Here is a 1,153,433-nt window from a genome sequence, read left to right as displayed (position 1 = left end):
TTTTCTAACTCTGCAAAGGTCATTTCACTGAACTCACAGCATCATTTTAATTAGTTAAATTAATTAGCTAGAAAGAGAGCTACTAATTTGGGAATCAGTCAGCTGCCAACAAATGAGGAACTAATAAACTGATTTAAAACATTTTAGTTAAGTTTGAGAATCAGAATTGTTATTCCTGAACAATAAAACTTTTAGATCAGTTTGGGCCTGAATTTACTATTTTTTAAAAAAGAGTGTTATTAAAAGAGATTCCTTTTCCAGTCATTAAGTTGCAGCAAGATACAAGTTGCAGTCATTTAAGCTTCTTGAATATAAAGTTTTCTGTCCAGATTGTCCACAGCAGCTAAAATTGAGACATCCGAGTATGTATTCAGCTACTTACAATCTATATTAATTTCTTGGATGAAAGGACCAACTGTATTGTAGCCAAATTTGCTGATGATACTAAGATAAGTAGGAAAGCAAGTTGTGAAGGGGATACAAATAGTCTGGAAAGGAATATAGATATTATGAATGTGCAGTGCTTTGGCAAATGGAGTAAACAGTGGAAAAATGTGAGGTTGTCTACTTTGGTGGGAAGAATAGAAAAGCAAAATATTATTGAAATTGAGAGAGATTGCAGAATGCTGTGGTACAGAGAGATCTGGGTGTCCTTGTACATGAATCACAAAAAGTTAACCTTCATGTACAGCAAATGATTAGGAAAGCAAATGGAATGTTGGTCTTTAGTGAATGGAGTATAAAAGTAGGGAAGTCTTGCTACAATACATTGCTGAGGTTGCACCTAGAGTACAGTGTGCAGTTTTGGTCTCCTTTCTTGAGAGATATACTTGCCTTAAAAGCAGTTCAGAAATGGTTCACTAGGCTGATTCCTGGGATGAGGGGTTTGTCTTATGATGAAAGGTTGAGCAGGTTGGGCCTGTACTCACTAGACTTTAGAAGAATGAGAGATGATTTTATTGAAACATAAGATTCTTTGGAGACTTGACAGAGTAAATGCTTAGAGGATGTTTTCCTCATGGGGAATCTAGAATTAGGGGGTACAGTTTAAAAATAACATGGAGATGGGGAGGAATTTCTTCTTTCAAAGGGTTCTTAGTATTTGGGGTTCTCTTCCCAGTGAGCAGCGGAGGCTGGGTCATTGGACATATTTAAGGCTGAGTTAGACAGATCTTTGATCAACAAGGGAGTCACGGATTATTGGGGGAAAGTAGAGTTGAGGCCACAATCAGGTCAGCCATGAAGAAGTCATAAAAGCAAAAAATTGCAGATGCTGGAAATCCAAAACAAAAATAAAAATACCTGGAAAAACTCAGCAGGTCTGGCAGCATCTGCAGAAAGGAGCACAGTTAACGTTTCAAGTCCGTATGATACTTCAACAGAACATGAAGAAGTCATAGTGGACTCAAAACATTGCCTCCGTTTCCCTCTCCACAGATGCTGCCAGCCTGCTGAGTTTTTCTAGCACTTTCTGCTTTTTTATTTCAGCCATGATCTTATTTAATGGTGGAGCAGGCTCAATAGGCTGAGGGCCCACTCCTGCTGTTATGATATAGCAGGTGGTGTTTACCAGGCTGACCAAATCCACAAGGGAAACTTGGCCACGCTATCACAACCATTTTGCAAGTTGTATTTATTATGAGATGGCTGGTGCACTGAATTCAGAAGTAATGAGTCCACTACCACCTTTAGAGATTTTAAAGATTAAATCAAAACAATTATTAACAAAAGAAGGAAAAACTTAAACATGCCCAAGATTACAGTTACGCAGTTATACAGTTATAACAGTTCCCAAAATTTCTACTTAACCAGACTCCCAAGGAGGTGTCCTTTAAGGCAACAGTCCAAATAGATTCCAAATTTATAAAGTCATCCAGCAATATTACCACAAGCACCCACTGGACAATGGAATTCCAAAAACTTTTAACACAGCTTTGGTTACTGGGATAGCAAACTTCTTCAGGATGGCTAAAGGCTGTTCCCCAAATCTGTTTCACCCAGTTACCTTTCAAGATCCCACACCTCACACAGCATTCTAACCCTCTTTAAATATATTTCTCCCTTTTTGATCTGAAAATCCCATTGTTTCAACTTGCCTTTAGAAGTTACTTTTCCCAGAATATAACAATCTTTCATGTTATCATTATGGCCAGCACTTTCTGGAAAAATCAACATAATAATAAACTTGCCTTATTTATCTTGCCAGTTGTAAATATTTTCCATGTCCCTTTGAAAATCAAGCACTTCTCCACTTATCTAAAAATGCAAATTTCATTCACACTGAATCTGCTGACCTCACCCTAGCTTTACTCATCTCCTCTTTAAATGCCTGTTTTACACTTAGCTCCTTTGATAATTTAAACCTTGCAGTCTAATAATCTCTAGTTTAATTAAATTAACCACACACACAGAACTATACACACACACCAACAATAAGCTGCTTTTAAGTGTCCCACAGTAATATTAGGAAAATATTGACATTGCTCCTATTTCTTATGATTTTATGTCACCTATGAAAGTGCACATTAAACCTACACCTGGCTGTATTTTAAAAAAATATATAGATGTCATTTCAACCAAACAAATTATAAGTGCATTGTATAGAATCTATTAAATCAGCAAATAGTAAACTAGCAAAAGAGAGACCAATTTAGGAATCAGTAAGCAAATAGCCACCAATAAATAGGTAACCAATAAATTCATTTAAAATACATTTTGAAAGTAATTTCAGCTGCAATCTGTAAACTGAGGACATGGCAGTGAAATATGATCTCTAATATCATTACAGGAGAGATTACTTAATTAATTTAAATTAATTTAGAGAAATTAATTAAACTAATTTAGAGAATGACATACATTGCATAAAATCTCCTCATATTGTAAAGCACTTTGAGACATCCTGTCAATCAACAGATTTTTTTTTGAAATGTATATGTGGCAGCCAGTGTGCACATTGCAAATTCCTGACAAAGGCAAATCACAGGTTTAATGCGGTAAATCAAATCACAGGTTTAATGTTGTCTGAAGAATGAATGTTGACCAGGAGGTCTCTCTACTCTGAGCAGCACGCAGGATCTTAAATGGCACCAAAGTAGGCAGATAGTAGAATATTTCCTCCAAAAAATTATACCTTCAACAAGGCAACAGTACATTGTGAGCAGCCTACAGGAGGCTGCCAGGCCTTCCTTTAAACAGACTGCTAGGTTGCCATTGGACCCGGAGGTCTGTGCACGCCCGCCGCAGCCCGCACACTCCTCCTATTCACGGGCCTTAATTGGCCCACCTGCATAAAATGGCAGCGCAGACCCAATCGCGGGCGCCAATCGGGTCCACGCCCGCTCGCTCCAGCTCCGGCTGCCCAAAAGGCAGAAAATTCTGCCCATTGTTTCATAACACCGTCAAATATCTAGAGCTACCAATTGTGTGCTTGCAACATTAAAAACATATTTTTCATCTGCTTCTCTACAAGAGACCCAATGCTTGGCTTCACATGCTTCCCAAAGCTCAACCTGACTGCCAACTCCAAGAAAGTACAAGTCAGTGTGCGAGCAATCTGGCCATTTCAATTCCCAGAATTCAGCTCCTCTCCTGAAAGTAACAAGGCCACATTTCAAACTTAAAGGGTACAATATTTTAATCAGACAGTTACGCCGGCTATTCACAACGCACAATAGCTTGCTGTTTCTATGCCTCATCTACTTGAGTTGTAGAAAAACAAAACTCACTGCACTGAAACCATGGAAGCAACTGTTGGTTACGAATGCTTGAAGGTAACTGAATTTCTTTTGCATAAAAAATAAGAACATAGTAAAGCATCAATTTATAAACTTTACTTCACAATGGACAGTAAAAGTTATCAGCTGCGGCACAGTGGTAGCACTTTCACCTCTGAGGCAGAAGGTTCGGGGGTGGGGGTTTCACAACCCACTCCAATGATTGGAGTGCAAGATCCAGGCCAGCACTTCAGTGCAGTACTGAGGGAGTGCTGCACTGTCAGAGGTGATGTCTTTCAGATGAGATGATAAAGTGAGACACTGTCAGCCCACAGAGGTGGATGTAAGAAACCTCAGGGTACTATTTCAAAGAGCAATGGCATTGTGTCCTGAGCAACATTTATCTCTTAATCAACAGAGCAAAAACAGGTCATTGTTGAAGTTTGCTGTGCACAAACTGGCTGACACATTTCCTACAACAGTGACTATACTTCAAGGGAACTTCATTGGCTGTAAGTGCATTAAGAAGTCCTGCGATCAAGAAAGGCACAACAGAAATGCAAATCTTTCTTTTATTTCCTTTAAAATAAATGTAGGTAACTATACTTAAGATAAAAAATATGCAAATGTTTGTGATCTCAGCTAAAAGCAGCATTTATGAGCATGTGTATGTGAAATTTCCCAACGTATCAATAATGGTGCATAAATGTTCTTTATAATTAGAGAATTGAACCTATTGCTCCCTCCAGCCTCATTGCCAGGAACTTTGTATCCATGGACACAAACCCGTACATAGGCTCCACCTTAGGGATGACTGCATGTCTGGTCCCAGCTCCTGGATCCACTGCATCCTGGCCACAGTCCCAGAAATGTTTCTACTCCTGGTCTTGCTCCAAAAAATGACTCCAAAATTAAGCCTTATGGCCTGCACTGCTGACCTGAACATCCTCCCTAACTCTACCCCATAATGTTCAATCTCCATCTTTTATTTATTTATTCACGGTCTGTCAGCATCACTGCCTATCCCTATAAAACTGAGTGGCATGCTATGCCAATTCAGAGGGCAGTTAAGAGTCACCATATTGCTGTGGTTCTGGAGTCATATACAGACAAGATCAAGTAAGGACAGCAGATTTCCTTTTTCAAAGGATGATTGCGAACTAGATGACTTTTTCACGAATCCCGTAGTTGTATGGTCCAGATTTATTTATTGAATTTAAATTCCCTAATTGACATAGTGGTACTTGAACTTGCATCTCGGATCATTAATCCAGGCCTCAGAATTATTAGTCCAGTAACAGAACCATAATGCTACCATTTCCCCTGAATTATTCATGAGCTATGATATGAGAGATCTATTATATTATATAGCATGCATTGATCACACCCTAAATGTCTCCAATCACTATTATGACAAGCTTTGACCCAGGAGCAGTAAAAAGAATCTGTAATTTCTTTAAAATGTCTACGGAATCTGCAATTGTTTTTAAGAATGTTTGAAAAGGACTTTTAAAAGCTTGCATCTGTTGTAAAGGGATCAATTGTAATTTTCTTGGATTGTAAGCAATATTGGTCCATGTGACCTGGTGACCCTTGGCCTGGAGGCAGTGCCAACAGGAAGAACGTTAAGACATGGAGCTACAAGCAGAGGAGCTGGGGGGTGAGGGCGATCAGTGCACAGATGCAGATACAAAAAAAGAGGGAAAGGCAGAAAGAGGAACATAATTATTCTTTTGAGGGGAAGCGGCAAATCACTCTCAGCAAGAAGTCAGTTTTTCTGTTTGGCAGAAAAGGAGACAGTAGCTCTTGATGGTACTATGTGAGCTGGCTAAAAAAGGTATAAAACTTGGAAAGCTCTATGAATAGTCCGAAGGCGCTAAAGAACAGGGTGTTTTCCCTGATGTAGCCAATCCATGAACTGGGTGCTATTGGTCGGTCAGTTGAAAAGGGACCCTGGAAGAGAGGGTTATAGAAGTGTACCTTGCTAAGGATAATTATACCCGTGAAACTTGACCGTGAAAGGTGCTGTTGGATAGGTATCATGATCTACCCTGCATGAATAAAGATTGGCATATTGTGGAATTGTGTATAAATTCAGTGCCACATTTGTGCAGAGTGATGCAGATGTTCGTGGCTGTATAAGACTTTTCTTTGTTGTGTTGACTATTTAAAGTAAAATTTACCTCTATTTGAAGTATAATTTACCTATTAATTCATGTGTAATTTGTGCTGGTTCTGATTTGTTTTAAAGTAAAAGCTACAAAAAGTGGAATCTTGTTGGTAATCTCTTCATTTGGGGGTTATTCAATAAATTTGATTATTTTGGTGTACGGCTTCCCCACAGGGATCACGATGTCATATCATATATTATTGCATAAGAGGTACCTACCTATAGGATTGAATATTAAACATGGTTTATTTCATGGGTCTTTCCCTCTCTCTAATTTTTAAGAGCCATCACTGCTACATTAAGAAACTCAACCAAGTAGCAGAATGTAATTCTCAAAGTACACCAATATTCATGGCCTGCTATCTGCAACAGTATACTCAAACATTTGCTGGCTTGCTTTCTTCTGAATCTGTTGCTACAACATTTTGGATTTTGAGCATGCAATGGTGGGAAGTGGAATATATGTATCACATTACAATTTTCTTTTCCAATGATTGACTTGATGGTTGGTTATTCTCAATGCACATTCTAATTGATTTTTATAAGTCTGTCTGCAACTCTTCCCCATCAGGTGAATAAAGGATTGAGCACAGATACCACAATAAGGTAGAAAGCCATTGTCAGATGATCAAGGCAATACAGATTTTTTGTATGAAAATATTAAAATGCAAAACATGTTTTTGATTTTTGAGCTCACTTGGATTTAGGGAAAAACTAACTATATCCAAGAGATTGCAACCACAGTATTTTACATGCAGATTTTATTTATGTAACTGGTATGGGAAGGAAACCAATTTATTTATTTAACTACATTCAATGGCCAAGGAAAACACTGTACATAATTTAATATCAAGTAATACAAAATAAATACATGTTTGTCATATATCAACTGCACGTCAACAAAAAAAATCCTTACTGTAACCAACGTCCAAGAAACAATACAACTTAACTGAACTCTGATCACATCTCATGTTTCTTTCCAAATTCAGTCAGGGGACATGTGCACACCTGACCTACACTGATTTAACCAGGAGAGCTTCAAATAAATGTGTTTTATCTAACAAAATGTGATACAGGAACCCAATGCAGCAGACATTTCCCTTTCTTACGTCTGCATCCAACTTGTTTTTATTCATAGATCCTCAGCTTATCTTTCTTCAGACAAAACTAAAAATACACATTTCCTGTTTGGAACTTGGCCATGTATACTGTTCATTAGAATATCACTAAGTACTGCTGCAATGATAGAAAACAAAGGTTTCATATACATTTTGCCTTAGAGTTCCCAATTACAATTGTGCTGTCACAGGAGTACCTATACAGGAGTATCAAGTACCTTCCTCTGTATTGCTGAAAAAGAGAGACATTTTGTTGAAGCTTTTCGTCTTGCACTCATCATGACAAATCACAAGAAAACTGATGTAAGGGAAAACAAAAAATTTATACTATACGAGAAGAGAGTCCTGATTGGTTGGTAAGTGGACTCTGATTGGAAGAGAGGTTGCCATGGAGAATGCACCAGTTGATGGTGACTTACAGTTAACTGCCAAACATTGTTTGAATTTTAAACCAGGCAGCTTGACTTTGATTGGTCAAGGCATTGCCCTGAGGAATGAACCATCCAGAGAATGGCTGTCGCTTATTTTGTTTAGCTGAAACAGGTACAATATATGTATATGTTCTTACTATCGGCAAAGAACAGGTCCCTGTGTATTAAGATTGGGAGATTGGAGATTTTGGGCCAACTAGGCCCATATTGACTGGAGTTTAGAAGAATGAGAGAAGATCTCATTGAAACATATAGGAAAGAATTTTCCGGTCGATGAGCGGGGGCGTGGCCCGCTCGCTGACACATAAAATGATGCACGGTGACACCGGGTGGGTGTCACTTAGATTTTCAGTTTGGCGAGCGCGCAGCCGAGTTGGCTGTGTACCCGCCGAACTGTCAGTGGTCTATTAAGGCCTGCTAAAGACTAATTAAAATAGTTAAATAAGCTGCCCGTCCAACCTTAAGGTTGGTGGGCAGGCGAAGAGCCCAGGCGGCCTTCGCATTTTTCATGAAACGTCATCCACGGATAGGATGAGGTTTCATGAAGTGTTTTAAAATTCAATAAAAATTATTTAAAAAATTCATTGACATGTCCCAGCTCATGTGACACTGTCATGAGGAGACATGTTTTAAGTTTTTTTTATCCCTGTATTTAAATTTTAAAACCTCTGTGCCTCAGGGAGATTTCTGCATGCAGCAGTGCAGGCCCCAACTCTGGGAATCTCCCCCCATCACCGCCCGCACCTAAAATGGCGGCGCGGACCTGATCGGGTTCTCGCTTGCTCTCGCCTGCCCCCACACAACCCCCCCAATGGGGAAAATTCAGCCCATAAAATTCTGACAGGGCTGGACAGACTGGGTACAGGGTTTGGCTGGGGATCTCGAACAAGGGGTCACAGTCTCAGGATATAGGGTAGACCATTTAGGACTGAGATGAGGAAACTTCATCACTCAGAGGGCGGTGAACCTGTGGATTTCTCTACCTCAGAGGGGTGTGGAGGTCAAGTCACTGAATATATTTCAGAAGGAAATAGATTTCTAGACATCAAGGGGTATGGGGAGAGCGTGAGTATGATAGAGGATCAGCCATGATTATATTGAATGGCGGAGCAGACTCGAAGGGCCAAATGACCTATTGCTGCTTCTATTTTTCTATGTTTCCATTAATATATGTAGCTTTCAGTACATGCAAACACACCACACTGCAAGCCTGACTGACAATCTTAAATTGGTTGTCAGCATCAGCAAATGTTGTCCAATCACAGAATCATATCCAATGTTGAACACTGTGTTTTGAGTTACACAAGTACGGGCTGGTTGGGTACAGTCTGCACCCTGCCAATTGCAAACAACGAAAGGGACATGCTGTTTGAACGATCCTGCCTAGCATCACACTGGCACTGAAATTCATATACTGCATTATACATATGTGTGACAGGTTGAATGTTTTTTTGGCTTGATGGCAGCATGCTATTGTGGTGAATACCAATCATGTCGCTACTCCATATTAGCAGCGCGAAACAGCTAGCTTCACCCATTGCTCAAACTTTTGAGATACCTTGCCCTTCCAGGGTAATCTGAGGTAGACTGGGTTTGCTCAATTTACAGCACAAAATGATCTGATCAAGGTTGACATTGTTCTGCAGGATGCCTTTGATGTGCCCTATTTCAGCATCAAGCTTGCATGGTGAGCAAATGGCTCAGGCCCTATTTACGAAGCTGCCGATAAGGCCAATCTTATAGCGCATAGAACTGTAAGAATCCCAATGCCTATATTGACCAGTGAGGGAAGGCTTCTGTAGGCCGTGGTAGAGAATCCACTGGCAGACCTCTTAACTAGTACACCAAGGAAGGGGAGTTCATTTGACTGCTCCATTTCAAAGGTGAATTTGAGCGCAGGATGAAGCCCATTAAATCATGCATAGAAATTATTACATGCAGCTGCAGATTTCAATATGGCAAACGCATTATCCACATATCGGAAATATACAAGGAGTGGGGTGTCAATCCATTAAAGACACGTTTCTCATGGAATCCAACAAAGATGTTTGCAAGAGCTGGGCCGCAGTGAATCCCATGGCAGCTCCATCGGTTTGGGAGCACATGGTGTCATTAAAACTGAACTCAGCTGCACGAGTTGTCGAGTTCATAATTTCATTGAGTACCGATTCAGACAATTGGTCGGTCAGTCAAAATCGCCATGACATAGTGCTGCAGCACAAATATCTATGGCTTCCCAAAGCAGAAAATTAGTGAATAGGCTGGCAATGTCAAATGGGCAATGTAACAATTTGCCCAACCATTTGACCAATTCATGTTGTGCAAAAATAGTCACAGATAATAGTGCGTAAAGGGACATCAATTTTGTGTCTTGGGCAGCCCAAACGTATGCAGATGCAGTGAGCCGTGAGGAAGAACACGTGGCAGCTTATCGTTCTTACCCAAGTCCAATAAGCGTTTTTTAAAACTTACTTTTGAGCTGTCTGGTTATATTGAGCAGCAGGTCCAAGGAATACAAATTCAGACCTGTCATTAAGAATAGCATGCATTCAAAACACAAGTATCCAACATTAGATGTGATTCCGTGACTGTACAGCATTTGCTAAATAATCCTGCATGCTAAGATTTACACCGACAACCAATTTAAGATTGTCAGTCAGACTCATGGTGTTGCGCATTTGTGTGTACTAGAAGCTACATATTTTAATACACAGGCTCTGTTCTTTGCAGACAGAAAGAACATGTACACACATTGCACCTATTTCAGCTAAACAAAATAAGTGACAGCCATTCGCTGGTTCATTCCTCAGGGCAATGCTTTAAACAGAATCAAGCTGCCTGCTTTAAATTTCAAACAATGCTCAGCAGTTAACTGTCAGTCACCATTAACTGATGCATTCTCCAAAGCAACACCTCTACCAATCAGAGTCCACTTGCCAACCAATATACTCTCTTCACATGGTGTAAATTGTTTTCCCTTACATTGGTATTTTTGCAAATAGTCCTGATGACTCCAAGACAAAAAACTTTGACAAAATGTCTCTTCTTTCAGCAATACTCAAGTTCTGTACTAAATGACTATTTACCTTCCTCTGTATTAGACAATGTGTAGTAGTGTAGAATTCAAGTCAAGAACACCTTTTTGAGGTTTGTATGATTGGTTGGAGATTGGAAAAAGAACGTATGTCTGCTCTAGTTATAAAGAGAGCATAGACTCCTAAGTACCCTGTACCTGAAGAAAATTTACAGTCCAAGTGATCAGAATATTCCACTGCCCTTTTCCATGGTTACTTAGTACAAACTATTTAAAAATGTATCAATAAAGATAGTCTACAGCTGAAGTGGGGGGCTGGGGTCCTCACTCAGTGGTTTTAAAAAATACATGTTTAAAGTTTAATTTTATTTTGCTGCAATGAAACAATTATAAAGCATTATATTTGACTTCTACCTTTCCCTTTAAGAGGAGACTCTATAAACAATCTGCTTAAGGCTCTGAAGCCACAGTAAAGACTTGGAAGATTTGCAGACAATGTAATACTTGATTGAAGGAAAATCAATATTACATATAGCACTTTGTTTCTCAAATGTCTTAGCATGACATGAGGACTGATCTCCTCTGATGTGCAGTGATAGTTACACAGGGAAAGGAAGATCCATACTTGAAGTATATTTCTGTCTTTTGAGGCCCGAAGCATACAAATTATGGGTGCAGTAATTAACAAACTAGTCAGTATTGAAGCTGAATTAATGAAGGTAACTTTTGAGGTACAAGGGCAAAAATAGTAACCATGCGCAGCATCAGTAAGCTTGCCCAATTCACTTAAATAAAACCCGTAGCCTCAAAAGAGTTGCTACATTTTGTAAAGCATGGCAAATATTCTTTGAAGGTTTGGAATAACCTTATGATGGGCCCTGAAGGCCCTAAATCGATAAAAATAGGCCCACAAACATATGCCATACTCCAAGCCAACATTAATTTTAAGCAGCATTAAGGCCAATAAAAATTCTTCCAAGTCTTTGCTGAAGCTTTTTTTTGAGAAAGTACATAATCGTATACAGTATAGTTGTTAATCATGTGTAGTAACTTTAAATTTGTGTGAATGGCAACAAGTTGCAGCTGTCTTTAAAAGAGCCAAGGAATGATCTTGAACAATGCTCACCTGTACTGCCATTCCAAACATGGACAAGAGTCGCATCCTTATATATTCCCCTTTGGATTTGACCATTGTCAATATTGCTTTGCTTAGGAAATGAAAATGTTAACAGCTCAGTAGTTTAGGCATATATAGTTTTAATAGGTCACAATTTTACATACCATGCTTACATTTTAATCCATCAAAAAAAAAATTTAGCTACACCAACAAAAGAGACAGACTTCACTTTTTAAATAACACATGCACTAATGGGTTGGAAGACCTACTTCATACTCCATGTAAAGCAATGTCTTCGAGCACAATCTGGAATCAACAGCTGTATAGGTGTAAAGTGAATCTGTCCTGTTGTGGGTTCCATGATACATAATGTTCTTTAAGTTATCAAAATTACTTCCTTGACCATTAATATAAACAAAATGAATACTGTACTCTTATTTGACATATTTCTACAATAATCTGCAATACTGGGTACGGAAGCTACTTTGTTGCTCGTATTACGAGCCTTGTCTGAAGTGGGTTTTCTGTAAGTAAAAATGCACCCATTTGACAATGTGCTTGGCACCTGAAATTGAAACTCAACAATATTATAAGGGAGTGCTGCTCACTGTTATGATGCAAGTGTGAGGTGCAGTCATTTGCACAATCAAAACGGTTCTGAACAGACCAAAATTTAAATATTTGATCTTAATAAGGCAACTTCTATAAAATGCCCACTTGAAATTTCATATACATTATAAAATACCCACCTAAAATCTTAGCCCACACCACCCCTAGCTTTTAGTATATGTGCTTCCAAAGTGAGCACAAAGTGTCTTTTCTTAACAGTCAGCTTTCTGATGAGAACTGAAGCAGAAGGATCTTAGTTTTGCTCTTTCCACTATATAGTGTTATGTCTTTGAAACAAAGTAAATTAAGATCCAAATTGCATGACCCTTTTCTGCCACTGTGCATTGATTATTCTTTGCAACAGATTCGGGACAATTCCTTTATGCTACAAATGGTATACACTGTGCTTTTCTAAGTGACTGAAATCGCAATTTAACGTTACCTTTTAGTTCCCAACACTTGAAGGTTGAGGGAGGAAGAAGTACATATAGCAGTCTCTGCATCGACATACAAATGCACTAGACTAAAACCGTGTACCTAATGGGATTCGTTCCTCCTAAAATATATTCCAAATTTGCTTTATTAGTTCTGCTGTAATGTGCATATCTTGGCACTATTCATGAAAGGAAGGTAGCATTAAAGTGCCGAACTGTGGGGAAACGGCAGCTTTGCACTAGTTATTAGACAGCCATTTTCAGCAGACTGATTTTCTTTAGAGTACCAAAAAACTGTCCTTTCGAACTCATTAGAAACACGTGGTACTGCACGCCAACAATAAATACAGTACTAGAATAGAAAACATCAACTTTGCCAGAGATCAGAGGATTTTTTTTTTAAAAAAACCATGTGCAGTTATTCTGAAGTGTCATTTGATCCTATACCATTTTAAAATCTCACACATAGACAAAGTTAGTCTGAGCTCCTCTTTGATCATTCCTACAAAGTGCAACGATGACAACGGCGAGGCTGATTGTATTACAGCAACGCAGAGACATGGGTACGAGCATAGTATGGCGTGGGAGCAGAAAAGTACTGGTCAGCAGCAGCGAACATGCGGTCGAGGTGGCGGGAGTTCCGGAGGAATTTCAGGCTCCGGTTGCAGCGACAGGATGCTGTTTGATAATTCACGTCTGGGTACATCGGGCATCTGAAAATTAGGGTGGAAATAAAATATTACATTTCTGAGTTTCAAAATTAATTTCAAGAAAATCCAGGCTAACGATTCAAGCACACTTCAGAAAAGAAAACAAACTTTATAGAATAATAAACATTGCTATAATGTTTAATCATTCATTGTAAATTTCCAACACAGTTCAGTATTATATAACGTTCCAGCACAGCACATTTATAGAGAAGTTGGACAAATACAGAAGAAAAAAATAGAAGGCTTTACTGGTAGGACTAAAGGAGGGGATTGGGAGGAGGTTCATGTGAAACATAAACACTGGCAGCAAGGCTTCTAAAGTTGCGGAATATATTGATAAACAACTTGGATAAGATTACACACAGTCTGTTGTGTTGCAACAATCTTGGCCACTGACCATCCCCCAGTGCTGGAGGATGTCCACCTAGACCAGCAAGTGAGAACAGCCACTTGCTCCACTGGTAGCATTTATGCTAAATCTTCAAGAGAGGCAGCCCTGAAATTGGGTGTGGTGTTAAAAGTAGCACTCAATATTTCTTGAAGGCTATGATTTGTGTGTTCATCTGCTCAGTTTGCTATGAAATAAATTGCTAGCACTACAAATCACTGGGGAATGCATGACAGCCACGAGCACTCATCCACGAGATCATATTTCTTTGAAAGTGGAAGGAAAAGTAAGAAGGATAAAGAATGAGATGAAACCAAGAGCAGACCAACAAAGTCCTTTTTCTTCAACTGTGATTTCCCTCCACAATGGTGAGCAGGGCCCTTGATCACACCCAACCCATTTTTCACACCACTGCTCTCACTCCTCCCAGACCCATGACAGAGTTCCCCTTGGCCTCACCTTCCACATGCAACAGATCATCCTCCTTCAAAATGGCACCAAGTCCTGCTTGATGTCACCAATGCCACCTTCCCCTCTCCTTTCAGCATTCCAAACGGACTGCTCCCTCTGTGAAATCCTGGTTCTCTCCTCAATCACCTCCAACATCCTCTCCCGTTTCCATTGAAAGTTCCCACACAAGTATAGGAGATGTAATACTTGGCCTTTTACTTCTTTGCATCCCAACGTCCAAAGGCCAGAAACACACTTTCCAATTTACTTGTACTCCTTTCAATTTAGTATATTATATTCACAGCTGACTATGCGATCTCCTCTACACTGGAGACACCAAACGCCGATTGGGTGATTGCTTTGCTGAACATCCTAATGGAAGTTTGAGGAACAGAACTTCTTCTTTTGATTAGGCACTTTACTGCTTACTAGACTCAACAAAGAGTTCAATAATTTCAGATCATAGCCACAGCCCCCATTTTTTCAGACAGCAATTGTTGGTAATGGTCCTGCTATTCCCATTTACACCTTCTCTAGACCAGACCTGGGCAAATGAGGCCACAAGAGCTTCCAATCTAGTCAGCAGCTGCAGCAGGGAAGGATACATAAGGTGCACAGGCCTTGTCCAGGCGCCGCATTCTATGTGTAAAAATGTTAAAAAGACAAGTCTAAAGGCACTGTATCTCTGAAGGCATGGAGCATTTGCAATAAGGTAGATCAATTAACAGTGCAAATAGATGTAAATGGGTACGACATGATTGTGGTTACAGAGACATGGCTGCAGGGTGACCAAGACTGGGTACTCAATATTTAGCAAGGGCAAGCAAAAATGAAAAGGAGGTGATGTGGCATTGTTTGTTAAGGATGAAACCAGTGCAATAGTGAGAGGATATCGGCTCAGAAAATCTAGATGTAGAATCAGTCTGGGTAAAGCTAAGAAGCAACAAGGCATGGAAAACATTAGTGAGAGCTGTCCATAGGCCTCCAAACAGTAGTGGTAAGGTAGAGGACTGTATTAAACAGGAAATTAGAGATGCATGTAACAAGGGTGCCACAATAATCATGGATGAATTTAATCTACATAAAGACTGGGCAAACTGCGGAGGATGAATTCCTGGAGTGTGTACGAGGTGGTTTTTTAGACCAGTATGTGGAGGAACCAACGAGGGAACAGACTATCCTAGATTTAGTATTGTGCAATGAGAAGGGGTTAATTAATAATCTTGTTGTGCAGGGTCCTTTAGGGAAGAGTGACCATAACATGATAGAATTCTTCATTAGGATAGAAGGTAAAGTAATCCATTCTGAAATTAGGATCCTAAATTTAAACAAAGGAAACTACGAATGCATGAAGATTGAATTGGCTAATAGATTGGAAAACTTAATTAAAAGGCATGACTGTGGATAGGCAATGGCTAATAGTTAAGGAACGAATGTATGTATTGCAACAGTTATACATTCCTTTCTGGCACAAAAACACAACAGGAAAAGGAATTAAGGATAGTATTAGATTCAGGGAGCAGTCATACACATTTGCTAGAAAAAGTAGCAAGCCTGAGGATTAGGAGCAGTTTATAACTCAGCAAAGGAGGACCAAGAGTTTGATTAAGAGAGAAATAATAGATTATGAGAGTAAACTTGCAAGGAACATAAAAGTGGACTGCAAAAGTTTCTAAAAATGTTAAAAAAAAATTAGTGATGACAAATCCAACAGTCCTTACAGTCCAAAATGGAACAATTTATAAGAGAGAACAGAGAAATGGCAGAATAATTAAACAACTACTTTAGATCCAACTTCACAGAGGAAGACACAAAAAACTTCCCAGAAATGCAAGGGAGCCAAGGGTTTAGTGAGAAGGGGAGATTGAAGGAAATTAGTATTACTGAAAAGAAACTGCTGGAAAAATTAATGGGACTGAAAGCCGTTAAATCCCCAAGACATGAACATCTACATCCCAGGGTACTAAAGGAGGCGGCCATGGATGCAGTTGTCATCTTCCAAACTTCTGTAGATTCTGGAACAGACCTGGCAGATTGGAGGCTGACAAATTTAACCCCACTATTTAAAAAAGGAGGAAGGGAGAAAACAGGGAATTGCAGACCAATTAACCTAACATCAGTATGATAACAGGACACTTAGAAAATATCAACGGGAATAGACAAACTCAACATGGATTTACGAAAGGGAAATCATATTTGACAAACCTACTGGAGTTTTTTGAGGATATGACTAGCAGAGGAGATAAGGGAGAACCACTGGATGTGGTGTATTTGGATTTTCAGAAAGATTTTGATAAAGTCCCACATAAGAGGTTAATATGTAAAATTAAAGCACATGGGATTGGAGGTATTATTTTGGTATGGATTGAGAATCAGCTAGCAGACAGGAAACAATGAGTAGGAAAAAATGGGTCTTTTTTCAGAGTGGCTGGCAGTGACTAGTGGGGTTGATTTGGATGAGGGAACCAAATGTAATATTTCCAAGTTTGCTGATGACACAAAACTTGGTGGGAATGTGAGAGTGGTGAGGAGGATGTTAAGAAGCTTCAAGGCAATTTAGACAAGTTGAGTGATTTTTAAAAAAAAAATAATTCATTCATGGGGTGTGGGCTTCCTGGCTGGGCCAGCATTTATTGTCCATCCCTGGTGCGGTGGTGGTGAGCTGCCTTATTGAACCGCTGCAGTACATGGGGTATCGGTACATCAAATGCTGTTAAGAAGGTAGTTCCAGGATTTTGACTCAGCAACAGTAAAGGAACGGCGATATATTTCCAAGGCAGGATGGTGAGTTGGATGGAAACTTCCAGGTGGTGGTGTTGCCATCTATTTGCAACTATCCACCTCAATGATAGTGGTCGTGGGCTTGAAAGGTGCTGTCGAAGGAGCCTTGGTGAATTCCTGCAGTGCATCTTGTAGATGGTACACACTGCTGTTACTGTGCATCGGTGGTGGAGGGAGTGAATGTTTCTGGATATGGTGCCAATCAGGCGGGATGCTTTGTCCTGGGCAGTGTCAAGCTTCTTCAGTGTTGTGGGAGCTGCACTCATCCAGGCAAGTGAAGAGTATTCCATCACACCCCCGACTTTTGCCTTGTAGATGATGGACAGGCTTTGAGGAGCCAGGAAGTGGAGTTACTCATCGCACGGATCCTAGCCTCTGACCTGCTCTTGTAGCCACAATATTTATATGGCTAGTCCAGTTCAGTTTCTGATCAATGGTAATCCCCCAGGATGTTGATGGTGGGGGATTTATTGATGTAATGCCACAGCATATCAAGGGATGATAGTTGGATTCTCTCTTGTTGGAGATGGTCATTGCCTGATACTTGTGTGGTGCAAATGTTACTTGCCACTTGTCAGCCCAAGCCTGGATATCGTCCAGATCTTGCTGCATTCGGACATGGACTGCTTCAGTATCTGAGGGAACACAAATGGTGCTGAACATTGTTCAATCATTAGCGAACATCCCCACTTCTGACCTTATGGTGGAAGAAAGCTCATTGATGAAGCAGTTGAAAATGGTTGGGCCGAGGACACTACCCTGAGGAACTCCTGCAGTGATGTCCTGGAGCTGAGATAACTGACCTCCAACATCCACAACTATCTTCCTTTGTGTGAGGTATGACTCTAACCAGTGGAGTTTTCCCCCTGATTCTAGTTTTGCTAGGTCTCCTTGATTCCACACTCGGTCAAATGCTGCCTCAATGTCAAGGGCAGTCACTCTCACCTCATCTCAGGAGTTCAGCTCTTTTGTCCATGTTTGAACCAAGGCTGTAATGAGGTCAGGAGCTGAATGGCCCTGGCTGAACCCAAACTGGGCGTCAGTAAGGTTATCACTAGGAAAGTGCCGCTTGATGGCATGGTTGATGACCCCTTCCATTACTGATAATCGAGAGTAGACTGATGGGGCGGTAATTGGCCGGATTGGATTTGTCCCGCTTTTTGTCTACAGGACATACCTGGGCAATTTTCCACATAGTCTGGTAGATGCCAGTGTTGTAGTCGTACTGGAACAGCGGCAAGTTCTGGAGCACAAGTTTTCAGTGCTATTTCTGGAATATTGTCATAACCCTTGCAGTATCCAGTGCCTTCAGCCATTTCTTGATATCACGTGGAGTGAATCGAATTGGCTGAAGGCTGGCATCTGTGATGCGGGGGACATCTGCAGGAGGCCGAGATGGATCATCCACTCGGCACTTCTGGCTGAAGATTGTTGCAAATGTTTTAGCCTTACCTTTTGCACTGATATGCTGGGCTCCTCCATCATTGAGGATGGGGATATTTGTGGAGCCTCCTCCTCCAGAGAGTTGTTTAATTGTCCACCACCATTTAAGACTGAATGTGGCAGGACTGCAGAGCTTAGATCTGATCCATCGGTTGTGGGATCGCTTAGTTCTGTCTATCACTTGCTGCTTATGCTGTTTGGCAAACAAGTAGTCCTGTGGTATAGCTTCACCAGGTTGACACCTCATTTTTAGATATGCCTGTGCTGCTCCTGGCATGCCCTCCTGCACTCTTCATTGAACCAGGGTAGATGCCCTAGCTTGATGGCAATGGTAGAATGGGAATTATGCCAGGCCATGAGATTACAGATTGCATTCAAATGAGTGGGCAAATACATGGCAGATGCAATATAACATGGATAAGTGTGAAGGTATCCGCTTTGGTGGAAAAAACAGAATGGCAGAGTATTCTTTAAATGGTGATAGATTGGGAAATGTAAATATACAAAGGGACCTGGGTGTCCTTGCACACCAATCACTGAAAACAAGCGTGCAGGTGCAGTAAGCAGTTAAGGTGGCAAATGGTATGTTGGCCTTCATTGCGAGAGGGCTTGAGTATAGAAGCAACAATGTTTTACTGCAGCTGTACTGGGCCTTTGTTGGACCACACGTGGAGTATTGTGCGCAGTTTTGGTACCCTTACCTGAAAAAGAGTATGCTTGCCATAGTGGGAGTGCAGTGAAGGTTCACCAGACTGATTCCTGGGGTGGCAGGATTGTCATATATGAGGAGAGACTGGGTTGACTAAGCTTGTATTCACTGGAGTTTAGAACAGTAAGAGGCGATCTCATTGAAACTTTTAAAATTCTGACAGGGCTGGACAGTTGAATGCAAGGATGATATTTCCTCTGGCTGTGGAGTCTAGAACAAGGGATCACAATCTCAGGATACTGGGTAGGCCATTTGGGACTGAGATGAGGAGGAATTTCTTCATTCAGAAGGTGGTGAACCTGCAGAATTGTCTACCACAGAGAAGGCCAATGTGGAGGCCATGTCACTGAATATATTGAAGGAGGGAATAGATTTCTAGACTGTAAAGGCGTCAAGGGGTATGGAGAAAGAACGGGAGCATGGCATTAATACAGAGGATCAGCCATGATCATTTTGAATGGTGGAGCAAGCTCGAAGGGCCGAATGACCTCGACCTGCTCATATTTTCTGTTTTTATGGCACTGTGTGTGCATGCGCAATTGCTCCTGGTGACTGGTCGATTGGCATTGGGAGCTGTGAAAGTAAAACATAGATGCCCAAGAGCTTCAAGGAAAGTGCTTCAAGGCCAATAGAAGCAGATCAAAGGCTGGAGCTAGAATCTATTTGGGGAGAGCGGCTGCCATGTTAGGGATGAGTGCGCATGGGGGAAACAGTGAAAGCTGCACATAATTAAGTATACATTTCAAAAGCATTTATTAGATTAGCTTTTTGATTTTGCAAGTATATACACAGAAATTTCAAAACTTCAACTTATTTTACCCATAGGTTTCAATACTCTTATGAAAAGTCAAGTTAACTTTTATATTGTTTTGTTTCCCCATTTTTCCCAATCCCTCATTGAAGGGGTTGATTCTTGTTGAGGTCTGGTGCCATGGGTGCCAGGGATCTTTAGGTTTGCACTGGCAAAGGAAGAATGTCTTCACCCACTAGAATGGCTATATACCTATTAAAAAAAATTTGCATCTGTGTACACACTCTATCAACTTTTTACACTATACATTCCAATAGCCGTATTTATGGTATTAAAGACGTGGAGGGAGATGAGAGAAGTTGGAATTGTTCTCCTTAGACCAAAGAAGGTTGAGGGTAGATTTGATAGAGGTGTTTGAAATCATAAACTGTATTGATTAAGTAAATAAGGAGGAACTGTTTCTCTTGGCAGCAGGGTCAGTAACCAGAGAACACAGATGTAAGGTAATTGGCAAATGAACCAGAGGGTAAAAAATTTGTATTTGCAACAAAAACATGACTTTCGATTCTGCTGGTGAACAAGGGATTGAAATATTGAAGTATAAATGCTGCTACCTGCTCCAAGTCCCAAGACATATGACTGAAAATCTCCACAAGCAATCTCTGTTTCAATATTTTGAGATAGACATTTCACAGGTTAGTTGTTTCTGCACTTCTGAAAATAAAAATTGGAAAAGTATTTTTGGTTCCTGCTAGGTCTGCAGCTAAGGTTTAGATTTTTAGAAGAAAGATGACGAATGCAATAGAAAATGAAGAGCTTGTGAGCTTAGGTTTGGATTTTGCGTTTTGAGAAAACTGAAAATTAGGAACATACTCGAACAACAAGGGGTCCACCAAGTTCGTGGCTACAGATGCACTTGGTAGCACCTCTTAAAAATGTGCTGTGAAGTTATTAAATCCCAGCTCTAGGAATGAGGGGTAAGAGATGGGTGCAGGTCACTGTACCCTCCCACATGATATGCTGACTGCCTTGAGATGCTTTTTGGTCTCCACATTTTCTCTCTCCTTTCTTTGTCGTTTTCCCCTTGGTGGTTCTTGTAACACCATACTGTAGATCACAGTAAAATAATATTTGTATTGGCAAGAGAAAAAAAAAGATTGCAAATACTGGAAATCTGAAATAAAAACAGAAAATGCTGGAAGTACTCAGCAGGTCAGACAGCACTTGTGGAGAGAAAAAGCAAGGTACCGAACTTGTAAGGCCTTTGACAAGGTTCCTCATCAGTAAGGCCTTTGACAAGGTCCCTCATGGAAGACTGGTACAGAAGGTAAAATCGCACGGGATCAGAGGTGAGCTGGCAAGATGGATAAAGAATTGGCTTGGTCATAGAAGACAGAGGGTAGCAGTGGAAGGTGCTTTTCTGAATGGAGAGCTGTGACTAGTGGAGTTCCGCAGGGATCAGTGCTGGGACCTTTGCTGTTTGTAGTATACATAAATGATTTGGAGGAAAATATAACCGGGCTAATTAGTAAGTTTGCAGACGACACTAAGGTTGGAGGAGTTGCAGATAGTGAAGAGGATTGTCAAAGGATGCAATGGGATATAGATCAGTTGGAGACTTGGGCGGAGAAATGGCAGATGGAGTTTAATCCGTACAAATGCGTGGTAATGCATTTTGGAAGGTCTAATACAGGCAGGAATTATACAGTAAATGGCAGAACCCTTAGGTGCAATGACAGGCAGAGGGATCTGGTGTACAGGTCCACAGGTCAATGAAAGTGGCAACGCAGGTGAATAAGGTAGTCAGGAAGGCATATGGCATGCTTGCCTTCATTGGCAGGGGTATTGAGTACAAAAGCTGGGAAGTCATGCTGCAGCTGTATAGAACCTTGGTTAGGCCACACTTGGAATATTGCGTGCAATTCTGGTCGCCACATTACCAGAACATGGAGGCATTGGAGAGGGTGCAGAGGAGGTCTACCAGGATGCTGCCTGGTCTGGAGGTTATTAGCTATGAGGAGAGGTTGGAGAAACTCGGATTGTTCTCACTAGAGAGACGGAGATTGAGGGGCGACTTGGTAGAAGTTTACAAAATTATGAGTGGCATGGACAGAGTAGATAGAAGCGTCAATTACTAGGGGACATAGATTTAAAGGTGAGAGGAGAAAACTATAGAGGAGATGTGCGGGGCAAGTTTTTTTACGCAGGGGGTAGTGAATGTCTGGAATTTGTTAGGGTGGTGGAAGCAGGTATGATACTGGTGTTTAAGAGGCAGCTTGACAAATACATGAATAGGATGGGAATAGAGGAATACAGAGCCTGGAAGTGCAAAATGTTTTAGTCGACGGGCAATATGATCAGCGCAGGCTTGGAGGGCCGAAGGGCCTGTGCTGTACTTTTCTTTGTTCTTTGATACCATTGTAAGAGGGGTGACCAACTGCATTGTTCACATTCAGCCAAAAGGGCGCAAAAAAACGGGACGCATTTGGTTTTGCTATTGTATTTAATGCATCGTTATGATGGCATATTATCATGATAATAAAGCTTATGTGCTTAATTATACCAAAGTTTATCTTCATTATGTTAGTTTCTTGAGCATTTATGGCCAGTCCCCATACCCAGCTGTGGTCCTCTGGCCAAAATGGCAATCCACTTCTGCTCTGGAATCATCTTTTGTTTCTTTACTTATCCCATTATCACCCTCTTTTGCCTTGTATTGTCATCCCTTTTGTCTTTCATTGACCCTGCCTGCACCCCATCACCGACTTTCCCTTTTGTTCTTTTCTCCTCTTCCCCCATTTCCTGCCTCTACTTATTTAAAACCTGTTACTTTTCTTTTTCCAATTCTGGTGAAAGACGGTCAACCTGAAATGTTAACTCAGTTTCTCTCTCCACTGATGTTGCCTTGACCTGCTGAGAATTAACAGCATTCTCTGTTTTCATTCCACAGTATTTTGCTTTTGCATGAATGTTTTGAAGTTGCTGCCATGTATAGGAACACCATCCATGTGATAAGACAGTGCTTTAAAACCATATTAGAATCAATTCAAATTCATACACCACTTTTGGACTGATCTTTACAATGTAGCATTCTGAGCTTCCAGAGTAACTTGAACTCAATTGCCTCAATCATACATAAAGATCACAGAAGTGTTACAGTAGACCCTGATGTTCTAAATCTTTATTCTTCAATTAAATGAACTTGCCTTATTTAAGATGTCATCCACAAGCTTCAAAAAAATCTCACTGACATTATAGTTGTCCTTTGCACTGGCTTCACAGAAACGCATCCCAGTAACCTGCAGGGCAAACTAAGGAAACAAAGCATTAAAGATATTTAACACAGAACCTGTAGCCAGAATTTCATTTTTATTTTAAATTAAAAATGTCATTAAAAGGGCCAACAAGTCCATTTTAATTATAAAAGGCACTACATAGGCAACTTGTTAAGAAATACATACAAATCTATTCTCACAAAAATCAAGACGAAAGAATGAGTCACAGAAGAGTCTCTGCCCAAGTTTATTATACTTTACTGAGAACAGGTTAAGGCAACAAAGGCATTGAAAATAATTGAATCCTCTCTCGCATCTTGTTCTGCAAACGTGCAGCCAGAGAAGGCAGTGGTGAGCCGCATGCATGAGCCGCTGCTGTCTATGTGGAGTATGTACACTCAATGCTGTCTGATTGGAAGTTCCAGAATTTTACCCAGTAATAGTGAAGGAATGGCAATATAGTTCCAATCAGGATGATGTTTGACTCAAGGGATACTTGGAAGAGGTACTGTTCTCATAGAGCTGTTGCCCTTGTTCTATTTGGTCAAGGGCACGAGTTGGAAGGTGCTTTTGCAGAAGCTTTGGTGAGTTGCTATGGTGGATCTTGTAGATAATGTGCACTATCTGCTGGGGTAGAAGGAGTGAATGTTTAGATGGTAGATGGAGTGCAGATCAAGAAGGCTTTGTCTTGGCGATAGTGAGCTTCTTGAGCATTGATGGAGCTGCAATCACCCAGGCAAGTGGAGAATATTCAATCAACACCTTGTAGTGGAATGACTATGGAAGGTCAAGAGATGAGTTACTTGCTGCAGAATACAGTCTCTGACCTACTCTTGTATCCACTGTATTTACGTGGCTGGTCCAGTTAAGTCAATGGTGACATCCAGAATGTTGATGGAGGAGGATTCAGCTATAATAATACCATTGAATGTTAAAGGTAGGTGGCTAGATTCTCTCTTGTTGGAGGGATCAGACATAAGCTCTATATCCCTGCCACATCCAGTCATGAATGGTGGTGGACAATTAAACAAATAACCGGAGGAGGAATCGGATCCACAAATATCCCCATCCTCAAAGAAGAGGGAGCCCAGTAAATCAGTGCAAACAACAAGGCTGAAGCATTTGCAACAATCTTCAGCCAGAAGTGCTGAGTGGATGATCTATCTCAGCCTCCTCCTGAGGACCCCAGCATCAGAGATGCCAGTCTTCAGCCAATTCAATTTGCTAATCATGATACCAAGAAATGACTGAAGGCACTGGATATTGCAAAGACTAACGAACCCTGACAACATTTCAGCATTACTACTGAAGACTTCGTGTTCCAGAACTAGCTGTGCCCTTAGCCAAGCTGTTCAACTACAGCTACAACACTGGCATCTAGCCAGCAACCATCTTCCTTTGTGCTAGGGATGACTAACCAGTGGAGAGTTTTCTCCCTGCGATTCCCCTCGACTCTAATCATGTTAGGTTCCTTGACGCCACACTCAGTCAAATGCTGCCTTGATGTCAAGGGCAGTCACTCTTACTTCACCTCCAGTTCAGCTCTTTGTCCATGCTTGGACTAAGGCTGTAATGAGGTCAGAAGCTGAGAGGCCCTGGCAGAACCCAGAGGGTCAGTGAGCAGGTTATTGCTAAGTAAGTGCTGCTTGATAGCACTGTCGATAACCTCATCCATCACTGTGCTGATGATCGAGAGGAGAATGGGGCAGTAATTGGCCGGGTTGGATTTGTCCTGCTTTTTGTGGGCAGGACATACCTGGGCAATTCTGGGTGTGGAATGGCATGGCTGGTTCTGGAGCACAAGTCTTCAGTACTGTTGTCAGATTTTTGCCATGGGCCCATAACCTTTGCAATATCCATTGCCTTCAGTTGTTTGATATCACAGAGTGAATGGAACTGGCTGAAGACTAGCATCAGCAATGTTGGCAACCTCTGGAGGAGGCCGAGATGGATCATCCACTTGGCACATCTGGCTAAAATTGCTTCAGTCTTGGCTTTTCCTGTTGTACTGGGGTCCCCCATCATTGAGGGAAGATTTGTGCAGGGAGTTGTGTAATTGTCCACTATCCTTCACGACTGGATGTGGCAGCTGCAGGGCTTAGATCTGATGCGCTGATTGTGGGATCGTTTAGATCTGATCCATTGGTTGTGGGATTGCTTAACTCTGTTTTCTGCATGCTGCTTTCACGATTTGGCATGCAAGTAGCCCTGTGCTGTAGCTTCACCAGGTTGACACCTCATTTTTTGGTGTGCCTGGTGTTGCTCCTGGGATGCCTACCTTAACTCTTCATTGAACCAGGGTTGATACCCCAGCTTGGTGGCAACAGTAGAATGGGGGATATGTTGGACCACGAGGTTACAGCTTGTAGTTGAGTACAATTCTGCTACTGCTGATAGCCCACAGCGCCTCAGCTACCCAGTGTTGAGTTATTAGGCCTGTTCAAAATCTATCCCATTTAGCAGTTAGTGCCACACAACACAATGGACAGCATCCTCAATGTGAAGACAGGACTTTGTCTGCTACCAATATAGTCATGGACAGATGCATCTGTGACAGGTAGATTGGTGAGGATGAGGTCAACTGGCTTTTTCCTTCTTGTTGGTTCCCTCACCACCTGCCACAGACCCAGTGTAGCAGCTATGTCCTTTAGTACTCAGCCAGCTCAGTCAGTAGTTGCACTACCAAGTCACTCTTGCTGACGGACATTGAAGTCCCCCAGCCAGAGTACATTCTGTGCCCTAGCAAGCCTCTGTGCTCCCTCCAAGTGGTGTTCGACATGCAAGAGTACTGATTCATCAGCTGAAGGGTGAGGGCGGTGGCAGTAGGTCATAACCTGCAAGAGGTTTGCTTGCCCGTTTTGAACTGATGCCATCAGAATTCATGGTGTCCAGCGTTGATGATGAGAACTCCCAGGGCAACTCCCTGCCGACTGTATAGCACTGTCTGCCACCTCTGGTAGGTCTGTCCTGTTGTTGGGACAGGATGTACCCAAGAATGGTGATGGTGGTGTCTGGGACATTGCAAGGTATGATTCTGTGGGTATGACTATGTCAGGCTGTTACCTTCCCAATTTTGTCACAAGCCCCCAGGTGTTAGTAAAGAGGACCTTGCAGGGTTGACAGGGCTGGGTTTGCCTTTGTCATTTCCAGTGCCTTAGTTGATACCGGGTGATCCGTCCAGTTTTCATTCCCTTTTGTAGACTATGTTGCAGTTGGATACAAGTGAGTGACTTGCTGGGCCATTTCAACAGGCATTTAAGAGTCAACAACATTGTTGTGGATTTGGAGTCACACATAGGCCAGACCAGGTAAAGACAGCAGATTTTCTTCCCTGAAGGGCATAGGTGAGCCAGATGTGTTTTTATGACAATTGACAATGATTTCATGGTCATTGTTACAAAGATAAGCTTTTTAATTCCAGATTATAAATTGAATTTAAATTCCACTAGCTGCCATGGTGTGCTTCGAACCCGTGTCCCCAGAGCAGTAGCCTAGGCCTCTGGATTACTTGTCCGGTGACATTACCAGTTCATTGCTGCCTCCCCACAACTTGTCATCCGAGGAATTGCGAATGAAACTGAACATTGTGCAATCAGTGAAGCTCCCCACTTCTGACCGTACGATGGAAGAAAAGACATCAATGAAACAGCTGAAGGTGGTTGGACCTAGGGTGTTAATCATATCTTAATTGACAGTCAAATGTATTTAGTTGGTGGGCAATAATTGGGAACTCACCTATAAGCACAAACAGAAAGTTTGTTTGTTAGTTGGAGGCATACAACGTGCAATTCTCTCTCTGGAAATAAATGTACAGGCATAAGTGTATAAAAATTAGGCTCCATGATTCTATCCTTCACTGGCCAGCTATCCAAGTTCTAACATAGTTCACTGTCCTGAGGAACTCCTGCTGCAATGTCCTGGGGCTGAGATGGTTGACCTCCAACACCCACAAACATCATCTTTTGTGCTGGGCATAGCTCCAAATATGGAGAGTTTCTCCTTGATTTTCATTTACTTCAATTTCGCTTCGTCAAATGCTGCCTTGATGTCAAGGGCACACACTCTCACCTCTGGAAGTCGGCTCTTTTATCCATACTTGGATCAATACTGTAAAGTGGCCCAGAGCCGTTTGATCCAGACAGATCTCAAACTGAGCATCAGTGAGCAGGTTATTGGTGAATAAGTGCCATTGGGTATAAACATCAACATTTCCCATCACTTTGCCAATGATCAACAGTAGACTGATAGGGTGGCAATTGGCTGGATTGGAGTTGCCCTGCTTTTTGTACACAGGACATTATTGGGTAGATGCCAGTGTTACGGCTGTATTGGAACAGCTTGGCTAGAAGGGTACCTAGTTCTGGAGGACAAGTCTTCAGCAGTACTGTTGGGAGTACAGTAGTACAGTGCTCATAGCCTTTGCAGTATCCAATGCCTTCAGCTGTTTCTTGACATCACGTGGAGTAACTCGAATTGGCTGAAGACTGGCATCTATGATTCCGGGGACCTCAGTAGGAAACCACTTGGCACTTTGGCTAAAGATGGTCAGAACAGTAGAATACAAGTCAGAAGCAGTAATGATCAAATTCATAATGCATACCAGGAGTGACAGCACAGCACCGAGACATACAAAATAAGTAAACGAATGAAAAAGGTTCATATTAAGAATATTAAGATTAAAATCTGATCATAGGAGAAGAGTACACAGAATCAAGATAAAGATAGATTTAGGACTGAGGTTTGGAAATTCTACTTCAGTGTGTGTGACCAATATACAAGACAGACATGCAGGGATTGTAACAAAATTGAAAATCCAAACATGTTTTTACAACTGAATGTCTCTGCAAGGAAAAAGGCCAAGTAGCCTTCCTCATCTTAATTATCTTGTGATCTCTGTACGTACTCTTGCCAGAGTATCTCATTTTCTAAGACATTGGTAAACACTAGCATTAACTCCTTGGGGTTACAGTTTGAGCAAGATTTTAAACAAAGAACTTACCGACCAGAGTTACTCTGGGAAGTCCTACATCATAACTGAGTCATATTTTAGGATTGTTTCTTACCTTTTCTCCCTGCTGTCGAGAGATCGCTCGGTCAACTTCACAATCTAACTTATTTCCCACTAATAGTAGCTCTGCATCTTCTGAAGCATACTGTGTATCACAAAACAAGTAAATGAATAAAGTGTGGTAGAATATATACAAGGACTGTATAAACCTGGAATTTAAAAAAGTTCAACAATCACCATGAAACCATTGCTGATTGTCGTAAAATCCCATCTGGTTCGCTAATGTCCTTTAGAGAAGGAAATCTGCCATTCTTATCTGGTCTGGCCGACATGCGACTCCAAACCCACAGCAATGTGGTTGACTCTTAAATGCCCTATGAGCAAGGGCAATTAGGGATGGGCAATAAATTCTGTTCTAGCCAGCAACACCCACATCTCATGAGCGAGTAAAACAAAATTAATCAGAATGGGTAGAAAGACTCAGGACATTTTGTTGCAGCTTCAGTAACCTGCAAAATTAGCAACATTAGGACCTTACTGACACTGGGTGTGTGTAAAATGAGTACAAGTCAAACAAACGAGAGAATGAAAGTCACCAACTTCTAGTTGGCACATCTACTTGGGCACTCAAAAACCATCAGTGGCCATTCCCCAGTCAGCTAAACATAACCTTGTTTTGTTCCTCCCAATTTAATTTCCTTAAAGTTATCCTAAAGAAAGCCATCCAGGACAAAGCAGCCAACTTGATTGGCACGCCATCCACCACCTCCAACATCCACTCCCTCCACTGCCAACACATAGTGGCAGCAGTGTGTTCCATCTACAAGATGCACTGCAGCAACACACCAAGGCTCCTTCAACAGCACCTTCCAAACCCACAACATCTACCACTTTGTAGGACAAGGGCAGCAAATGTATGGGGACACCACCATCTGTAAATTCCCTCCAATCTACACATCATCCAGACATGGAACTATAGTTGCCATTCCTTCAGTGTGGCTAGGTCAAATCCTGGAACTCCCTAAACAGCACTATGGGTGTACCTACACCACATGGACTACAGCAATTCAAGATGGCAGTGTTGGTGAGGGTAATGCATTTGATGTGGTCTACATGGGCTTTAGCAAAGCTTTTGATAAGGTCCCTCATGGCAGACTGGTCAAGAAATTAAGAACCCATGGGATCCAAGGCAAAGTGGCATGTTGGATCCAAAATTGGCTGAAAGGCAGAAAGCAGAGGGTGATGGTAGAGAGATGTTTCCGTGACTGGAAGTCTGTTTCCAGTGGGGTTCCGCAGGGCTCGTTGCTGGGGCCCTTGTTGTTTGTGGTGTACATAAACGATTTGGACTTAAATGTAGAGGTATGGCCAAGAAATTTGCAGATGACATGAAAATTAGTAGGGTGGTAAATAGTGAGGAGTATAGTCTTATAAACTGCAGGAGGATATCAATGGATTGGTCAGGTGGGCAAAGCAGTGGCAAATGGAATTCAACCCAGAAAAGTGTGAGGTAATGCACTTGGGGAGGGCTAACAAGGCAAGGGATTACACAACAAATGGTAGGACCTTGGAAAGTACTGAAGATCAGAGGGACCTCGGTATGTATATCCACAGATCCCTGAAGGTAGCAGGGCAGGTAAATAAGGTGGTTAAGAAAGCATATGGGATACTTGCCTTTATTAGCTGAGGTAGGATTACAAGAGCAGGGAGATTATGCTGAAACTACATAAAATGCTGGTTAAGCCACAACTGGAATACTGTGCGCAGTTCTGGTCACCACGTTCTAGGAAGGATGTGATTGCACTGGAGAGGGTGCAGAAGAGATTTACCAGGATGCTATCTGGGCTGAAGGGTCTGAGCTATGAGGAAAGATTGGTAGGCTGGAGTTGGTTTCCTTGGAGCAGCGAAGGTTGAGAGAGGACCTAATAGAAGTGTATAAGATTATGAGGGGCATAGATAGGATGGATAGGAAGGCACTTTTTCTATTGGTAGAGGGGTCAATAACCAGGGGCATAGATTTAAGGTAACAAGTAGAAGGCTAAGAGGGCATTGAGGAGAATTTTTTTCACCCAGAGGTTGGTGGGAGTCTGGAACTCACTGCCTGAAAAGGTGGCTGAGTTAGAGACTCTCATAACATTTAAGAAGTATTTAGATATTCACTTGTGTTGCCATAGCCTCCAGGGCTGTAGGCCAAGTGCTGGAAAATGGGATTGGTATAGTCAAATCTTTGTTGACCGGCACAGACACAATGGGCCAAATGGCCTCCTTCTGAGCTGTATATGTCTATGAGTCGGAGCTCACCAACACCTCCTCGAAAGCAATTAGGGATGGGCAAGCAAAAAACACTGGCCTATTCAGCAACACCCACATCCCATGAAAAAACAAAATAAGGACTTATACTTACAGTGTACCTATTCTGAGGAAATCCCAAAACACCTTGCATCCTATTCATTATTTGTTCATTTTTTATTCATTCGTGTGATCTGGGCTTCCCTGGCAAGCTGAGCATTTACTGCCCATCACTTGAGACAACTGAATGGCTTGCCAGTCTATTTCAGAGGGCAGTTAAGGGTCAACCACATTGCTGAGAGTCTAAAATCATACCCAAGGTAAGGACAGCAGATTTCCTTCCCTAAAGGTGAACCAGATAGGCTTCTGGGGCAATCTGGTAGTTTCCCTTTCTATTCCAGATTTATTTTTAACTAACTAAATTTACATTTCCCAGCTGCCATGGTGAGATTTGAACTCATGTCACTGGACCATTTGTCCAGGCCTCTGGATTACTAGTCCAGTAACATTGTCTCTATGCTGCCACATTCAAGTTATTTCATTTCAACAAATGACATTGTAGGCAAAACCATAGGCAAAAACAAAATTTCTCTACAGCAAAACATAAATGACCAGTTATACTGTTTGGATGACTTTGATCAAGAGATCTTCCAATGTCCTAAAATGATTTATTTATGTATTTCCGCCCACTTATTTTCATTATTATTTTAAAAATTTATTTCCATTTTTATTCATTGTTTTATCCCCAACTTCTAGTCTTTTCGATCTATTTTCCCTAAAACCGTCTCCTCTCCCCACCTCACCCCACGAGGGCCATCTGTCACTTTCCAGAGTCCTGCCATTATCACATTCTGCTTTCCACTCTTAACGTCACCATTAGCAACTCCTTTAGCCAGTACCACCACTATTAACAACACGTTGACCTTTTGTTTATGGCATCTTTCACAATCTCTCCTTTGCCTCCACCTATCACTGGCCTTCTATCCACCTTCACCTGTTCCACCTCCCTTAAACTGTATACATCTCACCACATTTCTATTTCCCTTTAACTCTGAAGAAGAGTCATACGGACACGAAACGTTCACTCTGTCTTTCTCTCCACAGATGCTATCAGATCTGCTGAACTTTTCCAGCATTTTTGCTTTTATTTCAGATTTCCAGCATCCGCAGTATTTTGCCTTTGTCCATTCCTTCGCTACTGTCTCCATTCCTCTCCCTGGCAGCAGTCCGAGATTAAACCAATCTGTTCACAATCTTGGTCTCACAGTTGGTCTCGAGACAAGCTTCCAACCTCATCTTCATGCCTTCAACGAGAACACATATTTCACCTCTAACATCGCCTGACTGCACCCATCTCAGCTCATCTGCTGCTGAAACCCTCATTCATGTCTATGTTACCTTTATATTTAACTATTCCAGTGCACTCCTTGCTGGTCCCCACATTGTACCTTCAGTAAACTGGAGGTCATCTGTTAAGACACTGCCTGTGTATTAACTTCCAGAAAGTTCTGTTCCCCATGACCCCTGTGCTCTCTGACTGGGACTGAATGACGGTCAATCAAAATTTGGGTTTTAAAATTCTCTTCCTTATTTTCAAATCCTTCCACAGTCTCGCCTCTCTCTATCTCTAATCTCCTCCAGCCCCACAACCCTTTGGGCTATCTGTGGTCCCCCAATTTTGGCTTCTTGTACATCCCCAATTTTAATTGTTCTACCTTTGGTGGCTTCGCCTTCAGCTGCCCAGGCCCCAAGCTTAAAATACCCTCCCAATAGCTCTTCATCTCATCTTTCCTCTTTTAAGATACTATTTAAAGCCCCTATCTCCGACCAATTTGGTCATCTGATTTAATATCTCATGTGGCTCAATGGTGTATTGTTTGATAATGTTCCTGTGAAGTGCTTGGGATGTTTCATTAAAGGTACTATATAAATATTTGTTGTAGCAGTAATTCTACCATATAAAACTGCCAATTACTCCTGAACTAAGAGCAATTTCAAAACAAAAACAGAATTACCTGGAAAAACTCAGCAGGTCTGGCAGCATCGGCGGAGAAGAACAAAGTTGACGTTTCGAGTCCTCATGACCCTTCAACAGAACTAAGTAAAAATAGGAAAGGGGTGAAGTATAAGCTGGTTTAAGGTGGGGGGAAGGGGTAGTGGTTGTAGGGACAAGCAAGCAGTGAAAGGAGCAGATAATCAAAAGATGTCACAGACAAAAGAACAAAGAGGTATTGAAGGTGGTGATATTATCTAAAAGAATGTGCTAATTAAGAATGGATGGCAGGACACACAAGGTACAGCTCTAGTGGGGGTGGGGTGAAATAAGACTAACAGGGCATAAAAGGTATAGATTTAAAAATAATGGAAATAGGTGGGAAAAGAAAAATCTATATAAATTATTGGAAAAAACAAAAGGGAGGGGGAAGAAACGGAAAGGGGGTGGGGATGGAGGAGGGAGTTCAAGATCTAAAGTTGTTGAATTCAATATTCCAGTCCGGAAGGCTGTAAAGTGCCTAGTCGGAAAATGAGGTGCTGTTCCTCCAGTTTGCGTTGAGCTTCACTGGAACAATGCAGCAAGCCAAGGACAGACATGTGGGCAAGAGAGCAGGGTGGAGTGTTAAAATGGCAAGCAACAGGGAGTTTTGGGTCATTCTTGCGGACAGACCGCAGGTGTTCTGCAAAGCGGTTGCCCAGTTTGCGTTTGGTCTCTCCAATGTAGAGGAGACCGCATTGGGAGCAATGAATGCAGTAGACTAAGTTGGGGGAAATGCAAGTAAAATGCTGCTTCACTAGAAAGGAGTGTTTGGGCCCTTGGACAGTGAGGAGAGAGGAAGTGAAGGGGCAGGTGTTGCATCTCTTGCGTATGCATGGGGAGGTGCAGTAGGTGGGGGTTGAGGAGTAGGGGTGATGGAGGAGTGGACCAGGGTGTCCCGGAGGGAATGATCCCTACGGAATGCTGCCGGTGGGGGGGGTGTGCAAAATCCACAAACAGGACTGTCCCGGCAGACCGATCGTGTCAGCCTGTTCCTGCCCCACGGAACTCATTTCTCGTTATCTTGACTCCCTTCTCTCTCCCCTTGTCCAGTCCCTTCCCACCTACATCCGTGATTCCTCTGAAACCTTACGTCACATCAACAATTTCCAGTTCCCTGGCCCCATCCGCCTCCTCTTCACCATGGACGTCCAATCAATCTACACCTCCATCCCCCACCAGGATGGTCTGAGGGCCCTTAGCTTCTTCCTCGAACAGAGGCCCGTACAATCCCCATCCACCACTACTCTCCTCCGTCTGGCTGAACTTGTTCTCACACTGAACAATTTCTCCTTCAACTCCTCTCACTTCCTCCAAATAAAAGGTGTGGCTATGGGTACCCGCATGGGCCCCAGCTATGCCTGTCTCTTTATGGGATATGTGGAACATACCTTGTTCCAGTCCTACTCCGGCCCCCTCCCACAACTCTTTCTCCGGTACATCGATGATTACTTCGGTGCTTCTTCATGCTCTCGTCGGGACTTGGAAAAATTTATTAATTTTGCTTCCAATCTCCACCCCTCCATCATTTTCACATGGTCCATCTCTGACACGCCCCTTCCCTTCCTTGACCTCTCTGTCTCAATTTCTGGTGATAGACTGTCCACCGATATCCATTACAAGCCTACCAACTCCCACAGCTACCTCGACTACAGCTTCTCACACCACGCTTCCTGTAAGGACTCCATCCCATTCTCTCAGTTCCTTCGCCTCCGTCTCATCTGTTCTGATAATGCTACCTTCAAAAACAGTTCCTCTGATATGTCCTCCTCTTCCTTAACCGAGGTTTTCCACCCATGGTCGGTGACACGGCCCTCAACCGGGTCCAGCCCATCTCCCACGCATCCGCCCTCACGCCTTCTCCTCCCTCCCAGAAACATGATAAGGTCTCCCTTGTCCTCACTTATCACCCCACCAGTCTCCGCATTCAAAGGATCATCCTCCGCCATTTCCACCAACTCCAGCATGATGCCACCACCAAACACATCTTCCCTTCAAACCCCTGGCGGCATTCCGTAGGGATCATTCCCTCCGGGACAATCTGGTCCACTCCTCCATCACCCCTACTCCTCAACCGCCACCTACTGCACCTCCCCATGCATACGCAAGAGATGCAACACCTGCCCCTTCACTTCCTCTCTCCTCACCGTCCAAGGGCTCAAACACTCCTTTCTAGTGAAGCAGCATTTTACTTGCATTTCCCCCAACTTAGTCTACTGCATTCATTGCTCCCAATGCGGTCTCCTCTACATTGGAGAGACCAAACGCAAACTGGGAAACCGCTTTGCAGAACACCTGCGGTCTGTCCGCAAGAATGACCCAAAACTCCCTGTTGCTTGCCATTTTAACACTCCACCCTGCTCTCTTGCCCACATGTCTGTCCTTGGCTTGCTGCATTGTTCCAGTGAAGCTCAACGCAAACTGGAGGAACAGCACCTCATCTTCCGACTAGGCACTTTACAGCCTTCCGGACTGGAATATTGAATTCAACAACTTTAGATCTTGAACTCCCTCCTCCATCTCCACCCCCTTTCCGTTTCTTCCCCCTCCCTTTTGTTTTTTCCAATAATTTATATAGATTTTTCTTTTCCCACCTATTTCCATTATTTTTAAATCTATACCTTTTATGCCCTGTTAGTCTTATTTCACCCCACCCCCACTAGAGCTGTACCTTGTGTGTCTTGCCATCCATTCTTAATTAGCACATTCTTTTAGATAATATCACCACCTTCAACACCTCTTTGTTCTTTTGTCTGTGACATCTTTTGATTATCTGCTCCTATCACTGCTTGCTTGTCCATACAACCAACCACCCCACCCCCCACCCCCACTTCTCTCCCCCCACCCAGCCCTCCACCTTAAACCAGCTTATACTTCACCCCTCTCCTATTTTTACTCAGTTCTGTTGAAGGGTCATGAGGACTCGAAATGTCAACTTTGTTCTTCTCCACCGATGCTGCTAGGCCTGTTGAGTTTTTCCAGGTAATTCTGTTTTTGTTTTGGATTTCCAGCATCCGCAGTTTTTTGTTTTTAACAGCAATTTCACTCGGCTCAAGCGCACATTGATGGTTATTATGGCAAATAAAGATATAATTTTTCCAATACAAAGTTGCACCATGAAGGTTGAGTGAACAATTACCCTGCAGATGAAAACAGAGAAGGGATGCCTGGCATTGTGCAGAGAAAACAATTTCAGTTCTGCAAGCGATACAATACCATTCTAACAACATTCTGATGTTACTTAAAAAACAATTATTTAGAGTTGTTGCATTTGAACTTGAATCATTCGTTGCTCTTTCTCTCATTATGCTGATAAGTGTGACCAGCAAGTTTTTTTTGAAGACTGTTGGGAGGGGAAGGCGGGGGAAAATGAGAACGAGGACTCCAAGCTTGACAATTTCTACACACACAAGACTTAAGTCAAAAGTTACACACAAGCCATCCTCCTTGGCCACTTATCAGCAGTGCCCTTAATTTAGAAATCCTTTATGGTTATGATGGTGAGGGCTATTACTGTGCCAGTCATTGTGTTATAAAAAGAGATATTACATCAGGCTGCAATTGTTACTTAAACCACTAGGCAAATGCAAACTGAGGTTCCATCATAAAACATGGGTAAAGATGCAATTAACCAATAGATTTTGCTGGTCCACTTGTAAAGTGGAAATTTTCATCAGTCCAGACTTAAAAGGCACTCCTGCCCAGCTATTTTTTTCTTTAAATACCAACTAAAATCAAAGGAAAATATATTGCCTGACTCAAACATTATAGGTCTTGAAATTTTATAACTTATTTGGAAAATTCCCATCTACTGACTTACTACTACAAACTATAGAAATTTTAAGATCCTTAAAACACTTTTCATTCGTTTAAATAATTTGGACTAACACTACAAAGAATGTGCAAAACTACATCTTCATTACCTTGTCAATCATTTTCATCCACTTTGGTACATCTTCAAAAGTTTCTTTTTTAGTAATGTCATACACTAAGATAATTCCCTTGGCGCTCCTGTAGTATGCTGAAGTAATGCTGTTGAACCTCTCCTGTCCTGCAGTGTCCCTGAAGAAAAAAGTGATTTAAAAAAAAAATCAAGAATATTTACTGTTGGGTATATCAAAGAAGTACATCCATTCTTGTACATTATCCAGTTGGTTCATTTCTCCCTGCCACCACCCTAATCAAAACATTGAGTTCTGCAGTCTACTGCAGAGTCCAGAACTCTGCAATAGAGATTCTTGTAATCCTCTTACTATTAAGATCCATAAGATGTCTGGTTTATTAAAGTATTTTGGTCAGAACAGTATTCATCCAGATATTCAGCAGCTGATAAATATCAGTTTGTTAAAGGCTAAGTGAATATATAAAATATTGCCACAGATTATTAGGAGCACAAGGTTTCTTTGGATGAATCATTACAGCATTGATGGCCAATACCATTTAACTTTAAAAATTATTAGAAAAAGGGCTTCAATGTTGTTCATGAATTTAATTTTGTTTAGCTTGACAGGTAAAGAATCCAAAGAGTTTTATTAAGTTCAATAACTTTATTTTGACCTGGATGGTGCAGAAGGATAAACACAAGTGGTCAGTATTATCAAATACACAACACAGCTTGAATAAAGTAGTACATTTTACCTCCATAAGCTCCCGTAGATACAGTGCTATTATTTGCCAGCCTCTTGCAGCCAGATCTTAAGAGTCACACAGATGAGGGATGAGAACACACAGACAGTTAGAAATTAGACTACTGTTAACTGAAGACTATGGATGAATAAGGAATCTCAAGAGTGACGCAGCAATCTGAAGCCAAGGTCCTGCTGGGAAGTCGGGGGGGGGGAGGAGGAGGAGGAGGAGGAGGAGGAGATGTGGGAGGGTGGCAGGGTTGGGGGGGGGGTGAGGGGTGTTAGTAATCTTTTTATAACCGTTCAAAAGAGTGCATGACAACAAAGACAACTGACAACAAACCATGTGTCACACAGACTTTATCTGTCAGAATATCTGCATTACTCATTCTCACTGATGGGGCAGTATGGTAGCCAGATGTCATTTAGGAAGACTGGAATCCTACGCACCATATATTAGTGCATACAGCAGCAGTGGCCCTGCAAGGTTATTAGATGCTTTGTGTTAAATAAGACCAAAGAACACTCAACATTGGCACAGGTGGTTTATACTCTTCAGAGACAGACAAGGCAGTTCTTGTTTTCTATTGTTTGCAAATTCTTAACTTTTGAATATTGTTTACCCCTGACAAACAGAAGTATTTCTTTGCCCACAAGAATTGGATTATTCGATAATTTGAGTTATGTGACTTTTAATTAGGACTGCTACAGCTCAAAAAAAGGAATAAAGACATTACCTGAATTAGCAGGAAGAACTGATTCTAACAGAACACAGGTTATTTTAAACTTTAAGGTGCTCTCTCATGTTTTCACGCTATTGGTTTCTGCTTTTACTGTCCAGGTAGAAATACCATATCTTTCACAAACAGAAAGCACAGTTTCTGCTTCTAAAGGCAAGTCAAGATAACCTTTTCTCTTTCTTCCACAACATTGGGACACAAAATAGGAAATGTTACATGAGTGACCTAGGGACCAGAACAAGGGGCAGTCTAGTGGTCTGGCTTCACACTGGCTGATTTGAGATGCAGCTAAGGGGGCTTGAAAACAAGGCACCCGGTCTAAAGATGAGAGTGTTGAGGCAGAGGGACAATATGAAATGACTGCTGAGGGCGCATGCTAAAAGAATGTTAAGAATGTAAACAGAACATAACACTCTGTCCAGGACGCTGTTGATATTCCTTGCCTCAGATCTTTTAAGGTGACGTAAACATAACCAATGTGAAGCACACTGCATAAGGAAGAGGTGGAAATAAAACCTCAGTTTGAAAATCTAGGTTAATCCTCAAACTATTTACTATAGCTACGGAAGCAATTTACAACAGATAAAATAAGTAAAAATCCATCTTCAGTCAGTGTTTTTTTTAAAAAAAATAAAGTTGGTGTACAATATGCTGATATCCCAGTTGGTCTCAAAATTTTTAGGGCTGTATCAGATAGTATATTGCCACAAAACATTACTGCACAAGCTCTCAAGAGTAGAAAACCAGCCAATGCCAAGAATGAGCTAGTAAGAGAAATTTCATCAGTGAGGAGTAATGGAAGAGGAATGTGAACAAGTCAATGGCTGGAGACATGTAGGTCACTTACCAGATTTGTAATCTAATTTTCTTTCCTCTTAGTTCTACTGTTTTGATTTTAAAATCAACACCTACAGACAAAATATAGTAAAAGGAAAAGGAGGAATAAGAAGCAAAAGCAAATACAAGGTTGAATTCAAAAGCAAAAAGGCAAACAAATTATCATTTCCAACAGGATACATAGCACTTTGTGAAAGCAAATAACTGTACAATAGGGAAGGATGGAAAAGGTTAGGCTGCCCAACACATTAGGAGAGATACTATAACTTTCTGCACATACGCTGTACAGGCGGATGAAATGCATGCACTCTAATTTAGAGCATGATGTTACATAATAAATATTTTAGTAACTTTTATCAGCACTATCAGTTATGACACCTTAAATGTATAAGTGAAATACTAGTGCCGTAAATTAAAATACATAGAGCCTCAACAGATCAGGATATTTTACAAAAGTCACTTGTTAGGGCTGAAACCAGGGAACTCCATCACCTTTTGACTGGAATAAACTTCTCACATGGCACTGCATGACCCGCTGCTGACTATCGGATGATTTACCAAAGATCTCGGCATTCATTTTAAATTTTAACGTATAGAACATGTTGCACAGAATCTAAATTTTATGTCCACGGTAAAAAACCCATATCGTAAAAATGCATCTGGTTCACTAAAGTCACTGAGGGAAGGAAATCTACCATCCTCACCTGGCCTGGCCTACATGTGACTTCATACCCACAACAACGTGGTTGACTCTTAACTGCTCTCTGAAATGGCCTAGTAAACCATTCAGCTCAAGGGAAATTTGGGATGGGCAGCAAATGCTGGACTTGCCAATGATGCTCACATCACAAAGATACCAAATGCAATAACACCTGCATGTCCGCTTTAGAGAAAATAGCTGGTATGTAGTAGATGCTTAGCTGTTAATATGTTTTAGAACTTCGGATGCAATTGAAAAATGGTGCATGCTCTGTGGAAATTAATTACAGCATCCCTCAGAGGTAAATGAACACTGGAGAGCTTCACAACCGCCAGAAACCCAGAACAGAATGACATGTAGCTGTTAGGCTACTCAGAATTAAGTTTAGCTAGAAACAAAATGGACTATGTATCAAAGTGTTATGGTTTAAATGTAGTAGTCATTTTGGGAAAAAAAGTGCTAACTTTATATTACACAAGATATTTAACTATACTTAGAACGTTTACTTGGGTCAATGGGACAAAATAGGGAAGGAAAATACCTAAATAATGGCCCAGCACTATTTAAAGTAAGGGTGCATCAGCAATGCAAGCAAGTTGTTGAAAGTAATACTTTACAAATTAAAGCACTTCTTTGTACTAGCTATGCTTAACATATCATCATAGGGAAGAAAGTGGCATAGTGGTAATGTCACTGGATGAGTAATCCACAGGCCCAGACTAATGCTCTGGAGACATGGGTTCAAATCCCACCATGACAACTAGTAGAATTTGAATTCAATTAATAAATCTGGAATATAAAGCTGGTCTCAGTAATGGTGATCATGAGCAGGAATTTTATGTCGATCGGCTGGGAAATGGTCTGCCGACTGTGATTTCACGGCAGCACGTGTTGAGAAGCTCAGTGCTGTCGGGGTGGAGACAGGAGGAGGGTGGGCGCTGACATCAGTGCGGGCACGGGCAAGTACTGACAGAAAACTCCCTGAAGGCAGAGAGCTGCCTCAGGGAGCTCAAGACCTAAAAAGCATTAAATAAAGTTTTTAAAATCAGGAAAAACCTCATCCCGCTCTTGGAAGAGGTTTCATGAAAAATGTAACAGCCACCTGGCCGATTTGCCCGTCTGCCAACTATGAGGTTGGACGGACCACGAAAAATCAGTGTCAACTGCTCCGTTAATGGGCTGAACTGCCCTGTTAATAGTCAGCAGGCACGCTATGTCGCCATCCGAAATATCGCAAGAGCGCAGGATGATGCTGGGATGCTCGCCCAATGCCATCTCGCGTGCCCGCTCAATCAGCGTAAAATTCTGCCCCATGAAACCATCATTTTGTTATAAAAACCCATCCGGTTCACTAATGTCTGTTAGGGAAGGAAATCTGCTTTCCTTACCTGGTCTGGCCTACATGTGATTCCAGACCCACAGCAATGTGGTTCACTCTTAACTGTCCACTGAAATGGCCTACCAAGCCACTCAATTCAAGAGCATTTAGGGCAACAAATGCTGGCCTTGCCATCCCATGAAAGAGTAAAAAAGAACATCAAATTCAACCAAATGGCTAGAGCACCTGGAATCCTAGAGAAATTGAGGTTCATGAGAAAACCCAGAAGTGATCAGAATCAAACCAAGACACAGGATGATGGCTGTGGTTATTAGAAGCCAATCATCAGAATATTTCTGCAGGAATTCCTGAAGATAGTATCACCAGCACTAAACCAACATCAATATCCTGAGCTTCAATAATACCAGTAATATCAAGAGCAGGGCAGAGGCTGGGTACTCTCACAAGTGGCTCACTGCCTGACCTTGCTATACTTTGCCAACAAGGCTCAAATCAATAATCTGATAAACAGGTACAGCTGTAATATCATCCAAAATAAAACAGACTGTTCGATCAACTCCTCTGGCATTGAACCTAATACCTCACCCGCACTGGTGCTGGTGCACAAAAAAGTACATACACAACCAATCTCCAGGATGCACTGTGGCAACTCGCCAAGATTACTTCAACAGCATATCGAACCTCCAACACCTCGAATGCTAAGGGTCAACGTCATGGGAATACCATGACCCACAAGCTCTTTTCTAATTTATATACTGTCTTAATGAAAATATAACGTAATTCCTTTGTTGTTAGAGTCAAAATTCTGAAATTCCCCAGCAAACACCGCTGTGGGAGCATCATAAGGATTGTGGGCAGCTCAGAAGGTCCACCACCACCTTCTCAGAGAAAATAGGGTTGAGCAATAAATACAGCTTGGTTAGCATTACCCACATTCCAAAAATATTTTTAAAGTACCTCATCTAAGAAAGCAAATCACTGAGAACCAAAGGTTATTAAAAATACTTAAGTGTCTTATATGGCATAGCCGATTGGCACTGAGGTCAAAATTTCTAGCAGTGAAATAAATCTACCCAAGTGATAACACCAACTTGCACACTACCCTGTGGCAGTAATCACCATCAGTTTGGAGAATGGACAGTGAAAAGCGTCTTCTCTTTCTCCCCCAACTACCTCTCCTCCCAAAAAGGTGGTTTGAAAGTTAAAGCTCCTTTAAATCTCACCAATACTCAGCCAATTTCAGGATGTCAGATTTGCTCCTTTCATTAGTATAAATGTACTCGCTACTGCACACACAGACATCTATTTCCCCAACACTATATTTGGTTGTCAAAGTCACATTTTCTTTCATTAATTTTATTTCATCAATAGCATTGCTGTACTCACTGTTTTATATAGTCTGCATTACTTCAGCCTGAGCTGATCGGTTTTTGGTCCAAGTAGGCTGGCACTCAAGCAGAGACCCAGCAGTGCTACTCCCATTTCAGTGTTATTCATCTGTAGGTATGTAGGCTCAACTGCAGGTTATGAAATCTCCAAAAATGTGGGTCTCCAATGTTAAGTGCCTGAAGACCCCCTTGGAGAATGCCACCAATGGGAAGAAACATCTGACACTGACTGCACACTCAGCAAAAAATGCTTCTTTCCATCCCATTAACACATCCTCACTTATTTTTCCCCTCCCCCATCCTCATCCTGTTGTTAAAGCCTGCTAGCTTCAAGGGATGCAGGGAGTAGCAAAAATCAATGATTGAGTTTGGAGGGCACAGGCGCAATGAAAGGAATGGAATTAAACTTGTTAAAATTTGTCAATGTTCCTTGCACAGCACGACCTAGAGAATCATTTTATATGCGCAGTATTTTACATATAGCATTGCTTACCAAGTTAGTATAACCCAATTCCTGTTCTCTTGGTCTTTAGATAGGAGAACAATGCACCATCAGATCAAGGCTGTGAACTATGGAGCAAATTTTATTAAAGACAACAGAGAGTGGGTTTTGGGAACATTGAAAATATTCTTTGTAAAGTATTAAAACAAGTAGACAAATAAAACAAGATGGTGACTGACAAGTGAATCTGACCCACTAATGCTACAAAACAAAGGGACCTTGAGCTGATAAAGCACTTCAAATCATTGGAATTGCAGCCCATTCTTAAAACAAAAAGTAGGTTTGCAAGCAAAGAGAAAAATGGGGCATTATAAATGTTTACAACTCAATATAAACTAAAAATTATAAAGTTATTTTCATTCTGTTCCAATTATCACTGAGAAAGTGGTTACTTTTTAAAAAGTCAAGTGTATCCAAAAGAAAAATTCCAAATATTCCAGAAAAATGGAAATTGTTGCAGACTCAACCTTAATCAGCTGGCGGAGGGGGTCAGGGGGAGCGTCATGCCTAGCAGGAAACAGTTTACCAGGGTCAAAAAGGCAACACTTACATCAGAAGAGGGATTTCAGTAAATGCGGCCAGGCAGTGAAACACTATGGATAGAGTTAAGGAACACCAAAGTGAGGAAGTAAAGCTTAGTTGCACAGATCCTTGCTGAAACCCCATCTTTTGGGCACTGAACCTCAGGAAAGGTATGTTGGCCTTGGCAAATTCACCAGATTATCCGAGGGCTTAAAGGCTGACCTTATGGGGACAGGTGTCATAAACCTGGCTTGTATTCTCTTGAGTTTAGAAGATTTAATGGAGGTGCTTAAAATGATAAAGGGATTAGACAAGCTAAATTACTTCCGTTGTTGAGGAAATTCAGAAGAAGGAAGCACAGTCTTAAATAAATGAAATTTTCAAGACGAAGATCGACTGTTTACACATTAAGTTACAATTAGTCTGTATACTTAATTCCATTGCGTGTAAAGGGTTTATTGAAGCACTGAAGTTTGTGCTGAAATATGAAGCAATGAATTTGTACTTACAGTGGAATCTTGTTACAGTTAAGAATTTGGGGCAACAAAAACCAAACATAACCAAATTCATATTCATTCATTTGGGACAGATGGCGGGGTAGTGGCAATGTTACTGGACTTGTAATCCAGAGACCCAACCGAATGCTCTGGGGACATGGGGTCAAATCCCACCATGACAGTTGGCAGCATTTAAGTTCAATTAATAAATCTGGAATATAAAGCTAGTCTCAATAATGGCAACCGTGAAACTATCATCGATTGTTGTAAAAATCCATCTGGCTCACTAATGCCCTTTACGACTGGAAATCTGCCATCCTTACCTGGCCTGACCTACATGTGATTCCAGATCCACAGCAATGTGGTTGACTCTTAATTGCCCTCAGTTCAAGGGCAATCGGGATGGACAACAAATGCTGGCCTTCATAGTGATGCTGAAATCCCATGAAAAGGATAAAGAGTAAATCAGAATATTTGGAGTTTTTCTTTTGGATACACTTGGCTTTTTAAAAAGTACACCTCAACCCCCTCCCACGGCACCTTCCCATGCAACCGCAGAAGGCGCAACACCTGCCCCTTTACTTCCCCCTCTCCTCATCGTCCAAGGGCCCAAACGCTCCTTTCAAGTGAAGCAGCATTTCACTTGCACTTCCCTCAATTTAGTCTACTGCATTCGCTGCTCCCAATGCTGTTTCCTCTACATTGGAGAGACCAAACGCAGACTGAGTGACCGCTTTGCAGAACACCTTCGGTCTGTCCGCAAGCATGACCCAGACCTCCCTGTCGCTTGCCATTTCAACACTCCACCCTGCTCTCATGCCCACATGTCCGTCCTTGGCCTGCTGCATTGTTCCAGTGAAGCTCAACGCAAACTAGAGGAACAGCACCTCATCTTCCGACTAGGCACTTTACAGCCTTCCGCACTGAAAACTGAGTTCAACAATTTTAGATCATGAACTCTCTCCTCCATCCCCACCCACTTTCCGATCCCCCCCTTTTCCAATAATTTATATAGATTTTTCTTTTCTCACCTATTTCCATTATTTTTAAATGTATTTCCATCCATTATTTTATCTCTACCTTTTAGCCTATTTCGATCCCTTCCCCCTACCCCACCCCCACTAGGGCTATCTGTACCTTGCTTGTCCTGCTTTCTACCCTTAATGTCACTTATTAGCACATTCCTTAGATAATATCACCACCTTCAACACCTCTTTGTCCTTTTGTCTATGACATCTTTTGGTTATCTCCACCTATCACTGGCCCTCTATCCAGCTCTACCTGTCCCACTCCCCTTAAACCAGCTTATATTTCAGCTCTTTTCTATTTTTCCTTAGTTCTGTTGAAGAGTCATATGGACTCGAAATGTTAACTGTATTCCTCTCCGCAGATGCTGTCAGACTTGCTGAGTTTTTCCAGGTATTTTTATTTTTGTACTAATATCTCCTTTGGCTGTGCCTCAGTTTTTGTCTGATTACAGTCCTGTGAAGCACCTTGGGACATCGTAGATGTTCCCATACTTTCAGTGTCAACCTCTTCCATCAGTATTTCTGTGTTCACATAATAGAAATGCCAAGGTGAAGAAGTCACCTGATTATACACAATCTGACAATCAGGTTGCCGCCAATCTGAACACTTGAGTTTCCACAATTACTCAGAGTTCAACAACTTCACGTTATAACAACTGTTCCCATTTCATCAGACAGCAGGTGTTAGTCATGGTTCTGCTGTACCATTTACACTTTGTCTAGACTCATCTTTTGTTTCTTTATTTGTCCCATCACTATTCCCTTTTGTTCACACCACCAACCCTTTTGTCACTTAATCACTCTTGTTTTCCACCCTAAGATATCTACCCAATTCTTCTCTGCACCCTCCCTGCCAGCTACCACAATATCTGCTAGATGTGATGAAAGGTCATCGACCTGAAACATTAACTCTGTCTCTCTCTCCAAAGATGCCGTCTGACCTGCTGAGTATTTCACATATTTTTATTTCACAATCCTTATGGAGGGAAATATGTATCCACCTCCACAATATCCATCCTATTCCACAGCCAGGCAAATCAAATATCTAATGTCCAAATGTATTAGCCAAGTTTTTAAAAATACATCTTTCACAATAAGATGATTATATTTAACCATTGAATTCTCCCATGTTTCTAATGTTTACAATGCTTCAAAGGCTTCAGCCTCTCCCAAAATTCTGGACTTGAAGCTCATATTATTGTGAAGTGTCATGACAGTGTGGGCAGAATTTAAATTGTGTAGTCTGAGCAGATCCAGTGTACCTCATTTTTCAGGATACATCAGTGCCATTCAATCTGTTATTCTGAATAGCAGATGTGCTTCTTCACTTTTTAGATTTTAATTACACATTGAGATATTGTAGGTGGCAGCTGCAAAACATTCTAATATAACCATCTTATATTAAACATGAGGCTGCTTTCATTAGGCCCTTGTTGACTCAGAATTAACCTACTCTGTTGGAGAGTCCATTTTTGAGCAATCTCATTGGCTACTGATGAGATGGTCAAATAATTTTCCTACATTTGATTCACTGGGCTTCAGACTAACGTCAGTAAGTAGGGGCGGGTGGGAGGTTAGGGATTCGACAGGTTTCAATTTCTACATAACTGCTGAACTCCAGCTCTGTGCAATACCCTGACAAAGACTTTTCTTCAATAAAGTCTCTGTGCTGCTAATCAGATATAGCAGCAGTGGTCAGTGGAGTGCCACTGTTGCTATTTCAAAAGGTAGAGTTTGAAGTTGGTATCTGGCCTTACTCCATGTCTTAAGCAGTAGCTTAGCTGGTTTCCTGAGTTTCAGCCAGCCCTGGAATTCAGATGATCTGAGAAGCTGAAGTTCAGATGGCTCTGGATGGTGACTGACAAGGCAATCTAAATCTGACCCACTATTAATACAAAACAAAGGGACCCTGAGCTGATAAACCACTTCAATCATACAGATGGACCTATCAATCGTTGGAATTGCAGCCTTAACTTAAGCTACTTGTGTGGAATAAACAGCTGCCACATCGTAACTCGTGACATTCAGAGAGGGGCTCAATAAATTGCACTGTGTAAGTCAGTCCATGTTGCTTCCATATACCCAATCCAGCTTCAGATCCCACTCCATGAGTTCTTTACAGGGAATACAACTGTTGTCAATAAGAAGCATCTTTAGTCCACAAGGAGAGTCTGACACCCTAACTACATTTAGATAAATTAATTTTTAACAGATCTGATAACCGTCTAACAACTTCAAGCTTATAAAACTAAAATTTCACTTAACCATTAATTCCTCATTCTCTCTCTCACTCCTTCCCTTCAACTATATATGTCCCCTATTCTTGAGGTTCCAGAAGTGTAAAATAAATCTACGTTAACATGTCTAAACTGTTGAGAGACAAGTATTGTTTCCAAATCTAATTCACTATCCTCATTCTAGTCTCATTGGTTTGATTACTCCAACTGAACTTTTCACCAATGTTAATTTGGGTCAATGATCAGAAGGGTCATCCATCTAAAACACTAATTCATTTCTCTTCACAGATGCTATCAAACCAGTTGAGTATTTCCAGCATTTTCTGTTTTTTGGCTCAGATTTCCAGTACTTGCAGTATTTTGCTTTAGAATTTTTCACCAAGTAGTCAAAGATAATCAATTCCCAGTCAGCTCTGTGGTTATCCTTTAATTCTTTATTGTAGAGAATTGGGGAATATAGAAGCAACAGAACTTCCATATCTCAGAATAGGTCATTGACTCAAAGACATTTATCAAAATAAATCCAAGAGTTCGTGAATTAAATGCAACAAAATCAGGGCAATAATCCCCATTCCAGATTACTGGAATGCAAACATGTTTATAACTTCACAATAATGTGGATAGATACTTATTACACGTGGGTGTTAGGAAATAGAGTCACCAACAGTTATCAGTCATCTCACATTTTTAACGAAATAAAACACCCCAAGGCACTTTACAGGAGCTTTACCAAATAAAATTTGACACCAAGTTACATAAGGAGGTATCTGAATCAAAGAGGTAGGATTTAAGGAGTGTCTTAAAGGAGGGAAAGTAGAAAGCTTTAGCAAGGAAATCCAGAGTTTAGGGCATCAGCAATGGCAGAGTGATTAAAATCAACTTGGAGAGAAGTAAGGCAAAGATGCCACTACCATATCCCTACAAAACCTTTAGCATTGGCACTTCAGAGAAGAAAAGAATTCAAACCAAAAGGAAAAAGTGTTGGTCCCTCTCCCGTGTCACATCACTGCTGCTGGAGCTAAAAATGCTCTTTTGCAGACCCAGGCAGGGTGAAATGCGGGGTTGTTGTACTGACTCAATGTAACAAGGGTAAACAGAACACCCACCTTCCAGGGTAGGGGGCAGGAGGGGGGAGTGGGGGGGGGGTTCATGAACACCAGGTGCCCCAGGCAGCCCTGGGCACTGGGTGCCAGGAGGGGTGTTGGGGGTGGGGGCCTGGACACTGGGTGCCCCAGGGTGTGGGAGACACTGGGTGCCCCAGGGTGTGGGAGACCCTGGGCGCCGGGTGCCCCAGGGAGCCGCCTCCTTCTCTCTCCTCTCCCCCCCCCCCCCCCAAACCAAAACCACAACCACACCTACCCACGGTGGATTTGCAGGCCTCGCTGAAGGTGTCGTCCGTGAAGCGCTCCATCAGGCTGGTCTTTCCCACTCCGCGGCTGCCGATGATGATGACCTGCAGCTTGTAGTCGGCCGGCCGGGGCGGCTGCCTCCTGCGGCGAGAGCTAGCGGGGCTCGGCTTCGGCGAGGCCCCGCCGGCCGACAAACTGTTGGCCGAAAGCGACCGGGAGTTGGAGCTCAGGCCGCCGCCGCCTCCGCCTCCGCCACCGCCTCCGGGCCCTCGCCTCTTGGGTCCGGCTGTCCGATCCATCGGCCTCGCTGTCCCCTGTCGCCGCCTCTTCCCTTCCGCCAACAACAATCCAGCGCCCGGAGGACCCGACCTGACTCCTCCAATATCCCACATGGCACCGCGAGGGCCGTCTGACGCTCCGGCCCACGGCTCATTAATAGTAATGAGATGCAACACTGCCACAACCCGTCAGGGGGCGCTGAAACAGGCACTTGGTGGGGAGCAGCATCCAGGGCGCTGATTGCATGCGATTTTCATCCCATGTGGGTTCGTTATTTTTAAGTAAGTGCCTCTGATGTAGTTAAACATCCCAAGCTGGAGAGTTATAAAGTGAAATTTGGCGCGACATACCTCAATATCAGGCACGGTGGCCAAAAACATGGTCAAAGAGGTAGGTTTTAAGGAGCATCTTAAGGGAGGAAAGAGGTGAAGTGTGGAGAGGGAATTCCAGAGCTTAGGGCCTTGATAACTGAAGGTACTGGCGCCAATAGTGGAGCAATTAAAACCGGGGATGCTCGGGAGGTCAGAATTGGAGCAGTACAGATATAGAAACGTACAATTTGGAGCAGGCCATTTGGCCCCTCGAGCTTGCTCTGCCATTTCGTAAGATCATGGCTGATCTGATTGTGGCCTCAACTCTACTTTCGTGCCTACCTTCTATATTCCTTGACTTCCTTATCAGTGAAAAATCTATCGAACTCAACCTTAAAAGAATTCCACAGACAAATGACCCTCCGAGGGAAAAATGTTCTCCACATCCGCATCTTAAACGAGAAACCCCTTACTTTTAAACTGTCCCCTAGTTCTTGTCTCTCCCACAAAGAGAAACATGCTCTCAGCACCCACCCTTAGACCCCTTAGTATAGGTTTCAATAAGATCACCTCTCATTTTTCTGAGCTCTAATGGATACTGGCCTAACCTGCCCAACAATTTCTCAGAAGATTGTGAGGCTGCAGGAGATTATTGAACTGGGAGGGGCGAGGCCATGGAGGGATTTGAAAACAGGGCTGAGAATTTTAAAATCAAGGCGTTGCCACACTGGGAGCCAATGTTGGTCAGTGAGCGCAGGGGTGAATGGATGAATGGGACTTGGTGCAGCAGAGTTCAGATTGACCTGGAGTTTATTGAAGGTGTGGAGAGAGCAGGCTGGCACATTGTGCACTTTTCAGGATGGTTCAGGGACCAATGGGACTGGCCCCCATCTCTTCAGCATCTGTGACCAGTGACGCTGTGCTCCTGAAGGGGTCAGGTGCTGAAGGCGGACAAAGGATCAGATGTTTTTAAAGTTTCATGGCTGTGTCTCTATGATATGACCCTGATCGCAGAATGCAAGTGAGCTGCCCTTGGCCAGACAGGGATCAGACATTCTCAAAAGCTGTGTGAAGATCAATGGAGTGCTCACTGCATATCATCATCATCCTCCTGGAATCGAGCGACTATTAGGGCCTCCACTGCGTCTCCATGACAGGAGGGTATGTGCCCTGCCATAAGCCAGGCTGGAGTCAAATGTTCATAGATGCAATGAGATTGTGGTGTCTCCTCACTGCATGTCATCATCCTCCACAAATTAGCCGCTACGGGGGCCTCCCTAGCGAGCCTACCCTGTCTGGCCAGTGCAAGGGCCTCACCGCCATTAGCATCGCCTTCATGGACTTCCTCACCCTCATCACCATTGACATCCTCCTCATCAGAAGGGACCTCCAGCTCCTGCATCTCCTCCCCAGACAGCTCCTCTCCCCGTTGCAATGCCAGGTTGTAAAGTGCACAGCAGGCAATGATGATACATGACACCCTCTGTGGACTATATTGCAGGGCTCCACCAGACCAGTCCAGGCACCGGAACCTCATTTTCAGCATCCCTATGGTTTACTCCACAAAATTGGGAGAGCAATTTATACCTTTGCTCTGCTGCAGTCTGAGGCTGCTGCACCAGCCATGTCCTCTGTGGGTAGCCCTTGACCCCGAGGAGCCATCCCTGCAGCCTCTGTGGACCCTGGAAGATGTCAGGGATCTGTGACTAACTGAGAATGTAGGAGCCGTGCACAATCCCTGGAAACCGTGCACAGACCTGCGGGATACATTTGTGGTAGTCCCACACCAGCTGCACATTCAGCGAATAGAATGCTTTGCCGTTGACACAGTTGATCGATTGTTGCATCAGAGATTCTGACCGCCACATGAGTGCAGTCGATGGCATCCTGCACCTGTGGGAAACCCGAGATCTGGAGAAATCCAATCGCTCTTGCATCCTGGCTCTCCTGGTCCTGGGTGAAAAGCAAAAATTTGTTTCCCCTCATGAAAATGGCATCCGTGACCTCATGGATGCATTTGTGGGTGGAGGCTTGTGAAATCCCACAGAGGTCACCTGTGGAGCCCTAAAAGGAGCCACTGGCGTAGAAATTGAGCGTTGTGGTCACTTTAGCAGCCACTGGCAGTGATGCCCTCCATGTCCCTGAGGCGCCAAATCCCACAGTAGCTGGCAGATGTGACCAACCAGTACTCTAGACATGTGCAGCCTTCAGTGACACTAGTTCTTGGTCATCTGCAGGAATGAAAGATGGTATCAATAGACCCTGGGTGTTGCTAGGCACCGACCAGTGACAGCTCACTGTGGCTCATCTGTGGTGCGTCTGGAAGCCCCAGCCGCCCCTTCTTCTAGAGGGTGCTGCTCCTCCCTATGCGCAGCCAGGCGCCTCAGTCACTCTCTTCCCTATCATCTTTGCTCTCTGTCCGCATGAGGCATACAGCTAGTTCACCAGGCTCCATGATCCTGACGCACTCCTCCTGTATGCTGAAAGAGAGAGACACGTGGGCTAGCATGGGTGCACTAAGAACCTCGTTTGGTTAAGTCTGAAGGCTCCTTCACGCATCCCGAAGAATGCTGGCCACCACTTGGATGGCCAGAGAAAAGTGCGCTGCATGGCCGCTGACCGAAACCCCTCCTTCCTCTGCCCCACTCCACCCTGACCTATTGGCAGCAGCTTTGCCCATTGGACTGCATGTTGTGCTCTCAGCTCAGGCACAGTCATTCTCCTAACCCTCACTGCAAGGCTGCACTGTTAGCTTGAACCATTGGGGAGACCGGTCCAAGCTGGGATGATGACATTGCAAGGGGCTGTGAGCACCTCCACCAGTGACTGCTTCCTGGCCAGCTTTAGCGAGGAGATTGTACAACTTGCCCAGAAGTCCAGATGTTCTGCAGTCCACAAAAACACTCATTGCTTTGCAGTCTGTGCCCGAGGGCTGAAAATTTCTGGAGCACTTGGTAGCACTTTGATGCCTCTGTGTTGCTTGAGTGGGCAGAGAAGTTAGAGACCCGACTCGAATTATATCAACGTGGCTGCACCTGAACTCTGTCTCAGATGCAGAGGAATGGTCACTTTATACAAGGTTTCCTAGTGCGTAATGCTTCCCTTGCCCATCCAACCCCCTACCCCACATGTGCTTGTGCGCTACCTTCAACCGCAGGGCAGCCTTTGCCACCCCACGCACCCCCCCCCAACCACGGGGCAGCCCAGCCCCCCCGCAAAGTAGCTTGAACTGCAGGGCAGCCTTTGCCCCTCCTCCCTCCCTCCCCAAAGTTACCTCAACCGCCCGGTAGCCTATACACCCCCTCCTCCAAACACGCCTCAACCTTGAAGCCCAACAGGCGTCCCTTGCCAGTGCTCCACAACGTTACTGTGTGCTCAGCTCCGAGTTCCCCTCAAAGTGCAGCCGCCAAGTTCACGCCTTTTCTATGCTGTTGTGAAACACGTCGGCGTGGGTGTGTGATCCAGCAGGGCAGGGGGATGAGTCCGGCGGGCTAGCCTCTTATTGATACGCTGATGTATTGCAATGAGGTTCCCGACTTGCGCTGGCGGGAAACGTGGCCCGCCACTGATGGGCTGAGTGGACGATTGCAAACTGGTTTCATGATGTCGTGAAACCGATTTTTGGCCACCTAGCCATATTGCCTGCTCACGCCACTGAACATGCCCGATGCCACCGGCACGGATGATTCTGCCCTATGTACCTTTTATGATTTTCTTCTGGTCCTTTGTTTCTTCTTGAGGCTCAGTGTGCCGAGTGAGCTGGGAACCAACTGCAAAATGTGCCTGCCCATGCAGTGTTAAAATTTTATCAGGGTTAAACGATGTAATGAGACACCTACTCAGAGGCCCTTGTCTGCTTGGAGGTGGTTAGAATCTCTCTCTTGTTGGCGATGGACATTGCCTGACACTTGTGTGGTGTGAAAGTTACTTGTCGCTTATCGGCCCAAGCTTGGATGTTGTCCAGGTCTTGCTGTGTGCTGCATGGGCATGGACTGCTTCATCTGAGGAATTACAAATGTAGCTGAACATTGTGCAATCATGAATGTCCTTGTGTTGGAGGGAAGGTCATTGACGAAGCAGCTGAAGGTAATTGGGCCTAAAATTCTGCTCTGAAGAACTCCGCAGTGAGCCTGGCGTTGAGGAGATTTTGAACAGGTAGCCGAAAAATTAAATGTCTGGTCTAAAAACAGACAGGTGAAATAACTTATTGCAGCATGCCAACAATGAAAGCAATGAAGCAAATTCTAAATAACTCAGAAATCCCACTTTCACAAGCCTGCTTCTTACACAGTTGTTGTCTTTTAAGGCTTGTCACTTGTTTTCTACGAATTGTTTCACTTTGTTGATGAAACAAGAAAGCTCCAGCAGACTTTAATTTACTGTTATCAAAAACATTTCACACAACTACCAAACACTGTATTGAATTATTGATGTATTTAAACCAAGCATGCAATATGAAATAAATGTCATTTAGTTCTACAATTCTATTGCACTATAAAATGTACACATTCCAATTCCGTTGTTGTTCTGGTCTGTGGTGCCTGGAGAACTGCAACCTGGAGAAGAAAAATTAATTGTCCTAATTTTTAACACTGGGAGGGAAAATACGATCTTTAATATTTGTTTTGAACAGTCAAGGGAATTTAAAACTGATGATACGTTTGGTTTTCGTGAAGCACCATCTCTTTCACACAGGTGGCTCAAGATAAATGTTCTGCAATTTTCTGCAGTCTTCTGCAGTCATGTAAGCGTGTTTTTGATAGCAGCTCAGCAGTTTAAAAGATAAATAGTACAAGTGTGCTTATTAGCATGAATAAGGATTGGGTCAGAGCATTAACCTCATTGATTTATTTCAGTTAATTTAAGCAATGCTTAAATATTAAAATGTTTATTTGCAGCGTATTCCCCGTGGAGCCATAAATGTTCCAGTATAACTTCGGTTTATGCACGGAATTAGCATTCAAGCTATGTCCAGAGAAATAAACAAATCTTGCTCTAGCAAGCCTCCAGCTTAAAATGGCTGCGTTTGCCGACAGTGGAGCTACAAAGGATGCATTCACTGCACATGGAGTCGGAGTGCCTGTGACATCACCTGTGCCGCCACACATTGTGGCCTGCATCAAAGAACAAAGGCCCGCTTTCGTCCAAGGATTGGCAATCACCCTCAGAATGTCACTCAGCTTTGAGTTTTCTCCACCATGCCGCAGGGCTGCATTCCTGGCCAGGACTTACGATGCCGGCTTCTCCGGAAATGCAGAGTGTGCAGTCCGTCAAAAATCTTCATCGTAGCACTGGACCGTTGAGGGAAGACAAGTCACATCCCCTTTTACGGCACTAGCTGCCATATTTTGGTACAGCAAAAGTCAGTCTTCAGGCTGCATGTAAATTCCTTCAGTTCTTCAGAAAATGTGTGAATTATGTTAAGTGTATTACATTAGAAAGTAACATAAAATTCACATGGCAAAGTTTTCCTCACCTAGTGGATACAATTCAGACTTTTAAGTACTTGCATCAAATAGAAAATATAGAGGACGTAATTCCAACTTTGAACGAAGTTTCTGCTTCAGTCTTTTCCAACAACTTGATTATTAGGGCTACAGATTTACTTTGGCTTTCTGTGGGAGAAATCCCTATCGCCCCCTCCTTTTGTATGAACTGGATGACTTCAACGATGTGAAACCTTCCAATTTTTAATTGGAGTCACCTCATTTCAACTGTTTCCCACGCAGCTGACGGAAACTGACAGATGAGTGGCCCCCACGCTTGGGCCAGGAGGCCTCATAGCTTCATCCAACATAGAAACGAGAGAACGTAATCTGCCAAATAGATCCCAGAGCACAGGCTTCCTTACAAAACCCCATCAAAACAAACTTTAAAAATGGCTTTAAAGGAACAAATGGTGTGTTTCCGCTGATGACTTGAACTAGTTTGATGAGGTCATTCGTAGGGTTGGCTACTTTGGAGCTGGTTCTTTGGGATGTCACACCGTAATTTTCTGTGAGCTGGAGACAGGCTGAAGAAGAGAAATAGTCAGGAGCCAGGTTGCTGGTAGCGACGTCTGATAGCAATCCACAGCAACCGAGGTAAGCGAGCCGTGTAGGTGTTTGTGAATGAGAGACTGCTTCTTTACTTATAATTTATTTTTATTGTACGATAGCATTTGGTGAAAGCCCTTAATAAGTGACAGTTGTGAATCGCTGCAAGTTGCAAGTGGGAGTTTTTCAGGTTTAAATGATGTTTTGCTGCCTCACGAGGTAGGATTTTCGGGTGGGTGTGGTGAGAGGGCCCGGGAGCGGCCGGGAAACCTGGCCTGTAATCGGGCCCCGCCCTCGAATTCACGCTGGCTGGCCAGTTAACGGGCAGCCAGCGTGAATCGCGCGCGGAAAGGCTCAGTGCTGCCGAGGTGGGGGGGGCGGGAGGAGGGTGAGCGCTGAAGCCTGCGCAGGCGCAGGGGGAGCGCGCAATTCACGCTCCCTGAAGGCAGAGAACTAAAAATACGATGACCTCCTGGCCGATTCGCCAAGCCGTAAGTGTTGGATGGGCGGTGAACAATCACTGCTAATTGAAACTTGAATGGCCTTAATAGGCCTCTTTATTGTCGGCAGGCACGTTGCCCACTCTCGCGCCTGCCCGCCGACTGAAATGCCACGAGTGCGAGTGAGCGATGATGTCGGGACGCTCACCTGACGTTGTCGCGCGCTATTTTACCACTGATCGGGTCGGTTGCGCACCCACCTGCCCAGGGGATATAAAATTCTGCCTACAAGTGCACTCACAACACAGCCAAATTGAGATTTCAATAGAAAATATGTACATACATGTAATATGCATATAAGTTGGCCCGTGCTACAGAACAGGGAAAAAGCCCAAACACCCCCATCACCACCCTCCATCCTGACCGAAAGACAGCTTGGTTCAACTGGTGATGTTCAGAAAAGGAAGCAGCCACAATTTAGAATAATTGGTTTTTAATTCTCCAACATGTTACTGGGGATGTTGTATTTCACATGCAATGCACTTTCTTTCTTGTCACATACTGAATAACAATATTAACCAGTCAGTTTTCCTTTAATTTTGAGGAAAGGTCCTGATGAAATGGGCATTGCAGTTTCCTGAACTGACTTATTTAATTAAACAGTGTGAAAATCTCCAGTACAGTAATGATTAATGGCTGCCGGTGTACTTAGCAACATAAAGACTGCAGTTACGACAAGGTCAGGACATGACATGAAAAAGTTCTGAAGTGCCATTTCTCACTGTTTGACCCTTGTGCTGTGTTTTTTTTTATTTATGGGATGTGAGCGTTGCTGGCTAGGCCAGCATTTATTGCCCATCCCTAAATGCCCTTGAGGTGGTGGTGGTGAGCTGCCTTCTGGAACCGCTGCAGTCCTTGTATTGTAGGTACACCCACAGAGCTGTTTGCGAGGGAATTCCATGATTTTGACCCAGCGACAGTGAAGGAACAGCGATATATTTTCAGGTCAGGATGGTGAGTGGCTTGGAGGGGAGCTTGCAGGTGGTGGTGTTCCCATGTGTCTGCTGCCTTTGTCCTTCTAGATGGTAGTGGTCCTGGGCTTGAAAGGTGCTGTCTGACAAGCTGTGGTAAGTCCCTACATTGTACCTTGTAGATGGCACACACTGCTGCCACTGTGCGTTAGTTGGAGTGAATGTTTGTGGATGTGGTGACAGTCAAGCGGGCTGCTTTTTCCTGGATGGTGTCAAGCATCTTGAATGTTGATGGAGCTGCACTCGTCCAGCCAAGTGCAGAGTATTCAATCGCACTCCTGACTTGTGCTTTGTAGATTGTGGACAGGCTTTGGGGAGTCAGGTGGTGAGTTACTCATCACAGGATTCCTAGCCTCTGACCGGGTCGTGTAACCATAGTATTTATGTGGCTAGTCCAGTTCAGTTTCTGGTCAGTGGGATCCCCGTAAAATGATAAGACGTAAGAGCAGAAGTAGGCCAAGTCTGCTCTGCCATTCAATGAGATCATGGCTGATCTGATAATCCTCAACTCCACTTTCCTGCCTTTTCCCCGTAACCTTTGATTCCCTTACTGATTAAAAATCTGTCTATCTCAGCCTTGAATATACTTAACGACCCAGCCTCTACAGCCCTCTGTGGTAAAGAATTCCACAGATTCACTACCCTCTGAGAGAAGAAATTTCTCATCTCTGTCTTAAATGAGTGACCCCTTACTCTGAGATTATGCCCTCTGGTCCTAGACTCTCCCACAAGAGGAAACAACCTCTCAGCATCTACCTTGTCAAGCCCCCTAAGGATCTTATGTGTTTCAGTAAGGTCACCTCTCATTCTTCTAATCTCCAGTGAGTACAGGCCCAACCTATTCATCCTTTTCTCATAATCCTTCCACACCCAGGATCACTACAGGTGTGTTCGCCCTAGGTGAGCTAGGTCCCACATGCTGCAGCAGCAACACATCACCATCTTGCCATCACTATCGTATTTTATTTAATTTATTCATTAATTACTCTCGTATCCCTGCTCTTTACACTTTATTGAAATTAATTTTTTAAACACCAGTATCTATCTTAGGATGTTGATGGTGGGGGATTCAGTGTTGGTAATGTCATTGAATGTCAAGGAACGATGGTTAGATTCTCTCTTGTTGGAGATGGTCATTGCCTGACACTGCCAGCCCAAGTCTGGATTTTATAAGTCTTCTTGTATTTAGACCTGGACTGCTTCAGCTGCAAATGGTGCTGAACATAGTGCAATCATTAACTAACATCCCCACTTCTGCCCATATAATGGAAGGAATCTCTGGCAATCTCTTGTTACGTTTCAGGTGCTCTCCATCTCCCTCACGTGTTACTGAAAAAAACACTAAGCGTAAAATCTGTACTCAGTACTTATCCCAAAACAAAAACAAAATACTGCAGATGTTGGAAAAACTCAGCAGATTTGGCAGCATCTGTGGAGAGAGAAACAGAATTAACATTTTGAATCCAATATGACTCTTCTTTGGAACCAGAGGGAGGTAGAAATACAACAGCTTTTATGCTGTTGAGTACAGGGGGGAGGGGCAGGTGGACCAGAATAGAAGGGATAGGTTGGAAGGCAGAAGAAATTAAATGACAAAGATGTCGTGGAATACAAGAGAAATGGAGTGGTAATTATAGTATTAAAGACTTTAGCCCAGTATAGGTGTTAATAGCTTATCCCAAAATATCACTGTCATATTTATTCTGCAAGTTATTTGTATGAGAAAAACACAAATCTTTTAGTCCAATTTTTCTATCTTTTCCAGAAATTATTCAGATAAAGTTTTATCATTTTTCTGCTATCTGCAATTCCCAATTCGAAATTTGCCTTCACATTTGGTCTCATTAATGACACAAATCACAACTAAATGCTCACTATTGTCAATTTTAGAATAACTCATTACCTTCATATCCCAAAGCTTCTTTGAAAAGCGACGGAGAGAAGGTAACTGGGAATGGGGGTAGATAAGGGAGCATGGTGGGTAAGCTAGAGGGGTGGCTAAGGTAAGTTGGTAAGGGGTTATGGTGGGTAAGGGGATAGGGTGGGTGAGGTAAATGAGTAAAGGGATAGATGGCAGGTGGGTAGGGTGGCATGGTGGCTGCTGGATAATATGGTGGATGGGTAGGATGGCAGGTGGGTGAAGCGGTAGGGTGGCAGGTGTGTGAGTGGGTAGGTGGGTCAGGGGTTAGTTGGTCGGGCTGGGAGGGGTTGTCAGGGCAGGGGCTAGTCAGGGGGAGTTGAGTGGAGGAGTTAGTCAGGTAGGGTCTGGGGAGGGAGTCAGGAGGGTCAGAGGAGAGTGTGGAGGGAGGAATCAGTATGAGTGATTGGGGCATCAGTTGTATAGTTACCCAGGAGTTGGACTAGAATTATTTTGTCTAACATTTTTTGAATAACTATTCAGGTAAGTAGGTTGGAACTGTCTGAGGTCTCCGATGCTAACATAGATTTTTTTCCAGAGGGTCCCAGGGAGCAGGGGAAGTTCCCATCAGAGTTCAAACTCCACAGAAAACTCCCATGGAGTCCTTGTATTGGGACTTCCGAAGCTTCCCATAGTGCATCTTCCAGGTACATTCGGCCTCCGAGATCTCGGACGCCATTTTGGCTCCCTCCTGATTACTGCCCCACTCCCAACCCTTTGCCGCCTCACTCGCTGCCACTCTTGCCGCTTTGCTTGCTGCCTCGCTCCCCTTCTAGTCACTGCTTCACTCCTCTCCCATTCACTGCCCCAACTGGCTCGCCACCCCTCTTGCTGCCCTGCTCCCAACCCTGGGCTGTCTCACTTGTTGCTCCTCTCCTGAACCCTCGCTACCTCACTTGTGGCACGTGAGATTGCGAGAGGGTTGGTGAGAGGGTTTGAGAGCAGGGGAGCAGCGAGGTAACAGGGTGGCAACTGGGAGGCAGTGAGGCATCGAGAGCAGGGCGACCAGTGAGGCAGCAAGCAGGGCTGGAAGTGGCGTGGCAAGTGAGGCAGCAAATGAGGTGGCGAGCGAACTAGCGAGCAAAGTGCGAAGAAGGGCGGCAAATGAATGGGAGGCAGTGAGGGGTCAGGAGCAGGATGGTGAGTGGGAGGCAGCCACTGGGTGGTAGGCATTTAAACAGACAACAGACACACAACAATGACGCCAGTGGTGGGAGAAACTGTACAGCCACTGCCAGATGTAGTGGGTGGTGACTTTCTGTTCCAGTTTGGTGTCAGGAGATCCAATGCTTTCAAAATATTCACATATGAATCATCTCTGAATGGATTATTAATCTTTGGACAGCTGACAGATACTAGAAAATTCCAGACTCCTTATGCCAGTCCTTTTAAAAAAACATCAGCTCAGGAACACTGATGCTAATATACTTAATGTTGAGATGCTTTTACATTGTCTGACACCTGTTCTAGTGCAACTGGTTCATGTGGTACAGGTCTTGCATAGTCAGCTGCAAACTGAATGAAAAAAAACTTTTGTAATTCACTCAGAAAATCCTTTCTCAGCAAGGCCTTAATGAGTCTCATCTGAGCATGGTTTGACCTTCAGGAACCAGCTACACTGACACAGGTCATGCACAGATAAATGAAGCCATTCAGAAGCAATATTAGACATAGGCTACAAAAATAAATGATAAAAAGGGAATTTGAAATAAATGAAGTCATTTGAACACTCTGCTACCGCTGCCCTTGACCTAGATATTTGATTGTACTACGAAATTAGTCTGCCTTAGCACCAGTGATAAACTTACCCAACAACTCCTAGAACATGGAACATACGAACTAGGAGCAGGAGTAAGCAATTCAGTCCCTCGAGCCTGCCCCGCCATTCAATACAATCATGGCTGATCTCATTTCGGCCTCAACTCCAATTTCTCGCCCTCTCCCCATAACCTTTCAACCCGTTACTAATTAAAAATCTGTCTATCTCCTTAAATGTATTCAGCATCCCAGCATCCACTGCACTCTGAGGTAGTGAATTTTCACAGATTCACAACTCTTTGAGAAAAGTAATTCCTTCTCAGCTCTGATTTAAATCTACCATCCCTTAGCCTGTCGTTCTAGAATGCCCCACAAGGAGAAAAATCCGTTCCACATCTACTTTGTCTATCCCCTTTAGCATCTTATATACCTCAATTAGATCTCCTCTCATCCTTCTAAACTCTAGCAAATATAGGCCTAAACTGCTCAATCTCTCCTCATAAGACAAGCCCCGCATCTCTGGAATCAATCTGGTGAACCTCCTCTGATGGTGCTAACAATCAGGAAGGACCCTGCAGCAATGCTATTTAAAGGGCTATTCCTATCTATAAGGGTTTGTTGCTGGTTTGTTTTCTCAGGCTAATTATGACTTCTCAGGTTAATTACCTTCTGGACATGTTTCTTTTCTGTGTTGCACAAGTCAGTGCTGCCATCTAGTAACAACTTTGTGCCGGTGCTGGATTGCTTTTGTCTGAAATGAGCTTACCTAGTCATGGGCGGAGTGGTAGATCTGCCTTTTGGGTTGGTATAGAAAGGGGAACAGTAAAAAGGACAGGGCGGTGGGATGGGTGGCGGCTGTGGGGAAGAGGAGAGCTAGAGGCCATATCCAGAGTGGGTCTTCAGGTAGCATCGCTCCCACCTTAACTTCGCTGAGAAATTGTGTGTCAGGTGTCATCGCTTCACCAAGAAGCCCATCACCGAGTCATGCTACCTGCTGCAGCTCGAACCTCAAACTAGGTCATGGATAGCACTGCCTGTGGCTGATAAGATCACTGTGGCTTTTAACTTCTATTCATTTCATTTTGATGGGTTATTCAGGCTGGAGCCTTCAGATGGCATCGGTGACACCTCTATTTGTTGTGCATCACTGTATCAGAGAAGTGACTAAGGTTCTCTACGTCAGAAGGAACACCATGTCTTTTCCATTGGACAGAGCGAAGGAGGGTGAGAAAGAGGATTAGGCTTTGCCTCTTCTCCCGCAGTGTCCAACGTGCCATGGACTGCAATCACATTGCCCTGCATGATCTCCATTAGCAAGCAGACTGGGCCCCTTCTCATTGGAAAGGGGCACCAATTCTTTAATGTGCATCTTGTTTGAAATCACAGGTGGAACATTATGGAGTTGTGTCCGAATTCATTCTCTGTGCCGCCTTTATTCCAGTCAAGCAACCAGGTCACAGCCTGGCTACTTGGCAGCAAGGCTTATCTCCCCCAGACAGAGCCTGTGACTCGTCAGGATTCCAGTTACAGATGCAATGCAAGCCTACTATGAGATCTATGCTGCCACCAGGAATATTATTGAACAGACTGTCAGCACACTCAAGTCACAGTTCTGTTGCCTGGATCATTCGTGAGAAGCCTCGCAATCCACCCCAGACCTTTGTCATGAAGAGATTATTGTCTATAACGTTATTTGAAATGATTTTTAAATTGGAATTGTAGTAGGGTCTGTGTCTGTGTGTCTCTGAATTGGATTAAAGCCAGCTAGTGTGGGTGCTTTGATGAATAGTAGTTTGAGATGTTAATTAGATAAACGTAAGGAGTAAAAGGTAAAGTGCAATTTGCATTTGTTGAATAAACCATTTAAAAGAATGGGTAAAATCTTGCACCTAGCTGGCAGACACTAAGCAGTGTGTTTATATTACTAATAAAATTGGTGGAATGAAAGCATTATCATCAGGAGAGGTAAAATTTAAAAAACTTAGTAATACAATTGAAAATTTACATTCAAAGGGAAGGCTAGGTATAAACTGAAAGGAGTTTGAGAGTGTGAGTCAGAGGCATTTAAAGTCTAACCAGCCTGTAAGCCTAGGACTCTGCAAAGGAACCAAATTGAAAGGAACCTCATTTTGAATTTATAAGGACAAATGTGCTTTACCTGGTGTCTGTTTAGAGTCTATGGGTTATTGTTGACTTGGTGAAGATTTACCTGGGAGTAATTAATTTGGGGATTTTTTTAAAAGTTACTCTGGTAGTAATTTGTAGACATGTGTATATGTTTAAATTAGTTGTTAAATTAATAAATGTTTAATTTAGTTTTATATAAAAATCCTCTTGCGGCTTGGTGGGTTTTATTTCTGAATTCAGAACTGCATCTCAAACATACCAATTGAAAATATAGGTTGTGACAGTTGTTCAAATTTCCTTCTAAGATTTAAACAACTCAGCCTTTACCAACTGCTGTGTCATAACACCATGTTTCTAGCTTCATGACAGAACATTGCATAATTTTGCTATATTGAAGGACCAGCCCTTACCTGAGGAGGAGGAAGAGGAAGAAAAGGAGGAGGGGAGGAGAAGGCAGAAAAGGTGGAGGAAGAACAGTAGGAGGAGGAAGAGGAGGAGAAGAAGGAAGAACAACATTGACCACTAGGATAAAAACAAAAAACTGCGGATGCTGGAAATCCAAAACAAAAACAGAATTACCTGGAAAAACTCAGCAGGTCTGGCAGCATCGGTGGAGAAGAAAAGAGTTGATGTTTTGAGTCCTCATGACCCTTCTACAGAACCACTAGGATCCTGAGATGCCAGAGCTCTTGGACAGCAAATAATCCAAGAACTCTTCAGCTGAACCATCTCTCCAATTCCCAATAGCTCAACAGTCACACAATTTTTATCATCACCATGTGAACCTTAAGTATCTGATTGCCTTCCTTCAGTCCAGCCTCACAGGTCTGGGCCTCAACTGCTTGCAAATATGAACACTAATACCAAATCCATACAATAGAAACTTTAGGGTCATTTTTGATTCCCCAACTCCTCTGAAAGTAAGTCACTCAGTCCAAGGGCAATTAGGGATGGGCAACAAAAGCTGGCCTAGCCAGTGACACCCACATCCCATGAAAGGATAATAAAACCTCTCCTCCACTTGGCAGGAATGGTCCAAATGGGGCAGGGGGTGGGGGAGAGAGTTTGCAGCATGCTTCCACTTCCTGCCATATTGACCTGTCTGAATTGAGATGGAACCTACAGAAGCCATGTTCCTGTCTTTGAAGAAGCTCTGAAGAAGAGTCATACGGACTCAAAAACGTTAACTCCTGTTTATCTCTCCCCAGATGCTGCCAGACCTGCTGAGTTTTTTCAGCATTTTCTGCTTTTATTTCATTTCCAGAATCTGCAGTATTTTGCTGTTATTCCTCTGTTTTTTTATCTTTTTGATTGACATATTTGTGCTATCTCTAAGACCGCCTACTTCCTCCTCTGTAACATCGCCGGACTTCACCACTGTCTCAGCTCATCTGTTGCTGAAACCCCCCTTCATGCTTTCATTACCTTTAGACTCGACTATTCCAATGCACTCCTGGCTGGTCTCTCACATTCTACCCTCCACAAACTTGAGAGGTCATTCAAAACTTTACAGCCCATCTCTCAGCTTATGGAAGTCCAATTCCCCCATCACCCCTGTGTTCACTGACCTATATCAGCTCCCAGTCAAGCAAATTCTTGATTTTAAAATTCTCATCTTTGTTTTCAAATTCCTCCATGGCCTTGCCCCTTAACTTTGTAATCTCTTCCAGCTACACAATCTCCAGCTACACAATCTCCAAGATATCTGCATTCCTCTAATTCTGAACTCTTCTGCATTCTCAATTTTAATTGCTCCATCATTGGTGACTGTGCCTTCAGTTGCCTTGGCCCCAAGCTCTGGTATCCCCTCCCTAAACCTCTGCCTCCATTTTTCACTTTCCTCCTTTAAGACAATCCTTAAAACCTACCTCTTGGTCTTTTGACCCAAAATCTCCTTATGTGGCTTGGTGTCATATTTTGTTTTAAAATGCTCCTGTGAAATGCCTTGTGATATTTCATTATGTTGAAGGCACTATATAAATATAACTTCTTCTTGTTCTCCATCAGACTTTGAATGAAGCAAAACAAGACATTACCTCATTGCACATCCTGCCAGCTTCCTGTTTGAAATAAATCAACCTCACAACATTGTGACAACTTCATTCTCATGCTTATTGTATCAATTTATATAAGAACAAAATTTGGGATTTTCAATTATACACCAAACCCTATCGACCAATTAAGTTTCCACTAGAGCATAGATAGGGAAGGTTCCACCATTCTCAAAAGACTAAGCTTTCACTACCACAAAGTGTTTTAAACACATTTATCACAAATTATAAATGAAACTCTCATTCACTACAGATGTAGCATACTACAACATTCCTAGAACACTTTGGGTCTTTAACGCACAAGCGTCATCATGAAGAAAAGGATCAGTGTGGGTATTTTTCTTTGTTACTCTGGGTGGAATTGGAGGGATTTGAATTTGGCCACATGACAAAATACGACTTCTAGATTTGGGAGGGAGCGGAGGAGGTGTAGGATGAACATCACACCCTTTAAGCAACTCATAGTTATCAGCTGATAAAAGTTCAACAGTTTCGGATGATAACAGGTTCATGGCTTGCTCGCCAGTCGAAGGTGACTCTTCGCTCATTATCAACACCATAACTTTCATAATCTCAACAGGTATTTCGAAGGGTTCAGCTGAAGCATGGGTACATTTAGCAACAACATATTTCATGTTAACTTCGCCATCAACCTTCAGTTCATTTATGCCAAATAGAAGATCACTTGGAAGGGACCGGTCTTTAGCAATCACTTTTACATGACATGGAGGTTTGTGGTGGGAAAGGAGTTCCTTGATGGTGAACTTCCCTCCGTCTTTTAAAACTTCCAAAAATGTCCCTATTGCATGCATTGGGAGCCAGACTATATCATGTGTGGCAATGTTCTCACATTCCAGAACGGATATGGTTTGCGGTTGTATCCCATCAAATGTAAAAATATTTACACGCTCAACTGTACGGAATCGATCCCCTGTTGTAAAAGAAGATAATCCTTCCATCTCTGCAGCATAGCATTGTGTAGCAATAACTTCGATCACTCCAGCTGTGTCCCTTGCAAGGTCTAAATCATAAACTGATTGAAATGTTCTAGGGGTCCTCTGAAATATACCATGGTAGCTCCAAGGAACAAGAAAACGTCTCTTGGCAGAGTGCTGAGAGATTTCGGTGACAAGGTATTTTTTCACTTCTACTCTTGTCAAGATTGTGAGGCACTTTCCAACTTCAAAATATGTTGGGTTAAATCTGTGACTCATGGCAATGAGGCTGTTTTTGTCGATGCCGTCTGCAATTCGAACAGTCAAAGGAAACTTATCATTTGGCATGGCGTAAACATCTTCCAAATAAATCGGTGCAACAGAAGGGTTCCTTGTCGCTGCGTCAGTGATATCAACTATCTCGAAATCCAGTTGAGTTGGGATTGTAGTTTCTACTCCACCTAGTCAGGAAAAAGATTCAAATTACAAAAGAAAACAGTTTCAATTTACATGATTCACAGCGAGGGTGTGAAAGTTGTTAAGAGCTTTAGTAGAGCTAATGTTAACAAGTTGGCATTCGAGTTACTTTGCAAAATAAGGAAGTTTGCCAGAAATGCAAAGTCATCATAATATTTTAATTTCAATTACTATTTATATTAATGATGGAATAAATGGTGGAAAATGCTGGAAAAACTCAGCAGGTCTGGCAGCATTTGTGGACAAAGAAATAGAGTTAATGTTTCGAATACAATGTGACTGGTCTAGGAAGGATTGTCATACTGTTCAGAAGACTCATATTGGACTCAAAACATTGACTCTGTTTCCCTCTCCACAGATGCTGCCAACTCCAGAGTTTTTCCAGTGCTTTTTGTTTTTATTTCAGATTTCCAGCATCTGCAGTATTTTGCTTTTATAATAGTAATGACACATTCTTTTTAAAGAATATTTGTGCTCTTGAAGCTGAGGGATGTTATTATTAGGCAGTGGAACAATTTTCCACTTTGGTCACCAGTATCTGCATCAAATACATTCATATCAGGTGTAGTACAGGTCACATGCAAAACACAGGTCTCCCTATACTTTATCCACTGTGGTGAGTCTTAATTCCAATCTCAGATGGTTGCTCGACTGCATTTTTATTTCCTGCACCAGTAGTCCCCATGTCTTTTCTGGGTGAAGTTATTAATTTTGCTCCAATTAGTACCAAGTTAGGAATAGTTTGATAGTTTGTGTTGTATCTTATACATTTCAGAAATGTACACATTCATTACAGCTAGCCAGGAAAGCAGACTGTTATACAGTCATAGGGCAGGATTTCAAATCCCAAGATGGGAGCCTTCCGTTGTGATGATTTACAGGTCCTGACCTTGTGCCAATGGAATGGGTCCAATATAAAGGCCTTGTGGCAGCCATTGCTGAGCTTGCTGTTTGGCCACAAAATGGAGGCACAGGCAGATTAGATGGCAGTGGGGAAGGGAGGATCCCTGTGACAGAGCAATGCTCCCCTCCTCCATTTTTCAGCCTATTTGCTGGAGGTCCTGCTGGAGGTGGTAAGTGCATGTAGAAACCCTGACAGTGGTAACAGGAGCCCCCCCAAGACTGACAAAGATGGCATGGCTGGATAGGGGACTGGTGAGGAGGAACTGGATGCAGTGCCGAAAACACTTCATTTACCTTACTAGAATTGGCCAGCTGAGTGATGAGAGAAATCCAAATGGCATACCTTCTGGTCAGCTGCACCAAAGTGTCAAGAAGAGGGGCATCCCAAGGGCACATAGTGGGCTTCCCACCATGGGAGAGGGGTGTGCTGTGGTGCCTCACCTGATACATCAACACAGGTCAGAACCCTAATGCTGCTGTTTAGGAGGCTGGAGTGCAGACTACAATGTTGTATATGAATGAAAGGCTGCAAGTGGACAGGGAGGGATGCATTGTGCTAATGGCATTGTTCACCTTGCAGACATAAAGGGAGATAAATACTCAAGAGGCTGAGATGGCACGTCTGGATGGTAGGCTGGCCCAACTCATGATAATGACCTAATTCGAGGAGCGGGGGCTGTATGTGGCCAGAGTGTCCAACTTTGGAGACGCATGGGACGGAGAAAGGGGTCACCACCTCTGGAAACATGCTACGCACATATCCTAATGCATTGAGAATCCTGTCAATGGGCCAATTCATTCACCTGGAATACCCATTGTGCTCAGCGATTTCAGTATAAAGTATTGTGGTTATGTCTATGGTTGGAAATTTCCTTTGAGCTACTTCCACTTTGCACGTAAACAGGATTTCTGCTGCACTTCCAACAAAATTACGGCAACAGAGTGAGAGCAAGCCCGAGGAAATTCCCAGCTGATGTTTTCTTTGAGAAAAACTGGGAAAAATTCAGGAGCAATAAAGGATAGGGTCACTACAAATGACAAAACATTCTGACTAGTAAACATATAAAAATTTCATTAAAATATTGTGAGCAGCGAAAGACAGAAGCGAAAGGAGAAGTATAATTTCCAATTTAATGCCAAATAACGGATAATTTTGTGGTCTGGGGTTTTTTTCACAAGGACCTGCTTTGAGATCGGTCAATCTTATTTCAGGTAGAACTTAAAACTGAGACCATAGGGAGGACTTATGCTCCATCAGTTTTGTTTTGTTTTACGAACATACAAAATAGGAGCAGAAGTAGGCCATTCGGCCCCTCGAGCCTGCTCTGCCATTTAATAATATCATGGCTGATCTGTTTTTCGAGTTCCACATTTTGAACTAGTCCAAAGCATTCCCCAGTAAAATAAATTATATCATAGAGTCTTTTTACACTCAGCAATGGTATGGTAGGGAAGTATAGAATCACAGGCCTGAATTTTACATCTCCTGGGTGGATGCGTGCCTGACCCAAACAGACATGAAATAGCGTGAGATGACATCGGGCAAGTGTTCCAATATCAACCCGCACGCGAGCAATCTTCAGGTCGGCGGGCGTGCACGAGTGTCGGAGCCGTGCCCGTCAACAATTAAAGGGCCACTTAAGGCCATTAAGAACCCTATTGATCCCTATTTTACATTGTCCATGCGATTTCATGCTCGTCGCACGGGCAAAATGGGCAGCCCACATTTAACAAAACCTCATCCAAGGGTGGGATAAAAAGGGTCAGCAGCATTGCCAGTGTGAGCAGTGAGGAGTTTAGGAGATAGTTTGCATCTGGTTGCTTACTTTAACTTGATAACTTCATCACTGTTCTGAGCTTCAGTCTGAGCATTTCCAGGCTTCATTTCAGCACTCACTGGTGTCTCCAAGGCCCCCGGAGGATTTTGACCACGTGGATCCTTCCAGGCGCCAGGCAGCCTTCTGTTACCCAGGGAATGGGGATTGTGGTCTCCGCTGGTGGTATCTCCTCTGAGAAGGAAGAGAGGGGCAGAAGGGAGAGGAGGCCAGATGTCCCTATGTAGCTTCCAGGGGAGCAACCTGTGGAGGAGGAGAGGCACAGGCACAAGAGGCGCAGACCCAGCAGGTAGTCCAAGGTAGAAGGGCCGCAGAAGATACCACTATCCTGCTGCCAGTGTTTACAAACAGCGATGGAGCTACCTCAATATGTCCAAGGTGCAATGCCGAAGGAGGTTCCATCTCTCCAGGGAGACTGTGACCTCCATTTGTCAGATGATTGGGCTGGAGATCACCTCCAACTATGTGGGTGGACACCCCATGCCAGTTGCTCTGAAGGTCACAGTGGCCCTCAATTTCTTCGGCTCTTTCCAGGGGTCAGTGGGGGATCTTTGTGAAGTGTCCTATTCAGTTGTCCACAGTTGCGACAGGCTGGTGATAGAAGCTCTATTCAGGTGGATAATGACACTTATTCATTTCCATATGGACGAGGCAGCCAAGCTGAGCGAGCCAGAGGGTTTGCTGTGATTGCTGGGTTCCCCTGCATTCAGGGTGCAATCGACTGCACACATGTGGCCATCAAGGCACCAGCGGGTCAGTCGGGAGCCTTCGTCAACAGGAATGTCCAGATAATTTGTGACCACAAGATTCTGCAAGTCGGTGCAAGGAACCCTGGCAGCTCCCATGACGCTTACATCCTCAGATACCCACAACTGCCAAGGCTGTTCACTGCTCCAGCTCTGCTGGACCGATGGCTACTGGGTGACAGGGGCTATCCATTGAAACTGTGACTTTTAACACCTCTCTGCCACTCAAGAACAGAGGCAGAGAAGCGGTATAATAGGAGTCATGCCTCCACAAGGGCGGGGATAGAGAGGACCATAGGTCTTCTGAAGATTCAGTTCCGATGCATGGACCATTCAGGGTGTCACTAATAATGGTTGCATGCTGCGCTTTCCACAATCTGGCTCTGGCAAGGGGGTACCCACTGGAGTAAAAGGATCTTGAGACAGCTCCACAGGCCACAGATGATGAGTCCAGTAGTGAGTCAGAAGAAGAGCCTGGTGAGGAGCATGATGAAGACGTGGAGGCAGACCTCTGGATCCTCCAGGGAGGCAGGGACACCGGGGATGCCTTGATCTGATGCACCTTCAGCAAGGCTGCCAAAGACCTGCTTCCACCTCATGCCAGGGGTGCTGCCTCCATCCCGGATGTCCAAAATGGCCCTTTCCTTTGAACCCAAAGTCCACACAGTGCCTGTGTAATAACTATTAGAGCCACTCATGTCCAGCATGAGATACCGGTGTGCCCTACACTTACAAAACAAGTGAAGCATACTCAAGCCATTAAGACAAAAGCAAAATTTATATCATGTTGGCACTGATATCAGATGAACATAACAAATGGTGTTAATGGTCACAGCAGTAAACATATTACCAAAACATGGCAGAACAGAAGATCACCCGTGAACAGTCCTATGTGTGCTCAGGAGATGCCTTAAACTTACGTTTGCGAGTGCTGCGTCTTGTCCACCCAACACCACCCCCCCCTCACCGTTGCCGGCAGTGACATTGGAGGCAGCCTGCTGGCTCTGATGTTTTGTTGGCCTTGACGGCCGTCCTCTGGTCAGTGGAGCCTGTACTGGCCCACCGGGGAGTGAGCGGCCAGTGCCACAGTTGACCTCTCCCCAGTCATTGCAGCCTCATCAGATGCTACAGTCAATGGAAAAGAGGTGGAGGAGCTGCTGCTGTCATCCAGAGCATCCTGAGAGGTGCCCGCAGGGACAAGCAGCTCGTAAGCCAATGTGAGGTTGCCCTGGGCCTCCCTGCTCACCATTGATGGATGGGCACCTAGCTGGTATACTGGGTGCCATATCCATCCCCCACACTGACACTGACCTTCTGAGGTCATTGCCGAGTGAGAGCTTGCAGGTCTCAGTACAACCCCAGGAACCCCTAATTCTGTCTCCAGTCTCTTAATGGAGGAGGCAGTGTGCCCGGCGATGAGGGTTAATGTTCCACATGGACTCCTCCACAACAGAGACCATGGCGTACGTTATCCTCATGGATCTCTGCCAGATCCTCCCGCACATCCCGCCAGACATCCAGCACCTGCCACCTAATGGATGCATCCAGAGGCTCATCATCTGCCTTCGAATCACTATAGTCCTGGTCCCGAGCAGTCCTCTGACTGCTGACACCCGAGGCACTCTCTGCCTCCTCCTGCTCCTCAAGCGAGTGTGAAGTGCCCTCACCTCTATGCACCAACATTTTAGTCGACCATCTAATTCTCACCAAGGTGCTGGCATCTGCGCTGGTGCCTGGTTCAGAAAGAGGGGGTGTGATGCAGTTACAGTTAAAGCCCAGTGGTCCTCTGATGTCAAGGGTGACTCTTCGGGGTCCTGTGTTCGTGGGCGAGCTGGCGATTCTAGGGAAGACCAATGACATGTCATTGTTTAATTCATCACACTGTCACTGTGCATGCCAGGTGCTCTGGTGAGACAATGGAGTTCTACATCACGGTGCCATTGTCTTTCAATGATGAATGGGGCCTCCAGGTTTGAGGCTCCCATTAATGATGAGACTACACAGGAATGTTTGCACAATCCAACACTCTCACCTCTGTGCACTGCACTCTTACCTTCGTCAGAGACCCCTGCCTCTTCACAGCTGGCTGACCGAGGTGGGTGGTGGCACTCCAGCTCCAAGGCGTCCATCTCATATCTCATCAGAATGAGGAGGTTTGGGGGGGGGCCTATGCTTGTCTTAGTTCTTTCATTGGGGAAATGGCTTCTCTTCTGAAATGACAGATGAGCATTGACTTGCCCACTGTCTACCTGCATCGCCATTGCAACCTGGCAAATCCTGATCTGAAATAACTTGCAGGGCACGTCCGAGTCATGACCCTCGACCCGCAAGACACTCAGATCAGACAGCCAGGGCTCACCCCCTTGGCCGGCGCTGGTGTCAGTGATAGTCGGCACTCAGGCTCCAACACCCCTGAGCTCCACGGGGTGGGGGGGGGGGGGGGTGCGCAACCAGCCCTTAATGCTCCCCCCCACTGATCTATGCCAACTCATCCTTGCCGAGCACAGCAGATCGTTGAACCTTTTGCGGCACTGCACCCATGTATGCTGCACAACATCGTGGCCACTGGCCTCGGCTGCCACCTCCTCTCAGGCTTTTTTGGCCAGGTGCGGTGGCCTCCTCCTGCCATCCCTGGGTACTAGGGTGTCAAGTCTGACGCCAACCTCCTCCACAAGGACTGCAAGGCACTTGTCCAAGAAACAAGGGGCTGAATGCCCACCGGTTTGCCCTCCTGTCTAACGAATCCAGATGCTGGTAAAGCCATTGTTCGAATAAAATGGTTTCCTGGACAGACTCCAAAGATTCTTCCCTGGCAGCCTTCAGGGAGCTGCCTCCGCCAGTTTTGAAGCACCCACTGGGTCACCATTGGACCCGGTGCCTGACAAGTCCCACCCGGCCCTTCCCGACCATTGAGAAGGCGCGTTTCACGCTGGGCGGACCCTAACTGTGAAATTGCATTTGTAACGCAACCGCAGCTGTGAGCAGATTTCACATCCACTTCTGCTCCCGCCAACTTGGCACGCATGCCAAGAGTGAAATTCAGGCCATAGAGTCATAAAGTGGTTCAGCATGAAAGGAATCCATTCAGCCTATCGTGTCCATGCTGGCTGTCTCCAAGAGCAGCTCACCTAGTCCTACTCCCCTTTCTTTTCCTCATAGCCTTGTAAATTTTCTCTCTTCAGATCATTACCTAACTCCCTTTTGAAGGTCTCGATTGAATCTGCCTCCTCCACAATCTCAGGCAGAGCATTCCAGATCCTCATCACATGCTGCACAGAAATGTTCTCCGCATGCCGCTATCTTTTCTTTTGCCAATCAGAATCAGTGGCTCTGGATCCTACCACCACTTGGAACAGTTTCTCCTTATCTACACTGTCCAGACCCCTCAATACCTCTAACAAATTTCCTCTTAATCTTCTCTTCTCCAAGGGGTACAGCCATCGCTTCTTTAATCTAGCCATGTACCTGAAGTTCCTAATCCCTGGAACCATTCTAGCGAATCTTTTCTGCACCCTCTCTAATGCTTTCACATTCAGAATTGGTTACAATACTCCAGTTGAGGCCAAACCAATCTTTTATAAAGCAGTCCATGTCCAAATGCAGCAAGACCTGGACCATATCCAGGCTTGGGCTGAGAATTGGCAAGTAACATTCGCTCCACACAAGCGCCAGGCAATGACTATCTCCAACAAGAGAGATCTAACCACCATGCCATGACACTCAACGGCATTACCATTGCTAAATTCCCGCACTACCAACATTCTGGGAGTTACCATTGACCAGAAACTGGACTAGCCACATAAGTACTTTGGCTACATAAGCAGGCCAGAGGCCAGGAATTCTGCAGCGAGTAACTCACCTCCTGACTCTCCAAAGCCTGTTCACCATCTACGAGGCACAAGTCAGGAGTGTGATGGAATATTCTCCACTTGTCTGGATGAGTGCAGCTCCAACAACACTCAAGAAGCTTGACACCATCCAAGACAAAGCAGCCCGCTTGATCGGCACCCTTCCCACAAATATTCACTCCCTACACCACTGATGAACAGTGGCAGCAGTGTGTACCATCTACAAGGTGCACTGCAGAAACTCACCAAGGCTCCTTCGGCAGCACCTTTCAAACCCACGACCACTACTATCTAAAAGGATAATGGCAGCAGATAAATGGGAACACCACCATTTGGAAATTCCTTCTCTAAGCCACTCACCATCCTAACTTGGAAACATATCGCTGTTCCCTCACTGTTGCTGGGTCAAAATCCTGGAGCTTCCTCCCTGACAGCACTGTAAGTGTACCTACACCACATGGACTACAGCGGTTCACAGAATCACAGAATTGTTATGGTGTAGAAAGAGGCCATTCGGCCCATCATGTCTGCACTAGCTCTCATAATTTTAACTTAGTGCCAATCTCCAGCCTTTTCCCCATAACCCTGCACATTGTTTCTATTTAGATAATCATCCAATACCTTCTTTAATGCCTCAGTTGTACCTGTCTCTCCCACACTTCCAGGGATTGCATTCCAAACCCTAACTACTTGCTATATGAAAAAGTTTTTTCTCACCTTACATTTGCTTCTTTTGCAAAACACTTTAAAACTGTGCCCATGGTTCTTGACCCGTTTACAAGCAGGAACAGTTTCTCCTTATCTACTCTGTCCAGACCCCTCATGATTTTGAAAACTTCTATCAAGTCTCCTCTTAGCCTTCTCCTCTCCAAGGCAAACAGTCCCAACTTCTCCAATCTTTCCTCATAACTGAAGTGTCTCATCCCTGGAACCATTCTCGTAAACCTCTTCTGCACTCTCTCCAATGCATTCACATCCTTCCTATAGTGTGGCACCTAGAGCTGTACACAATACTCCAGCTGAGCTCTAACAGTGAGTTATATAAGTTCATCATAACCTCCCTGCTCTTCTACTCTATGGCCCTATTAATGAAGCCTGGAATACTGTATGCTTTAGAAACAGCTCTCTCTACCTGTCCTGCCACCCTTAAAGACTTATATAAATATACACCCAGGTCTCTCTGCTCCTGCACACCCTTCAGAATAGTATCCTTTATTTTATATTGTTTCTCCATGTTCCTTGTACCAAAGTGTATTACCTCACACTTCTCCGCATTGAACTTCATCTGCCACCTATCTGCCCACTCTACCAATGTGTCAATGTCCTTTTGAAGTTCTACACTATCCTCCTCACAGTTTGCTGTTCTCCCTAGTTTTATGTCATTTTCAAACTTTGAAATTGTCCCCTGCACACCAAGATCCAGATCATTTATATATATCAGGAAAAGCAAGGTGCCCAATACCGACTCTTGGGGAACTCCATTACAAACCTTCTTCCAGCCCAGAAAATACCCATTAACCATTACTCTTTGTTTCCTATCCCTCAGCCAATTTTGTATTCTTATTGCTACTGCCCCTTTTATTCCATAACCTATAACTTTCCTCACAAGTCTGTTGTGTGGCACTTTATCAAACGCCTTTTAGAAGTCCATATACACCACAACAACAGCCTTGCCCTCATCAACCATCTCTGTTACCTCTTCAAAAAACTCCAGCAAGTTAGTTAGACACAATTTTCTTTTAACAAATCCATGTTGACTCTTCTGAATCAATCTACATTTTTCCAAGCAACTATTAATTCTATCCTGAATAATTGTTTCTAAAAGTTTCCCCAACACCGAAGTTAAACTGACTGGTCTATAATTGCAGGGCAGATCTTTACAACCTATTTTGAACAAGGGTGTAACGTTTGCAATTCTCCAGTCCTCGGGCACCTCCCCTGAATCCAGGGAACATTGAAGATTATTGCCAGTTCTTCTGCAATTTCCACTCTCACTTCCTTCAATATTCTTGGATGCATCTCATCCGGTCCTGGTGCCTTATCAATTTTAAGTACTGACAGCTTAGCTAATACCACCTCCTTATTAATTTTAAACCCTTCTAGTGACTGAGTTTCCTCCTTTGTTACCATGGCCTGGTCAACATATGCCTTATAGGTAAAGACAGATGCAATGTATTCATTTAACACCTCAAACAAGCCTCTTGCCTCTATGTGTAAATCTCCTTTTTGGTCCCTAATGGGCCCTACTCCTCCTTTTATCGCCCTTTTACTATTGATGGGCTTATAGAATACTTTGGGATTTCTTTTTATGTTAGCTGCCAGTCTTTTCTCATAATCCCTCTTTGCTTCCCATATTTGCTTTTTCACATCCCTTCTGAACCTTCTGTTTTCAGCTTGGTTCTCAACTGTATTTGCTACTTGACACCTGTCGTATGCACACTTTTTCTTCTTTAACTTAATTTCTATCTCCTTTGTCATCCAGGGAGCTCTGGATTTGTCTGCCCTACCCTTCCCTTTTGAGGGAACACACCTTGACTGTGCCCAAACCATCTCCTCTTTGTAGGTAGCCCACTGTTAAGCTACTGTGTCTCCTATCAACCTTCAGTTCCAGTGTATGCGGCCCAGCTCCGTTCTTGCCCCATTGAAGTCTGCTTTCCGCCAGTTGATTATTCTTACTCTGGATTGACCCACGTCATTTTCCACTATCATCCTAAACCTTATGTGGTAATGATCACTGTCTCCTAAATGTTACTCCACTGTCACTTGATCTAATTGGCCCACCTCATTTCCAAGAGCCAGGCCTAGCAGTGCCTCCTTTCTTGTTGAACCAGACACATACTGCTGTAGGAAATTCTCCTGAGTACTATCTAGGAACGCTTATTCCTCACTGCCCCTTACACCACCACTATCCCAGCCTGTATATGGGTAATTAAAGTCCTCCATTATAACTACTCTATGATGTTTACACCTCTCTGTAATTTCCTTGCAGATTTGTTCTTCTACATCCTTCCCACTAACTGGTGGTCTGTATATTACACTGAGCAATGTAATTGCACCCTTCTTATTCCCTAACCCTAGTCAAATTGATTTTGTCCTCGAATCCTCTGGCACGTCCTCTTTCTCCAGTACTGCAGTACTTCCCTTAACCAAAAACGCCACCCTCCTTTTTTCCCTTTCCTATCTTTACTGAACACCTTGCAACTGGGAATATTTAACACCAAGATCTGCTCTTCGTTAAGCCAGGTTTCCATTATCACCACAACATCATAATCCCACAAGGCAATCTGTGCCTGTAACTCCTCAGTTTTAATAACTATACTCCATGTGTTCACATACATGCAGTGTGACCATCATTTAGACTTCATTACTTGCTCCCTTACTCCGACTCCATCTATTAGCTTACTATTCTCTATTTTAGTGCTATCTGCCTCTCCCAGCATTCCATGCACCCTGGTATTACTTTCTGATATTCTCTCCTGCTGAACTAGTTTAAACCCTCTCCAACAGCACTAGCAAAGTGCCCCGCAAGGAACTCAGTCCAGGCTCTGTTCAGATGCAACCCATTCGGCTTGTACATGTGCCATCTCCCCCACAGCCAGTCACAGTGTTCCAGGAATCTGAAGCCCTCCCTCCTGCATTATCTTTCCAGCCATGCATTCATCCGTCTTATCTTCCTGTTGCTGTACTCACTTGCACATGGCATTGGGAATAATCCAGAGAGTACTACTGTAGAGGTTCTGCTTGCTACTTTTCTATCTAGCTCCCTAAATTCGCATTGCAGGACCACATCCCCCTTCCTACCTAAGTCATTGGCACCAATGGGGACCATGACCTCTGGCTGATCAGCCTCCCCCGGAAGAATGCCCTGCAGCTGCTCGGTGACCTCCTTGACCCTGGCACCAGGGGGCAACATAGCATCCTGGATCACGTCTACGGCCACAGAGATACCTCTCAGTTTCCCTAAACAATGAATCCCCTACCATTATTGCTCTTCTTTTCTTCTTCCTCCCCTCCTGTACAGCCGAGCCACTTGTGGTGCCACAAACTTGGCTCTGACTGCACTCCTCTGAGGAACCAGTGCCCTCACCAGCTTCCAAAATGGAAAACCGCTTTGTGAGCGGGATCCCAGGGGACTCCTGCACTACCTGCCTACTTTTCTTGGACTGCCTGGTGGTCACCCAGTCCCTCTCTGTCTCCAGGCCCTTAAGCTGCGATATGACCTCTCTGAACATACTATCCACATAGCTGTCAGCCTCACGGATGTGCCATAGTGACTCCAGCCGCTGCTCGAGCTCCGAAATCTGGAGCTCAAGTTTCTGCAGCCGACAGCACTTCCCTGCACATGTGAACATCTAGGACCATGCACATATTACAGGACAAGCATTCCACTTGACTGAGCTGCAGTGCCATGTCTTTACTCTACTTTCCTTACGTTAATAGAGTCTGAGAGTCATAGAGGTCTACAGCACAGAAAAAGGCCCTTCGGCCCATCGAGCCTGCGCCAGTCAAACAAGTACCCAACCACGCCCCCTGCCCCCCCTCCCTGGTGCACCTTCCTCTCCCACTCACAGCTGGACCTTCCACCCTTGACAATCACCCATAGCAGCCCATAGCCAAGGCCATGATGTCCCAAAGCAGACACCAGACATCAACATGAGTTTCTTCATGGCAGAGCCATGTCCATGAATATCCACCCAGCATGCGATGCACATGTTCCTCTAGGGTCCAGTAGCTGTAGGGCTCTATCATCTTTTCCTCCCCGGATGTCTGCGATGTGAGCAAGGCCCTAATGGTAAGTCCCAACTTCCGCATATCACACCTGTCAAGACGTGTTCTGAGCCGGCATGCTTTTCCCGCCCATATGGGAGGTAAATTTGACTTGGTGGGGATGATAATGGCAAGCAGGCAAGATGATGAGATGCAAATGCATTGAAATTAGATTCCCAATGTTGGATGGGAGGAAAAGCGGCCTGCCATTGACTGGTGGAATGGACGATCGCAAACTGGTTTCACAATGGCATGAAACCACTTTTTGGCCATCTTGCCATATTGTCTGCTCACGCCCCTAATGACGCCCAACGCCAATGAGGCTGGAAAATTCCAGCCTGAGTTTCAGAGGGAACTGGGTGTCCTGATAAGTGAATCAAGAAAAGTTAGTGTGCAGGTACAGCAAATAATTAGGAAGGCAAATGCAATGCTGTTGTTTATTGCAAGGGGAATGGAATATAAAAGTAGGGAAGTTTTGCTACAATTGCACAGGATGTTGGTGAGACCACATCCAAAGTACTGCACATGGCTTTAGTCTCCTTATTTAAGAAATAATATAAGTTGTGTTAGAAGCAGTGCAGATAAGGTTTATTTGACTGATACCTGAAATGGGAGGGGTTATCTTACGAGGAAAGGTTGGACAGGCTTGGCCTGTTTCCACTGTAGTTTAGAAGATTGAAAGGTGATCTTATTGAAACCTAGAAGATTCTGAGGGAACTTCTCAGGGTGGATGCTGAGAGGATGTTTGTTCTCGTGGGAGAGACTAGAACTAGGGGACACAGTTTAAAAATAAGGGATCTCTCATTTAAGATGGAGATGAGAAGAATTTTTTTTCTCTGAGGGTCGTGAATCTTTGGAGATCGACAGAGGCAGGGTCAATGAATATTTTTAAGGCAGAGGTAGATAGATTCTCGACTAACAAGGGAGTCAGAGGTTATGGGGGCAGGTGGAATGTGGAATTGAGGCTTGTGGTAAAGTGAGGTACCCTGTCCCTTTAAGAGAATGCAAGATCACGTGATAGCACTGATGAATCACTGAACAGCACGGGCAACTGAGAACTGCAAGCCTAGTTCTGGAGGTTTCTGAATGAGCATGTATGATCTGCTGCTCTGTCCAATGTCTCAATAAACCATCACTGTTTATTCTTACATCAGTTTCTTCCCATTATTGACTGCAAGCAGCAATTGAGGAGAACGTTGGAAGGCATGTAGTTAAGAGTTTGGTTGGCCAATGAACTCATTTACCCAAGACATGAAAAGACACAATTAGATCAGCCATAATGTTATTGAATGGCGGTGCAGGCTGGAGGAGCCAAATAGCTAACTCTTGCTCCTAATTCGTATGCTCACATGTTCATATCATTAAAGTTATTTGGTTCTGAATTCCACCATAAATTTCTGGATTTTTTTTCATTTTGTTGAATTGGTTAAAATGATTCTCTCTTGATTTTACAGTTACAAAATCTCAAATTTCCACTAGTCTTTTGTGCTAAAAATTGTATCCTGAAGGGACCAAGATTTCAATCTTGAAATGAAGATTGCAATCAACTTTTGTGATGCCAAAGCACCTTGGGCCTGATTTTCAGTGCCAAATCGTTTCAAGAATTGCCTTGAGAACCTTGGAGTGAGATCTGATCTATACAACAATTAGAGTTCAGTTAACAGCCAACAAGGTTGAACAGAATCAGTTATCTTTTTTGTTAAGAATGATAATCTTTAACTTGGTATTTACTCTCTTCTGGGTTTGTCCTGTGTGTGATTCTGAAAGTGAAGAAGTTTGTTTCAAAAATCGCCATCCACTTTGTCACTGTCTAAGTCTATTTATTAGCAGTTTTACTCTCTACATTTGGAAGCTGTTTGAAAATTACTTCTTTTCATTTATTCGAGGGTAAACAGCAAAAAAAAAACACTAACATGGGAAATAAAAACAGAAAGTGTTGGAAGTACTCAGCAGTTCTTGCAGCATCTGTGGAGAGAGAAACAGAGTTAACGTTTCAAGTCAAATGATTCTGAAGGAGAGTATTTGAGGTATAAACTACATCAGAAAATCTAGGCTGCACATGGAAAAAGACACACAACCACTTACCTGCTAGTAATGCTTTGACACTGTAACTGGGTTGAAGGACCAATTGGCCATTGAAATTTTTCGGAAACCTGAAGCAGCTTTGTTTGAATGCAGGGTTTACCATCACAGGCTTTACAATTCGGCTTCGGCCTACTGGAATCTTCCATGCTAGTATTTTATCAAGTGTGTAGTAATTGTCATCACGACATTCTTGGAATATTCCTCTACAATTCATTGGGAGATATATGACTGGACTCTTCTTTCTTTTAACAAGCTGGCATTTCAGCATCTTTCCACTGACTCCTTCCTTAATTCCAAGTAATGCTAACTTTTCACCTTTGTTAAGAAAGCTGCCTTCAGCCAAGGGAATTTTAACTTTGTTCTGGAATCTTGGCTGTTCATCCCTCTTCTCTCCTATCTTGACGCAGTTTACCAAATGGCCCACAGTCTCATAAGTGTCTGGATCCGGAATGAGCAGAAATTCCCCTAAATTGGAAAACAAAGCAATTAAAACCAACTAGTGTCATTTAGATTCATTTTAAAAAAGTAGGAAAGGTACTTAAAGAAATCTCTCTCCAATTCCCCCCCTCCCCCCGTTCCCCTCAGCACCCCTCACCCCTTACCTCTCCTTTTCTGAAGATAGTGACAGCTGGTAGTTTCAATAATCCCATTCTATTTTACTAAGGGTCCATTTTACTTGTGTGGAGATGATCAACAGATAATCTGTTGTTTCATTCACTGATATGAGCTACTCTAGTAAAGCTAGCATGGGGAAGGTGGGGGTGAGCCTTCAGCTTGAACGTTTGCAGTCTGTGCGGCGAAGGTGCTCCCACAGTGTTGTTAGGTAGGGTGTTCTAGGATCTTGATCCAGTGATGATGAAGGAATGACAATATATGTCCAAGAAGAGATGGTGTGTGCCTTGCAGAGAACCTAGTAGATGATGGTGTTCCCATGTACCTGCCGGTTTTGTCCTTCTAGATGGTGGAGGTTGTGGGTTTGGGAAGTGCTGTCAGAGAAGTCTTGCAAGTTGCTGTATTATACACATTGCGGCCATACGTGCCTATGGTAAATTGTGCAGATGTTTAATGTGGTAGATGGGTTGTCAATCAACTGCTTTACAGTGGAAGCTTCTAGAGCAGACCTGGTCAAACTACAGCCCTCAGGCAACATCTGAACCTGCCCAGGGTTATACCAGGAAAATAAGCTTAGTAATTGACACACAGACACACACACACACACACACACACACACACACTGTGGGAGTTCAAGCATTGAGTGCATGGTGAAAAGCATAGCACTCATCCTCAACCACTTCTCTGCCACATTTCCAAAACTAGTCTTCCTGACAGACTTTAAGGTAAGAGGAGGAGCAAAAGAAAGCAGGTAACGTCCAGCCTGCCACTACATTTACCATGCAGAATAGGAGTGCACATGTGGAGGAGCACAGGGAGCAGCACAAGGTAATTGTGCACTCAAGATTACTTACTAAAATACGGCAGTTTGGATTCCCCTGTGGTTCTGCAAGTATATACACTGGAATTTCTAAACTTCAATTTATTTTTCGCTTAGGTTTCAAAACTCTTTTTGAAAAGTCAAGTCAACTCTCATACAGTTTAGTTTCCCCATTTTTCTCATTTGCTCACCTCTAAGTGCTGATTCTTGGTACCATGGATGCTGGCAACCCTTCAGTACCTTTCCATGCAGCCACATATCATATGCAGGTTGACATAGTGAATGTTAGCAGGCTGTTTGGCATTGTAGCCAGCATCTGTCCTATCCAGAACTGATGCACACTTTCGAGCAGGTGCAACCTTCCCTGCCTCTCTTTGGTGATGATCAGAAAGCTGTACAGCACGAACTACTGGTCCTTTACCCATCAGAATGGTCAAAAATCTAAAACCTGTTAAAAAACAAGACTTGCAGCTGTGTGTAAGTCCGGTTAACTTTTTACTTTATAAATTCCTGTAGCCAAATTTATAATGGTACCAGGAACGGAGGAGCTTCAGTTACATGGGGAGATGAGAGAAGCTGGGGTTGTCTCCTTAGACCTGAGAGAGTTAAGTGTAGATATAATAAAGATGTTTAAAATCATGAAGGTTGTTGATTCAGTAAATAGTGAGAAACTGTTTCTGATGACAGAAGGGTCAGTGACCAGAGGACACAGATTTATGGTAATTGTCAATAATTGTCAATATAAGAACAAAGGTGGTCGAGGGGATTGCTACAACTACTGAAGGATCTCACACCTCAGCGTCACTTAGAAGGCCTTTGTCAGAATCATTCTAACCAGGGTTCATCGACTATCCAACAGAATATACGCAGAGGCACAATGTGGCTTCAGATCAGGGAGATACATAGTAGACATGATCTTCTCCATACATCAGATTCAAGAGAAGTGCAGAGAGCAGCGAACACCACTCTACCTTGCTTTTGTGGATCTCACAAAAACATCTGCCACTGAGCAAGACACCGCCAGGCACTGGAGAAAATCGGCTGTCGTCCCAAGCTTCGCCGTCTCATACTATCCTTCCATGATAATATGTCAAGGGCAGGATGGTGGGTTTAACGGCGGGCGGGGGTGGGACAATGCAGCAGGAGCTGAAAATAAAATCGATACCCTGCCGGCGTGAAATGCTGGCAGGAATCTGTACATCCGCCCGTCATGGCATTTCGTCGTTCCTGCCAGAGGTCAGCATGAAACCGTTTTGCTTCCTGTTAATGGGATGCAGATGAAGGTCCAACCGGAATTGTCTCCCTCCACCCCATCCAATCATTCATGCTGCCAGCTGAACATCATGCTAGTCCAGAACACGTCCGGACCAACGTGGTGTGGATATGTCCAGACTCACTTGGAAGGAGGCCTGGGACAGATTGTGGAGATTGGAAGATGGAGGCCTCTGGCAACCGTGGACGCTGGAACACCACGTGGATCTTCCCGCTCCAGCGGCTTACTTCCAGGAGGTTGGTCTTTTAGTTGCAAGGTAGACAGCTGCATGAGATATTGTTGGGCGGCAAGTCCGTGCTTGAGGCAGGGGTTGGGGGTGTGCAGGATTAGATGGGGAGGAGAGGATTGGAAAGGTGGGGTAGAGGTGGGATGGTAGAGGAAAGAGAGATGCTGCAGGGCTGTGGAATGGGTGAATTGGCATGGAGCGGCAGGGTGCGCATGGCTGTGGTGGAGTATGGGGGAGGGGGTGGTGTTGGCGGGGTGTGCAGGTGTGAACGGGCATTGGGGGGACCATGAGGGGAAAGGGGTTCAGATGGAGGGGTCCATGGAGTTGACTGATATGTCCTGGGGGGCATACTGAGGGAATTGTTGAAAGGAAAATATGGTGAAGGTTAAAAGGGGGCAGTGGGAGCCATTAGGGTGGAAGGGTGTGGGTTTGGCAATGACGGGTGAAGGGGCGCTGAGGGTTGTTGGAGGGGATATGCAAGTAAAAGCGGGTTCTGAGGGTAGGCAGGATCGAGGGGCATGTCTATTGTAACGGGGTGGGCTCCTCAGGAAGGTAGGGGACGTGGATATTCATGTGCACAAGACAGGGTGATGGGGTGGCGGGTAGTTGAAGGGTAAATTGGGAAGGTCAAATGTTACCCCTGGGTGTCAAAGGTTATGGGGGAGGGTGTAGGTCACAGTTGCGGGGGAGGAGGGGGAAGGGTAAATGTATTGGTCTGCACGTTGAAGGTAACATGAACCATGGCCATTCACAACTATCCAGAGCCTCATACTGGAGATCATGAGATGCTGCATGGGATTTGGCTTATTGGGGGTGGGCGGAGATGCAGGTCATCTCAACTGGACAATTGAAGGGGAACCCCAGCAAGTAGTACTTACAATGCTAGGGCGTTGGGACTGATGAGCATCTGAAGGACAAAGGGTCAGCGTGTGTGGGGGACCTCTTGCACATGGCTCGAAGGGGCCTGGCAACGACCTTTGCCCCACACCCCCCCCCGCCCCAGCATGATTGCGGGGGACATAGACCCAGCTTGGGGTGCCCCTCTGGAGATGATGGGGTGGGGAAGGGTGGTTGGAGGTGCACAGGCCTAAGGACTATGAATCACAAATAAACCACTTCAGACCTCATTAAAATGCAAGTGTACTCGATAAAAGTGTCATAACATTAACAATCATAGTTCACTCATGCAATCACATGTAAAATCAGAAATTCTTAATCTTGTGTTCCCTACTACTTCTTCTAGGTTCTCCCCCAACATCCACAGCAGGGGTGGAGGCAGCCTGCTGACCAGATTGCCCTGCTGTCTTGGGTGACCTTGGCTGCTGTCCTCTGGAGACCTGAGGCCTGGAGGGCCCCGGCTTTCTTTGGCTGTCCTGCTGTGGGGCAGCTGTTCCCTCTGCGGCCATACTGGATGAAGCTGAAGGCGTCATAGGCCAGGGGATTCAGACGGGCTGCTCACCCTCAGAGTCCTGGGGGTAACCAACAGCTCTTCCTCCCTTTGGGTACCCAAGGGCCCCATCTGACTCCTTGAGGGGAAGGGGCACGTATAGGAGGGTCAAGCTGCCCGGCTCTATCTTGTGTAGCCACTGCAAAAGCTCACCCATGGCTACAGTAATGGAATGCAGGTCTGCGCGCATCTCGGGCAGAAACTAGGTATTCTGACGGACCAGGTTCTCCATGGTGTCTGCCACCCTCCCCACGGAGACCTCGATGCACGCACATGTTAGTACCACTTCATCAACCAGCAGGTGGACAGACTCCTCTGCCTCACGTGCCACTCTGTTAAGGGCCTCCGGCACCTCTGCTTGATGATCACCCAGCTCTTGCAGCTTCCCCAGTATCTTGTGCAGGGCCAATCTCAGATGCTCATTGCCTGACTTGGACGTCGCAGATGCCTCTTCCCCAGCAATCCTCCAAGTGCCAGTGAGCTTGACTGACCCCGCCTCCTCCTGCTGCAGACATATGTCTGCGCGGTGACCACCAGAATGTGAGACCCTGCCCGATTTAGATCTAGTGCCACTGAGGCGTGTGTGTCTGTGCTGGTAGAGGGTGAAGATGACTGCTATGACACCACTACAGGTGCACTTTCTTCCTCCTATCCAATGTCCTCCATCCTCTTTGGGCTGGGGAAACTTCTGGAGAAGGTTTCCTCTTCACCCCTTGCCCTCTTCCTGCTGGCACCTGTAAGTAAGAGAAGAAAGCGCAAGTGACTACATGAGCTGCTGGAGGAATGCATGATGCTTAGGTTTCTATGTGACTACATTATGCATAGATCCTTAATGGATGGAGGACTCCTGCCGACATCTCCATCCTCACCGGCTCGGTCCAGTTCCTCCCTTGCCCACTCCTCGAATTCAGTGAGGTTCTTGAGGTCAGGCCAGCCCTCATCCGTCTTTCTCTCTATCTCCTGTTGCACCTCAACTTTTAATGCGCAAAGAAAGAAGAGGGGTTGAGAGCTATTGGGTTTTGTGTATCTTTTCATGCTTCCAGTATTACAAATAACCCACTGGATTGTGTGCCGCGTGATTGATGCACTGCAGGTTGTCCACAAGGGTTCTGGGGACGCACTTTCCAAAGTAGTGAGCCCATGCAGATAGAAGGATATGGCTTGCAAAGGCATGTCAATAGCAGTGCTTGCTGTTGCCCCCAATGCCCAAGCCCCTTCACCCGCCACCTCTCGTCCCCACCCCCCCAACCTGTCCCTGACAGCATCTGAACTCTGTGTGGAAGGGTCAGGGACCTACATTAGCCTCTCTACCTGCAGACTAGATGGACTGCAGTGGGGCTATGAGGCATCACCTTATCACGTTGAGTAGCTGTTTTATGCATGCGCTGCACAGATGGTGCCCTTGGCACTCAGGCCCTTGTCCCCTCTACCATTCAGTGAGGTGAATGTGAGCAGTTGGGAGTTTACATGTTCTGCCAGCGCGGAAGAGGTCCTTCATCCGTTTGAGTCATTGCAGGGCAGTCCTCTGGTGGAGGCCTTGGGCACTGACCACCCTGGAGATTTCCACCCACGCAGGGTTGGTGCGACAGCTCAACCCTCCTCCTTCTGTCCTCCTGGCCTCCACTGCATTGAGCAGCACATTGAGGGATGTATCACTGAATCTGGGGACTGGAGCTCCCTCTGATCGATGGGCCATCTCCTCCTTCAGTGGTGGGTAAGTTGATGTCCAGGCACTATTTAAATATGGTGCCTGGATATGACAGCAGGGCATGCGTCATCCAGCCCACCCCAACGCACAAAGTGCCAGGAAACCACAGGCTGCATAACTAATTCAGCCAGCATGGTGCAATTAGGCACCAATTCCCTCCACGGCAGGAAGCACTCCCAGTTTCTGCCACTGTCATGGGACTTAGGCCGGGAATAGAAAATTCCGCCCCACGGCATCATTTAGTTTCATTGATCCACCTTTGACAGTTTTGAGATCAAGAATGGAGTGAACAGGGCTATCTTAGCCCCTACTCTGCTTTGTATCTTTACCTCTGTCCTCCTGACCTTTGCTTTCACTGCCGACATGGTGGGAGTGTGCCTCCACACACATTCAGATGGGAAACCCTCAACCAATCAAGACTGAAAGCCAAGACAAAGGTGTCGCATGTCCTGATCAGAGACCTTCTGTATGCTGATGATGCTGCACCAGTCACCCAGACAGAAGACCAAATCCAAAGGCTCATGGAGTGTCTCTCCCATGCCTGTGTGATGTTTTCCCTCACCCTCAGTGTCAAGAAAACTGTAGTTATGGGACAAGCGTGTTGTGTCTTCACCTGTGATCAGACTCAACAACACACCACTGGAAACAGCAAATGCTGGTATCTTGGATCCATGGTGGCAGGCAACCTGGCTCTTGACAAAGAGCTCACAAACATTGGAAAGACGGCTACCAAATCAAGCAGATTAACAAAGCATCAAACTTACCCACAGGTTCAAGCCGCTTATCTATAAGGCCTGAATTCGCTGAACATTGCTGTGGTAGAAAAGCCTGGACTACTTATTCCTTCTAAGAAAAGCAGCTCATAACTTCCATCTCCATTGTCTATGGTGGATCCTCAGCTTCACATCAAAAGATAAAGTCACCAGTGAAGCAGTTCTTCCTCGGGCAAACATGCCAGGCATGCAAGCATTAATCAAATAAAGGTGGCTTTTTCTGGCATGGGCACCTGCACAGATTGGAAGATGGCCACATCTCCAAGGACATGCTTTATGGGGAAGTAGTCATGTCAATCAAAACTCCAATTCAAGGATGCTATGAAAAGAGACATGAAAACCTTCAACATCAATCACGACAAATGGGAAATTCTAGTTGACGATCAATACAAATGGTGATATCAGCTGTGGACAGGAATTCGCCACCATGACCGCATGTGGTTTCAGAAGCTTCAAAGCAGATGCCAGCCCTGAAACAAGGCACCATCGGAGCTATCCCGCATCACCAGCAGGGGGCAATGTCAGGTGTGGCACTTTAGGCTGATTTTACTTTTCCGGAATCAGCTTGTTCAGTCAACAAAAGAAGTCCAGCAGATGATCTCATCTGTCCTCCCCGAAGTTCTGAGGCTGCATTCCCATCATCTCTTGAAGATGGAAGGGGGCCAAATTGGTGAAAGAGCCAGAGGGTAGTGGATTTGTAGAATCACCAAAATTCTGCTGGTGGATAAGGGATTGAAACGTAGAGGCATAAATGCTGCAATGCCTGCAGCAAATCCAAAGATACACATGACTGAAGGTCTCCAAAAGGAATCTCCATGACCTTTCAACAAATCCTTTCTCCTTGATGGATGAATGGATCATGGCAAGCTCTGCACTTTAAACACAGATGCATTTTCAGGGATAGATGGAAAGCAGAAATCATGTGACAGCTGTGGCTCAGTTGATGGCACTCATGCCACTGAGTCAGACATTTCTGGCTTCAGGTCCTCCTCTAGGACTTGAGCACAAAGATCAAGGCTGATGCTCCAGTCTACTACCAAAGGAATGCTACACTGCCAGAGATGCCTTTTTTCAAGTGAGATGTAGATTCAAATATATGGTTAAGTCAGACCATCAAATGATGTTTTGGTTGTCACCATCCCTGGGTATATCCTGTCCCAATGGCAGGACAGTCCCACCAGAAGTGTGCAAGGGCACAAAATGTACTCTGGGTGGAGGACTTCAATGTCCATCACTAAGAGAAGCTTGGTAGCACCAGTACTGACCAAGCTGGCCGAGCCCTGAAGGATATATCTGCCAGACTGGGCCTGCAACAGGTGTTGAGGGAACCAACAAGACGGAAAAACCTACTAGGCCTCTTCCTCACCAATCTACCTGTCACAGACACATCTGTCCATGACAGTATTTGTAGGAGTGACAACCATACAGTCCTTGGGAAGACAAAGTCCATCTCTTCACACCATCCATCATGCTGTGTGGCACTACCATCATGTTAAATCCTTTATTCTTTCATGGGATGTGGACATCACTGGCAAGGCCAATATTTGGTGCCCATTCCTAATTGCCCTTGAACAGAGTTGCTTGCTAGGCCATTTCAGAAAGCAGTTAAGAATCAACCACATTGCTGTGGGTCTGGGGTCACATGTAGGCCAGACTGGGTAAGGACAGAGGATTTCCTGCCTTCCTTTGTGATCTAGATGGGTTTTTAATGACAATCAATGGTCTTTTCATGGTCATAATTACTGAGACTAGTTTTTAATTCTAGATTTATTAATTGAATTTAAATTCCACCAGCTGCCATGGTGGGATTATGAACCCATGTCCCCAGAGCATTTGTCTAGGCCTCTGGGTTACTAGTTCAGCGATATTACCACTACGGCATCATCACAACCTTAAAATGGGATAAGTTCAGAACAGATCCAGGCATTGGATCTAAAACTAGGCATTAATGAGGTGCTGTGGGAAATCTGTAGCAGCAGAACTGTATTCTGCCACAATCTGTAACCTCATGGCCTAGCCTATCTCTCATTCTACTTTTGCATCAAGGCAGGATCTATCCTTGGTTCATTTGAAGAGTTCAAACGAGCATGTCAGGAGCAGCACCAGGCGTACCTAAAAATGAGGTGTCAACCTGGTGAAGCTACAACACTGGATTGCTTGCATGCAAAACAGCGGATGCAGCATGTGATAGACAGAGCTAAGCGACCCCACAACCAACAGATCAGATCAAAGCTCTGCAGTGTTGCCACATCCAATCACAAATGGTGACTGATAATTGAGAAAGAGGAGGATCCACAATTATCCTCAGATCTCCATCACAACAAGGGGTCAACTATGTCAACCACAAGGGCTTCCATTCGCTGATTGTGAAGCTGGTGTGCAACCACCAAATGCAATCTGCACAGTTTCCAGGGGTTGCCCTACATTCTCAGTCGGTCACAGATCCCTGACGTCTCCCAGGGTCCACAGAAGCTGCAGGGATGGCTCCATGGGGTCAAGGGCTACCCACAGAGGCCGTAGCTGATGACACCCGTGCGGCAGCCTCAAACTGCAGCAGAGCGACGCTATAATGAGGCTCATGTAGCAGCTCACAACTTGGTGGAGCAAACCATCAGGATGCTGAAAATGAGGTTCCAGTACCTAGACCGGTCTGTTGGAGCCCTGCAATATAATCTACAGAGGGTGTCACGCATCATCATCACCTGCTGCGCCCTTTTTAACCTGGCGCTGCTATGGAGAGAGGAGCTGGTTGATGCAGAGATGCAGGAGCTGGAGGACTACTCGGATCAGGAGAACGTCAATGGTGATGAGGGTGAGGAGGTCCTCAAAGGCCACAATGACAGCGATGAGGCCCTCACACTGGCTAGACAAAGCAAGCACGCTCAGGAGGCCCTCATAGCTGCTAGGTTTGTGGAGGATGATGATGACATGCAGTGAGGAGACACCATAGATCCTCACATTGCGTCTCTGAATGTGTTGCTCCAGTCTGGCTTATGGCAAAGCACATACCATCTATGAGAATGCTCCTATCATGGAGACGTAGTGGAGGCCCTAATAGTCGCTCGATTGCAGGAGGATGATGACAACATGCAGTGAGGACACTCCATAGATCTTCATATAGCCCCTGAGAATGTCTGACTCCTGTCTGGCCGAGGGCAACTCGCTTGCGTTCTGTGACCGGGGTCATACCATAGAGACGTAGCCGTGAAACTAAAAACACCTGACCTTTTGTCCGCCTTCAGCCCCTGATCCCTTCAGGAGCACAGGGTCACTGGTCATAGATGCTGACAAGTTGGGGGCCAGCCCCACTTTAAAGTTGCTGGGAGAACACAGAGAGAAAGATGAAACTTGGCCTGCCCACTACATTCTGGCAGCAAAGACCAGCACAGCCGAGGTGCAGGCATCAGTAATGTGTCCAGGGAATGTGAGGCTGGACCATAACTTTGGTCTGAAGGCTGCACACAGAACAGGGAAGGAGCCCTGGACTGAGACGCCTGCCTTTATCTTGTGCAGGAAGGTTTCACACCTGAGTGACACAAACACTGCTCATCAGAACAAGGAGCCATCGGCAGGGAGACATTCTTAAGAGTTTATTGACAATAGTGAACATTATGTACAAGTGATTAACACCTGCGCTCAGGCTGTGAAACTACATCTTCTTAATTCCTCCCCCTTTCCATCGGGGACCTGGGGTGGAGCAGTCCCATACAACCATAGGACTCCCAAGATACCTGTGTCTTTTGCGGCCTTGTGGAGTCCGTGGACTATCTATATGTTAATTGTTGTAGGCTGCACCCCCTTTTTAGTTTTTTGAAGAAGTTTTACTGTTGTTTTGTTTGCACTCCAAGTCCCAAGCTCCTGATCTACAGGTACCCGGGGGGTCTGGGAAGGAGGAGGACCTCCTCATGAACCTGCTCCTGGGCCTGGCCGAGTTGTCCATTAACAGGTCCAGGCAGCGGGCGATCGAGGGGGTCATCTGACCCGACTGTCTTCCCCTCTTCCATGGCTACGTTTGCGGCCGGGTGTCCCTGGAGAGGGAGCACGCGGTGTCTGCCGGCACCGTCTGGTGGGCACCGCGGGGACTGGGGTGCTTTATCGACCCTCTTACCAACATCAAATCAAAATATGGTTAAGTTTTCTTTGCATTTTGTCTTTTGTTTTTGCAGTTTCCCTTTAAGGGGCTGCTTTTAACTTTGTCCCTGATTTTGTTAATTTATTTTAATTGCTTTGACTCAAAAGAGTTACATCTTCTTAACCTTCCTAATCCTGTCTTGTTGCTCCCTGGACATCCACAGCAGAGGTGGAGGCAGTTGCTGACTGCTACAGCCTGTTTGTGATGTCCTCTGGAAGGCCGAGACCTGGAGGGTCCCAGTCCGCTTCCAGATCCTGTTGGGTGGCAGTGGAATCCTCCACGGCCTATGAAGCTGGAGCTGCTGGGGTCGCAGGAAGAGGGGATTCTGATGGGCCGGACATTCCCGGAGTCACATGGATGAATAGCCCTGGGGGGAGGATGCACCTGCTGATCCTCCTCCCTATGGGTGCCCAAGTGCCCCAGGCTGACTCCTTGAGAAGGGGTAGCTGGAGTGGGATTGAGCTGTCCTGCACTCCCCTCACGTACACACTTTTGGAGGCCAACAATGGCGTTGGTGATGGAGTTCAGTCCACGCAGCAGTGCAGGAGCGACATCCTGGACCATGATCTCCATGGCAGCCGCCATCCTGCCAGTGTTGACCTCGGTGTGTGGTCATGCCAATGCACCCTCACCTCACCTGAAGGCTGACGGACTCATCCATTGTGCCTTGCAATCTGAGGAGTGCAGCGGACATCCCTTCCTGACATTCCCGAGCTTGCCTTTGCAGCTCCAGCAACTGTAACATGACCGAGTCCAGAAGCTAATCATCTGACTCGGACTCAGCAAATTTCTGGCCTCCAGCAGTCCTCCGACCTCCGAGTGCTGGAAGCCTGGGAAGTCCGTGCGGCCACCTGCTGTGGATCAGAAAGTGCTATGTGCTCACCAGATTGTGATCCTGAGGGTACTCTAAAGCTTGGTCCCACTGAGGTGTGTGTCTCTGTGCTGGTGGAAGGTGTGGGTGAGCGCTGTGATGGGACTTTAAGGAAGGTTTCAGCAAATTCCTCTTCCGAATTTCCCTCTGGGCTTGTTTGCAGGCCCTGGGGTGTGGATTCTCTTGGCAGTTTCTCAGCTGTGCCTGCGGAAGCAAGGGGAGATAATTAGTGCATGGCAGTGGCCTGTGAAAGAGGGCACATCACTCGCAGCATGGCTTTTTGACGAATGTTACACTGCTGGATCCTCACTTGGTAGAGCACTGCCAACCTCACCATCAGCAGAGGAACCATCCAGATCCTCACTGACCAACTGGATGGCTCTGTTTTCAAAGTCCGTGAGGATCTTGATTTCAGGCGTTCCTCCACCAGTCTGTGACTTCGCCCTTTTGTTGTGTGCCAGCTTGTCCTGCATGAATAGAGATGGAGAGAGTGCCTGCCAGGTCAGATGATAAGTATAAAAAGCAATAAACTGCGGATGCTGGAAATCCAAAACAAAAATAAAAGTCCCTGGAAAACTCAGCAGGTCTGACAGCATCTGCAGAGAGGAACACAGTTAACGTTTCGAGTCCGTATGACTGTTGAAGAGTCATACGGACTAGAAACGTTAACTGTGTTCCTCTCTGCAGATGCTGTCAGACCTGCTGAGTTTTCCAGGTATTTTTATTTTTGTTTTAGATGATAAGTCTGCCTGGCATGTGTGGGTGGTGAGTGGTGCCATGGATGGGATGAGGATAATGAAGGTGTGTGTAAAGAGTAAATGGTGATGTCCCCTGAACTGGCAGTGAGTGAGGGTCCTGTGGATGTGTGATGGGTTTGTGAGTGTGAGTTGAGAGTGATGAGAAGAGTGACTTACCCTGGCGGAACGGGGATCATCATTCATCCTCTTGTGGCACTGGGTGGCTGTCCTCTTTTGCAGGGCATTGGCACTGACCACCGCTTGCCACCACTTCCCAAGCCGGACTGGTGATGTTGCTGCCCATCCTGCAGCCAGAGCAGAGACAGAGGACATTACAACGAGCCTCCACTGCATCTAAAAGGCGCTTGAGGGATGCGCCACTGAATCGGGGGACTGCTGTCTTCTTGCCTTTCGGGGCGGTGTCTTCCATGCAGCAGTCGTGGGCTGGAAGCGCTGAGAGGTGTGTGCACAGCTGCGCTTTAAATATGGTGCCCGGCGTGATGAAGCGGTGAAGTGATGAATGAGACCCCGCCCGCCATGGCCTTATACATAATTAATGCAGTGGGTTTGGGACAATAACGGTGTGAAAACCCGCCATTGCGGCGGCGGGTAAAACTGCTGCACTTAGTGCAAATTTGGGATGATTCCGCCCATCGTCTTATTTACCTTTTTAATATACAATCACTTATTTTTTTATCTACGCAACTGTCTCTTTATTTCTTTGATACTAATAAATGTAGACTTGTTGTGGCGTAACCTTGTGTGCCGAGTCTCATGGTGGGAAATGTGGAACATGGAGGCGAGAGGAGAACCCAGACTGAAGATATCCAGAGAACTGTACTGAAGTGCACTGTGGGCCAGAAGACGCATGGTGGGATGGTTCATTTAGTCAAGACAAGGCCTTGCTAGAATTAGCAAATTCAGCAAAATGAATTAAACTGCAGGAGTGCTCGTACCAGGGAAGAGAGACAGACTGTGCCTCATTAAGTGATAATAAGCATGCCTCCTTCTCCCAGGCTTTGGAGATTGATAGCGATGTTAGAAATAACAAAGCAGAGTCAACCTGGCTGTGGTACCTCAGATGTGAACCTTGAAATTTCTTCAAAGAGGGCCTAAACAGGAGACATCTGGAGAAGAAAAAAACAAAAAAACTGCGGATGCTGGAAATCCAAAACAAAAACAGAATTACCTGGAAAAACTCAGCAGGTCTGGCAGCATCGGCGGAGAAGAAAAGAGTTGACGTTTCGAGTCCTCAGTTCTGTCGAAGGGTCATGAGGACTCGAAACGTCAACTCTTTTCTTCTCCGCCGATGCTGCCAGACCTGCTGAGTTTTTCCAGGTAATTCTGTTTTTGTTTTGGACATCTGGAGAAGGTATGGTAAAGGACAGTGATGTAATTGAAAAGCAATTCAATGGGCTAATAACAGGTATTGCCTTACATGGCATAAGGCCAGTGCCATAAACTGTATAAGAAAGGGCACACAAAGACAGCTTTGCTGCAATGGTTAGTGACCTGATCAGTTTCCCAGAACTCGTGCATGCAGGGAAACTAAATAACTGACATCATTGTGAGTGTGTACTATTGTTTAGTGGTTTAATAAAGGTGTATCACATTTAGTGGAACAATGTCCAAGTTGTTATTTGCCATTGATATCCAGAGTACAGACTAGAACTTTTAGGCTAGTTAGAGGGCCCTACAGAGGGGGGCATAGGGAGTATGAGGGGGCATGGGGGAGTATTAAAGAGCATTGAGGGAGTATGGGAATATGAGGGAGCTTGGAGGGGTTTAGGAGTATGAAGGAGCATGGAGAGTGGTGAGGGGTGAGGTTTAGGGGGCATAAGAGTGGGAGCTGGGCTGCTGTCCCTAAGCAGCTCGCCTCTGCACCCACACTCATCACACACTCCTCCTGCGCTGCATCACGGCTCACAAAACCCAACCCCTCCCTGCCCACATCCCTCAGGGACAAAAATATAGCAGGAAAGGGGTTCGGAGGTGAGCTCGGGTTTTGGAAGTCAGGAATGAGCCCGACTCGTGTTTCCCGAGCCCAAGACAAAAATCCAGGCCATGATCTTCAAACTGAAACCCTAAAACTACCATCCTCTCTCTACAGATGCTACCTGACTGACTGGGTGTTTCCAGTATTTTAAGCTTTTTTTATTCTAGACTAAACCTTACGTGTTGACCTTGACAGGTTCACAGTAAACAAGAAAAAAAAAGTGACATGTGTCTTTGAGTTGATGATTACTGTGGCAACATTGTTGGAAAACAGAATGTCAGATTCCACCTGACATGTCACTGCCATCTCTCCATCGCTTCCACTGTCCCTAAGTGGTCAGACTGCCCATCTGACACCCAATACTAACTGAATATTCAGAAGACCGAAGCCATTGTCTTTGGTCCCCGCCATAAATTCTGCTCCCCAGTCGTCAGCTCCATCCCTCACCTTGGCAAGCACCTGAGGTTTAACCAGATCATTCACGACCCTGATCACACATTTTAAACCTGAGATAAGCTTCCGACCAGATATCCATGCCATCAACAAGATCGCCTACTTCCACATCAGTTCAAACATCCAAATCTGTCCCTGCCTCAACTCGCCTGCTGCTGAAACCCCTAACTGCACCTCTGTGACCTCTAGGCTTTACTATTGCAACATAGTCCTGGACGCCCTCCCACATTCTGCCCTCCATAAACTCAAGCTCATCCAAAACTCTGTTGCTTGTATCCTAACTCGCAGCAAGCCTCAGTCATCCATTCACCATGTGCTTACTCACCTATATTAGTTTCTGGTTGATCTACGCCTCAATGTTAAAATTCTCATCCTTGCTTTCAAATCCCTCATGACATGACCCTCTCCATCTCTGTTACCTCCTCCAGCCCTACGCCTCTTGCACTCTTCCAATTCTGGCTCTTTGCGCATCCCTGATTTTAATCTTTCCATCTTTGGTGGCCGTGCCTTCAGCTGCCAAGGCCCCTAAGCTCTGGAGTTCCTTCCTTAGATCTCTCTGCCTCTTCACCAATCTTTCTGCTTTAAGATGGTCCTTAAAACCTAACTGTTTGGCCAAGCTTTCAGTCTTCTGCCCTATTATCTGTTTGTGTGGTTCAGTGTCACATTTTGCTTGGTAACGCTGAAGCACCTTGGGACATTTTGCTACTTTAAAGGCGCTATATAAGTGCAAGTTGTTCATATTATTGGGACTGGTCGTACCACAGGAAAGTTGCCCTTTTCAGAAAGCCCTATGGCTAAAGGGTTAATTGTTGCTTTGAGAGGTTTTTTTTGGATTGAAGTACAGAATCTATAGAAGTGTTTGTACTATTTGAAGTATTGTTATTCCTTTTTAGTTGGGCTTAACTTTTCATGAAGTACTGGTGCAGTGGACAGAATAATTTTCTTTGGAACGTCTGTTTCCTACAGCAATGGATAGGGTGTATCTGGTATTAATAGATCACGTTAAAGCATTACAACAACTGTTAACACTGGAATATTGATATTGCTGCAGAATTCCAGTAGGTGGCAGCAGAAGATCACAGGCCAGAGATTGTACAAAGCAATGCATTGGGAGTCTAGCATGGCTTTGATGCTGCTGTATAACCAATAGGCGCTTTATCAACAGTCTAATTAAGAAGTACAAAGGAAATGCTGTACTTTATATTCCCTTGTATATTAGAAGCCACAGAACAACAGTGACTGTATTTTAAAGCAAAGAAAGAAAACACTTGTATTTATGAAGTATAGTTACTATTTTAATATAGGAAATGTGGCAGCCAATTTGTACAAAGCAAGGTCCCACAAACAGAAGTGTGATAATGGAACAGTAACCTGTTTTAGAAATATTGGTTGATGGATAAGTATTAGCCAGGGCATAGGGGAAGAATGTGGCTAGGCATGGGGGTAGGATGAGGACTGAAGAGGGCATCAGGAAATTATCTCCAATCAGAGTGAGATGCACTGACTGAATGGCCCACTGTCACTTTTCTTCGCATCATGAAGTTAATAGAACCTTTCACAACCTCAGGAATTCCTAAATTTTTTCATTCGATGAAGTGCTTCTGACTCACTGTTATAATTACAGGAAGCACAGCAAGATCCCATCGTCAGCATTGTGATAACGACCAGATAATCTGTTTTAGTGTGGTTGGATGAGGGATATATATTGGCCAGGACACCTGAGATTCTTCACCTTTGTACTTCAATGCAGTACCGTGGGATATTTTACATCAACCAGGGAGGGCAACAGGGCCAGGGTTTAACTTTTCATCCAAAAGGTGGCATCTTCAACACTGCAGTACTCCCTCAATACTGCATCAGAATGTTAGCCTAGATTCCTGCTCAAACCTCTGGATTGGGACTTGAACCCACAGTCTTCTGACTTAAGAGGTGAAAGCGCAACCAACTGAGCCACAGCTAATATTATAATCACCATTGGATAAATACTATGCATTAAAACTCCCTGCACTGAGCTCCACACAATGGAAACACACATTGGCAATTTTAACATGCAAAGTATTCTGGCCTCCACAGCCGATTTCCTAATTTGTGATCCTGCAAAGCTCTGTATTGAGAAGCCAATTCGTAAAATCTTGCTCGGCACGTGAAGTGTTTTGAAAGGTTTCTGAGAGGTAGTAAAGACACTCCGTAAATGCAAGCTCTTTATCTTTCTGACAAAATTGACAATAAATTTTTAACAGGAGTATTTCAGGTGATAGTAAAAGAATTTACATAAACCCTGCAAGATAGCTACCATCAGCAGCACTGCACTTTTAATTAGCTTTCATTGACATGCATAATTGAGATATTTCGAATAATTCAAAGTAAAAACCAAATCAACGTACAAATAATTATGCAAAACTGAAAGAACACTTGTGAATAAATGTTTAACCAAAATTGCTTTTCTCTAAAAAAAAAATTTCTCAAAATTTTATTTCTTCTGCTTGAGAAGGTCTTTTTTTACTTAATAAGCTGTAACTTATGTGTGACCACCAGAATGGTTGAGCAATGCACAGGCCCTCAACACACACAATAAGGAGCTCTCACTTTGCTTATCTTTTACTGGATTTATTTTAAGATCTATCCAAAAGAGACTGTTCACTGAGTTAGCTAATTCACCGACTGGGATGAAAATAGAACTATTTATGCCGAGTGATACAAGCAACAATAAAAATGCCTTTTAAAATATTATGAACAAAAGCAAGCACATTAAATGCCTGATTTATAACTTCAATCGGAAAAGAAACCTTGAACTCTACCCCGTTATTTAGTGTTGGAAATCACTGTCAAATTAATGAAACTGTACCAATTTCCTTTGTCCCTGTTGTAACTCATTGCCTTTAAACCATTACAGAACTTAAAACACTGACAGGGCTATAAAGTTCTTCATATTAATAGATTGTACATGTTAATAGAGTACAGGAATAATGAGATGTGGAGTGTAGATACATGGATCTTTAAGACGTGAGTGATGGTCAGGGATTTAAAAAAAACATGAAATAAAAACAGTGATCGTGGGGCAGTCTTTTTAAAACAAAATAAGGGCTATTGAAGTTGGATAACACCTGTTCGGACACGGTTGGAATATTTCATGTAACTTTGATGATTTCATTATAGAAATTATATTTGAGGCTATTTTTTTTTAATGATAAATGGCATCACAGGCAAAGCCAGCATTTATTGCCCTTGAGAACCACTGCAGTCCATATGGTGTGAGTATACCCATAGTGTTTTTTTTCTGTAACAGTTTAGTGCAACTGAGTACCTGTTATGACCGAGGCAGTTGGTACAGCTGAGTTATTTAAAAGTCCCAGAGGGAAACATTAAACAACTGTCATAACCCATAATTTTAAGTGTTATGTTTGAGATGCGACTCTAAACTCAGGAATCACACCACCAGTTCTCGAGGCTTCACTTTAAACTAAATGAAACATTTTATTAATTACACAGGTTAAAATATATATACACATGGCTACAAATTACTGCTATCATAACTTTTAACAAATTCCCAAACGAATCTCCATTAAGGCAACAACAACCCATAGACTTAACCAAACACCAGGCAAAGCATTTTCACCTTACAAATTCAAAATGAGGTTCTTTTCACTGTGGAGCCAGATGGAGGCTTCAAGCTGCCTTTTGATCTTACATTGCCCCTGCCTGCACACCCAAAAACTACTGAAATTATACCTACCACCACTGACTGAATTCAAATTCTCATTGTCTCACCAGTCTCTTTGAACTTCACATTTTGACAATGAAACCTCTTTCAAGTACCAATTTTATTAGTAATATAAACATACGGCTTGGAAGCTGTTAGAAAGGCATCAAGTTTTCACCCCACCTCTTGAATGCTCTATTCAAAAAATGCAAATGCACATTATCTCCCTTACATGTCAAAACTAGTACATATCAAAGCACCCTGACCAGCTGGCTTCAATCCAGTTAAGACATGCCCATAGACATGTTTTAGAAGAAAAATATTTTCCAAAATATTATATACATTAATAGCTTCATGACAGATGTTTGCCAGGCTATTTCAGAGTAAACCACATGCTGTGGATCTGGAGTCACATGTAGGCCAAGCTCAGTAAGGATGGCAGATTTCCTGCCCAGGAAGTTATTAATGAACCAGATGGGTTTTTATGACAATCCAGTAGCTTCAAGATCATTATTAATGAGGCTAGAATTTTATTCCAGATTTACCAATTGAATGTAAAGTCCTGCAGCAGCCATGGTGGGATTTGAACTCATAACTCCAGAGTATCAGTCCAGGCCTCAGGATTACAAGCCGAGTAACATTACTGTCTTCATATACATTGTGCAGTTTCTCAGACAATTGAAGGTTCAGTGCCTACGGTTTTCTAATAAGCTTGTTACGAATGTGAGACTTTATATGTTTTAAACTGTCTCTTTTAGTTAAAGGTAAAACAATATCCTGGAATGGGAGAATGATAATCATACTGAACTCTGCCCAGAGACAGGCTCATGTGATTTGGCTATCATGGTATCAGAGGTCCAGGCTGAAACCTAGAGAAGCTCAAGTGCTAGTTTTCACACTTTGACACAAAAGAGGGGCAGCTGGTCATGCTGGACACAGATTCTCAGACTCAAACAGACAGAGAGACTTGGAGAGGAAGATCGAAAGCAGTGGCTGCTGTGTTAAGCAGAGGAAAAAACTGTTTTTAATGTGAACCACCAAACAGAAGTCTGGTGAGAACAGATTTAAAGAAATCACAGAAACTTTACAATGCAAAAAGAGGCCATTTGGCACATTGAGTCTGCACTGAAAACAGCATTCTACCTAGTCTCACACCCCTGCCTTATCCCTGTAACCCTGCACATTCTTTTCAGATAGCAATCCAATTCCCTTTTGAATACCTTGATTAAACCTGCCTCCAACACTCTTTCAGGGAGTTTATTCCAGAATCCAATCACCCTTTGAGTGAGAAAAAGTTTCCTCACCTCCCTTTTACTCCTTTCGCCAAACTATTCTGAATCTGTGCCCTCTAGTTCTTGATGCTCCCTTCAGTGGGAACAGTTTGTCACTATTTACCCTGTCCATACCCCTCAGGATCTTGATTACCTCTATCAAGTCTCCTTTCAGCTTTCTTTTCTCCAAGGAAAACAATCCCAACCTCTCCAATCTATCCTCATAGCTACAGTTCTTTATCCCTGGAGTCATTCTTGTGAATCTCTTCTGTACTCTCTCCAATGCCTTCACATCCTTCCTCAAGTATGGCGCCCAGAACTAGATGCAGTACTCCAGATGAGAACTAACCAATTATACAAGTTCTGTTGAAGGGTCATTCGGACTCAAAACGTTAACTGTGCTCCTCTCCGCAGATGCTGCCAGACCTGCTGAGTTTTTCCAGGTATTTTTGTTTTTGTTTTTGATACAAATTCTTATACAAATTCAACATGGCCTCCTTATTCTTGTACTCAATGCCCCTATTAATAAAGCCTAAGATACTCTATGCTTTATCAACTGTTCTCGCAACATATCCTGCCACCTTTAATGACTTATTTACATATACACGGAGGTCCCTCTGTTCCTGCACTTCCTTTAGAGTTTCTCCCTTTATTTTATACTGTCTCACCATATTCTTTCTGCTGAATTGAATCACCTCTCACTTCTCTGCATTGAACTTCACTTTCAGATTTATCTGTAAACTCCCAGCTCACTCTCTCCATTGCTTTACAGGTACCTATGACATTCAATCAGCTTCTTCCCCTGTAGCAAAGTAAGACCAGCTACTGGAGGCAGAGGAAAGGTAGAAAAAGGGGAGTGCATCCTTCCCCTTTTCACTGAACTCCCTCACTCACCAAACTCCAACTTAAGCACTCTAATGCAAAAGCAGCACTCCAATGCAGACGAACAACACTGAAGAAAGCCTGTTCTTAAGCTCCCTGATTCAAGCTTCTGAAAACCATTCTGAGCCACTTATCTAATTAACTAGCTGCAGCCCCAAGAAGAGCCTGTTAATCCCTGTTTGAAGCTGGAAAAGAACTCAACTTCTCTTAGCCCAAAGAGCAACTTTTACTTAATTGCCAAATTAAAGACTAGACTTTAGATAGAAATTAGGTAGAAATTAACCCTCAAATTAAATTAACCCTTAAAACTCCCTCACTCACCAAACTCCAGCTTAAGCACCCAAAGTAGCACTCCAGTGCAAACCTTCTGAAGAGATGAGGTTTCTGGAAATTTGAAGACCAAGGAGTGGCTAGAGGGTGCCTTGCCACTGGAAGTCAGTTCAATGATACTCAAGAGATTGAGTGAAGGGACCTTCAAATGGGATACTGGAAGGTACTGCCCTGGTGTAGTGCGGCAGGGAGAGGAGAGCCTGTTGAATAGCTGGGAGCCTGTTGAATAGCTGGGGGAGATCGGGTGGCAGGTCTGGGAAATGTAGCCCTAAAGTCATGAAAAAGGTATAGTGCAGATTGACTAAAATTAAACCAGGAATGATCGGTTATGGGAACGAAGACGCGCTCAAAAAATTCGAGCTTTTTTCACTCAGAGATGGTTAGCCAGGAACATGATAGAAAATTAGATTCTGAAAGGTTTGGAGAGAGTAAATAGGAAAGATTGCTATAATTGGTTGCCAAATCAGCCTTATCACGAGAAGAACAAAGAGGGTTTGAAGAAGTTTCTTCATTTTTACTATTATTAGGGCATGAAATGCTTTAACATAAACAGCTAATGAAGCAGAAGATATAACACCATATATAAAAATATTTGGATAAATATTTGAAAATGATGAAAATAGACAATGGGCTATAAAATGAAGTTACATTATTTAGCTACTGTTGAAGAGCTAACACAACTCTGTTCTAGTTGGGTCAAATGACCCCTTTCTTTAATGTACCTTCTATGGGTCTATGTTGCAGTGAAAGCCCTTCTGGGGCCTGAGGCATAAGCAAAATATATCACCGAGTACGCTGATGGCCCAGTCTTTAGAATCTTTTCAAAGGAAGCAGACAGGCTCCTGATGACAGAGAAAATGAAAATCTCACATTCAATGTTCCCCCCAAGATGACTTGAAAGCTACTGTGCATATGTGGCCATGAAAAAAATTTTAAAAGGGCCCACACCCTGAAACAAATCACCCATGTACTCCAAAGAAAATATTAGTGGGTACATCACTTGTATTTATGTGGCGCTCTTCATGACTTCAGGACGTCTCAAAGCGCTTTACAGTCAATGAGTATTTTCGAATGTAGTGACTGTTGCAGTGTAGAAAACATGGCAGCCAATTGAAAAATGACAGCGATTTGCACACAGCAAGTCCCACAAGCTGTAATGAGGTAATGACCAGATAATCAGTTTTAGTGATGCTGGTTAAGGGATAAATACCGGCCAGGAGCTCAGGGGGAATGTGGCTAAGCACTGGGGCAAGAGGAGGGCTGAAGAGAGCATCAGAAACTAAGCTCCAGTCAGACTGAGCTGCACTGACTGATTATCACTTTTCCCTTCTCCACATGGGATTGAACAAGTCCTTACTGTTTACATGGAAAGAGCAAGAGAACTGGCATGAGTTTAGTGAGACAAATTGTCTTTTTCTGTAATTATTCTTCTTCTTACAGATTGAATGGGGAATATTTGTATCAATGCATTCCAATAAGGTCCATAATCTTTTTGAAGAACTATAATTATAATGACTAATTTAAATCCATCTAATGCTCACAGCCAGCAACCATATCTGAGCCCTAGGGTTAACAATTACTCTTATCTTTTCACAAACTGGCAAGACTATATTATCTTAGTTTTGAAAATAGCATTTTTCCTTTAAGAATGTTTAGGCCATACTCAGTAATGTGTAAGCTCAGCAATAGGTCAGGTCATTTAACACTACCTTGATGGATTAAACTATTGCCATATTAACATTGACTACAATTGTGCATTTCACTTGAACCTGCAGTAGCTTTAGCCTTGCTGCTCTGAAATATATCCCTTTACTAACGGCAGTCTGCCAGTCAGAACCAACCTTCTTGAAAAAACAGCAAACACACACATCACATTTTAACTCAAAACATTTACCTTAGGACTGTCAAATCCATATGTGGAATATCGTAGGTTCCAGTGTAAAACCAGCAGCACTTTTGCTCGACTTTACAACTGGACAATGGATATAATTTAGGGTTTTATTTCTAGCATCTATTCTCAGTGTAAATTTTGAGTTGTATTTGGCTGCTAAAATTAAACAATGTGCTTGTGATTCTTCTGCACCAAGGTGGTATGAATATTTAATGGCTGGGCCTGCTTCCTGTTGCCTGCTAAAGTGGAGAACGAGCTGTGGAGGAAAACAACCAGGAGAGGATGAGCAAACTACTTCACTTCTAGTGCAGGCTCAGAAAATCTACCCTGAAATTTTGCCTTCACTGACTTAGCACAACTGAGCAATTTTAATCCAGCTGTCGTTTTAAGTTGAGTTGGGGAAATGGCTCTAGAGGCAAGAGGAAATGTGTAGTCATTGAAGATATAGGTTTTCCTACTGCCTATTAGGGGGTCATGTGACTGTTCTTGACAAATGAGCCTTAAGCGTGGCTTATTCTGGGGGTGGAGGGAGGCGGTGATGGAGCTTTCTAGTTGTGGAAAACAAAAACAGAATTACCTGGAAAAACTCAGCAGGTCTGGCAGCATCGGCGGAGAAGAAAAGAGTTGACATTTCGAGTCCTCATGACCCTTCGACAGAACTTGAGTTCGAGTCCAAGAAAGAGTTGAAATATAAGCTGGTTTAAGGTGTGTGTGTGGGGGGGCGGAGAGATAGGGAGAGAGAGAGGTGGGGGGGGTGTGGTTGTAGGGACAAACAAGCAGTGATAGAAGCAGATCATCAAAAGATGTCAACGACAATAGTACAATAGAACACATAGGTGTTAAAGTTAAAGTTGGTGATATTATCTAAATGAATGTGCTAATTAAGAATGGATGGTAGGGCACTCAAGGTATAGCTCTAATGGGGGTGTTTTTTTTTGTTTTTTTTTTATATAATGGAAATAGGTGGGAAAAGGAAAATCTTTATAATTTATTGGAAAAAAAAGGAAGGGGGAAACAGAAAGGGGGTGGGGATGGGGGAGGGAGCTCACGACCTAAAGTTGTTGAATTCAATATTCAGTCCGGAAGGCTGTAAAGTGCCTAGTCGGAAGATGAGGTGTTGTTCCTCCAGTTTGGGTTGGGCTTCACTGGAACAATGCAGCAAGCCAAGGACAGACATGTGGGCAAGAGAGCAGGGTGGAGTGTTAAAATGGCAAGCGACAGGGAGGTTTGGGTCATTCTTGCGGACAGACCGCAGGTGTTCTGCAAAGCGGTCGCCCAGTTTACGTTTGGTCTCTCCAATGTAGAGGAGACCACATTGGGAGCAACGAATGCAGTAGACTAAGTTGGGGGAAATGCAAGTGAAATGCTGCTTCACTTGAAAGGAGTGTTTGGGTCCTTGGACGGTGAGGAGAGAGGAAGTGAAGGGGCAGGTGTTGCATCTTTTGCATGGGCATGGGGTGGTGCCATAGAAGGGGGTTGAGGAGTAAGGGGTGATGGAGGAGTGGACCAGGGTGTCCTGGAGGGAGCGATCCCTACGGAATGCCGATAAGGGGGGTGAAAGGAAGATGTGTTTGGTGGCGGCATCATGCTGGAGTTGGCGGAAATGGCGGAGGATGATCCTTTGAATGCGGAGGCTGGTGGGGTGATAAGTGAGGACAAGGGGGACCCTATCATGTTTCTGGGAGGGAGGAGAAGGCGTGAGGGCGGATGCGCGGGAGATGGGCCGGACACGGTTGAGGGCCCTGTCAACGACCGTGGATGGAAAACCTCGGTTAAGGAAGAAGGAGGACATGTCAGAGGAACTGTTTTTGAAGGTAGCATCATCGGAATAGATGCGACGGAGGCGAAGGAATTGAGAGAATGGGATGGAGTCCTTACAGGAAGCGGGGTGTGAGGAGCTGTAGTCGAGATAGCTGTGGGAGTCGGTGGGTTTGTAATGGATATCGGTGGACAGTCTATCACCAGAGATTGAGACAGAGGTCAAGGAAGGGAAGGGAAGTGTCAGAGATGGACTACGTGAAAATGATGGAGGGGTGGAGATTGGAAGCAAAATTAATAAATTTTTCCAAGTCCCGACGAGAGCATGAAGCGGCACCGAAGTAATCATCGATGTACCGGAGAAAGAGTTTTTATCTCTGTGTTTCTAGTTGTGGACCTAGTTCAAGCATGTAGCTTCTAAATGAGCTCTGAAATAAAGTTATCTGTTTCAAGTAGGAACCTGTCCAGTATGTCAAGTCATTGTATTTGGCAACAAGACAAATAGCTCCGATGCTGCACCTTGCCTTGTGAATGTGAGTACATCAGTTCTTAAGAAAGGAAAGTATACTCACCAGTCATGCCACTCTTCAACAGAATCAATCCTTATGATGCGTCTATGGAAGACTGGAGCCAATATACAGAGCGTCTTGGTTTTTATTTCATGGCGAACAAAATTACCGCACAGGATGAGCAGAAAGCAATCCTTTTTGAGTGTCTGTGGTAGCAAGACACATAATCTCATCCGCAGTTTGACGGCCCCCCACACGCCCAATTCTAAATCTTTTAACGAATTGGTAGACCTTGTGAAGATGCATTTTCAGCTGAAACCATTGGTAATTATGCAGAGGTTTAAGTTCAACTCCAGATTAAGGGCCCTGGGAGAGTCCATCGCAACCTATATAGAGAAGTTGAAGTAGTTGACTGACAACTTTGGAGACACACTCAATGACATGTTGCAGGACCGATAGTTTGTGGAGCTCATGACGGCCCCAATCAGCGCCGTTTACTTGCAGAAATCAACATCGATTTGAAGCGTGCCATGGGAATAGTGCTAGAAATGGAAAGTGCTGTGAGAGACTTGCAGGCTTTACAGAATGTGTTCTTCACATGGGGCAGGAGCCTACCACCCGGTGTGGTGCGAAAACTAGAGCGGGGGACAGTCTCTGCTGCTTGAAAAACAAAAAGGCCTAGTGGAAGCATTTCAGTAGCGACTCCGAAGTGAATCTGTTACAGATGTGGGGGTGACCACGTATTGGACACCTGAAGATCCAAGGAGGCAGAATGCCATTACTGCCACAAGAAAGGGCACGTAATAAAGCAATGCAGGGCGAAATTGAGACAGCCCACCAGACAGCAGACCAAAATGATTGAAGTGAATAATATAACAGAAGCTGAAGCTGCTGATACCGATATCTATTCCCTGCACAATGTCACAGCAGCAAAAACTGAACCAATAGCCATCATCATTCAAGTGAATGGGAATCCACTAATAATGGAGGTAGACATGGGAGCCTCAACAACAGTGGTGGGAGAGCACACGTTTAAATACCTAAATGAAGGTACCCAGCCACTGAATCTGGAGCAGGTCAAGGCACAATCGATGACATACACTGGAGAGTCCATACAGGTAAAAGGCATTGCCGCAGTACCTACGTCCTATAGGCAACAGACAGCCCAGCTTCCAGTGATCATTGTAACAAGGGAAGGATCTCATCTTCTGGGCCACGGCTTGTCAAAAAAAATTAAGCTCAACTGGTCTGAAGTATTTCAAGTGAGAACAGGAGAAGTTCCTGAACTGCTAAGGAAATACAACAGTACATTTTGTGATGAGTTGGGAAAGTTAAAAGGCTTGCAAGCAAAAATATATGTACATTCGGAGGCAACACCTCAGTTCTTTAGGGTCAGATGTGGTGCCTTATGCACTAAAGGAGAAGATGGGTGCAGAATTGTTCCAGTTAGAAAAGCTAGGCATCACCCAGCCAGTCCAATTTTCAGAATAGGCAGTGCCCTTAGTCCCTGTGGTGAAACCTGATCAAAGTATTTGCACTTGCGGGGACTATAAATTGACCGTGAACAAGGCAGCTAAACCAAATAAATATCCTATCCCAAGGATAGATGACTTGTTTGCAAAGCCAACTGGAGGCAAATTCTAAACCAAACTGGATGTAAGCTATGCATAGCAACAGCTAGAGCTGGATAGCCATCTAGAGGGTATGTAACCATCAACAGGCACAAGGGTCTGTTATCAATATACCCACCTACTCTTTCGAGTATCATCTGCATGTGCAATCTTCCAAAGGACAATAGAGTGTCTTTTGCGAGGACTTCTCCGAGTAGTAGTAGTATATCTAGATGATGATCTGATCGCAGGGTCAACGGAAGCCAACCTGGTAAAGGTTTTAAGAAGACTTTTGGAAGCCGATACACGATTAAAGAAAGAGAAATGTACATTCCAAGCGCCAGAAGTTACTTACCTGGGTCACTGGGTAGATTCTATGGGGTTGCATCCAGTAGAGGAGAAAGATAGGGCAATCAAAGAGGTGCCCTCACCAACAAGTGTAGCTGAACTCAAGTCTTTTTTTGGGCATGATTAATTATTATAGCCGTGTATGAAGTCAGATGATTGACATCGAGTGCAATTATTGAAAAGCTGCACCAATCTTTTGGTAAACATGGCCTACCGGAAGTCTTTGTTTTGGATAACAGTACAGTCTTCACTAGTACAGAATTTTAGAGATTCATGGGTTTAAATGAAATCAAACAGTTTAACTGAAAGAGCTGTGCAAACTTTCAAATCTAGAATGAAGATGTTATCCAAAGGTACGCTAGAAACTCGACTTTCCCGTTTTCTTCTCAATTATCGTACGATGCCTCATTCAACTACAAGTTCAACACCATCTGAATTATTGATAAAATGTCACCTACATACAAGGTTAAGTCTGGTGTTTCCAAACTTAGAGGGAAGGTAGAGAAGAATCAGAAAACATGTGGAGCATCTAAGGAGTAGAGAGACATTCTAACAACCAGCTATTTCCCTTGTGATTACTGTCGAACCATTAATCCCTGAGGTGACAGATCAATGACAATTTTCATACCTGATGTCTCTGCAGAATTGCCTAACCCACTGCCTCTTTCTATTGTTGTACCTGATGCTGCAGATCCTGATCATGTTGATCCAGTGAAAGAATCTCAAGTGGTAGAGCTACGCTGCTTGAACCAAATAAGAAAACCACCTCAGAGCCTTAATCTTTAATCACCTGACCTGTATATATGTATATGTTGCGGATTAAAATATTCTTTGTAAATAGGAAAAAAAAACTAAAGGGGAGAAGATGTGTAATGATTGAAAGTGTAGCTTTTCCCACTGCTTATTAGGGTTCACATGACTGTTCTTGATGAATGAGCCCTAAGCAGGTAATCAGTGGGGGTGGGGGGAGATGAGGAGCTTTCCAGTTGTGGACCGGTTCAAGCATGTAGCTTCTAAAAGAGCTCTGCAATGAAGTTCTGTTTCAAGTAGGGACCTGTCCGGTATGTCAAGTCATTACAAAATATAACTAATGAAGAAGTGTCAATTTGCTGTCTTAACTATTGAAGATGAACCTAGATAGATCTGTAACCCCAGGAAGGTGAGATGTGTAAGGAGGAGATGATGGTGGGCACTGAGAGATTGTTAGATTTACTGCGCGCTCAGCTTTAAGAGCTCATGAGCAACCTAAGGCACAGTTTTCCCTTTAGACCTGTCAGAAGGAAGTTTTAATATGCAGGGAATTGTAAAGAAATATAAATAGAACAAAACAAGGAAGTTATAGACAGTGGGAGAAAGGGTGTGGTGCAGAGAGAAATAGCAAATAAATAAATGATCCTGAAATAAACTGAAACCCTACACAATAATGCCAGCTCATTGAAAAGATAAACAAAACCCAGAGACTTTGATCGAAGTACTGTTAGAAAAACAAAACTATAATTCGCTAAACTTTTCTTAGTTCAACAAAACAACAGCACCCCTTGTATTTTGCATCTCTTTCCCTCTGCATCATATTGGTATCATTACTAATGAGATGGGTTTACGTGAATTTATTTATTTTAATGGGACCCAGATGTTTTTGAGGCAACCAGGGACTGTTTAACCCTTGAATAACATGCTACTAAATTGTTGTGTTAGTCACTTTGAGGAGAATGCATTCCCAATTGACGTTCCTTCTCCTTTAAAACTGAAACTGGGATCAGCTAGGGGTATAAAGCTCTCTTAGTGATGAGGATTCAAACCAAAAGAATCACGTTCTTGTCTGACTTCCTGGTATTGCTTCACTTTCATCATTTCTCATTTGAAATCTACTTTTGCATTTCATTTTGAAATATGCTCCAATGATGGACTGCTGCTTCACCCAGCAATGATTGGGCACGCTCACAGTTAAAGCTACAAGGCCACTGTTATAGTTCATAAACAGCATCATCAGTAGCTGATAGAAGTCACTCACTGCTTCACAGTAGAATCAGACTGTTCGCAACCTTAGTGTCATATTTGACCCCGAGATGAGCTTCTGACCACATATCCACATAATCACGTAAAGCGCCTGTTTCCAAGTCTGCAACATTGCCTGACTCCATCCCTGCCTCCGGTCATCTTCTGGTGAAACCCTCAAACATGCCTTTGTCACCTCTAGACATGGCTATTTTAACACACTCCTGACCGGCCACTCGCATTCTACCCTTTCTAAATTTCATGCCATCCCAAACTCCTACCTAGCCCCATTCACCCACCACCATGTCTTCACTGAACCTACACTAGCTCCCAGTCAAGCAATGCCATCTTTTTAAAATTCTCTTTCTTGCTTTCAAATCCCTTCATGGCTTGCCTCCACATCATCTGCTTGACCCACCACATCTCTGTAATCTTATACCCGAGATCATGAATCTACGCATCTCCAAATCTGGCCTTTTGCATTCCCCAATAGTAATTGATTGATCTACCATTGACTTGCCAAAACCCTAAGCTGTGGAATTCCCTTTCTAAAATGACTGCACCTCCCTTTCCTCCTTTGAGTTGCTACTTAAAGACTATACCTTTCCTCCTTTAAGTTTCTCCTTAAAACCTAACTTTGAGTGCAACTTTCAATAGAGTGCTAGAGCTGTGCGGTTCAGGGAGGTAAGCAGAGGAAGGGAAAGAGATATTTGGTTGCTTTCACCTAAACTTTTTCAACCTCCAGGAATTGATTCTTGCTGCGCTACAGGAGAAGGAGCTGGTTAAATGGTGAGTATCTGGTAAGTGTTCAAGGTTTATTCTATTCCAAGGCTCAAAATAGTATATTTTGAACAAAAGGTGAGCGGGAGAGGTTAAAAGGTGTGGATCGAGAGGCCTACCTGCAGTGAGACCAGCGGCGGAGTGACATCATGAACCACAACATGACGTGAGTGCAGGGAAAACGGCTGATTGGTGAATAAGATCAGTGAGTATTTCTAGTCCTTAAAGTAAAACTAAGGGCTTTAGCTTGTGTTTAGGTCTCTAGTCTTTTTTTTTCTCTTTTTCTTAAAAATAGCTTGTTAAGTATAAGATCAATACTGGTATAAAAAATTAATTACAATAAAGTGTAAAGAGCAGGGGATTCTTCAAGTGTAAAGAGCAGGGATACTAGTGTAATTAATTAATAAAGTAAATAAAATACGATAGTGATGGCAGGATGGGTGATGTGTTGCTGCTGCAGCATGTGGGAGCTGCTGGACGCCAAGGAGATCCAGAACACATCTGTATTAAGTGTCTGCAGCTTGAAGGACTTCGGATCCGAGTTAAGGAGCTGGAGTCCGGGCTGCAGACATTGCGCCACATCAGGGAGGGGGTAAGTTACCTGGACACTTTGCTCCAGGCAATCATACCCCTCAGATTAGGCATTTCAAATTTGGTCTGTGATCAGGGACAGGAGGGTGTGACTGCAGGTGAGACAGGTTTGGGGACCCAGGGGGCAGTGTTCCAGGAGCCTCAGCCCCTGAAATTGTCCAACATTTACGAGGTTCTTACAAGCTGTGTGAACGAGAGTGGGGACTGCAGGGAGGATGAGCGAACTGACCATGGCACCATGGTACAGGGAGCCATTCAAGTTGGGGGAGGAAATTGGAACGTAGTAGTGGTAGGGGGCAGTATAACTAGGAAGATAGATACTGTTCTCTGCAGCCATTAGCGTGAGTCCCACAGGCTGTGTTGCCCGCCTGGTGCCACGGTTTAGGACATCTCCTCAGGGCTGGAGAGGAACTTGGAGTGGGAGAGAGGGGATCTAGTTGTCGTCATCCACGTTGGTACCAACGACATTGATGGGACTAGAAAGGAGGTCCTGCTGAAAGAAATTTGAACAATTAGGAGCTAAATTAAAAAGCAGAACCCCCAAGGTTGGGGTTGCTGTCTGAGCCACGGGCAAACTGGCATAGGGTAAATAAAGTCAAGGAGTTAAATGTGTGGCTCAGAGATTGTGTGTGAGGAATGGGTTTTAGTTCATGGGGCACTGGCACCAGTACTGGGGTAGAAGGGAGCTGTTCCTGTGGGGTGGGCTTCACTTGAACCGTGCTGGGAACAGTGTCCTGGCGAATCAGATAACTAGGGCTGTAGAAAGGGCTTTAAATTAAATAATGGGGGAGGGTTCTGAAGACGGGATACATTGGCTTACAAACAAAAGGATATGACAGCATTGCAGGGCAGCTTTTTAGGTAATGATATCCAGAATGTGACCAGGAAGGGACAGCGTGTGCAAACACAAAAAAAAGCAGCAAATAAGGTCAAAGGAGGAAAAAAATGGGAAAAAGGCAAAATTATTGGCTCTTTACTTAAATGCAGGTATCATTTGAAACAAAATAAATGAATTAACGACACAAATAGAGGTTAATGGGTGAAGAGGAGGTCTTACACTCTCCGATGCCCCAACGGCCACACGAGTTCAATTTTCTCAGTCATACTCACATTCACACATTAAAAAGGGACCCACAGTTCCCCCGAGACACTCCATCTCCTGAGACACTCCATCTACCAAGGCTCAATTGCCTCAACTGTCCACCTGAGTCTCCCTGGCTGAACGTTCGGGTTCGCCCTATTAGACCTCCATTCTAGTCTGACACAAATGACCGGAGAGTATCTTTCAAATGAAAATACTTACCAGATCATTGTTCCGCCTTCACAGAGGTCCGGGCAAATCCTGCTGACTACGCCACTGAAAAGGAGGTCTTACACTCTCCGATCCCGCAATGACCACATGAGGCTCAAGTTTCCTTTTAACCAGTTTCATTCAAGCATATGCCAGGGAGACGCAACCATTCCTAGGAATGGACACCCAGCTCCCAGATTGATTACATTTCATTACTTTTGTGCTTTTTCTTATCATAATACATTTGAGTATATTTGAATACATCCAACTGGTAACTGACACACCGGTTCCATACTATCTCTATCCTATTGAGTACATAAACACATGATTTTGCTACCCAATTATTCTAAAGCATATATACATAGTTATACTATCCAATCAGAATTAAGGCAGGTATACACGGACCTTGATTCTTGCAACTCAAGACTGTTTGTGTTTCATCAAAGCCTCCTCTTTGTCCATTGTTCATCTTCCTATATCTAAGCTAAAACTATCTGCCCCTTCCCTATCTGAGAGAGGAGTACAATTAACCTAATTTATGTCATACTTTTGTCTCCAGCCTGACTCTCAAGGCTGCGCAATGTTTATCTGGTAATCTTCAACTCTTAATATGTTTAGTAGCCATGTCTGCCTGGAGATTTTAGGTATTTTCAGCAAATTCTCACTGTATTCTCTTTTAGTATTTTAATTTCCCCCTAACATGGGTATGATCTTATAGCCTTTATGGAGAAATAGTTACAAGGAGGTCAAAGCTAGGAACTAAATATATAGGGATATGTGACTTTTCGAAAGGACAGGCAGGAAGGAAAGGTTGATGGGGTAGCTTTGTTAGTACAAGATGGAATAAGTATGATAGCAATGATCTTGGATCAGAAGATGTAAAATCCATATGGATGGAGGTAAGAAATAATAAGAGGAAGACGACACAGGTGGGAGTAGTGTATAGGCATCTTAACAATAGATATATGGTAGGACAGAGAATAAATCAGGAGATAATAAATCAGGAGATAATGAGGGCATGTAAAAAAGGCAGCACATTAATCATGGGTGACTTTAATCTTCATGTAGCTTGGGAAAATCAAATTGGCAGAGGTAGACACAAGCTAGAATTCATAGACTGTATTCGGGACAGTTTCCTGGAACAGTATATTGTGGATCCAATCAGGGAGCAAGCTATTTTGGATCTGGTAATGTGTAATGAGGCAAGTTTAATAAATGATCTCAGTGCAAAGGATCCCCCAGTAAACAGTGCCCATAAAATGGTAGAATTTAGGATTCGGTTTGAGAGTGAGAAACTTGGGTCGGAAACAACTGTGCTAAACTTAAATAAGGGTAATTACAAAGGAATGAGGGCAGAGTTGGCTGGAGTGGATTCGGAAAGGAGTTTAGTAGAAAAGACAGTTGGTGAACAATGGCAGATGTTTAAGAAAATAGTTCATGACTCACAACAAAGATATATCCCGGTGAGGAAGAAGGACTCTAGGAAAGAGATAAACCAACCATGGTTAACCAAGGAAGTTAAGGATAGTGTCAAAGTGAAACAAAAAACATACAATGTGGCAAAGATTAGTGGTAAGCCAGAGGATTTGGAAAGTTTTAAGAACCAACAAAAGATGACCAAAAAATAATAAAGAGGGAGAAAATAAACTTTGAGGGTAAACTAGCAAGTAATATAAAAACAGACAGCAAGAGCTTCTTTAAATATACAAAAAGGAAGAGAGAGGCCAAAGTGAACATATGCCCCTTAGAGAATGAGGCTGGGGAAATAATAATAGGGAACCAGGAAATGGCAGAGGAGTTGAATAGATACTTTGCATCAGTCTTCACGGTAGAAGACACTAATAGCATTCCAAAATACTAAATAATCAAGGGGACAAAGTGTGGGTGGAAATAAATACAACAACCAACACTAGAGAAAAATTGCTAGGGAAACTAATGAGGCTAAAGGCCGAAAGGTCCCCTGGACTTGATGCATTACATCCTAGGATATTAAATGAAGTAGCTACAGAGATAGTGGATACGCTGGTAGTAATCTCCCAAGAATCCTTAGATTCTGGAAAAGTCCCAGAGGATTTGAAAGCTTCCAATGTAACATTCTTATTCAAAAAGGGAGGGAGACAAAAAACAGGTAACTATAGGCCAGTTAGCTTAACATCGGTCATTGGGAAAATATTAGAATCTAAAAGATGTAAAGCAGAGCATTTAGAAATACATAATCTAATCAGGTAGAGTCAGCACAGCTTCATGAAGGGGAAATCATGCCTGACAAATTTATTAGAATTCTTTGAGGAGGTAATAAGCTGGATAGATATAGCAGATATGAATGTAATATATTTGGATTTCCAAAAGGCGTTCAATAAGTTGCTGTACATAAGGCTACTTAATAAGATAAGAGCCCATGGTGTTGGGGTTAGTATATTAGCATGGATAGAGGATTGGCTAAACTAATAGAAGACAGAGAGTTCGAATAAGGGCATTTTCAGGATGGCAACCCGTAACCAGTGGAGTGCCACAGGAATCAGTGCTTGGGCCAAAATTATTTACAATATATATTAATGACTTGGACGAGGAAAGTGAATATACTATCGCCAAATTTGTGGATGACACCAAAATAAGTGGGAAGGCAAGTGGTGAGGATGACACAAGAAGTCTATGAAGGGATATAGACAGGTTAAGTGAGTGGGCAAAAACTTGGCAAATGGAATATAATGTGGGAAAATGTGAGGTTATGCGCTTTGGCAGGAAGAATAGAGGAGCTGAATATTATTTAAATGGAGAAAGACCACAAGAGAGATGCAGCACAGAGGGATTCGGGGTCCTCATGCATGAATCGCAAAAAGCTAGCATACAAGTTGAACGGCAAATTGAACGTTGGCCTTTATTTTAAAGGGAATGGAGTATAAAAATAGGAAATTCTTGCTAAAACTATACAAGGTACTAGTTAGACCACACAAAGAATACTGTGAACAGTTTTGGTCCCCTTATCTAAGGAAAGATATACTGGCATTGGAGGTAGTCCAGAGAAGGTTCACTAAATTGACCCTGGTATGGAGGGATTTTTGTATGAGGAGAGGTTGAGTAGGTTGGGCCTGAACTTATTGGAGTTTAGAAGAATGAGAGGTGACCTTATTGAAACATATAAGATTCTTAGGGCTTGACAATGTAGATGCTGACAGGTTGTTTCCCCTTGTGGGAGAGTCTAGGATTAGAGGGCATAATCTCAAAGTGAGGGTGGCCCATTTAAGACAGAGATGAGAAGGAATTTCTTTTCTCAGAGGGTAGTTAATCTGTGAATTCTTTACTGCACAGTGCTGTAGAGGCTTGGGTCATTAAGTGTTTTCAAGGCTGAGATAGACAGATTTTTAATCAGTAAGGGAATCAAAGGTTAGGGGGAAAAGGCAGGAAAGTGGAATTGAAGATTATCAGATCAGCCATGATCTCATTGAATGGTGGAGCAGACTCGATGAGCCAAATGACCTACTTCTGCCCCTATGTTCTATGGTCTATATCTTTAACTATGCTTTTGATCATCTTGCCCTAATATCTCATGTGGCTTGGTGTCAAATTTTGTTTAATAACACTCCTGTGCAACACCTTGGGACACTTTCCTTTGTTAACAGCAATATGTAAATACAAAGGCCCAGATCTTCTGTTCGCTGGATCATGATACTGAGGACCCCCCAGCATGTGCTGGGGGACCCCCTAGAAGTCCCCACTCAACAACTGCATGGGAATTGCCTGGGAAGTTTAAGCTTCCAAACCCATAACCTCTACAACCTAGAAGGACAAGGGCAGCAGATGCATGGGCACAACACCTGCAAGATCCCCTGCCAGCCACATACCATCCTGACCTCGAACCATATCAAAATTTGACAGCTGTTCCTTCACTGTCATTGGGTCAAAACCCTGGAGCTCCCTTCCAAATAGCACAGCGGGTGTACCTAAACCACATGGACTTCAGCAGTTCAAGGAGGTGGCTCAGCACCACCTTCTCAAGGGCAATTAGGGATGGGCAATAAAATACTGGCCTAGTCAGTGACATCCATGTCCCACAAAAGAAAAAAATTACCAGCATTATATGTGTTCAGATGCATTAGAGTATTTTCTCCAGTGAATAAAGGACTCTTATACATTCAACAGTATTGAGAAACAGATATGATTGTATTACCTGGACCTTGTGCTTTGATTTTTATATTGATTTAAAGTCTGGATATTTGCTGAGCCTTTGAAATAACTGAACATATGCTTGAATTCTTTGATTGAAGGCGCATCTGTTGGGCCTTTGGGAAACTGACAGATGGCTTGGCATCTGTCAGTCAACTTCAAAGTCTATTGCATTCAACTTTGGTGGGTGCAATGGAATATTATGAATGCTTGGCTAAGTTCCAAAACCCACTAATGGATTTAACTCAACAGGGGATTGTTTACACAGCAGTGAAGGGTATTGTGAGATTTGTTTGATTGACAGTTTATGACAATTTAAATAGGATTATGTCTCTTTGAAGTTGTTTTGGAATGCCTTTTATGTATTTTGACAGACTTATGAGCACAAGAGGAGTAAGTTTTTTTTCACATGGTGTTTGAATGGATATGTGTTAGGTTCACAGCTCTATGAGCTCTGAAGAGCAACAATTTTTTTTCCAAGTGAAGTCTTAAAGCTTGATTGTTTATTTGATGGCTTCATGAGCACTTCAAAGATTACCAAGTGTTATGATTTCTGTCCATAGCAGATACTAGGTGAGTGGGTTTGGAGGATGCATGAGAGTATGGAGGGGTTGTGGCAGGCATGGAGTGAGGGAGTGAGCAAGGGAAACACTGGTGTCGTGGTGATATGGGGGTTGCATGGGGGGTGGTGGAGGCCAGAAGTCTACCAGTCATGAATAGAACTTGGCTGATATCCCATTGAACCAATCTGCTGGCTTTGGCATCCACCTCCCTCAGTTCCTACCTCGGTTTGAGAGATGGCAGCCCCAACTCCAGCCTGAGCCTGACTCCCTGGGGAGAAAAATAACATGTACATGAATGTTTATGTAGGAGGAGGGAACATGACATTAGGGAATGGGCTGGCTCATGATTTTCAACTCTATGATGAGAATCAGGCCCGTTGTTTCTAGAGGACTCACCAACCAGCAGAAATAATCTTCCATTATCTACCCTCAAAATCTTTTATAATTTTGAACACTTATGGTAGATTCCCTCTTAATCCTTCTATTTAGTGAGTCAACCCCTAATTCTTTTCAAATCAATCATAATTATCTCTTCTCATCCTTGGTATCATCCTAATCGTCTCAGGAAATGGTTTGCCAAGATGCCTCATTAGGGTTGGCAAAGCTGGTTGGGCATATTCTGTGAGGTTTCATCACATGACCTCCCATCTCCAACTGCTTCACCCAGTCAGAAAGTGAACAAAACATGTTTTTTTTTAAATGATCTTTAAGATTTTTTTTTCTCAACAGTGTCCAGGAGATTAATCTTTAATTTCAGGAGACTCCAGGACAATCCTGGATGTTTGGTAAGCCTAATGTCATAGCCACCATTTTCCCTGACCTCAGGTCAACAAGGCAACTGTCACGCTGCTGGTCAGCAATTATGGGGAGGGGGTGGGTGGGGAGGGTTCTATACACATTGAAATTCAGAAAATCAGATATGTGGCTTTCAAACAGGCTTTTAAATGCAACAACAACTTATGGCCTCTTTAACTGAATAAAACATTCCAAAGCACTTCACAGGAGCGATATGTAGGAAAAATTTGGCACTGAGCCACACAAGGAGATACTGGTGGAATTTAACATGGGCGGTGGGGTTCCCGACCTCCGGAACAAAAACTGGTGGCACCCCTGTGAACTGATCTTGGGGGGGGGGGGGGTGGTGGTGGGTAGATCCCTGACAGAATAAAGTGCATAATTGGCAAAGGGAACCCTGCCGTCAGGGGACTTTAAATCAGCACTCCGTTTAGCGTGGGGCAGATATCCTGCCCCCAGGAGCTGCCAGCCAGTCAGAGTTTGACAACTCCTCAGTGCCGACAGCACCACTGTAGTTGTTGGCAGAAGATTTGCGTGGAGCCCCAGGAATAAGGTAAGTGGGGCAGGGCTGGAGCCAACATGGAGGCCCTGTCACGGGGGGTGTGTGAGGGTGGTAGGGGTTTAATACCTAGGGAAGGCAGGGTTCTTCAGCATGGGCAGCTCATGCCTCTAGAGGGTATATCTGTTAGGCAAGGGTTTCCTAAGTAGCAGGAAACATCCCCTGTCTAACAGGCCACAGACATACCTGCTCACCAATCATGGCCCTTGCCTGCCATTGGTATATGAAACCCTTAAATGGCCCTTAGTTGGCCATTTGAAGGCCTCAATTAGCCTCCCTTAATCATGGTGAGTTGGGAAGGCGACAGGTCATCCACCCCACACCATTTTGTCTGATAAACGGTTCTCTTCAGTGGCAGAATAAAATTCCACCCAACAAGTCAGATGACCAAAAGCTTGGTCAAAGAAGTAGGTTTTAAGGAGTATCTTAAAAGGAAGAAAGCAAGGTAGACGGATGTAAGGAGGGCGCTCCAGAGCTCCACAGCCGCCAATGGTGGAGCGATTAAAATTGAGAATGCTCAAGAGGCCAAAATTAGATGAGCAGAGATATCTCGGAGGGTTGTGGGGTTTACAGCAACGGGGTGAGGGTGAGATCATGGAAGGATTTGAAAACAAGTACGAGAATTTTAAAATCTAGATGTTGCTTGTCCTGGAGCCAGTAGGTTAGCGAGCACAGGCATGTTATGTGAATTGGACTTTGTGTGGGTTAAGACATAGGCAGCAGAGTTTGGGATGACTTCAAGTTTATGGAGGGTAGAATATGAGAGACCAGCAAGGAGTGCTCTGGTATCATCAAGCCAGGAGGTAAAAAAAGCTTGAATGAGAGTTTCAGCAGCAGAGGATCTGAGACAGGGGTGAAGTCGAGTGATGTTATGGAGGTGGAAGTAAGTAGTCTTACTGAAGGCACAAATATGTGGAAGCTTATCTCAGGGTCAAATATGACATCAGGTTCAAGAATCACCAGCACAGAAATCGGCCATTTGCCCGACCTTTATGCAGATGCATTTTTGTCACTGTTGCCATTATTGCTCTGGAGTCTGTTTTGGAACTCAGTAGGGTAGATTCCACCATAATGCAAGCCCAACATACTGCAATTCGGAGCAATTCAGAAATGCAACATGGGTCAGATTTTTCAGCAACCTTCAACCAGACAGAGCATGCTGGAATTTCCAATCATAATGCGTTTCTAAAATGCCAATCTAAATGCTTGTTGCAATAATCTTTTTGGCCTCTATTTATGCAGCAAGTAAGGATTATGATAAAGGTTGATAAGAATCACCATTTTCCATTTCCTGATCTCACAGATCATTGTTATCATTGTTCAGATTTATTATTTTTAATAGAACTTGGTGACCAACTTTTAACAAAGTTAAACTAATGGTACGGAATTTACTTATTGTACTAAAAACGGGATTATTCCTGACGATAATGGAAGTACAGCTATGGCGGCTTCCTGGGCAGGTTCAGATTAATACTTTACAGAGCTACAAGAAATAGCGGGTAACCTGTCTGAATGAGAGATAGAGGTGGTGCTGTTCCAGCTTCTATACTGGTACATTGACATTCTTTGTTCACAACACAATGAAAAAGACACACTTGACATTAATATAAAATTATCACGAAGCTTTCTGGATGAAGTGCAATTACCAGACCCCAGGTTTCAACATTTACCTGCAGCAGACTGGAATGTGAAGCTTCTAATGTCATTATGTCAAGTCTCTGCAGACTATGCTGCATCTAGTGGCAGTGACTTTCTGAGCTGCACTGCTTTCTGATTCCCAGTCCATCCTAACAATCAAATTCTGTCTCTACCAAATCCAGGAAAACTGCACAATAATTTCATGGCAGGTTGTAAATCAGGAACTAAAATCAAGGAAACATGTGACTCTATTGGAAATGGAATTGTTTTAAAGGCATCGGGACAGATTAAAAAGTTGGTGTAAATCAAAGATGACTCATGACGTGCTCCACTGTGTCTCCGCCATTTTTCAAAAACCATGTAAAGGATGACACATGAACTAGTCTGTTGGAAGTGTTATACTTAAAGTGAACAGTTGTGTCTCAACAGGAACTGTTAACAATTCTAACAGTTAGATAATGAGGGTACAATACTGTTGTAATATGGTTCTTTAGAGGTCTCAATGATGAGATCTTGAGATTTTTATATTTAAACATGAAATGAACTTTTTATTGATAGCGTTTAACTATTTACAGATTTCAGGTTACTGTCATGCAAGGTGCTGTTACCCCCATGCAGCGTGTTCTCTCTAAGCTTTTATCTCAGTCTATTACCATGTGACTATGCATCATACCATGGACGATGCTGTTCTCCAGCCCCACATTAACCCTTGCTCTGTCGAGCACCTTTACATTACAATGGCATGCAGGTGCATCATACAACAAATACATTCCCCTTTATTGCTGAGGTAAATGATTGTAGTCTGGTCGAGTATTGGGGTGTAGGAATCAACTGTATTGCCACTCTTCATTGCCTTCCAGTGATTCAGCTGTCACATACTTGTGTATGAACATATTTCTCTACTCACTGCATTAGCAAAGAAGTAAACATGACTGATACATTAAAGTGTTCTACAGGAACATCAATAAATTTGTTTGAAATCTTCCTCCCTACTCTCTATGAACACGATGTTGGATTCAGTTGTGATGTGCTCTTTGTTCAAACAAACTGTTGACAATCGCTGCGTCCTCTTACCTGTGGTTCATAGGGACAAGTACTGGAGATTATGCCAATTGTGGAACAATGCTCCAGCAGGAAGCAGAGCAGGGGAGAAAATCAGATTAGAGTACAAAAGTCCCTTTAATTTATGAAGGCTGATTTGCTTCCTTGAGTTTTGCTGGGTTGCGTAATAAACAGCTACCTCGTTATAATGTATTATGTTATTAATTTGTCAACTGGCTTTACTACAGTATTTCTGTGTTTATCAGGAACAAAGGTTCAGTCTAATTTGCACATCACTGCTACCAGCAAGTCAAGGCTTCACCCACTTTTAAATTTGACCATGAAATGACCCTGTGCAGTAACAGGTTATGCTGATACAATCAGATATGAAAACATATTATTACAAGAAAGTAATGCACAATGATATGTTTCAATCATCTCGGCATTCAGATATTGTTTTTAGGATATGGGCAATATTAAATGTGATTGCCCCAAAGAGGGATCCTGCTAAAATAGAAATTTCATCAGGCTTGTCACACTTCATCTTAATGCACTTTTCCTGAACTGCTTCAATCTTCTGTCATGATGTTGGCAACTGTACAGTTGGCAATTGCCCCAGGGGAATTCAATATTCTACAACAAAAGTGAACTGTGCACAGATATGGGAATAATAAAGAGAGCTAGTTCATTACAATAAAGCAAGAGAGAATAACTAATGGTGCAGTGAAGGCTGCTGAAATGCTAAGCGTCTGTGTGTATATGTGTTTTTTAAAATTCATTCAAGGGATGTGAGCTTCATTGGCTGGGCCAGCATTTATTGCCTATGCCAAGTTGCCCCTGAGAAGGTGGTGGTAAGCTGCCTTCTTGAGCTGCTGAAGTCCATGTGGTGTAGGTACACTCAGTGCTGTTAGCAGGGCAGTTCCAGGATGTGGACTCAGCGACAGTAAAGGAACGATGATATATTTCCAAGTCAGGGTGGTGAGTGACTTGGAGGGGAACTTCCAGGTGATGCTGTTCCCATCTATCTGCTGCCCTTGTCCTTCTAGATAGTAGTGATCATGGGTTTGGAAGGTGCTGTTGAAGGGGCCTTGGTGAAGTCCTACTGTGCATCTTGTAGGTGGTACACACTGCTGTGCGTCAGTGATGGAGGGAGTGAATGTTTGTGGATGTGGTGCCAATCAAGCAGGCTGCTTTGGCTTGGACAGTGTCAAGCTTCTAGAGTGTTGTGGGAGCTGCATTCATCCAGGCAAGTGGGGAGTATTCCATCACACTCCTGACTTGTGCCTTGTCAGTGGTGGACAAGGTGAGTTCCTCATCACACGATTCCTGGTCTCTGAACTGCTCTTGTATCCACAGTATTTATATTGCTAGTCCAGTTTAGTTTCTGGTCAGTAGTGACCCACAGGAGGTTGATAGTGGGGGATTTAATGATGGTAATGTCATTGAACATCAATGGGCAATGGTTAGATTCTCTCTTGTTTAAGATGGTCTTGCCTGGCACTTGTGTGGCGCAAATGTTACTTGCCACTTGGCAGCCCAAGCCCGGATATTGTCCAGGTCTTGCTGCATTTGGACATGGACTGCTTCAGTATCGAAGAGCCACGAATGGTGCTGAACACTGTGCAATCATCAGTGAACATCCCCATTTCTGACCTAATGATGGAGGGAAGGTCATTGAAGCTGCTGAAGATGGTTGGGCCAAGGACGCTACCTTGAGGAATTCCTGCAGTGATGACCTGGAGCTGAGATGATTGACCTCCAACAAATACAACCATCCTTCTTTGTGCTAGGTATCACTCCAATAGCAGAGAGTTTTCCCCCTGATTCCCATTGACTCCACTTTTGCTAGGGCTCCTTGATGCCACACACAGTCAAATATGACCTTGATGTCAAGGGCACTCATTCTCACCTCACCTCAGGAGTTCAGCTCTTTTGTCCATGTTTAAACCAAGGCTGTAATGAGGTCAGGAGCTGACTGGCCCTGGCGGAACCCAAACTGAGTGCCAGTGAGCAGTTTACTGCCAAGAAAGAGCTGCTTGATAGCACTGTTGATGACCCCTTCCATTACTTTATGGATGATGGAGATTGATAGGATGGTAATGGGCTGGGTTCGATTTGTCCTGCTTTTTGTGTGCTGTACATAGCTGGGCAGTTTTCCACATAGCCAGGTGGATACCAGTTGTAGTTGTACTAGAACAGCTTGGCTAGGGGCGCAGCAAGTTCTGGAGCACAAATCTTCAGTACTATTACTGTCTGGTAATTTTAGAAATAAAGATGCCGTGAGCATAAACCAAGGAGCATCATATTATGCTCAAAAACATGAGAACTTCAGCACGAAAGCAGAAGTGTTTATTCTATAGGGCCCCTTACAATATCTATGAGAGTGGAAGGAGTGCCTGTGGTGGAATTTGCAATATGGCCATCATGTTTTGCTGCTGATTTGACAAGTAATATAGCCAGGTGCAAGCACCTCATCAGGAAGAGGTCATTTTGCCCATTGTGTCTGTGCTGGCTCTTTGAAAGAGGCTTTCAATCAGACCCAATCCCCTGCTCTAATTTTTTTTTTCCATTTCAAGTATTTATCTATTTCCATTTTGAAAGTTATTGTTGAATCTCCTATCAGTACTGGTTCAGGCAATTCATTCCAGATCATAGCAACTTGTTGCATTTTTTTTATTTTCCTCATGTTGTCTCAGTTTCTTTTGTCAATTACCTTAAATCTATGCCCACTACTGTTTACCAACCCTCCTGCCATGGGAAACAAATTATTCTTACTTACTCAATCAAAATCTTCATGCTTTTAAACATCTCTATTAAATTTTCCCTTAACCTCCTCTGCTCTTAGAGGAACAACTCCAGTTTCTCTCGACCCTCACATAACTGAAGTATTTCATTCCTTTTGCCATTCTATTAAATCTCCTCTGATCCTTTAAATTGAGTGTTTGGTAGTGATATAATCGTAAACATATCCAAAAGAAAAGAATGCGCAACTCACGAGAACCCATGCAACTAACTATCTGCCTGATTCTTCTTGCAGTGTACGTAATGGGATGTGTGGGGGAATACAGAGCTTCAAATATTTCTTTGTAGGAGCAATACGGGACTAAGTGGATCATTCCCCATTTCTCTCCAAATACCTTAGAATTCCTGTTGCATAAATTTGCTTTCATTAAATTCACTAACGCCAGGTCTGATCTTAAATAAAACAGCTCTGTCGATACAAAAACAAAAATAGGTGGAAAAACTCAGCAGGTCTGACAGCATCTGCGGAGAGGAATACAATTAACTTTGAGTCCGTATGACTCCTCATCAGTTCTGTCGCTAGGTCATCAATCTAAAATATTAACTCAGCTTCTCTTTCCATAGATGCCGCCAGACAGGCTGAGTGTTTTCAACATATTCTGTTTTCATTTGAGATTTAAAGAAAAGCTACTGTTTGACCTGACTGCAGCTGGAATACTGCACGAGTTCATAATTTGACAAGGTCTTGAAGGTATACTAGCCTATTTGCTTACTTTTTGCTAGCTCTTTCAGCTCCTGTACTCACCAGTGACATTTTTGCTACTTCTAATTTGGTTCCGTAAGGCTGACAACCTGTAGCTGTAAATGGGAGGTGAATGCAGAGAAGGCTGAACTATGTCTTGAACCATTATGCTGCATGTAATTGGGAAATCAATATTGAGTCAAAAGGTCCTAATCTTAGAATATCAGTGGTTTGTTGCTATAAAGTAATAACTGATTGATGGTTTTGACTGACTTGGTAAACCGTGAGAGTGAACCTTGAGTGGTTTATAGCTGTCATTTGAATCCGAAAGGTTTAGGTGGATTTAATTTATGTCTGTGTTTTGCTGACATTGATAGTTGTGGTGAAGGCCAGCTGGCAGTCAGCTCCATTCAGATTAGCTACATCGTGAAAACAAGCTTGAGCAATATGAAAGAAAAACATGCCTCCATGAAATTCCTCTGTTTGCGGTTTTAATAGAGACAATAGCTCATTTAAAATAAATTGGTTAACATTTCTGTTAAAATGGTAGACCAATGATTTCACATGAATGTATTAAGTATACTCGAATACCAGAAGAGCCTAATTTCAAGCCAATGTTCACCAAATGATTCCGGTGTAATTATAGCAAGTTCATTGAATGCTAATCCACAGTTGAGAAAACATGTTCAGTATCTCTATTACTGTAGATTAAAGTTCTCTATTATAGTTTACTAGTGACTTGATATGATGTAAAATCAAATGCAGGAGGGTTAAATTCCTCTCTAGAGCACAATGAATGTCTGGTAATTTTAGAAATATAGTTGCAATGAGCATAAAGCAAGGAGCATCATATTGTGCTCAAAAGTAGAAGAACTACAGCATGGAAACAGAAGCATTTATTTTATAGGGCCCCTTACCCTCTGGTGTGCAATGCCTGAGAGAGTGGAAGAGGTACCTGTAGTGGAATTTGCAATATGGTCATCAAATTATGCTGCTGATTTGACAAATTGATGAAGCATATAGATGACCTTCTACAATTTGTCACTTCTTGCAAAACCTCTTGCAAGTGATATAATGTCTCCGTTTTTTTCTGACATTACATAATATGGTTTATCATTAGCTGAAGCAATATCGGGAGTAAAGTGGGGATCCAATGTTTCTTCAATCTCAGATACACGATAGGAGGCAAGATTCAGGAGACCATCCCTCATTGTTAAGTCTGATGTCAACTTATCCATCTCAAAAGGACATTGAAACCTTTACACTAATTACATTTCTGCAGCAAGAAACACCAGTTGCGTGCCTGTTTTTGGCCCAAATGAGCACACTGTTGCGAGATTGGCTAACATGTTTTTTGACAGTTCAATCTATCAAGCTAGTTATATTGGAGTCCAAAAAGATTAATTTGGAAGAGAGCAGTGACCATCTGTTTAATGATCAACTGTTCTTAAGGTTGAAAACAAGAGTAATGCTGAAGTAGCTGGGATGATGGTCAGTCACCATTAATTGGTTCATTCCCTATGGCAATGCCTCTACCAATAAGAGTCCACTTGCTAACCAAATAACACTCTCTTCTCATGCAGTATAAAGTTGTTGCTTCCCCCGACATTGGTATTCTTGTGATTGTCCTGATGAGTGCAAGTTGAAAAGCTTCAACAAAATGTATTTTTTCCAGCAATATTCAAGTTCTGTACTACCAAACGACTATATAGATATATCCAGGAGAGAACACCAGTGCTTTCTTCTTTTTGCTGCTTGGCAGTTTCACATGGGAATTGATGCATCTCAAAATGAAGTTTTCTTTCTGCGATGACTTTCTAAAAATAGCTTCATTTGTCAACTTTGAAAAACAGAGGTAGCATATCTATCTGCTGTGGAACCATCTGCCAAAGCTTTCCACTTTCTCAAAGCATTTATGAACCAATTTGAGACTGGGATAAACTAGTCACAAACAAATATAATTGGGAAAAGCTCCAGCAGAAGCAGAAAAAGGCAATGATGGAAGGAATGGATATATTTTCCAGGCTATCTTATGGAGCTATAATGTTGAAGGGAACTACAGAAAAAAAAACAGGCTCCAGAGACAAACTTCAGTTCAAGTGTGTAATTCAACACCCCAAATCAATACTGACATGCAGCTAATCCCTTGTAGAGTGCAGTTACACACTGGTCTGAGCCCAGTGTGCAATGGGCATGGTGTATCCTCTTGAGCTCACAACTATTTGACGGCTTAACCATAAAAGGGACTTAAAAGGAACTGGCAAATGTTGAATCATGTGTGTGTGACAGAAAGGTGTTAAAACTTCATAGGGAGCTTTGAAAGGGAAAAGCTGTAACAAACTGATGAGACCTTTCAATTGAGGATTCAATTAGTAGGTGAACAGTGTGTGATTCATCAGCTGTTATTATTTACTTCAACCAACAATAGGAGAATGTCAATGAAAAAGCCTGTTTAAGCACAATTAAGAATTAAGAAACTATAATCATTTCAAACAAATGTCAAGCAAATTGCTTACCTTTATAGAAAAGTGGCACATCCAAAATTGTCTCTGCCAATTTGTCTCTTTCCAACACCACTGCTTTGAGTTCAGTTGGAATTAAGCCCGTGATCCTAATAACCTCTCCCGGAGAAAAGGAGAAATTGTACAAGGATCCTGTACAAAAGCAAATCAATGAAAAAAAGCAATTGTCAAATAAATTCTAGATTTATGAAACAAATAACACATTAATTTGTCCATTCAAACTGCAAGAATATTTCATTAATTTTCTGGCCTCTTTTCCTGAAGGCTGTCTGGGATGCAGTTCGTGGGCGGTGGATAGCTCTCTGGTTCCTAACTCAAATGGAAATTCTCCATGTTGGCAAGTATTCTACCATTGAGGCATCATGGTTGAACCTGATCCCATTCTCATCTGATGGGCCACATTAATTTTTTTCCCCACACAAGTCATTGCATCATACAACATTACAACACGAGGAGGCTATTCAGCCCATCAATAATAACTCCGTTCTTGAATTTATTATTGGCTCTGTATCCTCCATCCTTTCAGGCAGCACAATCTAGATCACACTTGCTGTGTGAGAAAAAAATCATCTTATCTCTAGCTCTTTTGCTAATTATCTTAAATCTATGCCCTTTGGTTACTGGCCCTTCTGCCAGTGGAAACTATTTCTCCTTATGTACTCTATCAAAACTCAATGATCAAAAGTACAAACCAAACTGACATCGTTTAATTTCCCAGCCCATCAGTGCTGAGGCTCGACTCAATTGTCATGGTAGCTAACAATAGCTAACTTAATAGAGCGGCTTGTATCTTGGTCCTGTGGTTTGTAGGGTTCTGATGTAAAAGCATTTCATTTTGTGTAATGTAATCAGGTTGTATGTGCCATGAGTTGCCCACGTTAATAATAGCATCTGTTCCAACTTTGTGATCTGTCAGAGATTGCCATTTTAAGAAATAAAAAGAAAATCTAATGGTGAAGAATTGTGGTCAAACTTGTCAATGAAAGATGAAAATATTCTTGTGTCAGTTTCATATACAGAGGCAGATGAGTGCAAAAATAACTCCAGGTGGATAGTGTAATTGTAGGGTGACATTTTTTTAATGTGCTTTCCAACATACAACGAGAACTTACTGTGATTAATGCTATTGAGCTTCAGAAGGTGGAATTGTGGCCCTTACTATCCTTGGGGAAAGGGGAGTAGAGTTTGGATACATAAAGCAAAATTCAGAAAGCTCTGGGACAGAGAGAAGGCAAAGTGGTGTTCTGGTTGCTATCTTGTATCCTTGTACCAAGTATTATTAAATACATTTTATTTTGTATTTATACCTGTGTTTGGAACTTTATCTGGGAGAAGTTGGAGATGGGTGGGTGTACAAATTTTCCTCTTCAGAGTCAATATAAGAGCTTGAGGGTCAAACCATTTCATCACCAATTCAGACATAGATTGCTCATGGTTTTTTGACCATTATGCATGGGGTGTCACAGTATGAATGTTTATGATGTTTTTTAAAAAATCTCTCCACTATTTTTGAAAGCTATTAATATTCAGTGTTTTAATTTTTTTTTTAAAACGTACTCTTTCACAGGACATGAGTATCACTGGCAAGACCAGCATTTTTATTGCCCATCCCTAATTGCTCTTGAGAAGGTGGTGGTAAGTCGCTTTCTTCAACCGCTGCAGTCCATGTGGTGTAGGTATAAAATCACAAGTCAGGATGGTGTGTTCCTTGGACCTGAATGGTGTAGTGGTGGTACACCCCCTGTTTTTTGAGAATGAAACTAAGTGACATCATCATCATCATCTTCTGTGAATCCTCTCACGACTGAAGAATCCAATGCAAGATGGGCATGGACATCCACAGCACTGGCAGTTCATGTTGTCATTATTGGTGCTTGGGGATGCCTGCAGCTGCACCACCTTTGACCTTCCGCTGGGCATGTTGAAAATTGCCAAATTTGCCAGTTGGCTATGGTAGATTTTCATGATAGACATAGAAATTGCAAGTCAAGCCATTTCCTGATGTGTTCCCTAGTTCTGAATGGGCTGGAGTTGGGGCTGCCACGTCCTAAAATTGGCCTGAGATGGGAACAGAGACAGGCATATGACAAGGCTGGCAGGTTAGGTTGCCTGCCTTCGTTCACTGGGCACTTATGTGGGTGACTGCTAGGCCCCACCACCCTCAGTGTTTACCCTCCCTCTAATCTCCCATACTGCATTCCCCCTCCATACCCCCAAAAGCCACCTCTATGCCCTTCATGCATCCTCCATCCACCATGCACTTTCATACCTTGCATGCCCCATGCATCCACTTAGAAGCTCATAAAACTGTCAAACACAGAGCCATTCAAACTCCCCTGAAATAACTTGTTCCTTTTAAGTGCTCACAAATATGCAAAATAAACAAACTGCCATTCAAAAACCTATCTAATTCTCAATACTGTTGAATTCAGAAGAGCACTTTATCCCCTGAAGAAAGTACTCTAATGCATCTGAACATTTTCACATTACTGGTCAATTTAATGGCCATTTATCTCTAGAGTTCAGAGCACTATGAGCAATCACATTAATTGCATTAAAAGCATAATTAGCTTATCATACAACATCTAATTATGACATGTGACATTTGCAAGACCTTTTAAACTTACCTGTCAAGGGGTTCCCAAATCCATAACAGGCTTCCCCCAAGGTTCATGCACTGACTGACCTGACATGTTTCACACAGGCTTCAGGAACTCACTCATCTTGCTGAAGACCTCAAACTCAGGGAAACTCAAAATTGAGGTAGGCATTTAAATGTGGTGTTAGGTTGTGACCCATCATATTTTGACGTGACAACTGGCAGGAATCAGGTGGGAAATTTGAATTTACATTCCCCCTCTCCTCCATTTTCAGCTGCCTGCTGCAGGTTTGCTCAGCACAGCGGCAGTAAAATCTGGCCTATAGTCAGCAAAAGCTTGAATCATTTGTACTGAGCACCTTGATGTGAGTATTCAGATCATTCACTAATATCTGAGTTGCAGTGACTTCAAGATGGTGTGACTAAATTTAGCGTGAAGTTGTTCTATTTGGAAGATTAGGAATTTTGAGATTGATAGGATCAGGAAAAATGCAGAATAGTCACTTCATATCTGCGTATTTCTACTTTGAGTGATAACGCTTCCCAATCTATACAGCTAACGCTTCCCAATATATACAGCTATTTTATGAGATGCATTTCAAACTTCACTGGCTCTTAAATGCTTTAGGACATGGAGGATGTGAGAATGTTCTAGGTAAATGGAAGTTCTTTATTCAGATTTTCTGTTCGCATTTGTAATACCACTACTGGTACAATACCACACTCTGCCCTTTAGATTATTTCCATAGCCATTACACTTCACAATACTATTCACATCATCAACTCAGCATATATTTATCTCACTCTTTGGCTTCCTGGTATGGTTGCAGTGGAATCTGTTTTCACCAGTAGCGGCAGTCTTGCTTGTAGTGAATTGGCAGATTGGAAAATCAAATTGGGAGCAGTGAAAAATGGGCTGCTTGTTTGTCAGGGACCTATTTCATGATATTAACCAATTTTGCTCCCTGTGACTTATGGGGCTTTATGTCCTAAGCTACCATTTCCACTCTAAACCCCAGACCATTTATATATACACAGTAAATATGAAAACAGTTGCTTTACGTAACTCATGCTTTTCTAATTCCTTAATACTTTATCACATAATATAGACCCTAGAGTTGTGAGCTTTCACTCAGTCAATAGGTCAAATAAATATTCTCTAACTCTGGCTCATTTTGTTTATGGTCATGTATTTAATTTTAGTAGGTGAGTCTGTTTTGGAGGGTTTGGGGTGGATGTGGAGTTTGCTTGGGGTGTGCCTTGAAGGTATATGGTAGGAGCCACTGAAAATGCATTTAAAAAGCAAATGCTCAAAAATGACCTTGTAATTGATCACGCTGATGTTTAAATTTTCAGCTGGTCCCTGTAAACCATAGCAACAATAAACACCAGGGACAAATAGATGCCCCTTATGTACCAGTGCTGCTCTGGTACAAATGAGGGATTCTGAGTGTCTCAATTTATGGGAATTAACTCACACTGTCTTAATTCTACTTGTATGATAGTGTAATCCATGAAAAACAGCAGCATTCCTTTGTGACCTGGACGAAGTTCACATTTTTTACATATGTATTTTTTCAATGTGGTCTTAATTAATACGAGATGAGGTGGTGTGCAGTTTGAATCATTAATTTGCTTTGTTCCACAGTACAGAGACACAATTATTTCAATAAGTAAAAATTAACTTGATATAATTATATAAAAACAACGAAAATATCACTATCCAACTTTAGTCTATTGACCTCTAACTTAGGGCAGAATCATGTTGGGCCCATTGGCAGCAGGCATCATGACGGTAGGGAGATGTTGCAGAGAGATTCAGTGTGAGAGGCAGAAATTAGTTTCACACCGGTGTGAAATCACAGCAAGTGTCCGCCGTGGTGGAACGCAAAACCCGCTGGAGGCTGGCATGAACACGAATTGCATCTCACTAATGGGACGCAGAATAAGGCCCGGTTGGAATCACACCCACCACCCCCCACCCCGACCCCCCCCACACCCAATTTACCGTTACGCCAGTGGGAAAACAAGTCTGCCCAGTCTGGACAAGTATGACATGCAGAAATCGGGACTTAGCTTTAGGATCTTGCTCAGATCGCAGACATCCCAGGAGATGATGATGCCGGAGCTCTACAGCTACCAGACCCATGAGGGAACATGTGCATCATATGCTGGGTGGATCCTCTTGGACACGGCTCCACCACAAAGAAGCTCTCAGAAGGTGGGAGGTCTCCCTTGTTGCTTCAGGTGAACATCATGGGCTTCACCATGAGATAGCATCAACAGTAATAATGGAAGATGGTGCGATGGGTCTGCTTCGGAACATCAGAGTCTTGGCCATGGGCTGCTATGGATAATCGATGAGGTGTAGGGGGGAGGGCTTTGGTGGAGAGGTTGGTCTCGGTCTGAGTGGGAGAGAATGGTGTACTGGGGGTGGAATGAGTTTGGGAGGTGGACAGGAACAAAGGTGTCAGGTGGGGATGAGAGTGGGAAGGGGGGCGGGGTGGGGGGGGTGGCGTGGAGAGACACTGATGTCAGGGGCAGTGAGGTTGGGGGGGGGCAGGGAAATGAAGGTTTTGGGGGGGGTGGAGGTTGTAACGGGGGAGAATGCTACATGTGGGGAGGTGGGTGTAATGGGGAAGGAGGGGCTACAGCAGAGGTGGCTGTAATGGGGAGAATGGTGTAAAGGGGGAAGGTGTGCAAGTTGGGGAAGGAGGGAGTTCAGAGGGGCAGAAGGTGTCTGGGTGGAGAAGAGAGTTTGGAGTGGGGCGGGGGGGAGGGGTGCGGAGAGAATATGTCCGAGCGGAGGGGGAGTTCGGAGAGGGGAAGAGTGTCTCAGGGAGGAGGGCGTTCGGAAAGCAGAAGGTGTTGGGGAGGAGGGAGTGTGTAACGGGGGAGGGGGAAGGATGCTGCAAGTGGGGAGGCAGGCGTAAGAGGCGGAGTTTGGAGAGGGGAAGGAGGGGAGTAAGGAGGCAGATGTCCAGGTGAATGTGCAAGAGGGGTTTGTGGAGTCAATGGCAAGTGTGAGAAAGGCGGCAATGGGAGCCGATAGTGTCGGGAGGGTGAGGGTGTGTCAGTAATAGTAAAAAAAGGGGCAGTGAAGACGGTTGGTGGAGACACGGAGGCAACATGGATCCTCGGGGTGGTAAGGAGGAGTTCGGGAAGTCAATGTGAATGGGGGTGGAGTTCTCCATGAGGTAGGAATGTGCGCATTCGCCTGAACATCCTGGAAATCAGAAAGGTTTGGATCAGGAGGTGACATTGGAGAGGTGGAAGGTGATGCAAAGGGGAGAAAACAGTGATGGGGAAGAAAGGACATGGGGAGAGGAAAGGACAGGAGAATTAATCCAAAATAAATAAATAAATAAATAAATAAAAACCTTTACCACAACCATGTTTGTCAAATTGAAAGTGAGCAGAGCCTCTCGTTGGACAGGTGCAGGTGCTGCATGGGAGTGTGATGAGTGGGTGGGCGGAGATGCAGGTCGGCTCAGATGGGCAACTGAAAGAGACCCCAGCAGGCAGCATTGAAAATGCTCAGGACAGTGAGATGAGTGTGATGGATGAAGGCTCCGTGTGTGTGGGAGAGTGCTTGCACGAGGCTCTGGCAGGCCCTGTCATACACACACTTCTCCCTCCAGAATCACTCAGGCTCCGGCTGTGTGCAGCTGAAATCCAGCGCAGAAATTCACCAAGGCACTTTAGACAGCAGCTTCCAAACCCACAACCACTGCCACCTAGAAGGATAAGGGCAGCTGATATATGGGAACACCACCACCTGGAAGTTCCCTTCCAAGACACTCACCATCCTGACTTGGAAATATATCACCGTTCCTTCACTGTCGCTGGGTCAAAATCATGGAACTCCCTTCCTAACAGCACTGTGGGTGTACCTACACCACGTGGACTACAGCGGTTCAAGAAGGCAGCCCACCACCACCACTACCTTCTCCAGGACAACTAGGGATGGGCAATAAATGCTGTCCCAGCCAGCGAAGGCCACACCCTTTAAATGAATTTTTTAAAAAGTGGGTTGGAATGCAGGAGAGGACACACAAAGCCTGTCAATGAAGCTGAAAGACAAAATTACATATTATTCAGTGAAAGTGAATATATTTTCAGATTGTAAAGTGACAAAATGTGTTCACCTGTTCAACCACTTGTAATCAGAATTTCTTAACTTTTATAAGCCTACCACTTCTTCTAGGTGCTGCCCTGACATCCACAGCAGGGGTGTGCAGAAAGCCTGTGCAATGGTTGGCCCTGTTGCCCCCAGCGTGTCCCCTCTCGAGAGCTGACGCCTTGAGGGGCTCTTGGAGCAGCTGGCCCACAGGAGGACAGCCAAAGCCTCTGTGGTGACAGAGAACAAGTATGAGGCGGTCACAGCAAGAGGACTTGGAGGAAGCAGATAGCCTCAGATTCCTGAGTGGATGACCCAGGGGTGTCCAGCTGCCGCTCTTGCTCCCTTCAGTGCCCAAGAACGCCTGCTTGACTCCTTGAGGGGAAGGAGCCCCTCGAGGGACTTTGAGGTGTCCCACATCCCCCTTGCATTAGCCATGGGTGCATTCCTGCAGTGGCACCACGATGGAGTGCTGGTCTGTACACATCTCCGCAATCTGCTGGACCAGGATTCCATGGCATCCACCATCCTTCCCGTGGAGACCTCCATACACACATGCATAGGCAACTCTTCATCAGAGAGCAGGCACTCCTCCGACTCATGTGCCACTCTGTTGAGTGATGTCCCCTGCCTTCTGCTGACTCTCCATGATGAGTTGGAAGGCTGAATCCAGAGGCTCATCTGCTTCCGACCTCACAAATGACTCTTCCCCAGCAGTCCTCGGAGTGCCAGGGAGCTCAGCTGAAACTGTCTCCTGCTGTAGACACGTGGCTGTGCGGTGACCACAGATTTTGACCCAAGCCTGCTCTAGATCTAGGTCCCACCAAGGTGCGTGTCTCTGCACTGATGGAGGGTGTGGGTAAGCGCTGTGATGGGTCGTCCAGGCTGCTTATTTCCAGCTCTCCAATGGAGGTGTCCTCTTGGCTGGAGGTGAGGATGTGGATGGAGCCGAGAGACTGGCTAAATGAGGACGTTAGTCGCTTGGCAGAGCTCCCTGTGAACCAAAGTAGAGATAATTAGTGTGTCAGCAGAGCCAAAAGCAGGAGAGAGAGCACTCACAGTTGCATTGAGAGAGGGATGATGTGGTGCAGGCTCCTCACGTGGGTGTTCGTCGCCGACCTCACCGTCACCACAGGCACGGTCCATGTCCTCACCAGTCAGTGCGTTGGCACATGCCTCAAACTGAGTGAGGGGCCTAATGTGGACCACTCCCCACCCCCCAGACTGGGTTGTCTCCCTGCTGTTGTGAGCCAAGTTCTCCTGCATGAAAACAGATGGAGGGGGTGTGGGCAGGATGCATGGCACTGCGTGGAATATTTGTCTGGTGAATGGAGCCATGGACTGGGTGAGGGCACTGGCTACAGATGATATGAGCCTGATGTGGTGTGAGAGAGAGTTACAATGTGTAGGGTTAAGGGGAAAAGGCAGGAGATTGGCACTAAGTTAAAATGCTTGAGAGCCGGTCAGACACGATGGGCCAAATGGCCTCCTACACCGTAACAATTCTGTGATTCTGGGGTGTTGTCCCTTGAGATGTGAGATTGTTATGAATGTCAGATAGGTTTAGGAGTGTGTTGAGAGTGATGAGTTGGTTAACTTACCCTGGCAGAACAGATGAGAGCATTCATTCTCTTCCTGCACTGGATGGCTGATTTCCTCGATGCTCTGATGGCACTGACTGCCACTGCCATTGCCTCCCAGGCTGGATTGGGGTCTCTGGTGGACCTCAAGTGGCTAGAGAAGGAGTAGAAGACATCATGGCAGAAGGTGTCACTAAATTTGAGGGTTGCCGTTTCCCTGGATTTTGGAGGCATCTGTGGCCTGGAGCAGTCCTGGCCTATTGACATGAAGCAGGCTGCGCTCTGGTGCACTTTAAATGTGGCGCCCGGAGTGAGGCAGCGCTGAGGTCACAGTATGGTGGGCAAGCATGAACCCGCCTGCCAGTAATCTGGCGTGTTTCCCGTGAATGCATTTTTAATGAGGCTGGACACAGCGGGAAGGGGTCGATATGGTGCAAAAACCCACCATTGTGACCGGCGGGTAGGACGTCCTTTTTCACACCTGCTACGGCACTTAGTGCAAATCTGGGACAATTCCGCCCTTAAAGTCAATAGCTCCAATCAATTCTGCCCAATAATCCAGGGAAGACTCTCCTCTCTCTGTAGTATCCTGTCTTTTCTATTTTTTTGGCAGCACTACTTCTGCTTTCGTTGTATCGGCATCACAGGCTAACGTCCATATTCCTCCAACATTTATATGGGTAATGCTAGCTAAACGAGGCATGGCCTGCTGAGATGGGCACCCTGATAATGAAAACTTAAATGGAAATAATCTAAAGGTAAGTTTTGAAGATTTCAAGTGATGGGGCTCTGACTATTTTCTTTAGCAGCTTGTTCCATTGTGGGATTGTCCTTGGGAAGAAAGATTGTTGATATATTGTCCTGGAAACAAACGGTCTTTGTAGTTTGTGCGGATGTGGCTACCTCATGCTTTATCATTGCCGAAGGGCACCAGGTTTCTGTCAATTCCCACCAGTCCACTCCTTATTTTATAGAATATGATCAGATTATTTTTCTCCCTCCTTTGCTTTGGTGATTCTCTTATGCTACCTGGCTGCTTTCATAGCTCTATCAGCTTTTGTCAAAAGCCTAGCTCCATGTAAAATGCATTAGTGCAGATCCTATCATTACAAGCTCGTTGACCAATAGTAAATAAATAGGAAAAGAATAATAAATACACAGTTTCTCTTGTGAAATATTTGCAATGCCACCATACTACTTTATTAATATGGCTGATAGTGTGTGAATAATTAAACAAGCACAGTTGTTGAAATTATATTTTGTCACAATCGTGTTCCAAAATAAAGTACCTATTAAATAATTAGCTGCAGGCTGTGTTAGAATCTGCCATCTGGAGGATTCTTCATAGGGTGGTACAGCAAAGGAGACAAACTCCACTACAGCTACTTGCTGCAATGTTTCTGCATGATTTTTGGATGCTCAAGGCAATTCTGAATGGCAACATAGATTACATATATTGTGCAGCACTGGAGCAGACGACATTTGGTCCAATTAGTCCATGAAGGTGTTTAAGCATAGTGATACAGTAGCATTGTAGTCAATAGGTTGAAGGTGAAGACAATCAGTTGTTCTAACTGTGCACAGCTCAGTTGGGTAACATTTTGTATGAGGTCAATGTCGTGGTCCATTTTTAGTATTAACAGATTAAACACCAGCTTGGGTTTTGTCAATGGTGACAGTACAAAGAGCCAGCATACATCATTACTACTACTATTACCACCACTACCAGTACTACTACTACCCACTAATTTTTTTTCCCCCTTTTTTAATCGTTCATGGGATGTGGGCATCGCTGGCTAGGCCAGCATTTATTACCCATCCCTAATTGCCTTTGTTCAGAGGCCATTTATTTCAATCACATTGCTGTGGGTCTGGAGTCTCATGTAGGCCAGACCAGGTAAGGACGGCAGATTTCCTTCCCTTAAAAAAGGACATTAGTGAACCAGATGAGTTTTTACAATTAGCGATGGTTTCACAGTTATCATCAGACTTTGAATTCCAGACTGTTATGTTGAATTGAAATTTTACCATCTGCTGTGGTGGGATTCAAACCCAGGTCCCCAGAGCATGACCCTGGGTAGCTAGAATACTAGTCCAGTGACAATACCACTATGCCACTGCCTCACAGGAGCATTATCAAACACAATTTGACACCAAGTTACATAATGAGCTATCAGGACAGGTGACCAAAGGCATGGTCAAAGAGACAGGTTTTAAAGGAGTATTTTAAAGGATGAAAGAAAGAAAGAGGTAGAGAAGCGAAGAGGTTTAGCGGGGAAATTTCAGAACTTGGTGCATTGATAGCTGAACACACAGTCACCAGTGACAGAGTGAGGTGAGGGGAGGTGATGGCATAGTACTATTGTCATTGGACTAGTAATCCAGAGACTCAGGGTAATGCTCTGGGGACCTGGGTTTGAATCCTGCCATGGCATTTGAATTCACTAAAAATCTGGAATCACAAGTCTAATGGTGACCATGGAACCATTGTTATAAAAATCCATCTGGTTCACTAATGCCCCTTTACGGGAGGAAATCTGTTGTCTTTACCTGGTCTGGCCTACATGTGACTCTCGAACGCGGCCGACTCTGGAATGGCCTAGCAAGCCACCCAATTGTAACAAAGCCACAAAAAAAAGAATAAAACTGGATGTACCATCTGGTAATCAACCTAGGCACAGGAAATGACAAGAGCAATCTCAGCCCCCTTGACCCTGCAAAGTCCCCCTTGCTAACATCTTGAAGCTAGTGCCGAAATTGGGAGAGCTGTCTCACAGATGAGTTAAGCAACAGCCTGACAGTCATACTCACAGAATCATACCTTTCAGATAATGTCACCACCAGCACAATCCCTGGGTATGTCCTGTCCCACCAGCAGAGGTGTACAATCAGCAGGGAGTTGCCCTGGGAGTCCTCAACATTGAATCCGGACCCCATGAAGTCTCATGGCAGCAGGTCAAACATGGGCATGGGAACCTCCTGCTGATTATCACATACCACCCTCCCTCAGCTGATGAATCTGTGCTCCATGTTGAACGCCATTTGGAGGAAGCACTGAGGTGGCAAGGGTGCAGAATGTACTCTGGGTGGGAGACTTCAATATCCATCACCAAGAGTGGCTCAGTAGCACCACTACAGACTGAGCCCTAAATGACATAGCTGCTAGGCTGGGTCTGTGGCAGGCGGAGAGGGAAAAACATACATAACCTCATCCTTACCAACCTGCCTGCTACAGATACATCTGTCCATGACAGTATTGACGTACTGCAGTCATTGTGGAGACAAAGTCCTGCCTTCACATTGAGGATACCCTCCACTATGTTGAATGGCAGTACCACTGTGCTAAATGGGATAGATTTTGAACAGATCTAGAAACTCAAGACTGGGCGTCCATGAGGTGCTATGGGCGATCAGCAGCAGCAGAATTGAATTTGAACACAATCTGTAATCTCATGACCCAGCATATACCCGACTCTACCATTACCATCAAGCAAGGGGATCAACCCTGGCTCAATGAAGAGTGCAGAAGGGCATGCCGGGAGCAGCACCAGGCATACCTAAAAATAAGGTATCAACCTGGTAAAGCTATAAGCAGCAATTGATAGATAGGGCTAAGCAACCTAAAATCTAAGCTCTAAAGAAGTCCTTCCACATCTAGTCGTAAATGATGGTGGACAATTAAACAACTCACTGGAGGAGGAGGATCCACAAATATCCCATCCTCAATGATGGAAGAGCCCAGCACATCAGTGCAAAAGATAAGACTGAAGCATTTGCTACAATCTTCAGCCAGAAGTGCCAAGTGGATGATCCATCTTGAACTCCTCCGGAGGTCCCCGGCAGTATTCAGTCAATTTGATTCACTCCACGTGATATCAAGAAACGGCTGAAGGTACTGGACACTGCAAAGGGTATGGGCCCTGACAACATTCCAACATTAGTACTGAAGACTTGTGCTCCAGAACTTGCTGTGCCCCTAGTCAAGCTGTTCCAGTACAGCTACAACACTGGCATCTACCCAGCTATGTGGAAAATTGCTACATATGTCCTGTATACAAAAAAGGACAAATCCAACCCAGCCAATTACTGCCCCATCAGTCTACTCTCCATCATAGGAGATAGTAATGGAAAGGATCATCAACAGTGCTATCAAGTGGCACTTGCTTAGCAATAACCTGATCACTGATGCCCAGTTTGGGTTCCACCAGGGCCACTCAGCTCCTGCCCTCATTACAGCCATGGTTCAAATATGGACAAAAGAGGTGAGATGAGAGTGACTGCCCTTGTCATCAAGGCTGCATTTGACCGAGTGTGGCATCAAGGAGCCCTAGCAAAACTAGAGTCAATGGGAATCAGGGGGAAAACTCTCCACTGGCTAGAGTTATACCTAGCACAAAGGAAGATAGCTGTGCTTGTTGGAGGTCAGTCATCTCAGCTCACCTACACTGTCACTGGGTCAAAATCCTGGAATTCTCTCCATAACAGCACTGTGGGTGTATCTACACCACATGGACTGCAGCGGTTCAAGAAGGCAGCTCACCACCCCTTCTCAAGGGCAACTGGGGATGGGTAATAAATGCTGGCCCAGCCAGTGAAGCCCACATCCTGTGAATTAATTAAATAAAAAGATACACAAGAGATGCAGAGATTTCTGAGGGTTGTAGGGCTGGAGGAGGTTAGAAATAAAGAGGGGTGAAGCCAGGGAAGGATTTGAAAAGAAGGGTGAGAATTTTAAAATTGAGCTGTTGCTGGGCTGGAAGTCGAACAGGCCAGCAAACACTGGAGTTGGGTGAATCGGACTTGGTGAAATTTAAGGTATGGACAGTAGGGTTTCGATGAGCTTATGTAGCAAAGATGTGGATGAGGGTTTCAGCAGCAGATGAGGGGAGGCGATGATGGAGTCAGATGGTGCTACAGGGGTGGATGTAGGTGGTTTTGATGACCGGGATTCCTCCACCCGCAGGTTGTACTAAGTACCCAGAGAGAACACTGTGCTTTAGCTAATAACAGACCAAGGATCCCCTGCTGCTCAGATATTAACATTGAAAGAATGGGGTGTTCAGTATATCTTTGGTGATTTCTACCACCTAGAAGGACAAGGGCAGCAGAGCAGATGCATGGGAACACCACCAGCTGCAAGTTCCCCTTCAAGCCAAACACTATCCTGACTTGGAATTGTACCACTGTTCCTTCACTGTCACTACGTTAGAATCCTGGAACTCCCTTTTGGAACAGCACTGTAAATGTACCCTGCACCAGATGGACTGCAGTGGCTCACCAGCTTAAGGGCAATAGGGATAGGCAACAAATGCAGACCTTGCCAGCAATGCCAACATCCCATGAAAGAATCAGAAAGTCTCATGCCACCAGGTCAAATGTGGGCAAGGAAACCTGCACAATACCACCTACCAGCCTCCTTCACCTGATGAATCAGTGCTCCTCCATGTTGAAAACTACTTGGAAGAAGCACTGAGGGTGGCAAGGGCACAGAATGCACTGTGGGTGGTGGACTTCAATGGTCCATCACAAGAGTGGCTCAGTAGCATCACTACTGACTGAGCTGGCCGGCTCCTAAAGGACTTATCTGGAAGACTGGGCCTGAAGAAGGTGCATGGTTAGGAAACTAACAAGAGGGAGAAAAACCTACTTGACCTCATCATTGTCAATGAAGTGGCATATCAGGATGTATCATAGGATTAGCCAGGCTTGTCCAAGTTGTGGTCATGTTTTATAAAGTGCTTGTAGTTAAAAAAAAAGACTAGAATTAATATGACCTTTTAGCCAGACTGGCCTTTTGGGTTAGTCCATGATAAAGCTGAAGGAATGTGGCCTTTGGGGTCAGGATAAATAAGTTGCCGAATGGTCTAGGAATTAAACTAATAAACCGATAGCTTGACCTCGGGGTCAAGCTGAGATATGCAGATGACTAGGCACAGCAGCAAAATGTCAGGATAAATAAGCAAAGTTTATGTTTTGGAGCGAACTATTGTGTGCTTAAGGTCAGGTCACTATGTAATTGATTTACAAATTCCTCCAGAACTGCTGAGGTGATAAACAGGTCATTCTGTGTATATATTGTAAACTCATTTGTAATTAAAGATGTAACAACTTAGTGCCATTGACAACTATAGTGCCGCTAATGTAGTAAAATATCGAGGCACTTCACAGGAGCGTCATCCAACACAATTTGACACCAAGCCATCAGGGCAAGTGACCAAATGCATGGTCAAAGACATAGGCTTTAAGGAATATCTTAAAGGAAGAGAGAGAAGTAGAGAAGTGAAGAGGTTTAGGGAGAAAATTTCAGAACTTGGGGTCTTGGTAGTTGAAGATATGGTTATCAATGGCAGAGATTTCCAAGGGTTGTAGGGCTGGAAGAGGTTAGACATAAGGAGGGCTGAAGCCAGGGAAGGATTTGAAAAGAAGGGTGAGAATTTTAAAATTGAGCTATTGCAGTGCTGGAAGTCAAACAGGCCAGCAAACACTGGAGTCGAGTGAATCTGACTTGGTGCAATTTAAAGGTATGGGCAGTAGAGTTTCGATGAGCTTATGTAGCAAAGACGTGGATGAGGGTTTCAGCAGCAGATGAGGTGAGGCAGTGGTGGAGTCAGGTGGCACTACAGGGGTGGAAGTAGATGGTTTTGCTGAACTCCTCCACAGCAGGTTGTACAGAGTAGCCAGAGAATATTGTGCGTTAGCCAATAACAGATCAAGAATCCTCCTGCTGCTAAGATATTAACATAGAATGAATGCAGCAGTTGGTATATCTTTGTGATCTCTACCACCTAGAAGGACAAGGGCAGCAGATGCATAGGAACACCACCAGCTGCAAGTTCCTCTCCAAACCACACACACCATCCTGACTTAGAAATATATCACCGTTCCTTCACTGTCGCTGGGTCAAAATCCTGGAATTCTCTTTTAGAACAGCACTGCGAATGCTGGAACATTGCACATGTTACGTCCTATTCATAAAAAGCAGTACAAATGAAATCTGAACAATTTCTGCCCCATCAATCTAGTCTCAAACATCAGCAATCTGATGGAAGGTATTGTTAACAGTGTTATCAAGTGGCACCTACTCAGTAATAACCTTTTCACCGATGTTCAGTTTGCGTTCCACAATGGCCTCTCAGCTCCAAACCTCATAACAGTGTTATGAACAGTTTGGGAGAAAACTGAAACCCTTGTTTCGCTTACTGTTCATAATCAGTGTGTTTTTGGAAAGGAAGGTGTATATGTTTCTTATCTCCCCTGAACGTGTGCAGACAATTTAAATAACAGCAGAAACCTTTCGTGGGTTTAATTTAAGAGGATTATTTACCCATGTATTCGCCTTGAGAGTTTGCTACGTCACTCATGCAGCCGTGCACATGAGAAAGATACAGTCCAAGAGAATAATGCACTTTTAAAAGTTGTAAATGAAGGAATAGTTAATCATTAATATGTTTGGCTTGCCATTTGAAAAACAGTTGTTGCAGGCTGGTGAAGATGGCATTTACATTCCAAAAGGATAGTTTAGGTGGTTTCATGACCTGTAGTTATATATCAGATATTAATTATAGGATTCCCTTGAAAAGATGGCTGCTCAGAAGATCAAAGTTAGTCACTTATTGTTTCTTCTTACCAAGAGATCAAGTTTCTTTACAGGTGGGCTTGGAATAGGAATCAGGCTGGGAGACCTTTTAGGTGTAACAGTCTTCAGAGTTTTAAAAAGTCATGAATTTAACTGCCTTAGGCTTCTGATGATGTTCTCTGCAGACTATCTAGGTTTCTCTCTAGTTCTTGGAATAATAGATTTGTTATCTGAAGACAGTTTCAGTCACATGATAAACTGCTATTCTCCACATAATGGGTTGATGCCAAGGTGATTGATACACAATGAGGGAATGATTGATGACCCATCAATATACCAGCTACAATTAGCTCACGTGAAAACCTTATTTGATATTCCATCCTTGCAGCTCCAACACACCCAACAGCCGTTGTTTGTTAGATCTCTCCCATTGAGCTGGTAAGGATGGTCACTTTCCACCTGAGAAATCCATTTGCATTTCAGAACTTTCTAGAGGCATTTTCAGATGAGTTAATCCTTTGTGCAGAAATTTCAAAAGTCACCTGACCCTTGTCAGCCATCTTACTCAACTCGTTAGAACTCCATTTTATTTAAAAATGGACACTAACTAAATGCTGCAGTCCATTTCCTATCTTAACATTAAACATGCCCTTACTCGACACAACCACTTTCTTGGTCCAAACATGGACAAAAGAGCTGCGCTCAAGGAGGTGAGGTAAGAGTGACTGTCTTTGACATCAAGGCAACATTTGACTGAGTGCGGCATCAAGAAGCCCTAGCAATACTGGAGTCAATGGGAATCAGGGGAAAACTCTCCACTGGTTGGAGTCATACCTATTACAGAGGAAGATGGTTGTGGTTGTTGGAGGGAAATCACCTCAGTCCCAGGACATCACTGCAGGAGTTCATCAGGATAGCATCCTAGGCCCTACCATCTTCAGCTGCATAGTGTTCAGGATCATTCACAATTCCTCAGATATTGAAGCAGTCCACACCCAAAGGCAGCAAGACCTGGATAACTTCCATCTTGGGCTGATAAGTGGCAAATAATATTCACACCATACAAGTGGCAATGACCATCTCCAACAAAAGAGAACCTAACCATCTCCCCTTGACATTCAGTGGCATGATCGTCACTGAATTCCCCCACTATCAACATCCTGCTGGTTACCATTGACCAGAAACAAGAGGTCAGAGGCTGGAAATTCTATTGTAAATAACTCACTTTCTGACTCCGCAAAGCCTGTCCACCATCTATAATGCACAAATCAGGAATATGATGGAATATTCTCCACTAGCCCAAATGAGTGTGCCTCCAAGAACACTCAAGAAGCTTGACACCATCCAGAGCAAAGAACCTGCTTGATTGGGACCCCATCCACCACCTTAAACATGGTGGCAGCAGTGTACACCAGATAAAGGATGCACTGCGGCAACTCACAAAGCCTCCTTCAAAAATGCCTTCCAAAGTGATGACCTCTACCATCTAGAAGGACAAGTGCAGCAGATGCAGGGCAACACCACCATCTGAAAGTTCCCTTCCAAGTCACTCACCATCCCAGATTGGAACTATATCGCCACTTCTTCGCTGTCACTCAGTCAATATTCTGAAGCTCCCTCTCCAACAGCACTGTGGGTGTACCTATACCACATGGACTGTAGTGGTTCAAGAAGGTGAACCTTCTTGAAGGTTCCAACAAACAAACACTGACCTTGCCAACGATGCTTATATTCCATGAAAGAATAAATTAAATCCAAGTTGTGCACAGCTTGGTCACATTAACAGAGGTAAGATAGTGAGCAGGTAATCTGTTCTAGTCATATTGGTCAACAGATAAATATTGGCCAGGAGACCAGAGAGAAATCCATGTTCGTCTTTGAATATTGCCATTAGAACTTTTACATCCACCTTAAAGAGCAGCCAGTTTAATGTCTCAGGGGTAATGTGCTGCAATGTCATCTTAGATTATCTGCTCAAGTCACTGAAAACATACGACCGTATGAACTAAGGGCAGGAGTAGGCCACTCGGCCCTTCAAGCCTGCTCCGTCATTCAATAAGATCATGGTTGATCTGATTGTACCCTCCTACCTACCCCCCAATAACCTTTCACCCACTTGTTAATCAAGGATCTATCTAGCACTGTCTTAAAAATATTCAAAGATTCTACTTCCACTGCCTTTTGAGAAGAGAGTTCCAAAGACTCACGACCCTCTGAGAGAAAATATTTCTCCTCATCTCTGTCTTAAATGAATGTATTTTTAAACCTTGGCCCCCCGAGGAACATCCTCTCCACATCCACTCTGTCAAGACCCCTCAGGATCTTAAAGGTTTCAATCAAATTGCCTCTTACTCTTCTGAACTCGTGGATAAAGCGTAACCTGTCCAACCTTTCCTTATAAGACAACGCACCCATTCCTGGTATTAGCTTAGTAAAGCTTCCCTAACCTGCTTCCAATGCTTTTACAACTTTCTTTAAACAAGGTGAACAACACTGTACACAATACTCCAGATGTGGTCTCACTAGGGCCCTGTACAACTGAAGCATAACCTCCCTACTTGTGTATTCAATTCCCCTCACAACAAATGATAATATTCTATTAGCTTTCCTAATTACTCGCTGTACCTGCATGCTAGCCTTTTTTTGAGATTCATGCACTAGGACACCCAGATCCCTCAGAATCTCAGAGCTCTGCAATCTCTCACTATTTAAATAATATGCTTTTTTAAAATTCTTCCTGCCAAAATGGACAATTTCACATTTGCCCACATTATACTCCATTTGCCAGGTCTTTGCCTACTCACTTAACCTATGTCTCTTTGTAACTTCCTTATATCCTCCTCACAACTTACTTCCCTACTTATCTTTGTGCTGTAAATTTAGCAACAATACCATCTTTCCCTTTATCCAAGTCGTTTATATAAATTGTAAAAAGCTGAGGCCCCAGCACTCACCCCTGTAACACACCACTCATTACATCCCACCAATCAGGAAAAGACCCATTTATGCTACCCTCTGTTTCTTGTTAGCTGACCAATCTTCTATCCATTCCAATATATTACCCTATGCCATAAGCTTTCATTTTCTGCAATAACCTGCAGAGAACACAGAGTCATAGAGGTCTACAGCAGAGAAAAAAAAGCCCTTCGGCCCATCAAGTCTGCGCCAGTCAATAAGTAACTAACTATTCAAATCCCATTTTCTAGCACAAGGCCCATAGTCTTGTATACCATAGCATCACAAGTGCACATCCAATTACTTATTAAATGTTATGAAGGTTTCTGCCTCTACCACCCTTTCAGGCATTGAGTTCCCAGCCTCTGGATGAAAAAAATTCTTCCTCACATCCCTCTAAATTTCCTGCCCCTTACCTTAAATCTATGCCCCCTAGTTATTGATCCCTCCACCAAGGGGAAAAGTTCCTTCCTGTCTATGTCCCTCAGTTTTATACACCTCAATCATGGCCCCTCTCAATCTCCTCTGCTCCAGGGAAAATAACCCCAGTCTATCTAATCTCTCCTTATAACTAAAACTCTCCAGCCCAGGCAACATCCTCTAAATCTCCTCAGCACTCTCTCTAGTGCAATCACATCCTTCCTATAATGTGGACTTTAGAATTGCACACAATGGTCTTGCTGTGGCCTAAACACAGAGATAAGTAATACTGATTCACATATGTTCCAGAGTCTAGAATCAGAGTTCAATAAGGTATTCCTTCATGGAGGTTGACAGGTTGAAAGCTGATGCTGAATAATTCACTTTTCCAGTGATTTTGACTTCACACGATGAAATAGGCATGCAGAGTTGAATTAGCCTTGTAGTCTCTTCACAGATAATGATGTGCGAGTTTCACCGATACTGCCAGGTAGCTCCTTTCATTTGAGGGTCACAGACAGACATAGATCCTTGGGTCTTTGTCCTGTTCTACATTTTTAGAGCTAGCAATGAGCATATCTCTATGTATTTTATGAAATAAAATATACAGGGTGAGGCCTTAGCCCCTCACACTAGCTTGAAGTATTTGGCAATCATACATTCTAATGAGTCTCTTTTTGACACTTCATGACTGCTTTGGCATGACTAACACTTATTGCAACCTACTTTCCTTCTTACCAACTGGTTTGCTACAGTAATCCCGCGTACTTGTTAGGAACATTGCTGTTTTGATCTGCTGTGATAGTCCAAACCTCCTTGTGGTATTTTAACATCTTTAGATGTAAGTACTGCTTGACAAGAATCAGTAATCCTTTGGAAAACAACCGTGTACCTTGATAATACTTACTATTTTCCATCGCAAACGTCCAATTACCCTAATAGTCCCAAATGGCTAAAATCAAATGGGGCGAGATTTTCCGGCCCCGCCGAAAGTCCACAGGCTTATGGCTGGGCTGCCGAATCTCCCGCAGCGGAGCCCATCACAAGTGGACATTACATTTCTCAATAGCAAAAACAGACATGGTACGGGATATTCGAAAAGGTTTTGTAACTTGTTTTACCTTGTAAGTAAGTTCCACTGATCACCTTCACGGTCCGGCTCAGGTTGTTCGGATTCAGAGAGTGGATGAAGGAGCGCCAGACTTGTACTTTCTGTTCACTGTATGGATCCATATTCTTTCTTTCTCACGTTTACTGAACTAACACCCTATTAGAACCAGAAAAAATCTGAATACACTCAAAGTGGCAAGGTGCCTTATGTTCATGATCCTCCAAGCAAAATCAAGATACTCTTAAAAACTGGTAATTGGCATAACGATTGCAGTTAATGATTGCCTACTGCTTTGCAATCATCCTTCATGCTTGGATGTGTCTTAAGCATGGAATTTTGGGTTGATTCCAACTATTTATTCAGACCATACAGCGCATTGTTATCTTGATCATGTAAACTTAGATACAATGAGAACATTTACAAAGAGCTACTTGTGTGCTTAATGATTTACAGTTTCTTATACACAGGTCATAAGTAAAACAATACTGGCTAAACTTGCTCAGAACAAGAACCCCAACCAATCTTGAATGCAGAAATTCTCGTTTGACGTGGAGCCTCACTTGCCTAACATACAAACTTTTGCAAAGCTTCAAAGAATCGACTTTTGTCTAGATATCTATCAGTTACCATGTGAAGTTAAAAACCGGAGAGGCTCCTTTCAGACACGTATTGACGCTAACACGAATTCACCACTAATCACTGAATTTCAGAGGGCTGGATAATATTGATGTGAGCAGATTATTAAAATTGAGTTGTGATTAGGGACCTGGAGAATGTGAGAGCATAATTTTTTTGGGGGGAAAAATATACTTTATTCATAAAATATCTGAAAGAACATTACAAAACATTTCTAAATGGCCATCACAAAAAGCGCAATCATATTCAACATTTACACATGATTCATGAGGTGCTTCAATACAATCAATGAATATTAGTCATTTCAATATGGTCATTACAGACAGTCAAACAGTGTAATGAAATTGGAGTTATCAACATACATCATGTTCCACTGTGAGGTGCTTCAATACAATTATAATGCATTTAGTATTCATTACATACAATCTTTGTGAGTAGTACAGCCCGAGGGGTCTATACAATACCCAGCCCCTCGGTGCACTATAGCAGAAAGGTTTTATAGAGTGACCTCTCTCCATTGTGCCTTTGCAGTGGCTGCCCCAAGCTTTAGTGCGTCCCTCAGCATGTAGCCTGGACCTTGGGATGTGCCAGTCTGCAACACTCAATCGGGGACAACTCTTTGCGCTGGAAGACCAACAAATTTCGGGCAGACCAAAGAGCGTCATTCACCGAGTTGATGGTCCTCCAGCTGCAGTCGATGTTATTCTCAGTGAGTGTCCCTGGGAATAGCCCGTAGAGCACAGAGTCCTGCGTCACAGCACTGCTTGGGATGATCCTCGACAAAAACCACTGCACCTGTCTCCAGACCTTCTTTGCAAAGGCACATTCCACAAGGAGATGTGAGCATAAAATTATTTTTCAAGACATGCAGTAGTGTTCAGAATGCGTGCTTGCATCAATGCATGTCTGAAAGTAACATCCTTGAGTGACTCCTTTTTGGGTCCCTGTACTCCACCCCCCCCACCCCTCACCCTGTGGTACTCCTCCCTACCTGCCCTATACACCCTTGACCTAGGTCCCTCATTCCCCCCCCACCCCCCCCAATGGCCCTGGCAAGACCTTGAAGTCTGGCTCCATTGCAGCACACTTCCTTCTGGCACTGCTCCAGTCCCAGCAGTGGGAACCACTTCCAGGGCACTGCTAGGGCCAGATAATTGTCAGCAGACCTCAGAGGCAGGACTTCCTCCCCAGTGCAGGCAGCGGGTCTGCATCAAACCAGTTAATAGTCTGAAAGCTGTTAAACGGCTATGGGGCAATCCCGCCCCCAGTGTAAAATTCAGTCCAATATGTGTAGCTACCATTCTGATGTATGCGAAGGCATCATGTGTTGATGAGTATATTTCCAACAAGCCTTCTCAGTATCAAATTTTATTAAATGCAATTTTCTGAATCCGTTCATTGATCATGGAAGTAAATGCTACATTTATAAATAAAATAAATAATTGTTGTTTTACAATGGGTATCTCACAAAGATGCTGTCCATAGAAATGCATTGTTGGCAGAGCTCCTTCCCAGATAAAGCAGCACCAAATGTGACTGATCATTTCAGAAACAATTGCAGTTGCACCTCAGCAAGCCTACTTCTCCAAAATGACGATGTCTTTGTGGATCAAAAGGATGCAGTATTTTTGGAGGAAGACATCTCTGCTATTGATATGAGGTGGGTGTTGATAAAGAAACACTGAATGTGCTCCATCCAATAACCTCATTGAACAGGAAAGCAAATTCAACATTAATGTAAAGGAAATAATTATTGGATTAACTGCCACTATTTAAGGCTCCTTCAACAGCACCCCCCAAACCCATGACCTTAGCACCTAGAAGGACAAGGGCAGCAGATGTGCAAGAACACCACCACCTGCAGTTGCTCTCCAAGCCACACACCATCGTGACTTGGAACTATATCACCATACCTTCACCTGTCACTGAGCCAAAACCTTGAAATTCCCTTCCCACTAGCACTAGTTGTCACTCAAAAGGCTATTATAACATTACGACTAGTGCTAATTAAGGCAGAAGCTATAACGTCTTTCAAACAAGAATTGAACAGTGTTTGAAAAGGAAGAATTACAACACAATTGAGAAAAGGAACAGAATCTTGTTATGGCACCAGGGGGTCTCGTCTGCTGTCTGGAAAGTCGGCAAGAGGCCCAAGCTGCCTCTTTTTGGGAAGGCCCGCCAAACCACTTGCCAATCAGGCAGTGGTGAGGCCAGCAGGGGGGGGGTGGTGGGGGGGGGGCCTTCCTCTGGAACCAAGAGCCCAGGGGAGGCTTAACAAGAGCTACTGGCAATCAGAGGCCGCAGCTAATCGCAGAGGACCCAGGCTACAGGTAAGTAAAGTGATGGGCAGTGTAGGTTTCGCTGGATGGGGGCATCACAGAGAGAGGTGGCAGGGGGCATCAAAAGCAAAGCCAGAGGGTGGTTATCAGCAGGCTCCCTCCTGCGCGATGTCCAGTCCTTCAATCAAGCACTGAATGTATATGATAAAGGGAGCGGCCCTTTACCCCCCACCACACACCATCCCTTAGGTGACAAGCACAGGTTCACAGCCGTGCACACCACATGGCTGCAGGCCCTCTTGGAGCTCGGTTAATACCAGCAGCACGAGGTAAAGCCCATAAGTGGTTATTAATTGGCTACTTAAGGGCCTCAATTGGTGGCAAGGCAGGAAAGTCAACCATTGGCCTTCCAATTTAATTCTGGTGGAAGTGGAAAGGTGGCAGGGTTCAGGTGTGCAGCTGCAACCTCCCCCCCACCCCAACCCCTGGCAAGTAAATACCCTTCCCACCTCCAAGCTCATCACCAGCGAGAGAAGAAGATTCCACCCAAGGTAGGGAAATGGAATAAAAATATGTAGATATGTAGCACCAGTTGAAGAGCGAGCAACAATGCAACCATGACAGGCTGAATGGCCTCTTCCTATCCTATAATTCCTGTGATTTTTGCATGTTCCTAGAAAGAGTGTTTTACTGTTTGCATGCCAGCCTCTTACCTTCACAATTACCAACAAGTATGAGCACCTGGACACTGCTCTGCAGTCCCTATATCCATCCTTTAGTTCTTCCATGAGCAAAAAGCTCTAAGAGCAGGTGTTCTGTTATTCTAATAGCTTTTTGGATTCTGTATGTATGCTTGACTGAGAGCCCAGACAACTAGAACACCTGTTCCCCAGAGGAAACATTGTTTGATTAACAGCTCAAGTTCTCTGATCTCTGCTGTCAATTTCATGATGTTTGTTTACACAAGTGTAAGTGATTTCAAGGGTTTGTAGTCACTTTTATTAGCTTGTACTGCAGACATTTTGTTCAAATGTAGGAGAAAGATATCAATGAATTACTTCTTTCAAAGCTTTTCTTTACACTTACCACTGTACATTATAGGGTTCATTGGCTCTAGAAAGTGTACAGTGAGTCAATAGGGATGGAGGTGCCAGAGCTTGGCATGGAGGCATGAGGGGCCATAGGGGATGGGTGGGAAGGTGGAGCTTGGCATAGGGAATATGAGGGGCTATGGGGGTGGATGGGGGGTGTGTAACTTGGCATAGGGGGCATGAGAGGGACATTGTGAACTTAGCTTTCAAAAGGCTTCCATGCAGACTAGGGTTCACGACCCCTTTGACTGTCTGAGCTATGACTCTTTAACAACCTGACCCAACTCCATGAAAATTGCAGAGGAGAAGGAGATACTTATCTCCGCAATGGAGTCAGCCAGGTTGGGAGTGCCCGATGCAAACTTTTGACAGGAACCAGCCTGCACCCCTTGAAGAAGCTCCCGAAGAAGCCCCGGAATGGTGTATGAAATCCCGGAATCAGAACCCGCCCACCATTTTTAAAGGGCTCCTGAGTCATCCTGACTTGGTGAAAATCCAGGCCAGTGTTTCCATTTGACACATTAACTGTTTTTTCTCGCTCCATTAATGCTGAGAAACTGGACTGACGCTATCCAAAGTCACCTCTTGCACAATTTTTACACCCAGCAATCAAAAACCCACCCCAAGAGTCCAGGCTGGGCTTGAATCATACTTGAGAAGTGAAATGGCTGTGTCTAATATACTTTGCTATCCATTTTCCCAAATTCTGAATCTAATGAATCTAATTCCGTGTAGAAACTGGTAAACAAAGTGGAAGGGTGAGGTCCACACAAGGTGTTCAATCTTTCTTCTTCCGTGGAATTATTTAATGTTTAATGTGTTTTGAAATGGTGAACGGCAGCTGTAGATATGAGGGAGAAATTAGATTTGAAACAGACTTGTCATAAAGGAAATGTGCCATACTAGCCAGTAAACTCTAGTCTTCATGGAACTCGTATGTGATTCTGCAAGGAAACCACTGTTTAACGGAGTTTCTGATGACAAAATGATCATCACAGTAGGGATGACATTCTGTACATCACTGCTTTGAAGTGCCTTGGGGCATTTTATTATGTTAAAGATGTTCCATAAATGCAATTTGTTGCTGGTATGCTAACTTGGCAATGACTAAAGAGCATTACTTCCAAATGCTGAGGCTTAGCAGCAGGTAAAGAGCAGTGCTTTCTGCTTCAGGACAACCTGTAAAGCACTTCACGCATTGTGCCAGCATTGCCACTGATCACCAAGGAAACCATGGTTCTCAATTTATTTATGTCTCCAAATCTGTCCAGAGTTCTTCACCCTGGAAAAGGAAGAGAAATTCTGGAAATGCCAAAGCTAAGGACAGAAACTGGCCACAGGGATCTATCTCCTGAGGCAACAGTGTAGTCAGAGACTGATACGTATGACTAATTGCTTGTTTCCTTTCAGGAACCCCCTTGTAAACATGTATAAAGTACCTCTACTGTGTGATGTGTGAATGATGTCAATATACTCTGTGAAGGAAATATATGAATAAATAGGTAGAATTCATATATATATTTAGGGCATTATACTTTAGAATTGAGAAAATGGACAGATTTGTGGATGGTCATTTTTACCCAGAAGCCCTTAAACATAGACATGGGCAACATTAGCCCTACAGCTCTGCTTCAAACTAGAAACAGATGTTACCTCATGCGTACCATCCACGAGGTATCACTGGGCCGCCTCTCCTTTCTTGGAAATAGAGAAAGGCTTAATTGCCTTACTCACTAGCAAAGGAAATTTAGACAAGATTAATGATGACATAGTCTAGTACTATTCCCATTATCTATTAAGAAGTCATCCCTAAAACCTAGCTTAAAAGTGAATCAGAATTGGACATGATCAGACACTGAACACAAAAATAAATATTATAGGAATGCAGTTCTGTCTATCCAAGCTGGAGGACAAAAAAAAACTTTTAAAAATCTCTAGTTTTCCATTAAAAGTTTGAAATTGCTTTATGAAGAAATAGATGCAGTTGGAAGAAATTAGGAGGGATATTGGAACATATTATAAGTACACATTGACCGCATATCGGCTCACAGTGTTGATATAATAAAACCATTTTAACAATTAAATAACAGTGAATTTTAAGGACTAATCAAGAAGGAGGAGTTTAATCAAGGGGGCAGCATCCATAGCTGCTAAAGATGATGTAACCTGGTTTTATAAGGGTATAAATGTTCAAGCTTCCCTTGAAAAAATCAGAGATATTACAGAAAGGTGTCGAGAACCCTCCAATATTTCTCCAATTGTCAGGGGGTTGGATATCTTAAAGCGGACAGCTTTTGTGTCCAACTGCTCATCAACTGAATCACTCAAGGATTTAAGGAAACACATTACTTTGAATATTCGATGGCTATCTATAACTAATTTTACCTGTAGCATTGTATTTTAAAGTCTTTTTCACTGGATTCTCTATTGGAACTAAGACTACGTTTTTTATCTTCTTATCTTCATTAACTTTGTGCTGTACTTATCCATTTTAAAGTGTATTGCATTTTAAATAGGTCTTTGATAAATTTATAAATAAGTTAGTAGAGTACACCTCTTGTAATCTTCTGTATGCAGTTTAAGAACCCACCTCTTGTATTTTCTGAAAGTGGGAAGAGATAATTTTTTGAAGCGAGACCCCCCCCCCCCCCAAAACTCGTATAATATCTGGGTAATTATAACTTTGCTGACAGGCTATCTGGAAGAAGGTAGATCTCTTGACAGCCATCTTCCTTGGGGAAGACATTGTTCACTTTCTCAGATGCAAAATAAGTGTCTGTGGGTTGGCTGCTTTGAACTCAAGTGAGGATGATTGTTAAGGGAGTACTCCCAATTTAGGGTAGACCCCAATGGGTCTAGAGTTATAATCCACTCCAACTCTTTTTAATGCTGGTATGTTCTCCGTAATCTGCAACTTCATTCTACATGATTCCTTTACAGAAAGTGTTAAGCGTATTGGGCTGCAGTGTTGACCAGCAGCAGTCTACTGGGATTCTGGGGGCTCAGATTTCTTTTGAGTGTAGTGGACTGACTCAGATTATTTACTTTTAGGCTGCATTTGCTGCCAACACCACACATGCACAGTTCATGTTTGCTGTTTTACAGACTCATGCATACACAGCCGTGAGCACATTGTATCAAACTGGCAGCAGACAGGATTTCATTTTTTTTAAATTTGTTCACTCATGGGATGTGGGGCATCACTGGCTAGGCCAGCATTTATTGCCCATCCCTAAGTGCCCTTGCTGTGGGTCTGGAGTCACAGGTCAGGATAAGAGATTTGCTTCTCCAAAGGGCATTAGTGAACCAGAGGGGTTTTTACAACAATCAGCAATGATTTCATTTACTTCCAGATTTTTATTGAATTCAAATTCCTCCAGGGTGGCGATTTGAACCCAGGTCCCCAGAGTATTACCCTAGGTCTCTGGATTACTGGTCCAGTGACAATAGCACTCTACCATCACCTCCCAATGCTACAAGATTGAAATTCATTCAATGTCAAAAGAAAAAAACTTTTGCATCATTTTAATGCAGAAGTAAAGTGGATAACTTAAAGCAGCAAACTAACAAACAGAAAATCTTGGAGAAACTCAGGCAGCACCTTGTGTTGAATGCCTCCAGAGTTTTGTTTCAGAGTTGCAGCCTCAGCAATATTTTTCTTGTCCCTTTTGTAACTTGTTAATGATGGCTCTTTGACAATTATTCAATATAATTGGGAGCCCTCCAGTTGTGGTGATAGTGCAGCTATTGAGACCTGCATAGATTTCCTGCCTACAAAACCTATGTTTTGGGCGCAGCAGAGTGATGTCTGTGCAGACCAGTGACATGTGCAGACGGCCATACCGCATTGGCAGGAGGCACAGTGTTACTTTTAACCATCCCTTCCAAAGCCTAGTGTGTCATGGAGGGCCTATAAAGCTGAATTTCCACACTGCAATGCTCAGCTCGATATTGATTTCACTGAGTGGGCTGCTTGGCTGTTTCAGATGCTTTATTTCCTTCTAATTGTTCTTTGCAAATGATTAAGAGGATTAGTACATTCCATTATTGGCTGGCCTTTGTTTGGGAGATACAGCTTATATTTTAGTCCATAGGCTTAAACACCAAAGTTATGTATGCAACCATAGATGTAAATTATCCGTAAACTTTTTGGTAATCAACCGTTACCCCTAAATAGCCTCAACAGCAAATTCTAGGCTTTAAAATACTAATTGTTTAAGTACAGTAAAGCATTTGGGTTATGTGTTTTACAAAATGACACCAGTAAGCTGATGCCAAACACATCCACATTGCTTTCCAGCTACTTTTAGTGCTTTGACAGATTGTTAGAAGTTACTGTCTGTGACATTTGCATACAAATGCTTAATGTATTTGTATCATATTCCATTGATGCTATTTTAAGCTGTTCAAAATACCACACAGCCAATCCTAGGCTGTTGGATTTCACGTTTACCAGATTTCTCCATAGAGAAGCACCTTTCTCTGTGCAGCATCTTGAGTAGCCTTGTAATCATTGTGATTAATAGTTTCAGTGTGCTTTCAAAGTCTTTGGGTGGAATGTTTCCAGGCCGTTGGAGGTGATTGCACGAGTGGGAAAATTCAGGAAAATGACGTTGGGTTGGGACCTCGATGTGATCCTGCCCTCTCCTGTCTTTGCATGTGTCCAGTGGGTAAGTCATTTAAAAGTAGTTAAGGTTGTTGAGAAGCCACTTAAGAGATCATTTAGGGGTCAAATGGCCTACACCTTTTCCTATTTCTTATGTTAGTACTTGTAATGACTCGACAGAGCAGGCAGATTTCAACAAGAAGCAGCTAAACTTTATTACAGAGAGATTTTTAGTTGCTACGTGCTCCATCAGGACTCTCATTAGGAAACCCCACCCCCCAGATTGCCTGCGCTTAGGGCTCACTGGTCGGTGCCTTAACAGAACATCATGTGACACCTGACAGACAACAGGAGGGGCTGTAGCCTCAGTTACCACATTTCCTCCCTCTTTAGTTTTTTTACAAATTCCATTAATAGGGAAATATTTGAACAGAAGGGCAGAATCATCCCAGAGTTGCACTAAGTGCGGTAGCGGGCGGGTGAAATGACGTTTTATCTACCGGCTGCAATGATGGGTTTTTACGCCGTATCGTCTCAAACCCGCCACATTATTTATGCATTCCTTGGAAACACGCTGTTTCCATGGCAAGTGAGCTTTCATTTGCCCACCACACCATTACCTCGCCGCTTCAATACCCCAGGCATCACATTTAAGTTACAGCCGCGCTCAGTGCTTCCACCCCCAGAACTGCAGCAAAGAAGTCACCCATATATGGTCCTATGTAATCGATATGTAATTGAACCCTGGACAGCCAAAATCTCCTGTGCAGCATTGGCACTGACCGCCCCTGCCATGCCTACCAAGCCAGAGTGGTAATGTAGCTGCCCCTCCTGCGGCCAGCGCAGGGTAGAGAACAATGCTGCACAGGAGAGTTTGGTAGAGAATGAATGATCTCATCTGTGCATCCAGGGTTGGCGATTTGACTTCACATACATCCATCCATTTGGAATGTGCGTCTACAATTAATAAGAACATGGTACCCATATATGGTCCTATGTAATCGATATGTAATTGAACCCAGGGTCAACCAGGCCACTCCCATGGATGCAGGGGAGCCAGAACAGGCAACTCCTGTTGCTGACAGTGGAGACAGTGCATAATCAAGTTTTCAGTATCTCTATCATTGCCTGGCCACCATAAATAGCTTTGCGCAAGCATTTCTATTTTTGATATGCCCGAATGGGTACTATGGAGTTCTGTCAAGAGCGGCTCCCTGCTTTGTGGTGGGACCACCACTTTTGACCCCGACACAAAATCCCACCTTGGCAGCTCAATTCCATCTGTCCAACATGGAATGGTCTCAATTCTTCAGATACAGGCAAGTTTGGCCATCCTTTTAAGACAAAGTCTCTGACTTTCGTTAATGTTGGATCACTGTCCAATTTCTAATTTGTTTCGCACACATAGGCGAAGAATCCAAGAAATTCAATAATAGCACTAATTCCTGTGGAATTGAAGTATGCACCATACTGTCTGGCAATGGGAGACAACTGAGTGCATCTGCATTTGCAACACGCAGGCCTGGAACAGTACATAAAAGTATACTCGCATGCAGATAATGTCAGAGCCCATCGCTGTATCCTTGCTATTGGCGGAATGGCCTTATCCTCGCTGAATAAACTCAATAATGATTTATGGTCTGACACAATGGTGAAATAGTGACCATGCAGCCAAATATATAAGAGAAACTAAGTCAGCCTGGAAGACAGAGCAAATATAGACCTGTTGAGGCATAAGGGGATAATGCAAAGTTGGATTGCATCTATTTTAACGCAAGAAGCCTTACAAGTGAAGCAAATGAATTGAGGGCATTGATTAACACATGGGAATATGATATTGTTGCTATCACAGAGACATGGTTGAGGGAAAGACAGGACTGGCAGCTCAATATTCCAGAGTATAAAATCTGCAGATGTGACATAAGGCCCAGGGGGGTGGTTTGGGGGGGGGGGGGGGGGGGGGGGGGGGGGGGGGGGTGCGGGGATGTGTTGTAAAAGAGGAGGTAGCATTGCACTATTGATCAAGGAGTCAATTACTGCAGTAAGGAGAGATGGTATCTTAGAAGGTCCCTCAAACGAGGCCATATGGGTACAACTTAAAAACAAGAAGTGCGCAATCACTTTGCTGGGAGTGTACTATAGGCCTCCAAACAGTCAGGGGGTGATAGAGGAGCAGATATGTAGGCAAATCTCAGAGAAGTGTAAAAATAATAGGGTAATAACAGCAGGAGATTTCAACTTCCCTAATATTAACTGGGATAGTCTTAGTGTGAAAGGCTTAGAGGGGGTGGAATTTTAAAGTACATCCAGGGGAGCTTTTTGAGCCCGGACGTAGAAAGTCCTACAAGAGGAGGGGCGGTACTGGACCTAATCTTAGGAAATGAAGCCAGGCAAGTGGTAGAAGTATCAGTGGGGGAACTCTAAGGTTTAATGTAAATATGAGAAAGGACAAAGATTTCTTTTATTCATGGGGTGTGGGTGTCACTGACTAGGCCAATGTTTATTGCCCATCCCTAACTGACCTTGTTCAGAGGACATTTAAGAGTTTCACATTGCTGTGGCCTGGAGTCTTATGTAGACCAAACCAGCAGATTTCCTTCCTTAAAGGACATTAGCAAACCAAATGGGTTTTTGCAACAATTGGCAGTGGTTTCATGGTCATCACTGAATTCCAGATTTTGTTATTGAATTCAAATTCCACCATCTGCCATGGCAGGATTCAAACCCAGGTCCCCAGAGCATGATCCTGGATTACTAGTCCAGCGACAATACCACTACACCATTCCCTCCCTGGACTAAAAGAAGGACTGGAAATAAAGGCCCTGAATTGGGGGAAGGCCAATTTCAATATGATAAGACAGGATCTGGCCAAAGTGAGCTGGGAGCAGCTACTTGTAGGAAAGTCTACATCAGACCAGTAGGAGTCATTCAAAAAGGAAATAGTGAGAGTTCTGGGCCAACCTGTTCCCGTAAAGGTATAGGGTAGGACCAACAAGTTCAGAAAGCCCTGGATGTCAAGGGATATAGATGATTGGATAAGGTAAAAAAGGAGGCTTATAGCAGATACAGAGGGCTGAAAACAGCAGAAGCCCTAGAGGAGTACAGAAAGGGGTGCTTAGGAGAGCGAAGAAGGGGCATGAAAAAACACTGCTGGGCAAGATAATGGAAAATCCCAAGGCATTTTATAAATATATTGAGGGCAAGAGGATAACCAGGGAAAGAGTGGGGCCCATTAGGGACCAAAGTGGCAATCTGTGCGTGGAGCTGGAGGACGTAGGTGAGGTTTTAAATGATTACTTTTCATCTGTGTTCACAATGGAGAAGGATGATGTAGGTGTAGAAATCAGGGAGGGGGACGGTGATATACTTGAACAAATTAGCATTGAAAGGGAGGAGGTATTAGTGGTTTTAGCAGGCTTAAAAGTGGATAAATTCCCCAGCCCAGGTGAGGTGAATCCCAGGCTGCTATGTGAGGCAAGGATTGCAGGGGTTCTGACACTAATTTTCAAATCCTCTCTGGCCACAGGAGAGGTGCCAGAAGGAGAGCGAATATGATACCATTATTCAAGAAGGGTAGTAGGGATAAACCAAGCATTTACAAGCCAGTGAGTTTAACATCAGTAGTAGGGAAACTATTGGAAAAAATTCTGAGGGACAGGATTAATCTCCACTTGGAGAGACAGGGATTAATCAGGGATGGTCAGCATGGCTTTGTCAAGGGAAGATCATGTCTAACAAATTTGATTGAATTTTTCAAAGAGGTGACTAGTCGTGTAGATGAGGGTAATGCAGTTGATGTAGTCTACATGGACTTCAGTAAGGCTTTTGACAAGGTCCCGCATGTGAGAATGGGCAAGGAGGTAGGAGCCCATGGGACCCAGGGCTATTTGGCAAATTGGATCTAAAATTGGCTTAATGGCAGGAGGCAGAGGATGATAGTCGAAGGTTGTTTTTGTGATTGGAAGCCTGTGACGAGTGTTGTAGCACAGAGATCAGTGCTGGGACCCTTGCTTCTTGTAGTGCATATTAATGATTTAGACATGAATATAGTATGATCAGTAGGTTCACTGATGACACGAAAATTGGTGATGTTGTAAATAGTGAAGAGGAAAGCCTGAGATTACAGGATGATATAAATGGACTGGTAAGATGAGCAGAGCAGTGGCAAATGGAATTTAATCCTGAGAAGTGTGAGGTGATGCATTTTGGGAGGACTAACATGGCAAGGGAATACACAACGAATGGTAGGACCCTAGGAAGTACAGAGGATCAGGGGGGCCTTGATGTACATGTCCATAGATCCCTGAAGGCAGCAGCACAGGTAGATAAGGTGGTTAAGAAGGCATATGGGATACTGGCCCTTATTAGCCAAGGCATAGAATATAAGAGCAGGGAGGTTATGTTGGAGCTGTATAAAATGCTGGTTCGGCCTCAGCTGGAGCGTTTCAGCTATGAAGAGAGACTGGATAGGCTAGGGTTGTTTTCCTTAGAGCAGAGAAGGCTGAGTTGGGGGTGGGGTGGTGCCTGATAGAGGTATGCAAAATTATAGGGTAGATCGGAAGAAACTTTTCCTCTTAGCTGAGGTGTCAATAACCAGGGGGCATAGATTTAAGGTAAGGGGCAGGAGGTTTAGAGGGGATTTGAAGAAAAATCTTTTCATCCAGAGGGTGGTTGGAATCTGGAACACACTGCCTGAGGGGGTGTTAGAGGCAGAAACCCTCACAACATATAAGAAGTATTAAGGTGAGCACTTGAAATGCCATAGCATACAGGACTATGGGCCAAGTACTGGAAAATGTGATTAGAATAGATAGGTGCTTGATGGCCGACACAGACACGATGGGCCAAAGGGCCTGTTTCTGTGCTGCATATCTCTATGACAGGTACTGGTGAAATTTCTTAACCCCGAATACCACCGATAAACCTTCCTTTTCTAGCTGGGAATAGCCCTTCTCGGCTGTGGAGTGTGTTCTCAAGACATAGCCAATGGACCTTTCTGATCCATTGTCCATGTCATGGGATAACACAGCTCCCACTCTGTATGGAGAGGCATCACATGTTAATACCAGCTCTTCTGACAGGTTGTACCAATAGACATGACAGATGCAACAATTCCTTTGCTTTCACACAGGTGTCTTCCTGTTGGGTCCCCCAAAGCCAGAGGTGGTTCTTTTTTAGTAATGACTGTAACAGTGCCAACGCAGTTGATAGATTTGGTAAGAAGCGGCTATAGTAATTGATCATGCCCAGAAAGTACTTGAGTTTTGTAAGATTGGATGGTGATGATGCATCTCTTGTTGCCTGAACTTTGTCTTCTACCAGATGCAGTCCCATGGCATCCACCCTGTGGCCTAGATAAGTCACTTCTGGTGCCTGAAATATGTACTTTTCCTTCTTGAACCATACGTTGGCTTCCAGCAATCTCCTTAGCACTTCCTCTAGTTCAGCCAACTGTTCAGATGCAGTTAACTCTGTGATGAGAACATCATCTAGATATACAATTACTCGTGGGAGGCCTTGCAAAAGGCTCTCCATTGTTCTCTGGAAGAAAGCACAGCCCGACAAGACCCCGAAGGGTAGACGGGTGTACTGATAGAGAACCTTGTGTATGTTAATGGCTACATACACCCTTGATTTGCTATCGAGCTCTAGTTGCTAGAAAGTGTGGTTGATATCCAATTTCGTATAGGACTTGCTTCCAGCTGGTTTGGCATTTTTTAATATTCATCCATGGGGTATGGGCTTCGCTGGCTGAGCCAGCATTTATTGCCCATCCCTAGCCGCCCTTGAGAAGGTGGTGGTGAGCTGCTTTCTTGAACCACTGCAGCCCATGTGGTGTAGGTACACCCACATGGGCTGTTGAGATGGCATTTCCAGGATTTTGAATCAGTGACAGTGAAGGAACGGCGATATATTTCCAAGTCAGGATGGTGAATGACTTGGAGGGGAACTTCCAGGTGGTGGTGTTCCCATCAATCTGCTGCCCTCGTCCTTCTAGATGGTAGTGGTCATGGGTTTGGAAGGTGCTGTTGAAGGAGCCTTGATGAGTTTCTGCAGTGCACCTTGTAGATGGTATACACTGCTGCTATTGTGCATCAGTGGTAGAGGGAATGAACGTTTGTTGATGTGGTACCAATCAAGTAGGTTGCTTTGTCCTGGATGTCTTGAGTGTTGTGGGAGCTGCACTCATCCAGGCAATTGTGGAGTATTCCATCACAATGCTGACTTGTGCCTTGTAGATGGTGGATAGGCTTTCGGGTGTCAGGAGGTGAGTTACTTGTCGCAGGATTCCTACACTCTGACCTGCTCTTGTAGCCATAGTATTTATATGGCTAGTCCAGTTCCATTTCTGGTCAATGGTAATCCACAGGATGTTGACAGTGGGGGATTCTGTTAAGGTAATGCCATTGAACATTAAGTGGTGAGGGTTGGATTCTCTCTTGTTGGAGATGGTTATTGCCTGGCATTTGTGTTGCACGAATGTTACTTGCCACTTGTCAGCATAAGCCTGAATATTGCCCAAGTCTTGCTGCATTTGGCCATGGACTGCTACCGAAGCATGAAGATACTGAATCTGAGGAATAGTGAATGGTGCTGAACATTGTGCAATCATCAATAAACATCCCCCACTTCTGACCTTATGATGGAAGGAAGGTCATTGATGAAGCAGCTGAAGATGGTTGGGTGGAGGACACTACCCTGAGGAACTCCTGCAGTGATGTCCTGGAGCTGAGATGATTGACCTCCAACAACTATAACCATCTTCCTTTGTACGAGGCATGGCTCTAACCAGTGGAGCATTTTCCCCTGATTCCTGTCAATGAGCTCCTTGATGCCACACTCGATCAAATGCAGCCTTGATGTCAAGGGCAGTCACTCTCACCTCACCTCGGGAGTTCAGCTGTAATGAGGTCAGGAGCTGAGTGGCCCTGACGGAACCCAAACTGGGTGTCAATGAGCAGGTTATTGCTATGCAAGTGCTGCTTGATAGCACTGTTGATGACCCCTTCCATTACTTTACTGATGATCAAGAGTAGACTGATGGGGCGATAATTGACCGGGTTGGATTTGTCCTGCTTTTTATGTACAGGACATACCTGGGCAATTTTGCACATAGCTGGGTAGCTGCCGGTGTTGTAGCTGTACTGGAACAGCTTGACTAGGGGCGCAGCAAATTAAGGAACGCAGGTCTTCAGTACTATTGCCGAAATATTGTCAGGGCCCATCGCCTTCGCAGTTTCCAGTGCCTTCAGCCATTTCGTCATATCACATGGAATGAATTGAATTAGGTGAAGGCTGGCATCTGTGATGCTGGAACCTCCAGAGGAGGCTGAGACAAATCATCCACTCGGCACTTCTGGCTTAATATTGTACCAAATGCTTCAGCATTGAGGATGGGGATATTTGTGGAGTCTCCTTCTCCAGTGAGTTACTTAATTATCCACCACGACTGGATGTGGCAGGACTGCTGAGCGTAGACCTGATCCGTTGGTTGTGGGATCGCTTAGCTCTGTCTATCATTTGCTACTTATGCTGTTTGACACGCAAGTAGTTCTGTGTTGTAGTTTCCCCTCATTTTTAGGTATGCCTGGTGCTGCTCCTGGCAAGCCCTCCTGCACTCTTCATTGAACCCCTGACTTGCTAGTAATGGTAGAGTGGGGAATATGCCGAGCCATGAGGTTACAGATTGTGTTCGAGTACAGTTCTGCTGCTGCTGATGGCCCACAGCGCCTTGTGGATGCCCAGTCTTGAGTTGCTGGATCTGTTTGAAATCTATCCCGTTTAGCACGGTGGTAATGCCACACAACACGTTGGAAGGTATCCTCAATGTGAAGGCAAGAAATCATCTCCACAACGACTGTGTTGCAGTCACTCCGACTGATACTGTCATGGACAGATGCATCTGTGGTAGGCAGGTTGGTGAGGATGAGGCCAAGTATGTTTTTCCCTCTTGTTGGTTCCCTCACAACCTAGCAGCTATGTCATTTTGGACTTGGCCAGCTCGGTCAGTATTGGTGCTACTGAACCACTCTTAATGATGAACACTGAAGTCCCCCCAGCCAAAGCACAGTCAGTGTCCTTGCCACCCTTTGCTTCCTCCAAGTGGTGTTCAACATGGAGGAGCACTGATTCGTCAGCTGAGGGAGGCCGGTACGCAGTTATCAGCAGGAGGTTTCCTTGCCCATGTTTCACCTGATGCCATGAGACTCCATTGGGTCCAGAGTTGGTGTTGAGGACTCTCAGGGCAACTCCCTCCCAACTGTATACCACTGTGCCGCTGCCCCTGCTGGGTCTGTCCTGCCCGTGGGGCAGGACATACCCAGGGATGGTGATGGTGATGATGGGACATTATCTGTAAGATATGATTCCGTGAGGATGACTATGCCAGGCTGTTGCTTGACTAGTCTGTGAGACAGCTCTCCCAATTTTGGCACTCACCTCCAGATGTTAGTAAGGAGGACTTTGCAGGGTTGATGGGGCTGAGTTTGCTATTGTCGGTGCCTAGGTCAATGTCAGGTGGTCCGCCTGGCTTCATTCCTTTTTTGAGGTTTTGTAGGGATTTGATACAACTGAGTGGTCTGCTAGGCCATTGCAGAGGGCAGTTAGGAGTCAGCCACATTGCTGTGAGTCTGGAGCCACATGCAGGCCAGACCAGGTAAGTATAGCAGATTTCCTTCCCTAAAGGACATTAGTGAACCAAATGGGTTTTTACAACAACCAACAATGATTTCATGGTCATCATTAGACTTCCAAATTTTTATCGATTTCAAATTCCACCATCTGCTGTGGTGGGATTGAAACCCGGGTCCCCAGATTCCCCAGTTTACCGGAGCATTACCCTGGATCTCTGGATTACTAGTCTAGTGACAATAGCACTACGCCATCACCTCCCCATAAAGCGTTGTCCACCATGGCACAAACCTTATCATCTCACAAGACAGAAGGCTGCCATCATCATTTAAATACAAGATCCTTCTTCCGTGCAAACTCTCTCAACTCCTTTGACCTTTCACAATTTTGTTTCCTGCTCCGTAACTAAAAAAGCAGAAATCAAGCAAAACTTCAGGATATTTCAGAACATTCTAAAGTTTAGGAATAGCACAGAGTTGAGGGAGGTCATTCAGCCCATCTAGCTTATCTTCACGCAGAAAACTATGGTTTCCCCTCACTGCATCATACCTGTCTCTTAAACAATTTCTGCATTTTTCCTTGCAGTACTTTAGCTAGAAGACCACAGCCATGACATTCCAAATTCTAATAGACTCCAGCAGGAGATTGGCAGCACTTTTGAAGAATTTCAGACCTTGGCTATTAATTGGTCCGTGTGAGGAAGCCCTTCCTGACATTAGTTTGAATTTGCCTTTTAACAGTTCACCTAGATCTCCTTGTTGAGGTGCAACTTCAAATAATCACACATGAATCACCTGCTTCTCTTACAGACATCTGCATTCTCAAACCCCATTCACGCATGGAGCTGGCAATTCAGTTGTTTGTCAACAGTGAATGGGTACTGAAGCCAGTTGGCATGTCTAAAATGATCCCTTCAAAATCACAAGAATGTCAGCGAAAGCTCAGTAAGCTTTTAAAAGGAAACCAGTAAAGGACAGAAGGAACAGCAGTGGGATGACATGTCTAATTTATCATTTGTGTTTCATTTGAAGAGTTTAATTTGTGACCAGTATTGCCACAGATGCATTTCCTGTCAGAGGTTTTCCGGTCGGAATTTGAATTGGAATTACCATCCACTTTTATCTCAGTCAGTTATGAGCCTTTGTGTCTTCTAATCCTGCTGTGTTATACCCATTGAATACAGCCTTCTAATGGTGCAGCAATCAAAAGACAAACTGCATCATAACAATCACTTGTCTATTATAAATATATCATGTTTATATTAATTAGAACAAAATGCAGTAACCAGAGTGGAACACGCTGGCCACAAACTCACTGGCCAGAATCTTCTGCTTGGCATGCTGGACCCGCCCCCGCTCGCCGACGCGTAAAATGACGCACGGTGATGTCGAGTGTGCGTCCCGATGTCGCCATGCGTCATTCTGATCTTCCATTCGGCGCACATGCACCGGAGCCAGCTGTGCGTCCGCTGAACTGTCAAAGGCCTGTTAAGGCCATTCATTATACAACTAACCCTATTGAGAAAGCTGCCCGTCCAACTTTAAGGTTGGCGGCAGGTGAAGAGCCCAGGCGGCCTTCGCATTTCTCATGAAACCTCATCCGTGGGCGGGATGAGGTTTCATGAGGGTTTATTAATTAATTAAATTTTTTAATTAGAATTCATAAATATGTCCCAGCTCATGTGACATTGTCACATGAGGGGACATGTCTGAATATGTTTTTTTTATTTTCAAGCATTTTTTGCACTGAACTTAATCTTAAACGGAACTGCCTCAGGGAGATTTCTGCGCTCTTTTGCATATGCGCGAAACAGCGCAGGCCCCGGCTCTCCCTCCTTCCCTCGCCCACACTGGTAGCGCTGAGTGCTTCCGGGTGCACATCAGGTTGGGCAGGCCAATTAAGGCCCGTCAAATGGCAGTGCGCAGCCAATCGCGGGTGGTGATTGGCTCCAGCACCCGCTCCCGACTGGCCCACCCACTAAATTAGTAGCTCAGTTCAGCTTTACTTACTGCTGTTTAAAATTAATTCCATAATCTAATCATGCAAAATTGTTATCTCGTTAAAGAATCCCTTACAATCTTTGCTGTTAAATCCATGCTGATTATTGCACATATTTGCTGAGGTCTTTAGGTGACTGGATAAGTATAGATAGCATCCCATCAAAAAATCTTGAGAATTTTTATCATCAATTAATATCAAGTTCTATAATTGGTCCTGTTTTGACTTGTGGGATAACATTTGTTATCCTTTAATCTTCACCTGTAGCAACTGATACCATTAAACCTGGCAATACAACATTGCTTCAAGAGATGCACAACTGCTCCTGATGAGGTTTCAGGTGTCAAGGTGACCATCACCAGGTTGAAGAAGCATGCAGCCAAGGGAGTCGTTCGGCCTGGCTGACTTGCTACATCGGTGCCTGTATCCCCCTGGAGAGGGAGTACATGGTATGGGTGTACTTGAGACCATCCGTGACTGGTGAATACCTGGGGTGGCGGGGAGGGCAAAGGGGTGACCAGAGTGCAACACCACCCCTTAGAATGTTATTTTCATTTGATTGGTTAAGCTTCCTTGAAAGCTTTGGCTTTTTGTTACAGTGGATTAGTGGTGCACCTTTCATATGGGGCACTTAGTTCCTCCTGACTAAAAGGTTGCCTCAATAAATATAAGTGGACCCAGGCTGAAATTGTGTTTGCTGGTTTAGGGGGTATCTGGTTGTAATGCGTAACTCTGTAAATAAATATAAAAGAGAAAAGGTAGAGGTGTACAAGGTTAAACGCGGTGAGTCGGAGTCGTGCTTTCAGGGCCAGATTCAATTCATAGGAGCAGATGTACAGCTATCTCAATTAATTGAAGTGTTTGTTTCCCCTCAGCTGTTGGAACTCATTGATGATAAAATGGGTGTGTATTGCAATAATTAAATAAATTAATTCTGGCTTCCTTTAGTATTTTTCATCTGGAGAAGCATGGGATTTACATACACACAGGGGGAGAATTATTTCCAGTTCAAGTGCCTACAGGGAGGATTACAATTATGCCTTACTGATGGAATAAGCAATCCAGAAATTAACTGTAGAAAGGATCTAATGCATAAATTGTTGCAGATTTTCACAGGAAATTCAGGAATGTCTGGGAGCGAATCCACGGTCCACAAAGGAAGGAAAATTATCAATTATGCATGATGTGAACTCAATAATTTGTGGCCTACATTCAGATCTGAATCAAACAGTGGAGGGAATATTGGTGATCAGAGTACACTGCACTGAAGAAATCAAATGGCAGAAGCATCATCTATCTAGCTCAAGGAGTCTACTGTCTTGTTGGAAATGCTTCCTTAATTGTATTTCTGAAATTAAAATTAAAAATGTGTTTTCTTTAATGATTTTGACTGCACAAACAGGCACTTCAGGGAAAATTTTGAAAACGCATGGGCATCTCTCATGGGAGAAGTGGTTTATAAAGAGCAGATTTGAACAAATTAAATGGGTTGCCCTTCCAGAAAGTTTTTTACTGAATGAAAATGCTGGTTTAGGTAGGGAAGAGGAAGTGAGGCATAAATAAGATGAAAGAAGGCCAATACAGGATGAACAGATGTGACTGAATCTGCAGATGATGATGTGGCAGGAAACTGCTAACATTATCCAATTTGACTTGTTCTTGCCAGGAAGCAACTTGATAACTATGAATTGTCTTGGGACATGAGAGTATAAATTGGGGAGGAATGAAAGCCAGCAAGGTAAAAAGAAAGCCTCACAGGAAGAACTCATGAGTGATCCCTGAATTTGGCACGGGTCACCTTCTCACAAGTAGAAATGGCATAAAGCTGATTGGCATCATGTTTGGAATGGTTGACTGGAAACTCAGAAAACTGCAATTGGAATGTGACAGATATGCTTTTTGGTGCAAATGCTGAAACTCTGAAGAAAAATAAAAGAATGTAGAAATTTATTACACAGGAGAAGGCCATTTTCTGGCTCCTTGGCAAGAATGCTCACCATACATTTTAAGAACATAAGAAATAGGAACAAGCATAGATCGTAAGGCGCCTTGACCCTGCTCTGCTATTCAATGCAATCATGGCTGATCTTCTGCCTCAACCCCACTTTCCTGCCTATTCCTCATGTCCCTTAATTCCCTGCGAGATCAGGGAATGTGCTTAAGCCTTAAATATGTAGCCAATAAACCTAGCCTAAAAACAGTGGAGCATCCACAATCCTCTGGGATGGCGGAATTCCAAAGATCAGCAACCCTTTGAGTGAAGAGCTTTCTCCTCATCTCAGTCCTAAATGACCGACACCTTGTCCTCTAGAACCCCTGTGTCCTAGATTCCCCGGCCAAGGGAAGCAACCTCTCAGTGTTTACCCTGTCTTGTATGTTTCAATGAGATCACTTTGCTTTCTTTAAACTCCAGTTAGCTCTAATTTACTCAGCCTCTTATCATAGGACAACCCTTTCATCCCAGGAACAAACCTAGTGAGCATTTGCTGTACTATCTCCAAGCAGATTATTATGCACAGTGTGCAGGCGGGCGCCAGACACACCTGAGCGTAAAATGATGCATGATGACGTCGGGCGAATGTCCCAACGTCAACACGCAGTCTCGTGATATTTCGTTCAGCGGGTGCACACCGGAGTCAGCTGCGTGCCCGCCAACAATTAAAAGGCCTATTAAGGCCATTAAGAAGCTAATTAAATTCAAATTTATGCTGCCCATCCAGCCTAACGGTTGGTGGGCAGGCGAAAAAGCTGGCCTCAGTAATGATGACCATAATGATAGTTTTGATTGTTGTAAAAACCCATCTGGTTCACTAATGCACTTTAGGGAAGGAAATCTCTCATCCGTTTCTGGCCTGGCCTACTGCAGACCCAGAGCAATGTAGTTGACTCTTAACTGTCCTAGCAAGCCACTCAGTTCAAGGGCAGTTAAGAATGGGAAACACATGCTGGCCTTGTCAGTGATGACTACATCCCATGAAAGTGTAATAAGATGCTACTGGAGCTGTTGGATCTTACAAGATTAATTCCTGTATATCCAATATGCTAATTCTATGCTTTTTCTCACCTGCCGGGTGTAAATCAAGTGGATGTGTGCTGTACAAGAGAATGAAGGATGTTGCTTCCTGAGAGTTCCACCCTTTTAGGCTATTTTTATATCAATTCACACCTCCATACATCCCCTGCAGGTAGAGCAGCAAGCAGCCTAATTACACAGTTCCACCATGCCCTAAACCTGACTACAGAGACATTTTAATTTAATTTTTCTGCAAAGGTTGAGCAATGTATTCTACGGCATATAGCTCCTTTACCTGATAATCAACCGTGCAGAATGACTGGATGAGCAAATAGGTCACATTGAAATGTTTAATCCTCGTGGTTAATGTACAAGGTTTATTAAATGAAGCTCCCTGGCATTAATTCTCATCTTTGGCAACAAATCCACGCCTTCAAATTAGGTTGATTGGCCTCTACCCTCCGAACAAAAGTGCATAAGCAAAACATCGAAAATGCTGGAAATCTGAAGTAAAAACAGAAACTGCTGGAAATACTTATCAAGTATGGCAGCATCCATGGACGGAGAAACAGTTAACATTTCGGGTTGATGGCCTTTCATTAGCACGGGTGCATGGTGTATCTCACAATGCTACAGCAGCGGGAGTTCAAGGAATGCTGAATATCTTGGTGATATCTCCAGTCATAGGTGGATTGGAATCATGAAGGGTGGAATTTTAATTGGAATCCATATAGAATGATTTGGATCTGGAGACAGTTGCTGAGGAAAGAGATGGGGCTGCGAGTGTGAGCCTTGGGAGATAATGATCGAGCGCAAAAAGAGAAATGGAAAGCAATGAAGATGAACTAGATGAAAAAGACAAATGGAAGTCCCAACAGAGAGAAAGCAGAAACTTCTTTAAGGTGGGTAATCCTGGAAGAGGAATGGCAGTGAATTAAACGCAGTTCTGATGATTAATTCTGGGCTGAATTTTACATGCTCCCGGCGGGTGTGTTTCCCTTGGGAGGGCACGTTAAATACGGCAGGTGCCCACTCCACCATCTTCCCTCCCACCCCTGAGCTCATCCCCATGGTGGGGGCAGCGGGCGGGCATCGAAATCAGCGGTCTGGCTGCCATATTTAAATGAATAATTAAGGGTCAGTTAGGCTTGTTATCAAGCCAATTGACCCTGATAATATGCCACCCACATCATAACACATTTGGCATGGGCAACCAGGCAGGAGCAGGCAGCCTGATTTTTTCCACCTAAATGTTTAAAGGGCGGGAATGAAGGGGGATCGCTCTTTAGGTGCTGCCCTTTGCCAATCATGGAGCAGCCCCCCTAAGGGAGAAACACCCCCTTCCTTCCTACTCACTCTCTCCCTTAAACCCACCCCCATCCCCTCTCTCTAACCTACCAAAACCCTTCCGGCCTAAGACCCCGGAAATAGTTGCTCTGGAGACCCCTGGGGCTTGGCCTTTCTTCTTCTTCTTCTTCTGTGGTCCCTGCAGCAGCCACTGGCACCTTCTTGGGTTGCTGGGACTGATGGAGCTGCCAGCCAATTGGATTGGCCGGAAGCTCCAGAGGGCCGGGCGTCCTCCCTAGTGAGGGGCAGAAGTCCCACTCGGCCCTCATCAATCCGCTTTATGGCTGCGGGGTGGGTTGGCGTGGAGCAAGTTGGCTCCACGCCGACTTTGTTTCCGTGGTGCCATCCACATCACCCACCCCCCCAACCCCTCTCCCCCGCCCCCGTATTATTTCACCCTGATTCTCTCTCCACAGTTGATGCCTAACCTGCTGAATATTTCTGGCATTTTTTGTTTTTAATTCCGATTTCCAGCATCCATAGTATTCTGCTTTTCTAATAATAATTATCTCATCTCATTGTTCCGATAATCATCATAAATTATTTGATCTTTAGTCAAATCCTTTGACTGCTAAACGATCCTCACATCCTATAATACCCAGTAATACCTGTAATACTGCACTTGAGCAGTGATATTTTAGTTTTTCAGAGAAAGGTTGAACATTGTTCGTGTCCTGATCAGCAGAAACAGGAATAAGATGCAAAGATTGATGGTGGTGTTTAAAATGTGAAACATTTACTTTTTGATTGGTTCGGCTGTTTCTAAAAATCAAAATATTTATTTAAAGAGTCAAGTAAATGCTTAAACTTTCCTTTTTATATTTCTAACCTGCTGCTACAACTAACTCAATCAATATATTTTAACAAAACACAATTAATAGTCTCTGACTATTTGAAAAAATCTTGATTAGACTGAGAAATTATGAATTGATTTTAATATCTGTTGTTCCTCTACCCTCCATTGATTTGCTCCCATTATTCCCCTCATCCTGCTTTTATTTCTACTCTTCCTGAACTGTTTCCATTTCTACTCTCTCTGATCTGCTTCTGTTTATGCTGCCCCCTTATCTGCACCAGTTTCTGCTCAAAAATCAAACATCAGGAAACTGAAGAGCATTTTCCTCCCTGGGCTATTGTTAATCTGAGCTGTGCACCTTGAAGCCTCTTGTGTTCTTACTTCCTGCTGCAGGATGCAGCACATTACTGCAGTTCTGTGCTTTCCATCCACTTCACTGCATTGTTTCTGAGAATGGTACCAGGTGCGAGATTACTGTTCCTTTGCCTCTGCAGTTCCAAATCCAGGAAATGGCAATCATAAATAAGACCATGAGACCATTGGATGTAGGAGCAGAAGTAGGCCATTTGGCCCATTGAGCCTGCTCTGCCATTCAATGAGATCATGGCTGATCTGATTATCCTCAACTCCACTTTCCTGCCTTTTCCCCATAACCCTTGATTTCCTCACTGATTAAAAATCTGTCTATCTCAGCCTTGAATATATTTAACAACCCAGCCTCTACAGGCCTCTGCGGTAAAGAATTTCACAGGTTGCCTACCCTCTGAGAGAAGAAATTCCTCCTCATCTCTGTTTTAAATGGGCGCCCCCTTTCTCTGAGATTATGCCCTCTGGTCCTAGACTTTCCCACAAGGGGAGATAACCTCTCAGCATCTCCCCTGTCAAGTCCCCTAAGAATCTTATATGTTTCAATAAGGTCGCCTCTCATTCTTCTAAACTCCAATGATTCAGGCCCAGCTGACTCAACCTCTCCTCATAAGGAAATCCCTCCATCCCCGGGATCAACCTAATGAACCTTCTCTGGACTGCCCCCAATGCCAGTATATCTTGCCTTAGATAAGAAATTGTTCACAGTACTCTAGGTGTGGTCTAACTAGTGCCAAGACTTCCCTATTTTTATACTCCATTCCCTTTGAAATAAAGACCAATATTCCATTTGCTTTACCAATGCTAGCTTTTTGGGATTCATGCACAAGAACCCCCAAATCCCTCTGTCTTGCAGCTTTCTTCAGTCTTTCTCCATTTAAATAATATTCAGCTGCTCTATTCTTCTTCCCAAAGTGCATAATCTCACACTTTCACACATTATATTCCATCTGCCACATTTTTGCCCACTCACTTAGTCTGTCTATATCCCTCTGTAGACTCTTTGTGTCATCCTTACCGCTTGCGTTCCACCTATTTTTCTGTCTTTTTCAAACTTGGCGCTAGTACATTCATTTCCCTCATCCAAGTCATTAATATATATTGTAAATAATTGAGACCACAACACTGATCCCTGTGGCACTCTGCTAGTTGCAGGTTGCCATCCTGAAAATGCCTCCCATATCCCAACTCTCTGTTGTCTATTAGTTAGCCAGTCCTCTTTCCATGCTTATATACTGCCCCCAACACCATGGACTCTTTTCTTATTAAGTAGCCTTATGTATGGTACCTTATCAAACACCTTTTGGAAATCCAAATATATTACATCTACTGGTTCCCCTTTATCTATCCAGCTTGTTACCTCCTCAAAGAATTCTAATAAATTTGTTAGGCATGACTTCCCCTTCATGAAGCCATGCTGACTCTGCTTGATTAGATTATGTATTTCTAAATGCTCTGCAATTACATCCTTTAATAATAGACTCCAACATTTTCCCAATGACAGATGTTAAGCTAACTGGCCTATAGTTACCTGTTATTTGTCTCCCTCCCTTTTTGAATAAGGATGTAACATTGGCAGTTTTCCATCCTCTGGGATTTTTCCAGAATCTAAGGACTCTTGGAAGATTATCACCTGTGCATCCACTATCTCTGCAGCTATTTCCTTTAATATCCTAGGATGCAACCCATCAGATCCAGGGGACTTATCGACCTTTAGCTCCATTAGTTTCCCTAGTACTTTTTCTCTCGTTATTGTATTTATTTCCTCCGCCCCCTTTTGCCCTGTGATTATATATTATTTTTGGTATGCTAATAGTGTCTTCTACCATAAAGACTGATGCAAAGTATTTATTCAACTCCTCTGCCATTTCCTAGTTCCCCAATATTATTTCCCCGGCTTCATTCTCTAAGGGGCCTATGTTGACTATGGCCTTTCTCTTCCTTTTTATATATTTAAAGAAGCTCTTATTGTCAATTTTTATATTACTTACTAGTTTACCCTCAATGTTTATTTTCTCCCTTTTTATTTTTTTTGGTCATCTTCTTTAGGTTTTTAAAACTTTCTCAATCCCCTGGTTTACCACTAATCTTTGCCACATTGTATGCTTTTGCTTTCACTTTGACACTATCCTTAACTTCCTTGGTTAACCAAAGTTATCCCGCTCCTACAATCCTTCTCCCTCACTGGGATATATCTTCGTTGTGAGTCATGAACTATTTCTTTAAACGTCTGCCATTGTTCATTAACTGTCTTTTCTGCTAAATGGAATGGTTTAACTTCTACAAAGCTGCTAATAAATTTTTTAACTCTTTGATTTTGCAAAAAGATATTATATTTGCAACTAAGTTCCAGGTTCAATTTCCACTCCAAGGCTTAAGTACAAAATTCAAAACTGACACTCCAGTGCAGCACTGAGGGAGTGCTGCACAGCCAAAGATGTTGTCTTTTAGGTGAGATGTTAGACTGACGTTCCATCTGCTTGCTCGGATGGATGTAAAAGATCTCATGGCAGTATTTCAAAAAAGAGCAGGAGAGTTATCCCGATGACCTGGCCAATATTAATCCCGCATTCAACATCACAAAAAATAGATTATCTGGCCATTATCACATTGCTATTTGTGGGAACTTGCTGTGCACAAATTGGCTGCCACGTTCCCTACATTACACAGAGACTTGGCAGATAGAGTTTAATGTATGAACGTGTGAGGTCATGCATTTTGGTAGGAAGAAAGGCAGATTATTATTTAAATGGAGAGAGAGAGGGGGACCTGGGTGTTCTTGTACATGTAGCACAAAAAGTTAGCAAGCAGGTGCAGCAAGTAATTAAGAAGGCAAAAGGAATTTTGGCCTGTATTGCTAGGGGCTTGGAGTTTAAAAATAGGGAAGTCTTGTTACAACTGTACAGAGCATTGGTGAGGCCACACCTGGAGCACTGTGTACAGTTTTGGTCCCCATATTTAAGAAAGAATACACTGGCATTGGAGACAGTTCAAAAGAGATTCACTGGACTGATTCCTGGGATGAAGGAGTTGACTTATCAAGAACGGCTAAACAGGTTAGGGTTTTATTCATTAGAGTTTATTAGAATGAGGGGTGATCTTATTGAAACGTACAAGATTCTGAGGGGGCTTAACAGGGTAGATGTTGAGAAGATGTTTCCAGTAGCGGGGGAATCTCGAACTAGGGGACATAGTTACAGAATAAGGGGACACTCATTTAAAACTGAGATGCGAAGGAATTTCTTCTCTCAGAGGGTAGTGAATGTCTGGAATTCTATACTCCAGAGAGTTGTGGAGGCTAGATCACTGAAAGTATTTAAGGAGGAGGTAGATAGATTTTTGAAATATTGGGAGTTGAGGGCTATGAAGAGCTGGCACGACACAGGAGTTAAGGCCTGGGCCAGATCAGCCATGATCTTCATGAATGGTGGGGCAGGCTTGAGGGGTCGAATGGCCTACTCCTGCTCCTATTTCTTATGTTCTTAAGTTATGTTCTAGATAAACTTCAAAAGTGCTTTGAGATGTCTGGTGGTCATGAAAAGCGCTATATAAATATGTCTTTCATGCAAAGTGCATGTCTCTGTGTGCCTGTTGCAGTGGTTATGACCCCATTGCTGTTTGCCTTGCTATATAAATGTTTGTTTTCTTTCTTTCCCTCTTTCGTGCCTGGGTGATAAACTAGCTTTAGCGGATCCATGGGGAGGTGGAGTGTAAAACAAGGGCTGAAAGTTAAAATCTACATCATTGCTTTAAAAGCTTGCATTACCCCTCGGAGCCCAGCTAAGCCTCACACTCTCTACAATTCAGGGTAAAAGCTATGTGCTTTTTAAAAATTCTTCCATGGGACGTGAGCATCACTGGCTGGGCCAGCATCTTTTGCCCATCCCTTGTTGCCCTTGAGAAGGTGGTGGTGAGCTGCCTTCTTGAACAGCTACAGTCCATGTTGTGTAGGTACACCCACAGTGATGTTAAGAAGGGAGTTCCAGGATTTTGACCCAGCGACAGTGAAGGAACGGTGATATATTTCCAAGTCAGGATGGCGAGTGACTTGGAGGGGAACTTCCAGGTGGTGGTGTTCCAATTTATCTGCTGCCCTTGTCCTTCTAGATGGTAGTGGTTGTGGGTTTGGACATGCTGGCTAAGGTTCCTTGGTGAATTCCTTGAGTGCATCTTGTAAGTGGCACACACTGCTGCTACTGTGCGTCGGTGGTGGAGGGAGTGAACGTTTGTGGATGTGGTGCCAATCAAGCGAGCTGCTTTGTCCTGGACGGTGTCAGACTTCTTGAGTGTTGTGGGAGCTGCACAATGGTAAACCCTAGGATGTTGATAGTAGGGGATTCAGTGATGGTAATGACATTGAATTTCAAGCCTCGATGGCTGGATTCTCTCTTGTTGGAGATGGACATTGCCTGATACTTGTGTGGCACGAATGTTACTTGCAACTAGTCAGTCCAAGCCTGGATATTGTCCAGGTCTTGCTGCATGTGGGGAGGTGATGGTGTAGTGGTATTATCGCTGGACTAGTACTCCAGAGACCCAGGGTAATTGGGGACCCTATTTCAAATCCTGTCATGTTGGATGGCAGAATTTGAATTCAATAAAAATCTGGAAATGGAAGTCTAATGATGACCATGAAACTATTGTCAATTGTTGTAAAGTCCCATCTGGTTCACTAATCTGCTGTCGTTACCTGGTCTGATCGGGCGTACATGTGGCTCCAGAACTACAGCAATGTGGTTGACTCTTAAATGCCCTCTGAACAAGGGCAGTTAGGGATAGGCAATAAATGCTGGCCTGGCCAGTGATTCCCACATTCCATATATGAATTGAAAAAAAAACATAGACTGCTTCAGTATCTGTGGAGTTGTGAATGGTGCTGAGCATTGTTCAATCATCAGGGAACATCCCCACTTCTGACCTTATGATGTAAGGAGGTCATTGATGAAGCAGCTGAAGATGGTTGTGCCTAGGACATAATCCTGAGGAACTCCTGCAGTGATGTCCTGGAGCTGGGATAACTGACTTCTAACAACCACAACTGTTTTCCTTTGTGCTAGGTATGACCCCAACCAGCGGAGAGTTTTCCCCTGATTCCCATTGACCCTAGTTTTGCTGAGACTCTTTGACGCCACACTTGGTCAAATGCTGCCTTGATGTCAAGGGTAGTCACTCTCACCTCACCTCGGGACTTCAGCTCTTTTGTCCACGTTTGAACCAAGACTGTAATGAGGTCAGGAGCTGAGTGGCCCTGGCTGAACCCAAGCTGGGAGCCAGTGAGCAGGTTATCGATAAGCAATTGCCGCTTGATGGCACTGTTGATGACCCCTTCCATTAATTTACTGATGATCGAGAGTAGACTGATGGAACGGTAAATTGGCGGGATTGGATTTGTCCTGCTTTTTCTATATTGGACATACCTGGGCAATTTTCCACATGGCTGGGTAAAAGCCAGTGTTGTAGTTGTACTGGAACAGTGACAAGTTCTGGAGCACAAGTCTTCAGTACTATTACTGGAATATTGTCAGGGCCCATAGCCTTTGCGCCATCCAATGCCTTCAGCCATTTTGTGATATCACGTGGAGTGAATCAAATTGGCTGAAGGCTGGCATTTGTGATGCTGGGGACCTCTGGAGGAGGCTGAGATGGATCATCCACTTCGCACTTCTGGCTGAAGGTTATTGCAAATGCTTCAGCCTTATCCTTTGCACTGATGTACCGGGCTCCTCCATCATTGAGGATAGGGATATTTGTGGAGCCACCTCCTCCAGTGAGTTGTTTAATTGTCCACCACCATTCACAACTGGATGTGGCAGGACTGTAGAGCTTAGATCTGATCTGTTGGTTGCGGGATCGCTTCGCTCTGTCTATTACTTGCTGCTTATGCTGTTGGCACACAAGTAGTCCTGTGGTATAGATTCACCAGATTGACATCTCATTTTTAGGTATGCTTTGTGTTGCCCCTGGCATGCTCTCCTGCATTCTTCATTGAACCAATGTTGATGCCCTGGCTTGATGGTAATGATAGAGTGGGAGATATGTCAGGCCATGAGGCTACAGAATGTGTTTGAATGAGTGGGCAAATACATGGAAGCTGCAATATAACATGGATAAGTGTGAAGATATCCACTTCATTGGGAAAAACAGAATGGCAGAACATTAATTAAATGGTGATAGATTGGGAAATGTTGATATATTAAGGGACCTGGGTGTCCTTGTACACCAATCACTGAAAGCAAGCATGCAGGTACAGCAAGCAGTTAAGGTGGCAAATGGTATGTTGGCCTTCATTGCGAGAGGGCTTGAGTATAGTAGCAACAATGTTTTACTGCAGCTGTACTGTGCCTTGGTAAGTCCACATTTTGAGTATTGTGTGCAGATTTGGTATCCTTACCTAAGACAGGATGTACTTGCCATGGAGGGACTGCAGCGTAGGCTCACCAGGCTTGATTCCTGGGATGGCAGGATTGTCAGTTGAGGAGCAATTGGGTTGACTAGGCCTGTATTCATTGGAGTTTAGAAGAATGAGAGGCGATCTCATTGAAATGTATAACATTCTGAGAGGGCTGGACGGACTGGATGCAGGGATGATATTTCCTATGGCTAGGGAGTCTAGAAGAAGGGGTCACAGTCTCAGGATATGGGGTAGGCTATTTAGGACTGAGATGAGGAAAAGATTCTTCATTCAGAAGGTGTTGAACCTGCTGAATTCTCTACCACAGAAGGCTGTGGAAGCCAAGTTACTGAATATATTTAAGAAGGGAATAGATTTCTAGACTGTAAAGGTGTCAAGGGGTATGGAGAGAGTGCGAGAGCATGGTGTTAAGATAGAGGATCAGCCATGGTCACGTTGAATGGTGGAGCAAGCTTGAAGGGCCGATTGACCTACTCCTGCTCATATTTTCTATGTTTCTCTGGCACTGTTTGTGCATGCGCAATTGCTCCTAGTGACTGGCCGATTGGCATCGGGAGCGGTGAAAATAAAATGTGGATGGCCAAAAGCTTCAAGGAAAGTATTTCCAGGGAAGTGCTTCAAGGCCAATAAAAGCAGATTGAAAGCTGGATCTAGACTCTATTTGGGGAGTGTTAGAGATGAGTGCACATAGGGGAACAGTGAAAGCTGCACATAGTTAAGTATACATTTCAAGAGTATTTATTAGATTTCTGCAGTTTTGATTTGCTTTTTGATTTCGCAAATATATACTCAGAAATTTCAAAACTTCAACTTATTTTACCCATAGGTTTCAATACTCTTTATGAAAAGTCAAATTAACTCTTATATTGTTTTGTTTCCCCATTTTTCCCAATCCCTCACAGAAGGGGTTGATTCTTGTTGATGTCTGGTGCCATGGGTGCCTGGAATCTTTAGCTTTGCACTGGCAAAGGAAGAATGTCTTCACCCATTAGAATGGCTATATACCTACTAAAAAAAAGTTGCATCTGTGTAAACGCCCTATCAACTTTTTACATTATATATTCCAATAGCCGTATTTATGGATATGGAGGGAGATGAGAGAAGTTGGGATTGTTTTCCTTAGAGCAAAGAAGGTTAAGGGTAGATTTGATAGAGGTGTTTGAAATCATGAACTGTACTGACTAAGTAAATAAGGAGGAACTGTTTTTCTTGGCAGCAGGGTCAGTAACCAGAGAACACAGATTTAAGGTCATGAACCAGAGGGTAGAAAATCTGTATTCACAACAAAAACATGATCTTCGATTCTGCTGGTGAACAAGGGATTGAAATATTGAAGCATATATGCGGCTTCCTCCAGCGAGCCCCAAGACATATATGACTGAAAATCTCCATAAGCAATCTCTGTTTCAACTTCACCTCATTTTTAGGTATGCCTGGTGCTGCTCCTGGCATGCCCTCCTGCACCCTTCATTGAACCTGGGTTGATCCCCTGGCTTGATGGTAATGGTAGAGTTGGGGATATGCTGGGCTATGAGGTTACAGATTGTTTGAGTACAATTCTGCTGCTGCTGATGGCCCACAACACCTCATGGATGCCCAGTCTTGAGTTGTTAGATGTGTTCGAAACCTATCCCATTTAGCATGGTGGTAGTGCCACACAACATGATGGAGGGTATCCTCAATGTGAAGGCAGGACTTTGTCTCCACAATGACTGTGCAGTGGTGACTCCTACCGATACTGTCATGGACAGATGCATCTGTGGTAAGCAAGTTGGTGAGAATGAGGTCAAGTATTTTTTTCCCTCTTGTTGGTTCCCTCACCACCTGCTGCACACCCAGTCTAGTAGCTATGTCATTTAGGACTCGGCCAGCTTGGTCTGTAGTGGTGCCACTAGTAGTGAAGCTACTCTTGGTGATAAACATTGTTTGACCCGATGCCATGAGACTTCATGTTGAGGACTCCCAAGGCAACTCCCTCCCGACTGTGTACCACTGTGCTGCCACCTCTGCTGAGTCTATCCTGCCTGTAGAACAGGACATACCCAGGGATGGTGATGGTGGTGTCAAGCACTAGAAATCCATTGAGAAACCTCAGGTGGGGACAAAATGGCCCCGAAGTAGAATGTCATTCATGCTGAAAAGACCAGGAAAGAGGATGAGATAAATAGAGATGTGGTGGTTTAGTGACAGAAAGGTTGTGTTGGAAGACAGAGAGAAGAAGATTTCATAGCAACAACCTCTTTATTGTGACGGAGGTAATCTTATTGGTATTTAGCTGCCCTGTCACTGTCAGGATTGTAAAATCCTCAATGTTGTGGATTTTATGAAATCGAATCTATCCTGATTTAATACTGCGAGTCCATCTGTAAAAATAATGCCTACACATGCAAATCAGTTAGAGCTTATTTGTCTTGTATGTTACCGGGTCGCTATGTCAACCGGAACAAATTTAAGCTCTGTAAATTAGTAAAATGTTACTTTATCACATTTCTGTTTAAAATTGATTAAAGACATTCAACGCATTATGGCCATGCCTCTGGCTGTCTAGGCCCTAAGCTCTGGAATTCCTTCTCTAAACATTTCTTCCTTTTCACCCCTCCCCTCCATAAAGATGTTTCTAATTAAAGGCACCTCTTTGACCAAGCTTTCTTCTGTCCTGCTAGCTCTTTGTGTGGCTCAGTGCCAAATTTTGTCCAGTCATTCTCCTGTGAAGCACCTTGGGCCATTTTACTATGCTAAAGGTGCAATATGAATGAAAGTTAATGGGAGAAAAGCAGGCATGGATATCGCGACGTGTGATTAATGCGCATCCATTTGTTCTAGTGGAGGCAAACTTTGTGAGCTTGTAGCATGCAGCCCAACATGCTACTGAGTGGTTGCCCAAGTTTGTGCAAGCCTGGCACCACTTTAGACTACCCTGCACTGCTTAAAGCCAGTGTGCACCTTTTAAATGGGAGGTGCAAACTGGTGGCAACAGGTGCGGGAAGTTTTGAAGAAAACATTCTGAGCAGGAAGAAGAGGGGCTGTTACGTAACATAGCAGAGAATGTGCTCCAACGTCCTTTGATGGCTCACTGGAGGTGATGGAATAAAAGGTGACCGAAGGAAAGATGTGGTCTTTCCATGATGGGGGGAGGGGGGCACGGGGGGATGGGTGGTGGTGGGTGGGGGTGCATGGTGGGGCCATGAGGAGACCCTACAGACAGTGAGAAGGTAGAAAGAGCAGATAACCATTGTTATCCAGCCTTGAGGATCTGGATGCAGTGCAGGAAAAAGTTTAATGACCTTACAAGATTGGTCAAGTGGTCAAGGTCAGTGAATGCTTCTTCACATGCCATATCCTTACAAATAGACTCATAGACGTTTACAGCACAGAAGGAGGCCATTTGGCCTATCATGTCCGTGCCAGTCAACAAAGATCTGACTGCGCTAACCCCATTTTCCAGAGCTTGGCCATAACTCAGGAGGCTATGACAATGCAAGTGAATATCTAAATACTTCTTAAATATTATGAGAGTTTCAACTTAATCACCCTTTCAGGCAGTGAGTTCCAGACTCCCACCACCCTCTGGGTGAAAAAACCTCTCAACTCCCCTCTTAGCCTTGGCCTTCTACTTCTTACCTTAAATCTATGCCCCCTGGTTATGGACCCCTCTACTAATGGAAAAAGCACCTTCCTATCCACCTACCTGTGCCCCTCATAATCGTATACACCTCTATCAGGACCCCTCTCAACCTTTGCTGCTCCAAGGAAAATAACCCCAGCCTATCCAATCTTTCCCCATAGCTCAGATCCTCCAGCCCAGGCAGCAACCTGGTAAATCTCCTCTTCACCCTCTCAAATGCAATCACATCCTTCCTATAATGTGGCGACTAGAACTGCACACAGTACTCCAGTTGTGGCCTAAACAGCATTTTATACAATTCCAGCATAGCCTCTCTACCCTTGTATTCTATAATGAACCAATAGTTTCTTTATGAACTCAGCTGAGACCGCTTAACTATATTTGTTTAAAAAGAAGAAATCTAAAATCCCAGTTATTTATTGAAAGGATGAAGCCAAAAGATTCCATGATTTAAAACAAAAGGATCAAACAACTGTCGAACAAAGAAAACACTAAATACTATCTTGGTAACCACCTAGCCTCTAAAACACAGAGTCAATAGAAGTTAAACGTAAATCAACAGGCAAATTGTGGTCGATTGTAAACTCCAGATTACACCTTAAATGGCAGATACAATTAAGACATGTCTTACGAATTGGCTCAGCAGACCACTCAGCATTTATATCATCAGTGTCTGTCACAAAGTCTGTCAGAACTCTGTCTTCCTCAAGAAGAACTTTCAGCTCCCCTCCTTCTAGGATTTAGTCTGATCCCGAACCCAATTTCCACAGGCACAGTCTTCACCAAAAACGGCAAACGTCTGCAGTGCCTCCTCAACTCCGCTTACGAAGATCTGATCCACCAATGTTATCTTTAAATAATAGAAACAACTGCAGTAGCTGTATATGTGCCTGTTCTAGGTTTCTTGATTTAGACTCCATCTTTTTCAGCCTACCTGTGCTGCACGACTGGGATCACCATCAGAGCTCTGGTGGCACCGTGTTCTTTCATATGGTTTCAGCCAGTTTCAGTCTCCCAGAAGTTTTGGTTTCCAATCTCAGTTTCGGTCTTAGTTTCCTTAGAAACTGGGAGGGCCAGTTTTCTTTCTGAGTTTCCCTTTTCAATGAGGGTCTATCTCAAAAAAAATACAAGCTTTGAAACTATGGAAACCATCACGCTTCCCCCTTGGTCAAGGAAAGCTTTGCCGTGGTAAAGTTTTCTTTACAAAAACAGAAAATACTGGAAAAACTCAGCAGGTCTAACAGCTGTGGAGAGAAAAACAGAGTTAATGTTTCGAGTCCATATGACTCTTTTTCAAGCTTTCTCTACGCCAGTTTTGAAATATAACAAGTCCTCATCACCCTAAATATATTTAACAAATAGCTTGCTACATACTGTACGGGTAACCATTTCATATTGTAAAATTACACACATCAGCCCTGCCTGCCGGTCAGTGTGGGGACCATTAGTCCTGACACTGACCAGGCAAAAAAAATGGCCGCTTACCTGTCCAGGTTGTTTCAGGTCACACTTCCGCTCATGGCCCTCCAACAGGAGCCTCCAGTGCAGCTCTGGGAAGCAGTGCAGAGCAGCATAGCGGAGCTGAGGCCATGCCCACCCAAAGAGCTGGAAACACCCACTCAGGTCAGGCAGCAACTTGCCCTGGAGTTCAAACAGGTGAGTGATTTAAACTTCTGCAACATTTTTATGCATTACAATAATTTTTTTAATTTAGAAGAATATTAAAACATTTTACATTATTTAATGATTCGAAGTGTAGTTGACTGAGAAATACTGATGTAGAAGATAGTTCCAATCGTCACATCCCTGAAGTTGGGGAGGGAGTTCTTGATCCTCTCACATCCATAGAATGATTTCATGGAGTCTTGATGTGGAACTTGCTCCCGGATTTCACACAGGATGGCCAACTAAGGTCTGCCCAGTGTGAAACTTGCCTTCTCAATGGTTGGGAAGGGCCTGGTGGGGGAGGGGAACCTGATGGGCGCCGGGCTCAATGACCTCGGGTGGTCAGTGCCAGTGTGGGTGATGGATGAGGCACCCAGTGTCCCAGCTAGGTGCCTGTCCATCAATGGCGATCAGGGAGGTCCAGCCCGACCTCACGCTGGTACATGAGCTGCTTGTCATCTTTGCAGGCTTCTCTCAGGACGCTCTGGATGCCGGCAGCAGCTCCTCCGCCCCTCTGCCAGTGACCGTGGCATCCGATGAGGCTGCAGTGACTGGGGAGGGGCCAGCCGTAGCACTGGCCGCTCCCTCCCAGGTGGGGCCAGCACAGGCTCCACTGGCCAAAAGACGACCGCCAAGGTCATCAAGGCCAACAAGACAGCGGAGTCAGCAGCTGCCTCCAATGCCAGTGCCAGTGAGGCGGGGGCGTGTGGGTGGAGGGGGCACAACAAGACGCAGCTTTCACAAACAAGTTTAAGGCACCGTGAACACAAGAGGGACTGTTCACGGGTGATCTTCTGTTCTGCCATGTTTGGCTAATATGCTGTGACCATTAACACCATTTGTTATGTTCATTTGATGTGAGTGCCAACATGATATAAATTTTGCTTTTGTCTTAATGGCCTAAGCATGCTTCAGTTGTTTTGTAGGTGCACGGCACACCAGTATCTCATGCTGGACGTGAGGGGCTCTAAATTTTATTATACAGGCACTGAGTGGACTTAGGGTTCAAAGGAAAGGGCCATTTTGGACATCCGGAATGGAGGCAGCGCCCCTGGCATGAGGTGGAAGCAGATCTTTGGCAGCCTAGCCGAAGGAGCATTGGATCAAGGCGTCCCTGGTGTCCCTCCTCCCTGAAGGATACAGAGGTCTGCCTCTATGTCCTCATCGTGCTCCTCACCGGGCTCCTCTTCAGACTCACCATTCAATTTCTCATCTGTGACCTGTGGAACTGCCTCAAAATCCTCTTCCTCCAGTGGGTCCCCGCTTGCCAGAGCCAGATTGTGAAAAGCGCAGCATGCAACCACTGTCAGTGATACCTGCTCTGGAGGGTATTTTAGTGATCCCCTGAATGGTCCAGACCTCACAAGTGCATCTTCAGAAAACCTATGGTCCTCTCTATAACCACACTCGTGGAGACATGACTCCTAATATAACGCTGCTGTGCCTCTGTTCTTGGGTGAAGGAGAGACGTCATAAGCCACATTTTCAACAGGTAGCCCTTGTCACCCAACAGCCATCAGTCCAGTCAAGCTGGAGCAGTGGACAGCCTTAGCACCTGTGAGTGCCTGAGGATATAAGCGTCATAGGAGCTGCCAGGGTACCTTGCACAGGATTGTAGAATCTGCATCTTTGATCACAAACTATCTGGACTTTCATGGAGTGGAATCGCTTTCTGTTGACAAAAGCACCCGACTGACCCGCCAGTGCCTTGATGGCCACATGTGTGCAGTCGATGGCACCCTGGATGCAGGGGAACCCAGCAATCACTGCAAACCCTCTGGCTCACTCAGCCAGGCTGGTCTCGTCCATACGGAAATGAATAAATGTCATTACCCATCTGAACAGAACAAAGTCACTAGCTGATTGGGACACTTCACTGAACCCTGGAAAGTGCTGGAGGCATAGAATTTGAGGGCCACTGTGACCTTCAGAACCACTGGCATGGGGTGTCCACCCACACAGTCAGAGCTGATCTCAGGCCCAATCATCTGACAAATGGGGGTCACGGCCTCCTTGGAGAGGCAGAGCCTCCTTCGGCATTGCACCTAGGACATATTGAGGTAGCTGGGCCTGCACCTCTTGTGCCTGAGCCTCTCCTCCCATAGGTCCCTCCCTGGAAGCTGCGCAGGAACACCTGGCCTCTCCCTTCTGCCGCTCTCTTCCTCCTCAGAGGAGGTGCCACCAGGGGAGACCACAATCCCCATTACCATGGTAATGGAAGACCACGCCTGGAAGGGTCCACACAGTCAGAATCCTCCGGGGGCCTTGGAGACACCAATGAGTCCTGAAAATGAAGCCTGGAAATGCTAAGACTGAAGCTCAGAACAGAGATCAGGTTATCAAGTTCAAATAAGAAACCAGCAGCAAACTATCTCCTAAATTCTTCACTACTCATACTGGCAATGCGGCTGACCCTTTTTATCCCGCCCTTGGATGAGGTTTCGATAAATGTGGGCTGCCCATCTGCCCGTTTTGCCCGTGTGATGAGCGCGAAATCACATGGGCAATATAAAATTGGGATCAATAGGGTTTTTAATGGCCAAGTGGCCCTTTAATTGTTGGCGGGCGCAGCTCCAACACCCGCGCATGCCCGCCGACCTGAAGATTGCTCGCGTGTGGGATGATGTCAGGATGGCCCTCGCCTGATGTTATCTTGCTATTTCACGTCCGTTCGGGTTGTAAAATTCTGGCCTATGGGTATGAGTGTGGATGGCTCTTTCTGTGTGACTGATTTAATTGAATTAGAGTCAGATAGACTGCAAGGTTGAAATTATCAAAAGAGTTAGGTGTAAAGCAGGCTTTTGAAATGGAGATGAACAAGCGAGGATGAGGGTTCCACAGATAAGTTGTGAATGAAATTTGAATTTTTAGATAAGTGAAGGGTTTTTGATTTTTAAAGGGATGGTAGGATGTTTACATGAAGGGCAACATGAAGGATTTTTATATTATGGGAAATGTAAATTTCCGAAGGCATGTAGGACAATAGGACTTTACACATTAAAGAGAGAGAAACATATATAAAGAAGGGTGGAAGGTTATTTGGGGGGGGTGTGGCTGTGTAACATCTTGAAAGGTACACCGTGTAAATCAGCCTTGGGGGAAAGCCTCCAGACACTTTTGCAGAAGTCTGCTATGTCCATTTGTGTTGAAAGGCCTTTGGAATTCCACTATCGAGTGGGTGCATGTGGTAACCTTGCTGGGTTGCCTATTTAAACTTAAAATCTATTTGGACTGTTGCCTTAAAGGGAGCCTGCTCAATTAAGAATTTTGGGAACAGCTAAGACTAAATAACCATCTAATGTAATTGTGTGTGTTTATTGTTTTGTTTTTTTTTGTTAATAAATGTTTTAATCTAATTGTTAAAATCATTAATGGTGTTAGTAGATTTATTACTTCAGAATTCAGTGCACAAGTCTTCTCGTAAGAAATACAAATCGCAAAGCCATTGTGACAGCGTGGCCAAATTTCCCTTGTGGATCACCTGCTACGTCACAACACTCTGAGGACCTTTGGACCAGACTTTTTCTGCCAGCTCCCCCAGACCTTGCCACCATGGGTGGCCCTATCAAAGGCAAGCAACCCCCGATGGCATCGCTTAAGGGATCGTTGGAGCACACAGCCTCTCCACCACGTCAAGCTGGTGATCCATAGAGAGGAGGAGGGAGAGGCGTGTCAAACAATGGAGCAGGAGGATGAGATCCCTGAGTTTAAGGTAGTCATAATGGTGCTGAGACGTCTGTATTAATGTTAAACCTTTTGGCTATTGAGGAAGGGGAGGCCTGTGATGTAATGGCTGATGTAGAAGGAAGTCATTCAGAAATCTCGGGAGTGGCTTTGGAAGCAGAAGCAGTGAGCAACGCCAGGTCCGTGCTGATGGTATAGAAAATGCAAATGAACTTGAATGGTTGTGTCACGACCAGCATGTGAATAATGAGAGGCATCTGGGCAGTGCTAAATTGCTGCTGCAGGCTTTCATGGATTTTGAAGCATGTAATAATTTCAAAGATGGGTCTTTGCCAGCATCTGCAAAGAACCAATGAAACACTGACTGAAATGAGACAGGTCCTGGCTCAAATCGTAGTGGCTGCACCTTCTGGCCAGCAACACCTGCTGCTATGATGCCCCTGATACGAGAGAGGCCATTTCACAAGGAAGGGGGAGATGCAGAAGGAATTAGGGTTCCTCCCTCCATTACCCCCTCTTCTACCTAATTATGCACCCTCATCCCCACTATTTTAATCATAAGGGTGCTGTTTTTATTGGTTTGTGTTATGTTCCTTATTTAGTTATATTTACCACTATATTTGACTGCACACTGTGTACTGTTCCATTTGACTTGATATGTATTGTTTTGTTGTCCGTGTTATTTTTGATATGTTTATGCCTTTTATTAAATATTCATTGTTCAGTTCAGCTTTATTGTTTTTTTTTTGAATATGTTAACAATGGTTCTATTTATTAAAATATTCAAGCGTTTGTTGTTTCGGATGCCCATGTCACACATTACCAGAAATCTTTGTAAAGTGTTCTGAAAAAAAAAAAATTCACATGAAACTAATGAAAAGTGTTACAAATTTTAAATACTTGAAAACACAATTTTTTTGTGTCACCTTTTACTTGAACAGCTAAAGTTTACCTCCTTCGGCAGTAACTGCTTCAAATATCTTTCAAGTGTTTGAAATAAAGTCATTTGTTTAACTTTCAAGTCACAGTTCTGCTGTCTTATTTCATGAGGGAGGGAGAGAGAGGGAATCTGCTTGCTTGGAGGACAAGTTTGCTCAAAGGCGGGAACACGTTGACCGACAGAACGGCCTCTAAGTTTTCTCCTGGTCCCACCTTCAATCCCGCCCCGGTTAGTCCGGCAAGGTTCCTCCTGGTGAGTCACCATCATGAGTAGTCTGCAGACAAGGGAGCTGCCAGCTCTCTAGAAGGTGAGGGCCTACACGTGTTCTGGCTCAGAGGGCTCAGTGAGGTAATGTTTAGACAAAGGCTGATGAGCATCATGATGAACCGCTTGGTGCATTGGCAGGAATGCTGGAAAGCCTGCTGTCCCTGCCAAGGGGTGTAGAAGATGGTTGATGTCTCAAATTCCATTGCAGCACAAGCAGAAGCCACGCTGACTGTAGAAGTGGAAGCTCAGACAGAAGTCATACAATCTCAGTTTTTTTCAGGGCAAAGTCAGCTTGTTGCCATGCAGGCTCAGACTACTGCCATAATGGATTCCAATGCTCAAAGGGTGGATACCAATGCTCAAAGGTGCTGGCAGGTTCTCACAGCAGCCTGGTGAACTGTCCTCCATCAGATTACTGGAATTGCTGAGGCTCTGCACCAGAGGAGTGGAAGAGGCTGCATGGGCTCTCTGAGGATGACAACATTCGTGGCTCTCACTACTGCCATTCTACCGATGGCTTTCCTGTTGCTTGTCCATCAGCCAGCCTCACAGGCTGCTGCCCCATGTGTCGAGGAGGTGTAATCTGAAGCTGGGCCTTTTTGGTCCAAAGCTGCTTGTGTTTGCCCTGCAAGGTCAACTGCACTCTCCCCTAGTCAAAGTCAGCAGTCTTCCACCAGCCATGTTGCAGCCTTTGGGCTAACACTGTGTAGGAGCACTAGGTCAGGCAAAGGCATCAAAGGATAGGCACTAAGGGAATGCACAAGAGTTATTAGTTGAGTTTAGCATGGAATGGTTTGTTTGATAGATTTGATTTGAAATGATTGTTTGTGAGCTGGATTTTATTTCAGAATTGTGTTCAAGCAGCCACAGTGGTGGTCTGTAACAAAGGGAAGGTATGGTGTGGGACTTTTGTAGAATGAGCATTTGGGATTATATTTACTGGAACTGTAATTGGATGAGGTGATCACAAATAGCCCAGACAGTAGGGGGAAGTGTTATGGATTTGATTTTCCAGACACATTTCTCATTAGAAACATTGAACTTTATTTACAGGCTGCAGCAGCAGTTACATGCTTCCATCAAGCTCCACAACTAGAAGAAGAACCCCTACTCTAAGGCTCCCCATGCTTAGAGCTGATTCATTCTCATTGTCACATGATACTATACAACACAATAAGTCATGAAGCTACAGTCACGACATTCCTTAAAACTACAATTACTACATTCCACCCCCTTTAAATTTTTTTGTAAAATTTGTACTTAGAAGAACATCTACCTTCATAACATTACAAATATATACATGGCTCATGGAATTATAAATTCAATCTCTGAGGTGGTTTCCTGATCTGGGTGGAAAGTCGTAGCTCTACGACTTTCGAGTCTCTTACAGGATCCACCTTATCTGGAACCACAGCAACATCAGGTATCTCTTTAGGCACATGCAGTTCAGTGTTATCTACTCTGTCAGATACATCTGGTATGGTCTACCCTTGGTTGAACAATTTCAACAGGGACCATGGGTTCTATAATGGTTACAAGTGGAATATCATTTTGTTGGGGTTTCTCCCTTCTTCTCAAATGATCCATGTGTTCGCAGGTGATCTGACCCTTGTCCAGTCACAGGAACTATTACACCAGGTATCCAACTCAATCCACTGCCAAAGTTTCGTACATACCCTGCTTCACCAACAGTAAATTCTCACTCTCAACTATGCAAGTCATGAGTTGCTTTTTGATTCCCTTGACTTTTCTCCACCTTCCCTTCCAAATTGGGAAGTATCAGGCTTAATCACATTTAAAGGTGTTGCTTCTTATGCAACTGTGAAGGTGTTGAACCTGTAGTAATGTGGGGGGCTGTTCTCTAGTGAAACATGAAATGTGGAAGTTTAGTCTCCAATGATCCTCCTGATAATTTTTTCATCCCCCGCTTTAAACATCTGTACTGCTCTCTCGGCTAATCTGTTAAGCAGTGGATCTTATGGTGCCATCTTTACATGTTTGATACCATTTAGGATCACAAATCTTTGAAATTCAGCACTAGTAAAAGCAGTACCATTGTCTGAGATGATTACTTCTGGCTATCCATGTATAGAAAAGCTTTGGCATAACTTTTCTATAGTTGCTCCTGAAGTTGGCGACCTAACTTCCTAAACGTATAGCCATTTGGAATGTGCATCAATTATTAGTAGGAACATGATGCATAGAAAAGGATCCGATGTAGTCTATGTGCAGTTTCACCCAGGGCCTACCAGACCATTCCCCCTGGTGTAGGGAGGCACCAACAGGTAACTTCTGTTGATAAATTGAGTAGGAATCGACCTTAATAATTAACCATATTTAAGAATGACTTGAGTTCAGAGATATTTTTAGGTGAAGGCGCCTCCTTAATAGCTTTAACTTTTTTTTCTACTGGGTGTAGCCCTTGGGCATCCACCTGGTGGCCCAGATAAACAACTTCACTTGCCTGAAAGGTACACCTTTCTGTTTTTAAGTGCACCCCTGCTTCCAAAAATCATTTCAAGACTTCCTCCAAATTAGCCAAGTGTTCAGCTTCCACAAACCCCGTTGTTAGGGCATCATCCAGGTAGGCCACTACTTGAGGTAGTCCTTGTAGCAAACTCTCTATCGTCATCTGGAAAATTGCGCAGGCCAAAGAAGCACTGAAGGGCAGATGCATGCATTGATATAACACTTTGTGGGTGTTTATGGACACAAACTCTCTGGAGGTAACATCCAGTTCCAGCTGCTGATACGTGTGACTTATATCTAGCGTAACATAAGTTGTTCCTCCTGCTAATTTAGCACAGAGAGCCTCAGACTTGGGGATAGGGCACTTGTCCAACTTGAAAGCTTTGTTTACTGTTAGCTTACAGTCCCCACAGATCTGGATGGTCTGATCCGGTTTTAAGGCAGGGACTATAGGTGCTGCCCACTGAGAACTGAACTGGGTGTATGACTCCCAGCCTCTCTAAACAGTTCAATTTGGTATTAGTCTTCTCCCTCAGAGCATATGGCACCGGCCTTGCTTTAAAGAAATGAGGAGTTGCTTCCGAATTAACGTGGGCCTTAGTCTGTAGGCCTTTGATTGTCTCCAGTTCGAAAAACCTTGTCATATTTCTTTAGCAGATCTGCCAGTCCCTCCGACTTGTAGCTGAAAGATTTCAGACCAAGTTAGCTTAATTGCTTTCAACCAATCACGGCCTAGAAGGCTTGGTCCTTTGCCTTCTACTACCATCACTGGGAATTGTGCTGTTTGGTGCTTATAATAAACAGGTACAGTAGTAATACCCTTCATGTGGATAGCTTCACCAGTATAAGTTTTCAATTTGGCTGAAGTCTGCTCCAGATTCAATTGTTGAGTACCCTTGTTTAAATATTTGAAAGTGTGCTCTCTCACTACAGCAGTTGAAGCACCAGTGTCCACTTCCATCCTTACAGGTTTTCCATTTACCTGCAGAGTAACAGTGATTGGTTCTGTTTTCCCCACTTTTACATTAAATAGGGAGGAAATAATAGAATTGGTGGTTTCTGGTTCTTCCACATTATGTACTTTGATTGATTTAGTTTCTGCCTGGAAGCCTGTCTCAATCTTGTTTTACAATGCTTCAGTATGTGCCCTCTTTTATGGCAAAATAGCACTCCACCTCTTTAAAACAGCAAGTTTCAGGAGTATGATTACTTCCACATCGATAACAATTCATTTTCAGATTTGCTGCTGAGCTGTTTCCTGTGTTTATTTTAAATTTTCAGGTAGTGGGGACTGTCTCCTGCTTTGCTGCAGAGTCCCGGCTTTTCATGCCACACTTAGCTGTCTGTTCCCAAACCAACTGGAAGACGACACCATTGTGCACACCTTGTATAGCCGGCGCATCCCATTTGGCGCTTCCATAGCAAGCACTATTTCCAATGCATTTTTTTAAAATTGAGGTTCACTTCAGCTAATAATCGTCAATAAATGGCATCACCTTGTACACTGCAGATCAAACGATCCATAAGACCATAAGACATAGGAGCAGAAATTAGGCCATTCGGCCCATCGAGTCTGCTCTGCCATTCAATCATGGCTGATAAGTTTCTCAACCCCATTCTCCCGCCTTCTCCCCGTAACCTTTGATCCCCTTACCAATCAAGAACCTATCTATCTCAGTCTTAAATACACTCAATGACCTGGCCTCCACAGCCTTCTGTGGCAATGAATTCCATAGATTCACCACTCTCTGGCTAAAGAAGTTTCTCCTCATCTCTGTTCTAAAAGGTCTTCCCTTTACTCTGAGGCTTTGCCCTCGGGTCCTAGTCTCTCCTACTAATGGAAACATCTTCCCTACGTCCACTCTATCCAGGCCTTTTAGTATTCTGTAAGTTTCAATCAGATTCCCCCTCATCCTTCTAAACTCCATCAAGCATAGACCCAGAGTCCTCAAATGTTCCTCACGTGTTAAGGCTTTCATTCCTGGGATTGTTCTCGTGAACCCTCTCGGACCCTCTCCAGGGCCAGAACATCCTTCCTGAGATACAAGGCCCAAAATTACTCACAATATTTTAATTGTGGTCTGACCAGAGCCTTATAAAACCTCAGCAGCACATCCCTGCTTTATATTCTAGTCCTCTTGAAATAAATGCCAACATTGCATTTGCCTTTCTAACTACCGACTCAACCTGCAAATTAACCTTAGGAGAATCCTGGACTAGGACTCCCAAGTCCCTTTGCACTCCAGATTTCTGAATTCTCTCCCCATTTAGAAAATAGTCTATGCCTCTATTCTTCCTACCAAAGTGCATGACCTCACACTTCCCCAAGTTGTATTCCATCTGCCACTTCTTTGCCCATTCTCCTAACCTGTCCAAATCCTTCTGCAGCCTTCCCGCCTCCTCAATACTACTTGTCCCAACATCTATCTTTGTATCATCTGCAAACTTAGCCAGAATGCCCTCAGTTCCTTCATCTAGATCATTAATGTATAAAGTGAAAAGTTGTGGTCCCAACAGTGACCCTTGCAGAACTCCACTAGCCACCAGCTGTCATCCTGAGAAGGACCCCCTTATCCCCACTCTCTGCCTCCTGCCAGACAGCCAATCTTCTATCCATGTTAGTACCTTGCCTCTAACACCATGGGCTCTTATCTTAGAGAGCAGCCTCCTGTGCGGCACCTTGTCAAAGGCCTTCTGGAAGTCCAAGTAGATAACATCCATTGGCTCTCCTTTGTCTAACCTACTCGTTACCTCCTCAAAGAATTCTAACAGATTTGTCAGGCATGACCTCCCCTTGATGAAACCATGCTGACTTTGCCCTATTTTATCATGCACTTCCAACTGAAATCTCATCCTTAATCTTACCAACGATCGAGGTCAGGCTAATCGGCCTGTAATTTCCCGTCTTTTGCCTCACTCCCTTCTTAAACGGCGGTTTTACATTAGCGATTTTCCAGTCCTCTGACTCGAGTGATTCCTGAAAGATCACCACTAACACCTCCACTATCTCTTCAGCTATCTCCTTCAGAACTCTGGGGTGTAATCCATCTGGTCCAGGTGATTTATCCACCTTCAGACCTTTCAGTTTTCCTTGCACTTTCTCCTCAGTAATGGCCACCACACTCACCTCTGCCCCCCTGACTCTCTTGAACTTTGGGGATGTTACTTGTGTCTTCTACCGTGAAGACTGACGCAAAGTACCTATTCAGTTCCTCTGCCATTTCTTTGTTCCCCACTACTACTTCTCCAGCGTCATTTTCCAGTGGCCCAATGTTTACTTTTGCCTCTCTCTTACCCTTTATATATCTAAAAAAACTCTTGCAATCTTCTTTTATATTACTGGCTAGTTTACTCTCATATTTAATCTTCTCCCTCCTTATTTCTTTTTTAGGTGTCCTCTGTTGGTCTTTGTAGGCTTCCCAATCCCCTGATTTCCCACTGCTCTTCACCGCATTGTATGCTTTCTCTTTAGCTTTTATGCTGTCCCTGACTTCCCTTGTCAGCCATGGTTGCCTCGTCCTCCCTTTAGTATGCTTCTTCTTCCTTGGGATGAATTTTTGCTGTGTCTCCCAAATTATTCTCAGAAACTCCTGGCATTGCTGTTCCACTGTCTTTCCTGCTAGGCTCATCTCCCAGTCAATTCTGGCCAGCTCCTCCCTCATGCCTCTGTAGTTGCCTTTATTTAACTGTAATACCGTTACATCTGATTCCAGCTTTTTCCTCTCAAATTGCAGGGTAAATTCTATCATATTATGGTCACTTCCTCCTAAGGGTTCCTTCACCTTAAGCCCCCTTATCAAATCTGCCTCATTACACATCACTAAATCTAGAATTGCCTGTTCCCTAGTGCGCTCCACCACAAGCTGCTCCAAAAAGCCATCTTGTAGACGTTCCACAAATTCCTTTTCTTGGGATCCACTACCAACCTGATTTTCCCAGTCTACCTGCATATTGAAATCCCCCATGATCACTGTAACCTTGCCTTTCTTTCACACCTTTTCTATCTCCTGGAATATCTTGTGCCCCACATCCTGACTACTGTTCGGAGGCCTGTACATAACTCCCATTATGATTTTTTTACCTTTGTGGTTCCTCAGCTCTACCCACACAGATTCTGCATCATCTGACCCAACATCATTTCTTGCTATCGATCTAATTTCATTTCTTACTAACAAAGCAACCCCACCCCCTCTGCCAATCTGCCTATCTTTTCGAAAGGATGTATATCCTTGGATATTTAGCTCCCAGTCCTGATCCCCTTGCAGCCATGTCTGCATGATGCCCACCACATCATACCTGCTAATTTCAATCTGCGCCACAAGCTCATTTACCTTATTTCGTATACTGTGTGCATTCAGATACAAAACATTCAGTCCTGTATTTCCTGTCCCCTTTCTCATCGTCGTCCCTTTATCTGATGTGGTTGAAGTTAGATTCGTAGCCCTTTCCAAACACTCTGTCCTACTTTGTGTTCTGGAGACTTTAATAGCCTTTCCTGGGCTCTCTTTTCAATTTTTTCAATTCATGAGCATATCACTTAGGGTTTCCCCAAAATCACAGTGTTCAGTCAGTTGCTTCAATTTCACCATGTAAGTAGCAATGTTCTCCCCCGGGGCACTAGCCTTCAAAGTAAACCTGAACATCTGCTTGATGACTGAGGTTTTGGGTTAAAATGATCCCTTAACAAGGCCTAACCAACTCACCGAAGGTCTTTGAATTGGGTGCGTTCGGGGCCGTCAAACCTTGAATTAAATTATAGCTTTTACTCCTGCAAATGCTTAGAAGGATTGCTCTCCTCTTTTCCTGCCTTGTTATTTTGTTCATCTGGAAATAGGACCGGAGGCATTCTACATATTGACACCAATCCTTTGTGGATGGTTTGAAGGGGTCAATCCTGCCAAAATGTGGCACATCTGGTGAGTATATCTTCCTTTTCTTCTATTTAGATAAGATACTCACAATTGCTGGGCAAGGGACAACACTGGACCTGATTTACCCTCTTCACCAGTTTGTTATGGATTTGATTTTCCAGACAGGTTTCTCATTAGAAATATTGAACTTTATTTACAGGCTGTAGCAGCAGTTACATGCTTCTATCAAGCTCCACAACTAGAAGAATAACTCCCACTCTAAGGTTCCCTGCACTTAGAACTGATTTGTTCACACTGTTACTTGATACTATACAACACAATAAGTCTTAAAGCTACAATTACCACAGAAAGTTGTTCACCTCCTTCCTTCCTCCTGCTTCTCCTCCTCCTCTTAACTGTTGGCTCTATCTCTCATGATAATGGTTGTGTTCTCCTGATGGCAGGGTTTTGCCCAGTGAATCATGAAACATGCTCAGGTGAGCACTGCACAGCTCCTCCAGAGTAGTTTGGGCAGGGGAAGCATTGCTCGAGCACCTGATAGTTTGCTTGATGACATTCTGTGTGGCAGCAGTGTTCTCATTATATGTAGGCTGCCCAAATGTGGTTGGGTTGTACACTGGAGTCATGAGCCAGGTAGATCAGTGGATTGTCCTTGTCTCCTAGCAGCCACCCTCTGGTTTGACATAGTGGCTCAAAAGCTGAGGCAACAATGAAATGGCAACAGATACAGAATAAAGGCATCATGACTGCTGCCAGGATACCGATCATTCACCTGCATGGTGTGCTGAACATGATCACGAGCCAATGCCCATTCAGTGTTGAGGTAGATTTCTGCAAAGCCAGGCATGTGCAGCCAATAGCACCTGCACCATGGGGGAAGCACACTCCTGCAAAAAGTCACGTGCAACTCTTGCTTCTCTTTATCAGAGAGAACCTTTTTTTGTGGGCTCATGGACTTAGGCCAGCATTCATTGCCCATCCTGAAGGTGGTGGTGAGCTGCCTTCATGAACTGCTACAGAACACAATGTAATCTCCTGACATAAAAAGTGTCAGTCACCTCATACAGTGGTGGATGGCAAACTGGGAGATGAGGTGTCACCTGCTCCAGTCTGGAAATATCTGACCCAAAGCAGTTCAGGGCCATAGAAACCTTCACAGCTACTGGCACTGTCATCCCTACTCCACTCTGAGGCTACAGGTGGCAGGTTTCTCTGAATACCTCCTTCCCAAAATGCAGACGACAAACACATCATTCCTGACAAGCTGAGATGAGAGAAACACTTCCTGAAGACTCTAGGTGGATAAGGCCTCCGGCTCAGAGCCCTTTTCCCTTTCCCTTCCTCCTCCCTCTGTGAGCAGATTGTCCTCTTCTGTGCCATCCCTGATCATTGCCCCTATTATACTGCAGCCAAGGTGGTTATAACAACAGCACCCATGGCTGGAGAAAGCGGTTTGACCAGAACCCTTGAAGTTAGAACTTGGACTTTTCCCATGTGCAGCATCGCTGCCTGCTGACTTCACCAGCTTTAAACAGCAGCTGTGTATTATATTTTGTATCTCAGAACTATGTAGAGGTGACACCAGTTTCTATGTAACAGGTTTTACTTACAGTGCTTTAAAAGGTTTCCAGCTCTTTATTAAACTTGTTTACTTCTCTGAGTCCACCCCAGGCTTAAGCAATAAGCAATAAAGCAGTGAGCATAGATCTAACTCACATAATCAAACACAGAACAATTGAACACTACAAGTAGAGAACTCACAGCCTTTCTACAAACTTAGAGCCAGTAGAAGTCAAGCAGCAATGAACCTGAAAGTGGTTGGTGATGTCTTTAAATGAAACTGGTGAAGGTAGATGGGTGGGGGGCAGAGGGGTTACCTTCCTGTTGCTGAAGGCATGTTCAACTCTGTGTGTTTAAGAGAGGTCATTAATTAGAGTGGTGGTGTCAAAAATGACAGTACTGATATCAAATCAGCGTTATACAGTGGCTGATGTCACAATCTGCATATTTGTATAGATGCTATGGAGCCCAATTTTGAGGCCGTTGATTTTTATAAAAACCTCTTTTTCTCTTCATCTCCCAAAGTTTGACCAGCTATGGGGCAGTCATGTTTGTACAAATACCCCAGAAAGTGAGCCTTTGGCAAAATATTTGTCCTAGTGACATCAAAGTTGAGGGCAACACAGACTGCACAGACGCTTTCCACTCAAGTTTGTGGATCTATTCCTGAGTGTTTCCCAGCCTTGACCTGTGACACTCATTTCCACCATTGTCAAATTTGGGGTTTTTTGGCCTGTATTGGGCACTGCTCCTCCAGGCAGTGCAGTTATTCACAAATCCATCTGAAGGAAGCTGGGGAGACATGTTTTAGAACAGTTTTGGATTGTGATACATCAACCCAAAATTCGACTACTTTAAGGAGGGTTGTAAACAAACAAAAAATTGCAACATTCTATAAAGACTCCAAATTTGATAAAATGATTGCAACTGAAATTTCACCACAGATTTATTGAGCAGTACAATATCTCAATCATCTGCGTACAGTATAGGTCTCCTTAGTTAAGGAAAGATGTAAATTCATTAGAGACAGTTCAGGGAAAGTTTACTAGATTAATACCTGGAATAGAAAGGTTGGACAGGCTAGGCTTGTACCTGCTGGAGCTTAGAAGGGTAAGAGGTGGCTTGATTGAAACATATAAGATTCTGAGGGGCCTTGACAAGGTGGATGTGGAGAGGATGCTTCCTCTTGTGGCAGAATCTAGAACTCGGGGTCACTGTTTTAAAATACGGGGTCCCATTTAGGACAGAAAGGAGGGAAAAAATTCTCTCAGAGGGCTTTGGAATTCTCTTCCTCAAAGTAGTTCTTACATGCCTTTAAGGTAGAGGTAGATGGATTCTTGATAAGCAAGGGGGCGAAAGGTTATCAGAGATAGGCAGGAATGTGAGGTTAAAATCAGATCAGCCATGATCTTAATGAATGGTGGAGCAGGCTCAAGGGGCTGAGTGGCTTTCTCAGGCTCCCAATTCATATGGATGTGTCTTCTTCTTAAAATATCCAACCATTGTTTAGGATGTTAGGCTACTTGAAAGCATTGTAATCTATTCATTTTGGATGAGATGTGAACATTTTGTGTCATGATTCATTTTTTTTGAGGAAATGGACCCTGGATTTGAATTATATATTTTCAGTAACAATGTCGTAGCAGGAAGGCAACAGAAGAGGCAAGATGTAGCACCAGCGATTGACATCCAGAAAGCTAGTCTGATAATTCTTTATTGAACAATCAATTACGGAAATACAAGATAAACAAAAAGTTGACAATATCATTCTGTGGACAATACTAAGATTTCTGGAAAAATGATTGTCACTCACTGTGCTTCACATAAAGAGTTTTCTTCATGAATAAATAATCAGATGATTCATAAATATTTACAATATAAACAAATGAAAAAAAAACAAAAAAAAAGCTTTGGCTCATTCATTTAGGGTCGGACTAACTTCTGGCTTTTGTCGTTGTTATAGCTGCAGTCAGCAATAAGGTTTAAATTGACAAGCAAATGAAACAATTAGGGTAACAATCACAATAGAACAAAAGTAACAAAGCTTTACATGTACAAGTAGTCCGTTAAGTCTATATTAGCCACATACACTAAAATGTTATTTTCTTTTGAATATAAGGATTATAAAGGTAACCAAGAACTGTATTCCCCACAAAATGGAAATGTATACTGTGCCTTGAACAGAGATCCATTCAGTGACCCAGTACCACAAGCAATCTAGTTCATCACTGGAAGTTGACTAACACCAGAGCTAACTGATAATACTGATACAAATAAAGGCTTCTCAATAGCTGATACTGAGAGACTGATTTCCGTTTGAATCTATTTATATAAAGTCAATGGCATCCATTAAGTTGTTTTAAGGGACTAGAGCTTTACAATGTATTTGTCGTTTTAAAAACACTACTTTTAATTTTTTATTTTGCTTCAAAGTAATTTCCTCAGATACTTCGAAATGGTTTCCAAAGCTCTGGCACACCATTATTTCAGTCTTTCCCTTTCTTCCAATGAGAAAGAACCTGAAAGCAGGGAAACACCAAACGCTGATAATTTTACAAGAATGTAAGAAAGGACGAAATGAGAAAAAAGCTTGTTTGGAAAGTCAAAATCGATCCTTTCCACAGACATGTACAATCTACTTCATCATGGACTTAACTCACCTACTACCTGGTAGCACAATCTTTCTCAGGTAGTAACACAGACAGAGGCGAGAGGTTTAATATACAACATTGATGGTGGAAGCTCAAGTTCACATGCTAAAGAATCCTACTGCCAGTAACAGCAACAGTTTGAATGAATTTAGCTTAAATATTGGCACAGAAGGGTGAATAGACACTACTTTTCAACACCGCACAAGGATGTCACTGGGTATGGATGGATACACAGAATAGAGCAATCATGTTATAGATCCTTGAATACTTAAAATACAATAGAAGGTCCAGGGAATTTAACGAATGGGCCATAATGAGTAAGAGTCATCAGTCACAACCTTAAGGTTCTAATTGTGCATGGGTACAATTCTAGTTTAAATTATTTATTTTTAGGCATTTCTCTTTCATTTAATTACTTTCCAACTTGGGGCTCCATGCCAGGGCTCAGGTATATTTGCCACAGGCCAGGAGTAGCAATGCCTTTCACTGGATTTCTCATTTAATGCATGGTTAGGAGAAGGATTGAAGGACACTAGGGGTCTCATAATATGAGCCCTATCGAGTGCCATTGATGCTGTTTGGGCATTCTGGATGTGAAAGAGCTGATCTTGCTGATTAAAGCAAGATTAACTAATTTGCAACAACAACTTGCTTTAATACTGTTCCTTTAATGTAGTAAAACATTTCAAGGCATTTCACAGGAGCATACAATGAAAACATTGATGCAAGCTATTCAGGAGTGGTAGAATCTTTTTTATTCATTCATGGGATGTGGGCGTCACTGGCTGGGTCAGCTTTTATTGCCCATCCCTAATTGCCCTTGAGAAGGTGGTGGTGAGCTGCCTTCTTGAACCGCTGCAGTGGTGACCAACCATTAGGTCAAACTGGTAGGTCTTACAAATAGAGGAGAGTCAGCAAGCACAGGAGTGATGGGACTCAGTTTGTGTTAGGATACAGGCAGCAGAGCTTTGGATGAGCTCAGGTATATGGTTGGTGGAAGATGGAAGGCCAATCACGAGAGCATTGGAACAATTAAGCTTTTTTTTATTATTCATTCATGGGATGTGGGTGTCACTGGCAAGGCCAACATTTGTTGGCCATCCCTAATTGCCCTTGAACTGAGTGGGTTGCTTGGCCATATCAGAGGGCAGTTAAAAGTCAACCAGCTGCCACGGTGGGATTTGAACCAATGTCCCCAGAGCATTAGCCCAGACTGCTGGAATATTAGTTCAGTGACATGACCACCATATGGCCATCTCTCCCATGCAGTGACAAAAGCTTAGATGAGGGTTTCATTGGCCAGGAAGAGGAATTGGTGGCTGGGGAAAAGAGTTAACTATTTATACAAATTCCTGGCATCCCATTAGCATTGCTTACAATTTGGCAGCAACAGTACAACCAGAATTTCAAGTACCAGCAACCTGTGGAGGACCGCTGGCTATCTGTTTAGTGCCAGCTAATCTTCCTCCATGGGAAGGTCGGGGTACAGGGCACACGGTTGGGGTAACATAGGGTAAGTGTGCCAGCTGTTCTTTTAAAATGCTGCTTACATTTCAGCTACTCAAGCATTCGAAATGGATTATAGGCCCATGCATGGCAGCTGTCAATTTATAAGCTGATAGTCAGCATTTCAAAACACGTGTCTGATTGTTAGCAGTTTAGGATAATAAACGGCTTTTATCAATGGGATTGGTGTTTGTCACTATTAACCAGAGGCCATTTGGGATTTAGATTCTGCTCGGCTTCTGTGAGTTTTAATCACTGATGTTTAAGTGCACCTCAATAAATGGAATGGCGGGTTATAGGTAATAACAAGCCCATATCCCACTATACTCTCAGGCTGTTTGGGTTTTGGAAATGCAATGCTGTACTGACTATCTGGCTTGGCATAGTCATGTGACTCTACTATGATGTGGTCTGCCTCTGGGGACAGACATCTTAGGATTAGTTCAATAAAGGCCTCTCTCGGACACACACTAAAGGAGACTGTTGTCCTTATACTTGAAACATGGTGAAGAGAAAAATAGATTTTTGAACCCTGAAAAAGGAGCATTGAGAACCCAGGAACACAGAAAGGTTCAAAGTTGCAAAAAAAAAGAAAGCTGCTGAAAAGAAAAGCTTACACAGGTTGTAAGTGAAATTACTAACTGCAGGGAAAAGGACAAAGGAAACAAACAAAGGTCGCAAGTAAAAAGAATACTGAGTGAGTAAACAATGGCTGCAGTAAATTTTCCAATCCCATCTCCAGTAGCATTGAAAAATGATGCATGGAAAAACTGGCAATTTTCCACTCACAATGGCAAAACTATGAGATTGCTACAGAATTAATGAACAAGCCTGAACCGATAATAGTAGCCACACAATTAACACTATTGGGGAAGGACTACTACAAAGTAGTAACGCCCTAAATCTAACACACAAGCAAAGAAAAAAAGACGACAGAAATTTTGAAAGCCTTGAATGCACATTTTGAACACCAAATTAATGTTACATATGAACGCTATGTATTCAACACTAGGATTCAGAGTGAAAATAAGACCAGTGAAAGATATGTGATGTGACACTGCTAGCAGAATCATGTGAATTTGGACAACTAAAGAATGATATAATTAAAGACAGATTGGTCCTAGGTGTGAGATCCCCACCCCCACCAAACCCCCCCCCCCCCCCCCCCCCCCCCCCCCCCCCCGCCCCCACCCACCCCCCTGTGGGGGCAAGTCTGCTGAAAGATGAGAAACTGACACTTAAGAAAGCAATAAACGTCTGCCAAAATGCAGACATTGTGAAACATAGAGCATATGCATAGCAGAGGAGACAAGGAGATACATTATGCTGAGAGACAATCCAAGACAAAAGAGCTGAGCAATTGCATACAAAAGGCAGGATGAAAATATTACAGAGGACAGCATGCACAGTAAAAGAAGGATTGTCCAGCATGGGGAAGGCAGTGTTTTAACTGCAAGAAGCAAAATAATTTTTCACACAAGTGCTTGGCCAGAAAAAAAGCAAAACAAGCTTATACAGGTGACCAATGGAGAGAGTTCAGCAGATGACTCTGATGAAGAATTATACATGATACAACAGGTTGGTTCAGTTAAGTCTATAGGAGACAAATGGTCTGTGACTATTTCAATGATCATCACAGAGGGGGAATATCAAGCGAACAAGAAGTGTCAGATAGGTCCAGGTGCGACATGCAACATAATGACATTCACAGGTCAAGTGGCTCAACATGGCAATCCGAAAATGAAGTCCTCCAAAGTAAGACTGAGGTTATATGATGGCACAAGAATCACACCAAGATGACAAATTAGGCTGACAGCCCATTGCAATCGCAAGAAGGAAGATCTTGAGTTCCAGATCATAGATGGGATGCAATGGCCGCTCATCTCAGCTGAGCAAGTCTAAAGCTTTGGATGGTAACCCTGAACGTGCCAACAGAGAAAGGGCAACAAAAGACCCAAGAGAAAGGGCAGAAAAAGACACCAGTGGGAGGGAAACAAAAGACTCCAGAGAGAGGGAGACAATATTCAATTAATCACAAGATGGTTGCTGACCACGTCAGTACAATGAAATGCACAAGCCGAAGGTAAATGTTCTACAGGGAAATGTTCACATCAGAGCTGAACTGGAAGAGTTGAAGGGCAAGATTCCAGCTGAGTCTATATCTTTGAAAACTCACAATAAACTGAAGCCTTCCATGAACCAAGCTATGCAAGATCTGACCAAACAAACTTCAAGGACAACACAAAGGTACCAGGAGGAAAGAATGACCCACAATTCCACAGTTGGCAACTCAAAGTGGGAGTTGGAAAAAATGCAACCAGTTATACAGGCACAACTGCAGCCATATGCGCTCAACTAGCGATGCTGCTCCTTTACAGCAATCGGATAGTCAGGGAGAAGGGATCGCACTGGCTGTACTGAGTACAGAACTATCATGAATCCAGGAGGCCCATGAGTCCCCAACAGCCATAATGGAACAACAGTCGCCAAGGCAACAAGTGCCATGGGAACAACGCTCTCCAGACAAGGACGCCACCCAGATGGACAGCCAATGTCAAGGTGCGCACATTCTATTAAGAGACCTGCACGGTTTAAAGACTATGTGTGCGATGCATGTGCAGAGACTGAATAGTAGACCAAACAGTTGTCAATGCATGAGAACAGGGGGTATATATGACAGGTAACTTGGGCAACTCGCAGTCACGCAGGATCATGCATGCAAATGTGTCTTTTGCTCACTGGGCAAAAAGGGGATGTTTATATCTTTGTTTACATGGAATGTTTAGGTTTTGGAAATGCAATGCTGTATTAACTAACTGGCTTATCATAATCATGTGACTCTGCTATGAGGCACTCTGGCTCTGGGAGCAGACATCTTAAGATCAGTTCAATAAATACCTCTTACAGACACACATTAAAGAAGACTGCTATCTTTATACTTGAAACATGGGCTAACTTACTGGGCCCAATATTCAGGCTCTGCGGGGTTAGTAATGGAGACAGGAGTGACTGCCGGCCTGCATGTCGGTTCCCCAGCTCCATCCAGCCCCCGGACCATTTTTGCGGAGTTGGAGGGAGGGGGCTGCGGGCAGGGGGGAAAGCAGTGGAGCGGGGACGGTGGGGGGACACAATTAAAGGAAGCTGACTGGGGTTTCCCAGTTGCTCTCCACATTCCCACAGGTGGCGGGGGCCAATTTTACTGTCTGGAAGTGGCCTCCAGGCAGCAGACTAGGGCATCAGTAGTCCAAGCACGCCTAGATGGCCTCTGTGTCTGCCTGGGTGCAGCAGCAGCCGCAAGGCTTTCCCGTGAAGCGGATACCCCTGCACCAAGTGGTGGCCAAGCTACAAAAGCCATTTTTTAATTTAAACTTTAAAAAGGTTAAAGGAGGTTAAAAGGTTCTGAAGTACCCTCTCCCTCACTCACCTTCAATTGCATCCTGCTGCTGCTTTCAAGCTGGAAGACCTCTGATTGCCCCTCTAGCTTTGAGAGCCAGCTTGTCGCCCTTAATTGAATGGCAAGCCTGCCCTCTAATTATTAATCGGCTGCCCCAGGGAAAATCAGATTGAGTGACTGTTTGCTACACAGGCCAGCTTCTGATCCCTATTTGAGCCCAGTAGTGGGGTTCTGAAGCCTGCAGGGAATATCCAGCTCCTTGCCCTCACATTTCAAAGGTCTAAGTTCAGAGCTGTTTTAGATCTGCAGGGCTTTTTTGTTAGCTTTCTAGGTGGTTTTATATATATAGGTGACAACTTAATTTGAAAAATTTTGAGGCCTTGCGTATCTTTTTAAAAAATTCTTTCATGGGATGTGGGTGGCGCTGGTAAGGCCAGCATTTGTTGACTATTCTTAATTGCCTTGTCCTTGAACTGATTGGCTTTTAGGCCATTTCAGAGGGCAATTAAGAGTCAGCCACGTTTCTATGGGTCTGGACTCACATGTAGGCCAGACCAGGTAAAGATGGCAGATTTCCTTCCCGAAAGGACATGAATGAACCTGATGGGTTTTTAAGACAATCGATGATAGTTGCATGGTCACCATTACTGAGGATAGCTTTCAATTCCAGATTTTAAAAAAATCCAGTAATTGAATTTAAATTTCACCAGCTGCCATGGTGGGATTTGAACCCATGTCCCCAGGACATTAGCCTGGGCCTAAATGGATTACAGATTCACCAGGCTAATACCAGGGCTTTAAGGGTTAAATTATGAGAACAAATTGATAAACATGGTTTATGTTCTTTTGAGTTTAAAAACTTGATGGGTGGTCTAATTGAGATTTTTAAAAGAATTCAAGAATTTATTTTAGGATGAACAGCATAGAATGGGCCATTTGGCCCATTGTACCTGTGCCTGGCTGATGCAGAAAGACTATTTCTTGTGGTTGGGGAATCCTGGAAAAATAGAGTATAACCTTAAATTTAGAGCTGCACCATTTAAGAGTGAAATCGGGATGCAAATGGTAGTAAAAATCTGAAACTCATTCTTTCAAAAGACTGTCAAATGCTGGGTCAATTGGAATTTTTGAGACTGAGATTGATAAGGATTTGATAAATCAAAGTATCAAGGAATGTGGAACAAAGATGGCTAAATGGAGTTGAGGTGCAGTTCAGCCATGGCCTAACTGCATGGTGTCACAAGCTTGAGGGGAAGAATGTCCTTATCCTATTCCTAAATCCCTGCAACACCAAATTTGCACTAATCTGGAAGTGCTTTTCATGCCGTGAAGCATCCTAAAATGATTCAAAGAGACATAATCAAAAAATATGAAGGTCGGAAGGAGGGAAGATGAAGGCTTATTTAAAATTATGGAGGAAAATTGGAACAAAAAAGAAACAGCCAGAAATGGTGATTGCGAAGAAATTGTGATTTTATGTCTCAACTCCTCTTATCATGGGATCAGTCATGTACTGCATAAAATGGCACCAAGTGCACTGACTGTGGAATATTTCAGCTATGTTTTACATGGAAAGACTCCTGATCAGAGAGTGAGAATGGGGGCAGAATACAGACTCAGTGCTGGTGGAATCTGGAATAGTCTATTAGAAAATGCACTTAGCGCCAAGGAAGCAGGTCAGGTAGGGTCAATGGCCTATTTCTAATTTTCACTCTTGGTACTAGTCAACCTTTGTGGACTGCCAGTAAGATATCTTGTGTTAAAAGAAATTGTGCTCTTTAATTACACCAGCTAACTAACAATGCTCTGAATAATGTGTATACATTTAGTATGGATATCAATTTCAATTTAAATATCAAACAGCTGCAGTATAGAGAGCTGCTGGATTAAAGTAAATGTTTGGCAGTGCAAGCAGAGTTTTACAGTCTCTCTCTGGGCTCCCAGAAGGGACCCAGTTTGTGGAATTAAAAACAAAAGAGAAGCATTGGCTTGTACAACTGATGGCCGCTGATTTGAAGCTCTCTTGTCATAGTTTACCAGCGGAGCCTGTGAGTTGTTCTCTGGGTGTGGACGGGGGACTCATCAGTTGCAGACGATCTTGCATCAACCAGAATTCAAACACTCAATTGCCACCTCATAGCAGAACTTGTACTGATCCTGAAAGAGAAACGCAAATTAACATTTTGACATGATCCTTTTCTCATTTTATATTGGATCCACCTTTAAATCTTTCAAAATCGTGGACTATTGTTCAGTCAAAAGGATAAGTACAATAGGCTAATTTTACCACACAGTTTACATCAAAGTAACATGATTTCACTTATGAGAGTGAGCTAAGGTTCCTGATACTGATCGGAGAATTGGGCATGGAGTTGCAGGTCGGGAGCCCAGCCTTGCAAAATTGGTGTTAGCGTTGGAAGAGGGATAATGAGCTGGTTGTTTCCCTCCAAACATTAAATGGTGAGCAACATTCAGGCTCTGGTGAGAGAGGCTCTGCTCATGAGTGCTCATACAACTGCTCTGCTCCCGGGAAAGAATCTTTAGCATTCAGCTGTCTGATAGTGGGAATCACAGACGAGCTCATGTCCTGGCTGCACAGGTGAACTTCTCTAGCAGATTGACATTAGTACTGTGACCCCCTAGCTGAATTTTCCCTTCCTTTCCCTAGTTTGGTATATCTTGCTTTTGCAAATTAAAAAGCCAGTGCTGTGAAAATTAAAAGTCTGTTCACATTAAAATTTGAAGTACATTAAAATCCGGGAATTACAGTGAGCTCTCTAGCAGAAAGCATGTGTGCACAGACATAAGAGAGTTGCAATTCCTCTTGTGCTACTTTTAGTGCACTGGCTGATGTGTCTAATGTCTATTTGTGCAAAGGAATGTTAATCTTCAGATCAGGCTAACCTGTGACGTTATGCACAGTTGAATAGACTGGCAGGACAATGCCTAGACTCACATTTAAAACAAATAGTCACTTGGGCAATGCATGGAGAACAGAGCCCACAGAATCACCTCTGGCATGAATTACTGACTTTAGCCAGGCAAGGGAAAAATGGGGTGGGAACCGTTTTTTAAAAATAGTAAGCTACACTTTTTAATGATGATTATCATAATGGAAGAGGACAGAATTTTGACCGTCATACAAAATCCCCTAATCCTAGCTGTGCCAAAGTTGGATGGGAAGGAAACATAGTTGGTAATAAGGAAAATTGCCAGTAATTTCTGCACAGGGCGTGGTGGGGGTTCTCTCGATACCATGCTGTAAATGTTAGTTGGATGAAAGCTGCATGTTTACTATCCATGAAGAATAATTAAAAACTCCAGGAGTTTAGCTGCGTAAAGAGTTTGCACTTACCAGCAGGTCAACCATATTGGGCTTGTTGTTTCTCAGTGTCTTCACAGCATGGAACACATCGACCGCCCGCTGGTGTCGCAGCATCTCACAGACGATGCTGATTGCACAGAAAGCTCCACTGCGCCCACCGCCATTCCTGTAATTGTGTCAAAGCTTGAATGTGATTTTGTGCTCAGGTCATTAGATCCAGATACCAGTACATACACAGCTCCAAGGTTAATTCATCCTTAACAAATTTACAATGTGAAGTGATTGCCAAATGGTATTCATTGTTGCATTAATGCACAAAGCGGCAGAAGCCATATTTTCAAAGCTCCTGAGAAATGTGAGTCAACATCGAGTGCCCCATTTCTAAGTGTGTTCAGTCCCTTATCTGAGTTGTTCCAAATTACAAACATACATATGACCATATGAGCATACGAATTAGGAGCAGAAGTAGGCCATTTGGCCCCTGGAGCCTGCTCCACCATTCAATAAGATCTTGGCTGATCTGATTGTGGCCTCAATTCTACTTTCTAATCTTCCCCCATACACTCCTTTGTCAATCAAGAATCTAACTCTGCCTTAAAAATACTCAATGACCCTGCCTCAATTACTCTCTGGGAAGAGCATTCCGCAACTTACAACCCTCTGAGAAAACTTCTCATCTCTGTCTTAATTGGGAGACACCTTAGTTTTAAAATGTGTTCCCTATTTCTAGTTTCTCCCTTAAGGGGAAACAAACTCTCAGCATCCAGTCTGTCAAGTCTCCTCAGGATCTTATATGTTTCAATAAGATCACCTCTTATTCTCCTAAACTCTAATGGTACAGGCCCAACCTGTCCAACCTTTCCTCATAAATAAGGAGATAAAAATTGTACATTTTACTCCAGATGTTGTCCCACCAATGCCCTTTACAGCTGCAGTAAAACATCCCTACTTTAATATTCCATTCCCTTTGCAATAAACAACAATATTCCACTTGCCTTCCTAATCGCTTGCTGCACTGAATACTAACTTCTGTGATTCATGTACAAGGACACCCAGATCCCTCTGTACCTCAGGATTCTGCAGTTTCTCTCAATTTAGATATTATGCAGCTTTTTTATTCTCCCTGCCAAAGTGGACAAGTTCACATTTTCCCACATTATACTCCACCTGATAAATTTTTGCCCAATCACTTAACCTATCTATATCCCCTTGAAGAGTCATTAATGTAGATTGTAAAAAGTTGAGGCCCCAGCACTGATCTTTGTGGCACTCCATTAGTTACATTTTCCCAACCTGAAATGACCCATTTATGCCTACTCTCTGTTTCTTGTTAGCTAACCAATCTCTATCCATAATAACATGTTACCCCTTACATGATGAGCTCTTATTTTGTGTTGTAACCTTTGATGTGACACCTTGTCAAATGCCTTCTACAAATCTAAGTATAGCACATTCACAGGTTCCCCTTTATCCACATTGCTTGCTATTTCCTCAAAGAACTCCAATAAATTAGTCAAACGTGATTTCCCTTTCACAAAACCATGTTGACTCTGCCTGATTGTATTGAGATTCTAAGTGTCCTGTTATAACCTCCTTAGTAATAGATTCCAACATTTTCCCTATGACAGATTTTAGATTAACTGGCCTGTAATTTACTGCTTTGTATCTCCTTTCTTTCTTGAATAGAGGAGTTGCACTTGGTCTTTTCCAATCTGATGGGACATGTCCAGAGTCTAGGGAATTTTGGAAAATCAAAACTAATGCATCTACTATCTCGGCATGCACTTCTTTTAAGACCCTCGGATGAAGCCCATCAGCATCTGGGGGTTTGTCAGCTTTGTTCAAATAATTTTCTAATTACTCAATCCCTGGTGATTATAACTGTTTTAAATTCATCCCTCCCTTCCACTCAATTCACAATTATTTCTGGGATGTTATTTGTATCCTCTACAGTGAAGGCAGATGCAAAATATCGGTTCAATTCATCCGCCATTTCCTTCATTCCCATTATTAACTCCCCATTCTCACTCTCCAGAGGACCAACTCCCACTTTACTTATTCTTTTCCTTTTTAAATTTACTTTCTATTTATATATTTCTAGCTAGCTTTCTCTAGTACTCTAATATCTCTTTCATTCTTTTATTAATTTTTTGCTGTTTTTTATATTCTGTCCAATCTTCTGACCTGCCATTACCCTTTGTGGAATTATATGCTTTTTTCTTTCAACTTGATACTATCTTTAACTTTCTTAGTTAGCCACAGATGGTGTATCCTTCCCCTAGAGCCTTTCTTTCTTACTGGAATGTATCTTTGTGAGTGCTTTTAAATATCTCCTTAAATGTCTGCCACTGCATCTCTATTGACTTATCCCTTAACCTAATTTCCCCAGCTCACTTTAGCATTTTCTCTTAGGAAGGAGATGAAGCTGGGTGTTGATCTTGGCTGGGCTGTGTCAGTCATGGTTCAGTTGGTAGCACTCTTGCTTCTTAGTTAGAAGGCTGTGGGTTCAAGCCCCACTCCAGAAGCTAGGCTGACACTCGAGTGCAGTGCTGAGGAGTGTCGCACTGTTGGAGGTGGTGTCCTTCAGATGAGACATTAAGTCATAGAGTTATACAGCACAGAAACAGGCCCTTTGGCCCATTGTGTCCATGCTGGCCAGCACTTGGTCTGTAGCCCTGTATGCTATGGCGTTTCAAGTGCTCATCTAAATACCTCTTAAATGTTGTGAGGTAAGCTGAGAACCTATCTGCTCTCTCAGGTGTGTGTAAATATGGTGCTGATATGAAAAAGAGCAGCATAGTTCTTCCTGGTATCCCAGCAAGTAGGTTTCCTTCAACCTAGATCGGTAAAACTGATGATCTGATCATTAATGCACTGGTGTATATGGGAGTTTGCTGTGCACAAATTTACTGCTGCATTTCCAACATTACAACATGGACAACACTTCAAAAATAATTCAATAGCTGTGAAATCCATTGGGATGTCCTGAGATTATAAAAGATGTTACATAATGCAAATCCTATCAGCCAGCTATGGGAAGCACTACTGACAGCCTGGGAACAGGCCACGTGCATGTAGAAAAGGAGAATATAAAGTCAAGAAAATAATAGGAGAGATTTTAAAATTAAAGGTTTATTATCCATTCAGATCACATCACTCAGTGAGATTTACTGAGAATTGTGTCATTATTATCTGTGCCTACTAGAACAGTGATGTTGAAATAGCTACAGATGGAGGCCAGGTAAATTGGTAGCCTTAATGCTAAAAATGCTCCAACAATGCAGAGCAGCAATCAGCAAATAGAATAAACCAGTGCAAAAGAAGAACACAAGTCAGGGTGAATTGAAGTGCAGATTAAGCTGCACATTGCTCTGGTCAGACTGTATCCTTGAGTCCTGCGTCCACTTCAGGTTTCCAAGGAACAAGGGAGGTATTCAACTGCTGGGGGCACAGCAGAAAAGAGCAGCAAAGTTGATCTCCAGTGTCAGGAGGTCGGAATTTTAAGGAACAGCCCGAGAGACTTGGGGCAGGATTTTCTGGCCTTGCCCGCCACCAGGATTTTCTAGTCCCGCTGAAAGTTTTTGGCTGGACTGCCGAGTCTCCCACGATGTGTCCCACCACAAGGGGGCCAGAAAATCCTGGCCTTGAGCTTTCCAACAATCAGTAGAATGGAAACTGGATCTAGTCTATAATTAATGGGTGCCAGGTTACAGCCCAGTCAGCAAAGTTAAGCATTTCCTCCAAACTGTCAGCAATGTGCTGTCAGAGATAGAAAATGGCATAGAAAGATAGAAGTGGGACAAGAAAGGTAAGAAGGTTAAGTGTCCTGATGAAGAATCATACGGACTCAAAATGTTAACTCTATTTCTCTCTCCACAGATGCTGCCAGACCTGCTGAGTTTTTCCAGCATTTCCTGTTTTTATTTAAGAAAGGGAAAATCATGTGCTTGGGGTATTCTATATGCCTCCAAATAGTGAGAAAGATAGAGGAGCAAGTTTTCAGGGAAATCACAGAGATGCGCAAGGACTATAGAGCGGGGATACTGCGGCACTTTAATTACCCAAATGTCAATTAGGATAATGTTTGAGTAAAGAGTAAGGAGGGGAGAAATTTCTAAAATGTGTTCAGGAGAACTTCCTTGATCAGGACATTCTTGGCCCAACTAGAAAGGAGGCATTGCTGGATCAGGTGGTGGAAAATGAGGTGAGCCAAACAGACCAAGTGTCTGTGGGGAACACTGGGGTAAGGGTGATTGTTGTAAAATAGGCCTGAACTTTTCAGTCAGTGTACGGGGGTGGGCCTGACATGCTGGCACGTAAAATGACGTGCGCTGTTTCGCATTGTTTCATTTGGCGGGCACGCACCGGAGTTAGCTGCTCGCCCACCGATATTTAAACTGTCTATTAAGGCCATGAAGGAAGTAATTAAGGTCATTGTTTATGCTGCCCATCTAACCTTAAGGTTGGCGGGCAGGCGAAAAGGCCAAGCAGCCTTCACGTTTTTTAGGAAGCCTCGTCCACGAGCGGGATGAGGTTTCCTAAAGCTTTTATGAACTTAATATAATCTAATATACAACGTCTAAATACAACTTCTATATTGGAAGAGGGCTACTCTCAATGCAATGAGAAGGGATCTAGCCAGGATAAAATGGAACCAGAGACTGACATGGAAAACTGTAACAGAACAATGGATGATCTTTAAGGAAGAGATGCTTCAGGTACAGGTTAGCTTCATTCTAACAAGGGCAAAAGGTAAGGGAGCCAATAAGCAGGATTCTTGAAAGGTGAGGGAGATAGGCTTTTGGATGAAACAAAAAGGGATGGTGTTTGATGCATGTCGGGTGAATTCTTCAAATGAGAACCAAACCAAATACAATAGGGTGAGGAAGGAGGTGAAGAGTAAAATAAGACAAGCAAAGAAAGAGTATGAGAAAAGAATGGCAGCTAATATAAAAGGAAACCCAAAAATCGTTCACCATCATTAAATAGTTAGTGGGTAGTAAGAGTTGGAGTGGGTCCTATTAGGGACAAAGAGGGTGATACATGCTTAGAGGCACAGGGCAGGGCTGGAATACTGAATAAGTTCTTTGTATCAGTGTTTACTAAGGAAGGAGAATTGACAAAATGTTGGGAGAAACGGAGATAGTGGAGCTCATGGAAAGTGTGAAAATTGAAAAGTAGGAGGTACTGGAAAGGCTGGCTATGCTTAGGGTAGATAAGTCACCTGGTTCAACTGGTTTGCATCCCAGGTTCTAAAGGAAGGGCGGTGAAGATTGTGAAAAGGTTTGCCTTAATCTTTCAATCTTCCCTAGATAGTTGGGAGGAGTCATAGGATTGGAGAGTGGCGAATGCGACCCTTATTCAAGAAAGGGTGCAAGGACAGTTCTAGCAACTACAGGCCAGTTAGCTTTAGTGGACAACTAGCGGATTAATTAGGGGACAAAATCAACAGGCACTTCAAGAGGTTTGTGTTAATTCAGGAGAGCCAGCTCGGATTTATGAAATGCAGATCAAGCTTGATTAATTTAACTGAATTTTTTGATGAAGTAACAGAGAAGATTGATAAATATGGTGGATGTTGTCTATGTGCATTTGAAGGAAGTGTTTGATAAGGTATCACATAAAAGGCTGGTTAACAAAATTGAGGCTTATGTAATAGGAAGGCCAGTATGCAATTGGATAAAAACTTGGTTTAAGGACAGAAAGCAGTGAGTCATGGTAGCTGGTTGTTTTTCAGACTGGAGAGTGGTAGACAATGGTGTTCCCTGAGGGTCAGGACTATGGGCCACTGCTTTTTTTGCAATATATAAAAGACTTGTTTCTCAGAATACCGAGTAATATTTTGAAGTTTGCCAATAATACCAAGCATGGAGGAGTGACAAATTGTGAGGATGATACGAATTGCTTGCAATAGGACATAGATAGGCTAGCAGAATGGGCAGACGAATGGCAGATGAAATTTGATGCAGAGAATTGTGAGGTGATGCATTTGGCAGAAGGGATGGGGAGAGGCTATATGGACTTAATGGCACAGTTGTAAAGAGTGTGCAGGAGCAGAGGGACCTTGGGGTGCATGTGTAACAATCTTTGAAGGTGGCAGGTCATGTTGGATTTAGTGTTTAGCAAAGCACATAGGATCTTAAGGTTTCATACAGAGTACAAACACTGGGTGGTTATGCTGAACTTTTATAAAGCTATGGTTATGTCCCAGCTAGAGTATTGCGCCCAGTTTTGGTTACCCCACTTTAGGAAAGATGAAGATGGTGCAGAGGAGATTTACCAGAATGGTCCCTGGGATTGGGGTATTTTCCAAGGGTAGCTTGGAGAAGTTGGGAGTTTTCTCCTTGGAACAAGGGAGATTGAAGTGAGATTTGACAGAAGTGGACAAGATTATGACAGGCTTAAGCAAGGTAGACAAGGGAATATTCTTCCCATTAGCTGATGGTACAAGGACTAGGGGACACAAATTTAAGGTTTTGGGCAAGAGGTGTGGGGGGAATATGAGAAAGAACTTTTTTACACAGTGAGTGGTAATGACCTGAAACTCGCTGTCGATGAGGGGTGGTGGACATGGAAACAATCAATGATTTCAAAAGTAAATTGGATGCGCACTTGAAGGAAGTAAACTTGCATGGCCGCGTGGAATGGATGAGGGAGTGGGACTGACTAAATTGACCCTCGGGGAGCCGGCATGGACTCAGTGGGATGAATGGACTGTTAATGTTGCAATTCTGTTACAATGAAGAGCATGCTTAGTTGTAAGTGAGAGCAGATGTTATTAATTTAGGAAAGGTTAGGACATTATTATTAAGTATATATTTAAACCAGTTTGTACCTGTGGGGGTGAGGAAAAGGGAGTATGTGCCTGTGTTCTCTGGGTTAAGGAGAGACTTTCTCCAGATTCCTCCTTTTCTTAGTGAATGAGCAGTGAATTGTAACATGGCCTCCTTCTGTGCCGTTTGATTCAATGACTAGAAGAAGACTTAGACCTTGATATTAACAGGTGCTGGATAACTAAACTGGCGGAGTTTGGGGGTTGGTGGAAGGGGTGGTGGTGGTGGGTGGTAGAGGGTAGTAGTGGAGTTTCGGATAGTTAAACCCACTTCTCAACCTCCAGTTTTAACTCCACAGCATTCCCCTTGTCATTGGCAGGTTTCCCACCTGATAGCCAGCCTGAGTGCCTGCCTTAGCTCCCAGTTGGGTGGGGAGGACTCTAGAACAGGGTGTAGGATCCGGGTACGTCTGATCCATGACCCTGGGGAATGAGTGAGGGGGGTGGGGTACCTGTTTATGGGTGAAATGTTTTGGAAGAGTTGGGGCAGAAGCACTAACTCTTGCTTCTCTTGGCTCACAAGCAGTGTAGTAAAATCCTTCTCGCTGTAGCTGTCCTCATCTCCCTTCAGCTGTTGGGTTTCTCAGGGCCACAGTTAGATCTTAAGCACAGGTTAAATCAGAGGCTGATACCCTCATTAAAATATTTAAGTTGCTAACCCATCTCTTAGGAGCATGCGGGTTGGTCATCTTTTTGCCCTGTTAAAGCTGAAAGTGGGTGGGATGGGGTGGGTTTAGATTTTAACCTCTGGCTGTCCCCAAAGCCCAGTTCAGCCTATGGGTTCAATCCAGTAAAATGTAATTTTAGGACTCTTTTAAGGGAGTTCTTCTTGTAAATAGTCCTAATGACTCCCTTGGCTCAGTGTCAAGTCTTGCTGTTTAATTGACCTCCTGTGAAGCACTTGGGGACATTTTTCCATGTTGAAAGCATCCTATAATATAAGTCATTGATATTGGCGTGGGCAATAAATAGAGGTTATCAATTGCTGACATCACAAAGCATTGAGCTTTTTTTCCCATTGAATACAATTTACTCCATGATAATTATATTTAAATAAATTAGAGCTACCACGCTTAAAATGATAAATGATTGCCTTTTGAGACAATAAGGGTGACCTCAAGTGTCAAATGATGAAGAAAGCAAATTGCAATTTAATTATTGTGATCATTGAGTTAACATTTCAACTTTTTGGGCTGGATTTTCACATCCTCCTGGAGTCAGGAATGGTGCCGTGAATTGCCAACACTTTGTTTTTTTTCGCAGCAAATTTAAATTTCTCATAGGCAGGGAGAAATTTGGGTTAGGGTTGGGCTACGAACCGATATGCATGCTTTCTGACGTCGGGGTCACCATTGGCAGCTCCAGGAGAAATCTGTTTCCCATATCTCACAGTATTTTCATCAGGCTTCTGAAAACCTGCTTTGTTTGTGAGCTTGGGGACCTTGGGGGAACCCTACTGAGGAGTTTGGAACATTTGGACAGGTAAATGTCATGATTGGATGCTGTACTATAAGGTAGATGTGTTTTAACTGCAGTAATTGATCATAGGACTCTGTCCTGCCAAGGTAGGTTGAATATTCACTTAAACAATTGCACAGCATTGCTTAAGTGTTGAGATGGATTAGAGTACTTTTCCCATTTGGAAAAGTGTTATTATGAAATCAAAACTAAAAAAATGGAATTCTAGTGTCATGATCTGAAGTGATTTAGCTATCCGTAGTGCTTTAAATTTGGAAAAAAGTGGTAGGCAGCTTTCACTTAGAAGGAAAAAAACAGCCAACTGCTCCAGGAATGCCTTGATTGACAGGTTATCTGGTGTGGCTTAGAAAAACCTAGCCATCTGCTTTAATGGTTTCAACAGATACTATTGCCTGCGGTTTGTTTTGAGTTTCAAAAGCTTTGAATTACAGTAATTAGTCCCCGCTGCCCTACACACAGCAATTAGCTGACTCCACCTACACACAGTAATTATACCCCTCTCACTTACACAGAAATTCGCCCCCTTTCCCTCACACATGCAGTAATTAGCCCCCTTCCCCTAAGACCCAAATACTTCTCCCATTCTGCCCCTGCACATACAGTAATTAACACCAATCCCACTGTCCCCAAAAACAGTAATTGGCCCCCCCCTCCACACACAGTAATTAGCACTCTCTCCCCTCACACAGTAATTAGGACTTCTCACCCATATAGAGTAATTAGCCCCCTCTCACCTCCCCCACACAGTAATTAACCTCCTCTCCCCGGTCTCCCTCACATACATAATAAGTACCCCCCCACACACACACAGTAATTATACCCTCTCCCCCTACATACAGTAATTATCCCCTCTCCTCCCCACACAGTACTATCCCCTCTCCCCCCACATGCAGTAATTGTCCTCTCTCCCGGCAACACAATATTTATTCCTTTCCCCCCCCCCCCCACAATAATTGTCCCCTCTCCCCCCAACACATAGTAATTATCCCCTCTCCCCACACATAGTAATTATCTTTTCCCCTATACACAGTAAATATCCCCTCTCCACACACCAATAATTAACCCCTCCCCACTCCACACAATAATTAGTCCTCACTCCCCTCCCTCAACACAGTAATTAGCCCCTCTACCGCCTCTCCCCCTCTTTCCACACACAATAATTAGCCCCCTCTTCGCCTCTCACCCACATAGAATAATTAGCTCCCTCACCCCTCCCCCACACTGTAATTAACCTTCTCTCCTTGCTGTCCGCCACATACCCAGTAATTATTCCTCTCTCCCCAACTCTGACCAACCCCCCACACACAGTAATTAGCCTTCTCTCCCCACTCCCACAGTAATCATCCCTCTCTCACCCCCTCCCCTTTTGGTCTAGTTGCTAGTACCTGTGATCCAGGGTCCAACAGGCAGGCAGGTGCAGGAAGGTAAAGTGAAGCAACCATTCAGCTTCCACGCTCAGCCACATCATCTCCCAACATTGATCCTTTGGGCCTAGGGCTGTTGTCATGCCACTGAGAATTGTAAGGTGGATCCTAGGGCCAGATTTCCGTGTAGTTGGGCCGATTCCAGAGGTCTTTGAAAATGGTGGGCAGGACCCAGTCGTGGAAGTCCCGCTCCCATTTCTGGCAGATCCCACTCTTCCCGGGAGGGTGGGGCATTAATCATACGGGTCGGAATCCTAAACTCAGCAGGGCTATTTGAAATTAGTGCTAAGTTCAAACAGACCCTAGTTTTGCTGTTCCAAGGGCCTTCACCCACAGTGTGGGAACTATGATTTTATGGAAGAGATGCTCTTGAAGTGTGAATAAGGTCTGTTTAAGTATCGTGATCTGAAGTGTTTTAAATCCCCGGCCCTCTAAAAATGTGTGAAAAAAAATAGGCTGCAGGTGTCAGTTAGGGTAAAAATACAATGCACTGCTGGAGTGCATTGATTGACAGGGCATCTGATATAGCTTAGGAAAAAAAAACATTAGCCATCTGTTCCTGCAGTTGCAATAGATTTCACAATGGACATTTTCCAAGGATTGTTCTTATAGCTGAGCTGCGTTTGTAAAGCTCCAAAACCATTCATCTGAGCAGGGGACTGAGTTTTCATTTTGATTGACAGTTTTAAGAGGCTATTCAAGGATTAAACATCTTTAATGCTATAAGTGGATAGGTAATTGTTTTTATAATAGATTGACCACTTGAGGGGATTTAATTTTTTTGAATTGGCTTGATGAATAAGAGTTCTTTCAGAATCAAGTGTATAGTGACAGCTCTCTTAGATTGTTAAAAAAATAATTTTTTTCATCCCTGCATGGTTCCTGAGGTCTGCCCATGGTGCCCAGAATTTGGAGGTCTGGACTGGTGAGGTTACACTGTATGGGGCAAATGGAATCCCAGGAGATTTCCTGTGGGACACACAACAAATGTTAAAGGTATAGAACAATCCCATAAAACATGGGATGGTTGGTCACCCTGAATTCAAAGTCCACCCTAAGACAATGGCAAGGACTTCACTCCCATTCTTACCAAAATCATCTTGATACTTCTTGAAAAAACTCACTCCAGTTGGTGGGTTAGTGTTCTATTTTATACTTCCAAAGTTGCGGATACAGCAACAGCAGTAAAAACAGCTGAAATATTCTGGAAAGCTATTCTGGCTGCTAATCAATGCCACTCAGATGGTGCCCTCTGATGCCAGCCTCCTTGTATAGTTTTCAATCAGCTATAGCACCAAATGTAGCCCATTGATGGCAGAAAATCAGGTGTGAAGGTTTGGGGGTCAACAGGAAATGGGATTTAGAACAGTCTGAGTAATCTCAGAAAAGTAAGAAATAAAATCTGATTATGTGAGAAAGGGAAAGTGAAAGTAATAACAGGATAAAACTCCTGCTACACTCATACAAATTGTACTTGAACCCAGTCTCAGGAAGACTGACTTCTCCAATGTGACATTTCCATTACTCTGTGTTGCTTGAGTGAGGCTGACTATGTAGAGCTAAATTGTGACAAATTATTGAGCAGACTTGTGCTGATGACTCACTGGCACCAGGATTGATATAGCACAAAGTAATTGCATACAGTCAGCAGTGAGAGAGTAGACTTCCATCACATCAATCAAAGTGAAGTCACATCTAGGCCCAAATATGAACAGTAAAATATGCTCCTGCACTTCCAAAGGTAAATCTGAGCACAGTTGGGAAGTATATTTCTCTGATTCTTGGCTCATGATCCTTGTGAGCCTGGTTCCCAGCTGGAAGCTGGCAATCATGGGGCAACATTTTCGCCCCGATGTGGGGGCAGGAACAGTGGCTGGCAGGTAGGTAATTTCGTGTCAGTGGACAGCATGCTGGTTTGCCAATGCCATTCTGACTCCTACCACCCCCCACCCCGAGCCATTTCTCTGGAAGCTGGATCGAGGCAAAATGGCGACACGTCCATCAGCGATGGGGAGCTTCTTAAGATCATTAAGACGCCGCTTAAGGCCACGTTCTGAGGCCAATTGGAATTTCCTCCCCCCTTCAAAGTGGTGGCCTGGCAGCTGTGGCCATTTTTTTGCTTCAGAAGTGCTCTCTCCCTTACCTGCAGTGATAGGCTGAAGCTCCTTCCATGCTGGAGGGTCTCCTACTGGCCCTCTAGCATCCAGAGCCCATCAGGTAATTGGCCAATCCTGGCAAAATTGATGTCGGGCGCCATAGTTGACTCTGAAACAAAAACAGAATTACCTGGAAAAACTCAGCAGGTCTGGCAGCATCAGCGGAGAAGAAAAGAGTTGACGTTTCGAGTCCTCATGACCCTTCGACAGAATTTGAGTTCAAGTCCAAGAAAGAGTTGAAATATAAGCTGGTTTAAGGTGTGTGGGGGTGGGGGGGGCGGAGAGAGAGAGAGAAGTGGAGGGGGTTGGTGTGGTTGTAGGGACAAACAAGCATTGATAGAAGCAGATCATCAAAAGATGTCAACAACAATAGAACAAAAGAACACATAGGTGTTAAAGTTGGTGATATTATCTAAACGAATGTGCTAATTAAGAATGGATGGTAGGGCACTCAAGGTATAGCTCTAGTGGGGGTGGGGAGAGCATAAAAGATTTTAAAATATTTAAAAATAATGGAAATAGGTGGGAAAAGAAAAATCTATATAATTTATTGAAAAAAGGAAGGGGGAAACAGAAAGGGGGTGGGGATGGGGGAGGGAGCTCCAGACCTAAAGTTGTTGAATTCAATATTCAGTCCGGAAGGCGGACTTCTCTCTCTCTCTATGCCCCCCCCCCCCCCCCCCCCCACACACACAACCTAAACCAGCTTATATTTCAACTCTTTCTTGGACTCGACTTAAAGTTCTGTCGAAGGGTCATGAGGACTCGAAACGTCAACTCTTTTCTTCTCCGCTGATGCTGCCAGACCTGCTGAGTTTTTCCAGGTAATTCTGTTTTTGTTTTGGATTTCCAGCATCCGCAGTTTTTTTGTTTTTATTTTTATAGTTGACTCTGATGTTGGCATCCTGATCCAAAGCACAAAATCTTGCACGTGGAATCAGCACTTACATTCAAACCTGCTATTCCCCTCAAGTGCTCAAAACTCAGTAATTTTAACGATTATGTAAATGCAAAGGCTTTTCCCAGTATCTTTTGCTGCACGTCTACTAACCATTGTGTGGAATAATTGGATCTCCCTTCTCTTTTCACTGGTAACATTCCCACCTCTGAGTTGATGGTTTTGAACCTCACTCCAGACAGTCTCAGTAACTCAGTAATCCAGAGCTCTGACTCTGAATTGTGGGTTCACATCTAACAGGTAACCAGAATCTGGTGGGTGGGTTTGCTCCCCACCCCTGGCCCTTCATATGGAATTCCATTGAAAACCTGCTGCTGTACAGGTCTATCTATTCTATCGGCTGATATAAAGATAGTTGTGGCCATGGATGGAGTGTTCACTTGTTCAGGCTGTGAGTCAGCCTGTGAGTCCTTCCACTCCAAGAGGAAGATTCTAAAGGTGTAACAACAACTATAGTAACAACTATGCCAGATAAGGTTCATCAATCCCTGTTTGTATCACATTTACACAGCCACCATTTTCATAACATCAAAATTAAGGTGCGCAAAATGGGAATCCATTTGTTTGAGGCAGCTTTCATGATTTAATTAAAATATAAACTAAATGAAAGTTGTACTGGAGAACAGAGAGTGCACTTACAGACAATGTACAACTGTGCGTCCCTCTCCACCGTCATACTCCTCCTGCCACTTTTCCACCTGTCTGATGAGTTTCAGGAAGGAACGTTTAGATACGGGATTGTCCCGGTACATAGGCCAGCCCAGAAACTGGAACTGCTGCACCATTCGATAGCCATCCTGTGGCTGCTTGGGCACGTGCACATCAGCAGGTAAGGAGACATAAAGGGAAATACATGTCACTAAATAGCCGTGCTAAGAATGGTCAACTTTACTGCCTTTTGTTTGATACAGCTGTGAATCCTGGTCAGGAGAGTTGCCAACCCTCCAGGTTTGGCCTGGAGTCTCTAGGAATTGATGGTCAATCTCCCAGACTGCTCTGTGCAACCCTGGGGAAAAGTCATTGGAACATCAAAATTAATTGCTTTTTTGTCATTTTCTTTGAATATTTCACTTTGCCAGATATAAAGATATTGAAAATGGGAAAATAAAATGCTGTTTGGATGACAGCCAAGCATTATCCAATTGGGTAATGAGTCTTTTTGCTTTCTAATTGGCATAGGATGGATGTGTCGGGCGACAAATGGCTGGAGCTTGGGGGCAAGTCATATGATGAAACCTCCAAGAATACACTTAATCACAGTTGGCAATCCTACTGGTTGGTTAGAACAATATTAAAAGCTTCAATGTTTTCCGCAAGTAAAATGCACCTATTTGCCATTTTACTAATTCTGTTTGTAGGGAGGTTTAATATATTTAAACTCTTTGACTGTATTTATTATATGGCTGAGTTTCATATCTAACAGAAGATTTTAATGGAGAACAGAATGGTGAGGGAGAGTTGCGGTGGACAGCTCCATCGGAGTGAGGGCTGGCTGACTGTAATAACTGGGCCTAGTAATAATGTGATTAACAGGTTGACAGACCAACCACACTGGCAACAGTTATTGATCTTTCATTATAATTTTAAAAAATAATCAAATGATCTGTCTTTCCCAAAGTGAACAAGCCTAACTTTCCTGATAATGTAAACTTTTGATTCTCAGAATGTTCCAGTTCTACTCCTCCCCCATCCCCACACTGTTATCTCTTGAAGGCAACGATCGGTGCTCAGGAACACGCGATTTTAAAATTATATTCTGTCCCTCGGCCAGTTAAATGCAATACCTAATTTACTCTGTTATTTTACTGCAGCCAATCACTAGGCTGATGGAGTCATGAGTGATAATTATGAAGTTACCTTTCCACTCAAAAAGCTATGGTTAAAAGAAATAAGTTAAACGCCACTTAATAAATATTGGTCAAATTAAAAGAAAACATTGGGGTGGGGGAGACTGATGTGGGTTAGATCCACCCGTTCAACCCTTAACACATCAGTGATGGTGAAGAGATTAAAAATGTACTTTATACCACTGTCATTTAGATTCTTTCCTTATTAAACCAGCAGAACATTTGTTCACTGTTGCATGCTGTTTAAATTCATGCTCAGTCTATAAACATTTTAATAAACTAGTGTTAACATGAATGTGTTCAATGTCGCTAACAATCATGTAGCAAAATGATAGCACTTCACAATAACCATTTCATCCTTTTAATGGAATTTTTAATATATCTTTCGATTTATAGCTACTGATTAAAGTATGATTGTAGTACTTCTTAAAATTGGGCAATTTTCAGGATATAAGTACTGTTCAGTGCTGTTGTTGATATGTTTGGATTCATATGCTGAATGCAATGTCAAGGTTTTTATTCTTTTTCACATTAATACATAGAGATCCTGCATCATGTCCATTATGAACTATTGTTGAGTGCTAGCGAGGAAAGCTCCCTATTTCATTATGGGGAGTTGAATTTGAAAGAGGATATGAGGATTTTAATATATTGATTGCCCTCAGAGTGACACAGAACAGGTCCTTACCCTGGCTGCATTGTAAATTCGGAATATTCTGCTGATAATGTCTTCCTCCAAGTCGGCTGACACAAACTCCACCTGGAGGGGTCCGTGTCGATGGACACCATTTTCTGGCCAGTACTGGGGACACAGCTAGTTTGAGAAAGATAACAGGTATTTGAATCTCACAGAATCACAGAATTGTTATGGTGTAGAAGGAGGCCATTCGGCCCATTGTCTCTGCACTGGCTCTCTGAACACACCTCCTGCCTTTTCCTCATAACTCTGCACATTGCTTCTATTTAGATAATCATCCAATGCCCTCTTGAATGCATCAATTGAACCTATCTCCACCACACTTCCAGGCAGTGCATTCCAAGCCCTTACTACTCGCTGTGTGAAAATGTTTTTTCTCACCTCGCATTTGTTTCTTTTGCAAAACGCTTTAAAACTCTGCCCTCTGGTTCTCGATCCATTTACGAGCAGGAACAGTTTCTCCCTATCTACTCTCCAGGCCCCTCATGATTTTGAAAATTTCTGCTAAACACTATTAATATCGGGCATTTGCACCTATTGAAAGACTTGCATTTGTATCATGTCCAATTACTGCTCTCAGAAACATGGCAACATACTTCATATAAATGAATTCCTTTAAATATCCTTTACTGAAGCTATGTAGGCAAGTGCGGTAACTGTTTTCCATACAAGATCCAATAAATAGCAATAAGTTGAATAGTCATTACTCTGCTTTTGGTGGTGGCTTTTGAGGCTATGGGACACAACACTGGGGGATGTCCCTGCTTTTCTTCAAGTAGTGCCATGGATAGATGAACCTCAGCTTAGCACATCAGGATGATGCAGCAGTGATCCTGGAACAAAACTTGGGCTAGAGTTGGGGTGAGCATAAATAAATTGAATATGATTGTTGAGTTACTGACAATACAATGAATATTATCCTGTACTAAATAATCCTGCATTGGTCCCTATGCTACTGTTACATTCACATAACAAGGTTGCCACTGAAGGCTACTGTGACTTTGACAGCAGCGTTGAAAGGTAAATGAGGCAATAAGGTAAATGTTTCCCACCTCAAGAGGCAACTGAGAGAAGCACACCATCACCAGATTTAAATGTCAATAGCCACCTCTGGTGACAAGCTACCATTTTCTGGGGTCATTTTGCTCTTGCATTGCTGGCTAGTAAGGACATCCACCTGACTTTAGGGAAGGTCCCCGGGTGAAAGGTTAAAGTCATAAAAGTGACATCTAAACAATTGCACACACGCAAACTTATAGACATTGACAGCTGTTTCAAGGTTGCTGCCAAGACTCCATACTCCCGCATGAATGAGACAGATTCCAGAGCAGCAGAATTCCCTGGATATTGCTTCCATTAGAAGTGGTTCAGCAATATGAACTCACCATATGTTGTGCAATTGGATATTTCCTCTTTCACATACACAAAGCAGTATTTTAGAACTGCCGAATTAAGGGTAGTTTGTAATGTGTACTTAATTAGCTAGTCTCGACTGTGCATGTGTTGACTCATGTACAAACTCTTCGAGTTAAAAACCATGGCAGCTGCTGTAGTTAGACAGGAAAACTTTGTCCCATCTGCCTGGTCCTCAGTCCCTGAAATAAGAGGTAATCCAACACACTAAACTCCCATGGCAAAGAGGTGCCTCACGATAACAACGAGAGCACACAAGGAAACTCGGGTTAGTTGTGGCCTGAGCTGTTAGCGAACAGCAAATTGTTGCCATTCATTCATGGTTCTGGTTCCAACCTGAAAAATTTCCTGAAGTCAGGAAACATTTTACTCCATCAGATTTCTAGTCTAATATTTCAAAATCCATTGGAGGTCAGTGGTAGTAATTCTAGGACAAGAAGCATGGCATAAATAATGTCATCACTGGTCATAGACTGCAACAGTGGAGGTGGGTTAGAAATATTATGCAGGTGCTGATGCAAAATGGTTGATATCTTTGGGGTGGCCAAAGATTTGTAACGAGGCAAAACTATGTCTTTTAGAATGAAAATGATGTTTCTCAGTGACAGGGCTAGTTCTGCACTCATACAAGGAACACAGAAAGTTAGCATACAGATACAGCCAGCAATTCGGAAAGCAAATGGCACATTGGCCTTTATTATAAGAGTGCAGGAGGGCATGCCAGGAGCAGCACCAGGTATATCTAAAAAAAAGAGCTGAAGCTACAACACAGGACTACTTGCACGCCAAACAGAGGAAACAGCACAACAGAGCTAAGAGCTCCCCTAACCAAAGGGTAAGATTTAAGTCCTGCCACACCCAAGCATGAATGGTGGTGGACGATTAAACGATTAACTGGAGGAAGAGGCTCCACAAATAGCCCCTTCCTCAATGATGGGGGAGTGCAGCACATCAGTGCATAAGACAAGGCTGAAGCATTTGCTACAATCCTCAGCCAGAAGTGCCGAATGGATGATCCATCTCGGCCTCCTCCAGAGGTCCCCAGCATCATAGAGGCCAGCCTTCAGCCAATTCAATTCACTCCATGATATATCTAGAAACAGCTGAAGGCACTGGATGCTGCAAAGGCTATGGGCCCTGACAATATCCCGGCAATGGTACTGAAAACTTATTCTCCAGAACTTGCCACACCCCTGGCCAAGCTGTTCCAGTACAGCTACAACACTGGCATCTACTCAGCTTTGTAGAAAATTGCCCAGGTATGTCCTGTACACAAAAAGCAGGACAAATCGAACCCGGCCAATTACCGACCCATCGGTCTACTCTCCATCATCAGTAAAATAAAGGAAGGGGTCATCAACAGTGCAATCAAGGGTCAATTGCTGAGCAAAAAACTACTCACTGACGCCCAGTTTGGGTTCCACCAGGGCCACTCAGCTCCTGACCTCATTATAGCCTTGGATCAAACATGGACAAAAGAGCTGAACTCCTGAGGAGAGATGAGAGTGACTGCCCTTGACATCAAGGCAGCATTTGACAGAGTGTGGTATCAAGGAACCCTAGCAAAACTGGAATCAATGGGAATCAGGGGGAAAACTCTCCACTGGTTGGAGTCATACCTAGCACAAAGGAAGATGGTTGTGGTTGTTGGAGGTCAGTCATCTTAGCTCCAGGACATCACTGCAGGAGTTCCTCAGGGTAGTGGCCTCGGCCCAACCATCTTCAGCTGTTTCATCAGTGACCTTCGTTCCATCATAAGGTCAGATGTGGGGATGTTCGCTAATGGCTGCACGATGTTCGGAACCATTTGTGACTCCCCAGATACTGAAGCAGTCCATGTCCAAATGTAGCAAGACCTGGGCAATATCCAGGCTTGGGCTGACAAATGGCAAGTAACATTCACGCCACACAAGTATCAGGCAATGACCATCTCCAACAACAGAGAATCCAACATCACCCCTTGATGTTCAATGGCATTACCATCACTGAATCCCCCATTATCAATAACCTGGGGGTTACCATTAACCAGAAACTGAACTGTACTAGCCATATAAATACTGTGGCTACAAGAGCAGGTCAGAGGCTAGGAATCCTGCGATGAGTAACTCACCTTTTGACACCCCAAAGCCTGTCCACTATCTACAAGGCACAAGTCAGGAGTATGTTGGGATACTCACCATTTGCCTGGATGAGTGCAGCTCCCACAACACTCAGGAAGGTTGACACCATATAGGACAAGGCAGCCTGCTTGATTGGCACCACATCTACAAACATTCACTTCCTCCACCACTGATGCACAGTAGCAGCAGTGTGTACAATCTACAAGATGCACTGCAGAAATTCACAGAGGCTCCTTCGGCAGCACCCTCCAAACCCATGACCACTACCATCTAGAAGGACAAGGGCAGCAGATGGATGGGAACACCACCACCTGGAAGTTCCCCTCCTAGTCACTCACCATCCTGACTTGGAAATATATTGTCGTTCCTTCACTGTCACTGGGTCAAAACCATGGGAGTCCCTTCCGAACAGCACTGTGGGTGTACCTACACCACATGAACTGCAGCGGTTCAAGAAGGCAGCTCACCACCACCTTGCCAAGGACAGCTAGGGATGGGCAATAAATGCTGGCCCAGCCAGCGAAGTCCACATCCCATGAATGAATTAAAAAAAAAGCTCTGGAACTCCCTTCCTAACAGCACTGTGGGTACCTACACCACATGGACTGCAGTGGTTCAAGAAGGAAGCTCACGATACCTTCTCAAGGGTAATTAGGGATGACAACAAATGCTGGCCTAGCCAGCAACTCCCACATTCTGTGAATGAATAAATTAAAGAAAAATTGTCCCAGGCTTTGTTGAGACCACATCTGGAATATTGTGTGAAGTTTTGGTTTCACTATTTAAGGTAGGTTATACTTGCATTGGAAGAGATACAGCAAAGGTTCACAATACTGGTTTCTCGGATGAGAGGATTGTCCTATGAGTACTGGCTGAGTACACTGGACGTATATATCCTCTAGATTTTAGAAGAGAGAGAGATGGCCTCATTGAAACCTATAAGATTCTGAGAAGGCCTGACAGGATAGAAACTGAGAGCTTGTTTTTCCTGGCTGGGGAATCTAGAACATGGGGCTGGTGGTGGTTGGGGGAAGGCACAGTTTCAGGATAAGGGGTTGATCATTTAAGACTGAGATGAGGAGAAACTTCTTTACTCAAAAGGCTGTGAATCTTTGGAATTTTTTATTCCAGAGGGTTGTGGATGCTCCATCGTTAAATATATTTAAGGCTGGTATAGACAGATTTTTGTTGTGGCTGAGGGAATCCAGGGATATGGAGAGGAGGCGGGAAAGCAGAGTTGAGGCAGATCAACTAGGCTTGTATTGAATGATGGAGCAGACTTGACAGGCCATACTGTCTACTCATTCTCCTATTTCTTATGTTCTTATGTTCTTAGTCCATGTGTTCAAAATAGTTCAAAGTGTAGTTTGCAAATTAACAAGTTAATGATCTAAAAATAATTTATTCGACTTCATTTTTAGGAGAGGCTAAGTCAATAAGTATAGTCTGTTGACAGTGATAAAGAAGAAAGTGAAGGCTGTTTCATGAATAAACATCTAAAATCACTCTTTATATTACAGTGCAAAATCTGGCTGCTTTTAGATCATTATAGCTACCTCTGCAACTAACTGAGGAACAAGTAGTATTTTCATTGATGTTTATGGCCTGTTGAAGTTTGTTCTTTTATCTGTCCCTCACATTTCTCCAGCAGTTAGCTTCCTAATAAGAGATCAGTCCAATCGCCTTTCACTGGACTCCCTGAGGCATACTTTCATTCTCCAGGCATAACATTGGTGCAAGATGAATGGCAAACCTAAAATTAGGGATTTGAACGATTCTTGAAAAAAATGTTACCCCTCTGTTTTTAATGCACGATCAAGCTGTTTTGGGAGGGATGTGGCATGGGGGTCGGTCAGAATTTCTGGTATGTACATCAGGAAAGTGAAGCTTTGCATCAGGAAAGCAGATTACCTATGTATTCTGAGAATTCCTTCCCCACAACAGTGAATAAACGCTTCTTTGCTATATGGGGGCATAACAAATACCTAAAGACATAACAATCACGGGCACCTATAGTGGGTCAGTGACCTGTGTGCCAAACCTAATGATATTTATAAATCTACTGAAGCAAGGAAGGGTGATATTGAAAAAAAATAAGAAATTTGATGATGGTGCGGCAGAAACAAAGAGACAAGGCTAATTATTTTTAATTCATCTTCAAAGGAGAAAGCAAGAACAGAAGAAATTCTGATGAAAGATCAATAGCCTGAAAAACTATGCTGGATTTTCTGCACATAGAATATTTTTGGCCATCAGGGCCATTTAAGGCTCCATATCCTAGCCGCCAGCAATGCGCTTTCTGATCACTTGTCTGGATATCACCAATTATCAGGCTGACTCTGGGTTTGCCATCTAATTAGGGATGATAGGTGGGTTGAGGATGATTGGGGTGGGGGGGTCAATCAGTACAATGCCAGCCTATACAGCAGCTGGAGTGTCAGTGTGCTGCTGAGATGAAAGCCTCAAAGGAAGATGGACCGAAATAGAAACATAGAAAGTAGGAGCAGGCGTAGGTCATTCAGCTCTTCGAGCCTCCTCCACCATTTAATAGCTGTTCCTTTACCTCAACACCATACTCCTGCTCTCTCCCCACACCCCTTGGCTGTGAGAAAAGGCTGAGGGAACCAGTGACCATCTTTGTACCCTGAGCACTGTCTGTCAGAACAGTCCCCTGGAGCTGGTCTTGCAATGGCGAGCCTCTGCCCACGAATGGCCTCAGGCTCACGTGTGCACCATTAAATCAGATTGCATCTGATTTTCATGCTGCCATGATCTTCTGCTTTGCCGCCACCTCTTCTTAGTAGCCAAGGTTCTGACATGACTTGGGGCCTATGTGACGCTATAATAACTGAATTACCCTTGGGAGCTTGCTACGATTTGCCCAGTTACCAAGCTTAATTGGCGGGTGGCTTGCAATCACCACATACACGCTGCTTGTGGAAAAAGTGGGAGAAGGTGTGAACATGTAAGGGAATTGATATGATGCATTTGTCTCTGATTTTGTTCACACCTGGCCTCCAAACCCTTCTCTAAGGGCTTCCCTGTGTTATCCCTGTTTCTTTGTCCACAGATCCTGTCAGACTCGCTAAGAATTTCCAGCTCTTTCTGCTTTTGTAACAAATATACTGCTCATCTATGACTTCTATGCACTAGCAGCTCTCAATCACAATAAGTAGTTTCACATGGGACAAAATATTGATGGAGAGAAATATAAACCCCAATCTCCTTTGTTTGCTTAAAAGGATCAGTGGATTGATAACCTGCTACACTATATTCAATTAGAATGGGAGGGTAAGGGCTTGTTCATAGAGTTATAAGCACAGAAACAGGTCCTTCTTCCCATCGTGTCTGAAATACCCTCGAAACCCTCTTACCCTAAATTTATGCCCCCTGGTTATTGACACCTCCTCTAAGGAGAAAAGTTTTTTACTATCTACCCTATCTATGCCCCTCAAAGTTTTGTATACCTCTATCAGGTCCCCCCTCAGCCTTCTCTGCTCTAAGGAAAACAACTCTAGCCTATCCAGTCTCTCTTCATAGCTGAAACGTTCCAGCCCAGGCAACATCCTGGTGAATCTCCTCTGCACCCTCTCCAGTGCAATCACATCCTTCCTATAGTATAGTGACCAGAACTAGACACAGTACTCCAGCTGTGGCCTAACTAGTGTTTTATACAACTCCAACATAACCTCCCTGCTCTTATATCCTATGCCTCAGCTAATAAAAGCTAGTATCCCATATGCCTTCTTAACCACCTTATCTACCTGTGCTGTTGCTTTCAGGGATCTATGGACATGTACACCAAGGTCCCTCTGATCCTCTGTACTTCCTAGGGTCCTACCATTCATTGTGTATTCCCTTGCCATATTAGTCCTCCCAAAATGCATCACCTCACACTTCTCAGGATTAAGTTCCATTTGCCACTGCTCTGCCCATCTTACCAGCCCATCTATATCGTCCTGTAATATAAGGCTTTCCTCCTCACTATTTACGACACCACCAATTTTTGTGTCATCTGCGAACTTACTGATCACACCTCCTATATTCATGTCTAAATCATTAATGTATAATACAAGCAGCACGGATCCCAGCACCAATCCCTGCGCTGCACCATTCGTCACAGGCTTCCAATTGCAAAGATAACCTTCAACCATCATCCTCTGCCTCCTGCCACTAAGCCAATTTTGGATCCAATTTGGCAAATTGCCCTGGGTCCCATGGGCTTTTACCTTCTTGACTACTCTCCCATACGGAACCTTGTCAAAAGCCTTACTGAAGTCCATGTAGGCTACATCAACTGCACTACCCTCATCTGCACAGCCAGTCACCTCCTTGAAAAATTCAATCAAGTTTGTTAGATTAACAGCTTGTTAGCTTGTTCATTACTCCAAATATCCAATTCACAAACCTGACAACAGTTGTGACAATAGTCAGTAACCAATTAATTGAGATCTTATAAAATGATTAAACTGTCAGTAAATCTGTCACTTCATTTTACCTGAGGCATTTTGTCTCACATCTGTTTATCCCACTGCCTACCTTACTCACCACCATTTCCTGCCATCAGCAGGCAAGCTGAAGTGACACCACTAAAAAGCACAGCATGACTAAATTTTAAGGGAAAATCAAACTCTCAGAATTCCTGCGAGTTTAACCTATTACAGGGTAAAATTGTGATATAATTTGCTTTAAAAAATCACACCCATTCAGACCTGACAAGCTGAATGCCTGGACCTCATTTCAGTAATTGATTGCCCAGGTCAAAAACATTTTCGATAGAGGGTTTAAGCAAAGTGCCCTTAAAGAAGGTCCATTATATTTCTTCAGTTACTGACTTCAATTTATTTTTTATATATCTTACTGAAAACCTTGCAGAAGGCTTTGCCATGATTGCTTTCATTTCCTTTCAAGAAAGAAAATGTCAGGCACTCAATAGATGTGAGAAATTATTTTTTTTCTCCACTACTTTCCAGAAGTTTGCGGAATTAAATCCCTTTCCAAGGCCTTCTTTTGCTGCAGTGGTTGAATGAGTTTCTGGAGGACAGGTATATTGGAAAAAAATGGGGAGATTCTACCTGAATGTCCACCCATTAATCTTTGCACTACATATCTCCATACTGACAGCCTGCAAAGTGAACAAAGGCTACCACAAAACTTAAAGAGAGGTAACAACTCATAAAAAACCTACCAAATATTCACTGAAGACATGTACATTCCATTACAGCCAAGGCTATTATACTTAGTCACGGAAAATTGGAGCAAAATTTCCCCTGATTTCTTTCAGAACAGCTTTAGATTAGTGTCAATATGAATAGGCATTCTTTGTTCCTAAATTGCTTAATTTCTTTATACTATTATTAATAGGTAAGTACTCTTTGCAGCCCAATTCATGATACTCTTCCTCCCCTCCCAGTTTATGTTGACAGGCCTCTCCCCCCATTTCAGTTCATAACAATGTTCCTATCCCCCCTCCCCTTTAAATCAAAGTAACACCCTTTGGGGAGATGACGGCACAGTGGTAATGTTACAGGGCCAGTAATCCAGCAGCCTAGGTTAATGCTCTGGGAATATAACTTCAAATACCACCACAGCTACTGGTGGAATGTAAATTCAATTAATAATAAATAAATAAACCTGGAATTGAAAGCTTGTCTCAGTAATGGTAGTCAATGGTTGTTGTGGGAATCCACCTAGGTCACTAATGCCCTTTAGGGAAGGAAGCCCAGCCTCCATGTGACTCCAGACCCACAGCAATGTGGTTGACTCTTAGCTGTTCTCAGGGGCAATTAAGGATGGGCAACAAATACTGGCCTTGCAGGAGATGCCATGTTTCATTAAAAAAAACAGTTCATAGGCACTGAAATAGAATGAGGCAAAGAGCCACAGCAACAAGGGTTTTTGTTTCATAATGAAGAAAAGGGGTTCTTGGCTCAGTTGCACTGAAACACTAGAAAAGATCATTGAAGATTTTCACACAGTTGTTGCGTTTCCTACATTACAACAGCGACTGCAATTCAAAAGAATTTCATTGGCTGGAAAGCACTTTGGAATATCCTGTGGTTGTGAAAGCTGCTATGTAAATTCAAGAGTTTCTTTATTCAGTCTAAGGTTCCTAGCCTTATTCCCATCAATACACAGCATGAACCAACTGTGTAAAACCTTCAATGTATTTATCTGCAGCTACCATGTAATTTGTACCATGAAATAGGAAAGCATATAAACTTCACAATCCAGTAGAAACTTCATGTAAAAAAAAACCCTGCAATTTTGTAGTAACTGAAGGTATAGTCTCTCCTACTGTCTATCAGGTACTCTTGGAGGCTCTGACCAACAAGCCCTAGGCGTGAGTAATCCAGGGTTGGGGGGCTTCCTGTCGAGGATCCTGTTCAAGCATGCAGCATCTAAAAAGCTCTCCGCAATAAAGTTTACCTATTTCTTGTTGAAACCTGTCCTGAACGTCCATCCATTACACACTTCCTTCCTGCAAATTAACTGACTTTGAATCAACCATGTTTACACACTGGAAAGGCCATCAACCCAAAATGTTTCTCTCTCCACCGATGCTGCCAGACCTGCTGAGTGTTTCTTATTGTTTTTTTTTCATGTTTACACATACCTGTGCAGGATCCATATCATTGAGCATGACGATTGATGTACAGTGATAGTCCAACACAAGTCTCCAGAAGTCCTTCACAGTATTCGGTAAGGGATGCTGGGTAACAATGAAAGCTGAAGGTTGCTTATAACTCTGTGAAAGGGAAGCAAAAAGTTAGGCTGACACAACAGGGTAGATACATTCCCAATCCTCATCTACCAGCAGCATATATTGGGAAGCCAATTGTTAGCATAACTCTCAACCTTCTAATAGCTGCTGGCAGCCTGGCAAAGCCTCAGAAAATCTATCCAAGCATTTAAATGTTTCCATTATTCAGTATTGCTAAGAAAAAACTTCCAAGTGGCTTAGTGGGTGAATGACACATGCGGTGTGGCACTGAGTCACTCAAACTAGGAAGGTTTCAGTTTTGGCCCTCAACCCTGTTATGCTTGTTAGCCTCAGCTGAGTCAACAGTTGGGATGTCAGAATTGGTTCACTCCTGCAATCCAAACATTTCCTGCTTCCATTCCAGTCCGCCTACTAGGGATTGTCATTAAGCCTGTGTGCATGTGCATGTGCATACGTGTGTAGCCTGTGTGTATGTTTGTATGTATGATTATGCCTACATATTTGTATGGACATCCGTGCAAGTATGTGGATATGATATGAGGACAGTACCAGTTCTGGCTGGGCAGGAGGTATTATTGGAACAGTCCCACTCATTTAAGGTCATGAAGTTAAAATGACAGGCCAAGAGGAGGAGTAGACCCTGAGGTCACTGCCAATTGAACGGTGCACTTGCTAAGTGTGTGAGATCAGCCTGAGTTGATCCCCTTCCTCTGCTTTTCCATTTGTCTCTCCCCTCCTGCACTTTCACATGGCACACATCCTTGCTCAAGATTAGCAACTTCCTGCATGGTGAATCATAATTGTGAACTTGTGTCATACCAGCACTGGCAACTTGCCAGCCACAGGTTTTGTGCAAGCACTTTGAGTTAATAATTGTCTCTATTCAACTTCTTCACAAAGATGTGATGCCCATTTTCCACAAGGCTATAGGACCAGTCAAACCAACTCAATCACATGCCATTCTAGGGCAGATGCTTAATAGGCTGCATGAACTATGGCCACACCATTTAGTACTGTGTAACTGTTTAATCAAATTTTCTCTCAGGATGTGGATGAAGTTAGGCAAGGCCACATTTACTGACCATCTTAGTTGGCTTTTTTGTGATAATAATTTTTGCCACTGGTTATTTGCTGATTCAGAGGAGCTCAAAAAGGAATCACAATGAGTCAACAACATAGTGTAGGAGGGAATTATGTATTGGCCGGTCCAGGAATGGATGGCATGTTCTCTTCCCTGAATTATACTAGTGAACCATCATGGTATGTTTCATGGTACTAATCTAAGATTACAAATTTTTTTTAAGATAATACATTAGCCACAGGTGGCTAATTGGACATCCAGGTGTGATAAACTGCATTGCTGATAGGTAGATAAAAAAATGAGCAATAGACATCATTGTTGGACATTATAACCTTTTTGTGCATACGTTGGTAAAATAGTTCTACCTAAAGCAGAGAGTATGAGTATGTGCATGCGATTTGAATGTTGTGCGTGCTTTACTTCATTAGCCCCGGCTTTTCCATTATCTATTAAAATGGTGTTTAACACAGGTGAAAACTCCAGACATTGGCCCAAATCTTCAGTCTCCAGGTCATGGGGACCCCACGGAAGTCCTGACCTCAGTGACCTCCATGTGAATTTCCCGGAAAGTTTCAACTTCCAATGGGCAAGTCTCAAGCACCCCGGGACCCTCCATGACTGTCTTTGACACAGAGCTGGAGCCGGAGACTTCAGACAGTTCTGACTTACTTAGCTGGATAGTTACCCAGGAAATGTTAGACAGAAAAAGGCTCATCTGGATAACTACACAACTGACACCCCCCCACGAATCATTCACACTGATCCTTTAACTATCCCATTGACATCTCAACTACCACCCTGAACACCCTTCTTGCCCATCCAACTATCCACCCCAACCTAACCTGATCTGTCTACCCCACCGACTACGTCTCAACATGACCTGATCCAAATAACCCCCTGACTACTCCCTCTGTCCTGACAACCCCTCTTGATTGCGTTACACCCCCCACCACCTGATAACCTCCCCCGACCTGACCTGACTACCCCTACTGACATGACTCCCCCGACCACCCTACCCATACACCTACCTACCTGCCCTGCCCACTTAGCCATCTGCCACCCCATCCACCTACCAGCCTACCCACCTACCATCTCACTTATCCATCACCTCAACCACCTGCTACACTATCCACATGCCACCCTACCCACCTAACATCTCACCTACCTGCCACCTCACCCACCCACCAATTCATCCACTGACCACCTCATCCAACTGCCACCTTGCCCACATATCACCTCACCAGCCTACGCATTTACTCACATACCACATTCACCTACCCACTCTGCCACCTTCCCCACTCACTCACTCATTCATCCATTCACCCATTTATTCACATTCATCTGTTCACTCATCCATTCATGAATATTCACACTGGACCTTTAAACTTACCATATAGCAGCTAGTGTCACAAAAAGGGGGCATGTCTTGTCTTCCTCTGACTCTTCAATGCTGCGATGGAGCTCTCGGAGAACAGCTGCAGTCTGCATTTCGGGTAAAGTTGGGCTTGTAAGACCCAGTAAGTAATGCAGAGCAGCATTGAGGCAGGGGAAAGTTCGAACGCAGCAGCAAACTGGCGATGAGTGCCGCTCCTCAGAACACAGCCTTTAGCACCATATAAATACCAGCAACATTGCTTGAAGTGGGGAGACAGTCACTTTGGTCAGCTTGACCAATCAGAATGAAGGAAGACGGTGGCTTAGTGGTAATGTCACTGGACTAATGATGCGAAGGCCTAGGTTAATGCTCTGGGGACACATAAGAGATAGGAGCAGGTTTAGGCCATGCAACCCCTCGAGCCTGCTCTGCCAGCCCATAAGATCATGGCTGATCTGATGTGGCTTTAATTCCACTTTCCTGCCTGATATAGGTTCAAATCCCACTATGGCATCTGGTGGAATTTAAATTCATTGATTAATTTTAAAAATCTGGAATAGAAAGCAAGCCTCAGTCATGTTGCCATTTAACTATCATTGATTGTTGTAAAAACCCATCTAATTCATTAATGTCCTTTAGGGAAGGAAATATGCTCTCCTTACCTGGTCTACACGTGACCCCAGACCCTTGACACTGTGGCTGACTTTTAACTGCCCTCTGAAATGGCTTCACAAACCACTCAGTTCACTAAATTAGGGATGGGCAACAATTGCTGGAAGCCCACCTCCTGTGAAAGAACAAAAAACAATAACCACCCCAGGCCAGCAAAAGGAAGCCCAGCCAATAAAGAGCAGCTCCAACAAGGCTTCATGAGTGCGGACTAGCAGCATCTAGCCATGGTTTGGATGGAAAGTGGGGACAAATCTGTTGGGCCCCACTGTGTGAGTCAACATTCTCAGCGATCAAACTAAAGTATTGTTCAATTGCTGGGCAAAATTCAAGAAGCTATACTAAGAAGTGTTGACTCTGATAAATTCATGCTCCAGAACCAAACTTTGGTGATAAAAGCTACAAATGTTACATTGAATGAAACTAGGTTTATGTGAAGTACACTCACTTGTTTTGTGGGCAAGGCAGTTTCTACTGAAATCAATGCATGTGACTAAAACGGTTTTGCTCCAGCCATGCCTGTGGTAAATCAGCAATTTCCACTGGACCACATTGTTTTAAAACATAGGATTTGCACTCATGACCTTTGGATTGATAATGCCTGTATTACAACCACTGAGCCTCTGTACATTATGAGTCATGAGAACAATGTAATATTTTACTTCAAAGCCAATCAATTAAATATTCAGTGGATCCAGAAATAGTAAATGCACCATTGTGCTGTCTTGAGGCTTCTTATAAGAGTCATTACTGGAATAACAACAGGTACTCACATCCATTAGGGCAGCATTGATGTAATTGCTACTTTCGCCATCTATTGTAATCAGGAATGGGAGGCATCTGTCTGGTGGAAGGACATCCATGCAGCGATTCTTCTCATGGTTTCGAGGTAGAAGTGCTATACTGCAGTCCTCCACTCGTAGGGTTGGGGTCACCATGTTAAGAGTCTGATAGAGAGAGATGACAAAAGGCTGTTCCTAATTTTACATAATAACATGGCCTAAGAGCTCATTTAATTTTGTTCCTTTTGTTCATAATTTGTCTTGTCATGAGCTCTATCCAGCTGACTCAAAAGGCAAGTAACTACTCAAGGGTAAAGCCTCTTGTTTCAGGGCACTGACTGAATTTATCATTAACATCAAATTCATTATCTCAGGATGCTTCACAAATATGGCATTTGAACTGTGCATTTATTCAGGTCTCACACGTCAGGCTGTACAACTGCTCAACTTCTCCAGTGCTGCCACAGATTTAGTGCTTTATTTGAAAATGCCTTATTTAATTTCCTTCCACTTTTCCACCTTGAGCTTTCCCTACAACATACATTTTCACCACCAATAATTGTTCACTGGGAGGCGCATGTGAGAGGCCCAAGACGACTGACCCTCACCCACCACCACTCCTTGACCCCCACTTCACCTGTCCAGCATAATTTTCCATCCATTTTAACTAAACAAACAGATCTTCATGTTCTCCCTCTTTCAATGGCTCAATAGATGGCGAATAACTTATGCCAAAGCCTCTTTGCCAGGTCGCTCAGAGGCATGAACCAGAGATTCAGTGATCATATTTCCAATTTGATAGTTATTCCCTCTTGGACGGAGATACCTGTCTTCACCCTCCTCTCTTCGCAGGCCATTGTCAGATTGGGGGTTCTCCCTACATTCTCCCATAACATGACATTGCCCATTGGTGTTCGGATTACGCCATCACCCTGCTTCCCTTGCCTATTGGTAGAGTGGATGAAATTGTGATTCACTGCATGAAAACATGGAATGAGTCACCCATTTTTTGTTCTAAAAGTCTGAACTATACTGATGTATTGGATTCTAATAAATGACCCCAGCTTCACGATTAAATGGGTTTGTGACTTGTCTCACCCCTCTTAATCATAATAAGACCTCTGGCTTGGTGATGAAGATGTAAATATACTCCTTCTGTCTATTAACTGAGATTGAGAAGCATCAATAATACAGCACTGTTCATCACCAAGCCCCAATCCCAACACTCCTCCCCCTGCTGCAACAAAACAGAGGTCTCCTGGCACTCCACCCCCGCAATGGTTTTTAGATATTGAAGCAAGTTCATTAAAGATGTAGAATTGTTTTCATCAGATTTGAACTTCAGCCCATATTTAGCTAGACCTGGAGCTCCCTACAAAATAGCATTGTGGATGTATCTTCACCATATGGACTGCAGCAGTTCAAGAAGGTTACTTGACACCAGCACCTTCTCACGGGCAATTAGGAATGGGAAATAAATACTGGTCTTGGCCAGTGATGCTCACATCCTGTGAATGAATAAATCAAAGAAGATACAATTGCCTTTTGCAAAAACCCTTTTACATCGTTAGAAATGTGCATACTGGAAAGAGTTTTCGCTTACCCTATACTCCTCCTTTATCTGAGAGGAGTTAGTCTGTGGCTCCAGTTTATTCATCTCATAATACGCAGACCTGAGCTGAGAGGCTGGAATTGCTGTATCTCCACACAAACAGGCCTCCAGGATGGCATCATGGATAAACACGTACTGTTCCTGTTGAGTTTGAGAAGAGAGAATGCAGCCCATTTTCAATCAAAGTGGAATCATTTTATGTGCAGGAATTAATGATTCAAGAAGCTCTTCACAGCTGCATTTTCTGAACACGAGGTTTAATGATTTGTTGCTGAGTAAGGTGTAATTCATATCACAGCAAATGATCTGGAAAGGTTTCAATGTACATTAAGGAATAAACCACTGCACAATAATATCCTCAAACATACCTTGTCTGATTTTTATTATTCATTTACTGCAATACTAATTTCATATCCTTTAACTATTTGACTGCTGAATAATTTGTGTTTCAGATGCAGGCTACAAAAGAACAAAACTAGCCCTCCTGCTTCATGCTCATGAAACAGTCATCTTTCCTCAGCGAAAGGGTCATGCAGGTGAACTTGTGGCTCTATAACTATATAGTCAAGGGCCGATTGCTGGTAACCCAAGTTGTCTCAACTTACCTGTTGGGCAAGCATCTCATCTTTGCTTAAAACTTTGCTGTGTTAACCATCAGCATCTCCCCCATCTCAACCCCCCCAGCTGCAAAAGCTCTTACAGAATGACTTTAGAGTGTTCCATCTGAACCCTCCCCTCCCCTCCCCAGTGCACCAGCAGTCCCTCCGACCTTCTAACCATCACCCCCACAACCACCATCTGATTTCTTTCTTGCAGCCCAGCTTCATGGGTTTTGACCTCGTTTGACTATAAATATTAACCAAAGCCAGAACAAAAAGCTTTACACCAACAATTCACTTCATATTTGTATTAAACCCTTAGTGCCCGTCTTATGTGCTTGTTTAGCTATTGTAGAGATTCCACCCTACTTGCAAACTATCAGCTCATCTCCAACCTCCCTTTCTCTCTAAAGTTTTTGAATGTGTTGTCTCCTCCCAACTCCATACCCATCTTTCATGGAACTCCATGTTTGAATCCCTCCAATTAGGTTTCTTCCCCTTGCTGCAGTACTGAAATGTCGCAAATGGCTATCTGATTGTGACAAAGGTAAATGTTCCCTCCTTGCCCTTCTCAACTTATCTGCAGCTCTTGACATGGTAGATCACACCATCCTGCTCCAATGCCTCTCCACTGTTGTCCAGCTAGGTTGAACTATTCCCAATATGGCCCCATTCTTGTCTATTTAACTGTAGCCAGGCTAACCCTTGCAATAGCTTCTCTTCCTGCTCCTGCACCATTACCTCTGGTGTCCTCTAAGAACCTATCCTTGGCTCCCGTCTAATTCTCATCTACATGCCGCCCCTCGGCCACAATATGCGAAGGCACAGCTGACAACACTCAACTCCACCTCACCGCCACTCTCGATTCCTCCGCTGTTGTTAAATTATCAGATTATTTATTCAACACTCAGTACTAAATGAGCAGAAATTTCCTACAATTAAATACTGGGAAGACTGAAACCATTGTTTTCAGTCCTCACTCCAAACTTCATTCCCTAGCTACCATTCCATCCCCCTTCCTGCAAACAGTCTAAGATCAAGCCAGTCTGTTCACAGCCTTGATTTCATATTGATCTAAGATGAGCTCCAATCTTATATTAGTGCCATTACTAGGACCACCTATTTTCAAAGTCACCTGACTTTGTTCCTGCTTCAGCTCTGATGAAACCCTCACTCATGCCAACTTTACCTCTGGACTCAACTATGCCAATGCACTCCTGGCTGGTCCCTCACATTCCACCTTCCGTAAACTTGAGGTCATCCAAAACTCAGCTGTCTGTGTATTAACTCACAGCAAGTCCTGTTCCCCTACCACCCCTGTGCTAACTTACATTGGCTCCCGATCAAGCAACGTCTTGACTTCAAAATACTCATCCTTGTTTTTAAATCCCTCCATGGTCTCACCCCTCCCTATCTCTGAAATTTCCTCCAGCCCCACAAACCTCCGGGATATCTCCACTCCTCTAATTCTGGCCTCTTATTCATTTCCAATTATAATTGCTCCACCATTGGTGGTTGTAATTTCAGTTGCCTAGGTGCCAAGCTCTGGAATTCTCTCCCTACACCTCTCTATCTTGCATTCCTTCTTTAAAACAATTCTTAAAAATTACCTCTTTTGGCCAAGGTTTCAGGCATCTGATTTTATAGCTCCATATGTGGCTTGATGTCATCCCTTATTTTATAATACTCCTGTGAAGCACCTTTGGACATTTCATTACTTTAAAGGTGCCATATAATATGTTATTGTTGCAGTAGTACTCCTATGAAGTGTACCCCCAGTGGCTACAGTGGGAGGTGGGAGGCTGCTGAACTTCTACTAAGGACATTTCAATGGCAGTGATGGGTAACCTCGAGTATCTTTGGCCTTGAGGAAGAATTGACGGTGCAACCTTACAGGACTGCTACAAACAAGGCTCCATGCTACCTTTCAAAGCCTATCCTCAATTAACACAACACTAACAATTTCACTCAGACAGGATGTCAGGGCACATATGTAGATGCTATTCTTTGGTCACTGACTTGGGTGATAAACCTAGTGTGAACATAAAGTGGGCTTTCTCATCTTATGCTCTCACCACCTGTTTCCACTTATTTTAATGGCAGAGGAAAATATAACCCTGGTGTGGGAAGTGGAGTAAATACATACCAATACCAGGCGGGGTGGGGGTGGGGTCACAGTTGTTGTTGTCCTCCTAGACTCAAAGAATATTAATGTTGATTAAGAGTGACCATTGTTTTAAGGAAGATTTGGACTTGGTACCTCTGTCTGGACCATGTTGACTCTGCGGGATCGTAGTTCTCTGACACAGTTGTAAATATCGACAACCCCTTCCCTTTCTGCCATGTCCAACATGATGTCAATAACCATGAAGCAGCCTGTCCTTCCTGCTCCAGCACTGAAAGACAGAGAAAGAAAATTAATATTATCTTACCGACTGCTCCTATCCTGCCAGAAACATTCAAATAGCGAATATTCTAAATGTAATAGAATTATCAACTTTTACTTCTTTTTAGCCACTGAAGTGCCCATGAAATGACTACAATTTATGTCAAACTAAATCATCGTGGATCTGTTAATAGACTTCATTAATTTGGACAATGTCAGATAGGCAGAATTTATCATTGCATTATTCTCCTCTCATCTCAAGATGTTTCTTGGGAAAATTAAATCTGTGAGATTGCCTCAAATCAATCACATGAAAGAGATAAAGTCTTGCATTTATATAGCGCTGTCCATAACCTCAGGACATTATAGAATGATTTACAGCCAATGAAGCACTTTTGAAATGTAGTTATAATGTAGGAAATGGGGACAGGCAATTTGCATACAACGAGGTCCCACAAACAGAAGTATGATAATGACAAGGAAATCTGTTTAGTAATGATAGTTGCAGGAACAATACCTGTTTGGTCACCAGCAGAACTGCTCAGCTCTTCCAGAAGTGCCAATGGATCTTTTACATACACCTGAAAGGACATATAGGCCTTTGGTGGATTGTCTTCCTCAGCACTGAACTGAAGTGTCGGACTAGAGTATGCATTCAATCCTCTTGGGAATGGGGATTGAACCCATCACCACCTTTTTCAGAGGCTAGAATACTAAGACTGAGACAAAGCTGATACCTTCAGAGTAGCAAAGGAGCTGAGACAAATTTACCAAGTGAAAAAAAGTATTCAAGTGCAAGATTTTTAACTTGCTGCATGGACATGAAATTGGTTTTATAGGATCAATGGAAGTAAAACCTGAGTGCTATCTATACAATAAGCTGTGCACAACACCAGTTTTATGCCTAGGCATTAAGTTGAAACTCTAAACCCAAGATACTTCAGACTGTCATAATAGGAAAGTGGTCAATTTATTGCACCAAATTCTTTTTGAAAATTTCAGAAGTGAGATCGATAGATCTTTGTTAGGTAAAAGTGTGAAGGGATATTTTTTACATCCTCATAGAGACCAATGACTTTTAGAAAAGAAATTCGAACTTCCAGTTAATAGCTGAAAGAATGACACGTCAAGATTTCATGTTTTAAACATTTACTGTAACAAATGACTAAAAACACTCTTAACTAAACATTATCTTTGTAGGCAACTTATACTTTAACTCACAGAAGAGAATACCCCCTTCTTAATGTTAGCCCAACCGAAAAAACACACTTCATAGTATAATGTCCATTATGTGGACATTCAACTTTCCCAGAATCAATTCAAAGTGATTCTTAGCTTCCAAGGATTTATTCCTATTATTTTCCTTTCTTGGTAATTTGCAATCTTAGGGCTGTCTTAGAACAATGAGGCTTTCTTTTCCCTGAAACTCTCTCTTTATCCCAAGGTAGGTGACTCTTCCAGCTGCCTTTTAATTCCCCGTGAATTTGGTCTTTTCAGTGCAAGGGTGAGTTCCCACCCACATTCCTGCATGGCAAAACATAGCAACTTATTGGGTTTCCAGCAGCTCCCTCTCTCCTCCAGATCCATGCAAACTAAATACACTGCCTGTGATATTCAGTGACATTCTATGAAAGCCCACAATCTAATCTTTATAATTGCTTCCTCTGCATCCTTCCCCAGGGCAACATGAATCAAATGAGCCTTGTAACAAGGTAGAATTGCTAATTAGTTATCCTTAGAGCCCAACTCACTTTCATCTTAGAATTAAATGGACAGTTTGAAGTCCAACTGGTTACAGCCTTACAGGTAGGCGGTGGTATTATCACTAGGCTAGTATTCCAGCAACCCAGGGCAATGCTCTGTAGACCTGGGTTCAAATCCCGTCCATGGAAGATGGTGAAACTTGAATCAGTAAATATTTGGAATTAAAAGTCTGATCGTGAAACCATTTCCAATGTCATAAAAACCCAACTGGTTCACTAATGTCCTTTAGGGAAGTTAATCTGCTACCCTTACCTGGTCTGGCCTACAACAATGTGGTTGACTTTTAAAAATGCCCCTGAACAAGGGCAATTAGGGATGGGTAATAAATTCTGGCCTAGCCAGTGATGCCCACATCCCATGAATGAAAAAAAAATCTGACATTTTCAACACCTTTCTGGGACTTTGGAGGTTCACATTCTCCACTGTTAACACATAGGCCACTGCCGATGGCTCCAAGCATAAACACCTTGCACCTTCTTCCCAGAAAAACAATATAAGCCTTCCTTTGATCTCTAGCAATAAAACCACCCAGGCTTACCGTTAGGCAAACTTCAAAACAGGTCACATGGGCCCTTCATTTCACCTTAAATAACAATCTCAAAACGTAGCAATCTTACAAACCTCATAATTGTAACAATATGGAACCAGGGTTAAATGGAACTGAAACACAGATTAGCCAGTGGAATAGGGTGAATAGCCAACGCCTTTACCCTATATTCCTACGAAAGAGGTTTCATCTACCTGCAATGTACCACTATAGGCCCAGCACCCGCTGGATTCTTTGTCTTTACTCGCCGTACAAAGCCCAGCAGCCCCGTAGCATGGTATGGAACACCATGGTCTGGCCATCCAGTGAAGTGGAGTTGTCTGATCTCTCGGATCTCATGAGCACCTCTCTGTTAAAAAGTGAAAAAAAGTTGCATTGTCTCTTTCAGAACCACATAATTATAGATGGGAAGCAATAACTTGGATGATAAGGTGAAACATAAATATAGCAGATAAAGATGAGCAGCCTTCATTCTTCACATGCAAATTTCACATCATCTAAAACATTCTTTTTAAAAAAAGTCAAATTATAATTATCTCTCCTGTTATAAGAAATGTTGCATTTACAAGATAGGAGTTCGTATAGAGATAACAGAATTAAGATAGCAGGAATTTACTTTCTGGTGACAAGAATTCAAACAGAGAGACCAGGAATTCATATTGAGATAACAGGGATTTTCACTGAGGTGGCAAGAATTCACACAGAGAAACTAGGAATTCACATTTAGATAAGAGGAATTGAAATAGGAATTCACACCATGTGCAAACCATGTAGATGTAGTCGCTTTGCTTTGTGTTTCTAAGGTTCTATTTTCTAGAAATGTACTCTCTCTTAAAAGAAGGGAAAATTACATTTGTCTCTGTGTGAGCTGCAAATTTATATGTGGAAAGAAACAACTTTATAAGGTGCTAAAGGTTCAAACACTACTCTGACAATCAACAACGCACATCCACTCCCACTCATATCTTCATTACATGATAAAAAATGAGCATGCCTCTGCCTTTCAAACTGTCATGTCATTTTCAATCCATTGCTTAGAAACAATGCAGTTGCCCAAACATATGCTTCAAATATGCGCTTGGACAGAAAAAAAGTAGATAAAATAGGTTCAAATCTGTGACCGTGTATAGGTTTCACCAACGTGAGGCAGCCACCAGTTTGAGCTTGCTAGGGTCCTTTATTTATAATTTGGGACGTTAAAGAAGTTTACCTTCTCTACTGCAAATGTTCTTATGACATATTCAGCCAACAGTTCTGTCTCAATGAGAGTTACTTTAATGTCGCCATAGATTTCAGTGTCATCTGGCCAATACTTGCAGCACTTCACCTGTTGGCATAAAGCAATATTAAGATAATCAGCAATTACAATTTTAAAAAATATTTTGATATTAAAGACTTACTTAGAACAGCTTGCAGATGAAGAAAATAAATTTATCTCCAGAAATAAAAACAATCAGCCCTGGGATAATGTTAGAACATGTTGTCACTGATTCAGCTTCCTTTATTAATATAGATACAGCCTTAGGTGATGAATTTATCTATTACCGTGGCAATCTCCTTTGAATTTTTCTGCGGCAGCAGAATTTTATTTCTTGACTGATTTAAGCTGCTATTCTCTAAGCCTTTTGCAGATTTATGAAATTGTATTTTGTCCTGCAAATTTTCCACAAGAGCAACTGTCTAAGATTTTGCATTCAGAGTATTTGCAGAGAATCCATAAATTGCACCTGAATAGAAAACGCATCCTGCTGCTAATTTGCAGGATCCTGATATCATTCATATGGGAACATTGACCTATATATTAGTATTCTTGTGCTTTTCACTGAACTTCAATGATCTGGAAATTGACAGTTTTCTGAGATTTCAGTCGATGGCATTTACAGTCCTTATTACTGACCCTGTAATCTGTTTAAGTACCACATTATATTGGAACTGGTTTCTTTTCTTAAGCCACATCATTCCTCTCCTTCCTCCTTGAAGTAAGAGCAAAGTAAGGGACCTCAGCAAAGCAAACACATGTTGTGCTGTGCTGTGAGAAGAAAATATTCAATTCCAAACACTTTTTGCAGGATTGTATGAACCTTATTCGACAAAGTTATGTTCTTAATGAATGATTTTACCTTAAGATTAAGAGGGTCTTCATTTCGGCGCTGCTATAAGTCAAACTCTGCTTTCTATTTTACTGAAAGACAACAACCATTAGAGCAGTACACAAGTTTCTGCTACACCCCTCAAGTTTAGTTAGATGTCATCAACGTTGAGTTTTTAAAAGAACCTATCTCTATTTTGTCTTGACTACATTTCAGGCACCAACTGAGGCATTAAGCTCCCTAAACCACTGAGTTCAATTTTCTCATGACATGCTCTCTTTTGGCATCCTGGTGCCTTGTTTCCTGGTGCAATACAGCTGTAACAGCAGGTCAAGAGGAATGTTTCTCATGTCGAAGTTCAATGCACAAAGTCAGTTCTAGGGCAACCTGGCCATAACAGAAAAAAGATGTCATGGTTGTCGCATAAGTAGGTTAACATTAAATCTGTTAACCATCATGTCTCCTCAGCTGTTCCTGGATGGATGTTCAGCCACTGATGGTTTGTGTTGGTCTGGTAATCACCACCATCACCATCCCTGGGTATGTCCATCGGCAGGATAGAACCACCAAGTGGCAGTACAGTGATATACAGTCGGGAGGGAGTTGCCCTGGGAGCCCTCAACCTTGACTCTGGATTCCATGAAGTCTCATGACATTAGGTCAAACACGGGCAAGGAAATCTCATGGTGATTACCACATACCACCCCACCCCCCCCTCAGCTGATGAATCAGTGCTTCTACATGTTGAACACCAATTGGAAGAAGCACTGACAGTGGTAAGGGCAGGGAAGGTACTCTGGGAGACTTCAATGTCCATCACCAAGAGTGGTTCGGTTGCACCACTACTGACTGAGCTGGCCGAGTCCGAAAGGACATAGCTGCTAGACCCTGTCTGTGGCAGGTGCTGAGGGAAGCAAAAAAGAGGGAAAAACCTATTTGACTTCACCTCACCAATCTACCTGTTGCAGATGCATCTGTCCATGGCAGTATTGGTAGGAGTGACCAACACACAGGCGACAAAGCCCCATGTTCACGTTGAGGGCACCTACCATCATGTTGTGTGGCACTACCACCATGCTAATTAGGATAAATTTCAAAAAGATCTAGCAACTCAAATCTCGGCATCCATGAGGCACTGTGTGCCATCATCAGCAGCAGAATTGTACTCAACCACAATCTGTAACCTCATGGTCTGGCATTCCCTACTTACCATTACCACCAAGCTAGGGGATCGACCCTGGTTCAATGAAGCATAAAGAGGGCATGCCAGGAGCTGTATCAAGCATACCTAAAAATGAGGAGTCAATTTGGTGAAGCTACAACACAGGATTACATGCCAGCCAAAGTGCCAAAGCAGCAAGCGATACAAATAAGCAGTTCCACAACCAACAGATCAGACTTAAGCTCTGCAGTTCTGTCACATCCAGTCGTGAATGGTGGTGGAAAATTCAACAAATAATTGGAGGATGAAGCTCCACAAATATCCCCATCCTCCATGATGGGGGAGCCCAGCACATCAGTGCAAAGGACAAGGTTGAAACATTTGCAAACATCTTCAGCCAGAAGTGAATGATCATTCTCAGCCTCCAGCATCATAGATGCCAGTCTTCAGTCAATTCCATTCATTCCACGTGATATCAAGAAACAGCTGAAGGCACTGGATATTGTAAAGGCTATGGGTCCTGATAACATTTCGGCAATAGTACTGAAGACTTGTGCTCCAGAACTTGCTGCGCCCCTAACCAAGCTGTTCCAGTACAGCTACAACACTGGCATCTACCTGACTATGTGGACAATTGCCCAGGTATGTCCTGTAGACAAAAAGCAGGACAAATCCAACCCAGTCAATTACGCCTTATCAGTCTACTCTCAATCATCAGTAAAGTGGTAGAAGAGATGGTCAACAATGCTGTCAAGTGGCGCTTAATGCTGATTAATGATTAATGCTGATGCTCAGTTTGGGTTCTGCCAGGGCCACTCAGCCTTGGTTCAAACATGGACAAAAGAGCTGAACTCACGAGGTGAGGTAAGAATGGCTGCCCTTGACATCAAGGCAGCATTTTGACCGAGTGTGGCATCAAGGAGTCCTAGCAAAACTGAAGTCAATGGGTATCAGGGGAAAAAGTCTGGTTGGAGTCATACCTAGCACAAAGGAAGATGGTTGTGTTTGGTGGAGGTCAGTCATCTCAGTTCCAGGACACCACTGCAGGAGTTCCGCAGGGCAGTGTCCTCGGCCCAAACTATCTTCAGCTGCTTCATCAATGACTTTCCCCTATCATAAGGTCAGAAGTTGGGGGTGTTTGCTGATGATTGCACAATGTTCAGCACCATCCGTGACTCCTCAGATACCGAAGCAGTCCATGTCCAAATGCAGCAAGACCTGGACAATATTCAGGCTTGGGCTGATAAATGGCAAATAACATTCATGCCACACAAATGCCAGTAAATGACCATCTTCAACAAGAGAGAATTCAACCATCACCCCTTGATGTTCAATGGCATTACCATCACTGAAACCCCACTATCAACATCCTGGTGGTTACCGCTGACCAGAAACTGAACTGGAGCAGCCGTATAAATACTGTGGCTACAAGAACAGGTCAGCAGCTGGGAATCCTGCAGTAACTCACCTCCTGACACCCCAAAGCCTGTCCACCATCTACAAGGCACCAGTTTGGAGTGTGGTAGAGTATTCTTTACTTGCTTGGATGAGTGCAGCTCTAACAGCTCTAGAACAACTCTAGAAGCTTGACACCAACCATCACAAAGCAGCCCGCTTGATTGGCACCACATCCACAACCTTAAGTGTTCACTCCCTCCACCACCGCTGCAGCAACCCACTAAGGCTCCTTCAACAGCACCTTCCAACCAGTGATCTCTACCACCTAGAAGAACAAGGCCAGCATCTGCATGGGAACAGCTGCAATTTACCCTCCAAGCCACACACCATCCTGACTTTTAAAATATTATTTCATGGGATGTGGACATCACTGGCTAGTGGACATCCCATCCCATTTAAGAGTCAGCCACACTGCTGTGGGTCCAAAGTCACATGTAGGCCAGACCAGCAGATTTCCTTCCCTAAAGTACATTAATGAACTACATCATTTTTTATGACAATCAGCAATAGTTTCACAGTCATCATTAGACTTTGAATTCCACATTTGTATTAAATTCAAATTCCACCATCTGCTCTGGTGGGATTGGAATCCAGCTCCCCAGAGCATTACCTTGGGTCTCTAGATCACTGGTTCAGTAACAATACCACTACACCATCACCTCCCTGATTGACCAGCAGCTCTTGCAGTTCCAACAGCACCAGAACTCAGTGGTGGGTGCTGCTGGGAGTCCCAGGTGGCCCTAGGAAGATCAAACCCTGGGCCTTTTGGGCGGGGAGTGGTCAGGAAGCCTTGGGAGGGGGGAGGGAGAGCAGGAGTGGTTTTTGAGGCCAGTTGGGAGGCACAAAGGGGGTTATGATCTTGATTTGGGGGGGAGGGAGGGAGGGAGGGGGGGTGCCCCCGAGGTGCATGGGGCATACCCAAATAGGAATATAGGAAACAGGAGCAGGAGGAGGCCAATCAGCTACTCTAGCCTACTCCACCATTAAACTAGATCATGGCTGATCTTCTAACTTAATGCCATTTTCCTGCACTATCCTTATATCGTCTTTATATATTATCAAGAAATCTATCAATTTCTGTGGAAACTGAGCCTCCACAGTCCTCTGGGGTAGAGAATTCCAACAATTCCCCACCCTCTCAGTGAAGAAACTCCTCCTCATCTCTGTCCTAAATGGCTTACCTCGTACTGTGAGACTGTGTCCCCTGGTTCTAGGTGAGCCAAGGCAAACATCCTTCCTGCATCTACCCTGTCAAGCCCTATAAGAATTGTGTATTTTTCAATGAGATCGCCGCTCATTCTTCTGAAGAGAATACAGCCCCAGTCTCCTCAATTTTTCCTCATAAGACAATCCCGCCATTGCAGGATTCAGTCTGGTGAACCTTTGTTGTACTCCCTTTATGGCGTAGAAATGGAGAGCAAAACAGTTCACAATACTCCAGGTGCGTTCTCACTAAAGTTCTATACAATTGCAGCAACACTTCTTTACTCCTGTACTCAAATCCTCTTGCAATAAAGGCCAATATACCATTTGCCCTTTCTCCCTGCCTTTTCAACAACTTTGGTGAAAAAAAACGGCCTTTCCACTCTTACCTGCCTTCCTCCACCCAGTGTATCATAACAGTGGAAGTGAATTAAAGTCCTTAAGTGGCCCTTAATTGGCCAGTTGAGGGCCTTAATAGGTGTAAGGGTGGGCAAGCCCGTGGATGCCTTAGCTATCCTCTGTATTAAGGGGACCGGGTCAGCAGGGTGCGGGGGGGGGGGGGGGGGGGGGGGGGGGGGGGGGGGGGGGTGGGGGGTAGGCGATGGGACACGTACTCATCATATTTTACATGCCCCCCCTGCTGAAACCATGTCCCTGCTGCCTTACAGGAGCCATAAAATCCAGTTCTACAAACTGATTTACCCTTTAATTATTTCAGTTGGCAAAACAAGCTAGGATAAGTATACAAAGTACCTCTTAAACTCTCAAAATACTTCAAACGACCTCTAATTGATCACTCTTGAACATAAAACGGAACAATAAACAGTGGCTGAGAGAGCCTGATAAGTTACCTCCCTTTATTACATGCAAGGTTTAAATCACAATTCAATGCACTTACCCCTTATAAACCCTGCAGGCTGACACATTGCTGCCAGCAGTGCAATCAACAAACTCTTCACCAGCCTGCTGCCATTTAAAAGCAGCAAACTGCCGACAGCATATTGATTACCACAAAAGATTTCATTAATGTGTCATTAGAATGCAGCTTGCACTGATCCAGCCAATAAGATGACTTCATTAATTAGGTGATTGCATGTTAATTTTTAAACAAATTACAGCCATGAAAATACAAAATGAAAACCCTTGTTCTATTATGGTTCCTAAATGACTTTGCTGTCACTCACACTCTCCTGCTAAAGATTGGCCACTTTCACTGCTGTTCCTAATTATCTTGCTCCATAATTGGGTGATTTGTCCATCAATCACCATTCACTCCAGAGCAGTAATAGGAGTACATTCCGAGTTAGGTTATATCTATAAAACAACATTCTTCCGCTATAAAAATCTGGGGAAAAAAAATACATTGTACTCGGGTAAAAAGGAAACTGCTTGAAATCTGAACTAAAAAAACCCAGAATACGCTGGAAAGGCATGGCAGGTTGAAAGAGCATCAGAAAGAAAGACAAGTTAATATTTTAAAATCTGTCAGGAAATCATAGAAATTACAGCTCGGAAAGAGGCAATTTAGCCATTGAGTCAGTGCCTGTGCTAGCTTTTCAATTGCAACCATCTACTGTAATCCCCTTTCTCATCCCTATCGGAAAATGCATAGATTATCAAGTAAGCACATCCCTGTTATAAACACAAGGAAAAGACACTTTAGAAGTCAAGAGAAATTTCGCTCATCACATGATTGACCTTGCTCACAGCAGAAAGAAACTCAGAGGCATTGTTTCTTTAAAGGGACTGTTGTAGAATGGGACAGTCCAGATGAAGAGAGGCACTGGTAAGGGCATTGGTCACCCCATGATTTTTCAAACATTCATTTAAAATCCAGGTGTGCCAGTCCATGATTTCCTGACCAGGCATCTTTGCTGGGAGTGCCACATTCAAGGAGTCAGCCCTTTTTATGATGTGTCAAGTGCTGAGACTGCGTATACTGGGATGGCGCAACACCAAACATGTTAGCAGAACAATGTTGTAGTGGTAATCTGACTAGACTAATCATCTAGAAGCCCAGACTACTGCTCCGAAGGCATGAATTCAAAACCCACCACGGCAGATGGTGCAATTTAAATTCATCTGATTAATAAATCAGGAATTAAAAAGCTATGTTCAGTAATGGTGACCATGGACCTACTGGATTGTCTTAAAACACATTCTGGCTCACTAATTGCCTGTAGGGAACAAAATCTGCCATTCTTACCCGGTCTGGCCTACATGTGACTCCAGACCCAAAACAACATGGTTGACTCTTAACTGCCCTTGGAAATGGCCTAGCAAACCACTCAGTTGTATCAAACTACTACAGAAAGGTTGAATAAAATAAAGTTGGACAGAATTTCCTTCCCAACAGCACTAGCAACTCACCGCTACCTTCTCAAGGGCAATTAGAGATGGGCAACAAAGGTTGGCCTAGGAATGAATTAAAACAAAACCTCCTGGCGCAGTGAGTCTTCCGTCTCTGGTAGGGGCCGGTGAAGTGTCTTCTGAGGCACTGTATAAAAAGTGGGTGCAGATTTGAGAGAAGCTATACATCAGACCCCAATAACTTCCCAGTGCTGGTGATCTCCCCTTGATATCGCCAAATGCAGAAATTAAAAATATAAGAGATTGATAAAACCCACCAGGTTTACCTGGAATCCTCTCTGACTTTTTAATTAGACTGAGGAGTTGGATATGGGTTAAAAATATCTGTCAGAAATTGCAGAGGACCAGTAGGCCCTAACATCCCTAAAAGTCAATCCCTCAACACATATTAGAATAACTAAACCACACATAAAGAATTGCAGTGTTTAGAAAGAAACAGAGAAATGTGTAATATTATTTAAAATGCTGCTTTCAAATGATACATTTTACATGCAGGTTAAATTCACTGAGGAACCTGTCAGCCATTAGACTGATAACTGAAGAGGAAAAAAAAATAGCTTGAAATTCAGTATTTTTTTTCCATGTAGAAAGTAAAGAAATAATGAGTCAGGTTTAAAAGATCCACAATCAATATTTCACTCATAGTGCCATAAAAGGGAACAATTTAATTTCAACTATTCCTCAGAACAATAAAGAAACCAGCGTACAGAAATAGGCCATTTGGCCCAACTGATATATATAGCCCACACAAGCCTGCTCTAATTACCTCTGCTATATCCCTCTCTTTCTCCCTCATGTGTGTATTAAGCCTCCTCTTAAATGCTTCATTGACACCTGCTTCAACCATTCCATGTGGCAGTGGTTTCCAGGTTCTCACCCTCTCTGTGTAAAGAAATTCCTCCTCAATTCGCTTCTTGGTCTTTAGTGACTATCTTGTACTTGTGCTCCCTTAGGCTCATCGGCAAGTGGAAACAATTGCATATGAACATACGAATTAGGAACAGGAGTAGGTCATTCAGCCCTTCAAGCTTGCTCCGCCATTTTGAATCCATATGACTCTTCTTCAGAGCTGAAGAGAGGTAGAAATGCAATGGATTTTATACTGTTTAAGAGGGAGTGGAGCAGGTGAAGCAAGATAGAAGATCAGGGATAGGTGAGAGCTTAGGAGAGATTTGACAAAGATGTCATGGACACAGGAGAAAGGCAGTATTAATGACAGTTTTAAAGAGTAAAGAAGGTGATGATAATGGCATAAAGGAAAGATAGAATAATGTGTTAATAGCAGAACAAGGGGCAGTGCTCTGTGAAAGCAAAACATAAGAACAAGAGACAGATGACCCTGTGGGTGGGGGGGTTGGTGGTGAGGGGCAGTGGTGGAAAGGGGGGCAGTTGGAGGAAAAAGATGGATTAAAAAGGGGTCAAGATGGAGGAGAGAGTTCATGGTCTGAAGCTGTTGAGCTCAATGTTCCTTTATTTTTTTTCTACATCAAAGGGCAATACATCTGGGATTTAGCACACCCTACTGGCAGGTTTTTTTTTATATAGCAATTCTTATTAATTAAAATGCCCTTTTACAAAAAAGCATAAAGGTCAAATACAAACATCACAGCTTGAAAAACAGATGATAGGCTATCTTCTTGAACTGCAGTAGTCCATGTGGTGTAGGTACACCCACAGTACTGTTAGGAAGGGGGTTCCAGGATTCTGACCCAGCGACAGTGAAGGAACGGCGACATAGTTCCAAGTCAGGATGGTGTGTGGCTTGGAGGGGACCTTTCATTGATGCTGTTCCCATGCATCTGTTGCCGTTTTCCTTCTAGGTGGTAGACGTTGGGTTTTGAAAGTGTTGTCAAAGGTGGTTTGATGAGTTTCCGCAGTGCATCTTGTACATAGTATGCAGTGCTGCCACCATGCGCCAGTGGTGGAGGAAGTGAATGTTTAAGGTGATGGATGGGCCAGGGTGCTTTTTCCTGGATTGTGTCAAGCTTTTTGAATGTTTTAGAAGCTGCACTCAACCAGTCAAGTGGAGAGTATTTCATCACACTCTTGACTTATGGTGGACAGTCTTTGGGAAGTCAAGAGTGAGTTACTTGCCTCAGAATTCTCAGCCTCTGACCTGCTCTTGTAGCCACAGTATTTATATAGCTGGTCCAGTTCAGTTTCTGGTCATTGATAACCCATAAAATGTTGAAGGTGGGGCATTCAGCAACGATAAGGTCTTTGAATGTCAATGAGAGATGGTTAGATTCTCTCTTTTAGGAGATGGACATTACCTGACACTTGTGGTATTATTTTCCACAATATCGGCCGAAGCCTGAGTATTGTCCAGGTCGTATGCATGTGGGCATGGACTGCTCCAGGGTTGGAGGAGTCATGAATGGTACTGAACATTGTGCAATTAACAACCAACAACCCCACTTATGGTGAAGGGAAGGTCAGATGAAACAGCTGAAGATGGTTGGGCCTACCACATTACTCTGAGGAGGCCCGATGATCTGCCGGTCTCCGCATGTAGTGGGGATCTGCTCCACTCATGAGAAAGTTCTGCAGGTGCTGTCAAATTGCACTTAACTGGGGCCTGAATGAACCAAAATGGCCGTCTGCTTCCGTGGAGTGGACAGTCAATCCTCTTAACAGCCCAGCTCTCAGAATATTCCCCGGCAGCAGGAATGCACAGCAAGCCTTCCTGACATGGTTCCCTCGATTTTCCAGTTCCCACTGCACCTCAAGCCATCTCCACAGGATGGGAAATTCCAGCACAATGCATGAAAATCTTGGCCTTCAGTCCAAAAAAATTAACATGAATGAAAATTTCGGAAGTATACAAAATGTGTGGAAAATGTCTTCACAATAATGAGGCCAGTATAATAACATTCCAGTGGCTCTTTAAGAGCAGCTGTTTGCAGGACTCCCTTAACAAATGGGCACACACAATGAAAAACCACAAAGCCCAACACCAATACCATTGAGCTTTCCTAGATGAGTATGTAGGTACTTCTGTATTAATTCTGGGGCCTGAATCAGATTTACACAGGAAAGTAAAGTAAGCATCCGACCTCATCAAAGGTGGAATGAGCGGAATTGCAAACCAGAATGAAATTGGTGCAGACTTCCCTCTGCCACTTCAGCGCTCCTTCTGCAGCAGCTATGCACTTGGTCCACCTTATAGATCATGATTTTGAATGTAGCACTATGCTAATACTACTATCCAAATAGAATTCCAGTGACCATTATTTCAACCTACATCTTAACCCTTGGGTTATAACTTCTAGTAAAGCTGTGGACAAAGGCATTGCAATTAAGCTAATTTCACTCATAGTCATACTTGAGTATTGCTGAAAAGAACATTTTGTTGAAGCTTTTTGTCTCGCACTCATTAGCACATTGCTCAGTGTAGTGTATAGACTGCCAAATAGTGAGAAGGGTGTAGAAGAACAAAGCTGCAGGGAAATTACAGAGAGATGCAAGCATTATAGAGTAGTTATAATGGGTGACTTTAATTACCCGAATGTAGACTGGGACATGGGACAGTGGTAGTGTAAAGGGCGGAGAGGGGCAAAAGTTCCTAGATTGTATTCAGGAGAATTTTCTACAGCAGTATGTGTCTAATCCAACAAGAAAAAATGTACTGTTGGACTTGGTTCTTGGAAATGAGGTGAGCCAAGTAGATTAAGTGTCAGTGGGGGAACATCTAGGAGACAGTGATCATTGTATTGTCTGTTTTAGGATGATGATAGAAAAGGGCAATAGGCAATCCAGAGTAAGAATAATTAGCTGGGCAAGAGCCGACTTCGATGGGGCAAGAACTGTACCGGATAGACTAGAATGAAAGATTCGTGGGAAAAGCTAGCTGACCAATGGGCTACTTTCAAAAAAGGATTGGTTCAGGCACAGTCAAGGTATATTCCATTGAAAGGGAAAGGTAGGGCAAACAAATCCAGAGCTCTCTGGATGAAAAAGGAGAGAGAAATTAAGATAAAAAAGAATAAGTGTGCTTATGACAGGCGACAGGTGGAAAATACAATTGAGAACGAAGGAGAATTCAGAAGGTTCGGAGGGGATGTGATAAAGCATATTAGAAAAGTGAAGGGGGATTATGAAAAAAGACTGGCAGCCAACATAAAGGGGAATCCCAAAGTCTTCTATAGACATACAAATAGTAAAAGGGTGGTAAAAGGAGGAGTAGGGTTGATTAGGGACCTTAAAGGGGATTTACACATGGATGAAGGGGCCATGGCTGAGGTCTTAAATGAACACTTTGCATCTGTCTTTACCAAGGAGGTAGAGGCTACACAGGCCATGGTGACAGATGAGGAATCTCTGTCACGAGAAGGGTTCAAAATTGATAAGGAGGAAGCCATAGAGTCATAGAGGTCTACAGCACAGAAAAAGGGCGTTTGGCTCTTCGGGTCTGCGCCGGTCAAACAAGTATCTAACTATTTTATTCCCATTTTCCAGCACTAGGCCCATAGCCTTGTATGTCATGGCATCACAAGTGCACATCCAAATGCTTCTTAAATGTCATGAGGGTTTCTGCCTCCACCACCCTTTCAGATAGTGAGTTCCAGATTCCCGCCACCCTCTTGGTGAAAAAATTCTTCCTCACATCCCCTCTAAACCTCTTGCCCCTCACCTTAAATCTATGCCCCCTGGTTATTGATCCCTCCACTAAGGGGAAATGTTCCTTCCCGTCTACCCTATCTATGCCCCTCATAATTTTATACACCTCAATCATGTCTCCCCCTCAATGTCCTCTGCTCCAGGGAAAATAACCCCAGTCTATCCAATCTCTTCTCATAACTAAAACTCTCCAGCCCAGGCAACATCCTGGTAAACCTCCTCTGCACTCTCTCTAGTGCAATCACATCCTTCCTATAATGCAGATTCCAGAACTGTACGCAATACTCTAGCTATGGCCTAACCAGTGTTTTATACAGTTCCAGCATAACCTCCCTGCTCTTATATTATGTGCCTCGGCTAATAAAGGCAAGTGTCCCATATACTTTCTTAACCATCTTATCTACCTGTCCCGCTACCTTAAGGGACCATTGGACACACACGCCAAGGTCCCTCTGATCCTCAGTACTTCCCAGGGTCCTAACATACATTGTGTATTCCTGTGCTTTGTTTGTCCTGCCCAAGTGCATCACCTCATACTTATCCAGTTTAAATTCCATTCACCACTGATCAGCCCATCTGACCAGCCCATCTATATCCTCAGTAATCTGAAGCTATCTTCCTCACTATTTATCACCCTACCAATTTTTGTGTCATCCACGAATTTACTGATCAACGCTCCTACATTCAAGCCTAAATTGTTTATATATATCACAAACAGTAAGGGACCCAACACTGATCACTGTGGAACCCCACTGGATGCAGGCAACCAGTCACAAAAACACCCCTTGAACATCATCCTCTGCTTCCTGCCACTCGGCCAATCCTGGATCCAATTTGCCAAATTGCCTTGGATCCCATGGGCTTTTACCTTTGTTATCAGTATCCCATGCAGGACCTTATCAAAAGCCTTGCTGAAGTCCAAGCAGTCAAGTGCATTGCCCTCATCTACACACCTGGTCACCTCTTCGAAAAATTCAATCAAATTGGTCAGACATGGCCTCCCCTTAACAAAACCATGCCGACTGTCCTTGATTAATCCATGCCTCTCCAAGTAAAGATTAATTCTGTCCCTCAGAATTGCTTCTAATAGCTTCCCCACCACTGAGGTGAGGCTGATTGGCCTGTAGTTCCCTGGTTTATCCCTTTCTCCCTTCTTGAATAATGGTACCACATTGGCTGTCCTCCAGTCCTCTGGCACCTCTCCTGTGGCCAGAGAGGTATTGAAAATTATTGCCAGTGGCCCTGCTATCTCCACCCTTGCCTCACTCAACAGCCTGGGATACATTTCATCCGGGCCTGGAGATTTATCTACTTTTAAGCTTGTTTAGAACCTCTTCCCTCACTATGCTCATTTATTTAATTATATCACAGTCCTTCTGCCTGATTTCCATACCCACATCGTCCCTCTCACTTGTGAACACTGACAAAAAGTAGTCATTTAGAACCCTACCTACGTCTTCTGGCTCCACACACAAATTACCACTATGGTCCTTAATGGGCCCTACTCCTTCCCTAGTTATCCTCTTACTCTTAATGTACTTGTAAAATAACTTTGGATTTTCCTTTATTTTACCTGCCAATGTTTTTTCATGTCCCCTTTTTGCTCTCCTAATTTCCTTTTTAAGTTCTCCCCCTACACATTCTATACTCCTCTAGGGCTTCCGCTGTTTTGAGCCCTCGGTATCTGCCATATGCCTCACTTTTTCTCTTTATTCAATCCTGTATATCCCTCGACATCCAGGGCTCCTTGGATTTGTTGGTCCCACCCTTTGTCTTTACTGGAATATGTTGGCCCTGTACTCTCCCTATTTCCTTCTTGAATGAGTCCCACTGCTCTGACGCAGATTTACCTAAAAGTAGCTGCTCCCAGTCCACTCTGGCAAAATCATATCTTATCTTAGTAACATTGGCCTTCCCCCAATTTAGAACTCAGATTTCTGGCCCATCCTTGTCATTTTCCATAACAACCTTGAATCTAACAGAGTTATGAGCACTATTTGCAAAATGCTCCCCCACTGATACCTCTACCACTTGCCAGGCTTCATTCCCTAAAATTAAGTCCAGGACCATTCCCTCCCTTGTACGGCCTTCTTGTACTGGCTTAAAAAGCTCTCCTGGATGCATTTTAAGAATTCCACTCCCTCTAAACCTATCACACTATGACTAACCCAGTTAATGTTGGGGAAGTTAAAATCCCGCACTATTACTACCCTATTATTTTTACACTTCTCTGAAATTTGCCTACATATCTGCTCTTCTCTTTCTCTCTGACTATTTGGGGGCCTATAGTACACTCCCAGCAATGCTCCTTTTTTGTTTTTCAGTTCTACCCATATGGTTTCATTTGAGGAGCCTTCTAAGATGTCATCTCTCCTTACTGCTGTAATTGATTCCTTGATCAATATTGCGATACCCCCTCTTCTTTTACCTCCTTCCCTGTCCTGTCTAAAGACTCTATATCCTGGAATATTGAGCTGCCAATCCTGCCCCTCTCTCAACCATGTCTCTGTGACAGCAATGACATCATACTTCCATGAATTAATTTGTGCGCTCAACTCATCTGCCTTATTTGTCAGACTCCTTGCATTAAAATAAGTACCATCCAACTTTGTCAAACTCCCTTGTGCCTTAACTGGCCTATAATTTCAATGCCTTCCAGGCTCACTTGCTCTCTCTTCTAATTTTGGCTGTGCATCCCCCCCTGTTGAACCTCCTCTCAGGATCTCACTCCCCTGCCAAGTTATTTTAAACCTTCCCCAACAGCATTAGAAGAAAAGAAAGAAAAGTACAGCACAGGAACAGGCCCTTCAGCCCTCCAAGCCTGCGCCAATCCTATTGCCCATCAACTAAAACATTTTGTACTTCCGGGGTCCGTATCCCTCTATTCCTATCCTATTCATGTAATTGTCAAGCTGCCTCTTAAACACCACTATCGTATCTGCTTCCACCACCTCCTCTGGCAGCAAATTCCAGATACTAGCAAACCTCCCTGCAAGGATGTTGGTCCCATGCCGTTCAGGTGCAACCTGTCCACCATATACAGGTCCCACAACCCCCAGAAATCTAAAGCCCTCCCTCCTGCACCTTCTCTCCAGCCACGCATTGATCTGGACTAACCTCCTATTTCTATACTCACTAGCGCATGGCACCGGAAATAATCCAGAGATTACTACCTTTGAGGTCCTGTTTTTTAATCTGTTTCGTAGCTCCCTAAATACTGCTTGCAGGACCTCATCCCTCTTTCTACCTATGTCATTGATGCCAATATGTACCACAATCTCTTTCTGTTTGCCCTCCCCCTTTAGAATGCCTGGCAGCCATTCAGTGACCCTGGCACCAAGGAGGCAACATACCAACATGGAGTCACATCTACGGCTGCAGAAACGCTTACCTGTTCCCCTTCCTATTGAGTCTCCTACTACTATTGCTCTTCCCCTCTTTTTCCTCACCCCCCTGTGCAGCTGAGCCACTCACAGTGCCATGAGCGTGGCTGCACTCCCCAGAGGAACCAACATTCTCACTGTTTTCCATCACAGAAAAATGGTTCCCAAGCGAGATGCACTCTGGGGATTTCCTGACTACCTGCCTGACACCTTTCTTCTGACAGATGGTCACCCATTCCCTCTCTGTCTGCCCTTACATAAGCTGTGGGGTGACCATGTCTAAGAAAGTGCTATCCATGAAACTCTCAGCCTCGTGGCTGCACCTCAGTGCCTCCAGCTGCTGCTCAAGCTCCGAAACTCGGAGCTGAAGTAGCTGCAGCAGGTGGCACTTCCTGCACACATGGTCGGTCAGAGGGAAAGGAGCATCTACGATTTCCCACATGTTGCAGGTGGTACATAACATGGGAACTGAGCTGTCCTGCCATACCTCTAGTTGAAAAAAAACCCTTACTTTAAGTTAAATACAGTAAAAAAACAGTTAAATTATTTATGCACTTTAAATAAAAACTAGAACCCTTACCTTTCCTTAGCTTAATCAATTTTAAACTGGAGAAAAAAACTGGAGAAAAACACTTACCCACTACTCACCAATCAGCTCTCACCTTTGTGCTGACGTCACTCTTTGAAGTGATTGCTTCACTGCAATGCTGACTGCAGGACACTCTTCCCAGACTGCTTCACCGCAAAGCTGACTGCAGGACACTCTTCCCAGACTGCTTCACCAAAAAGCTGACTGCAGGATACTCTTCCCAGACAGCTTCACAGCAATGCTGACTGCAGGACACTCTTCCCAGACTGCTTCATCACGATGCTGACCGCAGGACACTCTTCCCAGACTGCTTCATCACGATGCTGACCGCAGGACACTCTTCCCAGACTGCTTCATCATGATGCTGACTGCAGGACACTCTTCCCAGACTCCTTCATCATGATGCTGACTGCAGGACACTCTTCCTAGACTGGATCACAGCAATGCTGATTGCAGGACACTCTTCCCAAACTGCTTCATCACGATGCTGACTGTAGAACACTCTTCCCAGACTCAGGAATAGACTGTCAGGGTATTGGAATCGGATGAGATGCATCCAAGGAAACTGAAGGAAGTGAAAGTAGAAATTGCAGGGGCACTGGCCATAATCTTTCAGTCTTCCCTAGACTCAGGGGTGGTGCCGGAAAACTGGAGAATTGCAAACATTATGCCCTTCTTCAAAAAAGGTTGTAATGACAAACCCAGCAATTACAGACCAGTCAGTTTAACTTCAGTGGTGAGCAAGATTCTAGAAACAATTATTCGGGATAGAATTAGTAGTCTCATGGAAAAATATGGGTTGACAAGGAAGAGTCAGTAGAGATTTCTAAAGGGAAAATCGCGTTTAACTAGCTTAACTCAGAGTTTTTTGAAGAGGTAACAGAAAAAGTCGATGAGGCTAATGATGTTGATGTGGTGTACATGGACTTTCAAAAGGAGTTTGACATAGTACCACACAATTGACTTGTGAGAAAAGTTATTGCTTGGAACAAAATGGACAGTAGCAATGTTGGCTGAAAAATAGGAAGCAGAGAATAATGGTCAATGGATATTTTTTGGGCTGGAGGAAGGTTTGTAATGGAGTTCCCCAGAGGCTGGTATTGGGACCCTTGCTTTTCCTTATATATATTAATACTCTAGATCTTAGTGTGCAGGGGACAATTTCAATGTTTGCAGATGATACGATGCTCGGGAGTATTGTGAACTCGAGAAGGACAGTGCGGAACTTCACGAGGACTTGGACAAGTTGGTGGAGTGGGCAGAGAGGTGACAGATAGGAAGGATGTGAACACATTGGAGAAAGTGCAGAAGAGGTTTACAAGAATGGTTCCAGAGATGAGAAACTTCAGCTATGAGGATAGATCGGAGTGGTTGGGACTGTTTTCCTTGGAGCGAAGGAGGCTAAGAGGAGAATTGATAGAGGTGTTCAAAATCAGGATGGGGCTGCCAGAGTAGAGAGGGAGAAGTTGTTCCCACTCGTAAAAGGATCAAGAATGAGAGGGCACAGATTTAAATTGATTTGCAAAAGAAGCAAATGTGATGTGAGAAGAAACTTTCTCACACAATGAGTGGTTCAGGTCTGGAATGCACTGCCTGGAAGCGTAGTGGAGGCAGGTTCAATCAAGGCATTCAAGAGGGCATTAGATTATTATTTGAATAGAAACAATGTGAAGGGATAAGGGGAAAAGGCAGGGCAATGGCACCAGGTCATGATGCTCATTTGGAGAACTGGTGCAGACACAATGGATCAAAAGGCCTCCTTCTGTACCATTAAAATTGTGTGATTCTGAGAAGAGAGTGCTGCTTAGTTGGCAAGTGGACTCTGGTACAGGTGCTGCCATGGAGAATGCATGAGTTAATGGTGACTGACAATGAACTGCCAAACATTGTTTGTATTTTAAACTAGGTAGCTTGACTCTGATTAATCAAGGCATTGCCCTGAGGAATGAACCAGTGAATGCATCTCATTAAACAAAATAAGTAATAGCCATTCGCTGGTTCATTCCTCAGGGCAATGCCTTGACGAATCAGAGTCGACCTGTCTGGTTTGAATTTAAACAAAAGCTTGGCAGATAACTGTTCCCTGGTGCAATCTCCATGGTAACACCTCTATCAATCAGAGTCCACTTGCCAACCAATCAACACTCTCTTATACAGTATAAAATTGTTGCTTCCCCTGGCATTGGTATTCTTGCGATTGTCCTGATGAGTGCAGGATGAAAAGCTTTGACAAAATGTCTTTTTTCAGCAATACTCAAGTGCTATACTACCGAACACCTATTAATATTCATACTTTCAAGGTCCATATATTTTAAAAGATTTCTGCAATTCTGATAGATTTGAAGCAAAAAACACGCCACTATAAAGTATACACTTTTCCACCAAACTAATGGTCGAGCCTTCAGCACTGAGTTTATCACACTACCCAGACAATTCCTCATTTTGGATTCTTCCCCCGGCTCTTATCAATCTATTGAAAGAAAATTACTAATGGTTTCCCTGCAGCTTTAAATCTGTTGGGGTGTATGGAATTTTATTCTGCCATGCAAGATTAATCTCCATTGGCTGATGAGTTTCTTTTTTAAAAAAAGAGAAAATTCAGATTTCAAATGCTTTTCATGTCATTGTGATAACAAGGAATTGTCAGATAAGCTTGGCTGTTGGAGCAGCAGGATCACCCCGCATCCCTGCTGCATTGAAGAAAGAAAAATCTGCAGCAATGTAACATTTTCCAAATAACAGATGGCACATTTGATTTGTGGGCCTGTCTTGATTTTCTGATTGGAAATTTGGGTGCCAAAAGTGAAGCACCTTTTTTTTAAAAATTCATTCATGGGATGTGGGCATCACCAGCTCAGAGAGTATTTATGGCCCATCCCCAATTGCCCTTGTTCAGAGGGCATTTAAGAGTTAACTACATTGCTGTGGGTCTGAAGTCACATGTAGGGGAGGCCAGGTAAGGACAGCAGGTTTCCTTCCCTAATTGATGATCATTCACTAATGGACATTTGCAAAACAGAGGGATTTTAATGACAATCGGCAATGGTTTCACAGTCATTAGTCTCTTAATTCCAGATTTTTATTGGATTAAAATTCCACCATCTGCCAAGGTGGGATTTGAACCCAGGTCCCTGCAGCATTACCTCTGGGTTTCCGGTCTAGTGACAGTACCACTGCACCATCGCCGCTTACATGACTGATATACAGGGTGGAATCTTATCAATCCCATAGTGGTGGTTTTAGAGGTGGGAGGGCATTTTCTGAGAGATCTCAACAGAGGTGGGATCTGACTGGCAACACATCAGTTAACTGCACATTCGGGGGAAAATTGGTGACTGGTTCCCACTGAGGCTGAAGCCTGGCAGGTGCCAGGACGCAGCCTCCAGGCAGCTGACCAGAAGGCCAGCGAGACCTCCCTTAAGTTCCTGTCCCTAGAGCTGTATGGATCAGAGGACCAGAGCTGAGGCTACAGGGTTGCCCCTTCACACTGATGACCTGACAGCTGTGGCCACACTTACTTTTAACAAATCAAGAGATCTTCAGAGGGTGTCTACATAGTGAGAGATCCTCTTGTTCAAACTCCTACATCAGCAGCACCCACCTCCCCTGGTGCAGATGCCAGTTGTCCATGGCATTTGGTGCTCTGATTGGCCCTCCCGCCTGCAGAGCTTGCCCACCATCCCTAATCGGACAAGGCTCCTGGAGACCCACATATGGCCCCACAGCCCAAAAAATCTTCTAAGTGGAGAAGATTCTGCTGCTACATTCCAGTCTGTGGGCACTGGGTGGCCCACAAAGTCCAAGGAATGGAGTTCGGAGACAGGCTGTTTATAGTGATAAGGAAGGGCAAGATGCAGGAAGGCAAGTTTACAGGAGGTAGGTCTCTCTGTGCAAGGGGAACTGCAGCAAGGAAGCTGCTAAAGGAATGATGTTTTACCTTCGTGATTAAGAAATTTTGATCTCCTCACATATGTCTTTGGAGGTGGGGGTGGGAGTGGGGAGGGGTTTAAAGGTAGTTGGTATTTGAGAAAGAGGAGCCTGGGGGTTATCTATCCTCCTCTCATCCTAACTCAAACTCATTCATTGGCCAGATATTGGATCTATGAAATTTCATGTCTCCCTCAATCTTTTCACCCTCTTGCCACTCAAAACTGGCATCTCCTAGTCAATGATCCAAAATGGTCCTGGCTTCACACTGGCACTGAGAAGTGGGCAGGTTGACCACTCCTCCAACTTACTGCCTTATTTTGTGTGTTTCTTGAAAATTGGCCCCATTGTGCCTTCACAGATTAGCAGTCCTGGCAATAGCACCCCTGATTCCAAAGTAACATTACTCTTGCACGACGTGTAAGATATCTTCACTGGATAAGGAGTAAAACTATGGTAACTGGAAATTTAGTTACATCAGTGTCATTATACATAAATGCTCTCAGTGTGGAAATACCTGAGTAACTGCACAAGCAAAAAGAAATTCTAATAAGTCTTTATTAGGCAGCTGGTACCTCAGATTTCAATGCACCTGATGTACAACAGTGATGATTCAATAGGTCATAATACGGTAGCTTTTGCTGGGTACCTGAAATAAGCCGCTTCACCATCTGAGCACACAGCAGTCTACTGATGAGCTGTCCATTACACTAAATATATTTTCCTGCTCAACATATTGAAAAATCATTAAGTAAAATTGCCACTCGAGCTTTTGCAGTTTATAGTAATAGGAGTGTTGGCAAAGGCAGCAGATGGGTCTTTGTTAACAGCACATCAGAGGTTTTAGTCCCAGCACAGGTGGGGCAGATGTGAGCAGTTGTATGATATGTTGTTGGATAAATGGTTTATGGCATTTCGTGTGGGTTCATTAGATGAAAACAGCCAAAACACAGCTTTCGTGTGACTTGAATAGCAAGAGCAAACATGGCAGTCGGTGCCGAGAAACCTCTCAGACTACAGCCCTTCACTGATAGGGTACAAACAAGGAGCTGCATTCATATCTATGAGCAACATTTTGAAAATGACAGGCAGTGACAGATGAGCCAAATCCCAGCCTGAGGCTCCTAAATATCCTGAATCATTGGCAGCAGGTGCTCGCCCACCTTTGGGAATCTCGTGCCAGAGCATTGCTTCATTAATAATGTTTAAAAATTGCTTTGGGAGTGTAGATGGGCCAGGGGAGAGAGAAGGTAACTCAGATACAATTCAAATGTCAAAGAAGGTAAGATTCCCTTGGTAGGAAAGATTTTGTTTTGGACTATTCTGGCTGTTGTCATTTTGTTTTCACTATGTTGCTGCGATTCGATTGATGAGCTAGATCATGTTGTGTGGTAAAAAGTTTTTTTTTCTTAACTGACACGTTTCTTGCAAACACAAACTAAAAACAGGCGAAGAGCGCATTCAGTAGTGCACATGGTGTGTTAACTCAACTTTAGTGCAATTGCTCAGCTGAGAAAAGAGATATGTCGGAGCTTTTTGTCTTGCACTCATCAGGACACTTCGCAAGAATTCCCATATAAGGAGAAAACAACAATTTATACTGTATGAGAAGAGAGTGCTGATTAGTTGACAAGTGGACCCAGCAACATGAGATACGTATCTTCGATGGAACGGTACCTAACCTCCTACCCCTCGTGTATTTCCGATATGTAGATGATACGTTTGCTGTATTTAAATCCACAGCTGCATGTAACAATTTCCTTAAATGTCTTAATGGGATCCATTCTGCACTCAAATTCAATTTTGAAATGGTACAGTTATTAAACTAGACGTACTAGTTAAGAAATCTGCCAGGGGTTTCACTACCACTATCTACTGCAAGCCTCCCTTTGCTGGTCAGTATACGCATTGGGATTCTTACAGTTCCATGCACTACAAGGTTGGTCTTATCAGAAACCTTGTAAAGAGGCCCAAGCTATTTGTTCATCATACAAGCGTGATGCTGAAATAGGGCTCATTAAAGACATCCTGTGGGATGATGGCTATCCTAACCAAGTCGTTTTGCGCTGTATATCACGCAAACTCATGAACAGGCCTAAGGCTGTCACGCTCGGCCCTGAAAAGTGCCCAGTCTACCTCAGGTTACGCTGGAAGGGCAAGAAATCTCAAAAATTTGAGCAACAGGTCTAGCTAGCTGTTTCACACGCTGCTACTATGCAGTAGCAACACGAGTGGTATTTGCTAACAGAATGCTGCCATCAAGCCAAAAGGATATTCAGTCTATCACACAAATGAGTAATGTGGCATATGAATTTCAATGCTAGTGTGATGCTAGGTACAGAGGCCACATGTAGGCCGTATGAGAAAGGATGTTTTACCCGCCAGCTGCAATGGCGGGTTTTCGCACCGTATCATCCCATTCCAGGTGTATCCCACCTTGTTAATAATGCATTCATCGGAAACACACCGGATCACTGGCGGACGGGCTTGGATTTGCCTGGCCCACCCTGACCTCTGTGCTTCCTCGCTCTGGGTGCCATACTTAAAGCACAACAGAGCATTACTTCATGTCTACAGACCAGGAATGCTCCAGGCGACCGATGACCCTGAAAGCAAAGAAGACGGCAGCTCCCAAGTTTAGCGATGCCTGTCTGAGGCGCCAGCTGAGTGGAGTGGAAGGCCACCACGATGTCCTCTGCCCCCGCTCTGGCCACAGGAAGTCCACTAGAGTCACCAATCAGGCCTGGGAGGTGACGGCAGTGGCAGTCAGCATCGCTGGAGCACAGAGGTCAGTCAAGCAGTGGAGGAAGAGGATGAATGCTCTCATCCGTTCCGCCAGGGTAAGCCAACCAGCTCACCACTCTCAACTCACACGCCCACAAACCCACACATCCATATGGATCTCACACCTCAAGGGAAACACCACTAACTCTCACGCACACCCTTACATCTCCATGAGGCTCATACACTCTGGAGCTCACATCCTCACCCCACCCATGGCTCTGCTCACCACACAAACATTCCACATAGTGCCATGTGTCCCTCTCACACTCTCTCCATCTGTTTTCATGCAGGAGAAGTTGGCTCACAGCAGCAGGGAGAGGTCCCAGACCAGGGATGGAGTTGCCCACATTAGGCCCCTCATTCATTTTGAGGAGCGTGCCATCACGCTGACTGGTGATGATGTGGACCATGACTGCATCGATGGTGAGATCAGCAGTGAACACCCATGTGAGGATCTGGCACCACATCGTCCCTCTCTCAATGCAACTGTGAGCATTCTCTCTGCTGCTTTTGACTCTGCTGCCATCTGCTAATTGCCTCTACTTTGGTTCTCAGGGAGCTCTGTCAAGCAACCGATGCCCTCAGCCAGCCAGGTCCTCAGCTCTATCCAGGTCCTCACCTCCAGCCAAGAGGACACCTCCTCCATTGTAGAACTGGAAATAAGCAGCCTGGAAGACCCTTCATGAGCTTACCCACACCCTCCACCTGCGCAGATACACACACCTTGGTAGGACCTAGATCTAGAGCAGGCTCAGGTTCACAATCTAATGGCCACTGCACGGGCACGTGTCCGCAGCGGGAAGAGGCAGGTTCAGCCGAGCTCCCCAGCACTCAGAGGATTGCTGGGGAAAAGGCATTTGATGATGAGCCTCTGGATTCAAGTCAGATGATGAGCCTCTGGATTCGGTCTTCCAACTCATCGTGTAGAATCACAGAATCACAGTCAGCAGAAGGGGAACAGCATGCAGATCTGTTGCAAGCCCTCAACAGAGTGACATGTGAGTTGGAGGAGTATGTCCATCTGCTCTCTGATGAGGTGGTGCCCACATTAGTGCAGATGGAGGTCTCCATGGGAAGGATGGCAAACGCCTTGGAGACCCTGGTCCAGCAGAACCGGGAGATGCACGCAGACCTGTACTCCATCGCGGTAGCCATTGGTGAGTTCCTGCAGTGGCAATGCAAGAGGGAAACTGGGCACCTTGACATCCCTCTAGGTGCTTCTGCCCCTCAAGCAGTCATGCCAGGGCCCTCGGGCACTCGAAGGCAGGAGGAACAGCAACTGGACACCCTGGGATAATTAGCTCCCTTTGAATCCCCTTTGCTTGTGCCCCCTTCAACCTCATCCCCTGTCACTGCAGAGGGAGCAGCTGGCCCACAGGAGGACAGCCAAAGAACCTGGGGTCCTCAAGGCCTCAGCTCTCCAGAGGATGCATGCTGAAGTCATAGAGGCAACAGGGCCAGTCATTGCACAGGATGTCTCCACCCGTGCTGCGGATCTCAGGGCAGCACCTAGAAGATGGGGTCATCCAAAATAACAAAAATAGGTGGGAAGGCAAGAGGTATGGATGACATAAGGACTCTACAGAGGGATATAGACAGGTTAAGCGAGTGGGCAAAAATATGGCAGATGGAAGATAATGTGGGAAAATGTGAGGTTATGCACTTTGGCAGGAAGAATAGAGGAGCTGAATATTATTTAAATGGAGAAAGACTGCAGAAAGTTGCAGCACAGAGGGATTTGGGAGTCCTCCTGCATGAATCCCAAAAAGCTAACATACAAGTTCAACAGGTAATGGGAAGGCAAATGGAATGTTGGCCTTTATTTCAAAGGGAATGGAGTATAAAAATAGGGAAGTCTTGCTAAAATGACACAAGGCACTAGATAGACCACACCTAGAATACTTTGGTCCCCTTATCTAAGGAAAGATATACTGGCATTGGAAGTTGTCCAGAGAAGGTTCACTAGGTTGATCCCGGGTATGGAGGGGTGGAGTAGGTTGGACCTGTACGCATTGGAGTTTAGGAGAATGAGAGGTGACCTTATTAAAACATATAAAATTCTTAGGGGGTTTGACAGCGTAGATGCTGAGAGGTTGTTTCCCCTTGTGGGAGAGTCTGGGACCAGAGGGCATAATCTCAGAGTAAGGAGTCACCCATTTAAAACAGAGATGAGGGGGAGTTTCTTCTCTCAGAGGGTAGTCAATCTGTGGAATTGTTTACTGCAGAGAGCTGTAGAGGCTGGGTCATTAAGTATATTCAAGGCTGAGATAGGCAGATTTTTAATCAGTGAAGAAATCAAGGGTAACGGGGAAAAGGCAGGAAAATAGAGTTGAGGATTATCAGATCAGCCATGATCTCATTGAATGGCAGAGCAGACTCAATGGGTCGAAAGGCCTACTTCTGCGCCTTTGTCTTATGGTCTTATGGCCCAGGAAAGTAAAGAAATTCTGATAACATGTGGTTGCATGGGTGAACACATTTTGTCACTTTATAATCTGAAAATTACATCACTTTCACTGAGTAATGTGGAATGTTGCCTTTCAGCTTCATTGACAGGCTTTGTGAGTCCTCCCACTGCATTCACCGCCTCCCTACCCCCTACCGCCCCCACACCCCACTAGCAGCTCACTTGCACGCTGAGTAATTCTGGAGGGAGAAGTGTGTGTGTAGCAGGGCCTTTCAGATCTATGTGCAAGCTCTCTGCCATATACGCGGATCCTTCCTCCATCATACTCATCTCACTGTCCTGAGCATTTTCAATGCTGCCTGCTGAGGCTCTCTTTCAGTTGTCCATCTGAGCTGACCGCTCATCACACTTCCATGCAGCACCTGTGCCCATTCGACACGAGGCTCCGCTCACTGTCGATTCAGACAGCCATGGTAGCTGTTAAGTTTTTCCTCAGCTCCCCTATTCTTTCCCCTAACCCAGTCATCTATGTCCCTTCCCCCATCTCTGTTGACCCCCTGGCACCACCTTCCACCTCCCCACTGTCACCTACCAACCCAAACTCTTTTCTTTCCAAGATGTCCAGGTGAACATGCATGTTCCCTACCTTCCGAGAATCTCATCCCCAAGGTCTGTGTCTGTCTTTGAGTTGCCACCCTCACCATCCCTTCTACTGCCACTGTCACACCCTCACCCTCCCACACTTCTCCCTCTGCCCCTTTTCATACCCACCAATCCCTCCTACCACACCTACCTTCAGTTAGCTCCCCGGAGGCAGTCATTGACTCCAAAGACCCCTCCCTTACATGTTCACCTGGAAATCCTCCCTTTAGTCCTTTCTTGACCCTTACTCCCTCCTTCACACTTACTCCTTCACCTCCACCCCCACCCCCCCCCCCCCCCAAGGTACCTTCCTCCCCCGGACTCTTTCCCCCCTCCAAACTCCTTCCCCCCTCTTCGAACCCCTTCTCCCCTCCAAACCTCTTCCCACCCGCCAATATCCTTCCTCCCCTTGGACTGCTTCCCTTCCAAACCCCTTCCGCCCTCCAAACTCTTTTCCCCTCTCTGAACTCCTTCCCTTACACCTTCCTCACCCATTACACCTACCTCCCCACTTGCCGCATTTTCCCCTATTACACCCGCGTGCTTCCGTATCCCCTCCTCCTCTCCCAAACTCACCCCCTGACTCCTTTGTCCCCCCCTTCCAACCTCACCCCCCGACACCTTCATCCTGCCCCACACCCTCATTCCCCAACAATTTCATTCCCTCTGCCAACCTCACCTCCACCAACATCTTCCTTCCCCCAATTCCAACCTCAACCCCCCCACCCCCCACCACCCCCGTGCCGAGCACACTTTCCTCTCCCACTCATAGCTGGACCTTCCTCTCCCCGCCTCGCTGATCTTCCGGAGCAGCCCATATCCAAGACCATGATGTTCCGAAGCAGACCAGGGACATCAACAGAGACCTCCCAATTTCTGTGAACTGCTTTGTGACAGAGCCATGTCCATGAGAATCCACCCAGCATGCGATGCCATGTTCCTCTAGGGTTCGGTAGCTGTAAGGCTCCAGCATCTTCTGCTCCTCATATGTCAGTGATCTGAGCAAGGCCATAATGGTAAATCTCGACATCTACATGTCACACATGTCCAGACATGGTTTGGCCAGCGTTACCGCTGGTGTAACGGTAAATTTGGCGGAGGGGACAATTCCAGTCGGGCCTTACCTTGCATACCATTACCGGGATGTAAAGCGGGTTCACACCTGCTTCCAGAAGGATTGGTGTTCTGCCATGGTGGACACAACCGGATGATCCCACTGTTTTTTCATGGCAGCGTGAAACTGATTTTTGACCTTCTCTCTATATTGTCCTCACCGCCTGCCATGACGCCCAATGCCAACGGGGCCGGAAAATTCTGGCCTCAGTGTGCTAAGAATTATGTTGACAACCAATTTAAAATTGTCAGTTGGGCTCACAGTGTGGTACATTTGCATGCACTAGAAGCTACATATATTAATACACACGGCCCTTTTCTTTCTAGACAGAAAGAATATGTACACACATTGTGCCTGTTTCAACTAAACAAAATAAGTAACAGCCATTCAATGACTTATTCCTCAGCTCATTGCCTTGACCAATCAGGATCAAGCTGCCTGTTTCAAATTTCAAACAATGTTTGGCAGTTAACTGTCAACAGCCATCAATTGGTTCTCCATAGCATTCTCCATAGCAATTGAGTCCAATTGCCAACGAATCAGCACTCTCTTCTCATACAGTATAAATTGATGCATTCCCCTTATATTGATACTGTTGCGAAATGTCCTGATGAGAGCAAAACAAAAAGCTTCGACATGTCTTTTTTCAGCAATACTCAAGTTCTGTACTACAAAATGACTAATTACTCAGCTCTTCCTTGAAGCTGCCTGGTTGATGTTCTGTAACTACAACACTGAAAAAACAAATCTTTTTATTAAGAGCTTCCATCTCACCGAAGAGCCTTCAGGCCAAACCACATCCAAAAACCTGCCCTGAAAACTCTGCTCAGCTTTTGACAGCTGTGACCAATTCCTCCACAGCAGCTGAGGCAATCCACAACATTCTAAAACAATCAATAACATTCTAAATAAAACAATCCACAATATGTTTTTAAAATGGTCAATTCACCCTCTCTCCCATTGTTAACAGATCCTTTAAACAATTCCAGGGCCAGGATTTTATGGCCCCTCCTGGACAGCACGATATTACTGTCCCGCTGAACTGAATGGAGATTTAAATGGCCAATTGCATCTGCTGGGGGGAGACACCACAGCGGGGCCCAGTATTCAGATTTGCATCTTTGCCAAAAACTAATGAGTTCTTCCTCAAACCATACCCGATGGGCTGGATTTTATGGCCCCTAATTGCGTATTTGATGCTGGGGTGTTCATTAAAAAAAAGCAGGTGGTCTTCTCACAATCTTCCCAGCCACCTCTGACCTGTCTCCCATTTTATGGTGGGCAGGGAAGACATGAGGCAGTCTGTCCTTTCTTAGGCCTATTGATGTCTTTGCATGGTCAAGTGGCCTCATTCCACCTCCTCTGCTATTTTACCTGCAGCAGGGGAAGGCTGGTAGCCTGGCAGCTCTCACTGGGTGGGCTACTGTTCGTCAAGAAGGCGCCATACCTTTAGGAGCTTCCCTATGCCCATCAGAGGCACACCCACCCCACCACAAGATTTGAATTCCCTCTTTAACCCTCCCCCCTGGATCTGTCTAACTTGGACCCCACCCCCTCTGACCCCCTCACTGGGGTCTCCCAGCCAGGCCCTTGCAAATCCCAGACTTACCTCTGAGTCTGAGCGCCATGGGGTGGATTTTACAGCCTCCCACGGCTTATTTGAAAGCGGGAGGCGGGGGGTATGTAAAATATAGTGGGATGCCAGCCTATCACCTTCCTGCCCACCCCTGACCTGTTCCCCATATTATGGGGTGAAGATGGCCACTCATTCTGCCTCCGCCACTATAGTACGTTGGGGACGATGAAAGGAAAGTGACCGGCCTATCAGGTTTCACTGCATAGGCTAAAGGCAGGAAGGGGGGTGATACCTATGGTGGGTCCCAGCTGCCCATTTAGGACATCCCGCCCAAGATTGTATCACTAATCCTCTCTCCTTTGTGCCTCCCCCCCAGCCTCTAAAACATGACACCCTCCCACCCAGCTCCCAAACCTCCACTGGGGTCTCTAATCTCTGCCTGACCAAAAAGCACGGACTTCCCTTAAGTCTGGAAGACAACTTCAATTCTTCTCGGGATTGTAGTCTCAGCAAGAACCTCTACTGTGTTCTGGCGCTGCTGGGACTACAGAAGCAATCAGATTGGCTGGCAGCTCTCGAGGGCGGGACTTACTACTCTTGAGGGGCGGAGGTCCCACTCTCGAATCATTAAGGCCACCCCCAGCGTATTTTCGCTGCAGCCAGATTTAAAAGCCGGTGAGGTGCCAACCGACTTTTTGACTGGGGGTTGGGGACTATGTCCCCCTGTAAAATTCACCCCCATGACTCGTCTTCCTTGGGGATTGCCTGTAGTCACAACAGTACCCGCTGCTCGATCCTGGCGGTTAGGACTACAGAGCTGCTGGCCAATCAGATTGGTGGGCTGCTCCCTAGGGTGAGACTTCCTCGCATTTGGAGATGGATGTCCCACTTTCAATCGATTCAGGCTGCTCCCAGCGTGTTATCACTGGGACAGTCAGATTCGGAGTTGGTGGGCTCAAGACTGACTTCTCCATTAGGTGGGTTGGGAACATGTGGGTAGGGTAGCGGGGTAAGGGTGGTAAGGGGTAGGGTGGTAGGTGGATAGGGTGGCATGCGGGTAGGGTTTCATGCGGGTAGGTAGCTAGATGGGGGTCAAGGGGGTAGTGAAATCTGCTCAGGGAGGTAGTCGGGCTGGGTTAGGAGGTATGGTCACGTCGGGGATTATTCAAAACAAAAACAGAATTACCTGGAAAAACTCAGCAGGTCTGGCAGCATCAGCGGAGAAGAAAAGAGTTGACGTTTCGAGTCCTCATGACCCTTCGACAGAACTGATTGAATATTAGAAGAGGGGTGAAATATAAGCTGGTTTAAGGTGGGGGGAGAGAAGTGGTGGGGGTTGTAGGGACAAGCAAGCAGTCGTAGGAGCAGATAATCAAAAGATGTCACAGACAAAGGAACAAAGAAGTGTTGAAGGTGGTGATATTATCTAAACGAATGTGCTAATTAAGAGTGGATGGCAGGGCACTCAAGGTACAGCTCTAGTGGGGGTGGGGTGGAAAGACTAGCAGGGCATACAAGATTTAAAAATAATGGAAATAGGTGGGAAAAGAAAAATCTATATAAATTATTGGAAAAAGCAAAAGGAAGGGCGAAGAAACAGAAAAGGGGTGGGGATGGAGGAGGGAGTTCAAGATCTAAAGTTGTTGAATTCAATATTCAGTCCGGAAAGCTGTAAAGTGCCTAGTCGGAAGATGAGGTGCTGTTCCTCCAGTTTGTGTTGGGTTTCACTGGAACAATGCAGCAAGCCAAGGACAGACATGTGGGCAAGAGAGCAGGGTGGAGTGTTAAAATGGCAAGCGACAGGGAGGTTTGGGTCATTCTTGCGGACAGACCGCAGGTGTTCTGCAAAGTGGTCGCTCGGTTTACGTCTGGTCTCTCCAATGTAGAGGAGACCGCATTGGGAGCAACGAATGCAATAGACTAAGTTGGGGGAAATGCAAGTGAAATGCTGCTTCACTTGAAAGGAGTGTTTGGGTCCTTGGATGGTAAGGAGAGAGGAAGTGAAGGGGCAGGTGTTGCATCTTTTGCATGGGCATGGGGAGGTGCAGTAGGTGGGGGTTGAGGAGTAGGGGGTGATGGAGGAGTGGACCAGGGTGTCCCGGAGGGAACGATCCCTATGGAATGCCGCCGGGGGGGTGAAGGGAAGATGTGTTTGGTGGTGGCATCATGCTGGAGTTGGCGGAAATGGCGGAGGATGATCCTTTGAATGCGGAGGCTGGTGGGGTGATAAGTGAGGACAAGGGGGACCCTATCATGTTTCTGGGAGGGAGGAGAAGGCGTGAGGGCAGATGCGTGGGAGATGGGCTGGACACGGTTGAGGGCCCTGTCAACAACCGTGGGTGGAAAACTTCAGTTAAGGAAGGAGGAGGACATGTCAGAGGAACTGTTTTTGAAGGTAGCATCATCAGAACAGATGCGATGGAGGTGAAGGAACTGAGAGAATGGGATGGAGTTCTTACATGAAGCGGGGTGCGAGGAGCTGTAGTCGAGGTAGCTGTGGGAGTCGGTAGGCTTGTAATGGATATCAGTGGACAGTCTATCACCAGAAATTGAGACAGAGAGGTCAAGGAAGGGAAAGGAAGTGTCAGAGATGGGAAATGTGAAAATGATGGAGGGGTGGAGATTGGAAGCAAAATTAATAAATTTTTCCAAGTCCCAACGAGAGCATGAAGCAGCACTGAAGTAATCATCGATGTACCGGAGAAAGAGTTGTGGGAGGGGGCCAGAGTAGGACTGGAACAAGGAATGTTCCACATTCCCCGTAAAGAGACAGGCATAGCTGGGGCCCATCCGGGTACCCATAGCCACACCTTTTATTTGGAGGAAGTGAGAGGAGTTAAAGGAGAAATTGTTCAGTGTGAGAACAAATTCAGCCAGATGGAGGAGAGTAGTCTTCAAATGATCATCCTCCACCATTTTTGCTAACTCCAGCATGATGCCACCACCAAACACATCTTCCCTTCGCCGCCCCCCCACCCCCCCCACGGCATTCCGTAGGGATCGTTCCCTCCGGGACACCCTGGTCCACTCCTCCATCACCCCCTGCTCCTCAACCCCTACCTATGGTACCTCCCCATGCCCACGCAAAAGATACAACACCTGCCCCTTCACTTCCTCTCTCCTCACCGTCCAAGGGCCCAAACACTCCCTTTCAAGTGAAGCAGCATTTCACTTGCATTCCCCCCAACTTAGTCTACTGTATTCGTTGCTCCCAATGCGGTCTCCTCAACATTGGAGAGACCAAACGTAAACTGGGCGACCCCTTTGCAGAACACCTGCGGTCTGTCCGCAAGAAAGACCCAAACCTCCCTGTCGCTTGCCATTTTAACACTCCACCCTGCTCTCTTATATCTGTCCTTGGCTTGCTGCATTGTTCCGGTGAAGCTTAACGCAAACTGGAGGAACAGCACCTCATCTTCCAACTGGGCACCTTACAGCCTTCCGGACTGAATATTGAATTCAACAACTTTAGATCTTAAACCGCCTCCTCCATCCCCACCCCCTTTCCGTTTCTTCCCCCTTCCTTTTGTTTTTTCCAATAATTTATATAGATTTTTCTTTTCCCACCTATTTTCATTATTTTTAAATCTTGTATGCCCTGCTAGTCGTTCCACCCCACCCCCACTAGAGCTGTACCTTGAGTGCCCTGCCATCCATTCTTAATTAGCACATTCATTTAGATCATATCACCACCTTCAACACTTCTTTGTTCCTTTGTCTGTGACATCTTTTGATTATCTGCTCCTATCCCTGCTTGCTTGTCCCTACAACCACATCCCCCCACTTCTCTCCCCCCCACCGCACCCCCCACCAACCTTAAACCAGCTTATATTTCACCCCTCTTCTAATATTCAGTCAGTTCTGTTGAAGGGTCATGAGGACTCGAAACGTCAACTCTTTTCTTCTCCGCCGATGCTGCCAGACCTGCTGAGTTTTTCCAGGTAATTCTGTTTTTGTTTTGGATTTCCAGCATCCACAGTTTTTTGTTTTTATCTCGAGGATTATTTAGGTCAGGTCAAGGTGTAGTCAGGTGGTGGGGCTAGTCAGGTCTTGATAGGAGGAATAGTCAAGTCGGGTTGGGGGGTGTTGTTTGGCAGTTGTAGTAGGGGGGCATCTGGTCGGGTCAGGGGGTAGTCAGGGCACCAGGGGTAAAGTCGGGGTTTCAGAGTGAATGAGTGGGGATGGGGTGTGGGGGGATCAGTTCTGTTGTTACCCAGGAGTTAGACTAGGATTTTCCTGTCTGAAACTTCCTCGGTAACTATCCAGGTTAGTAATTGTCTGAAGTCTCTGATTCTAACTCAGAATCAGAGACTACCTAGGGCTCCCAGCAAGCACCTTGGGCCATAAGTCCAATCTCCAACAACCTGGAGATCGGACGGCCTAGGCCATACTGTTTACAAACAGACCAACAAGCGGGAGAAAGCTGTACCTCCACCCACCTATAGTAGCAGAGGTAACAAGGTAACTAAATAGATGTAATATATATGCTTATTTCCCCACAAGATGCATCCTCATTAGATTGAAATGAAGATTCATCAAATTACTTCCTGTGTTAACTAATCCTTTCTCAGGATCTTTAAAACTTAAAAATCCTTTGGGTGATTAATTTTGTTGAGTCCACCAGATCCACAGAAGGCCCAGAAAACTGGCATAAACTTCGCTAACACTGGTTCTTATCTTGGCTCTTCTGAAGTTGCAATGAACAGATGGAAAACCCCCACGAAAATTCACCCCCTCATCTCGCTTATGTATTCCTTTCTGTCCAGAGCTTTTAGGCTTTTACAATTGAAACTTAGTGTTACCTTGCCACTGACTCCCCGATTTATCTCTTTGGAATTCCAAAGGCAGTAATTCCGCCAGTTGTGCTGGGATCAGGCCTGCCTACGTCCTCCAACACTGACCCCTGCCAGAGCTTGTGGGGCCAGTGGGAGAGCAACTCATTTCCATTGGGACTGTGGGTGGAGGTGTCGTTTGGGATGTTCCTTTGATGACTAGCGTGTCAGCCAGGGCTCAGCTGATGGACCTTGAGCTCAGAAGGCCATGGATTCAAGTTCAACTCCAGGACTTGAGAACAAAAGTCAGGGCTGAAACGTCAGTGCTGCACTGCCAGAAGTGCTGTCTGACACATGAGATGTTAAAGCAAGGCCCTGTCTGCCATCTTAGGTGCTGGAACTATCTCCAAGAAGAGCAGGGGAGTTATCCCTGGCATTCTCGTCAATATTTATCCCTCAATCAACATCAGTAAAGCAGATTATCTGGTTGTTATCACATTGCTGCTTGTGGGAGCATGTTGTGAAAATTGACTATCATGCCTCCTACTATACAAAGCGAGTACGCTTCAAAAGCACTTCAGTGGATTATAAAGCACTTTGGGAAGTTCTGTGGTCATGAAAGCTGCCATGTATATTGAATTCTCTCATTTTATCTGTCCTATGCTGGTGAAAGCACTTTTTTTAAATTAGTTTATGGAATGTGGGCATTGTTGGCTAGTCCAGCATTTATTGCCCATCCCTAATTGCCTTGGGAAGGTGGGAATGAGCTGCCTTCGTGAACTGTTGCAGTTCATGTGATGTAGGAACACCCACAGTGATGTTAGGAAGTGAGTTCATGGAGTTTTACCCAGTGACAGTGAAGGAATGGCGATATATTTCCAAGTCAGGATAGTGTGTGGCTTGGAGGTGAACTTGCAGATGCTGGTGCTCCCATGCATCTACTGCCCTTGTCCTTCTAGGTGACAGAGGTCGTGGGTTTGGAAGGTGTTATTGAGTTGTTGTAGTGCATCTGGTAGATGGTACATACTGCTCCTATTGTGCATCAGTGGCAGAGGGAGTGAACATCTAAGGTTTAACAGCTTGTGTCTGTGCTAGCCATCAAACACCTATCTATTCTAATCCCATTTTCCAGCACTTGGGCCGCAACCCTGTATGTTCCAAGCCCCTCCCCCTCCAAAAGCACTACAAGGCAATCAAATCTCTGGACAAGGAGCTAAATCAGGAAAAGCGTAAACTTTCTTTTTTGAGGGTCCAGGGTGCCCAGTTAGGAAGGATGAAAGCAACAAGTCAGATCTCCTCCTCCTGTTTCCTATCTAATGACTCCTGAACATGTGGATATTGAGAGTGAAGTGGATCAGACCAGAGGGCAATGGACCCTGCGGTCAAACACTCATGGTTCCTTGAAGACATGGAAAGGTGACTAACAATACTGGAATGATACCACAAGGGAGAGGTGGGAACAAGACTGGAACAGCAACAAATAATCCTGTCCGGCACTGGCTCAACCAGATCCCTGTAAAGCTGAAGGAGAAACTGGCCTCTTGAAAAGACCGTTTCTCTGTGGGATACACTTACCCTTCCAACTTCCACCAGGTTTGTCACCATGACGATAGTGGCAGAATTTTCTTGCCAGATCATCCTCCAAAAATCATAGACGGTCTCTTGCATTGGTCCTGCACACGGATAAAAGGAGACCAGGCTTTACCACATGAGCAAAAAAATTAATAACCTATTGAGACAGGAAAACGTTCTAAATTTCCATTCTACACTCAGAGTGACCAAAACAGCACTAAACAGCAAGCTCTCTGATCAGGTTCCAAACTCCAAAGGGATAAGGCTTGCATTATGAAAAATACCAGAGGTAAAGAGTTGTTTTAAACAATTTCTTGTTTTAAAATCTTGGGCTTCAAAGAAAATAGGGTTAAAAACGTATTACTTTACAGCGAGGATTTCCTTTATGTTGTAGAAAATATCACAGGAATTAAGGAATCTGCTTGACTGCTTTTGTTCTTAAATGGTAAGAATTTCTCCAGCGAAACACAAAATAATATTGAAATATCAAATCGTCAAGCCTCCAAAAAGGAAACAGAAAGATGGTGTTCTTCTTTTACCCTCCTCTCCTGAATGTGTCAACTCTGCTGGTGGGCTGTGATTTGAAGATTGGGCCTGGTTCCCTGGCACTTACCCAACTGATCACAATTCATAAGTCAGCTTTGAGGTACTTTCCAACGTGGATGTAAAATGATATTTTACACAGGGTGCCACAATGGAGCAAACATCAGAGCCCAACATAATGGGAGATCATTGCCATATCGGCCCCATCATATCTGATTCAATGGACGTCTATGTTAATTTTTCCCCCAGTATTATCATTTTTTTAATATTCCATCAAAGTTTAACTTGAGAATCTACTAACGTAAAAACATAAGAAATAGGAGCACGATTAGGCCGTCTGGCCCCTTGAGCTTGTTTCGCCATTCAATAGCATCATTGCTAATCTGATCTTGGCCTCAACTCTGCTTTCCTGCCTGCTCCCCCATAGCCCTTAACCCCCTTGTCAATCAAAAATCTGTCTAACTCTGACCTGACCATATCAAATGACCAGCCTCCGCTGTTCTCTGGGGGAGAGAATTCTAACAACTAACAACCTTCTGAGAGAAGAAATTCCTCCTCATCTCCATCTTAAATGGAAGACTCCTAATTTTTAAAATGTGCCCGTAAGATCTAGCGCAAGGCTATGGACCAGGTGCTGGAAAGTGGAATTAAAAATGAACAGCTAGCTTCTTTTTTATCCTTTTATGGCTAGCGTGGACATGATAGGCTGAACTGCTTCCTTCTGCACTGTAACTTTTCTATGGTTCTATGGTTCTAGATTCTGTCACGAGAGGAAACATCCTCTCAACAACTACCCTGTCATGCCACCTTCACCTCAAAATCTTAATGGCTCAATAAGATCACCTCTCTTTCTTCTAAACTCTAGCTTATAGGCCCAACCTGCTCAACCTTTCCTCACCAGAAAACCTCTTCACCCCAGGAGTCAACCTAGTGAACCTTCTCTGAACTGCTTCCAATGCAAGTTTATCCCCTTTTTAATAAAGACCAAAACTGTACACAGTGCTCGAGGTATGGTCTCACCTATGCCTTGTACAGTTATAGTTAGACTTCCCTACTTTTATACAACCCCCTTAAAATGGAGGTGAACATTTCATTTGCTTTCCTAATTACTTGCTTAATCTGCATGCTCGCTTTTTGCAATTCATGTATGAAGACATTCAGATTCATCTGTAACATAGCATTCTGTAGTTTCTCTCCATTTAAATAATATTTTGATTTTTAATTCTTCCTGCCAATGGACAACCTCACACTTTCTCACAATATACTCCATTTGCCACATTTTTGCCCATTCACTTAACCTATTTATTTCATTTTGCATACTCTTTGGCCTGAATTTTCCAGCCCTACATGATGGTGGGATCTTCCAGTCCTACCGATGTGAACGGAGATTTCAATGGCTCATTGGCCCCACTGCAAGGGAACCCGCCGTGGGGGAGGGCTGGAAAATTTTGGCCTCTGTGTCGTCCTTACAACTCACTTTCCCACCTATCTTTGTATCATCAGCAAATTTGGCTATAATATTCTGTCCCTTCATCCAAGTCATTATTTTAAAGTAAGTAGTAAAAGAAGCAAAAGTGATATGATGAGAAACTTTTTTATTGCTGAAAAAAGAGACATGCTGTTGAAATTTTTCATCTTGCACTCATGAGGACAGATTCACAAGGATACCAATTATAAAGGGAACAATAATTTATACTGCATGAGAAGACAGTGCTGATTGGTTGGCAAGTGGACTCTATTGGTAGAGGCTTTTCCATGGAGAATGCACCAAAGAACAGTTAACTACCAAGCTTTTGTTTAAATTCAAACCATTCAGGCCGACTCTGATGGATCAAGGCATTGCCATGGGGAATGAACCAAGGAATAGTTTTCCCTAAGATTTGTTTAGTTGAAAAAGCACAATGCATGCAGTCCTTCTGTCTGCAAAGGACAGGCCCTGTGTGTGAATATATGTAGCTTCTAGCATGCATAAGTGAGCCACAATGTGAGCCTGACTGATAATCTTAAATTGGTTGTCAGTGTGATTCTTAGCACAATCAGGATTGTTTAGCAAGTGCTATCCAATCTCAGAATCACATCTAATGTTGGACATTGTGTTTTGAATTTTGCAAGCACAGGTTGATTGGGTAAGGTCAGGACTTTCCCTGTTGCGAACAGCCAAAAGGATATACTGTTTGATACGATCTGCCAGTCATTGGGATGTACGGCCTACATACCTGGAATCACACCGGCACTGAAATTCATATACCCCATTACTCATTTGTGTGATAGGCAGAATGTCTTTTTGGCTTGCTGGCAGCATCCTGTTGGTAGAAAATACCACTCATGTTGCTACTGCATTGGTTAACTTCTCCTGTTGCTTTTCATGACTAAAAATGGCGGCCCTAGGCTAATTCATGAGTTTGTGCGATACTCAGCAAGCAATGAAATGATCAGATCAGGCTAGCCATTATCCCGCAGGGTGGCTCTGATGTGCTCTATTTCAGCACCAAGCATGCTTGGTGAGCAAATGGCTTGGGCCCAATTTACAAGGTTGTCGATAAGGCCAATGTTATAGCGTGTGGAACTGTGGAATCCCAAAACGTATATTGACTAGTGAAGGTAGGCTTGCAGTAGACAGTAGTAGAGAACCCACTGGCAGATTTCTCAACTACCACATCGAGAAAAGGAAGCTCATTTGACTGCTCGATTTCAAAGGTGAATTTGTGCGCAGGATGGAGCCCATTAAAGCGTGGAAGGAAATTCTTACATGCAGTTGCGGATTCAAATACAGCAAAGGTATCATCTGCGTATTGGAAATATGCAAGCAGTAGGAGGTTAGGTCTCATGGTAATACCAGCTATTTGGGCTTACATGGTGTCAGATCCATTGAACTTATGAACTCAGTAACTTGTGCAGTTGAGTTCAGTTTTAACTTCAACAGCATGTCTCTTTTATCATCAAACTCAAGTTCTGTACTACCAGAAGAAACTTTTTTATGCAGCAAGTGGTAAGGGTTTGGAATGTACTGCCTGAGAGTGTGGTGGAGGCAGGTTCAGTTGACACTGTCAATAGGGAACTGGACTGTTGTCTGAAAAGGAAGAATGTGCAAGGTAACAGGGAGAGGACAGGGGAATGGTACTAGGTGAGTTGCTCATTCGGAGAGCAAGAGCAGACATGATGGGCCAAGATGCCCTCCTTCTGCGATTCTGCGAACATAGACTAGAAATAGTTGAGGCCCCAGCACTGATCACTGTGGCACCAGTTACAGTTTGCAAACCTGAAAATGACCCATTTATTCTGACTCTGTTTCCTGTTAGTTTACCAATCCTCTATGTATATTGCCACTAACATCATAAGCTCTTATCTTGTGTAGTAACCTTTTAAGTGGCACCTTTTTGAATGTTGTTTGGAAATTCATATACACTGTATCTACTAGTTTCCCTTTATCTGCCCTGTTAGTTACAACCTCAAAAAACCCCAATAAATTTGCCAAACACAATTTCCCTTTTATAAAACCATGTTGACTTTTTTTTATTCATTCATGGGATATGGGTGTTGCTGGCTGGGCCAGCATTTATTACCCATCCCTAATTGTTTGATTGTATTATGATTTTCTAAATGTCCTGCTACTCCTTCTTTTATAATGGATTCCAACATTTTGCCAATGACAGATGTTAAGTGAACTGGCCTATGGTTTCCTGCTTTCGGTCTCCTTCCTTTCTTGAATAATATGTACCTGTGATAAAGTGTTACTTTATATATAATGTACTCAACTGGAGGACAAAGCAAACTGATTTACAAATTAAGGAAGCAAATTCTTATGTGCTGATTTTGCTATCTCTACATTTACAACGTCTGTCAAAGACTTAACTCACATCAAACAAGTTAGAAAATCTGTACAAGGGAAATACATAATTCACCCAACTTCTTCACCTTGACTTGTGTCCCCTTCTATTGGAAAACTGTTATTACAGCCTGCAGGACAAACCTGGTCAATCTCCTTTAAAATGCTGAGAATGTCTGACATTGCTATGACACCCTTCCCAACCTAAAACAAATGCTGTCCAATATCTTCCTCACTCTAATATTATTTATGCGGGGTTCCCAAACACCTGTGAAGAGAGGATTGACTGTCACTGCACGAACAGTGTAATTATTCAACAGAGGCGACCAATGAATGACTGGAAAACAAAACCTATCTTCTCACTGGTCACAACCTGTTCCAACAAAAGGCCCTAACAACCTTTAATGCTACCGAAATGCCCTTGGAATTAAATGTTATCTATAACATATGAGACAATCCATGAAAATATTCAAACTTTGCAGAATTTCATCAAAGAAGAATTCTGAAAGGGCCATTTTCTACTCTCCCCACAATATTCTTGTGCAAGTTTGAGGCCTCTCCTGAGCTCTCATTAACTGTCTATCTTTGCACTGTCACTGTTTGATCCCAAACTGATTTACACTGAAGTACTGTAAATTTACTCCTTGTTGCCTAGCTTTCAATTGGAGGGAACTACTTATTGAAATATTAATGTTTTACTTTCTTCCCAGAACTGATGGAGATGAATGGTTTTGAAAGCGTTTTCCCTTTAAAGTTGCTCTTCATAAAAAAAACATGTTAATCTGTTCCAGCCAGGCTGCCTGTGAAATTACTTTCATAGTGTTATCTTTAACAAGTTCTGTGATCCGGGTTCTTTGTCATGTTTTCTCTGCGTTCCTTCATTAGAATTCATTTTCCATGTTATTTGAACTTAAGATAGACGTTAATGCAATCCCTGTTCCTTTGATCCATTCCGGGGCAGCCGTTCCAAGTTTTGATTATGTTGTATAGCTGCACTCCTTGGGAACGTATCCGTAACATGCAAGGTCGTTATCAATATGAAATGTTCCCATTTACACTGGGAGCTGGACTTTAAGAGCAGTACGAGCATGGATAGCAGCTTGGCAGATGCTTAATTGGGAGGAATCATGGTTTGATATTTACATCGTTGTTGTTGAAAATTCAATGAAAATTATAGCAATTAAGGTTCAATGGACATGGTGGGGCAGTGGGCAGCACTCCTATTTGAGTCGGAAGGCTGTGGGTTCAAGCCTCACCTTGGACACAATCACCTACATTCGACTGACACTCCAGTTGCAATGCTGAGGCAGAGCTGCGCAGTCGGAGCTTTCAAATGAAATATTAAAATGAGATTCCCATGGGATGTAAAAGATCCACCTATTCAAAGAAGAACAGATGAGTTTTCCTTATTGTCCGGCTCAACATTTATCCCTCAATCACCACCAAGAAAAACAGGTTAATTGATCACGGCTGCCTGTGGAAGCTTGCTGCACCCAAACTGTTTGCCACATAACAACAGGAGCCCACACTTCAAAAAAGTAATTCATTTGTTGTGAAGCATGTAGGTCATCCTGCAGTGAAAGGCACTGTATAAATTTCAGAATATGTGGATGGTAAATGGTTAAAAAGTAAAGGATGGACTACTTGTGTCCACTCGACGTTTACAAATTCTGCAATGTTAAAATAGGGTAGGTGAGGACTTGTACACCCCCCTTCCCTGTTGTTGCAAAAATGTATAAAAAGCTGCATTCACACACTACATGTGAAAAAAATTAACTTGTGTAAGAAATGTCACTAGGCTAGAGCTCAGCCTGTATGAGCATATCGCATAGAAATAAACACTATAATTATACTGAGGGGAAAGAAAGAAGACCTGAATTTCATGCAGTATAATCTTTGATACTGAGGACACTGCTTGCACTCAGCGCTCAGCAGGTGACCGTTCCCCTTTTTCTCATTAATTACTTCAAGCACTACAAAGGCATTAAAGTAAAAAAATTCCTTTCTGCAACATTTGCATTTATTCCTCATCTCTAGATTTGTTACTGCAAGGGTTGAGTTACATATGCAAAGTGACCACATTTGTATTATGATGTACTGGTACTCTTACCCTCATTAAGAATCATTATGACTAAATTACTTTCAGGAAACAAATTATGCTGCAGTGTATTACTTGTTAAATGTCACGCATGCCTGATTTCATGCATTTCCTGGGGATACATAATAACAGCCTACAGTAAATTATACTAATGATTGCCATATGTGCTCCTGTCCAATAAGAAACAAGACAGGCTTACGTTTATATAGTGCCTTTCACAACCGTAGGGAATCTCAAAGAGCTTTACAGCCAATGAAATACTTCTGAAGTGTAGTTACTTGCTGCAGTGTAGAAAAAAACATCAACCAAGGTTCCACAAACACGATGAGGTAATGTCCAGATAATCTGTTTTTGTGATAGCAGCCAGGAAACAGGGAGAATTTACCCCTGCTTTTCTTCCTAAAGTGCCCTGGGATCTTGCACATCCACCAAGAGGTCAGACAGGACCTCAGTTTAATGCCTTATCCAAAAGACAGCATCTCTGCCAGTGCAGCACTCCCTCAGTACTGCACCAAAACCTCTGTTAAGGATAAGCGAGTTGCTTCTGGCTTGCTCCATAACTTTGTTTAAAATAAGCTAATGCTGCATTGATGTTGCACCACTTTTAATAGTGAGAGTCGCTTGGTCTACATGTCAACATTGTGACTCATGACACTCTTGTGAAGTGCCTTGGAATCTGTTCCCTCATTAAAGCTGCTTACATAAATGCAAGCTGTTGTTATGATGGTATCAAAACCGCTCTGCTGCTGTGGCACCTTCCGTACCTCAAGGCAGCTTTACTCTGAGTTACCATGGCACAAGTTGCTGCTTGGAATGGCCATCAAATGGTTTCCATATTTCTGGCATATATGCACTGTCCCCAGTCACAATTGTGACTTTTGAGGAAACACTTTGCTTATCTGTGGCCATACTGTGCAACTTTCCCCTCAATTAGAAGGGTACAGAGTGCAGAATGATGACAGCAAGATAAACAGAATTACTTTGGTTTGAAGTCCACCAGACTAGACCAAGTCTTGGCCAGAATTGTAAAGATGCTACTCCTTTCAACTCATGGCCATTGCAATGCTTTGCTCACAGCCTAGTTGAGAGATGAGTGCATCAAGGTATAGAAAAAGGAACCTCAGTTTTATGAAGCACATTATTAGCTTGGTATAGCTAGCAGATGTTGACCTCTGTTGCTAATTTCCTTAGGTGTGTGTTTTTGGGTCTGAACTTCTACCTAACCTAAGTATGGTCCGTCTGTCTCAGTGAGGGTGTGGCAGAGGGAGAAAACTTCAAAGGTCAGATGTTTCCACAGATACACCCAACAATCTGCCAGAACATTTCTGAAAAGCAAGTAATTAGAGATTCTCAAGCAGAATGTGTTGCTTCTGACAACCAGGCTAATGGCACCTCTGGCCATTTGCTCTGGTTTGCTGTGGCCAATGCTGGGAAGGCGGTGGGATAGTGGTATTGTCACTGGACTAGTATTCCAGAGACCCAGGACCTGGGTTCAAATCCCACGGCAGCTGGCGAAATTTGAATTCAATAAAAATCTGGAATTAAAAGTCTAATGATGATCATGAAACCTTTGCTGATTGATGTAAAAACTCATCTGGTTCACAAATATCCTTTACCTGGTCTGGCCTACATGTGAGTCCAGATCCACAGCAATGTGGTTGACTCTTAAAAATGCCCTCTGAATGAGGGCAAATAGGCTTGGGCAATAAATGCTGGCCTAGCTGGTGATACACACATCCCGTGAGTGAATGAGACAATTCCCAGGTGCTAATGGAAGGTCTTGACCAACACTGACCCCCCACCCCCACTGTAACCATGCTGCCCCCAACCCCCTCTACCACCCTCACAAAACTCTGAATCAGCAGGGTGACTCGGTAGGAGTTAGCACACACTGTCATCAGGTATATCAGTCCAGGAAAGTTCCTTGCTCGAGGTCACTTCATTTTATGAGACTGAAACAAACACTAATTACAGTAATAAAGCTACTCAAACCTCCAGGTTTTTTTTATTGTCATATTAACACCAAACACTGTAAACAAAAAAATAAAGTGAAAATCCTTTCATACTTCAGTTCCATCTTTTCCGTCATTTTTTATTGCAATACCCTTTCCACCCTCTAACCTTTTTGTGTTAGATTGACTTTTTGTTCACTGGTATTTTTTAACTAATTTATATGCCTATAATCATAGGTATCACCTTAAGAGAGCAATTGATCATGTTAAGACTGTGTCCATGCCAGGAATATTCTAACCCTTTTCCTGTTTCCTAATGGTGAATTGATCTTGTTACTTCAGCCTCCCTCGCTCGTCACTCATGTTGTGTCAGAGCTTCAAAACAATTGGTCATTTGATTGGCTAGCAATCCGAGAGGCTAGAGCAAATGATAATGACATAAAGATGCTTCATGGTATTTTTCACACCTAAAGCACTACCTAAAAGTGCATACAAGCCTCCCTTTAAGGCATCTTCCCAGCAATGTGGAAAATTACTCAAAGTATATCCTGTCCACAAATAGCAGGACAAGTCCAAACCTGACAATTACCTCCCCATCAGCCTACTCTTGATCATCAGTAAAGTGATGGAAGGGGTCATCAACAGTGCTATCAAGCATGACTTACACAGCAATAACCTGCTCACTGATGCTCAGTTTGAGTTCTGCCAGGGCCACTCGGCTCCTGACCTCATTACAGCCTTAGTCCAAACATAGACAAAACAACTGAATTCCAGAGGTGAGGTGAGAATAACTGCACTTGACATCAAGGCAGCATTTGAATGAATGTGGCATCAAGGAGCCTGTGCAAATTTAAAGTCAATGGGAATTGAGGGGAAACTCTGGTCCGGGTCATGCCTAGCACGAAGGAAGATGGTTGTGGTTGTTGCATCTCATCCCCAGGACATCACTGCAGGAGTTCCTCAGGGTAGTGTCCTAGGCCCAACCTTCCTTCCATCATAAGGTCAGAAGTGGGGATGTTCGTTGATGATTGCACGATGTTTGGTACCATTCACACCTCCTCAGATACTGAAGCAGTCAGTGTTGATATGCAGCAAGGCCTGGGCAAAATTCAGGCTTTGACTGATAAGTGGCAATAACACACAAGTGCCAGGCAATGACCATCTCCCAGAAGAGACAGTCTAGTCAACTCCCCTTTCATGTTAAACATTAGTTACAGAATTCCCCACCCTCAGCATTCTGGGGGTTACCATTGGCCAGAAACTGAACTAGACCAACTGTGTAAATACTGTGGTTACAAGAGCAGGTCAGAGGCTGGGATTCTGTGGCAAGTAACTCATCTCCTGACTTCCCAAAGCCTGTCCACCATCTACAATGCACAAGTCAGGGGTGTGATGGAATACTCTCCACTTGAGTAGCTGAGTGCGGCTTCAACAACACTGAAGAAGCTCATCACACCAAAGCAGCCAACTTGATCGATAACCTATCCACCACCTTAAATATTCAGTCCCTCCACCACCGACATACAGTGGCAGCAATGTGTACTGTCTACAAAATACACTGCAGCAACTCAGCAGCACCTCCAAAACCCACAACTTCAACCATCGAGAAGGAAGGGCAGTTGATGCATCGGAGCACCACCACCAGAAGTTCCTCTCCAAGTTACTCACCATCCTGACTTTGAACTGTAGTGTCATTCGTTCACTGTGGCTGGGTCGAAATCATAAAACTCCCTTCCTAACCGCAGTGTGGGTGTATCTACACCACATGGATTGCAGTGGTTCAAGAAGAAGGCTCACCAGCAGCTTCTTAAGGGCAATTAGGGATGGGCAATAAATGTTGGCCTAGCCAGCAACACCCACATCCCGTGAAAGAATAAAAAGATACTCCTTCAAACCCAACTCTTTGACCAAATTTTTGGTCACCTGTCCTGATATCCCCTTATGTGGCTTGGTGTCAAATTTTGTTTCATATACGTTCCAGGGAAAATTTGTCTTAAAGGGACAAGCGGTTGTTGGATTCAGCAAGATTGTTATTTACTGGAAAAATGCCTAATGAGACAAATTACCGTGTTTCAATGCTTATCAGAGTTCACTAATAATGCAATGATGGAGGTAATTGATTGTGTGATGTTGCAAAATAATTTTACATTACAGTTTAAACAATAATGAGAGAGGTGTAGTCCTGTAGGCTCAAGCACAGCCCTAGAGGTTGACATAGTCATGTTAAAGCAGAACAGAGTGTTCCTGACCAAAAATAAAAATACCTGGAAAAACTCAGCAGGTCTGACAGCATCTGCAGAGAGGGATACAGTTGACTTTTCGAGTCCATATGACTCTTCATCAGAACTTCATCGGTTCTGATTAAGGGTCATTCGGACTCGAAACGTCAACTGTATCCCTCTCTGCAGATGCTGTCAGACCTGCTGAGTTTTTCCAGGTATTTTTGTTTTTGTTCTAGATTTCCAGCATCCGCAGTATTTTGCTTTTATATCAGAGTGTTCCTGATGTCCTTGCAAGCAAATGTACTGAAACATTTCCCATTCTGGTAAGAACACTTTGATTAGCTGCATCTATGGGACATTATGTTGTGTTCAAATGTGAGAAGAAAGGAAACAGAAGGGGATTCGGAACTGGGAATACTGCCAGACAAATACAATTGTCTGCTGTACAAAATGAAATTAAATAGAAAAACATTTTTTCAGCTTCAGAATATGACCTTATAATTACCTCACTTTCTGGGGTTCACAATGAACCAGGCTCAGAACCTATATTTAGTTTCATTGATTCTTAGGACATCGCTGGCATTTATTGCGACTCCCTTTATTGCCCAAATCTGATAGAACTAAATGGCTCAATAGCTTACTTCTGAGGACACTTAAAAGTCAATGGCAATGGTGTGGGACAGGGAGATTCCTTCCCTAGTGGACCGTAGTGAACCAGTTGATTTTATGACAATCTGATAGCTTCTTGGTCACTTGTGCTGGGAGAAGAGAAAGTCTCAGGTTGGTTTGTGTGCCTTCCGAATCTTACACAGGTGGTCCGGGAGCAGGCTGTTGTTACTACCTTCTCACTTGCGTGAAGAAAAGCCAGGGACAGGCGGAATAAACCTAATGGCCATAAATATACGATTGTCACTATAAGGAAAGGAGAAACTTCTTCACCTAGGGACTGGTTAGAATGTGGAACTCATTACCACAAGGAGCAGTTGAGTTGAATAACATAGATACATTTAATGGAAGATCAGACAGGTTTGTGAGAGAATGGAATATGAGAATGGAATTGTGAGAGAAGGATATGTTGATGGGGAGATCAAGTAAATAGCGTGCGAGAAGGCTACTGCGAAGTATAACTACTGCTGCCATATAGACTAGTTGAATGGTTTGTTTCTGTGCTGTAAATTCTATGCAATAAAATATTATATGAAAGGAATAAAATGATATTTTGATGCATGGACCTTGATATTAGCCATCATTCCCAACTCCAACACCCATAAAAGGTGGGAGAGTTTGAACATCACCCCAACACTCCGCATAAGTGTCTATTATATTTTTCTACAACTGGAAACTTAAGATATTTAAACTGGGCTCCTATAATATTATTGGATGTCCAGTTTAAAATTTACTGTTGCTGCGTAGGTTTCCCAGGGGTTGGGAAGGGGAGGCGGGAGCTGTGGCTCCACAAGTTCAGTCGCTTTTGCAGCACTCCTTGTGGATCGGGTGGAGCAGGACTGCTCTCCCCTGGCTAGTCACGGAAGCCTTTGACCTCCTGCCTCCTGATCGCAGGCCTTTTCCCCCATCCCCGATTGCAGGCATCTCTGGACCTCTCAATCATTGGAGACTGTCTCCAAGCGTCCCCAGCTGTGGCCTCCTGCTGCTGGTATTCCCTGAGGCTTGCTGGTAAGGCTGTCCAAAAATTGATAACGAGGCAAAAACAAAAAATAGCTGGAAAAACTCAGCAGGTCTGCCAGCATCTGCGGAGAGGAATACAGTTAAATTTCGAGTCCGTCTGACTCTTCATCAGATCTAAGGAAATATAAAAATGAGGCGAAATATAAGCTGGTTGAGGGGGGTGGGACATGTTGAGCTGGATAGAGGGCCTGTGGTAGGTGGAGGCAAAGAAGAGATTGCCAAAGATGTCATAGACAAAAGGACAAAGGGGTGTTGAGGGAAATTGTTAATGTGGTCCTGCCATTAGAGTTGGCAGATAGGACCTCCATGTGGACATAAGAACAGGAGTCGGCCATTTAGCCCCTCAAACCTATTTTGCCGTTCAATAAGATCATGGCTGATTTGGGGGCTAACTCCATATACCTACCTTTGCCCCATATCTTTTAGTATCTTTGGCTAACAAAGATCGCGCAAACTCAGTTTTAAAATTAACAAGTGACCTAGCATCAGTCTCCATTTGCAGAAGTGAATTCCAAACCTTTAGCACCCTTTTGTGTGAAGAAATGTTTCCTAACTTAATTCCTGAAAGGTTTGGCTCTAATTTTTTGGCTATGCTCCCGAGTCCTAAACTCCCCAGGTTCTCTCAACCCACCGTATCCCTTCCCCTTCATAGGGGGCCTTATGGCACAGTGGATAGCATCCCTGGCTCTTAGCCAGAAGCTTTGGGTTCAAGACCCACCTCAGGATATGATGGTCAAGGAAAGTTCAATCATAATGTGGCCAAAACAGTTGAGTACCAACCTGCAAATTCTCTCAATACAAGCCAATGGTAGCCAGTAAGAGTGGGTGTGATTCCTGGTCCACCATGTTTAATGAAAGGATTTTGAAGCCTCTACCATCACTATTCCTAGCTCCAGACTACAATATGTACGTAAAAGTGCATCTTGCCACAGTAACTTAGGCTCCCTGAGTAAATTGCAACACATCACCACCATTCCTCTTCAATATCTTGAAAACTTCAATCAGATCAACTTATAAATTGCAGGGAACCCATTCCCCAGCCTTGCTAGGGTCTTCAACCATTTCCAACCTCCATTATATACCGTTCCCATAAATATAGGGGCCACCCATTTGCCTCGCATCTTCTTAAAACCTGTATTTTGCACAAGTAGTAAGTGTTCAGAACATTTTAGGCTAGATCTTTAAGCAATATTTAAGAAAGAAATATTTATGAGTGGCATTACTGATGATAAATTTACAAATGGAAAGTTTGTACCATAGTAATTCCTGGAACATAGCTGGTGCCTGACAAGAGTTACTTACAGGGAAAAGGACGTCTAGCAGGAATTCCTTTTGCTCTGATTACTCCCTGCTTTTTATTAGCCTGGTTTCCCAGCGTCAAAATAAATGTCTGTATTTACTTTATTTTCCTCTATTAAAATAGCAGAGCACTTCTGAAAAGTTTTCTGATAGACCAAAACAGACTGTAACTCAATCAGCTCCACATTGAAGTACATCTGGGATCCAGGTCAGTGGTGTACAGGGATGGCTGTGTTTGAGTGGCTTTTAATAACCTATGGTAAATACCAGGACAAGGCAGAGCAACCAGACTAACTGACCACTACTGCAATCAACTTTATTATTAATGATTGAATTACGGGCATAGACCTGTTGGGCTGAATGCCTGCTCTATGTGGTAAGTTCTATGTGTAATTCTACAGATAGGCCTCAATCTGGTTTGATTTTTTAAGATCTTATTTTCAACCAACACTGTAATAAACAGATAATGAATAATGCTTAAAAATGAAAAGAAAAATACATTAATACCCACTTTATATTACAGTAGTGCCTCTAGAGTCAGGGAATACCACATCACATAATGATGTTAACTTTAGTCCCTGGGGATTTGGCACAGTCACTGGGACCACTTGGTGCTTTGTGCATCAACTTGACTCAGGTGTCCAGGTCAGAAGGTTGTATTTTCATGATTTGCAGCCCCCCACTCTAGGTTGACATTGCAGCGCAGTGCTGAGGAAGTGTTGCATTATCAGAGATGCTGTTTTAAATCAAGGTCCTATCTATCTGTTCTGGTTTTGCAGAACAATCTGAATCCCACTATTTAAAGAGTTAGGTGTTCTCCCAGCTGGTATCCTGGCCAATCTTCTTCATAACCAACACAACTGAAAACAGACTCCCAGGTTGTATATCTTATTAGTGTCCATGGGATATATTGGGGTTGAGTTTACTTAAGGTGGGCTGCCCCTTCTGGCATTGAAGAGCTGCCAATGATTTAAAAGACCTCGAATGTGCCAGGCGAGGTGCGGACACCAAACAGGTCCTGATACAGTTCGCCACTCTTTGGCCTTAGGAATGTGGGACAGCTGGGATGTCGGCAGAGGCTCATTGGTAGGTTGGCAGTGGGGGGGAAGAGTCTGTGATACCAAGGAAGGTGTGATGCCAGGATGGCAAAGGCCCACAGATAGGTACTGGGTGGTGGGTAGAGGACAGATCAGCAGCAGGGAGGTGCTACAGATAGGTGCTTGAGGTGGAGGCTCTGCAATACCAAGGAACCGGCAGGGGAGGAAGGGGAGAAGGTTGGGCCAGCAGAGGTCTGCAGTACATATTGTGAAGCCAGAATTAGAATTGTTGCTCCTTCCCACTCCACAAACAAAAGTACTTTTCAAGGGCTGTTTGACGATGCAGTGCCAGTGATCTTTGGGCAGTGTGTTACCATCACAAGCTCCTGTGGTCCTGAAAATTGCAATCAGGGTCCCAACTATATCATTAGGGAATTTCAATTGTTCTCTGTTGATTTTAATTAGGCTTTTTGGAAAATGTTGCCAATCTTATCACCAGGGTTAATGGGGCGATAAAGCTACTGACTCCATTTTGAGGTCATTACTGCCCCATTAACAGCAGGTGATAGAAGTCAAAATTGACTTCCCTTTGTGAAAAATGGCTGCAATATTTAACTACATAACTGTGCTTCAACAATATTAATAGTAAATGAAGTACTTTAACATGTACAATTCAATTTTCATCCTTCTGCTTAGGTTCCTATTTTATTCAATGGGCAGGCTGATTTCTTGACGTTGTTGTCTGAAGCCAAACTAATACGGCCACGAACTACTTAATTGTTTCAGTACTGGTAAATCTACTCTGCAGTGTGAAATCAGTGACTGCAACCGACACATATTGTGCAACCACCTCCTGTGCAATTGGGGTGTGAAAGGAACAACTTTGGAGTTCAATTCTGACTACTGTGCTTGTTTTCAAGTTTGCAATATCAATTCCACAGAATTGGAGCCAGCAGATTACAATTTCCCACTGCTTTGGCCTATGGAGAAAATTAAATTGAAATAATCTTACTTACTGTAAGTAAAGAATGCATTAATACCTCCATTAAATTAGTGGAACAGAGAACTTACATACACACATTAATGCTGTCTTGATTAGCAACACAATAATACATGCAGTAAAGTACACAATAAAATCTAATTAAAGATGTTTTTATTTTGCCCTAGTGGCACGCTGACATTGCCATTTCGTGGTAACATCAAATTAAGAGGGCCATCATTGGAGCAAAACAAAGACAGATTAACGAAACATAACCTGAAGATACTGGATTGCACTGGGGACAACTGTGGCTTTTACCTCAGGGACCTGAATTTCAATTCAGCCCAGACTAAAAAGATGAAATCCGAAACACTGTCAACTCTTTTGTGCCAACAGACAGTATTTCAGCCTATGTGTCAACTTGTCAGCACTTCATGAGAATAATCAGTGTTTATCAGTAGAATTGGAGGTTGTCTGCACTTTCAGAGGAAGGAACTGAAAACTGTTAGAACGAAGCTTCCTCCCGCATTGTTGGTTGTGCACAAACTTGAGGTAAAAATGTTTTACATTGTTTTGATGGTTTCTGAGGGTCACAATTACAGATGGGATTTATTTAGTGCTTGTCTGCAAAGAAGTCATATATGCCATATAAGCTGTTAAAACGCAGATTTAAATCTTTTAATTTCCCTGAAAGGAAGTATCTTAGGCATGACCAGTTGTATTTTTCTCTAAGGTTAGTTGTATCCACATTTTTTGAAATCAGCAAAAATCTCCCATGAAAGAATAAACAAAGTAACTTTGAGTATTCCTGTTGCACTTGTAGAATTGTGAGGGCTTTGAAACAGAACAGGCTGAGGTTATGCGTTTCTTAATTTAAAGATTCTGCTCAACAATCCTTCCTCACTTTACACCCTGGCACTCTGATCATTTTATTTCCATTAAACATGTCATCATCCTGCTTGCAATTTGCTTCTTCTCACCCTCAGCATAAGCACTACATGAAGACTATCCACACATGCGCACATTTATTCTCAGTAGGCGCTGACTAATTCCATTTCTTTTGACCAGCAGGATAAAGCAACTCTGGGAGAAGTGCAAAACAATTTGAGGTAAATACAGCAAATGGTACAGGTTAGAGGCAGGTACCCTAAACAACAAAGCTCTCAGCCTCACCAACTCTGAAACTTTACAACTGTTGCTGAACTAATGATGTCCAGCCTTATGTTTAAGGTTGATCATCATCTGGTTCAGTGGTGGTTTAAGTATTCCATGGGGCTGTTCAGAGAAGAGAAGGGGTGTTCTCCCAGAATGCTGGCGAATATTGCTAATTCAAGCAATAACGCTATGAACGTCATTGATCTAACTGATTTTTGTGGGATATTGCTGCGTGCAGACTAGCTAGGGTATTTTCCTACATATCAGCAAATGAAATTCAGATAATCTCTCTTTCTTGGCCAAGTTGAGAACAGCTCTCATGATCATCATTGTTTAAATGTCAGCATCTAACTGCATTTGAAAGATTCTAATGTTTTTTTGACTCTTTTACCCTAAGCACAATATCATCGATCACTCTGTGCAAGTATAAGCATCAACATCAGTTTATTTACCCTGGCCTTTTACCACATTGTATCAATGGTCTTCAATTGTAATTCGATTAAAAACAGTGTTGCAGATTAAACATATGTACTGTGCTTGTTTCGTGCTTTTTAGATCACCATAGTGCCTTCTTTCATTGGCCTCCTGTTTCTATACAGCCATGAACTCACATCCACATGTTCCAGGGCGTTGTCTTTTAAGAAGAGCTATTTACTTAACAGATGTTTCATAAGAAAGTTGACTGAACCAATAAAACATCTGCTTGCTGAGGCAGGTAGACATACTCTCAGAATCTGTGCTAATGCAATGCGACTGTTGTCTCAATAAAACACCATCATTAACTATGTCTGAATAATAAGATACATTTCACAAGTCTCCCCATGGGGTTACCAATGGGAAAATAATCTCTAGAAGCAGCACTCAGCTATGGCGCAGAAAGACAAATGCCTGAGAGACATTAAAATAGCTTTTCCTGGCATTGATCCAAGTCAACAAAACTCTTAGGTGATGTAAGGGCTGAGCTTGTTTTGTGGTTATCTCGTGTCTCTTTTCGTCCCCTGGGCGCAATGTTAAGCCATGTGACTGCTTAGACCGAGAATTTCCAAGTCTGACAGAATTCTCGGCTGTGTTGAAATCATAGGACTGGTTCCCTGGTCCCGTATGCTGGGAGAGCAGATGTGCAAATGGCAGCGAGGGACTGAGGGACTGGGATTTGGGAACAGAGGCCCAAGGCCAATTCCTTTCAGGCTTGCAATTCTCCACTCTTCTACTATTAGTGATCTGCAGTGATGGCACCCGTTTCATGCACGGACCTCGTTAAGATTTGGATTTGATGTAAAAAGCATTTGAAATGAACATGTCATGCTGGGATTTATGCCAGTTATGGTTTTTTTTCTCGGTGCACTCATTTGGAATGGGCACAAGGAAAGTCCGATCGATGAAAGAGTTCATAAATAACGGTTGAAAGGTTTGTATTGCAATGTTTGCGGTATTTATTTGGTACAATGCTCTTGGTGGGACAATTTTACCAGACTGGTGAAGTTTTAATGGAAATGTTGATGAGGGGAGGAAAGGATTGTGGGCCATGTCCACTCCCCAATGTAGGTTGATTTTAATGCACATTAATTCCGTGAAAGAAGACATGCCAAGCACATTAGCAAATCACTTCCTGCCAATTGTGCAGGGCACAAAGTAGAGCTTAATCACCTGCTGTAAAAACATGTGTGGAAAATTTGTAACAGAGTAGCAGCACTATGTATGGTTGGCAAGTACCCTTAACTGTTGTTCTTGTTGCTCATTCCTAGCTTACCAGTAGAATATCAGATACTGTAGGGGTCAGAATGTTGATTGATGTCTTGGTCTGCATGAACACCATGGCACAAATGCCCAGTGTTACTAATTAGATGCACATATGCCTTTCTGCAATAGCAGGAGTAGAGGTGTCGCTGACACCTGTCATGTGTGCAACTTGAACTCCTTGGAAGATGTGAGGATGGTAAGATTTTTTGTATGTTTTATTTTGCTGTCTGCCTTGCTTAAGTACAGGTATGCAGGAGATGCAAAATAATGGTGTAGGAAAGCTGGCAATGGGTGAGTGGTAAATGTAGAACAGATTGACAGGCAATAGTTTTCAGCATTTGCCTGGTAAATGGTATGGTTGGTTAGTCTTATCTTGTCAGATTTTTTAAAGCGTGCCATCATGTTCTGTATGTTTTCAGGTACTGTAGACAGTGTTTAGTCTGGTCACCTGTCTGGCATGGTGTAGTGCTGTCATCCAGGGAAAGTTTCCTCAGGGCAAGCCTCCTCACACCCACTTCATACACTAGCACATTCACTTTGTCAACATTCAAAAAGGGGATTGGAGCCACATTCTTCTGCCACTTGCAGATAGACACAGACACTAATTCTGGCTTCTTGCACATCCCCATCGTTCCACCATTGGCGTCTTGCCTTCTCCCTAATCCACTCTGTCTCTCTGCCCCTCCCTCCTCCCTGGAATGACTTTACTGGGAAAGGTTTTCCTCCCATTAGGGGAGGAAGAGTGGGAGCGGGCGCAGGCAGGTGCGCCTCCGATTGGCGTGAAAGAATGCACTGATCTCCCTCAGGCTAAGTGCTGCCTCAAGGAGATTGGCTCCAAATTAAAATTTGCACTACAAATGATAGAAAAATTTTCCTGACATGCTGTCTTCTTGCCTTTCAGGGCCATGTCTACTTTGTTGCAGTCCTGGGCTGGAAGCACCGAGCGCGGCTGTACTTTAAATGTGGTGTCTGGCATGATGACGCGGTGAGGTGATAGCGTGGTAGGCGAATCACCTGCCATTGAAACACCGTGTATCCCGGGAATGCATAATTAACCTGGCGGGTTTGGGACGATATGGCGTGAAAAGCCGTCATCACGGCCAACAGGTAAAACGTCATTTTACCGGCCTGCTATTGCACTTAGTGCAATCCCCCTTAGAGTGGGAATTCCTGTGCCCTGGCAGGTGAAGGCAGGATCACCAGGTGGAGTGATTATCAGGGTTTCTTAAGAAGACTGAATTAAAGGAGCATAGATACCTTGGAGTGTGTGGGGCTGGAGAAGGTTGCAGAGGTAAGATAGGGCAAAGGCAGGAATTTGGAGGAATTTGAAAACAACAATGCAAATTTTAAAAACGAGGCATTGCTTAACTAGGAGCCAATGTAGATCAACAAGCATAGGGATGATGGGTGAATGGGATTTGCTGTGAATTATGAAACAGGCAGCAGAGTTTTGGATACCTCAAGTCTACTGAGGGTAGAACATGGGAGACCAGCCAGGAGCATATTGGAGTGGTCAAGTCTAGAGGTAACAAAGACATGGACGTGGATTTCAGCAGAGGAGTAAAGGTGGAGTGGAATCTGGCGATGTTTTTGGAGGTGGAAAAAGGCAATTTTGGTTATGGTGCGAATATGTGGTCAGGAATACATCCTAGGGTCAAAATGACATCAAGGTTGTGAAAGTCTGGTTCAGGTTTAGGCATTGCCAGAGGAAGGGATGGAGTCAGTGACTAAAGAAACACAGTCTATGGCAGGGACAGCAGACAATGGCTTTGGTCTTCCTAACATTCAACTAGAGGAAATTTCTGCTCACCCCGGCACTGAATATCGGACAAACAGTCTGATCATTTAGAGACTGTGGCAACATTGAGAGAGGTGGTGGTGAGTGAAGGAAAGTTGGTTTGGATAACAGGAGAGCTCTCAGCACTTTTATGGATAGAACTCCGGTGATATTTTTCGGGCATAAAAAGGCCCTGGTTTAACATCTCAACTAAAAGATGGCACCTCCAACACGGTAGCAATCCCATAGTACAGCACTGGAGTGTCAGCTTAAGTCCTGGTGTAGGAGTTGAACACAGCTTTTTTGATCCAGCAGTGAGCATGCCAACTGAGCTCAACTTTATGACCTGAAATCGCACCCGACCTTTTGAGATCCCCTGTGTGTTCCAAAGACACACTTTTAATAAAATAATTACATTGTCAACATTGTGTGGATCTGATAAAGAGAGGTGCAAATGTCACATTGATGTGGCTTGTTCCCAACAGAAAAAAATGCCTTGGTCACAGATTAAATTATAACTTCACCTTGCCGTTGATTTGCTATCCAGCACTTGAGACAGCCCACAGGGGCTTTAATAAATCCTAGCATACTGCAGAAATGGCAACACACTAATGAACAGGTAATTATGTCGCTCCCCAGTCTATTAAAACCAGATTGCAAGTCTATTACTGCTGATTACATTTGCCAATTTCAGCTGCATCCATTTACATTTGTGCATCAACACTTTGTGTTAGAAGGAACTCACTAAGAATTTCAAAACAATTAGATGTCATTGAGTGTAACTCCGGGGGAATTCTGCACAGTTGTTTCAAATGACATGTGTCAGTGGGGATAGCAAATTAATCTAAACTGTGGTTTGAATAACTTTCAAGGCTGGCAGTTCTATCCCTTTAGTCTTTTATTCAGACACCGATGGTGTGGCCGTATCATTTGTGCTGTTTTTGACATTATTCCCTCCCTCACATTTTCAGAAATCTCCAAGTACACCTTGTCAACAAGGAATTTGAATCACAAAAAGAAAGTACTGAAGTATAAAGAGAGAAAGTTGTGAAGGGTCCCAAATAAACCCCCTCTTTCAACAGCGGGAAAAACAACCCAAATTTACGTCGGGCCCTGAATGTAATGATACAACCCAGGGCGCTTCACGGGACATTCTAAAACCAAATGTGACACTGAGCAACATAAGGACATATTAAGCCAGATGTGCAAAAGATTGCTCTAAGATTTTAGGTTTTAAGGACTGCCTTGAAGGAGGGAAGTGAGGTACAGAGGTTTAGGGAGGGAATTCCAGAGCTCAGGGCCTCCCATGGTGGAGAGATTAAAATAATGGATGATCAAGAAGCATCAACTCGAGCATGTGAGGATTGTGGGGCTGGAGAAGATTACAGAGATAGGGAAGGGCAAGACCATGGAGAGATTAGAAAACAGCAGATAATTTTAAAATGGAGACGTTGCTTGACCGGGAGCACAGCGGTGATGGGTGAAAGGGTTTTGGTGCAAGTTAGGACACAGGCAGCAGAGATTTGGATGGCCTCAAATTTAGAGGGTAGAATGTGGGAGGCCAGCCAGGGCTGCATTGGGATAGTCAAGTCTGGAGGTGACAAAGACATGAATAGGGGTTTCAGCAGCAGATCAGATGTTGCTTGAGCTGCTGTGCTTACCATCATTCTCTACTTTTATTTGAAATTTATAGCATTCATAGTTTTTCATTTTTATTAGCTCCACACATTGATGCAGCAAGTGAAGAAATTTGTAGACTCTCCGAATCAGAATTATTGTAGAATGGTACTCTGACAATGCTTTGATTTTATGCACTGTAACAGTGCTCACATTTATTAGAGTGTCACAGAATCGCTCTGCCGGATTTATTTACAGAGTAACATTGTGAATGGACTTGGATTTATCATAGAGTGATACTATGGTTAAGCGCAGATTTGCAAAGTGAGACATTAATTCTGGATTTAGATTTATGACACTGATGCTTTGGTTGAACGTGGAGGGAGATGATGTGGCTGCACTCTGATTTATTACCCAATACGGCCAAGCTGTGATCTATTATAGAGTGGTACTGCGACCAGGTTCAGATCTATTACAGAGTGACACCGTGGGTGGACTGACATTTGTTCGAGTGACACCAATGCTCAGCTCAACTTATTAAATAGTGGTCACTGTGACTGGATTTATGGGGCTAGCTTTAATGCTCCTCTGCTGGTGGGCTTGAAGCCATTGTGAGTTGGTGGGGTGGCGAGGGTGGTGGTGGCATGTTAAATCCAGTGGACGCCCTGCCTGCCACCTACACACCTGCCCTTGCCCTCACTGCAATTTTACCATTGGTGGGGGTGGCATTGGGCAGCCCGCCCGCCAGAGGGCCAATTAATGCCCACTTAAAAGTCTTATCCTGCCATTGCCAGGATTTAACCAGCAACAGAGAGGCCCATGCCAAGCAGCCTATGCAGGCTGGTGGCGGGCAGCGGTGTTCCTTCTTAACTACTCCCTTCTCCTGGGCCCATCAGAGGACCTCCCCAAGTTAATACCCTCCTCCTGCCCAGGTACCCCTCCCTCCATAGTCTCTCAAATCTTAGTCCCCATCTGCCTTGAAGGAGTGTTGATGACTAACTGAGTGAAGACTTGGAGTTTGGTGAGAGGGGAGTTGGGAGAAGAAGTTGTTTGTTTCCTCTTTCTATCTTTCTCACCCCATGGAAACTGGTTCAAGCTTTACTACAGGGAAAAGAGAGTTTGGTGAGTATCTGGTAAGTGGGTAAGTTCTATTCTATACCTAAGGTTTAAAATAGTACATACTTTGGTGGTAAAGTTAATTAAATATGTAAGAAAGCAACATTAAATATGTGATCAATATAATTAATTAAAATACATTAAGGATGGCAAGTCAGGTGATGGGTCAAGGTTGCAGCATGTGGGAGCTCCTGGATAACATTGTGATCCAGGGCAAACACGTCTGCAATAAGTATTTGCAACTTGAAGAACTTCGGCTCAGAGTCATTGAGCTGGAGGCTGAGCTGCAGACTCTGCGACACATCAAGGAGGGGGAAAGTTACCTGGATGCTTTATACCAGGAGGCAGTCACACCATTTAGGATAGGGTCTTCTGATTTGGTCAGTGGCCAGGAACAGGAGGGTTTGACTGCGACTGAGGCAGGTAAAAGGATCCAGGGGGCAAGAGTGTGAGCCTCTGCAATTGCCCATCAGGTTTGGGGTGCTCTCAGCTTGTTTGCATGAGAATGGGGTCTGCAGGGTGGATAAGCAAACTAACCATGGCACCGTGGTGCAGGCGCCCATCCATATGGGGGGAGCAAAAAGGAATGTAGTGGTAGTAGGGGAAAGTATAGTAAGAGGAATTGCTACTGTTCTCTGTAGCTAAGAGTAAGAGTCCAGACAGCTGTGTTGCCTGCCCGGTGCCAGGGTTTGAAACATCTGCTCAGGGCTGAAGAGGAAATTGCATTGGGATGGGGAGGGTCCAGTGACCAATCCATGTCCATGTAGGTACCAGTGAGAGAGGCAGGATGAGGAAGGAAGCTCTGTACAGTCAGTGCGATGAGCTAGGCACCAAATCAAGAAGCAAAACCTTAAAGGCAATAATTTTTGGATTATTTCCTGAGCCACATGCAAATTGGCATAGGGCAAGCAAGGTTAGAGAAATTAATGCTCTGAAGAAGAGACATACAGACTCAAAACATTAACTCTGTTTCTCTCTCCACAGATGCTGCTCAGACCTGCTGAGATTTTCCAACACTTTCTGTTTTTATTTTATATTAGAGAAATGAATGTGTGGCTCAAAACCCGGTGTGGAAGTGGGTTCCAGTGTGTGGAGCTCTGGCATCAGTATTGGGGAAAGTGGGATCTGTACCATAGGGACAGTCTGCTTCTGAACTGTGCTGGGATTGGTGTCTTCGCGAGCCACCTAACTAGGGAAGTAGAGAGGGTTTTAAACTGAATAGTGGGGGCAAGGGATCAAATTTGGGAAGATGTGATAAACCAAAGAGTAGAGACAAGACAAGAGAGACAGGTATTAATATGGGAAATGATAAACAGACCGTGACAGGAAGGGACAGAAAGTATAATTCTAAGATTAAATCAGCAGATTGGGCTAGACACTATAAAAATAATAAAAGGACGGAACTAAAGGCTCTGTATCTAAACGCATGTAGCATTCAAAACTAAACAGATGAACTGCGAGCACAAATAGAAATAAAGAAGTACGGTTTGATAGCCATTACAGAGACATGGCTACAGGATGACATAGATTGGGACCTGAATATTGAAGGGTAAGTGACATTTAGGCAGGACAGGAAGCTAGGAAAAGGTGGAGGGGTGGCTCTATTAATTAATGATGGCATTAGCACATTAGAGAGGGATACCTAAGTTCAGGAAACCAGGATGTAGAAGCAGTTTAGGTTGAGATAAAGGCAATAAGTCATTTGTGGGAGTGGTGTACAGGCCTCTTAATTGTAACTACACAGTAGGACAGAGTATAAAAGAAGAGATAATGGGAGCTTGCCAGAAAGGTACAGCAATAATCATGGAGGATTTTAATCTACATATAGACTGGAAAAATCACATGGGCAAAGGTAGTGTAGATGAGGAGCTCATAGAATGTTTTCAGGATAGTTTCTTAGAACAGCACATTCTAGAGCCAACCATGGAGCAGGCTATACTAGACCCGGTATTGAGCGATGAGAAGGGGATAATTGATAACCTCCTAGTGAAGTTACCCCTAGGAAGTAGTGATCATAATATGATTGAATTTTACATTCATTTTGAAGGAGAAATGAGTGCGTTCAAGATTAACATTTTAAACTTAAATGAAGGGCAATTATGAAGGCAGAAAAGCAGGGCTAGCTAAAATGAGCTGGCAAATGAGGTTAAGGGATATGTTAATAGAAATTCAGTGGCAGATATTTAAAGGGATATTTCAGAATACACCACATATATACATACCAATGAGAAAGGAAAGTTCCAAGGGGAGGGCCCACCATCCGTGGTTAACTAAAAAAGTTAGACAGTATCAAACTTAAAGAAAAAGCATATAATTATGCAAAGACATGTGGCAGGTCAGAAGGTTGGAAAGAATATAAAGTACAACAAAGATTGACAAAAAGATTAACAAGGAGGGAAAAATTAATGTATGAGAGAAAGGTGGCTAGTAATATAAAAAAACAGATACTAAGAGTTTCTATAGATATTTAAATAAGAAAAGAGTTAACAAAGTGAGCATTGGTCCTATAGAAAGTGCGTCTGGGCAATTGATAATGGAAAGTAGAGATATGGTGGATGAATTAAACAGGTATTTTGCTTCAGTCTTCACTATAGAGGACACAGTTAACATCCCGAAAATAGCTATAAATCAGGAAATGGAAGGGAGGGAGGAACTCAGGAAAATTACAATCACCAGGGAAGTGGTATTGAGCAAATTATTGGGGCTGCAGGCTGACAAATCCCCAGGTCCAGACGGACTTCACCTTAAGATCTTGAAAGAAGTGGCTCATGAGATAGTTTATGCACAAGTTTTAATTTTCCAAAATTTCCTAGATTCGGGGAAGGTTCCATTAGATTGAAAAAGAGCAAATATAACTCCTTAATCTAAAAACGGAGGGAGACAGAAAGCAGGAACCTATAGGCTAGTTAGCCTAACATCTGTCATAGTGAAAATGTTAGAAACCATAATTTAAGATGTTATAACAGGGCACTTAGAAAAATTCAAGGCAATCAGGCAGAATCTACATGGTTTTGTAAAAGGGAAAGCATGTTTAACCAATTTATTTGAAGGAGTCACATGTGCTGTGGATAAAGGGGAACCAGTACTATATACTTAGATTTCCAGAAGGCATTTGATAAAGTGCCACATCAAAGGTTATTGCAGAAAATTAAAGCTCATGGTGTAGGGGGTAACATGGCATGGATAGAAGATTGGTTAGCTAACAGGAAACAGAGAGTTGGCATAAATGAGCCTTTTTCTGGTTGGCAGGAGGTGATGAGTGGTGTGCCACAGGGATCAGTACTGGGGCCTCAACTTTTTACAATTTATATAAATGACTTGGATGAAGGGATTGAAGGAATGGTGGCTAAATTTACTGAGATATGTAGAAAATAAATTGTGAAGAGGATGTGAGGAGGCAAAGTGACATAGAAAGGTTAAGTGAGTGGGCAAAGATCTGGCAAATGGAAAAAATGTGGGCAAATGTGAAATCATTCATTTTAGCAGGAAGAATAAAATAGAAGCTTATTATCTAAATGGTGAGAGAATGAAGGGCTCTGAGACTCAGAGAGATCTGGGTGTCCTAGTGCATGAATCACAAAAGGTTAGTATGCAGGTACAGCAAGTAATTAGGAAAGATATTAGAATGTTATCATTTATTGTGAGGGGAATTGATTACAAAAGTAGGGGGGTTATGCTTCAGTTATACAGGGCAATGGTGAGACACATGTGGAGTATTTTGTACAGTGTTGGTCTCATTTTTAAAGAAAGATGTGAATGCTTTAGAAGCAGGTCGGAGAAGGTTTACTAGGCTAACACCAGGAATGGGTGGGTTGTCTTATGAGGAAAGGTTGGACAAGTTAGGCTTGTATCCACTGTAATTTAGAAGAGTAAGAGGTAAATTAATTGAAACCTTTAAGATCCTTTGGCATCTTGACAGGGTGGATGTGGAGAGGATGTTTCCTCTTGTGGGAGAATCTAGAACCAGGGGATCACTGTTTAAAGATAAGGGATTGCTCATCAAGACAGAGGTGAGGAGAATTTTTTTCTCTCAGACTGTTGTGAGGCTTTGGAACTCTCTTCCTCAAAAGGTGGTGGAAGTAGAATCTTTGAATATTTTTAAGGCAGAGCTAGATAGATTCTTGATAAACAAGCGGGTGAAAGTTTATTGGGGGTAGGCAGGAATGTGGAGTCGAAGTTACATTCAGATCAGCCATGATCTCATTGAATGGAGGAGGAGGCTCAAGGGGCCGAGTGGCCTACTCCTGCTCATAGTTCATATGTTTGTGTTAACTTTGTGAGTTCAGAGTAATTATAGAGTGATGCTCTACTTGATATTCTGTTAGTTTTCCATCTGGTTGTTGAGCCGAACAAAAGTTGTGCATAATATAAGACGGATAATGTCACCAAAGTACTATTATTTTCTGTCCATTTCCCCCACTCTGCATGAATTTGGCTCTGTATCAAACATTATCTCCTACTTGCATCATTTCCCATCTCCATTCCCTTATGACATTCAAGCATTTTTACTAAATTGATAAATAAAGTCTACTCTGTGATTTAATGTGACTTCAAGTATTAAGATCTGTTCAGCTTCCTGAAAAGGCTTTTAGCTTTAATTATATTGTACAGATTTTATTTTGCAGGCAACATTTTAGACTTCATCAAGTATTTTAAAGAACTTATGTAATGCAGCCTTACTAGCCTAGATTTGAATATACCTCACACACACCTCAGCCATCAATTGTCAGAAATGGTGGGAATGGTCAAACATTAATGCCCCTCACCTTCTTCGGCCAAAACTACCAATTACTCCCTCAGTCACGTTCCTCCATCCTATCATCCTCACTTTAAACACCACATATGAGGAGTTCACATCTTTGCTTCTAAGATTGGAGCATTCATTCAGCTGTCTCTGCCACTTCTCCCTGTTCCTTCGGCTCCCAGTATCCAATCACGTTCTGTCTCCCAACCTCTTTTTGCCTTCAACCCTGGGCCCAATTTGAATACACTCAAAGCCCATCCACTCCACAGAATTCAAATCTGCGTCTCTCTCCTTGCCCATCTTCTGTTCTCTCAATCCCCACCCCACACAGCTTCTGGCACTCATGCTAGCTGACACTATCACTGGTTTCCTTCTTTCTGTCATTGCATTTCCTTCCTTTCAAAACTATCATTACGCCATCTTAAATAAAAGGACAGCTGATCAATCTGTCTTCTCCACTACAAAAACAGAATTACCTGGAAAAACTCAGCAGGTCCGGCAGCATCGGCGGAGAAGAAAAGAGCCGACGTTTCGAGTCCTCATGACCCTTCGACAGAACTCTTTTCTTCTCCGCCGATGCTGCCGGACCTGCTGAGTTTTTCCAGGTAATTCTGTTTTTGTTTTGGATTTCCAGCATCCGCAGGTTTTTTGTTTTTGTCTTCTCCACTAATGTCCCATCTCCAACGTCCCTTTCCTCTATCCGATTCTCAGATATGTAATTGGCTTCCATCATAATTTCTCCAGTAACTTGTTCAGTTCCATCCAGACTAGCACTGGATTCGCTCCCTCCCTGGCTACAGTGAGGATGAAGCACATTTCTGCTGCTTGATGCTGCCATCGTCTTACAGTGCTGACAAAAAGGGTAGCTCAAAGTTCAGTGGCAGTGTTTTTTTAAAAAAAGGATGTGTGAGGTCTTTCACACTGATGGATCAAAGTAGCTCCTAAATGGTGAGAAGCTAGGCTCAGCTGAATAGCAGAGAGGTTTAGGAGTCCAAGTACAGATGTCATTAAAAACTAGTGGGCAAAAAAATAATTTAAAAGGCTAATGGCCTAAAGCGACTGGAGTACAAGATGAATGGATAACATGTTAGATACAGTTCTGGTTAACTCAATTAGAGTATTGCATTCAGTTCTGGGCAATCCCCCACCACCCCCCCACCCCCCCCCCCCCCAAACCCCCACACCCACACCCACACACACACACCCCCCGCCACCTCAGAAAAGATGTAACGGGGTTAATGGAAGAGATACAGTACAGATTCATCAGAATGATATCAAGGCTAAAGGAGTTAATTTATGAGGACAGGTTTCATAAATGAAGGCTTCTATTAGCTTGAGTGTAAACAGTTAAGGGGTGAACTAATTCGGGTATTTAAGATGATTAAAAGAGTTGATAGCGTCCAAAGAAAACAAACTATTTTCTTTGGTGAGGTAATTCCAGAACAAGGGGACACAACCTTAAAATTTGAGCTAGGCCATTCATGGCTGATGTCAGGCAGCACACTCCTTCACAAAAAAGGGGTAGTGAAACTCTCTCCCCTGGAACTCTCCTCCCCCAAAATGATGTATGTCAACATAAAATTTCAGTGCTGAGTTTGAAAGATTTTTGTTAGGCAAGGGTTATTGGACATAGGCAATCACAGAGATTTAATGCAAATAACCTAACTGAATGGTGAAACAGGCCCGAGGGGTTGAATGGCCTACTCCAGTTTCTATGTTACCTTTCGGGATACAGAAACATATTTGAAAAGTTAATTTTCCCTGCTTCTTTGGGAGGCGGCAAAGCTGGAACAGCGAGGTAAAGGTTTTATTTTCTTGCTGTGTGCAGGCTGAGTTTTCGGTTCATTTCCTCTTTGGCAGTCTGTATGAATCACCCATAGCCATTAGGAAAAGAGCCAGAGATGGAGGAGAAGACAGTAAACCTGCTACAATCACAACTTTTAAACAAGCCGACATGCCATCAGTTGTTGTCTGTTGCCTCTGGTGCAGTGGAGATGTCCCATAAAGTAAAGGGGATAGGAGTAGAATTCCAGAGCAGAGGGAGGCCAGCCTTTAAAAAAAACCTAACTCACATGAACAGCTTCTGTACTATGAACATAGCACAAGCGAATGCAATGATTTACGAAAAGACAGCATAATGATAAAGCAGGCAAATATGCCTTATACTGACTTTTTAAACTAATATCAACAAATGGTGAAATATATATCACTTAAAGAGGTTTATACACTTCCTTACCTTGTGTGGCGATATAGTGATTTGGTCTGTGGTAGCCCTGAAAAGAGAAAAAAATAGCCTTGAACTCCCTTAGCAACATAATACAGAAATAGAAAATTCCTCTCAACAGTATGTTACTTAACCTGGTTTTTGTGAAGTGGTCTAAAGAGGGTCAAAGAACAGAAACAGTAAACTGCTCGAAGATTGTGATGGTGCATCTTTGCCAAACAAAAATATACATGGCAATTACATCGAATTTCACAGAATTGCATATACAGCTCAGAAATAGGCCATTTGGCCCAACTGGAATTTATGTTCCTCTCAAGGCTCCCCCCATTCTCCTCATCTAACTCTATCAGCATAATTCTCTCTTTCCTTCTCTGACATACTCTTATCTAGCTTCCCCTTAAATGTCTGTTCGCCTCAACCATTCCCCATGGTAGCAAGTTGCACATTCCCACCGCTCTCTGGGTAAAGAATTTTCTGCTGAATTCTCTATTGAATTTCTTGGTGACTATCTTCTATTGATGGCCTCCAGCTTTGCTCTTCCCTACAAGAGGATACACTCTCTCCATGTCCACTCAAAATCTTTCATAATTTGTACTCTTTTCAGCAGGCTGCAAATCGGATACTGTATAAAACACGAACATTATTGGCCTGCAGTTGAGTGAATGGAAATATATGGGGGAGTTGGTAGGCAGGAGGACTATTTGGAGTAATGAAGAATTTTTCAGAGGTAGATTGTTACCAACTATACTGCCTGTACTAAAATTCTGTTTTAAGTGTGACTGTCAGTGTAAGCACCTCCTTTTAAATACAGTTATTAACACAGTTTATTAATTTAAATTAAATAAAGAAAGTTCTGGGGCTTCACAGGGAATTGATCAATATCTGTAAGATGGGTGTGTTCGTCCAGTTCTTATGAGTTCTAATGCCTGATCCCACTCAAAGTGTTAACCTATCTTTCCTTTCTTTCAGATGCTGGTTGACCTGCTGTGCACCTTTCAGACATTTTCTTTCTTGTTAATAAATCTCCATAATTTATTTCTACTCCCTTCTATTTTTCTATTGTTTCTTTTTAATAGAGCAAATATATCAAATTCTGTTTTGATTACATGGTGATGCAGGAGTTTCACAGGTGCCTAACAGATTATATTCCATAGTTTCTAGCATTTCCAGTTAGGGACTTTGGCTTTTCATGATGCTGGTTCTGAATTGTTACGTCTCTTAGCATCTTCCAGTTCGGATGAAAAGTTAGCCATGGTGCTATCCACAGATGCTGCCAGATTGCTGAGTATTTCCAGCATTTTCTGTTTTCATTTCACATTTCCAAATTCCGCAGCATTTTGTTTTTGTAATGGTGCACCAACTGAGAATTTCCAATTGCATGCAGCCTTGAAAACAACTCTGAGTCCTTTAATTCTTTACTGTTTAATAGCTCTTGTGTATTATTTTTTGTAAAAGTCTGAATATATAAGGGCCTTCAGTTCCATGGCAGCCTATTGCAGTCTTGCACACAATAAATTTTGGTAATCATACAACTGCCATCAGAATAACAAGAATGAATGCTTGAAGTCTCACATAATATTGTCTTTGAATTCTTTCCATATGAAACATTAATATTTAAATAAACAACGCTGTATTACAGAGGGCTGAAAATCAATTCCTCTTAAGTGGGTACTGTTACATGTTTAAAATTTGAGGTAAGCATGGGTAAACACTTAGCCAGCTAAATAATTACTTTTCAGAAGACAGGATAGATGTAATGCAGCTTATCCACAGAGGGAAAAAAATTGATGATACTGCCTTTCTTTCTTGATTCATGTTAAAGCCACTGTCTTCGATTCCCACTCCAAACTCCGTTCCCTAGCTACTGACTCCATCCCTCTCCCTGGCAACTGTTTGGAACTTAAACAGATTGTCCGCAGTCTTGGTGTCATATTTGACCCCAAGATGAGGTTCTGGCCACATATTTGTGCCATCACTAAGACTGCCTATTTCCACCTCAGTAACATCGCCCAACTTCACCCCTGTCTCAGCTCATCTGCCGCTGAAACCTTCATTTATGCCTTTCCTACGTCTAAACTTGACTATTCCAACGCAGTCCTGGCTGGTATCTCATATTTTACCTTCTGTAAACTTCAGGTCATCCAAAAATCTGCTGCCTGTGTCTTACCTTGCAACAAATCCTTTTTCCCTATTGCCCTGTGCTCGCTGACCTATGCTGGCTCCCGGTCAAGCAATGTCTTGATTCTCATCCTTGTTTTCAAATCCCTCCATGTCCTCCCTATCTCTGTAACCTCCTCCAACTTCATAACCCTCTGAGATATCAGCGCTCCTCAAATTTTGACCACTTGAGCATCCCCAATCGCTCCATCATTGGCAGATGTGCCTTCAGCCATCTAGACCCTAAGCTCTGGAATTCCCTCTGTCTCTCTACCTTGCTTTCCTCCTTTAAGACCCTATTTAAAACCCATCTCTTTGACCAAGCTTTTGGTAATCTTACCCAATATCTCCTTATGTTGCTCGGTTGCTTGTTTCATAATGCACCTGGTAAGTGCCTTGAGGATGTTTTAGTACACTAAGAGTGCTATAAAAATATAAGTTGTTCTTGTAAAGGTATTTGCTTCTTCAGCTTTATATGTGTGCTCACTAAGTTTGGTTAAGGCTTATCATATAGCTGGTGATTGACATTCTTTCAAATGTTGTTCACTCAGCATCAGCTTCAAGCACTCCTGGGGTAGGTGCAGCATGATTAGATGCAAAATAAGGGACTATCTACTGTGCTCCTACGGTGGCTAAGAATGTGACTATATTTATGAACATTTCAGCATTTCAATGACTGTGTTCTTTTAGAAAGTGCTCTTGATTCCATGAGAAATAGTGGGACTGAAACCTTCACAAATGCATTCATATTCTTACACAAAGCAATCACAGGTATTCTTTGCCACAAGCGCTCAACCACAACACTAAAAGCACCCCCTACAGTATAATATTCAATCCACAGGTCAGACTAAAAAGATGAAAGTATCTGCTCTCTGCCAGTTAGAAGAGAAAATGAATTTGTGACAGTCAGTTCCTAATGGGCACAAACCTACTGAACAAAACTGCCCATAATCAGCATCAAACTGACAGCTTCACTTTTTGAAGCTGTACAATAACTGGTGTGGGAAATGCTAATGCCACGCTGGTATAGTAGGACATGCTGTTCTGAAATTGCCAATTTGTTGGGTAGAGATAAAGGAGCTTTAGTCTGACTCTGCTCTGTGTTCTACCTGACCTGAAAGTATTCGATATCGGCAGCTGGTACAAAAAGTGGAAAAGAGGTCTCTATTCACCAACCCTGACACTTGGCCAACGAAAGAAAAACACAACAGAAGCCACATTCAGGTTTATATTGATTAATTTAGTTACTTACTTCAACATAGTTTGCATTAATGTAATCAGAATTTGAGTCTCCTTCCAATGGTTGCAGTCTGACCCGAGAATGATCATCTGAAAGAAAAACCGATCAACATTGATTATTGATGCTTGGGATTTAAAGGAGGACAGAAAGCTCAATTGTCTGCTTTATGTTCAAACTAAAAGGAGGAGAGGTGGTGGAACATTGAGTTTCCCAAATTTCAGACATTATTACTGGCAGCTCAGACCCAAACAACTGTGGCCTGATCCTAACCTGCCAACCCCTTCCCAGTGAATTCCCCCTCCCCCGCCCCTCTGCACCCCATCCACCACATCCCACGAGCTCCTCCCTTCAACCCACTGATCAGTTACAAACAAAACACATGGCTGGAAATGGAGCCAGAGCCTCTCTCCCCACTGCCTTTTCCTGTGCACAACACATCATTCATAGACCTGCAGGAATCACTGGTTGACAGTCATTGTCACTACTGCTCTCTCAGCCTAGAGAGAGCTGCATACTTCTTTAAGGATCTCTTATGGTCCATCAGCTCTCTCCCCAGAATGGCAGAATGGGGATCTTCCAGAATGTCATAAAGCTATTAATGTACATAATGTTATTGGAAAGTATTTTTCTTTTAAAATAGAGGTTTAGTCTGTGGGTGTGTCTTGATTGGATTAAAGTCAGCTAGTCTGGGTGCTTTGATGTGTGCTAGTTTGAGATGTAAACAGAGAGGTAGAATGCATTTGCATTTTTTGAATAGAGCATTCAAGAAGTGAGGTGATTTCTGACACCTAGCTAGCAGAGACCAAGCCATATGTTTATATTACTAATAAAATTGGTACAATGAAAGGGGTTTTATTGTTAGAGAGGTGGTGTTCAAAGTAGCTGGTGATAAAATGAGAATTTATATTCAATGGGCTGTGCTTGGTATAACAAGACAACCATTTTGTGGGTATAGGGGAGAAGCAATGTGGGATCAAAAGCAGCTGTAAGCCTCCAACTGTCTCCACAGGAACCAAAGTGAAAAGAAGCTCATTTTGAATTCATAAGGTGAAAATGCTTTGGTTGGTGTCTGGAAATGTCTGTGGGTTGTTGTTGCCTTAATGGAGATTAGTTTGGGAATTTGTTAAAAGTTATGATCATACTAATTTGTAGTCATGTGTATATATTTAACTTGTGTAAATTAATAAAATGTTTCATCTCACTTAATATAAAACCTCTCGAGAACTAGTGGTCTGATTCCTGAATTTAAAGTTGCATCTCAAACATAACACTTATAGGTTATGACAGTTGTTTAAAGTTTCCTTCTGGGATTTTCAAAAAATAACTCAGCTTTACCAACTGTTCGGTCATAATACAGAGGAATTCATTTTAACTGGATACAGAACCGAGCATGAGAAAGGAATCAGCAGATTCAGCCAGCTACTCCAGGAGATATCACATAATGCGTTTTCCAGCAGTTACTACAAATTTCACCTTGCCCAGCATGACCAATACATTATCTTCCTAGCACAGGCATGTTGGGCTTAATGACCTCCTTCTATGTTGTACATTTATGAAGTTTTATGGAGCATTGCCTCAGGAGCCCTGCAATACTTTATAGGCCACCATGAATCAATTGCTTTGGATTGTTCCTTCTACCCCTTAACAGCCTCTTGTGGATACATCTGCACCTTGTGGACCAATCTTACCTCCATAAGTAAGCACAGAAGAGGAAGCTTAAAGGCAGCATAGTAACAAGGTCTAAGCAGACAGACAGGGGAGAAGGATGGCAAAGCATATGGGATTCGACCCTGAACAACACTAGTTGCAGCAAACTGCATTAAGACCAGCTCAAAAATCATATATTCCACATGTTACAACAATTACATTCTCCTCGATTTCAACCTTTCACCTCCATTGTCCCAGTGCCAGCAGTTTGGATGAGGCGATAGGTTCTTCCTGTAGGATGCACAATGACTTCATAAGCTGCGTATGTGAATGTACACTCATAAAATGCATGTATTTTTACACCTTAGTATGTAAAGACTTCATAAATGATAAAAGTAAATATGCTACCAATTGTATAACTGCTTCATAATGCCCTCCAAACAAGGGCAATTAGGGATGGGCAATAAATGCTGGCCTAGCCAATGACACCCACATCCCATGAACGAATAAAAACAATATATTTTAGCTTCAAGAAATGCAAATGTAATTTATTGCAAACACAATAAAAAAAAGTACAGAAGAAAAGAGGCCAACAAATTCAAGCTGGTATCACTGCCACTCTGGAATGACACAATCACAAACCACTATGCAGGTATATATTCAGCCCATGAAGCAGCTTCCCAGGGGCTCTCAGCCTGGTTAAAATCATATTCATGACTGCTTGCAATTGAATGGCCTTGGCACATCTTCATAATTCATATTAGTGGAATTTTCTAGCAGCAGTTTGACAATAAAATTAGAATCTAAACAAAATCAAGAGGCATTTTCCTCTTTATTTAACTCTAATTTACATGTTCATTATATTTTCTTAATCAAATCTTGTTGGTTTTGAAATGCATTTTGCCTGCTTGTTAAGGAAGTGCTGACGAACAACTTTTCTCTATTCATTTGGTCATTTAATCACATTTTAAAAAATTCTTTCACGGGATATGGGCATTACTGGCTAGGCCAGCCTTTTTTTTTGCCTGTCCCTAATTGCCCTTCAGAAGGTGGTGGTGAGCTGCCTTCTTGAACCGCTGCAGCCCATGTAGTGTAGGTACACCCACTGTGCTTTTAGGAAGGGAGTTCCAGGATTTTGATCAAGCGACAGTGAAGGAACGGCGATATAGTTGCAATTCAGTATGATGTGTGGCTTGGAGGGGAACATGTAGGTGGTTCCCATGCAGCTGCTGCCCTTGTCCTTCTAGGTGATAGAGGTTGTGGGTTTGGAAGTTGCTGTGGAAGGAGCCTTAGAGAGTTGTTGCAGCCACTGTGCATCGGTGCTGGAGAGAGTGAACATTGAAGGTGGTAGATGGGGTGCCAATCAAGCGGGCTGCTTTGACTTAGATGGTGTCAAGCATCTTGATTGTTGCTGGAGCTGCACTCATTCAGGCAAGTGGAGGGTATTCCATCACATGGCTGACTTGTGCCTTGTTAATGGTACACAGGTTTTGGAGAGTCAGGAGGTGAGTTACATCCTGTAGAATTCCCAGCCGCTGACCTGCTCGTGTAGCCACAGTATTTATATGGATGGTCCAGTTCAGATTCTAGTCAATGGTAACCTCCAGGATGTTGATAATGGGGGATTCAGTGATGGCAATGCCATTGAATGTCAATGGGAGATTGTTGGATTCACTCTTGTTGGAGATGGTCATTGTCTGGCACTTGTGTGGCCTGAATTTTAATTGTCACTTATCATCCCAAACCTGAATGTTGTCCAGGTCTTGCTGCATATGGGCATGGACTGCTTCAGTATCTGAGGAGTCATGAATGGTGCTGAACATTGTACAATCATCAGTGAACATTCCCACTTCTGACCTTATGATGGAGGGAAGGTCATTGATGAAGCAGCGATGGTTGGGCCTAGAACATTACCCTAAGGAACTCCCACAGTGATGCCTGGGGACTGAGCTCATTGACCTCCAATGACCTCAACAATCTCAATATTTTCCTTTGTGTTAGGTATGACTCCAGCCAGCAGAGCTTTCCTCCTGATTCCCATTGACTCCAGTTTTGCTAGGGCTCCTTGATACCACACTCGGTCAAATGCTGCCTTGATGTCAAGGGCAGTCACTCTCACCTCACCTTGGAGGTTCAGTTCTTTTGTTCATGTTTAGACTAACACTGTAATGAGATCAGGGTTTGAATGGCCCAGGCAGGACCCAAACTGAGCACCAGTGAACAGGTTATTTCTGAGTAAGTGCTGCTTGGTAGCACGGTCACTGACCCCTTCTATCACTTTGCTGATGATCAAGTGTAGACTGAAGGGATGGTAATTGGCTGGGTTAGATTGTCCTACTTTTTGTGAACAGGACATATCTGGACAATTTTCCAAATTGTGAGTAGATACCATGGTTGTAGCCCTGCTGGAATGGCTTGGCTAGGGGTGCAGCTAGTTATGGAGCACAAGCCTTCAGCTCTGTTGCCAGAATGTTGTCAGGGCCCATACCCTTTGCAGTATCCAGTTCCTTCAGCCATTACTTGATATCGTGTGGAATGAGTTGAATTCGCTGAAGACTGACATCTGTGATGTTGCGGGCTTGAGGAGGCGCCGAGATGGATCATCCACTCAGCACTTCTGGCTGAAGAAGGTTGCAAATGCTTCAGCCTTGTCCTTTGCACTGTTGTGCTGGGCTCCCTAATCATTGAGGAGGGGATATTTGTGGAGCCTCCTCCTCCAGTGAGTTGTTTAATTGTCCACCACCATTCATGAGTGGATGTAGCAGGACTGCAGAGCTTAGATCTGACCCATTGGTTGTAGGATCTCTTAGCCCTGTCCATCGCATGCTGCTTCTGCTGTTTGTCATGAAAATAGCCCTGTGCTGTAGCTTCACCAGGTTGACCGGTTTTAAGGTATGCCTGTTGCTGCTCCTGGCATGCTCTCCTTTACTCTTCATTGAAATTTAGGCCATTTCATGCTATGTATCTTGCTCCTGGTCTTAGGCTTTTCTGACTCCTATGGGTAATTTTAACTTAACCATCCCAGCAGGAAACATGCTGAGGTTGGTTTATGCGCCACTTGATCATACTTTCTATTGGCATCTGTTGGAGAGTAATACAGGGCCGAGTGTAAAACTGAAGCTCTGACTGATCCTGGGATCAATGAATGAGGAATTTGGGCGTAGTCTATATTGGGTAACCAATTTGATATTGCCAATTTGACACTATTTACACTACCTCAGCCACAAGACAAAATGCAGAGGAGGTAATTTATTTATATACATATATATTATAAATGTATATGGTATATATATATATATATATAATGTATATATCAGATAAGATAACCCACTGATATGGGGAAATGTGGCATGTTCTTTATTTTGTATCATTATATACAAGAAATGTTACTGATTTAACCAATTGTATATGATCACAACAGTTACTCAGCACCAAATCAAGACAAAAATTGCCTCATTTAGCTTCCTTGGTGGAATCTTATGCCTTTCGAAAAATTTCAGGGGTTAGGACCATTTCTTGGTCCTAACACCACACAGGTCACAAGTTCATCCTCTGGTGTGATCTTACAGGGGCACAATTAATTAACAGGCCACCTCTGCAGTTACCGCCCTGAGGGCTTCCCGAGACCCCAAGCTATAGATGGCCAGCAGCCCAACTGGGGGACGTGGGCGGTGCTGTTCAATAGGGGAGTGTGAGGGTGGCTTAAAACGGAGGCACTTTCAGAACAGTTCAGGAAAGAGAAAAATGAAGAATGACCACAGCTGTCAGATCACCATTGTGGAGGGGGATACCCCACAGTTCAGTGACAAGGGAGACACCGACAGGGTCCTCAGGCACCGCCAGGAATCTGCCTCCAGGTACCTGCTGGGTTTTGGCCTTGGAAGTGGTTGGAGAGCATGGGGCAGTGGAGTGGGGGGGGGGGGGGGGGGGGGGGGGGGGGGGGGGGGGGGTGGTATGGGGGTCGCTGAGTGACCTCTGACGTCGGGAAGAGTGCAGCAACTATAGCTGCTGGGTGGGTAGCCAGTTGCTGGTTTGAACCCGCTTCCAGCAACATCACTCTGAGAACCCACCAGGAAGATGTGTTGTTTTCACATGTTGCTTCTGGTCCTACCCCCAGATCTGTCTCTGTGGGACTGGGAGCTCTCTATCCACAGTCATGTACCACATCTACTAACTCTGACTGCATGTTACTTGAATGGTCCCAAGTTTGTTTATTTTTATGTTTAAGTTTATGTTTGATTGATTGAAGCTGACCATCACAGTAATTTTTCTCTTTTCGTATATTCTTCCTAATTCTTCATGGATCAAACTATTCTCCTTCTTATTCCAACCTAGATGACCTACAGCATAACCCTAGGGTTAGCCTGGTTTTTTTTACAGAGGTACCTAACTTGAATAGCTCATTTTGCGGCTTCTACCTGCCACATGAGCAACTTCATTTACCTTCAAGGTGCCGCTGACATACATTGCATCCTTTTCTGTTCTATCTGTTCTAAACATGCTATTGTCCCAAATGTTTATTCAGTTCCATTTTCAGCCCTTGATCGTAGCTGGGCGATGCTTGGGTGTTGCATTTGGCATTAACATACTCGGGCTAGATTGAGGATTCCTTCTCCTGGTTACTATCCAGTGACTGCTGCTGGAATGTGAGTGAGAACATTGAATGAGAACAGAATTGGACTTAATGTCAGTCAAACTGTCTGGCTTCATTTGTCAGGCCCATGAAAGAAGAACCAGTTAGTGAAGGAACCAGACATGGGCCAGCATCCATAGAGCTGCAACCCCAAAGGGTTCTGCAATTGCTCACTCCTGGCATTTTCATGCTGAGCCATTAGAGACGCGACACTGTCACTAGCTCCTACTTTAATCAGGAGACAATGCTGATACTGTACAAACCTAATGTAACTGAATGTTGCTGCAAAACTCTGAATTCCATTTACAGATAGACAACATTGCTAATAGGAGAACAAACGGTTTAAATTTGGGATACCTGGTTGGTCCTGACAAAGAGAAATGGAGTGTGGTTGCACTAACTAATTCACATGCCAAATGCAGAAATCATAAAAGGGGCGAGCCTGCAATGAAACCCACCAACCTATTTTATCACAACGACAGCCTTCAAAATTCTAAAAGCTCCTCATATAATGGGAATTAATGGCGACATAATTGTATTAGTTCTACCTAAGTCTCAGATTTCAGCAAATACACCTGATCCCGTGATGCAAGGGGTTGGATTTTATGCTTCACCAACGACAGGTCTGAAGGCCGGTGGGGGATGTAATATCCAGAGGGTGGACTTCCCACATACCCACACCCCCACCACCCCTGTCCCCCCGCTCCAACCTGTCTGAAATTCTACAGGGGCAGGGTGGCATTAGGCAGCACACCTGCCCTTGGGCCTACTGAGGCCCTTAAGTGGCCAAATTATTTTCATTCATGGGATGTGGGCAGTACTGCCTAGGCTAGCATTTATTGCCCATCCCTAATTGCCCTTGAGAAGGTGGTGGTGAGCTGCCTTCTTGAACCTCTGCAGTCCATGTGGCTTAGGCATATCCACAGCGCTGTTAGGGAAGGAGTTCCAGGATTTTGATCCAATGACAGTGAAGGAATGGCAATATATAGATGGGGGGAGTGTTCAGGAAAAGGGGATATGTAGGCATACAAAGCAAAAGGACATGGCCACCTTGCAGGGCAGCTATTTAGGTAAAAATACCCAGAGTGTGACAGGAAGGGACAGGGTGTACAAACATAAAAAAATAGCAGCAAATAGGGTCAAAAGGGAAAAAATGGTAAAAAGGCAAAATTAATGGCTCTTTACTTAAAAGTACGTAGTATTCAAACAAAATAAATGAATTAATGGCACAAGTAGAGGTTAATGGGTATGAACTTATAGCCATTACAGAGACTCAGTTACAAGGAGATCAAAGCTGGGAACTAAATATTCAGGGGTATGTGTCTTTTCGAAAGGATAGGCAGGAAGGAAAGTGTGGTGGAGTAGTTTTGTTAGTACAAGATGGAATAAGTACAATAGCAAGAAAGGAACTTGGATTGGAAGATGTAGAATCCATATGGGTGGAGGTAAGAAATAACAAGGGGAAGAAGACACTGGTCTATAGGCCCTCTGACTATAGCTATACTGTAGGACAGAGAATAAATCAGGAGATAATGAGGGCATGTAAAAAAGGCAGTACATTAATCATGGGTGACTTTAGTCTTTATATAGATTGGGAAAATCAAATTGGCAGAGGTAGCCGCGAGCAACAATTCATAGACTGTATTCTGGACAGTTTCTTAGGACAATATGTTGTGAACCCAACCAGGGATCAGGCTATTTTGGATCTGGTAATGTGTAATGAGGCAGGTTTAATAAATGATCTCAGAGCAAAGGATCCCCTAGGAAACAGTGATCATAATATGGTAGAATTTAGCATTTAGTTTGAGGGTGAGAAACTTGGGTTGGAAACTAAACTTAAATAAGAGTAATTACAATGGAATGAGGGCAGAGAGGTAAAGGCGAACCAGTAGACGTAATATAATTGGATTTCCAAAAGGCGTTCAATAAGATACCGCATAGAAGGCTACTGAATAAGATAAGAGCCCATGGCGTTGGGGGTAGTATGTTAGCATGGATAGAGGATTAGCTAGCCAATAGAAGACAGAGAGTTGGGATAAGGGAGCCATTTTCGGTATGGCAACTTGTAACTAGGGGAGTGCTACAGGAATCAGTGCTGGGGCCTCAATTATTTACAATATATATTAATGACTTGGATGAGAGAAGTGAATGTACTATCACCAAGTTTGCAGATGGCACAAAAACAAGTGGGAAGGCAAGTGGTGAGGATGACACAAGGGGTCTACAGAAGAATATAGACAGGTTAAGTGAGTGGGCAAAACCTTGGCAGATGGAATATAATGTGGGAAACTGTGAGGTTATGCACTTTGGCAGCAAGGATAGAGGACCGGAATATTATTTAAATGGAGAATAATTGCTGCAGCACAGAGGGATTTGGGAGTCTTTGTGCATAAATCCCAAAAAGCTAACATACAAGTTCAACAGGTAATAGGGAAGGCAAATGGAATGTTGGTCTTTGTTTCAAAGGGAATGGAGTATAAAAATAGGGAAGCCTTGCTAAAACTATACAAGGTTAGACCACACCTAGAATACTATGAACAGTTTTGGTCCCCTTATGTTAGGAAAGATTTACTGGTTTTGGAGGCAGTCCAGGGAAGGTTCACTCAGTTGATCCTGGGTATGGAGTGATTTTCTTATGAGGAGAGATTGAGTAGGTTGGGCCTGTTCTCATTGGAGTTTAGAAGAAGGGGAGGCAAACTTATTGAAACATATAAGGTTTTTAGGGGGCTTGACAGGGTAGATGCTGAGAGGCTGTTTCCCCTTGTGGGACAGTCTAGGACCAGAGGGCATAATCTCAGATGAGGGGGCGCCCATTTAAAACAGAGATGAGGAGGAATTTCTTCTCTCAGTCAATCTGCGGGATTCGTTACCACAGAGTGCTGTGGAGGCCGGGTCATTAAGTATATTCAAGGCTGAGATCGACAGATTTTTAATCAGTAAGGGAATCAAGAGTTATGGGGAAAAGGCAGGAAAGTGGAGTTGAGGATTATCAGATCAGCCATGATCTCATTGAATGGTGGAGCAGAATCACTGGGCTGAATGGCCTACTTCTGCTCCTACGTCTTATGGTGTTATATTTCCAAGTCAGGGTGGTGAGTGGCTTGGAGGGGAACTTCCAGGTGGTGGTGTTCCTTTGTGTCTGCTGCCCTTGTCCTTCTAGATTATAGTGGTCATGCTGTATAAAGAACTTGGTGAGATCCTGCTGCCAATGTACCAATTTAGTATGAACATAAGGGGCTGAATTTAACACTTCCTTGCAGGTGGATTTGAAGGTGGTGGAGCTCATCACTGCTCTCACCGCAATTATCTGCTTCCACTGATACAGTTCTTTGGGATTGGGGATGGCTTGCTGTCACTCCAGTTCAATGTGCTCTGAGATATGTCCGATGTGCTATCTGCAGCCTCTGCCACACATGGGGCAGATGGTGCTTGACGGGTCGGGTACCTGGGTTGTCAGGGGGAACTTGCGGTCCCTCTGATGTCTCGACTTCACCTCTGCATGTTCCTGATGAAGTCTCTCGATGTGTTTGGTGCCTTCCCGGATGAACCTTCTCAATTTTGGTCAGTCACAAGCCAAGGTCTTCAATGAGGCCGAGGGGATGTTTGACCTCTTCAGGGATGCCTTGAGGACATCCCTTAAAGCATTTCCACTGTCCTCCTGGGATTCTCCTGCCATGCCTGAGTTCTAAGTAGAGCAGATGCTTTGGGACTCTGGATTCAAGCATACGAGTGCCATGCCCTGCCCAGCAGAGCTGGTTTCAAGTGATTAACACCTCAACTCTTGTCAAGTTGTTTTGGGAAGGGACACAGTTGTTAGGCTGCCTTTCTTGACACTAAATTTGGAGGATCTTGTGAAGGCATCGCTGATGATACTTCTCCAGTGCTTTGAGGAGCCTACAGTGGGTTGTCCAAGACTCTGCAATTGTAATAGTGGCAGGTGGTGATGGGTAGCCTGTCTGCCTGTGATCCAATTCAGGCTCTTATTTGGGTAACAGCAGAGGTGGTGGTGGGGGTGGGGGTGATGGAGTAGATGATGGCACAGTGGTAATGTCACTGGACTAGTAATCCAGAGGCCTAGGCTAATGCTCAGGGGACACAGGTTCAAAGTTCACCATGGCAGCTGGTGGAACTTGAATCCTGTTAATAAACCTGGGATATAAAGCTAGTCTCAGTAATGGTTACCATTGCAACTCCCATCAATTGTTGTAAAAACCCACCTGGCTCACTAATGCCCTTTAGGGAAGGAAATCTGCCATCCTTACTTGGTCTGGCCTACATGTGACTCCAGACCCACAGCAATGTGATTGACTCCTAACTGCCCTCTGCAATGGCCTAGCAAGCCACTTAGTTCAAGTAAGGATGGGCAACAAGTGCTGGCCTGCCAGCATGACCACATACCATGAAAGAATAAAGAAATTAAAGTTCATTGAGGGTCTCATCTAACTGCTGGGGAGAAGCCCATGACAAATGGCCAACCCACCAGGTTCCGTGTGGGCAGGTGGTGAGCGGGCACCCCCAGCCTCTTGAACCGACCCCTGCCCCTTCACGGTTACACCCAATCCCAGACATAGCTGTCAGTCTGGGCTCCTCAGCACTGGGGACTGCGTGTAGTCCCAGCATGGGCTCCCAGTGGTGCTGCCGAGACTCCAGAGCTGCTGGCCAATCCGATTGGCCGGAAGCTCTCTAAGGCAGGTTCTCCTCCCAAGAAAGTTGTGGAAATCTTGCCTTAAAGCAATTAACACTGCACCCAGTGCCAAACTGTTGCAGGGGCAGTTCTTGGGGTTGTGGGAAAACTCCTCCTGCACATTTTAGTCAGGGGTAACGGGACCACGACGCCCATTAAAACCAGCCCAAAATATTGTATTATTAACTATTAAACATGGAAATGGAAAGAAGAATTGCAGGTGAAAATTAATGCTGCTAAGTGTACGATATTGCACATAAGGAGACAATGAGCAGAATTTTCCACCCCACGGGTGAGCGTCCCGATGTCATTGTGCACTCGTGCGATATTTCACTCAGCGGGCGCGTGCAAAAGTAGGAAGCGAGGCTACCGACAATGAAGCAGGCAATTAATCCCATTAACAGCACAATTGTGTGTGATTTTTCTTGGCCTGTTCAACCTTATGGTTGACGGACAGGTGAATCGCCCAGGCGGCCTTTACATTTTTCATGAAACCTCATCCAAAGGTGGGATGAAATCTCAGTTAGGAAAAAAAACAAAAAGAAATATCTGGAGACAGCATTTTTATGAGGGTTGCTTTCAGGTGCTTGATTGTGATGCATGGACATTTTTTTTTGCAGCTTTTTAGTGCTTCATTTCATTAGTTGCTGATCTGTGGCTCTCTGAGGAAACTATCTGCCTTCAGGGAGCTCTTTCAGAGCGCTCACCCCCGCCCACCCTCTTCCTGCCCCCATTTCGACAGTGCTGAGCTGCAGTGCACACGTTTCATGCTGGCTAACTGTTAATTGGCCGATCATGTGCACCCAATGAGGGGAAAATTCAGGCCATGGTCTCCAAAAATCCTCTACGAATAGTGCTGAAATAATTAAACATGTAGTTAACCAACTGGGGATCTTAGTTGCAGGATACTCATCTGGATTGAAAGTGCTTCACATTGTGCCCATTTTAGGTAACATTACCACAATAGAGTCAGGGCTGCAACACTCAAATTACCCAATTGCATCATATGGCTTGAGAATGAATTCCATTGCACACCTAAACTTCAGTGATATTGTTCATTCTTCCAGAACACATGTCCATGGTGACAGAGTTGAAAACTCACCAGAAAGGTTTAAAATTGATAAGGAGGAGGTATTGGATAAGCTGTCCATACTTAAATTTGATAAGGCACCAGGACCGGATGAGATGCATCCAAGAATATTGAAGGAAGTGAGAGTGGAAATTGCAAGAGCACTGGCAATAATCTTTCAATGTTTCCTGGATTCAGGGGAGGGGCCAGGGGGCTGGAGAATTGCAAACACTACGCACTTGTTCAAAAAAGGTTGTAAAGGTCTGCCCTGCAATTACAGACCAGTCAGTTTAACTTCGGTGTTGGGGAGACTTCTAGGAACAATTATTTGGTATAGAATTAATAGTCGCATGGAAAAATGTGGATTGATTTGGAAGAGTCAGCGTAGATTTGTTAAAAGAAAATTGTATCTAACTAACTTGCTGGAGTTTTTTTGAAGAGGTAACAGAGATGGTTCATGAGGGCAAGGCCATTGACGTGGTGTATAAGGACTTCGAAAAGGCGTTTGATACAACACCACATAACAGACTTGTGAGGAAAGTTATAGGTCATGGGATAAAAGGGGCAGTAGCAATGTGGATGCAAAATTGGCTGAGGGATAGGAAACAAAGAGTAATGGTTAATGGGTACTTTTTGGGCTGGAAGAAGGTTTGTAGTGGAGTTCCCCAGGGGTTGGTATAGGGACCCTTGCTTTTCCTGCTATATATAAATGATCTAGATCTTGGTGTGCAGGGGACAAATTCAAAGTTTGCACATGACACAAAACTTGAGAGAATTGTAAACTGTGAGGAGGACAGTATAAAACTTCAAAAGGACATTGACACATTGGTGGAGTGGGCAGATAGGCGACAGATAAAGTTCAGTGTGGAGAAGCATGAGGTGATACACTTTGGTACAAAGAACATGGAGAAACAGTATAAAATAAAGGATACTATTCAAAGTGGTGTGCAGGAGCAGAGAGACCTGGGTGTATATGTACATAAGTCATTAAAGGTGGCAGGTAGAGAGAGCTGTTTCTAAAGCATACAGTATTCTAGGCTTCATTAATAGCGGCAAAGAGTACAAGAGCAGGGAGGTTATGTTAACTTATATAAGACACTGGTTAGACTTCAGCCAGAGTATTGTGTACAGTTCTGGGTGCCACACTATAGGAAGGATGTGAACGCATTGGAGAGAGTGCAGAAGAGGTTTACGAGAATGGTTCCAGGATAAGGCACTTCAGTTATGAGGAAAGATTGGAGAAGTTGGGACTGTTTTCCTTGGAGAGGAGAAGGCTAAGAGGAGACTAGATAGAAGTTTTCAAAATCATGAGGGGTCTGGGCAGAGTAGATAAGGAGAAATTGTTTCCACTCATAAATGGATTGAGAACCAGAGGGCACAGTTTTAAAGTGTTTGCAAAAGAAGCAAATGTGAGGTGAGAAAAAACTTATTCACACAGCAAGTAGTTAGGGTTTGGAATGCACTGCCTGGAAGTGTGGTGGAGGCAGGTTCAATTGAGGCATTCAAGAGGGCATTGGATATTATCTAAATAGAAACAATGTGCAGGGTTACAGGGAAAGGCAGGAGATTGGCAATAAGTTAAAATGCTCAGAGAGCTGGTGCAGAAATGATGGGCTCAATGGCCTCCTTCTACACCGTAATAATTCTGTGATTCTGTTAAAAGCAAAGTACAGCTGATGTTGGAAATCTGAAATATAAACAGAAGATGCTGGAAAAATTCAGCAGGTCTGGCAGTATCTGTGGAGAGAGAAACACAGTTAATATTTCAAGTCCATGTGACTTGTTCAGAGCTCTGAATAAGTCATACTTTAACTCTGTTTCTCTTGCCACAGATGCTGCCAGATCGCGAACAATAGAAAAGTTATGGTGCAGAAAGAGGCCTTTCAGCCCATTGTGTCTGCACCAGCCAAAAATAGAGTGAAAAAAGAAACTTGCCGTACATTTTTAATCCCACTTTCCAGCACCTGGTCCATAGCCTTGCAGGTTACAGCACTTCAGGTGCAGATCCAGGTCCCTTTCAAATGAGTCGAGCGTTTCAGCCTCAACCACCAATTAAGGCACTGAATTCTAGATGCCCACCAACTTTTGGGTGTAAAAAGATTTTCGTCATGACCCCTCTAATCCTTCTACCAATCACTGTAAATCTATGCCCCTTGTTAATTGACCCCTCAGCTCAGGGAAACAGGTCTTTCCTGTCTACCGTATCTAGGCCCCTTAATCTTGTACACCTCAATTATGTCACCCCTCAGCCTTCTCTGTTCCAAGGAAAACAACCCTAGCCAATCCAATCTTTCCTTATAGCTGCAATTTTCAAGCCCTGGCAACATTCTTATAAATCTCCCCTGCATTGACTCCAGAGCAAATATGTCCTTCCTGTAATTTAGTGGCCAGGACAGTACATAAAATTCCAGATGTGGCCTAACCAACAGTTCCATCATTACATCACTGCTATTGTATTCAACGCCTGTCCAATAAAGGAAATCATTCATATGCTTTCATTACCACCTTATCCACCTGTCGTGCCAATTTCAGGGACCTGTGGACTCCAAGGTCACTCACTTCCTCAACCCCTCAGTATCTTTCCATTTATTGAGTATTCCCTTGTTTTGTTTTCCCTCCCCAAATGCATCACCTCACTTTTCTGGATTGAATTTCATTTGCCACTTTTCTGCCCATTCAACCAAACCATGGGCATCATTCTGGAGATAAGAACTATCCTCTTCACTATCAACTACATGGCCAATTTTTGTGTCATCTGCAAATTTCCTAATCATGCTTCCCACATTTAAGTCCGAATCACTCATACAACAAACAGCAAATGCCCCAACACTGGGCCCTGTGGAACACCACTGGAAACAGCTTTCCATTTGCAAAAACATCCTTCAACCATTACCCTTTGTTTCCTGTCGCTGAGTCAATTTTGGATCCATCTTGCCACTTTCCCCTGTATCCCATGGGATCTCATTTTTCTGACCAGTCTGCCATTTGGGACCTTGTCAAATGCCTTACTAAAATCCATGTAGACAACATTCCCTGCACTATCCTCATCCATCCTCCTTGTTATTTCCCCCAAAAATTCTATTAAGTTAGTAAAACACGATCTTCCCCTAACAAAACTATGCTGACTATCTCTGATCAATCCATACCTTTCTAACTGACAATTTATTCTGTCTCTCAGAGTTGATTCCAATAATTTGCCCACCACCTCAGTCAGACTGACCAGCCTATAATTTTCAGGCCTATCCCTCACACTCTTTTTAAGTATTGGTACAACGCTCACGGACCTCCAATCCTCTGCTACCTTGCCTATATCCAGTGAAGATTGGAAAATGATCCCCAGAGCATCTGTTAGTTGCTCCCTGGCTTCCTTTAACAGCCTGGGATATAATCCATCTGACCCTGATGATTTATCCATTTTCAAGGTTGCCAGTCCCTCCAGTACTTCCTCTCATTATGTTCATTATATCTAATATTTCACACTCCTCCCCTATCACCAACTTCCAGTCCAAACTGAGGGACCAGCCAGATTGGCAGCTAGTCCCTGATCACAGAGAAGAGCAAGAGACCCTCCAAACTCGAGGTGCCATGGACCAAATCCGCAAAGCTGATAGAGACTACAAAATATGTAGGACAGAAGATGAGAGCTGTTTCAGTTCAGAGGTAACTAAAGAATATGCTGTCTGTGTTTTGAAAGGAAAGAATTTTGAGTGACATAGCAATTCCAGTCCTGTGGAGCTAGGTTCCCAATTTGGAGGAATAGGTTCAAATCCCTTTGTTACAATCCCCATAGAAACTGATAACTTTTAAAAAGAGATATGAATTTTTTTACAGACTACACAAGAATTGAATGACAAGATTTCATATTTTAAAAATGTTACTATAACAATCCAACTAAAATCAACATTGAATAAACAGTATTTAGTCAGCATCTAATACAATACATTACAAAAAGGTATTCCTAATTCACTTCTGAACACAACTAAAATCCCCAGGTCGCAATTATACATTACCCAACACTCCCTATAGACCTCCTTCCAACTCTAACAGGATACCTTCACCTTGCTTCACAAAGGTAAAGGTAAGCCTTGGTTCAAACATGGACAAAAGAACTGAACTCCAGAGGTCAGGTGAGAGTGACTGCCCTGGACATCAAGGCAGCATCTGACCCACTGTGGCATCAAGGAGTTCTAGCAAAACTGGAGTCAATGAGAATCAGAGGGAAAATTCTCCACTGGTTGGAGTCATACCTAGCACAAAGGAAGATGGTTGTGTTCATTGGAGGTCGAGCTTCTCAGTTCCAGGACATAACTGCAGGAGTTCCTCAGGGTAGTGTCCTCGGCCCAACCATCTTCAGCTGCTTCATCAATGACCTTCCCTCCATCATAAGGTCAGAAGCGGTGATATTTGCTGATGATTGCACAATGTTCAACACCATTCATGACTCCTCAGATACCCAATCAGTCCATGTCCAAATGCAGCGAGACATGGATAATATCCAGGCTTGGGCTGACAAGCGACAAGTAAATTTCATGCCACACAAGTGTCAGGCAATGACCATCTCCAACAAGAGAGAATCTAACCATCACCCCTTGACACTGAATGGCATTACCATCACTGAATCCCCCACTATCAACATCCTGGGGGGTTACCATTGACCAGAAACTGAACTGGACCAGCCATATAAATACTGTGGCTACAAGAGTGGGTCAGGGGCTTGGGGTCCCTCCTGACTCCCCAAAGCCTGTCCACCATTTACAAGGCACAAGTTGGGGTGCCACTTTCCTGGATGAGTGCAGCTCCCACAACACTCAAGAAGCTTGACACCATCAAGGACAAAGCAACCGCTTGATTGGCACTACATCCACAAACTCCCTTCACCACCACCAACACACAGTGGCAGCAGTGTATATCATCTACAAGATGTACTGCAGTAACTCAGCAAGGCTGCTTGACAGCACCTTCCAAGCCTACAATCACTACCATCTAGAAGGACAATGGCAGCAGATACCTGGGAACACCACCACCTAGAAGCTTCCCTCCAAGTCACTCACCATCCTAAATTGGAAATATACCGCCGGTCCTTCACTGTCGCTGGGTCAAAATCCTGGAACTCCCTTCCTAACAGCACTGTGGGTGTACCTACACCACATCGACTGCAGCGGTTTAAGAAGGCAGCTCACCACCACTTCTCAAGGGCAATTAGGGATGGGCAATGAATGCTGGCTTAGCTACTGATGCCCACAAGAATAAAATGAATGAATTAAAAAACTCTTCCAATGTCCTTTTAAACAAAGTTCCCTTCACCTAATCCTTTGAGCATAATTGAATGGACTTTCCATTGCAAGTTTTCCTCTGATGATTCCACGGTCTCTAACTTTTCACAATTCTTTTTTCCTCAAACATGGGTTCTGTCCTTACTAGCCCTCTGCTTGCTGCTTATCCCAAACACAATCCTTTTCTTCTGCCTGGCATTGCAGTACCTGTTGTGGGTCATCTTCCCCGAAACCTTCAGCCTGCCTTCCACTGCGAGTCTGTGAGTCTGCACTTGGCAAGGTTAGTTGCTTCGTCCTTTGTGACCTGGAGCAACAATTTCCACCCCCCCCAACCCACCCACCCCCACCCCCCCCGAACACCTCCCCCCCCCCCCGCCAACACTGCACCCCACACCCCGCCCCCCCCCCCTCCCACCCCACCACCCCACCCGCACCCCCACCCCCCCACCACCCTCCATTAGGGGGAAAAGTGCAGGAGCGAGCATGGGCAGGCGGGCGGGTGGCCCTCCGATCAGCGCTGCCATTTTTTATGGGCGGGCCAATTAAGGCCTGCCCAGCGTGATGTCCACACGGAAGCGCTATGCACTTCCTGTGCGGGCGGGGAGGATGTCAAATGCGGGAGTGCTCTCCGCTCTCCCTGAAACTAAATGCTGCCTCAGGGAGATCAGTTCCCAAAGTGAAAAAGTTATTCTGTCAAGAATTTCATTTACCATCCATGTCCCCATATGTGATGATGTCACATGAGTTAGGACATGGACATAACTTTAAATAAAAATGAATCTTAATTTCTCAATTTAGTCATGAAACCTCATTCTGCCCATGGATGAGGTTTCATGCTTTTTCAGGTGGCCGCCAGCTTCACAACATCCTCCATACTAGGGCTTTCTGTTTAAACTTATGTTAAAAGAGACAGGTTATAACATAACCATCTTATAAGGCCTAAAGTCTCATAGAAACCTATAAAATTCTAACAGGACTAGACAGGGTAGAAGCAGGAAGGATGTTCCCGATGATCGAGGAGCCTAGAACCAGGGGTCACAGTCTGAGGATATGGGGTAGACCATTTAGGACTGAGATGAGGAGAAATTTCTTCACCCAGAGAGTGGTGAGTTTGTGGAATTCACTACCACAGAAAGTAGCTGAGGCCAAAACATTGTATGTCTTCAAGAAGGAGTTAGATATAGCTCTTGGGGTGAAAGGAATCAAAGGATATGGGGAGAAAGCGGGAGCAGGCTATTGAGTTGGATGATCAGCCATGATCATAATGAATGGTGGAGCAAGCTCGAAGGGCCTACTCCTGCTCCTATTTTCTATGTTTCTGTCTCTATGTTTCTTTAACTAGAACGACTGCATCATCCCTCTCCTTAGTGAGGATGGAGACAAAGTACTCATTGGGAACCCTGCCCACATCTTCAGCATCAACATACAAGTTACCATGTGCATCGCTGATACTCCCTAGCTTTTCCTGAGTTATTCTATTGCTCTTAATGTACTGGTAAAACATCTTGGCGTTTTCTTTGATTTTACCAGCCATTATTTTTTTGTATCCTCTCTTTGCTTTCCTAATTTCCTTTTTTACTTCACCCCTTTACTTGCAATACTCCTCTTGGCTGTCCACAGTATTAAGCTTTTTGTGACTGTCATAAGCTTTCTTCTTTTGCTTTATCAAGACCTGTATGCTTCTGGATAACCAGGGGGCTCTAGATTTGGCAGTGCCACCCCTTTCTTTTTGTTGGGGCATGTCTACATTGTGCCTGTAAAATCTCACTATTGAATGCCTCCCACTGATTTGATACCATTTTTCCTTCCAGAAGCTTTATCCAATCCACTATCGCCAGCTCAATTCTGGGCTTCATAAACTTTGTCTTCCCCCAGTTAGAACTTTTACTCCTGTTCTATCTTTTACCTTTTCCATAATGCTGTTAAATCTAACTGCATTATGGTCTCTTTCTCCAAAATGGTCCCCCATTGCTACTTCATCCAGCTGCCCAGCTTAATTTCCTAAGACTAAATCTAGAATTGCACCCCCTCTCATTGGACTTATGTGCTGGCTGAAAAAGTTCCCTTGAGTGCAGTTCAAGAATTTTGTGCCCTCTGACCCTTCACACTGTTCGTATCCCAATTAACATTAGGGTAGTTGAAATCCCCAACGATTACTGCTCTATTGTTTTTGCACTCAAAAATCTGACTACATATTTGATCTTCTAACTCCCTTCCAGTATTTGGGGGTCTATAGAACATTCCTAGCAGTGTGGCCGCCCCTTTTTTTATTTCTGAGCTCAACCCATATGGCCTCATTTGATGCTTCCTTTAGTATATCATCCCTCCTCACAGCTGTAATTGATTCTTTAACCAATAATGCTATAGCGCCAACCTTTTTATCCCCCTCTCTATGGTGCCTGAAAGCTCTATATCTAGGGGCGTTGAACTGCAATTTATGCCCCTCTTTAAGCCAAGTTTCTGTCATAGCGGTGATATCATGTTGCCATGTATCGTCTGTGCCCTCAGTTCATTGGCTTTATTTGCTATACTCCTTGCATTTACATATGTACCTTTTAACACTTCAAAGTTCCTGTGCTGTACAATTTTTAACCTGTACTGCTTCTGTCTTTCAGAGTCACTCACTAATTCTCCATCTCCCGTTCCCTGCTCTGAATCTTCCCTCGGGTTCCCAGCCCCCTGCCAATCTAGTTTAAACAACCCCCAACAACACTACCAAATCACTAGCGAGGATATTTGTCCCAGTCCTGTTCAGGTATAAACCATCTGGTTTGTATAGATCCCACCTTCCCCAGGACCGGTCCCAATGACTCAGAAATCTGTTGTCCTCCCTCCTACACCAGCTTTTCAGTCAGGCATTCATTCGCTCAATTCTGCTATTTCTATACTCACTTGCATATGGGACTGGGTGTAATCCTGATATTATTGCTTTAGAGGCCCTGCTTTTCAATCTCCTTCCTGGCTCCCTAAAATCTGCTTTTAAGACCTCATCCCCTTTCCTATCTAAGTCATTGGTACCAACACGGACCAAGACCTCTGGCTGATCACCCTCCCCCAGAAGAATGGCCTGCAGCTGCTCCATGACATCCTTGACCCTGGCACCAGAGGCAACATACCATTCCAGAATCAGGTCTACAGCCACAGAAATGCCTGTCTGTTCCCCTAGCTAACAGATCTCCTATCACTACTGCTCTTCCCCTCTTGTACAGCAGAGCCATCTGTGGTGCCACAAACCTGAATCTGACTGCGCTCCTCCAAGGAACCAATGCTGTCATCAGTATCCAAAACAGAATATTAATTGACAAGCAGGACCCCAGGGGACCCCTGCACTACCTGCCTAGTTCTCTTGGGTTCCCTGGCAGTTATCCATTCCCTTTATGCCTCCAGGCTCCCAAGCTGCAGTGTGACCACCTCTCTGAACATGCTGTCTTTGTAGCTCTCAGCCTTGTGGATGTGCTACAGTGACTCCAGTCGCCACGTGAGCTCTGAAACCTGGAGCTCAAGGTTCTGCAGCTGGCAACACTCCCTGCACATGTGATCATCTAGGACACCAGTAGCATCCATGAATTCCCATATATTACAGGACACACATTCCACACAGCTGAGCTGTCCTTCCATGACTTCAATTTACCTCCCTTAGGTTAACTTAATTTTACTCTGGCTTACTTGCAATGCTTTATTTTACCTAACCTTGACTTAACTTTACTCCCCTATTGTTGGTGTCGCTAAGTGAAATCTAAGTAGCTCCTTCTTTTAAAAAGGATATGTTTTTCTAAATTTTCAGTGACTTGAAGACCTTGCCAAAAGCAGTTTCTCCCTAACCGATTAACTTATTTTTCTCCTGTGATGTCACTCTTGGATGCTTTCAAAACCCAGCCCTCTCGTGCAGCTTTTCAACTCCTGATCCTCTGCAAGCTGAGAAAGATAGAGAAAAAAGCCCAGCCCTAGCCCTAGCCCTAGCCCTAGCCCTAGCCCTAGCCCTAGCCCTAGCCCTAGCCCTAGCCCTCCCCTCCCCTCCCCTCCCCTCCCCTCCCCTCCCCTCCAAACTCCCTTCTGACCAAAGTAACCTCCACACTGTACCAGTTACACCCTGTGACAAGGCACTTCACCTCTCTTATTTATACTACTGAGATTCAGGTGATTCTCCTATCAGGCAGTTTAGAAGCAGATTAGGCCAGTTATTTCATTTGCTGATCCCACCTGCTCTCCAGCAGGGGGCTTGATTGGCTTGATCAGCCCTGGCAAAGAGACATAAAAATTAACCTCTTGCCCCCCTCCCCTGTGGAGCAAAAATCCTGCATCCGAGAAATGTTTCCATGGAGACGGATCTGTCGAACTGGGAAATTTACAGACTTGAGCTTCCCCCCTTCATGGTGAAAATCGGTCCCTAAGCTTTCCTTTTGCTACCTGACAGCCTACACTGCATTCTGTCATCTTCATAACCCTCTCACTTCCTCCTTTTATCACCTCTTCCTTCACAGACAGCGTTTTCTAACAAAATCTGTCAAGAATGGACCCCACTGAGTCTATCTCATCTGTATCAGTTCTGTTGAATCCCCTCTACTCATTACTGGTGAATAGAGTTCCAGTCTCATCAAGTTCTCTCTCATCAGTACCAGTCCTTCATACCATATAAATGGGACAAATACATAATTTACAGTGGTATGGTATGTGTAGGTAACAAAAGCATTAAAAAGAATGCCAGTGGTGGGGGGAGAGCAATTAGGGTGGAATCACATATAACCTTGGCACTGAGTTAGCTAGACTGGGAACTGAAGTGATAAATGCACATTTCATTCAGTACCATCTGTGTGATGAACCAAGTGTTTAAGGCCCACAATCCACACAAGTCCATTGCAGATGGGTCATTCTGTGGAATTCATCAAAATGCTGCAGAATCAGTGATGGCCGTGGATGGACAGTGGTTAGTTGTCAATCAAAGCTAGCCAATGCTCCACAAGGAAGTGGAGCAAGATGTTATAGAACCAATAACTGATCTCTTTTAACAGTATCCTTTCTTTCACTTGCTGTAATCAAAGCTCAGATAACCCTGCCTCATAATAACATGCCCCCTGCAAAGAAGAAGCTGCATTCAGTCCCAGTTGATGGAAATGAATGTAGGTCAGAGGCAAATGGAGCTAAAGATCTACCAAAGATAACAGACAGAGGGTGCGAATGGCCCCTAGGTATCTATTGTAAATAGTGAAACAAAAGAGAAGAGAAGAATTATTATATATAAGTGTTACGTGAGGAACATTATGAAATAAGATCAGTCAGCAAAGCTACAGCCATGTTGCTGATTTCATAAAATAATACAACCTTGAACTCGAGTTGGCATCATCTTTCAAGAGAAGTACTCACAAGCAATGATATTCCCATATCTATTCTTCATCCTGTTTTCATCTTTCTTGGCAGAATCCCATGGGGCAGACTGTCCTTCATAAAAACTCTGGACAAAAAAATGAAGCATATGTTACAATTAACAACAATATTCACAAAGGATGGTTGATCATAATTGGGACGGGAGATAGAAGTAAATAGATAGATCACAATAACAGTATCGTGCTCCACTAGTGCATGGGCAGCATTGTGTATACAAAGGAATTACAAAAATAAAATCGACTTCATGTCAGGACTAGATCTGTTAACTCGCTCCTCTCTTCTGAAATTGCTCACCTTAGTGACTTCAGTGTTCACTGTGATGGCAATTAAACCTGTTATGTTATGGACACACATTCTTTAAATCTAATGTAAAAGTTCTATAAATCTGATTTTACAAAGCTGTGCTACAGGTGAAGAGACTTCCAGCATTGCTCCTGGTTTTCTGCCCATCCATTTTAATGGAAGGGAAGTCCTGGGGAATATGCCTGTAGCTTCTCATACATGTAGTAAGTCGATGATGTTCCCAGTCACTAGTACAGATTCGTAGAAATTTTAATTTTTTGGATGACGCTGTAAAATGGGCAATATTGAAATAGCTGTCAGTGGGAAGGGGAGTCAGGAGTACTGTATCATTCACTAATGCCCATTGTAAGTTACTGCCTCCTTTTACACCCTTTATATATAACATGACTCTTAATTGGTTCTTCAACCCAATGGCAGCAGTTCTGCAACCCAAGCTAATTCAGCTAAAACAAGGAGTAAAGCGTGTGGATAGTCCTAGCCTAAAGAGCTCAGTTCCCCATTGGGCAATACCAATCCACTGGTAATCTGAGCAGAATGAATTCAGTGTAGCACTTTGAAAGCTTACTAAATTGTAGTTTGAAAACAATTGCTGAAGTACTCACTTTACAGTCACCGAAACCAATGCAAACAACATCTTAAATTTACTCTATATAATGCATCATCGGAGTCAAATATTTGTGACTGAGGTTTATAGCAACGTGTTTTTTCCTGAGGGAGCCTTTCATAAGCTGACAGGCTGTTCAAGCATGAAATGGTTTTATTTCTCCTCTGGAATGTGTAGTATTTCTGCATGAAGCATGCTATTTCAACATCTTTTGTTGTCAGTTTGTTTCTCTTTTGCTTGATGCACAGCCTAAAAAGAAATCATGTTAAGGTGGGAGTGGTGACTACACAGTGCAGTTGATTAGGATAAAAGGGAAAAGAATTACAAAACCTGGAAACCAGCAAGAAAACATAAAACGTTTTAAATATTCAGGGCAACTTTCGACTTGGTTCATCCCATGTGGCAACCTGGAGGGATGATTACCTTACATTTACAGAGCCCACAAACACTCATATGAGTTGTACAATGGTTAGGTGATTTCATTCCTTGGTTATCATCCAAGATTGAAAATTCCCCTTTTTGTATTTTCAAGGGAAAGGTCAGATAATATTTCTGCTTTGACCCTTCATTGGAACCATTAATTGACCTTCCCATTTCAGGCCTAACAGACTGAGCTGCATTGCAGTTGGTGCATTTTCTGTGTGAAAAAAGATCTGTCTCAGGAAGTCCCAAAGCACTCTGAAATGACTAAAGTACTTTTGAGGTGTAGTCATTGTTGAGATGTAGGAAACACGGCAATTTATTTGTCCATGGCAGCAATGACCAGATAATCTGTTTAAAAGGATGTTGGCTGAGTGATAAATATTGGCCAGGACACTGCCCTTCTTCAAAATAGTGCCATGGGATTATTATGTCCGCTTGAGTGGGCAGGTTTAGTGTTGGTCTAACATCTCATCCAAAAGACAGCATCTCAGACAATGTAGCGCTCTCTCAGTAATTGCAGTTAGATCCAGTGTACCTGGGCTAGATTAAGTCAGACAGATTTTCCACTCCTGATAGCTATCAAATGACCACTGGTGAAAATACTACGTGAAGATCAAATGAAGATCAGGCTCAATAATGATGCCACACCATGGCCAAATATCACACTGTTACTCGCTGTCAAACTCAGACGTGAATAATGGTGCCTTGGAAAAGGCATTGGAAGATACCTGGGTTAAAGTCGACAGGAAAGAAGGCAAAGGAAGAAAATTGGGGAAATATCATTTCAAAACTATTCAAAAAATTATGCTTCGTGGGTAAAATTTGCAGCTGAATGCTTCTAATCCCAATTGGCCAACTGTCCAGGTATATACCTGGACATTGCGTTCCAGCCAATCTCACCCTGTCCATGTTTCTTCCTTGTACTTCCTTACTGAGCTCACGCAATACAAGGGGCGTGGTTAGGAAAGAGCGCAAAAAAGAAAAGATATATCGAAGATAGTGAAATAGCAGAAAAGAAGTATGTGCCACAGAGCCAGCTGCAATTAGTTGGGATTTTACAACACCGATATTTGTGAGGACATAAGAAATAGGAGCAGGAATAGGTGGCTCAGTCCCTCAAATCTGCTGCACTATTCAATAAGATCGTGGTTGATCTGATGTGGCTTTAACTCCACTATCATGTCTGTCCCCAAAACCCTTGATTCCCTTGTCAACCAAAAACCCGCCTAACTCAGCTTTGAATATATTCACTGACCCAGCCTCTGCTGCTTGCTGTGAAGAGAATTCCAAACACTAACAACCTTCTGAGAGAAGAAATTCCTCCTCATCTCCGTCTTAAATGGAAGACCCCTCATTTTGAAATGATGTCCCTGAGCTCCAGATTCCCCCCCACCCGAGAGAATTACTAGCATTAGTCTTTGACATGGTTTGGATTTTTAAATACATTTCTAAATTAAATAACGATACTTACAAACATAAGTAGGTAGAGTTTTCACTTTGGGCGGAATCAGGAAATAACAACCAAAATGTGCTTGAAATTATATTCGTTATGTTAGGCTTCGCATTTCCACTAAAAGTCACTGAAAAATCACAAATGTAAAATGGTTCATGAACCAACACAATCCGAGTGAGTGTTTTGTTTTCTTTTTCCTATTGAAATGTATTCCTCAATGTATTTAAGAGTGGTAAGCTGGTGCAGTTTTATTAATAGATCTTAAAATGGGTTTATCGCCAAAAATAAATATTTTTAATAATGCCCAGTCCTCCATCGGCGCGTAGCCTGGTTTAAGATGATTGAAAATGACGTTAAAAACTATACTAAACCATTTAATAGTTTCATTAGCGCCTGACTAAAAGGTCGCTTTCTTAGTGAATTTAAATACTTTTGAGATGGAAAAAGCTTTCAGAAACACGTGTACTTGTGCCTGCCTGCCTGCCTAAGAAAATGAGCTTCATCTGAACAGCTTTCCTTGAGCCAGCAAACTTGGCAGAATCTCGAAACTGGGGGCATGGCCTGGTCCCTGTGCGGGACCTTATCCAGGAGAATTGAATCTTGAACCAGGTTAAAAGATCAAAGAAAGCACACGTGCAATTTTTTTTCTTTATTCTTTCATGGGGTGTGGGCGTTGCTGGCAAGGCCAGTGTTTGTTGCCCACTTCAAACTGCCCTTGAACTGAGTGACTTGCTAGGCCATTTCAGAGGGCAGTTGGTAGTTAACCACGTTGCTGTGGTTTTGGGGAGAATACAATTACGTTTAAAATTCCCCAAACTTTTGCGCTCATTTGGCCGATTCTGTCTGATTGTATTTGATGTAACCAGAAGAAACCTGACCCCAATTATTCTGTAGTGCAAAAAGTCTGTTTTATGGTTACGGCAAAAAAAAAATTAAAAATGAAACGTATCCATGCCTTGTTGCTTTGGTCTATAGATGGAGCTGCAGAATTGGAACTTGCCTTTGGCTGAACATGATCAAAGTTTCCACTTTATTCATAACAAAAGGTGTTGTGATGGCTCCATATGATAGCCTTTCAACAAACTACATGATGAACAAAAAGCCCTTAGGCTACGCCAAGGCTTAAGACTGTACTTTTCACAAAGTGAATATTCATTTTCGCCCCAAAAGAGCCTGTGTAGCAAATTCTGGTAATTAATTCTAATTACATTGATTTAATACTAAACAAATCAGAACCAATTATATCAGACTCAGCTTTTATCTTCCGTCCCTCAGTATTTAACTGTCAAATTCCTAGTTGGAGATCCTTGAATATCTTACATTTTTCACAAATAATTCAGAGTCTCCCATGTAGTGAACCAGGGGAATATATTTTGCCATCTTAAACTACAGCAAAACTACAAACATTTCTTTCTGAAGATGTTATTAACTCTCCCTGAACTGCATCATCCCTTTCACACCATTTATAACAAGGTTAGAGTCTGCTTCCCTGATTCCTGACCCAATGTGTTACACGGAGTGAAGCAGAGTTATAACACTACACGTAACGGACTCATAAGGCAGAGCTTTTTAGCTACAAACAAATTGTAATAGTTGTTCTATCAAGTGAAAGCATGCACTCAGTTAAAGACATGTTTTCTGGTCTAAACAGCCTGACGCACTTTTAAATAATAGTCCTGGTTCACTTTATCTTTAAGATTTTATATAAGATGTTACCCCACTGCCGCCCCCCTCCCCACCCCCCCCTACCCACTCACCCTTCACCTAATCAACTTCTCTGTAGATTGACTTTCTATATCAACACCTAGTCCTCTGAACCTCCATCTCCTATTCCTCTTAAACTATATAACTTTGCAAAGCTGTAATCTTCCTCCTCACTGCATTGAAAGAAAGACTCATGAAAAGGTTATTTTTCTGGATTGGGAAGTTGTAACACTCTCCCTTCACCTTTCCTCCTCTCTACTGTCTTCCACTTTGCAGAATTCCAATGCCATTGCCTTGGCACAATTCGGCAGTCCCACATAGAAGGCCAGAATGGCTACTGTTGGGAAGTCACACTGATGCAGTATAAAGTATTTTTCTGAGGTCTGGATTCAACTACATATTTCCACTGCATGTGGCTATATTATATCTGATCTCAGAGTTCCTGATGCTGACAGCATGTGCCGAAATGGAAAATGTCAACATTGACATCCACTAGTTTAACTTCATCGTCATCGTTCTGATTTCATTCTGTGGTTGGACATGACAGAAGGAATGGCCTCTTTCTGTGCTGTAACCATTCTATAATTCTATAATGCAGGACAGTGGAACTCTATTATGCAATTTATTCATACTGTAAGATAACTTCTGACAAAGTTCCACATGGAAGACTTTTAATTGAGCCGAAAACCTTTGAAATCCAAAGTAGATCCTAAGTTCAAAGAGGGATATATGACTGGAGAGGTTACAGAGTTGGGAAGAGTGAATTCATAGAGGGTTTTGCAATGAGGATGAGAAGTTTAAAATTGAGATGTTGGTGGACCAGGAGCCAATGTAGATCAAGTGAGCATAGGGGTGGTGGGTGAACTGGACTGGATGTGAAGCAGGACAGCAGAGTTTTGTAAGGCTCAAAGTTACAGAGGATGGAAATGGGTGATCAGTCAGGAGAGCATTGGAATAGTTGATCCTGTAAGTAATAAAGACATGGATAAGGATTTCAGAAGAAGATGGGCTGAGGCAATGGCAGGGAGGGTTAATGTTATACAGGTAGGTGTGGACAACCATTACAATGGAAAAATTATGGGGTAAATTTAATATGGGTGGCAGCGTGCCCAATCTCTGCAATGGAAACTGGTGGCACCTCCGCTGACCTGATCTCCGGGAACCCTGAGAGAATAAAGTGCTTAATTGGCAAGGGCGGGGGGGGGGGGGCCTGCTACCAGCACTCCCAACTCCACCAGGGGCACTAAATCGAGGAACCCTGCAGTGTGGGATGGAGATCCTGCCTGGAGAGATCCTAATCAGAGGCTGGCAGCTTTCCAGTACTGGCAGTGCCATCGAGAGTGGTGGCCATTGCTGGTATTGCACTGGGGTCCACTCAAAGGATTACTGATGCTTCCTCCAGAGTCAGGTAAGTGGGATGGGATGGACGTCCCAAGGAAGAGGGGCACTAGTGACGGTGGTGTGTGGGAAGGTTGACAGCAGGAATTGGGGCTGGCTAACTGCAAGGCCTGCCTTTGAAATGCTGGGCTCCTCAATTGGGCACAGAACGATACAGGTTTGATGTGTGGTTTTCCTGGATGATGAGTCTCCTGTTTGTCACTGACTGAGTACCAGGGGGGTGGAATGAGGCCCTTAAGTGGCCACTTATAGGCCTCAGTTGGTGTCTAAGTAATTGGAGGGAGGTGGGATGGCAGTGGGATCTCCACCCTGCATCCTCTTGCCTGATCACACGGCCCCACACCTTCCACCTTCGAACTTGCCTCCACTCAAAAAGGGTGCTGAGGTTGTGAACAGTCTGGCCCAACCTAGACACTGGACAGTTAGAGGATTGGAATGGAAGCTGAAGAACAGAGTTTGTGTTGGAGGTTAAAGAAAATGGTTTCATTCTTTTCAATATTCAATTGGAGGAAATTTCATCTCATCCAGCACTTTGTCAGCAGTGGATCAGTTGATAGCACCCTGGCTTCTGAGTCAGAAGGCTGTGGATTCAGGTCCCACTCTAGAAACCTGAGCATAAAAGCCTAGGTTGATGCTCCAGTGCAGTACTGAGCTGTGGTCTTTAAGATGAGATGTTAGTCTGAAGCCCCACCACCTGCCATTTCAGCTCAATGCAAAAAGTCCCATAGAATGCTTTTGAAGATGACCAAGCAAGTTTTCCCTGGTGCCCTAACCAATATTCATCCTGCAATCAACATCACTAAAAACAGATCATCCCATTTGTGGGATCTTGTTGTCTACAAATTGCCTGTCATGTTTGCTACATTACAACAGTGACTACACTTCAAAAGTATCTCATTGGTTGCAAAGCGCTTTGGGACATCTTGAGAATGTGAAAGGTGCCATAAGAATACAGGTCTTTCTTTTGCTTTGAATGTCAGAGGCAGTGGACAAGTCAAGATAGTGAAGTAGAGCTGGGTATCATCAGCCGCAAGTGGAACCTGATGTCATGCCTTCAGAAGATGTCGCCAAGGGGCAGCATGTAGATAGTATGCAATTTTGAAAAGATTTTGTTTCTATCTTCCAGGCTCCTAATGAGATACAGATCCACAGGAGCCTGTTACTTTCCATTATCTCATATTGAGGCCAGTAACAACTATGGAATCATAGGGTCAACATAACCCCATCCTTTGCTGACTCAAAAGCAGGGGTTACTGGGGACCATTCCGAAATAAAATCCTGGTTGAATTTCTGTCCCTCTCAGGTTTAGGGTATCTGAAGCCAGCTCCAACTTCTCCGTCTCTCCTTTAGTTAGCTCAACATTGATGGGGGATAAAGCCTGAGGATAGTATTTTACGAGAAATAGCCATATGTCAAGATATTTCTGAATCTCTAACACCTCGACAATGCTAGGAACTACTTAGTCCATGGTTTTCAGGAGTATTCTAGGCTGTGACATGAGGTGTGGAGAGTTCAGTAATAATTAAAACTATTTAGCTACCTCTCCCTCACCCCATGCTTCAGGCTATGATTTTAGCAGTAAAGCTCACAGGATAAAAAGATAAAGCTGCTGAAGCAACAACTGTTTCTGTTTTCCTTCCTTCGGTGAAGTCAAATGTTTACAAGATTAAAGCTGCTAAATTTCAGAGTTAATTACAGTCTGTGAGAGATTCAGATTGAAATAACAGTAAAACAAGCTTCATTGAAAACAAAAACAAAAATACCTGGAAAAACTCAGCAGGTCTGGCAGCATCTGTGGAGAGGAGCACAGTGAACGTTTTGAGTCCATATGACTCTTCAACAGAACTAAGGAAAAATAGAGAAGAGGTGAAATATAAGCTGGTTTGGGGGGTGGGGTGGGGATGGGACAAGAAGAGCTGGATAGAGGGCCAGTGATAGGTGGAGTTAAACAAAAGGTGTCACAGACAAAAGGACAAAGAGGTGTTGAAGGTGGTGATATTATCCCCCACTAGGGCTATCTGTACCTTGCTCGTCCTAATTTCTACCCTTAATTAGCACATTCCTTTAGATAATATCACCACCTTCAACACCTCTTTGTCCTTTTGTCTGTGACATCTTTTGGTTATCTCCACCTATCACTGGCCCTCTATCCAGCTCTTCTTGTCCCACCCCCCCCTTAAACCAGCTTATATTTCACCCCTTTTCTATTTTTCCTTAGTTCTGTTGAAGAGTCATGCGGACTCAAAACGTTAACTGTGTTCCTCTCTGCAGATGCTGCCAGACTTGCTGAGATTTTCCAGGTATTTTTGTTTTTGTTTTGGATTTCCAGCATTCGCAGTTTTTTGCTTTTATCTATGCTTCATTGAAATGTTTCTTAGATACAAATCATTTCAAATCTCAGGTTATTACTCAATAGTGTTAGATTCAGCTGGATTGCTGGGCAATGCTGGAGGATATACTCTTAGCAAACCTCTTATTCTTCCGATTCAACTATAATACTTAATTATCTTTAGAAATAAAGAAGCTGTGTCTTGTGAACAAAGAGACATGGTGAATGATTCTGAATGCAGATTAAATGATATGGAAAGAAAGAACACTGTGTTAGGCCTCATTTTTTCTCTTTGATATGGTCCAAAATGCTTCACATTCACTGAATTATTTTGTAGTTCGTTGATTGCTTATGTGGGCAGCCATTCTGTAATGGGATGAATGAACTGTTCATCAGTTTCTGCTGGTGTTAATTGATGGATTAATGTTGTTCCCGACACTGAGAGAACTCTGCTCTTCTTTAGATAATGCCATGAGATCAGGGTTTAACATGTCATCTGAAAGAAATCCCCAACACTACAGCAGTTCCTCTGCTCTACTGGAAAGTGTCAATAAGTCCTGCCATGTGGCATGACCCATACTCTTCTGACTCAATGAAGGATGACACTGACTGAATCAGGGTAGTACTTGAGTGGGTTATGTGTGTGTAGGCTGAATATTGTATTACATTCATTGTCAGGTTTTTTGTGGTGCTTTATATCATAACAGTATGTCAATCTATTTTTCCTTCTATTAACTAAGATTAAAAGTGTTCTTTTTCCATCTCCTCCCAAGCATGCAATGGTTCATGCTGGAGTATCGTCCTAAGGACACTGGCCAACTTTGGAACCTCAGACTTTAATTGGCTCAGCAACTTACTTCATAAATACGATTAAACATTAGGGAGAGCAAGCACAAGATTGAGATTAAGCTAGATGGCTTGTGGAGAAAAACACTGGTATAGACTAAGTGGACTGAGTGGTTGCAACTTTGCATGATTTATGCATGAGAGGAACCTTCAAAACTTGATCTTAATTGGGCTGCCCTGCCTTTGATCAGTCAATGAAAGCTCAAAGTTTGATTTTGCATCAAATAAATACTGTTTTAGTATTACTGCTCTCTCACAGGATGGAAATATCTCACTTAAGTTTTAGGTATGACCTTTTTATAGCTTTAATCTGTTTTGAAATGAATAGATTATATAGAAAGGTTGGTCCATAAGCTTCTGGTCAATGGTAACCCCCAGATATTGATAGTGTCTCAGGGTGAGGGAAAAGGAAAAGCTAAGTCAGAGTTTCCACTGCTAATTACTGACCATTAGGGACAGCATGTATAGACAAGGATTGACCTTAATTTAGGTGCTCTGACCCATCAAATCACCTGCTATTAAACACATTCCAGGCAATGGGGTAATGGGGCTAATTGCACTATCAAAGAGCCAGCATGGGTATGATGGATTGAATGGCTTCCTTCTGTACTGCATGACTCAGGATTATCTTAATCGATTAATATCTCTGGTTGACAGATAATTTGAAAAAGTTGATAAATGTAGGTGAGAGCACAGCACAGGTGATACTAAATAAGGCCTATTCATTTTCCTTCTATGAAAAGACAAAGCATTTTCTGCCTTGCTGCAACCACAAAGGATCCTAGGTCAATAGTTCAACTGTACAATTTCACAATTGCTTTCGACATGCAGGCAGCTTTATTCCTGGTTTTGCATAAAAAAAAACATAAAAGCCTTTCACTATGAACTGCAAACCATCTGAAGCCTGATAACTCCAACACAGCAGTCTACCTGTTTGTTGCTATAACATTAGTGCAGACATGCACTATCTCAGGATAACCCCACATCAATCAACATAATGCAATAATTGTGCTTTGTGGGTACTACACCTTGTCTCTCACACACAATCAGGAAGCGGGGCACTTAGATAAGATCAATTATGAGAATTCATCTTTTCTCTTGCATCTTGTACCATTTCAGAGCGAAAAAATTTGCAATTCAATCTAGTGTGCTAACAAATGCGACTCATTTATTTTTCTATGGTTGCAGTACCTAAAGAGAGGGTTTCACTTACTATCAATGTCCTCATCAACATTTATACCTCAACCAGTACTACCAAAACAGATTAACTGGTCATTCATCCTAGCTTTATCTGTCGAACTATGATGTTTGCAAATTCGCTGTCATGTTTGCCTGAAAAGTTACACTTCAAAAGTAATCGCTTGGTAGTACAGAGCCTGAATATTGCTTAAAGGAGAAGCGTGTTGTCAAAGGTTTTCATCTTGCACTCATCAGGACAAATGCAAGAATGCCAAATTTCAAATAATCACAACAATGCATACTAAAGGAGAAAAGAGTGCTGATTGGTTGGCAAGTCGACTCTGATTGGCCAGGGCTTTGCCACGGAGAAAGCAATGGGGAACACTAGGCTCTCCAAGTTCCCGGGTAATTTATAAAGGCACAAGGCTTGAACATATTCCTTTTGTTTGATGAGCACATGTTTCTGCGTAAGAATGTATTTCGCTTCTAGCATGCATAAATGTTATGTTTAGTTCAGTAGATTCAGTAGAGAGTTTGCTGGGCCCTCAATGAAGTTGCACCCTCTAGTGTTTTTTATCCTCTCCTGTTTTTATCCATTCCCCTGAGCTTATTGGACTATCTTCCAATCTAGCATGGCAGGGTAGGGCAGGAGTACCTCCTGTCATGGAGAGGCTCCTGATTGTATTTCTGGCCTGGGGTCATTTAAATGAGATGAGCATCCACTGGGGAGCCACAACTGGTGGCAGAAGACCTGTTGTATTAGGTTTTGTACACCTGCTGAAGCTGTTAGAAGAAGGGCACTGTTGAAGTGTTTGGAAAAAAGTATGATTACGAGATGTTCTTGGTGCTGATGGAGTTGGTGCATGGTGTTCACGGTGGAATACTTACATAGGCCTCCCCTCCTTCAAATCTCCAAGACCCAATTCACTGATTGATGGACACCGAGCCCTAACAGGCAGGCCCTGAATTAGTCAGGGCAAGTGGCAGGAAATACAGCAATGGCTTATGTTTCCCTTCTTTAAAGTTAATTTGCAGTTGCACTTTTTAGGCTACATTAGGCTTCTCCATCTGAAAATAGGGAAGAGGTGAGAAGAAGACAACTCATTCCCAAGCAAGTTTTCATTTGCCCAAGGTCTATTGGAAAATTAATAGGGAGGGGCAAGTATAAAATCTAACTATTTCTGGGATACAGTTCCAATTGTGCCCTCTAGCAACTTGCCCATGTGTGGACTAGGCAAAGTACTAGCAGACTGGTAACTCATGTTGAAGGGAGTAAGGGGAAATCACAGACAAAATTGATCTGTCTGGTAAATTCCATTATGTTAACCAATTTAATCGAGGACCATCAATTAGATTGACCAATGGCCTTGGCAGTTAGTTCCCTCACCATTCACTGCCTGGTGAGTCAGTCTGGTTCCAAATGCCCAAAGCATGGAGACTGCCCTGGCCAAAGATATTAATGACCATTTGATCACAATGTGCTTTTGTAATTTGTTCATGAGATAGGGGCATTGTTGACAAGGCTGACATTTATAGCCCATCCTTAATTTCCCTTGAGAAGGTGGTGGTGATCTGCCTTCTTGTACAGCTGCAGTCCATGTGGTGTAGGTACACCCACAGTGCTGTTAGGAAGAAGTGCGTTCTAGGGTTTTGACCTAGTGACAGTGAAGGAACAGTGATATATTTCCAAGTTAGGATGGTGAGTGACTTGGAGGGGAACTTGAAGTGGTGGTGTTCCCTGGGGCATCTGTTGCCCTTGACCTTCTAGGTGGTAGATGTTGTGGGTTTGGAAGGTGCTGTTGAAGGAGCCTTGGTTAAGTTGCTGCAGTGCATTTTTTTATTTATTCATGGGGTGTGGGCATTGCTAGCTAGGCCAACATTTATTTCCCATCCCTATAGCCATTGAGAAGGTACTGGTGAGCTGCTCTCTTGAACTGCTGCAATCCCTTAGGTGTAGGTACATCCACAGTACTGTTAGGGAGGCCATTCCAGGATTTTGACCCAGCGACAGTGAAGGAACGGCAACATATTTCCAAGACAGGATAGTGAGTAACTTGGGAGGGAACTTCTAGGTGGAGGTGTTCCCATGTGTCTGCTGCTTTGTCCTCCTAGATGGTAAGGGTCGTGGGTTTGGAAGGTGCTGTTGAAGGAGCCTTGGTGAGTTCCTGCAGTGCATTTTGTAGATGGTACGCACAGCTGCTACTGTGTGTCGGTGGTGGAGGGAGTAAGTGTTTGTGGATGTGGTGCCAAACAAGCGGGTTGCTTTGTCTTGGTTGGTTCTTGAAAGTTGTTGGAGCTGCACTTATCCAGGCAATTGGAGAGTATTCCATCAGACTCCTGACTTGTGCCTTGTAGATGGTGGGCAGGCTTTGGGGAGTCAGGAGGTGGGTTATTCATCGCAGGATTCCTAGCCTCTGACCTGCTCTTGTAGCCACAGTATTTATATGGCTAGTCAAGCTCAGTTTCTGGTCAACGGTAACCCCCAGGATGTTGATAGTGGGGGATTCAGTGATGGTAATGCCATTGAATGCCATCAGGCAATGGTTAGATTCTCTCTTGTTGCAGATGGTGATTGCCTGGCATTTGTATGGCACAAATGTTACTTGCCACTTGCCAGCCCAAGTTGATGTTACCCATAACAAAAACAGAATTACCTGGAAAAACTCAGCAGGTCTGGCAGCATTGGCGGAGAAGAAAAGAGTTGACGTTTTGAGTCCTCATGACCCTTCGACAGAACAGTTCTGTTCTCGAAACGTCAACTCTTCTTTTCCGCCGATGCTGCCAGACCTGCTGAGTTTTTCCAGGTAATTCTGTTTTTGTTTTGGATTTCCAGCATCTGCAGTTTTTTGTTTTTATATTGATGTTACCCATGTCATTTCTGTCTATCAGCTCCAGTGTTGTAAACCACAGCATCCACCTCCACTGGCTTTCTTCTGTGACATACCAATCCTAACTATCTCTAAAATACACCTCATGATATTTTTTCCTGCTTCCTTGCAAAAATCATTTCTGGTAGGTCCCATGATTCCAATCCTTTATGTGGCACTCCTCATGTGACAGGGTCCCTAAACATAGGGACGATTTGCCTGGGTATACTAACAATCCCCAGCTACACATCAGCACCATCCTCGCTCCAATATGACTGACACATGCCATCAAGTTCTCTGTCCAATATCAAACTGTAGATGAGGAAGAATTTCATGTGGTTTAATATTGTCAATACTGAAAATATGCTGTTTGCCCATAAACAAAAAACTTGACCCCTAAGGGCAGATTTTTCAGGCCCTGATCGGACAGAAACCGAGGCAGGACCGAGAAAAAAAGTCCATCGAGCCACAGGATCCCACCTTCGTTTCTGCCCTCTCCCATTTTCCTGAGGGTGGGGGAGGGTGTAGGCCTTGGACTGTGCCTGCTCATATTAAGGTCGTAATTTATATCCTTGAGGGCTCATTAAGAGCCCGTCTCCAGTAAGTTTTTTTAATTTTCAAGCAAGGCAGCCAGAGTTCACAATCTGTCTTGTGTCAGTCCGGCTACTGAGTGGCAAGGACATGTCATGGACGCGGGGAGAGCTTTACAAAGTAGGTGGAACGGTTTTTAAAGTCTAAAGGGCGTAGCCCTTTGTAGTTAAAGCTAAATTACAGGTCGGGGAGAAGCCAGAATTAAGAACTTTGCCAGTTCAGGGGGGGTTGTCGCCCTCCTGGCATCTCGAGGTGTTGGAGCTGTGAGGACAGCTGTTTGGACTCCACATGAGCACCAGGAAGGCTGCAGCTGGAAATGGGTGCTGCACCCTCAGAAATCAAGGCCATTGGCACTGAGCAGCAGCAGCTTGTACAGGAAGGGCAGTGGGCCGGACATTAGGAGGCCAGAGGAGAAAGATGAGGGGCATAAAGTAGACTCTACCTTGAGCATAAGATGTATGGACAGGGGGAAGACACCTGTAGACGACTGAGAAGAAGTGAGGAAGGAGACTTTCTAGGTGAATGGTCAGTGCCCTCATCACTGTAGATGTCTGCGGCATCTCACAGCCAGTTGCAGACCAGCCCATCACCCAGGTGACTGATGCCCTCTTTACTGGTGCTGAACAACACATCAGAATCACAACTGATGGGGCATCACAGACTCAGAGGGCACTGGGTTCAGAGTGTGGCGTAGTCAGGTGGTCTCCTGCAATACCCTCAGGCAGAGGGAAATGATGCGAAAGAGGGAGCTGCCTCTGTTGCATGACAAGGCAGTCTCCTCCTGTCACTCTCTGGGAAGAGGGCCTCCCTCCTTTTCCTAATGGGTGCCAGACCTCTGACTCTCCTGTGCCGTCTCGGGTTGCTGCAGTGCGGTGCAGTGGCAGGCTTTGGCACAAATTTTCTCCCTTAAGACAAGCAGCAGCCTCAGTGATGGCTGCCTTGTGTGTCTGAAACCCACTTCCGTTCCTGCCCCATCAGTTTTAACTGGACAGTGAACCTGTCCTCATATCCATTAAGGGCTCACTCGTGGGAAAATCCAAAACTCAGTCAAGCCCCTATCAGAGGCGTGTTTCTGACACGAGAAACATTCCTCTCCCTCCATCCACCACCCTCTCACTATTCCCATCCCATCCCATCCTCACTCACCTGAGCCCAGGCCCAGCTCCTGTTTCTCATATCCCATGGGAAAAATCAGCTCCTAGTGCCTGATCCCATCTCCCTTCCTCATCCACAATGTTACTGAAACTCTCATCCACACCCTACAGATGCATTGCAAATGTCTGCCTTGTTAGATCCATCCTACATAAAATCCAACTCCTTCAGGGCTCTATTATTCACTGTCCCTCACAAAATCCCACCCTGACCTTTTCTGAACATCATATAAATTTATCCATGGCCTCACTCTTCTTTAGTTCTGGCTACGTGCTCCAGCCAAATACCCCTGCCTGCATCCTGCTCTCTAATTTAATGTCACTGGGTGGAATTTAATATTCCTGGTGTGAGTCCTGCCTTTGGAGAACCAGTGGGAAATCTGCGTGGCTTCTGAGGGGGAGGCCCGGCTGAATTAAGTTACCATTAGACACTTCAATGACCAGCATCGGGCCTTCCCTGGGATTTTTGAAATCCCGTCCGCCAAGAGCCTCTGGCCCCAGTCAGAGGCTGGTGAATTCCCATGGCTGGCAGCATCACTGTGGGCAGTGCCTGCTGCTGGCAATGCTCCAGGAACTTCACCAGGGATCAACGTGAGTCCCTAGGCTCAGGTGAGTGAGGATGGGATGGGATGGGGATAGTGAGGAGGGGGTGGAGGGAGAGGGGTGTCAGAGGAAAGGGAGGGGGTGGATTCAGCTGCTTATCCCCTCCCACCCCACCTCGGCTTCCCAAAGCCGGGTCCCTCAGTCATGCAGAGTGCTTTTAAAAGAAGGACCAACCCCCCAGAAAGCCGCAGGTTTGCTTTGGGAAACACAGGAAAGTTGCGCCACTTGCATTAATCTCTGAGTTATCACTACATTCTGGTGGGCTCAGGGATAATTGGTGTCAATTTGCTCAGTAATGAGTCTAACTGACATCCTGTCACCAGCAGGCAAGTTTTCCCTGTGGGTCCCTTCCAGTCTCCAATTTAATCGGGGGGAGAATGACGTGTAGCCTTGCCCGTGACTAAGTGGGCCCGGCTGCCATGTTTCCCACCGAGACAGGCTGCATTAAATCCAGCCCACTGTCTCTCTAGCAGCAATGGCAGGACCTTTAGACATCTTGCTCTCATAAAGAGGTTTGGGAAGAGTGTTCCTCATCCCTTCATTTTGCCTCAACGATAAACTACAGATCTGAATTTAGCACAGAATGTGCAGTGTTTGGGAACCAGTGTGGGACAGAAGTGTTCATGATAATGCCAGATCAAGTCACAGGCCGTTTTAAGTCTTGTGCCTGGTTTGAGTGCTGACTTCCACCCAAAACTGGAGAAAATGACGTGGAGGTTGGTGAACAAGAATGGAATTTTGGGTGTCAGGAGTCCTCAGCTGCAGTCCACGAGAACGTGCCCTGACACCAATGAGAGAGGCTTGATAGGAAGTACGGTCAGGGGACGTAGACGAAAGCCCGGGGCAGGAGAGGCTAATGTATTCCTGCAGGGCCCAGAGGGACACCCCCTTGCTTCTGCTGGCCTACAAGAAAACTTTTAAGACAAATAAAACTTGCTTGGGCCTTTTCTAGCCATGGTCTTGCCAGGTTTTAAAAAGTCTTTCATGGGATGTGGGTGTCACTGGCGAGGCCAGCATTTGTTGCCCATCCCTAATTGCCCTTGAGCTGAGTGGCTTGCTAGGCCCTTTCAGAGGGCAGTTAAGAGTCAACCACATTGCTGTGGGTCTGGGGTCACATGCTGGCCAGGTGAGGGCGGTTTGTTGTAAAGTAGGTTTATGGGTGTGAGCGTAGATGGGTCTGTCTGTGTGATTTAATTAAATTAGAGTCAGACAGACAGAAATTGTCAAAAGAAGCTAGGGGTAAAAGGCATTTGAAATGCCAAATGAGAAAACATGGGTGAGGTCTTAACATGTAGGGTGTGAAAGAAATTTGAATTTTTAGATACGTGAAGCAGTTGTTTGGGTTTCAAAGGGATGGTAGGATGTTTGCAGCTAACAAGATAAATAGGGCAAGGTTATTACTTTTATTTTTCCCAAAAAGTACTGACCATATTGGCAACATGACACATTTTTATAGTATGGAAAAAGTATATTTCAAAAGACATATAGAACAATGGAATTTACAGATTAAATATATACAAAGAAGGAGGGAAGGTGGTTTTGTGGAGCCATATAAGAACTAAAAGGAGTGTGTAAAACAGCTTTGGGGAAGCCTCCAGCCATATTTGCAAAAGCCTGCTATGTCCAGTAACTAAAGTTAGAGGAAAGCTTTTGGGCTTCCACTGTCGAGTTGGTGCTGTGTAAATTTGCTAGCTTGCTATGTAAACTTAAAATCTATTTTGGACTGTTGCCTTAAAGTGGGTGTGTAGTCGGGAGTCAATTTATTTAGGAATTTTGGAATTTGTTATAGTATTAAGTAAGTGTAATCTTATGTATGTGCTTGAAATCTTTTCTTTTGTGAATAAATGTTTTCATTTAGTTTTTAAGATCTCTAAAGGTGTTGGTGGACTCATTACTTCTGAATTCAGCACCCAAACCTTCTCATAATAAGTGCAAATTGCAAAATCGTTGCGATAGGGTGGCCAAGTTTCCCTTTTGGAATTGGTCTGCCTGGCAAACATCGCCGGCCATGTCACAGCATTGTCTAAAGGACATTAGTGAACCAGATGGGTTTTTATGGCAATGAATGATAGTTTCATGGTTACCATTACTATGAATAGCTTTATATTCCAAATTCATTAATTGAATTCAAATTCCACCAGTAGCATGGTTCTGGCTACAAGCTCCAGCCAAATATCCCTGCCTGCATCCTCCTCTCTAATCTACTGTCGTCGAGTGGAAGTTAATGTTCCTGATGTGGATCCTACCCTGTGCTGCCTTCAGAAAATAGGTGGGAAAATCTGTGTCACTTCTGAGGGGGAGGCCCAACTGAATTAAGTGACTCTCGAACGCTTAAGTGGCCATTTTAGGGCCTTCCCTGGAATTTGAACCCATGTCCCCAGAGCATTAGCCTGGCACTTTGGATTACTAGCTCAGTAAAATGACCACAACGCTACCATCTCCCCAACCTGTTGCCTGGTTTCAACAGTGGGACCAGCACTGAGAATCACAGTCAGGATTCAGAGTTAAAATTGCACCAGTGTCTGAATGATCACATCAAACCCCATCATTTAAATGTTAGTGAGGCCCCTGACAGACTGTGGAAAGCATCATTCACAAACTACAAAATGGTTAAAACAGCGGCAGACAGGAATGGTGTGGTAAGTATCAAAATATGATTTTAATCCGCTCTACTCACTGTTCCTGCCGGACAGGAAGGGTTAAAATCAGAGTTTACCTCTTTGAGCACTTCCTCTGACTCTCTTTTGCTCCTGCTTGGGTTTGACTCCCTGGGAGTGTTTGCTATGCTAAAGGCCATGAAACGAATACAAGTTACTGTTGCAAACATTTCTCAGTAACTCTGGCAATTATAATCTGGTGTGCACTTGTACAGAAACAGCAGACCATGAACATTACAAGATTCTATTACGGCCTCCACAACCTTTCCAAATGTTATCTCACCCTCCCCCAGAAACACACGCTCCATGCATCACCAAGGGAACCCTCCCTGACTCTAATGTAGTATTTATAGTGACAGTGCTTTAAATCACAGAAGGCGCAAAACAACATGCTGGCCCATTAAGATAGAACAAATAAAGTCAATTGGATCTCGTAGGTTTTGGGGGTAGGTCAGCTAAAATGAAATAAAATGCACCTTTTGGATAAGTAACTCTGGAGAAAGCTTCCCCGATGGTGGTCTTTTTATTCAGTGGGAGCATGCTGAAGTAAACAAAAAAAAATAAATCTCTTTGGAAATAGCTTATGAAACCATGCACTGCAAATTACTGAAAGTAGCTCCATCACACCATGGGATCTGCCTGCAGGATTTTTATTCACATTTAAGTGAGAACCATTTAACTCGTGCTGTTCATTTGAGGTCATTCATTATTTCCTGCATGAATGCGACTCCTGCAATCAGCCTGCCACTGTACATGGCACAGAAGAGGTTTATTTTTCCAAGGCCAAGCATTCCACCTTTCATACACTCCTGCTCTCTCACCGGATTCTAAAAGCCTCCCCTTGCTCACAAGGTCTAATCCTGTTAAACTATTGATTTTATAAATATAGAAAGGAATAAAGGCAAATGAATCGCAAAAGTCAGTGTTAATTCATGCACAGTTGCTTAAACTAATAGGATTATAATTGGTGTAGAAAGGTGTTAAGGGATATGTTATTGTGTTTGTCATTTCTCTGCTGACAACACTGACACTGATCAGTTTAAACAGGAAAGATGAAAATGCAGTTCCAAATCATTGGGTTTTATTTATAACCATACCAAAGGTCTCAACAAAGTCACTTGGCATCTCTTGCCCTGATCTTTAAAATATAAATTAATAGATGGTTGACTGAAATTAAAGATTTCAAGTGACAGGTCTTCAGTCACAATTCCTGACAAGAGATGTTTACGTTTTAGAATGCAATTTGAATATTCCTCAAAAGAGTCCAAGCGAAACCATTCAGTTACAAATAATAATAAAAGTAGTTAAGTTCAAGTGTTGAACGTAAAATTGGTCGATCCAGAGTAGAAGGGTGGCAAAGTGTTAATGGCTGACTGTTGTCTATTTAGAATATCTTGCAACATACATTGTGGTGACTATTCAATAAATATTACCCCCTGCTCCTTTAATTCTTTGTCTAACATGACCAGCACATTGTACACCCCTTTGTTTTATTACTGTTTTCTAAATTTCTCTGAAGGTGCTGGTTTATTATACAGCTCCACTGGGCGGGGCAACTTTCATGATCCACAATTCTTCAGTCCAATTTCCCAGTTGACATTTTTTTAATACCACTGGGAACGCAGGTAAACAGGCCTTCTGTCTGACATTGGGCATTCTAGCTGACATTATTTCTATATTTCTTAGTTCTGATGAAGAGTCATACGGACTCAAAATGTTAACTGTGTTCCTCTCCGCAGATGCTGTCAGACCTGCTGAGTTTTTTCAGCTATTTTTGTTTTTGTTTCAGATTTCCAGCATCTGCAGTATTTTGCTTTTAACTCAGTACAGGTTGGGTATCAAAATCTGATTTCTACGATCAATTTCGCACCGGGTGGAAGGTGTTTAAATGAAATTTTCAATTAAAAATGTCTATGTATCTTTTAATTCTGTTTAATCTCTCATTTCCTCTCAGGGGATTAGTTGAGCTCAGGTACAATTGCATAGATGGTGGCAGCCTCTGTTTACTCTTTGCCTTTTGTGGGCCTGACCAGTGAGCACTCACAAGATTATTGACTGTGGGAGTGTTTCGACTGACCCTGTTGGTACTCAGCAAAGTCAGTTCCAGTAACTGGACATCAATCAAGGGAAAAAGTCAGTATGTAGGTACAGCAAGTAATTAGGAAGGCAAATGGAATGGTGACCTTTATTGCAAGTGGGATTGAGTATAAAAGTAGGGAAGTCTTGTTACAACTACATAGGACATTGGTGAGACTGCAGCTGGAGTATTACTTACAGTTTTGACCACCTTACCTAAGGAGGGATATACTTACATTGGAGGTAGTTCAGAGTTCACAAGGTTGATTCCTGGCATGAAGGTGTTGTCTTATCAGGAAAGGCTGGGCAGGTTGGGCCTATGCACCTCGGAGTTTAGAAGAATGAGAAGTGATCTTATTGAAACATATACGGTTCCGAAGTGGCTTGACAGGGTAGTTTGTTTAGATTGGCAGTTTTATGAACTCTTAAAATATTATGTTTTTCTGAAGTGTTTTTTGAGTGGCTATTGAGTTTATTTTGACAGTTTGTGACCACTTAATAGGATTTTTTTAAAGTGAAGTTGAATGACTATGTGTTTTATTGACAGTTTTCTGAGCTCCTAAGATGATTAAAGTTTTTTCAAGTGGAGTTTGAACCCTGTTTGTATATTTTGACAGTTACATGAGCACCTCAAAGAATTCCCAATGCCATTTTAGGGCTCATGAGTTCTGTCCATTGGGGATGCTAGGTGAGTGGGCATGGGGGGAATATGGGGGGGCATTGAGAGACATTGAGGGGGCAGGAAGGAATATGGGGGCACGGGGAGTTATGGGGGTTGGGGGTTATTGAGGGGAAGGAGTAGGTGGAGGCAGGTTGGCAGTGAGGGAGCGTGAGGAGTGAAGGCTAAGTTATCTAATGCTTATGTACAGAACTGGGCTGATGTCCCAGGAAATGGAGGCGGGTGATATAACTTGCCCACCTTGGCATCCACCCACCTCCGTTCCCACCTCAAGCCTGCTTTGGGAGGTGGTGGCCTAACTCCAGCCCATAGCCACAATGAAAATAGGATATGTGGGCACTGCTGCGCAGGAGACAGAGGCAGGATCGCAATGTTGAGAAATCTCCTGACTCATGATCCCTGCCTCAAAGAAAAAAATTTGGCCCAAGGTGGTCTCCCACTTAAGGCAGAGATGAGGAGGAATTTCTCCTCTCAGAAGGTCATTGATCTTTGGAATTCTCAAGCCCACTGAGCAGTGGAATCCTATTCATTAAATATATTCAAGGCTGAGTTAGACAGGTTTTTGATGGACAAGGGAGTCAAAGGTTATGGTGGGGCGGGGCAGGCAGGAAAGGGAAGCTAAGGTTGCAATCATATCAGACATTGGGTGGTGGAGCAGGTTTGAGGAACCAAATGGTCTACTCCTGTCCTTACTTCTTATGCTCTTAAGGAATCTGAGATGATTTCACCTTCACTAGATCAGGTTTGCTGTAATGGCCAATTGGTTTCTTGGTTGAGATCAACTAACCCAGGAGATTTAACCTTGTGGTGGGCTGAATTTTCTCAGGTGTTAGGTAGTCCAGCTGTTGGGACCGAAAGCGGGTCCAATCCCCCTACTATTGGGTGGGGGACCTGTTGTAATGCTCCTTTAAGGGATTGCAGCATGACATCACTAAAAGGAAGTTTGTCATGCAATCCAGTTTAGTTTCACTTTTGCTTTCAGCAGAGCACAGCACGTACAGCTCTGCAGCTCTGATGTCTTCAAGCTTTATACCTACATATTACTGTTCTCATGTGCCTAGTCTTAATAAATTGAACCACTATACGTTTACCCAACCCCTTATGAGTGATTAGTGCCTTTATATCATTAGAAAAACATGACAGTACCCAGGGGTGATATTTTACTGGCGGCCACCAATTAAGAAGACTTTGCCTGGATCACCATCCAACTGAGGGCAGAGGCCTGCCTCCTAGAGCTGCCAGCCAATCTGAGGTGTGGCAGCTTGACCACATGGCGAGGCACCCTTGAGCTAGCCAGAGCCTGAGAGGCAGATCCTGGCATTCCAGGGGTTGGGAGGGGCATATGCATATTCCAGCTTTAATTGCAAGTGGTCATTGCCACTGGGGAGCCCCTCCCTGGGCCATAGAGCAGCCAAAAGGAAGAATACCCTTCCCAATACCTGCTGGGAGGTTGGCCATCCACATGTGGGCAAAATGCCAGCAGCAGCTGGAAGTGGCCTTAATTGGCTCTACTGGTTGCCCAGTGAGTGGTCATGCTGCTGGTAATATGCCATGGAGACAGGAAGATGTGGGGTCCCCATTGCGATGCCTTCCCCTGCCGTACTACCAGCCCTCCTGCCTCCCAAACTGTCTCCATAGCATTGATAAAATTCAGCCTGGGATTTACTTGGATCATGTGGCTCAGTCCCACATCACATGATAAAATGAACTATTTCTTTACTCACGTTAAGACACATTTTAAATTTGCTCTTGTAATTTGGACAACATTGACAAGGCCTTATGAGCCACATATTGGACAGACAAGATAAAGGGTGGTAGGTTCCCTTGTCTGAAAGACAATAACTCCATAACAATCTGGGATTTGAACTCACAACCGCAGAGCTGTCAGCCCAATGCTAAAGCCACAAGATTACTGTCCCTGATAAGGTCAGGGCAAATCCAGGGCTAGGCTTAGGTGCCGAAATTCAGAAAATCTGAATCTGAGTTGCAGATACTAAAGCATTAACTACCAGGAAATGTGGGGTTCTTCATATACGAAATGCCTCCAAGTGCTTTTAAATTGCTTTTCTGATGGGCATCAGTTGATTTCAGTCAGTGGGAGCAGTTTGCACCCTGCCTAATTAAGAGGAGAGGGAGTGATATTAGAGTGGAGATTGAGTTTGTTTTTTTAATCAAAATATACTTGTATCTTTGCAGAAAGCACTGTAACTTTATCGTGATGGGAAAAGGAAGATCTCCTGTGAGCGTGGGCCTCTGACTCTCCACTCTGCATTATAAAACCAGGTACTAAATGAGCCTAACTCCATAAGGAGCAAAAAACTCCCTTTAACTGAAATAATGCAGTTAGCATCGAACATTACCCATCTCCTGCTATCATAATTCACCCATCAGTCTCTCATCCTTTTTGTTTAATATAAATTAGCCACTCCCCATAAGGAATTTCTTTTTGTTTGCTTTGCGCTTTGCAAGTGCAAGCTGGTTGAGTATACTCTGTACTCTGCCTATTATGAGCAACTGAAGGAACATGCTGTTTGATTTGATCAACCAGTCGCTGGGATATACAGCCTATGTACCTGGCATCGGACTGGCACTGAAATTCATAAAAGGCATTGCTCAATTGTGTGGTTAGCAGAACAAATTAAAAAACAAAGCATCTACAGTTAGATGTGATTCTATGATTGGGCAGCTGGACAAATCTTAGTGCGCTAACAGCCACACTAAGAGCCAATTTAAGATAGTCAGTTGATCTTATAAAGTGGCTTTTACACTTGCTGGAAGTGACATATATTCATAAACAGGGACCCATTCTCTGAAAACAGAAGAAATATGTTCAAGCCTTTTGCCTTTTTGAACTACCCAGGAGCTTGGAGAGTCTATAGTTCCCCATTGCATTCTCCATTGCAATGCACGGCCCATCATAGTTGACTTGTCAGCCAATCAGCATCCTTTTCTCCTATATGATCCTATTTGATCGTTTGAAATTTGGCATTCTTGTGTTTGTCCTGATGAGTGCAAGATGAAAAGCTTTGGCAACATGTCTCTTTTTTCAGCAATGTTCAAGTTCTGTACTGCCAAACAACTGTAATATATTAATGGTGTTTTATAAGAACAATTTTTTCTTGTTAAGGAGAAACTCATGGAAAGGGTACAGACTGGACATTGATTTTTTTTGCAGATTGGGGGTACTTGAACATTGGGTAATTGTTTGAAATGAGCAATATCAATTCAGCCACCAGTTAAGTATCTCCCATGATTTTTATTTCCAGTGACTTCACTATTTCTCCATCTCAAAACTACATAACAGAAATTAAAACAATTGGCTTTGAACAGCAAATAGTTTGATTAGCAACAAAGGGTTAATCTCCTGGAAAAAAAAAGAACAAAAACACTTATGCTGCTGAACAGTTCACCCGCATTGTCATGTTGTTCAATGAGTTTTTCTCCTTCATTTATGCTTATTATTTCCCCTAGCTTAGCTTTCTAAAGTCTATTAAGGGCATATTAATGATAATAATTACCTATAGTCTTAATGTTGAAATGATAATGTTGCTTTTTAACCAAAGCCATTTTCAGCAATTATTTTAATTGGTGCTGATAAGATAGTGATCCTGATTGATTGCCAGGCTTGGTGCTTTCTACTTGAAATCATTCCCCAATCCCTCTGATTGACTGAAGGAAATCGCTCTTTAAACAGCTTCCCTTTTCTCATTGAGAAATTTTACTCAATTTCACTGCTCCTTGAATATGCCTCTCTGAACACTGGCTTTCTGCGGTCTTCCTGAATTCCTTCGCTTTCCTTTTTTTAAAAAAAATGTGTGGATTATAGTTGAGTTCAATTCAGACTCAGGCTCAGCCATGATGCTCTCCATGGTCATCTAGCCTCAGGAGGCTCATACATAATGAACTTAAGAACATAGGAAATAGGGGCAGGAGTAGAACATACACCTCCGCAAGTCTTTTAATAAGACCATGGCTGATCTGCTTGACCTCTACTTTTCTGCCCTATCCCCATATTCCTTGGTTCCCTTATTGTCCAAAATTCTAATATTCTCAGCTGTGAATATAACAACAACCACGTTATATAGCATCTTTAATGTAAAAAAATGTCTTAAGGTGCCTCACAGGTGCGGTATGGAACAAAATTTTATACAGAGCCACATAAAGGCAATATTAGGCCAGACAATGTAAGTCAGCGAGCAGAGAGGAGATGGGTGAGTGGTACCTGATGAAATGGAGCATCCACAGCCCTTTGAGGTAGAGAATTTCAAAGGTTCACAACATTCTGAGTGAAGAAACTTAATAAGACCATGAGACATAGGAGCTGAAGTAGGCTATTTGGCCCATCGAGTCTGCTTCACTATTCAATGAGATCATGGCTGATCTGATAATCCTCAATTCCACTTTCCTGCCTTTTCCCCATAACTCTTGATCCCCTTATTGATTAAAAATCTGTCCATCTCAGCCTTGAATATACTTAATGACCCAGCCTCTACAGCCCTCTGTGGTAAAGAATTCCACAGCTTAACTACCCTCTGAGAGAAGAAATTCCTCCTCATCTCAGTTTTAAAGGGTGACCCTTTACTCTGAGATTTCGCCCTTTGGTCCTAGACTCTCGCACAAGGGAAAACAATCTCTCAGCATTTAACTTGTGTCATGAAGAGATACTAATGTTTATAATGTTATTGGAAGTTATTTTTAAATTGGACTTGCAGTAGGGTCTGTGTCTATATCTGTGTCTATATGTGTGTCTATTTGTGTGTCTGTGTGTGTTTTAATTGGATTAAAGCCAGCTAGTCTGGGTGCTTTGATGTATAGTGGTTTGAGGTGTTAACTGGATAAATGTAAGGAGTAAAAGGTAAAGTGCAATTTGCATTTGTTGAATAAACCATTCAAAAGAATGGGTAAAATCTTGCACCTAGCTAGAAGACACCAAGCGATGTGTTTATATTACTAATAAAATTGGTGGAATGAAAGGATTATTGTTAGAAGAGGTAAAATTAAAAAACCTAATTATACAATAGAAAATTTACATTCAAAGGGAAAGCTAGATATAAATCAAAGGGTGTTTGTGCATGTGAGGTGGAGGCATGTAAGGTCTAACCAGCCTATAAGCCTACAACTGTGTCTGAAAATTGAAATGAACCTCATTTTGAATTTGTAAGGTCAAATGTGCTTTGTCTGGCGTCTGTTTAAAGTCTGTGGGTCACTGTGGCCTTGGTGAAGATTTATCTGCGAGTGATTAATTTGGGGATTTGTTTAAAAGTTGCTATGGTAATAATCTGTAGACATGTATAGGTGGTTAATTAGTTGTTAAATTAATAAATATTTAATTTAGTTTTATATAAAAAAAACCTCTTGAGGCTTGGCAGTTTTTTCCTGAATTCAGGGCTGCATCTCAAACATACCAATTGAAAATATAGGTTATGGCAATTGTTCAAGTTTCCCTCTGGGATTTAAGCAACTCAGCCTTTACCAACTGTTGTGTCATAACATCTGTCAAGCCCCCTAAGAATCTTACATGTTTCAATAAGGTTGCCTCTCATTCTTCTAAACTCCAATGGGTACAGGCCCAACTTACTCAGCCTCTCCTCATAAGAAAATCCCTCCATACCTGGGATCAACCTAGTGAACCTTCCCTAGACTGCCTCCAAAGCCAGTAAATCTTTCCTAAGATAAGGGGACCAAAACTGTTCACAGTATTCTAGGTGTGGTCTAACTAGTGCCTTGTATAGTTTTAGCAAGGCTTCCCTATTTTTATACTCCATTCCCTTTGAAATAAAGGGAATTTATTTAAATGGAATTCCATTTGCCTTCCCTATTACCTGCTCAACTTGTACATTAGCTTTTTGGGATTCATACACAAGGATTCCAAATCCCTCCGTGCTGTAACTTTCTTCAGCGTTTCTCCATTTAAATAATATTCAGCCCCTCTATTCTTCTTGCCAAAGTGCATAACCTCACATTTTCCCACATTATATTCCACCAGTCAAGTTTTTTCCCACTCAATTAACCTGTCTATATCGCTCTGTAGACTTTTTGTGTTATCCTCGCCATTTGCATTCCATCCTATTTTTTGTCATCTGCAAACTTGGTGATGGTACATTCACTTCCCTGATCTAAGTCATTAATATATATTGTAAATAATTGTGGCCCCAGCACTGATCCATGTGGCACTCCACTAGTTAAAGGTTGCCATCCTAAAAATGCTCCCCTTATCCCAACTCTCTGTCATCTATTAGTTAGCCAATCCTTTACCCATGCTAATATACTACCCCCAACACTGTGGGCTCTTGTCTTATCATGTAGCCTTATGTGCGGCACCTTATCGAACACCTTTTAGAAGTCCAGATATATTACATTTACTGGTTCCCCTTTATCTATCCTGCTTGTTACATCCACAAAGAATTCTAATAAATTTGTCAGGCATGATTTCCCCTTCACGAAGCCATGCTGACACTGCTTGATTATATTATGCATTTCTAAATGCTGTGCTATTACATCCTTTATAATAGACTCTAACATTTTCCCAATGATGGATGTTAAGCTAACTGGAATATAGTTACCTGTTTTTTTTGTCTCCCTCCTTTTTTGAATAAGGGTGCTACATTGGCAGTTTTCCAATCTACTGGGACTTTTCCAGAATCTAAGGATTCTTGGACAATTACTACCAATGCATTCACTATCACTTCCTTTAATATCCTAGGGTGCAACCCATCAGGTCCAGGGGACTTATTGGCCTTTAGCCCTATTAGCTTCCCTCGTACTTTTTCTCTAATGATAGTTATTGTATTTATTTTCTGCTCCCCTTTTGCTTCTTGATTATTTAATATTTTTGGAATGCTATTAGTGTCTTCTACTGTGAAGACTGATGCAAAGTATTTATTCAACTCCTCTACCATTTCCTGGTTCCCCATTATTATTTCCCCAGCCTCATTCTCTAAGGGGCTTATGTTCACTTTGGTCTCTTTCTTCCTTTTTATATAATTAAAGAAGCTCTATCTGTCCATTTTTATATTATTTCCTAATTTACCCTCAAAGTTTATTTTCTCCCTCGTTATTATTTTTTGGTCATCTTCTGTTGGTTTTTAAAACTTTCCCAATCCTCTGGCTTACCACTAATCTTTGCCACATTGTATGTTTTTCTTTCAATTTGATACTATCCTTAACCTCCTTGGTTAACCCTTGGATTATTCCCTTCCTAGAATCCTTCCTCACTGGGATATATCTTTGTTTTGAGTCATGAACTATTTTCTTAAACATCTGTCATTGTTCATCAACAGTCTTTTCTGCTAAATTCCTTTCCCTGTCCACTCCAGCCAACTCTGTCCTCATTCCATTGTGATTACCCTTTTTTAAGTTTATCACAGTTGTTTCTGACCCACGTTTCTTATTCTCAAACTGAATGCTAAATTCTGCCATGTTATTGTCACTGTTTTCCTGGGGATCTTTTATCCTGAGATCATTTATTAAACCTGCCTCATTACACATTACCAGATCTAAAATAGTCTGATCCCTGGTTGGATCCATAGCGTATTATTCTAAGAAACTGTCCCTCTATGAATTCTTGCTTATGGCTACCTCTACCAATTTGATTTTCCCAATCTACATGAAGATTAAAGTCACCCATGGTTAATGTGCTGCCTTTTTTACATGCCCTCATTATCTCCTGATTTATTCTCTGTCCTACAATATAACTACTGTTAAGAGGAGGCAGTAGTGTAGTGGTATTGCCACTAGATTAGTAATTCAGATACCCAGGGTAATGCTTTGGGAACCTGGGTTCAAATCCCACCATGGCAAATGGTGGAATTTGAAATCAATAAATATCTGGAACTAAAATCCAGTGATAACCATGAAATTATTGCTGTAAAAACCCATCTGGTTCATTATTTTTAAAAAATTCATTCACAGGATGTGGGCTTTGCTGGCTGGGCCAGCATTTGTTGCCCATCCCTAGTTGCCCTTGAAAAGGTGGCGGTGAGCTACCTTCTCGAACCGCTGCAGTCCATGTGGTGTAGGTACACCCACAGTACTAAATTAATGTACTTTAGGGAAGGGAATCTGCTGTCCTCACCTGGTCTGGCCCACCTACATGTGACTCCAGACACACAGCAATGTGGTTGACTCTTAAAAATGCCCTCTGAACAAGGGCAATTAGGGATAGCCAGCAATACCCACCTCCCATGAAATAATAAAAAAAGGGGGCCTATACATTACTCCCACCAGTGTCTTCTTCCCCTTGTCATTTCTTACCTCCACAAATATGGATTCTACATCAGGTAATCCAAAATCATTTCTTATTCTATCTTCTCACTTATTCCATCTCTTCCATCAAAGCTACCCCATCACCCCTTCCTTCCTGTCTGTCCTTTCAAAAAGTGGCATGCTCCTGAATATTTAGTTCCCAGCTTTGAACTCCTTTTAACCATGCCTTTATAATGGCTATAAGATCATACCCAATAACCTCTATTATGCCGATAATTCATTTATTTTGTTCCGAATACTACGTGCATTTAATTAAAGATCCATTAATTTTGCCCTTTAACCAATTTTTTCCCCTTCAACCCTATTTGCTGCTGTTTTTTTGTGTTTGTACACCCTGTTCCTTCCTGTCACATTCTGGGTATCGTTACCTAAATAGCTGCCCTGCAAAGCTGCCATAACCTTTTGCTTTGTAAGCCTATATATCCCTTTTCCAGAACCCTCCACCCGCACCCCCCCCACCCCTCCATTTAGTTAAAAGCCCTCTCTACAGCCGTAGTAATTATTCAATTCACCAGGATATTGGTCCCAGCACGGTTCAAGTGAAACCCGTCCCGCCGGAATAGCTCCCTTCTACCTCAGTACTGATGCCAATGCCCATGAACTGAAACTCACTCCTCCCACACCAGTCTCTGAGTCACGCATTTAATTCCTTGACTTTATTTACTCTATGCCAGTTTGCCCGTGGCTCAGGTAGCAATCGTGAGATAATTATTTTGGAGGTTCTGTTTTTTAATTTAGCTCCTAACTGTTCAAATTCTTTCAGCAGAACTTCCTTTCTAGTCCCATCAATGTTGTTGGTTTCTCTTCATCCAAGCCATAGGTCCTTTACTCTGAGATTATGACTAGTTCTAGCCCCTTCAGCCAAGGGAAACAACCATCAGCCATGTCAAGTCCTCTGAGATTTTATATGAGATTGCCTCTCATCCTTCTAAACTCCAGAGAACATAAGCTCATACTGCTCAATCTCTCCAAACCCTCCCATCCTAGGAATCAATCTCATGAACTTTTGTTGCACAAGGCAAATATATCCTTTCTGAGGTAAACTGTACAAAGGCACAAAGGCAAATGCCTTTTTCCGCAGGAGAGTTCTCCACTGGCTACTGAAAATGCAGTGGAAGACTGGCAGTAACCACTTTTACACAACTATTCAGGGTGTCCATTCACCATTCACCCAAAGTTATGGTGACTGATCGGAGGATCCCTGAGAAAATCCCCGGTGATGATATCAGGGAGCTCCCAGATCCTATAGAACACATATTACAGCACAAGACAATAACATTATGAGAGAGAAGAGACCTAAAGTAAAAAAAAGGGGTGAGAATAGAAGAAAGGGAGCAGATTTTTTTTTTTAAATACTCTGTTCTCTTGCCCTTTGGAATAGCTAGGATGGTGGCTGCACCAATTCCCCTGCCTGTGGAATTTGTGCTGAAGCTATGGATAGAGAAGACAGTCTGAACTGATCGGTTACATTAATGACATTAAAAACTACATGCAGGGAGAATTCTACTTTTAGATTTCTATCACTGCTTTGAGTTAAATGTCAGTTATCTTATACATGTCAGCAGATAAGGCAAAATAAATGTTTCTAGTTGATAAATATCAATGTTACTGTGTGCCAGTGACAACCTAACTCTGAATGTTCTGTTGAATGCTTTGTGATGTTCCTTCCATTGCAAGGAAAGGACTTACTGTTCACTGTATGTGTTTATTCGCTAGAATTAGTCAAAAAATAGAAAGTATTGTTGGGTATAGTGCAGAATGTTCTCACTTTGAGCTGAAAATGGTTTTAGAAAAAGTAATTTGAATGAAGGGTTGATTATAATGTTGAAAGTCAGCATCTGTAATGCACTGAAAATTAACTTCACCTGTTGGGAAGTGGAAATCTGGGCTGTTTCCTCCACTCACTTCAGTTACTGAAAGTCCGGAATAGAATCACAGCACAGAGGAAGTCCATTCGGCCCACTGTGTCAATGCTGGCTCTTTGAAAGAGCTACCCAATAAATCAAAGCGTTATATACTGCTCAGAAGGAGGCCATTTGGCCTATCGACCCCATGCTGGCTCTCTGTAGAGCAATTGTATCAGTCCCACCCCCTTGATCAATTCCTAAGCCCTGCAAACTTATTTCCCTCAAAAGCCCATCCAATTTATTTTGAAAACATTCATAGATTCTACTGCTATCAACTACATAGACAGCGAGTTCCAAGTGTTATGAATGTTGAACTTTAAGTTAAGTTTTAAAATGTTTCCTTTAGTTTAAAATGAAATAGGATGTTCTGAATGGGGGATGGTGACTATACTAAATGTCTGCCCAGACATGTGAGCTAGTTGTCATGGGGAAAGAAACCCAAACTGAAACCTATTGCAAATCAAGTGACAGTGTTCAGACCCTGACACTGAAAAAGGGACATTTGCTTTAGCAGACGCATGGGGCTACATTTAATCCTACTGTTATTGTACCCACCAGCGGGCCCAGAAGTCACTGGGTTTGTGGCAGTTGGCTGAACCCTATTCCATGGCAGCTTGCCAATTATTGCCCAGTAAACTGGCCAGAAAACTGCACAAAACTACAGCACAGAGGGATTTGGGAATCCTCATGCATGAATCCCAAAAAGCTAACATACAGATTCAGCAGGTAATAGGGAACGCAAATGGAATGTTGGCCTTTATTTCAAAGGGAACAGACTATAAAAATAAGGATGTCTTGCTAAAACTATGCAAGGCACTAGTTAGACCACACCTAGAATACTGTGAACAGTTTTGGTCCCCTTAACTAAGGAAAGATATAATGGTTCTGATGAAGGGTCATACAGATTCGAAATCCCTATCCGCAGATGCTGTCAGACCTACTGAGTTTTTCCAGCTGTTTTTGTTGTTGTTGTTGTTGTGAAAGATATACAGTATTGGAGGCAATCCAGGGAAGGTTCATTAGGTTGATCCTGAGTATGAAGGGGTTTTCTTATGAGAGGTTGAGTAAGGTGGGCCTGTACTCATTGGAGTTTAGAAGAATGAGAGGTGGCCTTATTGAAAGATATAAGATTCTTAGGGGACTTGACAGAGTTGATGCTGATAGGTTGTTTCCCCTTTGGGAGAGCCTAGGGCATAATCTCAGAGTACGGGGTCACCCATTTAAAACAGAGATGAGGAGGAATTTCTTCTCTCAGAGGGTAGTGAATCTGTGGAACTCTCTACCGCAAAGGGCTGTAGAGGCTGGGTAATTCAGAATATTCAAGGCTGAGATAGACAGATTTTTAATCAGTAAGGGAATCCAGGTTTATGGGGAAAAGACAGGAAAGTGCAGCTGAGGTCAGTCATGATCTTATTGAATGGTGGAGCAAACTCGATGGGCCGAATGGCTTACTTCTGCTCCTACGTCTTATGGTCTTCTGGTTTTATGGTCTTATTGTAGGTGATACTGACCTGCTGGCAATTACATGGCGGGTAGGGCGGCTCTGACATCATGAAACCCACATTACCTCATGGCCAAACAGAAGAAGGCACCATATTTAAAGGGAAGGCAAAGCATTAAAAGTCCAGGGAGAAGATTGCCCTTTTCATCTGCATTTAAAGTGCGAACGCGTGCTTTTTCTTCATTTGAAGTAATTTATAAATAGCCTGCAGTTTTCCTTTGTTCAATGATTCCAAACCTTGATGCTTTTCATGCTGTTACATACAAAGAGTGATCAACACAATTCACACACTTTGGCCTGAATTTTCACCAAGACAGATGGAGCTCTGGCTCTTAAACCAAAATGATGCTGGGGCCCCAAATCTACCCCCGAGCCCAGCTCTGAACCATTTTTGTCAGAGGTTGGGGGGAATACTGGGGCGGGATGTACTTCACACATCCTTGGTTCACAGAGGTACACTCAAAAGCAATTTTCTTCACTGGATTTCTAAAACATGGCTCGTGGGATTTACAAATTGAGGAAAAGGTCTAAACCTGCTAGAGTTCTTTGGAGAGGTCAGGTCCCCTTCGGAAAGGTAAGGTACCTCTTTGGGATTGTTAAGAGAAGACATGAATGTCACAGAATCACAGATTTGTTACAGTGTAAAAGAAAGGTCATTTGGCCCATTGTGTCTGAACTGGCTCTCTGAATGAGCAATTCACTTAGTGCCATTCTACTCCCTGGTCATTCTTCCCATTAGTCTAATTCCAGTTTTACTGCTTTAATTGAATCTGCCCCCACCACTCTCTCAGGCAGTTCATAGACTGCAGTGCCTCAACAAGGCAGCTCACCACCACCAATTAGGGATGGGCAATAAAAATGTTGGCCTAGTCAGCGACACCCACATCCTATGAAAGAATAAAATAAAGTAAACATTCACTGTGTGAAATTTTTTTCCCCCCTCAAATCACTTTTGCTTCTTTTGTCCAATTATTTTAAACCTGTGTCCTTTCTTTTTATTCTTTCATGGGATGAGGGTGTCACTGGCAAAGCCAGGATTGTTGACCATCCCTAATTGCCCTTGAACTGAGTGGCTTGCTAGGCCTTTTCTGAGGGCAGTTAAGAGTCAACCACATTACTGTGGTCCTGGAATCATGTGTAGGTCAGGCCAGGTATGGATGACAGATTTCCTTCCCTGAAGGACATTAGTGAACCAGAAGGGGTTTTACAACAATCAATGATACTTGTGATAGACACCATTACTGCAACTAACTTTATATTCCAGATTTATTAATTGAATTTAAATTCTACCAGCTGCCATAGTGAGATTTAGACCCGTGTTGCCAGAGGGTTTATGGATTACTAGTCCAGTGACATTTCCACTACACTACCATCACCCCAACCGGCTCTTCCTATCCACTCTGTTCAGATCCCTCATGATTTTGAATATCTCTATTTAATCTCCTCTCAACCTTCTTTTCTCCAAGGAAAAGAGTCTTAACTTCTCCAATCTATCTTCATAATTGAAGTTCCTTATCCCCGGAGCCATTCTTGTAAATCTTTTTACAACCATCTCCAGTATCTTCTCATAACTCCTAAAATGTGGTGCCCAGCACTGGATGCAATACTCCAGCTGAGGCCAAACTAGTGTCTTATGCAAGTTCAACATGAGCTCCTAGCTCTTGCACTCTATGCCCCTATTAATAAAGCCTAAGATGCTGAATGCTTTATTAACCACACTCTCAACCTGACCTGCCACCTTCAATGACTTATGTACATATACACGAAGGCCCCTATGCTCTTGTACCTTTTATTTTATACTGTCTCTCTACATTCTCCTATAAAAATTAATCACTTCACATTTCTCTGTACTGAACTCTATCTGCCACCTGTCCACCCATTCCTCCAACTTGTCTGTGACCAAGATTTTCTGGTTCCACCCACCACAGGACCAGAAATTCCTACCCAAAGTCAACGGGCCTTTGGCTGGTCCATCAAGTTTTCTTTCCTGCCTGCAATAATTCCGGCCGTGAGCAAGACTGGAAAATTGCCGCCTAAGTTTACACTAATCTCCTCCCAGTTCACAATGTTTCTAAGTTTTGTATCGTCTACAGATTTTGAAATTGTGCCTTGTACACCAAGGTTTAGTTCATTATTATATATCAGGAAAAGCAAGGGTCCTAATACTAACACCTGGGGAACTCTACTTCCTCTGGATGAAAAACATTCATTAACCACTGCTCTCTGTTTCCTGTCACTCAGCCAATTTCAGATCCATGGTGCTACTGTCCCTTTTATTCTATGAGTTCTAACTTTGCTCACAAGTCTGTTGTATAGCACTGTATTAAACACCTTTTGGAAGTCGATGTGCACCACTTCAACAGTATTGCCCTCATCAATCCTCTCTGTTACCACTTCAAAAACCTCCAGCAAGTTAGTTAAACATGATTTCCCCTTAAGAACTCTATGCTGGCTTTCCTTAATTAACCTACATTTGTCCATGTGACTATTAATTTTGTCCCGAATTGCATTAAAAGTGGATAAGGTCTGTGGAATGGTCAAACTGTCAAATCATTTAAATGTCCTGCTCTTTAAACTTTGAAAAATTCCAGCCTGCAGTTAAAAAAAAACAATGTTTGCAATTACAGTTTGTTGACATAGGCCTGAGGGTTATCATTATAGGGTGATTCCTGCTTCACTACTTCCATAACCTTTCATTATTACAGTGGGGAATTGGGAGGAGGGGTGGATGAGGTGGGCAGGAAGGAGGGGGGTGGTGTTTGCAAATTCACAGTTTGATTGATAACTTCCAGCAGTTGCATTGGATTAGCTGTCTTTGGTGTGGGGCTATGAATACAAATGTTTGTTCTTATATGGGATTAAGTTCTTGAAGAGATTTAAATGTATTGAATGGACTTTATCAATGAGAGTGCCTTTTTTAATACGGTGAAGGCTGTAATAGATGCTTAGAACTTCATTTCATTTCAGCATGGCTCCTAAGCTCTGCCCATGGTGAGTTGGCATGGAGGATGAAAGGGCACAGGGGTGGGGACATAGGTTGGCATGAGTTGAGCATGGGTTGGCATAGGGGTTATAAAGGGCCATGGGGTGTGGGGGGATAGATTGGTATGGAGGGTATGAAGGGTCATAGGGAGTGGGTAGAGGGGTATAGGTTGGCATGGAGAATATGAGGGGTCATGGAGGTGGGTGAGGGGCATGAGATGATATGAGTGACCTTGGATGGGGCATGGGCAGTGTGTGGGGGGTGTGAGGGGTGAGGTATAGAGGACTGTTGTTTTGTGTTATTGTTCTTATTCTAACTGTGACAAAGTCCCAGGGCGCCAAGGTGGGCCTTTTAACCAGCCCACATGGGCACTCGGCAGCCCCTGTGGCTGCCTCCGCACTGTTTCCGTGGGCAACGGGCCCTAGTCCAGTTAGCATCCGAACCACTCCCGGATTGAAAATCCAACCTTTTGGGGAAGTTTCTCCTGAGGCGGGTTTGGGCAACTCTGCGCACCCAACTCTGGAGTCAAAATTGGGCCTTTTGTGTGTTTTCTGTCCTCTCACTATAAATCATCATTTTTTCTATTATCTGTAGCATTGTTAAAAAGTTTCAATGCTTTTATCAGTTATGATATTAATTTATCAATGTTATATACAAAATCGTTCACTTTTGCTTATGAACAGCAACCTTTTATGGGCTCTGTGTTTGCAGGTCCCTTCATTTCATTCCCCATGCAAGGTTCAACCCACACAGCTCCCAGGAGTGGGCTGAGAAGCTTGGAGATGGGGGTGGGAGCAGTTGTATAATGAGACCAGAAGACTTGGGTTGGAGAGCCCAATACCATCCCGGCTCCTCCAATTAAGCCCAGAGAAGGAAAGGTTGAGAGCAACCTTCCCACTCAAAGACCCATTGGGGCCTTAAAGTATCCACTTACAGGCCTTATCCCACCACTGCTGGTATTTAACCAGCATGGATGGGACCCATGCTCTGTGAACAAACCACCAGATCAACTCTGGCGGGCATGACTGTAGCCTGGTGGGAGAGTCTCTCACTCTCAGGTACCCTGTGCCCAAAGGGAGTAGCAAATGGCAGCAATGGAGGGACTCATGGGAAGACAACACCTGCCTTTTTCAGTGACCTCCTTCACTACTCTCCAGTGCCTCCCTGATTGTCCCTGGTGACCCTGCTCCCTTACCTAAGTTCTGGAGCTTCAGCGATGATCCTCATCCTTGGAGAAGGCCTTTCAGCCCCTCGAGCCTGCTCCACCATTCAATATGATCATGGCTGATCGAACACTTCAATGCCTTTTCCCCACGCTATCCCCATAACCCTTTATATTATTGCTAATCTATCTATCTAAGAAATTTATCTATAGAGTATGTATACTTTAAACATACTCAATGACTGAGCTTCCACGGTCCTCTGGGGTAGAGAATTCCAAAGATTCACAACCCTCTGAGTAAAGAAATTTCTCCTCATCTCAGTCCTAAGTGAATTCCCCCTTATTTTTAAATTGTGTCCCCTGGTTCTAGACTCCCCAGCCAGGGGAAACAACCTACCTGCATCCACCTTGTCTATTCCTTTAAGTATTTTGTAGGTTTCAATAAGATCAACTCTCATTCTTCAAAACTCTAGAATATACAGGCCCAGTTTCCCCAATCTCTCTTCAAAAGACAGTCCTGCCCAGAACAACCCCAGAACAAGTCTGGTAACCTTTGTTGCACTCCCTCTATGGCAATAATATTCTTTCTGAGGTAAGCAGATCAAAATTGCATACAGTACTCCAGGTGCGGTCTAACCAAGCTCCTATACAATTGAAGCAAGACTTTATTAATCCTGTAATCAAATCCTCTTGCGATAAAGGCTAACATTCTATTAGCATTCCTAATTGCCTGCTGCACCTGCATATTAGCTTTCAATGACTTAGAATAAGGACACCCAGGTCCCTTTGTACATCTACACTTTCTAATCTCTTATCATTTAGGAAATACTCTGCACATCTGTTCCTTCTACCAAAGTGGATAACCTCACATTTTTCCACATTTTATTCCATTTGCCATGTACTTGCCCACTCACTAACTCCATCCAAATCCTCCTTAAGCCACTTTACATCTTCCTCATAACACACATTCCCACCGAGCGTTATATCATCCGTGAACTTGGACATATTACATTTGGTGCCCACATCCAAATCATTGATATATATTGTGAACAGTTGGGGCCCAAATGCTGATCGTTATGGTATCCCACTAGTCACAGCTTGCCAATGCGAGAATGACCCGTTTGTTCTTACTCCCTGTTTTTTGCCTTTTAGCCAATCCTTAATCCATGCCAGTATATTGCCTCCTATTCCAGGTGCTTTTATTTTGCTAATCAGCCTCCTGTGGGGTCTTTATCAAAAGCCTTCTAAAAATCCAAGTATACTACATCTATCAATTTTCCTTCATCAATTTTGTTAGTAATGTCTTCAAAATACTTCAACAAGTTTGTCAAACATGATTCCCCATTCGCAAATCCATGCTGAATATGCCTAATCAGATCATGATTATCCAAGTATCCATTTATCACATCCTTTATAATAGATTCTAGCATTTTCCCTACTACTGATGTAAGGCTAAAAGGTTCGTAGTTTCCTGTTTTCTCTCTCCCTCCCTTCTTAAATAGTGGGGTGACATTTGCTACCTTCCAATCTTCAGGAACCATTCCAGAATCTATAGAATTTTGGAAAATGATCACCGATGCATCCACTATCTCCATAGCAACCTCTTTCAACATTCTGGGATGCAGAATAATATCAGGTCTCAGGGACTTATCAACTTTCAGTCCCATTAATTTCTCCAATACAGCCTTCTTACTTATATTAATTTCTTTCAATTACTCATTCTCTCTAATCTCTTGGATCTCTAAATCTAGGAGATTTGCTGTATCTCCCTCAGTTGAAATTGACACAAAGCAATCATTTAGCTTCTCTGCCATTTCTCTATTCCCCATTATATATTCTCCTGACTGCCTGTAATGGACTCACATCTGTATTAGCCAAACACTACTTTTTTACATACCTATAGAAGCTTTTACAGTCTGTTTTAAGTTTTTTGCTAGATTCCATTCATATTCTATTCTCCCTATTTTACCAGTTTCTTGCTCTTCCTTTGTTGTATTCTAAAAAACCTCCCAATCCTTAGGTTTACTCCTACTTCTAGCAACTTTATAAGCCTTTTCTTTTGATCTTATACCATCCTTAACTTCCTTTGTCAGCAACGGTTGACTGACTTTTTTGGGGTTTAGTAGCCTTTGTAGTATTTGCAGTTTTGTAGTGGTTATGTAGGTCAAACTTCAATTACCCCATTGATGGAACACAGGATGTTATACAGGGGAGTTCATGCAGCTGCACAGACCATGCAGCATAAACTTGGAAGGCTGTGGATTACCTTCACTCTCAATGGTAGAGGAATGTTGATTGAGCAGCCGTTCTTGCAGATAATTATACACTAGATATCACACATCAGTAGCAACCTCTATGCTAAATCTGGGCTTCATCAATTTCTGATCTTCCACATGACTCAGCTACACTTATTAGATTTAGTAATGAATATTGAGCCATATTGAGTTAACAACCTAATGATGTATGAAAATTTATCTGATAGTAATCATAATATGATCTAGTTCAACATAATGTCCAAAAGAGAGAAACATGAAACAGCTACTAAGATTCTAGATTTATGGAGGGCTGACTTCAGTGGGATGAAATAGACCCAGTCCACAGTAAACTGGGTAAATCTATTAATGGGTAAAATGGCAGTGGGAGGTTTTCAAAAAGAAAGTTAATGTGATAGCGAACCAGTTTATATCCTGAAAATGCAAGGACTCTTAATTGTCAAAAGCAACAGCTATGGGCAGCTAAAGAGGTAAGGGGAAACAAAGTTAAAAAGAAAAAGCAAACAAAAATGAAGAAAAATAGCACAGAACCTGGTGAGTGGGAGAGATACAAAGAGCAGCAAAGGATGACAAAACAAATAATCGCTCGGAGCCTCTGAGGAGCGGCATCATTGTCGGATTGCCATTCTGCTCACATTTTTCCACACCTCGATGCTGCTTCGCATTTCTTGCTGGACTTTCCAAGCCTGCTTCTTCAGAATTGCGGAGCACAGCATCCATTGAAGAACACCATCACAGCGCTGTAGCGCTGGGGGGAAGTCAGGACACACCCTCTTTTTACCTGTCTAGCTGTCACAGAGTAAGTTTAAAGGTCCAGTGTGAGTGTTGATGAATGGGTGAATGGATGAGTTGATGAATAAGTAAATGGGTAGGGTGGTAGAGTGTGTAGGACGGTAGGTGGGCAGAAGGCACATAGGTGAGGGTGGAGGTGGGTAGGGTGGCAGGTGGGTGGGGTGGCAGGTCACTAGGGTGGCAGGGAGTAGGGTGATAGGTAGGCAGGGTGGTACATGGGTGAGGCGGTAGGTGCGTAGGGTGATAGGTCACTTGGAGGGCAAGTCGGGTTGGGTCAGGGGAGTTGTCAGGACTGTGTTGGTGGTTGTCAGCTCAGAGGTAGTTGGGGGATCAGGAGGGATAATCAAGTCAGGGAGGATAGCTTTTTTTATTTGTTCATGGGATGTGGGCGTTGCTGGCTAGGCCAGCATTTATTGACCATCGTTAATTGCCCTTGAGAGGGTGGTGTTGAGCTGTCTTGTTGAACTGCTGCAGTCCCTGTGGTGTAGATACACCCTGAGTACTTTTAAGGAGGAATTCCAGGATTTTGACCCAGCGACGGTGAAGGAACGGCGATATATTTGCAAGTCAGGATGGTGAGTGACTTGGAAGGGAAATTCCAGGTGCTGGTGTTCCCAAGCATCAGCTGTCCTTTTCCTCCTAGATGGTAGTGGTCATGGGTTTGGAAGGTGCTGTCTAAGGAGCCTTGGTGAGTTCCTGCGTGCATCTTGTAGATGGTACACACTGCTGCTGTGTGTCGGTGGAGGAGGGAGTGAACATGTGTGGATAGGGTGCCAATCAAGCGGGCTGCTTTGTCCTAGATGGTGTTGAGCTCCTTGAGTGTTGTTGGAGCGGCACTCATCCAAGCAAGTGGAGAGTATTCCATCACACTCTTGACCTGTGCCTTCTACATGGTGGACAATAGTCAGGAGGTGAGTTACTCACCACAGGATTCCTAGCCTCTGAACGGTTCTTGCAGCCACAGTATTTTTATGACTAATTCAGTTCAGTTTCTGGTCAATGTTAACCCCCAGAATGTTGATAGTATGTGATTCAGCAATGGTAATGCCATTGAATGTCATTGGATTATGGTTAGTTTCTCTCTTGTTGGAGGTGGTCATTGCCTGATACTTGTGTGGTGCCAATGTTACTTGCCACTTGTTAGTCCAAGCCTGGATATTGTCCAGGTCTTGCTGCATTTGGACATGGACTGCTTCAGTATCTGAGGAGACACGAATGGTGCTGAACATTGTGCAATCATCAGCAAACATCCCCACTTCTAATCTTATGATGGAAAGTCATTGATGAAGCAGCTGAAGATGGTTTGGCCGAGGACATGACCCTAAGGAACCCCTGCAGTGATATCCTAGGGCTGAGATGCATGGCCTCCAACAACTACAACCATCTTCCTTTGTGCTAGGTATGACTCCAACTAGCAGAGAGTTTTCCCCAATTCCCATTGTCTCCAGTTTTGCTAGGGCTCCCTGATGCCACACTTGGTCAAATGCTGCCTTCATGTGAAGGATAGTAACTCTCACCTCGCACCTGGAGTTTAGTTCTTTTGTCCATGTTTGAATCAATACTGTAATGAGGTCAGGAACTGAGTGATCATGATTTGAATGGCCCTGGTGGAACCCAAACTAGGTGTCAGTGAGCAGGTTATTGCTAAGCAAATGCCGCTTGATAGCACTGTTGATGGCTCCTTCCATCACTTTACTGATGATCAAGAGTAGACTGATGGAGTGATAATTGGCCGGGTTGAATTTGTCCGCTTTTTGTGTACAGGGGGTTGGCGGGGGGGGGGGGGGGGGGGGGGGGGTAGTTGGGGGTGAGGTGGTAGTCAGTGGGGGAGTTGAGAGTTTGATTGGGAGTTGGGTGGGTTAGTGTGAGTAATTGGGAGGTCAGTTGTGTTGTTACCCATGAGTTAGACTAGGTTTTAATCTGTCTAACATTTCCTGGGTAACTATCCAGATAAGTAAGTCAGAGCTGTCAGAATTGGAGACATTCACAGAGTGTCCTGGGGAGCAGGGGTATTGCTCATCGGAAGTTGAAACCTCCTGGGTAATCTCCATGGAGATCAGCATGTCAAAATTTCCATAGCGTCCCAACGCACATCTTCGGGGGGTACATCCAGCCTCCTACAATCTGGAGACCAGAAGATCTGGGCTAATAAGAGCTACAACAGAGTAGAATAAGAAAACTTCAAGGAGCATCAAAACTAACACAAAATTCTTCTTACAATTCCACTCGGAAAAAGAAAATGGTCAGGAGCAATGTGGGCCCTGTGAAAAGTGATAACCGTGATATTGTTAATGAAAATAAGGAAATGGTGAACATGCTGCACAATTACTTTGCGTCAGAGTTTATACTGAGGGAAGATGATAGCTTGAAAGACATCTCAAGGAGACCAATATTGAATCAAGGACGGGGACTCACTGAAATTAATGTTGGCGAAAGTAACAGTATTGAAGAAAACAATCACACTAAAGAGTGACAAACCCCCGGGACCAGATGATTTTGATCCAAGGGATGTAAAGGAAGGAAGTGAGAACATTGCGGATGCTCAAATTATAATCTTAAAATGTTCACTCGATTCGGGAACCATTTCTTTAGATTGGAAAATTGCATACGTAACCCTGCAATGATACCTCACTACCTGCTTTCCAGCCTTACACATGAAGAAGGGTAATTTGAATGTGTCCCAGAAAATTACCTGTTGTTGAAGCCACCGCCAGCAAGGCTCAGCACTTTGAGCAGAGAAAAGGAAAATATTTTAGACAAAAATAAATCTGCAGTGTACTTAAGAGACCTTCTTCCTGTTTAACAGCAACAGGTTGGATAATGTACTAATGCATCTTTGCAATAGATTGCCAATGCTTCTGCTGATTAACCATGAAGCTCTAGTTTCCTCCTTTTAGTCTGAGTAGATGTGATCTATGCACTGACATATTACTGAATAAACTGCATTTCGTTTCTGGTAAGCCACTGTCAGTCTGAACTTGGAAACTCATTGATTTCTATGTCCGGCCTGTCATGTCTACTAAATGTAGATCATCTTTCAATGCCAGAGTAACAGCTGTGTCATGTTTAGTGTAGCTAATCGTTATTCTTTGCTTTGGATGGCCTCCCTCTGAGTATAGATCGAGTTGTAACTTGTAACTGATGTGCAGCGTAACTGCGGCTGTCAGTAAGATATATCTCTTATTTTGCATGCCCTTATTAGTTCAGCACCTGCTTATAGTAATGCAGTGCAGGCAGGGTCTCCTACTGTCCAGTTAAGAAGGAGTGAAATAAAAAGTAACATCACTGCACTGCAGATCAGTTGAAGCTACGCAACATCACAGTAATTTACCTCAAATTGAGCGATTTAATTACGAGGCTATTTGCCAATGCCCTGGGGGGAGGTGGGGCTAAAGAAGCAAACTTATCCAAGGTCAAGCTGGATTTGCTGTCCTTCAACTCCAAAAGAGTAAATTTTACATAGCTCCTGCACCACAGGGGCATTGTTAGGGAATTGCCAGCCTTCCAGAGTTGCCCTGCAGACAGGTGGAATGAAGGACAAATCTCCAAGAGATTGCTGTGAGCAGCCCAGGACAACAATCATAGAATGTTACCCTGGACGGGCGCGCGCCATTGGTGGGCCCAGGAGTGGCCGGGAAACGGACCACCAACCGCGATCAGCCCCCGACTGCGATTTCACACTGGCTGGCCAATTAACAGCCAGCATGAAGCGCATGCTGAAATGCTCAGCACTGCCGGGGTGGGGGCGGGAAGAGGGCAGGTGATGACGTCACTGCGGGCGTGGGTGAGCGCTGCGAGGGAGCTCCCTGAAGGCAGACAGCTGCCTCCGGGAGCTGCAGACCTGAAAATCAGCAAATAAAGCCGTAAAAAACTCCAACAAAAGGGTCCACACGTCATAATCAAGCACCTGAAAGCACACCTCGTAAAAATGCTGTGCCCAGATATTTACCTTCATTTTATTTCATAACAAAGATTTCATCCCGCCCTTTGATGAGGTTTGATGAAAAATGCAAAGGAAATGAAAAATCGCAGACAATTGCGCTATTTATGGCCTTAATTGGCCTGTTAATTGTCGGTGGGCGCGCCTCTGACTTCTATGTGCAGCACTGAACAAAATATCGTGCGAGTGCATGATGATGTGGGATGCTCGGCCCAACTTCAACTTGCGTGATTTCATACCTGTTTGGATGCCCGCGAGGTGTAAGATTCTACCCATATGGGTAATAAAAAAGTGTTTTTTAAAGTATGTTTTTTTGAAGGTTTTTTGTTTTTTGTTTACTAGTTATGAAAATACTGGACATAGATAAGAAGGTTGGTTGACCGAAAGTCAAGAATCAATCAATCGGATAATGAAGAGTCAACTCATTTGCCGATTGGCATTGGAAGCTGGTGCCCCATGAAGATGGGCATGTTTGGAGGTCAATGGTTAGCATGTGGGGGTGGTGCAGGTTCATTGGAGGTTGGAGTGCTGTGAGAACATCATGTGATATTAATCTTGCAGGAATATATCTAACCAGGGGCCTTGTATGCAGCTGCTGCATATTGAAAAATCAATGAAAGGAAATCCATGAACAGCACGGCAACAATTTTCTGATATGCACCAACTTTATGTGAGGCCCCTCCAGCACCAAGCCCTGGAAAATTCCCCAACCAAATCCCATTGACAAACTCTTTCCATGACTCAAAAACATAAGACTGTAAACAACAGGGGGCTGTCTGGCGCAGTGGGCTGACCACCGTCTCGTATCTTTGAGCCTTGGCTTGAAATCAAGTCTACACTGAAGCTTTTTGTTGACCTAGGCCACCTGAAAATTGCTTATAATGTGGCTTGAAATCGCTAATCTCACTTAAGGAAACCACACCACAACGTTGTGGGAAATAGAAAAAAAATACCACACTGCATTTCTTCTGAGTAAGGACTGACACAGTGTGCTAAAGCCGAAAGAGAGAGGGAGAGATTTACTCTACATTTAACAATGATGTACTTGTCCTGAATCTGCTGAATACTGACACCCAAAATATAAAAAGTACTGTATGTCACAACATAGAAATTAAGGCCATTCATGTGACCTTGAGAAATTTGGGATGGGTGCCAGGATCATTTTGTAGAAATACCCCAGTTGTTGCTATATGTTGGAGGAGTTGTGCACTCAAGACGACAACAGGCATTCTTTACTCTGAAGGCTCTTGACTCACCTCGTATTCCTCTTTGAATCCATAGCCTTCGGCACACTTCATCTGTGTAATGTGCTGCAGCAGGTCTGCCACTCGTATGGCCGGATGGAGCTGTCCTGTTTGATATGGTACATCCACAGGCTCTCGCTTCTTATAGGGATGCGGCTTCACCAAGCTGTTGGCCTCACTGGTAACTGTGTGATTTTCATCTGCATGCAGACAATGACATCTATGTTAGCTCTTCTTCAGCTCAACTGGTTTGTAAATGCTTCATTCCCTAAGTAAATTACTTTCAAATTCTAATTAATCAGGCAATGTGAATCAATATATCATTTTGTGTATTGCTTTGGATGGTAATTTTAAAGCTGTGGTTTTACACAGTCATGCGCAGAATTAGCATAAATGCAAAAATAGTATGTCTGCTAAAGGTTTCAAATTTTATAGTCGAAGGGCAATTTCCTCCAATTATACATGTTGATAAAAGCAAGTTACTACTTCTTACTGTAAAAAAAAATCTCATATAGGTCAAGGTAGTCTCAGGTTTATAGAATCATAGATCATGGTTTAACTCCATTATGTAAGAAGTTAGTTGGGGAGTTAAGGGGTAGAGGATTGTAGAACTATTAACAGCACAACTTGAAGGAAGGGAAGAATTTTAGTGTTTCTTAAATGGGGATTAGTAGTGGGGGGAGAGAAGTAGAATATATGAAAGAGCAATCACACATGGAATCGGGAAGGGGCAGCCTTTGATGGGCTGAATGGCTTTCTGGCCTTTCAGTGTCTTATGTTTCAGTTCCATACATTTTAATCACATCTAGGGGCATCAGTTGGGGTGTTAGAATTCCACTCAGTGCACATTGCTATCCAATGGTTGCTGCTGGAAAGTGCAAGTGGATGGATGTTGTTTGAGGGTGCAGTTGAGGTCAGCTGTGATGCTGCTTGCAGTCAATCAGCCTGCCAATGCTCACTGCCTATACCCACCTTCATAATGGATATTGCTTAAAGGCTCTGGAGAGGTTGTTGGTACCAGCTAAAAGGATCAACACCTTGAGGAATGAGGGTAGACGCTTGCAAAAAAAAAAACAGAAATAAAAAATGTGTTTAAGTGAGCCAGAGTGTGCTGAAAGTGAGCTTTTTATTTGAAAGAAACCATTTTCTCATGTTCAGGAAGTTAGGTTACATCATTCCCTGGGCATTAATAACATACCACAGCTTTAAAATACTACAAACCATAGTAAAGTTTCTGTGAAAGAAAATAAAATGCACCCCCTCCCACAATGGTCATGTCATTAAGTTGCAACTCATTGACAAGATGACCACCGGTAAGCATAAATGTTCAATATTCATACCAAGTACAAGAAAATGCTGTGTAAATGATAAGCTCATCAATTACAAATGAAATCTAGGTCCAGAAATTATTACGGTTCTTTTCATTTAAAAGGATTGAGAAGCAAAAAAGTAAATCAGCATTGTTCTTCTGTGGAATAAAATATACTCAAGTCAGATCGGTGGAGGAAATTTTCTGAGCTTTGGGCAAGGCTTCTTCTTTTTCTCAATTGCAAATAAATCAATCAAGCAGCTTCAACAGGCCCTATTACATTTGTTAAGAACAATTTACAAACTGGCTTTAATTTCCAGCCTTGATTTCATTAAAAATTATTCACAGCAAGCCAAATTACTGCACATCAGAAATGAAGATGAAATGTTCAATGGCACTCCAAGCTTAGCTTAAAAAAAAAGTTACAATGAGAAGGTCAGGCTGCATAAAACATTCAACGGAATATAAAATGGCAAGAGGGAGTCCATCAAGGGGGGTGGGGGAAGGGGGGGGGGTGGTTTGGGGGGAGGGGGGAAAAGGGGCAGAGAGGGATAACATCTTGAACAATTACTTAGCATGCCATGTAATGAATGGCTTTATGGATTGTCACACAGGGCATGAAATGCTATATGTCAACTGCCATGCAAGTCAACACACAACAGAACTGGCCAGAATCGGGTGAGCTGGACAAGCCGCCTCTGGTACAGGGCAAGCAAGGAACTTACCATTTATTGGCACTTTTTTTTTTAAAAAAGATACATAAGAGGTTAATGTGGAGAGAGAAAAAAAAAGAGGAGAAAAGGAAACAGGGTATAAGCAACAATAATGTGAACATCGTTCAAAATATTTTAAAATTAATTTTATATAATTTAACGAATGAACAGTTCTTAACTAGCTCAGTAAAATATTAATGGAAAAGTTATATTATAAATGATTTAGTTTTTCATCTGATTAAAACCCAGTACCCCACTGGTGCCTTTAACACTACAATAATTATGCAGTGGTTGGTCAATTTGCTTGAAGGCTAAGGGATGCTCAAATTATCAGATGACTGGAATATCCTCTAATATGATGCTCTCTGGATCTCAGTGCAAATCTATGGCCATGATATCTATTCTTAGAAACTGTGCAAGACTAATCGTGTGGGAGACATTGCATCACAATTCCAATAGCAAGTCATGCTCGATTCCTTTATTTTCAGTTCCATCATTCCATTATTTCCAGTTTTGATGAAATAAACAAAAGGAAAAAGAAAGAGTGGCTGTTCAAAATAAAAGAAATAAGATCCCCAATTTCATGGGAACTGATAGGGAATCTTTTTTTCATGCAATCTGCATTGCCAACTTCCAGATAACATCAATTGCAATGTGACGATTTCTGTGCATTTCTATTGCAGACTTTCTTCCCCTTTATTCCCCCTTGTCCTTTCCTGAAGGTGCGGGCTGTTCCTGGAGTACGGTCCCATGGGTGCCAGCAACCCTCCGGTACCTCAAAAAAGTGGCCATTCTCCATGTGTGAGTGTTGGCGAGCATCACAGCAAAGCCTATCCTCACGTGTCGTCCACACATGTGCATTTTTCAGGAGGGGTGGGGGAAGGGGTGGGTTGATAACTGGAGAGCGGACAGGAGCAGGAACCCCGGTTGATGTTCTCCTCCCTGGCCCATTTGTCATACCCCTTTCTTTCGCCAGCTCACTCAACACAGACCAGGGATCAAATGTGGGAACTTCCTGGGCACTATGTCCCAATACCATGCCAGGCAATGCATCAGAGAAGTAATATTTAAGAGAGGTGTGATAAGTTAATTTCCTCTTTGCCAGGTAACAAATGAGACACAAGCCACTGTATTAGTTTATTTCATCTCCTTGAATTGCAGTAAACTGGGAAAAGAGAAGGAAAGGTCCTCACCTAATATTGCAGTTGGCACGAATGGATCTGGTGACCAGCCATTAAGTAGAACCAAGGCACAAGGTGGTACCATACCAGAGAAAAAACTATAGTTAGTTTCCATCTTAATTTTCTATAAGCATTTTTATCTTAAACCTTTATTAGAATACTATTAATGAATTAAAGCTAGTGACAGAGCGGTTAACCTTCACATCACCAGACTTACATTAAATACATAACACTGAAAGTAATGGACACCTGGAAGTGACTGCAAGGACTAATTTAAGGGTTTCAGAATATTGAAATGCCAAATTATGAACATGTGGAATTAATAACAAGGCAGGGATCTAACCTTTATCTAATCTATTACAATTTACATAAAGAATGGGTAATAATGCATGATCACAAAGCAGTAATATAATCAAGGCTTTATACTGTTTTGAACAGGATGGCTTGTGGAATGCCATAATCCTGCATTCTTTAGGCTTTAGGTTAGGTCAGGTATTCTGGAGTTTTCCTAGATTTACTTTTCTGAGGTGATAGATAGGAAAAACGCCACGGAGCCAGGAAAACAAAATGTGTAAAACCAAATACAGATCAGATTGTACAAGGGCCTTCTGTATGTCCATTTTTAATAAACATCCTTAAAAGCTACAAATTATTGTTGGCAGTATTAGTGATATTTATGCATATAAATGTCTGGTATTTTGATGGGAGAATTACCCCATTAAAAATTGACAGCACCATTAAAATACTGGATAGCTCATTGGCTAAAGTCACCAACAGTAATGTGTAGCCTACAGAGAATAATGATTGACAGCGTGCCCCATGTTTTCATGTGTGATGACTTCCACACAAAAAAGATTAAGGAGTGTAACGTTTTTATGCTACTTTTGTTAAGAAATAATCTGCACTTTATCATTCTGAAATTCTACTCCAAAGGCATATTCTGTTGCCTACATAACAACACTCACTGCATTCCAAAAGTACTGGCTGTGAGGGGCTTTGTAACGCAATGAGTGTGTAGAGTGTGTAACCATAGATGTCAGTTCCTTTTGCGCCATCTGATGCGCCTTTACTAACATCGTTAGAAATCAGGAATGGGATATGTAACATAAAGTAAAAGGTTCAAAAATAAAACCCTCATTTACCAGGCATGAAAGCATTAACTTTGAGTTCCAGTGATTAGGAAAGAAAGAACTTTAATTTTATTGTGTCTTTCATATATTGAGGACATTCTGAAGTGCTTCACAGCCAATGTATTATTTTTGAAGTGCAGTTGTTTTGCTGTTGTTTTGTACATTAATCCAAGGGCCTTCAAATGGCAACTGAGAAAAAATCTATTGTTGGTTCGGGGAGAAATGTTGACCAGGAACCTGGGTGAACACCTGCTCTTTTAATTTTTTTTATTCATTCATGGGATGTCGGCGTTTCTGGCTGGGCCAGCAATTACCACCCAATCCTAATTGCCCTTGAGACGGTGGTGGTGAGCTGCCTTCTTGAACCACTGTAGTCCATGTGGTGTAGGTACACCCACAGTGCTGTTAGGGAGGGAGTTACAGGATCTTGTCCCAGTGACAGTTAAGGTGCTGATGCCTGGGTGGTCAGTCCAGGTTTACTCTTTTTAGACATTTTCATAATAGTTACATACAATTGAGGAGCTTTCCTAAAGGACATTAGTGAATCAGATGGAATTTTAGTAGAGTCTTCTGGTTTCCTGTGGTCACCATTACTGATAGTATTTTCTATTCCAGATTTAGCTATCTGAATTTAAATTCCCAACTGTGGTGGTGGAATTTGAACCCATTTTCTAGATCATTGATCCAGGCCTCTGGATTACTAGTCCAGTAACACAACGGCTATGCTGCCATTCTTTAAATAATGCCCTGGGATCTTTTATGACCACCTAAGTTAATAGCATTCATCTGATTCTAAAAGATTATCACAATAATAAATGAAATCATATTGTAACATTCCTACAGCAATCTTTAGGGTGATGCCACTGACAGCTTAACTAAAGTTTAGCACTTGTGAATTTATTTCTATGCTCCAATCTCATCAGTATTCTCCTTCTAAGTCTGTGATGACACAATGAGTTTTATTACTTTGATTTTTTTTTAGTTCCTCCCTCCAATTTTCTCCTTTTCTCTTCACTGAATCTTCTTGCCCTGAGTTGCACAAGTACTGGCTGTCCCCTGTTTTCTCACCCAAGTGATAATAGCTCATGTTTAAGTCTAGGGAATTAATGGCGACAGGTTAGTTTCCTAGGGGGGATGATCAGCATGAAGCTTGAATTACAATGTTCGGATTGAGATACATGCAGGGTTCACCAGAAAGCAATCAGGAGCAGAGAGCCAGGCTGTTCTTCCCCCCCCACCAACCCCAACCCACTGGTGTCAAAGCGCCTTCAACCCCTTCAGCTGATGTAAAAAACTCAACACAGACTAGACTTTGTATTCAGTTGGTAAAGTGAACTATTGCTGCTCAAAATATGATATCCAATCAGATAATCATAATCCCCATAATGATCCAGTACTGCCATAAGAGTAATTCTGTAGGGAGCTGATGGAGTTGCAGAACTTGCCAAATATTAAAGTGCTGCATGCCAGGATATGGGAATTATTTGGTGATAATGCAGGAAGTTCTTCTGTCATTCTCTGCATTAAATGCTTACATTATGAGTGTACTTTCTGTCATCTTTTTCCATTATAAATCTCTATGTCCACGATTATAATGAATTTGAATTTGAAACATTAAAGTGAGGACAAGATTATATGACTTTAAAATGGAAAATGATTTGAAGCTGTATGCCCTGGTCCAGTTTTTCCTCATCCTCCAATCCTGCATTAGTTGCAGCCTACACTTTCTTGACTCTCCATGTGCTAGATGTTTGACTTTCGAGACACGCTCGTCATGCTTCAAGGTGTCACACGGTCACATATGTAAAGTTGTTTCCGGCTGGGCATTGGGCTGTATGCCAATGCATCTCTTCAGGGATAAGTTATGGAACAGGTGACAAGTATGCTGGGAATCCTGAGGAATAGACCACACCAAGGCTAATCTTGATTGGTCCACTTGAAGCATTACTTCAATGTATTACTTCTATTTGATGGTTATTCTGGTTGTAGAATTTGGTCTGATGTCCCGTGTCCCGGGAGTGGGCTTCCTGGGATGCCATTTGTCCCAGAATCTTCCTGCAGCATGTGAACAGACCGCTCAGAGTGTCTGTGCGTGCTCAGTCCAGAGCAATCACAGTGTGACTGTGCAGACACTCAGCCACGAAGGAGAAGCAGCACTGGCCAGCGCTCTCCTCTGCCTGGCTTCGAGGCTGGGTGGTTGGGGTTGGGGTTGGGGCGGCGGTGGTTCGGGGGGCAGTGGGGATGGACTCTGGTGATTGAGGGGTGGAGATTCCGGGCCAGCGGTAACAATGGCAACGCTCAGGCCTGACTTGGGGCCTGGGACCACGGGTGAGGGGTCCGATTGATTGTGAAAGTTGGGGACAGCGCCGGTGGCACTCTGAGGCCAGACTCGATTGCAGGGGTCAGACACTGGTCCAGAGGGTTCTGGCACCCCTAGAGGATGGGAGGGGTGGTCCAGACAGGGGTGGGCGGAGGGGTGGGGAGGGGAGTCCAGGCAGACTTGAGGGGGAGAGGGTGCATGGGCAGCGTGAGGGGGAAGGGGGGTCCCAGTAGGCCTGAGCGGTGGTGCTTGGGCAGTCCTGAGGGGGTACTGGGCAGACTTGAGGGAGAGGGGTGGTTCCAGCCAAGTGTGAAAGGGAGGGTGGGATCTGGGCATGTGTGCGAGGGAGGGAGGCTGGCTGCTCCTGGCTGTGGTCTCATCAGAAAACCCCCTTTCCCCACTCCTGCGGTTCCACCAGCAAACCCTCACCCCCCAACACACGTCGGTGAAATATCGCTTTTCTTCTTTGCCCGGACTTGGTCACCCTGCAGGAGAATGCTGGTTGGGGACCTCGCCACCTCCTACCTCAGCCCCACTTAAGGCCAGGGTGGGAAGAATCATGGACGGCCTTCATGCCCTGTCATCAATTGAAGCCTGTAAATGAACTATTAATGCCTTAACGCTTACTTAAGGACCTTATCCTACTGCTGCTGGAATACACCCAGCTGCAGGTGGCAGGGAAGGGGCTGGATTTTATGGAAGCCCCCCCCACCCCCCGCCCCGAAGAGGGGGAAAGGCCACAGGGCATGGCGGGGGAGGGTGACGACTGAATTTGGCGGGAGCCGAAACTTTGATTTCCCAGTAGCTGAGATGAAGTCAGTAGCGTGATTGAAACGTGTCGTGCCTCACGCTGGCCTATGGCAGGCTCCTACTTGTAACACATTTGCATTCCATGAATGCTCATTAGCATGAAGCGTTCTATAATTACATCCTGTTTTAAAGCTGAAGCCCACGGCACACGAGAATCTCGTGGCACTCAGTTCTCGTTCATTTAAAGGTGGCGTGTAACAGTCAGCTTTGTGCAGTCGTGTCTCAGGTCAGAGGTTTTCTTTTGCTGAGCCCTGCGGCATAATGGGGCGGGGGAGGGGGTGGGGGTGGGGCTGGGGGTGGGGGAGCAGGAGAACGGCAGCTTGCATGGAGGATCGGGACCAGAAAAGGTGAGTCATGGGTGGGGGAGGGTCCGTGGAATGGGGTGGGGCATCGAGGAGTGGAAGAGGAGATGACCTAGCGTCCTGGGTGTGAAGTGGGTGGAGTTTTGGTTGTGGACAATGCAATGAGTTGAAAATCTCGATGCCCATTAGGTCTATGGGTGAAATTCATGGGGATACATGTTCTCATCTCACTGCCTGCCTTCTTCACACAGTTCAATGGCCGGAATACCTATGTGTCTCATATGCCCAATATTCCTGCAACATTGGGAGCAGGAGGAGGAGAGGGTGCAACAAAGGATGGCTCTTCCTGGTCAACAATAGAGCTGCAATGCCAGCAACAGGTAGCACCAGAGGGGGAGATGGTCAGGATGCAGCCGTCCAGGGAGGGTACAGGTGTTTGGCGGCAAAGTTGTGGCCATGATGCAGAGTCTCCCTATTTGTCCAGAGGGCTCTTTTAGAACCCGCCAGTATCTGCAGTATTGTCAGCTGATGGTGGGTATCACCAATTAACAGCTTCCCCTGCTGCAAATTCCACCTGTTTCCCGTGCACACCGCCAGAACTAAGAATTTTTTTTGGAATTGCGTGGGAAAAATGGGCAAGAGGACAGAAGTGGTGCACAGTGATGTTTTTGTGGTCGGGAATGACACACCACAGTTAAATTTGCACCAACCATACCGGAAGCCCAAAAAATAAACACCTGTCAGGGTTGCATGCGGGCTCCCAGGGAGGCCCCTCCTTCAAAAGCACTCAGTGCCTGAGTGAGGGGCCTGGCATCAGGAAGGGTGGTGCCCTCTGAGAGCCACTCCCCTGCCCTTAGTGCTGACCACAACCCCCCCTTCTCTCATGACCCCCAACCCATAATCCCACTCCCGCTATTACTCACCTGTGTCCTCGTTCCCTTGACAATCCTGTGCCTCAGTAGGTGCATTACTGGCAGCAGCCACCACCTCCCGGTGCCCTGCCGAGCAATGCCCAGCTGCCAGTCTCTAGTTGATTGGCAGTTCCCCCTGGGTCCCTTGAGCCCAAAGGAGGCTCACCGCTCCCCAGTTAAGTGCCTGATTGGTGGACCTTCCTGAAAGTAGGCATCGCATGGCTCTCGCCAGCTCTTGAGACAGCGGGTGAGGGCGCCGTTGTCTCCATTGAAATCCGCCCATTGTGTCTAATTCTGGGCACCACACTTTGAGAAAGATATGAAGGCATTTGAGAGGGTGCAGAAAAGATTTACAGAAATGGTTCTAGGGATGAGCAACTTCAGTTACATAGAAAGATTGGAGAAGCTGAGACTGTTCTTCTAGAAGAGATTAGGAGGGGATTTGATAGAGGAATTCGAAATCATGGGGGTTTTGGACAGAGTAGACAGGGAGAAATTGTTCCCATTGGCAGAGTGACTGACAACCAGACAACACAGATTGAAGGTCATTGGTAAAAGAAGTAATGGCAACATGATACGTTTTCACACAGCGAGTGGTTAGGATCTGGAATGCACTGCCTTAGAGTATAGTGGAGATATATTCAATCAAGGCCTTCATTGGATACTTAACTGAAGTGAAAACAATTGCCAGACCATGAGAAAAGGCAGGGGATTGAAACTAGATGAATTGCTCTTGCAGAGCACAGACACAAACGCAATGGGTTGATCGCCTCCTTTTGTGCTATAACCATTCTATGATTGTAAGTTGCCTTTAAATGAAGACTCTAGCTTTCAGCCTCTCCCTTAAAGCTTGATCCATGTGAATGAGAGTATAGCATCTCGGTGGTGCATTACTTCAGCAATTTAGGCGGTTCCCTCTTAAACTACATCATCCGACCCCTTATTTTCAGCATCATTTGATTTAGCATTTGGGCACCATTTTTGAACACCGGCAGCATTGGTCACATCAAGGATACATGCAGTGTGCAAGTGCTGTGCCACACTCCCCTCTATCAATTCCAATAATGCTTTACACTGACGCCAATATCTGCACTTGATAAATCAAGGGGTGAACTATAAATTGATATCTAGAGCTAAACTGGGAATGGGCACCGTTCAAGTCAACATATCCGTAATCATCTCTTAACTATCCCTGACCTGCTGCGGTATGGACTTTATCGAGAAACTCGGGTGAAGGTTTAACTTCCATGGTGCACGACAGCTCAAAGATTGAGAAGCAGAACAAGGAGTGTGAGGTAAATCAGGAAGTGGTGATCAGACAATGCTCAGCTTGGTTAATGAAAGTCAACAGAAGGAAAGAAAGCAGAGGGAAGCAAGGAAGGAAAGTTCTTAAGCTTCTTATGTGGTCACCGGCTGGCAAGGAATTGGTTTTGGAAGTTCAAACCTGGAATGTAATATGGAGCAAGGACACAAGGTAGGAATTGGTAATTAAAAGTGATAGGGCTGAAGGGGAAGGTAAAAGAGAGATGGATGTTTTGAAAAGAATTAAGGACAGTAAGCAGGAAGTGAGACTGAAAGGAGCACCCATAAATAGATCCATAGATCAGCCTCGCAGATTTGAATTTGCATACTTCCAATCAAAAAAACGATTGACGCATTAATAGCAGCATTGGCTTGATTTTCAAACCATTTCTCACAGACTTGACTGTATGTTTTGTTGTAACAAATCCAAAGGATATCTATATAACAACAAACAGTCTATTGTATAAGGGATTATGGAGACATGACACAACAGTTCCTGTGCTGGGGAAATGGGAGCTCAGTTGTTTCCTGTGGAATACAACAACCGAGTGTGTAATATTGTGAATGTGGAAATGACCGTTCCAGAGTTTTGTTCCGTTCCCTATGGAAATCAGGAGATGCATTGATAGCAACGTGTTGCATTTATATACTGCCTTTAAAGTATTAAAATATCTTAAGGTACTTCACAGAAGCATAATCAGACAAAAGTTGACACTGAGCCAAAATATTAGGAAAGGTAGCTAAAAGCTTGGTCAAAGTGGTATGTGCTAATCAGGACTTAAAGGAGGAGAAAAAGGTGAGGAAGATGCTGCTTAAAATGTAAACCTTTGAGCAAGCTTTTAATTCCCTTTCTTAATGCTTAGGCTCCATGTAAATTTTCGCTTCCTTAGCTGTCTGTGATGCACCAATGATGTTTTCCTATGCTAAAGATGTGGTATAAATGAACCTTGTTGTTGTAATCTCTCCCCTACCCTAGCCCCACAGACTCCGCAACCTAGCACAGAGCAGGGGTTCACCCATTCTCCATTATGCCACTGTAATACTGTGCCAGTGCATATTGCTCATTATAACCACTTCCTAAACTCCAATGGTTAATTATGTAGTTGGACTACCACTGCCTGACTGATGTTTATAGGCCAGCTGGTCTAAGTCACAGTTTATGCTCAGCTGGCTGATCTCAGTTAGGATGCCAGCAAGAGCACTAAAATCAACTTCAGCAACACTGGAAATGGGAAGACCAAAAAAAATCAAGCAGGCTTCCTATTCCTCATTGTTGTCCAGTGACCTTCCTGTCACTCCATCTCTCCCCTCACTAAAATTCCATGCCAGGAAGCAGCAAGATTGGGCTTTGCTGTGATACTCCCCTCTCCTCCCTTCTGTGGTCTAATGCCAATAGTCCCTGCCTGAGCTCAGATCATAAAAATAAGGGCCAAGTAATGCAGAGATTTGGACTGATGCTCCAGAGACATGGGGAAAAATTTTCCCCTCGTTGGGGGGGGGGGGGGAAGTGTGGGAGCGGGCGCGCCTCTGATTGGTGCCCCCGACTGGGGGTGCACTGCCATTTTAAGTGGACGGGACAATTAAGGCCCACCCGGTGTGACGTCCACCAGGAAGGACTATGCACTCCCTGTGCGGACGGGTGTGGGGGGGGAATCCCTCAGCTGGGAGTGCACTCTTTTGTGCCTGCGCATGAAAGAGCGCACTGAACTCCGTGGGGCTAAGTGCTGCCTCAGGAAGATCGGCTCCAAATTAAAAATTGCAATAAAAATGATGGAAAAATTTCCCTGACATGTCCCCTCATGTGACAGTGTCACATGAGTTGGGGCATGTCCATAACTTTAACTGAAACCTTTATCAAAAATTTAAATACCCTCATGAAATCTCATCCCGCCCATGGATGAGGTTTCACGCTTGTTCTGAAGCCCGCCAGGGCTCCCGGTCTGCCCGCCAACCTTAAGGTTGGACGGGCAGGTCCATTAATGATTTTAATTAGTTTCTCAATGGCCTCAATAGGCCGTTGACAGGTCGGCAGGTACACAGCTGACTCGGCTGCGCCCCTGCCAACCTGAAAATGGGAATGACGAGTTCCATCCAATGTCATCTCGCATCACTTTACGTGTCAGCGAGCGGGCCCCGCCCCTGCTTGCCAACCGGAAGATCCTGCCCATGAGTTCAAACCCCACCACAGCAACTGAGAAAACTTAAAATTCAATTAATTACAGAAAATCTGGCATTAAAAAGTACTCGTGACCATGAAATACTGGATTGTCAAAAACCCAATGAATTTACTTTGGGGGAAAAAATCTGTTGTCTTTGCCCCTTATGTGACTCCAGACCCTTACCAATATGGTTGACTCTTAACTGCCCTTTGACTCAAGAAGCTGTATTCGAAAAGACTTCTCAAGGGTAATTAGGGATGGGCAATAAATTCTGGCTTTACCAGCAACAACCACATCCTACGAATGATTATAAAAAAATGCCTGCACTCCTGTGCCGCAGTATCAAAGATAAATTGTTGCTTTCAGGAGTAGAGGAGGGAAAATTGGAGTGGGAGATAATTTATGGTAGCAGGTTGCTACTGCCTGCCTTTGGTACAGATTATATATAGAAAGCAGGGCCCGGGAGCACTCTTGCTATTTGCTCATCACTGTTTGTAACTACCTGGATGCATGCGATAATAGATGAAAACTGCATCATTATTCTCGGGGCACTTACACTAATGGACAGATTGTCAGCATGGAGCAAAGCAAAGCTTTAAAAGTGCAATTCTAAACAGAATGACGTGGCATTATGCACAAATAGGAAGAAATACACAAAACTGGAGCTTTTCATTTGTGCAGAACTTGGCGAGCGGTGAAATCAAGTCTTTGTGCTGCAGGTAATCCCGAAACAGGCTCGTATCCAGGAAAAAAGCTTTTGTTGTTAATGGACACATCAAGGGGAAATGAGTACTCAAACCATCAGCTCTTAAAGAGTGTCGATGGTGACAAGAAATACTCTTTACAGTTTAAAATGAAGGCCATTATTCAGAAGTTCAAACTGTCCTGCATTCTGTTTCTCTTTAAATGAATAAATTCACTGGCTAAACTCACCCAAGCCCATTGAATTCCCTCAAAAAGAGGGCTATGTTGAGGAATAACTTCATTCTTTCCCATCCAATATGCCCAAAAATGAGTGCGGAATTCCCATTGGAAAATAACTGTATTTGCTGACATGGACAACTGATAAAGGATGAACACTCAATGGGGCAGAGCTTGACTTTGTGCAATAGTGTAAAGTGGGTGCAACGATTGTGGAGTTAAAATTGAGGAGAGATATTAAAGGAGCTCCTGAATTTCTATTGCACAAAAGTTCAAATCAACACCAGGAAGCTTCTGTTCTGTGCTTTTTAAATAACAATAAACTATTTTGGTTCCCTCGATGGTTTGACCTCATCAAATCAATCTGAAAGGGCCAGTTCAATTCCTTCTGAGCTGATCTCAGCTGGTGAGATGGTGAATGCCCTATAATTGACCTCAGAATCCAGGGAGGAGGACAAAAAGAGAATTAGCCAAGGCTCTGCTCCTGATTTCTATCCAGTTTCACTGTTGGCAGATGTGGACAATAGATGAGGATAGGATTTAGCTCACCTGTGAGGATCGCAATGATGTTGTAAGAAAGCTATTCTATCTTTTTTCATACATGAAGAACAATACCTGCATTCACATCTGAACAATGGTCACTTGAAGGAAGAACCATGGAACCGTATGAGTCAGTGTCTTCGGTAAAGATGGGGGGGAGAACTGGAGAAGATTTTCTCTTTTAAATAATGCAATAATCCTGTTTTTATTTTGTCACAGGATGCCAAATGTGCCATTTTCAAAGTGGAATCAATCCATCCTGTAACTACATATCGTCCTGAGTTGCACTTTACATTTATGCAACTTGAGCGATCTGGGGATTTCTGGAGTTATGTTTGTAACTAGCTCTGCACCCGTGAAACTGATAAACTGTAAATTTTCTCTAAAATGATTTTCAAACCTGTGGGTATAAAGTAAATATATTAAACCCATCAGTAACACATGATCGATCTCCCCAACCGTAAGACAGGTAACACATAACTCATCAGCAACTTGGTTACTCATCAGCTATTGGAGCAGATTTGATGTTGGATTGGTTGATCATGCTTCACTGCTGGCCATGACAAATCCCACATAAAGCTAAAAGGAAACAATTAATTGGCTGCTAAATTGCAGGAATAACTTGGGTAGCACTTGATTAGTCATAGGCCCACCAGAGTGGGAATATGTGACCTGCCTACAAGTAGCAGTTCCCATGTATTGCAGGAGAAATTATTCTTCAAAAAATCTAGAGTAGAACATTAAATCTTAAGTCTATAATGTTCTTCTCAAAAAGACAATGAAACAACATTATAAGAGCAAGCAACTCAACTACCTGGGTAATAGGAATTCTGAATAGATGGGCTCTTCAGTGTATTTGTCTTCACAGTAAACGAAGATGGTGAGGACATGGCTGAGAGAAAATGGGAAAGAATGGATCAGTGACTAACAGAGTCTGGGAACTGGCTCCTTAAATGATGGAATGTCTTACTAACTCACCTCTTCCGTTCAGATTGTGCGTATCCATGAAGGAGAAAGCCTCATCACAGTTAGTTCCTTGCTCGGTAAAACTCTTGTCCATTGAATTGACCATCACAGTCATCTCCTGCCGGGTACTGCTCAAGGTATCCTTTCTTTTCTTTGCGAGTTTTCTTGAAATTAAGGGGAAAAATAAAGGACACAATTAACTTCTAATGAAACACAAACAGAACATTTGAATTCCAGATACTTTGTCTTTTAAGTTGAAGTTATCTGAGCTAGCAACTAATTCTAAAAGTTACTAACAAGATTCCTTTGTTCAATGTCCAATACGCCGCTAATAGTTATACTGAAATTTGGATCCACACTACACGTAGGTTACCACCGGGAAACAACTCTAAAGCAAAATGATAATAGGAACAAGAGAGGTACCTATGAGTGTACAGGGTTCTTCCTTTCTAACAATAAGGATTATGGAGTATTCTGTAGGTTTGAGATCAGTGCCTTGTTAGGATTTTTTCCTGAACTGGTGACAAAAGTTATTATATAGGAATAAGAAGGATTACATAGCGGCACTTACTCCTGTGAGTTTTGCTTCACAATACAGCAGGAGGTTGCAAACCCAGCTTTTTGCAAACTCCCATATTTTCTGAAGGTGTTCACTGGTTCTACAAGTGACAACCATCCATTGCTGCTTTGCTCATGGCAACTCTCAATATATGACTAGCACTTTACAGCCTTCCGGACTGAATATTGAGTTTAACAATTTTAGATCATGAGCTCTCTCCTCCATCCCCATCCCCTTTCCGATCCCCCTTTTTTCCAATAATTTATATAGATTTTTCTTTTCCCATCTATTTCCATTATTTTTAAATGTATTTCCATCCATTGTTTTATCTCTACCTTTTAGACTACTTCGATCCCTTCCCCCCAACCCCACCTCCATTAGGGATATCTGTACCTTGCTTGTCCTGCTTTCTACCCTTAATGTCCCCATTAGCACATTCCTTAGCTAATATCACCACCGTCAACACCACTTTGTCCTTTTATCTATGACATCTATTGGCAATCTCCACCTATCACTGGCCCTCTATCCAGCTCTACCTGCCCCACCCCCCTTAAACCAGCTTATATTTCACCTCTTTTCTATTTTTCCTTAGTTCCGTTGAAGAGTCATACGGACCCGAAACGTTAACTGTGTTCCTCTCCGCAGATGCTGCCAGACCTGCTGAGTTTTTCCAGGTATCTTTATTTTTGTTTTTGTTTTGGATTTCCAGCAGCCGCAGTTTTTTGCTTTTATCTCAATATATGATCCTGGACAGCAAGGGTTGACAAGCTATTAATCACAGCCAAGTCTAATACTGGTCCTCATCGGGAATCTACACATGTGTAATTCCCAGAAAGGGTCACTAGATGGCAGTCAGGTGGGACCAATGTTCCACGTCCTATGTGTTGAGGAATCTAGTTTATAAAAAAATGCTTTGCTAAATCAAGATTGTGGTGGTACAGGAGACAGCCTTTCAATTTCCATAGGCTGGAGAAAGCCAACTATCTTCTCCATCAATATGTGAATGACTGCATGCATACCACAGCTGGCATAATTCCATTCAGCCACTTGAATCTGTGGCTGGAATTTATGGTAGTTTTGGGAGGAAAGGCCGGTTAAGTTGGGGGACAGTCGAGGATAGCCTATACCCACTCAGAGGCCAACTGAGGCCCTTAAGCTGCAACTCCAACAGAGGTGGCATGCGGGGGGTGTGGTTGCGGCCATACTCCATGCGGGGAGGCCACCCAGTAAAAACCGGAGGCCTCATTTCAGTCTCAGGGGAGGGGGGGATGCCCTCATGAACAAGGCACCCTGTGGTGCTGGGACTGAATTGCTGCCAGCCCTCTGATTGTTCAGCAGTTCTTGGAGATGGGATCTTTGCCTTTAAAGGCATGGGAACATCAATGGCAGGCAGTTAATTGCCTGATTAACATTCAATTCCTGTCAAGCCTTCTGAAAATGGTCATGTTGGGATTGACCTGGCTTTCTAGGCAGTTGATGACTGGGAACTGAAGCCATTAGATTCAGCCCTGCATGTGTGGAATTCTGCTTTTTAGTGTAAAGCTTGTTCTTAAACACACTACAGTGTTTCTGAGGTGTCCTTTGGGTAGAGACTGAAGCTTTACAAAATTAGCTGTTTTTGCCATTCGATCTCTCCTTAATTCCACCCTAACACAGACCTCCCTTTTGTCCTTGTCCCGGCCACTCCTTACTCAAAAGCTATCACATCTCTACCTTTTCCCAGTTCTGATGAAGGGTCATCGACCTGAAGCGTCAATGCTTCATTCCACGGATGCTGCTGAGTATTTCCAGCATTTTCCCTTTTTAGTTCAGATTTCTAGCACCTGCAGTATTCTGCTTTATAATTAGCCCTGTCTGTCTCCATTTTCTGCCCAGAAACGATGACCAATTTCTCCTCCAGTCCTCGCCAATTTGTTCAAGTCACACACCATTTTGAGATGGAAAAATTGCTTCAACACAATCGGGTTACATACTCAAGCTCACTGGCAACAGTGTGGGAGTACCATCAGCTCAAGCACTGTAGCTGTACATGGAGAAAGTACATCGCTACCCTCCCAGGATAACTCAGGATCAACAATAAATGCAGCCTGAACACAACTAAAAGAGAACAAGCTGCCAATTCATTAACAAAGCTTTGTCTTTTTTTTGGGAGGATGGAATCTTACTGACGGTGTTTTTAAATGTGGTCCAAGACCATTTCCAGGTCCCGACCCTCATGGTGTCTGAGCTCCGTCCATCTGCACAATCTTCCCACAGGCAGCTACTTAACAGGAGGCCTATCCAATAAATGGACAGTGGGTGGGCTGCACAGCTGGGAAGGCCAATGGGAGCGGCCATGACGGGAGAGGTGGGCGCTGCTGATGTAGGAGGGAGACCAGGAGGGTACCTCAAAATGAGGGCACCCTCTGAAGACTTTTTTAAAAAAATAAACTGTGCCCATGGCTGCCAGGCCATCATTGTGGAGGGTGAATCACTCCATAAGACAGAAATGGGCAGAAAAGTAGCAAATGGAATTCAATCCAGAGAAATGTGAAGTAATGCATTTGGGGAGCATAAACAAAGAAAGGGAATACTCAAAAAATGGGAAGATATTGAGAGGGGTTGAGGCAGTGAGAGATTTTGGATTGCATGTCTACTGGTTCCTGAAGATAGCAGGACAGGTGGATAAGGTGGTAAATAAAGCATATGGAATACTTTCTTTAATTGGATGAGGTATTGAATACAAAAGCAATGATGTAATGATGGAACTGTATAAACGCTGCTTAGGCCACAGCTGGAATTTTGTGTACAGTTCTGGTCACCACATTACAGGAAGGACATAATTGCTCTGGAGAGGGTACAGGGGAAATTTACAAGAATGTTGCCTGGACTTGAAAATTAGATAGGCTTGGGTTGTTTTCCTTAGAACAGATGAGGCTGAGGAGTGATCTATCTGAGGTGTACAAAATTATGAGGGGCCTAGATAGGGTAGACAGGAAAGACCTGTTTCCTCAGGCTGAGGGGTCAATTACCAGGGGGCATAGATTTAAGGTGATTTGTAGAAGGATTAGAGGGGGGGGGGAAATCTTTGTCACCTAGAGGGTGATGGGCGGCTGGAATTCATTGCCTGAATTGGCGGTTGAAGCTGAAATGCTCAACTCATTTAAAAGATACCTGGATCTGCACCTGAAGTGCTGGAACCTGCAAGGCTACGGACCAGGTGCTGGAAAGTAGGATTAAAAATAAGTGGCTAGTTTATTTTTTTTGGCTAGCCAGACACAATGGGCCAAATGGCCTCTTTCTACACCGTAACGTTTCTATGGTTCAAGGACGGCCTGTGGATGCAGCTGTGTCCATATGATCCTGCAATACCGGGGCGGGTGGGGGGGGGGGGCTGCGGGGAGGACTTAAAGGAGGTGCCAGAGGCCCTCCTACTACTGCTGGAAAGCTGCCTCCAGGCACCTGCTGGGCTTCGGCCTCACCGGGGGTTCATCACCTTTGGGTAGATCCTGGTCGTGTCCCCACTTTGTGCCCTAATTAATTAATCCTAACTGGCTACCCTCCACTGCCGGACTGGTAGCCGGTGCCAGTCTGACCCTGCTTTTGGCCAGATCGCTCGGAGGTGGGAATGCGTCGGGTAGGCGGCCTGATGTGTAGCATTCAGTAAAGCTCCCTCCTCTGCCTCCAAAGCCATCTCTGTACGGCTGATAATGTTCTCCCCTAAATGAGTAGCTCTAGTGGCTCACAGATTAACTCCAGATTTCTGCCATGGTTTATAAGCTGGTGTTTGGTGTTTGAAGTATTATACTAGACCAAATAGCATATTATTCTAAAGATATATAGTATATATTCTATGGATATTCTATAGGTTATTCTATAAATAATTTTATATAAAGCTTCATTTTGTAAAAAAAATGATTTTTCCTCCAGTCTATTTGTAAATCCAAAGCAAACCTCTACTTTAAATGGAAAAGTCAGTTTGAATCACTGATTGCCTAAGAAATGAGACATTGCTGATTGGCAATGCTAACCATTATATATCTCTTTTATATTAAGCCTCAACTGCATATTCCATTGCAAATTAGTTCTATTGCAATTGAGTGGCGTGGGTCATTTTTTGTCATATTCTAACATTGTGATTTAAGAGGAGATTAAGCTAAATAGCAGTGTCTAACCTGCATGATTCATTTAAAAACTGCATTTCCCCATAGCTGTTTTGCTATAATAGTCACGATTGACAAGAATATGTAATGTTTGCTGATCCTCTGATCAAAATCAATTCTACTAGTTAAGATATTAGAATTGATGCTTTCCTGGCCATAGCAGGCTTGACTTACATAATACGAATACACTCATTCACAATTTATAAAACATAGAAACACACAGGTGTAGATATGGACTCAGGCACATATGTATATGGACACATGCACACAATGCACAAACACACACTAACTCAGAGGACTAGATTTTGCGGGCCCCACGATCTGTCTCCCCACACAAGCTAAAAAGTCGAGGGTGAGCTTGTCCACAATTCTGACAGCTGCTCCATAGCAATTTAATGCCGGGAACAGTGTTAATTGCTTTAAGGTGAGACTTCCACCCTTATCTCGGGAGCAAGTCCGCCTACAAGAGCTGCCTGTTGGTAGCTTGGATGTCCCGGCAGCACCAGCCGGGAGTAGTGGCCACTGGGACTGGGACAACAGGCAATTCCATTCCATCGCACAGTGGAGCTCAAGTAAGGCCAGGGTCTGGTGGAGTTTGGGGGAGGGGGTTCTCTGTGAGGTGGGGAAGAGGAAAATCATCACACTTTTTCCTGCTCCTACTCTGCTTTCCAGGATTTTAAGCCCAAGGGACCTCACGCTTCCTTCAGTCTTACAATCCTCCTTGATCTCTGGCTCTTGCAACCAAAGTTGGGTATCAGCAAATCACCATGTCCTAATTTACCTTGTCATCCCCTGCTCTTTTCACAGGACACAGGGGTGTCCTGCACCTTGAACCTTCACAGTTTTTTCAATGAAAACAGGTAGGTACTTAAGCAAAAGTGCACATGGAATATTCATCCTCTGCAGTATTCTTTATTTGCCTGTGTAAATGATGACGATTATGGATGACTCTTCATAACTAATACTGTGGTATTGCAACTCTAAGGCTCATTTATTCATTTAAGCGGCATTAGCATTCAATATGGTACATAATTTCTGTTGTCTGAAATTGCCACCTAATGTAAAAAAGCAACAGGAAGCTAATAGATTAACCGATGTATAATTTATGTTTAAGAAAACTGTTTTTTACTATGTCGGATCATGCTGCCTTTAAAGTACATTACACCGCCAAGGGTGACAATATTCATATTTACCTCTTTTAGTTAAATGCAGAATTAATATTCTAGCTCCAATGCAAAGATGAGGAATTTTGATATACACAATCATTTAATTCCTTGTAATGGCAAACAATTAAGTAAGACGTCTTCAAGATGCCTTGATGCATGAGGATCTTATGCGGCGTAATTTAGATTTTTAGTTGAATGCAGCAAACTAATTTCCTATGTTAAGTTAATGATCTGGAAAACATATTTTCTGCTTCTCAGTAGGCACAGAGAAGAGCCCCAGCACTCAAAATGAGCTTTTGTGTATAAATTACCAGGCTGCCAAAGCAGGAACCTATCCAAGATTGTTTAGGGTTTATTTGTCATTTTTTCTCCTGGCCATTTTATCTTAGTGAAATATCCAGAAAAGGGGAAATTTTTTAAAAATGCAGATATCGGCTGATCACTGGTCCCTCCACCCTATCTCTGTTACTTTTGAGCTCTCTTTGCTCCTCCTATTTTGGTCTCTTGCACATTTGGTGATGGGGGATCATGAGGGGCCATGGGATGGGGGGGGAGGGGGAGGAAGTTGTGTGGGTGGAGGGGCATAAGTTTCAATTCAGAAACTGAACTGGACCAGCCATATAAATACTATGGCTACGAGAGCAGGTTGGAGGCTGGGAGTACTGTGGTGCATGGTTGAAGGTGGCAGGATGTGAGACGACAGTGGACTGAAGAAAAGGTATCTGATAGCCAAGAAGCGCAACATGGGTGCTTTGACCTAAATAGACAATAAAGAGAGGCAGGGAGCTTGGGGGAACAGCAGAAGTGGAGTGTGGACCCAGCCAGAGTGGCCAGAACAAGAAATAAAAGGTGGCTTTTGTAGGATGGAGTGGAGAAAAATCACAATTGAAATACGTGGGCAGGTATTGGTTAACAGAACCAGTACAGCTGGAACTGAAGGAAGGAAAGCAGAGGATAGCTAGCATGGGTAAAATTCCTTGGAGGATTAATGGGCGGGGTGGTGGCTAAATATTACGATCAATATTGGAATTTGGCTGGTCTGTGGTGTCAATTGATTCAGACGGTCTTTTCTTGGAAGCTCACTATGATATTGCAGTAACACAACATCATAGGAACATAGACAGAGGGCTGGGTTCTCATGGAGTCAGAGAGAATTAGTGGAGCTTTAAAGATAGCAGCCTGGACCCAATCCTGGGATTCCCAGCCCCATTGCTGACAACCCCAAATTTTCACCAGTGCGGTTAAGGGTGCAGGCTGGTACAGGTCATTAGCCCACACCCTGCACTCCCAGCCTGGCCCACTCCATTGTGGGGTTAACCATCTCCTAGCCCTCCGTAATTTTCGAGGAGTTGGGCCAGCTTTTAAAAGACTCATCGTTCACAGCACCTCAGAGGTATTGTGAACCATAGCCTGGATGAGGGAACATTTTGAAAGCTAAGTTCAAAAGGCTTTACCTATACCCCCATGCCAAGCATTGCCCCTTTACCTACACCCATGGCATCTCATGCCCTCCATGCCAAGGTGGACAGATGACAGAGTGGAAACAGGCATGGAAATTGCCAGGTTGGAGCCTTAGATCAAGAATTTTGATTGGTTTGTTGATTGAGAAAACCTCATGAAGAATTGCAGTCAGTCCTTCTTTATCAGCCACTCCTAACATTGTCAAGCGGCACCACACACTCAGGTAAACAATGGAGATCATGAGACTGTTCGTAACCTATAAGTTATAAAACAGCTACATATGCACAAAACAAAATATTCACAAAGGACGCCAGCACTTTTATAAATCTTTAGATCTTAGCCTTTTCATTTAAACAATACACACTAGGTCTACAATAATAAAATCTGCTTGATTTCTCTGGTGAGAAGTTGTGGATAAGTCCACCACTCGGGAGTTCTAAGGACAGTGGGATTTGAGTGTCTTTAGACCAGAACAGATGGTGCTGAAAAGAGGTTCTGTTATCAGCTCAGCACCCCCAGCTCATAGCCTTTCTTTTTTGTTTTGGTAAAGTTTGTGCTTATTATGGTGAGGGGAATGGGACACTTTTCCATTTCCAGTACCCAGTCACTGCTGGGCCTGACATAACCCAGGTTGATACAGAGAAAAGTTCCTTTTACTCTCACCCAAAAATGTGCCTCAGTCCCAACCTCAAAATCTCCCTTATTGCAAGTGTTCCATTTCATCCATGAGCCATTCTGGATTGTCTCTGACTGAGGGTAACTATTTAGGCCCTAATAACTACAGTTTTGCAAGGACATGACAGTTAGGAATTGGGTGGAGACGAGGAATAGTCAGGGAAAGAAGTCACGAGTGGGAATGGTCTACAGGCCCCCTAACAGTAATCACAATGTAGGACAAAGTATACAAGAAGAAATATTGGGACCTTGTGCTAAAGGGACAGCAATAACAATGAGTGATTTTAACCTCCATATAAATTGGAAAAATCAGATTGGCTGTAGTAGCCTGGGTGAGAAGTTCATAGAATGCTGTTGAGATAGTTTCTTAGAGCAGCACATTCTGGAACCAACCAGGGAGCAGGTAATATTGGATTTGGTATTGTGTAATGTGACAGATGAATCAATGATCTCAGAGTAAAACCATAAGATGTAGGAGCAGAAGTAGGCCATTCAGCCCATCGAGTCTGCTCCACCATTCAATGAGATCATGGCTGATCTGATAATCCTCAACTCCACTTTCCTGCCTTTTCCCCATAATCCTTGATTCCCTTACTGATTAAAAATCTGTCTATCTCAGCCTTGAATATACTTAACGGCCCAGCCTCTATAGACCTCTGCAGTAAAGAATTCCACAGATTGACTGCCCTCTGAGTGAAGAAATCCCCCTCATCTCTGTTTTAAAGGGGCGCCCCCTTACTCTGAGATTATGTCCTCTGGTCATACACTCTCCCATAAGGGGAAATAACCTTTCAGCATCTACCCTGTCAAGCCCCCTAAGAGTCTTATATGTTTCAATAAGGTCGCCTCTCATTCTTCTAAATTCCAACCCAATGAGTACAGGCCCAACCGACTCAACATCTCCCCATAAGAAAAACCCTCCATCCCTGGGATCAACTTAATGAACCCACTTTGGACTGCTTCCATTGCCAGTATATCTTTCCTTAGATAAGGGGACCAAAATTGTTCACAGTACTCTAGGTGCGGTCTCACTAGTGCCTTGTATAGTTTTAGGAAGACTTCCCTATTTGAAATAAAGGCCAACATTCCAATTGTCTTCCCTATTACCTGCTGAACTTGTATGGTAGCTTTTTGGGATTCATGCATGAGAACTCCCAAATCCCTCTGTGCTTTCTTCCATCTTTCTTCATTTAAATATATTCAGCTCTATTCTTCCTGCCAAAGTGCATAATCTCACACTTTCCCACATTATATTCCATCTGCCATGTTGTTGCCTACTCACTTAACCTGTCTATATCCCTTTGTAGACTCTTTGTGTCATCCTTGCCTTCCCACCTATTTTTGTGTCATTCGCAAACTTGGCGATAGTACATTCATTTCTCTCATCCAAGTCATTAATATATATTGTAAATAATTGTGGCTCCAGCACTGATCCCTGTGGCACTCCACTAGTTACAGGTTGCTATCCTGAAAATGCCCCCCCTCTCCACCCCTCCCCCTCCCCCCCCCACCCCCGTATCCCAACACTCTGTCTCCTATTAGTCAGCCAGTCCTCTATCCATGCTAATATACTACCCCCAACACCATGGGCTCTTATCTTATTAAGTAGCCTTATGTGTGGTACCTTATTGAACGCCTTTTGGAAATCCAATTATATTACATCTACTGGTTCCCCATTATCTATCCTGCTTGTTACCTCCTCAAAGAATTCTAAATAAAGGCACCCCTAGGTAGCAGTGACCAAATTATGATTGAATTTTACATCCAGTTTGAAAGGGAGAAGAGTGGGTCTAAGACTAGCATTCTAAATTAAAATAAGGGCAACTATGTGGGCACGAAAGCTGAACTAGCTGAAGTGAACTGGGATACAAGGCTAGAGGACAGATGAATAGAGTAGCAGTGGCAGACTTTTTAGGGTCTATTTCAGAATACTCAGAATAATTATATTCCTACTATAAAGAAAAATTCTAAGGGGTGCACCTACCATCTGTGGTTAACTAAAGAAGTTTTAAAAAGTATCAAACTTAAGGAAAAAGCATATAAGTAGGCAAAGATAAGTGGCAGGTCAGAATATAAAGAATGGCAGAGAATGTTAATCAGGAGAAAGACATTAGAGTATGAGAGGAAGCTAGCTAGAAATGTAAAAATGGCCCAACCACAGTTTGCCTGTTAATTCATATTTTCCTCATGTTACTTCTGAATGTTAAGAGTATAAGATAGATATTATAGAATGTTCTACTTTTCTGATTTTGTATAGTAAAGTTTATTTTGTTTGTTTAAAAAGTGGAATCCTGTAGCTTTATTCTTTTAGTGGGTAATTGGGATTCAAACTTCTTCTACTTTAAAGCAAGAATTATTCGTTCCTAACTGGATCATAAGAGGCTTAAGAAATATAGAAAGTAGTTAAAACTGGCATCAAGCTCGGCTATCTTCCTCTCCTTGTTCTGTTTCATACACACACACATATATATATACATACACACAAACAGACACAGGTAAAACCAGCCTTGCTGTCAAAGATAGTCACTTTTAACATGGAAGCACCTGTTTCGAATTTGACATTATCTGGAAGACCTCACTTTAGTTGTAAATTCACATGATGGCATAAGTTACAACTGCCTGCAGGGGAATTGTTCAGTCAATCCACTTCCTTCGCTATTTTGATCAATAATTCTTGATCAATTAAAGGCGTCATTTTAATTTGAATAAAAACAGGCTTAAAAGCCTGCTGTGGTCCGTCTTTGAGAAAGTTATCGCTTCTTGCTTTTGAGCTCAGTGAACACAAAGCCAAACATTTTACTTATTCCTCTGTTTGTGAATGCGCTGACTCATTCTGGGGTCCCTAGGAACCCCTCTCATCAAGTGGCCATTCCTAGATACAGTGAGAATCCTGAACATTGATCAGTTTGCTATGCTATGTCTGTAGCTGGCCGGACCATACATCCAATGATAGCTTAAGATGGAGAGTCCTTCCTAAATGAGGTAGTGAAAGAGAGCACATGCATTTATATAGCACCCTTCATGACCTCAGAATGTCCCAAAGCATTTTACATTTGATAAATTACTTTCAAAGTGTAATCACTGTTGTAATGTAGGAAATGTGGCAGCCAATTTGAATACAGCAAGCACCCAAAAATGGATTGAGATAAAAGACCAAGTTACCTCTGTCTTTAGGTGTTGATTAAGGGGAAAATATTGGCTAGAACACAGAGAGAACTCTTCGGTCCTTCCTTGAATAGTGTACTGAAATTTTTTACATCCATTTGAGGAGTCAGAGGTGCTGTCACTTCTGAATGACGGCACCTCAAACAGTGCAGCACTCTCTTTGTGTTGCACTGAATTGTTAGCATGGATTAAGTGCTCAAATCTTTTCGTATGACTCAAGGGAGACAATCAATCCCAACTTCTGGGGCCTTTCCACAGATTCAACAGAACTCATCCTATGAGAAGAGATTGAATAGATTTTTTTAAAAAAAACTCATTCACAGGAAGTGAGCTTCACTGGCTGGGCCAGCATTATCCATCCCTAGTTGCCCTTGAGAAGTTGGTGGTGAGCTGCCTTCTTGAACCGCTGCAGTCTAATTGGTGTAGGTGCACCCACAGTGCTGCTAGGGAGGAAGTCTCAGGATTTTGACCCAGCGATAGTGAAGGCCTATATCCCCTAAATTTAGAAGAATGAGAGGTGATCTCACTGAAACACATAGGCCAGGATTTTACACTCCCCACTGGCAGGTCCCCCATCTTATCTCATCTCAGTGATGGGGGTCCATGTAGCTAACAGTGATGGGGACCTTTAGGGACGGAAATCTGACATTCTTCCTGGTATGGCCTATATGTGACTCCAGACCCACATCAATGTGGTTGTCTCTTAATGGCCCTCTGAAATGACCAAGCTAGGTGAGTTCAAGGGCAATTAGGGATGGGCAACAAATGCTGGCCTTGCCAGCGACACCCACATCCTGTGAAAGAACAAAGATAAAAAAATAAAGATGATACCACTGAGGGTAGCGTAACACCAGTATGGCAACAGTTAAAGTAATGAGCTGCCACTTCTCAGTCTGGGGTTTAGCCCTGACGTCCAACACTTCAACTGGCTTCTTGTAAGAGTGACTTGCATGTTAGAGTTGCAGATTGGCGTGCTACAGTGACAGATGTTTCATTAATTCTGGGAACTCTTAGTATGTGTCAGGTTAAAGCAGGGCAAGCATGAAAAATGTGCCACTTTGCATTCTGAAAAGGAAACAACAGAATGCAGCAGCTCCTGCATTTTTGTTTCCAACACCTTAACCCCCGTGGTATGCTAACTCATTGCCTCACCTGACTCCTTCACAGGACTCCATTTGTCACTGCCAAGTCCAATCTGTTTCAGTTATGTTAGGCTGAAGGCTGGGAGGAGGAATCCTCTCCCCTGTGAAGTGCAGGCTAAACTAAAGATAAACTAGCCTGTTTTATAATACATCAAACCTCAGCCTCTCAGTTCCCATTGGGGTTGTAGCAGGCACAATTTCATGAATATAATAGACCTTGCCATCCTTTAAACTATTGAGAAAAACAAATCACTTTATTGTCTTGCTAATGAATGGAGCTTCTTAACGTTATGTAGGGAAGTAATTCTTCCTGATTTTCCTCTAGGGAAAAAAACAGTGAATACTGAGAAATAAGGGTACTGGTTCAAACTGGTCTTCTATACCCTTAAATGGAATGCCAGTTCAGACCAGTGCTCCTACTTTCCAGTTTTTACTGGTTATTCCTTCTGCACCACGGGCAATGTATACAGGAGAATCAGTTGGAAAGGGGGCCATGCCTGTTAGCAAGCTCCCCGATATTCTTTCCATTTGCATGAATGAGTGAAGGATTGGGCAGATATCATTAGGGGGCACCTGGTGACCTAATGACCCCAAATACAGGTAATAGGAAAATCTGTCCCCCAGAAGCTAAATAGCTGGCGTTTTATATAATACTTTTTTTTATTCATTCATGGGATGTGGGCTTCACTGGCTGGGCCAGCACTTATTGCCCTTGAGAAGGTGGTGGTGAGCTGCCTTCTTGAACTGCTACAGTCCATGTGGTGTTGGTACACCCACAGTGCTGTTAGAGAGGGAGTTCCAGGATTTTGACCCAGCAACAGTGAAGGAACGTCGATATATTTCCAAGTTAGGATGGTGAGTGACTTGGAAGGGACCTTCTAGGTGGTGGTGTTCCCATCTATCTGGTGCCCTTGTCCTTCGAGATGATAGTGGTCATGAGTTTGGAAGGTGCTGTCGAAGGAGTCTTGGTGAGTTCCTGCAGTGCATCTTGTAGATGGTACATACTACTGCTACTGTGCATCGGTGGTGGACAGAGTGATTGTGGATGTGGTGCCAATCAAGTGGGCTGCTTTGTCCTGGATGGTGTCAAGCTTCTTGAGCGTTGCGAGAGCTGCATTCATCCAGGCAAGTGGGGAGTATTCCATCACACTCCTGACTTGTGCCTTGTAGATGATGGGCAGGGTTTGGGGTGTCAGGAGGTGAATTACTCATCGCAGGATTCCTAGCCTCTGACCTGCTCTTGTGGCCACAGTATTTATATGACTAGTCCAGTTCAGTTTCTGGTCAATGGTAACCCCCAGGATGTTAATAGTTGGGGATTCAGTGATGGTAATGCCATTGAACATCAAGGGGCAATGACTGGATTCTCTCTTGCTGGAGATGGTTATTTTCTGACACTTGTGTGGTGCAAATGTTACTTGCCATTTGTCAACCCAAGCCTGGATATTGTCCAGATCTTGCTGCATTTGGACATGGACTGCTTCAATATCTGAGGAGTTGCGATTAGTGCTGAACATTGTGCAATCATCAGTGAACATCCCCACTTCGGACCTTATGACGGAAGGAAGGTCATTGATGAAGCAGCTGAAGATGGTTGGGCCGAGGGCACTACCCTGAGGAACTCCTGCAGTGATGTCCTCGAGGTGAGATGACTTACTTCCAACAACCATCTTCCTTTGTGCTAGGTATGACTCCAACCAGTGGGGAGTTTTCCCCCTGATTCCTATTGACTTAAGTTTTGCTAGGGCTCCTTGATGCCACATTCGGTCAAAATCTACCTTGATGTCAAGGGCAGTCACTCGGGAATTCAGCTCTTTTGTCCATGTTTGAACCAAGGCTGTAATGAGGTCAGGAGCTGAGTGGCCCTGGTGGAACCCAAACTGGGCGTCAGTGAGCAGGTTATTGCTAAGCAAGTGCCGCTTGATAGCACTGTTGATGACCCCTTCCATTACTTTACTGATGATGGAGAGTAGGCTGACGGGGTGGAATTGGCCGGGATGGATTTGTCCTGCTTTTTGTGTGCAGGACATACCTGGGCAATTTTACACATAGCCGGGTAGATGCCAGTGTTGTAGCTGTACTGGAACAGCTTGTCCAGGAGCACAGCAAGTTCTAGAGCACAAGTCTTCAGTACTATTGCTGGAATATTGTCAGGGCCCATTGTCTACGCACTGTCCAGTGCCTTCAGCCATTTCATGATACCACGTGGAGTGAATCGAATTGGCTGAAGACTGGCATGTGTGATGCTTGGGACCTTTGCAGGAGGCCGAGATGGATCATCCACTTGGCACTTCTGGCTGAAGATTGTAGCTAATGCTTCAGCCCTCTCTTTTGCACTGATGTGCTGGGCTCCTTCATCACTGAGGATGGGAATATTTGTGGAGCTCTTCCTCTATTGAATTGTTTAGTTGCCCACCACCATTCACGACTGGATGTGGTAAGACTGCAGAGCTTAGATCTGATCCGTTGGTTGTGGAATCACTTAGCCCTGTCTATCACTTGCTACTTATGCTGTTTGGCATGCAAGTGGCCCTGTGTTATAGCTTCACCAGGTTGACACCTCATTTTTAGGTATGCCTGGTGCTGCTCCGGGTATGCCCTCCTGCACTCTTCATTGAACCTGGGTTGATCCCCTGGCTTGATGGTAATAGTAGAGTGGAGGATAAGCTGGCCATGAGGTTACAGATTGTGTTTGAGTACAATTCTGCTGCTGCTGATGGCCCACAGCACCTCATGTTTACCCAGTCTTGAGTTGCTACATCTGTTTGAAATCTATCCCATTTAGCATGGTGGTAGTGCCACACAACACAATGAATGTGATGCCGGGACTTCGTCTCCACAATGACTGTGCGGTGGTCACACCACTGATTTCAACTGTAGAATTTGAGAGATGGGGAAGGACAAAGTTCCTTCCAATTCCTGCTTACGCCATTCATGACAAGTATAACGGGTTAGCAGTAAAAATGAAAGAAAGACGAGCATCAACAGTGCCTTCCACGACATCAAATTCCTGAAAACAATGAAGTACTATTGAAGTATAGTCACTGTTGTAATGTAGGAAATGCCAGAGCCAGTTTGTATGCTGCAAGCTCCCACAAACAGATCATGTAATCTGCTTTTTGTGGTGTCGATAGAGGGTTAAATATTGGCCAGGATACCGGGGATAACTCTTCAACGGAACATTCTGATGAAAGGTCGCCGACCTGAAACATGTGGCCGGAATTTCTCAGCCCCTCATGCCAGCGGGATCTTTCAGTCCTGCCAACGTGAATAGAGGTTTCAATGCCTCTCTTGTCACCCCACAAGGAGGGGTGGTGGTGGGGTGGGGTGGGGGGGGGTGGTTGCTGGTTGGGTAGGGGCTGGAAGATTCCAGCCATTGACTCTGTTTCTCTCCATGGATGCTGCCTGCCCTGCTGAGATTTTTCCAGCATTTTTGTTCTGATTTCAGATTTCCAGTGTTTCAATTTTGTACCCAGGATAACTCCCTTGCTGCTCTTTGAAATAGTGCCGTTGAGTTTTTCCCATCCATCTGTGTGGGCAGAAGGGGCCTCAGAACAACACACTGTCATTGTTCAATTCATGTCACATATAAAACCACGCAAAAAAAAAAGAGAATGCACATTCCTGGCTGCCAGTTGCAACTATAATAATAGGTATTTCAGTTCAGTGAAACCATTGTTCCCATTTGAACAGATGGTATTTAAGAGGGATTAATGCTAGTGTTTTGGTGCAGGAAGGGACCATCAATCTCTCTATATATTACATATACATTGTTATAGATATATAAACTCAGATAGATGCCAGAACATCCAGTTGCCGGCTGTGACTGTGAAATTGATGCGTTTATTGCATTGCCACCAGGAGAAGAAAGGACAATTACGGGCTGCCATCAGAGCAGACAAACCAACAACAACACTCAGATAAAAGCAAATGGAAAGTCTGCAGACAACACAGCACATTAAATTGCTAACCCTCCGAAAACAAGGCAGCATGTTTGAATGGTGTCATAATACATTGTTCAATTGTTCACATTAGTGCCAAATCTCAAAAAATAAACATGTCCAATACTACATTATTCATTCTTGACTGATTTTTTTTTAAAGGAACGTTCTTTTCGCATCACAGACTGGCTAATACTATGTTCAGTTTTACACATCAGCAGTATAAGTCTTCATTTGCAGTAGAAAAGGCACACAAAAGATTGAGTCGAATGTAAAGAAAATGGACCAAACAGAAATCAGCCAGAAGGAAAGCAGCTGAGTCAATTTCATCAACATATAAATGTCAAATAGTCTGCAAAAAGCAAATCTAGATAATTTTTTTTCTGAGTCGATTTTGGTAAGGTAGCATTTGGTGCCCACCTCCAGTGCCTTGTGGGCCCCAAGAGTTAAGCACAAAGAGTGAAGTCACACAGGAAGTTACAAGTGGACTAAACTGTGTAGTATGGTCAGGTTACCTTCCTCGAATTATGATATTTACTCTGTTAGATATTTACAAGGTAGCTTCCATGGTCAATTTTAGTGTTCACTCACAAGTCAGCTGATTTACTGAATTCGATTTCATTAATTGCGTGTTTCAGGATTTACACACAATTTCTGGTGCAACAGTCAGCATATCCACTGCTCTGTCGTAACCATAAATAAGGATCAGAAGGCAAAAGTGAAAAATAGTGAAAGAAAATTTGGATTAGAGAGCAAACAAACCTCTTTCGTCAAAGAGTGCTGAATGTTTGGGATATACTAAGCAAGACAATAGGGCTAAAATATTGGAATTATTCAAAATACAATGAGGTGTTATATTGATGAGCATCAATAGTCATCTAACTATAAATCATAGTGAGTGAGATTAAGATGTTCTTGACAGCAGTCACTTCAGTCTGAATTTCATTTCTACAATGATCATAAAGGTTAAATATTTTGTTGAAGGTTCCTTTTTTTAAGCACATTCACTAGTTAAATGGCTCGGGAAAGCAGCTAAATGGAAAAGTTAAGAAAAGCATTTCTTTTGATTGATTTTCATTGAAACAGGATGACCTGTACTTGTGGCATATTTTGTTGTTATAAATGTTTTGAACATATATGACTCCCTGAAAAGGTCACTGCAGATTGATCAAACCAGAAAAAGGTCTGCCGTATATTGGCTTTTGCAAATTGAACAACAGCTGTACATAACTAACATATATTGAAAGTGCACGCCTGTCTAGTAACACTTTCACCTGACACGCTTTGTCCATTGCACAAATTGAATTTAGCTAGTCACTTCAACTAACTCCGATTAATTGATCCATGGAGGGAGGGATTGCAAAGGGAGAGAGATTGAACTGAAGGGAGCAAGATCGGATTACAGGGAGAGCATGATTGGATTGAAGGGAAAGAGAGAGATTGTAGAGTGAGGAGCGAGAGATGACAGCATAGCAGAGTAAATGAATAGTGGGAAGAGAGTGCAGATCGAGGGAAGAGAGGTTGGATCATGGGAAGAGAAATCAGATTGTGGGAAGAGACATCAGAGAAAGCCACAAAGAAACTCAACACCATCCAGGGTAGCGCAGTTCAGTTGTCTCAGCTCAATATTCACCACCAATGGGTACAGCATATACTATCTAAAGGATGCACTGCAAACAACTATCCAAGCTTATTTCAACAGCACATCACAAGTGTTCAAGCAATGAGAATGACAGCAGCAACACTGTCACGAGAACACCATCACCTCCAATTTCCCTTCCAAGCTACACAGCTTCCTGACTTAGATAAACATCACTGCCATTCTTTCGTTACCATATCTAGCACCATTGTGGGGGCATCATCAGCACAAAAACTGCAGCAGTTCAAGTAGATGGCCCACCTTCTCAAAAAACTAGGGATATACAATAAATAAAATGTTGCCATATCCCAAGAGCAATTTGTTTACCAATGTTTCTTTAATCTGTGCATAAGGTTTGATTTTTGAACTTTGGGCATCGGTAGTATAATTGACCTTCATGTTTCTGGCTTAGGTAGGAGGACACAATTCGGCAGCTTTCCTGCTCCTAACTGTGGCCTGGTGACAGCTGCTAGAAGATGTATGTGCGCAAATGTGCAGGCAGCTCAGGGACTGGTCTCAGGCTGTATGCCTCCCATGCTTGTTGAAATTTGTCATCCAGCTCAAACATGAGGAACAGCTTCTTTGGCAAGGTAGTGAAGGCTTGTCATGTACCTCAGTCCAACATCACTTATTTGGTTGGGGAGAACATTGGCGAGAACAGAGGGGCAATTTAATTTAAAAAAAATCTTCTGCAGCACTAAGAGCTGAAAACTTTAACCATAGAGTAAAACATAAAAGCCTTTCTGCTGAACGTTGACAGAAAATAACTAGAACAACCAGTTAAAAAAAACAATTATCAAATTGGGCAAAGTAGCTTGAATTGGCAACAGATCTTCCAAGTCACAAATGACAATAGTGTAAAAAATAGGATTAACAGCTATATATGCAGCAGCATGAAGAAAGGAGAACCGTTTCTCACCCAGCAAGGATGCAGAAAGATATAATATACTATTGATAGTATTTGTTTGTTTGGTATGAACAGCTGGAACACATCAGTGGAAGTAGAATGCAGTTGTATTACCTCCCACTCCTGCTATTTTCTGGAAGTTGTGTAATAAATCACTCCAGCACAGCCATAAAACAAATAAATGTACCTATCAAAAATACCCCATAGTGCTGCTGACAAGTAATGAAGAACTGTTATGTACTCAATGACATGTAATTTTTTTTGTTATGGAATATTTGACAGAAAATTGTGGAAACAATATTATTACACATTTGTCGAAAGACTATCTATGATTTAACCAATGTAATCCTTAGAGCCTTGTTGGTTTCCTGCAGTAGAGATGCTTTTTTACAGAAAAGAAGGAGATAGGGTGATACATGTCTACAGACAGAATAAGCCTCAGATGTAGAAACATACAAAGTACATACACAAAGACATCATTAGGTATATATAGAAAGCACCAGGGAGGTAAGATAGACGAGGAGAAAAGGAATAATATATAAAATAGATAAAGAAAGGCTAAATGGATAGGGAATTAGAAGTGATATCTCTGCACAATAAAAGATAAAATGGAGCCTCCATTTGTACAGTGCTGTGCTACATTTCTCAGAAGTATTGCAAAGCACTTTTTAAAAAAAATCATTTTCAGGATGTGGATGTTGCTGGCAAGATCAGTGTTTATTGTACATCCGAAGTTCACCTGATTTGTTACATGACTTGCTGGGTCACTTCTGAGGACAGCTAAGTGTCAACCACATTGGTGTGGGACTGGAGTCACATATAGACCAGGCCGGGGAAAGACAGCTTGTTTCTTTCCCCCAAAGAACGTGTGTAAACCATCTTGTTATTATAGTAACATCTTGGGATTATTTACTGTACAAGATGCAAATCACCAAGGGATTGAGTAAACGTGTGGTGGGTTTATTTATTAAGACTAAGCACATGAGAACAGTTATACATGGGTATAAAGCTCAAAGACATCAGAGCTGTGTGTGTGCTCTGCTCAAAGCAATAGTAAAACTAAGACTGGATCACATGACACATTTCTCATCTCGTGGTGTCAGGCTGATATCAGTCCCACTTCTTTTTAAAGATACTTTCCCCCTTTCCAAAGAGCTATAACTATTTACAATACATGTTTGTGTTCAGTTACCATTACATAAGTGGATAGAACTGATGAATCTACAAGTCTCTAATGCATAAAGGTAAGTGCTGGTATGCCCAGATCCTGTAATGGTTACCTTGTCTGAGGGTTTCCTTAATTGCTCGCAGTGATCTGCGGGATTGTCATTCTTTGATGTTGTTCCTGGCTTCATTTGGAATCTTGTTCTGGATGTAATAGGACTGTATGGTGGTTGAGGAGCTGGAATGGATCTGATTTGTCCTTGTGTGCAATGACTTCACAGGACCCTAATTTTGAACAAATCCTTGTCACCTCGACTGGTTGCCATGTACCTTCTGTGGGAGCTTGGAGATGAACTTGTTCTCCCAACTGAAAACTTGGCAATTCTGTACCTGCATTTTTATTGTGTACATTGGTAATCATATTTTGTAGTTTTCAGAACTGCTCTCTAGTTTCTGAGAGAGTAGAATGGGTAAGAGTGAGTAAGTTGGTCTGCCAAACATGAGCTCTGCCAGTGATGGAATAGTAATCACTCTCATATGTAACACTGCAATGTGAAGATGTTGCTTGGTTTGTCAATAGCTTGGGAATTATGGATTTCACCATGCAAATCATTCATTCAACTAAGCCGTTACATCTAGGGTAACAAGGAGACGAAGTGGTGTGATCGATATTCCATTTCTCACACATTTTCTGAAATGGTTAACCAAATTTTTTTGTGGGGACCACCATCTATAATGATCTCTCTAAGCGCTCAAAATAAGAAAATAGCACATGGAGTTTCCATGTATTGTGCAATTGTTGAACAATGGGGTGCTTGGTAAAGTTGTTGATGATGATGATGAAGTCAGTGCCATGGACATGAAAGAGGTTGGATGCGATTTTGGACCAAGGATGGGGATGAACTTCATGTGAAATCAATGGTACTTTGTGCTCAATTAGCATATGCTCTTGACATACCTCGCACGTCTTGATGACGACTTCAATGTCACTGGTCATACCTGGCCATCAGACTTTCTCTCTTGCAAGTCTTCTTGTCCTATCTATGGCAATGTATGAGTGATGAAGTTGTTGAAGAATATCCGGTTGCAAAGATTCTACTATGAAGATTTGTCTGCTTTTAAAAATGGCTCCCCGGGAGATGCCAAACTCATCCAGATAAGGCCAAAATGGTCTCATGTGTTTGTGGACATGCTGAATTGCATCAGGCTATCCTTCGATGATGGTTTCCACAGTTCCTATAATGTAGAGTCTCTCGCTGTTTCATTTTATAGCTGCTGGCATTTGCATTGTGTAAAATGTAATAGATCAATTTGGAGAACATCTTCAAGTTTAATGTCAATGAAGTCAACTTGTAGATCTAAGGATATAACTTCTGTTTTCACTTGGTTGGGCAATCTGCTAGGTGTATCCAATGTGACCATCAAGTTACCTGGCTTGTACCTAATCTCACAGTTATAACCTTGAACCTTTATCAAAAGACATTGCAAACTTGGCGGTGCACTGGTCAATAGTTTTTGTCAAATTATCTCCAGTGGCTTGTGGCTGGTCTCTACCATAAATCTCTTGCCAAGTAGATAGGTATGAAAATGCATGATAACAAACACTAAAGCTAATGTTTGCTGCCCGATGTTGGAGTAGTTGGATTGCATTACGGACAGAGATTTTGAAGCAAATGCAATCGGTTTGCCTTTTTGTAGTATGAATGCTCCCAGGTCTTTCTGTGAGACATCTATCTCCAGGGTAGTTGTCTCCCTAAGATCGTAAAATTATAATGTTGATGTTTCTGACAATGACTGTTTCAGAGCTATTGCTGGTCTTTTGTGCTACAGGAAAGCACATTCTTTCTCAACAATTCCCTTAATGATGACGATTTTTGAACGAGATTGGGAATATATGGAGACAAAAATTAAAGAGACCGAGACATCTTCGAAGATTGTCCTTAAGTTGAGAGGTTGGCAAGGCCTTAATATCCACTATTTTAGCTGGATCAGGACATATGCCAGCACTGGAATAAATGGAAGCAAAAACATTGACCTGATGCACATTGATGTCACATTTCAGACAGTTGAACACCATGTTTTCCACAAGATCGACATTTGTCTCGTTGTGCACATCATCGTCATTTTCTGGTTAGTCAATCACTTCATGTATATGTTTCTGACTGGACAGCAGATGGTCATTCTTATTGCTTGAAGGTACCCATAGTGTGTGGTCTGTTTGGATCAGTGCATGGCTCTTTGTAGCTGCATCAGCCTTTGCTCTAGTGCACTGCCATTGCCAATGGCCCTTTCTGCCACATGCTTTGTAGAATTGCTGGAAAGCTGAGCATTTCCTTGGTGCATGTAGAGGTCCACATCTTCCTCATGCCTTGCTAGGTTTGGTTGTTTTAGTGAGTGAATCACTAATTGGGGTTGTACTGTGGGCCTGCAAGCTTTGCCAACCTGCGAGGGTCGATTTGCACTTACATCTATCCTTGAGTATCTTTTCAATGCTATACATTTTGGACTTGAATAGCAGATCTTTCTGGACTGTTTCCATGGGAGTAGATGCGATCACCAACTGCACAATTCTGTCTGCTAGCTCTGCGTTTGAAAAATCACGGTACATACCCTTTTTTCTGCATCTGCTGATAAAATGGTCAATGGATTCTGTAGGCTGTGTCGAAATGGCATGAACTCTAGTCAATGAAGACTGGAGACTAATTCTGAACCTATTTTCCAATGTAGTCCATATCTTCTGGGGATCCTTTAGCTCTTCTTCTGTTAATCCTGACGTGTTCAGCCTGTGTAGAACTTCATTCCCAAATGCTAGACAAATTTGTATGACTTGTCTGTCTGTTTCAGGCACACCTGAATCAGGAAAGTGTAGCTCTGTACATTGTTTAAATATTTTGAATTTGGATAGTAGATCAGCTGCAGCCCAAATTCAAATTGGGGAAATTTGTAGACATTCTGACAGTATCCCTTTGATCTTCCTTCTTCTGTAGCATCTGGGATGGGTGTTGCTGTAGCTGCTTTCGCCTGCTTTTGTGAAGCTCCACCCAGGAAGACTAGTTGTGGCGGGAACACACTACAAACTAACGTCTTCTTTGCTTTTTATTCAATTTTTGTTCAGCAACTCCTGAAGTCACCCATTATAATCGCAACCTTCTCTGGCCTGAATTTTATGAGTTTTTTTTTTGTTTGGCTCTCCCTTGCTCGCTATCAATCCAGCCCACACCCTAGTCACTTGCCTGTCCCAACTGACCTAACCCAGTGCTGATGCTCTCAATGCGCTGTCCCATTTACTGAACTGACAGGCTATATGCTCCAATCTCACCACTAGGGATCCATAAACTTACTAGCTTTTTATTTGAGCCCTAGATTGGCACTGCCTCCGAAGCTTTTCTTCACAATCACACGCCACATCTTTGCGGTCTGGCCAAAACGTTGAGGGTTGTCTCATGCTATGCAGCACGATCTAAGGCTGTTCACCCTGTCATACCTGTACTTAATCTTGCTGCCACCTGTCTTACCGCTGCTGATCACCATGTCATATTATTATAATGATATAACCTTTGGGCTTATCTACTGCCCAAGACACAAGGCACCAATCACTCATAAGTGATTGGGTAAACATGTTATGGGTTCATTTATTAAGACTAGGCACATGAGAACAGATATACATGGGTATAAAGCTCGAAGACATCTGGTGTGTGTGTGCTCTGCTCAAAGCAATAGTAAAACTAAGACTGGATCACGTGACACATTTTCCTTCTCATGGAATCATGCTGATATCCCTTAAAGGCATATTATAACAAAACCAATTGGGTTTTTACAACAATCCAATAAAGCTTCATGATCACCCCTACTGACACAAGCTTTTCATTTATAGATTCTTTAATAACTGAGCCCAAATTCTTATACTTCCATGCTGGGATTACATAGCAAATACAACACAGAAACAGGCCATTTGGCCCAAACAATATCCCTTTGATCTTCCTTCTTCTGTAGTATCTGGGATGGGTGCTGCTGTAGCTGCTTTTGCCTGCTTTTCCGAAGCTCCACTCAGGAAGGCAAGTTGTGGTGGGTACACACCACAGACTAATGTCTTCTTTGCTTTTTATTCAATTTTTTGTTCAGCAACTCCTGAAGCCGCCCATTTTAATCGTATGACATTCAAGATCAATAGGAAGCTAGGTAAAGGTGGAGGTGTAGCACTGTTAATCAAAGGGGGCATTGGTGCAACAGTTAGAGATGACCTTGGTTCAGGAGATCAGGATGTAGAATCGGTTTGGGTGGAGATGAGGAATAGTCAGGGAAATAAATCATTAGTGGCAGTGGTCTGCAGGGCCCCTAACAGTAGCCACAGTCTAGGATAAAGTATTCAAGAGAAAATATTGTGTGCTTGTGATAAAGGGATGGCAATAATCATAGGTGATTTTAATCTGCACATAAACTGGAAAAATCAGATAGTAGTAGTCTGGATGAGGAGTTCTTAGAATACTTTCGAGATAGTTTCTTAGAACAGCATGTTCTGGAGCCAACCGGAGAGCAGATGTTATTAGACTTGGTATTGTGTAACGTGACAGGATTAATTAATGACCTCAGAGTAAAGCACCCTTAGGTAGCAGCAACCACAATCTCTTTGAATTTAACATCCAGTTTGAAAGGGAGAAAAGCGGGTCTAAGACTAGTATCTTAAACTTAAATAAGGGCAACTATGTGGGGATGAAAGCTGAGCTAGCTGAAGTGAACTTGGAAACTAGGCTAAAGGATAGATCAGCAGAGAAGCAGTGGCAGATATTTAAGGGGATATTTCAGAGTATTCAGAATAAGTACATTCCTACTATAAAGAAAAATTCTAAGGGGAGGACCCACCATCCGTGGTTAACAAAAGATGTTAAGGGAAGCATCAAACTTAAGGAAAAAGCATGCAACCATGCAAAGATGAGTGGCAGGACAGATGATTGAACAGATTATAAAGAACAGCAGAGGATTACTAATAGGTTAATCAGAAGAAATAAATCAGGGTATGAGAGGAAACTAGCTAGAAATGTGAAAATGGCTGGCAAGAGTTTCTACAGGTATTTAAAAAAGAAAAGAGTAAGTAAAGTGAGTCTTGGTCCTCTAGAGAGTGACAGTGGGGAGTTAATAGTAGGTAATAAGGAAATGGCAGAAGAAATGAACAAATATTTTGCTTCTGGAGGATACAAAAAACAATCCAGTAATAGCTGCAAGTCAGGAGGTGAAAGGGAGAAAGGAACTTGGTGATATTGAAATCACTAGGGAAACGATACTGAGCAAATTGATGGAGCTGCGGGTTAGCAAGTCTCTGGGTACTGATGGACTACATCCAAAAGTCTTAAAAGAGGTGGCGAATGAGGTAGTCAATGCACTGGTGTTAATTTTCCAAAATTCGCTAGATTCTGGAAAGACCGGAAAGTAGGAACCAAAACTGCACACAGTATAACCCCTCTATTCAAGAAGGGAGGGAGGCAGAAATCAGAAAGCTATAGACCAGTTAGCTTGACTTCTGTTGTGGGGAAGTTATTAGAATTGATCATTAAGGATGCTATAGCTGGGCGCTTAGAAGAGCTCAAGGGAATCAGAAAGAGTCAGCATGGTTTTGTGAAAGGAAAATCATGTTTAACTTATTTATTGGAGTTTTTTGAAGGATTAACATGTGGAGCCTCTGGATGTACTGTACTTGGATTTCCAGAAAGCATTTGATAAGATGCCACATCAAATATTATTACGGAAAATAAAAGCACATGGTTTAGGCGGTAACATATTAGCATGGATAGAAGATTGGCTGGCTGGCAGAAAGCAAAGAGTGTGCATAAAGGGGTCTTTTTCTGATTGGCAGGATGTGATGAGTGGGGTCCCACAGGGGTCTGTACTGGGACCTCAACTTTTTACGATTTACATCAATAACTTAGATGAGGGGAGTGAAGACATGATAGCTCAATTTGCAGATGACACAAAGATAGGTAGGAAAGTATGTTGTGAAGAGGACATGAGGAGGTTGCAGATGGATATAGGTAGGTTGAGGGTGGGGGCAAAGATCTGGCAAATGGAATTTAATGTGGGAAAATGTGAAGTTGTTCACTTTGGCAGGAAGAACAAAAAAGTAGAGTATTACTTAAATGGAGAACGGATATATAATTCTGAGGTGCAGAGGGATCTAGGTGTTCTTGTACATGATTCACAAAAAGTTAGTATGCAGGTACAGCAAGTAATTAAGAAGGCTAATGGAATGCTAACCTTTATTACGAAAGGGATTGAACATAAAAATAAGGATGTTATGCTTCAGTTATACAGTGTATTGGTGAAACTGCACCTTGAATACTGTGTGCAGTTTTGGTCTTCTCACTTAAGGAAAGATGTAAATGCATTGGAGGTGGTTCAAAGGAGATTTACTAGATTGATAGCTGGAATAAGTGGGTTGTCTTAAGAGGAAAGGTTGGACAGACTGGGCTTGTTTCCACTGGAGTTTAGAAGAGTGAGGGGTGATTTGATTGAAGTACACAAGATCCTGAACGGCCTTGGCAAGTTGAACGTCGAAAGGATGTTTCCTCTTGTGGGTGAGTCCAGAACTAGGGGGCACTGTTTTAAAATTAGGGAACACTCTTTTAGGACAGAGATGAGGAGAAATTTTTTCTCTCAGAGGGTTGTGCGACTTTGGAATTCTCTGCCTCAGAAGGTGGTGGGGGGGGGGATCATTGAATATTTTTAAGGCAGAGATAGATAGATTCTTATTGCGCAAGGGAAGCAAAGATTATCGGGAATAGATGGGGATGTGGAAATCAAAACACAAGAAGATCAGCCATGATCTTCTGAATGGCGGAGCAGGCTCAAAGGGCCGAGTGGTCTACTCCTGTTCCTATTTCTTATGTTCTTAAGCAGTTCATACAGGTGTGTATGCTCCACGTGATCGTCCTCCCATATTTTCTCATCCAAATCTACCATCATAACCCTCGAATCCCTTCTCCCACATATGCTTATCTACCTTCCCCTTAAATGCATCTATACTATTTGCTTCAACCACACTTTGGCTAATGACGCTTCTCCAAATTTTCCTATTGGATTTCTTGGTGACTATCAATATATTGAAGAACTCTGAGTATGGTCTTCCCCAGGGTCAGTTAAGAGCCAACCACAGTGCTGTGAGACTGGAGTCACGTGTAGGCCAGATCAAGTAAGGATGGCAGAATTCCTTCCCTAAAGGACATTAGTGACCCAGACTGTTTTTTACGGCAATCGATGATAGTCCCATGGTCTAGCTTTCAATTCCAGATTTATTAATTGCCGTGGTGGGATTTGAACCCATGTCCCCAGCAGACTGGGATTTTATGCGGGAAACCACTGTTTTATCCAGCCATTAATCCTTTAATCTTCGTCACTTTCAGGCTTAAAATCTGATCCCAGCCAACCTTCCTCATTTTCTCAACCATGTTTGTGTTCTGAGGAATAAGGGGAGTAGGATTTTGAAATTTTAATGAAGCCTTTTAACTTTCTTATTTTCATAACAGTGCTAATGCTCAGGCTTACTATTTAAATCATGAAAACCAAAGTCTGCCCTGGACAATTCTCCTCTGCTCAGACTCTAATTGTTTTTTTGCCTTCAATATTTGAGCTTCACAGACTTTAATTCCATTCAGCTGAAATGAGGTTCAAGCGACACCTAGCATGGGATGTTCAGCAATTCAGTCTTAACTGTCAAATTAACCTTTTCTCCTCACAGCTCTTGCATGCTCCAGAACATTTTATGTACCATTTTACGATGAATAAAAATGCTGCAACATTGGCTATTTTTATGATGATTGTATGCATGCACCATTCAAAACTGGTCTATTCTATTGATACTATTCAAAGTTCGGCTTGGGTGAATATTTTTCACTTCAAACGACTATTGTCTTGGAACATGTAACCATGCAATCAATAATAGGATAATCAAATAAAGAATAATCAAAACAGCCCTCTTGATTGGCACCCCATCCACCAGCTCCAACATCCACTCCCCCCATCACTGATGCACAGTGGAAGCAGGGTGTACCATCTACAAGATGCACTGCAGCAACTCACCAAGGCCCCTTCAACAGCACCTTCCAAACCTGTGACCTCTGCCACCTACAAGGACAGCAGATAGATGGGAACACCACCTGCAAGCTCCTCTCCAAATCACACAACCTGACTTTGAACCATATCGCCGTTCTTTCACTGTCGATGGGTCAAAATCCTGGAACTCCTCCTAACAGCACTGTGGGTGTACCTACACCACATGGACTGCAGCGGTTCAAGAAGGCAGCTCACCACCACCTTCTCAAGGGCAATTAGGGATGGGCAACAAATGCTGGCCTAGCCAGTGATGCCCACGCCCCATGAAAGAATGGAGAACAACTATTTGGTGGATCAGCACACGTCTTTGGGTTTCATATTTGATTTAAATGCAGGGGAATTTCAAACTGACAGTTGAACAGTTGGTTGAAATGCCAATAGTAGAGAAAGCAGCAGGAAAGAATTGCTACTGTAAGACTTACCCCAGAGAGTGGGAATGTGAAAATAATGTCACTAATTAGCATGATAATAACATTAAGAATTTATATTTATATCAAAAACATATTTATATAGCACCTTTAACACAATGAAAGGCCCTTCACAGGAGCATTACTAAACAAAGTATGACACCAGGCCGCATAAGAAGTTATTAGGTCAGATGATCAAAAGTTGGTTAAAAAGATAGGTTTTAAGGTGTGTCTTAAAGGAGGAAAGCAAGATAGAGAGGCAGATAGGCATAGCTGGGTATTTCAGAGCCTAGGGCCTAGGAAACTGAAAGCACAGCCACCAAAGGTGGAGTGATTAAAATTGGGGATGCACAAGTGGTCAGAATTAGAGGAGCTCAGATACCTGAGGGCTGTGGGGCTGGAGGAGATTACCAAGGTAGGGAGGGGCAAGGTCATGGAGGGATTTGAAAACAAGGATGAGAATTTTAAAACCAAGATGTTGCTTCACCAGGAGCCAATGTGAGTCAGCAAGCACAGGGGTGATAGGGGAGCTGGACTTGGTGTGATTTAAGATGCAGGCAGCAGGTTTTGGATGGCCCAAGTTTATGGAGTGTAGAATGTGGAAGATCAGCCGGCAGTGCATTGGAATTGTTGAACCTAGAGGTAACAAGGGCATGATTGAGGGTTTCAGCAGCAGATGAGCTGAGGTAGCGGTGAAGTTGGGCCTTGTTACAGAGGTGGAAAAAGGCGGCCTTAGTGATGGAGCAAGTATCAGGTCAGAAGTTCATCTCGGGATCAAATGTGACACCAAGGTTGCAAACAGGCTGGCTTAATCTCTTGCCAGGGAGACGGATGACGTCAGTAGGTAGGGAACAGTGTTTGCAGTGGGGACCAAAAACAATGGCCTCAACATTCCCAATATTTAATTGGAGGAAATTTCTGCTCATCCAGGACTGGATGCCGGATAAGCAGTGTGATAATTTAGCAACAGTGGAGGAATCCAGAGAGGCTGGATGTTGTCAACATGCATTATACAGTGTACAGGCCGCAAAAATAACTGGATATAAAATTCTCCATTTTAGTACAATGAGTTCAAAAATAAAGTCACAGGAATATATAGCCTTTTGAACAGCAATTACCAAATGGCTTGCTGCTACAAATCATTCTCTCATGGGAAGGTGCAATCATTGGCCATGTTATTTGCACATTCCCTTTCTTTTTGGCCAAAGCTTCCTGCCACATCAGTGTGAGAAAGCATGGGCAGAGGGCTCCTCTTTGCAATCAGACTTCTTAGACCCATTTTCTTGCAACATGGACTCTTTTGTCTTTTAGGCTGCGGAAAGGGCCTGCCACTATGTAATGCCAACAGTCCCATCCCCCACCCCCCCCCACCCCCCCCCCCCCCCCCCCCCCCCCCACCCCCCCATATCCCCCAGACCCTCACTGTATAGAAATCAAGGCTCCTTGCACTATTTGTTATTCTTATTTTGTTTCTCTGGAGTTCTAACCCATGAGACTCTTAAACTTCTTCAACTTTCTCCTCCTTCTACTTTTCACATGCTTTGAAAACCGAAGCTTGAAGTCACATAACAATTACTTCTTGATTTTTTTTTTATTGGTTCATGGAATGTGACTGTCACTGTCTAGGCTATTTTTTACTGCCCATCCCAAATAGCCCATGAGAAGGTGCTGCTGAGCTGCCTGCTTGAACTGCTGCAGTCTGTGTGGTGTGGGTGCATGCAGAGTGCTGTTAAGGTGGAAATTCAATCTTGTTAAGTAGGGAGAATTTTCAACTTTGATGTTCTATTCCATGCACTTTTGTCTTGCATGTTTGATTCTTCACAAAACTAATGCAAGGAAACATGATAGCTGATGTTGGCCCGGGTTTTCGCCATGACCGAGAGGCTCTCCATTGTGGCGAAAATCCTGGAAATGGCCAGAAATTTGATGTCCTGCCTCCAAACCCATCTTCATGGCAGAGGGACTGGAGTAGAGCTGGTGTTCACACATGCACAATTACTAGAGGCAGCTGGCCATTTAAATCACCAGCTGCCTCCATTGAAGTGCGATTTTGGAAGAATGGGAGTGTGGAATCCGGATTGTGTAGAATAGAACAGGTAAGAGGACTTGGTGTACTTGGTGGATTCATTTGGATAGCCAGGGTACCACCTTGGAGAGGCACAGTACACATTTGGATAGGGTCCTGGCACACCTTCGGGAGAGGTAAGGCACCCTTTGGGATTGTTAAAAGCGAACATGATTATGCACATTTTACTTAAACTCATTGGAACTGTCAAAGAGCTGTCCAGCTGTCAAGGAACTGTGAAAAGGCTGTTGAAACTGTTCAGGAAGTGTCAAAGCTGTTAAAGTTGTCAAAGCTGTAAAAAAATCTTCAAGCAATGTCAAAGCTATCAAGGAACCAACCAAGGATACTAGATGATTGGCATGGAAAGGTAAAGGTAAAGAGTGGTGGGGGCATGGGTTGGCATGAGTTGGCAATAAGTTGTTATAAGTGATACGAGGCAATGGGGGTGAGTACATAAGAACATAAGAAATAGCAGCAGGAGTAGATCATTCGGCCCCTCAAGCCTACCCTGCCATTCAATAAGATCATGGCTGATATGCCCCAGGCCCCAACTCCTCTTTCATGCCAGCTCCTCATTGCCCTTAACTCCCTGATATTTCAAAAATCTACCTCCTCTTTAAATACTTTCAGTGATCTAGCCTCCGCAACTCTCTGGGGTATAGAATTCCAGACATTCACTACTCTCTGAGAGAAGAAATTTCTTCACATCTCAGTTTTAAATGAGTATCCCCTTATTCTGTAACTATGTCCCCTAGTTTGAGATTCCCCCACTTGTGGAAACATCTTCTCAACAGCTACTCTGTCAAGCCCCCTCAGAATCCTGTATGTTCAATAAGATCACCCCTCATTCTACTAAACTCTAATGAATAATGGCTTAACCTGTTTAGCCGTTCTTGATAAGTCAACCCCTTCATTCCAGGAATCAGCTTAGTGAATCTTTTTTGAACTGTCTCTAATGCCTGTACACCCTTTCTTAAATACTGGGACCAAAACTGTACACGGTACTCCAGATGTGGCCGCACCAACACCCTGTGCAGTTGTCCCTATTTTTAAATTCCAACCCGTAGCAATACAGGCCGAAATTCCATTTGCCGTATTAATTACTTGCCGCACCTGCAAGCTAACTTTTTGTGCTTCATGCACAAGAACACCCAAATCCCTCTATACTGCACTTTTTTGGAGTCTCTCTACATTCAAATAATAGTCTGCCTTTTGATTCTTCCTACCAAAGTGCAGGACCTCACACTTTCCTACAATGGGTAGTGCGGCACTAAGTTGGTATGGGGGTGCGGGGGCCATGTGGGGTAGGTGGGGGGCATGGGTTGGCATGGATGGGACATAGGGAGTGTATGAGGGGTGAGGAGGGTGAGGGGATGAGGACTGGAGGAATGTTTTTTGTTTTGTTGTTTTTTTTAAACATTTATTTAAACACAGCGCCGGAGCGCAGAGGCAGGCCTTGCATCTAGCCTGCTTCCACACCCGGCATCCTGCACATCCATTCTGGGGCTGCCTGCCTGACTCATTTTCCAGCCTGTAACACTCCCCCAGCCAGCTGAAAATCCTACCAGTGGGTGGATATTTTTAAAGATCGGTTTCACTGAGCTGAGAAATCTCCCGACACAGCAAACATGATCTGGGGATGAAAATCTGGGCTGTTGTTTGGCTCAGAATGTGTTATCACTGTCTGGAATTTACAAGGACCCATGAAAGTCCATCAGATGAAATTATGTGGCCCAGCTACTGTAGCATGAGCAGTAAAAATCACTCTTTCAAAAAGTTGTGATGTTCATCTAACTGTACAGCAACTTAGTCTTTAAAGTGTTACTTGAACATCAGCTAAATGCTTTCAAAATCCCTCACAGGCCTCACTGAAAAAGACACAGAGGATATATGAAAAAAAACTATTCATGGTTTGAGTTCATTTAATAACAAGATTCCTAGCACTCAAAAATGAAATATTGATCTTTAATTCTATTTGTTTGGTGCTAATCATATGAAGCTGTTGTACAGCAAGACAAGAGAGCAAAGAGAGCCTATTCATTTAGATTAGTGGTAACTAAATGAAACCCCTATCACCGCCACAGCTAATCTTTTGTGGAGGGCCATTGATATCGAGACTGTGGTGGCGCTCTTTGACTGGTCAATGAAAGATCTTTGTATAGGATTTTTATGTACTGTGCCCATTGGTCATTCTATTTTGTGAATTAGGGTAGCATCCTGACCATATGCTGACTCATCTACTGAAGAGAGATGACAGCCCTGCATGGGCTGTAAGCTATTGATGTGCAGCACTTAATACAGCTCCCTTCAAAATAGTGCTCAAAATTTTACCAGAATTTCAAAAGCAAAATATAAACAAGCTGCTTTTCCTTCATTTCTGGATATGGTGCCAAAATAAGCATTGTAATTTTCCACAGATCGTTTGTTTTCTAATGGATAATGAATGCCTTTTACTGCTGACATTACAGAAGTTCTGTGATTACAACAGATCTGACAAAAAATTCCACAGAAAATAGCTAAAAAAAATTCAAGATAATGAACAATTTGGAACAGGGAAGACTGCCTCTCTGCATTATGCATAATGAAATGGACAATCTATTTGTAAAGAGCAGATTTATGGTTTCATTACGCACAGCAGAGAGAAAAGCTCCCTCACTCCGAGGGAAGATAATGAGGTTCCAAATAATATCCCTGTAATATCCATTCCAAAATACCTGTAGCTGATCATTTTTAAAAATTTAAATATTGCAATCAGTCCTGTTGTTCTCATCCACCACTCTGTACAGCTGACAGTTCTTATCTTCTTGTGAGACAAGAAAGATATTGTATGGTAGCTCAGGAAGCAATTTGCCTCTTAAAGGCTAAATCTCTTCCTGAAATATTGGCTTTTGGACTGGCGCTGTTTCAGATATTGGGAACTCTCTCCCCATTGTCCTTTAACAGTGCAGGAGCAGGAGTACAGCATTATATTTGATGCACCAGCTCCACAGTCAGCTCCCTGTAATAATGGTAGGAGGTGCTCTTAGACAGCAGCGACACAGTAAGGGGAATGGTTCCCCTGAGGTGAGCAGTCCCAAATCTTTGAATAATTCACTGAGTTCTCATCAGGAAACTACAGATCAGTTGCTGCAGTAAAAATATTCCAAACTCCTTTTATCTGCTGCCTCCCACCTCCATCCCGCCTTTTTAAATGAAGTCAGCATTTGCATCATGAAGACCAAGGTAATGATGAAAGGGTCAGTCCTAGGAAGTGGAATACTTCTTACTCTTTTACTTGTCACCTATGTTACCTCGACTACATACCATAACATCAAGCTGATGTTCTTTACAAATAGGTTGTCCATTTCATTATGTATAACACAGAGAGGAAGTCTTCCCTGTTCCAATTTGTTCATCAACTACACACCATAACATCAAGCTGAACATAACAACATTTATTTTACTCCAAATTATATACTATAACACCACCACTCTGAATAACACCAGTATGTCATTTTACAATTTGCATACAGCAATTTTCACAGTTCTCTAGGTGGGTTTGCCAACAGGCTGGATTTTCGCTACCGAGGCAGGTAACTCAGGAATCCTCCTCAATAGAAAGGCCCCTGAATGTTGCAATCTTTGCTCTGGGGGAATGGGTGCAGGATGGAGTTGGGCCCACCATGGGAGTGGGTGGGGGCAGAGGGGGGGTGGGGGGGTGGGTGGGGGGGGTGGCGGGTGTGGGTTGAGTTGGCACGGGGGTTATAAGGGGCCATGGGGGTGGGTGACAGCATGAGTTGCCACTCAGTTAGAATGGTGGGGGCATGGAGGGCATGGAGAAGGCATTGGTGCATGGGTAAGATCACCTTTCAAAAGGTTCCAAAATCCAGACTGTGGTTCACCTCTGAGGGGCCTTGAACCATGAGTCATCAGCATTTCTCCCAACTCCACGAAAATTATGGGGGATTAGGAGGTGCCTACCCCAGCAATGAGGCCAGTCATGTCAGCAGTGCAAGTGTGGGCTCACTAACTGCATTCTTTTCCTGTGGCAGTAAAAATTGGTGGCGTCGGGAATGGGAGCAGGAATCCTGTCATTGAGCCCTGTCTGCCATTTTTAAATGGCTCTGGAGTCATCCAGTCTCAATGAAAATCCAGGCCATGGTATCAATATATGTCAGAATTGGGGTGAGATTGCCTAAACAAACTTTACAGAGGGCTCTGAAAGCCAGCCTGACAAGACACTTTCACATCTTCAATCTGGGCTGGATTTAGATGCATGCTTCAGCAGTGAGAGGCAGTTTGTTAATCTATATGCCCATCTAATAGCCTGAATGAGCCAGACACAACATGGCACTCATGTTTGAGTGCTTATACTTAGATTCAGGGGGGTTGTGAATCTTTGGAATTGCCTACCGAGATGGCTATGGATACTCATTCGGTGAATATGTTCAAGGTTGAGATCAATATACTTTTGGACTCCAGTGAATATAGGCTTGAGCTGATAAGTGACAAGTAAAATTTGGACCACACAAGTGCCAAACAATGATCAGCTCCAACAAGAGAATCTAACCATCTGCTTTTGGCACTCAATGTCATATGCATTGTTGAATCCCCCACCATCAAGATGCTGGGATGACCATTGACCAGAAACTTACCTGGATAAATCACCTAAATACTGTGGTGACAAAGACCAGGTGAGAGGCTGGGAACTCCACAGTGAGTAACTTGCTTCATGAAGCAGTCCATGTCCAAATGCAGCAAGATCTGGACAATATCCAGGCTTGAGCTGACATGTGGCAAGTAACATTCATGCCACACAAGTGTCAGGTGATGACCATCTCTAACAAGAGAAAATCCAACCATCATCCCTTGATGTTCAATGGCATTACCATCACTGAAACCCCCATTATCAACATCCTGGGAGTTACCATTGACCAGAAACCGAACTGGACTAGCCATATAAATACTGTGGCTAGGAATCATGTGATGAATAACTCACCTCCTGACTCCCCAAAGCCTGTCCACCTTCTACAAAGCACAAGTCAGGAGTGTGATGGAATACTCCCCACTTGCCTGGATGAGTGCAGCTCTCACAACACTCAAGAAACTCAACACCATCCAGGACATAGCAGCCCGATTGATTGGCACCACACCCAAAAACATTCATTCCCTCCACCAACGACGCACAGTAGCAGCAGTGTGTACCATCTACAACATGCACTGCAGGAATTCACCAAGGCTGGATTTAGCCTTCCAGCACCTTCCAAACCTACGACCACTACCGTCTAGAAGGACAAAGGCAGCAGATATATGGGAACACTACCACCTAGAAGTTCCCCTCCAAGTCATTTACCATCCTGACTTGGAAATATTTTGCTGTTCCTTCGCTGTTGTTGGGTCAAAATCCTGGAACTCCCTTCCTAACAGCGCTGTGAGTGTACCTATACTACATGGGCTGCAGCGGTTCAAGAAGGCTGCTCACCACCTCTTCAAGGGCAATTAGGGAAGGGCAAAAAATGCCGGCCCAGCCAATGAAGCCCACATCTCGTGAATGAATAAATGAAAACTCCCCAAAGATTGTCCAACATCTGCAAAGTACAAGTGTGATGGGATACTCTCCACTTGCCTCAAGAAACTCAACATCATCCAGGACAAAGCAACCCGCTTGATTGGCACTCCATCCACTATCTTAAACATTCGCTCCCTCCACCACTGGCACACAGTGGAAGCAGCATGGACCATCTACAAGAAAGTGAAAATCACTGTTGTCCCAGAGGATCAAACACTGCTCTCTCATTAGAGAGACTACTGATGGTGAGTTTAACCTGAGGGTCACAACACTTCAGGCAAGGGACGAGATTGAGAAGGCAGGGCCTTCGTGAATGACCCCAGTCAGTTCGGGAACTGAACCCACGTTGTTGGTCTCACTTTGCATCACAAACTAGCCACTCAGCCAACTGAGCTAACCAACCCCATGCACTGTAGCAACTCACTAAATTCCTTCAACAGCACCTTTCAAACCTGTAACTGAAGGGCAAAGGCAATAGGTGCAGGAGAACATCACCAACTGCAAATTCTCCACTAAATCACAAACCACCCTGATTTGGAACTATTTTGTCATTCCATTATATGAATCCTCTTTTTTAGAAAAACCTTGCTTTGAAGAGTTGAACATTCCATAACCTTAAAGGCTGGATCATAATCCTGGAACTGCCTCCCGAACAGCATTGTGGGTCTAACTTATACACCACAGGGACTGCAGCAGTTCAACAAAGCAGCTCACCATGGCCTTCTCAAGGGTAATTAGGGATGAGCAATTAATGCTGGCCTAGCCAGCAACACCTACATCCCATAAACAAATATAACAAAAAAATTGAGTGATAAGGGAATTGGGTGGAAAAGCAGGAAGTGATGTCAAAGATCAGCCTTGATCTTATCAAATGGAGGCCAGGCTCAAGGGACCACATGGTCTCCTGCTGCTCAGAAGAACATGAGCTCCTTTTTTTAACTTCTTATGTAAACAATTGGTCCATGTTGATGCCAGAAAGCCTATAAGAATTAGCATAACAGATACTTACCTATATGATATGGATTGGACTTTATTGTATGGAAGTCAAATATTGAAGGATTCACTCTCACATAAGTGCATAAGAACATAAGAATAGCAACTGGAGAAGGCCACTTAGTCCCTCAAACTTGCTTCATCATTCAGTAAGACCACAGCAGTTATTCTAGTTCAGCTAGACCTTCCTGCAATATTCCCAAATCCTTTAGTTCCCTTAATATCTCTCACTTCTGTGACCTGAGAATAAAGCACTTACACTTCAATAAGCTGCAGCTTTTCTTACAACAGCAACTCTCACAACAAATGTTTTTACTTATTTCAAGTATTAAGCGAATAAGCAACAAATCTTCCTCAATTGTTCCAATGTCCTAACAGTAAGAAAACTAATGTGAATGTTGGTTGGAACGCAAGGTACAACAGAAAGTAGCAGCCTCTCTATTACACCCAAGCAATGGATTATTTTCACATTCCAAAAAAAATTCAGTCGCTCAAATGAATATGAACGTCGCCTATTTATACCCCCATAAATGCTTTCTGTGACTCACTGCAAGTGAAAATGATCACAGTAAAATGCAAGAAAGCTGAGAACTGTAAGAGCCCAGGATTTTAACTGACAAGCCAATTGAAAGCTGCACAATGGACCCTCACTGCTATCACTCTAGAAGGCAAACAATAATCCTTAGAATAAACAACACAGAGAACCAATTGTGGTACCCAGGCAGATCCATTTTAGATCTCTTATCAGCCAGGCTGACCTTTTCAAATACCTCTCTTGCTACTAGGGGAGTATGTCTCTTACCAGTTACTAATTTCTGCAGTCCTGAGATAAAAACAAATCCTTTCATTGAGATTCAATCAACACATTTCCTATATTCATTCATCTTGAAATAAAACAGCTAGTATTGCTTGCAAAGGCTTGTCTGATTATGCTATTCAAGGAGAGAAATCTTGCTGTTTCAAAAACTATGTAGGACAGAAGGAGCCTGTAACTTCATTGTTAGGTCAAGGCTTTTGTATTGAAGAATACCATTCATTTTTATCTTCAGACCACCGAGAAACAAAATTCTTCAAAAAATGAGGAGGCATAAGAAATGCAATGGAGGTGATGGAACATTCAAGTCTTCAAAGAGCAAAACCCCCAAATGCTGAATTGAGGATTCATGCTACCAATAGATCATGTATCTTTCAAGATATAAAGAACACTCTCTCAAGTGGTGGGCAGGAACATGAATTCAGTGCCCGGTTTATCCGTGGGAACAATACTCATCAGTGAGAGGGACGAGGGATTAGCAGGTGATCAGGGAGTTGGAGGTTTGGGCTGAATGGTGATGCAAAGGCGCAAGGTGATTGGAGTGGGAGGGTAGGTGGATGCAGGCGATTGAGCCAATCAGTGTGGCAGATCTACACAGAGGCGTAAGGTGATCAGGGTGAGTGTGTTGGTGAAAAAGCTGGAGGAAATCAAGATTCAAGGGGAGGGGGCTTATGAAATTCCATGCAGAAGTTGAGTTTCACAATTTGGGAGCCACTATAAAACACTGTTGGTTGGAGTTTTCTGTTTGTGGAAGAGTAATGGCACATTGGGAACACCCACTAACACTGCCTGATCCATTTTCCTCAAACAGGGTTGTTTAGGATGCACAATAGGCACCTGGCAGGACTTCTGCCACCAAGAATAGACTCAATGTTGGTAATGGAGGGAATGAGCTGATGTTACAATGGCCCTGCTGTTGTAGCACCAGAAAAAGCAGCAAGGGGCTTTGAGACAGGAATGGCCCTGGATGATCAAATCTGCCAGCTTTGTGGGCCTTGACTGAAACTGAGGCCTACAAAGGTATTTATGGTTGGAGGGGTACAGGAAGTGCGGTATGTGGTAAGTAGTAGGGGGTTTCCTTGTTGATCTTTGTGCTCATGCCATGAGACTTCATGGAGTCCGGAGCCGATGTTGAGGACTCCCAGGGCAACCCTCTCCCGGTTGTATACCACTGTGCTGCCACCTCTGCTGGGTCTTTCCTGCCGGTGGGACAAGACATACTTAGGGATGTTGATGGTGGTGTCTGGGACGTATCTGTAAGATATGATTCTGTGAGGATGACTATGCCAGGCTGTTGCTTGACTAGTCTGTGAGACAGCTCTCCCAATTTTAGCACTAGTCCCCAGATGTTAGTAAGGAGGGCTTTGCAGGTTTGATAGGGCTGAGTTTGCCATTGTCATTTCCAGTGCCTCGGTCGATGCCATGTGGTCTGTCCAGTTTCATTCCTTATTGACTTCTTTTTAGCAGTTTGATACAATTGAGTGGCTTGCTAGGCCATTTCAGAGGGCAGTTAAGAGTCAGCCCCATTGCTGTGGGTCTGGAGTCACATGTAAGCCACCGCCTGCCCAAAGCTTACCTCTTTAACTAAGCTTTTGGTCATCTGAACTAATATCACCTTTTGTGACTCAGTGTCATTTGGAGACACTAATCCACAGATCGCTGAAGGTAGCAGGGCAGGTGGATAAGGTGATTAAGAAGGCATATTGGATACTTGCTTTTATTAACTGAGGAATAAAATACAAGAGCAGGGAGGTTATGCTGAAATGGTATAAACATTGGTTAGGCCACAACTGGGGCACTGTGTGCAGTTCTGATCACCACATTATAGGAAGGATGTGATTGCACTGGAGAGGGTCCAGAGGAGATTTAGCAGGATGCTACCTGGGCTGGAGGGTCTGAGCTATGAGGAAAGATTTGATAGGCTGGGGTTGTTTTCCTTCCAGCAGCAAAGGTTGAAAGGGTGCCTGATAGAGGTGTATACGATTATGAGGGGCATAGGTAGGGTAGATAGGAAGGCACTTTTTCCATTAGTAGAGGGGTCAATAACTAGAGGGCATAGTTTTAAGATAAGAGGTAGAAGGCTAAGAGGGGAGTTGAGGAGAATTTCTTTCACCCAAAGGGTAATGGGAATCTGGAACTCACTGCCTGAAAGGGTGGTGGAGTCAGAAACTCTTGAAGCATTTAAGAAGCATTTAGATATTCATTTGCAAAGCTATGGGCCAAGCGCTGGAAAATGAGATTAGTGTTGTCAGATCTTTGTTGACTGGCACGGGCACGATGGGCTCAATGGCCTTATTCTGTGCTGTAGACATCTATGAGTCTATGAGACACCAGTGTCATATCTGTAGTCACCTAAAAGGTAACTGGAATAGTATGGCAGCTTTCCTTCCTTAAAAGACATGAGTGAACCAAATGACAATCCAGTAGTTTCATGGTCACCATCGCTTGTCTTGTTTGTTTTTTAATTCCAGATTTATTTAACTAAGCTCCCATGGTGGGATTTAAACTATTGTCTTTGGTTCATTAGTCCAGGCCCCTGGATTACTGGTCTAGTAATATAACCGCTATGCTACTGTACCCACTTTGTACCCCTTTTGTCCTATTTTCACCATTTTCTGGTTTGATTTCAGATTTCCAACTTTCTCCATCAGCTTTTTTCATTCATGTGGGGAGATGATGGCATAGTGCTTATGTCATTGGACCAGTAATTCAGAGGCCTAGGCTAATGCCTTAGGGACATGGGTTCACATCCCACCACAGTAGCTGGTGGAATTTGAATTCAGATAACAAATCTAGAATATAAAGCTCATCTCAGTTATTGTGAGCATGAATCTATCACCAGCTGTTGTATGGACCCATTTGAATCACTACCCTTTAGGGACATTACCTGGCCTGGCCTCCATATGATGCCAGACCCACAGCAATGTGGTTGACTCTTAACTGGCCTCTGCAATGGCCTAGCAAGCCACTTAGTTCAAGGGCAATTAGGGATGGTCTTGCCAGCAATGCTCATGTCCCATATAAAAAAAAGCTAATCTTTTTGTTCTTTCAACAACACACATATTTATTTTGCACCTTTAACATCATAAAACATCCCAAGGCACTTCATAGGTGGATTATAAAACAAAATATGACACCTGGCCACAAAAGGAGATATTAAGTCAGATGGCCAAAAGCTTGTTCAAAGAGGTAAGCTTTAAGGAGCATCTAAAAGGAAGAAAGCGAGGTAGAGAGGTGGGGTTGTATAGGGAGGAAATTCCAGAGCTTGGGGCCTAGGTGGCTGAAGGCATGGGCAGCAATGGTGTAGTAATTAAAATTGAGTATGCTCAAGAGGCCAGAATTAGAGGAGTGGCAATATCATGGAGGGTGAAGGGGCTGGAGGAGATTACAAAGATAGGGAGGGGCGATTTAGGCCACTTTGAGGAATTTGAAAACAAGGATTGGAATTTTAAAATTTAGAAGTTGCTTAATCAGGAGCCAATGTAGGTCAGCGAGCAAAGGGATGATAGGTGAACAGAGCTTGACGTGAGTTTGGACACGGGCAGCAGAGTTTAGGATGACATCAAGGTTACAATGAGTAGAATGTGGGAGACCAGGCAGAAGTGCATTGGAAAAGTACTGTAATGTCTTTATCTCGCTTTGCTGAAGTGTCTTCATATATATGAAAGGTCCACATGTGAAATGTTAACTTATTGTTTCTGTTTATAGAGGTTAACTGACCTGCTATATATTTCCAAACTGTTATGTTTCCCTTTAGATTTCCAAAATTTGCTTCCTTTTATTTCTGCAATAAATGTAGCCGTCTCTTTGCTAAGAAAAAAACCATTACCAGAGACAAAATATTCTTGAGTATAGTTTCCAAAAACAACATCATTGTAGCCACTTTCCAACTCAAAGGTCAAAAGCTGTTCATTAAATTATTAAATAACTTTAAGGCAAGTCATCTCCTGTAGATGCTTAGTACAAACTGCCCTTTTCTTAGATCTTATTAGAGCCCAGAAAATGAACTGGTGTGAGCATTACTTTGCTCCAATCCAAAAACTTACCAGCAAGAAAGCTATCCTCAACAGAGCCTATTTGTCAAGTTATTAGCATAAAAATAACATCACACAGAAGGCATCAGTGATCTTTACATGAATACAAAATGATACAAGTCTGTTAATTTGAGTAGGGGTGCATCTTCAAGAGGGATGCACAGATCCGCTAACCTTGTCAATGTAGATCTATAGGCTTGTCACAGAGAGAAATGCATGTGCCTTGTTGCAATTAATGTAATTTTTCTGTACAAGCTATACCAATAAAATTTAATTAATGCTTTCATCCCAGTATGTGCATTTGAATCTGCTGGATTGTAATAGCTTTGCTTTCTTTCTGTGAACAGGGTATCTGAAGAATGAAGGTTACCAATTCCGATACTAACCTAACTTGACAGTAAGCAAGTAGTTATTATCTACAACAAGATTTTAATTTACTTTCACTTTCTTGTTTTAATGGGTTTTTCCAAAACTTTTTTCTGCTATAAAGACATTCATTAATTTCTTCTGCTGATTAATTCTGTTTTTATATTGTCTGCCACTTGCCCCACAACAAACAACTTTCCTGTCTAAATTGTGTATGTTCTGCAGGAATGCGTGTATTTGTGTTCCCATCAAAAACCAGTATTTCTCCAAATACACAGCAATACAATGAATGCCAACAAAGTGAGAAAATAAGTTAAAGTGTCTGGTAGAGATCCAGAGGCCTAGAGAGCTTTGGGTGAGCACTTCCTCATCTGCCTACCAAAAGAACAATAATAACAAACCATGGACAATACACGCTGGAAGTTGGCCATTTAAACAAATAATTCTCAAGATATGGACGTCACCGGCAAGACTAGCATTTATTTTTCAACCTTATCTTAACATGGTCAATTTTTGCCCTTCTCTCACCTTCAATGGTCCATATCCAACTCTTCTCTCCCTTCCTCGACTACTCTGACTCCAGTTCTGGGGAAAGCTATTACCATGTTCACTATAAGCCCACAGACTCCCACAGCTGCCTTGAATACACTCACCCTGCTTTCTGTAAGGACTCTATTCCATTTTCCAAGTTTTTCTGCCTCCATCACATCTGTTCTGCTGAACCAACTTTCCATATCAGTGTTTCCAATTGCCTTCCTTCTTCTTCAACTAAGAATTTGCTCCCATCATGGTCAATGGAACCCTTGACCTTCTCAATTCCTTTTCCTGTATTCCTATTCCCACTCCTTCCTCTCAAACCAAGAGTCATGATAGGGTTCCCCATGTTCTCGCCTTCCACCCCACCAGCCTCCGTCTTCAATGCATCACCTGTTGTAAGTTCTCTGTTGCTCAGGGTAGTGTCTTAGACCCAACCATCTCCAACTTCTTCATCAATGGCCTTCCCTCCATCATAAGATCAGAAATGGGTATGTTCGCTGATGATTGCATAATGTTCAGCACCATGCACAACTCCTCAGGTACTAAAGCAGTCTGTGTCCTTATACAGCACAGCGTGGGCAATATTCAGGCTTAGGCTGATAAGTGACAAATAACATTCATGCCTCACAAGTGCCAGACAATGACCGTTTCCAACAAGAGAAAATCTAACAATTGCCCCTTAACATTCAATGGCATAACCATTACCATCAATATCTACACAAGCAGATAAGAGGCTAGGACTTCTGCAGCAAGTAACTCACCTTCTAACTCCGCACAGATTGTCCACCATCTACAAGACACAAGTCAGGAGTGTGGTGGAATACTCTCCACTTGTCTGGATGAGTGTAGCCCCAACAACTCTCAAGAAGCTCGACATCATCCAGGACAAAGCAGCCCGCTTGATTGACATCCCATGTGCCACCTTACACTCCCTCCATGATCAATGCATAGTGGCAAAAGCATATACTATCCAGAAGATGCACTGCAACAACTCACCAAGGCTCCTTCGGCAGTGCCTTCCAAACATGTGACCTTTACCAACTCAAAGGACAAAGGTAGTAGATAAATGGGAGCACCGCCACATGTGGTTCCCCTCCGAGTCACACACCCTCCTGACTTGGAAATATGTTGCCATTCCTTTACTGTCAAAATTCTGGAACTGTCTCCCTGACAGCACTGTCGGTGTTCCTACACCACAATGACTGTTGCAGTTCAAGAAGGCAACTCACCATCACCTTCTCAAGGGCAACTGGGATGGGCAATAAATGCTGGCCTAGCCAGCAACTCCCACATCCCATAAATGAATAAAAAAATGCTGTTGGCAATAATTCTATTTTTCCCATTTACACCTCCTCTAGACATATTTTTTGTTTCTTTACTTGTTCTATTACCATCTCTATCTGCCTTGCACTGCCACCTCTGTTTTTATTAATCTCTCCTGCCTTCCACCCTTTCACAGACATTGCCTTTTGTTCTTTCCTCTCCTCCCAACCTTTCCCTTTCTTGTTTGAAAACTGTTAGATCTCTAAACACCCCTAGTTCCGATGACAGGTCATTGACCTGGACTGTTAGCTTGGCTTCTTCCTCCACAGATGCTGATGGACCTGCTGTTTATTTACAGCATTTCTGTTTTTATTTATTGACCATTCCTAGTTTCCTTGAGGTGAAGGGTCTTTTTGAACCATTGTAGTTTGTGTGGTGTGGATGCTCCAAAACGTTGCTACGAAGTCCCAGGATTTTGACCCAGCAATGATGGATAAATGCCCAAACCAGGATGGTGTGTGACTTGAAGGGGATACTGGGGGTGTTGTGCTCCCTTACATCTGCTGCCTTTGTCTTTCTCAATGTGGAGATCGGCCTTTGGGGGGTGTTGCCAGAAGAAGCTATGGCAGTTTTCAACCTCTTGCACATACAGCACCTTCTAGATAGGACACAATGCAGCGACAGAACACTAGTGATAGAGGAGGTGGGTGTTTAGTGTAGTGGATAAGGTGCCAATTAACTTGTTGTTAAGACCATTTCCCTTGGTTGTGTCCAATGCACTCAGCTGTTTCTTGATATCATGTGGGATAAATGAAAATGGTTGAAGGCTGAGCATTTGTGATGGTTATAATCTCAGGAAGAGGCTGAGGAGGATCATCTACTAGGCATTTCTAACTAAAGACAGTTGCAATACTACAGCATGGCCCTTGGAAATTACATTCTGAGCTTTGACACCATTAATGTTGAGAACATTTACAGAGCTTTTCATGCTGCTGTTTTAATTATGCACCACTATTCACAACTAGATGGAACAATAGCTGCTGAGTTTTGACCTGATCCATTTATTGTGGGATCTCAAAGGTCTATTTCTAGCATACTGCTCTCAGTGTTGAACACTATATGTAGTCCCAAGTTGTAGCTTCAACATTTTGGCACCTTATTTTCAGAGCTTGGTGATACTGCCAGAACGTTCTTTGATATTCCACATTGAACCAAGATCGGTCACTTGCAATGATGGTGAAGGGAGGTATTTATATAGCACCTTTCACAACCACAGGATGTCCCAAAACACTTTACAGCCAGTGAAGCATATTTGAACTGTTGTCGCTGAACTGTTGTAATGCATGAAACACATCAGCCAATTTGTACACAGCAAACTCCCACAAAAGGAACGTGATAATAACCGCTCTTCGAAGAAGTACCATATGATGTCTTACGTCGACCTGATTGGACAGACGGAGCCACAGTTTAATGTCCCATCTGAAAGATGGCACCTCCAACAGCACAGCACTCCTTCAGTACTGCATGGGAGTGTCAGCCTTGGTTTTTGTGTTCAAGCTCTTGAAGTGAGACTTGCACCACAACCTTCTGCCTCTGAGCCACAGCTGACACAGAATGCATACCCCACTTTAAAAGTAACGAATTATCTAATGTTCTTTGAGCCTTTTTAACAATTTAATGTGTACCTACGAATAAATTTTAAAATAATATTATCTTTGATCAGGTTATTATGACCTCTTTTGTGTACAAAATGTTTCTCCTCACAATAATTATTTCATATAGGTGTGATTATTGTATTTACTTTTAGTTCAATTAAAAATAACTACAGTTTAAATAATCTCTATATCCATGTAGATGCCTCCATTCAAATGTGTAATTCATCCACAAATATTTCCAAATCTAGAATTCCAACATGCCAATTGCTTCCCATTCAGGCCACTTATTCTTATATCAATTGCAATTCTGATATAATTCTGTCTTAAACCTCCTAAATTAATCATGCTTTAAGTGCGATGAACACCATTAGGACCGTCTAAATTTTAATATAAAGAGAGATTTAGAAAATTACGTAGAAAATTATTTGACAACCATCAGAAAAAAATGTTTTAATATCATTTATTGGGTGAACACGAGATTGAAAAGTCACAAGCTTTCAGATTCAGAGAGGTACGTTTTTTTGTCTAATGAAGGGTTTCTATTATCTAATTCTCTGATCATTTGCGCAAGTATGTTGACACCAAATTAAATTTCTTATCATTTGTGAAAATAGCAAAGCAAGCTCAGCTGTGCAATGAAAGGTTAAGTAAGTAACAACAGCTTACATTTATATAGCTCCTTTAAAATAGTAGAATGGCTCAATCTGCTTCACAGGAGCATTATCAAATGAAATCTGGTACTGAATCACATGAGGAGGTATGAAGACACGTGACCATCAGCTTGGTCAGAGGTAGGTTTTAAGGAGCATCTTAAAGTAGGAAGTGAAGGTAGAGAGGTGAAAGAGACTTAGGGCAGAATTTTCTGGCTGGCGAGGGGGCGGAGTGGGTGCGGGTGGGCGCAGTCCTGATCGCCGCCTGCGATCGGGTCCGCGCCGCCATTTTACACGGGCGGGCCAATTAAGGCCCACCCAACGTGAATCGGGGCTCCCGAGGACGGCGGGAGTGGGCGGGCAGTGGGTGGCGACCTGGCGGCCTATTTTAAAAAGCTGCTGCAGCCTTTCAAAGGCAGTGAATCATGGCCAGTGGAAGGGCTCCCCAGAGCGCTGCTGGTGAGCAGGCCAGGCAGGAGGGTAGGGCAGGGGGGCACTGTGCCCCTCGTTTTCCGGATGATTGCCGTGCTCCCACCTCGGGGAGGTGGCAGCATGGTGGGAGGTGCTCGTTCCCCAGGACAGGAGGAGGAGGCCACCCCCACATAACCAAACGTGCCTGGGAGGAGGTGGCGGAGGTGGTGAGCTCCCACGAATTGGTGCGAAGCACCTGGATCTAGTATTACAAGCACTTAAAGGACCTGTTGCACTCAGGAATGGTGAGTACCATGTTGGCATTGGTAGCCAGCAGGTAGGCTTTGCCCCCTGGTGCCCCCACTCCTGTCCCCCACCATCCAAGTCTGAGTGTAGTGACTGTATTGAATCATTGACGGCATGTGTCCTTCACTGGGTGGGCCAGCAATATTGCCCATGCCGATGTCACCCTGAGAGGGTGGTGAAGAGATGGGTTCTGCCCCTGCAGCATTTGGTACACTGAGACGCACGTTACTGTTTTGGGGGCAGCCTGGAGGAGCTGCACCTAGGCGCAGTGCTGGAACTCCAGGACATGTCAAAGTCAGGGTGATGACATGCTGAGAGGGGAGATTCAAGGTGGCGTGGCACTGATCAATCTGCTGTCCTCTGCGCTCCACATGCTTGCTCCTCCTTGCTATGGAAGGTTTGACCGTGTGGTGCCTCTTGTGATGTAGGCAGCATTTGGCCAAGGGGGTGGGGGGGGAACATCTTTGTGTGAGAGTGTTTGGCAGCAGCGGGGTGGGAAGACACTGGAGCCCTACAATAGCCCACTCTGGTTGGGGTGGGCCGTACAGAAAGAGAGTCCAGATACATGTAACACTAATCAATGCTCTTCTCTCCTTTTCAGGAGAAGAATGCACATAATGCAGCCGAGCGGGTTAGGACTGGTGGTGGGCCGGCACAGTTAACGATTCTCAGAGGCTTCGAGCAGGAGGCCCTAGACTTGGAAAGGCACCATGCGCCCAGGTCCACCAGTGTTGGTGAGGCTGTGGTGCCACAAGCAGGTATGTGTGCCCAGCAGTGAGGTCACCATTGTTCTCCCAATAGCCATGGCACTGCTGAATGCTCAGTGATTGAAGTTAGTAACATGGCTTGACCATTGCTTATGGAAGGATGAGCGCATAATGATCCGGGGGACAGGGATGCACATTGACATTGTCTCCACTTTAACTGATCCAATGTCCTTGTTCTTCCTTTCAGCATCATCGGATCAGGGACAGGAGGAGGAGCAGCAGAAGCCCCCCTCTCATACCTGAGGGCCCTGAAGTCTCGGATTCACCAGCATCACACCATATCTGCCAGGCAGGCACCAGCACAGATACTAGCACCTCTATGGGAATTAGAGCATCGGCTAGTGTCCCGCGGCACAACAGTGAAGGCACTTCACACTTGCTGGACGAGCTGGCAGACGCAGAGAGTGCCCATGGTGCCAGCAGTTGGAGGACTGCAGGGGACCAGGCACATGTTGCATTGGTGCCTGATGATGTGCCACTGGAGTTGTCTGCGACATAGCAAACACAGGAAATGCGGCCGGGTGTATGGGAGCATCTGGGGGACATGAGGCAATGTTTGGCTTGGTCTCCATGGTGGAGGACTCTACGTGGATGATCGCCGATGCAATGAGCCTCATGTCCGAGCGCCATGCGTCCTCCATGGAGAGGAACTAGCAGCTCCCTCCCAGGCTCCACGGGCCAGAGGATGACTGCCAAGGTCATCGAAGCCAACAGGACAGCAGAGTATACAGGCTGTCTCAGATACCACTCCCAGCGAGGGGTCAGCACCAAGATGTAGTACCTGAAAACGTAAAAATAGGGCACCTTAGGCACACCACGGGTTTATCGCAGGTGCTTTTGTGTTGGCCTGAAATGAGGTCTTTATGAGTTGCAGTGATTTTGGACACCTCTGTCATTCTGTTTCATTAAGTTACTTTGATTGCAGTATTAAATACACACATGTCACCATGGCTGAGGTTGCCTCTTTTCTTCTGCAGGTGGATGGTTTCCAATAATATAATGAGTGTTTTGTGGGACATTCAGCTTTATTAGCAAGGACCTTAGTTAATGTTCCTAACCAGGCAGATTTTGCACTTAGGTATCGAGTATAGAGCCTGCAGTCCAGGGTTGTCCTGGAGGTCCGTATGTGGTGTGCTAGCTGAAGGTTCATTGGATTAAAGCCTCCTGGATGTCCCTGCCACCCTGGAGGAGTCCCGGGCCAGTGTCGACCCCTCAGCATTTCCCAGTGCATGCTTGTCCTCGGACTCACTGGAGTCATCGTGTGCAGCTACAGCCACTGCGCCTATGTCTTCATCATCCACCGTGTTCCCCCTTTCCAGTGCAAGATTGTGGAGAGCGCAGCATGCAACCACTATCAGCGACACACGATCTGGGGGCTACTGGAGTGCGCCCCCTGAGCGGTCCAGGCATCGGAAGCGCATCTTGAGAAGACCAATGGTTCTCTCCACCACAGCCCTTGTGGAGGTGTGACTCCTATTATAGCGCTGCTCAGCTTCTGTTCTTGGATGGTGGAGAGGCATCATAAGCCACCATCTGAGGGGATAGCCCTTGTCACCCAGCAGCCATCCATCCAGCTGAGCTGGAGCACTGAAGAGTCCTGGCACCTGGGAGTGTCTGAGGATGTAGGCATCGTGGGAGCTGCCTGGGTACCTTGCACAGACTTGTAGAATCAGCATCCTGTGATCACACACTATCTGCACGTTCATGGAGTGGAAGCCCTTTCTGTTGACAAATGCACCGGGCTCACCTGCTGGTGCCTTGAAGGCCACATGTGTACAGTCTATTGCACCCTGGACATGGGGGAAGCCAGCAATGGCCGCGAAGCCTCTGGCTTGCTGTGTCTGGCTTGCCTGGTCCCAATGGAAGTGGATGAAGGTCAATGCATGCCTGAACAGAGCATCTGTAACCTGCTTGACAAATGTGGACAGCTGATTGGGAGACACTGCAAAGATCACCCACCGAGCCCTGGAAGGAGTCAGAGGCATAGAAGTTGAGGGCAGCTGTGACCTTCAGAGCCACTGGCATGGGGTGTCCACCCACACAGTTCGCAGAGATCTCAAGCCCAATCATCTAACAGATATAGTTGACTGTCTCCCTTGAGAGACGGAGCCTCCTTTGGTACTGCACCTCAGACATATTGAGGTAACTGCTTCGCCACCTGAATACCCTGGCAGCAGGATAGTGATGTCTTCTGCAGCCCCTTCCACCTTGGGCTACCTCTTGGCCCTGTGCCCCTTGTGCCCTGTGCGTGACCTCTCAAAGTTGGTTCCCCTGGAGGCTGAATGTGCAGCCCCGGCCTCCTCCCACTTCTAGCCCTCCCTTCTTCCTCAGAGAAGGTGCCTCCAGTAGAGAGTTCAGCTCCCATTCCCAGGCTAAGTGAAGGTTCCCTGAAGCCTGCAGGCCCAAAAAAGATTCCTCACTGCAGAGTGCTGACCTGAATGTTGCAAGTCCAGACCAAGCAGCTGGTATGCGTTTTGAAGTATTGCGGATCACATCAATATTTGACAGAGCACACCCAAGACCCCACTGAGCCCTCTTATCCCGCCTGTGGATGAGGTTTATACAAATGTGTCCTACCTGTCTGCCCCTTGCACCTGTGCATCGACCCAAAAATTGCACAGGCGCCGAAAAATCACCATCGTATTGCACCTCAAGGGCCTTAAGTGGCCGGTTAATTAATGGTGAGCGCACACTGGAGATCAACATGTGCCCACACAATGAAATATCGCGATGGCGCGTGGTGACATCGGGACGCTTGACTGACATTGTTGTGCGGCATTTTATGCGTGCGTGTGGGTAAGGAGAGACAGCTGGAGTACGGTTTTGAGATAGAGGACTGGCCATGATCATATTGAACGGCAGAGCAGGATCGAAGGGCCGAATGACCTACTCCTGCTCCTATTTTCTATGTTTCTATGCCATAGCCAAAGTGACTCAGAATGAATTTGATGAACTTCTTGCATCAGATGCCGAAGACAATTAATTTGCTGGTTTTAAAAAGGTTTTGATTGTGGTTGAAATATGATTGTTGAAGTAATTCATTCAATAAAACTGGTGTCTCATTAATGTAATTTGAATTACTGGGGCTAATTTTTTTACATTTCAAAATGGCCAACACCAAAATTGACACTTCACATTCTGTACTCAGCTTATAAATCAAACCCATTTTTTAAGGCTTCAAAGGTTGATTATATAGCACAATTTACAGTAAGCAGATCTTTAACATAAAGAGATATCTTCTTATGGATTCTACATCACTTACTTATTCTTTTCAAGTTGATTCCCAAAATTTCTACCTGCTCTTCAAAGACGCTTGAATTAAACCCCACAGTACCTCCGCTTGTACTTTCAATATTCCTCGCTAATTATTTACTTTCCACAGATGGTATTTAAATGCTCTCAGCTGTCAAGGACTATTCTGTTGATTGAAACGCTTGACCATTTTCTGTCTATACTTCTCCCTCTAACCTTCCATCTTTTCCTGATAAGATGTTCTTCTTTACTGAAGAAAATAATCAACAGAGCACTCTTTATTTTTGCTGACAGCATTCTCTGACTCGCTATTTTCACTCAAGACTTGTTCATTTTTTATGTGAGTTTCTCCCCAAAACCCTACTCCTTACATATCTTCTTAATCTGATTGAACAAGCTGTGGGAAGCATTATTATTAATGCTAAAATTTTGAGTAGTATCTGAATCTCACAATTAAAGAAAGAGTTTGGAGTTGTGGAAGGGGAAGTGAATTAATATTGCAATTCATTCTAGTGGCAATGTTTGCCACTGTATCCAGTTTTGCTCTCCTTACCTAAGGAAGGATATATTTGCCTTAGGGAGAGGATACAACAAAGATTCATTGGACTGATTCCTAGGGTGAGAGAGTTGTTCTATGAGGAGCGATAGAGTAGAATGAGCCTGTACTTTCCAGGATTTAGAGGAATGAGAGGTGAAATGTATAAAATTCACAGCGGGTCTTGGCAGGGTACATATTGATAGGCTGTTTCCCTTGGGCTGGAGAGTTTACAACGAGGGGGTTCACAGTCTCAGGAATTTTAGAATTTTCTACCTGATAGGGCTGTGGATGCTCAGTTGATGAGTACAGTCATGACAGAGGTCAATAGATTTTTTGAAAATTAAGTGAAACAAAGGATCTGGGGTGAGGCAGGAAAGTAGAGGATCAGCCATGATCTTTCTGAATGGCAGTCATACAGTCTACTCCTGCCCCTATTTTTTATGTTCTTTATGGCCAGAGCTTTTAGGCCCCATCGCGGTGGGGAAGAGGCCATAAAATGCGGTGAGCCATTCTAAACTCCATTGACTTCCGCGGGAGGGTAAAATCCCGCTGCCATAAAATTCCACCCTATAATTTTGATTAGTGGGGAGAGACCATGTTAAATGTCTCTGGTCTACGTATGAAAGAAAGCTTCAACATTGCAAACCAGACTCCTCTACCGACCCGAAACGGTAACCCTGCTCTCTCACCACAGATGCTGCTGGGCCTGCTGAGCATTTCCAGCATTTGCTGTCTCCATAATACATGGGTGCAGAATCAAATTAGTGGATAAACCATTCTTTATCATTTCAAAAACATTTAGAATTGAATAGTCTTCAAATTCCTTCTTGCGCAGGTAACATAAGGGGTAAAATATCTTTAAATATAACCAGACATTCATTCAGATAAATGCCCTTCCCATTTGAGGCATCTAGTGGGTATATTAATCAGCTAGCCATTTACAAAAAAAAATTCTTTCTATCATTTCTGATGGTATTAGCTCTGAAAGACTTGACGCACTGCTTCAATATTGCATTAGACCATCTTGAAAACTAAAAGCTCAATCCAATTATAACTGCTCTTTCACAGCACCATAAATAACTGAGCTAGCCTGACTCAGATAGCAGGGAGGGGTGGAGGAGTGATTTGTCACTTGGGCACCCGTAGCTCATCATCTTATGTTTTACAACAAGCTGGATTTGACAATGAGTATCAAGGAATTCTGAGGGGATTTAAAAAGTCTCCAGAAAGCCTGACATCAGTCCTGTTAAAATCTCCAAGATTTTATATATAAATACACTGCAATCCAAATGCTGCAACTATAAACCTGGCAAACAAATTCTACTATAGCTCAAATATAATTGCAGGGACAAAAGTAATGGGCAACATTGAACCTTCTGATGTCATTGCTTTTAATAACAATCGTTACTCAATAACAAGCTGTTAGAAAGAATTCATACCACAAATCAAATGACATTTCGGGCAAGGTAGCAACCTTAGTTATTGAGGGAACACACAGCCACATGGTCACCTTCAGTTAAAACAAAATAATTAGTTTCAAAAATTGACCATTCATTTTACAATCACTTTGCTTCTGTTGCTTTTATGAGTATTTCTGTCCAAGGTCCGAATGTTAATGGCACGAAGAGAAAAGCCCGCCCAGAGGTGGCGCTGGGATAAATTTTTTTCCTTCAACATCAGGACAGTTGTTTGCTATAAAAACAAAAAACTGCGGATGCTGGAAATCCAAAAACAGAATTACCTGGAAAAACTCAGCAGGTCTGGCAACATCGGCGGAGAAGAAAAGAGTTGACGTTTCGAGTCCTCATGACCCTTCAGCAGAACTCACCCTGTATGTTTTTATCATAAAATATATAGAGATATGCTCATTGCTATCTCTAAAAAATTCAAACTGGTCAAAGACCTGAAATGGCTGAATCTATGTTCTGTTGAAGGGTCATGAGGACTCGAAACGTCAACTCTTTTCTTCTCTGCCGATGCTGCCAGACCTGCTGAGTTTTTCTAGGTAATTCTGTTAGAGTTGTCTGCTAAATGGATTGACTGTTATAGAACCTACCGAATTCCTGGTCCATTGTCTACAATGGAATGATATTCTATGGTATTGTCAGAGCACCACCAAGGCAGTGTAAGTGAACATGTTGAGCAGGACTAAGGACTCACCCTGTATATTTTTATCATAAAATATATAGAGATATGCTCATTGCTATCTCTAAAAAATTCAAACTGGTCAAAAAGACCTGAAATGGCTGAATCTGTCTGTCTGTAACCCTGAACATAAGGAGCTACCTGGCAGTATCGAAGAAACTCGCACCTCATTATCCATGCACAGCTGCTAACAATCCCCCCTGGGCTGCACAGTCCAAATTCAGGGAGAGAGCTATACAAGGGCCATCTGCATTTCATAACCCAGGCCGGCCAACTGGAGTCTGTTCGTCTGCTAAGACAAAGGGCCCTGCAACCTTTCTTCCAATTCTTATTGGCTGAGACATTTAACAATCTCGGGGACCTAGGCAAGGGATACACACCCTTTGTCAAAGACAGTGTGAAGAGGTGAGAGTCATGTGACATGGACCTCTGGTTTGTGGAACCAGTAATATTGCCTTATTGTAATGCACAGTCTCCGTCTGCTATTTTACCATCTGATTAGCAGCATCACAGGCAAGGATCTCTGGCCCTATTTGCAACGCTTTCACTAGAAATTCTGTACCATTGCCCACAAGACTATTCCATCTGTGCCACACCTATCTCATTGTGTGAAGTCAACACCATCAGAAAAGTAAATTAACCAGCATCGGTTTTCAGCTCACCGGATTCCTTAGAGCACCCTAAAGCACTTCCCAGTAGTGTTACCAGATAACATTTGATTTTGTGTCACGTAAGAGGAGACACTGGGACATGAGAACAAAAGTTTGCTCAAAGGGATTGGTTTTAAAGAGCATTTTAAAAGAGGAGGGGGAGGCCATGAGGCAGAGAGAGTTCGGAAGGGGATTACAGAATTTAGGGGCAAGACAACTGAAAGCTGGGTCGTCAAAGATGCAATGATGAAAATCACAGCCACGCAAGAGGCCAGAATTTGAGGAGCGCGGAGATCTCAGAGGGTTGTAGACAATGCACAGTGTCATTTTTTTGAAGTAATCGACTGATTCATACAATGCTCAGCCCTTTTAAGTATCTTTGCAGCTCCAGACACATGTGATAACTTAAAAGGGCCAACTTGTTTGCAGCCTGCACAGGAGGTTGCTGCACACAGCCCAGAGGGAATATTGGTTGTAGCGATGGAAAGGATTATAGAAATAGGGTGGGTCGAGGCTATGGATCGATTTGAAAACAAGGGTGAGACATTCTGAGAAGAACAAAAGAAACGCACATCATTCTGGTTGCAGTATTATCACTTAAACTATACAATGTGATGTGCTTTGTTGTGATTTACAGCTGCATTTTGTTATTCAGCAAACATGAGAAAGGTTTATTGAACACGTTCCCCTATAAATGACTTTACAAGAGCAACAGGACTGCAAAGGCAAAGTGCTTTAAATCTAAAATCCAATCCCTAGAAAACACAAGGAGAATAATACAACCAAAAACCTCGCAGGAGGGGAAGTTCAGTTTAATATACTCGAAATGCACCAAAATGAAGATCTGCGATACCAGGCTTGCTGTTCAAAAAATAACAGTTAGGTAGCACAGCTAGTGGGTGTCTTTATGGTCACTCAAGTGAATGGGAACTGCATCCTTCCTGATCCTGAATATATAGCTAAAATTCACCAATTAAAGCTGACTGCTGCAGAATATTTGAATTGAGTTTTGATATTTAAATGTTGCTTCAGATTATTGTTCCATTCCAAGGATTCAATTCATGTTAATCCAACTCCTTCAGAAGGTTAGGCTCATTTACTCCTTTCGGTTATTTGAATGATACCATCTGTGCTTAAGGGTTTTAATATGTTTTTTTTTTAAAAACATTTTTCAGTGAATTGCTTTTGCCCCAGTTGGCCTAAGATCACACATGTGATTTTCCTCAAGCATAAACAGATGCAATTAGAGGGGGAAAACAGGTCATCATGTTTCAATGCTGCTCCTGAAAAGTGCTGTTTGTGCACTTTGCTGCTTTCTCTACCACCGTTCCTGAAGCAATGCACAGCAATGTAAATTCCATGGAGATAGATCTCCGATACCTGCACATGCTGTCTCTCCTCTGGTGGCACTGGATTCAGCTGAGGGGTCAACTGCTCTGGGAAGCTCTTGATGATACTGTCCAGAAGACATGAAGAAAAATATATAGATATATCTAAGTCACCCTGGCTACTTTATAAAATTATAAGTTTTATTTGAAAATGTACAGATGGCTAGACAATTAAAATCGCCGCCAATGACCACATGACGGTAGCTCTGGAAGTTTCTGAACAATTTAAAAATGGGCAAATGCTAACACACCAAACCCCTGGAATGTAACGCTCCCTGCATTGTATAAACATTCCAGCCAAGCCGACATAAAGGATAGTAGATGAGGCATCTGCCAGCTGTTGGCAAAGGCAGAGCTATTTGTGACTCCTCGGGCAGAATGTTCCCCCCAATTGGGGGGGGGGGGGTTGTGTGGGGGCGGGCAGTGGCGGGTGGGGGTGGGCGCAAACCTGAACGGGACCCCTGATCAAGTCCGCGCTGCCATTTTACGTGGGCGGGCCAATTAAGGCCCACCCAGCGTGACGCACATCCAGAAGCGCTGAACGCTCATGGTGCGGGCTGAGGGGGGATTCTCCCTGAGGTATAGAGGTGCCTCAGGTAGATTAGTTTAAGTTTTAAAAAGGTGAATAAAGAAAAGAAAAACATTTAAGACATGTATCCTCATGTAGCGGTGTCACATGAGCTGGGACATGTCAATGAATTTTTTATTTTTATTTTTGTTCAATTTATAAACACTTCATGAAACCTCATCCCGCCCGTGGATGAGGCTCCGTGAAAAATGCAAAGGCCGCCTGGGCTCTTCACCTGCCCCCCAACATTTAGGTTGGACGGGCAGCTAAGTTTATTGGTTTAATTAGTTTTTAAATGGCCCTCATGGGCCTTTGACAGTTCGGCGGGCATGTAGCTGACCCGCCTGCATGCCCGCCAAACTGAAAATCTAAATGACCCACGCCCGACATCATCCCCTGTCATTTTACGCCTTGGCAAGCGGGCCCCGTCCCCCCACTCGCCGAGCCAAAAATTCTGGCCCTCATCTCCACTATTCTGTCGATGGTCCAACAGTTACCAACTCATGAGACAATGGGTAAAATTTTTAGCAAGTCGGGCAGGTGCGCACCCGACCCGACCGAGCGTAAAATGATGCACGATGATGTCAGGCATGCGTCTCGAGGTCTTCGTGCACTCACGCGATATTTCGGTTGGTGGGTGCGCACCGGGGTCGGCATTGCGCCCGCCGACAATTAAAAGGCCTATTAAGGCCATTGAAAGGTTAAGTAAAAGATATTTTTCACTGCCTGTTGGCGGGCAGGGGAAAAGGCCAAGCAGCCTTTGCACTTTTTTTGGAAACCTCATCCACGGGTGGGATGAGGTTTCCAAAAGCAAATAAAAATCAAATAAAGACTTTATTTTTTTCATTAATAACATGTCCCATGTTACAGACAGAATTGCATGAGGGGACATGTTCATCCCTACCTCAGAAGGTTATGCTTACCCGGCTCACCCTTTTCTCTCCTCTCACCCCACCCCCCCCCCCACCCACCGCCCGCACAGGCAGCAGAACTAACTAATAAAGCCTTTTTGTGCCTTTTCGTTTAAGAAGCAGAGCTGGAAGCCCCAAGCCCTGGTCACCAGGGAAGGGGGAGGGGCCCAGGGCGAGCTAAGGAGTTGGGTTTAACCAGCATCTACCTTGCATTTGCCCCTCGTGCCCCACAATCTGAGCTGACCTCAGCAGAATTCATACGCATACGAAAGTGGGGGGGGGCGGACGTGGGTTGCCTCCCAGCCTGGGGTTTCCTCCTCTCCTGTGGACTTAGAAAATAATTGTGAGCCAGGACCAATTTCAAGTCCTGACTCCACTCAAAGTACTGGCGGCTTGGAAACTATTCTATCTATAACATCAGGAAGCTTTGAGAAGAATGTGGCTGATTTTTCTACCCTCGCTTGTGGTTTGTGCAGGAACCTGCTTAGGTTTATTTTAATGTTTCACAGCCTTATAATAACATTATTATCACACAAGATAACTTATAAATGATGAAGCAATTATTTCAACTTCTTCCCATTCTTGGAGCTTAATTTAACCTATACTTGTTTGGAAATTCAAGCTGCTTTTTCTCCCTTTTGGCAGTTTTAAGCTGATCAATTCTTCTCAATTTCATTCCTGCAACAAATTGGGCTAAAAATGTGGCTTTGTGGTTTTCTTGGGTGGGGTGGGGGAGGAGGGGGTTCATAATTTGTGACCCACCGGCTGCACCCACATGTAAATCAAGGTGATGGCCATGCAATTTCCATGTACCCAATTCGCCAGCATCATTGTAGCATTGGCCCAAAGCGTCCTCTTCATCTGAGCTGCTTTCGTGGCCTCGGCACACAGAAGAGGGGGGAGGGGGACTGGCCTTGCTCTGGGTGTTCAAAAGTAGTATCTAATGCCATGACTAACAATTTCCCATTCAAAAAGGAATGCCATGCTTTATGTGGTTGACCTTAAGAGAAGTGTTTTCAAGAATAACCTACAGTTCAGCCTAAGGCCAGAGAAGTACAATTCCCAGGAGGTGACACAGCTTGAGCAACTTCTTTCCCAGGTCAATAAAGAAAAAAATATTTACAGAAGTTAAAAGGGTTGATTTTAAAATGTAGCATGCAGGGAGCTGATTCTCATAGTTGATGGAATGTAATGCCACTGGTACGCCTGTCGGGTAGATCTCCCTGGAGGCAGCCAATTAGGATGCCATGTCAAGGAGCTCTGTCGAATCAGAGGCATCAGCAGGGTTTCAGAATCAGGACATTCATTGTGGCCTGTGGATACAACCGCCTGCTGCTTGTATCATATTATCATTTCAATCAATCAAAACCAACCACAAAGCAGAGTTTATATAACCAGTTCTTCTGGAATTGCCGCATATAGCTTCCATATTTTATTTATTTTCCATTTACAATGTACAATGGTTTATTTAAGTATTGTGCAGTCGATGAGCCAACCAAATGAATGGGATCAGTCTTGATGGAACATTGGGGCAGGAGTAGGCCATTCGGCCCCTTGAGCCTGCTCTGCCATTGAACTAGATCATGACTGATCCTCTACCTCATCGCCATCTTAGCGTACTATCACCATATCCCTTGATATCACTGGTATCTAGAAATCTATTGACCTCTGCTTTGAATATGCTCAATGACTGAGCCTCCACAGCCCTCTGGGTTAGAGAATTCCAGAGATTCACTGCCCTCTGAGTGAAGAAATTCCTCCTCATCTCAGTCCTAAATGGCCTACCTCTTATTCTGAGACTGTGTCTCCTGGTTCTAGACCCCCAGCCAGGGGAAGCATCCTTCCTGCATCTGTCGAGCCCTGTAAGAATTTTGTATGCTTCAATGAGGTCCCCCTTTGTTTTTCTAAACCCTATTTAATACAGAACCAGTCTCCTTAATTTCTCCTCATAGAACAATCCCACCATCCCAGGGATTAGTCTGATGATCTTCCACTGCATTGCCTCTGTGGCCAGTAAATCCTTCCTTAGTTAAGGAGGCCAAAACTGTACACAATCTCAGATGTGGTCTCACCAAGGCTCTGTACAATTGCAGCAAGACTTCTTTACACCTCTACTCAAATCCCCTTGCAATAAAGGCTAACATACCATTTATCTTCCTAATTGCTTGTTGTACCTGCATGTTAGCTTTCAGTGACTTATGAACGAGAACATCCAGGTCCCTTCGGATATCAACACACCTTAATCTTTCCCCATTTAAGAAATATTCTGCATTTCTATGTTTCCTACCAAAGTGGGTAACTTGACATTTTTCCACATTATATTCTATTTGTCATGCACTTGCCCACTCACTTAGCCTGTCTAAATCCCCTTGAAGCCCCTTTGCATCCTCCTCACAACACACATTCCCACCTAGTTTTGTCCCACCAGCAAACTTGGAAATATTACATTTGGTCCCCGCATCCAAATCATTGATATAGATTGTGAATAGCTGGGGCCCAAGCACTGATCCTTGTGGTACCCCAGACTGCCAACCTGAGAATGACCTGTTTATCCCTACACTCTGTTTTCTGTCTGTTAATCAATCCTTAGACCAAGCCAGTGTATTACCTCAATCTCATGTGCTCTAATTTTGATTACTAACCTCTTGTGTGCGACCTTATCGAAGCCTTCTGTAAATCAAAATCCATCATATCCACTGGTTCTTCCTTATCTATCCTGCCAGTAACATCCTTAAAACACTCCAACAGGCTTGTCAAATATGATTTCCTTTTCATAAATGGCAGTGCTTTGAGAGCATCTTCATGATCTGACAGCATAGCGGGAATTACCTTTCTGATTTTGCCAGTTATATTAATACCAGGCAGACCAACATTAAGTCTGTGTGTAATTAGTCTGCCAGAGGAATTCATTAACTTGCTGCCAAGCTCATATGGATGGTGAGTTTACAAATAAAGTAAGCAAGGGGGAAAATGGCATATATCGACCTTCAAAGTCTTGAGGTGGGGGGGAAACATAGTTATGCTCAATTTTAAGGGCAAAGGGGCCTCTTAAGATACAAAATTATGGACAGGAAACATTCAAACACCTCTGACGAGAAGTGTACCACCTGCTATATTGGGAAAGGACAAACAAGAGGTGTCCTTTACACATATCTGAAACAGGCAATTTGAGTTTGCAAATTAAGGGGCATAATGCCTGCTTCTTGACCTTGCTGTAACTTTTACTTTTCTCTGAGATAGCTAGTGCCAAAGCTGGTTACCTTCAAGAAAACCAACTTCACACAACACATGAGTAAACAAAGTACTTACCATAATCACTGTCATTCCTGGTCGCAAGGTCTCCAACCTCTCCCTCACAACCCTGACCCCCAGGACCCCTCCAGTCATCTCCACACTCGGGTCCAAACGTCATACACCTCTATCTCCTTTCGGAGCCACCGACAGAACTCCTGAGGCCTGTAACCTTCCTAGCTGATCCCCAACAATGCTCCTGATCTCAATATCCAATTCCCCATCGAACCTTGATCACAGAATCCGAGGCCCACCCCTTCCCTCCTTCAGACCCCCATGATCCAATCGGATCACTTACTTGGAAATTGGAGCAGTCAGCTGTTCGGGCTCCAACCGCAGCACCATCCATATTTTGATGAGGTCTGAGGTGAAAGCCAGAATCTCCTCGGGCCTCCCCATTTGAATACGGACTGTTAGCACTGTGCACTGGCCTGCACGGGGGTGGGGGGGGGTGGTGGGGGGTTGAGATGTTGCTGGTAAAGCAAAAGTTTTGACTTGAGCCCAGGCAGCTGGCTGAGGCCTGCGGCAGAGTGCAAATCTGGCAGGTAAGACTGCCCAGATCTCAGGTGGGAACAGGGGGTGAGCCCCCCGTGTTTTTCCCCTCCCTTCAACCCTTTCCACTCTGACCCCCGATCCTCTTTGCACACCTTGCCAGAGGCAGGTGATGAAACCCCCATCAGCCTCCACTTACCTTGCATCAGCTTCGACAATGAACTTTGCTGGGTGCTGGATACAGTCCCAGCAGCGTCCACCTCTCCTGGTTGCGCTGCCGGAATCAAAAAACTGCCGGCCATCCGATTGGCCAGCAGCTCTTGGTGGTGAGAACTCCTCCCGAGATCAGGGCAGAAGCCTTGCCTCAAGGTAAGTAATGTCCCAACGGACGTTAAATCACTGTGTGGTTACGGGACTGGGCGGAAGTGGACATTATGCCTGCTTCCACAAATGCCCACGGGACCTGCATGCTGGATATAAAACCCAGCCCCATATTGCTGCCTGTGGGAGCTTGCTGTGTGTAAATTGACTGCTGCCCTACCTACATCACAACAATGACAACAGTTGAAAAAGTACTTCATTGGCTGTTAAGGGACAAGCGGAAGTTGTGAAAGATGACATATAGCCTTTCTTCCTTAAAGCCCACCTCTTCAACCAATTGCCGCTGTCCTGATATCGCTTTATGTTGCTCAGTGTCAAACTATATTTAATAATGCTCCTGTGAAACAGTTTTGGATGTTTTACTATGTTAACAGTCTTCTTCATTAGAAAGTGTCCAGATAATATCCTGCCCCATTACCTGCAAAATGCCAAAATCCTCTAGCTTTCTCAATGGGCTATCTATAACTGTGCTAGCTCCTTGGCCTTTGTGGTGCTGAATCCACACACAAAACAAAATGGCTGGTCTGCTATTTGCCCATAAATGAGGCCTGAGCCTCAAAATGATCCTTGTCTTACAGTAGCAATAATACAGGAATTCTACCCTTTGCTCGCTGATTGTACACCTCAAGTTAAAATTGGCCCTTGTATGACCTGTCACCTTTTCAGTCAAAGGTTCCATGTTGACAGTGTTGGCGAATTTTTCCATTTTAATTATGTCCACATTTGACGCTTGTAATGGGATTTTCCCATTAATATGACAGCCCGTGATTCCATAGTTCCTATCTTTGCCACGAGATGGTGCATTTATCAACCTTGGGCTCACAACTATAATTTTCCCCTCAGTAGCTATAATTTTGATTTCAAAGATACAGGGTTAGAAAAGTATCAAACATCAAGAATTACATATATCACAATAAAATTACCAACTATATTAAAATTGTAAGTTTCTGCTTGTGTCTGTTGTCACTTCATTGGTTCCACTGAAGCCTCTGAGGTTGTGGGATTGTTGAATTTTAGAATGTTACAGCACATGAGGAGGCCATTCAGCCTATCATGCTGATAAAAGCAAAATACTGCGGATGCTGGAAATCTGAAATAAAAAAAAATGCTGGAAAAACTAGCAGGTTATGGCAGTGTCAGTGAGGAGATAAGATGCAGGAGCAGAAGTAGGCCATTTGGCCCACCAAGTCTGCTCCACCATTCAATGAGATCATGGCTGATCTGATAATCCTCAACTCCACTTTCTTGCCTTTTCCCCATAACCCTTGACTCCCTTACTGGATTAAAAATCTGTCTATCTCAGCCTTGAATATACTTAACAACCCAGCCTCTACAGCCCTCTACAGTAAAGAATTCCACATATTGACTACCCTCTGAGAGAAGAAATTCTTCCTCATCTGTTTTAAATGGGCGCCCACTTACTCTGAGATTATGCCCTCTGGTCCTAGACTCTTTCACAAGGGGAAATAACCTCTCAGCATCTACCCTGCCAAGCCCCCTAAGAATCTTATATGTTTCAATAAAGTTGCCCCTCATTCTTCTAAACTCCAATGAGTGCAGGCCCAACTGACTCAACCTCTCCTCATAAGAAAATCTCTCCATCCCTGAGATCAAACTAGTGAACCTTCTCTGGACTGCCTCTAATGCCAATATGTCTTTCCTTAGATAAGCGAATCAAGACTGTTCACAGAATTCAAGTCCAACTTGTGCCTTGTATAGTTTTAGCAAGACTTCCCTATTTTTATACTCCATTCCCTTTGAAATAAAGGCCAACATTCCATTTACCTTACCTATTACCTGTTGAACTTGTATGTTAGCTTTTTGGGATTCATGCACAAGGACTCCCAAATCCCTCTGTGCTGCAGCCTTCGTCAGTCCTTCTCCATTTAAATAATATTCAGCTCCTCTATTCTTCTTCCCAAAGTGCAGAACCTCACACTTCCCCACATTATATTCCATCTGCTACCTTTTTGCCCACTCACTTAACCTGTCTATATCCCTCTGTAGTCTCTTTGTGTCATCCTCACCACTTGCCTTCCCATCTATTTTTGAGTCATCCGCAAACTTGTCGATAGTACATTCATTTCCCTCATCCAAGTCATTGATATACATTGTAAATAATTGTAGCCCCAGCACTGATCCCTGTGGCACTTCACTAGTTACAGGTTGCCATTCTGAAAATGCCCTCTGTATCCCAACTCTCTGTCTTCTATTAGTTAGCCAGTCCTCTATCTATGCTTAAATATTACCCTCAGCTCTTATCTTATTAACTAGCCTTATGTGCAGTACATTATCGAATGGCTTTTGGAAATCCAAATATATTACGTCCACTAGTACCCCTTTCTCTACCCTGCTTGTTACCTCCTCAAGGAATTCTAATAAATTTGTCAGACATGATTTCCCCTTCATGAAGCCATGCTGACTCTGCTTGATTAGATTATGCATTTCTAAATGCTACGCTATTATATCCTTTATAATAGATTCTAACATTTTTCCAATGACAGATGTTAAGCTAACTATAGTTACCTATTTTATGTCTTCCTCCCTTTTTGAATAAGAGTGTTACATTGGCAGTTTTCCAATTCTCTGGGGCTTTTCCAGAATATAAGGACTCTTGGAAGATTACTACCAGTGCATCTGCAGTTATTTCTTTTAATATTCTAGGATGCAACCCACCAGGTCCAGGGGACTTATTGGCCTTTAGCCTAATTAGTTTCTCTTGTTCTTTTTCTCTAGTGATAGTTGTTGCATTTATTTCCTCCCCTGCCTTTTGCCCCTTGATTATTTAGTATTTTTGGAATGCTATTAGTACTTTCTACGGTGAAGACTGAAGCAAAGTAATTATTCAATTCTTGTGCCATTTCCTGGTTCCCCATTATTATTTCCCCAGCCTCATTCTCTAGGGGGCCTATGTTCATTTTGGCCTCTCTCTTGCTTTTTATATAATTAAAGAAGCTTTTACTGACTGTTTTTATATTACTTGCTAGTTTACTCTCAAAGTTTATTTTCTCATTGTATGCTTTTACTTTCAATTTGATGCTATCCTTAACTTCCTTGGTTAACCATGGTTGGGTTATTCCCTTCCTAGAATTCTTCTTCCGCACTGTGATATATCTTTGTTGTAAGTCATGAGCTATTTTCTTAAACACCTGCCATTGTTCGTCAACCATCTTTTCTACTAAACTCCTTTCCTAGTTCACTCCAATCAACTCTGCCCTCATTCCATTGTAATTACCCTTATTTAAATTTAGCACAGGTGTTTTTGAACTAAGTTTCTGACTTGCAAACTGAATGCTAAGTGCCACCATAATATGGTCACTGTTTCCAAGGGATCTTTTACTCTGAGATCATTTATTAAACCTACCTCAATACACATTATTAGATCCAAAATAGCCTGATCCTCAGTTGGATCCACAACAAATTGTTCTAGGAAACTGTCCCACATAAACTCTATGAATTCTTGCTCGTGGCTACCTCTACCAATTTGATTTTCTCAATCTACATGGATTATAGTAACCCATGATTAATGTGCTGCCTTTTTTACATGCCCTCAATATTTCCTGATTTATTCCCTGTCTAACAGCATAGCTGCTGTTAGGGGGCCTATAGAATATGCCCACGAGTGTCTTCTTCCCCTTGTTATTGCTTACCTCCACCCATATGGATTCTATATCTTTCAATCCAAGATCATTTCTTGCTATCGTATTTTTTCCATCTGGTGTTAACAAAACTACCCCACCACCCTTTCCTTCCTGCTCGTCCTGTCGAAAAGTCACGTAGCCTTAAATATTTCGTTCACAGCTTTGATCTCCTTGTAACCATATAAGATCATACCCATTAATCTCTATTTGTGCCATTAATTCAATTATTTTGTTCCGAATACTATGTGCATTTAAGTAAAGAACCATTTAGTGTTTTTTCTCCCATTGACTCTATTTGCTGCATTTTTTTTATGTTTGTACACTCTGTCCCTTCCTGTGACAATCTGGATATCATTACCTAAGCAGCTGCCCTGCAATGCTGCCATATCCTTTTGCTTTATAAGCCTATGTATCCCCTCTTCAGAACCTTCAGATGCTGCCAGGCCTGCTGAGTTTTTCCAGTATTTTCTGTATTTATTTCAGCCTATCCTGTGGTGTTGGCTCATTGAAAGAGTTCCAATTAGTCCTACTCCCCTGCTCTTTCCCCAAAGGCTTATAAATATTTCCACTTCAAAAGATAGAGTTTCCACTTTGCCAGCTGCAAAATCCCTCATGGGTCAGCATTGTATTGAAGCATAGTTTTTATTTTCAAATGCTATAAAAGTATTCCTATTCAACAGCGGTTGTAAGAATATGGACATATTTTCAATGGTAACTTGAAGTTGTTTGGCTAATGCAGTGAAAATGAGTTTATCATTTAGAGAAAGCATTTTAAATCCATGTCATACCACTATGTGAGTAACCTGATGTTAAATTATGGAAATTGACTTTTAACAAGTATAAAAATCTATTTTCTAGTTATATTGAGGTAAAGTAGTCAGTTTCTTAGTCATTTTTTAAAAAAATACAATATTTAAAACCTTTTAAAACATGTCTAGTGGTGTCCTTGCACCTGAAAGATCAGGTTAATTTTTAGAGGCTCCTTAGCTGGGCTGTAAATGAGCACAATTAGTGGAAAATCCTAATGAGAGCATAAGATCATCGGAAATAGGAGCAGGCTATTCAGCCCCTCAAGTCTGCTTTGTCATTCAATAAGATCATGGCCGATCATCAACCTAAACTCCACTTTCCTGCCCTATCCCCATCTACCTTGATTCACTTAGGATACTGATAATCGCACTCTTTACAACTGAGCATCCGCAGCTCTCCTGGGGTGGAGCATTTCAAATGTTAATTAAAACTCTCTGAGTGAAGAACTCCTTTGAGTGGGTGGGGCCTTGCTTCTAATGCAATGTTTTTAAAGCTAGCACAAATGGTCACAGAATTGCAAATTGCATTGATGTAGTTTGTGCTTAAAATTCAAGATTGTTTGTGCCATTTATGCCAATTTTGGGTGAATTGCAATGAGAAAACCTTCACAATGGAGCAGAAACTGCAGGCCCAAGTATTAATTAATTCCCTTTTGAAAGTACTTGCTGGATCTGCTTCCACAATGTGTCAGGCAGTGCACTCCACATCATAACAACTCACTTTGTAAAACAAAAATTCCTCAGGTTGCCTCTGGTTCTTCCGGCAATTACCTTAAATCTTCATTCTCTGGTTATTGAACCCTTTGCCACTGGGAACACCTCTATTTACTCCATCAGTGCAGTCTTAAAATAAGGGTTAAGCTCCTCATTAACATCTGGCGGGAGCCCAACACCTATTTTAGGTAGGCATTCTGGATGCCTGCAAACCCACCGTTACCCATATGGTTGTATCTGTAATGCAGTTACAGATGGGACAGAGGATGTTGCACCCATGAAATTAATTATTTTTGCCCTCACTGCTGGAAAATGGGTGCAACAAGGCCTTATATATCAAAAAGATATTAAGCTTTTGAACGCTAATATCACCAATAAAATCTAAGCTACTATCCGTTATTTGGTTAATAAAAACCATCAAAGAAGCATTGTCCTGTTCACATTAATCGTTGGTAACTATGTGATGTTTTAAAGGGTTGTTGTTGGAAGTACTTTGAACCTGGCCAATAAAAATGTATTAATCACACTTGCTCCATCTGGAAAATATGTTAGGAACATTAGAAAGGAAGAACCAAGGAGCTATTTAAAATAATGATTGTGCACTGTTAAACTGAGATGCTGAGGGCAGGTCACAGGATGTTTAATTTGAAGGTTTTGAGATTAGACCATATTGGCATTTTGACCTTCTAACCTCTGTTTCAAACAACATGTCTTGAATCAGAATCCCAGGGTGCTTCATGTTTCAAATAGCAGTGATATCCGGAGCACAATTGCATTAAGTTCAGGTTTAACCACCATAGTTAAGGAAAGATCTGAGGGTCCATGAGTGCTTGCACAGTGGGGTTACCTGAATGGTTCATAGGATGAAGGAATTTAGCTATAAGGTTAGGTTGGAGAAGTTAGGGTTGTTCTCCTTGGAGCAAAGGAGGTGGGGGGAGATCGTAGATCTGACAGAAGTGTACAAGATTATTACAGGTTTAGATATGATAGACAAAGAACAGCTGTTCCCAATAGCTGATGGACAAAGAATTAGGAGAGGCAGATATAAGATTTTGGGCAAGACACATGTGGGGATGTGAGGAAGAATTTGTTTTGACCTGGATCTTGTAGCCCATGAGAACACAATGCCATATGGGGACTAACAGGAATATGACTAGACCCTGCTTGCTTTTCCATTTCTGTCCTCTGAACAATAGCCCTTCCAGAGACATAAAGTCGTGATGTCACAGAAGGAAGTCACTGAGCCCATCAAGACCATGCCGGCTCTCTGAATAGCAATCCAGGTATTTCCATTCCCCTGCTCTATCCGCACAGCCATGCAAGTTCATTTTCCTTAAGTGCATATCCAATTCCCTTTTGAAATCATTCATCGTCTCCGCGGATGACATAATAACTGTATGACTCTATAAGTACTATTGTTCAGAGGATAGAGATGGAAATGGAAGCAGGAGTAAGTAGTACTCCAGTCAGTCCCCTATTGGAATTGTGTTGAATAGAGAAGTACCAAGCAGAGTCAATGAGGTCTTGCAAGAAGGAGAAGCGAAAATTAGAGGGCAACTACTGGCAGCCAGCTATAAATAGGATTGATAAGGTGATATTCTAATTCAAATCAAGCATCGCTTTCAACACAGTGAAAAAAACATGCAAGTGATGCAGCTTTGATCATTAAACAAATAGGGAGAAAAAGTACATCAATAAATGGAACATAGGAACAGAGGCAGGGCATCATCACCTCGAACCTATTCCCCATTCAATTAAATCATAGCTGATCTATATCTGAACCCCATCTACCCACCTTGGTTCAGTAGCCCTTAATACACTTGCCTAACAATGTTCAGCACCATTCATGGCACTCAATACTGAAGCAATCCATGTCCATATGCAGCAAGACCTGCCTGGACAATATTGAGGCTTGGGTTGGTAAGTGGCAAGTAACATTCACGCCACACAAATGTCAGGCAATGACCATCTTAAACAAGAGAGAATCCAACCATCTCCCTTTGTCATTCAATGGAATTACCATCGCGGAATCCCCCACTATCAACATCCCGTGGGGTTACCACTGACAGAAACTGAACTGGACCGGCTATACTGTAGCTACAAGAGCAGATCAGGGGCTAGGAATCCTGTGGTGGGTAACTCACCTGACTCCCCAAAGCCTGTTCACCATCTACAAGGCACAAGTCAGGAGTGTGATGGAATACTCCCCACTAACCTGGATGATTGCAGCTCCCACAACACTTAAGAAACTTGACACCATCCAGGACAAAGCAGCCTGCTTTTTTGACATCCCATTCACCACCTTCTACATTCACTCCCTCCACCACTGATGCACTGTGGCAGCAGTGTGTACCATCTACATGATGCACTACAGTAACTCACCAAGGCTCCTTAGACAGCACCTTCCAAACCCACGACCGCAACCACCTAGAAGAACAAGATCCTTGGGGACACCACCACCTGGAAGTTCCCCTCCAAGCTACTCACTATCCTGACTTGGAAATATACCACCATTTCTTCACTGTCGCTGGGTCAAAATCCTGGAACTCCCTTCCCAACAGCACTGTGGGTGTTCCTACAACATGGGGGCTGTAGCAGAGCAGTTCCAGAAGGCAGCTCACCACCACTTTCTGAAGGACAATCAAGGATGGGCAATAAATGCTGGTCTAGCCGGTGATGCCAGCATTCCATAAACATACAAAGAAAAGGCTATCAATCTCAACTTTGAAATTATCAGTTGACCTAGTTTCACATTTTGGGGGAGTGAGTTGCAGATTTCCACAAGTCTTTGTGTGAAGAAGTGCTTCCTGACATCATCCCATCCAGCTCTCATTTTAAGGTCCCCTTGTTCCAGCCCCACCAGAGGAAATAGTTTCTCCAAATATCCTATCAAATCCCATCATCATTCTCTATACCTCAATTAGATCACCCTTTAATCTTCTATACTCAATGGTGTGCCTTTAAATCATCACTTTTCACCTTCACAGCCTGGATGACAATCTGGTGGAGCAGATTACCTGTCCATTGAGGAACTCAATCGACTTTTAATTCATTGATTTCAATGAGATAAACTTGAGTTGGGATCTAAAAAGGGGCTGGCAATCCACTGAGCCAGGCTACCTCCCAGCTGGTGCGGTCAATCTACCTCCAGTAATTTGAAGACACCAGAGTACTACCAGTGCAGATGTTCATGCAATATTATGTTGCTTGTTTGTGAATGCAATTTATAATTTACATCATAAAATGACTCCAACCTTGACTATCAATTCAACACTCAAGCCAGTTTCAGCAGTTTCTATTTGCAGCCCGTGTCCTCACTGGTAACACTGTAAGTGACTATATTGCTGATGGGTAAAGTATTTTTGGTGAAGGTGACAGGTATTGCATGTCAAAGTGCCTTTCTATGATAAACCATGGAGATTCATTGCATTAGTTAGCAACTCACCAAGAACATAGGTAATGCAGTAAATAAAGCTTAAAATTACCTGAAGTAACCAAAACATCTTTAGTGTCTCATTCCGGTCTCTTTAATTAAAACTTATATTCAGTCTGGTCACATAAATTGACAGTGTCAATGGAGAGATTTTAGCTGCACTGAAAACTTAGCAGTTGCATGGTATATTTATTACTAACACAAATTGAAGAATCCTTCTTCAGACACCATGAAATAGACTTCGTAGTCTTGGGTATGTAACAGCAAGTCTTTATTGATAGCTCAAAGCTATGTATCTATTTACAGTACAGGTATGGAGCTGACTTCAGTTTACGTCTTCATCAACTTTGCCCATCTCTAGACTAACCCTAGCTCTGGGTCATGAGTCTTCTTACATCACTATGTGGGTGGTATTGTACTCGGTCCCACATTAACCCTTTATGTGCCACACCCAACTGCTACACAAATCACGCTCTGTAAAGCTGGGTATCTGATAATATGTCAAACATGCTGCCAGCTTTTTAAATAAAGTATTCTTTTTAATTTTCTGTCCAAAAAAAGTAACAATAAATAAACCAACAAAACGAAACTGATTGTTCGTTATCCCTGCTGAAGACAAATTAATTCCTACTGAAGGTACAGGTCATGGCAATAAAGTGGTTCCTAGGGAGCCCCATTCTATTACTAATACTTCCCATTACTACCAAAGCCTAGAGGAGTATCACCATTCACATTGGCCACTCACAGTTTGCTCACTGCTATATTTTATTTGCCTGTATGCTGGACTTGACGTTTGATTCTAAACTGACTGATAAAGCAAGAGTTTTAGTGTTATTGTTTAATTCTCTGCTTTAGCACTCCCTACTGCCCTTTTCCGATCTTAGTACCATTTTCTTAATCCTCTATATTGCACAAAGAATAACCTAAATCAGCAAGACCTATTTAATAATTCATGTTTATTGTAGTGACAGCTCAGTGAATATTTATTAAACCATTTGCAATTACTGTCCCTTCACTCCCTTGCTCAATACATCACTTTTGTGAGCATGCAGCCACATAGTGTATGGTGACAACCTCCTCATGTTCATGAAGTAAAGTTAGCACTTTTTGACATTGCTGATATGGCTAGACCATTTGTCACATGTGGAAAGACCTTCGGTTCATTGTCCTAACCTTGGGTTTTGTTTTTCCTGCTGCGCACTTCCTTTAAAGAAAAAAGTAGAGTTTCTCTTTTGTTTTTCACATTTTTTTATTTGGCTTGCACCATGATACACTTGCATGGGAGCCAATAACTCTGTGGTATCTAATCCCAAGTGTAAATCTTGACAGTAGGCTATTAGATTGTGAAGATATTGCAGCTGAGCCCCATTCTATTCTCACCCACTGTCCACTTAATCATGATCAAGTTTGGGAACATTGTGTAGTCCAGAGACACTGAAGGCAGGCAATGAAATCAGCTCCAACCAGGAATTAAACAGTGAAAGTTCCTGATTGACATGGTTTAGTTTGACAATGGAACGTTTACACTCTAAACCATAGGTGCATCTGGGTCTCTCCTTTAAAGCCATATGAATTCAATAACATTTTTAATTAATGCAACTTGTTCTGCAGAATTTGGAAAACGATTAGTCTAAAACATTCCAGGACAGTTTGTGTGTCTGATCTTAGAAGTAGGTTAAATTGGACGGTTAAAACAAATAACAGCTAGTAAATCTCGGAGGCATATTGGAATGCTTGCTAGAATTGCAGGAGCCTGAAAAAAAAACCATGAATAAAACAAATGCAGTGCGTGGAAAAGAATGGATAAAAGCATGGAGTTCATTTTCAAAGCAGTTACTTACAGGTAATAAGTGTAGGACTGAGAGCTTCTTCTGCCGGGTGGGATGGTTGAAGGATTTAGGCAGTGGAAAGGATGGAATGGAAGGAAAAGAAAAGCAAATATTAATGGATCAAAACAAAATGTAAAAATTAACTCCCTTCCTAATAAAAAAATAGCAAAAGCTGTGGTGGTTGAAGCTTAAATGAAGCTAGTGGAAACGCAGTGCATCATACATTGTGGTACATTTAATGACAGGCACAAAAGAATGATTGGAGAATCAAAGCAATATACTATATTTATTCCATTGCCCTGAACCAACTATGGGGTTTAATATCTTATGCATATCCTTGATGGTTGCATAGTGGAGGGCACAGCATTGAGTCATTGCTGCTTTTAATGGCGCTGTCTTAATTTGGATTCCTGGAGATCAATAACCCTGAGCTTCACCCAACTAAATTCATTCCCTTCTCCAAAACACAGATGTGTGAGACTCATTTTTTCAACGCAGCTTGATGGGGCACAGGAGCTGGATTTAGTGGCATAAACATCGGGAGCCAGCTCATGAATCCCAAGATTGCAGAATCTGAATTTAAACAGTGACCATAAAAGCGACTGCTGTAAAGGCATTAAAAATGACTTAATTTATTCTGCGCCTGAGATGGATGGGTTTGGGAAGTCCAATTATTTTCCGCTAAAATAGTTTGTCAATACTTGCACAAGACAGCATTAGATTATAATCCTATTTATAACAGATTTGTTTTGTCAAGAGTATTTCCAAGAAATACTGAGGTAGAAGGAATCAATATGGGAAGCTCTTTTTAAATTTATGAAACATTGAAGTGTCACTGGGTAGCAAGCAATAATGCTCATCATGGATGAAAGAGGATGTTGGTGTGATTTTGTGTTCAGTCTCTGATCTGAATGAACAAAACCAGGTCCAAGTTGTGGCACCTTCTTGAGTGGGAGGGGGGAAGCAATCACATAGAGGTAGTCTTACACTTCCTGGCAGTTGTCCTATGAGGACACAAGATGTCCAGTAACCTGAGAGCTGTCAGTGACTGGTGGAGTACAAATCCAGGTGAATTTAGTAACACAGTGATTAATTCTATCCCCAGAACAAAAGCAGATTACATCGCATGCTAAAAATCTAAAAAAAAGAAACAGAAAATGCTGGAAATATTCAACGACCTGAAAGATGAACTTTGTTTTTGCTCAGTATTTCCAACATGGGTGTGAATTTGCATAGGAGTTGCCCCAGTCATTCCCTGTGGCTTCAGTTTAAGGGTCATGCAAATGTGGGAATACAACATCAGGATAATGTTAGGAAACATTTCTTCACACAAAGGTAATCTGGTGCTCTCTCTTCAAAACGCTGTTGAGGCTGGTTGGTGGAGTGGGGTGGGGGGTGGGAGTCAATTGAAGATTTCAAAACTAACATTGATAGGTTTTTGTTAGGCGAGGATATTAAACGTTATGGGACCAAGGCAGGTAAATGGAGTTGTGACAGACATCAGCTAACTGAATGATAAAACTGCTTTGAGAGCCTGAATGGTCTACTCCCGTTTCTGTAACAATTGCAATCGTAACCCACAGTAGAATCTCTAAAAATTAGCATGGCCAATGGCATGAGAAATCCACTTATTATTTGGAAGAAATTTATGAAAAATAACCTTTATCCTGGATGTTTCACTTCCTTACTTTAATACTCATGCCACTGAACATCATGCAGAAGAAATGGAATATTACCGGCTTCTTGTGAACTTTTGTATTCTGTTGTGCATAAAGATTCTACAAATCTGAATAAGTTGCTAGGATTGAGATTATGGCTTTTATTCTATGAGTGGCTAACTCATGAACATCAAATGAATTACTGTGGTCTAGATTCTGGAACTTTTTCCTGTTCAATTTCTTGCATTTATCATTTCAGGGATAATCTTCATCTTTTACTATTATTGTCCACCATTACATTTTCATTCCACTCCCTAGCTAACAATACAAATTGGGATTTTTCCCTAATACATCTAGAGGTACAACCATGGAGCTAACACTTGACAGGGAACATTTGACACATCTACTGATAACATGGATACATGTTAGTGTAACATCACAGAGGTATAACCAGTGTCATACCAATCTGTACTGCCAGTCCATCACCTGGTTACAACTCAATTCTTATTATCCTAAATTGCTTTCTTGTCCTGTTGTAGTCAGGTTGGCGTTCAATGCTAATGAATAACAACCCAGATCACCCCAATTCAGTAATCGTTTCAGAATCAGATAGCTAGAGATACTGTGAAAACCAAATTGAAAAACGACTTCAGAATATGTTAACAACAATTCCTTGGATGTATATCTGCTAATTCCAAAAATAAAATAAGAGCTGGGAATGTACTGCTTTACTGTGCCTTTTGTTTGTCCATTATCTATAAAGAAAAACTGAAAATCTTTGACTTTTGTGCGAGGGTAGGGTGGGATAAATGTGCTCATGGGATGATTGAGTGAGCTCGGACACAAATGCAGCTTCATGATGGCCAATATTTGTACTCAAGTGACTCCATAATTAAAATAATCACAACAGCTAGGGGAGAATTTTCTCCCTGTCGGGGGCGGGGGGGTGGTTGTGTGGGAGCGGGCATGTGCACAGCCAATTGCTGCCCACGATTGGCTAGGCACTGCCATTTTATGTGGGCAGGCCAATTAAGGCCCACCCAGCATGACACGGGCCCACAAGCGCTGAGTGCTACCTGTGTGCGCGGGCAAGGGGGGTGTTGCTTGAGTTGGGGCCTGTGCTTTTTTGCGCATGTGTGCGAAAGAGTGCAGAAATCTTCCTGAGGCACAGGAAGATTAATTTAAATTTTAAAAATGTTAATAAAGGGAAAAAAAAATGTTTAGGACGTGTCCCCTCATGTGAAACTATCACATGAGCTGGGACTTGTCTATAATTTTTATTTAAAAGTTTTTCAAACCTTTAAAAACCTTCATGAAACCTTATCCGGCTGCGGATGATGTTCCATGAAAAATGAAAAGGCCACCTGGGCTCTTCACCTGCCTGCCAGCCTGAAGATTAAACGCGCAGCTCAACTTATTGTTTTAATTGATAGTTAACTGGCCTTAATAGGCCTTTGACAGTTCGGCAGGCGCTTGGCCGACTCAGGTGCCCGCCTGCCGAACTGAAAATCTGAATGATGTGTGGTGATGTCGGGACACATGCCTGACCTCACCGCGCATCATTTTATGCCTCACCGAGCCAAAGATTTTGCCCCGAATGTTGGTACTCTAGAGAGTGAGTTTGGGGAATTGATTATGGAAAACAAGGAAATGGAAGAGGCCTGTGTCCGTCTTCATTGTAGAAGACTAAAGCTTCCCAAAGATACTTGAAAATCAAGAGATGAACAGGAGGCAGGAACTTAAAACAATCACCATCACTAAGGAAAAGATGCTGGGAAGACCTTTAGACCTAAAGGCTGACAAGTCCTCAGGACCAGATGACCTGCATCCTCAGGACTTAAAAGGAGCAGCTGCAGAGATAGAAGATGCATTGGTTATAATCTTTCAAAAATTGCTCAAATTCTGGAAGGGTCCCAGCAGATTGAGAAATAGCTAATGTAACACCTTTATTCAAGATGGAAGAGGGAGACAGAAAGCAGGAAACTACAAGCCAGTTAGCCTAACACATATCATAGGGAAATTGCTAGAATTCATTATTAATGATGTTATAGCTGGACACTTAGAAAATTATAATTTGCTCAGACAGGAACAAGCAAGGTGGATAAAGGGGAACCTGTAGATTTACTGAACTTGGATTTCCAGAAAGCATTTGATAAAATGCCACAACAAAAGTTACTACACAAGATAAGATTACATGGTGTAGAGGGTAACATATTAGCATGGATAAAGGATTAGTTAGCTAACAAGAAGCAGAGAGTAAGGGAAATTGTTTTTTGGGGGTTGGCAAGCTGTAACAAATGGAGTGCCACAGGGATCAGTGCTGGGGCCTCAGTTATTTACAATCTACATCAATGACTTGGATGAAAGGGCCAAAATGTATATTAATTAAATTTGCTGATGACACTAAGATAAGTAGGAAAGTAAGTTGTCAAGGGGAGGGAGAGACTCTGTAAAGGGATATAGACAGGTTAAGTAAGTGGGCAAAAATTTGGCAGATGGAGTATAATGTGTGATAATGTGAGCTTGCCCATTTTGGCAGGAAGAATAGAAAAGCAGCATATTATTTTAATGGAGAGAAATTGCAAAATTCAGTGTTGCAGAGGGATCTGGATGTCCTGGCACATGAACCACAAAAAATAGTATGTAGGTACAGCAAGTGATTAGGGAGGCAAATGCAATGTTTATTGAAAGGGAGATGGAATATAAAAGTAGGGAAGTTTTACTGCACCTGTACAGGGCCTTGGTGTGCCCAAATCTGGAATACAGTGTACAGTTTTGGTCGCCTTATTTGAAAAAAGATATAATTGCACTTTAAAGATGTAAAAGCAGTTTACAGCAGGTTCACTTGATTCATTCCTGGGATGAGGGGCTTATCTTACGAAGAAAGATTGAACAGGCTGGACCTAGACCCATTGGAGTTTAGAAGAATGAGACGTGATCTTACTGAAACATATAAGATCCTGAGAGGACTTAATAAGGTGGATGCTATATGAAATGTGCATCCTGAGGGATGTGGGAAATCATGCAGGCACAAAGTGCCCTCAATGGCTACATCTGCAGGAAGTGCCACCAGCTGCAGAAACCTGAGCTCCTGGTTGTGAAACTTGAGCAGCGCTGGAGTCACTGTGGTGTATCCGCAAGGCTGAGGATTACATGGATAGCACAGTTAAAGAGGTGGTCACTCTGCAGTTAAGAAGTACACAGTCTGAAAGGAAATGGGTGACCAACAGAATATCTAAGAGAAACAGGCAGCTATTGCAGGAATGGCCCAAGGCTATCTCGCTCTGTATCTGTTTTTCCATTCTGGATACTGGTGAGCAAGATGGTTCCTCATTGGACTGTAGCAAGAATTAAGTTTGTGGCACCGTGGGCGGTTCAGCAGCACAGGAGGGTAGTAGAAGCGCTAAAGTGGTAGGAGATTCCATAGTTAGAGGAGCAGACAGGCATTTTTGCGGCCATAGACATGACTCCAGGATGCTTTGTTGCCTTCCTGGTGCCAGGGGCAGGGGTGTCACAAAGCAGCTGCAGGACATTCTTTGGGGGAGAGCAAGCAGCCAGAGGTCTTGGTCCACTTTAGGACCAAAAACATGGGCAGGAAAAGGGACGAGGTCCTGAAGGCATACTTTAGGGAGGAAATGGAAAAGCAGGGCCTCAAGAGCAGGAATCTCAGGATTACTCCCAGTACCATGTGCTAGTGAGCATAAGAATAGGAAGATTGAGCAGTTCAATACGTGGCTGGAGAAATGGAATAGGAGGGAGGGCTTTAGATTTCTGAGGGATTGGGATTGGTTCTGGGGCAGGTGGGACCTGTACAAGAAGGATGGATTACACCTTAACAGGACTGGCACTAATGTTCTGGCGGGGAGGTTTTCTAGTGCTGTTGGGGAGGGTTTAAACTAGATCGGCAGGGAGATGGGAACCTGAGAGGAAATTCAGAGAGAAGAGGAAAGAAACTGGCAGAGGGAAGTCGAGAAGTATTAACTGATAAGGAATATATATCAGAGTGTAGCATCAAGGTAAATAGAACATTTGGAGAGCTTGACAGAACTAGAGTAGGCTATAGTACATCATTAGATGGGGTCAGGGTAATGGGGAAAGTTGAAAAACCTAAATCAGGATTAATGTGCACATATGTGAATGCATGGAGTGTGGTTAATAAGATTGGTGAACTGCAGGCACAGATTGACAAATGGAATTATGATATCATTGCTATAGCAGAGACCTGGCTCAAAGAAGGACAGGACTGGGCATTAAATATTCCTTGGTACAAGGTATTTAAGAGAGACAGGAAAGGAAGAAAAGTGGGGGGAGTGGCAATATTGATTACAGATGGAATTACAGTTCTGGAGAGAGAGGATGTTCCAGAGGGGTCAAGGACAGAATCTCTCTGGCTAGAGGTAAGGAATGAAAAAGGTGCAATAACATTGATTGGTGTAGTACATAGACCACCAACTAGCGAAAGGGATGTGGAGAAACAAATTTGCAAAGGAATTACAGAGAGGTGCAAGAAATATAGAGCAATCATAATGGGGGACTTCAATTATCCAAATATAGACAGGATAGGAATATTGCAAAGGGACAAGAGGGGCGAGAGTTCCTGGAATGTGTTCAAGGTAATTTTCTGCAGCAATGTGTTTCCGGTCCAACGAGAGGTTAGGTACTAAAAATAAAAACAAAAAAACTGCGGATGCTGGAAATCCAAAACAAAAACAGAATTACCTGGAAAAACTCAGCAGGTCTGGCAGCATCGGCGGAGAAGAAAAGAGTTAACGTTTCGAGTCCTCATGACCCTTCGACAGAACTTGAGTTCGAGTCCAGGAAAGAGCTGAAATATAAGCTTAAACCAGCTTATATTTCAGCTCTTTCCTGGACTCGAACTCAAGCTCTGTCGAAGGGTCATGAGGACTCGAAACGTCAACTCTTTTCTTCTCCGCCGATGCTGCCAGACCTGCTGAGTTTTTCCAGGTAATTCTGTAGAGGTTAGGTACTGTTGGACCTGCTTCGAGGAATGAGTTGGTCCAAATGGATCAAATATCAGTGGAAGAGCATTTAGGGGACAGCAACCATAGTATCATAAGGTTTAGGTTGGCCATGGAGAAGGACATGAGCAATCCAGAGCAGGGATAAACAACTGTAGTTATGAGGAGAGGTTGGGTTTGTTTTCCTTGGAGAAAAGAAGACTGAAAGGAAACTTCATAGAGATATTCAAGATCCTGAGGGGTAGGAACAGGGTAAATGGTGAGAAACTGATCCATTCAAGAATACATCAAGAACTAGAGGGCAGAGGTTCAAAATAATGGGCATAAGGAGTAGAAAGGATGTGAGGAAAAATGTTTTCAACCAAAGGGTGATTGGAGTCTGGAACGAATTTCCTGAGAGGGTGGTGGAGGTAGGTTCAATTGAGTTATTCACAAGGGAATTGGGTTGCTATCTGAAAAGAAAGAATGTGCAAGGTTACGGGAATAAGGCAGGGGAGTGAGAATGCTCTTTCAGCAGGCCAGCGCAGACTCGATGGGCTGAATGGCCTCTCTCAGTACTGTAAAGACTCTGATTCTGCGATACTGGGATGGTGTTTCCACTTGTGGGAGAGACTAGAACTAGGGGACACAGTTTAAGAATAAGGGATTTACCATTTAATGTGAAGATCAGGAAGTTGTTAGTACATGGAATTCTCTTCCACAGAAAGCAGTGGAGATTGGGTCCTTGAAGCTATTCAAGGCTGAGTTAGATTTTTAAAGGACAAGGGGGTCAAGGGTTATGGCAGCGGGGACAGATGGAGTTGAGACTATACCCAGCCATTAGCCATCATCTTATTGAATGGCGGAGCAGGCTCGAAGAGCTGAATAGCCTACTCATGCTCCTCAGTCCTATGTTCCTAACATCTTGCTTTCAATATATGTGCTAATGACTTGTGACTGCAATGCTCTAGAAATATATAATTGTTTTCATCATCTTCAAAGTTATGGTAGACTTTCACGATGTGTTTATTGGACAGGGATTTGTGGAGTTCAATTTCCTTCTCAATCTTATCTTTCTGGTGAGGTTTTGACATTCTGGAATGTGGAATAACTTGAACTGTATATATTCTGTTATTGGAGAGATCAACCATTTCATAGCATCTTGCAAAACCTAATGAAGGGAAGGCCATAAATGTCCACAGCTGTGCCATTATTATGCCAATGAAATAAACATTTACATCTGCTAGTGACACAGGAAATATTTATCCCAGGGTTTCCAATGTTATATTTATTTGTTCATTATTTGCATGCGCACTGGTGTGAATCCCATGTCTAATTGGATAGTGTGCATGGAAACTAAAGAGGCAACGGATTGGATTTTATGGGCCACCCATGGACGGTAAAGCAGGTGGGTGGACCCTTAAAATAGGGTGCTGTGCCCACCAGCAGCGATTTTACAAGTGACAGGGGAGGCGTTTTGTGGGCTGTCCCCCTGTGGCCCAGTTGAAGCCTTATGTGCACAACTAATATCCACTTAAAAACCTCATCCTGCCACCATATTTAGTCCAATGTGTACCCAGCAGGATTGATCATGCTGGTTGCTGGCCAGTGAAGAGCAAAATTTCTGAGACCCGGTGGCAGTCGGAGTCCCCCCCTCCACTCCCCGCCTGCCCCTGCCACCTAACCATATAGTTTTCCCTTCCCACATTCACCATCCCTCCCCCCACCACCTTGCCCAACATAACCCATCATTCCCACTTCTCTCCGCATACCCCCACCACCCCACCCCATCCTTTCCGAGGCCTCCCTTAGATCTTTGGAGGTCCAGGTCAATTGCTGAACACCTGCTCCTTGGCCTAGCTGCAGTACTGGCTCCTTGCACCCCAGTATATAATCCAGCCCTGTAACTGGATGGCCTTATCTTCCTGCTGTCCTGCTGTGATGCCAATATGGAGAAATTTGCTAACTCTGCTGTCAAGCGCAGCAATCTGACAAACGTATGCCCTAATGCAGCATGGCTTATATTGCAGAGGTCACCATTTATAAAGATTCACATCAGTACTGTTGCAGTAGCGTGGTCGCCGTCAACCCACTATGAGGGCAGTATAGACATATGAGCTTGACTGCAGGTTACCATGCAGCACCTTCTAGAATTGCCCTATTGCCACTTTGGTGAAGCACATTCTTCTTATGAAAACTCCTCAGTAAAGTCTTTCACTGGATCCATGTTACTGGGATATATGTTGTATTTTGTAAGTGGGGTTAATATCTAGTGGATGGGGGTGGAGTACATCCTTCTTAATTGCTGCCTGACTCTCCTTTGTTCCAGCTCCACAATGATAGCAGACAAAGGGAGAAGGCCAAACCTGAATCTCACAGCAGGTATTTGAAAATCTTCCATCCTGTCGGGAGCAAGTCCAGTTATCTGCTCGCAGAATGCCAAAATGTTCTAAAGATAGTTTCCCAGCGGCAGAAATTTGTATTCAAAATCTCCAGAACTTTCCATGACATGAATTCCACACTTCCACCTGTATCAGTTGAACTTGGGAGAAACTGTAAAACAAAAACAGAATTACCTGGAAAAACTCAGCAGGTCTGGCAGCATCGGCGAAGAAGAACAAAGTTTTCGTTTTGAGTCCTCATGACCCTTCAACAGAACTGAGTAAAAATAGGAGAGGGGTGAAAAATAAGCTGGTTTAAGGTGGGGCAGGGGGGGTGGGGGTGGGGCAGGGGGTTGTAGGGACAAGCAAGCAGTGAGAGGAGCAGATAATCAAAAGATGTCACAAAGAGGTGTTGAAGGTGGTGATATTATCTAAAAGAATGTGCTAATTAAGAGTGGATAGCAGGACACGCAAGGTACAGCTCTAGTGGGGGTGGGGTGAAATACGACTAAAAGGGCATAAAAGTTATAGATTTAAAAATAATAGAAATAGGTGGGAAAAGAAAAATCTATATAAATTCATAAATGCCCCCCTGGCGGCATTCCGTAGGGATTGTTCCCTCTGGGACACCCTGGTCCACTCCTCCATCAACCCCTACTGCTCAGTCCCCACCTACGGCACCTCCCCATGCATACGCAAAAGATGCAACACCTGCCTCTTCACTTCCTCTCTCCTCACCGTCCAAGGGGCCAAACACTCCTATCAATTGAAGCAGCATTTTACTTGCATTTCCCCCAACTTAGTCTACTGCATTCATTGCTCCCAATGCGGTCTCCTCTACATTGGAGAGACCAAATGCAAACTGGGCAACTGCTTTGCAGAACACCTGTGGTCTGTCCGCAAGAATGACCCAAACTTTCCTGTCGCTTGCCATTTTAACACTCCACCCTGCTCTCTTGCCCACATGTCTGTCCTTGGCTTGCTGCATTGTTCCAGTGAAGCTCAACGCAAACTGGAGGAACAGCACCTCATTTTCCGACTAGGCACTTTACAGCCTTCCGGACTGAATATTGAATTCAACAACTTTAGATCTTGAACTCCCTCCCCCATCCCCACCCCCTTTCTGTTTCTTCCCCCTCCCATTTGTTTTTTCCAATAATTTATATAGATTTTTCTTTTCCCACCTATTTCCATTATTTTTAAATCTATACCTTTTATGCCCTGTTAGTTTTATTTCACCCCACCCCCACTAGAGCTATACCTTGTGTGTCCAGCCATCCATTCTTAATTAGCACATTCTTTTAGATAATATCCCTACCTTCAACACCTCTTTGTTCTTTTGTCTGTGACATCTTTTGATTATCTGCTCCTATCACTGCTTGCTTGTCCCTACAACCCCCCTACCCCACACCCCACTTCTCTCCCCCCACCTTAAACCAGCTTATATTTCACCCCTCTCCTATTTTTACTTAGTTCTGTTGAACTGTCATGAGGACTCAAATTTGTTCTTCTCCGCTGATGCTGCCAGACCTGCTGAGTTTTTCCAGGTAATTCTGTTTTTGTTTTGGATTTCCAGCATCCGCAGTTTTTTGTTTTTATCTTGGAAAAAACTGTGCCTCTTGCAAGTCTCGCCCTCATAGGTGGGGTTCCCAACTCCAGTTGGACATATTCCTGGAGCTATCATTACATGGCCTTCCTGCCTCCTGGACAGAATAGATAGGTAGAAACTGTACACCTGCATGGAAGGATCGAGAACCAGGCACCACAGATTTATGGTAATTGGCATAAGAAGCAACGGCAACATGAGGAAATACTTTTTCACACAGCGAGTGGTTGGAATCTGGAATGCACTGATTGAAAACATGGTGGAGGGAGGTTCAATCTAGGAACTCAAGAGGGTATTGGATCATTATCATAAAAGGAAGAATGTGGAGGGCTACAGAGGGGAGGCAAGGGCAGTGGCGTGTGCTGGATTGCTCCATCAGGGAACCAGAATTGAAGCAATGGGCTGAATGGCCTCCTTCTGTGCGGTAACCCATTCTTGGATTCTGTGAAATGCCCCAGCCCCAAACTCCTACCATTGGTTTCCTGACACGTCCATCCTCAAGCCTTCCCTATTGGAAAGCAAGTTGTTGTCATCACCCAATTGACTGACAAAGGCCAACATTTTCCAGGCCCCCATGGCGGGTTCCTCCATGACGAGGCAGGCAAGCCATTGAAATCGCTGTTCACATTGGCAGGACTGGAAGATCGCGCCGGCGTGAGGGGCTGGAGAATTCCAGCCAAAGTGCCTTTTTACCCCTCCGTATCCAAATATTTTACAACCAGTAAACAAAAGTCTTCAAAAGGATATTCATTTTAAAGAAACATTTTTTTTTCTCAATTGCACATTGATTTTTGTTCAGGGCATGATCGCAGCAGTGCCTTGGAGGTTAGTCTTTAATTGCTGGAAACTCCAGGGTAATCCTGGAGGGTTGATAACCATATGCGTAGTGTGTTAGGAGAGCGAAATATGGAAATTGGGGCCTGCAGTGCCTCTTCAGGGCTTCATTTAGATTTGCTCTGTCTGAACTTAGTGGCTGGATTGTGTGAAGGTTCAAAGGTGTCAGGGAAGTTGAGAAAAGCATTTTAATAGAGAAAGGGGCTTTTATTCCATACTTCTGTCTAAATCAAAATTTCTGCTCCATTTATTCCCTTCCTATGCACTAAGGTAGCAAGGAAATGTGGACCACTGTACATAGTGGTGAAACTTACAGATTTAGCTTTTTTTATTCATTCACGCGATGTGGGCTTCACTGACTGGGCCAGCATTTATTGCCGATCCCTAGTTGGCCTTGAGAAGGTGGTGGTGATCTGCCTTCTTGAACCACTGCAGTCCATGTGGTGTAGGTACACCCAGAGTGCTGCAAGGGAGGGAGTTCCAGGATTTTGACCCAGCGACAGTGAAGGAACGGTGATATATTTCCAAGTCAGGATGGTGAATGACTTGGAGGGTAACTTCCAGTTGGTGGTGTTCCCATCTATCTGCTGCCCTTGTCAATCTAGATGGTAGTGGTCATAGGTTTGGAAGGTGCTGTCTAAGGAGCCTTGGTGAATTCCTGCTGTGCATCTTGTAGATGGTACACACTGCTGCCGTTGTGTGTTGGTAGCAGCAGTGTGTACTGTCTCTGTTACATGTCAGTTCTCTGTTGCATGTCTGAAAATGGAATGCTATATTGCAGCAAGGTAAGTCTCACTCTGCCAGTTATTCTCTTATAAGAAAACTGTACATCTTTCGAAAGGAACAGAATAAATATCTGTGGCACTTAATGAGTAAACCTCAGCCGTAGATTCAGAAGACCTCAAACTGCTGGATTCTGACATCTGATCACGACAACTTGAATTGCTCAACTTTTTTTTCACTGCTCCTATCAAACTTGGTAGTTTCTTGTGCCAAGAGGCCTTAGGCTCAGGCCTCCCAATAAAAAAAAATTAATTTGTATTCAGCCTTGGCACCAAGAAACAAAATCCAAAGGGTTTAAAATATTTGAGAACACTTTTAAAAGTTTTCTTTTGATTAATCTTTCTTTATCATGAATGCTAAGGACACATTCATACATGTCATTTTCTATGTTGCTACACAAACTGACTGAGTTTTGCCCCAAGAGTGGAGTTTGGAGCTTTTCAATACTCGATAATATGCAGAGTGCTGCACGATAGCTGAAACTATCTGGGTCCTCTTTATGCTTGTCTTTGCAGCTCAATATTCGTGTTGAATCTGCAAACTATGAAGGATTGCAAATGTTATATGAAATCACTGAAAGAAAGCAATGTATACACTGGGACATAACTGGATGGTGGGTGCCTTGAGGTAACGAGACTCAGAAGCAGCGTCTGTTATATGATGTCTATCGTGTTATCTTTGAAACATGTTTGGAAACCATATGTGATATACTTCACTGCACTGCACTGAAAAGCTGTGTTAATGTCACAGTCACATGGAGCTTGCCTGGAACAATGAATGCATTTTTCTTAAGGAGCACTCTAATCTCTGACTGTGTCCAGGACACAATCAGGGACAGCCATCCATGAAACATTTACCTCACACATTTTCCCCATGCATCTTAATTCATACGTTAGATATTTGCTGGATGGTTCTGGTTACTTCTGCAACTCACAGGTGTTTCCTATGAAACACAGACACGGTAACTGAGACCAGTTTCAGCTCAGCTGTATTGCTATGGTGATATGTGTAGCATGTCACCGCTTTCAATTAGAATAGCATCCTGGGTCCTTTGTGAATCTCAAGGAGGAGAACAAAAATTGAAGTCTTTTCATTCTATTTCATCTATAAGAACATTTCAGGTTAGCTTTTGTGAGAATTAATTGGATAGATACCCAGCCAAATAATACTTAACCATGAGCTACTTCAGATGCTGGTCTATGCTGAAGTTAGGGTTATTATGTTACTACTGCATTATGAATCCTAATGGCCACGAGACATTAACAAAGGACTAAAATGGCCGACAGTAAAATCTCAGTTCATTAGTGGTAAAACAAAGCTATCTTCTGCAATGATTTACTGGGTATGGATCACATATCATATAAAAAGTGCATCTATGAAGATCATATTACATTGCCTGGCTCATAATGCAGCGGGCAAGAATTTGCCCCAAGAATTTGGGTGCCTGATGTTAGGGCTCCTGATTTATATGGTGTTCCCAGAGTGTCACCCCATGCCAGGAGCACCACAGAAATATTGAATTAAACTGATTCTGCATAGTCAGCTGACATCAGAACTGCGCCAGGCAATGCCCAAGGACCTGTGCTGAAACCACATTTTCAACCCCCTTGAACCTTTTCAAGGATAATAAACGTCACAGATTACAGCATAACTCTCTCTTCTTTTAAAAAAACGCATTTGCGTATCATTTTATACTGAATCTGCCCCTAGTTTACAGTGACTTGTAAGAAGTAAGAAATAGGAACAGGAGTAGACCATTCGGGCCCTCGAGCGTGCTCCACCATTCAATAAGATCATGGCTGATCTTGTGTTTTGATTTCCATGTTCCCATTTAAGTCAAACTCTTTCCTTATTGCATAGGATCCTATGAGTTTTTATCAACATTTTAAGGATTGTATTCCAGTTCTTTTGTGCATTTTTCTGTGAAGGTGGAAAACCAGTGGCCTTAGCAACACACATATTTACTTTCTAAGAGGAATAAATGTGTTTCCCTTTTAATACATGGGCTCATTCAATGAAAATACTGTTAATAAATCCAAAACCATTTCTTTACATATACTGTGGTACCACAATCCTCAGAGCTGCATAAAGAGGGGGTGACTGTTAAGGAAAGGGATTAATTTTTCTGTGGCTGCACCCACTACTTCCTGCCGATTGTCTCACTTACCTTTTCTTCATCACCAAAACTATGCCAAGGAAAATGATGACAAACAGAAGAATTCCAGCAATAACCCCAGCGATTTTCACAGTGTGGTCCGTCTGCTTTTCCGGCTCTTCAGCGCTTGGTTTGCGCGTCGCACCTCCTGAAAGGCAGTAAATTCACATAGGGGGGAATTTAAAGAAACAGGAAGCACATGTTTTTCTCCACTCTTATGTAGGGAGAATAAAAATCTACCTTGAGCATTATCTCTCAAAGACACAAAGAGAAAGTTTTTGGCCTTTAAATTACATGGTATGAAGATTTGCGTGCCATCACTTTAAGGCACTCATATTAAAAAAAATTGTGTGCTACATTAATGGAAGTACTGACTGGTTTATTTTAAATGAATTAGCTAACTCACTCAAAACCCATTCACTTAGACAGAGTTAAAATCAGGTCCAGTGTCTCTATTAAAATAGCGGACACGGGAATTTATTATGCATGGGTTATATGTTCATTTGCTGATCTTTAAACAACATCATTTCAAGGCCATTGATCCTTGAACAAGACAAAAGACATCACTCTTTTAATACTTCTTTCTTCTAGGTATATTTTATTGTGAAATATAGCACCATGGTAAACCGTAAAGTAAAAATATATCATGCAATTTTGCTCTTTGCAAAGGCTTTTTAAGCATAAAATGGTTATCAATGCACAAACAGCAGTGAACCTTCAATAGCTCCATATTAACTGTCATTTCTATACCTTAACACTCTAGCCCGAGAGAGAAACAAATCCTCCATCCACTGTTGATTAGCGAGGACTTAACCCTCAAATATTTTCCATTAAATGACAATAATTCTTCCACATGTTGCTCCAGTATCTGAAGGAGTGAGATAAGCTCATTTGCCATGCATTCCCTCTCTATTGTTTTTCTCAAAACAGTACAGTATTTGCCACCTATGAGAGATCCAAATCATAGCTACATCTCGTACGCAAACTGTTATTTCCAATTTATTCACAAACCGGCAACTACTGAATGATCACAGTCCTGGAAGAAACATTTAATATCTGTTTGAATGAGATAACTAGCATCAAGTAGTGAGTGCCTTGGTGCTTGGAGGCTTTCTTTATCAACTACCATTTGTACTGTTACCGTATAATGTGATGGAATGTCAAAACTACATTTGTTGAAATAGCCTTTCTCCCTGTAAATCAGTTCGCAATGAAAAATGCAGGGGACGTAGAATTGATTTTGTAACTGTTGCTGTTCCATCCCTCATGCCTCACACATCCACTCCCCACTGTATCATAGTATCATACAGCACATGAGGCCATTCAGCCCTGTTACAATCTCCACAGAAACCGATAACTTTGAAAAAGAAATCCAAACTCCCAATTAATAGCTGAAAGAATGATAAAAGATTTCACATTTTCAAACTTTGACTATAACAAAAGACTAAAAGCACTATTGACTAAACACTATCTTAGTAAACAACTTATATTTTAAACCACAAAACAGAACATTCCCCTTTTCCTTTTAACATACCTCACATATAGACCTTACACTGTCCATTAAGTAGACATTCAATGCAGCCGGAACCAGTCCAAGGTGATTCTCAGCTACCAAAGGTTTATTTCTGTTCTTTTCCTTTCTAAGCCTGGGAATTTTTAATCTCAGAACTGTCTTTTACAGTGAGGGTTTTCCCTGGAGATACTTCCAGAGAATCCTCCAGTCTCATTTTAGCTCCTCATGAATTTGGTCTTGTCAATATGACCATGAACTCCCGTTTGCATTCCTGCGTGGTGAACCACAGTGTTTTCTGGCCTATAGCCACTCCCTATCTCCTGGATACTGGCAAACTAACCTTGTCTGTGAGGTTTCAGAGATATCTTAGATACTTGCCCACTCAAAGGCCATCTTCCAGGCAACATGAATCACATGGGTCTTGTATCCAGGTAGAAATGCTGATTATCTACTCTTGAGACCCCCAACTCCCTTTTATCTTGGAAGTAAATGGGCAGTTTAAAGCACAATTATTTACAGTCTGACATTCCCAACACTTTCCTGAATCTTTGGAGCCTTATTGTTAATCTACTGCCAGCACACAGGCTACTGCCATTGTCTTCAAGTGCAAACGCCTTGCATCTTCTTTCCAGTAAAATAACCTATGTCCCCTTCAATCTCTAACAATCAAACCACCGACGCTTGCTGTCAGGCAGAATTCAGAACAGACTCCCCCCCCCGCCTTCATTGTTTTGGATTGGAGGAGAGCGGATTTTAGTAAAATAAGGCAGGATCTGGCCAAGGTAGACTGGGAACAGCTACTTGTGGGAAAATCTACAGAAGAGCAGTGCGGCGCTGGAGTGGGGCGGGGGGTCAAAAAGGAAATGGGGAGGGTACAGGCACAACATGTTCCCTCTAGGGTGATAGGAAGGAGTAACAGGCCCAGAGAACCATGGATGACCAGAGATATTCAGGATATGATGAGAAGGAAAAGAGAGGCTTTTAGCAGGTACAAGGGGAGCAAATCAGCACAGGCATTAGTGGAGTACAGAAAGTGCAGGGTGGAGCTTAAGAAAGCGATTAGGAGAGCAAAGAGGGGATATGAGAAAGCTCTGGCTGGTGAAAGTAGAGAAAATCCCAAGATACTCCATAAGTATATCAATGGGAAGAGGATAACCAGGGAAAGACTAGGGCCCATAACAGACCAAGGGGTCAATCTATGGGTGGAGCCAGAGGACATTGCTAGAGTGTTGAATAAATATTTCACATCCATCTTCACCCAAGAGAATGACGATGAAGGTATGGAACTCGGGGAGAGACTGCGAGGTTCTTGAGCAAATTGATATAGGGAGTGACAAGGTATTGGAGATGTTGGCAGGCTTAAAAGTGGACAAATCTCCAGGTCCAGGTGGTTTGTGTTCCAGACTGCTGAGGGAGGCAAGGGAGGCGATTGCAGGGGTTTTGACCCAAATTTTTAATTCCTCTCTGGCCACGGGGGAGGTGCCAGAGGACTGGAGAACAGCTAATGTGGTTCCGCTATATAAGAAGGGCTGTAGAGATAAGCCAAGGAACTACAGGCCAGTGAGTCTCACGTCAGTGGTAGGGAAACTATTGGAGAAAATTCTGAAGGAGAGAATCTGTCTCCACTTGGAGAGGCAAGGTTTGATCAGGGATAGTCAGCATGGCTTTCTCAGAGGGAGGTCATGCCTAACAAATTTGATTGAATTATTTGAGGAGGTGACCAGGTGTGTAGATGAGGGTAGCACAGTTGATGTAGTTTATATGGATTTCAGCAAAGCCTTTGACAAGGTCCCACAAAGGAGACACATAAAGGCAAATGCACATGGGGCACAGGGTAATTTGATAAGCTGGATTCAAAATTGGCTTAGTTGTAGGAGAATGAGGGTGATGACAGAAGGATGCTTTAGTGACTGGAAGCCAGTGTCCAGTGGCGTACCACAGGGATCTGTGCTGGGTCCCCTATTATTCGTCATTTATATAAACAACATAGATGACTATGTGGGGAGTAGGATTAGTAAGTTTGCAGATGACACAAAGATTGGCCGGGTGGTTAACAGTGAGGTTGAGTGTCTTGGGCTACAGGAAGATATAGACGGAATGGTGAAATGGGCAGATAAGTGGCAGATGGAATTTAACCCTGAAAAGCGTGAGGTGATACACTTTGGAAGGAGTAATTTGACAAGGAAGTATTCAAAGAACGGCATGACATGAGGAAGTTCTGAGGAACAAAGGGACCTTGGCGTGTGTGTCCATAGATCTCTGAAGGCGGAGGGGCATGTTAGTGGGGTGGTGAAAAAGGCATACGGGACACCTGCCTTTATCAATCGTGGCATAGATTACAAAAGTAGGGAGGTCATGTTAGAGTTGTATAGAACCTTGGTGAAGACACAGCTGGAGTACTGTGTGCAGTTCTGGTCACCACATTATAGGAAGGATGTGATTGCACTGGAGGGGGTGCAGAGGAGGTTCACCAGGATGTTGCCTGGGATGAAACATTTAAGTTATGAAGAGAGGTTGGATAGACTTGGGTTGTTTTCGTTGGAGCAGAGAAGACTGAGGGGCAACCTGATAGAGGTGTACAAGATTATGAGGGGCATGGACAGGGTGGATGGGGAGCAGCCGTTCCCCTTAGTTGAAGGGTCAGTCACGAGGGAACGTAAGTTCAAGTTGAGGGGCAGGAGGTTTAGAGGGGATATGAGGAAAATCTTTTTTACCCAGAGGGTGGTGATGGTCTGGAATGCACTGCCTGGGAGGGTGGTGGAGGCGGATTGCCTCACATCCTTTAAAAAGTACCTGGATGAGCACTTGGCATGTCATAACATTCAAGGCTATGGGCCAAATGCTGGTAAATCGGGTTAGGTAGATAGGTCAGGTGTTTCTCACGTGTCGGTGTGGACTCGATGGGCCAAAGGGCCTCTTCTGCACTGTGTGATTCTGTGATTTACCCTTAGATTAAAGACAAAGTCCAAAAACCTAACAATCTTTCAAACCTCAGCTTAATGTACCTGTGCTGATACTTTAGTAGAGCTCTCCTATTAACCCCACTCTTTTCTTTCCTCACATAGTCCTATAATTTTGTCCTGATCAAGCATTTATTCAATTTCCCTTTCAAAGTTACAATTTAATATTCAGACAGTGCATTCCGATCATAACAGCTTGCTGTGTTAAAGAAAAGTTTTCCGCATGCCATCTCTGTTTCTTTTGTCAATGCCTAGAGACCTGGTAATTTTGTCCTTATTTATTTTTCAGTTAAAATATTAAAGCATTAACCATCTAATTTATTTCACCGTTAGAAAACTGACTGATTGTCCTGAATTTTGACCTGAATTTCCAGTTGCTGGCATTATTGCCCATCTTTCAATATATCAGCCAGGGGGAAAAAACCTCCAATCTTTCTCTCATGCTTTCCTTCAGACACTTGCCTCAATTGGGATACAGCTCAGCCTGCTACCCTTGTTCAAGAATAAGCCTAGATGCCATTGGAATCGGTTCCCACACAATGTCCACGTGCCAACAAGGATATGGGAATCTAATCTGATTTTACATTTCTTCACCTAGAGATAGGAGGAGGTTGACCATAGTGTTTTACTTCACCTGCACCATTCTCCCAACAGTGATCGGCTAGGGTCAAATTATCTTAAACATAGAAACTTGGAGCAGAAGTAGGCCTTTTGGCCCTTTGAGCCTGCTCCACCATTCAATATGATCACGCCATGTTCCCACTTTCACTCCATACCCCTTGATGCCCCTAATATCCAAAGATTTATCAATTTCTTTCTTAAATACACTCAGTGACCCGGCCTCCACAGCATTTTGTGGGAGATAATTCCATGGGTTGACCACGCTCTGAGTGAAGAAATCTTTCCTCATCTCAGTCCTAAATGGCCTGCCCCATATCCTGAGACTGCAGCCACTGGTTCTAGACTCCCCAACCAGGGGAAACATCCTCCCTGTACCCATTCTTCTGAAATATATGGCTTCGACACCCACTGGCATTATCAACTGAGCAAAATGATGTGACTATATTCACACAACGGTTTCAATATAACATAAGAAAACTGCAAGAGTGAAAGCATTTTCTATTTAGAGTTAATTTCCTTAAATAGTATTTTTGGAGTGAACTGAATTGATTATCAATTTATATATGGAAAACAAAGGAATATTGCCAGTCATTTGTTTCAATAAAGTATCATAGAACATTCTTACATGGTACACAATATGGAAGCTCTTAATATTTTCACATTATTGTGCTGCATCATAGCTAGGATAACCATGGCTGAAATGACAAATTTATCTCACAAATGCAAGAAAAAGAGGGGCAATAAATCATAAATAACATTGGAGCCTACTAAAATGCATTCGCTTTGTGTTGCAGAAGGCACAAAAGTCTGTTTCAGTTTACGTCAGGCTCCTTTGAGACAGTTAACCCTGACCCTCTGCAACTGTACCCACAGAATTGCACAAGATTGAAATATAAAGCAGTTCAGCCTCTCAGGATAGAAGAGAAAAATCATCACAGTTGCTAAAATGTTTTGCATAGGACAACATAAACTCATATTTAAATGAGTTACTACTTCTTTCAAATGTAGTCAACTGATGCTATATAGGTTTGTACACTAATTACTGCACAATAATTTCAGAGCTGTCAGTTTGGTAAGATCACCAGAATAACTAATAGTTAAGCAAACACAATTGCATTTTACATGTTCTATTCCTGGCTTTGTTTTATTCAAGCCTCATTCACATGTTGATTTTGGTGCGACATTAAGTCGTGCATCCCTTCATGCCCATATTTGTGGAATGGCAACTATGAATCATGTACGTTCACCAAAATGTTATCACAAGGCCATTGGTTTGTACTGTGCCGCCACCAAACTCCATTCTGGCATACCTGTCACCAAATATACTCAGTCCTCGGAATACTTTTCACTGAAGGATATATACAGTGTACGTAAATGTACCTTTTACCTCGACCTTAACTTAATCAGAAATGACCTGGAAAGAGAAGGGAGTTGTTGCTTGCTGTTCAGAATAACTTTATTTTTTTTATCAGCCATCTAATTGGTTTTGAGTAAAGTACTGACAGATTTAAGGCCTGAAGGACAGCCCATTCTTCAAACAGAGTAGACATTTTCCTAAATAAATACTCCATCTGGACATTGTGAACACAAAAAGATGCTATTTCAATAACTGTTTTCACAAAGAACTGTTTGTTTGACTGTTGGTTCTTTGACATTCCAATGAGATGCATCCTTGAGACCTTTCAATGAAAAAGAATAAAAAGAAAGGCCTTTCATAGAGTTATAGAGGTCTACAGCACAGAAAAAGGCCCTTTGGCCCATCAAGTCTGAGCCGGTAAAACAAGTACCTAACTATTCTAATCCCATTTTCCAGCACTAGGCCCATAGCCTTGTATGCCACAGCATCGCAAGTGTGCATCCAAATACTTGTTAAATGTTATGAGGGTTTCTGCCTCTACCACCCTTTCAGGCAGTGAGTTCCAGATTCCCACCACCCTCTGGGTGAAAAAATTCTTCCTCACAACCCCTCCAAACCTCCTGCCCCTTATCTTAAACCTATGCCCCCTGGTTATTGATCCCTCCACCAAGGGGAAAAGCTCTTTCCTCTCTACCCTATCTGCCCCTCATAATTTTATACACCTCAATCATGTTCCCCCTCAATCTCCTCTGCTCCAGGGAAAATAACCTCAGTCTATCCAATTTCTCTTCATAACTAAAACTCTCCAGCCCAGGCAACATCCTGGTAAATCTCCTCTGCACTCTCTCTAGTGCAATCACATCCTTCCTATAATGCGAGTCCAGAACTGCAGGCAATACTCTAGCTGTGGCCTAACCAGCGTTTTATACAGTTCCAGCATAACCCCCCTGCTCTTATATTATATGCCTCAGTTAATAAAGGTAAGTATCCCATATGCCTTCTTAACCACCGTATCTATCTGTCCCGCTACCTTAAGGGACCGGTGGACATGTACACCAAGGTCCCTCTGATCCTCGGTACTTTCCAGGGTCCCACCTGTCATCATGTATTCCCATGTATTGTTTGTCCTGCCCAAGTGCATCACCTCACACTTATCTGGATTAAATTCCATTCACCACTGATCAGCCCATCTGACCAGCCCATCTGTGTCCTCCTATAATCTAAGGCTATCCTCCTCACTATTTACCACCCCAACAATTTTTGTGTCATCTGCGAATTTACTGATCAACCCTCTTACATTCAAGTCTTAATCATTTATATATGCCACAAACAGCAAGGGACCCAACACTGTGGGATCCACTGAACACAGGCATCCAGTCACAAAAACATCCTTCAACCATCACCCTCTGCTTCCTGCCACTCAACCAATTCTGGATCCAATTTGCCAAATTGCCTTGGATCCCATGGGCTTTTACCTTTGTTATCAGTCTCCCATGCAGGACCTTATCAGAAGCCTTGCTGAAGTCCAAGTAGACTATGTCAAATGCATTGCCCTCATCTACACACCTGGTCACCCCTTCGAAAAATTCAATCAAATTGGTCAGACATGACCTCCCCTTAACAAAACCATGCTGACTGCCCTTGATTAATTCCTGCCTCTCCAAGTGTAGATTAATTCTGTCCCTCAGAATTGCTTCCAATAGTTTCCCCACCACTGAGGTTAGACTGACTGGCCTGTAGTTCCCTGGTTTATCCCTTTCTCCCTTCTTGAAGAATGGTACCACATTAGCTGTCTTCCAGTCCTCCGGCACCTCTCCTGCGGCCAGAGAGGTATTGAAAATTATTGGCAGTGCCCCTGCTATGTCCCCCCTTGCCTCACTCAATAGCCTGGGATACATTTCATCCGGGCCTGGAGATTTATCTACTTTTAAGCCTGCCAGACCACTTAGTACCTCCTTGCTTTCATGATCTCCAGGCAGCCCAAAGTGCTTTACAGCCAATGAACTACTTTGAAATGTGGTCATTGTTGTAATGGAAGAAATGTAGCAGCCAATTTGCACACAGTAAGATCATCCAAACAGAAATGTGATAATGAACTGACCATCTGTTTTTAGTTATGTTGGTTGAGGGATAAATCTTGGTCAGTATGTACAGGAGAATTCCCCAGCTCTTCTTTGAATTAGTGCCACAGGATCTTTTATGTCCACCTGACAAGGCAGAAGAGGCCTTGATTTAACATCTCATCCAAAAGATGACACCACCAGATGTGCAGCACTAGTGGGGCCTTGGAAAATATCTAAACTGTCCAAATAAAGGCCAGTGAAATATAGAGATCCTGCCATAAGATGCCACTAGCAAATTCGATAAATGCTAAGACAACATCACATTTCCAATTTTTAAACTGTCAACTTCACTTGTAACTAGGGTGGTCATAAACACCAGCAAGGCTGAATCATCTGAATGAGCTGAGATTAGCTGGTATTATATGGGAGGCACTATAGTTGTTCATATTGCCACTGAGATAGGTAGATGCGAAATCAATCAGAATTCTCTATCTTGAGCAAACTTGGTTGATTCCTGCTGGAAGATGAGTACCTGCAGACATTCAATGGTAGAAGGTTTGGGCTTAACTGTGAAACTTTCACAGCTGAACAGCCTGCTCACCCACATTATTCCCCCCTTTTCCTTAATTCTATCCAAAATCCAATCGATCTCTGTTTTGAATATACACAACTGAGCATCCATAGCTTTCTCGTGCAGGACAATTCCAAAGATTCACAATCCTTTGAGTGAAGACATTTCTCCTGGATGCTGGGGTTTTTCTGCTTGGAGCCAAGGATTTTGAGGCGGGATTTGATAGAGGTGTACAAGGTTATGACAGATTAGATGAGGCAGATAGAGAAAAACTGTTTCCATTGGCTAACAGTACAAATGCAAGGGGGCACAGATTTAAGGCTTTGACAATAGATGCAGAGTGGGGGTGGGGGGCTGCAGAATTTGAGGTAAAACATTTTACACAGAGAGTGGTAATGACCTGGAACTTGCTGCAAATACGGTGGTGGAAGCGGAGATGAGAAATGATTTCCAAAGGAAATTGGACGGGCTCTTGAGGGAAATATACTTGCAAGGCTACGGAGCTAGAGAATCTCACTGGACTGCTCTATAGAGAGCCAACATGGACTCGATGAGCCGAATGGCCTTTTCTATGCCATAATGACTCTATGACTCCTCTTCTCAATGGCCAACCCCTTATTCTGAGGCAGTGATCCCCAGTTCTAGACTCCCCAACTAGGAGAAACATTCTCTCAGTATCTACCCTGTCAAACCTCTTATGAATTTTATATGTTTCAATTAGATCACCTTGCATTCTTCTAAACTTTGGGAATAAAGACTGAATCTACTCAGTCTCTCTTCACTAGATAATCCTCTCATCCCAGGAATCAGATTTGTGAACTGTTTTGAGGTGCTAGAGACATCTAGAGGCAGAACATTATTCCGGAAACAATATTGTCTCTGCTGAATCCATCAATGCAAAATGTGTTCGTGGAAATCTGGATAAATTCATGTTTCCAAATTCTAACTGTGCCAAAAGTATTCAAACGGTACTCCTGTTGATTGTCCTGGAGGCCGGTTTAGCAATTTTTCCTTGGAAATACAAGCAAATACAGTATTTCTCTGTCCAGTCAAGATTTTGCGTAAGGTCGGGTAGCCATACATCTACACACATTAAGCCCAATGAATCATTCACAGACAAAATGCAATATGAAATCATGCAGTGCAGAGATATCCTAAGTGCATGGGTTAGTTGCAAACTTCCAAGAGTAGACACAAAAGGTTCGACTGAATGTCAGGAGTGAGAACACAATGAGCTTGCTGTGTGGAAGGTGACAGAGAAAATAAAACCTCTGAAACTGAACAGAGAGAGAACGAAAGTGAGTGAAGAAGAGGCAAAAAGAATGGCAACGATGACTTGGTCTGTACTTGAACGTCTGACCTGTTAGTTGGTTGTCGCCTGCAGCAGGGGCGATGCGAATGTATGGTGTTGTAAGCTGAGTCACAATTATCGCAGCTAAGGCAAAGGAAGATTTTCCAGGTCAGCATGCATGAGAAAAAAGCCAGACTGAAGCTAGACTAGCAACAAGAATTACTTAGCGACCATATATATATATATATATGCTACTATATATCTAAGAAAGAGAGCATTACAGACAATGTAACTTGAAAATTACTGAAAAGAAAGACATGTTGCTGAAGCTTTTCATCTTGCACTCATCAAGGCTAACACAAGTCTTGCACCCATCAGGGCAAATGCAAGAATGCCAAATTTCAAATGATCACAACAATTTATATGACGGGTGAAAAGGTGCTAAATTGTTGACTCTGATTGGCCGGGGCAAGCAACAGGCCAATCAGAATTGACTTGCCAACCAATCAGCACTTTTTCTCCTGTCACATAAGTTGTTGTGCTTGCCAAATTTCCAAACATTCTTTTATTCGTCCTGTGGATTGCAAGACGAAAAGCTTTGGCAACCTGTCTCTCTTTGCAGCAATATTCAAGTTTTCTACTGTCAAGTGACAACGTAATTTATTCTGTTGAAAACCCGTTTCTTTTGGATATAAAATAACATAAACTCTTGCATCAATTTATTAACCCTTAAAGAACTGTATTTTTGCCTGATTGACATTCAAGCCAGAAGAAATAATTGTTGAATTTACTTCATAACTTACCTTAATATAGCTACTGTGCAAAACAAAACACTACAGGTTTTTTCCTAATTTTTTTCCAGATATTTTCCCTCCCATTCTTATACCAGAGAGCACAGGTGCCAGACCTTGGCATTTCAGCTAGAAACCATGCAAGAGAGGTTCATGTTAACCAGGTATCCAATTTCTTTCCCTCCTTCAACATGGATAATGTTTTGCCTTCCTTTCCTTGTTCAGATCTTGGCTGAGGTCACAGGCTCTCACCTCACTTCTCCCTCTCCCTGTCCTTGTATTAAATGTTCTTCATCCTATTCAGTACCTTGTTCTGCTGAGGCTTCCTCACAGCAACTCAATTGATATCGGGATCAGATTATATGGGGAATCATGGACAGCACTCCTAGATCTTTTCAACCTTGAATATAGGAAGCTACTTAAGCCAAAACGACTATTATTGTGACTTATATTTTATTTTAAGTTATCCTCTGATTTTCCCTCTTGCTGCCTCCCGAAAACTGGGTCCTCAAAATAGCTCCTTTTCTCCTGGCAGGATGGCTGGTCTAAGTCACTGGCCTTTTTACAGCTGCTGCCATTACTCTAACTGGCAATTCAAGAGGTGAGCTTGTTGTAGTGAACAGCAGTTTAATGCCTAGTGTGGTGACAAGATTCTTTCTAATTATGTTGCTGATGGATTGATTGATGAGCACTGAGATACATAATCATTTTATGTTACTGTGCTGCTGCCTCATCACCTCATTTTAAAACATGCTATTGTATAAATGGTCTCCATAGTGACAATTACCATTTCTTTTGTTTTGCTTCAAACGGCGCTGTACTAGAAACCAAAAGGTCTAGAGAGTGATTTCCTTTTCCATCCGAGTTAATGTTACTTTGTGAGAAAAGTTTGGCGATTTGCAATGGACGTTCTGCATTTCATGGACCAACACAACACTAATTAGGATTGTTAATTGGCAGGCTTTATGGCATCGTGTAAGGACTGGCAACTTTGAAGTGACAGCATGCAAGCTCATCGGCACTTTTTTTGTAATATATCATGGTTACAGTGGTTATTCCAGATTAAAAGCGCTGTTCCCTCAAGCTACTCACTCTTAATATTATTCACAAAGTCTATTTAAAATGGCCACCTTCATTTTTGGATGATGCAATCAATGGTTGTCCAACGAATCACTGGCTCCAATTGGAAGCCCGCAAAAATAAATCTTAAATTTTTGGTTTTTTCCAAATTCTCCCATCCTTTCTGGAATGTGTAATTCCCATATGGTTCCATGGTTGCCAACAGGCCTCACCCAAATCTCTATTATTAATACATAACCCTAGACAGGGAGCAGTTCAATATCCACTGGGATTCCTCCCACTCACCACAAACAGCTGAAGAAAAATGACATAAACACCATTTACTCTGGATTTCTGAGTTTTCACGGCTCTGCCATTGAAGTTAAGGCTTACTCAAACTAAGCCTAATGTTCCTCGCCAAAACAAAAACAGAATTACCTGGAAAAACTCAGCAGGTCTGGCAGCATCAGCGGAGAAGAAAAGAGTTGACATTTCGAGTCCTCATGACCCTTCAACAGAACTGATTGAATATTAGGAAAGGGGTGAAATATAAGCTGCTTTAAGGTGGGGGGGGGGGGGGGTAGAAGTGGGGGTGGGTGTGGACGTAGGGACAAGCAAGCAGTGATAGGAGCAGATAATCAAAAGATGTCACAGACAAAGGAACAAAGAAGTGTTGAATGTGGTGAAATGATCTAAATGAATTCTTAATTAGCACATTTGTTTAGATCATATCACCACCTTCAACACTTCTTTGTTCCTTTGTCTGTGACATCTTTTGATTATCTGCTCCTATTACTGCTTGCTTGTCCCTACAACCCACACCCCCCCACTTCTCTCCCCCCACTGCCACCACACCACCCCCCCCCCCCCACCACCTTAAACCGGTTTATATTTCACCCCTTTCCTAATATTCACTCAGTTCTGTTGAAGGGTTATGAGGACTCGAAACGTCAACTCTTTTCTTCTCCGCCGATGCTGCCAGACCTGTTGAGTTTTTTCAGGTAATTTGGATTTCCAGCATCCGCAGTTTTTTTGTTTTTATCTCTAATGTTCCTCGCACCTGATATTCACACAGTCCTTAAATTGTAAAAGCAAATGCAGGCACTGGTTGAAACTAACCGCTGCTACTCAACTGGTTGCCAGTGCTGGGGTCATGTAAATCAGCACAATGCTGGGAAAAAAATGTGGAACTTGCCTGGGTTGTTCATTCAGTGTTACACTAGCCAGTGTCTGGACTCACTACACCTAAAGACGGGCTAACAAATATAATTTACATATGCACAACAGATGATGAAAGGGTGAACATGAGAGCCGTGCTTTAACACACCAGTTTCATGGTCCTATTGCAAACCATTTCAGAATTCAGAGGCGGCTCCCTTCAAATTAAAAGCAGTCCTTTGAGGGTTAATAAAATCACAATAAATGGATACCTTAGTGCACCATGAAAGTAACAAAATCAGAAAAAGAGTCACAGATTTCATCGATTTATGAGCATACAATCATACTCTGAAGTATGTAAAAAGAAATTTCATTTATTTAGAGCAGAGCGCAGTTAAACAAGGAGAAACAGCTACAAAATTAATCATTAGAATAATTTTCAGTCATCCAAAGATAAGTAACACTTGCATAGATGAACGGATGAAGCAAAAAAGAACATACTAATTTTGACAAATCAGTTTACAAAGAACTACTAGAGCATGTAGGAGACTTATGAAAGCAAAGAATGGAAAAAAGAAAACATTTTCATCAAAATTCTGACTGTCTAGAATATACATGTTGGTATGTATTTTAAATACCTTTTCAATCAGAAATGGATGAATGTTATGACAGGTGCCTGTGGTAAAAGAAAGGGAAGAACTAAGACATACCTTTTGTGGCCACCCTGACGCAGTCAATTTTGGTTTCCTGTGTCAAATGAAGAGGAAAACTGTCATTTCTGGTGCTTTAGCAAAAGCAAACACAACTTACCACCAACTCTATTTAAAATCCATTGATAAGAGCGACTTGGAGGAACAGTGATGTGTTTGGCCACATATTAGCAATAGCTCTTAGCAAATTCAGCATGTACTCCAGCTGTTGACAATTGGAATGAAATGTACTTGGCATTTTAGATAAATACTTCAGTTAACATTTATCTGAACAACCGAAGATATTAATTGGCAAAGGCAGTAAACAGCCTTCACTTCAGCAATACATTGACCTTGAGTGCCTGTAGAGGGAAAGCCTCGGCGACATACCTGACAATTATTTTTTTAAAAAATCAATTGTGCTTTATTTGATCATTGGCATAGCAATGTATAAAGGAAGCCATTGCTTTGCATGGCAAAACACTTACACAATTCTATAAATAAGCATAGTTCATCAGAGGCTAATTTTACTTATGATTGCTGCAGGAACCTGAAAAAGATTCAGGGAACAGCCATAAAGATGGATATGATCTGTCTGACTATAGTTCATAAGGTCTCCTTTATTTAAACAGAAATCACAATGTAATAGACAAACACCAATTCTTCTTTTGAAGTATTTCAATAGGTGTATGCAATGACATTTTTGGGGTAGAATGATATAACAATGTTCACGATTGATTACTAAGGAAGCGCTTAAGAACATAAGAGAGTACAAGGAACTAGAAAAGGTCATTTAACACATTGCACTTGTTACTTCCAAATCACATGTACAATCTGCTACATCATGAGCCATACCCAACCCACTTTATCTACAGAGGAAGGTTATAAAGCTTTCCCCTTTACCTCAAAACTAATGGTACCTGAGATAAACCCTCCAATTTTTTCTGTAACTGCACATTCTGGATTAGTTGGTCTTTCTGAACAACACACTTTCTAAACTACAACCTGGAGGTTGTGAATCAGGGAGAGTGAATTAGGGTCCCTCAGGAAAGCAGACAGGGAAGTGGAGGGATCATATAGATGGTGATTGGAACAAGCTGCAGGTTTTGGGATTGAAGAAAGATGCGTTGGGGATTGCAGAGATTGGCGGATCAGCTGGTGAGAGTGAAAGGGAACATGTTATGGTTGAGTAAAGAGGGGAAGGATGTGCACTTAGAAGCACAGAAATGGAACACTTCCAGTTGACAGCCTTGTCAAGTATTAATACTAATAATCAACATTAATACATTTGTAGAGCATTTTGAAAAGTCAAAGCACTGCTGAAAAAGAGATATGCTGTCAAAGCTTTTCATTTTGCACTCATCAGGACAGACACAATAATTCCAAATTTCAAAGGGAGTTACAATTTGTACTACATGAGAAAAACGTGCTGATTAGTTGACAAGTCGACACTGATTAGTTGAGGCATTGCCATGGAGAACGCACCAGAGAAGTACTTTCCGCCACGCTTATGTTCAACTTTTATGTTCCTTTTGCCTGCAGAGGACTGGACCCTGCATATGAATATATGTAGCTTCTAGCAAATGTAAGTGAGCCACATTACAAGCCCGGCTAATAATCTTAAATTGGTTGTTAATGTAATCCTTAGGATGCTCAGGATTGTTCAGTGAGTGTTGTTCAATTGCAGAATCACATCTAACATTAGACATTATGTTCTGAGTTTTGCAGCAGGAGCTGGTTGAGTATAGTCAGCATTCTGCCTATTGCGAACAGCTGAAGGGACGTGCTGTTTGATACAATCCACCATCAATGGGGCATTTGGCCTATGTACCTGGCATTGCACCTGCACTGAAATTCATATTCCACATTATTCATCTGTATGGTAGGAAGAACATCATTTTGGCTAGATGGCAGCATCTCACTAGTTAGAAATACTACTTGCGTTGCTACTGCATAGTTAGCTTTACCTATTGCTCAAAGTTTTGAAATACCTTACTCTTCCAGGACAATATAAGGTAGACTAGGCACTTTTCAGGTCTAAAATTGGCTCTTAGGCCCATTCATGAGTAAGTGTGATACGCAGTGAGCATGGTAAATTCTCCATGGCAATGCCTCGACTAATCACCATCGACTTTGTATGACTTGTTAGCCAATCAATACCCTTTTCTCATGCAGCATGAATTGTTGCTTCCTTTGAAATTTGGTATTCTTGCACCTGTCCTGATGAGTGCAAGACAAAAAAGTTTTGACAGCATGTCTCTTATTCAGAAATACTCAAGTTCTGTACTACCAAGCGATTAAGTGTCAAAGTGCTTAACAGGATAAATTATATTTAAAATGCAGTGACAATTATTCTAGTGCTATGGGATCTTTAACATCATGCCAATTAGACAGATAGGGCAACCTATGCAAAGGTCAGTGCTTTAACAAAGCAAGGTGTTTAGACAGCATGCACAAGCTCTGGTGGGTAAGGCTCAGGCCCATAACCTTCTGATCCAAAGAAGGCTACCAACTGAACTAAACTGAAATGAAAAGAAAAATAACTCCTCAATCACTTAGTAATTTTATAATGAAGGTCAATTACTTGCCAAAGTAAAAAAAATAGATGCGCACTGAATCTTGAAGATGGTTAAACATTCAAAGGAACAACAAACTGACATTGCTTACGATCTTGCTCTAAGTAATTTGGGTAACAGTTCCCAACTGACAAGAAGCACACTAGACACTCAGTTAAAACATTGTAAAAGATCAGCGTTACTGTAAGGTGTTCATAACAAAAACACCCCAAAGAAATGCAATTATAAATATGAATTAATATTGCCCATTAATTATCTCCTAAAGGTGAAAAATCTTTGCAATTTATATTCGAGCATATCAAAAGGAATATTATTTTCTTTCAGTGTCTCTTTAGATTTGTTAAATGCTGATAGGCAATTGCTTTTAAATTTAGACTACTTTTCAAGGAATATTTACCTTTCTTAAAGAGGAGAAGAAAGCAGGAATAATACACTTAATTCAGCTCAAACTGCTTTGGTGCAGAGATTGTTAATTCATCTAACTTTAATTCTTTTTTCTTCTAACCCCCTGCTTCGCTGATTCAGAGGGTATGCCCTTAATCTGCTCTCATGCCTCACACAGTGCTGCCTCATCACCAACACTCAACCTTATACAACAAAACACCCGAGGTGACTCAGCATCCTAGTTTCCATTTCCTCCATTGGGAAATCTCATCTTCCACTTGATGTCTACTAATAGGAATTCTGATGAATTAGCAGAGTGCTGAATAGGGGCATAGTCATGCATCTTTTCTGCTTTGCGCTAAAGCACATTATAGTACTAACAAGCAATGTCCCTGGACTGCCAGGCCAATACCAACTTAAACTTTAAAACACAGAAATTATCCTTGAATAATATAGCCAATTTAGCCAAAACTGCTGACTCAATTAGTTGTTGAGGTTTGGTGCCCTTTTGAAACACAGCAGATCTCTTCTTACTTAATTTCCAATGGAACTGTAGGATGCACTGCAGAAATAGCACCTTCCAAACACACAACCACTACCATCTAGAAGGACAAGGGCAGCAGATAGATGGGAACACCATCACCTGGAGGTTTCCCTCCAAGTCACTCACCATCCTGACTTGGAAATATATCGCCGTTCCTTCACTGTCACTGGCTCAGAACCTGGAATTCCCTCCCCAACAGCACTGTGGGTGTACCTACACCACATGGACTGCAGTGGTTCAAGAAAGCAGCTCATCGCCACCTTCTCAAGGGCAACTAGGGATGGGCAATAAATGCTGACCCAGCCATTGAAGCCCACATCCCGTGAATGAATTTTTAAAAACTTTGAGGAAAGTGAACTCTGTGGACAATAGATAAAGTCTGGGTCAGGTTTGGCTAAGCTGCACCCAGATAATTGCCTTCCCAGCAACATTACCTTTCTAGTATCATACATGGTGATTGTCCACTTGGGTGAGGTGCCATAGGATTGCCTATTTCTATAAGGCTCCACCCTACCATGATTTAGCACCCTCAGGAATAGAGTAAGAAGAAATAGAAGAATGGAAAAGGTGCAATAAAAGGTTTATAATTTGCCAACCTAATACTCCTGTGCTCTATTAATAATTTTCTCAGGAGCCATGATATCTTTTTTGTCTATTCATTGGCTATGAGCACCGCTAGCTAGGTCAACATTTGTTGCCCATACCTATTTGCCTTTAAGAAGAAGGCAGTGAGATGCCTTTTTGAACTGTTGCAGTCCATGTGGTGTGGTTACACCTACAGTGCTGTTAGGGAGGGATTTCCAAGATTTTGACCCAGAGGCAATGAAGAAACAGCAATATGGTTCTAAGTCAGGATGGTGTGTGACTTGGAAGGGTACTTGGAGTTGGTGTTGCCACCTGTCTGCTGCCCTTGTTGTTCTAGGTTGTAGATGTTATGGTTTGGAAGATGGTTTTGAAGGAAGCCTTGAGGAGTTGCTGCAGTGCATTTTGTAGATGATATATATATATATATATATATATATACTGCATTCATAATGTACCAATGGTGAAGAAGTGAATGTTTAAGGTAATGGTTGCGGTGCCAATCAAGCAGGCTGCTTGTTCCTGGGTGGTTTCTTGAGTTTTATTGGAACTGCACTCATCCAGGCAGCTGGAGAGTATTCCATCACACTCCTGACGTAGATCGTGGAAAGGCTTTGGGGAGTTATTCGCTGCTCCATTCCCAGCCTCTAACCAAGCTTGTTGCCATGGTATTTATATAGCTGGTCCAATTAAATTTCTGGTCAAAGAGGGCTCAGTTGATTGTCACCAGGATGTTGATAATGGGGGAAATTGACAATAGTAATGCAGCAATTTTAAGGAGGTGGTTAGATTCTCTTTTGCTGGAGATAGTCACCACCTGGCACTGGTGAGACATGAATGTTACTTGTTATCTCATAGTCGGCAGTTGCTATAGGAAACCAAATGTACCAATTTGATCAAAGTAGGCGTACTTCTTGTGGAGGGTTTTATATTTCAAGCAAACCTGCTTTACAGTAACTAAGCTGCTGGATCACTTACTACTTTCCAGGTACCATAACAGAAGCCTTTGTTTCAGATAGCTCTCTATTCTTTGAGTCAATGTTTGAGCTAGTTGCTTCAGCATTGCAATATACCTTTATGTATGTGGCACTGCAGGCTTTGCCCATGTGGTTTTCACTAAAAACGGTACAGGCATAACTGCCATGAAGCAGGCCATAACCTGCCATAAGAGGAGCGAATGGGAAAGCCAATGGTTTCTCAGTTTTCATAAAGCATACGGACAAACAGATGACAGTATATTGACTAATATAAGGAAACAAAATAAACATTGGGCATTTTATGGTTGTACTCAACAGTTACAGCTGTGGACACTTACCCCATTGGCTTTGCTCACTGCTTGAAAGTAAATGCTGTAACTCTTATGAGGGAGTAGTGGGGCATTCCAGTAGCCACTGTATGTCTTGTTATCTCCAACTGTGAATGGTTGGGCTACTTGAAGAGCATCTGGTGGAAATTCAGCAGCAAAGTAATGAGGGGAGTCTGAAATGGAGGCATTCTGATAGGTGATGGGAATAAAGTAGCAATCCAGAACATCAGTGGCCTTCTTGCTCCTGCGTGGACGCTCTTCCTCCACAATTACCTGATAGGCACTAATGATAAAACAGATAAAACACATGAACTAAAATATTAGCAAGATTAATTGATTGTAGCAACAATGACATCCTGAATATCTTCTTGTAGACAACAGCACCTCCCACGTCAAGGTGTGTTCAATTTGGATTGCCAATTTGGTTGGGATTTTGATCCATTTTCCCATGAAAAGAACTTTGGCCTGATTTAAATTCAAAACGTTAGCTTTGAATTCGTGTTACGGTCCCAATTGCTGATAACACTGGACAGTTCAGGTCCCACAGTTAAACCTGGCTTGATAGATCCTAACTTTGTTTTTCTTTTGAAACAGTGGAGGAAAATTACTGAGCAAATTCACTGGCGTCTGCTGATGAACTCTTAATACAAACAACAGAATATTTATTAAAAGAAGAAAAAAGAGCTATATTACACTAGACTAAAAAGTTGAAAGATCTCAATACAAACAAGGAGTCGACTCAAATTCCCACTATCTCTTTATCCAAGCAATATCTTTACAGACGCATAAACCAGTGAAGAGTTACCACTAGCTTGACACAAAGGCTTCTCGCTTGGGACTGGCATAGTTGCAAACAGCTTTTTTCTGGTGAATTCCTGAGCATTTACTTGATGCTTCTCACCCATCTTGTATCTCACCCTAAGACACCAAAATCTGCACTACTCACTGCAGAGCAAGCAAATGAGTTCCCTAAACTCAGGATAATGGGGCGGGGGGGGGGTTGGTGGGCGGGGGGTCGAGGGTGCACGGGCAAGAGAAAGAGCAGTGGGCAGGGATTTTTTTTTTATTCTTTCATGGGATCTGGGTGTCAGTGACAAGACCAGCATTTGTTACCCATCCCTAATTGCCCTTTAACTGAGTGGTTAACTGGGTCATTTAAGAGAGAAATTGAAAGTTAACCACATGTCGACAGGCCAGACTGGGTAAAGTTGAGAGATTTCCACCCCTGAAGGAGATTAGTGAACCAGTTGGAGTTTTACAACAATCAATAATAGCTTCATGGTCACCATTACTGAGTCTAGCTTTCAATTCTGGATTTTGCTTTTCCTTAATCAACCAAATATATTAGAATTCAGGTTCTACTAGCAGCTGTGGTGAGATTTGAACACGTGCCCCCAAGGTGTTAGCCTGAGCCTCCTGATTATTAGGTCAGTTATATTACCGCTATGCCACCATTGCCCCCACGATAAAAGAGTGAAGGTGCAAAGTAAATGGAACTAGTATAGAAACAAAAGATGGATCAGGCATAAAGGGTTACATCAGAATAGTAGAGGCTGCATGAGGAAAGAAGGGAACCCTGTAAATGAGAAGGTTGCCATGGCCCAGGAATATTGTAGAAGAGAGACAGGTTAACCATAGGGTGAGGATCACTCTGCTGGCCATGTATTGAAAGGAGAGCCCATGACAAAAACCAGTTCACACCCTTTTCACTCCCAGTGGATTTGGTGTAGCCATCTACTGAAGTGGATCAAGCACTGTACAAAATTAACCTTTGATTGACAGTTAAGTTCACAACTTCGCTATTTTTCTTTACCCAAGCTTTCGCTTTTGCCCTAAACATACCATTAGCAGCATGACAGAATCCAACAAATAATCAGCAACAGACAAACAAAATCTTCATTTGTGTCACAAACTGCATCAAGGGATGAAGAGAATAAGCAAGATCAGAAGCACAAACCCGCCGTGGCCAGCAGAAATAACAAAACAGGTCCCCTGGGCCAAAAAGATCCTGTGACTCAGGGTACTGGGCATTATTGCATGGAATTCCTTTGTCTACCATTTGTCAAAACATGCCTTCGCTAAAATAGTAAACTAGGAAAGTTATATGAATAGCATAATGCATTTGTTACTAATGCTACACGGCACAACTTCGACCTAGTCGTGTTCATTCAATCTATTAAAGTTCTGTGGGCTCATTAACAAGTGGTAACACAGTTGATTGAAACACTGTTCACTTCTCCTGGGCCAAGAGTTTGAGGGTTGGCTGGAAAACATAATCACTCTGCCAATTCCAAGGATACTCAATTTATAGTTTCCAATCGATATCACTAAACTGAGTGTCACTCATAAAGGTAGTATAGTGTAGGATACGGAAATGCCACATCCATTCTGGTCCTCAGGCCTTCCCACCCTGGACTGAATCGGAGGGAGGCAAGCAGGTGGTGGGATCTCCAACCTGCACCTTCTCACCCGATCACAGACCCTTCCCCCACCCCACTCTCCTATCTCTGAACTTGCCTTCAGGGGGGGAATTAAATTCTGCCCATTGTTTAAAAATAAAAATAAAAAAAATTCCTACCAACACTAAAATGTCAATCTAGTAAGGAAGCACATTATTCACTGATGAGGAAAGCACTTTGATTGAACATCCAATTGTAGAAGTGATTGCTCAAATGAAAGAGAAGCCATCAGCCAGGCTACAGAACAGGTTGAGTAAGGCATGCTGTGAGTGAACCTTCTTTTTCTATTCATCTTTTGGGATTTTTGTTCCCATTGACTTTCTGGAGAGATGTGAAACAAACTATCGATTCATTGCTGCCCATCTTACACTGTTGGCCAATGTCAGAAATAAGCTGTCTCGTCATCATGCCCTTCGGTGCAGGAGGAACTTGGTTATAGGAGGACCCAGTTACTTAGGGATTTTGTCCCATATAAATTCTGACAGGAATGTTGTGGGGTTGTCCTGAGCTTTGCTCAAAAGCTCCAACCCAGGGTAGCGAATGGGTTTTTTTCAATAAGAGTGTGTTTTTAAATAGTGACTTCATCAACAGACACTTAGAACTTTATTTTATTTCCTCTCAGCGTGGGTCCTGAGGTCTGCCCATGGATACTGGGTGAATTGGCATGGAGGGTGTAAGGGCAAAGGGTGGTAGCTGAGGGGGCATGGGTTACCATGAGATGGCACTAAGTTGGCACACAGCCTATAAAGAGCCATGGGGGTTGGGTGGAGAGGCATAGGTTGGTATGGATGGTATGAGTGCCCATGGTCAAGGGTGGGGGCATGAGACAGCAAGGGGTGGCATGGATGGGTCCATGGGGAGATGGGGAGTGTGTGAAGGGGTGAGGTGTGAGGGGGTGAGGGTTAGAGGGCTCTCTTCCGTATAACTGTTTTTTTCTGCAGCCGAGATAAAGTGCCGGATCACTGCGGCCAGCCTTTTTCCCTGCCCGACTCTGCACCCAACAGCTCCTGTGCCGCCTCCGAACTGTTTCCGGGCCTAGAGGGCACGACTCCCATTACACACCACTCCCCCAAAGCCACCCCAGAACCTCCTGGGCAGTCTTTCAGGAGTTGGGTTCACGGAGCTGGGAGTTCTTCCGATTCTGTGATGACAGTATGGGAGCAAAAATTCAGGCCGTTAGGTTTACCCAGTAACAGTTCAGTCGGTTTACAGTGGTCAATCATGCACATGTGTTTCACTGTCAAATGTCAAAAATAAATTTTTTAAAAATTTGGCTTATCCAATCTAGAAAATAGTGAAACATGAGTTTCTGGCAATAAAATGCCACATTTCTTAACTTGGTAACACTAATCAGTGTTTTCAATCAGTGACTATTGCACATGACATACAATTTCCTGTGGTGGTGTGCAGCATATGATACCGAATGGCTCTTTCAAACGATGACACTTGGGTATTGCATCCAGTTTTCAGAACTCAGTTGGAAACAATACTTTCCAGCTTTTTAAAGAAAAATAGATAAACGTCCAAGAGGTTTAAGTTGCATCCTATAAATTTTGTTTCATCACCATTCAGATCTCATATCTGCTTACTGTTTTAATAATTTAGGCATGTAAAGGTCAAACATCTCGTTTTTTCTTTTTGTCAAACAGAAAAAAGGGTTGGCATTCCAAAAAAAACTATACATTTCTATTCATTGTTAGCAATATATAGAGTGCAACCTGCTACAAAGTCCAACAGTTCCAAACAGTTAGCATCAGCTTCACAAACTGGATGTCATTTGCTTTTTCTCTCCTTTCCTGATGGCGGTGGCCAAGGTTACTGGTTTATACTGACTAGATTTTTATTAGATGAGATTTTGCAATATTTTTAAAATGCATTTTAATTCCACTAAGTTCTACCCCTGGACTTACCTTTCAGATAACATTTTTAGATAAGTATTTTTAGGTTCCCTTATAGTGTTAGTATTTTGTCCTCTTTTCCTATTGGGAGAATGGCTACAAAGTATGGATTTAACAAGTTTACCATTTGCTTTTTATTGACTCTTGTCCAATTGTGGGATCTTGCTGTGCACAAATTGGCTGTTGCGTTTCCTACATTACAACGGTGACTGCACTTTAAAAAGTGCTTTATTGACTGTAAAGCACTTTAGGACTTCTGATGACTGTGAAAGGCACTACGCAAATGCAAGTCTGTCTTTTTCTTTCTTTATTATGGCTCTCCTGCCTCTGACTTTAAAGGGGCCACAAGGCGCTTTACCTCTCAAATAAAATCAAAATACTGCAAATGCTGGAAATAAAAATAGAAAATGTGGGAAATACTCAGCAGCTATGGAGAGAGACAGAGTTAATATTTTGAATCCAAATGACTATTCTTCAGAACTCAAGGTTCCAAAGAATTGTCATTTTAGACTTGAAATATTAACTCTGTCTCTCTCTCTCTCTCCACAGATGCTGCCAGACCTGCAGAGTTTTTCCAGCACTTTCTGTTTTGTTGCCCTTAACTACTCCCTTTCTCTTAACACATGTATAAGAACTTTTGCTGTTAGCTATGTATCCTTTGCAAGTTTTTATATCATATTTCTTTCCCTCAACTCACTACCTTTATTTTAATCTGTTTATTTTCATAGCTCTCATACTCAGGTAGATTCCCACTTTTTCTTGCACTTGTGCAAGACTTATCTTGATGTTGAATCCTACTTCACTTGTTCACCATGGTTGCTTAACTACACAAGTGAAACTATCCCTTTTAGGGAGTATGTTACAGTTCTGTATTGTGCCAGATACTTCACTGAATGCCCGTCAGTAGGTTTACCAATCCCAGTTCAGCCTAGTTTATGTGGACAATTTATTGTTCAAAACTTTAAAGTTTGCCTTACCTAAATATAAAATATTGGTCAGCGATATGCCTTCTTGAAACTGATATCAAGGTCACTAACATAATGCTCACTATTTGCTGGCTACTCCCTTACCAAGAAAACTGTTTCCATTACATTAAAGGGATCCATGGCCTTCACTACTTAGGCTGTCTCCTTCTACCAGTCCATAAAGTAATTAAAACCGTCATTATAACCACAATACTGTTGCCACATTTTTCCTTGATCTCCAAATTTGAACATTCCTACATTACTATGGTTAACATTCTGAAGAAGCTCTTAGCAGAGCACTATATGCTTTGCTGTTCCACAACTCTACCCACAGGCCTGAATTTTCGCTTTTGGTTGGGTGCACTGAGTTGGAAGAAGTTGTCGCTGCACAAGCCCGACTCCTGAAAAACAGCCCCGGAATTTCTGATTTTGGACCCAGGGGAGCGGGGTACAATGGGAGTCAGGCCCCCGACCCTGGAAACAATTCAGAGTAGCACAGAGCCTGCCAGGTGCAGAGGCGGCTGGGTGAAAGGCCGGCCTGGATGATCCGGCACTTTGTCCCAGCTGCAAAAAAAGACAATTAAAGAAAAAGCAGCCTGCTAGCCCTCACCCACTCACCACCCACACAGTCCCCATGCCACCTCATGACCTCTAGCCACAGCCCACAGCCCCTCATACCCTCCATGGAACCTATTTATGCCTCTGCACCTAACCCCATGGCCCTTTATAGCCCCTATGTCAACCTATGTCCCTCCACCAATCCCCCATGGCCCACATACACTCCGTGCCAACCCAAGGCCCCATTGCCCCTTATAGTCCATATGCCAACCTATGCCCCTCTACCCACACCCATGGTGCTTTATAACCTCTACACCAACATATGTTCCTCTACCCATACCTATGGCCTTTTATAGCCCCTATGTGAACCCATGCTCCCCCCTACCTCCCACTGCCTTTAAACCCTGCATACTGACTCACCCAGTGTCCATGATGGGCAGACCTCAGGACCCATGCTGATTGGAAGTAAAATAAAGTTCAAAGTGTCTATTGATAAATTTACTATTTAAATTACACTGTCATTGATTTAAAGAAAAACATTCATGGCGTTTAAATCCCTAGCCAGTTCCCCTGACAGGCCGCTTGACAGCTCCCTTCACAGCTCCCTTGACAATTCCAATAAGTGTATCCCCTTTATACGCACATTCATGTTTAATTTTAACCATCCCAAGTATCACCTGACCTCTCCCAAAGGGCACCTAACCTCTTCCAAAGTGTCCTGGGACCTATTCAAAAGGGTACCTAACCTCTTCAAAAGGGTACATCACTTCTCCAGAGAACCTGACTAACTTTAGGCCTTCTCCTGGTAGGTCTAAAGGGCATACCACCAGCAAAAATTGGATCTGTTGGGTCTGACTGAAGGTAGCTGCACTTTAACATGTGTATTGCCTCTGTGAACCACAGATATACAAAGATGAACCTGCCCCCATTTCCGCATCTCCCCAAATGCATCCCCCCACACCCCAACCCCAGTACTCAGGTAAGAAATGGTGGAGGCCGGGTTCAGGGGTGAGACTTCCAGATTCGGGTCTCCGGCAGCATTTTGGCTAAGCTGGGGACTCTCTCCGTCAGTGTGAAAGTTCAAGCCAGTGTGTTTCCACGACCTAATCACCCTTTTTTCTACCTTTATCTTTTGTAAAAAATTCCAAAGCAGTGGCCTTAGTGGTGGCTTTTGCTGAGGTTCCCTCAGTGTTTTGAAGTCTTTTTTTTGAAAGAGAAAATTAGAATGCCTGACACCCACATAATCTGCAGATTAATTGAATAGTATGTAGAGAGGGAAAACCAAACTGGTTTCTATTTTTATTTGACCTGCTGATTGTTTTTCAGCATTTTCTTTTTCTTATTTCAGATTTCTTGCATTCAGAGTATTTTGCCTTTGCTTTCCATTCCTGTCCCTTTTTATAGACTTTCCATTCCAGATTTTATCATCTCAGGGGGGAAAATAATAAAACGCCAGTAGAACAGATCAGTGTACAACTGGCCAAGCCTCCTTTGACAGCACCTGCCAAACCACAATGTCTACCAACTAGAAGGACAAGGGCAGCAGATGCATGGGAACACCACCTCCTGGAAGTTCCCCTCCAAGCCACACACCTTCCTGACTTGGAACTGTTTTGCCGTTCCTTCACTGTCGCTGGGTCAAAATCCTGAAATTCTCTCTCTAACAGCACTGTGGGTGTACCTGCACCAGATGCACTCAAGAAGGCGGCTCACCACCGCCTTCTCAAGGACAATTAAGAATAGGCAATAAATTCTAGCCTTGCCAGAAATGCTCACATCCCACAAACGGATTAAAAGGAACATAGCTATTAAGGGACAGCAACAGTCCTATTATATATCAAGGAAATTAACATTTAGAGATGTAGCATAGGAATCACTATCATTTTTCACAGGGTGAAAAGCATAGAATAAAGTGCCATGAAACATCTGGAGATTCACTGTACAAGGTAAAGGACATGCTTCTGTTTATTAGATAACTGATACTGAGATTAACAAGCATTCCGATGCTCTGCACTCCAGGTATAAGGCACTGACTTAACAGCCAAATAAGAACAAGCAAAGATTAATGACCTGGATCTCCATTGCTGTTAGTTCAACTCCTCAGGGCTTGGTGGGTTCAGTACCTTTTTTGAACCAGTTTCTCTGATGATGTGATCCATAGTCACTCTGAATTGAACCTGGGAGTTTCTGGTCTACGCAGCTTAGGAACTCACTGCTGGAGAGGTTCTCTTGTAATAAAAAGGCTAGTGACAAGGATCACTGACCTAGTTGGGATGGGCATTGTTACTTGAATGAGTGGTAAAATGGTTCAGTGATTTAAGCCTAAGTAGTACAAGTCAAACTAGAAAAGCTCAGTACAATTCCTCATCAAAAGGACAACTGTTTGAAAAGCTTTGGAAATCTTTCAAAACACTCCAACTGTGATGCACAGAAAAGAATTCTTGGACTTGCAAATGTTATTGTAAACTGGAAATCTTGCCAAGCAGAATTTATTCCAAAATGAGTATGATATTTCAATTGAACTTCAGCATTTCAAACAGTGGTTTAACAAGTGTGTGTTCATTTTCTTCCCTTGTGGATATGATTTATAAATCAACTCATATTCTCCATGAGCTATCTGAACCTCTGAAGTTACAATTAATGCCCACCTCTACATGCCAGAGGATAACACAATGACTTCAACATTGTGCACCCTGGATCAATGCTCAAAGCTCAGTCCACTTGTTTCAATGGCGAGTTTACCAATGCACAACCATAGCTAACTGATGCTCCTCAGCTTAAACTCAAAGCAAAAAAAAAACTTGCATTTTATTTTCAGAATATTTTTTTCTCTGAGGGTCATTAGTCTGTGGAATTCTATTAGAGCATGAGACCATAAGACATTGGAGCAGAAATAGGCCATTCGGTCCATCAAGTCTGCTCCGCCATTCGATGACATCATGGCTGATCTGATAATCCTCAACTCCACTTTTCTGCCTTTTCCCCATAACCCTTGATTCCCTCACTGATTAAAAATCTATCTCAGCCTTGAATATGCTTAATGACTCAGCCTCTACAGCCTCCACGGTAAAGAATTCTACAGATTCACTATCCTCTGCGAGAAGAAATTCCTCCTTATCTCTGTTTTAAATGGGTGAGTCCTTACTCTGAGATTATGCGCTCTGGTCCTAGGCTCTCCAACATGGGGAAACAGCTTCTCAGCATCTAACCTGTCAAGCCCCCTAAGAATCTTATATGTTTTAATAAGGTCACCTGTTATTCTTCTAAACTTCAATGAGTACAGGCCCAACCTACTCAACCTCTCCTCATAAGAAAATCCCTCCATACCCACGATTAACCTTGTGAGCCTTTTCTGAACTGCCTCCAAGGCCAGTATATTTTTCCTTCAATAAGGGAACCAAAACGGTTCACAGTATTCTAGGTGTGATCTAACTAGTGCCTTGTAATGTTTTAGCAAGACTTCCCTATTTTTATACTCCATTCCCTTTGAAATAAAGGCCAACTTCCATTTGCCTTATCTATTACCTGTTGAACTTGTATGCTAGCTTTTTGGGATTCATGCATGAGGACCCCAAATCCCTCCGTGCTGCAGCTTTCTTCAGCCTTTCTCCATTTAAATAATATTCATCTCCTCTATTCTTCCTGCCAAAGTGAATAACCTCACCCTTTCTCACCTTATATTCTATCTGCCACATTTTTGCCCACTCACTTAACCTGTCTATATCCCTCTGTAGACTCTCTGTGTCATCGTCACCACTTGCATTCCCACCTATTTTTGTGTCATCTGCAAACTTGGTGATAGTACATTCATTTCCAACATCCAAGTCATTAATATACATTATAAATAATTGTGGCTCTAGCACTGATCCCTGTGGCACTCCACTAGTTACAGGTTGCCATCCTGAAAATGCCCTCTGTATACCAACTCTCTGTCTTCTATTAGTTAGCCAATCCTCTATCCATGCTAATATACTACCCCCAACACCATGGGCTCTTATCGTATTAAGTAGTCTTATCTGTGATACCTTATCGAATGCCTTTTGGAAATCCAAAAAAATTACAACTGCTGGTTCCCCTTTCTCTTTCCTGCTTGTTACCTCCTCAAAGAATGCTAATAAATTTGTCAGGCATGATTTCCTCTTCATGAGCCATGCTGACTCTGCTTGACTAGATTATACATTTCTAAATGCTCTGCTATTACATCTTTTATAATAGACTCTACCATTTTCCCAATGACAGATGTTAAGCTAACTGGCCTATAGTTACCTGTTTTTTTGCCTCCCTCCCTTTTTGAATAAGGTTGTTACATTGGAAGTTTTCCAATCCTCTGGGAACTTTCCAGAATCTAAGGACTCTTGGAAAATTAATATGGCCTGAGTTTTTCTGTTGGCGATTTGGGGGCGGGGCTTGTTCGCCGACAGAAAAATGACACAGGATGACATCGGGAAGAACCCCCGAGGTCATCCCGGTCCATTTAAATATTGAGGAAAAAAACAAAAAAAACTGCGGATGCTGGAAATCCAAAACAAAAACAGAATTACCTGGAAAAACTCAGCAGGTCTGGCAGCATCGACGGAGAAGAAAAGAGTTGACGTTTCGAGTCCTCATGACCCTTCGACAGAACTTGAGTTCGAGTCCAAGGACTCGAACTCAAGTTCTGTCGAAGGGTCATGAGGACTCGAAACGTCAACTCTTTTCTTCTCCGTCGATGCTGCCAGACCTGCTGAGTTTTTCCAGGTAATTCTGTTTTTGTTTTAAATATTGAGGAAGGCGGGCGGACAGTGAAATCAGCTGTCCACCTGCCGACCTGTCAATGGCCAATTGAGGCCATTGACAGGATAATTAAGGTAGTTAAAGGCCCTGCCCGTCCAACCTTAAGGCTGGTGGACAGGCCAGGAGCCCCAGCGGGCTTCTGATAATATATGAAACCTCATCCACTGGCGGGATGAGGTTTCATGTCCATTTTTAAAAACTTTAATAAAGTTTATGTGCTTCTTATTAACATGTCCCATCTCGTGTGACATTTTCACATGAGGGGGACATGTTAATTTTTTTATTTTTCTATTTTTAAAGTTTTTTAGAATGTCAGTAAACTCCCTGAGACAGCACTTAGTCTCAAGGAGATGTGCACTCTTTCGTGCGCATGCGTGAAAGAGCGCACTTTGACAGTTGGGGAATCCCTCCCCCCCACTCAGGAAGCGCATAGCGCTTCCCGTCGAGCAGGCCGCTGGGTGGGCCTTAATTGGCCTGCCCACTCAAAATGGCGGCGGGCCCCGTTTCAGCAGCGGAATTCAGCTGCCCACCTGCCACCGAGCCAGTAGGGCCCACCTGCCAACCAAGGGCAAAATTCTGACCTACACCGTATCCACTATTTAAAGTTTTAAAGTTTTAATTTCCCCGCCCACTCTATTTCCCAGCTATTTCCTTTAATGCTGCAACACATCTGGTCCAGGTGACTTATCGATATTTAGCTCCATTAACTTCCCTAGTACTTTTTCTCATGTGATAGTTATTGTATTTATTTCCTCCCCCACCTTTTTCCCCTTGATTATTCAGTTTTTTTTGGAACGCTATTAGTGTCTTCTACCATGAAGACTGATGTAAAGTATTTACTCAACTCCTCTGTCATATCCTGGTCCCCTATTTCCCCAGCCTTATTCTCTAAGGGACCTATATTGACTTTGGCCTCTCTTTTCCTTTTTATACATTTAAAGAAGCTCTTACTGTCCATTTTTATATTACTTGCTAGTTTATCCTCAAAATTTATTTTCTCCCTCTTTACTATTTTTTTGGCCATCTTTTGTTGGTTTTAAAACTTTCCCAATCCTCTGGCTTACAACTAATCTTTGCCACTGTGATATTATCCCTCCACAGAGAGCAGTGCAAGCTGGGTCATTGAATTTATTCAAGGTTAAGTGAGATGGATATTTGACAGACAAGGGAGTCAAGGGTTATTGCGGCAGACAGAAAAGTGGAAATCTGACCACAACCAGATCAGACATGGTCTTATTGAATGGCGGAGCAGGCTCGAAGGTACTGGTGGATAAGGATAACAGGAGTCCTCGGGTTAAGGTGCTTAATTGGGGGAAGGCTAATTATAACAATAGTAGGCAGGAACTAAGGAATCTAGACTGGAGGCGGATGTTTGAGGGCAAATCAATAACTGACATGTGGGGGGCTTTCAAACGTCAGTTGATAAGAATTCAGGACCAGCATGTTCCTGCTAGGATGAAGGATAAGTATGGCAAGTTTCAGGAACCTTGGAAAGCGAAGGATATTGTGAGATTAGTCAAAAAGAAAAGGGAAGCATTTGTAAGGGCGAGAAGGCTGGGAACAGATGAAGCCCGTGGAGAATATAAAGAAAGTAGGAAGAAACTTAAGCAAGTAGTCAGGAGGGCTAAAAGAGGTCATGAAAAATCACTGGCAACCAGGATTAAGGAAAAGCCCAAGGCCTTTTACACATATGTGAAAAGCAAGAAGGTAACCAGGGAAAGGGTAGGCCCATTCAGGGACAGAGGTGGGAATCTGTGTGTGGAGCCAGAAGAAATGGGAGAGATACTAAATGAATACTTCTCATCAGTGTTCACCAAAGAGAAGGACTTAGCGGTCGATTTGTCTAGGGAAGAGTGTGTAGATAGCCTGGATCATGTTGAGATCAAAAAAGTGGAGGTGTTAGGCGTCTTGAAGCATATTAAGGTGGATAAGTCCCCAGGGCCAGATGGGATCTACCCCAGAGTACTGAGGGAGGCAAGGGAGGAGATTGCTGGGACCTTGACAGAAATCTTTGTATCCTCACTGTCTACAGGTGAGGTCCCAGAGAACTGGAGAATGGCCAATGTTATTCCATTGTTTAAGGAGGGTAGCAGGGATAATCCAGTAAATTACAGGCCGGTGAGCCTTACGTCAGTGGTAGGGAAATTATTGGAGAAGATTCTTCGTGACAGGATTTATTACCATTTGGAGGCAAATAGCCGTATTTGTGAGAGGCAGCATGGTTTTGTGAAGGGGAAGTCGTGTCTCACTAACTTGATCGAGTTTTTCGAGGAAGTGACAAAGATGATCGACGAAGGAAGGGCAGTGGATGTTATCTACATGGATTTCAGTAAGGCCTTTGACAAGGTCCCTCATGGCAGACTGGTACAGAAGGTAAAGTCACACGGGATCAGAGGTGAGCTGGTAAGATGGATACAGAATTGGCTTGGTCATAGAAAACAGAGGGTAGCAGTGGAAGGGTGCTTTTCTGAATGGAGAGCTGTGACTAGTGGAGTTCCACAGGGATCAGTGCTGGGACCTTTGCTGTTTGTAGTATATGTAAATGATTTGGAGGAAAATGTAACTGGGCTGATTAGTAAGTTTGCAGACGACACTAAGGTTGGAAGAGTTGCAGATAGTGAAGAGGATTGTCAAAGGATACAACAGGATATAGATTGGTTGGAGACTTGGGCGGAGAAATAGCAGATGGAGTTTAATCCAGACAAGTACGAGGTAATGCATTTCGGAAGGTCTAATACAGGCAGGAATTATACAGTAAATGGCAGAACCTTTAAGTGCATTGATGGGCAGAGGGATCTGGGTGTACAGGTCCACAGGTCACTGAAAGTGGCAACGCAGCTGGATAAGGTAGTCAGGAAGGCATATGGCATGCTTGCCTTCATTGGCAGGGGTATTGAGTATAAAAGCTGGGAAGTCATGCTGCAGCTGTATAGAACCTTGGTTAGGCCACACTTAGAATATTGTGTGCAATTCTGGTTGCCACATTACCAGAAAGATATGGAGGCATTGGAGAAGGTGCAGAGGAGGTTTACCGGGATGCTGCCTGGTCTGGAGGTTATTAGCTATGAGGAGAGGTTGGAGAAACTCGGATTGTTCTCACTAGAGCGACGGAGGTTGAGGGGTGACTTGATAGAAGTTTACAAAATTATGAGTGGCATGGACAGACTAGATAGTCAGAAGATTTTTCCCAGGGTGGAAGAGTCTATTACTAGGGGGCATAAATTTAAGGTGAGAGGCAAAAATTATAGAGGAGATGTGCGGGCAAGTTTTTTACGCAGAGGGTAGTCAGTGTCTGGAACTTGCTGCCAGAGGAGGTGATGGAAGCAGGTACGATTGTGGTGTTTAAGAGACAGCTTAACAAACACATGAATAGGATAGGAATAGAGGGATACGGACCCCGGAAGTGCAAAATGTTTTAGTTGCCAGGCAATATGATCAGCACAGGCTTGGAGGGCCGAAGGGCCTGTTCCTGTGTTGTACTTTTCCTTGTTCTTGACCAAATGGTCCACTCCTGCTTCTAAGTCCTATGTTCATATTAAATCAAGTCTTTTATGTCATTGAAATGTTGCATAATGCCCACACAGTGACACATAGGGACCCAACTGACTCACTGGTTGTTAAGAGGGATGGTATTGAACTAACTTGTCTAGCTGAGACATTAGCTCAAAACCTCAGCTGATTCCTGGAGGGAGGAATAGACAATCCAGAAGGGAGATGGGGTGATGTATGCGAAGGTTGGCCAGTATCCTGAACTTCTACCCCTCCACATTCAGCTAAGTATTGTTCTTTATAAATCCTTACTAGTTTGCAGTCCCTTGAAGGACACATGTAGGCCTGGTAATCCTGAATGCATCGGCCCATTTCTAGCACCTTACAGAGAAAACTAGCTTCCAGTTTGGAGCCTAAAGCAAATAATAGGTCCCTTATTAGCATGAACACCAGTTTTAGGAAACCAGTGGAGATGCCTGTACCATGTTCAAAAAATATTTTTTATGCAGCCAGAAGTCATGATTGGGAATGCACTGCCTGGGGGTGTGGCGGACGCAAATTCAATTGTGGCTTTCAAAAAGAGAATCAGACAACTATCTGAGGAGAGAAAATTTCAGGGCTACGGCGAAGTGAAGGAGCGTTGAGACTAGGTGAATTGTCCTTCATGGAGATGACAGATCGAATGGCTTCCGTCTGTGCTGTAACCATTCTATGACTATTGCTATACAATCATTGGTCTTAAAGGAAAGAGAACGGAAAAGTATGTTGGAAAAAGAATTGTTCCAGGTTTTTTTGTTATTTTCTCCTAGCTGCTAGTGCATTGAGATTTTTTTTTACTTCGATCTACGAAAGGCAGAATTTGTATTTCTATATGGGGAGGTTGTGGCATAGTAGTATTGCCACTGGATTAGTATTCCAGAGGCCCAGGATAATTCCAAACCCAGTTTCAAATCTCACCCTGGCAGATGGTGAAATTTGAATTCCATAAAAATCTGGAATTAGAAGTCTGGTGATGACCATGAATCCATTGCCAATTGTTGTAAAAAGCCAGTAGTTCGCTAACATCCTTTAGGTAGGGAAATCTGCTGTCCTTACCTGGTCTGGCCCACATATGACTCCAGACCCATAGCAATGTAGTTGACTCTTAAATGGCCTCTGAACAAGGGCAATTAGGGATGGGCAATAAATGCTGGCGGCGCCAGTGACACCCATATCCCATGAATGAATTAAAAAATATGAGCCCAATCACACCCTAAAGTGTTTCAAAGCCAGTGAATACAATCTATGCAAAACATAGAAGCCAATTTCCCAATACCAATGTCCAAGAATCACAAATTAATCAGGTTGTTTTTCTGGTGGTAGAGCAAAAGCAGCACACTATTGATTTTTTATTCATTCGCGGGATGTGGGCTTTGCTAGCTAGACCAACATTTATTGCTGATCCCTCGTCGCCCTTGAGAGGTTGGTGGTGAGCTGCCTTCTTGAACCGCTGCACTCCCTGTGCTGTAGGTACACCCACAGTGCTGTAGGGGGGAGTTCCAGGATTTTGACCCAGCGACAGTAAAGGAATAACAATATATTTCCAAGTAAGGATGGTGAATGACTTGGAGGGGAACTTCTAGGTGGTGGTGTTCCCATCTATCTGCTGCCCTTGTCCTTTTAGTTGGTAGTGGTCATGGGTTTGGAAGATGCTGTCTGAGGAGCCTTGGTGAATTCCTCAACTTATTCATTATTACCATTGCCATATTTTATATCATCCGAATAAGCAGACAGTATCTCCAGCAATGTGGCACAGGGGTGTTAGCCTGGATCAGGTACTTCAATGTCAGAGTGGAATAGAACCCAAACCCTTCTTAAAGATGAGAATGTTACCAATCAATTAAGCTTGCACTGAGAAGAGTTGAAGAGCATTGATAATTTATCACTGACCATTGATACAAATTAAATTTAGAGAAAAACTTGATAAAATAAACTCGCTGTCCTGATAATTCAGTCGGCTGAATTTTGCACTGGATGAGATGGTTATAAAATCCAATAAGAAAAATGCTTCTCGCTGCCTCGCCTACAAAGAGAAACACTTGCTTGGAAAAGGATACTGTAGAGCTAGATTACAATGTCACTCTGTTTAAGGGCAGTACTAGAAATTTTAGAAAGAAGAGGAAGCCACTTTAAGACTGGTGAAATATTTCAGTCACATTGGGGGTAAATTAGCATTGCCAATTACACGATATGGCCTCTCTGCCTTATTCCTTGTTTTCAAATCTTTCCGTAGCCATGGCGGAATCATCCCAGATTTGCACTAAGTGCAGTAGCAGGCAGGTAAAACAAAGTTTTTCATGTTGCAACATCCCAAGCCTGCCACATTAGTTATGCATTCCCAGGAAACACGTCGTTTCCATAGCGAGCGGGCTCTCATTTGCCCACCACGCCATCATCTCACCATTTCAGAATGCCAGGCGCCGTATTTGAAGTCCAGCGATGCACACATCCCTCAGTGCTTCCAGCCCACGACTATTGCAAAGAAGATATGCCCCGAAAGGCAAAAAGACTGCAGCCCCCAGATTCAATGACATGAACCTTGAGTGCCTTTTGGACGCAGTGGAGGCTCGCTGTAATGCTCTGGCCACAGGATGGGTAGCGGCATGACCAACCAGGCTTGGAAAATGGTTTTGATTATTGGAGGTCAATTATCTCAGTCCCAGGACATCACTACAGGAGTTCCTCAGGGTAGTGTCCTCGGCCCAACCATTTTCAGCTGCTTCATCAATGACCTTCCTTCCATCATAGGGTCAGAAGTGGGGATGTTCACTGATGATTGCACAATGTTCAATCCAAGCTTGGACTGACAAGTGGCAATAACATTTACATAACACAAGTGCCAGGCAATGACCATCTCCAACAAGAGAGAATCTAACCATCGCCCCTTGACTTTCAATGGCCTTCTCATCTCTGAATCTTCCACTATCAACATCCTACGGGTTACCATGACCAGAAACTGAACTGGACTAGCCATATAAATACTGTGGCTACAAGAGCAGGTCAGAGGCTGGAAATTCTGCAGAGAGTAACTCACCTCCTGTCTCCCCAAAGCCTGTCTACCATCTATGAGGCACAAGTCAAGAGTGCGATGGAACACTCTCCACGCCTGGATGAGTGCAGATCCCATAACACTCAAGAAGCTTGACAGCAGCCCGCTTAATTGGCACTCCGTCCACAAACATTCACTCCCTCTACCACCGACACAAAGTGGCACCAGTATGTGCCAGCTATAAGATGCACTGTAGGAACTCACTAAGGCTCCTTTGGTAGCACCTTCTAAACTCACAACCATTGCCATCTAGAAGGGCAAGGGCAGCAGACACATGGGAACACCGCCACCTGCAATTTCCCCTCCAAGCCATTGACTCTAATCCTGACTTGGAAATATATCACTGTTCCTTCACCATCGCTGGATCAAAATCCTGGAACTCCCTTCCTAACAGCACTCTGGGTGTACCTACACCACATGGACTATAGCGGTTCAAGAAGGCAGCTCACCATCACCTTCTCAAGGGTAATTAGGGATGGGCAATGAATGCTGGCCCAGCCATCGAAGCTCACAACGCATGAATAAATTTTTTTAAAACTCTGAAGAAGGTGAACTCTGTGGTCAATTGATAAGGTTTTAATTTTTTTAATTCCTGTGCAGCTCTTTGGGACACTTCATTATGTTTTTCTCATCCATGTCTTCTTATATCATTGATTTTCAACCAGATAGATTAATCAATGACAATTTTTTGAAAAAATATTTCAAAATAGAGAACATTCTGAAATTTCTGAAGTCTGCGTGTAATCTTCTTCATCTTTGCACTTTCCGTTTAGATTGAAATCAGTCATGTATTTAGCTTTGAGCTCCCCCAAAGCAGCTGTTTGAAAGCCCTAGGTAGTGATGTTCTGAAGCACAGCATGTGCTCTGATTGAAGAACAAAGGGGGAAAAAATGTCTGTCTGCCATCAGTGAGGATAGGTTGGATTTAAGCTTTTTGGCATGGTTAGGAGTATTTCCTTCCAATTTCTGGCACAGTGCTATGCTTTTGCCACACTTGAAAAGAAAATGTATTGTCTATACTTTGAACTGAAAGGTTGTGGACTAGCTGATGCCAGAGAACATCAATCTATTCCTTTTCACCAGTTGGATGCTGACCCACTTGGAAATGTGGAACAACATGCCATTAATCAAACTTCTGATGAACACTTGCAGTTGAGCTGAGAATCTGAATCCAATTTTGTCATTGTCTCAACTGGAAACAGCGAAGTGGACCATGTTTGAAATTAAGTACACTCAATCCTACATTTACAGCTCCTATTTTAGTCATGTTCAGTGCCCCTTATGGGGGAGAAAACAAGCTCTACATTAGGTTACATTTTTTTATTCCGCATTCCATAAAGCATATTTGCTGTTCACTGTTCAGAATTGTCAATTAAGAAGTCAATGTACGTGAAGTATTTTCAACGACTAATTTTCATGGTCACCTTTGGCTCATGGAGGTAACCACAAATTCAATACACTTAATATAAACTAAAATATATTTAAAAAAATACTGGATTTTGACAACTACAGATGTTCAGCCAATATCCATGCTTTGAAAGTGCTTTTCTGTTTAACATTACAAAAGCTTAAGAGCCCAGTGTTGTTCATTGATGCTTGGCAAGGAAACAACCCCGCCAACTCCATTAAATCCTGGATTGATATCAACGGGCAATCATTTTCACCCAAAAAGTTAATCCGGTTGAAATGCTCGGGGAAATTGACATCCGAACCCAAAGGCAGGTGATACACTTTAGAATGGAGCTTGTACAAAATAGCTCAAACAAAGGTTAGCAGTCTCTTTTTACCTTTGGGTAAAAGGTTTGCAGGTGCGAGTTTCCTTCCAGCTGCTACGTCTTGTTCCTCATACTGAGTCAGGTTAGGGGCGGCTCTGTTGATTTTCAAGCTTTGTCATATTGGGGGCAGTTTTAACACTTTGATGCACAGGGAATGGTGTTGATTCAGAGTCATGCAGGAGGTCTGCAGGTCAGTTGTCATGGGATCTAGGCAGGGTGGGGGTGCAAGTATCTAATCCATGACCGGGAGGTTGGTGGGGTGGGTATGGGGGGAAGGACTGGGAAGGGGGGCTGTCCTATCCCTCACCATGAGGGGCATCGAATCCCAAGAAGGGTCCAATCCCTGGCCCAGGGATCAGAAGACAGAGTTGGGGTTGCATTCCTTATCCCTGACCCCAGTTGGTGGTTGGGGGTGGGGGGGCGGGGGGCTCCCACCAGCAGTGGGAATCATGGCGGGCAGGGGCAAAAAACCTGTTTCCCGACGGCGGGATAACCTGTTGGAATTTTGACCACCCGACTTTCAGGGCGGGTTAAAGGCAGCTCGAGCTTCCTGACGAACAATGTCAGGAACTCCATTTATAAGCATTAGCATCTCATGCCTGCTCATTAAAAGGCCACCTCACCGGAATTAAGGTCCCCTTCCAAATTAAGCTCCCCGCCTGTGAGAATTTAGAATGTTCAGTTTTACGATGGTATATAAGTAGCGTGCACCTGGCGAGCTTCATCTCTTCCATGACTTGGAGGTCCTTCACCTTCTGGAGGACCTCACGTCATCTCACTCACACTGCACAAAAAATTGTGCCAAAGCTGGACACAGGAGGCAGGCTAAGGCTGGAAGAAGGGTTGGGGTTGGGGCTATCGGGTGGAATAGTGGAGTGAAGGCTGGACAGGAGAGGCAGGCTTACAGCGGAAGGGTGCAGAGAGTGCCTTTGGAATGGTTGGTCTGGGTGTGGGGTTGGGGAGGGGGCAATGCCAGGGGAAGTGGTTGGGGGGAGACTGTCCAGGGAAGGTGGAGGGATGAGGGTGTCTGGAGAAGGGTGGAATGAGTGTTTGGTGGGGGAGGGGGCAGTGGGGAATGCCTTAAGGGGTGGGATCGCTGGTGCCGGCAGCGGGGTCCTGAGGGGAGAACACAGGGTACTGGTGATAGGATGGAACAGTCACAGTTAGAGGGGGGATTGGAATGCAGTTGGGTGGCAGGTCCAGGGTGAGAAAATGGTGGATGAAGGACTCATTGGGTGGGTTATGGAGGAGACAAGACAGATGGCTCCGATAACAGAAGGGGGCAGGGTCAGGGGGCCTGGGGACAGTAACAGTTGTTGATTCTAAGGGGAGAAAAGGCATGTGGAGATGGATCATGATAGGGACCACAGGGTAAGGGGACAAGTTCAAGTGTTACTGAGAGGAGATGAATGGGGATATTGGATGGGTCAAGGGTGATGAGCGGAAGCTGGTGGATGATGGGGGAATGGTAGAAGGTGATGGAGCGAGTTCGAAAGATGATATGCAACATATGAAATAGGGATCGGAGTAGACCTACTCTGCCATTCAAAAAGATCACAGCTGATCATCTTATGTTTTGATTTCCACATTCCCATCTACCGCCGATAACCTTTAATTCCCTTGTCTAACAAGGATCTATCTACATTGGAGAGACCAAACGCAAACTGGGCGACCGCTTTGCAGAACACCTGCGGTCTGTCCGCAAGAATGACCCAAACCTCCCTGTCGCTTGCCATTTTAACACTCCACCCTGCTGTCTTGCCCACATGTCTGTCCTTGGCTTGCTGCATTGTTCCAGTGAAGCCCAACGCAAACTGGAGGAACAACACCTCATCTTCCAAATAGGCACTTTACAGCCTTCCGGACTGAATATTGAATTCAACAACTTTAGGTCTTGAGCTCCCTCCTCCATCCCCACCCCCTTTCTGTTTCTTCCCCCTTCCTTTTGTTTTTTCCAATAAATTATATAGATTTTTCTTTTCCCATCTATTTCCATTATTTTTAAATATTTTTAAATCTTTTATGCTCCCCCACCCCCACTAGAGCTACACCTTGAGTGCCCTACCATCCATTCTTAATTAGCACATTCGTTTAGATAATATCACCAACTTTAACACCTATGTGTTCTTTTGTTCTGTTGTCTGTGACATCTTTTGATGATCTGCTTCTATCACTGCTTGTTTGTCCTTACAACCACACCACCCCCCTCCACTTCTCTCCCCACACCCAAACCCCCCCCACCCCCACACACACCTTACAGCTTATATTTCACCCCTTCCTTGGATTCACCTAGTTCTGTTGAAGGGTCATGAGGACTCGAAACGTCAACTCTTTTCTTCTCCACTGATGATGCCAGACCTGCTGAGTTTTTCCAGGTAATTCTGTTTTTGTTAAGGATCCATCTACCTTTGCCTTAAAAATATTCAGTGACCCCACATCCACCACCTTCTGAGGCAGAGAATTCCAAAGTCGCACAACCCTCAGAGAGAAAAAAATTCTCCTCAACTCAGTCCTAAAAGGGTGACCCCTAATTTTAAAACTGTGCCCCCTAGTTCTGGACTCACCCACAAGAGGAAACATCCTTTCGACGCCCACCTTGCCAAGGCCGTTCAGGATCTTGTATACTTCAATCAAATCACCCCTCACTCTTCTAAACTCCAGTGGAAACAAGGCCAGCCTGTCCAACCTTTCTTCCTAAAACAACCCACTCATTCCAGGTATCAATCTAGTAAATCTGAACCACCTCCAATGCATTGACATCCTTCCTTAAATAAGGAGACCAAAGCTGCACACAGTATTCAAGGTACAGTCTCACCAATGCTCTGTATAGCTGAAGTATAACATCCTTACTTTTATGTTCTATCCCTCTCGTAATAAAGGATAGCATTCCATTAGCCTTCTTAATTACTTGCTGTACCTGCACACTAACTTTTTGTGACTCATGTACGAGAACACTTAGATCCTTCTGCACCTCAGAATTTTATGCAGCTGTTCTCCACTTAATTAATACTCTGCTTTTTTGTTCTTCCTGCCAAAGTGAACGACCTTCACATTTTCCCACATTAAACTCCATTTGCCAGGGGCAGAATCTTCAGCTCGATGAGCTGGGGCGAAGCCTGCTCGCCCAGGCGTAAAATGACACGGGATGATGTCGGGCGTCCATCCCAATGTCACCACACGTCATTTAGATTTTTAGTTCAGCAGGCGCGCACCCGCCGAACTGTCAAAGGCCTATTAAGGCCTGTTAAAAAGCAATTAAGGCAATCAGCTGAGCTGCCCATCCAGCCTTAAGGTTGGTGGGCAGTCAGAGAGTCCAGGCGGCCTTTGCATTTTTCATGGAACCTCATCCACGGGCGGGATGAGGTTTCATGAATGACTTAAAATTTTCAGAAAAATATTTATTAAAATTAATGCACATGTCCCAGCTCATGTGACAGTTTCATATGAGGGGACATGTCACAAAAAAAAATTTCAACACGTCATTAAACTGTTTAAACTTAAAACCAATCTCCCTGAGGCAGAGGTGCCTCAGGGAGATTTCTGTGCCCTTTCGCACGCATGCGTGAAAGAGCACACGCCCGACTCAGGCACTTCCCAACCCCACCTGCACAGATAGCGCTCAGCGCTTCCGGGCACACGTCATGCTGGGCGGGCCTTAATTGGCCCTCTCACATAAAATGACGGTGCCCAGCCGATCGGGGGCACCGATCGAGGGCATGCCCGCCCGCACCCGCCCCTGTACAACCGCACCTAGGGGGAGAATATTCTCCCCCAGATCTTTGCCCACTCACTCATCGATATCCATCTCCAACCTCCTCATGTCCTCTTCACAACATACTTTCCTACCTATCTTTGTGTCATCTGCAAATTTAGCTAACATGTCTTTGCCCTCCCCATCTAAGTCACTGACATAAATCATAAAAAGTTGAGGCCCTAGCACAAACCCCTGTGGGACTCCACTCGACACATCCTGCCAATCCGAAAAACACATTAATGCATATTCTCTGCTTTCTGCCAGCCAGTCAATCTTCAATCTATGCTAATATTTAACATACATCATGCGCTTTTATTTTCTGTAATAACCTTTTATATGGCATCTTATCAAATGCCTTCTGGAAATCCAAGTACAGTACCTCTACAGGCTCGGCTTTATCCACCATACATGTTACTCCTTCAAAAAACTCCAATAAATTGGTTAAACATGATTTTTGTTTTACAAAACCATGCTGGCTCGTCCCTATTGCCTTGAGCTCTTCTAAGTGCCCAGCTGTAACTTCGTTAATGATCGATTCTAACAACTTCCCCACGGCAGACATCAAGCTAACTGGCCTATTGTTTCCGGTTTTCTGTCTCCCTGCCTTCTTGAATAGAGGGGTTATATTTGTTACTTTCCAGTCTGATGGAACCTTTCCAGACTCGAGTGAATTTTGGAAAATTAACACCAGTGCATTGACTACCTCATTAGCCACCTCTTTTAAGACCCTAGGATGTAGTCCATCGGTATTCAGAGACTTGCCAGCCCGCAGCTCCATCAATTTTCTCAGTACCGTTTCCCTAGTGATTTCAATTTCACCAAGTTCCTTTCTCCCGTTCACCTCCTGATTTGCAGCTATCACTGGAATTTTTTTTGTATCCTCTATAGGGAATGCAGAATCAAAATATTTGTTCATTTCTTCCGCCATTTCCTTATTATCCACTATTAATTCCCCACAGTTACTCTCTAGAGGACCAACACTTACTTTACTTACTCTTTTCCTTTTTAAATACCAGTAGAAACTCTTGCTATCCATTTTTACATTTCTATCTATCTTTGCAGGTGGTGGTGTTCCCATGCATCTGCTGCCCTTGTCCTCCTAGGTGGTTGAGAGGTCCCAGGTTTAGAAGGTTCTGTTGAAGGTAAGCAGTTAGCACCTTGTAGCTGGTACACACTGCTGCTACTGTGCGTCGGTGGTGGAGAGAGTGAATGTTGTAGGTGGTGGATGGGGTGCCAATCAAACAGGCTGCTTTGTCCTTGATGATGTTGAGCTTCTTAATTTTATTTATTCATTCATGGGATGTGGGCATCACCGGTTAGGCCAACATTTATTGCCCATCCCTAACTACCCTTATTCAGAGAGCCTTTAAGAGTCAACCACATTGCTGTGGGTCTGAGTCGCGTTTAGGCCAGACAAGGTAAGAACAGCAGATTTCCTTCCCTAAAGGGCATTAGTCAACCAGATGGGTTTTCACAACAATCAGCAATGGCTTTGTGGTCATCAACAGACTTGAATTCCCAGATTTTTATGGAATTCAAATTTCACCATCTGCCATGATGGGATCCAAACCCAAGGCCCCTCTGAGTCTCTCAAATACTAGTCCAGTGACAATACCACTATGCCACAATATGGTGGTGAGGAGGTGAGTTACTCGCTGCAGAATTCCCAGCCTCTGACTTGCTCTTGTAGCCACAGTATTTATATGGCTCGTCCAGTTCAGTTTCTGGTCAATGGTAATGCCCAGGATGTTGATAGTGGGGGATTCAGCAATGGTGTCTTTTACATCCAACTGAGAGCCAGTTAGGGTCTCATTTTGTTTCATCCAAAAGGTAGGGTATCTGATAGTGCAACACTCCTGAGTACTTCACTTGCTTATCTGCATCCTAATATATATATGCATCTGACTGTATTCTGGTTAAGTATTGTCAATATGATAATAGCTTAAAATTGCTACTTTATAGATTCCCCCCTGTAAAGGAAAATAAGCAGCATCAGTAGTAATTGCATGGTCTCAATATATGAAATGGTTTACAATTAACACTGAATATTCCTGAGATCTTAGACACATTTTCAAAGGGCCTTGTCATTTAGATCTTTGAAATATTTTACAAGCAACTTGACCATCAGGGAACTTACTGCTTGGTTAATTTGTAGCCCATTTGTCCATATCTCAGAATGCAAGACTTGGCTGTTTAAATTTCTCTCACTTTTAGTGTTCAGTATTTGTGGCTTTAACTCCGTCCTGTACCTTCACTATTGGGATTAGATCTGTAATAAATTGCAGTAGCATATTACCTAGATACTGTAAATGTGCTTTGTGTTCTTTCAACCATAACTCATTACAGGGAACTTTCACTGCATCAATAACTCACCATTGCTCTTTTGGCTTAGCACAATACCCTGCCAACGATATGGTGATAAAATCTAATATAATAAAATATTAATTATGACCGAAAGGCTGCATTGGAAGTATGAACTCAATTATGGCTCACATATTGTGAATGAAGGGCAGGGCAAAAAAAGCCTCACGCTTTTAGAGGATTCAATATATAAAGGAGCCTGAGAAGATTACATTTAGAGTGATCTACATTTTTAAGAATTTAAGAGCATACAACAGTTGTGATGGAATGTTAGTGCAAAGCTACTTTTTTTTGCCACATTAATATTTAGGAAGTTTCTACATAAACATGATCCGTTCTTGCCTTTCTATGTTTAGCTACCAGTAAAACAAAAAACCTTTGAAGTGAGAGCATACAATTGGCTTGGGGTTGTCCTGACACTGCAGCTCCTCTGGTATCATAAATTTGTCACAACTTCTGCAGTTCCCTGGGGCAGACAGGTAATCGCTAACAACAATGAAATAATCCTTGTCTATGCTTTGGGCAAGTGTATATAGAAGAAAATAAGAAAGTCATCTAGCACCAAGTTTGCTCATTCATTTCTATTAACTATTACCTGATATCGTCATTATAGCAGCACTACTGGACTGAAACTGTCTCATTTCAGTTCTTTTTGCATTTCGGTCTCCTGCAGAGCGAATGAAATCACTAAAATTGTTTCCAATGGATAAACTCAAAAAAAGGCCTCATCCCCAAGGGACGAGCATACATGGTTTATAAGATCAAGTGAGGCTTTTGGCAACAGATCCATGTCCTACTGTAGAGGCCACTGAGCTTCAGAGTAACCCAACTGCTCCCAATACTGTTACAGTGAAAACATTTGAGGGTTTCATTCCTCTGCATTACCAGGAGGGCAGGGTTCAACCCATTCGAGTTCCATTCTGGTCTGCGGTTTCTTTAGCACAGCAGTTAATTTGTTTGAGGTAAACAAGCTAACCATAAAAATAGTGCAGAGAGGGATCTGATGTGAGAATTTAATGTGAATATGGTAATGGTACAATTCCATCCCTGTTTGTGTATTGGGATCTAAAGAAGGAAAATTATGAATGTCCAGCACCACTCTTTTCCAAAGTCATTTCATTGGAGACAGTAATTCATACTGCGATGGCAGACTGAGTTCTCATTCCCCCTCTGTGGTGGTTTAGGGGAATAACTGCTGCTCATTGTTAATATACAGTACCAATCTGTAATGGGTCTCTTCTGGAGTGGTTGCCTCTGGTCTGGACCTCCTTGTCCCTGTTTGTGGGTTTGAATTCAAATTTCCAACTCCTTCAACAAGCAGCTCCTACCAGGCACTGTGGAAAATTCAAATCTGTTGATTTTAATAAGCTGTGCTACTGATCATTTCTAACATATTCTCTCCCACGTCAGACACAATCTTTTAAGCACCCTGCCTGACAAATAGGAGAGCAACAGACAAGCAATGCAGCAGAACCTGTTGCCTTCAACCTCCACAATCTCCGCCACATTATCTTGCCCCTCTCCTCAACAAATCCAAGGGTAAGCTGCACAGTTGAAAAATAGGACTTGAGCAGATAGCTTTAGGGGAACAGCTATTGGCAGCAGAGGTATAATGAGCTGAATAGCCTTGTTTTGTGCTGTAAGTTCTATGGTGTCTGACTCACTCTGTTGTGTCACAGAAGCCAGTTTGTCTGTTCTCAACATCTGTAGGGCAAAATCTTAGCAACCTCACTAGAGTCATGTTTCGTTTATTGTCATTATTATTGTTGCAAAACACATCAGCTTGTAAGGGATTATATAAAATAATTATTGGCTGAATCATGATGTAGATTGGCTGAGATCACAATATTAGGTTCAATAAACTTGCAATGTTCTACCTCTTAACTTTTAACATTTTATGATCATTCAAATATTGCAGAAGAGGAGAAAGTGAGGGAGCAAAATGAATAAATCATCTAGATTGAGTTTTGTTACGGATAGGGATGAGACAGTATTGAAACCCCTGGTTCCTTCCCTTACTTCTGTAATCAGTGTGATTTTAGAAAAGGTGTGTTTTTTAAACCCTGACTGTGTGGACAATTTGAATAACCAGCTGCAAGCTTTCTGTGGGTTTAAATAAAGAGGATTATTTATTCGCATGTTCACCCAAAAAATCTAATGCTATATCACGCACACATGCACACAAACACATACACACACACACACACACACACACACACACAAAACGCGGTTAGAGAGAATAGTGCACTTTTACAAGTTATAAACAAATGAATAATTTGGAATCCACATGATAGGCTCATCTTGGAAAAGACATGGTGGAGGCCTGATGAAGAGAGTTTTTCACACCTCAAATGTAGTTAGGAGAATTCAATAGCTGCAGTTATACATCAGGGTCGTTGCTGGAGTCTCTTGACGAGGTGGACTTTCTGTAGTTTTCAAATTTGGAAACTTGTCGTCTTGTTACCAAGAGGTCAGTTTGCTGGTGGATTTGAAAAGTAATGGGTTTGGAGCCCTGACAACATTGCAGTCTCCAGGCCTTAAGGCAGAGGTGTTGCTGTCCTTTCTGCTCCTGCTGGTGTGTCAAGCAGTCAGTGTTTAAACATTAAAACTGGAGACCAACGTGATTGCCTTACCACGTGGTTTCTCAGTTCTCCTTTCCAAGTATGGGGTTAAGCTTAGTTGATTGACCACAACCTGGGTTGTTGTTTACAGATATTCACCCCCAGGGGTTTGAGACAATTAATGTCTTTGTTTCCGAAAGAGCCATTCAGGTCAGGAATTATCTTCTGGACGGTCTCAGGAGATGGAATGTAGCTTGGAATGTGTCCTTCTGTCCTTTCAAGATAGTGTGGCAGTGGTAGTGGTATTGCCGCTGGACTAATAATCCAGAGACCCAGGGTAATGCCCTGGGGACACAGGTTCGAATCCCACCATGCAGTTGGTGAAATTTGAATTCAATAAAAATCTGGAATTAAAAGCCTAATGATGACCATGAAACCATTGTCAATTGTTGGAAAAATCCATCTGATTCACTAGTGTCCTTTAGGGAAGGAAATCTGCCATCTTTACCTGGTCTGGCCTACATGTGACTCGAGACATTGTGGTTGACTCTTAACTGCCCTCTGAAATGGCTTAGCAAGCCCTCAGTTGTATCAATCCACTAAAAGGTCAAAAAGGAATGGAACCGGACAAACCACCTGGCATCGCCCTAGGCACCGGAAACGACAACTGCAATCTCAGCCCTTCGACTCTGCAAAGTCCTCCTTACTAATATCTGGGGGCTAGTGCCAAAAGTGGGAGAGCTGCCTCACAGTCTAGTCAAGCAAAGGCCTGACATAGTCATACTCATGGAATCATACCTTACAGACAATGTCCTAGACACCACCATCACCATCGCTGGGTATGTCCTGTCCCACCGACAGGACAGACCCAGCAGAGGTAGCAGCACAATGGTATACAGTTGGAGGGAGTTGCCCTGGGAGTCCTTAACATCAGTTCCAGACTGCATGAAGTCTCATGGCATCAGGTCAAACCTGGGCAAGGAAACCTCCTGCTGATTATGATGTACCGCCCCTTGCCACCCACCTTCCACACCCCAACTCCCCCACCCCTACGGCCGCCCGCCCCCTCCCTCCCTAGCTGATGAATCAGTGCTTCTCCATGTTGAACACCTCATGAAGGAAGCACTGAGGGTGCCAAGGGCACAGAATGTGCTCTGGGTGCGGGACTTCAATGTCCATCATCAAGAATGGCTCAGTAGCACCAATACTGACCGAGCTGGCTGAGTCCTAAAAGAAATAGCTGCTAGACTGGGTCTGCAGTAAGTGGTGAGGGAACCAACAAGAGGGAAAAACATACTTGGCCACATCCACGCCAACCTGCCTGCCACAGATGCATCTGTCCATGACAGTATTGGTAGGAGTGACCTCCACACAGTCCTTGTGGAGACAAAGTCTCGTCTTCACATTGAGGATACCCTCCATTGTGTTGTGTGGCTATACCACCGTGCGAAATGGGATAGATTTTGAACAGATTTAGCAATTCAAGACTGGGCAACCATGAGGCGCTGTTGGTCATTAGCAGCAGCAGAATTGTACTCAACCAAAATCTGTAACCTCATGGCCTGGCATATCCCCCATTCTACCATTAACAACAAGCTGGGGGATCAATCCTAGTTCAATGAAGGGTGCAGGAAGGCATGCCAGGAGCAACACCAAGCATAACTAAAAATTCTGGAAAAACTCAGCAGTTCTGGCAGCATCTGTGGAGAGAGAAACAGAGTTCACGTTTCGAGTCTGTATGACCCTTCTTGAGAGCATATGGAAGATTGCCCATGTATGTCCTGTACAAAAAAAGCAGGGCAAATCCACCCTGACCAATTATCGTCTCATCAGTCTATTCTCCATCATCAGTAAAGTAATGGAAGGCGTCATCCACAGCGCCATCAAGTGGCACTTGCTTAGCAATAACCTGCTCACTGATGCACAGTTTGGGTCACTCAGCTCCTGACCTCATTACAGCCTTGGTTCAAACATGTAAAAAGGGGCTGAACTCCAGAGGTGAGATGAGAGTGACTGCCCTTGACATCAAGACAGTATTTGACCAAGTGTGGCATCAGGAGTCCTAGCAAAACGAGTCATCGAAAATCAGGGAGATGACTCTCTGCTGGTTGGAGTCATACCTAGCACAAAGGAAGATGGTTGTGTTTATTGGAGGTCAATCAACTCAGTTCCAGGACATCACTGCAGAAGTTCCTCAAGGTAGTGTCTCACAGACTCATGGACATTTGCAGCACAGAAGGAGGGCATTTGGCCCATTGTGTCCACACTGGTCAACAAAGGTCTGACTACACTAATCCCATTTTCCAGCGCTTGGCCAATAGCCCTGGAGGCTATGGCAATGTAAGTGAATATCTAATTACTCCTTAAATGCTTCAAGAGTTTCTAACTTAACCACCCTTTCAGGCAGTGAGTTCCAGACTCCCACCAACCTCTGGGTGAAAAAAATTCTCCTCAACTCCCCTCATGCCTATTACCATAAATCTTACCCCCTGGTTATTGACCCCTCTACTAATGGGAAAAGTGCCTTCCTATCCACCCTATCTATGCCCCTCATAATCTTATACACCTCTATCAGGTCCCTTTCAACCTTTGCTGCTCCAAGGAAAACAACTCCAGCCTATCCAATCTTTCCTCATAGCTCAGACCCTCCAGCCCTGGTAAATCTCCTCTGGATCCTCTCCAGTGCTATCAAATCCTTCCTATAATGTGGTGACCAGAACTGCTCGCAGTACTCCAGTTGTGGCCTAACCAGCGTTTTATACAGTTCCAGCATAACCCCCCTGTGCTTGTACTTTATGCCTCAGCTAATAAAAGCAAGTATCCCATATGCCTTCTTAACCCCCTTTATCTAACTGCCCTGCTACCTTCAGGGATCAATGGATACGCACACCAAGATCCCTCTGAGCTTCTGTATTTTCCAGGGTCCTACCATTCATAGTGTAATCGCTTGTCTTGTTAGCCCTCCCCAAGTGTATTACTTCACACTTTTCCGGATTGAATTCCATTTGCCACTGCTCTGCCCACCTGACCAATCCATTGATATCCTCCTGCAGTTAACGGCTATCCTCCTCACTATTTACCGTCCCACCAATTTTCATGTCATCTGCGAACTTCTTGATCATACCCCCTACATTTAAGTCCAAATCATTTATGTACTCCACAAACAGCAAGGGCCCCAGCACTGAGCCCTGTGGAACCCCACTGGAAACAGACTTCCAGTCACACAAACTTCCCTCTACCATTACCCTCCGCCTCCTGCCTCTTAGCCAATTTTGGATCCAACTTGCCACTTTGTCTTGGATCCCATGGGCTCTTACTTTCTTGACCAGTCAACCATGAGGGACCTTATCAAAAGCCTTGCTAAAGTCCATGTAGACCATATCAAATGCATTACCCTCATCAACACTCCTGGTTACCTCCTCAAAAAATTCGTCAAATTTGTCAAACAAGTGCTAGGCCCAACCATCTTCAGCTGCTTTATCAATGACTTTCCTTCAATCATAAGATCAGAAATGGGGATGTTCACTGATGATTGCACAATGTTCAACACCATTTGCACCTCTTCAGATACTGAAGCAGTCCATGTCCAAATGCAGCAAGACCTGGACAATATCCAGGCTTGGGCTGACAAGTGGCAAGTAACTTTCTCGCCACTTGTCAGCCCAAGTGAATCTAACCATCACCCCTTGACATTCAATGGCATTACCATCACTGAATCACCCTCTATTAACACCCTGGAGGTTAACATTGACCAGAAATTGAACTAGACTAGCCATGTAATTACTAAGGCTACAAGAGCAGGTCAGAGGCTAGGAATCCTGTGGCAAGTAACTCACCTCTTGACTCCCCAAAACCTGTCCACCACCTCAAGGCACAAGCCAGGAGTGTGATGGAATACTCTCCACTTACCTGGATGAGTGCAGCTCCCACAACATTCAAGAAGCTTGACACCATCCATGACAAAGCAGTCCAATTGATTGGGACCCCATCCAAAAACATTCACTCTCCCCACCACCGATGCACAATGGCACCAGTGTGTACCGTCTACAAGAAGCACTGCAGGAACTCACCAATCTCCTCTGACAGCACTTTCCTAACCGACGACTGCCACCATCTGGAACGACAAGGGCAGCAGACACATGGGAACACCACCACCTGGCAGTTCCCCTCCAAGCCACTCACCTTCCTTGGAAACATATCGCCGTTCCTTCACCGTCGCTGGGTCAAAATCCTGGAACTCCCTCCCTAACAGCACTGTGGGTGTACCTACACCACATGGTCTACAGCTCACCACCATCTTCTCAAGGGTAATTAGGGGTGGGCAATAATGCTGGCCTAACCAGCGATGCCCACATCCCATAAATAAGCATAAAAAAAGTGACTCGGCAGCCGTCTTTTCCAGCATTTTAATGTCCATTTTTAAAAACGTTTGTTCTAGAATATTTCACACTGATTACAGTTCATGTTTTAAAAGTTATGAATATGACATGGCTTTACTGGTTTGACGAGTAGGGCAGAAAGCTACATGGTGCAGCAGAGAAAGAAAATGTCTTAAGGTTGTCATTTATCACAATCTTCTGCAGTGACAAAGAAACAAAAGCCTTTTGCAATGAATGCCGCCCCCACCAAACAAGACAAGCAAGAAGTAATGAATTTGTGCATGGTTATTCAGAGCTTACGTGTGTTTGGCATCATCTAGTATTTTACAGCTTTTAAGTTTGTGCAAATAAACAAGGGCAAGTTGAAGGAAAATTAGGTTTGTGTGCAGAGCAAGTGACCAGTTCTATGGATTATCTTTCATTTTCTGTGCTTCCTACTACAGTCATCTTGAGCTTCCTTAAAGAAGTGATTCAATCCTAAACATTTGTTGCCAAGGATGTATCCAATTCTCTGAATTAGTACAATTACAATTAGTACAACTCTTGGCTCTGAAGCAGAAGATAGATAGTGGGTTCAAGCCACAATTCCTATTATGCTGCCCAACATTTGTACCTCAAGCAATACTGCCAAAATTAAGTGAAGTCATTTATCTTATTGCTGTCTGTGACATTTTGCTAAAATGGCTCCCTCATATGCTTACCAGAGCGAGGGCGACGACACTTCAAACTTATTCATTTTATTCAAGTATCAAAAAAGTGAGCAAGACAGACAGTTAAAATTCCACTGCAAAGCATTTCTGCCTCTTTCCTGCTTGATGGCTGCCCAGCGCTAGCTTAGCTGAGTCCTTATAGGTGGCTCTGTCACTTGCTTGACTCAGGTGAGACCATCATTAATACATTATATTCAGAGCCCTGGGATCCCATGGAGCTCAGTGGCATTTTAAAAGCGGTCTGAGAGGGGTGCCTATAGCGGATGCCTTGCTCAGCTGGTGGGGGAGAAGAGAAGGCTCTCTGAGATAAGTAAAAAAACATTCCTTGGTGGAGTCGGAAGGCCCCACAAATAAAGTCTGGGTCTCTGTGACCTTGACCTATCTCTGTCCGCACCTCGGACCCCCCCCAACCGCTGAAGTTCCCGGTGAACCTATCAAGGTCCCAAGCCTGTTACTAGTGCTCGCACGATGCTGGCCAGCTGCCTCTTCCTTCCTGGAGGCCAAGCTGCAGATCAGCAGGGTGTAAGTGAGGCCCAGCTTTGAAAATCAACCAAGGCCTCACACAGAGGCTCCACCCTCACCCTTCTCCTCCACCCAAGCCACCTCCATGGCTGAGGTATTTACCTCGGGTTGTGGATTGAATATCAGCTGCAGAATAATGGTCACCAGCATTTGGCTGCAGTTGCTTGAGTTCATCCAAATCTCTGCTGCCCGTATCTGAATTAGCACCAAGTCTCGTTAACCCATCATCTCTGTGCTCACTGACTTACTTTGGCTCCCAGTCCGGCAGTGCCTCATTTTTAAAATTATCTTCCTTCTTTTCAAGTCCCTTCATAGCCTTGCTCCTTTATCTTCATAATCTCCTCCAGCACTGCAACTCTCCAAGATATCAGCGCTGGTCCAATTCTGGCTGTTTGCGCTGCCCCAATTTCTTTCACTCCATCAGTGGTAGGCCGTGTCTTCATCTGCCTGTGGCCCTTAAGCTATGAAATTCCTTCCCTAATCCTCTCCACCTCTCTAGCTCTCTTTGCTCTTTCACAACACTCCTTAAAACTTACCTCTTTGACCAGTCTTTTGGTCACCTGACCTAATATCTCCTCACTTTCCTTGATGCCAAATTATTTTTGAGAATGTTCCTGTGAAGCTGCTTAGCGTGTTTTAACAAGTTAAAGGCAGTATATAAATGCAATTTGCTGTAGAGGGTGTAGGCTCCTCATTTGCCATAAATATTAAACTGCCTGGTCAAATCCAGTATACATTTTACTGACTACACAAAATACCAAATGCCAGAAAGTAACGTGTAAATTGGCTGCACCAAGATGAGATTGCTGCGAGCTGACAGTGAAGCGTCATTACCTGTGAACCTTACCTTCCTGCTTCCAGTACAGTTCTGCCACCAGGAGATGCACCTTGCCTGGCATTTATACTCGCCCTCCACGCTTCCCTCCCCCAATCCAAAGTTTAACTATCTGAAATGTTAAACACTCCATCTCTCCAGCCACCTCCTAAAGTGTAATATTCTTGCATGAGAAAGATTACCATTCATAGATAATGGGGACGGTAAACCAAATTAATTTCTCAAGAGGGATCCTGTGACCCAACCTGACACCAATTAGGTCCCGCGATAGTGCCCTGCCAGATATATTTCACGATTGAGACTACAGGATGACAACCAATTATTTTGTTTTGACGTGGCTTCAATGCATTGTGACCTGGAAAACAGATTTATTTTTTATGCACTTTGACAGGAACGAACTTACTTTCAATTTAGACAGTTGGAGAAAAGCATTTAAATCTCATTTACGAGCCTCTAATGTTAATCATTGCACCTCTCGCATATCAGTGCCATTGATCGCTAGAACACAGAGCATTAACTCTCCAGAGAATATCTCTATGGCCCCTGTGTCTTGTTAATCTAAAAGATTTAGCAGGCAGATACTGCCTGACCCTGCGTGTTCACTTTCTGAATTGCGTAATAATTGTCTCTTTAGGGTTGTGAATGGATTGGGAAGATCATACAACACAGACCACTGAAGTAAAATTCTCCATTATCACACAAATCTCACTCTAAGGACTGATAGAACATTTCATGTTTGATTTGATTTAATTGAGGTCAAGATTTGCAGAGCTTTAAACATTTCTTTTTAATTCTATCACCACCATTTTCAGGAAATGGAACAAGAGATGACTGTCTCTGTTAAACAATGTGCTCAGAATCCTAACTTTGTCTATTCAAAGAGCATCTAATAGTGCCTGTGTTTTATGTGGCAAGAGGCTACATGAACATCCCAGTCCTCAGTGATGGTGGAGCCCAGCATGGGGGTATGAAAGACAAGGTTGAAGGGTTTGCAATTATCTTTAGCCAGAGGCACAGAGCTGATGATCATTCTCAACTTCTCCTGATGTCTCACAGAAACCAGCCTTCAGCCAATTTGTTTCACTCCACATGATGTTAAGATGAGTGCACTAGACACAGCAAAGGCTATGGCAACATCTCAGCTGTAAGTGTCGAAGGCCTGTAATCCAGAACCTGTTTCTAACTCAGCTGTTCCAGTACAGTTACAACTATAGCATCTGCCTGGTAATGCAGGAAATTGCTCAGGTATGTCCGGTCCACAAAGAAGTAGGACAAATCCAGCCCAGCTAAGTACCCTCCCCCACCAGCCTACCCCCAATCATCAGTCAAATGATGGAAGGAATCATCAACAGTGACTTGTTATTGTTGCTATTATCATTGATGATGACATCCTGCCAACATATATAAGTGTGCTCCAAAGATATGTGTGGCCCAACAATGGGTGTGTGATAATAGTGTGGGTGCCAGAAGGGACATGTCCCGATGTACTATCTGTGCTGATGTGGAATGAGTGATAAGTGGTAATTGATGTTGCTCAGATCTTGAGGAATGTGAGATGATGGCCCATCCCAGGTAATTTTAGTTTTCAACAATGGCATAAAACGGGTGAAACTCATTATACACCCTGCCCGAATTCACTTCCAACAGTAGAACAAACTGGACGGGATGTACAATGGGCGGCTGATCCAATATCACCTATTTTACGCCATGGACAAAAGTTAAAATGAGCCCTCCTATGTGTTCAACTCGCCACCAGACAATGAAGTACTTCTCAGATTTGTCCAGCTGTAAGCAGATTAAAGATGTGGCACTGTTTTGCTGCTGCCAATTCAGTTTCACAATGAATGAGTGATCTGGGTGCATACAAAAGAAGGACTAGAGATAATTAAACTTATCATTGGTAATTAAGCTGCTGTAATGAAAGTTAAATGCTTTGTCAAATAAATTGAAAACGATGATTAGAATTAAGTAGTGATAACCAATCAAGCTAATGAAACCGATATGAAACAAAAACATTTAAAACCTAGAAAAGACACAAGAGTTTAGAAAGAAAGAAAGGCTTGCATTTATATAGTGCCTTTCAAGACACCCAATGCACTCTGAAGCCAATTTTGTCCTGTTATTATGAAGCATGACAGCTAATTTGCACACAGCAAGTTCCCACTAGATAATCTGTGCTGAGGTGTTGATTGAAGGATAAATATTGACCAGAACATGGGGGAAATCGCCCCAGCTCTTCTTTGAAGTAGTACTACAGGACCTTTCACATCTACCTGAAAGATTGGGGCCTCAGTTTAACATCTCTTCCGAAAGGTTGCACCTTCAACAGTGCAGTACTGAATTGGAGTGTCGGCCTGATGATGGACTCAAGGGTCTAGAGAGGGGCCTGAACTCATGACTTCTGGACTCAGAAGTAAGAGTGCTACCAACTGATGTTAGGGCAAGTTCCAATCATTTGTAGAAGAAAACAATGTCCCATTTGTAAGTTGGAGAATTGTATTTGAAATTGGTTAGAGCAATTTCAATTTAAGATCAATTAATAAAGTGTAGCCAACAATTCCAATGCAGCAGGGCCCCTTCTGAAATTTGTACTTGCTTGTTCCCCAATTGCTGAGCCCTGTGGATATCCTGTGCTGGGGTTCATTAAGATCTATTAAACAGGCTGCTGGCGGAATCTGTGCTGCCACTAAGCCATCTGCCCCTGCTGTGTGAAACAATTTGGTGGGAGGGGGGGGGGAAATTCACCATGCTGTGGCCTGCATGGCTGCAGATCTTTTTTTATAGACCATCTCTTTCCTAGTCCACTTGATCAGTTTGCAATTGGTTGCATTAGCCTTGGCTGCCCATAAATATTTACAGCCCCCCTGCATTGCCTTAGCAACACTGGATGCAGGCATGCACTGGTGTTGCGTTCAGCATTACTAAGGCATTAATAAGATCAAATATATCAGGTGCGGTACTCTTGTCATTAACTCAACTCCAAAACCTGTCTTTCATCTACAAAGCTCAAGTCAGGAGTGTGATGGAACACCTGCCTGGATGAGTGCAGCTCCAACAACACTCAAGAAGCTCAACACCATCCAGAACAAAGCAACCTGCTTGATTGGTACCCCATCCACTACCTTAAACATTCATTCCCTCCACCACTGCGCATAGTGGCAGCAGTGTGTACCATCTACAAAATGCACTGCAGCAATTCATCAAGGCTCCTTCAGTAGCACCTTCCAAACCCATGACCTTTACTACCTAGAAGGACAAGGGCAGCAGGTGCAGGGAAAACAACCATCTGGAAGTTCCCTTCCAAGCCATACACCATCTGGACTTGGAAATACATCGCCGTTCCTTCACTGTCGCTGGGTCAAAATCCTGGCACTCCCTCCCTAACTGCACTGTGAGTGCAGCAGTTCAAGAAGGCAGCTCACCACCACCTCCTCTCAAGGATAATTAGGGGTGGGCAATAAATTCTGGCCTAGCCAGTGTCACCCATACCCCTCAAAAGTATAAATAATTTTAAAGAAACCTATCATTCCGAATGTTATGAGGTATTCACGAGGTCACCTGTCGCTTCCAGTCAACAATCTCAGATGTGCTAATGCAGACCTGGGAGCCAATGGAATGGCATCCCATTTCTAATTCCTGCTATGGCCAAAATTCAGGGAACGACAAGGAAAATGCAGGCCTACATTTCACTCATTGGCAACATCCCTCAGAGAGGCGGGATATGGCTTGTGTAGAAAATCTGCTGCTGGGGTTGAAACATACTGTGAAGGTTGAGGGGTTGTGTTTCCTGAGCTCTGTGAAGTGGGAAAGTAATCTCTCCCTCAGCTCTTACTTTTTCCTTGCTGACCACTAGAGTTTACCAAAAAAAAATATACATATAGAAAAAGTACTTTTACATGTTAATAAACGGTGGAACACTGCAATTTTCCAGCAATCTCCTGTAGATTAAATTCCGATAATTTCAGGTGACATCACATAGTTAATCTTTCAATAACTTGTCACCACATATCAACTGAATGAAGCTGCTTAGCTGCCATGTCAGCCATGACACACTCTGGCAATAAAACATCTTTCATCCTCCAATAGATGACAACATAATAGATCAGGCATTTTCTTTTGTTATAGAACACACTTTAGTAATCAAAGATAATGGGTGCATGGGACTGATTATTATATCATTGCAGCTGAGCCTGTGAGAAAATGAATCTCTTGCCATCACTCGCACGCTGGCATTACAATCTACTGTTCCTTCGAAATTGCATGGTATTTATTACGAGCAATCGCCATAGCAACTGTCGGAATGCAGAGGATAGCATATGTTCCGGGAGCAAAGTGTGAGCAAGTTCTGATCATCACCTAAGCACTGTGATGGGATCACAGCTTTGGGAATCACTCCAGATTCCCTGTTCAGCTTTTACAATGCTACGGGATCTCCTGTGCTCATGGTAAATGCGAGATATCTTGTCTTACTCCAAGTAATGACATATCAGATCGCCGATTCACAGTGATGGAATAAGTCAGGTGACTTAGAATTACAGAGATAAGCCACTCAGCCCAGCAGGTCCATGCTGGTAGTTATGCTCCACACGAGCTTCCGCCCATCCCTCTTCATCCGTCAGCTTCATTTTGTATTCCTCTCTCTCTCATCTTTTTATCCAGCTCCTGCTCAAATGCATCTGCAAATATGATAGAAGTGCTCCTGATATTTTTGAGCTCAAACTATGCAATCACTTGCATATTTGTGTGGAAGTTTTCAACATGTGGCCTTGGCTGTTTCTCACGTTAGTTTGATGACTGGTTGGCTTGATCTCTTATCCCTTTTAGATGGTCAGGAACATGACCTGGATTGCGGATAGACAGTTGGTAGGTTCCTGGAATGATCCTGGGTAGTTGGTGGGGAGGATGGGAAGGCAGTGGTACTGGCAAGATGGCCTTGGGTTTTCGAGCACAGGTCATGGAGCATGGAAACATGTGAGCAGCGGGTGTGCAAGGGTCTGATAGAACTGGACAGGAAGTTGCGGAACATGCGAGCATTAAGGGAGGACATCGTTATTCAAGGCAGGGAGTGGCTGTGCCTTGCAGGAAAAGAACAGGAGTATCCTGATATAATGATACTTCAGTGTGGAAAGAGTTGGAGTGTTTTCCAAGCAATGGACAGGAGGCCTGATTGTGGCAGTTACAAGCAGGGTGGTCGTATGGTGGCATTGGTTTGGTGATGGCAAGGTGTGGATGCAATGGTGATCACCTGGTCCCCGCTTACTGCCATATGACATCAAACTTCCAGAGTTTGACCCAAAAGCAAAATACTGAAGATGAAGGGTCATCATCAACCTGAAAGTTTGGGTTGGATGTTACGGGGGAATGGATTGCCCCCTCCCCACTCCCCGCCACCCCCCACCCGGAATGGAGGTCTGCCAGCAGCCGACACGCCATAAAGTAGCCCACCCCACAGCCATAACAGGCTGGGGGAGGACTAATCTTTTCAAGAGGGGGGGTCTGATTAGCAGCCCTGACGGTGCCAGAATTCAGTAAAAGTGGGCAGTGCCTGGGCTGCAGGAAGACAAGCAGTGGCTGTGCAGAATGATAAGTCTCAAAGTCTCAGGCTTTTAGGACGGGCAGGATCCGAGAGCCCAAGGAGGAGGGAGAGTGGGGTGGGGGGTTTGCGGGGGGGGGAGAACCGAGTTTCGGAGGGCAGGTAGCAAGGAAGGGAAGGAGTGACATCTTGGGACAGAATGCCCCAGGTGAGCACAGTGCACCGCCAAATGGGGTGGCCCCCTCCTTCCTGTCCTTTTCATCTAGGCCACAAAAAATGCCTGCCCACACCAACTGTGTTATATCCCACGGTTGTGATAAAACCACTGGTAGTGTATTATCCTGCTCAACAGGCTTAACTGACCTTTAATTATTCATTTAAATGTGTGTGTGTGTGTGTGTGTGGGGGTGGGGGGTGGGGGGGGGGGCTGCCAATTTTGGCACCTGCTGACCCAGCATTTTATGGGGGTCAGCTTGGGGGTGGGCAGGAGGGTGATGGGCTAGCCACCCGACATAATTTACATGCCACCGCCACCCGACCCTGTCACCCATCCCGGCCACTGAAAACAAGCCCAGCGGGGGTGGGGCGGGGGGTGGGGTGGGGGGGTGGGGGGCTGTAAAATCCAGGCCTCCACCTCTGTTTGTCCCTGCAGACACTGCCTGACCTGCTGAGTATTTCCAACATTTTCTGTTTTTCTTTCTTATTTTGACCTGATTGAGTAGCTGAATTAGTGAGGTACAAAGACTTGCAAACTGATTTTCTCAGGTGTTGTTTAATGGAGTTGTAACTGTAGAGCAAAATCTCTTGGTAAGAGCTATCAGAATTTAACTGGGCACTTCTACCAAGTTAAAAAAAAAACTACATTCCCAATAACACAATGGGCAGGATCTCTAAGTTGGTGAGGGGGTGGGGGGGGCGGTTGGGGGCAGGGCCCGCTCGCCAATGTGTAAAATGGCGTGGGTTGACGGCGGGTGGAACTCATGATGTCACCCCGCCTCATTTCAATTTTCAGGTCGACGGGGGCACCAACGGCCAATTGAGGCCATTGGCAAAGTCATTAACCTCATTAATGGACCTGCCCGTCCAACCTTAAGGTAGGCGGGCAGGCCAGGAGCCCTGGTGGGCATCAGAAAATGAGGTTTCATGAGGGTTATTAAAAATTTAATAAATGTATGAGTTAAAGTGATGGACATGTCACAACCAGAGTCACATCAGGGGACATATCAGGGATATTTTGTTTTTCCACCTTTAGCATTTTTAAATTTGGCACCAATCTCCCTGAGGCAGCACTTAGCCTCAGGGAGATGAGTGCGCTCATCCACACGCGCATGCGCGAGAGAGCGCACTCCCAGCTGAGGGAGTCCCCCCTGCCCGCACAGGGAGCACTCCCTGGCCGACGTCACACTGGGTGCGACTTAATTGGCCTGTCCATGTAAAATGGCGGTGTGCCCGATCGGAGGGGCGCCTGCCCGCGCCCCCTCCTGCACTTCCCCCCCAGTGGGGAAAAATTCTTCCCCACGAGTGAAGATGCCTTCGTATCACATGTGTAACAAGATTATAAACCCTTAACAAAACAATTTATGATTTTGTGGCAGAGAGATATTTACTCCGTGCTTTGCTTAATTGTGTAAATAAATGAATGGCATATGCTACCACAGTATATCAAGAACATTTGAAGTCTTTATGTGGTGAGAGTAAAAAGAGGAAGAAAATACGTAAAACACCAGACTGGAGCTTAGGGAGTAAGAAGAGAGGAAAGTTCAATGGAGTGAAAGCTATAATTGCATCAATAAACAGAGAGAAAGATGTGGGAAGGAAAGGAAATGAAGGACTTACATTTATATAGTGCCTTTCATGACCACAATGGGTTTTACAGGCAATTAAATACTTTTCAATGTAGTTACCATTGCGATGTAAGAGATGCGGCAGCTCATGTGTGTACAATATTCCACAATCAACAGTGTAGCAATGACCAGATAATCTGATTATGTGATGTTGATCGAGGGATAAATATTGTCCAGCACTCCAGGGATAACTCCCTCGGCTCTTCCTGAAACAGTGCCTTGCAATCTTTTATATCCACTTGAGAGGGCAGGCAGGGCCTGAGTATAATTTCTCATCCAAAAGACTGCACTACCAACAGTGCAGGCCTCCCTCAGTTTGGCGCTGGAGTGTTAGCCTTGATTTTTGTACTCAAATATTAAACCCACTGATTCAGAGGCAAAAGTGCTATTATCTGAGCCATGGCTGACAATGAAGGAGCTTAAAGGCTAGAGAAGCTGCAAGGATTGTCTATCAAACAAAATATTTTACCAGGAGTGGGAGTAAAGAGCCTCCCCAGATATAGGAAGAATATTCACGTTTTGAATAGACTTTCTAGAAGAATCTAACAGGATGTGGAATTTATTTCATCCAGCTAGGACTATTCCTCCGCAAACCATTAGAAGTTGAAGAGCAGAATATTGACACTTAACGTCATTGTTGAGGTTAGCTGTTGCCATAGCAATTCATACCATAATAATTGTCACTCAGTTCTCTTTGCATAGGTGTGACAAAGAAAGCAAAGCACAATACACAGCTGAGAAACTCAAACATCTGCAAGCTGAGCTCCCTCAATGATTCAGTGGTAAAGTCAGCAAGTAATTGAACAATACAAACCAGGATGCCAAAGGTTCTTAATCTGGGCTGGGGTAGCTAATCCCAACTTGAAGTAGCATTTGTAGTCTACAAATGTCTTCAGCAACCTGACCTACGATGAAGAAAATCAATCATATTGGCCCTGATTGCTATCAGGGATCTATCGGGAAAAGCCACCCACTTTAGTTGAACAGTCTGCCAACACCCCTGTGCCCACTGATCTACATTAGCTCCCGGGCCAGCAAGACCTTGACGTTAAAATTCTCATCTTTCTATTCAAACCCCTTCATGACATCCTGTTTAAGCAAGTCTATCTCATTCAGCAGAGCATTTACAAAGTTAGCTACTCAGGTATCTTTTTTAAAAAAAAATCCAACAAAGTCACCTGCAAATAAACCACCTGCGGAACAGGAAATGAATGAAGTTTGGGAGATCTTAAATATAATAGTCCCAAAAAGTCCACTGCCAGTCAAATGCTCTCTTGCTGTAATACTGATGGGTGCCCAAGGGAACGGTAAGAAACTTGGCCTTTTCCCAGCTCAAACCTGACCAACTTTGTAAGAAGAGGGGGGGGGGGGTCCGAGGCACAGAGTCTCTATTTCCTGGTTTAATAGTGGAAACTGGCTCATGGTTGACGAAAGTATGCCTGATTGATATAACTCCACAGCATCCAAGTGTGAGAAGAAATAAAAACTTGCATTAATATAGCACCTTTCGTGACCTCACAGCCACTGAAGTATTTCTGAACTATGGGCCTTGTTGGAATTGGGAAACATGGCAGGTAACTATACACGCAGCAAGGCTTCACAAATGGTAGTAAGTTAAATAATGAAGGGCTGGATGTTAGCAGGCTGGTTTTCTGCTAAGTGTTGTGAAATTTTTACGGCGCATTTAGCAAAAACTTTGGATTAGGGTCTTACCTGAAAGTTGGCATCTCCAATAGTACAGCACTTCCTCAGTACTGCATTGAGGGGCCAACCTATATTATCAGGGTTAATCTATATTATCAGGGTTCTCCTGCTTGTCGGTTGTAGAGCTGGTGGGGAGATCATAGAAGTTCCAGAAAAGCAGCAGGAACATCAGTTATGCCATTTTCCAAGATTTCCATGGCTCTTCTGAGTTATGTTGGAGAAGCAGGAGATGTTTCCTTTGTAAATTCACCTGAGTGGTGCTTAATGGTCTACTGTCTCAGAAGAGAGGTTGTGATGACTGAGACAAGACTGGCACCTTCATCCCTTCAATGACTGCATCAAGGCATTTGACCTTTCCCCTTATTTATTCCCTCAAGAGGAGTGCTGATCAATAAATTGGCAGTGATGATTTCCTTCTGGCTGCTTAAGCAGCAGAGCCAAAGTCACATTGTAAGAATGGAATAAGGTTGCTAAGAAAACTGTTCCCACATAAGAGAGATATAAAAACGAAATGAGATGAATTTTAAACGTGAGGAGAGATGGATTTTAAAAAGGACCAATTTACTGACGAGATTCATAATGAATACGATTGTCAGTATCCCTGTTAGCATTGCCTGTAGTAAAACAGCCCAGAAAGATGACAAGAAGAGTTAAGTTTTAATAAGATTTTAGACCCACACCATGCAATAGCCTTGAGGGGCGTTTTTGATGGCATATGAAGAGTTGTATTGTGCAGATGGGGTTAGGGGGATGAGCTGGAGGTTGAAGTTTTAGTCTTTTTTCCATCTTGAGTGTCACTCAAGGCCAGCATTTATTGCCCATCCTTAACTGCCCTTGAGACGGTGGTGGTGAGCTTGATACAACTTGATGCCTTGCTAGACTATTTTAGAGGGCAGCTAAGAGTTAACCACATTGCTGTGGGTCTGCAAGCATATGTAGACCAGACCGGGAAAGGATGGCAGCTTTTGTCCCCTGAAGGATATTAGTGAACCAGATGGGTTTTTACAACAATATGGTAGTCTCATGATCACTATTAATGAGGCTAGCAGTTCATTCCACATTTATTAATTAAATTAATTAAAATTTCCCCAAACTGTTATAGTGGAATTTGAATTCATGTCCCTGAAGCGTTAGTCAGAATTATGAGTTCAGTAACATTACTACTAGTCTACCGAGGAATGGATTGTTTTCAGAGAGGTCCTTGGATTATTTTTTTGGGCACATTGCAATTGGATGTTTAAGGTTAGGAATTCAACCATCATGCATTTGTTTTTTGGAGGAGTAAAATGCGGCCTCATGGGATATGGCACTGTGTGAACTTGATACCTACAACAAAGACAACTGTGCTTATATAGCACGTTTAATGTAGTAAAAGATCCCAAGGTGCCCCTCAGAGGCATAATCAAACAAAATTTAACACTGAGCCACATAAGGAGATACAAGAACAGATGACCAAAAGCCTGGTCAAAGAGGTAGGTTTTAAAGGGTATCTGAAAGGTGGAGAAATGGGAAGGTTTAGGGAAGGAATCTGAGAGCTTAGGCCCTAGGCAGCTAAAGGCATGGCCGTCAATGGCAGAGCAATCAAAATCGGAGATGTGTAAGAGGCCAGAATTGGAGAAGCGCTGAGATCTTGCAAAGCTATGAGGCTGGAGGAGGTTTGAGGGATAAGTAGGGGTGAGCCCATAGAGGGATTTGTCAGCAAGGGTGAAAATTTTAAAGTAAAGACATTTGGCAGACCTGGAGCAAATGTAAGTCAGTGAACATAAGGGTGAACCGTGAATGGGGCTTGGTGTAAGTTAGAGCATGGACAGCAAGCTTTGGATGAGCTTGCATTTATGTAGGGTGGAAGGTGGGAGACCTAACTGCAGCGGAGGCTGGACCAATGGGGGACTGGAAGTCTAGTTCTGGAGGTTTCTGAGTGAGCACATATGATCTGTAGCTCTTCCCTATGTCTCAATAAACCAACACTGTTTATTCTGACATCAGTCTCTCCCCATTATTGTTTGCAAGCAGCAATTGAGGAGAACATAGGAAGGCGTGCAGTTAGAGTTCGGTTGGCCAACAAACTCATTTACCCAAGACATAAAAAGCTGAAAGTAATATTCACACCACTTAAGTGCCAGGAAATGTCCTTCTCTCCAACAAGAGAGAATCTAACCATCTATGTTTGACATTCAATGGCATTCCCATTGTTGAATTTCCCACCATCAACATCCAAGTGGTCATCATTGACCAGAAACTTAATTGAACCAGCCATACTGTGGCTACAGGATCAGAGGCTGGGAAATTTAAAAGATTATCAAGATTTAAAAGATTTAAAAGATTATCAGAGGCTGGGAATTCTGTGGTGAGTAACTCACCTCTTGACTCCCCAAAACCTGTGCATCCTCTAGATGGCACAAGTCAGCAGTATGATGAAATTCTCTACACTTGCCTGGATGAGTGTGACTCCAACAACACTTGAGATGCACGACACCATCCAGGACATAGGAGCCTGCTTGATCAGCAACCCATCCACCAACTTAAAAATTCACTCCCTTCACTACCGACACAGTGGCAGCAGTGCATACTGTCTACGAGATGCACTGCAGCAATTCACCAAGATTCCTTCGACAGCACCTTCTAAGCCCATGACCTCTACCCTGAGAAGGGCAAGAACAGTAGATGAATGGGAACACCACCTGCAAGCTTCCCTCCAAGGAGAAGCTTACAGAGATAGGAGGGTCAAGGCTGTGGAGGAATTTGTCACACAAGTGAGCAAGATTTACTAAGATTACAGATTCATTGTTACACCATTAATGGTTATAGCTCAATTTACATACAAGTTTGACCTAATATCTGAATGAAGAAGTAGGTGATCAGACCATGAATTAATAATAATCTATAATGGAACACTACAGACTTAAAAATTATACTCCCAAGAATGTCAATATCATGAAATATATTGAAGCAAAGACATAATTTATGCACACTTTTCTTAAAAAGTGCATTTTCTCAGCAGTATATTATAGAAGGCAGCACTAAAATATGTAAATCAATTCCAAATTCAGTTTGCAAAGTGTTAGTGCTGCTGACAACCTAATGTTTACTTTCCATATTGTAAATGAATAAATAGAATTCTGTCACGTGGCCTCCGACTGCTATTTTAGATAATGTCTACTTCCTGCCCAATTACCTACTGCACGTTCAATTGGAAAGCATACTTCCCAAATTCAGTCATCTCCAGGGACATTATTAAATATAAGAAAACTTAGTCAACAGGCGCCAATGCCGGAAACAACAACCTACATGACATTTTCATGTGCGGCGCTTAATTGTAGCAAAATCTGCCTCTCAATGATTGGCCTTCACAACCACCAGCAAAGGTGCATCGAATGAAGACATGCCACATATATGAATTGTTTGCTGCATATCCATCACCTCTTGTTAGCGGAAGGATGCCAACAACAAATTTAGTTGTAGGAAATACCAGAGTTCAGACCCCATGAACTTTAGGAGAAGACTCTCTTTTGGTGAGTAAAACCCATACATTCAATGATAATAGCTGCAAGGCTGTAAAGATTTGAAATGAGATGCACAAGAGCAAGACAGCCCTGTTATTTCCTCGCCAGAAACATTGATTGCAAGGCACAAGCGCGTGTAGCTGACATGGTGCATTCTATGTACCGGAATGCAATAAACTTTAACATTATTATAATGTGCTCCTTGAGAGGCAAGCAAGTTACATCAAGCAGCAAAATGCATACCAAAGTGATTGCCTAAAATATGCACCAGCTTTTCACTAGAGGAAACCAAAAGTAATCACACTGTCCTACATTTTCCTCATTAGCCCTGTACAGTCCTCTGTCTCAAATATTTATCCAATTTTCCCAAAAAAGAGGTAATGGCCTCTGACTCAACCATTTCCTGTGGCAGAGCAACTCACTCCATGAAAACATTTCTCTTAACACCTCTCCTCACTTTGTCAATAACAGCTTTAAATTGATGTCCCTTCATCAGCAGCTCTCAAAACGCTCTTTTGCTATTTTCTCAGGTAAAAACCTTCATACCTGTAATTTTAATTACAACAATTGCCGGAGTGTGGAGTCTCATTCATTCAAAATGTCATTATTGCTAAAGATTTTTAAAAACTAAAGTATTAAATAACATTTCTAAATGTTTCTTTGTCTCTTTCATCTCCCTCTCTTAATCATATCTTTCTTTCCTTTCCTTTATTCCGCTTTCTATTCATAATTTGGCATTGAATGAAATATTGTCACTTACATTTCCTATTTAAGACTGTGTCAGAATAAGGATTCTTCAACCTGATTGGTTAAGGAGACACACTGTTGCTTACCCTGTTCCCTGTAGAGGGAGCTACGATGCTTTGGATCTCTAATTACGAGAATTACTGGGCTGGATTTTCAGAGTCAGGGAGACTCCATGGAGGTGTGAAAATGGCAGGCATGAGCTGATTCTGAGATTCCCAACCCCATTCCCAAGGTTTCCAATTTTCACCAGTGCCATTTAAGGGTGCAGGTTTGTTCAGGTTGCAGGCCCGCACCCTGCACTGCCAACCTGGCCAGCTTCGTAGTGGGGATAGACATGTCCTCATCCTCCAATATTTTCATGGAATTGGGCCAGCTTTTAAAGTTCTTAGTCCTCATGGCACTTCAGAAGTGTCCTGAACCAGAGCCTGGATGAGAGAATCTTTTGAAAGGTAACTTCAAAAGCTCTTACCAATGCCCCCATGTCAAGCTATGCCCTACCCCCAAACTCTAGGATCTTCATACCCTCCCAAACTATGCCCCTGCACCAACCTCCCATGGCCCCTCATACCCTCCATGCCAAGCTATGCCTAACACCCACCCCCCCATACATAACTATGGCACCTCCATTCACCCACTCCATACTTTGTATAGAATCAATGAACTCTATTGTGACAATAGGATGTGTTTAAAAAGCTTACGAAAAGCAGTCACTAATTCTTGTGTGTTAGTCTTTTGTGTGACTTCTTCTCAAAAGCCTTTTGGAAATCCAAGTATAGCACATCAACTGGCTCCCCTTTATCTACCCTACTAGCTACATCCTCACAAAGCTCTAATAAATTTGTCAAACACAATTTCCCTTTTGGAAAACCATGTTGACTTTGCCTGATCATACTATGATTTTTGAAATGCATTGTTAAGACTTCCTGAATATTAGATTCCAGCATTTTTCCAATCTGATTGGCTGGCAGTCCCAGCAGTGCCATGGGGAGCAGTGACAGGGGACTACAGGTAGTCCCACAAATATAAGTCCTGGAGCTAGGGTGGAGGCAAGTGTAAGGATCTCGCGGCAGAGTCGGGAGGGGAGGTTCTGGGAGCAGGAAGAGAATGGGGTGGGGGTATGTCTTGATGGAAAGGCCAGGGAGGGCAGGAAGCACCTGGCAACGGGGGTATGCCCAATATGGAAAGGGTGCCCCTGCACACCTTCCTGCATGAGGCCCAAGCATGGTAACTTCCGGGCCTGTCCTGGCCCAGTCCCTCACCTCCTCCTATTGGTCTCAATTTGAGGCCAGATGGGAAGCCATTAGATGGCCACTTGAGGGCCTCAAATGAGGCGAGGGCAGGCCTCTCTCAGCCTTTCCAGCTGCCCTCCTCATAAGATTGAAGATGGGTTGGGGGCGGCTGGGAGGGTAGCAGGAATGCTCCCCGGGGAATTTCATGCCCCATCCCCCATCCCCCACCAGCAAACAAGCTGGCCTGGGCCCATGTAATTTTGCCCCACGGCTCTGGAGATTTGGTCCAGGCCTTTGGATTACCAGTAACATCACCACGACGTTACAGTACCCCATATTGCAGGCGCAAAGCTTCAGTGCAAACCTCTTACCTTTTCAGTATTTGCCACTTTGGAAACCAAAACAGCAAGCTTGATTCAAAGCTTTGTTAAACTATAGGACAAGCTACCCAACAGGAGCACAAAGAAGGCGCTGGCCATCAGCATACATGGCGCAAACATTTTGAACCATTGTATTCATTAGACTAGTTTACTTGAAAATATTTTATGAAATGCCTTCCCCCTCCACTCATACCCAGTTCAGCTATCAGTATTGAAGATAAGGAACAGAGACAATTCTCAGCCGTTTTCAACTCAGTTAAACTACCTGACGGGAGCTCCTCTGCTCTGGGCAGGCTTCAGCAGAACAGTCACTGTGCTGTCAGTCTGGTTCAATGGTGCATCATAGTCATATGCTGGCATGGATGGTGCTACAAAAGGGGACAACAAGATATTGTTAAGTCTTTTTGCTATGTAATTTTCTCAAATACAGGATTTAAAAGCAGCTCATCAACATTCTCATTATTTTCACCAGTATACAGTATGATCAGGACTGAGCATAATGCAAAGCTGCATACAGTAACTTTGCAATCCTAATTCCCTTACCGGTGACAGTGGATATATGAGCATTCACACAAAGGAAACAGGAAAGCAGAAAACACCTGGAAACAGTAAATTAAAAACTAAAAGACGAGATACCATCAATTGAAGGCTGTTCCATGCTGTTGGGCTTTGGAATATTCTATAAGCTGCAAAAGATGGAATATTATTTGAACCCTACAAGCATGCTTCAGAGAGTGCTGAATGGTGGAACCTTCTGCTCAATGACAGAATTCAAGTTTGAAGATGCCATTATAAACTTTAAGTGGAAAGGGCCTTAGTGATTTAAAGCCAGGTTGCAGTAATTTGTCACAGCAGCATAAAAACGCACTCCATGCTAAATATTCGCGATGTCAGGCACCAAAACCAATTGTTATTCTCTGTAGCACATTACAAGCTAATGGATATTTTCTGTAACATGTTCCAGTCCAATGGCTATTCTCTGTAACATGCACTTCAAAGCAACTGCTATTCTCTGTAACATTCTCATAGTCATCTACTTTCCCAGTGGTAAGAGATCTTCAGCCTCTGTTATTCTCCTCATAACACACGCCCTGTATTTTGTTGCTTCTCCATAAAATTGAGTTTACTGCAATATTCAGGTTGCTTTTCCTTTTGACTACTTTTGTCCAGTTAGGAAAATCCATCTGATTAACTAAAAATTGTTAATTTGCAACACTGAAGATGTTTAATCAGTAAAAATGTGCTGCATTATAGTCGGTAATTGTATAATTCTTGATTAAGGGAACGTATCATTACCTACTATGGTTGCGCACCTCTGCATCTTAACTACTATGCATTGTATGACTTCAGCTGAAATATTTCACAGGAACAAAGCTGTCTTGACAGTCTCTAGATTCTACATCTCAGCATGGATCCAAGTTGCAAAATAGCAAGTGTCAAATGAATGAATAATTGCACCCACTTAATCACCGATCCACGCTATTGTTTAAGGGACTGTCCAGGTTATGTAATTTTTTTCATAAACGTCCTCCCCAGAAACCATTTAAGAAAAAGACTGATGTGAATTTGCCAAGATGACGGACTATCAGTGACTCCAGCCCTTCTGTAAATATATCTGGTGACTGCACTTGAAACTCCTTCATCATACTGGGAGGAGCCACGGATAGAATGGTTTTCAATAAGACTTTGCTGTGAAAATTTTTAAAAGAACTTTTATTTCTAGGCCACCCCAGTTCCCACACCTCTCCTCTTGAGTTGTGCTGGTTAAGATTCCACGGGTGCCAGGTGTCCATGCTATCTTGTCCAAGTGCCCACTTTTCGTTTGTGAGGCTAAACAGGGACAGCTCGGAGTCATGGCTGCTCCTACCCTGAATTCAATCCCTACTTGCTTACAATTTCAGCAGGAATCACTGAACAGCAATCTAGATAGGGAACACCATTTCCCTCCCTCGTAAATCCAAGGCTTCTACGTAATCTGCTTTGATGACTTGTATGTTGAAACCAATTGTAAGCCTGTCAAATTTGTTGATAACGACAAAATAGAGTCTATTAAAGACAGAGATGAAGCAAAAGGTTTGCAACAGGGTTTTGATTGGTTATGTATTGTGCAGACATGTGGTAAATCAACTGTATCACTGATAAATATTGAGTATTGCACAAAGATTGAAAAGAATTGCTGCACATAAGTCAGGTTCAAGTATGGTAGTGATTACCTTTTGTTCCGGACTAACAATCTGGTAGAACAAGTTAAAATCCCACCATGGAATCAGAGAAACTTCCAGCACAGAAGGAGGCTATTCAGGCTGCCTTGCCTGTGTTGGCTCTTTGAAAAAGCAGTCGCACCTCCACGGCAGTTTTGTGAAACTGAATTCAGTTTGATGCTTAGAAATTCCTCCTAGCATTCATTGAAAATTATCACACAGACAAAGACATTGAAAGGCCATGATCTACAATTAGATAAATGCAAGAGATGGAGGAATTTCTACCCAATAGAATCATGTCATGTGTGCTCTGCCTGAAGGCAGGTCCTTGGCTCATTGTCTGCTAATGCTTCATCTGAGTTATTTTCTTGGCAGTTTTATTATCTGTGGTTGTTTGCCATTGCTTTCCATCCTCAGGGGGTGGGCAAGGAAGCAGGTCCCAAATCTGTCCCTGTGAGAACAGGAATCAAATCATTGTTCTGAACTACACACTAGCCAACTGGACCAACTGGTCCCCATACCCAATACAGTAAAGTTCCAACAATGACCCTTAACTCAGGAGAATACTCTCTACTCTGACATTCCAATTTTGTACATGAGATTTTAATTTAGCGATAGGTAGAGTATAATTCTATAAATTTTCCATTCTGGACTCACACATAGCCTCAGAAGTGAATTTAATCTGCTCCAGATTTTCACATAATTTTGCACATCTTAATGCCATTAGAGAATTATTAAATTGAACATTTTCCTCAACATATTTTCATTTGTAATTGATCCCACGAATAGGAGTAGAAGTACATTTCTACTGATAAATCAGTTATCTTTCAATTGTTGTCTCCTTGAATTTTTAATAATTTGTATTTGTTTGAATGGATTTTTGAAGTTGTGAGTTTGGGAGATAATGTGCTGAATTTTGATATGAGCGTGCCAATCCCAACGTCAGGATGAATTCCAGGTCAGGAAGCTAGAGGCGTGTGTGGCAGGACATCAAGTGCGATCTTCCCAGGGGCAGCCAATTACAGCGCTGCCAAGGGGAGAGCCACCCAATTAAGGATGTCGGGTAGGCACGGGATGTGGAAGGGCCAAACAGAGCAGCCATAGGGAAGGGTGCCCAGTAACCACACGAAGAATGGTGCATGATGCTGAGGTGAAAAGAGAGGGGGAGAGGATCCCACTACTTGGAGACAAGCTATTAACGCTGGAGCCAGCAGACAAATCCGAATGCCCAGAACTATCATGTCCACATCTCTTTAGCTCTGAAGAAGAGTCATACAGACTCAAAACGCTAACTCTGGGAAAGGTCCCCCCCACCCCCCCCACCCCCGTTGGGGGGGAGGTGCGGGAGCAGGCACGAGCAGGTGCGCCTCCGATTGGCGCCCCCGATTGGGGGCCATTTTAAGCCAGAGGGCCAGTTAACCCCACACACTCATTTAAAAATAACTTCACATATTCAGTAAGATAAAAGCAAAATACTGTGGATGCTGGAAATCTGAAATAAAAACAGAAAATGCTGGAAAAGAAGGGTCATACGGACTCAAAACGTTAACTCTGTTTCCCTTTCCACAGATGCAGTCAGACCTGCTGAACTTTTCCAGCATTTTCTGTTTTAATTCCACACATTCATTGCATGGCGCTTTGACCTCTTGCAGTGCTCTCATGTCCTGTGAGGAGATGAGCTGCAGGCTCAGCGTGGTTTCCACGCGCCTCTGGCAAACGTTCATTGCCCTAGGAAAATGCCAGTTAATTGGTGCTACAGTAGCCTTAATTGGCTTTCTGCCAATACAAGGCAGATTACCACCTGGGCATGAAGCCCATGCCAGGGAAAAGTGACCAGCGGCGGAATATTGAGCTCGGTGAGTGGACGTGCACCCGACCCAGCCAAGCGAAAAATGATGCGCAATGGCGTCAGGCGAGCGTCCCGACATCATCGTGTAGTCTCGCGATATTTCGTTTGGCAGGCGCACGGCAGTGTTGGCAGAGCACCCGCCAACAATTAAAAGGCCTATTAAGGCCATTAAAAAGGTAATTAATTTCAAATTTACGCTGCCCGTCCAACCTTACCGGTGGCGGGCAGGCAAAAATGCCAAGCGGCCTTTGCACATTTTAGGAAACCTCATTCACAGGCGAGATGAGCTTTCCTAAAGCAAATAAAAATTTCACGTTTGAATTCAAAACATGTCCCTGCTCATGTGACAAAGTCACACGAGGTGGCACGTTTTATGACATTTTTATTCTCTTCATTTTTTTTTAACAGCTCCGTGCCTCAGGGAGATTGAAGCGCTCTTTTGCGCACTTGCAGGAAGTTCGCACTAGGCCCGCTGACCCTCCTCCCCTTACCCGTACAAACAGCGCTGAGCGCTGAGCGCTGCTGCTTGTGTTCCACACTGGATGGGCCTTAATTGGCATGCCCGCGTAAAATCGCGGTGCAGTGTTGATCGCGGGCGGCGATTGGCTTCCCGACTGCCCCCGCCCACTCCCGCTGAGCACCCCCGCCAAGGGCAAAATTCTGCCCCAGAGGCAGGAATAAGTTTTCTGACACACTTTAAAAAAATATTTTAAAATCTTAAAGTTTTGATATTTCCCTCCACCACCCCCACCCCATTCCACCTCCAAACCCACCTCCCAGGGCCTGGGAAAATTCTGCTCTGTCTCACAGAGGTGAGTGTGGTTCCAGTGTTAACACACATAAGGAGCCTCTAACTCTATCTGAATATGCTTAATCTCAAGTAATGTAAGGAAATGCAGTTAACAAACTCACTTTGATTCTACAGCTTTAAGTACCAGTTCAGTGTGTGTAAAAGGATCAGCCAGTTTGACAGGGATTACCATTTCTCTTTACACACAATTGCACAGAACTTACAGTTCAGAAACACATCCAGCTGGTCCATGCCAGTGTTTAGGCTCCACACATGCGTCCCTTCAACTCTCCTTGTCCAACCTTGTGAGTATAGCCTGTTATTTCCTTTTTCCTTCAGATATTTATCTAACTTCCCCTTATATGTATCATGCTATTTGCTTCAAGTATCTCTTGTAGCAATTTCCACATTCTAACCATTCTTTGTGTAAAGAATTTTATCCTAAATTACCTGTTGGATTTAGTAGTGACTATCTAATTTTGGTCTCCTCAGGGGAGGGAACCAAAATACCTCTATATCCTTATCATTGCCATTCAGTACATGGTAACACCTTGGCTAGTTCACATCAGCTGCTTTCAAGCACTATGTTTGTTCCAATCTGAATTGTACATTCATCATCCAGCCAGACACCTAAGTGCGGCCAGTTTCTTCATCTCTGCATTAGAGTAGGTGGAAAGTGTTAAAAATATGGAGCATAGATTCCCTGTGCGGGCTTCACTTCTCAAGTTTGAGAAGGATAATGTTTTCCGAAATACAATTTTGAGAAATAGCCTTAAGTTTATTCCTCCTTCCTCAAACAAAAATATTTCCGAAGTGATGATTACCAAACAGCATAAGATGAATGTGTCGGAAAACAATACCTGATATCTTTGTAGTAAACTGCTTGGTGACAGGGAGTCCATAACCTTTGACAGTGCTGGCCCTGATAGTGAATGAGTAGGTGGTCCCTGGGTACAAGCCAACAAATAAGTGGTGGGTCTCATTTCCTAACTTGAACACTCGTCCACTTTGGTTCGATAAGTCAATCTCAGGGTCAAAGGAACCAATGCCATTGTAGAAGACCTATTTGGAGAGTGAAAAGAGAAACGAAGTGATAAAAAGGCTGTGCAGATGAAAAGAGATTGCATCATTATTCAGTAAACCCTCTTGATTTATGCACTGTCACGCTTCAGATATTGCATTTTTGTGAAACCTGGAATCAGATGTATAGAACGTAGAACGAGGCAATAAACCCTACAGCATTATGACTAATACATATTCAGGCCCTTTCCTCAGGTAAGTAGAGCAGTTCAGCGTTTTCCCTAATAACTTAGTAGTTATTTGATGTTGCAGTGTCAAATTCCTAATCTGTTTTTTATTCTTCTTCCAGAATGAAGGTGTAGGTAAAATGATGACCAGCAGAGGTCATTTCATCAATCAGGGCAGCAAGTGGTTGGTTTAACATCTATTCGGCTGCAAATAATGAGCAAGCCATCAGAAATTGATCTTCTTTGAGACATTTGCAGTTGTGGAAGAAATAACTATCACCACAGTAACAAAGGCATTTCATAGAGAATGGATCAGCTGCAGACTTCCAGAGCAGGTCCATCTCAATGCATTTCTTTTTAAATCCATTTAAGTCTAATATTCTATTTTGTGCCTTATATTAAAAAAAAATTGGTAGATTCAGTTTTTGCCCTCTGCTGAAAGTGCTGATCATAAATGTTTTGTCTATATTTATTCTTTCGGAATATTTTCACCCAGGTTTGCACAGAACACTGAAGCAAATCTGCTGAAAGTAAGCTTGGTTAAGGGGGTATTCGAGCCTTGACAAAGTGTCTTTACAACTTTCCCCACATCTATTTTCTTCTTCACTCCTGGGGGTAATTTTGTCCATGGAAATGAAAACGGGAGGAGATGTATCATGGGCAGCTGATTCAATGTCACCCAGTTTTTGCACCATCACCCAATGTCAACATGGCCCCTGGTGATTTTTGCTGGGTTAGCATTTTAGCAACATGGGTACATGTTGCTCACTTTTCGTGTATAGGTCGTGACATTGAGTATCAGCAGGTCTCTTTTGTCACGGGAAGCAATGTGACTGACCCTGTTGCTATTCATATCCGACATAAGAGCGTTTTGGGTCTTTATGGCTCAGTTCCGCAGCTAGGTGCTCCTGTTCAGAGAATCAGCTGACTTCAACAACAACAACTTATATTTATAAAGCCCCTTTGACATAATGTAATATTGTAAGCCGTATCACAGGAGTATTATAAAACAAAGTATAATGCCAAGCCGCATAAGGAGGTATTAGGTCAGATGACCAACAGCTTGGTCAAAGAGTGTAGGAGTGTCTTTAAAGGGAGTCTTAAAAGAGGGAAGCAAGGTAGAGACCAACATGGTACCATATATGACTCTGCATGTTTACCATTTTGGGACCCTTCATTTCATTTTTCCAAAATATAAGGTTGGAAGTCAGAAAATATAGACACAAATGCAAAATACTGACATCATGTGAAAGAAAAACATTATGACATGCATGCATAAACTAGCAGCATGAAGGTAAATGAAGACCATGCAACTGTCCTACAAAATGGAGTACTAAGGCAGATTTGAATACTACCAGAGCCTTCCTTAGGGACTAATTCACTCACAAACAGCACAAGACCCCCATCACAGTGAAAACACGTGAAAGCAAGGTCACAGAACAGCAGGAGTTCATCAAGTTTGAAATCAGCAGGAAAGAGAATCCTGCAGAAATACAACAGATTAAAATCAAATTGACGCCTCCCAGTGGTTAACTAGAGCATTAGGGCATCAATATGTAACAGCATGAAATGGCACAGCAGATGTCCCATTTGACCAACCTCCTCTCATGCTCCTCCCACTACCCCGCTTCTTCACAATGAGCTTCTTATTTCAGCCGTGCTGCATTCTGGACCTTTGACATATGCTGAAGTGAAGCAAAACTTTCCCCATGAAAGAGAGAGAGGAAAAAGCAGCAGAGAATCACCACTTTTACATAACTTATGATGGCTGATCTCAGATCATGACCATCTTCTCAGTTGCAAGACATGCATGCACACTGGACAGCCAGGTAGGGGAAGAGCTCCATGATACTAAACCTACGTTGTACGGTATGAACTGTAGACATAGCGATCGACAGCCATGGATATTGAATAGAGTAGTGTTTATAGGACTGCGGGAAAAAATGCAAATAGAGTAAGATGGTGGTGTAATGGAAATGTCACTGGGCTAGTAGTCCAGAAATCCAGGCTAATGTTCTGGGGGCATGGGTTCAAAATTAAATTCAATTAAGAAAAAATCCAGAATTGAAAGTTAATCTCAGTAATGGTGACCATGAAACCATCATCGATTGTTGTAAAAACCCATCTGGTTCACTCATGCCTTTCTGGGAAGGAAATCTGCCATCCTTAACTGGCTTGGCCTACATTTGACTCCAGATCCATTGTAATGTGGTTGACTCTTAACTGTCCTCTTGCAATGGCCTAGCAAAGGGATGGGCAACAAATGCTGGGCTTGCCAGCGACTCTCATATCCCATGAAATAAAATGTATTATAAGGGTCTGGTACATACAGGGTTAATGTGGGACTGAGTACAGCAGCACCCACACAATGATGTAAGAGAGCACATGACCCATACCCTGGGTCAGTCTAGTGTAGGACAGAGCCATGTGTACCAGCAGGCATGGGGACAGCTTCTGGCTTGTACCCTTTACAGTATATTTGTAAATAGTTAATAAAGAGTAAATAAAGGCTTCCAGTTAACCTACATAAGTCTAGGAAGACTTCTTCAGACCTACCGAACTGTAACCTACACCCAACAGCAGAATGAACTAAAATTAACTGACCAGTCCTCAAAGTTCAAAACATGTCGGGCAGGATTTTCCCTGCGTGGGGTGGGCGAGGCAGGTGGGCCTGGGAGACATTGCGAAAGGGATCACTGCCCGTGATCGGGCCCCGAGCGCGATTTCACGCTGGCTGACCAATTAACGGCCCAGCCAACATGAAAGGTGCACTGAAACGCTCAGTACTGCCAGGGTGGGTGGGCGGGGTGGGGGGGGGGGGGTGCGGGGAGGATGGTGGACACAGAAATCTGCGTATGCGTGGGGTAGCACACTTGGCAGCTCCCTGTGGGCACAGGGCTGCCCCAGGGAGCTGAAGAATTGGACTCCGACCAATAAAAATTTTACAAATGATATAACCATGTCCCCAAATGTGACTCAGTCACATGAAGAGGGATATGTTAAAAATGATGACTTTTTTAAAAAAGAATTACTGCTGGAAGCCTCATCCCGCCCGTGGATGAGGTTTCATAAAAAATCAAAAGCCGCCTGGGCAATTGGCCAACCGCCATCCATAGGGTTGGATGGGTAGCGAAAAATAGCAGTCAATTATTTGATTAAGGACCTTAATAGGCCTCTTAATTGTCGGAGGGAGGCTGCTGACTCTGGCGCGTGTCCGCTGACTGAAATACCAGCCGAGTGTACGATGGCGTCAGGGACACTTGTCTGACGTCATCACTTGAGAGATTATGCCCGATGGGGTTGGGCGCATACCCGCCCGATGGATGTAAAATCCTGCCCATTATTACTGAATTATTCCATGTTGGAAATAGGAATTAAAGAGCCAGCTACACACTCAGGATCCCAATTAAAATGAAATAGTTATAAAGAATGATGTTAATTGTGCTGTGTTTTTTTCATTGTTATTACAAGCACTGGCTTGGACAGGACTTATTGAGAAGAGCTGCTCAGCTCAGCAGGGTGAAGATACACAACACAGCTGTTATATTGTCACTAAGGCTCTCTAGGTTAACGATTATCCAAAATGATGTTAATTCGGCTCCTTTATGCTATCAGATTCAATAAGTCCTTCCAACCGGTTCCCTTGAATAAGCCATCAGAAGTCACTGTTTAATTTTTAAAAAAAATCCAAAGATCAACAGAATGAGAAAGGGAGTTAACATTACAGTACAAAAACAGAATTACCTGGAAAAACTCAGCAGGTCTGGCAGCATCGGCGGAGAAGAAAAGAGTAGATGTTTCGAGTCCTCATGACCCTTCAGAACAGTTCTGCTGAAGGGTCATGAGGACTCGAAATGTCAACTCTTCTTCTCCGCCGATGCTGCCAGACCTGCTGAGTTTGTCCAGGTAATTCTGTTTTTGTTTTGGATTTCCAGCATCCGCAGTTTTTTTGTTTTTAACATTACAGTAACTCTTTTCAGCTAAATCATTCAAAATGGTGAAACTGCTTCCTGAATAAAGTGAGAATTCAACTATTCTGACAGGTTAATGTTCAAATGTACCATCCAGAAAATTACTGCATTATACTGATCAGGGAAAGTTTAGGTTCAATTCCTATCTGTGTTGTGTTAGCTAATTTAAGTGTAACTGGTGAAACTCCTTTTAATATGATTCTCAGTTACAAGTGTTACTTTTTTATTGGAGCTGTAAACCCAACACCACTCCTCATACCAATAATCTGAGTACCTCAGTATCCACGCTTTAATCCTTTGCTAGTTGTATGGCACCTGGTCTATGTTCCTATTCAGTATGTGGGTACTATTATGTTAATATAATGATGATTGAGTCTGAGTGGTTGTAATGATAAAGATTCTGCACTATCAGATAAATAAAAATCAGTTGAATAAATTCGAATCAGTTGGTAAACTGTTAATTGTGATGGTGTCGTAGGTTTTTATTATCATAATTTCAAATTTACATTTTAGGAACTTGAGCAAAATATAAATTACATAGTTTGCTTCATTTTAGTCAAAATTGCGATCAATTAACAAGTCTTCAAACCATTTATAGGTGTTAGTCTTTTTTAAAAAGGTACAGGGCTGAGGAAGGGAAGGATGATGTGATTACTGTGCCCCACCCAGAGGATGAATGAAGTAATTCAAAAGAGCGTTTCTTGTTTCTCCATTTATTGAGTTTTGTGAAGGAATGGAAAGATTACAGCTGGAATCACATTGGTGTAAAAGCAAAATACTGAAAGCAAGATGCTGGAAATCTGAAATAAAAACATAAAACGCTGGAAAAACTCAGCAGGTCTGGCAGCAGTTATGGAGAGAGGAACAGAGTTAGGGTTTTGAGCTCATATGACTCTTCTTCAGAATTCTGAAGGAGAATCACACAGACTCGAAACGTGAACTTGGAGTCACACTGGCACAATTATAGCGCAGATTGTGCAGAGCTGAGTGTCAGCCAGTGTTTATACTGTGGATGTTGTAACCTTGCAGCTTCTAGTTCAATCTGGAATGAGTCAAATTTTATTTGTAACAACAACTATCAGCAGAGACCCCATTACCCCAGTCTCTCCACCCTCACCACCAGTTACTTGTTCTCAGCAATTAAGTGACAGTATTTTCACTGTCCTATCGGAAATAGTTCATTTTAGATTTGAGATTCCTTTTCATATGAGGGAACGAATTCACTTTATCCTTCTAAAAAAAGAAGCTATGATTGTCAGATCACCTTGTTGGTCTCTCGAATGGCTCGCAGAGACTTTGGGTGGAATCTTCCCCTCTTAGAAGATTCTCGAGTGTCGGGAACATAAGTGGGCAATACCGACGGTGCCCAAGACCTGCCTGCCTGCCTGCGCAACCTTCCCAGGCCTCTTCCTGGATCCAATCCATTTAGGGCCAGCGGGAGGGAAGGCTCATCGGAGTGCCTAAGGCTGTGGATAGCTGGCAGCCCCACCAGGAGAGGAGGGTGCTACCAATGTAGGCTGGAAACGATGAGGGCACCTCAGGATGGAGGCTGCCTCTGAAAGTGTCTTGAATTATTAAAAGTGAGTGTGGCCACAGCTGCAAGGCTACCAGTTTGGAGGAAGAAGTCCCCCCCCCCACCACCCCCCCGACCACCCAAACACATCCTGACCTGCTGCCAACAGGCCACCTCCAGGCACCTGCTAGGCTTTGATCTCAGAGGGAGCCCATTTCAAAGGCATCACCAATTCACCCCTAAATGGGCACGTGATTGATTATAATTAGCTACCTACTGCTGCCAGGTCGATAGCTGGAGCGGGACAGGCCCTTCCCCTGGCAAGATCGCTCAGATGTGGGGATCTATCAGGGAGCCAGCCCAATGCGAGATTTCTAAATTTTGCATCCGGTCCCACCACCAAACTCGCCGTGGGATTGGGAACATTCTACCCTTTGCTAGCAGATCATTCCAGGTATTAATTTAGGGTGAAAAATTGCTAACAGCCCTTAACTTGTTTTTAACCAATTTAGCCTTTAAAATACAAATCCAGATATTTATTTTTTTATTCCACTTCATAATTTCTGTACCTCTATGAGATTCTCTCATTTTTAAGTCCAAGAAAGCCACCTGCCCTTAGCACTTTGACCCCTGAACAACGGATTAGCCACGTGACCTCCTCTTCACTGGCTCCAGAGTTTTGATATTTCCCTTGTGTCTGAAGAAGCCTTGTAAAGTGTGTTTAATCCTTGTAGGAAAGTGCTGACTGCTGCCCAGTTCATAGCTCTAGCAGGTAACATCCAGCCAAGGACCCCAGGGAATCGAGGTTAGCCCGCAGTCAATAAAATGTCAGTTCAAGACTTGTGGCAACATATGTCACATGCATTTCAAATGAACCAACCCTAAACAATAATCCTCCTCGACTTTGAAACAATCAGCCTTATTACATCCTGTAAAACTGTGGAAGATTCCAGAGAGATTTAAAATGTGCCCTTGGCTTTTGAGCGACTATAAAACTAGTCCTAATACAGTGGTTTATGGCTGTGTCCTTCACTTCGAGGACCTGGAATCAATCAATGTCAGACTTGTGGGATGAAACATTTCCTGTGTCATTCTCAGCTGCGAGGGCATCGTGTGAAATAAATGTGGATAGTTTTAATATGGTTCCTAGTGAGTGCAAGTGTACGGTATGAAGCCATAATTCATAAAGAAGCTGATCGTCCCACTCAGAGTCCACAAGGACAGCTGCACGTAGTAAGTAGAACAGTTAACACTGGTAAAGTAATGGAGGTGCACTTCCTCAGCGTGTGCAATGCTGAGAGAACCTGAATGTGGTGCAGTGTACATGTACTCTCAGACCCAATGTTACCAATGCCCTCCTAATTAGCATGTTGTTATTTTCTTCCTAGTAGTGGCTGGTCTGAGTTGGCTGCAACGTAATTCCATTTCTATCCTTACTAAAGATTTATCTAGCCTCCTCTTAAGGTGGAGAACCTCTGCCCCACATCACCTGATGTCTTCCTGATGGAAGCTCCCACAACCTCAGCTGCAACCGAGTTGCTTTCCACAGGTGTAACACTGTGCAAGATTCGAAATGTAAGGTAGTTAATGTCCTCTGTGAATTAAGTATATTTAATAGAAAATGTTTCTCTTTACAGTTTTGAGCTAATGTTATGGCTGGAGGAGGATTTGCTTTGCTTTGAAACATTTGGCCCAGAATTAGCTGCAATGAGGCATCCAGGGATGTTCTGCATTAGTTAGGATTGTTCCCTCACCCTCCAACTCAATAACCTTTTGCACTGCAAACTGCTGGAAGTGCAGCTGTCAAGGGTACAGTGAGGGCAGCAGGACATCTGGGATCTTGGTGTATGATGGGATTAACCACTCTATCTCCTTAATCAATAAGATTTAAGGATTGAGAAAGAAACAGAGGAAGGACAGTGAAGGATACAAGATGAATTGGAGTCAAATCAAGGGCAGAAAGAGAAATAGAGTGAGAATAAAAGGCTAGATTGAGTTAGAGAATGAAAGGAGACAGGAAGCAGAATTGAGAAAAAATTAAAAATGTAGATTTTAAATTTTAAAAAATCTCTAAGAACAATTAACTACCTGGAGGAATGAGATGCTCCAGTGTTAATTGTTCCCATTTGGGACAGGAAAAGTGACATGCAGGAAAATAAACAGCATTAAAAAGGTAATCTGCCTGTTAAGCACCAGCCCTAACATTCGATGACAGAATTTCATTAGGAATTAATGCGCAAATGCAGCAATTTCTTGGTTCTCACAGCGATATTGGGACTGAGCTGTTGTTTGCAAAGGGCTAATGATGGAGTGGTGCAAATCATCCAGCAATATGTCACGATTCACAATTCATGGGATATCCCTCTCTGCCACAAATTGTTGGACAATTTGCACACTAACAACAGCCTGAGCTTTAAACTTGCCATTAAGGCCATAAGATCATAAGACATAGGAACAGAAATAGGCTATTCGGCCCATTGAGTCTGCTTCGCCATTCAATGAGATCATGGCTGACCTGTTAACTCCACTTTCCTGCCTTTTCCCCATAACCCTTGATTCCTCTATTGATTAAAGACCTGTCTCTCTCCGTCTTGAATATAATTAACGACCCATCCTCTACAGCCCTCTGCGGTAAAGAATTCCACAGAATAAGTACCCTCTGAGAGGAGAAATTCCTCCTTATCTCTGTTTTAAATGGGCGACCCCTTACTCTGAGATTATGCCCTCTGGTCTCTTCCACAAGGGGGAACAACCGTTCAGCATCCACCCTGTTAGTTTGCCAGCAAATTCTGGCCTGCTGTTTTGTGCTGTGTGCAGAAAAGGGAGTGTTGTTAGTAAACAGCTTCAGGATGCAAACATTATATTAAATGGCTGTTCCCTGAATTTTGTTTACTTTTCTACACTGTCGGCTGGTTAAAAGCAGTAATATAAATGTTAAGGATGTGTAGGGTTACTGGCAGCGGTTTTCAGCCTGCCTGTCCATTTTAAAAGTAAGAAACACCTTCCCTGCATGAAGAAACATCTTCAAGCCCCTTAAAAATGTTATATGTTTCAATAATATCATCTCTCATTCTTCTAAATTCTAGGGAATATAAGACCAATGTACTCAATCTCTCCTCATAGTCATATCGTTATATGGTCATACAATATTCTATTCGTTGCGCTGTTCTAGGACAGTATGTGAATCATGTTTGGTGACATTCCACAAGACCACACCATCCCTAATGACCTACTTAAAGTGGTCCATTTAACCGTGGCCATTATTTGATGGGGCTGTTTTTGTCCATGTTGCCCATCTTTGATTACTCAGTCGGCAGGGCAAACGGATCAAAGGACCTCCTGGTGGGAGTTCTTCTGGTAAAATCTGTAAACTATAGAGTCCAAAACAGCTGGCAGTGATTTCTCTGCTTGAAAATTCGGCGGGCAAGTGCACACCCGACCCGCTCAAGCGTAAATTGATGCACATTGACATCGGGTGAACACCCTGACATCAACATGCAGTTGTGCGATATTTCGGCCAGCAGGTGTGCACAGGAATTGGCATCGCACCCGCCGACAATGAAAAGGCCTGTTAAGCCCATTAAAAAAGATAACTAACCTAAATTTTTCGCTGCCAGTCCAACCTTACGGTTGGTGGGCAGGCGAAAAGGCCAAGGGTCCTTTGCACTTTCTCGGAAACCTCATCCGCGGGCGGGGTGAGGTTTCCAACAGCAAATGAAATTAAAATGAGACGGTTCACGTTTCATTTATAAAATGTCCCTGCTCATGTGACATGAGGGGACCTGTTTTATAATATTTTTTAAATCTTTATTTTTTGTTTTTGAAAACTGTTCATCTCCCTGAGGTAGCTCTGTGCAAAGTTTGCGCTCGCCCTCCTCCACCATCCACATAGGCAGTGCTGAGCGCGCGTTTCACACTGGGTGGGCCTTAATTGGCCTGCCAGTGTGAAATTGCGGTCCAGCCCTGATTGCTGGCAGAGATCGGCTCCCTGACCGCCCCCGTCCAGCCCCGCTGAGCCCGCCCCGACAAGGGCAAAATTCTGCCCCTGGTAAATGCCTGGGATGACCACACAGCATGAGCATGTGGTGTCACCTGTTGAAAGGGTGCCACTAATAAAATAACGTGTGGCCTATCTGAACGAGAATAATTATTTCCGGGTCAACGAGTACTTTGTTGGTTAGGTCAAACATGTAGGTGATCTTTTGCGGTGCCCACTCGTGATGGAAAGTGGTGATGAAGCAGTGGACACCATATGTTCTTAGTGTGTGGTCACCCAGGCATTTATTATTCTCTAAAGGAATTAGGTTATTTGAGAACTTGTGGGCAATCATTCTTTACGATTTTTTAGCTTTCCACAAAGTAAAGTGAATTTATGCTGCTATCAGTCAGATTAACTCAACAAAATACTTCAAATTAATTACCTCGGGAAGATCTTAGCAGGGATGCACATAGCACTTTTATATTACAGTACCTTCAGAGATGGTACCATTAAATAAACTATCAAATCTGGAAAGACCAATATGCACTGTACAAATTTACAGTAAATGGCTACTTCCATCAGCACTGGACTTATATTAAGAGCAGCATAGGAACATTTAGGCCTTCAAGCCTGTTCCACCATTCACGAGTATCATCACTGACCTGAAGCTTAACTTTAATTACCCACCTTGATTCTATAACTCTTACTAAAATGAAAGGTATCAATCTTAGTTTGAAATTTTCAACTGACCTAACACCAACAGCTTTTTGGGGGAAAGGATTTCAGACCTCCAATACCCTTCCTGTGAAGAAATCCCTCTTGAATGGCCAAGCATTAATGTTCAGGTTATACTCCATTGTCCTGGACTAGCCTGCTCCCCTCACCCCAACTCCCACGCAGAGGAAATAGTTCCTCTCTATCTACCCTATGAGATTTCTCAGCAGTGACTCAAATAACTTCACAAACAAGTCATTACTTTGAAGTGCAGTGACTATTGTTATTTAGATAAATAAAGTTGCTAATAGAGAATGGTAAGCTCCTTCAAATAGCAGTGGAAAGGGTTATCTGTCAATTCGATCTGTATTGGTTGCAGAACACGGGGAGCACTCTGCACATTTTGTGATCGTTATTGCCCACCTCAAAACATGAGCAGGGTGTTGGGAACCTTGTCTTAATGTCTCATTTGAAGGACATACCACTGATATACCAAAGCTCCCTCAACACTGTACTGAAGTGCCAGCTTAGATTACGTGCTTAAGTCCTTGTGCAGAGCTACAACCCACAAGCTTCAAAACCCGAGGCAAAAGTGCTACCCACTAAGCCTTGCAGACAAATGTCAGACAGTACTGGAGCATGAGGGATTTTCTAACTGGAACATATCATATGACGGGGCCACTGTTAAGCTTTGAGTGGAATCTAAAAGATGAGTTTAACAGGTGGGTCTGTCAGAGAGCAGTCAGAAACAATGCGATCAGTTCAAATAAGGCTTTGAAAGTCTCCTCATCATGTTACTCTTATAATTAGTCAGCAGATACACCCTCCCTGTATGCTCTAGTAACTTTTCCAAACTATTTTAGTAGCAACCTCCGTCATTTAAGAGAAACATTTAAAAAACTTGTTTTAAAAATGAGTAGAACTCACTAAATAAGTAAACATCATGATGGTCCATGGAAAGAAAGGAAGCATTATATTTTCTCATTGAAGAGGCATTATGCTGTCCATATGGCCAATGTCAATAACTGTAACCACGCAGCTGTCCAATAATCATACAGCCCATCTAGTTTACTGATGTCCATTAGGGAAGGAAATTAGAGCATAAAGACTTGAAAATTAGAAGCGGGGTAGACGATATAATCCCTTGAGCCTGCTCTGCATTCTGCTCTTCTGCCTCAACGTATTTTCCTGCCTGTTTCCCCTATTCCTTGATTTCCTGAAAAACCAAAAATATGTCTCTCTGAGCCTTAAATGATGGAGCACCCATAATCCTCTGGGGTAGAGAATTCCAAAGATTTGAACTCTCAGAGAGAAGAAATTTCTCCTCAGTTCTAAATGATCAACCCTTTACCCTGAAACTGTGCCCCCATGTTCTAGATTCCCTAACCAGGAGGAAACAATGGCCAGAATTTTCCAGCACCGCGCCCCCCCACCCAAACCACAGCTAACCCCCCACCACCGACCCCCCCCCACCCCACCCCACCTCCCCCCCACCCCCAACGCCCCAAATCCCCACCCGGTGGCAGGGCCGGCAAGCCATTGAAATCTCACACTTCCCTATATTATCCCCTATTTGCCACCTTGCTGCCCATCCGTTTAACCTATCTATATCTCTTTGAAGCCTCTTTTTGTCCTCCTCACAGCATATGATCTGAGGGTAGCAATGAAACAAGATGTGCTCTGGATGCCATCCCTCAATGACCATCATCAAAAGTGACTTGGTAGCACCACTACTGACTGAGCTGGCCGAGTCCTAAAGGACATATCTGTCAGACTGACCCTGCGGCAGGTGGTGAGAGACTTAACACAAAGAGAAAAATTCTCTGACCTTGTCCTCACCAAACTACCTGTCACAGATATATTTGTCCTTGACCACTGCACAGCCCTTGTGGAGGCAAAGACCCGCCTTCACATTGCAGAAACTGTCCATCATGTTGTGTGGCACCACCAGTGTGCTAAATGGGATAGATTCAGAACAGATCTGGCAGCTCAAAACTTGGAATTCATAGGCTATCAGCAGCAGCAGAATTGTATCAAACACAATCTGTAACCTCATGGCCTGGCATATCCCTCACTCTACCATCATCATCAAACCAGTGATCGAATTGTAGTTCAATAAGAAATGCAGAAACGCATGCCAAGAGCAGCAGTAGACATACATAAAGATGAGATATAAACCTGGTGAAGCTCCAACGCAGGACTACGTGCATGCTAAACAGTGGAAACAGCATGTGAGAGAGCTAAGCAAACCCACAACTAACAAATCAGATCAAATCTCTGCATCCCTGCCAAATCCAGTCGTGAATGCTGGTGGACAATTAAACAGCTAACAGGAGGAGGAGGCACCCTGAATATCTCCATCCTCAATAATGGCTGAGCCCAGCAGTTGAATGCAAAATACAAAGCTGAAGTGTTTGGAACCATTTTCAGCCTTAAATATTGAATTGATGATCCAACTCAGCCTCTTCTCAAGGTTCTCATTGTCACAAATATCAGACTTCGGACAATTTGAATCGCTCCATGTGATACCAAGAAACAACTGAGCACACTGGATACAGCAAAGGCTATGGACCTCAACAACATCTTGGTTGTAGTGCTGAAGGTTTGTGCTCCAGAACTAGCTACACCTCTAGCCAAGCTTTCAGCACATCTACAACACTGGCATCCACCTGACAAAGTGGAAAATTTCCCCGGTATGTCATGTACACACAACGGACAAATTTAAATCAATCAATGAATACCCCATCAGTCAATTCTCAATCATCAGAAAAGTGATAGAATTGTCATGACAGTGTTACTAAGCAGCACTTACTCAGCAATAACTTGCTCACCAATGCTCAATTTGGATTTGGCTAGGGCCACCTGGCTCAAGACTTCATTAGAGCTTTGGTCCAAATATGGGCAAAGGAGCCTAACTCAAGAGAGTGACCACCCTTGACATCAAGGCAGCATTTGACCAACTGTGGCATCAAGGAGCTCTAATAAAATTGAAGAGTGGGAAATTATTTTCCACTGAGTACAAAGGAAGATGGTTATGGTTGATGGAAGTCAAACATTTCAGCCCAAAGACATTTATGCATGCGTTCCTCAGGGCAGTGTTCTAGGTCCAACCATCTTCAACTGCTTCATCAATGAACTTCCTTCCATAGCATAAGGTCAGAAGTGGGGATGTTTGCTATGATTGTACAGTGTTCCATTCTATCTAGAGGTCCTCATACACACATAATCCTGACTTGAACTATATCGCTATTCCTTCACCATCACTGGGCCAAAATCCTGCAACTCCCTTCCTAACCACACTGTAGGTGTATCTACACCATATGGACTGCAATGGTTCAAGAAGACAGCTCACAACCACCTTCTAAAATCCATTGAGGATTGGGCAATAAATGCTGCCTTAATGTCGACACCTGCACGTTCCATGAATGAATAAATTTAAAACAATTTAAGGGGACTTGGTAACAAAAATTTCATATAAATAAAGGGGGTATAATATTATCCATATAAATAAGTATATCATTTCACAGTTACAGCTCCTAATTGGCTGTGTATATTAGAGATCTGTGGTTTGAGGTACAAGGACTTGAACTGTCAGAACAACATTTCAAAACCACAATTTTATCAATTCAACTTACCGTGGGCATCTTTCTTCATCCAACCTGTCATTTTTTTTTCAAAAATAATGTGCCTAAACAGTGACATGATTGGTTTGGAGAAGTTACTGAGCTGAACAGTTTGAGGCATCTGCTGTCTACTTCTAGAGGATGGCAACAGGAGCAGGATGATGAGAAGACTCTCAAAGCCTTTCTCTGAAGTGACTTAATTGGTTCTGACTGCTTGCTGACAGGTTCATCTGTGAGCATTATCCAGTTTTCATGAATATGCTTATTTATGGAATCTTGGGGCAAGCCCAGAGATGGGGAGGACACATTGCAGGCCTGTGGGGGAAGGCTGGCAGTTCAACCCATCCATGATTAGGCCTAAAATGGCAGAATAAACTTAAGCAATAGTGATAATGGCTAGTTATTGTTGTCTCTAATAGGAGCCAGCGACAGCAAACAAAACCCTTTCCAAATGGAGTTATGGTACAGTATTATTCAGTAAGTTACTCCCCTTATGTGGCAAATTGGGAATCCAGAAATGGCTAATGTATTTTTGATTAGTAAGTAACAAAACCAGCACAAGACACTATTATAAGGCGTGCATGCTCAATACTCATATTTGCCTTGTCTATGCATGTGCAGATTAGTCTTGAGAGATCGTTGGAAAAATGGTAAGATGAAAAACGCAGTGTACAAATGTTTTTTAATCCTCTTGTGTGCTTTGCTTCTTTTGGTTGTGTGTTATTGACCACTGGCTAAAATGATTTGTAACATGGACAAAAACACCACGAAAACACTAGCAACGTTGTATGCAGAGGGGTTTGGTTGGTTCGACCAATTAGAGTAATCACTCCAGGCCTGCGGAATGATTCAGCACAACCAATAAAGAGCAGCTCCAACAAGGTATGGTATGGCAACGAACCAGCAGCATCCAATCACATTCTGGCTGGAGAGTGGGGAGAGGGCTGTCGGGTCTCACTGTGCGAGTCAACACTCTCAACAATCAATCTGATGAAGCCACAGTGACGCTCGTGACTGTTAGACTAAATCCAAGAAGATGCATGAAGGTTTGTTGTGTCTAGCAATTCATGGCAGAATTTCAAATTGCGATGAAAGAGAAAGACTAAAGTTTGACACTGAATGGTGATAGATGCTTGTCAAGTAACCACACATGTGAATTATATTAGTATGGGAATGTATTAAAATTAGTACAAGTAAAAGAAAGCAAGACTTGCCTTTATCGCACTTTTCATGACCACCAGCCATCTCAGAGCACTTTTCAGCCAGTTAAGTGGCTAAAACAGTGTCGCGTAGCCAGTGATTTCTGCTGGGCAAAACTGTTGTCATGGAGTGCCTCTGTGGTAATCTGACGTGTAATATACCTTTAAGAAGAATGTTATAATAGAAGATCATATGATCTTATTATACAATGACAGAGTAGCACAGACTACCTTAGTAGTCTGTAGTCTGTGGTCAGTAGTGAGTAGTCTAGAGTAAGAGTCTGTAATGTAGAGACAGGGTTTTAGTTGTAAGTACACAAGTGTAGCTGCTGAGTTCCTTTGTAAATAAATAGACTGTGTTCTACATGAGAATTGTCTACTGATCTGCTATGTCTATGGTACCAACTTGGTTATCCCAAATCAAACATGCAACCTCGATCCATTAGTCCAACTAAAATAGCGACCAAGGATCCAACAAACTGGCGACGAGGTAAAAAAAGCAAAAAAGTGAGGAAGGAAATCAAGTGAACTGTGTACCTCACATGGTAATTGTAAGTAGAATTTCCATTCTAATCATCGAAGCAGTCCCCTTAAATCTTGACACAGTTTGGAAGGATAGATCCTTTTAAACCTGCCTCGGACGACTGGTCTCATTATGTTGAATGACTCATGTTCTTTTTCCAAGCTAATGACATTGTGGGGGAGGAGAAGAGGTGTTCTTATCCACAGGTGGGAATAAGACTTATGGATTGATCCAAAGTTTAATGGCACCCAGTGTCCCAGATTCAAAAAGTTTTGATCATTTAGTGAACCTTGTGAAGAGTCATTACCAGCCCAAGCCCTTGGTAATGATGCAATGGTTCAAATTTAACTCAAGAAATAGAGCTCCAGTGGAGACAGTCACTTGTTATGTTGCAAGTCTGAAAGAGTTAACAGAATATTGTGACTATGGTGCATCTATAAATGAAATGCTTTAAGATTGTTTGGTGTGAGGTATAAATGAAGATTTAATTCATTGGAGATTACTGTCTGAAACAAATTTGCATTTTCAGAAGGCGCAGGAAATAGCAGTGGCTATGGAAGACACAGTGAGGGACTCAAATGCCATACAGGGAGTGCAAAATGGTGTCTTCATGTTAGACAGTGAGCCTCACCAAAAAGGGCACCAAAATGTACAGCTCTGATGAGAAGCGGGAAGCAGCCACCACTCACAAACAAATAGAAAGAAATGACTTAGCGGTGAAAACGTGGAATAATAGTAACAGAGGTGGAAGCAGACAACCTTGTAATGAATCAAAGTTTAAAAAAACAAATGTTTTTACTGTCATTGATAGGATACCTCATGAGACATCGCAAGGATAGAGTCAGGCAGACTATCAATCAAAAGAAAATACCCCGTGAGATTCATAACATAGAAGACCCTGAATAACAGATTCCGATATTTATTCATTGTATAATTTAAAGGTAGGAAGAACAGAACCAATCTATGTAACTGTGAGGGTGAATGATAGACCCATCAGAATGGAGGTGGGTAGAGGTGTTTCCTCCATGGTAAAAGATGAGCATACCTTTAAATACCTGAATCATGGGGAATATAAATTAATTTTGGAAGAAATGGATACTAAATTGAAAACTTAATGGGAGAAGACATCAAAATCAAAGACATAAGCAGGGTTACTGTACAGTACGGGAGTCAATCAGTGAAATTACCCTTGATAGTGGTAGCAGGGGAGGTGCCAAGTCTCCTTAGATGAAACTGGCTGAAAGAAATTAAACTGGATTGGGCTGAGATCTTCCAACTGAGAGCCATTGCGTTACCTAAGCTACTACAAAAATAAACTTTGGTTTTCCAAGATGAACTCGGGAAGGTTCAAGGGCTACAAACAAAAATTCATGTTGATCCAGACTCTACCCACCTGATTTATGAAGGCAAGACCAGTACCTTATGGGAAAAGGTAGGCACTGAATTGGGTAGATTAGAGAAACTGGGAGTGATATGACCTGTGCAGTTCTCAGAATGGGCAGCATCAATAGTCCCATACTTAAGCCTGACCAAAATGTTCGAATTTGTGGAGACTACAAATTGACTGTCAATGAAGTGGTGACGTTGGACAGACACCCTATACCAAAAATTGAAGACTTGTATGCTAAGCTGGCAGGTGGAGCCACTTACACGAAGCCATGCTTATCAACAATTGGAGTTAGGGGAAGCCTCCCAGAAGTTTGTCACAATTAATACACACAAAGGGTTGTACCAATATACCTGTTTGCCTTTTGGTTTATCCTCTGCATGTGCCATATTCCAGAGAACAATGGAAAGTTTGCTGCAGGGATTGCCTCATGTTGTAGTTTATTTTGATGACATTCCAGTGACAGGACTCACTGTAAAGGAGAATTTGGCAAACTTGGAAGAAGGTTTGATGTGTTTTTCACAGGCGGGAGTGTGTTTAAAAAAAGAAAAGTGTACATTTCAAGCGACAGAGATAGTATATTTAGGTCACAGGGTAGATGCATAGGGCCTCCACCCAGTTGAAGAAAAAGAGAGTCATTACAGAGGCACCAGCACCACGGAACACCTCTGAACTAAAATCATTCTTGGGGATGATCAACTACTATGGATACTTGTTGCCTAATTTATCGACAGGATTGGTTCCCCCTGTATTACTTACTCAACAAAAACCAACGTTGGTCTTGGCAAACACCACAGGAATAAGCTTTCAAAGAAGTGAAACAGCTGTTGCATTCATCCACCCTATTAGTACATTTAGGCCAAAAAAAAAGAGTTAGCTCTGACACGTAATGCATCTCCTCATGGAATGGGAGCAGTGCTCTCCCATCGAATGGACGATGGCTCAGAACGGCCTATTGGATATGTATCAAAGATGCTCAACACAGCGGAACAGGGATACTCACAGATAGAAAAAGAAGGCTTGTCAATCATCTTTGGTGCTAAGAAATTTCACCGTATGTACACGGTCGTCACTTTACCATCGTTTCAGACCATAAGCCATTGCTAGGATTGTTCAGCAAGGACAAGGCTATACCACCCATAGCCTCAGCAAGAATACAGAGATGGGTGTTGATTCTGGTAGCTGTAGAGCTGAGACATTTAACACATAAAGAAATCCCCAGAAACTTACTTATCTGTGTAAATAATTTGATATTTTGAGAAAAATTGTAAGTATGATTTTACTTTCATCCACAGGCCTGGAAATCAGATTGCAAATGCTGAAGTGCTTAGTCATTTGCCTTTGAAAGAAAACGATGAGGATGTTCCAGTTCCTCAAGAAATCGTTTTATTATTGAACTTCTTAGATTCATCACCGGTATGTGCTAGACAGATTAACGGTTGGACAAGTCAAGACCCAGTCTTATCCAAAGTACAAAAACAAGTTCTTTGTGGCTGGCCACAAGAACAGGAATCTGATGAAATGAAACCATGTTTTCACAGAAGATATGAGATAACCAGCCAGGATGGTATCTTATTGTGGGGAGCTAGAGTGATTGTTCTTCCAAAAGGACTAAAGCCTTTGTTAACTGAACTACACCGCGCACATCCAGGAATTTCCTGAATGAAGAAGCAGCTGTCTATGGTGGCCTGGAGTGGATGGACAAATAGAGAGCTCAGTGAGAAGTTGTATGCAGTGTCAGCAAGTGCAAAAGTTACCTTCAACAGCTCCGTTACACTCATGGGAATGGCCAGGAAGGCCATGGGAGTGATTGCATATTGACTATGTAGAACATTTTATGGGAACAATGTTTCTCCTTATTGTTGATGCTCCCTCGAAATTGATGGACATGTATGAAGTAAAGTCACCAACATCTTCTGCTACAATTGACAAACTAAGACAAAGTTTCACCAGAAGAGTAGTCGACAGCACAGTATTTACGAGTGCTGAGTTTCAACAGTTTATCAGCCTCAACGGTATTACTCATGTAAAAACTTCACCATACAACCCTTCTCAATGGACTGGCTATGTGACCAGTTCAAACATTCAAAAATAATATGAATAAATTAGGTGGAGACTCCAAAGTGACCAAGTTAGCATGTTTTCTTTTCCAGTATAGAACGACCCCACGACATTTTCCATTATAGAACCACACGACAACAGGTGCAGAATTGTTGATGAAACACGGTCTCAGAATGAGACTGACCTTAGTAACGTCAAATTTAAGGGGGAAGGTGGAAAAGGAAGTCAGAAAATTGTACATGACAATTGTTTATGACAGAAAGGTTACCATAGGAGGGACTGTATATGTGAAAAATTTTGGTGAAGGGCCTAAGTGGTTAGCAGGTGAATTAAATTAAGTCACTGAACCTCTTTCTTACCACGTGAAAGTGGAAGACTAAATCATATGGAAACATATAGATCGTATAAGGAGGAGAGAAATAAAGGGAAAAATTTTCCCCCAGTTGGGGGGGGGGGGGGGGGGGGGGGGAATGCGGGAACGGGCGTGGGCAGACGCGCCTCCGATTGGCGCCCCCAATTGGGGGGGGGGGGCGCCATTTTACATGGGCGGGCCAATTAAGGCCCGCATAGCGTGACATCTGCCAGGAGGTGTTGTGCGCTCCCTGTGCGGGCTGGGGGGGTGGGGGGGGGATTCCCTCAGTCAGGAGTGTGTACGCGCACGAAAGAGCACACTGATCTTTCTGAGGCTAAGTGCTGCCCAGGGAGATCTGCTCCAAATTAAAAATTGTAATACAAATGATAGAAAAATTTCCCTGACATGTTCCCTCATGTGACACTGTCATATGAGTTGGGGCATGTCCATAACTTTTTTTGAAACCTTTATTAAAAATTTAAATACCCTCATGAAACCTTATCCTGCCCGTGGATGAGATTTCATGCTTTTTCTGAAGCCCGCCAGGGCTCCCGGCTTGCCCGCTAACCTTAAGGTTGGACGGGCAGGTCCATTAGTGATTTTAATTAGTTTCTCAATGGCCTCAATAGGCTGACTCGGCTGCGCCCCCGCCAGCCTGGAAATGAAAATGACGCGGGGTGAGGTCAGGAGTTCCACCCGAGGTCATCCCGTGTTATTTTACGCGCCGGTGAGTGGACCCCCACCCCTGCTCGCCAACGGGAAAATTCTTCCCAAAGTATCAGGAAATGACTCCTCCAGTGTTCACGGCTGCATCAACATCTCCTGTTGAAAGAACACAACTCAGAATAGGTGTGTTTGAAGGTTCGGCTGTGCCTGCAAGAGTTGAGGAAACAAATTTGCAGGTGCCAACCGAAGAACCTAATGTTCAGACAAAACCAGAAATGCAGGATCCTGACAAAACATCTGAAGCTGTAGAGCTGAGACGTTTAACACATATAAGGAAACTCTCAGAAAGACTGAATTTGTAAATTACTTATCTGTGTAAATAATTTGATATTTTGAGAAAAATTGTAATTGTAACTGTAAAATATATTTCTGAGTAAAAGGGGGGGGAATGTGGTATCTGATGTGTAATATGGCTTTAAGAAGAATGTTATAATAGAAGATCACATGATCTTATTATCCAATGACAGAGTAGCGTGGGCTACCTTAGTAGTTTGTAGTCAGTAGTTAGTAATCTAGAGTACAACGCCCCCTCCCATGTGGAGTGCAGTTATAGTGCCTGTGATAGCACAAGTGCCACTTTGTTTACATTACTGCCTCTCAAGAGGCAACACTGTGAGTCAATTAGGGTATTAATATCTGTCAGGCTCAGGAATTCCTCCCTGTTAGTTGATCCAATAAGTTGATAGGAATGTACTGGATCAATTTTATTTTTATTTCAGGCCATCTGGCTGCCCGCCAGACTTCAATAGCAGGGTATATAATTCACTGTCGATATATTCCTCAATTGCTTTTCTCACCAATTGTCTCTCTAACCCCACTGTAAAATTGGAATCAGCCTCAACCTTTCTCTGACCAGCCCCATCCAAATCTTCACTACCCTCAGAGGTAGTAACTCTGTATTTTGGGTTGCTTATTTCCAGGGTCACTTCATGGGAACCCCACCAATGGTGAACCCCTAGTTTTAACAGGTCGCTTACTCTTAGCAGAACAGATGGTCTTTTTTATGTCTTGGTAAATGAGTTTGTTAGCCAGCTGAACTCTAAATGCCTTCCTATGTTCTCCTCAATTGCTGCTCGCAATCAATCACAGGGAGAGATTGATGTAGGAATAAACAGTGCTGGTTTATTGAGACACAGGGCAGAGCACCAGATCATGTGTGCTCACTCAGGAACATCCAGACAGTTCCCAGCTGCCTGCGCTGTACAGTGATTCATCAGTGCTGTCACATGATCAGTACACTTGCATTCTCTTAAAGGGACAGGGTACCACAGTCCTATAACACAATTCCAATTGCATGTGTGATCGATTCATTTACTTTCCCTCCTGTGAGCTCGACTCCATGTCCTTACGTTCTTGGGCAATGCTAAACAGTCGCAGGAATTTAACCTTTTTAGGGTCTTGCATACCTCAACAGTTCCTCTCCGTCTCCATAACTACATGAAACATTAAATTTAATTTATTCAAAACAGATATAAAGAATTGATTTTAATCAGAATTTCTTCTGTCTTTTTTATACCTGGTCCTGAAAAAAAAGACCAAAATCTTATAACTACAGGAGTCACAATTGAAAATGGTAAGTTAGGCTGTAGTTATCATTCAAGATCAAAAAGAGCGCATTATAAAGCAATGTCATTGTTGTATGTTGGTTAATCTAGCTTTGGAATAATCACTGAGACGTTGGTATATTCAAACAACAACTGGCCTATTTTATACAACTGAAAAATGTACAGCTATCCATGACTAGGTGTTACACTGCTGAAGCCATGAACATTCTTCCCCTGCCTCTTCTAGTCATGTGTTCTTTTACCTCATCATTATAGGAGGTGTTATGGTAAGTATATCCTTTCTTAGGTAAGGAGACCAAAACTGCATACAATACTCCAGTCTCACCAAGGCCTTGTACAACTGCAGTAAGACATTCTTGCTCTTGTACTCAAGTCCTCTCACAATAAAGGCCAGTACAGCATTTGCCTTCTTAACTGCTTGCTGCACCTGCATTCTTACTTTCAGTGATTGGTGTACAAGGACACCCAGATCCCTTTGTACATCAACATTTCCCAACCTAAAACCATTTAAATAATACTCTGCCATTCTGTTTTTCCTACCAAAGTAGATAACTTCACACTTATCCATGTTATACTGCATCTGCCATTTATTTGCCCCCTCACTCACTTGTCTAAATCACCTTGAAGCCTCTTAACACCCTCCTCATCGCTTACATTCCCACCAAGTTTTGTGTCATCAGCAAACTTGGAAATAATGCATTTGGTTCCCTCATCCAAGTCGTTATATATATTGTGAATAGCTGGGGCCTAAGCACTGATCCCTACGGTACCCCACTAGTCACTGCCTGACATTCCAAAAAAGACCCATTTATTCCTACTCTCTTCCCTGTCTGCTAACCAATTCTCAATCCATGCCAATATATTACCGTATGCGCTTTAATTTTATACACTAACCTCTTATGTGGGGTTTTATCAAAAGCTTTCTGAAAAGCCAAATACACCACATCCACTGGTTCCCCCTTACCTATTCTGCTAGTGACATCCTCAAAGAACTCCAGTAGGTTTGTCAAACATGGCTTCCCCTTCATAAATCAATGTTGCCTTTATCTAATCCCTTTGATTTTTTAAGTATCCTGTTATCACATCCTTTATAATAGACTCGTATGTTTTCCATACTACTGATGTTAGATTTTAGCTTGTGTACTTTGAATGTTTTATTGGTTTTTTCAGTGAGGTTAGACAAGGGTTTGATGTACAGAACCTACTGATCTGTGATCATTGACAGTATATGGGACTACCAATTAAGGTTATACATGTTTAGAATAAAAGTGTGCATTCCAGCATTCTGTTGGCTACATTTACTAAACTGCATGCTGTAGATCCAGCCTATGAAGGACACAGGCCTGAGTTAGCTGGGGTGGCAGTATAAATGCTATACTTGCTTATTGTACCACTAAAGTCCACAGGACTAAAGAGCCAACCAGCATTCCTTCTCCAATGACCATAACACCTGCTGAATGAGCATGCGGCTGGGCCATCAAGTAAGGACAGGATGATGCCCATGTGAGGTTACCTCCTCACCTCCTATTTGAGTAGCTTCTCATAGTTGAGGTTCACACATCAAGAATGTATTCTTGACTGAGTTGATACCAAAGGGCATTGGTACCATGATGCTGTATCTCAGCAACATCAAGGTCTGAGGAGGGCAAAGGAAGCACTTGAGGGGATTTTAAAAAAACTATAACAATCACTAATTGCCCAACTGACAGCGAATGACGTTCCAAACGGAATGATTCAGTCCTAGAGGAGACCTTTAACCGGGACTGCTCTCCTGTTAAATTACTGTGTTTGTTGCTTGACCACGTTACAAAAGATGAGATCAGAGGCCAAGTAAAATTGCTCTAATAGTTTATTCAAAACAAATCAATCTGGAGTGATCTATAATCAAGATCAAATGATTGCTTTGAGACATGAATGTGCTCCAGCTGAGGCCCGTAGGTATTTTAGACAGCAGGAAACATGCATCTGATTGAAGATACTTGACACAATAATGGGAAATTATGCCAAGTTGAGTTGTAGCTTTATTAGTTCAGCACCACTCGTCGTGCTACTGGCTCTTGCCATGACATTCTCCCCAGTTGGTGAACATGCCCAACATACACTTGTTGCTTAGGTTGGCAGTAAGATTTGACCCATTTTTAACAGGGTCGTCACAGGAGCTGGAATTAACAAACTCGGCAAGCTAACTAGGATGTTGGTCCTGACCACGTAACTCCTGAACATCAGGCGTTAGCTCAATACATAATATAAATCATCTGTCATCAGGAGCCCACATACTGACAAAGTCTCACTAACAGTGACATAAATTAGCACCAACTTTAACAACTGCAGTTTTTTTTCCCCTCCAAGTGTTTACTGTTGTTGAATATTTTTATTAAAACAAAATGACAGTCTGTAACATCAAAGCTATTGGCATCAAGGAGTGTGGTAATGTGAGGAAGCTGAATTAGCATCAGGAGAGATGTGGCTATTAACCCACGCGGCTTTGCTTTATCTGTTAATTCAATTTCCTCAGGCTATCAGGCTCTTCCTGGCCAATTACCCTCTCAGGATTTCGAATCATCCTCTATGATATTAGTAATGAGTATGCAAGTGGGTTTGCATCCAATTCCCTATCCTTTATTATAACAAAATGTTAACCCATTTACCTTAAATGGGCCAATGCCACTGTTAAAATAATAGACAGATTACACAAGCAACCGTTAATACAGTGTAACCAGTATTATAGGAGAGGCAATGGCATAATGGAACTGTCACTGGACTTGTAATCCAGAGACCCAGGGTAATGCCACAGACCCCGGTTTGAATTATTCAAACAAACCATCAATTAAACAATAAAAAATCTGGAATTAAAACCCATCTGGTTCACTAATGTCCTTTAGGGAAGAAAATCTGCCATCCTTACCTAGTCTAGCCTACATGTGACTCCAGGCCCATAGCAATGTGGTTGACTCTTAAATGCCCTCTGAAATGGCCCAGCAAGCCACTCAGGTGTATCAAACCGCTACAAAGTCAGTAAGGAATGACACCGGACGGACCACCTGGCATTGAGCTAGGTATCGGAAATGACAATGGCAAACTCAGCCCTGGTGACCTTGCAAATTCCTCCTTACTAACATCTGGGGGCTTGTGCCACAAGTGGGAGAGCTGTCTCACAGACCAGTCAAGCCTGACATAGTCACTCTCACGGGATCTTTCCTTATAAATAATGTCCCAGACATCACTATCACCATCCTTGGATATGTCCTGCCCCACTGCAGGACAGACCCAGCAGATGTGGCAGCACAGTGGTATACAGTCGGGAGGGAATTGCCCTGGAATCCTCAACGTCGTCTCCGGACCCCATGACATCTCATGGCATCAGGTCAAACATCAGCAAGGAAACCTCTTGCTGATTACCACATAACACCACCCCCCCTCAGCTGATGAATCAGTTGAACACCACTAGGAGGAAGCACTGAGGGTGGCAAGGCGCAGAATGTACTCTGGGTGGGGGACTTCAATTTCCATCACCAAGAGTGTCTCAGTCGTACCACTACAGACCGAGCTGAACATAGTTGTTAGACTATCAAACATCCTCAGGGTTACCGTTGACCAGAAACTGAACTGAACTAGCCATATAAATACTGCAGCTACAAGAGCAGCTCAGAGGCTAGGAATCCTGTGGCAAGTAACTCATCTCCTGACTCCCCAGCTGCAAGACACAAGAATTGGAATACTCTCCACTTGCCTGGATGGGTGCAGCTCTAACAACACTCAAGAAGCTTGACACCATCCAGGACAAAGCAGCCCGTGTGATTGGATTGCCATCCACAAACATTCACTCCCTCCACCACTGACGCACGGTAGCAGCAGTGTGCACCATCTACAAGATGCACAGCAGGAACTCACCATGGCTCCTTAGACAGCACCGTCCAAATCCACAACCGTTACCGTCTAGATGGACATGGGCAGCAGATGAATGGGAACACCAGCACCTGCAAGTTCTCCTCCAAGCCACTTACCATCCTGACTTGGAAATATAGATTGCCATTCCATCACTGTCACTTGGTCAAAATCCTGGAACTCCCTCCCTGACAGCACTGTGGATGTACCTATACCACATGAACTGCAGTGGTTCAAGAAGGCAAATCACTACTTTTCAAGGGCAAATAAATCCTGGCTTTGGCAGTGATGCCCACATCCCATAAATGATGTTTTTTTTTAATTGCACATCCTATGAATGAATAAAATAAAATATATTGCACAGCATATTTTCAAAGGATAATTCTTAAACAATTACTATTCAGCTGCCTGTGGCCAGCTGCAATCTTCAGGTTAGTAGGGATAAGAGGTTTATTTTATTTATTCACTGGATGTGTTCATCACAAACAAGGCCAGCATTTACTATCCATCGCTGAGGGACTTGCTAGGCCATTACAGAGCAAATTAAGAGTAAACCAAGATGCCTTGGGTTCGGATTCACATATAGACCAGAATAGATAAGGATGGCAGATTTCCTTCCCTAAAGAAAATTCATGAACCAGACCAGTTTTTATGACAATCGAGTTATTATAAGGTCACATCACTGACATGAGCTTTTTATTCCAAATTTATTTGTTCACTAAACTTAAATTCCCCAGCTACAGTGTCGGGATTTCAACTCATGGGTTGAATTTTTTTGCTGCACTGTGAGTGGTTTTGAAGGCTGGTGAAGGACGCAGCAGGCGGTTGGGTGGGGGGGATGGGGGGTGTGCTGCTCGTTGAATTCATCAGGTGTCTTACCTGCTGCCTTCCTGCCCCCTGCCCCCACTGCAATTATACCTGCAGTAGGGAGCGGCTTGCTAGTGGGCCACTTGAAACCTAGTGGACAATTAATGCTCACTTAAGGACCCCTAGTGGCCAGTCCAGGAGTTTTCCCAGCACGGGCTGATGGTTGGTCGGGGATCCCTTCTTAATGGGCCCCCAGCTTGTCAGAGGGCCCCCTCAAAGTTTTAGCTCCCACAGGTTGCCCCTCCCCATGGCCTCTCAAATGCCAGCCCCTCGTGCCCCCTCACTGGGACCTGCCAGCTTGGCGCCCAGCAAGAAGCCCAACAGTACCCAAATGATCCAGTGTCACATGCCCAGTACGAGAGATCTGCAAACCTCTCATGGCTGGCAGTTCTTTAAGGTGGGATCTCCTGATCCAGAAGGGGCAATTGGCCGTTAAATTGTGTGGTTGCTGGTGTTCCCTTGGCAGGTTCTTTTAGCTGGTGGGGGATGGTGTGCGGGGGTGGTGGGGCAGGGAATCCTGCACCTCGTATAATTCAGCCCCATATCTCTAGAATATCCACAGTGTCATTTTCTCCTCCAGCCACTGGTGGCACTGCAGTGCCTTCACTCATGGTAGATGCAATTTCAGCATGGCCAGTTTACCAATTGGCAGCTTATGTTTTAAGTAAGAAGAGGGACAATTATAAACAGGGGAAAATAAAAGGAACTTCACACATTTAATAATTTTTTTAATATATCATAGATAAGAGTGCAAAAAGTAACTGCCTAAGGGTGTAATTTCATGCTCGGCCAGGACCCTCGCCTCCAACCCTGTGTAAATGTTGGGGCCCAGTCTGCCCAGCTCTGGCGGGCCACACCGCAGCCAATTAAGGGTTGGTGAGCCACTGATGGGCTCGAGGCGAGACTTCTGCCCCCACCTGGGGAAGAAGTCTCACCTTTGAGAGCTAGTGACCAACCAAATGGCCTGCTGATGGAGCCAGACACAAAACAGGTGGGGATTATTGCTGGGGCCAGGCTGGCTGCAGGTCCTGGCAAGAGAGAGTGAGGGGGGAGTTGGGTGCTGGGGTGGACAGTCTAGGTAAGGAAGGGAAACAGAGGGGTGGGAGAAGGCCTTAAGGGGGGATGGGGGTGGGGGGTTGCTGTCAGGAAGCCTTTGAAGGAGGTATTATCTCCTCCACCAGTTAGAGCAATAAAAGCTGCCAGGTATCACACTTGGCACTGGCCTCCACCTGACTCAGGAGAAATTGCAGTGGGGGAGGGAAGAGGTCCTTAAGTGATCATTAATTGGCCACTTAAGGGCCTCAAGTGGCCCATGAGTTGTTGAACCACCCGGCACCTCACCTGTCACGTGTAAAACTGTGGTGGGGGAAGGTGGGTAGGCACCAGGCGCAGCACCCATAGCATTGCATTCAATTTTACATGCCCCACCAGCCTTCCGAAGAGCATAAAATTAAGCGTTATGTTCCTAAAAAGCAAGACTTGGTAAATAAAATTACCAACAGAATATTTATTCATTTATTCTTTCAATTCCCTCTCCTTCTCAGCCGAAGGCACTGACTCATGTTGGGTTGTGGTTCCCTAAGTGTTAAATATTCTCCAGTAGTTCATCAAGTGTGAACCAAGAGAGTAAACGTCAGCAGCCTTCTGACTGGGACATCAAGTCCAACAACCCTACTACCTTTTCCCTAACACCTTTTTCCCAGGAACAATTAAAGGCACAAACCTTACTCTGCATGCTCTCTAAGGATTCACTGAAGGAAAATCTGTTGAAATTTTTTAAATAATGTGACTACCGACTGCACTCATTGTGTACCTCCTGTGAAAATTCATTGGTGGGAAACGTTATCAAGTACCAAGTACCAAGATGAACTAAGTTCAGCGAGCACAGTACAAATGAAAGGATGGAACTTGTACTTTGCTTGTCCGGCATCATCTTATTTAGCCAACACAACATTGAAGTAATCTTACAAAAGGACAAGAAGGCTAATTATTATTTTTACTCGTATAAAAATGGGAGTGGGGGCAGAGGACAGTGGTCAACCAGGATAGGGGTCAATCAGGAAGAAGGGCAACCAGAAAATGGAGTGATCAGTTCAGAAGGGAGGGCAGTGTTTGGTGGCAATCGAGGAGGGCAGAGGTCAGGATCAGGAAGGCTGCAAATATTGAGGAAGGGCGGCAGCAAAAAGTGGGGCTAAGCAGCTTTGGTCAGCAGCAGCCTATGTGCTTTGCCAGAGCTTTCTTTCAGGTGTGTGTATTTTAAATACGGATCCTGTTGGTTGCGGCCTGCAGTGGTCCCTTTAAAGCACACCTGTTGTGCCGTGTGTAGGCTTGGTTTTCCTGAATGCATCCGGTGCCCAGCTGCCTCTTGGCAATCTAGTCTTGCAGTAAGGGTTTCAAACATGTGACAAACCCCTCATTCATGAAGGAACTAACACCTGTTTCAGGTTTGAGCCATGTTTAACAATATTTTTTGCCTCTAGGAACATGCTGGGTAGCATAACATTAGCTCTTAATGAGTGAACATTTCTTGCCTACAGTATTAATCTCTTAAATATGAGTGTGGCCTAGTTGAATTTCTAGGCCATAAATTTTATTTTAGCCAGGTCATTCACTTCAGTTCTTGTCAAATAGTGTAATCCTAGTCTCTGACAATTCCAGAGGTTAGGCGAGGTGATGAATATCTGTGTTTTAACCCTAATGCTGTAACAGCCCCTTAGGCTTCTAATTAAGTGTAAAGGCCTCAAATAGGGTGAGGATAAATTTGGGCTCATTGATTCAAAACAGACAGCCTCGCCAGCAATGCTAACAAACTTCCAGATTCACTTTACACAAGATGGAAATTGGAATCTATGTTCTGAATCATTGAAGAGCTTTCCTCTGTTTTGAACGGGGCAATGCTCAGTGATGCAAGGCAAGAGTAATGAAGATCCATAATGCCGGATTTCCACCCAGTCTGCAAAGCTAGATACTTCCTGAGGCTACTCCAATTTGGTATAGAGGCAAAGCAGCAATGCCTTCAACAAGTTAATAACAGAGTGGAAAGCAATCCTATTATTTTTTTCCCCCTTTATTTTATTTCTCACTAAACAAAAACAATTGAGAGTGCAAACTTCCTTAGGAGGTGGGGAATTACAATTTCCTTGAGTAGGTATAGGAAGAAAAGTCAGCCTGTATTCCTGTACCTGATCATTAGCCCATGACCCCTGCTAGAAATTATTTGTGTGGATGTCAGGGAGGATGCGAATGGGCTCCGTTGTGGCACTTTAACTACCTCTGGATAATAGCTTGCCAACACTCATTATCTAATCTCCCACATGAAGGATGGCCACTCGCCAAGGTACCAAGGGGCACAAGTACCCATGAAAAAAAGAATCAATCTTCAACAAGAGTTGGCATCTTCTAAAGAGGTGAAAATTTCAGAGTAAGAAACAGCAGATTATTCATTTTTGAAGGATATTGTCCATCTTGTGCACAACTCACGTTCAAAATCAGAAACAGCACTAAAAGAACATATAAGTATATTTACCTTGTTTCATAATGGCCATCTCAAACACATTGTTACGGTTGTAGGTTGCAAAATCAAGTCCAACACATCTAAACCTAATGTTTTTCACTTTGTGTGAAATATAGAATTGGAAACAGAAAAATTGTACAGCCATAAAATATTATATATTTTTACCTCATAAAGTGTGATAATACCAAATGTTTCAATCGGCTCCTTCCACTGCAGATATATCTTCTCCTCGAAGGTGCTCCCTTGCACTGAGTCTATGGGGATTGCCCCAGGCACTAATGGGCAGAAATAAGTAAAAAGTCAAAGAAAGAATACAGCAATAGTTTTTCTCTATCTACATGACAGGGACGCTGCAGCTTCCCGTCCCTAATGGCATGTAATGGTGTGTAATCTGCAATTATTGTGACTGACAGCTCAACCTGCAGAGTACACTTTCATGACCTTAGCATTCACAAAATACTTAATAGCGTAGTGGACTGCTGAGGAACTTCAGAAGCAAACCTTTACAAAGGAAAGGTACAGAAGACTGTGGCTCTGGTTGGACAACTCACGACTGACAGTCACAAGAGAGTTACGGTCTACTTCCTCAGGCTAGATAAAAGTCAATTTACTCTGTGTTTCTCCCTGGAAAGGTTTGGACATAAACATTTCTAGTTTTTGTTCCTCTTAATAATTGATCTTTTTCTTTCTTTCTAACCTGGAGGAAGCAGATGTATTTATTGAGAACCAGTGCATTGTGACATTCTTGATACAGTCAGATGTGGACCAATTGCAGAAGCCATTTTAATTGATCAGATACCACATCATAAACTTATTAGCAAAATGGAAGCCCATGCGATTAAAGGATTAGTGGCAGGATGGGCACAAAATTGGCTGAGGAACAGGAATCAGAGGGTAATGGTGAACGACTGTTTTTCAGGCTGGAGTGTTGTCCCCAGAGGTTGGTACTAGGGCCACTGCTCTTTTTGATACATATTGATGGTTGGACTTGGATATACAGGGCAAGATTTCAAAATTTGCAGGTGACACGAAAGGGGAATGGTAACAGACTTCAAGAGGATATAAACAAACTGGTGAAATTAGCAGGCACATGGCAGATGAAATTTAATGCAGGAAAGCGTGAGAGATGCATTTTGGTAGGAAGAATGAGGAGAGGTGACATAAACAAAATATTATAGTTTTAAAGGGGGTGTGGGAGTGGAAAGACCTGGAGGTGTGTGCACCCAAATCGTTGAAGGCGGGCTGTGGGACCAAATTGGATAATATTGACATGATGGGCCAAATGTCTCCTTTTGTGCTGTAAAATGTTATGATTTCAAGTTAAGGCAATTTAAAAAATCAGACAGAATCCTTGGCTTTATCAATAGAGCTAGAGAATATAAAAGCAAGGAAGCCATGGTAAATCATTACAATGCATTGATTCCTCAGTACATTACCCAGCTGGAGTATTGTGTTCAATTCAGGGCACCACACTATAGGAAGGATGTCAAGGCCTTAGTGATGGAGCAAAAGAGGCTGAATAAAAGTATACCAGGGATGAGGAACTTCTGTTATGTGGAGATCAAAGAAGGTTTATGAGGAGATTTGAAAAGCAAGGTCCAAATCATGAATAGTTTAGATGGAGTAAATAATAAGAAACTGTTTCCAGTGATAGAATGATAGGTAACCAGAGGTCACAGGTTTAAGATTAGGAGAAATGGGACCAAAGGTAACACACAGAAACACCTTTTATATGATGAGTTGTTGTGATCTGGAAAGCACTGTCTGAAAGTGAAGTGGAAGCAAGCTCAGTAGAAACATTCAAAGGGCAGTTGGATAAATACTTGAAGGGATAACATCTGCAGGGCTATGGGGAAAGAGTGGGGTGTGAAATGAGTTGGATAGCTCTACTGAGGAGCCAGCACAGGTGCAATGGGCTCAATAGCCTCCTCCTGTGGTCTGTCTTTCAATGAGTGTAATTTAAATTTAATTGGTGATGCAAAACTCACATCAGAAGGGAATTGCTGCCAGTGGAAGCCACCATCTTGAGTCTACAAGGAATTACTAAAGTTGAAATGTTCCTTTTAATTTACTGTAGATTCCTCTTGAGTGAAGGAAGGGCAGGAGAAAGGCAGTAGTTTATGTGACCTTGAGCTGGAACATCATGGTCTGATGTCCCTAAAACATAATTTCTGGCTCAGATGGTCTTAGAGAGAAATAATTGGTGACAAGTGCGATTACATGGAAGAGCATGTACTGCATGTAGCTTCTTGGAAGGAGATCTTGGCAGACGCAATGTCATGAAGGGAACTGGTGATCTACATGCCCTCTGGCTGATAAGGAATGAAAAGGTGGCAGGACAGGTAGAGAGAGCTGTTTCTAAAGCATACAGTATTCTCGGCTTCATTAATAGGGACATAGTATACAAGAGCAGGGAGGTTTTGATGAGCTTATATACAACACTGGTTAGACTGCAGCAGGAGTATTGTGTACAGCTCTAGGTGCCACACTATAGGAAGGATGTGAATGCAATGGAGACAGTGCAGAAGAGGTTTATGAGAATGGTTCCAGGGATGAGCATCTTGAGTTATGAGGAAAGATTGGAGAAGTTGGGATTGTTTTCCTTGGAGAGGAGAAGGCTGAGAGGAGACTTGATAGAAGTTTTCAAAATAATGAAGAGCCTGGACAGGGTAGATAGGGAGAACCTGTTCCTGCTCGTAAATGGATCGAAAACCAGAGGGCACAGTTTTAAAGTGTTTTGCGAAAGAAGCAAATGTGAGGTGAGAAAAAACTTTTTCACACAGCGAGTAGTTAGGGTTTGGAATGCACTGCCTGGAAGTGTGGTGGAGGCAGGTTCAATTGAGGCATTCAAGAGGGCATTGGATGATTATCTACATAGGAACAATGTGCAGGGTTACGGGGAAAAGGCTGGAGATTGGCATTAATTTAAAATGCTCAGAGAGCCGGTGCAGATACAATGGGCTGAATGGCCTCCTTGTGCACTGTAACAGTTCTGTGATTCTGTTATGGAGGGAAGCAGTGGTCAAAGTAACTTCAGGGTAAAAAGCCCTTCACAACCAGATATTTAGGAAACCTGTAGTCATACAATTGTGGGAGGTGAAGCAGAATCCTCCAGTATTAAAACCATAATCAGGCCATTTCCAGGGGGATGTGCACAGGGACAAGCTGTCTCATAGAGAAGTGGCATCAGCAACAGTAGCTGATGATGACAAAACTGCGTAAATATGATTTTTATATTTACCACTATATCAGACTGCTCAAAGAAAAATGATTCAGTTGTCAAAACATCAACAACTATCAATGGCTGAATATTAGCTGAGGACCAAAAAGAGCTGACTCATTACTATGTACAAAGTGTCTGTTTGCAGAAGTTAATCTAAACTTCCTTCCATATAACATACATGGATAGAGAGCGGGAAATCCTGGAATTGCCCAGGAGTGTCAGTCATCCCCCTAAAGAGGGAGAACTTAACATCCAGCACAGTCCTGGCGTGACATCGATTGGAGTACATTGGAATGGGAAAGGGCCTAGGTTCATCACATCCAGCCATTGCAGGACAGCCTGTTTTGCTGCAGTCTCTACCCTCCTAAAACAATACCTAAGAAGAGGTGGACAGTTCCTGCTTTCCTGATCCTCAGAGGAATTTGGCACGGATGCAGCCAAAATCTGTCTGCTGAGATTGGCCTGCCAACTTGGAGGAAGTGGTATGCACCTGGGGCTTCAGGCCGGGATTGTGACCAGGCCGGGGGTTACTTTCAAATCAGTGCTCTTTATAAAGGGGGCTGAACAAAAAGTTCCACTAGGGAAGGGAGCCAACAACCCCTCTTCAGGGATAATGAGGCTTCCCTACCCTTGAGAAGAATTAGGTATACCCTTAGTGCTGCAGGCTTGGGGCTCCCCACAATCTTGAAGTCTTGGCAGGATCAGCTGCTGAGTTTATAACCTGAATATTTCAGATGGTGGGGTTTCCCTTTCTGCCATCTGTAGAGTCAGCAGGAACATGTCCCCGCTGAGTCTGACTGCCCTGCAGCCATTTCATGCTCAAATGAGTGTCAATTAGCTGCAGGCAGGACTTCCGCCCCTCAATCAGGAGGAAGTCCCACCTCAGAGAGCTGCTGGTAAATATGATTAGCCAGCAGCTCTCTAGTCCCTGTAGTGACAGGAGCTGGAGTGGACAGAAGAGGAAGTTCAGGAAGATGCCTGAGCCTAAGTTCCGGAACTTGTCATTTTATGGGATGTGGGTGTCGCTGACTAGGCCAGCATTTATTGTCCATCCCTAATTGCCCTTGAGAAGGTGATGGTGAGCTGAGCTTACAGGGTTCCAGGACGAGGAGGGTAGGGAAGGCCCCAGGGTGTGGAAAGTGGGTGTCGGGGGAGAGGCTGGGAGGTGGGGGGGGGTGGAGTGGAGTAGGAGGGAGCTCCAGTGGCCACCAGACCATAAAGGGGGGGGTTGCTTGAAGTCAGAAAGGGGCTTCTGATGCAGGTGCCCCCACTCCGCCTTACCACCCTGAGGCCGAGGCCCACTCATTTTCGAGCTTCCCCTACAACAGCTAAATCCTCCTGCCAGCCTAAAAATTGAGGCTGGGTGGGGAATGGCACTTGAGTGGCCAATAATGGGCAACTTAAGGACCTCAACTGGGGCAACGATGGACAGACCATCCAAGACCTTGCCCGCCCTGACGTAAAATCACTGGGAGGTTGGGGCAGGTGGAAACCCAGAGGGTTTCCCATTCCTTGAATTTCACGCTCTCCCCACAACTCCCTACCTAAAAACCCGCCGGCGGGGGGAGTATGAAATTCATAAGAACATAAGAAATCGGAACAAGAGTAGACCATTTGGCCCCTCGAGCCTGCTGCACCATTCAATAAGATCACGGCTGATCTTCTTGTGTTTCGATTTCCACATTCCCATCTACCCCTTGATAACCTTTGATTCCCTTGCCTAACAAGAATCTATCTACCTCAGCCTTAAAAATATTCAATGACCTCGCCTCCACCACCTTCTGAGACAGAGAATTCCAAAGGCGCACAACCCTCAGAGAAAAAAGATTTCTCCTCATCTCTGTCCTAAAATGGCAACCCCTAATTTTAAAACAGTGCCCCCTAGTTCTGGACTCACCCACAAGAGGAAACATCCTTTCAACATCCACCTTGTCAAGGCCGTTCAGGATCTTTTATACTTCAAGCAATTCACCCCTCACTCTTCTAAACTCCAGTGGAACAAGCCCAGTCTGTCCAGCCTTTCCTCATAAGACAACCCACTCATTCCAGGTATCAATCTAGTAAACCTCCTCTGAACCACCTCCAGTGCATTTATATCCTTCCTTAAATAAGGAGACCAAAACTGCACACAGTATTCGAGGCGCAGTCTCACCAATGCTCTGTATAACTGAAGCATAACGCCCTTACTTTTATGACCAATCCCTCTCATAATAAAGGATAGCATTCCATTAGACTTCTTAATTATTTGCTGTACCTGCATACTAACTTTTTGTGACTCATGTACTAGAACACCTCAGAATTATGTAGCCGTTCTCTATTTAAGTAATACTTTGCTTTTTAGTTCTTCCCGCCAAAGTGAACAACTTCACATTTTCCCACATTAAATTCCATTTGCCAGATCTTTGCCCACTCACTCAACCTACCTATATCCTGCAACCTCCTCATGTCCTCCTCACAACATACTTTCCTACCTATCATCTACATCACCTGCGTCATCTGTAAATTACCATGCCTTCACTCCCCTCATCTAAGTCATTGATGTAAATCGTAAAAAGTTGAGGCCCCAGTGGGACTCCACTCATCATATCTTGCCAATCAGAGAAAGACCCATTTATGCTTGCTCTCTGTTTTCTGTCAGACAGCCAATCTTCTATCCATGCTAATATGTTACCCTTTACACCATGACTTTTATTTTCCATAATAATCCTTTATCTGGCACCTTATCAATTGCCTTTTGGAAATCCAAGTACAGGCCCATATGTCAATACAACATGGCACTAAAACCATGATGACAGTCCACTCCGCTCGCTTACAAAATTTTGGTGCCATAACATTTGAGACAGGGAACCTTTCATTACCCATGTAATTTGTTTGTATTTCTGTGATTTCCACCCCCACCCTCTTTTCATCATTACTCCCTGTGGGCTGAATGCTCTTCTGCTTGCTATGCATGGCAAACCTATGAAGCTTTTCAGGTGTTCGTTCCGGGTAGAATTCCAAAAGGGCATGCTGCGAGACATACAGGAAATGGGAAATCCTGCTGCCTTCCTCCTTGGCAACTACCAAAGGCCTTCTCTAAACCTGACCCATCAAACATCACCCAGCCCCACCTTCCAAAATCTTGCAGTGTCTGACTGTACCCCCACCCCCCACTACCTTCACAAAGCATCCTAGCATGCTGTGTTATTTATAATTGCATGTGGCTCCTGTTGTTGAATTCCTACATCACATGGCTATATTGCGTAAATCTTATGAAGCCCTGCAGAATCAGAGAGTCAGGTACCAGAAGTGAATCTGCCAAAGCTTCCACCAGAGGTACATTCTCCAATCCTTGCTCTCATCAAACTAGGCTCTGTTCTGGAAGTGGTGCTGTTCAAAATTCACCCTTTTAGTCTTGAATTATAGAGCACGAAAGGGGGCTATTTGGCCCATTGTATCTGTGCTGGCTCTTTCAAATACCTATCCAATTAATCCCTCTCCCCTATTCTTTCCTGATAGCTCTGCAATTTTTTTTTTCATTTTCATGCATCTTTCCAACTCCCTTTCAAAAGTTACTATTGAATCCACTGGATCATTATTTCACCTCCTTCAATTCTGGACAGGCTAGAATTTAAAAATCTGCTACCAGGGTTCAGTGGAGCTAATAACAAACAGACGGTTTTTAGGAGCAGGAGCAGGAGTGCAGGCTCTCTGTGAAATATACTGCTGCCCTGACATGTCTGCTCAGAAATACTGCAGGCTGAGAGGATCTGGGTTGAAAATTGTTTGTAGAGAAGTAAAACAACATTCAAAATTTTTGTACGCCAGTCCTGAATTGCATTTTAATTTACCTTTCAAATCGCCAACTAGAATATTCCCACTTATATATGAAATCTGTAGGGACCCATGAAAACCATCACATATCCTGCTTAGTGCAGTCACATTGTATTTGGTATTTAATTCGATTAAGGCAATTAAACAACATGAGACTATTAAAGTCAGGATGCAGTAAGTCATTGACTCTTTGGGCTAGATTTTCATGTTAGAGGCTGGTGCGGGAGCTGGGAAATATCCTGGCTTGGCGTGCCCGCCTCAGGAAAAAAGTGTCTTGAAAGGCGTCATTTCCATTACCGGGGGTAGATGCGTCCTGTAGGCCCACCAACCCCAAATACAGATTGGAGGTGGCAACTGAGGCTGCTGACTGTCAAGACAGCTGCTTAAAAGGCCCATCTAGGCTCTCTGGGTCCTTATCCCAGTAGTTTTGTTCACTATTAGATCCTCTAACCCTCACTCCTCACAACCACTCACCTACTCCCCTTGTCCATACATGCTAACTCATGTCAATCCATGCCTGCTGCCCACCCCCAATAGCCTCTCAAGCCTCTCAAGCCCTCCATGCAAACCCATGCCCCTCTACTCACCACCAGGGCCCATTATAGTCCCTATACCAACTCATGATCCTCTCACTCATCCCCATGGTTCCTTATAGCCCCTATGCTAACTTATAGCCCACATGCCAACACATGTCCCCTCCCATCCTTGAAGGCCCCTCATATCCTCCATGCCAACCCATAGCACAATGAACTCTATAGTGATAATGGCATTTGTGGTAAAGCTTAAAAAACAGCCATTCTGAACGTTCTTTAAAAAAAAACTGCTGTTACCACAAGTCTATAAAACTGTCAATCAACCAGGCCTTTACAGTATCAATAGCAGAAACCATAAGCACTTGGCACCACTTTATCTTGTGTGAATAAACATTGAGCCATTGGCAAGATAGATCTAAGGACAAAAACTGTTAATCAAGCAATATTTTCCCATGTATGCACCTGTTTCAACCATCTAATGGAAGCCTGGACTCTCAACCAAGCTTCATTATGCATCAGTTCAGTTTTAATGATGAATAGCCCTCAAACTCTCACCCCTCACTCTGCACACCGCCTTGGTCCCTCCATGCCCTCTCATATTCTCCACGCCCTCCTCACCCCATGCTGCCTCCTTGCTTCTCATATCCCTCATGCCCCAGCCGTGCTCCCCACGTATCCACTATGGGCAGCCTTCTGGATGTCTTTGAAATGGACACTAAAAGCAAACATACTTCTAACAATCTAACCTCATTCAAACCTCATACTGAAAAACACACTCTATTTCTAAAAAAGCCTTCCTTCAAGTGGTGATTTTGTTGTAAAAACACGCAAACATATGTTTCACTAACCACATGAATGACAGCTAATCCTTTAATGACCTCTTAAAACTGTCAATCAGCAGGTACAGCACAAAAACAAGGCATTTGGCCAACTGCTCAGTGTCTGTTCTTATGCTCCACAGAGATCCTTCCAAAGATTCAAACCAGTGAGGAAACTAAAGTTTGGCCCACCTGAGAACGTGGTGGACATTTTAACTGCCAGGAACTACCATTGGTTTCAGTTAGATTCCCACTTGGTTCAGAAGGAAAGGCCAGGGCAAAATGGCTGCCAGCCAACAGCAAAAAATGCCTGGCTTTTGGCTGCCTGTTGACACTCAAGTAAGAGTGGGGACTGGGGTTCCGGGGGTTTTGTTTATGCTCATTGTCCTCATCTGCCTCGAACCTGCTAATCTAAGTTTGCCTCTTGGTAAAGACATGGTGTCTTCCCCGCTGAAGTCAGAATTAAAATAATGCGAGGGGCCCAAAACAACATCGGATCCCAATATCTAAAGAAGGTTTGCCCCCACCTCAGGGTGCCTTTACCCCCTGCTCAGAACAGCAGTTTAAGGTTGATTTAAAATCCAGACATCAAAGGATAAGTTACTGGGCATGTAGAGTTAAAATTCAGCCCGAAATGCCCGACTTTGAATACTTGGATATGCCTGTTGCTGCCACAAAGCAGTTGACTCTCGAACTTCCAAAATAATGCATAACGTTTATTACTTACCATCTTCATCTGTCTGGATCATAAGCTCATCACTTTCCTTTCTTCCCTCTGAGTTCATCAGGACCAGTTTCACGCTGACATTGGTGTAAGGTGACAGACCACGTAGGGTATATTGTGGTTGAATGTGCCCAGTCTCCTGGCAGACATCTTCACCCACATGCTCTTGGCCTCCTACCGCATACCGGTACTGGGCGGTAAGGTTGAAGCTGTGGCACCGGGTCACATTGTAACCGAATGGCTCCCAGCGGATTGTGATTTGTCTGGACTTGATCTCCACAACTTCTATATTTCTCGGTCCGTGCATGGGATCTTTTAAAAAGAAAGAGAATATCTGTCACTGTTTGAGAATATCCATCATTGGGGAATGGTTTCCTCTGTAAATCTGTGAAAAGGAACACGTTTATGACTTTGTTCAACGGAGAGCAAGAGGAAAACCTCCCGTCACGTTTGGAAGACTTAATTCGTCTTCTAAACAATAAAACAGTAATCAAAATAAAAACAAAATACTGCAGGTGCTGGAGATCTGAAGTAAAAACAGAAAGTGTTGTAAAAACTCAGCAGGTTGAGCAGCATCTGTGGAGAGAGAAACATAGGGCAGAATTTTCTGTCTGCTGGATGGGCAGGCCCGACGCAATCTCTGGCGGGCGGGGAGCTGATCCCTAACGGAGAAGCAGGCCCCGCCCCCATTTTACGTGGGTGTGGCCTATGCTCTTCCTTTGCAGGGTCGGGGGGGGGAATTCCCCAAAAGCGTGAGTGCACTCTTTCACGCATGCGCACGAAAGAGTGCACATCTCCTGAGACTGAGTGCTGCCTCAGGGAGATCGCTGACAGTTTTAAAAATATGAAAAATAGAAAAAAAAAATCCTTAACAATGTCACATGAGATGGGATATGTTCATTAATTACACTAAAACTTTATTAAACTTTTTTCAACCCTGCATGAAACCTCATCCTGCAGGAGGATGAGGTTTCATGTTTTTTCTACTCCCTGCTGGGGCTTCTGCCCTGCCCACCAAGCTTAAGTTTGGACGGGCAGGTCCTTTAATTATGTCAATGATCCTTTCAATGGCCTCAATTGGCCATTGACAGGTCGGCGGGCCCGCAGCTGATTTTGCTGCGCCCCCGCCTTCCTGAAAATTTAAATGGGGTTTCCACCCGACATCATTCCACGTCATTTTACGCATTGGCGAGCAGGCCCCGCCCCCTGCTCACCGACAGCAAAATTCAGCCCATAGTTAATGTTTGGTGTCCAATATGACTCTTCTTTGGAAGTGGAACAGTTAATCAAATCATTCTCATCAGCCAATTTTTAAACATTCATAGAGTAATGTTCTTTGATAAATAATCATAATTCCTCATAAGTTTTTTGAGCCAAGCTGTATAGGGAGAAGAGTATAGGGATGGCAGAATTGTCGTATGAGGAGAGATTGTGTTGACTAGGCCTGTATTCACTGGAGTTTAGAAGAATGAGAAGGTATCTCATTGAAACATATAAAATTCTGACAGGGCTGGACAAACTGAATGTAAGGATGATGTTTCCTCTGGCTGGGGGGTCTATAAAACAAGGGGTCATAGTCTCAGGATATGGGGTAGGCCATTTAGGACTGAGATGAGGAGAAACTTCTTCACTGAGAGGGTGGTGAACCTGTGGAATTCTCTACTACAAAAGGCTGTGGAGGCCAAGTCACTGAATATATTTAAGAAGGAAATAGATAGATTTCTAGATTCTAAAGGTGCCAAGGGGTATGGGGAGTGGGCAAGAGAATGGCTTTGAGATAGAGGACCAGCTATGATCATATTGAAAGGTGAAGCAGGTTCGAAGGGTCGAATGACCTACTCCTGCTCCTATTTTCTATGTTTCTATGTTTGGAGTAAAGGTGCAAGAGACGCTATGAGGTTAAGCAATAATGCCCTTGGCTAGAGAGGTAGCTATCAGCCCCGAGTTCTGATTGATGCAAAGTCACTCCTGTTGAAAGCAAACATGTTGGAAAAGAAACAGAGCTGTCATGGCTGCGATGCCACCACACTTGAATATTCTCCCAACACTCACCGTCAAACCTCATGTAAATAACGGGCACTTGGATGAGGTAATGATGGAGGTGGCAACTGATGCCCTTAGAACTGGTTCCAACTTCCACATGTTTGCTTTCAACAGAGGTGACTTTACATCGATCAGAACTCAGGGCTGATAGCTACCGCTCAAGCCAAAGGCATTATCGCTTAACCTCATAGTGTCTCTTGCACCTTTACTCCAAACATAGAAACATAGAAAATAGGAGCAGGAGTAGGTCATTCAGCCCCTTGAACCTGCTTCGAATCCAAGGAAGGGGATAAAACTAAGTACAAAATATTAGGTGGAAATCATAAGTATATTAAAAAGATATTGCTGCAAACTAGCTTAAACCCAAAATTTTGCAGCTATTAATTTCGATATACATCTCTGTATAGGACAATTTTTAAACAATGACTTACTCCCACCTTCCCCCTGTCACTCAGATTCACACAGGTGATGAAATGCGATGTTACTCTTTACTGGGAGCTAGTCAGCCCAGCAATCATGTAGTTAATTGACTAACTCATGTAATAAATGCAGCAACCTAAAAGAGATGTCATCCCTTAACCAAATGTGACTCAATCTGTCTGCTTTTCCCCCGACCCCAACATGATTAAATCAATACGTCTTGCACAAAGTATTGAGGAAAAGATTTATCGTTATCCTAAAGTAACTAATGATGACAAATAACTGGATTAGGACTAACAATATTTTGAATGTTTGTGGTGGGGTGGGGGAGTGATTGAGTTTAGTGTGAACTTCAACCCCAGTGAGTATCATTTAACTATATTACATTTCAATTTATATACATCCTGAATAAACAGTGTTTTCTACCCTGCACTTGATCTTGGGCTAGAACGACCAAGGTTCGGTACTGGTAAAGTATTACAGCATTTCATATTTTCATACTTGAGATTTATTGTTTTTGTTTATTAATGCTGCAGACATGAAGGACATTGATCTTAGACACCTTTATTTAATATACAGTCATATTTTTGAAACTCTGGTATTACAAGAATGAAGAGTCAAACTAAAAAGAGATGCCAAATAACACAGATATTTTCCTTTCAGCTGCATAACTGAGGAGATATAGAATGCAAGCAGAAGTGAATTTAAACATCTTAACCTTGTCTTATTTTGAGTTAGTCAGCTGTAGGGCATCAAAATCATTTCTTTGCTGTGACAGCGACATACAATAATCATTTGCAACAGACCATGCATCAAGAACATATTTGTGAGGGGAATACATCAATGAAATGGTCTTGATCAATGCTCCGTCCTACTCAAGCATGTACCAACCAGGCTTTGTGCAAATGTATTTTACATTTTCATTGACCAGGTTGACAAAGTGTATTTGAAGGGAAATTTTTTTTAAAAATCCCGTAACTCCACTGAAAGGCACAGGGACACAAGTCAGTCACTGAAGTGTTTAAGATTGTGCTCATTTGCTGGAATGAAGATAATTATATTGAGAGAGTAAACCAAATGGCTCAGTGAGATATTAATCGTAAAAAAAGAGGTATTGTAGTTTGTTGAACTGACTTGCTCTTTCAGTAGTCTAGACTGTGTGGGGTTTAATACTGCATGTGACCATTTGTCCAAAGAAGAACAAATCTTGGCCTTGCAAGGTCTACTCTATGTGAGAAGAGCACTTCTAATTGTACTCCTTAGACAAGGGGAGCTGCGCTAGATTACCAGCATTAAGGTTTTGTGCACTTTCATGTCACGTACAAACACTGACAAAGGCAATACTTTGTTGGCTGTTTTCTAAGATACATTCAATACTAGGGCTCAAGAGAATTCATTTCCAAATCTTCCTCTCAAGATAAATCACTTAAAAAAATTAATCCCAAAACACAATACAAAGAAAAGGCTTTCTTTTTCATTTTGGTAAACTTGTTGTTGTTGCTTGTACAATTAGTGACAGTTATGTAAGAAATATCATCTGAATTAAACTGGAGGCTAAGTAAAATATAAACCTTTACTGTTGTAACAATTATTAAAATAATCATACTGCTGAAGAAATATAATTTGCGAATTACATCTATTTAGACTTTTATCACAATTTTTTGAAAATCAATTTTAATTGATGCGTACAATTATTCTGCTCACTGCAAATAATTTGATTGAAGCAGTAGACAATCCAGCATTGGCAGTGTTCAACAAAACAAGTTGTATTCTTTCACTGTTTAAATCCAAGTTACATTTGAGTATTTCACATTCATTAATGAAGGGGAAAGCATGCATTGGTACTAAGATAAAAGCAAAATACTGTAGATGCTGGAAATCTGAAACAAAAATAAAAATTGCTGGAAAAGTGCAGCAGGACTAACAGCACCTGTGGAGAGGAATACAGTTAACGTTGCGAGTCTGTACGATGAAGAGTCATACGGACTTGAAACGTTAACTGTATTCCTCTCCACAGATGCTGTCAGAACTGCTGAGCTTTTCCAGCTACTTTTGTTTTTGTTTCATGCATTGGTACTCCCTTCATCAGCTTTAACATTCACCACTGGTGCACAACAGCAGCAGTATGTACCATCTACAAGATGCACTGCGGCAAGCATCCTTCGACAGCACCTTCCAAAGGGCACCAATGCATGAGAACACTACCAATTGCAAGATCCCTCCAGGTCACACACCACCCTGTCGTGTAAATATATGGCCATTCCTTCACTGTCGCTGGGTCAATATCCTGGAACTCCCTTTCTAACAGCACTGTGGGTGTACCTGCACCACAGAGAGTGCAGCAGTTCAAGAAGGCAGCTCACCACCACCTTCTGAAGTGCAGTGAGGGATGGGCAATAAACTTTGCCAATGTTATGGATGCCCTCAACCCATGAACAAGTTTCCAATAGCTGCTCCAAACACACACAGCTTTGCACCAGCAGTGCTAAATTTTTCATTTAAATCCTTCCTCCCTATCAGAAATACATCCTAGCTGTTCTGGCCTTTGAATCATTTGAAGCAACGTAATTGCCTTTGAGAAGAAACAGAGGCAAACAATGAAGATAATGTTGGGTGTCCGGAATGGAAAGGGCAAAGATCAAAAAGAAATAACTTGGTTTCTTTAGAAAAAATGAAATTCGGAGGTGGCCTCACTGAAGTTTTCAAGATTGTGAAAAGGATTAATAAGTTTGGTGCCGGTAAGTTTTTCACTGTCGGTGCAGGGTTCAAATACGAAAGAATACAGGTCATAAACTAAGAATAAAAAAGGGAAGTTAAGTCAATCATTTCCAACCATAGGATACGCAAAGTTGTCGAACAAGCAATGGAAACAGGGAATATGGATGGAATCAAGAGACAGGTTAGATGTATTTCTGGAAAGAGAAGGGAATGCGAGATTTGGAGGAAGGTGGATCAATTCAAAGGGATTCTGAGCATAATGTTCCTAAAAGTTATGTTCTTATTGCTCGCATTTGTAGAGCTTAGTCTTCAAAGTTAATTACTTTGAGTATTATTTTCTTTCCTTCATGTTAACCTGCCTTTTCTGTTCTGTTATATGTAGAATCAAGGCATGATTTTCTAGAACACTTGAGGAATTGTGGTGTGTTGAAATGAATAAACAAGCTGATTTGTTCATCCTGACATAGCACAAATTTAATTATAATGTGCAGTATCCAATAACAATGACTGTCCAATTGCCTGGAGCAATGGGCAGTAATGACAGAACAACTAACCTCTTGCTGCCTGCCTTAAATAATCAGCCACAATATTTTGAAATACAAAAAAGAAAAAGGAAAGCGAATTGTTTTTTTGGTTGACAGCAGCAGAGGAGGATTGCCACGAGAGTAGACAACAACTGTATTCCCTTTCTAGTGCTCATCAGAGTCAGGCTTTCCAGCAAAGGAATTGGTTCATGTTTTCAACCAGTGTCCGCCGATGTTGCCAGACCTGCTGAGTTTTTCCAGGTAATTCTGTTTTTGTTTCAGCTTTAAGTACCCCTTGCTTGGGTAAACGTAGCACAGCCAGAGGCAGGGCAGGCATATGCTCTGCGCCTCCCCAGAAAAATGTGTCTTAGCAGCAACCTATTTGATCTGTCTGAGTGAGATTGTCAATTTGGTGCCAATTAGGCAGTTTGAGGCAATGGCCTTAGGCTCATTCGGACCTTGGTTGGGACTTCTCAGACTCAATTCACATAACAGCATCAAAATCACTCATCAGAGATTTGAACCCAGGCCCCAGGGGTGAAAATGAAAGGTGCTAATCAGAATTGCTACTTTCATTGTGTGCAGGCCTCAGCTGTCTTCTGACTTCCCATCTGCCACCTGTCTGCCTGTTTGCCATGCAGTGCATGACACCATGACCAATACAATAGACGGAATATCAGGTTTGTCACTCTAGTTGATCAGGTTTGAGACAGCACCAGCTGATGAGAGGGATTTGATGGTTGAAATAAAATCATTCCAATTTGCCAGTGCAGCATGACACAAATCCCATTTTTAAGCACTCAGTACTCCCATACAACCTAGGCACAGTTCTTAATCATTGTGTAGTTTATAGAAGACAGTGTAAAGTCCACACTTTGTGCAATAAATTCTATTATGAATGGCAGTTGAGGCTGGGACTAAACAGTATCTCCAAGCAACCAACCAGAGAATAAATAAAAGGTAAAGACTGCCCCAGGTGTTGTCTTAGGAGATACAGAGGAAAGATGTTATCTATCCAACAGTGAAGTATTGTGAGAATACAATAGGGATAGCATACCAACAAGGTGACTCTAGCGTAGTAATAATAGGTTCATTCCCTATATAATACACTTCTCTGTCATGTTTGTAAATGGAGCCACAAAACAAGACTGGATGCTTCCTAATAAGGAGGTAAGGAAGAATGGGTCAAGCCGAATAACACTGATATGCACTCAGGGATAAGTGTGATTAGACCTGATTTTGGGCATGGGAATTGTGTTGAGTGTTAACCCTACATTCGGTTCTGTGGAGGTAGGCAACACCCAAGCTTCATTGTACCTGCTCAAGAATATGATTGAAGCATGTAGCCCAGCATGAATCAACGCTGCTGCATGCTCATCAGCTGCATGTGTTGCTAGCATAATGTCCAGCTCACCTGCACTTCTTAAAGGCAGCCTGCCTCTCTTAAAGAGGTACACTCAGGCTACAGCAGCTGGTAGAACATTCTCAGCAAGGCTTCGATGGGAGGAAGAAGATTGTAAGTGCAGCAACAGGGTCAGAGAAAGGACTCCCAGATTCTCAGATGTGGTGCTCGAGTCTTTAGTCCAAGAGGTCAAGAGGAGAAGAGAGGCCATGTTTCTAACGGGGGCCAGGAGAACATCAAGTATACCCTGTGAAGAGAATGTGTGAAGGTAGCCATATGGACATACGAACAAGGAGCAGGAATAGGCCATTCGGCCCCTTGAGCCTGCTCCTCCATTTAATAAGATCATGGCTGATCTGATAGTAACCTTAAATCTGCATCCTGCCTACCACCTTTTTCCCCTTGCTTACCAAGAATTTATTCACCTCTGCCATAAAAATATTCAAGGACTCTGCTTTCACCACCTTTTCAGGGAGGGGGAGAGTTTCAAAGACTCATGACCCTCTGAGTGAAAAGATTTTGCCTCTTCTCTATTTTAAATGGGTGACCCCTTATTTTTAAACAGTGGCCCCTAGTTCTAGAGTTTTCCACAAGAGGAAACATCCTCTCCACATCCGCCCTATCAAGACCTCTCAATCCAGGGAGCCAGGGAGAGAGAGAGAGAGAGAGAGAGGGAGGGGAGGTGGATTACAGGAGTCTGGCACCAAGGACCTGGCAGCAGTGCCAGAAAAGTTCAATGACCTCACACAAGTGATCAAGGTCAGCGAATACATCTTCAACTGATATCTTCTGTTCGACGCAAGACCAAACTCTCCAGCTACTCAATGCATCACATCTCCCTCACTCAACCATCAGCCATCAGAGCTTGTCCCTGACATTCATATGCCCCACCTCACCCTCACACACTTGCCAATGTTGCCTCACACCTACTCTCACATCTTCCATATACCACCAGTTATTCAGCTCTGGCAGGCACATCACCCAAACACAATGCAGCACACTCACGGGCATTTATCACTCTCCCTGGTAGGGCAAGGTCACAGGGAGCAGTAGCAAACCAGCAGGGAGCAGGCAGGCCTGCATTGACTCAACCCCGAGAAAGAGATGGTGCTCCACATCACGGGGCTGACAGTGACTGGAGCCATTTTCATCCAGCATTTCTGAGGACACTCGGAATTACAATATATTCCTGCCTTATTCACCTTCACAAATCCTGTGCTTCACTGTCACTTGCAATAAGTGCAAGGTACCGATAGTCTGGGTGGGATCTTTGCTTTCCCCCAAAGTTTTCTCATCCCAAACCTCCCTTTCTGCATTTTTGCTTTCAGAACACCAAGAATTGCTGCCTGGTCTGTCAGTGCAACCTCACCGTAAAGGGCAACAGCCAAGGAACATTGTCATTTGATCTGACACTCACAGCCACCTACTCTGAGACTGGCACTGTGCGTCTGTTGGAGGTGGGATCTGAATGTGGCTGCACCAGGGCAAGGGGGGATGAATCACGCCTATACCAGTTCCACAGAGGTCAAGGTTACAGAAAAATTCTGTTGCAGAGGACTCAGGCAAGGATTTCAATGGGGCAGTGTACAGGAGAGCACAGATGGGCATGCATGCAGAGATGCTTGGTAGGCAGCAGGGCATTGGCAAGCCTGCCAAAGGGTCTGCTGTCGCTGTCATGGGGCATGGAGGACTCCAACTCCGACTGGACATAGGGCATCATGCAGAGCTTGGAGCCCATCCTTGCCAGTTGGAAGCTATGGCTAAATCCCCGACAGCACTTGTGGACTCAGCCATGATGCGTCATGTCTCAACGTCGAGGCAGAAGCTATCCAATGTCTCAGTGCTGCAGTGGTAGCTCAGACTGAAGTTCTGTGATGTCTGCTAGTTGCCACACAAGCCCAGCTTGGTGCCATGCAGGCCCAAATTGCTGCCAACCTAGCTGGGGGCATCAGTGCTTGAAGGGGTATACAGAATCTTCTTGTGACCAGGTGAAAAGGGGTGAACTGGCTCCCCTTTATTCAACCTCTTCGGATGGTCACACAAAGGTTTAAGTTTCTTTTTCATGAGTATGTGCCTTTTCCAAATAAAAATGTATTTTACTTTTAGAACTATGAGCAATAAGGAGCCAATCAAACAAGATTGACTTTAGTCAAAGAAAGAGCAAGTTTATTAACCATTAAGCCTGATAAAAATAATAAAAACACGACATCAAGCATTTGGTCCTCATGCAGTCATTAGGACACACACACACACACACACACACACACACACACACACACACACACACACGCGCACACACACACACACACATGCACACACACATGGTTAAGTGGCCTTTGATTGTCCTTGAGGCGTAGATTTTAAATGATGTGGCCAATTTATGTTAGCTGGTTTCTTGGATGCGGTAAGATGTAGTAGATGTTACAAGATCTCAGTTCGCTGGTAGGTTACTGGTGGAGTTGGCTGCTCAAATCAGGTGACATTCTTATTCCAAAGAGAGAGAGGGAGCGAGAGCCCTCAGCTTGTTTCCTCCATTGAAGACTTTCTTGACACCGCCTGTGTCACTTGCAATCTCTCTCTAGTGGCTGGCAGCCTTGCCTTGAAATACTTCACCCATTGTGCATTTCCAAGAGGTTTTGGGTGGCAGACATTGCTACCATACATTGCATTCCAGTACTTTGCATTTTTAACATCTCTTCCTTAGACAGTTACGAGTTTAGTGGGTGTCTGGATTATAGGAAATATCTCTCTCTTAACCCTCCCCTGAGAGTGATTTGTTGGTTTCTCACCTTCAACTTGGAATGTAGCCTTGCATTTTAAAGCAGTTTGCTGTCTCAGTCAGTAAGTAGAAAGTAGAAAAATAATTTTTTTCAAAAATAAAGTGGCATAGCCTCCTAACAGTCATGCAACAGTCCCACAATCTGTGCTCCAGCAGATTATTAGGGTTGCTGAAGAGCCAGCCTGGGTAAAGTGGCAGTGGCTCCAAGATGCAAAAATCTGCTGCCCTCTCTCAAAATGATAGCATTCCTGCCCCCAACACTGCTGCTCAGCTACTGTTCTTGCTGGTGCCTCTCCAGCCAGGCAACCCACACGACTGCCTCCCATGCCGAGGTGGTGCAGTTCGAAGCTACTGGGTGGCATCCTTCAAAGGCATCTGCAGTGCCCCCCCCCAATGAAAGACAGCAGCCTCCCATTCACCATGCTGCAACCACTGGCATCACGTTGTGCAGGAACACCAGGCCAGGAGGCACAAAAGGGATGTACAAGGGTGAATAGCTCAGTTTTGCATGTATTATTGGAAGTGTTGTTGGATAAAGTTGTTACGAAATTTATTTTTGCTGGCAGCTTTTATTTCAAAATTTTGGCTAAGAGGATGCTGAGGCTGGTGTATGACAGAGGGACTGAAAGCTGGGAACTTGTGCAGCTAAGGTGACGTGGAGATGAGATTTCAGGGGAACTGGAGCCTGAGTATCCACTCACTGACAGCTCATCCCCAGCGAAGATGGCGCAGATGCAGCCTTCCTTCCTCCTCTTCTACTCCTCTGAAGGTGCCCTCCAGAGGTCTTTAAATAGCATTAGTGAGCTGGGGGTGGGGCAGGGGTGGTGAGGTGAGTGGGGGAGAGGGTGGGGGGAGGTGGAGGGAGGGGTCACAATTGTTGATTCATGGTCACAATTAACGATACTAGCTTTTTATTCTAGATTTTTTGTTAGTTCACTGAGTTGAATTTCCCCAGCTGCCAAATTTGATCTCTGGATCATTAGTCTTGATCTCTGGATGACTAGTCCAGCGACATAAACACTAAGCGATCATACCCATTCACAGGCAATGCAACAACTGCTGCTTCCCATTATGTTTTTAGTCCTAAGCAAGTTCTCTTCCAGCTTTTCCCTTGTAAGAGATTGTATCACTTAATTTATTATTGACATTAATAGGTTTGTAGACATTGTTACGATTAGTTTTTGTCATCCTTTTACCTGTTCCCAGTTTTGCAGCAGCTCTATGGTACTGAGTGATCTTTCCATAATGATAGCCACTGCTCCAGAAATTTCTTCCCAGGTCTCCTTCAGCACCTAGGATATATCCCAACTGGTCCCCAGAATAGTTGGTCTCTAGTTCCCCTAAATTACCATGCATATTTTTCCTAAAATGTGCTCATTGTGAGTTACCTCTGAACAACTAATAATTGCGTCAATTGAATTAAATTGCAGAGAATTACAGATTATTTGTAATACAAAAACAAGCCATTCAGCCCATTAGATCTATGCTGGTATTCATATTCCACACAACTTCCTCTCACTTTGGGACTAAATTGTCTACATCTTTTCTGTTCTAATGTAAAATACTTTACCATCAATTTTCCCCAAATTGTTAGCACTGTAAAGGCAATGGGACCTAACACTACCTATTACAATGCAAATAGTAGCCATTACACTGCTAACCTCATCACCATTGTTCCTGTTTCACACCTGATGCAGCACTGCTGAATTTAGATCCCACATTACATAGGATCACATAGGATATAAGGCACACGAACAGGCCATTCCACCCAGCCATCCCATGCCAGTGTTCATGCCCCAACCTCCTCCAATCTTTCCTCATCTAAATCAACCATAACTCTCCATTTACTTCTCCCTGAAATGATTGCCTAGTTTCCCCTTTAAGTTATTCACTTCAAATATCCCTGTGGTAGCAAGTTTCACATTCTCACCACTCTGGGTAAAAGAGTTTCTTCTGAATTCCCTGTTGGATTTCTTGGTTACTGCCTTATATTGGCTCTTCTGCCACAAGAGGAAACATTCTCTCTGTATCCACTCTGTTAAAGCCTTTCATAATTTTAAAGACCTCCATTAGGTCACCCCTCAGCTAAGAGACCCAGCTTGTCAATCCTTTGCTGATATGTATACCCATGCAATCCTGGTATCTTCTCTGAGCTCTCCAAAATATTCAAGTCTAGTTCATCAACATAAAGGAGTAGCGAGCATCAGCAAGCAGCTGCTTGTTAAGCAAAGGAATTTCAGAAAGTATCTTTATTGCACCTTGGAGATGGCTCAATAAAAAAAATCATCAACATCATGGTGGCCCACTACCACGGCTAGGAGATTAGAAGAACATAGTGATATTGTAATGTGCACTCAGATAATCAGAAACAACTGCACTAGAGAACTAATATTGTGATAATTCTAAAACATTAAGCATACCCTAATGTAGTGCTTCTTTATTACTGCACTACATCAATGTTCAGATATTGCTGCCCTCAACCAATGCTGCTTGCAGCATTGTCAACTCAAGTACATGTTCGCTAATGGCTTGGTTAATTGTTTTGCTTGCATCAATTAAACAATCAATTTGGTGCTTTCCAAACATCACAAGTATTTAAACCGCTCTCATGAGGCAATAAAAAAAATGATCAGCTTCTGTCACAAAATACTTCAACTTCAGAGAGGAAATTATTAAAACATTTTAGCTGTTTAGAGATAGTTTGTTGGGCATCACACCTCAGTTGAAACTAAGACGTATTTGGCGAGATGCTTTTGAAGTTTTCAAAGTGCTCTTCATAGTTTGTTTTGTATCATAACGACAATGGCTGAAGGAAGCTCAAATGTACTGGGCCTTCTTGTCAATGTCAGTGCAGTGATTGATAGCTGGCAATGCATTGCATCTGTTATGATGAAAAGACACATGGGAGCTAATAGATAATCAAGTACTTGAATGTACTTGCAAGTGATGGCTTCTAATGAATATTTCCTGCCAAGTATTTTACATAAATACCCACTAGGTAAAGCCACAATTAACATTGGGTAATTGTGTCATTAGTCTGCCTCATGTGTGATGGTGTGGCGTGCCAATATTACATATTAACAAATGCATTCTTACCACGTGACTGGCAGCTCAGACCATTCAATATCATATCTTTGTCAGCTAATTTAAAACTAATGCCATATTAAATGCATCCATCACAGAGTTGTGAAAGTTAAGGCACTAGGAAAATTTGGATGAAAATAAATTTTTGTTCCAAAATGTAGTTTGTTATCTGGCTACTTATGATATTCAGGTTGCACAATTACAGTGATTTAAATTTGCAATAGTTCAGATCCTGCCCTGTCAAACTCAGTCGTATGCAAGAGGAAGATCTCAGCTTTAATTCCTGGTCTGTGTTGTGTTGTCTGTCCCAACCAGAGACTGCAAGTGACCTTGTGGCCCTGGGCTAAGGAAGGGGAATCAATCAAAATCTTGTTTCTGATTCTACCATAGATCCATAGGATAGTACAGCACAGACACAGGCCATTCAGCCCATCAAGTCTGTAACAGCTCTTCTGAAGAGCAAGCCAAAACTCCCATTCCCTGCTCTTTTCCCATATTCCTCCAATTATTTCTCCTTTAAGTAGTTATCCAACTTCCTTTTGGAAACTTAATGAAGCAGATTTCACCACTATATCAGCCACTGCATTCCAAAGCCTAACCAGTCATTGGACAAAATAGTTTTTCCTCATGTTGCCCCAGGTTCTTTAGCCAATCTGCGCCCTTTGGTTATCAACCCTTAGGTCACTTGAAACAATTTCTCTTTATATTTACTCTATCTAAACCCTTCATGATTTTGAACACCTCTATCAAAACTTCTCGTAGGGCTCCTCTGCTCTAAGGTGAACAACCCATGTTCTCTGAGTCTATCCATGCAACTATAATCCTTCATCCGTGGAACCATTCAGAAAATTTCTTCTGTAACCACTCCAAATCCTTCACATTTGTCCAAAAGTGTGGTGCCCACAATTGGACACAATACTTCAACTGGGGCCAAACTAATGTTTTATGCAGAACTTCCTGGCTTTTGTATTCCTGCAGGCATTAATGCATGTGGGGGTGTTAGATGGGCACAAGGTCAGAGCCTCCCGGGCTCTGGGAGGTTTGCCACGGCAAAAAGCAGCTAGTGCCTTAAACATGGGGGTGTGGCCCCCTTGCATCCAACAGAGCCATCCTTGATGCTAGCCCCTGGGGACACACTGCACTGCATGGATCTTGCCTGGCCTGAGTTGCAAGGACAGACAAGATAGGATCAAAAAAAATTAAAGTGAAAAACACTGAGCGGAATGGCAGTCTGACACTGATTGCTACTCTGAGGAAGTTCAGGCCATTTTTAAAAAATAGTTTTATGATGTTTGTTCATTATTCAGTACGTTTGGGCAAAATTGTTTTGCAAAAGGCACCAGCACAGTGGGAGCAAACCATCCAGCCTGTTATTAACCTTCATTTATTTTTAGAGAACTGAAGCTTTAATAACACCAAGGGAGGAAAGAAAAATTATGAGTGAAGTGGCTTCAAGTTGTCTTGCTCACTTCTACCAGATCTAAGCTTGCACTGTGAAAGCACATGGATTTCAGTATGAATCAGACAATCTCAGCTATGCGAGGGCTGACCTGCACAATAAAGTCCTAATTTCACAAGAGATTCAGTATTCTTTGTGAATTCTTTGAATGGAAAAGGAATCATTTCCTTGAGGTTTAAGAAGAGCATTACACTTTTGTTAACAGAATTGTTTGAAGGAGGCTGGCTAATAGAAATATCGTCAGATCTGAATGGTCAGCTATGAACGGTCAGGTGTGAATGGTCAGGTGTGAATGGTCAGGTGTGAATGGTCAGATATGACTGGTCAAGTATGAATGGTCAGATATGAATGGTCAGGTGTGAATAGTCAGATATGAATGGTCAGGTATGAATGGTCAGGTGTGAATGGTCAGGTGTGAATGGTCAGATATGAATGGTCAGGTATGAATGGTCAGATATGAATGGTCAGGTGTGAATAGTCAGATATGAATGGTCAGGTATGAATGGTCAGATATGAATGGTCAGGTGTGAATGGTCAGGTGTGAATGGTCAGGTGTGAATGGTCAGGTATGAATGGTCAGGTATGAATTGTCGGGTATGAATGGTCAGGTGTGAATGGTCAGATATGACAGGTCAGATATGACAGGTCAGGTGTGAATGGTCAGGTGTGAATGGTCAGATATGAATGGTCAGGTGTGAATGGTCAGATATGACAGGTCAGATATGACAGGTCAGGTATGAATGGTCAGGTGTGAACAGTCAGATATGAACGGTCAGGTATGAATGGTCAGGTGTGAACGGTCAGATATGAACGGTCAGGTGTGAATGGTCAGGTGTGAATGGTCAGATATGAATGGTCAGGTGTGAATGGTCAGGTGTGAATGGTCGGGTATGAATGGTCAGATATGAATGGTCAGGTGTGAATGGTCAGATATGAATGGTCAGATATGAATTGTCAGGTATGAATGGTCAGGTGTGAATGGTCAGGTGTGAATGGTCAGGTGTGAATGGTCGGGTATGAATGGTCAGATATGAATGGTCAGGTGTGAATGGTCGGGTATGAATGGTCAGATATGAATGGTCAGCTGTGAACGGTCAGGTATGAATGGTCGGGTATGAATGGTCAGATATGAATGGTCAGGTGTGAATGGTCAGGTGTGAATAGTCAGATATGAATTGTCAGGTGTGAATGGTCAGGTGTGAATGGTCAGATATGAATGGTCAGGTGTGAATGGTCAGGTATGAACGGTTGGGTATGAATGGTCGGGTATGAATGCAAGTGAATGTCGGTTTAAACATGAATTCACATTGTTGGGTTAATGAAGCATCTTTTAAAGGTTAACATCAGAGACCTATGTAAAGAGCTCAAACTCATAAAAGGCTTTATGGTATTGGTGATCTTTCAAGAATCACTGGAGTCAGGGAGGATCCCAGAGGACTGGAAAATCGCTAATGTAACCCCCGTTTAAGAAGGGAGTGAGGCAAAAGACGGGAAATTACTGGCCGATTAGCCTGACCTCAGTCATTGGTAAGATTTTAGAGTCCATTATTAAGGATGAGATTTCAGAATACTTGGAGGTGCATGGTAAAATCGGGCAAAGTCAGCATGGTTTCATCAAGGGGAGGTCATGCCTGACAAATCTGTTAGAATTCTTTGAGGAGGTAACGAGTAGGTTAGACAAAGGAGAGCCAATGGATGTTATCTACTTGGACTTCCAGAAGGCCTTTGACAAGGTGCCGCACAGGAGGCTGCTCAGTAAGATAAGAGCCCATGGTGTTAGAGGCAAGGTACTAGCATGGATAGAAGATTAGCTATCTGGCAGGAGGCAGAGAGTGGGGATAAGGGGGTCCTTCTCAGGATGGCGGCCGGTGACTAGTGAAGTTCCACAGGGGTCAGGGTTGGGACAACAGCTTTTCACTTTATACATTAATGATCTAGATGAAGGAACTGAGGGCATCCTGGCTAAGTTTGCAGATGATACAAAGATAGGTGGAGGGACAGGTAGTACTGAGGACGCGGAGAGGCTGTAGAAGGATTTGGACAGGTTAGGAGAATGGGCAAAGAAGTGGCAGATGGAATACAACGTGGGGAAGTGTGAGGTCATGCACATTGGTAGGAAGAATAGAGGCATAGACTATTTTCTAAATGGGGAGAGAATTCAGAAGTCTGGAGTGCAAAGGGACTTGGGAGTCCTAGTCCAGGATTCTCTTAAGGTTAATTCGCAGATTGAGTTGGTAGTGAGGAAGGCAAATGCAATGTTGGCATTTATTTCGAGAGGACTAGAATATAAAAGCAGGGATATGCTGCTGAGGCTTTATAAGGCTCTGGTCAGACCACATTTAAAATATTGGGAGCAATTTTGGACCCCGTATCTCAGGAAGGACATGCTGGCCCTGGAGAGGGTCCAAAGGAAGTTCACGAAAATGATCTCAGGAATGAAAGGCTTAACAAATGAGGAACGTTTGAGGACTCTGGGTCTATACTCGATGGAGTTTAGAAGGATGAGGGTGGATCTGATTGAAATTTACAGAATACTGAAAGGCCTGGATAGAGTGGGGAAGATGTAGGGGAGACTAGGACCCGAGGGCACAGCCTCAGAGTAAAGGGAAGACCTTTTAGAACAGAGATGAGGAGAAACTTCTTTAGCCAGAAAGTGGTGAATCTATGGAATTCATTGCCACAGAAGGCTGTGGAGGCCAGGTCATTGAGTGTATTTAAGACCAAGATAGATAGGTTTTTGATTGGTAAGGGGATCAAAGATTACGGGGAGAAGGCGAGGGAATGAGGTTGAGAAAATTATCAGCCATGATTGAATGGCGGAGCAGACTCGATGGGCCAAATGGCCTAATTTCTGCTCCTATGTCTTATGGTCTTATGGCTTCTGTTTTCTGAAGTAGAAAAGTAAACAAGCCCCAACAATAATTCTGCTTATTGAGCAGAACACACCCTCTAGCTCCTAGCTTGAGCCCATTTTATCATTGCATCAACACAGTGACAAGCACAATTCTTTGCCAGTTTACTTTCTAACTTCTCTGGAATGCACAGCGAGAAGATAATTGCCACCAAACCGCCCTCTACGTTCACCTTCCCTACTGGCTTGAAAAAATAATGAAACTACTGCAACAAGCTAACATTGCTAAGGGATATAGGACAGCTCCGGCAGGCCTTATCACCAGTGCAACATGAGCCTTCTCTCAGGAATATCGCATTAGCCAAACCCACAAAAAGTGACCCTGTTTATATTTGATGGTTGCCGTTCAGAATTCCCTCGATGGTTCCTGTAGCTCTTTTAATGGTGTCCTCGATATCATTGTCAGCCTAGTTTCTAAGATGCTGCCAGTGACTGTTGTGGCGCAAAGGAGCCTTTCAGCCTAGCTTCTAGCCCCTGGCATTTATCGTTCCACATTTAATCAGTGCGGTTGTAGATTGAGCTTTGTTTCATCAGAAGAGAATGAAATAAGACAAGAACTAAAACTACTGATTCAGGTCCAATTCACAGCACAATCTTGTGGAACCTTACACTTTAAATTCCATTATAACAATCAATGCTATTTTGGAAGCTCAATTTTAGGGTTTCATGTAAACAATTGGCTTGATTTCAAAGTACCATGGTCAATGGTTGAAAGCGAATTGAATCATTTCTAAGCTTCCTTGAATGATGCATTGTAATATCTGGTATAAAATTCCTATTTTTTATTCAATAAATATAACAGCACTGTGGGTGTACCTACACCACATGAACTTCATCAGTTCAAGAATCCAGCTCACCACCACCTTCTCAAGGACAGGTAGGGATGTGCAATAAATACTGGACTAGCCAGCAAATAAATAAAAAAATAAATTAGCCCTGGTGTTTCGTGGCTATTAGCCAAGGCTACCACCCTATTTCAATATTGAGAGATTCCTGAGGAATCGCTGGAAATCATTGTGTCACTAACCTCAGATAAAGATGATATTGCATTTGAACGTAATGCAATTAATGAAAAATATCCTAATGACATGCAACTGTCACAAATCAAAGTGGCCAATTGAGGTGTAACATCAAAAGTTGATCGATGCCTCCTCAAGTGTGAGTGAGGTCCATCTTCAACTTCCACCCAAAGTGAGTGTGAACTCGACAAAGCTGCCACTCTCCACCTGCCCACTGTTGTCAGCTTGAAGCCTGATCCATATTGGGACCCAGACCTCGTCTGCAGTCTGCCGGTGAGCTGCAGTAGGTCACCTGGGATGGTGGGAGATCGGCCCGCTCTCTTGCTAAGCCTGGGAGAGGGAGGGGATCCTGGTGGGGGTGGGGAGGGTGGGGAGCTCAGGGAGGCTGGCAGTGGGCTACAATTTTTTTGTGGTCCCTTAAGATCAAAAAACTAAACCTTTCCCGGGCCTTTACTTGGGCAGACTCCAAATGGTCCCTTGAGAAATCGCTGGTTAAGTCACCCAATGCCTGGGACACTGGGCAGAGCGTGCACACTCACACACACTCTGCCCATTCGTACCTGAAAATTACAATCCCGGTCCTACAACCCCTCCCGAACATGATTTGCATACTTGGGCAGCCTTATGCCTGTTTTGAGTGGGTCAGCCACTTGCCCAGTTGGGAGCTCACCTGAAGTTGCATTACGAGGGCCTCGGGCATCAACAAGAGAAGTCAGGCTGACCCCTAATTTTTAACTGGTTTTCAGGTGAGGGTCTGTTTCCACATTGCTCTCAATAGCTTTACAAACAGCTTCAATCGCTGCATTAGGAGTGAAAAGTACCAAAATTACTGACACAAACGCGATAGGCCAAATGGCCTCACTCTGTGCTGTAAATTATTTTTACAACTCTAGGAGGTACAAAAGACTGTTTCACATCCTGCAATCTCAGTCAAACACAAAATGATTCCTCATCCCCGAAATGTATGTGGCGCAATGAGCAAAATGCACCACATGCCTCATGGTACAGTGCTGCAGCGTATGTTTGGATTATCAGAAAGAAACATAGCAAATGGACACCATTCCAAAGGTTACTGCAGGGTTTAGCTCAGACATGTTGTAAACAATCACAGCTTGAGCCTTTTTGGACAGCCACCAAACTCACATTTTATGAGCGTAGCTAGACTGTGAAAGATGATGCCAGCACCAGGCACGCCTTCTTATTTTATGAACTGCATATGTTTGCTAAATTCAGATCACAGTAGACAGCATGCAACAATGCATCAATGTAAATCTTTTCCATCATGTTGTAGAAGGTGATATGAAAGTATATGGCTCATTTTTCAAACTATTACAAGGGTGACTGAAGTCTATGGAAAAGCATAAAGTTAAGAAAATGGGAGCTCGTTTTGAAAAGGAGCGGACTGATGTAGAAGCTTTGAATCATCTGAATTTCATGTTATTGAGATTGCTTCCAATCCTATTATGGGGGGTGATGTCAATATAGAAAGTGTAGCATCATTAATTCGAACCTTATGGGTAGATGTTCAAAAGCCACCTCCTTAACAAGCCTGTTCTTTTCCCATTCTTAAAACGTTTGTGTTTTGGACATCTACCAAGGCTTCAGTCCCTTCAAGGAGATGATTATATTGCCCCAATTTTGTCCTTCTTTCTCCCTTAAAGGTATCTACTCCTGCTGGGACACTGCCAGTCCTCTGATACTCCATTCATTCTTCATTCACCATTCCCCATGCCCCTCCCATACTCCTTCAATTATCCTCTTGCCCCTTCCCTGCCCCTCATGCATCCTCCATACCCATTCTTCCAGTATTCATTATGTGCAGAACCAACAAAGCATATTATAATAGTGGCAAGTCTTTGAAATGCTCCAGAAACTGACAAAACAAGCCAACACCCTTTGAAAATCTTCTTTGAAAAGAACTGTTCCATTTATAACCTCATACATGTATCAATGTGCTAAACATGGCCATTCATAGTATCAGTGACAAAAGCTTTAGTCTACTTAACATTACCTAATCATGTCCAATTAAATAACCTGACATTGAAAACATATCAAAGGAGGAATAACTTATTACAACCTCATAAAAGTATCAAACAAAGCTAACACTCCCCTTTACAAATGTATTAAGAGACCCCTGCCCAGCTGAATCCATTATTCAGTCTTGGAGCTCAGCCAAACATTCATAAAAAGGCCATCCGGAAAAACGGATATTTCGGATATTTAGCCATCTGTTCTGCCTCCTTCTGTTGAGCCAGGATTTTCCCGTCGGTGACCGGGGGGAGTGGGGGGGCAGGGCCCACTCGACAACACGTAAAATGGTGCGCGGTGACATCGGGCAGAACTCCCGATGTCACCGCACCCCATTTAAATTTTCAGGTCGGCAGGTGCTCAGCAAAATTGAGGCCATTGACAAGGTCATTTAAGTAATTAATGGATCTGCCCATCCAACCTTAAGGTTGGCAGACAGGCCAGGAGCCCTGGTGGGCATTAGAAAAAGCATGAAACCTCATCAATGGGTGAACTGAGGTCTCATGTAGGTTTTAAAAAATTTAATTAAAGTGTTTTCAAAAGTTATGGACATGTCCCAACTCATGTGACAGTGTCACATGAGGGGACATGTCAGAGATTTTTTTTTCTATTTTTAATACTTTTTACAGTAGAGCCGATCTCCCTGAGGCAGCACTTAGCCTCAGGGAGATGAGTGCGCTTTTTCGTGCGCATGTCTGAAACAGCGCACTCTCGGGTTTAGGGTATCCCCGCCTGCACAGGGAACGCATAGCGCTTCGGTGCGGACGTCACGCGTGGCCCGCCCATGTAAAATGGCGGCACGACCCAGTTCGGGGGCACTGATCAGAGGCACACCACCGCTCGCTCGCTCTTCAACTTCCCCCTCCCCCCAATGGGGGGAAAATTCTGCCCTTGATATTGTTGCCAGATGGCCTAAGATTTCCTCATTGGGGCTCAGAGGAACAGTTGGATACCAACTATGTCATTGGGACCTGATGTGCATATGCTAGAGAGGGACCTGTTGGTGTTATGAAGGGTCCTTGCCACTTCCACAGTGGAGCAGGTTAAAATAGCAGCAGTTTAGCTCCTGGCATCTGCAGGACAAGCAGTGCTATAAATGAGATAGCTAGGCAGTGAAGGGTAGAATTGGAGCCCTGACTTTATCCATTTACAACCTTTTATTTACCGAGGCACACATGACATATGATAGAATTGAAAAGTAGAGAAGTTATGCTAGACCTGTATAGAACCTTGGTTAGACTAAACATCGTTTGCCGTGAGCAGTTCTGGTCTCCATGTTAGAAAAAAAATATGCTGGCACTGAAGAAGGTGCAGAGAAGATGATTTAGATGGATGATGCCAAAAGCGTGTGGGAATACATTTCAGGATTGATTTTTCCACATGATAAACTTTCCAAGCCAATGTGGAAGAGAAAAACCACAGCAAACGGCTAAAGAATGGCATTACCCTGTAAATAAAAGTTATCTTTCAAAGTGCAATTATCTATTAAAATCTTGACTGCCTCAACCGATGAAAGATGAATCTTTCAATTTGCTAATAAGCACTTAAATGCCAGTAAGTGCCAGCTGTGCTGTATATATAAAATATATCACACAGGACTGAATCACACAAGGTGCCGGATCCCTCGTACTCCATATTGGCCTTTAAATTTGGCCATTGGCCAAATTGGGGGAGGAGTTTCCACTCTTCTGAAATAGGAAGGCTGCCAGCCAATCAGAGTCTGGCAGCTCTCCAGCACTTCAGGACAGAGGCATGTGACGTTGGATCAGGATTTAGGGATATGTTTGGGGGTTTCTCTGGGTGCCAAGCTGGCAGACCTCAAGAGTTGGTGGGTGGTGGGATGGGAGGCTGGGTTTGAGAGGGCATGGGGGAAGGTCAACTGGGGGACTGGGGTATTGTTGGGTAAAACCTTGGGGGAGCCCTCCAATGGGCCACAGATAAGAAGGGACTTCTCAGCCACCACCAGCTTGCGCAGGGCAACACACACATTCTGACACACACAAGCACACACACACACACACACACACTCTGACACACACATACACATACTCTGACACACACTGGCACACACACTCTGACACACACACACACATCTTGACACAGACACACACACATCTTGACACAGACACGCACACACACACACACTGGCACACATGAACACATAGCTACACAATTCCAAAGCAAGAAGCCAAACAATAGATAAAAATTGATCCTCATGCTTAATCAGCAGAACAGGCAGCTCACTCGAAGACTCCAATTTTGAGCTGTTTGTCTGTCCCATATAACCCCTGAGATAGGTCATGGGGGGGGATGGGGTGGTGTGTTGGAGCGGGATGATCATAACTCCCAGAGATTCGGGGGAGCATTCCTGTTCCTCCAGTTTGACAGGAAAGTTTATTTTTTATAGAATATTTTCACGATTTAGTGTCAGCTGTGACTATATAGGTTGCAATCTTGCCTCTGAATCAGAAGGTTATGACGTCAAGACTTGAGCACAAAACAGTCTGATGTTTATGATGCTGAGGCAAAGCTGCACAGCTGAAGGTGCCTTTTGCATGAGATGTTAAACTAAGGCCCTGTCTTCCTCACCAGGTGGGTGAAAAAGATTCTGCAGTGCTATTCGGAGTGCAGGGGAGTTGCTACTGGTGTCCTGGCCAATATTTATCTTCCGCCAACAATGCTGAAGCAGATTATCTGATTATAATCTCATTTGATTGGTGGGCATCAGGGCTGCTGAAGATTCCTGAGTGGGTTCCCATCAGATGTTAATTTCCTCATTTAAATTACAGGCCCCATAAATTTCACATGGGACCAATGCCTGTATAGATTGGCCGCATTGCTAAACTGCTGTCACATTTTAAGCCTGAAATGCAGACCAACTTCTAGCCATTGTAAAGCAAAATTGTAAAATTCACCAAACAACCTTGACAACCTTTCCAGGACCAGAAAATTTGTTATTAATCTGTACGCTGGATCAGTGCCTTGCTGAGATTGCATTGTCCCTTTCAAGCAATCAAAATCCCACCTCCTCTGGTCCTGAGTCCAAAAAACATTCCTGTTTGCTGCAGCCCCTCCTATAGCAGGATGGCCAAGGATACAAAATGTAATGTGATGATATCACTGCCATTCCTCTCCCCACCCAACTCCTAACTTCAAGGACCACCCGACACTTATTAAAGCCCAATGCTTGATTGGACCACTTCACTATAGTCTTAAGAAGTCTTATGAAATAGAAAAAAATATATTTTTTTTGCGTCGATGCAAGGTCACTGCTTAAGTACAATCAGGCAGAGTTTCCACTCAGTTGCATTGGCATTTTAGCATAATTCCCCCAAAATTGGCAATGCTGGTGCAACAGATCATGGAATTTTAAGCTCAAGTTGTGTTCAGCATAAATCAAGTTTCTGTGATCTTTGCGCTAGTTTGGAAACACTTAGCTAGAAGATGGCCACAAAACTGGCCATGTCCCTAGGATGAATTAATCATCATTGGGAATTACCATTTATTGGCCTCATTTTAAGGCCTTCAAGGAAACTCTAAAAGCGAAACTGGAATCTATTTATTTATTTGCTTGTTCACAGGATGTGGGCGCTGCTGGCTTTGTTACTGTTTATTGCCCATTCCTAGTTGCCCTTGAGAAGGTGGTGATGAGCTGCCTTCTTGAACCGCTGCAGTCCATGTGGTGTAGTTACACCCACAGTCCTGTTAGGGAGGGAGTTCCAGAATTTTGAACCAGCAACAGTGAAGGAACGGCGATATAGTTCCAAGTCAGGATGGTGTGTTACTTGGAGGGGAACTTGCAAGTGGTGGCATTGCTATGCATCTGCTACCCTTGTCCTTCTAGGTGGTAGAGATCATGGGTTTCGAAGGTGCTGTCAAAGGAGCTTCGGTGAGTTGCTGCAGTGCATCTTGTAAATGGTACACACTGCTGCCACTGTGCGTCAGTGGTGGAAGGAGTGAATGTTGAAGGTGGTGGATGAGGTGCCAATCAAGCAGGCTGCTTTGTCCTGGATGGTGTCAAGCTTCTTGAGTGTTGTTGGAGCTGCATTCATCCAGGCAAATGAAGAGTATTCCATCACATTCCTTATTTGTGCCTTGTAGATGGTGGATAGGCTTTGAGGAGACAAGAGGTGAATTACTCACCTCAGAATTCCAAGCCTTTGACCTGCTCTTGTAGCCTCAGTGTTTTTATGGCTAGTCCAATTACGTTTCTGGTCAATGGTAACCCCCAGGATGTTGATAGCGGAGGATTCAGCAATGGTAATGCTATTGAATGTCAAGGGAGCTGGTTAGATTCTCTCTTGTTGGGGATGGTCTTGCCTGGCACTTGTGTGGCACGAATGTTACTTGCCAGTTGTCAGCCCAAGCCTGGATATTGTCCAGGTCTTCTTGCATATGGACATAGACTGCTTCGGTATCTGAGAAGTCAGGATTGGTGCTGAACATTGTGCAATCATCAATGAACATCCCCACTTCTGACTTTATCATGAACGGAAGATCTTTGATGAAGCAGCTAAAGGTGGTTGTGCCTAGAATGCTACTGTGGGACTGAGATGATTGATATCTAAAAATTACAACCATCTCTGAAGAAGAGTCATATGGACTCAAAACGTTAACATTTTTTCTCTCTCGACAGATGCTGCCAGACCTGCTGAATTTTTCCAGCATTTTAAATTTTTATTTCAGATTTCTAGCATCCACAGTATTTTCCTTTTAATTACAACCATCTCCCTTTGTGCTAGGTATGACTCCAACCAGTGGAGGGTTTTCCCCCCCGATACCCTTTGACTCCAGTTTTGCTAGGGCTCCTTGATACCACACTCTGTCAAATGCGGCCTTGATGTCAAAGGCAGTCACTCTCATCTCACCTCGGGAGTTCAGTTCTTTTGTCCATATTCGGACAAAGGCTCTCATGGGGTCAGGAGCTGAGTGGCCCTGGTGGAACCCAAACTGGGCATCAGTGATCAGGTTATTGCTAAGCAAGTGCCACTTGATAGCACTGTTGATGATCCATATTCGGACAAAGGCTCTAATGGGGTCAGGAGCTGAGTGGCCCTGGAGGAATCCAAACTGAGCATCAGTGAACAGGTTATTGTGTGTAGGTGCCACTTGATAGCACTGTTGATAACCCCTTCCATCACTTTGCTGATGATCAAGATTATGCTAATTGGTCAGGTTGGATTTGGATTCATCCTTTTTTTTAGTGAACAGGACCCACCTGGGCAATTTTCCACATTGCCGGGTAGATGCCAGTGTTGTAGCTGTATTGGAACAGCTTGACTGGGGGAGTAGCAAGTTCTGGAGCACAAGTCTTCAGTACTATTGGATGCAAGGATACTAACAGGAGTGATTTAAAAGCTTTCCAATATCATTTTTAAAAATTACTAAGTAACTGACTATTGTACCCAATATATCCAACAAATCGTTCTGTATTTTACTTTAAAAGCTATTTTCAGTCATTTAAAATCAGGTTACTCAAAGGTGGTAGATTGACACTGCGAATAAAAATGGTTCTTTTTATAATAAAGCAATTTTGAGCTGTATAAATCAAACAGCACCAATTTCTAATCTTAAGTATATCAAGGAACATTTCTAAAGGCAAAATGGAAAAAAAGAAACATACTAAATTGTTGCCTCTTTGCACTGGTTCATGGTACAATATACAAATACATCTGAGCAAAAACCCATCAAGAGCACTTCTCAAAACAGGCACAACTTGTGCCTGGATTGCCGACTGCACACAGAGCAGGAACTCTTGGCCAGTGCCTTTCTTTTGTAGAACCCCCATCTCCTGAAGCCACTGAGAATTAATGTGTCCTTACTATTGAGTTTGGGAAGAGAAGCAGGTTCACAAAGGCCATTCATGTCACATCGATGACTTGTACAGTGAGTTGAGATGGCAGCTCCCAGTAACAATTTTTATTTGCTGCCTGGCAGCATTGCACCTCCAGCATTACAAGGAAAAAACCATCCCTCAGACTACGTCTGTGTGGCGGTGGAGGCACTTGATTTATATCACAGCATTGCCACCGGTGAGTTGGGACTTCTTCTGGCATTGCCTTGAAATTCAAATCAAATTTTAATGATGCAGGAAGCAGAAGAGAAGGTTAGCGGTGTCATTGCTGCCACGGTTACCTACTGCAAATTGGCCTTTGCCATTGAAAGGCACTCACTAATCAAGGATTCATGTTGAATCAAAATGGAAGGCTCGATGGTGCGATTTTAGTTATTTTAAAACAGCTTCAATTACGTTTCTTTCTGAGTTATATCATTGCAACCCCTAGCATCCCTCACAAACTCTTCAAAGGCACAAATGATCCAGATTGTGCAGAAAATACTGAATAGGAAATGGTATTCTCTACTTTCATCGGAGACAGTCAGTGACACTTCATCCAAAAGGTATGAAACTAAAAGATTTCCTTAAATAAATAAATCCCCAGAGGGATTACAAGAGGCCTGTTATATAGAACAAGGGTTGAAATATTTATAATGTACAATATCTTAAAGATTTTCAGAATGTAAACATTGTTAAATGACAAATCCAGTTTTACTCCCAGGTCAGACTTTATATTGCTTTAATCTATTAGATTGGTTGCCTTAGTCATAACAAGGTTTTGATCATGTAAACAGGCAACCAAATACACCACAAAAAGGCTCCTCAAACAAAGACTGCTCGAGATGCTGGGGAGCAAATTTTTAAATCAAGCACAAAACAGGCATAATATCGGTAGTCGACCCATGGTGCATGCTGGAAGCCAAGGTTGGTAGATCCAAATTGGACCTTATTCATATGTTACTGAGAAGCTACCTGTGTCAAAAGCATGCTCCACAAGAGCTCCTGGGCCAGTTTGGTGCGGCAGAGATGACCAGGGTTAGGGGTTTGGAGGAGATTACAGAGATAGGAAGGGATGAGGCCATGGAGGGATTTGAAAGCAAAAATAAGAGTTTTAAAATCATGATGTTGCTTGACCGGGAGCCAGGGTCAGCAAGTATGGGGTGATAGAGAAATGGGACTTGGTGTGAGTTCAAACACAGCAGAGTTTTGGGTGACCTGAAGTTTATGCGGAAGGCTACCAGACATTCCAATGCCAGTTGCCAGTAATAAAAAGTACAAGAAAATAGTTTGGACAGTGGGAGCTAGGTTCAGAGTGGGAACTAACACTTCAGTTTACTCCACAGAAAAAGACTGTTCTTTCGAGAAATATTCTTTTGTTAAATGCTTGATGTTGTTGCACTAATCTTATGCGTGCAACGTCTGCATTTGGAACGAATTATGTCACAGTAAGGGAAAAATAATTATTGCTGATTAAAAGCAAATTTATTTACCTTTCCACAGAGATGTTAGTGTGCTTACTGTGTTCTGCACGCAAAGCATTCATTTGCTGAATTAATTTCAAGTTGTAACCTTAAACTTAATCACATCGAGGGAGGAGATAATTTCAGAGCAACCCTCTTTCCAGTTATTTACTTTGGCAGCCTTTTCTTTGAGGGCGAGATCTGCTGGATCATTTCAGCACATCTTCTGAGTGTTGCAATGGAAAACTGAAATTGAGCGCATATGTAGCAAATGAATATAGATGGGGCCAGCTGTCAGAATGTAAGGAATAGCGTGAGATCTGTACAATATGCAATACGTCTGGGACAAGCTATCAGATTAATCATTGACAGAAGAATTCAAGAAAGGAAGCCATGCAGAGAGGGAGACGGTGGCATTGCGGTAATGTCACTGGACTAGTAATCCAAAGGCCCAGACTTACATCCTGGGTTCATATCCCTCGAAGGTAACTGGCAGAATTTAAATCCAATTAATACATTCAATTAATTAAGAAAAAACAATCTGGAATCAAAAGCTAGTCTCAGTAATGATGCAATTAAACTAGCGTCGATTGTTATAAAACCCATCTGGATGACTAATCTCCTTTAGGGAAGGAAATCTGCTGCCCTTACCTGGTCTGGCCTACATGTGGCTCCAGACCCACAGCAATGTGGTTGACACTTAACTGCCCTCTGAAATGACCTAGCAAGCACTCTGGTGTACAAACTGCTGCAAAAAAGTTACAAAGAAATAACACTGGATGGACCATCTGGCTTTGGCCTAGGCAATGATAATGTATACAAACTCCTGTTGACCGTGCAAAGTCTTCTCTACTAACATCTGAGGTCTTGTGCTAACACTGGAGGAGCTGGTCCCACAGACTAGTCTAGCAACATCCTGACATCATCATATTCATAGAATGATACTTGTCTGGGCCAATGCCCCTGACACCACCATCACCATCCCTGGGTGTGTCCTGTTCCACTGGTAGGACAGGTCCAGGCCAGCAGAGGCAGCAACACTGTGGTATAGAGTTGAGAGGGATTTGCCCTGGGAGTCTTCAACATCAACTTCACACCAGATGAAGTCTCAAGGCTTCAGGCAAACATGGGCAAGGATGCTTCCAGCTGATCGCCACCTACCACCCCTCCCACCCCTCAGCTGATGTAGTCTGCAGAATTGAACACTACTTGAGGAAGCACTGAGAGTGACAAGGGCATAGAAGGTACTCTGGTTTGTGGATCTCAATGTCCATTTCCAAGTGTCTTCAGTAGCACCACTACTGACCGAGCCAGCCAAGTCCCGAAGGACGTCTCTGCCAGGTTGGGCCTGCAACAGGTGGTGACGAAATCTGTCCATGACAGTAAAAGTAGAAGTGGCTACAGCACAGTCCTTGTGGAGTTGAAGTCTTATCTTCACACTGAGGATACCCTCCTTCATGTTGTGTGGCACTACCACTGTGCTAAATGGCATAGTGTCAGAACAGATATAGAAACTCCAAACTGGGCATCCACACAGCAAGACCTGGACAATATCCAGGCCCTGGGCTGACAAGTGGCAACTAACATTTGCGCCACATGAGTGCCAGGCAATGACCATCTCCAACAAGAGAGACTCTAACCACCACCCCCTTGACATTCAATGGTATAACCATCACTGAATCCCCCACTATCAACAGCCTGGGGTTACCATTGGCCAGAAACTGAACTGCGCTAGCCATATAAATACTATGGATACAAGAGCAAGTCAAAGGCTAAGAATCCTGCAGCGATTAACTCACCTCCTGACTCCCCAAAACCTGTCCATCATCTACAAGAGTATGATGTAATACTCTCCACTTGCCTGGATGAGTGCAGCTCTAACAACACTCAAGAGCTTGGCACCATCCAGGACAAAGTAGCCCACTTCATCTACAAATATTCACTCCCTCCACCACTGACGAACAGTAGCAGCAGTGTGTACCATCTACAAGATGCACTGCAGCAACTCGCCAAGGCTCATTCGGCAGCACCTTCCAAACCCACAACTGCCACCATCTAGAAGGACAAGGGCAGCAGACACCTGGGAACACCACTCTACAAGTTCCCCTCCAAGCCACTCACCAACCTGACTTGGAAATATATCACCCTTCCTTCACTGTCGCTGTCAGGAAGGTAAAATAATTCTTATAATGTCATTGGAATTTATTGTTAAGGGGTGCCTGTGTGTGTATGTGTGTGTGCGTGTGTGTGCGTGTGTGTGTGTGTGTGTGTGTGTGTGCGTGCGTGCGTGCGTGCGTGCGTGCGTGCGTGCGTGCGTGTGTGTGTGTGTGTGTGTGTGTGTGTGTGTGCATGTGTGTGTCTTAATTGAATTAAGGCGGCTGGTCTGAAGGCTTTGATGTAATATAAGATAAGCTAGGTTTGAAATGTTAAGTAGGTAAACATGGGTGTAAAGCGAACATTTGCAATTTTAAATAAACCAGTCTAGCTTTAAGTCAAAAGGGGGAGTGAAATGTTTCACCTAACCAGGAGACATTAAGAAACAGCTGGCAGGACTTTTCCCTCATTGAGTGGGCACAGCACGTGGCCCAGGGGCCGTCACAAAGCCGGCCGTCAACTGCAATTGGGCCCCGGCCGCGATTTCATGCTGACTGGTTAATTAACGGGCAGCCAGTGTGAATCAGCGTGTGTCCCGATGTCACCGCACGTCATTTAGATTTTCAGTTCAGCAGGCGTGTAGCCGACTTGGCTGCCCGCCCCCTGCACTGTCAAAGGCCAATTAAGGCCTGTCAAAAACTAATTAAAACAGTTAAATGAGCTGCCTGCCCAACCTTAAGGTTGGTGGGCAGGCGAAGAGCTCAGGTGGCCTTCGCATTTCTCACGAAACCTCATCCACGGTGGGGGGGATGAGGTTTCATGATGTGTTTTAAAATTCAATAAAAATTATTTTAAAAATGAATTGATATGCCCCAGCTCATGTGACACTGTCACGTGAGGGGACACGTTTTAAAAGTTTTTTTTTCTTTTATTTAAATTTTAAAACCTTAAACTAATCTCCCTGAGGCACCTCTGAGACTGACCCCCCCTCCCCTCAACTCCCCCACCCCCCCCCGCACAGGGAGCGCTCTGCGCTTCTGGGCGAGCATCACGCTGGGTAGGCCCTAATTGGCCAGCCCACTTAAAATGGCGGCGCGGACCCGATCGGGACGCCAATCGGGTTTGTGCTCGCTCCCACCCATTCCTGGAAACCTCCACCTTAGCCCCGGCAGGGGGAGAATTCAGCCCTATGTGTTTTACTGTTGCCTTAGTGAAAGTATAACTGGGAGTTAGATTAACTAAGGGATTTCAAAGTTATCATTGTAGTAATTTGTAGATTTAGGTATGCACTTAAAATCATTTCTTCTATTAATAAAGGTTTAATTTAGGTTTGTAAGATATCTATAAGACTTGGTGGTATTCTTACTACTGAATTCAAGGCACGCACCTCAAAATTTATACAAATTGAGAAACAGGTGTGGCAGTTGTTTCACTTGGATTTGACCAGCTCAGCATTTACCATCAGCTGCGCCATAACAGTCGCTGGGTCAAAATCCTGGAACTCCCTTCCTAACAGCACTGTGGTTGTACCTACACCCATGGACTGCAGCAGTTCAAGACGGCAGCTCACCATCACCTTTTGAAGGGCAATTAGGGATGGGTAATAAATGCTGGCCTAACCAGCTACATTTGCATCCCATAAATGATTTTTTTTAATTCTTGTAAATCTCATCTGTACTCTCTCCAGACAAATGATGTCTTTCCTGTAGTGTGCTGACTAGAACTGTGCACAAACCTCCAGCTGTGGTCTAACCACAGTTCCAGCATTGCACCCCTGCTTTTGTATTCAATACCTCATCCAATAAAGGAGAACATTCCATATGCTCTCTTAACCACCTTATCCACCTGTCCTGCCAACCTCAGGGACCTGTGAACATGCATTCCAAGGACTCTCACTTTCTCTACCCATCTAAATGCCCTCCCATTCATCGAGTATTCCCTTGCTTTGTTTGCCCTCCCCATATACATTACCTCACAATTTTCTGGAATTAATTCCATTTGCCACTTTTCCGGCCACTCAACCAAACCATTGATATCACTCCAGAGACAACAGCGATGCTTTTCACTATCAACTACACGGCCAATTTTTGAGTCATTTGCAGATTTCCCAATCATGCTTCCCATGTTTAAGTCCAAATCATTAATATATACAACAAACAGCAAGGGCCCCAACACTGAACCCTATGGAATGCCACTGGAAACCGCTTTCCATTTGCAAAAACATCCATCGACTGTTAACATTTGTTTCCTGTTGCTGACCCAATTTTGCATCCAACTCGCCACCTTGCCCTGCATCCCATGGGAACTCACTTTTCTGACCAGTGTGCCATGTGGGGTCTTGTTAAATGCCATATTGAAATCCATGTAGACAACATCCACTGCACTACCCACATCAATCCTCCTGGTTACTCCCTCGAAAAATTCAATTAAGTTAGTAAGACATGATCTTCCCCTAACAAAACTATGCTATTATGGGCCAGGTGCTGGAAAGTGAGATTAAAATGAGTGGCTAGTTTCTTTTTTTGCTCTTTTTTTGCCAGCACAGACACAATGGCCTGAATGGCCTCTTTCTTCAGCATAACTTTTCTGTGGTTCTATGGTTCTATTAAGCGGCACTTACACAGCAATAATCTGCTCACTGGCACTCAGCTTGGGTTCTGCCAAAACACTCAGCTCCTGACATCATTACAACCTTGGTCCAAACGTGGACAAAAGAGCTGAACTCCCGATGGGAGGTGCAAATGACTGTCCTTTGACATCGAGGTAGCATTTGACAGAGTGTGGTGTCAAGGAGCCCTGGCAAAATTGACATCAATGGGAACCAGGGGGAAAATCACAAGTCATACTGAGCACAAAGAGGTTGTGGTTGTTGGAGGTCAATCATCTAAGTCCCAGGAGATCACTGCAGGAGTTCTTCAGGGTAGTGTCCTAGGCCTAACCATCTCCAGCTGCTTCATCAATGACCTTCCTTCCATCATAAGGTCAGAAGTGGGGATGTTTGCTGATGATTGCACAATGTTCAACACCATTTGCGACTCCTCAGATACTGAAGCAGTCCATGTCCAAATGCAGCATGACCTGGACAATATCCAGGCTTGGGCTGACAAGCGGTAAGTGACATCCACACCAGAGAATCTAACCATCTCTCCTTGACATTCAATGACATTATTATTGCTGAATCCCTCACTATCAACAAACTGAGGGTTACTGTTGACCCAAAATTTAACTGGACCATCCATATAAGTACTAAGGTTTCAAAAGCAGTTAGATCTGGGAACTCTGAGGCAAGTAACTCAACTCCAGACTCCCCAAAGCCTATCCAACATCAACAAGGCACAAGTCAGGAGTGTGATGGAATACTCTACACTTCCTGGATGAGTGCAGCTCAAGAAGATTGATACCATCCAGGTCAAAGTAGTTCACTTGATTAGCACCCCCATCCACCAACCTAAACATTCACTCCCTTCACCACCCATGCACAGTGGCAGCAGTGTGTATCATCTACAAGGTGCACTGCAGCAACTCAGCAAGGCTCCTTGAACAGCACCTTCCAAACCTACAACCTCTATCACCTAGAAGGACAAGGACAACAGATGCATGGGACCATCACCTGCAAGTTCTCCTGCAAGTCACACACCATCTTGACTTGGACCTACATCGCCGTTCCTTCACTGTTGCTGAATTAAAATACTGGAACTCCCTTCCTAACAGCACTGCGGATGTACCTACACCACATGGCCTACAACAGTTCTAGAAGGTGGCTCATTACCACCTTCTCAAGGAAAATTCAAGACGGGTAACAATGCTGACCTTACCAGTGACGCTCTCATCCCATGAAGGAATTTTAAAAAAACACGCTTCACTTGCCTGTATCTGGGGGCCAACACTTTCTCTATGTTAAAAAAAAATTAACCTCTGAAGGTGTTCCTGAGGTACCAGCCATAGCTCACTCAGTAGTGCACTCACCTCTGAGTCAGAGAGTTGTGGCTTAAAGCCCCACTCCAGGAGTTGAGCTCAAAAATTCAAGGCTGCCGCTTGCTGCATTTGGACATGGACTGCTTCAGTATCTGAGGATAGGCGAATGGTGCTGAACATAGTGTAACCATCAGTGAACATCCCCACTTCTAACCTTATGATGGAAGGAAGGTCGTTGATGAAGCAGCTGAAGATGGTTGGGCCGAGGACACTACCCTTGCTGCACTGTCAGAGGTGCAGACTTGAGGATGAAAAACTAAACCAATGCCCTGTTTGCCCTCTCAAGTCAACATAAAATATTCCGTGACACTAGTTTGAAGAAGAGCAGCAGAATTATCCCTGGTGTCCTGTTCAATATTTCTCCATCAATCAACATCACTGTTTATGTGCAAATTGGTTGCTGTGTTTACATCACAATGATGACTACGCTTCAAAGTACTTCGTTGGCTATAATGTGATTTGGGGGCAGCCCGTTTTTGGTGAAAGGCAGCATATAAATACAAGTCTTTTTCATTTCCTGATTCTCTCAGTTCACCATCTATACATAGCAACTAAAGCAATTCGTCCCCCAAGCAAGTTGGTAAACTCAGCCAGATGGAAAGGCAGGAACATCTTATCCTGTCCAAGGTTACAGATGGACACTGCCAGAGGCCAGTTCATCTGCCCAACAGCTTGACCAAGAAATGTTAAATCACGCAGAAAAAAACAAAGGATAGGAAGATAGAAGTGGACGGGCGAAGGAAAGAAATATCAGAAAATAAAACTGAGGAAGAGAAAATGCAATGAACCTTCGATCTGGCTGGCTTTCCTGGGATGCCCAGTGTTACTTTGTGACTGGATGTTTGTGTTAGGTATTTATCATCTTGAAAGCTATCCACAGCAGGGGTGAAGGTGGGATTACTACAACTGGCCTCATCACAAGTTCCTGAGCTTGAGAAGACAAGTTCGAACACCATGGAGCAAGTCACCTTTTTAACTTTTATGGGTAGGTAATTCCTCAAACAAAGTGGCAACTAATTCATTCTTAATATTAATTTAAGGTTAATACTGGTCTCTTGAACGTCCCCAATTTTAATTGCCCCACAACTGGCAGCTAGGCCGTCAGCTGCCTTGGCCCTAAGCTCTGGAATTCCTTCTCGACACCTCTCTGCCGCTCCTCCTTTAAAACACTCCTCTTAAACAAAGCTTTTGATCAGCTGACCTAAAATCTCCTTGGGCAGAGTTTTAAAAATGCAGGTGGGCGCGTGCCCGACCCGATCAGGTGTAAAATAGCACGCGATATTTCGGTCAGCTGGCGCGCGTGAGAGTTGGCCGCGTGCCCACTGACAATTAAGAGGCCTGTTAAGGCCATTAAAGTATTAATTAACAGCGATTTTTCCCTGCCCATCCAAACTTACGGTTGGCGGGCGGGCAAATCGGCCAGGTGGCCTTTGCATTTTTGAGGAAACCTCATCCGCGGGGATGAGGTTTCCGACATTAATTTTCAAAAGATGCGTTGACATGATTTTTATTATGTTTCTGCTCATGTGAGTGAGTCTTACGTGGGAACATTTCTTCACATTTTCAAAATCTTTATTCTTGGTTTTAAAATTCTTCAGCTCCGCGAGGCAGCTCCCTGCCTTCAGAGAGTTTTCATTCCGCGCTCCCCCCGCACAAGTGCAGACTTTTGCACTTGCCCTCCTCCTGCCCCCACCCCGGCAGCACTGAGCCTCTCAGCACTCCTTTCATGCTGTCTGACCGTTAACTGGCCAGCCAGCGTGAAATCGCGGTCAAGGGCTGATCGTGGGCAGCGGGCCCTTTCCCGGCCACTCACGGGCCTACCCACCGCATCTGCCCAACAACCCGAAAATCCTGCCCCTTAAGTGGCAACCTATGTTTTATATTGTTCCTGTGACAAGGCTTGGGACATTTTACTATGTTAAAGATGCTGTATAAACAACAGTTGTTACTGTAGTTTGGTGCCATGAAAGTTGAAACCCTGTATACATAAAACCAGAAGCTTTGGTCATTGTGTTGAGACGTGCTGGCACCGACACTGATATTAAAAATAAACTCAGCTCCAGATGTTTGGCACAATAGATAAGCTGAGACAAATATCGTGATGTTCAGTCCTCATCCCGAAGCACATGATTTACAGAAGGGTTCGTTTTAGTGACTAACTATTGGCTGCCTGAACATCTGTTTGCCACATTACAGTTCCACATGTGCGCAGAGCAGGGCAGAAATCGCCAGGTCTTTAATCAGTTTCAGACGATCAGGCCAACATTCCCTCAGAGTGATGTAAATGTTAAGTTCAAATGCAGGCCACTTAAAGCAATAACACTGAGCAGGGTAACGGCAAAGGACCTTTGGAATAAAACACGCATCCTGCTTCCTTGACATTGCAAAGCTGGTGGGAATGATAACCTCCCTCACAAAGAAAATCTCAATGCCTGTTTTTTGTGGGAATACAATAAGTTCAGAAACGATGATTTGAAATGATCAAACGCCCAAAGATGTGGATTGGAGAATGGGTGTGTGTGAGTAAACTAGAATCCAGTCATCTCAATAAAACATTAGAATAATATAGATGGAGTGAGTGTAAAAAGTACGCTGGGGTACACTGCAAAGAAATCTTTGTTGTGGACTATCTTTCCCTGTTACGATTCCCAAGTTAAAACATTGCAGTCTTTTGACACCAATGGCAACATTTACAGGTGTTATGATGTGTTAGAAGCCCAACTAGCAAAATTCAGAGATGGCAAGATGCAATTTAAACCCATCCGAAAAACATAAAGGTGGCATGACACCATATAAATATAAAGGTTTTAAGGGGTGAATACCAGAGTTTCGGGCCTAGGCAGCTGAAGGCACGGCCACCAAGAGTGGAACAATTAAAATCAAGGATGCACAAGAGGTCACAATTAGAGGAATAAGGAAATCTTGGGGCTGGAGGAGATTGCAGAGAAAACTAGTTGAACAGGAGATAAGAAACTGATGTGAGACACAAGGGGTTTGTGGTGCAATGCTGTCAGACGTTGGTGTGTATAAAAGCTGGATAAATTTACTGGTAAGAGCCATGACCAAATAAAAAGTTTGAGTGATGTTGTGCATTTGAATTCTCTTTGCTGCACTTTGGCTCATATTGCTGTGATTCAGGTTGAGAACTATACTTGCTAGCTGTTACTGTGACACTTCGGCTGAACAATATGCCCAGGAACCGTCGAGCTTCAGCAGTACGGTCTCGAATGGTGTCAGGGCATCTGAGCTGAGGGATCCTTTATGGGAAAAGTCCCCATTTAGAACAGCGCTGACGTCTATGTTTCCCTTGATTTACCTAGAGTTTGGTGGCAATCGGTGTCACAATAGCAATGAACATGTTCTCATAATCAAACTCCTGAACTTTATCTTATCATCTCCTATGCATCATTCCCTTGATTCCTCAGCTCTTTGTCTATCCTGCAATCTTCTGTTCTCCCTAGGATCTTCTTACCTCGGGGCTGTCCAACTCTGGTTGAACACATTTTTGGAAGCTAATTTCATTACATGAGCTCTGCTGATCTTGCTCAGTAAAACAGCCCTTTATCTAGTCTCCAATAAATGGGACACAGTGTTGTAAGGGTTGTTTGGTGTTTCATAGAAAGGTCTTGAAATGTGTATGTTTAAACATAAAGTGGTTATTGTTAACCCATAAATATGTACATATCCCAGGTACTGCCATGCATGGGTTCTGCCTCTATGCTGGCCCCTTCCAGACACTACTCCATCAGTGTACCATCATGTGACTCTCTACAGCAGTACTGTTCTCCAGGCCCACATTAACCCTTGCTCTGCCGAAGACCTTTACACTACAATGGCACACTGCTATCGCTTAAAGGCATATACAACACACAGCTTCTTTTAATGACCCTATGATTTTTCCCTGAGGCTGCTTGCAGCAACATCCAGGAAAATAACCTTCAATTCCTGGAGACTCGAAGGTAATCCTTAAGGGTTGGCCATTCTACATCCTCTCCCTTAATTTCTCAGCTGTTCCTACAGCAATCTACAAGCTCTTAAAACTTCAATGTCCTGTTAGTCCTCTGAGCTTTCCTCTCTTTTCCATTCGTAGTTCCAACTAGACCTTGTGCGATATTGTCATTTAAATGCAAAATCCCCTGCTCTAACTCATCCTTTTCCTCAAAACTGAGGACTGTTATCACCTTCTCACGTCTTTCCTCTGTCCTTTAACTCTTTGACCTACTTGGCATTGTCTAACATCCTGATTTACTTCATCTTCCGTTACTCCTTTCAACTCTTGCCGATATAATAGTTGCGAGCCTTCTGCTTAAGTTTCCCAATAAGACAACATAGATGCCTTGGGTTATTCTAATTTGGGCAGTGTTAAAAATATTTTCTGTCCTTTAGCTGCAGCGTGCCTGAATTTCTAGGCCAAGAACAGCCATCTATCAACTCATGCTTCCTCAACTGTTTGATGTCTATTTTCCAGTCTGCTGCTTCTTGTTAGTCCAGAATTATGATTGCCTTTATTATTACTAGGTGCTAAGGTTTGACACGATTATAAATCTAACAAAAATCCATAGCTATTAGCAAAATATCTGCATCATAATCATCAGCAGGAATGCAGAATCCCCTATGGGATTGTATCAGCCTCTTTGCTGAAAATGATGAAAGATAAGAGATTGGTTTACATAGAAATTACAGCACAGAAATTAGCCATTCAGCTCAGCCAGTCTGTGGGGGTGTTCATATTCCATAGAAGATTCTTCCCATGTTACATCCAATCCTATCAATTCAGCTTTCTAATTTTTTCTTCCTTATGTACTAGCTTGCCCTTTAATGTATGCAACTTTCAATGAGAAAAAGCTGGAAAATCTACAATGAAAACCAAGAAAACATTGGAAATCCCTTTCAAGCCTATTGACATCGATAAAGAGTAAAGAAAAATTGCAGGTGAACGCTTTTGAGTCCAGACCTGTTACATATATCCAGCATTTTCTGCTTTTACTTCAGCTGAGAAACTCTTTCGCTTATTTTCCTTAAACAATGGATCGAGACACATTTGCACCGGATACACTGATCCAACAGGGGCAGGTGTTTCCTGGGAGCCTGATTTTCCTCCGATATATCCTGTTGTTTGTGGAGGGGGAAGCTTGCCCTGTTAACACATTCCAGCTACTGAACAAAGGCTTCTCAAGATAACAGGAATTATGTTGGAAACAGACTGCTTTGGTTTCCATATCGTCATTTTTAATCAGAGCAAAATAATGCAATGTGGACTCCTCGACATAGAGCTGAGAAGGAACAATTCTTGATGCAGAGTGTATTGATTACGATTGCCAATTCTTGGACATATTTCTGGAATGTCACCCCAGTTTCATCCCCAACTGCTCTGCCCAGTCGATTACCAATTTTCCCTCGAACACTGTTTTTATCAGTCATAAATGAAAGTGTTGAAAGAACTTTGTTTTACGAAGAAATCACTTTTTTATGACCCCGATGGTTTTTCTTGTGTTGCTCACAGCGATATCTAAGAGGTTAATCTTTATTTCCTGGAGACCTCAGGCTAGCAACCTGTAATATTGACCCATACAGACCAGGAAAGCGCGATGTGCAATCGCTGCTCTCTGCAGTTAGCCAAGCTCACCAGGGCAGTTATAATGACTGAAACGTGACTTTAGCACTATTTGGCTGAGGTGCAAGAAAAGAAATCGGCTGCAATTACTGTTCTTGAGCGCACATGCATAAACAGGAAGGAACATAGGGTCGAACTTCACTGAAATGCACTAAAGATCCTGTTGACATTCATTGCCTAAGCTCACACACGTTGAATGGCCTCCTGGACATGGTGTTAGAGGGAGGTCTGCAAGTGTGAAGCTATGTCCCCAGAATTGACAGTGGTTTCAGGAGAAGACATTCGGATGGGAGATAAAATGGAGAGGGCTACCAGTGGGTAGCTGCACTGTTCAGTGTGATCCCAAGCTGCACACACCAAGAATGGCTCAGCTCCAGTCCCTGCCTGATACTAAGTTTGCTGATCAGACCAGGTCTTTGATTGAGGCAGTAGAATTGGTCACAGCATCTTGACCTAAGAGGGAAATGGGTAACATCAACCAGCACGCTCGCTCCCGATCATTCAATGCCTGTAGCAGAAAAGTACAGGAATTGCAGACATCAAGTGAGAATCAGATTGGACTTCCAGTGGATAACACATTAATAATTGCCAAGGTACAATTAATAGGCTCTTTGTAAAAGAAATTTGAAAACTGTGTAATAAGGAGGTATATTAAAGGTATGGAAGATGATCAAGAGAATAGAATTGTCCTGCGGCAGCTGATGTGGAGAAGCCCAGAGGCGGGCCGAATGGCCTGTATCTGTGCTCTCGCTCTAAGATCAACTTATGTCTTGGCTCACACATGATGAAAGGTCACTTGGATAAGGTGCTCAAGACTGTGAAAATACTTCAACAAGAATCACTAGTTCCCCAAGACGAAGGGGGAAATGGTTTTTACAGAAAGTGCTTTAGATGGTTCCAGTGTAATAATTCCCAGCCATCACACTGGTGCCATTAGACGACTCCCACTTGAGTGTGAGAACGTGACAATAAGATCTCTGAATCACTCCCCCTCTAAATGCTGTAAATTTACCACATTCAGTCAGCTTCACAGCAACAACTTCACACTTAGCCAAGTGAAGAAAGGAAAGTGCCACTTCGCCTTCCCCTCCCCCACACCCATTCAGCAGCCAACAAAGACTTTTAAAAAACATTTCTATTATTTTGTGGTTTGCAGTTAATTATTTTTGGCAATCACCAGGAAAATAATTGCAAACAAAAGAGCCCCTTAACCCAAACTTGAACCAGAGTAAGATGAGCTAACTCAGGGTAGTTCCTCCGACAGAAGATTGAAGGTCAAGAATGGACTAAGGTGGTCAGGGAGGTGCTGGAAGACTCAAGCTCTCTGATGGGTCACAGGAGGGCACACAGACCAGGAGAGGTTCAGTTTTGTTTCAGTTGGTGTCTAGCTTACGGAGGTCAGCAGAAGGTTGTGGTAGCAGTAGTAGAATTGATCCCAATTCCCTCTGGGCTGAAGAAATAAAAAATTAAGCGGGATTTTTATTCCTGATCGTGTCTGCACATATACTTATGGTGATAACAAGATCAGCCTGGCCTCCAGTGCTTCCTATGGGAGAATATTGTTTAATTTTATAAATGAAGAACAACTTCTTGAGCGACTTATCATTTCTTCAAAAATTTGTTCATGGGATGTGGACATCGCTGGCTAGGCCAGCATTTATTTCCCATCCCTAATTGCCCTTGAAAAGGTGGTAGTGAGCCTTGAACCACTATAGTCCATCACAGGGAACAGAAGCAAAATACCTGAAACAGAAAATGCTTGAAATACTCAGCAGGTCAGGCAGCATCGAGAGAGAAATAGAGTTTACGTTTCAGGTTGATGACGTAACAGCTCTGATGGGCATCGGCCCCATTCTTGTAGATATTATATCCATAGTAAGGGAGGCATCAGGCAGCCAATTGAGGCCTTAAGTGACCAATTAATGGCCATTTAAGGGCCTCCTCCCATTGCCGCAGGGACCCTGGTGGGAGGGGCAGACGCCTGGTTGCCACGCAGCCAGGTGAGCCTTTGTGCCGGGCTGGGGTGGGGTGCCCCCTTGATGGGCAGCCAGGGCCCATCAGAAGCCCCCTCCAACATGCAAACCACCCATCCCCTCCACCAATTCCCTCCCCAATCCCGTTTCCAATCATGCCCACCTCCCTCACGCTCTCACCAGGGCCTGCCAACCTGACCCTGGTGAGACCGCTGGCTCACTTTACACCCTGCCTCCAATTCTGAATACCTTCCTCTTGTCCTCGCTGCAGTCCCAGCAGCGGCCACCACTCCCAGTGGCACTGGTGGGACATGACAATTTTCAGTCCTCTGATTGGGCAGCAGCTCTCAAAGGTGGGACTTCCTTTTGGTGAGGGGCGGATCTTCCACCTCAAACCATTTAAAGGGCCATCAGTCGTTTAGTGGCTGCGGGGTGAGCCAGCCAACCAGAGGTGGGCTTGCCCTGACTTTTACGCGAGGTGAAGAACCACTGCCCCCACGTAAAACTCAGGCCACCAGTTCAACTCCCACCATAGCAGCTGAGGGAATTTTAAAATATTCAAATAATAAATCTCGAATAAAATTAATGAAACTACTGGGTTATTGTAAAAATGTATTCGGTTCACTAAATCCTTCAGGAGAGGAAATCTGCTTTCCTTAACTAGTCTGGCTTACATGTAATGCCAGACCCATACAATGTGGTTGACTCTTAACTGCCTTCTGAAATGGCCTAGCAAGCCACTCAGATGTATCATGAGCATTTTAGTGATAGCAACCACAATTTAAGTTTTTTACGGACAAAGAAATAGACAAGTTGCAAAAAAAATGTTTTGGATTGGGGGAGAGTGGATTTTAGTAAAATAAGGCAGGATCTGGCCAAGGTAGACTGGGAACAGCTACTTGTGGGGAAATCTACAGAGGAGCAGTGGGAGGTGTTCAGAAAGGAAATGGGGAGGGTACAGACTCAACATGTTCCCTCTCGGGTGATAGGAAGGAGTAATAATCCCAGAGAACATTGGATGACTAGAGATATTCAGGTTACGATGAGAAGGAAAAGAGAGGCTTTTAGCAGGTACAAGGGAAGCAAATCAACAGAGGCATTAGTGGAGTACAGAAAGTGCAGGGTGGAGCTTAAGAAAGCAATTAGGAGAGCAAAGAGGCGATATGAGAAAGTTCTGGCTGGTAAAAGTAGGGAAAATCCCAAGATATTCTATAAGTATATCAATGGGAAGAGGATAAACAGGGAAAGAGTAGAACCCATTAGGGACCAAGGGGGCAATCTTATGGGTGGAGCCAGAGGACATCGCTAGAGTGCTGAATGAATACTTCACCTCTGTCTTCACCCAGGAGAATGAGGATGAAGGTATTGAACTCAGGGAGAGAGACTGCGAGGTTCTTGGGCAAATTGATATAGGGAGTGACAAGGTATTGGAGGTGTTGGCAGGCTTAAAAGTGGACAAATCTCCAGGTCCGGATGATTAGTGTCCCAGACTGCTGAGGGAGGCAAGGGAGGAGATCGCAGAGACTCTGACCTAAATTTTTAATTCCTCTCTGGCCACAGGGGAGGTGCCAGAGGACTGGAGAACAGCTAATGTGGTTCCACTATTTAAAAAGGGTTGTAGAGATAAGCCAGGGAACTATAGGCCAGTGGGTCTCACTTCAGTGGTAGGGAAACTATTCGAGAAAATTCTGAAGGAGAGAATCTATCTCCACTTGGAGAGGCAAGGTTTGATCAGGGATAATCAGCATGGCTTTGTCAGAGGGAGGTCATGCCTAACAAATTTGATTGAATTTTTTGAGGTGATGACCAGATGTAGTTTATATGGATTTCAGCAAAACCTTTGACAAGGTCCCACATGGGAGACTTATAAAGAAAGCAAATGCACATGGGATACAGGGTAATTTGATAAGGTGGATTCAAAATTGGTTTAGTTGTAGGAGACAGAGAGTGATGACAGAAGGCTGCTTTAGTCACTGGAAGCCAATGTCCAGTGGCGTACCACAGGATCTGTGCTCGGTCCCCTATTATTTGTCATTTATATAAACGCCATTGATGACTATGTGGGGGATAGGATTATTAAGTTTGCAGATGACACAAAGATTGGTCGGGTTAATAGTGAGGTTGAGTGTCTTGGGCTACAGGAAGATATAGATGAGATGGTCAAATGGGCAGATAAGTGGCAGATGGAATTTAACCCTGAAAAGCATGAGGTGATACACTTTGGAAGGAGTAATTTGGCAAGGAAGTATTCAATGAATGTCATGACACTAGGAAGTTCTGAGGAACAAAAGGACCTTAGCATGTGTATCCATAGATCTCTGAAGGCGGAGGGGCATGTTAGTGGTGTGGTGAAAAAGGCATATGGAACACTTGCCTTTATCAATCGAGGCATAGGTTACAAAAGTAGGGAGGTCATGTTGGAATTGTATAGAACCTTGGTGAGGCCACAGCTGGAGTACTGTCTGCAGTTCTGGTCGCCACATTATAGGAAGGATGTGATTGCACTGGAGGGGGTGCAGAGGAGATTCACCAGGATGTTGCCTGGGATGAAACATTTACGTTATGAAGAGAGGTTGAATAGACTTGGGTTGTTTTCATTGGAGCAGAGAAGATGAGGGTTGACTGATTATGGTGTACAAAATTATGAGGGGAATGGACAAGGTGGATAGGGAGCAGCTGTTCCCCTTAGTTGAAGGGTCAGTCATAAGGGAACATAAGTTCAACGTGAGGGGCAGGAGGTTTAGGGGGGACGTGAGGAAAATCTTTTTTACCCAGAGGGTGGTGACGGTCTGGAATGCGCTGCCTGGGAGGGTGGTGGAGGTGGGTTGCCTCACATCCTTTAAAAAGTACCTGGATGAGCACTTGGCACGTCATAACATTCAAGGCTATGGGCCAAGTGCTGGTAAATGGGGTTAGGTAGGTAAGTCGGGTGTTTCTCACATGTCGGTGCAGACTCAATGGGCCGAAGGCCCTCTTCTGTACTGTTGAAGGGTCATGAGGACTTGAAACGTCAACTCTTTTCTTCTCCGCTGATGCTGCCAGACCCGCTGAGTTTTTCCAGGTAATTCTGTTTTTGTCTCTTCTGCACTGTGTGATTCTGTGAATCTGCTACAGGGTGCACCATGGGTTTACCTACACTATATGGGCTGCAGTTGCTCAAGAAGGTGTCTCACCTTCTCAAAAGCCAATTTGGTTGAATAATAAATGCTGGCCTTGCAAAGGCTACTCACACCCTAAGAATGAATAAAAGAAAGACAAAGACTCCAGCCACTGGCCTGTTTTTTTCTGAAGGCAGCACCCAAATAGCGCAACAGAAACCCCAACTGCGACGATCAATAATAACTGGACTAGCTCCATTGTTGAATGTTGTGCACTCAATGAGGTTCTACAGCCCACCAGGGAGAAATATAAATTCAAATGGGCTAGGTTGCGGGAAAGAGATGAGAGACATTAGTCTTGTGTGAGGTACAGTAAATTGGGCGTATCTGCATCAGTCGAGAGCTAACGAGCGTGAAGCGGATTGAACTTTTTGCTTCGTCGACAGCAGTTTTGACTGTGGTAGGCTGCAAGCAAAAACTGCAAGATCAGAAATGTTCTGTACACCCAGATGATCACATACATGCTGGTTAACAACATTAGGTAATTAGATAACAGAAAATTCTTCTGCGTCAGCTGTTTTCTCCTTCACCAAGACACCCATTGTGTGCTCTGGCAGCTGTGATGGCTGATAATTTCTCTAGCTTTCACCTAAAATATTACAGCCAAGCTGTCAAATTACCAACTGAATCCTGGGAGGTTGGGTAAGAGAGGGGAATCACCCCGATGGTAGACAACAGTACAAGCAATGCCTTTTTTTAAGTACCCAGGAGGGATTTGAGGAAGAGGTGCTGCGATTTACAAAGCACAACACTTATAAAGTGTTAAGAAAAGGCTTTTAAGCCCAGTATCTTAGTATCTCCTTCTCAAACTAGTTCAGTGCAGCAGATGCCTGGAGCTGCCTCAAGCAAAGGAAGCTTAATGTTCTGTGACAAAGAGAAAACAAACCAGCACTTCCTCAGTGCCACCCACTGCCATGGCTTTTGCTGCTTTTTTTAAAAACACAGAAATATGTCGTCATTAACTATTCAAGATCTCTGTATTACACTTCAGTCATTATACAGAGTGCCAGCTTCTAAAAAGAACGGCAATACTGTCGTTGAAGTTTAGTTTATCTAATCCTGGTTTTTGCAAGGCTGGGGGTGTATTCTTGTGATTTTGTTAATACAGGGCTTGCTCACAGCTCTAATTAGCTCTCACTGACACCTCATAGTAAAGAGGCAGGAGGAAAGGGGAATCTCAAAGCAGGAATCCATTCTGAAGCTCCACTCATGGCCTATAGTGGCAAAAAGGACTGCCTGCTGTGGTACTGTGGCTTGTAAAACTAATGCCCAGCCTCTGCTGAGTTAGCTGAGCCCTTACAACTGGTCCTCAATGCCCTTCAGCATTGGGGACAATGAGAAAGGGCTGTGCTCATTGTCCTATTAGCCTTGCTGAAATGAAACACCAAGCCAAGAGCCCATCTTCCCACCCAGGTGGACGTAAAAGATTCCATGGCACTATTTCAAAGAAGAGGACAGGGCGTTCCCCCTGGTGTCAACCAACATGGCTAAAGCAGATTATCTATGGCTAATATTATTTTGCTGACTGTGGGAGTTTGCCACATGCAAACTGACTATCACATTTCCTGCATTACAACAGTGGCTACACTTTACAACACTTGATTGACTAGAAAGCATTTTGGGACATCCTGCAGTTGTGAAAGGCATCTTTATCAATATGAGGTTTCCTTATTTTCCCTTTTTGCACCAAGATGTCAGATGAGGCCTGAATCGAGTAATCTAAGGCCACTGACTCATTGTTTAGGAACAACATGCCTACTTGCCCACGATACTGAGCGATTGCAGCTCCCATTGAACTGTACCACAGCAAGTGTCCGTGCTGTCAGGAGGGGAGGAAAGGGAATTAGAAAAAATTTATAGTGTTAATGCTTAGCAAGGAGATAGGACTTTGAATTGGAGTCCATTCTCACATTCATACATTGTGGGAAGGTCTGGCGTGGTGAGGCAATGCAATTCAATTTCCGTGGAGACATAAAAGGGGCAGCAGTGAATTGGCCGCACACCTCACTTGTTGTTTACTTTCCATTAATGTCGATGGACAGTTGATTTGCTACTGCCTCCATTTTGCACCCCTCCAACACCCCCATCCCCAACGCCAGCCACATCCCCACCACCCAAGTTGAACTTCAACCCCCTCCGGAATCATGCACAAGTGAAGAATGAGTGACAAACAGTTAAAGTAATATTTTAATTCTGGGATGAGATCAGCAGTTAGGAAATGCAAGGGGGTGGAAATCAATTCACAAGACAGATGCAGCAGGACACACTCCAATAACCGTACCATTTCATTGTACATATCCAGCTCTCACCCATTGTTATTTTTGTAAATCCAGAGGGGGCTGCAGCATTTTCTGCTTGAATAGAAAAGCAGTTTACCTGTGTTATGTCAATTAGCTAGTGTAAAATCCTTCCCTTCTTATGTAAGTTTTTTTTTTACATAAATGAGTATGAAATTCGTGCACTTTTACCGAGTTTAAGGTAAATAAGTATATCCAACAAATCTGAACTTTGAAAAATGAATTCTTATTGTGCCAAAACAAAAGAGTGAGGAAAAAAAAAACACAACAACCAGAATCTTATCAAAACAGACGTTCTTAATGAGTAATGGTTAACAGGGTATTTATTATGGATGACTCATCCTGATGTGGGGTAAGCTTGATGGACCAACAGGTTTTTTGTTGCCCATCATTTTTGTGTAGCAGGGTCTCCAGGAGCAGGTGGTGATATTGGGGGAGAGCACCGAGCAGAGAATGGTCGGCCCCTGCAGGCCCCTTTCTTCAGAGAGCAGTGTCTTTGACAAACTGAGAGGTGGAGCCAGATGCCACGAGGCAAGGGAGAAAGCAGCAAGGACTAATCTAGGGCTTTGTGATTGGCAGCGTGGCAGGAGCCAAGGGCATCTTGAAGCCTCTCCCCAGAAAGGGAATTGGAAACCTAGTCAAACCGACTGGCAGCATCCCTGAGCCCTAGAAGCCACATGACAGACAGAGTGACAGAACAGGACTGCAGCCAGGAGCTGGGCAGCAGAACAAGCCTGAACAAGCCTAGTGAATGTCGTAATATGCCTTTAAAGGACAGCAGCATGATACCACTGGAAAGGAAGTATGTCATGAGATGCAGTCTTAGTTTCACTTTTGATTTTGCAGAGCACACACATAAACACAGCTCTGCTACTGATGTCTTCAAGCTTTCTATCCATGTATAACTGTTTTCATGTGCCTAATTTAAATAAATGAACCCACAAGGTATTTACATGATCCTTTATGAGTGATTGTTCTCTATATCGTTATAATAACACAACATGTTGCTCAACAGTGGTCAAATAGCATGGCAGCAAGATTAAGAATAGGTATTAAATGGTGAATAGCCTTAGCTTGTGCTACATGACACAAGACAACCATCAACGTTTTGGTCAGACCGCAATGGAGTTGCAGCATCAGAGTGTTGAAATCACAGCGTAGTGGCTGTGCAGAAAAGCTTTGAAGACACAGTGGGATAGTGCTCAAATAAAGAGCTGGTAAGCAAACGGATCTCTCATGGTGAGACTGCAGTGCATAGCCTGTCAGTTCAGTGAGTGGGACAGCGCATCGAGAGGACAAGCACTGGGTTAGCTCAGTCCGGAAAGATGCATGACCAGGCTGGGGGGCTGGATCGATAGTAAGCGAGAGAGAGTCAAACAAAAAAAGGTCATAAAAATCGGGCCAGAGAAAGTTGTGATTATAATGGGTGGAGCTTCAGAAAGGTGCACAAAATTGGCTCCAGCAACACTCATCCAGTCACTATAGGAGAAGTCAAGTTAAAGGGATATTGTCAGAATGCCCACAAAATTCCCCAGTTTGAATTGGGCTGCAGCTGACCTGCTATCCGAATCCAATAGGTTGAAACACTGGAAAGAGCTATGGTTCCTTGATTCAAGTGTGTCTGGAGTCAAGCCATAAAAATCCACTTAGCAATTGGGAATGAAAGTCAGCACAAGCAGAACACATCAGGATTAACAGCAGAAGAGCTAAAGGACTCCCAAAAGATATGGGCTACTTTGGAAAACAGGTTCAGGATCAGGTTAAACTTCCATATTCATCAGCTAGACTTCATGTCATTTTGACAACAGCCTACAGAATCCATAAACCACTTTGTCAGCAGATGCAGAGAAAAGGGTATGTACTCTGATGTTTTTTATACTGTTATGACTGACGCAGTTAGAAAAGTGGAGTTATTTAAAAATCCTAGAGGGATTTAAACAACTGTCATAACCTATAATTTTAAGTGTTCTGTTTGAGATGTGACTCTAAATTCAGGAATCAGACCACCAGTTCTCGAGGTTTTACATTAAACTAAACATTTTATTAATTTGCATAGGTTAAAATATATATACACATGGCTACAAATTACTACTATCATAGTTGAGAGGACTCACCAGACAGGTAGTCCATTGGTTGCATATGAACTGTGACATTGAAGTCGTTGTCAAAAAGTGTGAGCAATGTCAAAAGCATATGCCAAATCAGCACAAAGCACCATTGATTCCACATGAAGTTCCTTCCCATCCTTAGTCCAAAACGACACCTAATCTCTTTCATGTCCATGGCACTGACTTCATCATCATTGTCGACTACTTTAACAAGAGCCTCATTATTTGACAATTGTACAATATGTCAAGCACAACTGTCACGCACACTCTAAGTGCTATTTTCAGTTTATTTGGTGTGCCTAGGGAAATCATTATGATAATGGCCCGCAGTAAGCCATTTCAGAATATGTGTGAAAAGTGGAATATCGATCACACTACTTCTTCTCCTCATCATCCTAGATCTAATGGCCTAGCTGAATGAATGATTCGTATTGTGAATCCCCTAGTTCTCAAATGTAAACACACCAAGCAAGATCTACACATCGCAATGTTACATCTGAGAGTGCAACAATTCCATCACCAACCGAGCTCATGTTTGGCAAACCAATCGGTACCAATTTACCTACATGCTACTCTCTCAGAAACTAGAGAGCAACCTTTAAAAATATAAGAGATGACCCAGATGTATGATAAAAATCCAGGTACAGAAACGCCAAGTTGATTGTTGGAACCACAAATTCATATTCAGGGTTCTACAGAAGGTACGTGGCAACCAGCCAAGGGTGACAAAGGTTTGTTAGAGCCAAGATCCTATGAATTCATTACAAACAAAGGGACAATGGTGAGGCATAACTGAGGACAAATCAGATCCATTCCAGCTCCTCAACCACCAGACGGTCCTACTGCATCCAGACCAAGATCTAAAATGCAAACAGGAACAACATCCAAGAATGACAATGGAACAGGTCACCATGAGTAATTTAAAGAAACCTCCAGACAAGGTTACCATAACAAGGTCTAGGTGTACCAGCAGATCCCTTTATGCTTTAGGGATTCATAGTTTTACCAGATCTATGCATTTACGTAATAGTAACTAAACATGAACATGCGCTGTAAATAGTTATACTTCTTCGGAAGGGAGGAAAGTATCTTCAAAAAGATGTAATATGCCTTTAAGGGAGAGCAGCATGGCACTAGAAGGGAAGTGTGTCATGTGATCCAGTCTTAGTTTTTCTTTTGCTTTTGAGCAGAGCACACACACACACTCAGCCCTGCTATTGGTGTCCTCAAGCTTTCTATCCATGTATTACTGTTCTCATGTACCTACCCTAAATAAATAAACCAACATGTTTATAAGACATAAGACCAAGAAGCAAAAGCAGCTCATTTGGCCCACCAAGTCTGCTCCACCATTCAATGAGATCATTGCTGATTTGACAATCCTCAACTCCACTTTCCTGCCTTTTCCCCATAACCCTTGATTCTCTTACTGATTAAAAATCTGTCAATCTCAGCCTCGAATCCAGCCTCTACAGCCCTCTGCGGTAAAGAATTCCATAGATTCACTACCCGCTGAGAGAAGAAATTCCTCCTCGTCTTACACAACTCTTTATGATTGACACTTATATCATTATAACAACATGACAGTAAGAGACTGTATCAGGAGCCAAGGCCCTGAATAGAACAGAGATTTGGAGTTTTGCCAGTGAATATTCCCTGTAAATAATTTGTTTCTTGGATTTGCTTTCCCTTGAAGTTTGATACCGCTTTTATGCCAGCAGAATAAATGAAACTTGTTTTATAACCTTTGTGCAGTCACTGTGCTTAACTTGCATGTTACATCATTTTGGTCTTAAATGTTGGCTGTTTGGCCCGTCACACCTCTATTAGCTCATCTACTTTGTCATTCCCACCACTTTCCCTGCAACATTCCTTTTTGAGTACTTATCCAACTATCTTTCAAAGTTAATATGGATTTTGTTTCCACCTTTGGGTATTCCTAACAATCCTTTGCCTAAAAATATTTCCTTAACTCCTTCCTTCCTGCCTTTGGTGATGATCTAAATTCATGACCTTTAGTTACCAACTCAATAGCCCCAGCAGAAATAACTTTCCCATATGCACCTTTTCAAAACCCCTTAACAGTTGTGAACATCAGAGGAGATGTGCAGGGCAAGTTTTTTATGCAGAGGGTAGTGAGTGTCTGGAATTCGCTGCCAGAGGAGGTGGTGAAGCAGGTACGATCGTGGTGTTTAAGAGGCAGCTTGACAAATACATGAATAGGATAGGAATAGAGGGATATGGACCCCGAAAGTGCAAAATGTTTTAGTTGACGGGCAATATGATCGGCGCAGGCTTGGAGGGCCTGTTCCTGTGCTGTACTTTTCTTTGTTCTTTGTTCTATCACTCACCCTAAACTCCGCTGTTCTTTTTTTATTCATTCATGGGATGTGGCCGTCGCTGGCTAGGTCAGCATTTATTGCCCATCTCTAATTGCCCTTGAGAAGGTGGTGGTGAGCTGCCATCTTGAACCGCTGCAGTCCATGTGATGTAGGTACACACACAGTGCTGTTAGGGATGGAGTTCTGTGAAGCAGCAGTTTCTTTTATCTGTCCTCAAGTCAATGTCTTCTGTATCGTCTCTATGGCTTTAATATTCTTTTTATTGTATCATACTCCAACAATAACAACTTGCATTTATATTGTGACTTGAACTCAATAAAATATTCCAACGCCTTCATAGGCAGGTTATCGGACAAAATTTAATCCTGAGCTGCATATTAGGATGGGTGGCCAAAATCATGACCACAGAGATAGGTTTTAAGAAGCAACTTAAAGGAGGAGAGAGAGGTAGAGCAGTTTAGGGAGGTATTTCCAGAACTTAGGGCCCTGCAGCTGAAGGCAATAAAGGTGCAGGGATGAAAATCAGGGATTTATGATGGTAAAAAGGCACCAAGCGCATGCAAACATATTTACATGGAGAGAAAGCTTGCAGGCATCAGCAGCAGAGCTGTGCATGCTGTGTTCTGCTCACAGGCGGAATTGAAACTGAGGCTGGATTACGTAACACACTACACCCCCTTGTGATGGCATGCTGCTAACCCTTAAAGGCATATTACAACAAAGAATGCAGAAGAGACCCAGAGGAGCACCAGAATCTGGGAGGTGTGTAGGACCTGAAGAAAGTCACAGAGACAGGGAGAGGAGCCACAGAGGGCTAACGATTTGCACCTATTTAGCATTTGTACTCTATATCTCTCCAAGGCTTTATTAACATATTGCTCCACTTTTAAACATTTGTTCAACTTGTTCCTTTCTGTCCTCCATTCCTTTCCCTCGAAAATGGGCTGGGCCTCTGCTGAACAGAACTGGGGGCTCTTCCAAATGGTTGCCTGAAAGTTTAAAAATGCAGTACCCCCCTAATTAATGAGACAAGATTTCATGAATACTTGTTACTATTCGAAAACTTAACCAAGCATTTTGGCTATAATTGTTAGTGGGCTACGTAATTAAGTGTATCTGGTCATTATCACATTTCTGTTTGTGGAACCTTGCTTTGTGCAAATTAGTTGCCGCGTAAAATACAATAAAACTGTGAATATTTTTCAGAAGTGCTTCTTTGGCTGTAAAGTGCATTGGCTTATCCAGACGCTGTGTAAGGTGCTAATTTGAATGCAAGACTCCTTTTTTACCCTTGTGAATGTGATGGATTTGGTCCACCCAATGTCTACAATGCCCACTTTCCAGCACAGTAAGCTAATCAGTAATCCATTGGGAAAATTCCGGCAGGAATGCTGCACAGATTGGGCATCAAATCTGAACTTTCCTGGTTTCTGTTTCCTAGTTGCATACTGGGCTCTGCAATTGCCAGTGAGACTAATAAGGGGAGCAGGTAAATTCAAAAACAATATCTACTTTGTCCATATGTGCAGAGCTGTAAAGACTGCAACTTATATAACACGATGACTGCAGCAAATTGCAAAGCTGTCACTCAAGACACTCGCATTTTTGTAAACATTATACTCAAAATTTCAATTCACACTACAGCCTTGAAATAGCCCACATGCTAACTACCCCTGTGGGAGAAATACACTTCATTCTGCAGGTGATATAAAAGAACGAGGAACCACTTTCAACACCCACAAAGGGATTTGTATAACTAGCCACACGCTCACTCTTTCCTTTCTCAAAAGGTGCAAACTCAAACAGAGAAATAAAAAGGATGTTGGGCCAGTGAGCTGTGATTTTTTTTCATTTGGTTTGAAAGCATTATTGTGTCAGTATTGGATTATTCCTTATGTAATGATTGGGGTCACTTTGTTGCAGGCTATACCAGGAGCCTCAAATGAATTTTTATACCCTCTAGGCTTTCAGATTGGGCTGTTAGTTGGCTGATGTACAGAATATCTGCAACATGATGTCTGAGAGGAGACAATCTTTGCTGTTCAGTGAACTGATGAAAACCAGTTTTCGAGATGAAACCCACGAATAAAGTGAGGGTCGATGGAATATGATTCTCAAAATAAAAGACTACAGGAGCATTCAAATGGACTTAGCAATGGACATAATCGCTTCATATTTGTAGTGCACAGAAATGAGTATTATTTTATGTGGGGTAAATAGTCAGAGAGCGCATGACATTTGCTTTCCTCAGCCGATTGATTTCTGTTAGTGCCCATGGATTAAGCTGCTTTGAGCTAATGTCATCCTCACAGTACCATTTTCCATATCTATATTCAAAGAAAAGAAACCTGTTTCAGACAAATCCTTCTCAAAATCACATTAAATGAAGTTAACCAGTTGACTCGGGATGAACATTCCAGCTTTCGTTTGGAAATGGGCGTGTGCATTTCTGTTTCCCCAATTTTTGTCACTCCTGTTTGGACGTTGATGACATTTTTGTTAGGCAGTGCATTAAGGAGTACGGAACTACATGGATTTAAGGCACAGAGCAGCCATGATCTAATTGAAGGGTGCAACGGTTTGAGGGGCTGAATGGCCTACTCCTGTTCTTATGAGGTCAGCAGCCTTCCATGACCTCACCCAAATGGTGGGCTGCCTTGTTTCAGCATCTTCTGTTTCCAGTTTAGCAAGAATAATTGTGATCATAAATAACTATTGAAATATGGAGTGGGAGACATCCCAACCCAAACTTGGCCCTTAGCTGTCAGCAAGCAGGTACAGAAAGTTTAGCTAATTTCTTCCAACAGAGGCCCAGATGCTCGAGGCCAACTCACAGAAACTGCCCCAGTTAAATCCCTTCCAAACCCATGACCTCTACCACCTCGAAGGACAAGGGCAGCAGATGCATGGAGACACCACCGCCTGCAAGTTCTCCAAGCCACACACCATCCTGACTTGGAAATATGTTGCCATTCCTTCACTGTCACTGGGTCAAAATCCTAGAACTCCCTTCCTAACAGCACTGTGGGTGTACCTACACCATACGGACTGCAGTGGCTCAAGAAGGCAGCTCACCACCACCTTCTCAAGGGCAATTAGAGATGGGCAATAAATGCTGGCCCAGCCAGTGATGGCCACATCCCATGAACAAATAAAAAATAATCAGCTTACACTGGGGTCATATGAACAATAATGGGCTGGTAAAATACCTCTGCTCCATCCAACCTGTCCCCGACAATTGTGGTACCTTGCACATCACAATAAAGTGCTCTCCTGTGAGAGATGATAAAGCAGAATAAAAACTCCAGGCCAATTTGGGGAAAAAATATTTGGCACATTTCTCTGAGTCCAGGAGATCACTCTTAACCTTAATTCCCCAAAGTACTTGCTTTTTCTAAGGGCTGATCTCTGCCTCAAGCAGAAATAGGACCAACCCTTGCTTGTAGGAATTCAGCGAGTCAGCATCCACTATACTAAGATGGCAGCCTCCTCCAGAGCTCACCTGTGCTCACCTGTGCTTTGGCAAAAGAACCATTGCTTGACATCTAACCTAGATCTGTCTTACACAGGTTTAAATCATGACCATTGGTCCTCCCTAGCCTGTCGAATTAGAACAACTTTCAACTCCAACACAATCTATTCTCTTCATTATCTTATTCAGATCACAACATGGCCTACGCTTCTCTAAAATGTAGAATTCCAACTCTTTTAGCCTATCTTGATAGCTGAGATATTTTATACTGGAATGAGTCATGGCCCTCCTTTGCACCCTTTCCAAAATCCCAATGCCACCCATCATGTGAGAATTTCAAAGGGGGCACAGTATTCCAAGTGATGTATGACCAAGGTCTTATACACGGACAAAATAGTATGCCTTGTCTTATAATCAATTGTCTTATGAATGAACACCAACATCTTATTTGCTCTATCTTCACTTCACAGGATTACTGTGCACTTTCAGACATATGATGCTCCTTCTTTAATGTTTTTCCCTGAAGGATGTACGTCTGTTGAGCATTCCACCCTGCCCACATCTCTTTGTAGAGTCCCCTGCAAAACACTGCCCTTGTCTAAATTAAACTTCATTTGCCACTCAGGAGCCCAAACTCCCAACACATTGAGATCTGCCTGTAGCTGTTGAGAAAAGTCTACAGTCCTAACGCTCAAACAGATCTTACTGTCATCTGCATATATGCATATTGTGGCCCCAGCACATCGATATCATCACTAAAAATAGAAAAGAGTGTTGGCCCCAAAACAGACTATCATGGGACAGGATTTCCCCCATGCCGGGGGCGAAGTTGAGGGGCAGGTGTGCACAGGCGCGCTTCCAATCGGAGCCCGCAATCGGGGGTGAAACGCCATTTTACATGGGCGGGCCTATTAAGGCCCACCCAGCATGATGTCCGCATGTGCACGAAAGAGCGCACTCATCTCCCTGAGGCTAAGTGCTGCCTCAGGGAGATCGGCTCTAAATGTAAAAAAGCTAAAAATAGAATAATAAAATTTCCCTAACCTGTCCCCTCATGAGTTGGGACATGTCCACAATTTTTACAAAAACTTTATTAAAATTTTAAAAAATCTACATGAACCTTCATCCCGCCCGTAAATGATGCTTTTTCTAGTTCCCGCCGGGGCTGCTGGCCTGTCTGCCAACCTTAAGGTTGGACGGGCAGGTCCACTGATTACTTTAATTACTCTGTCAATGGCCTCAATTGGCCATCGACAGGTCAGCGGGTGCACAGCTGATTTTGCTGAGCCTCCACCTACCAGCAAATTTAAATGGGGCGCGGTGACGTCGGGAGTTCCGCCTGACATCATCCCGCGCGTTGGCGAGCGGGCCCCGCCCACCGCTCACCAATAGGAAAATCCTGTCCCATGTTTGGGACCTCATGACCTGTACAGTTCAGTGCCACAGCATGCAGTGCATTTACTGCAAACAGCACGTAACTTTAACCGAATTTCAGGGTTTCTTAAATATTTTGGTTCTCTCCAGAGCCTGAGTTCAGGTTGCAAAGAATTGGATCGTTGAAGATCTGGAGCCTAGAAAATGTATGGGGGCAGTGCAGCAGGACCTAAGTTCCAAGATGCACCTTCCTGAAACATCCAGCACTGACACAGCAACTGCAGTAAAATCAAGTTACAGCCACATGGTCAGATGCAATATTTTAAATGAAATAAGCACTCAGCAACATTGGTGTTCAAATGCAGGACTTTGTTTAAAATGTAGGGGTGGAATTTACATTCCCAAATCAGGCACACTGCCGCCCTGCGTTGATGAAAACTTTGGTGCCAGGGTGTTGGATCGGCAGCCTGACATCCTCACACCAGTTTCTGAAAACATGGAGGGTGGGCGAGCACCGAAATCGGTGGCCCACCCGCCATTTTGAAATTATTAATTAACAAAATATTAAACTTGTTACCAGCCCTATCATCCGCAACTTTTTGTTGCCTACTGCATTGTTCGGCTGTTGGGCGCCAAAAAAGCTTGGGAGTGTTTTACACCATCTAAAACGATGCAGCACAAGGGCGGTAGAAAAGACCTGGCATTGGGACCATGGTTGAATTTAGCGGAACATTCTGCTGGGGAAGGTGGCAAGGTGGGTATGGTTCTTAATGTAATTTTTTTACTCTGTTTTGTGTCCTTCAATGAATAATAAAGACTGATTTGGAGAGCAGGGGGCATTTACAATTCTAGCCATTACCCCTCTGCCATATGACATTCCAGCCTACAGTGCCAATTTTCAGAACTCGCAAGTTATGCATTCACACCGAGATGTGACTCATATTTCTCTGTGAACAACTAAAGCTCATCACTGTATGGTTTTTTTTTAATACTAATTCAAAGTCACAAGAGCTGACTATATTGTGGAATCTAAAAACACACATGAGAAACTGGCCCTGATTTGAACTGCAGGGTTGGAAGGGAGTAAGGGGAAGGGTTTGTGGTCGGGGAGAAGTTTCCTAGGCACCTAGAGTTGGCCTCCTTCCCACTGGGTGGCTGCTAATTGATGACGGGGCAAGCGGACCCCTCAGTTTCCATTCTGCTTCCCTCGCCCTATTGAGAAATATAAAATTCAGCCCATTATTACAACTCTTGGCAATTCTACTTCAGAAGGATAAAACATTTTCTTAATGATGATTTGTTGGACTTAATGGGCTAGAATTTTCTGTCAAAATAACGTTGAGGCTAATGGGGCCTGCTATTTATGCACTAATGGTACAGTAACTTCAGGCAAGTGGTAAATGCATGGTTAAACTTAAATACCCAGTAATAGCTTTGCAGAAAAGGCATCTCGCTGTCTGCCTCACTGTTGAAATGGATTGAATGGCATAAAGTTGCTGTATTTGCACTGCAGGTATCAAATAAACCCATGAGTTGGGTCTTGTCAAGTCCAAGTGCGCCTTTAGCAATGTGATAAGGGTTAATTACTATCAAACAATCACCCTGACACTGAGAATTAGCTGATACAAGTGGGGAGTTTCTTTCCTTCAATATTTAACCACTGTTGGAGGTTTTAAAAATGCTAAAATTTTAAACTTAATTTTTTAAAACTTATCCTTTCCGTCTCCTTTTTTGCTTTCTCCATCCAAAACTTTCTCTCCCTCTCTTTGGGCTTGTTTTCCCACATTGGGTCATAATCCTGACTTAGGCCCTGATCCCGGGTCAGGAACCTGGAAGTGGCCGGAGCAGGTCATTGCTCATAATCTTGGGCCTGTTAAGAAGCCGTCTCCAGGAGCCCCATCCAGTCAGGGATTGGCAGGTGAGTCAGTGATGTCGGGGGGAAATCAGAGGGCCCAATACAATGTCTGGCTGGCAACCCCACAGGGAAAGGTCGGTGCTGCTGAGACGGGGAGTTGACCCTTGGTCCCCAACCATTGAACAGGAAGATAAAAGCAAAACACTGCAGACGCTGGAAATCTAGAACAAAAACAAAAATACCTGGAAAAACTCAGTAGGTCTGACAGCATCTGCGGAGAGGGATATAGTCGACGTTTCGAGTCTGTATGACTCTTCATCAGAACTAACAAATATAGAAATGAGATGAAATATAAGCTGGGAGAAGGGGGTGGGACAGGAGAGCTCGATAGGAGGCCAGTGATAGGTGGAGGCCTAAGAAGAGACTGCCAAAGATGTCATAGACAAAAGGACAAAGGGGTGTTGATGAACAGGAAACCCATCTCATACCAGTATAAACGCAAGGATGTCAGCACTTGATACGGTCTTTTGATTTCCCAGGTATCAAGCCTCCACTGTGGATGCTTCTTTAATGTATTGACTTTGATTAACAGTGATGTTATGACATTTTGCGAGGTAATGTGGGTGTAAAATTGACCAACTGTGTGACTTGAGTGATACAAAATGCATCAAAATAATGAATATTTATTTTCAGCCACATTAAAGCATTAAGTGAAACGGCGTGTAAACCATCCAGGAGAACAGAACGTCGAGCCTCATCATATACTCTGATAGGGATGAAGTGGTTCATGTTAAGGTTCTCATCTTACTCTCTTGAGGCTGTCAATCCTCTAAGTTAAGAAATCAACACAAATGATGAGACATTTTCAAAATGATTCACATTCTCTCTCCGTATGATTCTTGTATTTATCTCTCCTGTGAGCTTTTTTTTTAAAGGACGCTATGATAAATGACTGAATCCAAGAGCTTAATAATATTTCCCTCTGTATTATAGCCTATCAGACTGCCAAAAATTAAGTATTGATTTTCTGATCTTGGCAAAGGATACATAAGCCAACATTGCTGTGAGGCCACCTGGCAATGACTGACTGAAAACACTACAGCTTCACAACTTCTGCATTAGCTGTCGGTCATGGCTCAATTGGTAGCCCTCTCACCTCTGAATCAGAAGGTTGTGGGTTCAGGCTCCATTCCAGAGGCTTGTGTACATTCCTTGTGGCTTGTGGCATTCCAGCGCTCATTTATCTCTCTATTGCTCTATCCACTTTAGGCATCGCAAAACTGAAACGGTGGGACCTGCAGCAGCTCAATAACCTGTTAGAAGCTTCCGCAGCCTTTGCTGTATCTCTTTAACTGAGCCATTGTATTAGCATCCCGCCTCTGGGTTCCACAGCCAACAACAAGGGTGACCGGGATGCTGTGTCGATTCTGTCAAAGGAAGGATTTCTAATTACACTGTAACTCCTTCCAATGCTACGAAGTATGGTCTGTGCGTGTTCGAAGTTGGCACATGCAGAAATTGAGCACTGACATCATCAGAAGACCCATTCCGCATGATGAGCGGGATGGGAAGCAGCAAAGGAAGCAGGGGGATCTGTGATAGAAGTGGGGGAACCCGTGAAGGGAGAGGGGGAAATCGATGAAGGAAGCAGAATAAAGTGGCTAAGGAAGCTGGGGAATTGGTGATAGAAGTGGGGAAATCGGTAATAGAAGTGGAAAAATTGGTGAAGGAAGTGGGGGAATCAGTGAAGGAAGCGGGGGAATCGGCGAAAGAAGCAGGGGAAATGGTGAAGGAAGTGGGGGAATCAGTGAAAGGAATTGAGGAGATGGTGAAGGAAGCGGGGGAGTCAGGAATCGGCGATAGCATTGGGGGAATCAGTGAAGGAAACGGGGAATCGGTGAAAGGAATTGAGGAGATGGTGAAGGAAGCGGGGGAATCAGGAATCGGCGATAGCATTGGGGGAATCAGTGAAGGGAGTGGGTGGGCAGCGGTGGAGTGGGGGGGGACAAAGCGAGGGGAGTGGGTGGGCAGCAGTGGGGTTGGACACAGTGAAGGGAGCGGGGTGGGTAGAAGCGGTGAATGATGCAGCGGTGGGTGGGTAGGGATACAGCAAAAGAATCCAGGATCTCAGGAGGTCATGACAGGTGAGGGGCATAAGACTTTCAGGGCCAAGTCCCATACTCTGTTTTTCTCAGAATTCTCCCACACAGCACTCCTCAGGTTAACACGTTGTGCTGCTCCACTCACTCCCCTCTTTGCAGACACCTCACATTCCCATCTGAGTGACTAATATTCACACTCACCTGTTCTATTGCCTTTTTGCATCCATGTCTCACAGTCACCATTCACAAATGTCATTCTTCCCTCTTCTGCACACAAACCATTGCTAACACATCACTCTCTGCTTTCTGTCCTTGTAGGAGGAGACAACACACAACTCAGCAAGAGGCAACAACCCAGGGGACAGGGATGGTGTGGTCGGGGCGGGGCAGCAGAGGAGGTTGGCCCGCTAGTGACAGGTACCTAGTCAGCCATTGGCAATATGTGCCCACCTGGGGCACTGGGAAAGAGGTCTTGCTCCAGAGGTTTTGCTGCAGATGCCAACAACGACCTGCCATGAGAGCTGAGCCTCCTGATGAACTGGCGCTCAGACCTGTCAAGGGAGCTCATTTTCTGCCTGTGGACCCTATGCTGAGGTCTTGCCTGCTTCCTGCCAGATCTCCATGAGCATCCCCTCTGCCCTGTGGAGGTACATGTAGCCAAGGAGAAGGCAGCTGGTGCTGATATTTTTCCTGTTTCCACTGGTATTCTTGGCATTGGTGTTATTGCTCTTCCTGTCCCTCATCAGAGGTACAAGGTAGAGCTGCATAATCCGTTCCGGGGCCATTGTGAAGGCTGGCAGCAGGGAAATGAAGTTGAAGGTGAGTGAAGTAGAAGACAGGTGAAGTGATTTCCAAGAAGTTTGGCAATGACCTGTAAGACACTGGGGGAAGTAGTCCTCTAAGCAGCAGCCTCTCACCTGGCCATGGCTGCAGATCTTCAGTGTAACTGATCAAAGGCTTGCTAGCCTGTCAGTTTCACTGAAGTAGCATTCCCTGCCATGCATTTACCTCGGTGACCTTGGTGAGTTGCTGGCAGCTCAGGTAATAGTTTGCTGCCTGTTAAATCCAGAATAGTGGGTTATAACAGCAGTTAATTGATTATTATAATATAGAAATGTTTTAGTTGACAGTTGCATGGGCGTTCACCTTAAAACTCACCCAGGTGAAACCTGAAACATGGAAGGATGATCTCAGATTCCCAACTCCGAGACACTTTTAGTGGATTTAACTCCCCATGTGCACCAAAACCCAACTACCATTGGCAGTCGAAAATCTTCCCTTCATTCCCAGAGTATATGATATCTTTACTCTTCCTTTGATAATTTCTCCCTCTGTTTTTTTTTATGTGCTGATCATTTTTTTTAAACTGAGAGGCAGCTTTTCAATCCACGTGTCATCTGATGAAGCTTCGCAGCTGATATTAGTAATTTTCTCCCTAGTTTAGAGGTTGTTAAAGGGTATAAGGGGGTAGACAGGAAAGTGGAGACTACAATCAGGTCAGCCATCTTATTAAATGGTGGAGCAGGCTCGAGGGGCCGAATGGCCTACTCCTGCTCCAAATTCATACATTTGTATGCATGTATATGTTAACGTGAAGCAAACAGAACAATTCAAAGGAACAGCAGAGGGCGTCAGAACCAATCGTAGCTAAGAGGCCGGAATTGAAGGTTGATGCAGCCAAACCTTTCCTTCTGTTCTTGTTCACGCACAAACTTGAAGCTGAAAATTTTCAGCCGAGTTGATAGTTTCTGAGAGTTTGTTGCAGACGTTTAGTCATTTATAACAAATAAGGTAAAATAGCAAGTATTTAAAAATAAATTCCCCCTCAAGAGCTTTTGTGGGATATGTGCAGCCTTAAATGAAGGCTTATTTTCAAGAATAACTGTAGCTGCCCATTTTTTTGGATAAAGAAAATGTCCCCTGGTGTAAATGCAGTGATTAGCCTTATTAAGTATTCCTGTCACTGCATTAGAGACAGAGTTTGGAAATAATAATTAGTTAAACAATTTATGCAGAAATTCCCATATTTAGAATTTTACTAAAGTGCACTGCTGCAAATTGTCATGCAAACGATTGATTTTTTTTGGTGACTTTCTGTACCTGATTATGTTCTGTTACTTTGCCATTGTCAAATTGTTTATGTAAACATGCTTCAGGCCCTTCATTACTATGGTGTAACGGGAGAGGGCTCACACCATCTAATTAACACAGTCAACATCCATTGGGAGGCGTGTGGACTGATTGCAAAAATCAGTAAAGAAGATACTAAATTACCACCTTGAGACCATAGGCAAATCAGTCACGTCAAATGAGAACAAAAAATTCAGCTCCCCGTGCTTCTTCCTGGAAACCAAATTTGAAGCCTTTCGCCTTTTGGATAATTGCAGTGTACAATGATATTCTGAAGGACCAAATAGGCTGGAAATTAGTATTGGTGGAAATAGTGGGCAATTACTTAATAATATTGTAATGGAAGGACCTTTGTTTTAAGTTTATCTTGTAAAGTCAAATTCAAACTGAAGTCCATACAACTGGTTCCACTTTCACATTCTTAAATTTCCAACCCTTCCATGCTGAACTGAAAGTGTAGTCAAGAGTAGTGTTATCCAATGGGATTTCCATGCTTGTCAAACTTATGTTGATCAGGTTACCGTATTCGCCACATGATACAAGGTCTATGCAATACAAATAAAAGTAATGCCTAATCTACTGAAAATAGGCATCAGGTTTTAAACCGTCAGCAACCAAGACCAATACATTCACTTCCAGAGCCAGAAGAACGGCTTCAAAAGTGTTTTGCAATCAAGCTGTTCTGCAAAGCAAGCCTGCTGTATACAATCTGAAAGGGTGGTGACAATCTGTTAACTGATGTGTCCTGTTTCTGACTGTGTGCACTCTTTTATTAAAACCAAATTTCTCCTAGAGTAAACTGTCTCGATTTAATCAGAATTGAAATATTAGAAAACTCAGGGAGGGCGAAAAAAAATCAACATATCTCGACATATCGGCTTCTACACTCTGACTCTTGCCTTGCTTATGGTCTGTTGCCTGCCATTTCCGAGCGCGTCATATGGCTCATGGCCAACTTCCTGTAATCTCTCCCTTTTGGCCAATAGCACCCTATTCTGTTCAACTGATTGTTTCAAAAGATCGATTGAGATGAAGGCTAAACATATTTGGATGTTGCTGCACTGGGCCAGCTTGCCAAAATTGCACTTTCAACCCTCAGTGGAAGTCATGCTGCACTGTCCATCACTCATGCACTTCAATTGTTTTGCAAAAACCACCAGCTACCAATTTTTAAAATGATCAAACTCTTCATTTAGCGTCCTCCATGTCACTAGATTCCCCAAGAATCTAGAATTCACTGCCTTAAAGGGCGGTAGAGGCAGAAACCCTCATCGCATTAAAAAATATATTGATTTTTTTTTTATTCATTCATGGGATGTGGGTGTCGCTAGCTGGGCCAACATTTATTGCCCATCCCTAATTGCCCTTGAGAAGGTGGTGGTGAGCTGCCTTCTTGAACTGCTGCAGTCCATGTGGTGTAGGTACACCCACAGTGCTGTTAGGAAGGGAGTTTCAGGATTGTGACTCAGTGCTTAAAGTGCTGTAAACTAAAGGGCTATGGGCCAAGAGGTGGAAATTGGGGTTAGGCTGGATAGCTTTTTCGGCCAGCATGGACTTGATGGGCCAGACAGTCACATTCAGTGTTGTAAATTCTCTAGGTTTCTATGAATTATTTTGCTTTGCAAAGCAGAATTATAGACATGCAAAAATTATGCAAACTGTACATTGAAATCTAAACTCTCCAGGCATCACCCCAAAAATAATATCGCATCTTCAACATTCATGTCCTACTTCAGACATTTCAGACTTTACCATTGTTGAATGCTGCACCTTTGTGTCCATTCCCCCTTGCAATAAATCAAACGCTGGCTGTCTTAGCAACTTGAGTCATGCCCTGCCCATGTTTCACCCCTTTTTCAAAGCAATTTTCACATGTCAGAACCAATTTGAGCTACCGCTCAACCTTCTGAAGTTGTTGGCCAACATTTTTTGTTTTCCAAGTGACTTTAACTAATTTATGCACCAGGAACTGGATTTGTAAAACAGCTTGGGGTCTCAACCAGAGGTGGCCAGGTGGGCTTGCAATTTGGTGTCTGTCATCCACCTTCTTGCTGATACCCACCACAAAGCCAACCCCAAGCCGTTTTGGAAGAGGCCACTCAGGCTCGCACCAGGCTGCCACCAGCAAGCAGTGGGTAGTCAATTTAGGTTGATTAGGGATGATTAAGGACTGCACTAAGACCCTGGTCCTGCAGTGAATGGGACTTACAGTAGGTGATATGGGCTGCCCACACTGGCCTGCACCACACTGAGGTCACAGTGGTGGACTCAAGCTGGGAAGCTGGGGAGGGGTGGTACCACGATGGACCTGGCCCAAACCCCGCACTCACAACGGACTCTAATCCCAGCTGTGCCACCAATGCGGGCACTGTGCATCCCCATGAAGGATCGTGGTCAGACTGCTGAAGCATTTTTAAAAATAAAATAAACTTACCTGCCCTTGTCTCTTGCTGTCTGCATCCTCACGTCGGCAGCTCCCACCTCAGTTGCTAGGGCTGTCGGTCTCTGAGTGGGAGGGCCTCCCTTTGGCCCTCCAGCATTTGGAGTCCTCCTTCCTTCCCCGATTGGACAGCGAGCCACGCCCTGGCCTTTAATTAGCCGAAGACTTGAAAATCGCAGTGAACGTATCAAAAGCACCCCATAAGGGGTTGGGACACAGAACTAGCACCCCGCCTCCTGTTTCATTCCCGATTTATGATTTAAAAACCAGCCCCAGCTCTGCCAGTCTGGTTTGTAACTGGCTCGTGGGTGGTACACACAAGGACATCTTGCCATCTGGCTTTTCTAACTCCATGAGATGGAAATACTGGGCATTTCCACAATCTAAATGGCACAGCTGAAATGGGCGACTCACTTCATGGAGACCAGGTTTCTTGGTCTTGCATCTTGCCATCTTGTTTGGAACATCAGTGACTCATATTACCACGTTGCTAGTTGCCACACTTCATTAATGGGCCAAGTCCCACTGGACAGTCAATGAAAGCTGTGGGGTTATCCTAACACTATTAAACATGAATCATAGCTCCAGACAGCACCACTTTGCCAAAGCCCAGCACAGTATTCTGCTAACGTCAGTATATTTTTATAAAGTGGGAATTAAAAATAGCCAACTTGCAATTTTTTATACAACATCCAATTTAATCATTCATTTCACAATTCAGTCAAAACAGAAACAACAGTAAACACTCAGCAGAAATATACCACGCAAGGCTTGGTTCGCAGTTGCAAAATGTGTGACCGTGTCCAGTTAAATCATACATCAGCTTGATTTCTTTCTGAGGGATGAAGGGTGGGGGTTGGGCATTGCTAATGATAAATGGTTTTGCAAGACCTTTACCATACATAAATTAAACTTAATTTAATTTAAACAGCGTTTCGAACTGTTTCACTCCCAGACCAGAAATCAGTGTACGTTGATTCTGTGGAGTGTCAGTAAGTGCGTGGTTGCTTGGTATGAAGTAAGTCTGTGAGGACTGAACAGTGTCAAGGAATTGAGAAGAAGGTTGCACACTAGAAGCCTGCATGGGGATTTTTCACAGTGTTAATGAATGGGAGGTGAAGTAGTATATTAGAATCGTATGTGAAGTCAGTGAATGTAACACAATTTGGCATGCTAAGAGTTTTATGCTTGGAAAAGCTGTACATGTTTAACAGTAGTCATTGTCGTGACTTCCCCAGTTTCAATTCTAAAACCTCAGCCACTAAAGAGAATAGACGATCATACCATCAGTCAGATTGGCCACATGCTTCACCACTACAAAGTCTAAAAGGGATAACACTAGACAACCACTGGGCATTGACCTAGGCACTGAAAACAACAACATCAAACTCAGCCCTATCAGCCCCACAAAGTCCTCCATACTAACGTAGGGGTCTTGTGCCAAAATTGGGGAAATTAGTCCCACAGACTAGGTAAGCAACAGCCTAAAAAAGTCACATTTACAGAATCATATCTTAAAGGCAATGTCCCAGATACCACAATCATCATCCCTGGGTATGTCCTCTTTCACCGACAGGACAGACCCACCAGAGGTGGTGGCACAGTGGTATACAGTCGGGAGGGAGTTGCTCTGGGAGTCCTCAACATTGACTCCGGACCCATGAAATCTCATGGCATCAGGTCAAACATGGGCAAGGAAACCTCCTGTTCATTATCACCTACCATTGCCTCCCAGCTGATGAATAAGTACTCCTCCATGTTGAACACCAATCGAAGCATGGAGGGTGGCAAGGGCACAGGGCACAGAATGTACATAGAATGTACATCACCAAGAATGGCTCGATAGCACAACCACAGACCAAGCTGGCCGAGTCCTAAATGACATAGCTGCTAGCCTGGTTCTGCAGCAGATGGTGAGGGAACCAACAAGAGAGAGAAACCTACATGACCTCATCCTCACTAATCTACCTGTCACAGATGCATCTGTACATGACAGTATCAGTAGGAGTGACCACCTCCTGGTCCTTGAGGAGACAAAGTCCCATCTTCACATTGAGGATACCCTCCATTGTGTTGTGTGGCACTACCACCGTGTTAAATATGACAGATTTCAAACAGATCTAGCAGTTCAAAGCTGGGCATCCATGAGGCACTGTGGGCCATCAGCAGCAGCAGAATTGTATTCAACCACAATCTATAACCTCATGGCCCAGGTTATCCCCCACTCTACCATTACCATCAAGCCAGCAGATCAACTCTAGTTCAATGAAGAGTGCAAGAGGGCATGCCAGGAGCAGCACCAGGCATACCTAAAAATGAGGTATCAATCTGGTGAAGCTACAACACAGGACTATTTTCATGCCAAACAATGAAAGTTGCAAGCAATAGGAAGAGGTAAGTGATCCCACAACCAACAGATCAGATCTCAGCTCTGCAGTCCTGCCATGTCCAGTCATGAATGGTGGTGGACAATTAAACAACTCACTGGAGGAGGAGGCTCCATGAATATCCCCATCCTCAATGATGTATGAGCCCAGCACATCAGTGCAAAAGTTAAGGCTGAAGCATTTGCAGAACAATCTTCAGCCAGAAGTGCCGAATGGATGATCCATCTCAGCCTCCTCCAGAGGTCCCCAGCGTAACAGATGTCAGTCTTCAGCCAATTCGATTCACTCCACGTGATATCAAGAAATGCTGAAGGCACTGGATACTGCAAATGCTATGGGTCCTGACAATATTCCGGCAATGGTACTGAAGACTTGTGCTCCAGAACTTGCCGCGCCCCTAGCCAAGCTGTTCCAGTACAGCTACAACACTGGCATCTACCCAGCTATACGAAAAAAATTGCCCAGGTATGTCCTGCACTCAAAAAATAGGAGAAATCCAACCCAGCCATCTACCGCCCCATCAGTCTACTCTCGATCACCAGTAAAATGATGGAAAGAGTCATCAACAGTGCTAATAAGCAGCACTTATTCAGCTGGCACTCAGTTTGGGATCAGGCAGGGTCACTCAGCTCCTGACCTCATCACAACCTAGGTTCAAACATAGACAAAAGAGCTGAACCCGAGGTGAGGTGAGAGTGACTGCCCTTGACATCAAGGCAACATTTGACTCAATATGGCATCAAGGGACCTGGCAAAATTGAAGTAACTGGGAATTTGGAGAAAACTTTCCACTGGTTGGGCTCATAAATAACACAAAGGGAGAGATCAATCCTCTTAGCTCCAGGGCATCACTGCAGGAATTGCTCAGGGTAGTATTCTAGGCACAAATATCTTCAGCTGCTTCATCAATTACCTTCCCTCCATCATAATGTCAGAAATGGGGATGTTCACTGATGTTTGCACATTGTTCAGCACCATTCAAATACTGAAGCAGTCCATGTCTAAATGCAGCAAGACCTGGGCAATATCCAAGCTTGGACTGATAATTGGCAAGTAACATTCATGCTACTAAGGTACCAGGCAATGACCATCTCCAACATAAAGAGAATCTGACCATCTCCCCTTGACATTCAATGGCATTTTCAATGTTGAATTCCCCCACTACCAGCATCCTCAGGGTTACCATTGACCAGAAACCGAACTGGACTAGCCATATAAATACTGTGGCTACAAGAGCAGGTCAGAAGCTGGGAATCCTGCAGCGAGTGACTTGCCTCCTGACTCCCCAAAGCCTGTCCACTAGCTACAAGGTACAAGTCAGTGATGTGATGGGATACTCTCCACTTGCCTGGATGAGTGTAACTATAGCCACAGGAAGCTTGACACCATCCAGGACAAAGCAAACTATTTGATTAAACCGTCACTCCCTCCACCACTGACGCACAGTGGTATTATCTGCAAGATGCTGTGCAGCAACTCACCAAGGCTCCTTCGACAGTACCTTCGAAACCCACAATCTCTGCCTCCCTGAAGGACAAGGGCAGCAGACACATGGGAACGCCATCACCTGGAAGTTTCCCTCCAAGCCACTCACCATCCTGACTTGGAAATATATCACCTTCACTGTCACTGGGTCAAAATTCTTGGGCTCCCTCCCTAATATCACTGTGAGTGGACCTACACCACATGGGCTGCAACAGTTCAAGAAGGCTCACCACCACCTTCTCAAGGGCAATTAGGGTTAGGCAATAAATGCTGGCCCAGCCAGCCACACTGACATCCCATGAATGAATAAAAAAAACACACACCAGCAAGCTCACCCTCTTCTAGTTCCCACATCTGTTTGCCCATTTTGACTTTTCAATTCCAAGTCTTCCTGTACACAGATTTACCCATCCACCATTCCCTACTACAACGCTGAGCTGTCATATAGTGCCTCCTATATGAGATGACCCCTCTCCCCTTCTATGGATACATTAAGGCTGTGTGTGAGAAAGCCACTGGTTCCCAAATTCTGAATCAAAGGACAGGCTACATTTACAATTTGCTGTTATTTGTTAAGTATTCCCAGCTACCATCATTAGTATATCCCAGTAGGTTTACTATCAGGTTGCAGCCAGCTGTTCGGAACTTGCATTTCAGGTGCTGACACCAACAACATGGATCCCATTTAATATAAAACTCTGTAAGGGTACTCATCTTCAGCTATAGGATATTATGCCCTACCTGTAACCACCTCATTCTAAACTTCTCTACTGCTGGATGTTGGTTACATTTCACTATTTGAGCATCTTCACTTGAAAGTGCACTGAAGAAATTATCTCACTCCCAATAATGACTTACTGTATTCACAGAAAATGCTTAAAGAACCGTAGAACAGTAACAGTACAGGAAAAGGCCAGATAGACCTTTTTGCCTGTGTTGGCTCTCTGCACGAGCAAATCAGCTCATCACACTCCTCTGCCCTTTCCCCGTAACCCTGCAAATTTTCTCTCTCAGATAATTATCCATTCCCTTTTGAAAGCCACGAGTGAATCTGCAAACCCACCTAGTGTTTCTGCTACCTGCTTTTTTCACTTTAGCTTTGACAGTTACTTCCTTAGATGTAAAGTGGACATTTAGTAACTCAGTCATGCACTCAGGCTCCATGCATAAATCCCCTTTTTGGTCCCTAATCAGGTCCATACCTCTTTTTATGACCGGTTTACTATGTATATGTTTATAGAAAACTTTTGGACTCCCCTTTATATGAGCTCCCAGTCTTTTCTCATGCTCTCTCTTATTTTTTTTCTCAATTCCCTTCTGAATTTTCTCTATTTAGCTTGGTCCTTGCTTGTATTATCAACCTGACATATGTCAACTGTCATTCACATCTTTTTTCTGCTTCATCTTACTGTATATCTCTTTCATAGTCCAGGGGCTCTGGCTTTGTTCTGTCTTTCTCCTTCATCGAATATACCTTGACTATATAGTACCTGAATTATCTCCTCTTCAAAAAAGAGCCAATTGTTCCATTATAATTTTTGATTCCAGTTTACCAGGATGAGATCCACTCTCAACTCAATGATATTGACCCACCTGTTTACTTGGATTGCTCCTTGTCCTTTTCCATAGCTAACTCCATGACAATGATACTATGATCAATGTCCCCCAAATGGTCTCCTACTGACACTTGATTCACATGTCCCACCTCATTCCCTAGAGGCTGATCCAGCAATGCCTCCTTCCTTGTTGGGTCAAGAACATACTGATGTAGAAAATTCTCTTGCACACACTTCAAAACTATTGCTCCTTTCTGTCCGTTACACTATTGTTCTCCCAGATTATATTAGAATAATTGAAGTCCCGACTCTATGACAACTCTATAGGTTTTGCACCTTTCAGTAATTTCCTTGCAAATTTGTTCCTCTATATCTTTCCATGAGTGGTGATCTATAGAATACACCAGCAGTCTGCTGGTACCTCCATTCTTTCTTAACTTGAATCAAATAGATCCTATCCTTGACTTCTCTAGGACATACTCTCTCTCTCCAGCACTGCAATGTTCTCCTTAATCAACACTGCCATCCCTCCTCCCTTCTTTCTCTCCTATATCTCCTGAACACCTTCCATCTAGGAATGGTTAATACTTTGACGTGTTCTCTTTTAAGCCATTATTGCCACAACATCATATTCTCGTGTGGCTATCTCCGCCTGCAGCTCTCCAATCTTATTCAACACACTCCATGCATTCAAGCGCATACATATTTACAATCTTATAATGACATTTAAAATTAATAATAAGAATATGCAGGAATCATTTCACCTTGACAACTGGTTACATGACCTTAGCTTAGTCTTTATACTTTCAAACGTGATGAAAAGTCTTAGAATTATTTTGTCTTGTGACTGCAAAATTGTGTGTTAATTCGGTGCTTCTGGGCTACACCCCATCGCAGCAATTCTTTGATAAACGTAAATAGCATTAATCATTTTGCTCTTCTCATTAATATTGATCTTATGTACTGGAGAATGGAGATTTTAGGCTTGTGGATCAAGTGTTGGAGGGGAACATTTGGGGGACAGTGATCATAGTATCACAGCCGTGGATTTAGCCAAATCTCGTCCAGGTAAATTTCTAAGCACTTGTAGCCCCTTCCTTCCTCTCTAGCCCACTGTCCTCATTTAAAAAGCACCATACAACTTATGCCTTTAACCAAGCTTTTTATCACCTATCCTAATGTGGCTTTGGGCAGAATTTTCACATTGGCGTGTTTTTGGCAGCGTGAGCGGACAATATAGCGAGTAGGCCAAAAATTGGTTTCACAACATCATGAAACCAGTTTGCAATCATCCGCTCTGCCCATCAATGGCAGGGCACGTTTCTGGCCTTCAGGCGTCAGGAGCTTCACTGTCACACATCTACATATAATTATAAGCCCAGCTCGCTGGAATTATCTGAGCCTGTCAGCATGATTGCACATCGATGTGTTTCACAGCTGCACATAAGCGACGTGCATCTAACAAGCTGCACTTCACTTGGGACTTTGAGGTTTGTTTGCCTACCTTGCTTCGGGCAGCACTCGCAGTCATCAGTGCCAAGCTTCGCAGACAGCACCACATCATTTTTAGAGGGGCTCACAGGCAGGTCTCTCCATACCATATACCAGCCATAAGGCTTTTCAACAGCTGCAGGGCTAGGGCTTGCTTGGGGAAGGGGAAGAAGTAGCCTCAGGCAAGGGAAGAGGCTGCAGGGCGAGGGCTTGCTTGGAGAAGGGAAGTATTCCAGGATGTGTGGGGGCACGAGTTGATCTGTGTAAGTGGCCTCAAGAAGAGGAGGCAGTCTCCAGAGGAGATGAGACCAGATGGAGATGTGAGGGTGTGTGTGAGAGATTGAGTATTGATGTCTCTTGAGCTGGCAGTGAGTGAGATGCCAGTGAATGTGTGATAGGCCTGTGAGAATGAGTTTGGAGCAATGAGATGGTCGCCTTATTCTGGCAATACAGATGTGATAATTGATCCTCCTTTTTCATTGGATGGTTAACCTTTGCTGTGCAGCACTGGCACTGATCACCACTGCCATCACCTACCAAGCCGGAGTGGTGATGTTGCTGGACCTTCTGCAGCCAGAGCAGGGGTAGAGGACATCACAGCGGGCCTCCATGGCGTGCAAAAGGCACTCAAGAGATGCATCACTAAACTGGGGGTCTGAAATCTTCTTGCCCATCGGGGCCATGTCTTCTCTGCAGCAGTCCTGGGCTGGAAGCACTGAGAGGTGTGCGCCTGGCTGCATTTTAAATATGGCACTCGGCATGATGGAGTGGCAAGGTGAAGGTGTGGTGGGCAAATGAGAGCCCGCCCGCCATTCAAACGGCATGTTTCTCAGGAATGCATGGTTTATGAGGCAGGATTGAAATGATATGGTGTGAGAAGCTGCCATTGCAGCCAGCAAGTAAAATCTTCTTTTACCCACCCGCTACAGCACTTAGTGCAAATCTGGGACGATTCCGCCCTTTCTGCATAATTTTGTTTTAAAACGCTCTTAGGACATTTTACTACATAAAAGATGCTATATAAATGCAATTTGTTATTATTATCCTCTCTATTCTTTAGCTGACCTTTTTTGTCAGTGCCCTCTAACCTTATCCCCAAATTTTATTTCAACACAGAAAGTAAGATTCAGGTCATCTTTATGGAAAATACGGGCAGTAAACAAAGGCAGAGTCAGAGGAAAGAGACACCAAAAGGATGGGCCTACAGCTGAATTGTAAGTTCACAAGCACATGAGATGGAGACGGAGACAGGGACAAGAGGCACAGAAGGTACACAAGAGTGATGTGGTTTATTGAGATAAAGCAAGGAAAGTCAAAAAGGGGAAAAGGAATTTGATGGACACCAGAACTATACAGAGGTAAAACAGAATCAGGTCAGAGTAAGCACATGTCAGATGAGGAAACCATAAGAGACACATTTTACTCAGTAGGTGAAGGAAGGCGTATTTGTGAAAGTGAATTAATATTATAATGACAGTCTACCCATGGCTAATTTCTAGGCTTTTTGATTATTTAAATTAGAAAGATTTCTTGGAAGTATTACAACTAAATTAAATTAAATTAAGCTTAATGAAGGTTAAATCCATAAGATGCAATGTCTGGGATGTGGACACACATAACCATTTAGACTGTGTCAACACATGACCAATTAGACTAAGCTTCTGCATGGATTGCAGGAGGGAGGTGGGATGATTCTGCTGATATGGTTTCATTCATATTAATCCAGCAGGCAGGTAGGGGCAGTCGGCAACTCCATTTGGTGGAATAGATTTGAGGGTTGGATGGACACCCCTGTCCCCCTGCTCCTATATATTTTTCTGAGGCTGATGTTAAAGATCTGCTTTCAGAAACCGGTGAAAATAAAGCTGCCATTTGGAGTGAGCAGCCATCAAAAACCACCAGATGGGTCAGGTGGAAGGTGGTGAATATGGCAGCAGTGGCATTTCAATCAGAGGGCACATGGGAAGATGAAAGTGACGGAATTTTGGACGGATGCTGTCATTCTGCTCTAACTTCATGGTTCCCGCTCAGTAGGTATAAGCTTTTATTGACCTCCATGAAACCGTCCAGAGTTTAATTCCTGGCCATTTCTGGAGCAGAACGCCATGGATCCAGGGTCCACTGCGAATTCCTGTCCCCACAAAAGGTGCAAATCTTAACTTATGTCCTTAAAATCCAGGAACTTCAGTGCCAACTGGCCATCATATTATGGGGAATAAAAGGGAAGAATTTACTCTTGCTGCCCGCAGGTTCATCCATTGGGGAGAGTGCCCGAACAGCAGGGACTCCCCACAACCAGGCTGCAGGCAAGATATACCTGGCGTGGCCCCTCCCTGCCACTGGTACAATACCAGTGGCTGTGGGCTAAGGCTTTTAAATGACCACTTAAGTGCCTCAATTAGCCTCCACGCGAGAAGGCCGTCCTTGACCATTCCCTGTCCTAGACTTAATTGGGGGAAGTTGGGGAGGTGACTGTCTCTCCACCCCAAGCTTTCCACCCTGTTACATGGGCTGTTCCCACCTCCCAGACCCCTCCTGAGGGGGAAATTAAATAGCCTCTCAGGAGAGATTTTAGCCCAGATGTTATGGTCAGCACCTGTCGCTGAGCTTGAAGAAAGCTGGTCACAAATATTTAGCGATCTCAGTGGCACGTATGTTCCCTTTCCTGATATCAATTTGAATCTGCAGTCAATCCAAGAGGGTGTCTAGGCATCCAGAAACAGTGATGTCATCAGGCAGGGTAAGCAGCAGAAGTATTCTCACAAAATATTCTTAGAAAATGCAAACCAGAAATAAAATGCAATTAATTGTTTCACTTTTAATTACAGAGTGCAAAATAAATGACTGGTGTATATACATTGGATTATGGTTTTATTTATTCTTGCATGGGATGTGGGCATTGCTGGCAAGGCCGGCATTTGTTTGCCCTCCCTAATTTTCCCTTGAGAAGGTGGTGGTGAGTCACCTTCTTGAACCACTGCACTCTTGTCAGGTAGAAGCTGAAATATCATAAACAAACTTTAAAAATAAATTAAGATAATTTTTCCATAATGGGGAAATTTGACATTCCACAGGTATAAAATTAGTGTTTCAGTGTCAGAGAGGTTGTTCAGCTATAATTATGAACTTAATACATCGTAAAAAACAGCTGCATCTCATTCAATAACTTGTAACTTTCTCAAGGGTTTTTACAGCAACACTAAGAACATAAAAGTGGGAGCTCTCTTCAGTTCAGTGATTCTTAATTGACTGGGAACTGGGGGACTTCATCGGCACACTCTTTGGAAAAGCGCAGAATCACTGGCACTTCCTGGGTCCCTTCATTGAACTGCTCAAGTACAGACTCCAGGAGTTGCTGTCAGTTTCACTTGACTGAAAATGCTGACCATTTTACCATCATTTACTACTGCAGCAACTGGGACATTATAACCAAGACCAATCCTGGCATTTGCCAATCCATTTGTGTTTTCCATGTGGATTCCAAGCAGGAGCAAGAACACTGATTAATTCAGCTCCGCTTTTCTCGAGCCGCTACCACAACTGAGAGCAGCTCACTCACCAATACTGGTGATCAAACCTGACATTTTGCTGGTCTGTGTAGCTCAGTTTTTGCACAACACATTCAATAAGTCCTGCTGTGATATGTTTCTACATATATGTACCTCTCAACGTTCAGATGACAATGATAAAGTGCGACTGTAAGGCCCTTGTCTTTATTAATTCGCAGGATGTGCGTGCCTCTGGCAAGGCCAGCATCTATTGCCCATCTCTGATTGTCCTTGACCAAGTGGTTTTTTTGGGCCATTTCAAGGGGAAATTCAGAGGCAACCACATTGTTGTGGATCTGGAGTCACAGGTAGGCCAGGCCAAATAAAGATGGCAGATTTCCTTCCCTAAAGGACATTAGTGAACCAGATAGGTTTTTTTTGCAACAACCAGGTAGTTTCATTGTTCACCATTACTGAGGCTGGCTTTTTAGTCCAGATTCATATAATTCATTGAATTTAAATTCCATCAGCCACTTTGGTGAGATTTGAACTTACATCTCTGGATTACTGGTGCAGAGGCATAAGAATTAGGAGCAGGAGTAGGCCATTTGACCCCTCAAGGCTGTTCCACTATTCATGGCCGAACTGATTGTGGCCTCCACTTTCCTGCTGGCCCTCTTACCCTTGAGTCCCATGCAGGTCAAAAACCTATCTAACTCAACCTTGAATATATTCAATGAACCAGTCTCCACTTCTCTCTGGGGTAGAGAATTTCAAAGATTAATGACCCTGAGAGAAAAGAAATTCCTCCTCATCCCTGTTTTAAATGAGGGACCCCGTCTTTTGAAATTGTACCTTCCAGTTCTAGATTCCCCAGCGAGGGGAAACATCCTCTCAGGATCTAACCTGTTAAGCTGCCTTAGAATCTAGCTGTAGATTGCAGAATATAAGTCAACCAAGCATATAAGATGACTCCATTTTCTGGAGCCAAAAATTGTGTTTTTGCATATACTCAGAGTAGAGGTTGACCCTCTCTTTTCAACCACAACATGCTATGCTCGCATTAGCAATCAGCCTCAATTTTTCACACTAAAAATGCATGTTTTATTTACTGGTACCTTATCACTGGGTGCAAGGGATCAAGCAGGTGATACAGGCTGTGTTGCAAAGATGTGTGGGAATTTAAGACACACACACACACACACACACACACACACACACACACACACAGAGACACAGAGCAGACCTCACATGGCGAATGACAAAGAGAAATGAATCTTCCAACAAAACAAATGAAGCGTGAAGCTGATTTCAAGCCAAAAGTTGTAACATTTGCCAACTTGTCAACTAACTGTGCTGCAGCAAGAGAATTCGGTGTTAGTGAAAAACTGTTCTGAGAATGGACCAAGGAGGGATCCGCCTTGAAGAATATGCCCAAGGCCAAATGCTCCATGAGAACTGGCACCAGCCTCTGGCCTGATTTTGAGCAGCATGTATTGGAATGGGTCCTCGTAAATCATCAGAATGTTTACGTCGTCACCCGAAATGTAACACAAAAATGTGTTAGCATCTAATAGGTTCTGTTTAATGAATGATAAATGCCTAGTACTTGAAGGTAACAAGGTGAACATGTGTTGGGGGTTGATTTGTATATAAGGAAGAGTCAACCAGCATTGGCTGTCTGTGACGTTAGAGGGGAGAAGAAGCTCTGCAGTGGGCAATAAAGAGTCTCTACCTAAGCATCCTAGTTTCTTGTATCCTTCACACCCAGGCTTGGGTGTTAGCCAATATTGGTAGCAGAGGATGGTTGCCTGAAAGTGAGGATCTCTTCAAATTCATGGATAAAATTTATATGAAAGCTGACTTATTTAATGCCTATGAAGCTTGGTCGGACTTCAACAAATTTAGAAAAATGGATTATCCGTCCAAAGATGAATATATCATGGCGTTTAACTGACTAAATTCGTAAATCAGTACTTGCCTTTAAATTATTGGACTGTGTTAGGAAATCAAACATGGATAGGCTCTTGGTTCTAACCAGAGGTAGGTCCAAAGAGACAGAAACCCTTATGGATCAAGTGTCCGAAGCCTTAGCTAGATTTTTGGAAAAGCATTCATTTCCGGCCACTTTTATGCTGCCAATGGGCTCCTTGGCAATGATACCAAAAATGGAGCATTCAAATGTAGGGCCCAAATGTCCATATGACAAAAGAATTACAAACAATGGGTACGAGGACCCTTTTGGGAGCTATAACAGATGGCAGAAATTGGACAATAATAGAAGGAGGATGAAACCCAGAAATAACCAAGGGGTGGTTAACAAGTGCTTCAGATGCAGATCTAAGTATTATGCATTGAATTTCCCGAAAATGAAAGGCAGAGTTTTTGAGACAACACATGACATCAAAGGTACTGAAGGCAAAGAGAATGATACCGACCAATCAAGAGGAATCATATCAGTTACCAAAAGCTTTAGTCTGATAATGAGTATCCTAGTCGCAGATTCATTCAATTGCACAGTTCTGGGCAGTGGGTGTATGCCCAAGGTGTGTGGAGTGGACTGGCTAAAACTGTTACATGGATTCTTTAAGTATGGAAGACCAGAGTAAAGTCAAAGAATATGACAGTTCTACTTGTTTCAGATTCAGCCATAGTAACACGTTGAAATCATTAAAATGAATAGTAATTCCATGTAAAATAGCAGGTCTATATCACTTTATCAGTACTGATGCTGTATCGAGTGAAATGCCTTTACTGTTAAGTAAGCCTTCAATAAAAAAGGCCCAAATGAAGTTAGATATGGAGCATGATAAAGTCATTGTCTTTGGAAAATCTGTAGATTTGCAAATTACGCAGTCGGGGCATTATTGTATTCCTTTAAGGCCTATCATCTTTAGACAGATTGTTAAAGAGGTATTGAAGGGAGAAGAAGCAAATTATTACCAAGCTGCATCGACAATTTGCGCATCTCTCTGGCCATAGATTGAAGATTCTGTTAAAGGATTCAGGGGTACTGGATGAGGGATATACTAGATTTGTCGAGGATATTAGTGAAAAATGTGATATTTGTAAGAAGTACAGGAGCACGCCATCACGACCAGTAGTAAGTCTTTCATTGGCGAGAGACTTTAATTAAACCACAGTCATGGACCTGAAAGTATGGGATAAAGAAAGAAATATTTTTCTTCTCTATTTTGTTGACGTAGTGACTGGATTTAGATTGCCAATGGCAATATACAGCAAAGACAAAAAAAAATTTTCAATAAAATAATGGAAAGATGGATTGGGACAGAGCTGGGAGCACCAGCTATATTCTTAATGGACCATAGAGGAGCATTTGCCAACGAGAAATCCAGGAGTATATGTGAAAATTTGAATATTATAGCAATGCATACAGCAGCAGAAAGCTTATTTAATAATGGGATATGCAAGAGAAATCACGCTGCGATTGACAAAATGGTCTGAAAAATTTTGGCAGACCAACCGAATTGTAAATGGTCAACTGCTCTAGCGTTGGCAGTTCATGCAAAAAACCACGCTTCAGATGGTTGGGGGCTACAGCCCCTATCAACTAGCTTATGGCAAGAATCCGAAGATACCTTCAATAATGTGGGACCATCCTCCCGGCTTTGGAGGGGACTTCCATTAGTTCCATTTTTACAGAGCATTTGAATGCCACATACGCAGGGAGGAGAGCATTAATTAAGGCGGTGCTTTCAGAAAAAATCAGGAGAGCTTTGTGGTAATGAATCAGGCCGTCAGAAATGAATTTTTGGTCTAGGGATATGGTGTATTGTAGAAGAGAAGGGCAGAAAGAATGGAGAGGTCCAGGAAAAGTTATAGGCACCGATGGCAAAACAATAATCTTACCAACATGGTAACCAAACTGTGAGAGTACATTCCACGCAATGTACTGGCACTGATTACACATTGACGGAGCCTGAACAGATGATGGAATCTGAAGATGCACCAGGCACCTCGCACACATATGTGCCGGACCTGAACAAACAGCAGAATGTGGTGGATAACAGGCAAACAGAGTAGACCGAGTGAAAGTGATGATCAGGTTAGGGCAATTTGTCACAAAGTTCAACTATCAAAAGTTGGAACTAGGGTGGCAGAGGTGCCAGAAGGGGCTAGTGAGTGGAGGGAAGTCACCATAGTAGGATGGTGAGAAAAGGCCACAGTGAAAGACAAAACCTGCCTGAATGTACAAGAGAGCACATCAGATCTATGGATTGGCAAAAGGAAGTGAAAATGTGGAAAGCCAGGAAACGTAGTGTTAGTTCAGACAATGGGCCTAATGGTGATCACAGCCCAAGGAAAAGATCAAGAACTTGTGAAGGGGAGTCTAGTCGCAGGAGGAACAGATCAAGTAGTAGTAGCCCAGAGAGGGGCAGAGATATAGTAGGGGGCATAGTTTAACTAAAGAAAAGATCATGGAACAGGTGGGGAGTGATACAAACAGTAGGAGCACCTACGATAGAGAAGGTCCAATGGCTACTAACAAGTTAGATGGTAAATTAGTAAAGGAAGCAAAACAAAAAGAACTTGATAATTGGATAGAGTTTGGCATTTACACAGGGGTGCCAAGCAAAGGACAACCAGTGCTGTCCCTAGATTGGCATGTACAGAGAAAATACATTCCGATGGGACACATAAAGCTGGTGGCTCGAGGATTCGAAGAACGACTGGTCAACCAGGGGGTCAGAGAAGATTCCCCAACAGCAGGAAAAGTACTTCTACTGAAATACTCTTGGGAGTGCAAATGCATTGACGTCAAAGCAGCATTTTTGCAAGGGGAGCAATTCCAAAGAGGAGCATTTTTAAAGCCTCCGGAAGAAGCTGAAGACATAGAGGGGAAATTATGGAGGTTGGACAAGTGTGTTTACAGGCCAAACAATGCATCCAAGGTTTGGTATTTTTCAGTTGGGCCCATCCTATGAAAAGCTGGTTGTGTACAGCTAAAAGCAGATCCAGTAATGTTTTATGCATATTATGAAGGAAAACTAGCAGCATTTTCTTATTGCACGTAGATGGCTTCCTGTGGGGAGGATCTGTGGCATTTGAGAATTTTGTAATAGATAAAATTATGAAGGAATTCAAAATTGGAAGTCAGGTTTCTGGAGCTTTTAAGTACATATGGTTGGATATTAGGCAGACTAAGTTGGAAATAACCTTGACTCATCAGTATTATCTAGAGAATGGTAATAGGATCCCGATAAATCGGGCTAGGTCCTCGCAAAAGGAAGACTCTGCAACTAAGGAAAAAGCAGGTCAGTTAAGAAGCTTAACTGGGCAATTAAACTGGCTATGCACACAAACCAGACCAGATGCATGTTATGATGTATTAGAATTGAGCATCATGCTGAAATATGCTACTCTGTTGGGGAAGTGCTAAAAGCAAAAAAGGCATTGAAGAAATTAAGTACAGAAGAATGTACCTTCAGGTTTCCAGAGCTGTGTGACCCGGAAGGGATAAAATTAGTTATCTTTAGTGACATCTCACGTGCTAACGTTCCCAGTGGTTATTTAAGTACAGCAGGATCCATTATATGTTTAGTGAGAAGAAACTATAAATGTTGTCCATTAGCTTGGGAATCAAAGAAAATAAAGAAAGTATTTAAAAGCAGCTTAGCTGCAGAAACACTTGTGCTGGTAGAGGCGACAGATATAGCTATGCATTTATCGAGTATTTTAAAGGGACTCCTTTATAAGGGGCAACCGGGGATAAATGTGCCTGTAGGATATTATATAGATAAGCGCTCACTCTGGGACAATGTCCATTCAACAAAGAGAGTCACAGAAAAGAGATTGAGGATTGATCTTGCGAGTATAAAAGAAATGTTGGAAAGGAAGGAAATTTCCAAAATTAAGTTGGTTGACACAAGTCACCAGTTACCTGATTGTTTCACAAAAAGAACTGCTTGCCCAAAGAAATTGTTGAATAAACTCGAAGAGGGGTGCCTTGTATAATAATAGATTGTGACAACATGGAAATTTTCATGTTATAATCTTATTAATATTTTTGGGTTTATTTAAGAAAAAGGAAAATTTGGATTATGTCAAAGAGTGATGGTATTAAAGGATATTATGATATTTTCATTTTGTATGATTTTTTATGCAAATCAATTTAATTTAAAGAAAATAGGGGAATCTGTTAGCAGTTAATAGGCTCTGTTTAATGAATGTTAAATACCCAGTTCTGAAGGTAATAAGGTGCTGGGTGTTGATTTGTTAATGATACTCAATTGTATATAAGGAAGAGTCCGCCAGCATTGATTTCTCAAAAGAGTAGCACTGGCTGTCTGGTGTGTTAGAGGAGAGAAATCAGCTCTGTAGTAGGTGATAAACAGTCTCTCCCTAAACATCCTAGTATCCTTCACATCAAGGCTTGGGAGTTAGCCAACAATATACGCACTTAAGTGGGCAAAATCAAACCCTGAGACCAGCAAAGATTTCGGAACAATAGCTAGTTGGTGTAGCTGCTTTATGGAATGAAAATTTTGAGTGTTGCGAAAAAGACCAAGATTACTCAGAAACTATCAAAAGACCTTGATGCCAAATTTACCAGTTTCCAGTGATTCATCATCAGACAGCAACCAAGACATGAGTACCCATTATGTCAAATCGGCAACATGGATGAAACACCCATGAGTTTTTATACACCCAGCAGCTGAACTATGGAGTGGAAAAGTTCCAAACCAGTTGCAGTGAAAACCACAGGACCAAAGAAGGCACACTTCATGATGGCACTAGCCAGCTCGATGGAATGAAATTAAAGCCTCTGGTAATTCTCAAACATAAAACAATGCTGAAAATCAAGTTCACTGCAGGCTTCTTTTTTGTGTCCAAGACAATGGCTGGATGGGTGAGGATGGAGTGAAGTTATTTCAATAATGTATGGAATAGACCTGGTGGTCTACATAAAGAGTTCAGCTTATTAGTGTGGGGTGTGTTCAAGTCCCATATGACCTATGAGATCAAATGGCACCTATGAAGAAATGACACCCAACTTGCAGTTAAATCAGGGGCGCAACCATCCATAATTCAACCTTTGGATGTGCGTATCAACAAGCCATTCAAGGATCATGTTCACACCAAATGGACTAGGTGGATGGTTGATGGAGATAAAATCTTCACAAAGAGTGGAAACTTGCGTGCTGCCCCACTGATGTTTTGTGTGGTTTTAGCATCAAATCGTGGGATGGTATTAGTGCATGCAGTGTCATCAGATCATTCAAAAAAGGAGGAATGTCCAATTCATTGGATGGAAAGAAAAATGATTTGATGTGGAGGGATGATTCTGAAACCAAAAGTGCCACATCTGATCCAGAATGGGACCCTTACAATGATGCCATAGCCAAAGTGATTCACAATGAATTCGATGAATTCTTTGTGTTGGATGCCGAAAGCAATGAATTTAATGGGTTTTAAAATGCTTTCAATATTATTATGTTTTGCTTTATGCTTTGTCGTACATTTCAAAATGGTGACTATCCACACTCATACTGGCAGCTCACATTTTATACTAGGCGTATAAGTTGACCCTTGTGCTTGGAACGATTTTTGGAGGCTTCAAACATTGGCCTATACGCCAACATCTATAGAATATGTTTCACTAAGATCACCTCACATTCTTTTAAACCCCAATGAGTTAGAAGCCCAACCTGCTCAACCTTTCCTCATAAGACAATCCCTTCATCCCAGTAATCCATTTAGTGAACCTTCTCTGAATTCCCTCCAAAGCAACTATGTTCCTCGTTAAGTAAGGTGACCAAAACTGTACGCAGTACTCTAGGTGTGGTCTCACCAATGCCTACCTCCTTTTATCCCCTTGATCGTCGACGATTCTTGGGATGCTTTTTTTTATATGCCGTGAAGACAGGTGCAAATTATTTGTTCAAAGTCTCTGCCATATTTAGGCTGCAGCATTATGCTATTGTTCCCTTCTCTAGTTCTTGACATTATCTGTGTAGTTCAATGTGTTACCTGCTTTTTTGCAACACACATCAACTTGTGTGGAACCTGCAACAACAACTTGCATTTATGTAGTGCCTTTAACGTGATGAAACAGCCCAAGGTGCTTCATGGGAGCATTTTCAAACAAAATTTTACACCAAGCTACAGGAGGAGATATTAAGGCAGGTAACCAAAGGCTTAGTCAAAGCAATAGGGTTGAAGCAGCATATAAAAAGAGACAGAAACGTTTACAGAGGGAACTTCAAAGCTTAGGGCCTTGGCAGCTGAAGGCACATCCATCAATGGTGGAGTTATGAAAATTGGAAATGTGCAGGCAACCAGCATTGGAGGAGCGCAGAGATCTAGGAGAGGAGTACAGAGACAGGGAGGGATGGGGCCCTGGAAAGATTTGAAAACAAGGATGAAAATTTTTAATTCAGGTATTGCCAGACCCTGAGCCAATGTAGGTCAATGAGCACAGGGTTGATGGGTGAACATGATGTGGTGTAAGTTAGGATACAGCCAGCAGGGTTTCAAATGAGCTCAAACAATTGAAACAAAATGCTGCGAGCAGTATCCACAGCTGATGCTGACTAATGTGTAATACCATCCTGAGACATATTCACATCCTGAGTTAAATACCTCCGTCACCATCTGGTGGGGACAAATGGTCAAGTTAGAACTGCCTTGCTAAGGAGACATGGGACTATGAGAAGTGTGTGTTAATAGCTTAATCTGCCTAATGATCATCTGAAATGTAATTCTTCCTTTTAATTGCCAACTAAAGTGATTTGCTGCAATCACTTACAAGCATACTTATTCTGTAATGTAGAGTGCAGAATGTTAAAAGATGTCTTGTTAATGGGAATCTTTCTTTTAAAGAGGGTAATTCAAGAGGGGTAAGTGAGAAAAATAGTGATTTAAGTGAAACCAAAGCAAAATATCCATTCAACTACATCAAGCAGTACTTATATTTCCTGACTTCCTCATGAGCTGTGGTCTCACATGTCCTTTCCTCATCTACATTTATGCCCTTAGATATAAAATTAAAGAACTTAAGAAATTGGAACAGGGGCAGGCCATTTGACCCTTTGAGCTTGCTGCATCATTCAATGAGATCATGGCTGATCTTTGACCTCAACCACATTCTTCCCACACCATCCCCATATCACTTAATTCCCTATTAGTACCTAAAAATCTATCAGTCTCTTTCTTAGGTATATTCAATAACTGAGCATCCACAGTTTTCTGTAGCAGAGAATTCTGAAAATTCACAAACTTAAGAGTGAGGAAATTTCATCTTATTTCATTGCTAACTGGCCCTATTCTGAGACTGACTCCATGCTTTAGACCCACCAGCCGGGGAAATTATCCTCCCAGCAATGATTCTGTTGAGCCATCTAGGAATTTTACATGTTTCAATTAGATCACCTCTCATTCTTCTAAACTTCAGGGGTTTTGGCCTAGTCTTCTCATAGGACAATCCCCTCATCCCAGAAACCGGTCTCGTGAACCTTTACTGCACTACCTTGAGGGAAGGAGCCCAAGACCACATGCAGTTCTTCTGGCGTGGTCTCAGCAAGATCCTGTATAATTGTCATATACCCTTTTTTAAGTAAAACTTTTAATACAGAGTACAGGGCTTTTTTGAGGAGAGAGTCCTGAGATGCCTTTAATTGCACCAATATCTTGCCTGTGTTGCTAGCTCTGAAGTTTCATGCAGTCAGTAACTTCCCCAAGTAAACTTCTCAGATCACATAGTGCTGGCAAACTAGGGTGGCATTTTTTTTTACTAACTCTGATCAGCCCACCGAGCCCAGCAAATCTGGACATTTTTCTTTGGTGTTTGTTAGGAAATAGAGATAGTTTAAGTAAGTTATATTTGTATTTGTGGGTGTTATGAATGAGTTTTAGCTTTGAAGTTTAAGTTTGATTTGTATTTCTGTATCTGTGTGGTAAGAAAGGTCAAATGGAGTTTTAGTTTCACTTTAAAAGGCTGCTTATATTTCTAATGAGAAGTTTACGATCCCGATAAAGTAAAACTAAACACACAAAAGTAGAAACAGGGGGGCCTAGCAACAGGGGGGCCAGATGCGTAGGTTCCTCCCACAGATATACGTACAGAACTAAAGAAACAGCTGTATTAAGTTCAATTGAAGCCAGGAACCCAGAGAGACTGGACACTGGGAGGGGAACTGCAGATTTCCCAAAAGAACAAAAAGGTCCCAAGCGAAGAAAAATCCCAAAAGTCCAGGAGAATGGAAGAGGGGAAAGTCCAAAGGAGACGTTGTAGTCAAAGAGAGGACAGGAACCTGTAAAAAGGCTCTGTTAAATGAAGTTAAGAGTGAGGGGCAGAGAGAAAAGCTCCAAGTTTCAGGTTTAAAGTGAGAACAGCTTGCAAGAAGCATGAAGGTTCAAAGAGACAACTGAAGGTCTGTAATTTTTTGCTATGGGCATGTGAAGCTGTGGTGTACTGTTAAGGCTGAGTTGGTGAGCGAGAATGCATGGAAGACAACTTGAATGCGTGTGGTGACCGGGGAGAGGAATATCAGAAGGAGAGTTCGAAACCCTGGAGGTGAACCTTTTGGAAGGCGTCTGAGAGAAAGCGCCAGTTTGGGAGAAGATTCCAAGACAATGTCTTGGAGAGTGGAGATTGGAAACCCTCGTGTGAAGGACGGAATTCAGTGAGACTGGTTGACTCACAGTGTGATAAGCATCTAGGGGGAGTTGAAGAGAGATCCATAGGATCTGATTGAGGTGGCATCTGTCACTTGGCTTCAGAGTGCAGTGTGTCTGACCACAGGGTGCCATAGGTTTCCGTGGACAGTGTACTTACTGTGAACATTAGAGTATAAGATAGCATTTGTAATTTGTGTTATCCTTGCAAATCTATATACATATGTAAAGGTATAGTTGTGGGTGAAGGAGTGTTGTAATATAGTTAATCTTTTCCTGTTGAATAAATGTTTTATTCTTTTGTTAAAAGTTCATCAGCTGACCCCTGTGCCTCTGTTCAGTAGCTACTCTCCACGTATCAACACAAACAAATAAAAGTTAGGATCTATCAAGCTGGGTTCTACTCTGGGATCAGGCTTGTCCAGGGGTAACCTCAGCTGGGATTGTAACAGTATTACCGCCAGCTGTGCAAGTCCCAAGTATACTTCAACAGCTGCCAGCCCTATTGTGTTGCTAGGACAATGTAAAGCCAGTTCTGCATGTCTTCTCTATCACTCAATAAACAGCAAAGTAGATGGACTGGGTGATGTAAACTGTGAGAATTCCCTTTGAGTGTGGAATCCAGGACCTGCATAGATTTAATTCAGATTCAGCAAGCCCAGATTGCTTTAAATAGTTTGCACTGAGGTGAAGCCAAAACAGCTCAGTATCAAGGCAACATATATAGCCTAACTGACTTATTGGTAGCTTTTTAGGGTAAAAGAATGCACTGCCTCTTTTAGCGTATAACCACAACAGTAGAGTACAAGTCAGAGTAAGAAATAATTGAATTCTGCAGTTTCCTTGGTACTCAAAATGTGACCTGACATGTTCAGTTCTGGTCATCAACACAAAAATGAGCCAACCCAGTCATGGAGCTCTCAGTTATAAGGAGTGTCAGAAAAATGTGGTCTCTGTTTTACTGGGAGGTGATTTCAATAAGGACAAGTGACATTGTCAATAGTATAACATGAAAACTGAAGATTGATTTCAGGAACTTTTACTTCACTATGAATCAACACATGGACTACCAGGGAGGAATCATCCCAGATTTTCACTACGTGCAGTAGCAGGTGGGTAAAACAATGTTTTACCCATCAGCCGCAATGGGGGCTTCTCATGCTGTATTGTCCCAAGTCCACTGCATTAATTATGCATTTCAGGGAAACACGCCCATTTTGATGGTGTAACTGAGGCCTGGGGCTGAATTATCCCACCGGGGGTGGGGGGGGTGGGGGGGTGGAGAGTTGGAGGGGTTTTGTGTGGGGGCGGGCCGCAGAGGTGCCTCAAGGACATCAGTTTAAGGCTTCAAAATTTAAATAAAGGGAAAAAACACCTTTTAAAACATGTTGCCTCATGTGACAGTGTCACACGAGCTGGGACACGTCAATGAATTTTTAAAATAATTTTTATTGAATTTTAAAACACTTCAAGAAACCTCATCCCGACCGCGGATGAGGTTTCACGAGAAATGCAAAGGCTGCCTGGCCAAGTCACCCGCCCACCAACCTTAAGGTTGGATGGGCAGCTCATTTAACTTTCAATTAGTTTTTAACAGGCCTTAATAGGCCTTTGACAGTTCGGCGGGTGCCCAGCCGAGTTGGCTGCGCGCCCGCCGAACTGAAAATCTAAATGATGTGCCCCGCTCACCGACCGGAAAAATCTTCCCCTGAAAGGGTTGAGCATTCCTTTCTCTGCTGCCATGCTAAAGGTTAAGGGGTTGTGTAAATAGTTATTCTCTGTTCCTTGCTCGACCAAACATCTTTATGACATTTCAGTTGCTCAGGTTTAAATGTAACAGTTGAAAAGTTTAGTATTACAGAGCTGTTCTGATGCTCCAGACAATTCCTTGATTCAAAAAATTCAACTATTGATTCTAGCCTTTGGCTAAATCAACAAATATACAGCATGAAATAAATGCTGCTGAATCGTTATTTACTAAACATTTCTACTCTGTGACTTTTTTTCAATGTTTTGAGGTGGCTAAGAAGATTAAAGGATTTGAAAAGGTAGTCAAAAACAAACTATCTCCTCTGGTGGGGGAGTCCAGAACAAGAGTTTATAATCTTAAAATGAGAGTTAGGCCATTCAAGGCAATGTCACACAAAGGGTGGTGGATATCTGCAATCCTTCTCCCTCTTGAAAAGTTGTGGACGCTAATTCAATCGAAACTTCAAAGCTGGGATAATTTATTTGTTCAGTGATGGTATTGAGGATTACAGGACAAAAGCAGATAGATGGGAGTTAAATACAGATTAGTCATGCCCCAGTTGTACAGAGGTTGACTGGTCTACTCATGGGCAGAATTTTACCCTTCCACAGGTGGCAGGCTGGGAGATAGAGGGGGGCCTTGCAAAATAGCAGGGAACCAAGTTTGGACAGCTCCCCAAAGCCACTCCACCTTCAAAGTAGTTTTCCAACGGCTGGTTGCAAAGCTCCAAGGGGGTGGGCAACCATTTTGTTTAGCTGCATAATGGAGGCGATCTCCCTGCTGCAACCCTGGGGTGGTGGTGGCATTGGAGCTAGAGGCTCCATGGCCTAAAGAGGGGGTCGTGGGCAGGTTAGGCAACATCCTGGGCACCAATGATCCCCTCAGAGGGGCTTTCCCTCTGACCGCTCCTCCCCGAATTTTTCATTTTTAAATTATTGACCTGTCAAAGGCTCAAGGTTTTCAACCTGCCTCAGCAGCGACTTCCTCTCCCAGTGGGGTTACTGAAGCTTCAGAGGTGCCAGCTCTGTGATTGGGCTGGCAGCGATAGGAGCCCCTCCGCCATACTTAACTGGACTGGATGCCCACAGGCAGCCGATTAAGAGGTAAAATGGCTGAGCCAGTACCTCTGCCGGTTAGTGTAGGCTAGGCAGCTACTTCTCATCCCAGTGTCGGGGTCCGATAGCCCGCAGTAAGGGTTAGCCTGATGTTTCTGCTTCCTATGATCAACAAATATGAAACACAGGAGTGCACAACTGCCTTCAAGACTCAAATAATATTTCTACATTTCACAGAACAAAAAAAAACTCCGCACTATTATCTACAATCAGCAAAGAAGAAAGTAAATTAAAAATCCAAATCTTTTCTTCGCTACACTAGACAACTGTGTGCTCATACGGGAAATTATTTTTAATTAGCATACTGTGCACAGAGTGTAAAGCAATCCGAATGGGCTGAAAAATTGAAATTGATGATAGCATCTAATGTCGGAAATGTAATTGCCAGAGTCAATTTGTATTTGTAAAAAACACACAAATTGGATTCTACCAAACCTGTGCACGGTGGATTATAACTTGCGTGGAGCTGTAGAATGATTGGCTACCCTGATGGTTCAGGTGGTAAACACACTGGCCAGTCTGCAGTCGAACTACGCAGACAGGGAAGATTCCCAGTTTGACCCCTGATTTTGGCGAGTTAATGAAACTCTGCTATACCCTACTCCTGACTGCTGTTCTGTGTTCCTGCTGGAAAGTGTCAGGTGGGAATAGGATCAGGTTAAGCTATAAAGTTCTCAACAACAACTCGTGTTTATATATAATGCCTTTAACATAGTAAAGCATCCCAGGGCGCTTCACGGGTGAGTTATCAAACAATATTTGACGGCAAGCTACATTATGGAGATATGAGGGCAGATGACCAAAAGCTTGGGGGAAGTGGTAGAGGCTGAAAGAGGAGCAGAGAGATTAGGTTTGGCAGCTAATGGCATGGCCATTAAAGGTGGAACAATGAAACTTGGGATGTGAAAGAGACCAGAATTGGTAGAGCACAGGAATCCTTTGGTGGAGTTGGGGGTGGTTTGCAGGGCTGGAGGAAGTTATGAGGGGAAAAGTCATATCACTCGTGTAATGACCTGGAAATAGGGATGAGACTGGAGGCCAGTGAACTCAGGGGTGCTCCATGCCAAGTAGCTTGTTAAGTCGCACAGGTGAACAATGGCCACTGATCCAGAGGTTCTGGAGAATAACTGCATCCTTGTAAGAGCTCAGTCTGCAGGAAAGAGGATAAAAAGAACTGGAGAGTGCTTTCTCAAAATCATCCTGCCTCCACCCCCTCCTCTCCAAAGTATCAACTTGACTTTGTGTGAAAGAAAGCATTGAGGTTTTTCCCTGTATATTGTATCCTGTTCATCACCTCAGGGTTATTTGCCTCTCAGCATCCTTTCCACCAGGGGATTGAGGCTGCGTGCAGATTGTAGATCATCTTTGTTTAGTTACTTGCTGGCAGCTTGCACTAATGGAACTTGTATTTACCCACTGCAGCCTGTAAAATCTGAACCCTGGTCATTCAGAGAGGTTAACCACAAAACATTTGTGTAAATTAATTACATCTCCTGTCAAATAAATTGTTGTGATTCAAATGACAAAACTAGGGTTGGAATTCCTAATAAAAAATGAAATTTGCTCAGTTTTCCATTGTAATACTTCAATCACTCGCCAGTTTAGAGCAAGCCAATAGGTTTCTCTGACTTGTTTATAACCTTGGTGAGCAACCAGTTTAACACCGTGCCGCTTGCTAAACATGAGCCATTTTGTGCTTTATTTCCACCTTGTTAACATCACTTGACTTCATATGTGTCTCAGCTCAGCTGCTGCTGAAACCCTCATCCATGCCTTTCTTACCTCTAGGCTTGACTATTCCAATACACTCCTGGTTGGTCTCCTTCATTCTACCCTCCGTAAACTTGAGGTCATCCAAAGCACTGCTGCTCATGTCTTAACTTGCAAAAAAGCCTCTTTTCCCTATCACCTCTGCACTCGTTGACCTACATTGGCTCTCAGTAATGCAACATCTTGATTTTTAAAATTTGCATCCTTGTTTTTAAATTCCTCCATGGCCTTCCCTGTCTCTATCTCTGTAATCTCCTCCAGCCCCACAACCCTCTGCGCTCCTCTGATTCTGGCCTTATGGGGAGATGGTAGCGTAGTGGTATTGTCACTGGACTATTATTTCAGAGACCCAGGGTAATGCTCTGGGGATCTGGGTTCAAGTCCCACCATGGCAGGTGGTGAAATTTGAATTCAATAAAAATATAGAATTAAAAGTCTGATGATGACCATGAAACCATTACTGATTGTCAGGAAAAAAAAAAACCCATCTAGTTCATTAATGTCCTTTAGGGAAGGAAATCTGCTGTCTTTACCTGGTCTGGCCTACATGTGACTCCAGACCCGCAGCAATATGGTTGACTTTTAAATGCCCTCTGGACAAGGGCAATTAGGGATGGGCAATAAATGCTGGCCATGAACAAATAAAAAAAATTAAAATCCCCAATCGTAATTCCTCGACCATCGGTTGCCTGGGTCCCAAGCTCTGGAATTTCCTCTGTACCTCACTTTCTTCCTTTACTGCTCTTCTTAATCGAGCTTTTAGTCATCTGACCTAATATCTCCTTATGTGGCTCGGTATCATCATACTTGGTTTTACAATGATCGTGCGACTCGCCTCGGAAAGTTTAATTATATTAAAGGTGCCATATAATTATAAGTTGTTGTTGCTGTTGTTTTCTTCAAATTCATTTAATTATTGGTTGTAATATTTCAATTCCAGCCGGGTGTTGCGAATATGGAGGCAACTGGTTAAATTGCACATAAGACCAGCATGTGTGTCGTCATTGTCACTGCTGAGCACACACCAGATGCTTCATTTTAAAGAGAAAAAAAGAGCAGAGGAAGGGCCATTGCCAAGCCGCCCTTGCAAACATAACAGGAATAAGCTCAAGGTCAATGAAGGCTGCCTTGTTTCCAAATATGGGTCCTTGGGGATGACCAAGTCAAAAAAAGGACAACATATACTGGGAAGAAAAAGCAAAGTACATTGCCTAGCATACATGTGGAGGAGTAGGAAACAGCGAGATTACTTCCATCATCAGTTGACACTCTCCTGCGGTTTTGACTTCAAGGACTCTGCGATTAAATGGTTGTTATCTAAAATTAACGGTTCACGCAACAATTTGTAAGTATAAAATATATCTTGAAGCTCTGGCAGAAATTGCGTAAGAATCCACAACTCATTTACAATAAACACAGTGAGGCTACTGACCTCATTCTTTGGTAAGTTAATGGAGAAGGTTGATCAAGGTAGTGCATTGGATGTTGTACATATGGACCTTTGGAAGCCATTTGACAAAATAACTCACAAGAGGCTTATTAAGAAGATAGAAACCATGGAATTAAGGGGAAGTGGCATTATAAAGCAGCCCAAATCCAAATGCAGCAAGACCTGGACAATAACTCAGGCTTGGGCTGACAAGTAGCAAGTAACATTCGAGCCACACAATGTCAGGCAATGACCATCTCCAACAAGAGAGAATCTAACCATCAGTCCTTTGACATTCAACGGCATTACCATTACTGAATCCCCCATTATCAACATCCTGGGGGTTAACATTGACCAGAAGCTGAACTGGACTAGCCATACAAATACTGTGGCTGCAAGAGCAGGTCAGGGGCTAGGAATCCTGTGGTGAGTAATACTGGCTCCCCAAAGCTTGTCCACCATCTACATTGCACAAGTCAATAACTCACAAGAGGCTTATTAAGAAGATAGAAACCATGGAATTAAGGGGAAGTGGCATTATAAAGCAGCCCAAATCCAAATGCAGCAAGACCTGGACAATAACTCAGGCTTGGGCTGACAAGTAGCAAGTAACATTCGAGCCACACAATGTCAGGCAATGACCATCTCCAACAAGAGAGAATCTAACCATCAGTCCTTTGACATTCAACGGCATTACCATTACTGAATCCCCCATTATCAACATCTCATCTAGGGATGAGACTGGAGGCCAGTGAACTCAGGGGTGCTCCATGCCAAGTAGCTTGTTAAGTCGCACAGGTGAACAATGGCCACTGATCCAGAGGTTCTGGAGAATAACTGCATCCTTGTAAGAGCTCAGTCTGCAGGAAAGAGGATAAAAAGAACTGGAGAGTGCTTTCTCAAAATCATCCTCTTGAAAGAGAGTTAAAGCAAACCAAGAGTAGGAAAAAAAACTGCGCTGTTGCTTAGTAACAGGGGTCCAGAGAGGAAGGTCCCACCCACACACATACAGACTATAAAAACTAAAACTGAAAGCAGTTTGAGTTCAGTTCAAAGCAGCTGCCAGACAGACTGCACAGTAGAGGGACAGCTAGCAAGTCCCAAACTGAAGCTAAAACCAGGATTCCAAAGAGACTGGATACTGGGAGAGGGAACTGCAGAGAGAGTAGATTTCCCAAAAGAACTGAAAGGTTCCAAGGCCAAGGACTGAGACGGAAAGGAGGGGTCCCAAGAAGACCTTCTAGCCAAAGGAAGAACAGGAACCTGGTAAAGGTCCTTTTCTGTGGAAGTGAAAGTAAAGGGTAGAAAGGGAGGCTCCAAACTTCAAGCTTAAAGAGAATAAAGCTGCAGGTTGCAGATTTAAAGCAATATAGGCGTATGAGAAGCTGAAAGATCCAAGGGGACAGCTGAAGGTCTGCAACTCTTTACTTTGGGCATGTGAAGCAGTAATGTTCTGTTGATGGCTGAGTCAGTGTGAGTGAGTGCATGGAAAGAATCTTGAATGCACATGGCAATCCAGGGGAAAGGAACATCCGAAGGAGAGTTTGAAACCCTGGAGGTGGACTCTTGTGGAAGGTGTCTGAGAGAAATTGTTGTTTGGGAGAAGATTCCAAAGCGAGCTCTTCGAGAGTGGAGATCGGAAACCCTCGTGTGAATGATGGAGTTCAGTGAGATCGATTGGCTCACAGTGTGATAAGCTTCTGGGGGGAGTTGATGAGGATCCATAGTATCTGGTTGAGGTGACATCTGTCACCTGGTTTCAGAGTGTGTTGTGTCCGATCACAGGTTGCCTAATGATTTACATGGACTGTGTACTTGCTGTGGACATTAGAGTATAAGAGCTTTTGTAACTTGTGTTATCCTTACAAATCTGTATATATCTGTAAAGGTATAATTGTGGGCGAAGGAGTGTTGTAATATAGTTAATCTTTTTTTTGTTTAATAAATGTTTTATTCCTTTGTTTAAGGTTCATTAGCTGAGTCATGTGACTCTGTTCAGTAACCACGCTCCACGTATTTAAACAAAAAATAAAAGTTAGGATCTACCAAGCCGGGTTCCAGCCTGGGATTTGGCTTGTCCAAGGAGTAACATCAGCTTGGATCAAGTCAACAAACACAAATCCTTAAAGTTGAGATGGTAAGCTGATACAGTTGTTATAAATGTTCATGGGTTATTTGGATTTATGAATAAATGAATAAAAGCAAAGTGATCTTGCTAGAACTTTATAAATCACTGGTTAGGCCTCAGCTGGAGTATTGTGGGCAATTCTGGGCACCACATTTCAAGAAATATGTAAAGGCCTTTGAAAAGTTACAGAGGAGCATTTGTCCAAGGATGAGAACTTCAGCTATGAGGAGAGGTTTGGAAAAGTCAGGACTGTTCTCCTTGGAACAGAGCAGGTAAAGATGTGATCTAATAGAGGTTTTCAAGATGGTGAAGTATTTTGGTAGAATAGAGAGGAGAGAAACTACTCCCTCTGGTGAATGGATCATTAACAAAAGGTCACAGATTGAAAATCACAAGGCGATATTTGGACAAGTAACCAAAAGCTTGATCAAAGGGGTAGGTTTTAAGAAGTTTCTATGGCTAATGTGTATATTACGGTTCAAAAAATACTCTTGCTGTAAAACAAAATGTTATCTTTGTGATTATGCAGATGAGTGGAAACATGCAGCATACATTCGCTTTGGAAAAACAGTACAATTTTGAGCACAATTTGTGCCCAGATCACCAATTGCACCCAAAACAGAAACTCACCCCATTATGCTTATCTCTTTAATATTCGCAACTGATGGTAAAGGTGCAAAACTGTAATGAAAATCATCCAGTAACCACTTTGGATCAAAGTGCCAAAGCAGTGAGCCAGTCATATTTCCACAAATGTTTATCAGTTTGCATCCTTATGCCCCCTGATATAAACAAAGAATATTTTGACATTATTTTTCCTTGATTACCTTCCATTTACTTTATAAAATGCATTTAATTTAACAGTCACCAGCAGCTGGACTTAAAAAAAAGTACAATGCATTTTAACAAATGCAATGAACCTTAATTGTTCAAAATTGCTCAGACTATAACATTTTGTAAATCTTAACAGATGGCCAACAGTCACTGTTTATTTTGAAGCAGTTCAAAAAAGTGAGTATTTTTTCAGGCCACCTCATCAGCTTATCATTATGATTACAGCATGCTTCATTTTTTTAAAAAAACAACATTCTGCATTAAATGTTTTGCTACACTGTTGTCCATCATTTAACATTGTAATCAAATGCATTCAGCGCCGCCATATGCCATTCTGATTTGTTGCTGTCTCTGTAGCTGATGCCACTGAGAGACCAAAACATGACAAGCCAGGTGTTAGGAGTTACCAGGTGTCAGGCCACATTTTGCTTTTATCACATTGTTTCAGTGTGTTTGTCGTGAATGGCAGGTTCCTACCATTCATTGTTGCAGCTAGTATGATAATAGTCTACCTGAGTAATCTTCTCTAGCAATGTGGTTTATTCTTACTGCACTCTGAACAAGGGCAACTGGGGATGGTCAAAAAATGCTGGCCTAGCCAGTGACACCCACAACCCATGAACGAATATAAAAAATATGTCTCAGCCAGCACCATTCATTCTTTTGATTCTGGATTATTGCTCCTTTCTCCACTCAGTCATTAGGTGCTGATCTACTATTCGTTACGTCCCTTTCTTCTGCCTTTCTCTTTCTCCCGCTGATTTTAAAAGTCTCCCTAAACACCATGGGGTAGATTTTCACCTTCACTGCACGGGCGGTAACATTGAGGAGCAGCTCGCTTTGTAGAACCAGCTTTTCATTTCATTTCATTAAAATCAATGGCATGAACTGCAGATAGTGAAGACAAGAATCTTCCTCCATGTCTTCCACCATACTTCTCGTCTTTTCCAGTAAATTCCTTTGCTTCCTGCTCCATGAAATCAGTCATGGCTCTAGCCTTTGAGTCAGAAAGCCATGAGTTTGAGACCCACTCCAAAGACTTGAGGACGAAATCAAGGCTGCAGCGTTCGATGTGCCATCTTTCAGATCAGCCATTAAACTGAGGACCTGCCTGCTCTCTCGGGTGGATATAAAAGATCCCGATGGCACTATTTTGAAGAAGAGCATGGGAGCTGTCCCCCACTGTCGTGGCCAGAACTTATCCTTCAACCAACATCACAAAAAACAGATATTTTGGCCATTATTGGCATTTGTGGGAGCATGCTGTGAGCAAATTGGCTGCTACTTTTTCTATGTTACAACAGTGATTACAGGTAAAAAAAAAATTCATTGCTATAAGGTGCGTTGGGGCACCCTGAGGCCATGAAAGGCATTATTGAAATGGAAATCTTTCTTTTCTTTCAGTGTCCACCTTTCCCCTATGTAAACTGCTCTGGGATGTGTAGCTTCAATTTTGCCAAAAATGGAGTTCTGCTGACCCAAATCTTAGCATGCCTGAGCCTGAAGCTCAGGTAGCATCGTGTTACACAGTGTGTGCCCCCAACCCCTTCTTTGATTATACTACAGGGAAGGGAAAAGCTGGCTGAAACAGCTTGGAAATGCATATTTGGTGGGGATCAGAAAATCAGAAATGGGAACAGCTTTTAAAGGGCTGCAATTCACCAAAGCAGAGGAACTGGTGGTGGTGATTGAGGAAAGTGGAAAGAAGGGCAGCATAGCCTTTTTTGATACTTGGAGTTGGAGCTATGGAGGGTGGCCATGTTTGGGCTGAAGGCTATTGTCAGTTCAATGGAGGGAAGTCACTGCCCAGGTCAATGTAACTGCTCAACATTCTTGCACCTGGCTGTAAATGAGGAACACAGTGTGCTACTGACAGAAGCAAGATGAAAATGAATGTGCTCACTTAAAGATTATATTTCCTACAGATTCAACCAAAGTTCAATTTGCTCCCAGATATTACCTCTATAATTCAGGCAAAAGTCCAGTCATCACTGGGGTGAGTCTTATGTTAAGAAGCCCAAAATCTCTTTAGTGTTGGTACCAGCCAACGTGCCAAGCTGAAATTGTGCCCCAGCTTTATTTTTCGGTCTAAAGCAACATCCGTGCAGTTTTCCTGAAATATACTATTGTTATTGTCTGGCATCTAAATTTTATATAACACCCGTCTTCCAAAAATTACAACTTTTTAAAAACTTTAAATGGTTAATTACCATGCTGCCAACTTGCATTGTCATAAAGGAACATATGCCATTGAATTTGATATCAAAGAGATGCAGAGACAATAAAACACATTAACACATTAGTGTCACAACCTGTTATTACACATCTTCTGTAATTTGAAACCAATTTGGCATAATTTATGTGCATAACAATTATTGAAGCATATTACAAAGATGGGGGGGGGTGCGCAGGGGGTGGAGGAGTGGAGAGACAAAGCTTCGACCCATTCACTATCATATAGGTGTCTGCTGGCCTCGCACGCCACATTATCTAGACACAGTTAAAACCATTAAGATTATTAACTGTCTGGTAGGCTGTGCTCGCAGTTTAAATCTGGTTTGCCATACCCTTGGGTGAACAGCTTAAAGTGTACAATTATCACTGTAATTAAACAGGTGCAATGATTCTCTTCATAAATGACTCCTGTTACAGATTCCACAGAGCCGCTATTGAGGATGGCAGCAGTTTACTCCTACCCAACTTAATTACTTTGCCATTACCTTATCAGCCTCACACAGCCCCTGAAGCCAGTTATTAACATGTCACGTGCTGCTTGGTGACCAATATCTGCATCACACAGCTCGAGTTTATAAACAAAAATGAAAACTGTAGTGGTGCATGACAAGCAATCTTCTTCCTATTACCTCGATGGCTTTCCCAGAATTGTGCTTTGTTCAATTTTCCTTCATCTCTAAACCTAACTCATGAGGTTAATCATACGACTCACACAATTATCAAAATAATAAGGATTGCACTGGCCAAAAAAACAAGCAAGTCTGTACTCCCCTGACAATTGGTATCCACATTCCCCAGTCTGATACTAAGTCACTGGTGTCCCAGGTTCAATTGTGCTCTTTGTGATTTAGCTGGTGAGAATAGGGTGGCAAGAATCAGCCAGGTTCCAACTCCTTATGGCAGTCCAGTGACTGCTGCTGGAAATGTGTAAGCAGATCGTGGCAGAGGATACCTGAATAGCTTAATTGTGGTAGATCCCACACTTGAATAATTTGTTGACAGCCACCATTTGGGCTTGTGTATCAGCGATGGCCACTCAGTGGAGATACCCAGAGGGCGACCAATGTTCAAGAAATAATATCCCAGCAGCGCTTTAAGCAGAGGAAATATGTGGAGGGAAAACAAATAACTTACACAAAGTTATAAACTGCCATTAAGATTTATAAAAGTCTATAATGCCAGTAATCTAATCCCAATGCAAGTGCATAGAAGCCTCAGAGCCAGCTTGTCAGCTTGTTTATTTAAATTGGGCCAGCAATACAGCTGCAGCACCTGAAAAAATTCCCCATGTTCCTGTCTGTTGTCAAGCCACTCTTTCCCACATTTCTAGCTACTCCTCCATATTCCAAACACGAGTGAACTCTCCCTCCCTCTCTCTCTCTCTCTTTCTCAGCTTGTTCATTCTGAACTTAATAAAACTCAAAGCAAAGGACACCACAGGGATGAACTCATTTCAAATGACATCACTGACAAGGACTGTTTAATACTAACATTTTCAATCCAACATGAACCTAGCACACCAAATTTAATGTATAATAGGTAATAGGCAGTTGAACGTTCTTAACACGTAAACTTAACTGTTAGTACCACAATCTCTTCCTTGAGGCTAAAAATGCGATTGCTTCCATTTTCAGGCATGAGAGCCATGATTTGTGATCATCAACATCCTCAGAGTTACCATTAACCAGGAACTGAACTGGACCAGCTATATAAATGCTGCGGCTACAAGAGCAGGTCAGAGACTGGGAAGTCGGTGGGGAGGCTAGGAATTCTCTCCCCCAGAGGGTTGTGGATCCTCCACCATTGAATACATTTAAGGCTGTGATAGGCAGAATTTTGGTGTCTCAGGGAATTAAGGGATATGGGGAGCGGACAGGAAAATGGAATTGAAGCCCAAGATCAACTATGATCATATTGAAGGGTGGAGCAGACTCGATGGGCCTTTTGGTCTACTTCTGCTCCTATTTCTTGTGTTCTTGTGTTCATTTTCTCCTACCCACTGCATCACTAACCTATCACTGCTCAATGTACCACATCTCCGTAACTCACCCATCAGATTCCCCTGATAATCAGGACTCAGGCCTAACAGTTAACTACTCCACCTCACCCTCAAACGTCCATCAATGATACCAGCCTCACACCTGCCTCTCACAGCCTCCACATACCCCCAACTATTCAGGCATATTACACAAACACAGTGAAACACACTCATATTCTGCCCTCCCCAGGTCCATAACCAGTGTAGAACCAGACAGGGGGCAGGCACACCTGCATCAGTTAAGCCCATTGGAGGCGACAGTGCTCAGCGTCATGGGGGGCCAGCTTTGACAGAGGCTGTTGGATCCAGTGCTATCGAGAATAGTCAGGATGATGGTACTTTCCTGCCTTATGGATTTTCCCAAATCCCACCTCGGCCTCATCCTGCTATTTGGCTTCAAGTGCAAGCTACTGAGGGTATGACCATGGACCACTTGCTCTTCCCACTTACCTCAAAATCCCCTTTTGATTTTCTGCTTTCAGGTAACTAAGAACAAAAGCCGAGCCAACCACACCAGCCTCATGATGTGGACAAGAGTTCAAGAGCACAGTGCTCTGGTCCATGATGTTTCTGGTTCTCATTGTATCAGGCAAGAAAGCTTGATAACTGCAAATGGACAGACTTTGTATTGACTTATTCGGACTTGCAGAAGAAAGATGGTTAAAATATGGTTCAGTGGAAAAGAAGAATCATGTGCTTTACTTTTCAGGAGGTGAGAAGCCCAGGAATGGAGTAGGAATCTTAGTAAACAAAAGATACAAGAGATGAGTTTAAGGTTACTGGCCAATCTCAGAAAGAGTAATCATGTTTAAGATTGAAGGAAAGCCTTTTGATCTGGTTGTCATGCAGGTTTATGCCCTGACACAAAATCACAACAAGCAGGAAGTAGAGGCAATTTATGGTGACATCCTGAAATATTATGATTAAATCAAATCAACCATTGTGATAGTTATAATGGGCAACTTTAACACTGAAATCAATGAAGGAACATCAGGAACTCATGTCAGTAAATTTGGCCTTTGATCGAGAAATGAAAGAGCAGAGAGAGTGACACAATTTTGTCAAGAGAATGACCTGATGGTGGCAAACACCTTCTTTAAACAACTAAAATGAAAACAGTATACTTGGAGAAGTCAAGGCAATGAGCCTAGAAATCAAATAGATTATGTGATGGTGAAACAACATTTTAGAATTGGTATATTCATACGTATCCCAGAGTGAATATAAATTCAGATCATTGCCTCCTTGTGGAAAATTAAGACGAAGCTGAAAAAAGAAAAAGATGTGCAACTATTAGAGCTTGACATGTTGAAGGATGAGAACATCAGAGAGGCATTCACTCTTAACGTAAAAACAAGCATGAATGTCTCAGGATTGAGAAAACAGAACAAGCAGAGGTCTTAGAACCAGAAGTAGAAAGAAAATGGCCTTTGCTTAGTAACAACCTGCTCAGTGACGCCCAGTTTGGGTTCCGCCAGGGCCACTCAGCTCCTGACCTCATTACAGCCTTGGTTCAAACATGGACAAAAGAGCTGAACTCCCGAGGTGAGGGAAGAGTGACAGCCCTTGACATCAAGGCAGCATTTGACTGAGTGTGGCATCAAGGGGCCCTAGCAAAACTGGAGTCAATGGAAATCAGGGGAAAACTCTCTATTGGTTGGAGTTATACCTCGCACAAAGGAAGATGGTTGTGGTTCTTGGAGGTCAGTCATCTCAGCTCCAGGATATCACCGCAGGAGTTCCTAGGTTAGTATCCTCGGCCCAATCATCTTCAGCTGCTTCATCAATGACCTTCCTAAGGTCAGGAGTGGGGATGTTCGCTGATGATTGCACAATATTCAGCACCATTCGCGATTCCTCAGATACTGAAGCAGTTCCATGTCCAAATGCAACAAGACCTGGACAATATCCAGGCTTAGGCTGACAAGTGGCAAGTAATATTCGCGCCACACAAATGTCAGACAATAACCATCTCCAACAAGAGAGAATCCAACCATCGCCCCTTGACATTAAATGGCATTATGAATCCCCCACTACCAAATCCTGGGGGTTATCGTTAACTAGAAACATGAACTGGGCTAGCCATATAAATATTCAGGTTACAAGAGCTGGTCAGAAGCTAGGAATCCTGCAATAAGCAACTCACCTCCTGACTCCTCAAAGCCTGTCCACCATCTACAAGGCACAAGTCAGGAATGTGATGGAATACTCCCCACTTGCCTGGATGAGTGCAGCTCCAACAACACTCAAGTAGCTTGACACCATACAGGACAAAGCAGCCCATTTGATTGGCACCCCATCCACAAACATTCACTCCCTCCATTACCAATGCACAGTGGCAGAGTGTGTACCATGTACAAGGTGCACTGCAGGAATTCACCAACGGTCCTTAATCAGCACCTTCCAAACCCACGACCTCGACCATCTAGAAGGATAAGGACAGCAGTTAGATGGGGAACACCATCACCTGGAAGCTCCCCTCCAAGTCACTCACCATCCTGACTTGGAAATACAACGCTGTTCCTTCAGTGTCACTGGGTCAAAATCCTGGAACTCTCTCCCTAGCAATACAGTGGGACACCATTACTATCCACAAGAAGAGGGACAAATCTGATTGCGAAAGCTACAGGGGGATTTCCCTCCTGTCCATCGTGGGTAAGATCTTGGCCCACAACCTCCTGAGCTGCATTTATCTTGTCGTTAAGGGGATCCTCCCAGAAACCCAGTGTGGCTTCCGACCATCTCCGGGTACTGCGGACATGGTCTTTGTGATTAGACAGATCCAGGAAAAATGTCAGGAGAAAAATCAAGAATTGTTCATCGCCTTCATTAGCCTAACCAAGGAATTTGATTCTTTAAATCGTAAAGCTCCACGGGTTGTCCTTCAATGCTTTGGTTGCCCGTTGAAGTTTGCCACCATCCTGAGACTCCTGCAGGAGAACATGGCCATCACTGTCCTGAGTGGAGGATCTGAAACTGATACCTTTCACATCTGGAACGGGGTCAAACAAGGTTGTGTGTTCATGCCCACCTTGTTCATCATTTACCTGACCGTCATCGCCCACCTCATCTGAGGTGAGCTACCACCTGGTGTCAGCGTTCAGTATCATTTGTATGGGAAGCTCTTCAACTCTGGTCGCTTCCCAGCAAAAACAAAAACTCATCACCATGGACATCCACGGCCTTCAGTTTGCGGGTGACCACTGCGTGATGGCTCACTCTGTACAGGACATGCAAAAGACGCTTGACCTCTTCAATGCCTCGCATAAGAGGCTTGGCCTGTCTTTAAACATCGCCAAGACTAAAGTCCTTAACCAACTTTCCCCGGGCTAGTTGAGCATAGATGGGGAAGCTCTGGAGTGTGTGCAGCACTTCCCTCATCTCGGCAGCCACCTCTCCCAAGGGACTACCATCGATAAGGAAGTCCAACATTGAGTTAACTGTGCCAGCGCTGCCTTCTTCAAGCTGTGCCGACGTGTCTTTGACAATAGGGAACTTTGGAAGTCAACAAACGTTCTGGTTTATAAGGCCATTGAATTGACCACCCTCCTGTACTGCAACAAAATATGGACTGTCTACCATCGCCACATTAAGATCCTTGAGAGCTTCCATCAGTGGTGCTTGCGTCGAATCCTGGGGATGAAATGGAAGGACTGCTGGACTAATGCGAGCATCCTCCATGAAGCTGCAACTACCAGCACTGAAGGCCTGCCCCTGCAGAACCAACTCCAGTGGACGGGCCATTGAGCCCGGATGCCTGAAAAGCACCTTCCTTGACAGGTTCTCTTCTCACAGCTCTCTGTTGGCTGACGCTTAAAGGGCAGCCAAAGGAAAAAGTATAAGGATATGCTCAATGTCGCCCCAAAGCCCAGAGGCATTAATAGCACTGACTGGGTGGAGAATGCTGCCAATCACTCGGCATGGCACTACTGGGTCCATCAAGGCGCAAGCCACTTTGATGCTCAGAGACTTAACAGTGAGGCAGAACAACGGCGGCAGAGGAAGGAGAAGGAACCCAAACCGGGGCTGTGATTTCCACTCCCCTGTGCAACAACATGCCCCCACTGCAGAAGAAAATGCGGATCCAGAATTGGGCTGCTCAGTCACCCAAAGTCTCACCAAGCCTGAATGACATCATCCTCGAAGGATCTCCAACGATGACGACGATGACAATGTACCCACCACATGGACTGCAGTGGTTCAAGAAGGCAGCTCACCACCACCTTTTCAAGGGCAACTAGGGATGGGTAATAAATGCTGGCCTACCCAGCAACACTCACATCCCGTAAATTAATTTTTAAAAAAGCGGGTACATAAAAGACACAAGATGGCAAAGTGTTGTTTGAAAGGGTTACAGTAGCAGAAAGATGGACAGAACATATAAGTGAATTATACAGTGATCCAAATCAAGGGAATCCTCAAGATATAGAGGTAAACAATGGATTAAACATTAAGATATCAGAGGCAAATAATGCTTTGAAATTGATGAGTACAGGAAAAGCTCCAGGCATAGATGAAGTAACAACAGAACATCTATGTTAACAGAAAGTTGTGATCAAATATATGCCAATGGATACATTCCAAATGACATGGGACATTCATTATTCGTTAAGTTACCTAAAAAACCTAAAGCAATGTAGTACAATCAATTTAGAATCATAAGCTTAAAGAATCCTCTCATTAAACTGAACTTGAAAATTGTAACAGGAAGAAATAATAACAGATTTGAAACAGAAATTGGTGAAACACAGTCTGGATTTAGACGTGGAGTAGGAACAAGAGGGGAAATATTTAACCTAAGGACAATCTTCGATAAATATCAAGAAGTAAACAAGAATACTCACATATGTTTCATAGACTATGAAAAAGCATTTGATCACCAAAAGCTTATAGACGAGCTGTTGAAATGTGACATTGACAGTAAAGATGTGAAATTTATCTGGAGCCTATATTGCGACCAAATAGTGAGCATCAGGCTAGAAGTTGGACAATCAGATATGTTTCAAGTGAGCAGGAGGGGTAAGACATGGCTGTGCACTGTTGCCAAAATTATTCAGTCTGTGCCCAAAACAAATATTCAGAGAATTAGATGTACTTCCAAGGGTAAAAATTGGTGGCAATTGCATAAACTTGCAGTACACTGATGACATAGCGCTATTTGCAGAATCAGGAGAGGCCCTACAAAATATCATAGATCAAGCAAAATCTAGAAGATTAGAAAATGGATTGAGTATGAACACTAAAAAGACAAAAGCAATGGTAGTTAAAAGGAATACCTCAGAAAAAATTAGAGTGAAGATTGAATTGGATGGTGTCACACTGGAACAAGTAGATAAATTTGTTTATTTAGGACAAATGATAACAGAAGATGGTAGATGCAATGTTGAAATTAGAAGATAGAGATAGCCAGAAGTAATTTTGTGAAGGTGAAGGATGGTTTAATAACAAGAAAACTCGAACTTGTAATAAGGCAAAAACTCATAATGATGCTCCATTCTATCCATTTTCCTGTATGCCTCAGAAACATGGACAATAACTAAAGATCTGTGGAAGAAAATGTGGATACTAAGAAGTAAGCTAAAAATTCCATAGACAGGCCATAAGACAAATGAAGAGGAGCTGCTTCAGTATTTCAGCATATGGTCGGATCTGTGAAGCTAGAGATCTCAACTAGTGGAAAAAGTGGAGTGCGACAGGGAGAGGGGTCGACCTAGGTATAGTTGGATGAAAGACATCACAGAGTAGTTGTAGATGAGCTACAGTGGATGGATGAGGTTGGTGCAAAGCAGGCGAGCATGGCATACCATGACAGCAGATCTCCTGGTAGGAGTAGCTACAAGCAGTAGCAGTTACAGTCACCTCATACAGTCAATGTTAATAAAGGACATTGATCCTGTGACACATGTTTGCCCAGTCACAATTTCAGCTACTGAAGGATCAGTATCAGCAACAGTCCTGCAAAGGCAGCACGCTTGAGTGATCACAGTTCTGAAGAACCTAAGTATCTCATAGCCACATCACATTAGCATCATTGTTGAGTAAACACTTTAAGTGTCAACAATGAAATGGCTCAACTCAATATAATGGGGCACTGCAGATTTGACTAATAAGTAAATGCGTTCCTTAGGGCACTGTTGAATGAAAATGTATGAATAATTAAAGAGTCCAAATGAATTCATTGCAAATTAAATAATTAGCTGTTTGATGGAGTGACTTGTGTTCTACAGCATGGGTATATATGAAGTCATTTGTGTTGCTCAGCATTGCACATTTAAAGCTAGCAATGTTGTACAGCACTGTGAATATGGAAATAGCCATGTTGTACTGCACAGTATAAATGGAGCTAATTGTGCTATTCAGCACTGCATATATGAAGCCCGAGTGTTATACAATAGTGTATGCAAAGACACAGCTATATTGGACAGCACTATCTACACAGAGCCAACTATATTGTATGACATTGTGTAGAGAGATCTAGCCATATTGACTTTCCTTTAGGAAAGATACATTGGCCTTGGAGGGAGTGCAGCTAAGGTTTAAATAATGATACATGGATGCCAGAGGTTAAACTACAAGGAGAGGTTACACAAAGTAAATAAAAGCAAAATACTGCAGATGCTGGAAATCTGAAACAAAAACAGAAAATGCTGGAAAAACTCAGCAGGTTTAACAGCATCTGTGGGAAGAACGTTTCAAGTCCAAATGACTCTTCTTCAGAGGAAGAAAAGTTGTATTCCTTGGAATTTAGAATGTTAACAGGTGATTTGATAAAAACTTTCAAGATATGATAGGGTAGATAGGGAGAAACTATGGGTGGAATTGTCCCAAGTGTGGGAGTGGGTGTGAAAAAAGTTGTTTAACCCGTTGGCTGCAATGGCAGGTTTCTGCGCCGTATCGTCCCATTCCCAACACGACCCGCTCATTAATAATGCATTCACAGGAAACATGCTGGATTGCTGGTGGGTAGGCTCCGCTCACCACACAAACATTTCACACTGTGTCATGTATCATGCTCACACTCTCCCCATCTGCTTTCATGCAGGAGAAGCTGGCTCACAGCAGCAGGGAGCGGTCCCAGACTGGGGGGGATGGGAGTGGCCCACATTAGCCCCCTCACTCACTTTGGGTAGTATGCAATCATACTGACTGGTGAGGACATGGACCGTGCCTGCGGCAATGGTGAGGTCGGAGGCAAATACCCACGTGAGGATCCTCCACTACATCATCCCTCTCTCAACACAACTGTGAGTGCTCTCTCTCCTGCCTTTGACTCTGCTGCCATGCTCTAATTAGCTCTACTTTTGTTCACATGGAGCTCTGCCAAGCAACTGACACCCTCAACCAGCTAGTCCCTCAGCTCCATCCAGGTCCTCACCTCCAGCCAAGAGGACACCTCCTCCATTGAAGAGCTGGGAATAAGCAGCCTGGAAGACCCATCACAGTGCTTACCCACACCCTCCACTGGTGCAGAGACACACACCTCAGTGGGACCTAGATCTAGAGCAGGCTCGGGCTCAAAATCTGGTGGTCATCGTATGGACACGTGTCTGCTGCAGGAGGAGGCAGGTTCAGCTGAGATCCCTGGCACTCGGAGGACTGCTGGGGAAGAAGCATCTGTGAAGTCTGAGTTAGGTGATGAGCCTCTGGGTTCAGCCTTCCAAATCATCCTGGAGAGTTAGCAGAAGGCAGGGGAACATCACATGGAGCTGTTGGAAGCCCTCAACAGAGTAGCACTCGAGTGGGAGGAGTGCGTTCGCCTGCTCTCTGATTAAGTGGTGCCCACATGTGCACGTATGGAGGTCTCCATGAGAAGGATGGCAGAAGCCAGCGAGACCCTGGTCCAGCAGAATGCAGAGATGTGCGCTGACCTGCACTCCATCGTGGTAGCCATGGGTGAGTTCCTGCAGTGGCAACGCATGAGAGAAATGGGGCACCTCAATGTCCCTCCAGGTGCCCTTTCCCCTCATGGATTCAGGCCGGGGCTCTCGGGCACCCGATGGGAGGAGGAGCAACAGCTGGACACCCCTGGGTCATCCACTCAGGAATATCAGAAGCTGTCCACTCCCTCTGGGTCCCCTTTGCCTGTGACCCCTTTAACCTCACCCTCTGTCACCACAGAGGGAGCAGCTGGCCCACAGGAGGGCAGCCAAAGCAAGCCGGGGCCCTAAAGGCCTCAGTTCTCTGGAGGAAGCACACCAAGGTCATCTGAGGCAACAGGGTCAGCCGTTGTACAGCCTGTCTCCACCCCTGCTGCGGATGTCAGGGCAGCACCTATAAGAAGTGGTAGGCCTAGAAAAGTTAAGAAATTCTGATCGGAAGTGGTTGCATGGATGAACACATTTTGTCACTTTATAATATGAAAATATATTCACTTTCACTGAATATTGCATAATGTTATATTTCAGTTTCATTGACAGGCTTCGCAAATCCTACCACTGCATCCCCCCACCCCGGCCACTAGCCAGTCAGCTGCACACAGCCACACCACAAGTGATTCAGGAGGGAGATGTGTGTGTGTGGCAGGGCCTTTTAAAACCTCAAGCAAGCACTCTCCCACGCACATGGAGACTTCATCCATCACATTCATCTCACCGTCCTGAGCATTTTCAATGCTGCCTGCTGGAGTTCTCTTTCAGCTGTCCATCTGAGCCGACCTGCATCTCCGCCCACCCACTGACTTCACTCCCATGAAGCTCCTGCACCCGTCCAACATGAGGCTCCGCTCAGCTTCGATTTTGACAACGATGGTCATAGTCAGATTTTTGCTCAACTCTCCTGTCCTGGTCCCTCCCCCGGTCACTCATGTCCTTTCCCCATCACTGTCAACCCCATGGCACCACCTCTCTGACCTCCTCCTTCCCACCCCAGGGTCTGCCTCTGAGTCCCCACCAACCACCCTCGCTGTCCCTACTACCACTACCGACACATCCTCACCCTCCAATAGTTCTGGCTCACTCTGCCTCCTCTCATACTCACTATTCCTTCCTATCACACCCACCCTCAATTCACTCCCCAGACTCCACAGACCCCTCCCCTGCATGTTCACCTGAACATCCCCCTCCCCTTACTCCGTCCTCTACCCTTACTCCACTCTTATTCCCACCTGGACACCTTCCTCCCCCGGACTCCTTCCCCTCCAAACTCCTTCCCCCTTTTGAACTCCTTCATCCCCCTGGGCTGGTTCTCTCCTCCAAATTCCCTCAACCCCCTGAACTCCTTCGCTGAAGTCTTCCGCCACCCCCCCCTTACACCTATCGCCCCATTTACCGCATTCTCCCCCATTACACCCTCCTATCCCCACACCTCCCCACCCCTCTCCCAAACTCACCCCTCCGAAATATTCATCCACCTCCCCCAACTTCACGCCCTGCTGATACCTTCATCTCCTCCCCCACCCTCCAGTGCACCTTCCTCTTGCACCCACGCCCCCCCCCCACTCGCTGATCATCCATAGCAGCCCATGGCCATGACCGTAATGTTCTGAAGCAGACCCAAGACATCAATGGATACCCCTTACCTTCCGAGAGCTGCTTTGCGGCAGATCCATGTACATAAGAATCCAGCTGGCATGTGACGCACATGTTCCTCCAGGGCCTGGAAGCTGTAGGGCTCCAGCATCTTCTGCTCCCCGGATATCAACAATCTGAGCAAAGCCCTAATGTTTAGTCCTGGCTTACGCACATCAAACTTGTCCAGATGTGTTCTGGGCCGGCGTGTTTTCCTGCCAGCGTAACAATAAATCTGGCATGAGGGGATGACTCTAATCGGGCTTTACATTGCATCCCATTAGCGGAATGCAAAGCGGGTCCATACCAACCTCCAGCGGGATTGGTGGACACCATCGGATGATGCCGCTGTGCCTTCACACCAGCGTGGAACTAATTTTTGGCCTTAAAGGACCAACAAGAAAGAAATACGTACTTAACCTCATCCTCACCAACCTGCCTGCCACAGATGCATCTGTCCATGACAGTATCGGTAGGAGCGACCACCACAAACCTTGTGGAGATGAAGTCCCACCTTCACATTGAGGATACCCTCGATTGCATTGTGTGGCACTATCACCATGCCGAACAGGCTAGATTTCAAACAGATCCAGCAATTCAAGACTGGACATCCATGAGGTGCTGTGGGTGATCAGCAGCAGCAAAATTGTACTTGAACACAACCTGTAACTTCATGGCCCGGCTTATCCCCCACTGTACCATTACCAGCAAAACAGGGGATCAACCGAGGTTTAATGACGATTACAGGAGGGCATGCCAGGAGCAGTACCAGGCACACCTAAAAATGAGGTGTCAACCTGGTGAAGTGATAGACAGAGCTAAACAATTCCACAACCAATGGATCAGATGTAAGCTCAGCAGTCCTACCACGTCCAGTCGTGAACGGTGGTGAATGATTAAAGAATGCACTGGGGAAGGAGGCTGCACAAATATCCCCATCCTCAATGATGGGAGAGCCCAGAACATCAGCGCAAAAGGTAAGGCTGAAGTATTTGCAAAAATCTTCAGCCAGAGGTGCCGAGTGGATGATCCATCTCAGCCTTCTCTGGAGGTCCCCAGCATCACAGTCTTCCAGTCTTCCACCAATTCGATTCACTCCACTCAGGAAGTGGCTGAAGGCACTGGATACTGCAAAGGCTATGTGCCCTGACAATATTCCAGCAACAGTACTGAAGACTTGTGCTCCAGAACTTGCCACGCCCCTAGCCAAGCTGTTCCAGTACAGCGACAACACTGGCATCTACCCAGTTATTTGGAAAATTGCCCAGTCATGTCAGTACACAAGAAGCAAGACAAATCCAACCCAGATAATTACCACCACGTAAGTCTACACTTCATCATCAGTAAAGTGATGGAAGGGGTCAACAACAGTGCTATCAAGGGGCACTTGTTTAGCATTAAAATGCGCATTGATGCTCAGTTTATGTTCCACCAGGGTCACTCAGCTCCTGGCCTCTTTAGAGCTTTGGTTCAAACATAGACAAAAGAGCTGAACATGAGAGGTGAGGGGAGAGTGATTGCCCTTGACTTCAAGGCAGCATTTTATCAAGAGTGGTATCAAGGAGCCCTAGCAAAACTGGGGTCAATGGGAATCAGGAGGAATTTTCTCCACTGGTTGGTGTTACATCTAGCACAAAGGAAGATGGTTGTAGATGTTGGAGGTCAGTCATCTCAACTCCAGGATATCACCGTAGGAGTTCCTCAGGGTAGTGTCCTCAGCCCAACCAACTTCAACTGCTTCATCAATGACCTTCCTTCCATCAAAAGGTCAAAAGCGGGGATGTTCGCTGATGATTGAACAATGTTCAGCACCATTTTCCACTCCGCAGATACTGAAGCAGTCCATGTCCAAATGCAGCAAGACCTGGACAATATCCAGACTTGGGCTGACAAGTGGCAAGTAACATTTGCGCCACACAAATGTCAGGCAATGACCATCTCCAACAAGAGGGAATCCAACCATCAGTCCCTTGACATTCAATGGCATTACCATTGCTGAATCCCCCAGTATCAGCATCCTGGGGGGTTATCATTGACCAGAAACTGAACTGGACTAGCCATATAAATACTGTGGCTACAACAGCAGATCAGAGGCTAGGAATCCTGTGATGACTAACCCACCTCCTGACTCCCTAAAGTCTGTCCACCATCTACAAGACACAAGTCAGGAGTGTGACGGAATACTCTCCACTTGCCTGGATGAGTGCAGCTTGACACCATCCAGGACAAAGCAGTCCGCTTGATTGGCACCCCATCCACAAACATTTACTCCCTCCACCACTGATGCACTGTAGCAGCAGTGTGTACCATCTACAAGATACATTGCAGGAACTCAATGAGCCTTCTCCGACAGCACCTTCCAAACCCATGATCACTACCATCTAGAAGGACAAGGGCTGCAGATGGGAACATCACCATCTAGAAGTTCCTCTCCAAGCCACTCATCATCCTGACTTGGATATATATCGTCGTTCTTTCACTTTGGCTGGGTTAAAATCCTGGAACTCTCTCCCTAACAGCACTGCAGGTGTACCTAAACCACACAGTTCAAGAAGGCAACTCACCACCACCTTCTCAAGGGCAATTAGATGTTAGCCCAGCCAGTGATGCCCACATCCCATGAATGAATAAATTTTTAAAAATTGGATTGTCTCAATGTACCCTAAGGAAAGCGGACATATAAAAACGAGAAACTTGCGAAATGTGATTTTGGAAAAGAATGGAGTCAGTCACTTTTAGAGAACATAAGAGCAATAAAGAAGTTCTCAGGATGATGAATAAGGAAATATTGTTAGTGAATATCATCAAGAAAAGACAATAAGGTTGGATTAGTGATATTCTAAGGCATGAGAACTTGCTGAAGGGAGTGATTGAAGAAGGATTAGAGGAGGATTTGGACTAACAGGGGGAATGAGAATGATGATGTTCGACAACGTGAAATTGAATCTGGGAGGCTATGAGCCACTGAAGAGTAAATCAGAAGACTGCCAGGCTTGCAGAAACAAACAGTGGACCTGCCCTTTGACAGGTCACTAAGACCGATTAAGAGATAAGGGGCAAAGACAGGTATATGGAATTAGGTCACAGATCAGCCATAAGCTCTTTGAATGACAGAACGGGCTAGAGGGGCCAATTGCTTGACAGGGTGGGAGAGGCAGAAATCTTCATCATATTTAAAAGACACTTGACTATGCTCTTGGGATGTTGTAAACCAAAAGGCTACACACCTAGTGCTGCAAAGTGGGATTCAGCTGGATTAGTCCTTTGCAACTGGCACGAACAAAATGGGCCAAATGGCTTCCTTCTATCTCCCAAATTTTTCTATGGGCTGGAACTTATGCCCCCCACACCTGCCTTTTTTTTGATGGGAGGGGCACATAATATCTGTCAGGTGGCTAGCCCACCTTCTTCCTGCCCAGCCCTGACCTGTTCCCCATAATACATGGGGGTGGGTAAAGCACCCACTAGGCCGCCCACCCTTAGGCCTTTTGAGGTCCTTAACTGCCCAATTAAGTGGCAATTAAAGGCTGCAATACACCACCAGTGCCATAAAGCTCTGGGCAGTGGCAGGCGGGCCAGAGAGGCCATCTTTAAAACCACATTTTTGAAAAGGCTGAAGGAAGGGGTGGCACACCAATCAGGGGGATTCCCTGTGCATATTGGTGGCACTCCCTTCCCCCCCACTACAAGCTTTCACCTCCCCTCTTTGTTCCACTCCGCTTGGCCCCGACCTCCCACCTCTCCAGCCCCCTCCCTCATGTGCCTGATCCCTTCCTGCCCTAAAAGCCTGGGACATACCTCACTCTGGTCTCCATCGCTCTTCTTTGTGGAGACGCTTGCGTTCCCAGCAGCTCCCACTACTGAGTTCCGACGCTGCTGGGACCACTAGAGCTGCCAACCAATCAGATTGGCCAGTAGATCTTCAGGGCAGGACTTTATGTCCGCTGAGAGCCAGAAGAGCAACCTTCATCCTGTTTATACCGCCCCCCAGTGTGTTACCGCTGCACGGCAGGCTTTGTAAAAGTCAGTCAGCTTGAGGCCGACTTTTCTTCTTGGGGGGTGGAGGAGGGTGGGCAAGCAGTACGTCTCCCCGTAAAATTTAGCCCTATGGTTCTTAAAACGCCTACTCTTGTTCCTATGTTCCATGTTGTACAGTTGTATAGATGGAGCCAGCCACATTATACACACTTGAGCAATCTATCCTGATTCGGGAAAATAATAAAGCAGTTATTTTCTTTACCTCGTTGACAAACTGGGTAACTGATAAGAGCATTGGCCTATAAAAAAACAGAAGACTGATTTCTCTTTTTAGCTAAATGGCTACTCGATGTCTTCTACAGTCATGTGCAGTTGGTGTTCAGATCAGCTGCAAAATTTAGGAGCCATAGTCTGTTCCGATTAGATTTTCCAGGTACCACATTAGCCCTGGAGCATTGATGCCAACTTCAAAGTTGCCACCTGTGATCAGCCAACTCAGTACTTAATCAAAGCTCAGAATCTCCTGGTCTATATGACTCAATGCTGCACCATGTAAATATTGAACCATATGGAATTTTTAATAAAAGTATTTATAGAGTATTAGATTCGGTGGCAGAAAATCGATCTTGACCTAATGTAAACACCAAGGATGTATTGACTCAACACAGCGTTACACTTTTCCTCATTTAGCTGTCAAATTCATAATCAAATTCCAACATTTTCCTGGTCTTACCTCCACACTTTGTTCTCATTATTAGAGGTGGGCCAGGAGCTCCCCTTCCTCCTTCTCCGGGTCGCGTGAGGAGTACTCGAATTTCATACTCTGTATCAGGATCCAAATGCCCGATTTTGTACTGATGGCTGTCTACCGGTTGTATGTCCGTCCAACTCCCGCTTGTGCTGCGATAATCAATGTCCCTTTGGATGATAGGACCATCTCCACTAATGGAATTTGCATTGAGTTGGATCCATAAGTATGTCGCACCAACAGAGTTAAGCTGAGGCGGAGCTATTGGAGTAGGTGGATCTGTGAAATTAAGATTTAACAGTTTGAATTATATATCCATATCTCACAAACTAGAGAACATATAGGGAATTATTAAGTGGGAGATCATCTTTGATCTTTTTTTTCTTTTTTCTTTCATGGGATGTAGGTGTCGCTGGCAAAGCCAGCATTTGTTGCCCATCCCTAATTGCCCTCTTGAACTGAATGGCATGCTGGGCTATTTCAGAGGGCAGTTAAGAGTCAACCACATTGCTGTGGATCTGGAGTCATACATAGGCCAGACTAGGTAAGGATGGCAGATTTCCTTGCCTAAAGGACATTAGTGAACCAGAGGGTTTTTTTACGACAATGGATGATAGAGTCATGGTCACCATTACTGAGACTATTTATGATTTTTAAAATTGAGTTTGAATTCCACCAGTCGTGGTGGGATCTGTACCCATGATCCCAGAGTATTAGCCGGGGCCACTGGATTACCAGTCTAGTGACATTACTACTTTGCCACCATCTTCCCCCTTTGCGGTATACCCTATCTAATAGGCAGGGCTAAGACCTGCAAGAATGTTTTAAGGTGGTTATTAAGACTTTCTTTACTTTCTTACTTAAAATCAGCCTGGCACAACCTGAACACATCTTGCTTGGCTTCATGCCTCCGCACTTTAACTAGCCTGATAGTGTCCTGCTCTATTACATAGATTTCACTATGTAAAAAATAGATTGGGTATTTGTTAATCCCAAATATTTTCCTAAATTATTGCTCTTTGGTTTCCCTGTCAGTGTATGCCTCAGCGTTTTCTCCAGAAATTCCGCAAACTCCTTTAGGTTTATGGTGGCACTTACATGGCAAAATGGAAGCTCTTTTGGTCATGTTTGGACCAAGGTTGAAATGAGGTGGGGTGCCCTGGCAGAACCCAAAGTAAGAATCAGTGAGCAGGTTATTGCTGTATAAGTGCCGCTTGTTAGCCCCGTCAACAACACCTTCCATCACTTTGTTGATGATCGAGAGGAGGCTGATAGGACGGTAATTGGCCGAATTGGATTGTCCTGCTTTTTGTGGGCAGGACATACTTGGAAAAGCTTCCACATTATTGGGCAAATGCCAGTGTTGTAGCTGTACTGGAACAGCTTGGTGAGGGGTGCGGCTAGTTCTGGAGCACAAAGCTCAGTACCAGAGCCAGAACGTTGTCAGAGCTCGTAGTCTTTGAGGTACCCAGTGCCTTCACTACTTCTTGATATCACATGGGGTGAATCAAATTGGGTGAAAGCTGGCATCTGTGATGCTGGGGACCTCAGGAGCAGGACAAGGTGGATCATCCACTCGGCACTTCTAGCTGAAGATGGTTGCAAATGTTTCAGCCTTGTCTTTTGCAATGAAACATTTTTTTCAAATGAGACATTAAACCAAGGCTAACAATGGAAGTGCACTCCTCCAAGAACCACACAAGCAGGACATTAGTATAAATAATGGGAATTTAAGTGTAGGATTGACGAAACCCTGGAGAGGTGGACTTGGAGGCAGGGGGGAAGAAAAAGAGTAGGTAGCTGTATTGGGATGACTCTCTGATGCATTCTTGCCACCTGGAAAGTTCTGGGGCAGGCAAGAATATGGATAGACTGCCAGCTGCAAGACAGCGAGCAGCCAATTAAACAATTAGGGGTGATTTAAAGATCCCATGACATTTATACAGAGGGGAAGCAGATCCCGCTGTGTGGGGAGGCCACGAACTTCATGGAGGCGGCCTTCCTGCAGCAGGCTTGGGGGGGGGCAGGGGTGGGGTTCAGAGACAGAGGCTCCTACCCACAAGGAGGAGGCAGCGGGCATCAAAGGATAGCCCTGCGGCTCCAACAATCCTAGCGGGGAGTGCTTGGGTCCAAGCAATCCATTAGTCCAGTCAGAGAGCCCTGTCACCTTCCCTCACCTTCAACAATTAATAATTTTGACAGTTCAAAGGTTGCCTCTATTTTGAGGAGCCCTCTCGGTCTCCTACCTACCCCAGCTGTGCCCACGTCTCTTGATGAGGTTGCCGAGACTCTAAAATTGCTGACTTTTTGATTGGGCCAGCAGCATCAGGAGCTCACCCAACAATTGGTCCCCAGGTCAGAGTCCTATAGCCCATGGGAAAATCCTGCTCTCAGTGTCAAGGAACCCAACAAGGGAAATGCACCATAGAACCAACCGTGAGAATGTATGCTTATCAGGATAAATAATGTGAATGTGCATATCCCAAAACCAATAATGGGAAGGAATACCTTTCAGAACCAAAAGTTTTAATTTATAATTACCCAACTCTCATTAATGGGAATAATAGTTGAAAACATTTAAACCTCCCCAATCTCACTAAGGGAAATAATAATAATGTAATTTTACACCTGTCTTTGCCCAAGAAAGGAAACTGACACCTCCCTGATGCTATGAATTGGGAACAGCAGACGATTTTAAATTTCATAGACCCCAAAATTGACTAATTATAGTTCCCACTCCAACAAAAGAAATTTAAGCCCCAAATAACAGGAATTTTCAATAAAACCAAAATCATAAAACTAGGAAAAAATGTAAGTATCGCTATGACAATAACATTAAAAATCAATAACTATAAAGCCTGAGTTCATGCTTTTAAAAATTGGATTTTATGATAATTCAATAAGAATGATACCAGGCCTTTGAGAATCTTCATCATAGCCCACATTCAGCTAAAACTTTCCTTTGACAATGAATGAAAATAAATTCTACCCATATTTCAAATTCTATTAAATTTTACCATAATATTAAAATGCACCCAGTAACATTGAGATTGTACTCTGAGCAGCTGCAAGATGCTTATCATGAAATCAAAGTCATTTTAATGCAACTGAAATCTGAAGTAATTATTTCTTATCCAAATGTGTACACTAAATTGTTTCGACACAAAAAATGAAAGCATGCCAAAAAAATATTCTCATGATTACTTGACAATCAGTAATATATAATCCAAAGAATGTAAGAGATCGCCTGCTCAGTCTGCTCATCCAAGCAATCCAACGGGGTCGGACTGCCTCTTAGGATGCAAATCAGGTCCTGTGGAAAAGCCTGTCGAGGTTAACAGTTACATCAATTAATTCTGAATGTTGCAACGGTTTGAAATAGACTGTGTTTTATTAGCTTCCACCCCTAGAGGCAAGACTTTGATTTGTACAATAGTCTACTTGCAAGAAAGGTGAGCTCCAGTCATTTGTCTGGCACAGGAACTTGCATTCTATTAAACGGAGATAACAATGCTGCTTGTACAGCTATGAAACCTTGCCTTGCTTTGATTTGAAACAGGCTGCCCTGTCCATTCAGCAGCTGATGGCTGATACTAGCTGCTTAATGCAAGTGGCTTTATCTATGGACTAAATTCAGCCTCTTTTCCTCAAATGCCAAGGACTACATTATAAATACGCAGCTTAATGTGGCTTCCTATTTTGCCACAAGTGAGAAAAGTTGCTGTTAATAAAAATAAGTTATTACCTACCCCTTCAGTGACTTCAGGATTTTAATAGCTTTGAGATGAGAGGCTTTGAAATAATTACATTTTTTGCACTATTAATATTGAAAGCCATAAATTTATTCTCAGGGTGATGCAATCAAATCGAACTTTATTAAAAAAAGGAAAAATGCTAGAACGTTAATGTAACATTGGCCTAAAAAACCTAGGCTATAGAATATAACCAGTTAAAATTTGCATGTAAGATCACTCTGTGAAAATATTCTTAATTTCCCAATTGTTTTGGTTACTGTTACCCACATTATATATCAGCGTTGTGATGCTGATTAAGCCACTGCTGTGCCAAGTAACTCACAATACCACAAAATATGATTGCAAGGACACTGCTCATGAAGTTCATTCCACAGTATAAAGTTAGGATTGTGTGCGCAATGTATTCCCTTATCCCAAATATGCTCCAGTAGGTCACGTGAGATAAAGTGATCATGTCAATCAAATAGCCCATCTATTCAGTCCAGGACGTGCTGCAAATCTACGTGCGAGAGAACAGCTAGAGAAAGCCTGGATAGATTGAGATAGATACTTACGTATGCACATAGAGCAGAAAGAATGAATGAGACAGGGAAGCGGGGGATGGAAAGGGAAGGAAGAAGGATGTTAAGGAAGAAATGATATATCCACAAGAATGTATAAGCAAGACTGGGAGGTGAAGACATTGGCGCTTGATTAGGTTAAGGATATGTGGATAGAATATATTTAAATGTGGTCACATTATTGATGCATTTAATAAGGTCACTAACAATGTAACTTCCTGCTGAGTGCACCAGTGCAGATGTATAGTTTTTTCTTCAAACCGATATAGCACACTTAATTTTTGTACTGGGAAATCCTGTCGCCTTCAAATCAAAGTATTCTTTTTTTGTTTTTTAGGTATCAAGTTAAATTATTTTTGTTGCAGGTACTCATTCCGTACAATCAGTATTCTCTCTAACACAATGGGCTAGCACTTACTGCAACTCATGAATAAACAGGTCTGACAACATCTGCGGAGAAGTTAATCAGATGTTCTGATAAAGTTCTGATGAAGAGTCATTCGGACTCGAAACATTAACTGTGTTCCTCTCCGCAGGTGCTGTCAGACCTGCTGAGTTTTTCCAGCTATTTTTGTTTTTGTTTCAGATTTCCAGCATCCGCAGTATTTTGCTTTTATCATGAATAAACTGCACTTGCCTATTTAAATTCCATGGAACTTTGCATTGCATGTGAGAGATAGAAACAGCAGGGTTCTTTCTACAGGGTATCTGGGACCCAAGTGAACAGGGTAAGCAATTTTTTTGCCTGAATTAATCAGAATGAAGGTTTGAAGATTGAAGAGCACCGAACTAGGACTAGTGAATTCAATATCAAATCAGGTACAGAAAGTGAAATAAAGAACAGGAAAGGAAGATTGGAGTAAAAGAGAAAAAAGACAGAAAGAAAAAGAAATTTAAAAAATTAATGTCATTTAAAATCTCCAGCATCAATTAAAATCTGCAGGAATGAGACCCCATACTTCTAAAAGTTAATTTTCAATGCTAGAGAGGTTGTTTGACATTAGTTAAGACTGAAATGGACAAGCCATCATTTTCTATGGAAAAACTCAGCAGGTCTGGCAGCATCGGCGGAGAAGAAAAGAGTTGACGTTTCGAGTCCTCATGACCCTTCGACAGAACTTGAGTTCGAGTCCAGGAAAGAGCTGAAATATAAGCTGGTTTAAGGTGTGTGTGTGGGGGGCGGAGAGATAGAGAGACAGAGAGGTGGAGGGGGTTGGTGTGGTTGTAGCGACAAACAAGCAGTGATAGAAGCAGAATATCAAAAGATGTCAACAACAATAGTACAATAGAACACATAGGTGTTAAAGATAAAGTTGGTGATATTATCTAAACGAATGTGCTAATTAAGAATGGATGGTAGGGCACTCAAGGTATAGCTCTAGTGGGTTTTTTTTTTTTATTTTATATAATGGAAATAGGTGGGAAAAGGAAAATCTTTATAATTTATTGGGAAAAAAAAGAGAAGGGGGAAACAGAAAGGGGGTGAGGATGGGGGAGGGGACTCACGACCTAAAGTTGTTGAATTCAATATTCAGTCCGGAAGGCTGTAAAGTCCCTAGTCGGAAGATGAGGTGTTGTTCCTCCAGTTTGCGTTGGGCTTCACTGGAACAATGCAGCAAGCCAAGGACAGACATGTGGGCAAGAGAGCAGGGTGGAGTGTTAAAATGGCAAGCGACAGGGAGGTTTGGGTCATTCTTGCGGACAGACCGCAGGTGTTCTGCAAAGCGGTCGCCCAGTTTACGTTTGGTCTCTCCAATGTAGAGGAGACCACATTGGGAGCAACGTGCTCCCAATGTGGTCTCCTCTACATTGGAGAGACCAAACGTAAACTGGGCGACCGCTTTGCAGAACACCTGCGGTCTGTCCGCAAGAATGACCCAAACCTCCCTGTCGCTTGCCATTTTAACACTCCACCCTGCTCTCTTGCCCACATGTCTGTCCTTGGCTTGCTGCATTGTTCCAGTGAAGCCCAACGCAAACTGGAGGAACAACACCTCATCTTCCGACTAGGGACTTTACAGCCTTCCGGACTGAATATTGAATTCAACAACTTTAGGTCGTGAGTCCCCTCCCCCATCCTCACCCCCTTTCTGTTTCCCCCTTCTCTTTTTTTTCCCAATAAATTATAAAGATTTTCCTTTTCCCACCTATTTCCATTATATAAAATAAAAAAAAAAAAAAAAACCCACTAGAGCTATACCTTGAGTGCCCTACCATCCATTCTTAATTAGCACATTCGTTTAGATAATATCACCAACTTTATCTTTAACACCTATGTGTTCTATTGTACTATTGTTGTTGACATCTTTTGATATTCTGCTTCTATCACTGCTTGTTTGTCGCTACAACCACACCAACCCCCTCCACCTCTCTGTCTCTCTATCTCTCCGCCCCCCACACACACACCTTAAACCAGCTTATATTTCAGCTCTTTCCTGGACTCGAACTCAAGTTCTGTCGAAGGGTCATGAGGACTCGAAACGTCAACTCTTTTCTTCTCCGCCGATGCTGCCAGACCTGCTGAGTTTTTCCAGGTAATTCTGTTTTTGTTTTGGATTTCCAGCATCCGCAGTTTTTTTGTTTTTGTTTCCATCATTTTCTATGTTGAATTTAGTCTGTGTCTATGATTGACAGTATAGGAACTTCATGCTGTTCAAGACCTTTGAATGAGGAGCCAAATGGCAAGATTCCATTTTTGGTAACCAAAGGCAGAATGGCACAATATTTCAGTAACTTTGAAATTTTTGTGTTTAAAAATACATCTGAATGTGAAACTGATGTGATATGTGCAGAAATAAGGGTATACACCATTAGCCTCATCATTATTTTGATAGTAAATTCTGGCCCAATATGAACTTCCACAGATGAACAAAGGAGTAATGGAACAAAGTATTTTGCTACAGTTATTCAACTGAAGTTACAGTAAGATTTTTGATCCCTGCCACTAGAGGGAAACATCAGGGAAAATGGATTCTGTGACAATCGTAATCTTTTCACGTTTTAAGAACAGGGAGTAAAAGGAGTTATAAAGCTTCACTGCCACTCGAATGATTACAATTTACAACTTACATTTATCTAGTGCGTTTATCGTAGCAAAATGTTCCAAGTTATTTAACAATGACGTTTAACAAAAGCGGTATCAGTAGAAACATATACATACATGTTGCCTGATCTGCTGAGTATTTCCAGCACTTTGTGTTTCTGTTTCAGATTTCCAGCATCTGCAGTATTTTGCCTTTCAATGGAAACATAGTTTGACACCTAGGCCTGAATTTTACCTTTGGCAGGGACACGCGATCAGCGGGCCAGGGAAACACGTCACCCACAGCGATCGGCCCCCAGCCGCTATTTCATGCTGGCTGGCCAATTAACAGTCAGCCAGTGTGAAACGCGCACAGAAAAGCTCAGTGCTGACAGGGTAGGGACAGGAAGAGGGCGGGCGATGATGGGTACTTTGTGGGGACCCTGGGGCCTTTTCACCTCTACCCCAATTAAGTCCATGGTAGGAAGGCTCGTGGATGGCCTACCTGCCCCACCACCAATTGAGGCACTTAGGCATGAAATTAATGCCCACTTAAGGTCCTTCTTTCACTGCCGCCTGATGTTCAACCACGCCGGGGGCTGCTTGCAGGCTTCGTGGTAGGGCTCTCTCATTTGAAGGCACTCAGTACCTGATCGAGGAGCCTGGCATTGAGAACGGGAAGGGGGGATGCTCACTAACAGCCAACCCCTGCCCGTGCTGCCAACACCAATCCTGCCATCACTCACCTGTGGCCAGGCTCCCTGGGCCTTGGGTGGGTGCATTACCAGCAGCAATCACCACCTTCCCGATGGCGTGCCAAGCAATGAAGTGCTGCCAGCCTCTGACTGACTGACAGCTCATGGGGTCCTTAATCCTAGTAAAGTCCCGCCACTGCCCAGTTATGTGCCTGACTGACACGTAAGGCAGCGGTCCTTCCTGAAAAGAGGTGACATGGGGTTCTCGCTGCCTTTCAGTTGCCAGGCGAGATCCTCATCGCCTACATTAAGTTCCACCCATTAGGTGGAATCATCCCAGAAATCGGCAAAGTCCGATATCGAGCAGGGAAAGCGGCATTTGACCTGCCGACAGCAATGGTGGCTTTTTCCGCTGTATTGCGCAGCAATTTGTTTAAAAATACAGAGGCACGGGTTTCACATCGGGTCACTGGCAGGGCAGCCTCTGACTCACCCACCCCACCATCACCTCAGGCCTTCAGTAATCCGGGCACCATATTTAAGAGGCGCTCCTGCACAGAACGAGCACTCTCTAAGGGATAGGAAGCTGCTGGACAGTCATGGCTGCCAAAGCGAGGAAACCTGCTACCCCCAGAGTTAGCCACCCAGTACCGAAAGAGGATGAACGATTTCCTCCGTCCCGCCAGGGTAAATCTCATCACTCTCAACTCATGCACTCACAGGCCCACAGGGATCTCACTCACTGCCAGTTCAAGGGACATCACCATTCACTCTCTCACACACACCTTCATTTGCCCTGTGGATTGTGTCCTCATCCCACCCATGGTACTACTCATTGCCCACACATGCCAGGCATCCTTCTCATCTGGCCTGGTGGGCATCCTGATCACACTCTCTCCATCTGTATTCATGCAGGATAAGCTGGCACACAACAAAAGGGAGAGGTCACAGTCTGGTGGAGGAACGTATGGCATCAAGGTCCTCACAGACTTTGAGAACAGAGCCATCCAGCTGGTCAGTGAGGATCTGGACTGTTCCTGTGCTGATGGTGAGGTCAGGGGCACTCAACCACGTGAAGATCCAGCACTGCATCATCCATCAGACAGCTATGCTGTGAGTGATGTGTCCTGTTCCGCAGTCGCAGGCCATGAACTAATTATCGCTCCTTGCTTCCGCAGGCACATCTGGGAAGCAGCCAAGGGGGTCATAGAGCCAGGTCTTTGACTCCAATCCTGAGGACACAATGGAAAAAGAATCCACAGACACCGACATTGAAGACCCAACACAGCGCTCACCCACACCCTCCATCAGCACAGAGACACCTTGGTGGGACCTAGTTTTAGAGTAGGCTCAGGGTCACAATCTGGCGAGCACATCACACTGTCTGATCCACAGAAGGCAGAGGCAGAGACTTTCCAGGTTTCCAGCGCTCAGAAGGCAGCTCGAGGCCAGAAATCTGCAGAGTCCAAGTCAGATGAGGAGCCTCTGGACTCAGTCAGACCTCAGTTGCTGCAGCTGCAAAGACAAGCTCGGGAACATCAGGAAGGGATGTCCGCTGCACTCCTCAGATTGCAAGGCACAATGGAGGAGTCTGTCCGCCCTCAGTCTGAGGGGATAGTGCTGACATGCCAATGCAACACTGATAGGATAGCTGCCATAATGGAGACCTTGGACCAGGATATCTGCCCTGCACTGTTGCAGGGGCTGCACTCCATTGCTGAGGCACTTGCTGGCATCCATCAGTGTCAACGCAAGGGGTGGGGGATGCAAGGCATCTTGAGCTCACTCAAGCTGTCCCTTCCTCTCAAGCAGTCAGCCAGGGGCCCTCAGGCACCCATCAAGAGGAGGAGGTGCACATCCCAGGGCCACCTACCGAGGTGACGCCTGGAGAGTCCAGCCCATCCGAATCCCCTTTTCCTGTGACATCAGCAGCTCCAGGTCCACAGGCTGAGGAGGGTGGCACAACCACGCAGCAGGACTCCAAAAGCAGGCTGGGACCCTCCAGGTCTTGGCCCTCCAGAGGACGCCCACCAAGGTCATCACAGCCTACAGGGCTTGGCTATCAGCAGACCACCTCCAACTCCGCTGTGGATGTCGGGGGAGCACTAAGACATAGCGGGCTAGAAAGGTCAAAAAGATTTAGTTCACATGTACTTAATGTTGACCATAGTAAATACACTCCTAATAATATCTCCTTGTCTATGGCTCCTTTTTATGTTGAGCAGTGTTCGCGTCAATCAGATGTGAAACCTTGTTTCCTGCACAAAATGAAGGCTACTGTCACAGTTCAGGGCCTCTCCCCTGTGCAGAACGTAATCCTTTGAGCACAGTCTGGCTTCAAAGTCACTCTCCAGATCAGTGATGCCGGTACCTCCACGTGGCTTGTGTTTGCTGCAAGAATCTCGTACCCAAATGTCACTGGGTTCCGTGGTGTTCTCTGTCGCTCTCAGACCTTTGAGGTCCCCATCTCGACACCATTCCTGACAGATGAAGGTGTGGTGCTGAAGGGAACAGGTGATGAAGACTGCCAAAGGATCAAGTTGTCATAAAGTCTATGTGGCCGCTGTATCTCAGCCGTGCCTTGATGACATGAGCCCCCTCACAGAGTGTGAGTGAGCTGCCCTCAGCCAGACAGGTGTCAGACGTTCCCAGATTCAATGCGAAGATCTCAGGAGTGTCCTCACCGATCTCATCATCATCCTCCTGGAATCTTGTGGCAATGAGGGCCTCACCACTACAGCTGCCTCTTCTGACCAGTGCAATGGCCTCATCGCCTGCACCCTCACCTTCCAGGACCCCAGCACCCTCATCCCCTTCGACTTCCTCCTCACCGGAGGGGATGTGGCAGCTCTTGCATCTCCTCATCATCCAGCTCCTCCGCCCACTGCATCAACCAGGTTGTGTAGCACACAGCAAGTCACGATGATACACAACACCCTCTGGGGAGTGTACTGCAGTGCTCCACCAGATCTGCCCAGTCACCGGAACCTCATTTTCAGGATGCCAATGGTCTGCTCAACCAATCTCCGGGATGCGGCACGAGTCTCGTTCTACCTTCTCTCACCTTCTCACATGAGCGTCATCAGCCACGTCCTCTGTGGTTAGCCCTTGTACCCGAGGAGCCAACCCTGCATCCTGTTTGGTCCCTGAAAGATGTCAGGGATCTGAGACCCACTGAGGATGTAGGACTCATGGACGCTTCCAGGGAATCTTGCACACACCTGCACGATCTGTTTGTTACAGTCACAGACCAGCTGAATGTTGAGATTTTTTTATTCGTTCATGGGATGTGGGTGTTGCTGGCAAGGCCAGCATGTATTGCCCGTCCCTAATTGCCCTTGAGAAGGTAGTAGTGAGCTGCCTTCTTGAACCACTGCCGTCCATGTGGTGTTGGTACACTCACAGTGCTGTTAGGAAGGGCATTCCAGGATTTTCACCCAGTGACAGTGAAGAGAGGCTGGTGAATGACTTGGAGGGGAACTTGCAGTTGGTGATGTTCCCATCTGTCTGCTGCCCTTGTCCTTCTAGATGGTAGTGGTTGTGGGTTTGAAGGTGCTGTCGAAGGAGCCTGGATACACACTGCTGCTACTGTGCGTCAGTGGTAGAAGGAGTGAATGTTTGTGGATGAGGTGCCAATCAAACTGGCTGCTTTGTCCTGGATGATGTGGAGCTTCTTAAGTGTTGTGGGAGCTTCAGTCATCCAGGCAAGTGGGGAGTATTCCATCACACTCCTGACTTGTGCCTTGTAGATAGTGGACAGACTTTGGGGAGTCAGGAGGTGAGTTACTCATCGCAGGATTCCTAGCCTCTGACCTGCTCTTGTAGCCACAGTATTTATATGGCTAGTCCAGTTCAGTTTCTGGTCAATGTTAACCCCCAAGAATGTTGATAGGGGGTGGAAGGAGTGGAAGTCTTTGCGGTTCACATACTGGACTGCTTGTTGCCAGGGAGATTTAAGAGCCATGAGAGTGCAGTCGATGGCAGCCTGCACCTGTGGGAATCCAGATCACTCAGCAAATCCCAGCGCTCTTGCTGCCTGGCTTGCCTGATCGCTGTTCAAATTATCAAAGGTGTGTGCTTTGTCAAAAAAAGCATCTGTGACTTTCTGGATGCATTTGTGGGTTGAGGCTTGTGAGGTCCTGCAAAGGTCCCCAGTGGAGCTCTGGAACGAGCCACTGCCGTAGAAATTGAGCACGGTGGTAACTTTAACTGCCACTGGCAGTGGATGCCTTCTGAGAACCCACGGTGCCAAATCCCGCAGAAAGTGGAACATGTGCGTGACCAGCTCCCTTGTCATGTGCAGGCATCAGCGACACTGGTTCTCGCTCATCTGCAGGGAGCACATGTGCCGTCTGTAGACCCTGGGTCTACCGTTATGCCTATGAATGACTGCTCTGTGGGGTTCATCCTCTGTGAGCAGAGGAGGCCGAGTGCTGCTTGGTCTTCAGGGTTCTGCTCCTCCCTTTGGTGAGCCAGGCACTTCCGTCACATTCTTCTCCTTCTTCTCTCCTGCCAATAAGCAATCAAACAGACAACGAGATCACCCTGGCTCCATCTTCCTAATGATCTCCTCACTACAGTATCAAAGATAGAGACACAAGGGTCAGCAATTGTCTCCTAAAGACCACTCTTGGTCAAGTCTTCGCCTGCGGCTGCCTCTCAAGGCCCCTTAACACGTCAGCGAGTCCAGGCCACCACATGATGCCCAATGTTTCGTGCACACGATGGGTCACAATGCCCACACCCAGCTCTGCCCCACGTCACATGACCAAGTGGCAGTAGCTTCAGCCACTCGACTGCATCCTGAACTCTCGTCTCAGGCTCAGGCATTTTCTTAACCTGGACTCCAAGGCTTCATGGCTTGCTTAGACCATTAGGGTGACTTTTCAATGTCAACTGAAACATAATGCAAGGGACTAGCAGCATATCCCTCCATCAGTGTTCTATGGCCACCTTTCCCAACAGGATCCTCAGGCTTGCCCAGTCGCACGATGGTTCTGAGTTTGAAGTGTGCGTGCGAGGGGTGAACAGTAGAGGAGTCATCATTGGCACTGTGAGGAATTAACGTTGCTTGAGTGGGCACAATTGCTCGACTAGGCTGACTCCAAGCATGTCAATTGAACTCAAGCTGGACAGTCTCAGCTGCGATGGAGTGCTGTATTTTGACGTTTTGTCATTAGCCTGGCTGTTTTCTACCCACCTCCCGCACCACCTCCACATGGTCTGCTGTTCAAACTTCAGTCAGTACTGCCATGACCCCCCTCGCACTGTCACCCTTGTCCCGAGGTTGCCTTCTCCCCCTTCTCCCTGCACTGTCACCCTTGACCCAGCACCATAAGCCAGCCAGAAGAGGGCATAGATTTAAAGTAATTGGCTAAAGAAGAAAAAGCGATATGAAGCGAGAGGTTAAGGTCTAAAATGCACTGCCTGAGAATGAGGTGGAGGCAGGTTCAATTGAAGCATTCAAAAGGGAATTAGGTTGTTATCTGAAAAGGAAGAATGTGCAGGTGTGTTGCTTATTTGGGCAGCCGGTGCAGATACGATGGGCCAAATGGCCGCCTTCTGCACTGTAACAATTCTGTGACTCTGTGGGATGTGTGTTTGTATTTGTGTTGTGGAATGGCCAGCGGGTGTGTGTGGGCTGGGGGCGGAGCTGTGGTGGGGTTGGGGGGTGTGTGTCAGGGTATTTGTGTGTGTGTGTGTGTTGGCGTGTGTGTTGGTGTGTGTGTTGATGTGTGTGTGTGTTTGACAGAGATGGGGTTAGGTTGGATGTGTGTGGTGGGGGTATGCGTGTGGTGAGGGGATTTGCATGTGCGTAGTGTGAGTAGGACTGTGTGTGTGGTGGGAGCAGAGCCGGGGTGTGGGCGCGTGTGGGCAGGGATGAGGAAGTGGGTGTGGGTGTAGTGTGGTTAGGAGTGGGGTTGTGTGTATAGTATGGGTAGGGGTGGGGGTGTGGGTGTGTGTGCTGTGAGCAGGGATGGGTGGTCGCTGTGTGTATGGTGGGCTGTTGTGTATAAACATGCGTGCTGGTGCGTCAGTGTCAGCTGTGGCTTGGTTTGGCATTATTCTCACATCTGACTCAGAGGTTGAGGTTTCAAGTCCCACTTCAGAAAATTCAAATCTGACACTCCATTGCACTACCAAGGGGCTGTTGTACTACGCGTGCTGCCACCTGTCAGAAGAGATGTTAAGAGGGTATATCTGCCCTCTTAGGTGGACGCAACAGGTCCCCTAGTTGGCACTATTTTGAATAAGAGTAGGGGAGTTAACCTCGGTTTCCTTGCCAATATTTATTCCCTCAATCAACATCGCAAAAACAGATTATCTGGTCATTATTACGTTGCTATTTGTGGGAGTTTGGCAGTGTCCACATTTCAAAAGTACTTCATCAGGTAAAAAGTGCTTTGGAACCTTCTATGTCCGTGAAAGCCACTATCCAAATGCAAGCCTTTCTTTTATTACCACAACATATTGTATAAAACAAAACAATAGAGAATATCAGTGAATTGGAGCAGGAACTTATTATGGAGCTACCAATTCAGTGATTAACAATAGAAATCTAACAGAAAGGGTGAGACGCACTCTGATATCGCAGCTTTTTAAAGGTTCTGCATGGTGTGGTATCAAGCCATAGAGACCAGGAAGGTTTTCAGTTTAATCATGGATCTGTAATTAGTTTCTTGGGCTAGAGAGAAGATAAATCAATTAGGATTCGGCACTCCTTGATCAACACATCAAAGGTTCCCCTGCCTGATTTATTTGGCTGGATTACACACCGAGGGCAGGCTCCCTGAACGTTAGCGTAAAGGTCGAGGATGAACTCGTCTCCAGTTGGCCGGCTCCCCCCCCCGCTTTAATTCTTTAGCCGACGAGCCATGAATTATTATTTGGTGAGACTTCCGCAGCTCTGCCGGTGGCCCATAAAATCCAGTCCACTGAATGTATGGCTCCAGGCCATACCATAGCGCCAACTACCCAGTCAGCATTGAGAGGAGCCAGAGACATTGTTAACACTATTATACAATCCAGCCTTCTGTTCTCCATGTAACATACTTAGAAGTGCATGTAATCTTATAAGCAGAAGCAGTGGAGGTCAAGCACTGTAAGACTTTGAGTTGCATTAAAATCTCATAGTACACTCTTAAGTATTTGTTATTCTCCAGAACTTAAGCAGGACTAATTTTATTTATGGAACACTGGTTCAGAAATTAGCTTAGAAGCCAATATTTATATTTTTGGGGATGAACTATTATGTTCAGTAATCTGTTGGGGAATTTTTGAATTTTTTTGGCATTCCCAGGCCTGGTATAATTTGTCAGTTGCACAGTAAAGATCTCTTTACTTTGCCCCAACGTTATACTTTGATCATCAGAACAGCAGCTCTTACTGCACAATGTAATTTTCTTCAATGTTCTATATTAGCGATTCTAGCTGTATTTTGTACAGGATTGTCTACACAAGGCTCTATTCTGTTAGGCTGTGCTCCCAGCAAGAAACCTCAAGAAATGGCAACCTGCATTGGATAATGGGCCATGAACCTGGCATGCAGACCTCTGAGTATAGTTCTCTGATCCATGTTCCTCAAAAGCGATGGTCTATACTGTGCGCATAACCTTGTCAAACTTACACTATTCATGTTGAACGGTGGAAGATTGTGTGCTGTGAAATCACAGTTACTAGTCAGTGGCTTGAGACAGCTCTAAACTCGGGAGCAGATGGCACAGCAAGGAGCAAATGACACTCAGCAACTTACCCTGCTACTTATTGCATTGCGAAGTCAGCAATGAAGTGACCATTTAAGGTTCCACTCACATTTCAATTGTACCGTAGCAGAGATGTTCCTAGAGAAGTTGAAATTTAAGTTTGTCTTTTGCATTTCTTTTCTCTCTCTTTTTGTTATCTTAATCTATTCTTTTATCCGCTCTCCTTATTTATCCTTCTGTATCTAATTGGACTCTAATTCTCACTACGTCACTCTCTTTCTCTGTTTGTTTCCTTTTAAATATCGTTGGTTAATGAGATGGATCATTGGACCTGACATTCAGGAGGTCACAGAATCAGCACTGACCTCACTGTGCAGTATCACATTGCATTTCCACTGATTTGCGGTGCAAAAATAATATGACCTGACAAGGGAGGTAAAAAATCCAATTTACGGTGCTCACTGCCAGGTCCCCTACTCCAGTAATTTCTAGGCCATTGTTTCAATGTCAGTTCAGGCCTCAACAAGCAATTTATAGTAAACGTATAGTCTGAATGCATCCATAGAGACTTTTACTCCACAGTTTAATAACCTAACACCTTGTATGTATCAACATACAAGTCTGACATAATAGACCTCATTATGAACTATCCTCTTCACCACTCTTCCCTCATATTAATCTCCCCACTGTACTGACGGGATTAATTGAGGTCACTTAACAAGGCAGATGGTATTCTATTCATCCCCCAATTGAATGACCCTACAAGTTTTTCCTTAATCCGTGACTTTACACTTTGATCCAAACTTTACCTGCCTTGAACCCAATAAACAGGCTGATTGTTCTCTTAATCCGCTCCCTTCTCAAATAAACACATTCTGTTTCTCTGCATGCAACCTTCAATATACTCACAAGCTCTTAAAATATTTGTAAATTGGAAGGGATAGAACAAAAGCTAATTAATCTACCTTATTTCTCATACGTCTGATCAATCCTTGTCTGCAGTTATGATTCTCTTTTCATTCAATCCACAGATGTGACTACTAAACAAGGATTCAGGTCATCATGAGCAAATATTTGAGTGAACAGCCAAGTTACATCCTACAACCTGGATTAGACACTGTCATTTCAATCTAGATACCTGACAGGAATGAAGGACAAGTTCTTCTGCGACAAAAATTGACACAAAAGAATGTGAATAGACATCTGTAATTTCTGTCTTTTCCATTATCTTAGGAATTCTTCCAAACAGCAAGATCTCCTCCTTATACTGGCTCTGACAGCAGAGGTTAACGGTTTGTTTTTCAAGAGTTATTCTTGCACAAAATAAATGCTGATAATATGCCAAACTGTCAAACAAATAGAATGTATCTATTAAACTGTGACTTTCCTCCTCATCAGTCCAACTGCACTGTTTGTTCATGAAGCGAGCTGCTTTGCATTTCTGACAAGCCATGCATTTTAAACACTTGAAGGAAATTAGAAACGGACCAAGTTCTAGCCTTGCATCTGAAATGTAAGAATTCATGACTAAACAAATTGACAAAAAAGGTTCCATAGTTCTTCCGAGTATTTAATCTGTTTTTATGTATCATTTTGCTAACACAGTACTTAACCAAGCAAAGACCATTTGAAAATGTTGCTCAACCCCTATTACACACAGGGCTCATTTGATTCTTTAGGACTAACTGTTTCCAATAATGAATTTGTTTAGTCGTACAAAACGCATGTTGTATAACTAGGGTTGTAGATAGGACTTTACACTAATTAGTCGGGGGGGAAGGTTCACTTGAAAGGAAGTTTAAAAAATCAAAAAGAAACGAGAGAGCAGAGGTGCAAGGTAGTAAAGAGGCGAACGATAATCAAAGTGTGACAGAAAGGGGCAGAAAATATAAGCAGAAGAGTGCAGCAGAAAATAAAACCAGAATGCGTAATAGTGATAAAAAGTCTAAGCTTAAGGCTCTTTATCTGATTGCACACGGCATTTGTAAAAAGATAGATGAGTTGATGGCACAAATAGAAATAAATTAATATGACTTGATAACTATTACAGAGGTGTGGTTGCAGGGTGACCAAGACTGGGAACTCAATATTCAAGGGTATTCAACATTCTGGGAAAAAAAGACAAAAAGAAAAAGGATTTGGGGTAGCTTTGCTTGATAGGTAAGGGGATCAAAGGTTATGGGGAGATGACAGGAGAATAGAGTTGAGAAACTTATCAGCCATGATTGAATGGCGGAGCAGACTCGATGGGCTGAATGGCCTAATTTCTGCTCCTATGTCTTATGGTCTTATGGTCTTAATAAACAAAGGCATCAGTGCAGTGGTGAATAGTGAAAAAGGTGCAATAGATCGTGATGTGGAATCATTTTGGGTGGAAATAAGGAACAGCAAGGGGAAGAAGTCATGGTTGGGAGTCAGCTGTAGACCTCTGAAGAGTTGCCTCACTGTAGGACAAAGTATAAATCAGGAAATAATGGAGGCGTGTAAGAAGGGTGCTATAATTATCATGGGTGATTTTAATCTGCATATTGACTGGACAAATCAGATTGGCAGGGGTAACATGAAAGGCGAATTTATGGAGTGCATCAGGAATTGCAGAACCTACCTGGGAACAGGCTTCTTTAGACCTACTAATGGGTAATGAGGTGGGATTAATAAGAGATATAGTTAAGGATCCTCTAGGGGGTAGTTATCGCAACATGGTAGAATTTCAAATTCAGTTTGAGGACGAGCAACTCGGGTCACAAACCAGTGTCCTCAACTTAAATAAAGGCAATTACAGAGGTATGAAGAAAGGATTGTTTAAAGTGAGCTCGGAAAATAGACTAAGGGGAAGGGCAGTGGTTGAGCAGTGGCAGATATTTAAACAGATAATTCATAACGCTCAGCAAAAATTTACCTCGGTCAAAAAGGACTCGATGAGAAGGTGAACCACCCATGGTTAACAAAGGTGGTCAAGGAGAATATCCAATCAAAAACTAAGGCATATAAAGTGTCAAAAACTAGTGGTAGGCCAGAGGATTGGGAATTTTTTAGGAGACCTGCAATCTCAGCCCTGTCGACCCTGCAAAGTCCTCCTTACTAACATTTGGGGGCTAGTACCAAAATTGGAACAGACTAGTCAAGCAACAGCCTGACATAATCATCCTCCCGGAATCATACCTTACAGATAATGTCCCAGACTCCACCATTATCTTCCCGAGGTATATCCTGTTCCATCAACAGGACAGGACAGGACAGGCCCAGCTGAGGTGGCAGCTCAGTGGTATACAGTCGGGAGGGAGTTGCCCTGGGAGTCCTCAACATTGACTCCAGACCCCAGATACTGAAGAAGTCTATGTCGAAATGGAGCAAGACCTGGACAATATCCAGGCTTGGGCTGACAAGCGGCAAGTAACATTCAGGTCACACAAGTGCCAGGCAATGACCATCTCCAACAAGAGAGAATCCAACCATCACCCCTTGATGTTCAATGGCATTACCACCATTGGATCTCCCACTATCAACATCCTGGGGGGTTACCATTGACCAGAAACTGAATGGGCTAGCCATATGAATATTGTGGCTACAAGAGCAGGTCAGAGGCTAGGAATCCTGTGGGAGTAACCCATCTCCTGACTCCTCAAAGCCTGTCCACCATCTACAAGCCACAAATCAGGAGTGTGATGGAATACTCCCCACTTGCCTGGATCAGTGCAGCTCCCACAATACTCAAGAAGCTTGACGCTATCCAGGACAAAGCAGCTCGCTTGATTGGCACCACATCCGCAAACATTCACTCCCTCCACCACCGATGCACAGTGGCGACAGTGTGTACCATCCACAAGATGCACTGCAGGAATTCGCCAAGGCTCCTTCGACAGCACCTTCCAAACCCACGACCACTACCATCTAGAAGGACAAGGGCAGCAGATAGATGGGAACACCATCACCTGGAAATTCCCCTCCAAGTCACTCAACATCCTGACTTGGGAATATAGCATCATTCCTTCATTGTCGCTGGGTCAAAATCCTGGAACTCTCTTCCTAACAGCACTGTGGGTGCACCGACACCACATGGACTGCAGCGATTGAAGAAGACAGCTCACCATCACCTATGAAGAGCTGGCACGGAAGAGGAGTTGAGGCCTGGGGGAGATCAGCCATGATCTTATTGAATGGTGGAGCAGGCTTGAGGGGCTGAATGGCCTACTCCTGTTCCTATTTCTTATGTTCTTAGGTATATAAGATATATGTTTGACACTTTGAGTACTAACAAACATAGTGCTTAGTCAATTGTTCTGAAGCATATCTTCTATGTCTGTGTATAGTTTGCTCTGCTCCAAATCAGGTGTTAACGCAAGGTTTACCTAAGAGATTATTCAATTCCTTACTCAGGAAGAGTAGCTGAGATGGCTTCTCTTTGTCTTCCTCATGCTTTATTTAATCTTTGGAGTACCTTGTCTAGCAGGACCGCAACCTAGGTTAAGTAACCCCACTTGGGCACAATTTTCTGCCTATGGGATTTTACAGTCCTGCTGGAGTCAATGGACATTTTAAGGCCTCACCCCCGCTGCAATGGGGCCATAAAATTCTGCCCTTTGAGATGAGGTACAAGAACACAAGAGACATGAGCATTTAGCCCCTTGAGCCTGCTCCGCCATTCAATGTGATCATGGTTGCTCTTGGGTTTCAACTCCACTTTCCCACCTGCTCCCCGTATTCCTGGATTCCCTGAGAGACCAAAAACCCACCTATACCAGTCTTATGATGGCACAGCCCTCTGGGATAGATAATTCCAAAGATTCACAACCTTTTGTGTCCTAAATGATCATCCCCTTAGCCTGAGACTGTGCCCCTCCACTTGGATTCCCCAGCCTGGTGAAAAAAAATCTGTGTCTGCCCTGCCAAAACCCTTCAGAATCTTGTATGTTTCAATGAGATCACCCCTCATTCTTCTAAACTCCACAGAATATAGACATAATTTACTCAGCCTTTCATTATAAGATAACCCTCTCATCCCAGGGTCCAATCTAGTGAACAGGAGGATCAGTTAACCATCCACATCCATCAGACACAAGTACCTCCTCCGGATATCAACTCAGTAAGGAGAGCCTGCACTCTGGCTTCTATTTACTGATTCTATCTGGAATAGGGGCTGACCTTGAATGTCCTGACTCACAGGAACATCGAGAGTGAGCCATTTAGCAACTCAAGCCCGTTCCCCCGTCCAATGAGATCATGTGTGTGACCTAACTCAATATACCCGCCCTTGGTTCATATCCATTAATACCACTGACTAACCAAAATGTATGAGTCTCAATATTTAAACTTACAATTGACTTAGCATCAAATGCCATTCATGAAAGAGAGTCCCAAACTTCTATTACCTTTTCTGTTAAGAATTGTTTCTGCATTTCACACTTGAAAAGCCTGGCTCTAAAGCCTTGCCCTAGACTTCCCAATTCAGGGAAATAGTTTCTCCCAATCTGTTCCACTTAATATTTTGAAAACTTTGATCAAATCATCCCTTAGAGGCTGGAACACCACCATTAGGCTTGTTGCAATTGCATGCAAAAGTGAATCATCTGCAAGACATCATGCCAATATTTGCAGACCATATTCAAGTTGCCACTCACTGTGATTATCTGAAGTGGGGTTTGAACCGACAGGCTCAGGAATGGGAATACTACCTCCAAGCCAAAAGCTCATCCAGCCACAGGGGCAGGTGGGTGCCCAGGCAGACTGGTTAGAAGGCCCACCTCAGTTCTCTGGGACTTCATTCCAGTTGTGTTAGAAGATATTAGGCCCTCTAGCCCTCACCCCTCACATCCCCTCACCACCTCCATTCATGGTTCCTTATACCCTCCATGCCAACTCTTTAAGTGGTTATATTAAGCCGTAGTTTCTGTGATCTCTTTTGTCATTGTGTCAATGTTTATTTGGCCAAGATCAAGAAGTTATTGATATTTAAATTATCTGTCTAATTGTAGGGACAACAGATTTTTTTTAAATGAAGATTTGCGAATGGGCATTTTTATTTCAGCAGGTCGGCATGTGCCAATGTTATTATAAGACTCATGATTTATGTACACAATGCATACTGGGTGAATGGGCATGGAAGGCATGAGTTGGCATGGACAGCATGAGGGACCATGGGGAGTGGTTGGGGGGCATGAATTGGCAATGAAATGGCATGGACAGTATGAGGGGTCATGAGGATGATTCGGAGCCATGAGCTGGCATTGTGATGACAATAAAGAGGAAACAGGGTGCATGGAAGGGGCATGGTGGCACGGGTAAGACCTTTTAAACTCACCTTTCAAAAGGTTCCCGAATCCAGACTATGGCTCATGACTCCTCTGAGGAGCTGTGAACCATAATTCATGGAGAAACTGACTCAATTCTATGAAAACTGTGGGAGTCTCGGAGTGGCCTACCCCCACAATGCAGTCAGCCTGGTCAGGAGTGCTGGGTGCAGGCTCACTACCCGTAAGCTTATCCCATGCCAGTGAAAATAGGTGCACCTAGAATGGAGATGGGAATCGTGGGATCGAGCCCAGCCTGCCATTTTTAAATGGCTCCAGCATCACTGCAACTCCAGGCAAATCCGGGCCTATGCCTCTTGGTCTAGATTTCCCCATAAGAGAGAAAAGGATCTGCTGATTCCTACCTTATTGAATTTTGTTAATTATTTTAAATACTTCAAGTAGGTCTCCCCGCAGCCTATTAACTTAAGGGAAATACAGGCCAAGTTTACATAGCCAGTCCTCATAATTTAACCCTATAAGGTCTGGTCCGTCCAAATATAATTATTTTCCAATTGCCAACCGAAATATGGAAAGCTCAGAAAATAGGTCTCAAGTTTAAACCCTGTTTTCAACCATGGCTGAAAGGTAAAAGTCTTTTTAAAATTTTTCCCTCAGATTTTTTGTGTTGGTTTATATGTTGCTGTGGTTGTTGTTTTACTTTCGGTATTTTTGCAGGAGCTTACACGAATGTAATGAGCTTGTTGGTACATACTATTATAGTAGTCTTACATATTCAGGATCACGGCTCTATATAAGTTCAGCTTCTGTACCCAAATCCAAATGACCCTTTAGGCCCACTCTCTTGCTTATTGGTCTTGCCTCTGGGGGATTGAGGACTATCTGCCATGAAAAGGACAGCACAATGTTTACTATTTGTTATGAGAAGATTTATCTCCTGCTGTAGTGAAACCATCACCTCCACTACAAACATGAGGATTAAACATCTATGAGACACATGCCAGAATAGAGATTTTAAGGCAGCAGTGTTCAGCTTGTTGTGAAAAATCATTGCCCTTCCCAAGGGTAACACTTTCAATAAAGACATCTACCAGACTGTAAACCCTCATCCTCGCTGCAGTTGCTATGAAGATATTTGGGTTTCCACAGTGATAGCCAATTTCACAGATGTTATGTACACTGCCAACTTTCCCGCTTTGTCCAAATTCTGCCCCTTTGATTAGTTTCTGAAGTGAATACACACACCACTCGTTCCTGACACAAAAATGGAAATATCCTTTCACAGTGGATGGGACTGAAAAGAGTTGGAATCCTCAGAAGATCCTTAAAACCAAACAAATACAAGTCAATAGCACTCAGCAAGGATGTAATTTAGTAGCACTTAAGAGATCTTTGCTGATGATTATATAGAGACATAAGAGATGTCAGCATAAATTAGTTTAAGTGGTAACTAGATATATTCCTGAAGAAAGGATTGAGGGACGGGGGAAGTAGGTAAGTTTGGAATCTATTTAAAAGGGATGACTTTGGGGAATTAATGGTATTTGTCCGTTCCAGCATTGTTTGGGAGATTTTCCTTGTTTACACATGGACATTAAGTAACCTCTAGGACAGAAAGCAAAAAGAAGGACAATGAATGGAGAGAATGTACATCTTTGACAGAGATCACCTGATCTTACACTCATTGTGCAGGATTGTGCCCCCATCAGGGGGGAAGTTGAAGTGCAGGCAGGCAGGGGGGCACCTCCGATCGGTGCCCCCAATCGGGGGTGCGCTGCCATTTTACATGGGTGGGCCAATTAAGGCCCACCCAGCATGATGTATGCACAGAAGCGCTGTGTGCTCCCTGTGCGGGCGGGGGGCAGGATTCGCTAAGCCAAGAGTGCGCTGTTTCGTGCATGCGCACGAAAGAGTGCACTCATCTCTCTGAGGCTAAGTGCTGCCTCAGGGAGATTGGCTCCACAATAAAAAATGTTAAAAACAGAGAAAGAAAAATTTCCCTGACACTGTCACGAGTTGGGACATGTCCATAACTTTTTAAAAAACTCTAATTACATTTTTTAAGACCTACATGAAACCTCATTCCGCCCATGGATAAGGTTTCATGCCTTTTCTAATACCCACCAGGGTTCCCAGCCTGCCCGTCAACCTTAAGGTTGGATGGGCAGATCCATTAATTACTTTAATGACTCTGCCAATGGCCTCAATTGGCCATTGACAGGTCGGCGGTGCACAGCTGATTTTGTTGAGCCCCCACCTACCAGAAAATTTAAATGGGGTGCGGTGATGTTGGGAGTTCCGCCCAATGTCATCCTGCGTCATTTTACGAGTCGCCAACAGGAAAATCCTGCCCATTAAATTAAATGGACTGAAAATCAAGGAGGGCCCATTAATCCGTATGTGACCCCACCCCACCCATTCCCCCCTTATGTGCTACGTCATCTGTGTCCACTATGTGCTATGTCCGAGCGTAAGAAAGGAAACTCTGCTTTCTTATATCAGCTTTAAAAGGCTGCACTGATCCTGACAATCTGCAGCCAGGGGGAAATCTTTGCAGATGCCCTTTTAATTGGAACCACAACATATTGTGAAATAACTCTTGATTAATTGTCCCCATGGAAAAGGTTTATACACATTTTAACTGCTCTCTAATCTGCTGTGGATTTACTGTCTCATTTGCACCTGTTCCATGTAACGATGTAACTTGTTCTCTCTTGCTTTCAATTTGTTCTGAGATAATCAGGAAGAGGCATCTTGACTAAGTGCCTGGAAATCAGTCCCCATGATGCCCTGGGGACGATTCTTTCCTTATTTCGCAGCTCCTGTATGAAAAAAAATGTAATTGGAATTTGCCTGCCTCTTCCTTTCTCCAAATTAATTATTTCCTATTCTCCTTATTCCTTAAAAGAAATGACTATATCACCTAAACAAATCCATCGGGGCAACTTTGATAGCTGGATGGTTGCCTATCTATCTAAGCCAAGCTCAAAATAAACACTAGTTAGGTTATGAACCCAGTAGAATTTCATATTGAAACTCTTAAGTTCCAGTTACTGTGCAAGTCACAATATAATCGTAAATCGAGTGTTCACTGCTGTTGGCTAATCACAATGTCACATGTTGCCAGGAATGGAGAATTTTAGCTCTGAGGAAAGATTGGATAGGCTGGGGTTGCTTTCCTTAGAACAGGGGAAGGTGAGGGGAGATTCAATTGAGTAATATAAAACTATGAGCGGCCTAAATAGCGTGAGTAGGAAGGACCAATTTCCCTCAGCAAAGTGATCAATAACCAGGGGGCATAGATTTAAAGAAACTGTCAGAAGGATGACAGAGGAGTTAAGGAGAAAGTTTTTCACCCAGATTGAAAGTTTTTTATCCAACTCACTGCCTGAAAAAAAGGCAGGAACCCTCATCACATTTAAAAACTATCTCTGGCACATAACCTACAGTGCTATTGGCCAGGAGGATAGCTCTTTTTTGGTAAAAGCAAAATACTGTAGATGTTGGAAATCTGAAACATAAACAGAAAACGCTGGAAAAATTCATTAGGTCTGGCAGCATTACTGGAGACAGAAACAGGATTAACGCTTTGAGTCCATAAGACTCTTCTTCAGCTTTTTCTATTTTTATTTTAGCTCTTTTTTGGCACAGTCACACTGGGCTGAATGGCCTCTTTCTGTGGTCTAAATTTTCTATGGATAGAATTTCCCACCCCATCGTGGGGGGGTTGTGTGGGGGTGGGCGCGGTGGGTGTGGACCTGTTCGGCACCTCCGATGGGGTCCGCACTGCCATTTTACATGAGCAGGCCAATTAAGGCCCGCCCAGCGTGATGCACACCCGGAAGTGCTGAGCGCTCCCTGTTTGGGTGGGTGGGAGTTCCCTGAGTCGGGACCTGCGCTTTTTCGTGCATGCGCGTGAAAGAGTGCAAAAATCTCCCTGAGGCACAGAGTTGCCTCAGGGAGATTAGTTTAAGTTCCAAAAATTTTAATAAAGAAAAAAAATTAAAACATGTCCCCTCATGTGACAGTGTCACACATGCTGGGACATGTCAATGAACTTTAATGAAAAAATGTATTTAATTTATAAACACGTTATGAAACCTCATCCTGCCTGTGGATGAGGTTCCATGAAAATGCAAAGGCCACCTGGGCACTTTACCTGCCCGCCAACCTTAAGGCTGGATGGGCAGCTTTCTCAATAGGCTTAATTAGTTTATTAATGGCCTTAACAGGCCTTTGACAGTGCAATGGGCGGGCCGCCAACTCGGCTGCACGCCCACCGAACTGAAAATCTAAATGACGCACGGTAACTTCGGGATGCCCACCCAACATCACCCCACGTCATTTTACGCCTCAGCGAGCGGGCCCCTCCCCCACTTGCTGAGCCGAAGATTCAGCCTTATGTTTCTATATGCACTTGAACGAACACAAGTGCAAATTCAATGCCAACATATTTGTACCTATAGATGAAAATTATTGGCAGGTCCCACCTTTTTCCTTAGACGTGAGAAGCTGTCTTGTACAATTTTTGCCTTCTGTGATGCATTGCTACTGAGGTAAAGCTTTTCTATAACATTCTTTGCTGGTCATCAGTTCGAATGGGAACATTTCTGTGTGGCAGTGGACAGAGAAGTATTCATGCCCGGCCAATGTGAAGTCGATGTGCTGTAGTTTCCACCATCAGCCTCTTTCAAGGTGAGCTCTAGACATGAACACCACTACTAATAAGAGCTTTCCCATTGCAGCATGATTGGAACTAAAGAGCTGCTGCAGAATTAAAGGCCAGCAACATCTCAAAGGAAACCCCATCTACCAAAATGGCTTGGAAGCCATTTCCCATCTCATTTGCCTTTGAGGAGCTGATGGTGAGCCACCTGCATGAATGCAATTGAGTCGCATGCTCAAACATTTCTGTTCATAAGTCAACCATATTGCTGTGGATCTGGTGTTACCTATCGGCCAGGCCAGCCAAGGGTGGCTCATGTCTTTTGCTAAAGGACATGGGAAATGACTGAAACAATTGTGTTTTATGGCAATCTGGTAGTTTCATGGTCACCATTACCAAGGCTAACTTTTCATTCCAGCTTATTTAATGGATTGTAAACTCCCCAACTGCAGAGATAGGATCTTTTTGAAACATATAAGATCATAAGGGGGCTTGACAGGGTAGATTCTGGGAGAATATTTCCCCTAATGGGGGAAATCTAAAACTAGCTGGCACAGTTTAAAAATAAGAGGTCTCACATTTAAGATGGAGACAAGGAGGATTTTTTTTCTCTCAGAGGGTTGCTAGTCTTTGGAATTCTCTTCCACACAGAATATATTGAATATATTCAAGGCTGAGTTAGACAGATTTTTGATCAACAAAGGAGTTCAGGGTTATGGGAACAGGTATAAAAATGGAATTAAGACCACAATCAGATCAGCAATGATCTTATCGAATAGCAGAGCAGGTCCATGAGATGAATGGCCTACTCCTGCTCCTATTTCTTATGATCTTATGAATCAACTCTCCAGGTCAAGAATCCGACCTCTGGATTACTGGTCTAGTAACATAGCCACTTTACAACTATACCTAACATGGTGGTCCATAGGTTTACCACCTAATATCAAATCTAAACAATCCTTCTTAGGAGAGATAACCAAGGTCTGCTGGTTGCTGCAGAAATATATCTCATCACCAGTTGGTGTCATTTGGAGAAAAGCAAACTGAGGAAGAAATGAATGTTTTTGAAAACTCAGATACGAAAAAAAGTGCTGATACCTTGGACTGGGACTTGAATCCCCTACCTTCTAGATGTTAATGGTATGTTAGTTGTATTATCAAGGTTAACGATACTTCGGCAAAGGGCATTGATTTAGTATCTTGAACACTTATAAAGAAAGACTGTTCAACCCGACTGTCTGCCCATCTACCACGGCTATGTTCGTGGCTGGGTGGCTCAGGAGAGGGAGCATCCAGTTTTCCACTGGAGGCCTTCCGTGATCGGTGGCACTGCGGGGGCTGGGCTGCATCATCACTCCCGAAATGACATTTTGGTTTAGTTTTGTAAGTTTCCTTTCACGTTTTTGTTTCAGTTACAGTGACTCACCAGGGGCTATCACCCCCTCATTGATTTTTGGTTTAATTTATAGAGGCAGACATAAGCAATGCTGCATTCCGTAAATAAATCTAGTATTAAGTAAAAAATATTGGCGCTTGGTGTCCTACTTCACCTGGCTTTGCAATGAGTTAACACCTGAGAGGCGAAACTAGTTGCCACTGAGCTAAAGGCAAGGAAAGCATGAACAATAAAAAGTGGGGAAAAAAACAAGACAGGGGAATGGAAACAAGGAAGAGAAGATACTGAGACTGGGAGAGATCCAACAGCAAGTGAACAGAAGAGAGCAAGAGAGAAACACAGCAAGAGAGAGAGAGACACATTGATATTCTAAAAGGGTGCAGCTGGTGTTTTACATAGTGATGACCAATTGTAGCATTCATATTGATTCCTCTGTGATTGTTTTATGTATGTATTTGTGATAATAGCAGATGCATGAATCCAAGCAGAGGAGAAAGGAAAATGGCAGTAGATTTCCAACAATATCATTCCAGGAAGAAATTGAATATGTATTGAGCATTGCAGCTGTTGTTCATTCTCCTTAATAAAAACACAGAATGAAAATTGCCAGTGAAAAATTCAACATTCATTTTCCACCTCATTATTGATTTATTTGTGTTCCATTCTGATCAGGTTACGGAACGTACATGAATTTCTTCAAATTTTATTATATTTACTGACCAAAATAATAGGGAAAAGCATCAGAGGCAGCAGAACTGGCAAGATAAAACATAATGAAATAATGGGAAGAGTATTTGCAAAATCTATTCAAATTGAAAACTGCTCAGAGAACAAAATTTAATGTTGAAATGGCACAGCGACAACGTTGCATTCTGACTATCTTCAGAAATGATCTTGTCTACAATCAATGAGTAAAGAAATTTTGTGTTATTTCCCTATTGAGTTTTATAATAACTGCCTTGTTCTTATCGGCTCTAGTTTTGGATACCTTGTACTCCCACAAGTGGAAACTTTCTCACCACATCTAAATCATCAAACCCATTCATAATTTTAAAAACATCTATCAGCTGTCCTCTAAGTCTTTCATTTTTCAAAGGAAAAAAGCTGCTCAATTATTTCCAACAGATTGCTGCAAAGATCTGGTTCATGATTTACATGTTTTAGAACATAACTTTTAGTTTTAGGAAGTTTTAAAGTTTTAACTGCAGATAAATGGGGGCACCTGCTTGAGAAATAATATTAATTGTGAAGTAAAGGCACCTGAAACAAGTTTGGAGTTCATTACACTTAAAAGGTAACTTATGTTTATCTTCAAGGTCAGAGTTGGAGGCAGGGTAGGGTTGAAGGTTCCTCTGTTTAATTTATCTGGGTGTATGTTTGCTGACTGAAGCAAGAAGTTCAGAGTTCAATTTGGGGAACAGGCAGAGGCTTGGCTGTGGTGTAGACTGCATTTCACGAGATTGAGAGAGGCCACAGGGGCTGACAGTCAGTTAGGCCTTCAAGTAGAGAAAATACGAACTTCACCATTCACTGCATGGAATGTGGGTGCAGCTCTATCTCAGTTTGGACTTCATGAGGGAAAAGGAGCTGGAAGATTTGGTAAACTTGCAGCTCGTTGTAGGAATCTACAGTGGTCATCACAGAGCCTGGCAGCAGGAAGCAGTCAACAGCATTAACTTAGAAAGCTGCGGGAAGGCAGTTGGGTATCTGTCGGTAACACAAACAAGGAGCTGAGGCATCCACAGCCATGAGATCTGTAAAGAAAAAGGTGGAGGGTTGCATAACCTGAAAGCTAGTGGAAGAACCCTCCCATAGAACCTTACCTTGGAGGATAACTGGATCATTGAGAAGTAAAGTGAATTATGGAGGGCTGTGGCAAACCTTTGGGTTGGTCTCTAGAGAAGTGAATGCACATTCAAGATTGTGTAACACAAAGAAGGGAATTCTTGTGGGGAAGTAAAATATAAAATTGAATTCATAATATATGTCATTGTAAACTAAAGTATTAATTTAATAGTGCTTACTTTGTTTAATTCTTTTTAATATAATAAAGTTTATTTTTGTTTAAAAATGTGAAATCTTGTGGCATACTTTTGTTGATTAATTGCTGCGTGTTCAGATTTCTTCTTTAAACAATAACGGTTCCTAACATGATCGTAACAAGCTGCAATCACTAAGTTTTGGTACCACTCTTGTAAATCTTTATTGCACTTACTCCAGTGCGTCCATGTCTTTTTTTGCAGAACTGCGCACAATTCTAAGTGCAACCCTACTGGGGTCTTATACATATATTAAAGTGACTTCACTACTTTTGAGTGCAAAAGCCCAGCACTTTATTAGCATTTTTAATTGCTTTACTGACCTGCACTGACATTCTGATTGATTTGTTCACATGTATCCCTAGACCCATTGCTCTCCTATCCCATTCAGTTTCTTATTTTCTAAGGTATAGGTGATATGTTTATTGTTTTCTACCAAAGTACATTACCTTACATTTATTCATGTAAAAGTTAATTGCCACATAACTGCCTGGTGTGCAAGCATTCTAATACATTCATGTATTATATTGTAATCTTCCCCAGTGTTAGTTATACCTCCAAGCCACCACCATCACCACCCCCCCCCCACACACACACACACACACACACACACGCCCCCCCCCCCCCCCCCCCCACCACCACCCCACTCCAGTTTGTTATCATCTGCAAATTCTGATATGGTGTTACTCGGTCCCGAATCCAAATAATTAATAACAATTATGACTAACAATTGTCCCAACACTGATCCTTGTGGAATGCCGCTTTCTACCTTCTTCTGATCTATAACTTTACCCCTACTCTCTGTTCTCAATTTTTCAGTCAGTTTTTGATAAGATGCTACAGATGATATATGTATGCTGTCTTGAAGTAAATGTGTTACCATTCACTAAGATTGACTGTGGCACCTAGTGCAACATATAAAAATTGCTTTCTTTTCTTTGTTGATTCCTGCTCTATAATGACATGTTAAATGTTGAGTTAAATGACAACTTTACATCTCTTTCAACTACACCTTTAGGTTGGGATTTTCTGTGCCCGCTGGCAGTGGATGTGTTCAGTAGAATGAGCAGGCAATCTGGCGAGAAGGCCAAAAATCAGTTTCGTGACACTGTGAAACTAACTTGCAATCGTCTGCGCTGCCCACCGATGACGGGCCATGTTTTCCACCATTGGATGTCGAGGACCTCACGGTAATACATCTGAATATCATTATAAGGCTTGCCCACTAGATTCATTCCTCCCCTCCCCGGCTGGATTGTCTGCCCACGTGCACTTGGCAGGCTGCACTTTGAGGGGAACTCAGAGGTGAGTGCACAGTGATGTTGCGGAGCGCATGCCTGGGTGGCCTGTTGGACATCAAGGTCGAGGTGCATTGGGGGGGCAAGGGCTGCCCTGTGGTTGAGGTAGTGCTGGGTGTGGGGGCAAAGGCTGTCCTGCGGTTGAAGGTAGTGCACAAGCACGTGCGGGATCGGGGGCGGTGGGTGAGTGAGGTAAGCGACCGTGCATTAGTGGAACCTTGTATAAAGTGACCATTCCTCCACAGCTGAGACAGTTCAGGCACAGTCACATTGATATGAATGGAATCGGGCCTCTAGCTTATCTGCCACTCAAGCAACACAGAGGCATCTAAGTTCCACCAAGTGCTCCAGTGCTTTTCACCCCTCGGGCACAGACTGCAAACTAATGAGCGTTTCAGTGGACTGCAGAACGGTTGAACAACTGAGCATGTTGTACAATCTCTTTGCTAAAACTGACCATGGAGCAGTCACAGTTTTATGGAAGTGCTCACAGCCCCTTGCAATATCAACATCCTGGTTTGGACCAGTCTCCCCTATGGTTCAAGATAACAGTGCAGCCTTGCTGGATAATTAGGAGAATACCTGCTCCTGAGCTGAGAGCACAGCACGCAGTCCAATGGGCAAAGCTGTCGCCAATCGGTTAGGTGGAGTGGGGCAGAGGTGGGTGGGGTTTCAGACAGCCATGCAGCGCATGAATCTCTGGCCATCCAAGTGGTGGCCAGCACTGTCCAGGATGCATTAAGGAACCATCAGACTTAACCAGGACCCGTTCTTATTACACCCATGCTGACCTACGCATCTCTCTCCTTCATCCTGCAGGAGGAGTACATCAAGATCATGGAGCCTGGCGAACTAGTGCACAGAGAGTGAAGGTGACTCAGAAGAGAGCGACTGAGGTGCCTGGCCGCGCAGAGGGAAGAGCAGCGCTCAGAGTGTGCGGCTGATGAGTGGTCTCATGGACAGGATGAGGACAATGAAGGTGTGTGTGAGAGAGTGAGTATGTCCCTTGAATTGGCAGTGAATGAGGGCAATGTGGATGTGTGATGGGTTTGTGAGTGTGTGAGTTGAATGTGATGAGAAGAGTGACTTACCCTGGCCGAATGGAGATCATCATTCATCCTCTTGCGGCACTGGGTGGCTGTCCACTTTTGAGGGGCATTGGCGCTGACCACTACTGCCACCACCTCCCAAGCCGGATTAGTGAGGTTGCCACCCAGCCTGTGGCCAGAGCTGGGGTAGAGGACATCATAGTGAACCTCCACTGCTTCCAAGAAGTGCTTGAGGGGTGCGTCATTGAACCTGGGGGCAGTAGTCTTTTTGCCTTTCAGAGCCAGGTCTTCTTTGGAAGCACTGACAGGTGTGCACATGGCTAGACATTAACTATGGTGCCCGGCGAGCTGAAATGGCACCCTGATGGCATGGCGTGCAAATGAGATCCTGCCCACCATTGAAATGGCGTGTTTCCCAGGAATGCATAATTAATGCGGTGGGTTTGTGACGATACGTGTGAGAAACCAGCATTGCAGCCGGCAGGTAAAATGTAATTTTACCCGCCCACTACCAGTGCAAATCTGGGACAATTCCTTAGTATTTCAACACCACTTGTGGAGCATGTAATCAAGTCTTATGAGATGAGATGAAAGGTTCTATGGTAAGAAGTCAGGCTATAAAGTGGACAAAATATATAGTTTTATAGCTGGTGAGTGTCGAAAGCCGTCTTATTTACTTCTCTATCTTTAGATTTGCCCATATCACATAGTACTCCCAGAGACCTCAGCTGCTCTATTAAGCTAACTAGAACGTGAAATGAAAAATGTCCGACCTTTCCACGGAAGCTGTACAATCTGTTTCCATCATGTACTCTCCCAAAAGCACTACGTCTTCTGAATGCTAGTTCAGAGTTCCCAGCTGCTCCCTCAAAGATTAATCAAACAAATCTTCCTTTAAATATCCTAAGCCATTACATGGTGTGATATTTCCATGGTGTCAGCATCACAGGCATTGTCATGTTCCAGCCAGCATTCAGTTGTCTCTATCTCTACTTTTGCTAGAAACCCTTAATTGCATTCTGACCCAGATATTTATCCAGTTCCTTTGACAGATGTTAATCAGCATAACACCAATTATTTCAGCTGAGTCCATTTCATGTATTCAGGATGAAAGTTCATTGACCCGAAATCTTAACTCTGGTTCTCTCACCACAGATGCTGCTTGATCTTTTGAGCGCTTCCAACATTTATATTTTTGTTTCATCTATTTATCCATTTGCCTGACCCAGAAATCCCTCCTAATTATGAGTTTTGCTTGAACTTTTTCAACTTACTACATTACACCCACCATGCTAACAGTCCAAATTAAATAACCTACTTGCACGTACATTACTCTATGGTTTAAAATCTTGGATGGAGTTCCCTTCAATTTATACTTTTTTAACATTCCCCCTCCCCCTCCATCCCCGGCTTTCATCCTTCTTAACAAAGATGACTTGAGTTGAGAGATAGTTACATTTAGCTAGCTGTCTTCCTGGTCTTTATCTGTGAACTTAAATAGTGTCTGTAGGCTATGCAACAACAGAAGGCATCATAGCAGAGCTCAGTTCCATCCTCATTAAATATCCACATAACCATCCCCCCCTCCCCCCACCCCCCACTTACTGTTGAGGCCACTGCATAGCTAACAGGATTAGGAATCCTGGCTAATTTCTTATGTCAAAATGCAGTGGAGTGCTCAACACAGTAAATTCTCAGATCCTGTCAACAGTCTAAGAGTTAATCCTAAGAGATTATTTTACAGGAGAATAAGCATGCCAATATAAAGTTTCCAGTGTTTAGGCAATGTAAATAATTTGCAAATTTACTGTATGCTCACTACAAGCATGACTCAAAGTCAAACCTGTTCGATACAGGGAAGATAAAATAACTTTGAAAAAATATGACATCTTTAGAGAAGAAAGATTTGCATTCCCATTACATCTTTCAAGAACAAAGGATGTCTCAACGTGCTTTCCATCCAATGCAGTACTGTTGTAGTGTAGTTACTGTTGTAATGTTGGAAATGCAGCAACCGAGCTGCACACAGCAAGCTCCCACATAAAGAAAAGTGAGAATGGACACATAGGGTGGAATTCTACTGCCCTGTAGCAGCGAGCGCAGGGCCGTAAAATGTGGCAAGCCGGTCAAAGGTCCATTGACTTTGGCAGGACCAGAAAATCCCATCAGTGTAAAATTCAGTCCAAAATCTGCTTTTGTGATATTGTTTGATTCAAACATGGACAAAAGAGTTTATCTCCCAAGGTGAGGTGAGAGTGACTGCCCTTGACATCAAGGCAGCATTTGACCCAGTGTGGCATTAAGGAGCCCTAGCAAAACTGGAGTCAGTGGGAATCGGGGAAAACTCTCCGCTGGTTGGAGTCATACCTAGCACAAAGGAAGATGGTTGTAGTTGTTGGAGGTCAGTCATCTCAGCTCCAGGATATTACTGCAGGAGTTCCTCAGGGTACTGTCCTCGGCCCAACCATCTTCAGCTGCTTCATCAATGACCTTCCTTCCATCATAAGGTCAGAAGTGGGGATATTTGCTGATGATTGCACAATATTCAGCACCATTCATGACTCCTCAGATACTGAAGCAGAATATGTCCAAATGCAGCAAGACCTGGACAATAACCAACCTTTGGCTGACAAGTGTCAAATAACATTCATGCCACACAAGTGTCAGGCAATGACCATCTCCAACGAAAGACAATCTAACCATCACCCCTTGATGTTGAATGGCATTACCATCACTGAATCCGCACTGTCAACATCTACTGACCAAAAACTGAACTGGACTAGCCATATAAATACTGTGGCTACAAGAGCAGGTCAGAGGCTAGGAATGTTGCAACGAGTAACTCACCTTCTGACTCTCCAAAGACTGTCCACCATCAACAAGGCACAAGCCAGGAGTGTGATGGAACACTCTCCACTTGCCTGGATGAGTGCAGCTCCCACAACACTGAAGAAGCTGGACATGGTCCAGGACAAAGCAGCCTGCTTGACTGGCACCACATCCACAAACATTCACTTCCACCACCGATGCACAGTAGTAGCAGTGTGTACCATCTACAAGATGCACAGCAGGAATTCACCAAGGCTCCTTAGACAGCACCTTCCAAAACCACAACCACTACCATCTAGAAGGACAAGGGCAGCAGATAGATGGGAACACCACCACCCGGAAGTTCCCCTCCAACTAACTCACCATCTTGGCTTGGAAATATATCGTCGTTCCTTCACTGTCGCTGGGTCAAAATCCTGGGACTCCCTTCCTAAAAACACTGTGGGTGTACCTACCTCACATGGACTGCAGCGGTTCAAGGAGGCAGCTCACCATCACTTTCTCAAGGGCAACTAGGGATGGGCAATAAATGCTGGCCCAGCCAGCGAAGCCAATATCCTGTTAATGAATAAAACATTTTTTTTAAATGAATATTGGCCAGATTATTGGGAGCTTCTCTGTTCCTCTTGGGAATAATGTCATGGCATCTTTTACATCGACCTGAAGGGGCAAACGGGGCCTTGGTTTAATGTCTTATCCCAAAGACAGCACCTTCAACAATGCAGCATTCGCTCAATACTGCACAGGTACTAGAAAGTCAACTTCGATTTTTGTGCTCACGCCTCTGGAGTGGGGTGTGAACCCACAAGCTTATAACTCAGGGGCAAGATTGCTACCAACTGAAGCTGACACTCAAATAAATGTTAAATAAATAAATATTTATAATGTGTTCCTCTTAATTCAAAGTTATGTCTTTGAAATTGATTAATAACTTTTTTTGTTCTGAATTCACATATTACAGTGTTACTTATGTTGCTTATTTCAAATTATTGGATAACTCAAACATTTTTACAGTTTAAATGACTCAGATGTTTACAGACTGCATTCCTTCTACTATAAATTACTTCAGTATATACCAGCATGAAGCCAAGAAAGTACTTACATATAATCTACAACACAAGACAGGCCATTAGACCCTATCAGCCCTTGCCAATGTGTGTTGTGCTTCACACGTGTCTTCTCCCAACCTCCTTCACATTACCCTATTACCATATTCTTCTACTTCTTTCTCCCTCATATTCTTCTACTCCTTTCTCCCTCATGTACTTATCTAGCTTCCCTTTAAATGTAACTATGATATTTGCTCCAACTACTCCTTGTGTTGGTGGGTTCCACATTCGAATCACTCTCTAGTTGAAGAAATTTCTCCTGAATTCACTATTGGATATTTGATCCATAGTTTGGGATTCCCAACAACTGGAAGCATCTTCTCTACATTTCCCATATTGAACACCTTAATAATTCTAAGGACCTCTATGTCCTCTGTCAGCAGATTTGAAGGCGGTGGTGGGAGGGAGGACTCGTAAAATGAAATACGTTGCCTGCCCACTACCTACCCTCCCACTCCTTACCTGCCCCCCTTTTCACAGAGGTTAGTGCAGGCATGGGGTGGTCTGCCCACCCTTGGGCCTGCTGAGGCCTTTAAATGGTTAATTAATGGCCTCTTAAGTCCCTCAACCCACTTCCCCTTTATTTTATCCACAGCAGAGGGAGGGCCTTGCCAAGTGGGTAGGTCGGCAGCATTTACTGGGCAAGCCGATGTCAGGCAATAGGGGGTGGACCTCCTTTGGAGTTCCTTGTGCCCATCAGAGACATCCCACCCAAGGACCTACCCCCACCCTTTACCCAACCCCCGGTCTCCCAAACCCGGCCCCAATGCCCTCACCCTACCTGCCGGGTTCTGCCAGCCAGGCCTTGCTGATATCCCGGACTTACCTTCAGTCAGGCCTCCATAACCTTCTCTTCTTCGGGGACTGGCTGTAGTCTCAGCAGTGGCCACCACTCAAACCTGCCGCTGCTGGGACTCCAAAGCTCCTAGCCAATTGGATTGGCCAGCAGCTCCCTAAGGCAGGATGTCCTCCCCAGATCAGGGTGGAAGACTCACCCAGAGCCAACTGATGGCCCGCTGAATGTTAAAAGACTGTGGGGCTGTCGTGATCAGCGAGGATGCTTTTCCCACCGACTCTTTCGATGGTGGGAGCTAGAAACCCCACCACCCAAAAAATCCTGCCTGTTATGTTTAATTAGCTCTATCTCTTTGTTTATTTTCAGTCACTTCATAATTTTTCTCTTTTCTTCACTTGAAGTCAGCAGCATGACAACACTCACAAACATCCAGTCCCCGTTTCCTTATATCCAATGAAAAATTCCTCAAAATGGATGAACAGTTTTGTCAGAATGCAAAAGTCCATTCCCCCAGAGATTAGAGGGTAAATATACCATGGTATGTGTTGAGTACTGAGCCATACGGGACAGGAATGTTTCAGATCAGTTCCACGGTTTGCAGGCACCCTTGCAGTACTCATTGACTGCTCTTCAAATGAACCCAGACCATGAGTAATGGTGGGCAACTTGGTTTAGTTCTGTTTCCACCGGACATCTAGACATGTACGTGTTTCCATTAGAATCGCTGCATATCAATCAGGACTTTTCTTCTCCCCAGATTAGGGGCACAACGTCAATTTTGCCAAAAAAAGAGACATGCTGTCAAAGCTTTTCATTTTGCACTCATCAGAGCAGAACTGCAAAAATACCAAAAATACCTTAAAGGGAACAGCAACTGATTCGAGGGTGCTGATTGGTTGGCAAATGGACTCTGGTAGAGGCGTTGCTATGGAGAATGCACTGGCTAACAGTTAACCACCAAGCTGCTGTTTAACTTCAAACCTGGGCACTTCACAGGTGCATTACCAAAAGAAATTGACATCCGGCCATATAAGGAGATATTAAGACGTGATCAAAAGTTTAGTTAAAGAGTTGGTTATGAGGGGCATCTTTAATGAGGAAAGAGAGGGGGAGGAGAGAGATTTCCTAAGTTTAAGGCTGAGGCAGCTGAAGCCACAGCCACCAATAGTGGAGTGCAGGAATTTGGGGATGTGCAAGAGGCCAGAATTGGAGGAGTGCAGAGATATGAGAGGGTCGTATAGTTGAACGAGGTTACAGAGATAAAGAGAGTAAAAACCACAAGGGGTTTGAATGCAAAGAATAAAATTTTAGTAAGTTAATCAGGAGATTGGATGTGTGTGTATCAGGTCTTTGGATACAAAAGCCTCATCATCAAATTCACTTGTGCTGCTCCCAATCAGACTGGTCCAACATGATTGCACTGTGGAGCTCATTTAGTCTCTCATCAATATATATTGATGTGTTCTGTCAATATTATTATAATACATGCAGTATTTTAATATTTTATGAGCATTGTAAGGTCAGGAAATTCGACCTGCATACTGGGCAGGATCCTGTCATGGGACTGTATACAGGTTTGGAATTATACTAGCTATATTGCCAACCCATATAATTCCACTAATGGAATTATATCCCTGAGCTGTTCCATCAGTTGCAGTGCTGACTGCAAATGTTGTGAGAATTGCAGCAGAAAGCTAAAACAAAAGGCTGTAATTATCCACAGCCTCATGTGCAGCATGTTCCATGCTTTGCTGAAAGATCAAAGCTCATCTTGTCACTGCTCTGTATAGGTCAAGTGCTGCTCTCTACAGAAGTGGAAATGGACTGAAAGCAAAACCAACAGAAGAGCCTAATCTGTGCAAATGAGTATCACTGCTTAACGATTCAGAACTTGTCCAACCAAGGTCATAAATGATCAAAAATCTCCCCTTACATTTTCACACACACAGCAGACACTCACACCTTTTTCCTATGTGGAAATGCGAAAGACCAGCATTAACCTGAGGTTAATTGACTGCTGCGTCCCTGATTCATGGCCACCCCACCTCCCTCCCGCAACAACTGAAAAGCAGCCTAATGACAATCAAGCACTTTGCAAATTGCCACTGCTTGCACATTTATAAAGCTTTGTGAGGGCTAGCAAGGGCTATATTTATGAGGCATCACAAATCAGGTTTGTAATGTAGGCTCATTAACAGGGTCAGGCACCCCTAATTTTGCTGAAGCAAATTTCTGAATATCTGAAGCAAAATAATAGTTGATTTTTGTGTTTTAATTTCCATTTTCCTCAGATTTCATTCATGCAGTGTGTTCATTCTTAACAATATGACCAAAAACTGACTTGATTCTAATTGACTGTCCTTTAAAGACCCAGCTGAATTAGCTGCTTTACTCCTGGTTGTGCACAGCCAATTTGGGAAACTTCCTCGGCTGCAGGGATGTGTCAGGAAGCCGTCCTGATATGGCTTCCCTCTATTTTCCCTGCCCACTCCCCCCATTTCCTGCCTCCATGCCCAACATCATGGGGCTGGGAAAATTCAGCCCAAGAGCTCGTTTGTCTCTCCACAGGTATTGCCTGACCTGCTGAGTATTTCCAGAATTTTCTGTTTTTATTTCAAATTTCCAGCATCTGTAGTGTTTTGCTCTTGAGTCTGCTGCATTTAATAGCATTTTGCTTGAAGCAGAACTGCCTCTCACACCAAGCGCGGACGCTAGTCTCAGCACCAGAGGAGCTCAAACACTTTTACAAGGGAGCCCGATCAAGCAGCTGGTCGGGTAGATGGGGGCCAGGGCAATTCTGAATGTAGACATTGATCCCAATTCCATTGAGTATGGTGACACTCAAGATGCATCCATTGAGGTGTGGTTGTCCATATTAACATATGAAATAGGAGTAGAAGTAGGCCATTTGGTCCCTCGAGCCTGCTCCTCCATTCAATAAGATCATAGCTGATCCACTTGTGTTTTGAATTTCACATTCCCATCTACCCCCGGTAACCTTTGATTCCCTTGCCTGACAAGAATCTATCTATTTTTGCCTTAAAAATATTCAGTGACCCCACTTCCATTGCCTTCTAAAGCAGAGAGTTCCAAAATCGCACAACCCTCTGAGAGAAAAAATTCTCATCATCTCTGTCCTAAAAGAGCGAACCCTAATTTTAAAACAGTGCCCCCTAATTCTCGACTCACCCACCAGAGGAAACATTGTTTCTATGTCCACCGTGTCAAGACCATTCAGGATGTTATGTATTTCAATGAAGTTACCACTCACTCTTCTAAACTCCAGTGGAAACAAGCCTAGCCTATCCAACCTACCCTCATAAGACAACCCACCCATCCCAGGTATCAATCTAATAAGCCTCCTCTGAACCACCTCCAACACATTTCCATTCTTCCTTAAATAAGGAAAACAAAACTGTACACAGCATTCGAGATGTGGTCTCACCATTGACCTATATAACTGAAGCATAACATCCTTACATTTATGTTCAATTCCTCTTGTAATAAAGGATAGCATTCCATTAGGCTTCTTGATTACGTGCTGTACCTGCATACTAACTTTTTGTGACTCATTCATTAGAACACCTAGATCCCCCTACACCTCAGAATTCTACAGTCTTTCTCGGTTTAAGTCTGCTTTTTTATTCTTCTTACCAAAGTGAACAACTTCACATTTTCCCACGTTATATTCCATCTGCCAGAGTTTTGCCCACTCACTCAACCTATCTATATCCGTCTGCAAACTCTTTACGTCTTCTTCACAACATACTTTCTGACCTATCTTTGTTTTGTCCGCAAATTTAGCTACCATGCCGTTGCTCCCCGTATCTAAGTCATTGATATAAATTGTAAAAAGTTGAGGCCTCAGTATAGACCCCTCCTGGACTCCATTTGTCACATCCTGCCAATCAGACAAGACCCATTTATGCATACTCTCTGTTTTCTGCTCGCCAGCCAATCTTCTATCCATGCTGATATGTTACCCCTACACCCTGAGCTTTTATTTTCCGCAATTAACCTTTGATGTGGCACTTATCAAATGCCTTCTGGAAATGCAAGTACAGCATGTCTACAGGTTTCCCTTTATCCACTGCACATGTTACTCCTGCAAAAAATTCCAATAAATTGGTTAAACATGACTTTCCTTTCACAAAACCATGCTGACTCTTCCAGATTACCTTGAGTTTTCTTAAGTGCCCAGCTATAATCCCTTTAACGATCAATGCTAACACCTTCCCCGCGACAGACATCAATCTAACTGGCCTATAGTTTCCTGTTTTCTGCCTTCCTCCTGTCTTAAACAAAGGGGCTATATTTGCTACTTTCCAGTCTGATGGAACCTTTCCAGACTCTAGCGAATTTTGGGAAATTAACACCAGCACATCTTCTAGCTCATTGGTCACATCTTTTAAAATCCTAGAGTGAAGTCCATTTGGACCTGGAGACTTGTCAGCCTGCAGCTCCATCAACTCATTCAGTACTGCTTCCTTAGTGATTGTAATTTCACCAAATTCCTCTCTCCCTTCCACCTCCTGATTTATTATTGGAATGTTATTTGTATCCTCTATAGTGAAGACAGAAGCAAAATATGCGTTCATTTCATCAGCCATTTTCTTCCATCTACTATTAATTCCCCCATTCTCACGCTCTAGAGGACCGACACTCACTTCACTTACTCTCTTGCTTTTTAAATATCCGTAGAAACTCTTGCTATCCATTTTTACATTTCTAGCTAGTTACCTCTCATACTCTAATTTCTTTCTCCTGATTAAGTCATTCTTCAAATAATTTTAGTCATCCTTGTCCATTCTCTATATTCTGACCTGCCACTCATCTTCGCGCAGTTATATGCTTTTTCCTTATCTTCTTTAGTTAACCACGGATGATAGGTCCTCCCTTTAAAATTTTTCTTTATAGTAGGAATGTACTTATTCTGAGTATTCTGAAATATCCTCTTAAATGTCTGCCACTGCTTCTGTATTGATCTGTCCCCTAGTCTAGTATCCCAGTTCATTTCAGCTAGTTCAGCTTTCATGCCCACATAGTTGCCCTTATTTAAGTTTAAAATACTAGTCTTAGACCCACTCTTTTCCCTTTCAAACTGGATGTAAAATTCAATCATACCATGGTCGTTGCTACCTAGGAGTGCCTTTACTCTGAAATCATTAACTAATCCTGTCACATTACATAATGCCAAATAAAGTGTAGCCTGCTCACCGGTTAGTTTCAGAATGTACTGCTGTAAGAAACTATTTTTAAAGCATTCTATGAAATACTCATCCAGGCTATTACTGCTAATCTGATTTTTCCAGTTTGTATCTAGATTAAAGTCGCCCATGATTTTTGCCATCACTTTATCACAAGCACCCAATATGCCTTCTTGTATACTTTGTCTTACATTGTGGTTACTGTTCGGGGGCCTATAGGCCACTCCCACCAGTGACTTCTTTTCTCTACGATTCCTCATCTCCACCCAAACTGATTCTACACCCTAACTTCCTGAACCAAGGTCATCTCTATCTATTGCACAAATGCCATCCTTGATTAACAGTGCTACTCCCTCCACCTTTACCTAGCTTCCTATTCTTCTTGAAGGTCATATCCCCCTCAATATTCTCTCTGTCCCTTCCTGCCATTCTCTGACCCTCATTTCCCATATTACTATTTTTCTCTCTTACCTTGTCTCTACTTTTTGATTTACCACATCTTTCCACATTTGATCCCTTGCCCCCACTATTTAGTTTAAAACCCTCTCTACTTCTGTACTTGTGTGATTAGCAAGAACACCGGTCCCAGCACGGTTCAGATGTAGACCATCCCAACGGTACAGTCCCCACTTTCCCCAGTACTGCTGCCAGTGCCGCACAAACCAGAACATACTTCTCCCACCCAGTCTTTGAGCCGCATATTCATTTCTCTAATTTTATGTACCTTATATCAATTTGCACATGGCTCAGGTAATAATCCAGAGATTATAACCTTTGAGGTTCTGCTTCTTAATTTGGTGCCTAGCTCCTCATAATAAATATGCAGAACCTCTTTCCTAGTTCTACCTATGTCATTGGCACCCACATGGACAACAATGACTGGATCCTCCCCCTCCCACTACAGTTCCTCTCCAGCCTGAGCAGATGTCCCGAACCCTGGCACCAAGCAGGCAACACAGCCGTCTGGACTCTTGCTCTTTGCTGCAGAGAACAATGTCAATCCCCCTCACTATACTGTCCCCTACTACCACTACATTGCTTTTTGCTCCCCCCACATAAATGGCTTCCTGTACCACGGTGCCATGGTCAGTTTGCTCATCCATCCTGCAGCCCCCACTCTCATCCAAACAAGCTGTGAGAACCAAAAACCCATTAGACAACTTCAGAGGCCCTCACTTCTGCAGCGCTGCCCTCTGGTTTCCCTTACCTACCTCAATCACTGTCCTACCCAGCAGACACAGCCCTGTTGCTGATGTCTCCAAGCTTTCTATCCATGTATATATGTTCTCATGTCTTCATCAATGAACCCACAATATGCTTAAGCAATCCCTTATGAGTGATTGGCACCTTAATACCATCATACAAACACGACAAAGATGGTTTAAAATTTGGAAGGAATTGAGCAAATAGATAGAAACAGACTGCGTCCAGTGACGAGGGAATACAGAATGAGAAGAGTTAGGTACAGGATGAACTGTAAGATATTTTGCAAATAAAGCAAGAGAAACAGAAGCTTTTGTGACTCTGGAAGTCACTACCAATGTTAGTGATTAAAACAGAGATAATGTCAATATTGAGGATAGGCTAGATTGTCAGTTGAAGAAGAGGGGAATGAGGCATATGGGAACAGAGAAGGCACATGGAATTAGGACATTGTTCTCCAGGAAAACTAAACACCAATTTGACTTTTGAGCTTCAAGACCTGCTAGGACTGAGTGCGTGCAGTGGTTGGGTAAGAAATTCTAAATTTTTATTTTGTACAAACCTAATTTAGTTTGTAGTTTGTAGTTGGCATTAAACTGAAATCTACAGTTTAAATTCGGTAGTTGCCAGCCTTAAGCAGGGATTTTTCAAGGGTTCCAGTTAAAGAGCAGCTTAATTAAGAACCAGATGAAACTGGATCCTCATTAAGTAACTCAGATAGGCTTTTTGTGTTAGGAGCCAACTTCATGTGACTTACCGAGTGCCGGAGTTGAGCGCTTCAGTGAGTGCGACTTGCAATAGTGTGCCGGAGTTGAGTGAATCAGGGAGTGTGACTTGCAATAGAGTGCCGGAGTTGAGTGATTCAGGGGTTAGATGGGAATGTGAAATCGAAACGCAAGAAGATCAGCCATGATCTTATTGAATGGCGGTGCAGGCTTGAGGGGCCAAATGGTCTACTTCTGTTCCTATTTCTTATGTTCTTATCATTAAGTTCTATTCCATTCCTAAGGCTCAAAATAGTATATTTTGAGTGAGAGGTGAGCAGGAGAGGATAAAAGCATGGATCAAGAGGCCTACCTGAAGTGAGACCAGCGGTGCAGTGATGTCATGAACCACAACATGACGTGAGTGCAGGGAAAGCAGCTGATTGGTGAGTAGGATTGTAATATATTTGGATTTACAAAAGGCATTCGATGAGGTATAGCACATAAGGTTACTTAATAAGATAAGAGTCCATGGTGTTGGGGGTAATATATTAGCATGGATAGAGGATTGGCTAACTAATAGAAGACAGACAGTTGGGATAAGGGGGGCATTTTCAGGACCGAAACCTGTAACTAGTGGAGTGCCACAGGGATCAGTGCTGGAGCCATAATTATTTACAATATATATTAATGACTTGGATGAGGAAAGTGAATGTACTATCACCAAGTTTGCAGATGACACAAAAATAGGTGGAAGGCAAATGGTGAGGATGACACACAGAGTCTACAGAGGGATATAGACAGGTTAAGTGAGTGGGCAAAAAGTGGCAGATGGAATATAATGTGGGAAAGTGTGAGGTTATGCACTTTGGCAGGAAGAATATTATTTAAATGGAGAAGAACTGCAGAAAGCTGCAGCACAGAGGGGCTTGGGAGTCCTCGTGGATGAATCCCAAAAAGCTAACAAACAAGTTCAGCAGGTAATAGGGAAGGCAAATGGAATGTTGGCCTTTATTCCAAAGGGAATGGACTATAAAAATAGGGAAGTCTTGCTAAAACTATACAAGGCACTAGTTAGATCACACCTAGAATACTGTGAACAGTTTTAGTCCCCTTATTTAAAGAAAAATATATTGGCACTGGAGGCAGTCCAGAGAAGATTCACTAGGTTGATCCCGGTTATGGAGGGATCTTCTTATGAGGGGAGGTTGAGCAGGGTGGGCCTGTACTCATTGGGGCTTAGAAGAATGAAAGGCAACCTGATTGAAATATATAAGATTCTTAGAGGGCTTGACATATGAGGAACGTTTGAGGACTCTGGGTCTATACCCGATGGAGTTTAGAAGGATGAGGGGGGATCTGATTGAAACTTATAGAATACTGAAAGGCCTGGATAGAGTGGACGTGGGGAAGATGTTTCCATTAGTAGGAGAGACTTGGAAGCGAGGGCACAATGTCAGAGTAAAGGGAAGACCTTTTAGAATAGAGATGAGGAGAAAATTCTTTAGCCAGAGAGTGGTGAATCTATGGAATTCATTGCCACAGAAGGCTGTGGAGGCCATGTCATGGAGTGTATTTAAGACCGAGATAGATAGGTTCTTGATTGGTAAGGGGATCAAAGGTTACGGGGAGAAGGCGGGAGAATGGGGTTGAGAAACTTATCAGCCATGATTGAATGGCGGAGCAGACTCGATGGGCCAAATGGCCTAATTTCTGCTCCTATGTCTTATGGTCTTATGGACAGGATAGATGCTGAGAAGTTGTTTCCCCTTGTGGGAGAGTCTAGGACCAGGGGGTATAATCTCAGAGTAAGGGGTCGCTCATTTAAGACAGAGATAAGGATGAAATCCTTCTCTCAGAGGGTAGTCAATCTGTGGAATTCTTTACCACAGAGGGCTGTAGAGGCTGGGTCATTAAGTATATTCAAGGGTTATGGGGAAAATGCAGAAAAATGGAGTTGAGGATTATCAGATCAGCCATTATCTCATTGAATGGCGGAGCAGACTTGTTGGCTGAATGACCTATTTCTGCTCTTAAGTCTTATAGTCTTAAGACCTGTTTCTGTGTTTTCCTACATAGACCGGGATTTTCTGGCCCTGTTGCGGGTGGGACCAGCTGCGGGTGAGGCGATGCCTCAGCCAGAAGTCCATTGACTTGCGGTGAGACGGGACGATTCAGGCGGTATTGGGGGGGGGTTGCGCACGAAAAATCCCACCCATAGTGTTGATGTTGCAATCCTGTTACAATGAAGTGCATGGTCTAGTTGGAAGTGAGAGCAGCTGTTCCTATTCGGGGAAAGGCTAGGGCATTATTCTTAAGTAAATATATAAGAACCGGTTTCCACCTGTGTGGGCAGGGGAAAAGGCAGCTTGTGCCATGGGTGATGTGAATAAACTTATGTTAAGGAAAGACTGGTCCTCCTTTGCTCAGTGAATGAGCAGCAAATTCAAACAATATGTAGTACAATCTGAATCATCTGCTGAAGGGTGCCAGAGAGCCACATCTCCCAAGTCCAGGTGCCACTGGGAATCACAGCTCCTCTTTGTGCCTTATCTCGCTGCCCCCATTCCCCTCATCACCAATAGAACTCATAAAGTGATATTAACCCTAGCAGGGGTTACCTTAAAATGCTCTAACTCCATCGGACTGATTTCCCAGCTGCTGTCAGCACTGAATTAAACTTGTATACAATTGTGTACATCTTCTCCTGCTCAGGCTCTCAATTCCTTTCCTTTAAACTGAGAGTTTGGTCTTGTTGCACCAATCAATGGGTTGCCTCACTATACTGTGCTGCACCTGATCCATTTGACATTTGTAAAGGTTTTGGAGATCAGAATCAGAAAAAAAAAAACAATGTTTCTTCCACACCGAATTTTCTCACAAATTACTACTTGTGGGCGAAAAGAATAAAAAACAACATATTTTTAGGCTTCGTAAAAGCTTTGGTGAGGACGCAGCTAAGTTAGCCTGCCCTGTTGTGAGAATGCCTTCTGTTAGCTAATTACACTCTGGAGCCTTTCCAAGTCCCCAATGAAAGAGGAGTAACAGTAAAGTGGGATCTATGGATCAATAGAAAAGGCGAGGGAGGAAAATGAAATAAAAATACAAAAAGATATGTTGTGGAGTATTGTGTCGTCCATGGAGCAGTTGGCTGGCAGAACAACTATTTCTTGGCAGTCTTCAGCTCCCAATCATTTTTTTCCGCTTGGCCCCAAAAATTGCTCACGCAGTTCGCATGAGAATTATATCTCCAAAATATCTCTCTTCTGCTAACACCTGCAGTGTCCATTTTAAAACTGTTTTTCTGTCGGTTTCAAGTTGATTTCATGCATAGGTAATGAGTCATGTGATTTGGAATCAATGCGATGAATTAACACATCATTATAACTAACTTTCGGATAGTTTTTTTTTGATTGGTGATGGCTTTGAGGGCTGACCAACTACAAAGCCTATAGATTAGTGACAGTTTGAGTCAGTCAAAGGCCAAAAATTTTCTGGAGCCATTAGCGATGGGCTGGGAGGTGAGAAGACTGGCAGATGGCTTGGAAAATAATTGAGGGGGTACCCAATGTCTTCACACCACCTTTTGCCAGTGGTGGGAAAAATGGCAGACAAGCCGCCTGCTGGGGGCCCAATTGAAGAATAGCCAATTAAGAGCCTCTTCCTGTCTCTGTTGGCATTTTTCTAGCGGCAGGGTGACACACAACCTCGTGGGGAGACTGCCAGATGAACCCTGGTGTCCTTATAGTAGGTACTGAGGGGCCGTTCTTTTGGGACACTCTTTGACCCCTCCAGGGGCTACCCAGTAGCAATGGTCACCCCCATGACAGTGGTGCTGCCTGTCCTCAGCCACCCCCTTCCCCTCCTCCAGGGTCTTCCTGACTGGTCCTGGTGAATCCAGACCCCATTTGCCTGGCTGCTAGGGCACACTGTCATTGATATGTCCTCATCCTCCAGGTGCAGCCTCAACTGTTCCCAATGGCACTGCTGAACTGCTGACTCTCTTATTGGGCATGGCAGCTCTTGGAGGCAGGCTGTCGTCCTTAGTAAGAATGGCACCCCTGGTGACAGCCACCTAATTGGCTGCAAACGGAAAAATGCATCATCCGCCTCCCTATTTTGGCCCTGTTGGCAGAACTCCGATTGCCTCCACAAAATTATGCTCATAGTATGTGTGTTTTAGTGAGGGAGAGGGGGCTGAGGGAGGAAAAGAGGATTTACAAACTTTAATTAAATACCTGCTCTCAGTCCAGAACTTCACAAGAGTGATATCCTCAGTGTTTCAAATGCCTGACATCACTAGAAGGGAAATGTCATGTGATCCAGTCCTAGTTTCACTTTTTGCTTTGAGCAGAGCACACACACACAGCTCTGATGCCTTCAAGCTTTATACTTATGGATGTCTGTTCTCATGTGCCTAGTCATAATAAGTAAACCCTCATTGTGTTTACCCAATCCCTTATGAGTGACTGATGCCTTGTGTCTTGTACAGTAAATAAGCCAAAATTATTATATCAGTATAATATCACGTCACTCAAGAGACATGGTAGAGTGGAAACTAACAGTGCCTTTCTCATCCATTAAGTGCTGATTACCAATAAATATTCAACATGACCCATTTTAACATCCATTTTGATCACGTGCTTACCAAGGTTTAACAGGGCTGTCTGTGCAGAACTGTTGAGCTTTTCATCACCACACCATTGACAGCTGTGTCTCCATCTACCAATAGCTCTAAGCTTGGAAACCTCCTCGTTAAATCTCTCCACATCTCTACTCCTTGCCCCTCTTCTAAGATGTTCCTTAAAAACTCTATTTTTCACCAAGCTTTTGGTCACTGATCCTAATGTCTCCTTCTGGAGCTCAGTCACAAATTTTGTCTGATTGCACTCCTGTGAGGTATTAAGGGGCATTTTACCATGTTAAGGGTGGTATAAACGCAAGTTGTTGTCATGTGACGCAGCTATAATGAAAAGTGCGCAAGCACAGTCCTGTGTGTGAACTATCAATGTGGTATAGTTATCATGGATAGCTGATCAATGCCCAAGTATGTCCAGGCTGTGTCTATAGAAATGTGATATGGTATAGAGATGGCCTCGCAACATAGTCCTACTCACATTTTTCTTTCTCCCTCTCTCCATGTCTATCTTCTCGCTCTATCCATCTGTTTCACTCTCCTCATGAGCACTCAAGTACGGTCCTGGGACTGTGTTAGTGATGTATCCGTGTGGCACAAGAATATAATGGTAGGCGGCTCAATGCTAGGATATCTCTCTGTGGAATAATCACACCACTTATGTAGCTGATATATTGTATGTTGCTCATCTTCAGGGTAGTTTCAGAAACTATGGCCCAGCCAGTGACAGGACACCCAGGATATTTCAGCTCGAATGCTATTCCTATCTTAAATGAGCACAACACTTTTGTGCCTTTTCCATTTCATGACATGACATAGGAATAAACAGGCACAGCACCAATATTTGAAGTGGCTATTGCCTAGCAAAATCCATCCTAAGAGGAATAAAGCAGTTATCTGCACCAATACCACCTGGGTACTTGGCAATGTGTAAAAACACAATTACAAAAAACCTCCACATTTTAAATATTCAATCTCTGCTCAACCTGGTCAGTTTCTAGTTTAAAGAGAATATGTGCTCTTGTATTTCAGAGTAGCATTTTGCAGAAATGTGCCACTGTTATTGGTGTATGAAGGAAGACCAAACTGAAAGTCTCTTGCCAAGAACATGCACCACTTGTGGAAGTAACACAAAAATGAGTATAACCACACCCATGATTTTCTGGAAAAACTGTTCAAGGCAAAGCTCTAATTATGTTCTGATGTGTTTCTCAGTAATCATTGTGGAAAAAAATCTCATTGCTTCATCCGACTTTCCAATCTCAAGATCTTTCTTACCTGATTAGAGGCGCAGAAAATTCCAACAGAAAGGGACAGAAAAATACAAACAAACCTTTCACAATTAGCTCTGCATAGTTGGACACTCCGGAACCTCCCTCTGACTCAATCACGCAGCGATAGTGGTCTGTGTCACTCCGCACGGTGTTAGCTACATTGAAGGTAGCTATGAATCGACGGTAGTTCAACACCTTGGTCTCCTTCATGGGTGTGTCCTTTCCACTGCGTCGCTAGGGAGAAGGATGGCAGTGTAAAGTTACATTTAAAAGGAGGGGGTGCACCCATTCCATGGATAATCATGCAATTGCAGACAACAGAATGGCACTATTTTTGCCAGGAATGGGATAGTTGACCAAAGAGCTGCAATGGCGAAACATAGAGGGGCAATTTCAGCTTAGCCTAGCCTACCCATTGGAATGCTGGTTTCGCCCTAAGCTTGATGGAGAGTAAAATTGGGTGCTCTGTAAAACTATCATTCCATCCAACTCCATCGGTATCTCATCTCACAACCTATGTTAAAATTGCCCCCATTATTTGGGTTGGTTTCCTTGAAGATTCAGGAACTGTCTACTGGGAAATCTCTAGCCAAGCATTGCCAGAAAATCTGCTGGAGAAGGGATTGCAGTTTTGCAGTCCTTAATCTGGTTCTCATTCTAGTTTTATTGAGGTGTAACACACACAGCTGGTAGAATGGGTGCCCCATGATGTGATTAACTGACCAGTCATGCCACAGCAGAGGGTTATCACACTTCTAGTTGGTGCTTCCAGTTTGGAGTCTCACTGTCTGAAAAAGCACACTAGATATTCCAGGGCCCGCTATGTATGATGTTCCAACATTTATAATACTTGAACAATTGTTCACAGCACACAGCCCTGTGCCACACACACCAGAAAGAAGCCAATTTCAATGCACAGTCTGTGCTGGTTTGATTGCTCTCAGTCAAAGGGGAGTTATCTTTTTTTTCTCTCTCACTACCTGAAGGTTAGGCCTGCTCTTAATCAGCTGCAGCCTCCTGTTCCTGATCATGATCCAAGAACCCCTGCTGTGAGTGAGCGTGTGTTGTGACAGTGGGTGAGGCAATCAGGTTCAACTATGCCATCCTGTGTCCGAGTTGCCTGGTGACACAAATTATCAAGGTTCACAGATGACTAATAGGCACTTGGTCGAGGCAACAAAGGGCCCATGTCTTCATAGCCAAGTAAAGGGCTTCCTGACACGATTCATAAAGCAGTGTCCACTGGGAATTGTTCACAGCTCACAGCTGCCACATAATAGGAAACACCGGTAATTATACATTTGCTCTTGCATGCCCTCTCGTGCCTCTCCATTCCTTACAGGTGTTGTGAGGCTGTGTGACTGTGAAAACATCACAAATGAACCTGCTCCTGCCCAAACATGCTCGCAGAGGTGGTTAAGTTGGTAAAACTATCACCTCTGAATTGGAAGGTTGTAGGTTTAGGTTGCACTCCCGAGACATGAGCACAAAATCTAAGGTGGCACTTCAGCACAGTACTGAGGGAGTGCTGCATTGTCTGAGATGCCATCTTTAGAATGAGATGGTAAACCAAGTGTTGAATAAAATGGGCCTATACTGTCTGGAGTTTAAAAGAATGAGAGGTGATTTCAGTGAAACGTATATGATCCTTGATATGATAGATGCTGAGACACTGTTTCCCTAGGCTGATGAGTCTAGAAACAGGGCATATAGGCTCAAGATAAGGAGATGGCCATTTTGATTGAAATGAGACAAAATTCCTTCATTCTCAGCTGTGGATGCTCAGCGATTGAGTGCATTCAAGGCAGAGATCAATAGATTTAAGGAAATCAAAGGAGATTGGACAGGAATTGGAGTTGAAGTCAAAGATCACCATAATTTTATTAAATGGCACAGCAGACTTAAAGGGCCACATGGCCTCATCCTGCTCCTATTTCTTAATTTCTTATGATCCATCTGTCCTTCCAGGTAAATGTAAAAGATCACACAGCACAATTTGAAGAAGAGCCGGGCAGTTTCTACCCTGTGTTATGGCCAATATTCATCCCTCAGCCAACGTCACTTAAAGAACAGATCATCTGCTCATTATCACATCAATGTTTGTCGGACGGTGCTATGTTAAGTTTGGCTGCCACATTTTCTGCACTGTAATCGTTATTATTCTTCAAAAGTACTTCACGGGCCATAACACACTTTGAAATACCCTGAAGTTATGATAGGTGCTATTTAAATGCAAATTTCTTCATTTCAAAAGGTGCCAAGGGATAGCGATCAGGAATAGTTCCAAGTTCTCTTTCCGTCCCTAACTCAGGTACTAAGACAAACTAAGCATCTACCAGGGATCTGATCTGAAACATTTAAATGTGGATTGTGAAAGCTTTTTTTTTATTATTAATGTAAGATGAACATGAACCCAAAAGACAGAGTTTAGTAAATGCATAGCAACTATGTACTTCTGGGGTGGAATCTTATTGAGGCGGCAGTGGTCTTGCCTGCTGGCTGGAGAGCTGGCGAGAAACCCATGTTGCCTTCTTTACAAAAGGCCCACTGATCCGCGAGCTAATCAGGCAGTGGCGAGGCCAGCAGCGGGCCTTCCCCCCGGGAATCATGACCCAGGGGTGGAAGCCTCGCTTATTGAGTGCTGCCAGCCAATCAGATGCCACTGCCCTTGTGCTCAGCAGTGCCACTGGTGAGGCTGTGGCTGCTGCTGGAAGGACACCCACCCCCACCAGAGCTTCAGGATCACAGAGCAACCCAAATCAGAGCTAATTAACATCAAGAGGGGTTTCGCGAGGTTAAGGTAGCAGGGAGAGGAGTCGGCAGCAAGGGCAAGGGGGTGACTCTCAGCGGACAACCTCTTTCCTATGTTGAGCCCCTCGATCAGGCACTGGGTGTCTCGGGTTGAGGAATCCCTACCTCCCCCCCAGCACCCTCTCTGGGGGCTGACAAGCTGGCCATATACTGTATGGCGACAGGCCCATCTGCAGCTAGATTAATATTGTTGGTGGTGGATGAGGCCCATAACTGTTCATTAGTTGGCCACTTAAGGGCCTCAAGTGACAGTGAAGCGGGAAGGTCGGCCATGGGTCTTCCTGCCCATATTGTAAATCTGGTGGAGCTAGGGAGATGTCGGGGTTCAGGTACGCCACCATCCCGCTTAATTAAACGTCCTTCCCACCTCCAAGCTCACCACCAGCAAGAGCAGAAGATTCTGCTCGAGGAGTCAAAGGAACCTATTTGCATATAACAAACTATCAAAATTCTCGTAACAAAAGGACATAAATAATGGTTATGATGAGATACACAGATAAGGCATTTCATGAATTAAACATTTCATTGCAAAATGGTCACTAGTGCCAGGCAGGCTTCTCAAGCCTTAAACAGCAGCTAGTTCTCTGTCTTTTCATGCTTGTTGCTTTGTATGTTTTCTAAAGCCACTCAGTGATTGCTTGCTTTTTCAGCTTCACAGCAGTGTGCCAGGCTGGTGGTTCAGCAGTTATGTAATGAGGCTGTGACAACAGCTCCAGTGCTTTAATCACCAATGTTATGAGACTGATTTAAAAACCTATTTTTCAATTCTACTGGTTGATCATCTTAAAATAGAAGACAACTTTATAAAACTTCTTGGTAATCTAAAATCTTTAAAAATGGTTTCATCACTGAATGTCTGGGGTCTCCTAAAGGAGTAATAGTTACAATTTTGAAATAAATTGGATTTAAATGTAACACGCACATCTGACGTGACACCCACACTATAAGCATCATCGTTGAATGATATTCTTTGTCTGTTTTCTTCCATTCCTTTCTCTCCTGAAAATGTTGATGTATTGCTAGGACACAATCCTCAAGTGCTGGACACTCTTCAGTCACACTTCTCAGTATCCACAATAAATCAACATTTAACAGAATAGTACCATTTTTTAAAATTAAATTATGGCATGTGGGCATTGCTGGCTAGGCCAGCATTTATTGCCCATCTCTAATTGCTCTTGAGAAAGCGATAGTGAGCTGCCCTCTTGAACTGCTGCAGTCCAATGGTGAAGGTATACCCACAGTGCTGTTAGGGATGAGGGACTTCAGTTATGCGAAGTGACTGGCGTAACTGAGATTGACCTCGTTAGAGCAGGAAAGGTTAAGAGGAAGTCTAAGAGATGTTCAAAATTGTAAGAAGTTTGATAGAGTAAATAGAGAGAAATGGTTTCCTAGAACATGGGTTTAAGATAACTGGCAAGAAAAGAAGCTTTGAGGAGATGAAAATATTTTTTAACAATATGTCTCTTGCCAACGCAAGATGGCTGTCCAAGACAGCCACCAATACCTGCCTGCACATGTGCGCTTGTCCGCGCATGCACAGAAGCCAATTATGTCATTTGCAGGAGACATAGTGCTGCTTGAATCTTATGTGGATCCTGAAGCCATTCACCCAGCTTCCGGATGGGCAGTTGGGGCGTGGCCTCCCTGCAGTTTCTGAGGATCAGGATGGGGAGGGAGGGGAAACTTCTGATCCAGCCGGTGACGGCCACAATTCCAATTGCAGCTCCGCAGCTTTTCCCAGTGACAGACCGGGATTAAGCGGAAGAGGGTCCGGAGTGGGAGATTTAGAAACTATGGGAAGGCTGCAATTGCAAACGTTATAAAGACACTTCTTCCCTTTAGTAAAAGCTGTTAACTTGAAACTGCTGGCGCTTTAATGTTTGCAGCTCCAGGTTGTGATAACCGCGCATGTGCCCTGCTGCACATTGCCCCCTATAAAGATGGCAGCCACACATACAACTGGACATGCACGGCACTGGCAGCAGACACAGCCTTTTTTTTATGCAGTGAGTTGTTATAGTCCGGAATGCACTGCCTGAAAGGGTCGAGGAAGTAACTGTCAAAAAGGAATTGGATATGTACTTAAAGAGGAAAACATTTTCAATGCTATATGGAGAGCATGGGATTGGGCAGTCACTCTCACCTCACCTCTGATGCACTGCCTTCAGGAGAGTAGAGCGGTTAATTGGAAAGAAAAAAAAGACTGTAATTGTGCTAAAGCTATGACAGTAGTTTTTGTTTTGGATTTCCAGCATCCGCAGTTTTTTGTTTTTATTTTTGTTTTTATCTCTGTTATTATTCCTGAGGCTGACAATCTTGCTGACTGACTCTCTGTATGATTACGGCAAGCCAGTCCAGGGGAACAGATGAAGGGACAGTCATTTCACATCACGGTGGTTGGAACAATATCCATTTTGTTTAATTCCTTTTTTTTTACCTGTAGCCATAGCTTGTCAGAGAACGATGTCTGTCCATTGGCCATACACTGGAATGTGGCGTTCTGCCCAGCATTAACTTCGACATTCTGCAGGCGACGGAAATGGGGAGATTTGGCTGATGAGAAGAAGAACAAAGTTAAGTGCATTTTTAACAAGGTGGGAAAATGTGCAGTACATCATAGACCACTCGCACTTTGTACAATACTGTGGGAATTAGGTTGACTGACTAATCCATGGTGCTCAAGAACAGGCTGTGAACTTGTTCAGGGAGACTTGGGTGGACTCATACAAGGGAGACAAAAAGTTAGCACCCAAGTACAACAGCAATTAGGAAGGCGAATGACATGCCAGCTTTCATTGCAAGTGTACAAGAATAGAGAAGTGTTGCAACAATTGTACAGGGCTTTGGTGAGAATACTGTGTGCAGTTTTGGTCTCAATATTATAAGGAAGGATACACTTGCATTGGAGGCAGTACAGCGATGTTCACCAAATTGGTTTCTGGGATGAGAGTGTTGTCCTATAATGAGAGGCTGAGTAAAGTGTGTCTATATTCCCTGGAGTTTAGAAGAACGAGAGGTGATCTCATTGAAACATTCAAGGTTCTGAAGGGGATTGACAGGATAGACACTGAGAGGTTGTTTCCCCTGCCTGGATAATCTCAAATAATGGGGTACAGTTTCAGGGTAAGAGATTGAGATGAGGAAAAATTTCTTCACTCAAAGAATGCTCTGCTCCGGGGGGGGTGGGGTGGGTGTGTGTGTGTGTGTGTGTGTGTGTGTGTGTGTGTGTGTGTGTGTGTGTGTGTGTGTGTGTGTGTGTGTGTGTGTGTGTGTGTGTGTGTGTGTGTGTATGCGCTATCATTGAAAATGGGTGGTAATTTCCCAGCTCCCCAGCGTCAGATTTGGAGGATACCCCAAAGATGCGCTGGGGAATCCTTCTCGGAACTCCACATTTAAGCACTTGCGCAGCAATTGCCCAGAAGTGCACACTTCTACTTGGCAATTGTGCTGTGCTGGGAACCATCTGAAAATGCGACTTAAATGCAAACTTTGGATGATTCCGACAGGACTACTCCAATGTTTACTCAGAAATAGAAGGATTAAAACATATTTTAACTTCTGGGTAACAATTGTAAAGATCCAGACTCCCCAACGGAATCCCAACATCCCCACCCTCCCAGGGTACTCCCCCATCCCTGACTAATCACCGCCCATGGTATTCCCCAGTCCCCTGACCCACCATGAGATTCCCCCACCTGAACAGGACTCGTCATCCAACCACACCCCACATTGGGCCCGACTCTCACTTCCCGACCTGACCGAAACCCACCACCCCCGAGGTCCGACCAGACCCACAATGCCTGATACCCGCCACCCTCGAATGTCCAACTACCCCACTCTCCTCCCGAAAGTCCGACCCCAGCCAGCCTCCACCCCCGAGTGTCTGACCTCCCCCACCCCCTCCCGAATCTCCAAATCCCTCCCAAATGTCAGACCCCACCCACTACCCCGAATAGCTACGCCCCCACCCCCTCCTGAATATCCGATCCCCCACCGCCTCCCAAATGTCTGACCCCCTCACCACCCCAAACGTCCGACCCCATCCACCCCCTCCTGAATGTCCGACCATATCCCACAAGCCTGAATGTCTGACCCCCCACCCCCTCCCGAATGTCTGAGCCCCTCACTACCCCGAATGTCTGAGACCCCCACCACCCCGAATATCCAACCATACTCCTCACCATCCCGAATGTCCGATCCCCCAACCCCCCCCAACTGTCTGATTCCCCCCCACCTCCCTACGAATGTCTCACCCCCCCCACCCCCCTCCCAAATGTCTGACCCCCCCACCTCCTCGAATGTCCGAGACCCCCAAAACCCTCCCGATGTCCAAAACCCTCCCCCCATCCCCACCTGGCATCTGAACACCCCTATCCTCCAAATCTTATCCATTTAGCTTCTCCCTGGCTGTCAATTTCCATCGGACCTTTAAACCCACCTGCTTTACAACAGCTAGTGCCGTAAAAAAGGGGGACGTGTGTCCCTTCAATCCAACACTGGATCTGGGAGGCAGCTGCACTGCCTGGTTCTCACCCGGCCTGACTCGGAAGGTCAGGTGAGACAGGCACGGAAGAAATTTGGTATAGGTAAGTAGGCATGGAGTGACAATCCGACGCTGACTGCCACTCCGAGGAAGTTGCAGCCCTATAGTTAGGGCTGTGATGGACACTTTTCGTCCATTCAGGGAATCAAGGGATTGGGGATCGGGTAGGAAAATGGAACTGAAGCCCATTATTGTACTAAATGGAGGAGCAGGCTCAATGGGCCAAATGGTCTCCTCCTACTCCTATTTCTTAAGTTCTTATGTTGTTTTTTCCTTGAAGCTTTTACATTTCCCTGAAATGTAAACAGATGCTGCCTGACCTGCTGCTGAGCATTTTTCAGCATCTTCTGTTTTCATTTCAGATTTCCAACAATTGCCGTATTTGGCCTTTGTTTTACTAGTCTCTCCCCTCTTCATTCACACAGTAAATTACAAAGGAATTACAAAGAAAATTACAGAATACTGGACCCCAAGGAGAATCTTGCCTCAATTGTGCACAATGATTTATTTATATTGCAGCATAAGGGACACCAGCTTATCATTATGGGGATATGAATGGGGTGGTGTACATAGCTCTAAATGAGCACCGAGCTCTGAGTTCTCAGTATATACTAGTGAATCTCCATGCCAGAATGACTAATTTGTAAATCTACCCACAAGACAAGGCACAGCAGAACTGACTTTCCAATCCCGTTTTGAAGCAGTGGGGTCAAAGGGCAGCAAACATAATGCTCGCTGATGTAACCTTAGGACCCCTTATGGGATTTTGTCAAGCCAGCTTTGTTATGTACTCACAGCCAACTCCAGCAGGAGCTTGCTGATGTCAGAAGAGGACAGAGGGTAAAGACTTCGTACACAGCAACAGCTCCTAAAGGTTGCAGCTGACACTTAAAGAGCTGCTTTATTGTTTCTGGGGAAAACAGCTTAGCTATAGGCTAACAAGGCAGAGTGCCTTCATTTTAGGATGTTGGTTTGGAGAGGGATTCTTCCGGGAAGGAAGAAGAGAGAGATGGAGGGTTGGAGAAGGAGGAAGGAAGAATAAAGAACGAACAGGTCTGTACCTGTACATCGGTTACTTCATATTTGACTCCCAACAGGAAAACTAAAAACTCTGCTGGGTAGATTGTGTCAGACATATTAAAAATTGTCAAGCAACCAAAGGATAACAGAATTAAGGTGAATAGTCTTAGAAGTTCTATCAGTGTAAATGCAGCCAGAACTTTTCATAACACCAAGAGAATTATGCCTCCTACAATGTGCTTCCTCTCACCAATTAAACAGGGACTTTGTTAATTTTTTCTGAACTTTGTATGATTGCTAATTCTGCAGCAACCTATGCATGTTTCAAACTACTTCAACCCGCAACCTTTGTTACATTATTATTTGGCAAGGTGAACCCAACAAAGCAACCTTACAATGCAATGCACTGGCATGATGCATATTCGTCTGCTCGTGTATACTAGGATATGCGATGGACTCTTGAGTGACTCTCTAATTGTGCTCACACCTGCAGCACCTCAAAAGTACATTACACAACAATAACACCATCTTTCATTACATAGCACTTGTAACATGGTTAAACATGTCAAGGCACTTCACAGGAGCTTTCGCAAACATAAAACATATTAGGAGAGCTGACCAAAAGCTTGGTCAAGGAGTTGGCTTTGGGGAATATCTTCAAGGAGGGGAGAGAGCTAGAGATAGAGAAGTTTGGGACAGAATTGTGTTCCGTAAAAATACTTCCACTTATACTGCATCCCATCATCTTAAAGTACTTCACACATGATTTTGAACTGGCAGTTAAAGGTGTCAGCCATTCTACACCAACGACAGGCCTCAACCAGCAATTAAATTATTGACCAGTTAATCTGCCTTTTTCTGCTATTAGTTGAGAGGTATTACAATGGCTAAAACCAGTGAGAATTCCCAACTCTTCTTCAAACATTGACCTGAAATCTTTAATGTCCAACTGAACAACAGCAACGGGCTCAATGAGACTCAGGATCGTGTCCTAGGCTCAACCATGTTCAGTTGCTTCATCAATCAGCTTCTCACTGTTAAACTTCTGACAGCCAGTTGGTGAAGGAGGAGACCAGAAATCAATCTTAACTTAGTTTTAAATTTATTCACAAGTGAACCATTACTAATGTAGGTTATTCTTGTTAGAACTGAAAAAACTCCCAACTTAAGTTAATAAGACAGAGTCTAAAAGGGTTCCAAAAATTGCACCATATTACAAAGATACCTAGGTGAAGTGCAAGTGTTATAATGGTGTTAGCAGAGCTTTTCTCACCATACATTCATTGAACAGCCATGCAACCCCAAGATAAGGGCAGTATATCTCCTAATTCTACAACCTGCCAATGATGTCAATAAATATCTCTTCATATACTTTTGTGTGAAATCAAATAAACAAATAAACTCTTTTTTTATATTTGTTCACGGGATGTGGGCGTCACTGGCTAGGGCAGTATTTATTGTCCATCCCTAATTGCCCTTGTTCAGAGAGCACTTCAGAGTCAACCCATATTATTGTGGATCTGGAGTCACATGTCAGCCAGACCAGATAAGGACAGCAGATGTCCTTCCCTAATGGACATTAGTGAACCAGATGGGTTTTTATGACAATCGACAATGGTTTCATGGTCACCATTAGATATGGACAGGCGCTGCTCGAGGATGTTCATTGCAGCAGTAAGACATTGGTGTTGATCCTTTTCAAAGGTGACAGGCCCTATAAATAAAGCCTAGGATATTGTATACTTTATCAACTGTGCTGTTCCCGGGCCTGGCCAAAATGGCAATTAACAGATCCAGACAGGGAGAGATTGAGGGGGTCATTCGACCTGACACCCTGCTTCTCTTTCATGGCTGCCACTGTGCCCAGCTAGAGGGAGCACGTGGTGTCCATCGGTCCACTTGGAAACCTTCTGTAGCCAGTGGGTGCCGTATGATTGCCAATGGATCATCTCCCCGCAAAATGTTATTTTAATTTGATAAGTTTTCTTTAAGTTTTTTGTTGTTACAGTGCCCCTTTAGGGGGTAGTTCTGCAACTTCACACATTCAAAATATACATTGGACAAAAGGACTCCTCCATGCCACAGAAATTACAGGCAGCCTGGGAGTCCATGGACCAACTTAATATTCTATTGCATGGGACTGCCAAATTCCAGATAGAAAAAGGGAGGATACCCACAGAGAGCCTCCCAGTGGCGGTCCTGCCACCTTCGGATGGCAGGTTGGAATGTCACGGCATGTCCAGACGGCTGATGAGAGCAACAAATGTTGCTCTAGCCAGTGGCGTCCACATCTCATGAACAAATAAAAAAATTGTGGTGTTTAGGAGGTCACAGTTTAAACTCATGTTCCTGTTAAATGACCTAATCCATTATGTCCTGAAAAATAGGACCCGAGTGGCTCAGATTCTTTTAGATTTAAATTGCCAAGGTTCCAAGTTAAACACCCTGATCTACCCTAGTTGATGTTATTGTCTATTGTTCTTATCTTGCCAGCTTTCTTAAAGCCCGCCATCTTCCTCTATAATCTCTTCCTCTGATCTGCAATGTTAAGCCTGGTTTCTATTTCCTGACAGGTATGGTGCATTGGTCACCTCAGGACAGACTGTTCTGAAGGGTCAAGTTAGGGCAATGCCTCTTGCATCAGTTTGCTCAGCAGCATTTTCATTTCACTGTGCATCAAACATGAATTGGATTCTGTACTACTTGCCTCTACATTGGGGTTGTCTCGCATTTCTTTTACTCATCACTTCTTCCACCTTCCCCTGCTCCAGTGCAGCCTCTCTAAACTACTGCAAAAACATTGTCCATTCATCCATCTTATTCCCTATTTTGCCCCATGCCTTAAAACAACCAAATTCTTTTCAGTTTGACCTGCAGCTCTTTTCAGTTCTGACGCTTGCAAGATTCCCTCCCCCAACTCTGAGTTAGGTGGAATCTATGTGTAAGGCACAATCATTGCAGAAAGCTCAAATTGTTATTTGAATGACCTGAGCCTGGAAACTGGACAGAGGACAGATCTAAAAGTCGGGGAGAAAGAATGCAGATGTTGGAATTCTGAGACAGGACAAAAGAAAATGCTGTAAACACTCAGTAGGTCAGTTAGCCCCGCTGGAGAGAGCAGACAAGTTAACACTGTATGGACCCTTTCTCACAAGTGATGGCTGACACCCAAGTCTTCAACCTGTTGATTCACCCCGCAGAGACTAATTAACCTTCATAGTTTTTTTAAGTGCTTTCTGCTTGGTTTCAGAAGGCAAGTCAGTGCACTTTGGGAGAGTCATCCACTTCCTACACAGGGATTTTGCCATAACCAACAAACCCTGCGGTGACTTGGGTCTAATGCAGTTGAGGTGCCAATTTTCTGCTTGAAGCTTGAAGTTTTCCTTCGAAGAGAAGTGCAACAGCTGACTGCTCGTTTTCAATGTCTCAGCAAAACCAAAGATTTTACTCATCAATTATCCCACCCGCGCTGCGCACACTGCTTCATTTGCAAACTTTAATAAGTACAATTAGGCAGATAAATGGGAGAAATATAATCAGGTTTAGCACAGGTGATCCTCTCTACAGCAAACTAAAGTGTTGAGATAAATATTCAGTAATCTTACGTCAAGGCTTACTGCAACTTGGAATGTCACTGTGCCCACGATCCCCAGAATAAAGAAAGAAGCGGCAGGAGGAGCTCAGTTACGGGAAAAGATTGAAGAAGCTGGGACTTATCTCCTTAAAGCAGAGAAGATTAAATGGGGAGCTAATAGAGGATTCAAAATTTTGAGTGTTTTAATAGGAGCAAGTAGGAAGAAACTGCTTCCTCTGGCAAATGGGTGAGTAGCTGGAGATCACGGATTTAAAATAATTGGCAGGAGAACTAGAAGGAGAATGAGAAATTTCTTCACACAGAGTTGTTAAGGTGTCTGAAAAAGTGGTGGGTTCCAATGAAATTTTCAAAAGGCATTCGGATATATATGGACAGAGGGCAAATTTTCAGAACTATGGAGAAAAAGGTTGGGTCATAAGGCTAAATTTGGTAGCTCTCTCAAAGAGCCGGCACAGACATAATGGGCCAAATGGCTTCTTTTTGTGTGTAGGATTCTAGGATTCTATGAAGAGCTATTAGCTCCTATTGCGCTGTGTTGTCCCTGTGCTGTCAAACCTGCGATATGCCCTCCAGGCAGAGATAGCTACATCTGTTGAAAATTGGCAGCTGCTTCTGCATATGGATTGAAAATTAGCAACGTTCTTGGCATCCAGACCAACCTGTCATCTCATTCTAGCTGTCACAGCCAGTGACAATCCTGACGTGCTAGCTGTCAGTGAAATTATTTTTAATGACCCAGTAGTGAATGAGGGCGAATCCATCATTAGTTTTGGTGGGCCAAAGCACAGATGTTGACAAAGTTGCTCTACATTCTAAGCGCAGGTTTCAGGCTCCTTTGCACAAGAAATGTAATCAAGCATGTGCAAAATCTTTTAGATTGGTGCTCCTCAAAGAGGTGCTTTTAGCAACAGTTTATTGCTCACCTTCTGCTGATAATATAATCTACAGAAAATCCAATTGGTCATCTTAGCTTCACCTGTATTATTGCCCTTCAAATAACAATCACAAGAATTGGCAAATGACAGAAAATCCTGGCCACAGTGAGCTCTCCTTTGTTGTACCTAACTTGACCAACTCTGCAATAAATGGTAATGATGCCTCAAATCTGGCACTGACACTGTCCGATTTGCCACAAGGGGCATATCTAGCTCAGGGGCCACAAATTTCAGGCAAAGGCTGGCAAGTCACAGAATCACAGAATCTCACAGTGCAGAAGAGGCCCTTCGGCCCATTGAGTCTGTACCGATACGTGAGAAACACCTGACCTACCCACCTAATCCCATTTACCAGCACTTGGCCCATAGCTTTGAATGTTATGACATGCCAAATGCTCATCCAACTTTTTAAAGGATGTGAGGCAACCTGCCTCTACCACCCTCCCAGGCAGCGCATTCCAGACCATCACCACCCTCTGGGTAAAAAAGTTTTCCATCACATCCCCCCCTAAACCTCCTGCCCCTCACCTTGAACTTGTGTCCCCTTGTGACTAACCCTTCAACTAAGGGGAACAGTTGCTCCCTATCCACCCTGTCCATCCCCTCATAATCTTGTGCACCTCGATCAGGTCACCCCTCAGTCTTCTCTGCTCCAATGAAAACAACCCAAGTCTATCCAACCTCTCTTCATAACTCAAATGTTTCATCCCAGGCAACATCCTGGTGAATCTCCTCTGCACCCCCTCTAGTGCAATCACATACTTCCTATAATGTGGCGACCAGAACTGCACATAGTACTCCAGCTGTGGCCTCACCAAGGTTCTATGCAACTCCAACATGACCTAAATAAAAACAAAAAAACTGCGGATGCTGGAAATCCAAAACAAAAACAGAATTACCTGGAAAAACTCAGCAGGTCTGGCAGCATCGGTGGAGAAGAAAAGAGTTGACGTTTCGAGTCCTCATGACCCTTCAACAGAACTATGGTGAATCCAAGGAAGGGGTGAAATATCAGCGGAGAGGAAAAGAGTTGACATTTCGAGTCCTCATGACCCTTCAACAGAACTAGGTGAATCCAAGGAAGGGGTGAAATATATTTCGCCCCTTCCTTGGATTCACCTAGTTCTGTTGAAGGGTCATGAGGGCTCGAAACGTCAACTCTTTTCTTCTCCGCCGATGCTGCCAGACCTGCTGAGTTTTTCCAGGTAATTCTGTTTTTGTTTCCAACATGACCTCCCTACTTTTGTAATCTATGCCTCGATTGATAAAGGCAAGTGTCCCATATGCCTTTCCCATCACCTCATTAACATGCCCCTCCACCTTCAGAGATCTATGGACACACACGCCAAGGTCCTTTTGTTCCTCAGAACTTCCTAATGTCATGCCGTTCATTGAATACTTCCTTGTCAAATTACTCCTTCAAAGAGTATCACCTCATGCTTTTCAGGGTTAAATTGCATCTGCCACTTATCTGCCCATTTGACCATCCCCTCTATATCATCTTGTAGCCCAAGACACTCAACCTCACTGTTAACCACCCAGTCATCCGCAAACTTACTAATCCTACCCCCCACATAGTCATCAATGTTGTTTCTATAAATGACAAATAATAGGGGACCCAGCACAGATCCCTGTGGTATGCCACTGGACACTGGCTTCCAGTGACTAAAGCAGCCTTCTGTCATCACTCTCTGTCTCCTACAACTAAGCCAATTTTGAATCCACCTTATCAAATTATCCTGTATCCTATGTGCATTTGCCTTCTTTATAAGTCTCCCAGGTGGGATCTTGTCAAAGGCTTTGCTGAAATCCATATAAACTACATCAACTGCACTACCCTCATCTACACACCTGGTCACCACCTCAAAAAATTCAATCAAATTTGTTAGGCATGACCTCCCTCTGACAAAGCCATGCTGACTATCCCTGATCAAACCTTGCCTCTCCAAGTGGAGATAGATTCTCTCTTTCAAAATTTTCTCCAATAGTTTCCCTACCGCTGACGTGAGACTCACTGGCCTGTAGTTCCCTGGCTTATCTCTAAAATCCTTCTTAAATAGCGGAACCACATTAGCTGTTCTCCAATCCTCTGGTACCTCCCCCGTGGCCAGCGAGGAATTAAAAATTTGGGTCAGAACCTCTGCGATCTCCTCCCTTGCCTCCCTCAGCAGTCTGGGACACAAATCATCCGGACCTGGAGATTTGTCCACTGCCTGCCAATACCTTGTCACTCCCTATATCAATTTGCTCAATAACCTCGCAGTCTCTCTCCCCGAGTTCCATACCTTCATCCTCAAGTCCACGAGGTATTGGAGCCCCTTCACCTTCTGAACAGCTCCAGTGGCATCCTTTGGAATAGGGGTGGGGTTGGGGGTTGGGGGGATGGGGTGGCATGGGTTGGGGTGGGGTGTTAAAACTCAGTTTGTCCTTCTGGGTTCAGGCCATTTCCCAATTTGTCCTTCCAATGTGTTCATCGCACATGCCATTGAAGTGACTGATATGCTTGCTTTCAATGGGTGTACTGGCCACTGATGATACACCATCTCTCTGAGACCCAGGGACACAGGAACTCCCAACAATAGGTATTGCATACCGTTCTGCACCGCAAGACTCACAGCAAGCAGGCAGATATTCAGCCAGTTCCTAATTTAAATAAATCACCTGAATTCAGAAATATATCTGTAAATTGGCTAAATTTGCAACTGAGTGGACTGGGATTATTAGATAAATTGAAGAAGGACATAGAAAACTTTGGTAAATTGACGGAGCTATGCAATATAGAAAAAATGCAAGGGAAAATGTGACTTTCTCAGTGTCACCCACATCCCAACAACAAATATACTAAAAAAAAGAGAAACTAGAGGAACAATTCATGGTCTCAAACTAATTTGGGAATACCTTTTTGTGAAATCTGAGAGCGATTTTTAACTCAACACCTTCCCTGTCAACTTATTGCAGCTGTTAGCTATAGTTACCATCCTTTCACAAGCTCAATACATGGATTCTCTAGGAAAGCATGCATACTTCTTATTCTGTTTATTTGTCTTAATCAGTCACCTGGAGGAGGACATCAATACAGATGTTAGTCATTTTTCAGAGAACAACATCTTCTACAGAGTGATTAACTCCTCATCTAAAAAACAAATAGCCACTGAATCATTTCAGGCAGATATAGACAGAACCAGACAGTGGGGTGACAAATTGTGTTATTTTCAATGCGAGTGGGATCAGGTCAATACTTCCATTGAGAAAGATTGACTGCAATTTTGTCTATCCATCTCTCTTCTGCCAAAGTATCACGCTCACTTCAGTTGAAATGCTCAGGAATAGTGCAGTGACACCACATTCTCAGACACTAATGCACTGTTCCATATAACAGCACGTTTGTTCCAAGAATTACCTGTATGTGGACTTTTTAATATCAGCTGTTCTGTCAAGGGTAGAAGGCAAACAAAAATGGGAGAGTTCCCCACAGGGAAGAAAAGTCACTGTGGAACATTTGCCATTTACCTTTTCAGTGACAATGGTACTGCAGAGACCTGTGAGGAGGTCGCCTCGTCACCATTTAGCCTGGGGACAAGGTGTGTCATGGTGCGTGGGGTTCTTAAAGAGAGAAAGAACGAGCACAAAATATAAAATATCTGACAAACCCTTCACCACGACGCTCCCCTCACCCTCCCAGCCCCAAAAATAAAACTAACTCGATACTCGCATCTTAGCTGAACTGCATGGAGTTAACAGACAATATGGCCGAATTTATGACTTCTTGCCACGACTTTTCATTTTGAATTAGCAACATGCTGGAAAAACCGTCTCTGCCCAGTTCAACAGACTGCAGAGAAAGTCCTTCTATTGATACCAACCAAAACCATATAAGACACTAGTTAGACATCATTCATTCATGGGATGCAGTCGTCACTGGCTAGGCCAGCATTCATTGCCCATCCTCAGCTGCCCCTGTTCAGAGTGCATTTAAGAGTCAACCATATTGCTGTGGGTCTGGAGTCACAGGTAAGGATGGCAGATTTCCTTCCCTAAAGGACATTAGTGAACCAGGTGGGTTTTTACAATAATTGACAACGGTTTCATGGTTATCATCAGATTTTTAATTTAACTTTACTTCCAGAATCTGCCAAGGTGAAATTAGAACCCAAGCCCCCCCAAAGTATTACCCATCCAATGAAATGCCACTACACCAGAGTGCTGCTGGAGTACTGCGTCCAGTTTTGGGCACCACATTTTAGGAAGAATGTGAAAGCGCTGGAGAGAGCGCAGAAGGGGTTTACTCAAATGATTTCAGGGATGAGGAACTTCAGCTAGGAAGTAAGATTGGAGAAACTGGGACTCTTATCCTTGCAGAAAAGAAGGCTGAGAGGAGATTTGATAGAGGCACTCAAAATCATGAGGGGTCTGGTCAGAGTATATAGGGAGAAACTGTTCCTATTCATGAAAGGATTGAGAAAAGAGGGCACAGGTTTAAAGCAATTGGCAAAAGAAGCAAAAGCTACATGAGGAAAAACTTTTTCACGCAGCCAGTCATTAGGGTCCGGAATGCACTGCCTGAGAGTGTGGTGGCAGCAGGTTCAATCGATGCATTCTAGAGGGAATTAGATGATTATTTGAGAAGAAATGATGTGCAGGCTTACAGAGAGAAGGCGGGAGAATGGCGCAAGCTGAAATGCTCATTTGGAGAACAGGTTGCAGGCTTGTGCCCAGGGACTTGGGTTGTTCCACCATCACACAGCTTGGAGGGAATACTGAATACAAAACCATGGTTTGTGCAATCTCTCCTTGTAATTTAACCCTTGGAGTCTAGTTATCACTCCAGTAAATCTACTCTGCATACTCTCGTGTCTGAAAAGATAAATGACAGTCTGCTGTTTGTTGATACAGGAGATGAAAGGAGAGGCCTGCTCCATAGGAAAGGGAAATTGAAACCCCTGTGAATTGGGAGCTGACTGGGCATACGGTGGGCACAGCTCTGCAGCACCAAGGTTTCTTGCAGGCCCTTATTTATTTGGGGTAGGGTGAATTTTAGGTGCTGCTGGAGGGTCTACACCCATTGCAGGAATGAGAAAATTGTGCCTTAAAAGGACAAGGTACGGCTAAAATGTTTGAAAATCTCTGTTTTTCTTTTGCAGGAAATAGGCCACAATATTTTATCCAGAGTCCTTTGGCTGATTTGTGCCACGTTTTTAAATTTAATTGACACCTGCCAAAAGCAATGAGATACATCTTGGACCTGTTCATATTAATTTAAAGGTTTTATCCCCTGTCAATGAGTTGGTGCTGCTGTGTCTTGGCTAAGACAGCAGCAGAAATGCAAACAGCAGTCCAGCTGCCCCTGCTGTCAGGTTTGGAGAGAGCCTTTAAGTGAGTGGTACCGTTGTGCCATGCATTAAATGGAGGAGTAGGGAAAACTAATGTCGAATGATGGTGAAGGGGGCAAGGCTAAGATCATGGATCATGTTCAATGTCTCACACGAGGTCAGCAGCTGTTAAGGGGGGCATCCGGTTGTCTCTTCTCATCTGCCTATAAATAAAAGATGGCTGGAATTTTATGTGGATGTGGTGGCCCTGCCTTGCAGCTGAAAATTTGGAGGCGAACCTGCCTCCGCTTGGCCGGATCGCCACACAGCAATTTAACAGCTGCCCGTCTGTCAAGGTGGCTCAGGGTGAGACTTCTGCCCCCATCTGGGAGAAAATCCCAATCAAATGGCTGGCACCAGCGAGTGGTGACCACTGCTGGGACGGCAGTCAGTCCCCAACGCTGAGGAGCCCTAGAGCTGGAGACCCAGGTAAATCTGGGATTTTGCCGGGGCCAGGCCGACAGGCCCAGATGAGTGGGATGGGGAGTGGGCTCAGGAGCATGGGGAGGGACATGGAGCACACAGCGGTGGGGGGCGGGGGAGGAGCAGCCACCATTGGGCACAGGGCGCACCATCAGTGGGGACTCCAACCCACAGAACACATAAAGGCTGCCAGCTATCGCCATCAGGCATGGATACTTTCCACCACTGATAAAATACCAGCGGAGACAACAGTTCCACCCCGCCCCCTGCCACCTCCCAGCCTGCTCTTGGGTGTGGCTGTAAAATTCCATCCTACATCATAAAAAGGGATGTGAATGGAAAAGAGAGACTTTTTAGTTATTTTAGACACGGTTAATACAGCTCTCAATCCCACACACTGAATAGTACAAAAAAAAAATTCCCATTTAAGAAACACATTCAAAACTTCAAAATATCCTCAAGTGGTTAATCTTTAATAAAAACAAATTTCTATTCAGGCGCCACATCCAAGGCAGCTAATCCTTTAATAATCTCTTTAAACTGTCAATCAAATGGTGAATTCAGAACCCTTTCCTAAGATAATTGTAGCATTTGAAACTCAGCCAAGCAGTCATAATGACATAATAACAGACTTTGGGAAAATGTCAATAAAGACTTCTATCGAAAGTGCACAACCAGATGGTAATTTTTTTTATAACTTATTACAGATGGGCTATCAATCAAAGCAGTCCAGCAGAGAGTGTTTTTTCAGCTGTTACTGACAGCTTCAGCCTGTTCTTTTCTTCACGTTTGAAGAGTGGGAGATTTTTAGAAAGTTCAGATCATAGCACTGAAACAAACTTAAACGACCCTTTATCCACCCACCACAGCTACTCCATCAATTCGTAACTCTCACATTGCAGGTTAAGGCCCTTGCAACGGTCAAAATAGGGTCTGTTTGAATTCAGCGCTAAGTTCAAATGGTCCTGCTAGTTTGGGTTCCCTTCCTGCGTGAATCATGGACCACCACCAACCCCGCCCCCCCAACCCCCCCACCCCCACCATTTTCCCCTTGCCGGCAAATATGAGATCTCTTAGACATGGGGTTGAAACTTGGTATCTAGGATCCACCTGCCATTTTTAAAGTACGCGGAGTCTTGTCAACTCCACGAAAATCTGGCCCAAAATTGTGCCAAAGCAGCAGCTGAGGAATCAGCAGAGCCATGTTTTTATGAGGGCAATTTTCCTCGGACTGTACTCTGCCATTTAGTGGAAATAACAATGACTTCAATCTCATTGCTGATACCCAGCCAATAGACTGTCTCCCTCATGAGTTCTCATCTAATCTATGATCATGTGTGAGAAATGTAAGCTCGCTGTGTGGCACATTTGCATGGACTGGGAGCTAGATAGATTAATACACAGGGCCTTGTTCTTTGCAGATAGAAAGAACATGTACACACATTGAACCTGTTTCAGCTAAACAAAATAAGTGACAGCCATTTGCTGACTCATTCCTCAGGGCAATGCCTTGACCAATCAGGTTCAAGCTGCTTGATTTAAATTTCCAACTATGCTTGGCAGTTGACTGTCATTCACTATCAATTGGTGAATTCTCCTTGCAATGCCTCTACCAATCAGAATCCACTTGCCAATCAATCAGCACTCTCTTCTCATACAATATAAAATTGTTTGTTTCCCCTGTATTGGTATTCTTGTGAAGCCTCCTGATGAGTACAAAGCAAAAAGCTCAACATATCTCTTTTTTCAGCAATCCTCAAGTTCTGTACTATCAAACAACTATTTAAATACCAGGTTTATCGATTGAATTTAAATTCCATCACCTGCATGCCAAGAACTCCCTTGCTCTTCTTTGATATAGTGCATGAGAAGAAGGGGAAGACAGGGCCTGGGTTTAACCAAGGCTGAACTCTCTCCATAGATGCTGCCAGACCTGTGTTCTTCCAACACTTTCTGTTTCTACCTCAGTTTAACAGTTCTTCCCTATGAGAGAGGCTATTGACAGTTACTACAAGTTTTAATGTTAGGTGGGAAAGAAGGTGGTGGGAAGAGGTTTTGAAATAAGGAAAAATTGTTTCATAATTTCCTAAAGTGAATCCTATATCTTGTTAATTAAAATAATAAATCTTGAGCCTGCAGACAAAAAGTGAATGTGGTGTTGCATAGAAAAAGATATCTGTCACCCTTGAGTGAGCAGCATGTTGTGACTAATGATGAAAACAGGTGAGAAGTAACTGAAACATTGTCGTATTTATATAGAACATGGGAAGGGTTATGTAATTCAGCTTTGAAAAATGTTTAACAGATAGCATTCTTCCCAATTCATTCTTGCCAGTTTGGCATTCTATCTAATTTACATGAAAGGTAAGTCTTTCTTAATAGAAAAACACAAAATGCTGGAAGTGCTCAGCAGGTCTGGCAGCATCTGTGGAGAGGGAAACAACGTGAACAGGGAGGAATTTACAACAGACTTTGGGAGTCCAATGTCAGGACCCACTCGGGGGTCCCAACTCCACACTTGCCAACAGTGGGGCTGGCTCAGCAACTTTACCAGAAACGGCCTCTTCATTGGCTGCCTCAGGGCTCACCATCTTATGAAAAGCGGCGGGCAAAATGAAGATGTTGCCAGCCCAATCAGAAGGTCAGCATCTCCAGAGCCTTGACAACCCCCTGGGGAGAGGCGGGTGCTGCTCAGGCAGGTCGGACATCGAGAGGGTGCCTCAACATGGAGGCAACCTCGGAGAGTTGAGTATAAAATTGAAGCTCAGAGGGGCCTAGGAGTCAGACACGTCCAGATGACCCAATGGGGCCATGAGGGTGGCCTTCCCTGCCCACAACCCCCAAATCCAATGGCCTGCCTGACCTGCCACAGGGAGGCTGCTCCCATGAAGCTGGAATCTGCTCCGCTGCTGTCAATATGCCAGCAGGTTGAGAGAATCAACTTTAATTGGGGGCCTTTAGTATTCAAATTGGCTTCCCACTGTCCCGGTGCAGTTCTGCACTATTTTGTCAACTCTCCCCCACATCCTCCCAGCCCAACATCCCAGCGTCAAGAAAATCCTGCCCAACATTTCACATCAATGTCCTTTCATCACAGTTCTGATAAAAGGTCATCAGCCTGAAACAATAACTCTGTTTCTCTCTCCACGGATGCTACCTGACCTGCCTGAGCATTTCCAGCATTTACTGTTTTTAATTCAGATTTCCAGCACTCGCAGCATTCTGCCTTGGTATTTTTTAAAATATATTTTATGAAGTGACCTATCGTTATCTGACAAAATTAAGGAAATTATTTGATAACATTAACTATGAACAATTTACTCTGTGTGCGCAAGGCATGCTTACACACACTCAATGTGTACATACATACACACACACATACACAAATGCGCACACACCTTCAATATATTCTGCTATGACAGGGGAGGGGAGATAAACCAAAACCCCCAATTCCTTTCCCCCACTGTGCATGATCAGAGTGGTTCTTTGGAAAGGTGGATGTGTATGTTTCTAAGTTCCTTTTAGCGTGTGAACAATTTAAGGAACCAGCAGCAGGCTTTCATGGGTTTAAATAAAGCAGATTATTTAGTCACACACTCGCCCCAAAAATCTAAATGCTACGTTAGCAAGGAAGATATAATTAAAGAAGATAGAGCACTTCAACAAGTATTAAACCAAAAGAATAGTTAATAGTTCACATGCTTAACTCATTGTAGGAAAACAGTCTTTTTAGGCTCCGGAAATGGAGGAAATCTTTTGTGCTCTTGGATTGTAGTTTAGATGAGTTCAGATAGCTGGAGTTAGATATTAGGATTATAATAGGATTCCCTTGAATAAATGAATGTTCAGCAGGTTTTGAAGTTAGGCACTTGTGGTTTTGTATCAGAAGGACCAAATCCTTTACAGGTGGACTTGGATTTAGGAATCAGGCTGGGAGGCTTTAAAAGAATTTAAAACCTCTAGGTTCTTAAAAGGCAAAGAAGGCACATCCTTTTGCTACAGCTGCTTTCTCTTTTGGTGTCTTCTGCAGACAACCCAGGCCTTTCCCTGGGTCTTGGGATAACAAAGGATTTCAGTATCAGGCCAGTTTCAGTCACATGATCAATGGCCATTGTCCATGTAGAAGGGCTTAAAGCTGAAAGGCCATTGATAAAGAATAGGAGATAGATGGTAGCCTTTCACACACAATTTGTGGATAACTGGTCTCTTCAGCTCTCTTTTGCGAAGTATTGATCTTGGAGACAAGAATTCTAGAGTTCTATCAACTTTATATTTTGGGTAATTAATAGACAATGGCATTATGTAAATCCCACAGATAACATTCATCTAGGCATATCCATTCCAGGTGGATGCCCCCACCCAGGGTAATTCAATTGGAACTTCCAGAAGCTTCAGATGGTCTGTGTTGAATAAGTAAAGGTCATCTGACACTTGGCAGCCATCTAAGCCACCTTGTGAGTGTCCATTTTATAATATAAAAAGACAGTTCCAGAAGCTACCACGGGAACACAGTCTATGTTTGAAGTTATGAAGATGATGTGCCTTCACTGGACATAATGGTACCAATCATACAGACTTGCTGCATATACACACACACACACACACACACACACACACACAGTAGGCACAGACACATATGTGCATGATGCATACAAAAACGTACAGACATGTATGTATAAACACATACCCAATGGGCTGAATTTAATGCCCTCCCCTATGGTGAATTTGGTGGTGGGAGCATTTAATCAGGCAGGAAGGTGGCAGGTGGAGATCCCGTCAGCCTCCCACCTCCACCCTGATTAAGTTTGGGGCAGGAAGGCCCATGGGCACCCTTCTTGCCCCATCAATTGAGGCCCTTAAGTGGACAATTAATATCGACTTAAGGGCTTAATCCTGCCACCACTGGTATTAACCAGGAGGCTCACCATACGGGGAACATGACAAGCAAACCCATGTGGAGTTGCTTGCGAGCTCCCAGGGATGTCCTTTGTTCAAAGGCACAGAGCCTGATTAAGGGAAGCAGCATTGGGAAAGGAAAGGGGAAGGGTGCCAATGAGATCCACCCCCTACCCTTGCTGCTGACCCCTCTGTACCGGCACCACACCGATAAAAGTCTCCCATTGCAAGAGTTCAAGAGGCAACTGGTTATGTTTTGGAGAGAAAGGGTTGAAGGGCATGATGAGAAAATGAATATGTGAGGTTGCAATTTAAAAAAGGAGAAGTTGCTGCTGGAAGAATGCTCCTGGCATGTGTTATGCCCTAATGTGTACCAATGGATGGAGAGACTGTCCGCTTAACAGAGAAACAAAAACAAAGATACTATAATGGGGAGTGGTAAGAAGGAGGCAAAAAACTTGTACAGGTCAGGAATGAGAAATAACAGACAAGAGAAAAGGAAGCAAGGAAATAAGACATGCTGAAGACACACCTGAGACAAGAAATAGGAAGGAAAAGACTGAGGGTCACAACAAAATGTGCAAGAAAAAGCCCAGAAGAAAGACCGACAAAACATGTTGCGATAAGTATGTGAGTAAATCTGACGAGGCTCCAAGCTACAGTTGCTGCACATTGATTTCATACGAAATCATATGATTTCAATACTGATGTGCAGCCTTACAGAATTCACTCTTGTGTACAATCATAATTCATTTTCTATTGAGCTATTTTATTAGAGCATTTATGGTACTTGGTTGTGGACTAAATTCCCAATGTCAGCAATTTTGCTGCTATCAGCACCAGACTTTTGTGAATCGGCTGAGTGCTTTGTTTATGTTTAAAATGGAGAGATTATTCACTTCACAGCAATCACCCGCACCTAGTTCGACATACAGTGCGGGATTATCACTTCCTTACAAATGGCAACATTTGTTCTGGAGTGTCTGGATAAATAAAAGGCTATCTTCTATCACAGTGTATTAAATTCAGCATTGTTTTTCTGATACATTGCCAAATTTGGCTGTGGAGTCAAGTAATTATTTCTGCTACTGGTGCATGTGTATCAGTGAACCTCGACCACAGCCTGCCTCCCAGTTCAATGAGAAATCAATAGGAATTTTTCATCAAGATTGGTGTGTAAAAGAAAGCCCATTTCCTTATTTATCTTTCTTTTAGAACAAACAAACAGTGTCGACTACAAAATTGTTTGGTACCCAGTGATTAATTTTTACAGATACACTGTCGACACCATTACAGATTGGTTGTTTACTGCCAAGTTGTTCTGTAAATTATTCTTGGCTGCTGCATTTGGCAACAAATTTCACTTAACTGGGGATTATTTGCACGCAAGTCTTTAAAAACGGCTAAGCCGAGAAATTTGGTTGCGCTGAGAAATTCAGTTGCGTCCAAAAATGGCTGTGCAGGAGAGCTCCATTGCTAATTGTGCAACAGCATCATGAGACAGCGCTACCTGCAGAATTTACTGCGGTTTGATAGAGCTGAAACAACTCTTCTGAAAAGCATCCCTCTTGTGAATTGTAAATGTCCCTTTAAAACTACTTTGATGAAGTGAGAAACTTGATGGATGTAATGTGCCTGATGTATGTAGGGATTTTGATCAAGTATCACGTAATAGATTTATTAGCAAAACTGAATGCCTTGGGGATTAAGGGGCAGTTACTGCATGGATATGAAATTAGCTATGGGACAGAATGCAGAGAGTTATGATGAACTATTATTTTACAGACTGAAGGGAAAGGTATAGTGGTGTCCCCCAGATGTCAATGTTGGGAACCACTGCTCTTTTTGAGATATATTAAAGGCCTGGACTTGGGTATCCTCTTCCTTCAGGTACCATGCCTTAAGAGGGCATTGGCGACCATGGACGTCCATTGGATTGGTCCATGATTAGGCTTGGCAAAGTACTGCAACACTTTGCCATTTCCTTCTGCAGTATGGTTGACCTTAAAAGTCTTCCACTCTTTACTGCCTGTCGTCCAGCAGGTAATCAATCTGCTTAGGAACACACCTTTCATGGCCATCAAGCCCTTAAGTGTGGCTTGAACCCATAGCTTCTGGCCCAGAGTTAGGGATGGTACCATTGTGCCCAAGACCTCCCTGGCATAAATTCAAAGTTTGGAGATAACATGAAAGTTGGAAATGTAGTAAACTATGGGGGTAGCACCACACTTCAGGAGGGCTATACAGGCTGGTACATGGTCAGACACATAGCAGATGAAATTTAATGCACAAACATGAAGTGATAAATTTTGGTAGGAAGAATGAGGAGAGTTAATATAAAATAAATAGTACATTTTAAAGGAGCTGCAGGAACAGAGAGGCCTGGGGTGGATGTGCACCAGTCTCTGAAGGTGACAGAGCAAGTTATGCAGGCTGTTAAAAATGGATCTGGGATCATTGACTTTATAAACAGAGGCACGGAGTACAAAAGCAAGCAATAGTTGTTTGGTAGTACAGAACTTGAGTATTGCTGAAAAAAGAGACATATCGAAGCTTTTAATCTTGCACTCATCAGGACACTACACAAGAATAACAATGTAAGGGGAAAACAACAATTTATAGTGTATGAGAAGAGAATGCTGATTGGTTGGCACCTGGATTTTGATTGGTAGAGGTATTGCCATGGAGAATGCACCAGTGATGGTGACTGTCAGTTAACTACCAAGCATTGTTTGAAATTTAAACTAAGGAGCTTGACTCTGATTGGTCAAGGCATTGCCCTGAGGAATGAATCAATGAATGACTGTCACTTATTGTTTAGCTGAAACAAGTGCAATATGTGTACATGTTCTTTCTGTCTGCAAATTATTAATATATGTAGCTTCCAGTACATGCAAATGTGCCTCACAGTAAGCCTGACTGACAATCTTAAATTGGTTGCCAGTATAATTCTCACCACACTGAGGATTTTTTTAGCAAATATTGTCCAATCGCGGAATCACATCTAATGTTGGACACTGTGTTTTGAATTTTGCAAGCACGGGCTGGTTGGGTACAGTCTGTACCTTGCCCGTTGTGAACAGCAGCTTGGACATGCTGTTTGATACGATCACCAGTCTTTGGGAAGTACAGCCTACTATCTAGCTGGCACTGGCACTGGCACTGAAATTCATATACCACATTACTCACTTGTGCGATAGGCAATTGAACAACATTTGCTAAATAATCCTCATTGTGCTAAGAATTACACTGACAACCAATTTAAGATTGTCAGACAGGCTCACAGTATGGAGCGTCGGCATGCACTGGAAGCTACATATTTTAATACTCAGGGCCCTGAGAGAAAGCAGAAGCTGGGATTGCTCTCAGAGCAGAGAAGGTTAAGAGGAGATTTCAAGGCTGTTCAAATTTTTGAATAAAATTGACAGAAGAAATAGGGAGGACCTGTTTCACGTGATGTGGGCTTCGCTAGCTAACATATCCCTAGTGGCCCTTGAGAAGGTGGTGGTGAGCTGCTTTCTTGAACCGCTGCAGTCCATGTGGTATAGGTACATCCATAGTGCTGTTAGGAAGGAAGTTCCAGGATTTTGACCTAGCGATAGGAAAGGAACGGTGATATATTTCCAAGTCAGGATGGCAATAATCAGGTAACACAGATTTAAGGTAATTGGCACAAGAATCAGAGGTGAAGTGAGGAGAGATTTTTTTTGTTATGATCTGGAATGCGTTGCCTGAAAAGTTGGTGAACAATAATTTTCCAATTGGATGAATACTTGAAGGGAAGATATTTGCAGGGCTAAAGGGAAATAGCAGGGTAGTAAGACTAATTAGATAACACTTTCAAAGAGATGGACAGGCACAATGGGCTGAATGGCCTCCTTCTGTGCTGTATTAGTCTACGATTCTATGATTTTGTTCTCAAACTTGCACTGTTAAAGTGTTTATGCAAATTGAGAAACCTAGGTTTATAGCCAAGGTTGCTGGGACACCAGTAATGTTGAAAAGGAAAAGATGAAAAAATTCAAGTAGCAGAGACTAGACAGTGTCAATCTTGATTATTCAGAGCCTGTTCATTGACTTCAATTGGGATTTATAGCTGTAATATGGGTCTCTGTCACTTGTTGATAAATCGATGTTGCAAGTGGGTTTATGTATTCTTAGCAAGATTATTTATGATTTGAATCAGTCTTGGTCTATCATTAATAGAAAGAAAAGACCATTGTCAGTGATATGATAACGAGGCATGTACCAGTCAGACTTAGGCTCTGTTGCCTGCTATGGGTAAATGTATTGTTTGACTCCTGCAATGTTCAAAAGTTCCTTTTTATCTGTATTTTTAATCCTCATTTATTCTCCTGAGAGTCTCCCTTCCTCTCACCTTCATCTCTGAAATTGTTGCTGTGAATCTCCAGCTGAAAAGTGCCCCTAGCTCCAACACCAGAGCAGCATTTGGAAGAACGCATACACAAGAAGGATATTCTTAAGAGGGGAGGATGAACAGCCAGAAGTCATAGTTCACATTGGTACCAAATAATTCCCAGTTAGATAGAAAAAGGGATGAAGACATGAAAGCAGATTTTAAGGAGCTTGGTAAGACATTAAAAAGTAGGACCTCAGAGGTAGTAATCTCTGGATTACTACCAGTCCCACATGCCAATGACCATAGAAATAGAAGGTTAGAGCTGATGAATGCATGGCTGGAGATATGGTCTAGGAAGAAGCGATTCAGATTCCTCAGGGATTGGGACCTGTTCTGGGGGAGGTGGGACCTGTACAAGCTGGACGGTTTGCACCTCAATGGATCTGCGACCAATATCCTTCTTTGGAGGTTTGCTAGTGTTTTTGGGAGGGATTTAAACTAGTTTGGCAGGGGAATGGGAACTTCAGGGTAGACTCAGATGGGGGAAAAAAATCAGAACTAGTAATGGATGCAGAATATCAGTGATTGAGTCTGGAAGACAGTGGAAACAAAAACTAGGGAAAAAAGAGTTTGGCAGTGCACAGGGGTACTTGCAAGGAGTATAGCAAATACAGCAGATGAGCTGAGGGCACAGACAGGAACGTAGCAGTGTGATATCATAGCTATTACAGAAACATGGCTTAAAGAGGGACAGGAATGGAAGCTCAACATTCCCAGTTACAGGGCTTTCAGATGAGATAGAGAGGGGGATAAGAAGAGAGGGGTGTGGCAATTTTGGTTCGCGAAGCAATTACAGCTGTGAGGAGGGATGATATATTAGAAGGATTATCAATTGAGGCCATATGGATTGAGGTTAGGAACAAAGAAAGAGGCAATTACATTACTGGGAGTGTACTATAGACCTCCAAACAGTCAGAGGGAGACAGAAAAGCAAATCTCTGAAAAGTGCAAAAATAGAAGGGCAGCGTTAGTAGGGGATTTTAACTACCCCAATATTAACTTGGATAGTTTTAGTGTGAAAGGAATGGAGGGAACAGAATTCCTGAGGTACATTCAGCAGGATGTTTTTGGCCAGTACGTAGCAAGTCCAACAGGAGAGGGTGCGACTCTGGGCTTAGTTTTAGGAAATGAAGCTGAGCAGGGGAAGAGTGACAGCAGGAGAGCATTTTGGTGGTTGTGATCATAATTCAGCTAGTTTTAACATAATTATGGAAAAGGACCAAGATAAAACAGGAGTTAATGTTCTAAATTGTGGAAAGGCCAAATTTACTAAGTGATTTAGCAAAAGTGGACTGGAAACAGCTACTTGAAGGTAAATCGGGGTCAGAGCTGTGGGAGACATTCAAAGGGGAGCTTCAAAGGGGTTCAAAGTAAACATGTTCCCTCAAAAAAAAGGTGGGACTGCTAAATCCAGAGTCCCATGGATGTCAAGGAGCTTACAGGGTAAGATAAGGCAGAAAAGGAAAGCTTATGTCAGATACCAAGAACTCAATACTGCAGAAAACCAAGAGGAGTACAGGAAGAGGAGAATTGAAATCATAAAAGAAATTAGGAAAGCAAAGGGAGGTCATGAAAGGATATTGGCCAGTAAAATCAAGGAGAACCCAAAGATGTTTTATCGATACATTAAGAGTAAAAGGATAACTATGCAAAGAGTAGGGCCCAAAGGAGACAAAAAAGGTAATCGATGTGTGGAGGCAGAGGATGTGGGTATGGTTCTTCAGGGATACTTTGTGTCTGTCTTCACAAAAGAGGGGGACAATGCAGATATTGTAGCTAATGAGGAGAAGTGTGAAGTATTGGATATGACAGACATAGGTAGAGAGGAAGTATTAATGGAATTAGCAGCCTTGAAAGTGGATAAATTACTGGTGCTGGATAAAATGTATCCTAGGCTATTAAAGAGAAGCCAGGAGGAAATTGCGGAGGGTCTGACCATCATTTTCCAATCCTCACTGTATGCAGATGTGGTGTCGGAGGATTGCATGTTTAAAAAGGGAGCAAGGGATAGACTGAATAATTACAGGCCAGTCAGCCTGGCCTCAGTAGTGGGCAAATTATTGGAATCAATTCTGAGGGACAGGATAAACCGTCACTCAGAAAGGCATGGATTAATCAAGGACAGTGACCATGGATTTGTTAAAGGAAAAACATGTCTGACTAATTTGACTGAATTTTTTGAGGAAGTAACAAGCAGCATTGATGAGGGTGGTGCCGATGATGTGGTCTACATGGATTTTAGCAAGGCTTTGACAAGGTCCCATATGGCAGACTGGTTAAAAAAAAATCCCATGGGATCCAGGGAATGTAGCAAGCTGGATACAAAGTTGGCTCAGTGGCAGGAAACAAAGAGTAATTGTTGACGGGTGTTTTTGCAACTGGAAGGCTGTTTCCACTGAGGTTCCAGAGGGTTCAGTACTAGGTCCCCTGCTTTTTATGGTATAAATTCATGATTTGGATTGATCAAGAAGTTTGCAGACGACTCAAAAATTGGTCACGCAGTTGATAGTGAGGAAGATTACTGTAGACTGTAGGAAGATATCAATGGACTGGTCAGGTGAGCAGAAAAGTGGCAAATGGAATTCAACCCAGAGAAGTGTGAGGTGATGCATTTGGGGAGGTCAAACAAGGCAAAGGAGTACACATAAATGGAAGAATACTGAGAAATGTGGAGGAAGTAAGGGACCTTGGAGTGAATGTCCACAGGTCCCTGAAGGTAGCAGAGCACGCTGATAAGATGGTTAAGATGGCATAAGGAATCCTTTCATTTATTGGCTAAGGCATAGAAGATAAGAGCAGGGAAGTTATGCTGGAAAAATATAAGACATTAGTTAGACCACAACTTGAATACTGTGTGCAGTTCTGGTCAGCTCATTACAGGAAGGATGTAATTGCATTAGAGAGGGTACAGAGGAGATTTACGAGGATGTTGCCAGAACTGGAAAATTGCAGCTATGAGGAAAGTTTGGGTAGGCTGGGATTGTTATCCTTGGGACAGGGGAGGCTGAGGAGAAATTTGATTGAGATGAACAAAATTGTGAGGGGCCTGGATAGAGTGGATGGGAAAAGATTATTTAGTTTAGCAGAGAGGTCAGTGCCAAGGGGGCATAGATTTAAAGTGATTGTTAAAAATATTACAGGGGAAATGAGGTGAGGGTCTTTTTGTGGCTTGAAGTTCAATCTACATTCTGCTGAAGCAGAAAACAGCAAGGTTAATTTTCAAGTCTTGGTGCTGGATCAGAAGGACATGAGTACATCTCAGATTCCATTAACACTGCGTGAACCTCATGCGTTTGTATAATCTACTCATTTACATATTACTCAGTGGTTCCTGCATGGCTGAGATCTTGCCTGGGAGATGTGCATGCTGTGAATTGGTATATCTGATGCATCAGCACATTTGCAGAGCTGCTGCTTTGTTCTGAAGGGGTAGGTCCTCACCAAATAAGCAGTGTAAGTTTGCAGAAGATAAATTATTCCTGCACTGAAAGAGATGGTTGGCAAGGGACAGCCTCAGGAAAAGACTCCCTGCTTCACTACACAAGCCTCCTCCCACTCTACTTCATCTAACCCTATCAACATATCCTCCATCATTTTTTCGCTCTTGTATATATCTAGCTTTCCCTTAAAAGCATCTAAACTATTCACCTCCATATGGTAGTGAGTTGCAGTGGAGGTCTGGAACATGGGTGAGGAAAAAGTTTTCAACATTGAAGAAACTCTGCTAGATGTACCCTAACTTAAATGCTCCAAGTGTTATAACATGATTAGAACATAGTTACCACATACAATTATTTGCATACTGCACGCTTGCTGACTGACACATAGGAGCAATTGTAAGCTAACTCGTCGGGCAAAGAACTCCTATGGGATGTGGTGAGAGCAGGACCTCAAGCCTGAGATGAAGGCCGTGGTTTACGGGGCAGCAGTGATCCCCACATTCTTACATGCTTCAGAGGATTGGACAGCTTGCAGCAGGCACCTCAAAGCACTGGAGAAGCACCACCAGTGCTGCCTTCACAAGGTCTTCCAAAGCCGGTGGCAAGAAATGTGGTCCAATAGCAGTGTCCTCTCCCAAGCCAACTTGCCCAGCTTCAAGGCACTAATCACGTAAAACCAGCTCTGCTGGGCAGCACATTTTTTACTCTTTATTCTTTCATGGGATGTGGGTGTCACTGAGAGCCAGCATTTGTTGCCTATCCCTGATTGCCCTTGAATTAAGGGGCTTGCACAGTCATTTCAGAGGGAAGTTCAGAATCAACCACTTTGGTCTGGAGTCACATGTGGGCCCGACCGGGCAAGGATTGCAGATTTCCTTCCCTGAAGGACATGGGTAAACCAGGTTGCGTTTTTAAAACAATCGATGATAGTTTCATGATCATCATTGATGAGACGGGCTTCATATTCCCAGGTTTATTAATTGAAGTTAAATCCCACCAGCTGCTGTGGTGGGATTTGAACCCATGTACCCAGAGCATTAGCCTGGGCCTCCTGATTACAAGTCCAGTGACATTTATCACTACATCACTCTATTAAGGGTGAAAATGCAAAAGAATCATCAATCTTAAGTCAATATAGATAAATGAATTTCAAAAGTCATTAATCTGAAAAACCAATTGCTAATCAGCACAAGAATATCTAACAACCAAAAAGCCAACACCTCTAGGAAAAGATATCAAGAGGAGGCTAAGAGTGAGTTGCTCCTACATCCAAAAACAGAATTAGCAGAAACCTAGGATTACGCTTTCTAGGCAAAGCTTAGTCAAGGAAAAGATTTCTTGCTTGCCCTCGCTAAGCAAGGACTGACTTGTGACCTGAAAACACTTAGCACACGTGGAAATATTTTGGAAAATTCCTACAATTACCTTGAGTACTAGTTCATAGAGGCAGTGAACCTGGTAAGATTTATGTCTAATCTATCTAGATCTGTAACAGAATGCTTGCTCTTGGGATCTGGAACAATGTCTAAAAAATGTCATCCCCCAGCATTCAGGTTTTCTGCATGTGTAGTGGATTTGACATTCTAGGAACTGTCAAAAAGGGGATTTCCACACTCCCTCTACAGAAGGGAAGGTCCCATCTTCTGTGGGTGGCAGCTTCCAACACCCATCCTCAGATTGGTGGCAAACTGATGCTAGGCTAAGTATTGACAGACATTAGACAGAACTAAGCTCTGCCTAATACTGCAATATGCTGCATTCTGTCTCTATTTTCAGGAGAGGGCAGGGTCTAACAGACACTAAGATTGACCCTAAATCAAACACACGGGCCAAATATTTTTTGATTTGTGTAATGGGACTAGTAGGCAGATAGTGACCAGTGTCTAAATGAAACAAGGTTCCATCAGTAAGTCCAAGATATCTTTTTGGAAACACCTGGCTGCACCAGGCCAAGCTACTTCACACCACACGAGAGCCAGAGGTGTGTCTGCAAAAGCACAGCAATCAGTGAACTGCAAAGCAGTCTTCAGAAAAGACAGGAAGGAGAGGGAGAGAATTCGTGAGCAGGGAAGCCAGACAATGGCAACAGAAATCACAATGCCTACTCCGAGCTGGGAAACGGTGCAGCTCGTACAAGTGGAATGTCCTGGTGCATATATTTGAGCAGGTGCGGCATTGCCAGTCAAAGCATGTTTTATCCCATTTCAGTCCTGAGGACAGTCCTGTTTCTTTTTAAACTAATAGGAGGATGGCCAAAACCTGATTTCACCAGAGGTCAGATCTCCCATCTGTCTGCTCTGAAAATGGATGGAAAAATCTGATTGTTACTTACTGCACGGGTGTCCTTGGATTTTCACTTCATCGATGGCGATGTACTCAGACTGACCTGATGTAACTGCTTCAAATATAACCTACAATAAATAAAAACACGTTTTCAACAAATCTCAGTGTACTGTGGAACCATAAACTCTCAAGCATGTTGTCGGGCATTCATAAAGCCAATCAGAATGATCAAATCCAGGCATTCAAAATCATGAAGCATCTATAATTATAGGTTGGGTGCACTGCACTGAACATCTAACAAACCTTTCTGGTTCATTGCTGGGGTATTTTGACCATGTCAGACCTTTCATATCTGGAGACCTTCCCCACTCCCTCGCAACTCTCATAACTTGTCCCACACACTCACCGTGCCTCCAGAAAAGAAGCCCTAACATAATAGTTTCCATATCTTTTGATTCCCTGGGGGCAACCACCACAGGAGACACATTTATAACTTGAATAATTAATAACGGTAGGATTTGCAGTCATCCAAGTAACTTCATGAATGTGTGTATCCTCTGGGATCAATGTTGAGTGATGAGTGGTATATTGAAGAAAAAAGATCATTCATTCAAATTAGTGAAATGACAGTTACTTGCTCACTACCCTGAAAATGTACAAACTTAATGCTGAGTCAAAATTGAATACTGTACATATGTCATTCAGTGACACCTTTGCAATAGACTCAATCTCACCCACATTTCGTACAAATGCATTAGCAATGATGTGACAGATTGAAACAACACATGTATACCACCTCATAAATCTTATTTTTCATACATAGAAAGAAAGTTTTCAACACGCAAAGCCGCCAGGATTCCTCTGCATGAACACCGCCAAGTGGCTCCTGGGTGAACAGGGTGAGTACAGGTTCACACTAAGCTGTGACATCTCCACGGTAAATAGACAAGTAACCAAGGCTCACCCAAGGAGGGCTACATGGGTAAGACACCAGGGGGCACCTGTCACCAAATTCAATGGGCATAAAGCTGGCTTTGTGAGATGGTATAAAGCGGGGGCCTTCAATGGAAGTGAAATTCAGGAAAGGTGTCAAACTAGCTGCGGATTTGCTATCACCCATTCTACACCATCGCACAAGGTCAAAACTACTCCCAACACCTTCAAACATGATGGGGAGAGAATGGGCTAAAAGAAACACCTCCAACAAATGTGGCCTTACCTGGAAACAGTTATTTCTTGATCATGAAGTAATTTTCACTATCACTACATGGGCAATAATCCAAGCAAATTGCCCAGCCATTGTAAAACCCATTTCATTTTCATCCCGTTAAAGTTGGAAACAATCCCGCATTAATCCAAAAACAGTTTTCAAACTATTCTTTGTTGTAATCATTCTGTGATTATAGCATATTGTCATATATTCTGATGAAGGGTCATCAAACAGAAATATTAACTCTGTTTCTCTCTCTACTGATACTGCCTGACCTGTTGAGGACTTTGAGTATTTTCTACACACAGCAGAATATGGTCATGAGTAGCTGTGCCTAGTGGCCTGGCTTGCAGATGAGACTGAGTTACTACAAGCGGATTCTGACTGTGTCTCCATAACTTTATGAGTTGCTATATTTGGGGTGGGATGCATCTCTCTTTCCTGGGAGAGGTATTGTCTGCAGGCATTTGTTCTGGTTTAGCCTTGGTGAGTGTTTTACCCGTCAGCCGCAATGGCGGCATTTCACACCATATCGTCCCAAAACCTGCTGCATTAATTATACATTCCCGGGAAACACATTTCCGTGGCGGATGGGCTCTCATTCGCCTGCCACGCCATCACCTCATCACTTCATCATGCCTGGCGCCATATTTAAAGTCCAGCCACACACACACTTTTCAGTGATCCAACTGCTGCACAGAAGACATTGCCCCGAAAGGCAAGTAGACTATGGCACCCAGATTTAGTGACGTGTCCCTCGAGCACTTTTTGGACGCCTTGGAGGCTCACTGTGATGTCCTCTATCCTGCTTTGGCTGCAGGATGGGCAGCTGCATCATCAATTCAGCATGGGAGGTGGTCAGCGCCAATGCCCTGCAAAAGGGGACATCCATCCAGTGCCACGACAGGATGAATGGTCTCATCCCTTCACTAAGGTAACTCACTCTTCTCATCACTCTCAACTCATACACTCACACCCCTGGGTCATCCACTCAGGAATCTCAGATGCTGTCCACTCGCTCGAGCCCCCTTTGCCTGTGACCCCCTCAACCTCGTCCTCTGTTACCGCAGAGGGAGCAGCTGGCCCACAAGTGATTCTGGAAGGAGAAGTGTGTGTGTGGCAGGGCCTCTCGGTGCCTCCTGTAGGCACTCTCCCACGCACGCAGATCCTTCCCGTATGACACTCATCTCAATGTCCTGAGCATTTTTAATGCTGCCTGCTGGGTTTCACTTTCAGTCTGAGCTGACCTGCATCTCCACCCACCTGCTGATCACACTCCCATGCAGCACCTGATCTCACCCACCATGATTCTCATTTCACTTTCAATTTGGTCAACATTTAACTAATTCAGTTTTACTTTCACTCCCCCATCCTTTACCCTCCCCCAGTTGTCCATTTCCTTTCCCCCATCACCGTTGACTCTCCTGGCAACACCTTCCACCACCCCTCCATGACCGATCAGCCACAACCCTTTTCCTTTGGAGATGTCTTGGTGAATGTGCATGTTCCCTTCCTTTCCAAAAATCCCACCCTCACCCACATTAACGTCCCCAACCTCCTCCTTCCCACCTCTAGGGTACGTGTTTGCCTCCAAGTCCCCACCTGCCACCCTCACCATCCCTTCTACTGCCACCGTCGAACCTCCACCCTCTCACCCCACTGCCTCAGTCTGCTCTCGGTCATTCTCACCATTCCCTCATACCACACCCACCCTCAGTCCGCTCCCCAGGAGGTAATCATGGATCCATCAGACCCCTCCCTTGCACGTTCATCTGAACATTCCCCCCACTTTAGACCCCACCCCCCTCCCAGAACCCTTCCCCCCTCTGGACTCCTTCACCCCTGGAACCCCTTCGCCCCCAGAACCCCTTCCCCCACCCCCTGTACCCCTCTCCTCCCCTGCTTAATCCCTCCCATTCCCTCAGACACACTTACTTCTTCTACCACCCTTAGACCTTCCTCCCTCCCGAATCCTTCCTCCAGCCTTACCTCTTCTTCCAGCCTCACTTCTTCCTCCAGCTTTACTCCTTCCCTGTTCCTAACTCCCTCCTCCACCCTTACTTCTTCCTCCACCCTTAGTCCCTCCCCCCTCTGAACTCCTTCCTCCCCCCGGACTCCCTCCCCATCCACACTTCTTCTTCCCCCTGAACTCCCTACCCTCTCCTTCCCTTCTCCAAACTCCTTCCCTTACACCTTCCACTCCCCCTTACACCTACTTCCCCTGTTGCCATCTTCTCTTCCATTACCCTCTCCTCCCCATACACTCTCCCCCCTCCTAACACTTTCATTCCCCCCCTCCAAACCTCACCTCCCCAACATCATCATTCCCCCCACACCAACCTCACCACCCCCCCGCCGACACCTTCATTCCCCCCTCCCAGCCTCACCCCCACCCTCAGCACCTCTTCCTTTCTCAGCCACTTCTAGAATTTACTCTCCCACTCCCTTGACCACCATCCACTGTGAGCAGCAACGGTGACTTTCCAACTTCTGTGAGCTGCTTCACAGCAGAGCCATGCCCATGAGAATCCACCCAGCATGCCGTGGATGTTTCTCCAGTGTGCCGTTGCTATTGGGTTCTGGCATCTTCTGCTCCTCAGATGTCCGCAAGGCCCTGGTGGTAAGTCCTGACTTCGGCACGCCACAGTTGTCAGCGTGTTTTCCCACCGACAAGGGCAGACGATCCAGCCTGGTGGTGGGGAGTTGGGGGGCGGGGGGGATGACGGGACTGAGTCCAGCAGGCTGGCCTTATAAGGATATGTTGATGTACTACAATGAGGTTCCTGATGCCCGATGGCAGAGAACGTGGCCAGCCATTGACGGGGCTGAGCAGACGATTGCAATCTGGCTTCACGATGTCGTGAAACCGATTTTTGGCCTCCACGCCATATTGTCTGCTCACGCCACCAAACACACCCAACGCCAGTGAGCACAGAAAATTCCACCCGACGTGAGGAAAACTTCATTACACAGCGAGTAGTTAAGATTTGGAACATACTGCCTGAAAGTGTGTTGGAGGCAGATTCTATCGTGACTTTCAAAAGTGAATTGGATAGTTAACTGTCGAGAAAAAAACATTGCAGGGCTAAGGGGAAAAGGCAGGGGAGTGGGACTGGTTAAGTTGCTCTTGCAGAGAGTCAGCATGGGCACGGTGGGCTGAATGGCCTCCTTCTACTCTGTACCATTCTTTGATTGTATGAGTTATTCATCTTTCACTTGATTAGTTCACACATTGTGCATTACACACTATACCAGGAAAACAAACTTTTAAAACTCCCAAATCCCTGTCCATTAATGAAGCTCTCATTTGTTTCTGGTAGTTTAGGTCACTCAAATTGAGATTCACCCTAAAATAGGAACCAGCAGAGGTCCAGTTGCAAGTCAGTGGGAATCCAGTTTGTTTGGTTGCAACTTTTGCCCCACCAAGAAGTATAAGTTGGTAGCAAAATGTGAATTGCCCCATAGTCTTGCACAGTAAGAAATGAACAGATCAAAATTAGAGAGGCTTGTGATGGGAAGATCATTTAAGAAGCTGGTGTTGCCATAAGCTAGATGGTTAATGGAAACAGATTAACATTTCAAACCTGGTACTCCACAGAGCATGTCCACTGAGACTGGTGCAGCTGATAAAGGACTTAGTGCAAATGAGCCAGAGGCCTCCTTTCTTATCTCTATAGCTCAGCAGGGCAGCTGATATCAAATAGGATTCTGGAATGGCTAAAATATGCTGCAGAACTCCTATTTCTCAACTTCATTATCTTGGTGTGGAACATAACTTCAGAAGATGGCATGGCACCTGTTAAAGAGGAAATTTTACCTTTAGGCATTCAGTTTAATTAACCTACAGGTCGTTCTTGCATTGAAATTAACATGTAATGTACAAAGCTAGACCCTATACGAATCTCATTTTAAGTTCAAGGAAATTGCCAAGTTTGAGGGGAAAAGTGAGAGCACTGAATCATTGCTGCTGACTTTCTCTCTAATGGGTCAATGTATAGAAATTGGTGAGACTGCAAGCAATTGACATTTCTCCCTGCACTGCTAAAAGGAGAGAAAATTTGTAACTTGCGAATGTGCCACATGCCCTTCTTCCTCAAAAACCTATGTGAAGATCCTGACCAATCAGTCTTGCTGGCTCAGCTGCTATGTTTAAACACTTCAGCTTCTCATTGACCTCATGTGTTCCAAGGCTCTTTCTTCCTATTACCATCTGCAGGCTTGGGTAAACCTGAGGTGCAGCCCACTGATTGATGTCTGCTTATTAGGCCCCCAGTGAGTTTGGGTGCACACAATGAAGGCCCGAGAAAGGTGCCCGACTGAGAATGGCACTGGGAGTAGTAGCACAGCAGAATGGGTGGATGAGACCACGACTCAATCTTTGGGGTCCTAACATTCATATTCTCAGCATGAGGCATGTGGGAGAAAGTTAAAATTCACTGCCCTTTCTGCCCTCCACATACAGTCCAAGAAGGTTGCAGGTTTGATCCTCGGTCCTTATTGACTTATCTGACCTCAGTTGGAGCAGTTCTTGCGATGCTATAGCTGACCGAATTCTCTTGGGATCGGAAGGGAAAAAAGTTGTCAATATATGCTTTCCTCACCCTATCCAATGACCCACCACCTCCCTCCCACCTTACCAGAAGTGCACATGTTGATGCACATCACATGAGGATGGGATCAGACTTGGTTATGATGCCCCCTGCAGCCAAATCACGGTATCAATTGAACTGTATCACCAAAAGGAGTCAATGGGCGGAATTTTATGGTCCCTCCCACCGGCGGGATTTCCCGGTCCCACCAAAGTCAATGAACTTTCGAATGCTCGCCGCCTTTTGTGGCTCTGCCTTGTAGTGAGCGGGCTGTAAAATTCCACTCAACATTTTAAGGGGAGAAGTGGCGATGATCGGCAAGAAAATAATGTTTTAAAGTAAAATAGAATCTAATCAGTATGCTTTCTGATTAGCTACCAACAATTTCCATTATAATGACCAGAGGCCATACTGTGATTGGTAATTACCATGGAAATCAGAGCTATCCAATCAGAACATGTTCTAACACACAAATTTAAGATGTCAAAGAAGAGTATTGTTAGAAAAATTCTTGAAAGTTGCTTGCTGATTGGTGTGGGATTCAGTTTTAAATTTGCCTAAATTACATTCTCACCCTGAAAAGCTGTCTCCTCAACTTAAAGCAGAAGACATGAATACAGATGAGAATGGAAAGCTTAATGCAGTCCAAAATCTTGGTGCAGATATGCGCACATTTCATAATGTTGCCCTAAGTAGTAAAGCTCAGCTCTTCTTAATGTCATAGGGCAGGACAATGTTAAATACCTAAGACAATTCAATTCTCATAAAAAATATGTACATACAGATAGACATGCATGCACACACTAACGCATACACACACACAACTGCACACGCACACACCCACAAGCACACACATACAAACACACAGACACAAATACATACACACACAAACAAACACACACAACCACCACCACATACACACATACACACACAAACATATGCACAGACAGAAACACACACGCATACACAACACACATACACACATACACATTCACACACACACACCACCATCCTCTCTTCTCTCAGGAGATCGAGTCCTCACACATGCAAAATCCTCAGAAGAGTTGGGATTGCGCCACTGCACGTATAGAGAAAAAAATTATGCCCCAGACAGAGAGCATCTAATTGTGATTTTCTATAGCCACTGTGAAAGATCTCAAAATAGAATTTTCATTCCTTGACTTGAATGTGAGAGAAAAGCCGCCTTCGCAACTTCCAAGCCCGTACCACCTAGAAGGACAAGGGCAGCAGATAGATGGGAACAGCACCAACTGGAAGTTCCGCTCCAAGTCACTCACCATCCTGACTTGGAAATATATCGCCATTCCTTCACTGTTGCTGGGTCAAAATCCTTTCCTAACAGCACTGTGGGTGTACCTACATCACATGGACTGCAGCGGTTCAAGAAGGCAGGTCACCACCACCCTCTTAAGAGCAATTAGGGGTGGGAAATAAATGCTGGCCTAGCCAGTGATGCCTAAATCCTGTGAAAAGAAATTCCAGCCTTTTCTCCTGACCATCCCCCTGTAAATATTCCTGAAACGGGCAGCTGTTCTAAGAGATCAGAGGTCAGAGATTGCTCAATGCAAAGCAGTTTTGAAATGATTGATATGCACACATTAATTGACCTGTTGATAGTTACAGGTGTGGATGGGAAATCTTAAATTGCACCCACAGGCTCTGGAGCCGGAGCTTATAGAGAGGAAAGTTTGAGAAGAAACAAAATATATCTCCCAATATAGACAGAGGGCATGCTGTAATAGGTTAGAACCATAGAAAAGATACAGCACAGAAGGATGCCATTCAGCCCAGCTTGTCCATGCCAACCCAAGGACACCCAGGTGCCCTTTCTAATCCTACCTTCCTGCATTCAGCCCATAGCCCTGCAGGTTACAGCACATAAGATGCAGATCCAGGGACTTTTTAAAAGAGTTTAGAGTTTCTGCCTCTACCACCAACTTGGGCAGCGAATTCCAGACACCCACTACCCTCTGCGTAAAATAGTTCTTCCTCATGTCCCCCCTGCACCTTCTGCTACTTATCTTGAATATATGTCCCCTGGTTCTAGTATTCTCCATCAAGGGAAACAATTTTATCCTGTCCACTCTATCTATTCCCCTCATAATTTTGTACACCTCAATCAAGTCACCTCTCAGCCTTCTTTGTTCTAAGGAAAATAACCCCAACCTATCCAATCTCTCCTTGTAGCTACACTTTTTTAACCCTGGCAACATTCTTGTAAACCTCCTCTGCACTGTCTCCAGAGCTATTACATCCTTCCTGTAATGTGGTGACCAGAACTGCACACAATACTCCAGTTGTGGCCTCACCAGTGTTTTATACAATTCCAACATTATATCCTTACTTTTATATTTTATACCTCTGCCAATGAAGGAGAGCATTCCATATGCCTTCTTTACAATCTTGTCTACTTGAATTGCTACCTTCAGGGACCTGTGTACTTGTACGCCAAGATCTCTCACTTTATCTACCCCTCTTAGTATATTTCTATTTATTGTGTAATCCCTGTAACTGTTTGATCTCCCTAAATGTATGACCTCACACTTCTCTATGTTAAAATCCATCTGCCACTTTACTGCCCACTCCACCAACCCACCTATATCGTTTTGGAGATTATGGCTGTCCTCTACACTATCCACTATTCGGCCAACCTACATTTCATCTGCAATTTCCCAATCGTGCCCCCCATGTTCACGTCCAAATCGTTAATATATTACACAAACAGCAAGGGTCCCAACGCCGAGCCCTGTGGAACACCACTTGAGATAACCTTGCATTCGCAAGGGCACCCATCGACCATTACCCTTTGTTTCCTGCTACAAAGCCAACCTTTTATCCAGTTTGCTACATTACCCTGAATCCCATGGGCTTTTACTTTCCTGACCAATCTGCCATGTGGGACCTTGTCAAATGCCTTGCTAAAATCCATGTACACAACATCCACTGCATTACCTTCATCAACCCTTCTTGTCACTTCCTCAAAAAATTCAATCAAATTTGTGAGGCAAGACCTTCCTTTAACAAATCCATGCTGACCATCCCTGACTAGGCCATGCCTTTCCACATGACAGTTAACCCTATCTCTCAGGATTGATTCTACTAATTTGCTCACCACTAAAAGATCTGAGGCAACAAAAGTAGTAACAAGTCATTGGACATGAGTTCAGATGCAGTGGTACTAGTGTCTGGTAAGTTGCTTTACTGTGGAGCTCACTGCTGGAAATTAAGTCACCTCCATATAACGGTGGCAAGTTGAATTCTCTGGGCCTCTGCCTAATGTTATGTGCTCTAGAATGGAAGTATTTACAGATGGTTTATTGCAGAATCATGAGAGTTTAGTAATTAAATACAAGTTGAGGCTACAATTGTACAGCTTACTGTAGAACCAAAGAAAGTCTTGTGGTTATAGTCTTGCAGCATGTGATGGACAGAGCGAGGCAATCCCACAAACCACAGGTCAGATCTAAGCTCTGCAGTCCTGCCAATCCAGTTGTGAATGGTGCTGAGTAATTGAACTAACTGAATACCTCCATCCTCAATGAAGAGGCAGTCCAGCTCATCAATGCAAAAGACAAGGTTGAAGCACTTGTAAACAGCTTCAGCCAGAAGTGCCGAGTGGATGATCCATCTCGGCTTCCTCCAGAGGTCCCCAACATCACGGATGCCAGTCTTCAGCGAATTCAATTCACTTCATGTGATATCAAGAAATGGCTGGATACAACAAAGGCTAGGGGCCCTGACAATAGCCTGGCTGTAGTACTGAAGGCTTTTGTTCCAGAACTAGTCGCGGCCCTAGTCATGCTATTTTAGTATAGCTACAACACTGACATCTACCCGGCAATGTGGAAAATTGCCCAGGTATATCCTGTCCACAAAAAGCAGGACAAATCCAACCCAGCCAATTACCGCCCTATCAGTCAACTCTCAATCATCAAGCGAATTGATGGAAGGGGTCATCAAAAAAGCTATGAAGCAGCACTTGCTTAGCAATAACCTGCTCACTGATGCTCAGTTTGGATTCCCCATGGTCACTCAGCTCCTGACCTCATTACGATCTTGGTGAAAACATGGACAAACTAGCTGAACTCCAGAGCTGAGGTGAGAGTGACTGCCCTTGACATCAAGGCAGCATTTGACTGAGTGTGGCATCAAGGAGCCCTAGCAAAACAGGAGTCAATGGGAATCACTGGAAAACTCTCTGCTGGTTAGAGTCATGCCTAGCACAAAGAAAGATGGTTGTGGTTGTTGCAGACCAATCATCTCAGTCCCAGGACATCACTGCAGGGTAGTGTCCTCGACTCAACCATCTTCAGTTGCTTCATCAATGATCTTCCCTCCATCATAAGGTCAGAAGTGGGGATGTTCTCTGATGATTGCACAATGTTCAGCACCACTTACGACTCCTCAGATACAGAAGCAGTCCATGTCCAAATGTGGAAAGACCTGGGCAACATTCAAGCTGGGGTTGACAAGTGGCAAGTACATTCATAGCACACAAGTGTCAGGGAATAACCATTTCCAACAATAGAATCCAACCATCTCACCGTCACATTCAATAGCATAACCATCGCTAAATCCCCACCATCAACACCCTGGGGGTTACCACTGAACTGAACTTACCACAGAAATTAAACTGGACTAGCCATAAAAATACTGTGGTTACAAGAGCAGGTTAGAGGCTGGGAATTCTGGAGAGAATTCTACTCCTGACTCCCCAGAGCCTGTCCTCCAATTGCCTGGATGAGTGCAGCTCCAACAACACTCTAGAAGTTTGCCACCATCCTGGACAAAGCTGGCAAAAAAAGTTGACCAGTTCATCTCCCCACCCCCGTCCACACCAACTGTGTTATAAAATGGTCGGCATATAATCCTGGTCAATAGGCTTGATAACAAGCCTAATTGACCTTTAATTATATATTTACATGTGATGGGCAGGCTATCGACTTCAGCGCCCACCCATGTAGAGTATTATGCAGGTCAGCTCGGGGTGGGGGGGATGGTGGTGGGAAGGTATTGCGCTGGCCACCTGATATATTTTGCAGGCCTTCCCCAGCCAAAAAGGCCTTTCCCCATCAAAAGCATACCTGGAGGGGGGACGTAAAATCCAGCCTGGGTGTTTGTTTAAAACAATTGTATATCCATGTTATGCAGAGTTATTGTCATTCACAATTGACCAGAAGAAGTTTTCTTTGCTAATCTTCTAAAACAGCAGGATAGCACGTGAGGCTTAATGGAAATTAATTTTCTTTGTGCCTTTATTCAAAACTGTAATTACCAATTAGCAAGTCATTGACTTAAATAGAATTTGCATTCTATAGATTTTTTGGCTGTACAAAACATTTGTTCTAAATTTTCAGTTATTCCCCTGCTAATATACAAGGTTCATTTTGGAAAAGTCCTGTTCACATTTCTGTATCAGTGAAGTCCTGTTTAATATTGTTGTTTCCCTTATTCCCAGTTGAATGGTATTGTTCTGCATACGACACAAATTGAGTCACCGTTAAAACAATTAGTTACGTCCACTCTGAATAATTACTCCTGTATGAAAGCAAACTGTTGCAGCTGGACCAGACTGGAGCCAAACTGTTCCAAGGGTAAGGAAACAGATTTTTTAAAGGTGGGATTTTATCTTTTGAGAGTCCGGTGCATACACATGGGGCAGAATTTCATGGCCCGGTCGCAGCGGGGGCAAGACCGTAAAATGCAGCAAGCCATTCAAAACTCCACTGACTTCAGTGGGATCAGAAAATCCCAACGGCAGGAGGGGCCGTAAAATTTCACCCGTGGAGTTCGAGTACCTAACTTTTACTGGTTTATTCCGATTTTGGCTTATATACATACATGTGCAAATAGCCACCAGAGGGTGCTATTACACTCCTCCGTCCTTAATGAAAAAGTTACACAATGTTTAAATTCCATACAACCTATAGAGATTTCTTGTTTTTTCATTTATTTACAAATCCAATTAACCACTGGTTTCCTATTCCTAAGAGGACATAAACTTTCAAAACTTGGAGAAGGACCTTTGCCTGAGTCTGAGGAGGGGTTTTCTCCAACAAAGACTGATTTGGCCCTTGACCTTCAATGGAATTTTCCACTTCATTAGACATGTCTGTCTGACTCTGGCTCAGATCTGAACTGGTTTCAGTCACAATTTGTGTTGCAGTAACTGTTCGTACTCTACTCATATCCCAACTATCCAATTCATCAGATTCATTTGATTCTTCCCTACTCCCTTCTTTATCATAAACCTCTTCAAGTAAAACATTATCTATAGGCACAAACCTAACCTTTCCACTAGCAAATATCTTGACCAAATATGTACGAGGACCACATGTTTTCATGACTCTCCTTGGTAGCCACTTCAACCACTCATGATAATTATTTTTCACCTTAACCTACTGGTTAAACTTCAGACTTCTTTCCCTCACTATACCCCTATCATGACTCTCTTTCTGCCTGAATTGTTTCTCTTCTACTGACTGTGCTAGTGGGTGGCTAGCCACTGAAAAATTATACTCCAGCATGAGGCAGCATCTTCAAGATAGGAAGAGGCAGAAAAGTTAAAAATATATAAAAATTGCAACCTAAAATGCCAAATTATTACAGAAATAATTCAGTTTCTGAATTCTCAAACAAACAGTTCATTCAGCATTGTCACCATAAACTGAACCATTTAATTGGTTTACAACCTCATGATGCAGTGATGCCTCGTGGTATCAAAAACGAGTTATGTTTATACAACGTCTTTAAAGTAGAAAAGCATTACAGAAGTGTAATCAAATGAAAAAATACACAAACCAAAGAATGAGATATTAGGGCTGGTGATTTGGGGTGCAAAGGGGGAAAAGGGGATAAAGAGATGAAGAGATTTAGGGAGGGAATTTTAGAGTGTAGAGCCTAGATGTCTAGATGGGTTGAGAATTGGAGAAGCACAAGAGGCTAAAATAAGAACAAAAGAGAGTTCACAAGGTCAGGAGGGGGTTACACAATCGAAGGGGTAAGCACAAGGGTGAGAAATCCTCACATACACTTGATGAACAGTTTAAGGGTCATGTTTAAAGATATTGACCGTATATATTTATTTTCCTCTCTGCAAACTTGTAGATGGTTTCCCAGATATTTCCCTCATGTTTCTTCCCCAGTTAGTCACAGAGATTATTCATATGATTTGGGACCTTTCAATGCTTTCTTTAGTTGATTTGTAACACCACTGTAGAAAGAAGACATAACGTCCAAAAGTCAATGGACTACTTTTGAAAGCAGTCTTTGTTGTGTAGGCAATTTTACAATCCAACTTGTGTACTGCACACTCCCACAAGCAGCAATGGGTTAAATTACTTGATGACCTGTTTTTAGTGGTTTTAGTGGAGGAAAAGATATTGGCCAGGACGTGGTGGGATCTCCTTTTGTTCTTCTTTAAATGGTGCCATGGAATCTTACATCTGCCAGATTATGCAGGAAGGGCCTTAGTTTAACATTTCAGCCAAAAGGTTATATTTCTGGCAGTATAACACTGCCTCAGCACTCTAGTGTCCTATCAGCATCAATTATTTACTGAAGTAGGGCTTGAACCCGTGACTGACTGATTGGTAAGAGCACTGCCCTCGAGATTAACAGACAATTTTGGCCATCTTCACTTGACATTTAACAACATTACCATCACCGAGTTCTCCACCGTCAACATCCTGGGGGTTACTATTGACCAGAAACTGAACTGGACCAGCCATATAAATACTGTGGCTACAAGAGCAGGTCAGAAACTGGGAATTCTGCGGCGACAAACTCACCCCATGACTTCCCAAAACCTGTCCATTACCTACAAGGCACAAGTCAGGAGTGTGATGGAATACTCCCCACTTGCCTGGATGAGTGCAGCTCTAACAATACTCAAGAAACTCAACAACATCCACGGCAAAGCAGCCCGCCAGCTTGATTGGCACCTATCCACCACCTTCAACATTCACTCCCTCCACCACTGACACACAGTTGCTGCAATCAGTGCTACCTATAAGATACAAGCAGCAACTCACCAAGGAACCTTTGACGACACTTTCCAAACCCACAACTTCTACCACCTAGAAGGAAAAGGGCAGTAGATGCATGGGAACACCACCACCTGCAAGTTCCTTCCAAGCCACACACCATCCTGACTTGGAACTTTATCACCATTCCTTCATTGCCACTGGGTCAAAATCCTGGAATTCACTTCCTAACAGCACTGAGGGTGTACCTAAACCTGATAGACTGCAGCAGTTCAAGAAGGCGGCTCACCACTGCCTTCTCAAAGGCAATTAGGGATGAGCAACAAATTCTGACCTTGCCGGTGATGCTCATATCCTATGAAAGAGTAATCAAAAAAGTTACACACCCTTTCCAAGCAGCAGAACAAAATGAAAAAAAAGCTCAGCACAGTTACATTCCAAATGAAGTTGCAACTATTCCAGGAAATTTACAAATTCTTTCTTTTATGGCATTCCTGTTGTTGCTACCCTCAGGCGCTCACTCTTGTTATAAAAGAGTTGATCTATCATCCAATACCTCATGGTTATTCATTATGTGTGAGTTCAGAAGCCATTGCAGCTGAACTGGCTTGTATCCTAACCCAGTCTCAGCATATGTGCTCTTTTCAGTAGGATGTTGGGTGGGAGAGGTGGACCCCTAGGTTCCCTCATTTAGTCCAGAAGGTGTAAAATCAAAAGTCAAGACATGAAGCCTTGCTCAGATCAACTTGCGCTATTTCATTTTACTGTTCATTGTAACTGAGTTTTATTTGACCCAGGCTTATAAAACTGATCTCAAGCATTGACGGCATTTTGGCAAAAGAAGATTTTAATCCTGTTTTAGACATTTCAAGTCATTGTTGTTTATCATCAGGAAATGACTGCATGGTGTCTGGCAGCTGCTTTTCCTGAAACATGTTTGGTTTGCGAGATGCCAGAAATATTGGATCCTATAAAATTTTTCTTAATAAAAAGATAAAGCTCGTATTGAAATCCTGCTAAATCTGAGGCGAAAATTTCAAGGGTCAGTAGGTTTTTTTTAAAAAAAAGTTAAGAAATGATTAAGTACTTTTAAATTTTCCACAGGGATTTTCTGGAGATAGGGCAGGCCTGAATTGTCCTGATAAATCGGTCAGTTAGAGCGACATGCAGGGGCCGCTTGTTAAAAAGTGAGATTATTGCAAAATCAAAACTGTCAGAGCAGAGAAATAAATCATGGGCATAAATCACTCTTTTGTTAGCTCAAATCTTCTTAGAAAAATGTTTGGCAACCTTATCAGTCAGGAAACGCCTGAGCAAAACTGCACTCTCGCCAAGTTACTCATGAAAACCGACTTGGGATTTTAGCCTGCATCAGGCAACCAGCAAATCCTTACCCAGCCACGAAAACAGGGCAGCAGCTGAGTAGCACAGGCTCCCCATTCTCTCTGCTTCAGGGAGAACAAGTTAAATCAGCTGTTAGCCTTGCCACATTTCCAGACAGCGTGCTGGCTTTGCCACTGCTGCCGGGAGGTAAAGCATCAATTGACTGAACAAACCGCTTTCTTTTTTCTAACTGCAGGTGAGCTTGTTTGTGTCAAAGCTGGTTAACGTCAAGCAACACAATGTTCTAATTATGCACCGTCATTCACATTCGTAACCCTGCTAATCATGGATTCGTAGCTTTGCTAAACCCATAAAAGTTGGCGAGCTGCAGGGTATTAGCTCAACAGGGAAAAAAAAACAGTTTTAATAAATAGCTCCAACAGCCTGGAACTAAAAAGCAAGGTTTAGCATCCAAACAATTGACCTCAAGCTCATGTTGAAATATATAAGGTACTAGCAGGTTAATAGCTTTTTGTATCCTGATTTTCACCTTTGATCTGCTATTACTCACTATACCCACAGGCCATGTTTTTATTGCCATTAATACCCCTGCAGAAGTAAGAATATATCGCAACTCTCCAGCTGAAGGCTTAAAAAACAGTTTGTGGAAAGTAGTCTGATTTCTACCAGTGAGGTGACCAAGTAAGTGCAAGGAACAATGTTACAAATGAGTTCTGCTCAGCGTCATGAGTGGGAACGAAAATAATATAGGGCAGGATTTTCCCCTTGTCGGGCAGGCACAGTGGGCGAGCCTGAGAGTGTCCGCGAAACCGTCCGCCTGCGATCAGGCCCCGACCGCGACCTCACCCGGGTGGGTCAGCGTGAAACGCTGCTCCGCACTGGCCGGGAAGAGCCAAGTAGGGGTGGGGGCCTGACAGCCACCAGGCCTAATGATGACCTGGCAGCCGGTTTAAAAGCGGCCCAGGCAGTCCCTTGAAGGCTGCCACGGAGGACGCTTCCTGAGCCGGCACTACGGACCCGAGTGCAGCTGGGCACGGCCGGCGGGAGGGCAGGAGGTGGGCACTCAGCCCCCTCACTTCTCTGATGAGTGCCCCGCCGTCCACCTGGAGGAGGCGGCTGCCAGGAGGGAGGCTCTTGTCCCCAGGGATGGGAGGAGGAGGCCACTGCACCTCGACAAGAGGGCATGGGAGGAGGTGGCAGCGCTGGTGAGCAGCCACAACGTGGTGCGGTGCTCCTGGGTGCAGTGCCAGAAGTGCTTCAATGACCTGCTGCACACAGGAAGGGTGAGCACCGTGTTGGCGTGGGTCAGTGTGCAGATGTATTAAGGTCTGGCAATCCCCCCCGTGGACCTTAGGGGTGCTAAAGTCTGAATGCCAACTGTCAGTCACGCCAGAGCTGGTCAAGGGAGTGACCCCTGTAGGGGTATTGGACTGAGTGCCTTGCGGCTCGAGGGCCATGACTTGGAAGTGCCCTGCAAGGTGCTCCTCAGCTGGGGTTGACCAGGATGCAAGGGCGCTGCAGGTACAGGGTGGACTAATCAATGCTCCTCTGTTGTTTCAGGAGAACACAGCCCACAACAATATAGAAAGGTCGCAGACCAGCAGAGGCCCAGCTAGCCTCCTAATCCTTTCGAGGTATAAGCAAGATGCCCTGGAGTTCGAGAGCTGGCAGACCCCACATGGAACCGGGCGCAGAGAGGCAGGGGTGCCAGACAAAGGTAAGAGTGCAGTGCACAGAGGTGAAAATTTCAGCTTGTGCAGCCATTCTAGTGTAGTCCCTTCATTGATGGGAGCCTCGAGCCTGGAGTCCCCATTGATCATTGGAAGACAAGGGTACCATGATGCTGATCTCCATTGTCTCACCAGGGTGCTTGGCATGCACAGTGACACTGTGATGACTTTAACTAATGACATGTCCTTCTTCTCCCTTTTAGGTTCACCAGTAGGCGTCCGATCTGTGGACCCTGAGGGGCCACCCCTGACACCGGAGAACCACCAGGTATCATTTGCACCAGCACCACACCTGCTCTCTGAAGCAGGCACCAGTGCAGATACCAGCACCTCAGTGGGCATTAAAGCAATGGTTAGTATCCTGGTGAACATTGGTGAGGGCACTTCATTGTCATGTGCGGTGCAGGCAGATGCAGAGAGTGCTCAGGGCGCCGGCAGTCGGAGAACTGCTGGGGACCAGGACGATGCTCAGTAGAAGGCTGATGATGAGCCTCTGGAGTCGTCCATTAGGCAGCAGATGCTGGATATCCAGCGAGATGTGCAGAAGGATCTGGCGGAGATCCATGAGGGTCTGCGTGCCATGGTCTGCATGTTAGAGGAGTGCATGCAGAGCATGAGCACTGCAATGACTGTCATGGCCAAGCGCACTGCCTCCTCCATTGAGAGAGTGGCGACTCTCATGGAGAGGCAGCTCCAGAGACAGAATAAAGGGTTCCTGGGGTTGCGCTCAGACCTGCAAGCCCTCACACAGGCAATGAACTGAGGTGGTCAGTGCCAGTGTGGGAGATGGATGAGGTCCCAGTGTCTCAGCTAGGTGCCCGTCCATCAATGACGAGCAAGGAGGTCCTGAGCGACGTTAGCGCATGAGCTGCTTGTCGTCTCTGCAGGCTGGTCTGGGAATGAAGACCAGACAGGTTTATGTAAATAGTTTGGAATTGCCAAAATGGGATAAATTTTGTTTTTGTCATCATGGCCTGAGTATGCTTCACCTCTTTATTTTATTGGTGCATGGTACGCCAGTCTGTAATGCTGGATGTAAGTGGCTCTGAACTTTATTACACAGGCACTGAGTGTTCTTTGTGTTCAATGGAAAGGTCCTTTCAGACATCTGGGATGGAGGCGGCAGCCCTGGCATACGTTTGAAGCTGATCTTTGGTAGCCTAGCTGAAGGAGCGTTGGATCAAGGCATCCCTGCTGTCCCTGCCTCGCTGGAGGTTGCCGAGGTCTGGCTCCACACCCTCAGCATTCTCCTCACTGTACTCAGCTTCGGACTCACTACTGGACTCATCATCTGTGGCCTGTGCAGCTGCGTCAAGATCCTCTTCCTCCAGTGGGTTCCCTCTTGCCAGTGCCAGATTGTGGAGAGCGCAGCATGTAAGCACTATCAGTGACACCCGCTCTGGGGGCTATTGTCGTGCTCCCGCTGAACGGTCCAGGCATCAGAAGTGCATCTTGAGAAGACCTATGGTCCTCTCTACCACTGCCCTTTGTGGGGGCATGACTCGCATTGTAACACTGCTCTGCCTCTGTTCTTGGGTGGTGGAGAGGCGTCATGAGCCACTTCTTCAACGGATAGTCCTTGTCACCCAGCAACCATCCATCCAGTCAGGCTGGAGCACTGAAGAGTCTTGGCACCTGGAAGTGTCTCAGGATGTAGGCGCCATGGGAGCTGCCTGGGTACCTTGCACAGACTTGCAGAATCTGCACCCCATGGTCACACACTATCTGCACGTTCATGGAGTGGATCCCTTCCTGTTGACAAAGGCACCCGGCTGACCCGCTGGCACCTTGATGCCACAAGTGTGCAGTCGATGGCACCCTGGATGCAGGGGAGCCCAGCAATCGCTGCAAAGCCTCTGGTTTGCGCAGCCTGACAGGCTCGGTACCTGCCTAAACAGAGCATCTGTCACCAGCTTGATGCAACTGTGGACAGCTGATTGGGAGACTCCACGCAGATCCCCCACTGAGCCCTGGAAAGAGCCGGAGGCATAGAAGTTGAGGGCCGCTGTGACCTTCAGGGCCACTGGCATAGGGTGTCCACACACAGTCAGAGCTGATCTCAGGCCCAATCATCTGGTAAATGGAGGTCACAGTCTCCCTTGAGAGACGGAGCCTCCTTCGGCATTGCATCTCAGACATGTTGAGGTAGCTGCATCGCCGCCTGTAAACCCTGGCAGCAGGATAGTGGTATCTTCTGTGGCATCTTCTGCCTTGGACTACCCGCTGACCCTGCGCCCCTTGTGCCTGCACCTCTCCTCCCACAGGTCCCTCCCCTGGAAGCTGCATAGGGACATGTGGACTCCTCTCCCTTCTGCCCCTCTCTTCCTCAGAGGAGGAGGTGCCTCCAGCGGAGAGCATAATCCCCATTATGAGGGTAAAGAAAGCTGTCTGATACCTGGAAGGGTCCACACTGCCTGAATCCTCCAGGGGCCTGGCAGACAGCAACGAGTCCTGAAATGAAGCCTGGAAATGCTGAGAATGAAGCCCCAAACAGAGATGAAGCTGCCAAATACCAATAAACAACCAGCTGCAAACTGTCTCCAAAACTCCCCCCTACTCACACTGGCAATGCTTTGCTGACCCTTTTTATCCTGCCCTTGGATGAGGTTTGAGGAAATGTCAGGCTGGCCGCCTGCCCGTTTTGCCCGTGCGATGAGCAGAATATCGCACAGGCAAGGAAAAATCACAGACAATTGGACTGTTAAGGGCCTTAAGTGGCCGATTAATTAATGACAGGCACCGCTCCAGTATCCACCTACACCCGCCGAGTGAAATATGGCGAGAGTGTGCGATGATATCAGGACGCTCACCCAACGCCATCTCGCACTATTTTACTCCCATTCAGGCCGGGCACGCACCCACCCATGGGATGGAAAACTCTGCCCATAGTCTGGACCGTCATTCAATACTGAGCCTGGCCTTACTACGCTTTGCAGTTGACTCTGCCTTTGCTTCGGGACCCTGTACTGTTTCTAATTTACATGAACAACTTGAAGTCATGAGGTCAAATCCCTCCAGGGGCAAGTTGGAAAACTGAATTCAATTATTCTGGTAAATTGCCAAATTAAAAAACAAAGCTGGAGATAACTCAACCCATTCCCTAATGTCCTTTTAGAAAGATAGCTGCTGCCCCCACCTACATGTAGTTTTATTCATGCACATTGTGTCTTACTCTAAATGCTGTCAGGCTAAGTAACGTCAAATTCCATTATGTAGCTCCTTTAAGGTAGAAAAAAATACTACCTTGCCAGTATTGTCCAAATCTCAAGAACAATGAGGAAAAAAATCCTGAGACAGCAGGTTGGGAAGTATCAAATGATTTAGGCTAAATTTGTAAATGGTAAGTATGATGATGAATAAATTTAATACAAGAAAGATTAAAGTTGGAAGAAACATTGGAAGGAAATAATGGGTGCTATAAGAACGCAATGAACGGTGTTAACATGGCTAAGGGTGAATTTAAGAGACAGTTTGGTAGGCTTGACCTTCAACATATCCAAATAGCATGGAATCATGCTATAAATCAACACAGGCAATAGAATGCTGAACCCGATAACCAAAATATTAGAGTACTAGTCAAAAGCTGTTCTGTTTAAACTGTGCAGCATGGTGATAAGACCCAGCTTGAGTATATACAGCTCAAGATATAGCTGTATATATACAGTATCCATAGTTAATATTTTATTTTAATTTTGTTAATGTAACCATACCTGAATAGGGAGTCCTTGATGTTAACACTGAGAGCAGAGTCAGAAACAACATTCAATAAATAGTCACTAAGTTATTGTGCTGCGTCTGCTAATACAGAACAACTTCTGTCTGATTAATAGTTTAGAAAGGTGTTCCCTCTGTTTCTCCTGCTCCTCTCCTTGGTCTCTTTGTAATGCATAACACCCATGAAAAAGTGAATGGGTTGACAGCCCTTTAGTAAGTAAGTATTCCCTCATATGTTGCTCAGTGTTCACCAACTGAGAACAGTAACCCGGGGTAATGAGTGTTCGTATGGCCACTGATGCAGGCAGGAGTCTGTAATGCTCCTGGAATTGACACATTTATCAGGGCACTTTGCAATTTATTGAATTACAATTTTTCAGTACGATATTTTTATCATATTTTTCCTTGTTTCCATAGATGTATTTAAGGCAAAAGCTAGCTAAGCAAGAGGGAGAAGGGAATAAAAGATATGCTGATAGGATTGGATGAAGAGATGTGGGAAGGGGCTTGCATGGAACATAAACACCAACATCGACCAGCCAGGCCAAACGGCCTGTTTCCATGTTGTACACTCAGGCCGGGATGTTCCTGTCCCACTCGCTGCGGGATCAGAAATTCCTGCCCGAAGTCAATGGGCCTTTGCCTGTTCCGTCAAATTTTCCATCCTGCCCATGGCAATTCCCACTGCAGGCAGGACTGGAAATTCCGGCCTCAATGTAATTCGATATTTCCTTATGTTATTTTGCACTCAGCCACATGGAGGTGCACAAGAGCACTACTTGCAGTGGTCAGATTGTCACAAAAACTGGGAAAGATTGAAGACAGCAGCACTCAGTCAAGGGCTGGGAAAAAGGGACACCATTTCTACCTTCCCTTTCCATTGATTAGCAGATCCATATTCAGATTCAGATCACATAACACAAGTAAATCGAATCAATGAATAAACTGACAGTGTAAATTCCAAGTCATGTCTAACTAATTTTCATATCTGTTCCTGAATAATTGGTGCAGTTTACTCCTGTTCAGTGAATATTCTTTCTCCAGACTGACCATTCTACCAGGTGTACAGCGCAAGTTGCAGTTGCTTGGAGAAACGCTTCTGTCATTCCACAATATACGAAATTGCAGGAAGTTGAAGGCAAGAAAAACAAGCCAGCAGCAACTACTTACTCATCAGCAGATGGGCCCATAGTTACTTTGCTTCACAACGTGGCACCTCGCTAAATGTTGTTCATAAAAGAAACTCGCTGCTGTGTGTTTCCCTTCCCACTGTAAATGGGACTCTAATCAACTCACACAGCAGGCATACAAACACTCAAACTGCTTCTTGGAATGGACAGAAAAAAAATTACAATTGCATATGTTAGCTGAAAGTGTGTTAATAGGCCATAACCCAGTTCTCAAACAATTTAAAAATCATCCAGTGTCTTTGACTGCCTACTGCCAGATTGTACATTTTTCAAGCTGTAATTCAATACTTAATAAAGATTGGTTAAAGATAAGTTACACCTGCAAATGTAATAGTGCTATAATTCATTTAAAGCCACCAATACACAGAGAATGGCAGACATTACAGAATGGACCATAATATATTGGAGGGAGGGTTTGATTGATGTCAAACAGTGAGAGGATAATGCCCTGGAAGATGATGTATGCTATCTGAATTCTGAGAGATCTTTATACCGCGGAACAAATCTGACACACTATTTTCTTTCCTATGTTCTCCCTTTCTGAAGGTAATCTATCATGCTAGACTCAATAACACAGACACCATCACTTCTTCAGTACCTCACACAGATGACTATCCTTCAAGTGTAAGCTGAGGGTCAGAGGGTCATTTGACTGCAGGAAAGTAGGTTTGTAGCTGTGATCAGCGAGGACACTGCTCTCCGACTCTCATGCGGCTGAGTCAAATTTACCTCTTACCACTTTGACATCTGCTCCCAGGTAGACTTAGTACATAAAATGCAATTTATCAAACTTTTCTATAATTTAGTGTTGGATAGGAAAGGATCGATCTATGGTTGGCAAACTAATGACTAGTAAGAGAGAGGTGAATATTGAATGTCCAGTACCTGATAGAAATTGGGCCAGAAAGTGCTGATGGCCAACTCTGCTCTGTTCCAGCTTCTTGTCATCATTCCAGACACATTCCAGATTGGGTTCCCCAGAGGTCCATCATTGACTTTCACATAAACATTTAGTAACCCAGAGTTGGCCCCATCTTTGCCAGATAAAAAGTAATGGAAATCAATGCAGTGCGTGTCATTCTCTTTCAGTTTCGACAGCAGAAGATGGGCTTTTTGTCCCGCCTGTCGTCCAGAGGTGTTAACCATCATAAAGGACCCTGCATGGAAGAGGTGGAAGTTGAAGCTTATCAGAGACTGTAGCCTATAAATCAAATCCACATTAAGAGCAAGTCAACAGATTCAACATTTGTCAGAAGACACAGATAAATAATCACCCTGCATAGAAAAGCAATTTATATTTTATATGAACAAATCACAGGATCAGAATCACAGAGTCACATAGTACAGAAGAGGCCCTTCAGCCCATCGAGTCTGCACCGACACGTGAGAAACACCTGACCTACCTACCTAATCCCATTTACCAGCACTTAGCCCATAGCCTTGAATGTTATGATGTGCCAAGTGCTCATCCAGGTATTTTTTAAAAGATGTGAGGCAACCCACCTCCACCACCCTCCCAGGCAGCACATTCCAGACTGTCACCACCCTCTGGGTAAAAACGTTTTTCTTCACATCCCCCCTAAACCTCCTGCCCCTCACCTTGAACTTATGTCCCCTTGTGACTGGGAAACAGCTGCTCCCTATCCACCCTGTCCATGTCCCTCATAATCTTGTACACTTCGATCAGGTCGCCCCTCAGTCTTCTCTGCTCCAACATAAACAACCCAAGTCTATCCAACATCTCTTCATAACTTAAACGTTTCATCCCAGGCAACAACCTGGTGAATCTCCTCTGCACCCCTCTAGAGCAAGTCTGGTAAGTCTGTTTGCATGTGCTCAACCCAATAACAACACACGTTATTCCCTTCTCTCCTGAGCATATTAACTCTTACTAAGCTATAATTCAATTATAGCTCAAAACTGAAGTACACGTATATTCAGCTGATATAGCTGAATAAGATAAGGACAAGTTCAATTTATGAATAAACCTTTTCCAGAATTCAGGAATTCACAACCCACTGTTACTACTAATAGGCCCTGCAAATAGAGATAAGTTGTTTCTAGCTCACGTGCTGTTAAGTGGAATGTTAGGAATACAAACAGGACAGTTTTTTTTATTAAAGAGCTAATTTTACACTCCATTTTGTAATTAAAAGATAGTTTGCATACGAACATATAAATTTGGAACAGGAGTAGGCCCCTCAGCCCTTCGAGCCTGCTCTGCCATTCAACAAGATCATGGCTGATCTGATTTTAACTGAACTTCACATTCCTGCCTACCCCTGATAACCTTTCACCCCCTTGCTTATCAAGAATCTATCTGACCTCTGCCTTAAAGATTTTCAAGGACTCTTGCCTCAACCACCTTTTGAAGAAGAGAATTCCAAAATTTGCAATGTCTGTTGGTACAAATGCTATTAATAGAATATCAACAAATCAACTCAAATCACCTGAGCTGTGCCAGTTGGCATAATTTGAGATAGCATTGCATTTTTCTAATCTTCTAATAAATAGGTCTATCTGCTTGTTGACCATGTTTACCTTTTCTGCATTTGGAATAACAGTTTGTTTATGGGATCCACTCTAGAATGATGTGCTGATGTAAGTTAGCTGCTAACCCAAGAGTGAAGTCATGGGGCAAAATTTTCTGCCTGTCGGGCAGGCTGGGTGGGAGTGGGCGCAGGGGGTCATGGATCAGGTCCACGCCGCCATTTTATATGGGCGGGCCAATTAAGGCCCGCCCAGTGTGATGCGCACCCAGAAGTGCTGTGCGCTGCATGTGCGGGTGAGGGGGGGTGGCGGTTGCGGGGGAGGGTTCCCTGAGTCGAGAGTTCGCTCTTTCACACATGCGCGCGCAAGGAGACAGAAATCTCCCGGAGGCACAGAGTTTTAAGTCCAAAAAGTTTCGTAAATTGGCGAGAAAATTTTTAAGTCATGTCTCCTCGTGTGAAACTGCCAAATGAGCTGGGACATGTGCCTTAATTTCAATAAAAATTTTTGTCGGAATTTAAAATTATTCATGAAACCTCATCCTGCCCGTGGATGAGGTTCCATGAAAAATGCGAAAGCCGCCTGGGCTCTTCGCCTGCCCCCCCAACCTTAAGGTTGGACGGGCAGCTCCGTTAATTACTTTAACTGAGAGTTAAATGGCCTTTATAGACCTTTGACAGTTCAGCGGGCACGCAGCTGGTTCGGGTGCGCGCCCGCTGAACTGAAAGTCTGAATGGCGCGTCGTGATGTCGGGACGCGCGCCCGACGTTACCACGCATCATTTTACACCTCGGCGAGCGAAGATTCAGCCCATGGAGAAGCTGGCACAATGCCTTTTCCGTAGAAGATAAAAAGCAAGATCATTGAAACATAGTTTGGGAAGAAATGGAAGGCCGATTACCCAGTGAATGAACGCAGCAACTGTAATGTGAGGTCTCCTGCAGCCTTCTTGATCTTGTGTTTCATCTAGGAATATTAAATCCTATGATAAAATCTAAGACTGTATTCAGACCCTTAATTCTTGGCATTGAGACAACTGCTGGTTTTTCAGACAGTAATAAACTACATGGAAAATGCATAACTATAACTTAGCATTGCTTTCATCCTATTCACCCTTTTCTTCTGAAACCATTGATTCTCACTGGGCTATATTCAATGGTTACTGGCAGCTCAGATTCTGAGCATGGACATAAAGGGAGATAAAATTCAATTTTGGACAGGGTGTGCAATGGAGGGTAACAGATTGGCCACCTGTGAAATACCCCTCTTCATTCTCAGGATGGGTGGGGTGTAGTGTTAAAATCCCCCTCCAAAGTATTCACACAGTATTTGAGGGCAGTAAACCCAAACTCTATCCCATTCACACCTGAAGTCAACTCTTGCCCACTTTGTTTTAGCAGGAGTCACTGGACAGCGTCAGGAAGTGAGAATTGGAGCTGTTTTTGTTCCCTTCCCCAGCAGAAGGATGAAGATGCAAGCCTCATTCCAGAGACTTGAGCACATAATCTGGGCTGACACTTCAATGCTGTACAGATCAGACATTAAACTTAAGAATTATCTGCCCTCTCAGGTGCACTTATCCAGTTCATCCTGGGTTCCAGGAACATTTAGCCTGCAACCAACACCACTAAGACATTACAAAAGTGACTAAGGCCAGAACCTTCTGCTCTCACCGGTAGCAAGTTTGAAGGTGGGAAAAACATTTACTTAGGTGGGATGGTGACATACCCAAATCCCCTCCGCCATCTGCCTCCACCAGAATCAAGTTCTGGACAGCATGTCCCATAGTCAATCCACCCACCCCACTGCCAATGGAGGCCCTTAAGTAGCCAATTAATGACCACTTAAGGGCCTCATCCCACCGCCGCTGGGATTAACCCAGATGCAGGCAGGCCTGACGCTATGCAGTGCACAACAGGTTAAACTGCATGGCCAGCTTTTCACCTCCGGGATGATGGTGATGGGATGGGGGGGAGGTGGTCCCTTGATCAAAGGCTTTCGTTGCCTGATCGAGGGACTGGGCATTGGGAAGCGGGTGCCCACTGAAAGCCACACCCCTGCCCTTGCTGTTGACCACCCTGCACCCCTCTCCCATGACCCCCACCCTGTGAAACCTCCAGCCCCCTCATTACTTACCACTCAGTGATTCCAGGACTCTGATGCTGGTCCTCCCACCAGCAGCCACCGCCTTCCCAGTGGCGCCTCTGAGCACAAGAGCTACCGGCCTCTGCTCAGCGAGACCTCTGCCCATGGGGGCCTTGAGTGCAGGGGAAGGCCCATAACTGGCCTCCTCACAGCCTGACTGGCATGTGTTTTGACAGGCCTTCCCAAAATGAGGAAGCCAGCAGCTGAGAATCCCTGCCCCCCCCACCCCCCACCCGATGTCTGAATAAAATACTGCTCTACAATTCAAAACTTCTTCATTGACTGTGAAGCACTTTAGAACTTCAGAGTCAAACAAGGCACAAAGATATGCAACATATTCTTGCATAAACAAAGAAAACTGAACTATATTGGAGGAATAAATCAGTTGCATTTTGATAATAGTGCATTGGGAAAGAAAGAATCCATTAACCATGCATAGCACTCTTTCTATTCCTCTTTTATAGTGAGCTACAGTATTACCACAAGCTACTGTTACAGTGCCAGGTATTTATTTTGGATCACTTTGGAATCATCTCCATGTGCTTCCCCTGACTGCTTATCAACTCCCTTTGCTTGGCAAAAAGTAATTCCTATAATAAATGGGTATTGCTGCCTGCATAAGGAGCCAGGTTTTTAACACTGTAAATACAATTAATCGTGAAGGAGGTTGAGGGAAGGATTGATAGAGGTTTACAAGATTATGACAGGTTTAGATGATAGAGACAAAGAAAAGCTGTCCCTATTAGGGGATGATACAAGGACTTGGGGAAACAGATGTAAAGTTATGGGCAAGAGATGTGGGGGATGAGAGGGAGATCATTTTTTTACGCAGCGACTGGTAATGACCTGGGACTTGCTGCCTCTGAGGGTGGCAGAAGTGGAGTTGATGAATGGTTTCAAAAGGAAATTGGTTGGGTGCTTGAGGGAAATAAACTTGGAGGGCTCCAGGGGTAGGGCCGGAGAATGGGGCAGAGAGCCGGCATGGACTGAATGGGCCAATTAGTCTCCTTTGGTGCTATATCTATGATTCACTGACAATCGATAGGCATAAGAATGTCAATTGTCCGCATTCCAAATAAAATAGGGGGTGAACTTGCCTTCAGCAGTAGCTGAATATGGGCAATAGTGAATTGACTGCCCAGTGAAAAATTGGCTGTCAATTTGCCATTGCCGAAGATGAATCTATATCCCAATCAATGCCAATGCAAAAATATCTACGTTAATTCATTTCCATTAAGATCTAACAGGTTTCATTACCTTGTATTACTACTGAAGATAACTCATAACATAACAGTAGAAGAGTAGATTTTTTTATTATTTCCCACATTCAGCTTTCTTGCCCCTTGAAGGCAATTGACCCTTTGTATAGGCTTAGATAGTGAACATTGGACTGGCTATTAAAAAAAGGGACTCAACAGCAAAGACCAATCCTGTCCTCATCTAATGCCCATATCATAGAGGGTGTCACAGAATAAGTGATTCAACTGTGAATAAAATTCAGGAATGCAAACCCTGAGCAATTATCAAGCTCCCATCATCACATCATCTGAGATGAGTCAATTCAGAGGTCAGAGATCAAACCTCAAGCCTCATGCCTGAAACCTTAAACCTTCATTAGGTTTAGCACTCATTAGCACTCAGTCACCAGAGATGGAGATTCCAATTGAATGCAGATATATTACTTTCAGATGGTGGTGTAGTGGTAATATCACTGAACTAGTCTGGGGACTGGGGTTCAAACCCCACCATGAAATTTAAATTTGAAAAAAAATATATAAAAGTTAGTCCCTATAAAAGTAACCATGACAACTACCATCTGGTTCACTAATGTTCTTTTAAAAGTAAATCTGCCTTATCTGATCTGTCTATATGTGACGTCAGATCCACAGCAATGTGGTTGGCTCTTAGCAAGCCATTCAGTTCAAAGGCAATTTAGGGATAGGAACAAATGCTCGCCTTGTCAGTGATGTCCCAAGAATAAAAAAGTATATATAAGGGCTCATAGTGGAGATACTTAAGCAGTCCTGTCAAAATGCTGGCATGCAATGAGCAAGTACAGATGGTCTCACCTTGCCTCAGTTGACAAGTCCAAATAAATTAAATAGATTCCTGGCTCAGGAATAGTTAACATTATCATTGTGGGAGCACCCATCACTACAAGGCCTCCAGTGGTTCACAACAGAATGCCCACCACCACCTTACCTGAGCAACTAGGAAGGGCAGTAGGCGATGGCCTAGCCAGCTACCCACTACAAATAAAGAAAATGGTACTGTCACAGCTATACAAATTATACCATAGTTAGAGTATTGCTTTGGCGTCCTAATTTAGGAAGGATGTAAAAGGCCCCTGAGATGATGCAGGACAGATTTATTAAAATACCTGGGATGAGAGGTGTTGGCTTGTAGGAGAGAAACTGGATTTAGTTTTCATCGGAAGAGAGATTAATAAAGGGAGAAATGCTAGATATGGTCAAAATAATGAAGGGCAGAAATAACTCCCCACCTGGAGGGGGGGGTGGTGTTGTGCGGGGGTGGGTGGGGGCGCGCCGCCATTTTATTTGGCCCGCCTGGCGTGATGTGCGCCCTGGAAGCGCTGTGCGTTCCCTGTGCGGGCAGGGGGGAGATTCCCTGAGTCAGGGCATGCGCACAAAAGAGTGCAGGAATCTCCCTGAGGCACAGAGCTGCCTCAAGGAGACTAAGTTCGGAATGAAAGTTTTTATTAAAGGCAGAGAAAAATTATTTAGACGTGTCCCCTCATTTGACAGCGTCATAAGAGCTGGGCCACGTTCATCAAATGTTTGAAATTTTTAAAATTTAATTTATAAACCCTTCATGAAACCTCATCCTGCCCGTGGATGAGGTTTGATGAAAAATGTGAAGACTGGTTGGGCTCTTCGCCTGCCCGCCAACCTTAAGGTTGGACGGGCAACATTTTTAACTTTCTTAATGGCCTTAATAGGCCTTTGACAGTTGGGCGGGCGTGCCCGCCGAACTGAAAATCTAAATGAGGCGCGATGACTTTGGGACGCCCGTCTCCGCTCGCCGACCCGAAAATTCTTCCCCAAGAGTTTTTAGAATAGTAAAATTATTCCCACTGATCAGTGAGCGGGTAATCAGAGGGCATAAATTTATCACCACGAGAAAAACAAAGGGTGAGGTAACGAGAGATTTCCCTCCCTCACTGTAAGGGTTGTAAATTCACAGAAAACCCTGCCATAAGCTGTGGTGTTGCAGAATCCATCGCTTTCAAAGGGGAAGCAGAGAAACATTAGAAAAGGAATTGTAAAAGGATGTGGAGAATAGTCAGTGGATTGCTCCTTTTGAATGAGACACAATGATCCAAATGACCTCCTTCTGCGCTGTAAAATTCTATGAATAACATGGTGGAGATTTCCGGAATATACGTTGGATCTTGTTAGATTGCTCTCTAATAGGAATGCTTTCTAATTATCATTTTAATAATGATGTGAGCTTTCTAAGTTCAAGCATTCTATCTCTGGAAATTCAGCTTATGAAAGTAAGCTGCATGTGGCTAATGAAAATGTTTATTTCAAGCTGCACTTCCTGCCCCATGCATTTTCCATCTAATCCAAAAGCTCCTAGATTAATATAACTTTACCTTGCATGTCCATTCATTTTCTCAACTACCCAGATCGAAGGTTCGTCAGCTTGGTGGACACACAATTGACTTTTATTTACCCTGGGACCTGTCACTAAATCCTCCAGGGAAGGGAGGGGGGATAGGACTTAAATGCCAGAAAACTGCCCCTTACAGATTCTGGATGTTATCAGAAAATTATGCTGCCATTGTCACCTTTTTTTTCTCATTTGTGAAGCTCATTAGAAATGAAAATGCCACTGTCCTTATAAAAGATCGCTTTGCGTTCCCCAGGCAAAGGGAGAAGGCCCTAAAAAAAAGGCTACCTATTGCAATTCCTTTGCCTCAAGCTTATTTTTTAGACAAAGTTCTACTCCTTAATACACTAGATATTCTTCGAGGGGATGTCTTGTGACCAGGCGCCTTTGACAAAAACTTGAGGAGGAACCGAATAATTCCACCATCATTAGGCAAGATAGGTAGAGTCATAAGCTACCACAAGTAATAGGTTGGTGACAAACTAAAATATTTAAAACAAAATAAAACAAAAAATATTTTCCCAGGTTAGAAATTGTGAGACACCAGTTACATTCATAACTGATTTTATAAATCTTCGGCTGAAGGATAGAAAACAACGAGTACTTGTTGGAGGAGTTATGTGTGGATGTTAGGGAGGGTGGCGAGGGGTGATATCCAGGCTACCCCAGGGATTACTGTTAAGCCCACTACTGTTTCTAATTTACATCAAGTCAACAGGCTCCGAAATCTAGTACAATTTGGTCACCTTTAGAGTTGATACTAAATGAGGAAGAATCGTGAAAGCTCCCTAGGGTCCTTATCCTTAGGTAGCCAAGTGTCCACCTGTTTCAGGTGATAGGCCTCAATTGTACAAATTGTGGTCCTATGGTGTAGTTCACACCTCAATTTTTCAGGAACACACAGTCGAACAAGCAAAATACATACTTCACCCATGTGTCCTGGTGTTTCTGTTATTGTGGTTTTGTCTCGGGATTCGTTAGCTTCTTAGTCTAGAAGAGATCTTGCTGCAGGCAGTGGTCTTTTGTTGAAAACGCATTCATTTACGTATTAACTATTTACAGTGGTTAGGTAAGGCCAAGACGTGGCTGGAGCTACTCTTTAAGATGTTTCTCAGTCATCTTCTCTCAGTCAGTGACATCACTGTGAGCTTCTTACACATGCGACCGCTGCTGGCTGCTATGAAAATGGCCCAGAAAGGTTCAGTGGCTATATTTTTGTGGGGACAGTTTTGCAGAGCCAGGAGGAGCGGGTTTGTACAAAAACACTATGTGGTTGCTGCCAGCCTGGGCTTTCCCCATCTGCAATTCATTTCTCCCTCCCAGCTCCTACCTGCCAGCTACTTTGTTGTGGGAGCTGCCCAATATTGAGCTGGCGAGCTGCAGCGAGATTTAAATGAGGCCCCGGCTCAAAAAAGCCTCCTCATCAATATTATGGATGGGAAGCTGGCATGATCTGACAACTGACTGTCCAAAAGTGAAATGCGGCCCCAATATTGTTACCAGATCAGGTTCCCTTCTTCGGTCTATTATGATTATGGATCAATAATATGTTACAGACGCTTTATTCCAGACTGGCCAATTATCTAGAGGAAATGAATAAACGGACAGTAAAGGGATTTCCCTTAATATATATTTACCGGAGGAATATAAATAATTAATATGTGAATTGCTTGACTATTGAATAAGGTTTCTTTGGCCTAAAGTGATGAAATCTGCTTAGGCAAGAATGGAAGCGGGGCAGGGGGACTGGTAAAATCGTGGGGCGTCACAACCATGTCCCACAATCAAAGCAAAGGAAGGCAAGGGTGGGTGGGTGGGTGGGGGGGGCGGGGGGGGGGGGGGGGGGGGGAGTGTCTGTTGTCTTCTTGCCTCCATATCCTTTTGCCAAAGAAGGTGGGGGATGGTCCTTCCCTCCAGAGATCCATTAAGGGCCTCTTCCTGCTGCTGCTAGCATTTACCAGAGCAAGTGCGTCCTGTGTCAGGTAGGGAAACCGCCAGGTGCATCCTGATGGCCGGAGATTTTTAACATTAAAAATAAAGAATGGAAAAATGAGGAAAATGTCACATGAGCGGGGACATGTTAAAATGAGTCTTAAATTTTTTATTGGTTTTCTGTTTACTGTCCGAAACCTCATCCCGCCCTCGGATGAGGTTTCGTTAAAAATGCAAAGGCCACCTGGCCAATTCGCCCACCCGCCAACCAAATGGTTGGACGGGCAGTGAAAGGTTTGATTTAATTAATTGATTAAGGGCCTTAATAGGACTCCTAATTGTTGGTGGGTGCGCTGCTGACTCTCGCATGGGCCTGCCAAGCAAAATATCGCCAGAGTGCGTACTGACATCAGGACGCTTGCCCGACGTCATCGCGCACTACTTCACCCCCGTTCAGGTCAGGCGCTTGCACGTCCGACGAGAGAAAAATTCTGTCCCTGGTGTAGGTCCACTACCCCCAGCTGTTGTGCCACCAGTCCTCTGTTTAGCCTGCAGCCCCTGGGGGCAGGCTGCCATTCTGAATAAGTACAGCAGCCTTGATGGGAACCAATTGTTTGCCTTACCTCTGTAAAATGGGGCCTTGTGTCCCCTAGGTGACCAGGGTGGGGTTGAGTCCCCAGCTTTTAGGCCCATCGCCGGTACTCCCACTGCGAGAATAAAATTCCAGAGGTTAACTCTGTTTTTTCCCTGCACAGATGCTGCCAGTCATGCACACTTAGTTACTTGCTGCGTTTTCTGCTTCTGTGCGAGTAACTTATGTTTAGTTTTAACTTGAACACAACAATTTGACAATGGGAAATTTTCTCTTTGAGGCTTTTTCTTACTCATTCATGGGATGTGGGCTGCGCTGGCTTGGCCAGCATTTATTGCCCATCCCTAACTGCCCTTGAGAAGGTGGTGATGAGCTTCACGAACCACTGCAGTCCATGTGGTGTAGGTACACCCCACAGTGATGTTAGGGAGGGAGTTCCAGGATTTGACCCAACGATAATGAAGGAGCGGCAATATATTTCCGAAACAGGATGACGTGGAGCTTGGAAGGGAATTTCCAGGTGGTGGTGTTCCCATGTGTCTGCTGCCCTTGTCCTTCTAGATGGTAGCTGCTGTGGGTTTGGAAAATACTGTAGGGTGGAGAGTAGAATGTAGTGGACAGCCTACAAAATCTGGAGTGAGATGAAATAATCAATTTCGGTGCTCTGGCTTGCCATCCCTTTCATTGCAAACATTAAGTTTGCAAGTTGCAATCCATTTGAGATGTGGAACTTCATACAGAAACTGCCTTTTCACTGGGAACATAAGTTAAGAATACTGGGGAAGCGCTTTAATATTTCAACTTCAATCACCATGAACACTGGTGCACAGTGAACTCTCTTCAGCAGTACTCAACTCAACAATCAAACCTTTTCTACTTGCTGCTATATGGAACATAAAAACATTAGAAATAGCAGCAGGAATAGGCCATTCAGCCCCTCGGGCCTGCTCCACTATTCAACAAGATTATGGCTGATCTGATTGTGTCCTTGTTTCCTGCTTACCCTCCACTAACCCTTGATTCCCTTGTCAGTCAAAAATCTATTGAACTCAGCCTTGAATATATTCAATGACCCAGTCTCCACTGCTCTTTGGAGAAAAATATTTCAATGACTAAGGGCCTTTTGAGAGAAGAAATTCTTCCTCTTCTCCATCTTAAATGGGAGACCCCTTATTTTAAAAGTGTGCTCTTTCAAAGAGCTGGTATAGGATGATGGGCCAGATGGCCTCTTTCTGTGCTGCTCATTCTATGTCAAAGCTAATGGTTAAGGTTAATGAGCTAATACTCCTGTGGCATTGGAGCTTTCATACTTAAAAATTACAAATTATTTTCCTCTCGGATTGGTAGAAAGCATCTTAATCTGGTCTCAGGATAGCTTGTACAACTCCCTTTGATGCAGAAATCAGGGTCCTATGATGTACAACAGGACCATAATTGCAATCTTTGGACAGAACATGTTCCACCAGTAGCAACATGGCCAAAGAGGATGCCAGCAGCTTCATGTTAATATATTTTCCAGAGGTTGGGAGGAGCAGGAGTGCATCTCCAGATTCCACTGGGTCAACGTGGCCTCTGATACATCAGATTGATGGCACACAATTCCCTCCCCCTAACCCCCAACCCTTCCCTCGGAGGCCCTCATCATGGACCTGCCTCCCTAGGTTGGGACTGCTGGGCAGCCAGGTGGCATGCTCCACCTCTTGAACACCACTCGAGATGGGGGTGATGGATTATACACTGGGTCAAAGTACTATCAGGTTGCCAACCCTCTGGGATTGCCCTAGGGTCTCTGGGAGCTGAAGATAAATATCCTGGACTTGGCTGCGAGTAACCCTGGAGAAACATCTTGGGGGTGTTAGAAAAGTGATTTACTTTGAAAGTTCTATTTGTTTATTGGTAATAAAACATATTGGTTAATGGTAAAATTCAAGGCTGGGCATTGGATGTCAACTGATGAAACCTCAGGAATATGTCTAACCAAAGTTGGCAACCCAATTGCGCAATGTTATCCTGTTGAGTAATTATATTTATTACAAATCAAGTCAGGAGATAGTGTATAAATCTGGGAATATAGGTTAATGCTGTTGACCAGACATATTGTTCAAATATTAACCCAGGATTATGCCTCGGGGAAAGGCTAAAACCTTCTTACTGACCTGCAATCAATGCTAATGATTTTTATCCCGATTTTTCAGTTGTACAATCTGTGCCATTAAGTCTGGTATTAACAGAAACATCAGACAAACACGGTGCATTAAATGAAAGATTTAATAAAACTTACTGTTTGATTAGAAGTGTTTACAATTTTTGTTTTATGACTATAGTTTAAAGCAATACTATTAGGATTTCAATGTAATAACTTACCCGGGGCTCAATTACAGTGCGTACAAGCTTGTTTTCCACAAGACATGCTCAAATATTTATGAAAACATTTTTAAACTTACAGTCCAACTACATTCCACACCACAGATGGTCTACATCAGTACATTAACTCAAAGGAAAATGTGAAATCACAAATTTATTTTGTTCCTTTGCTGCTGTGTTGAAGCAGGGACTAATTTCAGCAGAACTTTCCTTACTGTTATTTCAAGTCTTCAAAACTGTGGAGTTTCTTATCTCCTCTGATCCCTTATCTTTTCAAAACCCCAGCTGATCATGACTCAATCACTGCTTCCCGATTTATCAGGTCCCTTCTACTCTTTTCAATCTATATCTAGAGGCTTTGGCTCCTCACCCCAACTCTTTGATGTCAGAAAAGTCATGACGGAGCTGCTATTAAAATGTACAACTTAAAAAAAACTCATCAAATAACAGTCCACATTTTCCATGTACAATCCTCTGGAAGCCTCCGTAATTCAATCAATGAAAAACTCCATCATGAAGTTAAGAAACTGATCAAAAGCGACTTTACATGAAACAAGGTTACAATCTCAATTTAATAAATGAAGTTTGAAACAAAAGATTAGAGAGCGGCTGATTTTATTTAGAAAATGAAAATATGAGCCAAAGACAATCTCCCCGTCTGAATCCCTCTGGGAAATATCCTGTGTTAGTTTTCTAAGGCAGCATAATTCATGTAGTTTTGAAGTTAATTGCTATACTACATCTGTTTTACTCTCTTTCTTTCATTCTTGATAACTGATATTTTGTCAAACATTCCACTTGTAACAAGTCTATCACCGTATTGTTTACGCAGTGCTGCTTAGCTTATATATGTGTTCACGGGCCATTCCAACTTGGAGCAATTGTAATACAATTGCTGCCCAGTGAATTTAGCAATGTCAGATTAATTGTCTCCAGATCAGAAACATTATATCCTGTAGATATAGGTAGGCAATTGTGCCTGTGGTGAAGCTACTGGGGTCCTTCTTTAAGTATGCAGATCATCTCCAATGGTGATGTCACTGGGGCCCCTGACTGCTATTTTAACCAGAAACCTGGGCAGAGGAGCCACTTGTGGTTTTCATACCCATGCCAACCTGTCAAGAAGGGGATTCAAGGTGCTCCTGTTTCTCTGGGCCCCACAAGGAAAGCTTGGGCCTCCCTAGGCCAATCGCGAGGTGCTCCTGAACCTTCTCCCATGTCTTACCAAAGTATCGGGTACCAAGTCCTTCAGTCACCAGCAGCTTCTTCCTGCCATCAAGCAAATTTAAGAATGCTGTATCTCCACTAAAATACAAGCATTAATACTCTTGGGCTGTGCCAGTCATGGCTCAGTAAGTAGTGTTCTTACCTCTGGGCGGGTTGTGAGTTCAAAGCCCACTGCCAGGGACATGTGTGGAGAAATCTAGGCTGGCTTTCCAGCATAGTACTGAGGGAGTGAGTGCTTCACTGTCAAACACGCCATCATGCCCCTGCCCTTGTTGCCGACCCTCCTCAACTGCTTCCCCATGACACCCACCCCCAATCCTTTTCCTGTCATCATTTACTTGTGCCTGGGTCCCTCCTCGATCCAAGGTCTCGGTTGGGTATAGTACCAGCAGCAGCCAATGCCCCCTTGGTGGCGCTACTGAGTTGCCAGCCTCTGACTGGCTAGCAGCTCTTTGTAGAGGCGGGTAGGACTCCTGCCCCTGAGATAATTCATCCCAGAGAAAGCCCCATCCACTGGCGTGTTAAGTGCCTTAGTGAAACGAGGCACAACGAGCCTTCTCAAAGTGAGGCAATGGTGGGGGGGGGATGACACCAGCTCTTCACCCAGCAGCTGAAGTCCCCACTGTGTCTATAAGATGCTGCCCAATAAGCCTTTCACAGCCTCAGGATGCCCCAAAACTCTTTACATTCAGTGAAGAATTTTTGAAGTATAATTACTCTTGTAATGTAGGAAACATGGCAACCAATTTGCACACAGCAAGGCCCCACAAACGACAATGTGACAATAACCAGATAATCTGTTTGTTTTTAAATGATTGCGATTGAGAGATAAATATTTGCCAGAACACAGATGAGAACTGCCCTGACTTTCTTTGAACTAATGCCATGGGCTCTCTTACGTCCACCTGAGAAAGCAAATTGAGCCTTGGTTTAATATTTCATCCGAAATATGGCACCTCTGTCAGGGGAGCTCTCCCTCAGTAGTGCACTGGAGTGCCAGCCTAGGCTGGACTGGGCATGAACTCACAGCCTGCCCAGAGACATGATACCCACTGAGCCACAGCAGACATGACCCAAGAGTATTAATGCTCACACTTTGGATGGGATACAGCATTCTTAAACATGCAAACTACAAGTGCGGTATTGCAGTGGGACAGAGTGTAAAATAAGTCTTACAAGAAAACAAAGGAAATGATACAGCAAATCTGCACTTAGCTCTTTAAACTTTACTGCTATAAACCTGATATGTCTCAACTCAAACAATGGTTTAGACTCAAACTGTAAAAAAACAAAAGCACCTCCATAGCCCAAGGCACAAAAGATGAAGCGGTATAAAAGGCTGTGAAAATCATGTGTGACACATCAATAACCCGGAGAGCATGCTAGCCCTGGGCAGCACTCACTTACAAGAGTAATTTACCCCGATTTCTCTTTTTGCCTTTCTGTGCAGCTTAAGGCAGTAATAACCGAGAAGTGCTCTGTCGTATTTACAAAAATTATTACAGGAGTTAAAACATGCCAGGGAGCTGAGAGTGGCATTTCATCAGGCTCAGGATTAAAATATGAGAATGTTGCTCGATTCACAATGGACCCAGATGACCTGCAGCTTTTCCAGGGTAAACAAGTACAGTCACGTCCCTGGATGCTTTTCCACAAAATCATTTTTGACAAATGAATGAGTTTTGGGTTCATGTGTCATAAGTTACCATGGAAAAGCTAAGATCAAACAACAACAAAAAGAGGTGCTGTGAATTGGGTCACATTAAACTAGTGTCTAGTTTGATGTACAGGGGGTGTTTTTCTTTTGTTTTGAAAGTGCTTCTAACATTAAATATTTGCCTCAGATTTCCTTCACAGCATCTCAAACTGTGCTTGTTTACGGATCACAGATTTTGTTTGCTTGCTTGTAGCCATCGAGTTAAATTGTGATTACCACTTACAGTGGGTTGGTCCATGGGCCTATAAATCTGGTCACATGGCACCTCTTCCTCGGCCACTAAGTCCACGATATGGCAGGTAGGAAGCACATACATTCTTGTGGAAGTGTGCGGCCTGATCATTTTGGGAAAGGGAAAAATATTATTGTGCAGTCCTAAGCCTAGAACAGGTGTTAATTCTCTTACATATAACTAAGAGACCTCATGCCTGTTTGAGGTTCGGACTGCAAACTGGCAATGCATTCCAGGCCACAACCACTCGCTGTGTTAAAAATCTTCTTCATATCGCATTTGCTTCTTTTGCAAATCACTTTAAATCTGGAGGGGAACTAGCCCATATTGGTGTTTGCATGTGTCCGCTGCCCTTGACCTTCTGGGTGATAGAGGTCACAGTTTTGGAAGGTGCTGTCAAAGGAGCCTTGGTGGGGTCCTGCTGTTCATCTTGTAGATGGTACACACTGCTGCTACTGTGCATCAGTGGTGGAGGGAGTGAATGTTTAAGTATTGGATCAGGTGTCAAATAAGCTATTGTGTTTACTGTGACCTTATGACAGAAAGAAGGTCAATGATGAAGCAGTTGAAGCTGGTTGAGCCTACCCTGAGGAACTCCTGCTGCGATGTCCTGGGACTGAATGGATTGGCTTCCACCACCTTCTCAAGGCCAATTAGGGATGGGCAATAAATGCTGGCCTAGCCAGCAATGCCACATCCCGTGGAAGAATAAATTAAAAATAAGTTAATGAATGGTAAATGTAAAATCTCCACAAAGAAAACTTGCCTGTGGAATTGCTTAACTTATGCACTACATGTGGAGAACGATGAATAAAAGGACATTATAAATGGATCTCCAGGCACACTTGGACAGAAATTATAGCACATTAAAAGTGACAATGAAGAAAGGCGGCCACTTCAATCATCAGTTAGTCCCCTTTGGCCGAACCTCAATGGGGGATTCGTTGGCAAATAATGTATTTTTATTTTCGAAGGACTTGAGTATGGGGTAAACACTTTTCCCTGCAGGGGTAGCAGTGCTTTCTGCAAATATTTCTCTTCTTTTATATGAAAAGCAATTTGCTGGGACAGCGCTTTGTCCAGAAATGCATTCTGCCTGACATCATTGTGGTAAACAAAAAAGAAATATCAATTCTACTTCTCCAGTATACAGTGATGTAGCTGTAAGTAGACATCTTGTACAGAAGCAGGGTTTTCATTGATCCAAGGAAAAAACAAAATCAGTCCTTAAAATTTCAAGCCTGAGTCTTTTTACCAACTGGTCCTGATGGGCAGGAGGAAAACAAACAGCTTGAAATCCAAGGGATAATTTTGTGACTGCAGGGAGTTCCACCAGTTGGGAGTGCACACTGGATGTATGAGTGCCTGAGGCTCACAATGATCAAACATTAACTGAAGGCAGGAAAAATTCAGCAGGTCTAGCAGCATCTGTGGAGAGAGAAACAGAGTTAACGTTTCGAGTCCAACATCGGACTCGAAACGTTAACTCTGTTTCTCTCTCCACAGATGCTGCTAGACCTGCTGAGCTTTTCCAGCATTTTCTGTTTTTGTTTCAGATTTCCAGCATCCACAGTATTTTATTTTTTATCAATTGAAGGCACATTCCAGTCTCTGAAATGCGCTCCAATAGGCCAGGGTTAGTGCTGGGAGCTCCAAGTTGGAAGACCAGCCCTCCAAAGTTATAACAGAAATGCAGATTTGGTGTGAGGCAGCACCCAAAACATAAAGCTATCTTTTCTCTTTTAGCACCTGGTGGAGATGCTGTGTGTTTGCAGCAGTTTACATCGTGTTTAAAGTGCAGTGACAAGCCAGTCGGTCCAACAAAGTAACAATCATAAAGTGGGGAGAAACCATTGTAAACGTTGGTCCCTCAGAGACAGGTACAGGAGCAATTACCAGAAGCAATGAGGAAATGGCAGAAACATTGGACAAATTTGTGTCTTGTCTTCACGGTATAAGGACACAAATTACATGCCAGAAATAAAGGGCAACCAAGGGGCTAAAAAAAGAGTGAGGAACTAAGGAATTATTATCAGCAGAAAAAACATATTGTAGAAACTTAAGGGACTAAAATCCAACCTAATGATTCACATCCTAGGGTTCTAAAAGAGGTAATTGCAGAGATAGTGGCTGCACTAGTTATAATTCTCCAAAATTTCCTAGCTTCTAGAATAGTCCAATCAGATTGGAAGTTAGCAAATCTAACTCCACTATTCACAAAATAAGGGTGAGAGAAAACAAGGAACTAAAGACCTGTTAACCTGACATCAGTCGTCAGGAAAATGATGGAATCTTGTATTAGGAAAGTCTTAACAATGCACTTAGAAAATCATTATATGATCAGGCAAAATCAATATGGATTTACAAAAGGGAAATCATGTTCAACAAATTTATTAGAGTTTTTTGAGGATGTAACTAGCAGGGTAGGTAAAGGGGAACCAACATTTGTGGTATACTTGGGTTTCCTAAAGGCATTTGATAAGGTGCCACAAAAAAGGTTAATACACAAACTAAGTGCTCATGGCTTTGGAGTGATGTTATGAACTGGAATAGAGGATTAGTTAACAGACAGGATGTTTTGTTACAATTATGCAAGGCTTTGGTGAGACCACATCTGGTGTACTGCGTGTAGTTTTGGTCTCCATATTTAAGGAAGATATACTTGCCTGGAAGCAATACAGCGAAAGTTCACAAGATTGGTACCTGCAATGAGAGGATTGACCTGTGGTGAGAGGCTGAGTAAATTGGGCCTATGTTCTCTGGAGCTTAGAAGAATGAGAGGCGATCTCATTGAAAGATACAAGATTCTGAAGGACCATGATAAGGCAGACACAGAGGTTGTTTCCCCTGGCTGGGGAATCTAAAACATGGGGAGGCAAGTCTCAAGGTGAGGGGCTGATCATTTAGAACTGGGATAAGGAGGAATTTCCAGAGGGCTGTGGATTATTCATTGTTAAATATATTTAAGGCTGGGATCATCAGATTTTCAGTGTTGCAGGGAAATGAGGGATATAGGGAGCGTGAAACTGAAGTTGAAACCATAGGTCAGCCATGATCCTATTGAATGGAAGAGAAGACTCAACAGGCTGTATGGCCTACTCCTGCTCCTATTTCTTATGTTCTTATGTTTTTGTGTACCTGAGCCTGCTCGCACCCAGCTTCATCAAAGCCTATCTGCATAATCTACCATTCCTTTCTCTCTCAAGTATTTATCCAGCTTCCCCTTAAATGCATCCTTGCTATCTGCCTCAACTATTCCTTGTGGTAACAAGTTCCAGATCTCCAACCACTCTCTGGGTAAAGGAGTTACCCTGTGCTTCTTATTTAAAGATATAAAGATCGAGGCTCTCTTACATAATTGGGTAGAAAATTGGGAGCTGAGGAGGAATGGAAGTGGAAAGCTTTTACCATTACATTATGCTGCCATGTTTTAAATGAGGTTGCAAAAGAAAATTAGATTTCTTTCTTGGTCCAGCAAATTTAAGCTGGGGAAAGAAAACTTTGATACGCAATTGTTCAGCTGGTTAACATGATAAGCAGCAGAGTTATACAGACCAGGAAGGTCCAAGTATTTATTGACTGTTCTCACTTGGGGGTCAGTAATAGGTTCTCTGCAATTGTACATCAACACCACTTGGCTTTGTTGGGAAAACTCACCAGGTGACATCAGGGTTAGGCTTAGCTGTGGTCCACAGATGATGAGAATGGTGTGGAGGCAAGGAGTCAATGCCTTCAACAGAGGAAGATTGGAAGGGAATAAATAAAAGGTGGTAGAAAAAGTGGGTAGTCTGCTGCACTATCTTACCATTCCCAGTGATCATAAGGAGCTGCCTGGTCAGTTCCTTCTACAAACACCACTTTCACCGCTAGTCAGAAGCTAGTATACTGTAATTAGCATGTTTCTTTTTAGCTTCCCTCACTGAGGAGCAGTACGCACAGGGAGCAGGGCTCATGCCATCCAGTTCATACAGTGTCAACTAAATGCCTGAAGTTGTAGCAATTGGTACAGGAAATCTGGGTCATTATAACGCTGCACCCGCCATTCCCTGTCTACAAAGAACAATCATTCTCGGCTCCTCCAGATGTTAAAGGGAGCAGATTATGCTATTACATAGAGTTTACAGCACAAGAACAAGCCATTCAGCCCAACTCATCCATGCTGGTAGATATGCTCCACACGAGCCTTACTTCAGCTAAAGCTATGCTGAAGGTACTTTATATACACTGCTAGTGGATAAGACTAGTCACTAATATCCCAATATCCTGGCCAATATCTATCCCTTAAAAATCAACATCATCACTAAAATAGATTATCTGGCCATTATAACTTGGCTATTTGTGTGACCTTGCTGCATGCAAATTAGCTGTCACATTTCCTTATGACAGTGACTACACTTCAAGAGTACCTCAATGGCGGAGTGTGCCTTGAGACATTCTGAAGGTAGAGAGATGTTATATAAACACAAGTCTATCCTGTGACAGCCACTTCCTTTTAACAGGTGAATACAAAAGGCAATTACTGAATAAAATAATGGCCCCGATTTTAACTCTGCGCCAGATCCAGGCAGTTGAACAGTGCTGGGAGCCAAAAACTATCTCCATGCTCAAGAAATTAAATCCTGCCAGTTGCAGGCAGGAAGCCAGCAGTAAGCAACGGCAAACCCGTTGATAACAAGTAAGAGATGCGATCAACCTTCGGGCCTTTCTATGCTCCACCCTACAGACATGGGGGGTGGGGGAGAGAAGATGTGGCAGTAGGTGGGGGAGGGGGCAAAGGTTTCCTTGTAGCCCCCATGAAAAGTAGAAGCAAGTATTCAAATGTCTCTTGGTGGGCTGTTTTTGGCCCCAATCCTTCTTGGAATATGCATCTCAGATCTTGATGGTTTCACTAGGGCCTGATTGCAATTTTAACTGGTGGCCTGAGCGATGAGGCTGATGCGGCTTTCCTGCTAGGAAAGGATGGAGGAAAGAGGACCTGGAGTCAGAAGAGGCCCAAACAGGTAAGTTATTAAATTTTCTTGTCCTTTCCTTTGTGCGGAGGAGCAGGAATATTCTCTGAGCCTCCCAAGGAGAGCTTAGGCCTCCCCTGGCTCAGACCTACCCCGCTCCATCTTCACCACCCCCTCCCCATCTCCGCCCTGCCCTCCGCCACCCCCCCACCCCCTCCAATTGAACCCGAGAGAGTCCCAGAAGCCATTACTACCACTTACACTGTGTGCATGGCTGGCTTCCAGGCTGCATCACTTACTTTCTGTGCATTAGAATTCACAGTTTGCCTCACCATATTACATCCCATTCTATGGTCGAAATCTTCTGCCCACGCAGGAGGTGAGGATGGAAGTGGGTAGGCCTGAAAATTCAGTGGTTGGCATGGGGACCGATACCCACCGCCTTCCTGAAGTACGTTGTGGGCGGGAATGTCCATGATGACCGTCCCACCCCGGCTCCACTTGAGTTCGTTTTGTGGCCAGTTAGCAACCATTTGAAGCCTTCTTCCCTCCTCCGCTGCAATCTTCCTAGTTCCAGGCGGGCCTCCCAACATGCGGCCTGCATGACTGGTAAAAATGTGCAGGCAGCATGCCAGCAGGGGTCCCTCTATCTGCACTAATCTGTGCATGATCGAGGGCATGGACATGGGATGGGGGGTGGAGGGGTAACTAACAGTACAAGCTCCACCCCGCAAGACCCCACCCAACAGCACTTACCTTTTTCCTGGGTCGCTCCTCGATCTTGGGACTCCTGTGGCGGTGGGGGACTGGGGGATGGTGATGTCCGGGCAGCAGCCATGGCCTCCTCCCTGCTGCTGAGTGCTGCTTTTTCAGGCAGCAGGCGAGGTGCCTGCCAAGACTGAAAGATTCCATCCAATGGCATTAAGGAGGCACTGTTCATAGGACTTTTAGTATGCTTGTGGAAAGTGCTTCTCTGGCATGACTACAAGACAGGGTGTTGGTGGAAAGTCCAAACCATAGCTGTACTACTACGAATAGAAATTAGGAAGAAGTGGCCTGTTTGAAAGTGACTGATTTTAGTCACTAGGGAATAACAAATGACTGCCCATTTTGCACCGCCAGCAGATTCCTATAGGACATGGGGTATTTGAACTCTCCTGGTTAAGTAGTTGTAACACATTTACATGCTGCACAACAGCTCCTTACACTGATGGGTGGGTTAATTGGTTCAGTGTACGTAGACAACCAGGCAGTCTGAAGATAGATTGGGAGTCATTACAGATATGGACGGTCAGTTTGAAAGGGTAGTGCTTATGCAGCACAGCGATTAATCCATCAACAGTAAACAGGCATCTTTTGCAGACAGATGGATGTAAAACTGAACAATCTCCCACATTCATTTAGCCCTCTCTGCCCAGCTACTTTGTCAAAGGATGCCGCTGTGCACAGGGTGGAAATAATCATGCGGCGCTTTTCCTCTTTTTTCATTACCAGGCTCATCTTTCTTGGGAGAAGCCAAGGTTGCTGACCAGACTGTTTCCCTGGGGTGACCTTGAAGACGGATGAGCCAGGTACTTTGAACATCTGCCACAGTTCATGCCTCTGCTCATAGCAGCCTCCTGATAATGGGCAACCACAAACCTTCCAAGATGTGCCCCGTTGACAGTGCTCTTCTATCCCCAATGTGGAAGGCTTGTCAATTCCTATAAGTAAAAAGCTTATTGCGATGTTGATGAATGGGATCAGCCTTCATTGGTGGTGAGCTGCCAGACTAGCCTGGTCACTTCCCATCAGGTTTTAATCAGGGTCTAAACAAACAGCGTCAGTCAGAATACAATATGCGACGAGCTTCTTGATAAATGCTAACTTTATTTTTTGAAATAAATGCTTAGCGGACAAGTCTGTGCAAGTAAGTCTGACCCCCGCGACCCTGCTCCACCATCACAAACCCCACCTCCTCCTAACAAACAAGTACAACTAACTGAAGGACTGTGGTTACTAAGAAACAGGACTGTTCCAAACACAATTATCTGCCTTCTATCAATAAAGGGAAAAAGACAGCCTGGTATATAATTTACTCTGCCCCGTTCTGCTTGAACATGATTGCTGGATGTGCTTTTGTATGGCAATTAGCATATACTTGAAGAAACAATCGATAGCTTGCAAATGAAAATAATATTGAATTTATTACTGAACTTATTTTGAGGCTGGTGAAAGAAACATCTTTAGGGTGGCGGAGAATGCATTTTACTTAACATTAACTGCAATTATTTTTTTTTGATTCACTGCAGCGATCCAGAAGCTTTCAACCAGACTCTTGATTCTGGTTGGGGCGAAATTAACTTTTGAAGTGCACTTTCGTTGCTTATGTTTTTTATTAAACTGAGGGTCTATTGCCTGCAGGAATGCTTCTACGTCATTAACAGCAGGTTTGGTCTGTTTACAACACTGGGGCATATCACTCAACGCTGGACTCTGCTCGGATCCATCTCCTTGGCGTTGCCGTCATGCTCTGGAAACTGCCGCAAGGACTTTGCTTTGCAGCTTCCTGTGGTCACTGACCAATGTGCTTCATTCCCCCATTACCTTTCTCTGGACTCCAATTCCCTGATGCGAGGTTGATGGCGTAAGATGGGCATGGCTGGAGAATGAAGTTGCCAACCCTCTGGGAGTCCCCCTGGGATCTCCAGGAATTAAAAATTAATTTCCGGGCACCTCTGGGAGGGTCCCAGGGAAAAAATAAAATCTTAAAAGCGGTGTGTTTTTTTTTTAACATTTCCTTTACACTTTCCTTTGGTAGCTGGAAGATGGGACAGGGTTTTTGAAAAATGGAAGCTATGCGATTCAACTTCCAGGAATACATCTGTAGTAATTATGGTTTTATTTAATGTGTAATGTATCTTTAAGAATAATACTTGTTAAGGAACATCACATGATCTGCAGCAACCAATAGGAGAGTAGCACGGGCTACTTCAGCAGTCAGCGTAGAGACGGAGTTGGAGTTGGAGTTGAAAGCACATGTCGTTGCTGCTGATTATATTGTAAGTGAACTTAATGTTTCCACCCGAGAAGTGTCTGCTAATCAATTCCATCATTAATCGTTGCTGGACTAATAATCCAGAGACCCAGGGTAATGCTCTGGGGACTGAGGTTCAAATCACACCATGGCAGATGGTCAATTCAATAAAAATCTGAAAATAAAGTCTAATGATGACAATGAAACCATAGTTGTAAAATCCCACCTGGTTCACTAATGTCCTTCAGGGAAGGAAATCTGCCATCCTTACCTGGTCTGGCCTACATGTGACTCCAAACCCACAGCAATCTGAACAAGGGCAATTAGGGATGGGCAATAAATGTTGGGCTAGCCAGCGATGCCCACATCCCATGAATGAAGTTTTTAAGAGTACAATTCAGCCACCCTACAACAGTAGTTGGTGACCCTACTGGGAACAGGATTCCCAAGTCAGGAGTTTCCTTGTCGCCTGCCTGGAGGAAGGACAGCAGGCGCGCACTCTAAGTGATAGCAGGCCTAACAACCAGCCTTTTGGTCAAAGCGACAGTGCAGCTAGAAGCTGAGGTATGGGCGTTGAAGATTGCTGATTCTTTTTTCAAGCTATCATATTCCTCTTATTAACCTCAGGCACCTTCTTCCCCAGGGCAGATGAGAAGGGACATCTATTATTAAAATTATGTCGATTTCCCAGCCCGACAAACTTTGGCAGGGTTTATCTCAAAGGTTGCCGGTGGCTGCCTCCCAGCACACATGTCAGGATGTCAAGCCCAAGGATTTTCAAGCTCTGTTTTTATGCCAGGCCGGTTGCATCAAAAGTGTTTGCGAGACATTTCTTTCTTTGGGAGTGAATGAGGATGCAGTGACAATGGTGGGAGAGTAATGTTCATCATGATGCCTAGACATAAACTGGCATGGCGGATTGGTTACCCACTATACAGGCTATCAAATTTGCATTTTCATTGGGCTGCTTCTAAAACAGGCACATGATCTGGAACTCTGGACCTCAGGCAGCAAGGTGATCATTTGCCACAATAACTTGAGCATCTGTCAACATTCTGTAGTCCCTCAGGGGACAGACAGCATTGCAACAAAGGTACGAGGGCCAGATAAGTTCAGCTTCTTCCTAACATGCAGCCAGTCTGAAAAGTACTTCAGAGAGGCAAGAGCGCCCCCAAAAATTTGAGAGCCGCAACCAAACAACAAGCTTTGAAATCCTATTATTTTCCTTTGTCACTATTAATTGTAAAACACAGAGTAGCTCTCCTAGGATACAAAGCATTGTCAGCCTGTGAGATAAAACTCTAACATATCTACTTGACCTTTCCTTGGTGTAGGGTCTGTAGGATATCTATTCAATGCCTGGCAATTAATCTTCAGTCACAAAGTGGTTCCTGACCATTTTAGTGGAGCATTCAGGACATATTAAACTGTACATTTAATTATGTAATTACTTTTTACAACAATCTGAAAGGGAATGCCATGTTTTTCTGATGACCTGCTAATATTAACTAAAACCAACTGGCTCTGTTTTGACTTCATTATGTTCACAATAGGCCTAAGTGAAACACACAACTTAATTTTCACTGCTGGGAGAATTACACTCAGTGATCTTAATGACTCTTTTGTCCAGGCCTTAGCATTAATAATTTGATATCCTCTATTGCTGAAGTTCAGTTCACCGGTAGTGATCTTTATGATAGGAGACAGTTCCAATCACGGTATCACAGCCTGAGATGCAAGGTCATTATGGCCAGAATTTTTACCTCGTCGGGCAGGCACACACCCGCCTTATGGTTGGCGATAGGTTGAAAGGCCAAACGGCCTTTGCATTTTTCAGGAAACCTCATCCACGGGTGGGGTGAGTTTTCCAACAGCAAATAAAAATGTAAACATTTCATTAATAATATGTCCCTACTCATGTGACAGTCACATGAGGGGACATGTTTTTTAACATTTTTAAAATCTTTATTTTTAATTTTCAAAACTCTTCAGCTCCCTGCCGCAGCTCTGTGCCTCAGAGAGCCTTTCCTGCGCACGCATGTATGAACTTCCGCACTCGCCCTCCTCTCTAACCCCCACCCCCAACACAGGCAGCGCTGCAGCACGCATTTCACACTGGCAGGCCGCCACCAGCGTGAAATCGCGGTCCGGCCCCGATCGTGGGCGGTGGTCGGCTTCCCAACCGCCCCCACTGAGCCCGCCCGGTGAAGGTTAAGTCCTGGCCTATAAAAATGCAAGTCATTATGAATGAGTATCAGGCCTGCGCTTATACATTCGTAACCTTCCAATTCCATTAAGCTATCTTATGTGCCACCACCCGTTCACTTGATAAAGTATTCAAATAAGTGATGATCACACATTGAGGTAGAAGAAAGATGACAACTAGAAAATCTCAATCAATAGGTACAGCCATTTTTTTCCCAAGCAAAATCTTCTTATTAATGCTGGTTATAGGGGAAAGTGGTGGGTGGGAGGGTGGCATTTTTTAATAATGTTTTGCACCTGTATTCTTATGTGTAGAATGGAGAACTGGGGAACCAGCAGGGAAATGATCCTCTCCGCACGTATATGGTGGGATATCTCAAACATGGAGGTGGCACCCTGATTACCCGCCATGACTTCAGTGTTAGTGCCAGCTCTTCTGGGAGTTACGAAGAAGCACAATCAGTTGCTTATGGTTCTACAGGCTACCCTGACCCCACGGAACCTCAGCCAGATTATTCTTCATAGGCGAGTCCAGATAGTGAAAACTGGGAGCGATTTAGCTATAGAGGTATTGCCCAACAACAGGTGAGCTAACATTCCTGTGTGGCCGTCTGCCTCATGGATACAGGCACTAGTTGTGGCACCACTGACTACCAATCATAACTTAATGTTTATACATATCTCCCACAGACGCACAGGAAAGAAATTTTAAACTAGTTCTATACATTCTTGCAATTTAGCAATCCATCTACAGCTCAAATGAAAATACTGAAGCAAAACTGCTGAGCCCGTCGATCAAAGATATTGCAAGGGCTTGAGCAAGAGATGGGATGTTGATTTAACACATTGGTGCCCTGAGATGTCATACCAAGAATTAGGATCTGGGTTTCCCCAAACAATGGCAATCTGATCTTGCAGAATTATCAAATCATAGAAAGGTTAGAGTGCAGAAGGAGGCCATTTGACCTATCGTGCCCATGTCAGCCCTCTTCAATAGCAATTCCCTAAGTGCCACTTCTCTGCCTTTCCCTGTAGCCAGGCAAATTTTTTCTCTTCAGCTAATTATCTCTTTCTGAAAGCCATGGTTGAAACCATTTCCACTACTACAGGAAGTTAGCTTAACATCTGTCATAGGGAAACTGCTGGAACCTATTATTAACAAGGTTATAGCAGGACATTTAGAAAATCTCAATGCAATCAGGCAGAGTCAACATGGTTTTGTGAAAGGGAAATTATGTTTGACTAATTTAGTGGAATTTTTTGAGGAAGTAACAAGCAACGTGGATATAGGGGAACCCATGGATGTACTGTACTTAGATTTCCAAAAGGCAGTTGGCAAGATGCCACACCAAAGGTTACTACACAACATAATTATGGTGTAGGGGGTGACAGATTATCATATTATATAGAAGATTGGTCAGCTAACTGGAAACAAAGAGCAGTGATAAATGGGTCATTTGAGGTTGGCAAATATGATGAGTGGAGTTTTCTTTTATTTATTCATTGGGGTGTTGGTAATGCTGGGACAGCATTCATTGCTCATCCCTAATTGCCCTTGTGAAGGTGGTGGGGAGCTGCCTTCTTGAACAACTGCAGTTCATGTGGTCTAGGTACATGTACATGGCTATTAGGAGTACCACAGTGATTACTGCTGGGGCCTCAACTATTTATAATTTATATCGGCCACTTGGATAAAGAGATCAAATGTATGGTTGCTAAGTGCTGATGGTGCAGAAATAGGTAAGAAAGTATTTTGTGAAGAGAACACAAGGAGTCTGCAAAGAGATATAGATAGGCTAAGTGAGTGGGCAAAAATTTGGCGGATGGCATGTAATGTGGGAAAATGTGAATTTGTCTGCTTTGGCAGGAAGAATAGAAAAGCAGTATGCTATTTAAATGGAGAGAGATTACAGAGCTCTGAGGTACAGAGGGATCTGGGTGGCCTGGTACATGAATCAGGAACAATTAGTATGCGTGTACAGCAAGTGATTAGCAAGGCAAGCGGAATGTTGTCATTTATTGCAAGGGGAATGGAATATTAAAGTAGGGATGTTTTTCTATAGTTGGTGGGACCACATCTGGAGTTCTGTGTACAGTTTTGATCTCCTTACTTAAGAAAGGATATAAATGTGTTCCGAAAAGTACAGAGAAGGCTCACATGGCTGATGTTTGGGATGGGAGGGTTACCTTATGGGGAAAGGTTGGACAGGCTGAGCCTGTATCCATTGGAGTTTAGAAGAATAAGAGATGATCCTACTGAAAGATATAAGATTCTGAGGGGATTCTACAGCGTGGAAGCTGAGAGGACATTTTGCCTCGTGCGAGAGATTAGAACTAGGGGACACAGTTTAAAAATAAGTGATCTCCCATTTAAGATGCAGATGAGGAGAGTTTTTCCTCTCTCAGAGGGTTGTGAATCTTTGGAACTCTCTTCCCCAGAGAGTGGTGGAGGCAGGGTCAATGAATATCTTTAAAGCAGAGGAAGATAGATTCTTGACTAATAGGGGAATCAAAGATGATTGGGGATAGTTGGGAATGTGGAGTTGGGGCCACAGTCAGTTCAGCCACGATCTTATTGAATGGCAGAGCAAGATCTATGGGTCAAATGGCCTACTCCTGCTCCTGATTCATATGTTTGTATGTGTGCATGTGCATATGTTCGTATGTTTGTGTGTTTACTCAGAGGCTATGCATTCCAGATCCTATGTTGCATGAAAACTCTTTCCCTGATGTCATTGTTGCTCCTTTTGCCAATCACCTTAAATCACGGTTCTTTGGATCTCGACCTTTCACCAACAGGAACAGTTTCTCCCTATATACTCTGTCCAGAACCCTCATGATTCTCGGACCCATCCACTTTGAGAATTACCAGAGGGAGGAGTGGATAGATAAATACCAAAAAACAGCGGTCTGTCAACAGCTCAGTGATTAAATGAACCGTCAGCGTAGCTATGAGTCAAATTGGATCAGGTGCCTTTTGTCTCTGAGTAGCCTGGCCTTGTCCACTCCCCATAGTTCAGGTTCTCAGATGGCTGGCTTGGTAAGTACACTTCTGGTAGTTTAACTGAGCCATCTGAGGTCAAGGGCAAGTCTAACTGCAGTAGTTGCACTTCCACTGTGCGCAGTTGGTATGATGCAACATTTAGTTGTGGCTTTCATGATACAAGAATATTTTAATCTGTTGTTTTCCCCTTAAAGAAAAATGCACCATATAAATACAAACTGCTGATTGCTAATTCAATTTCTGTTCTCTGCTTAACATCTTTATACAAGTTATAAAGTCCAGGCCAATAGGCTCCCATCTCCAACTCATGTTAACTGATCTCAGCTGGGGCAAGAGTTGGGTCCTTTCAATTGGCCTCAGAACCAAGAACCAGGAGGGGGAGAGAAAAAAATCAGCAAAAGAGAGCAGCCGGAGGATTAAAGTGAGCCTGAGAGGGAGCAGTGTGAGAGCAGAAAGATGATTAAAGAGCGAATCTGAGAGGGAGCAGTGCGAGAGCGGAGTGAGGATTAAAGAGCAAGTCTGAGAGGGTGCAATGGGAGAGTAGAGTGAGGATTAAAGAGCGAATCTGAGAGGGTGCAATGGGAGAGCACTGTGAGGATTAAAGAGTGAGTCTGAGAGGGAGCAGAGTGAGAACAGAGAGAGGATTAAAGAGTGAGTCTGAGAGGGAGCAGTGTGATAGCAGAGAGAGGATTAAAGAGTAAGTCTGAGAGGGAGCAGTGTGATAGCAGAGAGAGGATTAAAGAATGAGTCTGAGAGGGAGCAGTGTGATAGCAGAGAGAGGATTAAAGAGCGAGTGTGAGAGGAACTGGTGCGAAAATAGAGAGAGGATTAAAGAGCGAGTCTGGGTGTGGGGATGTAGGATGGGCAGAATAGAACAGGTAAGAGGAAGTCATGCCAGGTGACCCCGGAACAAATCTGCAGGCGGTCGGTCCTGGAGGTGGGATAGATGCAAGGCCTGCCTCTGTTTCTCAGCACTGTGTTTAAATAAATAAAACATAATAACAAAACATTCACTCCCTCCATTACTGACGCACAGTAGCAGCAGTGTGTACCATCTACAAGATGCAGGAATCCACCAAGGATCTTTCGACAGCACCTTCCAAACCCATGACCTCAACCATCTAGAAGGACAAGGGCAGCAGATAGATGGGAACGTCACCACCTGGAAGACCCCCACAAAACACTCACCATCCTGACTTGGAAATATATCACCGTTCCTTCACTGTCGCTGGGTCAAAATCCTGAAACCCCATCCTTAACAGCACTGTGGGTGCACCTACACCACATGGACTGCAGCGGTTCAAGAAGGCAACTCACCACCACCTTCTCAAGGGCAACTAGGGAAGGGCAATAAAAGTGCTGGTCCAGCCAGTGAAACCCACATCCCATGAATGAATTAAAAAAAAATCCCTCCAGCTTTCACCCCCTCAACAATCCACCCACCCCCCCCCCACCCCCCCTCACACATCACACATGCTCCCTATGCCCCATCCAGGCCAACCAAGCCAACCCTACCCCACATGGCCCCCAAGCCCCAAGCCAACTTAGATACCCTCTTCCCACAGTCCCCATACCAACTTAGTGCCAACCAATGCCCCCACCCTTTGCTCCTACCCCCTCCATGCCAATCTACTTAAAATTCTTGGTCAGTTTCTTGACAACTTTGACAATTCCTGGGCAAATTTTAGATTTGATGCCTCCTGGGTAGCTTTGACAGATTTGACAGCTGGAAAGCTCCTTAACATTTCCTTGACAGTTGGACAGTTGGACAAGGATTTTACCTTGACAGCTGGGCAACTCTTTTACAGCTTGACAATTCCAATGAGTTTGTACATAAAAAGTGCATAATCATGTCCACTTTTAACAATCCCAAAGGATGCCTTAAATCTCCCAAAGGGTGTCTTACCTCTTCCAAAAGTGTTGCAGAAACCTATTCAAAGAAGAACTTTACCTCTCCAAAGGGGTACCTGGCTATCCATAAGGACCCACCAAGTTCAGAGCTCCTGTTATCTGTTCTATTCTGCATACTCCGGATCTTCCAAAATCCCATTTCAACGCAGGCAACTGATGACTTAAATGGTCACCAACCTCCGGAATGGTACCTGCATGAATCCCGACCTGATTCCCTCTCCTTTCTCTTTAACAATCTCCCCTCATGTGAACTCCTCCCCCTCCCACACACTATTTAGTTTAAAGCCCTCCCGTCAGACCTGGTTATACAATTCTCAAGGACACTGATCCCAATGTGGTTCAAGTGAAGGCCGGTCCAATGGTACAGCTCCCTCTTTCCTCTCTATGAGTCCCATTCTCACTTCTGGTCTGTATTCAATGACTACTGTTGAAAAATAAGTATGAAGAATTTATGGGGATGTCCTCCTTAGTGCACAGAAAGTTAAACGGAGGTTTAATAGAGGCGTTTAAAATCATGAATGGTTTTAATACAGTAAATAAAGAGTAACTTGTTCTAGTGACTGAAGGATTGGTAACCAGATGACATACATTTAAGGTAATTAGCAAGGAAAGGATAGGTTTATTTTATGCAGCAAGTTGTTATGATTAGGGATGTGCTGTCTAAAAGAATGGTGGATGTAGAATCAATAATAGCTTACCAAAGGGAATTGGGGAAAAGTTTGCAGGGCTACGAAGAAAGGACAAGGGAGTAAAACTAATTAGACAGTTCTTTCAAAGGGCCGGCATGGGCATGATGGGCCAAATAGCCTCCTTCTTTGCAGTGTGGCTCAATAATCCTTCCATACATGGTGGTTTTCAGGCTTGTCCAACTGGGTCTGTTCAGGGTTTTAGTATAATTTGAATATTCCACAACGCATATTCTTTCCTTATATCACCCCACCACCCTGCCCCACCCCCGGCACCCCCTCCTTATCATTTTGTTGGAGTCGGGCTATATTTAGCTGCTTCCTCTTTCCTTGGTCAAGCACACTTGAACTATTCCCTCGATCAAAGAACATCTACTGGGCAATGCAGTGCTGGTTCAGCTATTGTCTCTTCTGTCCCGAGTTGCACATATCCTGCACGTACTATGTGTGCAAGCTCTTATTTGTTCTATTGTATACCCCAGTAACCTTAGTTCAGAGTAAAATTAGCTTCACCGCAGCTATTATTTTCTTTAAAATGAGACACTTCCTTCACAAAATATGAAATGAGTTTTTGTATTTGCTCAGGAAGGAAAATGAGCCATGCCTCATTTTTGGCTTGGCAATCTGATCCACAAGTAACGGGACAGTTGTTTGGACTACTTGCAAACAGATCAAAATAAAGTTTTTCTTTTCCCCAATCTTTCACCTCAGTCCCCATTCTTCAAAAGTTGCTAACTCTGTCCAGAATACAGCCCCACGGGCAACCGAAGCTCTGCAGTGCCTTACACAAGTGTCAAAGTGTAGTTTCTCACAAATCTCTGATTCCCTGGGGGAAGAGAAGGTTGAGAGGAAATTTGATAGGGGTGCTCAAAATCGTGAGGGGTCGAGACAGAGTAGATAGGGACAAACTGTTCTTATTGGTGGAAGGATCGAGAACAAGAGGACACAGATTTAAGATAATTGGCAAAAGAAGCAATGGCAACATGAGGGAAACTTTTTCCACCCAGCGTGGTTGGGATTTGGAATGCACTGCCCAAAAACCCGGCGGAGAAAGGTTCAAGCAAGGCATTCGAGAGGGAACTGGATTATTATCTGCAAAGGGAGAATGTGCAGGGCTACCGGGAAAAGGCAGAGGAGTGGCACTGTGGTGGCCTAGGCAACTGCAGGGAATCCATTTGGTGCCGAAAGGGTTAATGGAGAAGTTGAATTGTATGCCTAGGCCTAAGAGAAAAATACTACAGCCTTGAGAACAATACCATCTTGTCTGACCACAGTTGTAGGATGAGCCCTGAGACATCCCATTTTGTTCTTTCCCAGGCCGAATGTAGATTGGGGGTCGAGGACCCGCCAAGGACTGGCCTTTTTGTTTCAGTTATTAGATTTTTAAAAATGGGTAATATGGCATCAAAGAAACCCCAGGTTCTCCCTCCAAAGGGAACCCCAAATGCTTATATGTATGTCCATTATGGACCTGAAAGCATCCAACGTATTTCTGAATGGGTTAAGGGGACCCAAGGTAAGGGAGACAGCTTCCCACCAGATGGAACTTTTAATCAGGATAGAAATGTTTTAAGGATGATTGGGACCCGAAAGGTCCACCACTGAATTTTCTGTAACTTAAAAAATGAATTGATCTAAGCTACAAGAGCTGTTTGTGCTGGAGAAAGAGAAAGAGAGAAAGGGTACCCCTCGGGGGTTAATGAGCAATTGACAAGCAGCAACAGAGAAAATGTGAGCTTTCGTCAGTTTAATTGTCCCTATAGATGGAGCCTTCAAGATCCCTTTATTCCCCCATTGCTACTCGAAGCTTCATTTAGAGTTGAGTTCAATATTATAGGAATATCAATACATACCTTTATATATATCTTTGTTTGTGTGCAAGGAAGCATTTGTATGTGAGCTTTAATGTGTTTTCATCCCTAAATTGTCTTTTGTGTGTGTGGTTTAGCACTTTAGAGTCGAAAGTCCCATATTAGATTAAAGGGAAAGTTTATTCAAACCTTCCAAAGTTTTAAGTATAATGTTTGAGTTGAGATTTCTGGCAAAATTGCAATTTGAAGGTAGTGTTAAGATAAAACAGGGCTTGCCTTTGTTTGAGATGAACCAACCCTTGTACCACCCCCTTGCAGACTAGTAGGGAATAACCCTCATCATCAGCTTCCAAGCTGATTGGGATTAATACATATGAGTTAGTATTCTAAAATTCTGAGGGAAAAAAAATTACTTAAAATTCAGAAGGATTCTAGGAAAACCAAAAGACATAAACACACGGTCTAGATGGTTCCAATGGATAAAAAGGAGTTTCTTTTGAAGAGATGAATTAAATATTAAAGGAAATCTGCATCCCAACAGCACTGTAATTTGTAATTGGGACAATCTTGAGATGTAAAGTGCAGTGTAATCAAACAGGTTACTTTTGAATCTCTAGGATGCTATCTAAGATAAAGAACGTGTCGACAAACATACGGAAATTATAACTTGGATACAGATCAATACACATAAGAAAGAGGTAGTTTTAATTTTGATAGTGTAAATTACTGTTCTTACAAAATTTAAAATTTGTCGTTTGGTTCCTGATAATTTCTCAAAAGGGAATTTTCATTTTAAAAGGTTTGACAACAATTGGCACTAATTCAAATGCTGCAAGCTTTTGTATTTGTAAGTCTGTTCCCAAAATATGAAGCTAAGCTCAAAGTTTGACAAAGTTTGGCAGAAATCCAATTTTTGGCCAAGTTAATGAATCTGGGATAATTCTAAAAGAAACGGCTCAGATACAATTTAGTGGGTTACTTTTGAGACAATAAAATGTTTGAGAAGAAGATAAGGAAGCAAAACATGTCAATACCTGATTTCTGTTTTTAAAACTGTTATGAGAATATTTTATTTATTTTAAAGTCTCTCCAGGCAACCTGAACAAGATAAGATGGTAGCTGCTGCATGTGTAAAATGGTATAAGGCAAGTAGGAGAATGAGTTAGGGAAAGAGGACACAATATACAAACTTTTTAAGGGAAGTGAATTTGATAATCTGGCCATCAACTGAGACATTGGAAATGCACAGGGGGAGATAAGCAAAGATCTAGAGACAGAGATCCTCATTGACAATAGAGAAACTGAACTCAAGAGACTCTTAGGATGATCATGGTCAGAAAAAAAAACTTAGAGGTAAAACTATGTGAAATCTGTAGATCAGGAATTGAAATGTAAGGAGAAATAATACTTAACAACAATTTACCACAAGATGGATACAAGTGAAAGGAAAGCTGGAAAAAAGCTAAATAGATGTACTACTGATTGTATTAATGTGTCTGCGAGCTACAAAAAGTAAGACCACAGGATTAACACTATGATGACAGACAGAGCTAAGCGGCTTGCAGAGAGAACCATCACTGGAAGTGAAGATACTGAGCCATTGAAAGATAGGATAAGAAGTGGCACGGTAGAGTTGTGTTGGCAGTTTAAGGAATTGAGGTTCGAAGTGGGACAGCAGCAGGAGACAGTAGACTGGAAGGAGGGGGGATACCTACCCAGATGGATTCAGATCAGGGAACTCATTTCACAGGGAGAGTCATTAAAGAAGTGTGTAATCTTATGGAGATTAAACAGAAATCCCATATTCCTTACCACCCCCAGTCTTTAGGGATGGTGGAAAGGATGAACTGAACTTTAAAAACATCTATAACCTAAGCAATTCAGGAGACAGGCAACAGCTGGGCCACCGTATTGCCCAGCATTCTGATGCGCCTTAGGGTTACCGGTTCACTCCATTGAATTGATAACAGGAAGGGCCATGCAATTACCTGAAGGCATTATAGTAGGAGGTGTAGGGCCACTGAAAGGAAAAATACAGGACAATGTAAGGTTATTAAGTTGGCAATTACATGAGTTGAGAGAGGAAGTCAGAGACCGACAGGTGATTAAGGGTATGGAAACAGGCAAATCCAAAGAGCAACAATGGACCAGGTGGGGGATAAGTTGATGGTCAAGGTGAACTTGGAGCGAACAGGCATGGACCATACGAGGTGAAACAGGAGCACTTGTAGATATGAGAACGGGAATTAAATGGAGGCATTACACACAGTTAAAGATACATGACAACTGACCAAGCGGTAACCCGGAGAACGGGAGCCGATGATAATGTCTCCACAGATCTACAATCCTGGTGGTGGGTGTATCAGTACTGGCAACAAGGTCGAGGATCATCACTGCTCATCCCGCACCACAGGAGGAACATTGGTACAGCACGGACAGTGCCGAATGCAACACGTAACGGGGAATGATAAATGTAACAGTAGGAGAACAAGTGTTTTCAAATCGTAGTAAGGGTTTGCTTCAGATCGGGCGTGGGAGGTCCGCCACTATTCTGTCACCTTCTACATCTACTTCCACAGTCCGAGCAGAGATAATTGAAGCCCCTGAAACCACACCAACTGACCCATCTTGCCTGACCAAGCATCCAGGACCGACGAATGGTTTGGTACTGGTTAATCAGAAGTTTTGTATGATAATGTACACCATGAGCTGGTACCCGTAGTCTTGAACAAATCCGGAACTGCCCCGCCCCAGTGGTGCTCAACCCATACCCAAGCACTCTATAGGCTCTGACGCACCAATTGATGACTGAAGCAGTTCAGTTCAATGGCGAGATGCAATCAGGCTTAGGAGGGAACCGCGTTAAGCGCAGCCTGATAATTGATGCCGCTACGATGTTCAATATAGAGACATCAGTGGTTAATTCAGAACCTGGCAACTGTTGACCAGAAGATCTATACCCTGAGCTTTAAGCTTGAGGAGATTCTAGCGCGGGGACAGGGGATCTAGGATACCCAACTAGATACGGACCAGGACGTGACACGGTTAATCCAAAGCTTAGCTACCATGCTCGAAAATCATGCGGGGACTATCAATACATTAATTGAAGCGAGCAGAAATGATGTTTGCAGCACCTATGGATCTTGGGCACTGGAACAAGCCCGAGATAATTTAAGACAGATTAATGAAGGCGTAGTCCCTTTATGGGTAACTAATGAGCATTTATTGAATCTCTTACGACACAAGACTGCGTGTATTCTGTTACGAGATGGTACAGTAGCTCTCATTGTATTGTCTCCCTTGTGCACAAGTAATAAATGGAGTTTCTACGTACGAAATGATGCCTTTGTGTGATTAATCTCCGACAGCACTAGGTGAATTGCTCCTGCAGAGACCCAGCACAGGTATGGTGGGCCATATGGCCTCCTCTGGTTCTGTAACCATTCTGTGATTATTGTATTGCAATCCAGCTTTATACCAGGGAGCAGGGTGGCTTTGGATTGGTAATCAAGGGTGACAAGAGAGAGAAAGCACTTTGGAACCGGAAACCACCGTGTTAAAAATGGTAAGAATGGTTTTTCTTTGGGCATCTGGACATTTGCAACAAGTGAAAGGGAAACGATTTACTTTCCTCATCAGTATTGCAGATTTTAAAGACCTGGAATTTGTACATAACCCCCGGTCAAGGGAATAAACATCAGCATTTGAACTTGATGGGTAAATGAAGAGAACCAGGGAATATTTACTGAAACAGAGCAGGAAGTTCTGAGGATTAACCATGGTCTTTGCTTGCTTAACTGATCTTAGTGAGCAACGGGAATGCCACAATTAGCCTCAGTACCCTAGCGACAGGAAAATGGAATCCAGGATTCCTGTTCAATTACCTCCCCATGATCCCTGCTAGAAAATACAGGCTTACTGATGTGGCCTGAGGGCAAGAATCGGTCATGTGTGAATCCCAGCCCCAGAACCCCTCCACAACGTGCCAATACTCATTATCCAAGCTTACACTTAAAGACTGGCCACTTGGGTAAGATGTGGGGAGAGAACTGTGAGCATCTACAGAAAAATACTTCACCAAGTGTCAGTGCTTTCAGGAGGGGTGAGAGGTCCTCTGGAGGAACAATGCTTAAGTGGCATGGAAATGATACAGCACAAAAAGAGGGCATTTGGCCCAGGGTGCTTGTACTGGCTCTTTAAAAGAGCTATTCAGTTCATCCTATTCCTTTGCCCTTTCCCCATAGGTACATCAACCATTTTAAACAACCGTGTCTAACAGCTGCTGCATGTGCACTCCTGGCTGTCAGAGTGTCAGCTGAGTGATTTTAGCTGTTGAAGGGTAAACAAGTTGAGCACTTAAACTTTGTTATTAATTCGACTTTAACAGAGAACGGAAGACATTCTCACATTGACACGTATTCATAGCTGTCAGTGTCTCCAAAGTGGTTGTGATTAGTTAATGTATTAGCTACTTGCATATAAACAACTAATTGTATTTGAAACTGAAACCACTGTATGGGGACTACAATATGTTGCACTCATCCATTAAGTGCTTTGCCTAGTGACAAAATTTGCTGGAACAATGTCAAAATGTTAGCTGTCCTTAAGGCTTTAAATATTTGATTTTGATATTGGCAATTACAGTGACAGAGCAAGGCTAAAGTTGTAAAACACCGCCAAGGCAGAAAAAGCAATAGCAAAAATCAGGTAAGTGAAGGAACAGTGCTCCCTTTATGGCAACCTTGTGTTTTGGAAAACTCAAATTTGCAGAAAGAAATATATTGGGGAATATTATCCTGGGAGGCAAAATAAATGTGCAAAATCTCCACGTGGGAATGTGAAGTTAGAGAAAAATGGAATTATGGATGAGTATCCTTTACTGCCCAACATTAATGAGATTCCTTCCTATAGATTATCTGATAAACCCAAATGAATGAGATTCTGTAAAATGCTCTATAATAAATCAATTACACGACAGTGGTTAGAGAAGGCAGCAACTTTGGTTGCCTCCAGCTGCTTTGGTACGTTTTTGATACGAATGGGATATTCTTTCGGTTTACCATCTCGTCCAAGTCCACAGCTGCTTCAAGCTATTGACTACCAAAATGCTGCCACTTCAGCTGATAGCTGATCACTGAAGCTGAGAATCATAAGAGTGCATGGACTATTTACAGGACTCAGGGGAAGAAAGGAGAGTAGGGTTAATTGGATAGATCTACCAAAGAGCCAGCACAGGCAAGGTGGGCTGTACCAGACCTGCAGAGTTTTTCCAGGTAATTCTGTTTTTGTTTTGGGCTGTAACAGCCTATGATTCTAAAGGAAGCTCAAGTATTCAAACCTTGCTTTCATTCAGAAATCGAGAAAGGACACCAATAGTGAAAATCTTTGTTTGATGAGATAGTAATCTCACCACAAGGAACAGTGCTGACCAAATTCACCTATAGCTTTGACTCTTCACAAAGGGGCTGACGTCAGCATTATCTTGAGTGCCCTGTAGCTTTATGATATGCCTCTGGTATTCATTCATAAGATGTGGGTCTCACTGGCAAGGTTGGCATTTATTGCCACTTTGTAGTTGCCCTTGAAAGGGCGATGCTGAGCAACTCCTTCAACTGCTGCAGTCCGTGCAGTAAAGGAGTGCTGCCAAGTTGGGAGTTACTGTTGCTTATGAGATTTATTGCCAATGTCCTAAACTTTCTGCACAGGCTAAGGATTTAAAAAGCCTTCAGCATCTGAGGTGGCTTGTGTTTTTTCACAGTTTTGTCTGTACATTCAGTTTTGCTCAACAAAATCTACCTTGGGGTTAAGAATATCCTCAGAGTTCAGAGCGTTTTCAGCCAACATTGCTGGCTGCAGCCCTCAGAAGTGCCGGAGGTGAGATTGGAAACTGGCTTTGGCGTGGAGGTAAATTGCAATTCCTGCACAGTCAGGAAAGCACTCCTGGCTCTTCTGACCTCACAGGAATTTTTTTTGTAATATTTCACCTACCTGATGTTAGTGGCCACAGAAGATGTGGAGGAATCCTGAGAGGGGCAGGCACATCAGCAACATATTCCTTGATGGTCTTTCAGCAAACGTTAGACCTCTAATGTACATATTTAAAGAACCTAATTTCTGTTTTAGACAACCACCTTAAAAAAAGGCCCCATTCATTTAGGAGTGCACAGGTATAGCATACTGCTGCATTTTTTGCACCTGTTTTATGTTCAAAAAATGGGTGCATTTACACCAATTTCTACCTCATTGGGTTTTATAGAGACTCATCATTACATCTTGGCTTTTTTATGCTGGGAATAAGATTTAGTTATGACGCTTTCTGGGGCACAGAATGGACAGCTCACCCAACTGGCAGGCCTTTTGCTTGCCCAAAATTGTGCCTTGGGTGAGCTGCCAGGGCCCCCAGAGGCTCACTCTCAGCATTCCCATTTTGGTTTGATTGCCTAGCCTACTCCAGGCTCCAGGCCTTGGATGACACTGAGGGAAATATTGGTTAGTGAAGGTTGAGGGGGAAAGAACAATGATTGGGGAGATAATGACTGGTTGTTCAAAATTTTCAATTGTGGTGTGGGAGCAGCAAAGTGTCAAGACTCAAAATTTCTTTGGCAGGACAGTATGCTGGCAAACCCATTGGGGGAGATGTTTTTCACTATCGGCTGCATTCCCTTTCAAAAATTTCTAAACCAATAAAGGCAGTGCACTTTGCATTTTCCCCTTCAAGAAAACATTGGATGTAATCACTGCTTAAATCATGACAAATTTCAATCCTACTGCACTCTCATTGTAACTATCTCTTTTCATATGTCACACATATGAGTTTCCATAAAAATACTGAATTGTGGAATGTAATCCTGAAGCATGAATAAAAATCCCAAAAGTTCAATATAATAAAATGTCATTAACCAATTCCATCACCGTGAAGCAGTGACCTTAGTTTATTCAGAGATCTTTCTTCATGTACAGTGCTTTTCAGGTTGTCAGCAATTTTGAGGCTATGTCAGATTTTATTTCTTTAACCTGCTCGTCAGCTTCTCCAACTTGCAAGGGTTGGCACATATGCAAAATAATTTATAAATCTCGCTTTCCGTATATTTTCTTCCATTAATCAGCATTTCCATTCCCAAGCTAATTATCTTAGACTTATTACTTTTTGGACCTGGCTCATTAACCGCACCCCCACCCCCTCCTTTAGGTACAATTATTCCCATAAAAACAATAGCTAGTGCTAGAATGATAGGATAGGGCAAATTGACTTTTTCTATTATTAGTTCAATTTGTTATTTTCAGAGTTTCTACTTAGTTAGTCATACCTGTGATAATAACAGGGTTTGATAGAATGGCGACACTCACCTCCATTTAATAGGCATTTCAAAGCTTTTCTGCCTGAGGATCCCCTGCAAATATTATCACATGCCGAGCAACCTCGTACCAATGTTTACATAAGCCAGGGGACTTCCTCTACTAACCCTTGAAAGTCCATGTCGTCGTAGATTTTTTTTAAAATCACACAACAGAAATATCATGACAATAAGGCAATCAATATAGAAATTGAATCATAAACCTGTTGACACCTGAACAGAGATCTGATTACTTTGGAGACTTAATCCAAGAAATAGGAGTAGGAGTAGACCATACGGCCAATATGGTTGTGGCTGATCTTCAGCCTCAACTCCACTTTCCGGCCCCACAATCCCTGATTTCCGGAAAGACCAAAAATCTGTCCATCGCAACCCTAAATATATTCAACGATGGAGCATCCACAACCTCTGGGGTAGAGAATCCCAAAGATTCACAACCATTTTAGTGAAGAAATTTCTCCTCTCAGTCATAAACGATCAGCCCCTTGTCCTGAGACTGCGCCCCTTGTGTTCTAGATTCCTCAGCCAGGGGAAACAATCTCTCAGCGTCTGTCAAGCCCCTTCAGGATCTTGTTTATTTCAATGGCACCAGCTTTCATTCTTCTATACTCCAGCAAGTATAGACTCAATTAATTCAGCCCCTTATTGCGGGAACCAATCTTGTGAAGTTTCACTGTACCGTCCCCCAAGGCAATTATACGGGGATATGGAGGCCAAAACTGTGCACCGTACTCCCGGTGTGGTCCCACCAAAACCTCGTGCATTTGTAGCAAGACTTTTTTATTTTTATATTCCAATCCCCTTGCACTAAAGGCCAACATGCCATTTGTCTTTCTAATTGCTTACTCTGCCTGCATGCTAACTTTCTGTGCTCCTTGTACAAGTGCACCCAAATCCCTCTGAACATTGAAAAAGTAGACATGAGAGGAATTCTGCTTGTGACTGTAAGCTGCATCAACCTTTTTGGCAAACACGGGGTAGTTGGTTATCATCAGGACATGCACTAGAAAGTTAATCAGGACCTGAACAAGTGGCTAAGGGGCTAAGGGGAAGTCAACATTGAAGCTGTCACCCACCTGAAAATACAAATATTAATGATATTATCATGCTCTTGTTTGCCTTTGATATACTTCAGTGCTATTAACCTTGACTGTCAAACCTGAAAAAGGGTGCAGATAATGTCAAGCTACTTAAGTTAAGACTCCTTGGAACAAGTGGCTTCAACCTGAAAAAACTGGAGGGTAAGAATTCATGAAGCAGTCACTCGGACTCCCATTTACCTAGTCACCAGAGAAAATGATTTGTATCAATCTTTGCATTTAATTTAAAGGGATACCTTACTCAGGATTGCACAAGTTATCTATAATCAAAGTATTCAGCATCATTATATAAATCAAGTCATCCATCAGCAAGAGAAGTATCATCTGAGTGCAGTGGGTAAATGTTAGCACCCTGGCCTATAGGTTTGTGGGCAGTGCGGCACCTATCTGAGGTGCTGTCTTTCAGCTGAGACATTCAACTGAGACCCTGTCTGCTCTCTTAACTGGACATAAGAGGTCAGATAGCACGATTTGAAAAAGGCTGAGGAGTGACCTAGCTAAAAAAAATCCCTCAATCAGCAGCATCAGAATGGATTATCTGGTCTTCTGTGTCACTATTTCCATAGAGCCAATTCACTTTCAAAAAGAGATTCGAACTTTCAATTATTAGCTGAAAGAATAACACAGCAAGGAGCAAGGTTTCCGGTTTTAAAACTTCTACTGTAACAAATGACTAAATGCACTATTCACTAAAATCTTTTGTTTTTGTAGGCAACTTATATTTTAAAATATGGAAAGAAACATTCTTCTTTTATACTTATCACACATTGTACTCTCCACAGAATTACAGTCCTCATAGAAAATAGTGGACAGTTGCTCCCAGTTTTCAATGGGTTCCCAGTATTCCTGTTTCACCAAGTAGTAACTTCGAGTGACTGTCTCTGGGCTCTTTCTTCAGATTTTGGAGAGTTCCTTAAATTCATCACCAGCAACAAAGCCTGCACTGCTCTTTGTCCATGCTAGAACAAATCCCCCAGGATCCATAGCGGGCTGTAGGAAGCATCTCTTCAATTGTCTCTCTCTTCCACATTCAGCTGTAATAGCTCACAAACCAAAGTAGTCATTTCTGTCTGCTAACCACACAGAATCTGAGCTATCTGTCTATAATATCCATTAATTTGTAGGGAAGCCTGCAACCTGATCTCAAAAAAACCTCTGCCCTCTTCTCCATGGCAATGTGAAACACATTAACCTTGTGTCTGGGTATAAATGCTAATTAGCTATCCTTGATCCCAACTCCTTTTCATCTTAGAAGTAAATGAATGGTTTACAGCAAAATTGTTTACAAGCTAATGCCTACAACAACTTTCTGGAGCTTTGGGAGAATCTGAGTCTGCTCATAGTAAACTCAGAGACTGCTGTCATTATCACCAAGCATAAACATCTGACCTCCGTAAAACAATCTAAGCCTTCCTTCACTGTCTAACAATCAAGCCACTTCAGCATACTGTCAGACAGACTTCAGAACAGGTCACATTTACCCTTTCATTTACCCTGAATTAATTTCAATTTTGCTTTATTGTCCATATGGAAATTCATTATGGGTACATTTCTCATTCATTAAAAAATTACATAGGATTGATAGCATCCATCCATCTTGGAAGATGATGAACTGTATCCGGGGTGTATGTCACTTCTGGTTTGAACATTGTCAGGTGGGCTGTAGAGGCCAATTTATGAGTGGCAGCCCCTTTCGCAGCTGGCACAGATGAATAGGTCGGCTGAAGTTTCTTCTTCTGGAAGTTGCTCTTTTCCATCATCTAGTCACATCTTTAGTCCTATGTTTTTTCCATGCCCTTCCTGAGTGCTTGTCCCCAAGCAGTCTGGTCAGCAATGAGGACTTCCCATGCATCAACTCTGATCCCAGTCAACTTGAAGTCTCGCTTGCAGACCTCCTTGTATCATAGATGTGGATGACCTGTTGATCTCACGCTGACAGCAAGTTACCCGTAGAGCATGACTTTGGGGATTTGGTTGTCATTCATTTGGCTCACATGACGCATATAAATGAATAATAACAATAAAAAGAAAGAAAATTACCCTATCACAGAGATCTAACCTTAATTAAAATGTATCAAAAACTATTCCAATGCATTAAAATAATCAGTCAGTGAGGCCCATCTTGAGTGCACCCATTCATCAAACTCTTGTTATAAGTTCTTATAAAGAAGGGCACAAATGAATCCAGGAACCTATTTTTCCTGAATCTGAGGGATTGGGGTCTTCTCTCTGAACACACCCAGCAAATTTAAAGGTACAGGCCTAAAGCATAATAACGTCATAAACCTCACAATTGTAACATCTGCCTCATTGTTACTTGTGTTAATCTTGCGGTGTTTCCATACAACAGCGATTATACTTCAGGAGTTCTTCATTGGTTGTAAGCACCTTTGGATTGACCTGCAGCCATAAAAACGGCACTATATAAACGGAAGATCTTTCAAATCTTCTTTGTATTACCGCAATTCTGGGATTCCTTTCACATGCTAAACTATAGGTGACTAGCATTCCAAATTCCCAGCTATCGACAAGGATTTTCAGAATTAAATGAAAAACCTTGGTTAGTGAGGAATTTCTCAATTTGAGACTTCCAATTGTTTCCACTGAACGTTACCGTCAATGGAACCACCTACTAGTAATGGAATCTTATTCTGTTCCTTTCTTTTGTTAATTTTTTGATCATCCAAAGTGAGGAACATGTCAGGGTTTGGTAGCATTCCCTTTCATGAACCCAGTGTCAACACCAAGAATCTCCAGGTCATATATAACGTAGCTAGGTACAGAATAAAAATCTCGGTCTGCTTTGCGACAACACTTCAAAAGTACTAATTTGATTACAAAGCACTTTGGGACAGAGGGGTTGCTGTTTACAGGGAGGAGTTGGCATTGTGGTATTGTCACTGGATTAATACTCCAAAGAACCAGGGTAATGCTCTGGGGACCTGGGTCCATAGCAGATGGTGAAATTTAAATTCAATACAAATCTGGAACTGGCAGCCTAATGATGCCATAAAATCATTGTCAATTGTCATAAAAACCCATCTGGTTCACTAATCTGCTTTAGGGAAGGAAATCTGCTGTCCTTATCTGGTGTGGTCTACATGTGACTCCAGACCCACAGCAAGGTGGTTGACTCTTAAATGCCCTCTGAACAAGGGCAGTTAGGGATGGGTAATAAATACTGGCTGAGCTAGTGACGCCCACATCCCATGAATGAATTTTTAAAATATTAAATGTAGGTTATCCTTCTGCTATTTCGAAGCCCTAATTTTACAAAGTACTTCACCGCATCCATTCAATTTCTTTATTCCAATTTTTTTATAGGCACCTCACTGAATATAAAACCCACATTTTTTGATCAGTATCATAAAGCTGGCTGTAATTTATTTAAATTAAATGCGCTGCCACTGACATTAGAATGGGAAATGCAAGTAGGTAAAACTAGTGCCAATAAATTCCAAATTAGGGGCAATTTTGTGTTTTGTGCCTATGAATTGAGTCTGCACAAACTTAATTCACAGGGAGCTTTGCTTTAAACATTCACAATGAGCTGAGATCATGGGGATAATTTTAATCCCCAAAAGCAGGTGGGTTTGGGTCAGCTGAGAACTAAAAATGCAAAATATCGCAAATCCCAACCCAAGCCGTCCACTTCTGCTCTTAACAGGGACAGGTTTGGAGGAAGGATTGTGCAGGCAACCACCTGCAACCAAGTGGTGGGGTTGCTTGTTTAATATCTAAAAAAGGCTGCATGACTCAGATCTTAGCTCAATTCCACTTTTAATACCAACTACCTGGGTTTCCTAGACCTTAGGAAACCTGACAGTTAAAGGGAGGCAAGGACTGTTGCGTGGAAAAGGCAAGTGCTTTTCCCAGCACCTTGTAAGGAGGAGGAGCTGGGGGGAAGGCAGAAGGACCTTACCTCCCCCCAAACCACCAGCCTAACATTCTTCGCTCCTTATTAACCCAGACCACCACCGCAAAACCACCCCCCCCCCCCCCCCCCCCCCCCACCAACCCCCCCCCACCCTCCAGACCCTTCAAACTACATTATCACATTATACCCACCAATTCCCATCATGATCTCCACTCAGAGGAAGAGGTACACCTACCTGCTCCTGCGCTGAAGCTTCTTCTGGAACATTCCCTGGTCAAAAAGGACTCCAGCCTGTCAATCAAGCTGCTTTCTGGGCGGCGATCATGCCAAAGGAAAACATGCCTCAGCATTCGAGGGGCCAGAACTGTTCCCCTACCACAACCACCACCCCCCAACCTGAGCTCCCACACTTGGAAATCCTGTCTCTGAAAATATCAGGGCTTATATTTCCCTTCACCAGACAAATAGGCTAGTATGAACAAGATCAGAAAACTAATTAAAGTGGCAGGTCAAGTGGAGGGGGGAATAATGGAAAGGGACAGGCAAAATCTCTCCACAAAATTTTCCTTGGTCCAAAGTAATTGATGATTGCTTAAACAGGCAATGGTGTTATCTGTTTCTCAAATTACTAGAGCCCTGACTGAAAAATTATTTTATGTGCAACATCAAGCTTCCCATGGTCATCACATCAGATCTTGACATTTATACATAATCTAAAGACCACTTTTGCAAGATATCACTGCGTGGCCTTATAATATGCCAAAAAAAATAATGTAAGCAGTAGATCATAAGAGCAACTTTATAAAAAAAAACCTTGTTGAGCAGTTTTCACTTTTGTTTTATTAGACTCCATTTACCCTCTAAAATTGAAGAGACCTTAATAAATATGTGTCCACATGATACAATAAAACAAACATTTACTACATTCCCCAGAGGTAAACGACTGCTCCTTGGACAACAGAAGTGATCTTGAAGCTGCCATAATATCCTCAGTCTTCAAGCATTAAGGCTGCATTTACACAACTATAGCCTCAGCACTTAAAATGGTAGCATAATTCCAGAGCTCGGATTCAACCAGATGTTTCAACTGAGTGGAGTGAGACTTCTTAGAATGTTCTGAAATGACCCTGACTCGATATAATTTCTCTTAACTGACTGAGTCAACTTTGGCAAAATTATTGCATTCTCTACATTGATTCAAGCCCTACTCTGGGACATGAGCATGAGATCTCAGCCTACACACTTGTACAGTGAATGAGTGTTGCACTGTTAGAAATACCATCTTTAGATTGAGATGTTAAACTGATGTTCCATTTGCCCTCGAGTGAAGGTGGAAGATTCATGACTGTTCAAAGAAGAGCAGAAAGATTTCCTGATGCCGCGGTCAATATTTACCCATTAAGCGATATCACTAAAACTGTTTGATTGGTCGTTTATCTTACTGTACCATGTAGGAACTTACTATACACAAATTGAGTGCACCGTTTTCCTACATTACAAAAGTAATCATGCTTCAAAAATGATACATGGACTGTGAGGTGCTATATAAATTAAACTTCTTTCTTTTTTGTATACAGTTGCTGTGTAAATACATCTAAAAGTTTAATACTATGTCAATCCTCACTGTCATGCATGTTATAATGATATAAAGGCACAAATCGCTCATAAGGGATTGTACAAACATGTTGCGGGTTCATTTATTAATTCTAGGTACGTGTGAACACATATACTTGGACAAAAAGCATGATGACATCAGAGCTGCATAGCTGTGCATCTGTGTTCTGTGCCAGGCGAAAGTGAAATGAGGCTGGATCACATGACACACTTCCCTTAAAGTGATGACATGCTGCTACCCCTTAAAGGCATATTACAATACTCATCACTTTTGAAATATGACTTATTTGAAGGGAGAAAAGGGGAAACAGTCAAATGCTCCCAGGATAGTTATGAAAATGAAATTGATCAGGCCCTCTCTGGAATCTGGCCCTCTCCCTGCCACCTCCTTGCCTACCAAAGAGCAGTGATCCTTCCAACCATACAGCTGCTCTATCCCATTTTGAATACAACAGGAAGCTACAGAGTAAAACCATTAACCTCCTCCTATCTCTGTGTCATCATTCTTTGTAACCACATCATGTGGGAGGAATTTAATGTCCAGAGGCGAGTTCAGAGGCTGTGGGGAGAAGAGGGATGGGCCATGTGATCAGGTGGGAGGGTGCGGGATGGAAGTCCCACTGCCTTCCCACCTCCCTCCAATTAAGTCCAAGGCAGAGAGACTTGAGGACGCTGTTCCACCCAGAGGCCAATTACAGCTCTTAAGTAGCCACTTGAGGACCTCATTCCACTGCTGCCAGAATTCCACCACTTAGGAAGACCAGACAGGAAACCCTGTCAGGTTTTCCTGGGCCTAGATGCAGGGAGAGGGCTCCCTCATTCTCTGTGCCCAATTGAGGGACCTGGAATCAGGAAGAGGGGCCTCCACAGGAAGCCATACCCATGCCCTTGCTATTGAGCTCCCTTTTACTGGTGCCACCCCACCACCCCCCACCCCTCCATGGGACTGCCATCCCACCCCACTCACCTGACTCCGGAGGATCCATTAGTGAACCTGTGCAAAGGCCCCAGCGCAATACCGGCAGAGGCCAGAAGGAGCAGTGGTGCTGCTGGTACTGCAGAACTCCCAGCCTCTGATTGGCCAGCAGGATATCTGGCAGTGCAGCAATTAAAAAAAAAACCCAGTGGAGCCGGGAGCAACAGCGGAAGGGTTCCCGCTGCCAGTAAGGCAATTTATTCCATCAGGCTCCTGGAGATTGAGTCAGTGGGGTACCACCAGATTTTGTTGCAGAAAGATGGGCCCCCACACCCCCACCTCTGCCATCCATGTTAAATTCTGCTCTGTACCTCCACTGCTGCTTGGCACCACAATGCTGTACCTTTACCAATACTATCCCTACTGACTTTTAGAGGTACCAGCCTCTTGCTTGAAGTTCTATTGCCAACATGGGAATGGCACAGCAATATGAACAGGATATGGTACAAATGCACAGATGTGAACATCACCATCATGAATACTAGGATGACAGGCTGACAGGAATGGAGTTTAAAAATTACCACAAAAGCTTAAAAAATAAAAATCTGCCTCCATAAACACTTCTCTCGTAGAACTTGTTTATTGCCTCACACTTTGCTGATACCTTTAAGGCAGAAGAACTGTCCCAACTGTATACCCCATTGTGTCCCAGTGTGCAACAAGAATAATCAAATTAGATGCTGACGTTTTGTTCCTGGGAGAACATACTTGCACTACATCCTGTACAAATAGCCCCCAGGCAACACCAGCAGAGGGAAATCAGTGTTGCTGCCTTCATTAAACATCATGGTGACTATTTGGACTCCGTGACTACAATGACTTTACAGCATCACATTGATGCTTCATACAGGCAGGTGATTCAGACTCTGCATTGCATGGCCTCATTTAGTAAGTGCTAGGTCCTCCCATTGCCTCTTTGGTGAAGGATTGTGGGTGTGGGACTGCAGCAGTTCAAGACGGAGACTCACTGCTACCTGCTCAAGGACAATTTAGAATGGGAAACAAATGCTGGCCTTGCCAGTGACACATGCATCACAAGAACAAATAGAAAAACTATGCATAATTGCAAAATATACCTCTCACTAAGGTCTGTGGTGTGGTATCTCAGTCTCCTTTCCTGCATTCTCCCTGGTTCCTGCGCCATGATGATGGCATTAGACTCACTTACTACACCGAAACAGGCCAGTCAGCCAAACAGCTCAATGCTAGTGTTTATATGCTACTTGAGCTTCTATTCATTTTAATTACGTCTTTGCACCTTACTCCTGTATCCCTTTATTCCCTTTTCCTTCATATAAATCATGTCTAGGTATATCCATTGGGAATGCCACATGCGTTCTTGAGAAGCTTTCATTGAGGGGCTGGAGTCAAAGTTCAAACAAATCCAAGGCTGCTTGTTTGAATGTAGAAAGAAATTTCACAGTCACTGCCGCAAATGATTTGCAATTGCAGTCAGACATTCAGACCAGACTCAGAAATTCCTTAGGGCATGATTCAAAGGAGAAAGCGGAGTTCTCCCTAATGTCCTGGTCAATAGCTATCTCTCAACCAACTCTCTCAACCAACACCTAAAATGCAGCTTATCTGGTCATTATCACATTGTTATTTTTGGAACCTTTTAATCCATAAATTGGCTGCCACACTTCCTACATTACAACTGCGACTACACTTTAAAAAGTACATCATTGGCGTAAAGCCCTCTGGCCTGTCCGGAGGTTGTGAAAAGTGCCATGTAAGTACAAGTTTCTCCTCCGCTCTCTCTTCACTTCTGGCAGTGTCTGCAGATCTCAGCGACAGCTGTGCCTTATAGGTCATATTCTGACTGCATTATGTTCTGCAGCCTCCACTGGTCACTCATTAGGCAAATGGCACCGGGAAATTCTAAGCTGGTGGGTGAAAGAAAGTCAAATTTTGAGAAGGAAACCAAAATCCGTGGCTCCTGTTCCAGAATAAGTTGCCTGGACCCAACTTCATGCAGTAGATCTGGTAAAATCAACAAGGAGTTTCAGAGCCAAGATTTCTATGAACCGGAAGCTTTAGTCAATTTAAAACAAACTTGAGCCGCAGTAAGAACACTTAGGCTTTCTTCAGAATGAAAATATGTTGCTGATTAGTGATTGCGGACTATAAACATTTTTCACTGTGACTTTAATACCAAAGCACATGCCAGCGGAGAACAGATATTGTAGTATAAAGCAACAGTTTCATGGCTCACCAAATCCTGGCCGCTTTCAAGAGTTGTGAATAAAACCTTTGTTATTGAACAAAGCAAGGCTATCTACTACAAGAGAGAATCTAACTATCCTCTTCACACTTAATGGCATTACCATTGCTGAATCTCTACCCACCCACCCCATCAGCATCCTGAGGATTACCATTGACCAGACACTGAACTGGGCCAGCCATATAAATACTGTGGCTACAAGACCAGGTCAGGGGCTGGGAATTCTGCGGAGAATAACTCACCGTTTGAGTTCCCAGAGTTTGACCATCATCCACAACGCATAAATCAGGAATGTGATGGAATATTCACCGCTTGCCTGGAGTATAGCTCCAATAATACTCAAGAAGTTCAACAAAATCTAGCACAAAACACCCATTTGAAAGGCACCCCATCCACATTCACTACTTCACCACCGCCATAAAGTGGCAGCGGTGCATACTAGCTAAAGAAGCACTCCGGCAATTCCTTCAACAACACCGTCCAAACCCATGACCTTAACCACCTAGAAGAACAAGGGCAGCAGATCCATGTGCATGGTTCCATCTGCAAGTTCCCCTCCAAGCCACTCACCATCCTGAGTTGGAAATACATTCCTTCACTGTTGATGGGTCAAAATCCTTGAACTCTCTTCTGAGCAGCACTGGGTGTACCTACACCACATGGACTGTAGCGGTTCAAGAAGGCAGCTCACCATCACCTTCTCAAGGGAAATTAGGGATGGGCAACGAATGCTGGCCTTTCCAGCAACTCTCGCATCCCACGAATTTTAAAAAATTTGTTTTGAGCAATATTTCATTTCACTTAAATAGGCACTAAACAGAGGCTTACTGCATTCATTCTAATCCTGAAAATCTTTATCATGTTATTTATTTTTATGAACTCTTTTCATGTTTGAAATTTTAGCCTCTGATATACAAACAATAGCTAAACTATGTTTCATTTCAGTCAGATAGTCAGGCAGATAAGTATCATCCCTGCTGTTTTCAGATATGAGGCCAAACCTTCAGGCATAGTGAAAAGTCATCAATGTTCAAGAGGCCACTGTTTATTTGAAATGGTGAAACAGTCACTGAGTCATCTGCTGAAACTATAATGTCCATGGACTACTCCAAGTTAAACTGTGACTAAAGAACACAGATTCAACCTGGTAAACAGTGTTGATGTCAGAAGCTCTGCTTCACAGAACACTAGTCAACACACAAAATGGACACGACTATTGAACACCGACTATCTTTGCCACGATAAGTTGGTGACAGCAAAAAACCCTGCTGAGAGCGTTTAAACATCAAATGGTAGCCATGATGATGTTACTACAGATTGTCCATAATCCCACTACATCATTCCCTCTTTATTGGAATGTCATAAACCGAAAGATGTAAGGACAACCATCTCACCATTTGTAATGTTTGCTGTCATGAAGGTGTATTGGGAAGAAACTAAGAAAGCTCTGCATCAGAAAAGGCTCTTTGACCTATTACCCTACTTCAGTCAACACTTGCCCATCCCATCCATTTAGTCTAATGGGAATGCCATACAAATTCCAGAGTATTCACAATCCTTACATTGCAACAATTAAGCCACACACCATAAACACAGGTCAAAAACTTTTCTTCAGCCCTTTTAGGTGGCTCAGAATGCACCCTGACCATTCCTTCCATCCATCTATAAAGATCAGCAGTGATCAACAGGGTCTCCATCATTCACTTCCAGCCTGTCAGGAGGGGGAAGAATCTGAGAAAAGCGGCTGACCCTGTGACAATGCTTCATAAAAAAGGGAATAAAAAGAGAAAAAAAATCACCACCATTACAAAGATCAGCTGGGATCCAGCATTTCCTTTGTACAATGTTCAAATGGAACTGTCTATTACACTTGAAATATTTTCAAGTAAAATTAAACTGAAGGATTTTTGCATCACTGAAATGCAAATTAATCTGAACTTGTCAGAGGTTCAACCACAGTCATTACAGTTAATTATGAATCTGACATAAGCACATAATTATCATTTAATTTGTGGATATTAAAGCATTTATTTAAGACCAGTTTCAGTTTTGATTTATTGTGGGGATAGTTTGACAGCTTCAAGGAAATGAAACATTCCAACTGATGCATGGATGAGGACACTGTCAAGAAAGAACAGTGACAACCTTTGCCACGGCTATTCTCCAGCTCTGGCAGTAAAGAATTTGCTTTGTTCAGGGAGTGGAGGTTACAGGAATCAGCATCAAATATTACTCAGTACGCCATGTTAACTTCTGCTTCTACAGCTGAGGTGGGACTGCCTTCAGTGCAGGGCAACAGGCCAGAGTCAAATAACAGATTTGTGAACATGCCTTCGCGGCAAACACAAGACAATGGGTAATCTAGCCTGACTTCTTCCCCAATAACACAATCTATACTAGGATATGCAAAAAAACAATGACAGAAAAGCCCTTAGAGCAATTTAGAACAATAAGAAATACCTCTCCAATCCCCAAAAGTAATCCAACGCGCTCCAGCAAAGTATAATAGTCAACAATTATGACAAGTCCTCAGGATAGCTACAGCAGCGGAATAAATCTTTTAAAACATATAAATCTGGAAAACCTATGACACAGAAGGAGGCATCTCGGTCCATTGTGTCTTTGCTGGCCTAATCCACTTTCCAGCTTTCAGTCCATAAACCTGTTGGTTATAAAAGCAAAAAACTGCGGATGCTGGAAATCCAAAATAAAAATAAAAATACCTGGAAAAACTCAGCAGGTCTGGCAGCATCTGCGGAGAGGGGCACAGTTAACGTTTCGAGTCCATATGACTCTTCAACAGAACTAAGTAAAAATAGAAAAGAGGTGAAATATAAACTGGTTTAAGGGGAGGGGGGGTGGTTGGGGTAGAGCTGGATAGAGGGCCAGTGATAGGTGGAGATAACCAAAAGATGTCATGGACAAAGAGGTGTTGAAGCTGGTGATATTATCTGAGGAATTTGTTAATGAAGGGTGGAAAGCAGGACAAGCAAGGTACAGATAGCCCTAGTGGGAGTGGGGTGGGGTGAAGGGAAGGGATCAAACTAGGCTAAAAAGTAGAACTAAATCAATGGAAGGAAATACATTTAAAAATAATGGAAATAGGTGGGAAAAGAAAAATCTATATAAATTATTGGAAAAAAAGGGGGGGATCGGAAAGGGGGTGGGGATGGAGGAGAGAGCTCATGACCTAAAATTGTTGAACTCAATACTCAGTCCGGAAGGCTGTAAAGTGCCTAGTTGGAAGATGAGATGCTGTTCCTCCAGTTTGCGTTGAGCTTCACTGGAACAATGCAGCAGGCCAAGGACAGACATGTGGGCATGAGAGCAGGGTGGTGTGCTGAAATGGCAAGCGACAGGGAGGTCTGGGTCATGCTTGCAGACAGACCGAAGGTGTTCTGCAAAGCGGTCACCCAGTCTGCGTTTGGTCTCTCCAATATAGAGGAAACCACATTGGGAGCAATGAATGCAGTAGACTAAATTGAGGGAAGTGCAAGTGAAATGCTGCTTCACTTGAAAAGATTTTTTGGGCCCTTGGACAGTGAGGAGAGGGGGAAGTAAAGGGGCAGGTATTTCTTCACCTGTGGGCATGGGAAGGTGCCATGGGAGGGGGTTGACGTGTAGGGGGTGATGGAAGAGTGGACCAGGGTGTCCCAGAGGGAACTATCCCTGCAGAATGCCACCAGTGGGGGTGAAGGAAAGATGTGTTTGTTGGTGGCATCATGCTGGAGTTGGCGGAAATGGCGGAGGATGATCCCTTGAATGAGGAGGCTGGTGGGGTGATAAGTGAGGACAAGGGGGACCCTATCATGGTTCTGGGAGGGAGAGGAAGGTGTGAGGGTGGATGCGCGGGAGATGGGCCGGACATGGTTGAGGGCCCTGTCAACCACCGTGGGTGGAAAATCTCGGTAAAGGAAGAAGGAAGACATGTCAGAGGAACTGTTTTTGAAAGTGGCATCATCAGAACAGATGTGACGGAGGCGTAGGAACTGAGAGAATGGGATGGAGTCCTTACAGGAAGCGGGGTGTGAGGAGCTGTAGTCGAGGTTGCTGTGGGAGTCGGTAGGCTTGTAATGGATATTGATGGACAGTCTATCACCAGAAATTGAGACAGAGAGGTCAAGGAAGGGAAGGGAAGTGTCAGAGATGGACCATGTGAAAATGATGGAGGGGTGAAAATTGGAAGCAAAATTAATCAATTTTTCCAGGTCCCAATGAGAGCATGAAGCAGCACCAAAGCAATCAACGATGTACCAGAGAAAGAGTTGTGGGAGAGGGCCAGAGTAGGACTGGAACAAGGAATGTTCTACATACCCCATAAAGAGACAGGCATAGCTGGGGCCCATGCGGGTGCCCATAGCCACACCTTTTATCTGGAGGAAGTAAGAGGAGTTTAAGGAGAAATTGTTCAGCGTGAGAACAAGTTCAGCCAGACAGAGGAGAGTAGTGGTGGATGGGGATTGTTCAGGCCTCTGTTCAAGGAAGAAGTGGAGAGCCATCAGACCATCCCGGTGGGGGATGGAGGTGTAGAGGGATTGGACGTCCATGGTGAAGAGGAGGCGGTTGGGGCCAGGGAACTGGAAGCTGTATGATGTAGGGTGTCAGAGGTATCACGGATGTAGGTGGGAAGGGACAGGACAAGGGGAGAGAGAATGGAGTCAAGATAGCGAGAAATGAGTACCGTGGGGCAGGAACAGGCTGACACAATCGGTCTACCGGGACAGTCCTGTTTGTGGATTTTGGGTAGGAGGTAGAAGCGGGTCGTCCGAGGTTGGGAGATTCTCAGGTTGGAAGCTGTGGAAGGAAGATCTCCAGAGGAGATGAGGTCAGTAACAGTCCTGGAAACAATGGCTTGACGTTCAGTGGTGAGGTCATGGTCCAGGGGGAAGTAGGAGGAAGTGTCTGCGAGTTGATGCTCAGCCTTTGCGAGGTAGAGGTCAGTGTGCCAGACAATAACAGCACAACCCTGGTCAGCAGGTTAGATGACAATGTCAGGGAACCTTGTTGGTTATGCCCACTCAAGTGTATATTTAACTGTTTTTTAAATGCCATGAGGATTTCTGCCTCTACCACTCTTTGAGACAGAGAGTTCCAGACCCCCTCCACTCTCCAGGTGAAAAGATTCCCGCTCTAATTCTTCTACCAGTCACTTTTTCAATCTATTTCCACGAGTTATTGGCTTCTCTGCTTAGGAGAATAGGCGCTTTCTATCCAATCTATCTGGGCCCCGCATACCATTGACCAGAAACTGAACTGCACTAGCCATATAAATACTGTGGCTACAAGAGCAGGTCAGAGGCTAGGAATCCTGCTCTTGAGTAACTCACCTCTTGACTCCCCAAAGCCTGCCCACCATCTACAAGGCACGGTCTGGAATGTGATGGAACACGCTCCGCTTGCCTGAATGGGTGCAGCTCCAACAACACTCAAGAAGCTTGACACCATCCAGGACAAAGCAGCCCGCTTGATTGGCACCACATCCACAAACGTTCACTCCCTCCACCACTCATGCACAGTAGCAGTAGTGTGTACCATCTACAAAGTACACTTCAGGAATTTGTCAAGGCTCCTTCGACAGCACCTTCCAAACCCATGGCCACTACCATCTAGAAGGGAAAGGACAGCAGATAGATGGGAACACCACCACTTAGAAGATCCCCTCCAAGTCACTCACCATCCTGACTTGGAAATATATCGCCGTTCCTTCACTGTTACCAGGTGAAAATCCTGGAACTCCCTTCCTAACAGCACTGTTGGTGTACCTACACCACATGGACTGCAGCGGTTCAAGAAGGCAGCTCACCACCACCTTCTCAAGGGCAATTAGGGATGGGCATAAATGCTGGCCCAGCCAGCAAAGCCGACATCCCATGAATGAATAAAAACAAAATGTTATACACCTCAATTAAATCTCCCTTCAGCCACCTCTGCTCTATTTATTCCCTCCTTCCTCCTGGCAACGTTCTCATAAATCTCCCTTGTGCACTCTTGAATGTGATCACCCTGGCAGTGGCCTGACTCTCTGAAGCGTGGAGCGTAATATTTTGGCGAATAAATTTAAGATCATCATCAAAAAAACAAATGGGAATGGTTAAAATATTTATCTCGAGGTGAAGATGGGCCTGGCATATCTTACCAGAAATAATAATAGAAGCAGAACACGTAACAGTTTTTTTAAAAGTGAAAGTGTTAAATATTTTAAAAATAGTAGGGGGAGGGGTGTCACGTGGGATATTCAGATGGATGCAATGAAGTGGATAATTCTTTCAGAGGGCTGGCAGAAACACGATGGGAAGAATTGCCTCCCTTCTGTGCTACAAAATCTTATGGCCCCACCGGTGGAATTTCCCCACCGATTCTGAGTGCGCCGCAGCCATTTCACACCCGAATGAGAGTTAAGCGGCTGCAGGTGGGACTTCCGTCCCTCACTCAGGAGGGAGTCCCCTCTCCCGTCCCCGCAGCGGCAAGAGCTGCCATGGGTTAGTGAGGAAATGCAGGAGGAGGCCTGAAACTAAGTCCGGGCATCAGATGTCCAGGTAAGTTTAAAGGGTCCCGGGGTGGGGAGGATGGGGAAGGCCCGGGGTGGGGGTGGGATGTGGGGGGGCGGGTGTTGGAAGAGGGTGCATAGAGGGTCGATCTGGGTATCAGCAGTGAGGCCGGGGTGGGGACGGCTGATCCGGAGGCTACCGGGCCTTAAGCGTGGTTGGGGGGTTGGGGGGGGCGGGCGCTGGTGATGCACAAATTCAGAAGGGGGCTTCTGATGGAGGCGTTCCCCGCCCCCCCCACCCCCCCCAACACCAAGCCCCCCCCCCCGCCACAACCCTTTCCCGCCTGGAATCTAACGATGTTGATTTTCGTGCTTCCCACATGTAACTTCAATCCTCCCCTTAGCCTAGCCTAAAATTTGACGCTGGGCCATTTAAAGCCCTCAACATCCACCCTCCCCACCCCCCCCAGCATAAAATTGCTGAGTGGCCGGGCAGGCAGAACCCTGAGGGAATCTCATCTCTTCAATTTCATCTTTCCCCATCCACCTAAAAACCTGACAGTGGGGGAGTGTAAGATTCTGGCCTATGGTTCCATATCCGACAGCAAGCAGAAGCTAGGTAATGGAAATCAGATCCTCTGCGTTAAAGTAAGATGGGTTTATCCCCTAGAGAAAGGAACAGCGCTTTTTCATTCTTGATGCTGCTAAAGGAGTCAAGTGAATTTTTAATTTGCGGCATATTTCCCAACATTTACTAACATGCTACAACCTGAACACACTGAAAAGTGAGTGCTCCTTGCAAGCAGGCAGCTCCTTTGTGGATTTTCTAGAGTTCAGAGCAGGATTCAGGCAAGGCACACGAACAGCAAAGTGGAGTAATTTCAGGACAAAGCACCGCCCTATGTAAGTCCACTCCAAATCAAGTGAAGCATTCACATCATCTTCCACATTGTGGAATAGTCCACTTCCAGTTCAGTCAGTATAGTCAAATAACTGCAGTAGTACTGTGCTGCCGTACATAGTTTCAAAACTTAAAGCCATAGTCAAGCCTCCAAATGAACACCCTGTGAATTCTATGGAATACTAATGCCTACTTCAGCAAGGTAGAAAAATTAAATTACCTCAGGATAATTATGCATGTGTGTGCTTTTCAAAGTTTAGGATTTCCAATTATGTGTAGTGAGTCCTCTGGAGTCTAAGCTCTCAAGACAAAGATAAACGCTTAGTTGTGTATAGTAGTTTGGTATATACATATTTATAATGAAACTTAGTTTATTTCTCATTAACTTTATCTCTATTACGTGCACCTTATCACTTATCTGTTCCTCACTTGGCTGGATGTTGAGGCTCTGGCAATTCTGAGGAGCTGTTTTGTTTTGAGATAACTCCCGTTTGAAGAATAACAGACTTGTACAGCCAGAGGTCTCTGTAAACTTCATATAGTTTTGGCACTTTTCCAGGTCTTGGACAAAATCATGAATGCAGCAATGCACTCAAAGGCAAAGTTCCTAAATATGTTGGCACTTATCAAGCAGAGGCAATTTCGCTAGCTCGGCCAAATTTGCAGCAGGAAGGTCACGTGTCTAAGGATTTTCTGTATGGTGAGATAGCCAGAACCAGATGACCAGTAGGACACCCGAAAGCTCGGCTTCAAGGATGCTCACAAGCGTGGTATGAAGGCTCTACAGATCAATTCTCACCACCTGGATAACACCAACCGACGAGAGAGGGAAATGGTGGCATCGCCTATGGGCCAGCATGTGCCACCATAATGATCAGTGGATACAGCAGCTTGGCAACTGCTGTCAACACCATAAACAACAGCCCACAATGACACCTGATGGCTGGTTAAAAAATAAAAGCCCATGGGATCGGGGGGAAAGTTGCAAGCTGGATACAAAAGTGGGTCAGTGGCAAGAAACAAAGGGCACTTGTTGATGGATGTTTTTGTAACTGGAAGGCTGTTTCCAGTGGGGTTCAGCAGGGTTTGGTGTTAAGTCCCTGCTTTTTATGGTATAAATTCATAGCTTGGACATAAATGTAGAGAATTGATCAAGAAGTTTGCAGACGACACAAAAATTGGTCGCGTGGTTGATGGTGAGGAAGATTGCTGTAGTCTGCAGAAAGATATTAATGGGCTGGTCAGGTGAGCAGAAAAGTGACAAATGGAATTCAACCCTGAGATATATGAGGTGATGCATTTGGGGAGGTCAAACAAGGCAAAGAATTACAGAATAAACGGGAGGATACTGAGAGGTGTGGAGGGAGTTAAGGGACCTTGGAGTGAATGTCCACAGTTCCCTGAAGGTAGCAGGACAGGTTGATAACGTGGTTAAGAAGGTATAAGGAATCCTTTCATTTATTGGCCAAGGCATAGAAGATAAGGGCAGGGAGGTTATGCTGGAAAAATATAAAACATTAGTTAGACCACAACTTGAATACTGTGTGCAGTTCTGGTCAGCTCATTACAGAAAGGATGTAATTGCATTAGAGAGGGTACAGAGGAGATTTACGAGGATGCAGCCAGGACTGGAAAATTGCAGCTATGAGGAAAGATTGGATAGGCTGGGATTGTTCTCCTTGGGACAGAGGAGGCCGAGGAAAGATTTGTTGAGATGGACAAAATTGTGAAGGGCCTGGATAGAGTGGATGGGAAGGGCCTATTTACTTTAGCAGAGAGGCCAATGGCTAGGAGGCATAGAATTAAAATGATTGGTAAAAAGATTAGCGAGGAGATGAGGAAAAATTATTTAACCCAGAGAAACTATTGACTGAAAGAGTGATAGGGCAGAAACCCTCAACTCATTTAAAAAGTGTCTGGATCTGAACCTCAAGTGCCAGAACCTGCAGGGCTATGGACCAAATGCTGAAAAGTGGATTCGGCTGTGTGGCTCGTGCTCTGGTCAGCACAGACACCTTCTGTGCTGTAAACTTTCTATGATTCTATGATTCAAACTGCTTCATATGCAGCACCTGAGGCAGAGCCTGTCTCTCACGGATTGATCTCTTCAGCCATCAGCAAAAGTGTACTATATGAAGCTACCCCATCCCCAATGGATTTGATTTGCTGCCTGTCCATCATCTTACACAGATGGGAGGATGGCATATTTATTGTACCAGGACTTGCAATATTCCATTGGTTAGGGAAACCTGCCACCCTTACACAATCTGGTCTATGTGTGACTCCATTTCTAAGCCAACCCAGTTGACACTTCATTGATCTCTGAAATGGCCAGGCAAGTCACTCAGTTGTCAAACCTAGGATGAAGGTCCACCATAACTTTCTCAGGGCAATTAAGGATGGGCAATAAATGTTGACCTTGTGATCCTCGTGATGCCCACATCCCATTATTTAATTTTAAAAAAATAGAGGCTGTTGAAAGTAGTTCTAATGTCGCAGGGAACTTTACAGAAAAATGATCTGATCTTATTTGATTTCCACTTTGCACCATTGCACACATGAGATCTGTATCTATCCAAATTAGAACAAATATCTGTCTCAGATTATGTCTGACAAAAGCTGCAGATACCTCAACCCTTCATCTTCTGCCAGATCATGCATCTCGTTTGTAAAGCTTCATTTTTGTCAGAATACATTGAACTAGATGCACGATAGGTCCAGGGAATTTTCAGAGGCTAAGCTTCTGGAAAGAACAGGATGAAAGAACAGGGTCACTCAGGTAGGCCAGCTCATCATGCTGGCTATCACAGGCCTGAGACTGGTAATGTAACCAGTGCCTGCTTCCCCAAATACTACTCAGACTCAATCAGAAAGAAAGGAAAAACTTGCATTTATGTTTATATGGGACTTCAAAATGTCCTAAAGTGTTTTGCAGCCAATTAAGTACTTTTTGTAGTCAATACTGTTATGTAGAAAATATGGCAGCCAACATTCCCCAAGCAACAATGGGATAATGACCAGACAAATTGTTTTTAGATGAGGAATCTTACTGCCTTTCTGAAGTCGGGACCAAAAGCAGATACGGAACTAGTTGGTGATGCCTGTTGCCTGCCTCTGCAATCTTACTGAAGGCAGCTAATTAAGAGGCTGCCCCTGGAAGTGCTATCCAATTAAGTGCAATGAGCAGAACGGCCGCCCGACTGCCCCAATGGGAAGGGCCCACAGCATTGTCCTTCTGGCAGCCTCACCAGGAGAGGTGGGCAGTGCTGTGGCAAGCAGGAGAACGTGAGGACATCTCAATATGGTGGCACTCTCAGAAGATATATGAAAGTATTCAAATTATCGTTGGCCTCTTCGTCATATCCACACCACCCCACCACAACCCCCCGCCCCTTTCCAAGGCTTTGCCTGCAGTGTGAGACCTGGCTGCCACCAGTGGTGTCCCCAGTCTGGCTCCGAGTGGCCAATTAATTACCATGAATATGTTCATTGCTTACCTGCCTCCAGCAAGATCAATCAGAGGCAGGAATGTATCAGCCCACCGACCCCTTGCCGATCTTTCAGATTTTCCTCATGGTCTGGCCTCCGCAGGTCTTAATAATATTCTACACACAGCGTTGGCTGGAGGATAAAAATCGACCAGGACCCAAAGGAGAGACCCTATTACCCACCTTTGAAATAGTGTCCTGGAATCCTCTACATACATCTCAGAGGGCAGATGTGGCTTTGGTTTAAAGTTCCATTGTATATACGGCACTGTCAATAGCGTAGTACTCCCATAGTACTGCACAGAAGTGTCATCCTAGATTTTGTGTTTGGCAATTGAACACACAACCTTCTGATGCTGGGGGCAGAGTACAATCACTGAGCCACGGCTGACCATACAATAAATGTTACCCCACAGCATAGAAGGAGGAGAGCAGAAAGAAACAGAAGTTTCTATAGTACGACAGAATGTAATGCCCCCAACACCTGTACTTTTCACCCACTTCTCTTCCTCGTTGTCAGAAGACTTTGTGCATATAACATGCATGCAAGCTATTATTATTACTGTGACATGATAGATAATCTCCCAGACTACCATTAGACCCACTTTTGACTTGTTGACAATAAATTGGAACCAGGAACCCTTTATTCAATTTTGTTGACATACTCACTCCATTAGGGGGACAATTGTGCATTGCTTACCAACTCGCTGGATTAGCTTGGTTACTCAATGGAATGGGCAATCTAAACTGCTACCCAGCGGCATTGCTCTGACATTTGAGCCTCTACACCCCTGTGTTGATCAGTACATTATAGCAAGGCTACAACCCCTTACAATCCTTTCATAAAGACGATACAATGAAGAGGAAGCACTTTAAAAAGAAGAAGCACATTCTACAGGGGTTCTCATATCTCCAGTGGGATGACTGGCTGTATTCATTTTTCTTTTCTTTCCTCTTCCCACTGCATGGGCAGATCTTAAAAGCACCATTTTTCAAATAGGCCAGCATAAAGACTTGGCATCCCTACTTTAAGAAAATGGAAAATTGATCTTACAAAGCAAATTTTAATGAACGGGGTGAAGATGAATGGCAGAGGCAAATCATTTTTGAATCATAGAAGGAAGCTATTTGGCCCATCAAACCTGTGCCAGCTCTCTGCAAGAAAAATTTAGCCTTTTTTCCATAACCCTGCATTTTATTTTCAGCTTCAGGTATTTATCTAATTCCATCTTGAAGACCACAATTGAATCTCTCTCCACCCACCCTTCCAGATAGTGTATTCTAGATTGGAGCAACTCGCTATGCGGGAAGAGATTTTCTTCACATCATCAATGGCTCTTTTGCCAAACATCTTAAACCTGTGTTCCCTGGTTCTTGACTTTCCAGCCAATGGGAATTGTTTCTCTCACCTACTCTTGTCTAGACCCCTTGTCTCCTCTCAGCCTTCTCTTCCTTAGGCAGAATATCCCCAGCTTCTCCATCTATCCATATAACTGAAGTCCCTCATCCCTGGAACCATTCTCATAAATCTATTCTGCAACCACTCTGATGCGTTCACATCCTTCCTAAAGTGTGCAATGCCCAGAATTTGACACAATACTCCAGATGAGGCCAAACCAAAGTCTTTGCTTTGGTCCCCTATATACAATGGACCTTTAAGCCAAAGGCACATCTGCTCTCTCAGGTGTACGTAAAGGATTCCAGGAGGTGGGTAATTGGGGCTCTCCTTAGTGTCCTGGTCTATATTTACCCTCCAACCAACACTACGGGCAGAACCTAATGAGACCTGTGGAGGCTGGACCATGAGGAAAATGTGGAAGGTCGCCAAGGGGTCGGTGGGCTGACGCATTCCCACCTCTGATCGGTAATAATGCAGAAGGTAATATCTTCCTTAGCTGTTCTAAGAACTGCTTATCATTTTGGTTCTGATAATATTACATACAGAAAATGCAATGATGTGTTCCTTCATGATCTGTGTCCTGTATGTATTTGCAAGTATGAGAAAAGATTATCAAATATTTTTGTGTGAATAAGTGACTTCTTTAAAAGGCAATACTCAAAATGGAGGAACTGTCATTTCCAACTCTTTAACAATGTTCTCCTTTTATTCCTCTTAATGCCATGCCTCAAGCTGTATAAAATGGCAAAGAAATAATAAAGCCTCATTTATACACAGCCTATCTCCAGCAATTCCTCGCTCTCTGGAAGACAGATTCTGAGGCAGCTCTCGATGGCTACTTAACTGCTTTTTTATAGTCCATGACAGGTACTGAAGAGCTGCCCTTTATGGAGAATTTGTGCAATATAACATGAACCTAAACAGCACAGCACGGTCAAGACTGCTAACTTATATTTTTCTATTCTAACTGTAACAGTCGTTTAGATCTACATGTTCCACTGACACTTCACAGACATCCACAAACTATGTTTCTTGGCTGCCTTATGTACTATTTCATGCACTGGAAATTTTACATTGCTCTTATACATAACAGCATGCCAAGGCTGGAAGCATATCAAGATTTTCACTTTAAAAGCAGACTTTGACAATTATGTTTTATCCACTCAGACTGTCTGTTCTATCTTCAAAAGTATCCAGATACTGAAAACCCTGTAATTTGAATGTGATTTGTACATGCACCCTTCTGAACATTGTGGTATTATTTTTGTTCTTGATTTCATGTTATTAAACTAGTAGACTCAGCATTATGTAATGCTATAGGGGAGATGGTGGCACAGTAGTAGTGTCACTGAACTAGAAATCCAGAGGCCCAGGCTGTTGCTGTGGGAGCATTCAAGTCCCACCATGACAGCTGGTAGAATCTGAATTCAGTTAATAGAATCTGGAATTAAAAGCTAGTAATGACTTGTAGTGAATGCTTTTAAAAACCCATCTAGTTCACTAATGTCCTTTAGGGAAGGAAATCTATTGTCCTTACCTGGTCTGGCCTACATGTGACTCCAGACCCACAGCAAAGTGGTTAACTCCTAATTGAAATGGCCCTAGCAAGTTACTCGGTTCAAGGGCAATTAGGGATGGGCAACAAATGCTGGCCTTGCCAGTGACGCCCACATTCCATGACAGAATGAAAAACAACTATCAATGTTGCCACTGGTAGCAATTTTTTTTCACAAAATATACACAATTTTCTTTTGGGAAGATAGATAAGGTTGATAAGTGTTAGTATTTCAGTAATTAAAATGCAATTCATGGTGTTTTCTGCAATGGCCTAGCAGGTATATATACTCAATGTGAACAGCAAAGCCTTAATACTGAACTGAGTTAGTTGATCTCAGCTAGGACTAGAGTAGGATACTGCAATTGACTTCAGTGCTGCAGATCTGGGAAGGAGTGAGGGGGCGAGGGTGGGGGAAGGGGTAAAATAGCCAGGGTTCCTGCTTCTGATTGATATCTGAGGATGCTTGCTGAAGAGTGCACTTGTGTGGACGTTAGATAAAGTCAAATAACACACTGTTATAGGTTCAAACATGGACAGTCATCAGAAGGCTGAGCTCCTGCTCAAACCTGTAGAACCTTCCCCAGCATGAATTGGTGTATCCAGAATTTTAAAATGGGGATAAGGCATGGGTTTGCTTCTGGTAAGCTGCAGCCTGCTCCTGTTATTGTTGCGCACAGCAATTGAGAATAGGCAGCCACAAAGCAGTTTCCTATTGACCTTATCTTTTAATTGGCTCTTGGGACATTATTTACACAGCTACCTCAAGGTGATTTCATAGATTACTTCTGGTGAAGAGTGAATGTTGCTATAATGTTAGATAAGGTTGGGCAAAACAGAATAAAAAAGTAATCTTCACTTCTAACGTGATATGCTCTGCAAAACAGTCCCATAGTCACTGAAAGAGAATGTCAAATTAACTTGGATATTTTTTTAAAACTTCACGCACCAAAATCTGAAATGAAGTTAGCAGAGGATGCTGGAGAGACATGAACCACTCTTAGCCCTTCTCACATGCTCACAGCTGTGCAAACATGGATAAATATGCTGGTGCTTTACTTGTTGCATTTTCAGCGTGTCTCCAATTAACTAATCGGTAAAAGACAAATCCAATAAGCAGACACATCTGAATATGCACCAGCGACAAATGAGTGATTAGTCATGGTACTTTAATCTTCAAACTCCCATTCAAGGGACTCCGCTGATGGTCTTGTGAGTAAAGCACATTGTCTGCTGTAACACATGCTCAATTCATTGCTTGAATATCTTGTCTAAAAGGGCACTGGTTAATTTCCTGTTTATCCTGTGTGTTTTTAAGTTGGAGAAGATCTTCAAATATCAGTTTCCCAGTTTTTGCCTGTAAAACAAGCGAATGGGAGAGGAAAATTTGCTTGGGCAACTGACACACCCACTTGCCCATCCGATCCAATCCTCAGGCAGGCCATTAAAATGGGTGCTCAGCACTCTCTCCCAAGACAGATAGGAGGCCATCTAAATATGCACCCAGGTCTTACTGCAGTTATAGTTGCAATTTTAATGTCCAAATAGACAGAGCATTCACTAGGCATGCTCATCCTGAGGCACTAAACAGCCTGACCTTAAAGAAGTTAAACATTGATATGTTCATCATATAGTCATAGAATGGTTACAACATGGACAGAGACTATCCAGCCCATTATGAGCATCATGAGCTCATCCCACTCGCCCACCCTTTTCCCATTTCCCTTCAGAATTCTCTTTTGAAAGCCATGATTGGATCTGCTTCCACCACAATCTCAGGCAGTGCATTCCAGATCCTAACTATTCGCTATAATTTATTTTCTACCATCAGTCTCCTGGTAACTTGTTCTTTTTGGAATTGAAATAGTGACCAGGAGTGACTGCATTGGTTAAACACACTGCCCAGTGCAATTCTGAGTTCTAGGGATGCAAAACAATCAATTACCACAGTTAGTTGGCCTTGGTTGGGGGGGAGCTATAGGATTCTTCATTGCCTCTAGCCTAAGGAAAAGGAAATGCTTTGGATTGTGATCCTGTTGAAAAAGTGTTCAGGCCTAGGTGCCCGGTGTGAAAAGCAAGGAGCTTGCCTTAGTCGCACTGCTTCCCATAGTCTCCTAGTCTGCCAGCACTTCAGGTGGTGGCTTACAAACAAACAATAGACCCTTATCCCAAGTACCATAAAGTAACCAAGACCCTGGGTTTGTACTCCAGCCTCGACAGCAAGTCGGTAAATTGAAGATAAAAGATTAAAAAGGGGGTGAATTTTGTGATGGTAGCAGGATTTCACTGCTGGGTCCAAAAGTGGGGGGAACGGGGTGCAGGGAGGGTGGCTAACGAGCTTCAGCGGCCAAGAGGATCCAAGGTCACACCTTGACAGCCGTTAACACCAGGACTGCTCAGCAGTCTCAGCAGCACCACTGGGACTAGTGGCCATTGCTGAGACTGCATCTGGATAAGAAGGGTGCATCAATAGAGGGGTCTGGGGACTCTGGCATCAGCCAAGCAGACCACTGTGATGGGGTGGGTGTTGGTGAGGGCAGGCGCTGCCATTGCCGCAGTGGGGGGGGGGGGGTGCTCTGTGGGCCAAAGATACCATGAAAAGGAGGGTACTTTCTTGGAGATCACCTGTAGGCCATCAAGATTTACCTGGCAATCTCACCGTGCGGCAGAGCCCCCCTCCTGCGGCTGGCTAAATGCCAGCTGAGGCAGGAACCGGCACTTAGTTGGCCACTTAAGTGGGTGAATTGGGCTCTTAGGTCTGTCCGCCACCTTTCCCGTCACTGGCAAGGTGAAATGGCTGTGGCTGGATGCAGGCACGGCACCAGAAGCCTTCCTATGTCATCTTGGCAGCCATCCCGCCTCCCAGCTTGTACTCAAAGGGCTGGTAAAATCCAGTCCAAGGGAGCCTTACCATCGGAGCTCCTTTAGAAAATGAGGAACATGATGGTTTTGCAAATTTGGGTTCTTGGATTTTTGTCACCCAGATTCTTTAAATAACAATCAATGAGCATGGGGCGACATTAATCTCGCTGTCATGATTTTATTGCAAAGGAGGTCCGCCAGTCAAATACAGAAGAAAAGAAATCAAACTCTTAAAAATGTTCTGTATTTTCCAGCAAATTAATTGATTTGAATGCATTAGTGGTATGTTGAACATAAATGAATGCAGTGATGCACACTACTCTAAATCAGGAGAAGGTTGTTCATTTATTTCTTTATCAGCTGTTGGACTGCCTCATCTGCTCCATCTCCACATTAAAATTCTGCTGCCATGCCCTTGAATGTATTGCTACCACCATTAATCTCCACTAGTGTCTTCATTACCAGCCTCAAAAAATTGTTTTTTAAATTTACAATCACTCAGTGTGCTGCCATGTACTGGCTCCAAATCTGTCTCATAAAAATTAAACTTACAACTTATTTGTGGATTCAGAAGTAATCAAATAAGTATGTTAGCAGGCATCTTATGCTGATCACTAACCACTGCAGGACTGTTGTGGCCTTTCAAAACCAGCGTAATTCAAAGTTGGAAAGCCGGAGTTAAGTTTTCAGCGTGCTCTGAATTAAGAAGTGCTCTCTTCAATTGTTCCTTTTAAAACCTGCAATCTTCCCCTTGCCTTTTCTGAAATATTGATTCGAATTAGGGGATTGTGCCAGTGTCTCTCGCAAGCTGCCATTCTTTTCCTGTGTGTCTGCACAGCGAGTGTCCGAGGGTTCTTTCAACTGCCCCATCCCATAACCACTTCAAGCTTTACAATCCTCTGAGATCCCTGCACTCCTCCAATTCCGGCACCTCCACATGTCTGACTTAATCACTCCACCATTGTCAACTGTGCTTTTTTTGTTCCTCACCGTCCAAGGGCCCAAACACTCCTTTCGAGTGAAGCAGCATTTCACTTGCACTTCCCTCAATTTATTCTACTGCATTCGTTGCTCCCAATGCAGTTTCCTCTACATTGGAGAGACCAAACACAGACTGGGTGACAGCTTTGCAGAACACCTTCATTCTGTCTGCAAGCATGACCCAGACATCCCTGTCGCTTGCCATTTCAACACTCCACCCTGCTGACATGCCCATATGTCCTTCCTTGGCTTGCTGCATTGTTCCAGTAAAGCTTAACGCAAACTGGAGGAACAGCACCTCATCTTCCGATTAGGCACTTTACAGCCTTCCGGACAGAATATTGAGTTCAACAATTTTAGATCATGAACTCTCTCCTCCATCCTCGCCCCCTTTCCGATCCCCCTTTTTTCCAATAATTTATATAGATTTTTCTTTTCCCACCTATTTCCATTATTTTAAATGTATTTCCATCCATTGTTTTATCTCTACCTTTTAGCCTATTTCGATCCCTTCCCCCCACCCCACCCCCACTAGGGCTATCTGTACCTTGCTCTTCCTTCTTTCTACCCTTAGTGTCACCTATTAGCACATTCCTTAGCTAATATCACCACTGTCAACACCTCTTTGTCCTTTTGTCCATGACATCTTTTGGCAATCTCCACCTATCACTGGCCTTCTATCCAGCTTTACCTGTCCCACCCCCGCTTAAACCAGCTTATATTTCACTTCTTTTCTATTTTTCTTTAGTTCTGTTGAAGAGTCATATGGACTCGAAACGTTAACTGTGTTCCTCTCCGCAGATGCTGTCAGACCTGCTGAGTTTTTCCTGGTATTTTTATTTTTGCGTAGAATATTTGTGTTGCCCAATTCAAAACTAAAAAGGGTAACCCCAAAAAACTCAACAGCTAAACACAGCACTTGGTGATACACTGAACCACACAGAGTGGTAAAGTCCAAGGTTTCACTTTGATCTGTGCTGAATTAGTTGAATTTGGCCATGGCAGCGGTCAGGCCGCTTGAAGCCTACTGAAGTGGATGATTTGTCCCTGCTCGCTGGTGTTACTCAACCTTTCATAAGGAAGCAAGTTACATTAAGAGTAGAATGGACAAAGCGGCCAGTGACCCTCATCATCCTCTCTTCCAGAAAGGGCCAGCAACAAAGAGACTCACATCGGGGACAGCTTCTTGCAAACTGTCCAGCCCCAAGACTGCAACCCCACACAGCTGTCACCTTGTTGATTGGTCAACACATCTGCAAACAAAGGCAAACGAGTTGTTGAATGACTCAGAGGGATCCCTCCCATCAGGAGCCAGTGAAACATGACCCAAATGGGTGTGTCTAAATCACCTCAGGACTGGTGTCAGCCACTGTGAAGCCCTTATGCAAAAGTGAGGAACCTGCCAAATGAATTATGTCGACTGTGGCTGTGGGAAAGCATCCTAAATGATGAAAAATCTACTGGAATGCCCTCCACTACCACAGCCATGCAGCCCTGATGATCTGGAGGTCTTCAACTCTTGAGCCAGAGCCTGCATGGAACAGTGACAAAGAAAAGAAAAGCAACACAAGCAGAAGAAGAAGTGGTGAGGGTATTCTAAGTGGCCTGAGGATCTGCATGTTAGGAAGAGGGAGCAAAATTAATCAATCAGCAGTCTTGAATACTAATTGTATTATAATTGTATTGAAGCATCTCAGAGTGCAACATGATGTATGTTGATAACTCCAGTACCATTGCACTGTCTGATTGTCTGTAATGACCATATTGAAAAGATTGTAATACTCATTGATTGTATTGAAGCACCTCGTTATCCATGTGTAAAAGTTGAATCTGATTGCACTTTTTGTGATGGTGATTTAGAAATGTTTTGTAATGTTCTTCCAGATATTTTATGAATAAAGTATATTTTTCAAAAAAGAATGAATCAATCAGCAGCCTTGCTCCTTATTACCGCAATCATCAGAAATAATGAAAGGTCATTGACTTGAAACATTAACTCTTTTTTTCTCTCACTCTACAGATGCTGCCTGATGTGCCAAGTATTTCCAGCATTTTCCATTTTTATTACATGGGTCACCTTTCCCCTATCCCATAAAACCATTCCTTAATTCATAGGTTTAATATTCTGACTCCTTCAGGAAATCAATCAACAGGACTGCAGCTGTGAATGGGCTTATAGTTGTCCCAAATCTCTCCATATTTTTCAACTTCACAGATTTCAAGGCTGCAAGGAGATGTATAAACATACATTTTTTAATCTACATCATGTTTCTTGGGCTTACAATTCTCAAGCTTATTGCTCAAGTCCAGGCATGTTCAGTTACTGAGGGATGTTGTGCTGTACATGTTCGAATCTGAAAGAGGAGCCTTGATCTGAGGCTTGCTAAAATTACTTGCTGCTTTCATTTAACTGACACGTGAATATTTGGCTCAAAGTGTAATCAGTTCAAGGGCTGAGTCAAATGCTAAACAATTGATATGATTCAAATTATTAGGCTAGTAGTGGGAAAACCTAAAATATGAGAAGTGGCAGGCAAGAGTTGAGTCTATCAGCAGCAATAACCTATCCGTGGGAGGTTAATTACTCTGAACAGTCAAAGTCTTCTCATTGTATTATTAATATATTCACCACAGTCAAGTACCCTTTACTGATGTCATCGGAGACTGTGCCTTTTCAATACTGCAGGGGACCTGGAAAATAAGCTATTTTAACGCAGAACATGTCTCTTGGTTTCTTCAGATAGAATATTAATGTTTTCTTGAAATAATGATAATTATTTCCTGCAAGGGGGTTGGAATATAAAAGTAGGGAAGCCTTACTGCAGCTATACAGGATCTTGGTGAGGCCGCATCTGGAATACTGTGTATAGTTTTGGTCTCCTTATTTGAGAAAGAGATATAAATGCGTTAGAAGCAGTTCAGAGAAGGTTCACTTGACTTATTCCTGCAATGAAGGGCTTATCTTATGAATAAAGGTTGGAGAGGCTGGGCCTATACCCTTTGGAGTTTAGAAGAATGAGAGGTGATCTGATTGAAATATGTAAGATCCTGAGGGGACTTGACAGGGCAGACACTGGGAGGATGTTTCCTCCTATGGGGGAGACTTATTCTCGAGGACATAGTTTAAAAATAAGATGGAGATGTGGAGGAAATTTTTCTTTCGGCGGGTTGTTAGTCTGTGGAATTCTCTTCCCCAGAAAGGAATGGAGGCTGCGTCATTGAATTTATTCAACGTTGTGTTAGATTTTTGATAGACAAGGGACTCAAGGATTGTGAGGGGCAGACAGAAAGGTGGAGTTGAGACCGCAGTCAGATCAGCCACGATCTTATTGAATGGAGGAGCAGGCTGAAATGACCAAATGGCCTACTTCCGCTCCTAAGTCTTATGCTCCTAAGTCCCTATAATGAGCATTACGTTTTTGGCAGCGGATCTCCTGAAGGCACCAGCTCCTATTGAGGTACCTCACTCAAATGTGCAGGATGGACAAAAAGCACTGGCAAATAAATCATTCCTTGCACCAATCCTCATCCAGCAGCTGCACAATGATACTTGTCAACTTCATTACCACACAATACCAAGGCTTAAGAATTGAACCTGGAATCATCTAGTCTGTACGGCTCTGAATGAGCTGAGTGAGAAAGGCCAGCTGGTTGAATCTTTGCTGTAGCAATAAGGTCGTGGAAATGAACTTGGCCTAACTAGGCATTTGACACTGAGACAGACCATGACTGAGTCTCCAAGAGTAGGCAGGAAGGTGAGAATTGGTCCTAATTAATTAAGTCTGAAGCAGCACCGAAGAAGACTAATAACAGAACAACAACGAGGCTAGTGATGCACAAATAATTTAGCATATTTACAAATACTTTGCAAATCAAGTGACACACATATTCATGAAGTGCCCAAGAATTGTCTTGTTCAAGCAGAATAATGCTGAGCTCTAGGACCCAAGTCTGCAGCATGGAAGGAAACATTCCTGGAAGATACAACCCAGAAGGTGGTCATCATTTAAGAAGAAAAAAATCATGAAACAGAAGATGAGAAGTAGGCGGCCGCTTCCCCAATGCCTCCCCCACGATGGGGGTGAGAGCGGGAGTAGGACTAGGGGAAAGGAGCAACAAGAGAGACTGGTATATTTTGACTTGCTGAATACAGGCCTGGAATTCCTCAATGGTATGCAATCTGATCATTTTGCCAGGATATTAGAAAGCATTTACAACAACAACAATCATACATTTTTAGCATCTTAAATGTAATGAAATGTCCTAAGGCCTTTCACAGAAACAATATAAAGAAAAGTATGACACCGAGCGACATAGGAGATATTTGGCCAGATGACCAAAAGCTTTGCAAAGAGTTAGGTTTGAAGAAGTGTCTGAAAGGGGGCAAGTGAGGAAGAGAGCCAGAGATTTGCGGAGAGGGAATTCCAGAACTTGGGGGCTAAGTAACTGAAGGCACATTGCGATATCCCCCCACCTCTTATTCTGGTCTCTTGTTCACCCCCAATTATAACCACTCCACCATTGATCAGATTGCATACCACTGAGCTATCGCAGAGAATTGAGGGGCTGGAGGAAATTACTATTGGGAGGGGTGAGGTCATGGAAAGATTTGAAGACAAGGATGAGAATTTTAAAATCAAGGCACATCTTGACAGGAGTCAATGTAAGTCAGCAAGCACAGGGCAGATAGAGGAACAGGACTTGCTGTGAGTTAAGACGGGCAGTATAGTTTTGGATGACTTCAAATTTATGGAGGGTAGAGATTAGGAGACCAGCCAGCAGTGCTTTGGAATAGTCAAGCCTAAAGGTTACAAAAGTATGAATGAGGGTTTCAACAGCAGGTAAGTTGATGCAAGAATGAAGTTGGGCAATGGATAGACTCAAAATAACTTTTAAGTAAACTTCATTATTCTTCATTGACATGTCCCTAAAACATGAAAGAAATCATAAACCATGTAAATCAAATTTTATTCTTTTTTGCTTATTTAAAAATGAACCAAAAAATGGCCACCATAAATCACTTGATGTCTGGAATTGTAAGGTGAGATATTATGTGAATTGCACTGGAGGCATGTCCTGACATGTTGCTCATGAAATTTCATAGCTGGGACTCCCAAGGTCCATTTTAAAAAGGAACTATTGAAAGGCAATGGATATCATTTGCATCTTCATAAGCTTACCCGTCTAACAAAGCACAAGGGTCTACAAAGACAATAGCAACCCGGAATAGGATCATAAATATGGATAATGACTCTTTCAGAATAATGACAGGGGTATTATAAGCCACCAAACAAAAAGCAGATCCACACACCAGACAAACATCTCTTTATATAATCATTGTGGAGAAAGGAGGTCATATGACTCAAGTGGCCATTTTGAAATCTCCATATACAGTTGAGAATTCAGAAGCAGTGCAGTCTGCTGATTTATCCCAAACCTGCAAACATCAAGCAGCAGGACTCCAGGCTGACCAAGTAACCTGCAACAAGCCCTTCTTCAGACCTGTTTATCTGGAAGCCACTTGCCACCACCTGCCAAGCCAACCAATTCTCTATCACCCTCATCTCTCTGTGCCACTATCATCTTTGAAGGAATTCTGCACTTTTGCCTTCAGCCAGGAACCCACCTGAACTGGAACATCTCCACGAGGGAAACCCCTCTGGATTTGGACTTTCTGACCTCAGGCAATCAAATGAGCTGATATCCATTTCTGTGGTTCTTTTTACTGTTAAGTTATTCATAGTTGTAAAACCCATCTTTCATATCCCATTATTGTCTATGTGTGTTTGTGTGCATGTGTGTCTGTGTTTGTGTGTGCGTTTGTATGCGTGTGTGTGCATGTTTGTGTGTGAAGTTGCAATCATTCCCCCTGGTTTGAATGTATGAATAAACTAAACTTCCAATTTAACCCTCAGAGAGTTTGCTACGAGTCACTTTAAAATTTAACTACAAAAACAAAGGGGTTTTGGAATAAGTGCCACAGCCTATTTTTAAAAACAAAAACATCTTTACTTACAGGCAGATGGCAAGAGAATAAAGAAGTTCAGTTGTGCCCCCCCACCCCCGTCCTAAACAATTATATAAGCCTAGGAGAGATTCCATTCATCTTGAGTCACTGTGACCTCAACTACACACAGTCCCATTGGGCTGAAGTATAACTAAGCAACAAGGCTGCACGTCACTGAGTTCTACAATTCCTGGAGTGACACTAACAATGCAAGGGGTGCAGCCCAGAAAACATAAATGAGAGAGAATAGACAGTCATGTTATTCAAAGGGTATATTTTTCCTTCCTCCTTCTAAGGAGTATGTCCAAATTTGTGTATTGTTTTAAAGGTGGCAGCAACCCAACTATAGCTTGTCCAATTGGCCATTGATTTTCTATAAGTATATAAACCAGCTACTCAAGGACAGCAGTGAATACCCAACCGGCACCTCAGCCAACATCCTCACAGCCTTTCCAGTAAGGTTCAGTGAACAATAATCAGGAGTAAAATGTTTGACTAATCAAATCTGGGATTCCGAGTCTCTGGCTCAGACCACAAAACCCAAGCACAAAACTCCACTCCGCCAACATCCAAGGCACCAATGTTTGAAATACTCTTCTCATAAAATATTTCGCCGAAAGAACATTCCTCCATTATGGAGGACAAATTATGGAAGATGGCAGTTTAATAAATGAGAGAAAGTTTTGTAAACGGTGGAAAGTTAACATAGATTATTACATGGAAGAAATTTCATCAGGCCAGCTTTATTTTAAGATCTGGATGGGGCACAGATCTCTGACTGAACTACACCCTCACCAACCCTTGAAATGATGAGATATGCATGACGGACATAAAGAATGTCTCGGAAATACAAATCTAGAAGGAGCATAGATGAGCAGAGTTTGAGTGAGTAAATGATTTAGCTCAGCATGGATCAGAGCCAATCTGATCAATTATTTAAATCACAATCCAATTAAATGGACTGGAATTACTAATTACAGGAAATAAATTTGTGTAAATGTTTTAAGGTGTTAAAATCTGCAGTAATGATGCGAACAAAATGTTTGCTATCTGTTATCTGCTCTCTCACTTCCTGTCTCCTAACATTCTGCGGAGATGGTGACATAGTGGTATTGCCATTGGACTAGTATTACAGAGACCCAGCGTAGTTCTCTGGGGACCCAAGTTTAAATCCCACCATGGCACCTGGTGAAAATTTGAATTCAATAAAAATCTGGAATTAAAAGTCTGGCCACAAAGCCATTGCTGATTGTCATAAAAACCCATCTGATTCAGTAATGTCCTTTAGAGGGGGAAATCTGCAGTCCTTACCTCGTCTGCCCTACATGTGTCTCCAGACCCACAGCAATGTGGTTGACTCTTAAAATGCCCTCTGAACAAGGGAAATTAAAGATGGGCAGGAAATGCTAGCCTAGCCAGTGACACCCACATTCCATGAATGAAAAAAAAATTTATAGTCTTTCTGCTCCCTCTCTCTCTTTTATCAGTGTTGGTATTGATACTGTTCCTTCATTCATTCTTCCTATCCTGCAAATATATATTTTCCATTTCACTATAACCTCATGTGTTGAAACCAAGATACAACGTACAGTTTACTCATTTTTTTTCCTCAGAACTTCAAAACTGGTGGGACCACTTAGTCTCCTCTTTCTGATATAGTCGAGAAGTTTTTAAAGCCTTGGGTTGATGAGATTTAACCAATATTATTGAGTACCTGGTCTTCTCTTCTTTTCAACCTTAATGGTGTCCTGTACTATTCATCCTGCACTCAAATTGCTGGAATAAGACCGTAAAGTTTTTTTTTTCTACCAAATAAATTGAACCTAGACACAAGAACATAAGAACTTAAAAAATAGGAGCAGGAGTAGGCCATTCAGCTCTCTGAGCCTGCTCCACCATTCAATACAATCATGGCTGATCCTCTACCTCAACTTCCTGCACCATCCCTTATCATGACCATGGATCATAGCCCTGAATTACTTACGGATATATTGAACTTTTGAATAAGACTTTTTTTATTATAAAAAGACATACAAACAAAAGTTGGCTGAAACTGTGAAGTACACATTTGGTGGAAAATTCTTATGTGGATTACACTTGACTAACCAGTCCAAAGAATAGATTGTCGCATCTAAAATGGTGTCAAGGCCTACTTCAGACAGAGACGCTTGAAAGGAAAAGATGCAATGCAAAAACTGAACTGTAACCTCCTGTGGTTGCAGAGATAATGAAGGCTGGTTACCACATCAGCAGGAACCATCTCCTGTGAGTTATATCCCGGTCTGTGGACATGATGTGCATTGAAATAAAAGCAGATCTGGGTGAAAGGCATGTTTATTTTTTTTCCCTTCAAGGAATACACAAGAAAGGAGGCTAAAAAGCCAACTGCAATCCTAGCTCTGTGTGCTAGTTTTGACGTTCCATGCCTGGTGTGCAAGGTTGTGCTGTGAAAGTCACAGATGAAAAACATCAACCAGGCACCCTTGCATTTGCAGGTAAAAAAGTTTCTCTCTGATTGCTGGAAGCAAATCACAGCTGAGCAAAGCCACAGTTGAAAAGGAAATCTGCAGAACAAAGAATCTCCAAACCCACTGCTCAACTGCCAAAAGTCAGCTCTACCAGAATCATCCAACTTACTGGCCGCAGCGTTTCGCCATTTACTCCTCGCGGACAAGCCAAAAGATTGATTTGTATACCTTTTTTTAACCTTTATTTCTGGACTTACCTCTCATTTCTAATCTGGGTGTAGGTGCGTTGCATTTATTATTTTACCTTGTGTTTTAGTAACAAATAAACTCACCCTTTCTTTGACTCAAGGAAGCCAGGTTAAATTGGCTCCTTTTAAAACATAAATACATTTGGACTGGGAAAATGTATTCACAAGGGAAGGGGATCCCTTTTAAATTAATCTCGTTGTGACCAACCGAGGCCGGGATTGGTGAGGGGGCGGGGCAGGGGGGTGGGGGGGTGTTGATAATAGAAGGTGAGCCAGTTCACCTCTGCTCAGCAGGCAGCATAACAATTTGGGATTCCTTGCCCGGAACCATAACAAATTGGGGGAACTTCACCGGGGGACCGGTCGTAACACCCCATATCCCTTAATTCCTTTCAGTATCCAAAAATGTATTGACTGCTGTCTTGTATATACTCAATAACTGACTATCCACAGTTCTCTGGGTTACAGATCTGTCATGCAGCCCCAGCACTCCCAGATTCCAAAGAAAAATTCCTTTTACAATGCTCTTCCCAACCAACCTTGACCTTTCAAATTTTCATTTCCACTTTAAACTCTCTTTGTTACTGCAGTGTATCTCCCTTAACTTTTTTATTCGGAGAAACCTTATATAGTTTTGGTCAATATGCATTCAGGACATTATTAATTTATGTTCCTGTTCACATTTATGCTTTTAAATTAATAATAGTGACATTTTATGAACAATTGAAGTAAATTTTTGAGCCAGTAATTAACAGGGACAATCAATATCTAGAATTACAATATCCAGCTAGACTTAAGGAACAGAAATCAAGTCACTAAAGTTGTAACAATCAGAATTTAATGTTGTATTTTGAATGTCTAGGTAAAAGCTGGCTGGGGAAAGGTCATGGTAAATGAAGTATTACAGCTGCTTTCCCATTGTCCTTTGAAAGAATTTGTTCTTCTCACTCCCAGTATGTGTATCGTACTCACCCAATGTCAACCTCAATGTAAACTTATAAAAACAAAAAAACTGTGGATGCTGGAAATCCAAAACAAAAACAAAAACAGAATTACCTGGAAAAACTCAGCAGGTCTGGCAGCATTGGCGGAGAAGAAAAGAGTTGACGTTTCGAGTCCTCATGACCCTTCGACAGAACTTGAGTTCGAGTCCAAGAAAGAGTTGAAATATAAGCTGGTTTAAGGTGTGTGAGTGGGGGGCGGAGAGATAGAGAGAGAGAGAAGTGGAGTGGGGGTGTGGTTGTAGGGACAAACAAGCAGTGATAGAAGCAGATCATCAAAAGATGTCAACAACAATAGTACAAAAGAACACATAGGTGTTAAAGTTAAAGTTGGTGATATTATCTAAACGAATGTGCTAATTAAGAATGGATGGTAGGGCACTCAAGGTATAGCTCTAGTGGGGGTGTTTTTTTTATGTTTTTTTAAAATTAATGGAAATAGGTGGGAAAAGGAAAATCTTTATAATTTATTGGAAAAAAAAGGAAGGGGGAAACAGAAAGGGGGTGGGGATGGGGGAGGGAGTTCATGACCTAAAGTTGTTGAATTCAATATTCAGTCCGGAAGGCTGTAAAGTGCCTAGTCGGAAGATGAGGTGTTGTTCCTCCAGTTTGCGTTGGGCTTCACTGGAACAATGCAGCAAGCCAAGGACAGACATGTGGGCAAGAGAGCAGGGTGGAGTGTTAAAATGGCAAGCGACAGGGAGGTTTGGGTCATTCTTGCGGACAGACCGCAGGTGTTCTGCAAAGCGGTCGCCCAGTTTACGTTTGGTCTCTCCAATGTAGAGGAGACCACATTGGGAGCAATGAATGCAGTAGACTAAGTTGGGGGAAACGCAAGTGAAATGCTGCTTCACTTGAAAGGAGTGTTTGGGTCCTTGGATGGTGAGGAGAGAGGAAGTGAAGGGGCAGGTGTTGCATCTTTTGCGTGGGCATGGGGTGGTGCCATTGGAGGGGGTTGAGGAGTAGGGGGTGATGGAGGAGTGGACCAGGGTGTCCCGGAGGGAGCGATCCCTACGGAATGCCGATGGGGGGGTGAAGGGAAGATGTGTTTGGTGGTGGCATCATGCTGGAGTTGGCGGAAATGGCGGAGGACGATCCTTTGAATGCCGAGGCTGGTGGGGTGATAAGTGAGGACAAGGGGGACCCTATCATGTTTCTGGGAGGGAGGAGAAGGCGTGAGGGCGGATGCAAGGGAGATGGGCCGGACACGGTTGAGGGCCCTGTCAACCACCGTGGGTGGAAAACCTCGGTTAAGGAAGAAGGAGGACATGTCAGAGGAACTGTTTTTGAAGGTAGCATCATCGGAACAGATGCGACGGAGGCAAAAGAACTGAGAGAATGGGATGGAGTCCTTACAGGAAGCGGGGTGTGAGGAGCTGTAGTCGAGATAGCTGTGGGAGTCGGTGGGTTTGTAATGGATATTGGTGGACAGTCTATCACCAGAGATTGAGACAGAGAGGTCAAGGAAGGGAAGGGAAGTGTCAGAGATGGACCATGTGAAAATGATGGAGGGGTGGAGATTGGAAGCAAAATTAATAAATTTTTCCAAGTCCCGACGAGAGCATGAAGCGGCACCGAAGTAATCATCGATGTAGCAGAGAAAGAGTTGTGGAAGGGGGCCGGAGTAGGACTGGAACAAGGAATGTTCCACATATCCCATAAAGAGACAGGCATAGCTGGGGCCCATGCGGGTACCCATAGCCACACCTTTTATTTGGAGGAAGTGAGAGGAGTTGAAGGAGAAATTGTTCAGCGTGAGAACAAGTTCAGCCAGACGGAGGATAGTAGTGGTGGATGGGGATTGTTCGGGCCTCTGTTCGAGGAAGAAGCTAAGGGCCCTCAGACCATCCTGGTGGGGGATGGAGATGTAGAGGGATTGGACGTCCATGGTGAAGAGGAAGTGGTTGGGGCCAGGGAACTGGAAATTGTTGAAGTGACGTAAGGTGTCAGAGGAATCACGGATGTAGGTGGGAAGGGACTGGACAAGGGGAGAGAGAAGGGAGTCAAGATAACAAGAAATGAGTTCTGTGGGGCAGGAGCAAGCTGAGACGATCGGTCTACCGGGGCAGTTCTGTTTGTGGATTTTGGGTAGGAGATAGAAGCGGGTCGTCCGAGGTTGGGCGACTATCAGGTTGGAAGCTGTGGGAGGGAGATCCCCAGAGGAGATGAGGTCAGTGACAGTCCTGGAAACAATGGCTTGATGATCAGTGGTGGGGTCATGGTCCAGGGAGAGGTAGGAGGAAGTGTCTGCGAGTTGACGCTCAGCCTCCGCGAGGTAGAGGACAGTGCACCAGACAACAACAGCACCACCCTTGTCAGCGGGTTTGATGACAATGTCAGGGTTGGACCTGAGAGAATGGAGTGCAGTAAGTTCAGAGAGAGACAGGTTAGAATGGGTGAGAGGAGCAGAGAAATTGAGACGACTAATGTCGCGCCGACAGTTCTCAATGAAAAGATCAAGAGAAGGTAAGAATCCAGAGGGAGGGGTCCAGGTGGAGGGAGAATATTGGAGATGGGTAAAAGGATCCGTTGAACTGGGAGAGGACTCCTGCCCAAAGAAGTGAGCCCGGAGACGAAGACGGCGGAAGAAGAGTTCAGCATCATGCCGAGCCCGAAATTCATTGAGGTGAGGGCGTAAGGGTATGAAACTAAGTCCTTTGCTGAGCACTGAACGTTCAGCATCGGAGAGGGGAAGGTCAGGGGGTATAGTGAATACACGGCTGGGGTTGGGATTGTAAACTTGATGGATTCACCGTGACCTGCTAACGTATTTTATACTCTACCTTCACAGAAGCTGATTTTATAATGGGGTTGCTGCTGTCCGGTGAGGATTCCCATTGTCAGGGACCTTTCAAAGACAAGTGGCGGCTAAGAACAAAAACAAAAATACCTGGAAAAACTCAGCAGGTCTGGCAGCATCTGCAGAGAGGAACACTGTTAACATTTCGAGTCCAAATGACTCTTCAACAGAACTAAGTCATAATAGAAAAGAGGTGAAATGTAAGCTGGTTTAAGCGGGGGGGGAACTGGATAGAGGGCCAGTGATAGATGGAGATAGTCAAAAGATGTCATAGACAAAAGGACAAAGAGGTGTTGAAGGTGGTGATATTATCTAAGGAATTTGCTAATTAAGGGTAGAAAGCAGGACGAGCAAGGTACAGATAGCCCTAGTGGGGGTGGGGTGGGGTGGGGTGAAGGAATCTGAAAAGGCTAAAAGGTAGAGATAAAACAATGGATGGAAATACATTTAAAAATAATGGAAATAGGTGGGAAAAGAAATATCTATATAAATTATTAGGAAAAAGGGGGGGGATTGGAAAGGGGGTGGGGATAGAGGAGAGAGTTCATGATCTAAAATTGTTGAACTCAATATTCAGTCCGGAAGGCTGTAAAGTGCCTAGTCGGAAGATGAGGTGCTGTTCCTCCAGTTTGTGTTGAGCTTCACTGGAACAATGCAGCAGGCCAAGGACAGACATGTGGGCATGAGAGCAGGGTGGTGTGCTGAAATGGCAAGAGACAGGGAGGTCTGGGTAATGCTTGCGGACAGACCGAAGGTGTTCTGCAAAGCAGTCACCCAGCCTGCATTTGGTCTCTCCAATGTAGTGGAAACCACATTGGGAGCAATGAATGCAGTAGACTAAATTGAGGAAAGTGCAAGTGAAATGCTGCTTCACTTGAAAGGAGTGTTTGGGCCCTTGGATGGTGAGGAGAGGAGAAGTAAAGGGGCAGGTGTTGCACTTTCTGCGGTTGCATGGGAAGGTGATGTGGGAGGGGGTTGAGGTGTAGGGTGTGATGGAGGAGTGGACCAAGGTGTCAGGGAGGGAACGATCCCTGCGGAATGCCGCCGGTAGGGGGGTGAAGGGAAGATGTGTTTGGTGGTGGCATCATGCTGGAGTTGGCGGAAATGGCGGAGGATGATCCTTTGAATACGGAGGCTGGTGGGGTGATAAGTGAGGACAAGGGGGACCCTATCATGTTTCTGGGAGGGAGAGGAAGGTGTGAGGGCGGATGCGCGGAAGATGTGCCGGACACGGTTGAGGGCCCTGTCAACCACCGTGGGTGGAAAACCTCGGTTAAGGAAGAAGGAGGACATGTCAGAGGAACTGTTTTTGAAAGTGGCATCATCATAACAGATGCGATGGAGGCGAAGGAACTGAGAGAATGGAAGTTCTGTTGAAGGGTCATTCGGACTCGAAACATTAACTGTGTTCCTCTCCGCAGATGCTGCCAGACCTGCTGAGTTTCTCCAGGTATTTTTGTTTTTTATTTTTGTTTTGGATTTCCTGCATCCGCAGTTTTTTTGCTTTTATCTTAGTGGCTAAGAAAATGTTTGACTGAAAGCTCTGATGAAGGATACAGATCAAAAGCCGTGAGTGTAGGAGCTCAAGGGGCAATCTGATTGAGGTGTTTAAAATGCTAACAGGATTTGATAAGGCGACTAAGAAGAAATGATTTCTTCTGGTGGGGGAGCCCAGAAGAAGAGGCCATGATCTTAACATCAGAGCTATGCATTGGCAAACAAAATTAGGGAGCACTTCTCACAAAGGCTGGTAGAAATGTGGAACTCTCTCTTCCAAAAGGGAGTGATGCTGCAACACTTGGATCTTTGATGTGTTTTTTTTTGGCTGCAGGTAACAAGGAGCATGGAGGATAGACAGGAAAATGGAGTTGAAATCCAGATCTAATTGAATGGTGGAGCAGGCCAGTTCGGTTCAATGGTTTGCATCTGCTCTTGTGTTCTCTTTACAGTTGCTAAGGGATCTTTTGATTATTTCCAGCTTTTTCTGATTTTATTTCAAGTTTGCATTAGAGTTGTCACTGGGGGCAGGATAGCCACACATCAAGGACAAGTAGCATTGGCACTCTTTTCAGAACAACATAAAAGCAGCTTTTGTTAGTTAGCATCTGCATTGAGAGCGCTGGTGCTTCATCAAGGATATCAGCGTTCAAAGCAACTGATTGTATAAATGAATAACAAAATATTAAACCGACTTATTTAAGTAAACAACTCAAAATTAGCACTTACCAAGATAAGACAGGCGTATTTAAGTCTATGTTGTGTGCCTGGAATTTAAATCTTTACAAGTTACAATTGCACTGCTTGAAGGGTTGTGGAAGCAGATCAAATAATAACTTCCAAAAGAGAACTGGATAAATATGTGGAGGTGAAAAATTTGCAGGGGTATGGGGAAAGATGCGGGAGAGTGAGACCAATAAAGAGTTGGCATAAGCGTGATGGACTGAATGGCTTCCTTCTGTGCTGTACCATTCCCCAGATTCAATGATACCCCATAAGTATCTTTACAGCCTGGCTGCCATAGGGTCCCATTTATACCACAAGGCAAAGCAGGAAACAACTTCACATGGGTAAGATTTGCATATGCAAATGAGATGCAAGCGAAGTTGGAAGCACCGTTTTACAGCAACTGGATATGGTACGCGGTTAGTTCAAAAAAAGAGTTGCAGCTCTGTGAATCCAGCTACTGGCTGTAAAAAGAAAGGTTTGTATTGATCACCAACAGTGAAGGCACAAGTTGGCTTGCAGGGATAGGATGGCCAAGTAGAAAATCGGAATAATTCCAGAGTGTCTTGCTGAATGGTTTCACAGTGGTTGTGCTTTCTGTGCCATCTTTTTTCCCTTGAGAATCCCAAAGAATCCCACACTTATTTGGAATCCACCAATGCTGGCTGATGAGACAGCTTTCCTAGCTCATTACCTAAGGCACTTGCCTCAATGCCATAACTGGACCAGCAGTCAACAACACCCTGGAGAAGCCAAGAATATCTATGATGCCTTTCACGGCACTGGCAGCAGGTAACTGATTTAACAGGACTGTCTTTAACATTACACCTGCCATCTAGAGAAAACTGTGTAAGATGAACGAGGTATGAAAGAAGCACCATTAACAGGAAGAGATCTACCAAAGTAAAGAACAGGGAAGAGGGCCGACTCCACCTGCCCCAACCCCGCACATATGTAAAATACGGGGTGATGATGTTGGGTTGGCAATCTAACATCATCGCACCAGTCTCTGGAATTATGGAAGGTGAGCAGGCATGGGCATTGGAAGCCCGCCCACCATTTTGAAATAAAAAACTAACATGCTACTGATGTTGTTAAAGAGCCACTTGTGCACAATTTTACGCTGACTGCTCCATTACCTTGGGTATCGGACGGGAAACAGCTTGGGAGTGCTTTACAGCAGGAATGGGGAAGGGGCCCTAGAGCGCAAGAAAAGGCCTTTCTTTCTTCAGTACCATGGCTCCATCTAACAGCCATCTGCCGCTGAAGGTGACAGTGTCTGTCTGTTTTTTGCCTTCATTTATTCACTGTTTTGAGCCTGCCATAAGAAATAAGGAGAGGCTGAGATGGCAGGGGGCCTTTAAATTGATAGCCATGGCCAACTTCCTATTTGTGGTATAACCCCTCCCCCACCTGATATCCCAGCCTAGATGTCCTATGGGGTGTGGACACCCCCGCCACCCCCCCCCCCCCCCCCCCCCACCCCCGACCTGCCCTACTTTGTGCTGCTAATTAGCCGCCTTCCCACCGAGCAGCCACCAATTAGCTGCCCAACCACTGATTCGCCAAGCTGAGACAGTGGGGGCAGGAGCGAGTGGACAGCCAATTTTCCATTTCACCTCCCTGACCCTGCCGAAAACTGTAAGATCCAGCCCCTTGTGATTGATAGTGCAACTGGCTGTAAAGTGATAATTTGGGTGGGGAGATATTGTGTGTTTTATTCCCCTCCAACCCCATCACACCTGCCCTCACCCCATCGCCCACCTCCCCGCACCCCACCACTCAGCTCGTTCTTTTGCCCCTTCTCAAGACATCGATATTGTTGTAGATACAGAGCTATGGCACCATCTTCCTCTCGGCACCTCATCCAGTAAAGCGCTCTTCCCACACAAGCCCAGGATGTGGGATTAAATCGATTATTTGACCACAAAAGTATCACTGCCAAACTGAATCTTATCCTAACCCATTGTCCACATACGTCCACTTTCCAAGAAAGCAAATGGCAAATAAGGAAAACTAAAACTGGTTGATTTTTCTTTTGCATCGTCCAGGCTCACTTGGGTCTATAATAAAGCCGATACCACTCGAGTTGAAACGAGCTAATGCTCTGCAGGTTGCCAACCCTCCAGGATTGCCCTGGAGTCACCAGGAATTAAAGATTCATCCCTTGGACACAGTTGCCTGTAGCCCCACAAAAGAAAGATCATAGGGATATTTTTTCTAAAATTGTGTTTTATTTTCATTTTCTTTAAACGATTGTATTCATTCGTTACATAAGTATTGGGGAAGAGAAATAAAAGGTTGTCACACTGGTTAGGGCGATTAGAGGAAGGAGGTCATGTGACGAAATCTCCAAGAATGCAGCCATGCAGTGTTGGCAACCCTAGAGCAGCCCAAGTGATCAACCTGAGGCTTTCCTTAACTCTACCGTTCTGAACTGAAACGTGAGGGCAGGTGCAGATTTTGTATTTTCACTTTAAAGCTCAGAGCTGAGCTAATAATCACACACGTGCTCAGGTCAGCAAATCGGACTGCAGGCCTGGCCACGAGGTTCATGCAAAGCCCACACAAGTCGAATAAGAAAGTCAAATAGCGAGAATATGGGAAGAAGGTTGAATAAAGTTGAACCCAATTTTACAGCAGCAAGCACCAGCGTCAGGTTGCAATAAATAGGGGTTTTATCATTTGGCATCAAGCAGTATACAATAAACCATCTTTGAAAGTCAGATTAACAAATGTCCCCTTGTTTCCAATAATAAAACAAACCTGTTGGTATCCATGGATCCATGAAAGGTTTCACCATTGTGTTTACTTGTTCCCAGTCAAGGTCGCTATCTTCCATTCCCTGAGTGTACCCACAAGCACTGAATGGTTCATCAAAGGAGCAGCTTCCTGTCAAGCCAGAAGAAACAAAAGTGAACAAAAAAAAAAATCCATTTCAATTTAAAAAGCATTCTTTCATATCTTTTTAGTCTGAGTTTTCAATTAAAATTCCATTTGATAAAACTAGGACAAGGCAGCCCTTTCTTGACTCTGAATGGCCTACACAACTAGAATACAACTGAAGTTTTAATGCAATAATTTAATGCAATAATGCAAACAAGTCCCATCAGACAATCTTAACACTTTCATGCATATGGTACGTTCAAGACCATTGAGATCTGTTTTCACTGATGGTGTGAAAAATTGGAACTGAGTAAAACGTTGTTATATTTTTTCTTAGAATTAGCCAAATCTTGAATTTTATCCATAACATGTGAGGAATGCATACTTAATTTCCAGTTTTTAAATGTATTACCCCATAAACAGGTGTCTGGGGCCAAGGCAGAAGCAATAAAGATCAGATTGGAGGACTGGGTCGCATAGGCATTTCAAATATTGCTGTTTCACTTCTGACACCTGCGTTTAAATCCAGCCCAAACAGTTTCAATGAAAGCTCTCTTTCTCCCTCACTCTGCTAATATTGATTGTAATGATCTTGTGCGAAATGAGTCAGGCACTCTCAATCCAGTTGCAAGGTTCTAAACAAAGCTATCCACAATTTTAGATCATCTGGCATAGAAGGGCTTATTTCACTCTTAGCACACTGTTTATGCTAAGAGCAGGGTATTTTTTGCTCAAGTTGAGTTTTCAGGAGTTTCAGGAACAAATAGCCTTCATTATTGCCACATATACTTGGAGCTCAAATGTGTTACAATGAATGAAAACTGAGAAACCGAACAAGAATAAGCAATTCAGAATCATTGATTAACCTTAATATGCTTATGAAAATAATGTGTATACACACATGACCTCGATGCTTTGGTTTATATGGGCACAACTCCCAACCACTTTACGTTTGTCCCAGTTGCTTCACCAGTCGTTGTTGTTAAGCTGAATTTAATGAGTCCCATGCTGGACACCGTCCAGGACAAAGCAGCCCACGTGATTGGCACCACATCCACAAACATTCATTCCCTCCACTACCGACGCACAGTAGCAGCAGTGTGTACCATCTACAAGATGTGCTGCAGGAATTCACCAAGGCACCTTAGACAGCATCTTCCAAACCCATGACCACTACCATCTAGAAGGACAAGGGAACAGCACCACCTGGAAGCCCCCCCCCCAAGTCACTCACCATCCTGACTTGGAAATATATTGCCATTCCTTCAGTATCACTGGGTCAAAATCCTGGAACTCTCTCCCTAACAGTACTGTGGGTGTATCTATACAGTCCAAGAAGGCAGCTCACCACCACCACCTTCTCAAGGGCAACTAGGGATGGGCAATAAATGTTGGCCCAGCCAGTGAAGCCCACATCATGGGAATGAATTTAAAAAAAGTAAAAAATCAAGAAATAACCAAGATGTTTCAGAGCTATGACCACATGCAGTTTATTACTGAGTTTTCCAACACTCTTCCGATCATACTCCCAACCATCACCCTCTGTAAACTTTTGCTTATCCAAAGCTCTGTTGCCCGTATTCTAATCTGCAGGCCCATTCACCCAGCACCCCTGCACTTGCTGACCAACATTAGCTGCCTGGACCCAAAGCACTGAAATCCCCTCCCTAAAGCTCTTAACCTCTCTATTGCTCTCTCTTCCAAGTTTCAGGCCCACAAGTGGGATTGCTTCAGCTTCAGGCCCACAAGTAGGATTGTCAAGTTATACAATTGTAGTAATTGTAAGTAAAACCTTTCATACTGTTTTGGGGATCATGCAGTTGCACAGATGAATCAGTCCTAAGTGTGGGCAATCTTAGGGGCGGAGTTTTCTAGTCTTGGTCTTGATACAAGCATATAGCTTCATCAGAAGCTCTGTCAATAAAGTTTACTGTTTCTAACAAGAAACCTGTCCGGTACTCCAAGTTTATTACAATTGGCGACGAGGATAAATAGCTCCGACGCTGCACATCGTCTCACGAATTTGAGTATTTCGATCGTCAAGGGAAGAAGGAAAAGTATACTCACCAGTCATGCTGCTCTTTGACAAAACTGACCCATACGACTTATCCATCAAAGACTAGAGTCAGTATATAGATCACCTACGCTTCTACTTTGTGCGGATGAAAAACAGAAGGCAATTCTTTTAAGTGTCTGCAGGAGCACGACATATAACCTAATCTGTAGTCTGATGGCACCGAACACGCCAAACTCCAGATCCTTCAACGAGCTAGCAGACCTCGTGAAGGCACATTTTCAACCCAAGCTATCAGTGATCGTGCAAAGATTCAAGTTCACTCTAGGGTAAGGGCCCCAGGTGAGTCAATTGCACCCTACATTAGGAAGTTAAAACAGTTAACAGAGCACTGTGACTTTGGAGATACTTTAAGCAACAGGTTTGCAGCGTATGCAACAAGGCCATTCAGCGCCGCTTATTTGCAGAAGTCAACATAGACCTGAAGCGCACCATAGAGACAGCACCAGCCATGGAGAGTGCTGAGAGGGACTCGCAGGCTTTGCAGAGTGTACAACATAATGCCGTTCTTCAGTTAGGGCGGGAACCTACCACCGGACGTGGTGCGAAAAGCAGAGAGACAACATCGAAGCAGGACATGGTCCCTAACTGCTCGAAAAACAAAAAGAAATACTGGAAGCAACTCACTAGTGATTCAGAAATTAAAGTGCTACTGATGTGGGGTAATCATGTACCGGAAACCTGCAGGTTTAATGAGGCAGAATGCCATTACTGTCACAAAAATGGGCATGTTATAAAGCAATGCAGGGCAAAATCAAGACAGCCATTCACACAGCAGGCTAAGATGATTGAGGTGCACAATATAGATGAAACAGAAGATGCTGATACTGATATCCATTCCCTATACAATCTCAAGGCCAGGAAAACTGAACCAATCACCATTACCCTTCAAGTACATGGGAAGCCTCTAGTCACAGAGGTTGACAAAGGCGCATCGACCATAGTGGTGTTAGAACACACCTTCTAAGTATCCAGCACCCAGCTAAGGTACCCAGCCACAGAATCTGGAGCAAACCACAGCTCAGCTGAAGACGTACACTGGAGAGACAATACAGGTGAAAGGCATCACCTCTGTACCTGTATCCTACAGGCAACAGGCAACCCAGCTGCCAGTGATTGTTGTAACAGGTGAAGGACCTAACCTTCTGGGCTGTGATTGGTTGAAAGAAATTAAACTCAACTGGCCAGAAATGTTTCAAGTCAGAACAGGAGGAATTGCTGAGTTGTTAAAGAGGTATGAAAGTGTATTCTATGATAGATTGGGGAAGATAAAAGGCCTACAAGCTAAAATATAAGTAGATTCAGAGGCAACATCCCGGTTCTTTAAGGCCAGACCTGTGCCTTGTGCCCTAAAGGAGAATTGTACCACTTGGAGAAGTTAGGAATAATCCAGTCAGTCCAATTTTCAGAATGGGCAGCGCACATAGTCCCTGTGATGAAACCAGATCAAACTATTTGCATTTGTGGAGACTACAAATTAACTGTGGACGGCTGCTAAATTAGACAAATATTCAATCCCAAGGATTGAAGGGCTATATGCTAAACCTGCAGGAGGAAGATCCAGCATTAAACTAGATGTGAGCCATGCATACCAACAGCAGGAGCTGGACAGCACATCTAGAGGGTACATAACCATCAATACACACAAGGGCCTGTACCAATATACATGCCTACCCTTTGCTGTATCATCTCCCTGTGCAATTTTCCAAATAGCCATGAAAAGCCTACTACAAGGACTTCTGTATCTGGATGACGTCCTGATCACAGGATCCATGGAAGCAGAACATTTGTCTAACCTGGAAGAAGTTCTAAGGAGGTTCTTGGAGGCTGAAGTATGATAGATGAAAGAGAAGTGCACTTTCCAAGTGTCTGAAGTCATTTATTTGGATCATCGGGTGGATACCCATTAGAGGAGAGAGTCAGGGCAATCAAGGAAGTGCCCCCTCCTACCAGTGCCACTAATCTCAAGTCTTTTTTGGGCTTGATAAATTATTACGGTCGTTTCTTGCCTAATTTATCTAGTGCTAGCCCCTTTACACTTATTATTGAAGAAGAACCATAGGTGGTCTTTGGAGGCACAACAAGAAGAAGCCTTCATAAAAGTCAAGAAGCTTTTACACTTGCCATGTCTGCTAGTACACCATCGCCAGCCAGATGAATTAACACTAACTTGTGATGCATCTCCCTACAGAGTGGGAGCGGTATTATCCCGCAAGAAGGAAGATGGTTCCAAAAGGCCAATAGGATATGTCTCCAGAACCCTCTCTGCAGCCGGGTAGGGTTACTCACAACTTGAGAAACAAGGCTTATCTGTAATATTTGGAGTGAAGAAGTTCCATCAATATTTGCATGGTCGACATTTCACCATAGTGTCAGATCACAAGCCACTGTTTGTTTAGTGAAGATAAGGCAATCCCACCGACAGCCTCTGCTAGAATTCAAAGATGGGCTTTGATTTTGTCAGCATATGAGTGCACCTTTACACAGTGTGCATATCGCAAAACCAGACGCCCTCAGTCATCTTTCTTTGCCAGATAGCATTACACATGCTCCAGTACCTCAAGAAGTTGCACTGTGATGTACTACTCACCAGTCTGTGTGAAACAGGTAAAGAATTGGACAAACCAGGATCAAATTTTATCAAGTGTCCCTGAACAGGTATTGCAAGGATGCTCAAATGCACATGCCTCTGAAGAGTTAAAACCATTCTATGCCAGTGAATCTGAATTAAGTTGCCAAGATGGTATCTTGTTGTGGGGAGCAAGAGTCATCATCCCTTCGCAAGGAAGAGAACCATTACTGACGAAGTTTCATAGTGCATATCCAGGCATTTCGAAAATGAAGATGCTTGTGCGAAGTTATATCTGGTGGCCAGGTACAGACCGTGAAATAGAAAAAATGGTTAAGCGCTATCTCCAGTGTCAGCAGGGGCAGAATTTTTCCCACGGTGGCCGGCTCGGTGGGAGCGGGCTTTGGTGGTTGAGGACTCAATCGCCGCCCGTGACCGAGTACGCACCCCATTTGACGCTGGCGGGCCAATGAAGGCCCACCCAGCATAATACGTGAGCGGTGGCACTGAGTGCTACCTGTGCGGGTGGGGGGGAGGAGGGAGAGTTGGGGCCAGCGCTCCTTCACCCATGCATGTGAAAGAGCGCTTCAATCTCCATGAGACACGGGGCTGCCTCTGGGAGATTGAAGCGCTTTTGAAAATAATAAATACAATCAATAAAATGTAATGAAAATGTCCTCTCATGCGACTGTGTGACATGAGATGGGCACGTTTTTATTTTTCAGGAAAACTTTTTATCTAATTCATAAAAGCTTTGGGAAACCTCATCCCGCTCGTGGATGAAGTTCCCTAAAAAACATAAAGGCCACTTGTCTTTTTGCCTGCCCGCCAACCGTAAGGTTGGCAGGCAGTGTTAACTTGGCATTAATTAATTAGTCAATGGCCTTAATAGGCTTATCAATTATCAGTGGGTGCGCAGCCGACTCCGGCGCACGCCTGCTGAATGAAACATCACGAGACAGCGCGATGACATGGGGACGCACCCCCGCATCATCGCACGTCATTTTCCACACCAGCATATCGGGCCTGCCCCCACACGCCAACTGAAAAATCCTGGCCCAGAAGTTGCCAGTTTCAGCTCTGCTGCATCCGTGGAAGTGGCCTGGTTGACCCTGGGTTGGACTACATATAGGGCAGAATTTCCCCCCCATCGGGGGTGGAAGTTTAGGAGCAGGCGCATGGAGGCGCGCCTCTGGTCGGCGGTTTCGGGAGCGCGCTGCCATTTTACATAAGTGGGCAGATGCGCACGAAGAGCGCACTCATTTCCCTGAGGATAAGTGCTGCCTCGGGGAGATTGGCTCCAGACTAAAAAACCTTAAAAATAGAAAAAAAAAATTTCCCTGACATGCCCCCTGATGTGACACTGTCACATGAGTTGGGACATGTCCATCACTTTCAAAGACATTTTTATAACATTTTTAAAAACCTACATGAAACCTCATCCCGCCCGTGGATGAGGTTTCAAGCTGTTTCTAACGCCCGCCGGGGCTCCCGGCCTGCCCACCAACATTAAGGTTGGACAGGTAGGTCCACTCATTACTTTAATGAGTTTATCAATGGCCTCAATTGGTCATTGACAGGTCGGCGGGTGCACAGCTGATTTTGCTGAGCCCCCGCCTACCTGAAAATTGAAATGGGGCACGGTGACGTCGGGAGTTCCGCCCGACATCATCCCGTGTCATTTTCCGTGTCGGTGAGTTGGCCTCGCCCCCCGCTTGCCGACCAGGAAATCCTGGCCATAGACTTAGAGCCCATTTTTAGGCACCATGTTTTTAGTGATCATCGACGTGCATTCTAAGCGGATGGATGTGTATAAGGTGAGATCACCTACATAGTGAGCAACTATTAAAAAGCTGTGCCAATGCTTTAGTGTACATGGCCTACCAGAAGTCATTGTTTTGGATAAATGTACTGCTATCACAGAATGTACAGAATTCCAGAGATTCATGAACTTAAATAAACATGTCAGAACAGCACCATATCATCCCAGATCCAATAGGTTAGCAGGAAGAGCAGTACAAATTTTTAAAACAGGCATGAAGGAACTATCCAAAGGAACGGTAGAAACATGAATTTCAAGATTTCTTCTCAACTATTGCATGACTCCTCATGCAACTATGGGTCCACTACCATCTGAGTTGCTAATGAAATGCTGCCTTTGTACAAGATTGAGTCGAGTATTCCCTAAGTTAGAGGGGAAGTTGGAGCAGAACCAGAGTAGTCAGAAAGTGAATCATGATATTCACAGTAGAGTCTGAAAATTTACTGTGGGAGAGACAGTTTTTGTGTGAAATTTTGGAACTGGACTGAGAGGGTCTTTTTCATACCAAGTGGAAGTGGAAAACAGAGTTGTTAGGAAACACATGGATCAGCTAAGAAGCAGAGAGACACTCCAACAACCAGGTACTCCACCTGATATTGAAGTCGAACCTTTGATCCCTGAGGTGCCAGATCGACATAGAATAGTCATACCTGATGTCTCTGTTGAACCCAAATCATAAGAAAACCACCTCAAAGACTAAGTTTATAATTACATGAACTGTTTATATTTGTATATGATTTGGGTTAAGTTTTTTTTTTGTAAATAAGAGAGGTAGAACAAAATAAAAGGAGAAGGAATGTAGTATTTGTAAGTAAAACCTTTCAGACTGTTTTGGGGATCATGTGACTGTACAGACAAATCAGCCCTAAGCGTGAATAATCTTACGGGTGGAATTTTCTAGCCTTGGTCTTGGTACAAACATGTAGCTTCATCAAGAGCCTGTCTGGTACACCAAGTTTATTACAACAGTCCTCAGGCCAGAAATATCCCCCAGTCGGCGGGTTGTGTGGGGGTGGCCGGGTGTGGGCGGGCGCGAACCCAATCGGTGCCCCCAGTCGGGGCCATGCTGCCATTTCACATGGACAGGCCAATTAAGGCCCACCCATCGTGACACGCACCCGGAAGTGCTGTGCGGTCCCTGTGCGGGTGGGGGAGGGATTCCCTGAGCGGTTCCCTGCACTCTTTCACGCATGAAACAGCTCAGAGATCTCCCTGAGGCACAGAGTTGCCTCAGGGAGATTTGTTTCAGTCTTAAACTTTAAAATAGAGGATTTTTAAACTTTTAAAACATGTCCCCTCATGTGACACTATCACATGAGCTGGGACATGTCAAAGAATAAACGTATAATTTTTTATTAGATTTTAAAACAATTCATGAAACCTCATCCGACCCGTGGATGAGGTTCCATTAAAAATGCGAAGGTCGCCTGGGCCCTTAAGGTTGGATGGGCAGCTCATTAAATTGAGTTAATTAGTTTTTAACTGGCCTTAATAGGCTTTTGACAGTTCGGCGGATGTGCAGCCGATTCAGGTGCGCAACCGCTGAACTGACAATCTAAACGACACGCCCTATGTCACCATGCGTCATTTTACGCGTTGGTGAGCAGGCCCCGATTCCCCACTCGCTGATGGGAAAATGCTGCCCTTAGGATTAGGTGGTTAGCGGAATTTTCACCAGGTTCCAGGAGAGCTCTTAGGAGCTTTCCCTATCTACTCGTTTCAAAATGAAGTTATTTGGGGGTAAAAAACAAAATAAACAATTCAGACTAGTACTGGAACTTTTTGTAGTCCCTTCTGGTGCTATAAGACTAATGTAAATGGAAAAATAATTAATGCAGTGTGGGAATTAAGTAAATCTACATGTTTGACATAAATTGCTACTTAGCTATCACTTAGCAAGCGAAGGATGTGTTTATGCACTAACATGTTCGAAATATTTACTCCTAGGAACAAGCGTAGGAGGACTGACAAAAGTTAATTCTCACTCAATTTGGTACATTCAAGCTTTTAGATGAGGCTTTTCTTGTGCCTAACACAAAAGGCAGCTTGCACAAACAAGCACTCTGATAATATGGTCCACAAAGTAAACCGGACAACTTGGCCCAGGAAAATAGGTACATTTATTGTCTCTGACTATGTTAGGGTTCAGTCTTTCACCACAGCAATAAATACAGCCAGTCACCCAAACACAGCTCACTACTTTTGAATCAGTCCAAGAATGAATGAAACAAGCAAACCAAATGGTTGAGGTCCTTTTCAGACTGTTCAGTATAAGGCAGTTGATTCTTCTTGATTATACCCTCGTTCCTACCTGCTACACCCATGGAGCTTGTGCCCTGCCTCCACTCCTATGTGGCTCAAAGAAAGTTGAAACTACAAAGAATTTCGCTAATGTCCAAAACCTCTGGTTCTTGCATTTTCCTCAGTTATTTTTTTCCTTTGAGAAGGCACCATCTGAGATGAAGGTCAAACCGAGTACAATGGATAGCCATCTGCATTAACACAGGACTGCCAAGTCTTCTTGGGGGATTGACCATAATTGTCTAAGCAATAATTGGCTTGAATACATTGTGATGCTGGTCAATTGCTCAGTGATGCATGTTAAGTGGTTCCAGCACCTTTTTTAATTTATCCATGGGATGTGGGTGTCAGTGGCAAGGCCATTTATTGCTCATCCCTAACTGCCCTTGAGAAATTGGTGGTAAGATGCCTTCTTAAACCACTGCAGTTTGTGTGTACATTCAGAGTGCTGTTAGGGATGGAGTTCCACAGTTCTTAACTTACGAAAGAATGGCAAAATAATTCTAAGTCTGGATGTTTCATGTCTTGAAGAGGTACTTAGAGGTGGTGGTATTCTCATGCAACTGTCACCCTTGGCCTTCTTGGTGTTAAGAGGCCACAGGTTTGGAAGGTGTTGTCGAAGGAGCCTTGGTGAGTTGCTGCAGTGCATCTTGTCAATGGTACACACTGGTGCCATAGTATGCCACTGGTGGAGGAGGGACTGAATGTTTAAAATTGTGAGTGGGGTGCCAATCAAGTGGCTTCTTTGTCCCAGATATGTCATGTTTCTTAAGTGTTGTTGAAGTTGTACCCATCCAGTCAAATAGTGAGTATTCCACCACACTCCTGACTTGTGCCCTGTAGATGGTGGACAGGCTTTGGGCCATTGTTTTCCTCTGATGTTATTTTTGTTAGAAATTATCACTTTGACTGTCTTCTTACTGATGTGCTTTGTGCAGGATCAGTAAGGCAAAGCCTGTTTCACATGATCATACTATGGTATCAGAAAAGAAAGGAAGATCTGCATTTAAGCAGAATTTTTCTACATACTTGACAGGCAAGTGTCATCACTGTTGTAATATAGAAAGCCCAACAGCCAATTTGCACACAGAAAACTCCCACAAACAGCAATGCAACAAGATATCCAGATCGTTTGTTTTTGTCATGCTGATTCTCCTCTGTTTAACGTCTTATCCAAAAGACAGCAAATCCAACAGTGTAGCATTCTCTGGGTGGAAGTTTATGTCCCACAGGTGTGCGCGTGCCCAACCTGATCGGGAGTAAAATAGTGCACGGTGACATCAGGCGAGCATCCTGATGTCATCGCGCATTCACCCGATATTTCAGTCGGCGGGCACACGAGAGTCGACAGCACGCCGCCGACAATTAAGAGGCCTACTAAGGCCGTTAAACTAGCAATTAATTTGTATTTTTCGCTGCCTGTCCAAGCTTACGGTTGGTGGGCGGGCGAATAGTTCAGGCGGCCTTTGCATTTTTTGGGGCGGGACAAGGTTTCCAACAGTATGTCCCTTTTCATGACTGAGTCACACATGGGCACATGTTTCCCCGATTTTTAAAAACCTTTATTTTTCATTGTAAAATTCTTCAGCTCCCTGAGGCAGCTCCGTGCCTTCAGGGAGCTTCACGTGCGCGCTCCCCCACGCAAGCGCACACTTTAGCGCTCACGCTCCTCCCACCCCGGCAGCGCTGAAGCTCTCAGCACACGTTTGAAATCGCGGTCGGGGCTTGGTCACGGGCAGCGGTCTGTTTCGTAGCCGTTCCTGGGCCCGCCAGGTGAAGGGAAAATCCTGCCTCCCGAGTACCACACTGGAGTGTCAGCCTTGATTTTTAACACGTAAGTCTCGGCACGGAACTCAAACCCAGAAACTTACGTTTCAGAAACCAGTGTGCTACCAGCTGAGCCACGACATTAAGCTGTAAGCTGCCTGCTCTCAGGTGGCGGTAAATGTTTCCATGCCTTTATTTCAAACACAAACATGAGCATTATTCCCCAAAGCCCTCCCTATATTTATCTTTTAATTAACCTCACTTAAAAAAGATTATACAGTCATTATCACATTGCTGTTTGTGGAAACTTGCAAATTGGCTTCCTCATTTCCTAAATTACAACAATGACTATACTTCAAAAATGTACTCTGGTTGTAAAGTACGTTGGGAGGTTCTGAGTCTGTGAAAGATGCCGCATAACTGCAATTCTTTCTTTTTATCTCCTCCTTTTCCAAGACAGTCCTTAAAACCCACTTCCTTGTCTGAGATTATAGCCAACCCTCCTAATATCTCTGACTCAAAGTCCAGTTCTGGCTGGTAATGCTACTGCAAAGCACTTTCGGATTTTTTTTCACGCTAAAGAGCACATTAAATTCAGGTTTATTTTAATTGTTGTAATAATGCTTAATTTTAGCTGCTGACTATTTAACCAATGCCAAACCACAAAATGGCTTTGCCCTGACATAAAATTGATTCACATGGTAACTCTAATATACTGGGTAAATTAAGCCTTTAAGTTGCCTTTCAGAGAAATCATAAAGATGGAAATTTGAACACAGGTGAGTAAGGGATTTCCTCTGAGGTTAGAGTTAAGACCATTATTTGGAACATCAGGTAAAATTTTGAATGATATATGCCCGTGTTATCCAAGACAGGTTAAGGAGGATGGTAAGGCAGTGCCAATGTTACTGTGAGTCATGTTGGACTCAAAGCGTTAATCCTGTTTCTCTCACCACCAATGCTGCCAGACTAGCTGAGTTTTTCCAGCATTTTCTGTTCTTATTGCAGATTTCCAGCAAGTATCTTACTTTTATTAGTACAACCCAGAGGCCCAGGCTAATGTTCTGGAGACATGAGTTCGAATCCCACTGTGACAGCTGGAGCAGTGTAAATTCAGTTGATTAATAAATCTGGAATATATTGATCATGAGACTACCAGATTGTCACTAAAAACCCATGTGGTTCACTAATGTCCTTTAGAGGAGGAAGTGTGCTTTCTTTAACTGGCCTAACCTAATGTGGTGGACTCTTAACCGCCTTTTGAAATGGCCTAGCAAACCACTCAGTTGTATCAAACAGCTGCAGAAAAAAAGGCTGGATTTACACCACATGGACAGCAGCATTTATAGAGATAGCTTAATATATCCTGCCAAGTATTTGGAAATGGTGCTAAACGCACACATGAATATTGTCAAGGTTCAGGGTGGATAGCTACTGTCTTGTGTTTGCAGTGTTCAGTTATACATACTTGCCTGGATCAGCACATCTGAGCAGAGGATGCTTGATGTGAGAGATTATTAAGTTGCAAAAGCATGGGAGGAACATATTCTCAATGACTGGAGTTCATCAGAGAAGACCCTGATGATAAGATGATGGGTCTCTGTGATGGAGGGATTGACATTTGAACAGATGAGCCATGTTTGGTGGAGTAACATTGGGATTCTTTAGGATGATTTGAAATCCTCTTAAAATAAATAGTTATTTACACTCTTGGCTTTTCTCCAAGCTTCTTCTTTGTGTTTCTCCTTGTTCCTGTGGGATTATGTTAATATTTACTTTGAAGGGAGCGCTCCTGTGAAGCCTTCTAGCACTGGATTGGGCTGTTTTTAATAAACAATAGTTGCTATATCAATACAAGTTGTTTTTGTTTTTAAGGTGGTAGGGGGAGGGGGAGGAGAATGCTAAAGGTGCAGATTCCTGAACTACAAGTGGGACTGAGAAGTGACTCCGTGAATGTTAAAGATTAACGTCACGGGGTTGTGAGTCTTGGGAACTCTCTTCCTCAAAAGGCGGTGGAAGCGAAGTCTTTGAATATTTTTAAGGCAGAGGTAGATAGATTCTTGATAAGCAAGGGGGTGAAAGGTTATCAGGGGTAGGTGGAATGTGGAGTTGAGGTTACAATCGGATCAGCCATTATCTTATTGAATAGTGCAGCAGGCTCGAGGGGCCGAGTGACCTACTCCTGCTCCTAATTCAAATGTTCATATGTTTGAGCATAATCTGTGAGGCCTATATGCCAAGAAGTGTTCAAGTTAGTTCCTGAGCCTTCGGCTATAAACCCAGTTTTAGTCGGGTTTTATGCAGAAGCAGAATAGTGCAGTATGGCTACAATGAACTGTGTAAAGCATCTGTTCATATCCCCATTTGCTCACATGCCAGTTTATGTATTCACACTGTGAGGGGCTATTGAGGAGAAGTCAAAACCTTTTGTACCAGACGGGAAGGAATATCAGAGAAAGCATCGTCGCCAGGACAATTTTTCGTTAAGTGACCCTAATTAAACAGTAACATCAACAGGCACCAGATAGCAATCAATCCCCCTGCCTTTTCAGCCAGGGTTAGTATCTGAAAGGCGAGTTGAAGCTTGACGTGAATTGCATAGCATTACTAACATGTAAACAAGTAATTATGTTGTTCAGAGAATTATAACTGTCGTGACTAGTTGTAACTTTCTGAATAACTGTCTGGATATTACTCTGGTTGCAAATCAATTCGCTGAAAATGCAACATCAAATGAGATTACAGGCTGGGAGAAGTTTACACCTTAGAAGTAGGCCATTCAGCTCATTGTACCTGTGTAGGATAGCCTGAGCTATCCTAATCCCATTTCCTGGTCTTCCCCATACCCTATTAAATGTTTATTTTTGGTTTCAATGCAATTCCCCTTTAAGAACTGTTATGGGTTCTGCTTTCACTCTTGCTTAATTGGAAATTCTCAAACAATTGCCCATGTGAAAACAATTCTAACTTTTCCTTTCGTTCCTGTGATAGTGATATTTTAGGTTTGTTTTGAGATACCCACTCACTGGTTAGTGAAAATAGAGTTTTGCTATTTTACATCAACCCTCCTCGTGATTTTGAGCACTCGATCAGATCTCTTCTTAACCTTCTTTGTTCAGCTCCTCTAGTCACCTCTCATAACTCCTGTAAAGCTATCAAGAAAGTCAGTCTCTGCTCTCAACAATCTTGATTCCTTCCTAAGCTAGCGCATCCAAAACAAGACACAACCTAACTGTGGGCCAATATTTTTAGCATTGAATCTTTTAAAAAAAAAGCTAGGATACTCTTTTGGAGTTTGAGCGACGTTTTCTCCCACCTTTAAAGATAGCTGTATCTGAGCCCCTGATTTTCTCAACTCCCTGTCCTTTTTAATATTTACTAGTAGCGTATATTTCCTCTTCTATCTCTTCATCACACAGTCAGCTTGGGATACAGAGATAATATAGTACCAAAGGTCAGATTAAATAAACAATGCAACTTCACAAAAATAATTGAAAATTAAGTGTTATCAAATCCATACGTGAAAGCTTCATATCATGCATTGTCAGTTTTTAAATGGCTACAGGAACAATTTGATTCCAATAACGTACTATTATAATACACTGCGTATTTGAACCTGAAAGCAGTGCTTTAGCAAAGTGAGGATTGTGAGTTATTTTGTTCTAACTGCACTGAACGACTAATCTTCAAAGTTTTTGGTCGTCATTTACAATTGTTGCAGTGACCCAGGACCAAAGTTCAGAGCCTGGGGAAGTGAGCAGAGAATCAAAGGAAGCAAGGTTACCAACGGGGGACATTAGATTAGATTAAATCGCAGCTGACTCAATGCATAACACGCTCGTCTTTGAGTCAAAAGGTCATGAGTTCAAGTCTCACTCTAAAGATTTGAATAAATAATTGAGGCTGACAGTCTAGTGAAGTTTTTTCGATGAGATGTTAAACCAAGGCCTTGTCTGCCATCCCAGGTGAACATAAAAGGCTCCGTGGCAGTTTTTCGAAGAGGAGCAGGTATCCTGGGGCAGCGTTTTCCGGTCGGTGAGAGGGGGCGGGGCCTGCTCACCAACACGTAAAATGATGGGGGGGGTGACGTCGGGCGTGTGTCCCGACATCACCCTGCGTCATTTAGGTTCTCAGTTCAGCGGGAGCACACCCGAGTTGGCTGCGCACCCGCCAACCTGTCAACAGCCTATTCCTATTAAGGCCATTATAAAAGTAATTAAAATGATTACTGGACCTGCCTGTCCAACCTTAAGGTTGGCGGGCAGGCGAAGAGCCCAGGCGGCCTTCAGACAAAACATGAAACCTCATCCACGGGCAGGATGAGGTTTCATGAGGGATTTAAAATTTGTGTTACATTTTTAGTAAAAGTAATTGATGTGTCCCAGCTCACGTGACAGTGTCATTGAATTTCATTGAACTCAAGTTTTTGAATAAAGCTTGCACCTTTAAATTCCTGTGGCTGATAGCTTATAGCAACTTTATCTCAAAATTTCTAAACCTATACCTAAAATACCTTGCTTTATCTTGGCTCTTGTCCCATTTTGGTCTGTCAAATAGACTATTCCTTTGAAAGATATCAGTCCTGCGTCAGGTATATTGCTGAGAATAGGTCGTTGTGGTCAGCAGTGCCTTCTTATTCAGACAGGGAGATGTGAGCATAAATCCGACAAGAACATTTTGGATGTACAAATAGGATTTGATTGCCCAGAACTTGTCAGAACTTTCTGTTATAGTCATTCCATTTGGGGATTCGCTTCAACGTGAACAAACGATTAACAATAAGGATATTATATACTTAAATTGTGAAACAAGAAAGAGACGCTCTGAAGCAGACTGAGGGGTTCCATCCAAAATGTTAACCCATTAGGTACTTTCAGGTTTTGACTGACCCGCTGCACATTTCAAGCATTTTTGGCTATTAGTCATGATTTCCATTGCTCGCTTCACAGATTTAATTTAAGAACTGGAATAGGTCAGACAGAATTGGAATAAAGAGGTTATGTTAAACTTGCATTGATCCTTGGTGAGACCACCCTGTTCTGCCGGTCATATTATCAAAAAGATATAATTACTGGAGAGGGTACAATAAAGATTTACAAGAATGATATTTGAAATGTGAGATTATGCCTATCAGGAGAGAATTTCTCTTGAAAAGAGAAGGCTGAGGGGGTGACCTAATAAAGAGCTTTTAAATTATGAAAGGCTTCTATAGCTTAGTCGCAGAAAAAATGTTTTCACATGTGGAGAATAGCGAAACCATGAGCCATCAAGTTAAGATAAGGAATCAAATAGGAATTTCAGAAGAAACTTAGTTACTCACAGAGTGGTAAAAAAGCCGGAATCACAGCGACTGGTTGAAGCAAATAGTGTGGATGCATTTAAGGGGAACCTAGACAAACATATTAGGAAGAAGGAAATGGAGGGTAATGCTGATAGAGTTGAGAAGAGGCTAGAATGGGGCCTTAAAACTGGCATGGTCTGGCTGGTTCAAAAGGTTACTTTTTGAGCTGTATATTCTATCATTTCAAATTTATCTTAACAACTAATTTATTTGCAGAAAAAAACAAAATGTATATTATTACAGGGCTTATTATTACAGGGTATACTATAGGGAAGCCAAACTTTGGAGATAGTGGAGTTAGACAGATTTTCTAGAACTTGAGTCACCCATCTTTGCTTATCATGAGGTCAAATTTCCCTTTAGGTAATTTTGTGGTTGTATAAAGTCTCTGGTGGGGTCGAAAGAACACAGGCATGAAGGACAAATGGTCCTTCCTCAGTCCAGGCTTTCTTATATACTTTGGCACTACCCTTGGAATAAAAAGGAGAATAATTTAGGTGAAAAGTGCAAGGTACAGTGCAACATTATCTAGCAAAATCTTGGCAATTACCCCTATTGGTTTACTGCTGCCAGAATAATAAAGGCTACATTTGTAAGTAAGCAGCATGTTGTACAGAGCGAAGCAGCGGTGGGTCTGCTTCGGTAGTGAAAATCCAGCCCATAATTTTGGCTGACATTCCTAAGCAGCACTGAGGAAGGGAGTGCTGTCTTTTGGGTGAAGCATCAAACAAAAGCAATTCGTTACATAGAGGAAGAAATGCCTGCACTATTGAATAGGGGAGTGGGACTAATTGGATAGCTCGTTAAAAGAGAGGCATGGGCCAAATGACTTCCTTCTGTGCTGTATCACACTATGATTCGATGATTCTTGAACACTCTAAAGTGCAGCAGGGTATGTCCTACAGTGGGCTCTTGTGCTGCTGTGTCATGCTGTTTTGATCCCCTGAGAGTGTTATTGGGGCAGTTATCTTACTTCAATCAGGAAAAATGGATTGGGCGGAATAGGATACCATTGATGTTTTAAATAACAGGCAAGCTATCTGTCAGCTGCATACATACCAAAGTCTATCAGCTCTAAAAGTGCAGTAAGCTAACGTGAATGGTTTCTTCTATTAAAAAACAGCTTGCTGACTGACAACTTATGGATATGGCAAATGTAGATTCACTTACCTCTGGGAAATAAGAGCAGAAATAACTTGGATTTATATAGCACCTTTCATGGCCTCAGGACATCCAAATGAAGTACATTTGAAGTGTAGTCACGATGTTAAATGTAGGAAACACATCAGCCTTTTTGTGCACTGCAGGTCCCACAAACAGTAATGTCAGAATGACCAGATACAAACATACGAACAAGGAGCAGGAGTAGGCCATTCAGCCCCTTGAGCCTGTTCCCTCATTTGATAAGATCATGGCTGATCTGATAGTAACCTGAAATCTGCATCCCACCTACCTCCGATAACCCACCACCCCCTTGCTTACCAAGAATCTATCCACCTCTGCCTTAAAAATATTCAAAGGCTCTGCTTCCATCATCTTTTCAGGAAGAGAGTTCCAAAGACTCAGGACCCCCTGAGTGAAAAAATTTTGTCTCATCTCTGTTTTAAATGGGCGACCCCTTATTTTTAAACAGTGACCCCTAGTTCTAGATTCCCCCGCGTGTGGAAACATTCTCTCCACATCCGCAGGATCTTATATGTTTCAATCAAGTCGCCTCTTACTCTTCTAAACTCCAGTGGATACAGGCCTAGTCTGTCCAACCTTTCCTCATAAGGTAACCCACCCTTTTCAGGTTTTAGTCTGATAAACCTTATCTGAACTTCTTCCAATGCATTTACATCCTTCCTTAAATAAGGTGACCAACACTGTACAGAGTACTCCAAATGTGGTCTCACTAGTACCCTGTACAACTGAAGCATAACCTCCCTACTTTTATGTTCAATTCCCCTCACAATAAATGATTACATTCTATTAGCTTCTCTAATTACTTGCTGTGCTTGCATACTAGCCTATTGTGGTTCATGCCCTAGGACACCCAGATCCCTCTGCACCTCAAAGCTCAGCAATCTCTCAACATTTAGATTAAATGTTTCTTTTTTATTCTTCCTGCCAAAATGGACAACTTCACATTTTCCCATATTATACACCATTTTCCAGATTTTTGCCCACTCATTAAACATATCTATATCCTTTTCTAGCCTCTTTAGACCCTCATCGCAACTTACTTTCCAACCTATCTTTGTGTCAGCAGCAAATTTGGCTACCATCCTTTCAACCCTTCATCCAAGTCATGTATATAAATTGTAAACAGTTGAGGTCCCAGCGCTAATCCTGTGGCACACCTCTCGTTACATCTTGCCAACCTGAAAAAGACCCATTTATGCCAACTCTCTGCTTCCTGTTAGTCAGCCAATCTTTTATCCATACCAATATGTTACCCCCTATACCATGAACTTTTATTTTCTGCGGTAACCTTTGATGTTGCTCTTTAACAAATGCCTTCTGGAAACCTAAGTACAGTACATCCAGCTGTTCCCCTTTATCCACAGCACATGTTACTTTCTCAAAGAACTTCAATAAGTTGGTCAAACACGATTTCCCTTTCACAAAACCATGTTGACTATGCCTGATGACCATGAGCTTATCCAAGTGAATTTATTTTTAGTGATGTTGCAAAAGAATAATTTTTTGCCATGGGATTCACCTGACAGGACAGTCAGAGCCTTTGTTTGATGTTTCATCCAAAAGGCGGCACAACAGTGCAGCACTCCCTCAGTACTGCACTAGAGTGTTAGCCAAAATTATAGGCTGGATTTTCACTAACGAGGCAGGTCGCTCGAGGCAGGAAATTTCCCAACTTGGCAGACCCACCTCCATTTAAAGGGTCCTGTTATGCTCCAGGAAGGTAGGAGTAGAATAGAGTCGCCCCCAGCCAACACCCCCCCACCACCCCTACCCCATGACCCCAAAAGCTGAACCTAGGCGCCCATGGGAGTGGGTGAGTGTCAAGGCGTGCTGGACAGAAAGCTCAGTTCTCCAGGCATTTGTCCCAATTGTTCTAGAAGCTGTAAGGCCCTTTAGCCCTCAGTCTGCACACCCGCCCACTTCCCATGCCACCTTCATAGCCACTCACCCAGTATCCACTATGGACAGACCTCAGAAGCCATGTGCAGGTGAAAAAAAAATTAAACTTCCAACAACATAATAGACCTCTCACTCTTACATACTTGACAGTACAAAATCTCCCATTCATGAAACCCATTTAAAGATTTTGAATCCCTTCAAGTGCTCAATCTGTTATAAAAATAAAGTTCTATTCAATAATCAGGTCAAAGACATCTAAACCTTTGATAGCCTCATTAAGCTGCCAATCAAAATGTAAACTCATTCCCCTACTGAGATAAGTGCTTTTTTTAGCTTTTGAAGCTCAGCCAAACATTCATAATAACCTCATCTGTAATTATAGCCCTTGGGAAATGTCAACAAAGAATTCTATGGGAACTGCAGGAGCAGATGATAATGTTTATTTCCTAACCTACACCAGATGGCTATCAATCAAAGCAGTCTGGCAGAGGGTTTTTTTTAAACTCTGACAGCTTAAGATCTGTTTTTGTTCATATTCAAAGGAATGGGATTTACAAATCTTCAGTTCATGACACTTAAACAGTCATTATGCACCCTTCACAAACATTTACGTCTACCCCATAAATTTGAACTCCCAACACTGCGGGTTAAGATCCTGGAAAGAGCAAAAATGGGCTGTGCTCAAACTCAGCATTAATTTCAAATGGACCTGCTGAGTTTGGGTTTCCCACCTACACACTTCACATTCCACCCCATTCCCCCAGCAAAAATGGGATCTGTCAAAAATGGGGGTAGGACTCCAGGATCCTGGTCCCCCCTGCCATTTTTAAAGCTTTCAGGAATTGGCCTGACTTCATGGACCTTTAAAAATGGTGGGTGGGACCCAGATGCTGCCATTTCCAACAGGTCTACATTTTGCTGGCATGGGGAAGGGGGCAAGGTATGAATCACACAGAAGCGAAATTGAACTTAGCAGGGACATTTGAACTTAGTGCTAAGTTGGCACTCACTCACCCACATGGCCCCCTAGGATCTGCGTCTGGATTTGGCAGGCCCAACTCGATCCTGTCCCCACCTCCCAGGAGCGAAAATTGAGTCTAACCCTTTGAAGCAAAGTGGGTCGGCCGAGTCCAGAAATATCCTGACTCGAGCTACCTGCCTCGGTAGTGAAAATTTGGCCATATGTCTATCATAACAAATACTTAAACTCAAGTCTCAGAGATTCTCTAATTCAAAGAGGCTGTTACAACTTGGCTCTTTCATTTGTGGATTTGAAACTGACTGCATACATGGAAAAATAGTTGTGGTTTAAGAATGACTGTTTCTTATAGATTGTTAAAATATCTAATTCAGATAACTGGTGAGTGCACAGGCACAGATTATTGTTATTGTTTGATACCAACTGCTTCAAGTAGATGTAGTTCGGTAATACCTTTGATCATCAGTGCTGTGGTTCTCACTCCTCGCATTGCTGGATCGGTTCCACAACACTGAGGCAATAATGAGCACATGGAACTTGAGAGTTACGCTTTATGACTTTATTTGCTGGTCAGAAGACCTTGTCTGAACACTAGAGAAGATCCTCAGTGACCAATGATTGGCAAAACACATCACCAGTCCATACAAGTAGGCTGAACGCTCAGCCCATCCCAATCTGAAACAATACTGGTATTTCTAACAGCAGCATTTAACCTTGTTGGTGGCAGCACTTGCGCTTCAGGAAATCCCACCTTATTAGACAGGCCCTCCACGAATGGTAATCATTCACTTTACAACACTGAAATCAGGGCTGTTGTTGGAAGTTAAACTATTTTGTGACAGGACAAATTGTTTCCCTTTGATGTAAGTTCCATTTCATTTGAAGAACCAAAGAAGGAAATATCTCACTACCAGACACTCAGGGAGTAATGTCTTTGTTACAAGAACATTATGCCATTTAGCTACACAGTAAATCTTTGGAACATTGGTATCTTTACCCTGTAAATTGAAGTGTCATCCCTGTGGAGGGTTTAAGTAGTCTTAAGTAGACCACTCAAGACTGACTAAGTTTTTTTAAAAATTATTTTATTCATTCACAGGATGTGGGCTTCACTGGCTGGGCCAGCAATTATTGCCCATCCCTAGTTGCCTTTGAGAAGGTGGTGGTGAGCTGCCTTCTTGAACTGCTGCAGTCCATGTGGTGTAGCTACACCAACAGTGTTAGGAAGGGAGTTCCAGAATTTTGACCCAGCAGTAGCGAAGGAATGGTGATATATTTCCAAGTCAGGATGGTGTGTGGCTTGGAGGGGAACTTGCAGATGATGGTGTTCCTATCTATCTGCTGCCATTGTCCTTCTAGATGGCAGTGGTCGTGGGTTTGGAAGGTGCTGTCGAAGGAGCTTTGGTGAGTTCCTGCAATGCATCTTGTAGATGATGCATACTGCTGCTACTGTGCGATGGTGGTGGAAGGAGTGACTGTTTGTGGATGGTGTGCTAATCAAGCATACTGCTTTGTCCTGGACTTTGTCAAGCTTCTTGAGTGTTGTTGGAGCTGCACTCATCCAGGCAAGTGGGGAGTATTCCATCACACTCCTGACTTGTGCCTTGTAGATGGTGGACAGGCTTTGGGGAGTCAGGAGGTGAGTTACTTATCACAGGATTCCTAGCCTCTGACCCACTCTTGTAGCCACAGTATTTATATGGCTAATTCAGTTCAGTTTCTGGTCAATGGTAACCACCAGGATAAAAACAAAAAACAAAAAACTGCGGATGCTGGAAATACAAAACAAAAATAGAATTACCTGGAAAAACTCAGCAGGTCTGGCAGCATCAGCAGAGAAGAAAAAAGGAGAAGAGAAGAAAAGAAGAGAAGAGAAGAAGAGAAGAAAAGAAAAGAGTTCTGTCGAAGGGTCATGAGGACTCGAAACGTCAACTCTTTTCTTCTCCGCCGATGCTGCCAGACCTGCTGAGTTTTTCCAGGTAATTCTGTTTTTGTTTTGTAACCACCAGGATATTGATATTGGGAGGTTCAGTGATGGTAATGCCAACGAATGTCAAGGGGCGATGGTCAGATTCTCTCTTGTTGGGGATGGTCATTGCCTGGCACTTGTGTGGCGCAGATGTTATTTGCCACTTGTCAGTCCAAGCCTGGATATTGTCCAGGCCTTGCTGCATATGGACATGGACTGCTTCAGTATCTAAGGAGTCGCAAATGCTGCTGAATATTGTACAATCATCAGCGAACATCCCCACTTCTGACCTTATGATGGAAGGAAGGTCATTGATGAAACAGCTGAAGATGGTTGAGCCGAGGACACTACACTGAGGAACTCCTGCAGAGATGTCCTGGAGCTGAGATCACTGACCTCCAACAACCACAACTGTCTTCCTTTGTGCTAGGTATGACTCCGACCAGCGGAGAGTTCTCCCTCCGATTCCCATTAACTCCAATTTTGCTAGGGCTCCTTGATGCCACATTCGGTCAAATGTGGCCTTGACGTCACCAAGGTGACGTCACCTCACCTTGGGAGTTCAGCTCTTTTGTCCATGTTTGAACCAAGGCTGTAATGAAGTCAGGAGCTGAGTGGCCCTGGTGGAACCCAAACTGGGCATCAGTGAGCAGGTTATTGTTAAGCAAATGCCGCTTGATAGCACCGTTGATGACCCCTTCCATTACTTTACTGATGACCGAGAGTAACTGATGTGTGATTGATGTAAGAAATGACAAAACAGCAGTGAGAGCTGACCTGATGGAGGTCTTTTAAATTATGAAGGGGATTTGATAGGATAAAAGTAGAGAAGATGTTTCCACTTGTGGGGAAGTCCAAAACAGGGGATTATAAGTATAAGATAGTCACTAATCGATCCAATAGGGAATTCAGGAGACACTTGTTTACCCAGAGAGTGGTTAAAATGTGGCACTCACGATCACAAGGAGTAGTTGAGATGAATATCATAGATGCATTTAAGCAGAAGCCAGATAAGTACTTCAGGGAGAAAGCAATAGAAGGATATGCTGATTAGATTAATATTAGTAGAGTTGGAGCAGTCTCTTGTGAAGCATAAATGCCAGTCTACACGAATACGGTGAATGGCCACTTTCTGTGCTATAAATTTTATGTAAATGAAAAACACAATGATGGAGTTGGTGGGGGTAGGAATAGGGGTCTCTCCTAAGGTTTCTATGTCGGATCAGGCAAGGTGTTAATGGACAGATGCTTCTGCCGCATATCTATGTGATTCATGTGATTAATTTGACACCATAGTATTTTACGGTGTACAAGCAAAATGGTGTTCTGCTCCCCAGCTATCCTGACTCTTGCTGGCCGTGGTTCCACAGATTCAGCACCTAACCATCACTTCACCAAAGAGAGCCATTCTTCACATGTAAGGTTTTACAGTGAATATCAATGGATATGTCAACAGTGGGGGCCTAATTGTACCAACCCCTCTCCTCCCCAACCACAGCAACCCCTGGCCCAGCTTTGATAAGGCATCTTTTCACGTACCTGGGATTTCTGGCCATGTAGAACTCTGTGGTTCAATGTGCCCACTGTGCTAACCAAAAGAAAGAACAGAAAACAGACTCCCAGATACCAACTACCCACAATGGGGTCAGTCAGTAGTTTTTAACATGGAGAGATGGAGCTATCTAATGGACTGTCACAAAGGACCTAATGTTCTTTCGATCACGATTTTATTATGTAAGGGCAGCGACACAGATACTGGTGTAGTAATGTGACCATCACAGATTGCAGTAAAGGAGTTCACAGTGTACAATGCAGCCTGAAGCTAGCTTAAGACCTTGTCATTTTCTATTAATAATTTTCTCCTTTGACGTTTTGTCTTCAATAATACCAAACTGTGCACTGTAAAAGTTTGCAACAATACTCTGATTAGACCTAAGACACTGCAATAAAAAAATTGGGAATCTATTCTAGTAAAAGTCTGCATTATTAATTGTTTTCTAACAATTACTATGAGATGTTGCTTTGAGCATTCCCAAATTCATGTTTGCATTCAGCTGCCCAATGTATAGAGAACAAAAAACACAATGTCAGAGTGCTTCAATGCTCAAGATTGAAACTATTATTTTGTATCTCAAGTAATTTTTTTCAAAGCATCTATCACCATCAATTTCGAGATGTAATTTCTGAATGCTTACAAGCTCTTATTTTAACAAATTACTTATTCAATTCTCTACTAGGAACACAGAGGCAGCTTGTGAATTGCTTCAAATTGCTTTTACTCAGTTTTTTATATTAAAATCAATGGCTTTTGGAATTATTTTTTCCCCTCGCCAACTGCAGAGAGATGCAAATGTCATGAAAATTTCATTCATCCATTACTTTGGCCTTCAAGTATTTTACCTTTTCCACCCCTTCATAAATGCAATTTGCTGTGACCTTTTCCATCACCGATTAAAATTCACATAACAATACAGGGTATTTTTTAAAGTGGTAAAGCAATGACAGCGAAGCGGGGGCAGCACAGAGGCAGCAAGATAAGGAACGCCAATGGCCGAGTGAATATACGCACCACCTGCTGTGATACTGAGCCGTATGCATGGCAGGGTCGATGCTCAGTCTGTGCTGAGTTGATGGCTGCACTACAATAAGCTTCAGTGTGACCCGGTTGTTAAGTGAAGTTTCTTTGGTGACAGCCCTGGCTCAATGGGTAGCACTGTTGTTGCTATGTTAGAAGGTTGCGAGTTCAAGTCCACAAACATTGACTACGTAAGCATAGTTGATGCCCTGGTGCAGTGCTGACGGGGGTGTTGTGTCTCAGATGTAATGTTGTTCTCTCTTCAGTGGTCATAAGAGACGCTATGGGCTGCATCTTCCAGTCAGACCGCCAACCTGTCAATAGCTTATTAAGATGATTAAAAAAGTAATTGAAATCGTTAATGGACCTGCCCATCCAACCTTAATGTTGGTGGGCAGGCTGGGAGACCTGGCGGGCTTCTGAAAAAACATGAAACCTCATCCATGAGCAGGATGAGGTTTCATGAGGGATTTTAAAATTTCTGAATATTTTAAAATAAAAGTGATGGACATATCCCAACCCATGTGACAGTGTCACATGAGGGGACATGGCAGCGAAATTTTTTCTATTGTTTAAACAGCTTTTTACATTTGAGCTGATCTTCCTGAGGCAGCACTTTACCTCAGGGAGATCTGTGCGCTCTTTTGTGCGCATGTGTGAAATAGCACACTCCCAGCTCCCCTGCCCACACAGGGAATGCATAGCACTTCCTGGCAGACGTCACACTGGGCAGGTCTTACTTGGCCCACCCACGTAAAATGGCGGCATGCCCCCAATCGGGGTTGCCGATTGGGAACCCGCATGCCTGCACCCGCTCCCGCACATCCCCCCCAACAGGGGGAAAATGTTGCCCCATGACATCACTCTTTTCCCCAGTATCCTGGATGATGGTACAAAGTTAGGTGGGAAATTAAGCTGTGAGGAGGACACAAAGAGGTTTAGGCAAGTTAAGAGAGCCAGCAAGAATAAAGCAGATGAAATATAATGTGGAGTTATCCACTTTGGTAAGAAAAATAGAAAAGCAGAATATTTGTAAATGGTGAGAGACTGGGAAATATTGGTATTCAGAGGGATCTGGATGTGCTTGTACCCGAATCACAGAAACTTAACATGCAAGTACAGAAAACAATTAGGAAAGAAAGTGGCATGTTCCCCTTTATAAATGCAAGCCTTTCTTTTCTTATGAAAAAGAGATTGAAGCATGAGTAAAGAAGTCTTGCTGCAATTTTGCTGGGCCTTTTGATGAGGCATGGGGTATTGCGTACACTTTCGATCTCCTCTCCTAAGCAAGGATATACTTGCCCTAGAAGGAATGTGAGTAAGATTCACTCAGTTTATTCCTAAAATGTGGGGATTGTTTTAGGAGAAGAGATTAAGTGACTAGCTATAAATTCCCTACAGTTTAGAAGAATGAAAAGTGATCTCATTGAAATATATAAAATTCTTACGTTAGCTTGGCAGGGTAGATGCTGGTAGGATGTTTCCCTTGGCTGGGTAGTCAAGAACTAATGGTCACAGACTCAGAACAAGGGGTTAGCCATTTAGGATGAGCTGAGGAGAAATCTCTTCACTGAATTAGTTGTGAAATTTTGGAATTCTCTACACCAGAGAGCTGTGGCTATTCAGTCATTGAGTATGTTCAGGACAGAGATCACAGATTTTTGGATGCTGGGATATGGAGATAGTGTGAGAAGGTATACCCTGTATCTGAGGTAGAAGATTAGTTGAAATCTTATTGAATAGCAGAGCAGGCTCAAGGGGCCGAGTGGCCTATTTCTGCTGCTTTTTTTTAATGTTCCTATATTAACTTTTATCATTCAATTAATATCACTAAAAACAGATTATCTGGTCATTATCACATTGCTGTGTGCAAATTGGCTACTCCATTTCCTACATTAACTATACTTCAAAAGTACTTCATTGGCTTTGGGATGTCCCAAGGTTGTGACAGGCTTTATATAAACGCAAATTTTTTCTTTCTCCTTCCCCAGTTTCCCCGCTGTGATGAAGTGGACATGTGTAGATGTCACTTGGGAACAGGATAGTGACATACCCTGTCAACTGTCTGGGCTCATGCGATGATTTGTGTTTCAATGGCGTTGGACAGCCAGCATTTCTGAAGTTATGCCCTACCCTGAGTTGCCACATCAGGAGGGCAGGAAGGGAAAAAAATCTTACAATTTGTCTTTACCATACACAATGGGATGAATATTATGGGGGCTGGAGTGTTATGGATGGCTCGCACCCCTCTCCACCCTGGAAGCAAGGTCACTGTGGGCTAAACAAGGACCAAGTGGGACTTCCGCACCTCACTGGCGAATCCCGGCAGCGTCGAGTGCATTAGTGGGCACTGCCGGGACTGAAACAGGGTAAAAGAAGAAGGAGCAATGGATCCCCAGAAACCTGTAAGACTAGGGTCTTGGGTGGGGAGTGTTTGGACAGGCTGGGAAAGGGGATTAAGGCTACAGGCGGGTAGGAAGAAGGTGGGGTGGGGGGGGGGGGTGGTTTCTATCTTTGGAGGGGGGGGGGGGGGGGGGGCTGCCCCCTATCTGCAAAGGGCAGCTGAAGATAGAAATACCCCTTCCTTCCCGCCCTTTGAACAAGTTATTTTAAAAATCAGGCTGCTCGCTCCCACCTGACTGCCCGAGCCAAACATTTCTTGACATGGGCACCATGTTATTAGGGTCAATTGGCTTGGTAACAAGCCTAATTGACCTTGATTACCTATTTAAATACAGGCTGCCGATTTCAGTACCTGCCCATCCCCTGTACAATGGGGGTGAGCTCAGGGGACAGGGGGGACGGGGTGGGGGGTGGAGGTGAGTGGGAAGGTGGTGGGGTGAGCACCCGCCCTGTTTTACCTGCCCTCCCCACCCACCCCGCCGCCTGCTAGAAACGTGCCTGGTGGGGGCAGGTAAAATGCAGTCCAATAGTAAGAAATTCAGCAATGCTCCCTCCTTCATCGTTCTTCTGCCTACTCAGCTTTTATCAGTCTTTCATATGCCTTTTTAGCTTCGACAGAGTAAACCACAATTGTGTTTTTTGCTCAATCATCCTCGGCAGTGCTAGTTGCTTTAATGAACATCTTGTCTTTGTGTTTCCCAGAGGGGAGAAACCGCAAAGCAATCTCAGGTAATTTGAAACCAATGTCTGATGACTTCTCCATCCACTGTCTGCTTAAACGCAAAATCTCTCTGCTCTATCCATTTGGGAAATGCGGGACCATTTTAGTCAAATCCTACAAGACCAGTTACATTAGAAGTTTCTGCTGGATTGATTGTGTCAATAGTGGTTGTCAGCATTTGCACTTTCAGATGGATTGAAAAAGTCAGTCTCAATATCATTACTAATCTGAAAGCAGAGTACTCTCTCTGATTGTGATAAATAAATGCTTGAAACCTGATTTCCATGGTTAATCTTTTTCCATTTATTCAATCACATTTCCAGCTGTTTCATCACATGTTCACAACCTGCCTACACCACAAAGGCTCAGAAAAGGGATAAGCCAGTCTTTGTTCTTCTTTAAGCCCCTCATCTGCAGGTCATCCCTCTATCATTTGGAAATAATGACCAGCTTTCAAATCTTGTTTGTTTTCTCTGAAGTAATGTCCTGCTGATCATTCAAAAGACAATGCAAACTATAAAAGAAGAGGTCACCATGCTCTGAGGAAAACAGGAAATGTTGACTTCTTGTCACACCTTTCATTTTCCAACTTTCACTCTGGAGTTACTGACTGGGGGTGGGTTAGCTCAGTTGGCTGGATGGCTGGTTTGAGCTGCAGAATGATTACCAGCAGCAATCTGTACAGGCTGAGGCATCTATGAAGGCTTTGCCTTCTCAACCTTGCCCCTCGTTTGAGGTGTGGTGACCCTCAGGTTAAACTCACCACTAGTCATTTCTCTCTCTCTCTCTCTCACTCATAACAGAATAGCCTATGGTACTCTGGGGCTACAGTGACTTTCACTGAATGGTTCTGGGATACCTCTCTGTGAGGTGTCCTACTCAAATGTCCTTTATCTGTGAAGCCTGACAGTGAAGGTGGGCTGACTATTCAACAACAGAAAGCATCACAGCTAAATAACACCTGACTACCAAAGCCCTTTTAACAACGGTCACCAGGTAAGAGCGTACAAAATAGGAGCAAAAGTAAGCCATTCGGCCCTTTGAACCTGCTCTGCCATTCATTAAGATCATGGCTGATCCGTTTGTGTTTGGAATTCCACATTCCCATCTACACCCGATAACCTTTGATTCCCTTGCCGAACAAGAATCCATCCACCTTAAAAATACTCCATGGCTTGCCTCCAGTGCCTTCGAAGGCAGAGCACTCCAAAGTCAAACAACCCTCTGAGAGAAAAAATTTCTCCCCATCTCTGACCTAAAAGGGCAACCCCTAATTTTAAAACAGTGCCCCCTAGTTCTGGACTCACCCACAAGAGGAAACATCCTTTCCATGTCCATCTTGTCAATACCGTTCAGGATCTTATGTACTTCAATCAAGTCACCCCTCACTCTTCTAAACTCCTGCATAATCAAGCCCAGTGTGTCTAACCTTTCCTCATAAGACAACCCACTCATTCCAGGTATCAATCTAGTAATTAATCTCCTCTGACTTGCCTCCAGTGCATTGACATCCTTTCTTAGGAATGGGAACCATGGCTAATCTTTCCTCTTCCCAGTGTCGGATTGCTCAAGGTGAATTGTAGTCTGCCAGGCGCTCCCCTTGCTGAGATCAACCAACTCAGCACACGCTGAGGTTTGAACCTATGACCTTCCTGGGCTGCACAGCTCAGTACCACACCAACCAGCACATTGACTCACTGTGCTGATCAGGGGAGTTGATTCAGTAAATTTTTAATAAAATCATAAGCACTAATGCTATCCTTCAAAGGGTTATGCAGAGATCTTATGGTCTGACGCACTTTAACAGGGATGATAGCATCATGTTAACGTTATTGAGCTAGTAATCCAGGGGAGTTCAAATCCCACCACACCCGCTGGGGGAATTTAGTGGAATGGAAAGTTCTTTCCAGTAATAATGATCATGAAACCACTGAATTGTTGTAAAAACGCATCTCGTTCACTGATGTCCTTCAGGGGAGAAATCTGCCAAAGTTATCAGGTCTCCTGGGTGACTCCAGTTCCACATTTGATCCACCGCAATGTGGTTAACTCTTAACTGTCCTCTGAAATGGCCCAACAAGCCATTCAGTTGTACCAAACCACTACAACCAAGCTAAATAGGGATAAAACCAGACAGACCACCCAGCATTGATCCAGACTCTGGGAAACCCCCTCCCTAACAGCACTGTGGGTGCCGCGACACCACATGGACTGCAGCAGTTCAAGAAGGTGGCTCACCACCACCTTCTCAAGGGCAATTAGGGATGGGTAATAAAGACTGGCCCAGCCAGCGATGCTCACATCCCAGGAACAAGTTAAGAAAAAGCTATTCCGATGACCCTCAATTGTCTGCATTGGATGCAGCATCATCCTTTAACAACACTTCAAAACAAAAGCAATCTTTCATTTTCCTTAGAAATGTGTTAGTGTTCATCTCTCCTGGCCAAAGGTAACCCTTTTCATCCTTCCAACTTACACAATTAATTGCATTAAAATCAGCATTTTCTAAAGTTAACTTCAGCTGTTTATAACTGTCAAATTATCCATGACCTAAAGTGTTTTGGCCCACCTCCCCAGCTCTTGATCAGCAGTATGGTTTTCAGCCTGGCCACTCCACTGATAGTCATGATATCTATGTTTCATAACGTTGCAATTTTACTGCTAAATCTCATGGACAAGCATGGACTAACATAGAAGTTTCAGCAAGGATTTGTTCAGGGCAAATCTTGTTTGACTAATGTGATAGAGTTTTTTGGTAAGGTAAATAAGAGGGTGAATGAGATTGATGCAGTTAATGCTGCGTATGTGGACTTTCAAAAAACATGTGTTAGGGCACCATATAATGGCTGGAATTTTCCACTCACCCACCCTCAGGCTGGACTGGCAGGCAGGGTTGGGTGTAACATTGCACACCATGGCAGTGGCACTATGCCCATCACCTACACACCTGTGCAGGAATTTTACCCATGGTGGAGGAGGCATCAGGCAACCAGCCCTTGAGCCAATTCAGGCCCTTAGGTGGCTAATTAATGGCCACTAAAGGGCCTTCTCCTACCACCGGAGGGGCTTTACCCATCACAGCAAGTGCCAGGACCAAATGTCAGGTCACCAAGTTTCACCTGGCAGCCTTCTTGGATGTGGGGGGGCAAGGGGGGGGACCTCAAGTTCAGGTATCCTGTGTCTAATAGAGACCCTCCCCTAGGAAGGTATTCCTTCCCCCACCCACTGCAGCGTTCCTCCTCCCCGTACCCTGACAAACACAAGTCCCCATCCCCTCTCAGCGGAACCTTCCAGCCTGACTCCAGCAAAATCCTGGACTTAGCTTTAAGTCCAGGTCCATGGGGTCTCTTCTTTGGGGGCTGCCCACAGTCCCAGCAGTGACCACCCCTCATGGTGGTGCTGCTCAGCCTAGGGAGCTGCTGGCTATCTAATTGGTTGGCAGCTCTCTGAATCAGTACTCCCTCCCCAATGGGAGCCAGGACTCTTCAGGAGTCCTGCCTTGAGCCAATTAATGACCCAATGCTAAGTGGATGCAGGATGACCTGAATCAAGTAGAGGTGGACTCACCCCCGACCTTTAACCAGGGTTGGGGGGGTGCGGGAGGGTGGTGCATCAAGGCCTCTGCGTAAAATTCCAACAAGTAGGCTTGCTAGCAAAATTGAAGTCCATGGGATAAAAAGGGCAGTAACAGCATGGATACAAAACTGGCTAAGGGATAGAAAACAGGGTTGTCCTGAATGGCTGTATTTCAGACAAGAGGGAGATGTACAGTGACCTCCCTCGAGGTTTAATACTAGGAGCATTGATAGATATAAATGGCTTGGACCTGGGTGCATAGGGCATAATTTCAAAATTTGTAGCTGACAGAAAACTTGGAAGTGAGGAACAGACTAATAGGTTTCAACTTTTTTTGGAGTAGGGAGCTGGTTCACATGACATAAGCCAATCGATGAATCACATATACCTAAAAATTTAATATCTAAAAACTAAAAATCTATCCCTTCGCTATGTGCTGCAAACCCATTCCAATCATGCACTAAAAATTCCCCTCTCCTCAAACGGAGCCTGTGCCTCATTCATCAACTTGCTCATCCTGATCCAGCATGCTGTGCTACCCTGATTTCTGGCCTTTTTAAGAGGACATCAGGATGGCTCAAAGACATTTTATCGGTGGGCTTTGAGGAGTGCTTCCCAAAAAGCTGCTCAGTCCATCTGAGGATCCCCATTCCCTGCCACCGTCCCCTGCCAGTGCCACGTTGATGACCACCGCTGAAACATAAATCCAATAAGAAATTAAAGCGAAACTCCTTTAGCCAGAGAATAGTTAGAATGTGGAACTAACGCCTATAATGAGTATCTGAAGTGACCAACATAGATGTGCTTAAGGGAAAGTTAGATAAACACAGCAGGGAGTATGAGCAGTGAGGAGGGTGTTAGGAGGCTTCGAGGCGATTTAGATAGGTTGAGTGAGTGGGCAAATACATGGCAGATGCAGTATAACGTTGATAAGTGTGAAGTTATCCACTTTGGTAGGATAAACAGAATGGCAGAGTATTATTTAAATGGTGATAGATTGGGAAATGTTGATGTACAAAGGGACCTGTGTGTCCTTGTACACCAATCACTGAAAGCAAGCATGCAGGTGCAGCGAGCAGTTAAGACAGCATTGGTATGTTGGTCTTCATTGCGAGAGGATTTGAGTACAGGAGCGAGAATGTCTTACTGTAGCTGTACAGGACCTTGGTAAGACCACACCTGGAGTATTGTGTTCAGTTTTGGTTTCCTTACCTAAGAAAGGTTATACTTGCCAAAGAGTGAGTGCAGCGAAGGTTCACCAGACTGATTCCTTGGATGGCAGGATTGTCGTATGAGGAGGGATTGGGCCGACTAGGAGTATATTCATTGGAGTTTAGAAGAATGAGAGGGGATCTCATTGAAACGTATAAAATTCTGACAGAGATGGACAGACTGGATGCAGGGATGATGTTTCCCCTGGCTGCGGGGTCTAGAACAAGGGGTCACAGTCTCAGGACACGGGGTAGACCATTTAGGACCGAGATGAGGAGAAACTTCTTCACTCAGTGTGGTGAACCTGTGGAATTCTTTACCACAGAGGCTGTGGAGGCCAAATCACCAAATATATTTAAGGAAATAGATGGATTTCTGGACTCTCAAGGCATCAAGGGGTATGGGGAGAGAGTGGGAGTATGGCGTTGAGATAGAGGATCAGCCATGATCATACTGAATGGTGGAGCAGATTCGAAGGGCCGAATGACTGCTCCTGCTCCTATTTTCTATGTTTCCATGTTTCTATGAATAAGATTTGTTGATGGGGTTAGATGAAGAAGAGTGAGAGGAGACTCATCTGGAGCTTAAATACTGGCATGGACCTATTGGGCCGCTTGGCCTGTTTCTGTGCTGTGAATACTATGTCATTAAATAATTAAACTTAGTTCTCCTTTTGAAAGGTACACAAAGTGTTCTTTGTCATCCCCGTCAACAGCTCTCCATGGTAACCTGCAGCAGTACTCTGCCCACCAGCAGAGCTGTTAGATTTTGATTGGAAAAGTTTCAAAATGAAGTATCAGGCAATATTTGTAACATAGGCTTCAAACATACAATGCGCCTGAACTAGTTTGCAATGTTAGTGATGCTAGCTGAGCCTGCTGCATCCCAACCACAGGTTTGTGTTGCTCGCAAAATTGCTAGTTTGGGGGGGGAAAAAACAGAATGTCAAACCTCAAATCAATTTGAGAAATGAACAGAAAGCCAACAGGTTCATGACTAATAGCACACAGATGAACAGACGCAATTTCATTTCCAACCAGAATACAATTCTGATATCTGTCCGTGAAATGAATGCAAACCATAGGTGGTTGATTTCTATTTCTTAGATGCCGTTCGCTGCCGTCAGCTGTTTAATAGACCCAGCAGAAACCATTCTCAAGTTAACAACGATGTGCATAAACACATTAGCACTGAGCTTACCAAAAATTTTCCTACAGTGCAGATTCACCCAAACTTAATAAGCACCCAGTTTAGGCTCAGAAGCTCGTTCATATAGTTATCCAGTTTTTAACCAATGGTCGCAGATCCCAGTCTAATGTGATGAATTCTTTGGTCTGAGTTTTTCGTTCACCGGGCATATGCAATCGGCAGCCAAGGCGCAGACAGGAAATGGGCCTCCAGGTGCGATCGGCCCCTGACAGCGATTTCATGTTGGCTGGCCAATTAACGCATGAAGCACGCGTTGAGAAATGCTCAGCGCTGCCGGTGGGCGAGCGAGGAGAGGGCGGGCGCCAACCTAACTGAGGCTGTGGGTGAGCACTTCTAGTTAGCGCACTTCCTGAAGGCAAACAGCTGCCCCAAGGAGCTCCAGACCTCCACAGCACAAAGGAAATGACACAAATGCTGCAAAATATATCCATGCAGCACAATCAAGCGCCTGAAAGCATACTTCATAAAAAAAAAATGCCCAGGTATCTCTTTTTATTTTATTTCCCCACAGCAATTTCATCCCACCCTGGGTCGAGGTTTGAACAAAAATGGGAATGCCGCCTGGGAGAATGGCCCGTCCGCCAACCGTAAATGTGGATGAATCACATAATATCGCTGTTAATCGCACCATTATTGGGGTTAATTGTCAGCGGGCACACTTCCGACTGCCCCGTGAGCCCACCGAGCGAAATATCGCGCGACGACATCGGGATGTTCACCCGACGTCACCTCGCACTGTTTCATGTCCGTTCGGGTCGGGTGCAGCCCACCCACAGGGCATACAATTCTGGCCTATAAGTTCTTGATGAACCTAGCGGGACTATTTGAAGAACACTGCAGCTGCCTGAAGACTGCTTGGCAGATGGGGTTGCCAACACTCCAGGATTTCCCTGGATTCTCCAGGAATTAAGGGTGAACATTGCTGCGAGAAACCCAGGGGAAGAAATTTTTTTAAAAATCTTCTTTGAACACTTTTGTTTATTAGTTTTAAAAATATTAGAGATGGGGATGAAGGTCTGTTTGACTGGGGAGGATGGTTGGGGGCAGCAGGTTATGTGTTAAAACATCAGGGAATTTATTTTTTATTCATTCATGGGATGTGGGCATTACTGGCTGGGCCAGCATTTATTGCCCATTCCTAATTGCCCCTTGAGGAGGTGGTGGTGAGCTGCCTTCTTGAACCTCTGCAGTCCCTGTGGTGTAGTTACACCCACAGTGCTGTTAGGGAGGATTTTGACCCAGCGACACTGAAGGAACAGCGATATATTTCCAAGTCAGGATGGCAACTGTTGGTGCTGTTCCCATCTATCTGCTGCCCTTGTCCTTCTAGGCGGCAGTGGTTGTGGGTTTGGAAGATGCTGTCTAAGGAGGCTTGGTGAGTTCCTGCAGTGCATCTTGTAGATGGTACACACTGCTGCTACTATGTGTTGGTGGTGAAGTGAATGTATGTATGTGGATGTGGTGCCAATCAGGTTGGGCTGCTTTGTCCTGGATGGTGTCAAGCTTCTTGATTGTTGTTGGAGCTGCATTCATCCAGGCAAGTGGGGAGTATCCCATCACACTCCTGACTTGTGCCTTGTAGATGGTGGACCAGCTTTGGAGAGTCAGGAGGTAAGTTACTCGCCACAGGATTCCTAGCCTCTGACTTGATCTTGTATCCACAGTATTTATATGGCTAGTGCAGTTCAGTTTCTGGTCAATGGTAACCCCCAGGATGTTGATAGTGGGGGATTCAGTGATGGTAATGCCATTGGACATCAAGGTCTGATGGTTAGATTCTCTCTAGTTGGAGATAGTCATTGCCTGGCATTTGTGTGGTGTTACTTGCCACTTGTCAGCCCAAACTGGATATTGTCTAAGTCTTGCTGCACTTGATTATGGACTTCTTCAGCATCTGAGGAGTTGCAAATGATGAACATTGTGCAATCATCAGCGAACATCCCCACTTCTAACCTTTTTTGGAAGGAAGGTCATTGGTGAAGCAGCTGAAGATGGGTGGGCCTAGGAAACCACCCTGAGGAACCCTGGCGGTGATGTCCTGGAGATGAGATGACTGACCTCCAACAACCATCTTCCTTTGTGCTAGGCATGACTCCGACCAGCGGAGAGCTTTCTCCCTGATTCCCATTGACTCCAGTTTTGCTAGGGCTCCTTGTTGCCACACTTGGTCAAACGCAGCCTTGATGTCAAGGGCAGTCACTCTCATCTCACCTCAGGAGTTCAGCTCTTTTGTCCATGTTTGAACCAAGGCTGTAATGAGGTCAGGAGCTGAGTAGCCCTGGCAGAACTCAAACTAGGCATCATTGAACAGATTATTGCTGACCAAGTTCCACTTGATAGCACTTTTGATGACTCCTTCCATCACTTTACCGATGATCAAAAGTAGGCTGGTGGGATAGCAATTGGATGGGTCAGATTTGTCCTGCTTTTTGTGTACAGGACGTACCTGGGTAATTTTCCATCTTGCTGGATAGATGCCAGAGTTATAGCTGTACTGGAACAGCTTGGCTAGGGGTACAGGAATGCTTCCAACCAGACATGGCAACCTTATAGCCTGACCTCTGGTGTTCAGCCTGCCATGTGTCACCACATTTAAATTAACAGCTTGCAAAGTATCTAATACTTGTTTCAGTCTGTTGAGGAAAACTTCCAAGCATTCTTCACCTACAAAATACTGTAGATAATGCTGGGAAGGTGGTGGTGTAGTGATATTGTCATTGGACTAGTATTTCAGAGATCCAGGGTAAGGCTCTGGGGACCTGAATTTGAATCCCACCACGGCAGATGGTGAAATTCGAATTCAGTAAAAACGTGGAATTCAAAATCTGATAATGACTGCAAAACCATTGCCGATTGTCTTAAAAATCCATGTCCTTTAACTTCTTTAGCCAGAGAGTGGTGAATCTATGGAATTTATTGCCACAGAAGACTGTGGAGGCCAGGTATTTGAGTGTATTTAAGACCGAGATAGATAGGTTCTTGATTGGTAAGGGGATCAAAGGTTACGGGGAGAAGGCGGGAGAATGGCGATGAGAAACTTATCAGCCATGATTGAATGGCAGAGCAGACTTGATGGGCTGAATGGCCTAATTTCTGCTCCTATGTCTTATGGTCTATGGTCTTTAAGGAAAGAAATCTGCTGTCTGGCCTACATGTGACTCCAGACCCACAGCAACGTGGTTGACTCTTAAATTAGGGATGGACAATGCTGGCCTGGACTGTGAGGCCCACATCCACTCAATGAATGAATTAAAAAAAAGATGCTGGGTAATCTGAAATAAAAAGAGAAAATGCTAGAAATACTGGTCATGCTGTCTGACAAGCTCTGTATTTTCTCTATTCGCCATCTAAAATGGTTTTCTCAAGATAAATGTGGAACCTAACGGTTACTGTTGACTTCATGTGGGACTGGGGTTTGGGTATTAGAGGAGAAAAGGTAAATTGATTCAAGGAGCAATGACTTACATTTGTGGAAATGGAAGTGGCTGAGAGAATGTGAGATAAATTGAAAAGGACAGGTTGTTCCTGCCAAAATGGCAAAACTCCTTTACGACAATGCAAACTGTGCAGCACAATCCTGCACCCAGGACACTCACAGCCCTGCTAAATCTCTGTGTTCACACCTTCAGCTAGCAATGCAAATGGTTTCCATTTTCTTCTAATACCGTCTTGAAAGTCTGTGAAAAATCAAGACATCCAGCTATAATGTGTTTAACATGAATCTGAGCACATTTCTCTAAGCAGGCAGAATTGCAGCCTGTCTTATCCTTCCTACTTTGTTCAGATTGTGATTGATGAGTGCATTAAGTTTTGAATGGCAATGCAAAATCTCAATAACTTATTCAATGCAGTCTTAAGCGTGCATCCTATCAGCAAATGTTCAGTATTTATCACAATCTGAAACAATTTGACATCTTATATTTGCAACAAAGCATTGGCTGCCTCAAACAATTTGCAGAAAGTCCCCTGTGATATGTGCATTATGTCATAAAATTTGCATTTCCCTGCTTAGAAGCCCATTGAAAAGACTTCAAGCACCAGACTGTAATTTTAATGTGTTTTCTTTTACTGACTCAGCCATTTTGAGGTGGCTCAGCTTTTTCACAGCACTTGGAAGCCTGTGTTTGAGAATTTGTTTCATGTCTTGGATCAGCAACTAGACCCAACTAAAATTAGCCATCGCGAACAGATTCTTTTCTCTTACACAGACCTAGTGTGGAGCTCTGCCCAGTGCGTGACAAGCCTTTAAAACAATTACCCTACCAGGTAATTTGAGTATGTGCAAACAGCAGATTCTTTTGCATTGTGAATAGAGATTAACTGTTGAAACACAGAAATTATTTCTTATTAGCGTGGATCATCTGCAGCAGTCGAATGATGCTTTTCCAACAAACAGCTCACATATCCTTCTCTTTCAAGTTGCTGCTATGCTGTGGGCACCTGCTTACCAAAATGCATTCCCAGCCCATTCCCCGCTGCTGTGTGGCCAGGGAAAGTGGAGCTTCGGGGTACACCTGCCACCCACCAGCATTCAAAGGTGATTCAATTTTAACGTTAACAGAGAGGTAACAGGATAATCAGCTCTCCACTGGCACTGATGCGAGCTAAAAGAAACTCACAGTAACACAAATTTAGTGGTGTAATTAGCCTATTGAATTCACATTGGCCTGCTGTTTATTTCTAAATTTTTGTGTTTTTTTTAAATGATAAGTGATTCTTCAAAAGTGAAGTGTTGATGAATTTTATGCTGATCAAGTGCCACTGCTGTGTTGGCTGTAGTTCGGCAGGGTAGCTCAATCACCTCAGTTCGATCGTGGGTTCATAGAGCCACTCCAGAGACCTGAGTATATAATCGCAGCTACCACTCCAGTACAGTTGAGTGTTGCACATTCAAATTAATTTTTTATTTGTTAATGGGATGTGTGGCGTAGGCAAGGCCAGGTTGCAGCTTCCCTCTCAGATGTGTGTATGAGATCAAGGAAGAACAGGAGAGCTTTCCTGGTCAATATTTAGCTCTCAACACTAAATGACCCTTGATTAGCCATTTATCTCATTACTGTTCAGACAACAAGCAGCAATCATTAGACACTTCTATTTCAGGTATGATAGATATGGGTAGCCACTTTAACCCAACTCACTCACCAGAAGCTAAGCCTTTGGGTAGATAAAATTGCTCACGTTACCCTGGAGGCACTGGAATCTGACCTGCACTCCTCAGCAGGTGACAAGGGCACTTGTCCTTTTAACCTATGCACGTTGCATCCTTATGATGTAATCAAGCCCCTGACTGAAATTTTTGCGAGGCAGGCTGAACAGGAAGCACAAGCGAATTTCCCAGCAGTGCAACCCAGTGAGTGAGGAGTTGGCCAAGAGAGGCCAAAAAGGCAATATGTTGAATTGTGTTTTTTTTTAACTTTCCTCGCTGGGCCAGGATGAGTCAGTGCATTCCACTGGAACAGGCAACGAAAACTTAAGCCTTATCTGTCACAATCTCACCCCGATCACTGTGACCAGCACGGCATGGAACCCCCCCCCCCCCACCGCAACTTATCAGGTGTCAGTGGGAGGCCTCTTGGGCCATGCAGATTCACATTTCCTATTTCCCACACAAATTCCAGTGAGGCCCAGAATTTAAAATGCCTACAGTTAAAGTGTCCAAATGTTAAAGGCATGCTGAAAATTAATTTGGACTAGCACAAGAAAAGATTAAAGTTGCTTAGTTACAACTGTTCGGGAAAGTCTTTTTTAAAGCTGTCAGTTAGCTCAGTTGCCTAGATGGCTGCGAGGTGGTACAAAATAATGCCAACAGTGTGAGATCAATCCCTGTACTGGCTGTGGTAGTTCATGGAGGCCTGTCTCCTTGTCTTGTCCCATACTTGTAGAGCGGTGCACCTCAAACTACGTAACTAATTGTCTCTCTCCAATGGAGAGAGATGCTTATGATCCTTCATGGACTATGACCAATTACCTTTTAAAGCTGTCTGGAAAGTTTTTGAGGTTTTTGCTGTCGAGGAACATTGATAGTAATAGATTATTATACAGCCAGTAAAAGGAATGTGGCTCGATGACGTTCTTGAATAATAAAAGTTACGTTATGTCAGTCAGGCTTCCTTGTCCTTTTCTATATAAATAAACAACAATGTATCAATAAGCCAAAGGATTCAATGTACAACTGAAAGAAAGAATTTTGTTTCTCAATACAATAAAGAAAGGAAGCTGCAGCTTGGAGTTCAAAGCTTCGACCCAGAAGTTAAAACAGTTCAGACCAGCACTTTTATTTCCCAGTTTTTACTGGTGTTCCATTTTAAGGTATACAAGACCAGTTCGGACCAGTATTCTTATTTCCCATTCTTTACTGGTTTTTCCTTCTGGGTAGTGTTCATTTACATGTGTTCAACAACAGATTTGTAAGCTCACATACCTATGGACCAATAATGCAATAGGTTCTAGATATGTATGGCTCAATTATACTCAATTGATGGATGAAGAGCCATCCATTAGCTGTAGCCTCCACTGCTTTAGCATACTGTGCCTGTACAAGACCTGACAGATCCAGGCCTCAAAACATTTAACCAATATAGACAGAGGCCTGATAAATTAGGGTACAGCTTCCTCAACTATCGTCCAACAACATTCATTGACCATAGGTTCTGACCAACACTCCCTACTACACCAGGATACGATTTCCCTTTCCCAAAGCAACCATTCTTGTAAGATCTCTGAGACTAGTCAGCTTAGTGTTGGGTTAAGGCCAGTCTTCTGACAAATACACACATCGATTTAGATTTGACTGAAAGTGTCTCAACTTATTTAGTTTGGCAACTTTACAGCCAACAAAAAAGGGAGACTTTCAAACCATTAGTCATGGCTGGATTTAAACTCTGGCCTCAGAGGAGGAAGAACATTACTTTAATTTGGCGTCACACCCAAATCCTTAAATGACGGTCATTGTATATTCTGAGCTAAGCAAGTAACTGCTGAAAAACTGTACAAAGCAATATAGTAAAGGTTGGAAGATTTGACTAATAGCAAGCCTCAGATGGTTTACCTTCTGGTTTTGGCAAACTGAGGAAAGTACATTTCTGAAGGACAATTTCAACCTAAATATTATCCTGAACTGGTTTTCTTCAGATGCTGAAGAACCTGGGGTAATATATGCATGTCTGAAAGCTTGCTCGCATTGCAATTCCCCAACACTGTTTTTTTGCTGAATTTTTCTTATCTTCTTGCAGCACTGACATTTGTCCTTCATAAAAGTGTATTTTATTCCTTCTGAGGATTCAGTTCCTGCAGTTAAAACTCAAATATCATTTATTTTATGGAGGTCAGCTCACCCCTCTCTACCCGCCAAGTGATGATACTATTCAAAACATTTCCCATCCAGACAGAATCTAGAAGATAAGGTATTCATTTTGTGAATTCCTAAAGGTTAATATTCCATCTTCACAGAGTAACATAAAACATATCATCTTTTTTAAAATTTAATCAGTGCAGAGGGAAAGCTTTCTAATACAGATTTCTATCTACTTAACAATCATATTTGGATCAGTGGAAAACAGATTTGGTCTAGAGCTCTGAAACTTATAGTTTAATTTGACTCTTAAGTGTAATTTTAAGGAGTTGAATGCTAGAGAATCCTGGGCAAGGTGCAGAAATAAAAAGTCCTGCCCACTGATAAGCACTTGTTCTTTAACACCTCTATCTTCACTCTCTACCTGTCATAATCTTGTTTCTCTTGCCATTTTAATGATATTACAATGATGGCAAAAGAACGCAAAGCGATATGAGGAAACGATTTTTACGCAACGCGTTGTTATGATTTGGAAAGCAATGTTTGAAGTATGGTGGAAACAGATTCAATAATACATTTAAAAGGCAATTGGGTAAATACTTGAAGGGAAAAAGATGACAGGACTGTGAAGAAGAAAACAGGAGAGTGGGACCAATTGGATCGCTCTTTCAAAGATCCTATACTGGCATAATTGCCTGAATGGCCTCTTTTTGTGCTTTATCATTCCATGATTCCAAGTTCCTCCTCTGAACTTTCCTCTTTTATTCCTCCTAATGCATTTTCCTACATGTTCAGCCTCCTATCTTTGCCTCTTATCCGAATGCATCAATTCTCCATCAAGTTCGCCTCACTTACCTACAGAATTCTTTACTCTTCCTCAAAAGCTGTTTCTTCAGCCCTTCTAATGTTTGTTTGAATTGTATAATCTGTAAATTTACTGTGTTTCCATTTATCGCAGCCTCCAGTGTTCTTGTCTTCCTCAGCCTACCTTTTCATTTAAAATTGACTGTTTTTAAAACCTATGTTTGCAATCATTTAAAGGCAACTTTATTTAATCTTTTCTCTTACCCTATTCTACCACAATGTTGCCTTACATTGCAAGGTTCAATTTTTTATTTAAGTTTCCCAATGTAAAAGCCTTGTGGCATTGGAAAGTTATGAAACAGTGGAGTTTTCCCTGAATCTGTAATTTAATTGTTTAGGCTTTCCCTCCCTTGGTCAGTTCATTCATGTAGTTGACATGACATGGCTACCTAAAACACAAACTGCAAGGCTTCACTTCAGGAGTTCCTCAGAGCAACATCCTTGGCCCAACCATCTTTGGGTGCTTTATTGATCATCTCTCTATCATTAGGTCAGAAATGGGGCTGTTCCTCTGCATGTTTCGCAAATGCATCATTGCTACCCAACTTACCTACGTTCTATTGCTTGAACCCTTTTTAAGTCTTTTCCAACTTGCCCACATTATACAGATCATTCCAGTCAAAGTCACCATGATATGCTGTGTGACTAAGACCGCATTACATCACACCCTTCAACACTGCCAACTTTGGCAGCCAATCACTTCATCCTCTTCCCCTGCATCACCTCTATGGTACCACTCTTTTATGGTTTCATTATTGTGTTACCCAGGTGGATACAAGTCATGGATGACTAACGCTTTATTGAGTGCAATATTGGTAACAGCAAAGCAATGCTGCCCAGCCCCTGGCAGAAACTTTGCAACTTAGCTGCTGGTTTTCTGTCTTCCTGACCACATACTCATGCTGATTCTAATACTGCACAAACTCAATGTCCTTTCCTTTATTTATTCATTCACAGGATGTTGGTGTCGCTGGCTAGGCCAGCATTTGTTGTGCATCCCTAATTGCCCTTGAGAAGGTAGTGGTGAGCCACCTTCTTCAACTGCTGCACTCCTTGTGGTGTGGCCTATTGATCTATTACCACAATCCTGATTCCCCATCCTTCAGTATATCAATTTTAAAGTCCCTGAGGGTGAAATTGGTCTTGTTGAGTAGCACAAAACAGTAAGTAACAGGTCCAAACCATTTTATACCCACTTGACTTGTTTTTCTATTGACTTTCATGGGGGGAGAAAAACAATTCTCGATCACCCATTCTGTGTTCAAGACCAATTTCATCCCAATCATCTCATTTGCAAGTCATGCCAGACCCTCCCTTCACAACCTCTCCGAGCTCTACATCCCAGTTCACGCACCCTGTTCTGACTCTGATTCACCTGCTTCAGCAAGTCAGTGGTTGAACCTTCAACCATGATGTTTCTGTGTCCTGGAATTTTCTTCCAGATCCCCTCTTTCCTCCCTTTAAAGGTCACCAGGCCATCCATCATCTCTCCAAACTCTTGTGCCAACTCTTGCTCAGTGTCATATCCCCCATTCCAAACCATCTCACTCCATCAAAGGCTCAAATGAATGGAGGTGGTAGTTTTGGTGTTTGCTGCTGTTAAGCATTGTAGATCATTTACCATCCTCCCAATTATTTCACTCAGTGACCCTTACATGGAATTGAGGGACTGGTGTTTTTAAGATCTTGCATTACACTAAACTGGCTGGAATGTGTGTATTTGTGACGAGTAATGATTGTGTGGCTACTGGAATCATTTGTGTTGCAGAAATGTCACTTCATGAAGCAAGATAAAGACCTATTAAATCGTGCTGACTGAGTGCTACAAGCAGCCAGCATTCATAGTGGTAATTTTGAGAGGTAAATTAGCAATTTATTATATTAATGTAATTTCTCTGACACTTAAAAAGGCAGCAACCTTTCTTGGGGGAAGTTTTAATTCATTCACTGTTCACCGTTATACAACAGTAATTTAAGCAAAGCCAATTTAATTAGTTGTTACATGGATGTCACTTGGCAAGCTGCATTATTATAGTATGCTATAGTATAGTATTTATTGTTGTTGACACATCACCTAATTTTCTTCTCTGTTTCCAAGGTAGTGGCTCATGCTGGGAAGTCAAGGAGCTGGACTGGCTGTCTTTTGGTACCTCTTCCCCAGGTATAAATAGGGAGCTCCACCCTGATGGATATACAGTCTACATGTGATCATTTTCAGCAGGGGTAATATTGGATAATGGCTAGGTGTGGGAATCCTGACAAAAGTGGGAAAAGGCAGACCATTTTTTTCCATATTTAGATTTATCGGTTAAGATCCCACTGCTGCTCTGTCACTGCTGCACAAGCTTTTTTTTATTCGTTCATGGGAGGTGAGCATCACTGGCAAGGCCATCATTTGTTGCTTATCCCTAATTACCCTTGAGAAGGTGGTGGCAAACCGCTTTCTTGAACCGTTGCTGCCCATTTAGTGTAGGTACACCCACAGTGCTATTGGGAAGGGAGTTCCAAGGTTTTGACACAGCTTTAACAGATGCAATCTGAATTCCAAAAACCTCCATGTTGCAACCAGAAAAGATCTACTTCAGTGTGACTTCCCTCAAACATAGATCAGTTAATTCACCAAGGCATGGGGGGAGGTAGCTATATTAAGGAAATGTCTTGTTATTTCTATGCAGGTCTTCTAATACAATTACTGTAAAAACAGAGCTGGCCTGATGCTAGTACAATTTACTTGCCTGCCTGCCAACTCTTAGCTAATATTAAACATATTGCCCAGATTTGAACCAGTGAATAAACATAGAGCTTAGTTTGCCTGATCCAAGAGTGATGTAGAGCCAGTACATGCAGCATAACTTTGCTCCACATGATTCCAAAACAGGTGCTAGTCTCTAACAAATGCCTGCTGTGTAATGGTATTATAAGCTTCTCTCATAATACTAATTGACATTAAGCAATGATTTCCACCCTACCTCCCCCACTCCACCTCATGTTCATTATTCTCACTGGAATGATTGAAGTAATGGAACTGCTTGAACAGCTTTATCCTCTGTAAATTGCTTTAATGCTTGGCATGCCTAGCTGAGAGGTGCAAGGCAAACTAGACAGTCAGGAGGGGTAAAGAAACTGCAATAAATTCCCACAACAAATGTATAGCAAAATCTGAAAATCTGAAGTACAAATTCAGCAACAACAGGAATGGAGGCAGCAGGCATCGGATACTGAGAGAGCTGGAGGGGCAGAGGATGAAGGTATCAGATCCAGTGAAGAAAGGGGAATTGAAATGCAGAGAGGCAGAGCAGGAATCATCCTTTAATCCTATCTCTGTAATCTCCTCCAGCCCTCTCCTCCAGAGCTCTCCAATCCTCTGATTCTAAACTCCTGTAATCCCACCCACTCTTCACCCCAACATTGGAGGCTGTGCCCTCAGCTGTCTAGACCTCAAGCTCTGGAAGGTTATCTCTAAACTCCTTTGCCTTTCCGCCTCTCCCCAGAAGGCAAAAGCAGTAAATCTTGGAAATGACAGGTACTGGTCTGAACTGGAGTTCCATTTTAAGGTATACAAGACCAGTTCAGACCAGTACCAGTCATTTCTCAAGTTTTGCTGGTTATTTTCCTTAAGCTTTCTTAAATCCTCCTGAAAACCCCACCTCACTGACCAATCAGTGAGCCTCAATGGTGAACGCCAACAAGTAATTCAACTGGATTGGGCGGAGGAGAAAGAACACCACAGAGAAATCTGATCCTGCTTATCACAAACCCGCCCCACTCCCAAACCATCCACATGCATTTTTCCAGCAGAATTTCCCGCAGAGCGATCCAGGCCTGGAAACATAGTTGAATTTCCCACGGCTCCCAAAGCAACTATAGCTCACCTGCCAATCCCTCCCCTACCTCTCTTCCACTAAAATCAGCCTTACTAGAAGATAGGGACTAAAACTGTGGCATCAGTGGTCTGTATGGCTCGGCTTCCTCATGGACGAAAGCCATTGGGTGGTACGTTTAAATGATATATGTGTTGCACAGCTTTCTTTACATCTCGCAAACCAATTATAATTTTTTATTGGCTGAGTAATGCTCTTAACTGTGACTTGATTTCCCAACAGAATAATTATTCAGCTAAATGTGTTGCATTTATAAATAATGATATGTATTTTAACTGTAATGAAGTTTATTCAACTGTGTTTACATTTTATTATCAATATCATTTAATTAACTGCTCCCTCATTTTGTTACAATACAGTGGCAGGGATTAGTTTATCAAATTTTAAGTTTTGCAGTTAGATTAATAAACCACAAATACTTTACTCCATATTTAATTATTTTTTCCCATTTACACTAATTAGCCACTTAATTTATGAAAACAGATCTTAAGAGCTGTCTCAAGGCAGCACTATCTAATCCATCTTTGTCCACGACAGATATATATCCTCTGGGGGACAGTTATTGTGATTAGGGATCAAGAATTGCTTATGGAAACTGGCAGACTCAAGCTATACTGCCAGGTGTATATTACTCTTGTTACAAATGTGAAGTTCATTGGCTGAACTTCACAGCAGGGAAGGGAATCATATTGCCCGCCCCACTGTTACAAAAATTGGTTTCAAACTGATTGACATAACCGTAACACGCTGAGGGGATTGAAACAAGCTCACAGTGAGAATTCCACCCCTCAGTGGGAGGAAGTCCTGCCCTCAAGAGCTGCCAGCCAATCAGGTCAGCTGGCAGCTACTAGCAGGCCCAGCAGCACCAGAACTCATTAGTGGGCGCTGCTGGAATTGCAAGCAGGTCCTGGGAAGAAGAGCAATAGATCCCAGACTAAGGTAAGTGCAGGGTTCTGAGGGCAGGAAGGGATCGGGGACCCTAGGGAGGGATCGGGGACCCTAGGGAGGGGTCGGGGGGATGGGATTGCTGGAAGCCACCCAGGGAGTTACAAAGTGGGGGGGTATAATCTTGGGGGGGTCTCCCCCTAATTGCACAGGCCACACACCAAAAGATGCCCCCCACCCAATTCCTTCCTGCTTTTTAACCAGTTGCATTGATAAAACGAAATTCTCACTGCCCACACTGACCACGTAATATTCAGGTCAATTGGCTTGTTAAGAAGTTCAAGTGCCCATTAATGACTTTTTAAAAATGGTGGGTGGGCTACTAATTTCGGAACCCACCTACACACAGTTTCATAGGGACCAAGTCGGGGGTGGGTGGGAGGAGATGGACTAGCCACCTGCCATATTTTACATGATTCTCCCCACTGCCTCCCCCCCTACACCCAAAACACATCTGGCGGGTAGGCAATAAAATGTAACCCTATAAGTTTGTTATGGACTCTCTGCTTAATTTAAGGTAAAATGGAATATTGTGACCTGCCCCGAATCCTGGTTGACAACACGCGTGGATGACTTTTTTGCAAAGGGGCCAGTGAGGCACAGATTGATCTACTTAGAAGAAAGTGCAAGACATTCACACCTGTAAACAATGACCAGAGCAACTGTGCTGACAGTGGATAGACTGTTAGTCTCCAAGTCTCACAGGGGGGTGTTAGGAATGTCAGGCTTTATAAACGGTTATACTTTAAACTATCTATTCAATTCCAATATAGAATGCAGATAGTTAATCAACATTTCTAGCTGGATACAAAGTTCATGTGATTTGCATTGCAACAGAGATTGGCTTTAAGAGGGAAACAAGTCATAAAAAGTCATTGTCATATCAACATATAGGGTTTTAAGATGTCACTCAATCTCATAGACAAATAATAGCCCGAAAGAATCTGAAAGAGTGAGAGAGCACAGAGATAGAGAGAGCCAGGTTCTATTGTTCAGAATGTGGGTGAGAGCTCATGTTCGGACTGAAGAGGCCAAGTTCATGAAGATTTAAACAAAACTGGAAGATTTGCCTAACTTTGGCTGGAGGGAGTATCTCCAGGGTTACCTTCACCACGAAAGTCAGCTCAGAAATTAGATGTAGTTTGACTGGAAAAGAGAAAATGGAGGAAGCCATCATGAATTTACAATAGTTTTGGAGTGGTTCCTGGAAAATGAAAAATCCGCTTAAGAGACAGTGTAAAGTATAACAATGGAGGGTTTTTTGGTCATTTTAAAAGTTAAATGAGGGAACTTTTGCTATAGGTTTCCCCTTGTCTTCATGTTCCACTCTACTAGTCAGCACATTCAACAAATCATCCCACCAGCCTCCACATTCAGTGGTTCCCACCACCTCCAGTGTAGTGACATCCCCAAACACAACTCCCTTCCTTCCTTTTCAGCAGTCCAAAGGAACAACTCCTTCCATGACATCCTGGCCCATTCCTCAATCAACCCCAACATCCTTTCCCTTCACATGGCGCCTTCCTGTGCAAGCACAGGAATGCAACACTTGCCCTTTCACTTCTTCCTCTTCCACCATCCACAGCCCCAGTCATTGCATGCAGGTGAATCAGGAATTCCTTCAGTTTGAAATACCGTATTCACTGCTCCTGAAATGTTCTATTCTACATTGGGAAAACCAAATGCAGGTTGGGTGACCATGTTTTCATAATGTCTCCATTCAGTCCACAAGTGTGACACTGAGCTTCTAGTTGCCTGTCATTTTAATTCTCCGCCCGACTCCCACTCTGGCCTCTCTGTCATTAGCCTCCGACACTGTTCCAATGAAGCTCAACGCTTGAGGAAAACAAGTTGCATCTCATCTTTCAATCTTACAAGCTCCTGGACTCAACACCGATTTCAACAATTTCAGGCCATAACCTCTGTTCCCATCATTGCAAACAGTTGCTGTTCCAAATGATTCTGCTTTTTCCATTTATACCTCCTCCAGAACCATCTTTTGTTTCTTTAACTGTCTAATTACCATCTCCTTTTGACTTACATCATCCTATTTATCACGTTGCCTCTCCTGCATTCCATTCACAGTCCTTCTCTTTTGTTCTTCCCTCTGTCCTTTCCCCTTTCTTTGCCTTTGTATTTGCTTAAGACCTGTTACATTTCTAACTTTTTTCCAGTTCTGTTGAAAGGTCCCTTTATCTGAAACATTTCTCTCTCCACAGACATTTCCTGACCTGCTGAGTATTTCCAACACTTTCTGTTTTTATTCCAGATTTCCAGCATCCATAGGTTTTTATTTTTTGAAAAGCTCCCCGTTAGTCCAAAAGGCTGTTTAAGACCTTTCTAAACATAGTTCACACCAATTGCCTAAATTTAATTTAAATGACTTCATGCCAAAGTTATGTTATTGTTTATGGTGCCTAGCTGTGTGCAATTTGGCTATTGTGTTTCTAATAATGGAGGCATAAAATTATAAATTTATTTTCATAGATATGGCAAATGGACAAAAGTGTAGCAAATGGATTCAATATAAGCAAGTGTGAGGTCATCCATGTTGAGCCTGAAAAGAATAAGTTGAAGTACTTTCCAAATGGTGAAAATCTACATTCAGTGAAGATACAAAGATGGTTAGCGGTCTATGTACATAGATTGACAAAATGTCATAAATTTGTATAGAAACTAATCAAAAGGCCCATGGATGTTTTATCTCCAGAGAGATAGAATACAACAGAGTAGAAGTCATGCTGCAGCTAATCAAAGCCCTGGTTAGATCACACCCGGAGTAGTTCTGGACACCAAACCTTAGAGAGGATATGCTGGCCTTGGATGGGTAGATTTACCAAAATGATACCTCATCTCCAAGGAGGGATTATGCAAACTAGCATTGTATTCCCTGGAATTTAGAAGGTTAAGGGCCGATTTGACCAAAGTTTTCAGGATCTGAATATGAACTCACAGGGTAGGTACAAACTATTGCTGAAACTTAGGGAGCCTAGGATTAGCGGACATAGCCTAAATGTTAGAGCCATTCTTTTCAGGAGTGAAGTTAGGAAAAAGTTTTGCACGCAAAAGGTGCTGGAAGTTCAGAACTCTCTTCCATGAACAGCACATGACACTAGGGTCAAATTTGCTCATTTTAACTTAGAGATTGACAGATTTCTATTAAGGGATATGAGGCAAAGACAGGCACATGAAGTTAGGTCAGAGATCAGCCATGATTTTATTAAATGGCAGAACAGGCCTATGGGTTTATTCCTATTCCTCTGTTCCCACATTACAACACTAGCTACAAAAGTACTTCACTGGCTATACACTGCTTTAAGGTCTTCTTGAGGTTATGAAAATCGCAATGTAAATGCAAGCTCTATCTACCTAGTGCAGACCATTCTTCATCAAGGTAAAACTGAAGCTGCTTCACAATGGAAGCAGGTGAGAAATGTGATTGGTTTGTCAATATTCAAGATATTGGTAGGAATCCGCAACATCGATTCACACTCTGAACTTGGAAATTCCCAGTGATTTATACATGTTTGGGTTTAAGTCATTAATCCCTGCCCTTCAGTGTGGAATCATGCTCAGAGTGTAGGTTGGAGAATCTGTCACTTGGAAATTGAATTGTGCCAGAATCTGGCTGCAATTTTTGCACAACACACATGGCACGCACCTAAAAGGGCCAGTCAAAAGATTCATTGGCCTTACTTGTTCCATATCGCTGAGCTGCAGATGCCAGTCATGGTTCCGTAGGCAGATCATCAGTTATGGGGGCAGCAGCTGGCTGGGATGCTGGCAGGTTTGACATAGAATTTTTCAGCACAGAAAACAGGCCATTCGGCCCAACCGCTCCGTGCCAGTATTTATGCTCCACATGGACCTCCTCCCACCTTGCTTCATCTCACTTCATCATCATCTCCTTGCATCCCTTTCTCCCTTATGTACTTGTTTATCTTGTCGGTAAATGCATCCATGCAATTCGCCTCAGCTCAATGTTCCCTCTAGGCTGCGCAGCCACACAGCAACCCAAAGATACTGTGCAGCCTAGAGATCCTGAACAAGTTGGCCCCTTTAAATTAACGTGCAGGCACAGTTGTGCAAAGAAATTTAAAGGCACCACGCACTTAGACAAATCGCCTGTGCGCGCCAATTAAAATTAGGGAGAACATTGCCTCAGCCATACCTTGCAGCTGTGGTCCAGGTAAAGCCTGTTGCCCCCTGCTTTCAGTGTAAACCAATTTACCTTTGGGCTTGGGTCCTAAAACAGGATTAAGGCTCCTTATTAGCATATTGAAGGGGCCCAATACCTGTTTTAAGAAAACACCAGGGGCACACCTACAGAACCTCATTCAAAATAGTGTTGTTCATAAGCATGGCAGCATGATCCAATTTTAAGTCAGTGCTTAAACAGTGTTAGTTTTCACGTGTACATTCATGACACCAAGCTCCATGCTCAACATCCGGTACTGGATGAGCAGAAATTTCCTCCAATTAAATATTGGGAAGATTGAAATCAATGTTTTGGGTCTCCAGTCTAAACTCTGTTTCCTACCTATCACTCCATGCCTCTTCCTCCCAACAATCTGAGATTCTGTTCACAACCTTCCTCTGACATTTGAACCTGAGCTTCCGACATCATATTTGTGCCATTAATAAGACTGCCTATTTCCAGCTCTGTAACATTTCCTATTTCCTCATCTGCTGCTGAAACCCTCTTCCATGCCTTCATTTCATCTAGACTCAACTATTCCAATGCGCTCCTGGCTCGTCTCCCACATTCTACCTTCCGTAAACTTGAGCTCACTCAAAATTCTGCTGCTTCACAGCAAGTCTCGTTCCCCTATCACCCCTGTGTTCGCTGACCTACATTGGGTCCCAGTCAAACAACATCTTGATTTGAAAATTCTCACCCTTGTTTTCAAATCCGTCCATGGGTCTTGGCCCTCTCTATCTCCGTAATCTCCTCCAGCTTTTGATCATCTGACCTAGTATCTCTTTATGCGTCACAGTGTCATACTTTGTTTCATAATGCTCCTGTGAAGTGACTTGGAATGTTTCCTTACGTTAAAGGTGTTATATAAATGTATATATATATTCTATATAACATATAAATTGTTGTAGCAGTAGATGCAATAATGTATCTGCTACTGTTTGCTGAGACTGGGATCAATTAATTTTCTCCCATCTAACCTATCGGCTGGCAATAATGTCATGGTCAGTAATTGTTTTGTACAGAGTGGACTGGACGAATCGTGATCCAGTCCTGTCTAGAGTGAGAGACCAAGTGTTGAAAGGATGGTCCTAGGAAGCAGTCCCTGACGAATTGAAGCCATTCTTCACTTGAAGGAATGAATTTTTGTAGGAAGTGAAGAAAGATTTTGCAATTTTACAGACACTAACCAAATCAGAACAATAAGGTTGGATAAAATTGAATGGTACCCAGCAGATTCCAGGGAGAGATTCCAAGCTATGAATCTAATCTCTGGGTTCATCCGGTGATTATAAACGTTTCAGGCTTTGCTCTCTGATTTAGAATCCCTCAATTAGATTACTGCTTTGTAATGACTCCCAAGTTTTATCTCTTGATCTTTTGTAAGTCAATATTTCCTGCTCAGTGTATCAAACTGATGTGTTTGTGTTCATACAACATAGTTTTTCTCACACTGATCTACAATTTCCAAATAACTAGTCCAAAGTCATTGATTTGAGGGAAATATGATTTTTGGCACGCAGAGGTCGAAGTTGGTTGCATTGCAAACCTAGCGATGGTGAATTGGCCACCTAATTTACAGCCCGTCCAATTTTCTTTACTATTGAAGTCAGTTGGATAGAATGTAAAGCAAGCAGATTCATCATCACCAGTTTTGCGGTCCAGTAGTTATCTCCCGCCATCCAAATATCCCACCAAATGCAGCATAACAATGTCCCAAGTGACAGCCTTTAAACTTGTGCAAAGTTTTCAGCAGTGAACAATTACACTCACCAATGAGTCAATAGAGGGCAGTTGGTTCTTTGAAGGTCATCAAGAGGTCACTGACAAGTCAGAGACTGCTGAACAAGGTGGATTTGAGAACACACTTGCAGAGTTCCACTTTGCTGATGTTCAGGGGAGTGCAGAGCAAGCCATATACCTTGTGTATATGTATACCAGTGTAAGATTGAAGCTTCAGTGAGGGTACTCAGTGCCCCACAGGCAGGGCAATACCCAACCTAATCCAATGACATGGCACCCCACTGAGATTCTTTGAACCCTGGCAACACAACAAGTGGCACTGCCCTGGACTACAGCCCACTTTCACTGCATAAGAGGGAGTAAACCACCGTACAAAGCATTCACACAGGGAGAACCGTATTATTCTCTCTTACAATCTGAGGTAGATGTTTTGTGCAATTCACAATGTTTTAAAAAATTCTTTATTGTTTCTGCCACCGGGTAAAGTGATGTTTAATGTAATGATAAGAGACAATGACAACGCATTACTTTGGGTCACACACATCTGCAATGTCTCATCTATTTGCTGATAATTGGGACTTCCTTACAATTACCACTGCGTACAATAGTTCTCTCCCTGGCTGCAATGCATCAACTGGTAAAGCAAGCAATGTCCACGTAGGAATTATTCACCCCCCCCCCCCTCCCCCCCCCCCCCCGCAACCCACCCCCACCGGCTGCTCCTACCATCGCCTTGTTGCTGAGATTGTGGAAATTGTTCAGAAAGTAGTGAAATTGGAAACTGTAGTGGCTCAATGGGTAGCTCTCCCACCTCTGAGCTGGAAGACCCCAGATTCACGTCCCACTCCAGAGCTTGTTGCCTATGAAAGAACCCAGCCACTGGTGCAGGTAAGCCGTCATGTACTAGGATACAACTTGGATATGAGGGGAAGGTTAGTGGCAGGAAGGGTATTTGGCTGTAAAACCGCCTGCCGAATCCAGAAACAATAGCTGATAGGCAGGTGAACAACCAGCATTGTGGTGACCTCATGTAACATGGGAAAAGCCAACAAGGCCGGAAAATCCTGGCCGCAGAATCTGAATGTACAAGTTGCCAGTGCAAGTCAAAATTTTTCCTACCCAGAACTTGCAGGAAGCTCCTTTCCTGCAACCATTAATTTGAAAAGAGTAGGCCATTCGGCCCCTCAAGCCTATTCCATTATTCAGTACTAATGGTCTTACCACCATTTGCCCTCCTTGGTTCCCTATCCCTTTATACCCTGGTCTAACAGGAATTCATCAAACTCCACTTTGAAATTTAAATAGGAACCAAAATCTCCCAGATAATTCATTCCACCTCATTCTGCGTCTGTGGATTCGGACTTACTGAGACTCCGATTTTAAATGAGGAGTCAGAAATTGACTGTGTGATGATGGAAGAGGGCAGTGAGTCCACAAGATGTGGAGGCTTGACTAGTTTTTGTCAAATCGCTGCCCATTATTCTCTCTGCTCAAGATTCCTTCCAATGACTTCCAGGGTCACGGCCTCAGCCGTGCCCCTTCCGATAACAGCCAGTGCTATCTCTTCCTAGGGGGTTAGACTCACCGGCCTGCACTTGGCTCCTGCTTCCTCTGGTTGTATGCAAGAGAGAAGGAAGTGCGTCAGTGAATGCAACATAATCTTTAGAGGAGGTGGTTTTCATGGATGAATTGCCAGCAGTATGTGCAAACTGTGAGATGGGGGTATGAGGTATGCAGCAGGACTAAGTGTCCAAGGCCGAGATGAAGCATATGAACATTAGGTATGAATCCTGATTGACAGAGATTGTTAGCAGTTGAGTGATAAGTGTGTGATAAATTGTGCAGTGGCTGAAACTAGCGGTGTAGCTGGTAGGATTTGGCATTTGAAGATGCTTTCACTGACCTTGACTGCTTGTGTCAGGCCATTAGACATCTTGCAGAACCACATCCAGGTCCTTGGGGTTTCCTCCCAGCATTAACCCCTGTGGCTATCTGCTCCCACAGAGTTGTTACCCTGTATCTGGAGAGCCTCCCAGCTCTCTGAGGACATCTCTTGTCCTTTCCAACTCCTCCAGTGCAGCACTGGAAAACCTGGGTCTCCGTGCTCTCCCACATTCAGCCATGTTCTCTCTTTCCCAGGTCAAGTTCAGCTCACAACGTATGCTTAGCCACTGCTTCAGATATAATGCACCTCCTTTTAAGAGGTGCAGTCTCGCTTTAAGCAGCACGGATTAACATTAAGTAGTGCTAACCTGTACCGATTTTGGGCTCCAGATTGATGTGGGCATTCAATCAATAGTGTAGTTAGCTCTGGCTGCGAGCAGAAATAATGCTAATGCATTGAATGGACATGGAGTAATTATCCATCACGATGCCCATATCTGTTTTCATGGACTATCCAATTTCACAGATACACATGGCCACTCAGCCCATCCTGTCTGCTCTGGCTATCCGAATGAGCAATGCGCCTTGTGCCAGCCCCCAGACTTCTCCCCGTAAACCTGAAAATTCTTCCTTTTTGGATTATAATCCAATTCCCTCTTGGTTGCCTCAGTTGAACCTACCTCCACCACACTCTCAGGCAGCGCATTGTAGACCCTAACCACTCACTGCGTGCAGTTAGCCTCATAAGTTCTAACTTCATTGCTTGGCATAACCTCCCTACCCCTATCAAGTTAAAACAAAGTCAGCCAATGTTCCCAGCACTCTCCTGTACATCAGGGAGCTGACTAAAGATGACAAAGTAGGTCCTGTCTTTAAACTAGAATGAATGAGCTTCGTCATTTGATAGACCTGACTACTACTTCTGGTGTTTATTCGGCAGTCCTGCTACTGAGTCCTCACGTGTGGATGTCAGGCAAAGATGGGTTCATGCTCCGTTATGCTGCCATTTGCAGTTAAAAACTGCAGTAACACTCGCTGTCTACACTGGATTCTTAGGTGAGACAGCTTTTATCTTGATAACAATACGGTATCCTTACATAAAGGGCCTCCAGGAATGAAAGGGAAAGAATGGAAAAATGGGAATCAATTAATTGTAGCCCCACCCACCCACGAATTATGTTATTAAATCGAAAAGTAAACACAATTCACCATTTTTTTTTCATTTGGACACATATATAAATTACTGTTTATATTAAAGAATTGATTAAGAATTATGACCAAACATCTTAAAAGTTTTAAATCTGGCAGAGGTAATAGATTTAAAACCAATAATTTTTAATGAAAGCCATCCAGAATTCTTATCCGCTAAAATCCTGCAGGATTACTTTGAAACACGATTGAGAAACTTGCAAGATACAAGAAGTTCTCCCTGTCGATATTTTGTTTTACAGGGAGACATTTGAGTTGAATTATTACCGGTTTAGTCAGCCTCATAAGGCATCATGTTGCAGAATCCACTTTTATTGTCAGATTTTTCAGTTGCATTATTACACAAAAATAATTTAATATTGATTAGTTGTAGGCTGCTGCAGTCACTAAAGATTTTGTCTACCTTATTAGTCATGCCAAAAGCCCTTGCTTATAAATTGTCACATCCATGAAGCTCCCCAGCCATCTATACACACAATTCAACTTGTCTCAGTACCCCTGTAAACTATCAGGTTTTCATCTCCAATACTTAATAGCCAGGATTTAACCCAGAGTATCTCTGCACCACAATCACTGCTTTTATTGCATGGTCACTGAGATAAGAAGATTCCATCAATAAATTGCTCCCCTGAGAGCTGCACTCATCTTACCAACTCCAATTGAAAAGGCCCATGACAAATCAATCGTTCCCCATTTAATGAACTGCTGTATTTAACCTGAATATATTACCTATGATAAAGCCAGACAACCATGTAGTGAATGAAGCCTGCAGTGCCAGGCTCCCAAGTGGACTGAATTTCCTCCTCGGCACATCATGTTCAGATGTTTCCTCATTTGACTCAATCTCTCTTTGTGTCTTTAATCTGTCTGTCTGTTTAGGGGAATGCTCTCTGTGAAATATTGCAGCTACCAAAAAGTATGTGAAAGGTAAAATTGCATTTCTTCCATTCCCTGTTGAATTTGCTCCACAACCTGTAGACGCACTGTACCCCAATAACCTGCCTTGTTCTCTGAAGTTCCAGGGACTGATTTGGCAGGATCTCAGCACCGGGCCCAGTTACTTCCTGGTCTCCACTCACTTTCCTGGGCGCCTCTTTCTTGAAGCCAGACCTCAGTGACAGAGATGCGGCTGATAGAAATATGTTATCTTCCTACTCCCACCTCTTAGTGTGTAAGCTGACTAACCATGGGCAGGTTTCATCAACATGCATTTTTGTTTTATTCATTCAGGGAATCTGGGCTTCACTGCCTGGGCCAGCATTTATTGTCCATCCCTAATTGCCCTTGAGAAGGTGGTGGTGAGCTACCTTCTTGAATCGCTGCAGTCCATGTGGTGTAGCTACACCCACAGTGCTGTTAGGAAGGGAATTCCAGGATTTTGACTCAGCGACAATGAAGGAACAGCGATATATTTCAAAGTCAGAATGGTGAGTGACTTGGAGGGGAACTTCCAGGTGGTGGTGTTCCCATCTATTGGCTGCCCTTGTCCTTCTAGATGGTCAAGGTCGTGGTTTTGGAAGGTGCTGTCTAAGGAGCCTTGGTGAATTCCTGTGGTGCATCTGGTAAATGGTACAAACTGCTGCTACTGTGCATCAGTGGAGGAGGGAATGAATGTTTCTGGATGTGGTGCCAATCAAGCAGGCTGCTTTGTCCTGGACGGTGTCAAGCTTCTTGAGTTTTGAGGGAGCTGCACTCATCCAGGCAATTGGAGAGTTTTTAATCACACTCCTGACTTGTGCCTTGTAGATGGTGGACAGGCTTTGAGGAGTCAGGGGGTGAGTTACTCGTCACAGGATTCCTAGTCTCTGACATGCTTCTGTAGACACAGTATTTATATGGCTAGTTCAGTTCAGTTTCTGGTCAATTGTAACACCCAAGATGTTGATAGTGTGGGATTCCGTGATGGTAATGCCATTGAACATCAAGGGGCGATGGTAAGATTATCTCTTGTTGGAGATGGTCATTGCCTGGCACTTGTATGACACAAATGATATTTGCCATTTGTCAGCCCAAGCCTAGATATTGTCCAGGTCTTGCTGCATTTGGACATGGACTGCAGTGCCAACAATGTGGTAAAATATCAAACAAAATTTGACCCTGAACCATAGAGGAGATAGTAGGGATAGGATCTTACTCAAAGCGTTAGGTTTTAAGAAGCATTTTAAAGGAGGAGAGATAGTGTTAGAGAGGCAGAGAGGTTCAGGGAGGGAGTTCCGGACCTTAGGGCCTAGGCCACCAATGTTAGAAGTGAAGAAAATCGTGGTTGTGCAAGTGGGCGAAATTGGAGCAGCACAGAGATCTCAGAAGGTCACACCCACCTTGGACCGCCCTACCCACCCATATACTCCTGCCATTGGTCACCTGATTGGCCCATCCTTGCAGCACGTCAAAAAGTAAGAGACTCTTCATTAACTGATTGAATGATTCGTCACAGCCAGTTAACCTTTTCACCCAATCAGCGATATTTTTATATCTAATAAATGAAACTTTCAAAGCGAATGAAAATAAATTATGTTAATACCCTTATGTTTTTTTTCCTGGGTTGCACGTAGCAGTGTCCAATGAGATTGATCTTTGATTCCTGGAGACTCCAGGACAGTCTTTTATACAAAATGCTCTGCAGCCGCTGATATCAACCAACTTAGCGCAGAATGGGAATCTACCTTGCATCTCTTTGGTCTGATGGATCAGTACCGCACTGAGTAAGGAACTAACTAATTGAACCACTGGGGCACTCATGGCAATAAAACTGAGAAGGGAAGGGATTTTCCTTTTTTTATGCGTTGTGGGCTTTGCTGGCTAGGCCACCATTTATTGCCCATCCCTAATTACTCTTGAGAATGTGGTGGTGAGCTGCCTTGTTGAACTGCTGCAGTCTGTGTGCTGTAGGTACACCCTCGGTGCTCTTAGGGAGCGAGTTCCAGGATTTTGACTTCTGTGTGATGCATGTAGCAAAGTTACTGTCCTCTTTTTTATCATGGAAATCCTCCTTTCACGTTTTAATGGAATGAAAAATGATACAACAGTATCAGTTTTCAAACATCATTGGTATCTTAGGCCAGAATTTTTCGCTCAGCGTGCAGGTGTGTGCCTGACACACTCCAACGTAAAATGGTGCACGATGGCGTCAGGCCAGTGTCCAGACGTTTTCGCGCACTCACGTAATATTTTGATCAGCGGGTGCGCAACGAGAGTTGGCAGCGCGCCCGCCGACAATTAAGAGGCCTCTTAAGGCCCTTGATCAACTAATTGATTGGAATTTTTCGCCGCCCATCCAACTGTTCGGTTGGCGGGCGGGCGAAAAGGCATTTTTGGCGCAACTTCATCCACGGGTGGGATGAAGTTTTTGACGAGTGATTTAATAAAAAACTTTTTACACTCATATTTAACATGTCCCTGCTCATGTGACAGAATCACATGAGGGGACATGCTTTCATTATTGTAAAAATCTCAATTTATATTGATAAGTAAAAAGCTCCCTGCCTCAGGGAGCTTTTACTGCGCGCACCCACACGCACACACAAACTTCAGCGCTCGTGCTCTTCCTGCCCCCACCCTGTCAGCGCTGAGCACTACAGGACGCGTTCCAGGCCAGCTGGCCGTTAATACGCCGACCAGCGTGAAATCGCGGTCAGGTTCTCAGCTGCTCCCGGACTCGCCTGCCATGCCTGCCCGATGAGGGCAAAATTCTGCCCTTGAAAACAGTTACAAAACTGATATGCACGCTATAAGACATAAGCACGCAATCCAGGATGATACCAAAGTGCAGCACCTAGGGTAGTATCAGGAGCGCTGTCTTTTGGATGAGACGTTAAACCAGATGAACATAAAAGATCCCACGGTACAACTCAATCAAGAGCTGGGATTTTTGCTCCAGTGTCCTGGACATACTAAACACTCAACCAACCTCACTAAGAACAATTTGACTGATCCATTATCGCATTGCTGTTTGAGCGACCTTGCTGCGTGCAAATTGGCTGCTGTGTTGTCCTACCTTACAACAGTGACCACATTTCAATCGTGCAGTGGAACCCGGTCCCATGGACACTCACAAACGATGGATGGCCACAAAATATGGACACTTCATGTGTTAAAAAGGATAGCAAGAGGAACACTGAAACAAGACACTTGCAAATTACAGACAGCCTTCAATATAACAAGTCCTATTTACTGAGTATATTTTACAGCCTAAAACACGGGCGCATGCCAAGTTTTTTTTATGAGTGATGCCTTCGTAAATGGGGCTGATTGCAATCATGTTTTCCCTTATCTAATGGCCATGAAATGTAAAGAATGTGCTTAAGCCAATTTCAGGAAAGATCTGAGAAAATGGCTGCTACAGCCAAGGGTTACAAGATGGCTTTGGACCAAAATATCATTACCCACTTAAATGAATGATGAATGATTTTGTATGAATGAGCAATTGATTGCACTTATTAATTGCTGATTTTATGGAAATAAAAAATACCATTTAATAACAAATGTGTTTGCAGGAATATTGGAAGTATTTACCAGATAAAATTCTTCAAGTGATAACTATCCAGGTGATCAAAACTACAGACAGTACAATGACCATTCGTAAAATTCTGACACCTGTAAGAAATGGGCAGCTGATACTCACCTCCCAGGTGTTCATAACTCAAGAGTTTTCACAGTACAGGTATTTACTTCTTTGGCTGGGAGGTACACCCTGAGGTCATGAAAAGGTGTATAAAAATGTGCATCCTTGCATTCTAAGTATTCCAATATCCACATTTAGCAACGTTTAGGTGAAAGATTCCACCCAAAACATTAGCCTAACTTTTCCCTTTCATCATATGGCTGATTGCTGTGCATTTCCAGCAATTTCATTCCTATTCAGATTTCCAGCCCTTGTGGTTCTCTCCTTTTTACCTCAGGTATGTACTCCTCCTGATAAATGCATGTTGAGGTACTGGTTTGGTGGATTGAAGCCCACCTCAATCCGGGACCCTGGCTCTTACCTTTTGAGTTAGGAGCCTGACTTGACAGTGCCTCGAGCGCTTTTAAGATGCCAAGAACATCTTCCAGGATATGGCTGATCCATGGAGGCACTATCACCCAAACAACATCACACTAAAACTGATGAAGTGATGAGAAACTAAAATTGGCTAGGGCTGAAGCCAGACAATCCTTTCCCACTCTCCATTCCCTGGCTGTAGAGGGGGGCTGCACTTATTAAAACCAGTCAGACTGAAGAAAGAAAAGAATTTGCATTTAGATAGCACCTTTCACAACCTCAGGATGTCGCCATGCACTTTGCCGACAATTAAGTAACACTGTGGTGTAGGAAATGCAGTAGGCTATTTGCCCACAGCAATCCGAGCACTGTTAAGGGATGTACATATAGCCCCAGGTCTCTCTGTTTCTACATCCCTTTTAAAATGTTATCATTTGTTTTGTATTGGCTCTCTTCGTTCTTCCTACCAAAATCTATCACTTTACATTTCACTGTGTTAATGTTTCACCTGACCTGTGTCTGCCCAGTTCACCAGGCTGACATTCTCCTGAAGGGCAAATGGCATGGGCAATAAATGCTGGCCCAGCCAGCGAAGCCCATATCCTGTGAATAAATAAAAGAAGTGAGATACCATCCTCCTCGTGGTTTACTACATTTCCAAATTTTGTCTCAGCTGCAAAATTTGGGCCAGAATCTTCGGGTCGGCAAGGGGAGGAAGGCCCTGCTCGCCAACGGGTAAAATGACGTGGTGATGTCGGGCTTGCGTCCCGATGTCACTGCGCATCATTCAGATATTCAGTTTGGCAGGCATGCACCAGAGTCGGCTGTGCGCCCACCGAGCAGTCAAAGGCTTTTAAAAACTAAATAAAGTACTTAACTGAGCTGCCCGTCCAACCTTAAGGCTGGTGGGCAGGCGAAGAGCCCAGGTGGCCTTCCCGTTTTTCATGAAACCTCATCCACGGGCGGTATGAGGTTTCATGAAATGTTTTTAAAGCTCAACAAAAATTTTTAATAAAATTCATTGACATTTCCCAGCTGATGTGTCACTGTCACATGAGGGGATGGACATGTCTTAAAAAATTTTTTTTTCTTTATTAAAATTTTTATAAATCAAACTAATCTCTCTGAGGCAGCTCTGTGCCTGAGGGAGGTTTCTGTGCCCTTTCGCATGCATGGGTAAAATGGCACGCAGCCGATCACGGGCAGCAATCGGCTGCGCGCCCACCCACGCCCGCTCCCACCCAACACCCCCAAGGGGAGAAAATATTCCCCTTGAAGCTTTACCAAAGCCGAAGTCATTAATATATATGACTAGTGAAAACACTGCTCAATTTCAGCAGGTATTTGGACTGCTCAGTGTGAACTGTGGTGACTCCATTGTTTCTTTAAAATGGCAGTGCTCAGTGCTGCACTCCCTCAGTGGTGCACAGGAGAGTCAGCCTAGATTTTGTGCTTTAAACCTGTGGAGCGGTGTTTGACCCTATGGTCTTAACTTCTACAGTTAGAGGCATGAGCTGTCCCAACTGAGGCACAGCTGACACCTTTGTCAAGCAGGAGACTATAGACTTGAACATTTCCATGACACTGGGGAAAAAGTGGAGCAAAGCAACAGTTAGAATTTAGAAGAGTGAGGGGTGATTTGATTGAAGTTTACAAGATCCTGAACAGCCTTGACAAGGTGGATGTTGAAAGGATGTTTCCTCTTGTAGGTGAGTCCAGAACTAGGGGCCACTGTTTTAAAATTAGGGGTTGCCCTTTTAGGACAGAGAAGAGGAGAATTTTTTTCTCTGAGGGTTGTGCGACTTTGGAATTCTCTGCCTCAGAAGGTGGTGGAGGCGGAGTCATTGAATATTTTTAAGGCAAAGGTAGATAGATTCTTGTTAGGCAAGGGAATCAAAGGTTATCGGGAGTAGATGGGGACGTGGAAATCGAAACACAAGAAAATCAGCCATGTTCTTATTGAATGGTGGAGCAGGCTCGAGGGGCCGAATGGTCTATTCCTGTTCCAATTTTTTTGTTCTTATGTTAGTGGCTGCTGATAAGTTTTCAAACCATATTAAATTTGGGAGGGATTTTTTTTGCTGAAAATAAGTGTCTTTCCATCCTATATTGCCCTTTCTGTGGGTCAATGGCATTCCAGTTAGTGCTGTTCTACATAAATCAATGAAGTGCACACCTAGGGACCAAAAATCAGAAAGCAGGAATAAACAAGCATGAAAACACAAATGGAAATGATCCCTGCTCCATTGAAATAAATGCTGGCAGATTGGCCTAAAAGGCTGCGTCAATGACTGCCAGCATTTATTAACTGCTGATGTGGGTCATAATTCAGGTTCAAGTCACAAGAACAAAAGCTCCACCAAAGAGTTCACTATTCCATGATAATGTCATTGTGCTGTTGTTCCGAAACAGAAGTTGATTTTAAGCAGTGTACCAAAACGTTAAGTAAACACCCCCTGAGATAGTCTCAAAAATAATACCTTAGAATAGATTATTTATTGACACAAGAAAGAACAGCATATTCCACACAGGATTGGGGGCCTGGTTGTGGGTTATATTTTATGCATTTTTTCTCACAGAAAAATGCAAAAAGGGGTTCTTCTGCAACTCTTCCTAAAACACGGCCTTGCATAACAGGCAAATTAAAAGCACAGAAGCTTACAAAAGGCAGCCTCTGTTTTCATTTTGGATCAGCAAAGACAATGGGAAGAATTGTACCGGCCCCCACTCTGTGGAAACCATGATTTCCAGTTTTGGTCACAAGAGGGTCCCATTCTTACATGAGCAGGATGGGCACACCGCTGATTGTAAGACACTCAGCAAGTTACACTTATATACAGCTCGAGTATCCTTTACTTGTAAATCCAAAAAGTGAACACATCTGAAAACTGCACTTTTTTTTAACCTGGTTGACCTTTAGCGCAGGAAGTTTGTGACCTGAGCCGACACGAACCTTGCCGACTGCACCCTCTATTTATTATTCAGTGATACATCTTACTTTTCTAACCATTTTATTTACTTTAGGCAATAGCTAGTCTAGGTTTGGTCATAGTAGGCCTAGGCCTATATGCGCTATCCAAAAAAAAATTACCTTAAATCCGAAAAGCAATTGGATAAAGGATACTCGACCTGTATTATGTTTACCACAGTAAAATGTCCCAAAATTCTTCACACGGGATAATAGAGACCGATGGTGCCAGCGAATTGTACACTTCTCTATACAATTTATTCCAATTTAAAAGGACCTGAATTTATTGTGAGGCACTCACCTGAGTCAGGCAGGAGCCTTGCACATTTCTGAAAATCGGGTTCATTTGCATCAACAGAACCCCATTGCCAGCTTAACAAGGAGGTATCGCCAGAACCTGGTCACCCCACCAAAAAGACCCTAAAAGGCCAGATTAAAACACGCGTTTCTTCAGGTTCCACAAGGAAAGTGTGGCCCCCCGCCCGGACACCTCTCCCTTTTCCCGGACCACTGAAAGGTAAGGAAAATGTTTGACTTACTTGAGCGTGGAGCCAGAAGGCTCGGGCATGCTCCTCCTGACTCCTCATTACAACTATGGCTGTTGCTGCTCACTGTTCTCAAACCCCTCTCCCTCCTCCTGCCCGAACTCCTTCCCTCTACTCATGCTTCTAGGACATAGCTGCAGGAGTTCCTCAGGGTAGCATTCTAGACCCAGTGGACTAACTTCCTCCCTAAACCCAACTGCTTCTCCCTTATCCTTTAAGACCCTCCTTAAAATCCAACTCTCTGCTCAATGCTTTGGTCACTCTGCACCGCGACCCCCACACGCCCCATGCCCCATCTCGCCAAAGCACACCCCTCCTTCTTGGTTCTGTCTCTATTATCCTGTGTGAAGAATTTTGGGACATTTTACTGTGGTAAATATAATACAGGTCGAGTATCCTTCATCCGAAACCCTCGAGACCAATTGTGTTTCGGATTTCAGATCACAGAATCACAGGATCTTAACGGCACAGGAGCAGGCCTTTCGGCCCATTGTTTCTGGTTTTTGGATACCGCATTTTGCCCTAGGCCTACTTACATTGCTATGACTAAACCTAGACTAGCTATTGGCTAAAGTAAATAAAATGGTTAGAAAAGTAAGATGTATCACTGAATAATAAATAGAGGGTGCAGTCGGCGAGGTTCATGTCGGCTCGGGTCACAGACTTCCTGTGCTAAAGGACAACCAAGTTCAAACAAAAGTGCAGTTTTCAGATGTGTTCACTTTTTGGATTTGTAAGTAAAGGATACTCGAGCTGTATATAAGTGCAACTTACTGAGTGTCTTACAAACAGCGGTGTATCCATCCTGCTCATGTAAGAATGGGACCCTCTTGTGACCAAAACTGGAAATCGTGGTTTCCACCTCAAGGGGAAGAAGAATCGTAAATACTAAAATCCAATGCCATCCCTCTTGGTGGTTTCACTTATCCAGTCCTGTCTGGCTTTCTGGTCCTGACGGGATTTGGGTTTTGAAATGAGAAAGTTTCCCATGACTAGTAAGGTTGCCAACCCTCTGGGGTTGCCCAGGAGTCTCCGAGATTTAAAGATTAATCCCCCAGACACTGCTGCAATCAACACAGATGCAACGTCAAAAGGATGTTAACAAAAGAGCTTGTTTTCATTTTTTGTGAAAACTTTGGTTCATTAGTTATAAAGATATAGTTTGACGGGTCAGGACAGTTGGAAGTGGAGGGTCATGTCATGAAACCTCCAGCAATGCATCCAACCCTACCCGCTAGGCCAGACTACCTCCACAGGTCTAGCAGACTGAACAACTGTCTCGGTGTCTCGCTGTCCTTTTCTCTTTATACGTTAACAGGAAGTGAAAAAGTTGTCCCTCTGATGTCCTCCCATCCAATAGGCCTTTCCAAAAACAATTGGCTGTCACTGTCTCCTCCCTTTGGGCGTTGACCTCATAAACACACCACTTGCGATTGTCAGACCTTCCTGGTTTACTATGTTTAATTGATACACATTATTTTAATCTGATGCAACAACAACAACCCATACTTATATAGCACCTTCTATATTCCAAGGCGCTCTATGGAGCATGATGCAACAAAGTATGACATTCAGCCACATAAGGAGACATTAGATCAGACGGACAAAAGCTTGGTCAAAGAGGTAGGTTTCAAGGAGTCTCTTAAAGGAGGAAAACAAGGTAGAGAGGCAGAGAGCTTAGGGAGGAAACTGCAGAGTTTGGGTCCTAGGCAACTGAAGGTAATGGTTGGAGCGATTAAAATCAGGGTGCACAAGAGGCCATAATGAGAGGAGAGATTTTGGCAGATTGTGGGGTTAGAGTTGATTATAGAGATAGGAAGAGAGAAGCCATTGGGCAATTTTAAAATCAAGATATTGCTTGACTGGGAGTCAATGTCGGTCAGTGAGCACAGGGGTGATAGGGGAACGTGACTTACTGTGCGTTAGGACATGCGGTCAGCAGCGTTTTGGATGACCTCAAGTTTAGGGAGGGTAGAATGTGAGACCTGCCAGGAGTGCATTGGAATGGACAGGTTTAGAGGTAACAAAGGCATGAATAAGGATTTCAGCAGCAAAGGAGCTGAGACAGGGATGAAGTCAGGTGACTTGACGGAGGTGGAAATAGGTGGGCTTAGTGATGGCATGAATATGAAGCCAGAAGCTCATCGCACGATCAAATGTGAGACCAAAGTTGTGAGCAGCTTGGCTTACTCTCAGACTGTCACCAGTGAGAAGGTTGGAGCCAATAGCCTGGGAACAGAATTTGGAGAAGGGACCAAAAACAATGGCTTCAGTCTTCCCTATCTTTAATTGGAGGAAATTTCTGCTCATCCAGCCCTGGATATTAGATAAGAAAGGAAGAGAAAACATTAGATAGATAAAAATGGAACCAGGTAGATGACAGTGCAGTGGCATTGGAGGAGGATGGTGTGGTAACTGTGTCAAAGGCTGCAGACAGATCAAGGAGGACAAGGAGAGAAAGTTTATCTTTGTCACAGTCACATAGGATGTCATTTGTGACTTTGATAAGAGCTGTTCTGGTACAGTTGCAGGGAAGGAAACCTGATTGGAGGGATTCAAACACGCAATTCTGAGAAAAACACGCAGGGATTTGGGAGGTGACAACAGGTTCAAGGACTTTGGAGAGGAAAGGGAGACTGGAGATGGGATGGCAGTTTTCAGTGATGATGGAGCCAATGGTTGGGTTTTTGAGGAGAGAGGAACGACATGTAAAGAGACAGAACCGTTAACAATTGAACATGGGGACCAGGAGGGGAAGTTAGATGACCAGCAGTTTAGTGGGAATGGGGTCGTGGGAGCCGATGGGTCTCATGAACAAGATGAGCTCAGAGAGGACATGAGGGGAGATAGGAGAAAGGTGTGAGTCCAGGGCTGGGGCAGATAAAGCTGATTCATCTAGTTTCAATAAGTTGCTGGTTGTGTGTTTTTTTTAAAACCAGCATGAACTCACTTTGTTTTAAAGCACGATTCCTAAAGATAATAAATTCACTAAATGCATCCCATGAAGAAAGAAAGTTAGCCAAAATCATTGAAACCTGACCAGATATGTTTGTGTATAAACAGGGTTGTATTTAAAAAAAAGAGTGTAAATAGACATCACAAATGGATCCTGGACTGAAGTAACTCTAAGTAGCTTTGGGCTAAGGCTTGGAAGCTGTGATCTATTGTAAAGGCAAAGTAAAGGTAAGTGAATAGCAGACTGTGAACTTTGCTGTAATTTACTGTGTTAAAAGCTTACTAATACTCCATGTCTAATATATCTAAAAGTGCTTTAGCATAAAAATGGCAAAACCATTTCTCTACGTTCAAATTCAAATGAGTTTGGAACTCCTCCAAGCCCAATAAACAGAAGACAAATTAAATTGACTGCCGCTACAGTAAGTAAAATAATTTCAAACAAAAAAAATCTCACAATCTGGTGCATATATAATAAGTGATAATAGATGCAAGCCAGTAAATTAAAGGCAGAATCCAATTTCAGAGCTCAGATGATGCACATTAACTGTTCTCACAAATTACCATGTCATTTGAGCCCCTGAATTAGATTACTATCCTGTAATTTGTTTGCAGCTTCCCTCTAGGTAGTCAAGGAGGGTAATGTACATAAAAGGATGATTACAGCAAGACCACGGTCATGTAGACCTGGGTGAAGGCTTCCCTTGCTTCAGTCCTCGCGGGAAAATGACAATCAAATCCAAGGAAGGTTGCTAAAATGTCGCTCCAAGTACTGGACAGAGGAAATCTTCCCCCGAAGCCTTCATCCTGTAAAAGCCAGTACCCAGCATCGAACCCTTTCACCAAAAATATTATGGGCAGAATTTTCTGCCTGTCGGGCGGGCGGGCCCCACCCAATCTCCGGCGGGCAGGGAGACGATCCCCACCGGAGAAGCGGGCCCCGCTGCCATTTTACGTGGGCGGGCCAATTAAGGCCCACCCAGCATGAGCGCACTCATCTCCCTGAGGCTAAGTGCTGCCTCAGGGAGATGGCCGACAGTTTGAAAAACATTAAAAATAGAAAAAAATATCCTTAACATGTCCCCCTCATGTGACACATGAGATGGGACATGCTCATAATCGACACTAAAACTTTATTAAACTTATTAAATCCCTACATGAAACCTCATCCCGCTGGTGGATGAGGTTTTATGTTATATCTATTCCCCGCCGGGGCTCCTGGCTGCTTTAATTGTTTTAATGATCCTGTCAATGGCCTCAATTGGCCATTGACAAGTCGGCGGGCCCGCAACTAATTTTGCTGCGGGCCCACCTTCCTGAAGATTTAAATCGGGCAGGATGACATCAGGGGAACCCCCGACGTCATTTTGCGCGTCGGAGAGTAGACTCCGCCCCCTGCTTGCCGAAGGCAAAATTCAGACCCATGTATCACTTAAAAAAAAAATTTTTAAGATTTTTTTTCTTATTTCTTATTTTTTAGGATATGAAATAAATGAGAATTTTGCCATCAGTTGGAAGAAAAAGCCTCAGTATAGCTAGCTTTAGGGTTTAATTTTACCAGACCCCTTGGAGGCAGGTTTGGAGGGCAGGGGCTGAGCAAAATTGTAGAGCAATGTGTCAAACTGATTCCCCAATACGTTCCCGTCCCCTCCCACTTTTCCCGTGGGTGGTTCCTGTGTGGTGACAGCAACACACCCAGGAATGGCGGAATGTCAACTGAGCTTGTTAAAGGGGCATTCAGTAACAAGTTCCCAAGGCTAATGCAATTTTGATAGTGTCATATGGGCCCTGAGTTGTGTCAGAGCCTTAGCTACTCAAAGGATGCAGCAAGGTCACCAATCCAGCATGGGAGGCGGTGACAGTGGTGGTCAGCGCCAACGCCCTATAAAAGAGGGCAGTCACCCAGTGCAGGAAGAGGATAAATAGTCTCATCCAGCCAGGGTAAGTGACTCTTCTCATCACTCTCAACTCACACACTCACAAGCCCATCACACATCCACAGAGATCTCACATCTCAAGGGGCAACACCACTAACTCACACACACACCCTCACATCTCCATCAGGCTCATATCCTCTAGAGCTCACATCCTCATCCAGTCCACGGCTCCGCTCACCACACAAACAATCCACGCAGTACCATGCGTCCTGCTTACACTCTCTCCATCTGTTTCTTATGAGGGAGAATTTGGCTCACAGCAGCAGGGAGAGGTCCCAGACTAAGGGGTGCAGTGGCCGACATTCAGCCTCTCACTCACTTTGAGGAGTGTGCCATTGCGCTGACTGGTGAGGACATAGACCGTGCCTGCAGCAACAGTGAGGTTGGCAGCGAAAACCCATGTGAGGATCCTGCACTACATCATGAGATGCAGATGTATTACAATGAAGTTTGCAATGTCCAATGGCGGGAAATGCGGCCCACCATTGATGGGCACAGCGAACGATTGCAAACTGGTTTCACATTGTGAAACCGGTTTTTGTTCTTCTCACCATATTGTTGGCTTATACCGCCAAACACGCCCACCGCCAATGGGCACAATAAATGCTGCCTCCCCCTCTCCTCCTCCCCCTCCTAGTCTCTTTCTCACCTTCTCCCCCTCCAAATCTCTGCCCCCTATTCAGATCTCCTCCACAAAAGGCTTACCCATGGGCTACTGTTAGCAGGGTAGCAGACCTTAATTGGATGCCAAAAAGTGGGTGGATGGCCTCTGGGAATCGAACAATTAGCCATTAATATTAAATTACTACATCACTTGCGGTGATGGTGGTGTAGTGGTATTATCACTAGTAAGCCAGAGGCCCAGGCTAATGTTTTGGGGGCATGGGTCCAAATCCACCATTGTAGCTGGTGGAATTTAAATTAATAAAATATGGAATTGAAAGCTAGTCTCAGTAATGGTGACCATGAAACTCGCAATTGCTGTAAAAACCCACCTAGTTCACTAACGTCCTTTAGGGAAGGAAATCAGCCATCCTTACCTGGTCTGGCCTACATGAGACTCCAGACCCACAGCAAAGTGTTTGACTCTTAACTGCTCTCTGAAATGGCCTAGCAGGCTACTTAGTTTAACGGAAGTTAGGAGTGTTGGCCTTGCCAGTGATGCCCACATGCCGTGAAAGAATAAAGAAATAAAATTACTATCATAATGAGGCCTGAGGCCCAGTTTCTGTCAAGCTCCAGGCCTCCCAGTGTGGTCGTGCACTGGAATCATGGTGACTTTTATGCACCTGGCACTGGGCCCTAACAAATCACTAGCATGGTGAGAGGTCTCTGTTCTGACTGTGCTACTCTTGGAATTCCTATTAGGATTCTTGAGGTTGGGGCAGGATGGCTGCACTTGCAGTGGGTAAAGCCTTGGTTGTAAAGGGGAAAGGAGCAAGGCCAGTAGAGCCAGAGCAAGTCCCTTACTCATTCAGGGAAAGAGATTGGCACTGAAAGCCTCCTTGTCTGCAGACAGCAGCTAGCAGACTGATATGATGGCGACCATTCCCATTGCTGTACTCCTCTCAGGGGCTGCATTTTCACATCCTTTTCAGGGCACAGACCTCCACAGGGACACGGGCTGGCACCTAAATGATTTGGGCTTCAGCTAATGACTTAATGCAGGCAGGTTGAGCACAGGTCAAGTGCACGTCAGATGCCTTCCCCCTTTCCCGTGTCCAAATGTAGGGAGAGGTATCAGGGGTATTTAGCAGTAACTTTACTATTTAATTAGTCAACCAGGTTAGTCAGGTTATATATAAGACTGATTGATTGGAAGTACTCCACTACACATTGAAAAGTCCTTTCGAAGAAAATTCTATAACTGATCATCTGGAACTGGACATTGTAAACCAGTACATCCGCAAATTCGATCCCCATTTCATGCTGAACTCAGCCAAAGATGCAGTTGTGCTCTTGCTGTAGTTATAATTGCAGTGTCACCAGTAAAAAAAAAAATTCAGATTTCCATTCCTTGTCACCATCTGTTTAAATCCTGCTGGGAAGTGCACTTGTGTGGACGCCTTGGTGAGGTTTGATTATGGTCCTCCTCACAGTCAAATATCTTAGCTGACATTCACTTGCACAATTCTACATGGAATTTTACAGCATCGAAATGCCATTCACCCCAACAGGTTTATGCTGGTGTTTATGCTCCACATGGCCATTGACAGGTCGGCGGGCCTGCAGCTGATTTTGCTGCGCCCCCGCCTTCCTGAAAATTTAAATGGGGCGGGATGATGTCGGGGATTCCGCCTGATGTCATCCCGTGTCATTTTACACGTCAGCGAGCGGGCCCCACCCCCTGCTCACTGACGGCAAAATTCTGCCCAGTGAGTTTATCAAATGAGTGATCATGGATATACACACACATACATACAGAGAAGGGTTCAATCTCCAATCTGTATAATGTTAGCTAATCTCAGCTGGATTAGTGATTGAAGTGTGACAATTCACCTCAGCATCCTGGGCCAGTGAAGGAAATATCAGCACAGTTCATATTCCCAGTTGAAATCTATCAAGCCCTGCAGAAAACACCTGCTGGTTGAATACAGAGATGGGCAGCAATATCATGACATTCACTGTCAAGGTTCACACGTTTATAATCACCTCTTGAAGGAGGCACCTAGAGCAATCAGTATGCCTAGAACCATAGTCCGACATAGACTCAATACCTTCTGGGGTGTAGGAGGAAAATAATCTGCAGAGAAAAGTGCACTTTTTTTTAAGCCTTGGGTTCATGTGAAGATCACAGTCGAGAAATTTCCCCCGCCAATAACCTTGCTGAAAAAGCCATTTCAAAACAATAATACATAAGGAATTTGAGCAGCCAAGGCTATGGTTTCCAGAAACCAGTGGATTAGCTTTGTCTTGCCTTCCCCTTTCACTCAACTGCATTCATACAGTCTTCCTGTTGCTGATTTGTAATCATTGGGAGTGAAAAGCTGTGGCAAAGATTGGCAAAAGTCATTATGCAGAATGTCTTATATAAAAGTTAAATAAAGCCATTCTATTTCCCAGAGACAGACGCAGATAGAATTATTGAGGCTAACACAGCACAATGATATTCTATAACGAGATGTTTTTATTCAGCATTCACATTCCCAAATGTGAAAACTCAGAACAGTGTGGCACGTGTTTTTTTTCACCCTTCTTAGCTGCTAATAATGGCTGAATGGAATTCCAGCCCGTACACCAAATATCAAAGACAGTTGAGGTTTTTACATGTTTTTAATCCAGCAAAGCTTGCCAATGTTTGATCAGTGAGGTTAGAGAGGACTGTAAGAGCCTTAAAAGAAAATGTCAATGGCTGACAAGCAGCGTGGTTTCCATACAGTCACACAGCTATAAACCCTGGGGTGAGGATTACACCTCAGTAAAGTCTGCTATTCATATATTCACCCCTATTTTATTGCCTTTGGAGATAACCCTGTAATATAGAAGAGTGGCTGAACACTGAAGGAAAAAATACTACATGGTGGAATCTCATTGCCCATGTCAGCCTCACTGATCATGACTCCGTCTCTGAGCCAGGAGGTTATGCATCACAATCCTACTCCAGAGACATGAACACATCATGTAGGTTGACACTCCAGTGCAGTACTGAGAGAGTGCGGCGCTGTTGAAGGTGCTGCCTTTCAGAAGAAATGTTTGGGGCACTACTGATGATGGTTTTCAGTTGAATCATAATAATCTTGTTTTTTCTTTGGTTATGCAGTTGCAACTTCACTGGAATAAATGATCAAAGGAAATCTTCCTGCATTTATGTACAAAGCTGCAATGCATGGTAAGAGAACAGATAATTTCACATGCTTTTGCTCATTCTCAATTTACAGTTACAATTAGCCTTCAAGGTCAGTCATTGTGAAGTGCTTTGTACCATTTCTGAGTGACATGCTAAGGAGTTATATAAATGTTTATAAATATAAATTTCCCTTTGTTTATAACTCATGCTTCATTTCTCATAAGTCACCTGATTCCATTGTTTATCCTATTTAATACAGATTATTTTAGCACTCTTTTCTCAATTCCATTTTCCCAGTAAAAGTGCAGCTTTGTGCTTGCCCCAAAAATAGTGGTGGTTGCCAGCCAACGCCCATGGAACTACATGGGCAGGATTTTACTGTCGGCGAGTGGGGGTGGGGCCCGCTCGCCAACGCACAAAATGACACAGGATGATGTCAGGCGGAACTCCCGATGTCATCCCATCCCATTTAAATTTTCAGGAAGGCGGGGGCGCTGCAAAATTAGCTGCGCGCCTGCCAACCTGTCAATGGCCATTGACAGGATCAGTTAAGCAATTAAACGACCTGCCCGTCCAACCATAAGGTTGGTGAGCAGGCCAGGAGCCCCAGCGGGATGAGGTTTTATGCAGGGTTTTAAAACTTTTAATTAAGTTGTTATGGAAATTATGGGCAGCATTTTGCCCTTGATGGGCGGGCGGGCCCGACCGACTTGGCGGTGGGCGGGCAGCCGATCGCTGCCGCCGAAACGGGCTGTGCCGCCATTTTGCGTGGGCAGGCCAATTAAGACCCGCCCAGCGGGTTAGCAACTCCTGTGTAGAACGGGAAAATCGTTGCGGAGGAAGGCGTGCTCAGACTGCCGGTTCCAATGGGGAACCAGCAATCTGTATAAAGAGTAGCCAGATAGCCTCATTGAGGCAGTGCACCATGGCCACTCACAGAGAGCGACATGCTGCTTTCAGGGCGCAGGAGCAGGAGGGGGAGGAGGGGTGCAGGCTGCAGGAAAGGCCAGCGGGGGGGCCACTGTGCCCCTCGGTTCTCAGATGCCTGCCTTGCTGTCCTCCTGGAAGAGGTGTCCAAACATCGGGATATTTTGTATCCAGAGGATCGCAGGAGGCCCTCCTATGTCACCAGCCAGGCGTGGCAGGAGGTGGCAGAGGCTGTAAGCTGCCATGATGATGTGCGTTGCGCCGGAACACAGTGCCGCAAGCGATTCAATGGTTTGTTGCGCTCTGGAAAGGTGAGTACCATGTCAGCCTTGGCCATTTAACCCAGAAGGTAGCCTTAGCTACCCCCCGACATCTTACTGTTGTTACTACATTGGGCATTTGGTGCATGCTGGGTGGGCAAACAGATAGTGACAGTGCTTACATCAGCCTTAGAAGATGGGTTCTCCCCGCAGCAATGTTGGTGCTTGTGGCATTTGAGTAGTCTGTAGAAACCTGCAGGGAAGGCAGCTAGACACATCAGAACTCTAACACATGTCTTATTGATGGTGATGAGATGGTGGAAGGGGAGCCTCAAGGTGTCATGGCCAAGAGCCATCTGCTGGCTTCAGTGCCGCACATAGTTGCGCCTCCTTGCCATGGGTGCTAAGGCCCTTTTGTTATTCAAAGTGATGGACACCGAATGTGTCGAAGGTGAGGGAGGGGGTTGGGAGCAGCCATACTATCTCCATACCAGCAGATGGCTCTTGGCCATGACACCTTGAGGCTCCCCTTCCACCATCTCATCACCATACTATCTTCTGGGGACTGATCACCAGTAGTGTGGACAGGAGCCGCTGGAGGCCTCAGATGGGCCACTGTGGTTGGGGTGCGGTGTGCGCATGCAGAGCACATGAGCGATCAGCACCAATAAATGCTCTTCTCTGCTCTGCAGGCAAAAACCGAACACAATCTCAGGGAGCGCCAGAGAACTGGTGGTGGGCACGCCTTGCTCCAGCGCCTCACCACCTTTGAGGAGCAGGCCATGGAACTGGGGAGGAGGCAGGCAGCCTGGTCAGCAGGGGGCGGTGAGGCTGGGGTGCAGCGGCCAGGTATTTGAGGGCCACAGTCCCATCCACTCTGTCTCTCCGCCATCCAAAGCACTGATGGTTGCTGCAATCATTAATGCAGCAACACTGCTCATTCACAGCCTGAGACACTCAGACGTGTGGGTCATACAAAAAGGTCCCTTGTCCCCTTGAGGATGTGCAATCCGCAGTGAGCAGCGCTGCTTGTCGTTGCTGCGAGCTCCTCTCAGGGCGCTCCAGATGAGGGCAGCAGCTCCTCTGCCCCTCTGCCAGTGACCGTTGCATCCGTTGAGGCTGCAACAACTGGGGAGGTGCCAGTTCTGCAGCCCAACCACAGTGGCCCATCTGAGGCCTCCAGCAGCTCCTGTCCACACTACTGGTGATCAGTCCCCAGAAGATAGTACAGCTGGTCCCAACCCCCTCCCTCACCTTGGACATATTCAGTGTCCATCACTTTGATTAACACGAGGGCCTTAGCACCCATGGCAAGGAGGCGCAACTACGTGCAGTGCCGAAGCCAGCAGATGGCTCTTGGCCATGACAACTTGAGGCTCCCCTTCCACCATCTCATCACCATCACAAAGACATGTGTTGGAGTTCTGAGTATGTGTCTAGCTGCTTTCCCTGCAGGTTTCTACAGACTACTCAAATGCCACAAACACCAACATATGCTGCGGGGAGAACCCATCTTCTCCTCCCAGGCGAGGCCAGCACAGGCTCCACAGGCCAGAGGACACCCGCCAAGGTCATCGAGGCCAACAGGACAGCACAGTCAGCAGGCTGTCTCTCAAGCCACTCCGAGCGATGGAATGGCACCTAGACGTAGCACCCGCAAACGAAAGCATAAGGCACATTAGACACTCCACGGTTTGTCACTGGTGATTTTGTGTTGGCCTTAGATTAGGGAACAAATAGTTATGTTTGTAAGAGAGACGTTTCTCTTTGATGTTGGACGGAATAAAGTCCACATTGCTGACAATGGCTGAGGGTGGTTCCTTTGTGCTGCATTTGTATGTTTCACAGACATCTCATGAGTGTTTGAGTGGACATTGATGTTTCTGTACTAAGCTCTTAGTTGCAGCTGATGAGGTGGAAGATGTAGCACCTAAGTGCCACATGTAGAAGCGTCAGGTAATGCTGGTCCTGCTGATCGATGTGTGTGGAGCTAGCTGAAGGTTCGCTGGATTAAATTGTCCCGGATGTCCCTGCCTCCTTGGTGTAATAGCAGGTCAGTGTGCTGCCCCTCATCATCGCCCTGTGCTTCCTCATCCTCTGAGCCACTGTTGGATTCATCATGTGCAGCCTCATCCACTGCGTCAAGGTCTTCATTGTCAACTGCATCCCCCCTTTCCAGCGCAAGATTGTGCAGAGCGCAGCATGCTACCGCTATCAGGGAGACGCAATCTAGGGGGTACTGGAGTGTACCCCCCCCGAGTGGTCCAGGCAATGGAAGCGCATCTTGAGAAGACCAATGGCTCTCTCCACCACAGCCCTTGTGGAGACATGGCTCCTGCTCAGCTTTTGTTCTTGGATGGCGGAGAAGTGTCATGGGCCACCTTCTGAGGGGATAGCCCTTATCACCCACCAGCCAACCATCCAGCCGAGCCCGAGCACTGAACAGCTCTGGCACCTGGGAGTGTCTGAGGATGTAGGCGTCGTGGGAGCTGCCTGGGTACCTTGCACAGACTTGTAGAATCAGCATCCTGTGATCACACACTATCTGCAAGTTCATGGAGTGAAAGCCCTTCCTGTTGACGAAGGCACTGGGCTCACTTACTGGCGCCTTGATGGCCACATGTGTATAGTCTATTGCACCCTGGACACGGGGGAAGCCAGCAATGGCCGCGAAGCCTCTGGCTTGCTGTGTCTGGCTTGCCTGATCCCAATGGAAGTGGATGAAGGTCAATGCACGCCTGGACAGAGCGTCTGTAACTTGCTTGACACAAGTGTGGACTGCTGATTGGGAGACACCGCAAAGATCACCCACCGAGCTCTGAAAGGAGCCAGAGGCATAGAAGTGGAGGGCAACTGTGAGCTTCAGCAACTGTGCCGCTGGATGGACTGTCCACAGTTAGGGGAGATCTCAGGGCCAATAGTCTGACAGATATAGTTGACTGCCTCCCTTGAGAGTCGGAGCCTCCTGTGGCATTGCACCTCAGTCATATTGAGGTAGCTGCTTCGTCGCCTGTATACCCTGGCAGCAGGATAGCGGCATCTTCTGTAGCCCCCTTCCAACTTGGACAACCTCTTGGCCCTGCGCTCCTTGTGACTGCGCCTGGCCTCCCAAAGGTGCCTCCCCTGGAGGCTGATTGTCCACTCCTGGCCTCCTCCTTATTCTATCCCTCCCCTCCTCCTCAGAGGAGCTGCCTCTAGTGGAGATGTCAGAATCCATACTCCCATGGAGCTAAATGGAGGCCTCAGCAAAGCTGCAGGCCTGATAAAGATTACTGTCTGCAGACTGGTGAGCTGAAGCTTCAAAGTACAGAGAAAGCTCTTGGAAATCGATCTGAACTGCTAACAATCACACAGGCAAGTTTAAGACACTTTCTGCATTAAATACTTCATGAAAAACATGAACAACCCCCCTCTGAGCCCACATATCCTGCTAGTGCATGAGTTTTGATAAAAAAAATCACCTACCCGCCTGCCCGTTGGGCCTGTGCGCCAAGCCAAAGTTCGCATGGGCCCCTCAAAATCCTCGTCGATTGGCAAGTTATGGGCCTTTAATTAATGGCGGGCACGCATCCCGCTGCATAGCGTGCCTGCCGACCTAAATGTCGCAATGCCACGCACTGAAGTCAGGACACTCGCGCGATGTCAGCGCGCAACATTTTAAGCGCTGACTTGTGGGCTCCACCACCTGCACGTCAGCCAGAAAATTCTGCCCTGTGAACATGTCCCAACTCATGTGACATTGTCACATGAGGGGACATGTAAGGGATTTTTTTTTTCTCTCTCTATTTTTAATATTGTTGAAAGTAGAGCCGATCTCCCTGAGGCTGCACTTAGCCTCAGGGAGATGAGTGCACTCTTTCGTGTGCCTGCGTAAAAGAGCGCACTCTCGATTTTAGGGATTTCCCCCTCCCGCACAGGGAGCGCATAGCACTTCCCTGCGGATGTCACACTAGGCAAGCCTCAATTGGCCCGCTCATGTAAAATGGTGCCGCAGCTCCGATCAGGGGTGCCAATCAGAAGCACGCCCGCACACGCTAGCCCCTCAACATCCCCCCCAACAGGGGGAATATTCTACCCCATGTATCATAGGTCAGCAACTTCACAGGAAAAGTATTTGCGTAAGACAGGTGTCAGAAATGGGACCATATGGAGTAAAGCAGGTAGCTATATTGACAAATAATATAGTTGACATGAGTTAGATTGATTGGTTTAATTGACATCTAAACCATAACAGGAAGCTCTTGATTATAAATTAGGAACCTTTATAGATAGCATTTTGATCATGTGATCTCCTGGTCCAGTTTCGATCATCTGAGGGGGTTGAAGAGTAATTTGTCATCATATTATTTCCCTATTTAGAATCATAGAGTAGTTACAGTACAGAAAGAAGCCATTCTGTTCACTGTATCCGTGCCAGCTGTCTGAAAGAGCAACTCAGCTAGCTCCCCTCCTCCACCCTTTCCCCAGTTTTTTCCCTTCAGGTGCTTATCCATTTCCCTTTTGAAAGCCACAATTGGATCTGCCTCCATCACACTCTCATGGCATGTATTTTCCTCGGGTCGCTGTTCACCAGCCACCTTAAAACGGTGTCCTTTGTTTCTCGGCTCTTCCACCAATGATCTTTCTTTATCTAATCTGCTAGAACCCTCATAATTTTGAACACCTCCATCAAACCTCCTCTCAATATTCTCTTCTCTAAGAAAAATATCCCCAAGAGTCTCCAATCTATTCAAGTAACTGAACTCCTTCAATCCTGTAATCTTTCTAGTAATTTTTTCTGCACCCTGTCTAGAGCTTTCACGTCTTTCCTAATGTATGGTGCCTAGAATTAGACACAATACTCCAGTTGAGGCCAAGCCAGTGTTTCATAAAGGTCATAAACCTCCCCTCTTTTGTACTCCATGCCTCTGTTTATAAAACCCACGTTCTCTAAGCTTTTTTTACCGCTTACTCAAGCTGCTCTGCCAACTCCAAAGCAACTGAAGACAAAGGCTGTCAATAGCGAAAGTGAGAAACAAAACCATGGAGTGGTTTGAAAACATAGTTGAGAATTTTAAAATTGAGGCATTGCCAGACCAGCAGCCAATGTAATTCAGTGAGCATAGGGGTGGTGGATGAATGGGATTTGGGGTGAGTTAGGATAAGAGCCGCAGAGTTTTGGATAACCTCAAGCTTATGGAGGGTGCAAAGCGGGATGTCAGCCAGAAGTGCTTCGGAACAGTCGAGTCTGAACAAAGTTGCACTGTTATACAAACCTCCTGTTAATCTCACCTAATATGTAATATTATATTATGCAAACAACTCGACCATATTAAATGACTTCTAGTTAACTCCATGCTAACATCCTTTACCAGTCTCCACATTTTGTCCTCAATTAATAATTGCTTTAAAGTCAACATAAGCTTTCAAGGCTGAAAAGACAAGTATAAAGAATTGGGAGCATCAGAAATAGCTCCTGGGATTTTGAGAGCTGGCTGCATAAATTGTGATAATTCTACCTGCCTATTAATGCCCCACAGCAGAGGACACTTCACCAGCATTTTCCACTTCGCCTCCTGGAAGATGCAAAATGAGAACAGCATAACCCTGGATTCCTTGAACAACAACACACTGGGCACATGCTGCAGACTTAAAAGTTGGAGAATGAGTTTGGCAGACAAAACAATCTGCTACTGACGTATCACGTGGGATGGCACTGGTACAAATAAATCATCTGCTTCTAGGGGTCCAAGAGGTTGTGGGTCATGCCAGAAGAAATGTAGGATAATCTCTCTTGTACTGGCTGGGTAATCACTTTTGGTTGGAGGTAACAGCTCCCCTGTGAGGGACTGTTATCCTTACTGTCAATAATTACCATTTTCCTGCTGGTAACAGGCTATGCACGCTGAGTGCCTAGCATGAAGTTATTGGTGGAAATGCACATCAATAAGATGTGCATTTCAGAAGTGACAGGAGAGAAAAAGCAGGCAGTTCTTTATGACCTCAACCAAAATGATAAATTAATTATAAGTTACATAATCTGAAATGCAGAATGGCTGAGGTTCATATTGGAGTCGCTTGGTAGTACAGAACTTGAATGTTGCTGAAAAGAGAGACATGTTGCCAAAGCTTGTCGTCTTGCAATCGTCAGGACAAATGCAAGAATGCCAAATTTTGAACGATCACAACAGTTTATACTACAGGAGAAAAGGGTGCTGATTGGGTGGCTAGTCGACTCTGGCCAAGGTGTGCAATGCATTCAAGCCTTGTATCTTTTTTGAATTGCCTGGGAGCTTGGGGAGCCCATGGGCAGGATTTTTCACTGAGCGGGCGGGTGCACGCCTGATCCGCTCGAGTGTAGAATGACGTGCGATGATGTCAGGAAGTGTCCCGACTTCATCACGCACTCGAGCAATACTTCAGCCGGTGGGCACACGCGGGAGTCGGCAGTGCACCCGCCAACAATTAACAGGCCCATTAAGGCCATTAAAGTAATAATTAAATGCACTTTTTCACTCCGCATCTAACCTTATGGTTGGCGGGCAGGTAAATCAGCCAGGCAACCTTTGGATTTTTCATGAAACCTCATCCACTGGTGGGATAAGGTTTCCAAGAGGAATTAAAAATAAAATGAAGATGTTTGAATCTCATTTGTAACATGTCCCTGCTCATGTGACCGAGTCACATGAGGGGACGTGTGTTTAACATTTTTCAACTCTTTATTTATGTTTTTAAGAATCTTCAGTTCCCTGAGGCAGCTCTGTGCTTTCAGTGCACGCACCCTGGCGCATGCGCAAACATCTGCACTCACCCTCCTCCCGCCCCCACTCAGGCAGCGCTCAGTGTTGCAGCGCATGATTCACGCTGGCTGTTAATTGGCCAGCCGGCATGAAATCGCAGTCAGGCCCGATCGCAGGTGACAGTCGATTTCGTGACCACTCCGGAGCCCGCCAACCGCGCCCGCCCAATGAGGTAAAAATCCTGCCCGATAGTTCCCCGTTGCGTTCCCCATAGCAACGCCTCGGCAAATCAAAGTCAACTCGCCAACCAATCAGCACCCCTTCCTCCTGTAGTATAAATTGTCGTGATCTTTTGAAGTTTGGCATTCTTGAGTTTATCCTGATGAGTTCAAGATGAAAAGCTTTGGCAATACATCTCTCCTTTCAGCAATATTCAAGTTACAGCATGGAAGCTGGCCACTCAGCCCAACCAATCTCACTATCCACCTGCATTATGCTTTAAATTACCACGCAATGAAAAAATCCTGAAAACACACGGCATAAAATTGCTCTTTAATGAAATCTGCAAAGTCAGGACTACAATAATTACTGTACATTGTTAAGCTAAAAGAGTGTCTATTCAAAACCAACTTTTATATACAATTATCACACTGACTGGTTGTAGCTATACCAGGCTGTAATACCTTCCTGAATACTTCTTTGTACCTTAGGTATTGCTTCTTCCCTCAATTTGTGGGTTTAAGACCCAAATTTCATGTCACCTCGTCATTGTCTCTTGCTTTATCTCATTTTTTCTGCTGTACTTGTCAACCTTAGTTTCCTGTACAATGGGGCTTTACCTCTGATCTGGTTTTCACAGTAAAAACAAAAGCAATCCCTCAATAGTCTGAACACAATTTTTGGCTCCGCACATCAGGAAGGATGTGTTGATCTTTGAATGAGGTATCGCGCAGATTCGCCCGAATATATGAAGGCTTAACGAGTTAGAATTTGAAGGCAGGTTGCATAAATATGGGTTACATAGTCTTACATAGTATTTACAGCACTGAAATAAGCTATTCAACCCAACAGATTCAGCACAAAGGAAGATGGTAGTGGTCGTTGGAGGTCAGTCATCTCAGCCACAGGACATCACTGCAGGAGTTCCTCAGGGTAGGGTCCTACGCCCAACCATCTTCAGCTGTTTTATCAATGTCCCTCCCTCCATTACAAGGTCAGAAGTGAGGATATTCGTTGATAATTACACAATGTTCAGTACCATTCGTGACTCCTCAGATACGGGAACGGACAGAAGCAGTCCACATCCATATGCAGCAAGACCTGGACAACATCAAGACTTGGGCTGATAAGTAGCAAGTAACATGCACACCACACAAGTGTCCAGGCACTAACCATCTTCAACAAGAGAGAATCTAACCAGATCCCCTTGGCAGGCAATGGCATTAACATCATTGAATCCTCCGAAATCAATATCCTGAGGGTTACCACTGACCAGAAACTGAACTGGACCAGCAATATAAATACTGTGGCTACAAGAGCAGGTCAGAAGCTGGGAGTTATGTGGCAAGTAACTCACCTCCAGACTCCCCAAAGCCTGTCCACCATCTACAAGGCACAATTCAGGATTGTGATGGAATACTCTCCACTTGCCTGGATGAGTGCAGCTCCCACAACACTCAAGAAGCTTGACACCATCCAGGACAAAGCAACCCGCTTGATCAGCACCCCACCCACTGTAGTGTAAAGGATGTTAGAGATGTAAATAGACAGTTTACATCATCGGTGATGTATGATCACATGACAACAAAGCCTATTGAAGGATGGTTCTGCGTGAAGCCTCGTGCTAAACCTCCTCCTGTATATAGTTAAAAGAATGTTTTAAAAAAGGTAAAGTTTACCAAGTCCTGCCTCCAGCAGTTTCTACCAATCCTAACAAAGGGCAACCATAGCTAAGACCCATAACGATCATAACAGATCCACCACCATAAACATTCACTCCCTCCACGACCAATGCATAGTGGCAGCATTGTGAACCATGTACGAGATATACTGCAGAAACTTGCCCAGGCTCCTTCGACAGTGCCTTCCCAATCTGCAACTTCTACCACCTAGACGGACAAGGGCAGCTATTGCATGAGACCATGACCACCTGCACGTTCCCCTCCAAGCCACTGACCATCCTGGCTTGGAAATATATCGCCATTCCTTCTGTGCCATTGCGTCAAAATCTTGGGACTCCCTCCCTAACAGCACTGTGGGTGTATCTACACCACATGGACTGCAGCGGTTCAAAACGGAGCTCACCACCACCTCCTCAAGGACAGTTAGGGATGAGCAATAAATGCTTGCCTTGCCAGCGATGCCCACATCCCATGAAAGAATAAAAGAAACAGATCCATGCCAATGCTTATGTTTCACATGATACAACTCAAAACAAATACAATATACTGCAGAGTTTATAAAGCTGAAATCAAAATAGAAATGCTGGAAATACTCAGCTGGTAAGGCCATACCTATGAAGAGAGAAACAGAGTTAACCTTTCAAGTTAATGATGACCCTTCCACTGAACTAAGGATGATAGAAGTGTAATTGGTTTTGACCAAGTGAATGGGGGAAACGGAGAAAAAATAAAAGAGGTCGGTGATAGTATGGAGGGCAGGAGGGATAAAATGACTGAAGGTTTTGTGGTAAAAGCAAAAACTTCAGATGCTGGAAACCCAAAACAAAAACAAAAATACCTGGAAAAACTCAGCAGGTCTGATAGCATCTTTGGAGAGGAATACAGTTAACGTTTTAACTCTTCAACAGAACTAAGGAAAAAAAGAAAAGAGGTGAAATATAAGTTGGTTTAAGGGAGGGTGGGACAGGAAGAGCTGGATAGAGGGCCAGTGATAGGTGGAGATAACCAAAAGATGTCATAGACAAAAGGACAAAGAGGTGTTGAAGGTGGTAAAGGTTTTGTGGTAATGGGTAAAGAAAGGAAAATGAAGCTGTGTCCAGATGAGGTTACCTGGGGGGTCACCATTGACCAGAAACTGAACTGGACTAGCCATATAAATATTGTGGCTACAAGAGCAGGTCAGAAGCTGGGAATCGTGCAATGAATAACTCACCTCCTGACTCCCCAAAGCCTGTCCACCATCTACAAGGCACAGGTCAGGAGTGTGATGGAATACTGAATACTCAGCTCCAACAACACTCAAGAAGCTCAACACCACCCAGGACAAAGCAGCCACTTGATTGACACCCAATCCACCACCTTAAACATTCACTCTCACCACCACCAACACACAATGGCAGCAGTGTGTACCATCTACAAGATGCACTGCAGCAACTCACCAAGGCTCCTCCAACAGCACCCTCTAAACCTACAACCTCTAGCACCTAGAAGGACAAGAACAACAGATGCATGGAAACACTACCACCTGCAAGTTCCCCTTCAAGTTATACACTGTCCTGACTTGGAAATGTATTGCCATTCCTTCACTGTCACTGAATCAAAGTCCTGGAACTCCCTCACTCAACAGCACTGTGGGTGTACCTACACCACATGCACTGCACCAGTTCCAGAAGTGGCTCATCGCCGCCTTCTCAAGGGCAATTAGGGACAGGCAATAAATGCTGGCTTTTCCTGCATCCAGTGAACAAATTTTAAAAAAGTATGAATGGCTCTCCTCCCACACTTCAATTCAATTTCAATTTCTCAAGCATTTCTCTAGCTTCCCCTTAAATGCATCAATGCCATTTGCCTCAACTACTCCTTCCCTTGAGTTTACAACATTGAGGGGTTTAAAATGATAAAAAGATTTGATTGGGTAGCTCGAGTGAAGCTCTGGTGGGGGCCTCCAGAATAAGGAGGCACAATTGTAAAATTAGAGTTACACTATTTCGCAGTGAAATCATAAAGCCCTTTTTCAAACAAGAGGTAGTGGAAATCCGTAACTATCTCCCACAAAAGCCTTTGAATCCATGCTTAATTGAAATTCTCAAGACTGAAATCAATACATTTTTCTTCAAGCAATAGGGATGAAAGGCAAGTCAATAGAGTTGAGGTACAGATCAGCCATGTTCTAATCGAATGGCTGAACAGGCTCAAGGGTCTGAATGGCCTCCTTCTATTCCTATGGATGCTGACTTTGCCTATTGTGCTACATTTCCTGCTCGCATCCCATTCACAACAGAGTGCCTTCTTTATCAACAACATAACTGTATCATGATAATATGGCATTGAGTCTATTGATTTTCAGATGCATCAGACTTTCTACAAAACACCAATAAATCATATCTGAAGATTTTCCTTTATAAAATCACAAGAAAAGTGACAGAAAACCAATCATTTTCCGCTACATTTTTGAAGGAACTTGTTTTGTGTCTGCCTAAAAAAGACAGGCCAATTGAGCCAAGCTTCCAATAGTAATTTGCCTCCAGAAGGTCTACTTTCCACCCGAGTAGTGGCTTCAATGGGACAAAACAAGTTACCAGCTAAACCTGACAACAGTGCTCCACATTTCAGACTATCCATGAGCAACGTCAAAGATAATTAGATATTCAAAAGCTGTAGCTGATGACTTTTGACACAGAAGCAAGCAAAAAATAGGGACTCTCACAAACATTTGTCAGACGTCACTCAATTTGCTATTGCTAAATCTTGATTGTGAAACCAAGTTCATTTTCTCTGAACACAAATTGTGGTTGTATACTGAATTGATATACAATCATTAGCTGAGGAATGAAAAACATGAGGAAACGTGCCTTCAGTGACATCAATAGACCCATTTATTATCTCCATATGTGTGTGACAATGCACCAGAAGAAGAGGATCTGAAATGTTCATGACAAACATTCACCCCTGAAACATTGACCGAGCTGTGGATCAATGGGTGGAATTTAATCCAGGTGACAGGGATTTTGCCCACCGGCTGGAGAAACGATGAGAGCCCCGTGTCACCTCCATTGGGGAAGTCCCACCATATTAACAGGCACTTAAGTGGCTTATGTTCTCTGGGCTCCAGGACCCTGGGGGGCAGAAATCCCGCCCCCTAAGAGCTGCAGGTCAACCAGAGGCCATCAGCTGTCCATTGCAAGCAGTGCCATTCGGAGGAGCGGTAGCTGCTGGCAATGCACCCAACAGGGGCCCAATACCGCCAAAGGACCCAGACCACAGGTGAGTGAGGGCAAAATGGGAGTCGTAGGGAGGGGTAGGGATTGGGGGGAGGTGGGGGGGTCAAAGGGAAATACAAGTGAGGTGGCTCTCAGCAACTCCCCCCTCCCAAATTCCCAAAACCAGGTCTCTCGATCAGGCATTGGGTGCTTGACAATGAGGAAGCCACCCCATCCCCAACATGGAACCCGCATGCAAACCCAACCAGATTTTGCTTTTCTGGTTCCCCATATGGCCAGTGCCCCACCTGCCCCTGGTTGAATACTAGCATCAGAGGATGAGACCATTCAGTAGGCATTAATTGCCCACTTACTGCCCTGAATTGGCATCGGGGTGGGAAAACCATCCATGAGCCTTCCCACCCCAGACTTAATTGTGACAGGGGCGGAAGGGTGGCAGGATCCCCACTCCACACCCTCTTGCCTGATTAAATTCCCTCCTGTCTCCAAACTCGCCTCAGGGGAGGCCATTACAAATGTTACAAATGCAGACTGTTTCATGTGCATTGCTAAACAAATCTTATTAGTTACTCAGTTACTTGCTTAAATAATTTGGGTAGAGATAGCAAAATGAGGCTGATGGGGAAAGAAGACTGATATTAATCAGAGTATACAACTATTGATGGGACAAGAGCTGCCCTTAAGGATGCCAAGGACAACACAAAGTCTTGTCTGACCAAATCAGATGAGAGGACTTGCCTGAGAGACAGTCTATTGGCCAGATATGAACAATGACATTGAAGTCGTCGTCAAGAAGTGTGAGGCATATCATGAGCAGATGTCAAGTCAGCACAAAGAACCATTGATTCCACATGAAGTTCCTTTCCATCCTTGGTCAAAAATCACACTCGACCTCTTTCACGTCCATGCCACTGACTTCATTATCATCGTTGACTTTTACCAAGTATCCCATTATTTGACAATTGCACAATAAGTCATGCGCAACCATCATACACACTCTAAGTGCTATTTTCAGTTTATTTGGTGTGCCCAGAGATATAATTACAGATAACAGTCCACAATTTATTGATAAGCCTTTTCAGGATATGTGTGAGAAGTGGAATATTGACTACGCTACTTTTTCACCTCAGTACCCTAGACCCTATGGCCTAGCCAAATGAATGGTTTGCACAACAAAATCCCTAATTCTCAAACGCGGACAGACCAAGCAAGGTCTACACATTGCAACGTTACATCTATGAATGACAACTTTTAAGTGAAACGATTCCACCACCGGCAGAGCTCATGTTTGGCAGATTAGTGCAAACCAATTTACCTATTCTTGCCCATTCTACTCTCCCAGAAACTACAGAGCAACTTTTAAAACTGCAAGAGAAGCAGCCCAAACTGGCATGATAAAAATCCAGGTACAGAATTGCCTGGTTTGCAGTTGGGACAACAAGTTTGTACCCAGGATCCCACAGAAGGTGCATGGCAACCAGTTGAGGTAACAAGGATTAGTTCAGAACCAGGGGTCCTATGAAGTCATTACAGAATCACAGAACCAGAATCACACAGTGCAGAAGAGGGCCTTCGGCCCATCGAGTCTGCACCGACACGTGATAAACATCTGACCAACCTACCTAATCCCATTTACCAGCACTTGGCCCATAGCCTTGAATGTTATGACATGCCAAATTCTCATCCAGGTTCTTTTTAAAGATGTGAAGCAACCCACCTCCACCACCCTCCCAGGCAGCGCATTCCAGAGCGTCACCACCCACTGGGTAAAAAAAATTTTCCTCACATCCCCCCTAAACCTCCTGCCCCTCACCTTGAAATTACATCCCCTTGTGACTGACCCTTCAACTAAGGGGAACAGCTGCTCCCTATCCACCCTGTCCATGCCCCTCATAATCTTGTACACCTCGATCAGGTCACCCCTCAGTCTTCTCTGCTCCAACGAAAACAACCCAAGTCTATCCAACTTCTCTTCATAACTCAAATGTTTCATCCCAGGCAACATCCTGGTGAATGTCTTCTGCACCCCCTTCCAGTGCAATCACATCCTTCCTATAATGTGGTGACCAGAACTGCACACAGTACTCCAGATGTGGCTTCACCAAGGTTCTATACAACTTCTATACAACCTCCATACTTTTGAAATCTATGCCTCGATTGATAAAGGCAAGTGTCCGATATGCCTTTTTCACCACCCCACTAACATGCCCCTCCACCTTCAGAGAGCTATTGACACACACGCCAAGGTCCCTTTGTTCCTCAGAACTTCCTAGCGTCATGTCGTTCATTGAATACTTCCTTGTCAAACTATTCCTTCCAAAATGTATCACTTCACACTTTTCAGGGTTAAATTCCATCTGCCACTTAACTGCCCATTTGACCATCCCGTCTATATCTTCCTGTAGCCCAAGACACTCAACCTCACTGTTAACCACCCAGCCAATCTTTGTGTCATCCGCAAACTACCCCCTAAATCCTATCCCCTACATAGTCATCAATGTCGTTTATATAAGTGACAAATAATAGCGGACCGAGCACAGATCCCTGTGGTATGCCACTGAACACTGGCTTCCAGTCACTAAAGCCATTACATACAAAAGTGCAACAGTGAGGCATAACCGAGGATAAAGCAGATCTATTCCACCTTCTCAACTACTGTACAGTTCTATTGCATTGAGGACAAAATCCAAAATGCAACCGGGACCAACATACAAGAATGACAATCCCACAAATCAGTGTGAGCAATTCAAGATACCTCCAGACAAGGTTACCATTACAGGATCTGGGTATACCAGTAAATTAGCTCTACACTTTAGACTCATAGATTCACCAGTTCTATGTGCTTATATAATGGTAACTAAACATGAACATGTATTGTAAATAGTTATACTGCTTTGAAAAAGGGGCAAGTATTTTTAAAAAGGGGGTTATTGTAATATGCCTTTAAGGGCTAGCAAGATGACCACTAGAAAAGAAGTGTGTCATGTGATCTAGCCTCAGTTTCACTTTGGCTTGTGAACAGAACACAGTACACAAAGCTCTGTTGCTGATGTCTTTAAGCTTTCTATCCATGTGTGTATGCTTTCATGAGCCTAGTTTAAATAAATGAATCTGCAATGTGTTTACACAATCCCTGATGAGTTATTCGTGCCTTTATATCATTATAAAAATGCAACATATGCCACAGTTGAAATATCCTGTGTTTGTTTTGGACACCTGTTAATAGGAAGGGTATGAGAGCCATGGAAAGGGGAACAGCAAAGGTTGACAAGAATAACTCCACAAATAGTAAATGTTAGAGTTTAGAATAAAGGTAAAAAAAAACTGGGGCTTTAATCACTGAAAAAGGAGAAAGTTAATGGGACAGCCAATGGATGTTTTCAAAATCATGAAAAATCTTGACAGGGTATTACATGAACAAAGATATCAGTGAACGTTCTTAGCCCAATGGACATTCAGGAATAGGTGCCAGTTTGTATTACTCATTAAGGAGTTTCTTGCCAACATGTCTCTATGGTTGCTATCAGCTATCTGCATTCCTGCTGAATGTGAAACAGCCATAAGTGCCAACACACATAGAGAATTGGAAATTATGGGAATTTTAAAATATCTCGACAGCAGGTAGAAGTTTTACATGTACAGGTCCTTTGTTTTAAGGATGAATTTATATTGCACTTTGCGCAAGCCGGTAAGAAACTTCCTTCTGAAGTGTACAGCATGCTCCACAGCTTTAGTATCTTTAGTAGTAACTGAGAGTATACTGTCACTTTTAAAATGATGTGTACGCAAAGCACTTGGCATTGATGGACAAGTAGCAATAAGAGTACTTAAACTGGAACAATGATATTACACTAGCTTCATTAAATTTTAACAAAAAATAACTTGCACAAACTCATAAATTTCATGATCTGTCCAGCTTTCATAAGCGGTCATGTAAATCGTAGTAATTAAAACACAGCAGGAGGCCATTTGACCAATTACATCTTTACTGTATTCAACTGGAGCTGTAATCTAATTTCCCCCCTTTTGTCTGTATCATTTCGCTTACCTTTGTTAGAAATACTTAGACATGGAGGTATCACATGGAACAAATGGCACAGCAACAGGCCAATATGCTCAACTAGTCCATGTCGGTTTTAATGCTTCATATAAGACTCCTCCCACCACTCTTCATTTAACTCTATCAGCATATCCTCCTACTCCTTCCTCTTTCATGTGTTTATCTAGCTTCCCTTTAACTACATCAATGCTATTTGCCTCAACTACTTGTGGTAGACAATTCCACATTCCAACCAATCTCTGGGTAATGAGGTTTCTCTTCAATTCCTTATTGGATTTATTAGTGACTATCTTATACTTATACAGTTCACTTTCAAATGAAAGATGCAGAGGTAGGTAGATTCTTGACTAACAAGGGAGTCAAAGGGTATTGGGGGTAGGCAAAATAGTGGTGCTGAGGCCACAATCAGATCGGCCATGATCTTATCAAATGGTGGAGCAGGTTTGCAGGGCCGAATGGTCTATTCCTGCACCTGATTCGTATGTTCATATATAATGTTACTGTCTTTACCTCAGTGGCCCCTGGGATTCAACCTTTGAGTAAACCTTTGTGTCAAATAAAATAAAGTTCCTTTTACTGATAATCCTGAATTTATGCCCTTTCTTTTCAGATTCACTAACCAGTAGAAACAATCTTTGACTATGACATTGTTCCAGTTTAAGTACTTCTATTGCTACCTGTCCATCAATGTCAAGTGTTTTATGTACACATCATTTTAAGTGACAGTATACCCTCAGTTTCTACCAAAGATACGAAATCTGTGAAGTGTGCTGTACACTCCAGAAGGAAGTTTTTTACTGGTATAAATTCAGCCTTAAAACAAAGAACCTTTGCATGTAAAACTTTTACCTACTGTCGAGATATTTAAAATTCCCATAATTTCCAATTCTCTATGCGTGTTGCCAGTTTTGGCTGTTCACATTCAGCAGGAATGCAGATAGCTGATAGCACCCAAAGTGACACATTGGCGAGCAACTCTTTAAGGAGCAATACCAATTGGCACCTATTCCAGTCCTGAATGTCCATTGGGCTACAACAGAGCTAGGAAGCTTCACCGATATCTTTGTTCATGTAATACTCCAATTGCACTCAACTTCACTGAACAACTCCAAATTGTAATCCAAAATTGGGAAAGGAACAAAGCAGTGTCACTCACTAAGGAGTTGTCTACTGATGGAATCTGTGCCCGATGTCCTCTTAATGGCAAGCAGCTCCCATTTACTTACTTTCTAAAAGTACATAACCATCCCAAAATCTTAGGGTAGAATTTCTGATCAGCTAAGGTCACAAGCAAATCCCTTAATGTGTAAAAATAACATGCCCGAGTTAAACTTTGGTATATCTTTTGTTTTACCCTCCTGTGTCAAATTAGGTAAAGAGGGGGATTTACTGTTAGTCTACCTGTTAGAAAATTGTTAGAAAGGACATTTTGCAACAAATTGGATAGCTCTTTCAAAGAATGAGCACAGGCACAATGGGCTGAATATTGTGCTATATCATTCTATAATTCTATGATTGTCATTGGGTTCAACAGCTTCTCATTGAGTCTGTGCATGTTGAATTCTAAAAATGTTTTGATCTAAATGGTTTAATAATGAGGTCACACTATGGTGACAATGTTGTAGGCTTTACTGAGCCAGGCCTAGTGAGGAAGCTGAAACAGAATTCACAATTTGCCGCGCACCTTTCACAGTCTGTAACATTTAAACTGCAAAAGGCATTCAGCTCTCTGTATTGTGCAGTTCAGTAACTCTTCCTACCCTGCTTTCCTGTTGAAATAAAGTTTTTTAAACAGAAAGAAAAACACTCAGGACTTTTTGTTACTGTTGAGTTCCTTTTTATCTCTGAAAGCAATAACAATAACTTAATTTGGGGCAGCACATGACAGACACAGTGTCATAGAATCATGTACAACACAGAAGGAGGCCATCCATCCCATTGAGTCTATGACAGCTCTCTGCAGAGCAATCCAATCAATCCCACTTTGCCATTCATTCCCTGTGGTCCTGTGAATTTATTTTCTTCAAGTGCTGATCCAATTTCCTTTTGGAATCATTGATTGTTTCTGCTTCCATCACCTTCGTGAGCAGCGAGTTCCAGGTCATTACCACTCACTGTGTAAAAAGTTATCCCTCATATTCCCCCTGCATCTCTTGTCCAAGACCTTAAACCTGTGTCCCCTAGCCCTTGTACCATCAGCTAATGGGAACAATTCTTCCTTGTCTATCTTATCTAAGCCAATCATAATCTTATTCTCTATTAAAGCTCATGTCAATCTCTTCTGCTTCAAGGAGAACAACCCCAGCTTTTCCAACCTAACCTTCTAACTAAAATCCCCAGTCCATAGAACCATTCTGGTAAATTACCCAAGGACCCTCACATCATTCCTTCCGGTATCTGAACCTCTGTCATTGTTGCTGACTTGTGAGTTTGGGCAATGAGTGTTGGGTTCATCACAATGCACACAATACTTTCCTCAACAGACATGCCTACATTTTCTAGAAAGGCCGACTGGGCAACAGTAAGGAATAGGAACCCTGACTGCTTTACTTTACCCAACCCAGGCAAGGACTCTCAGGCCAATTGTAGTGCCCGGATTGTTAATTCAGCTGAGTTTAGCTAACTCAGCGCCATGCACGGATAGAACCTCGGACTTTCTGATCTGTAAGTCTCCGCGCATATCACATTGTGCATTTACTTACCAAGCCTTCTGTGGAGTTCACAGTTTGATTTCTAACAGAAGGGCCAGCTGAAGATGTTCGGGTGGCCTTCTGCCAGATATGTTTTGAGGAAGTTCCGCTGCCTAGGACTGTGATAGTCAGGTAATGAAGCAGGAGACTTATTTCAGGATGTTCTCTTAAAAATTCTGAAATCTATCTGGAGGATTATTCATTCTGGTCCATTCTCCTTTCCTGTGTATTAATTCACTTATTTTTGGTTCATACATAGCTCATAAGGTAGAAGAAGCTGCTTATATTCAAAGCCCAGTTACCTCATCTATTCACCCTCCTACAGACCAGATGTATCTGGTCAAGAAGTATCTTTCTTTTATTCCCTGTATCGCTGCACTTTTCCCTCTCTGTTTCTCTCTCTCCCTAGGGTTCATTTTAATATCCTTTCTCTCTGTGTCATTCATTCACCTTTTCTTCCTTTCTCCTCCTCTTTCTTTCTGTAATTCTTTTAGTGTTAATGAAGCTGTCTCTATTCTTGAAGCAATTCCAAAGCACTCAACCTAGCTGCCCCTTTCTCCAGCCAGTTCTCACAACTTTATATTCATCAATGTGCATACTGCAAAATAGACTTGTAATCTTTCCTTCCTCAGCTCTCCTGAATAGCTGATCAGTGTGCTGTGTAAGTTGCCTTGTCACTGCCTGGACCTCATACCAGCAGGTCAATACATATTTAACTGCTTAGCAAAATTGCAAAGATAAATCAGAGCCCTAAGTGGCTATCCAGTTCAGAATTGAGTATCCACAAGTCAAGAGTCCACTAGGAGGGTGCCTTGAGCCAGCTCTGCTTAAAGGAATACCAATATGAGACTTTGTTATAAAATTCCTATATCATCCACAGTCCACAATTTATGTTTTTACTGTCTACAATGAGTTCCAACACCAGCAACTTGCATTTATATAGCGCCATTAGCATCATGAAATGACCCAAGGGGCTTCACTGGAGCATTACCAAACAAAATTTAGCAACAAGCAACCTAAGGAGATATTAGGTCAAAGAGGTAGGTTTTAAGGGGTGTTTTAAAGAAGGAGAGAGGTAGAGAGGTGGAGAGGCTTTGGGATGGAATTCCAGAGCATCAGGTCTCAGCAGCTAAAGAAACAGCTGCTAGTGGATAAGCAATTAAAATCAGGATGCAGACAAGGCCAGGATTAGTGGAACACAGAAAGCATAAAGAGTTGTAAAGCTGGAGGTGGCTGCAAAGACAGGAAGTGATGAGGCCTTGGTGGCTATTCGATTGTGAAAACATCACAGATGAGCCTGGTCCTGTTTAGAGCTGGCCATCACAGAGTGGGGTGGCTAGATAGCAGTCCAGCAGGATAGCCCCAGCTTTCCCTTCTTAACTTTTAACATTTAACTGTTAGTAAACTGTTATGCCTTGGTGCCTTGCCTTTAATGAGGGCACCAAGGCATATTGTAGAGCTACAAAATGCTGCCCCATCTGAAATCAGGACATTGTCACTGAAGCAATTTTTTTTTTTTGCTAATTCTCCATGGGTCTGCAAACTAAACATGCAAGGCATAACATCTTAATCCAATGACAAAGTTACAACATGGTTCAGTCTAGATTTAAAGCTCTACTTATACTGTGCTATATTAAATATGTCAAATCTGTTATCTCAGAGATTCTGACATTGCAAAGCCAGCTAGGGATGTCCCTGGAGAGAATAAAAATCCCTTAGGATTGAATTGCCTGTCTCTGCAATGGGACCAAAGGTAATAAATCCAATCTGACAGCTATTCAGAGACTAAAGCATTATTCTATCAAGTGTTTTTAAAGTTAGTTGCATGCAAGTCAAGCATAGGTTCCTTGGAGATTTATTAGACATTTGCTCCTACTACAGAAAACACATTTACATATTGGAGTGCATCATTTTAAAATTAGCCACCAACTTTTAGAAAGCCCTCTATCTCGGCCACATTTTTTTTTAATCTTCATATCATTTCTTTACGCTACTGATGGCCAATGTGTTCCACGTGCCTTTTGCATTTACATTCAAAGGGCAGCCAAGACCACTCAGTCCATCATGCATTTAAATACTAAAGTCAACATTTCTATAGTATATCATTGGTGATTAAATAAAACGTTTCCATAGCCAAGGGAATTTGGATTATGTCCATGAAAGTCAACACCAGTCTCAATTTTTTAACTTATTATTTAACCCTCTTCACACTTATGGAGTAGTCTTTCATCATATCTTGCCCTCAGTTTCAAAGTGTGTGATATCCAATTTGTTTATCAAAATAAACGGCTGAGGACTGATCTCAAATAATCAGTGTGTCTCTGTTCCTTTGTTCTTGCACACTCGTATGGCCTCTTGAGATCACAATTGCTGAAAGAAGTTACTGACAGCTGGTCATCTTTGACATGGAACCAACCCTTTCCCAGAAAAGCCTGTGAAGGGCGGTGGATTCTGCCAATTAAAACCATGTGCAACCCATCCTCCCTCTGTTCCAAACATATTCCAGGCTCACTAAAATCAGTCAGGGGAACATGTTAAAAGAGCTCAGTGGCATAATTAAAATCTTTGATTCAGCACCGTGATGGCTCAGTTTGGTAAATCCAACTTAGCCAACCAAGCTCCCAGTAAGTTCTAACATTGCTCAGTGCTGAGTTGGAGCAATGCCTGGCATTATAACTTGCCTCAGCCAGAGAAGAGAAATTGAACCAGTGCTCCAGCTCCTGATCATGATTCAGTGACTTCTACTGGGTGGTTCATGTGCTTGAACATTGGGTGAGGGCAGCATCAGACAGTGATGTCTCTGTGCCTGAACAGCCAGTCAACACACAATGTCTAGACTTACATAAAAAGAACAGTTAGTTGGATAAGATAGTGGAGCTGGTTTGGGTGGAATGATATCTGACCACACAGTACTTTCAAACAAGGGGAGAGAAAGGAAGAAAAAAAGTTGAAAGCCTTCAGTCCTCCCATGACACTGCCGAAACAATCTGTGCTCAAAGTACTTTTTAAATTATAGGAGCTTATTATAAAGTAATCATTTTGCCCATGAGTGAAACACAGGAGATCAATAGTCATTATTTAAAAATCAGTCATGACTTTAAAAATTTTCTATATAAGTGAATCCCTTTGCCGGAAGCTGTTATGGATAAGCACTTTGATGATTAAATTAGTTAAACTACGCTTTGTTAAATCACATTCATAATATAATGCTGGTGGCAATATTAGCAGAAACCTTCCTCTGTCTGATATTTTATTACAGACATTAACCCATTTATTTTTATTGGCTAAATGCCTACATTAAAAGGAGAAAAGTCATGCAAACATCTTAAGTGTTCGACTACTTTTATTGACGACAGCGATTTCTAGGTTATGATTTGAATTTAAGAGTCTCCATAACTTTCAGCTGAACAGAGCTCATCACAGAAACAGCCATTACCCAAATTAAGTATCTGGAAGATCGATCCCACAGTCAGGACCATTGGTTTACGGTGACTGAATAAATCAAATTCTGTTTATAGTTGCATAGGGTTTCAGGACTTTGATATTTTGATGATTGCATTCCACAATTTCACCCATTTACAATTAGATCCATTGTTTTACAGTGAAGGTGTCAAATAAAGCCTTTTTTATTCCATGGGATTCCAGGATTTGCTGTGATTCTTACCAACCATTTGGCAGTTGTAAATCAGTGCTGTTGCCCATAGTGTATGACAAGCATCTGGACATGCTCAGTTATTGCATCAGTACCTCCTCAATGATCTTGTCTACTTACAAAATGATGACAAATCTTTGGAAGCTAGCCAAAATGTCACAAGATAGAACTGGAAGTAATCTCTAGCTTTGCAGAATAGCGCCATGAAAGATTAAGGGTTAACAAGCCTCTTTTCAAAGCTGAGCCTGTTTAAAGGAAGATTCAGAAGGATGAAGTTGTGTCCCTGTCCTACGATAAAGTCAGTAATTGGAAGCTAACCTCCTTAATGCCTGCTTCACTTGACTTAACTGCCTGCTGGCTAATATGAATTAATCATACAGGTGGCATGTGGTTTCTATGTGGTGCGTGAAGTAAATGCTTTTTCTTAAACACTCATGCATAATGATTTGTGGTAATCTTTGTCAACGCCAGAATGCAGGATGACATGACCTAGAAGAAAATGCTCACCATTTTCCAGCCAGTATTTAGTACATGTCATTTAGTACACAGCCTGTCAAAGGAAGTTAGATCCATCTGGAGGGAAGGAAAGACGAGAGACCGCTTCTCTCCCTGAATAAGCAGTTATTGCACCAAAGTAATGGAAATTCAAATGTTTCTTTCACTTTGTTCATTCCCTGGAGCACCCACCTTCATTCATTAATATCTGTTACCTTACTAAATATTGATGTACAAACTGCTATTATGAACTAAACAATGCATTCAAGTATTGTTTATCTTTTTCTAACTGTTGGAACATAGGAGCACAGGAAATAGGAGAAGGAGCAGGCCATTCTGCCCCTCGAGCCTGCTCTGCCATTCAAGAAGATCATGGCTGATCTTCTACTTCAACATCATCTTCCCACGCTATCCCCATATCCCTTAATACTTTTAATATCTAAAAATCTGTCAATCTCTGTCTTGAACATGCTCAATGACTGAGTCTCCACAGCCTTCTGAGATTGAGAATTCCAAAGATACACCACGCTCTTAGTGAAGAAATTCCTCCTTATCTCAGTCCTAAATAGTCTACCACTCATTCTGAGTCTCTGTCCCCTAGTTCTAGACCCTCCCATCCCCCCCCCCCCCACCCACCACCATACCCCACCACCCCCCAGCCAGGGGAAACATCCTTCCTGCAACACCCCTCTGGAGCCCTGTGAGAATGTTGTATGTTTAAATAAGATCTCTCATTCTTCCAAACTCTAAAGAATAGTGGCCCAGTCTCCTTAATCTGTCCTCATAGGACAATCCCATCATCCAAGGAATCAATCTGGTGAATTGTTACCTTCCCTCTATGGCAGGTATATCCCTCCTTAGGTAAGGGGATCAAAAATGTACACAATACTTCACCAAGGCTCTATACAATCACAGCAAGACATCTTTACTTCTGTACTCAAATCCTCTTGCAATAAAGGCCAATATAACATATGCATGTTAACTTTCAGTGACTCATGAACAATGACGCTCAGGTCCCTTTGGACAGCAACACTTCCCAATCTTTCACCATTTAAAAATACTCTGCATTTCTGTTTTCCCTAACAAAGTGGATAGCTTCATATTTTTCTACATCATATTCCATTGCCATGTCCTCACCCACTCACTTTGCCTGTCTAGCTTCACTTGAAGCCTCTTTGCATCCTCCTCACAATTCACATTTCCACCTAGTTTTGTGTCATCAGCAAACTTGGAAACATTACATTTGGTCCCCTCATCGAAATCATTGATATAAATTGTGAATAGCTGGGGCCCATATACTGATCCTTGCAGTACTCCACTAGTCACAGCCTGCCAACCTGAGCATGATCCATTTATTCCTGCTCTGTTTCCTGTCCATTAACCCATTCTCAATCTGTGCCAGTATATTACCACAATCTCAAATGCTGTAATTTTGCTTACTTCTGTGGGACCTCATCAAAAGCCTCCTCAAAATCCAAATACACCACACCCACTGGTTCACCCTTATCTATCCTGCTGGTTACATCCTCAAAAACACTCCAACAGGTTTGTCAAACATGATTTCCCTTTCATAAATCCATATTGACTCTACCCAATCTTACTATAATGTTCTAAGTGTTTGTTAACATATCCTTTATAATGGAATCTAGCATTTTCCCTACTAATCATGTTAGGCTAACAGGTCTGTAGTTCGGAGAAGAAAAGAGTTGACGTTTCAAGTCCTCATGACCCTTCGACAGAAGGGTCATGAGGACTCGAAACGTCAACTCTTTCCTTCTCCGCTGATGCTGCCAGACCTGCTGAGTTTTTCCAGGTAATTCTGTTTTTGTTTTGGATTTCCATCATCAGCAGTTTTTTTGTTTTTATATTTTTAGGTCTGTAGTTCCCCGTCTTCTCTCTCCCTCCTCCTCAATTTGTTTCTAATTTTAGATTATGTTCTAAAATGTGTAACGAGCTTTAAACGGGGACCTGATCCTTGCTTTCTGTTTTTTTTTAATTGAGTCTTGCAGAGATGTGTATAAATTGTGAATGATCAGGCAGCCAGAAGCTTAGCATTAGACAGAATTAAAAAATCGTTTTCACTGTAGAACTAATATGTCCTGATGACTTTTTAGCTAAATTATACCAGCTAGTGTGGCTTTGAGCCCGAGTGAACAGAAAATCTCAGATTCTATCTGAAGCTCACTCAGCCAATACCTGTAGAAATGGTGGCATGGGAGCGACCCTTCCTCAGCACTCATGGGCTAGATGTGGGGGAGCGGGGCGGGGCGTGCAGTGGTGAGTGTTGAACAAGTTAGCCAGGGGTTTCTACTATCACCAACATCGTCACTGCTATAAAGCAGCTGACTGGTAACATATATGTGTCTGTATCAGCTGCAGTTCAGTTGATAGTCCTATCACATCCAAATCATAAGATTCTGAGTTCAATTCTCACTTCAGGGCCTCAAATGTAATAACCTGGACTGACACTTCAGTGCAGCACTGAAGGAGTGCTGCACTGTTGAAGATGCCATGCTTTAGATAAGATCTTATATCAAGGCCCCATCTGCCCTCTCAGATGGATATAAAAGATCCCACTGTATCATTTTGAATTAGAGCGGGGAGTTAACCACAGTGTCCTGGCCACTATTTGTCCCTCAGAGAACATCATGAAAACAGATTATCTGGTCATTATTATATTGCTGTTTGTGGGAGTTTGCTGTGTGTAAATTGGTTGCTTTGTTTCCTACAGTACAACATTGACTACACTTCACAAGCACTTCATTGGCTGCAAAGCACGTTGAGACATCTGGTGGTCGTGAAAAGCAATATATAAATGCAAGTCTTTTTTTTTGGTTCTGAATTTTCTTCTCTTTGTTTTCCTGCAGGGAAAATCTTTGATTACGTTCTGCATGCCTCCTGGGTTTTAGTTGTACCCATAGATATTCCAGGCTGACACCCAGAACTTATCACCCGGGAAATCATAGGCAAGTCCCATGATGCAGTCCCTACAATGCTAAATGCCACCCAAAAAATTTGAGCAAACTATAACAGAATTTATATCAATGGGAAAAAGAAAGCAGTGCTGGAAAGCCGAAACAAAACCAGAAAATGGTAGAAATACGGAGTAGTGCATGTGAAGTAGAAAAAACAAGATACAAAGACAAGTTTAGTTGGGATCCTTCAACAGGACAATTGCATTTTTTTAGCTCCTTTCATGACCACTAGAAGTCTCAAGCACTTTACAATCAATGATGTACTTTTGAAATGTAGTCACTGTTGTGATGTAGGAAATGCAGCAACCAATTTGCACACAGCAAGATCCCACAAACAACAATATGATAATGAGCGGATGATCTGTTTTCTTGGTGTTGATTGAGGGATAAATATTGGCCAGGACAGCAAGATAACTCTGCTGCTTTCCTTCAAAATAGTGCCATGGGATCTTTTATGTCCACGTGAAAAGACAGGTACGACCTCTGTTTTAATGTCTCAGGCAAAAAACAGCACCTCCAAGAGTGCAGTGCTTCATCTGCAATGCACTATTAGCCTTGATTTTTATGCACCTGCTCTAGAGTGGGATTTGAACCCAAAACTTTGTGCTTCAGAGGCATAAATGCTACTAACTGAACAGCTGACACCACCAAGTTACAACTGAGGTTACAACAGAAACAATAACCTATCTTTTTATTTCCAATGCTAATTGTGCTATTGTGTATCTTCTACATTTTCTGTACCTTGCTATTTTTATGAGGTGGTGGCACATGGTATTGTTACTGGATCAGTAATCCGGAGATCCCGGGTTAATGCTCTCGGGACTTGAGTTCGAATCCCACCACAGCAGATGGTGGAATTGAATTAAATAAAAATCTGGAATTTAAAGTCTGACAATGACCATGAAACCATTGTTGATAGTTGTAAAAACCCACCTGGTTCACTAATGCCCTTTAGGGAAAGAAATCTGCTGTCCTTACCTGGTCTGGCCTACATGTGACTCCAGACCCACAGCTCTGAACAAGGGCAATAAATGCTGGCCCAGCCAGTGACACCCACATCCAATGAATTTTGAAAAAAAGGTTTCTGCGATTGTTAAGTTTTGGGACCGTGTCTTTAACTTAAGGTAAAATGAAGTTTGGGAGGGGGGGAGTGGGGGAGGGGGGATGGGGTGATGGTGGGCATATGCCCTGCTATGAAACCTGCCTGACAGCAGGCCTGATTGCTAGAGGTTGAAGGGAACCCAGCTTGTTTTACTGATAACAAGGTGCAAGATGTTTACATTTGAAGACAATGAGTCTCCACAAAGTCCCAGAAAAGTGTCGTGGTTGTCAGGTTGTAAATAGTTTTGCTTTAAATTGTCCAGTTACTTCTAAGATAAGAGAGAGTTGAGGTCTCAAGGATAGTTAATCAGCATTTCTACCTGAATACAAGATTCATGTTGCTATAGGCTTTGAGTGGGGAAGGGTTTCTAAGATATCCCTGAAAACTCACAAACACAGGTAGTCTGCTAGAATCCACGAGAGAGGCATGAATGCGGGTGTGAGCTCAAGCTTGAATTGAAAAGACTGAATTCATAAGGAGTTACAACGAGGCTGGCAGATTCACCTAGCTTGTGTTAGAGGAAGTATCTCTGGTGGGGGTGGAGGCCAGGGGAACCTCTCTGTGAAAGATTGTTTCTGAGACTAAAAGTTCCAGGCTAAGAAAGGAGAGGTACATAAGTAGGGGGAGGTGGTGGTGCAATATGTAGTGGTATGGTCACTGGACCACCGAGTGACCCAAGGTAATGCTCTGGAGACCTGGGTTTGAATCCCACCATGGTAGATGGTGGAATTTGAATACAAAAAATCTGGAATTAAAAGGGAAACCGTTGTTTATTGTTATTAAAAATCCATCTGGTTCACTAATGCCCCTTTAGGGAAGGGACCTGCTGTCCCGACCTGGTCTAGCCTACATGTAACTTCAGACCCACAGCAATGTGGTTGACTCTCAAATGGCCTAGTGAGCCACTCAGTTGTATGACAATGACTAGAAAGTCTATAAGGAATTATTTACACCACATGGACTGTAGCAGTTCAAGAAGGTAGCTCACCACCACCTTCTCATGGACAATAAATGTTGGCCTATCCAGCGATGCCCACATCCCATGAACAAATATGAAAAAAAAACCTTTGGTAGCTAAGAATCACCTTACTCCAGAAGAATTGAATATCTACTTAAAGGACAGTGTAAAGTAGATCTGTTTGCTGCATTTTTGGTTGCGCTAAATGAAAAAGTAGAATGTTCTGTTTGTGGTTCAAAGTACCTACAAAGGTACTGCTTTTACAATAGTGCTTTTAGTCTGTTTGTTACAATAAGAGTCTTAAAATGTGAAATCTTGTTGTGTCATCCTTTCAGCTATTAACTGGAAGTTCGAATTTCTTCTTAAAAGTTGTTGGCCGCTATGGAGGTCGTACAATCTGAATCAATTGGTGATGGAATATTATATATCAGTCGTGTTGTGAATTGCTGTAAGTAGATAGTCAAGAAAGTTGACCTAAGCAGGTTTTCGGGGCATGAAAAGCAATGCATCATCCTTCACTAAACAATGGGTTAAAGTTCCCCTGGTGTCCTTTAACTATCCCAAGAATTGTCTACATTTTTAAACAAGCTGTGCAACAGTGCAAAAATAATTTTCCACAAGTAAGATATGAGATAGTGCGTTGTCAGTTCTCATCAGAGTGTTAGATTTAGTACAGGATGGCTTGAGTTGGTGAAGGCCAGGGCAGAAAACGGAAATGAAAATGTCAGCAGTTTGAGAAAACTGTTAAATGGCAGAGAGTGCCTGGCTAGGGTGTTTGCTTACCCATGTGCTCTCTGTCTCTCTAAATCTGTCACTTTAAAGGACAAGGAACCTCAGGAGAAAGCTGTGCCCTAAGTCAGCACTAAGCTGCACACCATCATGTCTCCTCCCGCCTCAGGCAAATGCATGCCTGTCATTCTGTTGCCTTCTCTACAATCTGCCCTCTGTCATGGTAAGACACGACCAAAGCTATGAGATATGACTTGCGGCCTTCAAAATGCCAAACAAGGGAGTTTGCAAATGTTAAGCTCCAGGAACAAGATACTATCCTGCTGCTGCACTGCTACACCCCGCCCCCGCAAACGGTTCTGGAGTCAATGCTGCTAAAGGTCACCTTCACCATCTAAATAACAATGGCCTTGCTTGAATATCAGATACATACTACTAATATTATATTATCTGTGATTGTAGCTTTTTAAAACCCAAAAGAGCAGATAAATAATTCAATCTTCCTCAAAAATGCATTTTTGACTCCCTCCAGCTGTTTAAATCCACATCATTGCTCATCAGAAAGGTTGTGCGGCAGACTTATTCCATGCTTCTATCTCCTTGTTTTCTCTTTTCTGGTGGTTGTTGTAGTGTAAGGGGTTAATTCCAACAGTTTAATATGCTAATCAGATACTGTGCACATCATCACAGGAAGTGATGCAATATCATATGATCTTGCTCTCTGGCAGCCTCGTGTAAGATGCAGCCAGTGCAGTACGATGTTTCCCGCAAAGTTCTTGTTTTACATACCTCTGCAGACTCAGTAAATGTTCTGTATCAGTCAAACAATTCCAAGAATATTACAGTTTTCCCCTTCCTAACTCAGAACTAACAAAGCTAACATAAGAGTCCATTCTAGAGCCAACACTGAGAACAGCTAACTCAGCAGAGGGCAGCTGGAATTTCCTCAATGAGTATGGTTCAATTATTCACTAGATCAATTTGGTGTGTCACCTGAGGAGCAGTATGATACCTTTAAGTTCTGAATATTTTGCTATTCAATGGATAAATGTGCCACGTTGTACAGTGGTGCTTCATGCAAACTAGGAAAGTATACTGTTCATCATTTTTCTGTGGTGAGCTAGCTATTCAGCCAGATTGGAAAGGGTCCCATGCAATTAGTCCCAGAGAACATGGACTGATGAGGAGAGTCCTTATCTAGGTTTCTCCCTCCTTGTCGGTATCCAGTTGATGCACAGCGCAGATTCACCAGAATGCTTCCGGGATTAAAAGGGTTAAATTATAAAGAAAGGTTACCTAAGCTAGGCTTGTGTTCCCTCAATTATGGAAGAATAAGGGGCGATCTAATTGAAGTGCTTGGGATAAATAAAGCATTTGGTAGGGTGGATTGAAAGAAATAATATGAGGTCTTGTTGTGCAATGGGTAGTGTCCCTGCCTCTGAGCCAGAAGTCCTGGCTTTGAGTCCAACTCCAGGACTTTTGATGGTCATGGAAAGTGCATTCATAACATGGCCAGACAGGTTGATTGTCGACCTTCAAATCCTTCCAACACATCTATGGCAGGTAGTAAGAGTGGGAGTGACTCGGGTTCCCAGCCCTGAATGGGGAAGGATAATGGCAGGAAGGACATCGGCATCAACTATGATCTAACTGATTGACAGAATGGACTCAATGGGTTGAACAGACCACTCCTATTCCTATATTCCTGCGACCCCAGTTGGAAAGAGCAAATTGGAAAACAAAAATAAGAATATAATTGGGCTGAGCTGTGATGCCTTTCATTGTTAAATAGCTTGCTACCAATCACTAATGTATTAATTTCATGCTTGAATATCTGGGAGATGCACGAACTTGGGCCCTCAGATCTCAAACTAAATCCCAATGGCACCAAAATTAGGGGTTGAAGTTAATTTCGGTGTTGAAATGATAAACTCACTGACTACGATAAACTGGACCGTGGGGAGAGAGTGGGGAATGGAACTGACTGGATTGCTCTACAGAGAGCCAGCATGGATTCAATGGACCGAATGGCCTCCTTGTGAGCCGTAATGTTTCAATGACTCTTTGGCTCTCTTTCAAAGACATAGGGGAGAATTTTCCCCATGTCAGGCGGGCCGTGCGGGAGCGGGCGCGGGCGGGCACCACCATTTTACACGGATGGGCCAATTAAGGCCCGTCTAGCTTATTTCTCGACTCCCGAGGATCGCGGGAGTGGGCAGGCACAGACCACTGGGTCCAATGGCGGCCCGGTGATCTCACAGTGGCTGGGAGAAGAGCACAGCAGAGGGCTACTGTGCAGCATGCAAGTCCGGAGAGTAGGCCATTGGGGCAGACTAGGCCGGAGGGTAGGGCAGCGGAGTGGGCCAGACTGGAGGGCAGGGCAGCGGGGCAGTGTGCCCCTCATTTCTCAGATGAGTGCCGAGCTGTCCTCCTGGAGGAGGTGGCAGCATGGGGGGAGGTCCTGCTTCTGAGAGGCAGGAGGTGGAAGCCTCCCCACCTGACCGAACGTGCCTGGGAGGAGGTGGTCGAGAGTGACAGCTCCCATGATGTGGTGCAGCGCACATGGGTCCAGTGCTGTAAAAGGTTCAATAACCTCCGGCGCTGGAGAAGGGTGAGTACCATGTTGGCTGAGGCCACTTAATGCTGCCATGACCCTTTCCCTCCAGTGCACACCACCCCCCACTTCCCCCACCAGCCCCCTCTCCCCGCCCCCCAGTAACGGCATTGAATCCTTCACAGCATGTTTCTCTCACGAGGTGGGCCAGCAGATATTGCCCATGCCCAGTTCACCCTGAGAGGGTAGTGCTGTGATGGGTTCTGCACTCGCAACATGTGTGACACTGACACCCAGACTATAGAGAGGGGGTGAAACTCAAGGATCTGCACCTGGGCTTAGTGCTGGCACTGCAAAGCATGTCCAAGTCAGGGTGCTAACATGCTGGGAGGGGAGCTTCCAAGTGGCGGGGCACCAATCTGTCTGCTGGCCTTTGCGTTCCACGTGCTTGTGCCTCCTTGCTTAGCAAGATTACACCTTGTGGTGCCACATGTGAAGGAGGCAGCATATGGGCAAGAGGGGGTCAGCCCTGGCTTCTTTGGGCGAGTGTGCAGCAGCTGCGGGGTGACAAAGCACTGGAGCTCTGCAATGTCCCACTCTGGTTGGGGTGGCAGGGATGCGATGGGAATCCAGGTACAGGCTGGACTAATCAATGCTCATCTCTCCTTTTCAGGAGAAGACTGCACACAATTCCGCTGAGTGGATGTGCACTGGCGGAGGCCAGTCCTGGTTGGCCATCATGACTCGATTAGAGCAGCAGGCCACGGATCTGGAGAGGCGCCATGCACCCAGGTCCACTGGTGGCAGTGAGACTGGGGTGCACAGGGAGGTATGTTTGCTGAGCACTCAGGTCACGTGTGTCCAAGCAGCCATGGCACTGCTGAATGCTCAGTGATTGAAGTTTGCAACATGGCTTGACCGTTGATTATGGAAGGATGAACGCGTAATGATCCTGGGGAGCAGCATGCACATTGACATTGTCTCCACTTTAACTAATCAGATTTCCTCGTTCTTCCTTTCAGCATCACCGGAGGAGGGCTAGGAAGAGGAGAGGAGGCGGGGGGGGGGGGGCACATCTCACCCCTGAGGGCACAAAGGAAATTGACTCACCAGCGTCACACCATCTCAGCCAGGCAGGCACCAGCTCAGACACTAGCACCCCGATGGGAATTAGATCTTCAGCTAGTGTCCCAGGACACAGCAGTGAGGGCACTTCACACTTGAGGTGTGGGCAGAGACAGAGAATGCTCAAGGCGCCAGCAATCGGAGGACTGCAGGGGACCAGGTACATGTTCGGTCGGTGGCTGATGATGTGTCTCTGGAGTTGTCTGTGAGGCAGCAAACGCTGGAAGTGCAGCAGGGTGTACGGGAGGAACTGGCGGAGATACATGAGGCTATGCTTGGCATGGTGCCCGTGCTGGAGAAGTCCAAGTGGAGCATCACCGAGCACCATGCTTCCTCCATGGAGAGAGTGGTGACTCTCATGGAGAGGCTGCTCCAGGAGAACAATCAGGGCCTCCTGGGGTTGCGCTCGGACCTGCAAGCCCTCACAGCGGCATTAGCCTCCGCTGGTCTTTGCCCGTGTGAGAGATGGTGTGGGCCCCAAGCTTCGCAGCTCGGTGAGCAGGGAATTTCAAAGCGACCTCACATCGGCGCGGAAACTGCCCGTCATCTCTGCGGGCTCCTCTCAGGGCGCCCCGGTGGACAGCAGCAGTTTCTCCGCCCCTCTGCCAGTGATCGCGGCATCCGATGAGGCAGAGGAGACTGGGGAGATGCCAGCTGTGGAATAGCCACAACCAGGCGGGGCCATCGAAGGCTCCACGGGCCAGAGGACGTCCGCCAAGGTCATTGAGGCCAACAGGACAGCAGAGTAAGCAGGCTGTCTCAGATGCCAGTGCCAGCGAGGGGACAGCACCTAGACGGAGCACCCGTAAGCGTAAATTTAAGGCGCCTTAGGTACACCACGGGTTTCTCACTGGTGCTTTTATGTTGCCCCATATTAGTTCAGTTAAGACTTGGTGTGATGTGCAACAACTTTTTTTTTGGTTTCTGAAGTTATTTTGTAATTTCAATAAATTTCGACATGTTGCCATGCCTCAGGGTGATTCCTTACTTCTGCAGGTCTATGGGAAGCCATGATGTTATGAGTGAGTTGTTTGACATTGAGCTTTATTGACAAGGGCCTTAGTTAATGTTCCTTTCCAGGCAGATTTTGCACTCAGGTATCAAGTATGGAGCCTGCAGCCCTGGTGTGTGTGTTGGAGGTCCATCTGTGGTGGGCTAGCTGAAGGTTCTTTGGAGTAAAGTCTCCCGGGTGTCCCTGCCTCCCTGGAGTTTGCCCGGGTTAGCGTCTACCCCCTCAGCGTTCTCCGGTGCGTGCTCATCCTCGGATTCACTACTGGACTCATTGTCTGCAGCTGAACCAACTGCGTCTACATCTTCTACCTCCACTGCGTCTCCCCATTCCAGCGCCAGATTGTGGAGAGCGCAGCATGTAAACACTATCAATAACACACAATCTGGGGGATATGGAGTGCAGACATCGGAAGCGCAATGTGAGAAGACCGATGGTTCTTTCCACCACAGCCCTTGTGGAGACGTGGCTCCTATTGTACCGCTGCTCAGCCTCTGTTCTTGGATGGCGGAGAGGCATCATGACCCACCATTTGAAGGGATAGCCCTTATCACCCAGTAGTCATCCATCCAGCCAGGCTGGAGCGCTGAAGAGCCTTGGCATCTGGGAACGTCTGAGGATGTAAGCATCATGGGAGCTGCCTGGGTACCTTGCACAGACTTGCAGAATCAGCATCCTGTGATCACACACTATCTGCACGTTCATGAAGTGGAAGCCCTTCCTGTTGACTAAGGCACCGGGCTCACCTGCTGGCGCCTTGATGGCCACATGTGTACATTCTATTGCACCCTGGATGCGGGGGAAGCCAGCAATGACCACAAGGACTCTGGCTCACTGTGTCTGACTGGCCCCGTCCCAGCGGTAGTGGATGAAAGTCAATGCACACCTGAACAAAGCGTCTGTCACCTGCTTGACACAAGTGCAGACAGCCGACTGGGAGACTCTGCAAAGATCACCCACTGACCCCTGGAAGAAGTCGGAGGCATAGACTTTGAGGGCAGCTGTGACCTTTAATGCCACTGGCATGGAGTGTCCACCCACACAGTTGGCACAGATCTCAGGACCTTTCATCTGTTTCCCTGTTTACGGGGAAAAGGCAAGAAAGCAGAGTTGAGGATTATCAGATCAGCCATGATCTCATTGAATGGCGGAGCAGACGCGATGGGCCGAATGGCCTGCTTCTGCTCCTATGTTTTATGGTCTTGAGAGACGGAGCCTCCTTTGGCACTGCACCTCAGGCATATTGAGGTAACTGCTTCGCCACCTGTTTACCCTGGCAGCAGGATAGTGGCATCTTCTGCAGCTCCTTCCACCTTGGACTTCCTGCTGGCCCTGCCCCCATTGTGCCGGCGCCTCTCCTCCCAACGGTGGCTCCCCTGGAGGCTGAATGTGAACCCCTGTCCTCCTCCCCCTTCTGGCCCTCCCTTCCTCCTCAGAGGAGGTGCCTCCACTGGATAGCACAACTCCCATTCCCAGGCTAAAGGAAGGTTTCCTGAAACCTGAGGTCCCAAATATGATATTTACTGGAGAGTTCTGATGTGAAGGCTTTTACCCCTGCCCAAGCAGCTGCTATGAGTTTTGAAGTATTCCTGCAGGCAATATCAGTAACTTTCACAATTAAATATCTGACAGATATCATTCGTGACCCCACTCATCCCTCTTATCCCGCCTGTGGATGAGGTTTATACAAATGTGTCCTACCGGCCTGCCCGTTGCTCCCATGCGACATCCTGAAGATTGCACGGGTCCCAAAAAGTTGCAGTCGATTGCTGCCTCAAGGCCCTTAACTACATGATTAATTAATGGCGGGCGCGCATCGGAGAACATCGCGCGCCCGTCCACCTAAATATCGCGATGGCACACGGTGATGTCGGGTCACTCGCCCGACATCACCACACGTCATTTTACGTGTCAGCGTGCGGGGCCCACCTCCACACGCTAACAGGAAATTTCCAGCCGTAGAAATCACACCAATACAAATGTGTGAAATGCAATGTATGGAAAAGGGACCATGCTGAAGATAAAACTAAGCTCAGAGTTGCTCAGTTAAATGGTAGAAGAGGTAATCTATTTTGCTCCCAGAAATTCTCATTAATTAATCATGAGTCCTCCAGCATTGTTGAAGAAAAAAGCCCTCCACTAGAGAACAACTTCTAAAAATTATTTATTTGAGTACAAAATGAATGGAATCAAATTGGTATAGGAATACTCAGAAAAGAAGGAAACCTCAATGTATCAGCGAACTTGTCAATGTCTCTAGACCATAATAGATCATAAGTAAAGCAATTTTAAAAGTGAATAAAACATTGAGATACTGGAACAGTGGAACATTCTGAGATAATGCCAAAGCAATTCACTGGGCAGATTACACTTGGAACACTGTGTACTGCTCTGGACACAAGAGGGATGTGTGAGTATTAGGGAGGATGCAGAGAAGAGAGACAAGGCAGATGAGCTATGAGGAGAAGTTAAGAAAAAAACTTGAACTCCAAAGCCTGGAGAACTCATAGAATCATAGAATGGTTACAGGAGAGAAGGAAGCTATTCAGTCTGTCCTGTCTGTGCTGGCCCTCTGCAAGAGCAAGTCACCAATGTCATTCCCCTGCCTTTTCTCTGTAACCCTGCAAATTTTTCCTTTACAGATCCAGTTCCCCTTTGAATGCCATGATTGAACCTGCCTTCATTACACTCTCAGGCAGTGCATTCCAGATCCTAGACACTTGCTGCATGAAAAAGTTTTTCCTCATTGCTTCTTGTACCAACCACCTTAAATTTGTGTCCTCTTGTTCATGATCCTTCCACCAATGGGAACAGTTTCTCCCTATCTACTCTGCCCAGACCTCTCATGATCTTGAATACCTCTACCGAATCTCCTCTCAACCTTCTCTAAAGAGAACAGTCCCTGCTTCTCCAATCCATCTACATAACTGGAGTTCCTCACCCCTGAGACCATTCTATTAAATCTACTCTGCATCCTCGCTGATACCTTCACATCCTTTCTAAAGTGTAGTGCCCAGAACTGGATGCAGTACTTCAGCTGAGGCCAAACCAGTGTTTTAAACAGATTTATCATCATTTCTTGCTTTTGTACTCTATGCCCCTATTTATAAAGTCCAGTATGCTTTATTAATCGCATTCTCAACCTGTCCTGCCTCTTTCAATGACTTGTGCACATATATCTCCAGGCCCCACTGCTCCTGCACCCCCTTGAGAATTGTACCTTTTATTTTACATTTTTTCTCTGCATTCTCTTACCAAAATGAATCACTTCACACTTCTCTGCATTAAGTGCCAGCTGCCACATATCCCCCCATTCCATCATGCCCTTTTGAAGTTCTGGAATTATGGTTTTGTGTCATCCGCAGATTTTGAAATTGTGCCCTGTACATCAAAGCCTAGATCATTAATATATATCAGGAAGGGCAAGGATCCTAACACCAATCCCTGGAGAACTCTGCTATAAACTTCCCTCCAGTCCGAAAAAACAATTGTTCACCTGTTTCCTGTCACTCAGCCGCTTTCGTATCCATGTTGCTACTGTCCCTTTTATTCCATGAACTCTAACGCTGCTCACAAATCTGTTGTGCAGCACTTTATCAAATGCCTTTCAGAAGTCCATGTACATCACATCAACAGCATTACCATCATCAACCCTCTCTGTCACCGTCATCAAAAAGCTAAATAGGCTAAATTACACAAGGTGCTGGATTCTCTACCACCTCCTCTCTTCAATCCCAATGAAAAAGTCGGGGCAGGGGGAGCCCTCCAAGGAGAACACCAGCTTCCTTTAATAGCCATGTAGCCATTAAGATGCTGGAGGTGGAATTTCCACCCCTCAGGAACAGCACGTCCTGCCTTAGGGAGCTGCCGGCCAATGGAGTTTGAGAGGCTATAGGGGGGGTGTAACCTGGGGGGGAGGGGTTAACCTTGGGGCCTCTCGCTCGAGGAGCCCGTTAAAGACATTCCCCTCCCTCCCCACTCCCACCACCAGTCCACGCAAAGAAACCTGCCAGATTGGCCACTTGACATAGGACAAGGGCCCCTCGCAGCAGGTTAAATCTTGACAGCAGCAGGGTGAGGTCCTTAAGTGGCCATTAATTTCCCACTTTAAGGCTCTCAATTGGCCCACTAGCAAGCAGGCAGTCTAATGCCACCCCCGCTGCTGATATAATTGTAGTGGAGACAATGGGCAAGGAGGTAGGCAGGCAGGCTGCCCACTGATTTAACATGTCCCCCCACCCCATCTTCAAACCCGTCGGCAGGGGAGTGTTAAATCCAGCCCAACCTCGTTCGTCAAACACAGTGCAGGCCCAAAGTGCTGAAAGACCTACTCCTGCTCCTATTTTCTATGTTTTCTATGTTCCTTAACAAATCCATGCTGGCTCTTCTTTGTTAGTCCACGCCTGTCCAAGTGATTTAGCAGTAAAGTTACAACAGTGTGAAACATATCAGTGGAGTGCCCATGCTGAAAAATATACTGATGATCATGAGGTTCCTTTAGCAAATCCATGCTGACTTTCCTTAATTAACTTCCATTTGCCCAAGTGACTATTAATTTTGTCCTGAATCATTGATTCTAACAGCTGTCACGCCACCGAGGTTAAACAGACTGGCCTGGGCTTATCTTCGCACTCTTTTTTTGAACTAGAATGTAACAATTCCAATTCTCCAGTCCTCCGGCATCATCTAAGGAATGTATCTAAGGAAGATCAGAAAATTATGGACAGTGCCTCCGTAATTCCCTTACCTCCCTCAGTATCCTTGGATGCGTCTCATCCTGTCCTGATGCCTGATCAACTTTTTGGTAAAGTCAGCCTAGCCAGCCTCCCTATCAACTATAAACCTATCAAGTATCTGAACTGCCTCCTTTCATCAAGTCTTGGGCAGCATCTTCCTCCTTGTTAAAGGCAGATGCAAAGTATTCATTTAATATCTCATTCCTGACCCCACCTCCATGCGTAAATCCCCTTTTTGGTCCTTCATATGTGCCACTCCTCCTCTTAAGACCCTTTTACTATTTATATGCCTCTAGAAGACTTTTGGATTTTGTTAAGAGGAAACCTTGCAGATGCATCAAAAAATAAAAGGGCATCACCATTACTGAATCTCCCGCCTTCAGTTAATTTCACTGGGATGATCTGCAGATGAATGAACAAAACTGAAATCAAGGAGTGAGAAAACATCAAGAATACTCTGAAAGCACAGGTGGCCGGGGGTGGGGAGAGGGGTGGGGGGTGGGGGTGGGGGTGGGGGGATGGGTGGTGGGGGGCATGGGGTGGAGCGTGGGGTAGTAAATGCAATTTGTATTATGATACTGAGCCACAAAGATGCCAAGTCTGACTGTGCAGTACTGAGTTAAACAACCTCAGTTTTTGCAGGATTGAGAGCCCTGCAATGGAGAGTTAGAAAATGTGAGCCAAGCAGGCAGACAATGCCTCAGGGCCTCAGCACTCCTGACCGCTATCCAACGACTCGTTTCTGGCACATGTGTGGAGATGTGACGCGAGGACAAGTTCAGGCTGGGCTGTGACGCAGCCTGCCAATTCTTCCTGTCTCGGCTTGTTCCTGGAGAATGATCACTTAACCTAGCAGCTGAGAGGCTGCCAGATAAGAATTTGGGGCCAACATCAATGAACACCTCCAAGAGGAGGAGGGGGAGGAACTGTTGAGGGGTGGGGGTGAGGAGGTGGGGTGGGAGGGGGGGGAGCGAAGAATTTGAGGTGAGAATATTTCTGAAAGTTACCCAGGTCCAAATGCTCAATGCCCAGAGCTTAGAAGGATGCCAAGCATAAGGCCCTCTAATTGACCATCAAACCCTTTACAAAGAAACCTCAGTGTTGTAGACTTGGCTTTTATAAACCATTTCCTAGTACAAAGCTTTCCTCTGCCCTTGGCTCAAACATTATTACTGTCAGCAGAGAAGTTTCATTTTCCATAAGATGAACTCATGATAACAAGTATTACTCTGTGGATCCCAGTAAGTTTATAATAACAAGGATTGACTGTACTTGGAGTTTCTAAGAAAGCAATATCCTTTGCAGCTTTTGAAGTGCATCCTTGCTTTATATCGAAGTGCAGTCGAAGCATTATTATATTCATTCCCTCAGGTCAATCAAGAGTGCAGGCGCCAATGTGGCACAAAGCCTGCATCCTGATGACAACTTTAGCAGAGATTAAGTAAGATTTTATCCTCTGCTCCCTCTATGCCTCGACTGGTTAAAGCACTGACCATCTGAAGGATATAGGCGTTCGGCGTTGAGTCCTGACTTGTGCTGAGTTGGCAGATATTAGCTGGGACTGTGGATGAACTACAGTTAGATTTAGTACCTGGGTTAAAAATAGTCGGGGATGGCTCCCACTCCTGGTCAATATTCATTGATTTGTGCTGGAACATATTGTTGCGTTTTTTTTCTGTTTATCACAAATGTACCAATTGTACAACAAGAACTGGTAAAACGATACTGTGAGTTCTTCATGTGAAGATAAGACTATATACATATAATGGTAACTGGGAGGCCAAATAGGCACACCTGACCTGTAGGCCTGCTGCTCTGTTCTGTCCACAGAATCATTGGATTTTCCATCACATTCTGTCTCATGTTGGGTAGTGACGGACAGCAGTTCAAAAATGTCTCTCTTAAAGGTACATGTAGATCACATGACAACACGTGGCCATCAAACGAGGAGGGAATCAGGTTCAGCCATGATATCCCAACCTTCCCATCACATCCCAATCGAACTGACTGACGATTCTCACCATCTTATAAACCTTGATGAATGGGGATTTGAGTGAGGCATCCCAATTGAATTCCACGATCCTGGTTTCCAGAAAGGAGCCAAGTCAATAGGAAGAATGAAATAAAAACGGAAAATGCCAGCAGGTCTGGCAGCATTTGCGGAGAGAGAAACAGAGTTAACGTTTCAAGTCCATATGACTCTTCTTTAGAGAAGACTCTTCTGAAGAAGAGTCATACGGACGGGGAATGTTAACTCTGCTCCTCTCTCCGCAGTTGCTGAATTTTTCCAGCATTTTCTGTTTGTATTGCAGATTTCTAGCATCCACAGTATTTTGCTTTACAACAGGAAGCATGGCCTAAATTTTACCTTCGGCGGGAGTATCCGATCGGCAAGCCGGGAAGTGGTTGGGAAACGGACCACCAACTGCGATCAGCCCCCGACTGCGATTTCACACTGGCTGGCCAATTAACAGCCAGCATGAAGCACATGCTGAAATGCTCAGCACTGCCGGGGTGGGGGCGGGAAGAGGGCAGGTGATGACGTCACTGCGGGCGTGGGTGAGCGCTGCGAGGGAGCTCCCTGAAGGCAGACAGCTGCCTCCGGGAGCTGCAGACCTGAAAATCAGCAAATAAAGGTTTTAAAAGCTGAAAAATAATGTCCATGCATCCCAATCAATCGCCTGGAAATATAGCTGATAAAAATGCTGCCCATAATGGAAATTTCATGCCGCCCTTGGGTGAGGTTTGATGAAAAATGCAAAGTCTGCCTTACCCAGGCCCCAAGGGTAAGGTTGGATGAGACACGAAAAGTCAGATACAATTGTCTCATTAATTAAGCCCCCTTAATTGTCGGCAGGCGCTCTTCCGACATTTGCACGTGCCGGTCGAGCGAAATACCACGCGAGTCAACGTGATGACGTCGGGATCCTCGCCTCACACCGTTTCGCCCAATTTTACGCCTGATCGGGTCAGGCGCCCGCCCGCCCGCAGGAAGTAAAATTCTGCCCCCATGGGTTAGTGCCCGGGCGACAACACTGTGGCCCTTCCTCTGACCCGTGCATAACATGAATGCAGCTTTCCGTTCGGAGTGTGGGACTGGGGGCATTACCTGTCACATTCCTGAAAGTAACCAATGCCTGGGGGAGGTGTGGGGGTGGGGGTGGGGGAGGTTTAGTCAGTGTGCTGGGGGTCCTGCCCTTTGACCCCTGCCTTGGCCATTTGTCGGACATCCGGCCACTTTTTTCAGCTGTCTGTCAATTAATTAACTGCAGTCGGTGTTCATGGTACAGAAGCCAAATGGGTACATTTCGCAGCTGATTCAGTTTCATTCTTGTTTCTTCCTTTATTCCTTCACTTTGAATTGGATGGCTGCTTTCACACTTCATCCGGACAGATCTTTAGTTTCTTTCTATACTCATTACCGTTTGGCTTTAATACCATGAAATCTTTGCCATTTAATCTCTCCTCCTGACCAGCCAATCCTTCCCTTTTGTTCTTTCTTTACCCCTCCTCTCCCCCAGCCTTTCACTTGCTCAAACCCTATTACACCTCTATCTTTCCTGAGGTCTCATGAAGAGTCATGGGCCTGAAATGTTGGAGGGAGTTTTAAGGAAGCGAAAGGGAATTTTAAGGAGACTGCCAGCTGGAAAGCCAGTGAGAGACCCATGCTGCCTCCTCTGGGAAGGCCCGCCGGTGTTACGTGCCAATCATATAGTTGAGACGTCACCAGTGGGCCTTCAACAGGGTCAGTGCCCTGGAAGTGGGAAGTCCAACCCACTGAGAGCTGCTGACCTCCATTGCCACCAGGGAGGTGCTGGCTGCTACCGGAACGACACCCACTAGAGGCCCAGGATCACGGAGCTATCCAGGACAGAGGTAAGTGAAGGCGGGAGGGGTTTCGTGGGGTGGGGGTTGTGGGGGAGGGGTTATAAGGGGATTGGCAGCAAAGACAGAGGGTGGCTCTCAGGAGGCCCCTCCCACACCCCTCCTCCCCCACCCCACCTGATGCCAGGTCCCTCGATCAGACGCTGAGTGCCTTTGTACAAGGGGTCCCTCTGGAGACCACGGGCAACTGGCGTAGATTTGTATGTTATGTTCCCTGTGTGGCGACAGGCCCACACGCCACTGGGTTAACACCAGCAGGAGCAAGAAGAGGCCTTAATCGGGCATTAATTGCCCCTTAAAGGCCTCAATTGGCAGCAGGCCGAGAAGGCCATCCACGAGCCTTCTGCCGCAGACATAATTGGGGCAGAGGTGGGAAGGTGGCAAGGTATTCACCAGCTGCCATCCTGCCCAACTAAATGTCCCCTGCCACCAAACCCATAAAATACCGCGCATTAACTCTGCTCCTCGTCGCAGATGCTGCCTGGCCTGACGAGTGTTTTCAGCGTTTTCTGCTTTTAAATCAGTGATAACTCGCCTGCTCTTCTTCAAATGCTGCCATGGAATCTTTCATGTCCACCTGAGATGGCAGACAGGACCTCAGTTTTGCCACCTCATCAAAGGCTGGCACCTCTGGCAGTGCAGCACTCATTCGGGACCCCACCTGAGTGTTAGCCCAGATTATGTGTTTGAGTCCTCTATTGGGGTTTGAATCCACAGCTTTCCGACTAAGAGCTAGGTTCTGCATTATTTCACATTTACATTTGCATCAGCTAGCAGACAGAGGAAATATTTTCCATGTAATAATGCATAAAATCTCAATTAGCAATATGTTGCACTAAGATACTGGAATTCTTGTCCCTTGACTTCTCTCGCTGGCTGGGGATTATTGATTCCTGCCAGAAACCAGTAAAATTAGGTATCATAGCAAGACAGGATTAAGGGTCAGAAATGAGAGTAGGATTTGGAATTATTGTTAATGGAAATGCTGTTTTTGAGAGCATCATCCGGAGCATTTGTAACAGATCAGGAGAACATGTCATAGTGAAAATGTATTAGTCGAAACAAAACTGAAGCAGGCATGAGTATGGGCTTTCTCTAATCTTCAAAAAAGATTGACCTTTAAGAATACAAGTTACTAGAAAATCTTTCCATTGATTGTTAAGCCACTAAACAAAAAAAATGTTTCGGCAAAAAAGTACTGGAAATCAGATATACAACAGAAAGTGCAAGCCAGGAAGAATCTGTGCAGAGAGGAAGGGCAGGGTTAGCAGTTCGGGACTCCATGGCCATTCAGCAGAACCCAAGAAATGTTTCAAGTTACATTTCTGGAAGCAGCCAAGTCACTAAAAGGTCAAATCAAAAAGCTATATTGAGAGTTTAAAACAAAACAAAGAAACAATTCCAGTTTGCACTTAACAAAGGAATTCTTCCTGTTACTGTTGGCCAAGAAGTGGTGGGTAATGGATCAGCTGCCTGATTTACACTCTAAATGCTTTCCTCTCCTTCTCTTGAGCTTTCTTTCCTCCTTTAAGATTCGCCTTAAAGCACACCTGTTTGAGCAAAGTTTTGGTCATGTGTTCCAATATTTCCCTAGGCATTTCAATGAAAAATGTTTTTGATAACACTCCTCTGAAGCTTCTTCAGAGGTGTTACTAGGTTAAAGGTGGTATACAAATGCAAATCGATGCTGATGTTGTTGTTGAAATCTGACTGGGTGTAAAAGAGAGAGAAAATCCTTCTGGGTTTTTGCACCTGTGGCAAAAGGGGAAAAATTCACCTCAATATGACCCAAAACAGATGCAAATCCCTTTTGTGTGTTTATGAGTGTGCGTCATTTTTCTCCTCCCCTTTCCTGCTGACTCTTGCGGCGATGTGGGCTGTATTAGTGTTGACACCACTCTGGCACTTCACCCAAGTAGCCATTCTTTGTCTGTAACCCCCAGCTAACTGAGTGTCAGCAAACTATTGGGCTAAAGTGAGAGGGGGAGTATCCAGTTGTCGTGGTTCTCATGGGAACCAACAGCATAGGTAGAACCAGGAATGAGAGAGCTAAGAGAATTTGAGGAATTAGGGACCAAATTAACATGAATGGTAATCATCTCCGGATTGTTACCTGAGTGACACGTCAATCGGCACAGAGTCAAGCAGATTAGAGAAATAAGTGCGTGGCTCAAACAGTGGTGTGGGAAGAAGGGGTTTCAATTCACGGGGCACTGGTAATAGTATGCAGGGAAGAATGAACTATTCCATTGGAATGAGCTCCACTTGAACTGGACTAGGACCAGTGTCCTGGCCAAATGTGTAACTAGGGCTGTGGACAGGGCTTTAAACTAACAGAGGTGGGAGGGAGGGAGGAAGGCTTGGGTGAAAGGAGATTTAGAAATCCTAAGAGAAAGGTCGAGGCATCAGAACAGTTTAACAATGGGGGGCAAAACAAGCAGAGTGCGGCAGGAAGGGACAGAAGGTTTTAACAAAAATTGTACATCAGCGAATAAGAATATTACAGGGAATAGAAGTAAAAAACTGAAATTCAAGGTTCTTCATCTGAATGTAGGAAACATCTGCAATAAGACAGATGAACTAGTGGCACAGATAGAGGTAAATGGTTTCGATCTAATCACCATTACAGAGACATGGTTACAAGGTGATCAAGGTTGGGAAATAAATATTCTAAGGTATACAATATCTCAGAAAGACAGACAGAATGGCAAAGAAGGAGGGGGTAGCCCTGATAGTAAAAGATGACATAAGGACATTAGTGAGATAGGATGTGGCCTCTGAAGATCATGAAGTAGAATCAGTTTATAAGGAAAGCAAGCTTCAGAAAATACTGTTGCGGGTAGTTTATGGGCCCTTTAACAGCACTTATACATTAAACATTAAACAAGAAATTATTGAAGCTTGTAACAAAGGGCATGTAACAATTGTGGGGGACTTAAATCTTCATATAGGCTGAGACAGTCAAATTGGCAAGAGTGGTCTAGGAGATGAGTTTGTAGAATATTTTCATTACAGTTTCTTGGAGCAATATGTTGTGGAACCGACTTAAGATAAAGCTATCTTAGGTCTAGTAATTTTTTTATTCATTCATGGGATGTGGACATCGTTGGCTAGGCCAGCATTTACTGCTCATCCCTAACTGCCCTTGAAAACGTGGTGGTGTGCTGTCTCCTTGAACCGCTGCGGTCCACATGTTGTAGAAATATCCACAATGATGTTAGGAAGGGAGTTCCAGGTTTTTGAACCAGCATCAGTGAAGGAACAGCGATGTATTTCCAAGTCAGTATGGTGAGTGACTTGGAGGGGAGCTTCCAGGTAGTCTTGCCATGCTTCTGCTGTTCTTGTCCTGCTGGGTGGTAGAGGTAGTGGGTTTGGAAGGTGCTATTGAAGGAGCCTTGATGAATTACTGTGAGTTGTGAATGAAGCAGAGTTAATTAATAATGTCGTAGTTAAAGGTCCACTGGGAAATAATGAACACAAAACCATTGAATTTCATGTTAAGTTTGAAAATGACATAATCCAATCGCAAACAAGAATCTTGAATTTAAACAAGGCCAATTACACAGGTATGAGGGGGGAACTAGCTAAGGTTAATTAGGTAAATGTATTAAAAAATATGAAGCTGGGTGAACAGTGGGAAACATTTAAAGAAACAATTCAAAATCTTTAACAGAAAAACATTCAATTGAAAAACAAAAACTCAGCAAGAAAGACCCATCCGTGGCGCACTCAAGAAGTTAAGGATAAAATTGGATTAAAAGAAGAGGCTTACAATGTTGTAAAAAAAACAGTAACATTTCTGAGCATTGGGAGTGTTTAGGAAACCAGCAGCGGCTCACCAAAATGTTTATAAAAGGGAAGAAATTGAATATGAGAATAAACTAGCCAGAAATATAAAAAGAGATTGTAAGAGCTTTTCTAAGTATATAAAGAGAAAGAGAGTAGCTAAAGTAAATGTTGATCCCTTAGAAGCAGAGACAGACCATAAGACATAGGAGCAGAAGTAGGCCATTGGGCCCATTGAGTCTGCTCCACCATTCAATGAGATCATGGCTGACCTGATAATCCTCAGCTCCACTTTCCTGCCTTTTCCCCATAATCCTAGGTTCCCTTACTGATTAAAAACCTGTCTATCCCAGCCTTGAATATACTTAATGACCCAGCCTCTACATCTCTCTGCAGTAAAGAATTCCACAGATTAACTACCCTCTGACAGAAGAAATTACTCCTCATCTCTGTGTTAAATGGGTGACCCCTTACTCTGAGATTATGCCCTCTAGCCCTAGATTCTACCACAAGGGAAAACAACCTCTCAGCATCTACCCTATCAAGCTCCCTAAGAATCTTATAAGTTTCAATAAGATCGCCTCCAATTTTTCTAAACTCTAATAAATACAGGCCCAACCTACTCAACCTTTCCTCATAAGAAAATTCCTCCATACCCGTGATCAACCTAGTGAACCTTCTCTGGACTGCCTCCAATGCCTGTATCTTTCCTTAGATAAAGGGACCAAAACTGTTCACAGTATTCTAGGTGTGGTCTAACTAGAACCTTGTATAGTTTTAGCAAGACTTCCCTATTTTTATACTCCATTCCCTTTGAAATAAAGGCCAACATTCCATTTGCCTTCCCTATTACCTACTGAACTTGTATGCTAGCTTTTCAGGATTCATGCATGAGGACCCCAAATCTTTCTGCAGTCTTTCTCCATTTAAATAATATTCACCACCTCTATTCTTCCTGCCAAAGTGCATAATCTCACACTTTCCCACATTATTTTCCATCTGCCAAGTTTTTGTCCACTCACATAACCTGTCCATATCCCTCTGTAGACTCTTAGTGCCATCCTCATCTCTTGCCTTCCCACCTATTTTTGTGTCATCTGCAAACTTGGCGATAGTACATTCATTCCCCTCATCCAAGCCGTTAATATATATTGTAAATAATTGTGGCCCCAGCACTGATCCCTGTGGCACTCCACTAGTTACAGGTTGCCATCTTGAAAATGCCCCCCTTATCCCAACTCTCTGTCTTCAATTAGTTGCCTAATCCCCTATCCATACTACCCCCAACACCATTGGTTCTTATCTTATTAAGTAGCCTTATGTGTGGTACCTTTTGTAAATCCAAATGTATCACATCTACTGGTTCCCCTTTATCTATCCTGTTGGTTACCTTCTCAAAGAATTCTAATAAATTTGTTAGGCATGATTTCCCCTTCATGAAGCCATGCTGACTCTGCTTGATTATCTTATGTATTTCTAAATGCTCTGCTATTATGCCCTTTATAATAGACTCTAATATTTTCCCAATGACAAGTGTTAAGCTAACTGGCCTATAGTTACCTGTTTTTTGTCTCCTTCCCTTTTTGAATAAGGGTGTTACATAGGCAGTTTTCCAATCCTTTGGGACTTTTCCAGAATCTAAGGACTCTTGGAAGATTACCACCTGTGCATCCACTATCTCTGTAGCTACTTTAATATCCTAGGATGCAACCCATCAGGTCGAGGGGACTGATCGGCCTTTAGCCCCATTAGTTTCCCTAGTACTTTTTCTCTAGTGATAGTTATTGTATTTATTTCTTCCCCCTCTTTTGCCCCATGATAATTTAGTATTTTTGGAATGCTATTACTGTTTCTACTGTGAAGACTGATGCAAAGAATTTATTCAACTCCTCTGCCATTTTCTGGTTTGCCATTATTATTTACCCAGCCTCATTCTCTAAGGGGCCTATGTTCACTTTGGCCTCTCTCTTCCTTTTTATATATTTAAAGAAGCTCTTACTGTCCGTTTTTATATTACTTGCTAGTTTACTCTCAAAGTTTATTTTCTCCGTCTTTATTTTTTTGGTCATCTTTTGCTGTTTTTTAAAACTTTCCCAATCCTTGGCTTACCACTAATCTTGCCACATTGAATGGTTTTTCTTTCAATTTGATACTATCCTTAACTTCCTTGGTTAACCATGATTGGTTTATCACCTTCCTAGAATCCTTCTTGCTCACTGGGATGTATCTTTGACAGGAGAAGTTATCATGAGGGATGGTAGAGATATTGAACAAATATTTTGTGTCTGTCTTTCATATCAGAAATAGAGGGTAACCTAGGGGCTAAAAACAGTGAGTAAGTTAAGGAAATTAATGCCATCAGAAAAAAAGTATTGGCGAAATTTAAGGGACTAAAATCCAACAAATCCCTGGGATCTGATGGCCTACACCCTAGGGTTCTAAAAGGGGTAGCTGCAGAGATAGTAGATGTGCCCTCTATGATTTTCCAAAATTCCTTAGACTTGGGAACAGTCCCATTAGATTGGAAGTTGGCAAATGTTACACCGCTTTTCAAGAGAGAGGGAGAGAGAAAACAATGAACGACAGTCCAGTTAGTCTAACAGTTCTTGGGAAAAAGCTGGGATCTATTATTAAGGAAGTCTTAACAATGCACTTAGAAAGACATAGTATGATTAGAGCAAAAGGAAAATCCTGTATGACAAATTTATTAGAGGTTTTTTGAGATGTAACTAATAAATTAGCTAAAGGGAAGCCAGTCCCTGGATTTCCAAAAGGCATTCGATAAGGTGCCATACAAAAGCTGAATAGATAAGATAAGGGCTCAGGCAGTTGGAGGTGATGTTTTAGCATGGATAGAGAGTTGATTAACGGATAGAAAGCAGAGAGTGAGCAGGCAAGTGGAGTGCCACAACAATCAGTGCTGGGGCCTCAGCTATTTACAATCTATATTAAAGACTTAGATAAAGAGACAGAGTAATGTATCAAGGTTTGCTGATGGTACCAATCTAGGTGGGAAGGTAAGCTGTGGGGAGGACACAGAGAGGCTGCAAAAAGATGGACAGATTAAGTGAATGGGCAACAAGATGGTAGATGTAGGGAAGCATGAAGTTATCCACTTTGGCCATAAGAATAGAAAAGCAGAAACTTGTAAGTATTGATGTTCAAAGAGACTTGGGTGTGCTTGTACAAGGAATGCAGAAAGTTAGCAAGTAATCAGGAAGGCAAATGGCATGTTGGCCTTTATTGCAAGGGGCTTGGAATACAAAAATAAAGAAATCTTGCAGCAATTGTATAGGATTTTGGTGAGACCAAATCTGGAATACTGTGTGCAGTTTTGGTCTCCACATTTAAGAAAGGATACACTTTCATTGGGGTTGGAACAGCAAAAGTTCACTAGATTCTTCCCTGGGGTCAGGAGTTGTCCTGTGACCTGAAGCTGAATAAATTGGGCTGATATTGTCAGAGTTTAGAAGAATGAGAGGCGATCTCATTGAAAACCACAAAATTCTGAAGGGGCTTGATAGAGTAGACGATAAGATATTGTTTCTGCTGGTCAGGGAATCTAAAACACAGGGTCACAGCCTCAGGATAAGGGATTGATCATTTAGGACTGAGATGAGGAGGTTCGCTCAAAGGGTTGTGAACCTTCGGAGTTCTCTACCTAGATAGTTGTGCATGCTCCATCATTGAATATATTTATGGTTGGAATCGACAAATTTTTGGTCTCTCAGGGAACTGAGAGATTTGGGAGTGGGTGGAAAAATGGAGTTGAAGCCTAAGCTCAGCCAATGATCACATTTGAATGATGGATGGTCTACTCCTGCTCCTATTTCTTGAGTTCTTGTGCAAAGAGGGCATCAGCACCAAGCCCAATCCTGTCCACATTGGCCCAGGCCCACAATTCAGTAGGGGTCATTGAATAGCATTTGCCAACACAGAGCTCTTTTGATTCCACCCTCGCACCTCCGCTGCCCAAGATCACTGGAACCAGCTGAGATAAGTTGACCTTCGACCCCATCACAGACCAAGATTCAAACCCAGAACCTTCTGGTTCCAATTCCACATCACAAAAGGTAGTTTGCCATTAAGACACTAGTCGCAAATTGGAACTCTCAAATGGCTAACAATGCTCAACAATTCTACACTAAAAAGCGAATGAAAATACCTTAAAATTTTAGGCAAGAGAGAGTTAACAGCAACAATAAAGCCCTGGCTCTCCCTTCTAATCTTCACTTGTGGCATGATTAGTATTGTGGTTTGGAATAAGACCACAGGACACTACAATGTAAGTATGGGTTTACTCCATCAAACCAGCTTGGAGCTGTTGGCAAGATATATCTCTCCACTATTGGTTCCACACATCTATATCTGCTGTGGTATTGTGTAGTGTCCAGAAAAAAGAACTTCAATAAACAACAAAGAACTTTCTGGAAACCCGCAAAGACTATTATAAAATCCTATTACTCGTCCCAGTCACGACAGTTTTATCCAGAATTGTACAGAGAGCAACTGTTATGTATTACTCCTCGTTCATAACAGTGTGTCATTTTTGTATTTAAAACTGACTGGAGCAGTGTTTCTTGGAAGCACTGCTACATCTGATATAATGACGGCCGCAACAGAAGAAAATGTTTAACTTTTTGGACCATTTACTAAAAGTAGAGAAAAGAAATGGATGTACTTACTGTCTAGGTGGCAATTCTCTCCATTCAACCTCAACTTAGCAAAAATAAATGTTTGCCACAGTGTTTAAGTCTTTGTCAGTGCACAGTTCTTACCATTGGAAATATTCCTTCAGGCATCAGTGACAAACACATTACCAAGCAGTTTGAGAGAGACAATAAAAACACCTGGCCAGTACTAAAATAGAGCGTCATGTTATATCTGTTGTCTCAGCTAGTTATGCACTTCTCTGTCAAACAGGCAAAGTGACAGCCCTCGTCCTGTGTTGGGGTAGATAGCCATGTTTCAACAGGGGTCATTTTGATTAGAGGTGAAATAAGCAATGCCTGATCAAGCACAGACTATACAGCTCTCCAAAATATTATTTCCATTAACTTCAACAGAAAGGAAAATTAAAATAAATGTTTAATAGGCAGCTGATCTGATATCGCCTACTTCACACTAATCACCTAGGGGAGAATTTTACAGCCCCGTCATGGTCATAAAATTCAGCAAGCCGTCCAAAAGCCCATTGACTTTGGTGGGACCGTAAAATCCCGCCGGCATATAGTTCCGCTCCTAAAGTCTAAATTATCCAGAAATGTCTCTTATTAAATTAAACCAGAGTCCTTGCTCCTGATCATTAACCAGTGCCACTTCCCTGCCAGAAAGCATGTTAGACTAGGGAAGAACCAAGCCCTGTTGTGAGACCTCAATTCCTATGGCCTACTGACAATCTGGAGCTATTTTTTTATTCATTCATGGAATATGGGCATCATTGGCTGGGCCAGCATTTATTACCCATTCCTAATTGCCCTTGAGAAGGTGATGGTGAGTTGCCTTCTTGAACCGCTGCAGTTCATGTGGTGTAGGTACACCCACAGTACTGTTAGGAAGGAGGTTCCAGGGATTTGACCCAGTGACAGTGAAGGAACGCCAATATAGTTCCAAGCCAGGATGGTGAGTGGCTTGGAGGGGAACTTCCAGGTGGTGGTGTTCCCATGCATCTGCTGCCCTTGTCAATCTAGATGGTAGTGGTCATGGGTTTGGGATGTGATGTCTAAAGATCCTTGGTGAATTCCTGCAGCGCATCTTGTAAATGGTATACACTCTGCCACTGTGCATTGGTGGTGGAAGGAGTGAATGTTTGTGGTTGGAGTGCCAATCAAGTGGGCTGCTTTGTCCTGGATGGTGTCAAGCTTCTAGAGTGTTGTTGAAGCTGCACTCATCCAGGCAAGTGGAGAGTATTCCATTATACCCCTGACTTGGGCCTTGTAGATGGTGGACAAGCTTTGGGCAGTTCAGGGGGTAAGTTACTCACTGCAGGATTCCTAGCCTCTGACCTGCTCTTGTAGCCAAAGTGTTTATATGGCTAGTCCAGTTCAGTTTCTGTTCAATGGTAACCCCCAGGATGTTGATAGTGGGGGATTCAAAGATGGTAATGCCATTAAATGTCAAGGGGCAATGGTTCGATTCTCTCTTATTGCAGATGGTCATTGCCTGGCATTGTGTAGCACAAATGTTACTTGCCATTTGTCATCCCAAGCCGGAATATTGTCCAGATCTTGCTGCATCTGAACATGGACTGCTTCAGTTGCTGAGGAGTCGCAAATGGTGTTGAACATTGTGCAATCATCAGCGAACACCCCCACTTCTGAACTTGAGGGAAGGTCATTAAAGAAGCAGCTGAAGATAGTTGAGCCGAGGAAACTACCTTGAGGAACTCCTGCAGTGATGTCCTGGAACTAAGATGATTGGTCTCCAACAACCACAACCATCTTTCTTTGTGCTTGGTATGATTCCAACCAGTGGAGAGTTTTACCCGTGATTCCCATTGACTCCAGTTTTGCTAGGGTTCCTTGATGCCACACTGGATCAAATGCTGCCTTGATGTCAAGGGCAGTCACTCTCACCTCAGAAGTTCAGCTCTTTTGCCCATGTTTGAACCAAGGCTGTAATGAACTCAGGACCTGACTGGACCTGGCGGAACCCAAACTGAGCGTCAGTGGGCAGGTTATTGCCAAGCAAGTGCCACTTGTTAGCATTGTTGATAACTCCTTTCCATCACTTTCCATCACCAAAAGGATTGCAAGTAGACTGAGTGGACTGGGGTGGTAATTGGCTATGTTGGATTTGTCCTCCTCTTTGTGGCAAGGACATACCTGGACAATTTTCCACATTGCCGGGTAGATGCCAGCATTGTAGCTGTACTGGAACAGCTTGGTTAGGGGTGTGGCAAGTTCTGGAGCACAAGTCTTCAGTACTATTGCTGGAATATTGTCAGGCCCACATGCTTTGCACTATCCAGTGCCTTCAGCCGTTTCTTGATATCACGTGGAGTGAATCGAATGGCTGAAGACTGGCATCTGTGATGCTGGGGACCTCTGGAGGAGGCCAAGATGGATCATCCACTTGGCACTTCTTGCTGAAGATTGTTGCAAATGCTTCAGCCTCATCTTTTGCACTGATGTGCTGGGCTCCCTCATTATAGAGGATGGAGCCTCCTCCTCTAGTGAGTTGGCCACTTGAGAGAGATATTGGATGAGTGCCATCAGTGAAACAGCAATTCGAACTGAATTGCTACTTCAGGAGATGAAGGGTAGCATGGTCCTAAACTCAGTGAGGCAAAACTTCAGGGAGTGGGATACTTCCTCTGCTTGTTACTTGTTTTGCGGTTGCAAACATGGGTCTGAGTGTTTTAACTGATAAAGTTTATTGTTCACTAGTGGCTTAGAGAAAGGCTTTGGCAAAAAAAGTCTGCCAGGCAAACCTTAGCCACTGGAAATGGAAAAGGACATCAGTTGAAGTTCATGCTAGAAATGCAATCGATAATCTTGGTGTTTCTCATCATGGAAAAAAAAGACATGCTCTTAAAGGAATTAACAATTCAGCTGTTGTATATTTTCAAGCGAGAGGCAGGATCAGCTAAAGGACAGTCAAATTAGAGTTTAATCTTGCAAAATATGTCCATATTGATAAGGTGGCAGCTTAATGCTTCTGAACAGACATAAGAACATAAGAATATCAGAAATTGGAGCAGGAGTAGTCCATTTGGCCATTTGACCCTGCTTCACCATTCAACAAGATCATAGCTAATCTTCAACTTCCCACACTGTCTGCATATCTCTTAGTCCCCAAAAATCTATTAATCTCTGATTTGAATATGTTCATGTCTGAGCATCCATAGGCCACTGGGGTAGAGAATTCCAAAAATTTGCAACCTTTGAGGGAAAAAATTAACTCCCCTCATCATAGCAGGCGCCTCATTTTAAGACTGTGAGCACGCGTTCTCGATTTCCCCAACCAGGAGATCAGCATTTACCCCAATAAGGCCCTTAAGAATTTAATATGTTTCACTTCAATCATCTCATTTTTCTGAACTCCAGGGAACATAGGCTTAGTCTATTGAATCTCTCCTCATAGGACAGTCCCTTCTCCCAGGATCCAGTCTTGTGAATAACGGTAGAAGACAAACCTATAATTGCTCTTGTAAAAAGAAAAATTTAAAAGGAGACAGTTCCCTCAGAGAGTCAACTCAGGCATGATGGGCCTAATAGTCCCCTTCTGTGCTGCAATATGCTACAAAAGTGAAATTTAATTTCAGTGGGGGCCATTAACGGATAGTAGAAGATTGGTGGGGCTTTTGTTTTGGTCTATGAGGCAATTCATTAGCCAAAGAGGAAAAGGAAAACCACGTAGGCAATCCTTTATATCTCCAGTGTTTCCTGCCACGTGGCTCATCCCAAATCGATTAAAATGAGATTACGAATAACTGGTGCAAGTCAGAAGTGTTTTGTTGAGAAATATTGCAAAAATTGGACTGGGTGTAAACCAAACATCTGCTTCAACTCAGGCAGGTGGGTTAAAATTGCCCCAGAGTCTCAATTGCTCAGTGCAATGAGCCAGGTGACGTACAGTGATGAAACAGCATTAAAAATGAAGTTGTGACTTCCTTAGCATTGTGACTAGGTTGCTGGAAAATTATGGCAATTTGTAGATTTAGCAAGCTGTCAAGACCTTTATTGCCTCATATCCCTCAGACAAATGGACTGTATCAGCACGGCAAAAAAAAGAAGAGTAGTTTGTATTTAACTACTTGACCTGAGAAATGGTCAAGGTACATCACAAGAGATATAAATGCGAGAAGATATTTAAGGAACGCGGATAAAGAACCCGTTTCCTATACTCGGTCTCAGCCATTGAATAGAGTACAAATTATGTAAGAATAATGTCAATACAATTCCCCTCCCCCACCTCCCAGCCAATAACTGTCATGCTGTGGGTTCATGGCTCTCTATAATTTACGTCAAACATAATATATGCAAATCATTTGCATACGACCTATTCTTTTTTATCCACAATGGGGGCGACTAAGTGCAACCCCAGAGAGCTGTCAGAACAAGCAGATGTTATCAGTGTATGAAAAAAACATGATGGATTAATACACACCACAGCAAAACCATCAGACCATCCCTTTGCCTTCATTTGGAATGTCTCCCTGCTCTTCACATCTCTTGTATCAGTAATTAGCAGTGGCAGCATTTCATTTATCCATCAGCTTCCTGATGTGGCACTTTCTACTGTACCACAGACAATAGACAATTATTTAGTGAAATCTCTGGTTAAGTCCGCCGATTCATTAGTGGGGGTGCTGTTAAGACCACAGGTGGCAAAACTGTAATGGCATTTTCACTGGTGGTCTACCATCAGATGACTGTCATTACCTTTTTTAATGTCATGTTACAGCAGCAAAGGTGCTGTAGTGTCAATATTAATGGCACTGGGAAAAACTAGTGCCTAACAGCCAGCAGATTAATAACTGGTTTATGGATTTTCACACTGAAAAAGCCCACTAGTAGCTTCACTGGGCTTCCTAAAGTTATTTTTGTAAACCTCAAAATTGTAGACATGTACTCACTTTAATAATTATGGAAATTATTTTTAGATTTAAAGGTAACATTCACAGCTTATAGAAAAGGAATAACTTTTACCCTCTATGAGCTCTGTACATTCAGATGTGCCTCGTGTAAGTGTAGGTATGTCTGCTAAAAGTATGTCCATTTCATTTTAGGGTACATGTTTACGAAGATAATTAAATATTTGTATGTCAGGAATATCTGTGCTACTTTTTTTCGCGTCTCATGCAATGTGTTGGAAAGGTTTTGACTTACGCGAAAATGCACTAAACAGCAAGTAGGATGCAAAGGTAGAAACAAAGTCACAGCTTGTATATTTGTATTTAAGGTGTCAGCCTTGACTAATCCATAATACTCTCACATCTGAGTTGGTGGTTCATGGCCTTCAAGCCCTTCTCAGAATCTTGAGCATGTAATTTAGGCTGGCACTTCAGTGCTATACCAACGGAGTGCTGCACTGTCAAAGGTGTCATGTTAAACCAGGGTTATGTCTGCCCTCTCAGGTGGATGTTAAAAAAATCCCAATACGCTATTTGAAGAAAAGTGGCAGAGTTTTCTTGATGTCTTAGCCCATATTTATCCGTCAACCAACAGCACTCAAAGAAAAAAGATTCAGTGGGCTCTCTCAATGACGTTTGTGGGACTTGGCTGTGTATAAATTGGCTGCCCCATCTCCTTACATTACAGAAATGACAATGAGACACTTTGAGTCATTCTGAAATTGTGAAAAGTCACAAAGCAAGTGAAAGTTATTTCTTCCTTTGATTCTAGTCATTCTGCTATGATCACAGAACAAGTCTGCCTCCTCAGGAAGACATATGTGTGCTCAAAAATATTTTGCAAGAATTAAAAGCAGGGGGCTGGCACTCATCTTTTTATCAGTACTATTTTGAACATAACACTTTATTGTCTGACAGCTGCTATAATTACTGGAATAGAGCCCATGTGTTGCCATCTCTTTCATTGTCACTTGATGCTCACTATCATGTCTTTCTAAAAGCTCCAGCTCCTAACAATAGACACCCTTTGTCTGGTGATCTGATGATGCCACCATTTTCTTATCAACACTTGCCAACTGCCACTGCTTTACACCAACATCTTCACACACATGGACATTTCTCTTTCATTTCCTTGGTGCTTGAAGGTATTTTCACATCAAAGACCAAGATGAAACAGCTGAAGAAAGGGATACGATTCTTCACACTATCCCTGCTGGTTATTATTATGAAACGGTATAGATCATACAATCAATACAACTGGAAGAAGAGCTTTGAGCTTTTGTGCTTTGCTTTGTCAATGTGCAGTGTGCTCAAATACAACCCTTCATGCTCTTTGTCATTCAGCACACCTGTAGTGTAGGAGTCACTCAGCTTTCTCCCTCTAAATAGGCAGTAAATTATAGGCTCCAATTTGTGCCATGTATAATTAGATAATCTTAACTTTTTTAGAGGTCACAATCACCCATACGTTCAATGAGGAATTCAGGAGGAACGTGGTCCAGAATGTGAAACTCACAACCACAAGCAATAGGTGGGGCAAATGGCTTAGATGCATTTAAAGGGAAGCTAGATAGGCAAATGAGGGAGAAAGAATTAGAAATATGTGCTGACAGAGTTAAATCAAGAGGGTGGAGGAGTCTCGTGTGGATGATAAACGACAGAGCAGACCAGTTAGGCTGATTGACCTGTTGTGTGCTGTAAACTCTATGTAATCCTATGAATTCAAATAAAGTCACACTTCATGGCAGCTTGGCTCTAACACGAGGGAATCATTTTATATTTAACTCTTCTCCATGATGTTTCACTATGCAGCAGATTCGCTGATGGAACATTCCTTGATTGACATTGAGAAAGATGACTCAGTAAGTTCACTTCAGCAGAAACTTCCATAAATTTGATGTTCATTCAGAGTAATTTCCTACTCTGGAAGATACTGTGATTCAGTGGATTAGGCACAGGCCTTTTATCCATGAGATCTGGCCTCAAATCCAGCAAAAGTAGGTAAGCTAAACTTTTCTGATGAAAGAATAGTTTGAAGAGTACCTGTTCACTTCCAATTGAATGCACACCGCACAAAATGACCCCTATATAGCACAAAATGAGAGATACAATGGAATGTCTGATGTGGAAAATACAAAAATGTCACATTTGGCAGTAAGGCAAGACGTTAAAGATGAGAACTGCTGTTCAATAAAGAAGGTGGAGGGTTTACTCTGCATCTGATCATCCTATATGTGATGCTGGGACTGTTTTTTTAAATTCATTCACAGGATGTGGGCTTCGCTGGCTGGGCCAGCATTTATTGCCAATCCCTAATTGCCCTTGAGAAGGTGGTGGTGAGCTGCCTTCTTGAACCACTGCAGTCCATGTGGTGTAGGTACACCTACATTGCTGTTAGGAAGGGAATTCCAGGATTTTGACCTAGTGACAGTGAAAGAACAGCGATATATTTCAAAGTCAGGATGGTGAGTGACTTGGAGGGGAACTTTCAGGCAGTGGTGGTCCCATCTATCTGCTGCCCTTGTCCTTCTAGATGGTAGTGGTTGTGGGTTTGGATGGTGCTGTCTAAGGAGCCTTGGTGAATCCCTGCAGTGCATCTTGTAGATGGTACACACTGCTGCTACTGTGCGTCGGTGGTGGAGGGAGTGAATGTTTGTGCATGTGGTGCCAATCAAGCAGACTGCTTTGTCCTGGATGGTGTCAATCTTCTTGAGTGTTGTGGAAGCTGCACTCATCCAGGCAAGTGGGGAGTATTCCATCACACTCCTGACTTGTGCCTTGGACAGGCTTTGGGGAGTCAAGGGGTGAGCTATTTGCTGCAGAATTCCTAGCCTCTGACCTGCTCTTGTAGCCACAGCATTTATATGGCTAGTCCAGTTCAGGTTCTGGTCAATGGTAACCCCAGGATGTTGATAGTGGTGGATTAGCGATGGTAATGCCATTGAATGTCAAGGGGCAATGGTTATATTCTCCCTTGTTGGAAATGGTCATTGCTTGACACTTGTGTGGCGCAAATGTTACTTGTCACTTGTCAGCCCAAGCCTGGATATTTTTGCTGCATTTGGAGATGGTCGGCTTCAGTATCTGTGGAGTTGCAAATGGTGCTGAACATTGTGCAATCAGCAGCGAACATCCCCACTTCTGACCTTACAACAGAAGAAAGGTTATTTATAAAGCAGCTGAAGTTGGTTGGGCTGAGGACATTGTGTGCCACAATACCAAGATTCTCATTGCCCGAGATGAGCATCTGTCACAGTGGTGCTTTTATAAATATATTCATTCATGGATTGTGGACATTGCTGACATGGCTAGAATTTGCTGCCCATCCCTCATTGCCCTTGAGAAGGTGGTGGTGTGCCACCTTCTTGAACTGCTGCAGGCCATGTGATGTATTGCTCAGGAGGGGTTCCAGGATTTTGACCCAGTGACAGTGAAGGAACAGCAATATAATTCCAAGTGAGTATGGTGTGTGGCTTGGAGGGGAACTTGCAGGTGGTGGTGTTCCCAAGCTCTTTCTGACCTTGTTCTTCTAAGTGGTAGAATGTAGCCTTGGCAAGTTGCTGTGATGCAATAGCAAATGGTACACTCTGCAAGCACAGTGTGCCAATGGTGGAAAGAATGAATGTTTAAGTTGGTGGATGGGGTGCCAATCAAGTGGGCTGGTTTGTCCTGGATGGTGTTGAGCTTCTTGAATGTTGTTGGAGTTGCACTCATCCACATAAGTGGAGAGTATTCCATCACACTTCTGATCTGTGCCTTGTAGATGGTGGGAGTCAGGAGGTGAGCTATTTGCTGCAGAAGGCCCCTAGAGGGAAGTTAGGAGGCAATCACATTGCTTTGGGTCCAGAGTAACATGTAAGCCACACCAGGGCATGGCAGCAGATTGCCTTCCCTGAAGGACTTTCGTGAACCAGATGGGTTTTTATGACAATCAAGTAGTTACCTGATCTCCATTACCGATGCTAGCTTTCTAATTTCAGATTTATTTATTAACTGATTTTTAAATTCCCCAGATGCCGCAATGGGATATTATTTCAGTTATCTGACCTTGCACTGATTGTAATCCTCAGTTAAAACCAGTTGAAAATTTGCATTATGATCACTTACACTAGTGTAATGAGAAGCCCTGATTTCACAGCTCACAGCCACACCAAGGCTAAGCAATGGGAGTTCTCCCCTTTGTCATAAATCACTCCTGGGTGGGAATGTAAGTTGTGAGGAGGATGCAAGGAGACCTCAAGAGAACTTAGACAGGCTAAGTGAATGGGCTAGAGCATACCAGATGGGATATAATGTGCATTAGCGTGAAGTTATCCACTTTGGTAGAAAAAACAGAAAGGTGGGATATTTCTTAAATGATAAGGTTGGGAAGTGTTGGTGCCCAAAGGGACCTGGGTGTCCTTGTTCATGATTCATTAAAAGTTAGCATGCAGGTGCAGCAAGCAAATAGGAAGGCAAATTGTATGTTGGCCTTCATTGCGAGGGATTTTGAGTACAGGAGTAGAGATGTTTTGCTGCAGTTGTAGAGAGCCTTGGTGACCCCTCACCTGGACTATTGTGCACAGTTTTGGTATCCTTATCTGAGAAGAATATACTTGCCATGGAGGGACTATGCCATCATCTCCCACTCTCTCCTGTCTCTTGTACTGTACGTGGCAATTTCCTGAGTTGAGTTTCATGGTTTTGGTTGACATAAGTAGTACACTCGCAGAGGCCACTGGTCCCATAGTTTGCTGCACCACAAACCTGAGCTATGTGTGTATCCCCACATGTTGAGTTTCCACCTGTTGCCTGCATTAAGTTTGACAGCAAAGGAAGATAAAGAAAAGCTCAAAGACAATTTACCCTGGGCATTGGGAGAAGGCAGCGAGCTTGATTGGGAATAGATTGTCAAGACTGAGCAGATCCAAACAAAAGAAAGAAATAAAAGTTGTCAAACGAAATACAAAAATAACTCATTGAAAATGTCATCAGTCAATCAGTCTCCTCAGCAGAAGGAATCATTCTGACCTTGTCTCAAAATATCAGGAGAGCTGAATCAAAGAAATTCTTCTTTCAAAGTATTCAGGCTCTATTGTGTAGACTGTGTTTATCTGAAAAGCAGAGCTCTCATTTTTACATCTTCCTATTCAGTTTGTGGCTAGCACACAGAAGTGACAATCAGAGGGCTGTGCTTCCAGTCCCATCATTAGCTCTGGTAAAATTCAACCTCGTCTATCAGTAAAACGTTCACGACTAAATACAAGATGCCTCACTGCACCCTATTTTGCTTCATGAAATATTATTAGAAACTCTATTGTCAAAATGATTTTGCTACAAGTACCTGACTTTGAGAAAAGGCTCAATGAGCTGAATCTCTGAAACAAACATTAATTTTATTGGGTCTTCTGTCCCAGCTCATGGCTGGAGTGGGGCCCTTTTCTTCTGTTGGGTATTTGAACATCTTAGTCTGCACTCCAAAGTATAGGTATGAGAACTGTTCCCAAACAGGCATTGTATGTGGACTTAATCAGCATTTTATCAGTATTAGGGGACACAGTTCTGTTGTTTATTCAGCTAGCTCGATCTACTCAGAGCCTTTATTGCCAATAAAAGGGTACTGGGGATGGGAAGGAATTAGTATCACTTATCATAATATTTAATTACTACAAATTCCAGATTGTTTTGAAAAGAAACGTTATGTGCAGTCAAATAAAACACTCCTTTACAGTATCACCATGTAGGAACTTTTAAGGAAGTAATTCAGAAAATAAATGACATAAATGAAAATTTAAAGACAAAGAGGAAGTTAAGAGAAAGAGGAAGTTAACTCTGTTGCTCTCTATCTCCACAGATGTTGCCTGGCCTTTTTAAAAATTTGTTCATGGGGTGTGGGTGCCACTGGCTAGGCCAGCATTTATTGTCCAGCCTAAATGCCCTTGAGAAGGTGGTGAGCTGCCTTCTTGAACCACTGCAGATCCTGTGGTGTAGGTACATCCACTGTGCTGTTAGGAAGGGAGGTCTAGGATTTTGACCCAGCGATAGTGAAGGAACGGCGATATAGTTCCAAGTCTGGATGGTGTGTGGCTTTGGAGAGGAACTTGCAGGTGGTGATGTTCCCATGCAATCAGCTTCCCTTGTTCTTCCAGGTAGTAATGGTCGTGGGTTTGGAAGGTGCTGTCTAAGGAGCCTTGGTGAGTTGCTGCAGTGCATCTTGTACATGATACACACTGCTGCCACTGTGCGCTGGTAGTGGGAGAGAGTGGATGTTGAAGGTGGTGGATGGGGTATGAATCAAGCAGGCTGCTTTATCCTGGATGGTGTCAAGTTTCTTGAATGCTGTTGGAGCTGCACTCATCCAGGCAAGTGGAGACTATTCCATTGCACTCCTGATTTGTGCCTTGTAGATGGGGGACCTGCCTAGTACATTCAGCAACTTTTTGTTTTTATTTCAGGTTTCCAGCATCTGCAGTATTTTGCTTTTGCACAACAGCAACTTGTTTGCAAAGGTAGTTGTGAATCTGAGGAACTTTATGACCAGCACCAGTGATTGAAGCTGAGACAATGACAACATGTAAGAGAATGAGTTATATAGATACGTGGTTTAAGAAATATAGGACAAAGGGATGTGGGTCAAAGGGGCACATTGGTTTACAATTACTGCTGTGTTAGGGATGAACATTAGCATGGACTGGTTGGGCCTATTTCCATACTTTAATTTGTATGTAATTTTATGTGAGTGATAGCATTTAGAAAAGGGGATCATCTCCTTGGAAGGGAAAGGGGAATTTTATCTATTTTGAGAATGATTCTAACTGTTGATGGTACTTTTGTTGCTTTGTAACTGGTTAAGTGGTTACGTGTTCAATTTTGTATTTGGTTCAGTGTGTTTTGATGCAGCTGCATGGATTGTTTTGTTAAAGAGCAACATGACCCAATTATTCACAGACCACTGAGACTACACCAGTTCTCAGTAGGTAACCCCATCTGGAATTTGTCTGCTAATAGCTTTGGTGAACAGAAAATATGGGGAGGAATTTTATGCCGGCGGCATTTTATGGTCCCGCTGAAGTCAATGGACTCCTGAATGCCTCGTCGCATTTAACAGCCCTACCCCCACCACGACAGGGCTGTAAAATTCCATCCATAATCCACTAATATAGCAAAAACACTGTGCACTCTTGCAGATCATTCACACCACATCACAATTCCTACAATACACTTTGTAAAATTTTGTCACTTTTGCTGGCGTTTTTTTTATATGCAAATCTCTTTATTTCATAAGGCAGCATGGTGGTGAAATTGGCTATTCATCATCTGCTCATTGTGATACAGGTAGCTCATTAAGTTTGCTTAGCTGGTTCCTTTAAGTGACAACTGTGTGCAGCCAGTATGCCAGTGCTGTACATAGGCCCAATATCATGAGGCTGCCTTAAAGGTTGGCGCATTGTGGCTGCAGGAAAAAATTATGAGAAGTATGAAATGTGAATCTCGACTGTGATACTTAGAGAAATGGCTGAACATGCCAGAGAGTATGGGCTAAGGTTTTCTGACAGTGCACCGGTGGTCTTGGTTCAAAACGTAAAGAGAAGGAGAGACGTCCCAAATCCACAGGGAAGCAGGAGGCCCACCATTTTTATGCGTAGGAAGCAGTGGGAAGAAATAGCAGTGGGGGCAATACTAGGAATGTTGCTCCAAAAATATGGATGCGGTACAGGAAAAAGTTTAATGAACTCACATGAATTGCCAAGATGAGTGAGCTCATCTTCAAATAACATATCCAACCATTAGCCTCATCCACTGCTCAATTCAGTATACCAACACTAACCTGTCAGCAATCTCTACCAATCTCTACCAATCAGTGCTTAACCCTTGGATGCTTTACCTCAACCTCACACACACTTAGCATTGTTGCAAATCTCACACCTTGAATACACTGGCAGCTGTTCAGCCATATCACCCAAATATATTGGGTAACACTCTCTGACACATTTCCTTTTTTTCTTGCTGGAGAAAGTGACATATAACAGGAGGCAACGGGATAGAACCGGAGGAGGAAAAGTGGACCTGCACATTTTAACCGCCAAGGAGGAGACAGTGCTGGCCGTCCTGGGAAGGGGAATCCCAGAGGCTACAGCCACTGGCCTACTGGAAGGATTGGTGATCAGATCATCTGCATACGTAATCCTTCTTCTGCCTTGTCACTCCTCCCTTACCCCACAACCTCTTCTGACTCACAAGCTGCAGATGATAACAGTGCAACATCTTACTTTCTCCTTTTCCCTCACCACAACCCAACCCTTGTGCCTAAAGGATGTTTGTGACTGCCAATTTAGCAAGTGATGACTGGAAAGGTTCACTGGTGGTTGGGAGGGCAGGTAATAGTAACTGGGAGGAAGAAATAGGGGTGTAATGGGGGGTGTTGATAGTGGTGTCTGGGGGGAAAGAGGGGATATGGTGAATGGGAGGGGGGATAGGGTATCTGGGAGGGTAATATGGTGCCTGGGAGGGGGATAGTGACGTTAGGGAGGGGGGATAGTGATGCCTGGGATGGGGGATAGTGGTGCCCGGGAGGGGGTGTAGTGATGTCCGGGAGAGGAAATAGTGATGTCTGGGAGTGGGGGATAGTGATGTCTGGGAGGGGAGGGATAGTGATGTCTGGGAGGGGAGGGATAGTGACGCCTGGGAGGGGGGATAGTGATGTCTGGGAGGGGAGGGATAGTGACGCCTGGGAGGGGGGATAGTGATGTCTGGGAGGGGAGGGATAGTGACGCCTGGGAGGGGAGGGATAGTGACGCCTGGGAGGGGGGATAGTGATGTCTGGGAGGGGAGGGATAGTGACGCCTGGGAGGGGAGGGATAGTGACGCCTGGGAGGGGAGGGATAGTGACGCCTGGGAGGGGGGATAGTGGTGCCTGGGAGGGGGGGATAGTGATGCCTGGGAGGGGAGGGATAGTGATATCTGGGAGAGGAAGGATAGTGGTGCCTGGGAGGGGGTATAGTGATGCCTGGGGGGGGGGGAATAGTGATGTCTGGGACGGGGGGAGAGTGATGTCTGGGAGGGGGGGGGATAGTGATGTCTGGGAGGGGGGGAGAGTGATGTCTGGGAGGGGGGGGATAGTGATGTCTGGGAGGGGGGGAGAGTGATGTCTGGGAGGGGGGGATAGTGATGTCTGGGAGGCGGGGATAATGATGTCTGGGAGGGGAGATAGTGATGCCTGGGAGGGGGGGATAGTGATGTCTGGAAAGGGAGATAGTGATGCCTGGTGAGGGGGGGGGGGGCGGATAATGATGTCTGGGAGGGGGGGATAGTGATGTCTGGGAGGCGGGGATAATGATGTCTGGGAGGGGAGATAGTGATGCCTGGGAGGGGGGGATAGTGATGTCTGGAAAGGGAGATAGTGATGCCTGGTGGAGGGGGGGTGCGGATAATGATGTCTGGGAGGGGGAATAGTGATGTCTGGGAGGGGGGATAGTGATGCCTGGGAGGGGGGGATAGTGATGTCTGGGAGGCGGGGATAATGACGTCTGGGACGGGAGATAGTGATGCCTGGGAGGGGGGGATAGTAATGTCTGGGAGGGGGGGATAGTGATGTCTGGGAGGCGGGGATAATGATGTCTGGGACGGGAGATAGTGATGGCTGGGAGGGGGGGGATAGTGATGTCTGGGAGGGGGGTGTAGTGATGTCTGGGAGGGGGTATAGTGATGTCCGGGAAGGGAGATAGTGATGCCTGGGAGGGGGGGATAGTAATGTCTGGGAGGGGGGGATAGTGATGTCTGGGAGGCGGGGATAATGATGTCTGGGACGGGAGATAGTGATGCCTGGGAGGGGGGGGATAGTGATGTCTGGGAGGGGGGGGTAGTGATGTCTGGGAGGGGGTATAGTGATGTCCGGGAAGGGAGATAGTGATGCCTGGGAGGGGGGGGGATAATGATGTCTGGGTGTTGGGATAGTGAGAGGTAGTGGTGGCTGGGAGGGAGTGTAGCAATAGATGGCGGGTGTGGGGTGGGGGGGATGCAGTAGTGTTTTGCCGCCTGCCACTGAAACAACCAAAGATGCACATTCGGATATGTACTGAGAATGTCCTTGGAAGTTGTCCCAATTGGCTGGTGTAACTTCATTGGATGACTGGAGGAAACCTTGAATAAACTCTCATATGGGATTACCGCCAAAGCTCCACTGAGGTTATGGCATCTGATAAGACAAATCCCCAAGAATTTACCAGCAACATTACTGACTCAGGAACAGATGTTGGCCCGGTCACTGCAGCCCTGAGTTAGCCTGTCACATGGTTAGATATGGGTTATATTCACATACCCAGAACATAAACTCCCCAGACCTTTCACTGAGTGACCAGCATCAGTGTACCTGAGAGGTTAGCTAAGTCGGACCCCAACTGGTAACTTCTATGAAGAGTCAGTGTCTGTAGAATAGGCGGAGAGAAAAATCACAAAAAAAAACGTTGAACTCAACATTTTAATATGTTCAATCCCACCAAATTTATCACTTGCCTTTGCATGTCAATATAACTCTCCTGTGAAAGAAGTTATTAGGAATTTTAGTGTAATCTCTGTAGGATATGATTCTGTGTGTGGAGTGAACTCCCCCTAAAGCCCAATAGTTTTTATTATTTAATAATCTGAAAATATCCCAAGCATTGCAGCCCTGTCATTCCCTTTGTGGGCTGCACTGTCAGATACTTGTCACATCCTTACAGCTCTGAATTATTTATTCCCCAATCTTTATGCTGGTCCCTCAGCAGCAATACAGGCTGCGAGGATTTTAGCTGTTTGATGTTACATCTCCTCAAGTGACTAAAGATGGTGCAAATCAGCCAATGGTCTAACTGTGCTGTCCCAGTTCTATTAGTGGCAAAGATCTGCCCATTCAAACTGCTAAGTAAAACCTTTAAGAACCCAGAGACAATTCAGGCATGAAAGCAACTGTTAAAAACTTGACAACATCCAAACTGTTCCCATTTAATCCGGCTCCCAAGGTGAAGAATAATTATAAGTAAACATATGCCTTGATTATTTGCTTTGCTGATCTCTAATACCCAATCCCTCACACACGAAAAAATTGCTAGCCGAGGATTAAATGCGATCACTGGTAAATTTTACGCATTTTGAGATAGAAAAATGTATTCGCTATGGAGATTGCTACATACATTTCCTTTCGTTTCCATTTCTTTACCCACAGAATTTTGCTCAACTGAAATTCTGTGTGGCATATAAGCGTGGTGTATAACAGTGAAAAAAGCGACTGCCTTCTAGAGATTTTCTTAAGATATTACCTCCTGTAAGAGCCCAGCTAAATAGAGACACCTGAAAATGTGAGAGCTGCAGGCATTCTTGTGATAAATAGACTTGCAAACCTATTTTTAAAAACATGGAGATTTAGCCAAACCTACTGTATCCAATATCAAATGACAATTTAAAGCTGCAAAGGTCCCTTTTCCAACGTATGTATATACCAATTTCGATTTATTTGTTATATACATATATAGCTAATTAAGAAGCGGTCTGGTTGATTTTAAGAAAGCATATCAGTGAGTCGGCTCTTTTAATAGAATTTAGACCTCTTTTAGCAGAAAATGGTGGTAATTGTGGCTTTGGGTGATGACATAATTGGATCAGCCAGCCCATGGGCAGGATTTTTAGGCTGACGTGCAGGCACGATCGGCGGACACGAATGGACCACCAATTGTGATTGGCCCCCAACTGTGATTTCACGCTGGCTCACAAATTAGCGGCCAGCCAGCGTGAAGCACATGCTGAAATGCTCAGCGCTGCTGGGGTGAGGGCGGGCGCTGACATAAGTGCGGGCACTGGGGAGCGTGGAATAAAGCTCCCTGAAGGCAGGGAGCTGCCTCGGGAAGCTAAAGACTTTAAAACCAATAAATAAAGCTTTTAAAATCAGGAAAAAAGTGTCCACACATCACACTCAGTCACCCGAACATACACATGATAAAAATTCTGCCCATACATTTTCTTTAAATTTAATAACAGGAACCTCATCCCACCCTTGGCTGAGATTTCATGAAAAATACAAAGACTGACTGGCCGATTCATCCATCCGCCAACTGTAAGAATGGCCGCAGCACGACAAATTGGAGACAATTATAGCTTTAATTGCACCAATTGGCTTCTTATTTGTCAGCAGGTGCGTTTCCGACTTTTGTGCATGCCCACCAACTGAAATACCACGCGAGCGTGGGATGACATCGGGACGCTCGCCTCACGGCATCTCGCACAATTTCGTGTCCGATCAGGTCAGCCACGCGCCTGCACGCCAACCTAAAAATTCTGCCCCACATATACGTCTACATCATCCTCCCCTCCGAGATTTTTAATTCCCCAATCCAATATTGCTGAAAGTCAAAATTCCAATGTACTTTCACTGCAAACAGTGAGTAGTGATCCTTTTCGTTTAGATAAACCGATGGTGCATATCTCAAGACTGATGGTCTGTAAAAATGCATCAAACCTTCAATGTATGAAATTAAGATGCACAAACTTTAAAATGATAAATGACAAATTTGCTTGCAGCTCAAAAGGTGATGCACCTTGTAAAGGATCATTGCTGCTTGTCATTAATTACCTATTTCCAGACAATCAGATTGATTGCATCTGTTTCCAGTCCTAGTACCAGTGTAAGGTCCCTGCTCAATACTTGACAAATTGACGGAACACCTTTTATCCCCACACCCCAGCACTTTTTAAATGCTTGCATCAGACCCCTCACTCCAGAGATTATTTGAAGCCAGCATATATTTACGTCTTTGTTTCTCTCTACCTTGGGAAATTGTTTATGAAAGTTCCTCGGTGATGATTGCATGAGGGTCAGCATTCCTTGTGCTGGTCCCTCAGCACTTAATACACAGCACTTAAATTGTTCTCAATTCCATAAACCCCCATTCAGCTATTGTTTTCTTGGAAAGGTACACTCTGTTCAGATCCTTTAACTCATTCCTATTTATTTTGTTTTCTTTTTTCCTCCTCTTTGTTCAATCTATTTTCTTCTTGTCTTCACCATTGTCTCTGCCTTCCATCCACCCCATCTGATCCCCAACCTCCCTGAGCCATTGCCTCAGGCTGTTTCCAGCCTTTAGTGCCCTGAATGACCATACGCTAAGCTTGCATTCCCATAGACTCACCATCATATTGCTATAACGTCAGCCTACCTCGACCCACCCTTTCCTTATTTCTTGCGCTCTTGTGTTCACCCACCTAAAGTTCATGTCATTGTAACTCCCAGGTTCAATCAATTCAATGCTCTCCTGGCCAGCTCCAACCACTGTAAACCTCAGCTCAATCAAACCTCTGCTGCCCGTATCCTACACCAGTGCCACTCACTGAACACCCCTTGTCCTCACTGACCTACATTGGCTCATCGTCTCCTAATGTCTCCACTGTAAAATTCTCAGCCTTATGCTAAAGCCATTCCAGGCCTTCACCCTTTACTTTCACTGTAACATCCTTCATCCCATGTTAATTGCATAATAATTGATTACTTAATTGGGCATTAACTGGGGATTCACTTGTGCTCCTATATAGGAGCAGACTGCTTGGCCTAAATAGCCAAGTGGTTATGGTACTGGGCTTGTAACCCCATGATCAAGAGTTCAAATCTCACACTGGCAAACTATGAAACAATGTAACTTCATCTGAAACAGATGGAAACAGGTTTACTCAAAAAAAAAAGAGTATCAAGAGTTCAAATCTCACCATGGCAAACTATGAAACAATGTAACTTCATCTGAATAGGAACAGATGGAAACGTGTTTGTACTCAAAAGAGTTATAGGAGCAGACTGAAATTGTGGTGGTTGGATTTGGAGGTGCATGCTTGTATCTCTGCAAATAAAAGCTTTTAACGTGTGTAAAGATTCAGTTCCAATTCTATGCGTCATTGCCTTACGTTCTGGAGTAGAATAGCCCTGTACCCTCAGTGAACTCTCCATTCCCCATACTCTGTACTGCCTGATATTGTGGAGCACCAGGACCTCCCTGGAGTGTGCAGTTTGCCACTGGCAGCCCACCATCCTTGATGGAAATGTGACCCAGTCCTACTTGGGCAGCCAAAGACATTGAGGGGAAATCTGCCCAGGTCATTTTTAAAAGGTAGCACAGTGAAATATTAATGCTTCTTCTGTTATTGCAGTGACAATGATCCAAAGTTCCTTCCCCACATCCCAACACTTGGACTTGTCGGAGCATGGGGCTAAATTTCGACCCCTAGATTCCTTCAAGTGGAGTTGTACCGAATGAATCTGCTGCAAAAGAGTTAAATGGTATGATGGAGGGAAATAAACATTCGCTCTTCTTTTCACAGAAGAGCTCTTAAGAACCATATTGATGAAGCCCTGGGAGGTCAAGCTGAACAGCTTTTGTGCGTCTGCTTGTTTGCAGCGTGACACCGTTTTGTGTCACAATGGGAGCACGTAGATACATTAAAGCCAGAGGAGGATGGTATTGACAGCAAAGTGAGGACTTTACAGGAAAATAGTTTTCCTGTGAATGTGGCATCAGAGTAAGGTCATTTGTGGCACTCATTATCCGTCACTAGAGACAATGGTGGCGGAACAATTGTGCTGTTGTCAGCTGCATTCTGAAAATATAAAAGAGCCCCTTTACAACTTTTTGGTGCCCAGAATTCACAAGTTAACTATCTCTCATGTGCTGGGAAAGGAAGAGGATAAAAGAGATTGGCAAAACCATTGTTTTGTGATTTTAGTGATAAGCTGAGGGAATCACAGAGTGCAATCCCCAAAACATTGGTAAAAATCTCAGAAAATCCTATAATCCCCTGTAATAAAAATGGAATTTGGCTCTTCAAGTCACCATAAACCCCAACTATAAATAGACAAGAGTTGAGCAATGCGATCCCTCAAATACTGGTAAACATCCTAACATTTCCTTAATAAAAATAAAATGTGGCTTATTCAGGCACTATAAACCAGTGACCCTTATCACTGGTGCTCAAAGTGAAGGGGTTCCAATGTTTAAGCGTAGCTTTTGGCTCTTCCTTTCTTTCTTCTGTAGGGCCCTCCAGCCAAAAAAAAATAATGTAGGTTCATTGGATGGACCAAGTACTAATGCATTAATGACTGGCAACTGGCAGTGACACTAAGGCAGGCAGATGTAGTTTGACATTAATGGAGAGATTTGCCTGTGGTCATGCGCCAGGAAAACAAATGGAGCCACCTGCCTCTTGCCTTCAACCTGGTAATCAGATGTCAGGCAGGATTAATTAGCAGCCTGCAGTTTTTTCTGTTTTTTCCATTGATAGATACGATGCAATGTAGAAAATATTAATGCTGGTTGCAAATCAGGGCGACATTGAGGGAAGAATTTCTTTATTGTTGGTGCTAGCTGTGCTCTGCTTGCCTGGCCAATTTCTTTCTACTCAAATGCCCTACGTTTTGAATATTCTGACAAGGGAAATGCTGAAAGCACTTAATTGCTCTTTGGCTTTCTGTCACAACAGCACACAATGCATTGGGACTTTTAGGACATCCCTTTGAGCTCCCGATGGCCGAATCAATAAATGCCACTGCTGGCCCACAACAGCTCCCAACTCCAGTGTGAACACTAAGCCATATGCAGCTTTGATTCCTGATTTAGATTGAGTTACTGGTATCATCGCAAGTAGCATCTGGGGCTTAGAGTGACCCAGAGATAGCTGGAGTGTGGCATCTCGCAGAGACTTGGATTTTGTATCTTGCCCATTAGATTGTATTACTTTTATATCACAAATTTGCATAAATACAAATTGATAACAGTATGATGAGGTCAATCATCTGGGATCTCTTGAAGTTTGATGTTTATTATCTATCTTATTAGCCAAGGAAACTTAAGGATGCAGAAAGAAACAGAGTGAAGGACAGAGAAGGGTGAATAAGAGTCAGATTAAAAGGAGAAAAAGAAATAAAGAAAAGGAAAGGAACATAATGGCTTAATAGAGAATAAAGAGCCATAGAAAGCAACTTGCCAAACCTCCTTTGACAGCATCTTCCAAACTCATGACCTCCACCACCAAAAAGGACAGGGCAGCAGGTGCATGGAACATGCTCACATCCCAGGAACGAATTTTAAAAAATCTCCAGGAACAATTTACTTCCAATATTGCCTTTAAGCCGTGTTGCCACCCAGAAGTTAGTGCGCAGGCCACGAGCAAGTCATCCCCTTTAAGATATTGCGCATGAGGCCACGAAAAAACTTTAAAGGTACTGCACATTGAAATGAATGGGCCATGCAAAACAAAAGATATTAGAGGGGACATTGCTACCTGGGAGAATGAGATGTCAGTTTAATTGTTCCCTCTCTGAGGCTTGAGTGTCATAACTGGATCATTAATCATCCCATTAATGGGGTCCTTAGAAAATGGGTTAGGGGCCTTTAATGGCTGTGGTGAGATTAGTTCACACTACTGGCATAAATCCAGCAAATCCATAGAATCATAGAAAGTATACGGCACAGAATGAGGCCACTTGGTTCAACTGTGTCTCTGCCAGCCAAAAAATGAGCCACCCAGCCTAGTCCCACTTTCCAGCATTTGGGCCATAGCCCTGCAGGTTACAGCACTTGAGAGACACATCCAGGCACCTTTAAACCTCATGGCACACCATGGGGAGGCTCAGGATGTGATGGTAATTAATTCTGTTTTGATGAGGCTCATGGTAGAGCAGAGCAAATCGCCCAGCAATTTTGTGATGAACCTGAACTCATAGCATATCCCTTCTTCGCTAAAATCCCTGGACTTTTTTGTGCGCTAATTATGGCGGGCACTGTGGGCTCACCATTATTTTCCTCGCAATTTTTGAGCCAAGGGGTCTGAGTGCTTGAGTTAAGGAGGAGCAAAGCAGCTTGGATCTCCACTCCTGATTCCCAATCTGAACCACACTGGAAGATGCATGTTTGTGGATTGGGCCTGCCTGCCTGGCCATTCCTCCCCTCTATCCAATTATCTGACAGCACCCAGTATCAAGGCATAGACATGAGGAGGGGCCACTTGAACAGAGTAGTGGAAGGATACTGGTACTATTGGATTATTTCCCACTAAGAGTCAAGAAATGAGAGGAGGGGAAGGAAGGCAAGAAAATTGGAATAAAATGCCCCTATTGTCCCTGAAAAAGTTTTTATTTTAATTAAAAAGGAATTTTTTTTATTGCTATCTATTCTTGGGGTGTGAGTTTCAGAAGCAAGACTAGCTTTTATTGTCCATTCCTATCAGCCACGTTCTTGAACCATTATAGTCATACGGTGTATGTACATCCACAATGCATTTTTCTGTAGTGGTTTAATGCAACTGAGTGGCTTGCTACACCGTTTCAGAGGCCAGCTAAGAATCATTGCATTGCCTTGAGTCAGGTGCATTGTGAGTCACATGTAGGCCAGACCAGGTAAGAATGGCACATTCCCTCCCCTGAAGGGCATTGGCGAAACAAATGGATGTTTACAACAAAATGCCAGTTTTGTGATCATTATTCCTGCTTTTATTTCCAGTATCTCTCTGCCCCCACCCTAACTGCCAAACTCCCCTCAAGACATGACCTATCACTCCTTTCACTGCCTCAATTGCAGGGATCAGTCCCCAAATGACTCTGGCTGTGACCTCCTGCCACTGCTTCCCCACTCAGCAGGCTTTTCAATTTGGCTGGGAAATGGAAGGAAAGAATCATAATGAGGTGTTGCTGTCAAATTTAGCAGGACCTCAACAACCCCGGCTTGCCCACTTCTCCCCGCATTCCCCCACGCCTTACTGGGGCCTATGGGTCTACAAATCTTGTTGCTGTAATAAACCCTCCTCGTGTTGTAAACACAAGAGCCAAATTCAATGTGTTTGCACTCTACTCAGCCTAGCCAAAGGGCGAATTTGTATCACAAGCACCATCCCAGATTGTAATTGTCCTTGCAAATTCGTAAAGAGTGCTCATCATATGGTATCACAACGGCAATCAGGGATGGGCAATAAATGCTGGCCAAGCCAGTGACACCCACATCACATGACCAAATTTAAAAAAAGAACCATTATTCATGGTCGTAAGGAGGACTTACTTGTGATTTTGGAAGTTCTGCAGCCTTTGCAAAGGATGCATGGCTGTCTTGCATTTCCAACTAAGGATAAGTTTAAAGGCACTGTCCCTAATTTTGTTGATCACAGGGTAACAGGAAGAAAAAAAGAAAGTTTTGCATTTATAAAGCACTTTCCACATCCACTGGATGTCTCAAAGCATTTCACAGCCAATGAAGTACTTTTGATGTGTGGTCACATTGTAACATAAGAACTATAACAGCCAATTCATGCACAGAAAATTCCCACAAACAGCAATGTAATAATGACCAGATAATTGTTTTTTTGTGATGTTGATTGAGGATTGGCCAGACATTGGAGATAGCTCCCTTCCTCTTCTTTGAAATAGACCATGGTTTTTTATATCCACCTGAGAGGACTGACAGGGGCTTTGTTTAATATCTCATCCAGGAGACATCACCACCAATAGTACAGCACTCCATTGGAATATCAGCTTGATTTTTGTGCTTGAGTCGTGGAATGGGACTTGAATCTACAATCTTGAGACTCAGAGATGCTATCAACTGAGCCAAAGCTGACAGATTAAAATGAAGCGCAGTACTATTATGGCTAGTGAAATCATAAAATTAAATGAGCAAATCGGAGAAAGGAATAAGTTACAATGTTCCAGAAATTCTGAGTTAGGATTAAGTGGCATATGTATAGGGATGCAAAAGGCAAAATAATAACAAGTTCAACTATCCAAATCAGTTAGGACCCACATTCAGTCCCTGATCTGCAGGCAGTTGTTTTCAGATGAAATGGTGGCAGTGGGTAAGTACTACCAATATCAGTGAACCCAGGCTGTCAAGGACAGCAAAAGCTTCAGCCTGATTTTTTTTTTTATTCATTCATAGAATGCTGGCTAAGCCAACATTTATTGCCCTTCTTCAGATGGCATTTAAGAATCAACCACATTACTGTGGGTCTGGAGTCACATGCAGGCCAGACCAGTTAAGAATGGCAGAATTCCTTCCCTAAAGGACATTAGTGAATCAGATGGGTTTTCACAACAACAGTTTTGTAGTTATCATTAGATTTTTAATTCCAGATTTTTATTGGATTCAAATTTCAATCGGGCATGCATCCCAACATCATCGCACGCGCAAGCAATATTGAGGTCAGCGGGTGCACGCGGGAGTGGGAGCTGCGCCCGCCGACAATTAAAGGGCCAATTAAGGCCATTAAAAACCCTATTGTCCATGATTTTACATTGCCCGTGCAATTTCACACTCATTGCATGGGCAAAACAGGCAGGCAGGCAGCCCGTTTTTAACGAAACATCATCCAAGGGCGGGATGAAATGTCCAGGGGAGATGAAATATAATAAAAGACATCTGGGGACTGACGTTTTTTTTGAGTTCTACTGTCAGCTGCTTGAATATGCTGCATTGGCACAGCTTGGTACATTTCTTTCTTGTCATTTAATCTGTTCAGGTCTGCAGCTCCCTGAAGCAGCTCCGCAGCAGCTGTCTGCCTTCAAGGAGCTCGCCAGCAGCGCCCACCCGCACCCTCACTTTTGTTGGTGCCCGCCTGCTTCCCACCGACCACCCCCCCCCCCCAACAGCAGCACTGAACATTTCTCAGCATACGTTTCACACTGGCTGGCTACTAATTGGGGGCCGATCAGGGTAGGGGGCCTGTTTCCCGTCCACCCCAAGGCCCACCTATCACGCGCGCCTGACGAGCGAAAAATTCAGGCCCTTGTGCTGTTGCTGCACTGTCTTTAGCAGTGGCTTCTCCCGTGCGATGGTTACTGATGGACAGGAAGAGTATGCTTCCTTTGACAGCACAGACGACAGACATCACTCAAGGATCTAGTAACACTTTCCAATGCAGTGAACATTCAATCCCACTCAACTGGGATTCATGCAGTAATTTATTTACTAAGAAGTTAAATATGGACTAGAGTCTGGGCTGCTGGAGAAAGGGGGCTATTACTAGACTGTAACACAATCTAATGTAGTCATAAACCACAAGGGTGATGTTCAAGCAGTTGATAAAAGTCATCAGATCACCTCTTGATTGTATTATAGCTCAGTCCCTGCCAGATGTTTCATGCAAATACAATGGTGTGCTTTTGAAGGTTTTAAAAATCATGCTGGTAAACTAGACAATGACCTTTCACCTCAGGGACTTCATCATGAATCCAGCCCAGGCTGACGGGAGTGATAGTCCCTTCCACCTGCTGCTGCAAATAGCCAACTAAAATTAGTACTGGCAGCCTTAAGCCAACTCCTAGTAGACACAGGTGTCAGCCATGGCACAGTGGGTCACTCTCTTCCCTTTAAGTCAGTAGGTTGTCAATTCATGTCCTGTTCCAAGACCAGGCTGATACTCCAATTGGAGGTGCTGTTGTTTGGATGTGACATTAAACCAAGGTCTTGACCACCCTTTCAGTTGGATATAAAACGCCCTATGGCACTATTTTGAGGAAGAGCGAGTGGAATTCTCCCTGGTGCCCTGGACAGTAGTTATCTCTCAGCCAACATCACCAAAAACACACTATCTGGTTATCAAGCCGCTGTTTGAGGGAGCTAGCTGCCTGCAGTTGGCTGCCCTGTGTCCTACGTTACGGTAGTGGCCACACTTCAAAAAGTACTTCAGTGGCTGTGAAGTTCTAGGCCTGAATTTTATCCTTGGAAGAGGCACGCGATCAGCCATCCCAGAAGCAGCGGGAAACGGACCACCGCCCGCAATCAGCTTCCGACCGTGATTTCACGCTGACTGGCCAATCCAGCCTGAAGCGCGCCCGCTGAAAAGCTCAGCGCTGCCGGGGTGGGGGCAGGAAGAGCGCGGGCAATGATGTCACAATGGGCGTGGGTGAGCGCTGCGAGAGAGCTTCCTGAAGGCAGACTGATGCATCAGGGAGCTGCCAATAATGAAATAAAGCTGTAACAGGCTAGGAAAAAAAATGTCCATGCATCACAACTAAGCACCTAAAAGCACACCTCATAAAGATGCTGTCCCCAGATATCTATTTTTACTTTATTTCCAATGGAAATTTCACCCCCCCAACCGCCTTGGATGAGGTTTGATGAAGAATGCAAAGGCTGCCTGGCCGATTTCTCCCATCTGCCGCCAACCACAAAGTTGGACGGGCCACGAAAAAAATCGCAGACAATTGCGCCATTAATGGGCTTAATCGCCCTCTTAATTGTCAGCGGGCGCGCTTCCAATTTCTACCCGCGCCCGCCGAGCAAAATGTCACACGAGTGCGCAATGATGTCAGGACGCTCGCCTGATGTCAGGTGATTTCACACCTGATCGGGTTCGGTGTGCGCCCACCCTCGAAGCATAAAATTCTGCCCCTAAGGCTGTAAAAGGCAAGATATAATGGTAAGCCTATGGCCAGGTGTTTGCACACCCGTTGGCATCGGGTGTCATGGCTGGCACGAGCGGACAATATGGCGAGAAGGCCAAAAATCAGTTTCATGCCGTCGTGAAACTAGTTTGTGATCATCCGCTCCGCCTGTCAATTGTGGGCTGCGTTTCCCGCCGCCTGACATCAGAAGCGGCATTTTAATACATTTGCATCTAATTATAAGCCCTGTTCGCTGGAATCATCTCCCCACGCTGGAACACCCGGGCACAATTGCACAGAGACGTGTCTCACAATTGTACATGAGCGACGTGCACCTGGCAAGCTGCATTTCGCTCGGGACTTCAAGGTTTGTTTGGCAACACTTCCACGCGATGGGGGAGATGGTGGCATAGTGGTATTGTCACTAGAATAGTATTCCAGGAGACCCAGGGTAATTCTCTGGGGATTTGGGTTTGAATCTCATCATGGTAGATGGTGAAATTTAAATTCAATAAAAATCTGGAATTAAATAATGGTGACCATGATTCGAAACCATTGCTGATTGTTGTAAAAACCCATCTGGTTCACTAATGTCTTTTAGGGAAGGAAATCTGCTGCCCTTACCTGGTCTGGCCTACATATGACTCCAGGCCCACAGCAATGTGGTTGATGCTTAAATTCTTTCTGAACAGGGCAATTAGGGATAGGCAATAGATGCGCATGTCCCACGAATGAATTAAAAAAATAACATTTGTGATCATTAGTGCCAGACTTTACAGGCAGCACCACATCACTTTTAGGGGGGCCCCACAGGCAGCCATAAGGGGGGGAAGGGGAATGGCTTTTCAATGGTTGCAGGGCTAGAGCTTGCTTGGGGAAGAGGGAGAAGTGGCCTCAGACAAGGGAAGAGGCTGCAGGGCAAGGGCTGTACTGGGGAAGTGGGGTATCCCAGAGTACATGTGGGGGGTGGGGGGGGTGCATATCATGCTGGGCAAGTCGCCTCAAGATGGTGAGGGCTGAGGAGGCAGTTTCCAGAGGAGATGAGGCCAGATGGACGTGTGAGGGTGTGTGTGAGAGAGTGAGAGGTGATGTCCCTTGAGCTGGCAGTGAGTGAGATGCCATTGTATGTGTGATGGCCTTTTAAGTCTGAGAGTTTAGAATGGTGAGATAGTGGCCTTACCCTGGAGGCATGGATGAGATCATTCAACCACTTTTTCCATTAGTGGAGGGGACCAGGGAACATAGATTTAAGGTAAGAGGAATAAGGCTAAGTGGAGAGTTGAGGGGAATTTTTTTCACCCAGAGGATGATGGGAGCCTGGAACTCACTGCCTGAAAGGGTGGTTGAATTAGAAACTCTCGTAACATTTAAGAAGTATTTAGATATTCACTTGCATTGCCACAGCCTCCAGGGTTATGGGTCAAGCCCTGGGAAATGGGATTAGTGGTCAGGTTTTGGGTGACCAGCGTGGACAAGATTGGCCAAATGGCCTCCATCTGTGCTGCAAACATCTAAATAAATAGCCAGGGAGAAAGGGTAACAATTTTAAAAGGAAAGAGAGAAACATTGCTCCCAGAACATAAAATGCACATTAGGTATCAATAAATATCTGTCCATTTTCTTTTTTTAAACGCAAATTGGTTTAAAAAAAATGGCATATTTAGCATATTTAACATATAGCGTATTTAGCTCGGGTTCTTTTTCATTCTTTAGAACACAGGTGCCTTTGTTAGCAGGGTTTAGTGAGCTCAGATACAGGCTGCTTTCCAAAAGATTACCGTGCAGAGTGCCAAAATAATATTAGGCCACAGTCAGCACAGTGCAGTATTGGTGAGGAGTCTTAATATCCTACTTTGCTGCCAACTTCTATATATTGGATATGCCTGACAGTTTAACTCTTCTCCTATTCAGCAGATAGATGCCTGTGGCAAGGATGGCACATGTTGAGACACATTATTTACGGCAGAAGGGCATTTAGCCAATCATGGTCTTGAGTGTAGGATCCCCAACATTTATCGGAATTGCTCCTGAAGGTTTCATCAGGTGGCCTCCCCCCATAGCTACCCCACCATCACACTTCTGTTGAAGGCCACCCTCGCATGTCCATTCTCCTGGTCCCTCTCCTTCCCACACCAGTTAGAAAACAGGCAGAGGGAGGGGTTTCTCGGCCCCACCCGCCATTGGGATCGCCCGGTCCCACCGGAAGTCAATAGGCTTTTGGCTAGGCTGCCGAATCTGCCACGGCAGGTCCTGCCACAACAGGGCTGGAAAATCCCAGCCAGACTCTTCACTAACCAATCGTATCATTCTTGACTATCAGTCAATTCTGTCAGCCTTTATTCCCCTCTCTGTCATTTTTATTACTGATAAACTAAGTTGTTCAATCAAAATGTAAAAAAAAAAGCAACTTCTTCTCGACCCCACCCACCCAACCCCCACCGCATAAATTTTCTCCTGGTTTGCTCCCAGCGGTGTCCGGGATAATTTAATCGATTATAACATTTAATCCCTGGAGGCTCCAGGGCAATATTGGAGGACTGACCCTTCTTGTGTAACTTAAACACATCCACACTTTCCAGAAATCACCAGATAGGAAACAAGAGTCCAGCTTCTGACTGATTTTACTTAAGAATGTAAGAAATACGTGTGGTATAGGCCATTCAGCCTTTCGAAGCGGCTGTGCCATTCAATAAGATCATGGTGGATTTTCAACCTCAGCTTGTCATCCTGCATTATCCCTGTATCCCTTGATTTCCTTATTTACCCACTCTTGATCCAAGAACCGCTGAGGCCATTAGCAATGCCTCTGTTGACACTGCTGTTCAGATCAGGTCCTAACCCAGCACTCATTGGCCACCAATCCATGAGGAAAAACCCTTTTACACAGCAGCTGGTTAGGATCTAGAATGCACTGGCTGCCTATGTGGTGGAGGCAAATTCAATCATGGCTTTCAAAAGGGAATTGCGTCATTATCCGAAGAGATAATGATTGCAGGGCTATGGGGAAAAGGCAGGGGAGCGGAACTCTCTTACAGAGAGCCAGCATGTACATGATGGCTCAAATGGCCTCCTTCTGCATTGTAACCATTCTATGATTCCATGATTTGCAGGGTTCATAGGTCAATGCATTTGCCAATTGAACCATCAGAGAGGCAACTTTTTTCAATCCAGGATAAAATACCAAGCAAGGTACCAGGAAGGATCGGTAACTATTATGTCACTGTACACTCCCAAACGCAACCCACCACCCCTCCTACAGTGAAAAATGGCTAAAAAGATACTTTACCATGACCCTGAAAATAGAAAACTCCTACAGCTCACAGAGGTCTGTCTATCTTCAGATTAGTCATGTTTGAAAACATCCTGTTTCCACAGAGATGTTCTGAATACTGCTTGTGTTTCTTTTTTACTTTCCATTTACACATTTACTGGGAAATGTAAACACTCTTCTAGTTTTCTGCCAGTGAAATGTTTAAATATTGACAGAATGCTATTGCTTACCAGTGCAGAAGAGGATTTGCGAGCACAACATCTGTCCTGATAATAACACCGCATGTGAGTCATATCACATCCTTGCTGTACCAATAAACCAATGCTGCACTTGAACATGTAAGTGTAAATGTACTTTACTCCACACCCAGTTTGAAGATAATTCCTGAAGTTGCATTTCAACAGAGCTGTTTTGCTACAGTTTGTTTTGATCTAAAACCGCATTGGCTATGTATGAACGTAAGCAGTTGTCATGACCAGCACAGGCATGTCATGTTATGTTTGGACACAAACAAGCTGTTAAGATGGCTGCCGCAAATCATGTGACTTTAGGCATTTGGACTACAGACAGTATCAAATCTCCAGTGCATATCTAATTAATTATCAATGTAGGTGAGGGTACCTCACATTCATTGTTTAAGGTTGGGTCGACACACAAAGACCATGGCCAGGATTTTCAGGTCTCGCTTGCAATGATTCCCACCGGAAAATTTGATGGACCAGCCAAAGGTCCATTGACTTCCAGTGGGAATTTGCAGTCCTGCTGCGGGTGGGACCGGAAAATCCTGACCTTTGACTTTTCCAGTCTGCCGGTCTCCATTGTTTCCTACCGGGAAAAAGGGAAAGTCGAGACTCAATGGCCACGATCAACTGCCCATTGTATCACAATGGCCTTGCCCCATCCAAACTAGACTGGGTGGATCTCAAAAGTGTTAACCCAGCAGTCATGTCATTGAAGCTGGTTTCAGGGACTGCGCCCTTATTACCCCAGGACCCAAAAGATCCGTCAGAACCATTAGCCATCAGGCAGTCTGAGAACCAGACTCTGAAACTAGCTGAAAATTATCAAGCAGCCAAATTACTTACGCTATTCCAGTGCCAAAGTTCACCGGAGAACCAACCTCCTAGATACAAGACTACAAGAAACCCCACAACTTGATGTAAACCCTTTGCTTTACAAGACCCTCACTTCAACTTTAAATCATCGAATCCATTCATGAAACCACAGGCCTGCCATGTGGGAGACCAGAAATAGAAAATCAGAGACTGAATTAACTGTAATCTGTAAAAGTGCACTATCTTTATCTGTATTCAATTTGTGTGTGTGTGTGTGTGTGTGTGTGTGTGTGTGTGTGCACGCACGCACAACCGAATAAGTGATGTTGCATTAATTCAGGGTAAGTGTGTGAGAATAAATAACCTTCTCTATTTTTAAACTCACAAAAATGTGCTGCTGAATTATTTAATTGGAATACACAACCCAAGGGTAAGAAAACACACATTTCTTTCCATACAAAAACATGCTGATTACAGGCAGTAAGAGAACAAATACATCCAATCCATGACACAGTATTGTGATTTAAGTGTGTTATAGTTAAGGAGTTTTTCAAAGCCAAACATCAGAACAAAAAGCTAGAAACCCTCCTTCAACAGCCAATTCATTGGGATTGCATTTGCATGGTTGTGATCCTCCTCAAACATTCTCAGACCATCTATAATAGTCTTTCTTTCATGTCCAAACCATGACCTGTGGAATCTCTCAAAGATCCATGCATAGCTCCTTTCTCTTTCTTATCTACATACTGCCCCTGAATGATTTTAAGCACAGAGATAGGGTCAGCCTCCATAAACACATGCATTGATGATAACAAGCTTTACTCTTAACCAGTTCAATCTTCCATCACAAACTCCATCTTTCTCTATGTGCAATCTCAGAGATAAACAATTGTTTGTAACTTCAGCAAACTCCTCTTTCCCAAGCTGAGTTTCAGACCCCATATCCTCTCTATTGGTAACACCACTTATTTCCACATCCATAATATCACACACTTTAGCTCCCCCACCACTGAGGCTGTTACACATTCCTTCACCATCTTCAGGTGCAACTGCTCCCAATGTTCTCTTTGCTGGCCTCCCAACCACCACCCTCCATAAACTCTGCTTCTCCAAAACTCTACTGCCGATGTCTTATCCCACACCAAGTCATTCATGCCTACTGCTCAGACACCTACATTGGCTGTCTATTTCCCAAAGCTCAATTGAAAATCCCTGGTTTAAATCTGTCTAGTGCCTTGGCCTTCTCTTGTCTCCTCCAATGTTACATTTCTCTCTCTCTCTCTCCTTTGAAACTCTGTAGTTCTGATTCTGGCCTATTGTGCATCCCCCTCCCTTCCCCCCTGTTCCAATGAAAGATCCTTTATACTCCAGGGCGCCAGGCTCTGGTACTCCCTCCTAAAATATCTTTGTCTCTCACCAGTCATTTAAGACTCCCCCCCACCTTCTCCATTAAAAACTTCTTCATGAACCATTGCTTCAACAAGCCTATGTTCATCTTTTTAATCTCTTGCTCCCTATCTGCTTTCCATTTGCCTAAATATAAAGCACCAATTCTGCTTATCGTACATTGTAAATTAGACTTTCTCTTTTTCTTTTACTTCAATTACATGGATAGATTGGAGAAGCTGGCACTGTTCTCTTTGGAAAGGAGAAGGTTTGATTGAGGTATTCAAAATCATGAAGGCTCTGGACAGAGCAGACAGGGAAAAATGGTCCCCGTTGGTGGAAGGATTGAGAATCAGAGGGCATCGATTTAAGGTGATTGACAAAGGGAGCAATGGCTACATGAGGAAAAACCTTTTTACGCAACACATCATTAGAATCTGGAATGCACTGCCTGGGAGTGTGTTGGAGGCAGATTCAATCAAGGCATTCAAGAGAGAACTGGATCATTGTCTGAAGTAGAAAAGTGTGCAGGGTTATGTGGAAAAGGCAGGGGAGTGGCATGAGGTGAAGTGATCTTGCAGAGGGTCAGCACAGACATGACGGGATGTACTGTAACCATTCTATCAATCATGATAAGATACTATATAAATACAAGTTTACAAAAAAAAGTTGTTGTGCAGATCACAGGATGCTTCTGCTAATATTACAGTCAATCTTTTTAAGCTCATGGCATGGTCTGATATAGAAAAAAATCTGAAAAATGACAGGACATTTGAAGTCAATGGAAAGGAAAATTGAGCAGGATTTGAGGCATGCAGAGATCTTCCATGAATGTGGAACTCGCTACCACAAGGAGTAGTTGAGGTGAATAAATAGATGCATTTAAGGGGGAGCTAGATAAGCACTTGAAGGAGAAAGGACTAGATGAATATGTTGATGGCAGTGTGTACCATCTACAAGATGCACTGCAACTCTTCATCAAGGCTCCTTCAACAGCACCTTCCAAACCTGTGACCTCTACCACCTAAAAGGACAAGGGCAGCACCGCCACTTGCAACTTCCCCTCCAAGTCACACACCATCTTGACTTGGAACTATAGTACCATGCCTTCACTGTCGCTTGGTCAAAATCCTGGAACTCCCTTCCTAACAGCACTGTGGGTGTAACCTACACCACATGGACTGCAGTGGTTCAAGAAGGCAGCTCACCACCACCTTCTCAAGGGCAATTAGATAGGAGCAAAAAATGCTGGCCCAGCCAGTGACGCCCACATCCTGTGGATGAATAAATAAAAAGATCAACTGGGCCAAATAGCCCATTTCTGTTTTGTACATTCTATGTAATTGTATCCAATACCTCTTGCATCTTAAAATCTAATGCCTCTTACATTTTAAGATCTCTGTGGTTTTATTCTTTATAAGGGTAATCCCACAATCCCAATCTGACAGAGGAGAGACCAGAATCACAACAAATACAGCTCAAAATATAGCTATAAGATTAGAGCCCAGGTTCGACAATCCACACTCCATGCTAGCATGGCTTCCTACAGGGAGTGTGGGGTCTCTGGGGTTGCCAACTCTGGTCAGACAAATTCCTGGAGATTTCACCACATGACCTCCTGCCCTCACACTCCTGCCATTCATTACTCAGTATGTCCATCTCTTGGTGCACTTCTTCCTCTGCCAATCAAAAAATGATCAGAATCTTCATTACTTGATTGGATGACTCTTGACGATCAGTTAGTCAGCCTTTTATCCCTTGTGTCCAATGTTTGTAAAAGTCACATAAAAGTGTAGAAAGATGCTTTTTTTAACGGCACAATCTTTAATTGTCCCGATGAGGGCTGCACGCAGCAGTGCCCTGCATATTAATATTAGTCTTTCAACCCTGAAAGGAATGGCCACCTTCAGAACCACCCATGACCCACCCACTTGCTTCTGAACCAAGTTGAAAAACAAATTAAAAGTGAATAATTTGAGACAGGCCCAATGTGAGCAAAGAAACCTTGCTTACTAGATAACTGTTTTCTCTCATAGTGCACTGGAACAGTTAAAGGATTATAAATGTTAAGAGATAATATGTTCCTATAGGTAGAAGCTAAAAAAAACCAGCCACCTGTTGAAGCCATCACCACTGCATTAGGAATAAGGTTAGGGTTAAGGAAAAGTCACCGGTATAGCATTCCAGCAGTGGTTCAAAACGGAGGAAGGCACTCAGATGATTTGCAATACAATGACCCAACTTGCTCTGGATCACCTTAGCACTTTCCAACAACAGCAACCAGCCTCTTACACAGGAGATAATGGTTCCCTTTCAAAATATTTTCTTGGTGCCGACATAGCGCCCTTAAAAAGGCATTTAAAGTTTTCTGGGTGAAGGAAGGCCTCTGACACACATTCGGACCCTCAATGGACCCCGACTTTGAGGAACTCTGGGGCAAACAGCAAGGGTCAGAGATGGGTATAAACAAACCACTGCTTCCTGACAGTGACCACCCCCCCTTACTGTGCAACCAAAAAACCTGGGATAGCTTCATCAAAAATAGGGAAAGGGAGTTGAAATGGTGAGCAGATAAATTGCCTCAGCTCCTGGTTACATAATGAGAGAGAGAGAGAACAAAACTATTTAGTAACAACTGTGGGATGCTGCCAATTTAATTGCCATCTAATCTAATCAAAGAGAAAAATGGATTATAAATAATAGATTGATGGATTAAGAAGATTGATTCAACAGAAAATCAATCTTAACAGAATAACACCAGGAAAGTGACAGTGTGTTGATGTTTATAAGTAGTGCTGCTGTCTGCTAAGGTGGATGCTTGGGGCTCTGGCGGACTGAGCTGTGGCTCCATTTTAACCAGGGGGGAGGAGGTTCCCTCTAAAATATTTTACCTTTTACAAGATCTTTAAGTTTCCATTGCTGGCAAAGTAAAGGAAGGTCGGGCAGGCTGCAAAATATCAGTAGCCTATAGTAGAAGGATCCGGTACATTAAGGGTTAACCTGGGACTGAGTACAGTACTGCCCACAGGTGATGTAAGAAGGCACATGACCCAGAGCTAAAGACAGTGGAGAGCTAGGTAGCAACATGTAAGGACATGCTATGGAGTTCTCTCCATACCTGTACCCTCAATTCTAAAAATGTACATAGTTCACTAATGTTAATAAATGCTTCTTGGTAACTTCGATAAGACGGCTTAAGGGTAGCGAAGCAATGCCCACCATGGGCAGCGACAATCCAACAAAACATATCTGACCCACTGCCATCCTGTTTGCAGCCTGACAAGAACAGTAAAAATTGGACCTAACTCACGGAGTCTCACCATGACTGCACTGCTGCGAGAGGTGATGCAGAGGGCCGTTTGACTGTGAGCTCTGGCTCTGTTGGCATAGATGCTTTGTGTGGTATCAGTGACAAACTCTGAATATGATTGCATTTTTAGAGAACTCAGGAGAATGGCACTGACACTTGTTTACTTTAGTTCATGATAAATGCACTCTTACCAAACTGGCCTATTTGGATGAAGAATTGCACAATTAGCAGAATTGTGCCAATAAAATGGGACAATTAACATGTAAATCTGGTGACCATTGGACTGCAAAATGATCAGTTTAACCAAGATTGTGCTGATTATCAAGTACTATCCAACTGACACATTCCATAGAATTGAAAGATGGAATTTTGGCTTAAAGGAAAAACGTTTTAGGAGTGAAATTCAACAAGGACACAAAACACGATGTGACACATCGACCAATCATTAAAACTATTGGAAGTTAATGGAAAGTAAATCAAGCAAGGTGTATAACAGGCAGATACAAGAGCACCTTTCACAAGGAAGTTACACAGTATTTACAGCACACATAGAGGACATTTGGCTGGTGTTTATGCTTTATATATGCCTCCTTCCACTCTATTTATCCTATCCCATCCTATCAGCATAAGCTTTCTTCCCTTCGCCCTCATGTACTCAGCTTCCCCTTAACTGCATCGGCCATGTTCTCCTCAACCACACCATTTGATAGAGAGTTCCATATTCTCATCACTCTCGAGGTGAAGAAGTTTCTCCTGAATTCCTTACTGGATTTATTAGTGGCATTCATTAGATTTATGATCCCAAATTTTGGATTACCCCACAAGTGGAAACACCTTCTCTACATCTACCCTACAAACCGCTTTGCAGTTTTAAAGACCTGCATTAGGTCAACCTTTTCTTTTTTTTAAAGAGAAGAGCCCCAGTTCATTCATTCTTTCCCTGATAGTTATAACCTCTCAGTGCTGTTGTACCTGCACTGCGATTATACACCAGTGCCTTATGATGGAGGCTGGGATGTTTGGTAGTGGGGTGGGGGACGGGGGTGCAAAGATGCGTCACTGTGATCAGAAGGTCCAGCTGGCATATTGAGTTGCAACAGCTTTGTTAATGCCATATACAGTAAAATCATAACAGTTTTCTAGAATCAGCCAACTGCACAGAAGAGATCAAACAATGACATTGACGCACAGCAGTGACATTATTTCACACCTCTGAATTAGAAAAGAAAATGACAATGTTCCTTTAACAAAAGCCTACAGGCAGGCAATATTTTAGAAAGCTATAATTGGCTGTGTTGCTATCTTTCTGGGTGCTGCATGGAAATAAATGAAACTGAATATACTATTAGGTAAAGAATGGGCATCTAGCCCAGACTGATAGGATGAAAATCTTTTATCTCTCTCTCTCTCTCTATTACCTGTAAGGCTCATTTATAAAGTGACTTTGGGAAATCACAATTCAGCTGCTAGTAGCTCTGAACTTACAGAACCAAACTGGTCTAAATTTTCGCAAAATTTTCAATCTCACACAAAGAAACCCCAAATGGCATGTGTAAGAAATGGGAAAATTCATACTAACCTAGTCAGTGATTGCAGTCGGGGTTAAGGCACTCTGATATGATCAAAATAAAGATACCTTGGCTATGCAACTAACGGTTCTATTGAGGTGAGAACATATGCAAAATTATTCCACTCCACTGCACTGAAATCCATCAGCTCAATCAGCAGAACATTCACCAGTATCAATTATTTACTTTAAAATGATTAGCAATTTTCGGGATTTTCACATCCTTCAACGTGTAGCTGTCTCCTGGTTCATCTGTAATTGTTAGGATTGTTGGTGATTCTTACAAACTTCAGTGCTGCTCCAGATATCTTTGTGTTCAGTATCAAAAGCTTTCCCCAGAAATGGAGCCTATGTCCCTTATGATCAGGAGTTCACCTTTACTGCCCAGTCCTTACTCATGAAAGCCCTTTGTTATATGAACTGGTTATTTTAAACTTGCACGTGCCTCCATATACATGCCTCCAATCACTAAATGCACAACTGATGTGCACTCTAGTGACTCAAAACCAAGGAGACACCAGGGAGATAGTCCACGGAACGATGAATCCAGGATTTTAACTTATTTCAGAATGCCTCCCCGAACAAGTAATTCAACAAAATTGCAACATCACTCCAGTTAGTGGGCTTACACAACATTTCCTTGTCAACCTCTTCTCTGAATCTGACTGGTTAAGAAACATAGAAACATAGAAAAATAGAAGCAGGAGTAGGTCATTCAGCCCTTTGAGCCTGCTCCACCATTCAATATGATCATGATTAATCCTCTATCATAACGCCATACTCCCGCTCTTCCCCCATACCCCTTGTCGCCTTCAGCGTCCAGAAATCTGTCTATTTCCTTCTTAAATATATTCAGTGACTTGGCCTCCACAGCCTTTTGTGGTAGAGAAATCCACAGGTTCACCAGCTTCTGAGTGAAGCTGTAAAATTCCAGCAATGCTGAACCTTTGAGAATTAACCCCTAAAATTGATTCTTTATCAAAATCAAATTATAGCATAAACCAAACCCTCCTAAGTAGTCAGATATCGCCAAACATTAGCATGATATAATATAAAAGCAAGAACCCATGAATTCACTATAGAAGGTTACAACACAGAAGGAAGCTATTCAGCCCACTATGTCTGTGTTAGCCCTTTGCTGGAACAAGCAAAAACTAAACCAGTTGAACTGCTCTTTCCCCATAGACTTGCATTTTCCTCTGCTTCTAATATTTATCCACTTTTCCCTTAAAATATACAATGATTTCTGCCTTGACTACTTTTTGTGGCAAAATATTCCATGCACAAAACTTTTAAATTGATAATCCCTCTTCACTGATTTCTTAGAGGCAATAGTTTGTCCCCTATCAAAAGTCAACCTATTAAAATTTTCCAAAGAAAATCTCTATTAGATCTTGTCTTAACATTCTGTTTACCAGTAGAAATAGTGCCAGTTTCTCAAGTCTTTCTCACAACTATAATTTTTAATCTCTGCTATCAACCCGGTGAGTCTACACTGTGTACTGTCTATGGATATAATGTTCTTTCAGTAATAGGGTTCTCACAACTGCCCACAATACTCTTAACAATTTCGTAATCATTGATTTGTACAAACTTATTATTACTGCTTTACTCTTGTACTTCATGTCCTGACATATAAAACCCAAAATGCATTTGGTGATTACTTTATTTCAAATCTACCTCCATTCACACCTTCAGGAATTCATACATTTGAATCCATAGACTTCTCTGTTCACCCATACTTTTCAGTATCTTCCCATTGAGTGCACACTTCAAATGTGTTGAATGTGTGCTGTGCATATTAGTTGCACATTAATAAGAAATGTTTTTCATCTTGCACTCATCAGGACACTTTTCAAGCATTCCAATATAAGGGGAAAACAACAATTTATACTGTATATGTAGAGAGTGCTGATTGGTTGGCAAGTGGACTCCAAATTGGCAGAGGTGTTGCCATGGAGAATGCACCAGTGATGGTGACTGACAGTTAAATGCCAAGCATTGTTTGAAATTTAAACTAGGCAGCTTGACCCTGATTTATACTGTATATGAAGAGAGTGCTGATTGATTGGCAAGTGGACTCCAATTGGCAGAGGCGTTGCCATGGAGAATGCACCATTGATGGTGACTGACAGTTAAATGCCAAGCATTGTTTGAAATTTAAACCAGGCAGCTTGACTTTGATTGGTTAAGGCATTGCCCTGAGGAATGAGTCAGCGAATGGCTGACTTATTTTGTTTAGCTGAAATAGGTGCAATGTGTGCAGGTTCTTTCTGCCTGCAAAGAACAGGGTCCTGTGTATTAAATATGCAGCTTCCAGTATACAGAAATGAGCCACACTACGAGCCCAACTGACAATCTTAAATTGGTTGTCAGCATAATTCTTAGCACACTGAGGATTATTTAGCAAATGTTGTTCAATCACAGAATCACATAAAAACATAGAAACATAGAAACTAGGAGCAGGAGTAGGCCATTCGGCCCTTGGAGCCTGCTCCGCCATTCATTATGATCATGGCTGATCATCCAGCCTGCTCCCACTTTCTCCCCATACCCTTTGATCCCTATCCTTATACATCTAATGTTAGGCAATGTATTTTGAGTTTTGCAAGCATGGGCTGGTTAGGTATGGTCCACACGCTATAAGATTGGTCTTATCGGCAACGTTGTAAATAGGGTTCGAGCCAATTGCTCACCATGCAAGCTTGATGCTGAAATAGGGCACATCAAAGACATCTTGCTGGATGATGACTACCTTGATCAGATAATTTCACTCTGTATATCAAGCAAATGTATGAATGGGCCGAAGGCCGTCACTTTCAGCCTGAAAAGTGCCCAGTCTACCTCAGATTACCCTGGAAGGGCAAGGTATCTTAAAAATTTGAGCAACAGATGAAGCTAGCTGTTTCACGTTGCTACTATGCAGTAGCAACACAAGTGGTATTCACCACTTATTGCCATCAAGCCAAAAAGACATTCTGCCTATCACACAAATTAGTAATGCAGTATATAAATTTCAGTGCCAGTGTGATGCTAGGTATGTAAGCCGCAGATACTAAAGAGTGGCAGATCATATCAAACAGCATGTCTCAGCCACTGTTTGCAATGGGGAAGGTACAGACTGTACCCAACCAGCCCGTGCTTGCAAAACTCAAAACACAGTGTCCAGACATTAGATGTGATTCCATGATTGAACAACATTTGCTAAATAATCCTCAGTGTGCTAAGAATTATGCTGACAACCAATTTAAGATTGTCAGGTTCGCAGTGTGGTGAACTTTTGAGCACTGGAAGTTACATATATTAATGCACAGGGCCCTGTTCTTTGCAGGCAGAAAGAACATGGATGCACTTTGCACCTGTTTCAGCTAAACAAAATATGTGCCAGCCATTAGTTGACTCATTCCTCAGGGCAATGCCTTGGCCAATCAGGGTCAAGCTGTCTGGTTTAAATTTCGAACAACACTTGGCAGTTAGCTGTCAGTCACCATCACTGGTGCATTCTCCATGGCAACACCTCTGCCAATTGGAGTCCACTTGGCAACCAATCAGTACTGTCTTCATATGCAGTATAAATTGTTGTTTTCCTCTTATATTGGTATTCTTGTGAAGTGTTCTGATGAGTGCAAGATGAAAAGCTTTGACATGTCTCTTTTTTTCGGCAATACTCAAGTTCCACACTATAAAACGACTAAATGCTTTTTGCCCACCATCTTATAAATACACGAGCTCCTTTTTAACATGCTAACATCCAGAAGAATCTACTACTAGTAACACACAGCACAATTTGAACCCAGAAACATGCACAAATGAATTTATAAGCAGCAAACCACACTGCTGCCAAACAGCTGCACAGTGGTACTTACGGTACTACAGTAACTGCCTTGTGGTAGTTATCCTGCAAGTCAAATGCCATAATAAGGAATAAAATCCACAGTTCTTTGCCACACTATCAAATCAACCTCAGAACCTGCCTGCAGAAATGGTAAGAAAACCAATATATAGTTAAAATTAATTAGTACATTGTAGCTAAAGGCTATATTTCAATTTTGCTATTTAGGTAATATTTTCAGACCACGTGGACAGTGTGTTTGGTCATAACTATTGCCATTCATGGAAATCCAAAATTAGAATACACCCTCATGATCATTCTCTTGCCGTTCATGTTTCTATCATAGAAATTTAAATAATAGCATTTAGTGAGCAAGTAATTTAAACCCCTAATCACTCAACTAGATGTGAAATTTTGGGGCTTCAAACAAGGCTGTTATTCTAAAATCAGAATGAAGTAGGCTGGATGCAGCATGGGGCAAAAATATAGGAGCAGGTGGATGAATTGAGACTGCCTTGGAAGTGAGCCCTCAACCTTGACTTGGGCAGCCAGCTGTGAGCAATACAAATGTCTTTGTTTAAAGAGATCAGCTGGTGATGTGCCAGCTGCAGGAGAAAGACTCCTCGCAAAGCAGTGGATACAGATTAATTAGCTACCTGTTGCACCAGTATGGGCCAACTAACACATTTCTGTGCAAAACACAGGAACGCGATCCCAATTCAAAGACTGAGAAAATAACAGCGTGCTTCTCCCCCGCAACTAGACATGCTCGCCATCATGTCACTTCTGACTAATCGACTTACAAGGAAATATAAGTTCAGCAATAAGGGTGAAAGACAGTAATAAACAGTAATAGTGCACTCTCCTCCCACACATGCCCTCAAGTCAGCCGCAGACATTTTAAAAATCTCAGAATCTTTTGTGCAGTCAAAAAAGAAATCACTTCTAGGCTGCAATGAGTAGAAACGTTGTCAACAAATGCAGGAAGATTTCCTTTGGTCACTGTTGCTAACGAAATTGTAAATACATACAAGAGAAGGGCAATGATGAGATTTCTAATGAAAATGCCTGAGGAAAGCATCTCACATTTGTCTCCACTAATGTTACTTTCTTCGCCTTTTGCACTCCAAAACAGGAAGTGAAAGTACAGCTCGACGTTTTGGAGGGAGACCTTTTCACATTAATTCTGGATTTATTTTCTTTCAGTATTTTCTGTTTTGATTCCAACAATTCATGTTTTTTTTAACCTTTTTTGTGCTTTGTGCTCATAAAGGTGAGGGGAGAGGTGAGGGAGAATTCCAGTCATAATCAAGCACTCACAGTTCAGGTGAAGCACAACCAGGTGTGAAGCAAAATGCCCAGTCCTTTGCCCCTACCTTACCCCAAGGAAAGCAACCTCTAATGCCAAGGTGGCATTTTCCCATTTCTCACACCAAAAGTCCTTAGGTATTATCGAATTATGGGTAATAAGAACAGAAAATCTGCTACACCTATGGACAGGGAAACAGTATTAATATTTCAGGTCAGTGACCTCTCATCAGAACTGTAAGCATTAACCTTTTTGTCTCTCTGCAATCGCTACAGACCTACTGAATGTTTCCAGCATTTTTTGTTCTTATGCCAAATTTGCAGCTTCTGAAGTATCTTGCTTTTGTAAAATTACAACCATGTTCACCAGGAACAAGATTGAGATCATCTAAGCTTATTTTACATAGGGCTGTACAGATGTTAGAAAAAGCAGACTTTAATTCCACTGGCGTTTGGCCACATCTGAATGTAAGGACCAAAAGCCAAGATGTTAAAGGACATTGTCTAACCTACCGCACCAACCAATTTTGGGCTGGCACTGGGCCTCCCAGTTGCTCAGTGCTGATCCTGGGCCCAAAAAACAGACCCAGATGAATTCTTACCATCCTTATTCCAAGTTTGAATAGTACTTATACAACAAATAAATAGTTTCCACAGTGTTTAGGCACAATTGAAAAGATTCTCTCCTACGTTAAGCCTGTACATCTGTTATTGCATCTCTGTGTCTCTAATAATGTAAACTAACTCAAAAGAAAAAGTTAACGACAGGAACATATTTTAGCAAATCTAAAGTACAGCAATAGCAATTTTCAAAGTTGGAGATTATTATATTTGTCTTTAATCACCATCAAATAAGCAGGCAAAAAATAAATGCAATTGTTTGAGGACAATAAAATCTGACTGCAAAGTAAAATGGGCCAGATTCCTGTAATTTTTTTCAAGGGAATTCTCTGATTGCTTGCCACATTTTATCTAATTTATAGCAGTCTTAGAATTCAAATTGCCAGATATCACATGTTTTATGAAAATTGTTAGGGAAATTCAAAGAGTTCCGTACTTAATCCGTATAGAGAACCAGAAGTAGTGAGGCTCAGGATAATGAACTAGTGCAGTTGTGGATATGTTTAGTGTTACAAGAGCAGCAAAGATAATATGCCATAAGAGTTAATGTGCCTTGTGTAGTGGGATCGGTGTCCAGCACACACGTCAGGAATGTAATGGAATATTCTCCACTTGCCTGGATGAGTCCATCAACACTCAAGAAGCTGGACACCACCCAAGACAAAAAAAAAAGCCTACTTGATTGGCACCCCATCCACCACATTAAACATTCACTCCCTCTGCCACTGGCACAGAGTGGCAGCAGTCTGTAACATCTCTGCACTGCAACGACTCACCAAGGCTCCTTTAATAGCACCTTCTAAACCCACAACCTCTACCACTTTGCAGGACAAGGGCAGGAGGTGCATGAGAACACCGCCACCTCCAAGTTTTCCTCCAAGCCACACACCATCCAGAACTGAAAATATACCACCATCCCTGCACTGTCGCTGGGTCAAAATCCTGGAACTCCCTTCCTAACAGCACTGTGGGTGTACTTACACCACATGGACTGCAGTGGTTCAAGAAGGTAGCTCACCACCACCTTCTCAAGGACAATTAGAGATGGGAAAAAAATGTTGGCCTTGCCAGCAATGCTCATATCCCAAGAACAAGTTTTTTTAAAATGTGGAGAGCTCCTCCAAAGCTTTGCATTTGCATTCAAAGGGGAATTAGGCTGTTATTTGCAAAAGGAAAGGAAGAAAGTGCAGGGTTATGAGGAGAAGGCAGGGGAATGGCACAGGGTGAGCTGCTCATGCAGAGAACCAGTGCAGACACAATGGGCCAATTGGCCTCCTTCTGCACTGTTACAATTCTGTGATTTAACACACATTGTCTAGTGTGCATATAAGTGCTGACCAGGAAAGATCCAGGGCCTATTTTTCCCGTCCTAATGTGCGGCCAGCGCTATATTAGGTGGGCTTTTAAAATGGTGGATAGAACCCAATTTTGGGATTCCGATTCCTTTTGTTTGCCAGCAATTTTGGTTCGTGAAGGGTAAGAGAGCAGGTCGAGCCCATGTCTAGTTGTCCTGAGCTACTGGCTCCATTACGGATGTGGGCATTTCAGACTGACCACAATTTTGATGGAGTCAGGCTGGATTTTTAAGGTGTTGCTGTTCATACCAGCTCTGATGTGTCACAAACCATGGGGGAACCCTGGTTTTGAGTCAAGAAACACTTAAAAGGTAAGTTCAAAAGGTGTTACCAACTTCACATGTCATAATGAAATGCTGTATGATAAGTATATATGTTTTTAATATGGTAATTGCTGAAAAAGTTTTTGTTTTGAAAGGGTAAGCTATCATTACATTGAAAAGTATTGTGAAAGTGGAAAGTTTTCAAATTCATTAGAGTAAGTTGTCCACTGGATAAAGTGTTATTCTTCATTTTGCAATATTGGAATTCAGATTTGACTCTGTCAATTGTACTCTTTTCATTGTGTTTTCTTTGAACTTCAGCTCAGCCATTTATTTGTCTGCTTCAACTCATTGACAGTGGCTAAGGTTCTGGCTGACTGGTTTTAATGTATTCAGCTCCGTATACAGCTCCAAATTCACTAATAGATTCAGCTTAGCGGGTGTTGCTTATACAGTTGTGCACTTGAATTGTATTATGAATACTTGGCTGAGTTTCCAAACTCACTAATGGATTCGACTCAGCAGGAGTTATTGACAAGTTGTAAAGGGGACTGTGAGCTTGGTCGTATTGACAGAGTTATGAGCAGTTAAGAGAAATTTTAAGTAGATTTTGAAGTACCGTTTATTTATTTTGACAGATTTATGAACTCAAAGACTTCCCAATGTTATGGAGCTCATGAGTTCTGTATATAGCAGATACTGGGTGTGAGTATGGGGGTGGTGAGTAGGTATGGAGGAGGTATGAGGGTGAAGGCACTATGAGGGGTATGGGGGTGGGTGGTGTGCAGAGATATGGGGGTTGAGGGTGCTTTAGGGTATGGAGGTATAGGAGGATGACAGGGTTAGGAGGCTTCACATTCATCTCTAAAACTAGGCCAATATCCCAGCGAATGGAGGGTTTTTTTTAACCTGACCACCTCGGCATCCACCTGTCTCCATCCCTGCCTCAGGGCTGCTGGCGGAGACCGCAGCACTGACTCCAACCCCACGACCTCACCATGCAAATAGCAAGAGCAAGCAGTGCCAGTGAGGAGGCAGAATTGTGATGTCAGGAAATCTCCTGACTCCCAATTCATTACCTCTGGGCTAGAGAAGGGAATCACCATCTACAGCTTCTGCTTGTGGAATTGCTACCTTACTGGAAAGTGAACATTGGCGGCTGGTGAGACTGCCAACACTCATTGTTTAAGCTCACAATTATCAGAGGACTATTAAGGATAGCGCAGAGTGAATCAGCATCTTTCGGGGAAAAGGAAGAGAATTAGAGAATGAAGAGAAAACAAAAAGAAGCAAAAACAAGGGGCGATCTTCTCACATTGTGCTCTGAACACGCAGCCTTTCCTGTCAGAAGTGCATTTTGGAAATTTGGACATTCACGATTTTCAAACTGTTTAAACTAATACTCAAAAGATTGTGTAAAGTGACGGCTTCCTACTAGGAGAACAAGGTTAGAAAATTACACCTAATATGAGAGATTCTGAGGCCACCTGCTGATCAGGGAGTGTTCCAAATATGATGGAAAATGTCTTACCACTCATTGTCATCCCACAGGGTCTAGCAATGAGTGGCAAGAGACTGAACCAGATGGAAGAGCCATTTAAAATACAAATCTGGGCCCTTTGGAAGCCATTTTAGAAGAGGACTAGGTACAGCACTGTATATGCTGTACCCGGAATCAACTTGCAGTCCAGCCTGAGAGAATCTGACAGGCAAATATGCATTTATTTTGCTGGGGCAAGGAGGAACAGGAATGCTCCTCTGCTCTCCAGGAAAGCAGCCTGGACTGCATCTCCATATTCCTCTACATTCCCCCATTCCTGGATCATTCGCTTCTAGGGAATTGCTTCCTTCCAACCTGGAGGCCAGCTGAGGGATCAATATTTTTTTTATTCTTGGGATGTGGGCATGGCTGGCAGGGCCAGAATTTGTTGTCCATCCCTAGTTACTTGCTAGGCCATTTCAGAGGGCATTTAAGAGTCAACCGCATTGCTGTGGGTCTGGAGTCACATGTAGGCCAAGCCAGGTAAGGACAGCAGATTTCCTTCTCTGAAGGGCATTAGTGAACCAGATGGGTTTTTATGATGATCGATGATAGCTTCATGGTCACCATTACTGAGACCAGCTGTATATCCCAGATTTATTAATTGAATTTAAATTCCACCAGCTGCCATAGTGGGATTTGAACGCATGTCCCCAGAACAAGGGCAATTAGGGATCAGCAATAAATGCTGGCCTAGACAGTGAAGCCCACATCCCTTGAATGAATAAAAAAAAAATTGCCTGGGCCTCTGGGTTACTAGTCTAGTGACATTACCACTATGTCGGCACCAATTCAGCGAGTGCCCAATGGGCGCTGGCTTTCCATCCACAGCCCATTAGCCGAATGCAAATGAGACCCCACCCTCAAAATGGACCAGGCATCCTTCTGGATAAGCAGCAGCCAGCTGGCACCCTCTGCTGGCTGAGGGCACATGGTCTGCTCAGCATGAATGTGTACCTCACTGTGTTTAGTGTAATAATGCATTTTATGATGTGCTTGTGAAGGGTAGGGAGATAGACAGCTTCTTCAATATTTTCTAAATAGGATGGTGGTGCAGTAGATTACCTAAGATTTCTCTTAAGCTTTGCCCCCTCAGCCGCCTTCTCCTCTGATGGACTTGAATTGTTGCCTGATTGTTTAAACGTCAGTGCAGGCCATCCTCTGGTGTCTCACTCAAGTGACCATTTTGCCTGGAGAAGTACGTGTTGGCAAGATATTCCTCCAGCTGGAGCATCATAGATAAGCCTAACCCCAACATCCATTTTTTGGCAAGGATCACTGAATACAGATCAGGAGTAGAAACCTGGCTGAATATTTTCCCCTGTCCATAGCTCAGCAATGTTGAGGCCAATTATAACATCCCTGCTATGATCAGCTAGTTTAGCACAGGAGCTGGGATCCAATCTGAAATCCCCATGGTTTGTATGGCAGCACTCCATACCGGGCAGTGTATTTACCAAGTGAGCCATAGGAATTTTAATTTCCAGCTGAACTTTGAATGATGCACTTTAAAAGATAATTACTGGCAATTATGACTGGCAACACACTGACATCATTTCACTGGTCACATATCATTGTTTAGAGCCTTTGAAAAATACCCTGCAAAGAGACTCTAGTAGATGTCAAAAAGCCTTTAAATCTTTTGAGGCATGTTAATGCCCTCCAAGACTATGGAGTTCTTGAACAGATCACCCGATCCTGATTTATTCCAATGACTACTACAAATTAAGCCACATAGATATAGTAGTTGCTTTAAATCCACTTTCTAACATTATTTGAATTTTTTAATTTAGCAGATGTTATATTGGAAGAAGGACAAGAGGATTTAGAAAGACTGAAAGAGTCTTTCGGGACCCAAAGGGTTTGAACTGCCAGGGGAATAGAATCATGGAGCATTGCGCCAAAAAACAGGAAAGCGCTCAGCTGCTGACTCAAACTGTGTGCACTGTAAAACAATGCAAGACCCTGAGCAACACTGATTGACATTGTATCGTGAAAGGAAGTCAGGCTAGTGACACAATGAAAGATACATAAAGGGAATAGCTGATCCCAGAGCAGTGGTGTATTTTAGGTTACTGTCTGCGACAGAGTTTATTACGGTGGAAGCTCTGGGTGGGGGTGGCTGTGCCTCTCATGCTTGAACTGAAGTCATAATCTGGCATGTTGGTCAATATGTGACTTCTCAAGAAGAGCTCGGTTTTAAATAACACTTGACTGTCTCAGATAGCTATTTGCTATTTAATTGGAATTACATACATGGAATCCAATCTCAGCTTGTAAGATGATGGTAGAAAGAGGCAGAGAGACAATAAAAAATCGTTCAGATCTCTTAAGTGCTTTTCCTGCAGCCAGTGTTATACAAAAGACGTATGCAAACATTCAACATTCACTCATACTGAAAGCCATGCCTTCCAGCATACTGCCCGCAACCTCTTAACCATCTCGTGATTGTTGAGACACCTGCTGTAATGCATGTATCAATGCAACAATCACTTGCTGCTTTATTTGGTGATGCCTGAAAGGAGGGATCTGTACTGTGATTGCTAAAGTGGAAAGATAGGGCACAAGACAGGTATCTTTCTATATGACCATTCTGTGTTTCAATTGTCTCTAACAAATATAGATAATTATCTAATAATGTTTTTGTCTGATTATGAGTTATGCCATGATCAATCACTGAATTCTATCAGTTAATTTGGTGACATCTTGTGGATGATATCTATTCTGGCGAAGTGAGTATGAAGCTATTTTTCAACAGATTAAAATCATTCAGGAAATCAGTTTTCTGCTGCCAGTTTGCAAAAAAAAAAACCCAGAAGCCCAACAATCAGTGGCTGTTATGTGGGAAACTGTTTTTCTACACCTTCCTTCCCCTTACTTCTCAATCTGTAACAGGTGCATGTTTCCTTTTATGCAATAGGTTAAAACATTTCACTGGCATCTCTGTGGTGCCTTTGTTGATAGGACCAATGGGAATTTGGGAGCACTCTACTGATGTGAAACAAGATTCTCTTGTATTGGGCCCATTTGGTGCCACTATTGTCAGTGTGTGTCCACACTGTCTTCACACTTTGTCGCCCAGTCTTCACTGAGTTTTTCATCTCCTTTAACATTGTCCAGTCGAGTATTTGGAACTTTTCAGAGATGCCTGTACTTTATAACTGCTGCAGAAACAAATAGAAATGGAGCTAGCAGCTGGGTGGCACTGAGCACCACTCGCTCTCTGTTTTAGCAACCACCCCACCCCCAATCCAATCATTTCCTAATCCAAACCATGTTAGTTGGACACACAGGAGTGAAGGAAAATTAGACAGAGTAAAACATCCTGGATAATATTTGATTCCATCAGCAACTGTTCAACAGGCATAAGGCAACACACAGTGAATTGTGAAGTTTTATCTTGTCTTATGAGCAACGCAAAATAAGAAGCTTCCAGAAATTGCTGTGAGGAAGTTTTACGGTTATTGAGAGAGGAGGGCAGTGGGATTAGTTTGGGGTTGTTCTATAAAAAGCCAACATAGACATGACGGTGCAAATGGCTGCCATCTGTGCTATAAATTTGTATAGAGTAAATTATATAGAATTACATAGAGTAATTACAATGTGATCTTACAGCACTATCTTTGCAATAGTCTATCTTTACAATTAAAGATGGCTTTGTGATTAACTAGTAGCAACATGTAAAAGCGTGGTTTCACCTGGGCCAGTTTATTTTTGGGAGTGGGCACATTGGTCCAATGAAACCACAGAATGGGTTTTTTTTCTATTCTTTCACAATGTGGGCATCGCTGGCTAGGCCAGCATTTATTGCCCATCCCTAATTGCCCTTGAGAAGGCGGTGGTGAGCTGTCTTCTTGAGCAGCTGCAGTCCCTGTGGTGTAGATACACCCACAGTGCTGTTAGGAAGGGATTTTGACCCAGCAGCGTGAAGGAACAGCAATAGATTTCCAAGTCAGGATGGTGAGTGGCTTGGAGGGGAACTTGGTGTCCCCATGCATCTGCTGCCCTCCTCCTTCTAGATGGTAGAGGTCGCAGGTTTGGAGGGTGCTGTCCAAGGATTTTGGGTTTAACCCCAAATTTACGGTAAGGAAAGACAGAACAAAAATACACCGTGGACGAAGTACAACATTTACCTAAGATACATTTCCCAATCCTTTCCCTCATTGTTTAAGGTTTCCATTATATTGGGTCACTTTTGAGTCAGGTATATTGTATAACTCGATAGCCTAGCCTCAATCTGGCTCCCCAACAATGAAGGGCAGTTAGATAGGTGAGAAAATGCTTGACTACACCTTCTTCCACCACCCCCACCCACCCCCCACTCTAGATCTAAGGACAGGCATTTAGGATTTCATCTCAAACTGCTTGGTTGGAATGTAAATTTCAATCTGGTGTGAAGTGGGCTCCGAAATTGCATCTCTTGCAACATTTAGTTTTCAGTCCGCTTAATGTTATAAGGAAGCAGTGACCGGGAGCCGAGCTCTGAACTGCAGCATGGAGGCACAGCGTGTATCTCCCGGCTGCAAGAAGCTGGGCTGGTCGTTTGCAGTAGTATCATCGGATCTTGCCAAGTGTGACAGTTCCCAGTCTCAGGGCAGTAGCTGTAAGCTGCAGCCTGATCCCCTGTGAATCCAATACAGCACTTGACCAGGGCTGGTAAATTAGTTTGTTTAATTTCGCAGCCCTCACCCCGAATGCTAGACAGCAGAGCGGCTCATTCTCAGTGACCAGGTTCTAGCTGACAGAAGGCTCTGTTTGAAGATAGAATAAAGATAATAGATGTTGTGAAGTTCCTGCATTTCAGTGTGTCAGGATTAGATCACCAAATCTTCGTCAAAATAGTTCAAAGAACGTTGTCACACCTTTTCCCGACTAGAACAATTGTCTTTTTTTTTGCTTTAGTTTCTGATATTACGTCTGTCTATGTACAATCACTGTCTGGTCTGATATATCCAGCTAAAAATACTGGCTAGCCAGCGACGCCCACGTCCTGTGAAAAGAATTTAAAAACCTCCAGCTCTGTTGAATTTATTTTCAGCGGTAGGAAGGACAGACATTTATCAACACGGCGAGTAACCAGAACAGCGGAATACAATGTGTACTTAGGAGCCATTCTCCCACTTTGCTTCACAATTCTAACCTTTGGGTCATGACATCAGCGCCAAATAGAGCCATTACTCAGAAACCCTACATCAAAATAACAGCTTTTGACACGTTAACCGGTTACACCTGCATGTGTAACGAAGCAAAGACTGCGTCCCGTTAGTTCATTGCATTCTGCACAGTGTTGGGGAGACTCCCTGTGTACAGAGGTAGCACAGCGCCGCTTCCTTATCCCAGCAGCACAGAAATCCCTGATTCCACATCAGAGGCGCTGCCTCAGCCCTTCCTCTAGTCCAGTCCCGGGATTTCCCGGGGTTTTACTCCGTGAACCCTCCTTTCTGCCCAATGTAACAACAGTGACAAGCACTATCCGAGCACTGCTGAAACTTGAACAAGTTGTGCTCACGTTTAATTTCGCGGTAACGTTCGCGATATTTGTTTTCCGCCACGTTTCAGTTTTACCGCATCCTTAAGCTTTGACAGGAAGTTCAGTCTTCCCCAGTATTTCCAGCAACAACAAAAAATCCCCAATCTATCCTGGAATTTCAGATCCTGGCCTTCTATCCAGCTTCACCTGTCCCGCCCACCTTAACCAGTATATATTTCACCACATTTCTATTTTTCTTTAGTTCTGAAGAAGTCATACGGACTCGCAACGTTAACTCTGTCTTTCTCTGCACAGTAACTGTCAGACCTACGGAGTATTTTCCAGCAATTTTTGTTTTGGTTCTGAAATTTCAGATCTCAGACTAATTTGGGGATCCCGACTATTTCTATAAGGGAAGTTTGGGACAGCCGCCTGGCCCGGGTGTCCCGACTGCTCAGTACTGAAGACCACCAGAGTGTTACAGGTGACACAGAGATAGGTTGGTTCATCCAGCCTGGGAGACCCACATCTCAATGGGCAGGCTTATGAGAAGGCAAAGGAACGGCAATGGTCAAGTGCTCATTCGGAGAGCCGGTGCAGACACGATGGGCCGAATGGCCTCCTGCTGCCCCGGAACAGTTCTTGTGCTTCTGTGATCTCGCTCCACCTGTTCAATGATCGCATGTTTCTGGCCCCCACTACCTTGCAGCACCACCCCCCCGCGCCCCCCCCCCCCCAAACAATGAGATTGTGTGAAGAATTTCTTGATCACTGTTCTTAACTGGAGTGCGGTCTCCTCTCGTGCTACCGTTTAGCTTCAAATATATATTCTTCTGATTTCATTATCTGATATATCTCCATGTATAGCAGCGCCCTTTCAGCCTGGGTTTCTGCTTATCACTGTCCTCTCGCTCCAGGCACAAGCCCGCCTCATTTTCTGAAGACCCTCAATACTTGAATGTCCCCCCTTGTGTCTTTAAACAGCTGGCTGCAGTGTTCACTGTGTGCTCTGACAAACCATTATGGAGTTTGAGGGTAGCTTGCTCTTCAGCGAATTGTTACTTTTACCACATGTTGAACTCACGAATATTAATAACCCCTTGTGTTCCACCCCTTCCCCCAAACGCCATTCTCAGCTGTTTTCCACAAATTCAGGAAGAGTGCTCACCCCCCACCCCCCCAAAAAATGTTCAGGATATTGGCGGAGTCTGAAATATCCAAGCACTTTCAGATCTGCACTCTCTCTCTCTCTCTGTTGCTGCGGTTTTTACATTCCGTCGCTTCACTCAGTGAGTTTGACGTGTGTGCTGAAACCGGGCAGTTTTTGAAAGCTGGGAAAAGTTTACTTGTTGCTACAGAAGCCGAGCCTCCCAGCAGCTGTGGGTTGAGGAGGGGAGAGAGAGCTCGGGGCGGGGGGGTGCATTTGAAACATCTCAGCTTTCCAGTTTGTGAAAGGTGTTAAAAGCGAAAGCACCCAGAGACCTTTTTTTAAAAAAAGAACCTTTCTTGCAGTGCTCTCTGGAAGTTTTGAACGAAGGCAGCGGCGGGCTGGTCAATGCGACTGGGTCTGAGCTCAGGGGCAGTTCCAAGTGTCCACCAGCCCCCGGCAGCCGGCTGTAAACAGTAAGGACCTAGCCGGGGGCAGCCCGTCTCTCTGCTCGGGCCTCACTTTAGACGAGCAGAGCGAGAGGGAGCTGCGGAGGACCTCGGTGCAAAAACTAACCCAGCCCGCCCAGCTTCGGCCGAGTTACAAACAGCTAACCTTTAAAATCCAACTCAATGGACAGAACAGGGGTGCCGCACTCAGGGGAACAGCACAGGGGGAGGCCAGGTTTTTGGAGGGGGGAGCGGGGGAGTGGAGAATGGAGAGGGATTCAGGGATCAGTCTGTTATGATTGGGATTCAGACCTGAAGTTTCAAAGGCTGGAGAGTCGGACTTGAGAATGTCAAAATAGAGAGGAGAGGGTAGAGGGAGGTCCCAGGGCTGAAGCTGTCTGACCGGAAGATTCCGGGTTTAGGGTGTCGGAACAGGGGTCCCGGAGACAGGGAGAGAGTCTCAGAGAGAGGGAGAGGGGTCCCAGAGATAGGGAGAGGGTCCCAGCGAGAGGGAGAGGGGTCCCAGCGAGAGGGGTCCCAGAGATAAAGAGAGGGTCCCGGAGATAGGGAGAGGGGTCCGGACATGGGGAGGGAGGTGCGGACATGGGGAGAGAGGTCCCAGGAATGGGGAGAGGGATCTCGGATATGGGGAGAGGGGTCCGGACAGGACGGGGTCTCAGAAATGGGAAGGGGATAGCAAAGTGTCCAGGGGCTGGGCTTCAGGATTGAGTTTCCAGGGATTTTTGACTTTGAGGTGCTGGTCTCCCAGGCTGAAATCAGTTTGCACACGCTGAGCATCCTCTTACCTGCAATTGCCTGTCCTCTGACTCTCAGGGAAAGATTCAGCCCCAACAGAATGTAACTTAGAAACCGCTTCATCCCTGAGCCTCTCCAGTCTGAGGGGGGGACGGGGGACGGAGGTGGGGGGGATGATTTGAAAGCGGATCCAGGGAGCAGGAATCTCCCGCGTTCTCTCCTCGGGTATTTGGGGGAATTTTTTCCTCTTCTTTTTTCCAAGTTAAATTCCTCACGCGTTCAGCTTTTTTCCACTACTTCTGGTTACTTGGCTCTGACAGTCTGGCCAGGAAAGAGCTGACGTCGGGGAAGGCGCGTGCCCACCTCCTGAGAGGCGCGTCCGCGCGGCCTCCGGCGTCTGGGGGTGCGCGTGGCATGGCTGTCGGGGACGCGCTCCGCGCTCTCAACTTCATCCGGAACCTGGAGAAGCAACTGGGTCCGTGAGAGTGTCAGGCACCCGGAGAAAGAGCAGATACAGAGAGAGGGAAAGCGGGAGGAGAGAGAGATAGAAGAGAGGGAGGAGAAAGAGATAGAGATAGGAGAGAGAGGGAGAGGTTAGAAAGAAAGAGGGAGAGGTTAGAAAGAAAGAGGGAGAGAGATTAGAAAGAAAGAGGGAGCGAGAGAGGAAGAGAAAGAGGGAGGGAGGGAGGTGATAGAGAGAGGAGAAAGAGGGGGAAAAGAGAGACTGGAAAAGAGAGATTAGAAAGAGAGAGAGATTAGAAAGAGAGAGATTAGAAAGAAGGAGGGAGAGAGAGGAAGAGAAGAGAAAGAGGGAGGGAGTTGAAAGAGAGCAAGATGGAGAAAGAGGGGGAGGAAGGGATAGAGGTAATGGAGGGAGAGAGGAGAAAGTGAGGGTCTTATATCCAATGCTAACAACTGTATAATTTAAGCTGAGAAGGTTCCCTTTGCTTTTGTTGGCACTTTTTTGTTTATTTTGGCTTCTTTTACTTTAATTAGGCCATAGGTTTCACTGTTATATTGGTAAAAGGGGCACTTGATGCTGTTTGGTGACCTTGGGATGACCCAATATCAACCTTTTTTGCAGCCCTCGAAAAGGGCCCACCCCAAATGAGCAGTCACTTTCCACAGAGCTTGGTTCACTGACACTGGATGAAAATTACACACTTTCAACCAAAATATAACATACAATTCTGGGCAACAGATGTTTATATGCACAGGGCTTACATAGTTATTTGTGTATTTGCGGTGATGATTAGTGGCATTTAAAACTACTCTTGGGCAACAGATCTGACTCTCAAAAATGTATGGAGAGGGAACATTATTTTGAATGGGCCATTCAATGCACTTATTTTCTTTCAGATATTTCTCTCTCTCCCTATCTCTCTCTCTCTCTCTCTCTCTGTTGAGTCTTGACTTGTGTAAGTGCCAGCGACTGGCGCTCTTGCACCTGGGTATAGTTTGGTTTCGGAGTAAGTGAGGTTTTGCTTCAATTCGACTAGGACAGCCCAAGCCAAGAAATGAATTATATCCACACTGAGAGGAGAGAATTAATGTGTTGGCAGGTCAGGCAGTCGCCTGGATAAAACCTGTTTCATATCTTATGTTCTCCAACTTTCGCTTGGTTCAAGTTTATCTGAGAACTTCGCCAACCTACAGGAGTTTGTTACTCATCACAATAATTTGCCATATATAATAAGTGATGACTACTTAGAAAATAAACAGCATAAACACATACAGGTTTGAGACGGTTCTCTCTTTCCAGGCCACTGAGTTAGTTGATAGGGTGTGGTTCAGCAAGAAACCTGAAAACATTCTCCCATGTAGCTGAAATGAATACAACTTTATTAACAACTGCAGTTGCCAACCCTCCAGGATTGCCCTGGAGTCTCCAGGAATTAACTATTAATCTCCTGAACACTGCATTCAGCAACCCTGGAGAAAACATATTGGAGCATTAATAAATTTTTTAAATTTTCCTTGAACGCTTTCATTTATTAGTTATGAGAATATTGAAGATGGGGACAGGGTAAGGCTGTTTGACAGACAGTCAATAATTATCCAATCCTGTAATGAACAGTCTGCTCTTTCTCCAGTTGGTCGGGGAAGATGACATGCCGAGAATGATGGTGACAAATGGTGGGAGAATGGGGATGGGTTGGGATGATCACGCAATGAATCCTTCCAAATATCGTGTGTCCACACAGAGTTGGCAACACAATCACCAACCAAACATGATTTGACAATCACCAACCCGTATCCACTTTGATCTCATCTTCTCCCAGATAAATGGAATATAGGAAAAGGGTGAATTACAGCTAAATTTAATTTATTAGAAAACATCTAGCAAATATTCAGCTTAAACTATTCCACTGCACCATATGTCTGGGAGCATAGTCAATAACAGCATTAATATAGATCCTTTACCATAAACGATCCAAAGTCATTTCACAAATCTACACTTAAGAACTGAATGCTGATGCAGCAAGGGAGAAAAGACAGGTTCTCAGGAACTTTTTTAAAGTGGAGGGAGGTATCACTAGTTGGTAATCAGATTTAAAGAGACAACAACTATTTTTATTCTTTTGCAGGACATGGGCGTCGCTGGCTAGGCCAGCACTTTTATTGCCAATCCCTAAATTACCCTTGAGAACGTGGTGGTGGGTCTCCTGCTTGAACCGCTGCAGTCCACGTGGTTTACATACACACATGGTGCTGTCAGGGAGGGAGTTCCAGGATTTTGACTCAGCAACAGTGAAGGAACGGTGATATATTTCCAAGTCAGGATGGTGAGTGGCTTGGAGGGGAACTTGCAGATGGTGACATTCCCATCTATCTGCTGCCCTTGTCCTTCTAGACGGTAAAGTTAGGGTTTGGAAGATGCTGTCGAAGGAGCCTTGGTGAGTTGCTGCAATGTATCTTGTAGACGGTACACACTGTACGTTGGTGCTGGATGGGGTGCCAATCAACCAGGCTGCTTTGTTACTGATGGTGTTGAGCTTCTTGAGTGCTGTGGGAGCTGCACTCATCCAGGCAAGGGGAGAGTATTCCATCACACTCCTGGCTTGTGCCTTGTAGATGGTGGACAGACTTTGGGAGTCAGGAGGTGAGTTACTCACTGCAAAATTCCCAGCTTCTGTCCTGCCCTTGTAGCCACAGTATTTATATGGCTAGTCCAGTTCAGCTTCTGGTCAATGGTAACCCCCAGGATGTCAATAGTGGGGATTCAGTAACAGTAATGCCATTGAAAATCGGGGGAGATGATTCGATCCTCTTTTGTTGGAGATGGTCATTGCCTAGCATTTGTCTGGCACTAACGTTACTTATTTATATAGAGCCTAAAATATAATAAAACATCCTGAGGTGCATCAAATGAGCACTATTAAGCAAAATTTGATGCCAAGTCACATGAGGCAATATTAAGGGAGATGGCCAACAGCTTGGTCAAAGATGGAGGTTTTAAGTAGCATCTTAAAGGGGAAAAGAAAAGTATAGAGGCTTAGTGAGGTAATTGCAGAGCTTAGGACTTGGCAGCTGAAGGCAAGAGAGGTGGAGAGGTGTAGGGAATGTATTTTAGAGCTTGGGGCCTCAGAAACAGAAAGTGTGACCGCCAGTGATTAAAATCAAAGATGCTGAAGAGGCCAGAATTAGAGAAGTGCGGAGATCTGAGAGGGTTGTAAAGCTGGAGAACTTTACAGTGATATAGAGCGGCAAAGCCATAGAGGGATTTGAAAACAAGAATGAAGATTTAAAATTGAGGCATTGCTTCATCGGGAGCCAATGTTGGTCAATGAGCCCAGGGGTGATAGATGAATAGGACTTAGTACAAGCAGAGTTTTGGATGATCTCAAGTTTACAGAGAGTAGAATGTGGGAGGCCACCCAGAATAGTGAAATCCTAGAGGTAACAAAGGCATGGATGAGACTGATGAGCTGAGGTAGGGTCAGCATTCCGAAACTAACCTGAAAGGCAAATGTTTTCACTGATTGTAATCCTAAAACAATGCTAGTGCCTCCGCCAATCCTAATCCTAAAATTCAAATACCATTTTACGCTGGCCCTGAAGCAAAAACACTGTTTATAATTATCCTAATCTCCAAATAAAGTACTGTCTATTTTTGCAGTAATCCTAAAACAAAGCTTGTGTTTTTTGCTAACACAGGGCTAGTGTTGGTGCTAAAATTAATACATAAGCATACATAACGGAAGCAGTGATCTGGCCATGGACCTCCCTCCCCTGCTACTCCCCAAAGGCTTAGTAAAGCAAATCTGCTTTGCCTCAGGGAGCGAGGATTCAGAAAAACATACAAACAGATTTTGAGGGAAAGGTGATAGCCACATCAATCACCTGTGTGTAATGTATTTCTCAAAGTACTGTCAAAGCATGTTTTCAGCTGTTTTCACACAATACTTGGAATCATACAGCACAGAAGGAGGCCATTCAACCCATTGTGCCTATACCAACTCTTTGAAAAACCAATCCAATTAGTCCCATTCTCCTGTTTTTCCCTATAGCCTTGCAATTTTTTCCTTTTCAAGTATATACCCAACTCCTGTTTAGAAGTTACAGTTGAGTCTCTTTCCGCCACCCTTTCAGGCAGTGGACTCTAGATGGTAGCAATTCGCTACGGGAAAAAAAGAGTCCCCTCACTTCCCCTCTGGTTCTTTTGGCAGCCAACAATGGATGAATCTGTTAAACCCAGGCACCCTCTTAGGTAGACGTAAAAGATACCGCAGCCATGGCTGGAAGAAAGGTAGGGGTGTTCTCCCAGTCCTGGGCCAATATCCGTCCCTCAGCCAACATCTGGCCATTATCGGGTTGCTGCTTGTGAGAGTTTGCTGTGTGTAGGTTGGACACCACATTTCCGACTCTAAAGCAGCAACTACGCTTCGAAAATATTTCATTGGCTGCAAAGTGCTTCGGGGTCTCCTAAGGTAATGAAAGGAGCTATATAAATACATGTTCTTTCTTTTATAATGTAGATTAAGAACACCGTTTTCCCAAATTTACCTTTAAATGATGCTACCAGTTTCCCCTGAACTGACAGCAAATTAAGTTTGTACACAGAGTGTCAGTTCCAAATTTGACACTGTGCATGCACAGTGTTTTTCATCGACAGGTTACATCTGGGCAAACAGCACAATATCACTAAGAGGCCAGGAAAAGTGGTTGACCTCGTTGGCAGTGTTACAGGGTAGCTTTACCTACTTGACTCTTTTCTGGGAGGAGGGGCTTATTCCATGAGGAAAGGTTGAATGGGTTGGCTCTATAACCATTGGAGTTTAGAAGAAAAGGAGGTGATCATATTGAAACATATAAGATCCTGAGGGGATTTGATGGGTCAATACCTAAAGTATGTTTTCACTTGTGGTGGGGGAGACTACAACTAGGGGACACAGTTTAAAAATAAGAGGTCTCCCTTTTAAGGTGGAGGTGAGGAGATTTTTTATTTTTCAGAGGGTCATTGGTCTGTGGAATTCCCTTCCCCAGAAAGCAGTGGAGCTGGGTCATTGAATTTATTCAAGGCAGAGTTAGAGAGATTGTTGATGGACAAGGGAGTCAAGGGTTATGGGGGGCAGACAGGAAAGTGGAATTGAGACCACAACCAGATCAGCCATGATCTTACTGAATGGCGGAGAAGGCTCGAAGGGCCGAATGGCCTACCTCTGCTTCTATGTTCCTAGTACTGGGAACAGGTTCCACAGGAACTTTCAGAAGACAATTGAACAGGTACTAATTGAGCAGTGGATTAATCTACAGGTCTATGGAGAAGAAGTTGGGAGTGTGAGACTAAATTGGACAGCTCTTTCAAAGAGTTAACACAGGCATAATGGGAAAAATGGCCTCCTTCAGTGCTGCACGATGATATGATTCCATCAGGCCACCTGCTACTGAAGACCTGCTAAATGGAAGCTGGTGATAAAAGAAAAGCAAGTAGTAGGAGTCCAGCTAAAGGCAAAACAGAGTTCTACTTGTGTTGTACAACAATCCTAAGTGTAAGATATGGGAAGCCAACAACATTGCTGGGTGTGTAAAGTCATGTTTTAATTAAAAGTGCCATTTTGAAGGACATGAACCAACCGACCTCTGTGCAATTTGGGTCTCTACCTCACACAGCCTAAGCCATTGCACCTAACCTCTCCCAACTTATAGTGTAAAAACTGGAGAGTTTCAAATCGGTCTCTATAAAGATGGTGTATGCCTGAGCTAATCAGATCAGGAGCCCTAGGTTGGGTTCTTGCTCTGTCCTGAGTGAATCGATTGAGGTGTCTTACTCCTGGACAAGTTTTGAGTGATAGCAAAAGATTTTTTTGTGTTTTCTTGTCACCTGCTTATTTTACCTGGTCCCATGCTCCAGTCAAACCCAATTGAAGCCAGGCAGCCGTGTTTCCAACTGGCAGAAAGGAAGGAATCCAGTTCCGTAGTTTTATATTTAAGTGGAGACCCAGAGGCCTGTTGAGAAAGCTATAATAAGTATGGGTCTTAAGTGGCATCAGGTTTGCAGAGTTCCCTTACTTTACAATAAACAATATCAGAGGGGAGATTACTAACCAAGACTGGTCTGTTGGGGTCCCTCCTTTTCCTCAGAAACCCTCCCCACACTCAAGTTCATGACACCAGATTCACAAGTGTATGGCTTGAATAGAATGACCATCAAGACAAGTTTCTTCTGATAATTCACAACTGTTTCGTTGAATCACCCACAAGTTGATTCCACGCAAAGTCCAGACAAATGTCATCAGTTCCTGCTGGTTCAAACAATATGGGGTTTTCCATGGAAGACGTATCCAGATGAATATTATCAGTTCTCATTGTAGGAGCAATTCTCCTGCTGTTTGATGTGGTACAGTAACAGCACAGTAACAACACCTGGCTCCAAAGTTATTGAGGGTTTGAATGACTCTATTCTAGCATTATTGTCTGTGGTGCAGACCCTGGTTGCATAATTCCTTGAGTGTATTTTATTGATGGTATGTCTTTTGTGCCATTGTATTGTGTAATCAAAATTCTTGGTTGCATTAGTTGATGGCAGGTAATGACATTTCCCTGGTACCATTGTTCTCTGATAGCAGTCAATCCATATCCAAACCCTTTTGATGAGTCACTGTTTTTTCACTAAATGTCTGAATTAACCTCTTGCTGCCCAGCCCTATACTGCTGACTGCAGCTTATCTTTTTTGTAAGTTATAGTTCCAATCATGAGGTCAAAACATGTCCATGGGTTTGAAATTATGTTCCATAAATTTCCCAGTTGGAAGGGATTCCAATCCTACAGTCTAACTTCAAATTAGCTTCAGCTGGGGCTATTACAATTAGCCTCAGTGTTTCTGAGCTATGAAGAAGGAAATCAGCCAGGATTCCTACTCATGGCTACGTTAAATTGATCTTTACTAGAAAGTATGCAACTTGAATGTGTAGGTCCACATCTGAAGAATGACCATTTGGTAACAGCCTGGTATGATAATGATGCCTTATTGCCAGAGTTAAATATGACTTTAAAAGATGAAAGGGAGCAAATTTGTAATGAGGAGTGGTGGGGGGGGAGGTGGGGGGACGACAAGACAACCAAATATATTTAATAAATTAATTGTATTTAACCAAAAATAACATATAAAAGCACACTGTTCTCACCTGGACCAGTTTGTGTTTGGGAATGGACTAATTGGCCCAATGAAACCCCAGACTGGAGATAAACCCTGGAAAGACAGAACAAAGAAAAACCATGGGCAAAGTATGGCAGCCATAGGAAAGAGAATTAAATGTATATTTTGTAATATTTGGCCAGTTAACTTCTTTAAAAGAACTATTATTAGATCCATTTCACTCAAAACAAGCTCCTGGGAGACAGCCAAAAGTGGTATAAATTAACAGAAACTGTTGTCTCAAAGCTTTTAAGACAATCAGATTATTTCCCGCCACCCAGTCCCCCAGCTTTAAGCCAAATGCCTTTGTTTTCTGAGACAGATCCTGGCAAATGTTTCTTATTGAAATTGATTTTGATTTTAAAATACTTTGTTTTAAATAAGCCACCCGCCTCATTCCAAAATATAGGTTCCCCCTTCAACTTAATAGCTTTTTTAATATATTCTTGCCCTAGACCCTGTGAAGCCTCATCCTTTGTCACAGTTTGAGCTTGCCACCTTTGGGAAGGGTATTTTCCCCCATTTCGTCTGACTGGAAAGATCTCGCCCTTACCGCAGTGGCCTGTCAACAGTGCTCGTGATAGTTTAAATATCTCTGTTTACGTGAACATTTCAAAGCCAACTGTCCATATAGGGCTTCTTAGGCCCCATCCCCCGGGTGATCATTATAGATGGGAGTTTTTGTACGTGTAATTGTTTCCAAAGTTGAATCCTTCGAAGCTAGACAGAGATCCAGATCCAAGCTTCAGTGCTCACTGTGTTTTTTTGACTAACTCAGAAAGGATTGCTTTATACTTTGCCTGCGCCGACTATTCTCAGCAAATACCTTGTTGCAATTCAAACAAAACAGCGTGGTCAGGCAAATTAAAACAAATCAATGTCTAATTGACTCTTAACACTCCTCCGAAATGGCCTAGTAAGTCACTCAGTTCAAGGGCAATTAAGGATGGGCAACAAATGCTAGTCTTGTCAGCCACTCCCACATCCCACGAAAGAATAAAAATCAATGCCTACCACCAGAGCTTTGATGATTTATTGTGGGTTGGTTTAATGCGGGACATTGGCTGAAAGCAAATAGGCACTAAGCTACAGGTACATCAGCAAAAATGTGAAAATCTGCACAAACGCCAATAGTTAATAAGAGTAAATGTAACAGAGAGTTTAAACCTCTCGGGTAAAAACAGGGCAAAATGAATGGAAGATTATAAATTGCCCACCCTGAAGACTCATTCTGGGTTGTATCTTTAAATGGTGTGGTTCTGTTAATCTGTTTCTATCTGTGTGTTGGATTCTTTGGCTCTTAGTGTTTGTGTGTTACCTGTCTGTTACCTGACTGAGGAAAAGAGTATTTGAGGACCAGGATCTTAAACTTGAGACTAAGGTACCTTTACCAGGCAGTACTGATCTCACCAATCCTATCTGCTTTGGAGAGTTGAACAATCCACAGTAGGCACCTAAAGCGCTGGTGACCAAACATCAGCGGTGCCTTCGCAGGATGCTCCAAATCCAGTGGCAAGAAAGGCAGTTGAACAGCAGTGTCCTCTCCCAAGCCAACATATCCAACAACGTAGCGTTAATCACTCAAAACCAGCACTGCTGGGCAGGACATGTTGTTTGTATGCCTAACAGACTCCCAAAACAAATGTTCTACTCGGAACTCGGTCACAGCAGGAGATTCCCGGGGGACAGCAGAAATGCTTTAGGGATGTTCACAAAGCATCCCTGATGAGGTCAAACATCCCCGTCGACTCATGGGAGACCCTGGCTTGTCACTGACCAAAATGGGAAGGGTCATTTGGGAAGACATCAAACACACCAAGAGACTTCATCAGGAACACACAGAGGCAAAGTAGAGGCATCAGAGAGAGCACACAAACCCCCAAACAACCCATCTAGCTGACTCTTCAAGCCTACCTGACATGAAGCAGAATTTGCAGATCACACATTGGACTTACCAGCCATCTCCAAAACCATCAAACCAGAGTGGAAGCAGGTCATCCTCGATCCTGAGTGACTGAGTAAGAAGAATTACCTGTGTGCACAACTGCTGTCTAGGTTAAAGCGTGTGTGCTCTCGTTCTTGTGTCTATTTTTCACTGTATGTATTTCTATGGTGTGTGTGTGTATTTCTTGTGTGTGTATGTTTGTATTTCTTGTATGCATGTGTGTGTATTTCTTGTGTGTGCATTTCTTGTATGTATGTGTGTGTATTTCTTGTGTGTCTGTGTGTGTATTTATTGTGCATGTGTGTATCTGTGTGTGTATTTCTTGTGTGTGTGTGTACATGCATGTGTACTTGTGTGTGCATGTATGTATTTCTTGTATGTGTGTATTTCTTGTGTGTGTATTTATTTCTTGTGTGTGTGTGCATGTATTTATTGTGTTCACATGTGTGCATTGCTTTGTGTGTGTGTATTTGTTCTCATGTTTGTTTCTTGTGTGCACCTGCACGTATTTCTTGTCTGTATATGTGTGTATTTCTTGTAGGTGTGTGTATTTCTTGTGTGTGTGTGCCTGTGTGTGTTTCATGTGTGTGTGTGTGTGTATTTCTTATGTGTGTGTGTGTGCATGTGTATTTCTTGTGTGTGTGTGTGCATTTCTTGTGTGTGTGTATATTTCTTGTGTGCACGTGTGTGTATTTGTTGTGTGTGTATTTCTTGTGTGCATGTGCACGTGTATTTTTGTGTGTGTGTGTATTTCTTGTGTGTGTATTTCTTGTGTGTGTGTGTGTGTGTATTTCTTGTGTGTGTATTTCTTAGGTGTGTGTATTTCTTGTGTGTGTGTGTGTGCATGTATTCCTTGTATGTGTGTGTGTATTTCTTGTGTGTGTGCATACTTCTTGTGTGTGTGCGTGTGTGTTTCTTGTGTGTGTGTATTTCCTGTGTGTGTGTGTGTATTTCTTATGTGTGTGTGCATGTGTATTTCTTGTGTGTGCGTATATATTTCTTGTGTGTATGTATTTCTTGTGTCTGTGTGTTTCTTGTGTGTGCATTTCTTGTGTGTGTGTATATTTATTGCATGCGCATGTGCGTATTTCTTGTGTGTGTTTATTTCACGTGTGTGCATGTGTTTCTTGTGTGTGCGTATTTCTTATGTGTGCGTACTTCTTGTGTGTGTATTTCTTGTATGTGTATCTCTTGTGTGCGTGTATTTCTTGTATGTGTATATTTCTTGTGTATATTTCTTGTGTGTGTGCCTGTGTTTCTTGTGTGTGTGTGAGTATTTCCTATGTGTGTGTACTTCTTGTGTGTGTGCACATATTTCTTGTATGTGTGTGTATTTCTTGTGTGTGTGCATACTTCTTGTGTGTGTGTGTTTCTTGTGTGTGCACTTCTTGTGTGTGTATTTCTTGTGTGTGTGTATTTCATGGGTGTGCATTTCTTGTATGTATGTGTGTGTATTTCTTGAGTGTGCATGTGTGTGTGTATTTCTTGTGTGTGTGTGTGTGTGTGTGTGTGTGTGTGCATGCATGTGTGTGCATGTATGTGTATTTCTTATGTGTGTGTGTGCATGTGTATTTCTTGTGTGTGTGTGCATTTCTTGTGTGTATGTGTGTATATTTCTTGTGTGCACGTGTGTATTTGTTGTGTGTGTGTGTGTATTTCTTGTGTGCATGTGCACGTGTATTTTTTTGTGTGTGTGTATTTCTTGTGTGTGTATTTCTTAGGTGTGAGTATTTCTTGTGTGTGCGGGTGCATGTATTCCTTGTATGTGTGTGTGTATTTCTTGTGTGTGTGCATACTTCTTGTGTGTGTGTGTGAGTGTGTGTTTCTTGTGTGTGTGTATTTCCTGTGTGTGTGTGTTTCATATGTGTGCATTTCTTGTATGTATGTGTGTGTATTTCTTCTGTGTGTGTATTTCTTGTGTGTGCATGTGCATGTATGTATTTCTTGTGTGTGCGTATATATTTCTTGTGCGTATGTATTTCTTGTGTCTGTGTGTTTCTTCTGTGTACATTTCTTGTGTGTGTGTAATACTTGTGTATGCATGTATTTCTTGTGTGTATATTTCTTGTGTGCATGTGTGCGTATTTGTTGTGTGTGTGCATTTCTTGTGTGAATGTGTCTGTGTCTGCATTTCTTGTGTGTGTGTGTATTTCTTGTGTGTGTATTTCTTAGGTGTGTGTATTTCTTGTGTGTGTGTGCATGTATTCATTGTATGTGTGTGTGTATTTCTTGTGTGTGCATACTTGTGTGTGTGTGTTTCTTGTGTGTGTGTGTGTATTTCATGTGTGTGCATTTCTTGTATGTATGTGTGTGTATTTCTTGTGTATGTGTATTTCTTGTGTGTGTGTGTGCATACATGTGTATTTCCTGTGTGTGCATTTGCATGTATGTATTTCTTGTGTGTGTATTTCTTGTGTGTGTGTGTCTGTGTGTTTCATGTGCATGTGTGTATACCTTGTGTGTGTGTGTGTGTGTGTATTTCTTTTGTGTGTGTGCATGTGTATTTCTTGTCTGTGTATATATATTTCTTGTGTGTATGTATTTCTTGTGTCTGTGTGTTTCTTGTGTGTGCATTTCTTGTGTGTGTATATTTATTGCATGCGCAAGTGCGTATTTCTTGTGTGTTTATTTCACGTGTGTGTGTGCATGTGTTTCTTGTGTGTGCATAATTATTATGTGTATGTACTTCTTGTATGTGTGTATTTCTTGTGTATATTTCTTGTGTGTGTGCCTGCGTTTCTTGTGTGTGTGTGTCTGTCTATTTCTTGCGTGTGTGTATTTCCTATGTGTGTGTACTTCTTGTGTGTATGTGCACATATTTCTTGTATGTGTGTGTATTCCTTGTGTGTGTGCATTCTTCTTGTGTGTGTGTGTGTTTCTTGTGTGTGTGTATTTCTTGTGTGTGTGTATTTCATGTGTGTGCATTTCTTGTACGTATGTGTGTGTATTTCTTGAGTGTGCATGTGTGTGTGTATTTCTTGTATGTGTGTGCATGCATGAGTATTTCTTGTGTGTGTTTTTTTGTGTGTGTATTTCTTGTGTGTGTGTGTGTGTATACCTTGTGTGTGTGTGTATATCTCACGTGTGTGTGTGTGCATGTGTATTTCTTGTGTGTGTGTGTATATATTTCTTGTGTGTGTGTGCATTTCTTGTGTGTGTATATTTATTGTGTGTGCATGTGCGCATTTCTTGTGTGTGTTTATTTCTTGTGTCTGTGTACTTCTTGTGTGTGCATGTATTTCTTGTGTGTGTGTATATTTCTTCTGTGCATGTGTGCGTATTTGTTTTGTGTGTGTATTTCTTGTGTGCATGTGCACGTGTACTTTTTGTGTGTTTGTATATTTCGTGTGTATGTGTCTGTGTCTGCATTTCTTGTGTGCATGTGTATGTATTTCTTGTGTGTAAATTTCTTAGGTGTGTGTATTTCTTGTGTGTGTGTGCATCTATTCCTTGTATGTGTGTGTGTGTATTTCTTGTGTGTGTGCATACTTCTTGTGTGTGTGTGTGTATTTCATGTATGTGCATTTCTTGTATGTGTGTGTATTTCTTGTGTGTGTGTGCATACATGTGTATTTCCTGTATGTGCATGTATGTATTTTTGTGTGTGTGTATCTGTGTGTTTCTTGTGCACGTGGGTATACCTTGTATGTGTGTGTATTTCTTTTGTTTGTGTGCATGTGTATTTCTAGTGTGTTTGTATACATATTTCTTTTGTGTATGTATTTCTTGTGTCTGTGTGTTTCTTGTGTGTGTATATTTATTGCATGTGCATGTGCGTATTTCTTGTGTGTGTTTATTTCATGTCTGTATACTTCTTGTGTGTGTGTATATTTCTTCTGTGCACATGTGCGTATTTGTTTTGTGTGTGTATTTCTTGCGTGTATGTGTCTGTGTCTGTGTCTGCATTTCTTGTGTGCGTGTGTATGTATTTCTTGTGTGTGTATTTCTTAGGTGTGTGTATTTCTTGTGTGTGTGTGCATACATGTGTATTTCCTGTGTGTGCATGTATGTATTTCTTGTGTGTGTGTCTCTTGTGCATGTGTGTATACCTTGTATGTGTGTGCATTTCATTTGTTTTTGTGCATGTGTATTTCTTGTGTGTGTATATATATTTCTTGTGTGTATGTATTTCTTGTGTCTGTGTGTTTCTTTTGTGTGCATTTCTTGTGTGTGTATATTTATTGCATATGCATGTGCGTATTTCTTGTGTGTGTGTACTTCTTGTGTGTGCATGTATTTCTTGTGTGTGTGTGTATATTTCTTCTGTGCACGTGTGTGTATTTGTTTTGTGTGTGTATTTCATGTGTGCATATGCACGTGTATTTATTTTGTGTGTCTGCATTTCTTGTGTGCGTGTGTATGTATTTCTTGTGTGTGTATTTCTTAGGTGTGTGTATTTCTTGCTTGTGTGTGTGCATGTATTCCTGTATGAGTGTTTGTATTTCTTGTGTGTGTGCATACTTCTTGTTTGTGTGTGTGTTTCTTATGTGTGTGTTTCTTGTGTGTGTATTTCCTGTGTGTGTGTGTATTTCATGTGTGTGGATTTCTTGTATGTATGTGTGTGTATTTCTTGTGTGTGTGCATACATGTGTATTTACTGTGTGTGCATGTGCATGTATGTATTTCTTGTGTGTGTGTCTGTGTGTTTCTTGTGCTTATGTGTATACCTTGTATGTGTGTGTATTTCTTTTGTGTGTGCACGTGTATTTCTTGTGTGTGTATGTATATTTCTTGTGTGTATGTATTTCTTGTGTCTGTGTGTTTCTTGTGTGTGCATTTATTATGTGTGTATATTTATTGCATGCGCATGTGTGTATTTCTTGTGTGTGTTTATTTCTTGTGTCTGTGTACTTCTTGTGTGCATGTATTTCTTGTGTGTGTGTATATTTCTTCTGCGCATGTGTGTGTATTTGTTTTGTGTGTGTATTTCTTGTGTGCATGTGCATGTGTATTTTGTGTGTGTGTGTGTATTTCTTGTGTGTATGTGTCTGTGTCTGTGTCTGCATTTCTTGTGTGCGTGTGTATGTATTTCTTGTGTGTGTATTTCTTAGGTGTGTGTATTTCTTAGGTGTGTGTGTGCATGTATTCCTTGTATGTGTGTGTATTTCTTGTGTGTGCGCATACTTGTGTGTGTGTGTGTTTCTTGTGTGTGTGTGTATTTCCTGTGTGTGTATTTCATGTGTGTGCATTTCTTGTATGTATGTGTGTGTATTTCTTGTGTGTGTGTGTGCATACATGTGTATTTCCTGTGTGTGCATGTGCATGTGTGTATTTCTTGTGTGTGTGTCTGTGTGTTTCTTGTGCATGTGTGTATACCTTGTATGTGTGTGTATTTCTTTTGTGTGTGTGCATGTGTATTTCTTGTGTGTGTATATATGTTTCTTGTGTGTATGTATTTCTTGCGTCTGTGTGTTTCTTGTGTGTGCATTTCTTGTGTGTGTATATTTATTGCATATGCATGTGCGTATTTCTTGTGTGTGTTTATTTCTTGTGTCTGTGTACTTGTGTGTGCATGTATTTCTTGTGTGTGTGTATATTTCTTCTGTGCACGTGTGCATAATTGTTTTGTGTGTGTATTTCTTGTGTGCATGTGCACGTGTATTTTTTTTGTGTGTGTGTATTTCTTGTGTGTATGTGTCTGTGTCTGTGTCTGAATTTCTTGTGTGCATGTGTATGTATTTCTTGTGTGTGTATTTCTTAGTTGTGTGTATTTCTTAGGTGTGTGTGTGCATGTATTCCTTGTATGTGTGTGTGTGTATTTCTTGTGTGTGTGCATACTTCTTGTGTGTGTGTGTGTTTCTTGTGTGTGTGTGTTTCTTGTGTGTGTGTGTATTTCCTGTGTGTGTGTGTATTTCTTGTATGTGTGTATTTCTTGTGTGTGTATTTCATGGGAGTGCATTTCTTGTATGTAGGTGTGGGTATTTCTTGAGTATGCATGTATGTGTGTATTTCTTGTGTGTGTGTGTATGTGTGTATGTATTTCTTATGTGTGTATCTTTCTTGTGTGTGTGTCTGTGTGTGTTTCTTCTGTATGTGTATACCTTGTGTATATGTGTATTTGTTTTGTGTGTGAGCATGTGTTTCTTGTGTGTGTGTATTTCTTGTGTGCATGTATTTCTTGTGTGCATGTATTTCTTGTGTGTATTTCTTGTGGGTGTTTCTTGTTTGTGTGTATTTCTTGTTTGAGTGTATTTCCTATCTGTGTGTATTTCTTGTGTGTGTGTGTGTGTTTCTTGTGTGTGCGCATTCCTTGTGTGTGAGTATTTCTTGTGTGCGTGTATTTCTTGTGTGTATTTCTTGTGGGTGTCTTTGTTTCTTGTTTGTGTGTGTACTTCCTATCCGTGTGTATTTCTCGTGTGTGTGTGTTTCTTGTGTGTGTGAGTATTTCTTGTGTGCGTGTATTTCTTGTGTGTATTTCTTGTGGGTGTCTTTGTTTCTTGTTTGTGTGTGTACTTCCTATCCGTGTGTATTTCTCGTGTGTGTGTGTTTCTTGTGTGTGTGCGCATTCCTTGTGTGTGTATTTCTTGTGTGTGTGTGTGTGTGTACATGTATTTCTTGTATGTGTGTGTGTATTTCTTGTGTGTGCATACTTCTTGTGTGTGCGTTCCTTGTGTGTGTGTGTGTTTCTTGTGTGTGCATTTCTTGTATGTATGTGTGTGTATTTCTTGTGAGTGTGCATACATGTGTATTTTCTGTGTGTGCATGTGCATGTGTGTATTTCTTGTGTGTGTGTCTGTGTGTTTCTTGTGCATGTGCGTATACCTTGTATGTGTGTGTATTTCTTTTGTGCGTGTGCATGTGTATTTCTTGTGTATATATATATATTTCTTGTGTATGTATTTCTTGTGTCTGTGTGTTTCTTGTGTGTGCATTTCTTGTGTGTGTATATTTATTGCATGTGCGTATTTCTTGTGTGTGTTTATTTCACGTGTGTGTGCATGTGTTTCTTGTGTGTGCGTATTTCTTATGTGTGTGTACTTGTGTGTGTATTTCTTGTGTGTGTGTATATTTCTTGTTTGTGTGTATTTCTTGCCTATTTTTTTGTGTTTGTGTCTATTTCTTGTGTGTGTGTATTTCCTATGTGTGTGTACTTCTTGTGTGTGTGTGCACATATTTCTTGTATGTGTGTGTGTATTTCTTGTGTGTGTGTGTGTTTATTGTTTGTGTGTATTTCTTGTATGTGTGTATTTCTTGTGTGTGTATTTCATGGGAGTGCATTTCTTGTATGTAGGTGTGGGTATTTCTTGCGTGTGCATGTGTGTGTGTATTTCTTGTGTGTGTGTTTATGTATTTCTTATGTGTGTATCTTTCTTGTGTGTGTGTCTGTGTGTGTTTCTTGTGTATGTGTATACCTTGTGTATATGTGTATTTGTTTTGTGTGTGAGCATGTGTTTCTTGTGTGTGTGTATTTCTTGTGTGCATGTATTTCTTGTGTGCATGTATTTCTTGTGTGTATTTCTTGTGGGTGTTTCTTGTTTGTGTGTGTATTTCTTGTTTGTGTGTGTATTTCCTATCTGTGTGTATTTCTTGTGTGTGTGTGTTTCTTGTTTGTGTGCGCATTCCTTGTGTGTGTATTTCTTGTGTGTGTGTATTTCTTGTGTGCGTGTATTTCTTGTGTGCGTGTATTTCTTGTGGGTGTCTGTGTTTCTTGTTTGTGTGTGTATTTCTTGTTTGTGTGTGTACTTCCTATCTGTGTGTATTTCTTGTGTGTGTGTGTGTTTCTTGTGTGTGTGCGCATTCCTTGTGTGTGTATTTCTTGTGTGTGTGTGCATGTATTTCTTATATGTGTGTGTGTGTGTATTTCTTGTGTGTGCATACTTCTTGTGTGTGCGTTCCTTGTGTGTGTGTGTGTTTCTTGTGTGTGTGTATTTCTTTTGTGTGTGTGTGTATTTCATGTGTGTGCATTTCTTGTATGTATGTGTGTGTATTTGTTGAGTGTGCATGTGTGTGTGTATTTCTTGTGTGCGTGTGTGTCTGTGTGTTTCTGGTGCATGTGTGTATACCTTGTGTGTGTGTATGTGTATTTCTTAAGTGTGTGTGTATATATTTCTTGTGTGTGCAAATTTCTTATGTATGTGTACTTCTTGTGTGTGCGCATTTCTTGTGTGTGTCTGTTCCTTTTGTGTGTGTGTGTATATCTTGTGTGTGTGTATTTCATGTGTGTTTGTTTGTATTTCATTTGTGTGAATTTCTTGTATGTATGTGTGTGTATTTCTTGAGGGTGCGTTTGTGCATGTATTTCTTGTGTGCATGTATTTCTTGTGTGCATGTATTTCTTGTGTGTATTTCTTGTGGGTGTTTCTTGTTTGTGTGTGTATTTCCTATCTGTGTGTATTTCTTGTGTGTGTGTGTTTGTTGTGTGTGTGTGCATGCATGTGTATTTCTTGTGTGTGCATGTGCATGTATGTATTTCTTGTGTGCGTGTATTTCTTGTGTGTGTGTATATTTCTTGTGTGTATGTGTGTCTGTGTGTTTCTTTTGCATGTGTGTATACCTTGTGTGTGTATTTCTTACATTTGTGTGTGCATGTGTATTTCTTACATTTGTGTGTGCATGTGTGTGTATATATTTCTTGTGTGTGTTTCTTGTGTGTGCATGTGCGTATTTCTTGTGTGTGTATATTACTTGTGTGTGTGTGCATGTATTTCTTGTGTGTGTATTTCTTATGTGTGTATATTTCCTGTGTGTGTGTATTTCTTGTGTGCGTGTATTTCTTGTGTGCATGTATTTCTTGTGTGTATTTCTTGTGGGTGTCTGTGTTTCTTGTTTGTGTGTGTATTTCTTGTTTGTGTGTGTACTTCCTATCTGTGTGTATTTCTTGTGTGTGTGTGTGTGTGCATGTATTTCTTGTATTTGTGTGTGTGTATTTCTTATGTGTGCATACTTGTGTGTGTGTTCCTTATGTGTGTGTGTTTCTTGTGTGTGTGTATTTCTTGTGTGTGTATTTCTTTTGTGTGTGTGTGTATTTCATGTGTGTGCATTTCTTGTATGTATGTGTGTGTATTTGTTGAGTGTGTGTGCATGTATTTCTTGTATGTGTTTATTTCTTGTGTGTGTCTATTTCTTGTGTGTGGGTGTATGTATTTCTTGTGTGCATGCATGTATTTCTTGTGTGTGCATGTGTGCATTGCTTGTGTGTGTATTTCTTGTGTGTGTGTGCATTTCTTGTGTGTGTGTACTTCTTGTGTGTGTGTATTTCTTGTGTGTGTATTTCTTGTATGTATTTTTGTGTGTCTGTGCATGTATTTCTTGTGTGTGTGTCTGTGTTTCTTGTGTGTGTGTGTATTTCTTATGTGTGTGTACTTCTAGTGTGTGTGTGCATTTCTTGTGTGTGTGTGTTTCTTGTGTGTGTGTCTGTGTTTCTTGTGTGTATTTCTTGTGTGTGGGTGTATGTATTTCTTGTGTGCGTGCATGTATTTCTTGTGTGTGCATGTGTGCATTGCTTGTGTGTGTATTTCTTGTGTGTGTATTACTTGCATGTGTGTGTTTATTTCTTATGTGTGTGTATTTCTTGTGTGTGCATATTTCTTGTGTGTGTGTGTATCTCTTGTGTGTGTGTGCATTTCTTGTGTGTGTGTGTTTCTTGTGTGTGTGTCTGTGTTTCTTGTTGGGTGTATTTCTTGTGTGTGTGTGTATGTATTTCTTGTGTGCGTGCATGTATTTCTTGTGTGTATGTGTGCATTCCTTGTGTATTTCTTGCATGTGTGTGTGTATTTCTTATGTGTGTACTTCTTGTCTGTGTGTGTGCATGTATTTCTTGTGTGTGTGTATTTCTTGTGTGTGCATATTTCTTGTGTGTGTGTATTTCTTGTGTGTGCATATTTCTTGTGTGTATTTCTTGGGTGTGTGTGTTTCTTATGTGTGTCTGTGTGTGTATTTCTTGTGTGTGTGTATTTCTTGTGTCTGTGTATTCCTTATGTGTATGTGTATTTCTTATGTGTGTGTACTTCTTGTGTGTGTGTATTTCTTGTGTGTATTTGTATTTCTTATGTGTGTGTACTTCTTGTGTGTGTGCATTTCTTGTGCGTGTGTGTGTTTCTTGTGTGTGTGTCTGTGTTTCTTGTGTCTATTTCTTATATTGTATGTGTATTTCCTATGTGTGTGTATTTCTTGTGTGTGTGTGTTTCTTGTGTGTGTGCATTTCTTGTGTATGTGTGTATGCATGTATTTCTTGTATGTGTGTGTGTATTTCTTGTGTGTGCATACTTCTTGTGTATGTGTGTGTGTGTGTGTGTTCCTTGTGTGTGTGTGTTTCTTGTGTGTGTGCATTTCTTGTGTGTGTGTATTTCTTGTGTGTATGTGGGTATTTCATGTGTGTGCATTTCATGTGTGTGCATTTCTTGTATGTGTGTGTATTTCTTGAGTGTGCATGTGTGCGTGTATTTCTTGTGTGTGTGTGTGCATACATGTGTATTTATTGTGTGTGCATGTATGTATTTCTTGTGTGTGTGTGTGTATGTTTGTATTTCTTGTGTATGGGTGTGTTTTTTGTGTGTGTGTATTTCTTATGTGCACGTGTGTACTTCTTGTGTGTCTGTATGTTTCTTGTGCGTGTGTGTATAACTTATATGTGTGTATGTGTGTGTATTTCTTATGTGTGTGGGTGTGCGCACGTGTATTTCTTATGTGTATATATATTTCTTGTGTGTGTGTATTTCGTGTGTATGTGTTTCTTGTGCGTGTGTGCATTTCTTGTGTGTGTATATTTATTGTGTGCGCATGTGCGTATTTCTTGTGTGCATGTATTTCTTTTGTGTGTGTATGTATTTCTTGTGTGTGTGTGTGTATATTTCTTGTGTATGTGTATTTCTTGTGTGTGTACATTTCTTGTGTGCATGTACTTCTTATGTGTGTGCATTTCTTGTGTGTGTGTTTGTATTTCTTGTGTGTGCGTGTATGTATTTCTTATGTGCGTGCATATATTTCTTTTGTGTGCAGTGCTTGGCTGTGTGTATTTTTTATGTGTTTGTGTATTTTTTGTGTGCATGTATTTCTTGTCTCTGTGTGTGTATTACTTGTGTGTGTATGTGTGTCTGTGTGTGTTTCTTGTGTGTGTATATACCTTGTGTGTGTGTCCATTTCTTTTGTGGGTGTGTGCATGTATTTCTTGTGTGTGTGTATTTCTCTTGCATGTGTATTTCTTGTGTTTCTGTATTTCTTGCGTGTGTATTTCTTGTATGTGTATTTTGTGTGTATTTCTTATGTATGTGTGTATTTCTTGTGTGTGTATATTTCTTGTGTATGTATTTCTTTTGTGTGTATTACTTGTGTGTGTGTATTTCTTTTGTATGTGTATTTCTTGTGTGTGTGTATTTCTTGTGTGTGCATGCGTGTGTATTTGTGTGTGTACGTGTACTTCTTACGTGTGCGTGTGTTTATTTCTTGTGTGTGCGTGTATTTCTTATATGTGTTTGTAATTGTGTGTGTATTTTTTGTGGGTGTATTTCTTGTGTGTGTGTATTTCACGTGCCTGTGTATTTCTTGTGTGTATTAGTGTGTATTTCTTGAGTGTGTTTGTGTATTTCTTGTGTGTGTGTGTGTGTATGTGTGTTTTTTTAGTGTATTACTTGTCCATGTGTTTCTTGCCTGCATGCCTTTGGTATCTTGAGCATATTATATGGTTGGCTGGTCCATTCCTGTATTTAGGTCTTTACGTGTGTTTTAGCAAATTGGTTCATTTTTGTGCTTGCTCCCTTTTGACAAGCCCTCCAGGCTGATGGAGTATTTTCGAGCTAAAATCGATTTTCTTCCCCCAATGTGTAGAAAAGCCATAAATACATACACAGAGTGGAGTGGCTTAAATCTGGCAATGTCATTGAGTTTACTTCACCTGGCAGCACAAGCCGGTGTTAGAATCCAGTAAGCTTGCAGGAATTATTAAACAAAAGGGCGACCGCAAAGACACATTTATCGTTGTTTATTTTTGAGCAGATTTTGCGAACATGCATTGAAACCACAAACGATGTTGTCTCATTAGATGAAGTAGAGCCGGGGAGGAAGTTAAAAAGCGGCATAGACTAGTTTGGCCGAATGGCCTCTTTCTGAGCTGTAAATCCTAAGTAATTTTGTGTGCCCCTTACAACTGATGGAGGTAGAAATAGGTGGGGTTTAATTTCCTCACTCTGACCTGTGGAGGAAGACACTTTGTGTTGATTTTCTGCATTGTAACCAGACCAACTTCCTGCAAACCGAAGGTCCCAGGGCGTCACCTGAGCGAACCTCTTAAACAGTCACATCATATTACAGAATGACATTGTCAAAACAAAAGAACGCTGCGCTTAAAAATTGTGTTCAAATACGCACAATGGCATGAGCTGCTGCCTGGGACGAAGAGCTGTTGTGTCGATCAGCTTTATCCCTAGTACTGGGTGTGTGTGTGTGTGTGTGTGTCTGGGATCTGAACTCACCCTGGTGATTGACGCTGCTCCGGAGTTACAGTAGAAGCGAATGCCCGCGGGCTAACAGCGCTCTCTACTGATGCGATTGGAGAATACACACAGTCACCTGATTAATCAAGGAAAATCTGATAATGCAGTGAGAGAGCATTCCTCCGTTTCCCATTCCTTTTGAAGAGTCTCTACTTTACACCAACACCCTTTAAAGTAGAACCAAAAAAAATTCCTGTTTCCATCAGAGTTCAGGAAGATATTTTTTATTTACTTTTTGTCTTATAGAGAGAGGGGCTTACATTTATGAGATTTTTTTTTATTCGTTTGCCCTCCGCATGCACAATGAAGGAATTGAATACTTGCAAAGCTCTGTGGGCACTCCATGCCGTCCAGTATTTTATCTAAGGCACCTTTATGCTGGAGGCCCCACCATTCAGTGTTGCTGGGCATCTTTCGCAAGCCTCGTTTTGCCTCGTCCAATATTTACAGACACACGACAGGAATTGTTAGGCAGTAATCAGTAGCCGGAAGCCTGTCCCATATTCCTTTCCAAATCTAGGAGTGCAGCAGTTAATTACAGTGCCCCTAGCTTAGATGCCAGCCTTGCCTCAGTTGGTAACACTCCCACCTCAAAGTTAGAAGGTTGTGCATTGAAGTCCCAATGCAGAGACCTGAGCAGGTAACATGCACTAACACTTCAATGCAGAACTGGAGGGAGTGCAGCACTGTCAGAGATGCTGGCTTTCAGGTGAGAGCTCCTGTCGTCCCACCGACAAAAGCAAAATGCTGCAGATGCTGGAAATCTGAAATACAAAGAAAAAATGCTGGAAATTCAAGCAGGTCAGGCAGCGTCCGTGTAGAGAAATAGAGTTAACATTTCAGGCTTGTGACCTTTTTTTAAATGTTAGTCCTGTGGCCCCTCTTGAGCAGGCACGAAACATCCCATTGTTCTATTTCGAATATTTATCCTTCAGTCAATTGGTCAGTATGTCATTGCTGTTTGTGGGGCCTTGCTGTCTACAAATTGACCATGTGTTTCCTACATTATAACAGTGACTACACTTTAATACACTGTAAACACTATAAAATCTAATACAGAGCAGTTACTGCACAATTTAGAAAATAAAACACAATAGCTTTTGAAAACAAAGCCGGAATTAACCAGTTCAGTCCTCCCAACCTCTCTTTTCTTTGCAAAGGAGCTTTTCATTGCATTCGACTGCATGCTCTTAGCCCCTTGGAGCGTGTCATAGGCCACCCAGGTTGGACGTCATTGTCAAATTCCTCAAAGGCAATGCCATGGCAACCAGGCACTTCCTTAAATCCAGGGAACTGATTGAAAAGCCCGGACAGCGTCAGTTCATTGGTCTCCGCAGGCAGGTTGGTTAAGAAGAGGATGTAATTAAGTGGATTCTCAGGCACTGTCTGAGCAGGGGCTGTCCACTCCTTTTGGCATCCTGAGGCTGTGAAAGGCGCTATATAAATGCAAGTTCTTCTTTTACTCATGACTGGCTCAGCACCGACAAGGGAATTGAAGCTAGAGTTATTCAATAAATAAACATGCTGAGATATTAGCAAGTTGTGAGGTGTGCATTTTTTCTATTGTTTATGCATTACAGAACCTGAGCTTAATATTTGAGATAAGCAATTAATCTAATGGCATTTACTCTTGAGCACAGATTATATATGACCAGTCATCAAAAATTTCTTAATTACCCAATTTTCATTTTTATAAAGCAACATGTATGATACAATAATTAACAATTCAAGCACCCTCAGAATCGGCACTCAAACTAGTGCCAATGCAGAACTAACACACTTAAATTATGCTGTTCATGATCTATTATGCTTTGTCTAAAAAAAAGGAAGACTTATCTTGTGCCTTTCACAACCTTAGGGCATTCCAAAGCATTTTACAGTCAAAGAGTGTACTTCTTGAAGTATAGTCACTGTTGTAATGTAGGAAATATGGCAGCCAATTTTATGCACATCAAGCTCCCACAAATAACAGTGTGATAATGACCAGATAATTGAGAGATAAATATTTGCCAGGACACCAGGGAAAATTCAGGAAGTGGTGGACAATCTCAGCAGGTCTGATAGCACCTGTGGAGAGAAAAACAGATGTACTGTTTCGAATCCAATATGACTCTTCTGTCAGAACAGAAAAAGCTGCCTCCCCCCCCCCCCCACCCCCATCCAGCCCCCACTCTTCTTCAAAATAATGCCATGGGATCCTGGGATCCTTTATGTCCACCTGAGAGGGAAGACGGGTCCTTTTTTAACATCTCATCCAAAAGACAATACCTCTGACAGTACTTGTTCAAAACTGCTCAGAAACATCAGTTTGATTTCTTGCACCTAAGTGCAGAACCCACAACCTTCTGACTCACAGGCAAGAGTACTACCCACTGAGCCATGGCTGGCAACAAGCAATGTTAAGTTTGACTCTAATGTGAGGAAAGAAGAAAACTGCAATGGCACAGCACATCTCGTGACCATAGGATGCCCCATTGCTCTCCACAACCAGCAAATTATTCTGAAGTGTAGTCATTTCTGTAATGTGGGTGGCAGCACACTGCAAATTGTCATGATTAGATCAGCCAGCTCAACCAAGCCTGAGACCTTCCTCCCCCCGTGGTTCAGTTTTCTACACCATTTACTAACTGAACCATCAGAGCATCTTCAATATTTTAATATCTTGTAATTGCTGTACAAATAAAAATGTATTATCAAAAATGATCACAAAAAATGCAAATTGTTTTGTAAGTTGTTCATTGGCAGATCTAAAGAATGGATCTAAAGTCTTTCCAAAAATATTTTTCTGTATTTATTTTCAAGTGTTCAAGGATTAAAATTAATGAAAACTACTTCTCTGACACGCTTCATCTCATTTGCTCTGTGCTTCAACATTTTAAATGCAGTTTATGCGAGTAATTGTTACCTTCAGTTCTTCAGTTTTGCATTTAGAAAATCCAGAAAAGGACAGAATTATATATATTTCATGAGCTTTTTTCACCTTACTTTTTCAACCATTCTCTCCTGAAGGCATCATATCGAACTGGGTTACAGCTCTACAGATGTCAGCAGCCTTGGTCAGGTGCCTTGGTCAATTAGCACTTGTCCGGGAGTGAGACTGGAGAATTTACAGAATACTTGATCATGGGGATCACCAAAACTGAGTCCAAGCCTGCTCTGACCTCTTTTTCATACTTGCACGCTTACAGCTGGGGTCACTGAAAAGTGAGCCAAAGCAGCTAAGTTTTCCTTTACCTAAGCGAGGGGAGTGCCTCCTGGTTTCAATTTCCCAATTGGAAAGCAGGCACTGCATTTACCAACTAATCCTATTGGAGCACATTTGTTAATTAATAATATTAAATTGTCTCAGTTTGTACTTGGTACAAATGATATTAGCTATGGTAGTCTAATGGTATATTACCCTGGAGCAATGAATTTATCCCAGCATGGTAATCTGTGAAATTGAATTTAATAAATTTGGTAATTTATGGATGCCACCAGAAAATGATTGTGAAAACTGCTGGAATGTTATGAGAACCGACAATTAGAGAGCCTGCAGGTAAGGGAAAGTACACTGTAAGATGCACCTCAGAGACTTTAAAAAAAGAGGGAGAAATTAGAATAAGAGAGTAAGCTAGCAAGAAATATAAAAACAGACATTAAGAGCTTCTACAAGCATATAAAAAGGAAGAGAGTAGCTAAAGTAAACATTGGTCCCTTAGAGGATGGGACTGGGGGATACCTAACACTTGTTCAAAATCCCTGCCATTTCATTGTTTCCCAAGAATAGTAAAACAATTAAAGGGAAAATGGGAAATTAAAAATCTATGCCCCCTATTTATGGACCCTTCAACCAAAAGGATTACTACCTTCCTATCTACTCTATCTAAATCACTCCTAATTTTGCACACTTCAGTTAGGTCTTCCCTCAGCCTCCTCTGTTCCAAAGTAGGCAACAATTGCCTATTCAATCTGTGCTTGTAGCTAAAATTCTCCAGTCCAGGCAACATCCCTGTAATCTCTTCTGTACCCTCTCTAGTGATAAGGAGTGAAAAGCAGCCAGCACTGGTTACGCTCAGCTTTGAGCAGAATCCTGATGCTTGTACTGTATGTGAGACTTTGGCAATGAGTTCAAAGTAATTGGTATTTATTTCCAAATTGTAGCATTTCAGTAAAGGTCAAAATTCACGTTAATTTTACTTCAATTGAGGAAAGATGTTAAATTTGGACAGGATCATTTATGAAGGGATCCATGTAAAGAAATACTGCCATAACGAGGGGTTATCAGGTGAAAAGAGTTATTTTTCTCTCAATAAGAGCTTAGTGAATGAAAAAGGGTTCATTTTTTGAACAGGACAATGCCTAACTACATATCCTAGCATATATAGAATTGTGCCCTTTTGCAGCAAAAAGAGAACCTCTGATAAGAAAGACACACACTCAAAAACTAAAAAGTATGTAAAAAGAAAAATATTAGAGAAGACAAATGTAGGTCCCTTACAGTCCAAAATGGAAGAATTTTTGGTGGAGAATAAGGAAATGGCAGAGCAATCAAACAACGACTTCAGTTCTGTCTTCACGGAGGAAGACACAAATAACTTCCCAGAAATACCAGTGAATCGAGGGTCTAGTGAGAAGGAGGAATTGAAGGAAATTAGTATTACTGACAAAACAGTGCTGGAGAAATTAATGGGACTGAAAGCTGACAAATCCTCAAGGACTGATAATCTACATCCCAGGGGAATTAAGGAGGTGGCCATGGAAATAGTGGATGCATTGGTTGTCATCTTCCAAAATTCTGTAGAATCTGGAACAGTCCCGGCAGATTGGAGGGTGGCGAGTGTAACCCCACTATTTAAAAAAGGAGGGAGGGTGAAAACAGTGAATTACAGACCAGTTAGCCTAACATCAATAGTAGGGAAATTACTAGAGCCCATTATAAAGGATATGATAACAGGGCACTTAGAAAATATCAACGGGATTAGACAAAGTCAACATGGATTTATGAAAGGGAAATCATGTTTGATAAACCTACTGGAGTTTTTTGAGGATGTAACTAGCAGAATAGGTAAGGGAGAACCAGTGGATATGGTGCATTTGGACTTTCCTCAGAAAGCTTTTGATAAAGTCCCACATTAGAAGATAGTGTGTAAAAATTAAAGCACGTGGGATTGGGAGTAATATATTGGCATGGATTGAGAATTGGTTAGCAGACAGGAAACAGAGAGGAGGAATAAATGGATCTTTTTTAGAGTGGCAGGTGTTGACTAGTGGGGTGCTGCAGGGATCAGTTCTTGGGCCTCAGCTATTCACAATATATATCAATGATTTGGATGAGGGAATCAAACGTAATATTTCCAAGTTTACTGAAAACACAAAATTTGGTTGAACTGTGAGTGGTGAGGAGGGTGTTAAGAGGCTTCAAGGCGATTTAGACAAGTTGAGTGAGTGGGCGAATACATGGCAGATGCAGTATAATGTGGGTAGGTTATTCACTTTGGCAGAAAAAACAGAATGGCAGAGTACTATTTAAGTGGCAATAGATTGGGAACAAAGAGAGCTGGGTGTCCTTGTACACCAATCACTGAAAGCAAGCATGCAGGTGTAGCAAGCAGTTAAGACAGCAAGTGGTATGTTGGCCTTCATTGCGAGAGGACTTGAGTACAGGAGCAAGGATGTCTTACTGTAGCTGTACAGGGCTTTGGTGAGATAACACCTGGAGTATTGTGTGCAGTTTTGGTCTCCTCACCTAAGAAAGGATATATTTGCCATTGAGGGAGTACAGCAAAGGTTCACCGGACTGATTCCTGGGATGGCAGGATTGTCGTATGAGGAGAGATTGGGCCAACCAGGTCTGTATCCACTGGTGTTTAGAAGAATGAGAGGGGATCCATTGAAACATATAAAATTCTGACAGGGATGAATGCAGGGATGATGTTTCCTCTGGCTGGGGGTCTAGAACAGGGGGTTACAGTCTCAGGATATGGGATAGGCTATTTAGGACTGAGATGAGGAGAAACCTCTTTAATCAGAGGGTAGTGAACCTGTGGGATTCTCTACCACACAAGACTGTTGGGGCCAAGTCACTGAATATATTTAAGAAGGAAATAGATAGATTTCTGGACTCTAAAGGCTTCCAAGGGTGTAAGGAGAAAGCAGGAGCATGACTTTGGGATAGAGTATCAGCCATGATCAAGTTGAATTGTGGACAGGCTCGAAGGGGCGAATGGCCTACTCTTGCTCTTATTTTCTATGGGCAGAATTTCTGCTGGTCGGTCGGGCACACACCCTACATAATTGAGCATAAAAGGACGAGCGATGACATCGGGCGAGTGTCCTGATGTTACTGCACACTCATGTGATATTTCGGTAAGTCGACATGTGCAGGAATTGGCAGCACACATGCCAACAATTAACAGGTCTATTAAGGCCATTAAAGATCTAATTGAATTAAAATTTTTTGCTGCTCGCACAACCTTACAGTCGGCGGGCAGGCAAAAAGGCCAAACAGCCTTTGGATATTTTGCGAAACCTCATCTACGGGCAGGATGAGGTTTCGATAAGTCATTAAAAAAAATTTTCAAGCTAATTTCTAACATGTCCATGCTTATGTGACAGAGTCACATGAAGGGGTATGTTGTTAACATTTTTTAAATCTTTCTTTTTTATTTTTCAAAATCTTAATCCCCCTGAGGCAGCTGTGTGTCTCAGGGAGCTTTTCCTGCACATACCTGCACACATGCGCACACTTGCGTGCTCGCCCTCCTACCAGCACCCCCCACCTCCACACAGGCAACTCTGAGCGATGCAGTGCGCATTCATGCTGGGAGGGCATTCATTGGCCCTCCAATGGCTTCCTGGCCATTCCCACTCACACCCGCTGAGCCCACCCGACGAGGGTAAAATCCTGGCCAATGTTTCTACAACGAGGCTCATGCTGCTACCTGAACTTTGGTGCAATAAACGATGGGCATCTTGAACATGAGGTCCTGGTGGAGCACTGCAATACAGTCCCCAGAGGGTGTCGCACATCACTGTAACTTTCTGTGCGCTACCACAACCTGGCGCTGCAATGGGGGGAGGAACTGGCTGAGGAGGAGATGGAGGAGCTGCATGTCTCCTCCGATGAGAAGGACGTTGAAGGGAATGATGATGATGTTGGTGATGAGGCCATTGCACTGGCCAGATGAGGCAGGCACGCTGGAGAAGCTCTAATTGCCGCAACATTCTTGGAGAATGATGGCGAGATGCAGTGAAGACAGTCCTGACATCCGCACATTGCATTAGTGAACGTTTGACTCCTGTGGCTGGTGGCATCACACGTACCCTCGATGTCAGGCTCATGTCATGGAGATGCACTGAAGGCCCTAATAGCCACTAGATTCTAGGAGGATGATGATGACATGCAGTGAGGACACTCCATAGATCTTCACATAGCCTCTGTGAATGTCTGAGTCTGTCTGGCTGAGGGCAGCACGTGTGCTCTGTGATCAGGGTCATATCATGGAGACAGAGCTGTGAAACTTTAAATACACCTGATCCTTTATCAGCCTTCAGTACCTGTCCCCTTCAGGAGCACACCATCACTGGTGACAGGTACTGAAGAGATGGGGGCTAGCCCCTCCTTAAAGATGCTGAGAGCACACAGAGAGAATGACGGAACCCTGTGACGCCTGCCAACAACATTCTGGCAGCAATGACCAGCACCACCGAGGTGCAGACATCAGTAATGTGTCCAGTGAGTGTGAGGCTGGACCATTACTTTGGTCTGAAGGTTACACACTGCACAGGGAAGAGGCCCTGGACTGGGACACCTGTGTTTATCTTGAGCAGAAACCAAGGTTTCACATCTGAGTGACTCGGACACCGCTCATCATAACAAGGAGCCATAGGCAAGGAGATATCCTTAGGAGTTTATTTACAATAGTGAATATTACTTACAAGTGGTTAACACCCATGCCCAGGCTGTGCAACTACATCTTCTTAACCTTCCTAACCCTGCCGCTACATCTTGGTGCTCCCCCGACATCCACAGCAGAGGTGGAGGCAGCCTGCTGACTGCTACGCCCTGTTTGTGATAACTTTGGCTTATGTCCTCTGGGAGGCCGAGACCTGCTTTTGTGGTCCTGCTGTGGGCCAGGTGCACCCTTCTCGGCCTGTGGAGTTGGAGGTGTAGGGGTCACAAGAAGAGGGGATTTGGATTAGCTGGACATTTCGGGAGTCACCTGGGTGGATGGCCCCAGTTGTTGAGCTGCTGGTCCTCCTCCCTATGGGAGCCCGATGGCCCCTGGCTGACCCCTTGAGGAGAAGGGGTAGCTGGAGTGAGATTGAGCTGCCCGGCACCCCTCTCATGTGGACACTGTTGGAGGCCAACTAGGGCATCAGCGATAGAGTTCATCCTGCATAGCAGCACAGGACCGATGTCCTGGACCAAGGTCTCCAAGGTGGCCACTATCCTGCCAGTGCTGACCTCTATGCGTCGGCATGCCAGCGCTATCAGCTCAGACTGAAGGCAGATGGACTCCTCCATCGCTCTTTGCAATCTGAGGAGAGAACCAGACATCCCTTCCTGATGTTCCTGTGATTGTCTTTGCAGCTCCACAACTGATTGAGGACCGAGTCCAGAAGCTCATCATCTGACATGGACTCAGCAGGTTCCTGGCCTCCAGCAGTCCTCTGAGTGCCAGTGACCAAGGATGTCCCTGCCTCCACCTGCTGTGGAAGAGAATGTGTGCTGTGCTCACCAGATTGTGATCCTGAGGCTACTCTACATCTAGGTTGCACCGAGGTGTGTGTTGCTGCGCTGGTGGAGGGTGTGGGTAAGCGCCGTGATGTATCTTCAATGGTGATGCCCTCAGGATCCTCACCTAAGGTGCTCTTAGTGCTGGGGTCAGGGTCAAGGTTGCCAGCGGGTGACGCGTCAGATGTACCTAGGACAGAAAGTGGAGGTTATTATTAGTACTTGGCAGCTAATAAGCTGAACACAGAACAGTGTTGATAGAGGGATGATGTGGTACAGGATCCTCATGTGGGTGTTCGCTGCTGACCTCACCGTCGCTGACCTTTGCGCCACACAAGTGTCAGGCAATGACCATCTCCAACAAGAGAGAATCCAACAATCGCTCCTTGATGTTTAATGGCATTACCATCACTGAATCCCCCACTTTCAACATCCTGGGGGTTACCATTGATCAGAAACTGAACTGGACTAGCCATATGAGGAGAGACTGAGTTGGTTAGGATTATATTCACTGGAGTTCAGAAGAATGAGGGGGGATCTCATAGAAACCTATAAAATTCTAACAGGACTAGACAGGGTAGGATGTTCCCGATGGTGGGGGAGTCCAGAACCAGGTGTCACAGTCTGAGGGTATGGGGTAGACAATTTAGGACTGAGATGAGGAGAAATTTCTTCACAGAGAGAGTGGTGAGCCTATGGAATTTGTTACCACAGAAAGTAGTTGAGGCCAAAACATTGTATTTTTTCAAGGAGTTAGATATAGCCCTTGGGACAAAAGGGATCAAAGGATATGGGGAGAAAGTGGGAGCAGGCTTTTGAGTTGGATGATCAGCCATGATCATGATGAATGGCGGAGCAGGCTTGAGGGGCCAAATGGCCTACTCCTGTTCCTATTTTATATGTTTCAATGTTTCTATATAAATACTGTGACTACAAGAGCAGGTCAGAGTCTAGGAATTGTGCAGTGAGTAACTCACCGGCTGACTCTACAACACCTGTCTACCAGCTACAAGGCATGAGTCGGGAGTGTGATGGAATACTCCCCACTTGCCCAGATGAGTGCAGCTCCCTCAACACTGAAGAAGCTGGACACTGTCCAGGACAATTTTGATTGGCACCGCATCCACAAACATTCACTCCCTCTGCAACCTCTGTGGTAGAGAATTCCATAGGTTCACCAGCCTCTGAGTGAAGAAGTTTCTCCTCATCTCAGTGCGAAATAGCCTACCCCGTATCCTGAGACTATGAACCCTTGTTCTAGACCCCCCAGAGAGAGGAGAAGTCCTCCCTGCATCGAGTCTGTCCATCCCTGTCAGAATTTTATATGTTTCAATGATTTCCCCCTCATACTTCTAAACTCCAGTGAATACAGGCCGAGTCATCCAATCTCTCTTCTTATGACAATCCTGCCATCCGAGGAATCAGTCTGGTGAACCTTTGCTGCATTCCGTCTATGCAAAAGTCAGGAAGATATAACAATTTTCATAATGTTATTTGGAAGTTATTGTAAAGTGGAGTAATAGTGGTGTCTGTGTCTAAGTATATGCATGTGCGTGTGTGTGGCTGTGTGTGTATGTGTCTGTGTGTGAGACTTAATTGAATTAGAGACAGCAGGTCTGAAGGCTTTCATGTAAGAGAAGCTAGGTTTGAAATGCTAAATAGGTAAGCATGGGTGTAGTTTTAGAAAGTGAGGAAAAGGGAACATTTGCATTTTTAAATAAACCGCAGTAGCTTGAATTCAAAAAAGGGGAGAAATGTTTCAGCTAGCCAGGAGAAGTTAAGAAACAGTGTGTTTATTTTTCCCAAAGATTACTGGTAAAATTAGTACTATGATAAATTTTTATTATTAGAGAGGTAACGTCCAAAGATATAGTGAAACAAAGGGAATTTGCATTCAAAGGCAAAAATAAGTATAAAGGAGAGAAGGCTGTGTGCAAGAAAAGGCGTTTTGTAACCGAATCTAACAGAAGTGTGAAAAGCCTCAAGTTGCTGTCTGCAATTGAGGAAATACTCATTTTGAATTCGACTGTCCAGGGTGTGTGCTTTGCCTGGGTCTGTTTAAATCTATGGGCACGTCGGGTGGGCACAACAGGCTGGCCAGGGAGTGCCCGGGAAAAGCTCCACTGCCCGTGATCGGCCCTCGACCACAAATTTACACTGGCTGGCCAATTAACAGCCAGCCAGCATAAAGCGCATCAGCGCTCAGCGCTGCCAGGGTGAGGGCAGGAGGAGGGTGAGCAGAGATGTCAGCGCATGTACGTGGGAGCACGGGCTGAAAGCTCCCTGAGGGCACAAGCTGCCTCAGGGAGCTGAAGATTTGGTGGGACAAAAATAAAGACTTAAAAGATGATATAAACATGCCCCCACATGTGCCTCAGTCACATGAAGAGGGACATGTTTGAAAAGAAGTTGAAGCATTGTTTCCGCTTTTTTGTTTGCCGTTGGAAACCTCATCCTGCCCGTGGATGAGGTTTCTCAAAAGATGCAGAGGCCGCCTGGCCCATTCGTCTGCCTGCCAACCTAACAGCTGAGAGGGCAGTGAAAAATGGCAGTTAATTGAAACTTTAATGGGCTTGATAGCCCTTTTAATTGTCAGCGGGCATGCTGCCTGCCAACCAAAAGATCGCGAGAGTGCGCAATGACATCGGGACGCTCACCCAACGTCATCGCACATGATTTTATGCCCAATTGTGTGGGGTGTGTGCCCACCCATGGGACATAAAATCCTGCCCTATGTGTTTTATTGCTGCTTTAACGGAGATGTAACTGGGAGTTAGATTAATTAGGGGATTTAGAATTTATTACAGCAGTAATTTGTAGACATATATATTGGCTTACAATGTTTACTTTTATTAATAAATGTGTAATCTAGTTTTGTAATTAAGCCTCAGTGGCCTTCTTTTTACTGAATTCAAAGCCCGCACCTCTAAATAAACACAAGTTGTAAATAGTTGTGGCAGCTGCTTCAAATTTCCCTCTGGGACTTGAACAGCTTGGCATTTACCATCTGTCTGCCATAACACAAGTATATCCTTTCTTAGGTAGGGAGACCAAACCTGCACACAACGCTCTAGGTGTGGTCTCACCCAAGGCCCTGTACAGCTGCAGTAAGACATCCTTGCTCCTGTACTCAAGTCCACTCGCAGTGAAGAAGAACATATCTTTTGCCTTCTTAACTGCTTGCTGTGCCTCCATGCTTGCTATCAGTGATTGGTGTACAAGGTCACCTGGGTCCCTTTGTATATCAGCATTTTCCAATCTATCACCATTTGAATAATACTCTGCCGTTCTGTCTTTCCTTCCGAAGTGGATACCTTCACACTTATCCAAATTACACTGAATCTGCCATGTATTTTCCCCCTTACTAAACCTGTCTAAATCACCTCGAACCATCGTTAGTGCTCATATTCCCGCCAAGTTTTGTGTTGTCAGCAAGTTTAGAAATATTACATTTGGTTTCCTCATCCAAATCATTTATATACATTGTGAGTAGCTGGGGCCCAAACACTGATCCCTGCAGTACCCCACTAGTCACCACCTGCCACTCCAAAAAAGATCCGTTTATTCCTACTCTCTGTTTCCTGTCTGCTAACTAATTCTCAATCCATGTCAACATATTATCTCCAATCCCATGTGCTTTAATTTTGAACACTAACTTCTAACGTGGGACTTAATCAAAAGCTTTCTGAAAATCCAAATGCACCACATCCACTGGTTCTCCCTTATATATTCTGCTAGTAAAATCCTCAAAATACTTCAGTAGGTTTCTCAAACATGATTTCCCTTTTGTAAATCCATGTTGACTTTGTCTAATCCCGTTGATATTTTCTAAGTGCCCTGTTATCACATCCTTTATAATAGACTCTAGCATTTTCCCTACTACTGATATTAGACTAATCAGTCTGTAATTCACTGTTTTCACCCTCCCTCCTTTTTTAAGTAGTGGGGTTACATTCGCCACCCTCCAATCTGCCGGGACTGGTCCAGATTCTATGGAATTTTGGAAGATGACAACCAATGCATCCACTATTTCCATGGCCACCTCCTTTATTCCCCTGGGATGTAGACTATCAGGCCCTGAGGATTTATCAGCTTTCAGTCTCATTAATTTCTCCAGCACTGTTTCTTCAGTAATACTAATTTCCTTCAATTCCTCCTTCTCACTGGACCCTCGATTCCCTAGTATTTCTGGGAAGCTATTCGTGTCTTCCTCCATGAAGACATAATTGAAGTCGTTGTTTGATTGCTCTGCCATTTCCTTGTTCTGCACTATAAATTCTTCCATTTTGGACCATAATGGACCTACATTTGTCTTCACTAACCTTTTTCTCTTGACATGCTTTACAATTTTTGAGTGCGTGTCTTTCTTATCAGAGATTCTCTTTTTGCTGCAAATAGGCACAATTCTGTTTATGCCAGGATGTGAAGTTAGGCATTGCCCTGTAGAAGCTTTTACAGTCCGCTATTATTCTCCTTGCAAGTTTACCTTCATACTATATTTTTCCCCGCTTAATCAATCTCTTGGTCCTCCTTTGCTGAATTCTAAACTGTTCCCAATCCTCAGGTTTGCTACTTTTTCCAGCAACTTTATTTGACTCCTTTTTGGATCTAATACTATCCTTAATTTCTTTTGTAAGCCATGGTTGGGCCACTTTTCCTACTTTGTTTTTGCGCCAGGAAGGAATGTATAACTGTTGGAATGCATACATTTGTTCCTTAAATATTAGCTTTAAACATTGCCATTCCACTGTCATGCCTTTTAATGAAGCTCCACAATCTATCTTAGCCAACTCACACCTCATACCTTCATAGTTTCCTTTGTTTAGATTTAGGACCTTAAATTAAATTACTTCACTCTCCATCCTAATGAAGAATTCTATCATGTTATGGTCACTGTTCCCTAAAAGACCCCGTGCAACAAGATTATTAATTAACCCCTTATTATTGTGCAATACCAATCTAGGGTAGCTTGTTCCCTTGTCGGTTCTTCATCATGCTGGTCAAAAAACCATCTCATACATGCTCCAGGAATTCATCCGCCACCATATTATTTGCTAATTTGGATTGCACCATCTATAAATCTGGGACAATTCCAGCCAGAAAATATTGGTTAATGGATGTTTTTAGGACTGGTTTGTAGCAAAGTTCCCCGGGGATCAGTGTTGGGACCTTTGCTTTTCCCTGATAAATATTCATGACCTAGACTTTGGTGTACAGGGCACAATTTCAAAATTTGTGGATGATACAAAACTCGGAAGCATTGTGAACCAAGAGGAGGATAGTGTTGAACTTCAAAAGGACATAGGCAAGTTGGTGGAATGGACAGACAAGTGGCAGATGAGGTTCAATGCAGAGAAATGTGAAGTGATCATGCTAGTAGAAAGAACATGGAAAGACAGTATAAAGTAAGGGGTACAACTCTAAAGGGGGTACATGGAGCACCCCTTGCCAAGCTGCTCCAATACAGCTACAACACTGGCATCTATACAGCAATGTGGAAAATTGTCCAATTATGTCCTATCCACAAAAAGCAGGACAAATCCAACCCGACCAATTACCGCCCTGTCAATCCACTCTTGATCCTCAGTAAAGCGACAGAAGGGGTCATCAATACAGCTATCAAGCGGAATTTGCTTTGCAATAACCTGCTCACTGACACTCAGTTTGATTCCTGCCAGGGTCACTCAGATTCTGACCTCAGTTCAAACTGCCTTAGTTCAAACACGGACAAAACAGCTGAACTCCCGGGGTGAGGTGAGAGTGACTGGCCTTGACATCAAGGCCTCATTTGACCGAGTGTGACATCAAGAAGCCCTAGCAAAACTGCAATCAATGGGAATCAGCAGGAAAGCTCCCCACTGGTTGGAGTCATACCTAACACAAAGGAAGATGATTGTGGTTATTGGAGGTCAATCGTCTCAGTTGCAGGAATTCCTCGGGGTAGTATCCTAGGCCCAATCATCTTCAGCAGCTTCATCAATGGCTTTCCTTCCATCATAAGGTCAGAAGTGGGGATGTTTGCTGATGATTGCACAATGTTCAGCACCATTCGCAACTCCTTAGTTACTGAAGCAGTCCATGTCCAAGTGCAGGATTGGACTGACAAGTGAAAAGTAACATTTATGCCACACAAGTGTCATGCAATGACCAGCTCCAACAAGAGAGAATCTAACCATCGCCTCTTGACATCCAATGGCATTACCATCACTGAATCCCATACTATCAACATCCTGGGGGTTACCACTGACCAGAGTCTGAACTGGACTCACCATATAAATACTGTGGCTACAAGAGCGGGTCAGAGGCTAAGAATCCTATGGCAAGTAACTCATCTCCTGACTCCTCAAAGCCTGTCCACCATCTACAAGGAACAAGTCAGGAGTGTGATGGAATACTCCCCCACTTGCATGGATGAGTGCAACTCCAACAACACTCAAGAAGCTTGACACCATCCAGGACAAAACAGTTGCTTGATTGGCACCCTGTCCACAAACATTCACTATCTCGACTGCCAACAAACAGTAGCAGCACTGTGTGCCATTTATAAGGTTGACTGCAGAAACTCACCGAGGTTCCTTAGGGGGCACCTTCCAAACCATCTAGATGGACATGGGCAGAAGTTACATGGGAACACCACCACCTTGAAGTTCCCCTCCAAGCCATGCACCATCCTGACTTTGAAATATATCACCATTCCTTCACTGTCATTGGGTCATAATCCTGGAATTCCCTCCCTAACAGCACTGTGGATGTAACTACAACACATGGACTGCAGCGGTTCAAGAAGGCAGCTCACCACCACAGCCAGCAAGGGCCACATCCCATAAATGAATAAAAAAGGAGCGAAGGGACCTTGATGTATGTGTGTATAAGTCATTGCAGGTGGTAGTACAGGTTGTGAGTATCCTGGGCTTTATTAATAGAGGCATATAGTACAAGGGCAAAGGGATTATGTTGATCTCATTTAAGTCACTAGTTTGGCCTCAGCTGGAGTATTACGTCCAGGTAAAACAGCATTTTAAGAAGAATGTGAAGGCATTGGAAAGAATGCAGAAAAGATTCACCAGGATGGTCGCCAGACCTGCTGAGTTTTTCCAGGTAATTCTGTTTTTGTTTTGGAGAAGTTAGGGTTGTTTTCCTCAGAGAAAAGATGGCTGAGAGAAGATTTGATAGAGGTATTCAAAATCATGAGGGGTCTAGACAGAGAGGGAGAAACTGTTCCCACTCATGAAAGAACTGAGAGCAAGAGGGCATGGATTTAAAGTAATTAGTAAAAGAAGCAAAAACGATATGAGAAAAAACTTTTTCACACAGTGAGTGGTTAGATTCTGGAATGCTCTGCCTGAGGCTATGATGGAGGCAGGTTCAACAGAAGCACTCAGAGGGGAATTAGATTGTTATTTGTAAAGAAAGAACGTGCAGGGTTATGGGGAGAAGGCAGGAGATTGGAAGTAAGTGAGTTGCTCATTCGGAGAGCCTCCTTCAGTACCATAACAAATCTGTGATTCTGTGTTCACAACCCAGCCAAACAGGCTGAGCATCAACTTGTAAATCCTTCCAGCATATGCCAATGGCAGGCAGTAAGATTGAGGAAGATTCCTGGTCAGCCACGTGATAGAAAGAAATTAGAACCTCTACCGTCACTATCCATAGTTCCAGGCCACAATATGCATGCGAAAGTGTATGTTGCTGCAGCATCTCAGACTCTTTTGGGGGTGGGGTGAGGAGGTACAGGGGGGGAGGCGGGGGGGCGTGGGGGTGGTGGGGGGGAGGTTGTTGGCTCAGTTGGCTGGATAGCTGCTGTGCATCAGATTGATGTCATCCACAAGGGGTTTGATTCCCGTTCCAGCCGGGGTGGATTCGGGACTTGCTTTCTTGCCCTACCTGTGTCGGAGATCACGGCGCGGTGGGTCAGACATGCCTTTGGGCAGAGTGCTGAAGAAGATATTGTCTCACATAAACCTTCTGTAAGGCTAACTCGTAACCCGGCTCTTGACTCTCTGGTGGAGGATTACATTACTAAGGAGTAAACTGGGCTCTAATAACATCCGGGATATTATAATCGCACTTAAACTTGTTAAGGAGGGCAGTAATACTCTTGGGTGACTCCTTTCCTTTGAGGAGAAATGAATTAGACCAATTTAGCATCGTTAGGATCTGACTTTCTTACCTAAAACTGAGAGGAATCATCTGAGAGGCACTCCTAACCTGGAATTGCCCCAAAAAGGGGGTGACATTGTAATCCACTACATATCTGAGTTGCATCATTCTGAATGTTCCAATGTAAATTCAATTGTTTGCATTATTTGGTGGGAGAAGACAAAGAAAGGGAGGCTGACAGCCAAGCGAGACTACACTTGAAACAAATTGCCTGTATCCATCATTGTCCATACCAATCATAACACGTTTAAGAAAAATCGTTTTCACATGCTTTATGACAATATTGTACCATCTCATGGAAGCTCATCTCTATCCATTTTGTACCGCAGGAACTGCGCAGCTCATGGTTAAAAAGGGCCTCACAGCCCTGAACTTTGACGCTTCTGGTTCATTCCAACCTGCCACAAGAGATGACAGCAATGTCAGTCAATCTGCAGTCCACATATATATCAAACTCGTGACTGATGTTGTGTTTTCCAGGGCAGGCAATTTTATCGATTTCTCCATGAACACCGGCAGCACAATGAGAGGATATTTTTAAAACTTTTCTTTTCGAACGGCAGTATTCCCCAAAGTTCAGGACATGAAACCCATGTGGCTTAATGGGTCCCTGGACACACTTGCTTCATCTTCATGAACCTCAAGGCTTTCCTTTCTATCAATATGGAGATCATCTGGGACTGTCAAACTAAGATAATGCAAACGAATACCTTCTTCCTAAGTAGCAATTGCATCAACTTCACTTCAAGGCAGCCTATGGTGTCAGTTATTCAGACACAAAGAAGAATACAAGGTTGATCTTTAAGGCCATAAAACCATAAGACATAGGAGCAGAAGTAGGCCATTCGGCCCATCAAGTCTGCTCCGCCATTCAATGAGATCATGGCTGATCTGATAATCCTCAACTCCACTTTCCTGCCTTTTCCCCATAACCCTTGATTCCCTTACTGATTAAAAATCTGTCTATCTCAGCCTTGAATATACTTAACGACCCAGCCTCTGCAGCTCTCTGCGGTAAAGAATTCCACAGATTAACTACCCTCTGAGAGCAAGGCAATTTTCTTGAACTCTGGCTCTTGACACATCCAAGACAATCTCAAACAGCAACAGAACTCCATACGAATTGTACCCAAACAAGAATGTAACCAAATTTTTTAAAATGTAAAACAGGTTATCTATTGTGTCTTTTGATGTCTTAATTAAAATTTTAAGCATAAAGGCTTCAGCCTCTAAGAACATATGAAATAAGAGCACGAGTGGGCTATATAGCACCCCCGCCCCCCTCCCCTTGAGTCTACTCTACCATTCACTAAACCATCTCAAAAGGCTGATCCTGGAACTGGTGTTTTTACTCAGAGCTGTGATGGTCTGAGCTGAATCTGACTTACCTATTCTGAACAGTCGTGGTGTAATTTTCCAAGATGCCGCACTACCCTTTAGTCAAGTAAATCAAGGAATATTTTTTCTTCTGACTACAACTGAATAGGTAATAGTAAAACCAGCCAATCAGGCCTATGCAGCTCGACAACATGAGAGAGGCATTGGAGGAGGATGGTGGGATCGACCAGGTCAAAGCTGCAGACAGATAGAGGAGGATAGTGTACAATCACAGATGCCATGTCTTTTATTAGGGATGATTCAGTATTGTAGAAGAGCTAAAACATGATTGGAGAGGTTGAAGCATAGGGGTGTGGGAAATATGGACAAGAATTTGGAAAGCAACAATGCATTTTGAGATGAAAGAGAGTTTGGAGATTGGGTAACTTGACCACCAGTTTTCACCTCTCGTCACACCTTAAGCATTATGAATTCATAATCCACATTGAAAATAGGCTTTTCTCATGCAATATTTCACTTGTGCACCTTGGCCATTGGGCAGCCTGTGATGTGAACTTACAAACTTTCTCTCACAACTTGGCCTCCGTGTTGATTTTGCTGGAGCGACTTTCCCTCCTCATTTTGGTTTTGGTCAGGCAAGTTATTCCGCACTTGAAAATTTCACATTTTGTGTTTTTTTACTGCTTCTAATGTTAATCATTTCTCTCTTTCCTTCGGGTTTTTCTGGAGTAGGAGTCACCTGATGGGAGGGTTTCCCATTCCACCACCTGATGAGTCAGTTGGGGGGGGGGGGGGGAGGTTTCTTGGGGGGGATGCATCTCTTCAGATCGAAGCAGTCCCACAGCCACTTAACCCTTGGAGGAGGGTTAATTAGCTGGAGACAGGGCCTCCGCCCCTCACTCAGGTGAGGTGTTGCCTCAGAGAGTTGCCGGTCAATCTGCTTGGCTGGCAGTACTATAGTTTCAGCAGCACCAGCAGCAGCAGTGGCCAGGACTTCTTCTCCAAACAGTTCCCGGACTCTAAGGCCTGGATTTTCATGCCTCCGTCCATATCAGAATGGAGGTGGGGGTGTATTTAAAGATGGCAGCTGGGACCAGATTCCAAGGTTCCCACCCACACTCAGCAAACCTGCCCATTCTTACTCCATTGTGGGGTGGGCATCTCAGACCCTCTACATCACTATTTTCATGGAGTCAAGCCCCTTTTGGTAGGAGATGTGGTTCACGGCATTTCAGTGGAACCCCAGTCCCAAGTGGGGAAACAAAAAATAGAGTCACCTGCTCCTGGAATTCTCTCATTGACAGGTTTTGAAGTACAAAAAATTGTTATTTCAGTTTAGTTAGATGCCGTCTTGTAAGTTGTAACTGTTTTTACTGCAGTGATTAATTGTAGGGCTCTGTCCTGCAAGGATAAAATGACCATTGCATCAACCACCATTGTGTAAGTGTTGACATGCATTACAGTACCTTTCTCAATGGTGAAAGTGCCATAATGCATTCAAAACTGTAGAAAAAAGTGTTGGGAAATATTCCTGTCATGTTTTAGACTGGGATTTAAATGTGCAATGGTCTTTGGATTTGAAAAAGGGCCCTGTTATTGAACATTAAAATAAAATCTAAACACCAACTACGCTCCATTTTGGCAGGCACTGTGCTTTGAAATGGATATGAGGCACCAGCTGCAGCATAAAAAAGGCTATCTTTCTTTTCAGTTTCAATGGACTCCATTGTTGACATTTCTCAGGATTTGTTTTAATAGCTGGGGCTGTTATGAACATTTGGCTCAGTTTCAAAAGCTGCAGAACAATTTATTGGAGCAAGGGGTTTGTGTTCACATTTTGATTGACAAAGTGATTATTAAAAGAGTTTCTGTTTTTGATATTGCAAGTAAATAAGTGTTTGTTTTTATATCAGATTGACTATGGACTCATGGACTCATAGACATTTACAGCACCGAAGGAGGCCGTTTGGCCCATCGTGTCCATGCTGGTCAATAGAGATCTGACTACACTAATCCTATTTTCCGGTGCTTGGCCCATAACCCTGGAGGCTATGGCGATGCAAGTGAATATCTAAATACTTCTTAAATGTTACGAGAGTTTTTGACTCAACCACCCTTTCAGGCAATGAGTTCCAAACTCCCACCACACTCTGGGTGAAAAAAGTTCTGCACAACTCCCCTCTTAGCCTTCTACCTCTTACCTTAAATCTACGCCCCTGGTTATTGACCCCTCTACTAATGGAACGTGCAGATAATGTGTGATCACAGGATGCTGATTCTACAGGTCAGTGCAAGTTACCCAAGCAGCTCCCGCGATGCCTACATCCTCAGACACTCCCAGTGCCAGAGCTCTTCAGTGCTCCAGCCCGGCTGGATGGATGGCTGCTGGATGACAAGGGCTATCTCCTCAGAAGGTGGCTTATGACACCTCTCCATCATCCAAGAATAGAGGCTGAGCAGCGGTAGAATAGGAGCCACGCCTCCACAAGGGCTGTGGTGGAAAAAAGCATCGGTCTTCTCAGGATGTGCTTCCGATGTCTGGACCGCTCAGGGGGCGCACTCCAGTACCCCCAGATTGTGTGTCATTGATAGTGGTTGCATGCTGCGCTCTCCACAATCTGGCACTGGAAAGGGGGAATGTAGTGGAGGAAGAAAATGTTGATGCAGTTGCTCTGGATGCACACGATGAGTCCAGCAGTGAGTCCGAGGATGAACATGCACAGGAGAACGCTGAGGGGGTAGACGCTGACCCGGGCATACTCCATGGAGGCAGGCACACCCAGGAGGCTTTGACCAAACGAACCTTCAGCTAGCCCACCACAGATGGACTTCCAACACACACACCAGGGTTGCAGGCTCCATACTCGATACCTGAGTGCAAAATCTGCCTGGAAAGGAACATTAACTAAGGCCCTTGTCAATAAATCTCAATGTCAAAGAACTCACTGATAACATCATGGCTTCCCATCCACCTGCAGAAGTAAGGAATCACCCTGAGGCATGCTCACATAACAAAACTTAATGATTTATTAAAATGAAGCACAAAAAAAAAATTACAAAGGTGTTACGCATCACACCGAGTGGTCATGAATGAATAGCGGGGCAACATAAATGCACCATTGAGAAACCCTTGGTCCTAAGGTGCCTTAAAGTTACGCTTATGGGTGCTACATCAAGGTGCTCCCCCGTCACTGGCAATGGCATCTGAGACAGCCTGCTCACGGTGCTGTCCAGTTGGCCTCAATGACCTTGGCGGCCGTCCTCTGGCCCATGGAGCCATTGATGGCCCTGCCTGGGAGGGAGCAGTCAGTTCCACAGGAGGCACCTCCCCAATCGCCGCAGACTCATCAGATCCCATGGTCACTGGCAGAGGGGCAGAGGAGCTGCTGCCATCATCTGGAGTGCCCTGAGAGGAGCCCACAGGCAGCTGCTGTGCCGACGTGAGGTCGCATCGGACTTCTCTGCTCACCATAGGTGGATGGGCACCGAGCTGGGATACTTGGTGCCCAAACCATCTCCCACACTGGCACTGACCAGCTGAGGTCAGTGCCGCTGTGAGGGCTTGCAGGTCCGAGCACAACACCAGGAGGACCTGATTGTTCTCCTGGAGGAGCCTCTCCATGAGAGTTGCCACTCTCTCCATGGAGGAAGTATGATGCTCAGCCATGAGGCTCATTGCATCAGTGATGCTCTGCATGGGCTCCTCCAGCACGGGCACCATGCCATGCATAGCCTCATGTACCTCCATCAGATCCTACTGCACACACTGCTGCACTTCCAGCATCTGCTGCCTCACGGGTGGCTCCAGAGGCACATCATCAGCCACCAATCGAGCATGTGCCTGGTCCCCAGCATTCCTCCAACTGCCAGCACCATGGGCACTCTCTGTCTCTGCCCCCGCCTCAAGCGAGAGTGAAGTGCTCTCACCGCTGTGCCCCGGGACACTAGCCGATGATCTAATTCCCACCGAAGTGCTAGTATCTGAGCTGGTGCCTGCCTGGCAGAGATGGTGTGATGCTGATGAGTCCAATTGTTCAGGGCCCTCAGGTGTGAGAGGTGGCCCCTCTGCCTCCTCCTCCCAGCCCTGCTCTGATGATGCTGAAAGGAAGAACAAGACATTTGATGAGTTAAAGTGGAGGCAATGTCAATGTGCATGCCCTCCCTTGGATCAGTATGCACTCATCCTTCCATTATCAACGGTCAAGCCATGTTGCAAACTTCAATCACTGAACATTCAGCAGTGCCATAGTGACCTCAGTGCTTGGCAAACTTACCTCCCCCAGGCACCCCAGCCTCACTGCCATGGGTGACCTGGGTGCATGGCACCTCTCCAGGTCCATGGCCTCCTGTTCATATCTGGTGATGATGGCCAACTGGGCCTGGCATTCGGCAGTCTGCATCCGCTCGGCGGAACTGTGTGCAGTCTTCTCCTGAAAAGGAGAGACGAGCATTGATTAGTCCAGCCTGTACCTGGATTCCCATCGCATCCCTGCCACCCCAACCAGAGTGGGACATTGCAGAGCTCCAGTGCTTTGTCACCCCGCAGCTGCTGCACACTCACGCAAAGAAGCCAGGGCTGATACACGCTCCCCCCCCACCCTCCCAAATGCTGCCTCCATCACATTTGGCACAGCACAGTCTAACCTTGCAAAGCAAGGAGGCACAAGCATGTGGAAAGCCAAGGGTGCCAGATGGATTGGTGCCCCGCCATCTGAAAGCTCCCCTTCCAGCACCCTGACTTGGACATGCTTTGCAGTGCCTGCATTCTGCCCAGGTGCAGATCCTTGGGTTTGCCCCCAAATCTATACTCTGGGTGTCAGTGCCACACATGCTGTGGGTGCAGAACCCATCTTAGCACTACCCTCTCAGGGTGAACTAGGCATGGGCAATGTGTGCTGGCCCACCTAATGAGGGAAACATGTCATGAAGTATTCAATGCTGTAACTGCACTCAGAGTTGGTGAGGGGTTAGGGGGAGGCTTGGGGGGAAAGCCTACCTACTGTGTTAAGTGACCTCTGCCAATATGGTATTCACCCTTCCTGAGCACAAGAGGTCGTTGAATCGCTTGCAGCACTGGACCCATGTGCACTGCACCACGTCATGGGAGCCGACTATCTCTGGCACCTGCTCCCAGGCACATTTGGTCAGGTGGGGGGGCTTCCGCCTCCTGTCCCTCGGAATGAGGACTTCCCGCCATGCTGCCAACTCCTCCAGAAGCGCAGCTTGGCACTCATCGGAAAACCGAGGGGCACACTGCCCCTCTCCCCTGCCCACCTGCCTGGCCCGCTGTCCAGCAGCGCTCTGGGGAGCCCTTCCACTGGCCATGATGAACAGCCTTCACAAGGCTGCCGCTGCTGTATTTGAACAGGCCGCTGGGTCATCATTGCACTCCTGCTGCCACCCGCCCACCCCCGCTATCCTCGGGAGCCACGCTTCACGCTGACGCTGGCCGTTCCTTAATTGGCCCGCCCATGTAAAATGGCGGCACGGAGCCAATCATGGGTGGCAATCAGCACCACACCCGCCCAGGCCCGCTCCCGAGCAGCCCGCTGACAGGGAGAAAAATCTCCCCTTAATGTTTCACATTCATCCACCCTGATGTCTATACCTACGTCACCCTTTTCCATTGTGAAAACCGAGGCACAGCATTCATCGAGGACTGTATCCATGTATTCCGGGTCTGCACACAGATTTCCTCCATGATCCCTAATTGGCCCTACTCTTTCCCTAATCATTCTCTTGCTCTTTGTATATTAAAAAAAAAACCCTTTGGGTTTTCTTTTATTCTACCCACCAATGCTTTCTGATGCACTCTCTTAGCTTTCCTAATTTCCTTTTTAAGCTCCCCCCTGCTCTTTTTATACTTTTCTAGGGACTCTGCCACATTGAGCCTTCAGTATCCGCCATAAGCTTTGCATTTTTTCTTAATCCTAACCTTTATGTCCCTTGACATCCACTTTGTCTTAGCAGGAACATATTTGCCCTGTACTCTTGCTATTACCTCCTCGAATGCCTCCCATTGTTCTGACAGTTTTATCTGCAAGTAGCTGCTCCCAGTCCACTTGGGCCAAATTGTATCTTAGCAAAATTAGCCTTTCCTCAGTTTAGAACTTTTATTTCTGGCGTCATGAAGATATTAATGTATATAATGTTATTGGAAATTATTTTAAATTGGGCTTGTGGTTGGGTTAGTGTCTGTGGGTGTGAGTGTGTGTGTCTTAATTGAATTAAAGCCAGCTAGTCTGGGTGCTTTGGTATATAGTCGTTTTGAGATGTTAATCAGTAAGTTTAAGGCTACATTTGCATTTTGCTGAATAAACCATTCAAAGACTGGGGGTGAAAATTTTGTACCTAGCTAGGAGACACCAAGCAATATATTTATATTACTAATAAAATTGGTACAATGAAAGGGATTTTATTGTTAGAAGAGGTGGAGCTCAAAAGGCCTGGTGATACAAAGAGAATTTGCTTTCAAAGGGAAGACTAGGTATATACAGAAAAGAGCTTTGTGTGTGTGAGTCAGAGGCATGGAAGATCTAAGCCACCTGTAAGCCTACAATGGTGCAAAGGAGCCAAACTGAAAGAAACCTCATTTTGACTTTGTAAGATAAAATGTGCTTTGCCCTGTTTAAGTGTATAGGTTGCTGTTGCCTTGGTGAAGGTTTACCTAGGAGTGATTAATTTGGGTAAAGATTATTACGGTAGTAATTTGTAGACATGTGTATGTGTTTAATTCCTTGTTAAGTTAATAAATGTTTAATTAATTTTTATAAAAATAAAACCACTTGCGGCTTGGTGGTTTCATTTCTGAATTCAGGGCAGCATCTCAAACATACCAATTGAAAATGTAGGTTGTGACAGTTGTTTAACGTTTCCCTCTGGGATTTTAAATAACTCAGCCTTTACCAACAGCTGTGTCATAACACCCGGCCCAACCTTATCAATTTCCATAACTATCCTAAATCTAACTGAGTTATGGTCACCATCTCCAGAATGGTTCCCTACTTATATGCCTTCCACCTGCCCAGGCTCATTTCTGAATATTAGATTACCCCACCCTTGTTGGGCTTTTTACATACTGGCTAAAAAAATTCTCTTGGATGCAACTTAAGAATTTTGCTCCCTCCCTACCTAGCACTAAAACTACCCCAGTTAATATTAGGGTATACTGCCCTACTATTACTGCCTTATTATTCTTACATTTCTCTGAAATTTGATTACATATTTGATCCGTTATCTCTCCCTGATTGTTTGGAGGCCTATAATACACACCCAACATTGTGTTTGCCCCTTTTGTGTTTTTTACTTTGACCCATATGGCTTCATTTGATGATCCTTCCAAGATACCATGCCTCTTCCCTACTATAATTGATTCCTTGGTCAATATTGCAACACCCCCTCCTCTTCAGTCCCCCTCCCTATCTTGTCTGAATACCCTGTAACCAGGCATGCTGAGCTGCCGATCCTGCCCTTCTTTTAAACAAGACTCAGTCATAGCTATGATATCATACTCCTATGTGCTTACCTGTGCCCACAGCTCAGCTGTCTTATTCGTCAAGCTCCTTGCATTAAAGTGTATTCCCTTTAGCCTTGCTAAATTCACTTCTTTCTTATCTAGCTTGTTTCCGCTTCCAGACTCACTTACTAGTGTTTTAATGTTTAATTCCATCTCAGCTTCTCTCCCCTTTGAACTACTTTTCGGGATCCCATCCCCTGCCAATTTAATTTAAATCTGTCCCGTTCCTGTTCAGATGTAACCAGTTCAATTTGTAATGGTCCTACCTGCCCCAGAAATGGTCCCAATGCCCCAGGAATCTAAAGCTTTCCCTCCTGAACCATCTCTCCAGCCACACATTCATCTGCTCTATCCTTCTGTTCCTATACCCACTACTGCATGGCACCAGGAGTAATCCGGAGATTACTACCTTTGAAGTCCTGCTTTTCGTTTTCCTACCTAACTCCCTAAAGTCTACTTGCAGGATCTCATTTCTCTTTCTTCCTATGTCATTGGTCCCAACATATACCACAACCTCTGGCTGTTCACCCTCCCCTTTCAGAATGCCCTGCAGCCGTGATATCCTTGACCCTGGCACCGGGGAGGCAACATACCATCCTGGAGTCATGTCTACAGCCACAGAAGTGCCTGGCCACTCCCCTCACTTAAGAATCCCCTACCACTATTACCCTTCTACACTTCTTCCTCCCCCATTGAGCAGCTGGACCACCCACAATGCCATGGCCTTAACTCTGGTTGGTCTCCAGAGAGGAACCGTCACTGTCACCATTTTACAAGGCCAAAAACCAGTTTGCAAGTGAGATGCATTTGGGCCATTCCCTCACTACCTGCCTGGTGCCCCTCTTCTGTCTGGTGGTCACCCATTCCCTGTCTGCTTCCACGTCCTTAAGCTGTGGGGTGACCATGTCATGAGACGTGCTATCCATGAACCTCTCAGCCTTGTGAATGCACCGTAGGGCCCCCAGCTGCAGGCAGCAAGCCCCAAAACCTGTAGCTCGAGTTGCTCCAGTCGGAGGCATCTCCTGTACACATGGTCATCCAGACTGCCAGGAGCGTCTAGGATTTCCCACATAGCGCAGGATGTGCAAATCACAGGACTGATCTCCCCTGACATATCTTAACTAAGTAGAATAGAATATGGACACTTGCTTTTACTTTACCATTATTCCTAATTGAGTATAGACTGGATGTTAGATCCTCTAGATAGACTAGATCCTCTAGGTGTTGCTGACTGCCTGCCCCAGGGTCCTCCTCTCACACTCTCCTCTAGATGCTGCTGACTGCCTGTCCCAGGTCCTCCTCTTGCACTCTCCTCTTGAGGGGACCACTTGAGGGGATTTAAATTTTTTAAATGGGTTTTATAGCTGAGAGTTTTTTTTTGTTATGAAGTGTCTTTGAATATGACAGCTGTTTTAGATAGTTTGAAAACTAAAAAAAATAAAATTCTAAGGTATCCTGAGGTCTCAATAGTGGATACTGGGTGAATGGCTATGGAGGATACATGGCAGGGTGGGGGGTGGTGGCGGGGGGGGGTGGCGTCATGAAATGAGCATGAGGGACATGAAAGTTATAGGGGCATGGATGGTATGAACAACATGGAGTTGGCGTAGGAGTATTGAGCATGAAGATAGAGGTAACATGAGGACATGTAGGTGGCATGGAGTATTGGGGGCTATCAAGAAATCTGTTGATCTGTGTGTCCTTGTATTTTAATTTAGCAGTTTGTGGAATTTGTCAAGGTACAGCATGTCCCAATCCTTGTTAGATTGGTTCCTGCCTAGTAACAAGAGTGGGACCCTTTAGGAGTGTTTTGATAGGTCACCAGATCAGTTCAAGAGTCAGTGAATAGCTCTTCTTGAGGTAGTCAGTTTGGGGCAGTCTGCCAGCCAATAAGTGTCACAAAGACAAAAAAGACAGGAACAGGTCCCAGTTAAGCTAAGCTAAAGAAAGAACTGTGGGGAGCAGACTTTAAGTAAAGAGGGCCATTGGGGGAAAGGTACCCCTTTGGAGTAGTGGTGTTCTGCTGGACATGGCCACAGATCTGAAAGTATGCTTGTAAGCTAGTGTTGAGTGCACTCTGGAATCCAGGGAGAAGCAATCTTGAAGGTGAGACTGAAATCCTGTGAGGTGGGCATTGTTAAAGCCATCCAAGCGGGAGCGACTTTTGGAGAGAATTCCAAGGAGGGATCTTCGAAAGCGAAGCTGGGAAATTCACATGGGACAGTTTCAACGAGATTATTTTACTTGGTGTTTACTTATATCTGGATGGGCACTTGAGAAATCCACGGACTCTGTCTTGGTTGTATCCGTCATTTACTCTGTAGTGTGGGCTGTTCAACCACAGTTCATCTGTTAATTCATATGTACCTCAATGTTTGAGAATAAAATACATATTGTGAATTGTTTTATCTTTCTGAGCTTGTATAGTAAATTTTGTTTTTGTTCGTTCAAAACCCATGAAATCTTGAGGCTTTATTCCAAAAGCAGGTATCTTGAATCTCAACATTTATATACTTTAAACAAAATCTTACTGGTCCCTAACTGGATCTCCTCTGACACTTCCCCACCCTGTGCTGGAATCTGGCCAAGGATCGTAACAGGGCATGGAGGTGGCATGGGGATACGCGGGTGGGCGTGGGGATGAGGGCTTGAGGCAATCAACATTGAAACAGGGCCAATGTCCCAGTAAATACAGGTGGGCTATCCAGCCTACCAGCCTGACCATCTGCTCAGCTCTGTTGTCACTTCAGGCCTGCCTCCGGAGGTGGCAGGCCTGACTCCATTCTCAGCCCCACCTCCGTGGAACGAAAATATGTCAGGCTGGGGTCCTTTTAAAGGAGATGGATCTGCTGAGCCTGGAAGTTTCCAACTTGACCTTCCCGCCTCTTCCATGAAACTCCGGCCCTATGTCCCGGAGTCCAGCACCAGGTGAGTGCAGGGCATCACCCAGCAGGGAGGGAGAGTGAGGCCCAGGGGCAGTGAGGAGAGGTGGGTGTAGGGCTCTTGATGGAGAAGCAGGGGAGGGGGCAGCACCTCCTGCAGGGGGAAGGGTGCCCAATGTGGAAAGGGGTCCTGGAGGGAGGCATCCCCCAGACTGACCTGCCCAGCATCTGCCGCACCCTGAACTCTTCCCACCAGCCTCGAAATTGTGGCCAGCCAGGTGGGAAGCCTTGCTTCATTGACCAATAAGTGGCTGCTCAAGGGTCTCAATTGGGGCGAGTGTATGTGCATCACCCCAGGCCTCATCCTCACCCCCAACTCTGAAACTACGACTACGGGACAGAAGTGGGTGCGAGAGTGGCTGGAAGGCCACCCAGGGAATTTTATTGCCCCCGCCACACCATACCGCCCAAATAATTGGGTTATTATCTGGAGGAATAAATTTGCTGGGCTACAGGGAAAAGGCTACAGCATGTTACTGGGTAAATTACTCCTTCAGATCAAGGGCCAACACTGACATGACAGGCCGAATGGCCTCCTTCTGTGCAGTCCTGCCCGCGGGGGGTGGGTCATAAAATTCTGCCCCTGCTGTTTTACTGGGACAGCACCAGCTTGTCAGAACCTATGTAAAAGCCTCATTCAGAATTTCACATGGGGCAGAATTTTATGCCTTGTGGGCAGGCAGGCGGGCACCCAACCCGGTCGGGCGTAAAATAGCACAAGAAGACGTCAGGCGAGTGCCAGAGTCATCATCCCGCATGCACACAATCTTCAGGTCAGCGGATATGCACAGGAGTCGGAGTCGCACCCTCCATCAATTGAGGCCACTGAAGGCCATTAAAAACCCAACTGATCCCGATCTTACGTTGCCCTTACGATTTTGCGCTCGTTGCACAGGCAAAACAGGCAGGCGGGCAGCCCACATTTTGCAAAACCTCATCCAAGGACAGGATAAAAAGGGTCAGCAGCATTGCCAGTGTGAGCAGTAAGGAGTTTAGGAGATAGTTTGCTGCTGGTTGCTTATTTCAACTTGATAGCTTCATCTGAGCTTCAGTCTGAGCATTTCCAGGCTTCATTCCAGGACTCATTGGTGTCTCCAAGGCCCCCGGAGGATTTTGACTATGTGGATCCTTCCAGGTATCAGACAGCCTTCAGTTACCCTGATAATGGGGATTGTGGTCTCTGCTGGTGGCACTTCCTCCTCTGAGGAAGAGAGGGGCAGAAGGGAGAGGAGGCCACGTGTCCCTATGCAGCTTCCAAGGGAGCGACCTGTGGGAGGAGAGGTGCAGGCACAAAGGGTGCAGGGCCAGCAGGTAGTCCAAGGCAGAAGGGGCCATGGAAGATGCTACTATCCTGCTGCCAGGGTTTACAGGCAGCGATGCAGCTACCTCAATATGCCCAAGGTGCAATGCTGAAGGAGGCTCCTCCTCTCAAGGGAGACAGTGATCTCCATTTGTCAGGTGTTTGGGCCTGAGATCAGCTCTGACTGTGTGAGTGGACACCCCATGCCAGTGGCTCTTAAGGTCACAGTGGCCCTCGACTCCTATGCCTCCAACTCTTTCCGAGGGTCAATGGGGGATCTGTGTGGAGTCTCCCAATCAGCTGTCCATAGTTGCATCAAGCTGGTGACGGAAGCAGTTCAGGCGGGTAAAGACATTTATTCATTTTTATACGGACGAGGCCAGCCAGGCTGAGCGAGCCAGAGGGTTTGCAGCAATTGCTGGGTTCCCCCAGATCCAGGGCACAATTGACTGCACACACGTGACCATCAAGGTGCCATCGGGTCAGCCGGGTGCCTTTGTCAACAGGAAGGGATCCACTTTATGAACGTCCAGATAGTGTGTGACAACAGGACACAGATTCTGCAAGTCTGTGCACAGGACCCTGGCAGCTCCCATGACACTTATACCCTGAGACACTCCCTGGTGCCAAGACTATTCAATGCTCCAGCCCGACTGGGTGGATGGCTGCTATCCACCTGGGGTATCCGTTGAAAAAGTGGCTTATGGCGTCTCCCTGCCACCCAAGAACAGAGGCAGAGCAGCGTTATAATAGGAGTCATGCCTCCACAAGGGCGGTGATAAAGAGGGCCATAGGTCTTCTGAAGATGCGTTTCTGATGCCTGGACAATTCAGTGGGTGCAATACAATACCCTCAGAGTGGGTGTCACTGATAGTGGTTGCATGCTGCGCTCTCCACAATCTGGCTCTGGCAAGGGGAGACCCACTGGAGGAAGAGAATGTTGACGCAGCTCCAGAGGCCACAGAGGATGAATCCAGTAGTGAATCAGAAGAGGAGCAGGGTGTGGAGAATGCTGAGGGCATGGAGGCAGACCTCTGTTTCTTTCAGAGGGGCAGGGACACCAGGGATGCCTTGATCCGACACCCCTTCAGCTAGGTTGCCAAAGATCTGCTTCCACCTCATGCCAGGGCTGCTGCCTCCATCCTGGATGTCTGAAATGACCCTTTCATTTGAACCTAAATCCACTCGGTGCCTGTGCAATAAGGTTCGAGCTACTCACATCCAGCATTAGATACTGGCATATCCTGTACCAAAAAAACAAAAAGGTGAAGAGTACTCAGGGCATTAGGACGAAAACAAAATTTATCTAATTTTGCAAATCCAAAAAAATTAACATCACTTTCTCTGGCCTCAATTCCCAGATCAATGAACATAAACAAAACATTACACAACAGACGATCACCTGTGACCAGTCCCTTCAATGTGCCTTAAACTTACATTTGCGAGCACTATGTCTTGGTGCCCCCCCATTGCTGGCACTGGCATTGGAGGCAGCCTGCTGACTCTGGTGTCCTGTTGGGCTTGATGACCTTGGTATTCATCCTCTGGCCAGTGGAGCCTGTGCTGGCCCCGCCTGGGAGGGAGTGGCCAGTGCTACGGCTGGCATCTTCCCCAGTCACCGCAGCCTCATCATATCCCACGGTCACTGGCAGAGGGGTGGGAGAACTGCTGCCATCATCCAGAGTGCCCTGAGAGGAGCCCGCAGAGGCGACAAGCAGCTCGTGCCCCAATGTAAGGTCGCTCTGGATCTCCCTGCTCACCATTAATGCACGGGCACCTAGCTGGTTACCTCATCTATTTCTCACACTGGCACTGACCACCTGAGGTCATTGCCTGTGTGAGGGTTTGCAGGTCTGAACGCAAACTCAGGAACCCCTGATTCTGTCTCTGGAGCTGCCTCTCCATGTGAGACGCCACTCTCTCAATGGAGGAGGCAGTGTGCTCGGCCATGAGAGTCCACGGAGTACTCATGCTCTGCGTGGTCTCCTCCACGACAGAGACAATGGAATGCAGACCCTCATGGATCTCCGCCAGATCCTCCCACACATCCCGATGGACATCCAGCTTCTGCCGCCGAATGGAGGACACCAGAGGCCCATCATCAGCCTTCGACTGAGAATCATCCTTGTCTCCAGCAGTCCTCTGACTGCCAGCACCCTGGGCACTCTCTGCTTCGGCCTGCACCTCAAGCGAGTGTGAAGTGCCCTCGCCACTGTGCTCTGACATTCTAGCCAAGGATCTAACGCCCACCGAGGTGCTGGTATCTGCGCTGGTGCCTGGCTCAGAGAGCATGTGAAGCCTGGCAGTCGTCTTGTGTCAGGGGTGGCTTTTCAGGGTACTGCAATTGAGTGTGTGCAGGTGAATCTAAGGGAGAACAACAGCATGTCATTCATTTAAGTCATGACACTGTCACTATACATGCCAGGCACTCTGGTGAGACAGAGATCTGCATCATGGTGCCATTGTCTTTCAATGATCAATGGGGACTCCAGTTCTGAAGCTTCCATGAATGATGACTCTACACAAGAATGTTTGCACTATCTGAAACTCTGACCTCTGTGCACTGCCCTCTTACCTTTGTATGACACCCCAGCCTCTCCATGGCCGGTTGACCGAGGTGTGTGGTGTCTCTCCAGCTCCAAGGCATCCTGCTGGAATCTGGATAGGATTGGGAGGTTTGGGGAGCCTCTGCCTGTCCGCGACCTCTCAATGCTGTTATGGGATATCTTCTCCTGAAAAGAAGAGGAGCATTGATTATTCCACTCTCTACCTGCAGCGCCATTGCAGCCTGGCCAACTCCACCTGAGGAGCACCTCGCAGGGCACATCCGTGTTGTGGTCCTCGAACTGCAAGGCACTCAGTCCAAGCAGCCAGGGCTCACCCCCTTGGCTAGCTCCGGCGTCATTGACAGTTGGCACTCAGACTCTAGCACCCCTGAGCTCCACAGGGGGGCAGCCAGCCCTTAACACTTCTCCACACTGATCCATGCCAACATGGTACGCACCCTTCCCGAGCGCAGCAGGTTTTTAAACCTTCAGCGGCACTGCACCCATGTGCAGCGAGCAACATTGTGCCGGCTGACCTGCGCTGCCACCTCCTCCCAGGCTCTTTTGTCAGGTGCAGTGGCCTCCTCCTCGGCAGCCACCTCCTCCAGGAGGGCCACGAGGCATTCGTCTGGAAACCGGGGGTGGGGGATCGCGGGGGAGGGGGCCGAGTGCCCTCCCGACCTGACCTCCCACCTGGAGTCCCCCAGCTGCACTTGATGCCAAAACCTCAGTGCTCACAATGCAGAAGATACGTTCTTCCTTGGCAGCCTTAAAGGAGGTACGTGTGCCATTTTTAAACCGGGCCCAATGTCATCCAGGCAGTTGACAGGCCCCTGCCCCCCCCCGCCCTTCCCAACTATTGGGATGACGTGTTTCATGCTGGGCGGGGCTTAACTGGCCAGCCAGCATGGAATCGCAGCTGGGGGCCGATTGCGGGCAGTGGCCCGTTTCTCAACAGGTTGCGGGCCCGCCAATCACGCCCGCCCGCCAAGGGTAAAATTCAGGCCTTGATGTGCCCGCAGCTGTGGTAGCTGCATGTGTTTGTGGTACCTCACTGAACGGATTCTGAAGATGTGTGTGTCACGTACCAGTGGTTAAGTGCTTCAGTGATGCATTGTTTGCACGGAAATAATACTTTCACTGGAGGATGCCAACTGGGACAAATGGAAATAAAAAAAATACTTTTACTGTGAAGTGAAATGATTGCTGTTGAATTTAAAATAAGAATTGGAAAATAAAATATTTAGTCTAAATTACCTAGTATCATTTTTTGAAGAGAAACTAATTAGTGCAGAACTGTCAGCACAAGGGACTCCAATCAGTTTAATCACCAGCATCTGTTTGCACTTCCCCACCACTTTCCATTTAATGTCTTATTTACTTCTTGTGGTGTTTTTTATGTGTGACTGATAGCATGCTGTGACAGTATTATCGCATTGCCTTAATTGATCTTCCCTTCTGCGTTCTGTTCTCTTTTTCTGAAGGAGCAGACGCTCGCTGGGAATGCAAAGGCGAATTTTCCCATCCTAGCACTAGGTGGGGTCTGGCAGTTGTGACCCTCATAGTTGCCGCAATGGAAACAGGCCAGCCAAACAGGATTTTCTGCAATCAGCCCCTTTAAGCATTCAGAAGGAGTTCCTCCTGCTGATTTAGCCCAACACAAGGGACTTGGAGGGCAATGGTGGTGGGCCAGCGATGCTCTCTGATCAACCTTCAGCTGGTTGTTGACTCCTCTTATCTTTGGTGGCTACTTGCCCCTCAACCCTTCAACATCTGTCTTTGGCCAAATTGCTAGAAAACACAATCTGCCTTCCAAACCACTGTAAAGAAGTGTGGCTCCTATCGATCGGCTGGGCCAACACTTATCCCCTATTATGTCAGCTTCAGGCTGATTCTGAGCACTTGTGCCTCAAGCAGAAGATTGCTATGTTCATCCCTACATGTCACTGAAGTGTGTCTCTACCTCTCCCTCTCAATAGCCTTGCCACAATTTAGAAACATAGAATCAGAGAGAGGATACAGCACAAGAGGAAGACATTAAGCCTGTCCTGTCTGTGTTGGCCCTCTGAGTAATTTAGCTAGCACCACTCCCAAGTCTTTTCCCTGTAGCCCTGCACATTTATTCCTTGTCAGATAATAATCCAATTCCTTTTTGAATGCATTTATTGAACCTGCTTCCACCATACTCTCAAGCAGTGCATTCCAGATCTTAACCGCGTTCTGTGTGAAAAAGGCCTTCCTCATGTCCCCATAGCTTCTTTTGCCAAATACCTTAAATCCTCTGACACTCAATCCTTCCACCAATGGGAACAGTTTCTCCCTATTGTTATGACACAGCAGTTGGTAAAGGCTGAGTTATTTAAAATCCCAGAGGGAAACTTTAAACAACTGTCACAACCTATATTTTCAATTGATATGTTTGAGATGAAGCTCTGGATTCAGGAATAAAACCCACCAATCCTCAAGTGGTTTTTTTATATAAATTAAATTAAATATTTATTAATTTATCAACAAATTTAAACACATACAAATGTCTACAGATTACTACCATAATAACTTATAAACAAATCCCTAAATTAATCGCTCCCAGGTAATCTTCCAAGGCAACAATAACATATAGACTTAAACAGACACCAGGCAAAGCACATTTTATCTTACAAATTCAAATGAAGTTCCTTCCAGTTTGGTTCCTTTGCCCCGTTGTAGGCTTATATGTTGCTTAGGTCTTCCATGCCTCTGACCTACACACACAAAACTATTTTCTGTATATACCTAGCCTTCCCTTTGAATGCAAATTCTCATTGTATCACCAGGTCCATTGAACTCTACCTCTTCTAACAATAAAACCCCTTTCATAGTACCAATTTTATTAGTAATATAAACATATTGTTTGGTGTCTACTAGCTGGGTGCAAGAGTTCACCCCCAATCTTTGAATGGTTTATTCAACAAAATGCAAATGTACCCTCTACCTTACTGTTTATACATCAAAGCACCCAGACTAGCTGGCTTTAATCCAATTAGGACACACACACTCACACCCACAGACACAGACCCTACTATAAGTCCAATTTAAAATAATTTCCAATAACATTATGTACATTAATATCTTCATGACACTCTGTCCAGACTTCTCATGATTTTGAACACCTCTATCAAATCTCCTCTCAATCTTCTCTTCTCCAAGGAGAGGTGTCCAAACTTCTCCACAATCTATCTACAATCTATCTACACAACTGAACTTCCTCATCGCCAGAACCATTCTCGTGAATCTTTTCTGCACTCTCTCAAATGCCTTCACATCTTTCCTAAAGTGCAGTGCCAAGAACTGGACACAATACTCCAGCTGAGGCCGAACCAGTGTTTTATCCAGGTTTAACATCTTTGCTTTTGCACTTTAATAAAGCTTAGGAAACTGTATGCTTTATTAAATGGGCTCTTAACAAGCCCTGGAACCTTCAACAATTTATGCACTCAGGTCCCTCTGTTCCTGCACCCCCTTTAAAATTGTACCTTTTATTTTATAATGTCTTTCTGTGTTCTTCCTACCAAATTGAATCACTTCACAGTTTTCGGCATTAAATTGTATCTGTCTCTTAGATTCACCCATTTCACCTGTCTATGCCCTTTTGAATTCCTACACTATCCTCCTCATGGTTGACAATACTTGCAAGTTTTGTATTGCCTGCAAATTTTGAAATTTTACCCTGTAAGACACCAAAGTCTAGGTCAATAATATATATCGGCAGGAACAGGGATCCTAACACCGACCCCTGAGGAACTCCACTACAAACCTTCCTCCAGTCTGAAAAGCAACCATTAATCCTTTGTTTCCTGTCACTCATCTAACTTCCAAATACAAGGTGCTGAAACAGAACATAATATTATAACTATGATCTAACCAACTCTTCCATTTTTATCCCTAGGTATTTTTCGCTCCCCAGGCAGGATATCCACCCTGACCCCTCCCGCCCCCAAGCCTTCATGGTATACAGTTGGGTGGTCTCATAGCTTCAGGCCCTCATGGAAACATCCTGATGATCATCTCATTTGACTGATAATTCAGAACTCTGCTCCAGTAAACAATACTTAGAGGCAGAACTGAGACAAGCAAAGGCACAAATTGTACTCTAGATGGAGGATTCCAATGTCCATTACCTTGAGCATATAGGTAACACCATTTAGTATTTTAGTGTTTAATTCACTGACATTTCTCTTCCAGTAATGACTACCTTGAAAAAGGTCTGCTCTTCTTTCCAACGGGATTTCTGTTTGTCCCTTTTAGCTTGTTCGCCTTTATTGCTTTCCATTTCCCCCCTGCTGTTTGACAAGGTGTTTACCAAAACTCACTTTCACATCCACATCTCCTTCCTCAGTGACCATCTCCAGCTCTGACTTACACCACGTGGATTCCAGTCGAAATTCCATCCTTCATGTTTCAAACCCACCCAATACAGGTATCCCTGAGATATACAACGTTCCTCAGACTGCTGTTCTCGCCGCATCCTGAGATCCTAACTCAGTGCCATGCATCACCATATGTATACACTTGACCTCTCTCTCTAGCAGCACTGACTCACCCTATCTCAAAGCTGTCCTGGTCCCCAGTTTCATTTAATTCTTTATCTCATCTGTTGCCTTAACAAAGTATTTTTCCTTTCAGGTGTTAAGGAATACAAACTCCAACAATTTATGGGTACAAATTCCCCTCCAGATCCTTCCTCCCCTTCCCTTCCCTCTGACCCCATCCCTTCTTCTAATCCCACCTCACAATGTGTTTTCACTACACTCTCTGACCTTCCCGTCTTTGACGCTGAATGACCTGTGCTCGGCAAAAGATTCCATTTTATCCCCTTTTGCCCCCACCTCAAAGCATTTGAGGGGAGATGGTAGTGTAGCGATAATGTCACTGGACTAGTAATCCAGAGACCCAGGGTAATGTTGTGGGCACCTGGGTTCAAATCCCACCGTGGCAGCTGGTGGAATTTGAATTCAATTAACAAATCTGTAATGCAATGCTAGTCTCAGTGATTATGACCATGAAACTATCATCAGTTGTTATAAAAGCCCATCTGGTTCACTAATGTCCTTTATGGAAGGAAATCTGTCATCCTTACCTGGTCTGGCCTATATGTGACTCCATACCCACAGCAATGTGGTTGACTGTTAACTGTCCTGTGAAATGGCCTAGCAAGCAACTTAGTTCAAGGGCAATTAGGGATGGGTGATAAATGCTGGCCTTACCAGTGACACCCACATCCCGTGACAGAATAAAGAAAAAAAAATCCAGGCCCAGCAGGATGCTGAACTCTCCTTCCGCCGCCTTCACCTCCATTCTCACTTCTTTGGGAAGGAGCCCTCCTGTCAATCATCGGACCCTTTCACCCATCTCCAATACTTTCCCTCCACCTGGACCCCTCCCTCTGGCCATTTACCTGTTCTTGATCGTTTCATTGAGAACTGTCAGCGTGACATTGGCCATCTTAACTTCTCCACTCCCCTCATTCACTCTAACCTGTCTCCCTCTGAGCTTGCTGCATTCTGTTCTCTTAGCTCTAACCCTAACAATGTTATCAAACCTGCTGACAAGGGTGGTCCTGTTGTTGCCTGGCAAACTGGCCTCTACCTTGCAGAGGCTGAGCACCAACTCTCTGAAACTTCTTCCTCACTTCCTCTGGGCCATGGCCCCACCACCGAACATCAAGCATTTGTTTCTGGGGCTGACACTGGCCTCATCTCCTCTGGTGATCTTCCCTTCATGGTCTCCCACCTCATAGTCCCCTAACCCTGAGCGGCCCAATTCTTCCCAAATTCCACAAACAGGACTGTCCTGGTAGACCCATCATGTCAGCCTATTCCTGCCCCACGGAACTCATTTCTTCCTATCTTGACTCCATTCTCTCTCCCCTTGTCCAGTCTCTTCCCACCTACATCCATGATTCTTCTGATGCCCTACATCATTTCAACAATTTCCAGCTTCCTGGCCCTGACTGTCTCCTCTTCACCATGGACGCCCAATCCCTCTGCACCTCCATCCCCCATCAGGATGTTCTGAGGGCTCTCTACTCCTTCCTTGAACTGAAGCCCAAATTGTCCCCATCCGCCACTACCCTCCTCTGCTGGTTGACTTTAACTCCTTTAACTTATCTCACTTCTTCCAATAAAAAATGTTGCTATGGGTATCCTCATGAGCCTTAGTTATGCCTATCATTTTGTGAGGTAAGTGTTCCTATTCAGGGCCCCTCCCCCAACTCTTTTTCTGATACACTACTGACTGTATCGGTGCTGTTTCTGCTCTCACCAGGAACTGGAAAAATTAATCAATTTTGTTACCAATTTCCAACCATCTCTTACATTCACATGGTCCATCTCCAACCCTTTCCTTCCCTTCCTTGAATTCTCTGTCTCTATTTCTGGGATAGGCTGTCTACTATGTCATGCCCAGTATGGGCATGCAGATATTACAAACTTTAAAGGTATATTTTAAAAAGTGGACACTAAAACCTGTTTAAGATGGCTGTAGCATGTTATGTGACTCGGCAACCTTCAGCTCCAGACAGTCCTGAAACGCAAGCAAATGCCTAATTAAAATATGGACAATCACACCCACTTGTGAAATTCACAAATCCCTTTATTAAGGATGCACCATCAACAAAAAAGACTGTAACATACCAGCTGACTCGTCTTTCTGCTCCCCCGTGGACAAAAGAGGCATCAAAACTCAATGATTGACGAATATGAAATGGATCTGATCAACCTTTCGTTATATTGTGACATCTTCTAATCCCAAACACATAGGTCCTAGCTGTCTGAAACTCTCAGGGTGTGAAAATCCACCATACAGGATGTTTACCAGCCTAACACACCATCTTATTCGAAAAAGGATTTTGAACTTTGTAGTAACTATAGTTTTGGATGAATGTAGGACTGTAATTTTGAGAATAATCCTGTGATGTAAGATCACATGATTTGTGTAAACCAATGTGTGAGCAGTGCAGGGAACTTTTACAAGGGAGAGTTCTTCTTTAGTTGTGGAGTTTGATGCACACGTGTAGTTGCTGCTGCTGTCTTGTATATAAAGTAAAATGTTTCCAAGAAGAAAAGTTGTCTGAAGATCGACCCTAGAACAGACTTGTAACAAGTCACATGGGTAAGGCAGCCACGTTTGCTATCTGCTTTTAAACAGAAGCTGTGTTGCGACAGATACCATCAGAAACACCATCAGACAGCCAGCGAACCAGCTGCAAGACAACTATGCAGCCAAGGTAATAAACAGCTATACTTTGAAAGTGGGAGAAGGACTCTTGCTGCCCGCAACCTGCTCCAGCTGCAAGTTCACCTGAGGACTGACCTCCTGGCAATTCAATGACATGAAGACTCTCAGCTGACTGAGAATCCCCTGCTTTTATAAGACCTGCATTCCAGTTAAAGCATCAACTCATCCGAGAAACTACAGGCCTGCTATGAAAGAGTCTGAAAAAATTCCAGATTGTAATCCAATTGTTTTTCCTTCATCAGTTTTTAATCTTTGTGTGTATGATAGTGTGTGTGAGACATTGGGTGAAATCGTCCCAGATTTGCACTAAATGCAGTAGCGGGCGAGAAAAACATCGTATTACCTACCAGTCGCAATGGTGGCTTCTCATGCCATACCATCCCAATACCATTGAATTAATTATGCATTCCCAGGAAACAAATCGTTTTGATGGTGGGTGGACTCTCATTCGCCTGCCATGCCATCACCTGCCACTTCATCAAGCCGGGCACCATATTTAAAGTGCAGCCATGCGCACACCTCTCAGTGCTTCCAACCCAGGACTGCTGCAAAGGAGACATGGCCCCAAAAGGCAAGAAGACTGCAGCCCCCAGAGTTAATTATGCGCCCCTTGAGAGCCTTTTGGACACTGTGGAGGCTCACCGTGATTGTAAACTGATTTCACGATGACATGAAATTGATCTTTGGCCTTCTCACCATATTGTCTGCTCACACTGCCCAACAAGCCCAACAGCAGCGGGATCAGAAAATTCTGCCATTGCATTTTAAACCTCTGGGGCAAGTGTGTGCAAATAAATAATCTTCTTTATTTTCAAATTCACAATAGCTTGTGCTGGAATCAGTTAAATTGGGACAAGCCACTCTGAGGGTAAGAAAACACAATAACCTCACTTGTAAGAACATTTGATCATGGACAGTAATTAGACCAATAAACTCTATGACGACTAATTCATTATAAGTCCACTGACATCCACGGCCACCTTGACTACACTTCCTCACATCTGTTTCCTGTAAGGCCTCCACTCCATTCTCCTAATTTCTTCATCTCCATCACATCTGTTCTGTGGATACAACCTTTCCATAATGGCACTTCCGATGTGTCTTCTTATTTCCTCAACAGAAGATTCCTCCCCTCTGTGGTTGACAGAGCCCTCAACTGTGTCCAACTCAATTCCTGCACTTCTACCCTCACCCTTTCCCCTCCCTCCCAGAACCACAATAAGTTTCCTCTTGTTCTCACTTTCCACCCCCCAACTTCACATTCAAAGGAACACTCACTGCCATTCCCACTACCTCCAGTGTGATGCCACCATCAAGAACATCTTCACCTCTTCTGTCCAGTCAGCATTCCAAAAGGACTGCTCCCTCATGACACTCTGATCCACTCCTCTATCATCCCCAATGCCTCCACTTCCCATGGCACTTTCCTGTGCAATCAGAGGTGTAACACCTGCCCTTTTACCTCCTCCCTCCTTACTGTCCAAAACACTCCTACCAGGTGAGGCAGTGCTTTACTTGTACTTCTTTCAATTTAGTATACTGTTTTTGTTGCTCATAATGAGGTCTCTTCTACATTGGAGGCTAACCGCAGACTGGGTGACTGCACTGCCGAACACCACCACTCAATCAGCAAGCGTGGCCTGACCTTCCTGTTGTTTACCATTTCAATTCACCACCTTGTTCTCATGCTCATATTTCTGTCCATGGCCTGCTGCAATGTTCCACTGAAGCTCAACAGCTCCTCATCTTCCAATTAGACACTTAACAGCCTTCCGGACTTAACATTGAGTTCAACAACTTCAGACTCTGAACTATCTACTCCTTTTTGATTTTCTTTTGCCAAATGCCGGTCTGCATCTTGTCTTCGTGTTTTGGCTTTCACACAGAGATGTCCTTTATTTTGCCATTAACACTTGCTCTGGACCAATGCTTTTATTTGCTTTAATACAATTATTACCACTCCCTTTGCCTTTTGTTCTATGACATCTTTGTCATTAAACCTCTTCTGCCCTCTAGCCCATCCCTGACCATCCTTTTTTGTTCTACCTGAGCCTCCCCCTTTTCTCAACAGCATAAAACCCATCTCATTCCTACTTCAGTTCCAAAGAAGAGTCAAATTGGACTTGAAACGATAACTCTGTTTCTCTCGCCACAGATGCTACCAGACCTGCTGAGTTTTTCCAGCACTTTCTGCTTTTATTTGAGATTTCCAGCATCTGCAGTATTTTGCTTTTATTATAATTAGGTAGTACTACCACTGGCCAAGCAGGCTGAGTCCTAAAGGATGGGATTGTATCTGTTATCAAAGGAGCCAAAATGACCTTATTCTTACTAATGTATCTGTTACAGCCATGAGTATTCACAACGGCTGTGGAAGATGTGACCACTAATTGTTGTTCATTTCAATGTGCAATACCTTCAAGTTGTTTTGCATGGCCGCACAGGTGTGGTTTCTTAAAGGAGCCAGCTTGTGCAATAGCTTTCAGCTTGCTGCACCTCCATACATGCATACAGCTTAAATGAAACATGGGCAACCACAGAATAGTCCTCATGAAGGCAATTTCCCATCTTCACAGTCAAGACACTTCCCACAATGTAGTGTGGCAGTGCCACAACAAATGAAAAACAAATCCAGTTGCCCAAAACTGGACATCCATGAAGTGCTTTGAGTTACCAGCAACAACAGAATTGGATACCAGCATAATGGGTAACTTCATGGTCCATTACACCCTGCACCATATCCAGCAAGCCAGGGAGTGAATCCTGATTTGATGGGGAGTTGCAGGAGCAATATCCAACACATCTTTGAATCAAGCACCAACGTACTGAAGCTACAACAAAAGGCTGCCTGTATGCAAACCACCAAAAACAGCAGGTTAAAGACAGAGTTAAGTGATTCCAAGATCAAAGGATCAGAACAAAAGGCCCCACCATGTCCATTTGGGACTGATGATTGAAAAACAGGTGACTAATAGGAAGAAGAGGTTCAAATGAGCATCCCTATCCTGAAACACAGTGAGTTCCGGCATCTCAGTACAAAAAACACAAGACTGATGTATTTAAAGGTATCTTCAGCCAAAAGTGCCATTGGATGATCCCATTTCACCTCTTCCCGAAGTTCCAATCATTATAAATGCCAATGTCTGTCCAATTCAGTTTACCTGTAACATTAAGAATAAGCAAGATACAGCAAAGGCTACGTTCCCTGATAACATCCTTGTTGCCGTGATGACAGTCTGTGCACAAGAATGAGCTGGCCTTGAGCCAAATTATTCTACTGCAACTATGGTTGGGATGTAAGGAAAATGGTTGCTGAGGTAAAGGATAAGAGTTTAGAAGAGATGACCAAAAGTTGGTCAAAAGGTTGATCTTAAGAAAGGCCTTAAAAACAGAGCGGGAGGTGGAGAGGAAGCAAGTTTTAGGGAAAGATTCCAGGTGGTGAAGGATTGGTGTCAGAGGGCAGAGTTGCCAATGGTGGGGTAATAAGAGGGAGGCCAAAATCAAAGAAATTGAGATTTCATGTGGGAATGTAGGGTTGGGAACCTTTTAGGGTTGGGTGGGAGGTGCTGGGGGGAAGAAGTTGAGGCTAACACAGGACTAGTATGAGAATTTTTAAGTTTGAGGACCTAGGAGACCAGGAGCCAAATCAGCAAAGGCAGGGGAGTTGGGCAAGTAGGGCTTGGCGTAGGATAAACTGCAGGCAGTAGAGCTTTGGACAAGATGAAGCTTATAAGCAGTGCAGAATGGGAGGCTGGCTAGGAGAGAATAGAATAATTGAGCTTGGAGAGGGCAAAGCCGTGAAGGAGGATGAACAAGAATTTCAATAGAAGATGGGCTGATGTAATGGTAAAGATCGGTGATTTTACAGAGGTAGATGCAGGCTGTCCCTGTGATGGAGACAATATGAGTTTGAAAGTCTGATCAGCATCAAAAAGTGGGTCAAGGTTGTCCAACCTGAGTTTGGAGCCAGGTATTGTGATAAAGTCAGCTCTGAGAGTATGGAGTCTGTTGAAGGTTGGGGGAGAAGTGGTCATGATGATTGCTTCAGTCTTGCCAATGTTTAACTTGGGGGATGTTACTGTTCTTCATTGATGTTGGAAAGCAGTCTGACGTAGAGACGGTTAGCAGACAGAGGGAAACGGTGAACAGGTAGAGCTACATTTGGCTTTGAATGATGTTGCCAAAGGGAAGCAAGTAGATGAGTTATAATTGTTGCTGTTTTGGGGAGGGCAGGTCCCAGAAGCTGGGTGTGTTATTTTAATATTGATGTCACGTGCAGCAACACAATGATGTCGCACAGCATATTGGGCTTTGAATGACATCATCACTTTACAGTCTTACTAACAAGCAGGAAAACACTTTCACAACAACTTTGAAGGGGAGGAATACTTTATTTTTATGTTGACAGAAATATAAAAATAGAAGCAGACATTCCTAAGGCCTAACTCTGCAACCTTTTTCAATATCCTATAATGACCAAAATAAATACTTATCTCCATTTAAACATTTCTATCGAATCTGTACCTCATACCCTTCTGAGGGTGTATATCTTATGACAATCATTAGATGACATAATGATTGTCATCAATTAATTGCTAATTTATTGAATTAGTAATTCAGTTGCTAACTGAAAACTAATATAATTGTAACATTTTCCAGTCACCTGGCATGTAGGTCTAATGACAGTTTCCTAAATGAGGAACAGAGTTAACGTTTCGAGTCCAAATGGCTTGATGTGCGACGGTATAATAAATTAAACTAGCAGTGAATACTTAGTGGTAAGAATTAGATAGTTGTACACAACAGTTGCACAAGTACAAAATGTCATTGCTAAGTGCACCGACAAAACACTCCCTCCATGAAAAGTTGCTCGCAACATTATTTGAGGATGGCGAACGAACAGAAATGTTGCCCTGATAATGCCACACACAAGTGTCACAATTATATCTTCTGACCTATGAACATACAAACATATGAACAAGGAGCAAGGGTAGACCATTCAGCGCCTCAAACCTGCTCCATCATTTAATAAGATCATGACTCATCTGATGGTAACTTCAAATCTCCATCCCACCTACCCCCTGATAACCTATCACCCCCTTGCTTACCAAGAATCTATCCACCTCTGCCTTAAAAATATTCAAAGACTCTGCTTCCACCGACTTTTGAGGAAGAGAGTTCCAAAGACTCACAACCCTCTGAGAGAAAATATTTCACCTCTTCTCCGTTTTAAATGGGCAACCTCTTACTTTTAAACAGTGATCCCTAGTTCTAGGCCTGATTTATATAATTTCACATGTTGTAGGAAACAAATGAAAAAGTGTTTGCCAAATGCCTTTTCATGAATTCTTCTCAAGGGCAATTAGTGATGGGTATAAACGCCGACTTTCCCACAAAAGAATTTTTAACAAGTTGACACAACAATTATTACAATGGTAGTTTTAATAAATTATTACCTGATGTGAAAAAAAATCATCAGACACCATCAAAGTGCAACCATCATAACTTAAACTGAATCTAACCCTTTCAGAAACTAACCCCAGAATGGGGTCAACTGCTGGATCTGTGCAGATGAAATCCATTAATTCGCATATCTCTATGGAGATGACCTATAAAGGCAGTTGAAATAAAGTTGTTATTGACCGTGTTAGGCTGCATGTAATTAATACATGGCACAAATGTGAAAGTGATCACTCAGATAACAGCAGTAAGGAGCTTTATTTGCAGCTTTACAGATCCTATCATTATTTGTCAGTGGCTCACAGTAACCCCTGACCTACACCTGATGTGGTCTTACTTTCAGCTGGTTCCTTATCCACCTCCAAGTTTTGCCTCAGGTACCCATTGCGTTCTGGCGCTGCCTTTACTGCGGAATTTGTCAAAAGCTCTCTGGAAACTAACCAATGCCCAATATCAAGTTCCAAAGAAGAGTCATTCGGACTCGAAATGTTAATTCTGTTTCTCCCTCCGCAGCTGCTGCCAGACCTGCTGAATTTTTCCGACACTTTCTGTTTTTATTTCAGATTTCCAGAATTTGCAATATTTTGTTTTTATTATAATGCCCAATATCATTGAGGTGTTCATCATCAACTTGGGGTGTCACCTGCTCAGAAGAAACCAAGGAGGTCAATTGGACAGCATCATCTACTATTGAATAGGTGATTTTCATCCAGTTAATTTTTTAGTTTATTTCTAAAGTTCTCCTTTTAAATTTGTCCTAGTGATATGGGCAAGATTAGAAAAATAGTATTTATTGAACATCACTCATTCCTTTAGTGTATTAGGAGTTAACCACATATTGTGGGACAAAAGTTTCTTTTTATTCAGGCCAGCATTTATTGCCCATCCCAGATTGCCTATGTTCTGAGGACATTTAAGAGTCAACCACGTTGCCGTGGGTCTGGAGTCACATGTAGGCCAGACCCTTCCCTAAAGGACATTAGTGAACCAGGTGGGTTTTTACAACAATCAACAATGGTTTCATGGTCATCACTAGACTGTTAATTCCAGCTTTTTATTGAATTCAAATTCCACTCTCTGCTGTGGCAGGATTCAAACCTGGGTCCCCAGAGAATTGCCCTGGATTACTAGTCCAGCAGCAATACCACTATGCCATTGCCTCCTCTATTACATATAGGCCAGGCACGATAGTGGCACTGAAGGACTTTAGTGACCCAATGGGACTTTTACCAGAGTCTAGCAGGTTTTGTGGTGACCCGATAGTGCAAACCTATAAATGACCAGATTTACTGAATCCAATTTTGCAACTTGTGATGTGAGGGCTTGAAGTCATGACCTCTTGCTTGTCCAATACTGTACTATAGCCCCTTCTCTACCATATATTTTGGCTGTTATTCATGTAGCATTAATGGGTTGTTAGTTATCTAGGTTTTGTTTTAGAAGCTGGGGGCCTAAACTCCACCTGATTTTCAAATGTGGCCACACCACCGATCTATACAGCGGCCCAGATAGTCACAGGTTCTATCCCAAGTCTGTGCTGAGTTAAAGAGCCTCAGTTTGGGTGGCAGTACCATTGGCTTCGAATCTCTGTGATGGAGATAGGAAAAACTCATCCAGAATTCCTGTCTTGGATTTCCATTCAGTGACCTGTTGTGGAAATTATGGCCTGAATTTTTCAGGTGGCGGGAGTGGGCTTGGGCGGTTGCAGAGCTGATCAGCTCCATGCCACCATTTTGCGCGGGTAGCCAATTAAGGCCCACCCAGCATGATATGCGAGTGGTAGCACTCAGCGCTACCTGTGTGGGCAGGGGGAGGAGGGGGAGGAGGGAGATTTGGGGCCAGCGCTCTTTCATGCATGCGCGCAAAAGAGCGCTTCAATCTCCCTGACGTTGACATCTCCACATGAGATGGGATATGTTGTTATATTTATGAAAATTTTTACTTATTAAATAAAAGCTTTAGAAAACCTCAACCCGCTTATGGATGAGGTTAAAAAACGCCAAGGCCTTTTTGCCTGCCCGTCAACCATAAGGTTGGACAGGCAGTGTTAACAAGAACTTTAATTAATTTCTTAATGGCCTCAATAGGCTGTCTACATATTGGCAGGTGCGCAGCTGATTCTGGCGCGCGCCCGCCGAAAGAAATATCGTGGGACTGCGCAATGACGTTGGGACACATGCCTGATGTCATCACGCGCCATTTTATGTGTTGGGCCCGCCCCCGCACACCAACTGGAAAATCCTGCCCTATGTTCCCAATGGAATTTGGGATTGGGTTTTGCTGTGACCATTCCTAAGTCATTAAGATTATAGACAGTCAAAGCCCATGCATGAAAAATACATCCTTCACAGAATCATAGAATCATATTACAGCACAAAAAGAGGCCATTTGGCCCATCATGTCTGTGCCAGCCAATAAAATCACTGGCCAGCCTAATCCCATTTCTTCTCCATGACCACCAGCTCACAAGGACCTATCTCCAAGTGGAGGTGTTTAGTGTGGCCTCAACCTTTTCAGAATATCCTGTTTCACCTTAAGTTAAAGGAGACATTTTAAAACATAACTGTCTTGCAAAGTCCAGCATTTGTAACAAAAGTACCTGGATATGCCCTTGATGTGCCATAACCTATAGGGCTAATCCAGTGACAATACCACGATGCCACCACCTCTCTCTAGAGGATGTTCCCTCTCTAGAAGATGTTGCTCACTATAAGGTTTGTTTTTTGAAATCAAGAACAGGTACACTTGCTGATGCAAATTGTGCATCCGTGTCACTGAAGTCATATCACTGACAAACTTAAAATCAATCAATTGTGATAATGTTCCTCCAAAAATCGAGTTTAGGCATCCCGATGATATTATAAACTGCAAGTGAAACCTGAGTGGTTTGGAATGCTTTGTAAAGCAATCTGCAACCTTGAAATCCTTCTCTGCTATCTCTTTGCACATGAGGAGCATCCATTACATCATCATTGCCTCAGATCTATAGACGGATAGGCAGCACATGTTCCCCCGTGGCTCAGCCAATTTATCCAGTGAATAACTGACTTAACCAAACCCAGAAGGTTCAAATATAATCTGTGATAGTGGGGTAGTGAAGTTGCAACTGCCCGCTTGGTGGGGAAACCATGCAGAGTCTGTTCCCTCAGCTTTACCATCTTAACTCCTGCTGAGACTGGATGTGGATTGAGAATAGGATTTGACTCAACTATGAATGAATTTGTCTGGGAACATTTTCTGTCAGGGCTCCTGTATGAATAATGATCACTTGGGTGAGTTATCAGAAGACACCTGGCAGCTTTGTAATTATATGTCAGTGAGGTGTGAATGAGATAAAGCAGGTAAAAAAATTGTCTGTTTTTTCATTATAGGAAAGCAAAGTGAAGGGCTTCTGGTGCATGACCTCATTCTGGTTAAAAACAGAGAGAACAGACAAGATAATAGATAAGAGAATAGACAAGGGTGGGTTTTTAATGAACCTTCTGGGAGGGAGGAAAGGTGATTAAAAAAAGTTCCACAGTTTTTTGACATTCTGGCAAAGAACAAATTGGAGTCAAGGACGAAACTAGAGTCTTGGGCTTTTATTTTCTGAACTTTGTTCTTAACCAACTAACTTTGAGTCAGCTGAAGTGGAAGATGGGTAAAGAGTCTCTGAGATGTAGCTTGAATACCCATTCCAACATCACGATTCACAATTTTCTGCTAGATTGGACATCAGTAATGGGAAGCTTGTGGTGCTCATATTTAAATTTGTTTCTTTCCTTTTGACCCAAATATTGTAACACTCCATTCCTTTCATTGTGACATAAGAACACTTCTGTGTCCTCCTACACCTTGCACAGGTTAGACTTTTTGCTTCACTATTTGTGTTTCCTCCTCCCAGATTTTCATATAGGGGTCTACCTTCTTAAGCTGGTGCATGTACTCTATCATTCTCATACTTCTATTTATGTACTCTATGTAGTTCTGCTGTTTCTTAATTCTAACCAAATCACATCCTGAGGGTTACCACTGAGCAGAAACTGAACGGGACTAGCCATATAAATACTGTGGCTACGAGAGCAGGTCAGAGGCTAGGAATCCTGTGGTGGTTAACTCACTCCTGACTCCCCAAAGCCTGTCCATCATCTACAAGGCACAAGTCAGGAGTGTGATGGAAAACTCTGCACTTGCCTGGATGAGCGCAGCTCCCACAACACTCAAGAAGCTCAACGCCATCTAGGAAAAAGAAGCCCGCTTGATTGGCACCCTATCCACCACCTTCAACCACCGATACACAATAGCAGCAGTGTGCACCATCTACAAGATGCACTGCAGCAATTCACCAAGGCTCCTTCGACAGTATCTTCCAAACCCACGACCACTACCACCTAGAAGGGCAAGGGCAACAGATGCATGGGAACTCCACCAGCTGCAAGTTCCCCTCCAAGTCGCACACCATTCTAACTTGGAATTATATTGCTGTTCCTTCACTGCTGATGGGTCAAAGTCCTGGAACTCCCTTCCTGACAGTACTGTGGGTGTACCTAGGTGCAGTGGTTCAAGAGTGCGGCTCACCACCACCTTCTCAAGGGCAATTATGGATGGGCAATAAATGCTGGCCTAGCCAATGACTCCCACATCCTGTGAGCAAATTTTAAAAATGTTGTATTTTACTACTCTAAGAATCCTTTATCTTCAGCAGTGTAATGTTCTGCTAATCAATACTGTCCACCCCTCCCTCCGCCTTGGAGGTCCATTGATCTCTCAAAAATGTTGCTGCCCTTTTAATGTCTGAGAAGAAGATTAGGGCAAATATGTGCTCATGCTGAACACAGCAGTGTTTGGCCATGTTATATAAGGCTGTACAAGCAATGTCAGCATATCAGGTGGAAAGCAGGAATGGTGTAAACCTGGGTTGAAAATAGCTTCAAATATTTACCAAAAGTATTTTGCAAACGAGACAAAAACAACACAACTCCTTAAAGTAAACAAAGTGTGTTAAACTGAAGAAGAGCTGTTTTGAATTTATTCCGAGTTTTTGAAAGTATATACAGGGTAAGTTTAGCTTTCTAAGTCATGACTCATTTTCTTAAGCACCATCGGTGCATACACATGATACACACGTTGTGACTCAATTTTTGTAGGCCAAGTGCATGAGCAAGTTAATTTGCGATGGCAAATTGAATTCTTTACTCAAGGCCTTCAGGCCACAAACATTCAGAAGCTCTAAAAGAAACCAGTGCCTTATTTATTGTCCCTTTTGGGTTTCAAATAATCAAAGAGAGGTTCGAGCCCCTCTTCTACAAGGTCCGGCAGTGGTTTAGCAAGGGGGTTACATTTGATATGAAGGCCTGTATCTAGCGAATGGCTGGCTACCCTTTCCAACTCAGTCAGCATGGGGAGGTTTATGGGAAGGTTTTCAATCTCATTATAGTTCACATTGAGGAGCTTAAGGGGTCTCAACAAACAGATTGATTTGGGCAGGAATCGAAGCCTGTTTTTCTCTGCAATAAATATCCTCATGTCTTCCAGTTGGCCCACACTTTCAGAAATGCTTTCAATTTTGTTGCAGCCGATGTGTAAGAAAGTTAATCTCCTCATCCGGTAGACGCACGTGGGCAATTGCACAAAGCGATTGTTGCTTAAATTGAGCTTTTCCAGTTTCCTCAGGTCCTCAAAGCTCTCAGGGAGAGACAAAATCATATTGTATGAAAGGCTTAGGACCTGGAGTTTTTTGCAGTGGCTCAGTTCTTGCGGAACTTCTTTGAGACAATTCCAGTCAGCAAATAGAACCCTCAGTTTCCTCAGCATTCCAATTTCTTTCGGCAAAGCAGCCAATTGATTCCCTAGCAAATTTAGAATGACCAAGTTCTGAAGGTTCTCAATGCCAGGACTAAGACTAAGGAGGAAATTATGTGACACATTCAGTTTTTCTACTTCAGTTACCTGCCAAGTAATCTTAGGGATTTCAGTCATTCCCATCATTGCTAACCCCAGAGATTTGTGGCCATATACCATCCTCAATTGACTCCTTAACTCAGCAATCAAAAGTGCATCTTCCTCTTCTGAAGTCACTGCTCCTTGTCTTTTTATTGATTTTCTGAGCTCCTCTTTCGAAACATTCTTTGACACACAGATTCCCATGCTTAATTGTTCAGGTTCCTATATAATTTCTGCCTAGGTTTAAGTATTGGTGACCTGTAAAAGTAAAATTGACAGTATTCAAAATAATACACTTTGTGTGATGCAAACAAGGTCAATAAGATTAATTAAGTAGTCAGTGTATTGTTATGACATGCAGATTATGTGTCCCAGGTGGACCAAATCTACAAAGGAAACTTAGTCATGCTATCACAATGGTTTTGCAATTTGTATTTATTATGAGAAGATGTGTGCACTGAATTCAGAAGTTTTTTTAGAGGTTTTTTTAAAATTAAATTAAAATATTCATTGACAAAATAAAAGATTTCAAGCACATGAATATGACTACAATTACTACTATAACAAATCTTAAAATTCCTATCTGACCTGACTCCCAGGTACACACCTTCTTTAAGACAATAGTCCAAGATAGATTTTAAATTTAAAACAAATGCAGCAAATTAACATAGTACCTATTTGACAGTGAAATTCCAAATGCTTTTCCCCCAATTTCAGTTACTTTACATGAACAAATAGCTGGAAGCTTTTTGAAGGCTGTTTCACACACTCCTGTTAGAGCTTACATGGCCCTATCTCACATAGCCTAGTATTCTCCTTTATATATGTTTCTCTCCTTTTAACATGTAAATTCTATTATTCCATGGGCAGAAATTTTCTCTCGGTATGCACATGCATGACCTGCTCGAAGCTGAAATGGTGCACGTTGATGTTGGCCGAGCGTGCCAACATCAACTCACAATCGCATGATAGTTCGGTCAGTGGGTGCACACCGGAGAGGGCAGCACACCCACCAACAATTAAAAGGTCCGTTAAGACCATTAAGTAATCAATTAAATTAAAATTTTCACTGTCCGTCCAACCTAATGGTTGGCGGGCAGGCAAAAAGGCCAAGCGGCCTTTGCATTTTTTTGGAAATCTCATCCATGGGCAGGATGAGGTTTCCAATACCAAATAAAAATAAAATAAAAACTTTAATTTTTCATTAATAACAAAGTCATGTGAGGAGACATATTTCATTACATTTTTATTGTTTTTGTTATTTTTTTAATACCTCTTCATCTCCCTGAGGAAGCCCTGTGCCTCAGGGAGATTATGAAGTGCTCACTTGCATAAGATCGCAGTGCAGTGCCGATTGCGGGTGGCAGTTGTCTTCCTGAACACCCCTAGTGAGCACCCCCGCCAAGGGCAAAATTCTGCACCATATGCCTTTGAAACTGTATCTTACTCATAATATAAAAACTTTCCTGTTG

General features: G+C 43.6%; 4 protein-coding genes, 1 long non-coding RNA gene and 1 other non-coding gene across 15 annotated transcripts; 1 reads left to right on the top strand and 5 right to left on the bottom strand.

Annotated features, from left to right (window-relative positions):
- Positions 1-11,703: 11,703 nt before the first annotated feature.
- Positions 11,704-48,630, bottom strand: rab12 (RAB12, member RAS oncogene family). Its single transcript, XM_041189683.1, has 6 exons — positions 48,234-48,630; positions 38,672-38,732; positions 36,383-36,521; positions 28,197-28,286; positions 23,065-23,169; positions 11,704-13,339 (listed from the first exon to the last, which is right to left on the bottom strand). The coding sequence occupies exons 1-6, from the start codon at positions 48,613-48,615 to the stop codon at positions 13,229-13,231; spliced, it is 888 nt and encodes a 295-aa protein (XP_041045617.1). The 5' UTR covers positions 48,616-48,630; the 3' UTR covers positions 11,704-13,228.
- LOC121278992 lies at positions 48,605-61,754 on the top strand. The gene is made up of 3 exons (XR_005943309.1): positions 48,605-48,783; positions 53,712-54,896; positions 61,094-61,754. It is a non-coding gene; the product is annotated as an uncharacterized LOC121278992 (long non-coding RNA).
- Positions 61,755-64,436: 2,682 nt separating this feature from the next.
- Positions 64,437-147,079, bottom strand: LOC121278853 (protein THEMIS3-like). Its single transcript, XM_041189311.1, has 4 exons — positions 146,911-147,079; positions 126,534-126,671; positions 79,770-80,234; positions 64,437-65,569 (listed from the first exon to the last, which is right to left on the bottom strand). Exons 1-4 carry the CDS (start codon positions 147,020-147,022, stop codon positions 64,437-64,439), a joined length of 1,848 nt encoding a protein of 615 aa, XP_041045245.1. The 5' UTR covers positions 147,023-147,079.
- Positions 147,080-205,397: 58,318 nt separating this feature from the next.
- Positions 205,398-1,079,117, bottom strand: LOC121279045 (receptor-type tyrosine-protein phosphatase mu-like). 10 transcript variants are annotated; one of them, XM_041189846.1, is made up of 35 exons: positions 1,078,821-1,079,117; positions 900,815-900,940; positions 815,451-815,722; positions 792,832-792,910; positions 764,296-764,411; positions 759,104-759,278; positions 708,841-709,134; positions 595,666-595,974; positions 586,717-586,826; positions 556,286-556,487; positions 550,851-550,953; positions 501,529-501,802; positions 496,149-496,185; positions 492,500-492,574; positions 482,067-482,202; positions 467,692-467,721; positions 395,773-395,924; positions 395,609-395,686; positions 384,412-384,438; positions 383,231-383,242; positions 381,209-381,396; positions 336,246-336,333; positions 313,591-313,667; positions 310,194-310,230; positions 280,170-280,267; positions 245,708-245,824; positions 244,692-244,846; positions 242,061-242,196; positions 239,193-239,342; positions 237,581-237,754; positions 233,575-233,706; positions 223,417-223,542; positions 221,521-221,684; positions 208,063-208,198; positions 205,398-206,864 (listed from the first exon to the last, which is right to left on the bottom strand). In XM_041189846.1, exons 1-35 carry the CDS (start codon positions 1,078,891-1,078,893, stop codon positions 206,811-206,813), a joined length of 4,512 nt encoding a protein of 1,503 aa, XP_041045780.1. In that variant the 5' UTR covers positions 1,078,894-1,079,117; the 3' UTR covers positions 205,398-206,810. The 10 variants fall into 10 exon arrangements, with proteins under 10 accessions (XP_041045780.1, XP_041045781.1, XP_041045782.1 ...); XM_041189847.1 differs by lacking the exon at positions 383,231-383,242; XM_041189848.1 differs by lacking the exon at positions 467,692-467,721.
- Positions 768,614-768,738, bottom strand: LOC121279462. The gene has a single exon (XR_005943403.1). It is a non-coding gene; the product is annotated as a U4atac minor spliceosomal RNA (small nuclear RNA).
- Positions 1,079,118-1,151,265: 72,148 nt separating the features above from the next.
- On the bottom strand, positions 1,151,266-1,152,165 carry LOC121278852 (leucine-rich repeat-containing protein 30-like). Its single transcript, XM_041189310.1, has one exon. The coding sequence runs from the start codon at positions 1,152,163-1,152,165 to the stop codon at positions 1,151,266-1,151,268; it is 900 nt and encodes a 299-aa protein (XP_041045244.1).
- Positions 1,152,166-1,153,433: the final 1,268 nt, after the last annotated feature.

The sequence above is a fragment of the Carcharodon carcharias genome, chromosome 6 (assembly GCF_017639515.1).
Source record: "Carcharodon carcharias isolate sCarCar2 chromosome 6, sCarCar2.pri, whole genome shotgun sequence".
In the NCBI taxonomy this organism is placed as follows: domain Eukaryota; kingdom Metazoa; phylum Chordata; class Chondrichthyes; order Lamniformes; family Lamnidae; genus Carcharodon; species Carcharodon carcharias.
The sequence above is the reverse complement of the archived record's forward strand: the minus strand, read 5'-3'. Positions and strand labels throughout refer to the sequence as shown.

Excerpts from the sequence above, each read along its gene's own strand:
- LOC121278852 (XM_041189310.1), bottom strand. The coding sequence starts at position 1,152,165 with ATGGGAATCTGTGTGTCAAAGAATGTTTCGAAAGAGGAGCTCAGAAAA.
- rab12 (XM_041189683.1), bottom strand. The coding sequence starts at position 48,615 with ATGTGGGATATTGGAGGAGTCAGGTCGGGTCCTCCGGGCGCTGGATTG. Across the intron at positions 38,733-48,233 it reads GGCCTGCAAATCCACCGTGG|GTGTTGATTTTAAAATCAAA; the intron begins GTAGGTGTGGTT and ends TTTTGTCTGTAG. Across the intron at positions 23,170-28,196 it reads CTCGACAGCAGGGAGAAAAG|TTTGCCCTGCAGGTTACTGG; the intron begins GTAAGAAACAAT and ends TTGTTTCCTTAG.
- LOC121278853 (XM_041189311.1), bottom strand. The coding sequence starts at position 147,022 with ATGGATCCATACAGTGAACAGAAAGTACAAGTCTGGCGCTCCTTCATC. Across the intron at positions 80,235-126,533 it reads TGTGCCACTTTTCTATAAAG|GGGAATTTCTGCTCATTCCG; the intron begins GTAAGCAATTTG and ends TTTCCAATTTAG. Across the intron at positions 65,570-79,769 it reads TGTCAAAGCATTACTAGCAG|GTGGAGTAGAAACTACAATC; the intron begins GTAAGTGGTTGT and ends TTTCCTGACTAG.
- LOC121279045 (XM_041189846.1), bottom strand. The coding sequence starts at position 1,078,893 with ATGAAGCGGTTTCTAAGTTACATTCTGTTGGGGCTGAATCTTTCCCTG. Across the intron at positions 556,488-586,716 it reads GTATTATCACACTTTATGAG|GTCTTCTACAATGGCATTGG; the intron begins GTAAAAATATAT and ends CTCTCCAAATAG. Across the intron at positions 237,755-239,192 it reads AGATAAAGGAGGAGTATAGG|ACTCTTAACATGGTGACCCC; the intron begins GTAAGCGAAAAC and ends TCTCTCTATCAG.